General features: G+C 38.8%; 1 protein-coding gene and 1 pseudogene across 3 annotated transcripts; one reads left to right on the forward strand and one right to left on the reverse strand.

The window, feature by feature from the left end:
- The first annotated feature begins 185,978 nt into the window (after positions 1-185,978).
- Positions 185,979-696,566, forward strand: LOC149228591 (uncharacterized). Of its 3 annotated transcripts, none has more exons than XM_089378284.1 (30): positions 185,979-186,845; positions 188,136-188,191; positions 212,715-212,790; positions 212,900-212,960; positions 215,692-215,873; positions 216,034-216,089; positions 248,935-249,010; positions 279,299-279,353; positions 326,825-327,027; positions 327,122-327,177; positions 327,326-327,401; positions 327,561-327,627; positions 354,802-354,868; positions 355,376-355,442; positions 383,799-383,882; positions 384,014-384,055; positions 406,683-406,838; positions 437,367-437,444; positions 437,611-437,679; positions 437,824-437,889; positions 438,010-438,138; positions 532,777-532,833; positions 582,292-582,381; positions 631,775-631,840; positions 639,994-640,062; positions 640,181-640,285; positions 640,417-640,542; positions 695,081-695,139; positions 695,269-695,305; positions 696,300-696,566. In XM_089378284.1, the coding sequence occupies exons 1-30, from the start codon at positions 186,477-186,479 to the stop codon at positions 696,507-696,509; spliced, it is 2,910 nt and encodes a 969-aa protein (XP_089234410.1). In that variant the 5' UTR covers positions 185,979-186,476; the 3' UTR covers positions 696,510-696,566. The 3 variants fall into 3 exon arrangements, with proteins under 3 accessions (XP_089234410.1, XP_089234411.1, XP_089234412.1); XM_089378285.1 differs by having other exon boundaries at positions 326,846-327,027; XM_089378286.1 differs by lacking the exons at positions 326,825-327,027; positions 327,122-327,177; positions 327,326-327,401; positions 327,561-327,627.
- Positions 607,626-608,698, reverse strand: LOC149228592 (putative aldo-keto reductase 1 pseudogene; annotated as a pseudogene).
- Positions 696,567-1,153,433: the final 456,867 nt, after the last annotated feature.

A 1,153,433-nucleotide genomic window follows, 5' to 3' on the forward strand; every position in this document is an offset into this window, starting at 1 on the left:
TTCGGGTTCTTTACTCGACTGAAGTGGGACCGGGGGAGCGCAGAGATAAGCAACCACTTTATGATGAGGCAAGACATCGAAGCGCAACTCTCTAAACCCTTCCAACCTTAGTTTATGTATGACCGGGCCTCTACCTCTATAGCGGCCCTTCCTCGCTTGACTTTTGATGAGTGTGTATTTTGCCAGGAAAATCAAATCAGTTGCTCGACCATAAGGATGTTATAGCAGGCTCGACTGTTAAGGAGAGGACCGGAGGGACGAAGTCACTCACTATTCCTATGGTGAGGGGCTTGACCATAAGGTCCGTCAGGGGCTCGATTGTTAAGGAGAGGGAGAGGATGCGGAGGCAGGCTCGACTGGTAAGAAGAGGATGTCTTATAGACATTTTTGGGCCCTACAACCCCAAGCATGAAATTTCCATAAACCAAGGGCTCCTAAGTCCCTAAAAGTGTTGTTCTAACCCCTAAAGGAACAAGGTCAACAGATTACAGCTTCTCCCAGAAGTTCTCCATGAGAAACTGCTCAGAATTGGTCAAAACAGGATCATTGCAGCTACTCCACTGGCTAAGTGTGTTGCATCTCACCCAAATACACTGTGAGGGTGCGTTGCATTTCAAAAATACCTTCTGTGGGGTGCGATGGGCGAGAAATGACAAATGGCAGTGTCATTCCGCGAGGTGGAGAGGCAATGGAAGCTTCCAGAATCTTCTCCTGTGACACTTGCCTCACTGAATTCGACCAAGGATGAGTAAGAGGCCCTCAGTCTCCAAGTGGAAGCAAGAACTATCAGAGAGAAGACACTAATCAATTCACAAGCTGACTCATCCCCCTTACAGATATCTATATATGGATCCCTCATCCCAGAGATCCAGGGGCTGGAATTTTGCATATTGTAAGGAATTGTTGTTGGTTTCCTGAGACAAACATCAGATTGTTGGGTGATCTAAGCTTTGTTTGAGGTGAATAGGGGCTTCTTTGTTGGGAGATTGATGTTGGGTTAGAACAACCGGTTGCAACTCCTCTTGGCTCTTTTCTTGTTTATCAATAAAAGCTATTTGATTTTTCCTCCATGCTTTTGTGTCATTGATGCTTGTTACATTTGTATGGTCAATTTACATCTGACCCTAGATTGTTTATGATTATAGATCTATGTCTTTGTATAGTACTATGCTTATGTGATCTTACAGGTACTTTGTGAAGCTGGGCGTGCAAGAGAGCAGGTAGCTGAGGACTATCAAAGAAGAGAGGGATCAAATCAGGAGATTGGCGCAAGACAGAGGTTGGTCTTTCTGTTCCTCTCTATCTATAATTCATAAAGGAAAAACAAAAGTAGTTGTTCTCTATTTTTTTCTAAGGCAACCGTCACACCTTAGTGGGATAGAGCAGTTCTAAATAGACACTTTTCCCTGTAACAGGATGCCCCCAGCAGGGTGAGGTACGAACGCTCGACTGTTAAGGAGAGGGCTCGACCAACGCCCCCCCACCCAATAAGTAAATTGAAATTTATTGCTTGCTTGACGTTGGGAAAGCTAAGAAATTTAGTTGCTCGACCACCGGGAGAGGACCCGGAGGGGCTTGCGCTTCCTAGTGCAAGGAATTTATTACTTGTCCCGCACCGGGCAAGGAACGGCAGGGACTTTCAATCTAAGGAGAGGAATTGATTACTCGACCATAAGGGAAAGGCTAGATGACAGTGAGGATGCCCTCGGTAGGGCTCGACTGTTAAGGAGAGGGGAAATGCTCTTTCTTTATATACGTTACACCAGAAATGCCAGTGAGGTTGCGGACCGGGCATTGAATTGCCTCCACCTACCGGCTCCTTTCACTGGTGGATCAACAGGCTAGAAAACCTCGCTTGGGTTGTGACCGGCCTCCAGAGGCTACCTCATGGTTACCCTTGCTTACTTCTATTTTTCAGAGACCTGACAAAAGGCAGTTAGAGAGACCTCCCTTGACAAGGAAACATGGGTTCCGAAATATGGGTGGGTAAAGCAAGCCACCTTCGGTCGTGTGGCTCATATAGCTCTCGCCTATGAATAAGAGAGATTATTCAAAGAGAGATAGAAGTTGGGAATAAGAGATATCAGTTAGGGAGGGAGAAGCATATATGGGCATATGTCATTAGGCATGCATGAATCCTACTTCAGTCTCAAGAATAGGAGGGAAAGATGTGAAAACCTCCGCCAAGGTAAGAAGAAATACGGTACCCATATAATACTCGTAATTACAGGGACGGAGTCACTCACTATTCATATGGTGAGGGTGCGTTAGCACACTCGACTGTCCAGGAGAGGGATTTCTCCTTGCCTTTGAAACATTTCTTGAGAGCAGGCAGCACTCACTATAACGTGAAAACGCTCGACCAGGCCACCCAATAAGCATCAAGGAAGAAAAACCTCCGCCTCAGGGGATTGGGGTGGGTGGGTAAATAGTGGTCGAGCCTGCTTGCGCATCCTGAAAATGGCAAAATAGGAGCTAAAAGTTCAAAAAGCTCCGCCAAGGTGAAAAAGGAAAGCCTCAATTTTGAACCAAGGCTTGACATCTGTCACTTCAGTTGGGAAAAAAGTATCCTTCCCCACATATTCTGCTCTTCTTCACCTCCTTCCCCATATCTTATGCTATTAAGAGTCTCCTTACCTTCTCTATATTGCATGAATGATATCTGTTTCTATTACTAATGTGACTGTACTCCTAATTCCCGAAGGCAATATCAGGGTCTGGAAAGTCACCAGGTTGGAAATATAACCAAATGGAAGCGAAACCTGACCGATCAAGAAGTCATTATCATACTTCCCTTCTTAAGAAGGGAGTCGTTAGAAGGACTGACTGACCAAGATATTCTATATGTTGCCATCAAATCCTGTCTTTTCGAGCGGCTTCGACACTGTCTCTTTCACCGCGAGAACTAGGGACTCTATGCACGCAATTTGACTTTCAACAGGGGTTTCTTTTGAGAATCCATCGCCAAACAGCCACTTGATAGACTTCAAGAGATCCAGCAAGTCACCATGAAATCCTCACAATTAGTCTTAGATGAACGAGCCCGCTTCCCTCTTCCGGGCTCCTACAGTTATTTCATTTACTTACTTCTTCCTACCGGGCACATCCGAACGGGAAACTCCCAACCGCCTACATACCTCCCCTTTCGTGGCACAGTCTTGGACAAGTGAAAATTCCTTCAAGCTCAAGGGACACACACAGATGCTTAGGACGTGGAGAGAGTCTTAGTCATAGGACGTGCAAACAGGAAACCCAGGCTCCCGTGGGATTACTCCTAACATTCCAAAGCGGGGAACATTAGCTAGATTAGAAAAAGCTCGTGAAACAGCCAACTTGTGTCTCAGTCCTAGCATTGCCGGGCCCCCGCCCCAGGTAGGTTTGTATGCTCTCCGATCGATCAGGTTAGATCCAGCTCCCATCCCACAGTCATAGACTCAGCGATAAGTCATGCTTGCTCCTTCTCTAACCCCCGCATTCGGTTGCTAGCCATCTCTATTAAGACGATCGGAAATGCGCGGAAAAACTGGGCCTAATAAAAGAAAGCCATGAAAGTGAATGGAGGAACGAGTCCGAAAGTGCTTTCCACAAACAACTGGCAATCACCGATCAATAGGTAAAGAAGAATCCAAGTTGATTCCGCCCGGCCTTCCATCCTGAACACCGGCCTTATATCCTTTTCAACTTCTGCATCAAAAGCACGAAGACGACGCTACGGCTCTAACGGAACGAGCACCCCTACGCGTTCCTCCTCCTTCCTTCAGGTGTTTCTCCCGCGGGATACAGAGGCTGCACGCACGGCTCCGATGAGAAGTTCTGGGGCTTCGCCTGCAGAAGCACTGTCCGTTGGATTGGGAGAGGAGAGCTAGCTGTCGGGTCTCTTCCCTATTGGTTGGTGCAGGCCGGAGATATATCATTGGTGGCGTAGCTTCGCCTACTAATAGATACATTGGTCCAAGGCGTAGCTTCACCTAATGGATGGAGGCATATATATATTGGGTTCTATTCCTTCCTGGTTCCTGGCCTTATGTGTTCAATTCGGATTCCTGCGGATATGAGTCAAAATGATGGGATTGCTTTTTCTATGTCTGGTTCGTGCTTGGACTTCGTACCCCTAGCTATTATGGACTCTGTTCTCTGGGTCTTGCTGCTCGATGTTGGCATCTGCTCTTCCCTGTCCCCTCCGCTTCTATCTCTTCCTGGCCTTCCTTTATGTTCTCCCGCCGGGCTGAATTAATAATAATAGGGTGATATTATATAGAAAAAGGCTCTTTTTCACTCGGTACGACAAACGAAGCCACCGTCCGTCTGGTTCGAGAAGTGTATCCAAATTCCCCATTGATTGTCCGTGCTGTGCGTTCTTGAATTTCATTAGCTGGAGTTATTCTCTAGGTGTGTATAGGAACTTTGAAGTGTATCCTAGGTGGTTGCTTCCCATCATATAAGTGGTTTCTTCGCTTCGAAGTCAAGTGAACGTCTCCCCTTACTACCATCAATTGAAGTCCATTCAATTGGTCCTACAAACTATGCTGCCTAAGTGAGAACGGACGAACGAAGAAAAAGCAGCCATCTGTCCATGCATGTGAGAATGAACGAGCGAATCAGAAACTTCAATCCTGGTCAGGCGAGCACATAATCGAACTGAGGAAAAGGCCCGTGTTTGGTTCGGGGCGTAGCTCGCATTTTGGTTTTCTAAGGATGGTCTGTAGAGGGCAGGTGCCGCATTTTCTTGAAGTCCGGGACATGTTGCGTTTATCAGATGTTGGTCCTAATTGCATTTCCCACTATAGTCCAGCTGGGGCTTCACGTCGTGCTTGATCATTTGTGTCCTGAGGCGTAGTTGATTTCAAGATTGTCCGAGACATGCTTCTGATTGACTAGTAGTGATTGATTAGCCGGTAGACGGGATGCGCTTTCGGTCTTATGGAGAAAAAAAACCTCCCACCCTACCCGAATCATGGTGTATGTAAGGCGCTTGCTCATGATATGTAGTTGCGGTGGGTGTAGCTGGGGGATCCGATGCTCTGTGTGGTCCGCTGAGTGAAGTTACGCTACCCAATCTTCCTGTCATAGGCTGATGATAGCTGCCAAATGCAATTTGGCTAGGTGGGTAATGCCATAAATGCTATTAAGAACATAAGATCCATCCATTAACAAAGTGCATGCAGAATATACCATCACACGCTGCCAGCCCCCATTTCAAGTATTCTCCCCCTGCGGCCCCAGCCAGATATTTACGTCTATTAGGTATTTACCTGATTTTCGCCACAGAAGCAAGTACCAATGATACACCATTCGTTATTCGCGTTGTTCAACCCCTCCCTCCGTCCAATGCACACGAATAATGCATCGAAAGGCCCCGAATCCGAACCCCCCGCACCGGCTCTATTGCTGGTTTTCAAATTGGAGAAGGTAGAAGTGGATATTTGATATACACTAATACTGCGGGCTTGGATGCTCCTAGGCAGGGTGGTGTAACTGGAGAATCTGAAATTGGCTCTACCTCTGATGCTCTTTCTCTCTATGCTATTGGTGCTTTCTATTCTTATGTTGGCTCTGGGTCAACTCAATATGCGAACTCCGATTGCCACAAAGTCATCCAGTGGAACCGGAACATTAATAGGCTCTGTGACGAGAGGAGAGGGAAAAGCAGCAAGAGCAAGTCCAGGAGCAGGAACATACCTTCCAGGAGCCCTCGTATGGTTCCATATTATGCACGAGTTACAGTTACTGAGTACGTTCCTATCAAGGGTCAAGATGCTTCAGATCGAGATTCAGGAGCAGATTATCCAAGCACATAGGTAGCATTTGGCCTAATGGCACCCCTTTCATTTCGGGAGTCTACAGCATCTCCCCTAGGTCGAGATTCATAACCCACAAAGGCTACGGTAGCATAATCGGTGACAGAGCAAGCCACAGAGCCAATTACCTATGAGCAGATTAAGGAGCTCTTCTCGAATTACTCCAGAGCCTCAGGACAAAAATGAAAGGCCCTCGAGCAGTGATACTGCCATCATGAAAAGCTACAACAGGAGTTTCTAAGGCTGAGATCAGAAATCTGTTAGAAGACATGAAAACAGACTTGCTAAATTCACTTTCAATGTAGCTCGATACCCTTAAGGCTAATAAGAAGCAAGAAGAGATGGAGAGGGAGACAGTTTTCTGCCCCAATTGCACAAAGAGACATGTTAGACATGAATGCCCATGAAATGTTGTATCAATCTGTAGCATCTGTGCGGACAATCATGATACAAGCAACTGCCCCCAGTGACCAGGCCTCCAAGCAGTTTCTCAAGGTGCAGATCAGAATGTTGAGTAAGTCTGCTTTATAAATCTTCGTTTTCATACTTTGGGTTATACACACCCTTGAAAACTGCTCCATAACTGGACATACTTATTGGATCTATTCTAGACATACTTATCTATATATATATTCCTGGTTGGCACCTTGACTGGATCTATTCCGGTTGGCACTCTTTCTGGATCTATTCCAGACATACTTGTTTATCGAATCGCGGCAACCACTATTGATCTATTCCCGAAACTTATCTGATCTATACCCACCCCAACCAAGATCAGACAAGTAGGAGCCAAGATCAGACAAGTAGAGCCCAGATCCAGTCAAGTTTCGGTATAGATAAAGAAGTTTCGGATAGCAGAAAGAAAGGTAGTCCCACACTACCAGTTTCCTAGATAACTGCTCTAAAATTGTTCCATTTACATAGCAAGAAACAGATTGGAAAGAGGTCAAAAAAGCAGTAGTGAAGTGATAAAGAAGTGGGAAATAAGTGAGTGGATGGGGTCGGAATAAAACAACTGCCCAAGAGGTGGAATCCTCAGTTCAAGAGGTATAAACAACTGCCCAAGAGGTGGAATCCTCAGTTCAAGAGGTATAAACAACTGCCCAATAGTGTGTCGAAAAAACTGCCAAATGCTAGGTAGAATAGCCCCTGCCCAACGGTGGGTTGGGAATAAAGGACTGCCTAAGAACGGGTGGGGAATAAGGGACCGCCCAAAGGTGAATGGGGAATAAGGGGTGGAAACAAGGACCATAACAATTGCGAAGACATGTCCTGCTCAGTCCAATGCTTAAACCATACCATGTCCTGACCAATGAATGCCATTAGGGGACCTATTCATGCAATCCTCGGGATTTATGCAGTGTTTAGGAACTACGCCAAATTCGATGAAACATCCATGCTCCAAGGCCAATTCCTCTAATCCAAGAGCACCCATCTTATGCGATGGCTAGGAACCGTCCCTATGATGCATTAATAGGTGTTATCAAGGGCGAAGCCCAAGCCGGGTTAGTTCCCCCTCATTGGTATTGGTATATGGCACAAAGAAAAGAAAGGAAGGCAGCAAGGTGAAAGGAAGGAAGGAAGTGATATGGAAGGAATTGTTCATGGGCACGAATACCGAATACACCTATTACCTGCATCTTACCTATTTCATTAACTACTAACTGCTAACTGCATCTTGATCATACCTACTTATTAACTGCATACCTACTTATTAACTGCATCCTTGATCACACTTAGCAACTCGAATCCTATCGGCCCATCCCATTTAGTAAGTTAGGATTAGGAAGGAAGTATACCAGCCAGCCCATTTCATTAAGTGTCCAAAAAGCTCCAAAAAGCATAGATTCTAAATTCATCACATATAGGCCTACCATATTCACTCCGGATGCCTAATGAATCCCAGTTTACCCATAGACAGCACTTTTCACAATCTTCAGACATCTTTAATGCGAAGTTAGCATCGAGGATGCGCAAGCAGGCTCGACCATAAGCCCCCCCACCAAATAAATAAATTGAATCTATTCCGATTTCCAACTTCCGAACCCACTTCCGAACGAGGAATGGCAAGTCGGGAAGGTTGTTTAGGGGCGAGTTCGGGACGGGTTCCCGATAAGAGAGCTAGGATTGGCTTAGAACCATGAGTCCCCTCCGGGAGCCGAGCCATGATTGTAGGAAGAGCGAACCAAGCCAAGAGCCAAGGATGTGTTATCAAGGGGGAACCCAAGGAAGAAGCATGGGACCCAAGGAACGAGCATGGGAGTGTTATCAAGGGTGAACCCAAGCCGAGCTAGTCAATATTGTGCAGGACCAGTTCAGGCTAGCCATCGACGAAGGATATGTCTTTTCTTACTAATGAGGCATGAATAAAGGAACCTTGCCTCATGAAAGGCATATCGGACCAGGAACAAGGAAGGCTGGGAAGGCAGCAGGAGCGTGAAAGGAAGGTATACGGCACAAGGAAAGGCAGGTGGGTGAAAGGCAGGTAGACAGGCAGGTAGCAGGACAGCAGGGGATAGTTAGCATCCTCATTGGTTAGTTTCGCCTCATCAAAGGTGAAACGGGGAAGGAAGGTCTCGGAGGGGCTTGCACTTCCTAGTGCAAGGAAAGTAGTCCTTAGCTAAAGCAGGCAAATGAGCAAGCATCATAGTATATTCTCGTTGTTGCTTGTTCCAATGCTTCTATCTATAGCTGGGGTTGTAATCCTTGCCCCCCGGAGGGACAAGCGGCTTCGCACCTTGCATTAGAGGTATTCTGATCAAAGTCAAAGAGAGTATTCATTCAATTTACTTATTGGGTGGGGGGGCTTATGGTCAAGCATGCTTGCGCATCCTCTTCAAGCAAGTAAAGCAAATGTCAATAATCAAATGTGTGTTATAATGGATGTAACATGGATGGTATAAAGTTTGTCTTTATGTCTGCGGCTGTAATCAATATGTAAGATGTAAGAATGCATCTCCTAAAGCTGTCTGACTTCAGTTTAGGTGGGCTAGGCTTTGATGTGGAAGGTTAAGTATGCGGTCTCTCTCGGCTCTATCAATCTAATCCAGCGGGGTTTTCAATCTGGGCATAGGGGCGGGGTCTGTCTGTACCGGTGTTATTAGCGGATGTGTTATGAAAGGCGTACAGCGGTGTTGTCTAAAGCGAAATATCCAGCTAAATCTCTCTAGCGGTGGAAAAGCAAGTTCTCAATGATCTGATCTGAGGTGATCGTAATCAAAGCAATGGTTCAAATTCAAGTGTGCATAATGAGAGGTAGATGGTGTCAGGTGTGGCTGTTGCTTGGCTAAAAATAGGGTATTCTCAAAGTGAAAGCTATTTGTCGTAGCTAAAGTAAACCTTTGCTTGCTTCCATGAATTCATGAATTGAGGTGGGCTAAACCCTAACTAGGATTGTAAGAAGCATTTATGTTCAAAAGTTAGTTGTTCGTAGTCTCAGGCGGTGTATTGGCGGGCTCTTCTATCTCTGGGGGCGCTATCTCTAGCGGGTTTGTTTGTCTGCAGCGGGATCTATCTCTAGCAGGTAGGTTCTAAAGCAAGTTGTTATCTAGTCTCTTCTCTATATAAGTGATTCGCCGTTGAGCTTGATTTCTCATCCGGTCCACTCCCCCCTATAAAGGTATTGCCATTTCTCCCTCTCACTAGGACCCCACCTGCCATTGCATCGGGACAGAAAAGAACTTACATGCGTGAGTTGTAACTCACTATCTATGAAGGAAAGCCAGTGAGACCAGAACAACTCGTGAAAAACCAGGAACGAAGGCCAGGAAAGCATTCTTCGGGGAAAGGAAAACCAGTTAGTCTCTCTAGGAAGGTCCGGTCTCTCTATCCAACCAGCTATCTATTATCCCGACAAGAAAGCAGTCTATCTCCAGGCAAGGAAAGCATTGACTGCCTAGCCTATGGAGCAGTACTTGTTTACCTACTTGCTTGAAGCATCAGCTGCATATCAAACTATTCTTTTGTTAGGGATTTAAGGCTAAGCACTCCTCCTTACCCTTTTGAACATAGTAGGGGCTAAATTTCGGGGTAGGGCTTGTTCCCACGCTACTTCACGAACTAGCATCTTCACAGCATACACCCCTGCCAGAGAAGAAGAGAAACCAGAAAGGAAGAGATAACCACAACCACAAGAGAAGAAGAGAAGAGCCCTAGGAAGGGAAAGCAATAAATTACCTTGCCCCCCGGCCCCTCCTTTTTCTCCTCTGGCGGCTTCACACCTTGGAAAAGTGGGAAATTTGAAAGAGAAAAGGTGGTGTTTCAAGCAAGATGGTAGATTCTCTTCAACTTCGCTATTCTTTTTTAGGGGAAGAATGAAAGTGCTTTTGGTAACTAGGCAGCCTTGAGCAATATAGAAACCCCCCAAAGAAAAAGAAAAGCGTAATTACATATATAATATATGCATTATCTGCCTCCCGCTCTAACCGGCAAGAAAAAGTCTTTACCTTTCTTTGGTTGAACGTAGGAAGGCGAGCGCTCTTCCTGCTAAGGGCTTTCATCGAAAGCAACTGCTGCATCAACGGCTTACTCAGCTACTGGATCTACTGGTACTGGATCTACAGGCTCTGCCTTTTGCTACCTCTGCTACTGTTGGTGCTACTTTCACTGCTGGTGTTGGTGGATCGACTGGAGGATCTGGAACTGTTCCTGCCTGTGTCTTTACTACCTATGCTGCTGGTGGGGGTTATGCTTCAATGGGTTCCAGGTAAGCAAGGTAAACCGCTGAGTAAACTACTGAAGCAACAGGTTGTTCCTATGGAGAATCAACATCTTCCTCCCTATCTCGCTCATTCTACACTAACATATCGCTCAGGGCTGCCTGGATCTGGCTCTCGATCTTGAAGGTAAGAAGCACGGTATGTCGACCCCTCAACCCGGGCAACTAACTAAGCTCACTCTCCTAACTAGAAAACAAAGGCAGCTAATGAATGGTCTATCACAAAGGCAGCTCCTTACAGCCTAATTAGTCACCTTCTTCCTTCCTTCTCCCTTTTACTTATGGAAAAATTGTCGGAAACTGCTGAAGGTGAAACCTAAACTCATTTTGGGGGAGGACGTGACAATGAGTCAAGTGATCGAGCTGTCAAGAAAATCACTGATAGGAAGGTTTTATGGAAGGTTCATCTTAGAGTCTAAGTTATTAGAGTGGATTGAGTGTGTTTGGACACATGTTCTAGGGTCTAAGTCGGGGTATCACTAGTTGGTTAGAGGTTGGATGGCGTTTCACTTTCGCACTACAGATGATGCTTGGAAAATCGTTGGGATTATATGGTTTGAGGGCACAGCAACATTCTCTTTGGATAAATGGATGCCTAGCTTTGACACTAGGTCGGAGAGGCTAACCATTCACCCAGTTTGGGTGAAAAAGCTAGCTTTAGAACTTTGGTCGGTGGAAGTTTTTCAAGCTATTGGCAACAGTATTGGAACGTTTGAGAGGTTGATGAGCACTTTAAGGTGGATACTTCGCGGGTGTTGGCTAGCATTCTAGTTGAGCTCGACCTCCGTGAAAGTTTCTAATTCATAGATTGAACGTTGATACATAGCCTATTCTCCACTGGTATTCATATAGCTAGTAACTGTTATTGAGCGAGTCCCTGCAAGCGGCAGTCGATAATCCATATCTGATTAGGTGGTCATATCTTCCTCGGTGTTGGGCTAGTTGATTAGGTGGGCTACTAGCAGTTGATATGCGCTATGGTTGGCTACCCGTAAATTTGGGATAAATAAGCCCAAGGGACTATAGGAACTTATACAAGTTATCGTCACTCAATCAACCAACCAAATGAACAACAATGAGTCCTAAAAGAAAGTAATATGACATAGGGCAATTTGTGTGTATGATGCATGGTCCAATGAAGGATCTAACATGCGATCCGGATCCTAAAGATTGAATTGAGCATCGGAATCGCCAAAACCCAATCTCATACTGTAGAGAATTGTGGGTGGAGAGTGAATGACGTAAAGTTCCGTAATGTAATGGTGTTTTTAGCGCGTATCAAAATGAAACAAAATACTGCTATTAGAGCACCTATGGATAGAATGTCAGGACACAGTAGAGAATGTTAGTACCGTAGGAGTACCTTTCTTTCTGTCACCTCCTGGGACTGACCGGTTGGGTTGGTTCTCGGCTGGGACTGATGGTCTCTCGGCTGTCAATGCCCCTCTGGTAATGATTTCCTATTGGACAATTGCTTTGAGCTTGAGAGCCTTTATTTGCTATAACGTGCAAGAGGATAGAGCCAGGGAGCGGGGCTATAACGAACAGGTGCTACCCAGAGGTGTTACCCAGAAGTGCAACTACCAAGAGGGGCTAGGTTATTAGGTGCTGCTACGAATGAGGTGCTACGGGCGTGTATGTGCGGTGAACGAAGAAGAGGTATACAAAGGAGGTATACAAACGAATATGTGCCACGATTATGTAAGTGATACCACCTCAATTCACCCATTGATTCACCAGATGAAATAGAAGGACCTGTTCAATCATAGCCGTCTGTTCAATAATCTTACCCCGTTCACATCTTACCTGAGAGAAAGTTACCCCATTCCCCTCTCTCTCCCTTTGGTCTCGCAACTCCGTACCTCAAAGGCTTTCAATACGTGTAGCCTTCCCTTACAGACTCACTTTATAATACGTGACGTGGTTACGCCTAGCTTGAAATACGTTGTTACGCCCCGTATTTTCCCCTCAAAGAGCGTAGCTCAGGGGATAACCTTCTATTTCTTTATTCCCCTCACTCATAAATTGAATCTCATGCCTATTATATATGAGATTATGCTTTTCTTCTTATTTCATTTCCGACCAAGCCAAGAAGTAAGAGGCTTCCAGTCATTCATTATATATATATTATACTAGTTCTATAATCATTTTGTTTTGGAAATGAGAACCATGATCAGTGAAAAGCTCTTTGGGTACACCAAACCTGGGGATAATATGATTGAATATGAAGAGTGACACCGTCTTACCATCATTTGCAAAGTTACCATATAGTCTCTTTATTATAATCGATGCACATAGCTTCACTATAATCTATTGATGCATATCTTTACTATTATCGATGCATTGATGTAACACTAGTATCTGAAGGCATTGATGCAACACTAGTATCTGAAGGCTAGAAGATGTTTGAATGTACAAAAGGTGGTAAGCTGCTTCTTAAACTGCTGCTGGCTACCCACTGCATTTATATACGATTCATTCTATGCCCAACCTATGCATCCACACACGTGCATCCATAAGTCATCCACCACAAGCCGCTGATCAATCGTTTAGCCGTCCTATGCCCTATCCGTGCCACTTAGCCACACAACCATCGATTAGCCCTACGTGTGACTTACTTATTGTTTGGTACCCCTTTTGATTGATCAATCACCAAGCAAATGCCATGTTCACTCTCTCAAAATAACCAGGTACAAGGCCACGTTCGTGATGGGGAATTCACCAGTACAGTGCCAGATTCATGCAGATCCATTGACTAACTGATGACTAACTTACACTTTTTGCCACCTCCATTTTGGGGCCCCCACCCCAAAATAGAACCACTCGCTCGTCCCTCGCTTCTCCTTTTCGCTCTTAAATTGACCAGTTATTCAAGGTGCGAAGCCGCTTGTCCCTCCGGGGGCAAGGTTTTCCCGGCACTTTATTCTCCCGCTATCAGTTATTTAAGCCTATATGAAATTGCATAATCTCATATATAATGAATTACTGAAAGAACTTAGCGGTCGGGCGGTCCCACTGATCGAAGGGTGGACTTCCCATGACCAGGAGAAGCCCTCTCGCTATTTACATCTTATGCATGCTGAAGCAGGCAGAGCTTCCTTAAGGCACCAAAGGAAATGGGGTGAAGCCAATAACGAGATTCTGGCTTGATGGAACGCACTCTCTCTGTAGCCCGGTAGGAGGGTTATTTCATTAGCCCTTCCTCAGCTAATTAGCGATGAAACGCGATCTGGCTGGCTCGGCTGAATCGAATCTGGCTGGCTCGGCCCTAACCAAATAGAAAATGCCCTGCCTCCCTCCTGATATAATGATACCATGGCCCTAGTGGATTTCACATTAAGAATACCCCTTATCAGACTCGTCGCCCGCCTGCCCATATGTATGTCTTGACTCCTAGCGTTCTATCACCTGAAACCACATGGTATTTCCCCCCCTATCTAGTGAAGGAAGCTCCATAAAGGAAGGAAGGTAGGTCAGGTCCTGCCCGCTTTCCCTTTCCAATCCAAAGTTGACCAACCAGAACCTAAACTAAGTGACCTCTCTTCTCTAATTCCTTCCCCCGAATAGATGGATGACTAAGTCCTTGCTCAGGTAGGAAAGACCAACACCATAGCTCATGTCCTGAGGACAATACCTTTCTTCGTCAGGCTCTAACCCCATAACCATTCCGGTGTGTGCTCAGTATCCCTTCACCGTCCAATGCTAGCTTTCACTGACATAATCTTACTACTTACTTATGCATCCATCTTTGTCGGCAGGTCCTTCTAATAGTTTCAAGATGGCTTATCATATCCTTCCTTTCACTAGGTCAGCTACCCTTATATCTATATAGTTTGTTTCCCTCATCTAACTTCCTGATCCAGCAAGCCTTACCTTCGCTTCGCTCTGCTCTTTGAGGGGCCAAATCCAACCTTCCAACCAAATCATCGTAGAAAATATCCCGGTGCCCGCCATCGGTCCCATGCTCCCTATCGGTTTCGGTGATCCAATTCTAGTTATAGTGCCCGACCGCCCGATAGTGTCAGGGTTGTGGCAGGTCTGAAAAAACCAGCCAGTATTGTATAGGTTGGATGATCAACCACTAGTATTATGGCATAGCATCATATATAATATGCGATGATCTGCCCGCCTATCTTTCCCTAACGGCCCATACAGAAATGAATTAATGGGCAGTATGGCCTTTTAGTATTACCCACCCATGTACGGCACCTACACGCACGAAACAGGGGCAGCCTGCCTTTCTCTCTCTATATGATATTGGGAGCACGGAATGAATGCGTAATATCGGGATTAGGGGGGGGAGGGAAAGAAAGGGGGAAGGAAGCAATAAAAGTGAGGGACAGCACCGCACGGAAACTCACACGCACGAGAGTCCCAGATAAGTTGAAACCAACCAACAACGCTGGGCTGGCGGGACTAGGCGAAAGCCTCGTAGCAGAGAAACAGCACTCACTCTCTGACTGATTGTCCTTGACTCTCCATACCATCCCATCTCCTAAGCCCTTATCTTAGCTTATATATGGTTCGGGAAAAGAGAAAAGTCTACCTACCTTCCTTACCTGAGCGAGCGTAGCGAAGGGTCGGTCCTTTCAGGCAGTAGGTCCTGCCCACCCAGTAGTAAGGTCCTGATCAACCCTTAGATAACTTACTTACAGATACTTTCGAGAATAAGGTTATGAAAGGAAGGTAGGTCCAGGTCCTGAAAGGTCAATCCAGTAAGGATCATCCCAACCCTTTCTTTCTCATGATTGGTTGTCCGGCTTCGGATGCTGGTCCTGATTGATTTGTTTGATTCTGCTATCGAATTATGAGTCTTGCGTTATGCCCCCGCTATCCATCCACCCCATTGCAACCCGTCTTCGGTAAGCCTTCCGGGCAGGCACCTTTATGAACAGGAATAAAGGAGTATGGTGGGCCAAGGTCAGCTAGAGTGGGAAAAGCATAAGAGGCAAAGACAGAGAAGCAAAGGCAAGTATCCCAGCCAACATTCTCGCCGATTCAATAGCCATCATCTCGCCCGAATCCAGATCTTGACCGAGTGGACCCACTTCCAATTGTTTCATAGGACCATCTCGGTTGGGCAGAAAGAGAAAAGGCCAATAAGCATGTTTACCGACATGGCCTAACAGATAGTCGTAGGGCCGAGTTACTGCAAGATCGGAACATAAAGGGATCACCTCCATTCTATCACTATAGATCGTAATTGCTGAGCTAGAAGGTCATTACTTACCGGGTGAAATTGAGGTTCGGGAAGATATGACTGACCCTATATTTCTTCCCCTCAAATAGCTAGCTAGAAGGTAAGGTCCTGGCACTCTATTTCTTCCCCTCAAAGACGTTTATTCGCCAGTTAGGGATCATACGCAAAGGGTACTCTGAAAGGGATTGAGACAGGGTTTAGCCATTAACCATTAGCCATTCGCATTAGACATAAGCCTTCCACCTATAACCAGAAGCCATTCACCTTTCACCTTCAGCCAAGACCACCATAAGCCAGGTATCCAAGCCCGAGTATCCGAGCCAAGTATTCAAACCGAGCAGCCAAACCAAGCCCAAGTATCCAGGACAAGTATCCCGGTCGAGTATCCCAAGGCAGGATCCCACCATGAGCTCAATTGAGTAGCAGCCCAACCGAGCAGCCCATCCATCCCAGGATCCAAGCCCAACTATGCCCGCCTGGTTACAATGATCAGCTATCAAAAAAGGACTTCTGTCTATGTCTGTCAGTATGGCTATATCTCTATGTGAGGTGCTGTAGTAACCTTGTGTTCTGTATACGTAAGCTAAATCATCCATGCCCTCTGGCCGCTCCTTCCGGCCAGCATCATCAGACTAATAAGTGAAAAATCCAATCCAATTCAATCCAATCCAATCCGTTAAACTCAATGTATCTGCTCGTAAGTAAAAGCCATGTCTTTTCACTGTCTTCAGGTGGGTAAAATGTCATATTTCTCGGTATATGTAGTCTGTGCCCCTCCCTGTGGATTAGTGCCCATTGAGTAGCCCTAGTGATAAGGCCCTCCCTGTGGTGGATAAGGCCCCTTCCCAGTGAGTAGCTATAGGCCCCTTGTGTTCTGTATGGATCGGTAACCCTAAAGCATTCATTCATTCATTCATTCATTCATTCGTCCGTCCGTGCGCCCCTCCCTCTCGGTAGACCGTCGTCAATGCCCCTTCCCAGTGAATAGGCCCCCTTTTCGATTAGGCTCCTTCGATTAGCAGCTCTATGTGTAGCTGTGTGATTAGGCCCCTTCAATTAGTCCAGTCGAATAGCCAAGCAGCTGAGTATCCAAGCCCCATTGGATTAGCGGAGCAGCCCATGAGCCCAACCCAAGCCGAGTATCCCAGCCCAACCGTGCAGTCCATCCCAGGTAGGATATCCATTCGTTCCCGTACCGTGTGCCATACCGTACCGTCGTACCATGCATATGTCCAGAGTTATGTGGTTGCTTTATGTGGCTTCCTCCTAAGAGTGTATCAAGCCCATCCCTGTATCAATCGAGGGGTGCAAGTCTATAAAGCACTCAACTGGTAAATCAACTTGTCTTTCTTTGCTATCAACTGTGCCTTGAACTCGGCGACAACTGGCATATACCGGTGGGTATGGGCTCCGGGGTATTGTCAACGGACGGTTATCCATTGGCAACAATCAATCGGCACCTCCTTCCTGGGAATGATCAACAGTTGTATCGACTGTTGGCATTTAGTGGTTGAAACCTGTCATTGAGTGCACCCACACTTGGATCGCCACCGGCATCTAAACCTGTCATCGAGTGAATAGGGGCATGGAGTAGCAGCATTGGCACCTGGCATTGACTAGCAGCTCTCGTCACTTTCTGTCAAAGACTACCTCCTTCCTTATCGGCGACCACTGGACTGACCTCTTGGCATCGACAACCCGAAGACTAGCGGCTATCGTATACCCTCAGTGCCTCACTCACTCGGCCCTGTACCGTACCTTCCCATACTGTACCGTCCGTAGTAGCGCCCCACCCCAATATGTGTGCTGCTTCCGTCCGTTGGCCCTCTCAGAAGACTAATCAGTTTAAAATCCAATCTAATCCAATCATTCTCAATCGAAATGCTCGTAAGTAACAACCATGTAATCTTCCTGTCTCTAGTCGAGTAAGCAAGCTGAGTATCCCAGGCCAGGTAGGAGCCCTCCCTGTGTTCCGTAGGGTAAGGTTCTAGGCCAAGGTTCTAGGATTTCTCTGTGGGTTCAAGGGTCTAGTTGGAGGGTCGAGGTTGGAGGTGTAGGGCCACGGTTGTGTAAATTGAAAGGGTCGAGGTTGCATCGTTGCATCTATGTATAGGGAGAAGGGTCGGGGGCTGTGTTTCCTTCGAGGAGTTATGACTGCTAAGATTAGTTCTCCCGGTTAGTTTTCCTGGCTAGGTCTCCTGGGTCTGATGGCAGCTCTGATCGGCTATGAGTGTTTCTTACTGTTGCTTGTGGGCTCTGACTGGAATGACCTTATGGCGGCTCTGATTGGCAATGACTAGAGCTTGTAGCAATGACCTTCCTTCTAGCAGCAATAGCTCTTGACAGTGCTTATGGGCTATGACCTGGCGTATGTGATCCTAAACAGGTGCATTGTAAGTAATGCGTGCTTATAGCATAAAGTTGAGGTAGGAACTTATGTTCCGTAGGGGTAAGCCTTGTCTGTCCCGGTGAATATGGGTAACTCCTTGCCCTCAGAAGCGCAAGCCCTCCGGACCTTTGATTTTAAAAGAAAAGCATAACTTTCAATGTTCATTTGGGGCTCCTCATATCAAGTTCAAAAGCTAGTTTCCTTCCTAACAAACCAAAATGTGATAATAATATCTTGAAGGTGGAAGCAGCAGGAGGCTTATGCACGGGTGAGGTCAAATCCTATTAGATATCAATTCTACGAGCCACTCATCGGACGCTAGGAGATCGAGGTTTCACTCTTGCTGAACGAAGTAGGGCTAGTAGATAGAGCCATCCAGGTAAGGGAGGGCAGGTAGATAGAGAGACATTCAGCGAGAGGGGGCTATATAGATATATTCAGGGAGGGGCTAGATACATTTCACATAAGCCTTGAGCTAACAGCCCACCCAGGTAAGAACATTACTCCCAAGGCTCCGTATTGTTAGAGGGTCTAGGTAGAGGTAAAGGTAGAGTTTGAGATCAGGACTTATAGGTATATATTTATGAGAAATATGTGCTGCTACGGGCTATTATTGGCAATGCTGGGCTATTGGCTATCAGCTAGTTGCCAATATGAGGTGGGCTAGATGAAACAGGGGATTCGGCAATAGTTGGCTATCGTCTAGGATCAATCGGCTATGATCGGCTAGCAATGACACCTCCTGGGAATGGATTGGCTACTCAACAACTCATATACTTTAGCTAGGTGGGCTACACGGCCTCATTCCACATTATTTGGTAACTAAAAAATTGCTACTTTTGAAGAGCCAAAGAATTCTAATCAAAACGACGAAATGGCTTTTCTATTAATGAAACATATCCTTTCTGAAAGTTTATGCTTACAGGTGGTTATTCACTAGAGGCCTGTACCTTCATCCAAGGCTCAATCCAGGTGATTATACAATTGATCCAGGTTTCAATCAATTGGTCCCAGAGGCATATTCTCTCTGTCTCTGACAGAGGCTACTATGTCTGGCAGTAAGTCTGCACTGTGTGCATGAGGTAGGAACGTGTGTTCCGTCTCGGTAAGGGCAAGAAGGAAGGACGTATGAAGGCTATCCCAGTACTCATGCAAATGTAACTAATGTCTATTCACGGACTAATGCTGGAAGTGACCGGGCCACAGACACATTATCGTCGTTGTCCAGGCCTATCTCAAGTTCGACTGACTCCCGGAATGACTGACTCACTACCGGCCTAACTCATCTCACCTGATAGGTGGTGCCAACCCCTATGTGGTAGCGGAACCTCATCCCCAATTAAGGGAAAGGGGCAGTCTAGTTTCGACCTAACCATGGGTAGGGGCCAAAGGGAGCCAGTTTCAACCTAACCTTGGAATGGGAGCCTCCACCTACAGAGATTATTCAATAAAGGAACCAACCACCTGCCCACAATGGAAGAGAAATGAGTGCTTGATTGCTTGCCCCCAAAACATCCCATGAGGTTCCGCTACTGGAAACACTCAGCGATGGACGATACCGCTATGGGGAAAAGAGCACCCTCGACAGACGATACCGCTATGGGCAGAAGAGCAAACGGCGATTGACGCTACCGCTAGGGGCAACGACTGGGTGGGCGAGAACAACAACAGCAACTGGGCAGGAACAACAGGAAAGAGAGAGAAACCACTCCAAATATGCTGTAAACCCAATAATAAGAAGAACAAAGAAAGAAAGGAACGTAGTCGCTTGTCCGCATCGGGCAAGGGACAAAGCATCAAACCTCCGCCAAGGTGAATAAGTAAAACTAGGAGGGAAGGGTGGTCAAAGTGCCGCCAAGGCAGATCTGAAAAAGTAAGCTTCAAATGGGTCAAGATGGCCAAGTTGATATGATCAAATGATAAGTAAAACTTCCCTAACCTCCGCCACTTATATATACCTCGAATCTCCTAATATATGGGATATCTAAAGATGAAGCACTCCTCCATCTCAATCTCATGTAGATGATTTGATAAACCCTATCTATCCATCTTCGGGATATAGTGATCAGACTCGACCCGTAGTTGGTGAGCACAAACTTTCAATTGAATGAACGAAATTATGAGGCCATGTATGTGGCCAATGACGTTGAATGTATTCGAGGCAGATAACTCAGTCATCCTTAAACTGTAAAAAGTGCTCATAAGAGAAGGCAATCTTAGGGCCAAGAGCCGGGGTGCGAGATACGAGTGACCTAGATATACTTTTTTATATGTATTCTAAGCACCTTTCAGTTTAGTAGGGTGCGAGTGGCTAGGATCGTCCAGAGAAGAGCTAAAGGAGGGGAAACCCGGCTGAACTTGCTCCTATATATCAATATTGATAGACTGTAGTAGTGAAGAAGCCTATGAAAACAAATACCACCTTCGCCCTAAGAGGAGGTCCATGGAGGAAATCTTATCTGGTGAATAGAGAGCCAAATAGGGGTTTCTTGTCCCGCAACTAAATAACCCAGGGTGCATGCATATCCTAGGAAGTGAAAAGACAAGCTTTCAAATGCTCTAAAAAACGTATCTGAAGACAAGTCCCTTCGCATATGAAACAGAAGGTGGGGTTGGGTTGCCCAATAAGAAGAAACTGAATATGAGGTGGGAACACCGGTTGGCAGTGATGGGCTCTCCTCTCAGCGGGCTCAATGAGGTGGGCTACGTGGGGATTCGGCCATACTTGCGATGCGTAACCACTGGCTCTGAGCACTGTTTATGACTGGCTCTGTCGGCTATGTGAGGGTGCTGTATGTGCTGCTACGTCTGGTGCTTATTGTGAATGTTGGGTATGTGTGTGTGTGAGTAGTGTAGCTCAATGTGTATCTGTGGTAACGCCTGTACGTAAATCCTCCTCTACGTGTATGGGCCTCGTGCTATGGGAATGGTGGTATGTGAATCGTGCTCTACTAGGGAATGGGGAGTCATTGTGCTATGTGGAATCGTACTATGGTAATGGTGCTATGGGCCTCGTGCTCTCATAATAAGGATCACCTCCGTCCATCCGTCCGTTGGCCCGCCCCTCTCGGCAGCAGATGTTGTCCGTTGTACCGCCCCACCCCCAACGATGTTCATCAATCGAATCAATCACTCCTCATCGGTGCACTCACATCCTCTACGTGTATGGGCCTCGATATATGGGATTGATCTATGGGAATCGTGTATGGTACTCGTGCTCTACTAGGGAATGGGTAGTAATCGTGCTATGGGCCTCGTGGTATGTGAATCGTGCGGGAATCGTGCTATGGTAATGGATTGAATACAACTCCTATCGGCATTGATGGCGAACCTCATCAGTTAAGTAACCTCATCAGTTCGGTAACCTCATCGCCATTGTCCAACCCCGGTTCACTAGTTCTCCAGGTGCAAGTATATAAAGCAATCAACCGTGAAGAAAGTCAAATAGAAGGTAAGCATCAAGATTAAGGCGCTCTGCATGCACTATTTAGCTCCTGTCATTATATATGCGATTATGCAAATTGACTCTGTGTATTTGTAGCTCTACGTGGTAGCAGTAGGAGTGTGCCCTCCCTGTGATTAGGCCCCTCCCTGTGTCAACCTCCTGGTCTGGTGGGTAATGAGGGTCTGGGTATCGTCTATCGTGAATCGGTACCTCCTTCCTGGGCCTGATGTCCTCTCGGCTGGCATTGACCGGTGGGAATGAGGGGCATGGTCTTGCGGGTATCGGTAACTGGGTATCGGCACCTCCTGTGAATGAGGGTCTCTCTGGTATCGTCAATGATCTACGGCAATGATGCTCGGGGGTCTGATATCCTGTCGGCTGATTGGTAATGACCGGTTGTGAATGATTGGGAATGAGTGTCAATCAGCTATGAACCCAATGGTGACTCACTCACTCGGCCCCGTACCGTGTAGGGTGTAGTTTGGTAGGGTAGAGGGTGTATTTATTAGAGTTCGTAGGGTCTATTTCGAGGTCTATTTCGAGGGCCACGGTTGGGTCTAGTTGAGGGGCGAGGTCTCCTGTCTCTTCTTATTGGAATGATGTTCTCTGTCTCAAGGCAATAACTTCTAGCTGCACCAACCATAGCTTCATCATGCTGCTGCCCCCTAATTATAGTAGGCTAGCTGCACCGACAAGAGCTAATTGCTGCACTGAAAGGAGCTTCATTCATGTACCGACGTACCAGAGCTTCATGCATCGACCATAGGTTCATGCACTCACTGAGGATAGGTTCGAAGAGTGCTTCCCATTGGATTAGTCCCTCCCTGTGAGTATCTGTAGGACCTCCTGTTCGGTATCGATCGGTAAGGCTGCCAACGCTCAAGCTGTCATTCGTCCGTTCGTTGTACCGCCCCTTTCTGCTTATGTGGGCAATCAATGCAATCAATCGGGCCACTTCCCATCGCTGACTGTCATTCCCTGACAAGCGTGAATGAAACCCATGTGTCTGTCGCATGATCCATTCTCATCAACGGGTGCATAGTCAGTAATGAATGTATCGTTCATGTCATCCGATCGAGATAGAACTAAGGTTCCGTAGGTTCAGTGTGGAGCAGGTAGGAACCATTGTTCTGTATGTACAACCCTGTGGGGTCCAGCTCTGTGATTCTGGCAGTGTGTCTCTGAAAGGGGACTAATGACTATCGGCAATTGGCACTGAAAAGCTGGCTATAATGGGGACTATGACTAGCGGTTATCGTCAATGAGACAAGTACTCCCGGCAAAGGCAACTGGCTATCTACAATGAACGACTACCGTATCGCACGTACCTAAAGGCAATGAGAAGCTGTGTGTGTCTATCGGCTATGATCGACTATGATGGCCCCTCCCCTGATCTACGTCTATGTCTATTTCCAGCCCAGCCCGGGAGTGAAGCTGAGTATCCAAGCTGAGTATCCCAGTCGAGTAGCAAAGCTGATAAGTCCAACCGATCAGCCCAACCATGTAGTCCAGGCCAGGCCAGCCCAGGCAGGGAAGAATTCGTCGCTGTACCGTGTGCCATACCGTACGGTACCGTGCATGTCCAGAGCTATGTGGGGTGCTTTATGTTACTTCCTCCTTCCTGTAAAAGAGTGTATCAAGCCCATCTCTCTCTGTATCAATCAAAGAGTATCAAAGCCCAGCCACCTCGTCCAACCCTGGCTTCCTTAGTCCCGCCGGGGTGCGAGTATATAAAGCGATCAACTTGGAAATCAACTTGCTTGTCCTTCTTCGACATCAACTTGTCCTTCCTTCCACTCGGCGACCCCAACCCTACTATTATCATAAGGCAGTGACTGTTTGGGAATGATGGACTATGACTAGCTGTATTTGGCAGCTCTGATGTACTATGACCAGCAGTGTATGATCAATTGTCAATGCTTGGCTGCTATAGCCTGACCTTGTGACAGTGACCTAACTCTTGGCAACGACCACTGGCACTGACTAGGGACTATGAGAAGGGGCTATGAGAAGGGGCTGGCAGGCTACGGGGTGGGAAATCGCCTATTCTTTGGTTCATTGGACAGATATGGATGTGCTGCTTGCAGGCTTGGCTTGATTTATTAGCGGCTGCCAAAGGGAAGGGCTGGGATGAACGGATCTCCTGAAAGGGAGTCCTTAAAATAAGGTATTCTATCTAATCCTCGTCAAGGGAAGAGAGAACCTCTCTGGTAAAGCTTGTGTACGGAGGAGGTTATCTCGCATATAGGAACCACTCACTCTACCTGCTAGAACTAGATCTCCCTAGCTGAACTTTTATACCTTAGGCTTTAGGAGGGAACAACTATAGACCCAGGATTGGTTGGAACGAAAAAAACACACCCTTACCCTTTTGACTGGCATCCTAGGATGATGCGAGGATGGATGGAGAAGGAAGAACCTTAAAGGCTCTCATTTAGCGACTTGCCTAATGACAAATGACATTGACTAACCCAGTGGAAGATTATGTCAACGACCCATGGAAACAACGGGTTTCATATGGAAAAATACCCAATTAGTGAACAGGCCGATCGAGAAGAATAGGACCTCTTTCTTATGGTATTTAGGAAGAACTCTTATTACGTATATAATATGACAGATTGACCTTGCCCCTCCTATTTCTTCTCTGGCAGCTTCGCACCTTCTTTTTTGCACGACCCAACCGAGCCAGGAGAATCATTTCTTTATGAATCTACATCTACTTCATGACTTTTTATGGATGGTCAATAAAAAAGAGGGCGGGAAAACTTGACGAAGTGAAATATCGTAAGTAATAAGGGCTGGGTAATCATTCCAAAGGTGTAATGGGTAACCCTGCCTTCCATAGAGGTAAATGGAATAAAAAAGAGTCAATATCTCTGAGCGTACAATGAGGGAGTGTACAACGAGGGAAAGTGTTTATTGGGCCTTTTTGAAAGAAAGAAGTATTAGGCGATCTTATCAAATGAAAACCTGAGCATAAAATTGCACTTACAGTATTGTCCCCACCTGCCTATGAATAAGAGGAAACCGATCCAAGTCTGATAGGTCTTATCTCCTAGATCTTCCCTCTCTAAAAGCAGTATTCAACTACCCGTATTGAGTCCATCGGTCCCGACCAATGTGTATCCTTGCTTTCATCATGTGTTCATGCCTAGCCCCGGTGTAGGCAGTACGTATTGCTCTGGAGTGTCCCCACCTAGATGGTGTGCTCCCATCTAACCCGACTCTAGTCTGGAAGATCTCGTTCCGGGATGTTCCCACCTCCATAGTATGTTTACACCTAACCTGGATATAGTCCAGCGAGTCTCGTTCCAGTATGTGAAGCCCACCTTACTATAGGAATTATCTAATGATTGACTGGGTAATGATCGCGGTACAGGCATCTCCCCAAGTGCATGCTATCGAACTGCCTCATTACCATAGCAGGAGTTATAGATCTCCCACACTCCTATCCCCAATAAAGAAATGCCTCTAAACTGCCCCATTCACTGGCACCTGATCTGGGTCTTCTCACGCTATCCCCCTTTGAGGACTGCCTATTAACTGCCCCATTCACCGGCATAGTCTTATCCTTCTTATTTTCCCTAAATTACTACCTATGAACTGTCCCAAGTTCATCGTAGGAATTAGAGTCTCTTTCCAAACCCTTTCCCATCAGTGAATGCTTCATGACTGCCTCGCCCTCATAGCACTAATAATGATATCTATAAATAGGAGAAATCCCTCACCATATGAATAGTGAGTGACTCCGTCCCTCTCCTGGACAGTCGAGTGTGCTAACGCACCCTCACCATATGAATAGTGAGTGACCCCTAAGAAGTAAGGGCCCTAAATGCAGAGCCTTTTGTTTACCCATAAGCAGGGGCAGATGCAGATCCCTTTGTACCCGTGCAAGACCCATAACCCGTTGATCTATAGCCCTAGCCCGTTCCGGTTCCATTCACAGTTATAGATATAAATCCAGTGCCATTTTCTCTATAACTAACATATCGCTCAGGGCTGCGTTGATCCCGAACCAATCGTTTCATAAGCATAGGTAGAGTCAGTAACTAGTAGAGCAAAGGCAGGAGAGGAGACAGCATATGGGAAGGCAGTAATTGATTCGCCACCATATGGGGTTCTATGCGGTCGGTGATCATATGGTGTGGAACGAAGCTCGCGGTTAATTCTAAGAAGTAAGGTGGAATGAAGGAAGTAGGCAGGATACGGGAGGCAGTATTTGATATTATATATGTTAACAAAGGAAGGGCATCCAAGGAGGGTAGGCACAATGGGGTCCTTACCCTTTATCTACGTGATAACTTGGAGGGAGAGCTAGCATGACTTTCCCTCTGTGGGTGGATGGGACTTTCCCAACGAGTTTATTTCCCTCCTTCTCTGGGTGGGAGGCAAGTCCAATGAAATGAACTCTAATTTTGACCAAGCAAAAGCTACAGTTTGATCCTAAGAACCACAATGACTTATATATCACTTTCCATAATCGTTCAAGACTGCCTTTGCTGAGTTTAGCAAGTCTATGGGTTCTTTGAATGGAGAAGCATGGAAGGTCGCAGTCAGTCTTCTGAGTGGTTTACTTGTCCCTACTCGCTTGGTTGTGGTTATCCTAAGGATCTAGTATCATGCAGTATGCTCCCGAGGTGTCTTCGCTCGATCTTATGGAGAAGTAGTAGCATAATGTAGGTAGTCTTATGGTCTAGCTCCTTCGCCTGGTTGCAGTCTCCTACTATTATCTGTCTTTATCTGGTCTTTTATATATACGGGAGCCTGTTTATGCGCTATCCAATAAGGTAGGAAAAGAAATCTTAGTTCAGTATCATAGTCAAGACAAAGGTAGCATGGGTTGTAAAGACATAGAGCGGGTTTCAAGCCCCTAACATACCCTTAACCTGTAGAATATCCAGTCCCAGTTGTCCAATTCCAGTTCCTTCCGTTCGAGAGTCAGTAGTTCCCATTCCAGCTCCATATCGAGCAGCAAATCCTGCAATAGTAGTAGTAGACCCAGTAGCATCTAAGCCAGGTCTTTCATATATTGATCCATACCTTGAGCATATCCAGTACCCGGTGAAGAGCGAGCCACATCAGTGGCATATCCACCAGCAGAGCTAGTAGCATTATAGGTAGCATATGTTGATCCATCGGTGGCAGGGCCAGATGCATAACCTTTCACTTCAGCGGCATACCTCCAGGATCGAGATAGAGACTTAGCGGCATCAATAGCAGTGGATCCATCTAGAGTTGGCAGAGCCACTAGCATAGGCGAGGGCGAGGGAATCGAAGCAGGCAAAGACATAGGGGGTGGTTGATCCTGCGGATTGTGCGGAGTAGTTTACCCAATCCAATCGAGAACCCAACATTAGTAGTGGAGGAAGCAATGGAAGAGCTAGTTTTTTGAGTCAAAATGAAGTTGATCCTGTTGCTCATACATCTCGAGATCGATCACGGGTTATGGATCCATAGGAAAGGTTACATTTCATCCTGCTCCAGGTTTCTGCACATCCCCCACAGCTCCGGGAACAGATTCACCTGTAGGGGATTATCCAGACCCAGGTGCAGATACATCTCGAGATTGAGATGGAGACCCATGGCCAATTGTTGGAGATCGAGCGAACCCAGTGGCTGAACCCCCCATTTACCTAGCATTCATTGATATTGAATCAGTAAATGACCTAGAATATGAAGATGCAGGAGTGGTGAGAGTCGGACCGAATGGAATGGCATAGACATCAGCTCGGTGAAAGGCTAATGAGACATAGGTTTCATAAGTAGCAATTGACTCAACATTCTAGTCTGTTCATGCGGGTGGGAAAGGCACTTATAGCTGTCACACCATCGATCAGCATGAGATCGGTGCAAGGGCGATAGCCATGCATGCCCTCGAACGGATGGGAGGTGTACCAATGCTCAGATATGAGTTGTAACCCCTCGTAAATGCCACGGGGAGGGAGGGTTATTCCTTGCATCACCTTCAGATTTGAATGAGCACTTGCAGAGCTAGCAATTGCTGACCACCCCAGTTCTTTTTGATCTGGTTTACCCGCAGCATCTTAGCTAGTACCAGCTTACCTCTGCTTAGTTCAATAACTAGTTTCTAAGCTCGATGATTCAGTTGGCTAGGAACCCCCGAAAGGGCTTTCGTCCGATGGTTACACGAAAGTGACGAAGTTGCCCCGACTACTGAACCATGCGTGTCTATTGAATTGAATTGGATGAGAGTTCGATTTTCCTGCCAACCAAATTGAATGAATGCAAAAGTGCACTTTTGTTAGGGTTTCAACTTCCAGGAAAAAACTTCGAATTGGGAGGGCGATCCTCCCGGTGAACTAACTGTACCCCAAACCGACAAGGGTGAACAAGTAGAGTATACTAGGGCGCTTGAGAGAACCATGTTGAAGGAACTCGCCAAAATGACCCCGTAACTTCGGGAGAAGGGGTGCTCTCCCTCCTATCTTTGGGTTCGGAAAGTGGCACATACCAGGGGGTAGCAACTGTTTATTAAAAACACAGGACTCTGCCAAGTGGTAACACGATGTATAGACTCTAACACCTGCCCGGTGCTGGAAGGTTGGAAGGAGAAGTGTGATAAGCTTCGAATGGAAGCCCCGGTAAACAGCAGCAGTAACTCTAACTATCCTAAGGTAGTGAAATTCCTTGTCGCATAAGTAGTGGCCTGCACGAATGGTGTAACGACTGCCCCGCTGTCTCCGACATGGACCCAGTGAAATTGAATTCTCCGTGAAGATGCGAAGTACCAACAGCTAGACTGTAAGACCCCGTGCACCTTGACTATAGCTTCGCAGTGACAACCTCTTACGAATGTGTGGGATAGGTGGGAGGTGGGGAACTATCAATCCTGGAATACCACTCTTTCGTCTAAGGATGCCTAACTGCTTCTTTCTCTAGATTGATTCTCAGGGCGGGACACTGTAAGGTGGGTAGTTTATCTAGGGTGGATGCCTCCTAAAGAGTAATGGAGGTGTGCGAAGGTAGGCGCTTTCAATAAGCAAGCGTAATGGTCTAAGCCTGCCTGACTATGAGACTCACTGGTCGAACAAAGACGAAAGTCGGCCATAGTGATCCGGGAGTCCCGTATGGACGGGCTCTCGCTCAACGGTTCAAAGGTACGTCGGGGATAACAGGCTGATGACTCCGAAGAGCTCTTATCAACGGAGTCGTTTGGCACCTCGATGTCGACTCATCACATCCTGGGGTTGAAGAAGGTCCCAAGGGTTCGGTCATTCACCAATGAAAGTGGTACGTGAGTTGGGTTTAGAATGTCGTGAGACAGTTCGGTTCCTATCTACCGCTGGTGTTGAAGGGAGAACTGCGAGGAGCTAACCCTAGTACGAGAGGACTAGGTTGGGCCAACCTATGGTGTACCGGTTGTCACGCTTAGCAGCGTCGGGCAACCAAGTTGGTATGGAAGAACTATTGAAAGCATCTAAGCGGGAAATCCTTCTCTAGACAAGTTCTCGTACGAGGTGAAAGAACATCACTTCGATAGGCGATAGGTGTAAGCACCGCGAGGTGTTCAGCGATATCGTACTAAACCGAAAAGTGAGAAAGAATGGTCCCGGAGGGGCTTGCGCTTCCTAGTGCAAGGACCCGACAGGGGGCTCGACTGATAAGGAGAGGAAAGACATTGAGGAAAGAGAACTACCATGATGGGTCGTGTGAACCCGGCATCCCAGGCACTATACGTGCGTTCTTTCGGTAACCTTCGGGGCCCTGGACATAGCCATTAGTAAAACTTCTCATTATGGTATAGCGCTCCTTCTCATATGGGTAAACTTCGACTGTACCCGTTACTGGTTCATCCGCTCGACCTGGCATTGGAGATGGATTTGGATCCTAGGCTAAGGGGATATAACAAGCTATCGATCTGGAAGGGATGATGCGAGCTGGGTTCGGACTGGGCTAGAAAAGCTGGCTGAGCTAGGATAGGCAAGGAAAGATAGGTGGGGAAAGACTGAGCTGGAACAGGGCAAGGTGGTTATACATGTTATAGTACTCCCCACTTATCCATATCTCGACGGTGCAGTTTCGTATCTGGATATTTACTAGGGGTTAGTTCTTTCCGGGCGTAGTGGCCACTGGTCTGTGTGTCGACTGTCGGTGCACTTTATATTATAACAACGCTCTCTTTGTGCAAACACTTCATCTCTTTCTGTATAGGCCCTCTCTCGCACACCCACTATGGACTTATCCTGTGCGCCTACTCTCCTCTATCTCCTCCTCTATCAGATTTGTATGACCTCTTATGTGCCCTGATGATGTGGAATTCCTCAAACCCATCCAAATGATAGGTTGTGACTAAGGCAAGCCAAATGGAAAGGTTTTGAAATCATGTTCCCTACCAACAACCAACATGAAGCTGCTGCATGGACTGCCCCATGGACACTTTAGAGAGTTCAAGCCAATGCATAGCTTCGCTTCCACTCATAAGTTCCTCCTCTTTATTTAAAATAATGTATACAACACAAATTAGAGCTTATTCACTTATAGTTTCTTCACTGACACTCAGCAGCAGGGGACCTAGCTTTACTTACGCTTAGATCTCTATGCATTTCTCTTCCCATTGTATTAGCGGATTAGAGTAGCTCCCATGGTATTCCCATTAGTATTTATAGTCATAGTACTACTACTTACCGTATATCTCCAGATAGAAGGGCTAAGGCATCAAACTCAATAAGGCTTACACTTAATTAAAAGGAATTAGGGTAGGCTATTACTACTATCAGTAGAGCTATTAACGTTACCATTTTTATGGCTACTAAAGAGGAGTCTATGTTGGCTAATTGCCATGGAGCAGCTATGGAACCTACACTACAAACTTGAGCTAGTGGTGTCTAAAGGCTTTCACGGGGCTTACCATATACCGTGTCAACAATTAAGGAAGTCTCTAAGGCTTGTTGTAGCATAGCTTGTAGGAAGGCTATTAGGCTCATACCTCTCTTGAACTATCTATTTTTATTAGAATGGAGACTTAAAACTACCTATGGGGCTATGGCTTAAGGCAAGATCTTAGGGCTTACTATAGGGCTGAAGCTCTCTTACCGTACCATAGAGCTATGGAAGGAAGGAAGTCAATAGTACTGACTCTTTGTAGTTATTTATCTACGATGAACTGAAGCTATTCTCTATGGAATGGGTGTTTCTTCTTCCCCATTGGAATTGTCCAACCACACTATGGAATTATAGCGTAGAGCTCCCCCCTATTTTTTTATCATAATAATGAAAGCCATAGAGAGTTAGCTCCATGTCAATTTACTATAGTACTAGCCTATATGGACACTACTAGCTTTACTACATGGTTGGTGTATACGCTCGTTAAGTCACCAACATGGCTCCTTTGGTTCCCACTGTCTTCCCAATTAAGAGTCTCCTCTCTCATTGGACTGAGGGAGAGTTTTCATGAAAAAGTAAGTCTCATTTTCAACTATTGGGACTCAGAGTTAACTACAACAGCTAATTAGATAGAGTAAAGGATAGTCAAGCTTCACAGTAGCAAAAAAATAGTCATAGTGTGAGCTCAGGCTGAACTAGACAAACAACTAATTAGAACTAAGAGAAGATTGAACTACTCATATTGCAACTAGAATCGGGAATCACAAAGTTGAACAACTGAACTACAGCTGTATGGGAACCATTTAGTTAGTTGTCCCAGGAAAAGTGAAACGTATCAATGCGATATCATATATTAACACGTAGGGACCATACCATATGAATTGAACGGGTATGCACGGTTCTCCCTGTGGAGTAAAAACCATTGATTCGTCCCTGCGACCTGTAGCTCCTCCTCTTTGAGTAGGCCCCTACTTTCCTTGTGGCAACGACCTTCCTGGAATGGTGGGATGAACCTGCACTAACAATCACCACTTACTTACAAAGTAAAGTGAAACGTATAGATGCGATATTGTAGATTAATAGGTTGTAGTAGTAGGTCTGGCTGCAATGGCAAGGTCTGCTGGTTAGGTTTTCCCAACTAGGTCTTATCCTTATTTCAAAGGAAAGGAGAAAACCAGAAGCTTCTTCGCTAGAGCTCAGGGGAATAGTGAGCTAGCGGTAGCTTTCCTGTCAACCATGAGCGTTAGCAATTAACTGGGTACAATGCTCTCTCTTATGCTATGCTCTCTATTAGACTATGTTAATTTAAGACTATGCTCTGCCCTATGCTATTTCTTGTGAAAGGGTCAAAGTGAAAGTGTCATGTCACCAGTTCATCATGCTCATAAAGTCGAAGGTTCATACATAAAGGGGAAGTTCAGGGTATTGAAAGAAAGTTAATTTCTATTTATAAGGCTTGTCATAGAGGCTAATAGTCTTTACTGTATGGGGATCTCAGATTACATTATCCAGGTATTCCCAAAACTTTAGCTCAATTTCCTCAGTTTCCCCAATGTACATGAGATATAAAGGGTAAGGGCCCTCTTTAGGAATAGTTGTTGAAAGTCTGGGCACCATCTGGTATACAGACTCACTTATTTGCTTCAACTCCAATATGTGTGGTTCGGAATAATAGCATGCTCTGGCTCTCAGACTTGGTGGGTCGGTCCCCTGGGGGCTCACACCCCCCGTCCTCCCCTCGCCTTGTACCCCTACATGTCCCATATCTATGTAGTCCCCTGTTCCTGCCGCCCTAGCTTGGCTTTGTCCCATTCCCGCTCTCCCTACCCCTGTGCCCTCGCCTTCTTGAATTTGGTGACGGATGGAAAGGGATCAGAACGATGCCGAATTCTCGTATCTAACTACAATAAAACCTCGATCAGCAACCACCAATCATCTTTGCCCTGAGCTCCCGAATAGCGGAGGGAAATGGTTAATAATTGTGCCCAAAGTGATCTACCAATCTTGATCTATCATTGAATTCAATGTTCATAATATATCAGCCTGGGTCTGGTGATTACTTGCTAAGCCTAGTTTGGTCGATCTGTTCGTGTTTCACCTGCTCGCCTGTCCCCATCCCGATGAGTGGTGCTTTTGTGTGTTGCTATGGGGAGTGTTGTGTGCCTAAAGTGTAGTAACGCCCAAGCGCCTAGAAAGTGTAGTCACCCACCAAAGTGTAAAATAGATTCTATTCAAGATTTAGGGACAACTCCACGGGATCGTCGAAGGGTTGAAGAAAAGACAAGATACTCGGAGGGTCTGGGCTACTATCGGCTACTACGGATGAATATACAAGCTACTACGATGACCAGGGTCTGAGCTAAGACAAGCGTAGCAGACGAAGAGCGCAGTAAACCTTCGAATATCACGGTCGAGTTTCAATTTACTTATTGGGTGGGGGGGCTTATGGTCGAGCCTGCTTACGCATCCTCCGGGGTTGACAATTTCGCTTTCATTATGGAGTTGTTGGTAGGGTCACCGCCTACGGGTGCATCCCTTGCAGGTGACTAGGTGGTCTGCTAGACGTTATGGTATTGCTGGCCGCGGTTGTTCCCTACTGATGATTAGTTTGTATGTTCATTCCAAGTAGGTGATAATTGCATGGTGGAAGACGTGATACATAACCCCTATGTTGATTGACTGTGATTTTATACATCGATACCAACCAGTATTAGCCCCGGCCAGCGCTCGCCTACATTTTCATTCTTACCTGGCACTCATCGCAAGCGGTCAATTAGTGAGACGTGTGACGAGAGAGAACCTTTCATATTATATGCAAGAGAGCCTTAACCCTCCATTTCCAGGAAGCCCCCCTGTAGTACTATGAATTCGGTACAATGACAAATTCCCATAATTCGTGCCTCTGCCATGCCCAATTGATCCTCTCGATACGCTTCGCTCACCTGCATGTATGATTGACTCTATTGATCGGTCGGAAAGGTAGCCGCATTTGGTACGTGATTGATCTCTAATGGTTGGTCGGTCTTTATTGATCCCTGCATCGCTTTTCCAAGTTCTTTCCTAACGATATTTGCACCGATCACCTGAGAGGGCCTGTTAATGTACTAAGACGCTAGGCGGGCATCTTCGAGTCGAATCGGAACACGAGCTGCCAGTCGGATCTTTTCTTCTGTTCCGGGAGGGACTGATGCTGTCGCGCATGCCTTGAGCTTAAGGAAGGCTAGCACATATATATATATATATATATATATATATATAGGCTTTCCCGCCCATGTCCGCGTCCATTCTCAGATGTGCACATATAAAGATGCGCATTGCATTCAACCCCTGACTTAGTTTCATTGAATCGAGATCTGAACGCTCAGGTGGGTCGGTAGGAAGTACGCTTCGAGATATTCCCGCAGAGCACAGATCGGACTTGCCTTTCAATCCTGCCCCCTACTACTCGATAGATATCGGAATGAATTCACTTGGGCCCCATCTCCGGATATGATCTAAAGTGTCTGCAACAAGAATACTCCTTGTCTAGTAAATCGACGAAAACAGAAGCATAAGTCATAATGAGGCTCCATACAGCAATCGTAGAGCGGGCGAGCACGCGGGTGGGACCAAGTTATAACACTCGACCCCTATGATGACGAAGGCATGAAACACACGAGACGGAGAATGGCCAACAATGCTGCATCCATGAGTCTATATATGAGAATTTCACATAGAAGAGATCGAATCTATAGGAAACTCGGGATCAGAGTGAGTAATCCACGCTCTAGAGGTTTAGGGGGTCAACACGCGCGCTCGAATAGATACAGAATCACTCGAAAAGCTAGGGTTCTTTCTGAGGCCTCGTACTTTACCAATCAATCCCGCAAATAAAGGTGCGAAGCCGCTTGTCCCTCTGGGGGCAAAGAATAGAATCTCATTTTGTACCCGGTGTTCCTTCGAGGTGTCCTATCGTCGCCCTGATTGCCCAACTTCACTTTCTTGCTAATCAATCAATGAATAACACCGGCCAAACACTCGATAGCTATCCATTGTATATAGGAAGGGTGAGTGGGGGGTTGGCCGCTCCGTCAAGCGTCAGACCCAATTGACCTGAAGCCCACCGACTATGTGAGTCCCAGCTCGACTGACAAGGGGGCTGCCATCATACATAGGTTGTTGCTTGCGAAATAACATATGTAATATAGCACTCGATGAATGAATGGTTCAGCTTGACTTATCTCAGCTATCTAAGCCACCATCGGGCCCCGAGCCCTCCCTAGAACAACCTAGCGGAAATGATGGGAGGAAAGCAGATCAAGTCAATGATCAGACCAAGTTGCGGATACGTTCTCGGGCCATCCATATGGAGTAATCGGGTATCCCGGCTCGGACAAGTTGGGATGATAACCACCCGTTTAATGGAACTAAGAGAACTATGCTAACCATGTTCTTCAGGAAACCTAACAGAATCGGGATCGCAGGGATAAGTATATCTATTATTATCTATGTATTTATGGTCGAGCCCCTCCAGACCTTATGGTCGAGCAACTAAAGTTTCAATTTACTTATTGGGTGGGTGGGATTATGGTCGAGCACCTCTAGTCCTGTTAGTCGAGCAAGAAATACCTCACCTTATGGGAATAAAGAACCTTGGGTCTTGAGAGCCCACTTAACCCTTCCAAGGTCTCGTCGCTTCGGTGAATCACTTGAGCCCCGATACATTTTCGGTGCCATGGAGCTAGACCAATGAGCTATTACGCTTTCTTCGAAGGATGGTTGCTTCCAAGCCCACCTCCTGGTTGTCATCGCTCGATCACTTCCTTTTCCACTAAGCGATTGCTTAGGGACCTTAGCGTACGATCTAGGTTGTTTCCCTCTCGACTCTGGATCTTAGCACCCAAAATCTGTCTGTATGATTGATTAAGCCTGTACTCAGAGTTTCCTTGGGGTTGGTCAAGATTTGGGCCACCCTAGCCCATTGAGTGCTCTACCTCGGGCCATATTATACGCACGCTCTATTGAAATAGATTTCGCAGAAAACCAGCTATATCCGATCTTGGTTGGCCTTTCACCCTTAGCCACAAGTCATCCCCGTATTTTTCCACATACGTGGGTTCAGTCCTCCAAGGCCTGTTGGAGCTCTTTTCAACCTGCTCATGGCTAGATCGATCGGTTTCGGGTCAAATAGTCACAACTAGGATATTCCCTGGCTGGAAAGCACCTACACCTAATGGCTTAAGCCGTTGTTACCGTTTACTCGCAAACCCATTAGGGTGTTAGGGTGAGCCGCGTCCAGGTCAACCCAACCCTGAGCTCTGCTCAGGTATTTGAAACAAATAGAGGGCCCCATATGACTTAGGGGTCACTCACTCATTCCGATGGGTGAGGACCAGCAGGCTCGATTGCTAAGGAGAGGGTATTTTCGGTCAAATTAGACCCTGAGAATCTTACCCACAGCTTCGCTCCTTTCCCCCGGAGGGTCAAGCAATAAATTCCTCTCCCTTATGGTCGAGCCTGCTTACGCATCCTTCAATTGATTGTTCGCATCAGATTTCTTTCTATTGCACTCCCTTTCCTAGGGTTATTTTCACCTTTCCCTCACGGTACTTGTACGCTATCGGTCATTGAGGAATACTTGGGCTTAGAGGGTGGTCCCCCTTTCTCTCTACGAAGCGATCCTAATTCAAACACGCTGCGTTTTATTTACAGAATCGAACCATGGGACTCTCTACAGGGCTATCACCTTCTTTGGCCAGATCTTCCAACCTTTTCATTCATAATTCTGCCTACCTCTCCCTTATGGTCGAGCAACTCAAGTTCCTTACGGCACCTTATAGCCTAAATCAAAGGGCAAAGATCGGCATGCCTGGTTCTTCCATCATCCAATGAACTGAAATGAATCACACAGAGAAGGCAAGGCTAGGAAAATGAGACCAAGATCCTCCGCTGTTTAGTATTTGCCCAATCTGCTTTCGCTCGCCGCTACTAACGGGGTCTCGGTTGATTCCCCTTCCCATAGCTACTTAGATGTTTCAGTTCGCTAAGTCTTTCAAGTCCAAGGAGCGCAGACTAGCCATGGGGCTTGGATACGGTTTCCCGATCGGAGATCCATGGATCACGGACGGTATCTCCCCACGACATTTCGCCTTTGGAAGCGTCCTTCCCTCTCAATGCCCAGCATCCATCCGATGCATTCTTTCCGATACAGCAGGCATTGAACCTGCTTCACACCGCACCACCAATGCCGGCCTTTTGGCTGAGTGTGCTAACGCACCCATCAACCGCTGAAACTTGTTCGTGATTCCAGTCATTATATACGTAATTACACAATCTAATTTGAGGAGCGAAAGCGCTCACCCGACCTAAGAAGGTGTTGTGGTCACCAACACCCCCCCTCTTTGATTGGTATTAGCAATAACACCAAGCAAATGGGGACCCTTAAACAAAAATCCAAAAAACATTTTATCAAAAAAATTTGTATTTTAACTCCCTAAAAGCTATATCGCATCGCGAGAAGAGAGTGAAACATTTTCCTATGCGCATAATAAGCTGCGAAGAAGCGACGCGAAATTCATCGCATCGCTTATATTATGAAGTGCTCTCAAATGAAAAACTTAAGGAATCGCCGACGGCCGATATGCGACGTCGCATATCGCAACATCGCATAAACAACACACAATGATTATGATTAACTACGATCTGCGATACTGCGATCTGCGGTGAATGCGATCACCAATTCTTGCGATGATACATCTTAAACGACGCAATCCTTGACACTGTGATGCGAGTCACAGAAATCACTCATCGCAAAATTTCCTCGACACAACATTCAAGGAAAGCTATCTGCAGACCAAAATTGGGCGCGCACTTTAAAAAGAATTTAATGATTGTACGCCAAAGTATCCGAGAAGGATTGTGTTGTGTTTTTCAAAGAGTCAGTTCATTATGAGTGTCATGATTATGCATTCATTAGAGCTTAAAGCTTTCATGTCAATCTTTTCGTCGTTACTCTTTTTCTTTGTGTAAACTGCAAGACAGCAACTAATATAAATCAATGTGCAGGAAACATCTAAGGAGAAGGGGAAAGCGTCAATACTCGGAGAACAGAGAAGAAATGCCTTCACAAATGGATGCCGCATGCAGCAGGACCGCGGATTCCAGAGTATCACTCAACAGAGACTGATGGAAATAGACTATCCAAGACTCAGAGTCAAAGGCGCACAAAAGCAGCATGTTCACAAAAGATCCTGAAGCTTAGACTGGGTAAAGCAAAAAGAAAAATGCTAAAGAGGGAAAACGCACCAGAAAAGCCTGGAACAAAGAACGGAAGCAGTTTTCAATACAGAAAATTGTTCAGAGAGAAAAGTCCCCGACTTAATTCAGTCATTTGCAAGGCCGGAAAGCGAAAATAGCAAAAGCACAATCAGTTTGAGAGAAATTTGGGTTATTACCAAGGATACACACAGCGAATACACCGAGTCAGAGGAAAATATCTTCTAGTTTTTCAGAAAGTGGTGCCAGCTCTTGTTGTTTCTATTTTCGTAACTCAAACGAAAGAAGAAGACAACCAGCCGACTCTTCCCAGGCGAATGTTGCATTGCTTACAGCACTAAGGAGCAAATACAGAAACGGTTAGAAATTAGATTTAATTTTTAGAAATAAATTTGCTTTAGTATAAGGGCGGTCATTTGAAATCGTGTCCTAAATTTATGTAATTAAGATTAATTAGTTAGCAGTATTTAAACCCTTCTCAGGCATTTAGAGAAGGGTCCGGAAATTTGTCAAAAAACTTGTCCTCAGAACATGCACTTTTGTACCCTCGGAGGGGGTTTTTGGTGAATGGACGGATCGAGATTTATCAATGTTTGCATTTAATGTCTGCTACTGATGTTGCACTTTTCTACTCTTAGTAGATGTTAGAACAAGTAGAGATAAATCGTTATTGCTTGAAGCTTATGAGTGGAACCAGTCATAAATGGTACTTTTATCTCTTGACCTGTTTCTGTTCATATTCTTAAAGTGATATGCAGTTTCAGTTGTTTATACGTTAATGCATAAATGTGTGGGTTACCATTTGGCACTTCTGTACGGTGGAGTCATTTATTTGTGCTTGATATATGAATAACTTATTATGCGATATGTTGTTCACAACTATTTTGCCTAACTTTTTATGCAGAATGGTTTATCTTAATTGATTTTTATTCTTATGATAGTTGAATGATCTTTATTACCAGTTATTGTTTGAAATCTTTTTAGATCGCATAATAGAAGAAATACACTCCGGGTTAGTGTAGATTAGATGTGTTGTTTTTTCTTTATTAGATTACAATAGCATAGAGTTAGCTTAGAAGTTTGAATTAAATTAGCTTAAAACACTCCTAGATCAGCATCATTCAACTCTACACACACACACCCCTTAGATTGGGAAACTGGTCCCATTATCCCCAGTCGAACCCGCTATACCAAACGGATAAGGAGCTGCCAACCAAGGTCCGGACCGGGTGGGTATCCCCCTTGTTGTCGACCCGATTTTCGGGGCTTCAACATATTTGGCGCTAGAAGGAGGGCCCAAACTATGAATGGCATCTAAATCAAAATCTAAATACCATTCTGAGAGTAAATCGCCCTCACCAACTCCCCCGACTTCTCCAGTACGATTAAATCCAGAGTCAGAAGTCGCTCGGGTATCAACCGCTGCTACATACCCTAATATTTCAGACCAACCTATCATTGAACCCCCTGAAGTTCAAACTCTGATTCGCAAACTCCAGGGATTTTCTATTTTTACTCAGAGGTCTGAAAAATCTCAAAGCAGCGTGACTTCGCAGTACAATCCTGCTCATCCTCTGACCAGATTAAAGAGTGAAAAATTTGGCATCCAGCCAACTGAATTCCCTCTTCCCACCAGGAAAAGAGCAAGGAAAACACCACCAGAGTCTGACAGTGAGACTCTTTCATCTACGTCGTCCATCTCAACTCCCTCACCGCGAAGTCAGCCACCCACGTCTTCATTTCAAACCATTCATCCATCTTCCACAACCCCTCCTCTTCAATCATCGAAGATCATAATACCTTCATCTTCCCAGCATCAGGGATCATCCTCTGCACTTACATTCACTAGCAGCTCAACGATGGCCCAGTCTCCATGGAACAATCCTGGGGCAGTTTTAATGCCTCCACCTCTGAGCCCAATACCGTCCCATCCTGAGAAATGGCTACCCAAATTCAATCCAGAAGCAGGCATGCTAGCTGAAGAACATATCAATAATTTCATGCTTTCTGTTAATCTCAACGGAGTTACCAACGAGGATGCTGTCGTCTGGATTTTTCCCTACACAATGCAAGGAACAGCCGGGTCATGGTACTTTTCATTACCTTCCGGGTCTATCACAAGTTGGGACATTTTTCAAAGTCAATTCCTTACCAAATTTGGCGAGGACAGATCAACGGCGACGTTAATAAATGACCTATCCAATCTCAAAGTCGAGGCTAGAGAACCCATCAAAGACTTTAACTTACGGTTCAATAAAATCCTCAACAAAATTCCTGCTGCTTCCCAGCCCAGCGAAGAAGTGAGATGTGAATGGTATATTACTGCCTTACCATCGAACTTAGCAATCTTTGTGGACAGGGCAAATAAGACAACCTTAGTTGAAAATTTGACAGAGGCGATAGCAGTAGAAAAACGCGTAGTAGCCCTGGAAAAAAGATCTGCGATAGAGGAACGCAAATCTAAGAAAGTCTCCTACAAGGAAGACCCCAAGAAGAAACAATCGAAAGATCCTTTCGATTTGGAGGGATTACAAAAAGTGTTAAAAACCATGTCCAGATGATTGACATAAAAAAACAAGTAGCAGGAACTTCTTTGAGAAAGCCCTATAGAGCTTTTAAAAGAAATCCTTCAATGGAGGTGAAACCACCCAACGCTATCTCAAACGTCGAATCTGAAGAAGAAGAAGAAGAAGAGAATACCACTGAAGGGCAGACCGATGACGAAGAAGTTGTGGAACTACAAGGAATGTGGGATTTCATCCTCCCACAAGAAGAAGATCAAGAAGCATTTCTGGTTAGTACACGAAGCAAAAATCAACTTGATCCTCCCCAAACTACCCCTAAGCAGAAGGGCGCAAGCCCTGCAGCAAAAGATAAAGTCGCAACAAAGAAAACAACCGCAAAGGCGACTCAATCTAGCCCAGTCCGATCAGATCAAACACCTCCATCAAGAACACTGATTGTGTCGGATGAAATGGAGTATAACATTATTGATGACATGAAAAAGACTAGGGCTAATATCACTCTTTATGAGTTGAGCAAATTGAAACATCAACAGAAGATAATGATGAAAGAATTACATGTCGTGCCTACTACATCTCTGCCTACAGCTGTAGCTTCCCACAACACGAGAAGACCTCCAACCAACACGATCAATAAGATTGACCCAAATGACATCGCCTTGATTGGAGGGAGATCAAGGTCTCACACTCCCCTTTTCTTCTCACTTACGAAATTTTCAACAAAAACGTGCACAATTGTTTGGTAGATTTTGGTGCTTCAACGAATATTTTACCCAGATCAATATGTGCCAAGTTGAATGTTCAACCGCAAAAATCCGCAGTGCGCATAGTTCAGCTTGATCGATCCCAAGTCGAAGTGATTGGTGAACTTAATCAAGTGACCATAAGATTGTCATCTAACCCGAAGGTGTGTCAGGTTATTGACATTCTAGTAGCTGATATCCCTGAATTCTATGGCTTAATTCTTAGCAGGGATTGGTCCGAAAAACTCCATGGATACTTCTCAACCGACTGGTCACACATGTGGCTACCCTACAATGGTAAACCCAATCAAATAAAGGTTGAACGAGAGTTACACCAGAAGTACATAGTGACAGAATTGGAAGGAGAAAATGAAGCAATAGCATACAACAGCAGTATCATAGGAAACTACTCGGTAGATTCTTTCCTTGGCAATTTTAATGCTCATACCTCACCTTACTTAGAAAATTCAGTTTTGTCCCAAGTCGAAAATTTTTCCCAAACTGATGATTCGAAGTGTGTTAATTTTTTAGATAACTCTATAAATACATCTTTGTTTTGGAAATTATATTTTGATGGCTCCAAATCTAACGAGGGAGCAGGAGCGGGATGCGTTCTGATTAGCCCAGACGGAAATAAGACCATGCTTACGTGCAGACTTGAATTCGATTGCACAAACAATACAGCGGAATACGAGGCCTTGGTGCAAGGCCTATACAAAGCAATCGGGTTGAACGTTAAGTACCTTCAAGTCTTCGGAGACTCTGAAATTGTCGTCAAACAGGTACGTAACACCATACATTGCCTATCAGGTCATTTGAAGCACTATCAATCTTTAGTTCAAGATCTGACTACACATTTCATAGCATTCGATATTTCGTCAATCCCAAGACTCCAAAATGCGAGCGCAGACCTGTTAGCTAACGTAGCCTCTAGACTTATTCCCTCCGAAGATTTTAGTCCAGATAGATTCTCTATAGAATTAATTTTTAGACCGTCCATCCCTGACAACATTACAAACTGGAGAGTGTTCAATGACGATCCAGACATTGTAAATTTCCTCACTTCTGAAGGATCCTACTCAAATCAAATAATTGACGAAGACCATCACGATCATCAAATACAACAGCATAGTACTGATAATGCTATACCTAAGTCGGTGGTTAAATTAGAAGACTTATATGATTTGAAAAGTCGGTTTAAAAGGTCTACCAATGCTAAACTTCACAGTTCGACTCTGAACTACGATTTAGTAAACCTAGGAACCGATGAGAAACCACAAAACGTTAATCTAGGCCACGGCCTAGCACCTGAAGAGAAATTAGCATACATCCGTCTTTTGAGACAATACAGACATGTTTTTGCCTGGAACTACGATGAGTTGAAAACATACGACACTTCTATCATTCAACACACTATCCCGATGATTGACAATGAAAAACCTGTCCAACAGAAGCTCAGAAAAATCCACCCCAATTTAGAAAATCAGATAAAAACTGAGCTAAATAAGTTGTTGAGAGCCAGAATAATCTTCCCCGTCAGACATTCCAAATGGGTCTCTAATATGGTACCCGTTAGAAAGAAAAACGGAGATATTCGAATTTGTATTGATTTCCGAAATCTCAACAAAGCCTGTCAAAAAGACAATTTTCCCCTCCCACCTATGGAGCAGATATTACAGGCAGTAGCAGGCTCAGAATTAATGTCTTTTTTGGATGGATTTTCAGGATACAATCAAGTGCTGGTGCATCCCGATGATCAGCTAAAAACCACATTCCGAACTAAATGGGGCACATACGCATATCGGAAGATGCCATTTGGTTTGATCAATGTCGGCGCTACATTTCAGAGAGCCATGGACATCGCATTCAAAGGCTTAGTCAATAAATCTGTAGTGATTTACTTGGATGATATAACAGTGTACTCTAAGAAGCGAAGCGACCATCTCAAAGACTTGAAACAAATCTTTCAACGATGTTTAAGGTATGGGATTTCACTTAACCCGAAGAAATCTTTTTTCGCATTGAGTGAAGGTAAACTTCTAGGATTCATAGTGTCAAAATCTGGCATTCACATTGAACCTGACAGAATCAAAGAAATTTCCGAAATATCCATGCCTCATAAAAAAAAAGCCATGCAATCTTTCCTTGGTCAAATTAATTTTGTGAAGAGATTTGTCCCAGATTTCTCACGTATTGTTTCTCCTTTGCAAAATATGATCAAAAAGAATTCAAGTTTTAAATGGGGTCAAGATGAGCATGAAGCATTCAACTTGATAAAACAAGCCATCATTAACGCTCCATCTTTAGCAACCCCGAATTTTTCAGAATCTTTTATCTTATACACATTTGCCTCAGAAAAATCTTATGCCGCGATTCTAACTCAAACAAATCAAGAGAAAGCGGAAGCTCCAATCGCATTTTTTAGCTCGAATTTACAAGGTGCTGAACTCAACTATTCCGATGTAGAGAAACAGGCGTACGTTGTTTTCAAAGCAATCAAATATTTCAGACCTTTCTTACTCAAAGCCCATACTAAAGTCATAGTACCGTTTCCAGCGGTAAGAAACCTTCTGATACAGAAGGATGTGGGCGAAAAAAGAGCAAATTGGATCACCGCTTTACAAGAATACGATCTTGAGATCAAACCAGCAAACATTGTAAGAGGCCAAGGCTTCTGCAAAATGTTGGCTGGAGCATCGCAAATTCCTGAGAATTCATCTGACGAGGTACATACGTATGAGGTAAGCCTAAACGATGCGGAATCATTATATGCTGACACCATTTATTATCTTAAGAACGGGTATGCTCCACCACGCCTGGATCACACCAAGAAAAGAGCTCTGAGGTTGAAAGCCAAACAATACCAGCTCATAAATGATGTTCTGTTTAAAAAGAATTATGATTCTGTGCTTCTTAGGTGTCTTGAGAAAACTGAAGCCGAAAAGGTTTTGCAGGAACTCCACGATGGACCAGCAGGCGGACACTATGCCGGAGATGCTACTGCACATAAAATCTTACGTGCAGGATATTATTGGCCCACACTGTTCAAAGACTCACACAGTTACGTGAGGAAATGCCAAGTCTGTCAGACTGCTGCAGGGAAACAAAAGAAACCGTCCATGCCACTACAGCCGGTAAACATCGAGCAACCATTCAGCCAGTGGGGCTTGGACATAATAGGTGAGATCGTTCCTCACTCTTCTAAGCAGCATAGGCACATCCTCATGGCAACAGATTATTTTACTAAATGGGTAGAAGCAGTTCCTCTCAAGACAGCCAATTCTGAAAATATTATTGAATTCATAGATCAATTTATAATCACTAGGTTTGGATTGCCAACGGCCTTAATATTTGATAATGCTTCATACTTTTCTGGAAATACAATGACTGAGTTTGCACTTAAAAGGGGGTTTAAACTGAAATATTCGGCCAACTACTATCCGCAAGGTAATGGATTGGCTGAATCAACAAACAAAAACCTGATTAGGATTATTAAAAGAACAGTCGACCAAAACCAAAAGAATTGGCACAAAGCGTTGGTAAATGCTTTATGGGCAGATAGAATAACGAAGAAAGCTTCAATCGGCACTTCTCCCTTTAATTTAGTTTATGGGAAAGAAGTGGTTCTTCCAACTCACTTAGTCATTCCCTCTTTATCTTTAGTACAACACATCGATGAGGTACCTACCTCCTCCATACAACTAAGACAAATGGAAATAATTAAATTAGAAGAACGACGAGAACAAGCTAAGAAAACCCATGCTCATCACCAAGCGCTGATAAAATCCTCTTTTGACTCAAGCATAATGACCAGAAAAAAAATTTCAGATGGGAGATTTAGTTTTGAAATGGGATAAGGCTCATGAAGAAAAGGGCAAACATACGAAATTTCAGAAACTGTGGCTTGGTCCTTTTCAGATTGTAGAAGTCATAGGCCCATCGACGTTTGTGTTGCAGGATTTAACAGGTAGAAGAGATTCTTTGCCTGTTAATGGATAGATTCTTAAAAAATATTTTCCATAGAAGATCACTCTTCTATTTTTTGTAGGATAGTTTTAGTTTTTATTTGTTTTCTCTTTCTTATGAATAAAACCAGTTGTAGATGGTCACTAAAAGGGTTCATGAAAAGGACACCAATTCTCTATCAGATTTTGAGCTTTTCGCTTGTACAAGTAGCAAAAATTTTCGAAAGATCTGATTTTTATTATTGACAGGTAGAGTTAACTTTAGCCTAGGCAGGATGCTAGTTTCAACTTCAAAAATTTGATGAAAGCAACCTTTGGTAAAAAATTGTTTTATATCAGCACAATGAAAGGTATCAATAATAAAATAAATATTCTCTGTAAGGCTGCTGCTTTCAAACTCTATTATTGTCGTCCAGAGCTTTCTTAAGGAAAGACAATGACTTCCTCCCTGCTAAAGGAAATCGCAACGTTCAGAGGAACAATCCTGGAAAACACTATATCTCAAAGAATAAGAGGTCTCATCACGAGCCGGCTTATCATGATCACAGATATTATAACTTGCTGACTTTGCCAATACTGTCTACCAAAACAGGGCAACGACTCAAGATTGTTGCAATCAAAAGACAAGGGGTCTCATCACGAGCCAGCTTGTTCAGCAAAAGTGTAAATCAAGTGAATGACTGTGTCATAATTTGGCCACCAAACCAAGACATTGTTCTTTAGAGAATAAAAAAGGAAAAAGTGTCAAAAAGGGTTTTTCTCTGAAATGTTGTAAATAACCTCAAGCAGGATAAAGGATCATTGCTGGATAAACAGGTAACCCTGTCGAGGCTATGGACGCTTGCGGGCAGCAGAGGCTCTACCTACGACAAATGAGCATATTGTAAAAGTCGGCATGTAGAGGAGACCTTATTTTATCTTTAAAAGACCAAGTAGTGTCTGGTATAAGTACAAGGACTAAGCCTGAGGAAACAAACAATTGGAATATGAAAAGGTTGAGACAAAGTATCAGTGCTAGGAAAAGGCGTAATATACTCTATCTGTCCATAACAAAATTTAGACATGTGAAAACTTTTCTGCTTCGGAAGTTGAAATTCAATAGAAAAACAGAGATAACTGGTTCTTCACAGTGAATCGCCATTGTTGTGGTCACCAACACCCCCCCTCTTTGATTGGTATTAGAAATAACACCAAGCAAATGGGGACCCTTAAACAAAAATCCAAAAAACATTTTATCAAAAAAATTTGTATTTTAACTCCCTAAAAGCTATATCGCATCGCGAGAAGAGAGTGAAACGTTTTCCTATGCGCATAATAAGCTGCGAAGAAGTGACGCGAAATTCATCGCATCGCTTATATTATGAAGCGCTCTCAAATGAAAAACTTAAGGAATCGCCGACGGCCGATATGCGACGTCGCATATCGCAACATCGCATAAACAACACACAATGATTATGATTAACTGCGATCTGCGATACTGCGATCTGCGATATTGCGATCTGCGATGAATGCGATCACCAATTCCTGCGATGATACATCTTAAACGACGCAATCCTCGACACTGCGATGCGAGTCGCAGAAATCACTCATCGCAAAATTTCCTCGACACAGCGTTCAAGGAAAGCTATCTGCAGACCAAAATTGGGCGCGCGCCTTAAAAAGAATTTAATGATTGTACGCCAAAGTATCCGAGAAGGATTGTGTTGTGTTTTTCGAAGAGTCAGTTCATTATGAGTGTCATGATTATGCATTCATTAGAGCTTAAAGCTTTCATGTCAATCTTTTCGTCGTTACTCTTTTTCTTTGCGTAAACTGCAAGACAGCAACTAATATAAATCAATGTGCAGGAAACATCTAAGGAGAAGGGGAAAGCGTCAATACTCGGAGAACAGAGAAGAAATGCCTTCACAAACGGATGCCGCATGCAGCAGGACCGCGGATTCCAGAGTATCACTCAACAGAGACTGATGGAAATAGACTATCCAAGACTCAGAGTCAAAGGCGCACAAAAGCAGCATGTTCACAAAAGATCCTGAAGCTTAGACTGGGTAAAGCAAAAAGAAAAATGCTAAAGAGGGAAAACGCACCAGAAAAGCCTGGAACAAAGAACGAAGCAGTTTTCAATACAGAAAATTTTTCAGAGAGCAAAGTCCCTGACTTAATTCAGTCATTTGCAAGGCCGGAAAGCAAAAATAGCAACAACACAATCAGTTTGAGAGAAATTTGGGTTATTACCAAGGATACACACAGCGAATACACCGAGTCAGAGGAAAATATCTTCTAGTTTGTCAGAAAGCGGTGCCAGCTCTTGTTGTTTCTATTTTCGTAACTCAAATGAAAGAAGAAGACAACCAGCCGACTCTTCCCAGGCGAATGTTGCATTGCTTACAGCACTAAGGAGCAAATACAAAAACGGTTAGAAATTAGATTTAATTTTTAGAAATAAATTTGCTTTAGTAGAAGGGCGGTCATTTGAAACCGTGTCCTAAATTTATGTAATTAAGATTAATTAGTTAGCAGTATTTAAACCCTTCTCAGGCATTTAGAGAAGGGTCCGGAAATTTGTCAAAAAACTTGTCCTCAGAACATGCACTTTTGCACCCTCGGAGGGGGTTTTTGGTGAATGGACGGATCGAGATTTATCAATGTTTGCATTTAATGTCTGCTACTGATGTTGCACTTTTGTACTCTTAGTAGATGTTAGAACAAGTAGAGATAAATCGTTATTGCTTGAAGCTTATGAGTGGAACCAGTCATAAATGGTACTTTTATCTCTTGACCTGTTTCTGTTCATATTCTTAAAGTGATATGCAGTTTCAGTTGTTTATACGTTAATGCATGAATGTGTGGGTTACCATTTGGCACTTCTGTACGGTGGAGTCATTTATTTGTGCTTGATATATGAATAACTTATTATGCGATATGCTGTTCACAACTGTTTTGCCTAAATTTTTATGCAGAATGGTTTATCTTAATTGATTTCTATTCTTATGATAGCTGAATGATCTTTATTACCAGTTATTGTTTGAAATCTTTTTAGATCGCATAATAGAAGAAATACACCCCGGGTTAGTGTAGATTAGATGTGTTGTTTTTCCTTTATTAGATTACAATAGCATAGAGTTAGCTTAGAAGTTTGAATTAAATTAGCTTAAAACACTCCTAGATCAGCATCATTCAACTCTACACACACACACCCCTTAGATTGGGAAACTGGTCCCATTATCCCCAGTCGGACCCGCTATACCAAACGGATAAGGATCTGCCAACCAAGGTCCGGACCGGGTGGGTATCCCCCTTGTTGTCGACCCGATTTTCGGGGCTTCAACAGAAGGGTGAGGTAATATCTCATTAGTCGAATGAGGACCGGCAGGGTGCGTAAGCACACTCGATTGTCAAGGCCGCCATCGGCTCGACTGATAAGGACTGGCAACGGGGCTCGACTGATAAGGAGAGGAGAGGAACTTTAGTTGCTCGACTGATAAGGCCGCCATCACCGGCAAGGGCTCGACTGATAAGGACCGGCAACGGGGCTCGATTGATAAGGCCGCCACCACCGGCAGGGGCTCGAATGATAAGGACCGGCAACGGGGCTCGATGATAAGGAGAGGAGAGGAACTTTAGTTGCTCGACTGATAAGGTCGCCATCACCGGCAGGGGCTCGACTGATAAGGACCGGCAACAGGGCTCGACTGATAAGGAGAGGGGAGGAACTTTAGTTTCTCGACTGATAAGGCTGCCATCACCGGCAGGGTGAGCCTGTCGAACTCTCGACTGAAAGGCCGCCATCGGCTCGACTGATAAGGCCGCCATCGAAAGCATCAGTCAATCTATCAGGAATGACGTATATGAGAAAGCGTCATTCAATATCTCACATCGAATCTGGTATGACACATATCAATGCATTCATTCGTTATATACATAATTACGCTTTAGCATATCATGCATCTATGGGCATATGTCATTATGCAATCGAGATCTCGAACTAAATGATATATATAAACCTAATTGGTTCATTTCGACCAGTGATTCCAATCATTCATACTTTTGTTATTTAAAATGCATTTTTTATCGTATATATGATTTAGCACCCGTAAAAATACTTTGGGAAATCAAATTATGCAGAGTTCACAACTCAAATTTGTGATTCCAACAAATCGATACCAAATTCTAAGCAAACTAGACTAAAAAATATGCTAGAAAAAACTTCAAAATCTATAACAAGTAGACTACGCCTATATTTATTCATAGTGAATCAATTGTTAACAACCTATATAATATGTATTCATAAGTTATATTTATCTTGTCATTTGGGGTTATCTCAAGTGTTGAGTAGAATGGTTGTTATATTCCGCGCCCAGGTTTAAATCGTGGCTAGTGACGTGATGAGCTATAATGCCTTGACTCAAAAACCAATGAAGGTGAAACTTGATTCCAACACTTTACTTCTTGAAAAGGCATATGCTAATGCATGAAAATGTTATCAAATAAATTATTTTCATTTTTTATAGTTTTGTGCTATTAAAAATTATAATATAATTTGTATCTAATTATTGCGTGTATTCTACATTTTAGTATAAAGGATATGTGTAATTCCTTTTGTGTTTAGTCTTGGAGTTGACACATATATTAAAAAAAAAAAAAAAACTTTAAATAAAAACAATATTGTCTATAATAAAACTAGCTCAATACATCATAGACATCAAAACACTTCCCTTAATATACATTACCAATATTAAAAAAAACGTAAAAATAAACTAAATTATAACTTTATTTTAAATTATTATTATTATTATTATTATTAGAAATAATTTTATTTTTCCTATGTGGTTTGCACACCTCAAAGATCAGTGACCACTACGTCCACGAAAAAATCATTTATGGAGCCTAACCTCGAAGGTGTTGAGAGAATTAAACCCATGACCTCTCAATAACAAAGGTGTTTTAAATTGGGACTCAACCAATTGAGCCAACCCTCAAGGTTTATTAGAAGAATTAATAAATGGGTTAAACAAATATATAATATTTCTCACGCTTTTAAATAGGCTATATTAAATAAGAATACCATTGGAAAAAGTATGGGTTGTCAAAACCTAGAGCCCAAAAACCACCAATGGTAATTTTATTTTATTTTAATAATTTTTATTTTTCTTTTATTATATATTATTATATATATATATATATATATATATATATATATATATATATATTAATTTGATCAAGTCAAAATGTTTAGATAACATAACGTAACAGGACATTACAACATCTCTTCCATATTGGTCTAGAGAGCTCCTCACGGCGCAATTAAGGTTGTTAGAAGGGAGAGACTTAATGCTAGGAAGACGTTTAATGGTGACTAGTAGCATGTCATAGCGCTTACTTACTTAGCGAGGATAGATCCATGAGGATCTGTTCAGTATAGTAATGCTCATTTACAAGCATAATAGAAGGAAAAATACTTACACCTATCATTTTTTGGACATGTGCGAGTCGAGTAAGAGCTAACAAAGTACTAAGTTGTGTTAGTAAGTCTTGTGTGTCATGCAAATATTTGAACAGTTTGGATTGGTGAGGACGCAATGAAATCAAGGTTGAGGAGGGTTGACATAAGGACCACCTCCTCCAAATAACCCATTATCATCAATGGACCTGGCTCTCATTTTGCGCTCCTTAGAGGCAATTAATGAGACATTAAGAAGGCACCAAACAAATGAGGTGTAAGAAGAGCACCCTCCATTAGGGGTGGGAAATCTTCAAGGATCAAGGGACTCTGATAGAGGACCTCCAACCAAGGACATTACTAGAGAGCTCCAAAATTTTAAGCTCCCAGAATTTGGTAGAGGTTGTGCTAAATAATAAGCAGAAGTTAGGTTGGAGGGAATGACAAGATGTTTTTCACTGAGAGAGTATATTTCCAATTCAAAGGCTAATATAGTGATATTTCAACTCAGGGGTAATGCCTTGAATTGGTGGGGTAACCTAGAGTGAAAACTACACCCCACTTTTGACATTGTTACCTGGTGTTACACAGTATTTTGTCACACTTCTTTTTCACTTCTTGTTCCACATCTCGAAGTGCCAAAATGTTGACAATTGTGAAGTGTACTCACCATGAAGCACATACAAAAAAATCCCTAAAGAATAGAAGAAAAAACTCCTTGAGTCAATTCTAGAGAAGGTTAACTGAAACCCTAAATTTCAGGACCTACGCTTTTTGCTCTAATTCTTGCCCATGTTGATGGCAGGATGTATTTCTTTGACCTATCATTGCCAACATTGGTTTTGATATGAAAAATCGCGTTGAACTTCTTCTAGCAGGTTTTCCCAAAATGGAGGAGAAGCTTCGCATGCTAGAAACTTCGAGAACAATGAGTTGGATGTTGTTGGTTGCAGATATGGTCGAGCTCTCCAATTTGGAGCTCTTGATCCTACCTTTAAGGGCCTTCCCCTCGATATTTGGACCTTCCTCCCTCTTTTGTGGATCCTTAACTCCCTCTCCCTTCCTATAAATTAAATCCCTTCCATCCCCAAATGGTTGGTCATTGATTCCTGCATTCCTATGCTAAGATTATGCCTAAATGTTGCCCATCTAACTTGGAGAAGGAGTGCTTGAAGAGTCTTGGCTTGGACTTGGACATCCACCAAAAGGAGGTCTCCAACATCAAGGCAATGGTTGTATGCTTCCCTTTTTGATTCATTAATATATACATCTGATGTTCACTTTCCATAAATGTCTAAATATTTATGCATTTAGCTTGATACTCCTTGATCTATCAAGTAGTTTATGTTTGATATATACTATGTATGCTCTCGTATCTTGTATTTTCCTTTGATCTCTCCTATAGGTACTCAGACCTAAAGAACAAGCAAGGAGTGAGCCTAGAAGCGAAGGGATCGAAGTCACCTTCAAAGGATTGAGAGATTAGCATCATAGCGAGGTAGGTCTCTCCTCTCTCTCTGCATTTTTAAACATAAGCTAGGAAATTATATATTAGTTTGTTCACTTTGTTGCTAGACCCACTCATTGGGCTAGAGAGATTGCCTTCATCCGCAAAGGGGATTTATCTTCACAACACCTGGGGGTTATTTGAGGAAATATTCGAGAAAAAGTACTTGTCATCATATTACGAAGAACAACAAGTAGGAGCCTTCCATGCTTTGGTATAGGTAAACCACGCAGTAGAATAATATGAGATTGGATTCATGGAGTTGGTTAAGTATGTCTCCTACATGGACATTGATCAATTCTAAGCATATCACTTCATTTATGGATTAAATCATAAGATTAAGGCAATGGTTCAAATGTGGAAACCATCCTCAGTTGCAAAATTTGTTGAACATGCTTGGTATGTAGAAGATCACTTGGACTTGAAAGGGAGAAACAAATCCATTTTTCCACAACAACCATGGTTTGCGGGGAAGGCCCCTTAGACCTTCTCTAGGGGAGGAAGTTCGAGGCCACCACCACATTGAAACATGGTTGTACCAAGAACATTGACAATAAGGATTTCAATGGCTTCCAATGTAGCTTCATTAGTAGCTTCAGGGACTTGTGCAAGTAAAGGTTAGACATGTGGAGCTACAAGTATGTTTAGTGGTCCCAAGTGAAGGAGATCTTTCTAGAGAACCCCACAACATTCTATTCATATTCTACCATGCATCACTTGTTGGGGGTGTAGGGGACCTCATTACCAACATGAATGTCGCGAGTTACAAACTTGTAACAACTATAAACGAATAAAAGCACCAATGAGAGGAGTGGGAAACCACCATCATATCTATGCAGCAGTTGATAAAATGCAAGTTGAACACCAATCCACTGTGGTGGAAACCTCGTGTATGGTAAAACTTATTAAAATCTTGTTTGATTCTTGTGTTATAAATAGTTTCATTTCACTAGTTGCATTAGCAAATTATGGTTTGGCAGCCTATGATCACAATGACTTTAAACAAGTCAAAATGGAATATCGGATAAAATAAGTGGTAGGACTTAGCATTAACCAATGTCAGGTAAAAATCATGGTGTGTACAACTAAGTTGAAGGCATACGTCACGACACTAGGGAGGTACAATGTAATCATAAAAATGAACTGGCTATAAGCTCATCGAGGTTTGGTAGACTATTTCAAAAAGAAGGTGATTTGTTTATATGATGAAGGTAGGTCAATGGAGATTTGCAGTATCAAGAGAGGAGTGTCCCTATGATTCATCTCCGCGATGTAGAAAGGTTGTAAACTATATGTGGCCAAGGCTTTAAGTGACTAGAAGGGACCCTCCCTAGGTCAACACCCAGTATTCTTGGAATTTCAGGATGTTTTACCCACAAAATTGCTAGGATTACCCCGTGTGAAGGAGATCAATTTCACAATCAACCTAATCCAAGACACCCTACAGGATGACGGCTCCAGAACTTTGTGAGTTACAAATGCAGTTAAAAGAGCTATTAGATTTTGGATTTTTTAGACCTAGTATTTCACCTTGGAGTGTGTCGGTGATTTTCATCAAGAAGAAAGATGGTTCCTTAAGATTGTGCATAAATTATAAGGACTTGAATTAAGACACAATAAAGAATAGGTACCCAATACCCAGAATAAATAACTATATGTCACGTTGATAACATGCCACATTAGTAGTCTTTCCATGTCACCGATCCATGTCATCTAAAATACTACGTGGCATCTTCTGCCACATCCTAAATCATGGGTCCCACCGAGACCCGGTCCTCCATGCAAAATCGCTCTTTTACGTTATAAGAAAATTTGGGGGGTCAATGTGTAACCTCCCCACCATGTCTCTACGTCATCGTGCCACAAAACCAAGATGTGAGTTAGGCATTGTGCCAAACTATGTTTGGCGTGACGATAAATTTCTCGTCATGTGACGAAGGGGATTCTCTGTTCTGCGCTCTTTGTCAATAGCGCAAAACCAAATGGATGGTACATATTACATCATAGTCAGGCACGAGACGACATTACGCCAAGGGACAAGGAAAACTATGCTCTATGCTCTTTATAAACTCCATGCCTTTTGTGATCCCCATGCGAATCCAAAGAGTTACCACTCGACGATGAAGTGCAATGCAAGATTAAGATATAATCCTTAGATTAATGATTAGCCCATATTTAATCTAATCATAATTATTAGCGCTAAGTTATGGGATTAAGTGGCAAAGACAAGTGGTTAACCCATGGTTTTAGGTTAAATAATGAGGATTACATAATTCCTTGCCCTTATAAATTTTCAAGTTTATTTTACGAACTTTACAAGATTCATTCAGCACAAATACAAGCCTATTACTTTGCAAACTCAGGCTCAAAATCTCAGGGATATCAATGACTTTGCAAAGACACCTCAGGTATCACACTCCACTTAGATCATGTTGTAGTGGCTGCAACACCCTCCAAAATTTTGGCTTACATCCAAATTTCGGAGCCTTCCTTGGTTTTTCCTTTGATGGTTGCAAACACTCAAGCTCACTCCATGAGATCTTGTGAAGTATTTCCACCCTTTTGTTTGTTTGACCGGCGATCGTCTTTTGGAAATTTGATTGTTTTGTCATGGTTGTGATCTTATTCTGGTGAGTTTGAAGGTTTGTCTTTGTGTGTTTCGGTTGTCTTCGCTACGTAAACACCCATCGTACTCACACACAAAGTTGTAAGCATTGTTGCACAAGTGTCGTAACGGTCATCCAAAGGTCTATCATGAGTGTCGCGCTTGTCACTCTCAGCTCTAAGACAGTCTCACCGAGGTCATGTTTTGTCTTTTTTTCATGGTGGTATATGTTTTCTTGTTGTCAAGTATGCTAAGTGTATGATCACAATGTCGGCCTGCACAAGTTCACATGCTTTCAACACTTGGCTATTTTCCTGAAAATCTAAACGCTTGAATAATCCTCTTCCACCAGACCCCGACCGAGTTGCACTACGTAGTCTCAAGCCTCAGTTGTCCTCCAGGGCGGTTGCACTGTGCAATCCCAGAGGTGAGCAGCTGGTCTTCCTCCTAGAATTGCGTAGAGACTGCCTCCATGACCAAAATCAACTGTGGATTTCTCAAGCCTAGTCATCATGTCTCCTTCTTGCCTACCAGAAGCCTACACTACTCTAAGACCTGGGTCTGCACTGTTCTTCAAAACTGTGCAGACATGCCCAGATGGTCCTTTGAACTGCCTTCAGAAATTGCGCAAACATATCTAACAGTTCTGTTGCTGCCTATCCTGCACTGTTCCAGGAAATTGCATAGTCATGCTCAACAAGTCCCTCTACAACCTTGCTTTGTCTTTCCTCTAGAAATCATACAGAAATGCCCAGAAGTCCCTCTACAGCCCTGTTCTATATTCCTGGAAACTGCGCAGAACTGCCCAACAGTCCCTCTACATCCCTTATTTGTCTTCATTCTCAAAACTGCGGAGAACTACCTAGCAGTCCCTCTGCATATCCGCTCTGTCATCCCTCTAGAAACCACACGAAACTGCCCAGCAGTCCCTCTGCAGTTCCACTCTATTTTCCCTCTGGAAACTGTGCATAGGTGTCCCCCTTCAGGGTCCCACCTTGCAGTTGAAACCGGTGACTTTCACTACGCAATTTTTCCTCCTAGTGGTCACTACGTAGTTTTTCCCGACAGTGTAGGTTGTCCTCCCGGAATTCCTCATTTTGACTTGAGCTATGCTTTGCACTATCTCAATGAGTTGTCCTCCCTCCCTGTCACCTGGAGCACAATAACAATACATCATGCTAGACTAGGAGATCTTGGATTTTATGTCATCCCATCATGAGTGAATTGCAAGAACATGTACATTGATAGATCATGGCGAGACGACGAATGGGATGAAGAAGGTGTTGGAAATAATACTGAGAGGGGGGGGGGTGAATCAGTATTATCAAATCAATAAAACTTTTTCATTTCCATTCTTAGATACATATATGCTACTTCAATTAAGGGAACCCGCATGTATACGCAACTGTGTCTAATGCAACTAGCGTATATCCAGAATACTTATGATTCAGTTAATCCATTAAATGTTGATCTTTAGTTAGTGCATCAGAACTTCATTAACCATATGTACAGTAAGCAGGAGCATTAAAAAAGAACAGATCATCACACACATGAACACCATGATATAAGGTGGAAACCCAATGTGGGTGAAAACCACCTGCTGCAAGTCGTCTCTATCTTCCTTTAATAAGAAACTTCTTTTTACAATCTTTTGTACTGGTGCAGTCTTATACCAGTATGCAGGCTACAACCTGCAGAGGGCTACAACCCTCTCTCGTTTTCCAAACTCTCCTGGATGAGATCTACAACCCCCTTAGCTCTTGTACTAGTCGATCCATTTACCAGTACGTAGGTGCCTTCCTACTGAATGCTCCAATCTTCACTCGATCTCTAGCTGCTACTGGAAGGGAGCTACCACCCCCTTAGCTCTTGTACTAGCTGATGTACTAGTACGTAGGCGCCAGCCTACCATCTCCTTTCATCCTCCAGGGACCACATTTCATACATTTTCAGATTGGATACTCCTGAAGCACAACACTATAATCTGAAGGCCACGTTTCATCCAATTTTCATATTGGACCCATCAATATCAATGAAGCACAAAACAATCAATACTAGCATCATCAATTTCTGAATCACTGAAACCCTGTCAACAACACAGTCACCAGAACACAGAGCAAAACACTGAACTCTGCAACAATATTCAGAACCAACTATATCATCAAAATCATGCATCAGAGTGCATACGCTGCTTGGAAGTGTTGAACCAGCGTGTATACGCAACTTCACCAAGGTGAACTAGCATCCAGATCTAGTCCATCATATCACATAAATATGAGTCATTATGATCCTGATCCAATATTAGTTCTCATCCATCAATACTGAAGCTAAACACAATCAATCAAACAGGATATGCAGAATACTGACACCATTAAATTGTCATCAGAACTCATCAACAACCAGAACCACCTGTAATCATAGCTCAAATCGTATACGCTACTACAATGAACCAAACCCGCATACATACACGCTTACACCAAAGCCAACCCGCGTACAGATCTATAAATATTTAATCATGACTTGCAACGATTTCAAACTTAAGTTATACCCAGTTCAGATCATTACATGCGCCAGTATACAGATCAATCATATAGAGATAGTTCATTTCAAACCATTTGATCCTGATATATCCTTAGATCTTGTTCTCCATCAACCCGTGAGATCCCTCCTTAGCTCAGATCAAGCAATGCATCATCAACCCATAACCTGCATACTGGATCTGATCATTCATCAGATATTCAAGACTTTTTCAATGCACTTGCCTAATGATCTTCTTCTCCTTTTATAGTCTTAGGCCTTGCTCAATACCATGGTCCAAAACCATAACAAACCAATACCATGGACCCAATACTTGGGATAAACACATCTGACGAGATACTATGGTCCAAAACCATAGGTTCAAATACCAAGGACTAACTACCATGGACCAAAACTCAATGTACGTGTCTTCTCATGCATGAAAATGCGTGTATACGCATACGCGTCTTTTCAACGACTAACCCGCGTGTATACGCGGCTAGGTCACAATGAACCTGCGTATATATATTTTCTTCATTCTTTGTAATCTGATCATCAACTCTTTGCTACTAATATGCTGCACTATTATCTGACATCTGTGTGAGTTGCCATCAAGGACAACACTTGAGCGATAATGCCAACAGAAGGAGTGCACATGCTAGAAGACTTGCTTGCAGATGGACGGACATACCAAGCATATCAAGTAATAATTGAAAGGAACACATGCATTGAACCATCAAGCAAGACCAAGACCCTTGAAGGCCCCACAACATTATGCCATGCAGAGGAGAATACAAAGCACACCAAGAGTACATCTATCACTCAGTAGCGCAATAGCCTGACATGGACACCACAGTCAGCCAGCACATGTCAACAGTGTAATGTCGAGTTGTGCCATGAGTTGTCTCAGCCACATCACCATTATGGGCCATATCCGTTGTAACTGAATGTAATTTAAAGTGAAGTCCAATGGACGCATACAAGAAGTCGAAGAGTCATGTCAGTTGAAAAGTCATTGGAGTTTGAACGGTTGTGAGGGTAGTCCAAGAGTCACAAGGGTCAAGCATCACCCTTGGCTATATATACCCCTCCCATTGTATGAGCAAGGACTTTTCACCTTGGCTCCTCCCACATAGCCTTGAGAGTCTGTAGTATGTTCTTTGAGGAGCGAGGAGTGGCTCTAATGTCCCACTACTGGGACTAGTGATGTATGGTGTACAGATGTGTCTTGGGACTTTTGCTTAATTCAGAAGCCTGTTAAGGCTAGCACATTTTCACGCATGTTTTGTAGATGTTTGTAAGACTACTCTTTAAACATTTGTAATGCATGTTTTCTTAACCTGTACTAAGATAGTTGAACTACTTTGGTTATTTTAGTACTTACATTCTTGAAGATATGTTGTATTTGTTATCACCATTGTCTCATCCATTTTGACTACTTCGCGGGATACTAGAGATACCACATTTTTGTGTTGGATATCATTGTTGTCACATCCTTGTGGACTACTCCGCAAGGTACTCGATAGACCATCTTTGTCTTCTAGTTATAACAACTGTCACATCTATGTGGATTACTCTGCTAGGTGGTGTACGTGTTGTCCCCTTCACCTCGGTTTTAACGACTATCGCATCTGCAGTGGACTATTCTGCTGGATGTTGGAGAGACCCTTTATGGTTTGTATGTGTCTCTCCCTAGGTGGTACTATTACCTCTCTTCTAGAAGCTCACTTCTACTCTCTCCCTTTACAGTAAGAGAACCCAGACACAAGTTACATTACTCACTCACTAGACATACTCACCTCACTTTTTGAAGATACAAGCATACCACTCTCATCTGCTGAACAACAAGAGCTAAGGCAAATCTCTAAGATAATGGCAACCAGTCCATCATACCGGATGGAACTCCTACACCATATGGTGTGAGGTCTAGTTGGGACTTCACATCAGGGAGATCCCCTTTGTTGGTGGGTCCAACGCCGTCAACAAATTGGCGCTAGAAGCATAGTCAGACGACAGGCTGTGCCCATAGATTCTAGTTTGAATCTCTTATTTAAAATCATTCTTCCTGACATCATAATCCCGAGATTTCTTTCTCCAAAGTTCGAATGTACCATCCTCGTGGAAGTTATCCATGACCTGTCTGAGTTAAAGTTCAGTGGTGAGGGTGAACCATCTTTTCGTGTGCATGTGCGCCAAGTTATAAACTTTTTCCTACGCTACAAGATAGAGTACGAAGATGTCTGGATTGCATTACTCACCCTCACATTCGAAGGTCGTGCTCAACGTTGGTGTTACACATTACCCTTTGCCTCTATCGATTCATTTGGTTAGCTTGCTAAAATGATGATTAAAATGTTCAATGAGTATAGCCACCGGGATTTCCATCTTATACAATTAATTATTTCAATCAACCCCCAGCCTTATTTAGTCATCACTCCCATGTTTCCATATGTTGTGACGAATGCCCAAGCACATCATGTGATCTTCAATTTTCTCATGAAGCTCTAACTCAGATCTAGAATGTGCTACGGTCAAAGAAGACATTCATATCAAAACTTCCTCTTCACCTCACTTACTCGTGTGTCCTACCATTCACAAAACATCCACATGCATCGAAGATACTCCACGTTCTCTTGTTTCTTCATCCGAGTAGTTATCTCCTCAATTGACACAAAGCAGTGAGGTTGTTTGTGATAAAGTTGAAAACAGTCTAATCATAGAGCGTACTTCCCATTCCCTGTCATCTCTTCTCTTACATGAAGACAACTTTTCAATTCAGCTTGCTGATGCTGAAAAATCTAGTGCAACCTGTGACAGAGATAGCTAACATCCTGAGAGCAGTTTTGAAATTAGTAACAACAACCATCCTCAAGCCATGCATGATCTAGTTCAAGCTTCAAAATATGATTATGCAATTATGGAAAGTTCTAGGATGTGCCAGGGAGTCGAGGCACTTCAACGTCCGTTGATGGTTATGTCAGGAACTCGTGACTTTTGTAAGCCCCTAGAACCCACTCAGATATGGTTTCTCATGCACAATCCATCTATCTGCATGGTCTCAATCGATGTGGACTCCCGTGTAAAAAAAATGGTATTCCGAGTGTCATCTTTCACATTTTCAAAATTTCACTTATAGCCGAATCTACAAATATGTTATAGCACACCCATCTTCATGCACGTCTCACACATCAAACTCGAGTTCGGAGTTTTTGTCTCTCATGAAGTCATGGAATTGTGAATTTGATCATCTCAAAGACTCTCTTTGCCCACAATCATACTTATTGAATTTCCGTCTTCATGACCAGCTCCTTGGTCTTCTTGCAATCCTTGTACTGCAAATTTGTCCGCTCATCACACCAAAAATCTCTTTGGGTGATGATGAACACACAAGATATCACATGAATCAAGTTCCTCTTCATTCACCACATGCCCCAACTGATTTCACACATTCACAGTGCTGGCATCCTTTTTACATTCATGTGATGACCATGGTGCCTGCGCAATTTTTCACCAATTACAAGAAGGTGGTCTTTCATGTCTAGCTCACAGCGAACTTGGTTCTGTTGTTCAGAGCATTCACAGATTGTTCAAATGAATTTGTCTTTGTTCATTTCAAACTGGGAATTTGATATTTCAACCGGTTCATATGATCATCCCTCTATCTTGGGTGACTTTCATTCAGCTTATCATTTTCCCACAGCACATCCAATGATAGTTTCTTCGCACTCTCTGATCTTCACCATTTGACATCTATCTCTTCATATTTTCGTCAAGCAGATGAGGCACTTCAGACTGCGCTAATGGTTATGGCAAGTCCTCACTATCTTGGCATGACTATTGAGAATATCAGACATATTGTTTCTTACAAGATTCCCATCGTGATCCTATCTGTCAAATCGAAAATTCGTCCTTTCATGGATCACAAGGTTGTCCAAACAACCATCATGAATTTTATGGTCCAATCGCTCAATGGTTGAAACAATCTTACTTGGAAAGCCATGTTGTAGGTAACAAGCTTCAATCCTTCCTTGCACTTTCTAAGAAGCTCGGTGCAAACAAAGACACACTCACAAGAGGCTTCCGAGGTTTGTTGAATAATGGTATCCATCATAAAGGTAAGCATATGTATTGGGTGTTTGTGACACATTATTTAGCCCACGAGCAAGACCTTCCTTTCCTTGTGCAGCTTGTTCAAGTTTTTGTATTTTCTATTGCACACCATTTTTTATCTGTTTTAATCGCTTGTATCTTTGTGGATGCAAGTCGGGAGCAAATACGGTGGCTTCACTGGATATTTCACATAACCCCGATTGTTTAGTTGTTAGGATAGGGGTAGGATTAGTTGCATCTTAGTTTTCCCTTCCTTGCACTCATCTTGCACTAGTAGTCTGTCATGGTTTTCTTATTTTACATCCTGTTTCTTTAGTAATTTTGCTTTCATGTCTTTTGGCTTTGTTTCCTTGTTGTGTACACCTTTCCTCTCGTATTATTTTTCCTTTCATGTTGAGTTTTCCGTTTTTTTGCACTACATGAATAAGTGTTGTGCCTACAATGTGTTTTAACTTCTGAACATGCATGTGGCTAAAGTTCAAAGAGTCTTGTGACACCACAGCCCTTAGCCAGTCCTATGTTTGTCTTCCTTGTTCTTGATTGTAACTTCTAGCCGATGAAGTATTGACAGAAAATATGATTCGTCTGTAAGTAAAGTTTTGTTCAAACCATGGACCTGTGTCCAGTCTTGGAGACCTCGTGCCTATACTCAGTTTTCTGCTCTAGTGTGTTCAAGCTTATCCAACTAGTAAAAATAGAGAAGGGGAAAATCTAAAAGAGAAAACCTGAATCAGAGGTCTTTGCATGCTTCTGTGAAGGAACAACCTCCCCTTCTCTCAATAAGTCAAGATCCCTCTTCGGCCCCAAAAATAAATAATTGCCTATGCACAGTTCTCTTTCAAAAAATAACAAAGGCGAAAGAAGAGAAAGGCTTCCTACATAGAGAGGTGAAGCAGGCAACTCCACTAGGGTATTTTCCAGGCTCGCTAGAAGTGAAGAATGCTTTTGTTCCTATGTGACTCTGTCGAGGTATTGTCTAGGCCTGCTAGCAGCAGAGCAACACCAGAGATGAAAAACTATACTATGAAAATCTTAAGCTCGCGAGCCAAATTACCCTTCCCGATTTGAAACATTGTGATCTAGCCGAATTTTTATTGTGTTCAACTGAGTCAGTACAAGGTAAACCGTGTCTGTCCACGGGGTAAGTGGGGAAGCCGAAGTGATCCGCACAATGAATCAATACTCCCCGAAACGCCAAGGCCCTGCGCTGAAAATGACCAAAATAGATAATTTGGTATTCAACTAGTGTGTCGCCAAGTGTTGTAGTGGCTACAACACCCTCCAAAATTTTGGCTTGCATCCAAATTTTGGAGCCTTCCTTGGTTTTTCCTTTGATGGTTGCAAACACTTGAGTTCACCCCTTGAGCTCTTGTGAAGTCTTTCCACCCTTTTGCTTGCTTGACCAACAGTCATCTTTTAAGATGTTGATTTATTTGTCATGCTTGTGATCTCATTCTAGTGAGTTTGAAGGTTTTCTTTGTGTGTTTGGGTTGTCTTCGCTATGTAAACACCCGTTGAACTCACACACAAAGTTGTAAGCACTGTCATGTAAGTGTCGTCATGGTCATCTGAAGGTCTATCACGAGTGTTGGGATTGTCGCTCTTAGCTCTAAGGCAGTCTCACCGAGGGCATGTTTTGTCTTGTTTTCATGGTGGTCTATGTTGTCTCATTGTCAAGTATGCTAACTGTATGGTCACAATGTCAGTCTACACAAGTTCACTTACTTTCGACACTTGGCTATTTTCCTGAAAATCTGATCGACCGAACAACTCTCTTCCACCTGACCCCGACTAAGCTGCACTATGCAGTCTCAGACCTCAATGACCTTGATCTGTTGCCCATAATTGTGCAGTGTTTGAGGTCATCCTCCAGGGCAACTACACTATGAAATCTCGGAGGTGAGTAGCCATAATTTCTCCCAGAATTGCGTAGAGACTGCCTCCATGACCAAACTCAACTACACATTTCTCAAGCACAGTCATCATGCCTCCTTCTTTCCTACTGGAAGCCTGCACTTATCTGGGACTTGGGTTTGCATTGTTCTCCAAAAATATGCAAACATGCCCAGCTGGTTCTCTGTTTCCTTGCTTTTCATTGGCCTTAAAAAATTGCACAGAAATGTCCAGCAGTTCCCCTACTGTATGTCCTGCATTGTTCCCAGAAATTGTGTAGTCATTCTCGGCAGGTCCCTCTGCAGTCCTGCTATGTCTTACCTTTGGAAATTGCGCAGAACTTCCTAGTAGTCCCTCTACAACCTTTCTCTATCTTCCCTTTGGAAACTATGTAGAACTGCACAGCAGTCCCTCTCCATCTCTGCTTTGTCTTCCCTATGGAAACTACACAGAACTGCCCAACAGTCCCTCTGCAGCTCCGCTAACTAAATGTAATGTAAAGTGAAGTCCAATGGATTAACACAAGAAGTTAAAGAGTCATGTCTTTGAAAATTCATTGGAAGTTGAAAGGTCATGAGGGTAGTCCAAGAGTCGCAAGGTCAAGCATCACCCTTGGCTATATATACCCCTCCCATTGTATGAGAAAGGACTTTTCACTTTGGCTCCTCCCACATAGCCTTGAGAGTTTATAGTCTGTTCTTTGAGGAGCAAGTAGTGGCTCCAATGTCCCATGACTGGGACTAGTGATGTATGGTGTACGGATGTGTCTTGGGACTTTTGCTTAATTCAGAAGCCTGTTAAGGCCAGCACGTTTTCACGCATGTTTTGTAGATGTTTGTAAGACTACTCTTTAAACATTTGTAATGCATTTTTTCTTAACCTGTACTAAGATAGTTGAACTACTTTGGTTATTTTAGTACTTAAGTTGTTGAATATGTGTTGTATTTCTTATCATTGTTGTCTCATCCCTGTGGACTACTCCGTAGGATACTAGACAAACCACTTTTGTGTATTGGCTATCACCGTTGTCACATCCTTATGGACTACTCTGTGGGATACTCCACAGACCATCTTTGTTTTCTGGTTATAACGACAGTCACATCCGTGTGTACTACTCCACTGGGTGGTGTGCGTGTTGTCCCTTTCACCTCGGTTTTAGCAACTACCTCATATGTTGTGGACTATTTCGCTAGATGCTCAACAAACCCTTTCTGGTTTGCGTGCGTCTCTCCCTGGGTGGTACTATTACCTCTCATCTAAAGACTCACTTTTACTCTCTCCCTTTACAGTAAGAGAACCTAGACATAAGTTACATAAACACACACCAGGGATACTCACCTCGCTTTTTGAAGATACAAGCATAACACTCTCATGTGTTGAACGACAAGAGCTAAGGCAAATCTCTAAGATAATGGCAATCGAGCCATCGTACGGGATGGGACTCCTACACCAAACGGTGTGAGGTCTAGTTGGGACTTCAAATCGGGGCGATCCCCTTTGTTGGCGGGTCAAGCACCGTCAACAAATCCCTAACCAGCATAGATCCATCTTAAGTATGGATCTAACATGAGCCGATCGGAATCAAATTTCTTCACGTACAAACTTCTTTAGAGTGTAAAATTTCATTATTTAAATTGTATTTTTAAACGCTAAATAGAATATATATAGGACCAAATAAACGTTTTAATCATAAAAACTTACATAAATTAGTTAATGTAGACCTTCAAATAGTTTATTTAAATCTCTTGTTGAAATATTTTTTTAAAGTTTAAGATTTAAACATCTTACAGAACTTTTTTTTAATTACAACATATTCATTTTTTTATTATTATAGTCAACATTAAATCTCTGGTTGAAATATTTTTGAAGAGCCACCCAGATTGTGCAAAGAATCAATACCAAGCTTCTTTGCACAATATAAGAGGCCCCATACAATGATAACTTTAGCCCTTGTATTTGTACCCTGTTCGAGTGAAAATGAAATTGATAAGATGTCGTAATATTGATAACCACCCCACATCCACACCAATCGCTCTGCGCAGCCCCGTCGAAAAACCCAGCTAAAAAACTGATCATAGGAGCCTCTAGAATGGATCTGCGTGGACTAATCCTAGTGGGTAAACCCATCATATGCAAAACAACATTTATCAATAAGTATCGTGGCATTAAAAAAAGAACAATACTATAAATTAATCTTCAAAGCATATTAACTGTGAGTGGCTAAAGCCCAAAGATTGTTTTGATGTTCAACCAATTAAATCGACATTCAATAAATAAGTTTTGTAATTTAACTTATGTGAGGGATTGGACTTTTAACATGATGAATACATCTAGATCTGAACCAAAAGCATCAAAGTTTCAGGGTGCCAATCTCAATGACAACAAATTCACAGAACAGTGACGAAGTTGCAAGTAATATTACTTATTGAGCAAATCATTTACATCTGTTATGGAAACTATTTTCATCCTAGATTTGTGGTAAATATGATTCTGGCATAAGAAAAATGCCAACTAGAGGTCTTGCAAAGAAGTGCTAAAAGGAAGAAAGCACCAAAGCTGAGGCAGAGGTCCAAAAAATGCTGAAGAATTGGTCCTTAGTGATCATAGTACACAACCACTATTGATGATTAGATTGGATCTATAGTTTAAATATCTCTCGAAGAACATAAGATGAGAAAGCACAGGAGAAGGAAGCACTTTTCAAGGTTTCGAAAGTGAGCATGACTCTGGGTTTCGCGAATAATGTAGGAGGTGACACCGAAGAAGCTCTAATTTGAAAGGACTCACCCATATGTTATCACTCAGGTTTTCCCTAAAGTTGTAAGAAAGGGAAGGATGTCGAGGTAACCACAGACCAATCTTTTAGATACAGAATCTAGCCAATCTGTATCTAAAGAGGGCTCTCTCTTTATGATTTAGCTTTGTTTTTTTAAAGGTAGTAGGCTAGTTAATGAAGTTCAAGGGTTTTGTTTAAGTTTGGGTGGTGAGATTCGATAGAACAGAGAGGTAAAACTGAGTATTTCATTCCATTGGGCTAATGGAGTCAAAGAAGATGGCTTTCTAGATTTGGTTTCTTAACAGAGGATGGCTTCACAGAGCAAGGTAGTCAAACAGGGAACAAATAAAGACTGGAAACAGATGGAATGGGCTCAAATGGGTGAAGGGAAGTTAAGAATCCTTCAACCTATTGAAAGAGGGAAAACGAATGATTACTGGTAAGGAGAAGTTAAGTATTCCTTAGCAAATAATCAACATGAAAGAATCAGGAAACAGGAGCAATTAAGGTTCACTGTTTATACTAATTCTTAAGAAAACACAGAGAATAATAAAGACTGAAAATAGAGTGCAATCAAGCATAATCTGAAATTAACCTTTTCCTTTATCATTCAAATTATGATACACAGATGATATAGTAAACCAGAAAACTTTAAAACAAAAGATATAAAGGACTTATTGATCCAGTGGTTGATTCAAGAAGTCTGTGACAAGTCCTCTGCTTCAATTCTTCATCCAGTAAGCCATACAATAGTTGATTCCAACAGCTTTTTTATTCCAAAATTTCAATATTACAGCACAGTCTAGGAAATCCTCACACCATCCTCACCACTCTAATGGAGGGGGTATTTATACAACAAAATATGTACAAAAAATATCTCATAACAGTTGTGAGATAATATCTAGGATGACTAATAATAATTTACAAGTAAAATAGAAACAACTAACTGATGTTGTGTTGGAGGCAGGCATTTAGGGTTCGGCTTGCAGCTATTTTCTGTAGTAACTCTGCGCTGACTGCATGTCTTAACTATGCCCTTTAATTTTGATCTGCCTTTCTTCAATGCTGACCTGATACTCTTTAATTCTGCTCTGACACTCTTTAATTCTGATCTGATGTATTTAATGTTGATCTGATACTCTTTAATGTTGAACTGATACACTTTGACTTGTTTTCCTCTGTTCATCGTTGTCCCTCGTGTTCTGGTAAAACAAAACTACTAATGTGTCTTCTGATCATCTTTCCTCTGGCAATTTGTGTCTCTGAAGGCCCACTGGTTAGGGTAGCAAGTATCCCTGTATATCCTTTTATTTCTTTTTTCTGCGACCCTGGAAGTCCCTCGGTGTTGTTTCGAACTGTATAAAAGAGGAAGATTGCACTATGCAAGTTGAATGGCAGGCTGCGAGCTTGTTGATGGAGTCCTTTTTGGTCAGGAGGCGGTCAAGAAACTGGAGCTGTGAACTTGGTCGATCTTATGCCTGGAGCGTGAAACGCAAAAAAATACAGCAAAAATGACTTTTTTACCCTTTTCTTTGACAAAATGTAGTTTTGGCGGGAATTTTCGATTTGAAGGACGGATGATGTAAGCAGTACAGATGACATGGCGAGTGACGTGGCGAGTGATGACAGCAGAAGGATGGATGGTAAGTGGTTTTTCCCGCACCGCTTTTGGGGCTGGGCAGTTTCGAGCGGAGGGCAAGCGATCATGATAGGAGCGCGACGCCTGTCTTTGGTACGGCAGCAAAACCACCGGTTGACGCGTGTTAACGCTCGGCGGCTATGGTGGTCACGAAACGATCGTCAACCGTTGGATGATCAGAGGTTGATCGGACAGGGGACGCGCTGTGGAGATGGCAGAGAGTTAAGCAGCGGACCCAGTTTATAATAACCTGTGTTTTAATATATCGGGACTGTTTTGATTGGTCGGGGAGGATGGTTATTAATCAACTGGAGGTTTATTAATCCCATGAGCGCGCGGTGAAGGCTATTAACAAGTTCCAAATAAACTTATTAATCCTTGTTAATCAGTGATATGGTCGTATTCAACCGGGGGAGGGAATATTAATATTTGGGGATTTTTTAACGTATTTACATAATACGGGAAGGGAAAATATTTTTATATGGGATTTATATAATAAACATGTTAATTGTTAGTATGAATTATGAAAAAAGTGCTAAGTTTAAAAACAGTTGTCCTTTGTGGTTTAAACTTAGGCTCTGAAGGGGAAGAAGGGGTTTACATGAGGAATATTTTCCATTTTCCTAAGTAAAATAGGGTTTTACTTAGGCACTTTATGAAATGAGATGGAGTGGCTTTTAGTGATATTAAGAACATATTCTTAATATTTTAGGGAGGAAATTAGTAAATGATTTTAGGGAAAAATATGAAGGGAAGTTAGTTATGAAACCTTGCCTCGCTTGAGCTGCTCCAAGTCTAATGTCCGCCATGGCACTTGTGATAAAAGTAAAAGTTAACACATTGAGAGACATGGTCCATCACAAGTATCATTCTGCAACACCAATCTACCTACTTTCCCTAGCATTTTTTCCTTCTTTATTTGGGTGCACTTAGACTAGCAAACCCTCATAAACTTTTCTTTTCTTTGCATAGTAAGCCTACCTAAGTCTGCACTTATTACTTCCAAGGGCTCAGATTAAACTGTTGAGCTCCTTTGCTTCTCTATCTATCTACTTATCTACCAAGATTGAAAAATTTGGTCAGATTTTATTCTCTATCTCTAAAACAGGAAATTCAAAAATGAACTAGCCAAGATTAAACTATTTGGCCATTCATCAATTGTGGCAAAAGTTGAAAAGTTGCACACAATGCATATTTACATAAAATGAAATAGTAGTGGCATTTTGGACTTGCACACTTTCCTGGTCTATTTTTGTTTGGGGTTCATTTCTTTCACTTTTTTGACCATTTTATTCTTTTTACCCTTTGATTTTTCTTTTAGGGCATACCCTCTTTACATTTTTTACATTTTTGATTTTTTGATAATATGGAAACCCTTTGCAACAAGGAAAGGGATGAACATATTACAGAGCTCAACCAGTCAATCATGAAATATGAAACCTATTGGTATAGGAGTATAACACCATATATGGAAGGGTGATTACACCATTTTCTTATATTTCCTCGATTGGATCAAGAAGGCCTACGACAGTGACCTTGAGATGGTTGGTCTACTGGATCATCCTAAATTTGAAAAGGAAATGGTTAACTTACAGTCAGCGTGACAGTGATCTATAATTATTGTGATCAATTCCGGTGTGACCGTTCCAGATATGTTTGCACAAGAGAAAGCTTGCATGCAAATTTGTTTAAGGTGCAACAAGATAATATTTTTAGAAATATAGTTGTGTGAATGATCTAATATTTGGTTGAATTTTCCATCATCATAAAATAAAACTAGATATCCTATGGATGAAAACCAGTGTGGCAGTGTGAAATATGATGGCTTTAATGGAATTTTCCAAACTTTTATGGCTTAAGTAGTTGGATGAAAAAAAGCTAGAAAGAAAGAGGTAATTTTCGCATTGTGGGAACAAGTGCACACTGTGTAGCAACCAGATCAATACACGAGAGAGGGTGATGTGTGGAAATGTGTGAGAGATCTATGAATATTGACAATGTTCCGAAGAAGTGCAACTTTTGGGTTGAATTCTCAAGTTCATCAAGTTGATCTCTGATCATCTAAGTTAGTTGAAGAAACCAAGGAAGATGGAAGTAATAGATGGAGTTATACCTGCGTTCTTGGGTTGTGAGCGCAATGGATCGAATAAGAGCCTAGAGGCTATTATTGTAGCCCCATGTGGAGGATGATCATGCTTATGTAGGACCACATAGTTGATGTATTGGAAATTTGGTGAGAACTCTGCTTGACGAACAAGAAGTCAAAAAGCCTAGATCCAAGCTTTACAAGAAGGATATTTGCAAGGTTGTGAGACTAATTGAGACTCAAAAAATGGTGATGGTGGGCTTGGTGGCCTATTTAAATCATCAAGGGGAGTGATAATAGTGATGGTTAAAATGTCTTCCAAATATATGTTTTTAATTTATAAGTGGTGGAAGTTTGTGTTAATTTTGAGAATCCCTATGTCAATACGGTAATAAAGTTATTCTCAATTCTAACAACTGAAACTTAAGGTAATAAGATACAAGACATTTATTAAAACAAGAATTCATAAAATAGCATTCAATTGGATCATCATAGGTTAAGCTTTAGCTAGCAAAATCGTGGGTAAGCATATTTGTAAATAAGATTTGGTTTTTACGTAACAAATTAGGGTTTGGGATGTTATTCAAACATGGGTTTGGGATTTTGTTCAAGGATGTTTGAGATCATAAATTGTGAACTTTGTTTTAAAAGGTAAAACCGTAATATCCCTTTAAATCTAGTATGTGGTTTGCCTTACTATTGTTATAAATTCAAAATCTTTAGGAGACTATTATTATGATTTTGAGCTAGTACAACCTTCGTATCATTATAAAAATAATTCCAAGTTTCCATTGATAAAGATGGACCTCCAACAATGTCCTCCTTGCTACATTGAAAAAAATAGACGTTCTCCTCCAAATTTGTGGATTGCACTGACTATGATTTTCTGGTTGGAAAGGATTGTGGTTCGACGCAGCTAGATATTTCTTTATGTGGATCATGCTTTACTTACATTACTAATCCAACAAGTCAAGAATGATGGAACATAGCTTTGCACATACTGTTGAGGCTTTCCCGTGTTTGATGTGCTTCTATTCCTTTAAGAGATTTTCTTCATTTAATATAGCATGAAAATTTATCAAGCATGAATTTACTATGAATGGTGACATGGTTATTGTGATAACCCAAGCACAAACTAAACCATTTCAACTTGGCACTACCTATTTTTTTTATTTTTTTAATACAACTAAGGGGCTACTTTTATTACTAATTTCATGTGCACATCGTAACATTGTTCTAATATGTTTTTTTCCTGGGTATGTTTTATATCCCTTTGAGAGACATGCTTATATTGGTGTTGAATAGACCTATTCTCTTCATTGGATAGATTCTAATTAGTACAAATCCAAATGCACAAAGTGGTTATTTTAAGGTTGCTTCAACCATCAAATAGATATTAAGTTACAAGATAATTCATTCTCATTTTGAGATTGATATTTATATGGCCAAATAAGACTATGGAAACACATCACATTGTCTCTAAAGGAAACATATCATTATGAATTGTTTTGTTTTAGATTTTAAGCTTGAGCGTGCATTAAATATGGTTTAATTCAATAGTTTGTTTGATGTACAACTTGCTAGTAAAATTACCCCTCAATTTGAAAAATGATTTTGGCATAAATTTTATATTATAAAATTAGCTCAATTCTTTTTAAATTTGATCAAATGTTGTTTTTATATTAAACCACTTCACACCTCTCCTGCCCCACTTTCTATCCATTAAAATATCATGACCTACCACTGCACCATGCAAAGGAAATGCATGAATACCATTTCCTCACTTACATACCAGTTTCCAAAATGACATTCTTCCCATCTCCTTTTCTTCTTCAAACATTCCATTTCTCCACAACTTGAAAGTAAACTCAACAAACTTGTTATTCTAGAGGTCATGTATTCATAATAATGGAGGAATTTGTATATAATGTAGACCAATTCTAAAGGTTCATATTTACAAGGTTTTTAATATAATAAATTTAGATGCATTCAGTCATACAGACTGCACATTGTTGTTACAAATTCTTTTAGACTATTAGAATAGAAACAAAGGCTAGACCAAGACCTTTTAATCAATGTTGAGAGAGGTAGAGGAATATTGGATATTATCAAGGAAGTTGAAAAATCCAAACAACTTGAATTCATAGGTCAAGATGAGGGATAATTAGCGAAATCTAGGATTGTAGGGGTTAAGAGGGCTCTATCCTTTAAAGCATACTTCACAATGGAAGAGGCACATATAGTAATGATACTTCTCAAGGTAGAATCTTTGTCGTGATGGTAAATGAAGAAACTAAATTACAAGTTACACCTTTGCAATTCACATGGGAAATGTTTGAGGAATCTTTTAGAACAAGGTTCTTGTCCAAGGAATACAAACACCAACAAGTGGGAGCCTTTCATGCAGTGAGACAAAATGGAAGATCAATAGAGGCTTACAAAGTAGAAATCTATGCATTAGTCCATCATGTGGACAATATGGTTGATGATAAAGGACAAGTTGAAAGATTTCTTCATGACCTTGATCCTTCAATTTGTGTTGAAGTTTCCATGTGGAAACTGACCACTATGCCAAAAAGAATAAGTTTGGTTATTCAATTGCAAAAGATGATGGATATGAAGAATCAAGTAAAGAAACCTGAGAAAATGATAAAATAAACCTCCAAAGAAAAGACCACAAGAATTGGAAGGCGTCAATATCGAACATATGGAAGATATAACAATCTATCGAGGATGGCTAATGCAACTCGTGGGGAACCTTCAAGAATATTGAAGTTACAGAAGCCTCAAACCTATTTGAGATTAACAAGAGGAAGAGAAAGAGAATTGGATGGTCAACATTAGGGTCATACAAAGAATCAAGGCCCATTAAAGTGTTGGGAATGTGGTGGTCCAAATTATAGACAAAATTGTCCAAGGCTTTAGGTTGGATTCAAGCAACAATGATGTACAAAAGGAAAATAGAAACCTCGAACACAACACAAAATTCATGTTGTCATAATCCACCACCAAATGAAGCATCAAGCTAAAGTAATGGAATTTGATGGTCTCAGAAAGAGGTTCTCTCCAAATCGAACCATTCTCTATACTAAACCACAGGGTTCAATGACTTAAGAACCAATAAATTGAACAAGTTAAGGTCCAATGGGACCAATATAGTCCAATATATGCTACTTGGGAGGACGCAAACACTATGCTTCATGAATTTCCTTGTTTATTTGATTAGGATTGGTTAACTTCGACTCAAGATAAGAGTTTCGAAGAATTATTCTTTTGGTGGCTAAATTATGTCTAGATGAAACTATATTATCATGTTTTGTGAACTTATATCTTGGGGTGTTTAATGAATCATGCACAAAATTAGCCAAATACATGTAGATGGTATTGATAGTAATAACAATATGTCTCTTTGTGATGAAATATTTATGAAATTTCCTCCTACTCAAGATGTTGATTTATTTTCTAGAAGAAAATGGTGATATAAATATAATGACTGAAAGAGGTCCAGTGTTAGGCCCCTATAATACTATTTTAGCCTCCTTATTGTTATTTTTAGTGTAGCCACCTTATTGTTATTGTTGTGCCCATGTATCCCCCATATTATTATTGTTGTGACCCATAGAATCCACTATTGTTATTGTTGTCCCCTTACATTATTATTGTTATCTACATTGTGATTATATTGTGACCCCCTAGACTCCTATATATACCAAGGAGGTCTTGTTATTTGTATCATCCAAAAAATTTTCATTTATGTGATGTAAAGGAGGCTTCAACCTCAAATAGTCTAATTTTCAAGTCGTTTATTTATCTTTTCTTATATTTTATGATCTGGTTGCATAAAAACTGGTATCAGAGCTTTGGATTCTACAGTTTCGCTGCTTCAAACATATAATCTTGGAATATTCTCTATAAAAAAAATGTGAGGATTCAAAATATGAAATTTTTACCAAAAGGAGCTGAAATATTGGTTAACTTCGTGTAAAAATTTTAGATCTTGGTTCGCTTTATATTCTGATATATGGTCTGAAGAATTTAGGGTTTATGCATACTCCAAAATTCAGTCTCAAACAGGTTACCTACAGAAAATCATCATAACTTTCACTACAATCCTCGGATTTGAATTTCGCAAAAAATTGCTAAAATTTCATAAATTTTAGGTTTCCTTGTATCATTTTCAGGGTTGAAGGTTGAAACAGTGACACATGGAATTCCGTACAATTTCGCTTTATTGAACCAGTCCATAATCAAGTCATCATGGGAGATTGAGCATAAATTTACCTTGAAGAATCCAATATCGATTTGACTTGTGGAATTTGAAAGAAGACTCGAAGGATAAAATTTTAGACCTTAGAGAGCTGAAATTACGGATACACAACACTTTCAAGATCAAGCTCCAAAAAGCAAGAAAACAAAAAGTGTGTATTTTTTTTAAATTTTCATAAGTTTTGTTTAAAAAATCAGTCTGAAGTAATTCAAAGGTAATATTAAAGTATAGATATCGTTATTTGGTTCCAATATGCCCCAAAACAAAAAATTGATACTCCCGGTAAGCAACCAAAAAGATCTACTATGACACATGAAGAAGAGGAAGAAATGCAACATGATATATCAAAATTATGACCAAGTGCAACAAATTTTGTTGTCACAAAGAGTAACCAAAAATGAATTGAAATTGATGATGAATGTTAAGATGGATGGTTTAGAATAAAAAATAAAAGTAGATATAGAAGGTTTGAAGGATGATTTAAAAGCATATATGGAAATTTTGAAGGAAGGTTTGACAAAGTCGCTATAAGATATGCTTTCTAATGGCGAGTCAGCGACAAGGTATTCCATGAAACTCATGATGAGAACAAAATGAATGTTAATCATGATTTTAGAGAATCTAACTTTGGGTTTAAGGCCAACCACATTCCAAATATCGATATGAGGAAGTTTGATGGCAAGCATCCCGCAACATGGATACTAAAAATAGAACAATATTTTGATCTACATGATGTGCAACACAAACAAAAGGTACGCATTGCAAATTTATATTTACAACCCAATCAATTTGTATGGTATCAATGACTTTGTTCTCATAAAACAATTGAAACTTGGTCAATTTTTATGGAGGACATGATAACACATTATGAGGATACAAAGAGTAACATTTTCTTTAGCCAATTCATAAATCTAAAACAAAAGGGTTCAATGGCGGAGCACATAGAGGACTTCCAAAAAATTGAATATAAGGGTAATTGATATTCCAAAGGAGCATAGGATTGATGCCTTGATAGGGAATTTAAAGGATAACATCCAACATGAGGTTCGTTTTTGGGAAATTAATTCATTACAAACGGCATTTAGGGTGGCAAGAAAATTTGAAAGCAAAATTATGGCAACAAGTATACCGCTCACAACTATAAAGATGGAAGTGTTGTTGCTCCTAGCCTCCTACAACTTACAAGGTTGACACCACAACAACTAGAGGAAAAAAGAGAAAAAGGTATTTGTTACAGTTGTGATAGAAAATACACTAAAGGTCATAAGTGTGCTGAGAAGAAATTATTTTACATAGATTGTGAAGAGGAGGAAGAAAAGGAACAAGAAACATCAAAAGAAGAGGATATACACCAAGAACCGATGCCAAAGAAAGAATAAATGAATCTGGCCATATCTTGCAATGCATTGGAGGGAATTACCGCTCCTCAAACTCTCAATATAGAAGGATATATCAAAAAGAAAAGGGTAATAGTATTGATTGATTCGGGTAGTACCCATAAATTTTTTCATTGTAAGATAGCCAAGGAATTGAATTTCTTTCTATATCCAGCAACCAAGTGTCAAGAAATGGTTGCAAATAGAGGAACTATAAATTGCTCTGGAAAGTCCCATAATGTTAAGCTAACAATGGGGGAATATATATTGAATAGTCTAATCCTTTGCATTCGAATGAGTGGTATCGATGTTGTACTAGGAGTCCAATGGTTACAATCTTTGGGGATGATTGCTTTTAATTTTCAAGAACATTATTGCAAATTTTCTGCGAAGGAAAGGAAATTGAATTAAGGAGTATCACAGGGAAACCAGGGAAGATAATAAATTCTAATGGCATGAAAAAACTTTTTAAGAAGGAACAACGAGGCATAATTGCACAATTATGCTCACTAGAGGTTCAAACATCGAAATAATCCATTGTTCTTGATCTCCAAAAAGTCTTGGACAATCATTCCAAGGTATTTGAGTCTCCCAAAGGCCTCCCACCTATTTGTGATTATGATCATGCTATTCACTTGATTTTAGGCAGTGTTCCTCCAAACATTAGGCCTTACAGATATCCCTATTCCCAAAAGAGAGAGATTGAACGTATGGTTGCAGAAATGCTGGAGGTCGATATAATTCAACATAGCCATAGTTCTTTCTCTACACTAGTAGTATTGGTGCACAAGAAAGATGTATCATCGTGTATGTGTTCGGATTATAGGGAGATCAAAAAGCAAACTATTAAAGATGAATTTCCCATTCCTATCATTGATGAATTGTTGGATGAATTACATGGAGCAATTTACTTCACCAAGCTAGACTTCATTCAGTATATCATCAAATTAGAATGAATATTAAAAACATACCAAAAACAACATTCAGAACTCATGAAGGTCATTATGAATTTTTGGTCATGCCTTTTGGCCTTACTAATACATCTTCCACATTTCAAGGTTTGATGAATTCCATTTTCAAACCTTTCCTTAGAAAATTTGTGTTAGTATTTTTTGATGATATACTAATCTACAAGAAGTCTTAGAAGGATCATGTTCAACATGTTGATAGGGTGCTCAAACTATTGGATGAGAAACAATTATATGCAAAAAAACCTCCAAATGTCTCTTTGGAGTACAGGAAGTGGAATATTTAGGTCATATTGTATCTCATTAGGTTGTTAAGGTAGACCCTAACAAAATTAAAGCCATTAAGGAATGGAAAATCCCCACAACCCTAAAGTATCATCGAGGATTTCTCGGGTTGACAGGGTATTATCACAAGTTTGTTAAGAATTATGGGAGAATAGCAGTTCCTGTAACAAAATTACTAAAGAAAGATGCATTTTATCGGACTCCATAAGAAACTAAGGCATTTAAACATCTTAAAGAGGCAATGTGCCAAGAGTCTTAGCTACACCAAACTTCGCAAAAACCTTTATTGTGGAATGTGATGCCTCAGGAAATGGAATTGGTGTTGTTTTAATAGAAGAAGGAAGACCCATTGCTTTTGAAAGTCGTCCAATCAATGGAAAGTATTTACAAAAACCTACTTATGAGAAGGAAATGTTGGCAATACTACATGCACTAAAGCAATGGTGGCCTTACCTAATGGGAAGAAAATTCAAGGTAAAAACAGATCATGATAGTGTTAAATATTTTTTGGAACAAATATTATCTTCAGAACAACAACAAAAATGGGTCACAAAGATGTTGGGCTATGACTTCGAAATCATCTACAAAAAACGGAAGCAAAATGTTGTTGTAGATGCACTCTCAAGAAAAGATGAGGATGTGGAAGCATTTCTTTGTGCCATTTCTATTATCCAACCTGAGTGGATAAATAAAGCAAGGGATGAATGGAAGAATGAAAAATAGGTGTGGACACTCATTCAAAAGTTGCAGCAAGATCCCAGTACATCTGATACATTTATCTAGAAAAATGATTCATTATGGTAAAAAGATCGCTTATATCTATGTAAGAATTCCCAACTCAAACAAAAGATTCTTTTGGAATTGCATAAATCCCCCTTAGGAGGGCACTCGAGATTTTTAAAAACTTAGCACATGGTCATGAAGGAATTCTTTTGGTATGGCCTTAAATATTATATTCAGAAGTTTGTGGTGGAATTTTTGGTTTACCAACAAAATAAAGTTGAGAAAATTAAGACCTTGTCATCTGTTACAACCTTTAGCCATTCCAAGTCAACGTTGGGAGGAGGTATCAATGGATTTTATCACAGATTTATCAAATTCTGAATAAAAGAGTCTCATCATGGTGGTAGATGATACACTTACTAAGTATGAAAACTTTTGTGCATTATCTCATCCTTTTAAATCTAGTACGATTGCTATTGCATTTATGGAAACAATTCAAAAGCTACATGGAAAGCCAAACATTATTGTAAGTGACAGAGATCTCATTTTCACTAGAAATTATTGGACAAAATTATTTTCTTATCTTGGTACTCAATTAGCTCATAACTTATCTTACCATCCTCAATTTGACGAAAAATTGAGATAGTGAACAAATGTTTGGAAGGATATCTTTGTTGCTTTGTATCTGATAAACTAACACAATGGTTCAAGTGGTTACCTTTGGCTGAATGGTGGTATAACACTTCCTTTTATATTGCAGCCAAAATCACCTCATATATGGAAATTTATGGATATCATCCACCATCCATCACATCATATTTGAGAGAAAATTCTAAGGTTCAAGCAGTGGAAGATCACGTCGAGTATCAACAACAAGTTATCCAACTCTTAAAGGATAACCTCACTTTGGCGCAAAATCAATTGAAACAACAAATAGATCAACATTGTAGTGAAAGAAGTTTTGACGTAGATGACTGGGTGTTTTTTTGGATACAACCATATAAACAAATGTCCCTCAAGCAAGATAAGAAGGATAATAAATTATCACCCAAGTACTATGCTCCTTACAAGGTGTTACAAAATATTGGTGCTAGGCATACACATTGGAGTTGTCTGCATCTTCCTGGGTACACCCATTTTTCCATGTTTCATTCTTAAATAAGGTTATTGGTGATAAGCTCCCAATTCAAACAATATTTCCAAAACTTGACAAAAAAAGGAAAAATCACATTGGAGCTTGAAGCAGTCACGGAAATAAGAACATGACAGCTACGAAATCGAACAATTTCAAAGTATCTCATTAAGTGGCAAAATTTACATGTTGAATATTCCACACAAGAGGATGATAATTTTATACAGAAGCATCCATAACTACTCAGGAATTGAGGACAACACTTTTTTTAAGGAGATGGGCATGTTACGCCCCTATAATACTAGTGTAGCCTCCTTATTGTCATTATTAGCCCCCTTATTGTTATTGGTGTGCCCATGTAGCCCCCATATTGTTATTGTTGTGCCACATGGAAGCCACTATTGTTATTGTTGTGACCTTAGATTATTATTACTATGTAGGCTCCCATTATATTGTGACCCCTTAGTCTCCTATATATACCAAGGAGGTCTTCTCATTTGTATCATCCAATAATTGTTCATTTATGTGATGTAAAGGAGGTTTCCCCCTTGAAGAGGCTAATTTTCAAGTCGTTGATCTATCTTTATTTTTTCTTTATGATCTAGTTGCATAACATCCAATTTATTCAACATATTCATTTGATGATGGTCCATGGTATTCACTAAATTGATAAATTATGACAAGAATTCTTATGAGAATTATGGGTTTTTTCTCTCCGTGTGATATGTGTTTATGTATGATTCAGGTCCCCATATGTCAAAATACTGATGAAGGGACCAGATAAAATGAGGTGGTTTCATCATGCCCGGAATATTTCAATACTAGCCTATAAAAATTATGTGTTCTCCATGTGATATGTGTTTGTGTCTAATTTGGGTCCCTATATGTCGAAAGAATAATGAAGGGATGAGATAACATGAGGTGGTCCCCTCATGCCCCGAATCTTAATACTGACCTGTGAGAATTATGTTATCATGTGATTTCATTTATTATGATGGTGTCTCTAATATAGATGTAGTGACATTATAATATTATGATGATATTTCATGATGTGATGGTATGGGGACAACTCAATCTACTTGTGCTAATATTTCTTAGCCACGATGACAAGTTTGGAAGGAAGGAGTAAATTATATGTCAACCACAAATTCTTGCAAATGATATTAATGTCTTGGTGACAGATGTTTGCCTTGGTGGTAGTTGATGTTCCTGCCTTGATGAAAAATGCTTGTAGATGATATTCTTGTCTTGGTGATAGATGTTTGTCTTGGTGGAAAATGATAGTCCTATGTTGGTAATAGATGCCTACCTTGGTGGAAAATGATTTTCCTGTCTTGGTGACAGGTGCCTATAGATGATACCATGTCTTGGTGGCAAATGATATTCCTATCTTGGTGACAGATGCCTACCTTGGTGGAAAATGACATTCCTATCTTGGTGGCGGATGTCTACCTTTGTGACAAATCATATTCCTATCTTGGTGACAGATGTCTGCCTTAGTGGAAGATGATATTCCTATCTTGGTGACAGATATCTATCTTGGTGGTAGATGATATTCCTATCTTCATGAGAGATGCATGCCTTGGATATAGATGCCAACAAATGATATTCTTGTCTTGGTGAAAATTTCATGCCTTGGTGACAGATGATGTTCATGTCATGGTAACAGATGCCCACCTTCATGGAAGATGATATTATGGAAAGATGAAATGCATGATTAAGTTACCTTAGATACCAAGTTCATTTAAGTGGGTAAGTGTTTCATGCTCCAAATCAATTAAAATAAAAAACTGCATAAAAAATAAAGACATGAGGAAAGACAATTTAAGATAAAATATAATTATGATAAGTGGAATCTTTGGATCAAGTCATTTATGATGGAAGGACTCTATATAATAAAGGGAGGAGTAAGAATGGGGAATCTTTTGGGGGTGAGAGAAAATAAATTGTGAAGTTAAGAAATAGTATATTGACGCTCAAGGGTGGCCAGTTGTTGACCTAATCCTATATTTGGGAGCATACTTTTCCCCGTATGTTTGTTGTGGATTTGTTGAACCAGAATCAAGAAGGAGTTGGAAACTACAACAATTTTAGTAAGTAGAAACCATTCTTTAGACCAAGGTATATACCTTAGCTTTTTTAATGGCATTATAGAAAATTTGGGACTTAGGGAGCCTTTTGAATACCTCACACTTAGTTACTCATAGGTCTCCCTCCACTATACGAGTCTCAATGTAGCTTTCCCATTAATTCTACACATGACATTCTAACTGAAGTATGAAAAAAATTATGCTCCTCTCACGCATTATGTACATTGGTATAGACTTCTAATTTCCACAAGAATGATTTAACTTAGTCATGTCTATCATCACCTTCATAAGGCTTGATATTGACCTTTGTTTCCATTTTAAATAAGTGTTGGGAAGATTAGTTACTTGAGTTCCATTTTTCAAGCTTCTATTCTTCCTTCTCTCCCTTCATCTCTACATGATATTATAGTTTCTTGTGATCATTGAAATGAAAAGAGACCAATATTTTTCTCAAGAGTGATAATTAATAAGGTCAAACCCCTAGAAATGTTGGCTACTTGAGATTCTAACTTTTCAAATCTCAACTTGTCGCCATCAACTTATTTGTTCACGTGTTTATCTACCATATCCTAGGCTTACAGTTGATTCATTACCTTTATTTTATTGATATCATGATTCAAATTTGTGAAGGGGATGAAATGAAATATATATTATAACAAAAACACACAAATACAATAAAACATGATTGTTATTAACAAATGGAATGTGCTAAAACTGTAAAAAGGTAGAATGAAACAAACACACTCAAATGGTGGTATCTTATCTAAGAGGAGATGTGAAGGCTATGCACATTCACCAAAGTGCATTAAAATGACGTCAAAAATCCTTTTTAACATAAAGAAGCAACGATCAAACCCTAAACATCCAAAAACCTAACTCTAAGAGATGAAACACCCAAATATTTGTCAACCCCGATGGGTTTAGTTGGTACATCAACTTGCCGAGGTTGTAACTTTTTCATACGATATTTATTTGGTATGTTTGGTATAATGTTGGAAAGGTCTAGCTGAGAATAACACATTCTAACTAGGGCTACGCTAGAGTTTATGGTTATCTATTGGGCCTTGCCACATCAAAAAACCATTTTTTAGGGCCTCAAAATGGCCCTGGAAGTTTAGGACCCAAAAAACTATAGAAATAATGTCGAGATAGAGAACTATGCTTTGAGTCAGTGGAATAGGTGGGTTGACACCGATATCCGTATGGATCATTCCTCCCCCCTTAGGAATCAATGGTCTCCATTGCTTTGAGTTCCCCCATCAAATCGGTAAACTTCTGCTGAACTTGGCCTTCGGTGAGCCACTTGACTTGGTGTAGGAACTATCATGCTTTGTCAACCCAATAAAGTTGGGTTCCCTGTTAGTGAGTGCCCTTATCCTGTGTGTCCATGATCTGATCAATGGTTTCCCATTCCATGCAATCAGGATTCAACTATTTCGGTATTAACTGCTCTTCTCTCTCTGATGTGTCCAATAATGGTGGAAACTATGGCCGAAGGATGTCCACATTGAGCACTAGGTGTAAGCAAAGGAAGGGGGGAATACTTAGCTCAAAAGAATTGTCACCCACATCCTTGGTGATGGTGTAAGTTCCATAGAAAAGTGGAAAAAGATTTTGATGTGGTCCTATAAGGCACTCTTTCTGCAAATGCAACTAAACCTTCGCTCCCACCTAAAATTATGCGGCATATAGTGTTGATCATGGTGTTGTTTTTACTTAGTATTGGATCTCTATAAAATATCATGGACCTATTAATGGATGTGTTGAATTCATTCAATGAATTTGGTGACTTTGTTGGCCTCTGAGTGATCATGGGAATATTTTTCCTCTGTGGACGCAAGGGGTAGTGCTACATCAGTAGAACCCAATATTTGAAAATCCCTTACCACTTAAAAATGTTTTTGAATAGTCGAGTTATGGAGGGTTCTATTGTAGCTATGTTGAACATAGGGGAGATTTTCATCTCATGTGCGTGGATGATTGGATTTGTATATATGCAGGATATGCATGATCATCTTGTTGACAACCTTTGTCTCACCATAAAATTGAAGGTGGACGGTAGTGGATTTGGTGAATTTGGTGTTCAATAGTCACAAGATTCTCGACCAAAATGTGCTCAGGAACCTATTGTACCAATCTGATATGATGGTGTATGTCATCTCAAAATGCACCTACGCTCATTCAAAAAAGAGCCTGGCAGTGTCCTCTACTACGGTATTCTTCTTTTAGGTTATCAGAATGGCCAATTTAGAAAATTGGTCAACAACCATGAAGACGCAGTCATTGCTCTGTTTAATCGAAGGAATACCAAACATGTATTTCGTTGAGATGGATTTCTATGGCCTATCGAGAGTAGGAAAAGGGATGAACATGCCTTGCTTCTTAATGGTTGGTTTGGAAATGGCACTGGAAGTGTAGGACCTAACATACTTGTTGACATCTTGGCGAATTTTTGACCGATAGAAATACATTTTTAGCACAGCCATTGTACTTTCCACGGCAAAGTGTCCTTCCATATGACTATAATGATCTTCCCAAATCAGGTTTTCACACTCACTTGAAGGAACACATAAATGGCCCAAATGGCATAGCATTCCATCTTGAATATGAAAGTCAGTGACATTCTTACTTGTGCTCAACATCTAGTAGCTAGTAGTGAAGTCAAGATCACTCTCATAGAGTTGGAAGCACCCAAATGTCTCATGTCTATAGGAGTGGAGGACCATGGTTAGTGTTGTAATTAGAGGTCGATTGAGGTAGTCAATGATACTATTGGTTCTCCCTGTCTTATAGTTGATATTGGGATGAAATTGTTGCAAGTACGTGTTGGAATTTCTAAGTCTAACACGTCAGAAACCCTTCATGCACTTTAATGATTTATTCCTACCTACTTGTTCTGTTAATTAACAAGTTATTTACCATGTAAATACTGGAAATAAATACAAATGCATGCTCAACACATTACAGATCAACAACTGAAGGAAATAGAAACATGCACAAAAGTGACACTATTGTTTTTGGACTAATGTCCCCGAAAAAACTCAATGCGGGAAAAACAATGTAGCTATCTGAGGGTTTGATTTATTAAGCAGTTTCAGAATACAATCTGGGTGCCAATTCCGGCTCACCCAACAGAAAAAAATTTCGGTAGTAGCACCTCTCTACTCGGAAGCAGATATTCTGGCTAAAACCTCGAATAAACACTTCAGAAGCTCCAATCTACCCCATGAAACCCCAGCATCAGCATCTAGGGACTACGTCAGCCTCTCTCTGGCCCAGCATATCCCAGCGTCACTCCGAATTGGCCTGCGTCAGTCCTCTAGCCCTCTGTGTCACCCACACTGGCCCTCTGATGCACTGCGAAGCTGCTGGCTGGCTCTGCGTGAGCCCTGGTTGGCTCTACGTGAACCCTTGGCTACTTCTGCGTCCCTCTCTCTCACTACTGCGATGATCCTCCTGGTGCTATTTCTGCCTATCTGCTTTTGTATGCACTACCCCTTAGCTGCAACTCTGATCACTCTCTTGACTTTCGCAGTAAACCCAGCCCTAGAAAGTCGAAATCTTGATCTCTTGGTGTGTTCTCCAAGTGACCCTCAAGCCTCCTTATTAAATTGGCAACTAGGGCCAAATTCCATGTGGGTCGGCTTATTTATGGCAGTTGATATTTTTATTGGATCCCTCTCGTTGAGAGGTGTAGGATTGATCCAAAGATCATCCGATTCTGATATGTATTTATGGAGATATGAATTTATTTAGATTATGGTTTTATTATCTGGCCGACCAGCTCTTATGTAGGCTCTAGAAGCCCAACCGACGTGTCTATTCATCATCCTCGTTTTGGTATACATAGATGAGGATTTGTTATCATTTAGCACACATATTCTTGATGTGATCTCCTCTCCACGTCTTGGGTTTTTGGAGAAGGAGAGTCACAAAAAGAATATGTTGTCCTTGTTTGATGATGCCCTAGCCAACGTATGTTGATCCAACACAGGGACAAGGAGACTCCTTCAACGCAGTCATGGTAGCCACATGAAGCACAGTTGGCCGTAGCATGAAGTGAAGCCGCAGGTATTAGAATCACAGTTGTTCTCGCAGTCCAAACAGAATCCACGTGAATCTTGGGTATAGGCATATGCAGATCAGGGAAGACTTATGTATGTTGTACATACGCAGATCAGGAAAGACTTATGTATGCTATACATTGATGACATTAATACGCAGAGTATGTTGTACATTGATGCCATTATACGCTGATCTCATCGTTAGCAATACATAAGAATATATGGCAATAAAGATACAATGTAGCAATGGCATTCAACGCAGCTAGATATATTTGCAGGCAATGGCAATATATGTACAAACGTTGTAATAGAGATACCTTCCTACACTGTCAGGAAATACATCTACAACACAGTCTTGTTCACGCAAAGTAGACAGTCAAATGGAGCCATCCTAACACACAATTGTGCAACCTGTTATACGCAGTCCTAGAAGGCTCCCTCAAGCAGTTCTAAAGGAAAGTAAGACGCTGTCCAAAAGGGGAGACTTAGCCACATTTAAGGGTGCCCTAACTGCAGCATTTAAGGGTGCCCTAGTGCCACAATCGTCAAGTGCTTTATGCAGAAAAGGAGGCATGAATACACAGGAATTATCTGTTGTTATGAAGAGACCTTATCCACAGCAAATGAAGGATTGATCAGCAGCCCTATACGCTGTAATAAGGAGGACCTGATACGCTGGTAAGAAGGAGACCAGATCTGTTGTTCAAACCATAGTACAAACATGTGCCCTAACCGCAGTAGAAGGAACCTTAATACAGCAAGGTTAAGGGACTGTTTGAGCATCTCCGTTACAACTATGTGAGGGTGATTTCTTCTTGTTAGAAGGCTGATTTAAAAGGAGCAGTGGAACAAACATGTTAGGGTATCATTGGAAGAACAAGTATATCGTTTATGCTGCTACAGGAAGACTATGTGTTAGGCCGCAGGCCATAACACCACAGTCAGCATTTCATATGGGTATTTGAGGGCTCAGGCTATTACCATAATATATGAAGTTTTCATGCATTATACTGTTGAGATCTAAAGCTATTGGATGGTTGTATGATGTTGCTGTAACATGACATGGACATAAAGGGCAGCATAATGATGAAACTGTCATTATAATAATGAAGCTCTAAATGAAGAGCACAGTGAAGATATAAATAGATCTCGTTATTAGAAAGATGCTGCTATAACAACTTCAAAAGGTACATCTAGCATGATCTCAGTAAAGGTACAGCAATGGTGCAACTATGATGAATGATGCATCGGGCAGCATCATGACAAGTGTGATCATGAGCAGCATGATGGTGCTACACGGTAAGGTGTAGCAAATGGACGAGATGTAGCACAATGATAGGTGAAGGAGTCACCTTGAGAATCAATTGAAGTAGAATGTCTTCAACTGATTTCAACGTTATGAGAAATGATCTATGCTAGATCTAGATAAGTCAAAGTGTTGACTTCTGTTGTAAATGTACTCTCTCTCTCTCTCTCTTTCTCTGCTGAACTTTGAAGATAAAAGAAGATTTGATCAAAGGGTTTCCCCACACATTGTGGGGTTTGTCCCTGGCTCGCGCCATATCTTGTGTCCTCTTGTCTTGGCTTGTCTTCTACGTTTTATATTTATGTTCTATCTGCAGTTTATTGTAATGGTGATGTGATTGCTAATTGTGAAAATTTAAATAAATTGCTCTAGCATAGAACATACCTAATCTTAACATGGTATCAAAGCTGAGGTGAAGACAATGCCCAAGCAAGAGTGAAAGAGCAATCACCAAAGACAGTTGGGACAAGACAGAAGGAAAAATGGGTTCCTCATAATTCACGTAGGGTGAAGTCAAAGCAGATAATGTTATCAGAATGGCGCAGCGGAAGATTCTGATGGTCCATCTTAAGATCACTTCATTAGGAAGTTCGAATCTAAGGGTGGAAGGAAAGGCAGATGCCTTGTTGAAATATGTTCTGTCGTTATGCGAAGGAGTGTCCAAATGGCAGAGACACATCCCTTGATGAAGATAACAACCATTCCTGGGACATCTTCCATGATCAAAAGAATGACTAGTAATGCAGGTCATCAAGGAAATGGTCAACTCTTCCATAAAAGCAAGGAACCCCAAAATCTCTTTTATGTACCTAATCGAACCTGATGTCCATCTCAGAAATAGAAGTCAAAGGTTACAGGGTGGCACTTATCGATGGAAAGGTACATGTTTGAAAATATATCTTTTAAAGATACTTTTGAGTTCAGGGTTGTATCAAGTTGCAGGAAGTCCACTGGGGACCATGTCCATTGACTCAGCACCGGAGGTCTGTGAGTCAGATGGTGACTAGGATGCCTGAATTAAAAAAGAAGAAGCATGAAGGTACATGTCTGAAATGTACCGAAGGAAAATATTATAAGGGGACCTTTCCCCTTTTGCAGCAGGTTCATAGGTTTGGAACAACCCGAGGAGTTTGAGAATCATGATCAAGGAATCTCATGTATACTGGTGGAAGAAAGGCCTCTATGGCTTGAAGGAAAAACACCTCGGGCATAGTATGAGAGGATTGATAGCTGTCTAATGTAGCTGAGATTCACTAGGAGTGAAACCGATCCAAACCATTAATCGAAGGTTGTGGATGCTAAACCTCTCGTACCGGCACCTATGTTTGACAGGTGCAGACCCTCTCATTTATAGGAGACAGAGGGAGTTGGATTCTGAATGTGAGAAGATAAGTTGCAAGCTTGTGACTGCCTCGAGGATCTAAACTTTCAGAAATTATATGGTAATGATGTCGGACCAGATTTGGGAAATGGCTCTGAGTTTCATAAACTCATTCGCGTTGATGTTCTTGGAGAACCTCCGTCCGGACATCTGTGTTGCAGTTAGCATGGTGAGCTCATATTTGGTTGAGCCTCACTAGATTGGTGCCAAGAATCTTTTAAGATATCTTCAGGGCACAATCTCTCATGAATTGAGATACACTACCGGAAATATGAAACCACATGATTATTCGAATGATGAGTGGGCAGGCAGTATGGAGGATCACTAGAGCACTTCTTAGTGTTGTTTCTCTTTGGAATCTACCTCGATATCCTGGATGAGCAGGAAGCAGAAGTCGGTGACTCTGAGCACCACCAAGGTAGGATACATTGATGATAATTGGCATTCTGTGAGGCAGTCCGGTTGTTGAAGCTCTTCAGTGAGCTGTTTGTACACATGATGAATACCATTGTGATTCTTTGTGACAACTAGAGATGGGATTCAATTATTGAGGAATCCTGTATTTGACAATTGCTCCAGATAGACATCAAATATTGCCTTATCTGGGATATGGTAAGTCGATGATCAAGGAGGCTCCATCGCACTGAGATGATGTACAGGACAGAGCCCCGAGGAAAGATCAAATTTGTGATTTTCCTGAATGACTTGGAGTCATCGAGAGACCTTTGAAGAAGGGTCCTGCATGTTGCATACATTGAGCTCTGGGAGCTCTAGGGGGATTGCAGTTCTACTGGAGCAACATACAACCATAGGGTGACTCACCCTCCCCTGGTGGTGCACACTGGAACAAGATGATTCGCTCTCTTGTGGGACAAGATGATTCGCTCTCTTGTGGAACAGGATGATTCGTTCTCCTGTGTAGCAGGATGATTAGTTCTCCAGTGAGGCTTGGATTAATGTGTTATCCATGGCGGCTTGGATTGATGTGTTCTCCATGGCGATTGTAGTAGGATTGATGTGTTCTCCTGTGAGGACAGGATTGATTAAGTTCTCCTGTCGAGGCATCCTACCCATGCAGTCTAGGACTCATGGGAAGTACCTCTCATCTGATCAATGAGCAGGGAAATGAAGTTAGGGACCATAGTAGTACCGATGGACGCATCAGTGTATCTACCATTGATCTGGGACCAGTGGTAGGAGTTGTACATACTATGACGCTGACTTCGGGCCAGCTGAGACTGGTCTGGGACCAGTGGTACATACTCCGAGACTGACTTCGTATCAGTGCAGTACTGGTATGGGACCAGTGAGAGTCGTACATACTATGACGCTGACTTCGGGTTGGTTGAGACTAGTCTGGGACTAGTGGTACACACTCTGAGTCTGACTTTGGGTCAGTGGAGAATGGTATGAGACATTCTCGATCAATTCTTCTTCTTCATAGTTCAACAGAGCTGAGTAGAGCAGGGCCAGCAAAGCAGAGCTAGTAGAGCCAATAGAGCTTAGCAGAGCCAGCAGAGCTGAGCAGAGCAGAGCTAGTAGAGCCAGTAGAGCTTAGCATAGTCGAGCAAAGCCAGAAGAGCTGAGCAGAGCAGAGCAAAGCCAGAAGAGCTTAGCAGAGTAGAGCAGAGCCAGCAGAGTTGAGCAAAGTTGGGCAGAACAGTGAAGGGCCAAACTCCATGTGGGTCGGCTTATTTATGGCAGTTGATATTTTTATTGGATCCCTCTCGTCGAGAGGTGTAGGATTGATCCAAAGATCATCCGATTCCGATATGTATTTATGGAGATATGAATTTATTTAGATTATGGTTTTATTATCTGGCCGACCAGCTCTTATGTAGGCTCTAGAAGCCCAACCGACGTGTCTATTCATCATCCTCATTTTGGTATAAATAGATGAGGATTTTTTATCATTTAGCACACGTATTCTTGACGTGATCTCCTCTCCACGTCTTGGGTTTTTGGAGAAGGAGAGTCACAAAAAGAATATGTTGTCCTTGTTTGATGATGCCCTAGCCAATGTATGTTGATCCAACACAGGGACGAGGAGACTCCTTCAACGTAGTCATGGTAGCCACGTGAAGCACAGTTGGCCATAGCATGAAGTGAAGCCGCAGGCATTAGAATCACAGTTGTTCTCGCAGTCAAAACAGAATCCACGTGAATCTTGGGTATACGCATACGCAGATCAGGGAAGACTTATGTATGTTGTACATACGCAGATCAGGAAAGACTTATGTATGTTATACATTGATGACTTTAATACGCATAGTATGTTGTACATTGATGCCATTATACGCTGATCTCATCGTTAGCAATACATAAGAATATATGGCAATAAAGATACAATGTAGCAATGGCATTCAACGCAGCTAGATATATTTGCAGGCAATGGAAATATATGTACATACGCTGTAATAGAGATACCTTCCTACGCTGTCAGGAAATACATCTACAACACAGTCCTGTTCACGCAAAGTAGACAGTCAAATGGAGCCATCCTAACACACAATTGTGCAACCTGTTATACGCAGTCCTAGAAGGCTCCCTCAAGCAGTTCTAAAGGAAAGTAAGATGTTGTCCAAAAGGAGAGACTTCGCCACATTTAAGGGTGCCCTAACTGCAGCATTTAAGGGTGCCCTAGTGCCACAATCGTCAAGTGCTTTATGCAGAAAAGGAGGCATGAATACACAAGAATTATCTTCTGTTATGAAGAGACCTTATCCACAGCAAATGAAGGATTGATCAGCAGCCCTATACGTTGTAATAAGGAGGACCTGATACGCTGGTAAGAAGGAGACCAGATCTGCTGTTCAAACCGCAGTACAAACATGTGCCCTAACCGCAGTAGAAGGAACCTTAATACAGCAAGGTTAAGGGACTGTTTGAGCATCCCCGTTACAACTATGTGAGGGTGATTTCTTCTTGTTAGAAGGCTGATTTAAAAGGAGCAGTGGAACAAACTTGTTAGGGTATCATTGGAAGAACAAGTATATCATTTATGCTGCTATAGGAAGACTATGTGTTAGGCCGTAGGCCATAACACCACAGTCAGCATTTCATATGGGTATTTGAGGGCTCAGGCTATTACCATAATATATGAAGTTTTCATGCATTATACTGTTGAGATCTAAAGCTATTGGATGGTTGTATGATGTTGTTGTAACATGACATGGACATAAAGGGCAGCATAATGATGAAACTGTCATTATAATAATGAAGCTCTAAATGAAGAGCACAGTGAAGATATAAATAGATCTCATTATTAGAAAGATGCTGATATACAACTTCAAAAGGTACATCTAGCATGATCTCAGTAAAGTTAAAGCAATGGTGCAACTATGATGAATGATGCATCGGGCAGCATCATGACAAGTGTGATCATGAGCAGCATGATGGTGCTACATGGTAAGGTGCAGCAAATGGACGAGATGTAGCACAATGATAGGTGAAGGAGTCACCTTGAGAATCAGTTGAAGCAGAATGTCTTCAACTAATTTCATCGTTATGAGAAATGATCTATGCTAGATCTAGATAAGTCAAAGTGTTGACTTCTGTTGTAAATGTACTCTCTCTCTCTCTCTCTTTCTCTGTTGAACTTTGAAGATAAAAGAAGATTTGATCAAAGGGTTTCCCCACACATTGTGGGGTCTGTCCCTGGCTCGCGCCATATCTTGTGTCCTCTTGTCTTGGCTAGTCTTCTGCGTTTTATATTTATGTTCTATCTGCAGTTTATCGTAATGCTGATGTGATTGCTAATTGTGAAAATTTAAATAGATTGCTCTAGCATAGAACATACCTAATCTTAACACTCCTCTTATACTTTTCCCATTGACAAATCAACGGCTAAGATTAGATCTGGTTTGATCCATGTCGTTTGGACCATTATAACACATTTTTATATTAATTCACATTAATATATTATTTTCCCTAAGTTTAGACTTAGGGACTCCATTAAAAATATTAATTATTTTAATATCTCCCAAACTGTTTATAATCTTCCCAAACCCTTTTTGGGTATTGGAGATCATGTGCCTTAGCCTCTCCACCAATTTTCATGGCTAGAGTACATTTGATGCTACCCCAAATCAACACTCCCTCTTAGCGAGGATTGTGCTCTAGTAATACTCCTCACTGAGCATCACTCTGATCATCTGGCATCGGTCCCTGTGTTGATGCTAGGCATGTCGCCCAACATCCTATGCACTGCTGCATCCGTACGGCAACTCCCTCTACATCTTTGTTACTACCCGTGGCCCTCCCACTGTCACCGTTGCATCTGCACTGCAACTCCTCTCATCATGTTGCGTCGTGTTGCCCATAGCACTACCACTACTAACTGTTGCACTACAACTCAGTTACTGAGAATTAAGTAACTGATCTCCCAACTCTGACATCCTTGTCAGGCTAGAAAGACTCCTGATGATGAAGCTCCCTCTGTCACTGAAAAGTACTACCTCTCTAACCTTTGCGCTACTGCAACAACTCCATGCATCTCGCACCGTTGCACACCTCTTTGTGCCATCCTGGACTGTTGCAACACTCCCATGTGTCTCACACTATTTGCAGCCTTCCAGCCTTGCGTTGTCCTAGGAATCCTGCATTGTATCTCCCTCTATCACTCCATCTGCATCCGTCTCTACTGACATCGCCAGTACTACTACTCCTCGTCGGGGCTCCAATAGTACAGTCTAATCCAAGAGGTTGGGTACCTCGAGGATCCTACCCCTCATCGCCTGTAGTCCTCCTGACTACATCTCGATGTCTCCCCACTTCTTCTAAAGTGGCACATGAGCACTCATGTCACAATCATCGTCTGTCTCCACTTCCTTCTCTACCCTTACTGGTGTTGCCTTGGTTTCTGAGGCCTCTCCCTTACTCTTCTTCCTTGGACATTGGGTCACATAATGACCCAGCTCCCCACAGTGGAAGAATTTGACCTTGGAGAGGTCCTTCTTATTCTATTTCTCTTGCTTTCCCTCTGATGCTAGGGCAACATCTTCCTCCTCCTCCTTCTTGATTCTGATCGCCTTGCCGCTACTTCCCGCCTTACTCATCCTTCTGATCTCTTCTTGGTGAAGAGCAGCCCACATTTCCTCCCAATCTGGAAGGGTTGCCCTGCCCAGTATGCTCTAGAAAAACACCTCCCAGTCTTCTGAGATTGTGTTCAAGGTTGTTCTCACCATCAATTCTGGATCTGGCATTGCCCCTATGAAATTCAGTTGATCCCGGAGCTCCTTCAATCGACCAAGGAATTGGTCGATCTATTCTCCCTTCTTCATCTAGTATGATCGCAGCTGATTTTCTAGTAGCATCTTCCTCTGCATGGAAGTATATTGATACAACTTGGTCAGGGCCTCCCACATCTCCTGTGCCATGTTCTTCTCGGTAATATGTGGTACTATATGATCCTTGACCCCATCAAGGATGATACTCTTACCCCTCGCCATTGCATCCTCGTAGTTATGGTTATCAGCCAGGTCAACTGCGATAGTTATCGTCCTCAAGGTGAAGTGCTTGACATGATTCCTGTCTAGTACGGATAAGATTTTGGCCTTCCAGACTACAAAGTTTGAGGCTCCGTCCAATCTGTCCCAGTCTCTTACTATGTGCAGTGCCATCTCGCTGCTCCTCTACCAATGTCGAGATGCCCCTCTCCAATCATCTGTGCAACTGCAACACTGATCTGGATTCCTTGGCTAGAAATCCACCTCGGCAGCAACTCCCTCTACCTTGGCCTTGCCCTATTAGGTATTGTTCTGACTACAGTACCCCACCAGGTCCACTCCGTAATTTACCCACAGCCTCCTGAACCCCAAAAAACTGAAGGTTAGAGCTCCTAGGCTCTGCGCAATCCCAGCACCAGCAAATCAGCTTCCTCAGCCAACTGCGTCAACCCTCCTAGCCTCTACGTGAGCCTGTCTTTGCCTCCCTCAGCCTCTACGTAGCCTCTTCTTGGCTCGCGGGCTCTATGTCACCCCTTCCTTGCTATTACTCTGCTAGGAACAACTTCTGTCACTCGGGACAGTCGTTTTCTGTTGTTGTTGCTCTACTCGGTTGATGTCCTTAGTTCTCCTATGATCTGCAACCACGCTCTAATACCATGTTGGAATTTCTAAGTTTGACACATTAGAAACCCTTCTTGCACTTTACTGATTTATTCCTACCTACTTGTTATGTTAATTAACAAGTTATTTACCATGTAAATACTGGATATAAACACAAATGCATGCTCAACACATTATAGATCAACAACTGAAGGAAATAGAAACAAGCACACAAGCGAAACTGTTGTTTTTGGACATATCCCCGAAAAAAACCAATGTGGGAAAACCGACGCAGCTATATGAGGGTTTGATTTATTAAGCAATTTCAGAATACAATTTGGGTGCCAAATCTGGCTCACCCAACAGAAAAAAATCTCGGCAGTCTACTCGGAAGCAGATATTCTGGTTGAACTCCTGGATAAACACTCTGGCAGCACCACAGCTCCAATCTTCCCCACAAAACCCTAGCGTCAACCTCTAGGCACTACATCAGCCTGTCTCTGGCCCATCGATAGCCCAACATCACTCTATATTGGCCTGCGTCAGCCTCTGGAGGCATTACGTGAGTCCTCTGTTCCTCTGCGTCACCCACACTGGCCCTCTGAGGCACTGCACATCTCCTGGATGCCTTTGTGTGAGCCCTAACTGGCTTTGCGTGAACCCTTGGTTGCTTCTACGTCCCTCTCTCTGGCTACTACGCTGATCCTCTTGGTGCAATGTTTGCCTCTCTGCTTTTGTATTCACTACCCCTCAACTGCAACTCTGATCACTCTCTCAACTTTCTCAGCAAACCCAGCCCCAGAAAGTCGAAACCTTGATCTCTTGGTGTGTTCTCCAAGTGACCCTCAAGCCTACTCTTATACTTTTCTCATTGACAAATCAACGGCCGAGATTAAGTCCCTAATCAACAGTTAAGATTAGATCTAGCTTGATCCATGTCTTTTGAACCATTCTAATATAGCTTTATATTAATTCACATTAATATTTTATTTTCCCTAAGTTTAGACTTATGGACTCCATTAAAAATATTAATGATTTTAATATCTCCCAAACTGTTTAGAATCTGCCCAAACCCTTTCTGGGTATTGGATATCTCATGTTCCTTAGCCTCTCCACCAATTTTCATGGCTAGAGAACATCTGATGCTACCCCAAATCAATTCAATGCTACCCCATTCTACAATTTTCCTTATTCCTACATGAACTACAAATAACTATGATCAATGTGGATAATTATCTCCTTCCCAGGAATCTAATGCTTCCATTGGAGACAAAATTTGAGAATGGAATACATTTCTTTGTCAATGGTGGGTTACTTATGAACAACGTCTAATAGTGTCTAGTGTCGCACTATGGTAGGCCAATGGATGACCATACTAAGTGAGAACTGCACCCACAACATAGTCCATGCCATCTATCACAATCTCAAAAGGTTGTTGCAAATTGGGTAAGAGAGAATTGGGGCTAAGCACAAGTAGTGTTTCAAATCATTGAAATCTTTATGTTGTGACTTTCCCTACATGAATTTTGCTTTTCCACCACCCTTAGTCACTTGGTTCAGGCCCATGCAATATTGGAGAATCCCAACATGAACCTGCAATAAAATTTTGTAAGGCCTAAGAAACTCCAAAGCTCAACTAGTGTGGTCATGGTTGGCCAGTCATGAATTACTTGAATCTTGGTTGGATATAGATGCACACCATGCTCATAAACAACATAACCTAGCTATTAGACCCTATTCATGTCGAAGGATCATTTTTCCAAGTTAATATATATTTTATGTTGTCACTGAGTGTGAAGGACCTATTAAATATGCTACGAGTTTTCTGCCCAACTCTTGTTGAAGATGAGGACATTATTTAGATATACCACCACAAAATAATCGGTGAAAGGTTGTAAGATATCATCCATCAACCTCATTAAACATGCATCAAAAAAAAGGGCATGACCAACCATTCAAAAATACCTTCTTTGGACTTGAAAGCAATCTTCCATACATCAGCTTGTTCTATTCGGACTTGGTGATAGCCGAAACTTAGATCAATCTTATTGAATTACTTGGCCACCTTGAGCTAGTCGAGACGATTGTCAATTCAAGGAATAGGTATCGGTTCCAAATTGTGATATTGTTCAGGGCCTCGTAATCAATGCAGAGTCGCCAAGTTTCATCTTTATTTTGCATGAGTACAATTGAGCTTCCATAGGGTGAAGAGCTCAGTCATATGTGCATGTTTTGGAGAAGCTCTTAGATTTGGCCCTTGATTTCCTCATTTCCTAAAAGAGAGCAGCGATAGGTTGGATCATTGGGTAAAGGCATGTCATGGCTTAGATTGATTGAATGTTTTACCTAACAGTGCATAGGTACCCCAATGGGTGAGAAGAAGATGTCTTTGTGTTATTCTATGAATTTTTCACTTGCTTATGTTGCATGGAGAGGCCATGACCTTATGCTCAATTTGAGAATGAATCGGGAAGCAGAAAAATTATCGGTCTGGGAGATGACCTTCCTACATTGCGTAGCAAAGACAAAAGAAATGGCAGTAGGTGGAACTACCTCTAATATCATGTATATTTGTCTTCCCAAAATAATAATAACACTACAAGGTCTAGACTCATATACAACATGATGCTTCCACAAGTAAGGTTCACCTAAAAGAACATTACAAACATTAAGGGCAGAAATATCTCATAATACCTCATCCTTCAAGGGCTTAATGGTGTAGGACAGGTAACACTATGGCTGATGTGGATATTTCACCCTTGAAAAAACCACCCAATGGTCTACGGTGTGGTGGCGTCGGCAAGTCCAACTGCTTGACGACCTCTACTGGCATGAGGTTATTTTTACTTCTACTATCAACAATGAAGTGTAGCGGAGAGCCGTTCACCCACAAATGTGAGTGACAAGGTGCCCACCTTCCTCCGGATCTTTGGGTTCACTTGGATAGACCTTGTTGGTAGCATTGGTGGCATTGGGTTTTGCATCAATGATTAACTTCCCATTTTCTAAATCTAATTTAGAGCCAAAACTTGCATTTAACTATGAGACTTTTAGCTTAGCCAAAAATGACTACTTTTAGCAACATTCATCAATATTATGCCAAGGGATATTATGGAACTCACACCACTTTCTTGTTTCTTTCTTCATCTTCCCAATATCGTCTATTGCTTGAAGCTTAGATGGTTGTCTCGGGGTGGTCCATCCTGGCTTTGTCCTTTGTTCTATGGGTTGGGGTTTCCTTAGCCCTACTTCTACTATGAGGAATTTGCATATCAAACTCACTTCTTTTGTTTAAATGTATGCTCAATTTTAACAACCTATCAATACATTGTGCCCAATGAGGATATGTCTAGAAACTCCATTTTTGTTTGGATGCATATATGCAGGTCGTTGCGGTACTTGAGCACTAGATGTAGCTTGGAGTCTTTGATACCCAACTTAATGCACAAGGTATGGAAGATATTTTTGAACTCTGGAACTGTTTGGTCCCTCTCATGTCGCAGTGTGTTCCATATCATGTACTGATCATTGTAGCTTCCAACGTGGTAATCTTATTCCTTAATATCATCCCTAAAAGAGCCCCAAGTGGGTACAACAACAAACGTCTGTGGCATTCTGCTCAAGGTAAGTATCCCACCAATCCTTGACATGGAGGACAACCTTAAGGAGTGCAAAGGTAATATTTTCTTTATAAAAATAAATGTGGACAAAAAATAACCTTCTAGTATATTTACCCATTTGTTTATAGCATTCGCATCTATTTGGCCTTCAAATATAGTAATATCAAAACTTACTTTTACCTTAGGGTATGGTGCCTCCAAGTTGTCGCTCGATGAAGATGCATCGATTGTTGGCAACCATCAAATGATCTAGGAAAAATTATCCATCATCTCATTCCTTTGTCGTGTAAGGGGATTTCTTGAGAAACAATTTAATAAGGTCTCTTGCCCCCTCGCCTTTATTTTCTTCCACCATGGGAACCTGTTAGGGTCAACGAGCATGGTCTTGCAAAGGCTCAAGTAGTTCAAGCTCCAACTCCTTATACCCTGATCTCGTTGGGGACATACATAGAGAAATAGATAATAATAATAAAAACAAATCGCTTTGATACCACTAATTCAGATTTCGTAAGGGAATGAAATGAAATATAGATCTATAACAAAAACATAGAAATACAGTAAAACTTGATTTCTATTAACAAATGGAATGTACTAAAACTATAAAATATGGAATGAAACAAAATTTGCTCAAATGGTGTTATCTTATCTTTGAGAAGAGATGTGATGTCTATGTGCATTCGCCATAATGCATTATAATGAAGTTGAAAAGCCTTTTTTAACATAATGTAGAAATGAAGAAACCCTAAACGTCCAAAAATCTAACCCTAGTAGATGAAACACAGACATTAGAGAAATTTTGAGGTAAAAATGCATCTCAAAACAAAAACTTAAAACAAACATTAACTTTATAACAACCAATAGGATTCAATATGATGATGTCAACCATGGGGGATGATTCACCATTTTTGGAGTAAAAGGGTAAAAAGATTAAAATGATTAAAAAAACTACATTTTCAACTCATATTTTCAACTTATCTCCCTACGATTTTACTCAAATTTCACGCGGAAGCACTCGTTGGGTGCAAAATTTAATTTTCCACCCAAGGAGTACCCATGTTGCATACTTTCGATGGACCCTAATACATGAAAAACGTGATTGCAATCATGTTTTTTCATGTATTTCACATTTTTGTGTAGTAGGGTACATCGAAAGTTTGCAACATGGGTACTCCTTGGATGAAATTTAAATTTTGCATCCAATGAGTGCTCCTGCTCGAAATTTGTGTAAAATAGTAGGGAGATAAGTTGAAAATACAAGTTGAAAAAGTAGATTTTGTTTTTTCCCTCCAAAAACTGATGAGGTAATATAATCTTATTTTATTATTTCTACTATTATTTTATAATATTCCTTAGAAGGCCCATTTAGACCTCAAAATTTATCTAATAAAAGTTTGTAGGCCCCGATGGTGTTAGTTGGTACGTCAACTTCTCAAGGTCATAACTTTTGCATATGATCCCTGTTTGGTGTGCTCGATAGCTCACTTGAAAGGTATAGTAAAAAATAACACATTATTTCTTAGATATATCCACATCAAAAAAATATTTTTTAGGGCCTGAAAACAACCTTGGAAATTCAAGACCCAAAAAAATGTAGAAAGAATGCCAAGATGGAGAATTGTGTTTTGAGTCAATGGAATAGGTGGGTGGCCACTAATACCCACCTCGATCATTTCAAGATACACAAGGGTGCATTTTGATTTTAATGTTCATCTCACCATAAAATATCTTAAATTAACTACTACTACAATAAGCCTTTGCTCTATTGCATGACTATTCATTTGGTATTTTTAGTCATTTGACATAAATAGAAAGCACATCATATGGATTTTTTTAATTATGTGAAATGAAAACAAAAATATAAAATCAAAGACACAAAATTTAACACCAGGCACACAATATTTACATTATATAATCTTGATGTGGGAAAACTCAAACAAAAAGAAGGATATGCCTTCCTTCTTAATCAATTGAGAGTACAAGGAAAAATATTGAAATGGTTAAATTTGTTGTGGAGCTATGACAGACTATAGTCTTCAATTATGTCTGATAGAATGATTTTTCTTATGTGCTTTTCTATCTCTTTACAAAGCTTGGTAGTTGCTTTGTGATCTGTTAACAAAGCTTAGCAACTACTTTGTTATTCAACATCCAATTGCTATAGTAGAAACTAACCTCTTTCCCCTCCGTTTGAGTATGGTTTTAACACCACTCCTTCGCCTTTAGGATTAGGATTTTGAAATATTAAGAAGCTTATTAAAATATCTAGTGATTTCTCATATGTTAATAACTCCACGTAACTTCTTGGTGAGTTGGTGTAGCTTCCACATGGGCTAGTGAAGAATAATTAGATTGTTACCTCGCTAAGGGTATATATTTTGCACATGAACTCTACTCGAGGAAAATGGTCCATTGGAAATTTATGGTCTTCTATAATGTCCTGAGGACCACTAGGATAATTTTCCATGAGGTCTGAGACCCCATAATGCCACTTTTAAGATCTTGGATTAAAATATTTCTAGTGTCAATCCACCAATTCAATTTTCAGATCTACCCTAAAGTTCCTTTATAGTCACAAATAATGTCTTCCTTATTCCAAGGCATCAATAAAGAAACATAGAAACCATGTATATCCATTTTTGGTCACACTGAAGGTATAGTTCACATAAACAATCATCCATGTTGAGCATATCTATACATAGCCATTTGCATTAGTGATACACCCATTTCAAAGCATTGTTATTTTGACATTCCTAGGCTTCTTATTTTCATTGAGGTAAACATTGTTGTGTCTTTATTCACATTTGGGGTATAAGGAATTTTCTATCTAATTTCTTAAATTTCTCATTAAAATTGAGACATCTCATTAACCCTTCATAACTATATTCTATATGTTTTTCTTATGACTAGATCACATGATCATGTTAAAATGAAAACATTCTACCATTTTTTTCATCTCTCAATTTCATGAAAAAAAATCAATAAACAAATAAGAAATACCTCTTAACCTTATTTTTAAAACCTTATATATTTGCTAATTGGTTTTCATCTCATCTTCACCATTGGATGTTTGGTTTACTTTCAAGTTGTCTCTCTTTAATGTGGCTTTGTTGTGTCAATGTTTAAACTATAAACTTTCCATCTACATGATTTTCACATCAAAAGGGGGTGATTGTTGCATTCTTTACTTGATAAGTGAGTCTATGCTTTCAGGTTTTAGTTTTACATGTTTATAAGTCCTTTATTTGTACCCTAATGGGAAAATTCATTTTGTCTCTTGAACAATTCTACAATAAATGATGAAAATATTTGTTGAATGTTGTCATTATGAATATGTCATGTCAATGTTAGAATTATGTTATAGATAATTTTAGTTACTATGTTTCAGCCTTAGTGTTGTAGTGGCGTCCATTTATTTAGGCTAGTTGTTCATCCTCACTTTATTTACATGGTCTACAAGACATAATTTGTCTACCAAATTTCAAAATGTCATATCTAAATGTCAGTTCATAGCCCCAATCCACTCTCAATCCACTAAGTCACATTTTATGGTCATGTAATCTCAATATAACATCTCATTTCCTCTTAATTCCACTTGTTTCCATTTGGTCTGGTTGGGAATTTAAAAAGATTTGTCTTTCAAAATATATTAATTTTTTAAAAGTTTCTCTAAATTTTATTTTATTTTTTAAAATATTAAAATATTTTTTTATTAATTTCAAATTTCAAAACTTTAGAAAAATATTTGAAGTTGATGTTGACTACCCTAACTCCCTATTACTCACTAATTATGATGCTTCACAGAATGTTACCACATGAAATAATAAATGTAGAATCTTCGGTACTCCGCCCCCCAAACACACTCAAACTCAAAATATTCAATTTTCCAATCTCCTAAAGCACCACCTCAAGTTTCTTTCTTCAATAATGAGTAGAAATTTAAGGTATATGCATTCATAATGAGAAGAGTGGGAAGAAAAAAATATATATATTTCATTAGTGTCGCAGTGATACATTTCACACACACACACCTTTACATTATTTTATATTATAATTTATAATAACCCAAGTGGTTATGATGGTGTATATTATAGATGAAAGTGTTGTCAAACAATTGACCATATTACAACTTTTTTTTAAGAAGAAAGGTTAATGTATTTATTACCAAAAGTGGAGCATGCTCCTATTACAATCGACAGTAGCTTTTAGAAACTGAGCAACGAGAATGGGCTGATGACGTAGTCCCTTCTCCTATGCTAGTATTCAGAAATTCAGTGAATTCTTTGGCTATTCTTGTTTTTTGTCTTACATATTATCTCCGGAAGAGCAAATTCTGCAACCTTTCCTTGTGTTTTTCGTTTTGTTGTTCCTTAAGTTTGTCGTTCCTTCTGCTATTATTCATTCTGCTTGTTGTTCCTTCGGCCTAATGTTCCTTCAGGAGTTGTTCCTTCGGATGTTGTTCATTCGGCCTGTTGTTCCTTCAGCCTAGTATTCCTTTGGATGTTGTTCCTTCTGTTGTTGTTCCTTCGGCCTGTTGTTCCTTTAGATGTTGTTCCTTCTGTTGTTGTTCCTTCTGCTTGTTGTTCCTTCTGTTGTTGTTCCTTCTGCTGTTGTTCCTTCTAGTTGTTGTTCTTTCTGCTGTTGTTCCTTAATCTGCTTGTTGTTCCTTCTTCTGTTGTTGTTCCTTCGGCCTATTGTTCCTTTAGATGTTGTTCCTTATTCTGTTGTTCCTTCTGTTGCTGTTCCTTCTGGTTATTGTTCCTTCTGTGGCTATTTCTTCTGCCATCTGCTGTTGTACATTCTGGTGTTGTTCCTTCTGCTTGATAATCCTTGTGCTTGTTGTTCCATCTACTTGCTGCTTGGCGATCCTGAATGTGACTTTCAAGGTTCCAATTACCACTCTCACTCTGAATATTGGGGCCAGTGAGTGTAGATCTGCCTTCTGTAGATTGTCTAAGGCAAAGGATGAATCGAGCAGGGTCCTCCATTAAGGCTAAGATTACCTTGAGACAGCAGGCAACCTTTATTTGCCAGTGAGTTTGCTTGCTTGTTTAAATCCCGCAGAATATGGTATGAGTCAACTGTGTCGAAGTCTTTCAATGTGTTTCGAATTCTCTGCAAGGTTTTGTTTAAAGTTGGGTTAGTAAAATAATCTTCAGAGTTTAAGAGCTTAATCAGAAGCTCCGAGTCTCCGAATATTTGGATTATTTTATATCCTAACTCCTTCGCAATCTGGCAAGCTTTTAGGAGGTTGTAACTCTCTACTTGATTGTTCGAACTTATGCCTAGGCCCCAACTGTAGCTAATTTTATTCGATCTATCTGGGGAAAGAATCAATCCCCCTGCACCTGCAGTGCCTGGATTACCCTTGGATGCTCCATCAAAGAAGATAGTGGCTTTTGGGGTTCCCTGCCACCACGTAAGAAAATCACCTTCAGAGAGACGCAGGCGCCAAGTAGGAGCTTTCATCGGTTTGTTGATTGAATCTTTCCTTTCTCCTGTCACGCAGGGTCCTATCCACGCAGAGACTTCTGCAGATAAAATAAAGGCAAAAGCTGATTTATCTATTATTTCCAACAAGAGAGCTTTTACTTTGGCAGCCACTTCCACTGATTTCGGGAGCCTGTTGTTGAAAACACACTCATTTCGAGCCAACCACACTTTCCACCAAAGGCATTTTGGAATAGCTTGCCATATGTTTTTGCAACCTACGTTTTTAATTTTTTTCTCAGGGTTTCGATCTGCCCAGGAGGTGTATAAAGAAACGACTGAAATTTGGGAGGGGGTGGGTATGCTAAGTCCATGGAGGACCATCTTCCAGACTTCTTGTGTGAAAATGCAGTCAACCAATAAATGGTCAGAGGTTTCAATAGCAGAAGTGCATAGGCAGCATCTAAAGGGGCCGTGGAAGCCTCTTTTGTTCAGATTTTCTCCTGTTAGTGCCTTTTTATGCATGAGTAACCAAGTGAATAAATTCACCTTTGGAAGGCAAAAGGGAGACCAAACGGATTTCTAGAGCTTCGGAGTCAGCAAAGATGCATGTGTGACTTGTAGAGAGGAGAATCCTTGAGCTGCTGTATAAATTCCAGTTTTTCCCCACCCCCATTTATCTTTGGATGTAGGCGCGAGGCCAGAGAGAGCTGCACAGAGCAAGTTTTTTGTGCTTTCAGAGGGTCAGGAACCCCTGGAAAAGTCCATCCTGCCCAATTCCCTTTGCTGTCCCAAGAACATATGTCTGCAAGCCGGAGGAGTCCTTTGTTCACTAGCCAGATCTTTAAATCGTTACAGGAATTTAGGGTGGCCAATGGGGCATTCCCTTGAATGGTGTCCTCCCACAGTAATGTTCTCTATCCATTACCTGGTATTTTGTATAAATGTTGTTGTATATGGTCGATGCTTCTTCTGACTCAATTCCATATTGTTGTTCCTGTTGGAGTAGAAGCAGTTGTGAGCTTTGTCAGGGAGCCTCCCTTTAGGTATTTCTTCCAGAGGATCTTACTGACAGGATGATTTTTATCTGCGCACAATTGCCATATAATTTTTCCACTGAGAGCCAGATTTTCTAAGCCTAGATCCTGTATCTGTAATCCACCTTGCTGGAGTGGTCTATTCAAGATATCCCATCTTACCAGATGTAACTGGCTCTGATTTCCCTTTCCCTCGTTCCATAGGAAGTCTTGGAGGAGTATGGAAATCTGATCCATGGTAGACTTAGAAGCTAGCAGGAGGGAAGACTGGAAGATGGGAATGGCAGAGAGGACTGCCTTTATCAAAACCAACTTCCTAGCCTTTGTTAGCCATTGGCCACCCCAATAAGCTATTTTTGCTTTTATCTTGCTAATTACTGTAGAAATTTTGAATAATTTAACACATATTCACAGAGATTATCCCGATCATACAATTATAAGCGGAACATGTATAATACATAATCTCCTCTACGTTGATCATCAATTTACAGAAGCAGAAACATTCACAGGCGCACATAGAAGCATCAATCAAACTCATAAACACAGTATGTATCCCGGGGAAAGCATCTCGCTAAAAACCCCACACTATATGTATATTATATTGATTGAATCATGTAACAATACAAAGCATAATACTTCTCACAAGTATCTCCACCTGTTACACACAATACAGCTCAGATTTGATCTCCAAATCTCCCCCGCTGCTTGCCTGCCTCCACTGCTCAATACCTGCTCAAGAACTGATGAGAATGGCACACCAAACTCGATTTTCACCTGCAAAGTAGTCACTCACTCTTTGTGGACGTGAGCAAAGGCTAAAATGCGGGCCAAATACGTGAGCAAACTCATTGGCATACTCAATCCTTTGATTGTGCAAGATCTGATGCACAACTATAGTCACAACTGATAGCAATCTGATTCTCTACCACTTGTCCCTGTTGAACTGAAAATGCACTGACATGCAACTGAGTTAACTGATGTATTCTATAGTTTCATTATGAGTTAATAATTAGTTTAACAACTCATCATTAGTCTATCTGCAGTTAGACTAACTACAACTAGTTTAACTAAGTCAAACTGAACACAACTCCATCAACTGTACCTCCAGTCCACTAAACTCAACTCACTTGAGTTCTAACTGAAGTCATGCATGCAACAACTCAACTGACTCATAAGAAAAGCGTATTTCCTTCTGACAGCTGCATGTGCCACCTCTGTAGCTCAAACTGAAGTGCTCCAAGAGAATAAGATCAAGTTTATAGTCCAAATATTATTGTGAGATAATAATATTTGACTTTTCTATTTTTGACAGCCAGTCTAAAAATAGACTTTGATCACTCACACTGTGATCACTCACACTTTCATCAAAAATAGAAGTCCATCTATTTTTCCCAACTTGATCAATCATCCATAAACATAGACATGATCCATATGTCTAAAAATAGACATAGTCTAAAAATAGACTTGTGCCAAAAATAGCATGCGGGCCCACTTAGTGAAGGCGACTCTTTTCACTAAGCTCCATCATCTTGTTGCAATCTCAACAAGAATTTCTTGTTGCACACTTTTCAACACTCCCTCTCAACAAGAAAGGCTTCCTCTCAAACCCGATCCTGTAACTCTAGAATGTTCTCCATGCAACACATCTGGCCGGTCCACTTGCTCTGTCATCAAAGTCTCTGACTGTTATTGCCTCTATCGACTGAAACTCTGCATCTTTGTGCTCTTCAGTATCTGACTGCTCTAGCCTCTGTCACTTTGATCTCTGACTGCATCCGTGCTGCTGCTGGTTCTATCTCCCAGCATTTCATCCACACTGCACCTCCCAACTGACCTCCCTGTTGGGATAGAAACATCCTCTGATGCTGAAGCTCTACCTACTGCTGACAAGTGCTCCCTCTCTGACATCTGCGCTACTGCAACATCTCCATGCATCTCGCACCATTGCACACCTCTCTGTGCCACCTAGCACTGTGCAAAACACTTGTGCCTCTCGCATTGCTACAGCCTGCTAGCTATGCGCTGTCCTGGGATTCCCTGCACTGTCGCTCTCTCTGCCGCTCCATCCGCATCTGTCTCTACCCAATCAGTCAGTTCCTGCTACTACACATCGGGGCTCCCGTAGCAAGGTCTCATCCAAGAGGTTGGGTACCTCAAGGATCTTGCCCCTCCTCCTTGGGACAATCAATCCACATCACCCCACCTCCTACCTGGAGGTATGGCTGCATGTGATCCCTCAGCCCACCTGGCTTGAAGTTTCCCCCTACTGGAGGTCTCTGGATGAGTAGATGTCTCTACTCGATCTCCTCTCAGCTTCCCCTGTTGTGGCTCCTCCACAATCTCCTGAAGCTGCTGCACCAATCGTGGCTCCTCCACAATCGTCTGAGACTTCTTTTGGCTCTGCATGTTAAGAGGTAATATACGCTCCCTCTCAACCACCAAGTCTCCATCAGTTGCCTTGCTGCTCAAGGCTTTGCATGCATTTTGAACCTCAAGAGCATACAGGTTCTTGACCCATGAACCAATCTGCTTCACCTGTCTAGTGATGATGTGTCTAAGGAGAACCTTTCCCTTACTAAAGACCACATCATATCCTCTGTCTTCCAACATCGCGATCGACACCAAGTTTCTCTTCAGTCCTGGTACATACTTGACATCGGTCAAGGTAAGGCGAGCTCCATGCTCCCTCTGAAAAATAATCGTGCCTACACCTGAGACACTATACTTCTCATCATTACCCATCCCTATGAGTATCTGGAGATCTTTCTCCTCCAAAGTACTGAACAAACTTTTGTCACCGGTCACGTGGAAAGAAGCTCCACTGTCAAGAAACCAACCACTTCCCATCATGGATGAAACCATGCATGCGAAGAGTGTGAAGTCCAACTCAAATTGTGAAGCAAGTGAGGCTGCCTCACCTTCAGATCCTTCCCCGGATCCCTTCTTGGACTTCTTCTTTGGGCAATTAGTAGCATAATGACCCAACTCATGACAACGAAAGCATCTCACCTTCGATTTTTCAACATTCTTCCCATCACTGGAAGAACAAGATTCGAAAAGAGAAACCTTCTCCTTCCCCTTCTCCGCCTTACTCGCTAAGGCACAGTTCTCCTCATCATGCATAGATGAAGAACTGTCTCTGGTGCTCCGTCTAATCTCCTCCTACATCAAATCCGACCATGGTCGTTCCCAATTTGGCAGTTTCTCCCTTCCATTCACCGAGTCCTGGTAGCTATGCCAACTCTTAGGAAGGTCAAGGAGTCCTAGACTCACCATCCTCATCCGACAGTCACCCCCACACTTCCCAGCTCATCCCGACATTGGGTGAACTTCGTGAGATACTGGGGCATACTGTCTCCATTCTCGAACTGAATGTTTCTGAGTTTTATCTCTTGCTTTGGAATTAAATTCGAATTCCACCAGCACAAAACTCAACCGCTTCCGATCTAGAATTCGTGAGAACAAAATATTTCTCGTACAGAGATTGACTGTATGGGCTTTTACCGGATATCTCACCTTCCAAGGAAGGATGAATCCAGAGGCTACCTGGCCCGATTACAGACTCTGCCTGAAGAAATAAAATGTAAACACTTCCTGAATAATAGATCTGATGATCAATCCTCGCTTGATATCTTGTAAAAATCTCTTCTACAAATCAAGCAGCTCTGATACCATGTAGAAATTTTGAATAATTTAACACATATTCACAGAGATTATCCCGATCATACAATTATAAGCGGAACATGTATAATACATAATCTCCTCTACGTTGATCATCAATTTACAGAAGCAGAAACATTCACAGGCGCACATAGAAGCATCAATCAAACTCATAAACACAGTATGTATCCCGGGGAAAGCATCTCGCTAAAAACCCCACACTATCTATATATTATATTGATTGAATCATGTAACAATACAAAGCATAATACTTCTCACAAGTATCTCCACCTGTTACACACAATACAGCTCAGATTTGATCTCCAAATCTCCCCCGCTGCTTGCCTGCCTCCACTGCTCAATACCTGCTCAAGAACTGATGAGAATGGCACACCAAACTCGATTTTCACCTGCAATTAGTCACTCACTCTTTGTGGACGTGAGCAAAGGATAAAATGCGGGTCAAATACGTGAGCAAACTCATTGGCATACTCAATCCTTTGATTGTGCAAGATCTGATGCACAACTATAGTCACAACTGATAGCAATCTGATTCTCTACCACTTGTCCCTGTTGAACTGAAAATGCACTGACATGCAACTGAGTTAACTGATGTATTCTATAGTTGCATTATGAGTTAATAATTAGTTTAACAACTCATCATTAGTCTATCTGCAGTTAGACTAACTACAACTAGTTTAACTAAGTCAAACTGAACACAACTCCATCAACTGTACCTCCAGTCCACTAAACTCAACTCACTTGAGTTCTAACTGAAGTCATGCATGCAACAACTCAACTGACTCATAAGAAAAGCGTATTTCCTTCTGACAGCTGCATGTGCCACCTCTGTAGCTCAAACTGAAGTGCTCCAAGAGAATAAGATCAAGTTTATAGTCCAAATATTATTGTGAGATAATAATATTTGACTTTTCTATTTTTGACAGCCAGTCTAAAAATAGACTTTGATCACTCACACTGTGATCACTCACACTTTCATCAAAAATAGAAGTCCATCTATTTTTCCCAACTTGATCAATCATCCATAAACATAGACATGATCCATATGTCTAAAAATAGACATAGTCTAAAAATAGTCTTGCGCCAAAAATAGCCTGCGGGCCCACTTAGTGAAGGCGACTCTTTTCACTAAGCTCCATCATCTTGTTGCAATCTCAACAAGAATTTCTTGATGCACACTTTTCAACAATTACTTCAGTCCATAGGGAGGGAGGGCTTGGTCCCAAGGTTAAGGAAGCCCTAGATATTTCATCTTTTCCCACTTGTCATACCCAGGGAATCCCAATGTGTAGGCAATTTGAAGAATAGTTGGGTGATCTACATTCCAGCCATAAACCACACTTTTTCTTTTATTGATCAAGGCTCCTGTGATTAGACAAAAGTGTTGAAGGATTTCTTTGAATGCCTTTGCTATCTTTATCGAGGCCCCTCCCAAAAGGAGAGAGTCATCCGCAAAGAGTGCGTGGTTTATAGGATCCACCCCTCTTGCTGCCTTGATACCTGGAATAGTGCCAACTTCCATTTCCGCTGTCAGCTTTCTACTTAAGGATTCTTCCAACAAGATATAAAGAAAGGGTGACAATGGGCATCCTTGGCAGAGCCCTCTAGAAGCTTGGAAGAAGTCATAAGGTCTGCCATTGACAAGGGGGGCTATCCAAGGTCTGAGTGTGTAGGCTTTTATCAAGTTGACAAATTCAGCACTAAAACCGAAGGAGAGGAGGATTTTATAGAGAAATGAAAGTTTAACTCGGTCAAAAGCATTTGACATATCCAACTTGATGAGCATGCCTTTTTCCTTCTGAGAGTGGCTAGAGTGGAGGGATTCTTGCACTTGGATCACATTGTCTATGAGGTGCCTTCCTTTGACGAAACCGCCCTGCAGAGGGGAGATCAGGTTTCCTAACAGAGGCTTGAGTCTATTGGCTAAGAGTTTGGCAAGGATCTTGTAGGAGGCATTACAAAGAGAGATTGGTCGGAACCTGTCGAAAGATTCAGGGTTAACTTCTTTCGGGATAAGGGAAAGGAAGGTGGAGTTGGTGCACCCTCCCACTTTGGCTTTCTTTTGGAAGGCTTTTACCATTCTGAGAAGATCGAGTTTTATTACATTCCAGCAAGCTCTGTAGAAATGTATGGTGAAGCCATCCGACCTAGGTGCTTTATCCAGTTGCATTGACCATATGACTTCAACTATCTCTTTTTCTGAAAAAAGGCATCATTAACCCAACATTTACATCTGTAGTGACAAGAGAGGGGATGTTTGTAAAAAAATTGGCAACCAGGTCGTCAACGAAAGAACCATCCTCCTGGAACAGGTGCTAAAAATGGGTTGTGGCTGCCTAATTTATGAGTGACTCTCCTTTGATAACTTCCCCCTCCCTATTGGATATTCCAGAAATGTGATTCTGATAGAGGCGGGCTGTGCATTTTCTGTGGAAGAAAGCTATGTTTCTGTCTCCAGCTTGGATCCAAAGGCTACAAGACTTAAGGTGCCAGTATTCCTCTTCTTATCGAAAGGAAAGAAAGGAGTTGAACTGGGCGTTTTGTTCGATGAGCAGCTGAGCTTTGGTGATTTCAGATCCTTCCATGCCTAACTGAATCTCAGCTAGAGCCTGAACTGTCTTTTGTCTATGGCTCATTGGAGTGGAAAGGGGTTTTTTTTTTGCCCAGGCTTTTAATGCAGACTTAGTGTATTTGAGTTTCTGTTCCCACACGAAGCTGGGGGATCCTTCAACTGGTTGTGACCAAACGTGAGCCACTATGTCCATAAAGCCCTCTCTCGATACCCAAAGAGGGTTGAATCTAAAGGGAATAGGGCCCAAATCCTCCTCTTTCTCTATCAACAGCAAGATGGGGTTATGATCAGATGTTATTTTGGGCAAAATTTTTGAAGAGATTAAATGCTTCCCCTCCAGCAGAGTACTTTGAACTAGGAACCGGTCTAAACGGGCAGCAATGTTGGCATTACCAACTCTATTGTTGGTCTAGGTATAACGACCTTTCTTAGGTTTGAGGTCCAGAAGGTCCCATGCGAGAATCAATGACTCCACTGAGGCATGGAAGGGATCTTTACCCCATACTCCGACTTTTTTCTCGTTTGGGTCTAGAGTGATGTTGAGATCCCCCGCTAGAATGATGTTTGGGGGGCATAGATTTCTAGGAAGTCTGAGAGAGAATTCCAGCAGTCCTTCTTTTCCAGGAAGTTAATAGGAACATAAAGATTGAAGAGAGCTAAAGAAATCTTACTTGGGAGATGTAGAAGATCTGTATATATCCAGTGTTGGGTTGCAAAAGAGCTTTTAAGTTGGAACATATCCTCTGACCATAAGGTTGCAAGGCCCCCTGAAGTACCTCGAGCGCTGACTGCTTTTCCTGAGTTCTTTTTCCATTTGGTTCGACTTAAAGATAGAAGAGCATATTCTTCTATCTTTGTCTCTTGGAGCAGGAGAATGTCTGAGGTTTCCATTCTTAATAGATCTTTTACTGCTTCAACTTTCAGAGGGTTTCCCAGACCCCTACAATTCCAAGAGACAATCTGCATTATTTACTAGAGAGGGGCGGTGCAGACCCACCCTTTGGGGGTCTGGTCCTTGTGTTTCTGCCTAGTGACATTTTGATAGTGGACTGACTGCCCCGCATATTTAGTCGCTTCGCGTCTTCTTCTCTGATCTCCTTGTGAGACCTCCTTCCTGCCTTTTTGTTGGATTACTCAAGAGGTTCTTCTTCGGAAGAACTAGGACTGACTATCAACTTTTTATTTTTGGTCATTTCTGTATAAGAGGGTGGGGAAGTGGCGCCTACTAGAGGGCCTTGATTTTCCTATTGGATTGCATCTACACAAGGGGTTTCTGCAATGTTTCTACAATTTGTTCCTGAGATCCTGAGTTTATTTTTGTGTCTGCTATCTGTTCCATATTCTGTTGCACCTCGCCCTCTTCAAGTTCTGGTTGGTCTTCTGGAGGGTTTAGAGCAGCAAAAGGATTTGTTGAGATGGTGGCATTTGTTGTGGCTTGATCTTCGGTTAAACTCTTCCCAGCTGAGGGTCCTCTGGTCTCTGGATTCCATCCTTTCTTTTTCACTTGGTTGCTCTGTTTGGTTGTGCTTGCTTTTCTATCTTGTGTCCATTGTTCGCCCTTTTCTTTTTCAAAATCTCCCTCAGTTTTCTTCTTACAGTTTCGAGTGAAATTACCATAGCCGTGACAATGTCAGCACTTGAAGGGACGCTATTCATAGTCTTGTTCCTAAATGTGAGACCAGACAGCTATGTTCAACTTGATCGCCACAGGCAATCCTATCTCCATATTGACTTCCACACATATTCTGGCACACGAATATTGTTCTCTCCTTTCAGCGCTATCAATGTATTTTCCTAATTTGTTCCAAATTGTTTCCATAGATTTCGAGTTCCAACAATGAAGAGGAAGATGGGGAACCTTACCCAGACAGGGATGGCTGAAGGAGTGTCCTGGGATGGATCAAAGTCCGGCGTCCATTTATTCAGATAGAGCCCTTGGGGGCCCATGAAATATGGACCGTTTCAGAAAATGAGATCTCGATCTTCTGCTGATTCGAAAATAAAAACATAATAACCTCTACCTACCATGTGGCTTCGTATTCCTTTAGAGACAAGGGGCCTCTAGTTCGTTGGATCCATCCATCATTAGCTTTGGGAGAGGGCGAGAGGTGCGTAAATTGTCTAATGAGCCCTCGTTCTGCGAGGTTTAGCATAGTCCTGCACGGATGTTCTGCAGGCAGTTCTACCGAAGGGATGGATTCAGCTTTCTTAACAAATTTCTGTTGGTTCGAGTTTGCTTTCCTCTTGCCACAGGAGGCTACCAATCGTTTGAAGGCAACAATCTCAGGAGGGAGGGGATGGGGGCCCCTCCGGCATCCATACTGGTTGGACTCAAGTTTTTGATGAAGAGTTTCACCGCGCAGAGCTATCCCACTCTTGCTGGTTGGTCTCAGCAGCGAGAGGTTACCGAGAGAGCTCTGCAAGAGCAACGGCGGATAGATTCGGCATGCTCCAGAGCCAAATCATAGGTCTCCCACCGATCCTTAATCGTCCCTCTTCGACAACCATATTAAAACTTTTGACAATACTAAGCAAGAAATAATAAATCACAATTCTTTCATGAAAAACTTATCATGCCTAGTAAAAATCACCAAATCATGGAAAAGGAAAAACACTTTGTTTATTGCAGTTGTCTGTGTTTTCCATAATCGACAATTGAGACAAAAAAATTTATCATCATCAATTTTTTATTGTAGGTGGAAACAATAATTCTCATCACCATCAAAGATTTATTCTTTGAGAGGGGATTGATTTGTAACTACCATTTTCATAATCCTAGGTATTTGTTAAAATTCCACCTTGAAACTAGTTTTATTTATCTATATTTTGAAAGGTTTTGGAAAGTGGATTTTGTTGCCCTTTTATTATAATTTTTTCACGGGTAAAAAATGTATAGATGTATAATTTTTACATTGTTATGTTATGTTCACTTTTTTTCTCCAGGTTCGAAGATCAAAGTTGAATATAACCTTGCCAATATGCCAAAAATCCTAGATCCATTTTGACCATATGGTGAACTTGAAGATCGTATTTGAACAAAATTGAATTGCAAGATATGTGGAGAATCCATGATAGGAATGAGGTCATTGATTCAAAGTACCACCCTAATAGAATCCCCAAGGCATTAGGTTATTATTTTTACTAGCTCGTCTCCTTAAAGTATCTAAATTCCCAAAAATTTATTTATGAAAAGATAAGAAGGATGCACTGACACTCAAAATTGAAATTTGTGTTGATTTAGTAGGAAGATTCTCAATAGCCATAAGCATACATAATATTGAAATCAATTAGAGAGATTCAATGGGTTCGCCTTCCATGAGGACCTCGCCCTTCTTTTTTACAACTACCAAACATGGGTCACAACCTTCCATCATGTTGATGGTTAAAAGAAAGGAGAAGAAAGAAGCAAATAAATTTGTGGGGAGGTGCCTTTTATAAAATGACATACCTTTCATCATTGTTAGTACCAATATGTTCTCCTAATGAAATTTTGGCAATGTGATTGTTTTTTACTCAAGGTATAAATCCCTTACCTACAAGGAGTTGCAAGGGACAACCCTTCAAAAGGAAATCAATATCAAATATTGGAAGACCAAAGGAAATCAAAGGAGGCCATTTGATGCATGATGATGTCTAATGGTTAGACAAATGTGGTATATGTTGTAATGTTGATTTCATTGGTAATAAATGTACTAGAAAAATTATGCACTATCATAATGTCGAAAAAAGTATGAAATAAATAAAATTAATATTAATGTAATTATGAAATCGTGTGAGTGGTCCTAATGAGAATAACATAACTTGCTAGATATATATACAACACCACTTTATGTTGATAAATTTAGGGGCAACTCAATTAGGTGATTTATCTTACTTTGATAACTACTTGTGATGTATTTTTACTTAACTTGATCAGCTTCTTATTTAACGTGATTATTATTGTGTTTTCTATCATCAAACAACTACCAAACAATGAATATCAAAGAGACAAGAGGACACAAAATGCAGTCTACTAGCTAAGGTCAAAACCTCTCCTATTAAGAGGAAAGCCCACAAGCATTCTCCTCTCCTTATAGAATCTTCAAATGATGACTTCCAAGACCTAAGACCCTTGATAAAGACCCCTCTAAGACCAATTCAAACTTCCTTTAGTGATCTTTCCTTACACAGCTTACAGCAACAAACTTTGACCTTCTAGCAACAACTTCGACCCCACCCCAATTTGATTTTACCTTTTACTTATATATTGACCATTAAATTTATATTTTATTAAATGTTGACCTAATCTATCCCTTTAACATTCTTATATTTTTTACTTTGACTAATTTTAATATTTTATATTCAACTAAAATCCCCATTAACGTTCTTTCATTAATTAAAATAAATTATATTTTTAACCGCTAGTTTTGTAATTGGATACATCTCTGCTATTTATTCCTAATGACAGATTTTTTTTTCATCTTGGTCCTAATGATGAACCACATTAGAGGGTTTGAAATCTCTACCAACAAATATTGATGATGTGATTAGTATGAAAGTCAATTCCAAAGAAACTTCCAACAACTTCTAGAAACTTCGACCTGCCCAGCACCTTCAACTTTCCCAACAACTTCCAACAACTTCGAATTGCCCAACAACTTCCAGCGACTTCAACTTGTCCAAAACTTTGATTTTGCTTTGTTTCTTCTTATCCTTGATTTTCATCCTTTTCTTCTGGGCTTGCTGCTTCTTTCTTCTCGAGATCGAACTTGCTTGTGTGTGTCCTGTTAGAGTCGGTCTAGTAGCCCTCCATCAACGATCAAAACTCTTTGCATTTGAATAAGTAGGTGTCTCATCAGTGTCAATTTTTGCATCCCATTAGGCATGCCATAACCCTGATGGAGGAGCTGGTGTCTTTGTCCCCCTCTTGGCATTGCTGGATCAAAGTCATTTCAGTCCTTAATCTCTTTCAGGCTTGTCTTGTCTTGTCTTGAGGTAAAATTCCTAGGTCTAGGGTTTTGGTCAAGTTTGTTTACAAGGTCATGTCTCTGAAGGTCAATAAGTGCTCAGCAAGCTAGAGGGATGATTTTCAAAATGTTTATTCGCAAATTTCTATCTTGTACAGTTAATTTTCACCTTGGATTTAAAAACCCTGTTTTTAAAGCCAAGGTCATTTTTCAAGTTTTTGTAAAAAGTGATGAAATTTCAAAAAGCTGTTGGAAATAATACTGAGAGGGGGGGTGAATCAGTATTATCAAGCAATTTACCAAATCTTCCTTATTTGATCTTTTGAAATTATTCTTGCATATCAGTACCATAAAATAATGAGCATGAATAAAGAAAATAGACAGTCACACCAAAGAACACAAGATGTAAGGTGGAAACCCAATGCGGGAGAAAACCACCTGCTGCAGTATGTCTCTATCTTCTTTCAAGAAATTCTTTTTACAATGATTTTGTACTGGTGCAGTCCTTTACCAGCACGCAGGCTGCAACCTGCAGAGAGCTACAACTCTCTCTCGTTTTCCAGTCTCTCCTGGAAGGGAGCTACAACCCCCTACTTCTTTTCATGAAGAATCAAATGATCAACAAGTATACAACAGATACAGTCCACTACAGATATCAGATCAGTAATTACAGAAATAACCCAGAACACCTTATGAACAGAAATATACAGTCAACAGATCATCTTAAGACAGGGACGCATATTTTCTTTCTGTGACCTGCGACTGGACGCGGTCTACCTTCCACTGTTCTGCGTGCCGACGCACTGTTCCTCTATGCTTTGCTGCGACCGACGCACCCAGAAACACTATCGCGCCGCGTCTTTTGCTTCAGAGACGCACCCAATAACACAGTCGCGCCGCGTCCTTTGCCTCAGAGACGCACCTGAGCCTTTACTGTACTGCGTCCCGGCGCACTTTCCCTTCACTGAACCTGCGTCCCTTCAGATATAAAAGATATGAGGACTTCAGAACCAACCCAAACACTCAGATCCACAGATCTGATCATGCGCCATAGAGATCACAGTCCATTAGAAGATTCGCCTTCATAGATCTGGACTAGATTTCACCAAAAGATATTCAACCAAGATGATGCCTAATCCAAATGAATTCCTCTGCTTTATATAGGCAAGCTTCTCCCCAAAACATGGAACAATACCACGAGCCGACACCATAGAAACACAAAACCGTCGGCTAGATACCACACAAGAAACCCCCACGTGCTTTTCTCTGCCTTGAAATGTGTGCACTGGGCGGACGCACCTCCTGAACGGCTGGCCTGCGTCCCTGGACGCGGGTTCTGTATGGTATACCTGCGGGGACGCACTTGCTGAACATATTTCCTGCGTCCTTCTTGATTTATCACCTGAATGGGTTTGCCATCAAGGACAACACCTGAATCATAATGCCAACAATCTCCCCCTTTGGACTTGATGGCAACCACATAATCTTCAGCTTCATTCTCCCCCTTTGACATCAAGGGCAAAGGGTATGCTCCCCCTATGCTCATGCATCTCCAGATCTGTAACCAGAAATCCATCATGAAGGAGATAGAGACATATTGCAGCTATTTCCAAGATCTCCTTCTCCATAATGCCAACAATGCATTATGTGCTCCCCCTGAGCCTATACCACCAATAGGAAGATGATCAACAGTAAGATGATGCATCAACAACCCCCAGCTTTTGCCTGAGGTATTCAAAAGTGTCCCTGGGCAACGGTTTGGTGAAAATATCAGCAACTTGTTCCTTAGAAGGAACATACTCCAACTTGACCTTCTGTTCAAGTACTTGTTCCCGGAGAAAATGGTACTTGATTGGTATGTGCTTGGTTTTTGAATGCATAACCGGATTCTTTGAGATGCTGATTGCACTTGTGTTGTCACATAAGATAGGGATTGGAGGAGTACAAGTGATTTGATAATCCTGCAAATTCTGCATCATCCAAAGGAGTTGGGTGCAACACGATGCAGCAGCAACATATTCTGCTTCAGCTGTAGACAAGGCAATTGAACTATGTTTCTTGCTGAACCAAGAGACCAGTCTGTGACCCATAAAGAACGCACCACCACTTGTGCTTTTCCTGTCATCCACGCTTCCGGCCCAATCTGCATCTGTATAGGCATGAAGAGTAAGATCTGTATCTCTAGGATACCATAAGCCATAATTTTGAGTCCCTTGAAGATATTTGAAAATTCTCTTCACTGCTTGAAGATGAGTCTCCTTCGGATTTGCCTGAAATCTTCCAACTATTCCAACTGCATGCATGATGTCTGGTCGGGTACCTGTCAAATATAGTAAACTTCCAATCATAGATCTGTAGGTTGGTTGATGTACTGCTGCAGATTCATCATTTGCACTGAGACTACATCCTGTGACCATGGGTGTACATACTGGTTTTGCATCTTCCATGCCATATTTCTTCAAAATCTGCTTGAGATACTTGGTTTGAGATAAAAAGATTCCTCCTTCCTTCTGTTGGATTTGCAAACCAAGGAAATATGTCAGTTCTCCTAGCAAGGACATTTCAAATTCTTTCTGCATGACTGAGGCAAAGCTTTGACTCATAGCTTCTTCATTACTGCCAAAAATAATGTCATCTACATACACAACAAGTATTAGCAATTTGTCATTTTCAACTTTTATATACAGATTGCTATCTGTTGAACCTTTTAAGAAACCTTGTTGATGAAGATATTTGTCCAACCGGTAGTACCAAGCCCTTGGAGCTTGTTTGAGACCATAGAGAGCCTTTTTTAATCGGCATACAAGATTTGGATCATTTCCAAGAATGAACCCATCTGGCTGTTCAATGTACACTTCTTCTTCCAAGTCTCCATTCAAAAAGGCTGATTTCACATCCATTTGAAATACTTTGAAGTTCTGAAAACTTGAGAGAGCAAGGAACATTCGGATGGCCTCAAGTCTTGCAACAGGAGCAAAAGTTTCTTCAAAGTCTATTCCTTCTTGCTGCGCATACCCTTTACAAACAAGTCTGGCTTTGTTTCTAATTACTTCTCCATTTTCATTCAACTTATTTTTGAAGACCCATTTTGTTCCAATAACATTCTTATCCTTTGGTCTAGGAACCAGCTCCCAAGTGTTATTCTTTTCGATTTGCTCAAGTTCTTCATCCATTGCTTTTACCCAACATTCATCTTTGCATGCCTCTTTCACATTTTGTGGTTCAGTAGAAGAAAGTAACGCCAAATAGCTTGAAGCTTCTGCAACTGTTCTTCTAGTTTGTATACTTGCTTCTTTCTGTCCCATGATCTGAGATTCTGGATGGTTCTTCTTAACATATCTGGATGGAGTCTTTTCTTCTATTCTTGTTCGTTCTGCTGTGTCTTCGTGAGGTTCTTCTTGTTCATCATTCTGTCTTTGAGGGTAGCTTTCATCTTCTTCGATGTCTTCACGATGTATTTGCCTAGGAATGTATCCCTTCTCATCAACCACCACATCGATGCTGTCAACAATTCTTCCAAGTCTTTTATTATAGCATTTGTATGCTTTGCTATGTGGAGAATAGCCAAGAAGAATGCCTTCATCTGCTCTAGGATCAAGTTTCCCAAGCTGCTCCTCAGTATTCTTGATATAGCATTTGCTCCCAAAGATTTTGAAGTGCTTGACTGAAGGAGTTTTACCACTCCAGAGCTCATGAGGAGTTTGAGTGCTGTTCACCCGGACATTTGTCTTGTTGAGAATAATAACCGCAGTATGTGCAGCCTCACCCCAGAAGGTTGCGGGAGTTCCTGATTCATCAAGCATAGCACGAGCCATTTGTTGGATTGTTCTGTTCATTCTTTCAACAACTCCATTTTGCTGAGGAGTTCTAGCTGTAGAGAATTCTCTCCTTATCCCATGTTCATCACAGAAATCGAAAAAATCATTTGAAGTAAATTCCCCACCTCTGTCGGATCTGAGGCACTTAATTTTGTGACCTGATTCATTTTCAGCCAAGGCTTTGAAGGATTTGAATTTTTCGAATGCTTCATCTTTGTGCTTCATAAGTCCTAACCAAACAAACCTGGAGAAATCGTCAATAAATAATATCAAGTATTCCTCTCCTCTAGGTGTTCTTTTTCTGAATGGTCCACATACATCTGTATGTACTAACTCAAGAGGCATGCTAGCTGATCCTTCTTTCTCTGGAAAGTTAGTCCTGGTTTGTTTTCCAAACTGACATGATCTGCATATGGTGTTGTCAGGAATTTTGATATCTGGAAGATCGCGAACTGCCTGATATTTACATGCTTTCCTTATTTGTGAGAAGCTTAGATGTCCCAACCTTCGATGCCATAACCAGTGCTCTTCATCCTTGCTTAGGTAGCATTGTTGTTGTCCTTCTTCAAATATGTATAGATTATTTGGAGTTCTTTTCCCTTTGAGAACTGTTTTACCTGTATCAAGATCACGAAGAAGACATCCATTTGATCTGAATATAACCTCGGTTCTTTGATCACACATCTGGCTGACACTTAGCAGATTATGCTTCAATCCATCAACAAACAAAACATTTCCAGCCTTAACATCTTCTTTTAAAGGAGCAATACCTTTTCCTTTTATAGTTGCAGGAGTATCATTTCCAAAAGAGACTTTCTTTCCCTTTTCTAAATTAGAATAAGACTCAAGTTTTTCTTTATCACCTGTCATATGCTTCGAACATCCACTGTCAATGTACCATAGATTTTCTTGTCCTTCTGCATAAAATGCTATCCCACATCTTTCTGTTTGAGGTTCCTTTATTCTCCATGTTTTGGTGCCTGAGGCTTGTTCCTTTTTCTGCTCTTGTACCTTTCTTTCCGGAAACCTGCTTCTGCATTCAAAGTCTTTATGTCCAAAATTATTGCAAATAGAACATTCAACTTCATTTTCAAGAGCTGAAAAGTTGTTATAGGTCCTTTTTGTAATCCCTGTCATACTTCTTTGTTTTTGAGCTTCCCTAGTCATGATTGTTTTATATGCAACACATTGAGCTGCTTTGTGACCAAAGTTATGGCAAGAAAAGCATTGTCCATTGAAGAAGCTTCTGCGATTATTGGATCTACCAGCCAACTGATTGTAATTTCTATTTTCATCTATTCTTGAACCAAATTGAGAAGATTTTACCTGTGGCTGGTTGTGGCTTTTGTTCGCCCTTAAGCTGGATTGCCCCTGATAGTTTCTGTTTGACATTTGTCCCTGCTTTACCTGATGATCTTCCTTGTGTTCTTGCTCATTTCTTCTTGCTGCATCAAGATAACTTTTTGAAGTGGATGCTTGAGAAGTTTCTCCATTATAGCCCAAACCTGTCTTATTTAGTGGAGACCGCTGCACACTGATAATCTCATCCAAAGTTTCAGATCCTTTGACAAACTTGAGATTAATAGTTTTTGTTTTCTCAATTTCTTTTCTAAGACCAACAATTTCACCTTCTAATTTTTCAAGATGTTTTTCCTTTTCATCAATTTGGAATTGTAGAGTATCAATAATCATGTTCTTTTCTTCTATGCATCTCTTGAGTCTAGTAATTTCATCATAAAGGTTATCCACATCTACAGCATCCTCATAATCATCATCTTCAAATGCCATTAACAACCTATATTTATTACCTTGTTCATCTTCATCACTGTTTGATAAGCCATCACTATCTTCATGGGTGTAGTAGCTTTTCTTATTTGCGCTTTGTTTCTTGTTCCATCTAACTGGTTCCTTTCCTTTATCCTTATAAGAGCATTTTGCAGCATAATGACCTACTCTTCCACAAGCAAAGCATTTGAAAGGTAGCTTACCTCTGAACCTTCCAGAACCCCTTTGAAGATTTCTGACAAAATTTGATTCTTCTTCCTCTTCTTCTGGATCATGGCTTGCTTCATAGTAATCTTCTTTGCCTGATGCTTTAAAAGCAGCCTCCCTTCTGTCTGATGGTCCTCCCTTTCTCATTTCATAAGCAGTTAGAATTCCATGTAGCTGAGACATAGTGAGAACTTTGAGATTTTCCTTTTCTTCTATTGCAGATACTTTAGATTCAAACTTGGGGGATAATGATCTTAGAATCTTTTGAACTACTATAGTCTCTTTTATTTCTTCACCCAAATTTTTCATACAATTAACAATCTCATCTACCCGAAGAAAATAATTAGCCACACTTTCATCATTATACATCTTGAGAGTCTCATATTGAATCCTGAGAGTTTGAAGTTTAGCTTCCTTTACCTGTTCATCTCCTTCATAGCTAGTGATCATTTTGTCCCATATCTCTTTTGCTGATTTGAAGTGCATGACCTTCATGAATTCTGTTTGGGATATACTTCCTAATAGAGTACTGACTGCTTTTGCATTTATTTCATATGTCTTTTTCTCAGCTGGATCTGTAGGAGTAGCTGAAGGAAAAGCATAGCCTGTTTCTACAATGTTCCAAACTTCAGTACCAAGAGATTGAAGATATGCAGTAACTCTTACCTTCCAATAATTGAAGTTTGTCCCATCAAAAACTGGTGGCCTGATTGATGCTTCTCTCTCGTAGTTGCTCATGATGAACGATCTACCTTCAAGCGATCAAGCTTTTCTGAAGGACCTGCTCTGATACCAATTGTTGGAAATAATACTGAGAGGGGGGGTGAATCAGTATTATCAAGCAATTTACCAAATCTTCCTTATTTGATCTTTTGAAATTATTCTTGCATATCAGTACCATAAAATAATGAGCATGAATAAAGAAAATAGACAGTCACACCAAAGAACACAAGATGTAAGGTGGAAACCCAATGCGGGAGAAAACCACCTGCTGCAGTATGTCTCTATCTTCTTTCAAGAAATTCTTTTTACAATGATTTTGTACTGGTGCAGTCCTTTACCAGCACGCAGGCTGCAACCTGCAGAGAGCTACAACTCTCTCTCGTTTTCCAGTCTCTCCTGGAAGGGAGCTACAACCCCCTACTTCTTTTCATGAAGAATCAAATGATCAACAAGTATACAACAGATACAGTCCACTACAGATATCAGATCAGTAATTACAGAAATAACCCAGAACACCTTATGAACAGAAATATACAGTCAACAGATCATCTTAAGACAGGGACGCATATTTTCTTTCTGTGACCTGCGACTGGACGCAGTCTACCTTCCACTGTTCTGCGTGCCGACGCACTGTTCCTCTATGCTTTGCTGCGACCGGCGCACCCAGAAACACTATCGCGCCGCGTCTTTTGCTTCAGAGACGCACCCAATAACACAGTCGCGCCGCGTCCTTTGCCTCAGAGACGCACCTGAGCCTTTACTGTACTGCGTCCCGGCGCACTTTCCCTTCACTGAACCTGCGTCCCTTCAGATATAAAAGATATGAGGACTTCAGAACCAACCCAAACACTCAGATCCACAGATCTGATCATGCGCCATAGAGATCACAGTCCATTAGAAGATTCGCCTTCATAGATCTGGACTAGATCTCACCAAAAGATATTCAACCAAGATGATGCCTAATCCAAATGAATTCCTCTGCTTTATATAGGCAAGCTTCTCCCCAAAACATGGAACAATACCACGAGCCGACACCATAGAAACACAAAACCGTCGGCTAGATACCACACAAGAAACCCCCACGTGCTTTTCTCTGCCTTGAAATGTGTGCACTGGGCGGACGCACCTCCTGAACGGCTGGCCTGCGTCCCTGGACGCGGGTTCTGTATGGTATACCTGCGGGGACGCACTTGCTGAACATATTTCCTGCGTCCTTCTTGATTTATCACCTGAATGGGTTTGCCATCAAGGACAACACCTGAATCATAATGCCAACAAAAGCTTTCAAGGACAGCATGTAACCCTGGTTCCCTTGCCAAGATCCCTCAGATGATATCCCTGCAAAAAGTATCGAGCAAAAGCATTAAATGAGTCAATTTCAGGACAAAGGAAACCAAAAAGTCAAGTTTATAAAGTGTCATGGAAAAAACATTATAAAGTGGGTTATGATATGAAATTAATTCAATCAAAGTTATAAAAGCCCAATCTCCCTCCATTTACCCTCATTGTGCATCTAACTCACTTGCAAGAGAGATTGGGTGAGGGTTGGAGTGAAATTGTGAGCAGACGAGGCGCGCGATGTGTCAGAGGCACGCGACCCGTCAAGCGCCTTCCAACAGTGTTAATTTCTAACGGGCGCGACCCGTCAGCGCCCTCCTTATAAAATCACCTGCAAATTCATCCAAGGAGCCAACAAAATCGACAAATTGCCTAAGGTAGGCCCTCCAACTTACAAATTGTTGCTTGTTATGGTTAAAGACATCATGAATACATTTTTAAAGATCTCATTGTGCAAAAGAAAAAGCTCTATGTGGCTGTGGTTTAAAATTGTAAAATATCCCTAGGGTTTTATGCTGTTTTAGGGTATTCCCTTGTAATCATTTTTCCCCATTTCCCATTTCATTTTCCTTGTCTTCCTATGTAAATTTCCCTTTTAAATTTGTAAAGAAAAACTAAACCCTACCCCTCTTCCCTAAAAACTAAAAAAAATCAAGCCCTAATCCTACCTCTCATAATACCCATGTAAACAAATGTATATAATGATGCATATGCAATGATTTTGCAATGTTTTTTCCCTAAAATCCTTGTTTTATATATTTACTCCCATTTTCCCTTTAAAAGTATCCCTCCCCTAACATTCCCCTCGTGCTCCTTGTCCCCTTGAAACAGCATATAGATCAGCATTTTGCAAGGCAGAAACAGCAGTACATTTTGGCCACTTTGCTCCTTAAACAATGTCAGAAACCGAAACCTATGAGCAGAGTGATGACCAGGCATCAGCTTCAGAGATTGAGGTACAGAGGAGGCCTCATAAGGGTGGAAAGGGTGGTCATCATAAGAGAGAGGAGCCCACTTCTTTGACAGATTTGCAGGCTTGTCCTATGGCAATTTCATGTTTCCAGTATATGTCTTGTTATAAGTTTTGCTAGAGGATCTCTCGGATTCAGCATCATAGAGAGTTAGCTCGCCTATTCGTTTTACATTTGCATGATGGACATGTCAACCTTGCCGGGGTGGACTTTACATTGACACCCGAGATGATTGCACAGGCCACAGGGATACCTAATGTCGGAGAGGTATGGAATAAGCGCAAGGTGTTGGACAGTGTTCATTTTGAGCGTTTCGTTAGACCCGCACTCATGAGACACTTGTCAGGTGTGTTCCCCTTCAGATTTCTCAGGAGTCAGTATGCTCCCATGATGAGGCTCATCATGCTCTATTTTACCTGTGAGGGTAGATTTTCACAGGTATATTCGTACCATATTCGCCTATTGATGCACTTCACACGGGTACGGATGATGAACATCCCTGTTTTCTTCTATCAGAACATTGAGAGGATGGTGTCCATGATGCAGAGGAAGAGCCTGGCACAGCAGTATAGGAGCCTTTACCATTATGGTTTGATTCAGCTTGTGGTGTTACATCAGTTGGCTCAGCAGGGCATCTCATGGGAGGAGTTCATCTCTCGTGAGATTTTCACAGCACCACCACCGCCACATCCTGAGGTTATTCATGAGGAGGGAGGACCATCACAGCAGCATGACATCCCCGTCACTAGACATGTCAGCTCCTCACCTTTGGTTACTTATTAGAGAGGCCAGAGGGCCTTATTTGCAGCAGCTCGGCGAGTACTTTCTCCACAGCATGTGGAAGGGGTCTCGCCTTCTTCATCAGCTCAGCGAGTGTTATCTCATTAAGGAATTTAGACTTCTGTGATCCATAACATTGTCTAGATAATCTTCGGCAAAATCACATAATCAATCTTTTGTCGACACGTTTCGAACCAACCAGTGTGGTTCATCGTCAGGACAAGTTGAAGAACTTGTCCTGACGATGAACCACACTGGTTGGTTCGAAACGCGTCGACAAAAGATTGATTATGTGATTTTGCCGAAGATTATCTAGAGAGTGTTATCTCCACAACAGGTGGAAGGGGCCTTGCTTTCTTCAGCAGCACAGGCAGCACAGAGGTGCAAGCAGCCCAAGATTGATGAGGGGCCATCAAGTGTTCCAGCTATCGAGCTTATTGATCTTGATGTCAGTTCTCCTAGCCTAGAGTCGAAGGAGATCATTCAGCACCTTAGAGCTGAAAATGATGCATTGCAGAGGAGATTAGAGGGGGCACAATGGACAATCTCATATCTAGAGCAGCGCAACAAACAGTTGGAGGATGAGCAAGCTCTTGATGAGTTGTGGAGGATCCGTAGTGACCGCAACTTGAATCGAAGAAGACCCGGTGATCCATTGCCCACTGAGCGAGAGTCTATGCTTATCCAGCTCAATGCTCACTTGGAGAGGCTGTTGGCTAAGGCCAACCAAGATAAGAAATTGTTGAGAAACATGAAGAACCATTATTGGGCGCGGATGCACGTGTGCAAGGCGAAGATGAAGATGTTCCAAAGGTGGTTGGCCAAGGCACAAAAAAGGATAAAGAGGCCCGATCCCCTCCACATTTTGGCCGAGGCTTCCTTGAAGGAGCAAGGCACTAAATAGCTCAGCCACAGCACAAATCACAAGAAATTTTGAGCATTTTGGGTCAATTTTGGTTTTTTCAGGCAATTTACAGGTTTTGTCCATTAACGGGTCTCACCCCCCGCGCGACCCTTTCTCTTGGCAACTTCATTTTGCAAAAATTCAGCATTTCCAGATTTGTCATGAAAAGTTACATATTCTCATCCATTTCCAAGAGATTTTGTGAAGTTTTGGGCCTCTAGAAAGTCAAAAAACAAGCAAAAAATGACTTTCTGCAACATTTTTGAGACACAGAAAGCAGTTTTGGGAGATTGCAATTTTTGAGGGGCAAATGACCACCAAATTCAGAAATTCCAGTTGGGTTGGAAAGTATACTCACATACCTTTCCAACAAGCCTACTCTTGCCCAATTTGGACACCTGGAAGTTCCCCAAAAGTTCCCTTAAAGGCACGCGACCCGTCAGGCAGAGGCGCGCGACCTATCAGGCAATTTTCTCAAAATTTCACTGTACAGCTCAGAAAAACGCAGATTTGACCATGTTTGACTTTTTGGAGTGGATTGTTATCCTCCTTGATGTAAATAATGTAATTTTTTGATACTTTTACACTTATGTATCTCTTCTGGAAGATTCATTCATGAGATAGGTGAAAATTAAATGAATGAATTGGTTTCCTAGCTTATAGAGGCAAGTTGTTTTGACTGCCTAGTTTTCAGTGCTTAGTTTAGAAGTGGTTGAAACAGCTCCTAGGATAGTGAGCTCGACCCCTAGAGGCAGGGAAAGATGTTAGAGGATCTATATTATGTACTTTCTTGCTCATTTTCATGGTTGGACTCTTGAGGGAAAAGCTATCATTGTATTAATCACTGTATCTCTGCAATTTTTGGCTAAGGAAGACCAGGGTTTTGCAGTCCTTTTTGGGATTCTTGTGGTTACATGTATTGATGGTGTGTTTCTCTATGTGCTTGTAAGTGTCTTATGTGAATCATTTCCTTACTTTTCCTTCTGTACATTAAACAAATGAAGTGTTAAAGTAGAATTCATGACTGTCATGCTCTGCTTTTAAGTTTGTTTAATTTCAATGTTTTCTGCTGTTTAAGGAGAATTCAAAGGTATTGTTTGCTCTCCTTAGCTCCTCACCTGTCTTTCTCATCCATTCACCTCAATCTAAGGCATCAATATTGTATCCTATCTCGCCCCAAAGAACCCCCTGCAGAAACTGTGTCCTATCCCCGCACCCAAAATTGCCACTCCTCAATTTGCCACCAAAAACCCTAAAAATTCCAAATCAACCCTTTTGATCAGTTTACTAGCCTAAAATCAGTGTTACCCTATTGGTTATCTCGCCCATTGAAGATCTTTATCGAGATAGACCAGAGAGAGCCCTCTCTCGCCCCGTAGGGCTAGCTACGAGGCTAAGTGGTTTGATGTTGCCTTGAGGTTTACCTTTCTCAGCCTGAAGTGAAATTTAAAGCGCTAACATGTCCAAATGAGGTCGAGTTTCTTCTTATATATATGATTTATAGGGGCACAAATTACTTCCATGAGGCCGACTTGATCTTTCATGTAGGCAGACTTGCTTGGCAAGGTCTTAGAGGGTCTTTATAACATTTTTTACTCTACAAAAAAATTATCTACAAGATACAACATGCCCAAAGGGGTCTTACATGTATGACAATGAATCTTTTGACTTAATAATTTATGACAAACCTAGAAGCACTCAATGGGTGCTTGGCCTACAAATAAATTTACCTTGAGCATGAAACCCATGGATCAAGAATGAAAATAATAAATTTATTTTTCTCTTTTCATCAGATACATAAAATCATGATTACGATAGACATTATGAAGACTAAACCCAGTTACACATTTCAACACTCTCTCTTAACTAGGGAGGCATCCATAATCCATACATGGTATCTAGACATTCTCAAACTGGAGAATTCTTATAAGAAGTTTCATATTGGTAAGCCATCTCATAAGATATTATTTCATCTTATCTCATTGCATCTCATCATAACAACCAACATTGGCACATAACAAGGCCTTGACTAACAAATCTATCTCTCCAAAATATCATAGCACAATGTTGGTGAAACAATGACTGGTAGACACCATCACCATTGTCTTTTAAGGAACATACCCCACTTGTATATTCACAAGGTATGTCCTTCTAGGACAATTCCTGTCTTGGAATAAAACGACCTCAAGGAATTTCGTCTTTGACTATCCTTGCCTATTTGATGCCCTACCACATCCTCAAAGAGTATCGGAAACAAGATGCTTACTCTATCCTCCATTCTTTCTTCATAACATGAAGAAAAGAATGATGTGTCTATCTCAACCCTCTCCACTAGGGAGGATCTACTCATTCCTATAAAAGGAATATGCTCAAGCTCCCTCTTACCTAGGGACTTTCCCAATCTCCCTCTAACTAGGGACTTGTTTCCAACAACATCTATCTACTCTTTGGTGGAGATCATGGTACTATTAGTTGCTTGTAGGACTCCTCTTTATTCATCATGTCATGAACTTCATCTTATTTATCATGTAGCCTTCTTCATTGTCACTTCATCATAGGGCATCCACCATCCATCACTTTCCCTTCAACAAACCATAGTGTTGAACCGATAGCCATGTCATCCTTCTCTTCATCAAAAAGTGATCCTCTAATCCACATATGGCTATCCTTCATACAACTAGCTTTTCCAAGTCATGTTTCTTTCATGATATTCCATCCAATTTCATGAGTACCAGTTGTAGGTGACATATACAACTCTCTTTTGGTAGCCTTGTTTCAACCCAACTAGATGTTGTTCAAAAAAATAAAACAAACATCAAATCAAAGTTACCTTTTTATGATGGCCTTTCATCATGACATCTGCTTTTTGCAACATCAAGATCATGCACATGTATGAAACCCTATCCAAGACATTCATTACCAAGATATTTTCTTTTGCAATATCCATATCGGGGTCTTCATACCTTCTTCTTCCATGGAGATGCCATCGCTGATTCTTCCAGTTATCAGATGTTGATCACATATCTTATCATACATTACTATAGTTGGATCTTTCACAAAATATCCTCCTTTTCTTCACATATTTCTTCCCCATGAACTTGTATACATAGTTCCTTCATCATAGGAACCATAATTGTCAACCATCTCATATTCCATATGAGGTCATATTATGTTGATTTCATCTTATCAATATGTATAAGAGTTCAAGACATATTTTCTACATGCCTTCATGCATCTTCCTAATGAAAGATATTCTTCTTCTTCAATCATGCTCATGAGATAGATCATTCAACCATACTATATGAAACTATAACGTGACATGACTTTTATTTAACAAATATGCACATACCTATTCCTCCTTTTGGTCATATAGACTTCCTTCTTGCAACATACTTTCCTTGCTTGAAGATGAAATTACTTCAATCAACTTGACATGCTACACTCCTTTGTCATCATACCATCATCGTGTTAGAAAATCAGAAAGGCATAAATATTTTCTTATGTTGATAATTACTTTTGATATTCTTGTAGTTTTATCTTATTCTCTTTATGTTCTTCTTTTATCATAGTTTCATCAAGCAATCATCAAATCAAAACATGAAGATCAATGACACCATATGTAGGCACTAAGCCAGGGCTAAATCCCCTCAATAGGGGAAAACCCAATCAAAATCTTCCACTAGTAAATCAAATTGAGATAGACCAAGACTTTAGACCCAAAAGACCTTCCTCCTCCACCAAGTCATCCTTCCAATATAATTCAACAACCTTCGGTAGTCTCTTTTTGCACAACAGCTACAACCCAGCAACAACCTAGAATTTCGGCCCAACTAAAGTATTACAGTTTTTGCCCTTCCAGCAACCCAGCAACTTCACACATGTGAGATAAAGAGAGGAAATTTTGACTTCTTATGCTTGAAAAATACCTCCTTCTTCTTTGCTAGGGTTTCTCTCCTCTTCCTTGAATTTTACACCCTTTTTTGTCCCCAACAATTGTAGATCGAACTTGTTGGTGATGTGCATTAGATGAGGTCGAGTTTCTACCTTTATATAGTATATTTTTCCCCTCAATTAGACCAAGTTGTCTAGGTTGAGGTTGAATTGGTGGAGGAGGCCTAGATGACCTAATTTACATCAAAATGAATTTATTCTTTGATGGATGAAGTCCAATAAGGGTCTTCTACATATTGACAAAGACAACGACACTTGAAATAAACCCTAGAAGCCTACAATGGAGGCTTTAACCTAAGAACCATTGACCCAAGCATGAAACCCATGCTTTAATAAGTCAATTTCTTTTATAATAAAAAATATTTTTCTTTCTCTTGACAAATACATTACATCATGACTCAAATACTATTATGTACTTCACGATACAACCTCAGTACTTCACGAGTATTTTATTTGCAAATCTATATGTAGTACTCTCATTCTTTCTTCAAAGTATTCAATATGATTGTCAAAATATGCCCTCCCTCTTAACTGGAGAGATATACTTTTTTCTTTCATCCAAGCTCCCTCTCAAATTAGGGAGATCAATGGCTTCCTCTTTTATAACATCAGAGAGGCTTCAACCTTTCAAGGCTTCATACTTTCTCATGGCATCAAGGTCATCTTGATCATCATCATTCTTATTGCTTCCTTCATCATGCTCATCATTAAGATCATCTTCAATTACGAACATCTTCAACATCTTGAAGATCATAGGCCTGTAAAACTTTAATAGAAAGTACAACCAAATATAAATACATAGAAGCATGAAGTTAACTATATCAAAATCATATCATTACAATGGAAGAATCAAAACATTCAAACTTTAGACATAAGATACCTAAACCTAGTTAGGTTCATAATCAATAAATATTACATCCTTTTATATTCTAGACTTTATAGTCGCATAATTCTTCTGCAACCTTGTAGGTCTCCATTGGACATGTCCATGGCCTAGAAGCTTCGCTTTTCAAATTTTTGGGCAGTCTTGCAACTTTTGGAAAAATAGTCACGTGGGTCTCGCAATTGTGTAAAACATAAGCTTTGAGACACATAGAGAACAAAATTTCTCATTTTAATTTTCTTAAGAGTTGTGGTAGCCTTCAGTGATCTGCATACACTCCTGTATTTTTTAACAGTTTATATAGGATTTAGTTTTGCTTTACTAACCATCATAAGTAGTATAAATTTGCTTATATTTTACTTGAAAATTCTATATGTTGGGACTAGGAGTAATGTGATTAAGAATTAGATTAGGGTCCCCCTCCCTTGCACCCTTGTGGAGAACCTGTGGGGGGATCCAAAAAAGTTCTAAAATAATGCCTACCATCTCCCTTTCAATTGGAAAATTAAACATAGGTTAACTAGGAAAGAAGTAAGTTGCTCTAATCCGCACATCTTTCACTTATTTTCCAAACAATTCCATTACTAGGAGTTGGATTTAGTAAGAAAAAGATTAGGCCCTCCCTCCCTTGCACCCTTGTGATGAAATTGTGGAGGGATTCAAAAGATTTCTCAAAACACTAATTTTCCATCTCCCTACATGCTCACCTAGCATAATTAGAAAAAGTAAGTGGCCCATAATCCACACATCTTTTTATTTGGTTGCAAGGAACAACATCATATAGTTCAATTAGGGGGAATTGTAAAGGATCATCGCATATCCACATTGTTGCAATTCAAAATACTTTGTATGTTCACCATTCACCTTGCACACACCATTACATCACACACTAAACTCACTTAAACTTTGTACAAAGGGTATGCTCTTTTGCAATCTTTGTACTTGGCTTTTTTTTTTTTACATTTTGGCACACCCTAAGCAAAGTAAAGACTATTTAAAAATAAAACTTAACTTGAACCAATTAAATTCCCCACGTGGGTCACAAAATAATTTATAGTTCAGGTTAGGACCATGGGGGTAGGCATCCCATAAGCTGTTGTGGTTAATTTTCATTTAAAACATATAATTTGTCTTTTTAGGTAAATTTTAAATCCCACATCATCCAGTGAAAAAATTGATAATGAGATGAAACTTTTGAATGGGAAAGGCCTAGAAAATGGGGCTATGGGTCCAAAGTTGACAACTAGAAGCTGAGATTATCTCATTACCACTAGACGTAGGTAGCTTAGTGGCCAAATTTTAATGCATATATCCCTATAGATGGCAGGTGTAGGAGGACTTGAAACTGGAGGTGATTTTGATCAAGTTGTTGGAAGCGTTGCTAGTACCTTCAAGACGGGGCCCTCGTACCCTCTCGTTATAACCCTCTTTCATACCGTGGGTAGTTTTTGGCTTCTAGAATCATTGCTAGTACTTTCGAGACATGGACCTAGTACCCTTATATAAACCTTCACGAGGCCCAATTACTAACTGAGTGGAACGATTCCAAGTCTTTTAGAAATTTTTTATCATACACAAAACCTCACAAACCTTTTTCTTTATTGTTTCACACATTAAAGACTTTAAAGGGAAAATTAACCATTTAATTTTTTCTGTGTCGTGTGTATGTGACTAATTTGGTTTGCTAAAAACAAACCCTCGCAGTATCTTCTCACACTTACTAGGGTACCATAGGGGACACAAGGGTTCCTCGTCGATCTAGGTGCCTACAAGACCTCCCACCTTTGTCGGGAGGAGTCTCTGGTCGCTCAAAATTTCATCATAGGAGACAACATCTAGCTACCTTGTTTGGTGCAGCCATTCTTCGTGTGACTTTTGTTAGGATTTGGTTCCTCTCAAAGTACCCCTATCACCACCCCTCAAGGTAACACCAACACTACCCTGCAGGGTACCCTTATCAACACTACCCCGCAAGGGACTCCTATCAACACCACACTGCAAGGTTGTCCCATAATGGAAAATACCAATAAAATACCATTTGTAACTTTAGTAAATATCTCAGCTCTTATGAAGCTTACAAATGACCTATTGTCATTGTGACAAACACCCTCCAAAATTTTGCCTACACTTGAAGTTTGGAGCCTATTATGGATTTTGTAATTTTTCGTTTCATAGTCGCTTCATGGTCGATTGATGTTTTGATAAGTATTCAAGTATTCTTCACATATTATAAGTTCCAAAGTCATTTTCTCATACATGCTCAGTCCTCGATGAATTCATAAGCACACTTCCTTTACGTAAAATTGAAAAGGCATAACACGATCCATCAAGAAAGTGCCTACACAATGTTCAACCTATGTCGATAATCAGTGTGCACTCTCCATTGATAGTATCTATCACTTTGATTGCAATTGTACTTCTATTGTAGTGAGTTTTACCAACTATCGATTTTGCGCACCTTTGCTTTCATAAGTGTCGCTTTCACATCTATGACTATAGTTTTTTCTTGCTTACACTTCTACAAGTGGATTTTGTGTTCTATTCGCTATAGCATGTGTCACTTTCACTTTATTTAGCTTTTGCAAGCGTCGTTTTCACTTTTTCTTACTGTCACCTTCTGGTAAGGGAAGTGTCGCATTTAGTCAAAGGGAATCATATGTACATTATTAAAGGGACGTTCTAATGCATTCTCCTACACTATTATGCTTTATCCATCATGCAAACATGCATTAGACACATTCCCCAAGTCTTGAGCACTATTTCACTAGTGTTGTCACATGTGTCGCAAAGTGTATATTAAGTGTTGCACTTGGAGGTAAGTATTGTACTATTGTTGTTTCAACAAGAACATGTTTATTGTGTGTGGTAAATGCTTCCATGTTGAGCATTTGGTCATCCATAAGTGTGTGATCGTGTTCAAGTCATGTTTTGGTTCCATCTCTCGTCTCTTGGATCCCACGCTTAGTCATTTTCTACAATTGATACTTCTATGGTCAGCCTCCTCCCAAACTGTCTCCCTGAACTATGCATTGTGCAGTCTCAAGCCTCAGTCAGCCTGTCTTGCCTCTTGGAACTGCACAATGCATAGTCACTACCTCCAAGGACTACGCACTATGTAGTCATAATGCTCAATCAAGCCTTCTTGCCCGAAAAAACTACGCAATCAACTCTCTCAGTCAATCTTACTTGTGCACTGAAAAAATTCAGTTAGCATTGTTACCTCTTTGTCTCAATTAGTTTCCTAGTTGTGCAATCATTAGACTCCCAAGAATGTGCATTTTGCAAACACAGTGAGCAAGACCTTCCTGTATGCCTTATTGACTTTCTCAATTGTGCAATTTCCAATCTTTGGCCTTTTGGAACTACGCATTTCATAAGCAGAGTGAGAAATCTTGTCTCACTAACTTGCCCAATTTCACAGTCATGTGCCTTCCTATCTCTCATAAATGTGCATTTCATAGTTTTAGTGAGCAATCCCTCATTGTTGCCTCCTTAACTCCCTCAACTCGGAAATATCCATTCTCTGGCCCTTAGATAATGTGCAGTCATAGTCTCTAGACCAACACTCCTACCTCCTAGAATTGCACACTATGCAATCATTAAGCCTTCTCCTGTGTCCAACACTTAATCCCATGTTCTATCAGTGAATTGCATGAAGATAAGTAGACTAGGAGGCTTTAAGACTAATTTCATCTTCTCATTAGTGAATTTCACTCGCAGGTACTATGTATTGACATGACATGACAAGGAGACCATGCAAGGCGACACTCAAGAAGACTACAAAATGGGATAATCATTGAACAAGAAGATGAAGGAACACTAGAGTAATGTAGACTCTTGTGTTGGGTGGACAGATTCACTTTATTTAGATATGTGTTATGTAAGGCACCACCTCATTAGCACTTCACACAACATTGCATCTCCATTTGCATTCTTGTTATGAACCTCACAGGGTTAAGAGCCATATATGACATTATGTTTCTGCTCGTGGTGTAAGAGAACATTTACGCATAGTCATGTCTGCATATGGTCAATGAGTGATTGCAATACACGCTAGGTAGCACTGCAGTGTGCAGTGTGAGTATTGGAGGCTCTTCAGGAGTCATCAAGCCTGTGGTAGAGGGTGCTTAACAACCAATTTTGCAATCATGCCTAGGATTCCATGTCCTTAAAAATGGAGTGTTCATAAGTTTTCCATATTATCCATCGTATGCCTGTATATAAGCTTGATGCTTGAAGTCAGACTCAAAGGGATGAATCCCCGTTTCCATTGGGAATTCCAATCTTCGTGTGGTCCTTTTGGCACCATGTGCTTCATGGTGGCTATTATAATATTGTGGTGCCTAGTTGGTCCTTCATGGAGACCTGTAGATTTCTAGGTCAAGATTTATCTGATCTTAGGAGGACATTGAGGACAACCTTAATAGACACACTTGATAAGTCTTTGGTTTGAATAGAAAAGTCCCTGATAAATGTTATTGAAACGGACACTATGAATTGAGAGAAGGAAGCTTAGTTGTATGCTCAGGAGAGATAGAACCAGTGGGTGCCTTAGTAAACTTTAATGGTAAGGGTGAGTTTCTTGTGCAAGTCTAGGCACTCAAAGAACCACCTAGTCAAGCCATGTTAGAGTTATTTTGAGAATGGTGCATGGTGCAGGAAGGGAGTGAGCCCTCATGAAAACCATCAGATTCAAGATTGTGGGTATTGATCATAATCTAGTATGACCTCCCTAATTAACCTATGGAAGAGACCTGCAATGAGCAGTTTTGTTGCAGATCCAAGCTCAAGCTGAAACTTATAGTCTTAACTAGAGAAACCTTATTCAAAGGGTCTCACGAAAGCCCCGTCATGGAAGCCATAGATTCGATGTCAGGATTTCGCCTTATCACAGTTGTGCAAGTGGAGGGTGACATGGCCCAGATACTACATTATGAAATCTTGTAATTAACAACACAAAGGAGTGATCGGGATTACTCGGCACTGGGCCAGCTAGGCTTATAGTGCAAAGGTGGAGAGCACTCTCATTGGATGGAAGTTTAGTCCCATGAGGAGTAAAGTAAATAATGCAAAGGAGCGGGTGCGATGACTTGGGTGTCGGCCATGTTGGCAGACACACGGGCCGAATAGTCTTACTATTGGCTAAAGGGTGGTCCCATCCAATAGGTTGGCCTGGAGAATTAACCCAAAAACATTTATGAGAGCACACATGAAAGGAAGTGGGGTGAAATGCAACGAGATGACGTGGCAAGTCGGTACCATGGACGAGGCCAGAGAGATGGTCCCAAGGTAAAATATGTCATAAGGGAAGGGACCAAGATGTTGTATCCTGGAGTTTCCTTCTTGAAGGTTTTTTCCAAAGGTTTAAGGGGACCAGGCAAGGAGAATAGTTGACGTCGCAAGGAATGAGATGACGTGTCCCGAAGATCTAAACCCCATAAGTTAAAATGGGGGACATAATTGATCCCAACCATAGATCTAGAGATGGGCGGATTTGGTAACTATTTTGTGTGCCACCTCGACCCTTGTTAACATTCGTGCATGTTGACCCGTCAAAGTTGATATGAAGCATGAGCATCGTGGGTTGTTGATGTAATTTATATAGTTATTTAATTTATATGTATATATAGCTACGGAGGGAGCCACTGAATCAATGGCATGATGGTTACTCATCACTGAAAATCGACGACATGTGCACTGTCATCGGGTAGTGATTATGTCCATCGGTAACGTGAAATGCTAGCATAGGCAATTAAATAAATATATATATACATTTATTTATTAGAAGGCCTGACTTTGTATAATATATATATATCAGAGTTATAATACTCTAGCATATAAGAAGGGTGGTAAACTTAATTAAATAATCCAAACGCTTGAAAGGAGAATTGATAAGGGAAAACGTACATAAAAGACAAACAATCAAAAAACATTAACCCATTTTTCTAATAATACAAGAAAAATAGGATTAGTAAGTGGACATTCCACTAAGGTAAGTGGGGTGTTTACACCTCCTATCCCTAATGGTTATTTTTGCTCAGCTATGAAACAAATGCACTCAAAATAATGGAATCCCTTTTCCTCTTAGTGGCCTAGTTATAACACAGCCTAATAGCCTGCTAGTGGCTAGGTTTGACTACCTCAACTCTTAACCAAAGTTACAATGCAAACTCTTCTAAAGTCTTCTATTGTTGGAAATACTGAGAGGGGGGTGAATCAGTATTTCTTAGCAATTAACTCTCTTTAATCCTTTCAGAGCATTAGTTATTATTAATGTTCTTCTTCGACTATTATAAACAATAATCAACAATAGACAACACCATACAACAATGCAAGAAGATAAAACAATAGACACAAATATTTTTAGGTGGAAAACCACCTCCAGAACCACTAAATGCTTCTCTAGTAATTGTCTTCTTCTATCTTTAAAAGAAATATTAATTGCATCAAGATTTCAACTACATTTGAGGGATGCGTCAACGCCCTAATTCACATGCCATAACCTGTAGGACGCTACTAAATCCTAATATCTTCCTACAACCATAAGGATGTCTCATTTCCCTGTAGATCAAGTGACAACCTCATGAGTGCCCCAACACTCTGTTTACCAAATGTTGTCGGAGAGAATGGTTCGTTGCCTTGTTACTTTATTAGAAACAACTGAATGGATGCCACAACGCCTTGTGCAAGCCACAAATTTCCCTAGAATCACCCTTCCACCCTAAAGTGTTCTTAGGCCACAACCTAAAGGTGACTCCAATCACCCAGAAGAGTCGGTAGATCACGTTTCACAATTTTCACACTGGATCCACTTTCAGGTGTGATGAAGCCTGTAGATTAGACCAAAAAAGATGCCTACCCTGTGAAAGAACCCGCTCCTAAAGTTCGTGTTGAGAAGAGTAGACCTAGTGGTCAATCCAAGAATACCCTTGTTGCAAACCATCCAGAGAAAGAAAATGCATCTCCCACTGCAACGAAGGCTACTCAAGATGGTAAAATCCCACCTAAAAATGGCAAAACATGTATGTTTACTCTGACCTATCCTGTTTATAACATTGATTACAATATTGTGGATGATCTTAAGAAATCTAGGGCTAATATCACATACATTTATTTGCTAAAATTAATGCAACAAAGAGATTTTCTCTTTAAAGCTATCAATGAGAGAAATTCCAAAACTCCCACCACCCCAAGCAGCCAAACCAAGAAGTCAGCGTCCAGACCTGTCAACACCTCCATTGCAGCCCAAATCCCATCAGCTATGGAAGCCACTCTATCCAAAATGAATTGAAACACCCAAGATATCAGTGCAGCCATGATAGGGAGAAAATCAAATTCCATGACCCCACCTTTCCTTATCACATTTGAAATCCTCAACATGAATGTGCACAATTGCCTGGTAGATTTTCGTGGCTTTTCCACTGTGATGCCTTATGTTGTTGCCAAAAGACTACATGTTATACCTGAGAAAACTGGGAAACGAATTATGCAATTAGATAGGACAAATGTGAAAGTAATTGGAGAATTGAAAGATGTGTTGATTCGGATGGCTGCTAAACCACAGTACACACAATCATTGATATAGTGGTAGTCGACATACCCAAGGCCTATGGAATGCTGCTTAGTAGGGATTAGTCAGCAAAACTCAATGGATATTTCTCAACTGACTGGTCCCACCTCTTGCTGCCTCAGAAGGGAAAAGGTGATATGCTAAGAGTTTATCGTGAAAGGTACATGATGTATGTGGTAGCAGAACTAAATGGTCCCAATGAACCTGTAATGTTTACCAACTCCATCCTTGGGAACTATAGTTTCAATTTTTATGCTACAGAAACCTGTTTTGGAGAATTTCATGCAGAAACAATTGAAGAAACTTTGACATGCACACTATTGGAAATTCCCTCCCATAATCCAATTGATGAACTATCCTGTATTATAGTATATGATAGGACTAATTTCTTAGACAGTAGTTCAATTGATGTAATATTAGATTCTATATTATGGACACTCTATTTTGATGGCTCTAACTGCCTTGAAGGTGCAGGTGTTGGAAGTATTCTCATTGACCTGCAAGGGAACCAACATTTGATGGCCAGCCGGTTGGAGTTTGCATGCACCAACAACACAACAGAATATGAAGGCCTGCTGCAAGGCTTGAAGAAAGCCATTGATATGAATGTAAAAAATCTTAAAGTTTTTGGTGACTCACAGATAATCGTGGATCAGGTAAGGAAAAGGATACATTGCAATTCACCACACCTGGTAAGGTACTAGCATGAGGTATGGGACTTAATTGACATTTTTTATTCTTTTAATATCACATACATACCTCGAGGGCAAAACCAAGATTCTGATCTAATGGCTAATATGGCTGCTAAACTCTTGCCTGATTTTAGATTGAAGAAAAATAAATGTTCTGTTGAATTGATTTTCACACCATCCGTGCATGATAAGATCTCGAATTGGTAGGTGTTCAAATATGATGAGAAAATCCTTGAGTTCTTGCACCACGAGAAGACATTCAAGAATGCAGTCATTGACGAAAAGGAGCATGACAAGCTTATGAATGAGAGGGAAGATGAGGAAAAGGATCAGCACAATGTGATTCCAAAACTAGTTGTTAAGATGGAGCACTTGTATGACTTGCATGATAAATTCAAGAAACCAACTAACTACAAAATGCATAGCTCATCCATGAAGTATGAAACGGTCAACCTCGGGACCAAAGAAGACCCAAAAAATGTCAATTTGGGCCTTGGGTGCTCTCCACAAGAAAAAGCTGCATTTTTCAAGCTATTTAAAGGCTATAAGGACATCTTTTCATGGACATATGAAGACCTAAAGACCTTCGATACCATTGTTATGCAGCATGTGATCCCTTTGGAAAAGGAGGCGAGGTCCTACCAACAAAAGCTATGTAAGATGCATCCAAGCCTAGAACCATTGGTGAAGAAAGAACTGAACAAGATGTTGGATTCTAAAATCATCTTCCCGGTCAGACACACCCGCTGGGTAGCCAATCTCGTGCCAGTGAGAAAGAAAAATGGAGACATTAGGCTGTGTATTGATTTTAGAAACTTGAACAATGCATCTCAAAAAGATAACTATCCTGTCCCTTCTATGGAACACATCCTTCAGTGTGTTTCTGGGTTTGAAATGTTGTCCCTATTAGATGGGTTTTCAGGATATAATCAAGTATTGGCATCTCATGGGGATCAACTTAACACAACCTTCAACACCAAATGGGGCACCTACGCATATCGTAAAATACCTTTTCGCTCATTAACGCAGGCGCCACATTCCAGAGAGCTATGGACATATATTTCCAAGGTTTGATGAACAGATCAGTAGTGGTTTACATGGATGACATCACTGTGTATTCATATCACAGAAGGGATCGTATTTATCACCTGAGACGATTTCCGGAAGATGCCGAAGGTATGGAATTTCATTGAATCTCAAGAAGAGCATCTTTGCAGTCACAGAGGGGAAACTACTGGGTCATATCCTCTCTAAGGAAGGGATTGTTATTGATCCTGAAAGAATAGAGACCATCATGAGAATATAACCCCCTGCCAATAAAAATGCCATGCAATATTTCTTCGAGAGGATTAATTTCGTTAGAAAATTTGCTTCAGGCTTTGCAGAAATAGTACGCCGCTTGCAACTAATGATGAAGAAATACGTTGGGTATAAATGGAGTGATGAAGCCAAGGAAGTGTTCCAGCAAATCAAGGAAGCCATTGTTGAAGCTCCTGCATTGGTCAGCCCCGATTTCAGCAAGGAGTTATTCTTGTACACTTTTGCTTCTGATGTTTCATATGCTACAATACTCACTCAGAGAAATAATAAAGGCAACGAAGTCCCTATTCCTTACATGAGCTCTAATCTCCAAGGGGCAAAACTCAACTACCCAAAAATGGAGGAACAGGGCTATGCAATTTTCAAGGCCGTAAAACATTTCCACCCCTATTTACTAAAGGCCAAGACCAAAGTCATCATTCCCCATCCTATTGTAATAGCCCTCTTTGTGCAGAAAGAAATGGGTGAACGAAGAGGGAACTGGATAACCGCCCTTCAAGAGTTCGACCTGGAGATAAAGCTGACGCAAATAATTCGACGGCAGGGACTTTGTAGGCTAGTGACAGAAGCCTTGGCGGACAAAAAAGGGGCATCCAAAGAATCAAGAATGTTGAGCATGCAATATGCACAAATGGAACTCAGGGAGGAGCCCTTATGGAGTAACGAAGTGCTGATGTATGAGCGAGAAGCATCAGAAGCCTTTTTGGACCCTGAGTCGTGGTACTACTACATACGCTTCTATCTAGTGCAGGGATCTGTTAAACACACGTGGATAGCAAAGACAATATGAAAGATAAAACACGCAATACAATTTTATTAACAAGAGATTTACATTTATAGTACATTATGTGACTCTTGGGTTTCAGATCATAATGTCTCTTGGACTGCTTTGGTCCATTCAGCTTCCACACTAACCCATTGAGGATTAGGTGTCCAACATTCCCCCCATTAATCCGAAGGGTTATGTATGAGTCCAAGAAGAGAGTTGTAATACAAAATGTGCAAGAAATGCATGGCAGCACTAGGCTGAATGTGCTCTATGAAATGTTGGTAAAAAGGGCGATGGTTTAAGGATGACCACCAACATTGGAACGCTTAGTGCAGTTCCCGGAACTCTTCCAAAACTGGCAAGAAACTGAAGTTTTCTGCTAGAGGAAGTGATCCTATTGTTTTAAAGAGGGAAACATTCAACCATAAAAAGGGAGGTCTCACCCCACATAAAAGGTAAAACTTCAACCTGAAAAGGGAAGTCTCAACCTGTGATGGTTTAAGGATGACCAACAACTCTGGAATGCTTAATGCAATTCCTGGAACTCTTCCAAAACTGGCAAGAAGCTGGTGTCTTCTGCTAGAGGAAGTGTTCTCAATTGTGTTCGTGGAACTCTTCCAAAACTAGCAAGAAGTTGAAGTCTTCTGCTAGAGGAAGTGTCCCAGATTGCCAACTGAAGGCATGTTCAGGGGCATCTTTGTCGCTGGCTACAACTCTGAAGCTGGTGTGGCAGGTTGTGGCTCAGGCTCGCTTGATGTGACTTTGAAGCTTGTAGATGACCATCATTTCCCCCCCTGTCAGATACAAGGTGAGAAGATGGAGAAGACTCAACTGCAAGACTGTTCAATATTCTGGAACAAGTTCTGACATGTGTTTGGAATATCTTCTTGGTTGTTGATGCCCATTGCCAAGAAGCGATCCATCCAAGATGAATCTTTGTTCTTGCAGGATGTTTATTTTTGAAGCATCTGTGTGAAGAATGATTGGTTTTATGACAGTGCTTACATGGATGAAGATCAAAACAGTGATCTTTCAGATGGCCAACTCGATCAAAGTGTTGGCATTTCTCAATCTGTTGTTGTTGTTGTTGCTGTGGAAGAGGGGCAGAATTTGGAACAGCTGGAGGTGAACTGTCATGAGGAGCAAGTGAATTGTTATGAATGAATCCAGCACTCTGAAACTGAATGGGCTTGGCATAGTCTGGAATATGAAAGGACAAGTCCTTGTCATATCCAAGACCAGTTTTGTGCTTGTTGTGGACAAGTTGTTCCCAAGGTCTGATGATGGGCTTGGGAAGTGCAGACTGAGTTTCTGCATCTGTATGTACAACTGCTGCTTTATTGGGCACTGGATCTGAATGAACTTGAACAATATTGACTTGCTGTTTATGGGAGTCTGCTTCATTGTTCTGAACAGAAACAGGTTCAGAATGATGACTCCATTTGTGTAATTCTTCCTGCTGTAGCTTTGTCTCAAGCTGCAAAAACTCTATCTTTTCTTGTGCATTTTGTATACATTTTTGAATGTCAGCAATAATGTCTTTATTGATTATGCTTGCGCTTTCAGTAGTGGATACGATTAGAGTTCTCAATAACTCTAATATTCTTTCAAGCTTAGCCATTTTTCTACACCTTAAAAATCCTCCAAAATCCCACAAAAAAAATGTCAGCTGCTAAATATCTTCAAGTTACACAAGAAAGCCCTGTAGCTTAAAGGGAAAAAAAAACAACCAACAAATTACTTCAAGAAATTTAGCAGCTGATAGTTCAAGGTATCTTCAATAAGTTGCTCAAGTTCTGCACCAATCAATTCTTCAAGTGCTTCACAATGTGCTCTAGGATGATACTCCAAGGTCTGCTCAAAATGGCTTTGAGAGGCTTTCTCAAGACTGTTGTAAATTCTTCTTCAAGGCTTCATCAAGTGCCTTAAAGGATGTATCTATATTACCTCAAAATAGCTTCAACAAATGCTTCAATGATGCTCACCTACAGGACACAATTCAAGTTTCAAGGTACCTAATCTGAGCCTTAATACTTCATTGTTCTTACAGGTCTTGTCCAATATCCAAGCTCCTCAAATACCTCTCCACACACTGATCCAAGTGACTGTAATATAGTCCAAGCTCCTCACAACATAGGTCCAAGGTATATAGGACTGTTCTAAGGTTCTGAGCTTCACAACTGAGCTCCCACAGGCAGACTACCTGAGCCACCACAGATTTATATCTTCAGTTCTCCACAGGTTAGGTCTGAGACACAACTGCAATAAGTCCGAGATGTAATCTTCTTCACTGGCTAACAGTCTGAGGTCTTCAATTGGTGGCTGATCTCAAAGTTCAAGGTGAGGTCTATGTAAGTTGTTATTCCTCCAAAACTATCACTGATCTGAGGTAGAATACAAGACTATAATTCCAGAAGCCTTCTTTTTTTTTACTGATTCGATTTTAGCTTCAAACATAGGGAGTCTGCAATTCTCATACAATACTGAGGCAGTTGTCCACACTTCCTTGTGCTATATGACTGTCCACTGCATGAACTGTAATGCGACCAACATAGATCTGAGCCTTAAATGAGCTCCCACAGGTGGCTGCCACAGATCCGTCCTCCTTCAGGTGACTTTTCACAAGGTCTGTTCTTCTGTCCTTATCAGATTCTCTACTTTACCAACACTTAAATTTGCAGTATCTCTATTGTGCATTTCACTCAAATACAGTGTAAATATTTTGAAAAAGACAATTTACCTCGAGTATGAATGTAATGGCTCAATCCATAATTTGTGCCCACTCTATCATTATAGGCATTGTCCACGCATGATATATTTTTCACTGTGTATTCTTCATCGAGGAAAGACGTTTCAACTTCCCTCCACCTATGTTCCATGCCCTCAATCGACTAACAAACCGTCTGTTACCTTCTGTTGCGCAGTGGGGAGAAAAATATATGTCGTTCTTGGTTCAGGGATGTCACAGGTTGGTTCAACATATAATTGTTTCCAAGAATAACTGGACCCAAATGTGTACCTTTATTGGTAGCGGTCTTCACACAAAGTGTTTGCGCTTTGTTTTATTCTACCCATGGCTCGTCCGCATCGACATCAAATAACAACACTCTCAAAAGCTAAATGGAAGGTGTGTATACTGTTTTCCCTAATTCTTTACAATATCGAGTAATATACATTGACCAACAAAATTTGTTGCAACACTATAGACAGAACCGAAAATTACAGGTCTATTGCCCTTTCCACCTACCAGTAAGTATATACATATGAGGTGGATCAACTATTTAGGAATAGGATTTGATCAATCCAAGACTGTAGAGGAAGCGCTCTGACTTTGATTTAAAAAGATTGCCAAAGGAGAAGGGAATGGCAGGTTCCCTCGGAGGAGATTTGGTATGCATACAGTTGTCTTTTACTTGCAAGATCGTTAGTCCGATTTCTCGACGAACAGCTTCTACAGTCCTCGGATCAACAGGGTTTCCAGCTGCATCAGTCACATAGAACACATTCACAACCTTATCACCCCTCGTTGTGACCTCTGCTTTTGTAACAGACATCCCATTTTCTCTAAACATCCATGTCACGACAGACATACCATGTTAATGTAATACCATTCAACGCAGTCAACATATACACAACGTCTAGTGACTGTGCAACGACGTATGGTGCTTTGCAGGGATGATTAAAATACCAACATACAGTCCATATGTGCAGGAGAAGTAATCTATGTCACAGTCATAATGCCTACTTCAATGCACCAGCCACAACAAGATAGAGGAGAGGAGCTCCTTCGACACCCTCACGCATTCCAGGCAGCAACCCTTCAGCCACAACAGCTCCGTTCGACTGCTCTCACTACGCGACAACAACTCCAGGTAGCACACCAAGCGCTGTTACAGATTTTCATGAAGGGACTAAAGATGTTTGGAAACATGATCACAAATCTGTTTTTGAGTAGTCATATCACCTCCCAGATCAACACTTGCTCAAATATCCATGTGTTACTCAAAATTCCCTTTTCAAACATGCGCTGGAACTACAAACGATCATCTATCTGATGCTAGTTCATAACAACATATGATCCGAAAGCCCTTTTATTCTCCCTCAGCGTAGGCGCACTAATCCATTCTTGATAGATCCTGAATATCCATTCTTCCAGGTTTATGTCTGCATTCTTCCACTAACAAAAGATAGGTCAGCCTTAAGATAGGTCGGCGCTTCCTTATGATTTTAGATCAGCAAATATGAATCTCCAGATTTTCTTGTCTTAAGGTGAATCTTGAGTGCAGGATTACATAACCGTCATGCATATTATGAATCTTAGTGACAAACCTACACCAATATCAGGCAGAGAGACCAGAGAGCGTAGAGAGGTCAGTTATGCGTAGAATAATAGCAGAGAATAATAGATAATCACAGGTGAATAATAGACAGAGAGGAGCGTTTTGTATGCAGGTGGAGCAGCTTGAAACGCTTATGGACAGAGAGGGGCTCTATAAAATATGGCAGACAGACATCTCAGAACTGCTTGGACAGCGCTGGCAGTGTCAGGGGCAGCTAAAATTTAGCTGAAGAAATATTCACGAGAAAATATTCCTGAGATGCAGAATTGATGGCAGGAATGACTTGCACAAAAAGGCCATACAACAAATGGCTCAAATTAATTAGGCAGGGCAGGAATACGCCTGCTCTGATACCATGTTAAACACACATGGACAACAAAGACAATATGAAAGATAAAACATGCAATACAATTTTATTAACAAGAGATTTACATTTATAGTACATTATGTGACTCTTGGGTTTCAGATCCCAAGGTATCTTGGACTGCTTTGGTCCATTCGGCTTCCACACTAACCCATTGAGGATTAGGTGTCCAACAGGATCGTGTCCTAAACACATGGATGCATCACAGAGGAGAGTACTCATATTGAAATCCAATCTGTATCATTTGGCCAACAACATCTTATACAGAAAAAATCATAATGGAATCTGGTTGAGGTGTTTGGAGAAGGATGATGCCAACCATGTATTGAAAGAAATGCACGACGGCCCAGCAAGTGGTCACTATGGCGGAGAGACCACTGCTCACAAAATATTAAGAGTCAGATATTATTGGCCCACAGTGTTAAGAGACTCGCATGCCTATGCTTGCAGATGTAAGGTGTGCCAAACCGCCGCAGGACGAGAAAGAAAGCTTGTTGTTCCCCTCATGCCTGTTATGATTGACCATTCTAGCAATGGGGCCTAGACGTCATAGGCGAGATCACTCCAAACTCTTCACAGCAGCATAAGTATATAATCACAGTGATTGATTACTTCACCAGATGGACTGAAGCCATCCCACTCCAGAAGGTGAACGAAGATGAGGTAATATCATTCATTGAGAAATTCATTATCAACAGGTATGGCATCCCTGACGCCCTCATATTTGATAACGCTTCTTACTTTTCATCTCTGAAACTGACTGAGTTTGCTATTGATAAATCAATCCACATAAAGTATGCAACAAACTATTACCCCCAGGGAAATGGAGTTGCAGAGTCTTCAAATAAAAACCTTATCTACATAATCCGCAAGTCAATCGCTGACAACCAGAGGAACTGGCACAACACCCTAACGAATTCCCTTTGGGCCGATAGGGTCACCCCTAAAGTGGCCTTAGGAAACTCCCCATACTTCCTCATCTATGGACAGGAAGCCATCTTGCCTCCAAACATTACCCTTCCCTCCTTACAGCTCTCCCAAGCTTCAAGAGGAACCCCTTTAGCCTTGCTTCAAGAAAGGATCAACCAACTGATGAGGTTGGAGGAATTAAGAGACAGAGCCATAATTAAATTTAAAAACCACCAAATGATTGTAAAAAAATGGTTTGATCATCATCTGGCAGGAGATAAATATTTCCAAGTAGGGGAGCTAGTCCTGAAATGGGAGAAGCTGAGTGAGCCAAAGGGTAAACACACAAAATTCCAACACCTATGGCTGGGCCCATTCCATGTTGTTGAAAAAATTGCTCAATGGACTTACAGGTTGAAAACATTATAGGGAGAGATTGAAAAGCTCCCTGTTAATGGCCAGCATCTAAATAGATATTTCCGGTAGCCACCGCATGGTGGTTACCTCCTGAGTAGGTTAGAGTTCATTTCATTTTGCTTTTAGCTTAGTTGTATTTCTATCTTTTCCTTTTGTTTTCTACAAATTCTATTTTCCTGCTGTTTTGAATCACAGTCCTTTCAGCCAGCTGATTTTGGTCCTCCAGTCTCGTTCTACCTTTCAGATTTTCCCTCATTCACCACATTCAACTTTTCCCTCCCTCATTAACCTTTTGATGATTCTATTGTTTCTAAATCCATCATTACCTTGCAAATCAAACAAATTTTCAATCAGCCCATGAGAACTTGAAAATCAGTTGTGGAGTTTAAACCAAAGCCGCTCATTGGCATCTGTTGAGAACTGGGTAAGATCTGTTGATAACCTGGATATCTGGAGCATGCAGGGGTAGCTTTATAAAGAAAAAAATGTGTAACTATAGCTGGACTGGCATGGAGGAATGCTGCATTTTTAATAAATCCCACTCAGACCTAGCCTATACTTGCCTGTAAAGTTTGCAGTTATTCTCCATTGGTCCCATACACCAAACTAAATTGTCCAATACCTGTTATCTACAAGTAAACCTCCTTTCATGGCCTAAGTTCACTGTCATGTACCCTGTGGCAAATCCAATTGTGCTCTAGTCCTTGTGCCTGAAACTGGAAGGACTTATTTAAAAGAAAATGAAATGTCAAGTCCTTGTGCCAATCTGGAAGGACATGTTGTTTGGGAAGCCAGTTAGAGTAAGGACTGTTGATGGGCTTAGAGTACCGATTGACACAACAAGCCCAACCTTGCTTAAGCAGTTTAAAAATATGGCATGATCCATGACTACACCCCATTCAATCATATGAAAATATAGCACTGAAATTCCTATACAAATTGCAAATAAACATATCTACATAAAGAGCTGAGGTACACACCTAAAACAGGTATTGGCAGACCAGTGATGGCCCTAAAAGGATTTTGAAAGTTGGAAACAGGTAAATGAAGGTCAATAAATCCCATAATACTACCATTGGAGAATGCTTGTCAAAACTCTATCAGTCAGTAGAAGCTATTCGTCTTTATCCCACCTGAAGCAATTAATGTTGACGTGGAACCCATGCCTGTCCATCTGTGCAGTTTGCATTTCAAGTTTATCTTAATACCCTGATGTGTTATGTATCTAAGGTTTATTTAGAAACAGAGATAACTGGTTCACCCAACGGTTCGCCATTTGTTTTTTTTTTAACACGATCGATTACTTATGTATTATAAAAACTTCAAGGAACAAGTCCTGTTACATATGATAGAGGGAGCAGAGAGGGGAGGATCCAAAATGGGTACGCAAACCCTTAATCCTTGTTGGTGGACTTGTGGAATGCAGTTTGAAATAGATAACGGCTATATTGTTGTACAAACAAGCCTTCTAGAAAACAAAATTTACAAGACATAGATCAAGCTATAGCTGCTGGTTGACAGAATCATCGGGCTGAGGCTCCTTTTTTGCGCTGGCCCTTGTCGAGGCCTCTGCTTGCATGCTCTGAGTTATTGCTTTGATGTGAGCGATGGCTTCTTCCATATGGTTGCATTTTTCCTTGAGACCTTCGATATCCGCTTTCTGCTTCTCCAGCTTTTTTCTTTTTGATTTGTTGTCTGCTTGGAATTCCTCCTTGAGGTCGTTGAAGTGCTTTACAAATATTGCTATCATGAAACAGTGAGCTTTGCATAAAGTGCAGCTACTATTGGTGATTACTCGCTCTAGGGGGTTCTCAGCTAGATCACGGTCTACTGGATTCTTGGCCATTTCAAAACCTCTCTTGAGGGGAGCTTGGAGGAGATGATACAGAGGGGAGAAACAGGGGGAGCAGAAGGAAGAGGGGGGAAGGGGAAAAGATGAAAGAGAGAACTGGCAGTGGACGCAGGTCTGAGAGGGATCGAGAGCAGCGATGAGGGAAATGGAAAGAGGAATGAAGAGCAGCGGGGCGGATGAGACCAGAAGGCAGGAGAACGCTGAAGGGAGAGGGCGCTGATTCAAGCAAACAGTGCTCTGGTTAGAATGAAAATATAACAAGAACTTTAGTTCACAATATTTACCACTGTAAACGATTGAAGGCAGCCTCCTGTCAACGCTGAACGTAATGCAACCTCTGGAACTGAGGAGCTTCGGAAACTTTCTGAGATGAGTCGATCCTTTGCGCTTTTGCACTAGAGGAGTTGTAGCTCTGAGCTGAGCGAAGAGTGAGGTTCTCTAATTCATATAAAGCAGGATGAGAGGCTGATCGACCGGGTCTATCGAGTGATACGCAAGGATTTGGCTGGTCTTGAGATCAAGCCTTGGATTTTTTTTGCAGTCAGTGAAGATTTTGATGCGACAAATACCTAACTCCTACTTGGGGATGTCACAGGGATTCTGAGATATCTTGGGCCCATACCTGTTCATTTCGGCTACAGAGATTTCTTTTGCATCATTCAAGGTGAGGAGGGGGTCGATGTCAGAGAGGGTGAAGGTTGCAGGTGGCTTGACAAGCTTCGGGTAAAGAGCAGGAAGAATAATATGATTACTGAGGTGACCGATATTCAGAGAGTTTGGAGAATGGAGGATCGCGCTATGGGATTGGCTTGTCATAGGTGGTGTCGTTTTCTCTTACTTGTGCAATGGGTCTGTTGGTTTCCCTGGTGGCGAATGAGTCAGCTTCTGTATTATTGTCCCTTAGGACGTGCTTGAAGGTGGTGTCCCCTAAATGAATGATGTTGTCCATGATCCTTAGTTTTAGATTGCTGAGAGCCGCTTTTTTGAACTCTCCCCTGTAGCCATAGCTGCAATTACAGTTGCCGAGTCTCCCAGGATGATTGGGTTCTGAATTCTCGTCTGTTTCATAATGGTTGTGCCTAAGAGGAGGCTGTAAGCCTCGGCCATGTTGTTTGACATTTGACCCAAGCCCCATTCATATGTTAAAATAGCTTTGCCATGCTGATCCTTTATAATTCCCCCTGCCCCAGCTTTCCCCGGATTATTTTTGGAGGCTCCATCAAACTGGAGAGTGATTCGATTTTGAGCTAGAAGCCATTGACTTATATCCTCCTTGGTACCTCTAAGTTTCCAGTTGTTCCTTCTCTTGTCTGCTTTGGAGTGGGATTGCTTGTTCTTGTCGTAACTAAGACAGAATTTGTTGAACCAGTCATTCTCATCTTTGTGCCAACTGGATCGATCTGGTTGAGAGACAGAGTTGGCGCTTATTGTATCAGAGACAAGAGCCATAGTTTTTGCCAAGGTGCGGGCTGGGTTTGGCTTCTGGTTGTTGAAAATACAATTGTTCTGGGTGAGCCAGATTTGTCAGTTGAGCATTGAGGGGATACATTTCCACAGGCGAAGGATAGGGGCCTTGTTTTTCTTAGGATAAGGGTAGCATTTCTCCCAATTTTTGTATAAAGAGGGGAGCTGGTCAAAGGTCTCTCCTATTTTCAAAGGACTGATGAGCTGATTCCAACAGCTTTGGGCATAGGGACAGTCGAAAAAGAGGTGTTGGCTGCTTTCCTCCTCAGCACGGCATAGGCAGCAGATTGAGGGGCCAAGTATACCTCTTTTTTTAAGATTCTCAGCTGTGAGAATCTTGCCTTTGAGAAGGGTCCAGTTAAAGAACTTGATCTTTGGCAAGCACTCTGATTTCCACACTGCTGTACAGAGGTTCCATTTACCTGTTGTTGTGTTTGCCTGAAGAAGTTTGTACCCCTCTTTAACTGTGAAGTTTCCTCCGCTAGGGTCCCATATGTACCTGTCATCAGCCACTTTGTTTGTGGGGGCAGATCCTGAGAGAGAGGTCTTAAGGTCGGTCCAAAGATCCCTGAGATCATTTAGGAGAGGGAGGCCCTTCCAATCAAGCCAACTATTATGATCCCATAGGGAAATGTCATATAGAGATATCAAATTTTTTGCTTCCATCCAAGTTTGCAGGGGTCTGAAGTTCTGGAGTAGGTTTCTTGGCTTTACTCCCATGATTCTGTCTGACCAGATATTTATTTCCTTACCATTGCCAGGCACTTTTGAGATGTGGTTTCTGAATTGAGGGAGGACTTTTTTGATGAGCTTCCATACAGGAGTGCACGGTCTTTCAACAATTGTTTCAGAGAGGACATTAGAATTTGAACCGTTGAGATACTTTCTTTTCAAAACCTCCACCCACCAGGAGCCTTTTCCTATAAGCATTCTCCAGATCAGTTTGAATCCCATAGCTCTATTGGAGAGACTTGGGATTTTGATGGCTAGGCCCCCTTTTTCGAATGGAAGGATAACTTGGTCCCATCTGACAAGGCTGAATTTTTTTGAATCTTGCTTCCCTCCTTGCCAGAGGAAGCTTCTCATAATTAGTTCCATGTGCTTGTGGGTGCTGGCGAGAGCCAAGGTTACTGCATATTGATAGATGGGGAGGGCGGAAAGGATAGCCTTGATGAGGGTAGTTCTGCCAGCCAAATTTAGCCAAGACAACCCCCAGCTTTGAAGAAGTCCTCTCATTTTTTCTATGTGCTTTACCCAAATTTCGGACTTGACTGTTTCTTTTGCTAAGGGTAAACCCAAATATGAGAAGTAGCTCCAATTTCTTTGCACTGGAATGTCCAGAATTGAGGAGAGTCTTTGCATGATTTGAGAAGAGACATTCCAGGTGTATATCTTACATTTTTATTGTTTAGCTTTCCCCCTGAGGCTGCCAAGAATGACTCCAGAGTTTTCTTGAATCTTTTTTCCATCAGACTTGAGGCTCCCCCGATTAGAAGGGTGTCATCCGCAAAGAGTGAATGATTGATTTCTTTAGTCCCTCTCTCTGTACTGATCCCTGTGATCTCCTTTTTCTTGAGAAATTTTTCCAAGTGGATGCTCAAGGTTTCCGCCATTATGATGTATAAGAATGGAGAGAGGGGGCAGCCTTGCCTCAGACCCCTAGAGCTTCTGAAGTAGCTGCTCGGTCGACCATTGATCAGGGGGGCGATCCAGGGGTTAGAGATGCACTCCATGATGATGCTTATGAAATTGTTGGAGATCCCGAATTTTCTGAGGACTTTTGTCAAGAAGTGATGGTCAACCCTGTCAAAGGAATTTGCCATGTCTAATTTGATGATCATGCCTCTTTCTTTTCTATTGATGCTACTGTGAATTGCTTCTTCTATCAAAATGACGTTGTCCGTGATTTGTCTATGAGGGACAAATCTGCCTTGGTTCTCTGAAATGAGATAGGGAAGGAGCTTTTTAAGCCTGTTGGCTAGGATTTTAGTGACTATCTTGTAAGAGACCTTGCATAGAGAGACAGGCCTAAAACGATCGAAGGAGAGGATATTAAGGTCCTTGGGGATGAGGGCAAGGTGTGAGGATTTAGTATATTCCCCCATCTTGTATTTTTTGAAAACATTTTTTACCATCCCTACATAGTCTTTTTTTATTGTGCCCCAATGATTTCTGTAGAAGGCGACAGTGAAACCATCGGGTCCCGGGGCCTTGTCCGGCTGCATGCTGAGGGCCGCCAACCTGATCTCCTCCTCTGAAACATCCTGGTCCAATTCTCTGTTTTGCAAATCAGAGATTTTACTCTCGACTGGTCTAAGGAAATCCGTGTTGTCCGAAGACTAAGGAACTGCTGATAATAGAGATTGAAAATGTCTGTGCGCTGCCTCTTTGATTCCCTCTTGGTCGCTGATCTCTTTCCCCTCTGCCACAATTTTGTCGATTTGGTTTCCGGCACGTCTGAGCTTTATGTTGTTGTGGAAGAAGGAGGTGTTTTTATCTCCAGCTCTAAGCCAGAGACACCTTGATTTCTGTCGTTGTTCTTCTTCCTCCATTCTATTTTGCCTGTAAAGTTCCTTGTACATTTCGTTTTCTTGGATTTGGTCTTCCTTTGTGTATTGGATGTTCTCTTTTTCCTGGTTCCACTGGTCCAACTGCTTATGAAGATCTGCTCTATTTTTATTTTCCATTGTTGCGTTTGTTCTTGCCCACTGTTTTATGGCTGTTCTTAGAGACTTTAATTTTGTTTCCCAAATGTAGTGGGGCGAGCCAGTGACTTCCTTAGCCCACTGATCTTTTATAAGTTTGCGGAAGTCATCTTTAGAGTCCCAGGCTTTGTTGTATTTGAAGGGGAGAGGCCCCAGATTTCTTCCCTTGTCCAAAGTCATGACCACGGGCTTATGGTCTGAGGCAGAGGCATGGATGATTTTGTTTTTGATTGAGGAAAAGCCTGCTACAATTCTTTCATGTACAAGGATTCTGTCTAGTCTCTCTTTAATGTTGTGGATGCCAACTCTTTTGTTGCTACAAGTAAATTTCCCGTTATGAGGAGGAATATCAATAAGGTTGTGAGTTTGGATTATTGCTTCCAGAGAGTCTCTTGAAGGGTCCACGAGGAAGTTCCCGCCTAGTTTTTCCTCAACATTCCTTATTAGATTCAGATCTCCACCCAAGAAAATGTTCCTATCTTGTGCGGACTGCAAATCTGAAGTTATTGAATCCCAGCAAAGAGCTTTGTCCCTGTAGTGGTTCGGGGCGTAGATGTTGTAGATAGTGTAATATTCTTTTGAGACTTTGTTTTTAAGTTCTGTTCTTACCCACCAATTGCAAGAATTTTGATTGGTGAGGTCCCATTTGTTCTTGTTCCATAAAGTTCATATACCTCCTAAGGCACCTGCTGCACCTATTGCTGTACCTGTAAAGCTTTTGTATCTTTTGATATGGTTTTGGAAGTCTTGTTCAGATATTTTGGTCTCCTGGATGAGGAGGAGGTCTGGTTGCTCTTGATTGATTATATCCCAGACTGCATTTGCTTTTAGGGAGGAGCCCATCCCCCTGCAATTCCAAGAGACCAAAATCATCATTTACCAATTTTTGAGTGAGTCCCGCTCCTCTCCTTTGTCTTTTCCCCATTTCCTTTTTGTTTGTCTAGGTATGTGTCCATTGGTTGCTGAGTTCCAGTGGCCATTTCTTTCGCTGTTGTTTCATCTCTAATTTCTTTGTTCGACTTCCTGCCTGCTTTTCTCGGAGGATCAGAGGAGAGGCTAGCTTCTTTCAATTTGTTTCTGGTAAGGATTCGCTCAATGGTTGGGGGGGAGAGGACGGGGCCAGCGAGGGGGAGGAGATGACTGCGAGGGCAGTATCTCGGGGAGATGGGGGGGGGGATATGGGATCTTCCACTGACAGGGATTCAAAAGGGTTGGAGGATGAGGGGAAGGGAGGGGCTGAACTGGAAGGGGGAGGAGGAGGAGCAATAGGGGATTCCGGAAGAGGCTTGGCGCTAGGACCTTGAGAGGGGGTAGATTTTTTCTTTTTTACTTGCTCCCAAGAGCCTTCGGAGGTTTCGGCATTTCCATTAGACTCATTTATTTTTAACTTGCTACATCTATTTGCGAAATGTCCATATTCGTGACATACCTTTCATTTGAAGGGCAGCTGCTCGTAGTCTAGTTGTTGGATGTGTGTCCATTGATCTACTTTGATCTTGATGGCTTCCGGCAGGCCTTTCCTGAGATCGACTTCAACGCAAATCCTTGCACAAGCGTGCATGTTCTCCTTTGGCTTAGATTTGTCAATGTATTTACCGACTGCGTTCCCAATAGCCTTTACTGATTCATCTCCCCAGCAGTGGAGCAGCAAATGGGATAGGTAGACCCAAATCGGGACAACGTTTGGAATGTCCATTTCCGGATCGAAGTCGGGAGACCATCTGTTCAGGTAGAGGCCTATTGAATCCATGAAATAGGGCCCATTTCTAAAGATAAGGTTCCTGTCCTCTTTTATTTCGAACAGAAAGGTGTAGAAGCCCGTTCCATAGAATCTGATGGTTATTTTTCCTTGTATTATCGCATTCCAGTTGCGTTCCACCCATTTTTGGACTGCTCTAGGAGAAGGCCAGAGGCCAGTGAACTGGCCTACGAGGCCTCTTTCAGCTAAAGCGATTGTTGCCTTCCTCGGGAGGGTAGGAGGAAGAGATACTTTGGGGATTTCATCAAGTTTCTTGACGAACTTTGTCGCAGATGGGCGGATTCTTGTTGATGCATTCTTAGGGATAAGAGATGCGAACAGTTTCTCATAGTCTTCCAGGTCTGGGGACGGTGGATCAGTCCCAGCCATTGGAGCGAAGGAGAGCCAGAACGCAGTCGATCCGGGAAGAAAACGAAAGCTGCAGGGATGGACCCCAGAGCTGGGGCCGGGCAGGAGGCCCGAGGGAAAGCGGCAGGCGGAGGGAAGCCTAGGGGGGCGCAGAGAAGACCTAGCAGAGGAGCTGCTAGGCAGGGGCCTGGAAGGCGCAGAGACCAGTCAGCGATCGCGCGGGAGCTCCAAATTCCAGTCGCTCATCTCCTCAGGTTCAGTTACAATTCAAACGGTTCGCCATTTGTTGTGGCCACAACCACCACCCTATTAAAAACTTGCCCTGGTGGCAATTTTGAATGGGTCCCCTAGAAGTCTGATCTTTCATCTCTCTGAATGATATGTTTCATCCCAGTGATTTTAACTCTATGAAGAGCCAAATATTCCACTCACAAATGGTTAGAGCCCCTTAACAAATCCCTCACATACAACCTCATTTAAGCCCTTCATTCCTATGCTCATTGGGATTTGTTTAACTCACAAAACCCCCATCACATCATTATTCCCGTCATGGCCTTTTATAGCGGAAATGCTCAAAACATGCATATATCCTCCCTTTTCGCTTATCGCATATAACCTTGGCACATAACGCATACCATAAGGCATCGGACCCGACGACACTATTAACCATACTTCATATATATGTCGGGTCCGAAGCCCCATCGCATATCACAATCGGCCAAGGTCCAAGGTTTATATATATATATATATATGTGTGTGTGTGTGTGTGTGTGTGTGTGTATATTATGCCACTGGCCTTTAGACCCGACAATTATTAATTGCATTGTATACATTATTGGGTCTGGCTCCCCATCGCATATCGCATATCAGTGGAGCCTAGGCCTTATACCCAATGTGTGTGGCGATATGGTGGACCCGCCAAGCTTATCAAATATGATATATATATTTTTGGGTCTGAAGCCCCATCGCATATCGCAATCGGCAGAGTCCTAGTCTTATGCATATTGCAATATGTGATATGCCGGACCCGACGATATTTATAGGCCCCGATACATAAAATTTGAGGTCCGGCCTGGCGGGATTTTCTTTGTTTTCCCATGTCTTCAAAAATTCTCGATAACAAAGGGAGCTAGTTTTTAGTGTAAAAGGCAGGCCTGTGGAGTCCCAATAGTGTAATCGCACATCGGGGAAGTGGAAGGCATGGGTATTGCGACCCGCGGAGGGGCCGATACCTGATTGTGATTAAAAGAATCCCTCGAAACCAATGTCAAGCCTATCGATTGAGCGGGAAATTGTGTGTTTCCTGTGTTTTATGCGTAAATCCTTTTCACACTTGTTCCCATAGTTTTATAAAAGTTAATGAAGGCAACGTTTATGTTTTGTTTGAAAATTTCTGTTATATTGTTCACAATCATGAAGCTAATGATAACTATCTCTGCAGGCGAGAAATAAAGGATGCAGGAGTGGATTCGAAGAGTCATGTATGCAGAAGCATTGTATTTAAAGGTCCGGCCTCAAGCGTTCCGGGTCGGAACCCCACGCGTTGCCTATACATTCTGAAAGCAAAGTTGTCCCGATTTTCATCATGGGAAGGTGACACACAGTCACCCCTTTTACCAACATCTGTTCACTTCCTCAGGAAATGAATCGCTCCAGCAGATATGCTTTCTACGTGTCAGTGGTTACGCTGATGATCCTATCTCTATATACTCGATTTGCATATTGAAAACAATGGGGAAGATGAAGAGGCAGGGTAGACCTAGAGTCAAGGGATTTTGCATAAGTATTACCTCCGAAGAGGAGAAGGGGCTTTTTTGTTTGGAGAAGAACAGTTTTGATTTATTGTGAAGAAGGAGGATTGTTTGGTCAAAGAAGGAGCATGTAGTTTCTGATTATTTTGCCTTGCTTTTATGTGTTTTGAAGCAGAGTATTGTCGCTAGCATAAATATAAATGTGATTTACGTTTGTGCATATTTATGTCATATTGTTCATGATTAGTCTTGTTTATTTGAATATTATTCAATTGCTTGGTTAAATTGTGAGCGATCATTGATTCAAAACCATATTGAACACCAGTTGCAGGTTTATTTATGCAAAAAGGAATGTGTATTCCTGTATGAGTAATTTGATTGCAATCAAATCTAAAACAACCTTGTTCGTCTATGAACTCAATAATTGATTCTTTGGACTTGGAATTTATTTTATGGTGTTTAATCTCTTTTATTATGCTCCTGCAAGATAGACTAGAATAGTTAAGTTTAGCATAGGAAAGTAGTAGTGTAGATAGGATTTAATACATAGAGGTTAGCTCTTTTGTTTTGTTGATTTAACTGAATTCTTCCTCCTGGAAGAAATCCATCAACGGATTTAAAAGTTTACGGGGTCCCTTAAAACCCATTGGAACTAGCCATTCCAAATGAAAGTAGGCCTAATTGGGGCTTGCGATTGGGCTAGTTCCCCTTGTTGGTATAGCGAACATTCGCAATGTCAACAGAAACCTATGCACAAAACCATAGGTAGGTCCGCCCACCTAATATAGGGTCCAGAAAAAAATCTTAGGGTTGTAGGGGGGCTATCACCCCCCTGTGACCCCCCTGTTGTGCTCAGTACAACAAACAGAGGAGGCTATTGCCCCCTCCCCCCCACATGTGGAACTAGTCGTGGAAAGAATCTAACACACGCCCAACAATTCATGATAGTCAATGGTTAAGATATTTGTAAAGAATATGCAGTCAAGGTAAGAACACTTGTCAATGAAGTATAATGTCAATACACCACTCACAATCAACATTGATATCATTCAACAATCAAGTCAAGTTTTACTTATCACATCAACACAACTTCAGTGTGTTCAATCAAGCAAATGAACTTAGTTCAAGTTACATGTCTCAACACTAACGATGCAAGGTCCATTACAACAAGTCTACTTTTATGTTTCATGTTAATGTTCTTAGCCTTTCTTACTATTCATTGAACCTTGATATATTATAGTCATGTTGCACTTCAACAGATCTTATAGAAAATACAATAACAATATAAAAATCATGCCATAAGGAATGCAAGTCAATAGAGTCGAGGCCCTTTGACGAGGATCGAGATCTTTTAGATGGGGACCGAGCTGCAAACAAGTTTTGTGACCATATGAAAATAGGCCATTGGCCTAGTCCTAATAAAGGACAGAGGATCTGTCCTTCCTAACAACGAGTCTTCATATAACTTGAACTAGCCCAACAACTAATCCACAAGAGGTATTCAGGGTATGTGCAAGAAGGTCGAGAGTTTGAATTTGAGGCACAAACGTGAGATTCAAGGTCCTAAAATAACATGCCTTAGAGGGCTGAGAATCCTCACTGTGACAAAAGGAAGTTGCTCAAGCCAGTTATAAAAAATACTTACCTTGGAGGCTAAGTTGGAGAGGAATAGTGAAAATCCACAACACTGAGATATTGCTGCTTTTCGTTGCTCTAATCTACTCTTAGAAAACAGGGAAATATATATATATATATAATCAGAGACTATACTGAAACTTCAGAGAGATAATATGTTTGGTGAATCATCTGAATGAGGGAGGAATAGGATCTCCTTTTATAGTATTAGGTTAGGAAAATGAGGGGTTTCAATAGATATATATTATGTCCTAAATATAGGCATGGAGGACTTTAGTTATGTACTAAATATATATATAAATTCAATTATGTTTTGTCTTATGCCTTAAGCAATTTTACTAACCCTTTCGTTTTGTTTTGCAGATGACACATGGGTGCATGAAGTCAATGATTGATTTATTGTCTTTGGTTCTTTAATTTATGTAACTTATACGTGGTGATGTTACAATGATAAACAATTTCATATATTGAAAATAGTAGGAGGAAACATCATGTCACTACCCCTTGGGGTTTTAGCCCAGAAATTGGGGCCACCAACTTCAATTATCAATATCTCTCAAACCATGAGGCCTCTCGGGGCGTACCACATATCAATAGAAACATATTTTTGAGAAGAATCTAATGACATAGATATCTAATCCAAACTCAATGATTTCACCTACCAACAACCCTCTACAGATTTGGGGTACATCCTTAGTCCAGGAACCCAAACCCTGGGACTTGGATTTTCAACCATCCAACAGTATAGCTGCCACCTTGATGTAATCTGATAATTACTAGGAAGCGTTCAATAACCATTTGACATCAATGACTAGATTTTTTGCTCAAAGTCAAACCCATTCAACTCCATGGGTTGACACCAATGACAACACCATCCAAAAATCCTCCCCTTTGTTTCATGGAAACACATGTACTCCACCTGTGAGTACAACTCCCCTGACATCATGCTTCACCTCCTTCTTCATATTTCAATCTCCTTCTCAAGTTTTTATCTCCCCCTTTGACATCAATGGCAAAGGGTGACTACCCTTGACAATTTTCCTGCTTTATGTGGAATTGTCATCTATCTATGCTTGCCCTGACGAGAATCCTTGTTGTAATAATTTGTCAATGATAATCCCTATGGAGCTATAATCCTTTAACAATTCTGCTCCCCCTTAACCTGTTATGAATATGACATATTTGTCCTGAAGTTGTCATTCTATGCATGTTGTTTGTTTATCTATGGTAGACTTGTGCCAAATAATGTTGTATAGACTCCTCCTCTTCAAAATTCAAGGAGTCGATGAGATTTATTGTTCAAAATGGTGTTCATCTAACAAACCATCTTGACTCGAGTCATTAACTGAAGCAACTGTTGATTCCTTACTACATGTTACAAACCCTGAAAGCATAACTACCGAGACCTTATTGCCTTTCGAATCTTCTTTCTCATCATGTACATGTTTTTTATTCCAGACCTTCTTATTCTTGTCGTCAAGCTTTTCAGTTGTGGTTGATTCCATCTTGCACCTGCAGTGATGAGCTATGTGTCCATAGTTATGACATTTGTAACATTCCTTATCAAGATTGCACCTGCATTGTCAAGCTATGTGTCCAAAATTATGATATTTGAAGCATTAGTTATCAGCCATAGAAGATTCCATCCGATATTTATCTCATGATCCTGCAAACTTGCTTCTAAGGTTTTGCTGATAATAATTGTACCTGTCAAATACTTCACAATCCCTAGCCATATGTCCATAGTTAGCACATAAAAAGTAATATCCATTAAATAAATGTGCATACCTGGATGGTTCATTAAGAGGCAGTGGTCCTTGATAATTGTACTTGTCAACAACTTTCCAATCCCTAGCCATATTTCCAAATTCAGCACATAAGAAATAATAAACATTAAATGGATGAACACACCAAGATGATTTTCCATACTCATTCCTTTTTGTAGGCATTGTTGTAGTCTTTTATTGTCCTTTGTCCTTGACTTCTTTGGCATCATTCTTCAGAGTTACAACATTCTTCTTTCGTTCATTACTTTGATCAGTATTATTTTCAATATTACTATATGAATACGTGGAGCTTGTACATTCGTCAATTGGATCCTTACCTACTCTTTTTGCCTTCATCTTCAACTGAGTCAATTCTTGGTATTTCTTGTCAATAACCTCCAAGTGTTATTTTTTCCATTCCTTGAACTTGCTGACTTATGTGAGAGTCGCGTCAAGTTCTTCTTTCTTTTGAGCAAGGTCTTCTTGAAACCATATTCTCAAGATCTCCCTTATTTTTTCTGCCTCTTCAACTTATAGCTTTAGAACAATGGTCTTCTATAATTCTCTGTTGAGTACCTTTATCTGCTCCTTCTACTTTTCATTTTCTTCCCTGAGCCTGCTTATTTTTGCTGAAGATGTATCTAATTCCTTTTGCTTTTGGTCAACCGCATATAAGTAAACATCGTTGTTTGATTGGTTAAGCCCTGTTATATGAAATCTACGACTACCGACGAAAATATCTTCCCTTGGCCTGGCGAAATGACCTAGAACAACAGAAAGACAAAGAAGCTAATGTTTCCCTTAAATAAATGGATAACAGGATGAAGCCTACCTGGAATCCATAGTATGCTTCACTCCTTCCTTGGCTTGTATACTCCAATATTAGCTTTTCTCGCTATAATTAGGACTTGCAAAACCAGACAACATGAGCCAAAGATCTATGTAGCATCCTCTAATCACTTTATTCAATAGATCAACATGGTATTGAAATACATGAAATCATAACAACATATATAAGAAAACAAAGAACTCTTTGCATTAGTATAAATGGAGTGAGTTACAACCAAAAATAAGTGTTGATCTCGTAGAAGAGCACCTCCAATTTGGTGTGTTCTTTCCTTGCTAGAAAGTGCACCTCTAGTCACCCTAATGCATGGAATAATGTCTCTCACAACATCATCATAAGGGTAGAATCAATCTCCAAAAGCCAACCCCTTTCCTATGGATGGTTGTAAATATATAGATGAGGGAGGTAGTTCATAAATTCTTATCCTTTTACCAATCTAGGCTTGAGATCCACTCTTGATGGGAAGATGAGCTCAAGGGATAAGGGATGAAACTCCAAGGTAGGATAAGATACGATTCAAGACTTTTATCCAAGGTAAATAGTTACAACAGATCTTGAAGCTTTTGGAAGAGGAAGCTTCAAGATTCTTTTTTGTTTTCCTGAATTTCTGGAATCAATGCACCCCCAAGGTTGAGCAACCTGTCGATGATCAACGCAGGTCCATAATAAGGCAACCTGGTAGTCAATGTTGGTCAATGAGGGGCCAGGGTGCGTTGTCTTAAAAATGACTGAAATGAGGCAATTTGAGGCATAAACTCAGGGATATGAGAAAGCCATACTTATGGCTTTGTTTAGGGACGATGAAAAAGTTTTCGAAGGATGTGAATGATCTTGTTTGAAGGCCCATTGACCAGATGTGAAAAATGGCCTATAAAAAATTGCCCCCTAAACTAAAAAGTCAAAAATTAAAACTCATGGTTGAAGTTCTTTACCTTGTGACAAGTTAGGATTAGGAACAACCAGCGAGACCATCATTTGTTACAATACATTTACATCATGACATCTTTGTTGAGGGAGGCACACCCATACTCGGCACATAAGCTAACATTACATGTACAATGATCAAAAGACATGTCCATAGATAACTGATGGTGGACCCATGACTGGATGATTGTTTGTATGATCATAGCCATCATATATTCTGATCTTGTATTACTCTTGAAATCACAGCCCGAATGGATGAACATAGATCTGGGGTATGCTATCTCATTCACGCGACCAACCAATGTACAAGTCTAACCATGTGAATCAATGAGCTGGAGTCGAACATGGTAGAAAGCATCTAATTACCACACAATGATGTAAGTCGTTAACGAACGCGAGAGAAACTGTCAATGTTGTTAATGGCTCTGAAGGTACTATAGTACAATTCGTGTGGTTTTAATAAATGAGTTGATGTCAAACACCACACAAAATCTTTCAGCCAAAGACCAATAATGAAAACCTATCGCTAAGAGCGAGGAAACTTGCCATTGATGTATGCAAGAACCAAGGTACCGAAGGAGTGTTTTTAAGTCAAATTCCTGGATAATAAGCTAATGTCGATATGAAGTGACCCATCGCAGAAGGGACATGATGTATCCTCCATCAGTGACATGAAACAAGTATCATGATTTGAGACAAAATGATAAGAATGATGTTGATACGGAACTGGATCAAGAAAGGCAGACATGGAATGAAGGCTTATGAGTATTGTATAAAATATTGACTGAATGACTTCTCTTGAATACAACGGTGACACTGAATGGAATTGGAAGCATTGACCCAAAACCAAAAACAGAGGCTTTGAAAAGGTATGATAAACCAAAAGAAAAGCAGATTTTCCAACCCATCAGCCACGGAGATGAAGTGGAAGAGTGTCGTGTTGAAGAGTGACTCGCTGCCATTAACAAATGAAGTACCCTATTTTCTCGGTTTCCCCAACCATATTACTCAGTACCTCTTTATTTTTTAACAAGCTTGAGGAGGATAACATATGATTGATCTATAAGTTCATCCTTCGGATGAATCCCTCTAAGAATATTTAACGAACCCAGAGAAGGAGTCATTCGGACCCATCATGAACGACGATTCCATCGTTGTTTGATGTTTTTACGAGTCCAACGAAGTTCAAAACTCAACATATTTTTCATCTTTAGAGAGTTTGAAAAAGAAGCGAAAAAATAAAAATCCATATGTTCCTTTTCATAGATAGTCTCTTGAATCCAAAAAGGCAGAAAACGATACTCAGGAGAACCTCTTAGCCATGTTAGACTAAAGTAGTCCTTTTTCATAAGTAGTCTATCTCAGTCAGGAAAAGGGTTAAACTTATATTGAGTAGATGTCTTTTCATTTACTTTTACGAGTTCAAAAAGACAAGTGCTCAACAATCTTTTCATATTTAGGAGTCTAAAAAGAGACGAAAGAGAACTCCTCCTAGAGGAACAAGTGGTACAAAGCGTAGCAATCAGTTCTGGTCATGATGGAACTACTCAAAACAAGTAAAGGTCAAGAGGCATGCTAACAAGACCACTCATCGCAATGGTTCCTTAGGAAATGGTAAAACAACCAAGTGAAAGCGTATGATCGACCAAGTAGATGGTGATGATGGAAAAACCAAGGCTCGTCTAACAAAAAGAAGATGATAAAAATGGAAATCTCAAGGAATAGGATGAGAATGGTTCCATTTTTACACAAGATTGAAACATGGAAACTATGCTTGAAATTGTTTTCATTTTTTCACAAGCTTGAATCAATGAAAAATTATGCTTGATATAAGATTGCATTGCCCCAACATAGTGACTCAATTCGAGGTACATGCCACCTAAGCTTCATTTCATGCTTCTAAGTAGACTACGCATTGCTAACAGGTGGATGGAATGAAGGTTCATTTAAGAGATCAAGTGAAAGATTTGACTAGGAATTTACAAGATCTAATCAAAGACTCAAATTGTAAGGGGATTTGTTTGATTTTTTTCGAAGCTTAACATAATAAAATAACTATGTTCATGACCTCGTTTCATTTTTTAACAAGCTTGACACAAGTAAAGAAACTATGCTCTGGACCTTGTTCATTTTTTAATGAGCTTGACACAAGAAAAATAAATCTACTCCGGGAACCTTGTTTCATTTTTCAACGACCTTGACACAAGAAAAAGAACTTTGCTCCAAAACCTTGTTTCATTTTTTAATGAACTTGGCACAAGAAAAGGAACTCTGCTTTGGGAACCTTGATCATGGCCCATAAGAGGCCATGGCTTCCAAGTGGTTCTCATCAAATCGGAGAACAATACTTTAGAAGGGATACATATCAAGGGATCCAAGGGAAAGATCAGGCTCCAATGCCCCTAGTAAATCATTCACCATATCACCTATTGGATCTAGGTCTAAAGAAGTTGAGAAGACAGTGAAAGGCTCATCTTCATCAGTAGGTACATGAATGGGATAGGTTGCCAAATAATTAACCTGTGGTGAGGCAAATACCAAATGCACATTCAAAACGCTTAGGGAAGTAGGATGATTGGAAGACAATCAAATGAAAGTTGGTTGATAGTCACAATCCTTCCATCATGCGAGAAGCACATCACTCGAAAGAGTGTGGACACAACAACATTCATAGCATAAACATAGTCTCGCCCCATGAGCAAATTGAAGTCCAAAGGGCCCATGACAACCATAACATCAATACATACATTTTTTCCTCCCAAGTTAGTAGGAAACTAAGGAAGGATCCCTGAGGGTTGATTGGTTCTTCTGTTAAAAGCTAAACGATTCGGAGCAACGGACACAAGCTGTGGGGAACTCAAATCTTGCCAAGCAGTGGAGGATAGAATACTAGAAGCTATCTCATCTATAATAGTGTTATGGATATTCTTATCATAAGACTTTACCGTGATATTAAAATGAATCTAAGAATGAAGACGAGGTTTTGTCAATCGACTCCAATCAAAGAAAATGGCATGTTTTCTTGGAGGGGGTTTTGTGGGAATAGGAGAAATGCCCCCTTGTCTGGTAGAATCAAAAGAAACAAGAAGAACCTGAGCGGTATGATCCTCACTCTCTATGGGAAAAGTACGATCGACTAAAGGTGGAATCGGGTCAACCATTTTCTCAACCAATGGTTGGTCGGGAACGGACTCATGGGATTCACGTTCAGAGAGTGGGATTGATTGGATTCAGATTTTGATCAATCACTTCATCAACTAGTGGAGGATTGGGAGAAAGCTTCTGGTAACCAGCTAGAAGTAGTGTATGAGAAGCTGTAAAGTTTTCTAATACTTTTGAGTCTTCATCCATATAATGACAAAGGTGAATAGGATGATTTCCTTCAGATAAAGTATAGGGAAACTTAACTTTACCCTTTTTCCCATGGACCTTACTATCACTAGTGGATGGTTTATAACCAACATGTCTCTAGAAGTTAATGTCAAATGTTGATGTGAGATTGTGGACCACACTTCTAAAACCTTGGGAATACCATGATAATCTCTAAGAAGGTGGTCACCCTTACATAACTTGCAAGGGAATTTAACTTTGCAGGGCTTAGTTGAAGGTTCTTCCATACAAGTTGCGTGGATAACAATGGTTGCTTGGTTTCCCCCTGCTTATTTTGCTTCTTCTTCATCATCATTTTCTTCTTATTATTAGCTTCTTGGTTACTTGAATCAAGACTTTCACTAGGAAAGGAGGAAGAAAGGGATAGAGAAACAATAGGTGAAGAAGGCAAAGGATCAACTTGAGGTTGATACTGTTCAGGTGGAGGACTACTTAGTTGAGAAGTAGTTTGAACATTTGAAACAATAGGGGTAAAAAATAACCAAATTGGTAAACCAATGGTAAATCCAAGAAGGGATAACGTTTCCATATAAGGAGCACTAGTATTTCCAAAAGAAGGAAAATGACCAAGATTCCCATTAGAGGGGTTTCCTTGACTGGTGGACTCATGAATTGTTGCAATTAGTCTCAACCTAAGATCCACTAAGGAGTTGTTCCACGGGAAGGATGTTGTTTTGCGACCAATTAATTGATTTTAGAAATTAAATACACAAAATAAAACAAAGGGGTAAACTAGTCAAAAGGTTCGCCAAGCAACCATGAACTACAATATACACCTTAGAGAACCAAGGACTTAAAGTAAGTGCAAGCAATCTCCCCGAACATTGTGTTCGGTGTATCACAGTGTACAAGGCGTATAACTTGGTTTCCTATGGATGGATAACAACTTATGGTGGACTTCCAAAATATACTCGATAGTACGTGGAAGTGCAGTCTGTAGTAGTGTTGTCTAATGCGTAACCGTACGATGAGTGTTCCCATATACTTATCATGCATGGAGCACCACTCGACATACCTGAAGGTACGTGGAGAATGATCTTATACACTTACATTTGTGGAACGAGATATCACCCTTGAAATGTAATGTTGACAAAGAACGATACCTCCTACATTTAAATATGTGGAACACGTTTCTAGCCTAGGCCTCTATGTGTGTCGTTAAGTTTCAAATGCTCCTTAGGTTAATTGAGATGAAATTTAGATTTGATCTTCAATTATGTTTCGATTTCAAGGCTCAAAACTCGATGTCACCTGAACACACCTATCATGAAACTAATATGACAAAAAAAAATCTTTTGATTTTCCTTTTAATAATGAAAAGCCCAACCAAGCAGGGATAAAATAAATCAATCAACAATGCAACAAAAAAACGATGCAACCATTGATCTCCTCACTATTCTAATCAAAATCAAAGCCCTATATACGATGCAAAGAGATTTTTCTTTTCTTTTAATGTTTCAAATGCAAAGAAATATATGAATGCAACTTGACCACTCACAAAAAGAAACCACACATACTTTAACTATAATGTAAAAGTGAGTTTTCAAATCCAACAACCAATCTATGCATACAACCCAAATTTGACAAGAATAAAGAAAAACGAAACAAAATCTTAACAAAAAGGTGATGACACTTAGAGGCAATTAACACTCATACACAATTTAGCCCCCCCTCAGGCGAATGAGGGGGATTTTTTTTTGCAAAATGAAAGCAAAAACATGCAATTTCACACTGGGGAATTCCAATTTTCACATACAAAACCCTAGAGGCAATGCATAAGATTTTTCTTTTCAATTCCCTCTTAATTTTCAAAATGAGATAAAACTAGGATGCATGTCTAATCATTGATATATATATATATATATATATATATATATATATATATATATATATATATATATATATATATATATATATATATATATAAATAAATAAATAAATAAAATAAAAAAAAAACTTTTTCAGAATGATGATTGGAACACCAATTCTTTCAAGTACTCAATGACTAAACAAATCAGTTCGCTAATGACCTAATGACAAGAATAAAGGAAAATATAAACAAATTCTTATCAAAGGCAATCAAAACCACAAGAAAACTATATGGAGGCTTCTGAGAGACACTAAGACACTGAGGGACACAAGGAAGAGCAGTTGGAAGAAGGTTGGACATAGAGAAAACTAAAAAAAGGCAATATTTGGCATGAAACAAGGATCAACGCAAGTGCTCAAGAGGCACCAGTGCTCTGCAACACAAGCACAGAGAGGGATGGGGTGCACTATAATGCAGGTACAAGGAAGTATAGGGTGCACTCCAATGCACTATCTCCAGACTAGAGGGTGCGTTGATTAAGGAATCTCAAGTTTCAGCGTAAAAAATGCAATGGAATCTCATTGACAGGTCTTCCGATCTTTGATCGGGACTGAGTGAAACTATAAAGATCAAAACAAGAGGAAAAATAAACACTAAGCGCAAGGAAAAACCACCAAGGGATTGAATCGATCCAATATGGTCACCAATTTTTTATACGAAATCTACGACTGCAGACGGAAGTATCTTCTATAGGCCTGGTGGAATGACCTACAACAACATAAAGACAAAGATGTTGATGTTTTCCTTAAAGTAAATATATAACGGGATGAAGCCTACCTGGAATTCGTCGTATGCTTTGCTCCTTCCTTGGCTTGTATGCTCCAATCTTATCTCTAATCGCTATAATTAGAACCTGCAAAACTAGACAACACGAGCCAAAGATCTACAAGATCTATGTAGCATCATCTATTCACTTTATTTAATATATCAACATGGTATTGAAATACACGAAAGCATAACATCATATATAGGAAAACAAATAACTCTTTGCATTAATAGAAATGGTGACTTACAACCAAAAATAGGCGTTGATCTTGTAGAAGAGCTCCTCCAAGTTTAATTGTCCTTTCCTTGCCACAAAGTGCACCTCTAGTCAACCTAATGCATGGAATAATGTCTCTCACATCAACAACACAAGGGTAGAATCAATGTCCAAAAGCCAACCCCTTGCTTATGGAGGTTGTAAATATACAAATGAGGGAGGTAGTTCATAAATTATTATCCTTTTACCAATATAGGTTTGAGACCCACTCTTGATGGGAGGATGAGCTCAAGGGATAAGGGATGAAAACTCCAAGGTGGGATAAGATAGGATTCAAGACTTTTATTCAAGGTAAATGGTTACAACAAATCCTGGAAGCTTCAAGATTCTTTTTTGTTTTCCTGAATTTCTAGAATCAATGCACCCGCAAGACTGAGCAACCTACTGGTGATTAGCGCAAGTCCAGAGTAAGGGAACTTGGTAGTCAACACTGGCCAATAAGGGGCCAGGGTGCATTGGTCCTAAAAATGACTGAAATGAGGCAGTTTCAGGCAAAAACACAGGGCTATGAGAGAGGTATACTTAGGGCTTTGTTTAAGGAGGATGACAAAGCATTCAAAGGATGTGAATGATCCCATTTTAAGGCCTAATAACCAGATGTGACAAAATGGCCTATAACAAGATATGTTATCCATTCTTCTTAAATATGTTGTACAACTAGATGATATTGTCTTCAAAACTCGTTGCCTTGCAAGATTACAATTATGTCACCTATTCATAAATCCTAGGTCATATAAGATAAACCCTAGCTTATTATTTCAAGACCAACCCTATATCAATATTTTCATAAGTCCATAAGTCAAGTCAATTAATAAAAGTGAAAGGTGTCAACTCAAACATTGTCATTAATAGGACTACAACATTGTCATACCAAGGTTAACTCAATGTTAAATGTAGATAACATTATGATGTCATAAAAAATTCAAGGTATAGGTATTAATATGCTTAATCCAGTATGTCAAGTCCATTATGAAAGTCAAGGTGCCAACATACTTATGTCACCTTATAGTCAAATCAGGTCAGCATGATGATGTCAACTCAAGTATTTTTCATATCAAAGTCAACTCTTGCCAATAATAACAATGTATACTTGTAAAGATATTAAGTGTATAACTACTATTGAAACCTAAGATCAAGTTGATGAGTGATGTGTGTTATGTCTATAATCATAGTCAATTAATATCATATAGATAGAATCCATTCTTAAATCATTGTTTGCGCGATGTCAATGCTATTCAAAGTCGAGGCAAATTGTTACGTTTACAAATCTACTATCACAGAGTTAAGTTACCATCAAATCAAGTCAACACAAAAATCCACATATTGTTTGTGTCCAGATATTAAGTCAACTCACAATCAATAATCAATATTTGTCTAATAGTCATAAGCCAACTACTTGTCATCAACAAAGATCAAGCTTGCTACTGCAAAATTCAAATGTTGTTCCAACAAATGTCAAGCATGATATTCCATGGTTAAGATATTTGTAAAGTATATGCAGTCAAGGTAAGAACATGTGTCAACGAAGTGTAATGTCAATACACCACTCATAATCAACATTTCTATCATTCAATAGTCAGGTCAAGTTTTACTTATCAAATCAACACAGGTTTAGTGTGTTTAGTCAAGCAAATGAACTCAGGTCAAGTTACATGTCTCAACACCAACGTTAATGTTCTTAAAATTTCTTACTATGTGTTAAACCTTGATATATCACAGACTTTTTCTCTTTAACACATCCTACGACAAAGATAATAACAATATGAAAATCATGCCATAAGGAATGCAAGTCAATAGAGTTGAGGCCCCTTGATGAGGATGGAGACATTTTAGATGGGGGTTGAGCTGCAAATAATCCAAGTTTTGTGACCGTATGAAAACAGACCTACGAACTAGTCCTAATAAAGGACCAAGGGTCTGTCCTTCCTAACAATGAGTCTTCATAAACTTGAACTATCCCAACAACTAATCTGCAAGAGGTATTGAGGGTCTGTACAAGAAGGGTGAGAGTCTGAATTTGAGGCACAAAGGTGAGGGTCAAGGTCCTAAAATAACATGCCCTAAAGGGCGGAGAATCCTCACTGCAACAAAAGGAAGTTTCCCAATCCAATTAGTAAAAATACTTATGTGGAAGGCCGAGTTAGAGAGGAATATTGAAAACCCAAAACATAGAGATGCTTCCACTTTTCACTAACCTAATATGCTCTTAGAAGACCGAAAAAAATAAAAGAAAAACCAGAGACTAGACCGAAACTTCAGAGAGATAATTGGTTTGATGAATCATTTGAATGAGGAAGGAATAGGATCTCCTTTTATAGTATTAGGTTATGCAAATGAGGGGTTTCAATGGATTAGATGTTATGTCCTAAATATAGGCATGGAGGACTTTAATTATGTCCTAAAGATATTAAATTATTCGATTATGTTTTGTCTTAGACCTTAAGCAATTTTTACTAACCCTTTCTTTTTGTTTTGTAAGTGACACGTAGGCGGATGAAGTGAACGATTGATTTATTGTCTTTGGTTATTGAATTTATGTAACTTATACGTGGTGAGATTACAATGATAAACAATGTCATATATTGACAACCATAGGAGGCGATGTCATGTCACTACCCCTTGGAGTTTTAACTAAGAAATTGGGTTCACCAACTTCAATTGTGAATTACGGTGATAAACAATGTCATATATTGACAACCATAGGAGGAGGTGTCATGTCACTACTCCTTGGAGTTTTAGCCAAGAAACTAGGTTCACCAACTTTAATTGTGAATATCTCTCAAACCAGGAGTCCTCTCAGGGCATACCACATATCAACAGAAACATATTTTCGAGAAGAATATAATGACATATATATCTAACTCAAATGAAATGATTTGACCTACCAAAAACCCTTGACAAAATCAGGGTACATCCTAATTCGAGGGAACCGAAACCCTCGAATTTGGGTTTTCAATTATCCAACAATATAGCTACCATCTTGATGTAATTTGATAATTACTAGGGAGCATTCAATAACCATTTGACACCAATGACTGGTGTTTTTAGTCAAAGTCAAACCTAGTCAACTCCATGGGTTAACATTAATGACAACACCATCCAAGATCATAATCACGTGGCTAGCCCCTTTTTCGTGAATAATTTAGGTTGACATGGCATCCTCTTGAACCATGGTGATGAAAACATGAAGGCCAACTTCTACGTGGCATAAATTTTGCATATAGACTTTGTTTGACGCGCTTCTTACATCGTTAGAAAGGTCTTTATGTGTGAAATGGCATGAAAAGGTGTTGTGCTAAAGTAGAAAGGTTTTACCCCAGAAAAAAACATAATTTGATGCTTCAAAACGCTCCCATAAGATTTCAATCCTTGTTTTACTAAATTGAATCCCGCTAGTAAAAACGGTCATCTAAGTTGATTCCTCCTCTTTTTCCAGTCTGGATGAATCAATATGGATGAAAAACAATATAATTATCCAATCCGGATAAAAAAGGTAAAACAAAATATTGCACTCTCAAGGAAAGAGGAAGACACAAAGCGATTATTGTGTGTTATTTCTCTTTCACAATCTAACTAGGTGGGAGAATCAAGGATAGAATTGAAGCAAGATGAGAAGGTGTGAAAGATCACTCAACAACTACATGAAGACTCCAATTTAATATAAAAATTTATGTGGAATAGTTATTTGTTGTGATATAAATATTGGTTATACTTGTGTGAGAATTATCAACTCAAACATAAGGGCCTTTTGGAACTACACACACATCTTATAGGGGACATTCAAGCTTCTTGAAAACACACCCTAACATCAAGAACTATATTTTTTGGAAGGTCTTAAAGCATATGCGAAAAATTTTGTGGTTGAATGTATTGTATGCCAAAAGAATAAGGGAGAGCCAATCAAGACCCCGGGGTTCCTACAACCATTAGCCATGCCAAGCCAATGTTGGGAAGAAGTTTCAATGGATTTTATTATAGGTTTACCCAAATGTGAAGGAAATAATTTCATTATGGTAGGGGTAGATCAAACAACAAAATATGCCCATTTTCTCTCTCTTTCTTATCCATTTGAAGTAAGTACAATGGTAGAAGAATTCATGGAAACAATCCAAAAGCGACATGGAATATTGAATATTATTGTAAGTGACAGAGATCCAATTTTTAATGGAAATTTTTGGATTAAATTATTTTCTTGTTTGGGTACTCAATTAGCTCACAACTCATCTTGTCATCCTCAATCCAATGGGAAAACTGAGATTATGAATAAATTTTCGAAGGATATTTATGTTACTTTGCATTTGATAAATAGACATAATGGGTCATATGGTTTCCCTTGATAGAATGGTGGTATAACACACCCTTCCATAGTTCATCGAAAATGTTCCCATTTGTGGCATTTTATGGATATCATCCTCCATCCATCACATCATTCTTGAAAGGAGATATAAAGGCTCAAGAAATGGAGGACCACATAAGGAACCAATAATAGGTTCTCATACTATTGAAGGGAAACTTGGTTATAGCACAAAATGGGATGAAACAATATGTGGATCAACATTGCAATGAAAGGGAATTTTAAGTGGTGGATTAGGTATTTGTGAGAACATAACCATACAAACAAATTTCCCTCAAGCAACAAAAGAAGGATAATACATTAGCACCAAGATATTATGGCCCTTGTAAGGTGTTGCAAAGGATTTGAAGTGTGGATCATAAATTGGAGTTGCCTTTATCCTCATGTATACATCTAATCTTCCATGTTTCTTAGCTATATAAGGTAATTAAGTACAAGATCATGGTCCAAATTATTTTACCAAATATTAATGAAGAAGGGGAAATCATTCTAGAACCAGAAACAATGATTAAGCAACCAAGAAATTGAGCAATTTATGAGAACCTCATCAAATGGAAGAACCTACCAATGGAAGAGGTGACATGGGAAGATGAGTTGTTCACACAAAAACACCTACAATTAATTGAGTGTTAAGGACAACACTTGTATTAAGGGGAGGGGCATGTTAAGCCATATATAAGTCCCATGTTAACCTTAAAACCTTTTATCAAGTCCTAGATACTGAATTATTACATTTGTATTGTTATATTGTTATGTTAGCTAGAACCTTTCATTATAATTTTTTATTATAATTGTACCCTTTGTCTCCTATAGATACACTAAGGAGACCTAGTCTTAGGATAATCAAATTTTGTATAGATTGTATTCATTGTAGAAGGAGGTCCCCCCCTTAAAGTCAACTATAGTTATTGGTTTCTTATCATTTTAATGTGCATGGTTCATAACAGTCATCAACATATTGAGGATTATCTTTTATAGGTATAAGAGTTATGAAAGTATAATTGATAATCACATGAATGTGTCTTGTTTCTTTCATCTCCTCCGCTACCCTGAGAAGGTCCTCTTCTATCATTTGGTAGAAACCAACAAAAAAATACATTGTCTATCCATCAAGTCTAGGATTTTTTCCTTTTGAAATGGTTATAATACCGCTTGGAGTTCCACCTCTGAGACTTCTTCCATTAACATTTCATGTGCATCTTCATCAACCATCCCATAAAATAAGTTGCAAACTTAAGTATTTCATAAATATTAGGTCTACAGGTTCATTATAGATGCCTTTAAAACGTGAAACCCCCATTTATTCAAGATCATAAAATTTCTCAGCCTTACTTCCATCTTCCTTAGGCACCTTCGATATAGTATTTGTATTTTTTTCTATAATTTACATAACCATTAAAATTTTTACTATTTTCACCCACATTTTTTAGACACACGACCTACCTTTTATTCTCATTCAAGATTTCTTCTCTACCAAGAGTTATTTTCTAGTTTTCCTAGGGTTCCCGGTTTATCTTTGGATTACCGAAAACTCCCTTCTTATATTCCTTGTTATTGTTTCCATACTTGAATACCCAAAATCGAAAATATTGAGTCTTTCCTTGATTCATATACAATTATTACAATTTTTGCACTATGTTTTGAAACCTCTCCAAGTTTAGAGTATTCATAACCATAATGCCAACATGAATTCTAATCCAAATTTGATAAAATATAAAGCCAAAAAGTTTACTTCTATTGTCTTTCAAAAATGGTTTCAAAGTTGAGAAGAAAGGGTGTCACTCAATGAGTTTCAATAATCGATTGTTGTAATCCAAAATGTCTTGTGCCTATCAATGGCTACTTCTAATCTCCTACATTTCAAAAACAAAAATACAAAAGTATGTTCTATTTACTTCCACTGACCTCATACAATTGAGCCAAGCATCCATGCTCATCAGTTGCAATCATTCTCAATAGTAGAAGCATAATAATAGCAATAGAAAATGTCAAATGGAAACAAATTAAAGGTTTATAAATTTATTAGGCCTTCCCTCAAAGCTTAATCACCAGGTTACTTGGTAAGGCTCCAATCTCATCAAGTCAAAATTCCAATTGCTCAAAACCCACATAATGTGTCTTGGTCTTTATCATGCGCCCAAGTCAAAAGCATTAAGTGTATAATCAAGTGTTAAGTATTTATATTTGAGAATTAAAGGTGAAATTAATTCGTGTGGAGATATACAACCCACATTTGTCCAGGCCCTTCCTGATCTTGGAGGATCCGAAAAAGGCCTAAAATTTAGAGTTCTCAAAAGTTGGTGGAAACAACAGATGTTGAAGGTCTCGACAAGAAAATTCTAATGCAACTAAAATCGTGATGCACAAAATTTGTATGCAAAAGTTACGATGTTTTGAATAATTTGACCAACAAGCAAAAAGTCAAACTTATCACGACAAGTGACAACAATTGGACATGACATGTGGTAGTACGAATAAGGTGACATGTTAGTATATGAGCACGATGTGTGGCATAATGTAGAAACACATAGGATTGACAAGTGGTAGGCGTAGGGTGACATGGAAATTATGTGGCATCATATTGATAAGTTAGGTGGACCAATGGAAGATTTCCATGTGGTGCCTCATAACACCAAAACTTTTATTTGTTGGATGGTTGGATCAATGAGGTTCGAACCCCTGATCTCAGTGAGGACATGCCAATGGCCCAACCATTGGGCCACAAGCAATGTTTTTTATAGCATCACCAAAATATTTTATACAAAGTCTTATTATAAATGAAAAAGTAAAAAAAAGGAAGATCATGACCTCCCTATGGGTTGTCAACATATCACAATAACGAACGGGCGATTTCAACCAACCAATACACGTCGCAGGGATAATACAAACAACAATTGTAAGTAAACAATGTTGCCAATGAGAAATGTGTTGTGAGGGTGTTTGTAATTGGATCGTGCCGCAATCGATTGTAATTTGTTGTAATGAGACCAACCAATTATATCTATCAGTTTAATTATCATTCCAAACAATGGGTTATGTATGAACAATGATTGGGGCACGATTTATTTGTTTAAATTATATGTGCCAAACTCACAAGCCACATGTGATTGAACACACTAATAACGATTGATTGGTCATAACAGAGCATTAATACTATATAATGTTGTGTCGTTTGTGGATTGACGTAGTAATACGCCCGATGGAATATTATTGTTAGTGGTTAATGTGATTGGTGGGTTCATTTTCCAAATGAACAAAAGGTTTATATTTAACATGCCCAACATACTACTACTACTATATATATTACAACAAATGGGTTGCAACCTTCGCGTGTTTGACCCCAATGCTGCAGACCCCCTGCTTATATATGTTAAAAGAATTGCCATAAACCCACATTCATTAGAGTGTGAAAATTTTGTAATTTCGAGAGCTTTTAAGCTTTCTTGTACCCTGTGAATTTTGTAAATAAGTGGAGTTTTGGAGCTCGCTTTTGCAACAACTGAAGAAGGTTTTTGGTGACATTTTGGAGGCCCCTTCCTAGTAGCAGAGAGCTCCTTTGTAGTAGGATTTTGGGGACATTTTTCTTATTTGTAATTGCAATTTTGGGGGAATAATAAAAAGGCCACTCCCTCGAAGGTAGGACCCGGATACGTAGTCCACACTGGACAAACTCCAATATAATTTGGTTTTGTTCCTATTTTTAGCTTGTCTCGATCTTCAATGTTTCTTTAAGTTGCGGCTTATTTAAGTCCTTTACACTTGATTTCAATTTATTAATTGCACACTTTAAGCCAATTTAGTTTAACCATATGCATTTGAACATTTTTACAAAGCAAGTCAATTTAAAAAATCTATATCAAGTGGTATAAGAGCAAATTTGATAGTGGTTTTCGAGTGTGCATGATAACCAAGAGAAAATTCAAGTAAGGTGAAGGAATACTTGTTGAAGGTAATCTTGAAATTGGATCAATAATATTCACTTAAAGAAGATAAATATTGTCACACGAGGGAGAAGAGAATCCTTCCGAATTTGAAATAGAGTTTTGTGAAGCTTTCATTGTGATAAAGGCCATGGTAGAAGAAATGTATAAAGAATGGAAACAGTCTAGAGAGGGAAGCTTGTCAAAGAAAGTCAAAGACAAAAGAAATGAAGGCGATTCAAAAAAGTATCCTCCTCCTCCTTCAAGTCCTCCTCATTCTCTTCCTCCATCTCCTTGTGGGAAAGTCGCTTCAAAGAAGTTGTTGTTGAAGTTGGACATTAAGTTTGATTTGTCAGTTTATGATGGTGAACTTAATGTTGAAAAGCTTGACAACTAGATTTGATAGATGGAAGTCTATTACTGTGTGCAACAGATCATCGTTGATGAGGTAAAAATTCAATTGGCCTCTCTTTGATCGGAAGGTATTGCGCTAATATGGTGGGAGACTACACGCGCGGAAGGTAAAACTCTTTCCTCATGGGTTGAATTTACTTCAACATTGAAAAATAAATCATATCCTTTGGAACATGATCAAAAATCAATAATAGAATGACAAAATTTGTGGCAACGTAAAGGCCAAAGAATGAAAATTTTTATAGAGGAGTTTAGGAAAAAAGCACTGGCTTTAAATATTCCACTAAATATGTAAGAGACTCTTTTGAAATATCTTGGTAGTTTTCCATGGGTATATACACAATATTATTTTCTTGTTAAAGCTATCTAACCTAGATGAGGTTTAAATTATACAAGCGACCTATATTGAAGCATATAAACACGGTGGTGGTGTATCTGTGGAAGATATACAATGGAAGGAGCATAAAGGTAGAGGAAAGGAGAAGCTAAAGAGAACAACTTTTGTGAAAAAGGGCAATGCAAAACTTTCTTATTCCCGTTGCAAGAAAGAGGGACATGATGATGATGAATGTTGGAAACTACATCTGGAGTTGAGGCCCAAGTGGATCCGAGACAGGAAGGGAAATTAGAAGGTGACAGTGACAATCCAGCCAGATCTGAGATTGAAATATGGTGATGAAGAACAAATTGTGACTATGAGTTTGAAAGGTATATCGTCTTCACATGTTGGTTTTGGTTATTTTATTTCATCTTCTATCTATGTAAGAAGAGAAAATAACTCTTTCATGTAAGGGTGGTAACCAACCATGTAAAAGTAGATACTTTGTTTGACATTGGATCTCAAGCTAATATGATATCCAAGATAGTTGCTAACGAGTTGAATTGGGAAACAACACCGCATCTGAAACCTTATCTGCTTGGATGGGTATGTAATGACACTAAGTTGCAGGTGACTGAAAAGTGTAAGCTTAGGTTTGCTATTACATCCAAATTTGTGGATGAAGTCGAACTAGATGTGGTTCCATTGGATATTTGTGGAATTATGCTTGAAAGTTCTTAGTTATTTAAAAAGAAGGCTATCTACTTTGGGAACAAAAAAAAATATCGCTTTTTCAAGAAAGACATCAAGTATGTCATTCAAGCTCATAAAATGAAGGATGATTCCTAGTTGTTAACCACAGGGCAGTTGAAGAGGATCATGAATGCGAGCAAGACCTTTTCGCTCGTATTTGCAAAGGTGGACAAAGCAAGTTTCAAGGAGTATGGAAATTTGTTGTGGGAACCTCTCAAGAGGATTGTACAAGTTGCTAGTTCATTTTCATTAATATTCTTGTATTTGTTAATGTTGCTAATGTTTAGTTAATGGGAAGTGGTTGAAGTAAAATATGCAAAAAGATGCGGGGAAGTGCAAATGGCTAACAATATGCTTTCAGTTGTCATAATTTTTATGCAGTTGATTATGATGAGTAGGGTACACAAAACATGGTGGAAAAATATTGGACAAGTGGGGAGGAATGTCTTGCATTTGGTGTTTGATAAATAACCTTTTGGAGGTCCAAAAGCCTTTGAGTGGGAAATGATTGATCCAAGAGGATCCAAAAAGGCCTAAATTTCAAAATTGTCAAAAGTCGGTGGAAATAGTTCCATGTCAAAGAGCTCGACAAGATTATTCTAACACAACTTGAATCACACCAAACGAAGTTTGTATGCAAAACTTATGACGGTTTGAAGATTTGGACCAATAGGCAAATATCAAATTTATCAGGACACATGGCAACAATTGGACATGCCTGGTGGAAATATGGATAAAATGGCATGGTGGTATCTTAGTCTAAAACATGGCATGATGTGGTAACCCCTGGGATCAAAACGTGGCATATGCAAGGTGATGCAAAAATTATGTGGCATCGTACTAACAAATTAGGTGGACCAATGGAAGGTTGCCACATGGCACCACAAAACACCAAAAATGTGATTTGTTGGACGAGTAGGTCAACGGGGTTTAAATCCCCGACCTCGGTGGTGATAGGCCAACGATTCAACAATTGGGCCAAAAGCAATGATCTTATAACGTCACTGAAATATTTTATATGAAGCCTTATTATAACTATAAAATCCAAAAAAAGGAAGGTCGCGACCTCCCCGAGGGCTATTAACATATCAAAACAACGAACGGATGGTTTCAACTAACTAGCACACGTTGCGAGGTTAATACAAACAACAATTGTAACTAAATAATGTTTCCAACGACAAATGTGTTGCGAGGACGTTTGTAATTGGACCATGCTGCAACCCATTGTAATTTGTTGTAACGGGACTGACCAATTATATCCGTCGATTTAATTACCATGCCACACAATGGGTTATGTATGAACAATGATTGGGACATGAGTTATTTGTTTAAATTATATGTGCGAATCGAAAATCCACATGTGATTGAATACATTGATAGAGGTGGATTGGTTATAATAGAGCATTAATGTTATATAACGTCGTGCCATTTGTGGATCCATGTAGCTATACTCTCGATGGAATATTATCATTAATGGTTAATGTGATTGGCGAGTTCAATTGGCAGATAAACAAAGGTTTATATTTAACATGCCCTTCAAACTATTGTTATGACCCTCTCTCTCTCTCTATATATATATATATATATATATATATATATGTATGTATGTATGTATGTATGTATGTATGTATGTATGAATACGAATAGGCTACAACCTCCACGGTTTTCACGCTAGGGGTGTGGACCCCTTGCTTATATAAGTTAAAATAATTACTATAGCGCCACATTCATTGGAGTGTGAAAATTTTGTAATTTTGAAAGCTTTTGAGCTTGCTTGTAGCCTGTGATTTTTGTAAATAAGTGGAGTTTTGGAGCTTGTTTTTGTAGCAACCAAATAAGATTTTGGTGGCATTTTGTAGGCCACTTCCTAGTAGAAAAGAGCACATTTGCAGTAGGCTTTTGAAGGCATTCAATTTTGGGAGAATAATAAAGAGACCACTCCCATGGAGGTAGGACCCAGAGACGTAGTCTGCCCTGGATGAACCCCGTTATCAATTAGTTTTGTTCCTATCTTCTTCTTGTATCGATCTTTGGTAGTTCTTTAAGGTATAACTTCTTTAAGTCCTTTTACGCTTGATTTCAATTTATTAATTACATACTTTAAAGCCAATTTAGTTTAATCACACATAATTGAACATTTTTATGAACCAAGTCACTTCATGTACACTAGCTAATAAAGGTTTCCAGGGGGGATCAAAACATGATACTACCTGGTTTCCACTCAGGTGATTTGGTGGATATGTATTGGGTCCAACCCTTGCCTAGTGGTATTCTGAAACCATCTAAGCTCCCCTCCCAACAAAAATGCATGGTATATTGACAATTGACAAGATGTTATTATTGTTGAATGGAATGTGTAGATGCTTGGTAGCAAGTTCATTATTCCATGTGGACACAACAAGGCCAAGGATGAAATTACAACAACAACGAGAAAACCAATGGGCATGGTCATATTTGACAATAAATTCAATGTGGCAATAGAATGGATGGAAGAGTAGGATAAACTTGATTTTTGCATTAGAATCCAAGAAGTAGGGAAATTGTCTAGAATGGGCCAAATAAGCATGTTATTGACTAGATATAAGCATTAATTTGAGGATGCATCTATTATTGAAAACGATGTTAGAGGAGGAAGAAGATCAATACCAAATATGAGCCACAAATGGAAACTATAGAGGAACCACATGTAGGAAGTGAAATTGATCCACCAATAGTTTGCGTAGCGAGCATTTTAAGAAGTTGAGCAGAGCCAAGCAGTCCATGAAGATGATGCAATCATCATTAAAAAGTATAGCCAAGAAGGACTCAACTTGATTTTCCACAAGAAACATTCCTTCATCTCCAACATAAAATATTTGGAGGTTACTAAAAATCCAATACTATAGGTCAATGCTTTTGACTCTCCTTGCTTTGAATTGGAAATCGATAAATTAGAGCTAGAAGATTTTGATCCCATCAAGAAAATGGTTCCTCCTAACCTCGTAAATTCTGTCGCTTTATCAAGATTGAAGAGGAAAAATAGAAAGACTAGACAATTAAAGAAGGATATCAAGGAGTATGGACTCCCAGATCGACATATCAAGCATTAGAATAAAATCTCGAAGAATCAAAGTGCCCAAGTTAGTAAGAAGAATTTTCCTTTGGCCTCTAAAAATAAAATCTTATTTAAAAAGGAAAAACAGTGGTACAAATGACTAAAGAAACTAAGAATACAAAGTAAAAGGTTGAAGATCAAGATCATGCACCAACAACATAGAAGTCGACAAGCTTATGCAACTTTTACATCTAATATTGAAATCATGATCAATGCATTGGAGTATGCATGACTAGATATTAGGATAAAATTTTGTTAAACTTTTGGAGTTTCTAGAGGTAAATCTTTTTCAAATGACCAATTATTAGTGGATTTTTTATAATGGCCTACTATTTCCATAATTAAGTTCATAAATTTGCATATGGGTGCTATTCTAGGATCAAATTGGCCAGGCAGGTTTTGTTTTGAAGAGCATCGATAGGGTTTGTTTGCTATTTATTTGGCCCCAACTCTATCACAAAGGACATGAGCTCTTGGTCAAATATATAGTCACTAGCTAAATGAAATATTTTGAGCATGATACTTAAGCGAAGAAAAGGAATTTCATTCTACACGACATGGAATTTAACAAGGAAGAAGTCAATAATCACTTTTCCATCAATCCTCTTTGTCTTAGTGGCCAACTAGGAAATATGTGTACACCTTTTGTAAATCATTCAAGATCCAAAAAATGAGGGATTTGTCATTATCTTATGGAACACCTTTTCTCTTTTATCGAAACTATTATAAGATGAATGAGGTAAAGATGGGGGGGGGGGGGGTATTTTTAGCAATGAGAGACTAAATTTTATTTGTAATGCATCCCATAGGGTTATTATAAACTTCTCGTATCCAAGGGAATTGTTTACTGAATTCATATATCATTAATAGTAGAGCCTCATTTCTTTGTCTTATTTTTTGTTTATATTGAGCTTCTTTAAATCTCTCCTATAATGTTTTTCTATATTTTTACTTTGCAGGTAGACTAACACATATTGAAGAAAATAATTTGATATTACTTACCTTGCTATACTTATGTCTCAATTGATTTGATAGGTGTAACTATGTTTTAATTGGTAATACCTGCAAATTGTTTTTAGAAATGTTTATTTGTTGAATTCATTGTTTGTGACCCACTTAGACATTTCATTTTGTTGGATTAATTTTTAAATTCCCAACAAATCTATCTTTCCACATCTTCATCGATAGGGACAACCTTACTCATTGTTAGATCAAAGATTTTTGTTCTTCTTCATTTCTTCTACTTTCCATAGATTAGCTACCATGCCCGCTATTTGAGACTCTACACCCAACGGATATGCCTCTAAGCCAAGAGTTTTACCATTTTTAATCCTAGTATGTAGTCATTTATCCTCAACCTTGTTTGTCTCCCCTTTCCACTCTAAATTTAGCATTATAAACTTAATGTTGCAAGGTGCTGCTTAGAGATTGTAAGTAGTCAACTGTTACTGATAACAAACGATTTCCTTCTCTAGCCCAAGATCTAGCTTGAGGCGTGAAGCGGGTCGGAGGTGCTTTGACATAGTTCCTAAGTAGCAAGGAACATCTCAAGAACAACATACAATATGATTGATCCCATGTTCCTTCAAAGGGAGGGGGTTGCTTTGTAATTTTAAACAAACATCAAGAAGAATTGAGTTTAATAGCTCAAATGAAACTTTTTTTGCTTAGATAGGTCCAACATCTCTCATCGTTATTTGCAACTTCATCTCCTCCCTTGTTAACATTGTTGACCTTAGGGACTGAGGAAATATCACATACATAAGCTCATTATCCTCTACAATGCATTCCTCTAGCTTCATGTTGAGTTTAGTGTTGAGATAATGGTTGATTGCAACCTCACAAGATGAAATTTGATGGCCCTTCCAACCTTTCTCAATACAATCATTTTTCTATTTGAGATTTATTGTCCAATTCATAGTTCCCCATAATATTGTTGGACATTTGGCCGAGGAGACTTTTTCCTCCATTTAAATTTAGAATATTTTATAGAGACATCATATGCTACTTATCCATAGAGGTGTAATCGAGCATAACATAATGGGACCTAAACATAATTTAATGTTTAGGCATATCCCATGGATCAATGAATCCCTTCCTTGAGATCGAGTTCTACTATAATCTTCGTCACAATTGTGGACCTGCCACTTTTGTGGGAATCTTCAACATCCAAGAAGGCCCCTGAGTAATTTCTTATGGAATTTAACACTTTTTCTGGCCATAACTCTAGAGCGAGACTTGAAATTTTGACCCAAATTTATTGTTTCGAGTTTGATTCTCTCCTAGGGACATGGTGACCAATTTTAAGTGTTAACACCATTGAATCTCGGTACCATCTATTTTTGGCTACTATATATATACATATATATAATTGCTAACCATCCTCTTATGATATAGTGGTGAAGAGGAGCATATCCCAACACTCACCTCTAGGCCTCCTCAATCCACTAACCCATATATTATTTGAGCTTAGTTTGCCAAAGAACTTCTTTTCTAGTGTTTTACTTTCTATCTCCAATAATTGATCCATAGTTATGCCTTCTCTCAATACCAGATTGGGTATTGCTTCTTTAATCCTAACACATTTTTTTTTTCTTTTTGGTAGTGGAAACATTGTTAAGGTTTGATTATGGTGCACCACTTAGCCTTTCTTATTCCCCCAAATGGATATAATTGATCACCAATGCACTTCCTCTTCCATGTACGATTTTTTTTTTCAATGCATTAGGTTTTCACGTATGGAGGAACTTTCTCTCATCATAATTTTTGGAAACTTAAAGTCTCTAGACTTCAAAGGGTTCTCACACTAGTTTGCAATGGTTATGCTTGCAGAACAATGAGAAGAATTTGAAAGAGCTTCTATCTATCCTTCCTTAATTGTTCCACATGCCTTCAACTTGTCAACATTAGTGCCTTCAACTATTGTAGTTAGAGAATTAAGGTTGACAATAGTCCTATCCTTGATCAACAAACAATTAGACATCCACTAACACATGCTTTCATATATATATATGTGACATACCCTATAAATGTTTGGTCTAGGTTATAGTCATAGGAGATGCTACCAAACAAAATGCCACCAAAAGGTGCCTTTATAGGACATGTCTCCAAGTATGATGACAAATAATGATGTGTGGCTTTGGTCTTTGAATGAAGTGAAGAGGGACGAACCAAAGTTGGATTTAACCTAACCTTATCATGTTTTCAAAGAGCAAGCTAGGTCCTATTGTGTAAGAAAAAATCGTTATTTCTTTGTGGATTTGTGGTATAATGCTCTGATTCTTCATTATCTTCTTCAACTATTTTATTCCACCATTCCATTCTTCATCCTCCCACATAAGTTTTGCTCATATGTTAAACTTGTAATTAACCTATATTTTTGTATTGGAGGAAGCATATGGAAAACATAGGAAAAATAGTTTGGCTATAACATATTACATTATTATTTTTAAATAAAATACAATTGTATAATATTTTTTACAAATTGTAGCCCACAAAGAATAGAGCAGACGATAACAGGGTGTTCCGTTAAGGCATTGTGTGGTGTAAAGGTCATCGATTCAAAACTTTGTGGGTAAAAATCCAACCATGCTAAGGGTTAGTGTGGCCCAAACGAAGTGCGATCCTCAAATGATTTTGACGACTTAGATACCCTTGGGTTGTGACTACTCAAGCCACATGTTAATTGTGCCAATCATCTCAAGACTCGCATAAATTAGCAAACAAAAAAAAATATTTTTTACAAAGTGTAATGATTTTTATGTGTGCGTTAAGTAAGAGAAATTGAATATGCATTGTGACATATTTGTGTTTGATATTGTGGAATAATTTTTATAATTTTATTTGTTTATTTTCTTCTTTTTCAAGGAAAACCTCACAAAAAGCTCTCAAGCACTTTCTATATTTCAAGGATGATACCTAATGTAAACTCATTTATATTTCTTATGACACGTGACCTGATAGGGATATCAAGTGAGGCATATAATAAAGACAACCAATTAGAGGAATTGAATTTGAGACTATTGCATGGAGCTTAAAGAACTCGATCACTTGCTCTAACTCACCAAAATTTTAAAATCATTTTTTTGTCTCATTTATTTCAAGGATGATACTCAATGTAAACCCATTTACGTTGCTTATGAGGCTAGACCTAATAGGGACACCAAGTGAGACATACAATATAGACAACCAACTAGAGGAATTGAGTTTAAGACCCTATTGCATGAAGTTCAAAGAACTCAACCACTTGAGCTAACTTACTAAGATTTTAAAATCAATTTTTTTTGTCACATTCATCATTGAGACCTATTGCACGAAGTTCAAAACACTCAATTGCTTGAACTAACTCACTGAGATTTTGAAATCATTTTTTTCTATCACATTCATTTTCAAATTCAATTTGTGAATATATATATATTCTCACAAGCACAACACTGTGTATTTCATATGAAGAATGTATGTATATTGTCAATGCTGTTAACATCCATCATGTGACTTGTGAGAATTGAACCTGGGCAGGGAGGATCGCATTCCTTCCTCCCAACTACTTGGGATAACCCCAACTGACCAATTTGTGACATTATATAAATTCAATATATATAATTTTTATATCAATAAGAGATAAGCCATTACAACAAAGCTCATTATGTTACTCGTGGGCATTGAAGCTTGGTGGAGAGGATAACAATCATTCCTCCCAACCACTTGACATAAATCCAATTGCCCCCTATTCAAATATATTATGTACATAGCTATGCAATAACCAACATAAATCCATCTTAAACTCAAATCCACAAAGAAACTAGAAAAATACTTTTTTTTTTCCTTTTTTTTTTTTTAATTTGTAAATTTTTTATCATTTAATTTCATGTGATGAATTAATTCATCCATATTAAAAAAAATTCACATTAACAAATTTTATTCCTCTGAGATAAATCTAGATTGATTTATTATTATTATTTAAATATTTATATAATTATTTATATGATATTTAATTTGATTTTATATTATTTAAAATAAAATGAATTTGTATTTTTAAATATAATTACTCATAAACAAATGTTTTTACATTTTTTTTTCTTTACCATAGTTGGTAACTTGTTGGAGTAATTTGGGCAAGGCCCGAGATCAAACCTAGGGGCTTCCATTACAACATCAAAAATATATCCAACAACTCCTAAGCCAAATATACAAGATTTTATAACTTAGTAAGAGCCGAGATTCCACAAAAGTGAGGAAGCCTACTCGTTAAGCCTTATCACAAGGGGCCAAACATGTCCCCTTATAGGATTTGAAATAGGATAGAGAGGATAACATCCCATATATTTAACAACCCCTAAGCCAAATATACGAAGAATTTATAACTCAACAAAAACCAAAATTCCACGAGAGTAAGGAAGCTTACTCATCGAACTTTATAACAAGGGACCAAAATATCCCTAATAAAATTTGAAATTAAACAGAAATGATCACATTCTATTGTACCAACTATTTTATCGTCCCATTCATCTTCTCCTTATATATTAAAATAAGTGAAACCTCAATGATATTTAAAAATACTATAAATATAATAAACAAATCTAACACTCTGCTCGCTTCTCCTTTCACTTTTATATATGAAAAGGGATGAAACCGCGACGATATCTAAATGTAACTTGAGCATTGCTATGCATGGAATAAACATTAACACACTTCCCACTCCTCTCTTCTCCTTTCCTTTTGGATATGAAGAAGGGTGGAACAGCAGGGGTATTTAAAAGTGAGTTAGGTTTAAGGAATCTAGTCTGGTCAGGATTTCCCTCTCCTCTCCTCTTGGATATGAAAGGGGTGAAACCGTCAGCGTAATTTAGAAGTGCCTTGGGATTAAGGCATCTCATCTTTGCTTACGAAGAGTGGAGAAACCGCAAGGTTATTTAAACGCAGGAAAGGATTAAGACGATTTCAAGTGTCCGGGGCAATGCAATAAACCCGCGCAGAAAAACATTCAAACGGGGCAATGCAATAAACCCGCGGAGAAAAACATTCAAACGGGGCATATGTATTTTGACAAAATCAGAGAAGCTATGCTGCCCCGTTTGAACAAACGCGACACACACATTGTGCGACATTACTTCAACACATGACATTACTTCGACACATGACAACGCTAGACAAGCTATGCTGCCCGCTTTGAACAATTGCGACAAACACATTATACATCTAATTCGATGCAATCTCATGCCAAAATATATATTTTGCAGAGGTTTCGGCAGTAGAAGAATCCAAAAGACACCACCGGAAGGCAGACGCTTCGCAGCAGTGAAAATGGAGGATGAATGGGGCTTAAGCATGGAGGAGCTCGATTCTCTGGAAAAGGATGCCTTCAGAAAACTCGCTGAACGACATAAACCAACTTCTGCACAGGGAAACCGGGTAATTCCCTCAAATGTTATGTCGTCCCCCACTAAGAGAATGGGCGGCCAGGTGGCCGTAAAAATTTTCAACGACCGGCCCGGGAGAATTGCTATAGAGACCCAGTATAACCAGGTCGGTTTTCTTTCAACCCAAGTACATCACTAAATATTCTCCTTTTTTATTTGATTTTGATTTTGAGCGGGTGAACCGCATGGCTTAACGTAACTCATTGTTTATTTGGATGTAATTTATAGGCGTAAATCTATTTTTTTATTAGGTTTTCTTCATTAATGGTGATGTGTATCTCGTGTTTGGGTTCAAGTCGGTATTGAGCAAAGCGGGTATTGGGTTTTCTTCAATTCAGTATCTCTTCCTGTTTTTATTTAGTAGGGCATTTGCTTTACTTCTATTTGGACACTGTCTTCTCAGACTTTAACGTTTGAGGTATGAAAATAAATTAGGCTAATTTCCAAATAGGTATGGTTCAGCCACCTCCCAGTCAGCATTCAACTTTGCACGTAATTTCGTTTATCAAATTGAACTTTGCACATAAGATCCATGTTATTTATCTTTTCACGCACGATAGCAAATTCAATTTTTATATTTTGAGCATGATAAGATAACCTATAAGGGAATTACGTTCTTCCATCTCAAAATTGTAAAGTTGATCTCTAAAATAGAGAACAGAGCCTTGTTTTTATTAGATGTATCATGCAACTATTTCCATGTTTCCCGAACTTCCTTGAGAGCTCAATACATCTTGAACATGTGGTATGATGTCATATAGGTCTGAAATACCAATGTTCGCAAGTTCTTTCATAAATTTGTCATCATAACTCTTGTTCATCTACATAATTTGGCTTCTACTCCCTTCAATCTACAATGCTCCAAGACTTTATCACCAAAAGAATGTTTGTAACTTTGAATTTCCAACTGACCTAGAAGCAAGAATTTCACTGACTTCAATACCTTTTTCTTTAGCTAGAAGGCTTTTATTTACAATACAAAATTATTTTCAAAATTTGTCGTTGAAAGATAGATCTTTAACTTTCGTAGATTTAGCTTTAAAATGCACTTTCCAGTCTTAAAGAAACGTTCATGGATTTTTAATTTTGCTTGCAACGCATGTGCTTGCTTTTTAAAGCATGTAAAGTATTTCTAACTTCAGAACACACCTATCTCTACTGAAATGAAGATTACAATTCAAACATGTCCTTGACGGTGAATGGTTCTCACCAAATGGTTTGTACCTAGCTTTGAAGTTCCCACCTAAATGTCCATTCTCTTTTAGAGTTCTAACTCTATTGTGCAACTCTAAGCTTAATTTTTTTTGGATTGGTAATTTATCATTGCAGTGAAGGCTTGCTTTTCATTTTTAAATTATATTGGCACATTTCTAATTGTATGTCTAATGCAGAGCAGCATTTGGTGGGTACATTGAAGTCCATAGCTGGACATGAATGGGATCAGCATCGAAGGTTAGGAATTTTTTCAATCTGTTAGAAAGCATAATCTTCACTATTTACTGACTAACCAATTCTTGGGTTTTCTTGCTATATTCTTGGGGGAAGCAATAAATATTAAACACAATCATTTTTGTTTATTGCCTTCTATTTTTTAATTTGCAATAGCTGGAATCACTAAGTTAAATTTTTATAGTTACCTCCTAGTAAAGGGATTGGTACACCCACCATGACCATTGCATTTGGTTCTTAGCACCTTTTGGGCAAAGAATCTATATAACATATGCTTGAACAAAATCAAATTACTTGGGTCCATCAAAACAAAGGAAATAACGAAAAATGGGAAAGAAAAAAAACACTATACTCGTTTTTCATTGTTGTTACAATCATTTTTCCATAAAGGGTATTGCATGCCTTCTATGCTAATAAGACCTAAGCTTGCTATCTTGTTTGGAGCAATATACACCTTTGATGTGTAGTGCAATGGTCAGAGTGAAGCACTGCACTACCACTCAAATGGTTTGATCACCACCAAAAGAGAGGATGGAGGGAGTGGAGTTGTGACTTGGTTATTAAGGGTAACCAAGAACTAGAGGAGAAGATGATGAAATAGGGTAGAGAACTACTATGTTACTTGATTATGTCTAAGTTAATGCGTTCAACCTATGGTCAAGATTGATTGTACAATTTACTTCACTTAGGTTTCAAGCATTACACCAAAAAGAAGGACGAGATAGAAACTAAGAAGCAAATGTGGTTTCTCCTAATTATCTATGTGTGTTAAGCTATTTAAATGGGAAGAAATGAAATTGAGGTATAGAGAAAGGGAATGATGGATGCTACCGAGGCTTAAGAAGACTTGAAACACTTGTAGAAGAGCCAGTGAGACTTGAATCTTTGAAGATGTGAAGATTTCTCTACAAAACACTTGGAAAACCTTCTCCTAAACATAACAATATATATACAATACAAGATCTACCATACAAACAACATGAAAATATATTACCCAAATATGGAAGATTAAATGTGCCCCCAATTGTGAGGTGGTATGCTTGTAGCTGGTGTGTTGGTAACCTCCCTCGAGGTAAGATTGAAGGAGATCTAGGTAAATCTTAGAGTTGGAAATCCTAAACCAAACCAATCGATGCAACAAGAGGTAGAAACAAACCACATAGACAATAAACCTATGAGGGAAAGCCTTTACTAGAAGAGGGTTGGAGGAGAGAGTTAATCCAAGCGTTGATGATAGTAGCATCAAACATGTACTTCTGCACAGATCTAAGTGTTTAGATGTGTGGAAGTGTAATATCCCTTTCAGGATATTTTGTAGAAAACTAATTTAACCAAAATTTCTTCATAAAATTACCATTCAATTTACAGAAGATTGCCATGTAAAATAGAAAAAGAGAATGCATGCAATTCAATCATAAAATGAGCAGAAATAATCTTAGCTTTTATTATAATATATAACTGGGGTTTTACATGCCGAAATAACAAAATTGCTGATATAGCTGAGATAGAACTAGCCTCAAGGATCTGCTCCAATGCTACACGAGCCCTCCACCAAAACTGAACTGAACTGCCACTGCTAAGCTCTCCTGTGAATTCTGGATGAATTCACCAAGGGGAGATGGGTACTCACCCAATCTCACTAAATCACTCCAGGGTTTCTGTCCTGGGGCTACCAAGGAAGTAGAAAACCAGGTTCCAAACCTTTCATACCTCTCATACAAGAAGAAATATCAAATCCAAGATGTCCTCTAATGGCCTCCTCCTCCTTCTCTTTTTATAAATTTGATGGACCCCTCTAAAAGCTCTTATTTTATTATTATTTTAATCCTTAGGCACATTTCCCTTAATTAAAGTATTCTTTTTAATGTGGGAAAATGGTAAATTGGCTACCATGCCTCCTGAAGCCTTCGAAAATCACTTCTATCCATACCATCCTGTAGATCTTCTCGTTTTGGTTCCAACGAGTTATTACACTAAGGTGTCCTGCCAAGTATTCCTCCCGAAATGCCACCTTAAGCGTAATTAATTGAGTCAGGCCCATTAATAACTCAGTTTTTTGAAAGTTGTCAGAATGCAATGGAACGAAAGGCAAACTGTGCGGATGATGGAATATACCAAGCGAATGCCATCAGACCTCATAAAAGCTCCTCAAAACCCCATGAAACATCTCCAGAAGCCCTTGGGCCTGCTGATGAAGTGAACCTGTACCTGTGACCTGTCTACGCCAGCGCTGAAAGTCCATCCTAACCATGTCGCAAGGAACACTAGAAAAAGGAACATTAGAGGAAGTCATCCAAAGGACCTTTAACCTTAGCGATTACTATAATTAAAAGAATGATCAAAGTACTTTCATTTTATAAGAGAAGGTGAGTTAATCTAATGAAATGCAAACGTTATTTGCATCAGTGAATTAGATGAATCTCAACTGTTGATCTCAATTGAAATTGAGATCTATTCTCAACTATCAATCACTTTGGAGATTAGGGTTGTGGATTCGATTATAAACCCAAACTTATAAAAGGAAGACTAGGCTAAGGGAAAAGACACATCAAGTGAGCACAAGATAGTGAGATAGTGAGGATCTCAATGATCGGGTGGAGAGGGATATTCATTCAAGTGTTCAAATTCCAGAGGAAGAGAACAAGGTGCAACAATGGAGGAGGATCTATCATCATCTAACAACCAACAAGATCGAAGGACATGTTTTGAGGGTTTTTATCAACTAGAAACAAATTAGGTTTTGTTATTTAAATTTCCCTAGTGGGAATTTACTTTTGCAAGAAGAGAAGCTCTTGTATGCTATAAAACTAAGGTTAATGGACAACAAATTTGAATGACATAATTTTATGTGTGCACAAGTATGAGATTGGTCAATTTTGCTTTCGTGGTTTTTGTAGTTTTATTTACTTGTTAAAATTTTGGCAATGCTTTGATTCAATAAATTTGCAGTTAATAAATTTACAACAAGTGATTGGCTAGGTCATAAATTTCCACCAACTGGGGTTAGTAAAATTAACATGGTATCAAAGCTTACACTCTGAGAGGTAGGCCAAATTTTGGTTTCTGCGTAGATCAACCAACAATGTGATTTGGGGAGGTCATTTTTCATAAGGAGAAATAAGATGGTGTACCAGTCAAGGGTTTGGCATAAATTAAATTTTTGTGGGTATTTTAAAGGGCCAAAATATAGATCCACAAAGATTTGCAACAAATCTATCAGATCTGCAATGAGATCTATAAACTAGCAACGATTTTTTAGTCTTGTGGTTTCTGGAAGGACTCGGTGCACATCATATTTTATCAAAATAAACCCGCACAACAATTGGGGAGAAGGTGGAGGATGTAGAGCTCATGAATGTGGCATTGAATGGCTTTCCCAAGTCACGAGAACTGTTTTTCAAGAGAGTATGTGCTTGAGAAAATATTCCCAAATTTGATAGGCTTTGGGATGATTGCATCTAGCAAGAGGTTCATGAGGAGTCTAAGGTCATCAGGCAAGAAGATGGAGAGGAGAAACTAACCTTGGTTAGTCAAGCCAAGAAGGGCAAATGGAAAGCTTCCAAGGGTAACAATTAGGGGGCAACCTCCCAACAGTGCAAGAAGAAAGACTTAGGCAAGCTCAAGTGTTCCGTTTGCCACAAGAATGGGCATTTTGCATCATAGTGTCCGGAGAAGAAGAAGGGGAAGGGGAAGTTGCAATAGACAACAACATCAATAGAGTTACAACTTGATGAGTTTGTAGTGAAATTTGAGAAGGAATATTCATTGGTCTTCTGTCTATTTACCAACACCATCACCAAGAGTGCTTGGTACTTGGACAATGGTGCACGATGCCATATGACAGAAACATGGGAGCTATTTAGTATTTTGATGAAGAAAGACCTAGGGGTTCATGTTGAGTTTGTCGATTATGCCAATTATGCAGTGAAGGGAGAGGGAACCATTAAGTTGCAACTCGAGTTAGGAGGAACGCTGGAAGCCAAGGACATGCTGTCTGTATCAGGATTGAAGGAGAACGTGATCTCATTCTCAGTGATGGAGGATAGAGGATATGAAGTCATGCTTAGGAATGAGCAAGTGCGCATTTGTCCAGAGGATACTAGCTCGAACACAATAGTGGCCATCGGGGTTAAAGAGGGCAACTTATATAGGTTTAAGGGCAAACCTATTCAATCTTTGGTACATGACAGTCACAACTTGTGCGGATTGTGGCACAAGATAATGGGACACTTGCACTATAGGGTGTTGCCAATCCTAAGGGATTTGTATTGAGCACTCACTGGTCTTCTAGATTTCAGTATTGAGCAATAGGGCGTCTGTAGAGGGTGTGCACTTGGCAAGAATGCCAAGGGTGCTTTTCGAAGCAATGAGAGTATGCCCAAGGGGATCTTGGATCTCATTCATTCAGATTTGTATAGACCAATGCTAGTGGCATTAGTGTAGGGAGTGTTGTATTATGTCATGTTTAATAATGATTATTCCAGAAAACTGGGATCTTCTTTATGAAGACCAAGGATGAGTCGTCAGTTTGTTTTGGGAGTTCAAGGCCCAGGTGGAAAACCAAACAAGTAAGAAGATCAAGGTCTTGAGGTTGGACAATGAGGGAGAGTACAATTGACACCTAATCTTTGGGATTAGGTAAATCCATGTAAATATTGTAAATAGCAAAATAAAGGGAATTGGAAGACAAAAAGACATTGGGAGATGAAACTCAATAGTCTCCCTCTCCATGTATATATCCATGTTCCATGTTCTATCTTGATGCAAAGAAACAATTACATTTGTGGAGTTACTCTTGGTCTGACATGGTATCAGAGCCAACTCCCAAAGATAGCTGTTTTTGCTGTAACTCTTGCCATTATCCTCATTTTTTTTTGCCATTATTGTTTGCTCCTCTGCGAGAATACAAATCCCGTCGGTCGAAACCTCTCTCTGCTTTGACTGCATTAAACGCCGCTTTAGCCTACTCTCCATACCTCTATTGAAGAAGGGGTTGTATTCCTCACTTTCATTGGTTGAATCTCTTGAGACAGAAACAATGACTTAACTGCTGCATGCGTTGTGATGGACGATGTTAAGAAAAGAGTTTGGTGAACTTGACATGAATCTAGGAGCCGCATTGGGCCGAATTAAGTGGACGATAACAGAGTGGATTTTCCTGGATGCACTGTGAGCAAAATGTGATTGGAATGTGATTGATTGCCAGTGGAATTTGATTTCCCTCCATAACCTCATTCTGGCCAAAACACAGAGATAAGATATCCAACAAAAATCCAGCTTGGTGGTATGCTGTGTTTGGAAGGTATGTTGACATGTTTTCAAGATCGAAATAATGTTGACACTGCTTGTGTGTGCTCCTTTTGAAAACTGTGTGCATTGAAGATTTTGAGAGCTGTATTTCATATGTGCGTTGGCCTTTTTTATATATATGCATTAAGGTGGGCATAAGTGAGTCAAAGTTTTTTATGGCCTATAATGTGAATATATATGGCATATAAAATATATATGGATGATATGAATGAAATTTGTTATGATATAGAAAATGCATACGCGGATGAGTGGTAATATGGGTGTTGGTTTCCTTTTAAAGGCATGGAAATGGTTGGTATGTCATATGAAAGTGGGTTGAAATACGTTGAGTTCCTTTATGAAACCATATGCTATGTGATGGTATGAAAGTATGATGGTATGTATGGTATGCCATATGAATTATATATATGATGGAGGTATATTAATGAATTTTTGAAGACACAACCACTAAATTTTATTACAAATACATCAACCTTTTGTTGCAACCATCGAAATTATTTTGAGGCCAATTTAGATTTTATAATGCATTCACTCATCTCCATTGTGGGAGGATTTCTCTTTGGCAAAGAGAACTATCATGAGTGGTCCCAGAAGATAAAACGCACCTTGATTTTTAATGAGTTGTGGAAGGGGGTGTGTGAAGCAGAAGGAGACAATGCACTTGAAAAGCCTACTTCAGATAAGGAGCTTGCCATTTGGGAAAAAAGAACAACAAGGCCTATGCCTTGATTGCAGCGTTAGTAAATGAAGAGGTGAGTCGTCATATTTCTCCATTTTTCAAATGTCGTTGAAGCCTTAAAGAAGTTGAAGGAATTGTATGACTCACACTCTGAACTTGAAGTTGTTCAATTGATGATCAAGTTGTTCAACCTTGAGTTGAAAAATGATGACCCTCTTGCCTTAGCAACATAAGTAAGATTCATTATGCATGACATAAGAGCCACTGGTGTTGAAATAGATATTCCTCTCATAGCTTATGTCAATGCACTATATCCCACCTATTCAAATTATCTTGAGTCATTGCAAGCAAGTGGCAAACTTAGGGAGATTACCTTTGACTCCCTTGAGAAGAAGTTTGCTGAAAGAGAGAAGTTTTTTGGGAAGAAGACAACTTCTCTATCTTCTAAAGAAGTTGTGTGCCTTGTACAAAAAAAGAAGAACCATGCACATGATTCTTCTAGAGGAAGAGGTGGTCGAAGAGGAAGAGGAAGAAGAAGGAAGAACTTTAGAGCCAGGGGGGCAGACATTTCCAAGGAGAAAGGTCTGATCTTCATTGCATACGATGCAATAGAGATGGACATGATGCTTTCACATGTAAGCTGCCTGGGGATAGAATGGAGTAGGAAAGAAATGAAGGAAAAGGTAAAACACTTGACAAAGGGAAAGGTAAAGCACTTGAGTTCGCTCATTATGTTGTGGCACATTGCAACATTGGAGTCACTGAAGACTTATTTGATGCTTCACTTGCTTCATGGAAAGATGCTTTGTTACTTGATTCAGGAGCAACTTGCCACATGACTTTCAGAAGAGATTTCTTTGAAGAATTCACTGATAATGTTGATGGAGCATTATACTTTGCAGACAAGTAAAAACTCAAGCCATCAGAGCTTGGCACAATCAGGCTCAAATTGCCTAGACTTCTAGACTTTCTTCTACATGATGTTCTATACCTCCCGGAGTTGAGGAGAAACTTGCTGTGTTTGGTCCACATCCCGCTAGCAAGGACACTTGATTCACATATTTGATGGCAACGTTGAAGTCAGAAAGCATCAAATCACTCACTTGTCATGACTGGGATAGAAGAAGAAAGACTTTTGAAGTTGCAAGGAACCTCTGCTCATGGACAAACTTTTCATACAATTCTCTCATTATGGTGAAGGTACATTTCCATCAAGTCTTTTATGGCATTCTAGATTTGGACACTTGAATTATGACAACCTTCATTTGTTGAAGAAAAATGGAGTTACTGGTTTGCCTACAATTCCTAGGAAACTTAAGTAATGTGATGCTTGTTCTTAGGAAAGCACAACAAACAATCTTTTCATGATTCTCATTCCAGAGCACATAGAAAGTTTGAATTCATTTGTTCTGATTTATGTGCCCAATGCCTGTTCCGTCTGCAAATGGTAATAAATATATGATGACATTTATTGATGACTACAGTAGAATGTGTTGGGTTTATTTATTGAAGAACAAATCTGAAGCATTTGAAACATTTAAGAACTTTCATGCATGGATTGAAAATGATGCACAATCTCATATTGGCTCTATTCGTACTGATAATGGCAAAAATATACTTCAAATGAATTTGAAAACTATCTTCGCCAGCATGGGATCAAACATGAAACAACTGTGCCTTATAATCCCCAACATAACGAAGTAGCTGAAAGAATGAACATGACAATTTTAAATATGGGACGTTCGATGATGTTTTTCAAGAATGTTAAGTTGATGTTTTGGGCTGATGCAGTTCTATGTGCGGTGTACATAAATAATATGTGTTGTGTACATAATAATAGGTGTCCATCTCATGCTATCAAAAACAAGACTCCCTATGAAATGTGGTATGGTCACATTCCTTCGGCGAGGCATCTTAGGGTTTTTGGTTCCACCTATTATGCCTTGATACCCAAGGAACAAAGAAACAAACTCAGTGCAAGGAGTTGCAAATGTATCTTCTTGGGGTACTCAAATACCTCCAAAGCATATCGTCTCTATGATGAAGTTAATAAGAAGTTTATAATATCTAGATATGTGATCTTTCTTGAATCTTCCAAGACTGACAATGTTGTTGAGCGACAACTTGATCGCTTGGATAGATTCAGACATGTAAAGTCTTTTCAAGAGTTTGATAATGAGATTCCACATCTTGAAGGGGAGATCCCTATACTGGATCAATCTGTGGAATCTTCTTCTGAAGCACTCTCTCCCCCAAATGAAGCTCCAACCACTAATGACACTTTAAGTGATGTGATTGACAAAATTGGGAGACTAAATCTTGATTCAACCCCATCTCAGTTAATTGAGCAGCCTAGGCCATCTCAGAAAGATCCTCCAAAATTACTGACAAAGACACTTCAACCAGACAGAATGGACGTGATGTAGACAATCCTGATTCACCTGTTGATATGGATGTTTCTATGATCGTGAAATAAATTTGTCTATAGATTTCGATCCAACTTCCTTCAAATAAGCCGCTTCTCATGATGAATGGAAAGAAGCGATGCAAAAAGAATATGATGCTTTGATAAAGAATGGCACCTGGAAGCTGGTTGATCCTTCATTGGGAACCAAACCAAGAGGCTGTAAGTGGGTCTTAAAAAACAAGTATAAAGCAGATGGCTCACTTGACAAGCACAAAGCCAGGCTTGTGGCAAAAGGTTTTGCATAGATTGAAGGGGTCGACTATGAGGAGACTTTTTCCCCATAGCAAAATGGGCTACCATTTGGACACTCTTTGCCTTGGCAGCTCAGAACGGTTGGAAAGTCCATCAAATGTATGTAAAAACTTCTTTATTGAATAGAGACTTGAAAGAGAATGTTTTTATGTCCCAACAGAAGGATTTGTTGTGAAGGGTCAGGAACACAAAGTATGCAAGTTTGTAAAATACTTGTATGGCTTCAAGCAAGAACCGTGAGCCCGGTATGAAAAATTGACCGAGCATCTTCTGAAAGACTTTGTCGGACTCTGGAAACTGAATCAACCTCCTCCTCTGCTAAATCGAGCTGCTCTGCTTTAGCTGTTGCGCAGTCCCTGCATTGCTTCAGCATGGATTGCTTTTGCCACCTGTTGTTGCCTCTCCGGATTAGGAAAACTTCCTTTGGATCACTAACCCTGCCCCTCACTCATTGCTTCGATATTTGGTGACTAACTGTTGCTACTTTGGAAATCTTTCGGCCAAGGAAATTAAACTTTTGGTGTATCATCTCCAAGTGCCCATCGACTTACTCTTATAATCCACTTTTGGAGCACCAAAGACCAAGATTAAAACTTAATCAATGGCTAGGATCATCTTGGAGTCGATCCATGTGAGTTTCTAGATGATTCACACTTTGACTTAATTAATTTTGATTAATTAGCCATATTCCCTAAGTTTAGACTTAGGAAATATTTAAAAACTAGCTAATAATCTAATTAAGCCATCTCTAGGTGGAATTTCCAAAAACAATTTGTGGGTCTTGGAGATCTCATATATTCTAGCCTCTCCACCAAATTTCGTGGCTAGAACACATCAAATGCTACAAAAACTAACACTCCCTCTTAGGGAGGAATGTGTTTTAGTGCTGCACACCCTGTCACAACACCTTGTCTTTGTATCATCTGTTGTCACACTGCTAATGTCTGGCCACTGCTGCCCACCAACTACTGTGTAACTCTGATATGTGTTGCATCCGTGTTGCTGTTGACCCTGTTGAACTGTTGCCAACACTGCATCTGCAACATCTGCAACTGTGTTCAGTATGATGCATCTGTCACCCGAGTCTCTGACTGCTACTAGCTACTGCATTGTCCAATGAAGATTTGCGTTGTTGTTGACTCTGCATTCTGCCACCCGCACTGCTGGCAACTCTGCACTGCACTGCACTCCCCAACATCTGACTGCTGCTAGTCTCTGCAATTGTCACTCTGACATCTGACTGCATCAACTGCCATTGATCCATTTTGCTACTGAATACTGTGGGCCCTCGTAGCCAGGTAATGATCCATGAGGTGGACTCCTAAGTGGACCCTGCCCATCTCTGTAGCTCTTTGGGGCTACAACTCCAAGTCACTCCACCTCACTCCTAGAGGTACGTGGGCAATAATCCTGAAGTCTTCCTCTATCCCAGAGGACAACTTGTCGATTTCTGCTGAAGCTGCTTGCAGGTCCCGCTTCTCCGTCTTGTCTTTCTTCCCGAGAGGACACTGCATGCTGTAGTGACCGAGCTCACCACACTTGAAGCACTTGACCTTTGACAGGTTCTTCTTCTTCTTATGCTCCCCCTGTGCCTGACTAGGACACTTGGATGCAAGGGCCACATTCTCCTCCTCACTCTTCATGCCCTTACTGCTGCTGCCACTAACGGTGCTCTTCAATAGAGCCCGCCTCAACTCTTCTTGCTGCAGATTAGACTACATCTTGTCCCACCTTGGCAAGGTATCTCTACCTGAGATACTCTGGACAAATACCTGCCAGTCCTCTGAGTCACTATTCAATGCCAATTGTACAAGCTCCGTATGTTGAGGTGCTGACCCAACAGTTGCCCTTTGATCTCTGACTTCCTGAATCTGAGTGAGAAATACATCTATGTTCTCGCCCTTCTTCATCCTCGTGCTCCTCAACCTCTCTCGGAGGTACATCTTTCGTTGCTTTGAAGAACTCTGAAACAACTCTGACAAGGCATCGCACATCTCCTTGGCTGTTGCTTTTCCTGCCCCATGTGATATGAGATGGTCCTAGACTCCATCCAAAATCATCCTCTTGGCCTTTGCCATTTCCTTTCTGTACTCCTCTTGATTGACATCTAGGGGTATTGCTACCACACTCTTTGCATAGGGCTTCAAACCATATTCATTTTGAAGGAATAACATCTTTGCCTTCTAGATAACATAGTTGGAGGAACCCTCCAATATGTCTTGGTCTGTGGGCATAGCTGTGGCCATCTCTGATCTGGTCTGGAAACTCCCTCTTCCTTTGCTTGACTGTTGCTCTGCTACTCGCACTCCTCCCTGAAATGCGTAGTTTTGCTAGCTGCTACTGCCAATCTGCAACTGGGAATATCAAATTTCTTGACTAGAAACCACCTGAGAGAAATTTCCCTTTGTGTGTGTGCTTTTCTTTTCCACCCGACGCTGGTTCTGCTGGTGCAAAACCCTTTGCGTCCAACCAAGGAATCTGCTCAGCGAAAATTTGAGTTGCAGCTACTCCCTTTGATTGCTAGAATCACTAATCTAGGCAACTCGTTTTTCTGCCACCCTGCAACTAAAAATCGAATTGCTGCCCTAGCAACACTGCTTGGCTGTCAATGGACTGCACTTCCTCTGAAAATTTTGGCCTGCTGCTCTACTGAGCATTGAAATTTTCTTCTTCACTTCTGAGCTTCCCGGTTGATCACTTACGTTCTGATACCATGTGAAAATTTCATCTATAATAGCAACTGGAATTTATTCTCCTAATTGTTAATTTTATTTAACAATTTCTTTGCAATTTTCTATGACAAATACCAAATAATTCACACTGTGGTTTTCACAAATAAAACTGTGGAAATAATAGCTCTGGAAATTGAGAAAATACTAGTGCATACATAAAAATGACACTGTTATTTTTGGAAAAATGTCCCGCAAAAACCCAACTTGGGAAAACCGGTGCAACAATGAAGGCTTTTATTATTATGCAATAATGAAATCTGAGTACAATCTATGGATGCCCAATTGGCAATCCAAACAATAAGTATCTGACATAAATAATTAGAGAGAAAATTCTCATCCCACAAGCAATCTCGACAATGGCTTCTATAGAAAACTGGCCATCCAAACCCCAACGTAAGCCCTTCTGTGCCGACTTTGCACTATCTCTCACACATTTGGCTTGAATTTGCCTCTGATCAAGCCTTTTAGCTTGCCTCTGCTACTGGAAGTGACTCTTTGGTCCTCTGCAAGACTTTCCCGGCCTTTGGAAACTGGATCGACCTCCCCCTCTGCTAAATCGAGCTGCTTTGCTTCAACTATTGCGCAATCCCTGCGCTGCATCAACGTGGTTCACTTCTGCCACTTGCTGCTGCCTCTTCGGATTTGGAAAACTTCCTTCAGATCACTGACCTTGCCCCTCCCTCACTGCTTTGATCTCTGGCTCTCCGACAACTAATTGCTACTACTCTGGAAATCGACCTGTCAAGGAAATCGAACTTCTGGTGTTCTGGTGTATCATCTCCAAGTGCCCATCGACTTCCTCTTATAATCCACTGTTGGAGCACCAACGACCAAGATTAAAACTTAATTGATGGCTAGAATCATTTTGCAGTCGATCCATGTGAGTTTCTAGATGATTCACACCTTGACTTAATTAATTCTAATTAATTAGCCATATTCCCTACGTTTAGACTTAGGAAATATTTAAAAACCGGCTAATAATCTAATTAAGCCATCTCTAGGTGGAATTTCCAGAAACGATTCTGGGTCTTGGAGATCTTATGTATTCTAACCTCTCCACCAAATTTCGTGGCTAGAACACATCCGATGCTACAAAACTAACATGCTTAGGAGCATGTAGAGGCTCCTAGGAGCGCAGGCCTGTGAAGAAGTTTTCAAACTAAGTGGTACCGATGACTAACATCATTGAGGGGGCAACAGACCAAGAGGTTTGGAGGAAAGCCATGGTGAAGGATGATGCATGGGACATTGTGCCAAGATTGGAGGGAAAACAAGTTCCTGGTGGCTCTTCATGAACTACCTTCTTCCCTAAAAGGGAGTGTTGATGATAGTAGCATAGGACAAGCACTTCTGCACAACTTTAAGTGTCTAGACGTGTGGAAGTTGTCTAAAGGACTTTTAACCCTAGCAATTACTTTAATTAAAGGAATTATTAAAGTAATTTCCTTTTATAAGAAAAAAGTGAGTTAATCTAATGAAATGCAAAGGTTATTTGCATTAGTGAATTAGATGAATCTCAACCATTGATATCAAGTGAAGTTAAGATCTAATCTCAACTGTTCATCACTTTGGAGATCAGGGTTGTGGATTCGGTCAATAATTCAAACTGGTAAAAGGAAGGCTAGGCTCAGGTGAAAGACACATCAAGTGAGCACAAGACAATGAGATAGTGAATATCTCAGTGATTGGGTAGAGAGGGACATTCGTCCAAGTGTTCAGATTCGAGAGGAAGAGAACAAGGGGCTGTAGAATTTCCTTAGAATTGTGCTACTGCTTGAATGAACAAATATGAAACTAATTTGTAACCCAAGACACAAACTTTCTCTACCAATTTGCAGCGGAATGCAACAGAAATTTTTAGGGAACCCAACTGGGAAAACCCTCTGCTTGCTGTAGATTTTATTGATAGAGTTCTGAGTAATTAGATCAAATACAAGACAACTGTTTCAATTGAAAACTCACTGTTCTCACTGCTACACTAGCTAGAAACACCCTGCCTGCAACCTTGACCTCTGCTCCTACTTGCTTGCAGCCTGTTTCTTCCTATTTCCTAGCACTGGAATAAGCTCCTATGATTTAGGAAAAACCTCCTAAATCCTAGCACACATCTGGCTGTAAGAAGTCTCTTTATGCTCTGCGTACTGGCTTGTTCCAAGAGTACGCTCTCATTGCAAGGCTCTCAACGCACAACCTGTGCATACAAGAATGAATAATGATGTGCCTTCATCCTCCTTATAAGCAATTCACATAGGCTAAATCTGATAAGTTTATTTGTTGAAGTCGAACTTGTGATTGATGAGTTAACTAAGTCTAACTGACTCATGTAACTCATTTAGTCACAGTTTAGAACTTGAGACTCTTCACTTGTCTTTTTCCCAATTCTAACTTGCATTAGGAGACAACAAACTGAACCTCCCACTCCTGCGCATAAGTCAAACTGCTTCATGAACTTGTCCTAATTTATAGGAATTTGTCCTAACTTATAGGGACTCGTCCTAATTTATAGGAACTTTGTCCCAACTTATGGGAACTCGTGCATGCTAAAGAAAGACTGCTTGTGGTCTCTTTGACTAAGGCACAAGTCAAAGAAAACCTTCCTCGCTACTATTTTCAATAGGGGCAGCAAGGGAGAAGGATCTGATCGCTAGAAAGATTGAAAGACAAATTTCAAGGGTTTTTATCAACTAGAAAAATTACAGATTTTGCTGTTTGTAATTTTCCTTAGTGGGCATTTAATTTCCCAAGAATGGAAGCCCTTGTATGCTGTAAAACTAATGTTAATGTACAACAAATTTGAATGGCATAATTTTCTTTGTGCATGTGTATGAGATCCACCAATTTTGCTTCCATAATTTTTGTAGTTTTATTTACCTGTTAAAAGTCCAGTAGTGCTTTTATTCAGTAAATTTGTAGTTAATAAATTTGCAGCAAGTGATTTTCTAGGTAATAAATCGCCAATTGTTAGGGTTAGTAAATTAACACCATGTAGTCCATGGGCTTGAGAAGGAAGTTAGGGAGCTTTTGATCACAAAATTGATAGAGTGTCAATGCTTTTGGGAGTTATAGAAAAGGTTAATATGGAACCCTAACAAAGGCAAAAATGAGGAAATTTTTAGATTAGCAAACAAAATAAGGGTTTCAAGGAAATGACAACTAACTGATGGACAAATCCCCTGCTTATAGATATTGATTTGGGACTTCCACCAGTGAAATGTTGTTTTCATAAGGAATCTGTAAGTTTTTCTCGAGAGATAGGGTCTTTGTTTCACAAGTTAGTTTGATATATGTGACAACCATGGATTGACCAGAGGGGATTAAATTTGACCCAATAAACCCTTTGTGTGCCCTTACACAATTATGAGTATAACAGAGACCTCTTAAAGGCATCTCTAATTGTCTAAATGATCAAATCAAGCACACTTGTAGAAGTTGATCTAAGTAGGAAGAGAGTATCTAAAGGAAGAACCTATAAAGTTAAAAAATGCCAATTAATGATCTAGGTTGAAGGGGTTATGAACTCACTTGGGCACTACACATTGAAAGGGGGAATCCACATCATGTGTCTAGACCTATGCATGGGGGTTCACAAGGAAGTCTAACTAGCACATGTGAAACTTGTTGAGAATTATAGTTCGGATAGGAACTTCTGCATACATTTAGTGTGAATGTGTAAGAAGCAGTTCAATATGTTTTTGAAAAGTAATGATATTTTTGAAAAAGTAGTAATTCTATTGTGTAATTTACTTAATAAAAAAGTGAAAATCTTATATTTAGCCTCTTTAGAAACTGAAATGAATTATTTTGCTGCTAAGTTCAAGAAGGATCTCTCATTGGTATCTTGCCTTTCTACCAGCATGATTTGAGGAATGCATGGTGTGTAGACAGTGGGGCATTTTGACATATGACATCGACTTGTTAGATGTTTTCTAGTATGAAGGAATAAGACTTAGGAGTATAGGTTGAGCTTGGTGATGATGCCAAGTACCCAATATAGGAGTTCATACTTCCCTTCTAGCTTGAGTTAGGCAATTCTTTAGATTTTGATAATGTCTTTTTTGTACTAGGTTTTAGGTAGAATTTGCCGTCAGTTTTGGTTATGGAAGATAAGGGCTTTGCAATGGAGTTCAAGAATTAACAAATACTCATTAAATTGAAGGTACAACTTACATAGTAGGGGTTAGAGAAGGATATTTGTGTCGGTTGCAAGGTGAACTTGTTCGAGTTGTGGCACCATAGGATGGGTTACTTGCATCACAATGCATTGCCTATTCTAAGGGATAGAGTCATAGTTCTTTCATAGTTGTATTGAGTAGCATGGTGTATGCAAAGGGTGCATGCTTGGCAAGCATGCCAAGGCTGCTTTCCTAAGAAGCGAGCATATGTATGAGGAGATTTTAGACTTATTGACAGAGGATGAGGAGTAGAAACTTGGAAGGTTGAGCTTGGATCGCCAGTGATTCCTGAAGCAATACATTAACCTTCAGGTGAAGAGGGGTAGATAGTAGCCCCTTCCACTTCTAGTAAGAGATCTCAATCATTCACTTAGACATTGAGGGAAGCTTGAGAGCATGTTGAGACTCCTAGGATAACATTTAGAGAGCAAACCTTCGAGTAAGAGGTTTTGGATGGCATTAATGAGAGATTTTGAGTCTTCTAATGTTCAAGAAGTAGTGGACCAACAGGTTTGATAGGATGCCATGGTGGAGTATACCTTAAGCATGAAGAATGATGTTTGGGACATAGTGTTGAGACTGAAGGGGAAGTCAGTTTTGGGTTCTAGGTAGCTCTACAAGATTAAGCATGCAACAAACTAAAACATTGAGAAGTTCAATCATGTTTGTGGTGAGAGGGTTCCCCAGAGAGATGGAGTGGACTACAAGGAGACATTTGTGCCAGTGGCTAGGTACACTAGACTAGTTATGTCCTTGGTTTAATTTATGGGATGGAAGATACATTAGATGGATGTGAAGACAAATTTCGTTAATGGGATCATTGAAGGAGAACTGTACATAGAGCAACATCAAGGCTTTGAAGTAAGTGGGTAGGAGTCCCATGTTTGTTTTGCTGTGAACACCTTGAGAAAGTTTATGTTGGAGCCAAGGTAGGAGCATGGGTAGCAACAAAACATGTGCTTGTGTATTTGAGGGTGTTAAAATTGGCAACTAGGGCCAAATTCAGCTTTGGACAACTCATTTGACGGAGATAATTATTGCATTGAATTCCACTTTTTGAGAGGACCAAAATCGACCTAAAGATCATCAAATTTGGACAAGCAGAAGTGTGTTTTTGAATTTATGCCCACTCGTGTGATAATTGTTCAAGTCAGCCACATCATCATGTAGGCTCATGAAGCCCAATAGACATGTCTCTTCACCCTCAATGACTTGTATAAATACAAGTGTCCTCTCACCTCATTTGGCATCATCATCACTCACACATTCTTCTCTCTCCTTTTCTCATTAGTTCATACAGTTATTGGGCAAATTTTTTCTCACACGTGTGGCAAAGGAGGATGAAATTCAGACAGAATTACAGGGCTGAAATTTCAGATTTTCCTGCAGTTTGATTAGTATTGACTAGGGTTGACTTTGACTTTCCAGGCAAATTTTGACTTAAATTTTCTGGGGAGATTTATGTTTGGGCAGGCCATACACTTTGGCACAGAAACCAAGGCATTCTGGGCACTTTGACTGCAGCAAAAAATTGCAGGTTGACTGCAGACTTCAGGTCAAAAGTTTGAACAAGTTTGACCATTGACTTTGGGACTGTTTTTGGCCTGATTTTGACCTCCTATTCAGATTGATTTTGACTAGGTTTTACTGAGCTTCAAAGGAGACATTTTGCTATTGTTTTGACCACTGTTGAATTTTTGGTTAGGGCTGAATTTGACTAAAGATTTGACAAGGCTGTTTTGACTTTGATTTGCCAAGTCAACTTTGACTTTTGCACTCTCTCTCACTGCTCAACATTTGATATAATAATAAGAAGATTTGATTAAAGGGTTTTCCCTACATTGGGGTTTTTCCTTGGCATCCACCAAATCTGGTGTCCTCTTGTCTTGGCTTGTCTTCTGCATTTTATTTTATGTCCTATCTACAATTACTATTAATCTGATTGCTATTGGAAAACTAAATTGGAAATTGTCATTGGGTTGCTGAAGGAACATTGAAGTAATTTTGCTAAGCATGGAACATACCATTGTTATCTAAAATTAACATGGTATCAGAGCCCAGGTGAAGACAAAGCCCAAGCAAGAGAGAGAAAAGCAATCACTAAGGGAGATCTGTTAGACAAGATTGGACGAGCCTCAATGGCTACTACATCTTACTTCAAATCTGAGGATAAGCTCAAGGACAAATCTAACTATCATGCATGGAAGATGACTTTGGACTTCACTTTGGAAGAGCATGATGCCATGGACTGTGCAAGGAAGAGTGGTGGAGCCTCCTTCAAATGCATCTGCTACTGCAAAGATGAAGTATAAGAAAGGTGAGGTCAAAGCTAAGAGAATTATCATAGAATCCATCCAAAAGCATTTGGTTGCCTATATTTGTGATTTAGGAACATCTAAAAAGATGTATGATAATCTGGTTGGGATGTTCAAAGCAAACAATGCAAATCAAATCCTCTTTCTCAAGAACAAGTTGAAGGACATTAAGATGGATCAAGGGAAGTCTATCCAATCATACTTCATGAGGATCACACAAATCAAGAATGACCTTCTATCTATTGGAGAAGTTATTGCTGACAAGGAGCTCACTCTCATTGCACTTGGAGGTCCTCCAAGATCATGGGATGTGTTTAACACCACCATTCTCAACAATGACATGATTCCTAGTTTCGATGGATTATTGGCTTGATGCACTCAAGAGGAGATGAGGATGATGGAGAGAGACAAGCCCTCAAATGGAAATGAACCTACTGCTTTTTCCGCTCATGCAAAGAAGAAAAATAATGCTATTCAGGGTTCAAGCAGGTATTCAAAGAAGGAAGGAAAGGAAGGTGTTACAATTGTAACAGGTTCGACCACTATGCTAGAGAGTGTCCTCACAAGAAAGATTCTCCAAGGGATGATGACAGCGACATGAACAATATCAAAGGCAATGGCAATCAAAGAAACAACAGGTTCAACAATAAAGGAAAGAGGAATGCTTCCGCTGCTCGATATGGAAATGGTCGACCTCCCAAAAGGATGAGAAATTCTAGGCATGAAGAAAGTAATGTTGTAGAAAAACAAAAAGAGTTTTATCTTATTTCTGCTCTATCTACAGCCTCTCTTCGGATACTTTGGATCATTGGTTGATTCATAGTGGAGCCTCAAGGCACTTCACTGGGTGCAAGGAGGCCCTCTCAAATTTGATTGAAAAGAAGACTAATTTGGGGATCATACTTGGAGATAATGCCATCTACCCCGTGAAAGGGATAGGTACTGTTACCCTTCACTTGAATCAAGGTCAAACCATTCATCTACAAGAAGTGTTTTATGTGCTCGATTTGAAGAACCTGGTATCTATTTTTGTGATGGAAGATAAAGGCTTCAAGGTAGCATTCATTGATGGAAAGGTATGTATTTGGCAAAGAAACCCTAAAGATGCATTCACACTTGGATTTAGGGTTGATGGTTTCTATCAAGTTGGAGGAAGTCCTTTGGGAGCCATGACTTGCGATATTTCACACACTGACCTTATGGCCAATGTGAAAACATAATAACTAACCTATAGGAGGGTCGAAATGTCGATGTCATGCATGCACAAACATCCTTTAGACAAGTGTTGGGCTTCTCTAGTGCCAAAATGAGTGTAGAGGGGTCCAAAAATCAAGGTCTAGGGGTTGGCCCCTAGACTTCCATGCAAATTATACTATGGACCCTAGTTTTGGGTTTGGGGCACAAAAGCTGGTCTCATGGGTCTCCTGGTGATGAAATATCTTGGTTTTGCTCCAACGTTGAGGGCTCTGAGGATGGTGCTAGCCCTCCCATGTCTCAAGGGGTGAGACAAACCTCATTTGGGCCTCAGATTAGCTGGCAAACCATGTGATCATTGCTAAGCCGACTGGGGCATGCTGGTCCAAGTGTATCATCTTGTGAATAATATGAGGCAAAGTGCAAGCCTGTTGATGTGCTGAATGTGCCCATGGATATGAATGATGCTTTTCCCATGATGAAAACCACCTGCCAATCACACACAATATCCAATGATCTCATGACCTCATGATCATTTGATTGAGGATCATCATCATGAAACATATAAAAGGGCCTTTCCAGTGAGCCATTTCTTGCCATGCAAATTTTCATAAGATTCAAATATGGAGTCGCTAGGGCGAACTTGAAATGCCTTGAAAGATGCTTGCTTCACCCTACAAGCATTGAATTTGAGGCTTAATGAAGAACTAGGGCTTCCTTCTTCCCATGGAGTCGCCAAATAAGGATCTATATTGTTGTATAGGGACAGGGCACACGCTTAGTGTCCCTAGCAACGACACGAAAAATGTTACCACAATATTTAGTAGGCCTTGGAGAGGGAAACTCTACAAGACAAAATCTAGACAAATTGCTAACTATGGGGTATGTTGTCGCAAGAATTGTATAGGCAGTGGGCACTGCGACAATCGCTCAGGGCAGGGGCTATCTCCCAACAACAGACTATGGGGGGTAGTCCCTATGGAATGAGGTGAAGGAAACAAGTTGGGGACCAATTTGTTTGGGAGACACAAATGAGTGGCATGGGCCCTGGTTACTTGGTTAAATTTAGCATGATTAATGATTAGATTAAATTTTAACTATGAGACTAGTGCCTTATTGGAGGCTTATGATAAATCAAGACCAAGTGACTGGATGGACACTCGCTACTTGAATGATTAACTAACCTATATGATATGCAAGTCTTAGGACCTATGTCAGGTGCAATGATCCTGGTTGATTTTAATTATATGCCTAGTTTAAGTATGACCTTCCCTTAACTATTTTGAAGTTGGGCTCCAAGGTAGGTTGTAGGAAGGAGGCCAATAGGAAGCAAGCTAGGGTCTGATTAACGATACCTTCTGTTGTGCTCCTATCACTCGATGCCTTCGTCGCTATAGACTGTGGCTCTGACGACTGCAAGGTCACCATGTTAACCACCGAAGAGTTGCCAAGCCTCTCAAGCTAGGTGAGAAGGATTGCCCTAGATTTCTATCAACCTAGCTTATGCTAGGAGGTAAGTTTTAATGCAAGCTAGATCTAGGATGCTTATGCAAGAGATCATGAGTGAGATTATCTTGAGTTAAGATTTGTTTATGTTATTTAAGTACTTAGTGTGAATTAGCTTATAGCAAGAGTACTTAAAAATGATGAGATGAAAATCATGAACAAGATAAATTGCTTTAGAGACACAAGTGCAAAACTTCAACAAATTCTCACAAGATGCCAACTTTTCAACAATGTTTGATACCACTTTAAGATAAGCCAATCACCATTCAAGATAACCAAATGAAAACTTAGATGCCAAGACTTAGAGTGATTACCAAATACAAAGATGCCAATTAGATTCCAATTATCACAAGATCAGATCTAGAGCAGGAGTGCTTTAGGTGCCAAATTCCAGAAATTTTACAAACTTAGAGTAAACCACACAAGGGTTAGATCTCAATAGTGAAATTAACAGTAGTACTTCAGAAAATTTCAGTGCTTGTTAGTGTTATGACAACAGTAGAAAAATAGTACTTTAGAAAATTTCATCACTTATTAGTGTTATAAGAGTAGTAGAAAATCACTCTAAATTATAAATTTTGCCCAACACATGAAGTACAAAAGTTTCCAATGATGAGCAAAAATAAATTTATGTGTCTAGCTTACTTTATGATGATGTATTCAATAATATTTCAGATTTGTAATAAGTTATTACAATAGTGAATTGACCCACATATCAACAAGCGGAATATACAATATTCCCTTAGTGGAGGACCTTTAAAAATTGATTCCTTTAAGACCCACGATTTTTTCTACTTGGAGAATTAATTTTCCTAAGACGACCTAATTTGACTCTAATTAATTAATTTTCTGGCTTAGGATTTAATTTTATTTTGCTAGAAAAATTAATTAATTTACACATGAGGGGATTTATTTATTTTTCCACCCTCTAATACATAAGATTTTACATTAGAACCCTCAAAAGGGGGAATACACATTTGGCTTAGACCCTCAAGACACATAACCCATTTGCGACACAATACGATCTAGTAGACCAAGTGATTTGTAATAAAATAATTAAACCAACTAGCTTGAATTATTCCCAAATCACTCTTACATCTTACTCGATTAAGAACATCAGGACTGACCTAAGATTTCGACAATAAATTCCACCCTAGCTTTGGGGTTTAAGCTGGAGGTAAAAAATTCTTTTGATTAACTGTGTCCAGAAACACAGGTAATTAACAAGGTTAAAAAACCTCCTAGGATGAAATTCATCATCAAAATGATAGGCTTACCTAGGTTGTTACATATACTCAAGGTCTTACTAGGATCATTTACATTATATAACTTGCATAATGGGTTTACAATGATATGCTGACTGTTGATAGATGACCCGATTTTGTTGAAAAAGTTTGGCAATTCCGCTTCCTTGGAACTTTAACAAAATGTGTGCGACAGGGTAGAGGCCCAATGTCACCTTAGCCAAACCCCCTGCTCTTTACGAGCTTTCCCCAATGGGAGGAGTCCCAGTAAGAGAGGAAGAGATGAATTCTAAGATAAATAGGCTAAGGTAAAAGATGATCTCACTAAGGCTCATTCAAGAGAGAGATACAATACAAGTTCAAAGGCTTCTGTAAGGAAGCAATTCACTCTCAATGAAAATACCTAGAAAATGGAGGTGCAAGACCCAGGGTTTGATGTATTTGATGATAATGGGAGTTCCAAAGGTCAAGGCTAAAGTGAAAAGGTTCATTGTGATGGATTCCAACTAATACAAGACTCATGAAACCTTAAAGAAAGTCCTCAAATTGAGGGAGAAGAAGCTAGGGTTCCCCTCATAGAGCAACACCTAGGGCAAGAGATTTTATGGATGAAATTTGAGTGGATGCCCACCAAAATGATAAGCCAGGTAGTCAAGATCTATGTCTTGATGTTTAGGTTCTCAAACCACCCAAAATCCTCATCTCAAAAATTTCGCTTTGAGCCCCAAATTCTCCTTCATATGCTTCAAAAGGACCAAATTTAAGGAGAGAAATTTATGGAGGAAATTGCAAGATTGTCGCCAAGGGATTGGACTAGTGCCTTGTCCTATGGGCATATGGAGTCTAGGATGCTTAAGATAAGCCAAATTTGTTCCCAAGGAGGCCGAAATTTGATGCCCTACCTATCAAATTTTCAGCATTTACCCATTCAATGGAAACATGGAGTTTTATTGAAGAGCTAAAGGAGATCACCACTACGAACATTCATCATATGTTTTGATGAGTAATTCATACAACATTCATCTAGATATTCTGAAATAAATTGATCTTCCACAAATTAGGGCACAAATTTAACCTAGAATCAATAGTTCTACGCATTAGACATTCAAGAAAAGATATTCAACAATAGGATTTACTTACAAGATAGCATGCAATATTTCCTTCTATTAAATCAAGAATAGCTCCAAAGAATATCCAAAATTCAGCTTCCAAACACTATTCCATGTGGGAAATCCATACACTATTTGGGCCCAACAATAGCAATGAGATCAAACATTGCCTATAGAATGGATTGTTTTTAGCAATGCTAAAGAACACGTCCACTGTCACCCATAGGAAACACTTCCTTACAATCCTATCTGCTTTTGCATTTTGTATTTTTTAATATCTAAAGAGAATGAAGGTTTTCTCTGGTTCCGTGCTTGTTACGAGAAAGGTAATGTGCTCCTGTAGACAACAAAGAAATCGAGCTTATGTCACTTCACATGCCCATAGATATGCCTGTTGGTCTCCGTTTTACTCAACTTGGTTCAAGTTCAAGTATCAAAATTTGTTTTCCTTATTTTGTTTTCCTAGTTTTTTCAATCGCTGCAAAAACTTGTTGAACTTCTGGTGTGACATTTGGATAGGGCTTAGTATATTTGCCTGGAATTCCTGCAAGATGGCATTTGAAACAGTAATCCTTCTACACAAAACCTATGGGCAAAGTTTGCATTTGACCCTGCCATGCTGCTCTTCAACAACTTTCTCCATATCCCCAAGATAAATTCAACTCCTTCAGCATGTTGGTGGAAGATAAATGTAACTTAGGGAAAAAGTTATCATGGGTAATTTGCAAAAATGAATACTGGAATAGTAAATTGAAATCACTCAAAACTCAAAAGTAGTAAAAAGTGTTTAAGGTCATCAATTTCTAGAGTCATCAATATATATTCCCAGGTGTCCTCCCATCCTGGTAGCATGTGAAATGTGTGGAGCATGCCTCCCCACCTTGGTGGATGTGTCCCCGTGGAACATTGATTGATAAGCATTAAACACTACGTTTCCCTTCCATGGTAACACAGAAGCCAAGTTCTCACTAACTGAATTGAAAACACAGAAGCCAAGTTCTCACTAACTGAATTGAAAGATGCGAGCAAAAGTGAGAAAAAGGACCCTAAAAAGCCCAACTTAGGACAAACTTGTGCCCAAAAAAACAATTTTTTGGAAAAACTCAGGGAAGATTCCAATCATTCTTGAGTTAGTTGAGTTTTTCTAAAATGGTCAATATTTTCATGGTGATTTCTCAACTGTTGTTGAAATTACTTATTAATTGGCAAGTCTCACACCACTGATTGAAAGGCATTGTTGTAAGTGTTGGTTTTGGTCTTTGGGAGGATGTGATTTCCAGTAACTATTTACTGGAAATATAAAAGATTTTCATAAACATGATGTAGAATTTGTTACCTTGATTGCTAAAATTAATTTCTCTGTTTAATCATTTATTGACATACTAGATATAGCCAATCGAATGGATCTTTCTTTCAAATATCTGTGTGCAAGATATTCGCTCTATCTCTCTGTCTCAAAAATGATTTTTAAAGTTTGAGCCTAATCATTTTTATAAATTTCTTGGGCTTATTGAATATGATTATGTGGGTGCTGGTTTTTTCACAGGGTTTGGACGTATCCTGAGCATCAATTGGAGAATGTTGTAAAAGCACTTAGTTTGCTTCCCCAGATTGTAGCAAGTGTATAATTCTAGTCAATAAATCTTGTTGTCCTCTTTGGCATATTCATACTTTCTTTTGAACAATTATATCTGAAATGATGAATATCGTTTGTGCTTGCTTCTTTTGCAGATCGACGCAATTCCTCCACTTAACTTGTCTTCTATACGTGGAGCACGAGAATATGAATCAGGTGTCTGTTTTTTGAGAGATAAAGCATTTCATAGATGAGATAAAATTCTAAGAAATGAAATCGTGTTAATGCAGTAAGCTATTGGTAGTTAAAATTCTAAAAAATTAAAATTTGTTAAGGCAGTAAACTTTTTGCTATAAACAAAATCGAGATCTATCTGGATGGGATCAAACTTGAACTAAATTAACTAATACATGTACTGTGATGAGAATTACTGAAAGGGTCAAAGATAGGAATAAGAACTAAACAGGTCACCATTTAGAGAGCGTGGTGTGGTCTATATAGTATGGACCAAACTCGGACAAGAGGAAATGAAAATTGTTGGATTCAAAACATGTGAGTGATTCTAAATACAGGCATGGATGATGTTATCATCATCTTCATACAAAGAAAATATCAATTAAGTAATAGTGCTTTGTGAGGGACACACTGAAGACAACACTTTATGGGTAATGAAGAGCAGCTTCCTGGTGGAAATAAGATATCGTTTGTGCAAGGGACCAAATGTCGCATGATATAAGTAGTGTTCCTTAGATTTTTATCATATTTATACAATTTCTTATTCAAATTGGGATTATATCTAAATCGGATGCATTTGTGAAAGCTGGAATCATATTAATTTAAGGGAAATTGGGTCATTTGAAATTTCTCTCTCTTTCTCCAACTTCCCATTAGAAAGAGGCTATTTATGAGGTTGAAACTTGAAAGAAGAATGGATGCTACAGAAAAGTAACATAGTTGGAACAGTTACACTCCTACACCGGGACTAGTCAATTGTCATGTCCAACATTTAATCATTTCGTGGACAGTGAATGTAGGGGTATGAAGCCCCTTTTGTTATTTCCTTGACATCAGCATACCATCATTAGATGTGATCTTGAATTGCAATATTTCTTTCACTAGTATCTAAATCGGATGCATTTGTGAATCATATTAATTTAAGGGAGATTGGGTCATTTGGAATTTCTCTCTCCCTCTCCAACTTCCCATTAGAAAGAGGCTATTTATGAGGTTGAAACTTGAAAGGAGAATGGATGCTACAGAAAAGTAACATAGTTGGAACAGTTACACTCCTACACCGGGACTAGTCAATTGTCATGTCCAACATTTAATCATTCCGTGGACAGTGAATGTAGGGGTATGAAGCCCCTTTTGTTATTTCCTTGACATCGGCATACCATCATTACATGTGACCTTGAATTGCAATATTTCTTTCACTAGTATCAAAGCTACTGTTAATGGTAGTGGCTTATGTTCTGCTGATTGATATATCATGATTCATGACCTGTTTTTTGTTTGTTTGTAAGTTTGGCAACGGTGAGGCTATGTCATGGTCATGGCCAAGAATAACAACCGAATAGGGTGGGGAATTGAACCAGTGACTTAACGTCTAGGAGTGCCTTAACAGCGCACCCGATCACTGTCTATCCAAGACTCCATGGGCATGATTCATGACCTGTTAATTGTTTTATCTTGATGTATTTCTTGTAAGTTGTGCCTGTTGTAATTATTATGCCTAGTCTAGGAGTTCTAGCTTGTTGTATTTCTTGTGCCTGTTGTAATTATAATGCCTAGTCTGTGATTTTTCGAGATGCCTAGTCTAGGAGTTCTAGCTTGATGTATTTCTTGTGCCTGTTGTAATTATAATGCCTAGTCTGTGATTTTTCGAGTAATGATTGTCATCACTTTCACCAATATAATACCCTTAGTGAGTAATTAGAGTTTAAAATGAGGGTATTCTGGAATCTGAACTTGTCAAGTAGTGTGCAGGTTTATGATTCTATTTTTCATTCCGCTCCTGGTCATTGCATGTTATCAGGATATCTTTTTCTTATGTGGTTCACGGATCCTGGAGATCGGTGACTGCTTTGTCCACGGAATATTTGTACCATGCAGATGCACCCGAAGCGATCACTTCTTGCTGTCTTAACCATGGATCTTGAGCCCGAGAGTATGAAGAGAATTGAACCCGTGACCTCTCAATAGCAAAGGTGCTTTAACGACAGGGACTTGACCAATTGAGCTCACCCTCAGGGCTTTATCAAGATATCTTTTATTGGATACAATGGAAAGTTTGCCAGAACTATACTTGTTTGTACTTCCTTTTCAGGAAAAGACTTCATACGTTCTCCTGTCCGATAGGTACTAGATGGAGATTCCCAAGGAAGGAATTCCTTATAAAGTTCTAGACTGTATATGTTTACTTTGCATATTGCCAATTGGTTAAAGGGCATCTCAAAAATTCTAAACATAAAATTAATCAGCATATGGTTGAAACAATGATCTCTTAAGTTTCTAAGTTTGGCACAGATTGAATCAATCAGTACCTCCCTTCTGTGATTGCTCTTTATTGCAGGGAGAATAGCTAGGTGCTCTTATAACCTGGGGTGGAAGAGATCTGTCATGTGTGTCACATGTGGATTGCTAAATAAACTAAAATGAAAAGGAAACAGAGTTCTGATCTCATGTCAAAAAGGTAGAAGAAAACGGCCCAACAAAAATGTATAAAAAGTAAACTATCATAGATCCATCTCAACACTGGATTTTTTATGTGGCTAGAGATTTTTTTGATCTCTATTGGTGGTTAAGATCACGGGTTAAAGTAGATCTCAATATATTTGCATGCAATAGGATATAACTTTGATTGGATAGTAGATACCCTATATTGGTAGGCTGACTTCTGCATGCAGTGCTCCTAGTAACAGGTTTATAATTGTTCCTCTGCTAACAGGACTGACCAGTTCTGGAGAAAGAAGCCCAGCAAAGTTCCAGTCTTCTCAGGATTACGAGTGCAGTAAATCAAGCCCATACAGGCCATTGGATGGAAGTCCACAGACTCAAAAAAATTGCTTTGTTGTGCAGATATATTTAATAAATGAGGATCGCATTGCCACCCGAAGCCCTTATAATGAGGTCGGTTCTAAACATTTAACATATTCGCTTCGCTTTTTAACCACTCTCGTGGATGGATATAGATGGTTATAGTTTAAACTTTCAAGGAGTGCTTGATTCAACAGATACAATTTTTTTGTGTTTTTCAATTTACATTTCATACTTTTGATTGATTGTGCAGAGAATAAAGGAAGCTTGCCAATCTGTGGCAGGGAGGCTCTGGAATGCAGAAGAGAAGTAAGAACTTAAAATCTTTTGTTAGAGAATCAATTATAATCTAGTCAATTGCATTTTGTTTTGTCAATGAGTGAGGGTAAGCTCTTAAATGGAATCATCGAGAACTAAGGCACTGAAAGATTCATTACTGTTTGGCAGATTTGGCCATAAAAGAAAAGAAATATGGCAGTTTATAAGCACTTCATTAGATCTACCATCCTTACTAAAGCTTTCTATAACATCAGCATTCCAAAAAAAGTTAATTGTTCGCTGATAACTACATACCCTACAATTCATTATTTTGTTGCTGTCTATGATATTAAGTAAATTTAAATCACAAAGATGCATCTCTGATGTGTTTGTCTCCTTGGCCCCAAAACCGTGGTTCAATCTTCATACTATGAAATTCATAGTGGGTAAGAGTCTGCCTTCTGCTGCTTCCCATATGCATAGATGTTGTTAGGTCATTCTCCTAGTGGCATCTGGTTTGAGATCTTTCCTGGACACCGGGTCAAATTTGTCAGGTTGCATCAGATCCCTTTGATCATTTTTCACTTTTCAGGTCCATGTCTCTCAGTCTCTGCCAGCTGCCAGCAAAGCGAACTTCTCCTCAGTCATCCTTCACCCCTGTGTTAACCGATTAGTCTGTCACTGTTTTACCTGCATATCATATGTGATGAAATCCGAGGCTCTGGAAGTCATTTTTCAGAGGTATTATCCTCTTTTATTTTGTTAACAGTAACTGCTAGATTGTATTATCAAATTCTGAGTTGGCCACACAGTATGATTACAGAATAGTGCTTACAGAGCCAGATTTTCATTAACCTTCCTACAGATGGCCTGCTTTTAATATGTTCTCCTAACTAGGACAACCAAAATTCCATGGATGTCTAAGTAAATTCTCTGTAAAAAACATCTCTATACTTGCAACATTTTGCTTTTATATCGGTTTATTAGGCTACATGCTACCAGATAAAACTTTGTCTGTGTCAAGAATTACCAAGGGAGCTGTGATATTCAAATCAAGTGGTGCCGCAGGAAAGGACAAGATTCTTTCAGCTGCAATCCCTCTAATTATTTTCTCAATCTGTCAATTTGATCGGTCTGCCTCTAAATCAACGTTCATCTCCATGGTATATGTGAGCTCCACTGCTAGCTGCTCTGTGTACAGAGTCCAGACTGAGGACCATTTGCTGCTCCTGGAGGTCGAATACGTCTGCATCCTTTGCTGCTGAGAACCTCTTCTTGCTTCCTTCATGAGTTGCCATGCCCTTTGATGATTGGAGACACTGTCCCTCGTCCATTATCCTCTGCAAATTCTTACCTGAATGTTGATTATGAAGCTTCGGAGTTACCTTTCTGCCTAGTCAACAGTACAGAGGAATGCCATGAATATATAAATAGGATATGCATCTGGAAGGGGATCCCAGGGCCAGACCCTTTTTAATGCCTGTGTCATTCCATGTGCACCAGAGCATAATGACAACAGGCCTACACAAATGCACCACGGTGACCAAACTAACTTCATGATTGCAGGATGGGGTCTTCCTTCTACGTAGAGCTCACGGCTCCATAGTTCCCATGCCTGAGTTAACTCTCCCTTTGCATTGAGACTTAGAATGTATTGCTCCATACGTTCCACACAGGTAACAAGAGGCGATGCTGCAGGGCATTTAATGCCCCTCCTAGGTGAGCGGTGATCGTTTCACATGCTAGGACCTGCTTCAGATTTTCTATTGATCTTGATATCTTGCTCTCCAATTGTATTGCATGTGCCTTGCTTCCTTGGATCATGGGATTGGGCGGGTTTGAGTGGAGGTGCCCACCCACAAGGTTCCAGAGGGCTGTCTAGTCGCTTGATTTTCCAGTGCAAAGAACATGAATGGCTTTGAACTCTGGAACTGTGCTTAGGCTGAATTTGATTCTCTCGTAAATTAATTGCAGCTTCAAGTTACGAGGACTGGTGCCTAGGTTTAGGTGTTTGATGATATAGTTTGAATCCCCGTGCAATGGAAGGTTTTTAGAGGACTGGTGCCTAGGTTTAGGTGTTTGATGATATAGTTTGAATCCCTATTATAGCTATCTTGTGCAATGGAAGGTTTTTAGATAGCTTAATTCCTTGCAATAGGCATATCAATCCGCTTGATCATTTGGGGCTATGCCTAGGCTCCAGGAGTATGATATTTCAACTTGTCCTCTGGGGCTAAGGATCATGCCACCCCCCCTTCAGCACCTGCCGCCCCTAGAGGCATTATCCTCTTTAACAGTGTAATGAGGCAACAATTACTTGCAAGAATGTCGTTGCTGGGATCATTGAAAACTTCTTTCACATTCTAAATTTTAATAGTAATGACAGAATCTCCTTTGAATGTCCCCAACTCTTTTGCATATTGAGACCATTCTAACAACTTGAAGCTTTGTGATATTATTAATAATATGTCCTATAATCTTAGTATAGGCATAGATGGGGATGCCCCTGTGATTCCTGAAGATACCACTGGTGCTTGTCCTCTCTGGATTCTCTTGAGGTGCACTGCCAAAGCTAAAGTTGTGGACAATACAATTTGGTGAAGGCAAGGTTGATCCAAATTTAAAAAGGGAATGAAATGAAATACAGATTTAAAATCAAATATAGAGATACAATGAAATTGAACTTCAATTACTAACTTACTTTGTAAACAGTAAAACTAACATCTAGATGAAGATCTATGTTTGAAATCAATGAATTTGTATCATTAATGAGAATTTGTGTAAGAAATATCTAATTTTTGATATATATATATTTTAATAAAATAATATATAACGAATCCTACGTGTCCTGTTCCGGGGGGTTAACGTGTCCGAATCCGACGCTCGAATCCCTGTATCCTACGAATCTTGAATCCCCGTGTCAGGTTGCTTAGGTGGTCACCAATATCCACTTGGATCAAAGATTGCCTTCCTATCTGGAATGATGCGATTTATAAATCTTAGGGATCTCTATCCCCCATGCAGGTAAAGAATTATACTTCTGTAACATGTACATGCCTTATTTATAATTTTGAAATTCAGTAGTCTCTTTTATGTTTTTCTCATTTATTTTTAATGTGACCTCTCGAGAAACGTTAGAATCGTGAGTGTAATCTTCACATGTGGTCATGACACACTCATTTGTATCATTAATGTATTTGTTATCATGGCTAAGGCCATCATTTTATTGTAATACTAGTGAGTGGTTAAGGCCTACCTGGTGAAATTTGTACATGTAGTCTCATTAAAGCCTCTTGGGAGTAGGGCCCTAATGGAGTTGTGTATAAATACACCAAAATCCTCATTTGTATAATATCATCTTGTGGTTCTTGATCTCTTATTGAAAATGTTTTAAGCCTAAGGGCACCTATAACATTGGCATTCTCTTGTGATTTGCATTTCTTTTTTTTTTATGTACAGTCGTGCATTTGTTGTGCTTGGGCATCTTTATCTCTCTCTAGTGCACTTGTGCTTTGGCTATTTTTTCTTTCTAGCACACTTGTGAGTGGGTTAGCACAGAATTTGTGTTTGTCCTTGTTTCTATTTGATTCCTTGCTTTCACATGTGGATCTCAACAAGAACTGTGATGAATCTTGAAAGATTATGGCATTTCTTTCTTTCCAAATTTCCATACAATGAAGCCCAAAATGAGTTCCCATGTCATGTTCAGGTTTGTAGATTGGTAGATCCCTTCATACCAATGCTGTATTATATCAAGAATATCATTAGCCACCTTACCATCTCTGTTATAGTCATAAATATGTTACCGGAAACGTGGGGCCAAGGTCAGGATCTGCAGTTCCATGGATCTGATCTAGACCCGCCTGGAACCATGATCAGTGGAACCAGCATGCCGATACATGTATCAGTGGAACCACATCCCATCCTCTGGAGGCGTCTCACTCAAATCAAAGGTGACTTCCTGGGTTTGGAGGCAGATCCACTGACAAGAATCCCTATCATGCAGGTTCCAAAAGGCTGTTTGTTTGGCAGGTTATCTTAGATTTTTGGTGCGTTATTTTATGTTTTTGGTGCATACCTAAACATTCTGCCCCAACTCGACCCCTACCCCACTTCCAAAACACATCCGACATTATTCCATATTATAATTCAACTGTTCAAAGAGTGAGAGAAATTGTTCATGGGAATTTTGGGTGTGAACGACTGTTCGAACTTCAAAGAGAGTAACTGTTCCAAGAGAGTGACAGGGAAACGGTTTCAAGAGCATAAAAGGGTGGAATTCAGGATATCAATATAGCCGAGAGCAAGAAATCAGGCTACAGGTGACAGGTGAGTTGTGGCAGTTCTTGCAGTTAGTTTTTAAAATTTAATTACATATTTACCACCCTGTATTCGCGCTGAAATAGAGGCCTGTAAGGGGAGAACTCACTTTTACATGCTGCCATTCTAGATTTGCAATCAAATCCAGTACAAATGTGTCGTTTATAAGCTGCATGTTGACCCCTTTTCCAGCAAATAGAACGAGTCTGTTTCCAACAGCGCACATACTAAAAATTATGTCAAGAAGGTTCAACTGCCCCTCCAACTGTTAGTTTTCTCCATGCAACAGCTTCAAGTGGCATCAAATCCCTTGCAAACTGACCCCATTCTAGCTCTTTAGCACCTGGAGCTGTTTCTAACACACGGGTTGTTTCACTGCTCCATGCATTTTGGCCAACCACTTATCACAGATCCTTTTTTTGTCAAATGATAAAAATGCTTGCAAAATGATCCAACGGTGAAATTATTTTTGGTGCTATAACCTCATCGCTCAGCTGGAAAATCCACAGATTTCATGGCAGAAATGTCTAGAAATTTTAGGTCCTGCAGCCCCACCTGGTTTCAATTTGTTTTGCTCATCAAGTTTAATGCCAAAAACCCTTTGTACATAGCTGAGTTTTAAAGTTGATTATAAATTGAAATTGAAACACTAGAAGCTACCACTACTTTTAGTCTTTTTCACTCAGCTGATAGTTTACAAGCATGCACAAAAAATTAGACACTAGATTTTTGGTCGGACCCTGGAAAGACGCTGAAGGGGAAACCAGTGGGAAGAGGATTTAATTTGCTTTTATTTCAGAGAACTTACAGCATTAATTACAAACAGGGGTACTTATCTCCCTCCTTGGAATTCGGCCCAGCTCCAGGAAAATTGCCAGTCTGGAAATTTGTGCCACAGTCCTGTGCTCGGATTTTGTGCCACTGTTCCGACAAATAAATATGAACAATGGAACAATAATACAACCTCAGTAAATAAAATTTCTTCAAAAAATATCCAGAAGTAATTTTACTGAAATTTCAATAAATTCCAATGGACAGCTGGTGAATCACAATTTTTTCATTGAAAAGCACCACAACAGGAAAGCCTGCCAAATTGATTAATAATATTGAGGAAGATTTTTTTTTTTTTTTGGATGACTTGGAAAATTTAATCAGCTACTAAACCAATAAATTCAATTGTTGCAAAATAATTAGATGTCAACCAACGACAAAAATTCAACCCAGCAAGAGAAATTTGTCACGACAAGATAAATTCAGCCTAAAAGAATAATTTCGACCCATCAAGAGAAATTCAACACAACAAAATAATTTTGGCCCAACAATAGAAATTTGGCAGAACAGGATAAATTTGCCCTAGCAAAACAATTTCAGCTCGTAAAGATAAATTCGGCCCAGTAAGATAAATTTGTCCTAGTAGAATAATTTTGGCCCTACAAGAGAAATTCAGCACAAGAAGATAAATTCGGCCCAACAAAATAATTTTGGCTTAGCAAAATAATTTCAGCCCAGCGTGATAAATTCGAGCCAATAAAATAAATTTGTCTCAGCTAGATCACTAATTTCGGTCCTGCAAACCAATGGATTTTGGCCCAACAAATCACCTTTCAAAGTATTTTTTTTGCTCTCCCAAAATTTCTAGCTCCAATGATATTAATCTTCAAACCCCCAGGCTGAAAGGAAAACTAACGTTGATACCATTGTATTATCCCTTTCAGAATATTTGGCTAAAATAACAGTGATTTCATTATGACAAAATTATCCCAGAAAATGCACTTAGAAAAGACCATAAATTTGCGCTAATTTTTTCCATTAATATTTTAGATTTGCGATATAGCCCAGAAAATAAACAATGTTGATACCACGAGAAATCCATGAAAATACTACAATATGATAAATAATCGGAAATGTGGCAAGAAAAATGAACACGAGGAAAATGCACCTAATCTCAGAACCATAAATAAGAGTACATGGCAATACATAATAGCTGGAAATAGCTGAGATGATGGGAGGCCCATATAATTACCCAATGATGAGGCTAATCATCACCCCCTACTGAAAGTGTTGCTCATCCTTTGAGCAACTTAGTCAATATCCATGTCCTTCATGGCTTTGGTAGCCTGACATCCCATGTTTCTGCTATGGTCCCTTCTTCTTGTTCATAGAAGGTTGCTTTCCTTTCTACTTCTTCCCACCGCCTCTTTTCGTCTTCTTCTTTTCTCCCTTCTAGCATATCTAAGAGTATTGGTGGATTGAGTTTTAGGCCTATCCAATTGACCTTCAACCTTTGCATTGATTGCTTATACATAGGTGTCTTGTTGAGTGCCTCTCTCAACCTTTGACAAGAGTGATATTCGCTGATCTTCAAGCTGTGTGGCAGTGTTCCATCTCCTTTAGCAGGCATGTATATTATCATCTCTTAGCAGCCTAAACATATCCTCAAAATGTGAAATTGCTTGCCTTTGGGCAGCAAGATATCTAGGTGCCAGTTGAGGATCATTTGCAATTCGATTATGGGTGCTGATTAGGGCCGTGGGATTTGATTGTTCATCTCTGATGAAAAAAGGTTCATTTTGCTCTCTGGCCCATATTCTTTTCATCTTTGATGATGCCAAAGCCATTAATTGTAGATCTCCTAGCTCTGCATTAGGATCCCTAATATTCATGTCTGTGAGGGCCATGTTGTGCAAGTAAACCCCAGCCATTTTGGCCCTATCCTTTAGTGCACTTTGATCACAAAGATCAATAAACTCATTGCAGTCCTGGAATGGCATGGTGCCCCTTTGTGCTAGTGTTTTAATCTGAAATTGCAACCATTGTTCTTTGAGGTAAGGAGCATAGGATTTAGCTAGCATCCTACACTGGATGGCCTCTTGCTGTTCTTTCTCCTCTGTTTCAATCCCTTCTTCCTCTTGCTGTTCTTTCTCATCTCCATCAGTTTCTTCCTCTGTTTTAGCATCATCCTCCTTGTGTTCTGTTTCATCATGTTCGTCTCTATTAGTTTCTTCTTTCTCCATGATAGAAGGAGTAACATCATAGATGAGGGTTTTGATGTCATCCTCTGCTGGTAAGTCTCTGAAAACTGACCATTTTATAGGGATCCTGAGGTTTTGGAGGGCATCCTTAATGAGGACCCTGATCAACCCATGGTGAGCCAACTGTTGGGAATTCCCTTTCTTTACTTTGTTGCTGGAGTCTATGAGTGATTACATCAGAAAATAGGGTATGCTGAGTCTTTGGTGAATTGGTGTTTCCACCCGAAGTCTTAATTCTTCAAGTCTTCTCAAATGGTTGCCATAACAATACTGTATCTATGGACTCACTTATTAAAGAATTTCCTTTTTGCCACCTTTTCACTTATAAACCAACTACCTCTTAACCTTTACAACTTTTGATCAAATGATGCATATGAGTGAGTGAGTGGGATACTTACCTGTGGTCTTGATGCCATGCTGCAATTGTCAAAGATCAGAGGTGTTGCTGATGGTCATTCTTCTTCCTCCTTTGCTGTCTGCTGATGGTTTCTTGGCTTTTGGAGGTGTCTGTGACTGAAGATTTGATGCTGCTGCAGCTGCTGTGGAGCTCCTGGATCGATGCTGCTACTGCTGTGGAGCTCCTGGATTACCACTTGGCAATGTTTAGTGTCTCCCTTAGAATTTCTTGATCATGTTGCTGGCTGGTGTTGTGAGGATGCTGTAATGAATGGACAGAGGGAGTAGGAGTGTGTGTGGATGCAGGGATGATGGTAATGGATGAGGTGATTCTGTAGAAAACACAATCTTTACCTGAAATTAAAGTAATGAAGTAAAAACAATGGAATTGATGGAGGGATGCATGGTAAGGAGTGGAGGAGATGAATATATGTGAGGCAGGGTTCCCTTTGGATCTTCTCTTTGCTCTTTGATTGTCTTTCTCACCCACCTGCAAATAACAATTATGTTTTATTTTTTATTTTTTATTTTTATTATTATTATATTTAAAAAAACACCTAGGTTGCCTTAGAGAAGTTTTCACCCTAGATATCTGCCTTAGGCGCCTCAAGGAAGGTTTTCACCTAGGGATCTTCTTATTCTTTTTCATTTTTTCTCATCTTATGGCTGCCTCACAAGGTTTTCAACCCAAAGATGGGACTCAGGCGCCTTATGGAGGTTTTCACCTGAATCCTTATTCTTTTTAAGTGTCCTGATGAGGGAGGAGCTGGAACTTGCTCCACCATCATCATTGTCTTATTGATATTGTCTATGAACTCTTGTTTTGATAAAGGCCTCTTGTACATTTTCAATCGGTGTCCGTTAACTAGCAATGGAATGGTTTCTTCACCAATAGTTCTGATTTACACTGAACCATTGTCATGACATCTTTCCACCACATAAGGTCCGAGCCATCTTGTCCTTAGCTTGCCTTTGAAGTCTTTATACCTTGAATCATATAACAATGCCCAGTCTCCCTCTTGAAATTGATTCTCCTTAATGTGTTTGTCATGCTAGATCTTCCTCTGAAGCTGAACTATCTCTGTATGTAGGAGGGCCTGCATTCTGAATTCATCCAAGCCATTCAAATGTAACAACCTTTCTTTCTGTGCATGACTGAGATCCAAATCTAGTTGGGCTGCCATCCTCAATGTGTTATATTCAATCTCAATGGACAACAAATCCTTTTTCCCATAGACAAGCTCATAGGGTGTAAATCCAGTGGTGGTTTTCCATGTTGTATTATAGGCCCAGGTGGCCTCAACTAGTCTTTCTGCCCAATCCTTCCTGCTGCTGCTCACTACCTTGGTTAAGATGTTCTCTACAGTGTTGCAGGAAGCGCCCCCCCGGATCCTAGGCCGGAATCGCGTCCCGTACGGAAGCGTTCCGGAAGCGCCCTAGGAAGCGCGATTCCATTTTTTCCGAAGCGCGATTCCAAAATTTTAATGCGCTTCCTGGGATTCGGGTAAGGATTTTAGAGAGCAGTTTCGGTGATATGACTGAGATTACTATCTCGGATCTCATAGAAGATTGCGTTGAAGATTGGGTTCAATTTTGTTATGTATCACAATGAATGCGGATTGCAATGGAGACAGTTCTGTTATGTATTACAGTGACTCAATGTTATTCCTATCACAGTTTCGATGCTACCTTGATTTCGATGCTATTACAGTGATCACACTTTGGTGATATTACAGTGATCACACTTCGGTGATATTACAGTGATCACACTTCAGTGCAGTGATGCAGTCACAGAAACTCGAATTATCTCTGAAATAAAATTTGGGTACCACAGTAAGGTAATGCAGATTAAAGGTTTTGTGCTACCACAGTCTTGGTGCCTCAACAGTAAGAACAGTCATCAATAGATTTTGGTATAACTACAGTGATACAAATTTGGTATCACAACAGTGAGAAAGTTTTCATCACAATAAGAAGATCTTGGTACCTAACACAGTCTCAATGATAAGGGTTCGGTGAGAAGGTTTCACTGTCAAAATCTTGACGCATAACAATGATATTACAAGGATAAGGACTTTGCATCACATACATAGAAATTCGATCAAGGCACTTCAGAGTTTCGATGATATTATGTAATGCTTAAATCAAAATTTTCCCATTTAATTTTACAATTGAATTGCTAAATTCATGTAATGCTTAAAAATTTGATGTATGTTTGTAATAGCTAGAATATAGATGATTGTTGTACATACTAGTAACTACAATGGAATCATGGATTCCATATCTATCTTGATTTATGCAAAAATATGCATGTTTTCATGTCTTCTACAATTAATTTGGTATTTGGGATGTTTGTTTTGAGTATAAATGCAAAAAAATATAAAAATATATATATATATAGCAGACGCTTCCGCGGACGCTTCGCTCCTAGATTTTTGGAAAATGACGCTTCCGCGCTTCCGCTTCGCGCTTCCGCTTCGTGCAACATTGGTTCTCTAGTGCCTTGTTGGTCACCTCCACTTGCCCATTAGCTTGTGGATGATAAGGAGTGGAGGTCCTATGCTTGATTTTGTGATGGCTGAGCAGTTCTTCAATCATGCTGGAGGTAAACTGGCTACCTTGGTCTGTGACTAGCTCTCTAGGGTACCCAAATTTGTAGAATATATTCTCCCTTAGGAACTCAGCCACCTTTTCTTCTATTGCTACCTTAATTGCCTTGGTTTCAGCCCACTTAGTCAAATAATCAGTGCACACAATGATGTGCTGTTTTTGCTTTGAAGGAGGGTTGATAGGCCCAATGAAGTCCATGCCCCACTTGTCAAATGGCTCGAAAGTCACTTGAGGTTGTAGGGGCATTTCATCTCTTGGAGTAGGTTTTCCCGTCTTCTAGCACCGATCACACTGACTAATATACTTTTTCACATCCTGATGAAGAGTAGGCCAATAATAGCCTGCTTGCAACACTTTGAATGCTGTCCTTTTTGCTGCAAAGTGACTTCCACAAGGCCCATCATGATAGGTCAGAAGGATGTCAAAGACTTCCTCTTCCCTTACACACCTTCTTAAGATTTGATCTAGGCCAAGTTTGAATAGATTGCCCCCAATCCAGGTGAAGGGGGCGCTCTTTCTGACTATATTGCTCTTTTCTTTGGAGGGAAAATTTGGTGGAAACTGTGCTGACACCAAATAGTTTGCTATATCAACAAACCATGGGAGAGAACTGAAATAGCAAACAAATGCTTATTTGGTAACTGGTCATCCACCATTCCTTCTTCACCTTCAGGCAGATTCATCCTAGATAGAAAGTCAGCAACAACATTTTCCTTACCAGGTTTATCAACAATAGTTAGATCAAACTGCTGTAATAAAAGCAACCATCTTATAATTCTAGCATTCACATATGGTTTGTTCATTAAATATTTGATTGCAGCATGATCAATATGCACAAATGCTTGGTAGCCTGTAATGTAATGCTTAAATTTGTTTAATGCATGCACAACAGCTAGGAGTTCCTTTTCGGTCACAGTGTAATTCAACGCAGCCTTTGACAGGTTCTTACTGATAAAATAGATGGCATAGGGCAATTTCTCCTCTTCCTGACCTAAGCCTGCTCCTATGGCTTTGTGTGAGGCATCAACATGAATATGAAAAGGGAGGGCCCAGTTTGGGCCTCTGAGAATTGGTGCAGTGGTTAACTTACCCTTTAGAATGTCTAAGGACTCTTGACAACTTTCTGACCATATAAACTCAGAATCTTTAGCCAACAACCCAAACAGAGAGGCCAACTTGCTGAAGTCCTTTATGAACCTTCGGTAGTATCCAGCTAACCCTAAGAAACTCCTGACATCTCTTTGCTTTTGTGGAGGTGGGACCCTTTAGATGATTGCTATTTTGTTTGGGTCCACCTGCAGTCCTTGCTGAGATATTGAATGACCTAGCACAATCCCTTCAGTCATTAAGAATTCACATTTTTTTGGGCTGAGAGACAGATTCATTTCAATGCATTTGTGTAATACCTTGCCTAGGTTAGTCAGGGCTTCTTGGAAATCACAACCATAAGGTGTAAAGTCATCCATATAGATTTCCACAACATCATGTACTAATTCAACAAAAATACTCAATACTGCTCTTTGGAAAGTGGCAGGAGCATTGCATAGGCCAAAAAGAAGGACCCTATAGGCAAAAGTACCCCAAGGACAGGTGAATGTGGTCTTATCTTGGTCTTCTGGGTAGATTTGGATTTGGTTGTACCGACTGAATCCATCTAGGAATGAAAAAAACTTCTTCCTTGCCAGGCCATCTAGCACTTGGTCAATGAAGGGTAGGGGAAAATGATCCTTCTTTGTGGCTTTGTTCAACTCGCTTTAATCAACACACATCCTACACTTACCATTTTTCTTGGGAACTAACACTAAAGGAGAGACCCACTCATTGTCTGAGATAGGGTAAATGAATCCTGCATCTAGCAGTTTTTGCAGTTCTTCTTTGACTATGTCTTTAAGAGCTGGATTCATCCTCCTTTGTGGTTGCCTGACTGGCTTGCAACCTTCTTTGATGTATATGTGGTGAGTACACATTGAGGGGTGTACTCCCTTCATTTCCTTGTAACTCCAAGCGAAGGCTTCTAGGTTCTCTCTCAACATGTTGCATAGCTTTTCCTCTTCTAAAGCAAAAAGAGATGGATTAATTTTCAAAGTTTTCTCTGGGCCAAATTCTATGGTTTTGACACGGAGTGGGTTGGAATTGGCCAAGCATAAGTCAATTGGATGATTGTTCTGGGTTTCCCTTACTTTTTCTTCTAATGGTAATGAACTAGGAGTTGGACTTTGGTGCAGGTGTTCAATTAAGTTATCCTCATCTTGCTGTCCTCCTCCTATGGTTGCTTCCAAAACATAAAGTTGGGCAAAATAAACTTCATCTTCTTCCTCCTCCTCCAACCATAAAGGTAAATCATGCTCTAGGGAAGGTTGAGCAAGAGGGTATAGGACTAACTATTTGGACATATGCCCATTCTTGATGGTCATATTCCCAGCTCTATAGCTAATGTAAGCATCAGCTGTGGCCAACCATGGCCTCCCAAGGATGAGAGGGTGACCAGTTTGCTTAGCCTTAGGCTGGAGAACTAGGAAATCTGCAGGGTACTTCCAGGAGTCAATGGAGACCATCACATCCTTCACAATTCCCTCAGGGGTGATTGTGGAACGGTCTGCAAGTTGTAGAATTGTTGTGGTCTTCCTCAATGACCCTTGGAGGTTGAGCTTGAGCATGGTGTCCTTGGTCATCACATTAATGGCAGCCCCAAGATCAATCAGAGTGTGTGGGACAATGGTGCCATTGATGTGCACATCAACTACAGGGCTTTCAGGGTTTAAATATTTTGGACATATTACCTGCCCCAACATTAAGTCAAACAATTGCCTATTGACATTAATGTTAGGGGTATCCCTTTTTCTTCTTCCTGGATGCTTGAAGCACTTCTCCTCTGTCAACTTATTGTAAATAGGAACATCTTTGATTGCTTGGAGAAGGGGGATCTTTACACATAGATTTTTCATTTCTCCCAGAAGTTCAGTTTCTTCTGGGGTAGGCTGGAGTGGTTGGGCTAATCTCTCAAGAAATGGTGGATTTATTTTAAGGTTGCTTTCCTCTCTTTCTTCCTCAACCTCCCTATGTGGAGAGGGAGGTTGGTTATCAGGGAGAATTCTCCTAGATCTTAGGTTGATCTTCTGGATTTCTACAACATAAGCTGGGTATGATGTCTCTCCACTGTAGATTTGTGGAGCCTGCCTATTGTTTGGGTTCAGATTTGGCTAAGCAGGCATCTGGGGTTGCTTAGGTGGAGCAGAGTGCAGGAGTTGTGGTTGGGTAAGTGGTGGAGGCAATAAGGCTGGAACATTATTGAATTGGGGCCTCCACCCCTGGAGTGGTGTATTCCACTGAGGTTGTGGCTGAACATAAGGTTGAAATGATTGGTTAGCTGGCTGGGAATGATACTAAGATGTATAGGACCAAGGAGGGGGTGTAGACCAGGAAGGATGAGAAGAGGGTCCCCAAGAAGGTATAGTTGTCGTTTGGTTGGGGTTGTAATATGCATGGGATGACCCTTGCATACCCTGCTGGTATGGTCTAGGCCCAGGAGGTCTCCTTTGGTTGATGTAGCAAAACTGCTCAGTGACCCCTTCAGCTCCTTGATATACAACTTTGAGTCCAGGTAAAGAAGGGGACTTGTCTGTGGAGTGTTTTTCTTCACAGACTGAGCAAATCTTAATACAGTTCAATTGGCATTCGTTCCCAGGATGCCTCCTGGTGCACCAGTTTTCCAGTTTTCCCGAATTGGGTTTTTTCTAGGGACTTAGTCCAAAAATAATTGTGTATTTGTGTATGTGTGCATCCATTTTTCCAACGTTTTTATTTCTTCCACAATATTTATTTTGTGAAATTTGCAGTGTATTAGTTTCGATATTTACTGTAGAACGTAGTAAATAATTTGTTTAGTTTATTTAACAAATAGAAGAAACTTAATTAATTGTTATAGTAGGATTCAGGGTTTTCCGAATTTTCACATGGTATTAGAGCACAGATCATAAGTTAGAGAGCTCAGTAGCAGAAGGGAAGAGGAATTTTGAATCTCTGCATAAGCAATAGTTCGAAAGCCTAAGAGGCAGTGCAGTTCCTGGCTAGAAGGGTTGATTTTTGAGGAAAAAATTATTTCTCTGAGAGAGTCGACAGAGAATAAATTTTCCAGATCAAAGATTACCAGAGGCAGAGGGAGCAACAATATTTTCCTTGCAGAGCAGATCTTCAGCTGGGATGCAGTTATTTTGCAACAGTTTGCTAGTGCAAAATAGCGTCAGGAGGAAGGAAGAGCACACACTAAGGGAATTCTTTCCTCAGGGAACTTCTAGCCCAAAAGTTCGATTTTTCCTAGCAGAGCAGCAGTAGTTGTGAGCAAATTTTCCCACTCTAGCAGGGAGTGCGTAGAGCCAGTCAGCAGCTGCGCAAAGGAGAAGAGGAGGAATTCAACATTCTTTAGAGATGGCATCAATAGGGTTGAGAGATCAGGATCAATTGGAGGGAGCCTCCAACTATGTGATCTGGAAGGCAAGAATTTCTTGTCTTCTAGATGAATACGATCTCAAAACTTACATCGATAGTGTGGTAGCTATACCTGCAGATGCAGATCCGCTAAAGGCCTACAAGAAGGAGATGGTGAAAGCAAAGAGGCTAATTCTCAATGGGGTTCGAGATCACGTAGTGTCTCACATAGCTGGCAAAGACATTGCCCGACAGATGTGGGAAGCTTTAGCTACGCTATACGAGGGATCTTCTAAGCAACGAACGATATATCTTGAGGAGAAGCTGAGATGTACAAGGATGCAAAAAGGGGAGCGTGTAGACCCCTTGTTCACTTGGCTTCAGGATATTCGAGACCAACTGTCTGCAGGAGTGTCAGCGCCTCGACCTACAAAATTGGTGCGGTTAGCTCTAAACAACGTTTCCAAAGAATGGCAGGTCTTCGTCCAGAGTATTCTGGGCAGAGAAAAGTTTCCAGATTGGGATTGAATGTGGGCTGATCTATAGCAGGAGGAGATGAGGCGAGATTTGGTGAAGAGCACCATCAGTGGAAACAACAACAGCGGTGGGACGAAGCAACTGAAGGAAGAAGAAAATGTGCCCTCACATCAAAGGGGCAATAGGAGCAACGCATGAGGAAGAAGGACATTTCCAAGGTCAAATGCTTCAGATGTGGTGAGCTTGGCCACTACAACACTCAATGTCCTCTCAGAAAGAAGGATAAGGAGGAGAAGTAGGATTAGTAGGCTGCATCTGCAGAGATCGACAGGTTGTCCTCTAGATTGGAGGAATAGTTTGCCATGATCACTGATATACCTCTAGGAGTGAGGTGGGGTGATTTGGTTTTGTAGCTCTAGAGAGCTACATGATGGACATGATTCTTGAGGAGGTCCACCTCATGAATCAATTCCTCGCTACGAGAGCCCGTAGTATGCAGTAGTAGGATGGATCAGTGCAGATGGTGTAGTCAGATGCCAGAGTGGCAGATGCAGTGGCTAGTAGCGGTCAGATATTGGGCAACGCAGTGCAGTTGGCACAGAGTAGAGTCAACAACAGCGTAAAGCAGTGTTGCGGGGGAGCGCCCCCCCCCCCCCCCCCCCCCCACCCCCCCTCGCTCTCGCTCCCGATCCGCGCTCCGGGCGGGAGCGGGTCGGGAGCGCGCTCCCTAAAAAAAATTTCGCTCCCTGCCTTTTCGGGAGCGTTTTGCCTTTTTTGCATTTTTTTTTTGTAGTAATGTTCGAAATGCAATTTTTTTTGAAAGAAACAAATAGTTTTTGAGTGGGGCAACTTAATGATCAAGTCTAGGCCCTAGTATTGATATGCTATTCATGGTAATGTTAAATTCTTAAAGTAAAAGTGACATTTTCTTTAATTTTCATTTTCATCCTTTTACTTAAATTTTTAACATTACCATGAAATGACTCAGGATGTTTGAGAGTGGTTTCGTCCTCATTGGATTTCATATGGAGAAAGTAGAATTTTAGATTTCATTCAAAATCCAGCAGACTTATCAGTTTTTCAGGATTTCAGGATTGGGGGATTGCAATGTTTCCATTGAATTTTGTCATGTATTAGGGTATGGAACTCATATTTAATCAAGAGTACCAATCCCTCTATGTACCTTGATGTTAGTGACATTGGTTGTCGAACTCCTCTATCATGACCCTTCTAAAAATGTACGCATCACTCAAACAAAATCTTGACTTTACATGCTATGCTTTTTCTATCTTATGTTAATGCTTAGAGGGTGATATTAATGACAAAGATCCCTATACAGATACAAAGGTAATGACAAAGATACCTCTGGATATTAATGCTTGGAGGGTGATATTAATGACAAAGATCCTGATTTTGCAACAAGACTAAAAAATTAGACATTTCTCGTGGTGGCAAGAGGCCCAAGCATAAGAAATATATAATAGATTTACTTCTCTTCTCTAGTTTCTAGTAGCTTTTATAACTATTGACTCTTTCATATTTATTATGATATTTTTTTAAACAATATATGACAATTTAAGTTTGAAGTTGGCAATTATAACTCATTAGTAATGAATTATGAATATGATGCTTCATGAAAGTTGAAAGTTGTTTCATTTCGTTTCATTTTATAACATTTCATTTCATGTTAGATATTATTTGTTGTAATGGTTACACTTAGCTTATGGTTCAATCTATGCTTTTTTATGTTTTTTATATCTAATTCATCATTCTACATGTTTTTGTTGACATATATGTATCAAAAATTAAAAAATATAAAAAATATATATATTTTTAAAAAATCGCTCCGGGATTCGCTCCCAAAACGGGAGCTTCTGAAAATGGTCGCTCCCGCTCCCGCTTCCGCTCCCGCTTCCACTCCCGCTCCCCGCTTCCGCTCCCGCTCCCAAGTAACATTGGCGTAAAGGCTTTAGTGACAGTGCAAAGTCTAGCAGCAGTCAGGACTCGGGTGACATATACATCATACTAATCGTAGTTGATTCAATATTTTGGATGCTTTTTAGTTGCAAATGTTGCAGTAGCAGCAACATCAGATGGGCAGGGAGTTGCAGTGTTGGCAACAGTTCAACAGGGCCAACAACAACACAGATGCAACGTATATCAGGGTTCCGTAGTAGTTGTTGGGCAATAGAAGTCAGACATTAGTAGTGTGACATGAGGTGGTGCAGAGATAGGGTGTTGCTACTGTGGGTTGCAACACTAGAACACATTCCTCGCTAAGAGAGAGTGTTAGTTTTTTAAGCATCAGATCTGTTCTAGCCACGAAATTTAGTGGAGAGGCTAGAATACATGTATTCTCCAAAACTCAGAAATCGTTTTTGGAAATTCCACCTAGAGACGACTTAACTAAAATAATTAATCTTTTTTTAATGGTTCCTAAGTCTCAACTTAGGAAAACTGATCAATTAAAGGGTATTAATTAAGTCATGGTGAGAATCATCTCGAAGAAGACATGGATCGAGTTCTAGTTAATCTTAGCCATCGATTATGTTTTAATCTTGGCCGTTGATGACTCAACAAGAGATTATAAGAAGAAATTTGATGGGGGTTGGAGAACACACTTGAGACACCATAAATTCGATTTTGCTGGGAAATCGATTTTGAGAGTAACAACATTTAGTTGTCGGAGGTGATTCAATAAGATTGAAGCAGTGATAGAGGGGCAGGGATAGTAAGGTCGGAGGGAGATTTTCTAGTCTGGTGAGTGCATAGTAGAGAGGCAGTGAGTGCCACAAAGAGGCAATGCAATGCTTTAGAGGGGAATCCGTATTTTGTTGGGGAGAAGTAGTGATTCAGTGACAAAAGTCGGAGTGGGAGTTTGGAGGCCAAGAGAATCGATCTTCCAGACATTAGTTGATTAGTTTGCGAGAGACATGCTGGTTCGAGTTGGGACACAACACTGCATAGGCTGATGCAGGGACTGCGTAGAGTCAACAAAGAGCAGCTCATCTTGAGCCAAGGTCAGTGTCAGATCGCTAGTGGGAGTGAGATTTTTCTCACTAGACTTTTTGTCAGTCATTTCTATGTATGGATTGCTAGATTTGAGCATCCATAGTTTTGTATTCTGATTTACTACTGCATAATAATTAAAACCCTTAGCTGTTGCACTGGTTTTCTCGAGTTGGATTTTTTCAGGAACTTAGTCCAAAAGTCACTGTGTATTTGTGTATGTCTGCATCTATTCTTCTAGCGTTTTTATTTCTTCCACAGTATTTATTTTGTGAAGGCTGTAATCTATTAGTTTTGATATCTATTGTAGAACACAATGAATAATTTATTCAATTTATTTAACAAATAGAAGAAACATAATCAGTTGCTGTAGTAGGATTCAAGGTTTTTTGAATTTTCACAGGTAGTTTATGGAAGGGGAAGGGGAAGGGGAAACTTCTTGTGTTGACCCTCAAAGTCATGTATGATGATGTGAAGGTCTTTTGTCTTGTCCAACTAGGTTTCAAGAGCTAGGAGTCTTCACCAATTTCACATGTAATACTTTAGGAGTGAGCTTTTTCTTATAGTTACCACTTCAACACTTTGTTGTACTACCCCATTTCTTTATATTTTCCCTTTCTTCAACTTTTTCAGTCCATTCTTTAGATATGCATTATTAAGCATAAGACTTAAGTGTAAGTGTATGTCTTCAACGAATTGAGGACCAATGGACTTAGTAGCCTATTTGTCTTTGTAGGCTATAGTCCTTCAAAAAAGGGGATAAAATCCCAAAACCCCATTGTTGGGCAAGTTTTGTGTAAGTTGGGCGATAAAACCTAAATCTCAGGCTTTGAGTAAGACACAGTCAACCAATTAAAAAAATGAAGCCCCTCAAGGAAGTGTATAAATAAAGGAGGTTGAATTCATTTTGGATCATCTAGTGTGGATCAATTCATCTGTTTTGAGCATTGGCGTTGAGGGTTTTAAAACACCTTGTTCTCTTGTCAATTTTGGTGGTGAAAGATTCCACCCTAGTTGACTCATTTTCTATTTCTTTTAATTTTGTTCTGGGCACAGGTACAATATATAGAACAATGAGTTCTCTGTTATTATTTTGGGGCACGGGAACACTATTTGAAGGCAAGATCATCTATTTTTGAAGCAGTCAAATTAAGTTTGACGTCTGACCTGGGAACGTCGAAGAAGGAAGTCCAGACACTATTGTGGCAACTTCACGAATGTTCTTGGTTAAACTAGGGTTCCGAATTTGGAGTAGCGTGGACCTGCGGCTAAATTGGAATATGCTGGCGAGATAACTTTCTTGTGGTTTTTCTTTTATCATAACCAGAGTGTTACATTGAAGTAGATGGTAATTTTTGGGGCCAATCAAAGTTAGGCGGGATTTCCTATACCATCCCGTGACCAAGCCGCAATCCCTGTAATCCGCTTTTGACAGAGTCAAAATATTGAAGGGTTCGGTGGCGGCCCAAGGCTCGCGAAAACATTATTGTGATCCAGAGTCAGACCCTGGAAGAAACCTCAAAGAAATACAATGACTGTCACAAAAAAGGGGTTCCAGTTATAGTTTCATCTTGGATCTAGTTGATTTATTTAAGAATTTGATATAATTTTGAATAGGTGACCATTGCTAGAATAAAATATAAACTTAGTTGAATTTGCCAAAGGAATTTGGAGTTGATATTTGGATGTGGCGTGTGGGACCATGATATTATATAACATGAACTACTTTGTGTGGAATTATTATTTGGTATAATTTGGAATTATTGAAATTAATTGTGAGATTTTATTTTTTCAAGTTATGGCACGACAGTTGGTAAAGAATTGAGCTATTGAGCTATTGAGTGTCATAGTATTGATTTGATATACCATTCATGTGATTAGACTTTGTGACTATACAAGAGGAAGAAAATTCACTGTTGTAGAAAACCCTAGGGTAGCAGTTACCCTGAATATTATAGTGGTATCATAGCACAAGCATCCTGCTAGCTTGTGGTGAATGGTAGTTTGTGCTTCTTGAAGACGCCAACGTCACTGTAAGAAGGAGGAATAACCATCATTTTGCTATGGGGGAACGTGATCCTGGTATCTTACTACAAGAATTGTTACAGGGGCAGTAATAGATGAATCAATAGTTGCACCAACAAGTGCAACAAATGATTCAAGGGCAGCAGCAGATAGCTCAGACCTTGACCCAAGGGCAACAAGAAATTGCGGTGCTAATCGCTCACCTCACTGAGCAGCCGAATGTCGCCGCCACTAATAGGACTACAACCAAAGGAAGTGGGAATCATAATCCTGTCAACCAAGCCAACAACAGAACACATAGCCGACCACTTCTATAAATAAAATATATATAAATATTATGAATAAAATATATATAAATAATATAAATATAAATAACGATGATAATTGTAATAATGATTAGTTAGTGAAGAGGTATTTCCTTAAGGACATGGCCTTCCATGAAGAGACGCCTGCCTAGGGTATATCATATTCTCATTCATACATTTTGATATATATTCTTGTATCCTAAATGGAGATTTACGTATTCCAAGTCTTTTGGAGTATTTAACTTGAAGAATGAACTTTGTTTGTTCCATTTGGTATCAGAGCCACGTCTGATCCAGGCCTTTGGCCATCAACTTTGCGTCAACGTTGTTGTCGTCACAATTGAAGCACTTCGCTACACAAGGTTGGAGTTTCTCTGCCACTAATTCATTAGAGGCCCTTGGCAATTTAAAAAAAGAAAAAGAAAGAAAAAAGAAAAAAAGAAAAGGGAAGTTAAAAAAATCGAATATATATATATATATATATATATATTCATTAAAAAAATTGAAATAAAGATTATTTATTTATTTTTTATTAAAAAATATATTGACCAAAAAAAACAAGGGAGAAAAATTTGAAATTTATAATTTTTTTTACTGCCATCAGCCACTGTATGAACTTCCAACAACGCCAGCCCACATCCGATCACTCTCACAACCAAAGGATCTGCTCACCGCAGCCACCCGACACCCCGCCCTCACTGTTGCGTTGTCCACACCGTTGCTCTGTCAGTTCGAACTGAAGATAGCCAGCTGTAGCCACTCACTACAACGTCGCTCGACTGCAGCCTGCCCATGAAACACCATTGCGTCCGTCGTTTTCAACTGCTCGATCGATCACCAACGCTGTTGAATACTTGTTCGTTACATTTGGTATCGATTGCCTACGTCGCTCGACTGCAGCCTGCCCTTGAAACACCATTGCGTCCGTCGTTTTCAACTGCTCGATCGATCACCAACGCTGTTGAATACTTGTTCGTTACATTTGGTATCGATCACCTATGCCATTGCTAGATAAAGCCGTTCACGACGTAGTCGTAGCTACCGCTCCTCACTACTCGTAGCACACAACCACCAAGAGTCTGAACCGTTGCTACCTAAACCGTACGAAATTCATCAACAGTGTAGCACGCACCCACTGTAGCACTATGTCACATGGTTCGGGTTCGAATTCGAGTTCGACAATGATTAAGTTTGATTCGAATTCGAATTTTCTGATGAGGTTCATATGAGGTTTGACATTAAATTCGACTATACATATTTTTCAACATATATATACATATATATGACATAAAATAATAAAAAATCAAAATCAATCAATAAAGCTATATGAGTAAGAATTCTTATTAGTAAACATACATGAATAACTTAATCATAATAGGCTATAACATTTAATTATCAATGACATTAGTTAAATCAAAATGTAAACATACACCATAGTAGTTTGCAAATACAAAAAGGAATGGCATAATTTTCAATCTCCAAAATTTAAAAGAAAAGAATATGTATAATGTCAAATACTTATAATCTCGGAAAAAAATCACATAATTAAAATATAATCAGAATTTAAACATACAAATTAGAATAGAACTATATTGCAAAATCATGGAGAAATCATGAGCCACAAATCACAACCATATTCACTTCATGCTTCGAGCGGCGGGGACAAGCAATGTCTAGAAATTGAATTCAGGAAATTGTATAGAATATAAAACGCAACAGCAACCCTAAGGACAATAGAGCGAGTACACTCAGACTAAAGTTGGCTTGTGAAAATCTATTGACAACAATGGTAAATAAAGCCAAACCAGTGGCCAACGCGGGAAACTAATTGGCGGGAAGTGGAACAAGAGAAAACCATGTGTTGCCAATGGTTCTTCTCATAAACCTTAAAACAAATAACAAAAACCGCCAAAACTTTAAACCCCTCAAAAAAATTTAAAAAGTTATAAAATTCGGCTTCAGGTTCAAATTCGTTGAGGTTCGACTATTAGGTTCGCCAAACTTGAACAATTTTTTTTTTTGGTTTGGGTTTGTCGAATTTCGAACCTCAAGGTTCAAATTTGGCGAACCTTGTGACATAGTTAGCGTACGTGTCGTCTATCTCCCTGCTGCCGAGTCACCATTGCCAGATCCGTCATTGCAACGGCCGCTGCAGTCTGAACAGAATACCGTTGCAGCCACTACAACAACTTCCATCGTACACACACCCTTCCTCCGTGGCTGATCCAGTTGAACAAACCGGCCAACGACGTCCACTACCATATCCGTCTTTCTCTGTTAGTCTGTCCTATCGACAACCTTGTTCCTTAGTCGTCGATACACCAACCATTGTTTTGTCTCAACACGATTTTCCCTTTCCGCCTATATCGGCTGACAAGCCGCCTTTCAACTGTCATTGTGTCCAATTGAAAAGTCACGTTTCTACCGATTCAATTTCATTGGTATAAGTTTATGCATATTAATTTTACTATATAATTAAAATTAATATATAGTTTTATAAACTATATAATTATATAGTTTTATAACCATATAATTAATTTAATTATTTAAATAAAGAAAATTATGAAAAAATAAAAATGAAAAAAAGAGAGGAAAAGAAAGTGCTATACAAATTTAAACAAAAAAATTGGCAGTTCGAAGTTATTAAAAAATTCATTAAAATAACCAAGGAAGATTATAAGTTAAAAAGGGTGAATTTGAAGAAAGTTCATCTCAACAAAATGACATCTAATTTGGAAATGGAGGCCGAAAGAGTCCCAGAAACCTAATATAACTATGCCTAAGTGCTATTTAGAATTAAAGAGTCTATTTCGGGAAAATATGTTACTATTGCTATCTCGCCAGCCGAAGATAAAAATTACATAAAACTTAAAATTACAAACCAGATAGTGATTCCTGAGTCAAACATAATCGAAAAATTAGACTGTTATAACAACAAAAAATATGAAATAACCAATTTACAATTAAACATTGGAGATTATACATTCATATTACAATTCTTAGTTGAAAACCTATGGAGTGGTCAAGGTGACATTATTTTAGGTTCACCCTAGATGGCAACCCTAGGTTCCTTCATCCTGAATACAAAGAAGAATTTTTTGACAGTTTCTTACAAAAAGAAAAAAAATAACACTACAAGATATTACAGTGAAGCCAAATTTAGTAATACCAGAAGACATACTAGATATCTTAAAAGTAAATTTTCAAGAAGGTAAAACAACACTACAAAATATGCAAAGAGAAGATGACAAGATCACTGCTGAAAAATATGAAGAAGTTTCTCGACTTAAAAACCATAGTGAAAAACTACTAACGCAAATTAAGAAGCTTAAATAGGACAAGAAGTCATTGGAAAACAAGGTACAACAACTTATCGAGAAGGAAGCATCAAATGTAGAAGTCCAAGTTGAAGAGAAAGGAATAAATACTGATCCAATGAATATCATAACTCAAGAAGAAGGCAAACCGGTTGAAGAAAAGACACACTTAGATGTTGCAGTTTAGATGATAAACATCCCAAGTGAAGGTTCTGTAACCAACTCAACAACATTGTCACCTGAAGTAAATTAGAATATCGCCACACACATGATAGGGGAAAGACAAACCAAAAGAACTCCTTATCTACATCCAAATCACAAGAAGAAACATCTTAGTCAATCTACGAATCCATGTCACTCTGAACATAAACAACAAACTTATGTTCCGAAGACTATTAATGTCAGTGCAATTCAGTTTTGTGATAACAATTCACATGAAGTATCTAGTAACCACAAGATTCCATAGAAGATTAAATTAGGATGGTCAGATCCATTCTCAGTTTGACAATTTTGTTTGTCACTTAGAGGATCTATTGTCTTGTATTGACGAAGATGATAGTTTCGAGACGAGAAGACATTTGAAGGAGAAAAAGAGATCAAACCTTTTCATCAGTAAGCTTTGAGTACAAAGATTTTTGAAGAGTAAGGCAATGTTATGAATAAAATATATATAAATAATATAAATATAAATAATGATGATAATTGTAATAATGATTAATTAATGAAGAGGTATGTCTCTAAGGACATGACCTTCCATAAAGAGGCACCTGCCTAGAGTATATAAGCAAGCCCTCACTCTGATTTGTATCATATTCCCATTCATACATTTTAATATATATTCTTGTATCTTAAATGGAGATCTACATTTTCCAAGTCTTCTAGAGTATTTAACTTGAAGAACGAACTTTGTTTGTTCTAGTATCATAGCAGAAGCATCCTGCTAGCTTGTGGTGAATGGTAGTTTATGCTTCCTGAAGACACCAACAATGTCACTGTAAGAAGGAGGAATAACCATCATTCTGCTATGGGGGAATGTGACCCTGGTATCTTACTACAAGAATTGTTATAGCGGCAACAACAAATGAATCAACAATTGCACTAGCAAGGGCAACAAATGATTCAAGTGCAACGACAGATAGCTCAGGCCTTAACCCAAGGGAAACAACAAATTGCGGTGCTAATTGCTCACCTCACTGGGCAATCGAATATCGCTGCCACTAATAGGACTACAACTGAAGGAAGTGGGAATCATAATCGCGTCAACCAAGCCAACAACTGAACGCATAGACGATCACTTCTACCTCAATTTATAGACATTCAGGTGCCAACAGGCTAGGAAGCAATTGAGCCAAATCAACACCTAAACACTTATGTTAAGGACTATGCACAATTGGAAGAGAATACTCGAGCAATTATGTCTTTCAATGAGTATAGTAACTTCTGGTATTGGAATAGACCCAGAGGATAGCCTAATGGAGAATCAACACGTAAGCTAAGTAAAATTCCTTTACCCTCATTTGATGGATCATCTAAATGTACAACAAGGGCTTCGGTGCAAAAATTGGACACCTACTTTAGGGTCAATCCTATGGCTGATGCAGACGCAATTCAATTTTCCACATTACACTTAGAAGGAGAAGCACATGAGTGGTGGTATCATGGCTTAATAACTTTAGGACATTCTAACATCACTTCTTATGAAGATTTTACTTAAAGACTAATAGAAAGATTCGATCGAAAGAATCTAGAAATCCACTTCAGTGAATTGGTACTACTTAAGAAAATAGGATCACATGAAGAGTTTATTGCAGAATTTGAATGCATTGCAGTTATGGTGACAAATATATTTGAAGAACGATTAGTTACACTTTTCACTGAAGCATTAGCTGAGCCCCTATAAGGATGGGTCAAAGCATTCAATCCCACCACTCTTCAAGAAGCCATCAAGAAGACTCAAGACTTGGGTAATGCAATCGTTAAAACTAAGGCTCTGTCCAAGCCTTTTATCCCTCCAAGAGATAAGGAGAAGAAGCTCTTCTAACATGATGACCCAAAAGAGATAGACTAGATGAGGAAACTCAAAGCGAATTGAGGAGGAAAAAACTATGAATTACTTGCAGGGAACCATGGGAACTTGGTCATCGTTGTTTAGCAAAGGCGAAGATTCAGTAAATTGAAGTACTCTCTGACGACGATGAAGAAGAGGCCACTCCAAGTACTGATTAAGAGCCACCACAGAAGGAAGCAAAGAATGAAGAAAACCCTGACAACTCCAAAGAAGGACCGCCACAAGAAGAAAGCCTCAGTGGAGAAAAGAAGACACGACCACAGGTCAAGATAGCAACTCTTTCAGGCACGCCCAAGTCTTACACTTTTCGAGTCAGGGGAGTCGTCAAAGGGACAACACATCCCAACAATAATTGATGGAGGAGCCACACACAACTTCATTAATGCAACATTAGTAGCAAAAAGGGGACTTCCCACCGAAGAGTTCGAGGGCTTGGATGTGATAGTTGCAGACGGGTACAACTTGGATTACACACGAATGATCCTAGATTTGAGTGTAACTCTTGGTAACTATACTTTTACCAGTGATTTCTATGTAATAGATCTTGCAAACCTCAACATGGTACTGGGAGTTCAATGGTTATATTCATTGGGCAAACACACAATGGATTACCAAGTGTTGGAAATGGAATTTAGAGCACCAAATGGCAGTAAGGTTGTATTAAGAGGCATGTCAAATGGTGGGCCACAGGTCGTTTCATCCAGAAGGATGGAAGCCCTTTTTAGGCACGGGGATATAACATACACAACAGAATGTAAGGTTATGACCCAAAAGACTCTCGACAATGATAAACTACAATACAGGGTTGATATTCAACAAGTACTAGACAAACATGCTCTAGTGTTTGATGACATTAGTCACAGATTGCCTCCTAAAAGGGTATTTGAGCATACTATTGAGCTAGATGAAGGAACTAAGCCTATGATCACCACACCGTACTGACATCCGAAGAAGTTCAAAGACGAGACAGAAAAAGCTATCTAAGAATTGTTAGCTATGGGACATATCTGACCCAACTCAAGCCCATTCACATCATCTGTGGTTTTGGTGAAAAAGAAGGATGGCACATGGAGAATGTGCATTGATTACCGGGCGCTTAACAAGAAGACCATAAAAAACAGGTACCCCATTCCTCGAATTGATGAATTACTGGATGAAATATTGGATGGAGCAACATATTTTTCAAAGATTGACCTACAGTCTGGGTAACACCAGATTCGATTTCGGGAGGAAGACGTGCCCAAAACAACATTTCGTCGCCACTATAGACACTTTCAATTCCTAGTTATGGCAGTTGGGCTAACCAACGCCCCTACCACCTTCCAATCATGCATGAATAACATTTTCAATAGGCAACTAACAAGGTTTTTGCTGGTATTCTTTGATGACCTCCTCTTTCACAACAAGGCGTGGGATGATCATTTGAGACACGTGGATCAGATTTTGAGCATCATACAGGAAAAATCCCTTTATGCCAAAGCATCCAAATGCGAGTTTGGGTTGACAGGGATTCTTTATTTAGGGCATATGATCAACGTGCAGGGGGTACAAGTCCACCATTAGAAGATCCAGGCAATAGTGGATTGGCCTACACCTAAGACACTAACATGACTAACCAAATTATGAGAATTTTTCCGGCTTTGTAACTATTATCGGTGGTTCATTAAGGGGTTCTCCCAGCTAAGTGCGCCCCAAACAGATTTGACAAAAAAGGGGGCATTTAGGTGGACGGAAGAAATTGACAATTCATTCAACAAACTCAAAGAAATAATGAGCTTCGTGTCCAGTACTAGCCCTTCTTGACTTTGGCCAACCATTTATATTAGAGTGTGATGCTCTCCTTCTGGAGAAGGAATTAAAGGCGTCCTAATGCAGAAAGGTCATCTGACCGCATTCAAAAGTCAGAAGCTAGAAGATACAGAAAGGCTATACTCCATATATGACAAAGAAATGTTGACCATCATGCGTGCGTGACAAAGTTCAAATAGTATCTAGTGGATAGGTTCATAGACAGACCACAATAGCTTGCAACATTTCTTGGTACAAAGGGACTTGAATGAATGACAACAGAAATGGGTAAGCAAAATTCAAGCTTACAATTTTGACATTGAATATGTGAAGGGGAAGAAAAACATGGTGGCTGATGCACTCTCCAGGAAACCAACTACGTGCACCCTCATGGAGCTCACGGAAGATTGGAAGGTGCACCTCTTCGCCAAATATGCTAAGAACTAATTTTCTTGCACGCTTTTCGATAGGATTATCCAAGATGATAGGTACAAAATAGTCGATGATGTCATTTACTATAAAGACAGGATATATTTGGTCCTTGAATCTACACTTAAGGAGAAAATTATGAAGGTTACACATGATATTCCTTCGGCCAGACACCAGGGGTTCTTCAAGACATACCGACAGATCCAAGAGCGATTCTCGTGGAAGGGACTCAAAGAAGATGTGATGAAATACGTTAGGGAATGCATGACATGTCAACAAAATAAGGTTGAGCATACATCTCTTGTAGGTCTTCTCCAACCTCTACCCATTCTAGAACAGAAATGGGAAAACATATCAATGGATTTTATCACAAGATTACCCAAAGCACAGGGAAAAGATTGCATATACACCGTGGTGGACAGATTGACTAAATGCGCATAGTTCTTTGCTCTCTCAGTAGATCACTCGACCAAGCAAGTGGAAAAATTTTCTTCAAAGAAGTCTTCAAATTACTTGGGTTGCCGAAGAACATAGTAAATGATTGTGACAGCAAATTCATGGGCGCATTCTGGTAGGAACTTTTCAGACTAGTTGGAACTGAATTAACCCCTAGCACCAGCTATCACTCGCAAACTGACGACCAAACGGAAATTGTAAATAAATGGATTGAAGGGTATTTGCACAACTATGTGACAGGTCAGCAAAAGGCATGGATCAAGTGGTTGTACCTTGGGGAGCATTGCTACAACACCACCTACCACCTATCCATTGGAATGACACCCTTCAAGGCTCTGTATGGGTATGATGCACCCTCCTTCATCGATAGAATCTTTGGAGACAACAAGGCACCTCTTGCCAAGGATTGGATACAAGAGAGTCAGGACATTCTTAGGGTACTCAAGGAGAATATTCAGATAGCTTAGAATAGGCAGAAGATGTACGCAAACCAACACCGAATGAAGCACAATTTTGAGGTAGGGGATCTTGTTTTCCTGTAATTACAGCCCTACCTACAGTCTACACTTGAGAAGAGCGAGGTAGAGAAGTTGAAGCCAAGGTTTTATGTACCTTACAAAATTCTCCGAAGAGTGGGTGAAGTGGCATACGAGTTGGAGCTACTGAGTGATAGTAGAATCAACAATGTATTTCATCTATCATGACTCAAGAAGGCTGTAGGTCAGCAGGACCCCACTTCTGTTGAGCTGCCACCATTAGTTGAAGAGGGACAATTGGAATTGATTCCAAAAACAATCATGGCCGTTCAAGAAAAGAATTTAAAGGGAAGATTAATTCTAGAGTACCTCATCAAATTGTAGCACCCAGATTTGCAATTGTTTGAGGGCAAGCAATTTCAAGTAGGAGGGACAGTGATGTCCTCAACGAATTGAGGAGCAATGGACTTAGTAGCTTATTTGTCCTCGTAGGCTATAGTACTTTTAAAAAGGGGGTAAAACCCCAAAACCCCCATTGTTGGGCAAGTTTTGGGTAAGTTAGGCGATATAACCCAAATTTGGGGCTTTGAGTAAGACACTTTCAACCAATTAAGAAAATGAAATGCCTCAAGGAAGTCTATAATTAAATGAGGTTGAATTCGTTTTGGATCATCAAGTGTGGATCAATTCATCTGTTTTGAGCATTGGCTCTAAGAGTTTTAAAACCCCTTTTTCTCTTGTCAATTTTGGTGGTGAAAGATTCCACCCTAGTTGACTCACATTTTCTATTTCTTTTAATTCTGTTCTGGGCACAAGTACACTATCTAGAAACAAGGATTTCTCTATTATTATTTTGGGGCACAGGAACACTATCTGAAGGCAGGATCTTCTATTTCGGAAGCAGTCAAATTAAGTTTGACGTCTAACTTGGGAACATCGAAGAAGGAAGTTCGAACCCTATTGTGGCAACTTCATGAAGGTTATGGGTCAAACTAGGGTTTCGAATCTGGAGCATTGTGGACCTGTGGCTAAGTTGGATTAGGTTGGCAAGATAACTTTCCTATGGTTTTTCTTTTATTGCAACAACTAGTGTTACTTTGAAGCAGACAGTACTTTCTGGGGCCAACCAAAGTTAGGCGGGATTTCCCGTACCATCCCATAACCAAGCTGCAATCCTTGTAATTTGTTCTTTACAGAGTCGAAGTCCTGAAGTGTTCGGTGGTGACTTAAGGCTCTCGAAAACATTACAGTGATCTAGAGTCAGAGTCTGGAAGAAACCTCGAGGAAAGACAATGACCGTCACAAAAAAGGCGTTGCGGTTACAGTTTTGTCTTGGAGCTAGTTGATTTATTTAAGAATTTGATATAATTTTGAATAGGGGACCATTGCTAGAGTAAAATATAAACTTAGTCAAATTTGCCAAAGGAATTTGGACATTGATATTTGAACGTGGCATGTGGGACCATGATATTATATAGCATGAACTACTTTGTGTGGAATTATGTCCCCCGTTTACCCATTTTTGGGGGGTCATATTTCTAGGCATTTTCGTTTTGCAAACTAGTACACGTTTCCACATTTCGAGCTACTTAGTCCTATAAATTTGCATTTCATTAAGATTCTGACGCAACCTCAAGCCACGGGGAAGTTTGAAATATTGAGGCTGAAGCTTGTGGTGATTGAAAATAGATTCTTATTAAAGGGGGATACTAGTGCTAGGGTTAGTTTGCTTGTGAGATGCAACTGTTGAGTATTCTAGCTTTTAATGAATGCAAGTATGTGAATCTCTTTGATAGGTTGTGATGCAAGTGAGAGATCTTGGAGTTTGACAGTTGGTGTGATGATGACTTGTTTGAAAGCTGCAAAAACTGGCTTGTAGAGCTTGGTGGGATATCTTGCTTGGGCTTTGTATTTCTGGTTAAGGTTTGCAGTGATTGTGGAAGCCCTAGCTAGCGTCGGGGATGCATTGAGGAGTCCTTGTTTGGGAGGAGTTGAAAGGACTAGTTGTACCAGCTTGTGATGAGCTAAGATATTATACTTTATCTTCATTGCCATGATAATATGACTTGTACCATTCCTGTCCTATGTTTGTGATTGTAGTTCTGATTATAGTGTTGCATTGGGATAGTTTCATTGCTGTCCTAGTATGCTGATTTTTTAAAGCAGCAGGCATCGATACCGTGTTGTTTTAACATGCTTATTGAACCTTTCAGATCTGTCTTTTCAAATGTGTGTACTTCCTCTTGTACTTGTACTTCATGATTTCCCTTTTATTGTATCCTTTTAAGATTGGTTTTTGTTCATAGTCCACTGTAAATTGAAGGGTAATTTGTTGGTGCAGTTCTGTCCATTTGAAATCTGTAATTGTCAACTATTAATTTTGTAACTTCATGAGGCTGTGTCTTACAAGAATTTAAATAAGTGATAGCAAAGCCATGCGTATAACTTTGACTTTGTGTGGCTAAAGGTTAGCAGGGCCTCAGGAGTTGGAACATTCACAAAAGGTGTAGGGTGGGTGTCTTATAACCTTGAACACAGGAAATATAGCAGTGTGCTTGATTTTTTAATTTCTTCTAGTTTGTTATTATTATTAGTTTCCTTGAATGTTGAATATGATATATTTGAACAAGGGAAAATTTTAGGGGCTAATACTTGCAGGTGGGCTAATTTTCCATGTTTTTTTTCCAAAAAAAGGTTTCACCAATTTCCATTTTTTTCTAAAACTGATTCGCCCAAATTTTATAGTATAAAATTATTTTAACTTAAAAACTGCCAAAATTTTACAAACACAAAATCATTATAAATTTGAATATTTTTACAAAAGTATCTTCAAACATTTTATACTTTGCATGTTAGTGACTAGTAAGATTCGCCAAGGTTTCTAAACATTAAAATAAATTTGTTTCCTTAAAATTTTCCCTGTATATTTCTGCTTGTCCGTCATAGTTAGATGCTTTTTAAAAATTTCTCTCTTTTTGGATGACGGTTTTCTGTTCATCCTCTAGATTCAGATTGATTGCTTTTGAATGGGGCACTACTTATAGTTTCTCCCCTTTCATCCTTTTTTAGTTTTATTGTGATTCATGTAGAATTATCATTAGTTGAGCATCCTATCCTTGCATTTCCTTATTAACATTTGAGTTTCTTGAACCATTTGGGATTTCATATATTCTGCCCTTCTTCAATGCCCTATGTATTTTTTAATTATAGGATAATCATAAAACATAGCAGTACAAATTACAAGTTTTAATTTGATGTCAATAGCTTCTCGATTGGGAGACTTTCTCTCAATCCACGTGCATTTCTCAATTGAGATGTTTTTGTTTCATTAGAGTGAGCCTTGCTGCTATCATTGTGTTTCAGCTTTTAGCACCTGAAGGCTGAGAGTCTTTAATTCTTCAATTCACATTTGTGCTTTGCTTGAGAACTTGTCATGATTGTGGATATTTATTTTGGTTGTCACATGTTTAGGAAAATGCATCGATGAGTTAGAACTGAGAGTTTCTTGCATATTTTGGATTCAATTTTGGTGGAGACATAGACTCGCTTTATGTTAGGATCGCTTGTTTTATTGGGTTGAGATTGACCAGCTTTGAGTAATGGTCATTTTTATAGTTCTGTGTGCTTGTGTCATTCTCTGTTAAATAAGTCTTCTTATCGATTTTAATTGTATTAGTTTTTCTGCCGTTGCACAACATAATGGATCTCTGTTGCATATTTGTGCAATTTTAACTGCCATGTAACGTTTGATTTCCTCTTTCAGAGTATGGACATTTCCAAAGAGTGCATTGGACGATCTTCTAAATTCTTTCGACATGATATCTTCACTTTCTATAACTGTAAGTAAATTGTTCTTGATTTCTATTGTTATCAGTTAATGTATCAATAAAGTTTACTGGCAAAATTTATGGAACTATTATTTGTAGAGTTGTATATCTCATTTTGTTGAGATTATGGTCAATCTTCACTAGAGGTCACGTGCTGACCCTGTATTTGATGTATTTATGGTTTTATTGAGCCTATGGGTAATTTACCCACCTTATTGTATTTTTCTATATTTGAGTAGGTCAGCATAATTACCCTAGTCTAGTGGGACCTCCATTGAGGCCTTAGGGTTATAGGAGGGGCACTACTTGGAGGACCTAGATTGACATAGTGTGTTCATTTTCCCCACACCATACTTGACACATTCCATCACACATTACAGCCCCAATATGCCACATCCATTCTTCGGGTCTAACTTGTAATTGTTTTTTTGGGATTTGGCACCCACGTGTCCACACTCCTTGAGGAGGGCCAAAAAATATTGCCCTGGAGGTTGACGCAGCTAAAATATTGGAAAAGCATATCATGGCCACAACAAAACAAAAGAAGAAAATTAAAATGCAAAAAATGGCCGGGACATAAGTTAGCATGTGGGAAAAGAGCCTAGCATGAGCTCTACCCTCTTCATTAGACATCACACAGTTCTTGAGCACATGATGCTCTTTTACATCAAAAGGAACCCTTGCATGTCTTAACCTTGATGAGCGATGAATTGCCTCATCTTAAGGGGCAATATAAAATGCTACATCATAAAGAGCAAGCTCTAACCCTTGAGCTAAGCACATCAATACAAAGCATTATTAAGAAGAAGTAAAAGGCACACTAGAGGGGTGAAAAAAACAGGTTAAGCAGGGTAACTCATGCCTCCATAATTGCTCCCTCATGGCATTCATACGCATAGGATGTGGAATCCCCATTTGCTAGTCCCCTTGACCATTGCACTTGGCCATGAAGCCTTTCCCCTCCATTGTCACACATTTACATTAACACCCATTGATTGAAGGGTTGACCTTGGAACTGTCATTTCCCCTTGAGGGCTAGAAGCGCCTAATAGGGTTAAGCATTAGCCACCTCTATCAAGGTAGGGAACACATTTACGGGACTTGGTCTAGTTAGATATCAGAAGGTGATCCTTGTTTGAAGTATTAATATGCCCTTAACATTCAGATTGATCCACTTAGATGCTCATATGATCTTAGTCTCTAATGGATGGTTGCTTTCAACTGAGTTCATGTTGTTTATGTCAGGTGTTCCATAGGTACCCGGGCCTTTCCAGAGAGAGATGGCTTAGCAGATGCAATGTTGAGAGAGTTGAGTTTCCTGATGCCTTGAACAAATGTTGCATATCCTAGAGCACCCTCAGGACTGAGACGTTGGTCTACTTTGACCTAGTATAAAGATTCTTCAACATGACACCATTTGACCCAGCATGCCCCCAGGTTGGCCTCGACACAAGTTGATGGGCAAGACTTGATTTAGAACGCAAATAAGGGTGGCCTCCCTTTGAGAGACTTGGGAGGGCTTATTGCACTTGGAGAAGCCCAGGAGGCCTTGTTTTGACAGTTGGTACCCATGAAGACGACATGATGGTACCCCTCCTAGACTTGTGACCCCAATGGAGGACTTGAAGAATTTCCCCAAATTTTGGATGATCCTAACATTATGACACTTTTTCAGACCTCACTTCACCTTGACATTGCATTTGGAGCCCTAAAGGGCATGATGTCAACATTCCTAGAGGCTACGACTCACAAATGTGGGTAATTATGGTTTATTTGGTCACTTAGCTAGTGTGTTGGCTTGTAACCCAAGGTTATCTTATGTCAAACTTGTTGTAAGGGGCTCCATTAGTCAAATTTAATTGATGTAGACCTCATTTAAATAGAGGTCACGTCATTTGTATTGTTCATCATCACTTGTGGATCAATTTGGGCTCTTTGAAGGATTTTAGCCTAATTGAAATTCTCTTGTTTTCTTGTGGAAATGTGATCTTTTGTCGACATTCTCTTGTTGTGGAGACATTTTTTTGGGATAGTAAAGGATTGGTTCATGCATTTTTTGTAAGTATTCTATATTGTGAATATCTTTTTATGGCCATTGCATGGAATGGTTATTGTTAGGGTTTCTAGTTTTTGTTCAATATCTTTCTATGAAATCTTGGTAAAGTATTGTGTGCATCACCCTTGAGAATGTGTGACAATCCCTTGAATGGAACTTCATGTTGAGCTCTCTTCAATGACTTTATCCCCTCATAAAATGATAGCTAGGGTTTTGAAAACTAGGTTTTTTTCTTGCCTTTGCTCCATACTAAGGTTTGATTCCTCCATCAATAGATCTCCCTCTAGAATCCATCACCCAAGGATTAAGCACTAGCCTTCCACATAGGTGATCACACCATAAACACTTTCTTGAAACTAAATTTTCTCCTCTTCTTAAATTTTCCAGCTTTTTAAGGCAACTGCTAGGCTAGGATTAGGGATGAATTCAACTAGTAGTATGTTGGCTTGGGGAGGGGTTTTACATGTGGTTTTTGTCTCATTGCCTCAAAATCATCTCTTTCCCACAATGAATTCTTCCATTTTAGGGTTGACATCATATGCCCTAGGCAATTTTTACTTAGGGTAGCCCTAATCTAGCCCTAGGCTTCAACTTGGGGCCTTTTGAAGGTTTGTTGTTCCAATTATTGATCATATCTATCTTATTTAGCCTTTTGTTGGCCCAGTATACCTTGTAAGATTGTTTCCTTGCCTATTTACTAATTTCGAGGTCACTTGTGCCCTATATAGGTCTTTGGAGGGCATGCTTTGCCTTGTCCTTGCTGGTTTGAGCATTGTCCTTATGCTGTGTGTCATTCATTAGCCTATCTTTGTCACCTCTAGGTCTAAGACTTAGAATATCTATTAGGTGACCAACATAGGGAAGCCACCATTGTGGTGAAAATCCACTAGAGCGCAGGTGGTTGTGGCTTTGGTGATAGTGGGCCTCCACCTCATAGTGTTGTCCCTTGGTGTAGACTTCGTCTTGTGAGCTCACTCACAAGACTTGCTATATCTTGAGGCAACAAAGCCATAATTACAAAAAAGCAAAAGGACAAAAAAACGAAAGCAGAGGAAAAAGTGCGATTCTAGATTTGAATGAAAACGATCCCATTGGTCTTGATTTTTCACTAGGATCAAGAAAAAGTAGTCAAATCTGATGTCTGGGTCCCCGATGGTCCAAATATTGAAAAAGTAGAACTAACCAAATTAGCAATTTCTGAGAAACTGACAAAATTGAATATATAAGCTCCTCATATCAATGGTTATGCCATGAAGCGTCTTGAAATAGACCAATGTGACTAAGTGTCACTGGACCTTAACCTTTTAGTAGCAAGAAGTGTTATTGGGGTTAACAAGGTCCTATAAGTATTTCTGAAACATCGATCTTGAGGATAAAGTTTTACTCCTTTGTCACAACAAGTCATCATCCTTGCTTTGCATTTGCTTCATTAATGCCAAAAGACTCTATCAAAGAAATACAAGTCATTAATGCAACAAAGCTAGGTAGTTTTTTAGGTGGATGACTCACTGGAAATGTAGATGTAGGTTCTCTAACTTGTTCTTGTCACTTTTGTATCCTACAATGTTTGGGTAAGGCATCCTGTATTTCTAGTTTAATTGGAAGATAGTGAGGGATCTTTACCTAGGTCAGAATCTTAGACATTTAAGTTTCATACGTATTTTTAATTTCATAGCTGAATTTGGAACAATAAACTTTTTTCCTTCTTCAATGATTGGAGAAGGTTCTGTGACATTGAGGACCACTCATTCTCATTAAACTTCACAACCTTGCTTACCATTGTCTTACATTATGTTGGAATGTAGGTCTTGTAGTCTTTGGAAGTCTCAATATATCCAACATAGATGTCCTTCATACTTGAGGGCTCAAGCTTAGATTGTTTCTCATTAAGAACATGAATATGAGTTGGACAACTAAACACACGAAAGTGAGATACCTGTGGCTTCTCACAAATAAAAGTCTCCTTTTCTTCTTTTTCCTTTAGAATCTTGTGTGGACATTGGTTCAAGATGTAGACAATAGTATTGCATGCTTTGACCCAAAGACACGTGGGCAAGCCCATGGAAAGAATCATGATCTTTTCTATCTCAATCATGGCTTCATTTTTATGTTTGATGACTGCATTTTTGTTGTTGGTTGATGGTAGTGTAAGGTTCTTAATAATTCTCACTTGCAAAAAACATCAAATTCCTTGGAGACATAATCTCCTCCATTAGTGCATTGAAGCACCTTGATTCTCTTCCCTATATGATTTTCAACCAAGGCTTTGAATTACCTTTCAAATAAGAGGAAGATGTAGACTTGCACATATTCAGGTGTATCAATTGGAGAAAATCTTTGGATCCATTTTTGTTGAATGGAAAAGTAATCTTAGAACGCTTATCGAGTGCACATCATTTGCACACATTGCCCGCACTTGAACTTTGGTAGTCCCTGCAACATGCCTTAAAGAGATGAAAAGCCCCATATTGCGAGTGACCAAGACACTTGTGCCACATCTTTGAGAACATGCGACTATCATGCACCAAGGCCTCATGTTTTGTATTATCAACAAGGAGGCCATATAGGTGACCTTCACATTCTCCTTTGATAAAAGATTGAGGAAGTTCTTGGCTGCAATCTTTTATGGTGTATTGTTGATCATTAAACTCAAGTATACACTTATATCTATTATAGCCAAAACATAAAGGATGTTCTTTCTGTTGAGAAATCTAGGGGCAGCTAGATTAGGTGATTTCTCTTACTTTGATAACTGCTTGTGATGTTTTTATTTAACTTGATTAGTTTCTTCTTTCACAGTTTCACTTGACTATAGTTAGTGCTCTTATCATCAAACAACTACCAAAACAATAAACAACAATGAGACAAGAGGACACAAGATATAAGTGATCAGCTAGGGCCAAAACCTCTCCACTTGAGAAGAAAACCCACAAGAACTCTTCTCTTATAGAACTTCAAATGACGAATTCCAAGGCCTATAACCCTTGACCAAGACCTCTCCAAGACCAAGTAAAACTTCTCCTTTTAATAACTTCTTCTACCAAAATCAACTCAAGTCAAATCAATTTCACAACTGTTGCAACACCTCCTTTGACCTCAACATTGGACCTGTAATTTGTGACTACAACTTTTAGCGTTCCTGCAGAAAATCTAACTTCACACGTGTGGGAGAATATGGAGAAATTATCCTTCTTTTTCCTTTGCTTGAGTGGTACTTTCTTTTTTGATAATTCAACCTTCAAAACAAGTCTTCTTGACACCAAAATGGATCTTCTTGATTGCTTCTGCAATTTGGTCTTCCTGCAGCAAAAAGTAGCCCTAAATATCTTAGCACGTGTGAGGTAAATTGCCCAAAAACAATCCTTGCAAACTTCACTTTTCTCCTCCTTAGATTCTCCTTCCCTTCTCTAAGTATCTTTGCTCTTCTTGTGCTTCCATGAGTTACTTGTCTTCCATGTCAAATGAGGTCGAGGCCTCCCTTATATATAGGTCTCTCACTAGGTCGACTTGCTGCTTGTAGGCCAACTAGTCCTCTCATAGAGGCTGACTTGTTACTTCTAGTTTGACAAGGTCTTGGAGGGACTTTGACTCAAATAAATTTCCTTTACAATATGTAACGTGCCCAAAAGGGTCTTTCATACATGACAAAGACTTAATTGACTTGTAGACTCAATGACAAGCCCTATAAGCGCACAATGGGTGATTGACCTAAAAATAAATTTCCCTTGAGCATGAAACCCATGCCTCAAGAATTACTATGATAAATTTGTTTTTCTCTTTACATCAAATACATAAAATCATGATTATATATGTCATTATGAAGACCGAACCTAGTTACATATTTCAACACTCCCTCTTAACTAGGGAGGTATTCATAATCCATACAAGGTACTTGGACATTCTCAAAATGAAGAATTCTCATAAGAAGAGTTGGATTGGTAAGCCATCTCATAAGCTACTTCCTTAGCTTATGCCAGAGCATCTCATCATATCAACCAACATTGTCACATAACAAGGCCTTGACTAACAACTCTATCTCTCCACAAGATCAGAGCACAATGTTGGTGAGACAAATGACTGATAGACACCATCATCATTGTCTCTCAAGGCACATACCCCACTCGAGTGTTCACAAGGTATGTCCTTTTAGGACAATTCCTATCTTGGAATAACACATCCTCAAGGAATTTCCTCTTCAACTACTCTTACCTATTGGATGCCCTACCACATCCTCAAAGAGTATCATAATCAATCTCAGATGCTTACCCAATCCTCCATTCTTTATTCACAATATGAAGACAAGAATGATTTGTCTATCTCTCTCTCTCAACTAGGGAGGATATACTCATTCCTATAAAAGGAATATACTCAAGCTCCCTCTTAACCACGGACTTGCCCAAACTCCCTCTCAACTAGGGACTTGATTCCAAGCTCCCTCTTAACTAGGGACTTGTTTCCAATGACAACTCTCTACTCTTTGGTGGAGACCATGGTACTATCAGTGGTAGGGCTCCTCCTTTCAATGTCATGAATTTCATCTTCATCATTTAAGAGCCTCCATTTTCTAGGTTTTTCTTTGTAGGGAATCAACCATCCATCACGTTCCTTCAATGAACGATAGGGTTGAACTATCAATCATGTCATCCTTCTCTTCATCGGAAAGTGATCTTCTAGCCCACATCTGGCTTTTCTTCATTCTGTTACTTTTTCCAAGTCATGTTACTTTTAGGGTCTTCCATTAATTCTCTTGAGTACTAGTTGTAGGTGACATCTACAACTCTCTTTTGGTAGCCCTATATCAACCCAACCAAATATTGTTCAAAAATCAAAATGAACATCAAATCAAAGTTACCTTTTATGATGGCTTTCATCATGACATCTGCTTGCTTGCAACATCAACATCCTGCACATTTATAAACACATCTCCAAGCCATTCAATGTCAAGGGTCTTCTTCCTTTACAGATTTCATCAGAGTCTTCATACCTTCTCTACGGAGATGTCATAGCCAGTTCTTCTAGTCATAAGATGTTGATCACTTATCTTATGTGACTATAGTTACACTTTTCACGAACTTTTCGTCCTTTCTTCACATATTGTTCCCCAGGAACTTCTATACATAGTTCCTTCATCTTTGTCAACCACCTCATGCTCAATATGAGGGCATATTATGTTGACTTCATCTTATAAGTACGTGAACTCGTTCAAGACATATGCCTTCATGCATCTTACCAAAGGAAGAGATCCTTCCTCTTCGATCATGCTCATACGATAGAGCATTCAACCATGGTATCTGCAACTATATGATGACATGACTTAATCTATCAAATATATACATACCTCTTGTCTCCTTTTGGTCATCTAGACTTCCTTCGGCAACTTCCTTTCCTTGTTTGAAAGTTTTTCAACCATTTTGAGACGCTGCACTCCTTTGTCACCATACCATCATCCTTCTAAACAATGGATCCTTTGTTAGTGAGACACTTGCTTCTTCCATGTAGAAATGAAGGATCTTGATTATCCTCTTCCTGCAAATGCTCCTTCCTAACAATGATGACGTATGATGATTCCTTTCTATCTTCTATCATGCTAGTTGAATTTCTTCCAACCATATATGCTTTCAATGAGGATATCATGAGCTACTTCCTTTCCATCATAATGACTTGCTACAACCATGTAGACTTCCACTTCAACTATTCTTTCAAGCTTTTATAATGATGTCATGAGCTCTTGCTTCAATCATATGCTTTTAATATGATGCATCCTGTCATACTTAAATACTTCCTACCATGATAGCTATATCTTACAAAAACTGAAAAGAACTAAGTGAAGGAGATTATCTCAGTCATAGTAGAGATCTTTCACTTCCTCCTTTGATTTTCTTCTTTTCAAGCTCTTCATTTCTTTGGTGATATGGGCTTCATTTCTTTCTTTTCACTTATTGTTGTCCTTCTTGAGTTTCAAACAGTCTCTCTTGAAATGCCCATATTCTTGACAACCATATCATTGGAACCTCGACATATCGATCTTCTTCTTTTTCTGTTGACCAAACTTCCATTTTCTCTTAGCCATGGTAGCAAATGGTTGTACTTGATCGCTTGGGCCTACATCGCTTTTTGCCTTTAACCTGGTTTCTTCAATCTTACACAATGACCAAAGTTCACTGAATGGGGTGGCTTCCTTCTTTCCATAGATGCTTGATACAAATTTTCCCCATTCATCAGGTAGTGCATTGAGCACCACAATGGTCATCTCTTTGTTGGACATTATTTCTCCCAACTCTTGTAGTTGGTCTCGTATTTGTGACACCTTCATAAGGTATGAGGTTATCTCTTCTTCCTTTGATACCTTCATCTTATATAGCTCGGTTCTCAAAGATATCACTTCTCCTGCAGTGCTTACGAAGAACAATTCTACTAGTTTGTCATAGATGTCTTTTGACTTTTCCAATTTTTCCACATAAGGGATGAGGGGATGCTTGATTGATTTTATAAGATTTTTTGAGCCCTTATTTCCCCTTTCATATATTTTGCTAGAGCTTTAGCTTCTTCTTTTGGTGGATCGATAATTGAACCCCTAACATGTCCAATGACTTCATTTTCTATGAAGATCAAATCTGTCCTCTTCTTCCATGCAAGGAAATTTGATGACCCAACCAAATTATTGCTCTCCTTGCAAAATGAAGTCATTTTGATAATAGATTCAGTGATAGATATAAGGATACTTGTCAAGTGAAGATGCTCCTTGGATGGTGATACCTTCAACTTGATGGGTTTTTGATTTTGATGATGATGTTTGCCTCCTCGAAGATGATGATACTTCTTCTTCTAGAGATGTCTTTCTTCAAATATGCTTGAGATGTGATCCTTGCTTCAATGAGAGGGAGATCACTTTGACGATGATGACTGCCAGGGAAAATTTTAAGAACCCCCCCTAAATTTATAAATATAATAAATGGGCGAATCTCCATGGTATATAGGAAAAATGGAAGGCGATTTTATCAATAATATAATATGTATATATAATTTTTTGGCGAATCTCTCACTAGGCATGGCGAATATTTTACTCAATTATAAAATCTTGTAAGATCTTGGCGAGTCTTTCACTAAATAATAAAACTTTGTAAAGTCCTAGTGAATCTTAGCATAGGCTACATGCTGGTTTAATTCCCCCATTTAAATAGGCTACATTCCAGGTGAATACCATGGGTCAATACCATGTGCCATTTTGGTGAATACCATGGGTCAATACCATGTGCCATTTTTATTTTTATTAGAATATTTTACTCAATTATAAAATCTTGGCGAGTCTTTCACTAAATAATAAAACTTTGTAAAGTCCTAGTGAATCTTAGCATAGGCTACATGCTGGTTTAATTCTCCCATTTAAATAGGCTACATTCCAGGTGAATACCATGGGTCAATACCATGTGCCATTTTGGTGAATACCATGGGTCAATACCATGTGCTATTTTTATTTTTATTAATTCTAATTTTAGGGTTAATAATGGTTTTTTGCATGGTATTAATAAGTTTCACCTAAATATAACCCATTTTTTGAGTGTTCGTAAATATAACGTGACTTATGGAGTAAATATAAAAAAATGTTTTATTTGTTTACCATACCTCTCGTTTATTTATATTTTTTATTAATTTACCATACCTCTTTTACAAATATGGTATTTGGCCCATAGGATTCACTTAAATAAAACCTTTTTCTTGAGCCTTCATAAATAGAACGAGGGTTATGGACTAAATATAAAAAGAGGCTTTATTTATTTACGATACGTCTAGTTTATTTATATTTTTATTTATTTACCATACCTTTTGAGTAAGTATAAAAAGACGTTTTATTTATTTACCATACCTCCACTTTACTTATATTTTTATTTGTTTACACCCTTACATGTATATAAAGTGACTTATGGAGTAAATATAAAAAATGTTTTATCTATTTACCATACCTCTCATTTATTTATATTTTTATTAATTCACCATACCTCTTTTATAAATATGGTATTTGGCCCATAGGATTCACTTAAATAAAACCTATTCTTGAAAATGGGCGAATCGATTCACTTAAATAAAACCTATTCGTGAAAATGGGCGAATGGAAGGTTGTAAGTCCTAATTTCAAGGGCTAAATTTACCTTTTTTACCCTCTCCCTTAAAATAAGGTGGGCTATTTGAGGTGATTTGTAAAAATGTACTATGATACAAAATATTCGCCCACTAAAAATTTAAAACCCCTTAATTTCGCCAAAGGGCGAACATTCGCCCCTAAAATTATCCTTGATGACTGCCACCGCTCAAACTAGCTGGGGTCCTAGGAGGGGATTTTATAGAGAAAATACTAGGTCAAGGGGCAACAATGGAGCGATAGCCCACTGTCACCTCAACGAAGGCTCCTTGCTCTTTACAAACTTTCACCAATGGGAGGAGACCTAATATAAGGGTAATCACTAGATGAATGGATCAATAAGAGGATAAGAAGTGATTCCAAAGGCTTATTCATAAGAGAGACTCAATTGTACAACTTTCTTGTTTGAAAAACAAGGTGATATGCTCTCTAGGAAGGGCTAAGAGGATTCTTGAGGTTAGGGTTTGGGGATATATCTTGTCTAGAAGTTTCCTAGACTCGAAAATCCTGATGGAGAATTGGCCTGTATGTGATCTTTGTGAAATTAGAGTTGTGAAGTTGCCGGACCATAAAGGACCAACTGGACCCAAAATTAGGTTAAGGGTATGGAGTTGATCATCCAATGAGAACCTTGACCTAATTATGGAGGAGAAGAGGATCAAAGAACAAATTTTCTTTTGAGGATTGAATATAATGATCCAAACGAGGACACTAGCCAAGGGAAACCTAGGGCAAAAAACGGTCCTAGAGCTAGGGATGGCTATATCTCGAGATCCTACTCTCGGAAATGCTTCAAATTTGGAGGGCCTCTAGAGAAAACCCTAACACAGTCATGGACAAAAAATCGAGGTGTTTTGATGACTATAATGAGATTTATTTGATGTTGTAGGTGACCTATGGTGGCTAGGCCTAGAAAGAGAAAGAGGAAGACAAGAAAAATAAGCGTTTAGGTGACCACCGGTGGCTGGATTAGTGCCTTGCCTTTGGCAGAGATGGAGTCAAGGTGAACTCATGATTTGGAGAGACTATACCTAATCAAGGAGGCGTTTAGGCAACTTCGTATGGCAATTAGGGCATGAGAGAAAATACCCAAGGAATTTACACTTCAATGTGCAATAATTGATGACTTGTTAAGATGTATTCAATAAAAATAATCTCTAGGAACATTGACCCATTCATACATGGCACATGCAATGATGCAATGTTTCTAAAGATCAAAATTTCCACAATTTCGCATAGAATAGCAGTAAGTTTCAGACCTAGATAGCGAAAATCCCAGCAACATCCACGTGACCATGTAAATAACACGAATAAACATGAAAAATATCACTTACATGTACAAATGGGTATATCCAATCATCAAATTATGCCAATAATGAAGCTCCAAGACCAAGAAGATAGAATCCAAACATTAAAATTCATCCATGAAACCAAACTCGTCCTCCAGAAGGGAATGTGAAATTCTTCAATTAGCTACTAAACCCAAATCCAAGTGATGATGAGAGAAATGAATCACCTCTCATATATTTATACAATCTCAAACGAGTTCGATTTGTCTAATTGGCCTAATTAAGCCCCAAATAATAAAATAATGTGCAATAACAACATCCCTTGGTGACAAGCTATTAAAATTGGCAATTAGGGTTAAATTCCACCTTCGGACAACTCATTTGATGGAGATGATGATTGCATTAAATTCCTCTTTTCAAGAGGACCAAAATTGATGTAAAGATCATCCAATTTGGACAAGTAGAAGTGCGTTTTTTGAATTTATGCCCACACATGTGCAAATTGATCAAGTTAGCCACATCATCATGTAGGCTCATGAAGCCCAACGAAGATGTCTCTTCACCCTCAACGAATTGTATAAATACATGTGACCTCTCACCTTATTTGGCATCATCATCAATCACACATTCTTCTCTCTCCTCTCATTGGTTCGTACAACATTGGGCATTCTCTCTCTCTCTCACAAGGAGGATGAATTTTTGGAGAGAATTGCAGGGCCTAAAATTTCAAGAAGTTAACCAAGTTTGACCAGGGATTGTTTGACCATTTTTTATTGCGATTTTTGGAGGAATATTTCTGTTTGACCAGGCTGCATTGACTGGCACAGCGCTGTTTGACTTGCGTTTGCAGTAGGGTTGACTTCAGGGTGACCAAGTTTGACCGCAAATTATGTAATTGTTTGGGCTGACTTTGATTGTTGTTGGAGGCTGAGTTTGATTTCCTTTGACGGAGCTTCAAAGGAGGATTTTGGCTGCTGCGTTGACCATCTTTGACCTTCTCGTTAGGGTTGAAGTTTGACTGTAGAAATTGACAGGGCTGTTTTGACTTTGAATTTGGCAAGTCAATTTGACTTTTGTATTCTCTCGCTCTGCTGAACATTTTGATATAATAATAATAAGAATTGGAAGGGTTTTCCCCACATTGGGGTTTTTCGTTGGCATTCTCCAAATCTGGTGTCCTCTTGTCTTGTCTTGTCTTTTGTCTCAAGTAATTGTGCTAAGCATAGACCATACCATTGTTAACTAAAATTAACACAAGCCCACCAAGATAGCTCAATAACATAAGAATAGGCCTCTCAAGAGGGCAAAATGATCAATACAACGAGTCGTTGGGCAATTGAGAAGCCCTGATGGAGTCCAAAGTGTGCCATGATGTGAGAATGGAATCCAAACATAGTGGACAAGTGTTTGGCCCCTTGTTTTTGAAGCAAATCCCTGTGGTGCTCCCCAAGTGGGTGTGGGGGCACAAGGACATACTGATGGGTCTCTAAGTGGATCGAAATGCCTGTAAACCATCTGTAAGGGCCAAGATGATGGCATAAGCCCTCCCTTTATCTCTTGTAGTGAGACACATCCCCATTTGGACCTTGGACCATCTGCAAAGTGTATGGTGCAAGTGTGGAGTCGACTGGGCATAGTGAACTAGGTGCATCATCCTCATCCAAAAGGTGGAATACGGGCAATCAATGAACAATGCTAGGGATCCATGAAATAATCTTTGCTATGGTGGAGGTCCATGGATCTCAACGCTCACCCTACAAGTGCCAATGTAGCCCTCTGGAGGGCTAGGATCTCGTATAGGGAAACCAAAACCAAAATGGAGACCCACTTGCAATCTTGCATAGGATCCAATGCATCCCCTTGCCCTCCAATACAAGAAATCATTAGAATAATCAAGTAAAAGAACTTACAAGTCATGGAATCAATGGGGCAATTCATGGTGGCATGCCCTTCCACAGTGGGCTTCGACATGTACAAGTGTTTCCAAGCTCAATAAGGGGGTTAATCAAGGACCCTATTAGGTGGTTTCAACCTTTAAATGGGGCGACATATCCATGGTACATCCACAAGGTGGTAAATGGCAATTGATATAGTGGTCGAACGAAGTGGGGATCAGGGGAATGCTTAAAGCCACATGGCATGGTGCAAGGGTAGCTATAATAAGGGAAATCCACACTTGGGTATGTGAGTGTAGGAGGGAGCAAATTGTGGTACATGAGTTACCTCGACCTTTGTTTTTCCACCCTTCTTCATATGCCTTTTGCCTTCGATTGATTTTTCTTCATAACTGCTCCGGGCTCCAGGGGATGAGAGCGTGATGTGTAGGATATAGCAATGGATACCCCCTTTTAAGGTGGGGTATTTCATTGCCCACCAGGGTTTGGGACAATCATGGGTTCTTCAATGTGGAGGGGGCTCATATAGGGCCCATAGGAACTAGGGCGATGGCCATAAATAAGGGGTAGAGCTCATGTTTGGCTCTTTCCCACGTGCTAAATTTGTATCTCCCGACCATCCTTTGCATTTTGTGATACATTTCCTGTTAAGAGTGGCCAAATTATGCTTTTTCTTTTCTTTTTAGCTGCATCAACCTCCGGGGCATCGTTCCAAGCTAGACCTGTTGTTGCTCAGATTGTACAAGCACGGTGCGACAACGACTCAGGTCAGGGGTTGTCACTTTGATCCCTAACCTCTCCGTTCTAGCTGTCTCCCAACAACAGGCTATGGTGGGTAGTCCCTATGAAAGAAGGAAATGAGAGACAAGTTGGCAACCAACGAGTCCGAGAGACATGATTGAATGGCCTAGCCACTTGGTTGATTTAGAAAGTTTATAGATTAGATTAGATTTAGATGTGAGACCAGTGCCTTATGTAGTCAACTTGCATGCTTTTAGATCAATTAAGAACCAAATGACTTGATGAGCAACTGCTGTTTAAATGCTTATCTACCTTAAATGCTATGCAAATCCTGGAATCTAGGTGTGATGCAAAAATCTTGATTGCTTTTAATTATATGCCTATTCTAGATGTATCCTTCCTCTTAGCTATTTTGAAGCTTGTCTCTAGAGTAGGTTTTGAGAAAGAGGGCAAGTGGCAGCAAGCAAAGAGTTGATTAATGATACCTGCCCTTAGGTACTAACCATCTGGTGCCTCTAGCGCTGCAGAGATTGTGATTCTGACAACTTCAAAACCAAGCTTATGCTAGGAGGTAAATTATTAAATGCATGACTAGTCTTAGAATGATATGCAAGATGGATGGGTGGTCTTAAGATGAGATTACTTAATTTGTTAAGTACTTAATGACAATGATTTTCAAATAAAAGCAATAAGGTATTTAAACAATAAATCAATAAAATCTCAACCACAAGAGATATTCAATTTAACAATGAGCAATGAATCCACTGAATGACAATAATGGCAATGAGAAATTAAGAGCATTAATCCACAATGTCACTTAGAGCAATTAACCAATTAAACACTTATCAACTTGATTGGAGCACTTGTGTGAATGCAAGAGTGTAAAAGATGCCAATGACTAAAATTAAGCCCAAATCACTTCAACCATGAATGATTATGAATTGTAAAATTTCTTTACCCAATTTTTGAGACTTATATGTATATCAGAGCTCAAAATGATGTATATTAGAGCTATATTAACTCAAAAAATCAGTGATTCAGTCCTTAATAAACCAACAAGGTGCCTAAATATTAATGCCAAATAAGCTCCAATGATTAGCTAATCAATTTGAGTGATTTTTAGATGATCTTTAGTCAATTTTGATGATTCTTATTTAGTTTATCTAGCCGTATAAATCGATGTAGCAAACATATCAGATCTGGAAATTGCCCAACAGTCCTAAAAAATAACTTATATGCAATCAATTTAACCACAAGATTAATGTTCAATGCCTTAAGTGACTTATTAATGAATTTAGGCGTATTTTATGTGTTTATGCCCTGAATACATTGCCATAATAATTATATCGGACCTGAAAATTTCAGATCAGACTTTGAAAATTATATGAAAGTCAACATAAATCAATAAAATTGATAGATAAAACCCTTGTAATTTATTTTGATGTTTTGTATGAGTTATTAGCTTAATGTGTGGGTCCTTAAGCTTGTATTATGATGTTTATGCGGCTGTTATATCAATATATCAGATCTTATATAAATTATGAAGTCAATTAAAATGAGAGATGAAGGCAATAGAAGCAAACCCAAGGCCTAATGGCGTATGCCAAGTTTGGAGATGTGAGAGAAATCACTCCTCAACACCTGCACTCACAAAATGTTAGCTCAAAACCCAAAGATCAAACCTTTATGACTATTGCAATCACAAATTATTAGAGATAAAATGCCAATCCCTTGAAGAAACCCTTGTTTGCAATGAGATCTAGCCCTTGTAGGGCTTACGACCTTCTTAATGCTTGCAAAATAGGTCCCAAACACTAGCCTTTTAGGTTGGGTAAGGGCTAGGGCCTTTAGAAAATGGGTTTCTTCCCCAATTTGAAAATAAGCAACCTGCAAAAATGGGCTCAAAAACCCTAGACGTCTAGGATTTTTAAGGGCTGGAAACTTCAAAAATCTATTCCTTTATTTGATCCCTTGAGAGATTTCACCTGTACAAACATTTTTTTTCCCAAAAAAACTCAATATAAAAAAAATAAAATAAACCGCCAAGAAATTATATACAAGAAAAAATTAAAATGCAAAGGGTTAGTGAAATTATTTGCGTAATAGAAAATACAAGGTGAAAAGTTAGTATATATAGACACAAATTAGAAAAATTATTTTCAAATTTTGAATGTGGGATAAAAACTTTACCAGTACAATTTGAATTTCAAATTAAAAGTTAAATCTAATAAAAAAATTTAAACTACAAAATAAAACTTAAATCAAATAAATATTTACAATTTTGAAATCTAATTTTTTTTACAAAATGAAATAAATCTAAAGAATATTTACGAGCCTGCTAAAAACCCCAAAACATAAAATTTAAAATAAAACCCCAAACCGAAATCGCTGCAAAATAAGGGTTAGAAAATTTTATTTACAAAAATTATTTACAAGTTATATACAAATACACAATGCTTGGAAATAAATATTTTTGAGTAAATATTTTTTTAAATGATGAATAATAACCATAGATCAGATGTGTTTCGAAAGTTATGGTATTGCCCACAACCTTAACGAAGTACGAAAAACAAAATTCTCGGAGCCCAAACAAGGTCGACTCTCTTCCAAAGTCAGTGACCTTGGATCCCAAGCATTGGGGAACCTACAAACTACATATTTTCTTTAAGAAAGCTTGTTAGATATACTGTGAATCAGATCACCTAAGATATACCCAAAATCTACCAATAAAATGTTCTTATCACCATCTAATGAATAAACAAACTTTAAAATTTTAAGCACAATATAGGAAAACACATACCCAACACATACCACAGATCATCGAACAAAGAACACCATGAAATGAACCTCAAAGTCTTTTATTATGATATTTCAAGCATTCCCAACAAATCAATGGAACAAAGCCAACGTTACATTGAGAAGCAAAATAACCTCTAATTTATATATAAATCCTCAAAGTAGAAAATAACGACTAGTTTGGTTGATCCCCATCAAAATAATCTCAATCATTGATAATTAGTTTATCATTTTTTAATCTCCATCGTTGAAAATATTTAGTTTTGAGGAATTTTCGAATGTCTCATTAAAACCATTTTTGATTAGCTCAAAAATAATTATTTTGAACTAATTTCCTCAAAAATTTGACTTTGACTTAACCACCAAGGTCCAAAAGTCCAATTTTTTTTGAAATTTCCAATATTCCTTTGGTGGGGGACCTCCAAAAATTATTTTCTTTTAGACCCACAAAATTTTCCACTTGGAGAAATTAATTTCTCTAACATTTTAATTTTGACTGTAAATTAATTAATTTTCTGTCTTAGGATTTAATTTTATTTTGCCAGAAAAATTAATTAATTGACTCATGTGGAGATTAATTATTCTTTTGTCCTCAAATATTTTAGCCACGGTGTTTAAGTATGGGGGACCATGCACTAAAATATTTTTTACATAAGATTTTACAAATTCAATCCTGAAAGGGGGAATACTCGTTCGTCATAGACCCTCATATATTTACCCAATTCTGCGACAAAATATGATTTAGTAGACCAAGTGATTTGTAATAAAATAATTTAGCCAAATAGCTTAAATTATTCACAAATCACTTTTACAATAGACTCGACTAAAACACTAGGGCTCATCTAAGACATCGATGATAAACTCCTCCCTTGCTTTGGGGTAAGGCTGGAGGGAAAAGCTCTGCCAATCATCCGTGTTTAGAAACACAAATGAATCAGTGAGACGAAAAAACTCCTAGGATGAAATTTGTTGCCAAAATCATAGTTTACCTAGGTTGTTACATAATAAAGTGGTCTTACTAGCATCATTTATTTACAAATTTGCAAAATAGGTTTATAATGAGATAATAAACTGCTGGTTGATGATTTTGAACTTTGAAAAATTCCTTCAAGTCTTTGGATCTTGCTTCCTTGGAATGTTGAAAGAATGGGTGCAATAGGACTTAATGTGTGGACAAGGGGAGGGGGAAGCTAACCCTTTGTGGACCCAGTGGACACATGTGAACCTGAATACAAAAAGAGATGAATGGGGCTAATATGAGTGGAAGGGAGTGATGTATATGGTATCGGAAAGCGGGACCACACAGCCAAAATCAGGATTTCCCATGTAGTGCCAAACCTAAAGCTGATAACAAATAAAGGAGATCCCACAGGACTAGGATACAAGGCTAAGCACAAATTGGGCAATGGAGACAAGAGTACAAACCTAGCCCACTCTTTTCGCCAAATCCCCCCACCAATCAATGCCCAAAAATGCCCATGACAAGGAAGGAAAATTACTCAACTATACCAATGAAAAGCCATACCTTCAAGGTCAGAAGACCCACCTTCAAACATACAATCATAACAAATGGGTGTGGGACCACATGGCTAGCTCAAGTGGCGAAGACAATGGCACATCGAGCTATCTGGTGGCTGGAAGCGGTTGCTAGCTGCGAGCTGAGGACCATATAAGAGAAACAATTTCTCCTATATACACTACCCACAGGTGGTGGGTAACATCTAGCTCCAACTGGGACATGAGCTCTCGGAGAGGTGCGCACAACTACTCGAATGGGAGGTCATGGGAACACCAACAATCTCTTGGTACCGCAAACCTGTTACTTGCACATATCAAAGACCAAGCACATGGAGAAACATGTTTTTGCGGCGTCTTATGACTACCCATGCTTAGCATTAGGCCATAAAATCGATAGGAAATTAAAATGCAAATTTAATCTAAATGCAACTAATCTATTATGAAAATATCATATGATGTAAGTTACAATGAGAAAATCAGCATGCAATGCATCCTACACTAACATGCATATAATACAATGTCAAGTGTGAAGGAAATGGGTGATACGACTCAACTTGACTGGTTGCAACCAAAGTTCGTCGTTAAGTTTGGCAATGTGGTAATAATCTTCCCTGAATTTCCTGTGAATCTAGATGGGTATTGGGCTTTTATTTACTAAGACCACGTCCCCAAACTTGTGTTCCATTTTAGGCTTTCACTTTTTGTTTGCTTTGTGATTTGGTCGCTTGTGAATATGGAATTCTTGTGAAGGGAGAATGAGAGAAGGCTTCTCAATCTCATGTTTCTTGTAATATTGGATTGGCCTCGGCTTGATCACATGAGTAGGGTAGATAGGGTCTCTATAAAGAATGAAAGGGGTCCCATCAGATGGCGGAATGGTGACATATGATAACTCCATTTGAAGTTGACCAGAAGCAGTGGTCCCCATTTCCTTGATAACAACATCCCCCAAACATCAAGGATATCTATGACGACAACATCCTTAAGCAATGATATATTGGGGTTCATAGCCAAAGAAACATTAAAATCTCTTATGAGGCCTTCCACTTCAATGGGTTTGGAGTTAAAACTACACACAAGTTTATACGTCCGAGTGATGTTAAGACCGAATTGCTTTATGACCTTTAATGGCATGATGTTTGCGGAAGCTCGTGAGTCCAACATGCAATTATGTAATAGAAGGTCATTAACGACTAAGGTGAGTAAGAATGGCTTGTGTCCTAGGTTTAGATCAGGAATATGGATGTTTTGTAATGCTATGGGTAGATCCTCCTTTTCAAACCCCAAGGATTTCTTAACTTGCCATTGTTACCAAGGAAGCTTCACAATTTCTTTCAATAGAACTTGCACGATCATCTGCCCTATAATAGTCTCTAAATCGATATCAATTTCAACCTCTTTACCATTATCCCTTTTGGTGGGATCTTTCTTTTGAGGCTCCTTTTTGGGATTAACTTTCTTCGGTGCATCCTTCTTAGGGGATCTTTAAGGAGAGGTTCTTTGTGAGGGACTTACTTAAAAATTAGGCTATTCTTATTGGTTTCCTTGAAGCTTGTGGGGTTTTCGTTGTTGTCCTTTCGTGAATATTGGACCCCTTTGAATCTTCCACTATCATCGGCGTTGAGAATTGGTTCCCTTTCCTTTTCTTTGATGGTGACCTCACTAATGGGAGGTTGAGTATATGAACGTCCAAGCAAAATGTTAAAGGCTTTAGATTCCACTATATTAGCCTGCTCGTTAACTTCTTCATCATCACTCTCATCCTCATCACGTTGTTCATCTTCATAGGATGAATCTTGCTCCACAACGTTTGTTGGAGCCAAAGTATTGGGAACTTGAGATGAGCTTGGCTTATCCTCCTCATTTTGCTTCCTAGGGAAAGGTTTCCCTTTTGGGATATAACTTGATTTTTGGGCCCTTTCCAAGGCGGTGAGCTTGTTCATGTAGAGCCTATCTCGTGAATTCATTTCTTCGCTGAGCTTTTCCCTTTTCTTAAGAAGAAGTAGAAGGGTTTCTTGATTTTGATCTTTGGATTTTCCCTTTTTGACTTCAACCTTAGCCTTATGGTGTTCATCTACATCCATTTTGGAAATTGGAAGGTTTTGTTCAAGTTCCATGACCATTTCTTTAGCATCATCTAAGGTCTTGGGTTTCTTATCCCTTAATGCATATGTTAGATGGCCACCCACTACCTTGATGAATTTATCAAGTATACTAGCATAACGGGGCCTCAAATGGTCGGGGATATCCCTAACTACCCTATCAAACTTTTGGATGAATTCTTTGATGTCCTCCCTTCCCCTACTTATCTTGTAAAATTTCTCAATGTTGAAAGTCCCTTGTGAATCAGATGACCATCTTCTCATAAACATATCTTCAAATTGGTCGAAGTTGTCAATGCATCCTTTGGGAAGAGTAATGTACCATTCCCTTGTTGAATAATGTAACTAGCTTCGGTCTTCATAATTGTACTTGTCAAAAAGAAAACTTATTATTAAAGGAAATGACTTATTAAAGCATGGGTTTCATTCTTGGGTCAAAGTTTTCTAGGCCAAAGCCTCCATTGAAGGCTTCTAAGTTTTGTCTTGAGTCATTAGAGTCATTGTCATTTTTATTAGACCCTTCTTGGGCTTTTGTATCATGTAATTTTTTTTTGAGTTAAAAAGATAATTTGTCACCTCCACACTAAGTCGACTTTGTCCCCAAGAAGTTGACCTACATTAGGGCAATTCAACCCTACAAAAAGGCTATATAAGGAGTGGCAATTTGACCTATTTGTCACATTCACTCAACAAGTTCGATCTTCAAGCAAGAGAGGAATAAAAAGAGTCTAGAGTAGCTGGAAGAGGACAAAGTTTGCTGGGAAGACCTAATTCGAGTTTTTGGGCTATCTATCTCTCACATGTGTGAAGTTTCTGGGCAGTTGCTGGGGCCGAAAATTCTGTATCTACTGCAAGTCCGAAATTTTGTCGCTAGGGTCGAAATTCTGCTGCTGGGGGGCCTAAATTCTGGACTGAAGCCGCTACTGGGGAGCCTAAATTCTGGACTGAAGCCGCTACTGGGGAGCTGTCACTTGAAGATTTTGTCAGGGTTTATCTATTGAAGGGAAGGGCTGACTTGGTGGCTGGAGGAGGTCTTTGTCTAGATCTAATAAGTCTCGAAGTGTCTTATCTTGATTTGGATCTACTGAAGGAAGAGTTTGTGACTGGGTTTTGCCCTGGTTTTGTGTCTCTTATTCTTGTTATCTTCATACGCATATAATTTGGTAATTGCTTGATGAAAGATAAACTAATTAAGAAGTAAAAGAAGCCAACATAATTCGCAAGTAATTATCAAGAAAGAGGAATCAAACCCTAGATCCTACTAGCATTGATTTCTCACCACAATATCAAGAGATCACTTTGTTGGCTTAAAGGTTACTCCCTCTATGGAAAGTTACTTGAAGATGAGATTCAATATCATAAGAATTGCATGAAGCTGGATTGGAAGGATCATCTACAACCTATCTAGGAATGTCAAGAGTAAAGGATTCTTAGCGGCACTTACAGGTACTCTTGATGATGACAATGCATGGCTCATTGATAGTGGAGCATCAAGACAAATGACAGGAGGAAGTGGACAACTTCACACTCTATCAAAGAAACCATCATCTCATGCAGTGGAGCTAAGAGACAGCAACAATTATGCAGTCAAGGGCCTTGGATCTACATCATTGAAGCTAGAAAATGGAGCAAAGCTACACCTCAACAATATACTCTATGTCCCAGGTTTGAAAAAGAATTTACTTTCAATTTCTTGTTTAGAAGATAAAGGAGATAGGGTTGCCTTTGTAGATTGTAAAGTTCTTGTTTGGGGAAAGGATTCAAACATTGATAAGGCATAAGTTATTGGAGTTTGTGAAGGAAGGCTATATAAAGTTCTAACACCATCTCCTCAAGCCCTAGTTCACTTGGAGATCAATCCTATCAGACTATGGCATAGAAGATATGGGCATATTGATTACAAGATAATTCCCTCACTTATTCAAATGGTAAAGGGCATCCCTACCATCAAGGAAGATCATGAAGGAGTATGTAAGGGATGTGCTTTGGGAAAGAATACAAGGAAACCTTTTACAAGTAGTGACACAAGGTCTAATGAAATATTAGACCTCTTTCATTCTGACATGTGTGGGCCAATGTCAAACAAATCTCTTGGAGGCCATCTTTATTATGTGACCTTGATTGATGATCATTCTAGAAAGACATGGCTCTACCATCTCAATGTTAGAAAATCATAAAGGCAAAAATATTTTCTTATACTTGATAATTACTTGTGATGTTCTTGACTTCTTATTAAGTTTTCTTTATATCTTCTTTCTTTAATTCATCAAGCACTTACCAAAGCGAAAGCACATAAAACAATGGACACCAGATATAGGAACCATGCTAGGGCAAGACCCCCGCTCGAGGGGAAAACCCAGTCAAAATTCTATTCCTTTCGATAGTATTTTTTGAGACTCTTCACCCTAGACAAAGACCAAACCTTCACTCCACGCCAAGTCGGCCTCCCAGATCTTTGACCTCTCTTCCAGCAACTTCGACTATGTAGCAGCTTTTGGCAACAGGAAACTTCCAGCATCAGGCAACTTTCGGCAACAACAAAACTTGGAAGACTTCGATCTCCTAAACTAGGGCACGAAACAAAGAGAGAGAGAGGCACCAAAATTTCTTTTTTCTTCTTCTCCATAGACTGCACCCAAATCGCACTTCCTTTGGCCTCCTTAGACACACTTCACACTTCCTTTGGCCTCCTTAGACACACTTCACACTTCTTCGACTTCTTAAGTGATATCGAACTTGCTTGAGATGAGATGCTCCAAACAAATTCGACTTACTTCTATTTATCGGCTTCAAGGGAGGTCAAATTGATGTCCTTAGGATGACATGATCTCTTCTAGGCTGACTTGATGTGGAGGATACATAAATTATATTTGACTCAATAATAAACCTTTTTACATGATTCAAAAGCCCAAGAAGGGTCTCTTTAAAATTATAATGACTCTATTGACTCAGAATAAATCCTAGAAGTCCTCAATGGGGACTTTGACCGAAAACATGGTGACCCAACCATGAAACCCATGCTTTAATAAGTCACAATAATAAAATAAAATTCTTTTCTTTATTCTTTTGACAAGTGCATTACAAGATGACCCAAATACATTTAATGAAGATCGAACCTAGTTACATTTTCCAACACTCCCTCTTAACTAGGGAGGTATTCATCATATACAAGTACAAGGAAGATCTCAACTATATGAACAATGAAGAACTTAAGGCACCCCAATGCCACAGACTCGATTTTGACCAGGGAATCTATCCATTGTTCTCTCAACAATTTAGGCACCACAATGCCACAGACTAGATTCCTGACCAGGGCAATCTATCCGGGTGGGACTAAGATGGACTCAAGCTTTCAGCCTCTCTAGATACCATCAAGCTTACTTGCTAACCACCAACCCAAAGATCCAAATGTGTATCCAAAAACAAAGCTCTACAACCAACACCACCTTTTCCAACTTCGGGACCTAGCCATCAACACAGAGTGTCGGCCAAATATCTTCCCAGGTAATGCTTCACTCACAAAGCCTCAACACTCCTAGATCCAATAGATCAAGGATAACCAATCTCTCCCAATCAGTACCCAACATGCTATCAACACTTTCGAGAGATTCCCCTGTACAAAGTTACAAACACAACCCTAATCAATAGTATACTTTCATATGTACATAATCAAATACAAACCTTCGGGGTCTTTGAGACAACTTGATGTTGCTTCTCAACTTTTCATATTAGGACTATCAACCGAATCTTTGACAGAAGATTCCTCAATCATACACTTTTCTTTCCTACTTCCCATGGAGCAACACATCCTCCGAAATTCATTCTTCAATCAAAACCAATTTATGCCCTCCCTCTCGACCAGGGAACATCTCTTTATACAGACTCCCTCTTAATCTAAGGGAGATCTCGTCTATTTTCGTCGTCGAAGAATCTTTTGTGGCTTTCAACCATTTCATCAGAGTTATCATCATCCCCATCATGCTTATCACATCAACGAACATCTTCACCATATTGAAGATTGTGTACCTACACAACTTAGATAGCAAGTACAACCAAAACTATAGAAGCATGAAGTTAGCCATATCAGAATTACGGAAGCATTTCAACCTTACATATATCAGATACCCAAACTTAAACAAGAAACACATATTCTTCAACATCTTGCTAGGGACTTTGTCATAAACCCTAGACTACTTCATAACAACTTTCATTCCATCTAGGGTTTCAATGTTTCTTTCAAAGGTGTGACATCCGTACTACAACAAATAACAAGCCCTAGAAATAATTCAAACAAATATAGATCTGCAAGGCATCTAACAACTTTCAGAATTCATATGTTAGATTTTCCGCTAGGGTTTCATGCAAATCCTAGATTTCATACAAGAGAATCAATCAAAACCAATCATAGCTTAGTCATTAACATGACTAACTTCCACTAGGGTTAGTTGCAAACCCTAGATTTTCAATCAAACCTCAATCCCAACTCAAACTCATATTTTAACAATCTTACACAAATCTCAAATCATCATATTGTCATCATACATCAAAGTTTTTTACTTCTACTAAGGTTCAAATTCAAAACCTTAGAATTTCACTATCATCCTAGAAAAACAAGCTTTGACTAGGGCTTAGTTCCAAACCCTAGGATTCGTGACTATCGACAAATAGGTCAACTCATACATCTAGGACTTCATCATTATGCATAGGAATTTCATATCATGTGTTAGTCAAACCCAACTTCACAAAGATCAATAAGAGTTAGACATACAACAAACTTGATTAGACTATGGTTTGATCAAACAAACACACACATAACAAGGAAATCATTATAAGGGTCTTGCTTACACATTCCACCAAATCCTAATGAGTTAGTGTTTCAATGTAAAAACATAGCAAACCCAACATTACCAATATTTCAAAGGTTTGGGACTTTATCATTCAACCCTAACAAGTTAGGTTTTCTTGATCATACCAAAATCCCAAACATGACATCATCAATAAAACTTCAAATAACATTTTTCAATATCCCTAAGCAGTTTAGGGTTTCATACATTCACATTAGCATACCCTTAGGTTAGGGTTTTCCAAAGAACCTGTCTAGGGTTATATAAAATCAGTTAAAAATAGGATTGGGGTAGATTTATCGAGTGATGCTTCACCCAAAAGACGAATCAATATGATTCACTATAGCTAGACACAACAATGTTAGTAATAGATTGTCAAATGAATAAACATTTATTATAAAGAAATTAGTGTTTTGTATTTAAGGCATACCTTTGTTTCTTGACAAACCTTATCTTTGGTGGCTTTCTTCCATACTCCTTGAGGTCATGGCAGATGTCTTCCTAATCAAGACAATAGAGGGAGAATAGTGATTAGTATTTAATATAACAAAAAACTAAATGAGTATATGAAACCAAAAACTGAAAGGAAATAAGATACTTATCTTTGGGGGCTGTTGGGGGCTCCCTCCAAAGCTTAAGGGATACCTACAAAACTTATAAAATAGAAGAAAAATATATCCAAAAACATGTTAAAACCTATAAATTCTAAACATAAAAAATACAAAATAGAATATCTAAGACTAGAAGCAATGAACTTAATAGTGTAACTCCCTTATATCAAATTCTTTTGGCTTTCTTTAGGTCTTCTTCTTCAACAATATTGGCTTGATCTCTTTCTCTCTTCTTGGTTCTTGGATTGTCGGGACAATCACTCCTGTAGTGACCCTTCTTATGTCATTGATGGCATTCTACTTTGCACATGTCTACCTTTCCCTTTGGTCCTTTCAATTTCTTGAAATTCCCTTTGTGATGAGCAGTGTAGGCATTTGAAACTTCTTCAAGGTTGGCAACTAATGAGATCCTTAATTCTTCTTGACTGCAAGCAGTCCATAGTTCTTCAAAAGTGGGAGCTTCCTTCCAACTGTTAGGACCTACAACAAATGCACCCCAAGTAGGTGGCAATCCTAATAGAGCAGTGATCATGAGTTCTTTGTTTGGAACAATTTCATGAATGGCCAAAAGATCATCGTTGATTCTTACTATCTTCACAAAGAAGGAGGCCACTATATCTTTTTTAGTCATCTTTGTCGTCCTTAGCTCATTCTTCAAGCTTGCCACTTGACCAATGTTCTTAATAGTGAATAACTTTGACAAGGCTTCATACATTTTGTGAGCATGTTTGATGTTGGCTATAAATGAGACAAGATTGTCCTTTATTCCTTCTACCATTAGAGTCATGGCCACCAATTCTAATTTTCTGAATTTTACTTTGTCGGCATCACTGAAGTCATTTGTAGGCTTCTTAACTTTTCGTTTGACTAAGTCAAGTACTTTGTTCTTTTCAAGGGTGAGGTCAATCCTCTTTTTTCAAGACCTGTAGTTTGAGGCTCCTTCAAGTTTGTTCTCTCCCTTGATTATGTTAGACATCTTCCTTGAATATAGTAGATTCCTTCCTTGATATAATCCTTTTGAATGGTTCCTTGATCAAGTGCTTGAGATTGCCTTTTTCTTGTTTCTTCACCAAAGCTCTATTTACCATGTTAGAAAATCAGAAAGACAAAAACATTTTCTTATACTTGATAATTACTTGTGATGTTTTTGACTTCTTATTAAGTTTCCTTTATATCTTCTTTCTTTAGTTCATCAAGCAATTACCAAAGCGAAAGCACATAAAATAATGGACACTAGATATAGGCACTATTCCAGGGAAAAACTCCCTCTCGAGGGGAAAACCCAGTCAAAATTCTCTTCCTTTCAGTAGTATTCTTTGAGACTCTTCACCCTAGACAAAGACCAAACCTTTCCTCCACACCAAGTCAGCCTCCCAGATCTTTGAGCTCTCTTCCAACAACTTTGACCATGTAGCAGCTTCCGACATCAGGTAGCTTCGTCATCAATGAAACTTAGAAGACTTTGATCTCCCAAACTAGGGCACGAAAAAAAGAGAGAGAGGCACCAAAATTTCGTTTTTCTTCTTTTCCTTAGACTCCACCCAACTCGCACTTCCTTTGGCCTCCTTAGACACACTTATCACTTTTTGGGCTTCCTAAGAGATATCGAGCTTGCCTGAGATGAGATGCTCCAAGTGAATTCAAGTTGCTTCTATTTATAGGCTTCAAGGGAGGTTGAATTGATGTCCTTAGGCCGACTTGATCTCTTCTAAGCCGACTTGATGTGGAGGATACATCAATTATATTTGACTCAATATTAAACCTTTTTACATGATCCAAAAGCCCAAGAAGGGTCTCCTTAAAAGTACAATGACTCTATTGACTTAGAATAAATGCTAGAAGTCCTCAATGGGAGTTTGACTTAAAACATGGTGACCCAAGCATGAAACCCATGCTTTAACAAGTCACCTTAATAATAATAAAATTCTTTTATTTATTCTTTTAACAAGTACATTACAAGATGACTCAAATACATTAGGGAAGAAGCCATGTGTGGACTGTCTCCGAATCTTTGTGTGTCCCGCATACATCCATGTTCCAAAAGACAAGCCAAGGAAATTAGATTCTACAAGCATAATAGGAATCTTCGTTGGTTATAGTCTTTCTTGAAAAGCATATAGAATCTACATCAAGGAAGACAAATTGAAGTGAGCAGTGATGTTATATTTGATGAAGATCAAGCCTACAAAAGATCTAAGGATATTCCAATCGATTTTGATGACGAAGATATACCACTATTTGAAGAAGAAGAGCATCATGATAAGACAACTACAAACCAAGAAGAAGAAGAAGAAGGACCAAGTGAGCCTATTCAACCTGTAATTATTCCCGAAACAAATTGGTTAAAAGCTACACTCGAAGATTTCGGAGGACATGGAGCTACTAAAGGAACTTTTAGAGAAAGCAAAAGACCAAAGAGATATACAAGATATGCAACATATATGACAAAATTGATAAAAGTTGAACCAACTACATTTGAAGAAGCTGCACTTTGTGACTGCAACTTTCGGCCTTACTACAAAAAACCTAGCTTCGCACATGGAGAAATTATCCTTCTTTTTCCTTCACCTGAGGGGTACTTTCTTTCTTGATAATTCAGCCTTCAAAACAAGTCTTGTTGGTACCAAAATGAATCTTCTTGATTACTTTAGCAATTTAGTCTTCTTGTAGCAGAAAGGAGCCCTAAATATCTTCACACGTGTGAGGTAAATAGTTCGAAAACAATCCTTGTAAACTTCACTTTTCTCCTCCTTCGATTCTTCTTCCCTTCTCTAAGTATCTTCACTTTTCTTGTGCTTCCAAGAGTTACTTGTCTTCCATGTCAAATGAGGTCGAGGCCTCCCTTATATATAGTTCTCTCACTTGGTCGAATTATTGCTTGTAGGCCGACTAGTCCTCTCATAGAGGCTGACTTGATACTTCTAGTTTGATAAGGTCTTGGAGGGTCTTTGACTCTAATTTTGACTCAAATAAATTTTCTTTACAATATGTAAGATGCCCAAAAGGGTCTTTCATACATGACCATGACTTAATTCACTTGTAGACTCAATGACAAGCCCTAGAAGCACACAATGGGTGCTTGACCTAAAAATAAATTTTCCTTGAGCATGAAACCCATGCCTCAAGAATGAAAATGATAAATTTATTTTTCTCTTTACGTCAAATACATAAAATCATGATTACATATGTCATTATGAAGACTGAACCTAGTAACGCAGTTTAAGGTCTTATTTAACATAAAACACTTTATAAGAGAGATGAAGAAGATGACGAAATGAGATGATACAAATTAGTATTCAAATTGTAAATTTATACACAAGTGAAATGAGATGTCCACTCAAGAAGGTGAATGTCCCTTCACGAGGGATTTATTGGTGCACAAAACAGGGTGCATTCCCCAAGAGGGTTACCGTGTGCATTGTGTACATATCAAGTTTGACCAAGTTGGCTTTAACCATACCTAGTAATACAATAAAGGGATAGAGAATTTGGCATTAGCCATAATTACAAGTAACAATATTAAATATGTACATATGGCACTAATAATCCCAACAACGTATTGTAATCAAATTCAAATCATACATGGAAGATGAATGATATCAACTATCAATGATAAGGATGGAAAGACCAGTTTCAATCGACCATCAAAATGTGCCTACAATGCACTATAATTAGACATGATAGGTCTTGAACTCGATCTTGAATTCATCAATTTTTTTTTTGCTTCATAGGATTTTCCTTTGGTTTAGATTCGAGTGAGATTCATCTAGTGAAAACAATGGAATATTAGCATGTCTTGCAAACTAATTATAGACCCAATCTTTTGTTAGCTTCCAAGTGCACCTCTTATATAGGGCATTATCATTAGATACATATTGTTAAGTCAATTAGTCAATCCACATGTGAATATGGGTATCATTCTTACTATTTAATTTTTATTTTAATAAAAAATTAATTAAATTCTTACTCTTGTTTTCTTTTACCTTTGCTAGGCTATTAGTTAATCCCATTTTGCATATTTTGATGTGATCATATACTAAGTACACAATAAATGCCTGATATTTTGATCTCGTTCTCTTCTTCTTCTCCTTGTGTAATTTGAGCTAATTTGCAAGTTATTATATTAATATTTTCAATTTACTTCTTGCCATCTTATATTTTGTTTCAAGATATTTCATGCATTAGTCTTGTAAGTTGCAATTTTTCATGGAATATTGTGAAAGATTTGATGGAAATGAAATTTGGTAGAAACAATCACTCATGGTAAACTATCTTACTTGTGATTTCTATATTTTCTAATTTCTCATGCAGGTTGAGGCTATTCCACCGCTAGTATTGCCTGATTCTTGGGCCACAAGAAATCCTGGTATGCATCTTACCATATCCTTTCATTTTTCTAGTGACAAATTTCTATTGTTATTGCAATATCCTTATAGTATATGCATGTTCTATTTGGTTGCCAAGAGCTTGTCAATAAGGTTCTTATATAGGTAGGGATCTTGTCATGTAATGTTCGAAGCTTTAATGGGACATACTTAAATTAAATGTATAACTATATAATTAAATATTGAAAGGGAGTGATGGGTAGTCGTTACACTATTTATAGTAATGTGTATATTTTGTTACAAAATGATAATTTGTGAACTATCGTGAGTCTTGTTGTGTCTTTGAAGAATCTATTCCTTAGATATTTTCTATTATAGAAGGTTCTTGTGAAAGTACCTTGAAACTATTGGTAGTGTGAGGTAGGGTCATCCCCAACATGCTTGTCAGAAGAGCTTGGTGCCTTGCATCCCACACATCACCTTAACACTTAAAGTAATTTTGGATGAGGTGGGGTGTGGTCACCTCTTCTCTTTCTCTTTTTCTCTATCGTTACCTTTCACCTAACATACCACTTGCACTTAAAAAAAGGAGGGTTTGGTTATGTAGGGCATAGGTCACTACCATTTCCTTGTCTTATGCTCTATGAAACCGGATTCGGCCCTTAGGCCCGTCGTGTCCTGAATCATTCGAATCAGACATGATTTGGTCGGATTCGAATCCGAAAATAGGGACACGTCGTGTCCGATCGAGACACGATCGAATCTGGATCGTGTCCTGATCAAACACGACGTGTCCCGATTTTCGGATTCGAATTCGGAAATTAGGAACCCGTGCAACATTATAAAGGCATCTTTCTACATTCTATTTTCGCATTGACTTGTTTAGTTTGTTGTGGGTGTTTGGGAGCAAAGGGTGTGGGAACATTTTCAAGGAGATTCAAGCAGCAGGTAAGTGCATTTTCTCTCTTTTTTTTTGCATTTTTATTACAACAGTTTGCATGTGCATTTCTTTTACAAATTTGTGCATTTTTGGTTTATTTTTTTACAACATTCATGGCTCAATCAAGGGCAACAAGGAAGGGGAAAAAGAAGGGGAAGAATGTCCCCATTGGAGATGCCCCTCCTCTCCCAATTTCATCAGGGTCTATTGCAAGTGTTCCCTCTATTGCAAGTGGGGTTGCAACAATAGTGTCAAATGTTGAGGGAAGACTTCCTCCTCAAGATAACAAATATCCCTTGTGAAAATATGTCACAAGGGAGCAAGGGCCAAGTAACAAGGTGAAGGGAAGAGGCAATGTGAGTTGGAAATGCAGCTATTGCCACAGTACTTTCACGAACACATATTCCGTGTGAAAGGTCATTTGTTGGCTTTACCAATTTGTGGAATTGTAGCCTGTGTAAAGGTATGGCGAATGTGGCTGCAAAATTAAAAAAAACCAAGAATGATGACCCTCTTCCATTCTTGAGGAATAGCAACAACAAATTCCCATTTGAGAGTTTTTGTGGGGGATAAACAACAAAAATAAAGGCAATTTCACTTGGTCCAATGGACAATCCTTTTTAGAAGGAGAAACGGGAAGAGCTTGATCTCACCATTGCCTTTTTTCTATCAAAACTTCATATCTTTTAATGTTGCACCCTCACCTCTATTTATTGAGATGTGCTGAGCTTTAACTCAAGGGGCTCCATGAGGGTATGTGCCTCCTGGGCCAGAGAAGCTTAGAACCACATTGCTGACGAAGGCAAAAAAAGAGGAGGAAAAAATGCTTGAGCCTATTAAAGCATCATGGCCAATATCTGGGGTTAGCATTTTTTGATGGATGGACAGATCCAACACGACACCCACTCATCAACTTCATGGTGTCTTCCTTGAATGGTCCATTTTTCTTGAAAACAGTGGATAGTGCACCTGTTTGCAAGGTTGCCGGCCTGATTGTGGAAGCTAAATATCCACAAGTGTTTTGGACACCTTGCATTGTCCATATTTGTAACTTATTGAGGATGCACGACACATTCGTAACTTTGTACAAAATCATACAAATGCCCTCACTATCTACAAGGAGTACAACAATCTATCATTGTTGAAGATTGCAGATACACAGTTGCCTCTTCATTCATCATGTTGAAGAGGTTGAGGGAGGTCAAGACCACTCTTGGGGCCATGGTTTTTTTAGAGTTTTGGCCTTTTTGGGGAAAGACAAATCAAGTAGCCTCTAAAAGAGTAAAGGACACAATGTTAGATGATACTTGGTGGGGGAAGGGTAGATCTACTTATTTTGATCATGGACCTTATCATTTCTTTGCTTCGGTTTGCTGATACAGGCCAACCCATCCGAGGATAGGTTTATGAGTGATGGGATTCCATGATTGAGTCTATGAGGAGCACTATTTTACAGATAGAGTGCCTCGAGTACGAGATATCATCAAAGGCCTTCTTCACCACTATATAGGATATTCTTGTTAGTAGATGGGACAAGAATTGCATACCTTTACATTTTTTGGCTCACTCATTGAACCTAAAATACTACAATCATGAGTGGTTGAATGGTGGACCTTTCCGTAGTTTCCCTCACATGGATGGTGAAATCTCACAAGGGAGGAAAGATGCATTCGGGTAGGTTTTTCACGATAGAGCATCCCTTGATGAGGTGGAGGATGCCTTTGCAGAGTTTTCCACTGGCACTAGTTGATTTGCAGGATATGATCTGATTAGAGACAGGGGGGCTAAGAAGCCCTATTCTTGGTGGGAAAATCATGGGGCAACAAGCCCTCCTCTGCAGACAACAGTTAGCCACGAGGCTCCTCTCTTAGGTGACTTCATCCTCTTGTTGCGAAAGGAATTGGAGCACATATGAGAATTTGTATAGTTTCAAGAAGAGCAGGCTTGAGCAGTTCAGGGCAGAGACAGTGGTGTATACGCACACCAACCTTCGTCTTATTTACAGGTAGAGGGATGAGTGGTTGAAGGGAAAGACAAAGATGTGGGATGTGTTTCCTGATGATATGGGTCTGGACAACAGTGTTAAGTTGGCATTGGCCAACTTGGATCTCAATGATCCAGTGTTAGAGCCTGTCACATTTGATGATGGTGATACTGTAGAGGGGTCATCCTCCACACCAGCGGATGCAGAGATCACTTTGGATATAGGAGAAGAGGATGCAACAAAGGATAACAATTGTGACCATGATGATGAGTACAATGATGCTGATTTTGATGATGACTATGAGGATTGATGACTCATGAGTCATGAGCTATCTACTGCCTTGAGGCTTGTGTTGATTTGGGGTAGCATCGGATGTGCTCTAGCCACGAAAATTGGTGGAAAGGCTAAAGCACATGAGATCTCCAATACCCAGAAATGGTTTGGGCAGATTCTAAACATTTTGGGAGATATTAAAATAATTAATATTTTTAATGGAGCCCCTAAGTCTAAACTTAGGGAAAATAAAATATTAATGTGAATTAATATAAAACTGTGTTAGAAGGGTCAAAACTCATGGATCAAGACAGAGTTAATCTTAGCTATTGATTAGGGACTTAATCTCGACCATTGATATGTCAACGAGAAAAGTATAAGAGGAGGCTTGAGGTTCACTTAGAGGACACACGGAGGGAGACCAGTCAGTTCAATTTCTGGAGTAGAGTTAGCTGAGAAATTCGAACTAGTGGTCTGGTGAGCAGTCAGGAGGAAGAAAGTATGGAACAGAGAGAAGGGATCAACCACTGGTGACCAGCGCTGAGGCAGGTGAGGCAGACGTAGAGCATTTCAGGCAAACGCAGAGGCAGCATGAAACTGCGCAGTCACTAGAGGGCCTGCGTGGGTGACGCAGAGAAGCCTAGGGCTGATGCAGTCAAGCAGGGGTTAGCGCAGAGTGTCTAGGAGCCACGTAGAGGTCAGCCAAGCTGACGTTGGGGCTAGGAGAAGTGTTGGAGATTTTTTTCTCTCTGTGGGTAAGCCAGTTTGGCACTCTGTTGTACTGAAGAATTGCTGAATAATAAAATCCTCCCTTGCTGCATCGGTTTTCCCACATTGGGTTTTTTTTCGGGGACTATTGTCCAAAATATCTGTGTCAATGTGTTGATTCTTGTACATGTGTTTGTTTCTGTATTACGATTTGATCTCTGCAGCAGAATTTATTTTAATGTTTATTGAAGGAATTTCATAAATAACTTATTGAAGAATAAGTAGGAAAAGTAAATAAGATGTTGCAGTGATAGAATTTTCACATCGTATCATAGCGAGTAACCAAAGACAGGAAGGAAAAATCAGTTATGGGTCGAGACCACGATGCAGAGGCATCCACATCAGGGGACTCGCACAGATTTTCAAAATATTGCACAAGAGAAAGAGACTTCAACTTCTCCATGTTGGCTTCCAGGCTGGAAGAAGAAGTGGCTTGTATGACTAGTTCTCCATCATCAGAAGTGTGGTATATAGACAGTGGAGCCTCGTGGCATATGACGGGAATCAGGGAATGTTTCTCAGAATATTGAGAAGAGAAGATGAACTTTCAGATCACCATGGGGAACAAGGCAAAGTGTACTCCAGTAGGGAAGGGTACCATAGTTTTTCAAACAGAATCGGGAGAACGGTTCCATGCTACAAATGTGCTGCATGTACCAGGATTGGGGATGAACTTACTTCCGTGTCGCAACTTCAAGGCAAGGGCTATCACGTTTACTTCATCAAGGAAAAGGTATACGTCAAACACTTGAGCTGGAAAAAGAAAGTGCAGATTGGGATCAAAAGTAACAGGTTGTATAGATTACAACTAGAATCACCAATGGCACTAATAGGTAGTCATGGAGACAAGGATTTGAATGAACTATGGCACAGAAGAATGGGTCATTCGCACCATGAAGCTCTAAGAATTCTCAGGAGCACTGTATCAGGAATTCCGGATCTGAGTACGAAACGAGATGATGTATGCAGAGGATGCGCTCTAGGAAAGTATAACAAGGAAGCATTTTGTAGGAGCAAACACAGGGCCAAGAGTGTATTAGGATTGATACACTCAGATACCTGTGGACCTATGTTCGTCAAAGCTCTCAGCGGTGCCGAGTATTTCCTTACCTTCATTGATGACCACTCAAGGAAAACTTGGATTTATTTTCTGAGAACTAAGGACAAGGTTTTCTGTTGATTCAAAGAGTTCAAGGCTCTGGTGGAGAATCTGACTGGGAAGAAAATAAAAGTTTTGCGCTCAGATAATGGTGGAGAGTATGTCGATAAGGACTTCACTGATTTTTGCGCTAAGGAGGGCATCAGAAGAGAGTGGACAACTCCCTACAATCCGGAGCAGAATGGAGTAGCAGAAAGAAAGAACAGGACTATTGTAGAAGCAGCTAGGGCCATGATGTATGATCAGGATATGTCGAAATTCTTGTGGGCGGAAGCATGCAACACAACAGTCTATGTTCAGAACATTACTCCTCATCGGGCGATGGACAAGATTACTCCAGAGAAAGTCTTCACAAGGAAGACACCTGAAGTCAATCATTTCAGGATATTTGGGAGTTTAGCATATTGCCGCATACCAGAGGAAAAGAGGAAGAAGCTGGATAAAACTGCGGAAAAGGGATATTTGGTGGGATATAGCGAGAACGCTAAGGCATACAGAATCTACCTTCCAGGGAGCAGGAAGGTAGTAGTTCGACGAGATGTAAAGTTCATGGAGGACAGGGCTTTCAGAAAATCTCGTGAGATGCCTTTCGAGGAGCAGTCAAAAGAGGAGCCACTGGTTAAGCCTCTTCAACCAACGAAAGTAAAAAATTCTTCCTCGGGTCAGGAAGATTCTCAGGATGAGGAGGAGGAGCTAACAGAAGCACCTGCTAGCAGAGGAAGAACTAGCAGGGAACTTTGTCAGATTTTGCGAGATGCAGAGGACTTCATCAGTGCGCCAAGAAACAATAAGAGGGAGCGAAAACAACCAGATAGATATCAGGGATTAGTAGCTTAGGATGGGAGCCTACCAGTTTCAAGGGGGCAGCTCAACATTAGATTTGGCTAGACGCGATGGTAGAGGAGTACAACTCCATAATGGTGAACGATGTCTCAGAGGTAGTACCAAGGCTCAAGACAGATCAGTGGTAGGTTCGAGATGGATCTACAAGATCAAATACGTTGTAGACGGTAGTGTTGAGAAATACAAGGCCAGGTTTGTGGCTAAGGGGTATGCTGAAAAGGAAGGAATTGACTATGAGGAGACCTTCGCCCCAGTAGCCATGTATACGTCTTTTGGGACTGTGATATCTCTTGCAACTCAGATGGGATGGGAGATTCATCAGATGGATGTCAAAACTGATTTTTGAACGAGGTAATAGAAGAAGAGGTATACATTGAAAAACCAAGGGCTTTGAGACACATGAGAAGAAGTCTCATGTATGCAGGTTAAAGAAAGCCTTGTATTGGCTGAAACAGGCACCTAGAGCATGGTATGGTCGAATCAATGGCTACTTGCAGAAGATGGGATTTGTCAAGAGTGACGCAGATCCAAATCTCTACTATCTGGTTGTAGAGAATGAGCCGCTAATCTTAGTATTGTATGTGGATGATCTCTTTTTGACAGGATCATCCAGGTTCATCAGGGACTGCAAGAAGTATCTAGCCACAGAATTCGATATGAAGGATTTGGGACGAATGCATTATTTCCTAGAGTTCGAAGTTTTGCAGCAAAAGGGAGAGATCTTCCTTGGGCAAGGGAGATATGCTATAGAAATCTTGAAGAGATTCAGGATGGAGGACTGTAGACCCATGGCTACTCCAATGATCACCAACTAGAAGAAGATTGATGCATCAGAAGACAAGGATGTTGATCCCACCTTATACAGGCAACTCATAGGGTCCTTGATGTATCTGGTCAACACCAGGCCAGACATTTACTATGCTGTCAACACCCTCAGTCAGTTCTTGGTGGAACCGAAGAGGGCGCACTGGGCAGTAGCCAAACATGTTCTCAAGCATTTACAGGGAATAGTTGATTATGGACTCTTGTACACTAGGAGTAAGGATATTAGATTGAGTGGATACACTGATGCAGATTGGGCAGGAAGTTCAGTGGATCGGAAAAGTACCTCTGGGTACTATTTCAACATTGGATCAAGAATGACCTCCTGGTGTAGTAGGAAACAAAACTTTGTGGCTCTGAGCTCATCTGAAGCAAAATATATGGCGGCAAGCACAACTCCATGTGAGGCCATATGACTTAGAAAACTGCTTGTGAACCTATTCAGAAGGAATATGGAGGCGACCAGGATCATGTGCGATAATGAGAGTTACATCAAGCTCTCTGAGAATCCAGTGTTTCATGATAGGTTGAAACATATTTATATCCAGTGTCACTTTGTCAGGGACTGTGTCCAACGAGGAGCTGTATAATTGAGCTACACTCCTACTGGAGAACAGGTGGCAGACATCCTCACCAAGGCCCTTGGAAGGACAAAGTTTGACCACTTCAGGGAAAAGGTGGGCATGTTAAAGAACCCATTTCAGTAGCAGAAATGGGAGTGATAACAACATGGATGCAGAGGGAGTTGCAGTGCAGATACAATGTTGGGAGAAAGGACTAGCAACAACACGAATGTAGAGGGAGTTGTCGTATAGATGCAGTAGTGGCAATAGCAGAGCCATTGGTAGCAGTACAGGATGCAACAATGTAGAGGATGTTGGGCAGGGAGGCTTAGCATCAACACAATCACTGATGCCGGATGATCAGGGTGATACTCAGTGAGGAGTATTACTAGAGCACAGTCCTCGCTAAGAGGGAGTGTTGATTTGGAGTAGCATTGGATGTGCTCTAGCCACGAAAATTGGTGGAGAGGCTAAAGCACATGAGATCTCCAATACCCATAAATGGTTTGGGGAGATTCTAAATAGTTTGAGAGATATTAAAATAATTAATATTTTCAATGGAGTCCCTAAGTCTAAACTTAGGGAAAATACAATATTAATGTGAATTAATATAAAACTGTGTTAGAAGGGTCCATGGATCAAGCCAGAGTTAATCTTAGCCGTTGATTAGGGACTTAATCTCGGTCGTTGATTTGTCAACGAGAAAAGTATAAGAGGAGGATTGAGGGTCACTTGGAGGACACACGAAGGGAGACCGGTCAGTTCAATTTTTGGAGCGGGGTTAGCTAAGAAATTTGAACTAGTGGTCTGGTGAGCAGTCAGGTGCAACAAGTACAGAATAGAGAGAAGGGATCAACCACTGGTGACCCTCGCTGAGGCAGGAGAGGCAGACACAGGGTATTTTAGGCAGACGCAAAGGCAACAGGAAACTGCGCAGTCACTAGAGGGCCTGCGTGGGTGACGTAGAGAAGCCTAGGGCTGATTGTTAAGCAGGGGTTGACACAGAGTGTCTGGAAGCCACGCAGAGGTCAACCAAGCTGACGTTGGGACTAGAAGTGCTGGAGAATTTTTTCTTTCTGTGGGTAAGCCAATTTGGCACCCTGTTGTACTAAAGAATTGCTGAATAATAAAATCCTCCCTTGCTGCACTGATTTTCCCACATTTGGTTTTTTCTTGTACATGTATTTGTTTCTGAATTTCGGTGTGATATTTGCCGCAAAATTTATTTTAATGTTTATTGAAGTAATTTCATAAATAACTTATTGAAGAATAAGTAGGAAAAGTAAATCAAATGTTGCAGGGATAGAATTTTCACAGCTTGTATACTTGTAGTTGTTTTGTATTTGCTATTTCTTTTTGCCATTGGCATTGCACTACCTATGTAACACATTTTGATTTTGATGACTTAATGAGAAAACTACAATATCTCTAACTTACTATCGTGTCTTTGTCCTATTGGATCATTGATGAATTGAATATTTATTATGAATCATGATTTATCATTTATGTCACAATTGTATTTGTATGCATACTGTTACTTTGTAAAACTTACATCTAGATGAAGATCTATGTTTGAAATGAATGAATTTGTATCATGAATGAGAATCTGTGTAAGGAATATCTAATTTTTAATATATATATATATATATATATTTTAATAAAATAATATATAACGTATCTGAACGTGTTCCGTTCCATGGCGTCAATGTGTCTGTATTCGACACTCGAATCTCCGTATCCGTCGAATCCCAAATCCTCGTGTTAAGTGTCTTAGCTTATGCTCTTCTCTTTTCTGACACATTACTTGCCTCCATACCCCACATAACACTTCGCCTCATTTTGCACTCTTTATCACCCTTCCCCCTTTGTGACACATCAAATTTTCCCGACATTCCACACTCCACGTTGGTTACCTAAGTATGGACATGCGTGTAGAGCAAAATCCATTCTCATTCTTTTTCCATAAGCCCATACCTCGTCACTCTCACTTATAAAATGATTGCAAGCCCATTAATGGCCTTGGTGGGAGAGGAAGGATAAAATTGACCTAGGTTCAACCATATGTCGCCAATAAATGAACAACATGTGGCATGGGCCTATAATCTGAAGTAGTCATGAAGTTGGTGGATTGAGTCCTCATGCTAAATTGTCCACAATCTCAATGGAAAAGTGAAAATGCTCGTATCACTACCTATATGATCTTGTGAACATGGGATGCCAATGTCAATAGTATTGTCCATTCCTTCTACATGTCACTTGCGTGATTTGACAAGACTATAGAGGAGAGCAGTTAAAACAAGATTTGGGGTCAAATGCCACATCGACATTAGTTACTTATTTGGTTTCTTCTCGAATAATCCACCATCCTCGATGACACTTGGCTTGAGTATTTTTAAGGGAAATATACAAATATTTGTTTACAACTATATACTATAGTCTACAATACTGGGTTTTTGAAGGATTGTGGTTTTGTTGTGGACCAAACAACTAGATAAGTATAAGAAAGACCCAATTTAGTAATGCCACACTTAGAAAGTGATTAAAAGGGAATAAATAACAATGCCACTTCGAGGGGCCGACCTCTTTTACAACTAGTGTTATTTGCAACTCTTGATGATCCCTAAAACTAAATCCCTTGACATATATAGAAGACAAAGGGTACAATTGCAATAATGAGTAGGCCAATAATGGAAACAATAATATTGCGATAGAAATTAATGGCGCAAGATCTAATGGCTAAACATGCTCCTTCCCTCTAATCAAGCGTTGAACTTAACACAATTAGTTGTGGATGATTATCTTTGTTGCACGAGTTTGCAGTACGTGGGAACAAGTATCTGGTATAGCTAGAGGCTTTGCCCAAATTTATAGGAAACGTTAAGATGGGAGTGACAATAATATAATATATTAAAATTTAATATATATTAAATTTTAAAATTAAAATAATTACTTTTTAAACAAAGTATAAATATTGAAGATTAAATGTACATGTTACATACCAAATTAAATTAAACAATTAACATGAGAATATCATAAATCAAAATACTTAATAACTCCAATATTGAATGTTGATAATGAAGATCATATGACATAAATGAAAATCAATGAATAATAAAAGTTATGTTGATTTTTAATGTACCTTGGACAAGTGGTTTCCCATGGGTTAGTCTCTACCCAGGGAAAAGTGTCCTAAATAATTCTTTTCCTAAGTGAGACCGCATTCATTCTTCATGAGTAGATTGGAGAAATGAGGTTGAGAGTTGGAGAAAAGCTCTGAAGGACAAATTTGTTGCAGCAAGTTGAAGGAGTGATTTCTGGGCAAAGCTGGGCAAGGAAATCAAGGCATAGAAGACAACAGAAGGTACAGTACGAACAACATTTAATGTTGTGAGTTGCACGCCGTTCGAGATAAGTTTTTGAGTTTTTTTTTTGAAAAATCCATATAGTCAGTACAACAGTATGGAAATCCGTATAGTCCGTACAATTCGTATCCGTACAATACATATTTTCAACTTCAAGTGGGCATGGAAATCGAGTCAAAGTGGACAAAGTTTTCAAGGAGTTTTGGGTTGAAGAGAAAAGTTGTATTTTGCTGTTTTGTTTTGTCTACAAATGTATTTTTTTCCTGAACTTGAAAGATAAATAAATTTGAAGAGCTCTCTAACAGGTTTTCCCAGAGAATATTGAAGGGGTTTTACCTGCGTCTGAGTTGACAAAAAATATGTGTGTTTTTATGTATGTTGCTGGTCTGTTTTATTTATTTTCAGCATGTGTTGATAGTCCCATGTGTTTTAATATGAAAAATTCATTTCCAGAATTCTATATGTTGAATGTATGTTTATGGAAAAGGGCATTTAACTGAATGGAAGTGATAAGGTGAAACTAAACCCAGCTTGGGATTGCAAGAAACTCTTTAGTCATCAAATTTCAACATGTTATCAGAGCTACATGCTGATAATTGTAGTTTGAACAACAGACAGTAGTTTGAGACAATAATCAGTGGTTTGGACAACAAACTGAATTTTTGGACAATAAACTCAGTTTGGACAACAAATTGATATTTTGGAACAGCAAGGTGAAATTTCACACAGACTGAACTTTTGGGACAACAAGGTGTGCTGGAAAGTTCATTTCTCCATTTTCTTAGTTTTGTAAATTTTGGACAGCAGTCATGGCCATGTTCTTAAGGATAGATGACATAATGGATAGGATATCCAACTATGCCATTTGGAAGGACAAAATTCAGACAGTGTTTGAGGAGGCATCGGTTTGGGACATAGTGCGACAAGTGGTTGTACTTCCTAATGCTGAAGATGAACTTGCCGAATTCACAAAAAATAATGCAAAGGAAAAAAGGATTTTGATGGACAGTTTGAAGGACCATTTGGTTCCTCAAGTGTGAGGAAACACATATGTATATTAGATGTGGACAACTGTAACCACTCTCTATCAGAGTACTAATGAGACTAGGAAGATTGTCTTCAAAGAACAATTGAAGAACATTAGGGTGACAAAGGTTGAAAGTGTAGTTCATTATCTTGGCAGGGTCAAGCATGTACGTGATGATTTGACTGCTATTGGTGAGGCAATTGCACCCACAGACTTAGTTAGGATAGCTATAGCGGGACTTCCTAAGTCTTGGGAGGTCTTTGGAGATGTTGTTACCTCTAGGGAGAATCTTCCCAATTGGGACAAATTCTGGCATGATTGTGTGTAGCATGCGATACAAAAGACTGACAGTGGTGGGGTGAATATAGTAGATGAGGCGGATGTAGACTTGACAGCCAGGGGGAAGAACAAAGGGAAGGCCGAGAAAGGGGCCTCATCAGGTGGGGCTAAGGGAAAGGAGAAGAAGAAGAGGAAAGATACAGATATTTCCAAAGTCAAATGTTGGGCATGTCAGAAGATGGGACACTATGCTGTTACGTGTCTTGAGAGGAAGAACAAGGGGAAGAAGGGTACTGCAACTTCAACAAAGGTGGAGCAGTTTGCTTCACAGTTTGACAAAGACTTTGAATTTACTACTTCTAAATGTAGTAGGAGTACATCATCCGATGTGTGGTACATAGACAACTGGGCTTCCCGCCATATGACAGGTGCACATGTGTTCTTTCAGAGCTTGCAGAGAGGGCACTTGATATTGAGATTTTACTAGGAGATGACCGCACTATGAGGGCTGTTGGTGTGGGGACTGTGACCTTTGAGAGGGAGTCTTTGCCTCCTTTGATGGTCATGGATGTTTTGTATGTTCCGGGGATGAAGGAGAACTTGATTTCAGTGTCTGCTATGGAGGAGAAGGGGTTTGACGCCACTTTCTCAGGAGGGCAAGTATTGATGCATCCCAACGGAGCGTCCATCACTTAGACCAAAGTGATTGGAGTTTGCTCTGGGAAACTATACAGGTTCAATTTTTAGTCGGCAAGAGCATTGGTGAGTAGCACATCTGGTAGCACTCACACTAGTACCACCAACAGTAAAGACTAGTGCGAGTTATGGCACCGGAGGATGGCGCATATGCATCATGGAGCTTTGAGAGTATTGAGGGAGATCACTACTGGAGTTTCTGATTTTAGTGTCAAGCATTATGAGGTCTGCAGAGGGTGTGCTTTGGGCAAGTACACCAAGTTACCATTCCTAGCGAGTGACAACAGATCTACGGGTATACTAGACTTGATTCATACTGGTGTTAGTGGTCGTATGCCTCGTGTCTTTGGTTGGTTATGAGTATTGTGTGATATTCATTGATGACTACTCTAGGAGGATTTGGATATATTTCCTGAAGACCAAAGGTGAGGTCTTCAGTCGCTTTAAAGAGTTCAAAGCTCTTGTGGAAAAGCAGACGGGTAGGAAGATTCAGGTCTTGAGGTCAGATAATGGTGGTGAGTACACTGATGGTGGGTTTTTTGATTATTGTGCACATGAGGGCATATGAGAGAGTTCACGGTTCCTTACAACCCCCAACAAAATGGGGTGTCTCAAAGGAAGAACAAAGCTATTGTTGGGGCTGCTAGGGCGATGATTCATGATCAGGGGTTGCCTTTTTTTTTGTTGGTTGAGGCGTGCAATACTGCTGTTTATCTTTAGAACAGGAGTCCTCACAGGGTATTGGAGAATATGACTCCGGAGGAGGCTTTCATTGGAGAGAAGCCTCATGTGGGACATCTTCGTATCTTTGGATGTCTCACATATTCTTACATCCCCAAGGAGAAGAGGATGAAGCTAGAACCCATGGCAGAGAAGGGTATCTTTATGGGTTACAGTGAGACTTCAAAGGCGTATCAGATCTTCATTCCTTCTAAACGGATAGTGGTGATTAGGAGGGATCTGAAGTTCGAGGAGGAGAGGGCCAATCAGAGATCACGGGAGTATGATGAGAGAGAGTCACAAACTTCTCAGTAGGGAGGTCAGGGACAGGGAGCAAGACCTCAGGGTTCTGGATCAACTGGTATAGGAGGTACTTCAGTGTTAATGACATCTGGGTCACCATTGTCGAGTGCACTTCTTTAGGGAGTCCATTGGTACAAAGTTCACATGGCACTTTAGCTGATATAGGCATAGGTGCTAGTACAGGTTCTTCGAGGACAGGTGTTGGTACAAGCACACCAGGGTTAGTTGGCAGACCTTCAGGTTCACCAGATTGGGGGGTAGAGAATGAGGTTCTCTGTGGGGAAGCTTCTTTAGGGAAGAGGAGACCTAAGTGGCTTCAAGACACCTTGAAGGAAGCGAAGTATGTTGGTCCTCCGAAGAGGCTAAATAGGGAGAGTGTGCCACTAGAGTGGTTTTGCAGTTATGTAGCCAAGGCTACCAACATTGTTGACTCTGAGCCTACTAGCTATGAGGAGGCTACCAACTAGGAAGTATGGAGAGAGGCTATGGTGGAGGAGTATGCCTCTATCATTAACAACAATGTCTGGGAAGTGGTGCCTAGGCCTGAGGGCAAGTTAGTTGTGACTTCCAGGTGGCTCTACAAGATCAAGCATGCTACAGATGGCAACATTGAGAAGTTCAAGGTGAGGTTTGTGGCTAAGGGTTTTCACAGATAGAGGGAGTTGACTATGATGAGACCTTCACTCCCAAAGCTTGATACACTTCTATTTGGTCCCTTATTTCTATTGCTGTAGAAATGGGTTGGCAGATCCATCAGATGGGCGAGAGAACCATGTATGTTGGTTGAGGCGAGCACTCTACGGACTTAAGCGAGCTCTGAGAGCTTGGTATTTGAGGATTGATACTTACTTGCAGCAGATGGGTTTCGCGAAGATTGATGTAGTTCTGAACCTATACTACATTGTTGTTTAGGATGATCCGCTCATTCTTGTGTTGTATGTTGATGACTTGTTCATTACTGGGGCAGAGAGATTGATTAGTGGTTGCAAGGAGGATCTTGCGATGGAGTTTGAGATGAAGGACATTGGGCTTTGCATTACTTTTTGGAGCTTGAGGTGTGGCAGGAGGAGGGGCATATCTTTCTGGGGCAGTGACAATATGCTGTGGATGTGTTGAATAGATTTCACATGGCTGATTGTAGACCCATGTCTACACCTATGATCACCAATTGGAAGAAGCTTCATGCTTCAGATTCTAGTTTGGTGGATCCCACGTTATATAGGAAGCTTATTGGGTACTTGATGTATCTGGTCAACACTAGGCCAGATATATGCTTTGCAGGGAACACACTTAGCCAGTCCATGGTTGAGCCCAGGAGGGTGCACTACGTAGCTGCAAATCACATTCTTCACTATGTGCAGGGGACTGTTGATTATGGGTTGGACTGTAGCGGGGAGATGGAGTGAGGTTGGCAGGTTACACAGATTTAGATTGGGCAGGGTGTGCTTTGATTGGGTTTGGCAGTTGTGTCGTGGTTTAGTCGAAAGCAAAATTCAGCTGCTTTGAGCTCTTCTGAGGTTGTGTATATGGTTTGCTAGCCACGGTGGTTGTGAGGCCATTTAGCTTCGAAGTTGTTGTATGGCCTATTTGATCAGAAGTTGAGACCAACGATTATTCACTGTGATAATCAGAGTTGCATTAAACTCGCGGAGACTCTAGTGTTTCATGAAAGGTCAAAACATATTGACATCATATATAATTTCATCAGGGACTATGTTCGGAAGGGGGCAATGAAGCTGGAGTATATATTGACAGAGAGCAGGTGGCCGATGTTCTCACGAAGTCCTTGCCAAGAGGCAATCATGTCCATTACAGGGACAAAATGGGTGTGGTGAGAAACACTTTTCTCGGTAAGAGGGAGTGTTGATTTTTAATGTACCTTGCACAAGTGGTTTCCCATGGGTTAGTCTCTACCTAGGGAAAAGGGTCCTAAATAATTCTTTTCCTAAGTGTGACTTTATAAATGCTAAAGTCAATATTAAATTATAAAGTGAAAAGTGACTTTCGCCATAAAGTACAATGTGGGTACTTTATTTAATGGGTGAGTTAAAAAATAGAAAGTGAGAATTAAATGCACATTTATTCTCATCCCTTGATCTAAATGAATTTGAGCCATTAGATCTTAAGGTTACCCAAAAGTCATTTAGGGAAACAAAAGTGGGAAAAGAAAAGAGAGACTGCATTCATTCTTCATGAGGAGATTGGAGAAAGGAGGCTGAGAGCTGGAGAAAAGTTCTGAAGGAGAAATTTGTTGCAGCAAGCTAAAGGAGTGATTTATGGGCAAAGCTGGGCACGGAAATCAAGGCATAGAAGACATCAGAAGGTACAATACGAACATCATTTAATGCTATGAGTTGCACGTCGTTCGAGAGAAGTTTTTGTGATTTTTTTGAAAAATCCGTATAGTCCGTACAGGGGTACAAAAATCTATACAACCCGTATAGTATAGCCTGTACACTCCTTATCCGTACAATACATACTTTCAGTTTCAAATTTACATGGAAATCGAGGCAAAGTGGGCATGGTTTTCAAGGAGTTTTGGGCGGAAGAGATAAGTTGTATTTTGCTGTTTTGTTTTGTCTGGAAATGTATTTTTTCTTGAACTTGAAAGATAAATAAATTTGAAGAGCTCTCTAACAGGTTTTCCTCGGAGAAGATTGAAGGGGTTTTCTCCCGGATCTAAGTTCACCAAAAGTCTGTGTATTTTTATGTGTGTTGCTGGTCTGTTTATGTCCATATTTATTTTCAGCATGTGTTGACAGTCCCATGTGTTTTAATCTGAAAATTTCATTTCTAGAATTCTATATGTTGAGTGTATGTTTATGGGAAAAGGCATTTAATTGAATGGAAGTGATAAGGTGAAATTAAAACTGGGTTGGGATTGCAAGAAGATTTTTAGTCATCAAATTTCAACAAGTTAAAACCAAAACTAAAAGCCACTGGAATCATATTGATGTTCATACTAGAGAGAAGGCAAAAATCTAAAGTAGTACATAGTTCAAAATGCCGAAGAGCCAAAATATAGCAACAAAAATACAAAGCTGAAGATGATCATAATGTACAATCTTCAACATCAAGGAGATCCATTTAAGCTTGAGCCTCACTAGGTACTAGATCATCATTGTTATGAAACCAGCTCAAGAAAAGATAGAAAAGATAGATCAACGCCTTAGAATTCAGCTTCTTCGAGGGGGCAACCTCCTTTACATTACATAAATGAACAATTCTTGGATGATTCAAATGACAAAACCTCCTTTCTATATGTAGGAGTCTATGGAGTCACAATATAATCCAGCCGACCTAACAATAATAATATAAAGCCACAAAAATAACAATAGAGGGATTCTATGGGGCACAAAATAACAATATAGGGGTAATAGGGGCACAACAATATAAATAAGGGGTATAACTACAATAGTAATGGGGTAATCACTAGTATTATAGGGACCCAACATGCCCCTCTCCTTCAAAAAAGTGTTGTCCTCAACGCTTGAGTAGTTCTGGATACTTCTGCATAAAATTCTCATCCTCCCATGTGGAATCTTCAGCGGATAAGTTCTTCCACTTGATAAGATACTCTGAAATTGATCGATTTCGTAGCTGTCGAGTTCTTGTTTCTGTGACTGCTTCCGGTTCCAATATAATTTTTCCTTCCTCGTCAAGTTCTGGCAATATTGTTTGAATTGGGAGCTTGTCGCCTATAACCTTCTTTAAACATGAAACATGGAAAACTGGGTGCAATCGAGAAGCTGCAGGAAGCTCCAATTTGTATGCCATAGTACCAATCTTTTGCAACACCTTGTACGGACCATAATACTTTGGTGATAATTTATTATCCTTCTTAGCTTGCTTTAGGGACATTTGCTTATATGGTTGTAGTCGTAGGAATACCCAATCACCTACATCAAAACTTCTTTCACTGCGATGTTGATCTGCCTGTTGTTTCATTCTATTTTGTGCCAACACAAGGTTATCCTTTAAGAGTTGGAGGACTTGTTGATGTTCGATGTGATGTTCCACTGCCTGAACCTTAGAATTTTCTCTTAAATATGATGTGATGGATGGTGGTTGATACCCATAAAGTGCCATAAATGGGGTCATTTTTGTTGCTGTATGGAGGGAAGTGTTATACCACCATTCAGCCAGAGGCAACCATTTGACCCATTGTGTCTGTTTATCAGATACAAAGCAACGAAGATATCCTTCCAAACATTTGTTTACTATCTCAGTTTGCCCATCAGATTGAGGATGATAAGATGAGCTATGAGCTAACTGAGTACCAAGACAAGAAAATAATTCTGTCCAAAAATTTCCAGCGAAAATGGGATCTCTGTCACTTACAATAATCTTTGGGTTTCCATGTAGCTTTTGAACTGTTTCCATAAATGCAGTAGAAACTATACTGGCTTTAAATTGATAATGAACAAAAGTGTGCGTACTTGGTAAGTCTGTCAACTACCACCATGATGACACTCTTTCCCTCAGACTTGGGTAAACCTGTGATAAAATCCATTGAAACCTCCTCCCAACGTTGGCTTGGAATGGATAAAGGTTGTAATAGACCCGGTGTCTTAATTGTTTCAACTTTATTTTGTTGGCAAACCAAACATTCCGCCACAAACTTTTGAATATCTGATTTAAGGCCATCCCAAAAAAATTCCTTCTTAACCCTGTGGTAAGTTTTTAAAAATCCTGAGTGCCCTCCTAAGGGAGAAGTGTGCAATTCCATAAGAATCTTTTGTTTTAGCTGGGAATTCTTACAGAGGTATAAGCGATCTTTGTACCATAACGAATCATTTTGCCAGCTAAATGTATCAGAAGTACTGGAATCTTGTTGTAGCTTTCGAATAAGTGCCCACACTTCTTCGTCATTCTTCCATTCCTCCCTTGCTTCGTTTATCCAATCTGGTTGGATAATAGAAATGGCACACAACAATGCTTCCACATCCTCATCCTTTCTTGAGAGTGCATCTGCCACCACATTTTGCTTCCCTTTTTTGTAGAGGTAATCAAAGTCATAACCCAACATCTTTGTGACCCACTTTTGTTGCTCTTCAGAGGATAATCTTTGTTCTAAAAAGTATTTAAGGCTATCATGATCCGTTTTTACCTTGAAGTGTCTTCCCATTAGGTAGGGTCGCCATTTCTTAAGTGCATGGAGTATTGCCAACATTTCCTTTTCATAAATAGCTTTGCTTAAAACTTTCCCTTGATTGGACGACTTTCAAAAGCAATGGGTCTTTCATCTTGCATTAGAACAACACCAATTCCATTTCCTGAAGCATCACATTCCACAATAAAGGTTTTTGTGAAGTCCGGTGTAGCTAAGACCGGTGCTTGGCACATTGCCTCTTTAAGATGTTCAAAGGCCTTTGTTGCTTCCGGAGTCCATGAAAATGAATCTTTCTTCAATAATGTTGTTAGAGGTGCTGCTATTCTCCCATAATTCTTAACAAACTTGCGATAATACCCTGTCAACCCAAGAAATCCTCGCAGATGCTTTATGGATGTGGGGATTTTCCATTCCTTAATGGCTTTAATTTTGCTAGGGTCTACCTTAACTCCTTCATGAGATACAATATGACCCAAATATTCCACCTCCTGGACTCCAAAGAAACATTTGGATCTTTTTGCATATAATTGTTTCTCCTCCAATAGTTGTAGCACCCTGTCAACATGTTCAACATGATCCTTCCAAGACTTGCTGTAGATTAGTATATCATCAAAAAATACTAACACAAATTTTCTAAGGAATGGTTTGAAAATTGAATTCATCAAACCTTGAAATGTTGAAGGTGCATTGGTAAGGCCAAAAGGCATGACCAAAAATTCATAATGACCCTCATGAGTTCTAAATGCCGTTTTTGGAATGTCTTCAATCTTCATTCTGATTTGATGATATCTCGAACGAAAATCCAACTTGGTGAAGTAAATTGATCCATGCAATTCATCCAGTAATTCATCAATGACAGGAATGGGGAACTTATCTTTAATAGTGAGCTTGTTGAGCTCCCTATAATCCGGACACATGCGCCATGATCCATCCTTCTTGTGCACCAATACTACTGGAGCTGAGAAAGAACTTTGACTCGGTTGAATTATACCAGCCTCTAGCATTTCTGCAACCATACGTTCAATTTCACTTTTTTGGGCATAGGGATATCTGTACGGCCTGATGTTTGGAGGAACACTTCCTGGAATCAGATGAATAGCATGATCATGATCACGCATAGGTGGGAGACCTTTGGGAGTCTCAAATACCTTGGAATGATTGTCCAGGACTTTTTGGAGATCTGGAGAAATAGATGATTCCAATGTGGAAACATCTAGCGAACATAATTGTGCAATTACACCTCTTTGCTCCTTTTTAAGAAGCTTTGTCATGCCATTAGAGCTGATTATCTTTCCTGGTTTCCCTGCAATACCCTTTAATTCAACTTCCTTTCCTTCCGTAGAAAATTTGATGAAAAGTTCTTGAAAATTAAAAGCTATTGTACCCAAGGATTGTAGCCATTGGACTCCTAGTACAACATCAGCACCTCCCATTGGAATGGAAAGCATTGGGCTAGTCAATACATATTCTCCCATGGATAGCTTGATATTATGGCACTTTCCAGAGCAATTTATTGTTCCTCCATTTGCAATCATCACTTGACACTCTGGTGCTGGATATAGGAAGCAATTCAATTCTTTTGCTACCCTACAATGAATAAAATTGTGGGTGCTTCCTGAATCAATCAACACTATTACCTTTTTCTTCTTGATTTGTCCTTCTATCTTGATGGTTTGAGGAGTGGTAATTCCCGCCAATGCATTACAAGATATGGTCGGATTTATTTGTTCTTCATCTAGGCTTTGTTCCTGGAGTATATCCTCTTCTTTTGACCTTTCTTGCTCCTTTTCTTCTTCCTCTTCACAATCTATGTAGAATAATTTCTTCTCAGCACACTTATGACCTTTTGTGTATTTGCTATCACAATTGTAACAAAGCCCTTTTGCTCTTTTTTCTTCCAATTGTTGTGGTGTCAACCTTGTAGGTTGTGGAAGACTAGGGGAAACAACACTTCCGTCTTTATAGTTGTGAGTGGTATGCTTCCTAGTTGCCATAATTTTGCTTTCCATTTTTCTTGCTAACCTGAATGCCTTCTCTAATGAATCAGGTTCCCAAAGGCGGACATCATGTTGGATATTATCCTTTAAAGACCCTATGAACACATCAATCCTATGCTCCTCTGGAATATCTTTTACCCTATGTTCAATTTTTGGAACTCCTCAATGTGCTCCATTATTGAACCCTTTTGTTTGAGACTTATCAATTGGCTAAAAAAAGTGTTGCTTTTTGTATCCTCATAATGTGCTATCAATTCTTCCGTAAAAATTTCCCAAGTGATAAATTGTTTACGAGAACAAAGCCATTGATACCATACAAACTGATTTGGTTCCAAATATACAGTTGCCATACGTACCTTTTGTGCGTTTTGCACATTATTGAGATCGAAGAATTGCTCCATCTGTAATATCCATGTGGCGGGATCCTTGCCATCAAACTTCCTCATATCGATTTTTGGAATATGGTGATTCTTCAATCCAACATTAGCGTCTATGGAATCATGATTAACATTTCTTTTGTTCTCATCATGAGTTTCCTTTAGTACCCTTTCACCCTTAGGGACCATTTCTTGTAACAACTTATTCATATTTATCTTCAATTCGTCCATGTCTGTCTTCAAATCTATCTTCAAATCATCCATCTTAGCTTCCACGTCAATCATTTTAGCTTCTACGCCTTTCTTTAAACAGTCCATCTTAGCTTCTACACCTTTCTTTAAACCATCCATCTTAGATTCTGTTCCTTTTTGTGCAAGGGACAGTTGTTGCACTTGGTCTTGTAATTTTGATATATCATGTTGCATTTCTTCCTCTTCTTCATGAGTCATGCTAGAGCTTTCAGGTTCCTTACTAGGTGTTTGCATTTTCTTTCCTCGAGGCATCAGTTACCGATAATAATGCTCTACTATGCCCTTTGAATATCTTCAAAATAAATTTTTAAACCAAGCTTAAGCAAAAGTTTAAGAAAATATACACACCTTTTTTCACTTTGTAGGAGCTCGATATTGCCTCTGATGTATCTTTGTACTTTCCAATCATCTAGTTCTGAATTTGTGATCTGTAGTAGCCCTCTGTGTCCTCTTTCCAATGCTACAAGTCTGACCCAAATTGGATTCTCCAAGGAAGGGTTATGTGAAATTCCCACAGTGACTGTTTTTTAGACTAGTTCAGTAGAGCGAACTTGTACGACGTGCCACGAGTCACTGTTTCAACCTTTGGATCTGAAACACGTATACAAGAAACTACAGTCCGTCCTCTTTCTGTAGCTTCTTACGAAATTTCAATCCGATCCCCAAAGAGAAAGTTATGACGATTTTCCCCAGGTCACCTGTTTTGAATGTAATTCAGGAGTCTGCAAAAAGACCAACTTCCTCAGATCATATCTCCGCAAATATCGCGCGAAATGCTCTGAAATTCAGACCCAAGGTTCAGCGCGATTTCTTCTCAAATGGGGTTTTTTTGCGACTTCTGAAACGTCTCAGAAAAAAAGTTATAGCGAAAATTCCACGATGATCTGTTTGGAGCAGCAAAACCCTAGAATCCAAAGCTCTGATACCAAATGTTATGAAACCAGCTCAAGAAAAGATAGAAAAGATAGATCAACGCCTTAGAATTCAGCCTCTTCGAGGGGGCAACCTCCTTTACATTACATAAATGAACAATTCTTGGATGATTCAAATGATAAAACCTCCTTTCTATATATAGGAGTCTATGGAGTCATAATATAATCCAGTCGACCTAACAATAATAATATAAAGCCACAAAAATAACAATAGAGGGATTCTATGGGGCACAGAAATAACAATATGGGGGTAATAGGGGCACAACAATATAAATAAGGGGTATAACTACAATAGTAATGGGGTAATCACTAGTATTATAGGGACCCAACAATCATCATCATCATCATCATAGTCAAATGCAACAATGTCATCTAAAGGTTTGCCGACCAATCTTGCATTTGGTAAAGGATTGTCACTGTCATCATCAATTAGGGCAACATCTTCAACATTCACATCTCATCGTGCAACAGGTCCCTCTAAATATTCAAGTAGCTTCCTTTAATGAAGCCGAAGACTACTATGCACATAAACAAGTTTCTTTGCTCTCTTAGAGGTAAGTCTATTCCTCTTAACAAAGTGGGCGAAACTATAAATGGACCAATTTGTTTCAACAATCTGAGGAACTATCAACTTGAGATAGCAAACGTGAAGCAAGCTTTCAGAGCTTTGGGACCTGGCCCCCATACATTCTCCACCATCCAACAGGTTTCTTTTGAGCATAATGCTTAATGTCCCTCTTTTCATCTTGGTTGAATGCAAGAGGGCTTAATATACCAAAATCAATAAATTGCTCCCGTATCACACTTGCTTCATCAACAGTATACATCTGAGTTATAGCATCAAAAAACCCTTGTTTTACTTCTTCATCATCAATAAGAAGAATTTTATTTGGTCTTTCCATAGACCACTTTGGATTAAGGGCATATGCGGCTATGTGAAGGGAGGTATTGAGTTTATTCCATCTTTTCTCTATTAGCTTGTGGATTTCATGGAAAAACTCCAAAGAAGGGTTTCTTTGGCGAATGATTAATGCAATACATTCATATATTTCTCCAAGGGAAGGAGAATCTGAATTAGCATACCTAATCAACTCCACAATTGGAGTAGTGAAAGAGACAACATATCTACAATCGACCCACCAATCCTCATTAAGAAGCATTTCTCTTATCTCCTTCGCTTGAGTTGACTTAAACTCGGTCCAAGCATTCTGCTTTGAAGAAACAACGGTGGCTTGTAAAGATGCATATACCTCAACCTTGCGCTTAAGCAAATAAAGTATGTGTCATATCTTATTGCTGTAGGTTTTAAAAAATGCTTTTTTGAATACATCTTGTAAATTGCCAAGGAAGCGTGGTGGTTACAAATGAACTTTTGTACCTCACTCGCATCTGAAATGATTTTTGCATTCCACTGTATTTTGCCAATGTCTTTTAAGACATTGTTAAGGGCATGTACACAACAAGGAGTCCAACAGATATGCCTATATTGACTTTGAATCATCAATCTCGTTGCTCTACAAACAGGTGATGCATCTGTGATGACATTTACCACATTTGAAGGACCAACCTCGTCAATTGTATCCTTCAACATTTCAAACATGAAAGTAGCATCCTTAGATTTTCCAGTACAATCCTTTGCTTTTAAAAAATAAGGCCCTTCTGGTGATGTGACAATAAGATTCAACAAAGGTCTTTATTGAATATCTGTCCAACCTTCCATGATAATTGAACTACCCAAGGTTACTTGGGAGCAGGAGCGGGAGCGGGAGTGGGGTGCGACAATTTCAAAAGCTCCTGGTTCAAGAGCGAATCAAGAGTGATTTTATATATATATATATATATATATATATTTGATGCATATATGTCAACAAAAGCATGTAGAATGATGAATTAGATATAAAAAAACATAAAATCATGGATTGAATGATGTAACATCAATCATCTAGAAGCTATAATCTTCATCAACCAGGTCCACAAGTTAGTAACATACAACATATCGAGTCTCATGATTCATCAATCTTAAAGTTTCAAGCTTTCAAAATTCAATATATAACATTTATCATCATTGATCACTAAAGTTGTAACTTGTATTTGTAGCCATTACCCTTACCAACTAACCAAACGATAACAAAAAATATCTAACATGAAATGGAATGTTTCAACTTTCACGAAGCATCATACTCATAATTCGTTACCAATGAGTTATATATGCCAACTTCAAGTTTCAAACTTAAATTGTCATATATTGTTTACAAAAAATACCATAATAAATATGAAAGAGTCAATAGTTATATAAGATACTCGAAACTAGAAAAGACAAGTAAATCTATTATCTACTGCTTGACCCTCTTGCCACGAGAAATTTCTAATTTCTTGTCTCGTGCTTTATTGGTAGTCTTCAACTGCATAGTCGAACGACCTTGGTGCTCTTGATTAAATACAAGTTCCATACCTAGTACATGACAAAATCCAATGGAAACATTGCAATCCCCCCAATCCTGAAATCCTGAAAACAAGTCTGTTGGATTTTGAGTGAGATCTAAAATTCTACTTTCTCCAGATGAAATCCAATGAGGTCAAAACTACTCTCAAACATCCTGAGTCATTTCATGGTAATGTTAAAAATTTAAGTAAAATGATGAAAATGAAAGATAAAGGAGAATGTCACTTTTACTTCAAGAATTTAACATTACCATGAAATGCGTATCAACACTAGGGCCATAGGCGTGAACATTACGCTGCCCCACTTAAAAAATTTTGTTTCCAACCTTCAATAGCTCCCTCTTTCACTCTTGAATAGGAAGGGAGCCATTTTTTTTAGGGAATGCGCTCTTGGGGTCTCTCTGGATGCGTTCGTGCTCGGAGCACGCTTCGGGAGTGAGTTCGAGAGGCTGAGGGGGGGCGAGGGGGGGGCGTGCTCCCAATGCGCTCTCCCCCGGAGCGGGCTTCGGGAGCGAGTTTGAGAGCCGCAACCCTGGATTAACCGAATGAACCCAAGATTGTTTAAGGTCCTCCATAAGTCCATGCATTCTTGTCACCCCTTTATCTAAAAATGAAGTCCTCGTTTTGTTGTAACCTGGGGGTGCATATCTTGTTCCAACAACTATGATTTTTCTCACCTTTTCTTTATAGTATGGTGAACTAGTGGCATTAAATGAAATTCCATTTACCATAAATTTTTTTTCTATGGCATCATCTTCTCATGTTAAAATTGGCAGCTAGGGCCAAACTCCATGTGGGTCACCTTATTGATGGCTGATAATATTTTTCCTAGATTCCTCTCGTCGAGAGGTGTAGCACTGATCTAAAGATCATCTGATTCCGATAAGTATTTATGGAGATATGAATTTATTTTGATTATGGACAAATTGTCAAAGTCGGCCAACAACTTATGTAGGCTCAGAAGCCCAAAAGACACATCTATTCATCTTCAACGTTTGCATATAAATACAGGATGTCTTCTCCTCATTTGGTCACTTCACTTCTCATCATCTCTCTCTCTCTCCTGCGCAGAAAAGAGTCTCTTTCTCTCTCCTGCGCAGAAAGACTCTCTCACACGTGTGGAAAAAGGACGCAAATTTCTAGGTTTCAAGCTGCAGAAAGGTACTTTGACCAACGTTGACCAGCGTGGACTCCTCCTTGACTGCGGATTTGGTGTGGCTGATCCTCCTTGGCAGGCCGCAATTTTTGGCACAGAAATCGAGGTGATCTGACCTCCGGTTTGACCAATATTGACTGCCCTAGTTTAGGGCTGCAAGTTGACTTCAGAAATCTGCAAATCGACTAAACTTTTGGGGCTGTTCTAGGGCTGCTTCTTCAGGCTGTTCAAGGGCAAGTTGACTGGAAATTGACCAAGCATATTGGAGGTCAATTTCAACTCGTTTGACCAAGTTTGACTTTGCTGATCTAGGGTTTGTTGCTGTTGATATAAATCAGATTTTTGTACTATTTCTCTCTGCTGAATTATTGAAGATAAAAGAAGATTTGATCAAAGGGTTTTCCCATATTGGGGTTTGTCCCTGGCTAGCCGCCACATCTTGTGTCTCTTGTCTTGGCTTGTTTTCTGTTGATCGTTTAAATGTTCTATCTGCACTTTACTTAATGTACATGTGATTGCTAATCTGTGGATCATAATAAGAAAAATAAGTAAACTGCTCTAAGCATAGAACATACCATAATTTAACATGGTATTGGAGTTGAGGTGAAGACAAAGCCCAAGCAAGAGCAAGAGAAATCACCGAAGAGAAGGTTGGAAAGGCTATCTAAAAGAAACTATGGGGTCCTCAACACACTTCCCTACTGAAGACAAACTCCGTGAGAAGTCTGACTACCACGGATGGAAGATGTCTCTCGGTCTAACATTAGAAGAACAAGAAGTGCTGGACCATGTGAGGGGCGGAGTTGTTGAGCCTCCATCAAATGCATCCGCTGCTGCCAGGAACAAATGGACCAAGGGAGAAGTCAAAGCAAAGAGGTTCATTCGGGATTCTATCGACAAACGCTTGGTGGCTTATGACTGAGCTGAACACCTTGTTAAAATTGGACAACTAGGTCCAAACTCCATGTTCTGATGCTCAGATTAAGAGGCTAATATTTTTGTTGGATTCCTCTTTCTGAGAGGTGTAAAATCCATATAAAAATAGTCTTAATCCGATGAGCAGAACTTATATTTTGAATTTATTATTCTTAATAAATTATATGTGCAAGGTCAGCCAGTTTTGTAATGTAGGCTCACATGCCCAACAGATGTGTCACACACCCTCATTGATGGATATATATACAGGAAAAGTTGGAGAGAATTTGAATACAACACAACTCACATCTTCCTCTCATCTACTGGTTGGAGGGTTGTTGTGACACATGCTGGGCTGGCTGACCAAAGGAGACTTTGCTGGTTGAAGCATCCTGTTGACCGCCGAAACGAACACATACATTTTTCTTGTTTCTGATTTGTCTTCTGTAAGATCTGCTTATATGTTCTATCTGCATTTTGCTTATCTACTTGTATGATTGCTGTGAGAAAAGTGAAATTGCTCTTAGCATAGAACATCTACAAAACTTTACATGGTATCAGAGCTGAGGTGAAGACAAACTCACTTCAAGTGATCTCCTCTCCACGTCTTGGGTTTTTGGAGAAGGAGATTCACACTAGATTACGCCGGCCTAGTATGATGCCCTAACGGAGAACGCAGTCATGAATTAATACGCTGTTCTAAGCAGCCCTAAACGCAGTTAATGGATGCCTTTATATAGAGGACCATATACGCTATTCATAACCCTAAGCTAATGCGCTGCAATGAAGACTTCTACACATAGTCAACGTGATGCCATATACGCTGTTCATTATACACGGTTCACACATGATGAGGAACGCAAAGTCTGACATAGTATACACATGCAGTCATAGCATTAACACGCTGTTATGTAGCCACAGAGAGATTGATATAGTATACGTATGTATACATCACACAGTCATTGCACTAACATGTACGCTGTTATAGTATACGAAATATTAACGAATGGAAGCCGCAGTAATAACATGAAGAAGCAGTAATATAATAGCACGCAGGTTCATGGAAGCCGCAGTAATAACATGAAGCACACAGGTTCATATTAATGTCCTGAGGTGCAGTCACAGTGAACGCATGGGACGCAGTCATCTTCATGATCAAAGGTAAACGCAATTATGGTTATATATATGCTGGACTTGAAGCTGTTCATGGTTATATATAGATACGCCGGTCAAGAAAACACATACGCAATCAAGAGTGCCAAGTCATCAAGCCGAATTGATGAAGAGGTAAGCCGTTGTACATCGTAGCCATCGTAATACACTGTTCATGGTTATACGCAGTCTAGGGTTACGCAGGGCATAAGATTAATACGCAGGTCCTCTATCTAGCCGCAGTAAGCATCAGGCTTATGAAGAAATATAAACACAGTCAATGGGTCAATAAAACGTAGTCAACGAGACCTGTTCACGCAACAGAACTTCGCATTCCTCTCTGCCATTCTACGTGAACTTGGGATACATATATACGCTATACAGGTGCAGTTATGATCTCGACTGTATGGAGCAGTAATGACTTCGATGAGGACGCAGCAGTGAGGCAAGTTCTGGGCTAAATACATTCTCAAATTGCAGGTGAAAATCTCGGATAGATGGACCAGAGAAGATCTCAGACGAGGATGCAGTTTTGGCATGAAGTCTGGGCTAATCATATTCACGGCCTAATAGAAATCACAGTGATCCTGAAGATACTGTCTCAGTCTCGGCATATAATCTCGTTGAAGAGAATTTCAATGATGACTGTGTCTACTGCAATCTCAGCAGTGACAATCAAATCAAGAGCTGCAGTCTCGGTATACTCAAAGGGAGCAGTGATGGATTTACTCTCTCAGATCAACGAAGGTCATGTTGAATATTATCTCTATTTCATATATATTACTGTCTCAGCATAACCAGATTAATGAAGTATGTTTCGGTGATGACATTGATTCTCGACATCCCTGAAAAAGGAGATATACCATATCAATAGTCTCCATTGTATTCGGATCTAGTGATCTCGACATGAATATGATCTCAGAAGCAGTCACAATGACAAGGATCTCAAGAAGTAATAACATGATTATTACAGTTTAAGTATAATGAAAGAAGCAGTACAGCGAAGTGTTGTCGTGGTCTTTATGGTGCAGAGATCCTAAGGGCAACCATAGCGTAACAATGATACACTAAATGATATTGCGACAACAATGAAGTTCTTGGTGATGCAATGATGTTAGAGGAGCAGCAAGATGGTGATCTCAGCAGTGCTCAAGAAAGAGACTCATAATCCGCAGCTTCAGAAGGCCTGAATCCGCAGTCTGTTGACCCTATACGCATTCACAGTATAAGGAGGTCTGAAAGGACAGTGTTTCGATTGCTATAGATAAAAGAAGCATGGTGACAGCACATTGATAAGGGCTGTTCCTTAGGACTGTTTCAAGGTTGATAAGTCACTGTCATCAGATCAGCATATGTTATTAGTTGTTGACTGTTTGAGGATCATAGGCCTATCTTGCTGCTGGGCTAGGCCGCAGGCCATAGCGAGCAGCATAGGTTGTTCTATCAGTATTGGACTGCGTGGCCTACTACAGACTTGAAGGCCTTCATTATTGATGAGAAGGATAACTGCTGAAGCAGTGTCAGTTAGTACAGCAAGAAGATCACAGTGTTCTGGAAATTATATTGAGTCAAGGTTTGACTATGTTTGACTCAGTTTGATGAGCTTCCTATTGATGCCACCTGGATGGAAGATTCTGTCTAGTTTGACCAGCATTAGCTTCTCTGGTCAAGGGTTTTCTACTGCTGTCATAAATATCAGATTTATGTATTTGTACTATCTCTATCTCTGCTGAACTTTGAAGATAAAAGAAGATTTGATCAAAGGGTTTCCCCACACATTGTGGGGTTTGTCCCTGGCTTGCGCCATATGAGTCAAATGAGTTCAAAGACTTTTGCAGAGAAGCTGGCATTAAGAGGGAGACTACCACTGCATATACTCTTGAGCAGAATGGTGTTGCTGAACGCAAGAATAGGACTATTGTGGAAGCTGCCCGTGCCATGATATGTGACCAGGGTCTTCCAAAGTTTCTGTAGGGAGAAGCTGCAAATACTGCTGTGTACATTCAAAACCGATGCCCTCATTCCGCTTTGGACTCCAAAACTCCCGAAGAGGTTTTCTCTGGTAAGAAACCTGATGTCTCACATTTTAGAATTTTTGGATGTCCTGTCTATTTTCATGTGCCGAAAGAAAAGAGAAGCAAGCTGGATGCTACTGGGAAGAAAGGAATGTTTGTGGGCTACAGTGAGACTTCTAAGGCATATAGAGTCTATGTACCTGGTCAAAGGGAAGTAGAGATAAGCCATGATGTCACTTTTGACAAAGATGCTTCCCTGAAGAAAGTAGTAGATCTTCCTAGATCTGAAGAAAACCATGAAGAAAGACCTGGAAATCTGGAAGAACTCCAGGATGAGACTATGCCTGATGTTGAAGGGCCAATGGACCCTATTGATCCTACCCCTTCTCTAGAAAAGAGGCCATCATGGCTTAGGGACACCCTCGAAGATGCTGAGGGTCATGCTGCCCCAAGGGGAACATTCCGAGAAAGCAAGACGCCGTGTATATACCAAGGGTATCTAGCTGCCATGAGTACTATTATACAATCTGAACTTGGATCTTTTGAGGAAGCCATCAAGCATCACGTCTGGAAGGATGCTATGCATGAAGAATATGAGGCTATTATGAAGAATGATGTCTGGGATGTGGTCCCGAGACCGAAGGACAAATCTGTTGTCACCGCTAAATGGCTCTACAAGATTAAACATGGATCTGATGGGAGTGCTGAAAAGTTTAAGGCGAGATTTGTTGCCCGTGGCTTCTCTCAAAAGGAAGGAATTGACTATGACGATATATTTGCACCTGTGGCTCGATATACCACCATCCGATCCATCATAGCCCTTGCTGCTACGCAAGGATGGAGTCTTCATCAGATGGATGTCAAGACCGCTTTTCTGCTTGGTGCAATAAAGGAAGAGGTGTATGTAGAACAACCTCTGGGATTTGAAGTTCAAGATCGAGACACTTATGTCTGCAGGTTGAAGAAAGCCCTCTATGGGTTAAAGCAAGCACCCAGAGCTTGGTATGAGAGGATGGATAGTTACTTGATGAAGCTTCACTCGAAGCAATGCTGATCCAAACCTTTACTTTAAGGTTGAGGAAGGAAAGCCTCTCATTCTAGTGCTGTATGTGGACGACCTCTTCCTGACAGGTGATGACCCTCTCATTCATCAATGTAAGAGGGAGCTTGCTGCTGAGTTCGAGATGAAAGACCTAGGACTGATGCACTATTTCCTAGGCCTGGAGGTCTGGCAGAGACCTGGAGAGATTTTCCTTTCTCAAGGAAAGTATATTGTGAAGCTTCTGGAAAGATTTGGGATGGTGGACTGTAAGTCCGTGTCGACACCAATGGAACTCAACTTTAAGAAGTTGAGTGGCAGCGCTGCAGGGCCTATCTCGGCCAATCCTACTGAGTATCGTCAACTCATAGGAGCTTTGATGTTCTTAGTGAACACCCGTCCGGACATATGTTTTGCAGTGAATACTTTGAGACAACAGATGGTTGAGCCTCATCATTTTCACTGGGTTGGTGCCAAGAATCTTTTGAGATATCTTCGGGGCACGATAAACCATGGGCTGAGATACACTGCCGGGAGTGTGATACTCCGGGGATATACTGATGCCGATTGGGCTGGCAGTGTGGTGGATCGTAAGAGCACATCTGGATACTGTTTCAATCTTGGTTCTGCTTTGATCTCATGGATGAGCAGGAAGCAGAAGTCGGTGGCTTTGAGCACCGCGGAGGCCGAATACATTGCTGCTAGTATGGCCTGTTGTGAAGCAGTTTGGTTGAGGAAGCTCTTTAGTGAGCTGTTCCAACATGTGTTAGATACCACTGTAATACTCTGTGATAATCCGAGTGGGATTCGTATGACTGAGAATCCTGTGTTCCACGACCGATCCAAGCATATTGATATCAGGTACCACTTTATCCGGGATATGGTACAGCGAGGCGCCGTAAGGCTCGATCATATAGGAACTGATGAGCAGGTCGCGGATATTCTCACTAAGCCCCTGGGGAAGGTCAAGTTCCTAACCTTCCGTGAGAGTCTTGGTGTCGTGGAAAGACCCTATGATGTGGGTCCTGTTGGACGATGAGCTCTGGGAGCTCTGGGGGGCTTTGGGGATAGCTTCTCGGAGCTATAAGCACTCATAATGCTTCTGCCCCACCCTTGTGATTATTGAGCTGGTTCGCCACTCATTTAATCTGTGTGCCCCGTATGCATCCTACCCATTGAGTTCAGGGCTCATGGGAAGTACCTCTCATTTGGCCAATGAGGTGTGGAAAAGCTAGAGACTATTAGCAAAGACTGATGGACGCATTAGAGATTGCCGTACTCTCTATCTAGGATGGCATGGTCCAACCACTTGATCTGGGATCAAGATTTGTGAGGTCCGAGACCTCTGGACTGATTATGTCAGTCGGGGAATGATGTCTTTGTGACTGACCCATTTCTGTTCTGAAATAAAGAAGCCAGCAAAGCAAGTTTCGGCGGGATGACTCACGATGTTAATTGCACTAATAGATGGAGTTCTCCCTAGTTGAGAGGGAGTGTTAAAATTGGACAACTAGGTCCAAACTCCATGTTCTGATGCTCAGATTAAGAGGCTAATATTTTTGTTGGATTCCTCTTTCTGAGAGGTGTAAAATCCATATAAAAATAGTCTTAATCCGATGAGCAGAACTTATATTTTGAATTTATTATTCTTAATAAACTATATGTGCAAGGTCAGCCAGTTTTGTAATGTAGGCTCATATGCCCAACAGATGTGTCACACACCCTCATTGATGGATATATATACAGGAAAAGTTGGAGAGAATTTGAATACAACACAACTCACATCTTCCTCTCATCTACTGGTTGGAGGGTTGTTGTGACACACGCTGGGCTGGCTGACCAAAGGAGACTTTGCTGGTTGAAGCATCCTGTTGACCGCCGAAACGAACACATACATTTTTCTTGTTTCTGATTTGTCTTCTGTAAGATCTGCTTATATGTTCTATCTGCATTTTGCTTATCTACTTGTATGATTGCTGTGAGAAAAGTGAAATTGGTCTTAGCATAGAACATCTACAAAACTTTACACACCTCCAAGGAAATCTATGATAAACTGGTGAGTTTATTTAACATTAATGATGCAAATCAAGTCCTGTTTCTTAGAAATAAGTTGAAGGAAATTAAGAAGGGAAAAGATGAAAATATGCAAGCATATTTCTTAAGGATCACCGAGATCAAGAACGATCTCCTATCTATTGGGGAAGTAATTCCTGACAGGGAAATGGCACTCACAATTCTTGGAGGACTACCATCTGAATGGTATATATTCAGGACTACTCTTCTCAACAATAATGTAATTCCTGGATTTGAGGAATTAATGGCGAGATGCATTCAAGAAGAAGCAAGGATGGAAGAACAAGAAATGGCCACACTTAAAGGTCATCCTGCTGCCTTTTCTTCTCATGCTAAAAGAAGAAACAATTCCGGGGCTAAATCCAAAGGAAAGGCTGGACCAAAGGGTGGAAGAACAGGACGATGTTACCATTGCAATAAATTAGGTCATTATGCAAGGGGGTGTCTTGATAAAAGGGACTCACACCGGGATGATGATAAAAATCCCTCTCAAGGCCAATCGCAGGTCAAATGGCCGAGGTAAAAGGAGTGCTGGAAATCAAGGAAGAGGACAACCATTCAAGAAGGCAAGAAATTCCAGGTATGAATCTAACACCGTTAACACTAAGCAAGATGAATATTATCTACCAGCTGCTCTATTTACCTCTGCTCCTCCGGACTCGCTGGGAAATTGGCTTATTGATAGTAGTGCCTCAAGGCACTTCACTGGTTACAAAGAAGCTCTCCATAATCTAATAGAAAAAGAAACCAACTTGGAAATTGTTCTTGGAGATAATTCGAAATATCCCGTTAAAGGTTTAGGAAATGTCTCTCTTAAATTGAATCAACGTAATACAATCCACCTACAAGATGTACTATATGTACCTGATCTTAAAAAGGACCTGGTGTCCATTTTGGCTATGGAAGACAAAGGCTACAAGGTGGCTTTTAGCGATGGCAAGGTACTTGTATGGAAAAAGAATATTAAAGATGCCTTCACTCTTGGGTTTCGAGTTGATTCATTATATCAGGTCGGAGGAAGTCCGCTAGGGGTCATGTCTTGTGACACATCTCTTCAGTCCGAACTATGGCATCGAAGGTTTGCTCACCTTCATTAAAAATATCTACCCAATGTTAGACAAATGGTGACCAGGATGCCCGAGTTCTGAGTAGAGCAAGAAGGTGTATGTCTGGGATGTGCCGAAGGAAAGCTCAAAAGGGGACCATTTCCCTCAAGCCAAAGCAAGACCTCCAATATATTGCAATTGGTTCACTCAAACATATCTAGTATGATGCCTGTGAACTCCTTGGGAGGATATTCATATTACCTCACTTTTACAGATGATTATTCTCGCAAGACTTGGATATACTTAGGTTTACTTTTCATTCTGCCGCCATTTCATTCTGCTCCCACTTCTAGCTCTGTTGCCACAACTGAGTGCATTTTTTCGTCCGCCATTTTACTCTGAGTCTGCTCCCATTGCGCCCACGAGAGCTCACGCCTTATCTCCCTCTGCTGCTCAACCTGTCCACGCAGCGGTTGCTGCTCCACCAACCGTCCACAGTTACCTTGTTGCTCCACTAGCCCTCCACGCAGCATTGCTGCTCCACGCGTGACGCATCTGCACACTGCTCGCAGCTCCACTACCCGTCCACGAAGCTCCACGACCCGTTGGACCTGTCCACATAGCGCTGCTGCTTGAGATTCCCGTCGGACTTGTCCACGCGGCGTTGCTGCTCGAGACTCCAGGAAGTTGCTGCTCCACACAGTGCTGCTCCAGACTGCACATATTGCTGAGCCGTCGCTTTGTTGCTCCACGCAGCGCTGCTGCTCCAGTCTCCAGACTCCATGTTGTTCTAGTCTCTAGACTCCACGCAGTTGCTCAGGACCCGTCCAGACTCCACACAGTTGCTCCAGACAATGTACAGTAAGTTTTGCTGCAATTTTTTTTTTGTTTAATTTTTTCATGTTTTAGTGTTAAAGTTTTATCATTTACGTGGCATTAAAAAACTCAAAACTGTAAATTGTTTGTCAAATTCACGGTTTAATTTTTTTTTGAAGCAATATTAGTAGTAATAAAAAATAAAAATTAAGAATTTTAATTTTTGTGAACTTTTTTTTTCCGAAGAAAAAATCCACTTTTTATTGAGCAAAATAAAAAGATACATACAGTGATCCACTTGCAGACCTGATGCAAGATTGTTGCGCTGTAGTATACACAAAAAAACACAGTCCTTATTGACTGTTAGAAAGGAGTTCAGATAACTAACACTCCGGAGATATGGACATATAGCTACCTGTTTTGTCTTCCTCCTTGGGCGAGTCTTTGAGCACTAAAACTATAGAAACCTTTTTCAGTTCGAGGTCTCCTACAGAGAGGAAAAAACACACTCTTACAAAACTGTTTTCAGAACTTCAGGCGAGATGATAAGATCAGTATGATGCGGTATATATAATGGAGTTCCGTTATGAAAAAACTGTCCACATATTAAAACATGAAGTAGAGGAACAAAGACATATATGAAGAAATATCCAAGACCAAGAAAGCGTATAGAGACAGAGTGTCACTATCACTGAGGCTGTTCGAAAGGAGGGTCTGTCGAAACGATGGACTGCCCCTGCCTGTATTCTATAATTGACCAGCTTCCCAAAACTTGTTGTACACCAGCCTTAGAGAACCTGTCGGCATCCTCGTTTCTGTCCCTGAATACATGGCATAGGATGAAGACATTGAAAGATGACTTTAAGCGCTGTATTTCCTCAAGAATAATCTTCAGGATTTGATTTCGACATGCAGCATTTCCGTTCACCCAATTGATTACGTTCAAAGAGTCACCATAAATTTGAATTGAGTGAATATTTCGCTGAAGAAGCAAACATAGAAGAAAGCGTAAAGCAGAAATCTCAGCAAAGTTATTTGAGCCTGGTCCGAGGCCTACAGAGGCTTTAAGAGAATGTTCTTGATTAAAGTTAATATCTGTGAACTTAGAAGTTAGAACTATACAATTTGGAAACCAGTTGGCACTAGGCAGTAATCACTTAGAGTTATAATAGTTTTGGTTTTAAACTTTTATAAATTTAAAATTATAATTTATTAAATTATCAGTTTTATAAATTGGTTACTCAGTTTTATAAATTATCAGTAGTTTTAAATTTTAGATTTTGAAACCCTTCTTGCAGGGCATTAAATAATACAAAATCTGCAAAATAAATTATTTGCAAAATGAGTGACAGCAACCAAAGTGGCAGTGACAGTGAAACTGAAAGTGAATATGATCCTCAAACTGAAACAACAAGTCCTCTTCAAACTGAAACTCCATCAACAAGGAATGAAACCCATGGCAGTAGTGCAGCTAGTGCTAATGTCATTCCAACGACTCCAACCCCATCAAAGTCATTGGCAGAATATGCAAAGGGGACATTTAATCCAAGCAAACCTCTTTTGCTATATGCTACCAAAATGTCTGGCTCTTCAACCCAACCAAAACCGGGAAGCAAAAGAGGTGGGACACGCCATTGGAAATGCAACGTTTGTGGCCATTCTTGGGCTGGGAGTTATAGTCGTCTCAGGATGCATCTTTTGGGTGTAGGTGGCAAAGGGGTTAGTATATGTTCACATTTAACCATGCTGCAAAAATCAGAGCTCTTGAGAATGCAAATGGCAGCAGATGCAAAGGGCATGTTCTCAAGCAAAAATGTCATGGCCCAAGCTCAAGAAAATTTTAATGAAGCCACAAGCTCAAAAAGAAAATTAAAACTAAAAGAGATGAAAGATATGCCTCCACCATCTCCTATTGGGACTAAGGGTTCCCGCTCTTGTGCAGTGGGACCAACTCTTGCAAGGATGTATAGTAAGCTGAACCATGATGATACAGATGATGCCATTGGCAGATTTCTTTTTGCCAATGGAATTCCTTTCCATGTTAGTCGTTCTCCTTACTACAAGGAGATGGTCAAGGCAATTGCAGCAACAGGACCCTCATATGTGCCCCCAGGTGAACATAAGTTGAGGACAACGATATTAGAAAGGCAAGTGGCCAATATTAATGTGCAAAAGGAAACTTTGAGGCAGACATGGGTGAGGGAAGGTTGTTCTATTGTTATGGATGGGTGGACAGACATTGCCAAATGTCCACTTATCAACATCATAGTTACTTTCCGAGAAGGGCTTTTATTTCTTAGAGCTATTGATTATTCTGGAAAGTGCAAAGATGCAGCTTTCCAATTTGAGCTTCTTCGTGATGCTATAGAGGAGGTTGGCTCTACAAATGTTGTACAGGTTGTGACAGATGCAACAACAGTGTGTAGATCAGCAGGATTAATGATTCAGAGTAAATATAGACATATTTTCTGGACCCCTTGTTGTGTGCATGCATTAAATAAAGCATTGAAAGACATTGGAAAAATTGAGTGGGTATCTAACTTGGTGACAACTGCAAGAAATGTGCAAATGTTTATTTTCAATCACCACACCTCCTTAGCCTTGTACAAGTCTCATGCGAGGAAGGAATTCCTCAAGCCTACTGATACCAGATATGCTAGTTATTTTCTTTTATTAGAGAGGATGTTGGAGGTGCAGTCAGCATTGCAGGCCATGGTTGTGACTCCAGATTGGAATAGATGGGAAGAATCCAAGACAGAGGAAAGGAAGAAAATCAGGATTCAGATATTGGATAATGCTTGATGGACAGATTGTGGTTATTTGGTGTCACTATTATGTCCTGTAGTTGAGGTCATTTGCTACACTGACAGATTCTCCTACTCTTGGAGAAATCTATGAGACTTTTGATAAAATGTTGGATCAAGTAAGGGTGGCCATTCGTGAGAAAGATCCTTCCTTAGAGTTCTATACGACTCAGATTCGACCCATTATTCTGCGTAGGTGGGATCCAATGAATACACCTTTGCACATGGCGGCATATGCACTCAAACCAAAATGGTATGTGGCAAGAACTAGTAGAATTCTTCCCATTGAAGATCCAGAGGTCAAAAAGGGATTTCGAGCAGCCATTACAACGATGTATAGTTCAGAAGAAGGGAGAACCATTAGGAGACAATGGATGCAATTTGCAAGTCTCAATGGTCCCTTCAACAAGCCTGATGCAAGGGAAGATCGTAATGATTTAGGCCAGACTGACCCCATTGGTTGGTGGACAGTGCATTGGGATGAGGATCCAGAGATCCAACAACTTGCTATTCGCTTATTGTCTCAGATTGCTAGTTCCTCTGCAGCAGAGAGGAATTGGTCCACATATAGCTTCATGCACTCTATCAAGAGGAATAGACTTTCCTATAGGAGAGCAAAGAAGCTAGTTGCAGTGCACAGTTCTCTACGTCTTGCACACAGGAAGACACCAGAGTATCGAAGGGGACCAACAACACGATGGGATGTGGATCTAGAGGATAGTGCACAGATAGATGATGAGGGTGGACTAGATGAGTTGCAACATGGTTTGGTTGGAGTTCCATTGGTTACTCAAGAGAGTGACTCTGACTCAGATAACGACATTCCCATTGATGGTCCTGATGACTTCATGCAGCAGATGGATGTAGAGGACCAATCATTGAGATTGAGTCCTTGAAGTTGATTTTATTTTCAGTGTTCATTTTCCATTTTTACTTTTTAGTTTTACTTTTAACATTTGAGTTGTGACACTAGATATTGATGACCGACTCTTCACTCTTAACTATTTTTGAGTTTGAAACTTTGAGTTATATAAATTGAAATTTTTAATTTAGTGTTCAAACTTTAGTATCTAGTATATTAAAATTTAATATAGTATATACTATATAGTAATATACTAGTATGTTTTGCTTTCAATTTAGATTCTAGAATGATGAATGATGAATTCAGAATTTTCAATTTAATTTTTAAATCAATGATTCAATGTAGATTATAGAATGATGATTGATGAATGATGAATGATGAATGATATGGATCAATGTACATTGTATTTGAATATTTCATTATTGAATTTTATGGTATTGATGAATTAGAATTTAGAACATTATAATGAGTATGTCATATGAATGATGTATGTATCAAAATGAATGATGAGGACGGATCAAGATTCAATTACAATATGTCATTATTTGATTCAATTATGAATTTAAATTTTATGTATGGATCAAATTTGAAATTTCAATGTATTGGTATTACTATTACTAATTAGTCTATTTAATATGCTTTCATTATTGAACAATGAATATGAACATGAAAATTTCAAAATTCTCTATATATATATATATAAAATAAAAAATTATATTATATATACCCCGACGTCCCCCCGTCCCCCCTAAATTTCCCTAAAATTTGAGGGTACTCCCACACGTCCCCTTTGTGCGTTTCCTCGTGTCGAAAACTTGGTGGAACATCCTAACCATCATGAGCACGATCATCCAAAATGAGCCTTCATCATTCACAGATGCCGTCAAGCATAAAGTATGGAAGGATGATATGGCCGAAGAATATGAGTCTATTATGAAGAACAATGTCTGGGATGTGGTCCTCAGACCCGAGGACAAGACAATTGTCACTTCTAAATGGCTTTACTAGATAAAGCATGTAGCTGATGGAAGTACGGAAAAGTATAAGGCTCGTTTTGTCGCTCGTGGCTTCTCCCAGAAGGAAGGTATAGACTATGACGAGATATTTGCACCTGTTGCTCGATATACCACCATTTGCTCGATCATAGCCCTTGCTGCCACACAAGGATGGAACCTACATCAGATGGATGTTAAGATCGCGTTCTTGCATGGTTCGATCAAAGAGGAGGTCTACGTGGAGCAACCCGAAGGATTTGAGATTTATGATCGAAAATCTCATGTGTGCAGGTTGAAGAAGGCCCTCTATGGGCTGAAGCAAGCACCCCGAGCATGGTATGAGAGGATCGATAGCTACTTGATGAAGTTGGGATTCACTAGGAGTGAAGCCAACCCTAACCTTTACTTTAAGGTTGTAGATGACAAACCTCTCATACTAGTGCTGTATGTTGACGACCTCTTTCTAACAGGTGTAGACCCTCTCATTCACAAATGTAAGAGGGAGTTGGCTTCTGAGTTCGAGATGAAAGACCTAGGACTTATGCACTATTTCCTAGGACTCGAAGTCTGGCAGAAACCAGGGGAGATTTTCCTATCTCAAGGAAAATATGTGGTGAAGATATTGGAAAGATTCGGTATGGTGGACTGCAAGCCCGTAACTACTCTGATGGAGCTTGACTTCAAGAAGTTAAGCGGTAGTGTTGCTGGACCTGTTTTACAAAATGCCACTGAGTATCGTCAACTCGTCGGAGCATTGATGTTCTTAGTGAACTCCCGTCCAGATATATGCTTTGCAGTCAACACGTTGAGTCAACATATGGTTGAACCTCACCACATACATTGGATTGGTGCCAAGAATCTGCTGAGATATCTTCGTGGCATAATCACTCATGGGTTGAGATACACTGCCAGAGATGTGAGACTACTCGGGTATACTGATGCTGATTGGGTAGGCAATGTGGTTGACCGAAGAGCACTTCCGGGTGCTATTTCTCTTTGGGATCTACCTCGATATCCTGGATGAGCAGGAAGGAGAAGTCGGTGGCTTTGAGCACCATCGAGGCAGAATACGTTGCTGCTAGCATGGCCTCCTGTGAGGCAGTCTGGTTGCGAAAGCTCTTCAGTACGCTGTTTGGATTTACATTGGATACCACCATGATTCTATGTGACAACCAGAGCGGGATCCATTTATCAGAAAATCCCGTATTTCATGATTGCAACAAGCATATTTTGATTATGGACAAATTGTCAAAGTCGGCCAGCGCCTTATGTAGGCTCAGAAGCCCAAAAGACACATCTATTCATCTTTAATGTTTGCATATAAATACAGGATGTCTTCTTCTCATTTGGTCACTTTTCTTCTCATCATCTCTCTCTCTCCTGCGCAGAAAGACTCTCTATGTCATGCGTGTGGAAAAAGGACACAGATTTCTAGGGTTTCAAGCTGCAGAAAGGTACTTTGACCAACGTTGACCAGCGTGGACGACTCCTTGATTGTGGATTTGGTGTGGCTGATCCTCCTTGGCAGGCCGCAATTTTTGGCATAGAAATTGAGGTGATCTGACCTCTGGTTTGACTGATATTGACTGCCCTAGTTTAGGGCTACAAGTTGACTTCAGAAATCTGCAAATCGACTGAACTTTTGGGGCTGTTCTAGGGCTGCTTCTTCAGGCTGTTCAAGGGAAAGTTGACTGGAAATTGACCAAGCATATTGGAGGTCAATTTCAACTCGTTTGACCAAGTTTGACTTTGCTGATCTAGGGTTTGCTGTTGCTGATATAAATCAGATTTTTGTACTATTTCTCTTTGCTGAACTATTAAAGTTAAAAGAAGATTTGATCAAAGGGTTTCCCCATATTGGGGTTTGTCCCTGGCTAGCCACCACACTAAGTCACAGGACACGTCCCCCAGGGTCCCGTGTCCCGTATTTTACGTATTGGACACGAAAACGGCCCTAATACGTGTCGAATACGATTTTCAACGTGTCATGAAAACTTGAATACATATTCTACGTTTTCCGTTGTGTCCTAAATTTCGAATACGCGTATTTGGTTGGTAGAATACGTTGCCCTAACATATTTCGACAGGTTGAATACATACCGTGAAAAAAACATAATTTAAAGCCTACGCGTTGGTCTATTCCGGGTTATTTTCGTCCTGCTGTTGTCTGGAGCTGTCGTGTGGAGCTGCGAGCAGGGTGTTTGTCTTTGAAGTTAGCATTATATTTGAAGTCTGGAGCTATTTGAAGTCTGGAGCAGAGTGTGCCAGTGTGCAGCATTCAAGACCGGCCCGTAAAAGTTAGGAAAAACTGTAGCCACAGGTGACAGTACCCATGGTAACAAAGGAAATATACACAGTGAACTCCACAACACTGACTTCATTTCACACAATAAGCATAGTTGCAGCCTGCATATATATATATATATATATATATATATATATATATATATATATATATATATATATATATATATATCTATATATATATATATATAAGGTGGTTTTTCATATTCTGTGGAAAGTTGAAAGTTTCAGCTATCAACTTGTTTGCCACGGGAGTTAGCCTTTGTAATCATACTCAGCTTTGTCAGCAGTCGAGTTTCTCATAGTTCTGTATTGAAGGAATAACTGAAGTTACATCTTAAAGGAATGGAGTAAGCTCTGAAGAATGGACTCCCACAAGCAGACAAGCTAGCAGTAGTAGCTATTGGTAGGGAATCAATGTTAGATCAACATGTCTTAATGGTTAGCAATGCATAAATTCTCACTGACTTAATGGGATCAAGGTTCAACAACTGATATGTTATAGGCTATAGCCTTTAAGGAATATAATACCCTGTCAGATATAAAGCAGCCACAACGAAATGTGAGTTTTGAAGTATGGGCACAGTGAATTTCAAATTGACATATTTAGCCAGTTAATAAAAAAACTGATGTGATACAAATTTTGAATCTCCAATGATTGGCAGAAAAGTGTGCTACATAGAGATTTCAGCCTTCAGGGAGTGCCTATTAACTTGTGAGTTTTCAACTGATGTAACATATCACTTTCGGATTTCCATTTTAGAAGAGAGGCTAATCTGCTGGAGTTTCAAATTTAGAGATTTAGTCAGGTAAATCTAGTGACTGCAATCTTGATGAAATCAGACGTGCATACAGCTTGCTTGAATTGCAATTAATTAACATTCAATTCTATATGTGAAACTAGGTAGAAGCACAAGCACAACTGTCAATAATTAATCAAGGTTAGTTAGGATTACATTAGATAAGGTCAAAATTAAATAAGATTAGATAATCTAATATAGAAGGTTTTGTATTTTGTGATATTGAAATGAATGAGATAAGTCAGATAACTGAGTTATAACCTGCAATTTAATATGGATAAAAAACTATATTTCGGTATATATATATATATATATTTTAAATATATATAAAACGTGTCCCCTGTGTCCTGTTTCCAGGTCGCTGCGTTTCGTATTGAATACTCGTATTTACGTGTCCTCCGTGTCTCGTGTCCTCGTGTCATGTGACTTAGCCGCCACATCTTGTGTCTTTTGTCTTGGCTTGTTTTCTGTTGATCGTTTAAATGTTCTATCTGCACTTTACTTAATGTACATGTGATTGTTAATCTGTGGATCATAATAAGAAAAATAAGTACACTGCTCTAAGCATAGAACATACCATAATTTAACAGCTCCATTCCTATGCAAGACATTGTACATCTTTTGAATTGATTCACTTACACTAGTCCTCCTAGAACTAGATCCCCTTGAGTAGCCTCGATTTGGATGTGACTTTGTTCATTCATACATTGGGATGAATTTTCATGTGTACATCTTTTGAATGGGTTCACTTACGCTAGTCCTCCTAGAACTAGAATCCCCTTGAGTAGTCTCAATTTGGATGTGACTTTGTTCATTCATACATTGGGATGAATCTTCATGTTTACTTCTCTTATTAGGAGATACAATGCTACTGTCACAATCATTGCTTCTTTTTGCTTTCATGTGAAGCTTAGTCATCTCCATTCTTTGTTTAAGACTGCATGTGCAACCCTTCACTGTTAACCCAGGTATGCCGAAAAGATGATGCCATACTCTTGTATAGCTACCCTTAAAGATGTGATCACCCAAAGTGCATTTCCATCCCTAACAACCCCCATTATAATTAGTGTTCCACCAAGTTTCCGTGGCGTGGGGACGGGTGAGTGAGGAAATGTAGGAGTGGCCTATGGAAAAGCTCCCCACTAGTTTTTAGGAAACGTGGGGGGACGTCCAGGTCCTTGACACAAGGGACCTCAACAAAGATGAAAAATAGTGAAACACTAAAAAATTATAAATATATCATTGAAATTTCATAATTTAACTGTCTTTATCATTATATAACACTTACATTCGATGAATCATATCACTGAAACAAATTTAAATGAAAAGCATGATTCAATCATACATGTAACTGTAACATTGTACAATGAAATTAAAAGTTTAAACAATATTGAAGTTCCATTTGTGAACACTGAGTATTGCAATAAAAGTCAAGTTTGATACATCAAGATTCAAATTTTTATAGAGTCAAGTCTAATATATCATATATCAAGATTCAAAACAAATTGAAGTCTAGAAAACATATCAAATGACAAATGAGATAATTGCTCAAGGTAATGCCCTGCTAGTCTCTGCATCAAATGAGCTTCTATTTGACCGCAAAAAATCACAACAGATTTTCTCTCTCCTTTGACCGAGTTTGACCGACCTGTTTTGGGCTGCATTTGACCTCCTGTTCAAGCCGAGTTTGACCAAGGAAGACTGAGCTGCATTGGTGAAGTTTTGCTGTTGTTTTGACCAATGTTGACGTTCTGGTTAGGGCTGAAGTTTGACTGCAGTTGACTGCAGAATTTGACAGGGTTGATTTGACTGTGTATTGGGCAAGTGAATTTGGTTTTTGTACACACTCTCTCTGCTGAACTATTAAATAATAATAAGAAGATTTGATCAAAGGGTTTTTCCCACATTGGGGTTTTTCCCTGACATCCGCCAAATCTTGTGTCCTCTTGTCTTTGCTTATCTTCTGCATGTGTTTTTATGTTCTAATTGCATTTAAATATGGAGCCAAGGTGAGATTATGACCATAAGGCACAAGGCCAACTCATTGTTTACCCCAGATGGATTGAGTCATTCCTGCTTGATAATAAACACATTCCCTCCATTTCCCGCTCACCTTGACCTACTTCGTTTTTTCATATTCCTTACCCACTAGGACAGAATCGCTAGTAAGGCTCACCTAAGGGTGCCCCTTTACTATGCTCTTGCCACTTTGAATGCGAAGCGAACACGATTAACAGAGGCCTCTTAAACATGTTACTACGCTCCAAAAACATTCTACAAAAAAGAGCTCCTATTTGTTATTTGTAGAAAAACTTGTGGATTTAAAAGTTAAACCAAGATTGCTGATTATGTCCACAAATTTCATCCATCCAAAGGTCAATTAGACTGCTATGAACATTATTGGAATTGATGATTTCACAATTATGACTAAGGTTGAAAAGGCAGCTCCAACTGGGATTTAAATGGAAACTGTTGATGTTCAATGCTTTTGTCATTCAAATGAAAAGAAGAATGGGTTATAGACAAGCAATGATGATGAGGACACACAAAGGTCAAGGATTCAAAAGTTAAACCAAGATTGCTGATTATGTCCACAAATTTCATCCATCCAAAGGTCAATTAGACTGCTATGAACATTATTGGAATTGATGATTTCACAATTATGACTAAGGTTGAAAAGGCAGCTCCAACTGGGATTTAAATGGAAACTGTTGATGTTCAATGCTTTTGTCATTCAAATGAAAAGAAGAATGGGTTATAGACAAGCAATGATGATGAGGACACACAAAGGTCAACGATATGCTTTCGAGAAGATTGGGCAATGAATGATCAAGATTTAGGATGATCACTTCACCATTAATCCTTTTCTCAAAAAGGGTGTAACTTAGTTTTTCAAAAGTTTCTAAGTTAAATATTTCATTAGATCCCAGTTCATCATGTTGAAAATGGTTGTTATTGATGTCAAAGGCTGTCCAAATGAAAAGTTACATAGTGAAATAACATATTTCGAGACCTTTCCAACGATATATGGCACACCTTCGAACTCCTCACATTTGAGGAGAAATGATTTCTTGAATATTCATTATACATTCTACCAGTTGCACAAGTCGGCCCAACCAGTGAACAAGTTGGCTCAGCTAGTGAACAAGCCGGCTCAACCGATGGACAAGTCAGCTCTACCCTAGACCCCAAATCCATTATAAATAGGCGTGAGGAGCTTTTCTGGCCGCCGCTGAAGCAAGTTCTGTTCTGTTGAGGTGAGCGGGAAGAGCAGATCTAAGGTTCATACCTCATGGATACGTGAAGTGAAGCAGAGTTGGAGAAGTCTTTTGTGAAGTATTGTTGAACTGTGGAAGGGTTTTTGGTACACCTTTAGAAGGTTTTTATGTCTGTATTGGTTCTGGTTAAAGGTGGTCGACTTCTGGTGTGAAGGAGGTTGAGTACTGTTTTAGAAGAGGCTGACTTTAGTCCTATTGGAGGCCAAGCCCTGTTTCTGCTAAGGCCAAGTTTTGTTGAGGAGGCCAAATCCTGTGGAAGGCCAAGTTCTGTTCTGGTTGGAGTCTGAGCTCAGTTTGGAGGCCAAGAGCTAGACTGGTTTGGGTGCAAGCTGCTAGGAGGGCGGATTTTATTTTTTGAACAGTTACTAAGCCTAAATTTTGCTATAAGTTGGTGCTTACTGAGGATTGGTGTCCTCATCTTCTTGACAGGTTGGAGCCTACAATTTTTGTAAGTTGGTGCTTACAGAGGATTGGTGTCCTCACAAGTGGTTGTAATAAATTGAAGACTATTTGAAAAACATTGAAGTGTTTTTTCTTCAAGTTTGAATTTTCACTTTAATCTCAGTGTTTATGCATTGTGTTGATGATTGAGTATGTGATGAGATTTTATTTTTAAGGTTAATAAAATGAAAATAATTTAAATCTAAGTGATACTAATTCACTCCCCTCTCAGTATCACTGTGTATTTCCAACATATCAATTACACTTTGACCTTCAAAGTGAAAACAATTGATATCCCATTTAGATCTGATGCAGAAAATGTTGGTGTGGCTTGCATCATCAGAGTCATTATCTTGTTTATGGGGTGAGGGAGAGTCTACAACTTATTCTTCAACATTCACCTTTCAAAAGTCTCTTGGGATGGATAAAAAATTTCAGAATTTTTATAAGGAGCATTATTCATTAAGTCCTCAACTTCATGCGGGTAAGATTTTTATTTTTTTTGGGGGGGGGGTGTTATTTTCAGATTCTAAAGTTGCATTAAAATCTTGTTCACAAAGTTGTTCCTTGATGGAGATTGACTTTCTGATCTGACCCATGTGCATATTCATCTTTTGAATGGAATTTTATTTGGCATGTGGTTTGTTGTTTCGAATATTTTAAACCCACTTTATTGCATTATTGTTAACCTAGCTTGCCATTTCCATAGTTTTTGTTGAATAGTCTGAACCTATGCGTTGCATAGGATATTTTATTCTTTTCACTGGTTGGTAGTATTTCCCTATTATATAAGTTGGATTTATTCAATCTGGAGCATGGGTAATGGAGAAAATGTTGGTGTTTTATTGTGCATTTGTTTTGCTCTGAACGTCGAATGATAAAATTATCCTGCTTTTTTATGTATATAATATATATCATAGTTCTTATTTATATAATATTTTGGGTGTTGTCATATATGCTCTAGATGTCTGGAATTGTGTTCCAGGGAGTCGGAAGTTTGTCCAATCAGAGTTAAAATCTGGAAAAGCTCCTTCTGCCAGACAGTCCTTATGGCAGGAAGAGCAGCATATGCCAGAGATTGACTCCGAAAGAAATATGCAGAAATTTAAAGTTAGGATTTTTCTACATGGCAGTGGGCAGATTGCAGCTAAATTTGAATATCAGCCGGTAAATCTTTTTGTTTCACATACTTGGATGTTAATATAACGTTACACATATTTTATGAACTAATTCCATTGGTATTGTCACTTGCAATATGAAGCAATTGGTAGCAGCTTTCCGTGGTATTCCAAAATCTGAATGGGTTGCTAAAGAAAGGTTATTTTTTACACAATTCTTTGGTCAGTCTTTTTTTATTCTTTGGTCATATTTTATGAGACCATTGCCTTAGGTAGAGGTTGTAACAATGAGTTTAACTTAAGATTTGATATTTTATAAGTTGTGCAATCTTGATTCTTTCGCACAGGTTATGGATGTTTCCTGTTTCTTCTTTAGCAGTTGCAGAAAGAACTCTTGCCCAATTCAACGATTTGGTAGTTGATGTAAGTATAAGTGTAGGCTAATTCTAGCAGACAAAGAGATTGCCCGGTGTAAAAATTTGACGGAACAAGCCATTATGATTTCTTTCTAATGGACAAGTCATGTATGGGACATTGACAAAAATCAATGTTTTCCATGAAACATTTTTCAATTGTTATTAGGTGGAATCATTGGATCGTTTTGTGCGACGTGCTCTTGAGGCTGCTGCTGCTCTTCCGAACCTTCTTGGTATGTATATGAATTGTGATTCTGATTCTTAACTCTACTCCTTTGTTTTCTTCCTCTTTTGATGACGATCTTTTGCTTGGAATTATTCTCTTGCTTCATCATTCAGATGATGAGGTCTTTTTGACAAAACAAAGATTCTTAACAGTAGGGTGTTGACATATCCAATCATGGGGAATTGAATGCCAACATCATCTTGTTTGAAAAATAGAGTATATTCACAAAGGTCAAACACCTTCGGAAATTTCTCACACTGAGGTCAACGATCAGTACAGCAACATTTATGTGGTTAAATGAAATGAACAATAGTTGATTTACTAAGGAATATCATACATAAGAATGAAAGATAATTGAAATGCATATAGGACAAACAATAAATAAAACTGAATATGATACTATTGATTGATTTATATAATGCCATGTCGGAGTATATTAATACATGATGACTAGTTATCATGGTTGATGAGTCATGTCCCTTAGTTAGGATGTCTCACTTCATTTATTATTATTATTATTGATGTTTTCCTATCCATTCAAAGATGCTTTGTCCTTAAACCATTTTATGTACATGCCTGTGTCTTTGTTTTGGTTTGTAATGCCTTCTTGTCATTCTCTGTTTTGGAAGTTGTGATGGTTGATGACACAAGATGATATGAGTTATGTAGCCTTGAAAAGAATATTGCGAAAGAGAGTCAAACCATTGTAATTCAGTTTTATGTAGAACTATGTGGTAAAATCATTTCTATGATTTGGGGAGTGATAAAATTCTGCATTGGAACTTCTCTTCTATATAATAACATCTTCACTTAGCTTGTCATGTTAATTTCATCCCTATTTTGTTGAATAATACAATGATTATTATAATTAGGATGACATAAGGCATCCTTGTATTGTGTTTTGTTTTTGAAACCTTTGTGTTTTGATACCTTTGGTGATTTCTTAGTTGATAAAATTTCAATGTAAGCATCTTTTTGATTTTGGATGTTGATTGGATTTATATTGGTTCTTTTCTCTCCTGTTCAGATTTTTATATCTGATGACTTCTTTATTGGTTTGAGATCAATGTTCCATCAAGACTCCGGTGCAGAGAGATGTGGGTGCAGGGAAACGCATAGGGGGGGACGTGTGGGAGTACCCTCAAATTTTAGGGAAATTTCGGGGGTGCGGGGGGACGTCGAGGTATACATATATATAATTCAAGCTCATATTCATTGTTCAATAATGAAAGCATAAATATTAAATAGACTAATAGTAATATGGATACCAATACATTGCAAATTGAAACTTGATGCACACAAAATTTAAATTCATAATTGAATTAAATAATGACATACATTGATCCATCCTCATCATTCATTTTGATACATACATCATTCAGATGAGATACTCATTATTCATCCATACCATGAGATTCAATAAAAAAATTCAATAATGAAATATTCAAATACATTGATCCATATCATTCATCATTCTACAATCTACATTGATTTAAAAATTAAATTCATCATTCATCATTCTAGAATCTAAATTGAAAGCAAAACATACTAGTATATTACCATATACTATATACTAGATACTGAAGTTTTGAGGGGGGACGCCCAAACGCACCCCTTTTGGGGAGTCTCGTCCCCCACACTGGGGAAACGCACCCCCTTGTGTCTCCCCAAGACTCCCCAAAAAGAGTGCGTGGGGAAACACACCCCCAGTAGACTCCCCGTCCCGGGTGCATGGGGTGCGAGTGGTGCGTGCACCCGACCCTTGGGGACGCGTCCTCATGGAACACTGTTTGAGATCGGTCATCATGTCTTTGTCAATCATTGATTCTTTGTTGCTATCTTTCTCCAAAACATCTTGTTGCAACTTTTTTTCACTTTTTGTAATATCCCTAATGGAAAATTTGACAGTAGATACCATAATTGAACTTGAACAACAAATAATTGCAAATAAACACACGATAGAAATTTGATGCATAAATCAATGTCAATAAAATCACTAAACCATTTTATTAATCCATTAACATGAAGGAATAATGGCACCTGGGCTTGCCAAGAAAACAGAGCAAAACCCAGAAAAAGATTTCTGACCAAAATGATGTAGGACCCTAGCAATGATGTAGATGGCCTGGTGAGGAGACTATTGCAAACCTGCTCTCTCCAAAACTCCAATGAAGCACCGTGAGATTTCTGAGTGAAATCTTCTCAAGAGTGTTGGGTTTTCGTCCAACGCCCACTAACAAACCCGAGTGTTTCCGTCCCGGGGCTAAGAAGTTGGGAACTAGGTTCCCAAAACCTTATCAACAAAACTTATCAACAATCCAAGTTGTCCTCCATTGGTCTCCTCTTCTCTTTTTATAAATCTGATGGACCCCTCTAGAAACCTTTATTTTATTATTATTTTAATCACTATTACCTTTTTCCCTCCTTTTATTTTAATTAAAATACCTTTTTAATTTGAGAAAATGGTAACTCAACCACCATTCCTCCTCAGGCCACTGAAAGTCACTTCCCACCATCTCATCCTATAGATATTTTCGTTCCGTCTCCAATGAGCTATTACACTTAGGTGTTATGTCAAGTATTCCTCCTAGAATGCCACCTTAAGTGTAATTAATTGAGTTAGGGTCCATAATAACCTTGTTTTCTGAAAGTTGTCAGAATGCAATATAACAAAAGACTAACTGTGTAGATGTTGGAATATGCCAAGCGAATTCCATCAAATCCAAAGAGAATTCGTCAAAACCCTATAGAGCCCCTCCAAAAGCTCCTTGGCCTACTAGTGGAGTAAACTTGCTCCTGTGACATAGCTGTTAAAATTTGTCAACTCAGGGATGAATTTCTCCTAGAAGATATCATATCTTTCTGTTTTGTTTGAACCACCTATAATAAAATTTCATTGTTGACAATTCTAATATGAATTTCCAAAAATAGTAAGTCATGTCTCAATTTTGAAGTGACTTTTCAGAAATAGAAAGTCATGTCTAAGTGATCAAGGATAATCTCGACATATGGAATCCACATTAAAATCAAATCAATCATGATTATACAAGTAAAGTATTAATATTTTTATCCCTACTAGTATTATTATTATTATGATACTATTATTTATAAAATAGTCTGAAGTCATTCACCTTTAATGGATTAATAAAAACGAATTCTCTCATGGAACAAGTAAATTAAATTGAGAATCTCTTACTTAGAAAATCAAACCTCTCTCTTGGAATAAAATAATAACTCCACACTTAAGAGAATGTAACTCTCCCTCTCTAATTCAATGTACGACAAAAGTGTAACTCGTCCTCATTAAATGCACTTGGAACTCTCTCATTTAATTCAATTTGTAACTTTCACCAAATATTCTCTCATGTCTAAGTGTAACTCACTCTCTCTCTAATTCGAATTTTAGCTCCTCAAGACAAGTGTATCTCTCTCTCTGTTCTTGGGATGAGTTACGCTTCTCCTCAGTTAACTCCTCTCTTATGGAATTCAATTCTCCTATTGATGGCTCAAGGAATGAATTCATTTTGTAACTCCTCTCTTTTCTCATCTATTTAAGCAAGAGCAAGTGAGGGTTGAGAGTAGCAAGTTCATTGTGAAGAAGTAGAGTTAGAGTTGAGTGTGTGCAAGAGAAGTGTGAGAGCAAGTGAAGAGCCAGAGCAAGGGAAGACCCAGAGCAAGTGTGAAGGACAAGATCTAATCAAGAGAAGGAGAAGATTTTCAAGCAAAGAGCAAGAACACTTCAACTGCATGTTGATCCTACATTGGTGACTTTATTCATTCTCTCTCTTTCTCTTTTGGTACTCTGTTGAACAATTGAAGAAATCTAATAGAAGAAGAATCATTTGGGTTTTCCTCTTGTGGGTTTTGCCCTGGTCGTTGGACCTAACTCTTAGTGTTTGATATTTGTGCTTGGTTGTCTTCATATGATCCTTAATTTTATGTTCTATCTACAATTGTTGATCTGAAAAGTTGTGAAGAAGAAATTTGCATTCTATGTAATTGTAACAACATAGAACATTTGATTTTCTGCAAAGTACATTCAATTTTCTGCAAAGTACATTCAACTTTGTGCAAAATACATTCAACTTTTTGCAAAGTACATTCAGTTTTCTGCAAAGTACATTCGACTTTCTGCGAAGTATATTCTGTTTCATTCAATTTTCTACGAAGTACATTCAATTTTCTGCAAGTACATTCAGTTTTCTGCATAGAACTTTCAAGTTTCTGCAAAGAATTTTTAAATTTCTGCATAGAACTTTCAGATTTTAACATGGTATCAGAGCCTTGGTGAAGACAAGTCCAAGGAGACCAGAGATCACTTGAAGAGACCCCACTTGTTGCCAAAGTTTTTTTGATCAAGATGACTTTGTCCTACTTCAAGGTAGAGAAGAAGCTGAATGATGATTCAAACTTTGGTCCATGTTAAACAAGACTAGATATGACTCTTGAAGAACACGAAGTTTTGGAGTATGTTGAAGGCATAATAGTTGATCCACCAGAGAATTCAAGTGCTGTTGTCAAATCCAAACATAAAAAGGGTGAAACCTAAGCTAGAAAAATTATCCTTGATTTTCTTAGTGATCATCTTATTACTTATGTTTTTTGGTTTGAAGCAATGCTTTAAAATTCCGACTCGGACTCTGAATCGGCCAAGGGTTGACTTCGACTCCGACTCGGTATCGACTCGGTCGACTCGATTTCAATGACTCGGTTGTTGTAAAAAATACTTTAAATCTTTTTTTATTTTATAAAAAAGCATAATTTTAAAGATTTTCTGGTTTTGAGGAAAATGGTGAAACAATTAAACAGTCTGCTGAAGAAAGAAACAAAGTAAATAAGCTGGAGGATACAGAGTCAGACAAGATGGAGTAGTCTAATAGAGTTACAGAGATGAAGCCAGATCAAATGAATTCATAGTTACAGAAAGGGAGGAACAGTCATCTGAAGATACAACAAATGAATTGGGAGATGCAGACAACAGATCTTTAAGGGATGAAGTGAGTCAATTGTTCAGGGGTTCTGGTTCAGATGATGTAGAAGGAAAGTTCAAAGATCCTGATCTGCTTGAAAGGGTGCGTTTTAGAACTGAAAATTTCATTCAGAAATTCCCATCTGTATTGGATGCAGCATATGATACAGGTAACAGTACTGTGCTTAAGTGTCACCAAATGGGTCCACCTTAATTGGGGTGATGAAGGTTTGATTTGTCTGTTTGCAAAGATATGGCAAATATTGAGGCCAGGTGGCATTTTGTTGCTAGAACCACAACCTTGGAAATCCTATGAAAGAAAACGCCTCGTGTTCGAGGTTGCGGTAGAAAATTTCCGTGAAATTATTTTCAAGCCAGATGCTTTCAGGGATATTCTGCTTGACAAGATTGGTTTCAACTTTCAGGTCAATGGAAATGATCAGTATGCAATGTGCATGTGCCAAATAGCACAGTTGGATTTAATAGGCCAATTTATTTGCTTTGGAAATGATTTACAGGATTTGGAAGAAATTATGAGTAACTAGTTGTAACTGATTATTGTTTTACAGAGTAAATTATACTGATGGTTGGTAAGAAAATTATGATTGAACAAGAAATGGTAGAGGAATGGGCCGCTGTTTCTAAGTCGGCCGAGTTGTTAGACAACTCAGCCGGCTCGGTATTAACCCAACCGGCCGAACCGTTTCCTAGGCCGAGGCAAAGTTTGAGGGCCTGGCTTGGACCAACTCGGCCGAGTCGGTTCCGAGTCGGTCGATTTTGAAAACAATAGTTTGAAGAAAGCAAAAAAAATCTATGACAAACTAATTGACATGTTTGCAATTAGTAACTTGAACCAAATTATTGCCTTGAAGAATCAACTAAAGGAAATCAAGATGAACAGGGGAGAGATGGTTCAAACATATTTCTTGAGAATGACTAAAATCAGGAATCAACTGTCAACAGTTGGTGAACTTGTATCCAAGAAAGAAGTGGTGTTGATTGTGCTTGTAGGCCTTTTTCCTGTTTGGGAGACTTTTATCACCACTATCAACAATATCAACACTATTCCCACAATTGATGAGCTCCTGAGAAAGTGTATCCAAGAGGAGGCCAGAATGATCTCCAAAGGGAGAATTTCACATCATGAAGAAGAACCTACTGCATTTTTTGCATATGACAAATGAAAGAAAGGTAATAAAAAGAAATCCGCTTTCAAGTCAAATATAGGAAATCTAGACATGTCAAAAGTTAGATGCTTTAACTATCAAAAACATGGTCATTTTGCTCATGACTGTAAATAAAGAAGAACATCTAAATTCAAAAACAAATCTGATTATAGAAAAGACTCTTCTGAAAATCATGGAAAAGGGCATCCTAAGAAAACAAGAAATCCAAGATATAGAAATAATGCAGCGGAAACTCAATCATAATATTTTCTTGTTTTTGCTCTTTCTAGTTCTTCTTCTCCTGATTCATTTGATAGTTGGTTAGTTGATAGTGGTGTTTCCAAACTCTTTACTAGTTATAAAGAAGCACTCTCCAATCTAGTTGAGACTCGAGAGGAAGACTAATTTAAATGTTATCCTTGGAGATAATTCTACTCACCAAGTCAAAGGTTATGGTTCAGTTTCATTTTAGTTAGATCATAGCAAATCTATTTTTCTGCAAGAAGTTTTATATGTACCTATTTTGAAAAAGAATCTTGTATCCATATCTGCTCTAGAAGATAAATGAATGAAAACTGTTTTTATTAATGGAAAAGTTCTAACTTGGCCTTTGAACTCAAGTATGAGAGAAGCCTTCACTCCTGGATTAAGATGTGAAGGACTTTACAAAGTCAATGGTAAACCCATTCATGCATTGGTCCATGATACTAATCTTCAGTGTGAGCTATGACACAAGAGATTCACTCACCTACACTACAAAGCCTCACCTCATGTAAGGAAGATGGTTTCTAGAATGCTTGAGATCGAAATGAATCATGAAGAAGTTTGTCCAAGATGTGCAAGTGGAAAACATATAAAAGGACCAATCCCTTCAAGCAGAACAAAAACTAGTCAGGTACTTCAGCTCATACATTTTGATTTATGCTAACCTATGTCGGTTACTTCTCTCCGTGGCTACTTGTATTTCATGATTTTTGCTGATGATTTTTCTCGCAAGACATGGATATTCTTTTTGAAAAAGAAAGGGGAAGCATTGACATGTTCAGAGATTTCAAGGCTTTGATTGAAAATCAAACTGGAAAGCTGATCAAAACTTTCCGATTTGATAAAGGGGATAGTTCACCTCAATGAGTTTAATGATCTTTGCAAAGACGCTGGAATAAAGAAAGAAACTATTGTGCCATATAATCCACAACAAAATGGTGTGGCTAAGAGGAAGAATATAACCATTATAGAAGCAGTCAGAGTCATGGTGTATGATCAAAAGCTACCGAAGTTTCTGTGGGGAGAAGCTGCAAATACTGTTTTTTATGTGCAAAACAAAACTTTTGATCATGCCTTAGACAATAAGACTCCTGAAGAAGAAGTCTTCATTGGTAAAAGGTCTGAGATGAGTCATTTGAGAATTTTTCGCTGTTTTGTGTACTTCCATGTGTTGAAAGAGAAAAGGAACAAATTGGAAGCTTTAGGTAAGAAAGCTACGCTTGTTGGTTATTGTGATAATTCAAAAGCTTATGAAATTTATTTACCTGGTCAAATAACTATATCGTTTAGCAGAGATGTAACATTTGATGAAGATGCAACTCTTAAAAAGCAAGAGACTCTCCTCTGCCTGCCATTGCTGAAAGACAAGATGCTTCATATACATATAATTTGGTAATTTCTTGATGAAAGATAAACTAATTAAGAAGTAAAAGAAGGCAACATAATTCACATGTAATTATGAAGAAAGAGGAATCAAACCCTAATTCCTATAAGCATTGATTTCTCAACATGGTATCAAAGCTAAGGAAAAAGGCAGACTGAAGATCTATTGAAAAGAGAGATATAAGAAAAAGGTTTCAAGAAAGGTCTCAAGGAGTAGAAGATAGCAATATGACAAATTCAATGAAGGGAGAAAACAAACTAGAAGGAGCCTCCAATTACGAGGCATGGAAAAAGAGGATAAATCTTATCCTTGTTAAGCAGAAAGTGTTGGACCTTGTTCAAGGAAAAGTCAAGAAGCCTACAGATGAAGCAGAGAAAGAAAAATTCAGAGAAACCAAAATCTTAGCCATGAATCTAATAGCAGATGGAGTAAAGGATAACCTAATTCCGTACATATCCAACATAGACTTCGCTCAAGAAATGTATGAGGCTTTCTCCAAATTATTCACCATTAAAAACATTGGTCAAATAGCAAACCTCAAGAATGAACTAAGGATAATAAATATGACAAGAGAGGATACTATATCATCATACTTTGTAAGAATATCTAGGATAAGAGATGAACTCCAAGCAATAGATGAAGTTGTACTGGAAAAGGAGCTCATAATTGCTGCTTTTCTAGGGCTACCAAAATCTTGGAGTCCTTTTGCATCAAGAATTAGCTGTTGGAAGGATACTCCAACATTTGAACAAATGTGGTATGCATGTAGTCAAGAAGAAGCCCGAATATCATTAGTAAACAACAAGAAGGAAGATGATGAAGAAAACACCTCTAATGCTTATTCTACTCATCACAAGAATAAGGGAACCTTCATGAAGTTCACGGGACCAAAGAAGAAAGTTGACATATCTAAGATTGAATGTTACAATTGTCATAAGATGGGCCATTACAAAAATCAATGTCCTGAGAATCTAAGAAATAAGAAGAGAGAGGGGTCAAGCAAATATTACCAATGTAGCTCCACCTATGAAGTACAAGACTGAAGAATCAAAATTCAAGGACTTATACTACTAAGCCCTCTCTTATATATCCTTGTTAGTTTTGCATTATTTTCCTTTATTTTTTGATTTCTAGAGTTTGTAGGTCTAATATGTCTTGTTAGAACATTTTTGAATTATTTTGATAGGTTTTAGGTATAATTAAGAAAGATTTGGATTAAGAGGGAGCCTTCACTATTTTACCAAAAGATAAGTATTTTGTTCCTTGTTTCCTCATTTATGTTTGGTTTCCCTCTCATGTCAAGATTTGTTTGTATTATATGCTAATAACCTTTTCTTTGTATTTTCCTTGGTAGGAAAAGATTGTAGAATACACAATGGCTATGGAGGAGACTTCAAAGGATAGACTTGAAGCATGGAATAAGTTTTGTTGCTAAGGAAACCCTTCAAGAATTGAAGTCCTACAAGGTTTGTTAAAGAACAATTCAAGGTATGTCTTAAACTACAATTTTTGTTACAAGGTTCTCTTTATAGAAAAGGTTTGTTCATTCCCTTTTGAAATTTGTGGTTATGGAGGAGACTTCAAAGGATAGACTTGAAGCATGGAATAAGTTCTGTTGCTAAGTAAACCCTTCAAGAATTGAAGTCCTACAAGGTTTGTTAAAGAACAATTCAAGGTATGTCTTAAACTACAATTTTTGTTGCGAGGTTCTCTTCATAGAAAATGTATGTTCATTCTCCTTTGAAATTTGGTTTACATTACTGACATCGTTATGTCTAGGGCTTTGAATCCTAAAGATTCTTGTTAGGGTGATTATTCATTAGATTGAATCTACCCTCGTTATACTATTATTTTGATCATTCTTGAGAAACCTTAAACCTTTAAGGGTTCACTATAAAACCATAGCCTCTTGTTGCTAAGGGTATGCCAATGTTCATTATGAAACCCTAGTCTACTTAGGGTTGTTAATGAAGTCTATAAATCCTATTCTTTTGATGTTTAGGGTTTTGTTATTGTTATGATAGAAACCCTAGGTGTTTAGGGTTTGGTGAATTAGGTTTTATAAACAAAACCTTTGTAATAGTTATAATATGATCCTAGGAATGAAGCCCTAAGTGTATGTTCGTATGTTTGATGGAAACCGTAGTTCGGTAAAAATTGTTGTATATATAACTTCGATGTTTTGATGTTTGTGTCTTTGGTTGATATTGATATGTATATGCGAGTATGCTAACTTAATGTTTTAGTATGTGAAATCTAGGGTTTGTAACAAAACCCTAGTAGAGATTGATATCCTAGGATATGATGATATTATGATTTAGTTTTGATGATAAAATCTAGGGTTCACAACAAACCCTAGTAGAGTCTGACATGTAATTCTAAAAGCTTATTGTTGAAACCTTAGATATATTGTACTATGATAGGATTGTTATTAAATTGTTGATATCTAAAGCTTTATGTCTTGAAGATAGAGTCTAGGGTTTATGATAAAAACCTAGCAAGAAGTTGAAGTCTAGTATATGATCCTTGCTGTTTATGAACCTAACTAGGTTTAGGTATTTGATGCCTAAAGTTTGAATGTTTTGATGCTTCCATTGTAATGACATGATAAAAATATTATAGCTGTTTTCATGCTTCTGTATATTTGTATTTGGTTGTACTTGCCGTTAAAGATTTACGGGTACATAATCTTCAAGATATTCATAAGTTGAAGATGATAATGATGAGCATGATGAAGGAAGCTATAAGAATGTAAATGATCAAGATGACCTTGATGCCATAAGAAAGAAATGAATTCTTGAAAGGATGAAGTTTCTTCGAAGTTATGAAGCTGTTGATCTTCCCAAGTTGAGAGGCATCTTGGATAGAAGAAAGGGTATATCTCCCCAGCTGCGAGGGAGGGCATATTATGATAATCATAATGAATACCTTGAAGCAAGAATGAAACTGAATGAATACAAATGAATGTTCGTGATTCGTGAAGACTTGAGAAGCACTGAGATTGTATTTGGTGTTGCTGAAGAAATGAAAAAAAGAAAACTTTCAATAAGATTGAAAATGATATAAGGAACATCAGAATGATTGATGACCCCAAAGGTTTGTGTTTACTTGTATATATACATTTGAAAGTTTATTATTGATTGGGGTTGTGATTGTGCAGGATCTCTCCATAAAAGATTGAACGTTTGAAGCATGCTTGGATTGGTGGATATATTTGATTTAGTTGATTAGGAGAGATGAAGCATCTTATGGAAAGATGCTTGGGAGGACATCTAGCCGACCTATGTGTTGATGTCTAGATCCCGAAGTAGGGAGGGTGGCGTTGGTCATGGAGCTCCGACCTTGGATACACACTTAGATCCCTAGGTTGATGGTAGAGCTTAAAATCCTGATGGTACCTAGAGTGGCTAAATCTCGAGTCCATCTTAGTCCCACCCGATTAGAGTACCTTGTTCAGGTATCTGATTTGTAGCAGTGAGTGTGCTAGAACTCTTTGTAGTTGATTTCATTTTGAGATCTTCCATGTACTCTTATATGTATGCAATTATGAATACCTCCCTAGTTAAGAGGGAGTGTTGAAGAATGTAACTACTGTCGGTTTTCATAATTGTACTTGTCAAAAGAAAAATCATTATTAAAGAAAATGACTTATTAAAGCATGGATTTCATGCTTGGGTCAATGTTTTCTAGGTCAAAGCCTTCATTGAAGGTTGCGAGGTTTTGTCTTGAGTCATTAGAGTCATTTTCATTTTTATTAGACCCTTGTTGGGCTTTTGTATCATGTAAAAGGGGTTATTTTTGAGTCAAAAAGGTTATTTTTCGTTTCCACACCAAGTCGGCCCTGTCCCCATGAAGTCGACCTACATTAGGGCAATTTGACCCAGTAGAAAAGCTATATATGGAGAGACAGTTTGACCTATTTGGAGCATTCACTCAACAAGTTCGATCTTCAAGGAAGAGAGGCAGAAAAGAGAGCAAAGTAGCTAGAGAAGGTCGAAATTTGGTGGAAAGACCTAATTCGAGTTTTGGGGTATTTATCTCTCACACGTGCAAAGTTTTCTGGGCAGTTGCTGGGGCTGAATTTCTGTGTCTACTGCGGGTCCAAAATTCTATTGCGGGGGGCCGACATTCCTGACTGAAATTGCTACTAGGACATTGTCACTTGGTGACTTTGATAGGAATCATCTATTGAAGGGACCACTTGGAGACTCTGACTTGGTGGCTGGGGGAGGTCTTTGTCTAGGTCTAAAAAGTTTGGAAGTGTTGGAAATACTGGGGGGGGTGAATCGTTATTTCTTTTACAATTGTTACTTTACCCAAACAAACTTCTTCAAGGTCACATCATGAGGACTTTCATCAATACATTATGAGGTCTTCACTAATGTCTCCAAGGTAGCTTCTAAAACAATGTTCAACAACACTAGCTCCAACTAGATGTCCTCAAGATACTCTTTAGGTTTGCTTCAAGAACAAAGGCTTCCAAGCCTGCTTCAACTGGTTACCAAAATACCCCAAGGAATTCTTCAAAGACTGGTTCACAACAGCTTAAGATCTTGTCCAAAATTGCCTTTCAAGTTTGCTCCAAATTCACTCAAAATCTGATCCAAGGCAAGTCAATAAGTATTCAAGAATTTGATCCAAGAAGGGTCACTACAAGGACTACTGCAGAGATTATCAAGGAGTAACCAAAAGTTTGTTCAAATGGATGTAGTGTCAGCTCGTTGATAAAGCTTCTTTTGTCTCAGAAGTGCACAATAGATCTACCTCAAACAAGTCACAAAATCTCCAAGAAATTGTCTCAAAAATCTTCGCTCTTTATGAACAATGCCAAATATGCAATTATATAGGTTGAAGTATAGAAGAATTTCTCCATAGGTCCACAAGACACTTTTCACAATTTCGATATGAACTCACACCATTTGTAGGCTTCAAATCTACTCCACACGACCGAGTGTGTCTTGGGACTGAGGTCTGTCCTAATCAATAGAGGTCCAAGCTTCAGAGGGGCTGAGAAACAAAGGCATTTTTGCCTCAGGTCGAGCCTCAAAACAAGCCGCAGGAGGGTCTTATTTAAGGCCGCAAGAGGGCCTCAGTTAAGGCCGAAAATTTCGGGCATAAACCTGTATGTTTAGGAATCCGATTTTTTTTTTTTTCCTTTTTTTTTTCTTCCATAAAACCAAGATAGCCCCGAAATTTCTGAGTATAAAAACAAGTATGAATTTCCAAACAGAAGTACACTACTAAAGCTAGTTAACTATTTCGCTACTCCTCTCTAAGATTGCTTTGACTAAGTTGGATAGATGAAACAAATGAACTCAGGCTTGTATTTATATTTGTTTTCCACAACGAAAGGACATGTCGGTTGACTTAAGGGCTGACATATCTTATGGCGCCAACTTGTATTGTAATTAAAGCCGACCAAAACATGAATAACTTCTGCAACACTTTAGTTGGTATCAAAATAGCTTGACACTTTGCTTGATTGTGGAATGGCATGTGTGCAGACATAACACTTAGAACATGTCATTGCTTCTCGTCAAAATTAATTCCACAAAACATTCTGAGCTTGGACTTCGACTAATGCAAGATCAACTTCCTCTTGATCCACATATACTGCAATTAGTGCCAAATTAATCTATCAATAATAATCATCATTCAACAACTTGATCTTTACAGAAATTGCCATTCTTTATGAAAGTTCATTGCTTAGTCCATTGTGACTCCCTTTCTTGAACAACACAATCCATACAAAAATATCTAGGGCATAAATACACTTAGAGTTTTGCTCCAATATCTTCATTTGCATATACTGTTAATCTAGGTTGTCATTGATGTTAATATAGCAGTGTTTGTGATGGCAAATTCTTTGATACATGATTTTCCATTGATGCCCATTGATCATACTGCTCATAGTGATGAAAGTTTGATATATGATGATATGATGAGATGGAGGACCCAAGTGGATTGAATATATATATATACAGACAAAATAAAAGCAATAGATCCGTGAAGCAACAGGAGCAAGAAGCCAAAGAGTAAGATGAATAGTTTATCGAAAGCCATCAAAGAAGCAAGTCATCGGAGCAAGAGAAGTAGGTTATAGCATATGCCCAAGGGTAAAGAAACAACGATAACAGAGGAGTCAAAAAGAAAACTATCGGAAGAGCGGAAGAGTGAAGAGAAGTCATAGGAGCAACAGTTATCGGAAGAGCAAGGGTAGGAAAGTACAGACTTCCTTGATCGTGGCTGAAGTCCCGCACTCTATCCTAGCCGTTGATCTCATAGTCAACGCTTAGATCATGGTCAACTGCGGGGGTTAAGGCTGTTTTTAATCAATGTGCCAGTCGAAGTCCCGCAAACCGTCGATTGTAATAACGCTGTGGACCCAACGGATTGATTAACAACTGCTTAAAGTAATATCGCATCCACAGTATCACAAGTTTCAAAGAATGTTAAAACCTCTGATTGCGATAGAGTTGTGGACCTGATGGATTCATTAAAAACAGTTCATTGAATCTCGCATCCTCTCCATTGGAAGACAGAGCATGTGTACACTTGTAAAACCTCCGATTTTTTATGAAATTGCGATTATGGGATTAAAAAAATGGATCCGATTCTCATGAAATTGCGATTGTGGGATTAAAGGTGATGACGTGGCATGTGGGACCTCCATGTGGAGAAGAAGGACAATTCACAACTCGTTAACGTGAATTAGCATAAGAAAGGAAGCCAAAGGTCAAGCGAACGGTAGAAAGAAAGCCGAAAGTTGAGTGAGCGCAGAGGACGCTGAAGGGCCAGCGGAAGACGAAGGTAAAAACATTCTGTTGATTGGGTTAATCTTTAAAAAGGCTTAGACCTGTGATAAATTGATTGATGGAAGAAGTACAAAACACAATTTTGAAGAATAGTTTTGTGAAAGAAAAAAGGTTTCATCTGTCATCGTTTGTAGGGAGCAGTAGACAGCACCAACATTGAAGTGATTGTGAGTTTATTTCTTGGAAGTAAGATATCCCGACAATAAGAAGCAGTCACTCCCGAAATAGTTACCGCAATAGTAAGAACAGAGGGTTGAAAAAAAGAACAGAGAATTGTATTTATTGTGCAGACATTGAGGCTTAGCAGAACTTATCAAAGATATCTTGTTGAAAAACATCAGCAGATCTTGGAGACATTATTGGAGATCATGATGGCTATTTGAAATCATCATAAGGTAACGTTGCAGACTCTGTGTGGGGTCGTGGGCAATATGAAGAATTGTGAAGACTCCTTCATATGAAGACAGGTTGTCATTAATGTAGCAGTGAAGCTGTAGATTGATAGAACACAGTGAAGAAGATTTTGAGAGCAGTGTAATACAATCAAAACATTTCTTGACAAAGCAAAACTATAGGGTCAGAGACCTTGGGGTTGGTGCCTTAGAATTGAAAGGATTGGTGTCCTTGGAGTTGGTGCTCCTAAACACAAGGTTGGTACCTTGAGAAGATAGGGTTGGAGCCTCACAAAAGACCAAGTTGGTGCTTGGCAACAGATTGGAGCCTTATATATATTGTACCTGATTTATTGTAAAGATTATATTAATAAAAACATTTATTCCTATTGTTCATTTTTTGTTCTAAATATAAATAATTTAACTGGTAAAAATAACAATTGAAAAGAAATACTGATTCACCCCCCTCTCAGTATTTCCAACAATTGGTATTAGAGCCAGCTTCTTCATATCATCCTAATAGCTAGAAGAAGGATTCTTAGTCACAATGAGAAATCAAGAAGTGTCAGGAAGACATCCTCTGTTCGATGGCACAATTTTTGGTTTTCGGAAAAAGAGAATGTCCTACTACTTAATGTCCCTTGGACCTGAAGTTTGGCATTCGGTTTTAAATGAGTACACAACTCCTTCCACTCTTCCAACAGATCAAGGCGAAAGGAAAGCTTACATTGCAAATGCAAAAGCCTTAAATTCCATCACTAGTGGAATCACTGATTCTGAATTTACAAAAGTCATGAATTGTGACTCGGCCAAAGAAGTATGGGATAAGCTAGTTAGCTTATACGATGGGGACTCCAAAGTTAAGAAGGCAAAGGTTCAAACTCATAGAAGGCAATTTGAAAGTTTGAAAATGGATGATGAAGAAGATATTGCATCATACTTTCTCTGAGTAGCTGAAGTGGTCAACTCTCTTAAAGGATTGGGAGAAAACATTGAAGAAAGCACTATTGTTCAAAAGGTCTTAAGATCTCTCCCAGACAAATTTGACTCCAAAGTAAGTGCTATAGAAGAAATGAAGGACCTAGATACTCTCAAGATGGATGAACTTCATGGAATCCTCATTGCCTATGAGATGAGAAAAGGAAGCCCAAGTTCCAAAGATGCAGCATTCAAGGCCTCAAAATCAAAAAAGGGGAAAGAATGGAATACCAGTAGTGATGACTCCGATGTTGAATCCGAATTGGCGCAATTTGTACGAAGACTAAAGAAAGGATCTAAGCTAAAAGGTAAGTACCCTCTTATTTGTTTCAAATGTGGAAGAATAGGTCATTATGCTGCAAAATGTCCTCTTAAGCATGATAGTGATGATGAGGAAAATTCTAAAAGGATGGTATACAAAAAGAAAGGGTTCAATAAGAAGAATTTCTTCTCTAAGCAAGATGAGTTTGATGAAGGTGAATTTGTAGTCATAAAAAAGAAATCAACTAATCAGTTCCCTCACCGCAAAGGAGGTAATGATGAATCAGATGAAGAAAATGACCATGCTGGAAGCCAAGAAGTATTATTCATGGCATTCACAAATGATGATGATTCAGGTCTAGAAGGAAATGTAGATGAATTGTTAATGAGTGCCATTGAAGAAAATGAGAAATTACGAAATAAAATCATCTCTCTCAAGGTAGAAAATGAGGAAACAAAAGTAAGGGAAGACCTCTTGAAAAATAAGCTAAAAGAAAAAGAAGAAATTTGTGAAGAACGTGAAGCCGAAATAGTATCTCTGAGGAAGGAATTGGAGAAAGTCAAAAAGGGTTGGGAAAGCTCTCAAATACTTGACATTATCCTAAATAATCAAAAACCTCAACATGACAAATCTGGGATAGGTTTTAAAGGAGAATCATCAAGTACTAAGAATAATGCGAAAAGCTATGCCGACATACTTTCCAGCAACCCAAAGAAGAAATATTATTTCATCAAAGGCCCATCTCAAATCCAAAGAATGAAGACAGAGTAACTCCAAGGAAGAATGTTGATTCAAATCATGGCTATTACAATAGGTACAAAACTATCTTTTTTGGGCATTGTTTTTATTGTAAAAATTTTGGTCATCAAGCTAAACATTGCATGGCCTGTAAGAATGAAACACCAAATTTGAAGGATCAGACAAACAAACCATATGGTCTCAAAGGGCAAGGACAAATCAAGACTTACAACTCTTTTGATCCCTTGGCCAAATTCGATCCAATTTGCTCATTATGTAATGATAATGGACATGATGAACAAAATTGCCCCCTCAAAAGAAGAAAAGCAAAAAATGAGAATCCCAACACAGATAAATGTGGCCTAGCTCTATGTTCTCACAATGATGAAAATCATTGGTTTGTGGATAGTGGGTGCTCCAGACATATGACAGGGGACAAAAGGAAGTTTGTCTCATTGAACAAAAAGGAAGGAAATGTATCCTTTGGAAGTCGATCTGCCAAAATTGCTGGAAAAGAAACTGTTACCCTTATTATTGGAAAAGCAAAGGCTCAAAATGCTTTGCTAGTAAACGGGCTCAAACACAATCTCCTGAGTGTTAGCCAAATTTGTGATTAAGGACATAATGTTGTCTTTAGCACTAAAGATTGTGAAATAAGAAACTCTTCCGTAGGGGAACTTGTGGCGAAAGGAGTTAGAACATCAGATAACGTCTACATTTTGAACAAAATTCAAGAAGATAAATGTTACTTAAGTCAAACAGATGAAAGTTGGCTGTGGCACAAGCGACTTGGACATACAAGTTTCCATAACTTGATCAATATCATCAAGATTAATGTAGTACGAGACATCCCAAATTTATTCAATCCAAATCAAAGAGTATGTGGTCCATGTCAACATGGAAAGCAAACTCGAACCAGCCACGAGACCAAGAAGTTTTCTACATCAAAGCCTTTGGAGATCATGCATGCTGATTTATGTGGACCAACTAGAACTCTGACACTCCAAGGAGAAAGCTACTTTGCTTTATTTGTTGATGACTATACTAGAATGATGTGGGTATATTTCATAAAATATAAATCCGAAGCATTTGAGTGTTTTAGGAATCTTAAAGCTCTTGTAGAAAATGAAAGGGATTCTAAGATTAAATGTCCTAGAACAGATAGAGGGGGAGAATTCACATCAAAAGAATTTGATGAATTCTGTAAAGTACATGGAATCGAAAGAGAACTCTCTGCTGCCAGAACACCCAAACAAAATGGGGTAGTTGAAAGAAGAAATCGAACAATTCAAGAAATGGCAAGAACAATGTTAATAACAGCTGACTTGCGGCCAAAATTCTGGAGAGAAGCAGTCAAGACAGCTGTTTATACCTTGAATCGAACTCAACTAAGACCAAATAATGAGAAGGCTCCTTATGAATTATGGAAAGGAAGACCTGCTTCAGTAAAATACTTCAAGATTTTTCGAAGCAAGTGTTTCATAAAATTCAATGATGGCTCACCAGGAAAATTTGATTCTCGGGTTGACGAAGGGATATTCCTTGGATATTCTACAAGGAGCAAAGCCTACAAATGCTACAATGATCAACTACGGAAGATAGTGGAAAGCATTGATGTGAAGATTGATGAAGACCTTCTAGAAAAAGAAATTGAAGATCATGAAGTTGACCCTCTCATTGAAGAAGAACCTGAAAAAGAGGAAAATGATCAAGAAAAACACAAGGAAAAAGAACCATCTCAAACCCCTTCAAAGATGGAGTTTCTCCAAAAACATCACCCAGAGGAGCAGATTATTGACAATATAGATGAAGGGATGCAAACCCGAAGAAGGATGACAAGTACACCAAAGAAAAATGATGTTGCTCTCCTATCTATGATAGAACCAAAAACATTTACTCAAGCAAGGATCCTCATTGGCTAAAGGCCATGGAAGAAGAAATGTCTCAAGTTGAGAAGAATGAGACATGGGAGCTGGTACCTCGTCCAAAGGATAAAAATATAATTGGAACCAAGTGGGTGTTCAAAAACAAAATGAATGAAGATGGACAAATCATCAGAAATAAGGCAAGGCTTGTTTGTAAAGGTTATTCACAAATTGAAGGAATCGACTTTGAAGAAACCTTTGCACCAGTAGCTCGTGTGGAAGGTATAAGGATGTTCTTGGCATTTTCTTGCTCAAAAGGATTTAAAATCTACCAAATGGACATAAAATCAACATTTCTGAGTGGGGAACTCAAGGAAGAAGTCTACATGGAGCAACTAGAAGGGTTTAATCTAGCAAAAGGAAAAGACTTTGTTTGTAAGTTGAAAAAGGCAATATATGAGTTGAAACAAGCTCCTAGAGCTTGATACACAAGATTGGATCACTATCTACAACAACAAGGCTTCAAGAAGGGGGTGGCAGTAAGTACTCTTTAAATTAAGATGGATGAGGATAAGTTACTAGTCACTCTTGTCTATGTTGATGATCTGATTTTTGCTAGTAATAATGATGAGATGAGCCATGAGTTTGCTCAAAATATGTCAAAAGAGTTCAAGATGTCGATGATAGGAGAGTTATCTTACTTCCTTGGACTACAAGTATCTCAAACCACAACAGGCATGTTCATATCTCAAGCAAAATATCTTAAAGACATGCTTAAAAGATATGGAATGGAAGACTGTGCACCCATGAGCACACCTATGACCACAGATTGCAAATTAAGCAAAGATGATGACTCTCCTCCGGTAGATGCAACTCATTATAGGTCAATAATTGGAGCCCTCCTATACTTAACTGCTACGAGACCTGACATTATGCAAGCAGTGAGAATGGTGGGAGGATTTCAATTAGCTCCTAAACAATTCCATTTGTTGGCTGTAAAAAGAATTCTCAGATACTTGAAGGGAACTCCTGATTTTGGTCTTTGGTACCCTAAGAGCTCAACTCTTACTGTGATTGCATACACCGATGCTGATTGGGCTGGAAGTGTCGATGATCGAAAAAGTACTAGTGGAAATGCATTCTTCCTGGGAGATTGTCTAGTATCTTGGCTCAGCAAAAAACAAACATCCATATCACTATCTACAATTGAAGCCAAGTATATAGCTGCTGCAAATTGTTGTACTCAAATATTATGGATGAAGGAAGCTCTGAAAGATGTTAACATAGATACAAATCAACCAATCACCATCTATTGTGATAACACAAGTGCTATTAGCCTCAACAAAAATCTAGTGATGCACTCAAAGACCAAACATATACCAATCAAGTATCGTTTCCTTCATGCACAAGTAGCTGAATAAAACATCATCTTGGAATATATCAATACTAAGGAGCAAATAGCTGATATTTTCACAAAACCTCTTCCTCGAGAAGCATTTGAACATCTTAGCCAAAAGATGGGGGTTATTTCTCTAGCATCACATTAAGTTGATTCATAAATATGTTGCATGACAGGGGGAGTAGTTCGACAGGGGGAGTCCTTGTGCACTCCTTTTCCATTTATGTCAATGGGGGAGCGAAGAAGAATTTTGCCATCAATGACAACGGGGGAGATTGTTAATCTAGGTTGTCATTAATGTCAATATAGCAGTGTTTGTGATGGTAAATTATTTGATACATGATTTCCCATTGATGCCTATTGATCATAATGCTCATAGTGATGAAAGTTTGATATATGATGATGTGATGAGATGGAGGACCCAAGTGGATTGAATATATATATATATATATATATATATATATATATATATATATACAGACAAAATAGAAGCAGTAGATCCGTGAAGCAACAGGAGCAAGAAGCCAAAGAGTAAGATGAAGAGTTTATCGAAAGCCATCAAAGAAGCAAGTCATCGGAGCAAGAGAAGTAGGTTATCGCATATGCCCAAGGGTAAAGCAATAGCGATAACAGAGGAGTAAAGAAGAAAACTATCGAAAGAGCAGAAGAGTGAAGAGAAGTCACAAGAGCAACAACTATCGGAAGAGCAGGTGTAGGAAAGTACGGACTTCCTTGATTGTGGCTGAAGTCCCGCACTCTATCCTAGCCGTCGATCTCATAGTCAACCCTTAGATCACGGTCAACTGCAGGGTTAAGGCCGTTTTTAATCCATGTGCCAGTCGAAGTCCTGCAAACCGTCGATTGCGATAATGTTGTGGACCCGACAGATTTATTAACAACTGTTTAAAGTAATATCACATCCGTAGTATCGCAAGTTTCAAAGTGATGTTAAAACCTCTGATTGCAATAGAGTTGTGGACCCGATGGATTCATTAAAAACAATTCATTGAATATCGCATCCGCTCTATTGGAAGACAAAGCATGTGCACACTTGTAAAACCTCCGATTTTTTATGGAGTTGCGGTTACAGGATTAAAGGAATGACTCTGATTCTCATGAAATTGCGACTGTAGGATTAAAGGTGATGATGTGGCATGTGGGACCTCCATGTGGAGAAGGACAATTCACAACTTGTGAACGTGAATTAGCATACGAAAGGAAGCCAAAGGTCGAGTGAATGGTAGAAAGAAAGCTGAAGGTCGAGTGAGCGTAGAGGAAGCTGAAGGGCCAACAGAAGACGAAGGTAAAAACATTCTGTTGATTGGGTTAATCTTTAAAAAGGCTCAGACCGGTGATAAATTGATTGATGGAAGAAGTACATAACGCAATTTTGAAGAACAGTTCTGTGAAAGAAAAAAAGTTTCATCTGTCATCATTTGAAGGGAGAAGTAGACAACACCAACATTGAAGTGATTGTGAATTTGTTTCTTGGAAGTAAGATATCGCGACAATAAGAAGCAGTCACTCCCGAAACAATTACCGCAACAGTAAGAACAGAGGGTTGAAAAAAAAAACAGAGAATTGTTTTTATTGTGCAGACATTGAGGCTTAGCGCAACTTATCAAAGATATCTTGTTGAAAAACATCAGCAGATCTTGGAGACATTATTGGAGATCATGATGGCTATTTGAAATCATCATAAGGTAACGTTGCAGACTCTGTGTGGGCAATATGAAGAATTGTGAAGACTCCTTCATATGAAGACAGGTTGTCATTGATGTAGCAGTGAAGCTGTAGATTGACAGAACACAGTGAAGAAGATTTTGAGAGCAGTGTAATACAATCAAAACATTTCTTGACAAAGAAAAACTATAGGGTCGGAGCCCTTGGGGTTGGTGCCTTAGAATTGGAAGGATTGGTGTCCTTGGAGTTGGTGCTCCTAAACACAAGGTTGGTGCCTTGAGAAGATAGGGTTGGAGCCTCACAAAAGACCAAGTTGGTGCTTGGCAACATATTGGAGCCTTATATATATTGTACCGGATTTATTGTAAAGATTATATTAATAAAAGCATTTATTCCTATTGTTCATTTTGTGTTCTAAATATAAATAATTTAACTAGTAAAAATAACAATTGAAAAGAAACACTGTTTCACACCCCCCCAGTGTTTCCAACATATACTTCATGACCTAAGGTTTCATTCATGCACTTTGGCTATATTCTATTCTTAGGTCATCCTCCTAGGGTTTCTTCTTCATATAGCTAGGGTTTCAAGATTAGGGCTCCTTTCATATATGTTCTTCATCTATTAGTCTAGCTAGGGAAGCATATATCAAACATTCAAGTTAGGACTTGCATCAACAACTCTAGAGTTAGAGCATTTTCTAGAGCTAGGGTTTCGTCATCTTCAACCATGACATCAATGACAACTTTATCCGATAGGACGTGTCTCATCTTGATTTGAATCTACCGAAGGAAGAGTTTTGACTGGGTTTCCCCTTGTAGGGGTTTTGTCCTGATTGAGCGCCTACATCTTGTGTCTCTTGTTCTTGTGGTCTTCATATACATATAATTTGGTAATTGCTTGGTGAAAGATAAACTAATTAAGAAGTAAAAGAAGCCAACATAATTCACAGGTAATTATCAAGAAAGAGGAATCAAACCCTAATTCCTCTAAGCATTGATTTCTCAACATACATGTCTCAAGCAAAACGATTTATTATGAAGGGTCGAGAACATAAAGTATGCAAGCTCATCAATTCTTTTTATGGCCTAAAGCAAGCACATTGCACATGGTATGAAAAGCTAATTTAGTATCTTTTGAATATCAATTTCAAGCACTTTAATCTTGATGATGCAACTTTGTTTGTCAAGAAATTTGGAAAAATCGTTGTTTATATTGTTGTTTGTGTATATGATATTTTGATGACAAGTAGCAATAGAGCATATATTGCGTTGATAAAAAAAGAATTGAAGAAGGGTTTTGAAATAATAAGTCAGGGACACCTTCACTGCTACTTGGTTCTTGAAGTAACTCAAAATCCAAGATATATATATTCGTTTCCCAAAAGAGGTACATTGGAGAGTTGTTGAATAAACTTGGCATGTTTGGAATCCTCTCTCTGCTCCAATGGAGCAAAATTTGAAGCTGAGATCCAAAGAAGGGATTGAACTTGAGGATGCATCTAGATTCTGAATATAGACTAATGGGGACTCTCATCTGCTTTACTACTACTAGGTCAAATATTTCACTGGGGTTGGGATCCTTTCTAGGTTCATGCAAAAACCTTGTGAAGGAAATTGGTGTGTTTCAAAGTGAGTTTTCAGGTACTTAAGGGGAACTCATGATTTTGGGCTCAAATAGTTTATGGTGAAGAACTTCAAACAACTTGGATATATAGATTCAGACTTTGATGGGGATAAGGACAATGGATTGTTTAGTTTATGATAACTCGTGAGTCTTGGATCAACAGCTATATCTTAGAGATCAAGTAAATTGTTCATTCCAGCAGATTCCACTATAGTGTAGAGTATGTCCCTGTTGCAGAGGAAAAAAAGGAGATTGTGTGGATCAGCAAGATACACGAGGATACTTCAGAAAACCTATTCACTTCATTTCTTCTTATTATCATTATTTATTTGACATTTATATAAATTTATGTTCATTACATGCATTGGAAGAAAAGTCTTATCATAGCCAATTGCCTCCTCTTAGGATAGTCCTTTGGAAACAAAGGTGGCCTTTTGCTTCTCAATGCTCACATCAATTGCATGCTTGATGTTGTACAACCATTTGGAATCAATCTCTGATTACCAACTAGGTGAAATAAATAGTCCTTGTTCATTACAGAATTGACAGTGATATCTGCAAATATAAAATAAAAGATTGAATAATGGTTGATGATTACAATGTGCCTGGTGATGATGTATAAATATACATTGATTGACCATGAGTTGAAGGGGTGTGTGACTCTTGATGTTTCATCAACCTAATTGTTATTATTCTTGTTGTTATTAGGTTTGTTATATTGCTACCCCCTTAAAGGATGCGTTTTCCTCAAACCATGATAAATAGGATTCTCTATAGCTGAGCATGTTTTGTTGGTGGGCTTGTCTGTATCTAGTTGTACGAGTTTGACATTGTCCCGAGTTTCAGTGCTGGTGAGACTCCTTTGCAGTGTGTGCATTCTGAAGTCTTTTGACCTGTCTATTTAAAGTGAAACTGTGATGCTTCTGTGTAAAATATTTTCTTCCAATTTTGTAACTCTTGAACTGATTTTCTGCTTTTTCCGTGCTTTCGCTACTGCATGTTAGTCTGTGTTTCTTGTCCCGCCAGGCTGCAGTGCTGGTATGTACGGTACGGCCCCAAATATGCTGTGCTGTGCTCAATTCTCGCCAATGTTTTTAAAACCGGAACCGGTGACCGGACCGGTCCACCTAATGAACCGGTTTACCGACCGGAACCGGTCTAACCGGGACTGGTTTGGTCTAAACGAACCGGTTTTAAAAAAATACATTAAATAATTAATTTTTAATGAAACAAAACTATTTTTAAGATGTAAAACCATGATTCCAAGCCAATAGAGACAAAATATGCAAAGTTTGCTCATTTATATACCATGTAAAGGTGAATATATCAAAATGGCACCGAGTGCAATACATATCATCGACAAAATAACAAAATACATAAGAAATGAGGCTCTAAATGGCCTATAAAGTCTAAAAACAATGTTGTAAGCTATGAGGCCAATGGCCTACTACAAGCCTACAGTGTACACATGATCAATCATCAAGTTCATAACCACTACTAGACACAGGATCATCATCAGGAGCTACATAGACATCATCTGGTTCAGAGTCTGAAGATGCCTCAGCCTGATCTGCAATCTCAGTATCAATGCCACTAATGACAATAGAAGTGGACCTAATGGAAGCATGAGTTTGTCGACCTGCATGACTAGTGCCTTTCATTGTTTCTTTGCCTTTCCTTGATGCCGCTACTGATCCTAGTTCTGATGCCACCACATAATCTGCTTCAACCCCTGCTAAAGCCATGTCGATATCAAAATCAACCTCAAACACAGATTCTTCAGTCTCCTCCACCCATTTTGATATTGGATCAATATCGTCCAACACAATGGGATCTAGATCAGGAGTTTTGCTTATCGTTTAGAGCTCTAATTGCATTTATTGTTTACCCCCAAACCATGAAATCCTGAAAACCATTAAGTCTGCTGAATTTTGAGTGAAATCTAAAATTCTAGTTTCTCCATATGAAATCCAATGAGGTCGAAACCACTCTCAAACATCCTGAGTCATTTCATGGTAATGTTAAAAATTTAAGTAAAAGGATGAAAATAAAAATTAAAGGAAATGTCACTTTTACTTTAAGAATTTAACATTACCATTAATTGCCAACATTGTTAGGGTTGAAACACCCTTAGTTTCCCCCCAAAACCCCTAAACCACAATCAGGAATACACTTTTTGCAAGTTTTGGTGGGCATGCCTAAAACCGGCCGGTTTAGGACAGAACCGGCCGGTTTGATACAAACCGGCCGGTTCCGTCCTAAACCGGCCGGTTTTTCACCGGTTAGGGCAAAAAATGGGTGAAAGGGCCTTTCCAACCGGGTTTTTTGGCCGGTTTAGACCGGCGGCCTTGCTAACCGGCCGGTTAGACCGGTAACCGGTTTTTTAAAACGGTTTTGAAAACTATGATTCTCGCACAGTAAATTTTGACTGTAACTCAATTGGTGCAGTAGCTGCATGTTATGTTCATGATATGCAAATTGTTGCACAAAAGTTGTAACCTTCCCTAGTTAATCGCACATAAGGATTGCAAATCCAAGCCATTACAGGATAAAATAGGTAGCTCTTCTCATCCAATCATCAATTTTCCATAAATGCAAGATAATTGTTGAATGTACGAATGATTACATGATTGATCCTTAAAAACTACGACAAATAGACAAAAGGGGCGCAGATATACATGAAATTTTATCAAAAGGCATCATTTGTTTCTCTTAATAATATATTGTTCATATTTTGTAAAGTTATGGCTCCTTATACCAGACAACTGACTCTTTGCCCTTATACATAACTAAATGATGATGCACACGTAATGACAATCATAAGATATGTCAAACATGACATTATACTACAGGATATGAAATGTCTTTTACAACAATAATAGCCAAAGAATAATGTGACAGATGAATCCTTGGAGCAATTAAGGAGGTTATTCTGGCGTTTGAGCCGCAGACCTAAAAATAGGGAATTAAAAATGCTTGTGTGCAAAAGATGACGAAAATGACGGGAAAATGATTTCAATTGCTGGAGGAGGGTTGTAAGAATGATATAGTACATCCATTGGCTTAGACCACATTCTCATGGCATTAGAGGAGGTGCTACTGATAGCCGATAGAATACTTACAAAAGTATTTCATTGTTTTCCAAATAATCACATATTTGTTGGTGAATCTATGATATAAATACCAGCCTGATCAAATGAGGTTAAAAATTGTTGATGGGACTAGGTTAAATTATGTAAAAGATGCTAGGTTATAGGAAGGTGCAATATCGTAGCCCTAGTTTGAAGTCAGTAATGAACTTGAGTTTTGGTGATAAAGTGTTAGTTGTGTCAGCTATAGATTAAAGTCTAGCAACATGTTCTATGTCTTGCAGCAACAGGGATCAAAAGCAATTAAACATTTTCATTGATTTAAGTGAGGAGTAGGAAGGAAATTAATACCATACATATTATTGTCAGTTAACAGTTAGATTGTGTTATCTACAGTATTGTGCATAAGAATTATTTTTTCATTGTATGAGGTAACCTTTCTAAAATGTGCATGGTTGACATTGCTATCATGAGAACTATGATTTCATTTGCTTATATTATATAGACATGGCTAAAGTAGTTCGAGCTAAAGTCAAATTTTTACTACTTAGGAATGTACGACAATATGCCTGATTACATGGAGAGTCAACTTCTGCCATTTCAGCGGGATGGAGTAAGGTGAGCTGCTATTACATATTCTATTGAATATGGGTTTTGGTGGTTGGAAAGCAGTTTCAAGACATATGTAGTGTGCTATATAGGTGAATACTGTTGATGGTCAGTTTGTTACTTTTCTTCATTTAGTATTTATATTTATGGTTTTTATTTTCAAAATGGAAGGAGAAATTGATTTACTAGAGTGCAAAACAAAAAGTTCTGCATTAGTTTGTTGCAGTTATGTCATTTAGCTTGTAAGCTATTGAAATGATTTACATTTAGCCTTGAAGAGATTGCTTTTAATGTGAGCAGCCCTGCCATTGGATCATTCCTCTTCATATATGGATGTGAATTTTGTAGTTCTTGCTTCCATAAAGATGTTTTTATTTTATGGATTTGTTTTGTATACCAAGCCTATGCGTTGATAGTGAGATGGGTGGCACTTGTTAACTCTTATCTTCCTATCAATTATGGATATAACATTTGTAATTTGCTGTTTTATATGAAGTAATATGATAGTTGATGCAGATTTGTTTTGGAGCATGGTGGACGAGCTCTCATAGCAGATGAAATGGGACTGGGAAAGACTTTGCAGGTTTGTGAATTCTTGGACTTCATTATATGCAATGCTCTTCTTTTGTAACACATTGCAAACAGCTGCTGAAGATTATAGCCAGGGTGGAGTGTTTAGGACGTTGATATGTGGGCATGGAGTGCTGTGAGGTATGGATTAAGAAACATGGCGCATATTGTCCGAGGAGCATGTCTCAAGATGTTAGTGGGCATGTGTTTGAGTCTGAGATGCTAGATGACAGTGTGACACACGGCTCTGGTTTTGATATTATCAGTTTAATTAGCATTTTAATGGGTGTTTTGATGATTTAATGGTTTTGTAGTTGATGATTGTGGAGCTTTGATTTTTGTATTTTGCTGTTGTGGAATCGTGTAAGGTTTTCTTTTTTCTAGGGTTTACATTTTTCTTTGTTTGTTAAATCCCTTTTTGGTGATTTTTGTAGGTATGATATACTTAATGCACTTGTTTTACTGTTGGTATTGTTGGTTCTGTGTTGAAACTCATTTGATTTTTTTGGGTTGCATGTGGACGGTACTTTCTTTCTTTTTAATAGATGTGCAGTAATGGCAAAAATCTTGATAAACCTGGTATAATCCAAAAAATGTTTTTGTGCCATTTGGACCGATGATTCCATTTTCATAATAAAATTGATCTTATTTTGACCTGTCTGCAATTCCTCACTATAGATTCTATGTCCAAGTAATGCTCCAAGAGCAACTAGAAGGTGCACTTGGATGGTTTCAAAAAAAGGATGGTAGATAAATCTGGATCATCCAAAAGGCCTTTTAGCATTGCCTGTGGACATTGTCTTGATCAAATGCAAACTAATCTTTATAATATAGCTGGAGCATTATACAATCCATAAACCATTTTATTATGTTCAGAAATACTGTTTACTGTGAGAAAAGCAGTTATTAATTTGTTTGTATGACCAATATTAATATTATGCTGATTCTACTTCTGGAGAATTTCCTCTTTTAGAAAACCCCGTTTTCTTGTAAATCCAATCTGTCTGGGTCTGTTGCCTGTTCAGGGTCTTCTGTGAACCTTTGATTGAGCCTGATATCTATGGAGTCTAAGCTCGTGCTTATGAATGTCCCAAAGTCTGTGAGCTTTGGGTGTTTGATCTTAGCTAAGAAGTAAACATTTGCATGACTTGTCTGATAGCTTGCTTTTTTCGTTGGCTAAATGACTATAAGTGGTGCTTCCAAACATGCATCAATGCCTTCCAAATGGTTTACTATCCTTGCAGTTTTCTTCTTGGTTTTTTTTCTTTTATTACCAAAATACCTTTACCATACTTATATTCATCAAGTAGACATGGGAGTAAATTCCTTGTGCCCCAAAATCATGTGAGATTCTTTTGTGTTTCCACATATTATGAACCATTTCCTCAATGGAACATTTGAAAATAGCGATTTGCAAAGAATGCATGGGTAGAATGTGAAATAACAATTTATCAAGGATCACAATGGAAGAAACAAGATCTTATCAAAAAAGTATACAAGGTTTTATGAGAGAAAAATAAAGAAATTGAATGTCTAAGAAAACAAAATAAAACCTTGTGAACTGAAGTTAAAGGATTATAGTGTAAAGAAACATCAATTCCAAAAGTTGAGAAAGAGACATTTATTGACCTCATTGAATCAAGAATGTTTTTAGAAGTTGTAGCCACAGATAAAGCATCGTTTATGGAATCACTTAAAATGGAAAATTGAAGTGTCACTACGAACAAAATATTTTCAACAAACATCATGACACAAGTATAGGATAAACACTTGAAGACACAAATTAAAAGAAATCATGGAGAATGAAATCGATATGGACATCCTGTTGGAGCATTCTAGAGCCAAGATCAAGAAGAATCAAATTAGTCAGTCTCGGTTGTCATGTTACTTACAACAGTGTTTGGAGTAACCAATCAATTCATCCACTTCACCATTAGTAACTACTGTCAGTAAAGAATACATTTTACATTAGAAAATGACCCAAGTTCGAAACTACTTGGAATCATGAACCAAAATGCTCGATTCAAGTGTCCTATCAACAGACAGTGCTGTTATCACCCAGAATAAAGTTCTCAAAAGTTCATCTTGGTTGATTTTCAATGGTTTGTTCATACATTTGTGATTATGGTTTGTGGATTCATTCTTCATGATCCTTTGTGAGTGCTTTAACCAGACTTAGCATCATGGTCACTGATCTTTATTATTAGAACTAATGATTGGACATGATTCTTCCATGAGATTTTCAACATAGTTTTCTTTAGGCATCAGTCCACACTGATACCGGTACATAGCTTTGACAGTTTGTTGATTTTTGTAGGTTTCCCATGTTTGCATGTAACATGCAATGCATGGGTAAGAGAGAGATTCAAAAGGGTCTTTTCAGATTTATTGATTTGCTATTTTGGGAAATTTCTATCTTTAGAAAGTTCATATTTTTTGACACATCACATTTTTAGATACCATTTATGGAGAAGTGCTTTTAGGATCCAGATACCCTTTATGGAGGAAATAATGTGTGCTAATTTTGGTAATGATTGCAGAGGCATGAGCATGCAACATTAGGTCAAAATTAGTGTTGATGCTTTTAGGAAATGCTATATGGATGTGATGATGTGGTGACAAGGACAAAAACCTGGATATTTCAAGTAATTTTGACAAAGTGCAAAATTGGGGCTTTTGTCAGTTAAAGAAAGGCAGGTTGCCATGATAATTTTTTACTCATTAGTGATGGTTTTAGTGTTCAAAGGATTCCAAGTACTTTAATTCATTATGCTTTTAGTATATTTTGTCCTAGATGGAGGGTGCACTACTTATGGCCTAGTTACAGGGCATGTTGCTCTGAGAAGAATGCGCCATATTTGAGAAGATTCTTGGAAGATGTGGTTGATTTCTTTTGAAGTAACTACCTATTCTAGCCTTGTGCATTCCACTTGAGAGCATTATCTTTGACATTGACTTGTACTGCAAGCAAGCTCTTTCCCAAGTTGAATTGTACTCTCCAAGAAATCTTTTACTCTAGGAAATGTGGGGAATAGCTTTTGGTGACCTGTTTTACAAACATGTTTCATCTATTTAAAACAAAGGGGTGTGCTCATTTGGAGGTGTGCATGAATGATCAATTTTTCGGCATTGACTTTTTCTATTTCTAGCCTAAATTTAGCGCCTTGGCTAAGCTTTATTCGGGTGCTTTTCCAAAGGAAGATTCTTTCTATTCTCAGAGCACAAGGAGAGTGCTTCCTTTTGGACTATTACATGATTATAACCTGTGCTATTTCCTCAAGTTGGCCACATGGTTTGAGTAGATATTGACCTTCTATTTTCAAGTTTAACTTATCTACTCAAAGTCAGAAGGATCGCATCCTACTTGAGAATGCCTTTTGAATATTTCCATTGCATTTTTAAGTAGTGACTCAATTACTTTTTTGGTGCACGAGGAGGGTGCGATTACTATTTTATATTTCTTGATATTTTTGCACTGACCTACTTTTGTGGTCATTGGTTGGGGATGTTAATAAAATTCTCTGATCTGGTTTTGTCTAGTTTTACACTCTCTTGGCTATAAAGGGAATGTATACAAGATAACTGGATCATTATTGTCCTCATGTTTCCATGTACGTGCTTCTGTTCTTCTTTGGTTCTATTCTTCTTCATTTGAGACTTGGCTTGTTGATCATAAATCAATGCTATTGTGCTCGCTAAATTTTGCACATTTACTAACATAGTTGAACTTCAGGAAATTGTAAGGTTCCAGGTCCAATATTTTCCATCCCCACTGGATCTTTGAGTCTGTTGACTTGTATCCATTTATTTCAAGATTTGTTCTTTCTATAAATGCGAGTAATGAAGATCAATCAGGATACTTGAGTGATGAATATCATGGCAAATGTGTGTATAAATTCTATTTCCAATAACTCTTGCACGTTTTAAAGCTTTATTTGGAAGTTCTTGAAATTGTGTGATTTGAATATTATCTTTCACCTTGCAATCTTTTTTTCCCATTTCACTTCATTATTCTAGGGACATGACAGCAGTCGTAAAAGAAATTGATTTTAAAAATGCTTCCAAGGAAAAATTAATAGACTATCATTGCTCGTTTGTGAACTTGCAGATTTGTAAGGAGTATACAAATCTGTATCAACAATAAGACGTTGATTTGAAGTGTTTCAGTTATGTTTTTGGTCAAGTTTGTTCACTGTTTTGCAACCTTGTTGCTGAAATGTTAGATTTTCAGGGATTTATGAATTTTTCGAGCTGTTTTGACATGTATAATCATAAACCTGAAGTTCACTACAATAGATTTGCAGACCTGCAAGTTTCATTGCAGAATTGAGTTGCCATATTTTCCTAGGAGTTCATAGTTCGAGTTTCAAATAATTTACAGAGACCCTCCTTGTGTTGGCATGCATCAGTGCAGAAATGAGAGGAAGTTAAATCAATGATGTTGACCTAGTTGCTAATAGATGTATGAACACCTTTGGTGTTTTTGATTTAAAGGTTATTCACCTGACATGGGGATGTAGGGACACAAGGGTTTGAGTGTGCGACATAGACATGTAAGCCTCTGAGAATAGGACATGAGGGATATGTAAATACTAAATCTCTCTCTCTCTCTCTCCCACCCCCCTATATATATGTTATTTAATTTATTATTAATTTCTTAATTTTTTTGAAGGATAATGTCATGGGATTCTCCCTTCTTCCCTACTAATGCTATGTAGTTAATGTTAGTGTTAAATTCTTAAAGCCCTTTACTTAAATTTTTAACATAACCTTTAATAGTTTCAGGATGTTTGAGAGTGGTTCCAACCTCATTGGATTTCATATGGAGAAAGGAAAATTTCAAATCCCACTCAAAATCCAGGAAACTTAACGGTTTCCAGTATTTTACGATTGGGGGGATTTACAATGTTTCCATTGGATTGTATCGTGTATGCGCGAATGAAATTGGCATTTAATCAAGAGCACCAAGCCCTCTAGATGCTTTGATGTTGGTGGCATTGATTGTTGAACTCCTCTATCATGACCCTAGTAAAAATATATCCATCACATAAACAAAAATCTTCATTTGACATGTTAAGCTTTTTCTATATTATTCTAATGTTTAGAGGGTGATATTGATGACGAGGATCCCAATATAGGCAATGATTTCGATGATATGTAGGTATTTGTTGTAACATGATATTTTTTACTATAGAGACCATCTAGAGTGTCTTTGTTGATGTATTTTTGGTTCAAAGATGGATTATACTTAGTTCAATTTTGGTTATATGCACTCTTGCTATATAAATGAGAAAATTTGGATATTCATGTACAATCGTTTGGATTCATATGGATGCACATGAGTATTTATGTATTCTGTTCAAAATTTAAATATTTATGTATTTTTGGTTGATCGGCTTTTTGGTTTAGTTTTTTTCCAGTTTCTAGTTTTGGGGTTGACCTATTCAATGACTGGTTTGGTTCTAATAACATTGGTTCATTGTCCATTGTTCATTTTCACTTTAAACTTTTGAGTTTTGACTCTAGATAGTGATGATAGTGATGACCTTAGATCGAGTCTTTGACTCATCACTCTTTGCTATTTTGGAGTTTGAGTAATTTCATTCTACTATTCCAATCTTCATACTTTAGTGTCTACTATTTTGCTTAGTACTTATCAGATTGTAGAATAATGAATGATGAATTCAAATCAATGTATATTCGAGAATGATGAGTGATGAATTTAAATCAATGCAGATTCTAGAATAATGAATGTTGAATTTAAATGAATGCTGAATTTAAATGAATGCAAATTCTAGAATGATAAATGATGAATTTAAATCAATGTATACAATATTTTACTATATCTATTTCATTGAATCATTCATGATGTATGAATTTGATGAATTATGGTTGTTATTGATGTCAACCCAAGCAATAGCCAGTAGGAGCCTTGCATTCAAGGACAAAAACGACAAGGAAATTCAAGTCTCATGGGCTTCAAACCATCATCATTGGATTCTCCTTGTCATGCCGATTCCGATTGTATGTGGCATGTCATGGGGGTCCTCACGGTTTGAGAGATACCCTTGTTCAAAGATGAAGCCCCCCTTTGTGGTCAAAATATGGATGATGTGATAGTCTATCATTGGCCAAGATCGTGAAAGATCTTCATTGAAAAGATTAAATCAAGTAATTTTATGGCAAAACATTTATTGTGGAGAGTTTCAAAACTTAAGTTAAAATTAAAATACGAGTAAGGGGTTTTGACACCAAAGTTTTGGCTCTTAATAAATTTTAAATTCAAATTTCAAAATCAAATTTTCATCCTAAATGGAAGTCGACTCCCCTCAAAATCGTCCCGTCAAAACTATATAAGGATACCTATCTCCCTCACCAAAGTATGAATCTAACACTAATCCAAGTGCAAGACAAGTTTTAAATCATCTGCGGCCAAGAGTAGTCCAGCATATCTTATGAAGTGGTCAAAGTTTTGAAATTTTGTTTGGGATTAGTGTTTGTTCTTTTTTCATGGGTGTATGCTAGGTTCTTTCTCTTTTGCAGGTGGTATTCACACTGTCTGGAGGAATAATTTTCAGCCTCTTAACTATGCCTGCGACCCTTTTCTAGGGCACATCTGTAGTGATTGCGGATTGTCTAAGTCATCCCAGTGGCTTCTATTAGCAACATACTTCGGGCTACCTTGGCAAGATACAAAGGTTCGTTTGGATTTTTATTGCAGATGTATGTTACAAACATTTGGAGATTCCTCTATGCAAGGACCAAGAGCTAATATCTGCGACCTCCCTTGATTCATATCAATAGCATATTTGCGGATTATTGGAAGGATTTGAAGGCTAATACAGGAAATTATTGAGAGCTAATTCTTATAATTAACGTTGGATTTACTGGTAAATTCTGAGCACGTTAAAAGTTGATTTGAAACTTGTTGTATCCCTAATCATAGACACTTATTCCCTGAGCAATTTTGTGGGGACTGGTGCGGCCTCTTGGCATGGTTTCTAGCCCTGTACCTTGATGCAGATCTGAGGACGTCTGGAGAAGTTTCACCCTATCAAATAGTTGCAGAACTAAGACATCTCCAGCCCAAGAGGGGACACATGATTGTTAAAGAACTGAGACTTGAAACACTATTCTATTCCTTGTTAAGGTGCATTGTTCTATAGGCTTTTGGCTGCTAGAACTCTTGTTGTATGAACGTCTAACTTGGTAAGGCATATTTAAGCATATGGTTGAGGGTTTGTATTGAAGTTTAAATTTTATGACATCTCATCAATCTTGGTTCAAATTTAAGACTGTAGCAGATGCAAATTGATAGGGTCCAAGGGTTTGAAGTTGACCAACATTGAGAATCTTAGTTCATCAATTGTTTAAAATTATCATTTCTAGAAAGTTCGCAGTTTTTGCTGCCAAGCCTTCTCGCAGCTCGCGCTAGCTCCCTCTAAGAATTGCACAATATTTTTCTGCGAAGGCCCTCTACTGCCCGAACTGCTTCCCTCCAGAAATTACACGGATCTGCCCTCCAACCGAGCCAGATCTCGTAGATAGTCACTGCTTATCCAGATTGTCTTTCTCAGTGTCCCAGTGACCTTTGCGCAATCTTCACCAGAAGTGCCCGGAGCTCGCATCCCAACTTGAAACTTTGCCTCGCGCAGCTTCGTAGCCTTGTCCTCTCTCCCGATCACCTGCATCCGAAAGCGAACAACCATGCATCATGGTAGACTAGGAGGTTTATGGATTTGAAGTCGTCTCGTCATGAGCGACTGTAGATACAGGTACATGAACAAGGAGAGTACATGCGAAAGGACATGTTCGCAAACAGACGAACAAACGATGCATGTGAAGAGGTGAGTTTGTGAACCAACGACGATGTGAATATGTGTTCGCGAACGGACGAATGAACGACATGCGCCCACAGACGGACGAGCGAACATGCAAGGAGATATTTTCGCGAATGGACGAACATGTCAAGCATGCCAAAGTACAAGCAAAGGAGCAACATGCACATGCAACATCAAGCGAACCTAATGACCATCGAGGACTCCGCACACTTTGCCATGCGGAGGGGAAGCTGTGATACAACAAGAGGACATCCATTAATCAACAACACTGCAAATCGACATGCACACCAACAACAACATGAACATACTAGCACTGTCATGTCGAGTTGCGTCGGCCAGATCACTACTGTAGGCCATACTATTGTCAATCAATGTAATGTAACGTGGAAGTCCAAGAGACCCACTTATAATTTGAAGAGTCATGTAATAAGAAAAGCTATGGAAGTTAAATAGTCACGAGGGCCAGTTTCACTCTTGGCTATAAATACCCCCTCATTTGTACATGTAAAGGACTTTTCACCTTGGCTCCTGACACATAGACTTGAGAGTTTGTAATCTTTTCTTGGAGGAGCGAGTAGTGGCTGCAACGCCCCGCCCACGGGGTTAGTGATGTATGGTGTATTGATGTTTTTGGGAACTTTCGCTTAATTCAGAAGCTTGCTCATAGGCCAACAAGTTTTCTCACGTGTTGTAATTGTTTGTAAGAATTAATATTGAACACTTGTAATACATGTTGCTTTAACCTGTGTTAAACGATTGAACTCATTCAGCTGTTATAATACATATATTTATGAAAATGCGTTGTATAAGTTGTTAACGATGTCTTGCATGTGTTGGTTACCTCCCGGACATCAGACAAAACCTTTCACGAAGCCTTCTATAACGACTATCACACTCACGCGGATTGCCGCGGGGTGTTATACGTGCTATATTCCTTTGTGTGTTGTGACTGTCGCATCCGTGTGGATTACGCTTCTGGAAGCTGTGCATGTCCTATTGTGTTGTGTGTCTCTGACAGAGTTGGGACTTCCTCCCATTCGATCTGAGACTCACTCCCACTCTCTCTCTCTGCTGTGAAAGAACCTTGACACAAGTGACAATGAAAAGGAGGATCAAAGGCAAATTATACAAGAACTAATGCTGCTGGTAAAAAATATGGAGATCAATCAAACTAATTATGCCAATGATGTGAGAACTTTATGCACCCACCTGGAAAAACGTAATAGGGAGATGGAGATCATGCAAAATCAACATACTAAGGAAATTGAGGCAATGAAGATTAATCATGACACAGAAATTAGTTTTATGCAAAGCAAGATGTCAGGTTTAGAGGAAAATAAGACGACCATGAAAGCTAATCATGATAGGGAAATTAATTCTATGCAAAACAAGTTCTTAATTATGGATGAAGAAATGACTATCATGACATTCGATCATAATAATCAGTTGGCTACCATGCAAGCAAATCATAAGGAAGAAATAAACTCTATGCAGTATTGCTTGATGAACATAAAGGAAAAGAACAATAAAGTAATAAAAGATATGGTAGAAGACTATGCCAGGCAAATCAATGCTATAAAGGTTGAACACTCTAGTCAGATAGATGCCATTAAAATACAGGTTCAGAAGTTTCAACAATGGTCAAAGGATGAGAGAAACCAGAGAATGTCAATAGATCAGGAGCCCCCTTATCTGTTACAACAAGCTCCATCATATTATGAGGTCCTATGTTCCATTGAAAAGTGGATAATTAAAGATGACCTGGATAAAAGGGAAATTAATAATCAGGTTGATGCTCACATGGTTAATCCACTAGTCATTGAAGATCAAGTTATAACTCATGACACCTGTGAGATTGGTCCATCATCTTTGACAGGGCAGATGCAGGATGAAGAAAGACATGTCACGCATATCTTACATACTTCATCTGATAACTTTGAAGCAAAAAGTTCCACGTCATCAATAATACAACCTACTAGGAAGAAAAAGCGCAAGAGGAAGAAAATGAGAAGAAGATTTGATGCATCAGACGGCGCGAGTAGCTTGATTTTCGAATAGGAAAAAGTCCTACCATTTGTAGAATTGGACATGGCACATCCGACAAGCAGCCGACAGATTTGCCTGAAAGCAGGCAAATGCTCAGTATACACTATATTGAACACATCTGATGCCATGGGGCATCCTTTGTATTATATTTCTAACCCTACTCCTTGTCATTTCAACATTTCATTTCTGTTTTAGGATTAGATTTACTTTTCCATATAGTTAATAAATGAAGAGCTTATATCTTTCATGTGCTTAATGTAATATGATGATTTTTGGATGGATGCTACTTATGTTTTATTGTGTATTGCGTGGATGCAGATTCTGGATTCTCACATTCCTGCAGTGCAGCAACGTGTCCCCAAGTGGAGCCAGATGTTGACCACTATGTGTCAACTACTCATTAGCAGTACACCCCCTTTTTCGCAAAAGGGATAGCGCTTGAGCAACGTGTCCATGCCTATCATCATCAGCCTTATCATATTATGTTGTACACCCAGTCTGCATGTGTGAATTGTAAATAATCTTAGCAGAGCCGAGTCATGTATGAAAATTGCCTAGGTGGACCTAATTTTTTTAGTGATAATCTACGCTTCGGAAGGTTTTTTGTCTCACCGATCCATAATTGGCAAAGTTTTCCTGCAGCCTAACCCCAAAGCTGGAATGAATTTTGTCATTAGAATCTTAGGGGAATCCTAGTGTGTTGATCTGCTAGATTTTCTTCAGTCGCAGAACTGGGTGGTCCATGAGGGTCTATGTCAAATGGGTTTTCCCCCTTTGGATGTAAAATTGTAAAAGTCATGATATAAAGTGTCTTGAGGGTTAGGAAATGTTTTAATCCCCTCATATGTCCTAAGTCCTAAGTCCTAGGTCCTAGGTGATTTTTCCAAAGGCTAAGTTCAATGATCCATTTAAAAATAAAAATAAAAAAAATAATTGGAATAAATAAATAAATAAATAATAATAATAATAAAATTTAAAAATTAAAGAAAATAATAATAATAATAAAATAATAATAAGTCAAATTTTTGAGTAAATAAATGCAGAATTTTAATTGTTTAATATATTAAAATGCATTTAAAAATTCGACGGATGAGATTAAAAGAAATCTTGATCCTCATCGACGGTCGAGATTAGTTTGACATGGATCACTCGAACTAGCCATTGGGAATTTTTCCTTTAAATAGGGTGCTAGGGGTCATTTGAGATCAGATTAGATCTGTGAGTCTTGTGCTGAAGAAAGCTCTCTTGTAAACATTTTCTGGTGCAAATACAAAAAGACTTTGGGGTTGAAATCTTGCTGGTGTTACTCTCCTGAAAGTGTTGTGAGCTATTTTATTTTCTGCATAATTTTATTTTCAGCCATTAGTAATAGCTTGATGTAGAGTATTGTTGAACACAGGTATCTTGTTCACTTACTAGGGTTTGAATGGTATTAGAATTTCTGAAATAATGGCAGGTATCTCCATTGCATCTGGGATCTAGTACTGTTTTTTCTCTCTTTATTGATGGTTGAAGTGAGCTGTGCAGGAAACCCTTATTGAGAAAATCAGTGGGCGTTTGGGGAAGTTCTCAGCTGAACTAGCCAACTCCCGCAAAGCACTCTCTTGTAGAGCCCAGCCAGTTTGATTTTGGGTTTATCATTTAGAGTTTATTTCTGAGTTGCATGAGAGTTTTTCTAAAGCATTTCATAGCAAATCTGGCTGTTGTAGAGTCACAAAGCTGTAAATATTGTAGCTGGTTTGTAGGGTTTTGTTTTTTATACATATATTCTGGGTGTTTTTCCTTTTCATTTACAGGTTGCAGGGCTTTCTGAAGATTTCCAAGGGTTTGATCAGCTCCTTGCTATTGCATCAGAACGATCTCTTGCAGGGGCATTATTTTTTGCAACCCAGGGTTTTATTTTTTGCAGAAAAAATCTTCGAAAAATTGCTGCCAAACCCCCTTCTCAGCAATCTGCCAAGCCACGCTTCTCTAAATCACGCAAGCCTGCAAGTGAGCAGTCAGCAGCAAAATCGTTTTCTCTTCCACGCAATCATTACTGCTCATCAAACCTGCGTGTTATCTTCTCTCCCTCGTTCCTGAGCTGCCATCCTCACCATCATTCTTACAACAGAGCAAGCATTTCTCCCACACGCAAGTTTCTCTTCTACTCTAGAACCTGCAAAACAAATTCATCTCCTTCTCTTCCTGCGGCTTTCAAACTTGCTGGCAGCATCAAACCTTTCACGCTGTCTATATATCGTTGCTGATCATTGTCAAAAGCCTGTATACGGCAGCGCGTTGATCCGCTTAATCCAACTCACATCGCTGCCCTCCTCCTCCCATTTCTTTTCTGCCGCGGTTCCATTCATCCCCACACTCATTTCAATCCTGCAGTTGCAAATATATATATAAAGCCTGCAAACAAAACAAAAAATAAAACGTGGTCAATCCTGCCTCAGCTCTCCATATCCCCGACCTGCCATTTTCGTGGCTCACTCCCGCAATATCATCCGCTCCTCGATCTCAAACCTGCAGCAGAAAACCAGCGTCCCTCCCTCGGCCTTCGCTTCAGCTTCCTTCCTTGCCGTCGACTGCACCTGCACTGCATACAAATTTCTATACACGGGCTAGGTTTTTGCGTTTTGGTACGGGCGTGGACAGGTTAAGTTTTTTTTTATATGCGCAGGTCTTTTCTCCATATGCGTAGGGAGAAATCGTTTTTTTGGTGCAACGTAAATACAACTGCAGGTTTTACTTTAGATTTTGATTTTGTTACATTTAGATTATAATTTAGTTCTAGGGTTAGATAAATGTTTCATATATAAATTTTAAAGTTTAGGATTTTGTTTTTCTTTGATTTTAGATATTTACATTCTAAATTTCTGTTTTCATTTTAGATTTAGCTTTTGTTTAGATTTTAATTCTTAAGAAAAAAAAATTCATTTTCTTATATAGATTAGGTGTCAGATTAGAGTTTTAGGATTTAGATTTAATTTTTATTTTTGTTATAGTTTAGTTAAGTTTCATTTTACTTCAAAATAAAAAAAAATTAGAAGTAGAAGTAGAAGTAGAGGTAGAGGTAGAGGTAGAGGTAGGGGTAGAGGTAGAGGGAGAGGTAGGAGGTAGGAGGTAGAAGGTAGAAGGGGGAAGTAGAAGGGGAAGTAGAAGTAGGAGTAGAAGTAGAAGTAAAAGTAGAAGGTTTCCTTTTATTTTAGTTTAAATTTTGGATTTAGAGTTTCATTTACTTAGTCTTTAGTCTTGTTTTATTTGAAAATATAAAAATATTTTGAAAGTTTTTACCAGTTATAGTCTTAGCTCAAGGCTTCGTCATGTTTGCTATATATCTTTCGCGTTGAGGCTAAAATTTTGATGTGGGGTTAATATTTATCATTTCTTTATGTGGTTAAACATGCTTAAATGTTCATTTGAAGATTAGCTACATGAATGTGATTTCTGGTTAGCATTTAAAATTACGTGGTTATTTCAAGCATTTAATCTTTCGAATTTTAATTGCTGGAACATCGTTAAGCCATTGAGCATTTATTGATTATCTCACATTTGTTAAAAGTTAATCTTTGTTTGAGTTATTTGATCATAAATGATTGTTTTACATGGTTTATACTTCTGCAACATTTAATAAATAATCATTTAATCATTAACTACATAAGGCACTGGTCTATTAACTTAATAAAATCAAATAAGTGCTTGTTTGCCCTTGTGTCTCCCAACCCAACTGGTCCACAGTTGGTCCTCCATTGTCCCATAGGGTCTACCCCCCTTAGCTGTGGGAGACAGGCTTAAACGGAGAGATCGGGGATCAGGGTGACAGCCTCTGGTCTGATCGTTGGCGTGACAATCTGTGTGACAACAGACTGCATATGACATCTACTAGCTTGAGGACCATGTGCATCTAATGGAGAGGAGGGTGTGAAATAACTTTTGATATCACCCCTCTTTTTCATTTTACTGTTACTCTTTTCTTGCATAGACTCCAAAGAGGGAGGAACATAGTGAAAGGGGTTGGATGCATTAGTGCAAGGGATAGATGAAGAGTCCTCATAATCAAAATTGGGGTTGGCAACCAGACTCCTCTTCCTCCCAATTTCAGCCTCTATTTCTTTATTCCTAGCTTTTTTTTGCTCAAACTTCTCAAAGTTACTTAGCAACTCCTTCCTAATCTCCCCAACTTGTTATGATGGTGCTTCACATGGAGTAATTTGGCCTCTAATACTAGCCAAGTATTGTTTCAGCCTATGAATGTCCCCTCCACCCTCCTTAATTTTTCTATGATGAAATTTGCAATGCATTTGATTATCAATCATTTCAGCATATGCGCAAGCAACATCTTTCACTCTAGGAGCCATTTTTGGACTTGGAAATGAAAGGAAAAAATCTGAAAAATGAAAACAAAACAAATAACATTGCTTCAATGTTCATTTGTTTTACAAAAAAGACTCCTTTCAATTTCCAGATTTGCACAAAAAAGAAGAAGCAAAAACAAATTTTAGAAGTGGAAAAAAATTACTTCTAGGCACAAATCACCTCCTCAATGCTGCTCCAACAAACCAACTCCTCAATGCTTCTCCAATGGCTACCTAAGAAGCTCCTCTCTGCTGCTCCAATGATTGCCCAAGACTCCTCACTGCCACTCCAAAAACAAACTCCACAACTCTTAACAAGCTCCTCACAAATTCTCACACAAATGCAATGAGATAGTTGTCAGGAAATGTGAGGGGGTTGGGTAGATTTTATAGGCTTGGGAGAGGTAAATGGACCTCAAACAAACCTAAAACTCAATTAGAATGCAGTGAGGTTTCATTGCCCCCCCAAAAGCCAAACTGGTCGTGCGTTGGCGTGACTGGCTAAACCAGTCGAGTTTTCTTGGGTTCGGCAAAGTCGACCGGTTTGTTACTAAATCGGTCGATTCGGTGGCCGTCTCGACTCTCAGCCGATTTGGTAACAAATCGGCCACCAGACCAATTTCTTCATTGAGCTACACTGGTTGGGGGTTGGCTCGGATTGGCTCGTCCGTTTCGGAGTGGACTCGGCCGTTTTTTAAAACAGAGGTTTGGAAAGGGTTTCATATCATTTTGCAGTAGTTTGGAAAGGTTTTTTATGATTTTGCAGAAGCTTAGAAAGGGTTTCACTGCATATCGTTTTATTGTAGTCTGGTAATGGTTTCATTGTTATATCTTTCGTAGAAGTTTGATTTTGTAAGTGGGTCATTATCCATGGTATGGGAGCCCACAATTGTTTTCCATTCAACTATCACTTTTAGGGTGGTTGGGTGGTGCAAGGCAGGTGATTAAAGTCACCTTCAGGTTGTAGCTTGAAAACACTTCAGGGTAGCAGGGTGATGCTAGGGCAAGTTGGAGATTGCAAGGTGTTGGATCATTCTATCAATAGCGGTTGATAAAACCAAGGCGTTGGAGCGTCCTTCCAGTTGGAACTGGAAAATTGAATGCTTTTCTAGAGTACTAGGGAGTTGGGGCTTCCCTTTTCCATTGGAGCTGAAGCATATAATATACTCATAAAATTATTCAAAAAGTGTTCAGTGGTTTTTCTCTTGGAAGGGTTTCCACTGAAAATTTCTTTTTCACTATTCTCTTCATGTGTTGATGTTCTATATGTTGTTAATGCTATGAAAATGTAATAAGTTACTAATTGATAAGAAACACTGGTTCACCCCTCTCAGTATTTCCAATAGAATCAATGTATTTCATTATTGAATTTGAATTTGAATCATGTGTGTATAACAATCACACCCTGACACCTTCCCGCTCCCCTTGAATTTTCCTAAAATTTGGGGGTGCTCCCACGCGTCCCCTCGGTGTGTCTCTCCATTCGTGCATCCCCCTACCCCAGAAACTTGGTGGAACATCTATATATATATATATATATATTGTTTGCTAGTTTAAGTGAGTCTTGAGATGACTAGCACGACTAACTTGTGGCTTGAGTAGCCGCGACCTAGGTGCATCTATGCCATCGAAAGCACCTGGGATCGCACCCAGCCTAGGCCACACTAGCCTTTAGCATGACTAGATTTTTGCCCACGGAGTTCCGAACCAATGACCTTTACACCACGAAGTGCCTTAATAAAACACTTTGTCGCATATGAAAAGTATAGAAACAAATTATAGACACAAAGATGTATAAATTTCTCTAGCATTTAAAGGATAAAACTACATGCGATACACATTGGGACATATTTGTTGATAAGTTGGGACACATTTCTTGACACAGTAGGGCCATTTGCATATTGTTTTTGGAACCTTTGGATTTTTTTTGGCGTATTGACTGTGGGGTATGTGATGTGTGGGTTATGAGTGTCTAACATGAGTTAGACTTGACATAGGATGTGTGCCCCACATATGTTAGCCAAATAAAACTTGCGTGCCCATGGATCCATATATTAGATGCAAGGATTTGTGATATGCAGGGCCTAACTTGTGAATTAGTTTCTTAGACTCAAAGGGGTTTATTATGTGATAATAGTTTGGTGTCATTGCTGGGGACCTAGTGCAAGGCTTCCTTTGTTAGTTGTACAACGACACACATTGAGGTGTTTATTTTGTTAATATACTTTAATAAATATAAAACCTTAATAATTTTATTTTTTTAAAAACGGGTAGCTTTTTTCATTAGAAAATCTGGAAACGGGCTAGGTCCCATACATTCTTGGAGAGGGAGCTCTCATAATTGTTCAACATTTTAAACAAATGAAGGACCCTATTGCTACCAGTATCATTTACGTATGAGATTTTTACATAGCTTATACTATAGACCTTCCAAAAGACTCCACCATACTCTATTGATCGAAAAAATTGATATGTGACTAGAAAATAAACTGCTACCCGCTGCTATCAGGTTCGACTTCTCCCAAAGCCTAGTCAGAAAGCATGGCCAGTTCTTCTATGCCGCCAACCCCAAGTTCCAGGTTTCGAATTGCGGCGCCTGCGACACTTTCAGCATGAGGGACAAAGCCATCCCCAAATCCAAAGACTTCTTTCAACACACCCATAGTGCCTGTCTCGACTTTTACTTCAATGTTTTCCACCCTGTGACCCAGGCTCAAAACGTCTGTGCCAATGTTTTCGTTTCCTTTCGGAGCTCTTTTTGGTTTCTGTCATTGCTCCTCATGAGCAGCAAGAGCTTCCAAACTTTTCTTTCCTAGCTTTAGCACAGTCTATAGCAAAGTGGCCGTAATCATGGAAATGTCTGCATTTGAATGGAATTTGTTCATTGTCCAGAATTTGTCTTTGCTTCCATTCCCCCAAACTTAGGTTGATTTCATTTGTCAGACCCTTTTCCAAATCTACTTCTGCACATATTTTGGCACAGGCGAATTCAGAGCCTTTGGGTTCAGACTTGTCCAAGAATTTCCTCACCCCATTACCAATAGCCCAGTGACAGTCATCACTCCAACATGAGATTGGAAGGCGTGGAAGCTTGACCCATACTGGAATAGCAGTGGGAATATCCTCATCTGGATTGAAGTCCAAGGGCCATTTTTTCAAATACATTCCTTTGGAACCAAAGAAGTATGGCCCATTTTGAAATACTACATCTCTGTCCTCTTTTATTTCAAACAGAAAAATGAAGAACCCATTGCCCACCGTTGAGAGAGCAATATCTCCCTTCATTATTGGCTTCCAAGATTTCCCTATCCAAACTTCCATCGACCTTGGAGAAGGCCACATACCCGTGAATTTACCTATCATAGCTCTCTCGGCATAATGTAGGGAAGTTCGACGTGCTCCAGCTGGGAAGGAAACATTCTTAATCTCTTCATTGTGCTTAACAAACTTAGAAGCAACAACAACCCACTGTGCATGTTTGGGGAGGGAAGCCACCGGGGATTGGAAGGCGGCGTCGATAGAGGATTCAAGCAAGGGTGGAGGGGGGGCTAGCCCCTCCTCGGGGGCCATTGAACCAGCCGACGAAGGCGACAACAGAGGGAACCTCAGAGCTCAGAGCCGCAATCCCAAACCAATCAATCGGTTTTAGTACTTAGCATTCACAAACCTTAATGATTAGTTATATGTTATAAAATATTAATTTTTATTATATAATAAAATTGTAATATAACAGTCAATCTTCGTAATTTATTAATATACTTTAATAAATATTAGTTATATGTTATAAAATATTAAATTTTAAAATATTATTTTATTATTTACTAGGTCAATAATGTATTAAATATTTTCTAATCTAACAATCACATATTAACTAGAAATTTAATATTGTATCTTATAAAGTGTCTTTAATTGTCTCCCACGTTATGATTTGGAGCATTATGCATCTCTATTATTTTAACCTGTAGCAAGATTAGATCCTTCATCTTCGTCTTGATGATGAACCACATTAGTTGGTTCGAAATGTCAACCAAAAAAACTGATGATGTGGTTAATCCGAAAGAACGATCTCAATACAATATGAATCACAAAAGTTTCACCTCAAAGATACATTGAGGTGATCAATTATCATGAAGTTTTTTTAGATCTCACTTGGCAACACCACATGGGAGTTCTGTGTAATTTAGATCATCTTTGGAAGTCATTATGGATTGACACTTGTAGGGCACCTTTGCAATTTTGGATAATTTAGAGGCGCTATTGATGGAGAGATGAAGTAGATGTATTGAAAGAAAATTCCTACCTTTATATCTTCAATTTTAGTTCTCCCCAAATCTCTTGTTTCTTCTTTGAGATCATTAGTTTCTCCTTTGAGTTCTTGTAAGAAGATTCTTGCCTCTATATTGTCAGTTTTAGTTCCTCCCAATTCTCTAGTTTCTATTTTGAGTGGAGGAAGATGCAACATTCATTTCCACAATTATTGGTTATGCAATAGAAAGTGTGGAGCCAAAGAATGTTGTCCAAGTTATTACAGACAACACATGGGTTTGTAGAGCCACAAGCTTGATTGTGGAGGGTCAATATGATCACATCTTCTGGATTGCATGCGTAGTTCGTTTAACCTTGTGTCTACCAAGATTGGCGAGATTGAGTGGATCACCAAATATGTAGCAATGAAAGAGATCCAAATGTTTACCATGAATCACTTGATGTCCCAAGCCATGTATTGGGGATTCTGGTCTGGATCAACGTCTTTATCTTTTGATGCATCAATCTTCTTCCAGTTGGTGATCATTGAAGTAGCCATAGGTCTACAGTCCTGCATCCTGAATTTCTTCATGATTTCTGTAGCATATCTCCCTTGTCCAAGGAAGATCTCACCCTTCTGCTGCTACACTTCCAACGCCAGGAAATAATGCATCTGTCCCAAATCCTTGATGTCGAATTTTGTGTGTAGGTTCTTCTTGCGGCCTTTGATGAGCCTGGATGATCTTGCCAGGAAGAGATCATCCACATATAACACTAGGATTAGAGGCTCATTCTCTACGACCAGATAGTAGAGATTAGGGTCTACGTCACTCTTGACGAACCCCATCTTCTGCAAGTAGCCATCAATTCGACCGTACCATGCCCTAGGTGCTTGTTTAAGCCCATACAAGGCTGTTTTTAATCTACATACATGAGACTTCTTCTCATGTGTCTCAAAACCTTCTGGCTGTTCAATGTATATTTCCTCTTCTATTACCCCATTCAAGAATGTCGTCTTGACATCCATTTGATGAATCTCCCACCTCATCTGTGCTGCAAGAGATATCACTATTCTAATAGAAGTATACCCTGGCTATTGGGGCGAAGGTTTCTTCGTAGTCTATACCTTCCTTCTGAGCATACCCCTTAGCCACAAACCTAGCTTTGTATTTCTCCACACTGCCATCTGAAACATATTTGACCTTGTAGATCCATCTCAAACCTACCACTCATCTATCCTGAGGCCTAGGTACCACTTCCCAGACATCATTGACCATTATAGAGCTGGATTCCTCCACCATAGTGTCCACCCATACTTAATGTTGAACAACCTTCTAAAAACTAGAAGGTTCCCCAACCTGAGCTACTAAGGCCTGGTATCTGTGTCGCTGACTTCGCTCCCTTTTACTATTCTTGGGTGCACCAATGAAGTTTTCTGCATCCCATAGAATTTGTCGGAGTTCCCGGCTCGTTCTTCCATTGGTAGTAGGCACATCTATTAGCTCTTGCTCTTCCTAAGATTCCTCTTTTTCTGAAGCTTTGTCTTCAGGAGCATTTATGGTACTAGTTTCCGCTGGTTGAAGTGGTTTGACCAATGGCTCATCTTTCGACTGCTCCTCGGAAGGCATCTTTTGGGATTTCCTGAAAGCTTTATTCTCCATGAACTTTACATCCCGCCGAACTACTACCTTCCTACTCCCTGGAAGATAGACTCTATATGCCTTAGCATTTTCACTATATCCCAGAAGATATCCTTTCTCAGTGGTTTGATCTAATTTCTTTCTCTTCTCTTCGGGTGTACGAAAATATACTAAACTCCCAAATATCTTGAAATTACTAACTTCAGGTGTCTTCTCGGTGAAGACCTTCTCCAGAGTGATTTTACCCAATGCCCTATGAGGAGTCCCGTTCTAGACATAAACTGTCGTGCTGCATGCTTTTTCCCCCAGGAATTTAGGCATATCCTGATCATACAACATTGCCCTAGCTGCTTCCACAATAGTCTTGTTTTTCCTTTCTGATACTCCGCTCCGGATTGTAGGGAGCTGTCCACTCTTTTCTGATGCCTTCCTTAGCACAAAAATCGGTGAAGTCCTTGTCAACATGCTCTCCACCATTGTCTGAGTGCAACACTTTTATCTTCTTTCTTGTCATATTCTCCACTAGAGCCTTGAACTCTTTGAATCGACCGAAAACCTCATCCTTGGTTTTCAGAAAGTAGATCCAAGTCTTCCTGGAATGGTCATCGATGAAGGTGACGAAGTATTCGGCACTACTAAGAGCTTTTGTTGACATCGATCCGCAGATGTTTGAGTGTATCAATCCGAGTACACTCTTAGCCCTATTGTTACTTCTGGAAAACGTTGCTTTGGCATAATTGCCCAGAGTGCACCTTCTGCATACATCATCTCGCTCAGTACTTAGATCTGGAATTCCTGATATTGTTTTCGTGAGAATTCTTAGAGACCCATGGTGAAGTGTCCCATCCTCCTGTGCCATAGTTCATTCAAATCTTTGTCTACATTACTGCCTATCAGTGCCATTGGTGATTCTTGCTGCAACCTGTACAACCTATTACTTTTGATTCCAATCCGGGCCTTCTTTTTCCAACTCGGGTGTTTGACATATACTTTCTCCTTAATGATGAAAACGTCATAGCCCCTGTTTTGAAGTTGAGATACGGAAAGTAAGTTCATCCTCAATCTTGGCACATGTAGCACATTGGTTGCTTGAAGCCGCTCTCTTGCTTCGGTTTGAAAAGCTATAGTACCTCTTCCTACTGGAGTACACTTTGCCTTATTCCCCATGGTGATCTAAAAATTCATTCTTTCTCCTGATAATCTGAAAACGTTCTCGGATTCCTGTCATATGCCAGGAAGCTCCATTGTCTATATACCAAACCTCCGAGGAGGTAGAGCTTGCTAAGAAGCGACTTCTTCTTCCAATCTGGAAGCTAACATAGAATAATCGTAATTTATGACCCTTGTGCATTCTTTTGGAAATCTGCGCAAGTCCCCTTGAGTGGATGCCTCTACATCGTGCTCTTGACCCATAATCGATTTTCCTCTCTTGTTATCGGATCTCTGCTTTGATACCATGTGAGAATTTCTAAACTGAAATTCTACTACTACAACAACTGATTTATTTCACGTACTTATTATTCACAATAAGTTATTTACTAAATCCCTTCAACAAATATTAAAATAAATTCTATTGAAGTTATCACACAATTACCTAGAGAAAAAATACATGCACAAGAACCAATCACATCAACACAGTTATTTTTGGACAATTGTCCCCGGAAAAACCCAATGTGGGAAAACCGGTGCTACAAAGGAGGGCTCTATTAATCTTCAACAACAATTGCTTTTACAAGGAATGATTTTACAGAGAAACTGACAGAAAACACTTGAGACTTTCCTTTTGAGACCTTCTGACACTTTGGAGACCCTGCTCCCACTTCTGCGTCACCCCTGCGTCACTTCTGCGTGGCCCAACATGGCTCTGAGTGGCTCTGCGTCCCTTTGCGTTAGCCTGCGTAAGTTCTGCATCTCTCCTCTAGACTGCGTCTCACTTTGCGCTGTCTCCCATTGTCCATGCGTCACCTCCTCCTTAGTCACTGCCTGTTGCTGATGCCCTCCTCTTCCTCCACCCTGCAGCTCTCCCTCTGAAATCGATCTCCTCTACTTGAGAATCGATTTTCCTTGAGATACTGAGTATCTGCCAGTGTGTCTCCAAATGATCCTCAAGTCTTCCCTTATACTTCTCCTATTGACAAATCAACAACCGAGATTAAGTTCTTCATCAACGACTAAGATTAAAACAGACTTGATTCTCGTCTCTTAAGAGCTTCTCATCCTTATCTTTATTAATACCCATTAATATTTTTATTTTCCTAAGTTTAGACTTAGGAACCCATTAAAGTATCAATTATATTTATAACTCCTCATCTAGGTGGAATTTCTCAAAACGATTTTTGGGTCTTGGAGATCTCATGTGCCTTAGCCTCTCCTCCAAATTTCAAGGCTAGAGCATATCCGATGCTACCAAAAGTCAACATGCCTTTGGTGTTGCAGAGATTGTGGCTCTGACGACTGTAAGGTCACTATGTTAACCCACTAAAAAGGGGCTAAATCCCTCAAGCTAGATGAGAAAGGGTTGTCCTAGGAGTCTATCAACCAAGCTAATGCTTGGAGGTAATTTATTAGTGCAAGTTAAGCCTAGAATGCTTATGCAATGATTATGGGTGAACTCTTGGCTTAAGATTTGCTTAAGTACTTTAAGTTATGATGAATCTTTAAAGACAAGAGATTTGCTTAAGTACTTTAAGAATGATGAATCTTTAAAGACAAGAGTACTTATAAATTAAATGCAATCTTATAACGAAGGAAGTGCCAATAACTTAGTGCCAACGTCAAATCCACAAAATACCGATTAGTCAAAATATTCTAATGATGACAATTAACAATCTTATGCCAAGATTATGTTCTTAGACAATGCCAATATTGAAAGATGCTCAATTAGAATAAAACTTAAGATGCCAATTGCTCAAGATAGACAATAGAATTACCAAAGCTTCTTAAGATGGTGAAAGAGTATGAGATTATGAACTTAATTTAGAGCACTTATTCAACAAATTTCTCAACAATGCTTCAACCAAAATGCCAATTAGAAGTTAATGGCAAAAGTCTCTTAGACTATCAACAATATTAGAAGGTTTAGAGCTTAGATCTTTGAGTGATTTTAGTGCTAAGTTAACTATCCTTCAAATTTAACACAAGACAAGCAATTGTTATAACTTGACAATATAAACCATCGTGAGCCAATTTAATCATAAAAAAACTATTTATGATGTAGCATAGGACAACAATAAGTATGTCACTTCAAAGCAAGAAATTAACAAGCATATAAAACAGAAAATGACCAATGAGTAGCCTAATGACTTGCCAATGTAAATTTATGAATTTTAGCCCACTTAGGATGAAATATTTAGAATATATCAGATCTGAAATCTCTTATTACAGTAGTGAGAAAATTATGCAAACAATGACCATTAGTGTAGTAACTTGCCAAAGTGTGGCCAAAAAATTCCAGATTTGGAATTTAGATTTTTAAGCCCTCTAAGATGTGATCTTCAGATATATATTAGATCTGATCTAGTTAGTTATGCAGAGATATTCCAGCAAGGAAATGACTAGATCTAAGCTAGAAATATCATGCCCAAGTATCCAAAACACTAGCAAAAATTTGTCATGAAATTATTGAGGTGTTTAGATCATTGAGATGTGATTTTCGGGCATTTAATTCACTGTTACAAAGAGTTTATTACAGCTGAAGCAGAACAGAGATAAAATGAGGGTTTAGAGAGCAAACCTATTAAGGGGATACGACTAGCCTCCAAAAGGTTAGAAAGTGTGACGTGAGCCCCAGGAGGGATGATACATGGCACTAGGAGGGAGACATTGGCCTTGGAGAAGGCAAATCCGAGCTTAGGAGCCATAAAACTTGAAACCCCAACGCTGATTTTTTTTTCTTCAGATCTTCAGTTTGTTGCAAATTCTTCAATGGATGGTCTTGCAAAAGATTTTAGAAACTAGATCTTACCCTCAAGGGCCTAGATTTAGCTCTAATGCAACTCTTCTTGCTTGATTACACATGCAAAAATGAATTCACAAATACCAAAAACCACTATATTTACAAAAAGCTCAAAACCCTAGTTAGAAAAAATAATTTACAAAATATATTAAACAAATTTATTTACAATTGTAAAAATATACAATGCTTTTAAAAGGAATTTTGGGAAATATTTTTTTCTAAACATTTTTTTGATAAATCGCTAAGTGTACTTTGAAGAACAGAGGCAAGCAACAACCTTAGATAAACCATAAAAATATTCGAAGTCCAAACAAGATCAACCTACATCCACAGTTTCTGAACTTGGAGCCCAAGGACTGGGAAACTTGCAAATGCTATATATTTTTCTCAAGAAAGCTTGTTAGACATATGGTGAAACGGATCACCTAAGATAGACCCAAAACCTACCAATAAAATTTTCTTATCCACATCTAATGAATAAACAAACTTTAAAAAAATTAAGCACAATATAGGAATTCCCATACCTAACACATACCACAAATCAGTAGACAATAAACGCCATGAACTGCACCCCAAAGTATTTATTATGATTCAAAAAATGTTCCTAGTGGGACAGTAGTGTTATATCAACTTTGATGCAAAATTTTCTTAGCCAAACATCAAATGGCTTTAAACTCAAATGACTCTTAATTTATAGATAAATCCTCCAAGTGGAAAAATAATGGCTAGTTGGCTTGACCAACGACTCATCTTTCGACTGCTCCTCGGAAGACATCTTTTGGGATTTCCTGAAAGCTCTATTCTCCATGAACTTTACATCCCACCGAACTACTACCTTCTTACTCCCTGGAAGATAGACTCTATATGTCTTAGCATTTTCGCTATATCCCAGAAGATATCCTTTCTCAAAATTTATAGATAAATCCTCCAAGTGGAAAAATAATGGTTAGTTGGTTTGACCCTCGTCAGAATAATCTCAGCTGTCGAAAAATATTTGATTATCTTTTAATCTCCACTATTAAAAACATTTATTTTTGAAGAATTTTCGAATTTCTCATTTTAATTATTTTTTATTAGCTCAAAACTAATTATTTTGAGTTAATTTCCTAAAAAATTTGACTTTGAATTAACCACCAAAGTCCAAGGGTCCATTTCTTTTTGAAATTTCCAATATTCCCTTGGCGGGGGACCTCCAAAAATTAATTTCTTTGATACCCACGATTTTTTCCACTTGGAGAATTAAATTTCTCTAGGACTCTAATTTTGACTCTAATTAATTAATTTTCTGGCATAGGGTTAATTTAATTTTTGCCAGAAAAATTAATTAATTGACACTCGAGGGGATTAAATATTTTTTCCACCCTGCAATATTTTAGCCATGGTGTCTAAGTATGAGGGACCATGGACTAAAATATTTTTTACATAAGATTCTTACAGTTCAACTCTCAAAGGGAGAACACCCTTTCGATATAGACCTTCAAATTACATACTCAATTCTGCAACACAATATGATCTAGTAGAACAAGTGATTTGTAATAAAATAATTTAGCCAATTAGCTTAAATTGTTCCCAAATCACTTTTACAGAAGACCTGATTAGAACATTAGGACTCACCTAAGCCTTTGACTAAGAATTCCATCCTAGCTTTGGGGTGACGCTGGAGAGAAAAGCTTTGCCGACCATTTGTGTTGAATAACACAAATGAAACAGTGAGATGGAAAATCTCCTAGGATAAAACTTTTGCAAAAATTATAGGCTTACCTAAGTTGTTAAATACGTACATGGTCTTACTAGCATCATTTACATTATAAATTTGCAGAATGGGTTTACAAAGACTCAATAAACTGATGACATGACGATCTGATCCTTGAAAAAACAATTTTGGCATGTCATCTTCGTTGGAACTTTGAAAAAAAAACGTGCAATATCTAGCTCCATATGGGGACACTTTGCTTGCATGAAGTAACGTGAAAACCCCAGGATCCTGCATCCAAGAAAACAGAAGACCATCAAATAGATATCTATTCAAAATCAAAATCATCATGCATATATAGTAAATCTTATTGGAATAGAAAAAATCTACTTTAACAAACTGAAAACTACAAAATATAAATGCATGAAGTAAAATTTAGCTAACAGCATAAAGTAAAAAGAGTAGGGTTAGAGATACTATATAAACGATGCCCTATGGCATTTAATGTCATCGATCTGGCTCAATCTCAGACATCTGCTTGCTGACTAGGAGATCAATAGGTTTCTTTTTAGATGTCCCTTGCCGAAATTTGACCCTCTTTGGTTGATGAGCTTCTTGATCACTGTGTTGTATGTTGCTGTCATACTGAACTCTCTTTCTTTTTCTGCTAGGAAAGTAAGATGGAAGATGTGACGAAGAAAAACGATACACTGGCTGGACAAATTCTGATTCAAAATGCGGTGCATGACCCGTGGCACAACTTCTTCACCATTCTCCAATATTTTTGGAACTTCCACATGATATCTTCTTTCCACTTCTTTGTATAATCTGACCAATCCACCTGCTGCTGTGGGAATAATGGTGTAAGATAGATCCATTTGAATAGACCAACCTAAATCAGCTGCTAACTTTCTGGAAAGAAGCATCCCCCACACATCTGGTGCATTAATCACTGCTATAAACCTGGAAGACGAGTTTTGATTCCATTAAACCTTTTTGACCATATGTGCTTTAATTAAAGTACTAATAAAAGACGAGATAGAAAATGACAATGTTGAAATTCCAACGCAACATAGAATTTCTAGTCATGATAATTACTTGTAACTGTTATCTATGTTTTCTTTTAGCATTTGCTTTATTTACTTATGTCATCAAACAATTATACATTGAAAAATATAAAGAAATTGCACAATATAAGAGATACTATAGATTAGGCCAGATGCTAGGGAAAAACCCACAAGGGGAAAATCAATCATTTCTTTGTAGATTCTTCATCAGCAAGAGAAATCCAAGTCAAGCTAACCAGTGATCAAAGTGCCAAGTCAACACTCCAATTGTTCACAATACTTTTTACAAGATACCACTTATCTGTCCTCAAATCATCTTCAGTCCATAGGAGTATAGCTGACCAGTGACAATACAGCGATATAGTGTCATAAGTAGCTCGCATATATCAGAGATAGATTGCCACAGAGAACTCACATTCATCAGATACACTTTGCCTCAGGGAACTCGCATACTTCAAAGATAGTCTTCCACAGGTAGCTCGCATATTTCAGAAATGGTCTTCCACAGATAGGTCGCATATTTCAGAACGTATGTGCCTCAGATTCCATGCCACAGATCCGAGTTTCTCTGCCACAGAAGATCACTGAATTGTTTGCCAGATGGTGGAGGATAGGTGCCAATATATGGTTCATGAGAAGGGACATGTCCTTTGGACAGGCCGCTTTGTCTTTTTGGAGGGCTGACTTGGCGACTTGGAGGGACAAATGACATACTAAATTCAAATTTTCTTCTTTTCACCAGGGTCATGAAGAACATGCCCTTTTACATTTTCTTTTGACCAAAACTAAGCATGAAGAACATGCTTGACAACTAAAAATAATAATAACAATTTTTCTTCTTTTTGTTTTTAACTGAAATACATATTGATGCAAGTACAATGACAATTATGAAGACCAAACCTATTTAGAATTCCAACACAAAAGAGATTAAAAGACAAAATAGCAACATCCCACCATTGTATCCTAATGCAATGCTGGTGTCAACTGGAGGACATTGGTGTTTGGTACATTTTTCCTGGTTTTCTGCTAAAATGCATGTTGAAGATTATTCAAATGTTGATGATGCATGTGCTGCTGTCGTCTTCCTGTTCCCATTTAGTTTCTGCTCATTAGTTTGTTGTCCTAAAAAATGCCTAGATTTCCATGGATAGGTTTTTTTTGTTTTTTGTTTTTTTTTTTCTTGTTTTTTTACTTGCTTAACATGTTTTCCAATATCATCATGGTGTGGTCATTCTCTAATCTCTTCAACTTCCTCAGCCTGATCAGCACCTGGTACAACCTTTTAAATTTTGTTGCATAGATGATTCTTTTTGTTGAAATTATTTTTGAAATGTCGATATAATCAAATTTGTTTTTATGAATGCTGTCTAATGTGGTATTTATTGCTTCGAAGATTGGTTTCAATAGTATATTATGCAATAATCATGTTATCTTCTGTTTAGATTTGTATTAGAGCATGCTACCTATATGTTTCCGTATTGATGTGAATTGGGTATATTGATTTTTGTTTTTGGATTTTGATTTGATGTCATTTTGCAGGCTATTGCTGTTGCCTCATGTCTCAAAGATGCTTGGCCAGTTCTTGTTATTACTCCATCTGCATTGCGTTTACAGTGGGCATTGGTATTACTACACTTTCACGTTTTGCATGATTTGTGCGCTATGCTATTTGAACTTTGAACATCTTTCTGTTGATGCATGCAAACATACAAAATATCTTGGAATTATTTGTAATATTCATAATTTATTTGCAGATGATTGAGCAATGGCTTCAGATTCGTTCATCTGAAATATTGGCAAGTTTCACTATTCCTAATTTAAGTTCATTTTATTTTTATTTTACCCATTTTTGGAATGTTTGAATAAGCCTTTTTCTTATATATATGTGTGTGTGTGTATCTTTTAAATGCCTATTGGTGTCTGTTGCAATGGGTGCAAACAAGACATGTTTGCTGTTCTTCCTTGTGTTGGGAGGTGACGTCAAATATTTCTGCTTTATCCAAGTAATTTATGATTGTATAATGTTATTATTTTGTGAGCATGAATGGAGTATATACAAAGCATTTTTATTAAAAAAACAAAGTGAAAATGAATTTTTGATTCGAAATGGATCCAAACAAGTGAATGCTTGTAGGACTCAGTACCTACAAGTGTCATTCGTTGATTAATGAAGGTTAATAACTATGTAAAAGACAATGCAAAGTGGGATAAGAAAAAGAGTAGAAAACATGACTTAATTAAAAAAAAACTAAAATAGGAGAGAAAAAAGCAAGAAATGGGAAATGAAAGGTCATGCTTGTTGACCTTTTCATTACCCCAGTTCTCGCTATTTCTTATTGTTCCTTCACTATAAATGGGTCTTTTGGCCAAGGAGGGGGAGTATGTACATAGAGCCATGAATTGCATTGTAACCAAAGCTCGCCAAATTGAAAGTTGAGCAACCATTTAAAGCTTGTTTTCCCAGTTGGGTTCCGTGGTAGAATATATGTGTTCATGGTGTGTTTGATTTTATCCAATGTTGCACGACTTGTACCCGTATAAGACTCGTCTGGCTATTGACTCGGTAAAAGTTTCCCTCCATTTTCCCTTTCCCTCCACACGATCTACAAAAAAAGAAATCCAAATTTTGATGGTTTCCATGGGTCAGATGTTCTTCTTCACGGGTTCAATGTGAGTAGCCGAGTTTTATCGAGATTTGGTGGGTACGAGTAGAAATTGCGGGTTCTATGCGAATGACCCGTCTCGCTATAAAACCCGTCAAGGCCTGCGGGTCTTATAAGAGTCGTGCTACATTGATTTTATCCATTGGCAAAATTCTCTGTGGTCAATTATTACTGCTCTTGTCTGTGTTGCAAACTACTGTTAGTTCTGTGAATGGATTACCATGGTGGATTTTGGATTTAATTTGATAGCTCAGAATAAATTAAACATTTTCTTCCTTTTATGGTGTGATTGTGGACAATGAAACGTCACCACCATCCATTTGACCCTGAATTCTTGGATCAATGGCTCATAGGAAATGGCTGTTGTAACTGTTAGAAAAATGAGTACCAAGGACAAGTGTTCCTAAGGCTTAGTGTCTAGCCTAGGAAAGAGTGTCCAAATGTTACTCCCTTTAATTTTATGGGAAATAAAGTTAAACTGAGTTTATAAGTCATAAAGGGACTTTATGAGAAATAAAGTCATAAAGTGTCTTTATAAACATTAAGTGACTTTAAGAGAAATAAATTCATAACGTGACTTTATAAACATATAGTGACTAATGGGTCAATGAGAGATTAGATCTCCACCCTTGATCTAATTGGCTTAGATTTAATCTCAACCATTAGATCTTAGGGTTAGGTCTCTCTTCTTAATGAGAGAACAAAAGGGAAAAAGGAAAGGGGAGAAGGCACCATTTTGCACATTTCTTCATGAGAGTTGGAGAAGAGAAGCAAAAGAAGGCTGAGAGAGTCATTCACAACTTGAGAGGGGCTCAGTACAACAGGAGGGTACAACTAGTCTAACAGGGATTCCAAGGCTGAGGATGGGCTCAAAATTCAAGTAAAGGATTAATGTTGTTATTGCTGAAGAGAACATTGAAATTGAAGTAGTGTAGGTTGCATTTATTGTTGCTTCCTGAGCTCAATTTTCAAGGGACTCTGACCCAATTTTAAGGGGTTTGATAACACCAAAATTGTGGCAATCAGAGCTGTAAGTAGTAGCACGAATTCTCGAGAAACCTGGGTGTGAAAATCAAGTTATTTTGACAACATTAATTACAATTTGTTAGTCAGTAACCAAAACGATTTTTGAGGGAGGAATTGTTGGGAATTTGTGTAGTTGGCACAAATTTCTTGGGGGGGATTGGTAGGCACAAATTTCTAGATGTGATGGCATAGAAAATGAGGAATTTTTTTAAGGAGCAACTACAACACAAAATTCTAGGAAATTTAGGGGTAATTTCCTATGAGATAAGTTAACTACTATAATAAATGCTATAATAATTTCTCTGAAATTAATGAAAATCTCTCTCTTCTCATTGGTTTTCTCTTCGGGGTTTTTCGAGGGTCTTTGGACCAAAAGTCATTGTGTGAAATTTGTGTGCTTGTTGCATTTATTCACAATGAAAGTGAAAGAGTAGAGGGGCTTATGTGTTTCATGCTTTAGCAAATATTCATGTTTAAAAACAAGAACATAAATCTATGTTGGGTTGGGCATTAAAGTGATGTGATTCCTTAAACTGAAATTGGGTGGGGCCTACAATTTTCTAGATGGTATCAGATTAACAGTGAACCTATCAGCTGAGAAGTGTTAAACAACAAGCATAACCAACCTACATACCTAGAGATTTGGTGGTTGAGAGGGAGATTGTTTACTCATTTTTCGTTGTTTGATAGTTATGTTGGTTGAGAGTGTCAAATGACTTTTGGTTTGAGGGTGGAGGACAGGTTAAGTGGGGTTGAAAAGTTTGGCCCATGGAAGGAGAGGCTGTTAAGAAATCAATGCTTATAGGAATTAGGGTTGGATTCCTCTTTCTTGATAATTACTTGTGAATTATGTTGGCTTCTTTTACTTCTTAATTAGTTTATCTTTCATCAAGCAATTACCAAATTATATGTATATGAAGACTACAAGAACAAGAGACACATGATGTAGGCGCTCAGCCAGGGAAGAACCTCGACAAGGGGAAAATCCTGTCAAAACTCTTCCTTTAGTAGATTCAAATCATGATGAGACACTTCTAGACTTCTTATACCTAGATAAAGACCTCCTCCAACCATCAAGTCAACCCTTCCCTTCAATAGATGATCCTTGTCAAAGTCTCCAAGTGACAACTCTCCAACAACGACTTCTGTCCAGAATTTTGGCACCTAGCAGCGAAATTTCGATCGCCAGCAACATTATTTCGGACCTGCAGTAGACACAGAATTTATGCCCTAGCAACTACCCAAAAACTTCACACGTGTGAGAGATAGTTCAGAAACTTGAATTAGGTCTTCCCAACAAATTTCATCCTTCTTTAGCTACTTCGCTCTCTTTTCTACCTCTCTTCCTTGAAGATCGAACTTGTTGAGTGAATGCTCCAAATAGGTCGAATTGCCTTCCTTTAATAGCTTTTCTGCTGGGTCGAATCTAGCTTATTTCGTTTTTCCTTTGGAACGTGGATATATGCGGGGCATCCAAAGATTCATAGATGGTCCACACATGGCTTCTTTCCCGTGAATGCTTCTTTAGGTGTCATATTATCGAGGATTCTATGAGGACTCCTATTTTGTATATATACTGCGGTCATTGTTGCTTCTCCCCATAGAAAATTGGTATATCTTGATCAAAAATCATTGTTCGTATACATTGTTCAAGTCTTCTATTTTTCTTTTCCGCAACTCCATTCTGCTCGGATTGTAGGGAACAGTAAGCTCCCTCTTAATTCTTGCTTCTTTGCAATATGCAATTATTTCTTTTGAAGTGTATTCTCTACCATTATCGGATCTCAAAGTCTTTATTCTTCTTTCGGTTAAGGTCTCTACTTCAGATCTAAATTCCTTGAACTTTTCAAATACTTCGTCCTTTGATTTGAGTAGATAGAGCCATGTCTTTCTAGAGTGATCATCAATGAAGGTTACATAATAAAGATGACCACCAAGTGATTTGTCAGACATAGGCCCACACACATCTGAATGAATGAGGTCCAATATTTATTTAGACCTTGTTTCACTGCTTGTAAAGGGCTTCCTTGTATTCTTTCCTAAGCAACATCCCTTGCATATTCCTCCACGATCTTCTTTGATATTGGGAATTCCGTTTACCAATTGATTGAGAGAGGGAATAACCTTATAATGTAAATGTCCATATCTTCTATGCCATAGTTCAATAGGATTGATTTCCATGTGAACTAGGGCTTGAGGAGATGGTGTTATTGTGAAAATTTGTTGCAATAATTGATTTATTTCTCCTACTTATTTATGATAAATTATTTACCAATATTTCAGTAAATACCAAAATAAATTTAGTTGTAGACTTCACAAACAAGAACTGAAAATTAAACGGCAAGAGAAACATCAACATATGAACAATCACATTGAGACACTTGTTTTTGGACAATCGTCCCCAGAAAAACCCAATGTGGGAAACCGATGCAGTAGATTTGAGGATTCTTATTATTGGCAATAAATATCTGAATACAATCTAGGATGCTCAGCAATCCTTTATAGAGAAAATATTGGTGGAAAATATGAGTGAGTTTTACCTCACTTCACCCGACAAAATTCCTGCTGATCCGACACAAGACTGACTAATCTCGACTATTTCTGCATTGGCTCTGCGTCACCTTCTCTGCCCTCTGCGTCAGCTTTCCCGATAGTTCCGACAATTCCTGGCAGTTTCGACAGTTCCCGACAGTTCTTGTAGTTCGACAGTTATGGATTCTCCGTGATAGGCAACTTTTATACTCTGTGTTGGCCCTTCTGGCTCTGCGTTAGGACTGCGTGGGCCCAGACTGGCCCAACGTCAGCTCTCCTGGCTATTCCGCTACCTATCTGCAAGCTCTCTCAACCTCTTTGCTCTGTATTTTCCGGAAAGTACTTCTCCAGGATTCTCTTTGCCGCTTGGCCGCAAGATCTCCCCAATTGATTTTCCTCTTGAGAACTTCTCACCTCATAAAATCAATTTCCTCAATCTCTTTGTGTGTTTTCAAATGAACCCCAGGCATCCATTTTATACTTTTCTTGTTGAGTGTTCAACGACCGAGATTAAGTCTCCAATCAACTACTAAGATTAAAACATGACATGATCAATGTTCTAGATCATTCTCGCCCATATTTTGATTAATACCCATTAATATTTTAATTTCCCTAAGTTTAGACTCAGGAAATCCATTATAAATATTAATTATTTTAATAAAATACAATCGGGTGGAATTTCATCAAATGGTTTTTGGGTTCTTTAGAACTCATGTGCCTTAGCCTCTCCACCAATTTTCAAGGCTAGAGCACTTCTGATGCTACCAAAAACTAACACTCCCTCTTAGCGAGGAAAGTGCTCTAGCAAGAATGTCCACCTTCATGTTGCCCTGTTTCTGAAGCATCTCCTTTCTGCACTGTTGCTGCCACAAACACTATGCTACTGCTGCTACTGTATTGCTGCCCATGACACTGCCACTGCCACTGCTGCATCTGTACTACAACTCCCTCTCAAGCACTTTATTGTGCTATTGAAAGGGATTTTCCAACATACCCATCTGTTGCCGAAATTGAAGAAACTTGGCTCTTCCTAGAGCCTTGGTGAGTATGCTTGCCACGTGATTTCGTGTGGGAGTGTACTCCAACTGTACCTTTCCATGCTAAACATAGTTTCTGATAAAGTGACACCAAATATCGATGTGTTTGGAGCGATCATGAAATACTAGATTTTTAGAGAGCTTGATACAACTTTGATTATCACAAAAGATCGTTGCCGCTTCCATCCTTCTCCTGAGTAGATTTACAAGCAGTTTCTTGAGCCATATAGCTTCACATATTGCTTTGCTAGCTGCCATACACTAAGTACTCAGCTTCAGCAGAGCTCAGAGCTACAAACTTTTGCTTCTTACTACACTAGGAGGTCATCCCAGATCCAATACCGAAGCAATACCCAATGGTACTTTTCTTGTCTACTGAACTTCCTGCCCAATCTACATCAGTGAATCCACTCAATTCAATATCATTGCCCTTGGTGTACCTTAATCCAAAATTTACTGTTCCATGCATATACCTGAGAATGTGCTATGTTGCTGCCTGGTGCGCCCTTTTTGGTTCTACCATGAACTAACTAAGGGTGTTGGCAACATAACACAAGTTTGGCCTGGTGTTGATCGGATACATAAGTGATCCAATGAGTTGTCTGTATAAGGTGGGATCCACTTCCTTGTCTTCTGAATCATCTATTTTCTTCCAATTGATAATATAGGCGTGTAGCCATAGGTCGATAATCCTGCATTCTGAATCTTTTAGGAATTTCTGATGCATATCTTCCTTTGCCAAGGAAGATCTCACCATCCTGCTGCCAAACTTCCAATCCCAAAAAATAGTGCATTAGCCCCAAATCCTTCATATTAAACTCAGTTTCTAGGTTCTTCTTACAATCCTCTATGATGATCCTGTCAAGAATAGATCATCCACATACAATGCCAGGATCAATGGTTCACCTTTTACCTATAGATAATAAAGATTGGGATTGAAATTACTCTTGATGAATCCCAACTTTTGTAAGTAGCTGCCAATTCGATCATACTAAGCTCTGGGACTTGGGTGCTTGTTTTAGCCAGTACAAGGCTTTCTTCAACCTGCACACATGAGTTCTCTTTTCATGTGTTTCAAAACCTTCTGGCTGTTCGATATGCACCTCTTCTTCTATCACCCCATTCAAGAACGCTGTCTTGACATCCATTTGGTGAATCTTCAATCCCATCTGTGCTGCAAGGGATATAATGGATCTGATAGAGTTTTATCGAGCTACTGGGGCAAAGGTTTCCTCATAGTCTATTCCTTTCTTTTGCGCATATCCTTTTGTGACAAACCTAGCCTTGTACTTATCTACGTTGCCATCTGTAACATACTTGATCTTGTAGATCCATCTCGAACCTACAGGCTACAACTGATCTGTTCTCTGGTCTTGGTAGAATTTCCTAGACATCATTTGTCATGAGAGAACTGTACTCTTCTACCATGGCATCCACCCATACCTGGTGTTGTACAACTTCTTGAAAACTAGAGGGTTCTTTGACCTGAGCTACCAATGCTTGATACCTGTCAGGTTGTCTACGCTGTCTTTTTAAGGCTCTAAGAGCTCCAACGAATTCCTTTGCATCCCTTAGAGTCTGTCATACTTCTCGGTTAGTTCTGCCACTGGTGGTGGGAGGTTCCATATGTTCCTCTTCTTGTACCTGCTGTGACAGTCCGGGCTCCTCTTCTCTTGAGGAGATGCTAGTACTAGTTACCGTGCTTGAATCAAATGCTTGTCTTCCTGCCAGATTTGATCCTTGTTGCTGAACTATAGGAGCATCCTCATCCTATTCTTCAAATGGCAACTCACGAGCTTTCTTGAAGGCTCTATCTTCGATGAACTTCGCCTCCCGCCTTACTACAATTTTCTGCTGCTAGGAATGTAGATCTAATACGCGTTTGAAGTCTCGCTGTAACCTACTAGATACCCAACTTCGGCAGTCTACTCTAACTTGCTTTGCTTCTCTTCTGGAATATGGCAATAAGCTACACTTCCGAATATCATGAGGTGGCTTACTTCTGGCTTCTTTCCCGTGAAAACTCCCTCTGGTGTCTTCTTTCCTAAAGCCTTGTGAGGAGTTTTGTTATGAATGTGTACAGCCGTGCTGCATGCTTCTGCCCGTAAAAACTTGGGTAGATTCTGATCATATAACATCGCCTTTGCTGCTCCAACAATAGTTCTGTTCTTTCTTTTTGGGACTCCATTTTGGATTATAGGGTGTTGTCCATTCTCTACGGATTCGTTCTCTTGCACATAAATCAGTGAAGTTCTTATCTGTGTATTCTCTACCATTGTCTGAGCGCAATTTCTTGATCTTCCTTCCTGTCAGGTTTTCCACTATAACCCTTTAAACCGATCAAAGACCTCATCCTTGGTTCTCAAAAATTAGATCCAAGTTTTCTTGGAATGGACATCTATGAAGGTAACAAAGTACTCAGCGCCATTGATGGCCCTTGTAGACATCGAACTGCAAATTTCCTAGTGTATTAACCCCAATACACTCTTAGCTCTATTGTTGCTTCTAGAATATGCTGCTTTGGCGTACTTACCTAGCACGCAACCTTTGCATGTATCATCATGCTTGGTAGTAAACACTGGAACTTCCGTAACAGTTTCCTTGAGCATCCGTAATGCCCCATGATGTAAGTGTCCCATCCTCCTATGCCACAACTCATTTAATTCTTTTTCTCCATCGACATTACTACTTATCAGTGCCATAGGAGACTCGAATTGCAACTTGTATAATCTGTTGCTTCAAGCTCCAATTTGGGCCCTATTTTTCCACCTTGGATGCTTGACATATGCTCTATTACCAACGAAGTATATATCATATCCCTTATCTTGTAACTGAGAGATAGAAATCAAATTCATTTCCATACCTGGCACATGCAGTACATTCGTGGCCTTAAGACTATCTCCTGCTGCTGTCTGGAATATAACGGTTCCTTTTCCTACTGGGGTGCACTTCGTCCTATTACCCATTGTGATTTGTAAGTTCATCTGTTCCTCCTGATAGCTCGAGAAATATTCTCGTTCTTCAGACATATGAGCTGAAGCCCTACTATCAATGTACCAGTCCTTGGCTGATGTAGAACTTGATAGGGAAGCAAACTCCTCTTCCAGCCTGGAAGCTAATTCGGAAATATTCTGATCCCTACTGTTCTCCATGCCCCTTTTCTTTGCTTCCATCTTGCCTGAACCTTGCTTTGATACCATGTGAAAATTTGCTATAATAATTGATTTATTTCTCCTACTTATTTATGATAAGTTATTTACCAATACTTCAGTAAATACCAAAATAGATTCTGTTGTAGACTTCACAAACTAGAACTGAAAATTAAACGGTAAAAGAAACATTAGCATATGAACAATCACATTGATACACTTGTTTTTGGACAATTGTCCCTGTAAAAACCCAATGTGAAAAAACCGGTGCAACAAATCTGAGGATTCTTATTATTGGCAGTAAATATCTGAATACAATCTAGGATGCTCATCTAGCAATCCTTTACAGAGAAAATACTGGCAGAAAATCTGAGTGAGTTTTACCTCACTTCACCCGACAGAATTACGGCTGATCCGACACAAGACTGGATAACCCCGACTATTTCTGCGCTGGTTTTGCGTTAGCCCTACGTCACCTTCTTTGCGCTCTGCGTCAGCTTTCTTGACAGTTCCAGCAGTTCCGATAGTTCTGGATTCTGCGTGACAGACAACTTTTCTGCTCTGCGCTGACCCTTCTGGCTCTGTGTCAGGATTGCGCGGGCCCAGACTAGCCCAACGTCAACTCTTGCGACTACTGCCCTGCCTCTCTGCAAGCTCTCTCCTTCTCTCTGTTCTGTATTTTCCGGAAATTCCTTCTCCCGTATTCTCTCTGCTCCTCAGCTGCAAGATCTCCCCAATCGATTTTCCTCCTGAGAACTTCTCACCTCAGAAAATCGATTTCCTCAATCTCTTTGTGTATTTAACCCCAACCCTCCATTTTATACTTTTCCCGTTGAGTCTTCAACAACGGAGATTAAGTCTCTAATCAACGGCTAAGATTAAAACATGACTTGATCCACCTTCTAGATCATTCTCACCCATATTTTGATTAATACCCATTAATATTATAATTTCCCTAAGTTTAGACTTAGGAACTCGATTAAAAATATTAATTATTTTAATATAATACAATCCGAGTGAAATTTCACCGAATGGTTTCTGGGTTCTTTATAGCTCATGTGGCTTAACCTCTCCACGAATTTTCAAGGCTAGAGAACTTTCGATGCTACCAAAAACTAACAATTATGACTGTATATAGACTTCCTTCACGTACTCCAATAGCCCTAGCTTTATCGATGCTTAAATCTACTCCCCAAGCCAAAACTTTTCCATCTATAAAAGCAATTCATCACCTTTATCTTCTAAGCAAGAAATTGAAAGTAAATTCTTTTTCAAACCTAGAACATAAAGTATATGGTTGAGATGTAGCTTTGCTCCATTGTCCAACTTCAAAGAAGTTGATCTCGTGCCTTTAACAACATAAATTTTGTTGTCTCCCAATTCCACTACATGAGAAGATTGTTCCTTTGATAGAGTGTGAAGTTGTTTGCTATCTCCTGTCATATGCCTTGATGCTCCACTATCACTAATCCATGCATTGTCATCATTGAGTGAAACTGTGAGTGCAACCAAGAATCCTTTGCTTTTGACTTGTTGAATAAGTTGTAGATGATTCTTTTGATCCAACGTCCTGCATTATTAAATCCCATTTTCAAGTATCTTATTATAGAGGGAGTAACCTTTTCTTTCAAGCCAACAAAGTGATCTCGAATCTTTTTTGACCTTAGCTCTGAAACCATGTTGAGAAATCAGTGCTAGTAGAATTAGGGTTTGATTTCTCTTTCTTGATAATTACTTGTGAATTATGTTGGCTTCTTTTTCTTCTTTATTATATTATCTTTCAACAAGCAATTACCAAATTATGTGTGTATGAAGAGCACAAGAACAAGAGACACAAGATGTAGGCACTCAGCTAGGGCAAAACCCCTATCTAGGGGAAACCCTAGTCAAACTTCTTCCTTTAGTAGTTAAGATGAGATAATCCAAGACTCTTCAACCTAGACACAAACTCGTCCAGCTGCCGAGTCAGCCCTTCCTTGTAGCAACTTTGATCTAGATCTGCGACCCTGCAGTAGCAACACTTCGACCAAGCAATTCTAGAATTTCGACCTTCCCTACAACAGAACTTTGACCCCAGCAAATCCATAACTTCGACCTTTCTAGTGTTGATTTTTGGTAGCATCGGATGTGCCCTAAGTCTCAAAATTTGTAGGGAGGCTAGGGCTCATGTATTCCAGAATACCCAGAAATCGTTTTGGGAAATTCCACCCAGAGACAATTTTATTAAAATAATTAATTATTTTAAATGGATGCCGAAGTCTAAACTTAAGAAATTAAAATAATTAAAGGGTATAAATTAAACTGGGGGTGGAACTTCTAGAAGAAGACGAGGATCAAGTCAAAATGATCTGAGCCATTGATTGATCAAGGAGAGGATTATAAGAAGAGGCTTGATGGGCATTTGGAAAACACCTCGGGTGAGAGATCAGAGTTCGATTTTCTCAAGAGAGTAGCGCAATAGTTGTTGGAGAAGGTGATCGAGGAGATTTCTTGCGGTGAGGGGCAGGGATAATTTTTCGGAGGAAGTTTTCCTGATCTGGAGAGTGCAAGGCAAAAAGGGCAGAGAGTAGTTCAGAGAGGTAGCGCAGAGCTATGCTGTGACAGTGCAAAGCTTCAGACGGAGTCCGTATTTCTGCTGGAGAACAGTCGGGATCTAGTGCCAGAGCCAGGGTGTGAGACCGAGAGGCCAGAGGGTTGAAGATTCCAGCGAACAGAGGTTCAAGAGGAGGTGCAACGCAATCCTAACAGCAGTGACGCAGTAACTGCGTGGGTGTGACACAGTACTGCGTAGAGAGTGCATAAAGACAACGCAAAGGCTCATTTCCAACGCAGATCAGTGCTGGATTTCCCAGTGACAGGGTGAGATCATATCACTATCTTTTGTCTAGTTAAATCTCTGTATAGGATTTCCAGTTTGGGCATTCAAAGAATTGTACTTAGAAATTACTACATAATAATGCAAACCCTCAGCTGCTGCACTGGTTTTCCCACATTGGGTTTTTCCAGGAACATTTGTCCAAAAGTAATGGTGTCACTTGTGCGTGCTATTTCTTTCTTGCTCAGTTGCTGTTTCCGCATATTATTTAAGTTGTGAAGGTTGCAGTTGTATTTATTTCGATGTTTACCGTATAATATTGTAAATAACTTGATTCAGTAGGAGAAATATAATCAATTGCTGTAGTACTGATTCGGGGATTCCAAATTTTCACACCCAGCAGCAGAACTTCGACCCAACAAATAGCCGAGTAACTTCGCATAAAAAGGAGAGAGAGATAGCCCAAAAAATTCGACTTCTTCTTCTTCTGCAATCGTTCCTTCTCTTCCTTGAACTTCACACTTTTTTGCACTTCATTCTTGAGTATTGAACTTGTTGACTTGGTGAGCAAATAGATCGAACTGGACTTGTATATATAGCTTCTTTTGTGGGTTGAATTGTCCTCTTGTAGGCCGACTTCATTAGGCAAGGGTCGACTTGGTGTGGAGGTGACAAATTACATATTTGACTTAATAATAATTCTTTTTACATGATTCAAAAGCCCAAGAAGGGTCTCATTAAATGGACAATGACTCTAATGACCCAATATAAAACCTAGAAGTCCTCAATGGGGACTTTGACCTATAAAATGATGACCCAAGCATGAAATCCATGCTTTAATAAGTCATTGTAATAATAATAAATTTTTCTTTTTCATTCTTCGATAAATACATTTGATAATGAGTCAAATATCAAGACCGAACCTAGTTACATTCTTCAACAATATTTATGTATGGTTGGACAGTGAATTGAGAGCTAGTAAATGCATAGGGGTTGTCATCATAGCAAAGTTCAATTCCAGAACTGAGCAAAGTGTTAATGGTAAATTGATATCTCTATATTACTGATGCCTATGGTTAAGCCGCTGGTTTGCAAATCTTGTTATGTTGAGATATGACAGTCATTGTGATCTTGAAACTTTGAAGTGGCATTGTTTGACCCAAGTTGTCATTGTTATAGACTCTTGCTAGTTTGAGGACATTTATGTTGCTATGTTACTATGGGCATATAACTCGTGATTGCAGGTACAATATGGAATCTTTTATGGACAACCCTAATATTAGGTACAAGAAAGTTTGGAGAAGAAAACAAAAGCAAGAAGACCAATTGAATGAGAATGTCTCTAGAATCATGCTTTCAGGTTTTGTATTGTCGAAGGGTCGTGATGAATCTACAATGGAAGATGATAAGGTTCAGGATGATTCGACCGAAGAGCTTGTTCATACACCTGTTAATATTGAAGAGGGGGAGTCTATATAGTAGATCTATCCTTTTGATAGGTTGATAGATGGAAAATGTGAAGTCAACAAAGGAGTGATTAGCATGGTGGGTAGACTAGTCAGTGTATGAATTGACAAAAGTCAACTTTCAAGATTGAAGGACTCGTTATTTGGTAGGTAGATTTTATGGTGGCAAGCCATGAGAAGCATAACATACCAGAGGGAGAGTAGCAGTTAAAGAAAAAAAATATATTGAAGGAAGATAGAGGAGATAGGCAGTTTATTGTAGGAAGATAATTAGTTAGGGGGAGATAAATAAGGAAAAGAAGTTCAGAAATATGTAGTCAAGGGGAGCAGTAATTGCAAGAAGAGCAAAGGCATGTTATAGGAAAAGAGAAGTAGGTATCTTGATAGGGGGAATCACCCTTGCGATTGATGTCAAAGGGGAGAGAATACAGGTCCAGGGGAGTAGTGATCATAGGGGAAGTATATGTGTTTCCATCAATGACAAAGGGGGAGATTGTTGAATGGTGTTGTCATTGATGCCAACGTCAGTTTTTGAATTCTCTTAATACTTCTTTGGATTGCATTGATTGAAATCTCCAAGTGACAAAGAAGAAGGAAAACCCTAAAAGCCCCTATTTTGAAGACAATGATGACCAAGCAGATCAAGGTTTTTGGAGTCAGGATCATCGTCATATGATTCTCCTCGTCATGCCGATTCCAACGGTATATAGCACGCCATGAGATTCCTCACGGTTTGGGAAATATGCCTAATCAAATATTTTGCCCCCTCCTTGTGGTCAAAAACCCCAAAAGGGTGATGATGTGGCAACATTATATTGGCTAGACTGTGGCGCACTTCATTAAGAAAAGGAAGATAATTTTATGAAGGAGAAAATTTAATTAAGAAAGTCAAATTCAAATTTTTTAGTGGTCCAAAATTCGTAGTAAGGTTTTTGGCTCCAATTTCAATTTTTTGAATTCAAGTTTCCCTCCTAAGTTGGCTTTCTAAAGGCCCTAACCTTCACTATATGATCGATCTCCATCAAAGTTCAATCAAGTATTTCACATTTTTCTCTCTCTGATATTACTTGGCCTGTGGAGCAACATTTAGTATTTTGGAGGTCAAAGTTTTGGGAGGTTTCTGGCTTATTTCTTTGGGTTATGGCTCTTGGCTTAAGGGTTTCTCTTGGAGATCTTTTTGCAGAACAAAATCAGTTTTGATTGAATCTCTCTGATGTTTCAGACCTATGGTTAAGTAGTACTCCTCAGGATAATTTTGTTTGGGCACCACTTCTTTAAAATTTGGTACTGTCTGTAATTTAGCCATATTTAGGACAATTTCAGAGGCTATATAAATTTTTGATCTGAGCATAGTTTTGTTTGTTGTGTTATGGATAGTGGAAATAATGAGATTGCATAAGCAAAATTATCTGTTGCTATGGACACAACATATGTTTAGGATCAGTCATTAAAAATCAAGTTTTGGTTCGATAAATCAAGTGCAGTTGCATTCTCATGATTTGATTACTGCAACAAAGGCCCACTTCTCTTGTTTTGACTCAACGTAAGAATGATCGTATAGTTTTGGCACTTTGGCAGTGAAATATAATCGATTGCGTGTTATCTATTTTGTGGGTGCGTATGAATCATTTGCAGTCTAAGTAATGAAAAGTGCAGTGGATGCTGCAAATTTTTGTATATACCTGTCCGTTGAAGTACTGGCAAGCTGTGCGTGCGTTCTGAATTCTACAATTGGTCATCAACGATTAATTTCTATATATATATATATATATACATTTGGCTTTTGAACATTTGTCATAGTTCATATCCACATGTATATATGGTCTTGCACGTTGTTAGAAATATAGTGCAAGTCTGAAGGAGTCTTGGCTTGTGCGTGTCATTGTACGTTGTTCTATGTCTTATTGACACCAGCGTGATGATTCATTTTAGTGATCAATTACATATAGAACTGAGCTAGGATTCGTTGAACAAAATTTCCAGAATTGAATTGCTTGAATTGTGAGGCATCTCGTGCAAGTCTGGTAACTCATTTTTCTGAGTTTGTATTGTCCAGAATTTGTGTTGATGAAATCAAACATAATTACTGCACATAGAATAGGTTTTGAGCAAGAAACCGTGGTAGTTAATCGCTGGAGGGTTTTCATTTATCCGCACTATATACCGCTACAATTTTTTCGCTGAGAGTTGTGACAGAGTGAGATTGTCAAAGGTTTTGGAAATACTGTTTTGCAGAAAAATTCATTATTTGTCTCACACTGGCAGAGGTTGAATGCAGGGTTTAAATGAATGCACGAATCAGTATGCAGGGCAAAGGCTTATTTATTTGAGCAAAGTTCACTTATGAATTTGATATATGTGTTGCCGTTGTTTATCCTTCTCTAATCTTGCGGAAACTGAATATTCTATGCTTGAGGTATTTTTGTATGGTTTGATAGTGAATTGAGAGCTAGTAAATGCACAGGGGTTGTCATCATAGCAAAGTTCAGTTCTAGAATTGAGCAAAGTGTCAATGGTAAACTGAGATCTCTATATTATTGATGCCTATGATTACGGCTCTGCTTGGCAGATCTTATTATGCAGCGATATGACAGTCATTCTGATTTTGGAACTTTGAAATGGCATTGTTTGATCTAAGTTGTCACTTTTACAGAGTTTTGCTGGTCTGAGGACATTTATGTTGATATGATTAAAAATGTTGATGACCTAGGGTTTGTGATTGGAAAGTATTGATACTTCTAGGCGGATGTATTTGGCAGACTTTTGAGCTTGGGTTTGCAGTACCTCTACGATAGGTTGATATTGCTTGAGCAAGAGAGCAGAGTTGTAGCCAAATGCTGAGGATTTGTCATTGAGCAGAGCGTCTGAGATAAGGTTTTGCAGAGTTGACTATGCAGGGATAATACATTGCTGCTGCTAGGGTTGTCAACATAGATGCATGTTAAGCAGCGGTTGAACAGATATTATTGCTGAAGAATGCTGAGTAGTGAACTAGTTTGTTATTGATGTACCTATTGAAGCAGAATTGCTGTTGAAAGTGTACTGCAGAGAAGTTTCACATTGATGCAAGTTTAATGAGTTAAGCTTGATATTGTTGACAAGACAGAGTTGTTGAGGGTGTCCAGCTAGGGATTGGTGCAACAACATATTTGATTGTGTTAGGGTTTGCTATTTGTAGCATGTTACTGCCATGAGTTTGATATAGGCACATTGAGCAGGGTTATTGACATGTGTGGACAATTGATGAATGCTAGGGTTTTTAGTGTTGCTTGAACTAGGACTATATAGGCAGATGGTTGATGACATGTTGATGATAAAGAGTAGTGATTGAGCAAAAAGTATTGCAGTTTGTTTTGTATTGTTATTGAGCACAAGTGGATCCAGTGTGAAAATATATGAAACGTGATCCTCCGGCTGATTAGGGTGGCTATTACGAATGAATATATATAAATAATATAAATATAAATAATTGTAATAATGATTTGCTAAGTCACCTGACACGGGGATTCGGGACACGTAGGATTCAGACACGCTGACCCCTCGGAACATGACACGTTATATATTGTTTTATTATATATATATATAGATATATATTAAAAATTAGATATTATCATATTTCTTACACAAATTTTAATTAATGATACAAATTTATTGATTTCAAACATAGATCTTCATCTATAGCTATTAGCATGCATAGTACATACAAAATTGAAATAAATGTCAGTGGCACTGGTCACATAAATGATAAATCTATTAAAAATTTAAATCATGATTCATAATTCATAACTGAAAGACAACTTACAACTACAAGATAGTAAGATAAACACACTGACAATTGTGGTTTTCTCATTAAGTCATCAAATCAAAATGTGTTACATAGGTAGTGTTGGTGCAATGCCAATGGAAAATAGAAATAGAAAATATAAAACAACTACAGGTATACAAGCCTCAAGGCATCAATCAACATCACTGTCCCCGTCATCATGGTCCCCACTGCTCTCCTTTGCATCCTCCTCCTCCTCTGTATCCATAGTCGCCTCTGCATCTTGCTGGTATGGAGGTTGACCCCTCCAAGTCATCAAATCTAACAGGCTCTAGCATTGGATCATTGAGATCCATGTTGGCCAATACCAACTCAACAGTGGTGTCCAGACCCATATCATCAGGAACAGTGTTACTTGGGAGCGGGAGCGAAAGCGGGGAGCGGGAGTGGGAGCGACATATTTAGAAGCTCTTGGTTTGGTGCTCTTGATTAAATACGAGTTCCATGCCCTAATACATGAAAAAATTCAATGGAAACATTGCAATCCCCCAATCCTAAAATCCTGAAAAACTGATAAGTCTGCTGGATTTCAAATGAAATCTAAAATTCTACTTTCTCCATATGAAATCCAATGAGGTCGGAACCACTCTCAAACATCGTGATTCATTTCATGGTAATGTTAAAAATTTAAGTAAAGGGATGAAAATGAAGATTAAGGAGAATGTCACTTTTACTTTAAGAATTTAACATTACCATGAATAGCATATCAATACTAGGGCCTAGACTTGATCATGAAGCTGCCAAAATGCTCTACTCCTTGCTGCAACAGCACAAATCATTTGCCAACAGCACAAATCACTTGCCAAATGAAAATATTAATGAGCAAACATGCCCTTTTCTTTCCCGCACTGAGCTTAGCGAGTCCTGGAAACAGGACACATGTCCCAAAATCGCGACACGCTTTTGGAAATCGTGACACGACCTCGGACACGACGTGTCAGAAACGGACACGATGTGTCATATGATTTGGACACGAATCTGGACCGAATCGTGTCGGATTCGCTGGATTCGGGATTCGTAGGGGGTTTAGGACGAATCTCTATAGACATGCTTGTTCGTGAAAGGGTACTTACCTAGCTATATATACAGGGCGTTCACTCTCATTGTATCATTCATATTCATACATTTAATATATAATATTTGTATCATCATGGATATGTTTATATTCCAAGTCTTCTGGAGTAATTAATTTGAAGAAGGAACTTTGTTCGCTTCATTAGGTATCAAAGCAGTTCGACCCTTTAGTCACTTCACCGCTTCACAAAGCTCGTTCATAGATTCAGGTCCTTGGCCATCGAAATTCGTCAACTTTGTTGCCATTGAAGCATTTCGCTACAAGCTTTTGGAGGGTCTCCAATTCGCCAGTTGCCCTTTGGCCATTCGAAAAAAGAAGGAAAAACAATTATAAGAAAAGAGACAAAAAAAATATAAGTAAATAAACTAAAAAAATATCAAAATACAGAAAAAGGATTTAAAAAAAATCATATAAAAAAATATATTATAAAATAAGGGATTATTAAAAAAAATTATATAGAAAAAAAGAGAAATTAAAAAAAATATATATATTAAAAAAGTGCTAAAAAAATGAAAAAATTTAAATATAAAAAGGTACATACTAAAAATAAATAAATTTTAAAAAGATCATATATTAATAAAAAGAAAAAATCGAATAATTTGTCTGGGAAATACTCGAAGTTGTTGTCGCCATTGAGCACGAAGCCCACTGCCATTGTTGTCGCTATAACCCTTACTGCAACCTGATGCCTGCCAAAGCACCGCCCCAGCTGTTGGTCGACGAACTACAAAAGACGCGACTAGATTCTCTTGTCACCTCCACCTTTTACCACGCCGTCGCCTGTAAATCATACATACATGTTGTTTGCAGTCCTCCCACAACATTGACATAGCACGCCCCTACACCACCCTCCTCGTTCGACACTTCCACCAAACAATCCATTGATTCACCCGTTCTACCTCACTACAGCCACCAATCGAGTTGCAATCTAACTGATTCGCTCCTCATCCATACTTGCTAGCCGTCGTTGCGGTTGCAGCTGTCTAATCCAACTAAAAAATATATCGTTCACCTCTCCATACAACAATCCATCTCCAACCACACTCTAATCCGTACAACCTGTCTCCAAAAAAAGTAAAAAGAAAAAAAGTCGCAACGCTTCATGGTATAACAATTCGCTTGAGTTGGTATAAAAAAAATAGTTGACTACCCTAGTTATATATATATATATATATATATATATATATATAAATAAATAAAACAAAATTAAAATTATAAGAGGTGTATATATCGAAAGTTCCATTTAACAAAATTATAAGAAGTGTATGTTAAAAGTACAAATTACAAAAAAAATAAAATTATTAAGGATTCATTACTCTTATATATATATATATATATATATATATATATATATAGATATAAATAAATATATATAAGTAATTATTAAAAAGAGAATACTTTGGAAAAAGGGCGAAAAGTATAAAAGAGTAAAAATTTTTGAATTCAACTCAAAAGTCCCAATCGAAGTATCATTGACGAAGTTCATTTTGACAAGCAAAATGGCATCTAGTTCGAAAATAAAGGAAGGACGATTTTTTGGAACCTCACGTTGCGCTGCTCCAGTGCTATTCAGAATTAAAGGGATTCTTGCAGGCAAAAATGTTATTATTTCTATCTCTCCCACTGAAGGGAAAAATTATATAAATTATAACCTTGCTATCCAATTGCTGATTCCGGAGTCAACTATAATTGAGAGTTTAGACTACTTGGGTAGAAACCAATATGACGTAACCAAATTACAATTAAACATTGGCGATTATACTTTTATATCACAATTTTCTGTTCAATCACTATGGAGTGATCTAGGTGACATTGTTTTGGGCTCACCCTGGATGGAAACTCTAGGGTCCTTTATTCTAAATACAATTTTTTTTTTTGACATTTTCCCACAAAAAGAAAAAATAATGCTACAAAATGTTACTTTGAAGCCAAATTCAGTGACGCCAAAAGACATACAAGAAATCTCAAAAGTAATTCTTCAAGAAAGTAAAAAAGCGATACAAAATATGCAAAAGGAAGTTGACAAAATCACTGCTGACAAGAATGAGGAAGTTTCTCGACTTAGAGACCATAGTGAAAAATTACTAACGCAAATTAAGAAGCTTAAGAAGGATAAGAAGTTGTTGGAAAACAAGGGGCAACAACTTGTTGAAAAGGAAGCGTCGAAATCTTCAAATGTAGAAATTCAAGTTGAAGAAAAAAAAACATCGATCCAGTGAATATGACAACTCAAGAAGAAGACAAGTCAATTGAAGAAAATACACACTTAGATGTTGTAGTTTAGATGATAAACATCCCAAGTGAAGGTTCTGTAACCAATTCAACAACATCGTCACCTGAAGTAAATAAAAAAATTTCCATACACTTAATAAGGGAAAGTCAAACAAACAAAACTCCCTATCAACATCCGAATCATGAGAGTAGCCAACTCAACCATGCTACGTATCGGGACCATTCAGAATAGAAACAACAAACTGATGTTCCAAAGAATATTGATGTAACCTCAATCTAGTCCTATGATGACGATTTGTTACAAATTTTCAGTGATCGGAATACTCCACAGATGATTAATCTAGGATGGTCTGATCCCTTCTCAGTGCGACAATTTTGTTTGTCACTTAGAAGATCATATCAACTTGTATCAACGAAGATGATAGTGCTGAGACGAAAAGACATTCGAAACCGAAAAAGAGATCAAGCCTTTTGCATCAACAAGCTTTGAGGACAAAGCTTTTTTGAGGAGAAAAGCAATGTTACGAAAAAATATATATAAATAATATAAATATAAATGTAAATAATTGTAATAATGATTTGTTAGTTAATAATTAGTTAAACAAAGAGGCATGTCTCTACAGACATGCCTATTCGTGAAAGGGTACTTACCCGACTATATATACAGGTCCCTCACTCTCATTGTATCATTCACATTCATACATTTAATATATAATATTTGTATCCTAATGGATATCTTTATATTCCAAGTCTTCCGGAGTAATTAATTTGAGGAAGGAACTTTGTTTACTTTAGTGGAAGAGTGGTGCAAGGTAGGAGAGTCGAGTCTCCTTCTGGTTGGAGCCTGAGAACACTTCAGGGAGGCAAGTTGGTACTAGGCCAGGTTGGAGCATGCATAGGGCGTTGGAGTGTCCTTTCAGTGGGCATTGATAAAGCTAGGACATTGGAGTGTCCTTCCGGTTGGAGTTGGTAAACCAGGGTGTTGGAACGCCTTTCAGGTTGGAGCCTGTAAACTAGGAGTTTGGAGCCTCCTTCAGTTGGAGCTGAAAATCTTAGAAGTTGGAACTTCCTAATCGATGTAAATTATTTAAGACAAATATTGAAAAGCATTCAATGGTTTTTGTCCGATAAGGGTTTCCACCTAAAATCCATTGCCTATTGTCTTGATGTTTGTGCATTGTTGAATGGTGTTGTTTGTTGTTCATGTGATGTGATGATAATTTAATGAATGTAATGCTTTGAAAATTAAAAGTATACTAATTGAAGAGAAATACTGATTCCACTCTTCCTTCTCAGTGTTTCCAACGAGGTAGTTCTCCAGAGTCCAAACTTAAAAGTGCCATGTGTGAACCAATAATGCATGAGAAGGTGTGATAGTGGCCTCATAAGGTGGATTGTTTCAGTCATGCTTCCTCAATATATGTGCGAAGTACTAGATCCAAAGAAGGATGAGTCAAACAAATCACTAATCACATTCCAAGTCACCAAAAAGTTCAAGCAACTCATCAAGAAGTGGAATGACCTGATCAAAGGTTGTATGAAATAATAGCAATTCAGCATATTCCTCCGAATGTGAGACAAGGAAAGGGAGTGCTCTACATAAAACCTTTCCTTACATTATAAGCCATCCATCTACATGTGGAAAGCATCCATGAAAGTTAATCCATTCTTGCACCCAAGGCTCCGATCACTCTTAGACCATATGTCTAATCAACACAAATGAATGTGGAATAAAGTGATGGCAAGGGGAGGATGCTGAGCACTCTACACAATCATGAAGCCAGTCAAATGAGGATGACAATACAATGTCAAACATGCCCAAAGGAGGCAGGCTGTTCCATCAAGGGAGGTATTTGCCATGATGTGGCATCCACCTCTAACAAATGTGAAATTTAGATTATCAGGTGCCTTTGTGATGAAAATCAGAAGAGTAGTGAAAAGCTAGCTAGTGTAGGCCTCATGCAAAATGAGAGATAACACACTGAATGTATCTAAAAACTGTTAATGCCAAATCATAGGATGTATTCACTAACATTCTTGAACATCACACTGAAGCTGCCTTCGGAAAATTCATTTTAAGAGGGCTTCTTGGTTGATGTCTGCTTGCCTAGTCTATTCTGTATGCTTTATCTTGATTCTTGTAATCAGTGTACATGCTCTACATTGTCTTTTGATTTTTCATCAGACATTTAACATCTGATTATATATGTAACATGTTTTGAGCTATATGTTCGATGTGAAAAAATGAAGGTTGATTCCTGGAGTAGTTTTCGTTTCAACTTTCAAGTAGACAGTGGCGTTTCTCTAAATGTTGCAAGGTTAAATGACCCTTATATTGTATTTAGTATTTACTATTGACAATGATTTAGGCCTCTTCATCATGGTATGGTTAGTGATTGTTCATCACATAATAGAGCCAAAGTAAGGTGGATCTTCTTCATCAAACAAATTGAGTTTGCCTGTATTCCCATTCATATTAAGTTTTAATGCTTACATGTGACTATGCAATATGTGAACTGTTCTTTCTTGAGCTGCGTGTCCTTTAGCATTTTCTCTGCATTTGGTCATATATTCTCCTGATCTCACAGGGTAAATTGATGTGCAGGTGGTCATGTCACAGTGGGCAGGGTCAAACATTGGGAACTTCAATATTGTGCAGACATCTAGTAAACAGACTATTCAGTTAGATGGTGTTTTCAACATAATATCATATGAACTTGTATCGAAGCTACAAGAGATACTAGTGAACAGTGATTTTAAGGCAAGTGGACTATACCATTGGCTATGCTGTTTATTTTCTGCAAGATGTTTTTTTTTTTCTTTAATTTGTTTATCTATAGTTGCAATTTTCATTTGATGAATATATTAAGTTTTAACTTTCCACAAACAGTCATATTTGGTTGGATGCTTTGTTTCACGTTAACTTATATAAATATTTATATCCATCCATCCATCCATGTATCTTTATATCTACACAGATACAAACATTTTGTCAGTCTTGGTCCCCTTGTTCTGATCTGCCTTTAACATGACGCTTTTGGGTTCTATTGAGGTGAATCCCTGTGGCTATTACTAGTGTTTAGAATGCCCAAAAAAAGGGGAAGACAGGTCAGCATTTGCAGGATTGTACAAGATGATTGGTCAGCATTTTGAAGTGGTTGATTCATTTCAATTATGATGGAGTTGGAGTAGTTGGAATATATGGTGGTTAGCATATAAATTATATGATGAATAATTTAAAGTGGTCACCTCCCCCTTACGTGGAGAATTAAGAGTTTGTCAGTAGAGTATATATATATATATATATATATATATATATATATATTGAATACTTTCAAGTGGTCACCTTCCTGTTATGCTGAGAGATATATAATACTCAAATAATAGAGTCCAAACACGTAGTAAACTCACGTTATGTTAAGTGACTTAATTGTCATTAAAAAATAAAGTGGTTAAGTAGTGCATGTTACCTTTTCAACTCACATCTAAGTGGAAAAATCCCTACTACAAGGATGCACGTTTGAGGTGAGTCTAGGAGAAGTACCATTGTGACCTCAGTAAAATTCTCCTCACACTTTTCGTTGAATCTGTTAAGGCCAAGGGGGGTATCCCCAGATGTGAATAATGAAATGAAACTAAGTCTAGGAGATTTATCATTGAGAACCTTAGAGAGAAAAGCTTAATGACGATGAATATATCATGAAAGGATTCAACTCTTCATAAAATGTTTAGATGTGATGCTTCATACAAGTAAATTTTAGCATCGATAAACCAAAGCATAAATCAGTTAGATCCAAATAAGATAAATCAATTTATAAGTGTATGGATCTATGAATCAAATCTCTTTTTGTGATATTATTGTGTTATAATTGTTGATTTGTGGTAGCATCGGATGTGCTCTAGCCATGAAAATTGGTGGAGAGGCTAAAGCACATAAGATCTCCAAGACCTAGAAATGGTTTGGGGAAATTCTACTCGATTGGAGAGATATTAAAATAATTAATATTTTTAATGGGGTGCCTAAGTCTAAACTTAGGAAAATTAAAATATTAATGAGTATTAATATGAAAATGGGTGAGAATGTTCTAAATGACATGGATCAAGCCAAATATAATCTTAGTTGTTGATTAGAGAGTTAATTTCAGCCGTTGAAGACTCAACAGGAAAAATATAAGAGGAGGCTAGAGGGTCAGTTGGAGATGCACCATAATTGATTAGTTAGTTCGATTTTCTGGAGTGAGGTTTGCTGAGAGAATTGAACTAGTGATCTGTTGCAGCGAGGGGTAGTTTGACACAAGGCTGAGAATACATAGCAGAGAGGCAAAGATAGTGCCAGAGAGAAAACACAGAACTGGGAAGGCTGACGTAGAGGCAGTTGCGATCTATGCAAAGGCTGAAGAGGCTAGCGTGGGTGATGCAGAGAGCCAAGGGGCTGACGCAGAGGCTTCAATAGCTGTGCAGAGGCTAGCAGAGATGACGTAGGGCCAAGAGGCAACACCAAGATATTTTCGTGGGGAAGATTGGGTGTTGGTGAGCCGGGAAGGGTGACGTAGTCCTTGTAGAGTGACACAGAGCAACAAAGAAGCCTTGGAGTAACTTTCGCTGTCCATCTAAGGTGCTGCCATTGTTGCTATGGGATCATTCATCCGGTGATTGATCAGCCGGAATATTTGTCTCTGAGGAGAGGTACTACTGCCGAGGGCATTCTCTGTTGGGTGAGCCATTTCTGGCACCCTAAATGTATTCAGAAACTACATACTAATAAAACCCTCATATCTGCTGCAACGATTTTCCCGCATTGGGTTTTTTCGGGCACGATTGTCCAAAAATATCGGTGTCCCTTGTGTGTTTGTCTCAGTTATTTCATTTTCTGATCTGTATATGTGTTAAGGCTGCATTTGTGTTTATTTTTAGTATAATATATCTATAAATAACTTGTTAATGAAAATAACAAGTAGGAGAAAATAAGCCAGATAATGCAGTAGGGATTTCTGACGTGTCAGACTTAGAAATTTCAACATGGTATCAGAGGATTGCAGATCACAAGAGAACTGAAGGCACCAACAGAAATCTGAATTATTTGCAGCAGTAGCAGTTGTCCCAAGAGACAACGCTGTTCCAGAGCAGGAGCAACAGAGAAGAAGTGACACAGAGAGCCCGCGTCATCATTTCGAGCCAGAAGAAGGGTTAGAGCGGCAAATCAAACTTATGTAGTGCCCGATCATCTTTCTCAGTCGGGAAAGATCGACGCTGTGGCCAAGAGGAGAAGATTCTGCCGTTGTCAAGATTGTGTGGAGCCTGAAAGGCTCAGTTTCTTCAATTTCTGGGGCTTGGGGAGCCGTGGGCAAATTATGATTGAGAAGTTGGTGGGGTGCTGTTTCTGTCAGTGCTGAACAGTACCTAAAGGGACGGAACCAAGGTAGAGGGAGTCACTATCTTGACGAATTTCTAGCTAAGAAATCCAGATCCGAGTTGCAATTGCAAGGAGGATTGGAGAGGAGTGGTTCGACAGTTGGCCAGAGGATTTATAGGAGGGAAATCAAGACTTAGAGGGAGATTTCTAGGAGGGAAGTCGAAACTTAGAGGGAGTCCAAAAGAGGAGCTAAAATGGCAGTGGACGGATTGAGGGATCAGGAAAGGTTGGATGGGGCTTCCAACATTGTCATCTAGGTCGGGATCCTAGCAGTCCTGGATTGACTTCGCATTAAGGACTTTACCTTGAGAACCATGGTTATCTTGGGCGACCCAGTTGAAAATGAGAATTATGAGGATGCAATGGCAAGGGCGAAGTGCATGATCCTTGACGAGGTCAAAGATCATGTCGTACCATATATTGCTGAAAAGAACACAACAAAGGAGATGTGGGACACTTTGAAGACCTTGTGTCAGGGCACTTTCGTGCAGCGGAAGATGCTATTGGAAAATCAGCTGCAGTCGTATCAGATGCAGAAGGGAGAGTAGATAGATCATTCCTTCATAGGTTGCAGGAGATTCGCGACCAGCTTACTTCCGTGGGGTTTACATCGGATCCAGAATTTATGGTTAGGACTACCTTGAATGTAGTCTCTGAGTGGGAGACATTTGTCCAAAGTATTTTGGGTAGGGTTACTCTTCTCGGTTGGGAGGAGATGTGGCAGCTCTTCGCCAAGAAGAGATCAGACGAATGACCAAGGCGGGGAGTAGTGGCAAGGGAGGTCGAATCAAGAAAGAGGAGGAGGATGCAGCTCTGGCATCTGCGGGACAACAGGGGAAGAGGAAGAAAAAGGATATCTCCAAGGTGAAATGCTTCCATTGTGGGGAGCTGGGACATTATGCATCCCAGTGCCCCAGGAAGAAAAACAAGGGAGACGCTTTCGATTTTAAGGCAGCTCCAGCTAAGGCAGAGAAAGAGGTAGAGACTGATGACGACTGTGCTATGAGTGCTCATGCACCTTTAGAGAAGAGGTGGGGAGACATCGAGTTGTAGTCAGGGTGACTACATACTAGGGGCAGGATCCTTGAGGTGCCCAAACTCTTGGATCATATCCGGCTACGGGAGCCCTTAACGACAATAGCAGGATGACAAAGGTCAGGTGGAGCAAAGTGTTGTGGAGCAACAAGGCAGTGCTTCGGTGCGGAAATCTGAGGCAGCGCAGTGGAGGTTGCAGCAATGCGAGAGGCACATAGGTGTATGCAACAGTGCAGTGGCAACAGAGGGAGCATAGGATAGTAGCAGAGGCAACTTCAACATCATGAGGCTTCTAGACTGACCGGGATGTCAGTATTTGGGAGAAGACAATTACTTACTTCTCGGTAACTGGGTTGCAATGCAACAGTTAATAGTGGCAGTGCTAGGGGCAACATGGGAAACATGTTGAGAGGGAGCTACAATACAGATGTAGAAGTTGCAGTGGGAATGTCATGGGAAGCAATATAGGAAACAACAGTGCAGATGATGTGTGGCAGCAAGCTAAGCATAAGCACAGGTACCGGTGCGAAGGATCAGTGTGATGATTCAGTGATGGAGCATTACTAGAGCACATTCCTTGCTAAGGTGGTAGCATCGGGTGTGCTCTAGCAATGAAAGTTGGTGGAGATTCTAAGGCACATAAGATCTCCAAGTCCCAGAATAATAAATTCCATGCTCCCTTAATACCTTTCTTGAGATGGCTTGCAATCTTCTTGATGAACTTCTTCACTGTAGAGGAGATCTTCATGATGCCCTTAGCAAACCTTAGCTCTGATACCATGTTGAGAATTCAATAGGGCAGTAAGTATGTTAATTCTCTTAACTTGATAATTGTTTGTGTTACCTTTTTACTTATTAGCTTTGTTCCTTATTATTACAGTGTGCGATACATCAAACAACTACCAAAACAATAAGAATAGTGACATAGTATATAGGCTGCAAGCCAGGGCCAAAACCCCTCCTCTTGAGGGGAAAACTTGTAAATCCCTTCTCTTCCTATAGATTCTTCAATTGACAAATACTATGACTCAGTGACTCAGATAAATACCCTTCAAGATCAAGATCAACTCGGCCTCCTACTGTAGTGACTTCAACCTCCTATTATAGATCCGAAATTTTGTCTCATGACAATTACTGCTCCTCCCTTAAATAGCCCTCTCTTCTTCTTCGCTTGCCTTCCCTTGAGACTTAGGGCTAGTGAGGTGCCCTAAGTGACCTTTGTTTGCCTTTCCTTCTTTCTTTCCTTCAAGATCGAACTAGAGATAGACCCAACATAGAAACCCTAACTTCGACTTCACAAGAGAGATAGATCTAGCCCAAGCACTTCGACTTCTTTGTCTTTCTCTTCTTTGTACCCTCTTCTTCGACTTTTTTCTTCCTCTTCTTTGCATAGAGAATGAGATGAGTGAGTGTGTCTAATGGAGGACGAGTTCCTCTCTATATATAGGCTCTTCTAAGGGTGGATGTGGCTCTTCATGTAGGCCGACTTGACAACTCCTTAGGCTGACTTGATCTTGGAGGTATTTCGACACTTTAAAGACAAAACTAATTTTTTGTTTACAAGATACAATGTGCCTATTGGGTCTTCGATATATGACAATGACTCTTAAGCCTAAGACCTAGGACAAACCCTAGAAGCACTCAATGGGTGCCTGACCTATAAAATGAAAGAACTTGAGCATGAAACCCATGCTCCAATAATAATAATTTCTTTTTTACTTTATTATTTACAAGAGTACATTTCATACTTATGAAGATCGAACCTAGTTTCACTTTTTTCAACAAAGGGTTCGTTCAATTCAAACTTTTATAATTAAATTGTAAAGAGTTTTGTTACCACTTAGATTAGTAGCCTCGGTAAGGTTCAGTCAAGGCGCTAAGTGGTAAACACACGTGAGATACACTTACTGTCATTGTTACCTTAGTATAATCTCCTCTCACTTTAGGCCGACTCCTACAATGCCAGGGGGGTATCGCAATTTACACAGACTTCACCAACAAGCTTAATAGATCATTGACTATAAGGACCAAGTATGATGAATGTTAGGAGTTAGTTGAAACAAAATGTTATGTCTAATATATGCATGATAGCTGCAGAAAATACAAAAGCATGCAAAACTCACTCAAAATACACAGTACATGGTTACCTTTCATGCTAAAGAGTGAGGGAGGGGTACATATGCTGAGTGAGATGATTATTCCTTGATTGTCACTTGATTTTAACATGTTTTGAACAAACATGTTGCTGTCCTACACTTAAAAATCTGCAAAATAACTAGAGGAAGTAGAAATACTAGATTTGTAGTGTCTTTGATGCAACCCAAAAGTGTGGAAACACACAAGGATAATGGATCCTATTATCCATGATAACACTTAGAAATAGTTTTTGAGTCAATTGGTCAAATTAGCTAGGTTTTTAAAAATTTCTCAAAATAAAAGTTCATGTTCAAAGTGTCATTTGGTCATCTTGTCATTATGTAGGCTCAATATGAGTTAAAATATGGTCAATCATAAAGGTTAAAATCCAAATTTCCATGTGTGTCGGGCTTATTTGTTCATGATTGGCATTTTGATAGTTTTGCAAAAATTCGTTGCAACTCCAGTTAGGGAAACCAATGGTTTGCTACGAAAGTCCCTGACACTTACATAGCAGATTTGTCTCTTTGAACACCTATCTTGCTACAGAATTGCACAACTGTGTCAAACGACGGAGTAACGGTGCTTTTTATATGAACAACGTGATTGGTTAGTCTTATGGTGGGTCACAGATGCAGTTTATTAGTCTTTTATCCATTTTCCCTACATATTGACACTGTGTAGCTTCTTGTTGCTAACTCGTTTATTTTTATTTAGCTTTGCTGCCATAAGCTTCACGCTGTCATAGGAGTTGGTTTGATGTCTTTCACATAGGTCTAGTTCTCACGTAGGTCTTGCTGTCTCTAGGTTAGAGTCCACTGCTGTCTAGTTGTCTCTAGGTTAGATTCCACCGCTGTCTAGTTGTCTCTAGGTTGATTTGCAGGTGGCAAGAAGGTGACAAGGAGGAGCCGTACGTGTTGCAACCATGGCACACAGATGTTGAAGTTTCTAAGTTTACTTAGTTTAGAAATCCTTCATGCACTTTTTTCTGTTTTTTTCCTACCTACTTCTTATTTTTCCTTGAACAAGATATTTACAAAGTAAATACTGAAAATAAACACCAGTGCATGCTCAACAAATTATAGATCAACAACTAAAAGAAACAAGAACAAACACACCACATGACATAATTAGTTTTGGACCAATGTCCTTGGAAAAACCCAATGCGGGAAAACCAGTGCAGCTATTTGAGGGTTTTCTTATTAAGCAATTTCAGAGTACAATCTGGGTGCCGCAACTGGCCTACCCAACAAAGAATTTCCTTAGCAGCTATACCTCACAGTTTGAGAGAAATCTACTGGCTGAAATCTCGGAAAAACCCTTCCGACAGTTCCTCAGCACAAAACTGCTCTGGAGCCCCAGCGTCTGCCCAAACTGGACTGCGTCAGCCCCTCTCTGTCTCATGCTGGCCCTGCGTCAACCCTAGGAGGCCCTGCGTCAGCTCTGGGAGCCTCTGCATCAGCTGCGCTGGGCCCTCTAATGCTCTGCGCAACACTTGGCTGCCTCTGCGTGGCCCTGCGTGAGCCCTTGCTGGCTCTGCGTCACCCTCCTTGGCTGTTGCGCTGCTCTCCCGACACAATCTCTACCTTCTCTGTTTCTCTGTACTCAATGCCCCTCAGTTGCTTTCCCGATCACTGATTCTATATCTCTTAGCAAACCCCGCTCTAGAGAATACAATGACTGATCATCTGCTGTACTCTCCAAGTGACCCTCAAGCCTCCTCCTATACTTTTCTTGTTGACATCTCAACGACCGAGATTAAGTCCCTAATCAACGACTAAGATTAGATCTGGCTTGATCCATGTCTTTTGGACCATTCTAACACAGATTCATATTAATACACATTAATATTTTATTTTCCTTAAGTTTAGACTTAGGGACTCCATTAAAAATATTAATTATTTTAATATCTCCTGATCTGTTTAGAATTTTCCCAAACCCTTTCTGGGTATTGGAGATCTCATGTGCCCCAACCTCTCCACCAAATTTCGTGGCTAGAGCACATCTGATGCTACCCCAAATCAACACTCCTTCTTAGCGAGGATTGTGCTCTAGCAATACTCCTCGCTGAGTATTACTCTTATCATCCGGCATCAGTACCTGTGCTGATGCTAGGCCTTCCTGCCCAACATCCTCTGCACTGCTGCCCATGGTTCTGCCACTGCCACTGTTACATCTGTACGATAACTCCCTCTTCCGCTCTATCCGCATCCGTCTCTACCCACTCAGCCAGTCCTGCTACTCCTCGTCGGGGCTCCCGTAGCAAGGTCTAATCCAAGAGGCTGGGTACCTCAAGGATCCTACCCCTCATCGCTTGTAGTCCGCCTGACTACAACTCGATGTCTCCCCACTTCCGCTCAAGTAGCGTGTGTGCACTCATGGTGCAATCATCGTTTGTCAAAACTTCCTTCTCTGCCCGTGCTGGCACTGCCTTAATCTCGGAAGACTCCCCCTTACTCTTCTTCCTTGGGCACTAGGTTGCATAATGACCCATCTCCCCACAGTGGAAGCACTTGATCTTGGAGAGTTCTTTCTTCTTCCGCTTCTATTGCTTTCCCTCAGATGCTAGGGCCACATCCTCCTCCTCCTGCTGAACTTTGATCCCTAAGCTACTGCTACCTGTCTTTGACTGCTGTCTGATCTCTTCCTGGCGAAGAGCTGCCCACATCTCGTCCCAAGGTAGGAGAGTTCCTCTGCCCAGGATACTTTGGACAAACACTTCCCAATCTTCTGAGACAACATTCAGGGTTGTCTTGACCATAAGCTCCTGATCCGGTGTCGCTCCTATAGCAGTCAACTGGTCTCAGATCTCATTCAGTCCTCCGAGGAAGGTGTCAAGCGATTGACCCTTCTTCATCTGATACGACCTCATCTGGTTCTCGAGCAACATTCTTCTCTGCACAAAAATATGTTGGTACAGGTTCATGAGATCCTCCCACACCTCAACTGCCGTTTCCTTCTCGGCTATTTGTGGTACCACATGATCCTTGACCCCGTCAAGGATAATGCACTTGGCCCTCACCATTGCCTCTTCGTACTTGTCGTTATCATTGGGGTCGACTGGGATAGCTATAACCTTCAAGGCGAGGTTGTTGACACGATTCTTGTCAAGCACTAATAAGATTCTGGCCTTCCAGACTGTGAAGTTCGATGCTCCGTCCAGTCTATCCTGGTCTCTTACCCCGTGTAGTGCCATGACGCTCCTCTACTTCCCTCCTGGAAGTTCTCTTTTCAACTCCTCTGAGTCTCTACTTCCCGTTTGAAGTTCTCTTCTGGACTCCCTCTGAGTCCTAATTTCCCTCCTGGAAATCCTTCTACCGCTTGTTGAGATGTCCCCTACTCTGATCGTCTTGTGCAACTGCATTGCTGATACAGGTTCCTCGGCTAGAAACCCTCGGTAACAACTCCTCTGCCCTGCTCTGTCAGGTACTGTTCTGACTACATACCTCTCCAGCTCCACTCTGCAATATTCCTGCAACCTTCTAGACCCAACAACTGCCTCTCTGTGAATTGCGTCAACCCCTCTCTGTGTCATGTTGCCTCTGCGTCACCTTGGATGGGTCTGCGTTAGCCTTGGGATGCCCTGCATCAGCCCTCTGGCCCTCTGCATCAGCAACGCTGGCCTCTTTGAGGCTTGGCGCAATTCCCGACTTCTTCTGCGTGGCTCTGGTTGGCTCTGCATCACACTTCCTTGGCTTCTGCGCTGCTAGAAACAACTTCTATCTCCTCCGGACAACTGTTTTCTGTTGCTATTTCTCTACTCGGCTGATGTATTTTAGTCCTCCTGTGATCTGCAATTACGCTCTGATACCATGTGGAAGTTTCTAAGTTTACTTAGTTTAGAAACCCTTCATGCACTTTTTATGATTTATTCCTACCTACTTGTTATTTTTCCTTTAACAAGTTATTTACAAAGTAAATACTGAAAATAAACACCAGTGCATGCTCAATATATTATAGATCAAGAACTAAAAGAAACAAGAACAAACACATCACATGACACCATTATTTTTGGACCAATGTCCTTGGAAAAACCCAATGCGGGAAAACCGGTGCAACTATCTAAGGGTTTTCTTATTAAGCAATTTCAGAGTACAATCTGCATGCCGAAACTAGCCTACCCAACAGAGAATTTCCTTAGCAACTATACCTCATAGTTTGAGAGGAATCTCTTGGCTGAAACCCCGGAAAAACCCTTCCGGCAGTTCCTCAGCACAAAAATGCTCTGCAACCCCAACGTCTTCCTAAACTTGACTGCGTCAGCCCCTCTCTGTCTCACATTGGCCCTGCGTCAGCCTTTCTAGGCATGCATCAACCCTAGGAGGCCCTGCGTCAACTCTGGGAGCCTCTGCGTTTGCTGCGCTGGCCCCTCTGGTGCTTTGCGCAACACTTAGCTACCTTTGCGTGGCCCTGCGTGAGCCCTTGCTGGCTCTGCGTCACCGTCCTTGGTTGCTGCGCTGCTCTCCCGACACAATCTCTGCCTTCTCTGTTTCTCTGTACTCAATGCCCCTCAACTGCTTTTCCGATCACTGATTCTATATCTCTTAGCAAACCCCACTCTAGAGAATAGAATGACTAATCATCTGGTGTACTCTCCAAGTGACCATCAAGCCTCCTCTTATACTTTTCCTGTTGACATCTCAACGACGGAGATTAGGTGCCTAATCAACGGCTGAGATTAGATCTGGCTTGATCCATGTCTTTTGGACCATTCTAACACAGATTCATATTTTATTTTCCCTAAGTTTAGACTTAGGGACTCTATTAAAAATATTAATTATTTTAATATCTCTTGATCTATTTAGAATCTACCTAAACCCTTTTTGGGTATTGGAGATCTCATGTGCCCCAACCTCTCCACCAAATTTCGTGGCTAGAGCACATCCGATGCTACCTAATCAACACTCCCTCTTGGCGAGGACTGTGGTCTAGCAATACTCCTCACTGAGTATTACTTTGATCATCCGACTTCGATACCTGTGCTGATGCTAGGCCTTTCTGCCCAACATCCTCTGCATTGCTGCATCTTGTATTGCTACCCATGGTTCTGCCATTGCCATTGCTGCATCTGTACGACAACTCCCTCTGCATCCGTACTGCTGCTGGTCCTTCCTCCCAACACTGCATCTGCACTGCACCTCCTCTCATCATGTTGCATCGTGCTACCCACTGCTGCACTGCAACTCAATTACTGAGAAGTAAGTAACTGATCTCGCAACTGAGCTCCTTGTTGGGCTAGAAATACCGTCCGATGTTGAAGCTCCCTCTGCTGCTGACAAGTGCTCCCTCTTTGACCTCTGCGCTGCTGAAACAACTCTCTTGCATCTCGCATCGTTGCACACCTCTCTGTGTCGTCCTGCACTGGTTCAACACTCCTGTGCCTCTTGCACTGCTGCAGCCTGCTAGGTCTGCACTGTCTCGGGACTCCTGCACTGTAGCTCCCTCTTCTGCTTCATTTGCATCCGTCTCTACCCACTCAGCTAGTCCTGCTACTCCTCGTTGGGGCTCCCGTAGCAAGGTCTAATCCAAGAGGCTGGGTACCTCAAGGATCTTGCCCCTCATCGCCTGTAGTCCGCCTGACTACAACTCGATGTCTCCCCACTTCCGCTCAAGTGGCGTGTGTGCACTCATGGCACAATCATCATTTGTCAAAACTTCCTTCTCTACCCGTGCTGGCGCTGCCTTAGTCTCGGAAGACTCTCCCTTACTTTTCTTCCTTGGGCACTGGGTCGCATAATGACCCATCTCCCTACAGTGGAAGCACTTGATCTTGGAGAGATCTTTCTTCTTCCGCTTCTCTTGCTTTCCGTCAGATGCTAGGGCCATATCCTCTTCCTCCTGCTGAACTTTGATCCCTTTGCTGCTGATATCTGTCTTTCACTGCCGTCTGATCTCTTCCTAGCGAAGAACTGCCCGCGTCTCGTCCCAAGGTAGGAGAGTTCCTTTGCCCAGGATACTCTACACAAACACTTCCCAATCTTCTGAGACAACATTCAAGGCTGTCCTCACCATAAGCTCCTGATCAAGGTGTCGCTCCTATAGCAGTCAACTGGTGTCGGATTTGCTAGCATGGGATGCCTACGCTTTTGCCGAAAGCTATAGTGTTACCATGGGTAGATTACCAAAGACTTTGTTGTAAATTTCATTGGACATAAACGAAGGTTGGTCTTCTGAACTTTGCAATGTCCCCTGACACAATTACCCATGCTACAGAGATCCCTAGGTCAGGAGAAATGTGGTTCAAGGTTCAGAAGTTTCAACTGCTAAATTGTGATGAATTCCTCAAGGAAGAACACATAGGGATTGACATGACTGTTGGCATTTCTAGAACTTGCCTCAAAGAGCATTTTTCCAAACTCTTAATGGTCATCTAGAAATATTTCACATGTGAAGGCAGATTCAACATGGTTTACCAGTATCATTTCAGATTGCTATTGCATTTCACAAGTAAACAACCTCTAGACATTCCTTTTTATCTCTTTAGAAGTTTGGGAAAGATGGCTGACAAGGTCCAAGCCAAGCTTGATGCTAGTAATACCTCTGTTCTTTACCACGACCTCATTAAATTGCTGGTTGTAGAAGAGCTAAATAGGTTAAATGGAGATTGGATTACCTTCTTATTTTTGAGTGGCTATGAGTTAGATACTGCCACCCCTTCTAGGAGAACTCCAAAGTCTAAATCAATAACCCCTAGGGAAGAGAAGCAACCTGTAGCAGAACCTGTAGTAAAAACTTCTACAAGCACTGAGAGGAGGATGACCAGAAGGTAGAGTAAAAGGAAGGGTAAGCTAACTGATATCCTAGAGGCCATTGAGATTGAAGAAAGCCCAATTGAGAAGCTTATAGAAGTGACCAAGATTGAAACTAAAAAGAAGAGCAAGAGGGCCAAGAAATTAGATTTTACACAAGAATAAGTTTTGTCTCCAAGGCAAGGAAACCTGTTAGAAGGTCAATGCAGCAAGCTGAAGAGATGCCATAAGTGCCTTTAGAAAAGACAGAGCCATCAAAGAAAAGGAAAGGCAAGGAGCCTGTACAAGAAAAAAGTGAAATAGAGGTTCTGCAAGAACAATTGAGAGAGGCTAGACAAGAAGTCATTAATTCTAAACTTGAGTTTGAGGAGTGACAAAGGGAGGTGTCAAAGCAGATAGACTTCTATGATGAAACTGCAGAAAAAGCCAAAAAGATGATGAAGAGGACTCTACCTTTGCACAAAATGTTGAAGCATATGTACAAAATGAACAACTAGCTACAAGCAGACAAGAATAAGGTACAGGGACAACTCAAAGCATTAGAAACTCAAATTTAAATGAGCAAAGCTGAGCTCTTAAAGAGAAATTTGAAGATTTTTGCTGTAGTAGATGACACTCCTTGAATATGGTAAAACTCTCATTTTTGCCTATACTATCTTAAACTAGTAGTTTCAACATTGTGCATAGTTGAACAAGATATTAGGAGTAATAAGGAGGCACAAGAAATCATGAAAAATAAAAAAACTCAGAAAATTCAATTTTCGTAGCAACTCTCCATAGTTAAGCTGAAAATTTGCTACAAAATTGTTGTAGCTTTTCATGGAGGATAATGCAAACTAAAAACACAGAAAAGGGAGTTCGAAGGGCATGTATTTAGCTTAAAAACATCACGGAAAACCTCAGAACTTGCAGAAAGAGCAGAGGAGTAGTAGAAAGGTGTTTTTTGAATTTGCTATTGAAGTTTGCTACAAAACTGTCAAAACTTTGTTTTTTTGTGTTTTGGAAGTTTTGGACATCGAACAACGAGGTAGCTAGATGGATTACATGTCATGAAAGTGTCCACATCAACTCCTACTTTTCAGGGAGACAAGGCAGCAAGTCAACCAGGTCAACATCCACGTGGCATGAGACACATCATTAGCTCCAATTCCTTCAAAAAATCACTTGGGTTCAATAAGCTCTATCAACAGAATTTGGTTAAGTTGATTAATGTTGGAAGAGTCCTACTTGTATTCAAATTGTGCAAAACCGAAATCCCTAAGATTTCTCAATAGGTGTCAAGCTATGAAACCAAATTCGTTGAAAGAAGCTGATGTGTCCCGAATCTGGTGAATCAGACACGATTCGTGCCAATTCGTGTCCGGAAATTGGGACACGATTCAGATTGTGTCCAAATCGGACACATCGTGTCCCGATTTCCTCTTTATTTTTTTGCATTTGTATTACAACAGTGTGCATATGCATTTCTTTTACAAATTTGTGCATTTTTGGTTTATTTTTTACTGTATTCATGGCTCAATCAAGGGCAACAGGGAAGGGGAAAAGGAAGGGGAAGAATGTCCCCATTGGATATGCCCGCCCTCCACCAATTTCATCAGAGTCTGCTGCAAGTATTCCCTCTATTGCAAGTAATGTTGAGGGAAGACTTCCTCCTCAATGTAACATTGAGAAATATCCCTTTGTGGAAATATGTCATAGGAGAGCAAGGGCCAAGAAAGAAGGTGAAGGGAGGAGGCAATGTGAATTGGAGATGCAACTTTTGCGACAGTACTTTCACAAGCACATATTTCCATGTGAAAGGCCATTTGTTGGCTTTACCAGGGTGTGGAGTTGGAGCTTGTACAAAAGAGGAAAGAAATGGAAAGTGTTCAATGTTAGTATGGCAAATGTGGCTGCAAAATAAAAAAGAAGAAGAAGAAAAAGCGAACAATGATGACCCCCTTCTATTTTTGAGGAAAGGCAACAACAAATTCCCATTTGAGAGTTCTAGTGGGGGACAAGCAGCAAAAACAAGGGAAATTTCACTTGGTCCAACAGACAAGATTTTTCAAAAGGAGAAACAGGACGAGCTTGATCTCACCATTGCCATTTTTAATATCGAAACTTCAAATCGTTTAATGTTGCATGCTCACCTCTATTTATTGAGATGTGCCGAGCTCTAACTCGGGGGGCTCCATCAGGGTATGTGCCTCCTGGTTCAGAGAAGCTTAGAACCACATTGTTGACGAAGGCAAAAAAAGAGGTGCAAAAAATGCTTGAGCCTATTAAAGCATCATGGCCAACATCTGGGGCTAGCATTGTTTCAGATGGATGGACAAATCCAACAGGACACCCACTCATCAACTTCATGATGTCTTCCTTGAACGGTCCAGTTTTCTTGAAAGCACTGGATACACTTTGAGAATACAAGGACGCACAATATATCGGTGAGTTGTTTATTAAAGTTATTGAAGATGTAGTTGTTGATTCTTGTGTGCAAATCATTACACATTATGCACCTGTTTGCAAGACCGTTGGCATGATTGTGGAAGCTAAATATCCACAAGTGTTTTGGACACCATGCATTGTCCATTCATTGAACTTAGCACTAAAATCCGTTGCTTCTAATGTGCTTTGGATTGGTAACATTATTGAGGATGCACGACCTATCCGTAACTTTGTACACAATCATAGAAATGGCCTCACTATCTACAAGGAGTACAAAAATCTATCATTGTTGAAGATTGCGGATACATGGTTTGCCTCTTCATTCATCATGTTGAAGAGGTTGAGGGAGGTGAAGACCGCCCTTTGGGCCATGATTATTTCAGAGTTTTGGTCTTTTTGGAGAAAGATAGGTCAAGTAGCCTCTAAAAGAGTGAAGGACACAGTGCTAGATGATGCTTGGTGGGAGAGGGTAGATCTACTTATTCAGATTATGGACCCTATCATTTCTTTGCTTCGATTTGCAAATACAGACCAACCCATCCTAGGAGAGGTTTATGAGGGATGGGATTTCATGATTGAGTTTGTGAGGAGCATTATTGTATAGAGTGACTGCCCCGAGTATGAGACATCACCAGAGGCCTTCTTCACCACTATACAGGATATTCTTGTTAGTAGATGGGTCAAGAATTGCATACCTTTACATTGTTTGGCTCACTCATTGAACCCAAATACTACAACCATGAGTGGCTAAATGGTGGATCTTCCCACAGATTCCCTCCTCAAATGGATGGTGAAATCTCACAGGGGAGGAAATATGCATTTAGGCGGGTTTTTCAGGATAGAGCATTCCTTGATGAGGTGGAGGATGCCTTTGCAAAGTTTTCCATTGGCACTGGTCGATTTGCAGGATATGATCTGATTAGAGACAGGGGGGCTAAGAAGCCCTATTCTTGGTGGGCAAATCATGGGGCAAGAAGCCCTCCTCTACAACAGTTAGCCATGAGGCTCCTCTCTCAGGTGACTTCATCCTCTTGTTGTGAGAGGAATTGGAGCACATATGGGAATTTGTATAGTGTTAAGAAGAGCAGGCTTGAGCAGTCCAGGGCAAAGACAATGGTGTATGTACACACGAACCTTCGTCTTATTTACAGGCAGAGGGGAAGAGTGATTGAAGGGAAAGACAAAAGACGTGGGATGTCTTTCCTGATGATATGGGTCTGGAGAATAGTGCTGAGTTGGCATTGGCCAACATGGATCTCAATGATCCAGTGCTAGAGCTTGTTAGATTTGATGATGGTGATACTGTAGAGGGGTCATCCTCCACACTAACAGTTGCAGAGATGACTTTGGATACAGGGGAGGAGGATGCAATAGAGGAGAGCAGTGGTGACCATGATGATGAGGACAATGACGCTGATTTTGATGATGACTATGAGGATTGATGACTCATGAGTCATGAGCTACCTACCACCTTGAGGCTTGTATACTTGTAGTTGTTTTTTATTTTCTATTTCTATTTGCCATTGGCATTGCACTACCTATGTAACACATTTTGATTTTGATGACTTAAGGAGAAAACTACAACTATCAATGTCCTTATCTTACTATCTTTTCTTTCTCCTATTAGATCATTGATGAATTGAATATGTATTATGAATTCAGAATTTATGATTTATCATTTATGTGACATGTCAAAAATTACAATTGTATTTGAATTTTGTATGTACTATGCATGCCTTAATGTTACTAACTTACTTTGTAAACAATAAAACTTACATCTAGATGAAGATCTATGTTGGAAATCAATGAATTTGTATCATGAATGAGAATTTGTGTAAGAAATATCTAATTTTTAATATATATATATATATAATTTTTTTTTAATAAAATAATATATAGCGTATATGAACGTGTCCTGTTCCGAGGGGTCAACGTGCTCGAATCCGACTCTCGAATCCCCATATCCGTCGAATCCCGAATCCACGTGTTAGGTGACTTAGGTGTCAAGTGTTGGCATTATGATACAGATTTGGCACTATGACACAGGTGTTGTCCTTGATGGCAATTCACTCAGATGACAGATCACAATTCAGACTCACAAAATGAAGAAAGAAAGGTATACACAGGTTCCCCATTGACCATGCCGCATGTACACGCGGGTTCGCAGACCAAAAGGCGCGTATAGCGTACACACGCACTTTCACGGAATGAAAGGCGCGTATAGCGTACACACGCACTTTCACGGAATGAAAGGCGCGTACATGTTGGAAAACTTAGTTTTGGTCAGTGGTATTTGGTCCATGATATTTTGATCCATGGTATTGGTCCAAGGTATCTTGTCCGAAGTATTGACCCCAGATATTGTTTCTAAGTGGTTTTGGACCATGGTATTGAGTAAGGCCTAAGACTATAAAAGGATGAGAAGATCATTAGGCAAGGTAACTCAAGTATTGAATATTTAATGAAGAGCAAGATCTAGAATACAGGTTATTGGGTTATGGTGCACAACTGGATTTGAATCAAGGATGAACCTGAGCGCTTGATGAAGGAGAAGTTCTATTGATGGGTCAAGATCTTAAGGCTTGAAGAAAAGTATCTTTGTGTGGTTTTGATCTTTTATCTGAATAACTGGCGCATGTTGTAATCTGTAAATATGATGATCTGGGTATAATTGATGTCTGGAATTGTCGTAAAGTTTAAATCATCATTTACAAATTTGTACGCAGGTTCACTTTAGCAAAGGCGCGTATACACGCTGGTTCTGCATATCAAAACAACGTATACGCAGGTTTGCCTTGAGAAAACAACGTATGTACGCAGGTTCGACACATTGAAGTAGCGTATACCTAATAAAATATGCTTTAGCTATCTCTGTTTGCTGTTGCAGTGTTCTGGGTTTCGGCTTGGGTAGTGGTTACTGTTACTGTATTTTGGTTACAAATTCTGAGAAGTGATTGATTGATTTAGTTTTGGTTGATGCAAAGGAGATTGGTTGATATAGATATATTTGATGGTTGATTGATGTTATTGATGGATCTAGTCTGAAAATTCATGAAACGTGGTCCTTGGAAGAAAAAAGAAGGTTGTAGTCTTTTGTAGGCCAGCACCTACGTACTAGTAAACACATTAGCTAGTACAAGAGCTAGGGGGTTGTAGCTCCCTTCCAGGAGAAGCTGGAGAACGAGAGAAGGTTGTAGCTTTTTGCAGGTGGAAACCTGCGTACTGGTATAAGACTGCACCAGTACAAAAATTGTAAAAAGAAGTTTCTTATTAAAAGAAGATAGAGACAATTGCAGCAGGTGGTTTTCACCCACATTGGGTTTCCACCTTATATCTTATGTTCATGTGTGTGAATATCTGCTCTATTTTTTACTGCACTTGGTTACTGTTTATATGATTTTGATGCACAGATTAAAGATCAACATATGATGAATTAACTAAGTTATAAGTTTGCAGGTTATACGCTAGTTTCCTTAAATACAGTTGCGTAGAGACGCAAGTTTCATTAACTAAAGTAGCGTATATAAATCTGGTTATGGAAATGAAATATTATTGACTTGCTAATACTGATTCACCCCCCTCAAAGTATTATATCCAACAATTAGAATCGGAGCAGGTCCTTCAGAAGAAGCTTGATCGCTTGAAGGAAGATCTATCATCATGAGTAACTACGAAAGAGAGGGATCCATTAGACCACCAATCTTTGATGGGAGCAACTTCGTTTATTGGAAGGTAAGAACCACAACCTATCTTCAATCTCTTGGAACAGATGTTTGGGAAATCGTGGAAGGAGGATATATATTTCCATCAGCAATTCCTACAGATACGACAGGTAAAAAGCAATATGAAACCAATGCCAAGGTTGTCAATACATTATTGGGGATTCTGTCACAATCAGAATTTGTCAAAGTTATGCAGCTCAAGACCGCCAAAGAAATATGGGACAAGATCGTTCTAAGCTATGAAGGAGACAATCAGGTAAAACGTGCAAAACTGTTCAATATGAAACTCTCAAAATGCACAATGATGAAAGTATAGCTACTTACTTCTTACGTATAGATGAGATTGTTAACTGCATGAAGAACTTGGGTGAAGAGATAAAAGAAGTTACTTTAGTTGAAAAGGTTTTAAGATCCTTGTTTACTAAGTTTGAATCAAAAGATTCTGCCATAGAAGAGAAGTAGGATCTTCAGAATATTACTATGACACAGTTGCATGGAATCTTAACTGCTTTCGAAATGAGAAAAGGAGGTCCATCAGATATGAGAGAAGCCGCATTCAAAGCTTCAGGAAGAGAAAAACTCAATGAATCAGGACATATTTCAGAAGAAGAGGAAGAAGCAAACTTTGTCAAGAACCTTCAACGGGGTTTTGGAAGATTCAAAGGTAAGCTACTTTTCAAATGTTTTGCTTGTGGAAGAGTCGGTCATTATGCTGCCAAATGTCCTCATAAAAATAAGCTTGATAAAGGTAAGGAATCAACAAAATGGAATAGAAAACAAAGTGTATGTAAGAAGAGCTACTATACACATGAAGATAGAGATGGTTTATCAAATAGTGATGAAGATAATAATGACTATAGACTTTTGATGGCTTTTGAAGATGATGATTTCTTGGATGCTTTAGATGAAGATGATCTTTATGAAGAAATCTCTAAACTCAAAATCTATTTAGAAGAAAAGAATATGATTATAGATACATTGACATTCCAACTTGCTGAAAGAGAAAAACATAATGAAAAACTATAATGTGAAATTGTGGGTCTAAGAAAAGATGTTGAGAAAACAGAAGCTCTCAATCTCAGATTTGCTAAAGGATCAGAAACTTTAGATGAAATTATCAAAGTGCAACGTTCTTCTTTGATAAAAACAGGTCTTGGATATACTGAAGAAGCATCTCAAGCACATAAGCCGTGAACCTCCACTAAAAGCTATCTTGATGCAACAAAGAGCAGTGAACTGTTTGACAATCGTCAGCAAAGGCATAAAGTAGATCACCAAGTAAATCGGGTTCAATCTACTTGAAGGATGAACAGAAGCTACAACCAACCTCAGGTAAATCAAGCTCAATTTGCTTCAAGAATGAATGTCAATGGAAACTAAAATCACCAGGTCAATAGATTCTTTAATGGCCAACATTCTTCATGTCATAACTTTGGACATAAAGCTGCTCAATGTGTTGCTTGCAAGACAATCATGACTAGAGAAGCACGAAATCAAAGGAATGTGACAGGGATTATGGAAAGGACCTACAATAACTTTTCGCTTCTTGAAAATGAAATAGAATGCTCTATATGTAACAACTTCAGTCATGAAGATTCTGAATGTAGGAGTAAATTTCGACAAACATCTCAGAAGGAAAAAACTTCATTGAGTCCCAAAATATGGAGAAAGAAAGAACCGCAAACAGAAAGATGTGGTATAGCCTTGTATGCAAAAGGACAAGAAAATCAGTGGTACATTGACAATGGATGCTCGAAGCACATGACAGGTGATAAAGAAAAAATTCAGTCATATAATGCCTTAGAAAAGGAAAAGAAGGTCTCATTTGGAAATGACATTCATGCTGTCATAAAAGGTAAAGGGTCTGTTCTCTTAAAAGAAAAGATTAAAGCTGGGAATGTTATGTATGTTGATGGTCTAAAGCATAACCTATTGAGTGTTAGTCAAATGTGTGATCAAAGAAATGAAGTAGTATTTCGATCAAATGGATGTGTTGTTCGTGAGCTTGATACATGAGAAACTGTGATCAAAGGCATAAGAACTCCAAACAACTTATACATACTCAAAGAAGGACAACAACAGTGCTATCTAAGCAAAAATGATGAACACTGGCTATGGCACAAAAGATTGGGGCATCTAAGCTTCCCTCAAATAAGGAAAGCATGCAAATTCCAGGCTGTTCGTGATCTTCCTGATATCAGCATTCCAGAAAATACAATATGCAAATCATGTCAATTTGGTAAGAAAACCAGAGCACATTTCCCTGAGAAGGAAGGATCAGCTAGTAAGCCTCTTGAACTTGTCATACTGATTTATGTGGTCCATCAAAGAAAAGGTCACCTCGTGGAGAAGAATACTTTATATTGTTCATTAACGAGTTTTTCAGAATGTGTTGGATAGGATTTTTAAAGCATAAAGATGAAGCATTTGAAAAGTTCAAAGCCTTCAAAGCTTTGTTTGAAAATGAATCAGATCGTAAAATCAAATGCCTCAGATCTGATTGAGGAGGGGAATTTACCTCGGATGAATTCTTTGACTTTTGTGAAGCACATGGAATAAGAAGGGAATTCTCCACTGCAAGGACTTCTCAACAAAATGGAGTGGTAGAAAGGATGAAAAAAACTGTTCAACAAATGGCTCGTGCCATGTTAGATGAATCTGGAACTCCTGCAATGTTCTGGGGTGAAGCTGCATTTGCTGCTGTCACTATTCTCAACAAAGCAAATGTTCGGGTAAACAACACTCAAACTCCACATGAACTTTGGTATGGTAAGACTCCTACTGTAAAATACTTCAAAGTTTTTGGAAGCAAATGTTACATCAAAAGGACTGATGAAAAACTTGGCAAGTTTGAACCCAGAGTAGATGAAGGCATTCTCCTTGGTTACTCTTCACGAAGTAAAGGATATAAGTGTTATAATAAAAGACTTGGAAAATTATTGAAAGTATTGATGTTGTGGTTGATGAAGCAGGGGAAAATTCAAAACAGGTAAAAACTGAAGATTGTGGAGAAGATGAGGATTTGAAGAAGAAGAAACCAATGAAGCACCAGAAGAACAGATAACGACAGAAGAAAGGACCTATCCAGGTATGTTCAGAAAAATCATCCACAGACTCAAATTTTGGGACAGAAAGAGGCAGGTGTGCAGACAAGAAGAACTATTACAGAAGCTTCAAGCTATCTAGCATTGCTTTCCTCCATCGAACCTCAAAATGTAAATGAAGCATGCAAAGATGAATATTGGGTCAAGGCCATGAATGAAGAACTTGAGCAAATTGAAAAGAATAATACCTGGGAGTTAGTTCCTAGACCTCATGATAAGAATATCATAGGAACCAAATGGATATTCAAAAACTAGCTGAATGAAAATGGTCAAGTTATCAGAAACAAGGCCAGACTTGTTTGTAAAGGATATGCTCAACAAGAAAGTATAGATTTTGAAGAAACTTTTGTAATTGTTGCTAGACTTGAAGCCATAAGAATGTTCCTTGCTCTTTGTAGTTTTCAGAAATTCAAAGTATAGCAAATGGATATAAAATCTGCCTTTCTTAATGGAGACTTAGAAGAAGAAGTATATATTGAGCAACCAGACAGATTCATCCTTGGAAATGATCCAAAATTTGTATGCAGACTGAAAAAAGCTCTCTATGGTCTAAAACAAGCTCCAAGGGCCTGGTATTACCGTCTTGACAAATTCTTCCATCAACAAGGTTTTTCAAAAGGATCAGCTGATAGCAATCTATACACAAAGATTGACAATGATAAATTGTTAATACTTGTTGTGTATGTTGATGATATCATTTTTGGTAGCAATGAAGAAGCCATGAGTCAAAATTTTGCTTTGGTAATGCAACAAGAATTTGAAATGTCCCTGCTTGGTGAGCTCACATATTTTCTTGGTCTACAAGTTCAACAAAAGAAAGATGGTATTTTTCTGTCACAAACCATTTATCTCAAGCATATCTTGAAAAAATACGGCATGGAAGATTCTAAACTAGTATGTACCCCTATGGTAACAGGATGCAGTCTCAGCTCAAATGATGAATCAACAACAATACATCAACCAACCTACAGATCCATGATTGGCAGTTTGCTTTATCTAACAGGTACCCAACCAGACATCATGCATGCAGTAGGAATAGTTGGAAGATTCCAAGCCAATCCAAAGGAATCACACCTTCAGGCAGTCAAAAGGATTTTCAGATATCTTCAGGGAACACAGAATTTTGGTTTATGGTATCTTAGAGATACAGATCTTACACTTCATGCATATACACATGCAGATTGGGCAGGAAGCGTTGATGACAGAATGAGCACTAGTGGTGGTGCATTCTATATGGGTTCCAGATTAGTGTCTTGGCTCAACAAGAAACAAAGTTCAATTGCATTATCTACAGCTGAAGCAGAATATGTGGCTATTGCATCTTGCTACACACAACTCCTTTGGATGATGCAAACGTTGCAAGACATTCAGATCACATGTATTCCACCCATATCCATTATATGTGATAATATAAGTGCAATCAATATTTCAAGGAATCCAGTCATGCATTCCAAGACCAAGCACATACCCGTCAAATATCATGTTCTACGTGAACAAGCGCTTGAACAAAAGGTCAAATTGGAGTACATTCCCTCCAAAGAACATGTTGCTGATATATTCACCAAACCACTGCCCAGAGAGACATTTGAATATCTCAGACAGAAGCTGGGAGTAGTTGATGCATCATCTTGCTGTTGAAACTTATCTGTTTCAGAGAAAAGTGGTTATACGCGAGTTTCATGAAGCGTATCCGCGTACATACGTTGGTTTTTGTAGATACAGTCGCGTATATGCTGGTTTGAAAAACAACAGTGGGTCAGACTCAGGGTGAAAAGAGTCTAATATGGGTCTGACAGTGATCATCTGGCACAGGTTCAGGGGGAGCATAGACTTCTAATAATGCATTGTTGGCATTATCTTAGAAGATCTTGGTACAAATTCACAGTTGTTTTTGTTTCAGGTGGAACAGGTTCAGGGGGAGATCATGGTTGCTGGTCTGGATGGTGATTGACAGATGCTGCTGATGATAGTTGCTGATAACTATCATAGTATTGTTTCAGATATTTGGACTCTATGTCATGTATATCTTTTAATGTCAAGGTCATGAAATGACCTATTAGGCATGGGATGGATGATGTAATGTTCTTGGTTTGACGTGTATAAACATTTGGTATATATCCACTTGGTTGGATGGATGAGTCAAACTTGGTAGATCCCCACTTGGTTGGGAGATGGATGTATGTATGAGTCATTGGTGATAGGAAGGTCATTTATGATGTATGTATAGAGTCATCTTTTTGCAGACCTTGCTTATATTCAGGGGGAGCATGGACTCGAGCATGGAATCAACACTCTTCAGCATATCAGAGAATTCAGCATGTATTCAGGGGGAGCATAACCCTTTGCCCTTGATGACAAAGGGGGAGAGTGACTTGGGGTTGCCATCAAGTCCAAAGGGGGAGATTGTTGACATTATGATACAGATTTGGCACTATGACACAGGTTTTGTCCTTGATGGCAACTCACTCAGATGACAGATCACAATTCAGACTCACAGAATGAAGAAAGAAAGGTATACACAGGTTCCCCATTGACCAAGCTGCGTGTACACACAGGTTCACAGACCAAAAGGCACGTATAGCGTACACACACACTTTCATGGAATGAAAGACGCGTACATGTTGGAAAACTTAGTTTTGGTCCATGGTATTTTGATCCATGTTATTGGTCCAAGGTATCTTGTCTGAAGTATTGACCCCAGGTATTTGGTCCAAGGTATTGGTTCTAAATGGTTTTGGACCATGGTATTGAGTAAGGCCTAAGACTATAAAAGGAGGAGAAGATGATTAGGCAAGGTAACTGAAGTATTGAATATCTAATGAAGAGCAAGATCTAGAATACAGGTTATTGGGTTATGGTGCATAGTTGGATCGGAATCAAGGATGAACTTGAGCGCTTGATGAAGGAGAAGTTCTATTGATGGGTCAAGATCTTAAGGCTTGAAGAGAAGTATCTTTGTGTGGTTTTGATCTTTTATCTGAGTAACTGGCGCATGTTGTAATCTGTAAATATGATGATCTAGGTATAACTGATGTTTGAAATTGTCATAAAGTTTAAATCACCATTTACAAATCTGTATGCAGGTTCACTTTAGCAAAGTCGCGTATACACGCTAGTTCTGCATATCAAAACAGCGTATACGCAGGTTTGCCTTGAGAAAACAACATATGTACGCAGGTTCGACACATTGAAGTAGCGTATACCTAATAAAATATGCTTTAGCTACTTCTGTTTGCTGTTGCAGTGTTATGGGTTCTGGCTTGGGTACTGATCACTATTACTGTATTTTGGTTACAACATTCTGAGAAGTGATTGATTGATTCAGTTTTGGTTGATGCAAAGGAGATTGGTTGATATAGATATATTTGATGCTTGATTGATGTTATTGATGGATCCAGTCTGAAAATTCATGAAACGTGGTCCTTGGAAGAAAAGAGAAGGTTGTAGCCTTCTGTAGGCCAGCACCTACGTACTAGTAAACACATCAGCTAGTACAAGAGCTAGGGGGTTGTAGCTCCCTTCCAGGAGAAGCTGGAGAACAAGAGAAGGTTGTAGCCTTCTGCAGGTATAAGACTGCACTAGTACAAAAATTGTAAAAAGAAATTTCTTATTAAAAGAAGATAGAGACGATTGCAGCAGGTGGTTTTCACCCACATTGGTTTTCCACCTTATATCTTGTGTTCATGTGTGTGAATATCTGCTCTGTTTTTTACTGCACTTGGTTGCTGTTTATATGATTCTGATGCACAGATTAAAGATCAACATGTGATGAATTAACTAAGTTATATGTTTGCAGGGTATACGCTAGTTGCCTTAAATACAGTTGCGTACACACGCAAGTTTCATTAACTGAAGTAGCTTATATAAATTTGGTTATGGAAATGAAATATTATTGACTTGCTAATACTGATTCACCCCACCCCCTCTCAGTGTTATTTCCAACGTCAAGTAGGATAAGGTCTCTAAACTGATTGATCGAATCAAGCCCCAAGTGGCAGATTTTTGTAATTAATGATATGATGGTGGTCTTACTCTATATATTTGTAGTTTCTTGACTCTGAAGGGGTTGATCGATAATGTGAGAAGCTGAATCTATGTAAACTTTTGATCCAGTTAATATATATTGCAGCAACTTTGTGTTTATACCTGAGACTCATGTTATGCCTTTATGTGTTCTTATCATGTTTTCTATGTTGCTATCACTGTTCATAGTATTTTGATTAGTTGGAATTCATGTCGAGTGCTCCAACTTCCTTCATTTGCCATGTATGACTGTGAATGTTTATTTGACATCAGTTTTAAAGCCAAAAATGCCTCAGTTTCCATTAAACACTGTTGTTTGCCAATGATTTTCTTTTATTTGACTCCATGCCCAATGGTGGCAGCCATCACATTCTCCTTCACCTGTAAAACTACATAAAAAGAAATCAGAGTTAGCCATCTGTAGTTTTGAGTTGATTAACGTGAATTTGATAAAGTGTTTTGAGAGAGCCCTCTCAAATTGGAAGGACTAACTTCCAGTTAAAGTGGTTTGAAATAGTTACTCTTGGTTGGAGGTTGACACAACCAATCTTGTCTAACCTAGTGATAACAAATCCTTGGTTGCTTGAGCTTGGGCACTAAAATAACAGTGAAAATATAGCCCAACAATTGTGAAATGCAAGTAAATGGTAAACTACAACAATTAAGTCCAAAACTTGAATGAAAAAGTAGGTCTAACCCCGCTAAGGGCAAAAAGTGGAAAGTGATTTAATCAAGATGAAACCTTTACAATACTTGGGGCAACTTTATGTTGAAAATATGTAGCTGCGGTCAGTATTTGAAGTCAATAAGTCAAAAGAAAATTATTTTTTATGTATGTTTCATGTAGGCCCCATGATGGACAGGTCGGCCCCACCACATGAAGTGGTGTGACCCTTGAGTTTATTTGACTTGATCAATCACATATATATTGAGAGACTCATCCACCTCTTTTCGCATCCATCACACAATCAATTCAGATCTATTCAAGGAGTATTCTCTTCACACATGCTGGGTTTTTCCCTTGGTTTGGGGTTTTCCCAGGGTAAACTTTGTGTCTCTTGTGCATCTTTATTTTATTGTGATCTAAATTGCCCTACTAGATTTATGGTTGAAATTTTCTGAAGTGTAATTGCTTAATGATTTGAATGTGTTAACGAAGTAATTATATCATTGGAATTAATTATCTGGCAGAAAATTTGTGCTTGTCTTAATTGCACTCTAAAAATATACTCTTTAGATACTAGCAAATATTGATAATATGTAGTTAAAACACTTATGAAATGGATCTAGGGCTTTAAGTGATTAGAAACCACCTCTTTCACAAAACCCTAAGCAAGGAGCCTTACCAATCAAAAGAGCTCTTCCTTCCCTTAAGGTTGGAAGCACCTAATAAAGCCTTTGGATGACCCTCCCATATCTAAGCATGGTAACTTGTTTGCAAATCGTAAGCTAGGAAGATGTGAAGATGATATCTATGTGAAGTACTATGGTTCCTTTTGCATTAGATGTTGCCTGCTATGATACTCTTATGGCTATTTTACTTATAATGATGATCTCTTTTGCTTTTGAGGGTATTTTTCAGATGCTTTCTCCGAGGTGTAATTGCCATCCATTGAGGGATTGTTTGAAGCTTTTACATCACTTCAGAGAGGACATCCAACCCCATTTGAGGACCCTTCAGGGCACCATAGCTAGGATTTTGATCACTTTATTAGGAGCATTAACCTTGGGATGTATCCAACAATGATGATGACCTTCAACCCTTTGTCCAAAGCCTGGGACGATACATATTGAAGCCAGGATGTTGTTTAGAGGGAAGATGTACCTTGGAGACCACAAAGCACCCCTAGGTTGGCATTGTACCTTCTTGATGGATGTTGCGCTCATTCTGAACTAGTTTGATGATGATGATGATGACGACTTGATATCCCTTTAGAAGGTATGATACACCTTTTTAGATGATGACATCATGCCCTAGCCTTGCGATGTCATCCTAATGAGGCTTGTAGTGGTGATGTGGGCTTGGTTGCAATGACATGTTGATGAGGAGAGTTTTGTTTGATGGGTGGACACCTTGTTAATGAGGGGATGGATTTTGAGTGAGAAGCACTATTTTGACCTGTCCATGGCACAATTTGATGGAGGTCTTCGTCATTAGAGGATTACGTCACCCTTGGAGAACCTGTTGGTCACACATGTGGGCCGAAAGGAGGCTTTTTGTTATGTTTTATCATTCAGAGAGCTGTCTATTAGGTCAACTTCTGACCTACTTAATTGATAACATCTTAAATTATTATTTTTAGAAATTTTAGTCAATTATTGACCTAAATAGGTTTGATTTCCCTCCTGTAAATAGAGGGAAGTCGATTTAGTAGAATCATTTTCACACACACTCATTTACTCATTGAGAGAGAGTGTGTACTAGTTCTTTTTCTCTTAGACACAATAAAGAATTGATGCAGCGAATTGCCTTGGGAGGATATTATGCTTGGAGGGATTTTTCTCTTGGACTGATGTAGTGATTTTATGGTGATCTGTGCAACTTTATTGTCAGTAATTTTCTTCAATTTTGCAAATGTTGTAGAATTAGGGTCTCATTGAAATTTCCATCTTAATGTATTAAATTTTTATGGTTCTAACATTTTCTTTGAAATTATCACCAAGTGTCCATCAAGGAGACTTAATATAGCATTCCTTGACCTTTCATCTCCAATTGATTGAAAGTTGCTATGATTTAGATTTAGAGGTTTTCTCTCTCTTAACTTGCTCCAATCAATTCTTCCTCCACTGACCTTGCCCTTTTGACTCCATATACCGAAGATTGATAAAGGAACTAGTCTTTTTGATGTGTCAATCTTTTTTACAAAGAAAATATTATTCCTTTTTTAATGTTTTCTATGGTAAACTCGGGTTGGTAGGTTATGGTAAATTCTGCATTTAATATCATAAAATATCTTGTATCTTATATTCTTAGGGTTATGCTTTGCATCTATTAAATGAAAAAGAAAAATATTATTTTATATGCATTTTTCAACCACATTTTTAGGGCTGAGTTCTTATTTTGTTTGCTTACTCAGAAGCCTTTGATTATTTATTGTTTATCATTAACTATAGCTATTTTTCTATTGCCATCATAAATTTTGCATGCTGTAGATTGTGCTTATCTAAAAACTCTAATTTATAACAACTACCATTAATTTCGGGGTGGCATGTCTGTAGGATCTATTTGAGCCTCTTCAGAAATATCTTTTACCTCTAGATTTAGCCATAGGTTCTCCGAACTTCATCTCACCCAGAGCCATACTTCATTTAATATTATCCTTGGGTTTTTATTTAGTAGAATCCTTGGAGGGTGTTTAGCCCTTGGAATTCTTAGATTACTTAGTCTTTGAGATCTACTGGGGAAGCCTCCCTTGTGGGGATAAAATCCAAACACAAAACAACAGAGGAGCAGCTACTAAGGTGATAGTGGTGGCTGGTCCCATTTTTGCCCATGATCTAAAGTGCGTAGTGAGGATTTACACTTAGATGCTAGATTTTGCAGTAACATGGCCTTCATTTGTAATTCTATCATATTCTATCTCTCACGTTTTATATACTATTCCTATCCTAAATGGATTTATTTATGCTGTTCTAAATGTTTTGGATATTCGTAATTTGGATCAGATTGGTTTGTCACGTAGGCACTCTGGGAGGGCTACTCAATCATTCAATTGCGTAAAAATACGTAGAATAAGGAGGGTGCTTCACATGAAGGTGTCTCACATTATTTAAACAACCAATTATACACCAAATAACCCTAAGTGTTGGGGAAGTAATCACCCAGGCCAAAGTTTGACATACACACATAGATCTGTGCTTACTATAATGGAGAATTGTGCTTCTAGGTATAAAAACTTTACAATAACATAGCACACATCCACCTCAACCATAGAACGAGGGTCTAGAGAAACCACCTAAACACCTTGCGTAGATCAATAAGCATGGTCTAGTGAAAATATAACTGACAGATTGTCACAATGCTTGGCTCATCATTTTAGATTACAAAAATCCTTCTAAGGTAGGGCAAGGTGCAACTGGTCATTGAACGCTAGGCTCTAACATTAGCTCAAAGATTTACAAGACCATCAACGCTGATGTTGGGGCAACCTGGGCAAAGAAAATGGATCACTCTGATGCAAATCTGTGGGGTAATTGGCTGTGCAGCCACCCTATGAATGAAATATAAGGGGGTGTCCCTCACTGTATTGAATTACTCCCTTTATAAAAGTCCAAATATCCCCCTGTATTCACGTGTTCACTCTTTAAGAGTATATCAGTAAGCTCAAATTTTACCAAGATTGTTCTTGCTAGTTCATGTTTTGGTTGCAACACATGTTCATCAAAAACCCTTTTTGATTTTTAAAGATGTTGAGCCTTTTATTATAAATTAAATTTGAATAGTTGAACAATGATTGCAATATATCCTAATTGTCACCCATTTAGGTTTTAAAATTTTATGAATTTCAAATAGTGAGACACTGAGATTTTCTTATGCACAATCAGAATCCCTAAATGCTCTATGCTGAGAAGCATGGAAAACACATTTGGGTTATGCACATGTTGTTCTCTTTATGCATTGCAAATGTTGTGATGTATGTATTGACTCCTTTGTTTTCTGGTTTGTTATGTTTTCTACAGATTGTCATTGCTGATGAGTCCCATTATATGAAGAATCCCCAGGCTAAAAGGACAAATGCTTGTATTCCTCTTTTCCAGGTAATTCTTGTGGTTAACCTTATATTGTTGAGGCTTTGATTCTGGAAGTGTCAAGATGTTATAAGAACATCCTTGTATTTGGCAGATAAAATGGTATTTTTTAAAATTTGAAGTTTGGCTCTGTTTAAACATGTATATATTAGTAAAACATTCTCCACTTCTTCAGAAAGCCCAGTACAGTATCTTGCTTAGTGGGACTCCTGCATTGTCCCGGCCTATTGAGCTTTTGAAGCAGGTAGATTGTCTTTGGTCCGTTTAATGTAAAACTAAGTACTGTATATGCATTTCATAAAATGATTGCATCACTTTTCAAGTGTTTGGATGTTATCCCAATTGTGGATATTATTGACATGAGAATTTTTTGGATATAAATTTCCAGCTGGAAGCTTTGCATCCTACTGTTTATAAGGATTTTCACCAATATGGGCAGCGATATTGCAAGGGTGTAAGTAATTTTATAATTACTTTTATCAATCCAGTTTAATATTCTAGCAGTTTCAAGTCTTGACACAACATCTAAGCAGTTCTATGAGCAGACCAGTTGTTCTGCATTATGTGATCACAGGGTATTTTTGGAAAATATCAAGGAGCTAGTAATCATGAAGAGCTGCATGCTTTAATGAAGAAAACAGTGATGATTCGGAGGCTAAAGAAAGATGTTCTCTCAGAACTTCCACGCAAGTGTCGACAGCAGGTATACATTCTGCTTAGAGGGATTAAGGATATTCATGAATAGTGCAATGGTAATATAGGAATGCTGGTGGTGCAATAATTGTTTCTAAATTTGTAGTCTGCAAGTCTTGTTATGTATTCTTGAAACATTTGCTTGAGGGGTGAGTGATCACTATAGAAGCTAAACAATCTTGTCAGACATTTGTGAAAGCTTACAATACAAGTTTTGTAAAATATTTAGAATGAAGAATAGAGCAGTGAGACATCTTCATTTCATAGAAAATAAATTTTGCTTGGTAATTGAGTTGCTCAAGTTTGATGTGTGACATGAGCTCAAGTCAAAAGGTTGTAATGTGGAATCAGTTTGAGGATGGAGACTTGTTATCCTTTCAACATCTCCTGCAGGTTGTCTGCAAAAGTCCATGCTATCTGGGTAAGCTTAGTGGGCTCTAGGATTGTAAGCATAGTTGCTGTGATCCTCCTTGCCCACTAAAGTACAAGTATAAGCTCCCTCCTTGATCCATTTTTGGTACCATTCTTCTCACCAAAATCAGATCCAAATGGATTTTGTGGTGGAGCTGCTTTTTGGTCTGCAGATCCATTTCTGATCTCATTTTTCGGTTCATGGATTTGAGTAGTCCAGATCCTTTTCCCTATAGAGATATTGGAAAGTAAAATACTGAGGACTTTGACTGCAAAGTTTGTCAGTTTTTTTTTTCTTGCATTATAGTTAGCTATTGCTTTATGCATAAGCCTATGTTACCAGGATATGGATATGGGTCTGCTAGATTTCTGATAAGCCAGGATCTAGATACAGCGAGGATACGCCAAGCACAAAAATATAATATAATATTCTTTGAATTGTGAAAAACATATTCAATGTTTAGAGTCAAAACCATGTTAGTTTTCCTGCCAACCTAGCACCCGACAAACCGTTAACCTAGTTGATTACAAATCTATTGTATGAATTGCACAACTAGGTTCCTAACATTAATTAGTGGAAGAAAAACAGAATCAATTTCACAAAATAAATGACACAACAGATTCTGCCCAATCAAATTAGTTCATCATTAAATTGATTCAGAGCCCAATTGGACTCCCATCCTCGAATAATGGCCCAACTGAAGAAATAGATGTACAATGCTGGATCTGATCCAGCTGATCAAGCCCTCCTTGGCTGATTTGGATCTCCTTGTTTCCTCCTTTCATGGACCCAACACACTAGAGTATGACACTCCTCACTGAGATGCTTCTCTCATTCTTGTGTTGCTGTATGGTGTGTCTTCTCCCTCTCCTTAGCCTTTCTTTTATAACTTTACATTGTGCTAAATCTTAAAGCCTTGTCTCCAAAATGATTGATGGCCAAGATTAGATCTCACCTCACTTGAGATCAAAAGCTGAAATAAATACCTAATCACTAAAGTAAATAATTTACTTTTTCGAAGTTTACTTTAGCTCAATAAGCCAACATAATAATTGTGTGGCTTTCCTAAGGCTAAGTTACATTAGCAACTTGGTCACACTTAAGCAAGTGTTCTAAGGAGATCTTTGGCAATTTCTGCATGCCTAGACACTTACCTTGTGCAGAAAAACCTTCTTGAGTTACAATCATCAACAAACCATTCATGAATCAAAAGAGTAGAACTGAAATAATTAGATAATTTACAAATCTAAACACTAAAATGATGCATCTTGCCTCATACAAAAATGATAATAGTATATACGAAAGAGAATTGACTCTACTAATATAATTATGCAGAGTAGATCTAAGTACAAATTTTGAAATGGTTCTACATTCTCATAATTTGCATGTTGCAACATTATATCATGAATAAGATGACAAGGGGTCAGGAATGTTGAATGTTGAAGGAGAAATTTGAACTTGTGGTGTAACATCCTCAAGTAGGTTGAGCTGAGTCATGGCATTCAATGTCATGTTCAAGTGATATATCTCAGTCTCTACATCCTACATCCTCTACTTAGCTGTTTTTTTATACTCTAGACTAGAATGTGATAAAAGGAACAAGTTGGAATGAACATACACAAAATCCTTAGCCTTTGTTGCTCCTAGTCTATTTCACTTCACTAGATGGATGAAGCCATATGCACCCCAATTCCTCTCAGCTGATGAGTAACTGACAACTTGTGATAATAACCTTTTAGCTAGAGTTGAGAGATAAATCCTCTCGTCACCATGGAATCCCCTCCAAGTAATAGTGTTACAAATAAAATAATAAATTAGTGATGTCACAATAAAAATAATTAGTAAGTAAAGGGTGCATACCTTACCCTCTCACTTGTGACCGCTCAATGCTATATGACACACCATACAAGTGACATTATAAATCATATCCATTCATTGTTATTCAATAATAATTATTATCACTTCAAGTATCCAAGTGTTCTTACATTGCTATTACAACCACATTAGGTGCTACCTCCACGTTCTTACATTGTCTATGCACTTTGTATTGCGCTGCACATTCTCCGCCACTGGTGCCACAAAGAAAAGATTCTCCTCTCAATGTTGCTTCCTGTTCTATGTTATATAAAAAAATAGCTAGTTTGTAATTTATTAGGCAAAGGGCATAATGAAAGATCATGCTCGTTCACCAAGAGGCACCCAAGGCAATATATATAGCCAGGGCCTCCCACAAAATGTAAACATCATCTATTCATTTATTAATAAAATATTTATCATGGCTATCAATAGCTAAATTCGTGTGTTCCATCTGGTATCAGAGCGAGTCGATTGCTGGCTTCTTGCTGTCCGTACAATGCTTTCACACCTTCACCGTCGTTGTCCCTGTATATTGTTTGCTAAACCACGACCCTTCACCCCAAAGTGTTCCACCACCCATCCGTTCTACCTATCCTTGTCTTGACACCGACATCTGCCATCGGAGCTGGAATTCCACGCCAACTCTAGCACTCCGTAGGGGCACCATTAACATCTTGTCCAGCCACCGACCCCGTTTCCCAATCGACGCATCCACAGGTCAACCTCTCGAAGTCACGGGTCAACAACTTGAATTAATTGAATTATTAATTCATTCTACTAATTTGAATTATTAAGTCCTCATATTAATTCGAACTATTAATTCATTATATATTTTATATTAAAAAGAAACCCTATATGTCATATCATTAAATTAATTAATTTAATTTAATTATTTAAAAAGAATAGAATTATTTAAGCTGGCAGACAAATATACACCCCCACAAACTCGTTCAATGTCGTCGATGTCAATGGCCGATTTCAACAAAAAATTGATTGATTTGGAGAATAGGATTACTAGCCACTCCGATGATTTCAACAAAAAATTAGTCGATCTCGAGAGTAAGGTTATCGGGCATTCCGACGATATCAAGAAGCTTCAAGATACGACAAATTGGATAGAACTACAGCTCGAGCAGAACCATATCCAATCCGAAATGAATCATAATCAGATAATAGCATTGCTGAACACCTTGTGTGAAAGGACGAAGGTTACACCCGAACAACTACTCCAAGATGATGGAGGAAATCAAGAGCACAATTCCTCAAATTCAACAAAGTCACCAGATTCTCACGAAAAAGCGGAATCTCCAAAAAAATCTGCCATGCCCCACCAAGGAAATAGTAACGCGACTTTTTCAAATAAGCAACTTTGGGATACATTCACTAATCAACACCCTCTTTTCGCTCCGCTGTTAGCAACGTATTAGCAAAAGGCAAAAATTGAGCTGCCCAAATTCGATGGGAACGAGAAATGTAGTGTTGCGTGGTTGAATAAAGCAGAAGAATACTTTGAGATTTACGACATCGATAATGATGACTAAAATATTAGGCATGCTTCCATGAAAATGGAAGGAGAAGCATATAACTGGTATATGTGGTGGAAGAAGGCGACAATCACCATCAGTTGGAGAAAATTTAAGGATGCATTCTTTAAAAGATTCCAAGGTGTAAAGGAAGAAGTGTTCTTTTCAACACTCATCAGATTATGACAAAAAGGCAGTGTTGATGAGTACACTCGAGAATGGGAGACCTTAGCAACACGAGTACCTGGGTTATTAGAATCTCGTCTAATTCAATCATACATCTCCGGACTTAAAACTCATCTACATGTAGAACTTGAGCTTCATGACATTACATCAATAGAAGTAGCAAGACGAAAAGCAAAAACCGTTGAAAAGAAATTTGAACAGATACTGTGGTCAAAACCGAAAAAAGTATATTCGAGACGAAGAATGCCCCAGTCTGTGGATACGGATAATACAAGATATGTTCCACCACATTGTCGTGAAGGCGAAAAATCTAATGTGGAATTGCAAAGGATAAAAGAAGGCAAATGCAAATGCTGTGGTGAGAAGTGGGACCCTAAACATAAGTGTGCAAAAGGAAAAGAATCAAAGAACTTGTATAACTGTAAAGCAACTAATGATTCAAACAGTGATGATTCCGACATAGAAGAAACAGAAGATGCCCAAGAATTCTCTCCAGAATTAGATGATAGAAGTATTTCGCAAATGTCACTATCAGCTATGACAGGGATATCACAACCTCAGACTCTAAAATTAAAAGGACATATAAAGAAGAACAACGTAGTGGTTCTCGTTGACTCTGGTAGCACCCACAATTTTTTAGATGCAACTGTGGCAAAGAGACTCAATATTTTCTCATTTCCTTTATTGAACATGAAGGTGATGGTAGCTGACGGTAAGAAGATTGAAAAGGTAGGGAAATGCCATAAGGTTAAATTGTAGATACAAGACTTTAATTTAGAATTCCCGTTCTTCACTGTACCATCAGGTGGAGTAGATGCGGTCTTAGCTATCCAATGGCTACGAACTCTAGGCACTTATGCTGCCAACCATCAAGTACAGTTCATAAGATTTAACTGGGGAGGGCAAAGGTACAAATTAGACGGATTCCAAGCACTAGAGAATCAAATCGTATTGTCATTGCAGATGATGAAGATGATTCGAAAAGGAGCACCAACTTATGTAGTACAATGTCACCAATTAGAAATGTTATCTGCAAATATGATCAACGAAGAGTCACCAGAGGTACAAGATCTAATTCAGAAGCATGAAAAGGTATTTCAAGACCTGCCTATGAAAATGCCTCCTAACAGGGAAATTGAGCATACAATAGAAGTGAAAGCAGGGTCAGACCCCATCAACATCAAGCCGTATCGATATCCACATCACCAAAAGACGGAAATTGAGAGATTAATCCAAGACCTTTTAAAGTGTGGGATCATCTCAAAAAGTAAAAGTCCGTATGCTGCTCCAGTGGTATTGGTAAGGAAGAAGGATGGTTCATTCAGGCTATGCATTGACTATAGAGGATTAAACAAAATAACAATTAAAAACAAATTTCCAATGCCCTTTATCGATGGAATGTTGGATGAACTACATGGCGCAAAATACTTCTCAAAGTTGGACTTAAGGTCAGGCAATTACCAAATCAGAATCAGGTTGGAAGACATACCAAAAATGGCATTCCGAACACACGAAGGTCACTATGAATTTAAAGTAATGCCATTGGGTTTAATCAATGCACCAGCAACGTTCCGAGCCACTATGAACGAATTATTTCATCCATATCTTAGGATGTTTGTATTAGTATTCTTTGATGACATTTTAATTTATAGTAAAACTTGGAAGGAGCAGTTACAACATCTGGATAAAGTTCTTACACTACTGAAAGAGCATCAGTTCTACGCAAAAAAAATCCAAATGCACATTTGGAAAGGAAGAAGTAGAATACCTCAGACACATTATATTCCATGAAGGCGTAAAAGTGGATCCTAATAAAATCAAAGCTATAAAGGAATGGACCAAACCGGTTAATATATCCAAGCTAAGAGGGTTCTTAGGATTGACTAGATATTACCGAAGATTTATTAAAAACTATGCACATATCGTTGCACCAGTGACAAACCTTTTAAAGAAAAATTCATTTCAATGGGATGAGGAAGCAAGAAGGTGTTTTGAGGAGCTTAAGGAAGTTATGTCTAATGCCCCGGTATTGGCAACTTCAGATTTCTCTAAACCATTTATCATTGAGTGTGATGCTTCCGGATTCGGTATAGGCGTAGTGTTAGTGTAAGAAGGGAATCCAATAGCTTTTGAAAGTAGGAATCTCAATAAAAGAGAATGTCTCAAGTCCACACACAACAAGGAAATGGTCGCTATTATGCACGCACTGGCTAAGTGGAGACAATATCTTTTGGGAAGTAAGTCTTCCATTTGAGTGGACCATAACAGTCTCCAACACCTCCTTCAACAAAAAACACTTTCTGAAGAGAAACATAATTGGATTGAAAAAATTTCCGCCTTTGACATGGAGATACTACATAAAAGGGGAAAAGACAATGTAGTAGCAGATGCCCTATCTAGGAAGGATGAAGAACCAACATTACTTGCAGTCTTCGTTGTTGTTCCTGAATGGCTTAATGAGATTCGAAGTGAGCATGCGAAGGATCCAAAAATAAATGCGACAACCAATAACCTTCCAGACAACTCAAAATTTGAATGGAAGAATGATATTCTATCGTACAAAGGAAGAATCTATCTGAATGCAAACTCCAAGTTTAAGTCCAAGATACTCAAGGAGTCACATGATTCACTGTTAGCTGGACATGTAGGATTCTTTAAAACTTACTACAATGCACGTCAATCATTCTTTTGGAAGGGGATGAGTCGCGATATTCAGAAGTATGTAGCAGAATGTGACACATGTCAAAGAAATAAAAGTGAAAATATTATGACACCTGGATTACTTCACCTCTTAAACAATCCGAATCAGAAATGGGAAGGAATATCATTGGACTTTATTGAGGGATTACCTGTATTTGAAGGCAAGGACAAGATTTTCGTAGTGCCTGACAGACTCACCAAATATGCTCACTTTATGGCAATAAAGAAATCAGACTCAGCTAAACAAATCGCTGAAATATTTTGCAAAAATATATATAAATTACACAGTTTTTTGAAAGTCATTGTGAGTGATAGAGATGCCAAATTCAAGGGTAATTTCTGGAAGGAATTTTTCAAACACATAGAAACCTACCTAAATATGAGTTCCCCTTATCACCCTCAAACAAATGGACAAATAGTGGTTGTCAATAAATGTTTGGAAGCCTACCTATGTTGTTAATCTACAGAAAAACAAAATAAGTGGGCTCAATGGTTGCATCTCGCTGAGTGGTGGTATAGTTCGACTTATCATACGTCAGTAAAAATGACTCCATTCCCATCTTTGTATGGATATGAAGCCCCAAAATGGAAGGATCTAGCTGCCGTCCAGACAAATCTATTTGCTATTAAAAACCAACTAGAAGAAACCCAACCCCTAAAAGAAAATTTGAATAATGCAAGGAACATTGTCCAAACCCTAAAAGAAAATTTGAATAATGCAAGGAACTGTATGAAGCAACAAGCGGACTGAAATAGAACTGAAAGAGAATTTGAAGTCGGAGAATGGGTATTTGTCAAGCTCTAACCATACAAACAACTGTCCTTGAAACAAAAAGTAAAAAATAAATTGGCACCAAAGTTCTATGGACCATATCAGATCAACAAAAAGATCGGCCAAGTTGCATATAGTTTAAGCCTTCTAGAGAAAAGTCGTGTTCACAACGTCTTCCATGTATCCTGCCTTAAAAGAGCACTGGGCGACCATCAATTAACGCAAACAACGCTTCCATCCCTAGATGATGAAGGAAGGGTCATTTTAGAACCAGAAGGTATCTTATCTACCGCTTCGATCCCATGCAATCAAGGAATACTTGATCAAGTGGAAGGACTTACCAGAAGAAGAAGCTTCTTGGGAGACTGAAGCATTTCATTAGCAACATCCGTCGTTACGTATGCTTTGAGGACAAAGCATTCTTTTGAGAGGAAGGCAATGTTATATAAAAAATTAGTTAGTTTATAATTTATTAGGCAAAGGGCATGATCAAAGATCATGCCCGTTCACCAAGAGGCACCCAAGGCAGTATATAGCCAGGGCCTCCCACAAAATGTAAACATCATCTATTCATTTATTAATAAAATATTTATCATGGCTATCAATAGCTAAATTCGTGTGTTCCATTCTGTGTTGTAGCAAATCATTTGTGCCTTATTCCCTTGAGTTTCATTTCAGCGCCACTATAGTAGTAGAGGCCGCTGTGTCAATATCTTGTCGCTACCTCGTCCCTTCTTCCGCACGTCGATTGTTGTCATTCACCACTATTGTCTCCTTTTCGTTGCTGCTAGCTTGCCTCGTTGAACATTCTGTCACCTCTTGTTTGTTGTCGCTAGCCTGCTCGAACTTTTTTCCATTGCTAGTGCTAGAATTTTTTTCTATCCCACACTCTAAAAAATCATATGGACGTGTCTATTCCCTAGGATAGGTTGACTCGATTTTTTTATTATATATATGTGTGTGTGTGTGAAAATTCCTACACCGGAATCCCTACTGCAGCAAACTGATGTTACTTTTCCTACTTGAGAATCAGTGACTGATCCTTTAGCTCTGGAGGCTTTGCGTCACCCTCTGCGTGGCTTTTGCGTCAACCTGGGCAGCTTCTGTGTCAACCCTCTTGGGTATTACACTGCCTCTCTGCTTTGGATCCTCCGCTAACTGAGAAATCGACTTTCCTACCTCCCAGACTCACACTCTAGCTTCCGGCAACTGAACTTCGAATTCCCTCTGCATAAACTTGACTTCGCCTCACTAAATGTGCTGCCTCTGCGTCAGCACTGTGTAGGCCATCGTCAACCATCCTTTGGATGACTTTCTTTCCTCTCTCTGCCTTGTACTCTCCATAAATTCCTTCTCCCGGATTCTCACTGCCCCTCTGCTGCAAGATCTCCTCAATCGATTTTCCTCCTGAGAAATTCTCACCTTAGAAAATTGGTTTTCTCAATCTCTCTGTATGTTTTCCAAATGACCCTCATGTCCCTTCTTATATCTTCCCATTGGGCAACCAACGACCTAGTTTAAAACATAATCAAAGGCTCAGATCGCTTTGGCTTGATCTGTGGCTTTTTCTAGAAGTTTCACCCTTGATTAGATTAATACCCATTAATATTTTAATTTTCCGAAGTTTAGACTTAGGAACCCCATTAAAAATATTAATTATTTTAATAAAATCACTTATGGGTCAAATTTCCCAAAGCGCTTTCTGGGTTCTTTGGAATACCTGTGCCCAAGCCTCCCTACAAAATTTGAGGCTTAGAGCACATCCGATGCTACCCCAAATCAACACTCCCTGTTAGCAAGGAATGTGCTCTAGCAATACACTGCCTCTCTGAATACTGCTCTGACTCTGAAGAGTCGTCTTTGCACTGTTGATGTCTGACTTACTGTCCACCAACCACTGCGCTATTGCTGCCACTGTACTGCTGCCGTTGACACTGCCACTGTCACTGCCAATGCTACATCTGTACTGTAGCTCCCTTGCACTGTTGCCTCTTTGCTCTGCGCTGCTCAGTCTTTGGCTCACCTAGCCACTGCATCTGTCGAATCAACACTCCATGGCACCAACTGAAACTCCACCATCCTGCTAGTCCTGATCATGGGCACTCGTAGCAAGGCGATGATCCAAGATTTGGGCTCCTCAAGGATCCTACCCATCTGTAGTCCTCCTGACTATAGCTCTATATCAGCCCACCTCCCTTCTGGAGGTATCTCGACTGTCATGGCGAACTCCTGCTCGTCAATCTTTGCAGTTGCAACCTTTAGATCATGCTTCTCATCCTTGCCCTTTTTCTTCAAAGGACACTGGGATGCATAGTGGCCCATCTCGCCACATTTGAAACACTTCTCGTTGGAGACGTCCTTCTTTTGTCTCTGTTGCCCTGACTATCCCTTCGATGCAAGGGTTGCGTTATACTGCTCCTCTACTTTGGGCTTCTACCCACTGCTGCTGCTGCTCCCATCAAGTTTTACCTTGAGCAGGTCTCTCCTCAGCTCTTCCTGTTTTAGAGCTGCCCACATGTCATCCCAATTTAGCAATGCTTTTTTGCCTAGGATAATCTGGACAAAGATATGCCTATCATCTGAGATGGAGTTTAGAGCCAATCTCACTAACTCTGAGTTTTGAGGAGTGTGTCCTGCAGCTGACAGCGCATCGCCTGTCTCCTTTAGCTTTGTAGGGAACGAATCCGCTTGCTCCCCCTTCTGCATCTGAGCAGATCTTAGCTTCTGTTGTAAGTACATCTTCTACTACTTGGAAGTTCCCTAATATAATGTATCCAAAGCATCTCACATTTCATTAGCGGTCCCTTTGCTTGCAACGTGGCACACCACGTTATCCTTGATCCCGTCCAGGATCATTCTCTTTGCCTTAGCCATCTCATCCTTGTACTTTTTCAGCAGATTTGCATCCGTAGGTTCAACCACCACATTGTCAACGTACATCTTGAGGGCATGCTCATCAAGCAGGAAGGTCATCCTAGCCTTCTAGATGACATAGTTGGAAGCTTTGTCCAACCTATCCCAATCCCTCATGCCACTAGTTTCCATATCCTCCGAAAAATGTCGAACAAATCCCTCTTTCTCCATACTACGAAGCTCCTAGGCTGACTTACGCACTCCCTAATGGAGCTGGTAAGCTGCTACTCCTCTGCGCTCAACAAATGAGAAATACTGATTTCCTTGGCAAGAAATCACTGAAGAATTATTCCCTCACTATGCAATCTACTTCTTCCTTCTGACAGCTTTTCTGCCCAACACTTAGCTTGCGGAAACTACATCCCTCTAGGTCTGCGTGGCTCTGCATAGCCCCCTCTGCCTTGGCAAGTTTTCCATCTGGCAGTTTTACCTCTCTGTTGGTTCACTCAAAGAGAGGCACCCACGAAAATACAACCCCCTTGGTTAGAACTGTGCAATCCCTCAGGGGATTCAAACTGCTGCTTGCTGCAGCAAGTTGGCCCTTGCTTCAGTGCTAGATCTGCTCTTCCTTGTTTCAAATCAACAACTCCGATACCATGTGAAAATTCCTACACCGGAATCCCTACTGCAACAAACTGATGTTACTTCTCCTACTTGATTAAATCATACAAGTTATTTACTCTCTTCCACTGTAAATTTCGAACTAAATACATCTGCAGCCTTCACTTAATTAATATATTTGCGGAAACAAAATACTGAGCAAGAAAGAAGAATGCAACACATAGTACAATTAGTTTTGGACAAATAGTCCTCGAAAAAACCCAATGCGGGAAAATTGGTGCAACAACTTTGAGGGTTTATTATTGTGCAGGAGAAAATTCTGAGTACAAATCTAGGTTGCTCAACTAGCAATCCTTTGCAGAGAAAATGCTAGACAATTAGACTGGTGAAATGATCTCACCATGTCACTAGAGAACCACTGACTGATCCTTCAGCTCTGGACGCTCTGCGTCACCCTTTGCGTGGCTTCTATGTAGAACTGCATCACCCTTCGCAACTTATGCGTCACCCTTTGCATGGCTTTTGTGTAGAATTGCGTCACCCTGGGCAGCTTCTGCGTCACCCCTCTTGGGTATTACTTTGCCTCTCTGCTCTGAATCCTCTACCAGCTAAGAAATTGACTTTCTTGCATCCCAGTCTCACACCTTGGCTTTCGGCAACTGAACTTAGAATTCCCTTAGCAGAAACTCGACTTCCCCTCACTGACTGCGCTGCCTCTGCGTAGGCCAGCGTCAGCCTTCCTGTAGACGTCTTTCTGTCCTCTCTCTGCCTTGTACTCATCGGAAATTCCTTCTTCTGGATTCTCACTACCCCTTTGCTGCAAGATCTCCTCAATCGATTTTCCTCCTGAGAACTTCTCACCTCAAAAAATTGATTTTCTCAATCTCTCTGTGTGTTTTCCAAATGACCCTCAAGTCCCTTTTTATATCTTCCTGTTGGGCAACGAACGACCTAGATTAAAACATAATCAAAGGCTCAGATTGTTTTGGCTAGATCTGTTGGCTTTTTCTAGAAGTTTCACCCTTGATTAGATTAATACCCATTAATATTTTAATTTTCTTAAGTTTAGACTTAGGAACCCCATTAAAAATATTAATTATTTTAATAAAATCACTTCTGGATGGAATTTCTTGAGGGTAAAAAAATGTGAAAATTCCTACACCGGAATCCCTACTGCAGCAAACTGATGTTACTTCTCCTACTTGATTAAATCATACAAGTTATTTACTGTCTTCTACGGTAAATTTCTAAGTAAATACATATGCAACCTTCACTTAATTAATATATTTGAGGAAACAAAATATTGAGCAAGAAATCACAATGCAACACATAGGACACAATTATTTTTGGACAAATAGTTCCCGAAAAAACCCAATGTGGGAAAACCGGTGCAGTAGCTCTGAGGGTTTATTATTATGCAGGAGAAAGTTTTGAGTACAAATCTAGGATGCTCAACTAGCAATCCTTTGTAGAGAAAATACTGGACAAATAGACTGGTGAAATGATCTCATCCTGTCACTGGAGAATCGGTGATTGATCCTTCAGCTTTTCCTCTTTGCTCTGGATCCTCTGCTGGTTGAGAAATTGACTTTCATGCTTCCTAGAATCAAACCCTGGCTTCCGACAACTGAACTTCGAATTCACTTAGCAGAAACTTGACTTCCCCTCACTGAGTGTGCTACCTCTGCGTCAGCACTGCGTAGGCTAGCGTCAACCTTCCTCTAGACATCTTTTTGTCCTCTCTTTGCCTTGTACTCTCCAAAATTCCTTCTCTCGGATTCTCACTGCTCCTCTGCTGCAAGATCTCCTCAATCGATTTTCCTCCGAGAAATTCTCACCTCAGAAAATTGATTTTCTCAATCTCTGTGTGTGTTTTCCTATGACTCTCAAGTCCCTTCTTATATCTTCCTGTTGGGTAACCAATGGCCTAGATTAAAACATAATCAAAGTCTTAGATCGTTTTGACTTGATCCATGGCTTTATGTAAAAGTTTCACCCTTGATTGGATTAATACCCATTAATATTTTTATTTTTCTAAGTTTAGACTTAGGAACCCTATTAAAAATATTAACTATTTTAATAAAATCACGTCTGGGTGGAATTTCCCAAAACGCTTTTTGGGTTCTTTGGAATACATGTGCCAAAGCCTCCCTGCAAAATTTGAGGCTTAGAGCACATACGATGCTACCCCAAATCAACACTCCCTCTTAGCGAGGAATGTGCTCTAGCAATACACTGCCTCTTTGCATACTGCTCTGACTCTGAAGCATCGTCTCTGCGCTGCTGATGTCTGACATACTGTCCACCAACCACTGCGCTGCTGTTGCCACTGTACTGCTGCCTTTGACACTACCACTGCCAATGCTACATTTGTATTGCAGCTCCCTCTCAAACGCTGCATCTGCTATGTTGCTGGCACTGCCACTGCTAACTCTGCATTTGCACTACAACTCAGTTGCTGAGAGAGGCAACTGAAAACAACCAAAATTGGACAAGTATCCAGTGGATACACCTTAGTGCTGACATCTTGACTGCTGCTAGTAACTTGATGTCTCTGAAGCGACTATGCTGTTGAAACTCTACATTGTGCCTCCTCGCACTGCTGTCTCTCTGCTCTGCGCTACTTAGTCTCCGGCTTACCTAGCCACTGCCTATGTCGAATCAACACTCCATGGCACCAACTGAAACTCCACCTTCCTGCTACTCTTGATCATGGTCTCCCGTAGCAAGGTCAAGGATCCTACCCATTTGTAGTCCTCATGACTACAACTCTATATGATCCCACCTTCCTCCTGGAGGTATCTCGACTGTCATGGCGAACTCCTCGACAATATTTAGGGTTGCAACTTTCAGATCATTCTTCTCATCCTTGGCCTTGTTCTCCAAAGGACACTGGGATGCATAGTGGCCCGTATCTCGACTGTCATGGCGAACTCCTCGACAATATTTAGGGTTGCAACTTTCAGATCATTCTTCTCATCCTTGGCCTTGTTCTCCAAAGGACACTGGGATGCATAGTGGCCCGTCTCGCCACATATGAAGCACTTCACCTTGGAGACGTCCTTCTTACGTCTCTATTGCCCTGACTGTCCCTTCGATGCAAGGGTTGGGTTATCCTCTTCCTCTACTTTGGGCTTCGACCCACTGCTGCTGCTGCTTCCGTCAAGTTTTACCTTGAGCAAGTCTCTCCTTAGCTCTTCTTGTTTCAGAGCTACCCACATCTCGTCCCAATTTAGCTATGCTGCCCTAGCCAGGATACTCTGGACAAAGATCTGCCAATCATCTGAGACAGAGTTTAGAGCGAATCTCACTAACTCCAAGCCTTGAGGAGTGTGTCCCGCAACTGACAGCTCATCACGGGTGTCCTTCAGCTTCGTAAGGAATGAATCCACTCGCTCCCCCTTCTGTATCTGAGCAGATCTCAACTTCTGCTCTAAGTACATCTTCCACTGCTCGGAAGTTCCCTGATATAATGTGGCCAAGGCATCCCACATTTCCTTAGCGGTCCCTTTGCTTGCAATGTGGCACACTATGTGATCCTTGACCCCGTCCAAGATTTTGTACATTTTTAGCGGATCTGCATCCGCAGGTTCAAACACCACATTGTCAACGTACATCTTGAGGGCATGCTCATCAAGTAGGAAGGTCATCCTAGCCTTTCAGATGGCATAGTTGGAAGGCCCGTCCAACCTATCCTGATCCCTCAAGCCACTGGTTTCCATCTCTTCCGAAAAGCTGTCGAACTGCTCCCTCTTTCTCCCTACTGCGTAGCTCCTAGGCTGACTTACGCACTCCCTGATGGAGCTAGTAAGTTCCGGTTCCTCTGCTACTTAGCAATCGAGAAAAGCTGATTTCCTTGGCAAGAAAACACTGAGGAAGTATTCCCTCACTATGCTCTGTTGCTTATTTCTTCTAACGTCTTTTCAGCCCAGCAAAGCTACTTATTGAAAACTCTATGTCCACTAGCTGCTCTTCATGTTGAGGCTCAGCGCTGCGCCCTCTGCCACTGCAAAAATCGAACTGGAAGCTCTTTCTCTCCGTCAACTCACTCCGAGAGAGACTCCCTTCGAATTTTCGATCCTCTAGCAAGAACTGCGCAAACCCTCTAGGGTTTCGACTTGCTTTCTCCTGCAACTTTTCAATTTCCCCTTCTGCTCAACGCTGGGGTTTCTAGTTTTGCTCTTCTTGTCTCACCTACACTAGCTCTAATCCCATGTGAAAATTCCTACATCAGAATCCCTACTGCAACAAACTGGTGTTACTTATCCTACTTGATTAAATGATACAAGTTATTTACTGTCTTCTACGGTAAATTTCGAAGTAAATACATCTGCAGCCTTCACTTAATTAATATATTTGCGGAAACAAAATACTGGTGAAATGATCTCACCTTGTCACTGGAGAATTAGTGATTGATCCTTCAGCTCTAGAGGCTTTGCGTCACCCTCTGTGTGTTTTCTGCGCAGAACTGCGTCACCTTGTACAAATTCTGTGTCACCCCTCTTGGTTATTACGCTGCCTCTCTGCTCTGGATCCTTTGCTGGCTGAGAAATCGACTTTCCTGCCTCCTAAACTCACACCCTGGCTTCTGACAATTGAACTTCGAATTCCCTCATTAGAAACTAGACTTCCCCTGACTGACTACGCTGCCTCTGCGTCAGCATTGCGTAGGCCAACGTCAACCTTCCTCTGGACGTCTTTTTGTCCTCACTCTGCCTTGTACTCTCTGGAAATTCCTTCTGCTGGATTCTCACTGCCCCTCCGCTGCAAGATCTCCTCAATCGATTTTCCTCCTAAGAACTTCTCACCTTCGAAAATCGATTTTCTCAATCTCTCTGTGTGTTTTCCAAATGACCCTCATGTCCCTTCTTATATCTTCCTGTTGGGCAACCAACGGCCTAGATTAAAACATAATCAAAGGCTTAAATCGTTTTGGCTTGATCCATGACTTTTTCTAGAAGTTTCACCCTTGATTAGATTAATACCCATTAATATTTTAATTTTCCAAAGTTTAGACTTAGGAACCCCATTAAAAATAATAATTATTTTAATAAAATCACTTATGGGTGGAATTTTCCCAAAACGCTTTCTGGGTCATTTGGAATACCTATGCCCAAGTCTCCCTTCAAAATTTGAGGCTTAGAGCACATTCAATGCTACCCCAAATCAACAATATATATATATATATATATATATATATATATATATATATATATATGAGGTAGTTATCCTTTAATAATTAACAAAGGAATTAATTCATAATGAATTATTACTACTTAATAATTAATTATTTATTCATTATAAAATAAATAAATAATTCATTATTAAAAAAATAAAGAGAACATAAAAAAGGAGAGGAAAAGTGGTGTCCACAAAGAAAATGGTTCACAATGAAGAAATATTTGCAAACATTAATCGACATAGATATGAAGTCAATAGCACAAGACATCGTCTTGTTAACATTGAAAAGGTGCAAACAGAGTTGGCAGAAGTACAACAACAATGAATAATAAAAATTAATAAACTAATAAGAATGGGAGAAATTATTGATAATTTATTAGCAAAACATGAGGGTCGATGGAAAAACGCATTGAAATTGAGGGACCATGACAAGGATGACACTACAAGGACACTTAACTCCAATGGAGAGACGATTGACTTGCTAATTGAGAAGGTAGATGCTTTACTAGCAGAACCGTTAGTCTATGAGAAGGTGACATGAAGTCCTTAATCACAAATTACAAGTCAACAAGGAAATCAATAAGCGCATGAAGTGATTTTTTGGGTAGTTAGTATCATTTCAGTTAGTGATTTTTTAGGCGAGATATAGATCAACAACGAATTAAAAGGGAATTACTGAAACCATAGAGGAGTAATCATATGGATCAACAAAATGGAAGGAATTTTTCAATCAAACCCCCATTATGTGAAAGAGAAAAAATATGATAGCTTTCAACAACTTGGAAGGGAAGGTTACGATTGGTTCCTATGGTGGATAAAAGAATGTGGCGTTCATTCTTTTCAGTGACAGTTTCACAACTGCCTTATTAAAAAGGATTTAGATGATTTGTGGAACAAAGACTTCTGGCAGATGATTATTGATCAATTTTTGCTTTTACGATGTCCGGCAAGGCACTAAGAATGACATTCATGGCTTTTCTATTGTACCTTGTTGATTCATCGATAGATGTATCTCCAGAAAGAATAGAGCGCCATAGATCACATCTCTGAGGTATCAAATAAACTTTGATTTTAGATTCGCATATTTCAAATTTGGCTTCATCGAATTTAGGTGCTGGTGAGCCAACTTAATTCACTTCGTCAATTGCAACATGGAGACTTCCTTTGATTCTTTTGAACATTTGGCAGTTTTGTTCTTTGAATTTCCCATCGCTGCACTCTAAGATCTGCCTTCCAACTGTTAAAGCTGCAACTGAAGGAACCAACTGTGATACCAATTGTTGGAAATACTAAGAGGGGCGTGAATCAATATTTTTTTTCAATTAGTGCATTTTAACTTCACAGAGCATTAATTATCCTTAGCATTAGTTAAACATAAACAATCATCAACACCATTCAATAATGCAGAACAATAAAGATGGTACACCAAATATTTTTTGCTAGAAACCCTTCCCGGAGAAAAGCCACCGAACGCTTCTTAATATTTGTCTTCATTAATCTACATCAATAGGAAGCTCAAACTTCCAAGTTTTACAACATCAAGTGAGGGAGGCTCCAACCCCCTAGTTTACAGGCTCCCACCTGAAGGACACTCCAATGCCTTGACTTTACCAACTCCTACTGGAAGGACACTCCAATGCCTTGGATTTAGAGGCTCCAACCTTAAGGATGATCCAATGGCTTGGCTTTACCAACTCTTACTGGAAGGACACTCCAACGCCCTGTGCAAGCTCCAACTTGCCCTAGCACCATCCTACGAACCTAATCAACCGACGGAACCACAATTTCATCTCATTTTCAAACTGGATCCACTGTGCTTGATATCAATACAAAATCAAAGTAACTCTCTGCATAGCATCCAACCTTATACCTTTCTGCAATACAAGCCTCTGCTCAACTATCAGATCTGCTTCTGCTCGACATGAATATCAACGACAAACCCTGTCTTAATAGCTCTACTCATGTTGCAAATGCCTTTGTCAAACCCTAGCTGTCATTACCATTGCTGCACTTCAATTGAAACCCAAGTTCATCAACATTCTCTACTCAAACACAAATCCTCAATCATCTCTGTTATCCACATATCAAACTGGTAGCATCTCAACCTGTAGTAGAAAGAAACTCTTCAATACTTGTATTCTGTCATGTGACAATTTTTCACAACAATAGCATGCATGAAACCCTAGTAGTATACCAATACTTTCATGACCTCTGTAATGATGATCTAGGCCTGTATATATAATTACCGATTGATAGACACGACTTTCTATTTTTAGAAGGTCACTCTAGAATAGTCAGAAATGAAATTTTATTCAAGAAAATGCATCCCTTCGCTGCCAATTTTCAACATCATCATCAATCTGCACAATCCAAGGAATTGTACCCCCTTCTCTGCACTACACTCCTTTAAGTTGTCTCATGTCCCTTCCAGGGCTTTAGCACAAGTTGCCTAGCATGTGTGAAAACTTTGTGTCTCCACGAACTCCATTTATACTTAGGAGTCTCCAGGTACCTTGGGAAACTGCCCTAACAATTCTTAGTCTAGATTTTGATCCTTCCTCAAGGAAACCTAATGAGAATTGTCAATAAATCCCTGCAGGAATTCACGTAGAGGTCAAAGGGATTCACCGACAAACACATGACAATAGAGCTTTTCTAGTTCACTCTCAACTCAGTTCAACAGTAACGGTCAAGAAATGGTTCAACAAGATACCAATTAGCTCAGCAGGTTGAGATGGTACATAGGTACATATCTGGTACAACAAAGTACAGTGATTTGGATGAGGACAATTGGCAAGAATGAATGGAATAATGCCCCCTTCGCATAGAAAATAGGGCTTATATATGCATGGCGCTTGCTACTTAACACTCAAAGAACACTTCAAAAACTTTTACCAATCTTCGGCTACAACAGTCACGTGACTTGTGCTTTGGTATGTGATATTATTTTTTGCATTAAACCCTTTTTAGGCTTCCTAGTTTCCTCAATTTTCCATCTCATGGAGTCTTAGTCTCCCATGGTTTTTTGTCCTATAGTTTGCAGACACTATGTATTTTTATTAATTATAAGAATTTATGTAGAATTACATTACCTAGTTCTCTAGGCTTTCAATATATGAGATCTCCGACGTTTCATATTTATAGGCACTCTTGCTAAAAAACACATATTGGCTCCCCAGCCTAAGTATCATATGTACATATTGAATATTCATTTAGAGCGGGGGATCATGCTTATACATTACATATATTGTATTCCTCATTTGGATTTGAGGCATAGGAATTGAAGGCTGTAGGATATAATGTCATGTGGAGGCTTCATATATTTTCCAGTATAAGTAAAACTAGTTACTACTCAATCTTACTCAATTGGTGGTAACAAACTTTAGAATTTGTTGATGATTTGTGGAATAATCAGTAAACTAGGAATATTCAGTAAGATTCATTTAAAAGCATACAAAAATAATAAAATTTAGGAAATCACATCATATTTTGTTTTTATTTTGGAAATTTAAAGACTCCATTTCCAGATTAGCCAACTATTTTCGTCCGTTCAGATGGTTTCTCTCATCCACCAACCTTTGTCTGATTTTTGTAATGTTGTCTTAAGTTTTATAAAAAATAGTCACCACTTTCCTCTGAGATATTAACAAATGATCCAAATCTTGAAAGTGACTTTGGTTTATTTAAAAGGTGTTCGAGTGTGTTTGCATGATTAATTCACCGATTTAAGCACCTATATATATAGAAGAACTAATGTAAAACTGCAGAAATGAGAAGAGAACTGAAAAGAATAATAAGATCACAACCGGATTGTTAAGGGAGTTCATCCACTACTTAGACTATGTCTCTGGGCCTTTTTTGCCAAGTGGGAAGGTCTTTTCTTGTTATTTAGATGCAAAGCTCCAATTCATTTTTCTGCATCGAAAATTCATTAAACAACCGTCCTAATGGCTCCAATAGTTTCTCATCGGCCCTAAGAACTTGTTGCAAAAGATTGCTTGGAAAAAAGCTGAGTAATGCCTTCGCAATTGGCCTCCAAAGTTTGCTTATGTCGCTGGTTTGCAGGCCTAATCTTGCCTCAAAAAATCTCATCTATGTCTTTTACCTAACACTCCACAGTCTACGCGTGGTGGCATACTTTTCATAATTAAAATCATTTTTGGGCAACCGCCTCAGGGTCAAACCTGCGGGGGTGGCATTGGTCATAACAAAATATAAACGAAACATATTAATGGTCGAATGTTGTTTTACCAACATAACATATAGTTTGCATGTTTTATTCTAACCATCCAACAAATTAAATGGTGGTTGTATGGTGTTATACCACTCCATGGGCGTGGAATTTATTACGGTCCAATTGTATTATGCGGCGGAAACCATACAACAAACATATTCTATGTTTGGTGGAGGTTTTAACTGTAGCTATGTTTGGTGGTACCACCAAGTATGGCGACATGCCAGCCCGTTTTTCGCCATATACATTGCGAAAGTTTAAATACAATACTTCTCATCAATGTAATAACCAACAAGCGTGGCTCAGTGGTTGGGCGCGTGGCTTGTATCTTGGAGGTCACATGTTCAACCCCCATAAGTGCTGGTTTGTTGAATTTTCCACGGGCCTATCGGGCCATTTTGGTTGCTGCAGGGTGTCTTTTGGCACCATCCCATTGGCCCACATGGCATATGCCCATTGTTCCACCTATGCACCAATCAACCTATCCCCTTGCCCACGTGTCCGCTATTAAGCCACCACGTCAACACCGACTCAACTTCCTAGTCAGCGCCAATCACCATGCCACGTCAACATGGAATCAACTAACCAGTCAACACTAATCGTCATGCCACATCAGTGCTGACTCAATTGCCCAGTCAACGCCAATCACCATGCCACGTCAACACCATACTGTCATGTGGCACCCTGTGGGTTTCGCCTCCACAAATTTTCATTGTTTGTGCCAAACATCAGATTGGAATATTTTTGACATATGAACTTGTTTTTCGCCCATTCAAGTTGTGTTGGATTCAATTTTTTGAGCTCTACCCAATGACGTTTTTCTCGCTTGTGTCCAAAGACTTTGCATTTTTGGCTCTTTCTAAAATCCTTTTGGATCAACAAACCGGGTGTTTCTCTTAATATAATCAATAAGCAACTATCTTCTCCCTTGAGGAGATGTGATTGGACACTCCATCCACTCATTTTAAGGACTTGATTTAGTCTCTAGGCTTTCAATACACGAGATCTTTGACCTTTCATGTTTACAACCACTCTTGATCAAAAACACGGATCGGCTGACCAACCTAAGTATCATATGTACATATTCATTTATAGTGGGGTATGAAGCCTATATATTACAAATATCGTACTATTCCTCATTTTGATATTAGGCCTAGGAACTGAAGGCTATAGGATATATGTCATGTGGAGGTGGCATATATTTCCCAGTATAAGTAAACATAGTTTGTTAAAATTGGCAACTAGGGCCAAACTCCATGTGGGTCATCTTATTTATGGCAACTGATATTTTTCTTGGATTCCTCTCGTCAAGAGGTGTAGGATTGATCTAAAGATCATCCGATTCCGACATGTATTCATGGAGATATGAGTTTATTTGTGTTATGGGACAATTCATCAAGGTTGGCCAGCAACCAAATTGCCCCCACTTATCCTCCACGTTTTAGTATAAATAGAAGAGGACTTTAAGTCATTTGACACACACACTCTTGTGATCTCTCTTTATTCTATTTTGGGTTTGATGAAGATGAGATCTAGAGAGAGTTCCCTAGGTGATACATTGCCCTAGAAGCTGTGATGGAGAAGGCTCTACACTGTCATGGACAAGACTCTATGCTGCCCTAATGGAGAAGCCTAATGCAACCATGGAAGAAGCCTTATTGTTATCGTGGAGAAACACCTATGCTGGCATTGAAATAAAGCCCTAACGCTGAAGCCTCCTAAACGCAGTCATGGAAGAATATAATACGCTGCCCTAGAGGATGCCCTAGACTCTAACACAGTTATGGAAGAAGCCTAACACAGTCATGAAGATAGGCTTCTAACGCTGCCCCAATAAAGCCTTATCACTGCCCTATCAAACTGTTCTAAGCTGCAGTTTAAAGAGGGTTTTATGTTCCCTAATCCGCTATTCTTAAGAGCCCAAATTGTTGACCCTTATACATAGTCAAAGTCTCCTATACGTTGGCAGAAAAAGCTCTTATACGCAACAAGCAGAAGGAGCCCTTGGTAGTGGAACTGCCATCGTGGAAGAAAAGGACTATCATTGTTTAGAAGCTGTCATGGAGGAAGGCTTATTATGCAACCCTTACCTGGACTGTCTGGGCATATTGGTGATAAGCTTGATTTGAAGGGTTGCTACAGCTAGTTGCTTTGCTAGGCTGCAAGCCATAGCAAGCAGGTAAGGCTGTCCCATGACAGTATTGCAGTGTACAACATATTGATGATGGACATGGTGTGATAGGTGGCAACATGATGTGGGCAGGATGGTGCAGTATGGTGCAGCATAGTGCAAAGTGACAATGGTGCAACATAGTGATGCATAATGCAGCATGATGAATGGTGCAACATAGTGCATAGTAACAATGGTGCAACGTAATGATGTGATAGGTGACAGTGAGGATGGGTGCAGCATGGTGCAACACAGTGATGATGGCAATGGTGTTGGCATTATGATTCAAGTGTTGTCCTTGATGGCAACTCACTCAGAGGTTGGTACAGGTGCTCAGAGACTGGTACAGGTGATGACAACTTAACTAATGGACAGATCTCAGTACAGCAGGACAAGAAAGAGATATACGCAGGTTCAGCAAGGCGAATCAGCGTGTACACGCAGGATGGCTTCAGCAAAAGCGCGTGTATGTGGAAACGTACCTTTGGTCCATGGCGGTTAGTCCTTGGAAGTTGTGCCTATGGTTTCGGACCATTGTGTCTCGACGGGCGTGTCGATCCCTAGTATTGAAGTTGATGGTATTGTGTTACTATGGTTTTGGCTCTTGGCATTGAACAAGGCCTAAGGCTATATAAGGAAAAGATCACTAGGCCAAAGTGTGCAAGAGTGAGAGAGTGTATGAGTGATGAAGATCTGAGGAAGTGTGTGATCCAAGTGCTGGTTATGGGTTGGTGATCTGAACCAAGGTTTCACCCATGTGGAGGATGATGAATGATGGAACGAGATCTCAAGGCTTGGAATGATTATCTTCATATGGTTTGACTGTGGATAGATCAGATCTACTGACGCATGTTTATTATTATGATCTGGGTATGTTTTGATGTCTGATATAGCTGCAGAGCTATAAGTTAGAATTTGCAGATCTGTACGCGGGTTGGCTTTGGTAAAAGAGCGTATACACGCAGGTTGGGTTCATCCAAGTAGCGTATACAATGTGAAGTATGATATTTGAAGATGGAGTTGGATCTGGTTGTTGTTATGTTGTCTGGTTGTTGTTGACAGGGTTACAGTGATTCAGAATTGGGTGTTTCAGTGATTGATGATGCAGGTTGTACTACAATGATGATTGTCTTATGGATCTAGTATGAAAATGTATGAAACATGGTCCCGGGAAGATCGTAGGCCGGCACCTACGTACTGGTAAACATATCAGCCAGTACAAGAGCCAAGGGGGGTTGTAGCTCCCTTCCAGGAGCAGCTGGAAAACGAGTGAAGGTTGTAGCCTTCTGTAGGGTTGGCACCTACGTACTAGTAAATGGATCGGCTAGTACAAAAGCTATGAGGGTTGTAGCCCTCTGCAGGTTGCAGCCTGCGTGCTGGTAAATGACTGCACCAGTGCATTGTAAAAGAAGTTTCTTATTAAAGAAGAAAGAGACGAATTGCAGCAGGTGGTTTTCACCCACATTGGGTTTCCACCTTATATCATGGTGTTCATGTGTGTGGCTCTTGTGTGATGTTCTGTTCTGTTATTCTGCACCTGTTTACTGTTAATATGCTTAATAATGATCTGATGCATTTACTGAAGATTAAGATAACTGAATTATAAGATCTCTGGATATACGCGGGTTTCATTAGACACAGTAGCGTGTACACGCGGGTTCACTTAATTGAAGTAGCGTATATGTTTCTGAGTATGAAACAGAAAAGTTTGATTGTTGGAAATAATACTGATTCACCCCCCCTCTCAGTATTATTTCCAACAATTGGTATCAGAGCAGGTCCTTCAGAGAAGCTTGATCGCTTGAAGGAGATTCGTAGAACAATGGGGAAGAAAGCACGTCAGAAGAAGAAGACAACTCAAAAGAACAATGACAACCTGTCGTTGTGTGGAAGCAAGTATTCAGATCCAGAAGCACCTCAGATTGAAGATGGACAAGCAAATGAAGCGTCAGATCAAATCGTAGATCAACAAGATCTACCTAGCAAAAGGGAGAATGCCCTCAAAGAAGAAATCATCAGATTAGAAGAACAGTTGGAATGTGCCTTCAAAGTTCGAGAAATGCTGCTAGCACTGAATAAAGAGCAAGAAAACGAGATCCTCAAACTAAGGCATCAGTTGGATGAAGAAAGGAAAGTTGGAGAGACCTTGAAGAAGCAATGTCTTGAAAAAGAAGAACAACATCAAGTTGAGGTAAATATCTTGAAAAGCAAATTAGAAGAAAAGGATAAGCTTTTACGATTTCAAGATAGCTCTAAAGTCTTGGATGATATTCTTAGTAGTCAAAGATCTCCTGCTATCAAGACTGGTCTTGGTTTTCATGAATATGTTGAAGGTGAATCTAGTTCACAAGGTGAGGCAAGAAACTCTAATGAGAAATCTGAAATGCCCAAAAAGGAACAACCAAGGAAAGAAATTCCTCAAGGAAGATTCTCTACTCCTAACTATGGACGTGATAGACGATTATTTCCTCCACTGAATAATGTTGAATGTTATGTGTGTCATAATCTTGGACATGTTGCAGCCATATGTAGAAGAAGACGGTTTCAAGACCATCATGCAGAAAGATCATCACATTCAAGATACTTTAATGGATATTGCTTTTCTTGCAATATGTTTGGCCACAAAGCTGCTGATTGCTACAAGAGGAATATGAAACATGTAAGATGCTATGCATGTAACAAGTTTGGACATAAAGCAAGAGATTGCAGGAACAAAGCTCATGATAAGAAGAAATCATCAACATGCGTGAAGATATGGAAGAAGAAGGAAGTTCAGTCAGAAAGATGTGGCACAGCACAGGGTACTCAGCACAGCACAGACATAACAGACTCAGGGGGAGCTGAAGGTATAGAACTTCAGTGTTCTGATTCTCATACGCAAGTTTCATGAAGACAAGTCGCGTATATACGCGAGTTACAGGCTGCAAAGTCGCGTATATGGAGAAAGGGCAGCAGAACAGACCCAGGTTCAGTCATGGTTGGCTCAGGCTCAGGGGGAGCAGAACAGACTCAGGAAATGGTTCAGACATGGTTGGCTCACACTCAGGGGGAGAATATTCTTCGAATAATGCATTGTTGGCATTATGGTTAGAAGGTGTTGATAAAGTCTATGAAGCTAAATGATACATCTTACTGTTTAGGAATGGTATTGCAGGTTGATGCTTATGGTACAGATCATGATGCTGTTGGTGGCTTTCATAAGTCTTGGTCTAGATATTTCATCACTATGTCATGTATCTCTTTTATGATGTCAAGGTCATGTAACGGCCTATGTTGGTTTCCCCACTATGCCTGGGATGAATGATGAAATGTTCATGTATTATCATGTATCTTCACATGGTTAGGTGAATGAGTCAATATTGGGATATCCCCACTAGGTTGGGTGATGAATGTATGTTGAGTCTTTTGGTGATAGGAAGGTCTTCTATGATGTATAAGTCTTTGTTCTTTTTGTAGAACATCTTTTACAGATCTTGCCTACAGTCAAGGGAGCATGAACAGCACAATTCAGCAAGAGCAGGATGGATAGATTGGTACACTTTGGCATACACAAAGGGGGAGCACATTTGGAGATTTCAGCATGTACTCAGGGGGAGTATGGACAGCAGTATGGACAGCAGAAGGTATACCAAGGAAGAGAATATCTTGGTCCACCCTTTGCCCTTGATGTCAAAGGGGGAGAGTGACTTGGTGTGGTGGTTGCCATCAAGTCCAAAGGGGGAGATTGTTGGCATTATGATTCAAGTGTTGTCCTTGATGGCAACTCACTCAGAGGTTGGTACAGGTGCTCAGAGACTGGTACAGGTGATGACAACTTAACTAATGGACAGATCTCAGTACAGCAGGACAAGAAAGAGATATACGCAGGTTCAGCAAGGCGAATCAGCGTGTACACGCAGGATGGCTTCAGCAAAAGCGCGTGTATGTGGAAACGTACCTTTGGTCCATGGCGGTTAGTCCTTGGAAGTTGTGCCTATGGTTTCGGACCATTGTGTCTCGACGGGCGTGTCGATCCCTAGTATTGAAGTTGATGGTATTGTGTTACTATGGTTTTGGCTCTTGGCATTGAACAAGGCCTAAGGCTATATAAGGAAAAGATCACTAGGCCAAAGTGTGCAAGAGTGAGAGAGTGTATGAGTGATGAAGATCTGAGGAAGTGTGTGATCCAAGTGCTGGTTATGGGTTGGTGATCTGAACCAAGGTTTCACCCATGTGGAGGATGATGAATGATGGAACGAGATCTCAAGGCTTGGAATGATTATCTTCATATGGTTTGACTGTGGATAGATCAGATCTACTGACGCATGTTTATTATTATGATCTGGGTATGTTTTGATGTCTGATATAGCTGCAGAGCTATAAGTTAGAATTTGCAGATCTGTACGCGGGTTGGCTTTGGTAAAAGAGCGTATACACGCAGGTTGGGTTCATCCAAGTAGCGTATACAATGTGAAGTATGATATTTGAAGATGGAGTTGGATCTGGTTGTTGTTATGTTGTTTGGTTGTTGTTGACAGGGTTACAGTGATTCAGAATTGGGTGTTTCAGTGATTGATGATGCAGGTTGTACTACAATGATGATTGTCTTATGGATCTAGTATGAAAATGTATGAAACATGGTCCCGGGAAGATCGTAGGCCGGCACCTACGTACTGGTAAACATATCAGCCAGTACAAGAGCCAAGGGGGGTTGTAGCTCCCTTCCAGGAGCAGCTGGAAAACGAGTGAAGGTTGTAGCCTTCTGTAGGGTTGGCACCTACGTACTAGTAAATGGATCGGCTAGTACAAAAGCTATGAGGGTTGTAGCCCTCTGCAGGTTGCAGCCTGCGTGCTGGTAAATGACTGCACCAGTGCATTGTAAAAGAAGTTTCTTATTAAAGAAGAAAGAGACGAATTGCAGCAGGTGGCTTTCACCCACATTGGGTTTCCACCTTATATCATGGTGTTCATGTGTGTGGCTCTTGTGTGATGTTCTGTTCTGTTATTCTGCACCTGTTTACTGTTAATATGCTTAATAATGATCTGATGCATTTACTGAAGATTAAGATAACTGAATTATAAGATCTCTGGATATACGCGGGTTTCATTAGACACAGTAGCGTGTACACGCGGGTTCACTTAATTGAAGTAGCGTATATGTTTCTGAGTATGAAACAGAAAAGTTTGATTGATCTGATAATACTGATTCACCCCCCCTCTCAGTATTATTTCCAACAAATGGATGTATAGAAACAACTTGATGATGATGGGTGCAACAACATGATGTGAGTAGTGCAACAACAAGAATGTATTGCAGCAGCTTGATGATGATGGGTGCAACAACATGATGTGAGTAGTGCAGCAACAAGAATGTATTGCAACAACATGATGATGATGTATTGCAGTATGCATAGTGCAATGAAGGGTACATCACAGTGCAGCATGAAGGATGCAACATAATGACGATCAACTGCAGCATGATGGGTACAACATAGTGATGAGAGCAACTCAGTGATTGGGTGCCGCGCAGTGACGGGTGCGACATGATGATGAGGTGCAACACAGTGATGGGTGCAGCATGGTGATGGAATCACCTTGGAGAATCAGTTGAAGCAATATGCCTTCACCTGAGTTCAGATCAACGACCGCATGTGTTATCTTCTTAGTGAAGATCTCTAGTCTTATTTTGTCAAGGCAAAATGTTGACTTCTGATGTATATGTACTATCTCTCTCTCTGTGCTGAACTATTGAAGAACATAAGAAGAATTGATCAAGGGTTTCCCCACATTAGGGTTTGTCCCTGGTTGGTGCCACATCTTGTGTCCCCTTCTCTTGGCCCGTTTTCTGCGATTTATGTTTATGTTTTATCTGCATTTTACTATCATGCTAAATGTGATTGCTAATTTGGAATTGATATTGAGCTAATATGGAAAATTGAAGTAAATTTGCTCTCAGCATAGAACATACCTAAAAATAACATGGTATCAGAGCTGAGGTGAAGACAAAGCCCAAGCAAGAGTGAAAGAGCAATCATCGAAGATAGTTGGACAAGGTCAAAAGACTCCATGGGTTCCTCATCCCACTTCAAATTCACCAAGGGTGAAGTCGAAACAAAGAAGATTATCAGAGTGGCGCAGCGGAAGCATCTGGTGGCCTAGCTACAGGTCAATTCAATGGGAAGTCTAGATCTAAGGGTGGAGGGAAAGGCAGATGCCTTGCTTGTAATGAGTTTGACCATTATGCGAAGAAATGTTCGAATAGAAGGGACACATCACTTGATGATGATATCAATCATTCCAGGGGCATCTTCAATGATCAAAGGAATGACAGGGTCAATGGCAAAGGAAAAAGGAATGCAGGTTATCAAGGAAATGGCCGACTCTTCAAAGAAAGCAAGGAATTCTAGGTATGAAGAATCAAATGTTGTTTCTGATAAGCTAAAGGAGTATTATCTTATATTGGCCCTCTCCACTACTTCTCCTCTAGACTCTTTGGGAATTTGGCCTATTGATAGTAGTGCTTCAAGGCACTCCATCAGATACAAGTAATCTCTCTCTAATTTGATAGAGAAGGAGATGATCATGGAGATTATTCCTGGAGTTGATGCCACCTATCCCAGAAAGGGTATAGGGAATGCTACCCTTCAATTAAATGAGAGTAGCACGATTCATTTACAAGAAGTTATTTATGTACCTGATCTCAAGAAGAACCTGGTGTCCATTTCGATAATGGAAGTCAAAGGTTTCAAGGTGGCATTCATCGATGGAAAGGTACGCGTTTGAAAATAGAATTTTCAAGATGATTTTAGTCATGGGTTCAGGGTTGGCAATTTGTATCAAGTTGCAGGAAGTCCATTGGGGACCATGTCATGTGACACATCTCTTCAATGGCACTGGATGTTTGCCCATCTTCATTATATGGCCCTACCCAATGTGAGTCGGATGGTGATAGGGATGCCCGAATTCAAGAAGAGCATGAAGGTACATGTCCGATATGTACCGAAGGAAAACTTACAAAGGGGACCATTCCCCTCATGTAGCAGGTCCATAGATTTGGAACAACTTGAGGGGTTTGAGATTCATGATCGAGAATCTCATGTATGCAGGTTGAAGAAAGCTCTTTATGATTTAGATTAAACACCACGGGCTTGATATGAGAGGATTGATAGGTAGCTGATGAAGCTGAGATTCACTAGGAGTGAAGCCGATCCAAACCTGTACTTGAAGATTGTGGATGATAGACCTCTCATTTTGGCACCTTGTGAGGACGACCTCTTTCTGACAGGTGCAAACCCTCTCATTTGCAAAAGTAAGAGGGAGTTGGATTCCGGATTTGGAATGGTCAACTGCAAGCCTGTGACTACCTCAATGAAGCCTCACTTTAAGAAGTTTTGTGGTAGTGATGCCGGACCTGATTTGGGAAATGCCTCTGAGTTTCATAAACTCATACTATCATTGATGTTCTTGGTGAACTCTCGTCTGGATATATGTTTTGCAGTTAGCATGTTGAGCTCATATATGGTTGAGCCTCACTGGATTGGTGCCAAGAATCTTTTGAGACATCTTCGCAGCACAATCTCTCATGGATTGAGATACAATGCCGAAAATGTGAAGCTGCATGATTATTCTGATGCTGAATCGGCAGGCAGTGTGGAGGATCGCAAGAGAACTTCTAGTGATAGTTCTCTTTAGGTTTTGCTTTGATATCCTGGATGAGCAGGAAGCAGAAATTGGTTACTTTGAGCATCGATGAGGCCCGATACATAGCTGCGAGTATGACCTCGTGTGTAGCTGCCTAGTTGTGGAAGCTCTTTAGTGAGCTGTTTGGACATGTATTGGATACCATCGTGATCTTCTGTGACAACGAAAGGGGGATTCGATTGTAGAGGAATCCCGTGTTTTATGATCGCTCCAAGCATATAGACATCAGGTAACACTTTATGTGGGATATGGTACATCGAGGAACAAGGAGGCTCCTTCGTATTGAGACTGATGTGCAGGTCACTGATATTCAAATGAAGCCCCTTGGAAAGGTCAAATTTTTGAATTTCTGAGAACGACTAGGAGTCGTGGAGAGACTCTCTCCTAAGGGGGTCCTGTATGATATGGACATTGAGCTCTGGGAGCTCCAGGGGGCTTGGGGGTACATTGTGAAGCGTTGAGCAACCATAGGGTGAGTGGTTTAACCTTCCCCTAGTGGCCTGCTATGTAGGCAGGATGAGTGGTTCATCCTTCTCCTGCTGAGAGACAATCATAGGGTGAATGGTTCAGCCTTCCCCTAGTGATTTGTTGTGTATAGGGTGAGTGGTTCAGCGCTCCCTGGGATGCACCTGGCGACATGTAGGTAGGAAGAGTGGTTCATCCTTCTTCTGCTGGGACATCCTACCCATGTAGTCTGGGACTCATGGGAAGTACCTCTCATCTGGCCAATGAGTAGGGAAATGAGGATAGGGACCATAGTAGTACCGATGGACGCATCGTGTTACTACCGTACTCCCTATGCTAGGATGATATTGATCTGGGATCAATTGGAACTGACTTTGGGTCAGTAAGAGTGATATAACTCACTCTCTTTTGGAACTGATTTCGGATCAGTAAGAGTGGTATGATACACTCTCTTTATTTGGAACTGATTTCGGATTAGTAAGAGTGGTATGACACACTCTCTTTATTGGAACTGACTTCAGGTCAGTAACAGTGGTATGAGAGACTCTCTTTTATATGGGACTGACTTCGGGTTAGTAGAGGATGGTATGATACATTCTCGATCACTTTTTCTTCTTCATAGTTCAACAGAGCAGCGCAGTGCAGGGCACTGATGGCAGAGATAGTACAGACTGGTGCATGGATTGGCAGATGGAATTCTCCCTAGTTGAGAGGGAGTGTTAAGATTGGCAACTAGGGCCAAACTCCATGTGGGTCATCTTATTTATGGCAGCTGATATTTTTCTTGGATTCCTCTTGTCGAGAGGTGTAGTATTGATCTAAAGATTATCTGATTCCAACATGTATTCATGGAGATGTGAATTTATTTGTGTTATGGGACAATTCGTCAAGGTTGGCGAGCAACCAAATTGCCCCCACTTATCATCCACGTTTTAGTATAGATAGAAGAGGACTTTAAGCCATTTGACACACACACTCTTGTGATCTCTCTTCATTTTGTTTTGGGTTTGATGAAGATGATATCTAAAGAGAGTGCCCTAGGTGATATGCTGCCCTAATAGGAGATGCCCTAGAAGCTGTGATGGAGAAGGCTCTACGCTGTCATGGACAAGGCTCTACGCTGCCCTAATGGAGAAGCCTAATGCAACCATGGAAGAAGCCTTATTGTTATCATGGAGAAACACCTACGCTGGCATGGAAATAAAGCCCTAACGCTGAAGCCTCCTAAACGCAGTCATGGAAGAATATAATATGCTGCCCTAGAGGATGACCTTGACTCTAACGCAGTTATGGAAGAAGCGTAACACAGTCATGAAGATAGGCTTCTAACATTGCCCCAATAAAGCCTTAACGCTCCCCTATCAAACAGTTCTAAGCTGCAGTTTAAAGAGTGTTTTATGTGCCCTAATCCGCTGTTCTTAAGAGCCCAAATTGTTGACCCTTATACATAGTCAAAGTCTCCTTTACACTGGCAGAAAAGTTCTTATACGCAACAAGCAAAAGGAGCCCTTGGTAGTGGAACTTCCAACGTGGAAGAAAAGGATTGTCATGTTTAGAAACTATCATGGAGGAAGGCTTATTACGCATCCCTTACCTCGATTGTTTGGGCATATTGGTTGTGAGTTTGATTTGAAGGGTTGCTATAGCTAGCTGCTTTGCTAGGCTGCAAGCAATAGCAAGCAGCTAAGGCTGCTCCATGACAGTATTGCGTTGTACAACACAGTGATGATGGACATGGTGTGATAGGTGACAACATGATGTGGGCAGCATGGTGCTGTATGCTGCAGCATAGTGCATAGTGACAATGGTGCAACGTAGTGATGCATCGTGCAACATGATGAATGGTGCAGCATAGTGCATAGTAATAGTGGTGTAGCATAATGATGTGATAGGTGACAATAAGGATGGGTGCAACATGGTGCAACATAGTGCAACACAGTGATGATGGGCATGGATGTATAGCAGCAAGATGATGTATTGCAACAACATGATGATGATGAGTGTAACAACATGATGTGAGTAGTGCAGCAACAAGAATGTATTGCAACAACATGATGATGATGTATTGCGGTATGCATACCGCAATGAAGGGTACAACACAATGCAACATAATGATGATGAAGAGCAGCCTGATAGGTACAACATAGTGTTGAGAGTAGCTCAGTGACTGGGTGCAGCACAGTGACAGGTGCAGCATGATGATCAGGTACAACACAGTGATGGGTGCAGCATGGTGATGGAATCACCTTGGAGAATGAGTTGAAGCAAAATGCCTTCACCTGAGTTCAGATTAGCTATTGCATGTGTTATCTTCTTAGTGAAGATCTCTGCTCTTATTTTTTCAAGGCAAAATGTTGACTTCTGATGTACATGTACTATCTCTCTCTCTTTGCTGAACTATTGAAGAACATAAGAACAATTGATCAAGGGTTTCCCCACATTGGGGTTTGTCCCTGGCTGGCGCCACATCTTGTGTCCTCTTGTCTTGGCTTGTTTTTTGTGATTTATGTTTATGTCATATCTGCATTTTACTATCATCCTAAATGTGATTGCTAATTTGGAATTGATATTGAGCTACTATGGAAAATTGAACTAAATTTTCTCTCAGCATAGAACATACCTAAAAATAACATAGTTAGTACTCAATCTTACTGGATTGGTGGTGACTAGGGTTGCGGGGAAGCGCCCCCTAAATTTGCTCCTGAAGGGAGCGAATTCCGGGAGCGCCCTTCCTTAAAAAAATTCCCTGGCTTTTTGGGAGAGAATGCCATAGTGGTTGGGGAGCGGTCACTCCTTAACTGCTTCCGTTCGCTCCTAGAGTGACTTAAAAAAGTCGGGAGCGGTCAGTGAGTGATCACTCCTCCTGACGTAAAAAGGTCTCTCCTGTGGGCGCAGGTTGTGTGACCCCAAATTTTTTTGGAGGGAGGGGAGGAGGGGCCAAAAGAAATAAAAGCCCCTCCTCCCCTCCCACAAATGCACCATTTGCTTTGTGTTGAGAGCAAGAGAGAGCAAGAGAGGGCTTGAGAGGAAGATTGAGAGGAAGATTGAAAGGAGCAAGGAGGTGAGTGAGAGGGTTGCTTGGGAGCTTGAGGAGTTTGAAAGGGAGATTGGAGCTTGGGATTGAAGGCACCATTGGAGAGCCAAAGAGGTAGGGTCTAGACTCTAATTCCATTCTTTTTATTTTTCCATGAATCCATGTAGCAATAGCATTTGTGTTTTTTATATGTCCATTGTTGAATGAAAGATGTTCTCTTCTCTCTTTCCCATTCCTATTGCTCCTTCATTTTATTGTAGGCAAGAAACTATAACTCCACCAAACATCATGGCTATATGGCTTGGCATTCTCTTGATGTTGGTTCCCTTTTTGTTATGATGGTGTTGGGGAGTAGAAGAAGAAGGGGTGTCGAAGAGGATGAAGAAGTGGGTACTAGTGGATATGAAAATCCTGGTGAGGAGTACCAAGAAGAAGAGGAGGAGGATAATGAGAGTGGAGATGATGAGGGCAAAAAGACCAAAGTAGACCAAACCCCCTTGTGGAAATATGTTAATAGGCTTTTAGGAGGGAAAGGGGGTGGAACCACTAAATTTACATGCCTCCATTGCAAAACTCTTACACAGGCTCATACAGTCCTGCCAAAAAGCATCTCTATGGGAAAATGGCATGGAATAGAAATAAACAAACAGGAATCAAAACTTGTGGAATTGTGTCACAAGTTCAAAGAGCTAAATACAAAAGGGAAGAGGAGGAAGCCCAATACAAAGATAAAAGATCAAAGCGTGACTTTTAACATGACACCACTAGTCCACAATCACATAGACTAAGAGCTCCATCAGCATCCACCCATGGTAGTGGATATGGAGGCATAGGCAGTGGCACAAAGGTCTCTTTAAGGCGTAGAACCATATCAGAAATGCTTGATCAAGGGTGTAGGGATGATGTGGATGCAATTTTTTTTTGGTTTCTCTATGAACGTGGGATACCATTGAATGTTCTTCGCTCACGTTATTGACATGAAATGGTTTCCGTTTTCAATGATGCCTCTAAAGGATATAAGAGCCCTGGGTATGACAAAACTAGAAGCTTGATCATGAAAAAGCCAAATTAACACATGCTTTGGGTAAATTCATAAATAGTTGGAATGAATTTGGGGTATCCACTGTACCTCATGGCTGGACAAATGTCAAAAGCAAGCCATTGTTAAGTGTTCTTGCTGTGTTTTCTTCTGGTGCAGTCTTCCTTTCATCACATGAATACTCAGACAAGTTCAAGATTGCCATCAACATTGCAAAACCATTGACTCAAACAATTGAAAGTATTGGGCCATACAATGTCATCCAAGTCATCATTGATAATGCTTCTAATTTTAAGGGAACAAGAAGAATCATTGAGGATAAATACCCCGACATTTTTTTGTCTGGGTGTTTGGTTCACACAATGAGCCTTTTGATGCATGACATTATTATGATCAATGAACCTCGACATGTATGGATTGGTGACTTGTACAAGAGAGGCAAGAGAACGATAAAATTTATTATCGGTCATAGCAATACCCGTGGGCTTTTCCGCAGTCACTCAAGGTTGGAGCTATTGAAGCTTGGGAAGTCTAAATTTGCTAGCTATTACCCCACCTTCAGGAGCCTTTTGAGGGTGTGAGAGTCATTGGCTAGCATGGTATCAAGTACACATTGGCAGGTATTAAAGGATAGGGCTTGTTGACAATGTTAATCTTCTCTGCGGACAGAGACAATCCCTCTAGCCCAATGAGTGGGTCTAGGAACTCAAGGGACAATCAACTGGACATCTACCTAGATTATAATTGAAAAGTAGAACAAGAGAGAAGGCATACCTTGCTTTGATGCTAATCCGATTTCCTTTATTGAGGTCCTCGAACTGCTTGTGTCACAGACTTGTTCCTACTTCTTCCAGTGCTTATGTACCTGCACAAGTGACCAAGAGACAACAAAGCATACCAAAACCAATAACAACCTACTTAGCTCATCAAGGAATGCTAAGCCAATACATACATGAACATATTTATTTAGGGAAGATGAACCAACAATTGTATTATTATTTAAAGAATAAAGGGGAAGCTTACAACCATAGCCTTGATGTTGAAAGGCTCTCCTTGAGTGGTAATCCAAGTTCAAGCCAAGAAACTCTCTAACACTCCTTCTCCAAGTCTAATGAATAACCTCTAAGCACAAGCTCAGCATAGGGGTGCGAATGGACATAGATCAAACATTTGAGAATGGTAGAAGGGGAATTTGTAGGCTGGGAGAGAGAGCTAGGCCTCCTCCAAAGATAGGATTAGGCCTACATCTAAGGAGGTAGCTCATATGGATGAGACCAAGAGCTCAAATTAGGAGGATTCAACCTCATCTATATGAAACCACCTCCAGCTCGCCGCTCTAGAAGCTTCTAGATCACGAAGCTTCTCATCCTCTTTGGGAAAAATTCCTTTTTGAGACCATCACGAGTATGAGAGAGAACAAAGCGATGCCATCGCTGGCTTAACAAGGTGCAACAAACGATCATCGCGGTTTTGGGCTTCACAAGGTTGATGACCCTCATTTTAGGGTTTCATGAGCCATTTCTTCAGGGAAAGCTCTAGATATTTTCCAAGCAAAGTTAAAGAAGGGATTTGAGCTGTATACATGGATGAGTATACTGTATAATGATCATGTTTAAGGCACTTCAGGGTATGTCACAGGGTAGTGCAGGAGGCGTGACAAAAAACTGTGTCACAGATGCCCCTAAAGCATGAAGGCAGAACGAGGAGTGATGGATGAGATGTTGTACAAGCTTTTGGCAAGGACGAGGACATGCACGGTCAGGAGACTTGCAAATCAAGGATGCATATACATATACATATTTGAGATCAAGACATGAATCCACGACATGGATGCAGCCATCCGGATGATTAAGACTAAATAAAATATCCATGGCATGGGCGCAGCCATCCAGATAACAAGGATCATCATATATATAAAGTCTCATGGTATGGTCACAACCATCCATATAGTAGAAACATGTGTACAATAATGAACAACATAAAATGTCGTGCAATCTGAGCTATAACAGACAAGACTCAGGGTCTTGCGCTCCATCTCGATCCGATCAATGTACGAATTACAACATGTGAATAAACGTGTTGAAGTCGAGCATGCTAGAAAACCACTTGATTACCGATCAATGATGTGGACTGTTAACAGGTACGAGAGAAACCACCAATAATGACAATGGCTCTCAAGGTACAACAACACAATTTGTGAATGTGATAATGAAGCTGAGGTCGAACACTCGTGGAATCACCCGATCGAAAGCCAATAATGAAGACTTGTCATCGGATGCGAAGAACTGGCCATTAGGGCATGCCAACTCTAAGGTATTGAAAGGGAGTTCCTAAGTCATCTTCCTAGATAGTGAGCTGAAGTCGACAGGAAGTGACCCATCGAAGGAGGGCAATGATGAATCCCCCATCATCGACACGAAACAAGGAATAAAGTGGTATGATATTCAGGACTGTAGCAATGACTCAAACAATGTATAGGTAAATAACTGCAAATTGGACTTCTCTTGAACATATTGGCGACACGACTCTAGAGTGTGGCAACATCTGACTCAACATGGGACTAAAGGTCATGATGATAGTGTGGAATAGTCAAATGAGAGGCAAGATGGATCACCCAAACCCAGGAGGACAAGTGACTAAGTGAGGATATCCCAAACCCGACACGAGAGCAAAAGAGTGTCATGTTCAAGAGCGACATGCTGCCTATACAAAGGATGTTTCATCTTCATTTCTCCCCACTATTTCTATTGATTACCCCAATTATTTTTATCACAAGCTTGAAGGGGTTAGCATATGCTTGTTATGTAAGTTCATTCTTTGAATGAATCCATCCTATTAAGTTTTACGAGCCCTAGGAAGGAGAAGCTTGGTCTCATCATGGTGATTAGTCTTTCGCCGCAAAGTTTTAACGAGTTCAACGTAAGAATAACTCGACATCTTTTTCATCGTTGGAGAGTTTGAAAAAGAAACGAAAAAGAAAATTCCATCATGTCCGTTTTCGTAATTTGTCCCTCGAACCCGAAAAGGTAGAAAACAATATCCGAGGGAACCTCTTGACCATGTTGACCAAGGTGTACCTTTTCCATAAATAGTCAATCTTAGCACGAAAAAGGGGTAAATGTATACTGAGGTGATGTTGATTCATTTACTTTAACGAGTTTGAAACGACAAGTACTTGGCAATCTTTTCAATTTTCGAGAGTCAGAAAAGAGTTGAAAGATGACTCCAGGGGGGTTCCTTTTTTGTTTATTTAATGAGTCTGAAAAAGAGATAAAATAAAACTCCCAGAATCGGTCAATAATGATCACTGTTCACATTGAAGGCACCTGTAACTGCACAAGAAACACACCCATCACCGATATCGAGAGAAAAATATTAAAATATTATGAAAATATTTGACAAAATGACTTTCAAAAGTTATAAATAGGTAAAAGTAATTTCATTTGTTACCATTTTACCAAATTGAGCTCTGAAAGTGCTTTTGTGCCCTAATTCTCTTGATCTGTTGGTGGCTGCTGCGGGAGATCCGGGGTACCACTTCACAATTTGTCTGCGACATGTAAGAGCCTCATCCTTGCTCTTGCATTTCATTACTTTTTATTGCAATCTAAGTGGTGAATTTTATGCTAGAAAAGAGGATTTAAAAATTTTAGGTTGTCGACGACCATCGTGGGCATGGTCATCGAACCTGTGATGGTCGTGCTCGAGCGCCAAGGCTCATGCGATGCCATCGCACTGTTTTGAAAAACGGGCGCGGTGGTGCCGAGAGCAATTTTTTGAGATTAAAAACTCTTTAAAGAAGAAAATGCTGATTTTTATCTAGGTAAACAACATTAATAAGTGTTTAAACAGGAGAATATGGTCTTGGAGTGGAAAGAAAGAGGCCATGAGGCCGAGGATTTCCAAGCATCTCAGGATCCGGCATGCATAAATGCTCTGAGAGATTGCGGATTGCTAAAATTCTTCGAGACCACAAGGTTGAGGGCTCATATGGAGTTGTTGCCCTATGTTATCAGCCTTTGGGACGTAGATCGAGAGATCTTCATCATCAATGGGCAAGAACCGGAACTGGAGGAGATGGACATCTATTTCATCACGCGATTATCCCGAGCAGAAGTAGTTCAACTCTTTGGATCTTGCCAAGGAGGTGAGAGTACCAGGAGTCTAGTCCAAAGATATTGTCTTGGTGCCGATATAACCAACGGATGAAGATTGCAAGAATCACCAACAACCTCGTTCTGAGAACAATTTTGTTCACCATGCCACGTGTATCTAGCATGCAAGCTTTGCATGAGGCTTCGAAGTCTAAGTTTCAGTACGTTATCGCATGTTTGACCCCCACCATCTTCAATTGGTGTGGAGGCCTATTGGCGAATATGAAGCGCCAACTGACCAAGGGTAAGCACGAACACCTGAAGCAATTTGGGTTCGATTCTATATTGCTGACCTTCTTCTTGGAGCGAGTGCCCCTCTTTTGGTATCAGTGGGCAGAAGTACCACATCCTGCCCCTCGAGATCCGAGGCGCGTGAGATGGAGCTAGCTCATGCCTCGAGGAGGCACGGGTTAACATATGCATTACCCACCACAGTTCTTCGCTTGGCTTGAACATCAACTGCTTATGGTAGATGACTACGCTTATGCTGAGGCCTGACACAAATTTTAGAGGGGATCCATGTTGATTTGGGGCAGCATCGGATCTGCTCTAGCCATGAAAATTGTTGGAGAGGCTAAAGCACATGAGATCTCCAAGACCCAGAAATGGTTTGGGCAGATTCTAATCGGTTTGAGATATTAAAATAATTAATATTTTTAATGGTGTTCCTAGGTTTAAACTTGGGAAAAATAAAATATTAATGGGTATTAATATAAAACTGGCTTAGAAGGTTCCAAAAGTCATGGATCAAGCCAAATCTAATCTTAGCCGTTGATTAGAGATTTAATCTCGGTCATTGATGGACCAACAAGAGAAGTATAAGAGGAGGCTTGAGGGTTAGTTGAAGAACACACCAGAGTGATCAACCATTCATTTTGCTAGAGCGGGCTTGCTAAGAAAAGTTGAATCAGTGATTAGTAGCAAGCGGCAGTGAGTACGAAGTAGAGACAATACTGAGATACCAGCGCAGAATCAGAGAGAGCGAGAGTAGCAGCCAGTCCAGGCTACATAGAGCGCAACAGAGACAACGCAGAGGCCAGAGGGACTACGTCATCCACACGGAGGCTGCCAGAGTGACATAGAGGGTCCCAGAGGCTGCGCAGTGCCTCAAAGGGATGATGCAGAGGGTCCTAGGGGTTGACGCAGGTCAGCAGGAGGCTGATGCAAAGGCCAAAAGGGCCAGCGTTGAGCTTCAGTTATGCCAGAGTGGGTTTCGTGCGACATGTTTTCTGAATACCTATTTTCGGATATAGAGGTATTGTTGCCATGTATTTTTCTTTGTTGGGTGAGCCAGTTAGGCACCCAATTCTACTTAGAAAGACTGCATAATAATACAACCCTCTGAATAGCTGCACCGGTATCTTCGCATTAGGTTTTTCTGGGGACATTTTTCCAAACATAATAGTGTCACTTGTGTTCTTGTTTTCTTTCAGTTGATGAATTGTAGATGTTGTGACTATATTGTGTTTATTTCGGTATTTAAATGTATTAAATAACTTGTTCGAATTTAAACAAGTAGCAGAAATAAACAAGCAGAATACAGGTTAATTTTCTAACGGATAGACGTAGAAAATTCAACATGGTATCAGAGCGTGGTTGCAGATCACAGGAGAGCTGAAGGGATCAACTGAGCAGAGCATTTTCAGCAGAATCAACTATCTCGAGTGATAGTGGTTGATCCTTGTAGAAGTAATCGAGGAAGGGTTGACGCAGAGGGACTGCGTCATCAGTCTGGGCGAGAGAGAGGCAGCACAGAGGCTGAGGAGGGCAGTGAGAGGCTCATTCAGAGTCACGCAGAGGCCAGGAGGACTGACACAGTTGGCTGAGGGACTTGTTTTGCCGACGCTTGGATTGCGTAGAGCCAAGAGGCTCAATCCTTCAGTTGCTGGGGCAAAGGAAGCTGTAGGCAGTTTGCGGGAGCGAAGCTGGTGCGATATTGTGGTTAGAACAATACCTAATAGGGCAAGACCAAGGTAGAGGGAGTTGCTGCCGAGGCGGATTTCTAGCCAAAGAATCCGGATCAGTGTTGCAGTTGCACAGATGATTGAACAGGAGAAACTTGACAGTTGGTAGAAGGATTTCCATGAGGGAAACCAGGACTCAGATGGGGTCCAGAAGAGAACTTCCAGACGTGAAGTAGAGAGACTCAGCAAGAGTTGAACCGAGAACTTATAGGCGGGAAGTAGAGAGACTCGGAGGAGTCGACAGAAGGGCAACGAGATGGCTATGAATGGACTGAGAGATCAGGACAGGTTGGACGGAGTGTCCAACTTTGTGGTTTGGAAGGCCAATATTTTGTTCATTCTAGAGAGACATGGTATCAAGGGCTTCGCCTTGAGAGTGATGGCTATCCCAGTTGACCCGATAGCTAATGAAAGGTACGAGGAGGCAATGGCTAAGGTAAAGTGTATTATCCTTGATGGGGTCAAGGGTCATGTGGTCCCACATATGGTCAAGAAGGAAAGGACAAAGGAGATGTGGGACACTTTGAAGACATTGTAGCAACATACTGTTGTGCAGAGGAAGATGCTCGTGGAGAATCAACTAAGGTCATACTAGATGCAAAAGGGAGAGTAGATAGATGTCTTCCTCGGTCGGTTGAAGGAGATCTGTGGCCAACTGACTTCCATACAGGCCACGCCAGATCAGGAGTTGGTGGTAAGGACCACACTTAACGCAGTCTCCGAGGATTGGGAGACATTTGTCCAGAGCATACTGGGCAGGATGAGTCTTCCGGATTGGGAAGAACTATGGGCGGCTCTTCGTTAAGAAGAGATCAGATGGTTGACCAAGGCAGGGAGTAGCGGTAAAGGGGTCGGGATCAAGAAGGAAGAGGAAGAGGATGCAGCTCTAGCATCTGTGGGAAGCAGGAGAAGAGGAAGAAGAAGGACCTCTCCAAGGTCAAGTGCTTCTATTGTGGGGAACTCGGTCACTATGTGAGGAAGAAGAGTAATGGAGAGGCTTTTGACTCGAAGGCAGCGCCAGCGAGGGTGGAAAAAGAAGTCGAGGAGGATGACGATTGTGCCACGAGTGCTCATGTGCCACTTGACAAGAAGTGGGGAGACATCGCGCTGTAGTCAGGAGGACTACAAGCGATGAGGGGCAAGATCCTTGAGGTACCCAACCTCTTGGAATATACCTTGCTACGGGAGCCTCGAAGAGGAGTAGCAGGATTGGCGGATGTAGGTAGAGACAGATGCAGATGAAGCGACAAAGAGTGCTACAGTGCAGGAGTCCTCGAGCAATGCGAGGCTAGTAGGCTACAATAGTGTGAGAGACACGGGAGTGCTGCAACGGTGCAGGATGGCACAAAGAGGCGTGCAACGATGCGAGATGCAAGGTGTTGTTTTCAACAACGCATAGGTCAGTAGAGGGAGCACTTGTGAATGGCAGAGGGAGCTTTAGCATTGGGATTGTTTCTAGCCTGACAGGGATGACAGAAGTTGGTTGAATCAGTTACTTACTTCTCAGTAACTGAGTTTCAGTGCAGTAGTAGTATGTAGTAGCACGATGCAACATGATGAGAGGGGATGCAGTGCAAATGCAGTGTCGGGAGAATGAACTAGCAACAACATGGATGTGGAGGGAGTTGTCATACAGATGCAGTAGTGGCAATGACAGGGCCATGGGCAGCAGTACAGGATGCAGCCGTGTGGAGGATGTTGGGCAGAGAGGCCTAGCATCAGCATAGGTACCGATGCCAGATAATCAAAGTGATGTTGAGTGAGGAGTATTACTAGAGCACAGTCCTTGCTAATAGGGAGTGTTGATTTGGGGTAGCATCGGATGTGCTCTAGCCATGAAAATTGGTGGAGAGGCTAAAGCACATGAGATCTCCAAGACCCAGAAATGGTTTGGCCAGATTCTAACTGGTTCGGGAGATATTAAAATAATTAATATTTTTAATGGAGTTCCTAAGTCTATACTTAGGAAAAATAAAATATTAATGGGTATTAATATAAAACTAGGTTAGAAGGTTCCAAAAGTCATGGATCAAGCCAAATCCGATAGGGTTGGGACTAATGCCAGATGTGGGGTTGGTTAGGACGCGACAACTCACATCAGAAAGTCTGGGTTTGGAGATAAATAATAATGTCTACATACTAAGGGTCAAGAGTGCTGATTAGAAATAGGGTTTGATCGAGTATCTGCTTAGTGAAATCAGTTAGGATGTTTGCAAAAGGGATCCCCTTCTTAAGTAGGCGAGTAAAACGTTTGGCAAGTTCGACGTAATTAGGGACAAATTGATGGAGAAAGTTAGCTTTTCCTTGCAAACTTTGCAATTGCAACAGTGATGAAGGAGTGGGTAGATTGATTATGGCCTCAACTTTGAAAGGATCAATCTTAATACCATGAGACACAACAAAACCTAAGAGCCGGCTAGACTTGACGCAAAACACACACTTGTGTGGATTGAGACAGATATTATAATGCCGACATTGTAAAAAGATAGCTCTTAAGGGAACCGGATGGTCATGACGTTTAGCTGAATGAGCAGGCAAGTCGTGGAGGTGTGGCTAAACAATGTGTCGAATGTCATGGAATGCATGGGACATTGCTCGCTGAAAGGTAGCACCAACATTCTTCAGACTGAAAGGAAACTTTTTGTAAGCAAAAGGACCCTAGGGACAGATAAAGGCTATTTGTGAAGATTCTATTACTCCAGCAACTGATTTACTTTTACTACTTATTTCATCATAAGTTATTCATGAAATTACTTCAACAAACATTAAAATAAATACTGTTGCAGATATTACATCGTAATACAGAAACAAAAAATATGCACAGATTGACACAATTATTTTGGACTAATGTCCCTGAAAAAACCCAATGTGGGAAAACCGGTGCAGCAAGGGAGGATATTATTGTTCAGCAATTTTCTTGTACAACAGGGTGCCAAACTGGCTTACCCATAGATAGACAAAATTCTAGCACTTTCCTAAACCCAGCGTAGGCCCTACTGACCTCTGTTACAGCCTGAAACCCTCTGCGTCAACCTGAAACCCTCTGTGTTAGCCTAAAACCCTTTGCGTTAGCCTACTGAGGCTCTGCACAACCTCTCTGGGCTTCTGCGTCAATCTTGCAGCCTCTACGTGGATGACGCAGGCCCTTCTGGCTCTTTGCAATCTCTGCTGCCTCTGCGTGGCTTCCTCTAGCGCTGCGTCTGCCTCTTCTGTATTGATCTCCCGTCTTTGTGTTCCATACTTGCTGCCTCCTGACTGCTCTCCAGACCACCGGTTCAATTTTTTAGCAAACCCCGCTCCAGAAATTGAATTGACTGGTATCCCTCAGTGTGTTCTCCAAGTGCCCCTCAAGCCTCCTCTTATACTTTTTCTGTTGACATCTCAACGGTCAAGATTAAGTCCCTAATCAATGGCTAAGATTAGATCTGGCTTGTTCCATGTCTTTTGGACCATTCTAACACAGATTCATATTAATGCACATTAATATTTTATTTTCCCTAGGTTGACTCCATTAAAAATATTAATTATTTTAATATCTCCTGATCTGTTTAGAATCTGCCCAAACCTTTTCTGGGTATTGGAGATCTCATGTGCCCCAACCTCTCCACCAAATTTCGTGGCTAGAGCACATCCGATGCTACCCCAAATCAACACTCCCTCTTAGCGAGGACTGTGCTTTAGCAATACTCCTCACTGAGTATTACTCTAATCATTCGACATCGGTACCCGTGCTGGTGCTAGGCTCCCTGCCCAACATCCTCTGCACTGCTGCATCCTGTACTGCTACCCATGGTTCTGCCCCTGCCACTACTGCATCTGTACGACAACTCCCTTTGCATCCGTGCTGCTGCTGGTCCTTTCTCCTCGCGCTACATCGGCACTGCACCTTCCTCTGCATTTGTGCCGTTGCTGGTCCTTTCTCCCAACACTGCATCTGCACTGCAACTCCCTTTGCATTTGTGTTGCTGTTGGTCCTTTCTCCCAACATTGCATCTGCACTGCAACTCCCTCTTCATTCATGCTGCTAACACACTACTTTTGAAAGGGGTTCTTTACCATCCCCATCTTTTCTCTGAAGTAGTCAAATTTTGACTTTCCAAGGGCCTTGGTGAGGATTTTTTCCACTTGTTCCCTTATAGGAGTGTAGCTCAATTGTACAGCTCGACATTGGACACAATCTCTGACAAAGTGACACCGAATATCAATATGCTTTGACCTATCATGAAATACTGGATTCTCAGAGAGTTTGATGCAACTCTAATTATCACACATGATCCTGGTCACCTCCATATTTCTTCTGAATAGGTTTATCAGCAGTTTTCTAAGCCATATGGCCTCACACGAAGCTATGCTTGCTGTCATATATTCTGCCTCATACAAGCTCAAAGCCACAGACTTCTGTTTCCTACTACACCAGGAGGTTATTCTTGATCCAATGTTGAAACAATACCCAGAGGTACTTTTCCGATCCACTGAACTTCCTGCCCAATCTGCATCAGTAAATCTACTCAACTTGATATCCTTCCTGTTGTTGTACAAGAGCCCATAATCAACTGTTCCCTGTAAATACCTGAGAACGTGCTTGGCTATTGCCCAGTGAGCCCTCTTTGGTTCCTCCATGAACTGACTGAGGGTGTTGACAGCGTAGCAAACATCTGGCCTGGTATTGACTAGATACATCAGGGACCCTATGAGCTGTCGGTATAGGGTGGGATTGACATCTTTGTCTTCTGATGCATCAATCTTCTACCAGTTGGTGATCATTGGCGTAGCCATAGGTCTAAGACCCCCATCCCAAACCTTTTCAGAATTTTTGTAGCATACCTTCCTTGCCCAAGGAAGATTTCTCCTTTCTGCTGCCAAACTTCCAACCCTAGAAAATAGTGCATTCGTCCCAGATCCTTCATATCGAACTCTGTGGCTAAATTCTTCTTGTAGTCTTCAATGAGTCTTGATGATCCTGTCAAGAAGAGATCATCCACATATAATACTATGATAAGTGGCTCGCTCTCTATGACCAGATAGTAGAGATTCATATCTGCGTCACTCTTGACAAACCCCATCTTCTGCAAGTAGCCATCTATTCGACCATATCACGCTCTTGGTGCCTGCTTAAGCCCATACAAGGCTTTCTTCAGTCTGCATACATGAGACTTCTTCTCATAATATTCAAAAGCCTCTGGCTGTTCAATGTATACTTCTTCTTCTATTACCCTCTTCAGAAGTGTCGTCTTGACATCCATTTGATGGATCTCCCATCCCATCTGGGCTGCAAGAGATATCACGGTCCTAGTAGATGTATAACTGGCTAGTGGGGCAAAGGTTTCCTCATTGTCAATCCCTTCCTTTTGAGCATACCCGTTAGCCACAAACCTGGCCTTGTATTTTTCAATACTGCCGTCCACAACATATTTGATCTTGTAGATCCATATTGAACCTACCACAGATCTGTCTTGAGGCCTTGACACCACCTCCCAAACATTGTTTACCATTATGGAGTTATACTCCTCCACCATCACATCTAGCCAGATCGGATGCTGAGCTGCCTCCTTGAAGCTGGCAGGCTCTCCATCCTGAGCTACTAACGCCTGATACCTGTCTGGTTGTTTTTGCTCCCTTTTACTGTTCCTTGGCTCTCCGATGAAGTTCTCTGCATCACGCAGAATCTGATGAAGTTCCCCGCTGGTTTGTCCTCTACCAACAAGTGCTTCTGTTTGATCCTCTTCCTCATCCTGAGAATCTTCTTGATCTGAGGAAGGATTCTTCACTTCTGTTGGTTGAAGAGGCATGACCGACAGATCCTCTTTCGACTGCTCCTTGGAAGGCATTTCGCGAGATCTTCTGAAAGCTCTGTCCCCCATGAGCTTTACATCTTGTCGTACTACTACCTTCCTGCTCCCTGGAAGATAGATCCTGTATTCCTTAGCATTCTCGCTATATCTTGCCAGATACCCCTTTTCTGCAGTCTGATCCAACTTCTTCCTCTTTTCTTCGGGTATGCGATAATATGCCAAACTCCCAAATATCTTGAAATCACTGACTTCAGGTTTCTTCCCAGTGAAGGTTTTCTCTGGAGTAGTCTTGCCCAATGCCCGATGAGGAGTCCTGTTCTGAACGTAGACAACTATGTTGCATGCTTCTGCCCACCATATCCTGATCATACAACATGGCCCTAGCTGCTTCTACAATAGTCATGTTTTTCCTTTCTGCCACCCCTTTCTGATTTGGATTGTAGGGAGCTGTCCACTCTTTTCTGATGCCCTCCTTAGTGCAAAAATTAGTGAAGTCCTTATCGACATATTCTCCTCAATTATCTGAGTGCAAGAATTTTATTTTCTTACCTATCAGATTCTCCACTAGAGCCTTGAACTCCTTGAATCGACATAAAGCCTCATTCTTGGTTTTCAAAAAATAGATCCAAGTTTTCCTCGAGTGGTCATCAATGAAAGTAAGGAAATACTCGGCACCGCCGAGAGATTTTGATGGACATAGGTCTACAAATATCTGAGTGTATCAATCTTAGTACACTGTTGGGCCTATGGTTGCTCCTAGGGAATGCCACCTTGGTATACTTTCCTAGAGCGTATCCCCTGCATACATCATCTCGTTCCGTACTCAGATCCGGAACTCCTGTTACAGTGCTCCTGAGAATTCTCAGAGCTCCATGGTGCAAGTGACCCATCCTTCTGTGCTATAGTTCATTCAAGTCTTTGTCCCCATGACTGCCTATTAGTGCCTTTGGAGATTCTAGTTGTTATCTGTACAACTGATTACTTTTGATCCCGATCTGGACTTTCTTTTTCCAGTTCGGGTGTTTGACGTATATGTTTTCCTTGATGAAGTAGACGTCAGAGCCCTTGCCTTTTAGTTGTGACACAGAAAGTAAGTTCATCCCCAATCCTGGCACATGTAACACATTTGTGGCACAGAACCGCTCTCTTGATTTTGGCTGAAAAACTATGGTACCTTTTCCTACTGGAGTACACTTTTCCTTGTTCCCCATGGTGATTTGAAAGTTCATCTTCTCTTCTCAATATTCTAAGAAACACTCCCTGGTTCCTGTCATATGCCACGAGGTTCCACTGTCTATATACCATACTTCTGATTGTGCAATACTAGTCATGCACGCCACTTCTTCTTCCAACCTGGAAGCAACATAGAGAAATCGAAATCTCTTTCTCTTGTGCAATCTTCTGAAAATCTGCATGAGTCCCCTGAGGTGGATGCCTTTGCATTGTGGTCTCGACCCATAACTTATTTTCCCTTTCTCGTCTCTGATTGCTTGCTCTGATACCATGTGAAAGTTCTATCACTGCAGCAACTGATTTACTTTTCCTAGTTATTTCATTATAAGTTATTCATGAAATTACTTTAACAAACAATAAAATAAACACGGTTGCAGATATGACATCGTAATACAAAAACAAAAAATATGCACACATTGACACAATTATTTTGGACTAATGTCCCTGAAAAAACTCAATGTGGGAAAACTGGTGCAGAAAGGGAGGATATTATTATTCAACAATTTTCTTTGTACAACAATGTACCAAACTGGCTCACCCATAGATAGACAAACTTCCAACACTTTCCTAAACCCAGTGTAGGCCCTATTGACCTTTGCTACAGCCTGAAACCCTCTGCGTCAGCCCACTGAGGCTCTGCGTAGCCTCTCTGGGTTTCTGCATCACTCCTACAGCCTCTGCGTGGATGGCGCATGGCCTTCTGGCTCTGCGCAGTCTCTGCTGCCTCTGCGTGGCTTCCTCTAGCTCTGCATCTGCCTCTTCTGTACTGATCTCCCATCTCCCTGTTCTGTACTTGCTGCTTCCTGATTACTCTCCAAACCACTGGTTCAATTTCTCAACAAAGCCCGCTCCAGAAATTGAACTGACTGGTCTCCCTCAGTGTGTTCTCCAAGTGCCCCTCAAGCGTCCTCTTATACTTTTTCTGTTGACATCTCAACCGTCGAGATTAAGTCCCTAATCAACGGCTAAGATTAGATCTAGCTTGATCCATGTCTTTTGGACCATTCTACCACAGATTCATATCAATGCACATTAATATTTTATTTTGCCTAAGTTTAGACTTAGGGACTCCATTAAAAATATTAATTATGTTAATATCTCCTGATTTTTTTAGAATCTACCCAAACTATTTCTGGGTATTGGAGATCTTATGTGTCTTAAACGCTCCACCAAATTTCGTGGCTAGAGCACATCCGATGCTACCCCAAATCGACACCGTTTTATGCTGATCGACGGGTGAAATGTTAATTTGGTTATAGCCAGAAAAATCGTCCATGAACGGGAAAATCCCACTCCTAGCGCATTCGTCGATGATCTAGTCGATAAATGGAGTAGGATAATTGTCCCGAGGACACGCGCGATTGATATCGTGGTAATCAACACAAACACGTATTGTGCCCTGCTTGTTGGCAATAGCGACGCTATTGGATACCCAATTTGTCAATGGAATAACATAAATGAAACCTGCTTTCAAAATCTTCTCTACTTCTGAGTGTATAGGAGTCCATAATCAGGAGTGCCACGCACATATCGTAACACACGCTTTGCTGCTATCCAATGATCAGCCTTAGGTGCTGACATGAAGCGGGAAATGTAGCTCACTGCAAAACTGATGTTAGGTCTAGTGGCAGTAAGGTAGATGAGGTTGCCCACTAATTGTCTGAATAAAGTTTCATCCATAAGGGGGAGGATGACTGAGTTGAAAGTTTGAGCCCTGGTTCCATAGGAGTCGTGGCTGGTTTGCAATCCTGGATTCTGAACGTGTCCACAAGATTTTTGGCATACTTGGACTGAGAGAGAAAGATGTTGTTCTCAGTTTGCCAGACTTCAACCCCCAGACAGTAATGAAGAAGTCCCAAGTCTGTGATATCAAAGGTGCTGCATAAGTCTTGTTTGATCCCATGGATCAAATGTGCAAAGCTGCCAGTAATGATAAGGTCATCCACATAGACAACCACAAACAAAATATCATCACCAGTATGCTTGATATACAGGTTTGCATCATATGGGCTCCGTTGAAAGCCATGATCTGTCAGGTACTGATCAATTTTCATGTACCAAGACCGAGGAGCTTGTTTCAATCCATAGAGTGCTTTAACTAATCTACACACTTTCTGTTCTTGACCAACAACCTTGAATCTTGGAGGCTGCGTCATGTAGACTTCTCCCTGTCAGTCACCATTTAGGAAAGCACTCTTTACATCCATCTAATGAACTTTCCAATTGAACTGAGCTGCTAGGGCAAGGACAAGCCGTATGGTACTCATCTTGGCTGTAGGAGCAAAGGTCTCCTCATAGTCGATGCCTTCCTTCTGTGAGAACCCTCAAGCAACAAGACGAGCTTTATACTTGTCTAGGGTTCCGTCAGCTTTGTATTTCACTTTATACACCCATTTGCAGCTGATGGGATTTTTCCCTGCAGGAAGATCAGAAAGGGTCCACATGTGATTCTTCTGAAGACTCTGGAATTCAGCTTCCATAGCCTGTTCCCACTCAGATGTACCCTTAGCCTCTGAATAGGTTTGAGCTCAAAAATACTGTGCAGGTTATCCATAAGAGCAAAATTTACTATAGACCGCTGTTTGCTCTTATGTCTAGAAGTTCTACCTTTAAGGATCTCATTATCGTGGAGATCACCAATGATTTTATCCCACCATTTAGGCCGAAGATTAGAGGAACCAATATCAGGAGGAGGTGGAGAAGGCTCAGGAACAATAGGAGCAACAAGAGGAGGGTTATTTTCCGGAGGAAGCTCAGGTAGTGTATTATCAAATATTGATGCTGCATCATCCCTCCCATCAGGTGGACCTATTGGAAGAAGAACACTATGAGGCTGATCCTCAGAACACTGCTCAGAAGGAGAAGACTGAAAGAATCCTCTGTTTTCATCAAATACCACATCCCGACTGAAGCTAAGACGATCATTGGCTATATCTATCAGCCTATAGGCCTTGTGATGATCACTGTACCCTGTCATCATGAGTTTCTGGCTTTTGGAATCCAACTTAGAGCGTTTAGTAGCTGGAATCCAAACATATGCAACTGAGCCAAATACTTTATGGTCATTGATCTTAGGCTTACGACCAGACCAAACCTCTTCAGGAGTCTTCCCCTTAACAACCTGAGTAGGTGGTCGGTTAAGAAGATAGACAACAGTAAATACTGCTTCAACCCAGAATTTGTTTGGAACACTCCTGTGTTGTAACATGGAACGAGCCATTTCAACAACCGTATGGTTGCGACATTCGACAACACTGTTCTGCTGAGGAGTGTAGGGTGTAGTTAACTAGCGTTTGATGCCATGAGTATCACATAAGTTGGAAAAAGCAGAAGAACAAAATTCCCCTCGTTATCTGTCCTAAGAGTCATGATATTACAACCAGACTCTTTTTCAACTGATGTTTTAAACTTCTGAAAGGTACTAAATGCATCAGATTTATATTTTAGAAAATACACCCACATCTTTCTATTGAAAACATCTACAATAAGTAAAAAATATTTGCAACCGGTAATAGAAGATGTATTCATAGGACCACAAATATCAGCATGAATTAATTGGAGTACCTTAGATGCGCGCCAAGATTCTCCATCCTTGAATGAAGACCGATGTTGCTTACCAGCTTGACAAGTGCTGCATAATCCCAATTGCTGAGTCTAAATATCAGGTAAGCCTGACAGAAGTCCCTCCCAAGAGAGTTGAGAGAGATACTGCATGTTTAGATGCCCATATCGCTGATGCCACAGAGTGCTGATGGGAGAAACACGAGCTGCTAGAGCCACTTCTGGAGAATCACCAGTGTCAAGAAGCCTGTATAGACCATGATCCTCTAGGCCAACAACAACTGTAAGACTAGTCTCCCTGTCGATAATGGAGCACTTGTGTGCACTGAACATTACATCAAGCTAAGGAGAGTTCCTCATAATCTGGCTGACAGACAACAGATTAATTTCCATACCAGGAACATAGTACACATTCAGGAAGATGAGTGTGCGCCCACCAGACTGGATCTGAACTGTACCTCTGCCAACCACTGTGTACTTTTCACCTCCGCTGAATACCACAGAATCACTGAAAGGTGAGAAGTCAATAAACCAGTCACGCCTGTGAGAGAAATGGCGTGATGCACCAGAGTCAATGTACCAAGCAGAAGACAAGACATGATCTGAAGACCTTTTAGCCATAAAGGTGTAAAAGGAAGATTTTATCTGCTCGGAATGTTCTGCAACATTCGCTGTTTGATGGGACCCTCCCTGTTTCTTCTGTTCAAAAGCAATCCTCTGTCGGCAATCTTTCTTCATGTGGCTGAACTTGTGACAGTAATTACACTGCACAATTTTTTTCCTAGCAGGATCAAAAGGCTGAGAAGAACCTTTCTGCTGAAAGGACTGAGAGGACTTATATTTGGCAGCAAAAGCATTTTCTGAGGAGGATGATTAAGCACCCTACCAAATTGCTGTTTCCAACGATCCTGTTGCAAGAGTTTGGTGCATAACTCTGGAAACTTCAGATCAACATTTGTGGTGGTAATGTTGAGTGTTTTTATGAAGTGTTCATAAGATTTTGGTAGACTTTTCAGAGTGATGACTACCATATCTTCTTCCTCCATGGTCCGACCGATGGCTTCGAGCTGATCTCGAATGTCTTTAATCCTGTTAAGATGTTCCAAAGACATATGTTCGTCCATCATGATGGAGAACAACCAATTCTTGAGAAAGAAAGCTCTGCTCTTCTTGGATGTCTCGTGCAATTCCTTCAAATGTTGCCAGATTTCGGTAGCTGTCTTGCCGGAAGGAATTTGCGGTAACTAATCATCAGTCACAGAGAGTTTGAGAAGCATAACAACCTCTCGATTTCGATCATCAAATTTATCTTGATTGGTACCAGCTATACCAGGACGGAGCTCTTTGCCCAAAATGAGCTGATCAAGACGCTTGTATTAAAAAATGGTCAACATTCTCTGTTTCCAGATGTTATAATTGGTGCCATTAAAGCACTGATTGCCTTCCAGCATCATATTGGTTAGCGAGGCCATCGGCACATTTACCAAGACATGGAAAACAACAAAGAGTTTTGGCACGTATTTCAATGTAGATGCTAGCTGAACCAGACAAAATCTGATAGGTGTTGGTGCAGTATAAAATAGAACCAGAAATTGTAATATTTATGGACAGATGATACCCTGCACAAAAGGTATGCTTGGATCTTAGCTTCAGAAAGGTGAAAGTTGCTTTATACGCACATCATAAAGAGGATAAATGCATGCGTTTTAGCTCACTGTATCACGCCAAAAAAAAACAGTCACGTAAAAAAATCCACGACCCCTCCTTGATTAGATGCCACTGAAACTTCGGATTACTGGATGACTATAACTTCGAAATACTGAGTCAACTTCAGATCTTTTGCGTGAGTTGTGCTATGTGGACTCAGAAAAAAAAATAAAAAAATTCCGTGCTTAAATAAATCGGAGAAATGTCATATGCAACCGTGCTAGCAGTTCGAGCCGTGGGAGTTTCTTGTTGAAGATGTTCGAGATGCTTTACAAAATAGCGTGGAAATTTTATATGCAACTGTCTGGAAATCACGCGCCAAGAAACCTCACACGCAGCCGTTGTTATGGAGCACCCTGCGGATTCGTCGTTCGCACCGGATTTAATGGACAAGATCGCGAGCAGTCTGGCGTCGAGGGTATTGAAGAGAAAGTGAACGAGTTAATGAACCAGAGCACAACTTTTGGACGCTCGACCCCCAATCCTCTTCTGCTGCATGCCCTGGCTTCAATTCTTGAGTAGAAGGATGCAATATTTTTTTTTTCTTATTTCAGGAATCTGGTCACTCCTAGCAATGCTCGATTCTATCCGTCGCCGACGTTGCTTCTGCAGTCCACGCAAAAAGACTTCACCAACGGCAAAAAAAATGCTTCCAGCTTGGGTAGAGACAGAGGGTATCGCTGGGACGAGGAGCTCCTCGCTGAACACCAGGATGTACCCTAACCCCAACTACGAGCTCTCGAATAGAGCCACGGTGCAGACACGTAGCAAGAATTTGAGTCCAAATACAACTAAGGAACGAGTAGGGTAATAGTGAAACCCCAAACAGAGCCCGTCCTCAACTCAGCAGGCGACAATGTCAGGTAATATAGAGAATCGCTCTCAAGTTTGAACAACGTCAACCAGCGTGAAAACAAACACTCAGATGCAGACCCCTAGAAAGCAGTTTCGAAATGAAACACAGAATTTTTCACACACTGAAAAATTATTTCGAAAAGCTAACTTAGCTCTGATACCATAATCAATGAATGAATTGAATCAATTTACATGAGCAAAATGAAGCTCAATAAGTAATAAAGAGATATTTACAGTAATAGAAACATCAAGTTTCTATTAGGAAATAGAAACATCCAGTTTCATCTAAGAAACTACTAAAAAGATAGAAATAGCAACAACTAATAAGAATGAGCATTAAACACTAAAGAGTATTATTCTAATACTTTTTACCTTTAGGGGTTTTGTCTGCTACGATAGACTGGATAAGATATACCTCAGAGGTTTTACCAGGACTGGATGAATTCTTGGAGGGATTATTGGAACCAATGTTCGAGACCGACTTCTGCTTCGAAGAAGCTTTCACGGGAGTTTGAGACACGGAACCAATCACACCATCAACAGGTGGTGTATCCGGAGACTTTGATGCAGTTAGACCTGATGATGGTCTTAGAGCATTAGGTAACATCTCATAGAATGTGCCAGATTACAAATAGACTAGGTCTAAATAGTGGGCACGAGCAATACCTTTCTCTTCAGTAACACATCCACCCATGGCTATGTCCTTAGCAATTTTGCTGACGAATGATTTTGTGAACCATTATGTCAACAACTCATCAACAATCTCAAACTTGATGAGGCGACGTCGATGTCTCCATTCATGAATATGATGGGAAATGTGGGTTGCAGTGTCTTGCATAAGTGACGTAAGCAAGTGAATGCTAGTTTCATAGCGAACTGACAGTTCGAAATGTGTAAGGAAAGCCATAGTGAGAGAGTTGAAGTCACCGTAGGTACCTCGAGGGAATTCGATGTACCATACCTGTGAGGGTTCTTTGAAAGATTTGAAGATGGATAGAATCATCGACATACGAATTGGAGGAGCACCAGACGTGATATGTCATCATGTGGGCTTGTGGATCCTCCTTCACTTTTCCCTTGAATTTGGGGCAATCATCTAGAATTTTCGTCAGAACTGGAGGCCTGTAAGGCGAATGAAGAATGGGATCATTCATAAGCCTCGAAACATTGGGCAACTCCAACATAGCCAAGAAAGGAAATTGCATGTTAAACAACATATAGGGCCTTTGAGGAGACCCAAACTGTGAAGTCCATCCTTGTTGGTAAGGATTTTTCCGCCACAATGGAGGATTTCATCCATATGGTATCTGATTTTGTCGCCACTGAGGGTTACCATGTCCGTAAGGAGGATTCTGTCCCAGGGAGGTTTGATACTGCCTTGCCATAGGCTTTTGATGAGCATTGTATGCGGCATACAGGTTATAAGGTTGTTGAACCTGTTGACCCTGGACATAAGGAGATTGACCCTGGTGATGCAGGGGTTGACCTAGACCTTGCAAAGGCTGACCTTTGCTGATCTGCATATAAGGCTTGTTGCTGCCAGGGCTGACCTTGTTGCTGCAAACGTTGGCTTTGATGCTATAAAGGTAGCCCTTGCTGCTGCAAAGATTGTGCTTGTGAGGATAAAGTTTGGGAGGACTGCTGCACAAACTGTGTCTGCGGCTGCAAAGGTTGCTGCGACTGTTGCAAAGGTTGCACTTGCGATTGTAAATGTTGTCCTTGTTGCTGGAATGCTTGCCCTTGTTGCTGCAAAGATTGCGATTACTGCTGCGAAGGTTGCCTTTGTTGCTGCAAAGATTGTCCTTGTTGTTGCAAGGGTAGCTGGACAGTTCCTGGGGTTATACCCTAAGGGTATTGATAGTTCCTGAATTGGATATGGGCATATCCACCAAGCATAGCAGATTGACCAGGCTGAACATACGGTCCAACTTGAGGAATGTAAGGCGAATTAACCATGGCTTCCGAACCATATGGGACATAAGCTGGTTGGAATGGAACCTGAGCCGTATACGGCTGCTGATACTCAAGGTAACCAGACCCAGATGGACCAGCAGGGTTAGGAATAATGCCATAAAAAGGTTGATTCATTCCAACCATGTGAGTTTGTAATCCACTCACACTGGTTTCGCCTGACATGAGAGGAATATTCGGATCTTGCCCCTAGGCAGTGGCACAGTCTGTCCACTCGTTGGAGGGATAGAAGAACTTACCGAGACCTGACCTGAGACAGTCGGTTGAACCGGAAGAGTCGGTCGAAATGACGAAACAGGTTGAGATAGAATGGTAGGTTGAACCAGAAGAGTCGGTCGAAACGACAAAACAAGTTGAGACAGAATGGTAGGTTGAACTGGAACTGAAGTGACTGCAGTTTGTACAATCGGTCGAGAGGTCGTGTTCTGAATGAACAAACCTGATGTAGGCATAACGCCGGAAGACCAAATGGGGTTCTGATACAATGACGAGGCACTAGGAGTGCCCGAAACCAACTGAGCTAAAGAAGTATAACCATGTGGCAACATGGGCTCACTAATCTCAGGATAAGAGAGAGACGAGACTCTTCTTGTATAAGGAAAGCCTTCTGGAGGGAACTCATATCCCTGCTCATCATCTATGTGAGGAGTATGGGTAGTGGAGACTTCCGAATGGCCCAGAGAGGAGACTGGGATTTCTCCTTCTGACTCCATAGGTGGAAACAATTGGCGATGAGAAACTAGAGATGAACGAGGAGTTAACTCCAAAGGAATACCAGGCCAATCATACGAACTGTAAGGGCGTTGAGGAGATATGACAACAGGATTGAACAATGGGTTCGGTGGATAGATAACCAGCCGGTGCAGACTGTCAGGTGTTTGTGGACTCTCGTGTGCTTGGAGAGGATTATCAGAGGAATCCGGATCAGATTCTTGAGGTGACCAGGAATTTGATAGAGGTGGACAAGAAGACAAAGGTTGGATACTCAGAACAATTCAAAGTTCAACACCTTGATCCTCAAGCGACCGAGGAAGCTCCAGATGAACTCCTTGGGAGGACCCTTCAGTGTCAAACAACAAAGGGGAACTATGAGATGGACTCAATGGTTCAGTGATGCCAGCCTAAGCTGCAAACACCATAATGATGCAGCCTAAGTCGCATATACCCACATTATGCAAATACACTTGCATGTCATCACTATGTCCCAGGAACTCTAAAATTGCATACTTAGGGAAACCTTCACAAATCAAGGTTTAACCAGCGAAAATATAACATCTGATGAAAACCCACTTATTCAGAGTATAATTCCTTAAGCGGAAATATTTCATCTAACTATCCCACATTTAGACTTTAATAAACCTTTGAGCGGAAACTATACGATCCTTCAATATCCTTTGGTTAACTCTTATTACCCGTGCATATTAACCATACCATGGTCTTTAGACTTTGGTTAAACTCGACCTTAACCGATAATACCTTAATCTCGCTATTTCTATTATAATTCCCATATAATAGAAATATTTTATTAACCACACTTAAGCCTTACCTTTTCGCCATTCCACAACCTTAGCACATATACTGATGCTCAACATTAGCGGGTTCAATCCCCGCCGTTGATCTCATTCCTACAGATCTGACGGTTATCGCGTCATCCGCTCACTTCTTCAGACTGATTCTTTAGCGCATTAGATCTCCATTGTTTATTTCTCCGACCTCAATCCAACGGTGATCGCGTAATCTCGTGCGGATTACATGCATGACTGATATTAGCCGAGAGCACGTGAGAAAAATGGTTTTCTCTTATCTCCGTGTGCTACGTGTCACCCGCTAAGGCTAATCGCATGAACTCATAGAAATACCATTTACTGCTTTGAGGGTGCATGAGAAATTGCTTACCTTTTGCTTAGACTGCTCCGTCCCTGTGCTAACACGTGGTTTGGTATCCGCCATTGATATTCTTGACTCTATTCTACGCGACTTAATCCTGGCCGTCTATCTCCATCACTCCCATTCTTTGATCCTACTAATCCAACCACTGTGCTCCGCTGCTACGTTTTTTTGTCTATATGTGTAATAGCCCACTTGCTTCTCTGACTGTGTATTAATTCTCTCCTTACAATCTTCAACGGTTCTGATTGCAATCTTTAGCTCCTCGCACCTTTACGCTTCCGCTGCGTAACTCCTTAGGTTTTAAGAACCTTACAGTATACCTTCACTGTAACATTAAAGGTTTCTGCCAATGCTGTCTGCGTGTAAACCTGATACACTCTTCCCTGCACTTGATCTTTGATTCTGCATACTTGCAACCTATGTTACGCAGAATTACTCTAGTCCACACACAGTTTACAATTCACTTACTCAACACACCACACAAACTCAGAAATCAAGTTATTTGTATTAATAAAACATTTACACGATGAATTCCTTCTCGGCTTGATCTTCTATATCAATGGCCTTTTGACACTCTTGCCCGTAGGCTTATAGTCAAAGCCTATCTAATCTCTGTACTCTCTAACTAACTAGCTAACCCTCTTCTATGCCTTTTAGGCTCACATTTTCTTGGTTTAGATCAATAACCTTCTGAACAAAATCATAAAACCCCTTCTTTATCTCTAAGGATCCTCTCTAATCCACAAAATCATTAACTCATTCATAATCTAAGCTTTTACAATTAATTTCCAGACCTATCAATCCCTATGAACTCTCAACTGTCCTAATTCTCTCATGTTTCCCAACATTCGAGAACATTTACAAATATGCCTCACAATACTTAATTAAATCCTATTCTTAATATCTCTCATTAAAATTATTAAAAACCATAATAATTACATTAATTTAATATTTAGGAAACCAACTTCCATGAAAACACAAGACCCCCTATGTCTAAGGGAATACAATTAAATTTCTGAGCCGAATGCTGCTGCATCAGACTCTTAAGGTTGAAACATTCATGATCTACTGATCATGTGTTCTCATATGTTGATAGAAAACCTCCAAGGTCCCAAACTTTAGTTTGTAGTCTGTCTTTGGTTGTTGCTGTTGTTTGTTGCTGCTCTCCAGGTCTCCACACTTTATGCTGCATTGCCCCCCTAGCTATGCTCTCATAGTCTGTTGTTGCTAACCATACCTTATAGTATACCTTCATTGTAACCTTCTCAACAAAATCCTAAAGTAACTTCTTTATCTCTAAGGATCCTCTCTAATCCACAAAATCATCAACTAATTCCTAATCTAAGCTTTTATAATTAATTTCCAGATCTATCAATCCCTATGAATTCTCAACTGTCCTAATTCTCTCATGTTTCCGAACATTCGAGAACATTTACAAATATGCTTCACAATACTTAATTAAATCTTATTCTTAATATCACTCATTAAAATTACTCAAAAACTTAATAATTACATTAATTTATTCAGGAAACCAACTTCCTTGAAAACACAAGTCCCCCTATGTCTACTATAATACAATTAAATTTCTGAGCTGAATGCTCTGGCATCAGACTCTCAAGGTTGAAAACATTTATGATCTCCTGATCATGTGTTCTCATATGTTGATAGAAAACCTCCAGGGTCCCAAACTTTAGTTTGTAGTCTGTCTTTGGTTGCTGCTGTTGTTTGTTGTTGTTCTCCAGGTCTCCACACTTTATGCTGCATTGCCCCACTAGCTATGCTCTCACAGTCTGCTGTTGTCTTTTTCTTGCTGCTGCTTTGCTTTCTTGTTGTTGTCTTCTCCCTTTGAGACACTTTTCTCATCAATTCCATCATCAATTCAATTTCTATGTCCAACTCATTTCTTTGCTGGACTTTTTTCTCTTCCTCTCTTACATATCCTTCACAATCTTCATGAGGTTCTTTCTTCCCTACTGGTGCTTTCAGCCATTTCTCCAGTAGCTTCAATTCTTTCTCCCATTCATTGATCCTTTGATGAGAGTTTAGTCCTTCTTCTTTATTGACTGCCTCAACAGCTTCCATGGTTATCTCCACTGTGCCTATCATCATGATGGAATGATGATCCTTTACTATGTTTTCAGCTAACATAGTCTCTTCTTCAAGTTTGCCTTTAATATTCTGCTGGTTACCTTCACTTTGGAGTTGCTAGATCCTTACTACCACCTTTACATCCTTACCCTCTTGTTTCTTTTGAACTTCCATCTCATTTCCAAATAAACTTTGTTCAATTTTTTCGATCACAACATCACACTCATTCATTCTATTCACTGTTCCTGCAAACAAACTATTGGTTTGTGAATTAAAACACTCTTCGTCACCATGTCTTTTAGTGACTCTCTGCTACTGTCAAATACTGCTGTAACCGTTTCTTTTCTGTTGCCATTTCCTCCTAGCAACTTCTCCAGCAATTCAATTTCCTCTTTACATTTAGCAAGTGTTTTATAACAATGCTCTTCATTTCTAGCTTCATCCTTTACATGGTCATTATTGCTCAATGATTAAATCAGATTGTCTTCCATAGAAAATTATGTCTCATTCATCTTCACAGAAATAAGTTCATGTTCTCTCCTTACGTTTTCAAAAATCAATACTTCATCAACTCCATGCTGTGTAATAGTATTTGAGAACTGTCCTCCTTCAACACTTATAATCACTATATTCATACAACAATTGTCAGTTTGAAAAATGTAAGGCTCAACAACCTCAACTAATGTTTCACATATCAACTTTTCAGGTGAACGTCATCTCCTTCTTCCAAAAGGAATTGTCCTTGTTTTGTAACAGCTCCAAATATCAATTCATCAATAATTTTCTTCTGTTGCAACAATTCAATATTTTCCTCATTCAAGAGGCATTCTCCATCATACTCTGCTCTAGAATACTTATCTTCTGAGAAGTACTCTTCATCCTCTGTCAGCACATTAGTACACTGATCCAAGTTCTCCTCTGAACTCTGGTGACTTTTATCAATTTTTATGATAGCTTCATAAGACTACCAATCCTCTGCAGAACTTGCAAACACACCAAAACTATTAGATTCAAAAATATAAGGCTTGATAGCCTCTTCTGCTACCTTTGTCCACATTTCCTCATGCTGCTTTGAACTATCCCAATAGTTCACTGATATCCATTCTTCATCTTCACCCAGAACTTCCCCCTGTTCTGCTTCACAAATGGAAACTTTCATTTCCAACTCAGCTTCTCTGAGTTTTTCCACCAGCCACTTCACTTGCCTCTACTGTAGCCTTCTCTGTAATTTATGCCACTTCACTGCCTTTTTCCTCAAGACCCAACCTTGTCTTTGGTTTTCCTCGAGTATCATCCTTATTACATTGAGTTTTTCTTTTAGTTCCGCAATCTCCTTGTCAAGCTCCCCTTGACTCATTCTCTTGCCATTTGCCTTGGCATCCTCCTTCACTTTTCTTCTGTTGTAGTCTTCCTCAGAACCTCTGTTATCTCTGTTATGACTATCAATAGTCATTTTCTCCTCTATCTTCAAGAGTTCCTCACTCACTTATTATGCGCTGTACTAAAGTCTCTACAACAACAAGTCCTCCCTGCTGCTGCTTACCTCACCAAGCTTTCCTTTGTACTTGGTCTTTTGGCAAGGACTTGGTTCTCTATTCTCTCGAACCTCTTTGAGCACTTCTCTCTGCTCCTTCTAGGCTTCAACTCATCTGCACATTTTAAGAACACAACTGTTCTCTTTATCCAACTTCTGTTAGAATTTTTGAAGGTCTTGCCACATTCTACTTTCATTCAAAAACTCTTACCAGCGTCCTTCATCCCTTAGCAATTCTATCCCACATCCTCTGTGGAATTGCCTTTATGATCTTTCCGTGAGCTGCAACAATACCTCGGCAGTAAGAAGTCCCTTTTGCTACATGATACATCACTAAGCTTCTCTCCTCTTAGCTCAGTCTTTTGTCATCTCTCTGGTTCTTTCCTTTGGAACTAATTGAGCACTCCTTGATATAGGTTGCTGCAATCTTTTCACCTTCAAGATCTCTGCATGATCTTGTTCTACCATTCACCTGCACTTTGAATGGATTGTTCTCTGTTTCTTTGCATCTGCAAATTCTCCCAATATTCTGCTACACTTTATCTCTGTGTGTCTACTGTTTGTCAGATTTAAAATCTGATCTCCTCTTGCCTGCTTTCATCACCATTCACCTGTATACACACCTTCAAAACATAACTTTGTTCTAAGTTTCTCAAAGAACTTTTACACACAAAATTTCCTTATTCTGCTCTGATACCAAATGATGCCAGCCTAAGCTGCAAACACCATAATGATGTAGCCTAAGCCACATGTACCCACATCATGTAAATACAATTGCATGTCATCACTATGTCCTAGGAATTCTAAAATTCCATACTTAGGGAAACCTTCACAAATCAAGGTTTAACCAACGAAAATATAATATCTGATGAAAACCCACTTAATCAAAGTTTAATTCCTTAAGCGGAAATATTTCATCGAACTATCCCAATTTTAGACTTTAATAAACCTTTGAACGGAAACTATACGACCCTTCAATATCCTTTGGTTAACTTTTATTACCCGCGCATATTAACCATACCATGGTTTTTAGACTTTGGTTAAACTCGACTTTAACCCACAATACCTTAATCTCGCTATTTCTATTATAATTCCCATATAATAGAAATATTTTATTAACGACACTTAAGGCTTACCTTTCTGCCATTCCACAACCTTAGCACATATATCGATGCTCAACCTCAGCACGTTAAATCCCCGTCGTCGATCTCATTCCTGTAGATCCGACGGTTATCGCGTTGTCCGCTCACTTCTTCAGACTGACTCTTTAGCGCATTAGATCTCCACCATTTATTTCTCTGACCTCAATCCAATGGTGATCGCGTAATCTCGCGCGGATTACATGCACGACCGATATTAGCCGAGAGTGCTCGAGAAAAGTGGTTTTCTCTTTCCTCTGTGTGCTACGTGTTACTCGCTAAGGCTAATCACGTGAACTCATAGAAATACCGTTTACCGCTTTGAGTGCAAGTGAGACACTGCTTACTGCTTGCATAGACCGCTTCGTCCTTCTGCTAACACGTGGTTTGATCTCCGCCATTCATCTTCTTGACTCTATTCTATGCAACCTAATCCTAGTCGTCTATCTCCATCACTCCCATTCGTTGATCCGACTGATCCAACGACTGTGCTCTGCTGCTACGTTCTTTTGTCTATACTGTGGAATAGCCCACTCGCTTCTTTGACCGTGTATTAATTCTCTCCTTACAATCTTCAACGGTTTTGATTCCGATCTTCAGCCCCTCGCACCTTTACGCTTCCGCTGCGTAACTCCTTAGGTTTTAAGAACCTTACAATATACCTTCACTGTAACATTAAAGGTTTCCTCCAACACTGTCTGCGTGTAAACTCGATACACTCTTCCCTGCACTTGATCTCTGATTCTGCATACCTGCAACCTATGTTACGTAGAATTACTCTAGTCCACACACAATTTACAATTCAATTACTCAACACACCACACAAACTTAGAAATCGAGTTATCTGTATTAATAAACAAACATTTACATGATGAATTCCTTCTCGGCCTGATCTTCTATATCAGTGGCCTTTTGACACTCTTGCCCGTAGGCTTACAGTCAAACCCTATCTAATCTCTGAACTCTCTAACTAACTAGCTAACCCTCTTCTATGTCTTTTAGGCTTACATTTATACAAAAGGTTTCTATAACCAATTCCTGGTTTAGATCCATAACCTTCTCAACAAAATCCTAAAATCTCTTCTTTATCTCTAAGGATCCTCTCTAATCCACAAAATCATCAACTAATTCCTAATCTAAGATTTTACAATTAATTTCCAGACCTATCAATCCCTATGAACTCTCAACTGTCCTAATTCTCTCATGTTCCCCAACATTCGAGAACATTTACAAATATGCCTCACAATACTTAATTAAATCCTATTCTTAATATCTCTCATTAAAATTACTCAAAACCTTAATAATTACATTAATTTAATATTCAGGAAACCAACTTCCATGAAAACACAATACCCCCTATGTCTACTAGAATACAATTAAATTTCTGAGCCGAATGCTCCTGCATCATTCAGCCACGGTGGCTTCCCCTCAACAACAAAAAAGGAATGGAAAAAATTCTTTTAGGGCTTTAATAATCTAGAAATTAACAGGGAATTACTCTATTTGGTCTAAGAAGCAACTGCTTGGGATTGACATGTTTACCGTGGGCAGTTATATTTTTAGGAACAAAAAGATTGCGTTTCATCTTTTAAGAGTCAAGAAAAGGGCGAAAAGTTGACTATAGTCTCTTTCATTAGTTTTGCGATTTTGAAAAGACAATTTGCTCAATGATCTTTTGAAATTTAAAGAGTCAGAAAAGATCAAATGACTGCTCAGGTTAATCTAGGTAAAGGGAGTACCAAGTAATCGTGAACTGCAATATACACTTTAGCCAATAAGTTAACCAAGGACTTGACGTACATGTAGACAATCTCCCCGAATGCTGTGTTTAGTGTATCACGTTACAGGGCGGCAGACTCGGCTTCCTACAGATAAAGGATTGCAACCTAGGGGGGTCTCCGTTTATATATGCGACAATACAGGGAGCACAAGTCCTTGGTAGCACTGTCTAGTGCCAAAGAACGACAACTGCTAAGTTTTAAAGATGCTGGAACACGTCTCTAACCTAGACCACTAGATATGATCGTTAATGTTTCAAATGCTCCTTAGGTTAATTGATAGATTTTAAAGTTGATCTTGTAATTATGTCTCAATTTCAAGGCCTTAATGATGTTACCTCTTCCTAAAATGCAAACTAGATGATGAAATGAAATCCTTCAATTTGATGAAAGCTATCTATGTAGGGAAGAAGATCACTCAAATCATGCATCAAACCAAATGCAAAAATGCATCCATGACACTCTTCAAACGCTAAATGAAAAATATGAAATCTAATCTTTCATATGATAAGCAAATGCAATGCCAAAACAAATCTTAAAGCAAAATTTCCTTAAGATATAATGATGATTTTTCCTCTTTTTCAAAATGCAACTAATGTAATCTAGTGCAAAGGAAAAGAGAATGCAAGCAAGCCAAGAAATATGAAAATCTCTTTCACATCAATGATTTGAATGCAACTCAAAATGCTTCGAAAATTATGAAAAGAATAGCACTTTCACTTTCACTTTCACTTCGAAACACAAAAATAGTTCAAAGCAAATACTTCCTTTTGATTCCAATGAGACAATCGATTTGTAATCTATCGTTCGTCAAATGAAGCTTAAGTAACTTTCACTATTTCGCTAATGAAAACAACTTAAGGCACAAGAACCAAAAAGTGATCTGCAAAGTATGTCGAATACACAAAGACTCTTTAACACAGGCAATCGTTCTTTGATGGGAAGACCAACGAGTGTATGAAGGTTGACCTAGAAGACCTAGAACCCTAAAAGGCTAATGAAACTGCAAGGATACTCAAGCCAAGTTAAAAGACAATTGCGATCAGACAATGAGAGAGTCAATGAAAACACACTGGTAAATCACAAGTTGAAGGCAACTAGAACTGAACTCAATTTTCTGCAATCATCACACTTGTTAGGAGTAAAGTGGCAATCATCGCTATTGTAACGAAAAAACCCGCGATATCATCGCGACTGCCAGGGTCAAGGCCGTGATGGTCAAGGAAAACGAAAAAGAAACTCAAAATTTTTAAAATCAGCTCAAGTTAACAATTTTTAGGCATCTACCAGAAAATGACACTGACTATGTTATGTAAAAATTAGTTAGTTGTAGTTTATTAGGAAAAAGGGCATGATTCCATTCACCAAGGGGCACCTAAGGCGTTATATAGCCAGGGCCTCTCACAAAAATGTAATCATCATCATTCAATTTGTATATATATATATATTACATTTAGAATCCTATCTGGTGTCATGTTTACAGCTTACAACAATTTAGTCATTTTATTGCTCCATCTGGTATCAAAGCCAGCACGAGACTGGTGACACCCACAAGTTTTGCTGGCCATCAGGCCCTACGGGCTTTCCATAGAATAACAGTGCGTGTGGCTGTGCGTATTCTGCCTGGAGTAATACGCTGGGTGACATGCTGAGCCATTGGCGGAAGACTGCGGAGGGTACGCTAAACCATCGGTAAAATCTGCGTTTTTTTCATCTGTGGTGACTTGCATTGTTTTCCATTACGGTGGGCTCTTTCCATTACAGGCGGCTTTGCGGTGATACGTTGAAGCCTACATCGTTTTCCATTGTGGTGGGCTCTTCCATTGCGGGTGGCTCTGCGATGATATCCGCTCGAAGGGTCAACGGTCAAAAAGCAAGTGACCATTCAGCACGTGACTGTTCACTAACGTGACCGTTCAGTGAATTAGTTAGAAGACTATGTTATGATATGATATAACATAGGTATAGATTAAAGCATTAAAAAAAAAAAAAACTTATGTCTTATAATTAAGTTTAATTATTTAAAAAAACTTATATGTCATATAATTAAATTAATTAAATTTTTTTTTTTAGCTGGTAAACAAATATACACCCCCACAAACTCGCTCAATGTCAATGTCAATGGCCGATTTCAATAAAAGATTGATTGAATTGGAGAATAGGATTACTAGCCACTCCGATGATTTCAATAAAAAATTAGTCGATTTCGAGAGTAAGTTTATCGGGCATTCTGACGATATCAAGAGGCTTCAGGATACGACAAATTGAATAGAACTACAGATGGGGCAGAACCATATCCAATCCGAAATGAATCATAACCAGACCTTAGCATTGCTGAACCACTTGTGTGGAAAGTAGAATATTACACCCGAACAACTACTCCAAGAAGATGGAGGAAATCAAGAGCACAATTCATCAGACTCAACAAAATCAACAGATTCTCAAGAAAAAGCTGAATCTCCAAAAAAATCAGCGACGCCCCATCAAGGAATTAGTAACACGACTTTTTCAAGTAAGCAACTTTGAGATACATTTACCAATCAACACCCTTTTTTTGCTCAACCATTAGCGACATATCATCGAAGGGCAAAAGTTGAGATGCCTAAATTCGATGGAAACGAAAAATACAGTGTTGCATGCATGAATAAAGCAGAAGAATACTTCAAGATTTATGATATCCACGATGATGATGAAAAGCTTAGGCACACATCCATGAAAATGGAGGGAGAATCATATAATTGGTATATGCGGTGGAAGAAGACGACAATCGCTATTAGTTGGAGAAAATTTAAAGATGCATTCTTTAAAAGATTCCATGGTGTAAGGGAAGAAGAGTTTTTTTCAACACTCATCAAATTACGACAAAAAGGAAGTGTGGATGAGTACACTCAAGAATGGGAGACCTTAGTGACACGAGTACCTGGGTTATCAGAGTCTCGTCTAGTTCAATCATACATCTCCGGACTTAAAACTCATTTACAAGTAGAACTTGACCTTCATGACATTACGTCAATAGAAGTAGCAAGACGAAAAGCAAAAACTGCTGAAAAGAAATTTGAACAAATACTGTGGTCAAAACCGGAAAAAGTATATTCAAGACGAAGAGTGCCCCAGTCTGTGGATTCAAATAATACAAGATATGTTCCACCACATCGTCGTGAAGGTGAAAAATCTAATGTGGAAATACAAAGGATAAAAGAAGGCAAATGCAAATGCTGTGGTGAGAAGTGGGACCCCAAACATAGGTGTGCTAAAGGAAAAGAATCAAAGAACCTATATAATTGTGAAGCAACTAATGATTCAAACAGTGAGGATTCTGACATAGAAGAAACAAAAGATGCCCCAGAATTCTCACCAGAATTAGATGACGGAAGTATTCCGCAAGTGTCACTATCAGCTATGACAGGTATATCACAACCTCAGACTTTAAAATTGAAAGGACATATAAAGAAGAACAACGTAGTGGTTCTCATCAACTCTGCTAGCACACACAATTTTTGAGATGCAACATTGGCAAAGAGACTCAATATTTTTTCATTTCCCTTACCAAACATGAAGGTGATGGTAGCTGACGGTAAGAAGATTGAAAAGGTAGGAAGATGCCATAAGGTCAAATTGCTGATTCAAGACTTTAATTTAGAATCTCCGTTCTTCACTGTACCATTAGGTGGAGTAGATGTAGTCTTAGGTATCCAATGGCTACGAACTCTAGGCACTTATGTTGCCAGCCATCAAGTACAATTCATAAGATTTAAATGGGGAGGTCAAAGGTACAAACTACACGGATTCCAAGCACTAGAGAATGAAATTGTATCATCATCTCAGATGATGAAGATGATTCGAAAAGGAGCACCCGCTTATGTAGTACAATGTCACCAATTAGAAATGTTATCTGCAAATATGATTAGTGAAGAGTCACTAGAGATACAAGATCTAATTCAAAAGCATGAAAAAGTATTTCAAGACCTACTTAGGAAAATGCCTCCTAACAGGGAAATTGAGAACCCAATAGAAGTCAAAGCAGGGTCAAACCCCGTCAACATCAAGATGTACCGATATCCACATCACCAAAAGATGGAAATTGAGAGATTAATCCAATACCTTTTAAAGTGTGGGATCATCTCGAAAAGTAAAAGTCCATATGCTGCTCCAATGGTATTGGTAAGGAAGAAGGATGGTTCATTCAGTCTATGCATTGGTTATAGAGGATTAAAGAAAATAACAATTAAAAACAAGTTCCCAATTCCCTTTATTGACGAAATGTTGGACGAGCTACATGGCGCAAAATACTTCTCAAAATTGGACTTAAGGTCAGGCTATTATCAAATTAGAATCAGGTTGGAAGACATACCAAAAACGACATTCCAAACACACGAAGGTCACTATGAATTTAAAGTAATGCTGTTTGGGTTAACCAATGCACCAACAACGTTTCAAGCCACTATGAACGAATTATTCCGCCCACATCTTAGGAAGTTTGTATTAGTATTCTTTGACGATATTTTAATTTACAGTAAACCTTGGAAGGAGCACTTACAACATCTGGATAAAGTTCTTACACTACTAAAAGACCATCAGTTCTACGCAAAAAAATCCAAATGCACCTTTGGAAAGGAAGAAATAGAATACCTTGGACACATTATATCCCATGAAGGCATAAAAGTGGACCCTAATAAAATCAAAGCTATAAAGGAATGGACCAAACCAGTTAATGTATCCAAGCTAAGCGGGTTCTTAGGTTTGACTGGGTATTACCGAAGGTTTATTAAAAACTATGCACATATAACTGTGCCTCTGACAAACTTATTAAAGGAGAATTCATTTCTATGGGATGAGGAAGCATGGAGGTGTTTTGAAAAATTAAAGGAAGTTATGTCTAATGCCCCGGTATTAGCAACACTGGATTTTTGTAAACCATTTATCATCGAGTGTGATCCTTCCGGATTCGGTATAGCTGCCGTGTTAATGCAAGAAGGGCATCCAATAGCTTTTGAAAGCAGGAAGCTCAATAAAAGAGAACGCCACAAGTCCACTTACAACAAAGAAATTCGCTATTATGCATGCACTAGCTAAGTGGAGGCAATATCTTTTGGGAAGTAAGTTCTCCATTCGAACATACCATAATAGTCTCCAGCACCTCCTTCAAAAAAAACACTTTCTGAAGAACAACAAAAATGGATTGAAAAAATTGCTGCCTTTGACATGGAAATACTACATAAAAGGGGAAAAGACATTGTAGTAGCGGATTCCTTATCCAGGAAAGACGAAGAACCAACACTACTTGCAATCTCGGTTGTTGTTCCTGAATAGCTTAACGAGATTCGAAGTGAGTATGCCAAGGATCCTGAAATAACGATGATAATCAATAACCTTCCCAACAACTCAAAATTTGAATGGAAGAATGATATTCTATGGTACAAGGGAAGAATTTATCTAAATGCAAATTCCAAGTTTAAATTTAAGATATTCAAGGAGTCACATGATTCACCGTCAGCCGGACATGTAGGATTCTTTAAGACATACTACAATGCACATCAATCCTTCTTTTGGAAATGGATGAGTCACGATATTCAGAAGTATGTAGCAGACTGTGACACATGTCAAAGTAATAAAAGTGAAAATATTACGACACCTGGATTACTTCACCCTTTGAACATTCTGTATCAGAAATGGGAAGAAATTTCGATGGACTTTATTGATTGAGGGATTACCCATATCTGAAGGAAAGGACAAGATTTTCGTAGTGGTCGACAGACTCACCAAATATGCTCACTTGATGGCAATAAAGAAATCATACTCAGCTAAACAAATCGCTGAAATATTTTGCAAAAATATATATAAATTACACGGTTTTCCGAAAGTCATTGTGAGTGATAGAGATGCCAAATTCAAGGATAATTTCTGGAAAGAGTTATTTAACCACATAGGAATGTACCTAAATATGAGTTCCGCTTATCACCCTCAAATAGATGGACAAACAGAGGTTGTCAATAAATGTTCTGAGGCTTATCTACATTGCTCAACAGTTGCATCTCGCAGAGTGGTGGTATAATTCTACTTATCATACGTCAGCAAAAATGACGCCATTTCGAGCCTTGTATGGATATGAGCCCCCAAAATGGAAGGTTCTAGATATTTTCCAGACAAATCTACCTGCTGTTAAAAATCAACTAGAAGAAACCCAAAAAATCGTCGAAATTCTGAAAGAAAACTTGAATAATGCGAGGAATCATATGAAGCAACAAGCAGACCGAAACAGAACCGAAAGAGAATTTGGAGTCGGAGAATGGGTGTTTGTCAAGCTCCAACCATACAAACAATTTTCCTTAAAACAAGAGGGAAAAAATAAATTGGAACCTAAGTTCTATGGACCTTATCAGATCAATAAAAAGATCACTGAAGTCGCATATGGTTTAAGCCTTCTAGAGAAAAGTTGTGTTCACAACATCTTCCATGTCCCCTGCCTTAAAAGGGCACGAGGCAACCATCAATCAGCGCAAACAATGCTTCCCTCCTTGGATGATGAAGGAAGGGTCATTCTAGAACCAGAAGGTATTTTATCTACTAGAGAAAGAAAGCTTCGACGTCGTACAATCAAGGAATACTTGATTAAATGGAAGGACTTACTAGAAGAAGAAGCTTCTTGGGAGACTGAAGCATTTTGTTAACAACATCTGTCGTTACGTATGCTTCGAGGACAAAGCATTCTTTCGGGAGGAAGGCAATGTTATGTAAAAATTAGTTAGTTGTAGTTTATTACGCAAATGATCAAAGATCATGCCTTTCACCAAGGGTCACCTAAGGCGGTATATAGCTAGGGCCTCTCACAAAAATGTAATCATCATCATTGAATTTGTATCAAATATATATATATATATATATATATTACATTCAGAATCCTATCTGGTGTCTTGTTTACAGTTTACAGTGATTTAGGCATTTTATTGCTTCAGACTACAAACAAGCAATGAAGTCCAAAAATCAATGGTTAATCAAATTCGTCAAAAGACAAGGTCAAGGAAGGGAAGGAAAGGGTCATGGGCTCCCTAGTGGAGTCGCCATTTCGTTGACAAGGTTAATCCTCTTTGTGGACAAAGACGATCCCTCTAGCCAATGAGTGGGTCTAACAACTGAAGGGACAATCAACTAGATAACTTCCTAGATTATAATTGAAAAGTAGAACAAGAGAGAAGGCCTACCTTGCTCTGATGGTAATCCGATTTTCTTTGTTGAGATCCTCGAACCGCTTGTGTCACGGACTTGTTCTTGCTTCTTCCAACTCTTATGTACCTGCACAAGTGACCAAGATACAACAAATCATACCAAAACCAATAACAAATCCAATAACAACCTACTTAGCTGATCAAGGAATGCTAAGCCAATACATACATGAACATATATATTTTGGGAAGATGAACCAACGGTTGTATTATTATTTAAAGAATAAAGGGGAAGCTTACAACCATAGCCTTGATGTTGAAAGGCTCTCCTTGAGTGGTAATCCAACCCCAAGCCAAGAAACTCTCCAACGTAGGGGTGCAAATGGACATAGATCAACCATTTGAGAATGGTAGAGGGGGAATTTGTAGGCTGGGAGAGGGAGTTAGGCCTCCTCCAAAGATAGGATTAGGCCCACATCTCAAGGAGGTAACTCATAGGGATGAGACCAAGAGGTCAAATTAGGAGGATTCGACCTCATCTATGCGAAACCACCTCCAGCTCGCCACTTTGGAAGCTTCTAGATCATGGAGCTGCTCATCCTCTTTGGGAAAGCTTCCTTTTTGAGCCCATCACGAGTATGAGAGAGAATAGAGTGATGTTATCGTTGGCTTAACAAGGTGCAATAGGCGATCATCACAGTTTTGGGCTTCATAAGGGCGATGACCCTCATTTTAGGGTTTCATGACCCATTTTTTCAGGGAAAGTTCTAGATATTTTCCAAGTAAAGTTAAAGGAGGGATCTGTGTTGTATACATTGATGAGTATATTGTATAATGATCATGTTTCGGGCACTTCAGTGTATGTCATAGGGAAGTGCAGGAGGCGTGACAAAATACTGTGTAACAGGGATCCAATTGCAATTGACAGGAAAGCTTTTGATGATGTGGAGGTGATCACTCTTGATGGTTAGTTTTGGGCAAGTGTGAGGGATGTTTTGCAATTTTCAGGTAGCATCAGATGTGATCTAAGTCTTGGGGGCAGCAGGTCCTCTCCTGGATCAGAAACTCATCGAGAAGTGTTTGAAAAAATTCTCATAGAGAATCCTCTTCTATTCTGCTGGCTGTATCTTGTACATAAGAGTTTTGCTGAAGAATAATAAAGAAACCCTCATTTGTTGCACCAGTTTTCACACATTCGGTTTTTCCAGGGACATTTGTCCAAAAATAATTGTCATTGTGTTGTATCTTTTTCTTGTTTAGTTTCTTGTTTCAGCATATTAATTTTAAATTGTGAATGCCGCAATTGTATTTACTTTGATATTTACCATATAACATAGTAAATAACTTGTATGGTTTGACAAGTAGGAGAAGTAATATCAGTTGCTGCAATAGGGATTACGAGTTTAGGAATTTTCACATGGTATCAAAGCAACAGGTGAAACAAGAAGAACGGAGTCAGAAGACCCAATGTTGAAGGAAGAGGGAATTCAAAGTTCCTGCAGAGGTAGCAATTCGAATCCCAGAGGGTTTTTGCGTAGTTCAGGCCGGAGGGCTAGATTTTCAAGGGAAATCACTCTTTGAGTGAGTCGACAGAGAGGTAAGATTGCCAGATTGAGATTTATCAGCGACATAGGGAGCAACGCAGCAAAAGCTTCAAAAAAGAGGTTTTTCTAGTGGGACGTAGTTTTCTGCAGGTAGTTGCAAGAGCAGGATAGCATCAGAGATCGTTAACAAAATAGCACAAAGATGGAAACTCAAGATGTCTCCGAATTATGTTCGAGATTAGAAGAAGAATTTGCATGCTTAGCAAGTTCAGCGTTAACATATGTTTGGTACATTGATAGTGGGGCTTCAACCCATATGACTAGAGTGCGAGAATATTTCTCGAGCTATCAAGAAGAACAAATGGACTTCTAGATTACTATTGGAAACATAACAAAGTGCACTCTAGTAGGGAGAGGCACCATAGCATTTTAGATCGAAGAAGGAACCAACATTCGAGCCACCAATGTTCTGCATGTGCACAGGTTAGGAATGAATCTAGTTTCAGTGTCCCAGTGACATGACAAGTGATACGATGTATACTTCATGGGAAAGAAAGTATATGTCAAACATCAAAGATGGAAGAAGAAGAGACAAATTGGAGCTCGAAGCAATAGATTGTATAGGTTGCAGCTCGAGTGCCCAATGGCACTGATAGGAAACAATCATAATGGTGAAAAGGAACTGAATGAATTATGACACAGGTGAATGGGACACTTACACCATGGAGCACTGAGGATGCTCAGAGAGACTGTTACAGGAGTTCTAGTGCTTAGTATTGAGCATGATGATTTATGTAGAAGATGCGTACTAGGGAAGTACGCTAAAGCAGCTTTTCTAGAAGCAACAATAGTGCATAATGTGTATTGGAATTGATACACTCAGATATCTGTGGGCCAATGTCCACAATAGCTCTTAGTGGTGGCAAATACTTCGTCACCTTTATTGATGATCACTCTAGAAAAACTTGGATCTATTTCTGGAAGCCCAAGGATGAGGTCTTTGATAGATTTAGGGAGTTTAAGGCTCTTGTTGAAAACATGACTGGGAAGAAGATAAAGGTATTGTGTTCAGATAATGGTGGAGAATATACAGACAAAGACTTCACAAATTTCTGCGCAAATGAGGGCTTCAAAAGAGAATGGAAAGTTCCATATAATCCGGAGCAGAATGGAGTAGCGAAGCAGAAAAATAGAACTATTGTTGGGGCAGCAAAAGCTATGTTGTATGATTAGGACTTGCCTAGATTCTTATGGGCAGAGGCTTGCAACACAACGATATATATTCATAATAGAACTGCTCACAGAGCGTTGGGGAAGAGAACACCCAAAGGTGTCTTCATTGGGAAGAAGCTGAAAGTAAGTCATCTCAGGATATTTGGAGGTGTGGCATATTGTCACATTCCAGATGAAAAATGCAGTAAATTGGATCAAACTGTAGAAAAGGGGTACCTCGTAGGATATAGTTAGACCTCTAAGGCATATAGAATCTACATTCCTAGTAGTAGGAAGATTGTAGTGAGATGGGATGTGAAGTTCATGGAGAATAGAGCTTTCAGGAAATCTTGAGAGATGCCAGTAGAAGGTGAGTTAGTAGATGTTCCATTAGTCTAGCAGCATGAGGGGCAGCAAGGAGGACAGGTAGGAGGAAAGACACCTGGATCGAGTACAATGACTAGTACCAACATTTCCTCAAAAGAAGTAAATCCAAATGGTTCTCAGCAGATGGAACGACAGAACCAGGAAGAGGAGTTGATTAAGCCTCCCACCACCAGTGGTAGAACCAGCAGGGAAGTATGGCAGACTCCGAGGGACGCATAGGAGTTTGTGGGAGCTCCTAGAATCGAAAAGAAGGAGCGTAGATAGCCTGACAAATACCAGGCCTTGGTAGCACATGTTGAAGAACCCTCTAGCTTTCAAGAAGTCGTTCAACACCAAGTGTCGGTAGATGCCATGGTAGAAGAGTATAGTTCTATCATGATGAATGATGTCGGAGAAGTAGTACCTGGACTAGAGGATAGATTAGTTGTAGGATCAAGGTGGATCTACAAGATCAAGTATGCTGCAGATAACAATATAGAGAAATACAAGGCTAAGTTCTTGGAAAAAGGATTCGCACAGAAAGAAGGTATAGACTATGAAGAGACCGTCGCCCCAATAGCCCGATATACCTCTATCAGATCCATTATATACCTAGCAGCTCAAATTGGATGGGAGATTCACCAGATGGATGTGAAGACAACATTTCTCAATGGGGTGATAGAAAAAGAGGTGTATATAGAACAACTTGAAGGCTTCGAAACGCATGAAAAGAGAACTCATGTGTGTAGATTAAAGAAAGCCCTGTACGGGCTCAAGCAAGCACCTAGAGCATGGTATGGTTGGATTGATAGTTACTTGCAGTAGTTGGGATTCGTCAAGAGTGATGTTGATCCCAATCTCTACTATTTAATGGTAGAGAATGAGCCACTTATTCTGGTATTATATGTTGATGACTTGTTTTTAATAAGGTCATCTAGGTTCATACAACACTGCAAGAAGAATCTTGACGCAGAATACGACATTAAGGATATGGGGTTGATGCATTATTTTCTACGGTTGGAAGTTTGGCAGAAGAATGGGGAGATCTTCCTTGGGCAAGGAAGATATGCTACGAAAATTCTGAAGAGATTCAAAATGCAGGATTGTCGGCCCATGGCTACTCCCATGATCACCAACTGGAAGAAAATAGATGCATCAAGAGACAAGGAGGTGGACCCCACTTTGTATAGACAACTGATTGGGTCTCTTATGTATTTGGTCAACGCGAGGCCATGCATTTGTTATGCTGTCAACACCCTTAGTTAGTTCATGGTGGAACCGAAAAGGGTGCATTGTGCAGCAGCTAGACACATTCTTAGATAGCGTGGAACAGTCGGATATGGGTTGAAATACTTTCGAGGGGATGACGTCAAATTGAATGGATTCACAGATGCAGATTGGGCAGGTAATTCAGTAGACTAGAAAGGTACCTCTGGGTACTGCGTTAATGTTGGATCAAAAATGAACTCTTGGTGCAGTAAGAAGCAGAAGTTGGTAGCTCTGAGCTCAGCAGAAGCTGAATATATGGCAGCCAACACAACTACATGCGAAGCTATATGGATTAGAAAACTACTTGTGATTTTATTTAGAAAAAGCATGGAAGCGACCAAGATTTATTGTGATAATCAGAGTTGTATCAAACTCTCTGAGAATCTAGTATTTCATGATTGGTCGAAACACATTGATATCAGATGTCACTTTATCAGAGTCTGTGTTTGACATGGGGTAGTACAACTGCAACATGTTCCCACAGGAGATCAGGTAGCAGACGTACTCACAAAGGCTCTAGGAGGAGCTAAGTTCATTAAGTTCAGAGAGCAGATGGGTATGGTAGAGAATATATTTTAGTAAATAGGTAATCTCTTAGTTACAGTGTAGGGAATGGGAGAGAGTTGGAGTACAGATGCAGTGTTGGCAGTGGCAGGGTCAGCAACAATTAAATGCAACATTTGCACAGTAGTTGGTGGGTAGTGATGTCTTACATCAGCAACGTAGAGGGAGATATTACAAAACAGAGTGATGCTTCGGCAGGTCGCATTGCTAGAGCACATTCCTTGCTAAGAGGGAGTGTTGATTTTTGGTAGCATCGGATGTGCTCTAAGTCTCAAATTTAACAGGGAGGCTTTGACATATGTATTCGACAATACCCAGAAATCGTTTTGGGAAATTCCACCTGGAGATAGTTTTATTAAAATAATTAATTATTTTTAATAGGACCCTAAGTCTAAACTTAGGAAATTAAAATAATTAATGGGTATTAATCTAAACTGTGGGTGTAACTTCTAGAAGAAGACAAGATCGAGTCCAAATGATCTGAGCCATTGATTAGAATCTAATCTGGGTTGTTGGTTCTCAACTAGAAGATTATAAGAAGTACATTGAAGGGCATTTGGAGACACACCAGAGGCGGATACTCAGTTACCCGAGTAAGTTCGATTTTCTCATTGGTCGAAGTTCGACAAGAGAAAATCAAATCAGAGGGAGAGTTGCAGGTGAGAAGGAGAGAGTGAGGGTATCAGCGTCAGTCCGAATGTCAAGAGAAAAAGACGCAGAGCAAAAGGAGGACATTGCAGAGTCTGTGACGCAGAGGACAACGTAGAGGCAGTGTGACGCTGGGATATCATAGTTCTCACGCAGGGGCTGAAGCAGTGAGATGCAGAGGGTGCAACAAATCCTCTCCTGGGTCGGAAACTCGTCGAGAAGTGTCTGAAAAAATTCTCATAGAGAATCCTCTTCTATTTCGCTGGTTGTATCTTGTACATGAGATTTTTGCTAAAGAAGAATAAAGAAACCCTCATCTGCTGCACTGATTTTCCCGCATTAGGTTTTTCAGGGGACATTTGGCCAAAAATAATTGTGTCATTATGTTGTATGTTTTTCTTGTTCAGTTTCTTATTTCAACATATTAATTTTAAATAGTGAATGTTGCAGTTGTTTTTACTTTGATATTTACCGTAGAACACAGTAAATAACTTGTATGGTTTAACAAGTAGGAGAAGTAGTATCAGTTGTTGCAGTAGAAATTTAGGGTTTAGGAATTTTCACAACACCAAGCCCATTTATCTCATGATTCATTTTGTAGATATTGATGCACCAGTGATTGGGGAGGTGTATGAGCATATGCATAACATGTTGGGGAAAATAAAAGATACTGTTCAGCCAAAAGATCCCAATTTATATGATCATATATCCAATTTTGTGTGCATGGTGGGATAAACTTAATTTTCCACTACATGCCTTGGCATATATCCTTATGCCAAAACACTACTCTCCATCTTGGTTGGGCAAACCTGCATCTGGGTTTGGGTTAGGACCAAACCCGATACAGATCCAGAGGTACAAAATGGTTCTATGACAACATTAGACAAGCTAGTCCTTGACAAGGAATGTGCTAAATTGCATGGAGAATTAGGCAAATATTTCACTAGCATTGGAGTGTTTGGTTCTTTGCATGCAATGGAAGATAGGGATGGATTTGATGTTGTCACATGGTGGGACATGTATGGTGGCCAGGGTCTTTTGGCAAAATTGGCAAAAAAAGTGCTTTCATAAGTTGTAAATACTTCTTCTACAAAGAGGTGTTGGAGCACCTATAGCTTCATCCATAATGTGAGAAGAAACAACCTCAATGAAACTGAGCAGAAAGCTTGGTTTTTGTGCACTACAACTTGAGGTTGTTGACACGTTATTTTGAGCGGACTCGTGTTAATATATCATATCTGGCTTGGAACAAAAATCCCGAGGAAGATAATTTGGAGGATGGAGCTATACATTTAGAAGAATTGGAAACTAAACTTTTGAAAGATGATGATGAAGCAAGTGCAACAACAACATCCATGCCACCCCCATCATCCAGTACCAATGTTTCAACTCTGCAAGTTTCGCTGCCGCCACCTCCATCTAGATCCTCACGTGGAGGTCATGTACCTTTTGGTTCTGGTTTTTGACATGATCGCTCGACTATACGGGAGGAGACACCCAGTAGACAACGAGCTTCTCTTAAATTAAACATTTCCCCTGGCAAGTGGCCCAAGTAGTAGATAATAGATTGTCTTGCTTTTCTAGTTTCTAGTAGTTTTAACTTTTTATACTTGTTGACTTTTTCATATTTGTTATGATAATTTTTGTAAACAATATATGACAATTTAAGTTTGAAGTTGGCAATTATAACTCATTTGTAATGAATTATGAATATGATGCTTCGTGAAAGTTGAAACATTTCAGTTGATTTTAGATATTCTTTGTTATAGTTTGGTTAATCGGTAATGTATGGTTACAAGTACAAGTTTAGTGGTCAATGATGACAAATGTTTTATATTGAATTTTGAAAGCTTGAAACTTTAGGAATGATGAATCATCAATCATGAGACTCGATATGTTGTATGTTACTAACTTGTGGACATGGTTGATGAAGATTATAACTTCTAGATGATTGATGTTATATGGTTTAATCCATGTTTTTATGCCTTTTATATCTAATTCATCACTCTACATGCTTTTTTTGACATATATGCATCAAAATATATAAAAATCTATATTATATAAAAATTTGATCCCTGATTTGCTCTTGACCCAAACACTTTTGAAAATGTTGCTCCCCGCTCCCTCTTCTGCTTCCGCTTCCACTCCCCGCTTCCGCTCCTACTCCGAAGGAGCCTTGGTGGTAACAAACTGTAGATTTTTTGATGATTTGTGGAATAAACCGGTAAACTAGGAATATTCAATAAGATTCATTTAGAAGAGTACACAAATAATAAAATTTCAAAAAGCACATCATATTTTGTTTTTATTTTGGAAATTTAAAGACTCCATTTCCAAATTAACCAGCTATTCTTTTCAGCCTAGATGGCTTTTCCCATCCACCAACCTTTGTCTGATATTTGTGATGTTGTCTAATTTGAGCAAAACAAGTTTCCACTCTTTCCTTTGAGATATTAACAACTCAACTAAGAAACTGAATTCATCCAAAACCCTCTATGTGTCCCGTATCGGGCGAATCAGACGCAATTTGGTGGGACACGTGTCCTTCGATCATGTCTAGTCATGTCCAGGGAACGAGTCTATCGTGTCCCAATTCTGGGACACGTGTCCCTTGATTTGCGTGCCGTGCGACTGATAAAGGCTGGTTTTGGGCCATTTCTCCGTCACTTTTCTCTCTCTCTCTTGCTGTGGGTGTGTGTGAGCGAATAACAAAGGGTTTGGGAGCATTTTGGAGGTGACTCAAGCAATAGGTAAGTGCATTTTGTTTCTTTTTTTTTTGCATTTTATTACAACAATTTGCATGGGCATTTTTTTTACAAGTTTGTGCATTTTTTATTTATTTTTTTACAGCATTCATGGCTCAATCAAGGGTCGCAGGGAAGGGGCAAGGGAAGGGGAAAAATGTCCCCATTGGAGATGCCCCTCTTGTTCCAATTTCATCAGGGCCTGCAAGTGTCCCGTCTATTGGAAGTGGGGCTGCATCAACAACTTCAAATGTTGAGGGAAGAATTAATTTAGAAAGACAACATGCCCAACAAAACAAATATCCCTTATGGAAGTATGTCACAAGAGAGAAAGGGCCAGGGAACAAATTGAAGGGAGGAGGCAATGTTGCTTGGAAATGCAACTATTGCAACAGTCATTTCATGAGCACTTATTACCGTGTGAAATCTCATTTGTTGGTTTCACGAGGTTGTGGAATTGCAGCATGTACACAGGTGTCTTTAGCTAAGAACTCTTTGATTCCACGAAGTAAAATTGTAATAAACTCTGATACTTTTAAAAGTGTCGAATCTTATGTTGCCAAAAAGCATGGCCACTCATTATTGGACTTTTACATCAAGTTACATCGTTTTATATGAAGGATTGTTTCAGGGAAATTCGATCCAGGTCGTGCGAAGTTTGAATAGAAATTAAGATTTACACAAAACTCCATAATACTTTTTGAAACTTCTAGTTTCCCAAGAATCACGAATGTTACGCGTAGGATGTTTTAATATTCATTTCTTTATGTAAACTTTAAGCCAACCCTCATGGTGTTGGTGCGGTGGTGCCGATGATTGTAATGGCCTCCACTGTGCACGAACTCCACTAGTTACATTTGTTGTGCCCATCAATCAAAGGACAACAAGCTTTCAGATATAGACAATGAATTCTCATCAGATCATTGGTAGTGACAAATTTCGATAAAGTGGATTGATGAGTTGCATTAAAAGAATTCTTCTGAAAAATAGAGATTTAAAAGAAAATGTTCCTAATACTGTGAATTTGACTTCGAAAGGGAAACCTTCCTCATAGATGTGGAATTTGACGCTATACGGAACTTTTTTTTTCTTTTCTTTTTATTTCTTTATTATATGGCAGGGACTGAGTTCATTATATGATCGGGAGACGAAATTTATTATGTTTTGGATTATTTACATGGATATATAAAACGATTTTAGACTTATAAAACACATTGTTGGCATGGGTCGAGAATTTTACATCGTGTTATTTATCTGGTAGTTCTATTTAGACAAATTAATTAATTAGAGAATTTAAGGTACTTTATCCATCAAACCATGTCTAAAAAATTCTCGGCTGTTGAGAATCCAATCTATTTGAGCCAGTTCCGAAATATCTTTCTGTTGAAAGTTTTGGGAAAGGTGTAACGCTGTACCAAGCAAGCATATTCGAGCAAGTGTGATCTGGCTTACAAGAGACATCAACATTTAATTGTCAATACCTAAAACCTTGCATTTCCGAGCGCATTGAAACCTAGATTCTTAGGGATCGTAAATCAATTCTAGCGTATGAGACTGAATTAACAATCCCAATTAATTAAGCTTGGAAATCATACCTTCCATCACAATTAACAATTTTTAACAAGAATCATGCAAATTTAATAATTTGAGGTCGAAGGGTTTAATAGGCTCTGGTACCAGAATGTAAGGATCTAAATAATTTAATCAAATATTTACTCTAAATAGAATATGAAAGATGCTTTAAAAATTTAACCAGAATTCATAATATCAGAATTTATCAATTTGATGTTGAGTACGTACCTTGGTTTCTGTGGTTGAGGATGCTTCAGATTTGTTCTCGCTCTCGCTCCCGTTACTAAAAGACCAAAACCTCCCTGCCAAATTGGGCGCAACCTTGGTACCCAGCTCCAGAATACTTCAAATTTGAGGTACTCTGACCCCGTGCCCAAAACTTCAAGAACAATTGAGCTTAGAATGCCTTCTGTCTGTAACATGTTGATTTGGGGTAGCATCGTGTTATGAATATAATTCATAACAATAAAATAAATATAAATATTAAATAATTAAATATTAATTAGGTTAAATAGTCATTAAGTTAGGTGAAAAGGCATGTCTAAAATACATGCCCATTTACAAAACGTCACTTGTTGAGGTATAAAAGCAGGGCTTCATTGTAACATTCAAATCATCTTATACATTTTATATATAATAAATTATTATTATTAAATACCTGTGTGTATTTTTACCTTCAAATTTACAAGCTATCAGTTTTTGTGCTTCAACATAGTTTTTATGCTACAGTGGTATCAGAGCCATGGCACAGGATATAATCATGCGGGCCTTTGAATGTAGTTTGCCGCACAATGTGCCATTACGTTCACATCCTGATTACGTTGAATAGTTTAGTATTCATGAAGCATTTCAACATTTAGAAAAATCATTTGTAGAAGTTAAAGCATGTCAAAAGGAAATTGATAATAAGGAAGAGAATTGTGACAATTCAGAAACAAAACAAAGTGAAGCAGAAGAAGAAGACTATCTTGAGAAACAAGAAAAGGAACAATGTCATAACAATGAAGAAGATGTTGTCAATGAGAAATTATCATCCATGACCCCAGAACAAGAGCACGCTGTTGTAGATATTGGCAATAAAAGGATATTAGATTTATCTTGGTTGGAGGAAGATGTTAAAGAAAATCTTCCATCAGTGGCTCTTGAGAAAAAACAAGTTTTTGAAGATATGATGATTACTACTTCTGATTTTGATGATAAAAGTGAAGTGAAAATGGCTAATTCTGATAATGAAAAGGAAACAACGGCTCTGGTTGCCACCACATGGTGGAACGAATTGCCCCTGGATCTTCAAACAGAGATATTCTCTTCACTGCTAGTTGAATTGGTGTATAGGTATCAAATCGTGTGCAAGCAATGGAACGACTTGATTTCGTCAAACTATTTCATAACTTGGTATGGTGACGTGCATATCAGGTAGCAACCACAATTGGCTGTGCTCGATTTAAATCAAGAAAAGCCCTCCATGTCTTTCTGCTTCTACATCATCATGAATAAGCCAGTTAGACCTTGGAGCTACTATACGTATTTTCTTAGATCCCATTTTATCAAAATGAGAAATGATAAAGTAGGGCATGGAGACATGTATGAGCCAGATTGGTCTAATCCAGGACGAATTAAGCATTACGTTCATTCAATACACAAACCACTGGAATGGATAGTTCATATTGAAAAGAATGACGATTCTGAACGCAAATTGCCGTTTGTTGTGTCGATATTTAGAGTTCCTAAAACTCTTATGAAAGAGTCAAAGGAAGGAGAAGCATATGTCCCTGCAAGAGTTTCGTTCGGTCCATATCATCACGCAGAACTTCGTCTAATGGAGAATCACAAAGGAAAAGCCGTGCGTAGAATGATAAGGAGGCGCATGAACGAATCTGATCCAAATAATATGGATTTCTCCGTTCGTGCAAGGAAGGAAATCTTGGAGCTGGAGGGGGAAATGTTGCTGCTTGAGAAGGAAATCAAGGAAAACTACGAAGAAGAAATCGATTGCGATGGACAGATCCTTGCTGCGATGCTAATTTTGGACGGTTGCTTCATTCTAGAAATATTGAGGACCCTGGGTGGGGACCACTCTCCCGGAGAGAACGGGTACTATGAACCTCTTTTTCAGTCCAAGAAGATTAATTATACTGGAATCGATATACTGAACGATATTTTGAAGCCTGAAAATCAGATTCCCTTGATCGCTCTCCGAACGCTGTTGCAGTAGGGGGTCAAATCAAATGATGTGGAGGAAATGCTTTTCGACTTGCTTTATAAGCCGTTCTTGGGCTTTTTCTACCCTTTCGACAGTAAGAAAATTATATGTTCCTCGCGAAAACCAGATGAAAAAAATGTTCATCACCTTCTGGGTTTGTTGCATGCCTGCATCGTGTCTCCAGATTTCGATAATAGTATGTATGAAGAAGACAACTCAGTGAATGAAGAAGAAGGTGCACACTCAAATTGCAGTTTGTATTGGATATTCCAAAATATTCTCAAAATTTGTATTTGGATATTCACCATATTCCTAAATATTCTTAAAACCTGTATTCTCAAAATCTGTACTTGTACAAAAAAAGTGAATCCAGATATTGAAAGAATACCTCATGCGGTACAATTAAGAAAATCTGGGATCAAATTTGAGAAATTTGAGGAAGGCGATGAAGATGGCATCAAGGGCATCTGCTTTGATAAGAAAAGCGCCACACTTTTTCTTCCTACGATCATTATCACGGACTCCACAGAGATAGTATTCCGCAACGTAATTGCTTTTGAAATGTGCAAGCAATTTCAAATAAATTCCATTGTGTATTACCTGAGTTTGATGGGGATGTTGATTGGTTCCAAAGAAGACGTTGCTTTACTAACAAGAAAATGCATCATTACAAACTGGTTTGGGAGTGACAAGGAGGTTGTCAAGCTTTTCCATGGTCTCTGCAACGGAATCGCCATGAATACGAATTATATTCCCACACCGTTCCTTTCTGCAGCCACCTCGATTCTTGACAACCACTGTTCCACATCCATCCCCTTTGCTCTGTCACCAGCCAACCGTCGCAATCCCGCTCTTCGCTCCGCGTTTAATTGATGGGTCAACAAGCGTGATTCATCACGTCTATTCAGTATTAATTTTTATGCTTCAGTGGTATTAATACATGCCTCTGTCCATGTCCATGCTACCTCCATTCCCCGCTGCCTTAGTAGTTGCCAAACGTCATAACCTTCCACAATATGGTTTCAATTACAAGTTTTATATATGTTAAAGTTATACATATAATTTTAATATATTAAAATTTAATAAGACTATATATATATATATAAATAAAAAATTATTAGAGTTAGAAATCTATATATATATATATATATTAAAAAACAATAAAAATTTAGACTTATTAAAAAAAATAAATTTGAGGAAATACTACTGATGAGCTATAAGACAAAACGATGGCCAGATTAGCCAGATTATACACATCGAAGATGACACACACTAAAATGAAGAAAATCCACTACAATATAGCTTTGAGGACAAAGCTTCTCAAGGAAGGGGCTATGTTATGAATATAATTCATAACAATTAAATAAATAAAATAAATATAAATATTAAATAATTAAATATTAATTAGGTTAAATAGTCATTAAGTTAGGTGAAAAGGCATGTCTAAAAGACATGCCCATTCACGAAAGGTCACTTGTTGAGGAATAAAAGCAGGGCCTCATTGTAACATTCAAATCATCTTATATCATTTTATACATTTTATATATATTAATAAATTATTATTATTAAATACCTGTGTGTATTTTTACATTCAAATCTACAAGCTATCAGTTTTTGTGCTTCAGCATAGTTTTTATGCTGCACATCGGATGTGCTCTAACCACGAAGATTGGTGGAGAGGCTAAGGCATATGAGATCTCCAATACTCAGAAAGAGTTTGGGTAGATTCTAAACAATTTGGGAGATATTAAAATAATTAATATTTTGATGGAGTCCCTAAGTCTAAACTTAGGGAAAATATAATATAAATGTGAATTAATATAAAAATGTGTTAGAATGGTCCAAAAGTCATCGATCAAGCTAGATTTAATCTTAGCTGTTGATTAGAGACTTAATCTCGGCTGTTGATTTGTCAACGAGAAAAGTATAAGAGGAGTGTTAAGTTATGGTATGTTCTATGCTTAGAGCAATTTACTTTTCTTTCTTATTATTATTCATAGATTAGCAATCACATGTGCATAAGTAAAGTGCAAATAGAACATTAAACGATCAACAAAAAACAAGCCAAGACAAGACACAAGATGTCGCGGCTAGCTAGGGACAAACCCCACAATGTGTGGGGAAACCCTTTGATCAAATCTTCTTTTATCTTCAATAATTTAGCAGAGAGAAATAGTACAATAAATCTGATTTATATCAGTAGTAGCAAACCCTAGATCAACAGCATCAGCGTTAGCAACTTCATCATCAAAATTAGGGCAGTCGATATCTTGCAAACCAACCGTCAGATCGGCTTGATTCCACCACCAAAAAATGCGTCCTTTAGAGGAGGTCCAGATGAACCTACAATACAATTCAGAGGAGGAGATTTGATGGTCAACGTTGGTCAAACTTTGGATCTACAGTTGCAGCTTCAGGTTCAGCAGCTTCCTTCCACATGTGTGAGAGAGAGTCTCTTTTCTGCGTAGTAGAGAAGAGCCTCTTTTCTGCGCAGGGGAGAGAGAGAGAGAGAGGTGTGATGAGATGAGTGAGTGCAAATGAGGAAAAGTCCTCCTGTATTTATACACAATTGTTGATGTTTGAATAGATGCGATTGTTGGGCTTTTGAGCCTACATGAGTTGTAGGTCGGCTTGATAATAATTCCATAATTAAAATAAATTCATATCTCCATAAATACTTATCGGAATCGGATGATCTTTAGATCAATCCTACACCTATCGACGAGAGGAATCTAATAAAAATATTATCAACCATGAATAAGATGACCCACATGAAGTTTGGCCCTAGTTGCCAATTTTAACACTCCCTCTCAACTAGGGAGAACTTATCTGCAATCTGTCTGTCGGTCGCTACTATTCATCCATCAAATGCACTACCTTGTACAACCTGACCTTTGCCCTGCTCTGCTCTATTCTGCCTGTTCTTTTTTGTCTTGTTCTGCCCTGTACTGATTTGTACTGCTTTGCTTTGTTCTGCTCTGCTTTGCTTGGTTCTGTTCTGCTCTGCTTTTGTCCAAACTATGAAGAAGAAGAAATGATCGAGGATGTATCATACTGGCTCAAAGTTAGTCTCAGAGTATGTACCACTGGTCCCAGACCAGTCTCAACCAACCCGAAGTCAGCGTCATAGTGAGTACAACTCCTACCACTGGTCCCAGATCAGTATCATCCTCCACTGACTCAAAGTCAGTCTCAGAGTGCGTACCACTGGTCCCAGGCCAGTCTTAACCGACCTGAAGTCAGCGTCATAGTAGGTACAACTCCTACCGTTGGTCCTAGACTAGTATCACAGTCTTAGAGAGTGTACCACTGGTCCCAGACCAGTCTCAACCGACCCGAAGTTAGCGTCATAGTATGTACCACTCTCACTGGTCCCATACCAGTACTGCACTGACCCGAGGCCAGTCTCAGAGTATGTACCACTGGTCCCAGACCAGTTTCAACCGACCTGAAGTCAGCGTCATAGTATATACCACTCTCACTGGCCCTAGACCAATACTGCATTGACTTGAGGTCAGTCTCAGAATATGTACCACTGATCTCAGACCAGTCTCAACTGACCCAAAGTCAGCGTCATAGTGCATACAACTCCTACAATTGGTCCCAGACCAATATCATTGATGCTAGATCAATGAAGGTCATCCTAGCGTAGGGAGTACGGTAGATACAATGATGCGTCCATCGGTACTATTATGGTCCCTAACTTCATTTTCCTGCTCATTGATCAGATGAGAGGTACTTCCCATGAGTCCCTGACTGCAATGGTAGGATGCCTTGACAGGAGAACTTAATCAATTCTGTCCTCACAGGAGAACTAATCCTGCTACACAATCGCCATGGAAAACACATCATCCAGGCCTCACAGGAGAACTAATCGTCCTGCTACATTATCATCATGGAGAACACATCATCCAGACCTCACAGGAGAACCAATCATCCTGCTACATAGTCATCATGGAGAACACATCATCTAGACCTCACAGGAGAACCAATCATCCTGTTACATGGTCGCCACAGGGTGTACATGTACACCACCAGGGGATAGTGAATCACCCTGTGGTCATATGTCGCTCGAAGAAGTACCCTGCACCCCCCCCGGAGCTCCCAGAGCTCAATGCATCATACAGGACCCTCATCAGAGGGTCTTTGAACGACACCAAGTCGTTCTCGGAAAGTCAAAAATTTGACCTTTCCTAGCGGCTTTGTTAGAATGTCGGTGACTTGTTCATCTGTACCGATATGTTGGAGTCTGATAGCTCCCCGCTGCACCATATCTCAAATATAGTGGTACTTGATATCGATATGCTTGGAGCGATTATGAAATACGGTATTCTCTGACAATCGAATCCCACTCTGGTTGTCACATAGGATCATGGTGGTATCCAATGTAAATCCAAACAACTCATTAAAGAGCTTTCGCAACTAGACTGTCTCATTGGAGGCCATGCTAGCAGCAATATACTCTGCTTCGGTGGTGAGCCACCGACTTCTGCTTCCTGCTCATCCAGGATATCAAAGCATATCCCAAGGAGAAACAACACCCGGAAGTGCTCTTATGGTCTTCCACATTGCCTGCCCAATCAGCATCAGTGTATCCAAGTAGTCTCACATCTCCGGCAGTGTATCTTAACCCATAAGTAATTGTGCCACGAAGATATCTCAACAGATTCTTGGCACCAATCCAATATATGTGGTGATGTTCAACCATATATTGACTTAAGGTGTTGACTGTGAAGCATATATCTGGACGGGATTTAACTAAGAACATTAATGCTCCGACGAGTTGCCGATACTCGGTGGCATTTCGTAAAACAGGTCCAGCAACACTACCACTTAAATTCTTGAAGTCAAGCTCCATCGGGGTAGTCACAGGCTTGCAGTCCACCATACCGAAACTTTCCAATATCTTCACCACATATTTTCCTTGAGATAGGAAAATTTCCCTTGGCTTCTGCCACACTTCAAGTCTTAGGAGATAGTGCATCGGTCCTAGGTCCTTCATTTCAAATTCAAAAGCCAACTCCCTCTTACATTTGTGAATGAGAGGGTCTCCACCTGTTCGAAAGAGGTCATCCACATATAGCACCAGTATGAGAGGTTTGTCATCTTCAACCTTAAAGTAAAAGTTAGGATTGGCTTCACTCCTAGTGAATCCCAGCTTCATCAAGTAGCTATCGATCCTCTCATACCATGCTTGAGGTGCTTGCTTCAGCCCATAGAGAGCCTTTTTCAACCTGCATACATGAGATTTTCGAATAAATCTCAAATCCTTCGGGTTGCTCCACGTAGACCTCTTCTTTGATCGAACCATGCAAGAATGCAGTCTTGACATCCATCTGATGTAGGTTCCATGCTTGTGAAGCCGCAAGGGCTATGATCGAGCGGATGGTCATATGTCTGGAAACAGGTGCCAATATCTCATCATATTCTATACCTTCCTTCTAGGAGTAGCCATGAGCAACAAAACGAGCCTTATACTTTTCCTTACTTCCATCTGCTGCTTGCTTTATCTTGTAAAGCCATTTAGAGGTGACAACTGTCTTGTCCTAGGGTCTGGGAACTACTTCCCAGACATCATTCTTCATAATAGACTAATATTTTTCAGTCATAGCATCCTTCCATACTTGATGCTTGACAGCTTCTGAGAATGATGAAGGCTCATTTTGTATGATTGTGCTCATGATGGTCAGGTATCCCTGATACCTGTTAGGTTTCTTACTTTCACGGAAGGTTCCTTGGGGTGCAGCATGTCTTTCAGCATCATCAAGTAGCCCCCCAAGCGATGAAGGCCTCTTCCTAGAAGAGGAAGGCTCATGTGGAGGAGGATCAATCGGATCCATGTGTTCTTCCACATCATGCATTGTTTCATCATCCTTTTCTTTTGGTTCCTTGGTGTCGGCTTCTTGAGAGCTCCTCAAAGTCGGAAGATTGTCCACCTTGCTGAGAGCCATGTCTTCGTCAAAGGTGAGATCATGACTAATCACAACTTCCCTTTGGCCAGCTACATAGATTCTATAGCCCTTAGTATTTTCTCCATAGCCCACGAAGATTCCTTTCTTTCCAAATGCACCAAATTTATTCCTTTTCTCTTTCGGCACATGTAAATATACAGGGCTTCCAAAAATTCTAAAATGAGATATGTTAGGTTTCTTACCGATGAACATTTCTTTAGGAGTCTTGGAACCCAATGTTTGATGAAGGCATCGGTTTTGTATATATATGGCGGTGTTTGCAGCTTCGACCCATAGAAACTTCGGAAGTCTTTGATCGTGGAGCATGACACGAACAACTTCCACAATCGTACGGTTCTTGTTTTCCGCCACACCATTCTGTTCAGGAGTATATGGTGTAGTAGTCTCCCTCTTGATGCCAGCCTCTTTACAAAAATCATGGAACTCGTTAGATTCATATTCAGTCCCATTATCAGTCCTTAAGATTTTGATCTTCTTTTCAGTTTGATTATTGATCAAGGTTTTGAAGTGTCGAAACCAAGAGAACACTTCATCCTTCTTTTTCAAGAAGTATATCCGCGTCTTTCGAGAATAGTCATCTGTAAAAGTAAGGTAATATGAATATCCTCCCAAGGAGTTCACAGGCATCATACTAGATATGTCTGAGTGAACCAGTTGTAATATATCGGAGGTCTTGCTTTGGCTTGAGGGGAATGGTTCCCTTTTGAGCTTTCCTTTGGCACATCTCGAACATACACCTTATTTCTCTACTCGGAATTCGGGCATCCCTATTACCATTTGTCTTACATCGGGTAGAGCTTTGTAATGAAGGCGGGCAAACCTTCGATGCCAAAGTTCGGACTGAAGAGTTGTGTCACAAGACATGACACCCAATGGACTTCCACCAACTTGATATAATGAATCAACTCCAAACCCAAGAGTGAAGGCATATTTAACATTATTTTTCCATATACGTACCTTGCCATCGCTGAAGGTTACCTTGTAGCCTTTGTCTTCCATTGCCGAGATGGACACCAGGTTCTTTTTGAGGTCAAGTACATATAATACATCCTGTAAGCAGATCGTATTACCTTGATTCAATTTGAGAGACACATTGCCTACATCTTTCACGGGATATTTCATATTATCTCCAAGGAGAATTTCCATGTTAGTTTCTTTCTCTATCAGATTATGGAGAACTTCTTTGTAACTAGTGAAGTGCCTTGAGGCACCACTATCAATGAGCCAAATTCCCATTGAGTTCGAAGGAGCAGAGGTAGATAGAGCAACTGGCAGATAATATTCATCCTGCTTATTTCTCAGAAACAAAACTTGATTTGCATCATTAAATAAACTCACCAGTCTGTCGTAGATTTCCTTGGAGGTGTGCCGGTCGGAGATGTAGGCCACCAAGCGCTTGTCGATAGAGTCTCGGATGATCTTCTTTGTTTTGACTTCACTGGTTTTCCATTTGTTCCTTGTAGCAATGGATGCATTTGATGGAGGCTCAACAATATTGCCTCTCACATGGTCCAACACTTGTTGATCTTCCAAGGTTAGATCAATAGACATCTTCCATCCATGATAGTCAGCTTTCTCACTGAGCTTGTCTTCAGTAGGGAAGAGTGTTGAGGACCCCATAGTTCTTTTAGGATAGCCTTGCCAATCTTCTCTTCGGTGATTGCTCTTGCTCTTGCTCGGGCTTTGTCTTCACCTTAGCTCTGATACCATGTTAAGTTATGGTATGTTCTATGCTTAGAGCAATTTACTTTTCTTTCTTATTATTATTCATAGATTCGCAATCACATGTGCATAAGTAAAGTGCAAATAGAACATTAAATGATCAACAGAGAACAAGCCAAGACAAGAGACACAAGATGTGGTGGCTAGCTAGGGACAAACCCCACAATGTGTGGGGAAACCCTTTGATCAAATCTTCTTTTATCTTCCATAATTCAGCAGAGAGAAATAGTACAATAAATCTGATTTATATCAGCAGTAGTAAACCCTAGATCAGCAGCATCAACATTAGCGGCTTCATCATCAAAACTAGGGCAGTCGATATCTCGCAAACCGACTGCCTGATCAGCTTGATTCCACCACCAAAAAATGCGGCCTTCAGAGGAGGTCTAGATGAACCTACAACGCAGTTCAGAGGAGGACATCTGATGGTCAATGCTTGTCAAACTTTGGATTTGCAGTTGCAGCTTCATGTTCAGCAGCTTCCTTCCACATGTGTGAGAGAGAGTCTCTTTTTTGCGTAGTAGAGAAGAGCCTCTTTTCTGTGTAGGGGAGAGAGAGAGATGTGATGAGATGAGTGAGTGCAAATGAGGAAAAGTCCTTCTGTATTTATACACAACTGTTGATGTTTGAATAGATGCGACTGTTGGGCTTCTGAGCCTACATGAGTTGTAGGTCGGCTTGATAATAATTCCATAATCAAAATAAATTCATATGTCCATAAATACTTATTGGAGTAAGATGATCTTTAGATCGATCCTACACCTTTCGACGAGAGGAATCTAATAAAAATATTATCAGCCATGAATAAGATGACCCACATGAAGTTTGGCCCTAGTTGCCAATTTTAACAAGGAGGCTTGAGGGTCACTTGGAGAATACACTGAGTTGATCAAGAATTCGATTTTCTAGGGCAAGGCTTGTTGAGGAAATCGAAGGAGTGATCAGAGTTGCAGCTAAGGGGTAGTGAATGCAGTAGCAAAGAGGCAGAGATAGTACCGGGAGCATCAACACAGAAGCCAGGAGAGGGTTGACACAGAGCCAGCTAGAGGCCACACAGAGGCAGCCAGAGGCCACGCAAAGGCAGCCAGGGGCTACGTAGAGCCTGAAAAGGGCCATCATGGGAGATGCAAAGGCTCCAGGGGCTGATGCAGAGGCTTGAGAGGCTGATGCTGGGCTAGAGAGGTAGACGCTGGGCTAGAGTGGCTGACGCAGACCCTAGAGGTTGACCCTGGGAGATTTCGTGGGGCAGATTGGGGCTGATATCTGTCTTTTACTGAGAGGTACTACTGCCGAGGGCATTCTCTGTTGGGTGAGCCATTTCTGGCACCCAGATTGTATTTTGAAACTGCTTAATAATAAAACCCTCAGATAGATGCACCAGTTTCCCACATTGGGTTTTTCCGAGGACATTAGTCCAAAAATAACGGTGTCACTTGTGTTCTTGTTTTTCCTTCAATTGATGATCTGTATGTGTTGAGACCGTACTTGTATTTATTTTCAATATTTAGATGGTAAATAACTTGTTAATTAACAGAAAAAGTAGGAAGAAATAAATCAGAAAGTACAGGAAGGATTTCTAATAGTTAGACTTAGAAATTTCAACATAACACTGTGAGAATTTCCTACTATTTCTCTATCAATTTCCCAAAAATTCTCTTCTATTTCCCTCTGTATCAAAATTTTTCCTCTCTTCTCTACGATACGTTACCTCCTCTTCTACTGGGGAGGTTACTTGACCGTTTCGAATTGGATAATTTCAGAAGCGTGTGGAAACGTTTGCTGACTCAATAAACTTACTTCCCTTCATATGTCCCTTTTATTATGTTACGGTGCTTTTTACATATTTTAAGTTATCCTTTTATAATATTATGGCTCTATTTTAAATCATACTTTAATACATAGGTATACTTTCTCTATATGTTAATTTCTTTTTATTTCATATATAGTTTCTTTTGTTAGAATATTATTATATAAGTAATAATTCCTTGGTATTTACTTTAATACATTGTATTTATTTTTAATTTTATTGAATATAATTATATACATATATTATGGTCAAGTACCCAATTATGTTTTTGTAAGTTAGGTATTTATTTCACTAGTTAATTCATTATCCTAAATATAGACACATTTTAATGATATTAACCAATATGTATATGTTTTTGTAAGTTAGGTATTTATTTCACTAGTTAATTCATTATCCTAAATACAGACACATTTTAATGATATTAACCAATATGTATACTAGTACAATATAGGTGATGCATGCATATGTAGCTATCATATGCATGCCTCGCGTGCATGCTAATATCCCTATGCTTCCTTCAATTTGAGATGAGTTGTTACAATAGGAGGAGGATGCTGCAGAGGAATGTAGTGGTGACCATGATGATGACATTGATGCTGATTTTGATGACGATGATTGATGACTCATGAGCTACCTACTGCCTTGTACTTGTAGTTGTTTTCATTTTGTATTTTCTATTTCTATTTGCCATTGGCATTGCTACAACCTATTTAACACATTTTGATTTTGATGACTTAATGAGAAACCTACAGTTTCTTGTCTTTCTCCTATTGAATCATTGATGAATCTGTCACAATTGTATTTGTATGTGTAATGTTACTTTGTAAAACTTTCATTTAGATGAAGATCTATGTTTGAGTCAATGAATTTGTATCATGAACGAGGATTTGTGTAAGAAATATTTAATTTTTAATATATATATATATATATATATATTTAATTAAATAATATATAACATGTCTTGTTCCCAGGGGTCGACGTGTCTGTGTCGGACACTCAAATCCTCATTTCCTGCATGTCCCCGTGTCCCCGTGTCAGGTGACTTAGCAACTTAGGTGTTTCTCTTAATATAATCAATAAGAAGCTACCTTGTCCCCTGAGAGGATGTGATTGGAGACACCCCAGCCACTCATTTCAATGACTTGATTTACTGTTTGTTTCAATAATGCTATCGTATTCAAATTAGGGAATCTGGAGTTCATGTAATAGATGGAGCTGATTGAAGGAAATATATCTCGGAAGCGTACTACTTTCTGTTGGTTGCTTATAACTTATTAAGTTTAAGATACCTTATATGCAACTAAAAGTATCACATTTAGCTTGATGTAATTTGAAAGTGTGGACAATGCTGTAATATTTGCAGTGTTTATCTGTTACATTGTTTCTTCGTTTAGAAATTTTGTGCATGCTCTTAGACTTTATATAAACTATGATATTTTAATTTTTTGCAGATCTATTTTAATTTTTTGCAGATCTTTCTTTCTTTGGACGATAAAGGTCTGAAACAGATGCAGGCACTTTTTTCTCAGGTGACAACAAGATTTTCTCTTTCTCATAAAGTACCAGTGAAATGGATTGCTAGCTTCTAGTGTTCCTTTTTATCAAAATTAGGTTTATGTTGTCCATTTTTAATCAGTAGGCTCCTATGTAAATGGGAATGGGGGTGTCCAGTGTTGCAAAATACAGCGTTGGGAAAAACTTGGCAGGGGTCATGAACTAGGGAAATAGGAAAAATCAAGCAAAAATCAGCAAAACTCAACAAACATAAACTTGCACTTGAAAATCTCCAACACCTCAAAAACTAGGAAAATAATTGGAAAATTGGGAGAAATCAAAAATTTTTGCAACACTAGTTATGCCTCTCTTCTGTAGGTTTTGTGATCATTGCTGCAAACAACTCGTAGTACCTTTTAGTTGAGTAGGAACTAAGTTGCATTGAAACGGATACGGGAATAGATACGGATACGGGGTTTGAAGCGGATACGGAAATTTTCAAAAAATCTGGATACTATACGGCAGGAAACGGTACACACACACAGACACACACACACACACACATATATATATATCTGTGTGTATGTATAAATTTTAAAAATAAAAATTTCATATTACCATTCATATTTTAGAATCTAGATTACATCTAAAGACTAAAAATACATAATCAATTATCATCTACGATCTATCATGGTTCATCATTATCAATTCATCATAAACATTGTCATCATCATTAATGATTATTATAACATTCATGATTCAACATATCATGAAGTTTTTGTTTCAAATTTCAATCATCAAGTTATCAACATGACAAGTTACACCATCATTACCAAAATTAATAATGCATACTACATAGTACAAAGTACAAAGTACAAAATGAACTATGAATGGAAGTCTACTATCATTATTCTTAATTCATATGGTTGTTCAAAAGTTTAAAAGTTAAAACACCATCATAAAGTACATTTACTTATCATCAAATATGTCTTCATTCATGCCCCTAAAAAATTCCACATCCTCTCCTAAAGTGGGACTGGGAACATTGTTGCCATGTCCACTTGAAGATCCACCTATTGGTGACTCCACATCAAACAAAGTCATATGCAACATGACATTCAATGTCATATCCAAGTCAGACAACTCTGGTTCCACGTCCCATAATTTGGTGGGTCCAAATTTGTATTCATCTTTCTTGTGTGACAGAAGGCGAAGGTTTGATTGAACATACACTAGTTCCTCAGCGTTCTTAGAGCCCAATCTGTTTCGTTTCACTGAATGGATGAAGCCGTATGTACTCTAGTTCCTTTCTGCTGAAGAGGAACTAGCAACTTGTGACAAGATCATGATGGCCAATTTTTAGATATGTGGAAGTGCCCCACCATAGAAGTTCCACCTTTCAATTGGACTTAATCTGGTTTTGTCCCGCATACAATCAGTGTCACAACCCCAACCCTTTGATCCCACAGAATGAGAAAACTGTGCACGAATCCGATGCCCAATTTCGGGATCTACAAAAAGCTTTCTAAAAGCATTTTTAAATCCTTTTGCGACTTCTGGGTCTTTGTTTGGTGCGGTTCTTTCTGGATCACTTAGCAACTCTGCAGCATAATATTTTGGATTCATTGCATAGGCCAAAAGGTGCAATGGGGTGGTCATCTTGTTCCACCTTTTGGTCAATATATCTTTTACTTCTCTGTAAAAGAATTCATCTGGGTCATTCTCCTTGGCATTTATAACCAACCTTATCTTCTCTATCATGGAATCAATGCCCTCATACACCTCTCCCAAATTAGGGATATCTGTGTTAAACATATGGAGCAAAAGCAAAATTGGCTTAGTAAATGCCAAGAGGTACTCCACCCTATCCCACCATTCATCATGAACAACCAACTGTTTCAGTGCTTGTGCTCTATCAGATTGGGATTGCCTCCATTTGTTCCAAAGAGCACTGCATACCATTGATTGTAATGCATCTTTCACGTACATAAGCCTGGTTAAGACTATGATGTGAAAAGAAAATTGAGTCTCGGCAACCTGCAGGTGCCAAATTGTCAATGTTTGAAATTTCAACAAATTAAAAATCATAATTTGATTGAATAACTATTATGATTCACGAATCATGACATTTGAGAATCCAATTTAGATATTTGAATTTGGAGGTTAGAAATTAGAATTTATGAAATAAACATTAAAGTATAGGTACCTTAAGGAGCTCCAACTTAGCAAATTCCTTGTAGATGCCTTGGGATATGTGGTGGTTTGTGCTAAAGGCTTAAATTTCTTTTGCCTCTTCAAAAATAACTCGAATCCACTCAATTTGCTTCCTCGTCTTGCTTAACATGAGGTCCAAAAGATGTGCTGATATTTGCCTTCAATAATTAGGCCCGCTGCTCTACACACCGTTTCATTATCAGTTATTACTTGGAAAACATTTTTAGGCCCCACCAATTCAATTGTTTCAATCAAGACGTCAACATTGAATTGGGAATCTTTCATCTGCCCCTCACAACCCACTGCCTTCAAAAACATTGCCCCTTGTGGGCTCTAAGCAATCACATTGATCAAAGGCCTATTTCGTTGATCTTTCCATCCATCAGAAATGATGGACACCCCTGAAATGCGCCATGAATTACGAATGGGGCTTAATTGTGGTGCGTGCCTTCTCATATCTAGGGCTCTTGAACCCTCTTGGGGCTTCATTGATTGCTTTTATTATCTTTGCCCAGTAAAGAGATTGCACAAGGTTAAAGGGAAGACCATATGCATAAATGCATTGGCCTGTAGCTGCATTTTCTATCTCTCGAGTGTCATTATTAAAACTCTTTTCAAGTGGTCCCAAATTAGACCGCTTTGAACAAACATTTTTATGAGAATGAAGTGGAGGCTTTGATGAAGATGCTCCCAACCTTGTTGGGTGTTTTAAATGGGAGGTAGGATTTTCCTCATTTGCTTTAACATCTGCTTCGTCTTGTTCTTTCTGATATTTTGCAAGTTTTGCTTTGCTTAAACCATTTCTATTTGTCCCATTCTCTTTAGGTGGGCCGCTGCATATTTTAAGCCCATTGCCTTTCAACCCAAGCAAATGTGCTTTAACCTGTGTGTATGATCCCTTATACTCCTTTTTACACTCAATGCAAACCCATGCCAATGATCCCCATCCTTGGATCTTCCCAACAATAATTACATATTTCCAAAGTGGTGACTTTGGATCAACTTTAGGGGCAGATTCAATTTCATGTTCCACTTCATCTGCCTCACGAATGGCTGAACTTGAAGTTTCCATGATTTGATGATGATGTAAAATTGTAAATGAAACTACAAAATAAAATAAGAAATGATGAAAATAGTAAATACAAACTCTGCTCTAACCTATAGGCTATTATTAGTGATTGACTATACAGATCGTTGCCAAGCAGAAGTCCAGTTTGTAAACATTTTTGCACACAACTGTTTTCGTAGTTGTGTCATTTATTCAGATGAGAGAGCTTTGAGATGAAAATTTTGTTTTTCTGGTCTCAATCTCATAGTTTTGCATAAAAAGTGTTGAGAGTTTTAACTTCTCATATTTATCATTATTAAAATTGGCAACTAGGGCCAAACTCCATGTGGGTCATCTTATTTATGGCAGTTGATATTTTTCTTCGATCCCTCTCATCGAGTGGTGTAGGATTGCTGTAAAGATCATCCGATTCCGATAAGTATTCATGGAGTTATGAATTTATTTGCATTATAAGACAATTCGTCAAGGTCAGCGAGCAACCAAATAAACCCCACATGTTTTCAACATTTTAGTATAAATAGAGGTGGCCTTCAAGTCATTTTAGTATGATCTCGTCTGAAGTTGCATGGTTGCAGAAGCTCTTAAGTGATCTGTTTGTACACATGATGAATACCACTGTGATTCTCTGTGACAACCAGAGGGGGGATTCGATTATTGAGGAATCCCGTATTCGATGATTTTCTCCAGCAGATAGACATCAGATACTGCCTTATCTGTGATATGATAAGCCGATGAGCGAGGAGGCTCCATCGCATTGAGATTGATGTATAGGTCGCAGACATTTTGTCAAAGCCCCGGGGAAAGGTGAAATCTGTGACTTTCCCGAACGAGTTGGAGTCGTTGAGAGACCTTCTTATAAGGGTCCTGCATGTTGCATGCATTGAGCTTTGGGAGCTTTGGGGGACTTGGGGTACTTACTAGAGCAACATACGACCACAGGGCGACTCACCCTCCTTGGTGGTGCGCTATGAACATGATGATTAGTTCTTCTGTGGGCAGGGATGATTAGTTCTCCCGTGGCAACTGTGGAACAGGATGATTAGTTCTCCTGTGGGCCAGGATGATTTGTTTTCCGTGGTGACTATGGAACAGGATGATTAGTTCTCCTGTGGGCCAGGATGATTTGTTCTCCGTGGCGACTGTGAAACAGGATGATTAGTTCTCCGTGGCATCCACTGATAGGATGATTCGTTCTCCTGTGAGATAGGATGATTAGTTCTCCTGTCGAGGCATCCTACCGTTGCAGTCTGGGATCTGCCATAACTGTCGGGAATAGCCGGAACTGCCAGAACTGCCGGGAATAGCTGGAACTGCCAGAACTGCCGGGAATTGTCGAAACAGCTGAAGGATCTGTCTTCGAAGGAGAGCAACATGCAAGGGACAACTAACTAACATTGGGACAGTTGTATGGTACTTAGCAGCAAATACACCAAGCATGCAATGTTACAACTAGCATTCAAGGGATAACTAGCATGCAACAACAAGCATGCTAAGGAAAAAAAGGATGCTAGGGACAACAAGCAAGCAAGGGACAACAAGCAAGCAAGGTGCAATGAACACATAGGTCAGGATGGCAACATGGTGCAACAATGGCACATAATGCAGTATAGTGATGGGTACAGTCATGATTAATGAAGCGTGATGAGATGCAACATAGTGATGATGGGTGCAACATGGTGCAACGTGGTGAGGTGCAACATGATGACAAAATGCAGCACAATGATAGGTGAAGGAGTCACCTTGGAGAATTAGTTGAAGCAGTGTGTCTTCAACTGATCTCATGTATCATCTTCTTAGAGACGATCTATGCTCTTATCTAGATAAGTCAAAGTGTTGACTTCTGTTGTAAATGCACTCTCTCTCTCTCTGCTGAACTATTGAAGAACATATAAGAAGAATTGATCAAAGGTTTCCCCACATGGGGGTTTGTCCCTGGCTAGCGCTACATCTTGTGTCGTCTTGTCTTGGGTTGTCTTCTGCGATTTATGTTTATGTTCTATCTGCAGTTTACTTTAATGCTGATGTGATTGCTAATCTGGAAAAGGTATGGAGCTAACTGTGAAAATTGAAATAAATTGCTCTTAGCATAGAACATACCTAAAATTAACAATCATTTAGGCTATTAAATGTTTAGTTTGTAAAAAATATAAATACCCTATTAACTGTTGAGTTTATAGAAATGTACATACCCTATTAACTGTTTAGTTTATAAAAATGTACCTACCTTATTAACTATTCAGTTTATAAAAGTGCAAATACCCTACTCTACCCTGGTATTGAACCTGTGATGTTAGGTGTACTCAAATTATACCTATGACATTTAGCCACGCAACCTTATACAACAAAGAAACAATATGTCATCTAGTGACATGTTCCAAACGAGACTAAATGCCAAAGGAAAATTGTTTCTTGGGCAAGGAACTAAATCTCATGCTTGACCTAGAAAAAGACTATTACTATAATTATAGTAATGCGCGACATTACCCAATACAAAATCAACCTTCAAAACTTATGTAAAGAGTTCACTAAACATCCATCATGTAGACTCAGGTCTAAAATGGCCATGATAAGATGAGCATTTTAAGAACTGTTCAACTCAAATATAGAAAAAGAAAAATCACACTTGCCAGACTTTTTCAGTATTCAAATTATTTTCTGAGAGACAAGCATATTTTACTAAGGCAACATAAAACCCTCAGTTGCATTCCTTGAGAGAGAGGATGACAAATATTTCTCAATTGTTATAAATTTTTGAGTTGCACCAAATGGGTTCTACAACATGGACTAAAACAAGATAAACTAACATTATCATAGTATAGAATTCTGTTATTAGAGAAGTATGCATATATGCTTTGATATATTGAACTGAAGGAAGCATCCAAAGCAACAGGTCAACAAATGCAAAATGATTTTTGTAGCATAACATGAGTAAATAGCACAACAAAACTAACAAAAACCTTTTGCGACTGTAGTGATGGAATAGTCTCAAGTGGTCTCTATACGGTCGGCACAACGACTCAAGTAGTCTCTACACTGCCGGCACGACGGCTCAAGGAGGAGACCTATGAGGGTATGCGCAACCCTTAAAGGGTTAGTTTGTTGACTATGGGATGAAACTAGGGCTATTGCAAGTGCCCTAACCGGGTGTGCAACAAACCACTGTGCAAACTAATGATGTCATGGTCTAGTTGGACTATTTGGGCATGTTGGTGTAGATGGACATATTATGGGACAACAGCTAGTACAACATAGTGCTATCAACATACAGTGATGGGTAGCAATGCAGCATAATATAAAAAGAGTTCAACACTATGTATGATGCAGCTACATGACTGAATGCAGTGATGATGAGTGCAACATAGAGTGCAGATCCGTGATGGGAACAACCGAGTGATTGGAGAAGCACAGTGACAGGAGCAACAACATGAAATGCATAACATGGTCATTAGGTCTAGCACTGTGATGATGAGTGCAGCATGGTGCAACACGGTGAGGTGCAACACATGGACGAGATGCAGCACAATGATAGGTGAGGGAGTCACCTTGGAGAATTAGTTGAAGTAGCGTGTTTTCAACTAATCTCATGTAGAGATGATTTATTCTCTTATATAGAAAGTCAAAGTGTTGAGTTCTGTTGTAAATGTACTATCTCTCTCTCTCTCTCTCTCTGTACTGAACTATTGAAGATCATATAAGAAGAATTGATCAAGGGTTTCCCCACATTGGGGTTTGTCCCTGGCTAGCGCCACATCTTGTGTCCTCTTGTCTTGGCTTGTCTTTTGTGATTTATGTTTATGTTCTATCTGCAGTTTACTTTAATGCTGATGTGATTGCTAATCTGGAAAAGATATTGAGTTAACTGTGAAAATTGAAATAAATTGCTCTAAGCATAGAACATACCTAAACTTAACATGGTATCGGAGCTGAGGTGAAGACAAAGCCCAAGCAAGAGTGAAAGAGCAATCACCGAAGACAGTTGGGAAAGAACAAAAGGATCAGTGGATTCCTCATCCCTCTTCAAATTCACCAAGGGTGAAGTCGAAGCAGAGAATATTATCAGAATGGCGCAGCGAAAGTTTCTAATGGCCTACCTAAAGATCACTTTAATGGAAAGATCAGATCTAAGGGTGGAACGAAAGGTAGATGCCTTGGTTGCAATAAGTTCGGCCATTATGTGAAGGAGTGTCTGAATGGCATGGAGACATCACTTGATGATGATAACAATCATTTCGGGGTCATCTTCAATGATCAGAGGAATGACAGGGAATGCAGATCATCAATGAAACGGCCGACTCTTTAGAGAAAGCAAGGAACCCCAGGTATGAAGAGTCAAATGTTGTTTCTGATAAGACAAAGAAGCGCTATCTTGTATTGGCCCTCTCCTTTAGATTCTTTGGGAATCTGGCTTATCGATTATAGTGCTTCAAGGCACTTCCTCATATAGAAGGGTACTCTCTCTAATTTGGTAGAGATGGAAACAATTGTGGGATTATACTTGGAGCCGATGCCACCTATCCTAGAAAGGGTGTAGGGAATGTTACCCCTCAATTGAATGAGAGTAACAAGAAGAACCTGGTGTCCATTTCGGCAATGGAAGTCAAAGGTTACAGGGTGGGATTCATCGATGGAAAGGTACGTGTTTGAAAATGAAATTTTCAAAGATGCTTTTACTCATGGGTTCAGGGTTGGCAATTTGTGTCAAGTTGCAGGATGGTCCATTGGGGATCATGACATATCCCATCAATAACACCTGAGATCTACTTTATGAGGCCCCAAACCGATGTGAGTTAGATGGTGACTCAGATACCTGAATTCAAGAAGAGCATGAAGGTACATGTCTGAGATGTACCGAAGGAAAATCTTACAAGGGGACCATTCCCCTCATGTAGCAAGTCCACAGGTTTGGAACAACCCGAGGGGTTTGAGATTCATGGTTGGGAATCTTATGTATACAGGTGGAAGAAAGCCCTCTATGGCTTCAAGTAAAACATCTTGGGCCTAATATGAGAGGAGTGATAGCTGTTTGATGAAGCTGAGATTCACTAAAAGTGAAGCCGATCCAAATCATTGTTTGAAGGTTGTGGATGATAGACCTCTCATACCTGCAACTTCTGAGAAACGACTTATTTCTGACAGGTGCAGACCCTCTCACTTGCAGAAGTAAGAGGGAGTTGGATTCCAGATATGGAATGGTAAACTGCAAGCTCGTGACTACCTTGAGGATCTTAACTTTCAGAAGTTATATGGTGGTGATGCCAGACCAGATTTGTGAAATGCCTTTGAGTTTCATAAACTCCTCTGCATTGATGTTCTTGGTGAACTTCCGTTCGTATATGTGATTTGCAGTTAGCATGGTGAGCTCATATTTGGTTGAGCCTCACTGGATTGGTGCCAAGAATCTTCTGAGATGTCTTCGGGGCAAAATCTCTCATGGATTGAGATACACTGCTGGAAATATAAAGCTGCATGATTGTTCGAATGCTGACTAGGCAGACAGTGTGGAGGATCTCAAGAGCACTTTCGAGTGCTAATTCTCTCTGGATTCTGCTTCGATATAATGATATGGACAGGAAACGGAAGTCGGTTGCTATAAGCACCTCGAGACCGAATACATAGCTACGAGTATGATCTCGTGTGAAGTTGCCTGGTTGTGGAAGCTCTTCAGTGAGCTGTTTGTACACATGATGAATACCACTGTGATTCTTTGTGACAACCAGGGGGGATTCGATTATTGAGGAATCTCGTATTCGATGATTGCTCCAGCAGATAGACATCAGATACTACCTTATCTGGGATATGGTAAGTCGATGAGCGAGGAGGCTCCATCGCATTGAGATTGATGTACAGGTCGCAGACACTTTGTCAAAGCCCCGGGGAAAGATCAAATCTGTGATTTTCCTGAACGACTTGGAGTCGTTGAGAGACCTTCGTATAAGGGTCCTACATGTTGCATGCACTGAGCTCTGGGAGCTCTGGGGGACTTGGGGTACTTACTGGAGCGACATACAACCACTGGGCGACTCACCCTCCCCTGGTGGTGCACTATGTACAGGGTGACAGGTTCAACCTTTCCTTGTGATACCTCGTGGCGACTATGGAACATGATGATTAGTTCTCCTGTGGGTCGGGATGATTAGTTCTCCCGTGGCAACTATGGAACAGGATGATTAGTTCTCTTGTGGGCTGGGATAATTAGTTCTCCCATGGCAACTATGGAACAGGATGATTAGTTCTCTTGTGCGTCAGGATGATTAGTTCTCCCGTGGTGATTGTGGACAGGATGATTCGTTCTCCTGTGGGACAGGATGATTAGTTCTCCTGTCGAGGCATCCTACCCATGCAGTCTGGGACTCTTGGGAAGTACCTATCATCTGATCAATGAGCAGGGAAATGGGGTTAGGGACCATAGTAGTATTATTGATGGACACAGCGTTGTATCTACCATACTCCCAATGCTAGGATGACCTCCATTGATCTGGGATCAACGAAACTGATCTGGGATCAGTATGAGTGGTTTGAGACACTCTCTTCTGATATTGATCTGGGATCAATAAAACTGACTTCGGGTCAGTAGAGAATGGTATGAGACATTCTCGATCAATTCGTTTTCATGGTTCAACAGAGCAGAGCAGTGCAGGGCACTGATGGCAAAGATAGTACAGTCAGACATATGGATCATCGGATGGAGTTCTCCCTAGTTGAGAGGGAGATTTAAAATTGGCAACTAGGGCCAAACTCCATGCGGGTCATCTTATTTATGGCAGCTGATATTTTTCTTGGATCCCTCTCATTGAGAGGTGTAGGATTGATCTAAAGATCATTTGGTTCCGATAAGTATTCATGGAGATATGAATTTATTAGTGTTATGGGACAATTCGTCAAGGTCGGCCAGCGACCAAATAAACCCCACTGGTGTTCAACATTTTAGTATAAATAAATGAGGGTTTCAAGTCATTTAATACTCATCTCTTGTGATCTCACTCTCCACTTATTTTGGGTTTTTGGTGGAAGAGGAGGTCTAGAGGAGATGCCTTGTACGCAGACCTAAAAAAGGGTCATCTAGGAGAGCCTTAGCGCAGACTTGTAGGAGATCTGGCCGCAGATCTAAGAGGCCCTAATCCGCAGCTAGAAGAGCCCTTATCCACAGCTAAAGAAGAGCCCTAATCCGCAGCTAAAGGGAGCCCTGATCCCTAGTAAAGGGAAGGCCAACAACTAGAGTAGGCCCTACGTTGCCCTACCTAAGGGTGATATGGATATGCCCTAGCTGCAACAACCTAGAGTCTGGACAACGTGGGAAAACTGGGATCCAAAGTCTGCTACAGGAGGCCGAGTGACCGAGGTAAGTGCGGATAGTCTTAGTACTGGAACAATGATATAATTAGGATCTGAGTGTGCTGTGAATAGGGCCGAGAAGGCTCACTGTTAGGTCGAGTTCCTAAGGGTCAAACACGTTGCTGATTGGAAGTTATTTTGGCACATTTTCGGAGGTTTTTTACTACAACAATCTCTTGTGCTAGGCCGTAGGCCATAACACACAACTAGAGGGTGTGTCAGGGCTGTCAAGGGTGGACAACACCCTAAGCAAGTAGCGTGGGTGAGGAGGAGACCTATGAGGGTATGTCGCAACCCTTAAAGGGTTAGTTTGTTGACTGTGGGATGAAACTAGGGCTGTTGCAAGTGCCCTAACTAGGTGTGCAACAAATAGTTGTGCAAACAAATGGCAACATGGTCTAATTGGACTATTTCGGCATGTTGGTGTAGCTGGACATATTATGGGAGAACAGCTAGTACAACATAGTGCTATCAGCATACAATGATGGGTAGCAATGCAGCATAATATAAAAAGGGTGCAACACTATGTATGATGCAGCTACATGACTGAATGCAATGATGATGAGTGCAACAAAGAGTGCAGATCCATGATGAGAACAACCCAGTGATTGGAGAAGCACAATGATAGGAGCAGCGGCATGAAGTGCATAACATGGTCATTAGGTCCATCGCTGTGATGATGAGTGCAACATGGTGCAGCACGATGAGGTGCAGCACATGGACGAGATGCAGGACAATGATAGGTGAAGGAGTCACCTTGGAGAATCAGTTGTAGCAACATGTCTTCAACCGATCTCATGTAGAGATGATTTATTCTCTTATCTAGAAAGTCAAAGTGTTGACTTCTGTTGTAAATGCTCTCTCTCTCTCTCTCTCTATCTCTGTTGCACTATTGAAGATCATATAAGAAGAATTGATCAAGGGTTTCCCCATGTTGGGGTTTGTCCCTGGATAGCACCACATATTGTGTCCTCTTGTCTTGGTTTGTCTTCTGCGATTTATGGTTATGTTCTATCTGCAGTTTACTTTAATGCTGATGTGATTGCTAATCTGGAAAAGATATTGAGTTAACTATGAAAATTGAAATAAATTGCTCTAAGCATAGAACATACCTAAACTTAACAATATCCCAACTCTAGGATCAATTATTGTTTTCTGGAGAAGTTACTTCTGATAGAGAGTTGGTCCTCATTGCACTTGGAGGTCTTCCTCCAATCTAGGAGACATTCATCACTATTATTTGCATCAATGACAGGTTCTAGACATTTGATGAACTCATTGGCTAGTGCACTAAAGAAGAGACTAGGATGATATCTAGAGGGAAAATTCAAAAACATGAAGGGGACCCTTTTGCATTTGCTGCTCAAGACAAGAGGAAGAAAGGAAGAGGAAGACCATCTAATTCAAGGAAGCCCGCTTGATCATCGAAGGGCTCCAATAGAAGATATAGAAAGGGCATGTCAAAAATTGAATGTTTCAATTGCCGGAAGCTTGGCCACTATGCCCAAGATTGTCCTGAGAGGAGAAGATCTCCAAGGTCCAACTACAAAAACAATCGTGGCTACAACAACAACAGGTCTAACTATAGAAGAAGAAGAGATTCTCCTGCTAATTGTGATGAATGAAACCATCCTGAAAAGATAAAGGAACTCTAGCTATGATGTTAATGTAGCCGCTACTCAATCCAAATATTTTGTCATTTTTTCTCTTCCTAGTTCCTCTCCTCTAGATTTGTTTGATAGTTGGTCTGTAGATAGTTGGGTCTGTAGACACTTCATTTGGTATCGTGAAGTCCTCTCAAACATAGTTGAGAGAGAGACTAATTTGAAAATCATCATGGGAGACAATTCTACTTATCCTATGAAGGGGTTTGGTTCTGTTTCATTTCATTTGGGCTATGGTGAAATCATAAATCTACATGATGTTATGTACGTATTGGGATTAAAGAAGAACCTTTTATCTATATCTTCCTTGGAAGACAAAGGGATGAGAGTTCCCTTCATAAAAATTCATAAAAGGAAAGGCACTTACTTAGCCTATGCAATCTCGCATGAGGAATGCATTCACTTTGGGATCAAGAATATAAGGACTCTGTAGAGTCAATGGAAGTTTGACTCGAGCTCTAAGTCATGATAGTAATCATCAAAGTGAGCAATGTCATCGAAAGTTTGCTCATCTTCACTATCATGCTCTGCCTAAAATAAGAAGGATGGTTCCTAGAATGTCTGAGGTTCAAGCAAATCATGATGGGGTTTGTCCGAGATGTTCTAGTGGAAAGAAATCGAAGGGACCATTCCCTTCTAGTAGGAGCATGACCAGTGGTATTCTACAACTCATGTTGAAAATTAGCAGCTCATGGATGAATTTCTTAAATAAAATATCATTTCCAACAATTCTGGAGTGACATTCTAGAAATATAAAGTCATGTCTAGCATCTCAAGTATAACTTTCCAAAAGTAGTAAACCACCTTGCATCAATTGGTAATCAAGTATAGTTGAAGGAAAATCACTTAACTTATCCTTAACCAATCCTCATAGTTGAATCTCGACTTAATCATCAATTAACAATATTATTGTTATCCTTTATGATACTATGATAATATTATTAGAATGAATTACAAGTCACCTTACCTTCGTCACCTCAATCACTTTGCACATCTCTCCTTGATGACTCACATGGCATGATGGCCCTATGTAACTCTCTCTCTCTCTTAATGATATGTTACACTCTTTCTTACACACTCATTAAAGACATGGCATATTCCTCTTACACTCATTAAAGGCATGTCTGCAAAAATTCCTCGTACGCTCTCTTTAATGCATATGTTACATTCTACTTAACTAAGGCATGCATAGCTCTCTTAATGGCACAAGTTACTAAGACATGCGTTTCTCTCTTAATTGCATAAGTTACTATGGCATGCATACCTCTTCTTATTGGCATAAGTTACTAAGGCATGCGTTTCTCTCCTTAATGGCATGAGTTACGCTCCTGTAAATGGGATATGTTACTCTTTCTCAAGTCATGCGTATTTCTCCTCCTTTATGACAAGAATTCATTGCTCCTCCTATATATGTGTCTCATTTCTTTTCAACTGACTACTACTACTTGTGCACCGTGAAAGAATAATTTGAACTTGAGAGAGAGAGAGAGAGTTGGAGAGACTTGAAGAAGATTGTGAGAGAGAGAGAGAGTTGGAGAGACTTGAAGAAGATTGTGAGAGAGAGAGAGACTTGGAGAGTAAGAGTAGAACTTAGTGAGATAAGGTTGATTCAGTGCTTCCGTGTTTTAGTGTTGATTCAATTGAAGGGAGGGTTGATTCAGTGTTTGCATCTACTGCTGCTACCAGTGATCTTTATGCTACAAATTTTTTAGATTTGGGTGAACTTACTCATTCTCTTGATCTCTCGTTATAGTTTGTATCTCTCCTGTGTTGAGAAATCTAGGGGCAACAACATTGAATGATTTCTTTTTTCTTTGATAATTTCTTGTGTTATATTTTTACTTAGCTTGATTAGTTTCCTCACTCACTTGTTTATTATTAGTGTTTTCTTCATCAAACAACTACCAAACCATAAGGAACAATAAGACAAAGGACACAAGATATAGGCGATTAGCTAGGGCCAAAACCTCTCCAACTAAGAGGAAAACCCACAAGAATTATTTTCTTCTTATAGACCTTTCATTGATGAATTCCAAGACCTAGACCATTGACCAAGACCCTCCACGACCAAGTCCCTTGACGAGCTTTCCTTCTAGCAGTTCCTTAGTAACTCCTGCATTTTTGACCTCCAAAAAATTTTGGCAACTTCTACTAGTAGTTTCTACTACAACTTCGACCAACAAATTACACTGTAACTTCGGCCTCTCTAGCAGATTGATGGCTTCGACCTAGCTACAGCTTCGATGCAACTTCACAACTTCGACCTAGCTACAACTTCCATGCAACTTCACTACTTCGATACAACTTAACAACTTTGATGCAACTTCATAGTTTAGATGCAGCTTCATAGTTTCGATGTAGCTTCACAACTTTGATGCATTTTCATAGCTTCGATGCAGCTTCATAACTTCGTTGAAACTTCATAATTTTGTCTTGCCCAGTTACTGTAGAAACCCTAAGAAAAGAGAGAGAGAAAGAGGGCCAAAACTTCGATCTTGTTCTTCTTCGTCCTTTTCCAGCTTCTATCTTGAGGAGATCGAGCCTTGCTTAAGAGTATGTCCAATTAGGTCGAGTTCCTTCTTATATATAGTATTTTGAGGGGTACAAATTGCTATCTTTAGGCTGACTTGTCTCTTTATGTAGGTCGGCTTGATCTTTGCGCCATGACGAGGTATTGGAGGGTCTTTTGACTCTACTTTGACTCAAATAAAGTTTTCTTCACAATATGTAACATGCCCAAATGGGTCTTCAATACATGACAATGACTCAATAAATCTCAAAGCAGTTAATGGGTTCTTGACCTAAAAGTAAATTTCCCTTGAGCATGAAACCCATGCCTCAAGAATAACAATAATAAATTTATTTATCTTTTTACATCAAATACCTAAAATCATGATTACATAAGTCATTATGAAGACCGAACGTAGTTACATATTTCAACGTGTTGAACATTTGATATCTAATAGGAGAAGAATCTGGTTGGGTTTTCCTCTTGTGGGTTTTGCCCTGGTCATTGGACCTAAATTCTCTCTGTCTCATTTTGGCCTTGGCTGTCTTTTAATGCATTTGGTTTATGTTGTATCTACAATTACTTAATTTATATTGAAACATAAAGAAGTTTTCAGAATAAGTAATTGTTTCAGCGTAAAACATCAAAATTTCAACAAATTATACATTATGATCTATTTGGACCAATGCCGATGAAATCTCTTGGTGGTGATCTATATTATATAATCTATGTGGATGACTTCTCCCATAAGACATGGATATTCTCCGTAAAGCACAATGACAAGGCATTTGATATGTTCAAGGACTTCAAGGCACTTATAGAGAATGAAACATGGAAGAGAATCAAAAGTCTTTAGGGTTTATAATGGTGGATAATTCACTTCAAACGAGTTCAATGAATTTTGCAAGAAAGTTGGGATCAAGGAGACTATTGTACCTTACAATCCTCAACATAATGGAGTGGCTGAATGAAAGAATCAATGTTCCACGGGGACGCATCCCCCCACTTGGGAAACGCGTCCCTGCGCTTCCTTGCGTTTTAGGGACATGGGGACGTCTGGGGTATGTTTCTCAATGTCCCCAGAAAATGGAAACATGAGGAAACTTGAAGGGGGGATGATTCGTCCCAAAAGAGGAACTGTTTCCTACGTTTCCAAAAAAATTCAAGGTCAAATTCAGATCACACGATGTTTTTTTGCCAAGCAATTTAATGGGCGAGTAAGGGTAAGGTATACTACGGTCTGGCGTGTACGAAATATGAATTTGTACTTTGTGTCAAGAAAATGATGAGGTCCACTTGTAGAGGCATGTTGAGCTTTTGACTGAAACTAATTTGTTCAGTCATTGAAATCTATCGCCAATAATTGAGGTTGGTTGGGTATGGATTAGCCCTTTGCACGCTTCGAGAATCAGATCAACTAATGGAATAAATGATGCCAACTTCATAATCTAAATGACATGATTCGTGTTTTGTTTTTGTTCATGACTTCTTGATAAATTTATTCAATCAGATAGATCCATGGCCATTGATATCAAATTGTGAGATCAGAACAATATTAAAATAATGGTTAGCATGAAAAATAATTTTCATTGTTCTACTTGCCCTTCTTTCTTGGTTGGAGATATTGTTTGGATATTTATTCATAAAAGAACAATTAAGATATATATGTTATGATGTTTATAATTTGTTTTAGTTATATGATTCATTGATTTATCCTTCATGATCTATTAAAGATAGTTAAATTATAAAATGTCAATGATATATTTATAATTTTTTAGTATTTTACTATTTTTGTCGGGGTCCCTTATGTTAAAAACCCTGACGTCCCCCCACGTTTCGTAAAAATTGGTGGGGAGCTTTTGCATAGCCTGCTCCTGTGTTTCCCCGCTCCCTGTCCCCACATCCCAGAAACTTGGTGGAACTATGGAAAAGATAGAACAATCATGGAAATTCCCTAGCCATGTTGCATGACCAAAAATTGCCAAAGGTTATATGGGGAGAAGCTGCCAATACAACGGTCTATGTTCAAAACAAGACTCCTCGTCAAGACTTGGGTGATAGGACCCCAGAAGAAGTTTTCACATGTGTGAAGCCCAATGTTGGTCATTTGAGGATCTTTGGCTACCCCGTATATTTTCATGTGTTGAAGGAGAAAAGGAACAAACTAGAAGCTTCTGGGAAGAAATTTATGTTTGTTGGTTATTGTGAAAATTCTAAAGCTTATAGAATATACGTGCCTAGTCAAAGGAATATAGAGTTTAGCAACGATGTAACGTTTAATGAATATGCTACCCTTGGGAAAGCTAGGGATACTCCTCCCCCTACCAATGTATAAAAGAAGGATGATGCTATGGATGTACAAGAAGGCCCTTCTTTGCTTGGACTTGATTTTGATATTGTTGATGGTCCCTTGGAACACATGGACCGCTTGGATGCCCCTCCACGTGATCCTCCTACCAGGAAGAGACCACTATGGCTTCATGACACCTTATAGGACGCTGAAAGACATGCTGCTACCAGGGGAACCTTCAGAGAAAGTAAGAAGCCATGTCAATATCGTGGTGATGTTGTGGCTATGAGCAAAATCATACAGGATGCACCACAAACTTTTGAAGAAGCAGTGAAAGAGCAAGTATGGAAGGATGCTATTTTCGAAGAGTATGAATCTATAATGAAGAATGATGCATGGGAAGTAGTTCCAAGACCCGAAGGGAAGTCTGTGCTGACTTCTAAATGGCTATATAAGATCAAGGATGGAGTAGATGGAAGTATCGAGAAATATGAGGTGAGGTTTGTGGCTAGAGGTTTCTCCTAGAAAGAGGGAGAGGACTATGATGACATATTTGCATCGGTTGCCTGCTATACTACTATTCGATCTATTGTTTCCCTTGCTACAAGCCAGGGATGGACTCTTCTCAAAATTGATGTGAAGAATACATTTCTTAATGGCATTCTCTAGGAAGAAGTATATGTTGAGCAACCATAGGGCTTTGAAGTACATGACAGGAAGAGTCATGTGTGCAGGCTAAAGAAGGCACTCTATAGATTGAAGCAAGCCACCAGGGCTTGGTATGCCTATAGTGATAGTTACCTGATGAGGCTTGGATTTACAAGAAGCAATGTTGACTCGAACCTTTACTACCAAGTCGTCCAAGGTATGCCCCTATTTTTGGTTTTATATGTTGATGACTTGACATGTGGAGAGCCTTTGATTTTCGAGTGTAAGAGGGAGCTAGCCTTTGAATTTGAGATGAAAGAACTTGGATTGATGCACTACTTTCTGGGCTTAGAGGTGTGGCAGAGGCTTGGTGAGATTTTATTTTCACTAGGGGAATATGCTGTAAAACTACAGGAAAGATTTGGAATGGTAGAAAGCAACTCCATGGCCACATTGATGGAGATGAACTTCAAGAAGTTTTGTGGAAAAGCTACTGGACCTGATTTGGCTAATCCCTCTGAGTGCTGATTTTTTGAGTAGGTAGGAGGTACTCCAAGCCCTAGGGTTCAGGGTGTGGAGGGTGGAGCACCACAAGAGTCACTTGTGGGCTTGGAACCCGAGCTTGGGGTTTTGCACCCATCGTGATTTGGGCCAAAACCATGGAGCATTTTGGACATTTGATGGAATGAGATGAAAGAGGGCGGAAAGGAGAATCGAATGCTTTGAGAATCGTCAAATTTCGAGTTGTCCTTAGTGAGATATGAATTTTTGAAGTTGACAACTAATTTATGGACAGTCAAGTCATGTAGGCTTGGTCCAAAAGTCATGTCTCTTCAACAAATTCGTTGACCCTTCTTATGTTTATAAATAGAAGGCATGTGAGGCTCATTTAGAGCATCCAAGGACATCAAAGAGCATCATACATCTCTGAAATTAGGCCGATCTCAAGGAGGACAAAGCGTGGAGAATTAAGGGCTGTTTTGGGCTAGGGTTCTTCTTCATTGCAGGTCTGAATTAGTTGCTGAAGGAGGCCGCATTTCAGAGTGATGTGGAGGTCTGTTTTTAGTTGCTGTTTGAGGAGAGCTTTCTCCTCTTGCTAGGCCGCAACACTAGTTATCAAAGTATGGGTAGGCTGCAGGCTTGAACCTCCCTGTTCATGAGGGCCAAAGTTGCTATATTGATCACAACCAACCGCAGGAGGACAAGGATCAATTGTGGGCTTGTTGAAGGGCTGGTTTGATGCCTATCCCACAACAAATTGAACAACAAAGTGAGGAAGGTAGGCCACAGTTAATAGAACATTGTTTTGTCAAGGTATGTAATGATGAAGAATTTGTGTGGATTTGATGTTGGAGTGTGTCCATGATTGGACATAATTTGTAGCAGCCTGTGGGAGCAAGGTTGAAGGCTTGATTTAGTGATTGGGAGCCTTCACAGGTGCAAATCTTGCAGTGATTGGATTGGGTGCCATTGGTGTGGTGTTGGGCAACGTGTTTGCTACCCAAAGTAGCCCTAGACAAGCAATCTTGAAGTGACAAAGAGAGCTGAAGGTGGGGTGAATTTTGGTGCCTAATGTGCAACATTTTGATGGACAAAAGTGACTGCTAGATTGGTGGGTTGGAGCTCAGGTATTGGCTAGCTTGGAGAATAGGTTGGATCAGCCCGTGTGCATGCAGTAGTGATAGGTGGAAGCCCTCTTGGAGTCTCTATGTGTTGTCCTTTGAAGGACTAAGGGGGAGATAGAGAGCAGTGTGGAAGGGGAGGACCGACAGGACAAGATACAACATAGAAGCTACAACGAAGATTGTCATTGTATCTTGTATTCAATAAACTGTTGTACTATTCAGATTGTTTTAATATAACGAAGATTGGGTTGTACATTATTGTACAATATTTGTTTAAAAATTGTGTATACTTGTGCATATATGATTTACTGCTTTAAATTTTCCCCTGTGCAAAGTAGTTCTTGTTGAGATTCTTGGTTTGGTAGCATTAGAGATTTAATATTCTAACCTAGACCCAAGATCATGGAAATTCAACATGGTATCAAAGCATGTCTGAGCTCTTTGGAAGTTAGTGAATCGAAGTTGTGCACAACAAAGTACAACTTAAGAGGGAGTTGGTTATATTGTAGGTGATAATGTCGAAGTTGTACGCTGGTATCTAGCATGAGGACGAGTTGGAGGGTTTGTCCAACTTAGTCCATGGAAGGAAAGGATCAAGTTGGTCTTGCAGGTCAACATGATCTGGGAGTTCGTCGAAAAAGCCATAAAGAAGGCATTTGACCTAAAGGAGCTAAGTGTACGAGGATTTGGATATGAGGGTGAGATTGATCATCCTTGATGGTATGAAGGATTCCCTAATACCTGATTTGTTTGGGAAGAAGACTGCGCATGAGATCTGGATGGCTCTTCAGAATTTTTTCCAGAATAAGAACGAGAACTGGGTATTGTTATTTGAGGATAAGTTGGAGTCCACCAAGTTGATACAAGGTGAAGGCGTGACTTCGTATTTGACGAGATTGTTTCAGGTCAAAGTTGATCTTGTTATCGTCTGTGTGACTTTCAGATTTTGATATGGTGAGGATTTATTTGAAAGGGTTCACGAGGAATGGAAGCCCTTCATCAAAGGGATTGTTGCGAGAGAGAAGTTGCCAGACTAGAATAGGCTGTGGGGCGACTTCATTTTGGAGGAGTTGCGAGATGAGGATCTTCATCTGAAGAAGAGGGCTTTAGAGGATGACATGGCACTTGCAACACGAATGGAGGGTAAACAGAAGAAGGACTTGAGTAAAGTCAAGTGTTTCAACTGTGGCGAGATGGGTCATTTTTCGTCGAGATTTTCGATGAAGAAGAAGGGAGATGATGAGAAGAAGAAAGGAAAGCAAGTCGCCAATGTTGCCACTTTTGCTGAGATAGATGCTCTCACCAACAGTTTGGAGGAGGAGGACTTTGCTTTGATCTCTCATTTCTCGCATGGTACTATCGATGAGGATGGATGGTATGTGGACAATGGTGTGACGAAACATATGAGAGGGTCACATGAGGTTTTTGAGACACTAATTGAATGAGACTCGAAGTTGCACATGGTGTTGAGCGACAAGAGTCAGAAGGAGATCTGAGGATTGGGAGTTGTGCCATTGAGAATGGAGACAGGATGTGTGATGCGGGTCCAGTATGTACTGTTTGTACCAAGGCTCAGATATAGTGTGATTTTTGTCTCGATGATTGAGAAAACAGGGTTTGAGGTCTTGTTCTGGGATGGGAAGACAAGACTCAGACCTAGAGGCTCTAGCTCCGATGGGATTGTGCTTGGAGTTAGAGTGCATGGCTTATTCAGGTTGACGGGCAAGCCTATGGATCATGGAAGAAGCAGGTGTAGGTTCTAGAGAAGCAAGTGTAGGTTCCAGAGAAGTAGGTGTAGGTGCAGGTTTCAGAGGAGCAGGTACAAGTTCCCAAGAAGAAGGTCTAGATTCCAGAGACTCAGAGGGAGTCGAGTTCTAGCGGGAGCTTGTAGATTCAAAGGGAGACTTTGCAGCCCAAGAAGAGCACGTGGTCAGTGGGGAGAAAGGGTACTTGCACATCTGACAAGAAGGAATCATGGAGGTATTGGAAAGTGATACAAGAGAAGAAGAAGAAGCAGGATGCTTACAGTGATAGCGACACTTTCGAGAGAGGCGCGGTTCATGCTTTAGGGATTGTTGCAATGGTGAGCGCCAAAAGTCAGGCGAGTGTTGTGAGTAGTGATGATGAGGATGAGTTACTTCCTAGTCTTGGAAGTACCTCCCTCACTAAGAGGGAGTGTTGATTTTTTGAGTAGGTTGGGGGGTACTCCAAGCCTTAGGGTTCAGGGTTTGGAGGGTTGAGCACCACAAGAGTCACTTGTGGGCTTGAGGTTTTGCACCCATCATGATTTGAGCCAAAACCATGGAGCATTTTGGACATGTGATGGAATGATACGAAAGAGGGCAAAAAGGAGAATTCAACGCTTCGAGAATCGTCGAATTTTGAGTTGCCCTTGTGAGATATGAATTTTTGAAGTTGACAATTAATTTATGGACAGTCAAGTCATGTAGGCTTGGTCCAAAAGTCATCTCTCTACAACAAATTCGTTAACTCTTCTTATGTGTATAAATAGAATGCGTGTGAGGCTCATTTAGAGCATCCAAGGACATCAAAGAGCATCATACATCTCTGAAATTAGGCCGAGCTCAAGGGGGAGAAAGCGTGGAGAATTAAGGGTTTTTTTGGGCTGAGGTTCTTCTTCATTGCAGGTCTGAATTTGTTGCTGGAGGAGGCCGCATTTCAGAGTGATGTGGAGGATTATTTTTAGGTGCGGTTTGAGGAGAGCTTTCTACCCTTGCTAGGCCGCAACAATAGATGTCAAAGTATGGGTATGGCGCAGGCCTGAACCTCCTTGTTCATGAGCGCCGAAGTTGTTGTAGTGATCACAACCAACCGTAGGAGGAACATGAATCATTTTTGGGCTTGTTGAAGGGCTAGTTTGAGCCTTATCCCACAACAAATTGAACAACAAAGTGAGAAAGGGAGGCTGCACTTAATAGAAGACTATTTTGTTAAGGTTGGAAGGGCTATTACCTAGTGACAAGTGCCCTAACTAGGAGAAGAATTAAACAACATTGAACAGACCTACCACAAGGTATGTATTGATGAAGAATTTATGTTGATTTGATGTTGGATCATGTCCATGACTGGATAGAATTTGTAGCAACCTGTGGGAGCCAAGTTGAAGGCTTGATTTGGTGATCGGGAGCCTTCATAGGTGCAGATCTTGTAGTGATTTGATTGGGTGCCATTGTTCTGGTGGAGGGCAGTGTGTTGGCCACCCAAAGTATTCCTAGACAAGCAATCTTGAAGTGATGAAGAGAGCTGAAGGTTCGGTGAAGTTTGGTGCTTAATGTGCAACACTCTGATGTGACTGCTAGATTGGCGGATTGGAGCTCAGGTATTGGCCAACCTAGAAAGCAGATTGGATCAGCTTGCGTACATGCAACAAAAGTGACTTGCAACAGTGTTAGGTGGCAACCCTCCTAGAGTCCCTATGTCACATGTGTTGTCCTTTGAAGGACTAAGGGGTAGCTGGAGAGCATTACGAAACTTAAGGACAAGCAGGACAAGATACGATATAGAAGCTGCAAGGAAGATTGTCATTGTATCTTGTATTCCATTGACAATTGTATTACACAAATTGGTTTAATATAACGAAGATTGGGTTGTACATTATTGTACAATATTTGTTAAACAATTGTGTATACTTGTGCATATGTGATTTACTGCTTTATATTTTCCATTGTACATTGTAGTTCTTGTTGAGATTCTTGTTTTGGTAGCATTAGAGATTTTTAGATTCTAACTGAGTATCGACAATTGACTGGGGCACTGATGTTCTCTATGGACACTTGATCGAAAATATGTTTTGCAGTTAACACTCTGAGTCAATTCATGACCGAGTCTCTACATGCACACTAGGTTGCTGCCAAGTATGTGTTGAGATACTTACATGGGACGATTAATCTTGGATTGAGATATACTGCTAGAGATGCGAGGCTACGTGGTTTTAATGACACTGACTGGTTCGAAAATGTTATTAATAAGAAAAGCCTTAGATATGCCATGATATCTTGGATGAGTAGGAAGCAAAAGTCCGTCGCTTTTAGCATGGTTAAGGTTGAGTACATTGTTGTTACTATGGCCAGTTGTGAGGCGGTATGGTTGTGAAAGCTCTTTGGACAGCGGCTTGAGCAGGTAATAGATACGACAATGATATATTGCGACAATAGGAGTGGGATCCAACCTTTAGAGATCCTGTGTTCCATGATAGGTCGAAGCACATTGAGATTGGATATCATTATATCTAGGATATGGTGCAGAGAAGATCCGCAAGACTCCCTCACAGTTCGATAGATGCATAAATAGCAAACATACTCACGAAGCCTTTACCAAAAGGGAAGTTATTGGTCTTCAGAGAGCAACTTGGACTGATGGATGTGACCTTCCTAGGAAAGGGTCATGACTGATCCAGGACATTCAGCTATGTTCTTCCCCCTTGTTTGAGCTCCCATGGAGAGGAATTGAGCCAGAGAGCTGCTAGGGTTGAGGGACCTTATTGACGATAGGATATGTGCGAGACTTACCTCTCATGGTAAGTGGTATCTTGCTTATTGTCACAATAGGATGTGTGTGATCGTTACCTATGGTAAGTGTTATCTCCCCTACTATTGAGTATACCCCAGTGTGCATCCTACCCAATGTTGCACAAAGCGGGGATGAAGCAGGGACGCGGAAGCGTCATTTTCCAAAAATCTAGGAAGCGAAGCGTCTCAGAAACATCTACTATATAGATATATTTTTTTGCATTTATATTGAAAAAAAACTTCCCAAATACCAAATTAGTTGTAGAAGACATGAAAACATGCACACTTTTACATAAATCAAGATAGATATGGCATCCATGATTCCATTGTAAATCAATGATTAATTATTTGAGCATCAACCATCTATATTCTAGCAATTACAAACATACATCAAATTTTTAAGCATATTATAAAACAGAGAACATTTAAGCATATTATAAAAAATAAAACATAGAGCATATTATGATTTATCTAGCAAGTGAGTAACTACCAACATTTGTCATGTCCAAAATTCAAATAATAATGTTTACAAAATAGGTCAATTGGTCATTGCCAAGACAAAAAGTTTCAAATTCACAACAAGCCTACAAGTCTAATGATTAATCTATGAAAAAAGTAGTAAATTGTGAATCTATCCACTAATCTCTCCTCCTTCCACCACGAAGAGAGCGTGGTGTTGGGCCTTCACGTGGTGGCAATGGAGAAGATGGTGCATGTGGAAGTTGTGGCATTGAAACTGATGAAGACGACCCCCTGCTGTTGGTGTTGAACCATGGAACTTGGGAACCAAGGGGCTAGATGGGGGTGGCATCTCAACTCGATCATTATCATCCTAGAATTGCTCAAAAGATTCATACCAAAAAAGCCACTAGTTAACAAAAAATAATTAAAAACAGGAATTAGAGAAATGCTTTATAAGCAAAATTCATACCACAATGGACATACCTGGATAAGAGTATTCTCTAATTTATCTAATCGCAACACTCCATCCTCCAAATTGGGCTCCTGTCCCAGACCTTAAGGTCTTTATTAGTCTTTGCATCATCACAGTAATGGGACAACAATCGCAAGTTGTAATGAACTTAATCCAAGCTCTCTGCCTGGTCTAAGCTCAACCTGTTCCTTTTAACACTGTGGATGAAAGAATAAGAGCTCCAACACCTCTCTGCAGAAGAAGTGTTTACCTCCTGTGATAGCACCCGCAATGCCAAAGTCTATAGAAGTGGAGTAACACCTCCATGCATGTTCCACCACTCAAGAGAAGAAAAAGTCTCTCGATCTCTAATTGCATGCATGCTCCCAAATGGATCAGTGCTAAGCGTATAGTTGCTCAACTGTCTTTGTACCATGGCAGCCTCCTCCTCATCAGGGAGTAATTTACTCAATGCAATCATATATTTTTTGTGAACCTCTTGATCTTGGTGTGGTTTTCTCGTACTCCCCCCCTCAGGTGCTGGTGTTGAAAGCCATGATGGATGATAGTATTTAACTGTCAAAACATATGCTAATGCATGCAATGGAACACTTAGCATTTCCCATTGGTTTACCACCTCTGCACGCATATAATTGTAGAAGGTGATATCTCTAGGCTCAACAATGTCTTTAATCTACCCCAACATGCTATCCATTTGCTCATACACCTCCCCAATTATTGGTCGATCTGAAACTCCAAACTTGATCATGTAATAAATTGGTTTGGTGAATTGTAAAACATATTTAACCTGTGACTAAAATTACATGTCAAGAATAGTGTCCTTGGCTACATTAGCAACATCTCTATTAGTGTTAACTTCCTCCCATGATTCAATGCGCACCATATTAGTTAAAGCTTGTATCACCTTCACTAGCCACCTAAAGGTGAGGTAATAATTGGCAAATATTGTTTTTGCAAGTTTAAGAAACTGCAACTTGGAGTAAGTGCCATAGAAGTAGTTTACCCTTGTATGCCCTATGATGAATTTAATGAGTTGCTTCCCTCTCCTGTAAAGCTCATTAATCCACCCACAATTTGCTGCATTATCTGTGATCACTTGAACCACATTATTTGGACCAACATCTCTGATTGATTGCAATAGGAGATCTGCAATGTTTTGGGAAGATGCACCGATGGAGGAGGAGTCATGACATGTAATAAACACTGCACCACTAGCAGAAACAGCAAGAACATTTATCAAATGTTGGTTTCTAATATTTGTCCACCCATGTGATACAATGGATACCCCATAATCTACCCGCTCATTTGTAAAACGTGTCAAAGTTCTTTGAACCTTTGCTTTTTCTCTTTCTAATAACAGTGTTCTAACTTTCTTATAGTTGGGGGACTTGTATCCTTTTGGGGCTTCATTAATGGCCTTTACCATTTCATGCCAATAGGGAGAGCGAAGCACATTGAATGGTACACCGTAAGCACAAAGAAATCGGACTATCTTTTCATCCACATCATCCCTCCTAGCAACATTCAGGAAATCCCCTATTGCTCTTTTATCTCCAGAGCTTGCAGAAGTACCATGAGGAGATGAGCTACCAAATCTAGAGGTTGCACTTGATTCAGAATGAGTTTTTTCTTTCTTTCTTTTTTGTTGTGCAACCTCCTCTATTTGGATGTATTTTCTTCTTTGTTCAACTGAAATGTTTGGGCAAATTTGTATCCCCACAACACCCTTTTTATCATCACTATCCATCACCCCACAAAGATGCCTCATCACACGGGTATATGAACCACTAAATGGGTTTTTTTCATGACAACCATGAGGGCACAAAATTTTTTAGCTTCCACCTCCCTTTTCCCCTTCAAGTTTGGTCACATAGTTCCACAAGGGTGTTAATGCAACTTTCCCCTCTAGCGTTTCAGTGTTCCCTTTAGGTTCAACTTCATCCCCTTCCTCTTCAAACCCTTCCTCCTGATCATACATTGGGTCACTCATATTGGGACCACTATCCTCTTCTTCTTCTTCCATTCTATTCTCACTCCCCCTTGCCATCATTAAAACCAAAAGTGGAATGATAAATAGAAGCTAGAAGAACACCATCTTAGAATATGGATATAGGTGGTGGAAAACCTACAATTAAATGAGCAAGTAGAAAGAATGGGAAAGAGTAGGAGAGAGAGAGGAGAAAAAGACAAAAACAATGTCAAAAAAATGAGGGAGTTTGGTGTTTGCACTTACCTCTTTAGCTCTTGTAGATGGAAGTCCTCCAAGCTGCTCCTCCTTCTCCTAGCTCCTCCTTCACTCCTCCAAGCTCTCCTTTCTTTTTCCTCTCTTTTCCAATCTCTCATAAAATAAAAGTGAGCAAATGAGAGATGAAAGGGTCTTTAATTCCTTCACTTCTCACCCTAACCTAAGGTGGACCCACCCCCAACAAAGAAAAACAAAAAAGGGAATTTTTTTTTTAAATCGCCGCTTTGTGGCACGTGCGAAAGAAACGACTGCTTTCCTAGGGGAAGTGGTCACAATCCTTACGGATTTGACCCGAAATGCTGTGCATCGTACGACCGATCTGCCGTACGAAACATGTTTAAGAAAAACCGAAATGCGGATCGGGCCATACAGTTCCGAAATGGCAGGAATTGTATGTTTTAGTTGGATCCGCTTTTCAGTTTTTCCGAAATGCGTTTTGGAGGGCTGGTCATGCATGGATCCGTACGGATTGCGTTTCAGGCTTTTGATCATGGGGGGAGGGGGTTTTCCCGCAACACTGATCCTACCCACAAGCTAGGCTTGTTAAAATTGCCACCCATCTGGCCAATGGGTGAGGAGACTTGAGATCAAGTGCGATCCTTACCTTCTATTGTAAATGGTATCCTTCTCAAGTGATGGGATGCAGTTGTTCTACCACTGACCCTTGAGGGTGTAGATGAGAAGATTAGCAGACAATAGTATGTGACCAATCCTTACCTCTCATGGTATGTGCTATCCTGCCTATTTTCATTATCAAAAAGATGTGTGCGATCCTTACCTATTATGGTAAGTAGTATCTTGCCTATTATCCATAAATTTAGGGTGGAAGCGGGGGCTCCCCTATGATAATTCTTCTTCTTTAGATTCAAGAGTGTTCATGCAAATGAATAGAGATAAGCACAGATGCGATATGATATTATTTAGTGATGTTGATGATAGGACACTTGAGATGAGATTCATGATGCAGTCGGAAATTCCCTAGCTGAGAGGGAGTGTTGACATTTGGCATCTTCGGGAGAAATTCCCTCCATTGGGAAGCCTTTCTAAAATACACCAATTCAAACATGAAAATTCATCCATGTTCCAATTCATCCTCCCAAAAAAAGTGCAAAATTCTCTCAAGAGAAGAATGATCCAATCCAAAGTGATCATACAAATGAATTCATGTTTCTCCTATTTATGCACTCATTAGGAGTTCGAATTACCTAATTTGAGCCTACATTAGCCCAACAACTAAAATAACATGCAAATAACTATCTATTGGTGACAAGCCCACCAAACTAGATCATAAATAAAATAATAAGCATCCCAAGAGGTTGAATGATCAATAACGCATGTCATTGGGCTCTCTAAGAGGCCTCATGAAGTCCATAAGCGCCAAAATGATGAGTTGGACTTCCAAAAGTAATGGACAAGGGTTTGCCCCCTTGTTCTCCACAGAATAAACCTGTGGTTCTCCCAATGGTTGTGAGGGTCACAAGTGACCTCATAGGCCTCCAAGTAAGTCGAAGATGCCTATAGGCCATTTGTAAGGGCTCAGATGATGGTGTAGGTGATGCCACATTATCCTAAAAGTCCTGGGTCAGCTGCCAAGTGCATGGTACATCTATGGGGCTGACTACGCAAAGGTGAACCAGGTGCATCTTCCTCGTCTAATAGGTGAATCTCGGGCAATCTCTAAACATCTCTGGGGATCCATGGAGTGCTTCCTATTGTTGTGGAGGCCCATGGCTCTCAACACACACCCTACATGTGCCAATGTAGCCCTTTGGAGGGTTAGGACCCCGTATAGAGAGACCAAACCCAAGACGGATGTGAAAATTCCTAGTCTCGAAGGAACCCTACTGTAGCAGATCTGAATCTACTTTGCCTACTTGATTTTTAAATTACATTCATCAAGTTATTCATCTGAATACTGAAGCAAATTACTTCTGCAACCTACACTAATTAAATATTTGATCTCATGAAACAGAAAACAGAGCAAAGAACAAGATACATAGGACACACTTATTTTTGGACACAATGATTCCCAGAAAAACCCAATGCGGGAAAACAGGTGCAACAATTATGAGGGTTTATTATTATGTAGGAGAAATATCTGAATAGAAATCTAGGATGCTCTTCTAACAATCCTTTACAGAGCGGAAAATCTGAGTGAGTTTTACCTCACTTCACCCAGCAGAATTCCAGTTGATCCACCACAAGATTGGCTAACCCTAGCTATTTCTGCGCTGACCCTACGTAGGCCCTGCGTCAGCTTCTCTTCCCTTTGCATCTGCTATCTCGGCTGTTCCGATAGTTCGCGGCAGTTCCAACTGTTGCCGACAGTTCTGGATTCTGCCAGACAGGCAACTTTTTTGCTCTATGCAAGCCCTTCTGGCTCTGCGTCAGGACTGCGTGGGCCCAGACTGACCCAGCGTCAGCTCTATCGACTACTGCGCTCCCTCTCTACAAGCTCTTTCCGCCTCTCTGTCAGTATTCTCCGAAAAGTCCTTCTCCTAGATTCTCACAGCTCATTCGCTACTGAATGATCACTTAGTTCGAATTTCTCAGCTTCCTAGCCCCAAAAATCGAACTCTAGTTCAATTCTCTCTCTTTCTCTCTCTCTCTCTCTCTGTTTCCAAATGAACGCCAAGCCTCCATTTTATACTTTTCTTGTTGAGTCTTCAACGACTGAGATTAAGTCTCTAATCAACGACTAAGATTAAAACATGACTTGATCTGCCTTCTAGATCATTCTCACCCATATTTTGATTAATATCCATTAATATTTTAATTTCCCTAAGTTTAAACTTAGGAACTCCATTAAAAATATTAATTATTTTAATAAAATACAATCCGGGTGGAATTTGACCAAACAGTTTGTAGGTTCTTTAGAACTCATGTGCCTTAGCCTCTCCACCAATTTTCAAGGCTAGAGCACTTCTGATGCTATCAAAAACTAACAATCCCTCTTAGCGAGGAAAGTGCTCTAGTAACAATGTCCACTTGCATGATGCTCTGTTTCTGAAGCACCTCCTTTCTGCACTGTTGCTGGAACCAACACTGTGTTGTTGCTGCTACTGTACTGCTGCCCATGGCACTGCCATTGCCACTGTTGCATCTGTACTACAACTACCTCTCAAACACTACATCTGCTATTGTTAAAATTGGCAACTAGGGCAAAACTTCATGTGGGTCATCTTATTCATGGCTGATAATATTTCTATTAGATTCCTATCGTCGAGAGGTGTAGGATTGATATAAAGATCATCCGATTCCAATAAGTATTTATGGAGATATGAATTTATTTTGATTATGGAATTATTATCAAGACGACCTACAACTCATGTAGGCTCAGAAGCCCAACAGTCGCATCTATTCAAACATCATCATTTGTGTATAAATACAAGAGGAATTTTCCTCATTTGCACTCACTCAACTCATCACATCTCTCTCTCTCTCTCTACTGCGTAGAAAAGAGTCTCTTTTCTACTGCGCAGAAAAGGGTCTCTCCCTCACCCATGTGAAGCCGGAAGCTACTGAAACTGAAGCTGCAACTGCAGAAGTAAAGTCTGACCTGCGTGGACTAGAAGATTTCCTCATCTGAACTGTGCTGTAGGTTCATCTGAACCTCTTCTGAAAGCCACAAATTTTGGTGGTGGAATCAAGTCAATTCGACGGACGGTTTGCAAGATATCGACTGCCCTAGTTTGAAGGAAGCTGCTCAAACTAAATCTGCAACTGCAGAAGTAAAGTTTGACCTGCGTGGACTAGAAGTTCTCTTCATCTGAACTGCACTGTAGGTTCATTTGAACCTCCTCTAGAAGCCACAACTTTTGGTGGTGGAATCAAGCCGATCCGACGGTCGGTTTGTGAGATATCGTCTACCCTAGTTTGATGATGAGTCGCTAAAGCTGATGCTGCTAATATAGGGTTTGCTACTGTTGATATGAATTAGATTTATTGTACTATTTCTCTCTGCTGAATTATTGAAGATAAAAAAAGATTTGATCAAAGGATTTTCCCACACATTGTGGGGTTTGTCCCTGGCTAGCCGCCACATCTTGTGTCTCTTGTCCTGGCTTGTTTTCTGTTGATCGTTTAATGTTCTATCTGCACTTTACTTCATGAACATGTGATTGCTAATCTGTGGAATATAATTAGAAAAAGAAGTAAACTGTTATAAGCATAGAACATACCATATCTTAACAGCTATGCTGCTAGCACTGGCACTGCTATACTGCAACTTAGTTGGTGAGAGAAGGAACTGAAAAACATCCGAATTAGTTGAACTTCACTGTGTTCAACATAATACAATAAATGTTGGACTCTGACTGCTGCTGATTCTGACCCTCTGAATCTTCTGCACTGCTGCTGACTCCTGCACTGTGCCATTTGCATTGCTGCCAACCTTGCTCTGTGTTGATCAGTCTCTAGTCCCTAGCTACTACATCTATCCTCGAAACAGTCCACTGCATCATCTCACACTAAGTCCATCTCACTACTTCTAAATCTTGGGTTGCCGTAGCAAGGGATTGATCCAAGATGTGGACTCCTTAAGGATCCTGCTCACATGTAGTCCTCCTGACTACAACTCAATATCGCCCCATCTCCCTCTTGGAGATGTGTGGGCACTCATGGCAAACTCATCCTCGTCAATCTTTGTTGAGGCAACCTTGGGATCATGTTTCTCATCCTCGTCCTTTTTCTTCAAAGGACACTGGGATGCATAGTGGCTCATCTTGCCACAACTGAAACATTTCACCTTTGAAATGTCCTTCTTTCGCTTCGGCTTTTGCTATCCCTTCGATGCTCGAGTTGCTTTCTTCTCCTCCTCCTTCATCTTTGTGCCACTCCCACTGCTGCCATCGAGGTTGACCTTTACTAGGTATCTCCTTAACTTCTTCTGTTGAAGAGCCGCCCAGATCTGTTACCATGAAGGTAGTTTTTCTTTGCCCAATATGCTTTGGACAAAAACTTGCCATTCATTCGAGACTCCATTCAAGGCTATCCTCACCAATGCAGTTGGCTGAGGAGTGGACCCCACTGTAGCAAGCTGGTCTCTAGTGTCCTGAAGATGCTGAAGATAGAGGTTCTCCCCTTCTCTTTTCTGCATCAAAGTCCACTGCAACTTTTGCTCCAAATACATCTTCCGCTGTTTGTAAGAGCCTTCATACAGAGAAGACAAGGCTTCCCACATCTCCCAGGCTGTATCTTTGTCTTGCAAGTGTGAGACCACATGATCTCGAACTCCATCGAGAATGAGCCTCTTCGCCTTCCCCTGCTCGGTTTTGTACTTCTTCTTTTAATCGTTGTTAGTAGGAACAACTACAACACTATTGACGTAGGTCTCGAGATCATGTTCCTCCAAAACAACTAAGATTCTAGTCTTCCATATGAAATAGTTGGAAGATCCTTCCAACCTGTCCTGATCTTTGAGCCAATGCGATGCCATTTCACCCAACTGTCAAACTGACTCCTCTAGTCACTGGTTAGCACTACTCAATTGCTCAGAAAGTGAGAAATTCGAGCTTTCTGGCTGAAAGTTCTCTGGGGAGAAAATTCCCCTCATACGTGTCTTCGTTCTTTTCTAGTGTATTTTTGCTCTGGCAGAAACTGCATCCTTCAAGCACTGCACTGAGGCTCTGCGTCAATCCCTCTACCTCTGCAAACTCATGAACTGGAAATCGTACCTCTCTGTCGTCTCACTTAGAGAGAGATTTCCTCGGATCTGCTTGCGGGCAAGGACTGCACAATCCCTTCAAGGGGATTCGAATTGTTGCTAAGTGCAGCTTTCGACTTCACTGCTCCGCACTGGATCTGCTCTTCCTGTTTCAAAATCCACACTCGAAGGAACGCCTACTGCAACAAATATGAATCTACTTCACCTACTTGATTTTTAAATTACATTCATCAAGTTATTCTTTTGAATACTGAAGCAAATTACTTCTGTAGCCTACAGTAATTAAATATTTGATCTCATGAAACAAAAAAAGGAGCAAAGAACAAGATACATAGGACACACTTATTTTTGGACACAACAGTCGCTCGAAAAAACCAATGTGGGAAAACAAGTGCAACAGTTCTGAGTGCTTATTATTATGTAGGAGAAATATCTGAATACAAATCTAGGATGCTCATCTAACAATGCTGATCCGCCACAAGACTGGCTAAGCCTGACTATTTTTGCACTGACCTTGTGTAGGGTCTGCGTTAGCCCTGCGTCAACTTCTCTGCCCTTTGCGTCAGCCCTACGTCAGCTTCTCTGCCCTTTTGCGTCAGCTATCCTGGCTGTTTTGGTAGTTCCCGCCAGTTTCGGTTGTTCTCGGTAGTTTTGGATTCTGCATGACAGGCAACTTTTCTGCTTTGCGCAGGCCCTTCTGGCTTTGTGTCAGGACTGCATGGGCCTAGATTGGCCCAACATCAGCGCTCTCAGCTACTGCGCTGCCCCTCTGCAAGCTCTCTTCGCCTCTCTGTTAGCGCTCTCCGGAAAGTCCTTCTCCCGGATTCTCATTGCCCCTTTGCTGTTGAATGATCACTTAGTTCGAATTTCTCAGCGTCGTAGCCCCATAAATCGAACTCTAGATCAATTCTGTGTGTGTGTGTGTGTGTTTCCAAATGAACCCCAAGCTTCCATTTTATAATTTTCCTATCGAGTCTTCAACGGCTGAGATTAAGTCTCTAATCAACGGCTAAGATTAAGACATGACTTGATCCACCGTCTAGATCATTCTCACCCATATTTTGATTAATACCCATTAATATTTTAATTTCCCTAAGTTTAGACTTAGGAACTCCAATAAAAATATTAATTATTTTAATAAAATACAATCTGGGTGGAATTTCACCAAACGCTTTCTGGGTTCTTTAAAACTCATGTGCCTTAGCTTCTCCACCAATTTTCAAGGCTAGAACACTTCCATTGCTATCAAAAACTAACAATGGAGACCACGTGCAATCCTGCATAAGATCCAATGCGTCCCCTAGCCTTCCAGTACAACAAGTCATTAAGGACATTGAGTAAAAGAGCTTACAAACCATGGACCGTAGGCGAGGACTTCATAATGGCCTGCCCTTCCATAATGGGCTTTGGCATGTTTTAATGTCTCCAAACTCCAAATGGGGTTAACAAAGTATCCCATTAGGTGGTTTCTACTTTTAAAAGGGATAATGTTTCCATGGTACATCCTTTAAAAGGTGGTGGCATGTGATAAAGAGGTGAATGGAGTAGGGAATGAGAAGGGGTAGCCCTTGGCCACATGCTAGGGTACAAGGGTAGCTAGTAGAAGGGAAGCCCATTCTTGGGTATATAATGTATAGGAGGGAGCAATCGTGGTACATGAGGTGCCCCAACCTTGATTTTTCCACCCTTCTTTATATGCCTTTTGTTTTTTTATGATTTTTTTTCAATTAACTACTCAGGGCTCAAGGGTAAGATAATCATGTGTTAGATATAACAATGGATACCCCCTTTTAAGGTAGGGTGGTTTATTGCTCATCAGGGCTTGGGAAAATCATGGGTTCCTATATGATGAAGGAGGGTCAAAGAACTTGTAGGAACAAGGGTGATGGCCATGATGATGGGGTAGAGCTCATGTATTGGCTTTTGTCCACATGCTAAATGTGTTTGTCCCGACCATCTTTTGCATTTTGTGGTACATTTTCTTGTTAAATGTGGCAAATTATGCTTTTACATTTCTTTTAGTTGCATCAGCCTCCGGGGCATCATTTCGGGCCTGACCCAAAGTTTGGGCAGGGGAGGGGGAGAGCTAGCCCTATGTGGACCCAATGGAGGAATGTGGACCTAGGTGGGAGAAATAATGAATGGGGTTATAATGAGTGGAAAGGGGCAAATATATGTGGATGAGGGAGCGGGACAACACAACCAAAATTATGGTTTCCAATGAAATACCATCCCTAAAGACAAATAGTTAGTAAAATATATCCCATGGGACTAGAATCCAAGGTTAATGTCCAAGGGGGTCGAGGGGACTAGAGTATAAACCTAGCCCATTCTTTCTGCTAAATCTAGAGGACGAGGGTACAAACCTAGCCCACACAACCAAAATTATGATTTCCCATGAATACCATCCCTAAAGCCAAATAGTCAGTAAAAGATATCTCATGGGACTAGAATCAAAGGTTAATATCCAAAAGGTGTCTAGGGAATGAGAGTACATACCTAACCCATTCTTTCCATCGAATCCCCCCCCATTAATCCATGCCCGGAAGTGTCTATGATAACTAAACTACAATACTCAATTACCAAATGAGAAGGCATTCCTCTAGGTTCTGGAGGCCCATCTTCAAACATATGATCATGACAGATGGTTGAGGGCCCACATGTCTGGTACAGGTGGCAGAGAAATGGCAAAATGAACTAGTTGGTGGCTGCAAGGGGCTGTCGGCTGAGGACCATCTTGGAGAAATTTTTCTCCAAGGGATATCACGCACAAAATGGTGGGTAAGATGGTTGACTTGAAGAACTTGAGTAGTCGAGTTGTAGGAGTGATGAAATAAAGTTTTATTCATGTTTTTAATGAAAAATAACGACGATAGTTATCCAAGTTTTCAACATTCCCTCTTAGTTAGGGAGGTAGTTTTTTATTCTCTTTCAAGATCAATCTTCCTGACTAGTTCCTATATGATGAAGGAGGCTCATAGAACTTGTAGGAATGAGGGTGATGGCCATGATGTTGGGGTAGAGCTCATGTATTGGCTTTTGTCCACATGCTAAATGTGTTTGTCCCGATCATCTTTTGCATTTTGTGGTACATTTTCTTGTTGAATGTGGCAAATTATGCTTTTACTTTTCTTTAGTTGCATCAACCTTCGGGGCATCATTCCGGGCCTGACCCAAAGTGTGGGCAGGGGAAGGGGAGAGCTAGTCCTATGTGGACCCAATGGAGGAATGTGGACCCATGTGGGAGAAATAATGAATGGGCTTAGAATGAGTGGAAAAGGGGCAATATATGTGGATGAGGGAGCGGGACCACACAACCAAAATTATGGTTTCCAATGAAATACCATCCCTAAAGACAAATAGTCAGTAAAATATATCCCATGGGACTAGAATCCAAGGTTAATATCCAAAGGGGGTCTAGTGGACGAGAGTATAAACCTAGCCCATTCTTTCCGCTGAATCTAGGGGATGAGAGTACAAACCTAGCCCACACAACCAAAATTATGGTTTCCCATGATATACCATCTGTAAAGACAAATGGTCAGTAGAAGATATCCCATGGGACTAGAATCCAAGGTTAATATCCAAAAGGGGTCTAGGGAACGCGAGTACAAACCTAACCCATTCTTTCCGCCGAATCCCCCCATTAATCCATGCCTAGAAGTGTCCATGATAAACAAACTACAATACTCAATTACCAAATGACAAGGCATTCCTCTAGGTTTGGGAGGATTGCCTTCAAACATATGATCATGACAGATGGGTCAGGGTCCACATGGCTGGCGCAGGTGGCAGAGAAATGGCAAAATGAGCTAATTGGTGGCTGCAACGGGCTATCGGCTAAGGACCATCTTGGAGAAATTTTTCTCCTAGGGATATCACCCACAAAATGGTGGGTAACAAGGTCGACTTGAAGAACTTGAGTAGTCATGTTTTTAATGAAAAGTAACGACGATAGTTATCCAAGTTTTCAACATTCCCTCTTAGTTAGGGAGGTAGTTTTTCATTCTCTTTCAAGATCATTCTTCCTAACCAGTTCATAGGTCTCACAACCCACAACCTAAGGAAGAGATCACAATCTAAGTCTCTCTCTTTTTCAATCTCATCATGAAATATACATAGCATCCATGTCGAAGCATCTCCCCAACCACAAGGTCTCACAACACACAACCTAAGGGAGGGATGACTAAATTAAATCATCTCCCAGATCACAAGGTCTCGTAGCGCACAACCTACATGAATAATCAACAATACATCTCTTGGACCACAAGGTCCCACAACGCACATCCTACCTGAGGAATCAACAATACATCTCTTGGACCACAAGGGCTCACAATACACAACCTACAAGGGGAATCAAAAATACATCTCCCCGATCATAAGGTCTCACAACACATAGCCTATAGGAGATGGTCCATAATATGATGCTATGTAACTAGTGCTGCCTCTCTCAGAGAGGGTTTCTCAATAACTCCAAGTTCTGTGAAATATCCAATTTCATTCTTTCAGCTACACCATTTTGTTGAGGATTATAAGGCACAATTGTTTGATGTTGGATCCCATGTTGGCGAAGATAGTTTTCAAATTCATTTGAAGCATATTTTTTTTTCCATTATCAGTAAGAATAGAGCCAATATGTGATTGTTATTGTTTTCAATCCATGCATGAAAGTTTTTGAAAGTTTCCAAAGCTTCAAATTTGTTCTTCAACAAATATACCCAACACATTCTGTTGCATTCATCAGTGAAAGTCATTATGTTTTTATTTCCATTTGTAGAAGGAACAAACATAGGGCCACACAGATTAGAATGAATCAGTTCAAGCTTTCTACATGCTTTGGAATGAGAAGCATGAAATGAGTGTTTGCTGTGTTTTCCTAAGATACAAGCATCACATTTCTTAAGTTTCCTAGGAATCCTGGACAAATCAGTGACACCATTTCTCTTCAATGAATGAAGACTGTCATAGTTCAAATGTCCAAATTTTGCTTGCCATACGAGACTGGATGGCAGTGTACCTTCATCATATTTAGAATTGTATGCAAAGTTTTGTGCACAAGCATAGGTTTCTTGTTTTGATTTTTGTATAGCTTGGGAGGTACTCCAAGCCCTAGGGTTCGGGGATTGGAGGGCAAAGCACCACAAGGAGTCTCTTGGGCTTGGAACCCAAGCATGTGGTTTTGCACCCATTGGAATTTGGGCCAAAACCATGATGAATTTGAGCTTGATTGGAAATTTGAGGTGATAGAGCTTGGCGTGCCAATTCCAACGCTCCAAAGATCACTCAAATCAGAGCTCTAGAAACAAAGATATGAATTTTTGAATTTAACAATTAATTAATGAACAATCAAGTCATATAGGCTTGAAGTGAATTCGTCCAAGAGACATGTCTCTTCATCAATTTGTGGAGCCCCTCATTTGTGTATAAATAGAGGGTGAGTTGATGTCATTTTCTCATCCATTTGTGCAACACTTACCTCACAAAGAGCTTGTTGGAGAGGGAAACACATCTGTTGGAGGTCGTAGCAAGAAGAGGACAAACAACGAGGGTACAAGGTTGTTTTAGGGCTGCTGGAGGGTGACCGAGCTCATGAAAAGAGGGTCGAGTTGTTGTTCTTGAAGGCCGAGGTCATTGGAGATTGTTTTGTGGTGAAAGGAGGGTGGTCTGACCCTTGTGGAGCATGCCACAAACGTGGAGGAGCCTGTTGTAGGTAGCCACATGCAATTGAAGGGAAGCCAAAGGGTTGGTTAGGGCTGGAACAACCCAAAATCACTGCCAAGGGTCATATCCCCTCATGGAAGGGAAACCACACTTCTTTAGTGCAATTCTGGGTAGAATTTGAAGGTTGGTAGGGGTTGAGTTTTGTGCCCTAACCAGGCCTAAGTTGCAGTAGTGGAGCTACAACAAAACAGTCAACAAGGTATGTGTTTTGGTGAATGTTTGTAGGTGTTGGATCCTAGTTTTGGGTCAAATTTGGATCAATCTACATTGCAAGTTGTTTGGAGCCATTTGCTGGAGTTTCCTTGGCCATGAAGGAACTCCAGCTAGGAGCACATCCCGATATGGAGTGATGTAGGTGTCCTAGTGTGGATAGAGTTGTTGCAGCTTGAGGAAGCCAAGGAGGTAGGGTTGACATGGCATGTTAGAAGCCCTAACCAGTGGGCTGTTTCACAGTGAATTTTGGAGCCTAGGTTTGTGCAATAGCTCCTCTACTGCAAAGCAAAGGGCGAATGTAGAGAAGTCTGTGGGCAACTGTTTGTAAGGGTCTCCTAGGTATGAGGATGCCCTAACTAGGTGCAGATGCTACAACGTGGACTTGGTCACTCGTGGCCTGTTGGAGGGCAGTGTGGGAGTGGACCAAGTGTGGACGTGATTGGGCACTTATGGTCTGCTGGAGGACAGAGTGATAGTGTCCAAGTTGGAGCCTAGTGAGCAACACCTTGATGGACAAAGGTAGTTGCGAGAGAGGGAGTTGTTGAGCTCAGGGGTTTGATCAGCCAAGAGAGGTTTGTGGAGCTCGAGAGTTGTGTGTGGAGAAGGATTTCTAGAACACATGATGGAAAATCGTCCTAGTCTGTGTTCATTGTGGGAGATGGACATCTTGCAGTGATAAATGGCAACCTTCCGTGCCCTATGTTGGCCTTCATCGGTGCAACACAGGAAGACCATAGTGGGCTGAAGTCCCTGAGTAGCTGAGGAGTAGCAGTCAGTAGAGAGAGGGTTTACACAAGTGGAGCTGTGAACAACTCGACAAGAGTCTCGATGTGCTGATCCCTTGATGGAGTAAGGCAAAATTAGAGAGAAGATTGACAACTGAGTTTTAGTGGCTAGATGGACTTTGAGCATATTGATAAAGGCAGGAGCCGCAGATCGGGAGCTAAAGGACCAAGCAGGTACAAGGTATGACCGAGGGGAGTTGAGAGAGTCGACTACATCAGCTAGATGGTCAAAGTATCTTGTTGAGGGCAGATTCGTTGTCGATGTACTGACACCAAGCCCCAGTTTTGTATCTTGTAGTAGTGGATGTATGAGGGCCATTATCCTTGGTACGAGAGCCCTAGATTGTTGTATTATATGTTGTTTAATATAACGAAGTTAGGTTGAAAAATGTAAAATGTTGTCTATATTCTGTGCATGTGTGATTTATTGCTGTTTATATTCCGTTGTGCAAAGTAGTATCGTTGAGATTCTTGGTTTGGTAGCGTGAGAGATTTTAAGATTCTATCCTAGACCCAAGGTCGCGGAAATTCAACACCTTGCAGCATCAAGAGTCTTTCTTTTCTATCCCAATCATGACAAGTCAGTTGTCTAATGCTTTTCTCACCTCAACCTTGCCATCACTGATGTGAATGGACTGTCCTTGCTGGCAGATGTGAACCAAGGACAACAAGTTTCTCCGTAACTCTTGGAGGTAGAGAACTTTATGTAGAATAAACTCAAGTAGACTAGGCAGTTTGAGCCTAATGGTACCAAGTTCGGATGGCTTGAGTTTTGATTTGTCTGCAAAGTAGACTGCCCCATCCACATTGTCATCGAATTCTTCAAAGAAGTCCCTGTGTGTTAATTTTTGGTATGTTCTATGCTTAGAGCAATTTATTTCAATTTTTCCATTTAGCTCAATATCAATTCCAGATTAGCAATCACATCAGCATGATAGTAAATTGGAGATAGAACATGAACATAAACATCAAAAAACAAGCCAAGACAAGAGGACAGAAGATGTGGCACCAGCTAGGGACAAACCCCAATGTGGGGAAACCCTTGATCGATTCTTCTTATATATTCTTCAATAGTTCAGCAGAGAGAGAGAGAGATAGTACATATACATCAGACGTCAACATTTTGGCATTGGAACAAACCCCAATGTGGGGAAACCCTTAATCAATTCTTCTTATATATTCTTCAATAGTTCAGCAAAGAGAGATAGTACATATACATAAGAAGTCAACTTTTTGATTTGTCATAATAAGAGCAGAGATCTTCTCTATGAAGATAACACCTGAGGTAGCTGATCTAAACTCAGGTGAAGGTATATTGTTTCAACTGATCCTCCAATGATTCCATCACCATCCTGCACTCATCACTGCGCTGCACCTCATCATCATGCTGCATCTTTACTGTGCTGCACCCAATCACTGAGCTGCACTTCATTACACTGTGCTGCACTCATCATACTGCATACAATCATCATTGTGCTGCACCATTTATCATGCTGCACTCGTCACTGTGCTGCACCCAATCACTGAGCTCCACTTCATTACACTACGCTGCAGTCATCATGCTGCATATAATCATCACTGTGCTGCATCATTTATTATCATTATGCATCACCACTGTCATGCTTCACTATGCTGCACCATTTATCATCATTATGCTGCACCATTTATTGTCGTTATGCTGCACTATGCTGCGCCATTTATCATCATTATGCTGCACCAGTGTCATGCTGCACTATGCTGCACCATTTATTGTCATTATGCCACACCACTGTCATGCTGCACTATGCTGCCCCATTTATCATGCTCAGCTCATCAATCTGGCTTCTAACAATGATGGAACTACACCATGGTCACTGAACCTAGACCTATATTAATCTGCCCTTTAACAGACCTGTTTTCTGCTCCAAAGGTTTCCAACCAAGGTCTTTAACATAATGAATACATTCACTGTTCATAGCCTTCAAGTTCACACCCCTTGTTCCATCCATGTGACTGTACATAGCCTCTAGATCAAGGTCTGCAACATACAAAACACAACCCGAACATATACTGTCCAATCATGCCTTTCAGCACTCTGCTCCATGACATACTCAGACCTTCTTTCTGCCTGAAGCTTGACGCTGTCCCTATCCCAATCAGAGGATAGATTAGGCACCTTTTTGCTGTATGTATACCCTCATGGATTGCGGCCTAGGACAACGTATTTAGAGCTATTGCTTTGCTGTAGTTGGATCTCCTTTATGGCTGAGATTAGGGTGTCTTCTTGCCTGCGTCAAGGCCTCTCCATGGACTGCGTTAAGCCTTTTCATTGACAGCGTTAAGGTCATCTCCTTGATTACCTCCATGACAGCGTTAGGGTCATCTCTTATGACAACGTTAGGGCCTTTATAGACTGCGGCTCAGATCCCTTCTTTCTCTGCAGTTATGACTCCACTAGGACAGTGTTTAGGTCACTTTTGAACAGCGTCTTAGGGTCTCTACGTTTAGGGCATATTAGAAACCTTGCTGTACTTATGGAAGCCTCCTCCATTACTGCGTTAGGAGTCTTCTTCATTAGGGCTTCTTTATTGACTGCATTTGGAGGCTTCTTCATTACTGTTAGGGCAGCGTAGAGGATTCTTCATTAGGGCAACGTTGGAGCTTTATTAGGACAATGTTAAGGAGCTAGGGCATCTCCTCTAGGGCAGCGTATACTCTTGTTGACTTCTCCTTCCACCAAAACCCAAACAAATGGAGAGCAAAAGATCACAAGAGTGTGTTCCAAATGACTTGCAAGCCACCTATTTTTATAGTAAAACGTTGAGGATAGATGGGGGGCAATTTGGTTGCTGGCCGACCTTGACGAATTGTCGCATAACAGAAATAAATTCATATCTTCATGAATACATGTTGGAATCGGATGATCTTTAGATCAATCCTACACCTATCAACGTGAGCAATACAAGAAAAATATCAGCTGCCATATATAAGAAGACCCACATGGAGTTTGGCCCTAGTTGCCAATTTCAACACTCTGAAAAGTCATGTGGCAGGTTGCTCCTGAATCAAGCAACCATGCATCTTTCCACGAAGTAAGTGAAGCATTAAACAAGTCTTCAGTTACTCCAATATTGCAATGTGCCACAATATAATGAGGGGATCGAGGTGCTTTACCTTTTCTTGGGTCTGGTGATTTTCCTTTCTCTTCTTTCCTTTCTTGTCTGATTCTGTCTTAAGAGATATCTTACATGTGGAAGCATCATGTCCATTTCTGTTGTAGTGTATACAATTAAGATCAAGTCTTCCTTCTTGGTCATGTTAGCCCCCCCTACCTTTGTTATTCTTCTTTCCACGTCCTCTTCTACCACCTCTTCCTCTAGAAGAATCATGTGCCTGATTCTTCTCTTTTTGTGCAAGGCACACAACTTCTTCAGAAGACTGAGCAACTGTCTTCTTCTTCCCAAAAGCTTTCTCTCTTTCTGCAAACTTCTCCACAAGAGAGTCAAAGAAAATCTCCTTAAGTTTGCCACTAGCTTGTAATGATTCAAGATAATTAGAATATGTGGGATATAGTGCCTTGACGAAAGCTGTGAGAAGAACATCTAAGTTGACACCAATGGCTTCTATATCATGCATAATAGCTCTTATTTCAGAGGCTAGGGCAAGGGGATCATCATCTTTCAATTCTAGATTGAAGAGTTTGATCATTAATTGGACTACTTCAAGCTCAGAGTGTGAGTCATATAAATCTTTCAGCTTCTTTAAAGCATCAAAGGCATTTGTAAATGGTGCAATGTGACGACTCACCTCTTCATTTACTGATGCAACAATCAAAGCATAGGCCTTGCTCTTCCTGTTCTCCCACATGGTGACCTCTTTGTTAGATGTGGACGTTTTAGGTGGATTCCGATTTTTTCACATATTCCTTTCCACAATTCATTGAAAATGAGCGTATGCTTTATCTTTCTGGACCATTCATGGTAGTGCTCTTTGCCAGCGAGAACTACTGCAATGATACAAATGAGAGAATACATCTTTAAAAATAAGTACACTTCATAGTACCTCTGCCTTCCTTGAGCTTAGAATTCAAATTGTATACTTATGCTATCCTTATAATCAACACACATGAAAATAACCAAATATGCTAGCCTTCAATTCAAAAGCTTGTTCATCAATGGATCAAAAAATATTTATGGTGCTAGACTGGGATCCAGTATTTAAATTAGGTAATACGATAACAATAGGAGGGTCGACTGCGAGGAAACAACATTACATGGAGAGGTCTTCAATTCAACCATAACTCACAGCCACAAAGCGCATATATAAAAGTTTCAATATATATATATATATGGAACAATTCTCAAATCGTGCCAATGCACGAACTGATGCAGATTCATGCACTTCCAATAAAATGCAGAGGAGGTGTATATATATATATATATATATATATATATATATATATATATATATATATATATAAAGGTTTCAAGACATATATTAAACATTTCTCAAACTAATGCACGCACTGCACAGTCCCTTGAATGAACATTACGAGAGTTTCAACACATATTAATTCAACCAAGTCAATGTAGTCAACAATGCAAGCTCCAAAATCACGCTCCATCATTCAATACAGTGCTTAACATTTAGCATTCAACACACCATTCGTTTAACTCACGCTCCATCATTTAATATGAACGAACGACTTGTTTTATAAGCAATAGAAGCAATGCAGCAACGACCCTCTTAACAAATGCAGCAACAACTTGCTTTAATAAATGGAATGATTCACGTCATACATAAACTTTAAGCAATAGAAGCAATGCAGCAACGACCCTCTTAACAAATGCAACAACAACTTGCTTTAATAAATGGAATGATTCACGTCATACATAAACTTCACTTTTTAACACGCTGAGTATAACCCAATGCAGATACCAGCATATAAGAACCAACATAGGAACCTTGCGCATGCATAGAGCACAAATTAGCATAGAGAATTATGCTCCATTCCAACGCATGTGAGCCAGCATACATTCAACCAGCACTTAGAAAGTCCAGGAGACTGGCGTAAGTCGCAGATTGACAGACCTGCAACAACAGCAGGACTGAAGCAAAGGAGTTGTGGGGGCAGAGAGAGCTAAATTTAGGACCTGGGACCTGTACTCTGATACAATGTCAGGCCAGGCATTGGTAACACCACAAATTGATGCATTCTATTAGGAAAATCATTAATATATACAAGGAGAGGGAGACTATTGGAATTCATATTCCAATGTCTCTTCATCTTCTCATTTTTGTATTTGCAATATTTACAATATTTCCCAATCCCTAAAGATTAGGTGTCAACAGATCTAATGCTTATCAAATCCTCATATTCAGGAGAGGAAGTGTTCTCACTGATAGGGTCTTCAGTAAAATTTTCTTGTTCAATAGACTCATGAGGTGGCTCTTGTACTTCTTCATCTTTGGATTCTTCTATGGAGTTTTGAGGTTTGTATTGGGAATGCTCTTCATCAATAAGCTTATCATTTTCAATGACATTCATCAACATGCCGGTTCCATATGCTCTTTATGTGCATGATCCTTCATCAAGAAGTGGAATGATGCTGATATGTGTGCATGAATACCAATATAACTGCCCAAAAATGGTGTGATGAAGAGTGCGCCCTAGGGGAATGTAGAGAGGAGGTGGGACAATCTGGATAGTAAGATAAGAATGTTTCAAAAGAGTGCATATACCATAATACACTAGCCTTGTGGAGCAACCTAGAATATTGGTCCAAGAAGGTCCTCATGCTTATGATTATGTGCCAAATGTTCCAAACAAGGGGAGGGTTCTACTCCATTGTGTAACTAACTACTCAAGGGATGTGACATCGCTATTGAAATGTCAATATCCACTAATAGGTTCCAATACCAAGCATACTTTCTCATGAACCAATGCACCCATGTGGACCTCGATGGGCTATATCACCATATGTGAATGATTAAGAACTCTAATAAAACCATAACCATGATGAATAAGTCCATAATAGAGATAATACACTTCATGTAACAAAGGTGCTCCATAAACCACTTCATGTAATCTCCAAAGTAAGATGCTCTACTGTGGGGGCCTACGAGTGGAGGAATTCGAAACAATGAGTGTGGGGACTAACACTTCTATTCAAGACACCTTAGCACCTACTTTATGGTGGGGGTTGGGGGAGGTGTGGGAATTGCAAACATTGATTTTGTGAACTAACGCTCCTATTCAAGACATTTATAAAAATGATCTTTGAGATCTGTGAATTCAGGAGGAAGGGGTGCTCAAAGTCATTATACTGCATGACAGACTGCCAGAGAATGGTCTTCAACCTGGATAAAATCCTCATGCTAAATGAGAGGATAACTTGTGGATCCAGATCTGCTTGGGATACTTTTTGGGATTAGAAGCATGGGAGGGTGTGCTTGATATTTGTTTTTCTCTTGCTAGAAATTTGAAGCCCCAGAAAGTAAAATCAAAGAAAAGCGAAGTTTGGGGCCGTAAATTCTTGATGTTTTCTGACAAAATATTATGTTTCCCCATAATAATACTGAAGCGAACAAAGTTCCTTCTATAAATTAATTACTCCAAAAGACTTGGAATATAAAGATATCCATGAGGATACAAAGATTATATAGTATAATGTGAATAAGAATATGAAGATGATTTACAATGAGAATGAAAGGCTTGCTTATATATCAAGCAAGTGTCTCTTCATGAAGAGTCATGTCTCATTTAGACATGCCTCTTCAACCTAATTACTAGTTAACTAATCATTATTTACGATTATTATTGTTTACATTATTTATATATATTTTATTCGCTACATTGCCTCCTTCCTCAAAAAGCTTTGTCTTCAAAGCTTGTTGATGAAAAAGGCTTGATCTCTTTTTCTGCTTTGAAAGTCTTTCTCTCTCGGAACGGTCATCTTCGTTGATACAAGCTGATATGATCTTCTAAGTGACAAACAAAATTGTCGCACTGAGAAGGGATCAGACCATCCCAGATTAATCTTCTGTATAGTATTCTGATCACTGGAATTTTGTAACGACTTGTTAGCATAAGACTGGATTGAGGTTACATCACTATTATCTGGAACATCAGTTTGTTGATTTGGTTCTGAATGGTCACGATACGTAGCATGGTTGATTTGTCTATTCTCATGATTCGGATGCCGATAGGGAACTTTTTTGGTTTGATTTTCCCTTATTGGGCATGTGGCAATTTTTATATTTCTGGCGAAGATGTTGTTGAGTTGGTTATGAACATTCACTGGGGATATTTATCATTTGACTTGCAACATCCAAGCGTGTCTTTTCTTCAACTTGCTTGTCTTCTTCTTGAGTTGTGACATTCACTGGATCGGTATTTGTTATTTTGTCATCAACTTGAATTCCTATATTTGATGCTTCCTTCTCGATAAGTTGTTGTACCTTGTTTTCTAATGACTTCCTATCCTTGTTAAGTTTCTTAATTTGCGTCAATAATTTTTCACTATGGTTTTTAAGTTGAGAAACTTCTTCATTTTTGTCAATAGTGATTTTGTCAATTTCATTTTGCATATTTTGTAATACTTTTTTACCTTCTTGAGAAATTACTTTTGAAATATCCGATATATCTTCTGGCGTTACTGAAATAGGTTTCAATGTAACATCTTGGAGTGTTATTTTATTCTTCTTGTAAGAAAATGTTAAAAACTTTTTCTTAGTATTTAGAATAAAGGAACCTAGAGTTTTCATCCATGGTGATCCCAAAACAATGTCATTATCCTTAAAACATAAGGTTTTCACGGTGAATGTGAGGTAAAAGTATAATCTCCAATATTTAGGTGTAAATTGCTTATATCGTATTTGTTTGATTTTACATGTGCCAAAAATATTTGTTTCAACTATATTTGATTTAGGAATCACCAATTGGTTAGCATATTTAGGACTAATATAATTACTTGTTTCAGCAAGACTGATAGAGATTATGATATCTCTTCCTGCGAGCGATCCTTTGATTTAGATAATGTATAAACACATTTACCAAAGATTTCAGGAAATATTTCATTACTAGTCTCCATTTTACTTCTTAAATATTTATTTATTTTTTAAGTCACTTTTTTTTAATAATAATTATAAATTATATATATTATATAATTTTAATATATATATATATATATATATATATATATATATATATATATATATATATATATATATATATTGTAAGTGATTTAATAATGCTTTTAAGTATATATCAAATTTATATTAAATTAATATATATACTATATATCTCACCTCTTTTGACTTGAATGTGGCACTTCCCGACTTTTGAATTTGGACTTTGTATATTAATTTTTTTTTTAATATTATAAATTTTTATGATGTCACCACACTTAATAAATATAAAGGTCACGTCTTTTCATATGACAAGGTCACGATGTTCACCAAACTTTTTAAGTAAAAAGTAAAACTTACCTTTCACGTAAAGAGATTTTGTATCCCTTTTGTTTTTTTCTTTTACTTTTAAAATACCATGGGCAATTACCATGGGTTGTTTCTAAAACCACGGGCTTCTCCACGTAAAAAGTTTTAAATATCACTTGGTATGAGATTTTGTATCCCTTTTGTTTTTTCTTTTACTTTTAAAATACCATGGGAAATTACCATAGGTTGTTTCTAAAGCCACTTCATATATATATATATATTTTTTTTTAATATAATTTGATTTTTTTTATGTTCTTTTATTTTATTTTTTTACTTTTTCTTCTTCTTCTTTTTTAAATTTATTTACTTATTTATTTATTTTTTTTGGTTAATTTTTTTTATGGCCAAAGGTCAACTAGCAAATTGGAGACCCTCCAACTAGCAAATTTTCTTTTAGTTTTAATTTTAATGGCCAAAGGCCTAGAAAAATGGAGAAAAGGAGAAACTCCCAAATTCTGAGCAAAATGCTTCAATTGTACGGCAAAACAGTTGACGAATTTTGATAGTCAAGGACCTGGATCGGAGAATGAGCTTTGTGCACTGGTTAAGCAACCTAAAGGACCAAACTGCTCTGATACCAAATGAAGCGAACAAAGTTCCTTCTATAAATTAATTACTCCAAAAGACTTGGAATATAAAGATATCCATGAGGATACAAACATTATATATTAAAATGTGAATAAGAATACGAAAATGATTTACAATGAGAATGAGAGGCTTGCTTATATACCAAGCAAGTGTCTCTTCATGAAGAGTCATGTCTCATTTAGACTTGCCTCTTCAACCTAATTACTATTTAACTAATCATTATTTACAATTATTATTGTTTACATTATTTATATATATTTTATTCGTTACAAATACACTCGAGATTGAGTTTTTCATAGGATTCTTTTTTCGTGAGATTCTGAGAGCTACGTGGAGCAAAATATATCTGAAGATCTGAATTATTTTTGTTAAAATATAAAGATGTATAATATATCTTTATTTTTTTATATATTTTGTTTCCCTGTGTGTGGATCCTCCCTTTAACAGAAACTGGTAGATTGGTCTGTGGATCTGATCTGTTCCTATGGATGCTAGTTTCAAGCGCATTTAGCACTGCTTGATGATAGATTGGATTTTCCTTGAAGTCACAAACTATGGATTGTAGGAATGTCCCAGTTGATTGTATTTGATCCGACACATGATGAGACATCACTGTTTTAGTTGTTAGTCTTTTCACATTTTTTGGACAAGTTCTTAATATTCCTATATAGGTATTTACTATTTTTTATGTCTTCAACTTTTGTTCTGGCAAAAAATTGTATAGTTGTTTATACTCATTTTAGAAGTGGGGTATTGATATTTTGTGTAATTTTCTCATTGTTAAAACCTTAGAAATCTAAAATTACTGAATATCTGTCACAGTTCTGGTTACAAAACAGAATCTAAATTGTCTGGTTTGACAATCTTCAAGCAACTTGCAATGAAAGTAGGGAGCTTATTGGAGATAACAGGGTTTGTAATTTAATGGGTTGAAAAGTGATGTACGTGTGGCCACTGAAATTATAACTTATCTGGTTGTTGCAGTTACGGGCCATCCAAAGAGACATAAAAGTTTGCAAGTCTGATGAAGAAGCTAAACTCCTGAAGTATTCTGAAAATCAACTTATAAATAAGGTTGGAATCTATTTTCAGTAAATCCTCTAAACAATCAGTCACTGTAATCATTAATATTAAAAAATGATAAGTTAGAAATTTGATTAATCTATTATAGTATTCTGTTTGATGCAAATGGATAGTCTGCTATTTTAAAATTTAGTATTGGATTTCTGCAAGGCAGGTGATTCATTGTAGTTTCTTTTATTTTTATTCTTGTCATTCTGTCAGCACTAAGGAGTTATTACTGTGACATTTAAATACTAGATCTGAAAATGAATGGTGAAATTGGGAGCTAGCAACTTTTTAGAAGAAACATTGTTTATATATTTTATATGACATAACTATTGACAATCATCAATTAGTGTGTATGTTGTCTGATATTTGTAGTCTTGGTCATACAACTGAGCCATCTCCTACTAATTCCAAGGGAAAAGGATAGCCATGCATTGTAGAATATTGTTATTTATGGAACTCATTTCTTCTCAATGTTCCACCAAGTTTCTGGGATGGGGGGACGCGGAAACAGGAAGATGCATAAGGGACATGTGGGAGCACCCCAAAATTTCAGGGAAATTTATATATATAATTTAAATTTAAATTCAAATTCAATAATGAAATATATTGATTCATACATCACAAATAGCTCAATGAAATATAAATAGTAAAATATTGTATACATTGATTTAAATCCATCATTCACTATTCTAGAATCTGATTTAGTACTAAGCAAAATGTTATGAATATAATTTATGTAAAAATAATATAAATATAAATAATAATAATAATCATAATAATGATTAATTAAATATTGATTAGTATAGAAGAGGCATGTCTCCAAGGACATGACCATTCATGAAGGGTACCTTGCCAACATATATAAGCAGACCCTCATTTGTAATAATCTCATCATATTTTATTTTATTCACTATTCAATATATATTTTTATCCTCAATGGATGTCTTCGTATTCCAAGTGTTTTGAAGATTATTGTGAAATACAAAATTTGTTCGTTACATTGGTATCAGAGCCATTCGACCCTCTGGCTGCTCAACTGCTGCATATAGTCATTCTGATCTGCCATTTGGCCATCAACTCTTTGTCAAATTTGTTGCGGTTGCAATTGAGGCTTTTAGGCACAAGAAGTTTGTTTGGAGATTCTCCATTCTGTCGTCAAGCCTTTGGGCATCGAAAAAAAATATAAGAAAAAAATATATAAAAAATAAAAAGAAAGAAAATAAAAATATTTAAAAAAATAAAGGTTATAGAAATTAAAAGAACTTAAAAAATTTTGATTAAAAAAAGTTAAAAAAATTATATTATATATCTCTATATATATTACAAAAATATTATATAAAGAAAAGAAAGAAAGAAGTTGCGGCTGCAACTGCCTGACGGCTGCCAAAGCCGCAAGCTGTCATCGTGCATTTCCCAACATATTAAAACAACTGTCCACTTCCTAGCTGCAAAAACCAGTGTACACAGCCACCGATCCTACTGCCAATTTCAGTTGCCACACTTGTCCATCCACCAAAATATTGTTTGATGTCCGTATTGGCACCATCAAATTCTATTTATCATTTGTACTGTCACTCTAGCGTAGTGCAAATTTTAGTCATTCATACTAATTTGCTATCAACCCACATGTTACTTCCTACCATATCATTTTACATTTAAAATTTCTGTACCATCTAAATTGATGGACTGCAAAATATTAATACACTGGTCATACCAATAAACTTGCATGAAAATGAAAAAAGAGAAAAGGAGAAAGAAGAAAGAAATAAATTATGTTTAAGATCCATGAGGCTAAAGATAGCCCATGGGACAGACTGCCTTGGCATGTGACTTCTGTATTCAACCCTTTTGCTATGTAACCTCACAATGAGTGCTCCCAGCTTCTCAACAATCACTTCGCTGAATAAATTACCCCTGTCAAAATATATACATAACTGTCCCTGTTGTCTTTCAAGGCCTCACATTCTAAAATGAAATGCTTTTATGTTTCCACCTCTTCAGAAGTGCAAACAATACACACTCTTTCTCCCCGAACTTCTTTTGGTCTTTGCCAGTGCCCTGTTTCATAGTGGAGTTGATGAGAATTAGTCAATAATTGAACAATAAGAGTTTTGGCTCTGCAAGAGATATTGGTCCATATGTACGTTTTTTGGTGATGATTACAAGTGGGATTAAACTCTTCAATAAAGTATTTTCTCTTTCTGCCTAGCTCTTTATCGGAAGTACACTTATAGAACCTATGCATAACAAAAGCCTTTATCTCATTACTATGTGTGGGACACATGTTCAAGTAAATACCCCATTTACTAAACCATTTGTTAACACATGTTCAAGAAAATACCCCATTTACTCAACCATTTATTATTTTGCCGCACCCAAGTCTTCTTTCTTTTGCACAATATGTCATTTGAGACAACCTTAGGTCATTCACCCTTTTATGTTTGTATTTTTTTTTTTTTATAAAATATGTTATGAGTCACACCATAGCAATTGCTTCAATAGGAGAATCCCCCATTTCACTTAGCAAGATATGACAACGAACTGAAGTTTTAATTTTGAACTTGTTTGTAATCAAGCGCTTCTGAATTTTCTTGATTTGCTTCCATTGTACATCAGATGTACTATTTGTTAGAAAATCGGAAAGATTTTCTTATGTTTGATAATTACATGTGAGATTCTTGTGTTCTTATTAACTTTTTTATGTTCTTCTTTTATCTTAGTTCATCAAACAATTACCAAAACAATAGCACGAAGATCAAGGATGCCAGATGTAGGCAGACAACCAGGGAAAAACCCTAATCTTGGGGAAAATCCAGTCAACAACTATTCCTTCAATAGTTTTCTTGAGATAATGCAAGACTCTTGACTTAAACACATAATTCCTCCACACCAAGTCAACCCTTTCATTTTTCAGCAGATGATAACTTTCCAGTACTGTCTTCGACCTAGATGCAGCAGTAGCAGCAACAATACTTCGATGCAGTGGTATCTTCGAGCTAGCAACTTCGACCTTGATGCACCAGCTTTGACCTTGAAGCAGTTAGTTGTTTGACCTTGAAGAAACACTTCTACCCTGAAGAAGCACCTTGACCTTGATACCGTACTTTGACCTTTAAGCAACACTTCTACCTGGAAGAAGCACCTCAATCTTGATGTCGTACTTTGACCTTGATGCCGTAACAATTTTTTTTGATGCCGTAACAGAACTCCGACCTTGATGTCGTAGCCCAGAAAATCACAAGCTTGAGAGAGAGAGATAACCCAAAACCTTTGTTCCTGCAATTCTCCTTCCACTGTAACTTGGCACTTTTTCATGGCTTCTTCTAGTGTGAAAAAATTTCTAAATAGAAATCTTATTGTAGTGATTAATATTATTTCTTCTACTTATTATCTCAGAAATAAGTTATTCACAATGTTCTTACAGAAAATATCGAAATATATTCTACTGCAGCCTTCACAATTAAAATATTGCATAAAGTAAATGCAAAGAAAAATACTGGCACAAATACAATCACAATTACAGTTATTTTTGGACAATTGTCCCTGGAAAAACCAAGTGTGGGAAAACCCATGCAGCAGATGAGGGTTTCTTTATTTTTATTCAGCAAAATCTCGTACAAAATACAACTAGCAAAACAGGAGTGAAAAATTTGTGAACGCTTCCAGACAAATTTCTGATCCAGGTGAAGTACCCCTCTTTCCTCTAAATCCTTCTGCATCCCTCTGCGTCAATTTTCCTACCTTGGTCCAACATCTAGCTTCCCACGCAGTCCCTGCGTGAACCTGCCTCTGCGCTACCTCTTTCTGCATCCAACCTATTCCTGCTCTGCGTCTTGCTGTCTTGCACTCTCGATGATGCTGATGCCGTCTCTCCCTTTCTCACCTGCAAGTCTCCCTCTAATTCAATTTTCTCTTGCCAAACTTCGACCAGTGAGAAAATCGATCTTACTCGGGTAATTGAGTATCTGCCTCTGGTGTGTTCTTCAAGTGCCCATCAAATCTCCTCTTATAATCCTCTTGTTGCTCAATCAACGACCCAGATTAGATTGTAATCAATGGCTAGGATCATGTTTACTTGATCTCCGCCTTCTTCTAGAAGGTCGACCCACAGTTTAGATTAATACCCATTAATTATTTTAATTTCTTAAGTTTAGACTTAGGGTCCTATTAAAAATAATTAATTATTTTAATAAAATTGTTTCTGGATGGAATTTCCCAAAACGATTTCTGGGTATTGGAGAATGCATGTGTATAAGCTCCCTGCAAAATTTGAGACTTAGAGCACATCTGATGCTACCAAAAATCAACACTCCCTCTTAGCGATGAATGTGCTCTAGTAATGCAACCTGTTGAAGCATCACCCTGTTCTGTAACATCTCTCTCTGCGCTAGGTGATGTCTGACATCCTGTCTACCAATTATTGTGCAAATGCTGCATCTGTACTGCTATTGACCCTGCCACTTGTCAACATTGCATCCGTGCTGCAACTCCCTCTATCACTGTAAATGAAAAGTCACTTGTTTCTGCTATTGAAACGGATTCTCTACCATACCCAAATGCTCTCTGAGTTGAATGAACTTAGCTCTTCCTAGAGCCTTTGTGAGTATGTCTGCTACCTGATCTCCTGTGGGGACATACTGTAGCTGTACTGCCCCATGCCGAACAGTCTTTGATGAAGTGACATCTGATATCAATGTGTTTTGACCGATCATGAAATATTGGATTCTCAGAGAGTTTGATACAACCATGATTATCACAGTACACCATGGTCTCTTCTATCCTTTTCCTGAACAAGCTCACAAGTAGTTTTCTAGGCCATATAACTTTGGACATAATTGTGCTGGCTACTATATATTCCGCTTTTGCTGAGCTCAGAGCTACTGACTTCTGCTTTTTGCTGCACCAAGATATCATCCTTGATCCAACACTGAAGCAGTACCCCGAGGTACTTTTTCGGTCTATTGAACTACCTGCCCAATCTGCATTCATGAACTCATTCAATTTGACGTTCTCCCCTTGGGAGTATTTCAACTCATATCCGACTGTTCCACGCTATCTAAGAATGTGTCTAGTTGCTACCCAATGCACTCTTTTTGGTTCTACCATGAATTGTCTAAGTGTGTTGACAACAAAGCAAATGTTTGGCCTTGTGTTGACCAAATACATAAGCGACCCAATGAGTTGTGACAAGGTGGGATCCACTTCCTTGCCTCTTGATGCATCTATTTTCTCGCACTTGGTGATCATGGGAGTAGCCATGGGTCGACAGTCTTGCATTCTGAATCTCTTCACAATCCCTGTAGCATATTTTCCTTGTCCAAGGAAGATCTCCCCATTCTTCTGCTAAACTTCCAATCCCAGAAAATAATGCATCAACCCCATATGTTTTCTTATGCTCCTATTTTATCTTTAGTTCATCAAGCAATTATGAAATCAATAGCACAAAGATCATGATACCAGATGTAGGTGAACAGCCAGGGGAAAACCCTTATCGAGGGGAAAATCCAGTCAACATATCTTCCTTAATAACTTCACGAGATAATACAAGACTCTTGACCTAGACACAAACTTCCGCCACACCAACTTAGCATTTTCTTCCTTCTGTAGATGATAACCCTTTCAACAATAATTTCGGCCTAACAACAACAACAAAACTTCGATCCAACAACAAATTCAAATGAGCAACAACTTCAACCCAACAGTTAGCCGAGCAACAACTTCGACCCAACAATTAGCTTAACAACAACTTCAACCCAACAATATCTTCACCTTTCCAGTAAATATCCCAATAAATCTAGACGAGTGAGAGAGAGACAAACCCAAAAACTTCGATCTTCCTTCCAACAACTTCGCACTTTTTTTGCTGCTCTTCTCTTAGATATCGAACTTGTGAGTGTGTGAGTTCCAAATGAATTTGAATTGCTTCAATATATAGGCTTCTGGTGAGCTCGAATTACTCTATTTGAGGCCGACTTGGTGTGGAGGTGACAAATACCTTATCTGACTTAATGATAAATCTTTTTACATGATTCAAAAGCCCAAGAAGGGTCTCTTTAAATTGAAAATGACTCTAATGACTCAGAATAAATCCTAGAAGTCGTCAATGGGGACTTTGAACTAAAACATGATGACCCAAGCATGAAACCCATGCTTTAATAAGTCTTAATAATAATAATACAAATTCCTTTTTCTTTCTTTTGATAAATACATTTCATTATGACTCAAACACAATTTATGAAGACTGAACCTTGTTACATTCTTCAACAACACCAAGAATATGCGTCCTTTGTAGTAGATGACGTTAGCAATCACCCTGTAACGCTCATTAGCATGTGTACCCTCCACAATCTCACATGCCTGCTGATCTTTGGAGTACTCCATTATGACTCAAACACAATTTATGAAGACTGAACCTTGTTACATTCTTCAACAACACCAAGAATATGCGTCCTTTGTAGTAGATGACGTTAGCAATCACCCTGTAACGCTCATTAGCATGTGTACCCTCCACAATCTCACATGCCTGCTGATCTTTGGAGTACTCCACCAACAAGTGTGCCTTCCAATCACAACAGATGCTTATGAGTGAAATTGTTGCGGGCCTCTTGGGTAATGCATCTGCTACCACATTGTGTTTTCCCTTGACATACTCAATTTCAAAATCGTCGGCTTGGACCTTACTTACCTACCTTTGCTACCTATCATTGAGGCCCTGCTGCTCCATAAAATGGCGAAGACTATTGTTGTCAATCTTCGCTCTAAATTTGTTGCCCACTAGGTGTTGCCAAAATTTGGCCAATGCATGCATAATGTCCGACATCTCCTTGTTGTAAATAGAATACGCCCTCTTATGCGGAAGCAGCTTCCGGTTCTCAAAAGCGATGGGTTGGCCATCCTGTGATAATACTGCACCAACCCCCTCACCTGATGCATTGCACTCCAAGGTGAAGGGTTGAGTGAAATCTGGGAGTGCTAATACTGGACAACTTCTCATCACCTCCTTGAGGCACTCAGATGTTGACTGTGCTTTATTTGTCGATGCGAATGCCCCCTTTTTGGTCAGATCTGTGAGGGGAGCTGGCAACTGTAAGAAGCCCTTAACGAATTTCCTTTAATAGGTGCATATGCCCACAAAGTCCCTTAACTCATTCACATTTTGAGGCACTGGCCAATCCCATATGGCCCTGATCTTCTCCTCATGCACCCTCATGCCATCCTCCCCAATAATATGCCCCAAATAGAGCATCTCTTTCAACCAAAACTTGCACTTGGACTATTTTGCGTAGAATTGCTGCTCCTCTAAAATGCGTAACACCACTTCCAAGTGCTGTAGATGCTCCTCCCAAGTCCTGTTGTAAATCAAAATGTCATTGAAGAATACCAATACAAACTTCTACAACTGCCCACGGAACACATGGTTCATGCAGGACTGGAAGGTGGCAGGTGCGTTGGTTAGCCCGAAGGGCATAACCAAGAACTCAAAATGCCCATAATGGCACCTGAAGGCCGTCTTGGTGATGTCCCAATCCCTCACTCTAATTTGGTACTACCCCGAACATAAGTCTATCTTAGAGAAGTACTTGGCTCCTCTAAGCTCATCCATCAACTCATCAATGCGTGGAATGGGGTAGCGGTTCTTCAGGGTCTTCTTGTTGAGTGCCCGGTAATCTATGCACATGCGCAACGTCCCATCCTTCTTCTTCACCAGAACAAGTGATGAAGCAAAGGGGTTAGAGCTAGGACTAATGTGCCCAAGTGCCATCAACTCCTGAATGGCTCACTTACTCTCATCCCTATAGGCCTTGTGATGTCTATAAGGAGTGGTATATACTCCTAGCTCTAGCTCAATCGTGTGCTCAAATCCTCTAGTAGGTGGCTGCCTTAGTGGTATATCCCCAAACACTAATGGGTACCTATCCAAGATGGCCTGTATATTGGGGTGTGGTGTCTTGGGCTGTCCCCCAACCTCTGAAATCCTCAACTCCATTGCCCATGATATGTCCCCATGTCTCAAGTTAGCCTCCCTCATGTTCGGTGAAACTGTCTGTGGAGGATATTAATGCATTCCCTGAAGAACAACTAACTTGCCATCTGACCTAGTGAACTTCATCTCCAACTTCCTCCAATCCGCAGTGACCCTCCCAAGGGAGTAGAGCCACCGGACACCCATCACCACATTGTGTGAAAATTCTATCACTGCAACAACTGATTTATTTTACCAACTTATTTTCCCAATGAGTTATTTATGAAAATCTTTCAGTAAACATTAAAATAAATTCTGTTGCAGATATCACACCATAATACAGAAACAAACACATGCACAAGAATTACCACATTGACACAGATATTTTGGACAAAAAGTCCCTAGAAAAGCCCAATGTGGGAAAAATGGGCCTTGCCTCCTTTGCATCTATGGCCTGGTGCCCAAGGCTCCTGACAAGTGAAGCATAGCTTCCTCCTTCGAAGGTCTCTCCTAGTCTCCTCATCTAACTACCCATGCCCTTGGACTGCTCGCTGTGGTGGGGGCCTCGTGTCATGCCCCTTCTGTGGGTAGGGAGCTCGTGATGGTATGGGTGCTCGAGTCTTGGGGATTGCCCCTGCAAATCCTTGGCACAAGTCACAACCTCTTGCAAAGTAGTGGGTCTGCGGGATTTCACCAGTCCACGCAATGGCTCAAGCAAGCCCTCTACAAATGTGTACACCCTCCTGGCATCGGACAAATCTGGCACCATGACTAAGACCCTCAAAAACTCTGATATATACTGCTCTGGATGGCCAGTCTGCTTGAGCTGAGTTAGTTCTCTGAAGTGTACCTCGTATCAAAATGCTCCACCACTCTCCGTGTAAAGTCCTTATAAGAGGTCACATTGGAAGTCCCTAGCGTGGTCAAGCCATGAAACCATCAGTCGTGTGCCCCCCACCTCCAAGTACAAGGTAGCCATTTTGATGGCTTCCACCTCTATCATCCAATTAAGATGGAAATAGGTATCCAACTTCTCCACCCAAGCTCGAGCTGTGCACTTGGTAGATCCATCATACGTGGGAAAATACATCTTCCCAATGGTACACTGGAACTCTGGACTCTACGTGCTAGATTGCCCATTGTACTTGCCCTTCTCTTTTTACTTGAGCAAGCAGTAATGTTATGCTCTTAACCTTCAAGACGATACTGGAATACAGAATATGCGAAGAAATATACCCAGAACTTAGAATAGTGAGAAACAACAACAAGTATTTTATTATTCAGAAAGCAATGTTCACTTGCCTCTTCGAGGGGGCAACCTCCAATAGAGCAGAGCTCGATTACAAAATAAGACACTATGCTCCTCGCAGGGAGTCTCTATCCTTTATATATGACTCATACATGCAATACCATGGATGATTACCATGGTTCTTATTAATACCATCTATCTAATACCATGGCCCATTTGCAACTAACTGTGGTCCCGTCATTAATTGCGGGTTAACCACTTACAATTATTAATATGTGCTTTATTGACTCCTTACTTAACTATAACTATGACTCGATCCTACTACATGAATAAGGGGGTTAGGGTGGGACCCTAACATGCCCTCCCCCTTAAGAATAGCCTTGTCCTCAAGGCTAAAGCTGCGGAAACTGCTGAACAATAGTGGCTGGTTCCCAGGTTTTATCTTCCGGAGAGGTGTCTTTCCACTTGACGAGGACTTCCTTGATCATGCGGCCACGCAGGTGCCGTTCTCGTGTGTCTAGGACCTGTTCAGGTTGGAGCTAGATTGACCCTTCTTCATCCAATTTAGGTAGACTGGTTTGAATTCTGCAATTGTTCCCAATCACTTTCTTGAGGCATGAGACATGGAAAACTGGATGGATTTTTGCAGAGGGTGGCAAAGCTAGCTTGTAGGCCACTTCTCCAATGCATTGAAGTACTTGATATGGTCCGTAGAATTTTGGAGATAGTTTATGACAACCCTTGTCTTTGAGTGAAGTTTGCTTATATGGTTGCAACCTCAAAAATACCTGATCCCCTTCTTGAAATTGGCGCTCTGAGCGATGTTGATCTACCTGTTGCTTCATGTAGTTTTTTGAGCTTGTTGAAGATTCTCTCTAAGATGGGCGAGCATGGTTGTGCGGTTTTGTAGGAGTTGATCCATTGCTTGTACCTTGGAGCACCCCTTGATACAAGAAGTAGGGAAGGAGGGAGTTGACCATAAACTGCTTCATAGGGAGTCACTTTGGTGGTGGCATGATAGTTGGTGTTATACCACCATTCAGCTAGAGGCAACCACTGTACCCATAGATGTTGCTTCGCTGAAGTGAAACACCTAAGGTAGGTTTCCAGACATTTGTTGACGGCCTCAGTTTGACCATCCGTTTGTGGATGATAGGAAGTACTGAGTTTTAGTTGGGTGCCTTGTAGCCTGAAGAGTTCCTGCCAAAATTTACTGGTGAAGATCGGGTCACGATCAGACACAATAGAAGTGGGCATGCCATGCAATTTGAAGATTTGATCCATGAAAGATTGAGCGACCAAAGTCGGTGTAAACGGGTGGGGTAGGGCACAGAAATGAGCATACTTAGAAAGTCGGTCCACAACCACCATGATGACTGACTTGTTTCCCGACTTTGGAAGACTTGTAATGAAATCCATAGAAACCTCCGTCCATATAGATGTCGGGATGGGCAACGGTTGTAATGTGCCTGGTGCTTTGACTGTCTCCCCTTTGTGGCGTTGACAGACATCGCATTCCGCTACAAAAGTAAGGATGTCCTTTTTCATGCCTGTCCAAAAAAATGATCTTCTAGTGTGAGCATATGTCTTCTGAAAGCCTGAATGTCCTATAGTGGGGGATGAGTGAAATTCTGCCAAAATGCGGCTTTTGAGGGTGGATGTTGGTGATATTACGACTCTGTCCTTGTAGCGAAGAATCTCATCTTGCCACGAGTAGCCCTTGGTGGAATTTGGATCCGCCTGCATTTGAGTAATGAGTTGGGAGAGCCCGGGATGTGAAAACCATTCCCTGCGAGCCTCTTCAATCCATTCTGGAATGGGAAGGGAAATTGCGAGCATGGTACTTTCCTCCTCAAATTGGCAAGATAATGCATCTGCTACACTATTTTCGTGCCCTTTCTTGTAAATGATCTCATAATCATATCCCAACATTTTGGTGAGCCATTTATTTTGTTGTGGGGAGGATAGGTGTTGCTCCAAAAAATATTTAAGACTATGATGGTCTGTGCGGATTTGGAAATGTCGCCCCAGTAGGTAAGGTCGCCAGGTATCTACTGCATGTAAGATGGCCATCATTTCCTTCTCATAGGTAGATTGTCCCAGATTCCTCCCACTTAGTTGTTGGCTTGTGAAGGCCAAGGGTCGACCTTCCTGCATTAACACTGCCCCAATACCCGTACCCGAAGCATCACATTCAATGACAAAAGATTTGGTGAAATTAGGTAGTGCTAAGACTGGAGTGGAACACAGGGCATTTTTGAGAGCTGTAAATGCCTGTTGTGCATCATCATTCCAGAAGAATGAATTCTTCTTGAGGAGTTGAGTGAGGGGCTTCGCAATGCGGCCATAATTGCGGACAAATATGCGATAATAGCCTGTGAGACCCAAAAATCCTCTCAGGCTCTTCAAGGTCTTAGGTTGAGGGCAATCCTGCATTGCCTGGATCTTTTTGGGGTCCACCTTGACACCTTCACGCCCCACAATGTGGCCCAAATACTCAACTTCTTCCATGCCAAAAGAACATTTGGACATCTTAACAAATAAGATATGCTTGCGGAGCAGTTGCAAGAGCAGATCTACATGTTGAAGATGTGCGGCCCAAGTGCAACTATAGATGAGGATGTCATCGAAGAAGACAAGGACAAATTTCTTGAGATATGGTTTGAGAAGGTGGTTCATAAGGCTCTGAAGAGTAGATGGGGCATTACAAAGACCGAATGGCATGACCAGGAACTCATAATGGCCTTCATGAGTTCTGAAAGCAGTCTTTGGAATGTCAACTTCCTTCATGCGAATTTGGTGGTAGCCTGAGCGAAGATCCAACTTAGTGAAGAATTGAACCCCATTGAGTTCATCCAACAAATCATCAACAACCGGGATGGGAAATTTATCTTTGACTGTCAACTTATTGAGGGCCCTGAAGTCTGGACACATCCGCCATTCCCCATCTTTCTTGAGCACCATGACCACCGGTGATGAATAAGGACTAATGCTGGGACGAATGACACCTGCTTCCAAAAGTTCCTTGATTATTTTTTCTATTTCATTCTTTTGGGTGAATGGATATCTGTATGGGCGCACATTTGGTGGTTGGGCCCCTGGAACTAGGGTGATGCTATGATCATGTTCCCCTCGCGAGGGTGGAAGCTCATGAGGCTTGTCAAAGACTGGTAGATGGTTATTTAAAATCTGTTGCATCTCAGGATGAATTGGCAGAGAATTCGGTTCGACGGCCTGGATGGCATTAAATTGAGTGATAACTCCATGATGGCCCTTTTTTAGCAATTTTTCCATCCTATGTGAGCTGATGATAGAGGGAGCTCCCGCCTGGAGTCCACGGAGGGTATATGTGGAGTTGTTCTGCTTAAAGCTCATATATAACTCCTGAAAATCCATTGTGATTGGCCCAAGAGTGCGAAGCCATTCAGCACCGAGGACAATGTCGCACCCTCCCATGTGTATGGCAAACATGTGGGTCTTCAACTGATAATCCCCCATTTGAAGTTTGACATTTTCACAGCGGCCTTCACATTTCATTGTTCCCCCATCCGCAATTTGGACTTGGAAGTTAGAAACTGCTCGTACAAAACAATGCACTGCTTCCGCGACTTTTTGATGGATGAAATTATGTGTACTTCCACTATCAATCAAGACTACTACTGGGCGATGTTTAATAAAACCTCTAATTTTGAGAGTTTGAGGTGAAGAAATCCCTGCCAAAGCATGCAGCGAAATAACTAGTTCGTCAGGGACATTGTCTTTCTGGTTGACTTCTTCTACCTCCTCCGGTTCCTCAAGTGGTGGGGCTTCCTCCGATGAGCTGTAATCAGTGGCATCAATTTGAAAAAATTTAGGCTCCTTGCATTTATGACCTGGGGAGTATTTTTCATCATAGTAGTAACATAATCCCTGTTTTCTTCTTTCGGCCATTTCTGCAGGTGACACCTTTTGAACCTTAAGTGTTTGAGTCGTGCTGTGAGCCTGTGGGGGGCGACCCTTGGCGGTGAAATTTGGGCGAATGGACTGGGCTACTAACGCACGTTCCACGTTATGAGCTACCTTGCAAGCCTCCGACCATGTGGGAGGGTGGTGTAGTCGGATGTTGGCTTGTATGGCCTCTTTAAGACCGCTGATAAAACATTCCGTGTAGAACGCATTTGAGAGATCCCTAGTGCGGAAAGCTAAGGCTTCAAAGGCTGTAACATATTCATCCACTGTGCCAGTCTGTCGGAGCTTAGTGAGACGACCCAAAAAAGAAGATTCCTGGTCAAAGCGCTCTGTAAGAGCTTTTTTGAAGGTGGCCCAAGTTAGAAAACTTCCATTGCAACGTTGATGCCATTCCCACCATAAGCTGAGTCTCATTATCTAAGATGTTATTCAGATTGAAATACTGCTCCATTTGTGCTATCCATGCGGTCGGGTGAGTACCATCAAATTTATGCATATCCAGCTTGGGAGGTCGCGGACGGGATTGTTGGTGGGTGCCCCAGAGGTGAAGAGAGCGGCTAGACTCACCCTCACTGTGTCCATTGCCAATATACGCCTCCTCGCGGGCTTCCTCCTTGCCTTTAAAGAGTGTGTCAGTTAGTCTGTCAAGCTGAGATTGGATGGCTTGCAAGGATTGTTCAAGTTTGTCGATCTTCTCATTGGCCATAGTTTGAGCTCTAGTTTCTACCATGCACCGATCCTATGTACTTGAAATTTGGGACCGCCTGATTTTTTTTTCACTGACAATTGAATGGTACCACCTTGCTCAGCTCGTCGTCCTGATTCTTATGGGCTAGATCACCAATAAGCGCCCCGGGGGGTCTCAAACTTTTTTCTTCTTCTTAAAACTCCTTAGGAATACGTAGTAGCCGAATCCCCAAAATGTCAATGCTGCCAAAAGTCCTGCAAAAATCACGCCCCGGTATAGGAACCCCACACAACTACTCAGATTTGGTGGATCTGAGAGATCTGAATGGCTGATTGGATAGCTTTGAGCGGTGGCACTGACTGCTGCTGCAGATCTGATGGATCGGGAAGGCTGGTCTGCTAACTCGGAACTGCAGGACTGATGTTTGCTGCTGCTGCAACCCCACTTGCGAGATCTGATCTGGCAGAGATTATGCGTGATCCCGAGATAGAAAAGGGAACTATGGTCTCGAGGAGTGTCAGGTGCTACAGATCACAATATACATAAGGGTCTGATAGTAGTACTCGGCCCAATGTTTCAGGGCTCTAACTAAGGAGGATCAACCGCACCCTTAGCCATACAACCCGAGTACCCTATCGTACGGGCGAGTAATCTCTCCGAGTGCTGTTCTCGGTGTACTGTAGCAGCAAGACGACCGACGGTGTATCTATGGCGAGGTTTCAAAGGAGCTAGGGGGCTTTCGATATACCTAGAGGGTACTTGGAAGACAGTCCGTGCATGGTTCTGTCTAATGCGCTACTACTCGAAGGGGTACCCACAGGGGTTACAAGGGAGTCCAACAAGCGTGACCACCTCTTGTATTTCCTGCATGCATGCCTCCCCAAATCCGCAGGTTTGTGCGCTCAATGACAGATCCCGTGGTTTAACGACACCGGAACACGTCTCTAGCAAAAAAAAAAAATTGCTAAGAAATGGAGATCCCACCAGCCCTGGAAAGAGCTCTGATACCACTTGTTATGCTCTTAACCTATAAGACGATACTGGAATACAGAATATGTGAAGAAATATACCCAAAACTTAGAATAGTGAGAAACAACAGCAAGTATTTTATTATTTAGAAAGCAATGTTCACTTGCCTCTTCGAGGGGGCAACCTCCAATAGAGCAGAGCTCGATTACAAAATAAGACACGATGCTCCTCGCAGGGAGTCTCTATCCTTTATATATGACTTATACATGCAATACCATGGTTCTTATTAATACCATCTATCTAATACCATGGCCCATTTGCAACTAACTGTGGTCCCATCATTAACTGCGGGTTAACCACTTACAATTATTAATATGGGCTTGATTGACTCCTTACTTAACTATAACTATGACTCGATCCTACTACATGAATAAGGGGGTTAGGGTGGGACCCTAACAGGTAATCTCTGAAGGACAAAGCTGCTTTGAAATCTTCCCCCATGGACTGCCATTCTCGGAAATAATCTCCCATGGGCATCTGATCATCCGGCCCACCCTGCTCACTTGGTCTTGAAGGTAAAAATGTAGGCAGCGTGGTCCTGGTTGGCCCACTGAAAGCTAGTGGGTGAGTGGCTGGTGAAGGGTGGTCATACTGTTGTGAGGCCCCTGAAGTCTCCCCAAATAGGAACTCATGATGGATGCTCTTGTCCCTATTTTTCTGCTTGAGTTCCTCCAGCATCTCCTTCTGCCCTTTGGCTAGATCATTTAGGGCCTTCAAGAGGCTATCAAATGCTGCTTCCTACTTGCTCCTTGGCTTCCCCATATTTTCCACGACTACTGCCTTCTATTGAAAAGTGTAACTAGTTTCGGTCTTCATAATGATGTGTAATGTGATTTTTATGTAATTGATGAAAAGATGAAAATAAAATTATTTTGTAGTACTTGAATCATGGGTTTCATGATCAAGGAATTTTATTTTAGTAAAGGTTCCCATTGTGAACCTTTAGGTTTTGTCATCTAGTCATAAAAGTCAAATTAATTCAATGTCATGTATGAAGGACCCTTCTTGGGCATGTTACATTTTTGTATGAGTCATTAAATGTATAAGAAGGCCCTCCAAGGCCAAGGAAAGACACCTCCTACAAGTCGACTTCAAGATGGAATAAATGATCTCCACCAAAAGTCATGTCGGCTCACACTCAACTCATGTTGTCTTACATGCATGGGATATCACTATAAATAGGGCAGCGCGACCTTATTTCAGAGACACAAAATTTCAGTGAAGGAGAAGAAGACAAAAAGGAGTGCAAAGTTCTTAAGGAAGGCAACCTACTAACCAGCGAGGGAAGGAAGAGGAAGATCGAGCTCTTTTGGGACTGTTTCTTGGGCAAACACCTTCACACATTTTGAAAAACTAGGGCTTATGCAGTGGGTACATTTGTTGTGATAAAGGACGAGAAAAGGGTCTTCACACCATCACTCTTGCTAGCTGAAACAACAAGGAACCATCCTCAAGACAAGCAAAGGAGAGACACTACAAGAAATACCATATCTCATCCCACATGTGTCTATGCAGTGATTTCAGCCGATGAAATTGTAGACCCATGGAGGAAGGCCGAAATCCTCAAGATAGCTGAAAAGTGCAGTGAAAGACGAAGTTTTGACTAGTATTGACTTAGTTAAGAAGAAGGCAGAAAAGGGAAGGATCTTGTGTCTTGGTCTTGGAGTGGCAAATAGGTCTTGGTCTTGGTCTTGGTCTTGGTATTCGTCAATTGAAGTCTCTATAAGAAGAAGAATTTGTTTGGGTTTTCCTCTCAAGTGGGAGAGGTTTTGGCCGTGGATGATCACCTATTATATGTGTCTCTTGTCTCTTTATGGTTTATGCATTGGTAGCTGTTTGATGAAGAAAGAACACTATGATAACATATATAAAAGAAGATCCTAATCTAAGAAGTAAAAAACATTCACAAGCAGTTATCCAACGAAGAGAAATCACCTAATACTTGATGCCCTAGATTTCTCAACATGGTATGAGAGCTAAGGTGACAAAGTCAAGGAAGGGCATCTCATCAAGGGACACTCAAGGATCAAATCTCTAGGAAAGCATCAAAGCGAATCTAGAAGATCATCTTGAAGTCAAGATCTACAAAGAAGTGTTAAAACCCTAGATCGAAGAAGAAATCTACACCAAAAGAAGTCTTGGGACCATCATCAATGAAAAGAAGGCCAAAGCCCTATATCTACTCAAGTTGAAGAGATCTACAGATCAAGGTAAGCTTGAAGTTTATTCATCCAAGAGAAGCACTGCAAGATCAAGATCATATCATCATGTTGAAGAAAGTAAAAACCCTAGATCAATCAAAGAAGCATTCCTGGGATCCGCTCTCAATCATTTTGAAGTTGAAGTATCTTGAAGATTATTCATTGAGATGAAGCTAGACGAAGAATGTTGTCATGAAAATTCTAAGGCGATCTCTCTCTTGTTGAAGCAAGATCCTTGCCATTGAAGACATCATCAAGAAGTCATTATTGATCTTCATCAACAAAGGCTCCACCATCAAAAGGATCTCCCTCTCTGTGGGATTAAGGATCATTCTTGAGGAAAACTATATTCATCAAGGAGAAGTTCTCTATATCGTCATCAACATCAAGAAAGCAACAAGGAGGAGCATCCTCTCAAGTATATATATGTCCACATGTGAATCTGTGAAAATGTCTTTTTGCAAGGAAAGCAACAAATTGATTAGGGCTTCAAAGCATCTTGCATGGAAGAAAATGACTGATTTGAATCTCACTGAAAATGAGGTTATGGAACATGTCAAAGGATCAATCACTAAACTAGGAAAGGAAGATGCTCAAGCTCTTGCAAAGTATATGAAAGGGGAAGTTAGGGCTCAAAGGATTCTCATAGAATTCTAATGATTCCCTCATCCCATACATATCAAAACTCGAAACTTCAAAAGAAATCTATGACGAATTGGTAGAGTTGTATTCCATAAGAACTGCTGTAGAAGTGATCTCATTAAGGCAAGAACTCTACAAGCTAAAGATGTCAAGGGAAGATGGAATAACCTCATACTATATGAGGGATCAACTTCAAGGCCTGGGAGAATTTATGTATGATAGAGAAATGACTACAATTGTACTAAATGCACTACCGGAGTTTTCTTTGTCAGTGAGCAGAAAACCTTCGGGTTGTTCAATGTAAAATTCTTCTTCCAATTCACCATTTAGAAAGGCTGACTTAACATCCATTTGGTAGACCTTGATTTTTCTCGAGCATTCATATGCAAGAAACATCTTGATAGCTTCCATTCTGGAAACAGGAGCAAATGTTTCTTCAAAATTGATTCCTTCAACTTGTGCATATCCTTTGCAGACTAATCTTGCTTTATTCCTTGTAACCTGTCTGTCCTCATTCAATTTGTTTCTGAAGATCCATTTAGTTCCAATAACATTTTTATCCTTTGGTCATGGAACCAATTCCCAAATGTTGTTCTTCTCAATTTGATCTAGTTCTTCATTCATAGATGCTACCCAGTGTTCATTTTGACTAACTTTATCAAAATTGCTACGCTCAAAAGTCGCTAAAAGGGCAAGATGGGCTTGTTGTAATGAACGAAGTTGTTGACTTCTTCTGGTTCCAATTCCTTCATTTACATTGCCGATGATTTGATTTGACAGATGATTCTTTTGATACCATTCTTTTGAAAGTTTTGGAGAAACTTCTTGTACATCTTGCTGATCATTTCTTATTTCTTCTTGGTTGACTGGTGTTTCCTTATTTGTTTGGTCTTGTTCTGGAGCTTCTTCTTCATCCTTCATAGATTCTACCTGAAGCCCCTCATATTTGCTTGAAGGGATGATCTCACATTCTTCGTCAAAAGTAACATTTATACTTTCAACTATTTGGTTTTGTCTCAGATTATATCATCTATAAGCCTTTCTTTTGCGTGAAAAACCAACGAAAATACCTTTGAAAACACGGGAATTGAACTTGCACAATTTTTGGTCTTCTCTTTTGATGTAGCATTTACTTCCAAATATTTTGAAGTATTTTACGTTAGCTAGTCTTCCTTTCCATAGTTCGTACATAGTCATGTTACAGTTGTTCCTAAGGAGGCCTCTGTTTATAATGAATACGACATTATCAATTGCTTGAACACAAAATTTATCATCTAAGTCTGAGTCTTTTAACATGGTTCTAGCCATTTCCTGGACGGTTCTGTTTTTTCTTTCAGCTACTCCATTCTGTTGTGGTGTTCTCGCTGTTGAGAATTGCCTTTTTATTCCATGTTCATCACAGTATTGCTGAAATGCTTTGGATGTGAATTCTCTGCCATTATCTGATCTTAGACATTTGATCTTCAAATCGGTTTCATTTTCGACCAATTCCTTGTAGATTTTGAAACATTCGAATGCCTCAGACTTTTTCTTCAGGAAACTGACGATTGTCATTCTGGTGTAATCATCTATCATTAACATAAAGTATAATTCACCGTCTAAACCTTTTTTTCTCATAGGACCACATAGATCAGTATGTATTAATTCCAATGTACATGACGCAAAATGTTCCTTTGTCTTGAACTCGACTTTTGTCTGTTTGTTGTGCCAACAAGATTCACATATCATATTGGTAGGTTTTGAGATTTTCGGCATTTCTCTAATTGCTTCCTTTTTGCTAATCTTGACCAAATTGTCGAAATTTATATGTCCCATTCATTTGTGCCATAACCAACTCTCGTCTTCTTTTTCAAAGAAACACCCTTTAGGTGTCTCAATCAAAATATATATGTTGTTTGGAGCTTTTCTTGCTGTAGCCATAATTTTACCAAACTTGCGTTTCCTGATTTCACATTTCTTCGAGTTGAATAACATCGTGTGTCCTTGATCACACATCTGTCCAAAAATGAGCAAATTGTGATTCAGATTTTCAACTAGCAACACATCCTTTGCTAATGCATCCTTGCTTCCAAGAGTGACCGTACCTGCTCCTATGACGTTTGAAGACCCGTCATTTCCAAAAGACATTGTTCCATCCTTTTTTTCTTTCAAGGATATGAACTTATTTTTATTTCCAGTCATATGCGTTGAGAAACCGTTGTCAACATACCATACGTTTCTGTTGCTTTGAGCTTTGAGAGCGAGAGCACGCCTTTCAGTCTTATTTTTCCATACTTGTTCATTCTGATTTTTCCAAAATTTCTTTGAAGAGCTTCCAAGTCTGCAATCTTTGGCCAGGTGTCCAAAATTGTTACATTTGTAACATTCGACATCATCTCTCAAATGATCAAATCTGTTGATATTCTGCTGAGTTCTGGAATATCCATTTCTGAGAGATCTCCTGGAATTATATTCATTCCAAACATACATGCGACATTCTGCAGCTCTATGTCCAAACTTTCCACATGAATAACAATGACCATAAAAGATAGGTTGATACCTGGGAGGAAATCTTCTTTGATAAATTGTCTTCCATGGTCCTTCCTGCGAATCTTGATCTCTTGATCTCGCTGAGAGATCTACCTGCTTGGTAGATTTTGCATATCCATCTTCTTTAGTTGTCATAGAAGGACTTGACTCCTTTTCGAATTTTTCTTTGTAACCAAGACCAGTCTTGTCGCTGCATGATCGCTGGTTGCTGATGAGTTCATCCAAAGTCTTTGAGCTGTTGGCATAGTTTTGAAGAGTTTTTCCATTTTTTACTTCCTTTCGTAAAGAAACAATTTCAACTTCCAATGCTTCTCTTTCCTTGTTGCTTTCCTTTAATTCTTTCCTGAGCGATTCTTCAATTCGTTTGTATTCTTCAACCTTGATTTTAAGATTTAGGACATGTTCCCTTTCTGTCTTTAATTCGTCTTCAAGAGTGTTGACGTGCTTCTTCTCGGCCTTGAGCTCTTTGATAACCCTGATTACTTCGTTTTGAAATTCAACCTCAGTCATTTCTTCTTCTTCGTCTCCTTCTTTGTCAGGTGCCTCTTGTTTATTGTGCTTGGCCATAAACAATACTCTTGCATTGAATTCTTTTTCGTTATCATTGTCTTATTTGGATGACAAGCTATCTTCTTTGGAGAAGAAGCTTTTCTTAAACCATTTCTTCTTGCCTTGCTTGTTGAACTTCCTAGGACTTTTCTTTCCTTTCATAACAACCTTTTTTTTGTGAGGAAATTTGGCTGCAAAATGCCCAGTCTCACCACAATAAAAAAATATTAATAGAAGTTTACCTTTGAATTTTCCCATATTTGTTCTCATTTTCCGCATGAAGTAGGCAAACTCTTTATCTGAGAATTCTTCTTCATCTTCTTCCTTTTCCTCATCCTTACAATTGCAAGTTTTTGCTTTCGGAGTCTGCTTGTCCTTACTATTCTTCTTGGATGCGGAAAATGTTGTTTCTAAGTGAGATGTGCCATCCTCTTCTTCAATCCTCATTTCATATGCCGTAAGAATTCCATGCAATTCATCTATGTTGAGATTGGTTAGATTCGATCTATCTTCCAAGACAGATACCTTAGGGTTAAATCTTGCTGGCAAGGTTCTGAGGATCTTTCAGACAACAATTTTCATTTCAACAGGTTCTCCCAAACCTTCCAATGTATTTGTTGTTTCATCAACACGCTGAAATTATGCAGTAATATCTTCATCTTCCCTCATTTAGAGTTGCTCAAAATTTTCCTTGAGAATTTGAAGCTTTGCTTCTTTCACCGTTGAGTCACCTGCATATATATTTTTGAGCTTGCCCCATACCTCTTTAGTAGTTTTGCAACTCAATACCTTAAGATAAACAGATTCGATAAGCCCACTGATAATAAGATCTTTAGCCCTTGCATCATATACCATATTTTTCTTACCTTGTTCATCTTGGGTCGGTGTGAAGCCCTTGTCAACGAGTTCCCATCCTTCGTATGCTTGCACCAACAAATGAACCTGCATTCTTCCACTCCAAAGTGCATAGTTATTTCCATTGAACAAAGGAAATTTGTTCTTAGTATACTCCATGATCTCCTTCCATTTGTTAGACTGCTATTGAAGGAACCAAGCTCCAAAACCAATTGTTGGAAATAGTGAGAGAGGGGGTGAATCAATTTTCCTTAGCAGTTAGCACTTTTAAATCCTTTCAGGGCATTAGTTAATCTTCAATTATTAATAATGTTTATGTAGTAATAACAATAACTAAAAGAACACAATATGCACAAGAATTTTAGGTGGAAAACCCCCTCCGGTGTTGATTTGGGGTAGCATCGGATGTGCTTTAGCCACAAAAATTGGTGAAGAGGCTAAGGCACATGAGATCTCCAATAGCTAGAAAGGATTTGGGCAGATTCTAAACAGTTTGGGAGATATTAAAATAATTAATATTTTTAATGGAGTCCATAAGTCTAAACTTAGGGAAATTAAAATATTAATGTGAATTAATATTAAACTATGTTAGAATGGTCCAAAAGTGATGGATCAAACTAGATCTAATCTTAGCTATTGATTCGGGACTTAATCTTGGCCGTTGATCTGTCAACAAAAAAAGTATAAGAGGAGGCTTGAGGGTCACTTGGAGAACACACCAAGAGATCAAGATTTCGACTTTCTGGGGCTGGGTTTGCTAAGAAAGTTGAGAGAGTGATCTGGAGTTGCAGCTGAGAGGAAGTGAATACAGAAGTAGAGAGGAGAATCAGTGCAACAGCCGGGAAAGCTGACACAGAGGATAGAATCTGGAACTGCTGGGAACTGCCGGGAAAGCTAATGCAGAGGGCAGAAGAGGCTGACGTTGGGGTTTTTCGTGGGGCAGATTGGAGCTGAGGAGCTGTCGGAGTGTTTATCCAGGGTTTCAGTCAGAGCATCTGTCTCCAAAGGAGAGGTACTATTGTCGAGATTATTCTCTATTGGGTGTGCCGGTTTTGGCACCCAGATTGTATTCAGAAACTGCATAATAATAATACCCTTAGATAGCTGCACCGGATTTCCGGCATTGGTTTTTTTCGGGGACATTAGTCCAAAGACAACAATGTCACTTGTGTGCCTGTTTCTGTTTCCTTCAGTTGATGACCTGTAATGTGTTGAGCATGTACTTGTATTTATTTCCAGTATTTAAATGGTAAATAACTTGTTAATTAACAGAACAAGTAGGTAGGAATAAATCAATAAGGTACATGAAGGGTTTCTAATGTGTCAGACTTAGAAATTCCAACATGGTATCAGAGGGTGGTTGCAGGTCACAGTAAAACTGAGGATACTAGCCGAGCAGAGAAGTAGCAGCAGAAAATAGCTATCCCGAGTGACAAAAGTTGTTCCTAGCAGCAAAACAACAAGGAAGGGGTGACGCAGTGCTTGCGTCATCAAGTTCGGGCCAAGAAGAGGCTGCGCAAAGGCTGAGGGAGGCAAAGACAGCCTCACGCAGAGCCACGCAGAGGATAGGAGCGCTAACACATTTGGCTTAGGGAGCTAGTTTGTCGGTGCTGGCACTGGGCAGAGCTTAGGAGCTCTCATTTTCAGCTTGTTGGGGTTTAGAAGGCTGTGGATAAATTGCAAAGTGGAGCTGGTGGGGTACTGTTGTGAAAATAGTACCTAACAAGGCAAGGCCAAGGAGGAGGAAGTTGCTACCAAGGGTTTCTAGCCGAGAAATCCTGATCAGTGGTGTGGTTGCATAGATGATCAGAGTAGGGGGCATCTCAACATCGACAGAAGGATTTCCAAGATGTAAATCGAGGCTTAGATGTTGTCACATCGAGAACTTCCAGGAGGGAAGTAGAAGAGCAACAGAATGGCACTACACGGAGTAAGAGACTAGGACAGACTGGACGGAGCCTTAAATTTCGTAGTCTGGAAGGCCAAAATCTTATCCGTACTTGACAGAAATCGTGTCAAGCACTTTTCCTTGAAGACGATAGCGATCCGAGTTGACCCAACTGACAATGACAGGTTTGAGGAAGCAATGGAGAGGGCCAAGAGTATCATTCTTGATGGAGTCAAGGATCATATAGTACCACATATTGTCGAGAAGAATACGACAGGGAGATGTGGAAGGCCCTGACCAAGTTGTATCAACATACTTCCGTGCAAAGGAAGATGCTCCTAGAAAATTAGTTGCAGTCATAGCAGATGCAGAAGGGAGAATAGATCGACACCTTCCTCGGTCGAATGGAGGAGATCCAAGATCAATTGACTTCCATAGGGGCCACACCAGATCTATAGTTGATGGCGAGAACAACCCTGTGTTAGCGCTTGAAATTTCACCTCAGGCTGAGAAAGGTAAACCTCAAGGCAACATCAAACCACTTAGCCTCGTAGCTAGCCCTACGGGGCAAGAGAGGGCTCTCTCCGGTCTATCTCAGCAAAAGTTTTCTAAAAGGGGCTAAGATGACTTTAAAAGAAACTGATTTTAGGCTAGTAAATTGATAAAATGGGTTTTTAATAAAATGACGGGGTTTTTCTGGGCTGCATGGGCAAAGTAACAACTTGAGCAGAGAAATGTAATCAAGAACACAGATTATCCCCTGAGGCAAGGTAGGCAAGAAATTTAACATCAAATTGAGATTAAATGGAATGGCAAGACTGGTGAGGAGCTGACAAGGGCATAGAAGCTGAATCCTTGTCAAACAGAAGAAAACATTAAATATTGAACAAACTTAAAGGCAGAGCATACAAATGATGAATTCTACCTTAACACTTCATTTGTTCAATTAGAAATGATCATGAAGTGAAATGAAAACATAACAGGTTACATATGAAACAGAAGGAAAACTTATGCTAAATTGTCATACCATAGGAATCTCAGGGGTCAGAGCTGCATTTTTTGATTAAAATCTCTGTCAAAATCTGTACAATGAAAGCTCTGTTCTCCACCAGCTCTCAGAATTCTCTCTCTTCTCTTTCCACCCTCTAACTCTTTACAAATGAATTTTTAATACAATAAATAAAATGCTGCTAAGGGAAAAACAAATCGACCCCAAAATAGGGGCGTTGTTTCACCTGCAATTATAAAAATGGCAAAGAGCGTTTCCTCTATTCTAAACTAAAACAGCGTCTCCCTAAAAATCCTCTGATGGTCGACACATGGAGCGCAGATCCCGTTGAATCATTAACTAAAGTCTGGGAAATAGGAATCGAATCCTATCAGATGTCTCTGTTTATTTTTGGCTGAAGTGAAGAGCCAGGTGTCGAATTCTTCGTTCCTCCAAAGCTGCACTGCATGTAATATGGTATTCTCAATGGAACCGTTACGTCTTTCTTGGTCTGGATGATGTTACACGGGGCCTTCACATCGCATATCACTCTGGAAAATGGCTTTCACAACACAAGTTCGATTTCCGGCTTCATATTTATCAATTTACTACTGAATTCCTGGTGATAAATAGAGCTAGTAAGACCTGCAAATTCCAAGCTCTTAGGGAAAAGGGTACATCAGCCAAGCATAGAATATTTGCTTGCAGGTGATCAATTCTACTTTGGTTGGGGTATGTTGGCGAATTTCCACGTCGTTTTATACATACTCTCAGGATGTCTCAATCCTGCAACCTCATGTTCTGGAACAGCTGCAGCAATCTCATTCAGTTCTTGCTGTGACAAGCTAACCCATAAAGATGCAATATTTTCATCCAAATTTTTTACTTTACTTGTTCCTGGAATAGGAGCAACGTCACTTCCTTGATGAAGCACCCATGCGAGGGCCAATTGCGCGGGTGTGTACCCATGCTTTCTTAGCTAGAGCAGAAACTCGTTCAAATAATACTTCTTCTCGCAATTCTCTCCGTGAAACCGAGGTTGCCGAACCAGTCTACTATCACCCTCATGTAAGTTTTCAACAACTGCTTTTCCAGCAAAAAATCCACGTCCAAGAGGACTATAAGGTATAATGCCTATTCCCAAATCCCTGCAAGTAGGAATGATATCATCCTCCACATCACGGGTCCACAAAGACCATTCTAATTGAACAGCTGTAATGGGATGTACAGCATTAGCTCGTCTAATGGTGTCCACACTAGCTTCAGAGAGCCCAATATATTTGACTTTTCCTTCTTGCACAAGCTTCTTGAGTTCTCCCATAGTTTCTTCTATTGGAACTGTAGTATCCACACGGTGTTGGTAGTAAAGATCAATATAATCCACATCAAGGCGCTTCAGGCTGTCTTCACAAGCTTTGCGTACATACTCTGCTGAGCCTTTAACACGAAAAACACCTTCTATTACAACATTGCCAAACTTAGTGGCCAGCTGAACTTTCTCACGGGGCAAACCTTTCAAAGCCTTGCCAACTTGGACTTCATTTGTGAAAGGCCCATACATATCTGCAGTGTCAAAAAACATGATGCCTCTGTTGAAAGCATGATGAATCAAAGAAATTCCATCTTCCTCGGCAACAGGGGTGCCATAGGCAAATGAAAGCCCCATACATCCTAAGCCAAGTTTGGAAACCTCGAATCCTTGGGTACCGAGTTTAATGCGTGGGATGGACGCCATTTCTAAAAGCTTGGGTCGATTCTGCCTGAAGAAATATATGAACTCGTACCGTCGTAGATACCTTTGCAGTGCTTCCAAATTTTCTAATTCCCTCACCTCCACACTGTTTCATCTCATTTTGCTTCTTTCCAAAGAGATGTATGGCATCCCGGACACTCAATCTTCGAGTGTGCTCAGGCTTTTGAGCAGACCCTGATATATTGTTGTCAATATTATCGCTCTCAGCATCATCACTGTCATTGCTTCTCAATTCCCTAAATGAACCCGTGTCTTTGATAGGCAGATCTTGAAAATAGCTTATACTTTTAATCACTACAGAGTTAGATCGACGTGATCCTGTTCTCCCGATTTGAACTTGTCGTGTTGGAGAAGATGACCTTCTCCTGTGAGGAGACCTTACTGAATGCCTATTTCTCTCAGCTTGAGATTGATTAGCATTATCAGAGGAAACTAAATCTGTATTAACAGTGAGAGTTCTCTTCATTTCAAACTTACCATTTATGCTGGCCAAGCTATTGGAAGTTTCTTTACTACCAGCACCTTCACTTACCATGACTCCAACAGGTTCCTTCATTGATAAATCATTTCTATATTTCCTGTGTGTATGGTCCTCTGTGTTTTGTGTGTCAACGAGAGAATCCTCATTTAACCATTCATAAGCGAATTCATTGCCGGATTTGACTGATGTATATAGAGCTATGTCACCACTACTTTGACTGACTGTTTCAACAGTAAGGTCTTTGTTAGTAATGACTTTATCCGAGTGGCCTGTGTTATTCTGGTGAGAAGCATGATTTGTGAAGTCAGTAGCAATATCTACTACGAGATTCTCCATACTCACATCACCTACCCCTCCTCCATCATGTGGGCCCTTTTGAACTCTGATGTATGTTTGAAAATCTGTGTCATTTGCGTTACATTTTCTACAGATATCATCACTCTTTTTATCAACAAAATCCATTTCAAACTCTTCTGATGAAATTGCTTGGGAAATATTTTGAAATGAGAAAAATTTTGAAGTCCACAGCCAGGATTGACAAGCATGTCACCAGTATCATTGCAAATCGATATGATGAGAGGCTTTTTCTTTGTCTGCTTGCAGGGATAGGAGTTAATGAAACCACTGCCATTTGAAGAGCTGGAGACTTTAATACATATTCTAAAAAATACATTTAGTGATTTCTTCTTCAAAACATGGTTTTGAAGAAGAATCAGTCATACAAGACGGAGTCTAACACCCTGAATGCAGTCTCAGAAGACTGGGAGGTGTTTTCTAGAGCATATTGTGCAGGGTGACCCTTCCAGATTGGGAGGAAATGTGGGCGGCTCTATGCCAAGAGGAGATCAGGAGGGTGACTGAGATGGAAAGCAACAACAAGGGGATTAGAATCAAGGAGGAGGAGGAGGTGGATGCTGCCCTAGCATCTGAGGGTAAGAAAGAAAAGCACAAGAAGAAGGACCTCTACAAGGTCAAATGCTTCCACTGTGGGGAGCTGGGTCATTATGCGACCCAGTGTTTGAGGAATAAGAGCAAGGGAGAGGCTTCTGAGATCAAGGAATTGCTAGCAAGGGCAGAGAAGGAGGTGGAGACAGACGATATCTATGCCATGAGTGCACTCGCACCACTTGAGCGAAAGTGGGGAGACATCGAGCTGTAGTCAAGAGGACTACAAAAGATGAGGGGTAGGATCCTCGAGGTACTCAACCTCTTGGATTATACCTGGCTATGGGAGCCTCGAAGAGTAGTAGCAGGACTGGCGGATGTTAGTAGAAACGGATGAGGATGGAGCGACAGAGAGAGCTATAGTGCAGGATTGCCAGCACAGCGCGAGGCTAGCAGGCTGCAATAGTGCGAGAGGCACCCAAGGGTTGCACCATTGCAGGATGGCACAGAGAGGTGTGCAATGGTGCGAGATGCAGGGAGTTGTTGCAGCAACGCAGAGGTCAGAGAGGGAGCACTTGTCAGTGACAGAGGGAGCTTCAGCATCAGGAGTGTTTCTAGCCTGACGGAGATGTCAGATTTGTGAGATCAGTTACTTACGTCTTAGTAACTGAGTTGCAGTGCAGCAGTTAGCAGTGGCAGTGCTATGGGCAGCGAGATGCAACATGATGAGAGGGGTTGTATTGCAGATGCAACAGTGGCAGTGGCAGGGCCATTGGTAGCAGTACAGGATGCAACAGTGCAAAGGATGTTGGGCAGCTGGCCTAGCATCAGCACAAGGACCGATGCCAGATGATCAGAGTGATGCTCAGTGAGGAGAATTACTAGAGCACAATCCTCGCTAAGAGGGAGTGTTGATTTGGGGTAGCGTCAGATGTGCTCTAGCCACGAAATTTGGTGGAGAGGCTAAGGCACATGATATCTCCAATACGCAGAAAGGGTTTGGGCAGATTCTAAACAGTTTTGGAGATATTAAAATAATTAATATTTTTAAGGGAGTCCCTAAGTCTAAACTTAGGGAAATTAAAATATTAATGTGAATCATTATAAAACTGTGTTAGAATGGTCCAAAAGTCAAGGATCAAGCCATATCTAATCTTAGCCATTGATTAGGGACTTAATCTCGGCCGTTGATTTGTTAACGAGGAAAGTATAAGAGGAGGTTTGAGGGTCACTTGGAGAACACACCAAGAGATCAAGATTTTGACTTTCTGGGGCTAGGTTTGCTGAGAAAGTTGAGATAATGATCTAGAGTTGTAGCTGAGGGGCAGTGAATACATAAGCAGATAGGCAAAGGTAGTTTCGGGAGGATTACCGTAGAAGTCGGGAAAGCTGACGCAGAGAGCAGGCCCCGGAACTACCGGGAACTGTAAAGCTGTCGGGAAAGGGGCAGAAGAGGTTGACGCAGTCCCTAGAGGCTGACATTAGGGTTTTTCGTGGGGCAGATTGGAGCTGAGGAGTTGTCGGAGTGTTTATCCAGGGTTTTAGTCAGAGCATCTGTCTCCGAAGGAGAGGTACTACTACTGAGACTATTCTCTGTTGGGTGAGCCAGTTTTGGCACCCAGATGGTATTCAAAAACTGCATAATAATAAAACCCTCAGATAGCTGCACCAGTTTTTCGGCATTGGGTTTTTCCGGGGACATTAGTCCAAAAACAAAGATGTCACTTGTGTGCTTGTTTCTGTTTCCTTCAGTTGATGATCTGTAGTGTGTTGAGCATGTACTTGTATTTATTTCTAGTATTTACATGGTAAATAACTTGTTAATTAACAGAACAAGTAGGTAGGAATAAATGAGTAAAGTACATGAAGGGTTTCTAACGTGTCGGACTTAGAAATTCCAACATGGTATCAGAGGGTGGTTGTAGATCACAGGAGAACTGAGGCCATCAGCCGAGGAGAGAAGTAGCAACAAAAAACAGTTGTCTCAAGTGACAAAAGTTGTTCTTAGCAGCAAAACAACAAAGAAGGGATGATGCAGTGCCTGCGTCATCAAGTTCGAGCCAAGAAGAGGCTGCGCAGAGGTTGAGGGAGGCAAAGACAACTTCACGTAGAGGACAGGAGCACTGACGAAGTTGGCTTAGGGAGCTAGTTTGTCGGTGCTGGGACTGCGCAGAACCTAGGAGCTCTCACCTTTAGGTTGCTGGGGTTTAGGAGGCTATGGATAAGTTGCAGAGTGGAGCTGGTGGGGTACTGTTGTCACAACAATACCTTACAGGGCAAGGCCGGGGATGAGGGAGTTGCTACCAAGGGTTTATAGCCGAGAAATCCGGATCAGTGGTGTGATTGCACAGACGATCAGAGTAGGGGGCATATTGACATCGGCAGAAGGATTTCCAGGAGGGAAATCGAGGCTCAGAGGAAGTCACATCGAGAACTTCCATGAGGGAAGTAGAAGAGCAGCGGAATGGCACTACACGGAGTAAGAGACCAAGACAAACTGAACAGAGCCTTAAACTTCGTAGTATGGAAGGCCAAAATCTTATCTGTACTTGACAGAAATCGTGTCAAGCACTTTTCCTTGAACACGATAGCAGTCCGAGTTGACCCAGTTGACAATGACAGGTATGAGGAAGCAATGGCGAGGGCCAAGAGTATCATTCCTGATGGGGTCAAGGATCATATAGTACCACATATTGTCGAGAATAATACTGCATGGGAGATGTGGGAGGCCCTGACCAAGTTGTATCAACATACTTCTGTGCAAAGGAAGATGCTCCTAGAAAATCAGCTGCGGTCATACCAGATGCAGAAGGGAGAACAGATCGACACGTTCCTCGGTTGATTGAAGGAGATCCGAGATGAACTGACTTCCATAGGGGCCACACCAGATCTAGGGTAGATGGTTAGAACAACCTTGAATGCAGTCTTAGAAGACTGAGAGGTGTTTGTGCAGAGCATATTGGGGAGGGCAACCCTTCTAGATTGGGAGGAAATGTGGGCGGCTCTACGCGAAGAAGAGATCAGGAGGGTGACCAAGACGGGAAGCAGTAGCAAGGGGATCATAATCAAGAAGGAGGAGGTGGATGCTGCCCTAGCATTTGATGGTAACCAAGAAAAGCGGAGAAGAAGGACATCTCCAAGGTCAAATGCTTCCACTGTGGGGAGCTGGGTCATTATGTGACCCAATGTCCGAGGAACAAGAGCAAGGGAGAGGCTTCCGAGACCAAGGCAACGCCAGTAAGGGCAGAGAAGGAAGTGGAGATAGATGATGTCTGTGCCATGAGTACACACACACCACTTGAGCGAAAGTGGGGAGACATCGAGGTGTAGTCAGGAGGACTATAAAAGATGAGGGGCAGGATGCTCAAGGTACCAAACCTCTTGGATTATACCTGGCTACGGGAGCCTCGAAGAGTAGTATCAAAACTGGCAGATGTCGGTAAAGACAGATGAGGATGGAGCGACAGAGAGAGCTATAGTGCAGGATTCCCAGGACAACGTGAGGCTAGCAAGCTGCATTAGTGCGAGAGGCACGAGAGTGTTGCACCAATGTAGAATGGCACAGAGAGGTGTGCAATAGTGCGAGATGGAGGGAGTTGTTGCAACAGCGCAGAGGTCAGAGAGGGAGCACTTGTCAGTGACAGAGGGAGCTTCAACATCAAGAGTGTTTCTAGCCTGACGGAGATGTCAGAGTTGGGAGATCAATTACTTACTTCTCAGTAACTAAGTTGCAGTGCAGCAGTTAGCAGTGGCAGTGCTATGGGCAACACGATGCAGCATGATGAGAGGGGTTGCATTGAAGATGCAGTAGTGGCAGTGGCAGGGCCATGGGCAGCAGCACGGGTGCAGGGGGAGTTGCAATACAGATGTAGCAGTGGTAGTGGCAAGGCTATGGGTAGCAGTACAGGATGCAACAGTGCAGAGGATGTTGGGCAGCAGCCTTAGCATCAGCAGAGGGATCAATGCCAAATGATCAGAGTGATGCTCAGTGAGGAGTATTACTAGAGCATAGTCCTCGCTAAGAGGGAGTGTTGATTCGGGGTAGCATCGGATGTCCTCTAGCCGCGAAAATTGGTGAAGAGGCTAAGGCACATGTGATCTCCAATACGCAGAAAGGGTTTGGGCAGATTCTAAACAGTTTGGGAGATATTAAAATAATTAATATTTTTAATGGAGTCCCTAAGTCTAAACTTAGGGAAATTAAAATATTAATTTGCATTAATATAAAGCCGTGTTAGAATGGTCCAAAAGTCATGGATCAAGTCAGATCTAATCTTAGCTGTTGATTAGGGACTTAATCCCGGTTGTTGATCTGTCAACGAGAAAAGTATAAGAGAAGGCTTGAGGGTCACTTGGAGAACACACCAAGAGATCAAGATTTCGATTTTCTGGGCTGGGTTTGCTGAGAAAGTTGAGAGAGTGATCTGGAGTTGTAGCTAAGGGGCAATGAATACAGAAACAGAGAGGCAACGATAGTGCCAGGAGAATCAACGCACCAGCCGGGAAAGCTGACGCAGAGGGTAGAAGCCGAAACTGTTGGGAACTACCGGAACACCCGGGAAAGCTGACGCAGATGGCAGAAGCCAGAACTGCCGGGAACAATCGGAATTGCCGAGAAAGCTGATGTAGAGGGCAAAAGCCGAAACTGTCGGGAAAGCTGATGCAGAGGGCAGAAGACGTTGGTGCAGTCCCTAGAGGCTAACACCGGGGTTTTTCGAGGGGCAGATTGCAGCTAAGGAGCTGCTGGAGTGTTTATCCAGGGTTTTAGTCGAAGCATCTTTCTCCGAAGGAGAGGTACTACTGTCGAGATTATTCTCTGTTGGGTGAGGCGGTTTTGGCACCTAGATTGTATTCAAAAACTGCATAATAATAAAACCCTTAGATAGCTACACCGATTTTACCGCATTGGATTTTTCCGGAGAGATTAGTCCAAAAACAACGGTGTCACTTGTGTGCTTGTTTTTGTTTCCTTCAGTTGATGATCTGTAATGTGTTGAGCATGTACTTGTATTTATTTCTAGTATTTACATGGTAAATAACTTTTTAATTAATAGAACAAGTAGGTAGGAATAAATCAGTAAAGTACATGAAGGGTTTCTAACGTGTTAGACTTAGAAATTCCAACATTCGGGTCAAAAACCACGACTTTTCTAATAAATTCTTTAATCTTTATTATTGATTTGGGGTAGCATCGGATGTGCTCTAGCCACGAAATTTGGTGAAGAGTTTGGGGTACATGAAATCTCCAATATCCAGAATCGGCTTGGGCAGATTCTAAACAGATAAGGAGATATTAACATAATTAATATTCTTAATGGAGTCCCTAAGTCTAAACTTAGGGAAAATAAAATATTAATGTGTATTAATATGAATCTGTGTTAGAGTGGACCAAAAGACATGGATTAAGCCAGAGCTAATCTTAGCCGTTGGTTAGGGACTTAATCTCGGTCGTTGAGATGTCAACAGGAAAAGTATAAGAGGAGGCTTGAGGGTCACTTGGAGAACACATCAGATGATCAGTTATTCTATTCTCTAGAGCGAGGTTTGCTAAGAGAGATAGAATCAGTGATCGGGAGAGCAGCTGAGGGGCATTGAGTACAAAGGAATAGAGAAGGCAGAGATTGTTTCCGAAGAGCAGCACAATAGCCAAAGAGAGTGATGCAGAGCCAGCAAGGGCTCACGCAGGGCCACGAAGAGGTAGCCAAGTGCTGCGTAGAGCACCAAAGGGGCCAGCGTAGCTGACGCAGGGCCAATGTGAGACAAAGAGGGGTTGGCGCAGTCCACATAGAGCAGATGTTGGGGTTGTAGTAGTAGTTTTGTGCTGAGATTCGAGAAGTTGTTGGAAGGGTTTTCTGGGGTTTCAGCCAGGATATTTCTCTCAAACTGTGAGGTATAGCTGCTAAGGAAATTCTCTGTTGGATAGGCTAGTTACGACACCCAAATTTTACTATGATATTGCTTAGTAAGAAAACCCTCAGATAACTGTAGTAGTTTTCCCGCATTGGGTTTTTCCATGGACATTGGTCCAAAAATAATGGTGTCATGTGGTGTGTTTGTTCTTGTTTATTTTAGTTGTTGATCTGTAATATGTTGAGCATGCACCGGTGTTTATTTTCAGTATTACTTTGTAAATAACTTGTTAAAGAAAAATAACAAGTAGGTAGGAATAAATCAGAAAAAGTGCTTGAAGGGTTTCTAAACTGACTAAACTTAGAAACTTCAACATGGTATCAGAGCGTGATTGCAAATCACAGGAGGACTAAAACACATCAGCTGAGCGGAGCAATAGCAGTAGAAAACAAATGTCCCGAGCAAACAAAAGTTGTTTCTAGCAGCGCAGAAGCCAAGAAGTGTGACGCAGAGCCAACTAGAGCCATGCAGAAGAAGTCGAGAGTTGCGCAGAGCCTCAGAGAAGCCAGCGTTGCTGACGTAGAGGGCCAGAGGGCTGACGCAGGGTATCCCAGGGCTGACGCAGAGCCAGCGTGAGGCAGAGAGGGGCTGACGCAGTTCACAGAGAGGCACTTGCTGGAGTCTAGAGGGCTGCAAAAATATTGCAGAGTGGAGCTGGTAAGGTACTGTACTTTGAACAGTACCTGACAGAGTAGAGCCAGAGGAGTTGTTATTAAGGGTTTCTAGCCGAGGAACCTGGATCAGTAGTGTAGTTGCACAAGACGATCAGAGTAGGGGGCATCTCAACAAGCGGCAGAAGGATTTCCAGGAGGGAAATTAGGACTCAGAGGGTGTCCAGAAGAGAACTTCCAGACGGGAAGTAGAGACTTAGAGGAGTCGAACAGAGAACTTCCAAGAGGGAAGTAGAGGAGCGTCATGGCACTACACGGGGTAAGGGACTAGGATAGACTGGTCAGAGCATTGAACTTCGCAGTCTGAAAGGCCAGAAAGGCCAGAATCTTATCAGTGTTTGACAGGAATCGTGTCAAGAACTTCACCTTAAAGACGATAGCTATCCTAGTCGACCCAAATGATAATAACAAGTACGAAGAGGGGATGGCGAGGGCCAAGTGCATTATCCTTGATGGGGTCAAGGATCATGTGGTACCACATATAGCTGAGAAGGAAACGGCAGCTGAGATATGGGAGGCTCTCAAGAACCTGTACCAGCATACTTCTATGCAGAGAAGAATGCTGCTCGAGAACCAGATGAGGTTGTATCAGATGAAGAAGAGTCAATTGATTGACACCTTCCTCGGAGGATTGAATGAGATCCGAGACCCGTTCACCACTATAGGAGCGACACCTGATCAGGAGCTTATGTTGAGGACAACCCTAAATGATGTCTCAAAAGACTGGGAATTGTTTTTCCAGAGTATCCTGGGCAGAGGGACTATCCTACCTTGGGACAAGATGTGGGAAGCTCTTCGCCAAGAAGAGATCAATAGACAGTCGAAGACAGGTAGCAACAACAAAGGGATCAAAGTTTAGCAGGAGGAGGAGGATGTGGCCCTAACATCTGAGGGAAAGCAAGAGAAGCGGAAGAAGAAAGATCTATTCAAGATCAAGTGCTTCCACTGTGGGGAGATGGGTCATTATGCGACCTAGTGCCCAAGGAAGAAGAGTAAGGGAGAGTCTTTCGAGACTAAGGCGGCGCCAGCACGGGTAGAGAAGCAAGTTTTGACAGACGATGACTGTTCCATGAGTGCACACGCACCACTTGAGCGGAAGTGGGGAGACATCGAGCTGTAGTCAGGTGGACTACAGGCGATGAGGTGTAGGATACTTGAGGTACCCAGCCTTTTGGATTAGACTTTGCTACGAGAGCCTCGACGAGGAGTAGCAGGACTGGCTGGGTGGGTAGAGACAGATGCGGATGGAGCAATAGAGAGAGCTACAGTGCAGGAGTCTGAAGACAATGCAGAGCTAGTAGGTTGCAGCAGAACAAGAGGCACAAGAGTGTTGCACTAGTGCAGGAGGGCATAGAGAGGTGTGCAACAGTGCGAGATGCAGGGAGTTGTTGTAGTAGCCCAGAGGTTAGAGAGAGGGAGCACTTGACAGCATCAAAGGGAGCTTCAGCATCAGTGGGTGTTTCTAGCCCAACAGAGAGGTCAGTTGGGAGATCAGTTACTTACTTTTTAGTAACTGAGTTGCAGTGCAACAGTAGGCAACACGATGCAACATGATGAGAGGAGGTGTAGTGCGGATGCAGTGCTGGGAGAAAGAACCAGCAACAACACGGATGCAGAGGGAGTTGTGGCAGTGGTAGAACCATGGGAAACAGTACAGGAGGCAACAGTTTAGAGGATTTTGGGCAGGAAGACCTAGCATCAGCACAGGTACCGATGCCGGATGATCAGAGTAATACTCAGTGAGGAGTAGTGCTAGAGCACAGTCCTTGCTAAGAGGGGGTGTTGATTTGGGATAGCATCGGATGTGCTCTAGCCACAAAATTTGGTGGGGAGGTTCGGGCACATGAGATCTCCAATACCCAGAAGGGGCTTGGGCAAATTCTAAACAGATCAGGAGATATTAAAATAATTAATATTTTTAATGGAGTATTAATATGAATCTGTGTTAGAGTGGTCCAAAAGACATGTATCAAGCTAGATCTAATCTTAGTCGTTGATAAGGGACTTAATCTCGACTGTTGAGATGTCAACAGGAAAAGTATAAGAGGAGGCTTGAGGGTCACTTGGAGAACACATCAGATGATCAGTCATTCTATTAATATGAATATGAATCAGGGTTTACTAAGAGAGATAGAATCAGTGATCGAGAGAGCAGCTGAGGGGCATTGAGTACAGAGGAATAGAGAAGGAAGATATTGTGCCGGGAGAGCAGTGCAACAACCAAGGAGAGTGATGCAAAGCCAGCAAGGTTTCATGGAGGGCCACGGAGAGGCAGCTAACTGCTGCGCAGAGCACCAGAGGGGCCAGTGTAGCTGACGCAGGGCCTCCTGGGGCTGACACAAGCCAAGAAAGGCTTACGCAAGGCCAACGTGAGACAGAGAGGGGCTGATGCAGTCCAAATTGGGCAGACGTTAGGGTTGCAGGAGCAGTTTTGTGTTGAGGAGCTGCTGAACTGGTTTTCTAAGGTTTCAGCCAGGAGATTTCTCTCAAACTGTGAGGTATAGCTGCTAAGGAAATTCTTTGTTGGGTAGGCCAGTTATGACACCTAGATTGTACTCTGATATTGCTTAATAAGAAATCCCTCAGATAGCTGCACCAGTTTTCCCGCATTGGGTTTTTCCGGGGACATTGGTCCAAAAATAATGGTGTCATGTGGTGTGTTTGTTCTTGTTTCTTTTAGTTACTGATCCATAATATGTTGAGTATGCATTGGTGTTTATTTGTAGTATTTACTTTGTAAATAACTTGTTAAAGAAAAATAACAAGTAGGTAGGAATAAATCAGAAAAAGTGCATGAAGGGTTTCTAAACTAAGTAAACTTAGAAACTTCAACATTCAACCCCAACTAAAATGAAAGCAACAACTTCCTAGAATTCTAGAAAAGCATTCTTCTCCAGCTCCCACTGGAAGGATGCCCCGGTCCCCAACGCCCTGGTTTCTTTAGTAATCAACTGAATGGATGCCCCAACACCCTAGTGAGCCACTTCTCACCCTAGCACCTCCCTACCACCTTGAAATGTTCATAGGCCCCAACTTGCAGGCGATTTCATACACCTGCCTACTGCCTCCCTGCCACCCTATAATGACAAAAATAAGACAAGACTATGGATTCCCAAACTAGGGACAACAATCCACGATACTTTAAGATGTACAATAATTTTCGTGTACTTGACCAAATAGCCAATTTCTCTATGACCTGCAACTCAACCATGACATCATCCCAACAGTGACTCCTATACCTCCCAACACTGCCTCTTCGACTCTAGGCAAAATGACTCTTTTACAACTTTACAATGATGACTCTTTTACAAATCACTCTTGGCCTTCATAATTCTTCACAATATGCAAATGGCTGTCATGTCTTCAAATGATGTCCCGTTGACTCTTGGCCTTTATACATCTTCACAATATGCAGATGGTTGTCCATTCTTCAAAGGATGTCTTGTTGCAATGCTTCCTTTGATTTTAGCTCTTGAATGCTTGCTTGATGTTGTGCTTGAATCTATGCAAAATTTGCCCGTCGAAACCAAACCCAAAACAAAACAAAATACCCTTCAACTTACCTCTTCCTACAAAACACATGTAAGTGCATAATAATGAATAAATACAAATTAAAATTACAATGCATACCTGAAGTGTGCTTGTCACTTTTGTTGTTGACTTGTTGCAGCAGTAGACAAAGACTCCCACTCTTGATATAGGCCTAGACTCTATGCAAGACTATATCCAAAACTGACCTAAAGATATATACAATAGAAACTGATGACAAACCCTAGACTTGTGATGAACCAAGTTCTAAGTACAACAACAAAGACCATTCTATCAACTATGACAAGACAAGTAACATGAACTTACAACATCATATAGATTTAGTAGACTTGGTGTAGCATCAAATGTGTAGTATCAAGAATAGGACATCTAAAATGTGGTATCAAAACTAACTATGACATATAGAGACATAGAGATATAATCGAGACCCTATATATACTTATGTTTTCCTACAAAAACATATGTCAGAGATGATACTCAAAATTCAAATGTAAACACTAATCATACACACCTTGTTGTAGGAGACTTACCCTTGACTGTTGATGTGTGGTCCTTACTGCAGTGATCCTTGAATGCATGCTTTTTCTTGCATTCTAGGAGCTCGATATTGAACGTGTTTTATATATGTAATTTCAGGTCTCTAGGGTCTGAATTTTGTCCTGTGGTAGCCCTCTGAGTCCTCTTTCCAACCCCACAGGTCTGATCAAGATTGGATTCTTCAAGAAAGAGTTATGCCCAATCTCCCACGATGACTTGATTATACACTGGTTCAGTAGAGCGAACTTGTACAAAGTGCCACGTGTCACTATTGCGACCTTTGACCCTGAAAACGATACCCAACAAACTACAGTCCGTCCTCTTTATGCTGCTATTTACGAAATTTGAATCCAATGCTCAGAGAGAAAGTTATGATGATTTTCCCAACGTCATTTGTTTGACATGGAATTTGGGAGCCTGCAAAAACCCTAACTTCCTCAAATCATATCTCTAAAAATATAGCAAACCAAGATCTAAAATTCGGTCACGAAGTTGATTAAGATTTCGGCTCAAATGGGTTTTAATTTCAGCTTCTGAACCTTCACAGAAAAAAGGTTATAGCGAAAATGCCACGATGACTTGTTTGAAGCATAAAATCCCTACTAGAGGAAGATATGAGGGTCATTATTTATATGAATGTCTTGAGTTCAGAGGGTCCTCAACAAGTGAACATTGGAGGGATTTTAGGAGCATTTTATTATTATTATTAATTATTGACTATTCAATGACCACAACCAATTATGAGTGCCATGCTACAATGCCATAGGGTTTTAGCCCACTAACTGGGGTTACTAACTTCAAACGCAAATAACTCTCAAACTGTGAAGAACTGGGAGGTGTACCATATATCAATGGAAACATATCGACAAGTAGAATCGATCGACAATATCTTTGACACAAAATAATATGAGTTGTCAAGTCAAAATGCCCTTGCAAGATCGGGGTAGCCTTTGGTGTTGCTTGGGGTGACATCATTGACAACTGCTGATCAACAAATGCCACCCAGAAGATAGCTGAAATAAGTGGTACATGATCCCCTATTGCGTCCATCTGGAGCACGAAATTGGTTGTACGATGCACCCCGAGCTCCACAAATACTTCTCCAATATGGCACAAATTTACCTTCCTAGGGTGGCACTTGTAGTCCATTGAAAGAAGGGTGAGCTCTCTCCTTGGAAATCTCTGCGTTGAACAACACTGTCACCCAGCTAAGCATCTTGAGCAACACGAGAAATGTAAGATTGACAAAAGAACCCAATAGCTGCTAGGCCCCTTCTATTTATAATTTTTGAGCGGCCTTCCCATGTGGGCCCTGTTGACCACTGGAGTGGCACCTGATGATTATATGAAGACTCCATGCCCAAGGATAATCGAGAGGACACTTGTACCATCAGATATCATTAGTCAACATAGTTTTTTAACTCTACTTCTATCTTTTCATCATCTTTCTTGTACCCAGATTCCACACCCTATGGGGAATTGTAATAAGTGAGTATTGAGTCTGTAACGGGCCTAGGATGTTGGGACTCGATCAACAAACGAGTACACCTTGGAGTGTTTTTTTTATCTGGTTAATTATCCATAATTTTCTAGGTTTTTTCACTCATGTTTTACTCCAAAGCCGGAGTGACAGTTTGAAGGTTGAGCCCTTGACACATCTTAGTGTCTAGAATCGATGTATATTACCATACTAGATCACACAAAAAATTTCATGGAATTTGGTTAGGTGTAGGTAGTCATTTTTTTATTTTTTAGATTTCCCGCAGGTCAAAAATTGCAAATAAAATTGTATTTAAATTGTAGTAAGTGTAGTCCAGATAAGTTGTATGGGGTATGAGTAATCACATTTACACCTCTCACCCTCAACTTTCTACTATGACACACTTTGAGGTGTTAATTATGTGTTTTGGACCCTCAAAACCCACTTTTCCTAAGTTTGGTGGGAAATTTGGCAATTAATTAAGCCAGAAATTAAATAAATGGAGAAAAATAAATATCCACACAACTAAATGTTGTAGAAAATTATGGGGGAGTTAAAGTGAAGTCCCAAGGTGATGTGGACTCTAAAATCAAGGAAATGACATGTGCTCAAATAAAATCGAATTTCTAGCATTAAATGAAAACTCTACTTGGAAATTCGAATTTGTGAAGTTAATACACATTTGGGAGGATATTTGGTGGAGATTTTTGTGGGAAATTGTCCCCACATGGGTTACCACCCATATACACTTGTCATTCCACCATAAAATTCTAATTTGGCACATAAGGGAAGAAGAAAATGATGTCCACTTGCCAAAATTCGATTTTTACATTTGGCATTGGAGCTCCATTCAACAAATTTGAATTTCTTTTTGGGATTGTCACCTCATGCCACTTGTTTAATCACTTCTACATTGGGATTGGCTACAATGCCATTTGTTATTGTCATTTTTCATTGGGATTTGCTCCCAACTCTCTATATAATAAAGCCATGGGCTTTCACATTGTAAGAAGATTGTCACTAGCTATTGTGCTTTCTAAAGCGCTATTGCCTTGTACACTTTCAAAAATATCAATAAAGACTTCGGGGTTTCATTCATGAGGTGTTCCTCCTTTTCGAGTGTGATGAATTGTTGAGCATTGGTATAAGTCCTTTTACTCATGCTTTGATCTAATTTGCTTCCATATGCTCTTGTAGATTTGTTAATGTAGAGCTATCTTGCATTGACATTTGATTTAGAAGTATGCTCTAGTTGGTTTTAAATAAATCTCTAGAGTTTCTTATCATTGTTTATTGCTAAATCTATATGAAACTAATTCTTGATTGAAGTTTTGTAGAGGGAACATCTTGTTGGAATTACAGAATCAAGCATGAGGGGAAGTCTTTGGAGAGACCAACCCACTCTTGATACATTCTTAAAGGAGCTCTCATTTGTTCTTCGAACTTTCATTGTCTTATCTTACAAAGTGGTTTTGCAGTCATTTCGACACATAGCTTGTACACAAGCCGAGAACTTCTAAATTTAAATTTCTTTTAAAGAAAACATTGTATTTCATTTCTTTCATTTGCTATCTAAGAGCTTGAAGATGGCTAAGCAAAAACGAGAGTTTACTCTCACTGTTTAGCTTAGCCTTTTGTAAATTATAATTGTACATATACATTTTATCTTGCTGATTTTTCCATTAATAATTAACTTATTTTGCAGCCATTGTTTGGATTGTTTGCTAACTCTTGTGTGGCAGATTTTGAAGAGCAACTTCCCGCAACATCTAACAAGTGTTTGCAGGACCTTTGGCAAGTGTTGGGGGTTCGATTTCCAAGGATGTCGTGAGCCCTTTTGAGACTTATTTTGGCCAAGTCGAGTTCACTAGAGGGTTGCCCATTTTCCTCTTTAAGCTGTGGGCACTTGGAGAAAACTCACACCTTGTTTCCCTTGCATAAGTTTTGTGAGATCTTGTCACTACTTTCTCAAGAAAAGAGGTCTAGTGTCCAAGTTTCAAGCAATTATTGTGAGGACTCTCCTTGAAGTATAGTTGAGAACTTTGAAGGGCCCTCTTCTCATTGTAATATTAATAAAAGATCTAACTTGCTTGTGGGAGCTTGAGATTTCTCCCATGGTATCCTATCTCTCCATTTAGAGGGAGGCTTCTTTTGGGTGGATTGACATTTGCATGGTTTAAGCTTTCATACTTCATTCACTTACATGCATGCTTTAATTGGGAATTAACACAACCTCACTATCACATTTCATTAAGTTAAAGTTTGTTACAATTTCATTTGAGCTTTGCATTATTTATCTCATTGTTGCTTGAAGTTACAAGCTTACACTTTACTTTGGGCAATTCATCCTTTACATGCAAGCATTTTATATTCTTAACAAACTTTGATTCGTTTCCATTTACCTTCATAAATTGTTTCATGAAAACTTGAATACATGCTTCAATTTTATGCTACATTGTTATCTTGAATATTGCAGCAATTTATTGTCATTGTCTATTTGAAACAAATTTTGCTTTCAAACAAATTACTTGTATCATTTTAATTCATTGATGAAACACATGCAACACTTGTAAGCTAATTTTATTCCTCCAGTTGAAGTTATAATTTCAACCTAAGTCACCGGATTCGTCCTAAACCCCCTACGAATCCCGAATCCAGCGAATCCGACACGATTTGGTCCGGATTCGTGTCCAAATCATATGACACGTCGTGTCCGTTTCCGACACGTCGTGTCCGAGGTCGTGTCACGATTTCCGAAAGCATGTCATGATTTTGGGACACGTGTCCTGTTTCCAGGACTCGCTAAGCTTAGTGCAGGAAAGAAAAGGGCGTGTTTGCTCATTAATATTTTCATTTGGCAAGTGATTTGTGCTGTTGGCAAGTGATTTGTGCTGTTGCAGCAAGGAGTAGAGCATTTTGGCAGCTTCATGATCAAGTCTAGGCCCTAGTATTGATATGTTATTCATGGTAATGTTAAATTCTTAAAGTAAAAGTGACATTCTCCTTAATCTTCATTTTCATCCTTTTACTTAAATTTTTAACATTACCATGAAATGACTCAGGATGTTTGAGAGTGGTTCCGGCCTCATTGGATTTCATATGGAGAAAGTAGAATTTTAGATTTCATTCAAAATCCAGCAGACTTATCAGTTTTTCAGGATTTTAGGATTGGGGGATTGCAATGTTTCCATTGAATTTTGTCATGTATTAGGGTATAGAACTCGTATTTAATCAAGAACACCAAACCAAGAGCTTCTGAATATGTCGCTCGCGCTCCCGTTTTCGCTCCCGCTCCCCGCTTTCGCTCCTGCTCCCAAGTAACACTGTTCCTGATGATATGGGTCTGGACACCACTGTTGAGTTGGCATTGGCCAACATGGATCTCAATGATCCAGTCCTAGAGCCTGTTAGATTTGATGACTTGGAGGGGTCAACCTCCATACCAACAAGATGCAGAGGCGATTATGGATTCAGGGGAGGAGGAGGATGCAAAGGAGAGCAGTGGGGACCATGATGATGGGGACAATGATGCTGATTGATGCCTTGAGGCTTGTATACCTGTAGTTGTTTTATATTTTCTATTTCTATTTTCCATTGGCATTGCACCAACACTACCTATGTAACACATTTTGATTTGATGACTTAATGAGAAAACTACAATTGTCAGTGTGTTTATCTTACTATCTTGTAGTTGTAAGTTGTCTTTCAGTTATGAATTATGAATCATGATTTAAATTTTTAATAGATTTATCATTTATGTGACCAGTACCACTGACATTTATTTGAATTTTGTATGTACTATGCATGCTAATAGCTATAGATGAAGATCTATGTTTGAAATCAATAAATTTGTATCATTAATTAAAATTTGTGTAAGAAATATGATAATATCTAATTTTTAATATATATATATATTTTATTTTTTTAATAAAATAATATATAACGTGTCCTGTTCTGGGGGTTCAGCGTGTCCGAATCCGACACCACGAATCTCGAATCCTACGTGTCCCGAATCCCCGTGTCAGGTGACTTAGATTGCAACTTATGTTGAACAATATTTCATTCTCAAGCATTGCAAATCAATCACTTTGAGGCATTTTCATGTATCATTATTTTAATTTGGGGAATAAACACAATTTGCATTTCATCTAGGGATTTTAGTGTAGGAAAGCCCCAAGCCTCATTAAAATTTTACCTCCAACATAAGTTGGTTGAAGTAGACATCTTAGGGATCCTCTACTCCTTTATTGACTCCTCACTGTGAGATCCATATCATTGGGCAAGGGTGAAGTCTGAGGATTGAAGAGTTAAATTGTAATCTTGTGTAGAGCTAATTAGTAAAATTAACCAAGAGCACTTTCCATTACATTTACTTGTCTCTTGATGGTTTGAGCTTTCATATGCAAAGTCTATTCCAAAAGCAACTATTGTAATCATTTCAAACAAGTGTTTTCTTTTCACGTTTCGAGTCTAATTGCTTATTGATGTCTTGGTTTAGCACTTCCTTTCTTTTACATTTCCAAGTTAATTACTAATTTTTGTGTTTTGGCAAGATATATTTCACATGTTTTGATTTATAAAGTTGACTATCTCAAAAGCATTTTGTATCTTACATATCTTGTGCTAACAATTTTTATTTACATTTCAGGGTGACTTTGTTTTCTCTTTTGAGAGCATTGCATTTTACTTTGAGCAAATATATCTTTAAATTGTTGACCAGATTCCTTATAAGGCATTGGTTTTATGGTTTTTAATCATATTAATGATTGACATTGTTACTTCAAGTTGCTCACTTCATATTTGCTCATAGATCCTTAAAAGTAGTCCATTTTCACTATAACACCCTCCTAGAAACTCACATATTTTAACTTAACTTTTCATTAGAGACCACCCCCCTTAGCTAACCTAGGAGATAACTCAAACGGAGAGAGTCAGGATTAGTGTGACAAAACCTTTTCTGAGTTCCCTGCCACCAACCACACCTTGTGGGGTTGAAGGCTTTTCTCACTGACTTGTAGGTAGGTGTAGGTGGCAGGGTCAACAGGTCCCTCAATCAAGCATTTCGATCTCCTACCTTAGCAACTCAACTTTCCCTCTAAGGAAATGCGTACTACATGTGGGTGTGGCCCCCACATCCCACCAACAATTTTTTTTTCGACCTCCATCTCCTAAGTGTTAGTCCAAAACATTTCGCGGGTCCCATAAAAGACAAAATTGCCAAAATTGTGAAATTAAATTCATGGAAATTATTCTAGGAAGGAACATTACAATTTTGCTATAACTTGGCCTCATGAGATGGGGAAATCCCAACCATGATCATGATCTCCCAAAATAACCAAGCATTGAAGCAATATAAGGTGGTGTGCTCTTCAAATGAGTGGTCAAAATGCAAAGATAATTTTTTGTCAAAAGATTTTGAAAGCACCATAATTACACCAATTTTGTTTGAAACTTATGTTATGGGCACATTATCGAAATGTCATAGCCATTATGCATCTAGTGGCATTGGTTTGGTGCAAATTTTTGCTCTTTGTTAAAACATAATTGTCCTTGAAGTTAGTTCAGCCTCAAAATCTGCAATGGAGTCCTAGATGTAGGGTTTGGAACCTCCTAGATCTCCTCGAATGCGGGGCATCTAGCTTTACAAGGTGTGACATTTTCTTAGTCATAAATGCATGTCTAAGAAAGTTCTTGAAACATGGAGATCTCATAGCATAGGCACTAGTGTAATCAACCTCCTCAAGGTGGATGTACCCTTTAAAGTACGGCATGAACCGTGTCAACACTCGAAAGATATCAATTGTGAGATTCCCAAGAGAAATGTACCATCAATAATGCATCAAATGGTGGATGTCTTCCCCAAATCTAGAGTCAAGCAATTGAAAGCATGAAATAAGGCATCTAATCTATGAAGAACAATTTTAAAATGCTATCAATGATCAACTAACTCCATGAAGGAAGGGGTATGCCCCTCATCAACCGATATAATAGGATTATGGCTCAACCTATGTGTAAGATACTTCTCTAAATTTGGTACATGTGAACAATGGTGCATGAAAAGGTGTGCACTATGGCTTTTCTAGGTGGAGCATTTAATAGTAAAAGATCAATTTGTGCAGGAAATCACTCAAGTTCAGGGTTTGAGATGTGAGAACCTTCCCTCACTGCGCCAAGGGCTAGCTACATGGAGCAATCCATCATGAAATAATTGTGTAATATGCTAGATCAATGGAGTACCATTTAAAAAACAAGACATGCTTGCCCATCGATCATATGCCAAGTCATCCAAGTGGTCCAACAACTAGTCTTCCACGAGGACGTGTCCCGTAGGGTGGCAGGCATGTTCCCCATGTTTCCCACGTACCTTGGACGGGGGGATGCTTGGGGAAATGTTTGCACATGCGCCATTTGGGGAAACTCAGGTAGATGCAGGGGGATTCATTTTCGGAATGTGGGGGGCATGTTTCCCAAAAGGGATGCTTGTGGGCATGCCCCCTCAGAAAGGTCTAGGCATCCCCCTTGAATTTTGCTTGAAACAATAATTTATGAGTGGGGTAGTCTAATATTCAACCCTAGGACCCTACTAATGCTATGCAATTAATGGTAATGTCAAATTCTTAAAGTAAAAGGATGAATCCTTTTACTTACGTTTTTAACATTAAGATTAAATGACTGTGGATGTTTGAGAGTGGTTTGGGCTTCATTGGATTTCATATGGAGAGTAAAATCTTAGATCCCACTCAAAATCCTGTAGCCTTAATAGTTTCAGGATTTCAAGATTAGGGGAATTGCAATTTTCCATTAAATTATATCATTTATGAGGAAATGGAACTAGCATTTAATCAAGAGCACCAAGCCCTCTATGTACCTCGATGTTGGTGGCATTGATTATTGAACTCCTTTGTCATGACGCTAGTAAAATTTTGCCTATCACTAAAACGAAATCTCGATTTGACATGTTAAGATTTTTTTATCTTATTTTGATGCTTAAAGGGTACTATTGATAATGAGGATCCCAATATACACAATGATTTTGATTATATATAGGTATTTGTTGTAGCACAAATTTTTTTGGAGGCCATCTAGAGCTTGTTTTTTGATGCATTTTCGGTTTAAATATGGATTGCACTGTGTGTTATTTTTGTTATGTTCACCCTTGCTATATATATGAGAAACTTTGCATATTTGTGTATAATGTTTGGATTCATATGCGTGCACTGTTGCACATGAATATTTTTGTTTTTTTGTTTTCCCTTTTTCAATTCCCTGTTTCGGGGTTGACCAATTCGATCACAAGTCTGATTATGAACATTGGTTCATTGCCCATTGTTCATTTTTAGGTTTAAATTTTCAATCTTGACTCTAGATGTTGCTAACCTTAGACCAAGTCTTTCACTCCTCTTTGTTACTGTTTAGTTTGAGTAATTTCAATCTACTATTCTATTCTTCAGACTTTAATGTCTTCTATCTTTCCTGGTACTAATCAGATTCTAGAATAGTGAATGATGAATTTAAATCAACATATACAAAATTTTACCATTTCTATTTCATTGAATAATTTATGATGTATGAATCAATATATTTCATTATTGAATTTGAAGTTGAATCATGTTTATATATATACCTCGATGACCCGCCATCCACCCTGAATTTCCCTAAAACTTGGGGGTGTTCCAACATGTCTGCCCTATGCATCTTCTTGTTCCCACATCCCCCCCGTCTTGGAAACTTGGTGGAACATTGCAAACAAATCATCAAGGGGATGACCTCAAGCCAAAATGCATGAAGTGGTGAACCCTAGAAGGGAGTTCTCTAGGTGGAACCATGGTTCATGCTATAAATAATCCCTTTCTATGTGAATATCATCCATAAGAGCTAGAATGTTGGAGAAAAGAAGCCTGAACTATGTTGATATCCATCCATCAATGTAATAAAATACATGAAAAAGGTGAGTAGATGCTAAGTGATTTGCACCATAATGGAGTCAAAGGGAGATGGCAAGAAATTTTCCACTTAGCCTCAAAGTTATACGGCATTCCATCAAGGGATCCATATATCCTCATTTCCAATCATCTGGGAAGGAGTGGAGATTAGAACATCACATGATCAAGCCTCAAAGTGCTAGGGCATTCCACCAACGGATCCATATATCCTCATTTCCAATCATCTGGGAAGGAGTGGAGATTAGAACATCACATGATCAAGCCTCAAAGTGATAGGGCATTCCACCAAGGGATCCATATATCCTCATTTCCAATCATCTAGGAAGGAGTGGAGATTAGAACATCGCATGATCAAGTGTAGTGCTATCTCCCTATGTTGGCAATTATAGCAAGCAAGACACGATGAAAAATTCTAGCACATCATGATCCATGTCCATATCATCGGCATTCCAATGAACCAAATTATAGGCATAGCCATTGAAAGTTCTTTGCGACGAAAATCACAGGGGTGGTGAAAAAATTTCACTAGTATAACTTGTGCAAAATGAGGGGCGACAGGTGATGAGTGTTGAAGTCAAGGAGGACTTGTTTGGGTGATGCTTTCTCGTTGTGGATCCTTGGTGGTGGTAAGGGTCTTTTTGGTTTTCCCTTGCTAGGGTTTATTAGAGCTTGAAGGATTGTACCAGCTTCTGATAAGTTGTATGTACATTTACTTGATTTCTACCATATATACATGAAGTTTTCAGCTGTCCAAAGTTGTGTAATTGTAGATTTGATTTTCTGGTTGCATTACTTGCTTGATTAGATAATTCCTAGTGCCTGCTGTTTGTGCTGATTTGTGGATTGTCATAACATGGGGCTGAAAGTCTTCAGCGTTTTAACATGTATCTTGAAAATAATAAAGCAGATATACTGCTGTATTTTTGTAGTAATTAAAGTCATTTCACATCTGGTTGATAAAGAAAATTGTATCCCAAGAGCTGGAACTTGTTGGAATATGTATGGTATGGGTACTCATGGTCTGCCCAGTTGTTGAGTTGAAGTGAGATGAAATGTTGTCAGCTATTTGGTGTTATAAATCAATATTTCAGATCAGACCTAGCACAGGATTTCACTTGGACTATATCTGAAAAACCTCCTGGTGAGGTGAAATTTCTGAACTTGCAATAAACTATAGATTGTTGAAATTTTCACTGGCTGTATCTTTCTGGAGAGTGTTTTGCAAGTACTTCCACATGTGAATATTCTCCTTGTGCTTTCATTCTTGTTTCACATTCCGTATGCTCACACATCATCCACGCATTGCATCGTTGCATAGTGAGAGACATAAGAAACTCCAACATCATAGGTGGATTAGTGCAGCTATGATTTCAATGAGAATCTCCAAAGATGGGTGATTCTCACATAAGTAATTCTTCAGAGACTCTTGGTATTGGCATGTAAAAAATATGGTTCAAGGCCAAAAGTTTCATTGTGATTCTTCCAAATAATTTTTCCAGATCGGTTATGATCTTTTTTTACCAATATGTTTATTTAACACCTATATAAATTATTCCACAAAACTGTTTATAGTTTTACTTTTCATAGTTTGTGTGTTTGTTCTAATCATACTATATAATTGAGTATATTTATATATCTTGTTGGTGGCTTTGTTTCAGATCTATACAGAGTCGGCTGAGGTAAAGATTCCTGCTGTCTTGGACTTTTTAGGAACTATGATTGAGGTATGCAACAATTTACTTCGCCTAAATTTCATCATGGTTCTTCCAACAAACAAAGTGTTGTATAACTAACATGAAGTTTTATAGGGTTAAAAAATAAGATTGTTGTACAAGAATGCTTCAGATAATTACCAGTTTTATATGGTCATGTTCGAACATTTTTAATTGTTGTAATGTAATGGTCAGTTAGGAGCTAGTTGTGTGATAAGGTGTCCTACGAAATTAATGTGATAGCTGATGGGTTCTATATGATGGTGATATGAAGTCCTAAGGTCTAAATGTCTGAGGAATGCTATGTAGATTAATCCCACAATAGCTAGAAAATTGGTGAAAAGCCTATTGCCACACAATCTAGTAGGGCCCTAGGGGGCGGCACCTATGGGACAACTACTAGACGTAGTGACAACAATGGGACAAGGACCCACTGCCACCTTGGTCAATGTCCCCTGTTCTTTACAGACTTTCACCGGTGGGAGGAGTCCCGGTAGGAGGAAATCACTTGTAATGGATATGCCAATAACTAGGTATGAAGTGATTTCACAAGGCCCATTCAAGGAGAGACACAATAAAGGCTCAATGCTTCAAGGAAGCTAAGGGCTCTCCAAGAAAGACCTAGGATGGAGATCAAGACTTAGGGCTTGAGATTTGCAATGATAATAGGTATGCCTAAGATCAAGATTCCAAGGGTGAGATAGGACCTCTCAAGAAGCTTTATAAGATGATTTGAAACTTCAAATAGGCTCTTTTCTTTTCTTGAGAGACCTACTAAGGATTTATGTTAGACCTAGGGTTTTTAGGGATAATCGTGGGAAGAAATTCCTCCAAGGTATTCACTAGGTCAAGGTAAGAGAGAGGAAAGGGTCTCTTATGATTCATACAACCCTCAAGGAAGCCACCTATCCAAGGAAAACAAGCTAGGTTCCCTTCTAGGGCACACCTAAGGCACAAATATTTATGGAGAATTAACCGTGAGAATTCCACCAAAATTTGAGATCATCTAAGGAAGAGTTCTATTTCAACAGAATCCCAAAATTCCTTCTTCGAGAGAATTTGCTTGATGCCCTAGCTAGCCGTGCTAGGAAAGAGGGGCTGACATTTTTAAGAGGAGAGAGAGGGAGAGAAGAGAGGTTGATCACCAAATTTCTTGAACTAGTTCCTAGTCCCTTGGGCTATGGAGTCTAAGATGATTCAAAATTGGCCAAAACTGTCCTTAAGGAGGCTAAAGATTGATGCCCTAGCTACCAACCTTTAACATTTACCCACTCAAGATTTATGGATTTTCATGGAAGGAAAACAAAATTTCATCCACTAGGAACATTCATCTATTGTCATGCAATGAGTAACATATGCAATTGCCAACCAAATAGCCTTTTACAATGATATTCAACAAATTAGGGCACAAGAGCATTAACTAGTTGCAACAATTCCATACATTAGACGTTATTTGAGAAATTTTCAACAATCACTTACAAGATGACAATCAGATATATTCAACCATAAACCATGAAGTAGCTCCAAAGAAGATCGAAATTATTGTTCCAAATTTTGAAATGCATCAAAGAATAACCAACAGCTGGCCAGGTCTGATAACAAAGAGGTCAAGTTCTGTATCCTTCTTACTGGTTGAGTTTATTTATCAGAGTTAATCTCCTTCTGTGGGCTGAGTTTATCCTGTCTTATTTGTTGGCTAAGTATATTCATTTGAAGGGGCCGAACACCCGCCATTGCTAACTGAGTTACTGTCAAGTGTTGTCTTTGTTTCTTAGGCTGAGTTCAGTCACCTATTTGAGGCCGAGTTCCCTTGCTTTGGAGCTGAGTTTGTGTTGTTGTTTGAAGACAAATATTTCTGGGTTTTTGTCAGTCATCTACAACCAAGTGTTCATTGACAAATTGTTGATATTCATTGTCATATTTCTCTAATATTGCTACAACAAGCCCTTATTAGTGGTATGTACCATTAATGAGTACAATATAAATTATACATTGCTGTTTAGGAGGATCGTTTTGGCATTTTTGGTACTGTGTATGTTTATTTTGAATAAAATACAAGAAAAGCACACCTACAACAACATGCATACAGTCCCTTCGGCCTGTTCACTCAACAATCCCCCTTTCAATAGATCCACAGCCTCCCCACCTTCAGTTTGGCCTCGACCTTCTTCTATTCCTCAAATTTGATGCTTAGATAGATAGATCTTCCGTTTCTAGGGCTCGGTCCCCTCCAGATCTATGCCGAGTAGACTACCTAGCGTCGCCCCAAACAAAGAACAACTGCGACCTTCTAGATCTGCCTCTTTTCCACCACAGCTATGTCTCCAACCTCTGCCAACCACCAGATCTAGGACATAGCCATACTTTTAGTCTTTTGCGGCCCTAACTAGCCCGCCCTATGCTTCTGGCCAGCCACCAACAGCACTAGCAGACCCTTAGCCCTGCTACAGACCCTGTGTGGCCCACAGATTTGAGCTACTGCAATCCCTACAAGCCTGTCTATGCCCTTGGTTGCTGATCTAACCCTTTGTGAACCTCCTGCTGTCAGATCTAAGGCTCTTAGGCCTCCTTCTAGGTCTACGACCTTCTTTGCTCAGAACTGTTAGCCTTATCAGATTGTAACTCGACCAGATCTCAGGGCACACTCACGACCCTGTCTCGACCAGATCTGTGGCATGTTTAGCAGCACTTACATGAGTCTAACTCAGCCTCCTCTTGGTGGATCTGTGGCTATGTTTCACTGAAACGGATACGGGAACGGATATAGATATGACAAATTTTCAAAATATCAGGATACGATACAACAAGGAAATGGCATATATTGTGCATCCTTGTATTCCCCAAATGCATCGACTGCTTTCAAGAAAACTGGACCATTCAAGGAAGACACCACGAAGTTGATGTGAGTGGGTGGCGTGCTGGATCTGTCCATCCATCAGAAACAATGCTAACCCCAAATGTTGGCCATGATGCTTTAATAGGCTCAAGCATTTTTTGCACCTCTTTTTTTGCCTTCGTCAACAATGTGGTTCTAAGCTTCTCTGAACCAGGAGGCACATACCCTGATGGAGCCCCTTGAGTTAAAGCTCGACACATCTCAATAAATAGAGGTGAGTGTGCAACATTAAAGGATATGAAGTTTTGATAGAAAAAAAGGCAATGGTAAGACCAAACTCTTCTTGTTTCTCCTTTTGAAAAATATTGTCCATTGGATCAAGTGAAATTGCCTTTCTTTTTGCTGCTTGTCCCCCACTAGAACTCTCAAATGGGAATTTGTTGCTGCCTTTCCTAAAAAATGGAAGGGGGTCATCATTCTTGGTTTTTTTTATTTTGCAGCCACATTTGCCATACCAACATTGGACTCTCTTTCCATTTCTTTCCTCTTTTGTAAAGCCACTTTTGTACAAGCTCCAACTCCACAACCTGGTAAAGCCAACAAATGGCCTTTCACACGGAAATATGTGCTCGTGAAAGTATTGTGGCAAAAGTTGCATCTCCAATTCACATTGCCTCCTCCCTTCACCTTGCTGCTTGGCCCTTGCTCTCTTGTGACATATTTCCACAAGGGATATTTCTCAATGTTACATTGAGGAGGAAGTCTTCCCTCAACATTACTTGCAATAGAGGGAATACTTGTAGCAGATTTTGATGAAATTGGGAGAGAGGGACATCTCCAATGGGGACATTCTTCCCCTTCTTTTGCCACTCCCACACACTTTGCTTCTTGCTCCAAAAAACTCATAACAAACCCACAACAAAATAGAGAAGTGAAAGTGAAAAAGAACAACAACAAATTCGCCTTTTAACGCCACGCGGGTGACTTTTTCTGGATTCGTGTCCGAAAATTAGGGCACGTCATGTCCTGATCGGGACACAATCCGGATTCGATCGTGTCCCAATCGGACACGTGTTGATTTGGGGTAGCATCGGATGTGCTCTAGGCACGAAATTTGGTGGAGAGGTTGGGGCACATGAGATCTCCAATACCCAGAAAGGGTTTGGGCAGATTCTAAACAGATCAGGAGATATTAAAATAATTAATATTTTTAATGGAGTCCCTAAGTCTAAACTTAGGGAAAATAAAATATTAATGTGTATTAATATGAATCTGTGTTAGAATGGTCCAAAAGACATGGATCAAGCCAGATCTAATCTTAACTGTTGATTAGGGACTTAATCTTGGCCGTTGATATGTCAACATGAAAAGTATAAGACGAGGCTTGAGGGTCGCTTGGAGAACACACTAGAGTGATAAGTCATTCTATTCTCTAGAGCGGGGTTTGCTAAGAGAGATAGAATTAGTGATCGGGAGATGCAACTAAGGGGCATTTGAGTACAAAAGACAGAGAGGTAGAGATAGTGTTGGGAGAGTAGCGCAGAAGCCAAGGAGAGTGACACAGAGCCAGCCAGGTCTCACGCAGGGCCACGCGAAGGCAGCTGGGAGTTGTGCAGAGCCTCAAAGAGGCTAGCGTTGCTGGCGCAGAGGGTTAGAGGGCTGACGCATGGCCTACTATGGTTGATGCAGACCCATCCGGGGTGACGCAGAGCCAGCGTGAGGTAGAGAGGGGCTGACACAGTCCATAAAGAGGCTGAAGCTGGGGTTTCTGGGGCAGATTTGTGCTGAGTAGCTGCCGGAAGGTTTATCCAGGGTTTCGGCCAGATGATTTGTCAGAAACTGAGAGGTATTACTGGCAAAGAAATTCTCTGTTGGGTAGGCCAGTTTCAGCACCCAGATTGTACTCTGATTTTGCTTCATAAGAAAACCCTTAGATAGCTGCATCGGTTTTCCCACATTAGGTTTTTTCGGGGACATTAATCCAAAAATAATGGTGTCATCTGGCGTGTTTGTTTCTATTTATTTTAGTTGTTGATCTGTAATATGTTGAGCATGCACTAGTGTTTATTTTCAGTGTTTACATTGTAAATAACTTGTTAAGTAAAATAACAAGTAGGTAGGAATAAAAAAGATAAAGTGCATGGCGGGTTTCTAACGTGTCAGACTTAGAAATTCGAACAACACAACGTGTCCTGATTGTTGGACATGAATTGGCACGAATCATGTCGGATTTGATGGATTCACGACACATTTACCCTTTTGAATGAATCCAGTTTCAGAGGTTGTGAAGAGGTTTGTCATTAAACCAAAACCAATAGGTTATTAGTAAACTTTACAAACCGGTAACTAGGATCCCTAGGGTGGTAGTTATGGATTTCATAGAGGTGCAGTCATCTCTCCAACATCCCCCCTTAGATGTAGCTCGAGGCAATCAAACCTGACTCTAGGGTCTGATACCATGAAGAGGTTTATCGTTACACCAAAACCCGTAGGTTAGTAAAATTTCCAAACTGGTAACTAGGATCCCAGGGTGGCGATTATGGATTCAATAGAGGTGCGATGATTCTTCCAACAAGTTGAACTTTGGATCATAGTCTTGTACATTTCTGTTAGCCAATTTCAATTACACCAGGTAATGGTTGAAGCGTTGGAGCTAATAACATCGTCCACTACCAAATTTTGCCTTCAATGTTTCCAAATAGTTGAGAAGAGCAATTGCTATTCTGCTTGGAAGATCTGGGCCATAGGATTAATCCGCAACCCTTGGTCTTCTTCAGGAGTAGACTTGGATGACCAAGCAACAACTCTTCATAGCTGGTTTGTAACAAGTTGTTATGCACATTATTGTAGCCCTAGGAGGCCCAAAACATAAAGTAAAACGTCACTCAAAGATCCATTTTCATGACTGCAGAAATATACTATAGAATAGGTTACAAGCTAACCTTAAACTTGATACCCTAATCACAGATAGGTGTTATCAGATACTTGGTAAAGGGGACCGCAGAGAATAAGCCAATGAGATGCTTCTTCAAATCATTTAGAACTTGGTCTTCTTCAAAACCAAGGTCGAGAGATCTTGTAGTCAAGCAGAACAATATTCGTTGGCCTGGAGTGATGGACATTTGCTCCAGAGTCTCATGCCCTAGAGGGCCGAGAACTGCAAAAGATAGTCATTGAAACCAAGAGCCAAAACCCAAGCTTAAAACCAATAACCAACCCTTCACATCTGATATTGCAATCCTCCACAAGGGCGACAAAGATTTTCAAAGCTATGTCACAAGGGATTTTCGTTAAAGTGCATGCGTTGTGAGAGTTAATGGAATGATCTTATATAGTTTTTCTCTTGAATAAAGAGGGGCTTCAATTGGGGAGCTGTTGGAGGGATCAAGAATAAACTCAGATTAGATTTTGTTTGAATCGTAAAGTTTCGAACCCAAACCCCTTTGAATTTTGATTTTCAATTTCTTTTTTGAAAGCCCTACAAGAATAACCTTTTTTCTATTGTAATTTATTGGAGAAGAGCCACTTAACTTGACCGTTTAACTAGGAGTTGCCACATCATCACCCTTTGGGGTTTTTTGCCCACAAGTTGGGGTTCCTACTTCAAATAAGTATATCTTTCAAACTGTGAAAGCTCTCATGGCATGTCACATACTACCGTAATCAGGTTGACGAGGAGAATCCATCAAGGATGATCCTCACTTGAAACATCAAGGATTGCCATGTCATTTTGGTCAACAAAAACAGGGAATCGTCTGGTGCTGCTTGGGTTGACATCATTGACAACCATATATCGACAATAGAGACAATATTTTTACTTTAGGATACCCAACATTGGAAGATAACCCAACAACTTTTCTTTGGGAGAAATCATTGTTCAACGAGGTTTACAAATCAACAATTTTATCTAGAAATTTGTGCCAATATCCAAGTCAACTTGCCAGTTAAACCTGGTCAAACTTTAGCTAGTCAACATTGGCCAAATGCTAGTCAAACCAGTTAGGCTAGAAATAAATGCTGGTCAACATTCTGGTTAACCTGTGGCTCTCTCTCTTGCTGACTTCTAATCAGGCCTCCTTCATGCTTGGCTTCGGTTCCTTGTTGGCCTGTTCCACATGAGAAAAATCCTTCTTGCTCTTCATTGGTGTAGAAAATGAAATGTTACATCATCTATATATATTTGTCAAATGGGGGTAAAATTACCCAAGGGACACACCCTTTGATAAGTTGGGCTGACTTGTCTTCCTAGGCTGTCTTCATGCTCCAAAACTCAAATTTTAATTTTCTTAAGCCGATTTGGAGATCTCTTTGGCATGCAGGAATACTTCCTGATGCTACACAAAAGTCAACACATTTGCTGTCACTGTCAGGACTCAAGGGTCGACTTGTGAGTTGGGAGTGTGTTTTAGGCTATAGCGGCTGTGAGGTTGAAGAGGTAGAGCAAGTGTGTGATGCAGATGTGTGCTAGCGTTTTAAGTTTTAAGTTTTAATTAATTTTTTATTATTATTAACCTTCCGGAATAACCTGCACACAAAGACTAATTTAATCGAATTTAATGTGAATTTTACGATTTTGTTCAAGCTCAAATTTGTGTTCGTGTTTGATTCGCGTTTGGGTTCATGTTCGCCTTGACGTTTGGCGAACCTGATCAAACAAGTTTGGCCTGCAATAAAATTCGACGAACTTCGAACTTCAATGATTTTGTTTGCCAAACACGGTGACTTAGTTATTGACTATAGTATTATTTAACTTTACTATATATTAACTTTTAATTACTATACTAACTTTTAATTATTTTTATTAAACTAAATTAACCTTTTTTTGTATAATTTTGAAACAATTACCACAATAAAAGGAAACTATCTCTGTAATTTTTTTATTTTTTTTTGCCTATATGATAGAATATACTGTGGGCCAATGGTTTACTAAAATTACGGGCCTGTAAACCACCAATAGGTAAAATCAAAATTACTCTTCATTTTTCTTGTTATTTCCTTTTATAATCCTATCTTTCCAATAGTATGGGCAAATACCATGGGTTTGGAAACCACGGGTCTGATACCAGATTACATAACAGTATATATATATATATATATATATATATATATATATATATGTTGATTTTTAAACTGAAGGACCTAGCTTAAATGTAGCCTTGGATGCCTTCTAATGAGGGTCATGATCTTTAATTGTGCCCCTTTAGATAATTATTATATTTGTTTATTATTATTATTTTATATATAACATTGATTCTTAAAACTTCATGTTTGTGATGAATGCTAATGATCTTGGGATTGCATTATTGAAACACTTTTCTTTATATTGCAGGCGGGCTGCAAATTCCTCGTTTTTTCCCACCATCTGTCAATGATGGATGCAATTGAACAATTTGTTGTAGTAAGTTGATTTTATCATTCATTCATGTTTTTTAGGTGTCTAAACCTTGTAACTAGGTCTGGCTGGTCACAAAAGTTCTGGAATGATTGATTGAAGCAACACCGTTATTTTTCTGCAGAAGAAAAAAGTTGGCTACATAAAAATCGATGGAAGCACACCACCATCATCAAGGCAGACATTGGTCACGCAATTTCAGGATAGAGAAGATATCAAAGTCGCAGTGGTATGAGTTTCAGTATCACAATTAATTTTTAATTCCTAAAGTGCATTCTTTGTGTTTTGCAGTATTCTATGGTTATTTACAATGCTATTGACCATGACTTGCTTTCAAATCCTATTTCCCTGCATATCCAGCTTGCCATACGTGCTGCAGGAATTGGTGTAACATTGACAGCGGCAAGTACAGTGATATTTGCAGAGTTGTCATGGACTCCAGGTGACCTTGTTCAGGCAGAAGATCGTGCCCATCGAATTGGACAGGTAACTATCTTGGCTGATAGAATGTTATGAGTAACGTAAGCAGTAAAACTTAAGTAGGCATAATTTTCTAGTCTGGAAAATTATACCATTTTGGAGGCTGGGAGCTTTACAAAAGTCTTTGTATTTTCAAGTAATTATTGTGAAAATTATTTTTTTCCTCAGATACTGTGAAAAATGATTCTGAGATGGGATAAAATGTTAAACATGTATATTCTCTAGATATTGAACATTTTTGGTTTGTCATATGGTTTGACAGATTATCTCTAGCATGTGATTGTTACATTTTACTAGAGCAACCTTATTTTTTATTTCATCTTTAACCATCATATTAGAATGCCCTTATTTTTTATTTCACCATCATTTGTATCTTTATGTTATTTCGCTTTCGCCTATTCACTTCTTCATGCATTGCCATATAGTGAATCAGTATTGTTAGTATAGTGGTTGGTGATTGTAAATAAATGAATCTTGATTTTTGGAAGTATTGCAGCTTAGATTATGTTTGTGAATTATAGCCCAACATGTGAATAGAACTTTCACCTATCAGCTTTTGGAGCACAAATGGTGATACCACAATGCTATTGTTTAATTGAAGTCATTGCTGTATTGTTTTCCTGCCACTGTATTTTGCTTTCTTTTCACTCAATTTGGAATTTACAGTTATTAGTCGTTTTGTTTGCTTGCATTTTGTATTGTCTCGATTTCACATTTTTGTTGATTTTTTAGTGCAATCAAGACTTTTCAGTCTTCTTTTAGCATTCCAATCATTAAGAAGCTATACATGAAAAACTTCAACCATTCAATTCCATCAATAGAGCAATAGAGATCACAATGAACAGTAGAACAACAGACAAGAGACACCAAAATTAGGCTCACAGCTAAGGCAAAACCCACAAGGAAAAAAAACCAACCAATCTTTCCTTATAAGAGAGAGAATTCTCTCCAATTCCAATTTGTACAATAACCAGTCAATGGTCAACCACTGACCATCCAAAATATTCAAGTCGAACTGAGTCAAATGGGAGAGAAACCATACTGATCTTTTCCACAGTCAAAATCAAGTCAACAGGCCGAATTTCGTCCCATAGAAGTTCAGTCAAGTTGCAGGTCAACACAAAAAGTCAATGCTAAAAGTTAACACACATCAGAGTCAACAGGACCAAAATTCAGTCAATCATTGTCAAAGATGCCACAGAATATTCAGCCTCCAAAACAGTTCAGTCAAACAGCAGATGAACGATGAGTCAATGCTACCCAGTATAGTCAAAAAGAGAAAGTCAATGCTAGTCAAAGATGCTCTTGTCTGTCATTCACATGTGTGAGAGATTCCTGTGATTTTAGATCGATGAGGATGATGAGAAGTTTGTCAAATGAGCTCCAATAATGCTTTATTTATATGTGAGTTTGGAGGTGCCTTTTCATACATGTGGGGCTGACTTGTTCTTCTTGAGGCTAACTTGATCAAACTTGAAAATATGAATTTTTATCCATTAATTGTCAATGAAAATACCAACCATAGCTACCCATTTTTCAACACTCGCTCTTAGCTAGGGAGGTACTTTTCATTCTTCTCTCAAGATCAATCTTCCAGACCAATCCATAGGTCTCACGGCCCACAACCTAAGGAAGAGATCACAAGTCCAAGTCTCTCTCTCTGTCAAGATCAATCTCCCTGACCAATTCTTGGGTCTCTCAACACACAACGTAAGGGAGAGATCATCAGTGTCATCTTAAGGAAAGATACATAGCATCCACCACAACAAGTGGGATCAATCAATGAGGCCAAACCAACCATATGTACATGGTACATATCCCCAACCACAAACAAGGTCTCTTGGATCACAACCTAAGGGAGGAATCCCTATCTCAATCCCCTACCATAAACAAGGGTTCTCGGCCCACAACCTAAGGGAGTGAAAATATTCTCGACCAATCCATAGGTCTCTTGGCACACAACCTAAGAAAGATTGTCAATCATATGATGTTGTATAATCAGTGCTCCCTCTCTGTTAGAGAGGGGTTTTCAACAACTCAAAGTTGTCCTATGAAATAAGAAAACTTCATCTGGGCCAATGGATTTTTCAATACATCAACAACTTGTTCATCGGTAGGGACATACTCGAGCCTCACAACTTCCCTCTATACAACAATTGCAATGTGCTTTGACCTATCATGGAACACTGTGTTCTCAAAAAGTTTCACACAACTTTGATTATCACAATATATAATGGCCAATTGCAACACTTGATCAAACAAACCAAAAAACAATTTTTGAAGCCACACAACTTCACAACAGGATGAACATGTATCTATATACTCAACTTCAACCGTGCTCAGTGTAATAGAAGTTTTCTTTCTACTAGACCATGAAATCATAGCCGAGCCAAAGCCAAAATAGAATCCAAAGGTGCTCTTTCTATCACAAGAGCTTGCAACCTAATCAGCGTTAGTAAATCCATGCAATTGGCATTAACCATTAGAGACATATCTCAGACCATATTCAATGGGTACTGTTGTCGCACAGATTGTCTAGGCAGCGTGACAACGCTTAGACCGGGGGCTGTCACGTTGATCCCCGATCTCTCCGTTTAAGCCATCTCCCTAGGCTTAGTGGGGTAGACCCTATGGGATAAAAGAAGACCAACTGGCAATCAACTGGCTTGGGAGACACAGTGAGAGAAACAAGCACTTGATTAATGTTAACACTTTATTAGATTTTTAAATGTTTAGTACCAGTGCCTTTGCTAGATGAAGTGGAAATCAAATAATTGATCTGTTGCTTAGGGAATATAAATACAAACAAATATTTCAACAATTGCTTGAAAATGTTTACTGAGATGTCTAGCATATGATGAACATTAAAACATTCAAGTAACCATGATCAATTTTGATAATTTAGCAAAGCTCCAGCAATTAGATTTTCAAAAGATAGAATACTTTAAATGACCACAAAATGCTAACGAATCACCACTTTTAGATAGCTAATCTTCAAATAAAATCTAAGCACATTTAGCTATGTTGAATACCACATTTTTTTTTTCTTAAATGATTAAAATAGAAACCAAGAAGAAGGAAAAAAAACCAAGGACTATTTTTTTTTTTAATTCCCTTTATATTATTTTTATTATTAAATAAATCTAAATCTAATCAAAACTTAAATCTAAATAAAATAAAATATAACCTAAAGTTTTTATCAATTTTAAATCAAAACAAAGAAAAACAAAATCGAACTATAAACGGATTTATTCAAAAGCATTAAGCCTAAGCTAAAAAAATCGAAATGCCAAATCCTAAAACGCATAAAAGAAATAGATTGAGCATACATATTTTTTTTTTAACTGTTGTGTGTGTGCAGGTGCGGTCGACGGCGAAGGTGAGGAAAGCGTGAGGATGTACAACGGAGAGGAGGTCAATGACGTCCAAGTTTCGATTTGAGAAGAGGATGAATTTGCTTGCAGGTTGGACGCAGGGAGCCGAGCAGCGTGAAGAGGTTGCAGGGAAGAAGAAGGCGTGAGGGACGTGTGAGGATAATCAATGAATGGATTGAATTGATTTACAATGAGCTATGAAGCTCAATAAATAATACAAATGTATTTACATAGATAGAAACAACAAGTTTCTACTAAGAAATAGAAACAAGAAGTTTCGTCTAAGAAACTGCTAATAAGACAGAAATAGAAACATCATTAAACACTAAAGTAGCATTATTCTAATACCCTCCTTTAATGCTCAATCTATTTACAATGCCTATAGACCCTTAGAATTTTACGAATTTATCAGGACCAAGGGGCTTGGTGAGGATGTTTGCTAGTTGTTCTGTTGTGGGAACATACAACAACTGAATAGATCCGTCTTCAACAAGTTGTCGAATGTAGTGACAATGTGTTTCCACATGCTTTGTTCGTTCATGGAAGACTGGATTCTTGGCAAGTTTGAGCACTCCCTCCTGATTATCACAGAACAAAGGAGTAGGACCGGCCTGGGAAACATGCATATCCGCAAGGATACGTCGAAGCCAAAATGCCTCACAAGATGCCTTAATTGCTCCTCGATACTCTGCTTCTGTCGAGGAAAGAGCCACTGCCTGCTGCTTCTTACTAGTCCATGTGACAGCACCAAATCCCAGACTAAACACATACCCAACTGTAGATTTACGGTCATCAACCGAACCGTCCCAGTCAGAATCTATGTAACCACTGAGTATAGGATTGGAACTCCGAGTGTAGAGAAGTCCATAATCAAGAGTGCCACACACATAACGCAGCACACGCTTCGCTGCTATCCAATGATCAGCCTTAGGAGCTGACATCAAGCGGGAAATGTATCTCACTGCAAACTGATGTCAGGTCTAGTGGCAGTAAGGTAGATGTGGCTGCCCACTAATTGCCTAAATAAAGTTTCTGTTGGGTCCCTATAATACTAGTGATTACCCCATTACTATTGTAGTTATACCCCTTATTTATATTGTTGTGCCCCTATTACCCCCATATTATTATTTCTGTGCCCCATAAAATCCCTCTATTGTTATTTTTGTGGCTTTATATTATTATTGTTAGGTCGGCTGGATTATATTGTGACTCCTTAGACTCCTATATATAGAAAGGAGGTTTTGTCATTTGTATCATCCAAGAATTGTTCATTTATGTAATGTAAAGGAGGTTTCCCCCTCGAAGAGGCTGAATTCTAAGGCGTTGATCTATCTTTTCTATCTTTTCTTGAGCTGGTTTCATAACATTTGGTATCAGAGCTTTGGATTCTAGGGTTTCGCTGCTCCAAACAGGTCATCGTGGCATTTTCGCTATAACTTTTTTTCTGTGACGTTTCAGAAGTCGCAAAAAAAACCCATTTGAGAAGAATTGGCGCTGAACCTTGGGTCCGAATTTCAGAGCTTTTCGCGCGATATTTTCGGAGATATGATCTGAGGAAGTTGGTCTTTTTGCAGACTCCTGAATTACATTCAAAACAGGTGACCTGGGGAAAATCGTCATAACTTTCTCTCTGAGGATCGGATTGAAATTTCGTAAAAAGGTACAGAAAGAGGACGGACTGTAGTTTCTTGTGGGTGTTTTTTAGATCCAAAGGTCGAAACAGTGACTCGTGGCACGTCGTACAAGTTAGCTCTACTGAACTAGTCTATAATCAAGTCACTGTGGGAGATTTCGCATAACTCTTCCTTGGAGAATCCAATTTGGGTCAGACTTGTGGCATTGGAAAGAGGACACAGAGAGCTACTACAGGTCACAATTTCAGAACTAGATGATGGAAAGTACAGAGATACATCAGAGGCAATATCGAGCTCCTACAAAGTGAAAAAAGGTGTGTAGATTTTTTAAATTTTTGCTTAAGCTTGGTTTGAAAATTTATTTTGAAGGAATTCAAAGGGCATAGTAGAGCATTATTATCGGTAACTGATGCCCCGAGGAAAGAAAATGCAAACACCTAGTAAGGAACCTGAAAGCTCTAGCATGACTCATGAAGAAGAGGAAGAAATGCTACATGATATATCAAAATTACAAGAACAAGTGCAACAAATGTCACGCTCACAAAAGTTAACAGATGCTAAGATAAATGGCGTGGAAGCTAAGATGAATGGCATGGAAGCTAAGATGGACAATTTGAAGATAGATTTGAACACAAATTTGAAGACAGGCATGGCAGATTTGAAGACAGATTTGACTAATTTTCTACAAGAAATACTTACTAATGGTGAAAAGGTAGTAAAGGAAACTCATGATGAGAACAAAAGAAATGTTAATCATGATTCCATAGATGCTAATGTTGGATCGAAGAATCACCATATTCCAAAAATCGATATGAGGAAGTTTGATGGCAAGGATCCCGCCACATGGATATTACAGATGGAGCAATTCTTCGATCTCAATAATGTGCAAAACACAAAAGGTACGTATGGCAACTTTATATTTGGAACCAAATCAGTTTGTATGGTATCAATGGCTTTGTTCTCGTAAACAATTTATCACTTGGGCAATTTTTACGGAAGAATTGATAGCACATTATGAGGATACAAAAAGCAACACTTTTTTTAGCCAATTGATAAGTCTCAAACAAAAGGGTTCAATAATGGAGCACATTGAGGAGTTCCAAAAATTGAACATAAGGGTAAAAGATATTCCAGAGGAGCATAGGATTGATGTGTTCATAGGGTCTTTAAAGGATAATATCCAACATGATGTGCGCCTTTGGGAACCTGATTCATTAGAGAAGGCATTCAGGTTAGCAAGAAAAATGGAAAGCAAAATTATGGCAACTAGGAAGCATACCATTCACAACTATAAAGACGGAAGTGTTGTTGCCCATAGTCTTCCACAACCTACAAGGTTGACACCACAACAATTGGAAGAAAAAAGAGCAAAAGGGCTTTGTTACAATTGTGATAGCAAATACACAAAAGGTCATAAGTGTGCTGAGAAGAAATTATTCTACATAGATTGTGAAGAGGAAGAAGAAAAGGAGCAAGAAAGGTCAAAAGAAGAGGATATATTCCAGGAACAAAGCCTAGATGAAGAACAAATAAATCCGACCATATCTTGTAATGCATTGGCGGGAATTACCACTCCTCAAACCATCAAGATAGAAGGACAAATCAAGAAGAAAAAGGTAATAGTGTTGATTGATTCAGGAAGCACCCACAATTTTATTCATTGTAGGGTAGCAAAAGAATTGAATTGATTCCTATGTCCAGCACCAGAGTGTCAAGTGATTGCAAATGGAGGAAAAATAAATTGTTCTGGAAAGTGCCATAATATCAAGCTATCCATGGGAGAATATGTATTGACTAGCCCAATGCTTTCCATTCCAATGGGAGGTGCTGATGTTGTACTAGGAGTCCAATGGCTACAATCCTTGGGTACAATAGCTTTTAATTTTCAAGAACTTTTCATGAAATTTTCTGTGGAAGGAAAGGAAGTTGAATTAAGGGGTATTGCAGGGAAACCAGGAAAGATAATCAGCTCTAATGGCATGACAAAGCTTCTAAAAAAGGAGCAAAGAGGTGTAATTGCACAATTATGTTCGCTAGATGTTTCCACATTGGAATCATCTATTTCTCCAGATCTCCAAAAAGTCCTGGACAATCATTCCAAGGTATTTGAGACTCCCAAAGGTCTCCCACCTATGCGTGATCATGATCATGCTATTCATCTGATTCCAGGAAGTGTTCCTCCAAACATCAGGCCGTACAGATATCCATATGTCCAAAAAAGTGAAATTGAACGTATGGTTGCAGAAATGCTAGAGGCTGGTATAATTCAACCGAGTCAAAGTTCTTTCTCAGCTCCAGTAGTATTGGTGCACAAGAAGGATGGATCATGGCGCATGTGTCCAGATTATAGGGAGCTCAACAAGCTCACTATTAAAGATAAGTTCCCCATTCCTGTCATTGATGAATTACTGGATGAATTGCATGGATCAATTTACTTCACCAAGTTGGATCTTCGTTCGGGATATCATCAAATCAGAATGAAGATTGAAGACATTCCGAAAACGGCATTTAGAACTCATGAGGGTCATTATGAATTTTTGGTCATGCCTTTTGGCCTTACCAATGCACCTTCAACATTTCAAGGTTTGATGAATTCAATTTTCAAACCATTCCTTAGAAAATTTGTGTTAGTATTTTTTGATGATATACTAATCTACAGCAAGTCTTGGAAGGATCATGTTGAACATGTTGACAAGGTGCTACAACTATTGGAGGAGAAACAATTATATGCAAAAAGATCCAAATGTTTCTTTGGAGTCCAGGAGGTGGAATATTTGGGTCATATTGTATCTCATGAAGGAGTTAAGGTAGACCCTAGCAAAATTAAAGCCATTAAGGAATGGAAAATCCCCACATCCATAAAGCATCTGCGAGGATTTCTTGGGTTGACAGGGTATTATCGCAAGTTTGTTAAGAATTATGGGAGAATAGCAGCACCTCTAACAACATTATTGAAGAAAGATTCATTTTCATGGACTCCGGAAGCAACAAAGGCCTTTGAACATCTTAAAGAGGCAATGTGCCAAGCACCGGTCTTAGCTACACCGGACTTCACAAAAACCTTTATTGTGGAATGTGATGCTTCAGGAAATGGAATTGGTGCTGTTCTAATGCAAGATGAAAGACCCATTGCTTTTGAAAGTCGTCCAATCAAGGGAAAGTTTTTAAGCAAAGCTATTTATGAGAAGGAAATGTTGGCAATACTCCATGCACTTAAGAAATGGCGACCCTACCTAATGGGAAGACACTTCAAGGTAAAAACGGATCATGATAGCCTTAAATACTTTTTAGAACAAAGATTATCCTCTGAAGAGCAACAAAAGTGGGTCACAAAGATGTTGGGTTATGACTTTGAAATCATCTACAAAAAAGGGAAGCAAAATGTGGTGGCAGATGCACTCTCAAGAAAGGATGAGGATGTGGAAGCATTGTTGTGTGCCATTTCTATTATCCAACCAGATTGGATAAACGAAGCAAAGGAGGAATGGAAGAATGACGAAGAAGTGTGGGCACTTATTCGAAAGCTACAACAAGATTCCAGTACTTCTGATACATTTAGCTGGCAAAATGATTCGTTATGGTACAAAGATCGCTTATACCTCTGTAAGAATTCCCAGCTAAAACAAAAGATTCTTATGGAATTGCACACTTCTCCCTTAGGAGGGCACTCAGGATTTTTAAAAACTTACCACAGGGTTAAGAAGGAATTTTTTTGGGATGGCCTTAAATCAGATATTCAAAAGTTTGTGGCGGAATGTTTGGTTTGCCAACAAAATAAAGTTGAAACAATTAAGACACCGGGTCTATTACAACCTTTATCCATTCCAAGCCAACGTTGGGAGGAGGTTTCAATGGATTTTATCACAGGTTTACCCAAGTCTGAGGGAAAGAGTGTCATCATGGTGGTAGTTGACAGACTTACCAAGTATGCACACTTTTGTGCATTATCACATCCATTTAAAGCCAGTACAGTTTCTACTGCATTTATGGAAACAATTCAAAAGCTACATGGAAACCCAAAGATTATTGTAAGTGACAGAGATCCCATTTTCACTGGAAATTTTTGGACAAAATTATTTTCTTGTCTTGGTACTCAGTTAGCTCATAGCTCATCTTATCATCCTCAATCTGATGGGCAAACTGAGATAGTAAACAAATGTTTGGAAGGATATCTTCGTTGCTTTGTATCTGATAAACAGACACAATGGGTCAAATGGTTGCCTCTGGCTGAATGGTGGTATAACACTTCCTTCCATACAGCAACAAAAATGACCCCATTTATGGCACTTTATGGGTATCAACCACCATCCATCACATCATATTTAAGAGAAAATTCTAAGGTTCAAGCAGTGGAACATCACATCGAACATCAACAACAAGTCCTCCAACTCTTAAAGGATAACCTCGTGTTGGCACAAAATAGAATGAAACAACAGGCAGATCAACATCGCAGTGAAAGAAGTTTTGATGTAGGTGATTGGGTATTCCTACGGCTACAACCATATAAGCAAATGTCCCTAAAGCAAGCTAAGAAGGATAATAAATTATCACCAAAGTATTATGGTCCGTACAAGGTGTTGGAAAAGATTGGTACTATGGCATACAAATTGGAGCTTCCTGCAGCTTCTCGATTGCACCCAGTTTTCCATGTTTCATGTTTAAAGAAGGTTATAGGCGACAAGCTCCCAGTTCAAACAATATTGCCAGAACTTGACGAGGAAGGAAAAATTATATTGGAACCGGAAGCAGTCACAGAAACAAGAACTCGACAGCTACGAAATCGATCAATTTCAGAGTATCTTATCAAGTGGAAGAACTTATCCGCTGAAGATTCCACATGGGAGGATGAGAATTTTATGCAGAAGTATCCAGAACTACTCAAGCGTTGAGGACAACACTTTTTTGAAGGAGAGGGGCATGTTGGGTCCCTATAATACTAGTGATTACCCCATTACTATTGTAGTTATACCCCTTATTTATATTGTTGTGCCCCTATTACCTCCATATTGTTATTTCTGTGCCCCATAGAATCCCTCTATTGTTATTTTTGTGGCTTTATATTATTATTGTTAGGTCGGCTGGATTATATTGTGACTCCTTAGACTCCTATATATAGAAAGGAGGTTTTGTCATTTGTATCATCAAAGAATTGTTCATTTATGTAATGTAAAGGAGGTTGCCCCCTCGAAGAGGCTGAATTCTAAGGCGTTGATCTATCTTTTCTTGAGCTGGTTTCATAACAGTTTCATCCACAAGGGGTGAGGATGACTGAGTTGAAAGTTTGAGCCCTGGTTCCATAGGAGTCATGGTAGGTTTGAAATCCTGCATTCTAAACTTGTGCACAAGATTTCTGGCATACTTGGACTGAGAGAGAAAGATGTTTTTCTCAGTTTGCCAGACTTCAACCCCCAAACAACAATGAAGGAGTCCCAAATCTGTCATATCAAAGGTGCTGCACAAATCTTGTTTGATCCCATGGATCAAATGTGCTGAACTGCCAGTAATGATAAGTTCATCCACATAGACAACCACAAACAAAATATCATCACCAGTATGCTTGATATACAAGTTTGCATCAGATGGGCTCCGCTGAAAGCCATGATCTGTTAGGTACTTATCAATTTTCATGTACCAAGCCCGAGGAGCTTGTTTCAGACCATAGATTGCTTTGACTAATCTACAAACTTTCTGTTCTTGACTGGCAACCTTGAATCCTAGAGGCTGCGTCATGTAGACTTCTTCCTGTAAGTCACCATTCAAAAAAGCACTCTTTACATCCATCTGATGGACTTTCCAACTGAACTGGGCTGGTAAGGCAAGGACGAGCCATATGGTACTCATCTTGGCTATAGGAGCAAAGGTATCCTCATACCTGACGCCTTCCTTCTGTGAGAACCCTTGAGCAACAAGGCGAGCCTTATACTTGTCTAGGGTTCCGTTAGCTTTGTATTTCAATTTATACACCCATTTGCAGCTAATGGGCTTCTTCTCTCTAGGAAGATCAGAAAGGGTCCAATTGTGATTCTTCTGAAGACTCTGGAATTTAGCTTCCATAGCTTGTTCCCACTCAGGTGTACCCTTAGCCTCTGAATAGGTTTGAGGCTCAAAAATATTGTGTAGGTTAGCCATAAGAGCAAAATTTATTGTAGACTTCTGTGTGCTCTTATTTCTGGAAGTTCTACCTTCAAGGGGCTCATTATCCTTGAGATCACCAATAGTTTTAGCCCACCATTTAGGCCGGAGAGTAGAAGAACCAATATCAGGAGGAGGTGGAGGAGGCTCAGGAGCAAGAGGAACAGCAAGAGGAGGATTATGTTCCAGAGGAAGCTCAGGTAGTGCAGCATCAAATACTGATGCTACATCATCCCTCCCATCAGGTGGACCTAACAGAAGAAAAACACTGTAAGGCTGATCCTCAAAACACTGCTCAGAGGGAGGAGACTGAAAGAATCCTCTATCTTCATCAAATACTATGTCCCGACTAAAGCTAAGACTACCAATGGCTATATCTACTAGCCTATAGGCCTTGTGGTGATCATTGTACCCTGTCATCATGAGTTTCTGGCTTTTGGAATCCAACTTAGAGCGCTTAGGAGTTGGAATCCAAACATATGTAATCGAGCCAAATACTTTGAGGTGACTGATCATAGGCTTACGACCAGACCAAACCTCTTCTGGAGTCTTCCCTTTAACAGCCTGAGTAGGTGATCGGTTAAGAAGATAGACAGCAATAAACCCTGCTTCAGCCCAAAATTTATTTGGAACACTCCTTTGTTGTAACATGGAATGAGCCATTTCAACAACCGTACGGTTGCAACATTTGACAACACTGTTCTGCTGAGGAGTGTAGGGTGTAGTTAACTGGGGTTTGATGCCATGAGTATCACAGGAGAAAGCAGAAGAACAAAATTGCCCCGCGTTATTTTTCCTAATAGTTATGATATTACAGCCAGACTCTTTTTCAACTAAGGACTTAAACTTCTGAAAGATACTAAAAACATCAAATTTATGTTTTAGAAAGTACACCCACATCTTTCTACTAAAATCATCTACAATAAGCAAAAAATATTTGCAACTAGTAATAGAAGATGTATTCATAGGACCACAAATATCAGCATGAATTAACTGGAGTACCCTAGATGCGTGCCAAGATTCTCCATCCTTGAATGAAGACCGATGTTGCTTGCCAGCTTGACTGGTGCCACACACTCCCAAATGCTGAGTCTGAATATCAGGTAACCCTAACACAAGTCCTTCCCGAGATAGCTGAGAAAGATACTAAGTGTTTAGATACCCATATTGCTAATGCCAAAAAGTGCTGATGGGAGAAACATGAGCTGCTAGAGCCACTTCTGGAGAATCACCAATGTCAAGAACCCTGTATAGACCATGATCCTCTAGGCCAACGGCAATCGTAAGACAAGTCTCCCTGTCAATAATGAAGCACTTGTGCGCACTGAACACCACATTGAGCTAAGGAGAGTTCCGCATAATCTGGCTTACAGACAACAGATTAATTTCCATACCAGGAACATAGTACACATTCAGGAAGATGAGTGTGCGCCCACCAGACTGGATTTGAAATGTACCTCTGCCAACCACTGTGTACTCGTCACCGCCACCGAATACCACAGAATCACTGAAAGATGAGAAGTCAATAAACCAGTCACACCTATGAGAGAAATGGCATGATGCATTAGAGTCAATGTACCACATAGAAGACGGGACATGATCTGATGACCTCTTAGCCATAAAGGCGTAAAAGGCAGATTCTGTCTGCTTGGAATGTTCTGCAACATTTGTTGTCTGATGGGACCCTCCCTGTTTCTTTTGTTTAGAAGCAATCCTCTATCGGCAATCTTTCTTCATGTGACCGAACTTGTGACAGTAATTACAGTGCACATTTTTCTTTTTAGTGAGATCAAAAGGCTAAGAAGAACCTTTCTGTTGAAAAGACTGAGAGGACTGTTATTTGGCAGCAAAAGCATTTTTTGAGGAGGCTGATGAAGCACCACTACCAAACTGTTGTTTCCAACGATCCCGTTGCATGAGTTTGGTGCATAACTCCGGAAACTTCAAATCAACATTAGTGGAGGTAATGTTGAGTGTTTCTATGAAGTGCTCATAAGGTTTTGGTAGACTTTTCAGAGTGATGACTACCATATCTTCTTCCTCCATGGTCTGACCAATGGCTTCGAGCCTGTGTTGCACGAAACTTCTAAGAACCCGACGTTTCGGGCTGTACCCGTACCCGAAACTCCGAAACTTGGCCGAAACTCGACCGAAACTCGACCATCATGTAATCAACGACGAGAATTAATATAGGTTTGTTTTTCCTTCTAAATTGTCATCTATCGGTCTTATTCCCTTTTTTCATGCAAGATAATGTGTTATTCACTTATTTATTTGTATATATTTTCTATATATACATATATGACATTTTAGATGACGTTTCAACCGACATTTCCATTTTTGGGAGGTGACATTTCTAAACGTACCCATTTCGGAAACTCTGAAACATTTCGGCGTTTCGTGCAACTTAGCTTCGAGCTAATCTCGAATGTCTTTAATCTTGTTAAGATATCCCTGTAAAGACATATATTCTTCCATCATGATGGAGAACAACTGATTCTTGAGAAAAAAAGCTTTGCTCTTGTCGGATGTCTCATGCAATTCCTTCAAATGTTGCCAGATTTCAGCAGCTGTCTTGCTGGAAGGAATCTGCGGTAACTGGTCATCAGTCACAGAGAGTTTGAGAAGCATAACAACCTCTCGATTTCGATCATCAAATTTATCTTGATCTGTACCAGATGTACCAGGATAGAGCTCTTTGCCCAAAACGAGTTGGTTAAGACGCCTATATTCAAAAATGATCAGCATTCTCTGTTTCCAGATGTTATAATTAGTGCCATTAAAGCGCTGACTGCCTTCCAACATTAGATTGGTTAGTGAGGCCATCTGCACGTTTTCCCAAGGCACAATAACACACCGATTTTAATGTAGATGTTCGCTGATCTGGACAAAATCTGACAGATAAAGAAGAGAATTCGCTGTTGTCCTAATTCCTTCAGCTTTAATCCTCGGACAACTAGCTTAATGCATGAATTGACGGCCTGATCAACAGCGTCGGATCAAAACAATAACCGCTTGATTAAAATTCGCTGAATGTGCCCAGGAAAAAAAAATCAGATTCCTAGAGAGCGATTTCAAAATGAAACACAAAATTTTTCAAACAGTGAAAAATTATTTCGAAAAAATACCTATGCTCTGATACCATAATCAATGAATGGATTGAATTGATTTACAATGAGCTATGAAGCTCAATAAATAATACAAATGTATTTACATAGAAACAACAAGTTTCTACTAAGAAATAGAAACATCAAGTTTCGTCTAAGAAACTGCTAATAAGACAGAAATAGAAACAACATTAAACACTAAAGTAGCATTATTCTAATAGAGGAAAGAAGGGATGCGGGAGTGATGGAGATGTCGGGCAGCGCTGGTTATGAAGGCAAAGGCAGTGTGCAGTAGACACGGTGAGAGGAACAGCGTAAGGAGCTTTGCAGGAAGTATCTCGTATGACAGCGGAATAGGAGTGGAACGCACAGGTAGAGGGGATGTAGATGGAAAGGGAAAATGACGGTGACGTCTGCGTGCAAGGGCTGGTAGGGCGTCGAGGTTAATGGAGGAGTGCGTGGGTAGAGAAGGGAGCTTGTGGCAGTAAGCAGGGATACGGACAGTGGATTGCGTGGCAAGGAGCTGGAGCCATGTTACTTGGGAGCGGGAGCGGGAGTGACCATTTTCAGAAGCTCCCGGTTTGGGAGCGAATCCAGGAGCGATTTTTTAAAAATATATATATTTTTTTATATTTTTTAATTTTTGATACATATATGTCAACAAAAACATGTAGAATGATGAATTAGACATAAAAAAACATAGATTGATCATTGAACCATATCACATCAATCATCTAGAAATTATAATCGTCATCAACCATGTCCACAAGTTAGTAAAATACATATTACAACTGCAACATATTGAGTCTTATAAATCATGATTCATCAAATTCAATATTAAAGTTTGAACTTCAAGCTTTCAGAATTGAAAATTCAATAACATCTATCATCATTGATCACCAAAGTTGTACTTGTAAGCTAAGTTTAACCATTACAAGAAGTAATATCGAAGATATTTCTAAGTCCTAACTTCTAACTGTTAACATGATATGAAATGTTAAAAATTTATAAAATGAAACATGAATAATGAGATGAAATGAAACAACTTTAGTCTTTCACAAAGCATCATATTCATAATTCACAATCATTACCAATGAGTTATAATTGCCAAGGCCCAACTTCAAACTTCAAATTTTCATTGTCACAGTGATATAATGTTTACAAAAAATATCATTATGATATGAAAGAGTCAAGAGTCAAGAGTCAAGGACTCAAAACTCAACAGTTATGAAAACTAAAGTCTAATAGAAACTAAAAAAGACAAGTAAACTGTAAATCTACATGTGGCCCTTGCCACGAGAGTCTCCAGGAGTATAAGCAGGTCGTGGTGGTCTTCTAGGAGTCTCCCGCACAGACCGACGACCAGAACTAGAACCTCCACGCGAGGGTGTAGATGGAGGTGGCGACAACAAAGGAACAAGACTCTGACCTCGAGCACTGCTACTGGATGGTGGAGGTGGAGGTGGAGGTGGCATGGCTGCTGCTTCATTTTCATCCCTTACAAGTTCCTCTTCTAGTTCTTCAATATGTATAATGCCATCCTCCAAATTGTCATCCTCTGGGTGATTGTCCCAAATTTTATATGTGGGATCCTCATTAGCCCGATCACAGTAATGACTCAACAACCTCAAGTTGTAGTGCACATAAACCAAGCTTTCTGCTCGGTTTTCATTGAGTCTGTTTCTTTTCACATTATGTATATAGCTGTAGGTGCTCTAACACCTCTCTGCAGAAGAAGAATTTACAACCTGTGAAAGAAATGTTTTTGCCAATTTTGGCAAAAGTCCGTGGCTGCCATATGTTTCCCACCATGTGAGAGATTCAAATTTATCTTTGTCGTCCATTGCATGGAAGTTACCATACAAACCAGTGCCACTGAAGTATCTGCCTATTTCAAGGCGCACAATTGCACATTCCTCCCTGTCAGGTACCAAATTTTCTAATGCTTCCAAATATCCTTTAGTTACCTCTTGATCTAAATGGGGTTTGGTCCTAACCCCACCCCTTGCTGCAGGTTGGTCCAACCAAGATGTAGAGTAGTATTTTGGCGTAAGGATATACGCCAAGCAATGTAGTGGAAGGTTAAGCCTATTCCACCGTTCACACACACAATCATGAATCAATTTGTACAAGTTGGGATCTCTATTATGAACAATGTCTTTTATTTCCCCCAACATGGTATCCATTTGCTCATACACCTCGCCAATCACTGGTTTGTCTGTATCTGCAAACCGAATCATGTGATAAATTGGCTTGGTGAAATCCAATACCTGCCTCACACTCGTCCAAAACTGCCCATCAAGAGCGGCCTCCTCCACCATTTCAAAACCTGCCATGTCAGCTACATTTGTAGCCCTTTCCTTTAACACTTGCCAATGTGGACTTGATACCATGCTAGCTAATGCCTCTCTTACCTTCAAAAGGTGCCTGAAGGTGAGGTAATAGCTACCAAATCTAGTCCTCGCAATCTTCAACAACTCCAATCTCGAGTGACAGCGGAAAAGGCCATGGGTATTGCTATGATTTGTAATAAATTTTATCATTTGTTTGCCTTTCTTGTACAAATTACCAATCCATTGGTATTGTTCATTTTTGTTTTTGACAATATCATGCAACAGAAGGTTCAATGTGTGAACCAAACATCCAGACCAAAATATGTTTGGGTATTTATCCTCAATAATTGCTCCCGCTGCCTTACAATTAGGAGCATTATCAGTGATGACTTGGATGACATTGTATGGGCCAATACGCTCAATTGTTTCAAGTAATGCTTCTGCAATGTTGATGGCGGTCTTGAACTTGTCTGAGTAATCATGTGCAGCTAGAAAGATGGGACCACTAACAGACACAGCAAGAACACTTATCAATGGCTTGCCTTTTACATTTGTCCATCCATCAGATACAATGGACACCCCATGGTCAGTCCAAGAACTTGTCATTTTATTCAAAGAATGTGATATTTTTGCTTTTTCATGATCAAGGCCAACGGTTCTTGCCTTGTCATACCCAGGGCTCTTGTATCCTTTAGGGGCATCATTTATGGCAGAAACCCTTTCGTGCCAATAAGGTGAGCGTAGAACATTGAATGGTATCCCACATGCATAGAGAAACCTGTAAACTTTTGAATCCACATCATTCCTACACCCCTCATCAAGGAAATCTGATATGGTTCTACGCCTTAAAGATGATGACCCTGTGCCTCCATGTCCATATCCACTGCCTTGGGAGGATGCTGAAGGAGTTCTTTGTGATTGTGAGCTTGGTTCAAAGAAACCCCTTGATTTTTTTGTTCTGTATTGGGCTTCCTCCTCTTCCCTTATGTATTTGGCTCTATCTGCTGTTGACACCGCTGTACAAGTTTTGATTCCTATTTGTTTCTCTCCATCCCATTGCCTTTTCCCGCAGAGGTGTCTTCTAGCACGGGTGTATGAACCTGTGTAATCAGTGTTGCAATGGGGGCAATGAAATTTAGTGGTTCCACCCCCTCTCCCTGTTTCAAACCTGTGAACATATTTCCACAATGGAGTTTGGTCTTGTTTAGTTTTTTGAGGGTCATGTTCACCCTCCTCCAGCTCCTCCTCACTGGGGTTTTCACCCATTTGACTTTCTCCGGCTTCTTCATCCCCCTCTTCAGTTTGGGGCCTCCTCCGTTTTCTACTCTCCAGCACCATAATAACCATAAAAGGGACCAAGAAGAGGAAAATGCCAATAAATATAGCCAGGTCCATGGTGTTTGATGTTTGTAGGGTTTTGATTCTTGAATCTGCAAATTAATTTAATTTATTGGGATTAATTAATTTAATTTATTATTTTAATTTAAATACATGATCTTTAAACTCAAACAGCTAAATTAAATTAACTAAATTAACTACCTAACTAGCTAAACTAACTAAATTACTAAGTTACTTACCTCTGCAGGCTTGCTTCTCGCTCCTTGGCACTTGCTCCTCGCTCCTCAGCACTTGCTCCTCGCTCCTTTGCTCTTGCTCCAGCTCCAAACTCAAGCTCAATGAAGTTAGAATGATTTTTTTTTGGCCGATTGGGCTTATAAAACCAAAAAAAAATTCTAATTTTTTTTATTTTCGGTTCCGGCGGAATTTTTTTTCCGCTGAACCACTGCTGGCCCGGCTCGAATCGCTCCTGGAGCGATTTTTAATGTCCGGGAGCGATCGCTCCCCGATCGCTCCCGAGCATTAAAAATCGCTCCGGGAGCGCCGGAGCGATCGCTCCCTAACAGACTAGGGAGTGCAAATTATTTTAAGGGAGCGCGCTCCCGAAAATCGCTCCCGTCCGGGAGCGATTTTGGGAGCGCGCTCCCGAGCCGCTCCCGCCCGGAGCACGATTCGGGAGCGGGTTTTGGGGGGGGGGCGCTCCCCCGCAACATGGAGCTAGAGCAAGACTGTGGATGGGAGAGCTTTGCATGGAAGGGAGGATAGCAAATATGGATGCAGCGAGGGAGAGCAGCAGGAATCCACAAGAAGGTATGCTGGACGAGGAAGAGAAATGCGGAGACAGAGTTGTGGATAGCACACAGGTTATATGACTGTGGATTTGGAATAATGGAGAATGCTGCGGATTGATAGGAAAAACATATTTGCGGGAAAACTGAGGCTGCCAGAGGGTTTGCTGGAAGCAATCAAGCAATCACAGCTTACTAAAAAAAATTTGAAAAATTCCTGTAACAAATATGCCCTGGAAACCCTCGAATTTCTCCAAAAACCTTAAAAAAAAAATTAAATTCTTTTGTTTCAGGTTTCCCTGATGAAAACCCCACAAGAAATTTCCAGATTTGAGACAAATGTCCTTGCAAGAGCTGATTCTGAGGCCAGATCTTACCCTCGAGGGCCTAGATCTGGCTTCAAACTAGGATTTCCTCTTCAGATGTGCAACTTGTAATGACAAAACAAACACCCAAAAACAATATATGCAAGTATCATACTAAAAACCCAAAAAACCAATATTCACAGTTTGAAAGCTCTAAACAGCCAGATTTGTCAGTATGCCACAAAAATATTTCTAGAATTTTGAATTTAGTATGAGGTGCTTCAGAAAACCCTTCATGCATTCACCAAAAAAAATTCTAATGATAAGCTCAGGGTCAAAACCAATTGGGCTCTTCAGAAAATGCCTTTTCGGTAGTTGGTTGGTTCAACCAAGAACTTCCCCAAACGCTCGATGATCTTGAAATCAAGATTTTCCTGCACAGCTTACTTCAACCATTAAAAAAGAGAGAGAAAACAATACTAAAATCCAGATCTAATGGAGATACCTGCCATCATATTCAGAAATTTAACTACCATTCAAACCCTAGTGATTAAACAAGATACCTGTGTTTAAAATCACTTTTCATCAAGCTATCATCAATGGCTGAAATTAAATTTATGCATAGAAATAAAACATCTTACAGTGTTTCCAGAAGAGTAACACCAGCAAGATTTCAATCCTAAAGTCTTTCTTTATTACACATGAAAAATGACTACAAGAGAGCTTTCTTTAGCACAAGACTCACAAATCCAATGATCTCAAATGAGAACTAACCCCCTATTTAAAGATAAATTTCCCAACGGCTAGTTCGAGTGATCCATGTCAAAGTGATCTCGACCGTCGATGAGGATCAAAATCTCTTTTAATCTCATCCGTCGAAATTTTAAATGTTGAGGAAATTTCACATTTTTTAAATTAAATGCATTTTAATATATTAAAAAATTAAAATTTTGCATTTATTTCCTCAAAACTTTGACTTATTATTATTTTATTATTTTATTTTATTTTTATTTTTTATTTATTTTTTATTATTATTTTTATAATTTTTTGTTTTTTATTTAAAGGGACCCTTGAACTTAGCCTTTGGAAAAATTACCTAGGACCTAGGACTTATGAGGGGATAAATTATTTTTCTATCCCTCAAGACATTTTACATCATGATTTTTACATTTTGCATCTCAAGGGGAAAAACCATTTGACATAGACCCTCATAGACTACCCAGTTCTGCGACACAAACATAATCTAGCAAATCAAACAATTTGTAATAAAATAACCTAACCAAATAGTTAGGATTATTCCCAAATCACTTTTGCATAGACTCGATATAGCACACTAAGACTCTCCTAAGATTCTAATGAAAAAATCCATTCCGGATTTGGGGTTAGGCTGAAGGAAAACTCTGTCGATCATGGATCGGCGAGACAAAAAACCTTCCAGAACATAGATCATCACTAGAAGATTAGGTTTACCTAGGCAATTACATACATGACACAAATTTGCTAAGACTATTTACAATTTACACATGCAGACTGGGTTTACAAAATAACATGATCGAGCTGATGATGATAGTCAAATGGTATGGCCACATTGATCAAGCGCTATCCCTTTTGCAAAAAATGGGGGTGTACTGCTATGGGTAGTTGACACGTAGTGGTCAACCTCTGGTTCTACTTGGGGACACATTGCTGCACTGTAGGAATGTGAGAATCCAGAATCTGCATCCACGCAACACACAACAAAACTCATCCATCCAAAAATCATCATATAACATTAAGCACAGAAAAGGTATAAGCTCTTCATTTATTAACTATCTAGTGTCTTGAAAAGTAATTCTAATCCTAAAACAGAACTGAAAATGCTGAAAAAACAAGGAGTAGTGTTGGAAATACAATACAGAGGATGCCCCATGGCATCAGATATCATCTTTGAAGAACAGCTTGAGCATTTGGCCATTTGCAGGTAAATCAAGTGGTTTGCCATCCAATCTGCTCAAGTGGAATGAGTTTGGTCCAGCAATATCTCGAATAATGTATGGTCCCAGCCACAAACTGTCGAACTTCTTATGTTTTCCTGGTTTTTCATTCTTGCGATCCCAAAGAAGTACCATATCTCCAACCTACAAAGATCTAGATCGAGAGGATTTATCAAAGCTTTTCTTAATGTTAGATTGACTTTTACATATAGTATCAAAAGTTGTCCTACGAGCTTCATCTAACTCCACAATCTGATCTATTCTATTTTGAACAACATCTTTATTAGTAGAAAAATGTTGAAGGAGTTGATAAGCTGGTAATTTCAGGTGCATAGGTAAGGTTACATCCAAGCCATAAACCAATTCAAAGGGACTTTTACCAGTAGCTTTCTTTTTAGTAATTCTATATGCCCATAAAGCATACTTGATTTTGCTATCCCAAGACCGCTTATTATCTCCTACTATCTTCTTGTTAATGGTTATGAGATTTTTATTGCTTGATTCAACCAGACCATTACCCTGAGGATAGTAATTTGATGAATGAGATAAGACAATGCCATACTTAAAACAAAAAGACGAAAATTCTGAAGAACTAAAAGTCTTGGCATTATCAGTAGTGATTTCAGCAGGGACACCAAATCTAGTAATGATATTATTTTCAATGAAATCCATAATGACCTTTTCAGTGGCATTCTTAGCAGGGATGGCTTCAACCCATTTAGTGAAATAATTGGTAGCAGTCAAAATCCATGAGTAGCCATTGCTAGAATTTTCATGAAACTTCCTGATGAAGTCCAGACCCCAATGCTGAAAAGGTTCCTCCACAACGACAAGTTGTAAGGGCAGGGCAGGAAGCTTTTGTTTCCCAGTGAACAATTAACAAGCTTGACAACTTCTAAGAAACTTATGCACATCAGAAAAAATTGAAGGCCAATAATAACTATCTCTCAGAATTTTGTGGGCAGTAGTTCTAGCAGCATAATGACCACCACAAAATCCTGAATGAAACTCATAAACTAACTTCTTGGGCTCAATTTCATCAACACACCTTAGTACTATGCCCTCAAGATTTCTCCATCCAAGGCCATCCTTCATGAGGCAATACTTAGTGGCTTTTAATCTAAGAGCCCTTCTCTTATGAGCAACTAAATGGTTAGGACATGTAAGATTTATCAGGTAATAAACAATGTCCTTGTACCATTCATGCTCTCCTAATCTCTGCAACTCAGGCAAAGATAGATCATTAAGACAAATCAAACCAAGAGCCTTTTCATTACCTCCAGTCAACATTTGAGCCAAGCCTTGGCCTTTGACTAACTTGGTGGGTCTAATCTATAAATCATATTCTTGTATTTTAGTAACCCACCTAGCACGAGTCCCTAAGCAATCAGTTTGAGTTAATATATCTTTAACAACAGAATGTGGAACAAAAGCAATAATTTTGGAATAACCAACATAAGTCTTGAAATGCTTAATAGATTTGACCAAGGCATCGGCTTTCTTTTCCATGGTATTGTATTTTAACTCAGAATTTTGAAGCGCTCTACTCATGAAAACAATAGGTTGCTCATGACCATATTTATTTTTCTGCAACAAGACACTAATGGTATCCTCGGAAGCGAAAGAGAAAATCATGAAATCCTTAGAGTAGTCGGGACTAACTAAAACAGGGGCTTTTGCAATGGTGCTTTTGATTTCCTGAAAAGCCCTTTTGTCGTCTTCTTGCCAAACAAATCTTACATCTTTCTTCAGAAGACTCTGAATAGGCTTAGCTATTTCTGCATAATTTGGAATAAACCTTCTAAGAAAGTTTGTTTTTCCAAGGAAAGATTGAAGGGATTTAAGATTATGGGGAAGAGGAATCCTTTGGATTGCTTCAACTCTTTCAGGATCAATCTTGATTCCATCTTTAGAAATGATGTGACCAAGTAATTTCCCTTCAGTTACTCCAAAAACAGACTTAGCCGGGTTCAAAGAAATCCCGTACTCTCTACATCTATCAAAAACTTGCCTAAGATGATTTATATGACTGATACCATCCTTAGAAAAAAAGGTAAGATCATCTTGGTAAATTTCAATAAATTTCCCAATTAACCCTTTGAAGGCATAATCCATAGCCCTTTGAAAAGTAGCCTCGGCATTGGTTAGTACAAAAGGCATTCTAATATATTCAAAAGTACCCAATGGTGTGGTGAATGTTGTTTTGTGACAATCCTCTTTTTTAACCCATACCTGATTATACCCAGAAAAACCATCTAGCAATGACATCATTCCAAAACCGGTTACTCTTTGCAACAGAGTCTCCATGTTTGGCAAAGGGTAATTATCTTTCTTACATGCTAAATTAAGATTTCGAAAATCAACACAAAGCCTTATCGTACCTTTCTTTTTCCTAACAATCACCAGGTTGGAACACCATGTTAAATGCCTTGTTTGAGCAATAATTCCTGCTGCAAGCATCTTCGAAAGCTCTTTTTGAACCAAAGGGGCTAAGTTAGGATTAATCTGCCTAAGCTTTTGACGAAAGGGTTTAGCATTTTCATCTTTCAAAGGGATAGTGTGTTCCATGACATCCTCCCTATAACCTTTCAACTCATCGTAAGAAAACGCTAAAACATCCCGATACTCACGAAGTAAATTGGTTAACTTTTTTCTTTCCTCAACATTAGTACCCTTACCAATTTTAACAATCTTTGGATCCCCAGGAGTACCAATGTTTACCTCGATGTATTCTCCTGGATCCATTTTATTTTCCTCTTTCAACTTTGTGGCATCATGCCGATCAAAGTGCTGTTCTAAAGCAACCACATTCCTAGGAGTAGGATTTATGATATCTTCATGATCATCAGATCCATCCTCCTTGGAATCTATCCGAAAATTTTCAAACTCATCCAAATTATCGAGAAAATGAACCACCTGTTTCTCGTCATCGAAAACTTGCCAATGCTCTGAGTTATCTGGAACAAAAGGTCTAAATATAACTTCCATTTTTATCTTATCCTTAATCAGCCCATCAGATAACTGCAAAGTAGAAGCAACTACAACAAGCTCATCTATCGAACTATTATGCTCTCTTGGGATTGCCTCAAGGTCCAAGGCATCAAAGTATTCCATAGTATCCCACACAGCATTTCGATAATTCCTTAATCTTTGATTTTTACACGTAAATTTATTTGTAAGCTGCATGATAATTAAGTCAGAATCCCCCTTGATGCTAAGCAACTTAATTTTTAAAGACTTTGCCAACTCAAGACCCAACAACAAGGCTTCATATTCGGCAACGTTGTTGGTTGCTTCAAATTCTAATCGATAAGCAAACTTGAAGATATGACCCAGGGGCGATTTCAAAACTATACCCGCACCTTTACCATGTCTAGACAATGCACCATCAAAATACATGTACCAAACTTTATCATTGAGATCCCTAATCTTTTTATCAACCTTATCATCAGGAGGAACTATGAAATTAGACATGATAGCATAATTCCCAATGTCGGATTGTTCTTTAATTATCTCGTTATGAGGTCTCTTAGGATCTTCGACATGGAATTTTCTCTCGGGCTCTCTATTAAGTCTCACAAAACCATCACCTCTAGGAGAGGGAATCATAGCATATGACCAATTCATTTGAATACTTCCTCCTAGATTAGAGGCCCATTTTCTAGATAAAAGCATACCCCAGGCATCAGGCACATCAACAACAACGATGTCCATAACAATCATAATGTCAGGGTAAACTGATAAGTGGACCTGTAAATCCTTGATTAGACCATGAACTTCAATCTTTTTAGAATCCATGGCACATATATTGTAGTAAGGCCTAGAAACTCTTAAATTAAGCTGTTCCATGACCTTCTTGGTCATGACACAAGCTGATGCCCCAGAATCTAGCATGCAATTATTCAATTTATATCCATTAACCATCAAGGTGATAAAGAAAGGTTGATGATCTTTGTTATCCGAATCTAAACTTTGCAAATATATGGGAGCATCGTGATAATCAGCTTCCGAGGTTTTCTGTTGAGAAATATTTGCTTGAGGACCTTGAATAGCTTTTAGTAACTTATCTCTCTGGGAAGGGATTTTCACAATCTCAGAGACAGGAACCCAGATTTTCGCATTATTAAACCAACTTCCCAAATCGACATCTAATCCAGAGTTCAAACCAGGGTTAAAAGTTCGAAGGGGGATTTGATTCCCACTCTAACCTTTATCCCTTCTCTGATAAGTTAAACCTTTATCTCTAGCAATTTCCATGATTTGCTTTGGAGAGGGTTTTTCGCCATATAACTTAGCCGAAATGTCATCTTCATTTTCAAGGTTATTTATACCAAAAGCTGACGAGGGATGCATATCATCTCGACTATTTTCCTTAACCTCCATCCAATCGTTCATAGACAAAGGAAACTCTTTACCCACTACATTTATTTGATCACCTGCCCCAAACATTCCATTATCCAAAATTCTTCTAACGATGGGACAAGTAGCCTCCTCATGAAGAGCATCACAAACCCGACAGTAAGGCGGAGCATCATCGACCAAATTAGTAAGCGGATTAGGAGGTCTCTGCTCACTAGATTGACCCTTCTTTTGCCAATTATTATTTCTATTATTATTATTTCTGGGTTGGAAATTTTGCATTTGTGCTCTTTCCATTTGGACCAACCTATTCTACAAAGTAGCTATCTCCTTAGCATGGTTAGATGCATAGTATTCAAAACCGGCCTTGCTAACTGGTTACCGGGCTAACCGGCCGGTTAGCAGATCCAGCGGTCAAAACCGGACAAAAAACCCAGTTAGCAGGCCCATTTCTCCTTTTTTTGACAAAAACTGGTCCTAACCGGCCGGTTTAGGACGAAACTGGCCAGTTTATAGAAAATCGGCCGGTTAGGAGGCATGCCCACCGTGAGCTGGAAAAGCGACTTGCTGAGTGTGTTTTAGGGGTTTTGGGGGGAAACTAAGGGTGCTTTCCCTCCAAAAACACCCTCTCTAAGCCTTTAAGAGGCGCCTCTCACTCTCATTTGTCTCACACATTTGATTTGGAGTGTTTATGAGTGTTTGTGAATTTGTTTGTGAGCTTGGAGAGTGTTGAGTTTTTGCTGAAGTAGTCATCTTGGAGTTGGAGTTGGAGCTATTTTGGAGATAGCGTGTAGCTGTCAGTGGAGGAGACTATTTCAAGAGGAGGTTAAGGACGCTAGTTTGCATTTCCAGGTCAAGATTTTCGCTTGAAAATTCCTCATTTGACTGTTGTCCTTGAATTAAATTTTTTATGTGTCATAAATTTATAAACTTCTCACTTGTATCATCTATGCTATGAACGCTTTAGCTCTATGCTATCAAATTTTTTAGCTTGCATGTGCATTTGTTTTCCTACATTTATCTTTGGTTTTCCATGTTGCTTAGCTGCAATTTTTTTTAAATGGCAGATTTCTTTGCAAATTGTTATTATTTCAAGCAAACATGGCTCCAAAAGGAAAGGACAGTGCATGGGCTCATTGTGATGTAATTGATGGAAAATTGATATGCAAATTATGCCATAAATCTATTGGAGGTGGGGGTATTCTTAGGTTGAAACAACACTTGGCTGGGATAAGAGGCCAGTAAAGCCATGTGATGCACCAAATGCACTATTAGGTCCTATTAGGGCAGAATACATTTCCAAGCTTGAAAAGTTTTATGAGCATAAGGCTAGGGAGAAGGCCATCTAAGATGACATTACAAGGAAGAGGGAATTATTAGAAGCCATGAAAGATAGTGGGTATGATGATTATGAGATTCAAGACTCTTCTATCCCTTCCACCAATGACCCCTTTCACTATGTTCATCTTTCTTTTGGCCAACCATCAAAAGGAACAAAGAGAACAAACATCCAAAGTTATTTCTCATCTTCTACCAATATTGCCTCTTCTAATCCCAGTTCCTCCCAGCCAAGTTCTCAGCCCACTTTGGATCAACATTGGAAAAGACAATGCAAAGAAACTTCTCATCAATACATTGCAAGATGGTGGTATGATTTAGATATCCCATTTAATGCTGCTCGCTCACCTTATTACCAAGCTATGTGAGACTTTGTTATAGCTGCAGGAAAAGGCTTCAAAGGCCCTAGTGTGCAAGACTTGAGGGGAGCTCTTTTGCAAAAAGAGATATCTTCCATTGATGAGTATTTGGTTGAGTTTAAAGATTCATGGCTCAAAACAAGTTGTTTCATTATGTCAGATGGATGGACTGATGGAAAGAACTGCACTATCATTAATTTCCTTGTTTCTTGCCCTCAAGGAACCATGTTTTTGAAATCAATTGATGCATCTGATAAGGTAAAGGTTGCAGCCCTTCTATTTGAGCTTTTGGATAACATTATTCAGGAAGTTGGGGAGCAACATGTTGTGCAGGTCATCACTGATAATGCCTCAAACTATGTTCTTGCTGGAAAGATGCTTGAGACCAAATATAAGACCATATTTTGGACTCCATGTGCTGCACATTGCATAGACCTCATGCTTGAGGATATAGGCAAAGTGGAGTGGGTAAAAAACACTGTAGAGCATGCCAGGTGCATTACAAAATACATTTACAACCACTCATGGGTATTGAGCCTAATGAGGAAACACACTGGGGGAAAAGAGCTTGTTAGGCTTGCAATTACGAGATTTGCAACTCACTTCCTCACGTTGCAATGTCTCAATAGTCAACATAAAAACTTGCAGAAAATGTTTTCCTCTGAAGAATGGTCTGAATCTCAGTGGGCTCGTAGACCAGATGGAAAAGACACCAAAAAGAAAGTGTTTGACACTTATTTTTGGAAAAGGTCTCTAGAGCTTGTGAAAATTACCGAGCCCCTTGTTAAGGTGCTAAGGATGGTGGATGGGGAAAGATTGACCATGGGCTACATTTATGAGGCTATGGATCAGGCAAAGGAGCAGATACAGGCAGCTTACAAGGACAGGTTAGCTAAATATGGCCGTATATGGGAGATCATTGATAATAGATGGAACAATCAACTCCATCGTCCTATACATGCAGCTGGGTATTTTTTGAACCCAAAGTATCATTATAAAAATCAGCTAGGAGATCTGGATGATGGGGAGGTCAGAGCTGGATTAATTGATTGCTTAGAGCACATGGTCCCTTGCCATGCAGACTAGTTGGAAATACATAGACAACTTACTGTTTTCAATATGGCAGGTGGTACTTTTGGCAAAAACTTGGCAAAGATGGCAAGAGATGTGGACCAACCAGGTAAGCAATTCCAATTTCCAATTTGTTTTTCTTTTCAAGTTAAAATTGTTTGCGTTCTTTACAATTCAAATTATAAACTAAGTTACTAATTAATGTCTTTTTCTTTGTAGCGCGTTGGTGGGAGTCATTTGGTTGCTAGTTGCCTCAATTGCAAAGGTTTGCAATTAGAGTCCTCAGTCAAACTTGCAGTGCTTCAGGTTGTGAGCGCAATTGGTCTGTTTTTGAGCGCATACATACGAAGAAGAGAAACTGTTTGGAACAAAAACGGTTAAATGATATTGTTTTCGTGCAATACAACCTTCGACTAAGGAGGAACAAATGAGGAGCAAAACACCTAATCTAGATCCCATTGTGTTGGACGATATTGATCCAACATCAGAATGGGTGGAGGAGACTAAATATCCTGTGTTTGATGCTGATTTTGATATTGACATGGCTTTAGCGGGGGATGAAGCAGATTATGTGGCGGCATCAGAGCCAGGATCAGTAGCAGCATCAAGGAAAGGCAAAGAACCAATGGAAGGCACTAGTCGTCCAGGTCGACAAACTCGTGCTTCCATTAGGTCCACTTCTATTGTTATTGGTGGCATTGATACTGAGGTTGCAGATCAGGCTAAGGCATCCTCAGACTCTGAACCAGATGATGTCTATGTATCTCCTGATGATGATCCTGTGGCTAGTAGTGGTGATGAACTTGATGATTGATCATGTGTACACTGTAGACTTGTAGTAGGCCAATGGCCTCATAGCTTGCAACATTGTTTCTGGACTTTATAGGCCATTTAGAGCCTCATTGCTTATGTATTTTGCTATTTTGTCGATGATATGTATTGCACTCGGTGCCATTTTGATATATTCACGTTTACATGGTATATAAATGAGCAAACTTTGCATATTTTGTCTCTATTGGCTTGGAATCACGGTTTTACATCTTAAAAATAGTTTTGTTTCATTAAAAATTAATTATTTAATGTATTTTTTTAAAACCAGTTCGTTTAGACCAAACCAGTCTCGGTTAGACCGGTTTCAGTCGGTAAACCGGTTCATTAGGTGGACCGGTCCAGTCACCGATTCCGGTTTTAAAAACACTGGTTAGATGTTGATTTCGCTTGATTAATTTCCATGCTTTTCATCTTTTGGAGCAATTTCTGAACAAGCTCGCTATCAGGTTCTTGAACCTCTTTTCCTTTTGGTTCTTTCAATTTCGTTGAATGCCTATCAAGACCTGGGATTTCAGAATTCCCAGATGCTGCCTTATCCTTTTCAAGCTCTACTGCTAAAGCTTGACAATCCTGTCTCAACTCATAAGAGGGCTTAGGGCTAAAGGCATCAATATAAAAATATCGAAGAGATTTGTCGGTAGGTTTATAATCTTGAGGTAATTCCTTAATAATATCATTAAACCTTTTGTTAAATTCCTTAGCGGTTTCATTCTCTCTCTTTTTGATTATGCTAATAGCTTTCACGAGGTGTCTTCCTTCTCTCTTATCTCCATACTTTTCCTTAAAGGCATTAACGATTGATTGCAAGGAATCAAATGAATCCCGAGGCTTTTCTACAAACCATTCTAAAGCATCGCCCTCCAAGGTCAGAACAAAAAGGGTCATTCTAACATCTTCATGATTAAAATCAGCAACCCTTTCATACTTACCCATCCATAAACTAAAAGCTTTCAGATGTGAATTAACACTAATTGCATTATTTCCCTGAAAGATAGGCAATTTATCCATTGCATGTGCTGGAATATCATTGGGATAACCTTGAATGTTAGAAAAATCGCAAGGGGCAAATATATCCATAATGTCGTGCTCGACTGGGTTAGTAAAAAGGAGGCGGATATCAGAGAGGGCTTCTTGTCCGAGGTTAACAAGAAGTGTACGAGAAGAGAGTTTGTGCAATCGTACTCTGAGAGCCCTTTCAGGATCAGGAGCAGGATTAAGCAAACTGCTTGGATGCCTTATAGTATACACTCTTGCAGAGGATAGATGAAGTGGAGTTGCCACTCGGACAAAAAGGGTAACACAGAAAAACTTGGAAGGAAGGAGTCGAGGACAAGAAAGGACAAGAGGAAAGAAACAAGACGAATGTCGAGGAAACCAAGGACAGAAAAAACTCTATCCCCGACAACGGCGCCAAAAAATGTTGTCACATAGATTGTCTAGGCAGCGCGACAACGCTCAGACCGGGGGCTGTCACCCTGATCCCCGATCTCTCCGTTTAAGCCGTCTCCCTAGGCTAAGGGGGGTAGACCCTATGGGATAAAAGAAGACCAACTAGCAATCAACTGGCTTGGGAGACACAGCAAGGGAAACAAGCACTTGATTGATTTAAAAACTTGATTAGATCTTTAAATGTTTAGTACCAGTGCCTTTGCTAGATGAAGTGGAAATCAAATAATTGATCTGCTGCTTAGGGAATATAAATACGAACAAATCTTTCAACAATTGCTTGAAAATATTTACTGAGATGTCTAGCATATGATGAACATTAAAACATTCAAGTAACCACGATCAATTTTGATAACTTAGCAAAGCTCCAACAATTAGATTTTGAAAATATAGAATACTTTAAAGTTTAAATGACCACAAAATGCTAATGAATCACCACTTTTAGATAGCTAATCTTCAGATAAAATCTAAGCACATTTAGCTATGTCGAATACCACGAATATTCTTTTTTTTAAATGATTAAAATATAAACCAAGAAGAAAAACAAAACTAAAAAAAAAAAAAAACTAAGGACTAAACCTTTTATATGCTTTTTATGATTTTTTTGTTTTTTTTTTTTTTGTTATTATTTTTTTTTTATTATTTTTATTATTAAATAAATATAAATGTAATCAAAACTTAAATCTAAATCAAATAAAATATAACCTAAACCTTTTATCGATTTTAAATCAAAACAAAGAAAAATGAAAATAAGAAAAAACAAACTTGAACTATAAACGGATTTATTCAAAAGCATTAACCCTAAGCTAAAAAAATCGAAATGCCAAATCCTAAAATGCATAAAAGAAATAGATTGAGCGTATTTTTCTTTTACTATTGCGTGTGTGCAGGTGCAGTCGACGGCAAAGGTGAGGAAAGCGTGAGGATGTACGATGAAGAGGAGGTCGATGACGTTCAGATTTCGATTTGAGAAGAGGATGACTTTGCTTGTAGGTTGGACGCAGGGAGCTGAGCAGCGTGAAGAGGCTACGGGGAAGAGCAAGGCGTGAGGGTGTGTGAGGAAAGAAGGGATGCGGGAATGATGGAGATGTCGGGCAGTGCTAGTTATGAAAGCGGAGGCAATGTGCAGTAGACACAGTGAGAGGAGCAACGTAGGGAGCTTTGCAGGAACGATCTCGTCTGGCAGCGAAATAGGAGTGGAACGCACAGGTAGAGGGGACGTAGATGGCAAGGGAAAATGACAGTGACGTCTGCGTGAAAGGGCTGGTAGGGCGTGGAGGTTAATGGAGGAGTGTGTGGCATAAAAGTGGGCTTCTGGGAACAAGCAAGGATACGGACAGTGGATTGCGTGGCAAGTAGCTGGAGCAAGACTGCGGAGGGGAGAGCTTTGCGTGGAAGGGAGGATAGCGGATATGGATGCAATGAGGGAGAGCAGCAGGAATCCGCAGGAAGGTATGCTGGACGGGGAAGAGAAATGCTGAGACAGAGCTGTGGATAGCACGCAGGTTATATGACTACAGATTTGGAATAATGGAGAATGTTGCAGATTGATAGGAAAAACGTCCTTGTGGGAAAACTGAGGCTGCCAGAGGCTTTTCTAGTTCGAACTAGCAAGGAAGTTCATCAAACATTGAGATATGCAGAGGAGTTCATTGGAGCTCCTAAGACGAATAGGAGACAATGCAAACGACTAGATAGGTACCAAGCGTTGGTGGCACAAGTTGTTAAATGTTCAAACTATCAGGAGGTCGCACAACATCAGGTGTGGGTAGATGCCATGGTAGAGGAGTATAGTTCTATTATGATGAATGATGTTTGGGAGGTAGTGCCAAGGCTCGTGGATAGTTTAGTTGTGGGCTCTTGGTAGAGCTATAAGATCAAGTATGCTGCAGACGGAAACATGGAGAAGTACAAGGCTAGGTTCATGGCAAAGGGGTATGCACATAAAGAAGGCATAGATTATGAGGAGACCTTCACTCCAGTTGCCAAATATACTTCTATCCGATCGGTTATATCCCCAGTAGCATAGATGGGATGGTAGATTTATTAGATGGATGTCAAGACAACATTCTTGAACGAGGTGATAAGGGAAGAGCTATACATCAAACAACTAGAGGGTTTTGAGACACATGAGAGGAGCATATATGTGTAGACTGAAAAAAGCTCTATACAGGCTCAAACAGGCTCGGAGAACATGGTATGGTCGGATTGACAATTACTTACGGCAGATGGGATTTGTCAAGAGTGATGTAGATCCCAATCTTTACTATCTCATAGTAGAGGTTGGGCCACTCATCCTAGTGTTGTATGTGGATGACTTCTTCTTGACCGGTTCATCAAGGTTGATAAAGGATTGTAAGAGAAACTTGGTAGCAAAATTTAACATGGACTTGGGGCTGATGCATTATGTGCTACGTTTGGAAGTATGGTAGAAGGACGGGGAGATCTTCCTTGGGCAAGGGAGATATGCTATAGAGATTCTGAAGAGATTCAAGATGCAGGATTGTTGGCCTATATCTATGGCTATGATTATGAACCAAAAGAAGATAGATGCATCAGAGGATGAGGATGTTGACCTATCCTTATATAGACAGCTTATCAGTTCCCTCATGTATCTGGTCAACACTCTCAATCAGTTTATGGTGGGACCTAAGAGAGTGCATTCAACAACAACGAGGCACATTCTGAGGTATTTACGTGGGACAATCAAGTATGGATTGAGGTATACTTGAGGGGATGGTGTTAGACTATGTGGATTCACAAATGCAGATTGGGCAGGCAATTTAGTGGATAGGAACAACACATCAGGGTCTTGCTTCAACGTTGGATTAGGTGTTGCTTCTTGGTACAACAGGAAGTACAAGTCAGTAGCACTGAGATTTGCAGAAGCAGAGTATGTGGCAGCTAGCACATTGACGTGCGAAGCTATATGTCTCTGAAAGCTGCTAGTAAGCTTGTTCAGTTACAAGTTGGAGGTGACCTATATCTACTGCGATAATCAGAGTTATACCATGCTCTCTGAAAATCTAATGCTTCATGATAGGTTGAAAATTCGAAACACATAGACATTCAATACCACTTCATCAGAGATTGTGTGCAGCGTGGAGTAGTTCAGCTACAATATGTTCTTTCATAAGAGAAGGTTATAAATATACTCATGAAAGCTCTAAGGAGAGCTACGTTCGTCTATTTCAAAGAACAAATGGTATAGTGGAGAACCCTTTTGATTAGCAGGAGGATCAGTGTCAGTATGAGCAATCAGATCTTGAGGGACAGTTGCAAAGACCAGTTGCAGTCAGTTATTGAGGGGTGCAAAGACAATCAAGGTGTAGAAAGTTACTTAGTCGACAGTGTAGATACTAATTGCAGTCAGAGACTTGGGAAACACTTACAAGGACATAATAGATCTGTAGATCGTTTCTCAATTGCAATAGTTCCAGCAGTAGCATGACGTTAGATCCAGCGCAAAGCAAAGATCATAGGAGTGTAGGATGGCAAAGTGCAGTGTAAACATCAACGCAGATGTAGGATGGTTCAACTATATAGGGTTAACAGATGAATCAGAGTATGCACAATGGCTTGATGGACAGTGACAACATGTTACAGATGTTAGACATTAGCAGCGTGAGGGAAGATGTTACAGGAGAAGATAGTAGAACACCTTCCTCACTAAGTGGGAGTGTTAGTTTTTGTAGCATCAGACAGGTGTTCTAGTCTCAATTTGTGTAAGAGAGGCTAAGAACATGAGATATTCAAAAGGCGGAAAATGTTTCACAAGATAAGCTTGTGAAATGCCTTAATTACATTAATTAGCCATCATTTAAATTTTTCCTAAGTTAATTAATATAAATTAATTAAGCAAAGGTGAGAATGGTTTACAAACTCACACAGATTGAGTTTGAGATGATCTTAGTTGTTGATGAGGATCTGATCATGGTCATTGCTAATCCAATGAGAGATTGTAAGAACAAGACGATGGGGATGGATATAGATACATCAAAGGAGAGCAAGTTGCTCGGCAGATCGAGTTATCCAGTTGCAGAGGTCGAGCAGGGAAGAAGAGTTCGAGCTAGAAGGAAAGCAAATGTGAGAGGGAGCAACAACGGCGATTCTCGGTGCATTTGCAATGCCAGAGAGTCAGCAACAAGAGGGCAGCATTATTCCTCAATGAGGTTGTGCAAGGCCTACGCAAACGACTTCAAAGGGCATTCGATTTAACTGAAGTGGAGGTCGATTTAGGTGCTAGTCACTGGAAGAGGTTCCAAGAGACGAAGCAAGTCATCTCTTGTGGTTGAGTTGGGAAGAATGACAGGATCAAAGTAGTTCCATAAGCAGTGTGAGTAGAGCCTGCGCAGAGGTAGCGCAGAGGCGGACACATGGGTTTTGAGTAGCCCAGGCAAAGCTAGTTTCGGAGTTGAGATTAGTTTCTGGTGAGACAAATTGTCTCACTAATATTTTGGCTAGATTATCTTGCTGCAGATTGCTAGTTTGGGCATCCGGATATTGTACTCATATTTTTCTCCTACATATAATAAAATAAACCCTCATCTGTTGTACTGGTTTTCTTTGTTGGGTTTTTTCACAGATTATTGTCCAAAAACATTGGTGTCAATTTTATTGTGTGTGCATCTATTTTCTCGGTTTCTAGTTTATTTTACATAATGTTTTTATTGTGAAGAATTGTAGTGTGATTTATTTGTTATTTGCCAGAAGAAATAAACTGCATAATTAATCAGTTAGAAGAATAAATTTCGAGATTTTCATTTCAAGGAATTTTCACATTCAACAATTCCATCAGCAGCATGCTTGATCTTGTAGATCCATTTTGAAGATGCAATAGACTTTCCTTCAAGTTCTGGCACAATTTCCCAAACATCGTTCTTCAATATATATTGATATTCTTTAGTCATAGCATCTTTCCAAACTTGTTCCTCAATGACTTCTTCATAGGTGGATGGCTCAGACTCAATGATCTTGCACATCATAGGTGCATAACTAGAGTACTTTGGTTGCATACTTTCCATGAAGGTCCCACAAGCTGCAACATGTCCTTCAGTTTCCTTCAATGTTCTTTCAAGCCAAGCAGGTCTTTTTTTAGTCTCGGGTGTAGTGGCGATTGAAGATTCAACAAGTTCACGATCATCAGGTTCTTCATGAGACTCTTGATCCATTGGTTCACGTTGTTTAGACTTCAATTCCACATTCTTCACAATCACCTATATCTCACCATCAGAGTCCAAGTGTGAACACTTGGGCTTGCAAAAAGCATCAACTTGATCAAATATAACATCCCTGCATGTTTCAATAAAATGTTGTCTTGGAACATAGACCCTAAAGGCCTTTGAATTTTCACTATAGCCAACAAACGTTCCTTTCTTCCTAGAAGGTTCCAACTTCATCCTTTTCTCCTTGGGCACATGAACATAAACAAGACAACCAAAGATTCTTAAATGCTCAACATTTGGTCTTTCACTACTGAAGACTTCTTCAGGAGTCTTATAGTCCAATATTCGATGTGGGCATCTATTTTGAACATAAACAAATGTTCTTGCAGCTTCTCCCCAAAGAAACATAGGCAACTCTTGATCGTGAAGCATGGCCTTAGCAACTTCCATAATAGTCTTGTTCTTTCTTTCGGAAATTCCATTTTGTTGAGGATAGTAGGGAACTATCAACTTCATCTTCACTCCAGCATCCCTGCAGAAAGCAATCAATTCTTTGGAAACATATTATCCTCCATTGTCAGACCTCAAAGTCTTGATCCTTCTTCCTATAGCATTCTCAACTTGTGCTTTAAATTCACGAAATTTTTCAAATACTTGATCCTTGGACTTTAGAAGATAAATCCATGTTTTGCAAGAGTAATCATCAATGAAAGAGACATAATATGAATTTCCATCCAAGGTCTTGTTAGACATAGGCCCACAAACATCAGAGTGCACAAGATCCAAGATTCCTTTGGATCTACTATCACTGTTGGTACATCTTCCTTTAACATTCTTTCCAAGAGCATGCCCCTTACAAACTCCATCATGTTCAACTTTGATTTCCAGAACACCCTTAACAAAATCTTTCATTCTAGAAAATGCTTTATAATGAACATGAGCATACCTTGAATTCCATAGTTCACAAATATCAGTGGTGTTGTGTAGCAAGGCTTGAATTGAATGTCCAAGGAGACAATATAGGCCTTCAATTCACACACCAATGATCTTGGCAGATTCAAATGAGGCATCCTTCTTCCATACTAGAACTTGTCCTTCAACCAATGCAATTCCATATCCTTTATCTTCAAGAGATGAAATAGGCAACAAGTTCTTCTTTACACCAGGAACATATAAAATGTTGTTAATTGATACATTACCTCCTTATTGCAATTGGAAGTTTGACATACCAATGCCTTGGATTCATATTTGTCATTATCTCGAAGCTCAGTGCTTTGAGAAATCTTCTTTTTGACCAATTCAGAGAGATGATCACGACTTTCGGCCATGTGCCTAGAGGCACCACTGTCTACCAACCATATCTCATCATGACTTGCAATGGAACTTGTAAAAGCAGAATAAAATGAGTATTCATCATCAGATTCGTTCTTTCTAGGCCTCCTCTTATGAGAGGATTCATCTAGGTCAGTTGCATAGGCATGATGCCTCCCTTTCCTCTTTTGATCTTCATTCCTTTGATAGTCATCCCTTTGATTCCTTTGAGGACATTGACCTTGATAGTGACCATATGCTTGGCAACGAAAGCATTGAACATTTGTCAAATCTTTTCTATCTCTTCTATCTTGAGAGGGAGGAGGAGGTCTTCTTTGTGGTGCAAGTTCCCTTCTTGGAGCAGATCTTGAATTTGGTCTTCTACCATAACTTCTTTGAAATCTTCCAAAATTAGGTCTTCTTCTATTACTCTTAGAATGAGCTACAAAAGCTTCTTCAATTCGATCTTCATTTTGGTCTCTGGAAAGGAGTCTTGATTCTTCTGATGTGTAGGTAGTCCACAACTTATCAAATGAAGGTTCATTTTCTCTTCCACATATGCTTGATGCAAAAGGATCCCAAGATCTAGGCAAACCACCCAAAGCCACAACTACCAATTCTTTGTCAAATAATTCTTCACCAATGGCTTGAGTTGATCTCTTATTTGAAAATTTCTCACGAAGTATGATGCCATATTGTCATTCTTTGTCATCTTGATATTGTAATGTTGACCCCTCAAATTTATAGATTGATTGATGTTGTTGATCATGTACAATTTGATGATGGCATCACACACTCCCTTGTTGATCAACAATATAGGGAATTATATGATCCCTAACAGATTCAATAATGATGCTTCTTGCGAAAAGGTCATCTTCCTGAAACTTTTCTTTCTTTCTTTCTTGATTAGCTAGTTCAATGACTTTTCTTGTAAAAATGCCCAAAAATTTGTGCCTTGCAAGTAGTAGTCAATCCTAGCCTTCTGTGCCCTGTAATTAGTAGCTCCTTCAAGCTTGTTCTTTGTGTTCATGAAGGAATTCATGATGAAGAAGATGATGGCGACCAACCAAAAATCAAAAGATGAAGAATCCCAAACTCTGTAAGATGCTCTTCTTCAAGATGCATATTGAAGATTTGTGGAGGTCATTGAAGACCATGATGCATTGAAGCCATAATGAGGTAACCTTGGAGATTTTGTTTGGGTGACATGAAGAGCAGTGGCGATACCATCTAAGAAGACAAGGTTGGCATTGATGACGTGATGTGGAGACTAAGCGAAGGCATAGCTGAAGATTAACAAGGCTTGTTGAAGAAGACATTGGGAGCCGTGAAGTATAGCCAAATACATCTTGACGAAGTAAAGTAAGGGTTGGAGCCCAAGAGGATCAGAGTCCTCAAGAAACCAGGTTGGAAGCCTGAACCAGATATAGGGTTGGAGCCCTTGAGGTTGATGCCTCAAAATTGACAAGGTTGGAGCCTTGGAAGTCCAAATTGGTGCTTGGAAAATACAGGTTGGAGCCTGGGAGATTGAAGATCAGTGTCTTCTTCTAGGGTTGGAGCCCTTCATATATTGTACTTGATTTATTGTAAAGAAGAAATTAATAAAAGCATTTATTCTTATTGTTCATTTTGTGTTCTAGATATAAGTGATCTAACTGGTAAAAGTAACAATTGAAAATAAATACTGATTCATCCCCCTTCTTAGTATTTCCAACATGAGTGACGTATTGCGCAGGCTAGTCCAGAGGCTAGAGAAATTGACGTTGGGCAAGCCAGAGAGACGCAAAGGGTCAAGGAACCTCTCTTTTGGGTCAAACACTTGTTCGGGAACATCTGTAAATATTTCTCAGTTCTGTACTGTTGGGTGAAAATTTGTACATGTTGATCTTTGCTGAAGAATAATAAAATCCTCATCTGCTGCACCGGTTTTCCCGCATTGGGTTTTTCTGGGGATAGTTGTCCAAAAATAACTGTTATGGTGTTTATATATGTGCCTACATTTTTCTTACATTTTATTTTTGCAATGTTTTAATTGTGAAGGTTGCAGTAGAATATGTTTCGATATTTACCGTAAGAATAGGTTAGATAACTTATCTCTAGAGTAATAAGTAGAAGAAGTCATAATAATCACTATAGCAGGATTTCCATTTTAGAAATTTTCACATCATTGTGATTCTTGATTTGGTAGAGTCAAAGATTTTAAGATTCTATCCTAGACCTAAAATCGTGGAAAATCAATAAGTATATGATTACTCAGAAAAGTTCAAGACCACCATCAACATTGCAGAACCATTACTTGAAACAATTGAATGTATTGGGCCATAAAACGTCATCCAAGTCATCATTGATAATGCTGCTAATTGTAAGGCAGTGAGAGCAATTATTGAGGATACATACCCCAACATATTTTGGTCTGGGTGTTTGGTTCACACAATGAACCTTTTGATGCATGATATTATTAAGAAAAAAACCATCAATACAAATGGATTGGTGATCACTGATTTGTACAAGAGAGGCAAAAAAATGATAAAATTTATTACAAATCTTAGCAATACCCATGGGCTTTTCCACAGTCACTTAAGATTGGAGCTGTTGAAGATTGCAAAGACTAGATTTGCTAGCTATTGCCTCACTTTCAGGTTCCTTTTGAAGGTAAGAGAGTCATTGGCTAGTATTGTATCAAGTCAACACTGACACGTATTAAAGGACGGGGCTCCAAATGTAGTTGACAAGCAAGGTTTTGAACAGGTGGAGAGATCGCTCTTGATGGTATGTTTTGGGCACATGTGAGGGAAGTTTTGCAATTCACCAGGCCCATTTATATCATGATACATTTTGCAGATACAGATAAACCAGTGACTGGGGAGGTGTATGAGCAGATGGATAGCATGTTGGGGAAAATAAAAGTCATTGTTAAGGAAAATGGTCCCAACTTGTATACAATGATTCACAATTGTGTGTGCACAGTGAAATAGAATTAATGTTCCACTACATGGCTTGGCGTATATCCTTATGCCAAAATACTACTCTCCATCTTGGTTGGGCCAACCTACACTTAGGGGTGGGGTTAGGATCAAACCCCATATAGATCCAGAGATATCTGAAGGATATTTGGAAGTATTAGACAAGTTCATCCCTGACAAGGAGTGTGCTACTCTGTGTCTTGAATTAGGAAGATATTTTAATTGCAGTGGTTCATTTGGTTCTTTGCATGCAATGAAAAATATAGATGATTTGATGCTCTCACATGGTGGGAAGCATATGGTGGCATGAGACTTTGCCAAAATTAGCAAAACAAATTCTCACAGGTTGTAAATACTTCTTCTGCAGAGAGGTGTTGGAGCACCTACAACTTCATCCATAATGTGAGAAGAAATAGACTCAATGAAAATCAGGCAGAAAGCTTGCTTTATGTGCACTATAACTTGAGGTTGTTGAGTCATTATTGTGATCAGGCTTACGACGATACATCATATAAAATTTGGGACAACATCCCAGCGGACGATAATTTGGAGGATGGCACTGTACATCTAAACGAATTGGAAGCAGAACTTTTGAGAGATGATGATGAAGCAACAACAACCATGCCACCCCCACCATCCCATAGCGGTGTCAGTGCTCGAGTTTCAACTCTTGTTCCTTTGTTGTCGTTGCCTCCATCTACATCCTCACGTGGAGGCCATGTGCCTTCTGGTTCTGGTTGTGCAACTATGCGGGAGGAGACTCCTAGAAGAGCACCACGACCTTCAGAAACTAGAGATTTATCGTGGTGGCAAGAGGAAGAAATAGATAATAGATTTACTTGTCTTTTCTAGTTTCTAGTAGTTTTTATAACTGTTGACTCTTACATATTTATAAGATATTTTTTGTAAATAATATATGACAATTTAAGTTAGAAGTTTGAAGTGGGCAATTATAACTCATTGGTAATGAATTATGAATATGATGCTTCGTGAAAGTTGAAAGTTGTTTCATTTCATTTCATTTTAGAACATTTCTTTTCATTTTATAACAATTAGATATTCTTTGTTGTAAGGTTATACTTAGCTTATAGTTACAAGTACAACTTTGGTGATCAATAATGATAAATATTATATATTGAATTTGAAAGCTTGAAATTTTAAGAGTGATGAATCATGAGACTCAATATGTTGCATGTTACTAACTTGTGGATGTGGTTGATGAAGATTATAACTTCTAGATGATTGATGTTATATGGTTCAATATATGTTTTTATCCTTTTTATATCTAATTCATCATTCTACATGCTTTTGTTGACATATATGCATCAAAATATTAAAAAATATATATTATATAAAATTTCGCTCCTGAACCGGGAGCTTCTGAAAATGTCGCTCCCCACTCCCAAGTAACCTTGTTCCTCATATCGATCTTTGGAATGTGGTTGGTCTTCAATCCAAAGTTAGAGTCTCTAAAATCATGATTAACATTCATTTTGTTCTCATCATGAGTTTCATGGAATACCTTTTCGCCATTAAGAAGCATTTCTTGTAGCAACTTTGTCAAACTTCCATGTTTGCTTTTATTTTTGCTTTTAAACCATCCATGTCACCTTTTATTTCTGCTTTTAAACCATCCATGCCCCCTTTTAAGCCATCCATGTCCCCTTTTAGTTCATATTTGGTTGCTCTTTCTGAGAACGAAATTTGTTGCACCTGATGCCATAGTTTTGATATATCATGTTGCAATTCTTCCTCTTCATGCGTCATAGTAGAGATTTCTGGAGCAAGGTTGTGGGGGAGCCCCCCCCCCCCCCACTCCTTCGATCCTGTTCCCAATCTGCGCTCTGGTTAAGAGCGCGCTCCCTAACAAAAAAAACTGCTCCCTGTTTTTTGCCAATTCGATTTAGGGAGCGTCGCTTTGGGAGCGATCGCTCCCGACTGCTCCCAGGTTGGAAAAATCGCTCTCGTCTGATGGTGAGCGATGCCTGTGCAACGTGGAGAAAGAAAGGGGAGGGGAGGGGGGAAATAAATAAACCCTCTCCCTCTCATTATGCATTTCATTTCTAAGAGCAAGAGAGTGGGAGAGAACAAGAGAGAATTTGGAGCAAGGAGAGGAGTTGGAAGAGTTTGCAAGGGGAGATTGGAGACCAAAGAGGTAGGATCTACACTCTAATCTAGCAATTATTTTTTTATGTTCATTGCTAAATAAATAAATAAATTTTTGTTTTCTATTTCCCATTCCCATTCCATATTTTTGCAAATTCAAAATTTTCAAATTTCAATCATGGTTATATTTCTTGGCATTTTCTTCTTCTTGGTTCCTTTCCTGGTTATTATGGTGTTGGGGAACAAGGAGGGATGAACATGAAGAAGAAGTGGGTTATAGTGGATTTGATGAAAACCCCAGAGAGGAGTACCTTGGTGAGGAGCTGGAGGAGAGTGAACATGATTCAGCTCAAAAAACTAAACAAGTCCTAACCCCATTGTGGAAATATGTTACTAGGCCTGAATCAGGGAAAGGGGGTGGAACCACTAAATTTCACTGCCCCCATTGCAACAATAATTACACAGGTTTATACACCCGTGCTAGAAAGCACCTCTGCGGGAAAAGGCCATGGGATGGAAATAAACAAATAGGAACCAAAACTTGTACAGGTGTGTCAGCAGCAGAGAGAGCCAAATACATAAGGGAAGAGGAGGAAGCCCAATACAAATCTAAAAGATCAAAGGGTTTCTTTGAACCAAGCGCACAATCACATGCACAAAGAACTCCTTTAGCATCCTCCTATGGCAGTGGATATGGAGGCATAGGGTCACCAAACATCTCTTTAAGGCGTAGAACCATATTAGATTTCCTTGATGAAGGGTGTAGGAATGATGTGGATTCAAAAGTTTACCGGTTTCTCTATGCATGTGGGATACCATTCAATGTTCTTTGATCACCTTATTGGCATGAAATGGTTTTTGCCATAAATGATGCCGCTAAAGGATATAAGAGCCTAGGTATGACAAGGCTAGAACCTTGGACTTGATCATGGAAAAGCAAAAATATCACATTCTTTGAGTAGAATGACAAATTCATGGACTGAACATGGGGTGTCCATTGTATCTGATGGATGGACAAATGTAAAAGGCAAGCCATTGATAAGTGTTCTTGCTGTGTCTGTTAGTGGTGCCATCTTTCTTTCAACATATGATTACTCAGACAAGTTCAAGACCGACATCAACATTGCAGAACCACTACTTGAAACAATTGACCATATTGGGCCATACAATGTCATCCAAGTCATCACTGATAATGCTGCTAATTGTAAGGCAGTGGGAGCAATTATTGAGGATAAATACCCCAACATATTTTGGTCTCGGTGTTTGGTTCACACAATGAACCTTTTGATGCATGATATTATTAAGAACAAAAACGAACAATACAAATGGATTGGTGATTTGTACAAGAGGCAAAAAATGATAAAATTTATTACAAATCATAACAATACCCATGGGGTTTTCTGCAATCACTCAAGCTTGGTGCTGTTGAAGATTGCGAAGACTAGATTTGCTAGCTATTACCTCACCTTCAAGCGCCTTTTGAAGGTAAGAGAGTCATTGGATAGCATGGTATCAAGTCTACAAGATATTAAAGAAAAGGGCTACAAATGTAGCTAATAGGCAAGGTTTTGAACAAGTGGAGGAGACCGCTCTTGATGGTCAATTTTGGGCATGTGTGAGGCAAGTATTGGAATTCACCAAGCCCATTTATCACATGACCTGTTTTGCAGAAACAGATAAACCAGTGATTGGGGAGGTGTATGAACAGATGGATACCATGTTGGGGAAAATAAAAGATGTTGTTTAGAAAGATGATCCCAACTTGTATACACAGTGAATAAACTTAATGTTCACAATTGTGTGTGTACACAGTGGAATAAACTTAATGTTCCACTACATGCCTTGGCATATATCCTTACGCCAAAATACTACTCTCCAACTTGGTTGGGCCAACCTGCACTTGGGGGTGGGGTTAGGGTCAAACCCCATATGGATTCAGAGGTAGCTATAGGATATATGGAAGCATTAGACAAGTTGGTACCTGACAGGGAGGAATGTGCTAATCAGCGTCTTGAATTAGGAAGATACTTCAGTTGCATTGGTTTGTTTGGTTCTTTGCATGCAATGGAAGATAGAGACATATGTGATGCTCTCACATGGTGGGAAGCATATGGCGGCATGGGACTTTTGCCAAAATTGGCAAAAAAGGTTCTCTCACAGGTTGTAAATACTTCTTCTACAGAGAGGTGTTGGAGCACCTACAACTTCATACATAATGTGAAAAGAAACAGACTCAATGAAAACTGAGCAGAAAGATTGGTTTATGTGCACTACAACTTGAGGTTGTTGAGTCATTACTGTGATCGCGCTTATGAGGATCCAACATATAAAATTTGGGACAGCCACCAAGAGGACGATAATTTGGAGGATGGCACTATACATCTTGAGGAACTGGAAGCAGAACTTATGAGAGAGGAAGATGAAGCAACAGCCATGCCACCCCCACCATCCAATAGCAGTGCTCAAGTTCCAAGTCTTGCTCCTTTGTTGTCGCCGTCGCCATGTACATCCTCATGTGGAGAGCATGCGGCTTCTGGTTCTGATCGTGGGACTGTGCAGGAGGAGACTCCTAGAATACCACCGTGACCTGCTCAGAAATTAGACATTATTCGTGGTGGCAAGTGGAAGCTGTAGATGATAGGTTTACTTGTCTTTTCTAGTTTCTAGTAGTTTTTATAACTGTTGACTCTTTCATATTTATTATGATAGTTTTTGTAAACACTATATGACAATTTAAGTTTGAACTTTGAAGTATGAAGTTGGCAATTATAACTCATTGGTAATGAGTTATGAATATGATGCTTCGTGAAAGTCGAAAGTCATTTTATAACATTTCATTTCAAGTTAGATATTATTTGTTGTAATGGTTACACTTAGCTTACAAGTACAACTTTGGTGATCAATGATGATAAATGTTATATATTGAATTTTGAAAGCTAGAAACTTTAAGATTGATGAATCATAATTCATGAGACTCAATATGTTGTATGATACTAACTTGTGGACATGGTTGATGAAGATTATAACTTCTAGATGATTGTTGTTATATAATTCAATCTACGTTTTTTATGTCTAATTCATCATTTGCATGTTTTTGTTGACATATATGAATCTATATATATATATATATATATATATATAATGCTTCGGGATTGGCTCCCAAACTGGGAGCTTTTGAAAATGTCGCTCCCACTCCCAAGTAACCTTGTTCTGGGGGCTTAATGGGTGTAGAATTATTTTGTTTAGAAGACATTTTTGAGCCAAACACTGATATCTATGCATCAATATGCCCTTGGAATCACTTCAAACTGATTTTTCAAACAAAAGTTATGCAATTTTTTAAAAAATACACACATTTTTATTGCTTTTAGGAGCTTGATCTTGAAACAGATGTACCTTTGTAATTTAGGCCCTCCAAGGTCTGAAATTTCATCTTGTGGTAGGACTTTGGGTCGTCTTTCCAACACAACAAGTTAGATTGAGACTGGATTCCTCAAGATAAGGTTATGCCCAATCTCCTAGAATGACCTTGTTATGGACTGGTTTAGTAAAGCGAACTTGTGCGTAGTTCCACGTGTCATTGTTTCAACCTTTGGCCCTGAAATGACACACAAAAATCTACAGTCCATTCTACTACCGTCACTTTTTACGAAATTCAAATCCGATGCTCGTAGAGAAAGTTATGATGATTTTCCCTAGGTCACTTGTTTGAGACTGAATTCTAGAGCATGCAAAATCACTAACTTCTTTGGACTATATGTCAGAAAATATTGAAAACTAAGATCTGAAATTTATACACGAAGTTCACCACGATTTCAGCTCCACGCGATTGAAATTTCAATTTCTGAAGCTTCGTGGAAAAAAGTTTATAGCGAAAATGCCAAGATGGTTAGTGTGAAGCAGTGAAGCTGTTAATTTTAGGCAACAATGGTATGTTCTATGCTTTAGAGCAATTTTACTTCAATTTATTTATAAGCCCAGTATCAATATTCAGATTAGCAATCACATCAACATGATCGTAAAATGCAGATAGAACATAAACATAAACAGTAGAAAACAAGCCAAGACAAGAGGACACAAGATGTAGCACCAACCAGGGACAAACCCCAATGTGGGGAAACCCTTGATCAAATCTTCTTTTAGTCTTCAATAGTACAGTAGAGAGAGATAGTACAATTTACAAATCTGATAATTTATAACAGCAGCAAAAGAGCCCTAACCAGAAAAGTCAACGCTGGTCAACAATCAACATTTATCCTCGATTTCTGTGCCCAAAATGTGGCCTACCAAAATAGAGATAGCCCTCACAAAAACACAGTCAAAGGAGCTCAACACATGTTGTTCAATGCTTTGGTCAAACTGTCTAGAAATTTGGTCTCCTGAAATTTCAAACGTGTGGAGAGAGAGGCCCAGAAATTCGTACCCAATCAATGAGGAGAGAGAGAGGCCCAGAAATCCATACTCAATCAATGAGGAGAGAGACGCCCAGAAATCCATACCCAATCAATAAAGAGAGAGAGAGAGAGAAGTGTGAAGATGAGTGTGTCCAAATGAGGCTAAGTCTCCTTCTATTTATATGCAATGTTGAGGATGAATAGACGTGACTGTTGGGCTTTTGAGCCTACATAAGTTTGATGACCAACCTTGGAAATTTTGACCATAATCAAAATAAATTCATAACTTCATTTGTACATGTCAGAATCAGATGATCTTTAGATCAATCCTATACCTCTGGAAGAGAGGAATGCAAGAAAAATATCAGTTATCATAAATAAGATGACCCATGTGGAATTTGGCCCTAGTTTCCAATTTTAACACTCCCTCTCAACTAGGGAGAACTCCAATTGCTAATCCATCTGCCAATCTGTACTATCTTTGCCTTCGATGAACTGCTCAGGCTCTGCACTGCTTTTCTTTTCTCTGCTGAACTATGAAGAAGAAGAAGTGATCGAGAATGTATCATACCATTCTCTATTGACCCGAAGTTAGTCCCAATCAAAGGAGAGTGTGTCATACCACTCTTACCGACCTGAAGTCAATTCCAATCAAAAGAGAGTGTCTCATACCACTCTTACTGACTGGAAGTCAATTCCAATCAAAAGAGAGTGTCTCATACCACTCTTACTGACCCGAAGTCAGTTCCAATTGATCCCAGATCAATATTGGTCATCCTAGCATAGGGAGTACGGTAGTACACAATGTGTCCATCTTTAGTACTATGGTACCTATCCTCATTTCCCTACTCATTGGCCAAATGAGAGGTACTTCCCATGAGTCCTAGACTGCATGGGTAGGATGTCTCAATAGGAGAAGGATGAACCACTCATCCTACTTATATGTTGCCAAGGGGTATCGCAGGGGAAGGTTGAACCACTCACCCTGTACACAACAAACCACTAGGGGAAGGTTGAACCACTCACCTTATGGTTGTTCATCGCTCCAAGAAGTACCCCAAGCCCCCCAGAGCTCCTAGAGCTCAATGTCCATCTCATACAGGACCCTCATAAGAGGGTCCCTCCACGACTCCAAGTCGTTCTCGGAAGGCCAAGAACTTGACCTTCCCCAGGGGCTTTGTCAGAATATCGACGACCTGCTCATCAATCCCAATGTGATGGAGCCTTTTTGCTCCTTGTTGTACCATATCTCGAATAAAGTGGTACCTGATATCTATATGCTTGGAGCGATTATGAAACACAAGATACTCTGATAATCGGATCCCACTCTAGCTATCGCAGAAGATTACGGTGGTATCCAACACATGTCCAAACAGCTCCCTGAAGAGCTTCCTCAACCAAATAGTTTCACAGGAGGCCATACTAGCAGCTATGTATTCTTTCTCGGCGGTGCTCAAGGCAACCGATTTCTGCTTCCTGCTCATCCAGGATATCGAAGTAGAACCCAAAGAAAAACAACATCCAGAAGTGCTCTTCTGATCCACCACACTGCCAGCGTAATCAACATCAGAATAACCATGCAGCCTCACATCTCCGACATTGTATCTTAGACCATGAGTGATTGTGCCCTGAAGATATCTCAGAAGATTCTTGGCACCAATCTAATGTGTATGATGAGGCTCAACCATATATTGGCTCAATTTGTTAACTGCAAAACATATGTCTAGACAGGGTTTCACCAAGAACATCAATGCGCCTATGAGTTGACGATATTCAAAAGCATTTCTCAATTCAGGTCCAAGAACACTACCACATAACTTCTTAAAGTTAAGTTCCATCAAAGTAGTCACAGGCTTGCAGTCCACCATCCCAAATCTTCCCAATATCTTCACAACATATTTTCCTTGAGAGAGGAAAATTTCACCTGGCTTTTGCCAGACCTCCAACCCAAGGAAATAGTGCATCGGTCCTAGGTCCTTCATCTCAAATTCAGAAGCCAACTCCCTCTTACATCTGTGAATGAGAGGGTCTACACTTCCATTAGCTCTATGCTTGATTTTGTAGAGCCACTTAGAGGTGACAACCAATTTGTCCTGGGGTCTAGGGACCACATCCCAGACATCATTCTTCATAATTGACTCGTATTCTTCATTCATAACATTCGTCCATACTTGATGCTTCACGACTTCTTCGAATGATGAATGCTCATTCTGAATGATAGTGCTCATGGCAGTCAAATATCCTTTATACCTATTCGGCTTCTTGCTTTCATGGAAAGTCCCCCTTTGTGCAATGTGTCTCTCAGCATCTTCGAGAGTCTCTCTAAGCCATGAGGGCCTCCTTTTGGAGGAGGGCTCATGAGGAGGAGGATCAATAGGATCCATAGGTTCATCAACATCAGGCATCGTTTCGTCATCTTTTGCACCCTGATTTCAGGTGTCAGCTTCTTTGTCCTTTCTTAGGATAGGAAGGTTTTTGATCTTTTTGAGGGCCATATCTTCGTCAAAGGTGACATCATGACTTATCTCAACTTCCTTTTGACCAACCACATAAATTCTATATCCCTTAGAATTTTCACTATAGCCCACAAAGATTCCTTTCTTCCCAGATGCACCCAATTTGCTTCTTTTCTCTTTTGGCACATGAAAATATATGGGACATCCAAAAATTCTAAAATGAGAGACATCATGTTTTTTACCAATGAACATTTCTTCGGGAGCCTTGGAGTCCAATGCTTGATGACGGCATCAATTTTGAACATACACGACGGTATTTGTAGCTTCAACCCATAGGAACTTCTGAATACCTTAGTCATGAAGCATGGTACAAATTGCTTCTACAATAGAGCGATTCTTCCTTTCTGCCACACCATTATGCTCAGTAGTGTATAGCGTTGTAGTCCCAATCTTAATGCCAGCTTCACTGAAATAATCTTGGAATTCATTGGATTCGTACTCGGTCCCATTATCTGTCCTCAATATCTTGATTTTTTTTCTCAGATTGGTTTTCGATCAAGGCTTTGAAGTGTCGGAACCAAGTGAACACTTCATCCTTCTTCTTCAAGAAGTAGATCCAGGTCTTGTGAGAATAATCATCCGTAAAGGTGAGATAATATAAGTATCCTCCCAAAGAGTTTACGGGCATCATACCATATATGTTGGAGTGGATCAATTGCAATATATCTGTGGTCTTGCTATTACTTGAGGGGAATGGTCCCCTTGTAAGTTTTCCTTCGTCACACCCCAGACATACACCTTCATGCTCTACTTTGAACTCAGGCATACTTGTCACCATCTGTCTCACATCGAGTAGGGCCTTATAATGAAGATGGGCAAACCTCCAATGCCATAGTTCAGATTGTAGAGATGTGTCACAAGACATGGCTCCCAATGGACTTCCTCCAACTTGATACAAAGTGTCAACCCTAAGCCCAAGAGTAAAGCATTTTTAAAATTTCTTTTCCAAACACGTACCTTTCAATCAATGAGTGCCACCTTGAATCCTTTGTCCTTCATGGCTGAAATGGACGCCAGGTTCTTCTTGAGATCAAGTACATATAGTACTTCTTGCAAATGAATAGTGTTACCTTGATTCAATTGAAGGGTAACATTCCCTACTCCCTTCACAGGATAGGTGGAATTGTCTCCAAGGATGATCTCCAAGTTTGTCTCCTTGTCTATCAGATTAGAGAGGGCTTCCTTGTATCCGGTGAAGTGCCTTGAGGCACCACTATCAATCGGCGAATTTCCCAAAGTGTCTAGGGGAGAGGCAGTGGAGAGGGCCAATATAAGATAGTACCCTTTTTTCTTATTGTTAACAACATTTGATTCTTCATACCTAGAGTTCCTTGATTTCTTGGAGGGTCGACCTTTTCCTTGATGTTCCGCATTCCTTTTTCCTTTGCCATTGGACCTACCATTCCTTTGATCATTGTTGTTGAAGTTGCCCCTAGAATGATTGTGATCATCATCATGCGATGTGTCCCTTCTATTTGGACACTCCCTTGCATAGTGGCCAAACTTATTGCAAACGAAGCAACTGCCCTTCCTTCCTCCCTTAGATCCAGGCTTTCCATGGAAATGACCTTTAGACCCTGCATTATTTCTCCTTTTGGCATGAGCAGAGAATGCAGTGGGGTTGCTTCTATTAGTAGGCATTTCTTGCTCCGCCATTCTTGTTTCTTCTTGAATGTATCTCGACATCAATTCTTCAAATCCTGGAATTCGATCATTGTTGAGGATTGTGGTTCTAAATACATATCACTCAAGGGGGAGTCCTCCAAGGGTGGTGAGAGTAAGTTCCCTGTCAAGAATGACTTCTCCAATTGAGAGTAGATCATTCCTGATCTCAGTAATCCTCAAGAAATAGGATTGAATATCCTCGTCCTTTCCCTTCTTATTATCCTTCAACTTATTCTTGAGAAACAGAATTTGATTAGCATTACTAACCTTGAACATGTCGACCAAATTGTCATAGATCTCCTTGGAGGTCTTCAATTCGGAGATGTAGGCCACCAGATTCTTGTCAATGGAATCCCTAATAATCTTCTTTTCTTTGACTTCACCCTATTGTACTTGGCCTTCGTAGCAGTTGGTGCATTTGAAGGAGGTTCAAGGATTTTACCCTGCACATCACTTCTTTTTCTTCCAAGGTCAAATCAAGAGACATCTTCCATCCATGATACTCAGATTTATCATGGAGCTTGTCTTTAGCTGGGAAGTAGGATGAGGAACCCATTGAACCTTTTGTCCTTGTCCAACTATCTTTGGTGATTGCTCTTTCACTCTTGCTTGAGCTTTGTTTTCACCTCATCTTTGATACCATGTTAATTTTAGGTAACAATGTTATGTTCTATGCTTTAGAGCAATTTTACTTCAATTTCTTTATTAGCCCAATATCAATATTCAGATTAGCAATCACATCAACATGATAGTAAAATGCAAATAGAACATAAACATAAACAGTAGAAGACAAGCCAAGACAAGAGGACACAAGATGTGGCACCAGCCAAGGACAAACACCAATGTGGGGAAACACTTGATCAAATCTTATTTTAGTCTTCAATAGTTCAGTAGAGAGAGAGAATACAATTTACAAATCTGGTAATTTATAACAGCAGCAAAAGAGCCCTAACCAGAAAAGTCAACGCCGGTCAACAGTCAACGTTTAGGCTTGATTTTTGTGCCCATAAATGTGGCCTACCCAAACAGAGATAGCCCTCACAAAAACGCAGTCAAAGGAGGTCAATGCATGTTGGTCAACATTTTGTCAAACTATCTAGAAATTCGCTCTCCTGAAGTTTTGGCCTCCTAAAATTTCGGATGTGTGGAGAGAGAGAAACCCAAAAATCCATACCCAATCAATGAGGAGAGAGAGAGAAGTGTGAAGATGAGTGTGTCCAAATGAGGCTAAGTCACCTTCTATTTATATGCAACGTTGAGGATGAATAGACGTCATTGTTGGGCTTCTGAGCCTACATAAGTTTGCTGGTCGACCTTGACAATTTAACCATAATCAAAATAAATTCATGACTTCATTTGTACATTTCAGAATCAGATGATATTTAGATCAATCCTACACCTCTCGGAGAGAGGAATCCAAGAAAAATGGCATTTGTCATAAATAAGATGACCCATGTGGAGTTTGGCCCTAGTTGCCAATTTTAACAGAAATCCTAAAATCCAAAGCTCTGATACCAAATGTTATGCAATCAAATCACAAAACAAAACAAAAGATAGATCAACGACTTGAAAATTAGTCTCTTCGAGGGGGCAACCTCCTTTACATCACATAAATGAACAATTCTTGGATGATATAAATGACAATACCTCCTTGGTATATATAGGAGTCTAAGTGGTCTCAATATAATCAAAGCCTACATAACAATAAGATTGTAAGGGCACAACAATAACAATAGTGGGGTTCTATGGGGCTCAACAATAACAATATGGAGGCTACATGGGCACAACAATAACAATAGGGGTGGCTACACTAGTATTATAGGGACGTAACACTAAGTCAATGTGCCCTGAAGAGGGAGAATGGTTTGATAGATTAATTAACATTGTGGACAGTGATTCTCCTTGTGTCTTGTACTATGACCTATATAGGGGTTTTAACTTGAGTTTTGTACACTGACCTGTAAAGGGAGAATGGTGCTTGCATCTTTTTGTGTCTTGTGCTTTGACCTATATAGGGCTTAACATCCCTGACTTGTATAGAAAGATGGGCATCTTGTTGAGTCATGTATTTGACCTGTATAAGGATTAACATCCTTGTTTCAATATATTGACTTGGATGGGAAGATGGGCATTTTCCTGTAACTAGCACTATGACCAGTAACCTGAAGTAAAATAATCGTTCTCTTGAGTCTTGTACTGTGACCTGGATAGGAGAATGGGGTTAGAGGCTACTGGGTTGGATAGGAGCCTCCCAACATTTGGCTCTAAAGAGCTTATTATTATTACCATGCATGGATAAGGCAGTACTCTAGTTTTGCAGTACTAGTTGATTGATTTATATGGTACCATGGCTATGAACTTATGAGACACTAATTGATTGTTGTCTCTTGGGGAGAGTATGCATGAAGAGTACCATGGTGATTTTCTACTGGGTAGTGATGTTGGTAATCATTTGATGATGTTGATCTAATCTTGGCCTTTTCTTAGAGAACCTTTTCAACTTGTATGGCATCTTGACTATGATTATGAATACCTCCCTAGCTAAGAGGAAGTCTTGAAGAATATGTAGCTATGGTCGGTCTTCATTATTATCATTGTACTTGAGAAAAACAAAATTATTATTGTTTCTAGCATGTTCCTCATGCTCTTGATTTGGTCAAAATGTATTTTTGGAAATAAGAAAATTATTATTTGATTTATATTTTCAAGTGGCTTCACAAGTGCTAAGTTGTATCACATGATGGCTAGTTGGCTTGCCTCAAAACTCTTTCTTTCAGATCACATGATGGCTAGTTGGTTTGCCTTGAAACTCTCTCACTCGGATCACATGATGGCTAGTTGACTTGCCTAGACACTCACTCATTCGGATCATATGATGATTATATAGAGAGGTCAATTCGCTCTCCTTTGCATGCTATTGGAACACAGATACCTTACTGATCGACTCTCCTATGTGAAATGATCTGAGATCTGCAGATCTGCTTATTACATTTATGAAATTCAGTGATTAGAAATCTGCTCATTAAACTTATGATTTGAGGTCAGATGTTTGAGATCTGCTCATTATACTTATGATCTGAAGTCAGAGGTTTGAGTTTTGCTCATTTTCTTTGAGCTCTGAAGCCTGGTATTCGAGATTTTCTTATTATCATTGAGATATGAAGTCTGGTAGTCGAGATCTGCTTATTATCATTGAGATCTGAAGTCTGGTATTTGAGATCTGCTTATTATCATTGTGATCTGAAGTCTGGGTCCAAGATCTGAGCCTAGATCCGAGTTCTAATTTGACTATCTTCTGTGATATATCATATGATGAGAGGATCAGCCTCTCCTTGGTGTTTTTTGTTAGACATTCAGTTGTGGAGACTTAGCACTTGTGGAATTCTTCTTGGGTCAGTATAATCTTTGCCTTGATGTATTGTTGAAGGATCTCTTTAAAAAATATTTGGTTGGGTTTTCCCCCTTGTGGGGTTTTTCCTTGGTCTTTTACCTAATTCTGGTGTCTCTTGTTATTGTGCATTATGATCTCTTATTTCTCCTTACTGCTCATTTAATTTCTGAAGTGTAATTGCTTGATGCAGTGAATTAAATTGTAAAGAAAACTCAATACATTCACAAGTAATTCCTAGTAGTCCAGAAATTCTCTTCCACATGGTTTCTCAACATTAATTGCAACTGAAATTTTTGTTGTCTAATTGAAAGTCATCTTCCTTCACCATTAAGCAGTTTTGTCACTGACATCTAAGACCAATATAACTTCTCACATGCCAAGTTCTATGACTTTCCGTTATTCAGAATTCCCATTATAGCAATTGTAAATCATTTCTTTTGTATAGATAAATTGGAAATGTTGGTAAGTAACATGGTGATGCCCTTGCCAATTGACGAAGGCTGAGTGTAAGTTATTTCTTGGGTTGACGTAGAAGATGATTACAGTTCACTGCATTTTAAGCATGGGCAAAGTTTGGTGGAAAAAGTAGACTTACTTTTATTGTGAAATCACAACAATCATTCCATTATTGGGTTTTCTTGACAGGTTTCCTCTGTCAATGTCTATTATCTACATGCCAACGACACAGTGGATGATATTATCTGGTAATTGTCCTCCTTATTATTTCTCATAAGCGTTCTTCTAAATCTTAGGCTCCTTTTCAATTTGAATGGTTTTAGGACTTGTTTTATAATGTGGTAACTAATAATATTAACATTGTGGGGCTTCAACAGGGATTCTGTGCAGCACAAACTGGAAAATTTAGGCCAGGTTCGTTTTCTAAACTCGTTCTTTCCATTATGACGTTATCTTAACCATTCCGGATTCATTTTCTTGCTTCATCTGTGTGCTTATTGCTTTAGATTGCTGTGATCAGTCCAAATATTTTCAGTTTGGTAATAGCATGGTTGTGTACAAATTGTTAACTATGTTTTAAGGATAGTGGGCCAATGTGAAAGATACAAGTTACATTCCGGATATCCTCCGTCAGTTTTATTCAATTCTGCGTACTGTAGTATTTTTATTTGACCCAATGCCAGTGTGGGTAGGGTCTTTTACCATTCTGAGTTCACCCTTTCTCAAGAGAGCTCAGATTCACATTTAAAGGGAGGGTGTTTTGCTACATGCCTTAGGTCACTGGGTTTATGCCCTTGTTACACTACATGGCCAGTGCATACCTTCCAAGCCACTAAGAGAACACTGACACATCAATACGTTCGAAGCCACTCAGACAAGTGTGGAGTTACATTTGAGTCATGAGCCTCACCAGCTTAAAATTAAAATAAAAAACTTAATTTAGACTCCCACAGTTGGTCTACTCTATCTTTTATTTCACTTGATTGTCAAAGTTGGCGAATTTGTTGGGTGTTCACGTTGCACTCATAAATATCCTTTTCTCTGACAGTATAGTTCTCTTGTGCAATTTGTTGGTTGTTCATGTTGCACTCATAAATATCACCGTAGTCTAATGAGGCATCAATTTCGCCCAGAAAATAATGGAATTTCCAACACGATTTTGGTAAAAATATAGTGAAAATTTTTGGCAAACCAGGGTACAATTGTCAAGGTTCAAGATTTTGAGTGCCCCAGGAGCTTTTGATGGTGCTGAATCCATCAAAAGCATGAAAGTGTTCTTACTATCAGATTTTTTGAAAAAAAAAATGACTGGGTTCTGACGATTTTTGGCCATCCAGGCGAAATCGACACCTCGGTAGACTATCACCATAAATATCCTTTTCTCTAACAGTATAGTTCTCTTTTGCAGGTACTTGATGGTCGAGAGGATGGTTTGGAAGCATCTTCAAGTCAGCATTATAATCCATGTAAATCGCAGAGAAAACTAACTTCTTATTTGCAATCTTGTACAAATAATAGTTGTAGTACAATTATTTCAGATCAAGAATCAGAAGGTCAACAGCTTGACTCTAATAGCAATGATTTCAGAGCTCATAAAGTGAAGAAATTTAAAAGTTGAACAGTGTATATGAAAGAAATTTCAAGCTAACAGGTTCTCAGCAATCATTGTATCTCAGTGGGGAATTGTATTTCCCTTTGGAATGCAATGTCTGTAATTTTAAAAATATTCTCACACCAAAACTGTAGTTAATCTATTAGGATGATGAAGGCCATGTGTATCAATAGATAATCAGCTTCCTATCAGGCTCACACATGTATGTCCTAGAACAATAAAGCTATGAGGATACATTTCTCTATATGTGGCGAGATGTTTTGCATAAGGCTGGAACACAACCAGTTTTCAAACCTGGATCGTTTTGGGCACATACAATTCTTCTGGCCAGAATATGAATGAAGTGAAATTGAACTATCTACAAAATGTTATGTAGTAAGCTGTTCCTCATGGTTTTTGTGCTTGTAATCTGTGACATTTTTATTTCTTCCATGCTTGTAAATTTGTAATATGTGACATTTTTATTTCTTCCGATCTGTCTGCAACATTTCACTATAACAGTTTTAAGTTGTTTCAAATATATCTTAAAATGAACAATGTTTGACAGTGAATAAGTATTAGCATAATTCCATTTTAATTCCAAAACTACAGAGTGTCGTGAGGGATCAAATCTTTCAAAATGCAAACCATTTTTTGAGTGCAAAACCTGATGAAAGGATTTTCACGCTTGGTAGATCTGAAGTTATGGTGCATCTATGTTGGTTCTTAATAATATTATTTATATTTATATAAATTTCACCCTCTCTCTCTCTCTCTCTCTCTATATATATATATATATATATATATCACCCGTGCACATGTATTCTTATTTCTAAGAATATGTTTATTGATTAAATTTATTAAAGTTTTATGTGTTTATTCATTATATGTTATGAAATATCATGGTTGCAAATATGGATCATTATTATTTATATTTATTTTATGTGATATTCGTAAATAATTTATTTTGTTTTGTTTTTATTAATAACAACAAAATTACAATCTAATCAATAGAACTGAATCAAATTGATTTATTATTTTTATTGTTTTTTTAATTGAACCAACATTATGTTTTATTATTATTATTATATTTTTTGATCTGATGTTTCATCTAATGCACCACTACCTCTCTTCCATGCTATGCTGTAAAGTGTCTCTCAATGCAATAATTAGTGGGGAATATCATTGCCTTCTCGAAAAAAATGATTGAATATCCCAATAGTCACAGGGAGGAGAAAGATGTTTTACATTTTCCTATGCTTTGAGCCACTGTAAGGTATGGATAGAATGCTTAATGGAAGCTAAGGATATATTATATTTAACTGTAACAAAACGAGGACAAGTAGCTTCCTATAACTTTAGTTCCATATTAGATATTGGTAGATTGACGATGAAATTAAGACTTTTCCTGGTTCACAAGGTGCTTTGGCAAAGAGAGTTTTGCTTCAACCTAGTTTGTTCGTCTCCCCCGACCACTTTTGATTTTAATGTTCTAGTTCCTTTGGAAATCCTGGACATTGAGGAAGTTTCTTTTGGTGGAAATGCAGTTTAAAAAATTGTTGTGAAAACAAAATGTTGCATGAAAATGCTTTTTATATGCTTTTTATAGAGAAGTCATGAACAAGCTTCCATGTAATTTTGTTTTTTGTCTTGGTTCAGGAGAACATGTTAAAAGCAAACCATTTGTAGGAAGGTTCATGAAAATTATGGCTCTGCAGAAACTATTATGTAATCATGAATTCCATTTTAACTTCATTAAAAAATGTTCCATAAACCCTCCTATTTTATCTTACGTTGCAAAGAGATCTATTATAGTTGAAGTCATAATTTTAAGGAGAATTTCATGCCTTTGGTGATTTCCTCAAGTATCTAATGATTTGTTTTTAGGATATTTCATGTTAAGGCATTCAAAGATTTTCTGTACTCTTCTTTTATTTTATTTCACATTGCAAAATATGGCTCTTACTATAATGATGTATACAATTATTCTCATGTTTAAAGCAACACTAATATCCAACACTAATATCTCTTTGCAATTTTTTTGCAAAATTGGAAGAATGATAAAACCAATTGAACCCCAACATTTACATAATACATATACTAGTTGCAAAATTGTATTTGACAAAGATAAATGGTATGATTAGAAACGTTGTGTATATTAGAGCAATTCCAATTATACTTCATGAATGCTCTTCAATAATATTTAGCACTCACTAAACATTTTAGATGTTGTAAAAGTGAACATGGGAATTTCTCAGGCATTTGACAGAACATATTGTGGTTGAAAGATAAGGCAAGCCCTCAAAATGAACCTTGGTTGTAATTGACTTAAATTTCTACTCTTTTACAAGAAAATAGTGATATTGTTGATATAATAGGATATTGAATCAATTTTCATTAGAGGAGATTTAAACATAAAAGTGTCCATGAAATTTTCATGTACATAATATATCAACCAATCAAAATCCTTTAAATTTAAAAAGAGGTGCATGTAAATATTTTGGATGAAAAAAAAAAAAAAAAACTATTTTTTCTAATTGTATTTTTGGCTTGTGTCCTTGTAGGTTTACTCAAATTTCAAGTGTAGGCACTTGTTAGGTATAAAATTAAATTTCATATCCAACGAGTACACATTATACATATTTCTGAGAAACCCCACATTGATAAAAGTATGCATAATGGGTACTTGTTGAATGTGGAATTTAATTTTGCATTTGAGTGTCTACTCCTGAAATTTGAGTAAACATATAAAGAGATAAGTCAAAAATACAATAAAAAAAAGTAGTTTCATTTTTTTTCCCTCGAAAATTCATCTCTTATTTTATTATTTTTCCTTAGGATGCCACATTTAGGTTGAAATTTCCTTTAATGTCAAAGTTAATATTTTTCCTAAATTGTTCTATAAGTAGATAACTGAATAGTTTAATGCAATTCTTTTACTTTTGCATATCATTGGTGTTATGACTTGTAACTCTTTTTATACATGGCAACCTTCTCCCCCACCATTGGAAAATGGGAGTCCCACATTATGGTTGTATTGAGAAAGTCAATTGAACTTTTAGAACAACATATGGCAAAGACTTTTGTTGAAAAGTCAATAGGGCTACAATTGAAGTGACTTCTCTTAGGCTTGATAACTCCTTGTGGTATTGTTTTAATTTTCTTTATTGTTAGCTTCTTCTTCTCTTATTATTATGTAGTTATTTATCATCAAACAACTACCAAAACATGAAGATCAATAGTACACAAGGACACAATATATAGATTGCTACCCAAGGCCAAAACCTCTCCTACAGAGGAAAACCCACACAAATCTCTTATAGATTCTTCAAATGACGAATTCCAAGACCAAGTCAAACCTTTTGGCGGATGTGCTTCTTCTTACTAAGTCAAATCAAGTCAAATCTCATCCAAGTGTAGAATTTCGAGTCGCGGCTTCAATTTTGGCCTTCATTGCAAGTCTAAAATTTTTGGCCCCTTGCAACAAGTTGCAACTTAACGTGTGGGTGAATTGGGGTTCTTTAAGCTTCCTTCTTCCTTCACTTGGGTTGTTTCCTCTTCAAATACTTGTAGGTGACCAAATTGACTTCCTTTCTTGCAATTTCAACCCTTCTTGAAGACTTTGACCTTGTAGTTGCAGAAACCCTGGCCTTCTTTGCACGTGAGAGAGAGAGATTGTGTAAAAATTAGAAATTTTGTCTTCCTTCTAGACTTTCGCTTGCCTTTTTCCTTCGTGTTCTTGCTTCCTTGATGAGTGAGTGATTGATGCTTCAAATGTGGTCGAATGGTCTCTTATATATAACCTTTCTAGGAGGACAGATTGCCCTAATTAGGTTTACTTCACTGCCATGTTGACTTGGTCTTGGAGGGGTAAATTTGACATTTTTTTTACTCAAATTAATTCTTTTGACTTGTTACAAGATTCTCAATGGGGTCTTTTACGTATGAAAAAGACTCTATTGACTTCTTGACTCTATGGAAAACTCTAAAAGCACATAATGAGTGCTTGACCTAAAATATGTTGATCTTGAGCATGAAACCCATGCTATAAAAAATAATAATAATATATATATATTTTTTTTACAATACACAAGACTCAAGAGTACATTACATTTTATAAAGATCGAACCTAGTTACATATTTCAACACTCCCTCTTAACTAAGGAGGTATTCATAGTGGTACAAGGACATTCTCATACTTAAGAGATTTCATAAGAAGAGCTGGACTAGTAAGCCATCGCATAAGCTATATTTTCAACTTATATTAGTGTCTCTCATCATATCAACCAACATTGTCATATAGCAAGACCTTGACTAACAGCTCTATATTTCCACAAGATTAGAGCACAATGTTGGGGAGACAATGATTTATAGACACCCTCATCATTGTCTCTTAAGGCACATACCCGATTCAAATGTTCACAATGTATGTCCTTTTAGGACCATTCCCATCTTGGAATTACACATCATCATGGAATCTCTTCTTTGACTTCTTTTTCCTATTTGATGTCCTACTTCATCCTCAAAGAGTATCGGTATCAGTCTCAGACGCTTACCCAATCCTCCATTCGTTCTTCATAAGGTGAAGACATAAATGATGTGTCTATCTCTTCCTCTCAACTATGGAGGAGATATCAACTAGTCCAAGCTTGTTTCTCAAATACACAAGCTTCTTATTAGGAAGGGATTTTGTCAAAAATATCAACTACCTGCTCATCGGTGAAGGTATATTGTAGTTGCATCACCCTGTCTTGCACCAATTTTCATATGTAGTGATACTCATTGTTTATGTGCTTTGTCTTTCCATGGAATATGGAGTTTTCATACAACCTTATACAACTTGTGTTGTCACAATGTAAATTGTAGGGTCCAACAATATATTCAATAAATCAGATAGCAACTTCCTTAATCAAACAACTTCTTTACCAACCTCACATAGTGCAATGTATTTAGCTTTTGCGCTACTTAATGCAATAGATTCTTGCTTTCTACTCATCCATAGATCATAGAGGATCCCAAGCTAAAACATCTTCTGGTATTGCTTCTTCCATCTGTCTCACTATCTCCCCAATTGGAAACAATATATCCCATTAGTTGGATATTGTTCTTTCCATCATACTTCAAGTAGTAATGTATTTTCCCTCATAGATATCTCAATATATGTTTGGATCCTATTTAGTGGTTATGTCTAGGCTCCATCTAAAACTGACTGAGAATATTCACTGCAAAGAAAATATTCAGACGTGTGTTCACAAGATACAGCAAAGAGCTAACCAATTTTTTTTAACTTGTAGGATCCACAAGGCTTGATTTTGAACTTATTAACCTCTCCAAATTTATGACCATGGGAGTTGTCATCAGTTTGCTATCCATCATGCCAAGCTTTTGTAGCATCTTAATTACATACTTTTGTTGACTTAGATATACTTGCACCGGGTTTCTACCAAACTTCCAACCCCATGTAATTGTGCATAGGCTCTAGATCCTTCATATCGAATTATGCTGCCAATTGTTTCTTACATTCTTGAATATGACTTTCCACACCTGTTATGAGAAGGTCATCCACATACAGAAGAATGATCACTAGTTCATCCTTCACTACTTTGATATAAATATTTGGATCTACTGAACACTTTGAAAAACCCATTCTTTGTGGATATGTATTTGTCTTAGCATACCAAGCCCTTAGGGCTTGTTTAAGACCATAAAGTGTCTTCTTCAACCTATAGACGTGAGTTTCTCTATTATGTACTTCAAATGCCAAGGGTTGTTCAATATATACGTCTTCGTGAATGGTACCATTCAAGAAGGTTGTCTTGTCATCTAGATAAGAAATAGAAAGTAATTTTTCTTCAAACCTAGGACATATAGGATATCGTTGAGATGTATGTCCCCTCCATCTTTTAGCTTCGACGTGTTTGATCCAATTCCTTTGACTACATAGTTTTTCTTGTCTCCAAGCTTGACTGAATAAGAAGATATTCCTATTGATAAGGTCTTTAGTTGACCATGTTCACCAATCATGTGTCTAGAAGCTCCATTGTCAATTACCCATATGTTGTCATCTTCAAAAGTACCTATAAGCATTGAGAATTTTCCTTTGTTCTTTGTTGTGGAGGTCTTGGTCATATAGTTCTTGATAGATAATAAGAAATCCCCAAATGTTTTGATGCCTAGCTTGAGATGTGTCGTCATCATGGAGAACTGCTTCAATGAGAACTTCTTTAAGGATGTAATGGTCTTCATTATTGTTAAACACACATGGGCAGCAACATAATCTGAAAGATAAACATGAGAATACATTTTTATTAACAAATGATATACATTTATAGTACATGGTTTGACTGTTGGGTTTCACATCCGAAGGTCTCTTGGACTCCTTTTGTCTATTCGGCTTCCACACTAACCCATTGAGGATTAGGTGTCCAACATTCCCCCCTTAATCTGAAGGGTTATGTATGAGTCCAAGAAGAGAGCTGTAATACAAAATGTGCAAAAATGCATGGCAGCACTAGGCTGAATGTGCTCTCTGAAATGTTGGTATAAAGGGTGATGGTTTAGGGATGACCACTAACATTGGAATGCTTAGTGCAGTTCCCGGAACTCTTCCAAAACTGGCAAGAAGCTGTAGTCTTCTGCTAGAGGAAGTGCTCCTATTGTTTGAAGAGGGAAACCTTCAACCATGAAAGGGAGGTCTCACCCCGTATAAAAGGGAGAACTTCAACCTGAAAGGGAAGTCTCAACCTGTGATGGTTTAAGGATGACCAACAACTCTGGAATGCTTAATGCAATTCCTGGAACTCTTCCAAAACAGGCAAGAAGGTGAAGTCTTATGCTAGAGGAAGTGTCCCCAATTTTGTTCTTGGAATTCTTCCGAAGCTGGCAAGAAGCTGAAGTCTTCTGCTAGAGGAAGTGTCCCAGATTACCAAGTGAAGGCATGCTTAGGGGCATCTTTGTTTCCGGCTACAACTTTGAAACTGATGTGGCAGGTTGTGGCTCAGGCTCGCTTGATGTGACTTTGAAGCTTGTAGATGACCATCATTTCCCCCCGTGTCAGATACAAGGTGAGATGATGGAGAAAACTCAATTGCAAGACTATTCAATACTCTGGAACAAGTTCTAACATGTGATTAGAATATCTTCTTGGCTATTGATGCCCATTGCCAAGAAGCGATCTATCCAAGATGAATCTTTGTTCTTGCAAGACGTTTGTTTCTGAAGCATCTGTGTGAATAATGGGTGGTTTTATGATAATGCTTACATGGATGAAGATCAAAACAGTGATATTTCAAATGGCCAACTCGGTCACAGTGTTGGCATTTCACAATCTGTTGTTGTTGTTGTTGTGGAAGAGGGGCAGAATCTGGAACAGCTGAAGGTGAACTATCATGAGCAGTAGGTGAATTGTCATGAATGAATCCAGCACTCTGAAACTGAATGGGCTTGGAGTAGTCTGGAATATGAAAGGACAAGTCCTTGTCATATCCAAGACTAGTTCTATGCTTGTTGTGGACAAGCTATTTCCAACGTTTGATGATGGGCTTGGGAAGTGAAAACTGAACTTCTACATCTTCATGTACAACTGCTGATTTATGGGAGTCTGTTTCAATCTTATGAACAGAAACAAGTTCAAAATGATGACCCCTCTATTTTAATTCTTCTTGCTGTAGCTGAGATTCGAGCTGCAGAAAAATCAATTTTCTCTTGTGCATTTTGTAGACAGACCTGGATGTCTGTGAGAGAAACTTCGTTGACTTTTAATGTATCATGAGTAGTAGAGAATATGAGAGTTTTGAGGAACACTAATATTTCATTGATTCTGGCCATTTTTTCTTCAATGTCAGAATTACACCTTAAAAAACTGATCACAACTACTACTCAATGCAGAAAAGTAATACCCACTCATAGTACACAACAATATCCTTTATAGATGTGTAGCAAATGATCAGTGTGCAACCAATAAGCACCAAAATAAGATTTTACTCATGATCAGCACTATGTTTTGGCAATACAACCGACTAAACTTTTCTCCACAAAAGATTATTTTTATTTGTCAAAACAATCATTGCCTTTATACAGCCCACCAAACTCTTATGCAACAGTCGAATCAAGGAATCAATGCATATATATGTAGACAGAAACTATTTAATGAGTTTTAAATACAATGCCACAACTGGGGCAGCAACAATTGTAAACTTGCTTGGATCCTTCAAATACTCCTTCACTTTCAAAGCAGAAATGATGGCTATCAAAACTTTAACAACTATAGCACCATGTCATGGACAACACTAGAATGCTCATATATAAATACTTTGACTAGGGTATGAATCAATATTCTCTTATCTTGCCACTTTCTTCAAAGAAAACAATAGTCCACTGTAAAAAACCCAACCGGAATAACTAAGAGAAAACCACAAAGAGTCCTCAGTTTGTATGGTTTGGTCCACTGTAGTATTTTAACAAACAGTTTTTGTATCAAATGTTGTAGGTGCATTCCTTGTTGTTGGCTCATGTAAATACATAATATGTTGGGAAAAAAACGGTTCACTTCAGCATTGGAGATGCCAGATTTGAGTAAGTTAATGGCAAATTTTTGGCTACCTCTTCAATGTATATCAACACTTCAGTATCAGCTAGTGAAAAGAATATACAACCACACAAACAGCCTCTAAATGGCATCCAAACTGAGACAAACTCGTTCTGGTATGGCAGAAATTGACCCAAAATACCAACAAACCAACTAGCAACAATATATTAGGTAACTCGTCCTCTTTCTATTTAATGCAAACTAGTATTTGGGGTAGCACGCAGCCCAGAATGAATATACAACAATGAAAAAGTATTTAAGAGTGACTTGTCGCCCTTCAGAACCCAAGACCAGTAAGAAAATAAAGACTTGAGCTCATTTGAATAATATATTCAGCCTCACGCTTAGCTAGGAAAGGATATGTCTTGACTGTCACTATGTTTGAGCTCCTCCAAGTACCACGCACAACCCAGCCACTAACACACATCCTAGAAAGCAAGATAATATTGTCCAACAGCAAGAAGGATGAGTGGCTCCCACTAAATGCTCGAGCTGCTTCTCAATGTGAAACTTATTGAAATTCTCATCTGGACTCAACGCATTCGTCAGTAAAGTGTACAAAGTCGGAAGATCATTCGTGGAGGAGATTAACAAACAAATAGGACAGAAAATTCGAATATCATTACGCATTAAAAACGTAATACTCAAAATTGTATATCAAACCAGAGAGGCCGACTTGCAGGATATATCATCAGCATTGAAGATAGCATTCGCAGCGCTCCAACAGTGTGATATATCATCAGCATTCAAGATAGCGTTCGCAACGCTCCAACAGTGTGATATATCATCAGTGTTCAAGATACCACAATGCTCCAAGCCGAGGTATGGAGCAAGGTCATATCGGAGCAGTGCCACCACGTTTCCGCTCTCTTCTCCAGTTCCACACTTTACAACCTTCTTCTCGAGGGGAGTCACCACGAAACTTTTTGCTAGAGGACTTTATTTTTTTTTATACGACAGAGAAGGCTTTGACATAAGTATTGTCACGCTTCCGCTTCACCGACTTGCAGGAGCTTTTCAAGCCGTTTGGTCACATTACATGTGTCTATGTTGCCGTGGCCCAGAGGACCGGGATGAGCAGGGGTTTTGGCTTTGTGATATAAGTCATGCCCCAGTGATATATTGATAGATCCGTGTTTTCTCCATCATGTTTGCCAATGCAATATACGCCTTCTGCTAGACTATCAATGTGGCATTTAACAAGATCAACAATGTTCCAATACTGAGCATATGGTGGTCCTTCATGCAGGATAACAAATCTCCAAACTCCCAAAAACAACAAAGAAACCGGTGAACAAGGTTCAGGCATTTCCCTTTTGGCTTTGTCAATTTCTAGCGGTGGTAGACCAAAGCTTCAAGATGAGGAAGAGAGGCTAGGGCTTTGGAGCGCTGAGCATTATAATGCCTAAAGAATATAAACGACCCCTTCCAAAACAATCAAGTACCCAAAAATCACATCTGACAGACAAAGGGGCGTTTCTGAGTGGAGACAAAGAGGAGTAACTCATGGTGAATGTTAGGTAGCCATTGAGGCAGAGTTGCACTTTTGCAATGGTCGTGACCATTTATTTGACCTGTAAACCCTCACAAAATAGGCTACAACTTGGAAGAGAGAATTTTCTAACTGCTGCCAATAAACAGTGATGGTAGAGAACATGTCATGCAACAAAAGAAAGGCAAAGAATGCTAGTGTAATGCTTGGCAAATATTTGACAATCTCACGATAGAACATCGATACAAAGAATGCTCATATAAAATAGCGTATATTATCATCGCTCGTAAATGATATGAGCCGTTTCCGAAATTCTTTTAACAATTATATGTATCAGTAGCATAAAATCGGCAAAGGATCACATGCATTGTTAATAGGGATGACCGATAATAGGTGGCACTACAGGTTGAAGCGATAGATTTGCTATGTGCAAGGAGGTCTGAGACGCTAACAAGCTAGAACGGTTGAAAGACAAACAATGAGGGCATAATTGGCCATAAATTTAGTGGGCAGGAAAATGTCTGCAGTTCTGACATGCAGAGAGAGGCCACAAAACAAGTGGCTCAAATATGAGGGCAAGATATCACCTACTCTGATACCATGTTAAACACACATGGGCAACAACATAATATGAAAGATAAAACATGAGAATACATTTTTATTAACAAATGATATACATTTATAGTACATGGTTTAACCGTTGGATTTCACATCCCAAGGTCTCTTGGACTCCTTTTGTCTATTCGACTTCCACACTAACCCATTGAGGATTAAGTGTCCAACAATTATGCCCTTTTTCAGCCTTACATCTAATACCATGTTGTGAAATCAATAGGGCTACAATTGAAGTGATTTATCTTAGGCTTGATAACTACTTGTGATATTCTTTTACTTTTCATTATTATTATCTTCTTCTTCTCTTATTAGTATGTTGTTCTTTATCATCAAAAAACTACCAAAACGTGAAGATCAATAGTACACAAGGACACAAGTTATATGCTACTAGCTAGGGCCAAAACTTCTCCTAGAGAGGAAAATCCACAAAAATCTCCTCTTATAGATTCTTCAAATGATGAATTCCAGGACCTCTAGACCAAGACCAAGTCAAACCTTTTGCAGGATGTGCTTCTGTTGGCATTATGACTCAGATTTGGTGCTATGTCACAGGTGTTATCCTTGATGGCAACTCACTCAAATGACAGATCACAGTTCATGCTTTCAGAATGAAGAAAAAGAGGTATATGCAGGTTCCCCATTGATCTAGCCGCGTATGCGTATACACGCACTTTCACGCAAGGAAAGGCGTGTACATGTTGGAAAACTTAGTTTTGGTCTGTGGTATTTGGTCCATGGTATTGGTCCAAAGTATCCTGTCCAAAGTGTTGACCCAAGGATTTGGTCCAAGGTATTGCTTCTAAGTGGTTTTGGACCATGGTATTGAGTAAGGCCTAAGACTATAAAAGGAGGAGAAGATCATTAGGCAAACTCACTCAAGGATTGAATATCTAATGAAGTATAAGATCTAGAATACAGGTCATTGGGTTATGGTGCATAGCTGGATCTGAATCAAGGATGAACTTGAGCACTTGATGAAGGATAAGTTCTATTAATGGGTCAAGATCTTAAGGCTTGAAGAGAAGTATCTTTGTGTGGTTTTGATCTTTTATCTGATATTTGGCGCATGTCGCAATTTGTAAATCTGATGATCTGGGTATAACGGATGTCTGAATAGTTGTAAAGGTTAAATCATCTTTTACAGAACTGTATGCAGTTTCATTATAGCAAAGGTGCGTATACACGCTGGTTCGCCATTTCAAAACAGCGTATACGCAAGTTCGCCTTGGGAAGAATGCGTATGCATGCAGGTTTGGCACAATGAAGTAGCGTACACCTCATAAAATATGTTTTAGCTAATTATGCTAGCTGTTGCAGTGTTCTGGGTTCTGGCTTGGGTTCTGGTTACTGTTATAGTATTCTGGTTACAACATTCAGAGGAGTGATTGTTTGATTCAGTTTTCGATGGTACAAAGGAGATTGGTTGATGCATATATATTTGATGTTTGATTGATGTTATTGATGGATCCAGTCTGAAAATTTATGAAACGTGGTCCCTGGAAGAAAAGAGAAGGTTGTAGACTTCTGTAGGTCAGCACCTATGTACTAGTAAACACATCAGCTAGTACAAGAGCTAAGGGGTTGAAGCTCCCTTCCAGGAGAAGCTGGAGAATGAGAGAAGGTTGTAGCCCTCTCTAGGTATAAGTCTGCGTACTGGTATAAGGCTCCACCAGTACAGAAATATTGTAGAAAGAATTTTCTTATTAAAAGAAGATAGAGACGAATTGCAGCAGGTGGTTTTCACCCACATTGGGTTTCCACCTTATTTCTTGTGTTCTTGTGTGTGATTGTCTGCTCTGTTTTTACTATACCTGGTTACTGTTTATATGGTTCTGATGCACAGATTAAAGATCAACATCTGTTGAATTAATTAAATTATAAGTCTACAGGATATACGCTCGTTTCCTTAACTATAGTTGCGTATATACGTAAGTTTCATTAACTGAAGTAGCGTATACAAATCTGATTGTAAAATGAAATATATTGACTTGCTAATACTGATTCACCCCCCCTCTTAGTATTATTTCCAACAATTGGTATCAGAGTAGGTCCTTCAAAAGAAGCTTGATCGCTTGAAGGAAGATCTATCATCATGAGTACCTACGAAAGAGAGGGATCCATTAGACCACCAATCTTTGATGGGAGAAACTTCATCTATTGGAAGGTAAGAACCACAGCCTATCTTCAATCTCTTGGAACAGATGTTTGGGAAATCGTGGAAGGAGGATACACATTTCCATCAGCAATTCCTACAGATACGGCAGGTAAAAAGCAGTATGAAACAAATGTCAAAGTTGTCAATACATTATTGGGGAGTCTGTCACAATCAAAATTTTTCAAGGTTATGCAGCTCAAAACCGCCAAAGAAATATGGGACAAGATCGTTCTAAGCTATTAAGGAGATGATCAGGTAAAACATGCAAAACTACAATCTCTTAGAATTTAATATGAATCTCTCAAAATGCATAATGATGAAAGTATAGCTAATTACTTCTTATGTATAGATGAGATTGTTAATTGAATGAAAAACTTGGGTGAAGAGATAAAAGAAGTTACTGTAGTTGAAAAGGTTTTAAGATCCTTGTCTTCTAAGTTTGAATCAAAAGTTTCTGCCATAGAAGAAAAGCAGAATCTTCAGAATATTACTATGACATAGTTGCACAGAATCCTAGCTGCTTTCGAAATGAGAAAACGGGGTCCATTGGATATGAGAGAAGTCGCATTCAAAGCTTTAGGAAGAGAATAACTCAATGAATCGGGACATATTTCAGAAGGAGAGGAAGAAGCAAACTTTGTCAAGAACCTTCAATGGGGTTCTCGTAGATTCAGAGGTAAGCTACCTTTCAAATGCTTTGTTTGTGGAAGAGTTGGTCATTATGCAGCCAAATGTCCTCATAAAGATAAGCTTGATAAAGGTAAGGAATAAAAAAAATGGAATAGAAAATAGAATGTAAGTAAGAAAAGCTATTATACGCATGAAGATAGCGATGGTTTATCAAACATTGATGAATATGAACATGGTAATGACTATAGACTTCTGATGGCTTTTGAATATGATGATTTCTTGGATGTTTTAGATGAAGATGGTCTTTATGAAGAAATTTCTAAACTTAAAATTTGTTTAGAAGAAAAGAATATGATTATAGATACTCTAACATTCCAACTTGCTGAAAGGGAAAAACACAATGAAAAATTAGAATGTGAAATTGTGGGTCTAAGAAAAGATATTGAGAAAAAAAAATCTCTCAATCTCAGATTTGTTAAAGGATCAGAAAATTTAGATGAAATTATCAAAGTGCAGTGTTCTCCTTTGATAAAGACAGGTCTTGGATATATTGAAGAAGCATCTCAAGCACAGAAGCTGTCAACCTCCAAAAGCTATCTTGATGCAGCAAGGAGAAGTGAACAGTTTGACAATCATTAGCAAAGGCATAAAGCAGATCACCAGGTAAATTGGTTTCAATCTACTTCAAGGATGAATAGAAGCTACAACCAACCTCAGGTAAATCATACTCAATTTGCTTCAAGAATGAGTGTCAATGGAAACTACAATCCCAGGTCAGTAGATTCGATAATCATAGGAATTTCTTTAATGGCCAATGTTTCTCATGTGATAACTTTGGACACAAAGCTGCTCAATGTGTTGCTTACAAGACCATCATGACTAGAGAAGTACGAAATCAAAGGCATGTGACTGGGATCATGAAAATGATCTACAATAACTTCTCTGCTCTTGAAAATGGAATAGAATGCTTTATCTGTAACAACTTTGGTCATGAAGAGTCTGAATGCAGGAGTAAATTTCAACAAACATCTCAGAAGGAGCAAACTTCATTGGGTCCCAAAACATGGAGAAAGAAAGAACCGCAAATAGAAAGATGTGGTATAGCCTTGTATGCAGAAGGACAAGAAAATCAGTGGTACATTGACAGTGGATGCTCAAAGCACATGACAGGTGATAAAGAAAAACTTCACTCATATAATGCCTTAGAAAAGGAAAAGAAGGTCTCATTTGGAAATGACACTCCTGCTGACATAAAAGGTAAAGGATCTCTTCTTTTAAAAGAAAAGGTTAAAGCTGGGAATGTTATGTATGTTGATGGTCTTAAGCATAATCTAGTAAGTGTTAGTCAAATGTGTGATCAAGGAAATGAAGTAGTATTTCGATCAAATGGATGTGTTGTTCGTGAGCTTGATACAAGAGAAACCGTAATCAAAGGCATAAGAACTCCAAACAACTTATACATACTCAAAGGAGGACAACAACAGTGTTATCTAATAAAAAATGATGAACATTGGCTATGGAACAAAAGATTGGGGCATTTAAGCTTCCCTCAAATAAGGAAAGCATGCAAATACCAGGTTGTTCATGATCTTCCTGATATCAGGATTCTAGAAAATACAATATACAAGTCATGTCAATTTGGTAAGCAAACCATAGCACATTTCCTGGAGAAGGAACGATCAGCTAGTAAGCCTCTTGAACTTGTTCATATTGATTTATGTGGTCCATCAAGGAAAAAGTCACCTCGTGGAGAAGAATACTTTATATTGTTCATTGACGATTTTTCCAAACTGTGTTGGATAGGACTCCTAAAGCATAAAGATGAAGCATTTGAAAAATTCAAATCCTTCAAAGCTTTGGTTGAAAATGAATCAGATCGCAAAATCAAATGCCTCAAATCTGATCGAGGGGAATTTACCTCGAATGAATTCTTCAACTTTTGTGAAGAACATGGAATAAGAAGAGAATTTCCACCGCAAGGACTCCTCAGCAAAATGGAGTGGCAGAAAGGATGAACAAAACTATTCAACAAGTGGCACATGCCATGCTAGATGAGTCCGGAACTCTTGCAACCTTCTAGGGTGAAGCTGCATTTGCTGTCATCACTATTCTCAACAAAAAAAACGTTCGGGTAAACAACACTCAAACTCCACATGAACTTTGGTATGGTAAGACTCCGACTGTAAAATACTTCAAAATTTTTGGAAGCAAATGTTACATCAAAAGGTATGATGAAAAACTTGGCAAGTTTGAACCTAGAGCAGATGAAGGCATTCTCCTTGGTTACTCTTCTCGAAGTAAAGGATATAAGTGTTATAATAAAAGACTAGGGAAAATTGTTGAAAGTATTGATGTTGTGGTTGATGAAGTAGGTGAAAATCCAAAGCAGGTAAAAACCGAAGATTATGAAGAAGATGAGAATTATCCTTCCACATAAAATCAGACTAATTCTGAAGAAGAAACCAATGAAGCACTAGAAGAACAGATGATGGTAGATGAAAAGACTCCATCCAGGTATGTTCAGAAGAATCATCCAGAGACTCAAATTTTGGGGCAGAAAGATGCAGGTGTGCAGACAAGAAGAACTATTACAGAAGCTTCAAGCTATCTAGCATTGCTTTCCTCCATCGAACTGCAAAATGTACATGAAGCATACAAGATGAATGAAGAGCTTGAGCAAATTGAAAAGAATAATACTTGGGAATTAGTCTCTAGACCTCATGATAAGAATATCATAGGAACCAAATGGATATTCAAAAACAAGTTGAATGAAAATGGAGAAGTTATTAGAAACACGCCCATACTTGTTTGTAAAGGGTATGCTCAACAAGAAGGTATACATTTTGAAGAAAATTTTTCACCTGTTGCTAGACTTGAAGCCATAAGAATGTTCCTTGATCTTTCTAGTTTCCAAGAATTCAAAGTCTACCAAATGGATGTAAAATCTGCCTTTCTTAATGGAGACTTGGAAGAAGAAGTATATATTGAGCAACCAGATGGATTCATCCTTGGAAATGATCCAAAACTTGTATGCAAACTTAGAAAGGCTCTCTATGGTCTAAAACAAGCTCCAAGGGCCTGGTATTACCGTCTTGACAAATATCTCCATCAACAAGGTTTCTCAAAAGGATCAGCTGATAGCAATCTATATACAAAGATTGACAATGATAAATTGCTAATACTTGTTGTGTATGTTGATGATATCATTTTTGGTAGCAATGAAGAAGCCATGAGTCAAAACTTTGCTTTGGTAATGCAAAAAGAATTTGAAATGTCCCTGCTTGGTGAACTCACATATTTTCTTGGTTTACAAGTTCAACAAAATAAAGATGGTATTTTTCTATCACAAACCAAGTATCTCAAGCAGATCTTGAAAAAATATGGCATGGAAGATTCTAACTGGTATGTACCCCTATGGTAACAGAATGCAATCTCAGTTCAAATGATGAATCAGTAGCAATACATCAACCAACCTATAGATCCATGATTAGTAGTTTTCTTTATCTAACAGGTACCTGACCAGACATCATGCATGCAGTAGGAATAGTTGGAAGATTCCAGGCAAATCCAAAGGAATCACACCTTCAAGCAGTCAAAAGGATTTTCAAATGTCTTCAAGGGACTCAGAATTTTGGTTTATGGTATCCTATGGATATAGATCTTACACTTCGTGCATATACAGATGTAGATTGGGCAGGAAGCATAGATGACAGAAAAAGCACTAGTGGTGGTGCATTCTATATGGGTTCCATATTAGTATCTTGGTTGAGCAAGAAACAAAGTTCAACTGCATTATCTACAACTGAAGCAGAATATGTGGTTGTTGCATCTTGCTGCACACAACTCCTTTGAATGATGCAAACATTGCAAGACATTCAGATCACATGTACTCCACCCATCTCCATTCTATGTGATAATAGAAGTGCAATCAGTATTTCAAAGAATCCAGTCATGCATTCCAAGACCAAGCACATACCTATCAAATATCATTTTCTCCATGAACAAATGCTTGAACAAAAGGTCAAATTGGAGTATGTTCCCTCCAGAGAACAAGTTGCTGATATATTCACCAAACTGCTGCCCAGAGAGACATTTGAATATCTCAGACAGAAGTTGGGAGTAGTTGATGCATCATCATGCTATTGAAACCTATCTGGTTCAGAGAAAATTGGTTGTACACGAGTTTCATGAAGTGTATCCGCGTACATACGTCAGTTATTGTGGATACAGTCACGTATATGTTGGTTTGAAGAAAAACAGTGGGTCAGACTCAAGAGGAAAATAGTCTGATATGGGTTTAACAGTGATCACCTGACACATGTTCAGGGGGAGCATATACTTCTAATAATGCATTGTTGGCATTATCTTGGTGCAATTTCACAATTTTTTCTGTTTCAAGTGGAACAGGTGCAGAGGGAGATCATGGTTGCTGGTCTAGATGGTGATTGACAAATGTTGTTGATAACTATCATAGTGTTGTTTTAGATATTTTACCTCTATGTCATATATATCTTTTATTATCAAGGTATGTAACGACCTATTTTGGTTTCCCCACTATGCATGGGATGAATGATGTAATGTTCTTGTTTTTTCATGTATAAACATTTGGTATATCCCCACTTGGTTGGGAGATGGATGTATGTATGAGTCTTTGGTGATAGGAAGGTCATTTATGATGTATAGAGTCATGTTCTTCTTGTAGAACATCTTTTTGCAGACCTTGCTTACAGTCAGGGGGATCATGGACAACAAACTTCAGCATATCAAAGAATTATGTATGTACTTAGGGGGAGCATAACCCTTTGCCCTTGATGACAAAGGGGGAGGGTGACTTGGGGTTGCCATCAAGTCCAAAGGGGGAGATTGTTGGCATTATGACTCAGATTTGGCGCTATGTCACATGTGTTGTCCTTGATGGCAACTCACTCAGATGACAGATCACAGTTCAGGCTTTCAGAATGAAGAAAAAGAGGTATACGCAGGTTCCCCATTGATCCAGCTGCGTATACACGCAGGTTTGCAGACCAAAAGGTGTGTATGCGTATACACGCACTTTCACGCAAGAAAAGGCGCGTACATGTTGTAAAAATTAGTTTTGGTCCGTGGTATTTGGTCCATGGTATTGGTCCAAGGTATCCTGTCCGAATTGTTGACCCCGGGTATTTGGTCCAAGGTATTGCTTCTAAGTGGTTTTGGACCATGGTATTGAGTAAGGCCTAAAACTATAAAAGGAGGAGAAGATCATTAAGCAAACTCACTCAAGGATTGAATATCTAATGAAGTATAAATCTAGAATATAGGTTGTTGGGTTATGGTACATAGCTGGATCTGCATCAAGGATGAACCTGAGTGCTTGATGAAGGATAAGTTCTATTAATGGTTCAAGATATTAAGGCTTGAAGAGAAGTATCTTTGTGTGGTTTTGATCTTTTATCTGAATATTTGGCGCATGTCATAATCTGTAAATCTAATGATCTAGTATAATTGATGTCTGAATAGTTGTAAAGGTTAAATCATCTTTTACAGATCTATACACAGGTTCATTATAGCAAAGGCCGTATACACGCTGGTTCGACATTTCAAAATGGCATATACATAGGTTCACCTTGGGCAGAATGCATATGCACACAAGTTTGGCACAATGAGGTAGCATACACCTCATAAAATATGTTTTAGCTACTTTTGTTAGTTGTTGCAATGTTTTGGGTTCTGGCTTGGGTTCTGGTTATTGTTATAGTATTCTAGTTACAGCATTCAAAGGAGTGATTGTTTGATTCAGTTTTGGATGGTACAAAGGATATTGGTTGATGCATATATATTTAATGTTTGATTGATGGATCTAGTTTGAAAATTTATGAAACGTGGTCCCTGGAAGAAAAGAGAAGGTTGTAGACTTCTGCAGGTCAGCACCTACGTACTAGTAAGCACATTAGCTAGTGCAAGAGCTAAGGGGGTTGAATCTCCCTTCCAGGAGAAGCTGGAGAATGAGAGAAGGTTGTAGCCTTCTGCAGGTAGAAGCCTACGTACTGGTAGAAGACTACACTAGTATAGAAATATTGTAGAAAGAAGTTTCTTATTAAAAGAAGATAGAGATGAATTGCAGCAGGTGGTTTTCACCCACATTGGGTTTCCACCTTATTTCTTGTGTTCTTGTGTGTGACTGTCTGGTCTGTTTTTACTGTACCTGGTTACTATTTATATGTTTTTGATGCACAGATTAAAGATCAACATTTGATGAATTAACTAAATTATATGTCTGCAGGATATACGCTAGTTTCCTTAACTACAGTTGCGTATATACGCAAGTTTCATTAACTGAAGTAGCGTATACAAATTTGATTGTAAAATGAAATATTATTGACTTGCTAATACTGATTCACCCCCCCTCTCAGTATTATTTCCAACAGCTTCTTCTTACCAAGTCAAACCAAGTCAAATCTCTTCCAAGTGCAGAATTTCAACACCCAACTTCATATTTCGGCCCTCACTGCAGGTCTGAAATTTTTGGCTCGCTGCAACAAGTTGCAACTGCGCATGTGTGGATGAATTAGGGTTATTTACACTTCCTCTTTCCTTCGCTTGGGTTGCTTCCTCTTCAAAGGCTTGTAGGTGACAAAATAGACTTCCTTTCCTCCAATTTCAACCCTTCTTGACGACTTCCACCTTGTAGTTGCAGAAACACTAGGCTTCTTTGCACGTGTGAGATAGAGTGTGTAAAAATCAGAAAGTTTGTCTTCCTTCTTCTTTCTAGACCTTTGATTTCCCTTTTCCTTCTTGTTCTTGCTTCCTTGATGAGTGAGATATTGATGCTTCAAATGAGGTCAAATGGTCTCTTATATATAGCCCTTCTGGGAGGACGAATTGCCCTAATTAGATTGAATTCTCCACTACCATGCCAACTTGTTCTTGGAGGGGTAATTTGACACTTTTTTTGACTCAGACTAATTCTTTTAACTTGTTAAAAGATGCCCAATGGGGTCTTTTACATATGAAAATGACTCTATTGACTTCTTGACTCTATGACAAACCCTATAAGCGCACAATGGGTGCTGATCTAAAATAAGTTGACCTTGAGCATTAAACCTATTCTATAAAAAATAATAACAAATAATTTTCTTTTTCTTTTTCTTTTTATAATATACAAGAATCAAGATTAAATTACATTTTATGAAGACTGGACCTAGTCACATATTTCAACAACTTCGTCAACTATATCTACATAATGGCCTCTCACAATCTCCAAACTTTTGAGACTTATATTTTTGAGTTGGAGCCAAGTTTTGTTTCATAAGTGTTCACCAACTCTATTATAACATTCTTTTCTATTGATTTTCAATTATCCCCCATTCTGCCTCTTCTTAAACGTATTCCCATCACCTTCAAATTTGATTCGACTCTAAACTTGATAACCCATTCGAAACCCTAATATATATTATGCATGTGTGCTTCATGTTGAAAATAAATTTGACACTATATTGAGAACCCCTTGCAAATTGCATTTATCATGAACATTCAATCTTGATCTTTGTTGGGTTAATCATTCATTTGTGGTATCCTTAGTCTAATTAAGAATAATCATTTTTAGTAATGGTCATATCTCAAAGATAATCTAAGATTGAGATAATATTGATTGAGTTAATCGAGTCTTTGTTGAGTGATTAGAAGAGCTTATTGTTGCTTATAGAGCTCTCGTACATGTGTAATTATATGTTTGAGAATGGTTCATTTGTAATATCATTAGTCTGCTTAATAATCATTTTTAATACGCTCATATCTCAGAGATAGTCCAAGATTGAGATAATATTTATTAAGTGAATTAAGTGTTTGTTGAGTGATTATAGGGGTTGGTTGTTGTTGATATAGCTCTTGTACACATGTAAATATATGTTTGATAATGAGGATAAGTGAGTCGATGTGCATTATTGTTAATTCTTTATCTTATTTCATTATTGTTGGTTTAGTAAATCCTAATATGGTATTAGAACCTAAGACTTTTCTTTTTCTATCAATGTAAGCATAGATTCTTTTTAGTCTCTGGAGGTATCTACATTTTCTTTGGATTTTTCCAAACACATATCCACTTCTAGACCTCCATTATGATAAGAACTTACAAGTTGAGATTTTGTTCAAGGATATTTTCAGTGACAATGATTAATCCATATGGAATTAAATTTTATGAAGTCTCTTGAATCAAATCTCGTAGCGAGCCATTTTACATTTACATGCTTCTAGATGTGAATATTGATATATATCATATTTTTGTGAGAGACACTTTTGATTGCCTTGGCTCATGCTAAAAATATGGATTGTACATTGCCTCATTCAAATTTTTAGATCCATCACTTGCAACCATCCCTTTCGCAATACGACAACCTCTCCTACCCTCTTCTTCAATAATTATACATTTTCCTAGTACTTTCTCTTGTGCCACCCAAATTTTCTTGAAGGTGTCCTCTCCAAATTTTCGACATAAATAGCTAGTAATAAAATCCTATTTGTCTAAGTAATGAGGTTAATTAGTGGATGTTAATTTTTTGAACTTAATCTAATACAATGACATGAACATATTTTCTTTTCGTGGTTGTTACACTAAAAAATGTCACCATGGCTATTTACAGTTAGTATGGCTCTATCAACAGTCATGCTATCCTCCTGGGCAAGTCTTATGCCTCTTCTCTCCATGTCAAACTCCAAAAAGAGAGAAAGTCTTTGTAAATGTGTTTATCTCTGGGTACGCAGATTCTCTCGGCCTTACCTGCGTATACGCACCTAATGTTCACAAAAACTGCGTACTTGTACGCTCTGTATGTAAAGGGGCAGGTGCGTACCCCTGTAAAGGTCAAAAGGCGCGAGTTTCATCTTTAAAAAGTTACTTGTGGTCACTTCTAGAGCATTCTAGAAGGTTGTTCGACGTGTATTGAGCGCCTCCAGATGGTTCATGTACCCCTATGAAAGAGGAACTTATCCCATCAAGAGAGGAGCTATCCCATCCAAAGAGGGGATTATCCCATTGATGGTGGGCCTGATTAACTTCCTCTTAAGCACTATAAATACAGGCATTGGGCCAGAAGGAGGAGAGGTTGAAAGCTAAACATTTCTAAGGGTAGATGCCGCTGGAATTAGAACTCCCATTTAGAAGCTTGTGAGGAGATATTGCCATCTTTGCTTGTTCTATTTGGAAGTGGGTGAGCTTTGTCAAAGTAAAGGAGAACTCTTGATGGACCCTGGGAGGGACTTGCACAACACCAAGGCTCAGGTTGTAATTGTTCCTTTTGTTTCCTATTAATGCAAATGAGTCCATTCTTTTCAATAACTTGTTATTTATGAGTTGTTTCATGTACTCCTTGGTCTATGTGTTAAATATGTTTTATTTTATAAGATTATCAAGTGCTATTTAATCGTTTGATTGTTAGTGAATGCAGGTTTCGAAGTGAAGGAGGAGCTCATCCGGATCAGCGAGGCTGGACTGCTACAATAGCGTTGGACTACAGGTAGGATCTAAACACTTGATTTCTTATATAGTAAATGCATGTTTAGAGAAGGATTGCTCTTGTTTGTCTTGTTTGTCACTAGATAGTCTTAGGCTCCTAGGGAGGTTGGTTGTGTCCGCACTATCGACTCTTTCCGCCTGACAAAATGGCGACTCCGCTGGGGAATCCATTGATGAGCAAGTTTTTTCCTTTGTATGCAACTTTGATCTGAGAAAAGTCATATATTTTCTGGTTTTTGGCTCTGTGACTTTGTATTTGGGTGGGTTAGCTTAGGGTTAGATTGAATTTAGTTTTTCTTGGTTTTTTCAGTAGTACGCACCCTCTGAGTATTGCACAGTGCGTACCTGGACGCACTGTTGCTGTGTGCACAGAGCGGGCCCGCACCTGTCTTAACAGGTTGCCTGCGTACCCTGCTAAAAATTAAGAAATTTCCATTTTTTACATTTTTTCCTCTTAGATTTTGTTTTTTCTTAGTTTTTACTGCCCAGATCCATTAGTCTCTTGTCAAAGATCTTCACCTGAACTTGTTTCGATAGCATTGAGTGTTTTAGTGGATTTCACAGAAGTTTAAGCCCTAGGGTTTGATTTTTGAGTAGGTCCTGTAGTGACTTTGACGGTAGAAGTTGTCAAGCCTTAGATCTCTCTGGTTTTGTCAGCCTTCTTAGGAGTCGGGCCTGTCATAAAGTCTACTTGTGAGAGCAACTTACTTTTGAGTTGTCTCTTTGGCAAATTTCGAAGTGCTTGTTGATTGAGTATTGAATTCCATTTTACAAAAAGAACAAAAATATTTGAGTTTTGTTTTGACTGGTCTTTTGATTCTGCATTAGCTAGTCCTTGGCTTGATTGTGGTCAAGTAAAACAACCTAGAATCATCCTTGTAGGCTTTTGCCTCGTTAGGTTTGCTTTAGAGTAAATTTCTTTTTGATTTGCTTGTGAGTCAATTTTTTCATAGCTTTTGTAGATTTTGAGATTGATTTTCGTTAAAATAGATTTTGATGCTTTATTAAATAAGAAAAATACAAAAACATCTCCTTTGAAAAGTTTTGTTTCAAGTAGCTTTGAAGTATTTTGAAAGAAAAAGAATTTTTCGTGCACGTAAGGAGTGGTCATGTTTGTATGCTTGGAAAGATAAAAAGAATTGTTTCTTTGATTGTCTTTACTAAGAAAGTTGTTTTCTATAAAATTTGCATTTTCCAACTCTCTTAGTTAGGAGTTTCATTGAAAGAGAAAAGTAGCGTAAATCATCTTAGGTGCATCTTTGTAGTGGTTTGAGTCGAGTCTACACACCATTGGTTTCATTTCCGCTACCTTTTGTCTTTAAGAAAAACCATAAAATTAACGCTTAAAGTAAAATCAACTTAGTAACTTTTATTTACTAGGGCTCTGAAACACCAATTTAGATCAGGCTAGTGCCTTGGAGTAGGAGAGTAATTAACTCTCCAAGACAACAAAACCAAACAAGTAGCTTATCTTGTGATAGAATAAATCCAATTGTCTCATTTGTACTCTGGGAAAGCTCCTCTTAAAGGAGAAGCACGAGCTCGTGTCCGAACCAGTGAGGGGATCAATCCTCCATCGTTGGGAACGACGCTAGACACGCACGTATTACAAACGGTAAACCTCGGATTAACCATTGTCGAGGAGCCAGGGGTCACTTGTCGGTAAACCTTGGATTATTGTCAAGGAACCGGCAAGGGGATTGAGCTTGATACTCTGCCCTTGCGTGCTGTCGGAGTGTAGACTGTTCCCCCAGGTGCATTTGTTGCGGTTGGTAACCTTAGTGACCATTATCTTTAGGATTCTACCGAGGTGACGGTGGAGGGAAGATCCCACTGTACCTGGAGAAGACGTCGACTAGACTCACTTGGATTTTCCAGGGGGTTCACTTCACTCGAGACGGTTAAAGTGGAGGAACTTGTGCCGGTCTATTCATTAAGCAGGTTGCCGGGGTAACTGTTCCACCCGCCACTTCTATACTGAATCCGGCGATGTTGGGTTTCATCTCCAACTAGCGTTTTCGGTCTGGAAGGCTACTGTTTGTGCTTGGTTTGATGCCCTAGATTCTTTAGGTGTGTGATTCAAATTTGTTTGGTTCTTTAGCGACTTTAGGTGGTTTGATTTGAGATTTTACTTTGTTTTCGCGTGTAGTAGTTAAAAGTTTTTAGCTGTGGCGGAATTACCGAGACAGTCCCGTAGACTTCGGGGCAAGTCACCTGAGATTGTTACCGGAACTGATTTGTTGAGGAAACTCCGTAGATCACGGGGTGGATCTCCTGAAGACGTCCCGGGTCAGTACGAAGGATTGAAGGTCCTTGTAACTCCTCCTAGTGGCAGTAGAGTAGGTTCACCTGAAGAAGGAGAATCTTCCTTGGTAGTCCATCCAGATTACCAAAGTCTAGAGACAGGTTATAATCCCGAAGCTGTTACAGTTTCTGAGCTTGCTGGTAATTTTTCGTCTACTAGTGATATAGGCGAAGAACCTGAAATATCTGAACCTGTTACTCCGACTTCTAGTGTTCCAGATTCACCAAGAGTAGAACGAGTTATCACCGAAAATCTTCCTACTGGTTTGATTTCTATTGAAGAACTTGCTCCAGAGGAAGAAATAGGCGTCTCTAACCTTGAAGATCAACTTACTATTGAGCTCAGGGAGCGTGAATCTATCTTTTACAGTCCTCCTAGAAGTACTACTTGGTACCTTTCGTTAACCAATTATTTAGACAACTCAGGGATAGGTTTTTCTACACCTCGTACTCCCTTTCCACCTGGAGGTATTTATACTCCTGTAAATATGTCTGGTCAGTCGTCCATGTTTACTCAAACTCCTGAATCTTTCTTACACGTTGGTCCTTCTGTTCCCACCGGGTATCAATCACTTTCTGGTACCTTTGCAGGGGCATCTCCTCAACCCATTGATCATGGGTTATTAGCTGGAAACAATGGTAATAAACCGTTGGGTGTAGGAGACATTTACATGATGTCAGGTTCAGTTCCCGTTTCTCAACCTCAAGGTGGCCAATTACCGCCTGGGGGGCAGCCTCAATTAACGCCTGGGGGGCAACCTCAAGGTACACAAATTGTGTCTGGAGGACAACCTCAAGGTCAGTATGTACCTATGGTGCAATACATGCCTCAAGGTCAACCCCAGCCTCAATATGTACCCCAAGGTCAACCTCAGTATCAATATTTACCTCAAGGGTATCAACCCCAAGGGTATCAACCTCAAAGGTATCAACCTCAAGGTCAAGGTCAACCCCAGTATCAGTATTTACCCCAAGGTTATCAACCTCAAGGTCAATACTCGAGTCAAGGTTATCAACCACCTCAAGGTCAGTCATATGTTCAAGGTATGGGAACTGTACCTTTTAGTTATCAATCCTATCCTCAATCCGGTTATGGATCTCAGTATTCTCAACCTGTTACGGGTCAATACCCCGGAATGATAGTGTGGGATCCATCACAGGGTCAACAGGTGTTGCAGCCAAGTATACAGTTGGTACCTCAAGCTGGACAACCCGTAGTTTCTGGTCCACCCCAGCAACCGCAACCTGTCTAGTCAAATGTTCAAACTTCTGTAACTTCGGTAGTTACTCAGCCGCCAATTGCACCTAGTACTCCATCTCAAACGACTGCTGCAACTACCGCAACATCTGCCGCACTTACTTCTAGAGTATCGACAGCTCCGGTTTCTACTGTCTCTGCAACCACTCCTCAGACATCTTTACCGTTGTCTGGATCTACGATTCAAACCACGGTCCAGATGCCTATAGGTCAGCCTGGTATAAGTACGGTTGTCACTACTCAACCTCAATTTGTTCATCAACCGTACCAGGGACAGTACCAATATGGGCAAGCTGTCTAGCAGCCAGTTTACCAGTATCAACTGTATCCTGGATACACTTATCAACAACCTCAACAACCCCAGTACGGTCCGGTTAATCCTGGTTTTCCAGGAGGATATAATATCCCTAATGCGATTCCTGTTCCTAGTTATCCTGGATATCCTCCTCCTGGGACTGGTCTTGTGACCCAGAGTTTTAGAGATCCTAACCGGCAATTACCGTTTATCGCAACTTTGGATTTACCAGACTTGACGCGCCTAACGAACGATCCAATTCAATATCTTCCGTTCTGGCCGCCAATGCCAAATAAGTTGCCCAGTGATATACCCAAGTTCGAAGGTAAGTCTGGAGAGGATCCGTCCAATCATGTGATGACTTACCACCTCTGGTGTGCTTCAAATTCTATCTCGGATGATTCGATCCGCTTATGTCTTTTCCAGCGTACACTAATTGGTCTCGCGGCCAAGTGGTACATTGAGTTACCACGGGCCTCTTTTTACAATTTTAGCCAGTTAGCTACCTCGTTCTTAACTCACTTTCAGTTGCTGGTCAGATATGATAACGGCACGGAGTTATTAACTTCACTAAAACAATCGACGTCCACGTATATTTCTGATCACATTCATGAGTGGAGACGTCGAAGAAGGTTAGTGAAAGTTTTTATTCCGGACCAAATCTTAGCTGAATGGTTTGTTAAATCATTATTACCAAAGATTACTGAAGATGTAGCTAAGGCCAGAGTAGTTACTGAGGAGCAAGTCATTGCTCAGGCGCAGTACCTTGACTTAGTTTATACTCAGTCAGGTACGTTACACGAGAAGATCCCAGATCTTCCAAAATCGAATCAAATCGCTGCTGCTCCTTCGGGATCTCATGCCGTTGATGGTATGATTGGTACGGTGAACACAAAGAGCAAGAAGAAGACTTCCAAGAATTCTACTACTCCTATAATCACTTTGCCTGATTCCCTGACAGGAGAGTCTTCTCCTGAACTTTCCGCCAATATTCACGCTGTAGAGTCATCTACGGCCAAATCAAAAAACGGTGGAAAGAAGAAAGGAAAGAAGAAGGCTAAAGCAGACAAGGCTCCGAAGGAGAAAATAGAAAAGTCGGAAACCAATGACGAAAAGCGCAAACCTCGATATCCTTGTCTTATTTGTGAAGAGGATCATTTTACAAGAGATTGCCCTCATCGGGCCGAGGTTGTGAAAATAGTCAAAGGTTCTCCCACTCCTGCTGTGTTAAAAGATCCATTTCCAAAGCAGGAGAGTAAGATGATAGGTTCTTCCTCGAGTGCCAGTGAAGAACCCATTTTGATGATGTCTCATGTGAGGATTGCGACTCGATCGCAAGATTATGGTAGTAAGAATCCTGTTGATGGTAAGGAAGCAAAATCTTCTCATTCTAATCCATCAACCTCAGCTCCTGGTTCCGATCCACTACAGATCAAAAAACCTAACCCAGACTTAGTAATCAAACCGCCCGCCAAGGGTGTACTTCGAAGGTCTGCTTTCAATCCACATGCGAGAGTGGCCAAGAATTACAACATTGTTGAGGACTTAGCTGTTTCACCCTCAGCAATGTCGGCTTTAGAAGTGCTGCAATCATGCCCAGCACAACGAAAATTACTTTTGTCGGCTATCGGAGCTGTTGATGTTCAGGACCCGAATCTGATAATCTTCGATCTAGAAAATAGTACACCGCGCCTTCCCCATCAAATGGCTTTCCAGATTCCAGTGATAGTAAAAAACAGGCCTATTCATCGGACTGTAATTGATGAGGGAGCTTCTACGTGTATTATGTCGATTCAGTGTTGGAGATCGCTTGGTTCTCCTTCACTGAACCAATCCCCGACCATCCTTAAGGCCTTTGATGGCCGTGGGTTCCGTCCGTTTGGTATTCTACAGGAATTGCCTATAGGGGTAGAAGGGAAAACCGTTAGTCTGGATGTGGAGGTGGTTGATGCCCCTCTAGACTACAACCTTCTTTTGGGTCGAAGTTGGTCATATGCTATGAAAACGGTCGTTTCATCGGTCTTTAGAGTAATAAAGTTTCCACATAACGACAAGATCGTGACAATTGATCAGCTGGCATACTTTTCATCCGACCCAGCCTCTTCAGAGAGTATCCAGCATGTCGGTAAGACGACAATCCCTTATAGGGACGTTGGCGTAGGTTTAGTTAAAGATTCCGTTTTACTGGGAACTTTTCCTTTCCCTCCAATCAACGCAGACCCTTCATTTGCATCAATTCATATGATTACATCAGACACCATTATTTACGACGATCCTTGGATTGTCCCATCTGAATCTGAGATAGACTCATTCAGTGATGCTATGCCTTTGAGTCCATATGAAATTGCTTATGAAGCCGTCATGTCTTTTACCGACTCGCGTTCAACCCAAATCGACCAAATGAATGTGGTCAGTGAAGAATCACTTTTCACGTCAACCTCAGAACGGATAGCGTTTCCCGAAGTCGTGTCATCTGACGAGCAACTTCGCGAAATCCTAAGTGTAGACGATCTACCATGGGAAGATCTCCATCATAGATCTTCGTTTTTACCTAAGGATGATGCTTTTGAAAATGATTTTTCATCTATCTTTACCGCTGAATATGTCAAAGACGCTCAGAATCCAACGAAACATTCTGATTCAGAGTTGAATTTAGGGAATATTTCTCGCACTATTCCCATTGACATTTCAGTGAAGCCCGGAATTGAGGAAAACATTCATATAGGTGCCTCATGTACAGAAGATGAAATTCAAACTTACAAGGCCCTATTCCAAGAATTCCGCGATGTGTTTGCCTGGTCTTACGAGGAAATGCCAGGAATCGATCCTGCCATTGTTGTTCATGAAATAAAGACCTACCCGGACGCTAAACCCGTCCGACAACGGTTGCGTCAGATTCACCCTCGGAAAGCGGCTGCGATTAAAGCAGAAGTCGAGAAGCTGTTGAAAGCAGGTTTCATTTATCCAATCCCGTTAACAGATTGGGTATCGAATATTGTTCCGGTTAACAAGAAACAAGGAACAATAAGAATCTGTATCGACTATAGGGATATAAATCGAGCTTGTCCAAAAGACAACTATCCTACGCCTTATATCGATCAAATAATTGATGATTGTGCCGGAAGTGAAATGTTTTCCTTTATGGATGGTTTTTTGGGCTATAATCAAATCAATATTCTACCTGCCGATCAACCAAAAACGGAATTCATTTGTCCATGGGGGACATTTGCTTACTGCAAATTACCTTTTGGGCTTAAGAATGTCGGCGCCACTTTTCAACGGGCGATGTCTTACGCATTTCATGACATCAAGCACATTGTGCAACCGTACCTCGATGATTTGCCTGCTCATTCTTTACATCGAGCTGATCACCTTGTCCACTTACGAGCAATCTTTATGAGGTGTAGGCATTATCGTATTCGGTTGAATCCCCACAAGTGTGTCTTCTGTATAGAAACGGGTCGATTGCTGGGATTTGTTGTTTCAAAAGCCGACATTTGCGTCGATCCCTCGAAGGTCGAAGCTATCATCAAATTGCCTCCTCCTTCGAGTTTGCGCCAACTCCAAAGTTTGCAAGGGAAAGAAAACTTTTTACGCCGATTCATTCCAAACTACGCCGAGGTCACTAAAGGTTTTACACGGTTGTTGAAACAGAACGCTCAATTCTTTTGGGACGAGATTGCCCAACAATCTTTTGATGCACTTAAGCACGCGTTGACCCATGCACCGTTGTTGCATCCTCCCAACTACAACCAGGACTACTTCTTATACCTCGCAGCTTCGCATTCCACTATTGGAATGGTGTTAGTCCAAGAAGATGAATTCAGAACATGTGATATATTATCTTAGTAGGACATTAAACCCCACTGAGCTAAAATATTCGCATGTGGAGAAATTGGCCCTGGCAGCCGTTCAAGCTGTCCAGCGTTTTCGTCACTACATTCTTCTCCGTAAAACTACAGTTATTTCGGATTGCAACCCTATGATTTATATTTTGACTAAAAAACTGCTAGGGGGAAAGTACTCTAAATGGATCGTTATCCTGCAAGAGTTCGACTTGGAGTTCGAGAAGTCCAAGTCTAAGAAATCCTTAGTTTTTGCGGAATTGATGTGTGATTTCCCGCGTGCTGACACAGAAACTGTGGCAGAGGAGTCCATTGCGGACGAATCTTTGTTTCTTATCAGTACTTTAGATCCGTGGTATGGGGATATAATCATCTATCTCCAAACCCAAACCTTTCGGCCTGAAGCTTCAAAGTCGGAACGTCGAAAAATTCGGTTTCAATCCCAGCAATACAGAATTATTGGAGATACACTTTATCGCCGGGGGCAGACTTAGTTTTTCGACGTTGTTTAACTCACGAAGAGGCTGAGAGGGTTTTGAATGATTGTCACTCTGGAGCATGTGGCGGTCATATGTCTGGGTATGCCACAGCTCAGAAGGTGTTGCGCGCTGGCTATTTCTGGCCGTCCATGTTTAAAGATTGTATCATTGCGGTCCGAAAGTGCCACAACTGTCAAGTGTTTGATCGCAAGATGCGCGCACCACCTGCTCCTCTCCATCCTATAATTGCCGTTGGTCCTTTCGCCAAATGGGGTATCGATTTTATTACTTGTAACCCTCACTCGGCCGGGGGGCATGCGTATATCATCCTCGCGGTTGATTATTTTACTAAATGGGCCGAGGCGATGCCTACATTCGACGCAAGCGGCAAAACAACTGCAGTTTTCGTATTCAATCACATTATAACTAGGTTTGGTGTCCCGCAAGCAATCATCACTGACCATGGGAGCCATTTTCGAAACATCATGATGACTGAGCTTACAAGCCAGCTTGGTTTGCGCCACGATAGCTCTACTCCTTATTATCCGCAAGCCAACGGTTTGGTTGAGTCTATCAACAAAGTTCTGGTTATCATGATCCGACGAATCATTGGTATTCATCGGTCGAATTGGCACAACATGTTATTTTCAGCGCTATGGGCATACCGAACTTCAGTGAAAACTTCAACAGGGTTCACTCCTTTCCAGCTAGTTTATGGCTTGGAAGTTGTGTTACCCATTGAATGCGAAATCCCATCACTTCAAATGGCTGTCGAATTACTCCCAGCTACTTCCGAAGAGGAGAAACGTTTATTATACTTAGCTCAGTTAGATGAGACTCGACGTGACGCTGCATTGGCAATCGAGACTCACGCGAAGCGAATGAAAGCTCAGTATGATAGAAATGTGACCCCTCGAAGTTTTTCGGAGGGAGACCTAGTGCTATTATATGATCAAGCTAACGATAAGCTAGGTGCTGGAAAATTCGTTCCTATGTGGCATGGACCCTACATTGTAAAGCGAAAGCTAGCAAAAGGGGCCTATGAGTTGGTAGATTTTGATGGGGACTCTTTGGGTAAACCCAGAAATGGACTTTACCTAAAGAGGTATTATGCTTAAATGATGGGTATGGAGAATTTTTAGTTAGGTTAGGTTTTCTTTCTAGCTAGTATGTTTGTTAGTTTAGATAGTGTGCTTAGCTTAGGAAGTGTGTTTTTTGTCGTTATTCTGGCTTATCTTGGTTTTACTCTTGATATTGCAGATGTCGACGCCTCTCCAAACGTACATTGGATTTGCCGATGGTGCTTGTCGTAGTACACGGAATATCTCTTCCGCAGCTTGGGTTATCTATTCGCCCTCTGACGAGTTAGTTTCTATGCATGGGGTGAGCCTCGGTCAAACGACGAACAACATTGCAGAATACAGTGCAGTGGTTGAATTATTGTCTGAATCTATTTCATTTGGAATTCGACGTTTGATAGTGAGGTTAGATTCTGAACTCGTTGTATTACAGCTTAATAGAGTATATGCCATTAGAAATCCTGTGTTATTAAGGTTGTTTTTGAGAGTGCGCCTCTTGGAACGTGAATTTGATTACATTGAATATCAGCATATTCCAAGGTCTTTAAATACATTAGCAGATGCAATTGCTTCTCGAATGTTGGACAGACATTTACAATAATCATGCAAGTAAATTTAAAAACATTTCATCACATATGTTAAACAAGATGAGCTGGTAATAATGATATATATATATATATAGATAGGAGTGTGTCAAAAATATACATCGTCTTCGATCATAGGTTGAAAAACACCTTATGATCGGCAAAAATGATAAGTACAAAAAACCAAAAATGTCATATGTGTCTACAAAAGTGACTAGCCAATCACCTGTGGTGCTCTCTATACGAGACCACTGCCCACGCTACCCTACACAAGAACCTCCTAAAAGGTCCTGGGACTGCGACCACATAGCGCTGAAGTCGAATAGGAATGTCATCTATGGTGGTCTCTGGTATATCCGCCGTCAGACGCTCTAGATCCTGTTCCAGCTCGGCTAAGGTCTCTGCGGTCGCATCCTGTGGGGTTGGTGCTGGTACAACTGGTACTCTCCTCTCAAAAGCCCGGAGGTTGGCTGGACGCCGTGGACCTACATCTGCATTTTGAAAATTTGTGCTGTCAGTTTTGAGGCGATATATAAAAACAAAAAAAAAATATACATAATTTAAAAACTTGTGAAAAATGAAATACCTCTGTCGTCCCACTGTTCTCCCTGTGGAAGAACCATGTCCGGATCATTCCGAAAATCCATTCCGGCATAAGGAAAGTCCTGAATAGCAAAGACCTGGCTCTCTAGCCAGCGAAAGTAACCATCAGGAAATCGAACAACTGCTGCTCCCTCGTCAGGATGCCGGGCCATTACCGCAACCCATCTCGTCAACTTAGGCTCCCGAGGAGCCCCAACTAGAACTGTAAGATGCTGGGGGATCAGCATTGGAACTCTCTCTAGGGAAAAGCTCACGACTAAAGGCCCATATCCAAAGGTCTTCAGTTGTCCTCTCTTTGCCCTGGTTAGTTGGCCCTTCATATTGGCCAACACAGCATCACACCAGTTGAAAATGGTGCCTTGGAAGCAATCTATAGCCATCCGCATTTGGGACCCGGTGGCATGGTGCAAAGCGGCCGCGCCGCAAAGTCTGGTAACAGTAAAGGCTATCACCATAAGTTCAGGTCGGGATATGTACTTGATTTCTATCCCCTTCTCCTGGTTTTGATTGTTGCACCACTCTAGCCGGAGACTAGCAAGGGATTGGCCACCCGGCCTAGTCCCGAATAGAGAGAGTTGCTCGCCCCTGTTAGGCAAGCCAGTGAGAAAATATATGTCGGACGGCTCTATCTCGAGCTGGTGCTCTCTGATATAGAAACATTGCTCCTGAATGTTCCACCTTTCAACCAGCCATTCAAGGAATGGCACCTGGCCCCTCATGCCAGGTATGGCCCAGTATTTGTACAGTCCGCATGCTTTTAACGCATCAATGGAAGGTTGATGACCTATCGCGGCCAAATCAACATCCTCGTGTTCTCTTTCACGCAAATCAAGCATGGTGTGCTCCCTGCACATCATAAAACATCTGTTAGAGTCCATAAAATTTTAAAATTTTGGTTCATTTTGGAGAAATGAGGGTTTCAAAATGCGTTTTGCGGGGTACGCACCCCGGCTTTTAGGGACAAAGCGTCTGGACGCAGCTTCCCTTAAGGCCAGGTGCGTACACCTGGTATTTTCCCCATTGAGAAAATATCGGGGTACGTAGGTCAGCAGTGCATGACCTGCGTACCCCGAAGGGCGCATCTTGAAACCCCAAGGCCCCCAAAAAATCAAATAAAAACTTAAAAATGAATTTTAAACGGATGGAAAGCAAGAGAAGGATGTTGTAGAATACCTGATGAGACGACGTTCGATTCTGACGGTTGGATTCTCCGCAATGACCACAGGAAGTTTTCTTGTCAAAAGCCCTTTTTCTCAACCTCAATAGTAAAATGGCAAAAATGACATGGTAAAAAGTCTTTTTATAGGTTTTTTGGATGAATGAATGCTAAGTTTGTTTATTTTTCACCATGAAAGGACATTTTTCAATGTATTTTTACCCATCTTAAACAGGTATGAGTAATGTCGTTTTTGTGCAGGACAAAGGACTTTAGAGTAAAATCATCATTTTTCACGAACCAAAACATCAGAGTCATCTTTTAAGCTCTTTTCTGACTCCTAAAATATGAAAAGATTGCCGAGCGTTTCTTTTACACTCGTTAAAACGGAATTAAAAGACGGTCCCCTTATAGCTCTTTTATGACCGTAAAAACAGGAAAAGATTGCCGGGTTTTTGTCGTTTCAAACTCGATACGGAAATAAAACGACGTGTCCTTGATCGCTTTTTACTTTTCAGGTCAGAGACACTAATCATGAAAGTACTCCTTGGTCGCAAAATCAAGCGGTTCTCCCAGGTATTATTTTATACTTTTTCGGGCTTGGGGGACACAAATTTATGAAAAAGTTCAACTTGGAGTCTTCTTAAGTTTTTCAGACTCTCTAAAATTGAAAAACGCCGAGTTTCTCCTATACTGGGCTCGTTAAAATTTCACAGTAAAGGACCTGTTCAATTACAAACAGGAACGAACCACTCCTTCCTAGGGTTCGAATCAAAACTAGGTTGGACTCATCCGAAGGATGAGATTATAATCAAGCATATGTTATCCTCCTCAAGCTTGTTAAAAATAAAGAGGTACTTGCCAGAAATGGTAGGGGAAAAGAGAGAAGAATGAACCTATTTGTTATCCTTTGTTACAAAAGAACCTTATCATCGCTCTTGAACACGACACTTTCCGTTCACCTGGGTTGGGAAATCCTTTGCCTTAAAAGTTGATCAAACCACTTTGAAAGTCTTCAACCGTTTCCGGGTATTAACTTAGGGTCAAATCGTAACCAAACCATCTGTCATGCCGTTATGTGTTCAAGAGGTCTCTGCAAATAAACTTTCATCTGCAAAATACTTGTTGTCCATTTGACCATCCCTGAGTCAGTCCTTACAGCAACATTTCTTCAACTTGAACAATGATTTCGTGTTGTGGGCTTGCCTGCAACGGGTCGCTTTCTATCGACATCAACACATTATCTAGAGAGATGACTTAGAAATCGTCAGTACCTTGAAGTCTGCATACATCAATGGCAGGTTTCTCGCCTTTGACGTCAGTTTACATCATTGACTTTCGATCGAAGGATTCCGTGAAATGTTCGACATCAACTCATTCATTCACATCTCATGGATTGTACTGGGTACTTTGAGAACCATTGACATTATTGGTGGTATCTCTCACACTTGTTAACAGTTTACATCATCGACTGGTAATCAAGTGGTTTCTACCATGTTCGACATCAACTCATTTATTCGCATGGCTAGAATCGTACCAATTCGAGAAGTAGAAATGAAGACCCTGGATCTAGTTTCCACCATCTAGGCTGTAAGGAGTTTTGTATTCATTGTCTAGTAGACTAATCATAAACAGATGGCTGCGCCCATACTGTGTCTACAAAAGTCTATGATTATGATGTACAGCAAGATCATTCCTGTATCAGAGTAGTTAGTCTGTTAGTTAAATTTTTGATCTGAGTATGGGAATGCCTACCTCAGCGATAATATAATCTTATACATGTATTTTGTATTGAAAATTGCAGGTTCTGACCAGGCTCTCCACGCGATAATCCTTGAAATGATAAAGCGCTTCACCCTTCCTACATAATACAAAACCCTAATCTACTACAGGCTTCGCACTTTAGGGGGCAATCTGTTACACTAAAAAATGTCACCATGGCTATTTACAGTTAGTATGGCTCTATCAACAGTCATGCTATCCTCCTGGGCAAGTCTTATGCCTCTGCTCTCCATGTCAAACTCCAAAAAGAGAGAAAGTCTTTGTAAATGTGTTTATCTCTGGGTACGCAGATTCTCTCGGCCTTACCTCCGTATACGCACCTAATGTTCACAAAAACTGCGTACTTGTACGCTCTGTATGTAAAGGGGCAGGTGCGTACCCCTGTAAAGGTCAAAAGGCGCGAGTTTCATCTTTAAAAAGTTACTTGTGGTCACTTCTAGAGCATTCTAGAAGGTTTTTCGACGTGTATTGAGCGCCTCCAGATGGTTCATGTACCCCTATGAAAGAGGAACTTATCCCATCAAGAGAGGAGCTATCCCATCCAAAGAGGGGATTATCCCATTGATGGTGGACCTGATTAACTTCCTCTTAAGCACTATAAATACAGGCATTGGGCCAGAAGGAGGAGAGTTTGAAAGCTAAACATTTCTAAGGGTAGATGCTGCTGGAATTAGGACTCCCATTTAGAAGCTTGTGAGGAGAGATTGCCATCTTTTCTTGTTCTATTTGGAAGTGGGTGAGCTTTGTCAAAGTAAAGGATAACTCTTGATGGACCCTGGGAGGGACTTGCACAACACCAAGGCTCAGGTTGTAATTGTTCCTGTTGTTTCCTATTAATGCAAATGAGTCCATTCTTTTCAATAACTTGTTATTTATGAGTTGTTTCATGTACTCCTTGGTCTATGTGTTAAATATGTTTTATTTTATAAGATTATCAAGTGCTATTTAATCGTTTGATTGTTAGTGAATGCAGGTTTCGAAGTGAAGGAGGAGCTCATCCGGATCAGCGAGGCTGGACTGCTACAACAGCGTTGGACTACAGGTAGGATCTAAACACTTGATTTCTTATATAGTAAATGCATGTTTAGAGAAGGATTGCTCTTGTTTGTCTTGTTTGTCACTAGAGAGTCTTAGGCTCCTAGGGAGGTTGGTTGTGTCCGCACTATCGACTCTTTCCGCCTGACAGTGGTGCACTTAAGATGAGAGCTACAGTGACTAAAACAAGGTTGGTTGCATTGTTGCTGCAAAAAAATATTTGCACCCTGTTACATTGATCCATATTGAAATGAGGTGTGGGATCATCCGTGGCATGAATTAGAGCATTGTTATTGTGAGCTTAGATTGAGCAAGAGCCATAAGAAATCGTCACATTGAAACTTACACTTAACCGATGGCTGGTGCATTTTGTTTGCCAAGTGAAGCATGTTGTGTAGTTTTGTGAAGCTAAGAATAATGTTAATAAGGTATGGTCTAATTTCATGTATTTCGTATTTCAAAAAAGAAAAGGTGCGCCATTACCATATACTTTAAGAAATTAAAATGTGAGGGTATAATTTCAAAATTTGTAAGGGCCTTTATCATAGAGTTTGAGAGATTGAAACATTGAAAAAGTTTGTCATAGAGATCATATTTCCCTTCACCTGAAAGGAATTTTCTTGTAATTATGGAAGTGTTGTGAATTTTTTGTGTTCTAAAACTTCATAAAAGGATACTTTTGGTGGTGGTTGAAACCTGATTTGGAGATATTGTTCTCATTTCATGTCTAACTGGGACAACTTGTGTTGTTTTTGTCTTCTCTCACTCATTTTTTGATAATGACAAACAACATTGTGTTATCTAACATCACCAGCACAAATTATTTCCATTGGAGTAGAAGAATGCAATGAATATTCATCAATAAAGATTTATGGGATCTTGTAATTGAAAGGTATGATTTTCATTTTAACGAAGAATATAAAATATTGGATTAGAGTGGAAAGATATATTTAAAGTAACTTATAAATAAAAATAATGAAACATTTTCTCTAATAGGAAGTGAAGTTGTTGAGTTTATAGTTCCAAGAATTAATGTCACAAAATCATCTAAACAAGCACAAGATATATTAAATAATGCATATGAAGGTGCAAGAATAGCTAAATTGTAAACATTAAGAATCAAGTTTGAAAATGCTAAGATCTATGGTATCAAATTTGTGAAGGATTATATCACAAAAATGCAAGATCTTATTAACCAAATGAGGTTGTTGGGTGAAGACATTCCACAAACAAGAATGCCTACAATTTTTTTAAGTGTTATGCTTGAATTTGAAATGGTTGTCAATGAAATTCTTGTCTCTAAAGATCTAAATATAGTTAAATTTGATGAATTGAGTAGGTATTTGTTATTTGTTAAAGAAAACTCTACAAGTGAATGTGGAAAATGTTTTTTACATTGTTTAGAGGAATAGGAAAATGCATAAGATAATATCATAGTCAAAGATATCATAATTTGAATTGATATCAACAACAATCATATAATTAGTGGGGAAATGCATCCACCTTAAGAGATAGAAGAAGTTCAAATCAACTTTTGAAAGGAAGAAGCAGAGAAAAATCTTATGGAAGAGGAATATGATAGATGAGTCTAGAGAAAGATATGAAAGACAATGTTATCGTGGTAAAAGATTTGTTCATTTTGAGAAATATTGTAGCATTAAAACACATGATTTACAAAATAAAGGTGGAAATACTATTGTTGAAAAAAACCAAAGATGACAAGGTATTTATATCTAGCTTAATAGCACACAATGATGAAAGTGAGGCTTCGTACATTGATTTGAGATGTTCAACACATGATATCCCAAGATATATTGTTTGCTAAAATGATTGATAATTATTTTGGTAAAGTTATATTTGGAAATGCTAGTGTTTTAGAAGTTAACTAGAATGATACTTTGGCAATCCTAGCATTGAGTGGAAAAAAAAAGGATATATGAAATATATTGTTGGCAATAGCATTGAAAAGGAACCTACATTCCATAAAATATATTATGGAGCAAAACTCAAGTTAGTGTTTGATAATAAATAATGTTAAGATAAGTTGAACAAAAAAGTAGTTGTGGCAAGATGAGTAATGAGTGTAAATAGGATTTTCCAACTCACATTTGCCTCAAGCAACTCATATAGTTTAAAGGCTATAAAAGAAGTGAACAAAAATATTATACATTAGAGAATAGGACATTTGAATTTTAGGGATTTGATGTTGATGAGTAAATCTCATATAGTAAATGGTCTTCCCTACCTTGAAATTGATGATGATATTTGTGAAATTTACATATTAGGGAAGCAACATGGGGAAATCTTTTCATGTAGGTTTATGAAGGCTAGATAACATTTTGCATTACTACATTTAGATTTATGTGGTCTCACAAGGACTTTAACTTATGGAAATACATTGCACTTTCTAACTTTTATTGATGATTAATCCTGAAAATCTTGGGTATATTTTTTGCATGAAAATTAGGAAGTTTTTGTACATTTTGTTCAGTTTAAGACATGATTGAAAAATAAAGTGGCTTGAAGATGTTAACCCTAAGATAAAAATAATAGGGGAAAATATAAATCCAATGAATTTATGAACTCACACGAGAATGGTATGAGGTGAGAATTTACAAAATCTTGTATTCCTCAACAAAATGGTGTTGTGGAAAGGAAAAATAGGATCATTATAGAGACAGTTCAAAGAACATTGAAAACAAATAAAATTGAAAATGAAATTTGGGTTGAAGTAGTTCATATAACAGTCACATTTCAAACAAATTTCCTGTAAGAGAGGTTAGGGATTTAACTTTAGAGGAAACATGGTCATGGTATAAATCTAGTGTTGCATACATGAGAATATTTGGATGTATAATGTATCTATGTCCCTAAAGAAAAATGAAGAAATCATATGACACAAGAATTAAATGTATTTTATTGGGTATAGCATGAAAACAAGAATTTATCTAGGATGATTCCCACAACTGATCCAAATTTATGGTCTCAATTTTTTATAAGAAGGCCTCCATGTCAGGGATCTCATCAAGAGCTTTCCAAAGCAATTCGGGTTCAAATGGACATCATGTGCAAAAGTTATGGAGTTAGGAATTTGAAGGCGAAATAAGGAAGGCATTAAGACATGACACACTCAAGATGACATGTGATACACCTAGAGACTAAGATATGGAAAACTCATAGGCTATGTGGCATGATGACAAGATGACATGTGGCATGGTGATAGGCTAACACGTGGCATGGAAATAGGTTGACACATGGCATGGCCATAGGTTAACACATGGCACCACGTTAACCAATCACAGGTTGCCACGTGGACCAATCAGAGGCATCCACATGGACCTTTTAGAAAGGCTATGTGGCATTGGATATGTAGTGGATTTAATTAGCAATTCAAAACTACATCCCACAAAATCTCGTAACAACAAGATTTGAACCCTGTGACCTCATTGAGATAAGCCCTCCACCTTACCACTACACCACGATATGTGGACATGTTATGTTGTGTGAAGGTGTTTTTATTTAAAGGATATGTTTTGGAAAACAAATCTCAAAATATTCTTTAATGGCAACAATTGTTAGGAGTCAAACTCGCAACCCTGCTACAAATAACCCAAGATTTTACCATTTCTCTTGAGCATGAACACGTGAAGGTATGGGCATAAAAGTTGTTTAAAATTTGTTTCAAAATTGTATTTTGGGAAACTAACAAAATCATGCAACAACAAGAGTTGAACTCGTGACCTTTCCTGTTTATTTTCCGTGCCTTACCTTTGCACCACAAGTTTGTCATGTGATAATTATTGCATAGAATTGTTTATAAAGTGTACTTTATAACAATGTTGAAGAACAAAAGGCCATATATACCTTTTATTTGCAGTAAGAAGAAGTTCCTTGTAGTGATCCTATCTTCCTAGAAGAATTATGAACACAAATTTTGTAGGTTTAAAAATAATTTTTGATATATGAAATAAATTTGATGTATTTATTGTCATTATAAGGGATCAGTTGCACCTTTGAAGTGGACCCATATACATAGCCCACTAGGGGTGAAATTTGTTAATGAATTGCTATTTTTGTCTTCTTATCATGATGTCTATTATTTCCATCTTTTAAATGCTTGTTAAACATTATTAAGTTCATTTAATTAATAAAGTCGCAAAAATACAAGGGAAAATCAAGTATTTCATTTCGAATCAAGATGATATTGGTTATCTGATCCCAAAAAAAATCATATTATGATAAGTGGAGTTGTCCTTAAGCAACATGAACTTTCTTAGTTAAGACATGTTTATATTGAATTAAGTGAGGATGATGTGGTATTTGGTGATGGATCTAGTTTTAAATCAACTAAGATGGATGTAGTCAAGAAGAAGCTTAAGTGGCTAGTCAAGGTTTGTTTAGAAAGTAATGTGTTGGATAGAAAATTTGAGATGGGAGATACTAGATCACAAAGCTGCGTTTTGGATTTTTCTCTTATGACACAATTAATGAAGATGGATGAATCACAAAGTTATGCAAAATCATTAAGAAAGAGTTGATGGAATGAAGCAATGGTAGAAAAATTTAATGCCTTCGTGAGAAATCATGCATGGGACTTCCTAAGATTACCCAAAGGGAAAGGGGTAATTGGCAGTAAATGAGTGAGTAAAACTAAATATAAATAAGACGGTACAATTGATAAGCGTGAAGTTTGTTTAGTTGCAACTAGATATGCAAAATATGAAAGAATTGATTATATAAAAACCTTTTCTCTAATGACAAAGTTGGAGGTAATTAGTATAATACTTGCATTAGTTGCACAGTAGAAATAGACTATTTTTCAAGTGGATTGCAAATCATCTTTCTTGAATGGTCATGTGGATGAATAAATTATAAGAAACAACTTGAAGGCTTTGAAATTCTATATAAAGGAGACTGTATTTATGGGTTGAAGAAGGCTTTATATGGTTTCAAATAGGGACCAAGAACATTTTGTTTTAGGATTGATAAATAACTTCAAGAGCATGGACAAGTTAAGATGTCATTTGAACCCAAGCCCTATATTCTTCAATCAAGACAAGACATTCTAATAGTTGAATTATATGTTGATGATTTAATTTGCACATCTAATGGTTCTAAATTGTTTCAAAAGTTTAAGTCACATACGATTGTCGAATTTGAGATGACAAATTTTGGTTAGTTGAATTATTTTTTGGGAATTAAAATATGGCAAAAGAAAATATTTTCATGTCATAAGGCAAGTATACTTGGGATATTGTAAAGAAGTCCAACATGGTCATCAAATACTTTTGAATTTTGTAATATCGTCAAGAAAGTGCAAATTAGTCATTCTCTTTGGTAACTTTCTCCATGCAACTCGTATTTATCTATCCTAAACCTTTTGTTTCTTTGTAAATTGATTTGTATTACCTCAAAAGGAACATATTACATCGTTCCTTAAACACAATGCATAATGATACATTTACTTCCTTCACAATTTTAGATCCCAAAATTGATCATGGGTTTTTCCTTCTTTTATTTTCTCTTGTGGACATCTATCCAACTCGAGGGATTGTCAGGAGTAGATGAAACAATGACATCATTTCCTTGAGACACTTCCATTGCCGAAGATTCTAGGATATTTTTTTATTTCCTTATCACTATTTGAGTGATCTAATTCATGGGTACATTTGTGCCCACTCATTGACAGGGCCAAAATTATGGTTGAGCCTTTTTCAGGTTCGGTCGAAGAGTGAAATTCCTATGTAGAGGAATGTGATGGCTCTGCATCAGGCTAAGTTGAGTTTGAAGGTGTTGCTTTTGATGTAGGTGACTTGTGTTGTTTTGTGGTATCCTGCTTGTGATTTGCAGTAGTTGTTGTCTTGATGGGGCTGGACTCAAGTTCGAAGTTATTTAGCCAAAAAAATCCCTACACTACTGGCCCTTTCAGCATCAACCTGTGGAGTGCAGACTGAAGTCTCACCCGAAGCAGTATGGGGGGATGCTAGAACCAAATTTCTGCACCCTTGAGATGTCTGAGGGATCAATTTAGTCCAATTGTGCCTACCTTTGTGCAGGTCACTTCGCACAGTGTTTTGACCTGCGAGACCTTCGTGATCTATTATAATCGCCTGCGCGTAGCCCTAACTAGGGGCTAAAGTGATTTTGCACTGCTATGGCAGCGATCTGCGCTATTACCGTAAATTATACCGCGGATATTACTTATCTTCTTAAAGATTTTAGTTAACTTTGTGTAAAAAAATACCTTTATCTCGCATTCACTTAATTAACACAATCATATATGTTCGCACATCATATAAACAACAAAAATGTATTTTTTACCCAATACATTCAATGTAGAAAATAGGAAATAAATACACAGGAATGATATAAAACTTCTCTTTATTAATGCTTCAATGGTTACAGACTCAACCCACCCTGTGCACTCAATTGCAAGGGTCCGCACACTCAGCTGCGGACTACTAGGTCTTTGCGCACTCAAGTATAGAGCCTTTTCCTACTCTACGACCCAAAACTAGACTTTACTCTCTAGATAGGAATTAACGCTTCATCCTTAGCTTCTTTCTTCTTGATTCTTTTACAATTTAGAGCCTCACTCTACTTATACAATCCCATGGTCCACGGACCATGGGTAGATCTCTATAGCCAAATTTACAGTACAACACTAAGGGAGGACAACCCTATGACTCATTTACAAGCTACGCACTCCGCACCCACAAAATACAAAGCCTTTACATCAAAGTTACAATTTGTGACCAAAATTTGGGCTTTTAGCCCCAAAACTTTCCTTGGGGGATCCCATGCCCAACAGGCCCCCAACACAAACATCATGACTCACCCTTGAGCCACTCTGTCGGTGCGAAGATCTTTGTGTGAAGACCTCCCAACTCTGCCTGGATGGCTGCAAGATCGGCATCGCACTAATCGGCTACCTGTTGCACTGGATGTGTTGTCTAGAAATTGTTGTAGCTGAACTGCTTCCCTGAACTTATTCCTATGTGCCCTGCATTTGCGTGAGATTCAATAGAGGATGTAATGACAAATGCCTCATTAATCCATGGTTGTACACGCGTCTTCAATATGGCTTCCTTGTGTCGACCAACATCCACCTTCTCCTTGAGCGCTTTTTCCTGCTGTATCTGCGCGAGCCTTTGTGTAAGGGTAACCATCTGTGCGGTCCCTTTTATTTCATCATATTTTTGCCACAGCTCGCATGACTCTGTTTCTAAGCATTGTATGTTCGGGTCCTCTTGCAAAGTGGTGAGAACCTTGAATGACTCTTCAAATAGCTTGGTGTAGTCTTCAACTGCGTTATTGACCTCTGCTATGGCTGCTGTAATCACTTTGGCACATTATTCCTTAACTCCAGCGGCATTGAAGGCTACGCCTTCAATTGTAGCTCGACTATCTGAAGTTTCAAATTCAACTGAACCTTGGCCATCTCTTCCTTCGCCTCGCGCACCCCTACTGCTAGTTTCCGAATGTGCGCCTCCGCTGGTTCCTCCACTTGGATGGACAGCTTCAGGACCATCTAGCAAGCTTCATCAACCACTTGCATAATCTATCAGTTCTTCCCACTACCTCATCGCATTGTAGGCTCAACTGTTCGAAGTTGATGCGTTGCTCGCTCATGACTTGGAGTGTGCAACCCTCCCTAGCTCGCCAGTTCTGTAGTAACTTCGTCCTACAAAACATAGAACATCTACCGAGGGAGCGCAACCATGTTTATCCTGATCCCCTTTAATCCATTGGCCATAGGCCTATCGACCTCCTTTTTTGTCACGAGTTCTCCCTCTAGCAGCACTATGGCGTTGGTCATGCAGGCGCACAACATTTCCTTAGTCGCTGCCATTCCTAGTGCGAGGCTGGTTGACACAGTACCAACCTATTGAGTGTGCACCTGCAACTCCTGTATCTACTCTCAGAGGGCCCCCAACATCGTCTAGTGTTCCTCTATAAATTTTTGGAGAGCCTTTGCGGTGACGTCTCTCACCGTCTCCCTAATGTCATGTAGATCCCCCTCAATGAGGGTGATCAGGTCGCAAGAAGTCTTTGAGGCCTTCAACTTCTTCTATGGCCCCACTTGCTCTCTTGGGCGGTGTTGTTTCAACTATGTGGACGTTGTCTATGGGTCCATGCCACCTTCCTTTGGATCTGTTTCTTGCTCGGGAGAAGGCAACTTTTGGCCTTCACCCTCCTTCTTTGCTGCCTTCTAGTGCTCTTCTGCTGCCTTCTCAGCGTTGCGTGCCTCATGTGCCTTGGTTGTTTTTTCTTCATTCCTTTGCTTCTTTGCCAACTGCGCCATCCACAATTTTTCCTCCTCCTTTTTCCTCTATGCAGTGGACTTCTCTGCTTCCACCACGGAGCTGGCTGGAGCGCACCACTCCGGTGGCCACGACTCAAGGACAAAGAATATGACATCGTCCATCGCTAGATAGGGTAGCACTTTCCATGCCTTCGTGGGGTCCTTCCTCGCCCTCATGTACACATGATGAAAGTTTACCTTGAACTCTGCGAAGCTCTGCAGACTGTTATAAACCGTGGGCGATAACCGCGGCTTGCGGTTAATCCCCATTTTGATGTTCATCTCCATGAACACCCATAATATCTTGTTGTCTTTGATCCTCTACACATCTTTGGTTGCCCATAGCAAATCATACTTCGCTACCTTCGGAAGATCCTGTGCAATCATTGGGAACTGGCTATCCTCGGGCAATTCCCAAGCCATCAGTACTATGGATAGCAGAAGCCATGCATAGTGGAAAGTCTTCCCCTACTCCTGTGCCTTGTGCCAATTTTCCAGGAACTCTCTGCACAAGTAATCCGTCTAGTTAAATTGGACCCATTTTGCACATTGCGCAGCAAGTGCAACCACTGACACGGGTACCTCATCTGCGCGTCACTTCCACATAACCTTCCCAACCAGTATCTGTGTCGCAACTTTGACCACCATGTTGTTGATGCTGGAGATCATGTACCCTCTTTTCTTCTTCTCCAGCTTCAATATCTTCTTCATGGCCTCCGTGATGGCCAAATCATCACTTTTACCCTCTGGGATATTTGCTGGATCCTCCCCTTCACAAGGGAGCCAGGTAATTCTGTGAATTAGATGATCTGTGATGGGGATGGGCTCCTCCAGCCATAGGCACCCATCATGCACTAGGTAGAGCAGCTGCTTGATGACAAAAATAGTAATTGGGGCACAATGGTAATGCAGCACCGAGAGAAGGTTTAACAGCCCTGCCTTTTCTACACCTCGCAGCCATTGGCACAGCTCCAATTCTATGATTCCCAGTAGGGGTGTTTTTCTTCTGGCGCACGAGCTGCACAGTTTCCAAATGTGGGAATTTCGCGTGGTCCGCGAGATCCCAGTCTTCAAATTTTAATACAGGCACTCGCCCTAAGTGCGCTCCACAAAAAATGATGTCATCGGGGAGCAACGGGGTCTGCATAGAGCTCTTGCTTTCATCTAGGTCCTTTGGCACCCTTGCTTTCCCCTTCCACGGAGGAACATACACGGGCAGCCTGGTCAGAGGGTCAGCACCCTGGGTTTCCACCTCCATCTTTACATCCTCTTCCTCCTCTACTAGGATTTCTTCAAAGTCTTCTTCCTCCTCATCAACTTCCAAATTGATCCCCTTCCCATTTTATTCCATGGTGAGCCTCATCCTTAATGGATTCCTGGGGGACACGTACACCAGTACCATAGGCTTCTTGTCTTTCTTGGGTCTTGGTGTGTGCAACGATTTAGGATTTTTTGCAACTATATGTTGGGTGTGGAACCTGATTATCTTCTGTATTCAAAGGTTTCAACCGGATTTATACCCTAGGAAGACTGTGCACCCCTCCACACGGGGGGGACTTGTCCCCCCCATGGGGGTCTGAGGGCCAGTGGTCCCCCGGCAGGGGTTTGGGGGCAGTGCCCCCAAAGCTAAAAATAGATGTAAAATTGCCTTGTAAAAGTCTAGTAATTTCTAGTCAATCTAGGTCATTCATTAGGAAGATGGTCTGACAGTAGAAGTTATGTTTAATTTAGGGTTTTTTCCCTAGAAGGCAACCCCTCACTATATATGAGGGAATTGTATTGCGTCTATGCATATCTATATTCTGAGTGAGGAAGGGAGAGGAGATTGAGAGCAAAGAGGGTGTTACAGCAGATCTGCTGTAGGTTGTATCTCTTCAGTTTGCTAGATAATATAAAAGGAAGGACTAGTTGTTTATCCATGAACATAGCCCAAACTGGGTGAACCATGTATATCTGTGTCTCTCTTGTTTTATGTGTTTTCTGTGTTTATATTTCTGCAATATTTTATGTGTTCCATTGCTCCGTAATATATAATTTTCTAACAACTGGTATCAGATATGAAGGTCTATTTGGCTGATAAACTCACAGGAGATAAGGGTTCCTGGTTCGAGTGGGAGCAATGACGGAAGATGGTAGGTTTAGGGTCAAAAAATTCAACGGCCAAAACTACCAACTGTGGAAGATGCAGATGGAAGATTATCTGTATCAGAGAGATTTGTACCTACCATTGAGCGGAAAGACAAAGAAGTCGACGAGTATGGCAGACACAGAATGGGATATTCTAGATAGAAAGGCACTTGGAACAATACGGTTGTGCCTAGCGTCGTCGGTAGCGCATAATATTTCAAAGGAAACGACAACACAGGGTTTAATGTCGACATTGGCCAAACTATATGAAAAACCCTCGGCCTCAAATAAGGTATTTCTTATGAAGCATTTATTTAATATGAATATGTCAAAAGGTGGATCTATTGCAGATCATTTAAATGATTTTAATACAGTTACAAGTCAGTTAAGTTTTGTAGGGGTAAATTTTGATGATGAAGTTAGGGATCTGTTATTTCTGTGCTCATTGCCAGAAAGTTGGAATGGTTTAGTTATGGCCGTTAGTAACTCAGTCTCTAGATCTAGTACTTTAAAGTTTGTTGATGTTGTTGGTGCAATCCTTAGCGAGGAAATGCGATGGAAAAGCTTCGGTGAGACATCAGGTAATGCTTTGACTGCAGAGACTAGGGGAAGAAAAATGGAAAGAGGAAAGAGCCCAGGATATCACAGTAAGTCAAGAAAAGGTAGATCCAAGTCCAGATCGGGGATAGTGTGCTAGAAATGTGGGAAGAAAGGACACCTGAAGAAAGACTGCAAGTCTCGGAAGGGAAAAGAAGGAGATGCGCAACAATAAACTAATCATGAAGTGAACGTAACACGTGATGTGTTGCAAGATGCTTTGATTCTTTCATTAGAAAATATTATTGATGCCTAGGTGATAGATTCAAGGGCTTCATTCCATGCCACACCTGATAATAAACATTTTCATGATTATTTTCAAGGAGATTTTGGACAAGTTCAATTGGGTGATGATAAAGCCTGTAAAATTGTTGGAATGGGTACAATTTTCATAAAACAACAAAATGTAAACCAGTGGCTATTGAAGAAGGTAAGGCATGTTTCAGATCTGAAGAAAATTATGATTTCAACAGGGCAGTTGGGAGGTGAAGGTTGTGTAACTACTTTCACAGATAAAACCTAGAAGGTCACTAAAGGATCCCTGGTAATAACGAAAGGAGAAAAGGTTGGTACATTGTATTATGCAATCATATTTCTAATTCTGTTAATGCTTTAACCTCTACAGAAGAAGATATGGCATTGTGGCATCATAGGCTCGAGCACATGAGTGAGAAGGGGATGCAGATTCTTCACTCAAGAAATTTTTTACCAGGTTTGAAGCATGTTGATTTAAAATTCTGTGAGAATTGTGTTTACGAAAAACAGAAGAGAGTCAGATTCCTTAGAGTTGGGAAAGAAAAGAAGAGCGAAAAATTAGAGCTTGTGCATACAGATGTATGGGGACCTGCTCAAGTATCATCTCTTGGTGGCTCTCGTTATTATGTTACTTTTATTGATGATGCAACCAGAAAAACCTGGATTTATTGTTTTCGAAATAAATCTGATGTATTTGATACTTTCAAGAAATGGAAAGCTTTGGTTGAAAATGAGACGGGGAAAAGGTTGAAGTGTCTCAGATCAGATAATGGAGGTGAATATTGCAACAAAGTTTTTAATAGGTACTGTTCAAATAATGGAATTCGCAAAGAGAAGACAGTTCCAGGAACACCACAAGAAAATGGTGTGTCAGAAAGGATGAACAGGACAATCATGGAGCGTGCAAGGTGCATGAGATTGCATGCAGGATTTCCTTTACAACTTTGGGCAGATGCTATGTATACTGTTGTTTATCTAATAAACAGAGGGCCTTCAAGTTCCTTGGATGGTGGTATTCTAGAGGATACATGGACAGGTAAAAAGGTAAACTACTCATTTTTAAAGACTATTGGTTGTGAAGCCTTTGTCCACATTAACAAAGAAAATAGAACAAAGCCTGAGGCAAAATCAAAGAAATGTACCTTTATTAGATATGGTGTTAATGATTTTGGTTATCACTTATATGATTATGAAAATCACAAAATCATTAGGAGCAGAGATGTAATATTCAATGAAAATGTCTTGTATAAGAATTAGTTGCAGGAAAAGTGATGGTGCCTGAAAATCATATTGATCAATAGCCAGAACAACAACCACAACAACAAAAAGCACTTCAAACACCTGAAAGTGGTGTTAGAAGATCTACCAGGATAAGTAGACCCCGTGAACGATACTCTCCTTCAATATATTATGTGTTGTTGACTGATTCTGGTGAACCAAAATGTTATGAAGAAGCAGTGTAGGTAGAAACCAGGAAGAAGTGGGAGCAAGCCATGAAAGAAGAGATGGACTCCTTAGCACATAACCAAACTTGGGACTTAGTTAGGTTTCCTGCAGGTACAACAACATTTTAGAATAAATGGGTTTACAGGCTGATGGAAGAAGATGGAGGAAAATAGAGGTACAAAGATAGACTTGTGATGAAGGGGTTTGCACAGAAGAAAGGTATTGATTTTGATGAAATATTTTCTCATGTTGTTAAAATGACTTCAATCAGAACTATTTTAATTCTAGTAGTAGCTAAAGATTTGCATCTTGAGCAGTTAGATGTAAAGACAATCTTTCTCCATGGGGATTTGGAGGAAGAGATATATATGCAGCAGCCACAAGGATATGAGGTAAAACGGAAGGAGAAACTAGTTTGCAGGTTGAAGAAGAGTTTGTATGGCTTAAAACAAGCTCCATGGCAGTGGTATCTAAAATTTGACAGGTTTATGTCTAAACAAGGTTATACTAGATGTCACTCTGATCATTGTGTTTATCTCAAAAGGAAAAATGATGGTAGCTATATTATATTTTTATTGTATGTAGATGACATGCTTGTTGCAAGTTCTAACATGTAGGAAATAAATGTGTTGAAAAGGAAATTGGCAAACTCATTTGCAATGAAGGATTTGGGTGCTGCAAAACAAATCCTTGGTATGAGAATAACTAGAGACAGGAAAAATCACAAATTAACATTGTCTCAAAGTGAGTACATAGAAAAGGTGTTGAAAAGGTTTAATATGCAGAATGCAAAACCAGTTAGTATACCTTTGGCTAGCCATTTCAAATTAAGTAAGGAGGCATGTCCCAAGACTCAGGAAGAAATGGCTCATATGTCTAAAGTTCCATATGCATCAGCAGTTGGAAGTTTAATGTATGCAATGGTCTGCACAAGGCCTGATATTGCACATGTAGTGGGAGTTATAAGCAGGTACATGAACAATCCAGGAAAATAACATTGGATAACAGTGAAGTGGATTCTCAGGTATTTGAGAGGTACCACAAATCAAGCATTATGCTTTGGTGGTTCAAACATTGCTCTACAGGGATATGTTGATGTAGATATGGTAGGTGATAAAGATAACAGGAGGAGCACAACAGGGTATGTGTTTACTGTAGGTGGAACAGTGGTCAGTTGGGTTTCAAAAATCTAAAGTGTTGTTGCACTTTCAACAACAGAAGCAAAGTATGTTGCTGCTACAAAGGCTAGTAAAGAAATGATTTGGTTACAAAGGTTTTTGGATAAATTGGGCAAGAAGCAGGAGTTGCGCAGGTTATACAGTGACAGCTAGAGTGCCATACATCTTACAAAGAACTCTGTATTTCATTCCAAGACTAAACATATACAACTCAAGTACCATTTCATAAGGTCAGCATTGGAATATGGATAGTTAAAGCTGGAAAAGATACACACTAGCCAAAATCCTGCAGATAAGTTAACAAAGGTTGTAACCAGGAGAAACTGAGAATCTGCTTAGTTTCAATTGGTCTTCAAGTATGATGAAGAATATGAGAAACAACCAGGTCCAAAGTGGAGCTATTTTCTGGCAAATGAAGCAGCACTGGAGTTGCTATAATCAGTCTCCAAGTGGGAGATTGTTGGGTGTGGAGCCTGATTATCTTCTGTATTCAAAGGTTTCAGTCGGATGTATACCCCAGCAAGACTGTACACCCCTGTTAAAATTGAAAACCAGGGAAAAACTTCATGTGGGTCATCTTGTTCATGGCTAATAATATTTTTATTAGATTCCTCTCGTCGAGAGGTGTAGGATTGATATAAATATCATCCAATTTCGATAAGTATTCATGGAGATATGAATTTATTTTGATTATGGAATTATTATCAAGCCGACCTACAACTCATGTAGGCTCAGAAGCCCAACAGTCGCATCTATTCACCCACCAACGTTGTGTATAAATATAAGAGGACTTTTCCTCATTTAGACTCACTCATCTCATCACATCTCTCTCTCTCTACTGCGCAAATATGAGTCTCTTCTCTACTGCGTTGAAATGGGTCTCTCTCTCTCACACATGTGAAGCCGGAAGCTGTTGATTTTGAAGCTACAACTGCAAAAGTAAAGATTGAATTACGTGGCCTAGAAGATCTCCTCTTTGGAACTGCGCTGTAGGTTCATCTGAACCTCCTTTGAAAGCCGCAACTTTTGGTGGTGGAATGAAGTCAATCCGACGAACGGTTTGCAAGATATCGACTGCCCTAGTTTGAAGCTGGAAACTGCTGAAACTAAAGCTGCAACTGCAGAAGTAAAGATTGACTTGCGTGGCCTAGAATATCTCCTCATCTGAACTGTGATGTAGGTTCATCTGAACCTCCTCTACAAGCCGAAACTTTTGGTGGTGGAATGAAGTCAATCCGACTGTCGGTTTGTGAGATATGGTCTGCCCTAGTTTGATAATGAAGCCGCTAATGCTGATGCTACTGATCTAGGGTTTGCTACTGCTGACATGAATCAGATTTATTGTACTATTTCTCTCTGCTGAATTATTGAAGATAAAAGAAGGTTTGATCAAAGGGTTCCACACACATTATGGGGGTTTTCCCTGGCTAGCCGCCACATCTTGTGTCTCTTGTCTTGGCTTGTTTTCTGTCGATCGTTTAATGTTCTATCTGCACTTTACTTTATGCACATGTGATTTCTAATCGGTGGAATATAATAAGAAAAATAAGTAAACTGTTATAAGCATAGAACATACCATAACTTAACATGGTATCAGAGCTGAGGTGAAGACAAAGCCCGAGCAAGAGCAAGAGCAATCATTGAAGAGAAGATTGGCAAGGCTATCCTAAAAGAACTATGGGGTCCTCAACACTCTTTCCTGCCGAAGACAAGCTCCGTGAGAAAGCTGACTATCACGGATGGAAGATGTCTATCGATCTAACCCTTGAAGATCAAGGAGTGCTGGACCATGTAAGAGGCAATAGTGTTGAGCCTTCATCAAATGCATCTGTTGCTGCCTGGAACAAATGGAAAAATGGATAAGTCAAAACAAAGAAGATCATCCGGGACTCTATCGACAAGCGCTTGGTGGCCTACATCTCTGATCTAGACACCTCCAAGGAAATCTACGACAGACTGGTGAGTTTATTTAAAGTTAATGATGCAAATCAAGTTTTGTTTCATAGAAATAAGTTTAGGGAAATCAAGAAGAGTAAAGATGAAAGTATGCAAGAATACTTCTTAAGAATTACCGAGATCAAGAACGATCTCCTATCTATTGGGGAAACCATTACTGACAGAGAAATGGCACTCACAACTCTCGGAGGATTACCATCTGAATGGTATGTGTTCAGGACTACTCTTCTGAACAATAATGTAATTCCTAGTTTCGAGGAATTAATGGCTAGATGCATTCAAGAACAAACAAGGGTAGAAGAGCAGGAAATGCCCTTGACTAAAGGTCCTCCTGCTGCTTTTTCTTCTCATGCTAAGAAAAGAAATAATTTTGGGTCTAAATCGAAAAGAAAGGCTGGATTTAAGGGTGGAAGAAAAGGACGATGTTTCATTTGCAATAAAGCAGGTCACTATGCAAGGGAATGCCCTGATAGAAAGGACTCTCACCGTGACGATGATCAAAATCCCTCTCATGGTAATCGAAGGAATGGACAAAGGAAAAAGGAATGCGGGAAATCAAGGAAGAGGGAAACCATTCAAGAAGGCTAGAGATTCCAGGTATGAATCTAACACTGTTGACGATAAGCAAACTGAATATTATCTACCAGCTGCTCTATCTACCTCCGCTCCTTCCGACTCAATGGGAATTTAGCTCATTGATAGTGGTGCCTCAAGACACTTCACTGGTTACAAAGAAGTACTCTATAATCTGGTAGAGAAAGAAACTAACCTGGAAATTGTCCTTGGAGATGACATGAAATACCTAGTGAAAGGTGTAGGCAATGTTTCTCTTAAACTGAATCAAGGTAATACGATTCACTTACAAGATGTATTATATGTACCTGATCTCAAAAAGAACCTGGTATCCATCTCGACAATGGAAGACAAAGGCTATAAGGTAACCTTCAGCAATGGTAAGGTACGCATATGGAAAAATAATGTTAAAGATGCTTTCACTCTTGGGTTTCGAGTTGATTCTTTATATCAAGTCGGTGGAAGTCCGCTAGGTGTCATGTCTTGTGACACAATGCTTCAGTCCGAACTTTGGCATCGGAGGTTTTCCCACCTTCATTACAAAGCTCTACTCGATGTAAGACAGATGGTAATAGGGATGCCTGAATTCCAAGTAGAGAAAGAAGGTGTATGTCCGGGATGTGCCAAAGGAAAGCTCAAAAGGGGACCATTCCCTTCAAGTCAAAGAAAGACCTTCGATATATTACAACTAGTTCACTCAGACATATTAGGTATGATGCCTATGAACTCCTTGGGAGGATACTCATATTATCTCACTTTTACAGATGACCATTCTCGAAAGACCTGGATATACTTCTTGAAAAAGAAGGATGAAGTGTTCCCTTGGTTCCGACACTTCAAAGCCCTAATCGAGAATCAAACCGAAAAGAAGATCAAGATCTTAAGAACTGACAATGGCACTGAATATGAATCTAATGAGTTCCATGATTTTTGTAAAGAGGCTGGCATCAAGAGGGAGACTACTACACCATATACTCCTGAACAAAATGATGTGGCAGAAAGGAAGAACCACACAATTATGGAAGTTGTCTGGGCCATGCTACATGATCAAAGTCTTCCTAAGTCACTGCCGTATATGTACAAAATCGATGCCCTCATCAAGCATTGGGTTCCAAGACTCCTGAAGAAAAATTCACCGGTAAGAAACCTGATGTTTCTCATTTTTAAATTTTTTGGAAGCCCTGTATACTTTCATGTGCCGAGAGAGAAAAGAAATAAATTGGGAGCATCTGGAAAGAAGGGAATTTTCGTGGGCTATGGTGAAAATACTAAAGGCTATAGAATCTATGTAGCCGGTCAAAGGGAAGTCATAATTAGTCATGATGTCACCTTTGACGAAGATATGGCTCTCAGCAAGGTGATCAATCTTTTGACTTTGAGGAGCTCTCAAGAAGCCGACACCAGGGAACCGAAAGAAAAGGATGATGAATCAATGCCTGATGTAGAAGAACCCATGGATCCGATTGATCCTCCTCCATATGAGCCTTCCTCTTCCAGGAAGAGGCCTTCATGGCTTAAGGGGTTACTTGATGATGCTGAAGGACATGCTGCACCCCGAGGAACCTTTCGTGAAAGTAAGAAACCTAATAGGTATCAAGGATACCTGACCATCATGAGCACGATCATACAAAATGAGCTTTCGTCATTCTCAAATGTCGTCAAGCATCAAGTATGGAAGGATGCTATGACCGAAGAATATGAGTCTATCATAAAGAATGATGTTTGGGAAGTAGTTCCTAGACCCCAGGACAAGACTGTTGTTACTTCCAAATGGCTTTACAAGATAAAGCATGCAGCAAATGGAAGCACGGAAAAGTATAAGGCTCATTTTGTTGCTCGAGGTTTCTCCCAAAAGGAAGGTATAGACTATGATGATATATTTGCACCTGTTGCCAGATATACGACCATCCGCTCGATCATAGCCCTTGCCGCTTCACAAGGATGGAACCTACATCAGATGGATGTCAAGACTATGTTCTTGCATGGCTCGATCAAAGAAGAGGTCTACGTGGAGCAACCCGAAGGATTTGAGATTTATGATCGAAAATCTCATGTATGCAGGTTGAAGAAAGCTCTCTATGGGCTGAAGCAAGCACCCCAAGCATGGTATGAGAGGATCGATAGCTACTTGATGAAGTTGGGATTCACTAGGAGTGAAGCCGATCCTAACCTTTACTTTAAGGTTGAAGATGACAAGCCTCTCATACTGGTGTTCTATGTGGATGACCTCTTTCTAACAGGTGCAGACCCTCTCATTCACAAATGTAAGAGGGAGCTGGCCTCTGAATTTGAAATGAAAGACCTAGGACTGATGCACTACTTCCTAGGACTTGAAGTGTGGCAAAAGCCGGGAGAAATTTCCCTATCTCAAGGAAAATATGTGGTGAAGATATTGGAAAGATTCGGAATGGTGGACTACAAGCCTGTAACTACTCCGATGGAGCTTGACTTCAAGAAGTTAAGCGGTAGTGCTGCTGGACCTGTTTTACGAAATGCTACCGAGTATCGGCAACTTGTCGGAGCATTAATGTTCTTAGTGAACTCCCGTCCAGATATATGCTTTGCAGTCAACACGTTGAGCCAGCATATGGTTGAACCCCACCACATACACTGGATTGGTGCCAAGAATCTGCTGAGATATCTTCGTGGCACTATCACTTATGGGTTAAGATACATTGCCGGAGATGTGAGACTATTTGGATACACAGATGCTGACTGGGTAGGCAATGTGGAGGACTGTAAGAGAACTTCTGGGTGTTGTTTCTCCTTGGATCTGCTTCGATATCCTGTATGAGTAGGAAACAAAAGTCGGTGGCTTTGAGCACTGCCGAAGTAGAGTATATTGATGCTAGCATGGCTTCTTGTGAGGCAGTTTGGTTGCGAAAGCTCTTCAGTGAGTTGTTTGGATTCACATTGGATACCACTGTGATCCTTTGTGACACCCTAAGTGGGATTCGTTTGTCAGAGAATCCCGTATTCCATGATCGCTCCAGGCATATTGATATCATATACCATTATATTCGCGATATGGTGCAACGGGGAACTATAAGGCTCCATCATATCGGTACAGATGAACAGGTCGCCGACATTCTCACAAAAACCCTTGGGAAAGTAAAATTTCTGACTTTCTGTGAACAACTTGGAGTTGTTCAAAGACCCTCCAATGAGGGTCATGTATGATGCATTGAGCTCTGAGAGTTCCAGGGGGGTGCAGGGTTCTTCTTGGAGCAGCATATGACCATAGGATTATTCACTATCCCCTGGTGGTATACATGTACACCCCGTGGCGACATTGTAGCAGGATTGATGTGTTCTCCTGTGAGGCCTGGATTGATGTGTTCTCCATAGCAGCCTGGATTGATGTGTTCTCCATGGAAATTGTAGCAGGATTGATGTGTTCTCCTGTGAGGCCTGGATTGATGTGTTCTCCATGGCAATTGTAGCAGGATTGATGTGTTCTCCTATGAGGACAGGATTGATTAGTTCTCCTGTCGAGGCATCCTACCCATGCAGTCTGGGACTCATGGGAAGTACCTCTCATATGATCAATGAGCAGGGAAATGAAGTTAGGGACCATAGTAGTATCGATGGACGCATCGTTGTAACTACCGTACTCCCTACGCTAGGATGACCTCCATTGATCTGGGATCAATGATACTGGTCCGGGACCAGTGGTAGGAGTTGTACCATACTATGACGCTGACTTCGGGTCGGTTGAGACTGGTCTGGGATCAGTGGTACATACTCTGAGACTGATTTTGAGTCAGTGGAGGATGATATTGGTCTGGGACCATTGGAGTTGTACTCACTATGACGCTGACTTTGGGTTGGTTGAGACTGGTCTGGGACCAGTGGTACATACTCTGAGACTGACTTTGAGTCAGTATGATACATCCTCGATCATTTCTTCTTCTTCATAATTCGGACAAAAGCAGAGTAGAACAGAACAATGCAAGAGCATAGCAGAACATAACAAAACAGTACAGATCAGTGCAGGGCAGAACAAGACAAAGCAAAACAGGAAAAAGAGAGCAGAGCAGGGCAAGGGTCAGGCTGTACAAGGTAGTGCATTTTATGGATGAATAGTAACGACCGATAGACAGATTGCAGATGAAGTTCTCCATGGTTGAGAGGGAGTGTTAAAATTGGCAACCAGGGCAAAACTTCATGTGGGTCATCTTGTTCATGGCTAATAATATTTTTATTAGATTCCTCTCGTCGAGAGGTGTAGGATTGATATAAAGATCATTCAATTCCGATAAGTATTCATGGAGATATGAATTTATTTTGATTATGGAATTATTATCAAGCCGACCTACAACTCATGTAGGCTAAGAAGCCCAACAGTCGCATCTATTCACCCACCAACGTTGTGTATAAATATAAGAGGACTTTTCCTCATTTAGACTCACTCATCTCATCACATCTCTCTCTCTCTACTGCGCAGATATGAGTCTCTTCTCTACTGCGCTGAAATGGGTCTCTCTCTCTCACACATGTGAAGCCGGAAGTTGTTGAATTTGAAGCTGCAACTGCAGAAGTAAAGATTGACTTGCGTGGCCTAGAAGATCTCCTCTTTGGAACTATGTTGTAGGTTCATCTGAACCTCCTTTGAAAGCCACAACTTTTGGTGGTGGAATGAAGTCAATCCGACGAATGGTTTGCAAGATATCGACTGCCCTAGTTTGAAGCCAGAAACTGTTGAACTGAAGCTGCAACTACAGAAGTAAAGATTGACTTGCGTGGCCTAGAAGATCTCCTCATATGAACTTTGTTGTAGGCTCATCTGAACCTCCTCTGGAAGCCGAAACTTTTGGTGGTGGAATGAAGTCAATCCGACTGTCGGTTTGTGAGATATGGTTTGCCCTAGTTTGATAATGAAGCTGCTAATGTTGATGCTACTGATCTAGGGTTTGCTACTGCTGATATGAATCAGATTTATTGTACTATTTCTCTTTGCTGAATTATTGAAGATAAAAGAAGATTTGAGCAAAGGGTTTCCCCACACATTGTGGGGTTTGTCCCTAGCTAGCCGCCACATATTGTGTCTCTTATCTTGGCTTGTTTTCTGTCGATCGTTTAATGTTCTATATGCACTTTACTTTATGTACATGTGATTGCTAATCGGTGGCATATAATAAGAAAAAGAAGTAAACTATTATAAGCATAGAACATACCATAACTTAACAACCCCTCCACGCGGGGGGGGGGGGGGGTGCGAGGGGGACTTGTGCCCCCTCTGGGGGTCCAGGGGGGATAATCTCCCCCGATTGGGGGGTCCAGGGGCTAGCAGTCCCCCGAAGCTAAAAATAGATGTAAAATTGCCTTATAAAAGTCTAGTAATTTCTAGTCAATTTGGGTCGTTCATTAGGTGGATGATCTAACGGTAGAAGTTATGTTTAATTTAGGGTTTTTTGCCCTAGAAGGCAACCCCTCACTATATATGAGGGAATTGTATTGTGTCTATGCATATCTGTATTTTGAGTGAGGAAGAGAGAGGAGATTGAGAGAAAAGAGGGTGTTACAGCGGATTTGTTGTAGGTTGTATCTCCTCAGTTTGTTGGATAATATAAAAGGAAGGACTGGTTGTTTCTTCGTCGACGTAGCCCAAACTGGGTGAACCACATATATTTGTGTCTCTCTTGTTTTATGCGTTTTCTGTGTTTATATTTCTGCAATATTTTATGTGTTCCATTTCTCCATAATATATAATTTCTAACACTATCCCGCCACTTTCTGGGGCTTCACCTACTGTCATGGCCTGTGCGGCCTCCTCAGCGGTCATTGCTCTAGTATCCATGGCTTCCTCAGGCACTTCCATACTGCTATTCCACAATTCTCTCAATGGCTTGGGTAAGTGCTCAAACAATGACTTCGCTTCAAAAGATCAAACAAATCTGTGTTCATGAATCTCTGGGCGTGCAACAACTCAATTCTCAAATGGCCATGTGTTGTTTTCTAGGCAGCCCTTTGCAATTTATAACACCTTTTGAATTCAAATTTGACCGTTCCCCCCATTTTCGGTCCATTAATGCTCCCTTGGTGGCATATTTTTCCAAATCTAGCCCATAAAGTTTGCCTTAAATGCTTGCCGCCTGCTCCATTTGGTCTCAAACCAAGCATCACCTCGTGAATAGTGACTGTAATGGTCACTTTCTAGCCGACCCGTGCGGCAGCGCAGCTACCCTTGCGTTTTCATGGACCCTGTGAGAATTCGCTACTGGGCACAGTCCTGACATTGCACAACTCTTGGGAAGAGTAGTTTATAGTCCCGTGCCACCTTTCAGCTGCCTGGAGTGCAAAGACTCTGCTTCCTGCGGCTAGTTAGATGGTTGGGCCACCTATATATGACTTCAAATGAATATCATTGACTTTTTTCTGGGAAGAGTTCTCCATTTAATTTTACCAACTATACCACACCATCATCTGTAATCTCCTTAATAACATATGGTCCCAACCAATGCATTCTGAGCTTCCCTTGGAATTTATTAAACTTGCTATCATACAAAAACACCAATTCATTCACCTTGAGGGTGCACAACTTAATATGTTGATTGTGTCAATCCTTTTCATGCTTCTTTTGCACCTATTGGTGGAATCCAACCAAAAACCGTTCTTCTTCTAGCTCCTCCAACTCCATGAGCCTCTCCTCCAGGGCTTCGCGATCCCTCATACCTATGAGCGCCGCTATGCACAGACTAGGCACGATGTATTCCATAGGCATTACAGCTTCCACTCCATAGACAAGCCGGAAAGGTGTCTGTCCTATCAGTTTCTTGCATGTCATCTTATAAGCCCATAATATTGCGGGTACGCACAGGTCCCAATCACTTCACTGTGCATTACATACCTATGTCAACGTGTTGCACACCATATTAAACGATTGTGAGTAGATAGCCTTCTGCGCAATTTTCCTTCCTATGTACTGTCTTTCCAACATTAAGAGCCATTTGCACATTTGTCCCCCCAACACATGCTTATTGACCATACCTTTCAGCACGAAGTTCATGTGCATCCACGCAGGTTGTTTTCCATATGCTTGCATCCACTTGGCCAGACTTGTGTGCGGATCATTTCATCCATTGTATTTTTCTATCAATCACACCCTATGCTTCCCAAATCATGTGCACATCATCCTTCTACATTTGCGCCAGTCGTCAAATCTCCCTTTGTGTGTACCCCACCACCTTGCAGACGTAGCAGGCAGTACCCAATCGAAGGCTTGGAAGCGTTGCTTTTCCATCACCTCCCTTTCAAATTTAGTCAAGAAGGTATCTACCTCACTTAGGCCATCATAAGTAGGCATGTCTCTTACTTCTATTGATATGCAGTGTAGCAACCTTGTCATCATATTACAATTCAGTGTAGTTATCTCATGTAATTGATTCTGTCGTCGCTCCGTCTCCTCATCTGAACCCGACAAACATGTGTTTTTACACTCCCATGCAATTCATCCATCCGCGATGGGATTTACCCAGTCTTGGTTTGGCACAGTTATCTTATAGATGCAGTCCAAATCATCATCACTTTCATAGTCGCGCACCAGCTCCGTATAGCGCGATCCTTCAACAAGGTCTAGGGGTATAACTATGCGTAGTGACTTCTTCTCAAAAATCATCTTGCGCTTCTTCAGATTAATCACCCCGTTCATGTCAGTGGACCAATCAATTCCTAAGAGTGCGGGGTAGGGATTGTTGTAATCAATAATATCTATCACTTCAAAGTATACTAGCGCGCTTTCTCCCTCAATTTCCATAATGATTCATTGTAATTTCCCCATGGGTATTATCTTCTACTAGTTTGTCATTTGCAGTTGAATAGGAGACCATTGTAGTGTAGGTCTCCCCATTCGCTCCCATGTCTGCTTCAGCAGAACATTCACATCCAACCATAAATCCAAAATTACTTGGTCCATTTCATATTATCCAATTTGCGCAGTTAACCTCATTTCTCTTCTTGTCCTCATCTTATGCTTTCCAATCTTCCAGACTACGCGCAGTTCTCCTGGCGCGGTCCCAGCGCATCTGTTAATGAGTTCCTGCAATCCTTTTACGGCCATGTTGTCACGTAGTAACTTCATACACGTTTCCAAGAACATGGTGAGCATAGAAGGGTCCATCTCCAGCTCTGGTCTATCTTTTCTTCCTGAAGTGGAGGCCTCCGCGAAGCTCTTCTTAGCTTCCATGAAGGTTTCCCGAGTGTGCTCCAAATCAAACTCTGCTTCTTTTCCCGGAGCTTTGTGAACCAAAGTACTATCTTCTCGCTGTTTTCCTTTGTCATCTCTCGTCACGATTCCACTCCGTAGCATAATGTTCACATTTGGACCTTCCTCACGCAACTCAGACCTCATCATTTGCAGGTTCTGAGTCGGGGGAGGCAGTAGCACTCCTTTGTCGCATATCCTAGCTATCAGCATAGGACAATCTTTTGTCTCATGATCAAAAAATTTGCAGTATAAACACGATGGATGCGTTTGGTTCTTACAATCGTGGGCATAATGTCCTGGCCTTTCGGAATTGCAGCATATCATCTGACCGCGACCTCTTCCAGGTCCTCCTCTACCTTAGTCTCGTCCGCGCCCCTGAAATTCTGTTTTTGCCACTCCTGCATTCTGGTCTAGGGGTCACAATTCAGCCTGAACCCTGTAGGTGGGAGTTCTATCCATCATCAACTCATAGATTCTACAAGTGCACTCATCATGTCCCACCGAACTACAAAATTTACAAAACAATTGTTGTGAGTTTTGTGTATACTTCTGTAACAAATGGCAGCTGTCCATAGCATGTTTTCCTCCTATTTGACAAATCGCGCACCACAAAGCAGGCATCGCGCTAGGTCCTGCTGCTACTTCCGGCCTTAACAACATCGGTCCTCCTCCCATGAGGTAATTCACAAAAACCTGGCAGTGGTCCTTGTCATGACCTTGACCTTTTCATTTTATGCACCACACCTCTTCGCCCACTTCTAGTTGAGCTGACCTGTCCTATTTTAGACTCTACATCTCCAAGCATAAATTCTTCAGTTGTGCGTGGATCTACTAAACTCCCAAGTTAGGATGCTACATAGGGGTCTCATGCAGCCTCATCATGATCTCTAAGGCCTCTGCCGGAGTCGTTAACTTATGTTGTGATAGTGCACTCCTAGATGTGGTGTTAGCGATGCTACAAACCATTCACGATGTTGTCTATCCGTCAGATTCATATTAGCTTTGTGAATCATACACTTTAGTCTCTGATCCAACTCCTAAGGAGTCTTGCCTAGTAGCATCGTGATATCTTCGAATTCAATGATTGAATGTGCTTCAGACTTCGGCTTGCTAAATTCTCTGTTTAGCACTGCTTGGATATCCGTGATTCCAGCATTCGAATTATCATTAGAGTGCTTAATATACCAGGTCACCATGCGATCCTGTAGGGCGCTAACTAGCATTGCTTTCTTTATATTATCATCCATGACTCTCTATGCTTCCCATACGACTCTTACAACAAGCAAAAATTGGTCTGGATCCTCATTTCCCAATCCCTTGAACATAGGAAACTTTATCGTGCTTGCCATATTGGAGCACAATGGTGGCAGAGGTGGTATGAATGAAGATGGAGGTGATGGCAGTGAAGCTGGTGGAGGTGTGGGTGGTGGTGGTATTCAAGGAATTATTTTCCTTATCAAATGGATCACACTTCGTGGCGAGACCTTTGCGAGCTCTTCCTCATCCCCTCATGGAGGTGAAAACAAGGGGCTATTTTCTGGTCCCTTACTTCCTTCGTTCTTGTAGGTTTTTCCACTTTGCGTAGCCTCTAACATCAAGGTAATTGTATAACCCTCTTTTCACACAATAACACTTTAATCCAAGTATTCAAAGACTTTATGTACTTACATCGTGGTCCTTTGAGAAAGCGTCACTCTACCTCGCTATAGCTGACTGAAGTGTCGACCGCAAACTCAGTAATGAATCCTCCTATAATCCGATCAAGCCAATGATCAATGGCGCACGCGATCTTATCCTCCCATGCCAATCTTCACACTAACTCTAGGGTCCACACAATAGGACTGTCTCGCTTCCACCTTCCTTGGCTCTCTGCTAGCTTCGCGATCCACTCATATAACTCAGTAGGGAAAGACACGAAGAATATTTCGTGGACCTCTGTGTATAGGTAGTAGTCTAACTACTCTTCTTTTGACAGTCGCGGATTCCTGTTCTCTTGCACTGTGAACTCGTGGATTCTTATATCCAACCAACCTTCAATTTCCTTCTTAGTTGGATTCCAATGATATGACATCAGACATCTCTTATGTAGATTCCGGTCCTGGCAACGGAACCATTTGTTGGCTTGATGGGGCCTGACCCAGGTTTGGAGTTATTTAGCCAAACAAATCCCTACACTACTGGCCCTTTCGGCATCAGCCCGCAGAGCGCGGATTGAAGTCTCACCCAAAGCAGTATGGGGGGATGTTGGAACCAAGTTTCCGCACCCTTGAGATGTCTAAGGGGTTGATTTAGTCCAACTGTGCCTACCTTCGTGTAGGTCACTTCGTGTAGTGTTCTAACTTGCAAGACCTTCATGATTTGCAATAATCGCCTACACGCAGCCTTGACCAGGGGCTGAGGTGATTTCGCATTGCTATGGCAGCGATCTGCGCTATTTCCCTAAATTATATCGCACATCTTACTTATCTTCTTAAAGATGTTAGTTAACTTTGCGTAAACAAATACCTTTATCTCGCATTCACTTAATTAACAAAATCATATATGTTCACGCATCATATAAACAATAGAAATGTAATTTGTACCCAGTACATTCAACACAGAAAACAGGAAATAAATACACATGAATGATATAAAACTTCTCTTTATTAATGCCTCAATGGTTACAAACTCAACTCGCCCTACGCACTCAGCTATAGGGGTCCGTGCACTTAGCTGCGGACTACTAGGCCTCTATGCACTCAGTTGTAGAGCCTTCTCCTACTCTACGACCCAAAACTAGACTTTACGCTCTAGATACGACTCAACACTTCATCCTTAGCTTCTTTCTTCTTGATTCTTTTACAACTTGGAGCCTCGCTCTACTTATACAATCCCATGGTCCACGAACCATGGGTAGATCTCTATAGCCGACTTTACATTACAACATTAAAGGCAGACAACCCTATGACTCATTTACAAGCTATGCACTCCGCGCCCACAAAATGTGGAGTCTTTACATCAAAGTTACAATTTGTGACCAAAATCTGGGCTTTTAGCCCCAAAACTTCCCTTGGTGGATCCCGCGCCCAAAATTAGTCTTAGGTCCTTTTGATCCCTTAGAATCTTGTCAATCATTAATCTTTTTCTTTAGACATATGTTACAACCATTCGTCTTGACGTTGCAGTCTTCCTGTGACAAGATCGGGTTCCCACACACTTTTGCTAGCATTCCATGATGGCTTCAAACAACAATAGTTTAAATTCTCTTCCCTTTGGGCTTCACTCCAAACCAAAAGACACTTCTACCTCACACAAATAGGTAGCTACAACTAGTAATAGTTTGCTTGTCTACGCCAAAATAGTATCAATGCTCAATAATAACTCTGCCAAAACTATCAACTGTGACTATAACATTCACACTATTTTGTGCTTGGGAAGAAGGGGGGTTTATATAGGATATATGGATGGGATATGGATCCTCTTCTTATGGGAGAAGGACTTATCCCTTGAGGTAGCTCCATCATTATAGGGGAAAGGATCCCAAACTATCATCCTCGACCCCATCTGGCCAAACAATTTACCAGACTTCCGTTACAGAGCTTCTAGAGCTGGAAGCTTCAACTCTAATTTAAAAAACTTTCCATGACAAGACCAGCGCAACTGAAACACAACTCAGTTTCTCCAGTTGGTGCGAGGAGTAGTGCTAATCTCTGCACATTGGCATGGGGGAGACAAAGGCCATTAGCATTGTAAACTAGGCAAAACAGAAGTTTTAGTGGAAATGGTGCAAAAGGGAAATGACCTTCTCATGAAGAGGGACATAATGGGATTTTCTCCATGAAGGAAAGGCATGTGGGGTTCACTATAAAGGTCCTCCAGGGTCAAGGAATGGGGAGTACAGGGACAGTGACATAATGCTCTATAACATGTAGGCATAGCACTAGAAGACCAGATGGGATTCTGATACAATGACGAGGCACTAGGAGTGCCCGAAACCAACTAAGCTAGAGAGGTATAACTGTGCGGCAATATGGGCTCACTAAACTCAGGACAAGAGAGAGACATGACTCTTCCTATAAAAGGAATGCCTTCTAGAGGGGACTCATACCCCTGCTCATCATCTACGTGAGGAGTGTGGGTAGTGGAAACTTCTGAATGACCCAGAAAGGAGACTGGGATATCACCTTTTGACTACATAGATGGAAACAACTGGTGATGAGGAACCAGAGATGTATGAGGAGATAACTACAAAGGAACACCACCCCAATCGTACGGGCTGTATGGATGCTGTGGAGATATCACAACAGGATCAAATAATGGGTTCAGTGGATAAACAACTAGCCTTTGCGGACTTTCTGGAGTTTGCGGACTCTTAGGTGTTAGATAGGATTATCAGAGGAATCCAGATCAAACTCTTGAGGTGACCAGGAATCTGATGGAGGCAGACGAGAAGACAAAGGTTGGATACTCAAAACAATTCCAAGTTCAAAACCTTGATCCTCAAGTGACTGAGGAAGTTCCGGATGAACTCCTTGGGAGGACCCTTTAGTATCATAAAACAAAGGGGAACAATGAGATGGACTCAATGGTTCATCCACGATGGCTTCCTCTCAACAACAAAAAAGGAAAGGAAATAATTTGACCAAGGCTTTAACAATCTTGAAATTAATAGGGAATTACTCAATTTGGTTTAAGAAGCAACTGCTTAGGATTGACATGTTTACCATGGGCAGTTAAATTTTAGAAACAAAAACATTTCCTTTTCATTTTTTAAGAGTCGAGAAAAGGGTGAAAAGGTGACTCTAGTCGCTTTCAATAGTTTTGCGAGTGTGAAAGGACAAGTTTCTCAATGATCTCTTCAAATTTAAAGAGTCAAAAAATATCAAATGACTGATCAGGTGAATCTAGGTAAAAGGAGTACCAAGTAATCGTGAACTGCAATATACACCCCAACCAATAAATTGGCCAAGGAATTGACATACATGCAGAAAATCTCCCTGAATCTTGTGTTCGGTGTATCATGTTTACAGGGCGGTAGACTTGGCTTCCTATAGATAAATGATTGCAACCTAGAGGGGTCTCCCTTTATATATGCAATGGTACGGGGAGCACAAGTTTGTGCTAGCGCTGTCTAATGCTGAAGCTAATGAAAGTTACTAAGTTTTAAAGATGTTGGAACATGTCTCTAACCTAGACCACTAGAAATGATCGTTAATGTTTCAAATTCTCCTTAGGTTAATTAACAAATTTTAAAGTTAATGTTGTAATTGTGTCTCAATTTCAAGGCCTTGACGATGTTTCTTCTTCCTAAAATGAAAACTAGATGATGAAATGAAATCTTTCAATTCGATGAAGGCTAGCTATGTAGGGAAGAAAATCACTCAAATCATGCATCAAACCAAATGCAATATGCATCTATGACCATCTTCAAATGCTAAATGAAAAAAATATGAAATCTAATCTTTCACATGATAAGCAAATAAAATGCCAAAAAAAAATCTTAAAGAAAAATTTCCTTAAGATGTAATGATGATTTTTCTCTTTTTCAAAATGCAACAAACGTAATCTAGTGCAAAGGGAAAGAGAATGCAAGCAAACCAAGAAGTATGAAAATCACTTTCACATCAATGATTCGAATGCAACACAAAATGTTTTGAAAACTAGGAAAATAATAACACTTTCACTTTCAGTTCGAAACATAAAAACTTCGAAGAAAACACTTTCTTTTGATTCCAATAAGACGATTCAATTGTAATATATTGTTTGTCAAGTGAAGATTAAGCAACTATCACTATATCCTCTAATGAAAACAAATTAAGTCATAAGAACCAAAAGTAATCTGCAAGCACGTCTAAACACACAAAGAATTTTTAACATAGGCAATCAATCTTTGATCTCTGATGGAAGACCAAAGAGTGTATTAAGGTTGACCTAGAAAACCTATAACCCTAGAAGGCTAATCAAACTGTTAGAAAATGATATATTACGGAGCAATGGAACACATAAAATATTGCAGAAATATAAACACAGAAAACGCACAAAACAAGAGAGACACAGATATACGTGGTTCACCCAGTTTGGGCTACGTCCACCCCGAACAGCCAGTCCTTCCTTTCTATTATCCAGCAAAATGAAGAGACACAACCTACAGCAAATCCGCTGTAATATCCTCTGTTTTCTCTCACAGCCTCACCTCTCTATTTCTCGCTCACACAGAATACACATATATCACACAGCCTCAAATACAATACCCTCATACAAAGAGAGGGGTTGCCTTCTAGGGCAAAAAACCCTAAACTAAACATAAGTTCTACCGTCAGATCATCCGCCTAATGAATGGCTCAGATTGACTAGAAATTACTATACTTTTACAAGGCAATTTTACAGTTGTTTTTAGCTTCGGGGGCGCTGCCCCCGAAACCCCCCACCAGGGGGGGCTCCCAAAGGTCGCAGCCCCCCCCCCCGGACCCCCCCTGCAGTGAATATTTTACGAGCGGCGTTGCCGCCCCCATTTCGAACTGGGGTCCTATGTGGCGATACCTTTGAATATAGAAGATAATCAGGCTCCACACCCAACAATCTCCCACTTGGAGATTGATTGTAGCAACTCCACCGCTGCTCCATTTGCTGGACAATGGCTCCTCTTTGGACCTGGCTATTTCTCATCTTCATCGTCATCCTTGAAGACCAACTGAAACTGAGCATATTCTCAGTTTCTCCCTGGTTACAACTTTTGTTAGCATATCTGCAGGATTCTGGCTAGTGTGTATCTTTTCCAGCTTCAACTCTCCATCTTCCAACACTAATCGTATGAAATGGTACTTGAGCTGTATGTGTTTAGTCCTGGAATAAAATGTTGAGTTCTTTGCAAGATGAATGGCACTTTGGCTATCACTATATAACGTGCCCACATCATGCTCCTTACCCAATTCACCCATAAACCTTTGTAACCAAATCATTTCTTTACTAGCCTCTGTAGCAGCAACATACTCCACTTCTGTTGTTGAAAGTACAACAACACTTTGGATTTTTGAAACCCAACTGACAACTGTTCCTCCAATAGTAAATACATATCCTGTAGTGCTCCTCCTGTTATCTCTGTCACCTGCCATATCTGCATCAACATATCCTTGTAGGGAGATGTTTGAACCACCAAAATATAATGCTTGGTTTGTGGTACCTTTCAAATATTTGAGAATCCATTTCACTACCATCCAATGTTCCTTTCCTGGATTGTTCATGTACCTGCTTACAACTCCCACTGCATGTGCAATATCAGGCCTTGTGCAGACCATTGCATACATTAAGCTTCCAACTGCTGATGCATATGGAACTTTAGACATATAATCCATGTCTTCTTGGGTCTTTGGGCACATTTCCTTGCTAAGTTTGAAATGGCTAGCAAAAGGTGTACTAACTGGTTTTGCATTGTGCATGTTAAATCTTTTCAACACCTTTTGTATGTACTCATTCTGAGACAATGTTAATTTACGATTTTTCCTGTCTCTAGTTATTCTCATACCAAGGATTTGTTTTGCAGCTCCCAAATCCTTCATTGAAAATGAACTTGCCAATTTTCTTTTGAGCACATTTATTTCCTACATGTTAGATCCTGCAACAAGCATGTCATCTACATACAATAACAATATAATATAGTTGCCATCATTTTGATTTTTCAAATAAACACAATGATCAGAGTGACATCTAGTATAACCTTGTTCAGACATAAACTTGTCAAATTTTAGATACCACTGCCTTGAGGCCTATTTTAAGCCATACAAGCTCTTCTTCAACCTGCACACTAGTTTCTCCTTCCCTTTCACCTCATATCCTTGTGGCTGCTGCATATATATCTCTTCCTCCAAATCCCCATGGAGAAAGGTTGTCTTTACATCTAACTGCTCAAGATGCAAATCTTCAGCTGTTACAAGACTTAAAATAGTTCTGATTGAAGTCATTTAAACAACAGGAGAAAATATTTCATCAAAATCAATACCTTTCTTCTATGCAAACCCCTTCACCACAAGTCTAGCTTTATACCTATGTTTTCCTCCATCTTCTTCCTTCAGCCTGTAAACCCATTTATTCTTCAATGTAGTTTTTCCTACAGGCAACCTGACTAAATCCCAAGTCTGGTTATGCATTAAGGAGTCCATCTCTTCTTCCATGGCTACCTCCCACTTCTTCCTGCTTTCAACCTGCATTGCTTCTTCATAACATTCGGTTTCACCAGAATCAGTCAACAATAAATAATATAATGAAGGAGAGTATCGTTCAGGGGGTCTACTTATCCTGGTAGATCTTCTAACACCACTTTCAGGTGTTTGGGGTGCATGTTGTTGTGGTGGTGGTTGCTGTTGTTGTGGTTGTTGATTATTATTATTTTCAGGCACCTTTACTTTTTCAGTGATTTCATCAAGAACTGCGTATTCCTTGTTTTCCTTTTCCTGTTTCTTTTCCTGCAACTGATTCTTATACAAGACCTTTTCATTGAATATTACATCTCTGCTCCTAATGATTTTGTGATTTTCGTAATCATATAAGCGATAACCAAAATCATTAACACCATATCCAATACAGGTACATTTCTTTGACTTTGCCTCAAGCTTTGTTCTATTTTCTTTATCAATATGGACAAAGGCCTCACAACCAAAAGGCTTTAAAATAGAGTAGTTTACCTTTTTACCTATCCATGCTTCCTCTGGAACACCACCATCCAAGGAACTTGAAGGCCCTCTGTTTATTAGATAAACAACAGTATCTACAGCATCTGCCCAAAATTGTAAAGGCAATCTTTCATGCAATCTCATGCACCTTGTGTTAGTGTCAGTCTTTCCAGCCTTCCTTCAGTGATCAAACATGCTCTTACAAAGTGATTTTGAAGTGTCAAGGTCAAATTTTGTCATTTCAAAGAGTTTTCAAGCAAAATTTGGTCACTAGGCATTAGGTATAGGGTTTGCTTTAACTCCTTCTAAAGTTGTCAAAATGTCGGTCCGTGTCATTATTCAGCTGAGTCTATCATCATTCAAAGGGGTTGTCATTATCATGTCAATATCTAATGAGTCATTTTACATCTTGTTCATGCTTCAGTTGCGCCCAGGCAAGGTCATTTCCCTCTCCTAGGCTTTTGAAGCCAATTTCTCTTGGACGGTCAAATCATTAGCAAAACTTGTATCCAGATGTTCATACACCTTCCCCTATCCTTCATGTACCTTATTAAACACTTCCCATCACTGAGATCCCCCAAATTCCTCATTTTTGCACAAACCCTAGTTTCTAGCTACAACTTGGCAATTTTCTAGGTTTGGCCTGTGTTTTGCCCTTTTGGACCCCTTCCCCTTGCTCAATCTCTGAGATTCCACTTTCTTCTACTTCCTAACATCCCTCCTCACTCCCAAAAATTTCCCCAAGAATTTAGAAGCCCCTTATCCCCTTCATTGCGCTTCATTTCGACAAAATTCCTTGTTTCACACATCGGGACAAGTCGCACTCAAATGATGTTCCAGAGCAACAAAAGATGAATTTTGGAAAAAAGAGAGACGTTTTTGTCCATAACAAGCCAAAGAATAAAAACCTCATTCACTTTTTGCACAGGTGTTATGTTTTTAGAGAAATGTCAAAATTGCAATCGCTAGATCCAAGGAGGTTGGCCAAGGCACTAAAACGATGGAAAAGGCCCGATCCACTCCAAATTTTGGCAAAAGCCTCTTTGAATAAGCATGGAACTAAATAGCTCAACCCCAGCACAAATTCCAAGAAATTTTGAGCATTTTGGGTCATTTTTGGTTTTTTCAGGCAAAAAACAGGTTTTGTCCCCTCAACGGGTCTCACCCCCCGCGCGACCCTTTCATTTGGCTACTCCGTTCTGGTAAAACTCAGCATTTATGGATTTTTCATGAAACGTTACACATGCTCACCCATTTCCAAGAGATTGTATGAAGTTTTTGGCCTCTAGAAAGTCAAAAAACAAGCAAAAATTGACTTTCTGCCACATTTTTGACACACAGAAAACAGTCTTGGGAGATGGAAATTTTGGAGGGGCAAATGACAACCAAATTCAGAAATTCCAGTTGGGTGGGAAAGTAGACTCACAGAGCTTTCCAACAAGCCTACTCTTGCCTCATTTGGACACCTGAAAGTGCCCCAAACGTGCTCTCAAAGGCGCGCGACCCGTCAGGATTTGGCGCGCGACCCGTCAGGCAAATTGCTCAGGATTTCAGCCTACAGCTCAGCAAAACGCAGTTTTGACTATGTTTGACTTTTTGGAGTTGATTTTTATCCTCCTTGTTGTAAATGATGTAATTTTATGACACTTTTACACTTATGTATCTCTTCTAGAAGATTCATTCATGAGATAGGTGAAAATTAAATGAATGAATTGGTTTCCTAGCTTATAGAGGCAAGTTGTTTTGACTGCCTAATTTTCAGTGCTTAGTTTAGAATTGGTTGAAACAGCTCCTAGGATAGTGAGATCGACCCCTAGAGGCAAGGAAATAGGTTGGCTTGCATATATTATGTATTTTCTCAATCATTTTCAGAGGTTGGAAGGTTGGACTCTTGAGGGAGAAGCTCTTATTGTATTATTCACTGTATCTCTGCAATTTTTGGCAAAGGAAGACCAGGGTTTTGCAGTCCTTTTTGGGATTCTTGTGGTCACATGTATTGATGGTGTGTTTCTCTTTATACTTGTAAGTGTGTTATGTGAATCATTTCCTTACTTTTCCTTCTGCAAATTAGGCAAATGAAGTGTTAAAGTAGAATTCATGACTGTCATGCTCTGCTTTTAAGTTTGCTTGATATCAATGTTTTCAACTGTTTAAGGGGAATTCAAGGTTATTGCTTGCTCTCCTTAACTCCTCACCAGTCATTATCATCCATCCATCTCTATCAAAGGCATCAATACTGTTTCCTACCTCGCCCCAAAGAACTCCCTGCGAAAACTGTGTCCAATCCCCGCACCCGAAATTGCCATTCCCCAATTTTCCACCAAAACTTTAAAAATCCCAAATTTAAACCTCTTGATCAGTTTACTAGCCTAAAATCAGTGTTTTCCTATTGGTCATCTCGCCCATTGAAGATCTTTACTGAGATAGACCGGAGAGAGCCCTCTCCTGCCCCGTAGGGCTAGCTACGAGGCTAAGTGGTTTGATGTTGCCTTGGAGTTTGCCTTTCTCAGCCTGAGGTGAAATTTCAAGCGCTAACATATTGGCGACCATACTGGGGAGAACAAACTTGTTTATGAATTGATGTGTTTGTTTCATAAGTCTTAGACGGAGCCTGAAGTTATGCCAGGTAGCCTTCGAAACGCTTTTGCTTTGCATAAGCGGAAGTAGATAAACGCTGCTTCAGTCCATCTCCGTGAGCTTGTGAATACAAGCACTTCATTTGCATTTTACCCCAGTACATGTATCAAGTTCAGATCTGATTGTTGATAGTGGACGACGATCAGACACTTGAAAGGCTAAAATCATTCACTTGGCGACTCTAAATCATTTTCGAGATCAGATCCAAAGACTCCACTGGAGGATGATCTCGACCAGCAAAAACATGAAAGGACAACATGGACAGACCAGGTATTCAAGTTGGAATTTCATCCAAGACATTTTGTTCTTTGTCATAAATTATTTCTTCTCTTTTCCCAAGAATGTCAAGACTGCGTTGCAAAGTATACTATGCTTGAGAAAAGATCCCAGGCTTGCAGTTGATTCTTTCCCTTTGAAGATTGTGAATACCAAAGATTTGCATGCCTTGGAGCTTGATCAGGATCCTTTTTCCGAATTTTGTGATGACCAAATTCCAGATCGGTATAAACCTCTTGTTTTACCTTCTGTTCTCCATGCTTTCCACAAAAATTATGATCTATACTTGCCGAGGTTTGATGGTGAAAGTAAGAATGTCAACGCTAAGCAACATGTGCAGAATTTTGAGAATTTTCTAGATATTTTTGAAGTTGATGATGAAGATGTTAGTATAAGGCTTTTTCCTCTTTCTTTTCAAGCCAAAGTGAAGAGTTGGTTCAAAGCCTTGCCTGATGCGAACATCTCAGATTTCCAGCAGTTCGTCAAATTTTTTCTCGATAGGTGGATGATCGGGCAGAAACTTTTCTTGATTGTAGAAGAGTACAACCAGCTGAAAAGATTACCAGGGGAGACAGTACAACAATTTTCTGCCAGATTTAATCAAGTTTATTATTCGATGCCAGTTGATATTAGACCTTCTCCTAGATCTGCTCTCTTGCACTATCCAAGTGCCTTTGATCCGGAGATGGAGTTTCAGCTGAGAGAAAGGGATATTGCAACACTTCACGAGATGCAAAACAGTGCAGTAAATGTAGAGGCGCATCTGCTGATCCGAAGGGCAAGGTTGAAAGAAGAAGAGATGAAAAACATAGATCCGGCTGAATCAACATCTCTAGAGGTGAAGCTCGACATTTTGGTAAGTGCAGTGGAAAAAATGATAGACAAGATCAACGCAAGGAATGATTATGATGTTCAAGCTCATGGCTCGCTGATTGAAGAAGAACAAGTTGCTGATCCAAAACATTTTGTTTCTGATCCCAGTTGTCATAGTGATTGTTTTATAGATCATTGTGAAGAAGAAAGAACTGTTGATATGACATGTATGCTTGATGATGTGTTTTATACTGATGATTTGCCTCAGTTTGATCAGTATGATGATGATTATGTTCTCCAAACAGAAGCTAATCTTGCAGACAAATCAGCAGCTGGTTTGTGGGAGGAAAAAGTTCATTTTCAGCAGCTTGAATACAATGTTCGGCCATCACATATCAGCTATGACAATGATGAGGAAAGTGCATCAAATTTTGAAGTAAGTGAAGGATCTTTACCTTTTTGTTTTGATTCATGTCAGTTCATTAGAGACAACTTCCATGAACTTAGAAATCAGCTGTCAACAAGTCTTGATCTAGACCATCTTGAAGGCAATAAAAACCTTGTTTCAGACTTCTCATATTCAGATTTGCAGCCCCCAAATGCCATTGGTTGTCAAGTTGCAGATGAAGGCATGGAAGCTGACATATTTGATCAAATGATACAAGAAGGTTCCCTACCATTCTGTTTTGAATCATTTCAGTATTTGAAGGGAAATTTGCATAGTCCATCTTCAGTGAAGAATGAGCAGCATGTAGGCAATCATGTAATCACAATGGAACCAATAGAAATGGGATTGCAGCAGTCTTTTCAAGTTTTTCATGATCCAATAGCTGATGTTTTGGATGAGGTTTGCAGTCAAAGTCTTTCTCCATTTACTACATGTGAGCTTGAAACATGTGCTGATATGAATTTGATCCGGCAGCCGATTTCTTTCTCATTTTCAGTAGAGGTCTCGTCACAAGGCTTAGATCAAAGTTTGCATTTATGGTATGAGGAAAAGAGAAGTAATCCATTGGATGAGCTAAGTTCCAGTGTGCTTGAATTTCAAGATCCTTATGCAGTGTTTTTGGAGGTGGATAGAGAATTCATATCATTCTACGGATCTGTTTCCAAATTGCCATGGGAGTTGCCTTTCAGTAGTTCTCTTTTGTTGTTCTTAAGTGAGCACTTGCGGAGACTTCGAACAGCAAACGGGATACTTACTTGGTTGCATTGGTTGTTTCATTTCACTTGATCAGGTGATGAATGAAACTGTTAGAGTAGGTTGTGATGAATAAGCTCCACTTTGAGCATCATTTTCAGTTTGTCGGTTGTGTTTAAGTATTGAGTCAGTTTTTAGTTGAGTGAGAGTCAATTTGTGTTTTCAAGTCATCATTTTTCAGTCATGCATTTCAGCTTGAGTTTTCGACTCCATTGCCCAATGGATGAAGGCACTGTCTAGCACTTCCAGAGATCTGTCGTTCTTGGCACCTTCGAGGAGCTACCATCCCCATTGGAGCCAATGTTAGTGTCAGTCTTTCCAGCCTTCCTTCAGTGATCAAACATGCTCTTACAAAGTTATTTTGAAGTGTCAAGGTCAAATTTTGTCATTTCAAAGAGTTTTCAAGCAAAATTTGGTCACTAGGCATTAGGTCTAGGGTTTTCTTTAACTCCTTCTAAAGTTGTCAAAACGTCGGTCCATGTCATTATTCATCTGAGTCTATCATCAGTCAAAGGGGTTGTCATTATCATGTCAGTATCTAATGCGTCATTTTACATCTTGTTCATGCTTCAGTTGCGCCCAGGCAAGGTCATTTCCCTCTCCTAGGGTTTTGAAGCCAATTTATCTTGGACGGTCAAATCATTAGCAAAACTTGTATCCAGATGTTCATACACATTCCCCTATCCTTCATGTACCTTATTAAAAACTTCCCATCACTGAGATCTCCCAAATTCTTCATTTTTGCACAAATCCTAGTTTCTAGCTACAACTTGGCAATTTTCTAGGTTTGGCCTGTGTTTTGCCCTTTTGGACCCCTTCCCCTCGCTCAATCTCTGATATTCCACTTTCTCCTACTTCCTAACATCCCTCCCCACTCCCAAAAATTTCCCCAAGAATTTAGAAGCCCCTTATCCCCTTCATTTCGCTTCATTTCGACAAAATTCCTTGTTTCACACATCGGGACAAGTCGCACTCAAATGATGTTCCAGAGCAATAAAAGATGAATTTTGGAAAACTGAGAGAGGTTTTTGTCCATAACATGCCAAAGAAGAAAAACCTCCTTCACTTTTTGCACAGGTGTCATGGTTTTAGAGAAATGTCAAAATTGCAATTGCTAGATCCAAGGAGGTTGGCCAAGGCACTAAAACGACGGAAAAGGCCCGATCCACTCCAAATTTTGGCCAAAGCCTCTTTGACTAAGCATGGTACTAAATAGCTCAGCCCCAGTACAAATTCCAAGAAATTTTGAGCATTTTGGGTCATTTTTGGTTTTTTCAGGCAAAAAACTGGTTTTGTCCCCTCAACGGGTCTCACCCCCCGCGCAACCCTTTCATTTGGCTACTCTGTTCTGGTAAAACTCAGCATTTCTGGATTTTTCATGAAACGTTACACATGCTCACCCATTTCCAAGAGATTTTATGAAGTTTTGGGCCTCCAGAAAGTCAAAAAACAAGCAAAAAATGACTTTCTGCCACATTTTTGACACACAGAAAGCAGTCTTGGGAGATTGCCATTTTGGAGGGGCAAATGACAACCCAATTCAGAAATTCCAGTTGGGTTAGAAAGTAGACTCACAGAACTTTCCAACAAGCCTACTCTTGCCTCATTTGGACACCTTAAAGTGCCCCAAAAGTGCTCTCAAAGGCGCGTGACCTGTCAGGATTTGGCGCGCGACCCGTCAGGCAAATTGCTCAGGATTTCAACCTACAGCTCAGCAAAACGCAGTTTTGACTATGTTTGACTTTTTGGAGTTGATTTTTATCCTCCTTGTTGTAAATGATGTAATTTTATGACACTTTTACACTTATGTATCTCTTCTAGAAGATTCATTCATGAGATAGGTGAAAATTAAATGAATGAATTGGTTTCCTAGCTTATAGAGGCAAGTTGTTTTGACTGCCTAGTTTTCAGTGCTTAGTTTAGAATTGGTTGAAACAACTCCTAGGATAGTGAGCTCGACCCCTAGAGGCAAGGAAAGAGGTTGGATTCCATATATTATGTATTTTCTCAATCATTTTCAGAGGTTGGAAGGTTGGACTCTTGAGGGAGAAGCTCTTATTGTATTATTCACTGTATCTCTGCAATTTTTGGCAAAGGAAGACCAGGGTTTTGCAGTCCTTTTTGGGATTCTTGTGGTCACATGTATTGATGGTGTGTTTCTCTTTGTACTTGTAAGTGTGTTATGTGAATCATTTCCTTACTTTTCCTTCTGCAAATTAGGCAAATGAAGTGTTAAAGTAGAATTCATGACTGTCATGCTCTGCTTTTAAGTTTGCTTGATATCAATGTTTTCAATTGTTTAAGGGGAATTCAAGGTTATTGCTTGCTCTCCTTAACTCCTCACCAGTCATTCTCATCCATCCATCTCTATCAAAGGCATCAATATTTTTTCCTACCTCGCCCCAAAGAACTCCCTGCGAAAACTGTGTCCAATCCCCGCACCCGAAATTGCCATTCCCCAATTTTCCACCAAAACTTTAAAAATCCCAAATTTAAACCTCTTGATCAGTTTACTAGCCTAAAATCAGTGTTTTCCTATTGGTCATCTCGCCCATTGAATATCTTTACTGAGATAGACCGGAGAGAGCCCTCTCCTGCCCCGTAGGGCTAGCTACGAGGCTAAGTGGTTTGATGTTGCCTTGGAGTTTGCCTTTCTCAGCCTGAGGTGAAATTTCAAGCGCTAACACCTTGCACTCTCCATGATTGTTCTGTTCATCCTTTCTGACACACCATTTTCTTGTGGTGTTCTTGGAACTGTCTTCTCTCTGCGAATTCCATGCTCTGAACAATACCTATCAAACTCTTTGCTGCAATATTCACCTCCATTGTCTGATCTAAGACACTTCAATTTCTTTCCTGTCTCAATCTCAACCGAAGCTTTCCATTTCTTGAAAGTATCAAATACATCAGATTTATTCTTAATACAATAAATCCAAGTTTTTCTAGTTGCATCATCAATAAAAGTAACATAATAACGAGAGCCATCGAGAGATGATACCTGAGCAGGTCCCCATACATCTGTATGCACAAGCTCCAATTTTTCATTCTTCTTTTCTTTCCCAACTCTGAGAAATCTGACTGTCTTCTATTTTCCATAAATGCAATTCTCACAGAAGTCCAAATCAACATTCTTCAAACCCGGCAACAAATTCCTTGAGTGAAGAATCTTCATCCCCTTTTCACTCATGTGTCCAAGCCTATGATGCCATAATGCTGCATCTGCTCGTTTGGAAGTTAAAGCATTAACAGAGCTAGAAATACCATTGCATAAGTACAATGTACCAACCTTTTCGCCTTTTGCTATTACCAGGGCTCCTTTGGTGACCTTCCAAGCTTTATCTGTGAAAGTTGTCACACAACCTTCACCGCCTAACTGCCCTGTTGAAATCATATTTTTCTTTAGATCTGGAACATGCCTTACCTCCTTTAATAGCCATTGGTTTCCATTCTGTTGTCTTACAAGAACCTTACCCATACCAACGATTTTGCAGGGTTTATCATCACCCGGACGAACTTGTCCAAAATCTCCTTGAACATAGTCATGAAAGTATTTCTTATCAGGTGTGGCATGGAATGAAGCCCCTGAATCTACCACCCAGGAATCAGTAATATTTTCGAAAGAAAGAATCAAAGCATCTTGTAACAACTCACCTGTCACATTTGCTTCATGATTGTTTTCTTGTTGTGCATCTCCTTCTTTTCCCTTCTGAGATCTTCAGTCTTTCTTTAGGTGTCCTTTCTTTCCACATTTCCAGCACACTATCCCCGATCTGGACTTTGATCTACCTTTCCTTGATTTACTGCGATATCCTGAGCTCTTTCCTCTTTCCATTTTTCTTCCTCTAGACTCTGCACTCAAAGCATTTCCCGATGTCTCACCGGAGCTTTTCCATCGCATTTCCTCGCTAAGGATATCACCGACAACATCATCAAACTTTAAAGTACTAGATCCAGAAACGGAGTTACTAATGGCCATTACCAAACCATTCCAACTTTCTGGTAATGAGCACAAGAATAACAGAGCTCTAACTTCATCATCAAAGTTTACCCCTAGAGAACTTAACTGACTTGTAACTGTATTAAAATCATTTAAATGGTTTGCAATATATCCACCTTCCGACATATTCATATTAAATAACCGTTTCATAAGAAATACCTTGTTTGAGGCCGAGGGTTTTTCATATAGTTTTGACAACATCTGCATCAAACCTTACGTCGTGGTTTCCTTCGAAATGTTGAAGGCGACTGATGCAGCAAGGCACAACCGTATTGTTCCGAGTGCCTTTCTGTCGAGAAGGTTCCATTCTTCGTCTTTCATACCCATTGGCATCTTTGTTTTTCCGCCCAATGGTAGGTATAAATCTTTCTGATACAAATAATCTTCCATTTGCATCTTCCACAACGAGAAGTTTTGGCCGTTAAATTTCTTGACCCTAAACGTACCATCTTCCGCCATTGCTCCCACTCGAACCAGGAACCCTTCTTTCCTGTGAGTTTGTCAGCCAAATAGACCTTCGACTCTGATACCAGTTGTTAGAAAATTATATATTACGGAGAAATGGAACACATAAAATATTGCAGAAATATAAACACAGAAAACGCACAAAACAAGAGAGACACAGATATACGTGGTTCACCTAGTTTGGGCTACGTCCACCCCGAACAGTCAGTCCTTCCTTTCTATTATCCAGCAAAATGAAGAGACACAACCTACAGCAAATCCGCTATAATATCCTCTGTTTTCTCTCACAGTCTCACCTCTCTATTTCTCGCTCACACAGAATACACATATATCACACAGCCTCAAATACAATACCCTCATAAAAAGAGGGGGGTTGCCTTCTAGGGCAAAAAACCCTAAACTAAACATAAGTTCTATCGTCAAATCATCCGCCTAATGAACGGCTCAGATTAACTAGAAATTACTATACTTTTACAAGGCAATTTTATAGATGTTTTTAGCTTCGGGGGCACTGCCCCCGAAACCCCCCGCCAGGGGGGGGGGCTCCCAAAGGTCGCAACCGCCCCCCCTGGACCCCCCCTACAGCGAATATTTTACGGGCGTCGTTGCTGCCCCGATTTCGATCTGGGGTCCTATGTGGCAATACCTTTGAATATAGAAGATAATTAGGCTCCACACCCAACACAAACTTCAAGAACACTCAAGCCAAGTCAAAAGGAAATTGCAAGTAGACATTGAGAGAATCAATGAAAAACACACTGGTAAATCAAAAGGAGAAGACCACTAAAATTGAAAATCAAAGAGAAAACCCTAAATGTCTAAGTGTTCTGCAATCATCGTACCTGTCAGCAGCAAAGTAGCGATTATCATTGTTGTAACTAAAACAACCGCGATATCATCGCAACTGTAAGGCCCATATCCATGATGGTCGAGGAAAAGGAGAAAGAGATCTAAAATTTTCAAAAACAACTCAAGTTAACAATCTTCAAACATCTACCAGGCAATGACACTGACTACAAGCAAGAAATGAAGTCTAAAAATCAATGGTTGACCAAACTCATAAAAAGACAAGGTGAAGGAAAGGAAGGAAAGGGTCATAGGCTCCCCAGCGGAGTCGCCATTTTGTTGACAAGGTTAATCCTCTTTGCGGACAAAGATGATCCCTCTAGCCCAATTATTCAGTCTAGCAACTGAAGGGACAATCAACTAGACATCTCCCTAGATCATGACTTAAAAATAGAACAAGAGAGAAGGCCTACCTTGCTCTGATGCTAATTTGATTTCCTTTGTTGAGATCCTCAAACTGCTTGTGTCAAGGTCTTGTTTCTGATTCTTTTAGTGCTTATGTACCTGCACAAACAATCAAGAGACAATGAAGCATGCCAAAACCAATAGAAAGTCTAATAATAACCTATTTAGTTAATCAAGGAATGCTAAACCAATACATACATGAACATATATATTTTGGGAAGATGAACTAGCAGTTGTATTTTTATTTAAAGAATAAAGGGGAAGCTTATAACCATAGCCTTGATGTTGAAAGGCTCTCCTTGAGTGGTAATCCAAGTCCAATCCAAGAAACTCTCCAACACTCCTTCTCCAAGTCTAATGAATAACCTCTAAGAACAAGCTCAACATAGGGGTGAAAATAGACATAGATCAACCATTTGGGAATGGTAGAGGGGAAATTTATAGGCTGGGAGAGGGAGTTAGACCTCCTCCAAAGATAGGATTAGGCCCACACCTTAAGGAGGTAGCTCATAGGGATGAGACCAAGAGGTCAAATTAGGAGGATTCGACCTCATCTATTCGAAACCACCTCCAACGCACCACTTTAGAAACTTGTAGATCACGAAGCTTCTCATCTTCTTTGGGAAAACTTCCTTTTTGAGACCATCACCGGTATGAGAGAGAACAGAGCGATGCCATCACTGGCTTAACAAGGTGCAATAGGCGATCATGGCAGTTTTGAGCTTCATAAGGGTGATGATCTTCATTTTAGGGTTTCATGAGCCATTTCTTTAGGGAAAGCTCCAGATATTTTCCAAGAAAATTTAAAGGAGGGATTTGAGCTGTATACATTGATGAGTATACTATATAATGATAATGTTTCGGGCACTTCATGGTATGTCACAAGGAAGTGTAGGAGGCATGAAAAAATACTGTGTAACACTAGCTGGCCTCAAATATTGACCATAGAAACATCTTCATAAAGGGTCTTCAAATATGTAGACTCAAAAGAGATAAGTACACTTCAATCAAAATTTACCCATTAATTGTTAATGTTGAATGGTGAACTTTTACTAAGAACATCTCATAATGTATCCATAAACCATCACAATTATATCACCTTGATGAATTATGAAGAAATTAATTTTGGGTGATATAAGTAGCTCCATATGGGGGACATAATATATGGGATACTGAGAATCCAAAAACTCCCAAAATAATTACGAAAATAGGAAATATCTTGGAACTTGAGGGAAACCTTCAATTCAAAGCAACTTGATATTCATATTGAAATTGAATCTTAATTTAAAAACTTAACTATCATACTATGACTTATCCATCCTGTTTCATAGTTTCAAGGTGGCCAATGATATTTGGTGATCAAAGATAAATTACCTTCGATACTAAACCATGAAATGCAAAGTAAATTTTGATTTTAAATGACTAAATGTGATATGAAATTGGTAACTCTTTTATGACTAAACTATTTCAAAATGATATTTATTTGAATTAGAAATAAATGCAATGGCATGATCCAATAACTTGAAAACCATCTTTCTAAAACCAATCCTAATCACTTAAAAATCACCTCCCATTGAAAATAACTTCCTAAAATCACATAAAATAAATTGAAATTCTTTGACTAAAAGAAAGTGATAAAAGTGAAGAAAAATCCTCAAAATTCAATTCAATGGAGATTAAACTTATTCACCTAGGGGAAGGGGGGATGGAATAATGGAAAAACTATTGTTTGTTTTCTATGTTGCATTATATTTTAACTTTTTGTATTTTTTTCTTTGAAAACAACATATAAAATTTGTCATGATTGGTTAATATATGTAAATGACCAATAAAAATATAAATATAGGGAATTACTCGTAGGAGTATTAGGGAAAATTTGAGCTCTAAAATGGACTTTTCATGAAATGTTTTTTAGAAAAAATTAAACAATGTATATTCCAACCAATAAGATTTAAGATGAGGGTGTTAGCACCATGGATGAATATTGTTAGACGGAAAGAAAGAAAATAAAATTTTCACACTTTCAATTTATATCCTTGTAGGTTTAGGCCACATGAAAGTAGGCTTATCATAAGTGGTGAAATTCTTAGCTTCAAAATTTGAGGGCATCATTTTGATACCCATTTGGGATTTTTACAATTGATTTGAATTGCAAGAGACGATGTTGTTGGGCCATGTCAATTACATCTTTTTGACAGTTTGTTACCTTACTTTTCACTCCTTCTGCCACTTATCCTCACATCACTACACTATTATTTTGAAATAAAAATCCATTAGAGCTACATTAATAAGCGATAATGTAAAGATCTAGTATTCTCTCATTTCTATATGTTTTACTTTGTAAATTTGGCTTAATTTGTATGAATTACAAAATTTAACACATTTCATTGCCCTACTAATTTTTTGTCGCTGAATCCAAGGTTTGAATAGATATCATGAAAGACAGATCAACCGAATCACATGAGAATATGCCAAATGGTGCCTATATTATTCTCCACCTATTAGGCACAAATGGAAGTTCGCAGGTTGACCGCAACATGAAAGAGAAACCTTTGGTCAAACTGTGACATGGCATATTCTTAGCAGTATAATAAAGAATCAAGTGAGTGTGATTCCATATCAAGCAAGCATGATCATGAAGGAGTGAAGGATTCGAAAGATGATGATGTGTTTCTCACATGATTTTCTTCTCTGATAGTGAATTGTGTGAATTAGAGTTCCCATAGAAATCAAAGAATGAGATTTTGAATTATAGTTCTAGCTTTTAGCAATTAGTTTCTCAATGTTGTTATTTTAAAACATTATTAAAATGATTCACTAAGAAGCGAACCATGTGCTCAAATGTTGTTATTATTTTTGAATTAAATCGAAGTTCATTTGATTGTATATGCACTACTAAATTAATGCAATTCTCTTTTATGGTTGTGCCTTCATGATAAGAATCAATGTTTGATCAGTAAATTATTCAATTTTTCCATCTCTCGTGTGCCTTAGGAGGACACCCTATTGAGTATAAGTTTAGATTATTTTCCTTGCATTTACTTTCTATAATATTTCTTTCAGTATTTCGTTTAATGCTATGTTTTTCTCTATTCATTTTCACACTATTGTTTACTTATTTACTTCTTGTTCTTCTGCAAATACAAGCACCTGAATAAACCTTTGGAAAGCAAACAAAATATTTTTTAATCACTGTTGTGATTAGTATTTCATATCTACAATTGTTTTAGTCTCATATTTATAGATAACATATGAGTTTTTTCACAGACATGAGTGAATCTTGAACTATGTAACACACTAGTCCTTTATAACCTTTGGTTTAATTTGAAACTATCATTTCAAATTAGTCTTTCCTAGAACAACATTTTCTTATTTTCATAGGACAAGTTTGTCTTTGATTTCATAGAATATATTTTTAATTGCTTTTGTAGAATAGAATTCAATTGCTTCCTTAGAACATAATTTAAATTCTTTCCTAGAATAGAGTTTGATAATATAGATTTCAATTGTTTTCTCATACAATATATTCTACATGCCTTCATAGAGTAAGTCTTTCTTTATTTTCATTAGAATAAAAGTTTAAACACTTACACAGAATAGAGTTTAGAATAGACTTAAAATGATTTCATAGAATAATATCTGAATATATTCATAAAATTTAATTTCCTTCATAGCGTAAAGTTTCATTGTCTTGATTTCATAGCTTTCTCATAGATTAAATTGTTTTTTCATTTGCCATAAATTAAAATTTCGTTTCTTTCTAGTTTAGTATCTCTTACTTTCCTTATATTAAAAACTTTCTTTCATAGAATGAAATTTTATTTTTCATAAGAAAGTGTGTGTGCTCATTTTGGATATCATTTCATGAATATGATTTTATAGTAATTTCAATATTACAATTTCTTTTCATTAGATTATATTTTCTCTTAAAATTGAAAGTTAATTTTGTTAGGGCTTGGATCTACCTCAAGCTGAAGGAAGGCAGGTCTAGGGTAACATTAAACCATACTTAACCTGGTAGCTAGCCCTACTAGGTCAGGAGAGGGCTCTCTCCTTGTCAATCGCAATTATGATATTGGCAATTAGGGCTTGAGATGACTGAATTTAATGTAGATTTTAGGATAGGTATAGTAGCTCAGGGTTTCTGGTTTGATTTTTAGGTTTTGGTTGCTGGATCAATTAGAGAAGGCAGATTGGGTCCGAGAAATCAACTCAGGGATACAGTCATGTTCAGTGGGATAAGGTAGACAAGGGTTTATGTACTAGAAATGGATTAAGATGGTAGATTAAAATAGCTGAGGAGTTGAGGAGGGCATAAAGAAATTATGAATCCTCTTCAAACAGTTGAAAACATTGAAAACCAAATGCATTCCCAAGACAAAGTACATCAGTGTATTTTGTCCATTCACCTTGATTCATTTAGTTTTAGAAGAGAAAGATGGATTCGATACATATAAAACATAACAAAAACTCATTACAAAGAAGAAACAATACATAAACTCACTGTCACAAGAATCCCACAAAAATAGCTGTGAAACCTGGTTTTATTCCTTGCCAAACTGCTAAAACAAATGTTCAATGAGTACCACCACTTCTACCAAAGTCAAACCTTTACAAATGACTAAGAAATTACATAATATAGGAAAGGAAACCACTCATGCTAGCTATCAGGGACGAATCCATGAGAAAAGGGGTGGTTTCAACAACATCTAAACTAGGAACAAGAAAATAGGTAGTGGAACAACTTGCCTATAAAACTAAGGAAACTGATACATTCAGTTCAAACCACTTTTGATTTGATGTATCTACCCCAGCAAGTGTTTTCCATCAATATTTACATCATATTACATCATTTACCATGCAAAATTTACAAAGAAAAGAAGAAGAAGTCAATTGCTGAAGAAATTTGGCGAAATTTGACTTTTAGGCAACATTGACAAAAATTTGCCTGATGCACAGCGCCCTGAGCCTGATGCGCAATGCCACTTTAGGGAAGATTTTGGAGGCCTTCCACTCACCCAAATCAAACCCAAGATGGATTTTTGGAAAGCTCTACCTATCGAGTTTCTCGAACACTTTGAATTTTATGATTTGGAGTTGATTTTCCCCTTCAAACATCAATTCTCCCAAGATTGCTTCCTGTGGGTGCAAAAAGTGGCAGAGAGGGCATTTTTTGAGTGTTTTTTTCCCTTTTGGTGGCCAAGATCTTCTCCAAAATTTAAGTGCTTTGCTGAGCTAATGAAGCTTCAGCCAAGATTTTGAGTTTATCATGCTCTTTCTTGTTCCTCAAAACTCGTCTTAGCTTGGCATTTAGCCTCTTTACCCTTGTTTTGCAAATCTTGTTCCGAGTTAAGTAATGATAGGCCATATGGTGCAACATTCTCTTCTCTTTGTTAGCTTTCTCAAGCAACTTCTCAAGGTGAATGTTCACCCTTTCCAACCATGTCTCTAATTCATTCTCAATTTCTTGCTCTAGGGAGGTCATCTCACCTATCTTCCCTAATCATCTATTGCTCCATAATAGCTTGCTTATCTATCAATTGTTTGTTTTCCTGCTCAAGATAGTTGATGATCCATTTGGCCCTCTCATTATTAAGTGATAAAGCTTGTGTTTCAGCCTCCTTCTCTTTGATAATCATGTCCTTGAGTCTTGAGGTTTGAGAGCCCAAATCATTAACATCCTCTTCAATCAAATTAAACTCTTTGTCTTTCCCTTCAAGAGGGCTCTCGTCATGCATCTTTTGTTTCCCTTTGTCTTTGCTCTTCCACTACTTGCCAACCTGTATAGTTGGAGAAGAAGGCAAAGCCCTTTCCACCCCCGGTGAAGATAGCATTTTCCTATGGTCTGCTGAAGAAAATGAGACCCCTTCCACCCTCGGTGGAGATAGTACTCGCCTGGCAGTAGTAAAAAGCTTCCTTGTGCCTCTCTCATAGGTGACAAACACAAGAACCTCCTCTGTTTTATTTTTAGGCTCCTTTTGTTGCCCAGAAGGTTCACCTTCCTCTTGGGGATCTGAAAATATTTGAGGCCCCTTGAAGCACTCATGGGCAATGAAAGTTTCCCATGGAATTCCAAACTGAGTGAGCTGACACAAAACAATAATTTTGATGACAGAAAAATGATAAATGCTATTGAGTTGTTGTGGATATGGTTTTCTTTTTGTAATCACTGTCATCATCTCTATGTTTTTGCATATGAAATAAGAGATGCTCATCATTTTGACCCTGGTGAAGTGCATGAGCAATCTAATGTGGTAGGCATAAAGTCTGGAGAACCTACCCTCACATGTAAAGCATTTAATGATAAGTTTCATGAGTGGAACTTACCAGTCCTCCAGGAATTTAAAAGGAAACACCCTGCTAAGTTTGCCATGATACTTGGCCTTGATATAAGGCTCATAATGTTGCTTACTAATATTTTTCCTTTTGTTCCACTTTTCCCCTACATCTGGAATTCTTGTGGCCTTTGCAATGATAGTTGGTGAAAGAGTGAAGTTTAACCCAGGAAGATGTACCATATTGTTATCCATGTTTATCACAAACTGCCTTGCTAACTCATGGTGAAATTTGACCCTCTCAACCATTTCACAAAACTCAAAACAAGACTGATATCTGAAACATGTGGTGGCTAGTGGGTAAGCAAGGAGTTCACTCATGTTGATAGGTTCCTCCCTGATGATTTTTCCACCTTTGTGAGGCTTCTTGGACTACACATTTCTCTCTCTAGAACTATCACTAGAAGTGTCTTCTTCAAAATCATACTCACTGTCCCTTTCCATGTTTGTCTCTCTTAGGATGGTTTGATGAATGGTGAATAACCAGGTTAGGGGAAGATGAGTATGAAGAGATTTATAAAAGGGAAATAGTGATGAATGTAAGTGGGGTTTATATGGGAGCTAGGGTTTGATGGAGGGAGTTTAGGGTTTGATAAAGGGGTTAATTTTAATAGGGAAAAGGGGAAGGGAATATGAGTGAAGTGAGATAGGATTAAAGGGTAGGCTTAGGGCAAGTGAAAATAGGAATATTGAGACAAGGAAGAAGATTTTGCATTGGTGACAAATAAGATAGGAAAAAACACTAGGGTTTTGAGTCTTAGGAGATAAAAATATAATTGAAGCATAAAAACCATATCTAGGCTCCAAAGTGAGTGTACTTACTTGTTAAGAAGGCAAATGAAGCATTTGGGAGGATTTGAGATGAATTTGTTTGGTTCTGAAGCCTCACTGGCCAATGCGCAGTGCACTAAGCCCAATGCACAAGTGCCTGCTTGATGCGCAACACCAATGTATTTTTACATAGGAAAAAGCTACCTGATGCACAGTGCCCTTTTGATGTGTAGTGCCGACCCTCTGATGCACAGCGTCAGGCAGGTTTGCACCATATTTGCAATTTTCTGCCTTTTATTGCTCACTCTTCCCTCATAACACGATTTTGGCTCTCCACTTGGCTTTTTTCACAATAGAATGACTTCCTATCATGATTTTGCTTTTATACACCTTACATTTTAATTTTTGTTCATTTCCAACCCACTTTTCTAAAGTCTTAGTCACTTTTATAAATACTCTGCTTTTAAGTTTGAAATTTGACCTTTTTCAGAGCAACTTGATGAACTAATGTAGGATACTTTTGCTTTTCTAGTAGCATGAGTTGGCAAGGAGACCTGGAACAAATCCTAAGTGCTTATTACATATATAAATAATTGAATTTACATGAAAATCATTAAAATAGAAAAATACTCTGTTTTCACCTCAAAACAAAGGTTTGAGGTGAAAAAGATTTATTGAGCATATCAGAAGTAAGCTTATGACTTTATGAGCCTTCATGTGCCTGCTAACCTCTCTATTTGAGCATGATTGACAAACCCTAAGACCTAATGGGACTAAACCCTAGGACTAATTGTTATACATGTAATGAAACAGGATGACTATAAATGACTAAAAAAAATGTGTAAACAGGTCAGCAGGCACATGTCATGAGGGAAACTGACATGAAACCACTACCATCAGTTGAACCATAACCTAATGGAATGCATCTGATTGAATGAGACACCTAATATTCATGAAAAAGAGCAATTTGATCACCAACGGAAGTGTGAAGACACTGACACTAACAAATTTCATAGCATATATTGTGAAAGTGTGTGTCACAAGTGTACAAACCTAGATTGATATTTTGATGCTAAGTAATTTAACTCACAGTTAAATCACCCAACATTTTTGGCATCGTTACCAGGGAAGTATACATAGGTATTAGCTTTTGATTGTGAATGTCTTTTCATTTACATAACTTTGATTAGGAGGAGCACTAAGATGAGAGGTAAGAACTTGCACATCACAATTTTGGGGTTCTTCCTAGCCAGAATTGTTATATTGCATCTCAAATTTAGTGGCATTCATTCTTAGATGCATAAGTAGAAATAATTTTAGAATGCATGTATATGGAAAGAGACTCTGGGCGTAGATTTTTTAAATGTCATACTTGTTAGAAAAGTATAACTACGTTCCGTCTTCATAATGACATGTAACTGTGATTTTTGTAAATGATGTAAAGAAGAGAAATAAAATTATTATGCCTTGCTTCATGGGTTTCATGAGCAAGAGGTTTTATTTTTAGATAAGCTCCCATTGAGAGCTTTAGGATTTGTCATAAAATTCATATAGATTCAATGCCATGAATGAAGAATGTATATGAGTCAAAATATTATCGAATAGCCCTCCAATGACACGCACAAGTCCTTCTCCTCTTTATCGGTTTCAAGATGGAGTAACAACACTCATGTTGGCTCACTATTTGAAGACATAACCATTCATAAATACTTATTTATAGGGCAACCACTATAAATAGGCATGTGGGCTCTTCAAATTTACATAGACAATTTCACAAATGCCTCTGAGTTTTTTGGATGGGTGAAAACAGATATAATTTCAAATTTGTGACACAGTGAGAAGACTTCGGATGTCTGAGATTTTTGGAGGCAGTAACAAGTTCATATGTATCATAGAAAGGAACTTGGATGGAGAAGGGAAAACATAGTTCTCTCTATTTTTAACCAATGTCAAAGGAATTCAAATCCTTCTTATGATAACAGTAACAACAAGGGAGAACGGTTTCTTTATAGACCACAATTCAATTTCTTCGAGATAGTTATTGTATAATGAAGAACCTACAGCTCGGTAGTATGCCACAGTGATTCAGTATACATTACAACAAAGAAGTGTTTGATGCCTCTCAGAAAGAAGATAACTATTATGTGACTAGTTGTTAGTATTAAATAAGGCCTTGGTATTATCTCAGACATAGGGATTCAGTTCTACTGTTGAAGAAAGAAGAGAATTACTGTGATCTCATTTTGATATAACTACAATGATCTCATATGATGTAAAATATAATGAAGAATAAACCGAGAAAGAGTAATCGATAAGATGGAAGAGGACTTGTGGCTTCATCTTGGAGTGACTAATAGGTCAAGGGTCTTGGTCTTGGTATTCGTCAATTGGAATCTCTATAAGAAGAATTTTGCGTAGGTTTTCCTCTCAAAGAGTGAGAGGTTTTGGCCCTGGACTATAGCCTAAATGTTGTGTCTCTTGTCTATTTATGTTCATGCATTTTTTACTGTTTGATGAAGAAGAACATTAATAATATAACATGAATAAGATCCTAATCCAAACAAGTAAAAATCATTCACAAGAAGTCAGTAATAGAAGATAAATCACCTAATACTAGTGCCCTGGATTTCTCAACATGGTATCAGAGATAAGGTGTTGAAGTCAAAGGAAGGGCATCTAGTCAAAGATACATTCAAGGATCGAGTTTCAAGAAAGGCATCAAAGCAAGTAGAAGGTTATCAAAGCAAAATATCAAGACCTACATTGAAGAATCAAACCCTAGATAGAAGAAGTAGCCTACAAAAACAAAAGTTTTGGATCTTGTAGTCATCATCAAAAGACCCCAAATACCCTCATCAACTTATCTACAAAGCAAGGTAGCTTGAAGGACTTTAAAGACGAATATCACATCATCTTGGAGAAAGTTGCAACCCTAGAAGTTATTTTGATCTACACTCATTCACTACTAAAGTAGTTGAAGTATCTTGAAAGCAAGAAGGCATTATCATCATCCTCAAAACTATGAGGCAAATTCCCTCTCATTGAAGCAAGGATCTCTTCTTGTCCTTGAATAACATCATCCAAGAGGAAGCACTAATACATCTTATTCAACCATCATCAAAGTAATCAAGTTGAATATTTCATCTTCACTTGTCAAGTAAGTATATTTCATTGTTTAATCAAATTTGGTAGAATTACTTCGTATTTGCTAGGAGATCTATAAGTTGGTTGGGTCATGAAAATTCCTTGCATGAAAAAGGAGGATAGACATAGTCCTCGAAGAAAGTGAAGTCATTGAACACATAAATGAAAAAGGTCTCCTCTGAATTTATGAAGAGGAATTCTTATGAAAGGTCCCCTCATATAGCAATATTGGAGACATCAAAGATATGTATATGATAAGCTCATAAAAATATTCTCTGAATATGTGATAAAGAAGCTCACATGATTTAGATCTTATCTACACAAAATTGAAGGTATCAAATAATGAAGGGATATCTTCATAAGATCTCAACTGTGAGATCTAGGAGAGATGATAAGAATATAATCATCATTGTTCTAAATGCACTAACTATTGAACAAGGTAACAAATATCCATGGGGATAAGAAAGTTACCTCATTCAAAAACTTATGGTTTCTATGCAAGATAGAAGAATACAAGCTGAGGGAAAAGTGTTGAAGGTTAAAAAGACGCAAACGTTTGTAGGAAAGAAAGAAAAACATAACTAAGATTCAATGCTATGGAAGTAAAGACTATGGACTTTATAGGAAATATTGTCCTAAAGGGACAATATCCAAATAAGAAAAGAAACCCATATCACCGAAGAGTTGGAGGAACCTGAAAAGAAGAATTCCAAGAAAAGAGGAAGTAAGAGATCTCTACTATATCTCAGATAGTCTCCCTTGCAAAGGGTCTTGACATAGCTTCTAAATATGATAGGATATGTTTATAATAAATAATAAGATGCATTGTGGCATCATGGAAGCATTATAAACAAAATCTCGTGACATCATCATATGAAACATGAAGAATGTCAGATAGTCAAATTTGAAGGATATATCTCTTGGTGACCTCATTGAAAGATCAAAATAAGAGGTCATCTAGGACAAATCTCATCATACATTAGTTTAAAAGGGAAACATCTATTGAATAAAGATATGTGAGATGGAATCCTCATTGGAGGATTCACCGATATAAATAGGAAGCAAGTGTTTCATCAGTAACTCCAACTTGTGGATTTAATGGGATAATGGTACGATGACATGAGAGATGAAGCAGATCAAGGGGTTGAAGATATTTTCAATCAAGGAAGTTGTTTAAAGAAGCCTAGATGACTGTTTGGTCAATTTAGTGAAGTCTAAATTGTAACTTTTAAATGTCAACCCGGGGCTCGTAAGCTGATGAAGTGAGGTGTACTATATGTACTTAGGTAACTATTTTCTTAATATTTTGTCGTTTTTAGTTTTTTTAAGATTGTTTTCAAATGTATCTTTCCTACTGTGATGTGATGGAAATGGAATAAAGCAAGTGAAATGTGGATGATTGTGGTGATCTCTAAATGATTTCTTCAAAACTTGAAAAGTATTCTACAAGAAAGCTTGAACAACAACTGCAATAAAATCAAAGCTTAAAATCAAATAAAGGACTAATGGCATCAGCCCAGTATCTCTGCTGCTGATGAAAATGAAAATGAAATTTATATTAACTCAATTAAAAGCAAGAACAACTACTTTACACTATTTTAACTCTTCAACTCAATCTTCTCTATGAAAAGATATCATGAAATGTTAATCAATGTGAAATTGAAGTGAAACTACATAAAAGAGACTAGTCACAAATACTTTAACTTCCTCTTAACTTCTTGCCTTTCAGCTGAATTTATCATGTGAGAAACAGTTAGGAATAAGTCAAGTAATGTGAGTTCCAAAGCAACTAAATCAAGCTATGCTAAGTGATATTTTGGCTCCCAATAAAGATATTTGATTATGAAAAAGGAACCATCAATAGATGAACAACTTGATATCTAAGAGCAGAAAGTAAATATGCAAACTAAAGGAATGACAATAAGGAAAATCAAAGATGCAAAACAATGAATGTCAGCAACATAGACAAGACGATCACGCATGCCACTAGTTATGAAAAGAAAAGAAAGAAAATTGTCCCGGGCTTGCCTAAGAAACCTGCATAACACACTGATCAGTCATGAACAAAAGTGTAGAAATGTAAATCAGCAGAATTCAAAGTTTATGTACAGCTAATATACATGTTGAAAAGAAATAAAAACGCAGCAATTAAAAGACATGTGTACAGCTATTATACATGAAACAAAAAGAGAAATGTAGGAAATTAAAGATTACTATACAGGGCTTCAGCAAACAGGGGCCCTCTGCCTACTTTAGCCGGTTCAAGGAGCAGTTATACGCTTAAGTGTAAAACAGTCTTCTCATGTATTGACAGCAAATGTAAAAGTACAGTGGGGAGCTCAAAATTACAAAGTGATTACAACAACGACTAACTATCCAGCGTTCAAAGACTCTTTATTTATAACAGAGGAAAGCAAACTAATTTAACGAAAACTAAGCTATTCAAGCAGCTGTGTAAAAACATGTAATCTTGCTGCGTCCTCAGATTTAGGCAACGGTCGTTGTGGGCATTCAATCTGCTGTTGGATTCATGTTTCCCACTATCTTCGTGGTTGAGGAAGATGCCACCTGTTCTTCACGTGCTCCAAAACAGAACACACAGAGCCGTGCCACCGCCAATGACTTCTGTTGACCGTATTTGCCTCCTCATTGACCACGGGTTTTTATGACCGGTTTGGGTGAGCTGGAAGGACACACACCATGTCCTTGGTTCCACGAACTTGCCCATGTGGCTCTTCTTCCTGGAGGACACCTGGAACATATCATTTAATAAAACAGCTGCGGAATCCGGGGTTGGCTGCGGAAACCGGGATCAGCTGCGAAAACCTTGTGTGAGCTGCGGAAACGCAGCACTTTGAACCAAAATTCTAAACCAACAACAGTCATTAGCATAATTAGAAAACCATGTAAAAAGTCTTAAAATGCAATGATTTGAGCAATTTGATGGAGGGAATGAGTGGCAAAAGAAGGAAATGAATAGGAAAAGGAGGCTGAGAGGATGTGTAAAGAAGTGCAGGTTTGAGGCTCAACATACCCCCACTGTGAAGGTGTTGCATGTCCTCATGCAACCAAAACTTTGTCATTGTTTTTCAATCCATGTGCTCAGATGCTTCTGCCAAAACATCTAGCCTTCTTCTCTTTCTCCTTGCTGCTAAAATTGTCCTTGGTTTTCTGACTAAACACCTGAATTTCAAATTGATCAATGCTCTGCTCAGCTTCTTACATTTTCTCTTCAATTTTCTGTTCTTCTTCTGCCAGAGTCCTAAGTGAAGCATGGTATTGTCATGGACAATTTTTTCCACCTTGCTTTGTTCTTTTAATGCTTCATTTTCTTGTTTAATGTGCCTGTTTAGGACTTCTAGCTCAAACACTTCCTGTTTTAAAGATTGCACTTGTGCATCAAGTGGCAAGGTAGTGCTTGGTCCTGCAACTGATCGTTCCAAGGACTCTAAGTAGTTATATGCTTCTTGCTGGGTGGAGTCTACCTCAGGTGTTTGTCTCGGCCTGAACTCAAATTCTTGAAAAGGAGGACTGTTTTCTCTTTCCAGCTGAAAAGGACTTTCCTCACGTGGAGGACTTGCCTCAATGTCTTGCTGAGCTGGACCTTTTTCAGGTGTTCCTTCACCTAAATCAATAAAGAGTGATTATTTTTCTTGGGTCACTTTCTTTCCTTTGAGCCTACTGCTCCTCCTCACATGTGGACTAGTGCTCTCTTTCTGGGCACTCTGTTTTTCTTTTCGTTTCTTTGCTGAGGCAGCAGTTTGGAGATGGGCTAACCTTTCTGCCAAAGTTTGAGACTCTTCTTCTACTAATGGTTCAGGGGATGGATATGTCTCTTGAACAGTTTCTTTACCTTTGTCCTTTTTCTGCTTTTTATTTCTAGTTCCCTCTTCTTCTTCCTCATGAACAGTTTCCTGAGTGTCTACTGTAGGAAGGTCTTGGGCTGTAACATTTCTTTTTCTCCTCCTACTTCTTTTTGGGATTTTTGGGGAACTATTGGTAGAGGTTTCAGTCACCTCTTGGAAGTGATTTCTGATCAAAAACTTTTCCCAAGTATCGTTACTATTTTTCAATTGATCCTCAATGAGAATTCTAATGAGCCCGTGATGATAAAGGTGGGATTCAATATGGCCTACATGTTTCTGAACAGCAGAGCTCATTTTCTTTAGACTTGCTAGCAGAAAGTAAGGTAAATTAAGGGCATGGCCTTCCATAAAATTCATCATAATCCTTGCATGATACATATACATGGTGCCAAAGCGACCTTCGCATGTAATAAACTTCTGAACAAGTAACAACAGCGCAGACCATTCCTCTTTAATTACATGCACAAGAATCCCTTTAGTGAATATTGAAGTGTCCATACCTGGGTTCTTAAGCATGTCTTTCCATCCCTGATCTTCCAGCCCTCTGTTCTTAAACCATCTTTCTCCCTCCTGAGGTAGACTGGTTGCTGTTGCTATGGTGTTCTCTGTTATTGTGAATTTCAGGTCCCCTACTTCCACGGTGTGTCCATTGAAGGATCGAGCAAATGCTTTCGTTACCTCCTTATTATACCCTCTAATTTTTTGAATAAACTTCAACCACTTTGCTTTCTTTAATGCTTCCTTCGTCTGTGGATACCCTTCTAAATACTTCGGACCCTCAGGTTCAGCTCTAAGCAGCTTCCCCATCTTCGGCTCTCAACTTCGGCTGAAGCTTTGACTGTGTGTGGATGCTCAAGGAGGATGCTCACGGGAAAAAACAGGTGGATTACGGCTGTAAGTGGAGTAGATGTAATGTAATGCAAGGCGTATTGCAGAACTGTAATTGGGGTTTGAAACAGAGCTATGGAGTTTGCAGTGGAAATGAGAGTAGAAATGGTGTGAGTACGAGGGAGTAGAAGACAAACACGAGAAATGAGTTCAATGCATGCGGAAATGGAGTGATAAGTGGACGGAATAACGGCCGAATCCTTTAGAGTCGGGTGGCTTACGTACATGTCTCAGCGTTGGCTGCGGAAATGGTGGTAAGGAGAGCCGTGGTACATTGGGTTACGTCACAGAGGTACGGCCAGTAATGAAGGAGCAACCCCGTTTCAAGTTTTGAATTAATGATGATTAGGGGACCGTTAGAAAGGTATGATGTGGATGAAGCATTATCGTGGAGGAGGAGTGGGATGATCTTGCCAAATCATTGCATTTAGTGGCTCTTTCCATGATTTAATAACTATGCATAAAATGACGTTAAATTGTTGTTTGGAAAAGATTTTGATCATACCTTCATAAGTTTGCCATTTGTTGATTAAGGTTGCTGACCCATTATTGCTTTCTGATCTTGCAGATGCCTCATATCTTTGCTGCCTTTGGTGATGATGATGCTGACCTTTGACTGTAATTTTTTTGAAAACAGAGTGTTGCTGGCTGTAGAGACAGAGTGATGCTGGTTGCGGAAACTGGTGCGAGCTGCGGAAACTGAGACAACACCCCTTTAACTGCACAAATTTAGTTAGAAAAAGGACTAACTGAATGAAATAGTCCTAAGAAGGATTTTTATTAATGGAATGGAATGAAATGGAAATGGAATGGAGTGAAGTGGAATGGAGATGAAGATGAGATGGAGGTGAAGATGGAAATGACAGGTGAGGTGAAGTGAAGATGGAAAGGAAAGAGATATATATATTTTTTTTTGGAAAATATAGAGTGTCAGGTGTCCCTGATTTTCACTCCATATTTTCTGTATAAGACCGCCAATCTGGGATTGGTTTTCAGGCTTATACACATTTTTTTTTTCTTTTTTTTTCAACTGAAAGAAACAAAGACTAGGCTGATGGAGGAGAAGAATTCTTCTCCACCAGCCTTATTGCAGAATTTTCTTGAAACATTTTGACAAAGTCCTCTTTTGAGAGTGGCTTATGATAAATTTTCAATCGGTGGCCATTCACAATGAGAGGAGTTTGAAACTCATCAATAGTCTTGATTCGAACTGCTCCATTGCTAAAGACTTCATCAATCTCATATGGCCCAAGCCAATGAGTTTGAAATTTTCCTTTGAAGTCTTTAAACTTTGAATCAAACAGTAACGCCCAATCTCCCTTTTGAAACTTCTTCTCTTTGATATATCTGTCATGCCATTTAGTTCTTTGGTGCTGAACTAGATCGGTCCTTAAAATTGCATCTTGTCTTATTTCATCTAGCTCATTCAGCTTCTCCATTCTGTGCTTTTGGGCTTCTGATAGACTCATCCCCAACTGAACTGCCATCTTGAAGGTCTTGACTTGGAACTCAATGGGGAGCAAGACTTCTTTCCCATAAACAAGTTCATAGGGAGAATGTCCTGTTGTGTTCCTCCATGTAGTTCTATAGGCCCATAAGGCTTCAGGAAGCCTTTCTGCCCAATCTCTTCTGTGGAGATGAATAGTCTTGGTGATGATGCTCTCAAGAACTTTGTTTGTGGATTCCACTTGACCATTTTCTTGCGGATGGTATGGAGTAGATTTTCTGTTCTTGATTTTGTATTCTTCCATCAGCTTCTCCATCAAGTTAGATGTAAATCGACTTCCCTGATCTGTCACAATTTCTCTTGGGACACCAAAATGAGTAAAAATATCCTCAAAAAGAAATTGAACAACTGAATTTTCAGTGGCAGAAGGCAATGCCTTGGCTTCTACCCATTTAGTAACATAATCAGTGCAAACCAATATATACTTCTTTTGTTTAGATGGTGGATTAATAGGTCCAATGAAATCTAAAGCCCATTTTTCAAAGGGTTCGATGAGTACTTGTGGCTGTAATGGCATTTCATTTGAAAGAGTTGGTCTCCCAACTCTTTGGCAGCTGTCACACCTTCTAACATATTGTTTTGCATCTTTGAAGAGAGAAGGCCAATAATATCCTAAAGAAAGGATTTTATAGGCCGTCCTCTTGTCAGCAAAGTGTCCACCGCACAGTTCATCATGACATGCCTTAAGGATGTCAGGCATTTCATCTTCTCGAACACATCTTCTGATCACACAATCTAGCCCTGTTTTGAACAATTCATTAGAAATCCATGAATACTTTGAACTCTCCTGAATTATTTTCCTTTTCTCATTAGGAAATAAGTGTGGAGGTAGCTTCCCTGTAACCAAATAGTTAGCAATATCTGCATACCAAGGAGTTTTAGTAGTTACTGCAAACAGATATTCATCTGGAAACTTATCCTCTACGGGAGAATCTTCGTTAGTATTTTGGATTCTATACAAGAAATCAGCTACTGTATTTTTTTTTCCTGGTCTATCTAACACAGTAATATTGAATTCTTGTAAAAGTAAAAGCCATCTTGTAACTCTGCCATTAGTAGCAAGTTTGTTCATGAGATATCTAATTGCAGAATGATCGGTATGGACAAAAGTTTCATAGCCAGTTATGTAATGTCTAAACTTATTAATTGCATGCACAACAGCTAAGAACTCTTTTTCAGTCACAGTATAATTTAACTTAGTGGGAGTCAAATTTTTACTGGTGTAGTAAATGGCATAAGGAACTAAATCTTTTTGACCCAACACAGCTCCTAGAGTTGTATCTGAAGCATCTGTAGAAATATGGAAAGAAAGTTTCCAATTTGGCCCTCTGAAAATGGGTGCTTCAGATATTCTTGTTTTTAGAGTTTCAAATGCAGATTGACAGTCAGGATCCCACTTGAATTCACAGTCTTTTGTAAGTAATTTGAAGAGTGGAGATGCTATCTTGGTGAAGTTTTCAATAAATCTTCTATAATATCCAGTAAATCCAAGAAAACTTCTAACATCTTTTTGACAATTTGGAATAGGTAACTTGGAGATGACTTCAACTTTTGATCTATCAACTTTAATTCCATCTCCTGAAATATGATGTCCTAAAACAATCCCTTCAGTAAACATCATAAAACATTTTTCATGACTTAATGAAATATTTGTTTCTTTACATCTTATAAGGACTTTTTCCAAATTTTCTAATGCCTCTTCAAATGAATTACCATAGACTTTAAAATCATCCATATAGACCTCTACACAATCATGAATTAGATCAGAAAAGATTCCTAGTACTGCCTTTTGAAATGTTGCGGGTGCATTACATAATCCAAAAGGAAGTACTCGGTAAGCAAAAGTTCCCCATGGACAGGTAAATGTGGTCTTGTCCTGGTCTTCAGGTGCTACCTGAATCTGATTGTAACCACTAAAACCATCCAAGAATGAGAAATATGTTTTGCCTGCTAAAGTATCTAATACTTGATCAATAAAGGGCAAAGGAAAGTGATCCTTCAAAGTTGCCTTGTTCAATTCCTTGTAATCAATGCAAACCCTCCATTTACCATTCTTTTTAGGTACTATAACCAAAGGGGAAACCCACCGGCTATCTGAAATGGGGTAAATGAAGTTTACATTAAGTAACTTTTGGAGCTCTTCTTTCACTATCTCCCTAAGGTTTGGATTCATCCTTCTTTGAGGTTGTCTGATTGACCTACTGTTTTCCTCAATGTAGATGTGATGAATGCAAGTCTTAGGGTCAATACCTTTCATATCAATATACTCCCATGCAAATGTAGTAGAATGTTTTTGTAAGATTTTGGTTAGCTCCCCCTGTTGTGATTTTTCCAAGTTTCTGTTGATATTCAATGTTTTTCCTGGAAAAATCTCAATGGCAGAACTACCAAACTCTTCCATAGAGAAAAGAGACATTTGTCTAGATGATAGACACTCAATATCAGAATCCAAATGAAATTGTGTGTGGTCATATTCTGAAGATGGTTCAAAGTTTTCTAATGTGTTCAGAATTTGACTATCTTCACTAATCTCAGAAATGGTAAAGACAGGTTGTATAGTATCTTCATCATCAACCCACTCATTATCTCCTACTTCTGTAATTACTTTTGCTGGAGGATACAGATTGAACTTCTTTGTCGAATTACCATCAGAAATATACATATCCCCAGACCTACAACTTATGAAAGCATCAGCTGTGGCTAGCCAAGGTCTTCCTAAAATAAGAGGATGTCCTCCTAGACTACTCTTAGGAGTTAAAATCATGAAATCCATTGGATATTCCCAAGAGTCTAGGGAGACTGGAATGTCTTCTAATACACCATCTGGTTTAATAATTGATCGATCTGCAAGTTGCAATAAAGTAGGTGTAAAAAGAAGATTAGGAAGTTTTAGTTGTTCCATAGTCTGTCTACTCATGATGTTGATAGCAGCCCCTAAATCAATCAAAGTATTTGGTATTTCTACCCCATTGATATGTGTTTTGACAATTGGACTACCAGGGTCTACATACTTCTGTATAGTAATTTTTCCCATCATGATATCTGCAATTTTCCCTACCAGGTGGATCCTTCTGGTATCTCTTGGTTTCCTTCCTGGTCTTTTAAGGCTCAACTCCTTTATTGTTTTTGCTAGAATAGGAATTTCCTTAATGGCTTGTAAGAAGGCTTGATACAGACATTCTTCAATTCATCTAGAAAATTATAGTCAGGCAACCAAATTTGTTTTTCCACTCCTTTGTCAATTTGTAATCTTTCAGGAAAAGGAGGTGTGGATAAAGATGCAGGTTGCTCAACTATGGGAGTTGTGGGGGTTAATTCTTTTTCTTTTTCTTTTTGAGTGTTTGGGTTTTGAAGAGATGATTCAGAACCCTTATTGGCTTCAAGAGATTCTTCCTCAAAAATGCTTTGCTTTTAAGCATTTATAGAAGGCTTATCTAAGACTCTACCTGATCTGAGTTGTACTTCATTGAGAGGAACAATCATATAGGTAGGAAATTGTTGACCTTCCATCATGTAAGCATTTTGAGGGTTTTTATTATTGGGGTTTGGCAATGGCTGAGAAGGAAGTTGATTTGACCTCTGTTGGAATGGAAGCAAGAGTTGAGAGTTTGGATTCTGTTGAGAAGGTTGTTGTTGTTGTGGAAATGGCAATGATAGTTGTGGATTTTGATTTGGAAGTTGTGGAGCTTGTTGGTTTTGAAAAGATGGAGGATATTGGTAAAATTGAGCAAATCTCCCATAAGGATTTTGCATACCTTGTACCCATGATTGAAAAGGATTTTGAGGTTGGGACCAAGTTTGTTGCCAAGGATTCCAATTTGGTGGGGGTTGAAAATTCATAGAGTTTTTAAACCCTTGATTTTGTTGCCCCTGCCAAGGTCTCCTTGCGACAACAGAGAGATTCGAGTGTATTTGGATCTTCTTGAAAGACAACTTTGAGCCCAGGGATTGAAGGACAATCCTTGGTCTCATGATTCTCTGACAAATTACACATGTTTCTACAACTTTTTCATCCAAGGGACATTCCCTTAGAGCATGTTTCTTCCTACACTTTGGGCAAAAGATGGCCAACGCCTCAGCTTCTGCTTTCTGCTTATTGTGAATCTTAAGAGTGTCTAGTTGCTCGCTAAGACTCCCTAAGATGTCAATTTTAAATTCATCAAGCATATTGCCAATCTCAGCCCTACTTACTGATCCAGTTGCAGATTTGTTTGCTCTGATGAGAGAAGGATCTCTAGGCCCTTTTTGAGTTTTAGATTTCCCCCTTGAGAGATGGACACATAGTTCTGCTATATCATTGAGTGAAAGTTGAGATATATCTCCCTTCCCCATCATGTTCAAAATATCTATCCATTCATCTCTAATGGCTTTCAATAGAAGGGCTTTTAAGGTATCCTCATCTAAGTTGTTCATTTTTGCTCTTTTCAAGTTGTATTGAAATCTTTCAAGCAGATCCTCTAAATTTTCATCTTCTTTTTGCATCATTTTGAATACCTCATCCTTGTGATTGGTGGGCATACAATAGTCCAGGTACCTATCCAAAAATGTTTGTTTCATATCATTCCAAGACCTAATGGATTGAGTGAGTAATCCCATGAACCACTTCAAGGCTGCTCCTTTCAATGTTGAAGGGAACAGTTTGAGTTTTTGAGAGTCTTCCAGATAATCATAAGTTCGACAAACGACTTCAAACTCAAATAGAAATGTTTCAGGGTCCTCATTCCTCATCCCATGGAAGTTTGGGAGGACAGATGGTGAGATGTTTTTCATTGTGGCTCGGGAGTCCTCATCAACTATAGGAAACCCGAATGAGTTATCCCCATCCCTATTTCCTCCAATGTTACCTCTACCTCCTCCATTGTTTCCTCCTCCTCCTCCTCTACCTCTACCTCTACCAAATCCAGTTGCTCCTTCCTCTGTCATAGTAGCTTCCCTAGAGACTTCAGAGTCTTATGGTTCTTCTAAAAAGGGTGAACGAGAAGGAATTTCTCCCTCTTCTTCAGATGATTCTACTTCTTCCATTACAATTTGTCTTTCTGTAGAAGGAAGGAAAGGATCTCTTTCTAGTTTAGATTCGATGGAAGGTGTGGGAGATTCGACTCCTGCCTCTTGAATTTTAGGAATCCTAGGGCTTGGAGTGTAAGTTGGAGATGATGGAGGTGTCTCTTGTCTATTCCTTGAAGTAGATGGACTTGTAAAAATCGAACTCTTAGCTCTAGCTAAAAACCTTCCCCTAGAATCTCTTGCTCTATGCATGTCATTTTTATTTTCCTTCAAATCGGGGTAATAATTCTCTTTTTGATCTTCCAGGTCACTCTAGGTGCAAGAAGAGAGCATACTCAAGAAACTATTAAACCAATAAATTTCTCTTTTCTGATCCTCCAGATCACTCTAGGTGCAAGAGGAGAGCATACTTTGAGAGGTTATTAATTTTCCTTCCTTGAAATTTTCTTGTTTTTTTTTTTTTTTAAGAATTGGCTACCTAATTTCAGTACCCCAGCAACGACGCCAAAAATTTTTGGTCAATTTAGTGAAGTCTAAATTGCAACTTTTAAATGTCAACCCGGGGCTTGTAAGCTGATGAAGTGAGGTGTACTATATGTACTTAGGTAACTGTTTTCTTAATCTTTTGTCGTTTTTAGTTTTTTTAAGTTTGTTTTCAAATGTATCTTTCCTACTGTGATGTGATGGAAATGGAATAAAGCAAGTGAAATGTGGATGGTTGTGGTGATCTCTAAATGATTTCTTCAAAACTTGAAAAGTATTCTACAAGAAAGCTTGAACAACAACTGCAATAAAATCAAAGCTTAAAATCAAATAAAGGACTAATGGCATCGGCCCAGTATCTCTGCTGTTGATGAAAATGAAAATGGAATTTATATTAACTCAATTAAAAGCAAGAACAACTACTTTACACTATTTTAACTCTTCAACTCAATCTTCTCTATGAAAAAATATCATGAAATGTTAATCAATGTGAAATTGAAGTGAAACTACATAAAAGAGACTAGTCACAAATACTTTAACTTCCTCTTAACTTCTTGCCTTTCAGCTGAATTTATCATGTGAGAAATAGTTAGGAATAAGTCAAGTAATGTGAGTTCCAAAGCAACTAAATCAAGCTATGTTAAGTGATATTTTGGCTCCCAATAAAGATATTTGATTATGAAAAAGGAACCATCAATAGATGAACAACTTGATATCTAAGAGCAGAAAGTAAATATGCAAATTAAAGGAATGACAATAAGGAAAATCAAAGCTGCAAAACAATGAATGTCAGCAACATAGACAAGACGATCACGCATGCCACTAGTTATGAAAAGAAAAGAAAGAAAATTGTCCCGGGCTTGCCTAAGAAACCGGCATAACACACTGATCAGTCATGAACAAAAGTGCAGAAATGTAAATCAGCAGAATTCAAAGTTTATGTACAGCTAATATACATGTTGAAAAGAAATAAAAACGCAGCAATTAAAAGACATATGTACAACTATTATACATGAAACAAGAAAGAGAAATGCAGGAAATTAAAGATTACTATACAGGGCTTCAGCAAACAGGGGCCCTCTGCCTACTTCAGCCGGTTAAAGGAGAAGTTATACGCTTAAGTGTAAAACAACCTTCTCATGTATTGACAGCAAATGTAAAAGTATAGTGGGGAGCTCAAAATTACAAAGCGATTACAACAACGACTAACTATCCAGCGTTCAAAGACGCTTTATTTATAACATAGGAAATCAAACTAACTTAACAAAAACTAAGCTATTCAAGCAGCTGTGTAAAAACACGTAATCTTGCTGCGTCCTCGGATTTAGGCAACGGTCGTTGTGGGCATTCAATCTGCTGTTGGATTCATGTTTCCCACTGTCTTCGTGGCTGAGGAAGATGCCACCTGTTCTTCACGTGCTCCAAAACAGAACACGCAGAGCCGTGCCACCGCCAATGACTTCTGTTGACCGTATTTGCCTCCTCGTTGACCACGGGTTTTTATGACCGGTTTGGGTGAGCTGGAAGGACACACACCATGTCCTTGGTTCCACGAACTTGCCCATGTGGCTCTTCTTCCCGGAGGACACCTGGAACATATCATTTAATAAAATAGCTGCGGAATTCGGGGTTGGCTACGGAAACCAGGATCAGCTGCGGAAACCCTGTGTGAGCTGCGGAAACGCAGCACTTTGAACCAAAATTCTAAACCAACAACAGTCATTAGCATAATTAGCAAACCATGTAAAAAGTCTTAAAATACAATGATTTGAGCAATTTGATGGATGGAATGAGTGGCAAAAGAAGGAAATGAATAGGAAAAGGAGGCTGAGAGGATGTGTAAAGAAGTGCAGGTTTGAGGCTCAACAATGACCTAAAGTTAAGTGAGGTATGTATGGTTGTATTTAATATTATAATGTCATGACGTATGGTTGTAGGTAACATGGATCATTACTTCTATATTGAGAAGCATGATTAAGGTAAAGGGATCTCCTCCTATGAAAAGATGCGGAAAGCATAAATCACACTAGATGAAATAAACACAATAAGTCTTCATATGAATTATAAGGTGGTTGTCTTCAATTGGGGAAATTTGATTGGAAGTTCCTGGGAAAGAAATGTGTGGAGAAAGGAAGAAAGAGATCATGAGATGTGCAACCATGGTAAAGTAAATCAACATCCAGAAGACCAAGAATATTTGACTGGGTAATCTCCCAGAAAGATGTGAAGACTTTAATGGAAGTAAGAAAAAGGTAAAGACCCTTGACAATAGATATTAGAGGGAGATGATATTATACAATAATTTTTCGTACTCCCTGTCTCATACCTTGAGCTGTCGAACTTTGCCCAAAATGTCACAAAGTGAAAAAAGCTATCAATTAATCCACCGTGAAAAACATTCATCAGAGCATCCCTAAAGAAAAGAAGAAGAAATGCCTTGAAGTAATTCTAGAAGAGCTTTTAAAAAAACCCTATTTGTAAGCCTCGGTACTTTTAGCAGGAATACCTGTGCTGGTAACCTTTGGTCTAACTAGTGACTAGCGCTGGTAGCGTGACTTTGGATAGGAAAATATATGTTGATCCTCTTCAGGAAGTTTCTCCAAAAATGGAGCAGAAGCTTCTCTTACTAGAAGCCTCGAGAACGATGAGCTAGTTATTTTTTAATAAGGATATGGTCGAGTTCTCCCATTTTGAGTTCTTGATCCTACCTTTAGGGATATTCCCCTTAATGTGTGGAACTTCTTCCCCCTTTTTTAGATCCCTAACTCCCTCCCCTTCCCTATAAATTCATTCCTTTACACCCTAAAATGGTTGGTCATACTAGATTGGTCATGCTATTGTTAAACTATGCCTAATTGATACCAATTTGTGAAGAAGAAAGGAGTGCTTAAAGGTCTTAGTTTGGACTTGGAAATCCATCCCGAAGGAGGCTTCCAACATCAAGGTAGTGGTTGTATGCTTCCCTCTTGTGTTTATTATTAATAAAATGCATGTTTACTTTCCATAAGCATGTAAATGACTACTTTCTTAGTATGATGCTCCTTAATCTATCATAGGTTTACATTAGAATGCATATTCTATGTTTTTCCTTTGTTGTCTTTGTTTTATCTCTCTTGCAGGTATTCGTTCATAATATAATAGTGAGGATCGAGCTTGGAAGTGAGGAGATCGAGATCGACATCGAAAAGAGATCTTATAGGAGTGAGGTAGGCCATCTTTCCTCTCTCATGTCATTCTGATTTAAACGAGGAGCGTTTTGCATGTATTTGTTTCTGTTGTTACTAGATCGACTCATTGGAATAGAGGGATCACTTCTATCCATATAAGGTATTGCCTAGGTAAAAAATTGGCGACTCCATTGGGGAGCCTATGGCCCTTTCAACCCTCCTTTTGAATTTGGCCTTTTTGATTAATTTTTCCAACCTTACAATGATCCTTGGTTTTGATTGCCTTTGAGTCTGTACTCTGAGTAGTCGGTCATTTAGGGTATCATGTCTAGGGTTTTTCTCAATACTTGTTTTTCCTAAAATTTCCTCGCTTAACGTGTTTTTTATTAGTTGCAATCACACTGACAATGCTGATTTTTCCCATTACAATCACGATGGAAACCCTGTCTTCCGCTATCTGCCCACACTGGTCTAGTTTCTTGTCCAATACAAATTTTTCTATGTAAAGTAGTGCTTCCATCACATATTTTGCTATGTAAAGTAGTGTTGATGACCCTGTCTGCACAAGTTTTTCTATGTAAAGTAGTGCTAGTCCTTAAAATTGAGTATTTTTAGGGTTTCTACTAAAAATCCTAGTGTGTCCTGATTTCTGAGGTCATCCTCCTACTCAGTGTGCATTGAATTTTCTTTGATTTGTGTTAGTTGGTGTGAAAAATTCCCTCCCATTGTTTGAAGTGGTGTACGTAAATTTTGGCTGAGTCTTTGATTCTTTGAGTCAATTAAAATTATTTTTGTTGCTTGTATGTTTGTCATAATATTTATTTATTGTTGTTTGAGCATTATCGATTCTTTTGAGACCATAAAAGAAAATGATTTTGTGTTTATTTAGCTTTCATCTCAAATTTTACTTTTCGTCAAGTGCATTAGATCACATTGCATTGAAAAGTCATTTTTGGGATCATCATTGAACATAGATTACATTGTTTAGTGATTGAAAGCTAAAAAAGTGCATCAAGTGAATTCTCCTTCATTGAAAGAAAATTGAAATCATTTCTCTTTTGGTGGTTGTATTTGGAAAATGAAAGTGAAATATCTAGTTAGGAAAGCTTTGTTTGTTGCATTCTTCATTGCAGCATCATTGTTTGAATCTCTTCCCTTACTAGGTTATCTTTCGTCGAAATGGAAATAATCCTTTTCTCACGATAGTTGCATCATAGGTGTTTAGGTGACATCATTTTGAGCCTTAAAACTGAAACTTAATCCAAGATAAAACTTAAAATTTACCTCACTTAACCTAAGGAGAATTTGGAACATTAACAAAAACATTTAGAGGTATAGGAAAGAGATCTGTTCTGACGTCGTTAAAGTCGTTATTTTCCAACGTTGTATCTTGGGGGTGAAATCTTTTTCCACGTACGAAATTATATAGGGTCGTTCTCTAGTACTTTTTGGTATATCAGAGGCGCTCCATGCATGGTAAGTATATGGGAACGCTCTCATCGAATGGTTATGCATTAGAAAACACTACTACGGATTGCACTCCCACGTATCGTTGCATATATTTTGGGAGTCCCTAATAGGTTTCTATCCATCCATAGGTAACCGTGTCTGTCACCTTGTATACCATGATACACCAAACACAACATACAGGGAGATTGGCTACAATATGTTAAGTCCTTGGTTTGCCAAGGCGGATATTGTAGTTCACGGTTGTTTGGTAAATGTTTATGCCTAGTTACTCCTTTTTAATTTTATTTTTTAAGTTCTCAAATCAATTAATTGACAGCAAAAAACATCTTTCTTGTGGAAATAGTCCTTACCAGATCTTAGGGTGAGACTAGTGGAAACAGTTCTCAAGTTCACCAACCAACGAAACCTCTTTGATGGGAATCCTATTCCTTTTCCTTCATTTGGAAATGTTGGTGCTCCCTATATGGCAATGTTGTCCTTTCTTGGGTTTACCATTGGTTTCCCATTTTGGTTATTTTCGACCCCTATGGTTCTAAATGTCCAAACTGCTCCTCAATTGAGCTCTCCTCCACCTAAACAGTATCAACCTTTGGTTAAGCCTAAATTTGACTCTTTATCTTTTTCATCTGTTCGATCTTCTTCCTCTTCTTCCTCTTCGTCTGGTGAAAGCCTAGAAGCTAGTAACCAGGTGTATAAGAAGAATAAGAAAAGGAAGATGATGAAGAAGAAAAATAAGCAAAGGGCCAACTAAGCGACCATTGCTATAGATGCAACTAATGTTGAAAAATATGCCAATCAACCCCATAAAGTGAAATTCCCTTTCAAGCTTTGTAAGGGTGACCACCTTCTTAGATAATGTCCTGGTATTCCCCAGATATTAGAAGTGTGGTCCACAGGTTCAAATCAACCTTTGTCATCGGCCTCTAGAGGTCATGCTGGTGATAAACCTTCAACTAGTGATAGTAAAGCCCATGGGAAAAAGGGAAAAGTCCAATTTCGTTGTAGGTTATGTTAAGGTAATCATCCTATTCACCTTTTTCCTGATATGGATGAAGTATCTAACATTTTGGATGACCTTACCACTTCTCAAACTTGTCTTATGACTGGTTATCTGAAAATTTCCCTTGATCCTCCACTAGTTGATAAAGTGATTGATCAGAAGCCATCTCCAATCAATCCCACTCTCTCTAAATGTGAATTCCATGAGTCCAATTCCGACCAACCATTAGTCAAAAAAATGGTTGACCCAATTCCGCTTTTAGTTGATCGTATATATCCTGTAGATAGTGAAGTTCGTACTGCTCAAGCTCTTCTGGTTCTTCAAAGTCTAAAGAATTAGGGGGAAATCCTCCTGTTCCCACGGTGTGATCATCCTATTCCCATGGTGCAGGGGGGGATCCTCCTATTCCGGTAACACAAGAGGGTAGTCCTCCCATTTCGATGGCACCCTCTCCAAGTAGTTTAGTCACTTTCTTTGAATGGAGTTGACTGGCAGGATATCGTCTTCCTTCCTATGTGCCCTTTTAGATCATAGTATAGGCTTATAATAGACCTGTACCTGGCATAATCATAGATGAGGGTGCATCTGTTAGTATTCTATCCTCAACTACTTGGCAAGATTTAGGTTCTCCGCAGCTTGTGCCCGTTACCCATAATTTGTTGGCTTTTAACAGAGGAACTAATCAACCGTTAGGGATCCTTCCTATGTTTCCTATTACTTTGGGAGGAAAAATCGTCTATCTTGACGTGATGGTTGTTCAAGTCCCTTTAGATTTTAATTTACTCCTCGGGCATGACTATCTTTATGTAATGGGAGCTCTTGTCTCTTCTCTCTTGCATGTCATATGTTTCCTGCATGAAGGAAGAAATGTGGCCATTGATAAACTTTTGTTCGTTGGTGCTAATTTGACTCCTGATCAACCATCTTCCCTAAATGGTCCTTATATGCAAGTGGTATCACCCTCACCACAGTTTAATTTTGTGTCCACATCTTCCATGCTAGCATCTACTGATGATATAGTGAGTGATATAATGTGTCATGTACTGGGGGCATTGGAACCTGATCTTTCCATTAGATCCTTTGACATGTATCCCTTCCAGAGAATTGTTCTCCCATTTGATGAGAACCTCTTGAAATCTATGACCTCTTGTAGGTCGTGATCTAGGTGTCACGAGGATAGTTCTTTTATTATGTCAACCTTGTTAAAAATGAAGTAGGTCCCCATGAGGATAGTTCTTTTACTATGTCAACCTCGTTAAAAAATGAAATAGGTCCCCATGAGATATTTCTTTTACTATTTCAACCTCATTAAAAAATGAAATAGGTCCCCATGAGGATAGTTCTTTTACTATGTCAACCTCATTAAAATGAAACAAGGTGTTGGAGTAGAGTTCCTTGTCTTGTGTCAAACTCGTTGAAAAAAGAATCAAGGTGTTATAGAAAAGTTCCTTTTCTTGTGTCAGTTTCCTTAAAAAATGAATCAAGGTTCCCAGAGCAAAGTTAATTTACTTGTGTCAAGCTCGTTAAACAATGAAACAAGGTGTCACCAACATATTTCTTTTCCTGTGTCAAACTCATTAAAAAATGAAACAAACCCCCTTCCAATTCGAGTCTTTGATTAGATCTTGTAAAATCCCAGCCTAGTCTTTCACTTGATCTCATAAATGAACCTTCATTCCATCCCCCTAGTAACCAATAGTCTTCTTAGGTGAATGAAATGAAGCTTGGGGGGCATGTACCTCGAATTGAGTCATTATGTTGGGGGCATGCAAACTCATCTCAAGAATAGTTTATCTTTTTTTAAGATTGTGTAAAAATGAAACCAAATCCAAGCATAGTTTTTTCTCATGTTTCAATCTTGTGAAAAAATGAAACCATTTTTGAGTATCCTCAAGCATAGTTTCCCATGTTTCAATCTTGTGTAAAAATGAAACCATTTCCCTTTTTACCTCTCGTGATTGTCGTTTTATCAGCTTGTTTTTGCTAGACGAGCCTGGGTTTTTTCCTTTCCATCGTCACCATCTCTTTGGCCAATCATACGTTTTCACTTGGTTGTTTTACCCTTGCCTAAGGAACATCTACGATGACTGGTATTATTAGACAAACCCTTGAACTTTACATGTTTTGAGTAGTTCCATCATGATCAGAACAATTACTATCCTTTTATACCACTCGTTCCTCTAGGTGGAGTCGTCTTTCAGCGCTTTTCAGAATCCAAAAATATGAAAGATTGTCAAGCACTTGTCTTTTCAAACTCGTAAAAGTAAATTAAAATATTTTTACTCAGTATAAGTTTAACCCTTTTCCGGACTGAGATAGAATAGCTACGAAAAAGGAATACCTTAGTCGAACATGGCTAAGAGGTTCTCTTGAATATTGTTTTATACCTTTTCGGATTCAAGAGACTAGCTACAAAAAGGGACCTTTGGTGTTTTCTTTTCTGCCTCTTTTTCAAACTCTTTAAATATGAAAAAGATGTCGAATTACCCCTCCATCAAACTCATAAAACTTAAACAAGACAGGACTTGTTACCATGACGAGACTGAGGTACTCCTTCTTAGGGCTCGTTAAACTTACTAGGATGGATACATACGAACTTATACGAAAAGAATATGGTATCCTCTTCAACATTGTGATTAAAAATAAATAGGTACTCATTAGAAATAGTGAGTGAAAAATGGAATTAAATGTGTCTTTTATTTTGTATGAAAGGCAGCGTATCAATCTTGAACATGACACTCATCTGCATTTCGTATCAGGTTTGGGATATCCTCACTTAGTCACTTTCTTTCCTGGATTTTGGAAATCCATTTACCTCTCATTTGATCATTACCTATCATCATCATGAGCATTGATTCCATTTTGATTCAAATGTTTCCAAACTCCAGAGTCGTGTTGAATATATGTTCAAGAGAGGTTCCGTTTGCAAATTCAAACCTCTTATATCCCATTTTACCTTCTCTACTAAAACTATGAATCACTCTCACCAGATTGACTAAGTCCTTTTTTCGTGTCGATGATGTGGGGAACATTATGGCCCTCCTTCAATGGATCACTTCCTGTCAACTTCAACTCATTATCCAGGAAGATGGTCTAGAAAATCTCATTCAATACCTTGGATCTTGCATGCCTCATTGGCAGGTTCTTCACATTCAAAGATAGGTTCACATCATTGGCCTTTGATCAAATGATTCTGCGAGTGTTCGACTTCAGCTTCCTTGTTCACACTCATGGATTGTGTTGTTGTGCCTTGAGAGCCATTGTCATTATTGGTGGTTTTGCTCATGCCTGTTAATGATTCACATCATTGACCGGTAATCAGGTGGTTTTCTACCAAGTTTCACTCTGACACGTTGATTCACAGGGTTAGATTTTTACTTTGGTTGGATCGGGACATAGAGGAAGACCCTGGATTTTATCTAATAATATATGTTTTAGTATTCATGATTGTATACATGATCCTTTCTAGTCGAATGGCTGCATCCATGCCATGGATCCATACATATGATCCTTTCTAGTCGGATGGTTGCATCAATGTCGTGGATTCATACACATAATCCTTTCTAGTCAGATGGTTGCATCCATGCCATGGATCCATACATATGATCCTTTCTAGTCGGATGGTTGCATCCATGCCATGTATTCATACACATGATCCTTTATAGTCAAATGGTTGCGCCCATGCCGTGGATTCGTATATTGTTAAATGCCTACTTGGAAATGTCATATACATTATATTATATTTTATTTACATGTCTCCTGATGGTAGTTCTCCAAAGTCCTTTTCTTGAGTTGTAAATTGCTTCAGCCATAACTTCCTGTTGTGACTTCATGCTTTAGGGGGCATTTGTTATACAATAATTTTTCACACTCCCTGTCTCATACCCTGAGCTATTGAAGTATGCCCAGAATGTTACAAAGTGAAAAAATATGTCAATGAATTCAGAATGGAAAACATTGATGAGAGAAACCTTGAAGAAAAGAAGAAGAAATTCCTTGAAGTAATTCTGGAAGAGATTGTCAAAAAACCCTATTTTCAATCCCAATGTTGCTTTTAGTAGGAAAACTTGCGCTGGGACCCTTTGGTCTAACTAGTGACCAGCACTGGTAGTGCGAATTCGGATAGGAAAATTTGTATTGATCCTCTTCACGTAGTTTCTCCAAAAATGGAGCAGAAGCTTCTCTTACTAGAAGCCTCGAGAATGGTGAGTCGGTTATTTTTGAATAAGGGTATGCTCGAGTTCTCCCATTTTGAGTCCTTGATCCTACATTTAGGATTCTTCCCCTTAATAAGTGGACCTTCTTCCCCTTTTTTGGATCCCTAACTCCCTCTCCTTCCCTATAAATACATTCCCTTACACCCTCAAATGGTTGGTCATACTAGATTGGTCATGTTTCTGCTAAATTGTGCCTAATTGATGCTAATTTGTGAAGGAGAAAGGAGTGCTTTAAGGTCTTGGCTTGGACTTGGAAACCCATCCTGAAGGAGGCTTCCAACATCAAGGCATTGGTTGTATTCTTCCCTCTTGTGTTTATTATTAATACAATGCATGTTTACTTTCCATAAGCGTGTAAATGACTACTTGCTTAGTATGATGCTCCTTGATATGTCATATGGTTTACATTAGAATGCATATGCTATTTTTTCCTTTGTTGTCTTTGTTTGATCTCTCTTGCAGGTATTTATTCGCAATAAAATAATGAGGATCAAGCTTGGAAGTGAGGAGATCGATATCGACATCAAAAAGCAATAATATAGGAGTGCAGTAGGCCATCTTTCCTCTTTCATGTCATTTTGATTTAAACAAGGAGATTTTTGCATGTATTTTTTTTGGTTGTTACTATATCCACTCATTGGACTAGACATATTGCTTCTATCTGTAAAAGTTATTGCCTAGATAACATATGTGTCAATCTACATGTAGGATGTTGATACCTACAGGAATATGCCATGGTGAAATATCATCACAAAGATAATTTTGATTTAAAGTGTTCATTTATTTTTGAACTAATATCTGGATGGGCTTATGTAGGACTGCCAGCAAAGGAAAATTTATTGGATGAATTCCAAGAAGACCATATACAAGGATGTAATGTCCTTCCGAAAAATATGGCATGAAAGTAGAATGACATGAAGCAAATCGAGATGGAAAATCTGATGGATCACTTTCTAATGAGTTAAGGACATGACTAACTCATGGATAAAAGTGATGGATGATCTATGCCCTATGTATAAATTCCTAAATATGAAGACTCCTTAATGAAGAATAAATTCATGAAATCGAAGGAAGGAGCTCTTCAATCAGCTGGTTGTTTCAGGATCTCTAATGAGGAGTTGCGATAGGTCCCTGGTTAAGAGGGAGGCTGAAAAGAAGTTTCTTACTCAGAAGAAAATTAGAAAATTCCTAAGCAGTGAGCTTAGGTACATTCCTTTGTGATAGGAATGAGTACATTCCTTTGATGGAATATGTCCTCCTAGTTTGAAAAGGAGAGGTAGACATGTCATTCTGGTCTTCACCTGGGAAGATGGAATGGAGGATTGTGTAATCATTTGGAATCTGATACTCTTTGGGGATGAGATAGGGAATCCCATGAAATAGTAGTCATGGAGGAACAATATTCTTTGAGGACTGGGGAGTCCAAGATAAGAATAGTGCTCATGGAGCATACCCTGAGAGAACCCAAGTGGGGTATGTTTTGAGAGAGATAATGATGAGTGTGTCTATAAATCATTAGTCTCGCCAGCATTGAGCTCAGATCTAGTGGAGAGATGGAGTTATTATTCAAGGCCTTTCTATGTAACAATGTGGGTTGATATGATGCTATACAAATGAGTTACAAATCTGAATACTTCTTATGAGAAATTCTTCAGGTTGAGAATGACCAAGTACCATTATGAATACCTCCCTAGTTTAGAGGGAGTTTTAGAAAATTATAACTAGGTTTAATCTTTATAATGACGTGTAACTGTGATTTTTGTAAATGATTGTTGGGTGTGGAGACTAACTATCTTCTTTATTCATAGGTATTGCTGCATTGGACCCAAGTGGCGGCAATGCCACCCGTAATATGTGTGCTACAAGGGAGGTCCAGGGGGGGTGGAAACGATCTTTAGGAACCCCCCCTTGTCAGTCTGGGCCGTTCATTAGCCAAAGATCTGATGGTAGAATTTATGTTTAATTTGGGGTTTTTTGCCCTAGAAGGCAACCCCTCACTATATATGAGGGAATTGTATTGCATCTATGTAGATCAATATTCTGAGTAAGAAATAGAGAGGAGATTGTGTGAGAGCGAAGAAGGAATTAAAATAGATTTGTTGTAGGTTGTATCTCTTCAATTTGTTGGATAATATAAAAGGAAGGATTGGTTGTTTCTCCGTGGATGTAGCCCAAATTGGGTAAACCACGTATATCTACGTCTCTCTTGTTTGATGTTTTTTCTATGTTTATATTTCTACAATATATTTTATGTGTTCCCTTGCTCTGTAATATATAATTTTCTAACAACTAGTATCAGAGCTGAAGGTCTATTTGGCTAAAAAACTCGTAGGAGAGAAGGGTTCCTGGTTCGAGTGGGAGTAATGGTAGAAGATGGTAGGTTTAGGGTTGAAAAATTTAACGGCAAAAAATACTAGCTATGGAAGATGCAGATGGAAGATTATCTGTATCAGAAATATATGTACCTACCATTGAGTGGAAAGATAAATAAGTCGACGAGTATGACAGACACAGAATGGGATATTCTCGACAGAGAGGCACTTGGAACAATACGACTGTTCCTAGCGGCGTCGGTAGCATTTAATATTTCAAAGGAAATGGCAACATAGGGTTTAATGTTGTCATTAGCCAGAGTATATGAAAAACCCTCCGCCTCAAATAAGGTATTTCTTATGAATCGTTTATTTAATATGAAGATGTCAAAAGGTGGATCTATTTCTGATCATTTAAATGAATTTAATACAGTTACCAGTCAATTAAGTTCTGTAGGGGTTACTTTTGATGATGAAGTTAGGGCTATATTATTTCTTTGCTCATTGCCAGAAAGTTGGAATGGTTTAGTTATGGCCATTAGTAACTCTGTCTCTAGATCTAGTACTTTAAAGATTGATGATGTTGTCGGTGCAATCCTCGACGAGTAAATGCGACGGAAAAGCTTCGGTGAGACATAAGGTAATGCTTTGACTGCAAAGAAAAGGGGAAGAAAAATGGAAAGAGGAAAGAGCCCATGATATCGTAGTAAGCAAAGGAAAGGCAAATCCAAATCTAGATCAGGGATAGTGTGTTGGAAATGCAGGAATAAAGGACACATGAAGAAATACTGCAATTTGCGGAAGGGAAACGAAGGAGATGCACATGAAGAAAACAATCATGAAGTGAATGTGACAAGTGATGTGTAGCGAGATGCTTTGATTCTTTCATTAGAAAATATTATTGATGCCTGGGTGGTAGATTTAGGGGCCTCATTCCATGCCACACCTGATAGGAAACATTTTCATGATTATGCTCAAGGAGATTTTGGAAAGGTTCGATTGGGTGATGATAAACCCTGTAAAATAATTGGAATGGGTATAGTTTTCATAAAACAGAAGAATGGAAATCAATGGTTGTTGAAGGAGGTAAGGCATGTTCCAGATCTGTAGAAAAATCTGATTTCAACAAGGCAGTTGGGAGGTGAAGGTTGTGTAACAACTTTTACAGATAAAACTTGGAAGGTCACTAAAGGAGCCGTGGTAATAGAAAAAGGATAAAATGTTGGTATATTGTATTTATGCAATGGTATTTCTAATTTTGTTAATGCTTTAACCTCTACAAGAGAAGATATGGTAGTGTAGCATCATAGGCTTGGACACATGAGTGAGAAGGGGATGCAGATTCTTCACTCAAGAAATTTGTTTCTAGGTTTGAAGCATGTTGATTTAAAATTCTGTGAGAATTGTGTTTATGGAAAATAGAAGGGAGTCAGATTGCTTAGAGTTGGGAAAGAAAAGAAGAGCGAAAAATTAGAGCTTGTGCATACAGATGTATGGGGACCTGCTCAGGTATCATCTCTTGGTGGTTCTCATTATTATGTTACTTTTATTGATGATGCAACCAGAAAAACTTGGATTTATTGTATTCGAAGTAAATCTGATGTATTTGATACTTTTAAGAAATGGAAAGCTTTGGTTGAAAATGAGACAGGGAAAAGGTTGAAGTGTCTCAGATTAGACAATGGAGGTGAATATTGCAATAAAGAGTTTGAAAGGTAATGTTCAAAGAATGAATTTGCAGAGAGAGGACAGTTCAAGGAACACCATAAGAAAATAGTGTGTCAGAAAGGATGAATAAGACAATCATGGAGCGTGCAAGGTGCATCAGATTGCATGCAGGTTTGCCTTTACAATTTTGGGAAGATGTTGTAGATACTGTTGTTTATCTAATAAACAGAGGGCCTTCAAGTTCCTTGGATGGTGGTATTCCAGAGGAGGCATGGACAGGTAAAAAGATAAACTACTCATTTTAAAAGACTTTTGTTTGTGAAGCCTTTGTCCACATTAATAAAGAAAATAGAACAAAGCTTGAGGCAAAATCAAAGAAATGTACCTTTATTGGATATGGTGTTAATGATTTTGGTTATCACTTTTATGATTATGAAAACCATAAAATCATTAGGAGCAGAGATGTCATACTCAATGAAAAGGTGTTTTATAAGGATCAGAGGCAAGAAAAGAAACAGGAAAAAGAAAACAGAGAATACACAGTTCTTGATGGCATCACAGAAAAAGTGAAGGTGCCTAAAAATCATAATGATCAATAGCCATAACAACAACAACAAACACAACAGAAACAAGCACCTCAAACACCTGAAAGTGGTGTTAGAAGATCTACCAGGATAAGTAGACCCCATGAACGATACTCTCCTTCATTATATTATGTATTGTTGACTGATTCTAGTGAACCAAAATGTTATGAAGAAGCAGTGTAGGTAGAAACTAGGAAGAAGTGGGAGCAAGCAATGAAAGAAGAGATGGAATCCTTAGCACATAGCCAAACTTGGGACTTAGTCAGGTTGCCTACAGGTAAAACAAAATTGCAAAATAAGTGGTTTTACAGGTTGAAGGAAGAAGATGGAGGTAGAAAAATGTATAAAGCTATACTTGTGGTGAAGGGGTTTGCATAGAAAAAGCGTATAGACTTTGATGAGATATTTTATCCTGTCGTTAAAATGACTTCAATCAGAACTATTTTAAGTCTAGTAGCAGCTGAATATTTACATCTTGAGCAGTTAGATGTAAAGACAACCTTTCTCCATGGGGATTTGGAGGAAGAGATATATATGTAGTAGCCATAAGGATATGAGGTAAAAGGGAAGGAGAAACTAGTGAGCAGGTTGAAGAAGATCTTGTATGGATTAAAATAGGATCCAAGTCAGTGGTATCTAAAATTTTACAGGTTTATGTCTAGACAAGGTTATACTAGATGTCACTCTGATCATTGTGTTTATCTCAAAAGGAAAAATGATGACAACTATATTATATTGTTATTGTATGTAGATGACATGCTTGTTTCGGGTTCTAACATGGAGCAAATAAATATTCTCAAAAGAAAATTGGTGAACTCATTTGCAATGAAGGATTGGGGTGTTGCAAAACAAATCCTTGGTATGAGAATAACTATAGACAGGAAGAATAAAAAATTAGCAATGTCTCATAGTGAGTATATAGAAAAGGTGTTGAAAATATTTAATATGCAGAATGCAAAACCAGTTAGTATACCTTTGGCTAGCCATTTCAAAATAAGTAAGGAGGTGTGTCCCAAGACTCAGGAAGAAATGGATTATATGTCTAAAGTTCCATATGCATCAATAGTTGGAAGCTTAATGCATGCAATATTCTGCACAAGGCCTGATATTGCACATGCAGTGGGAGTTGTAAGCAAGTACATGAACAATCCAGGAAAAGAACATTATATGGTGGTGAAGTGGATTCTTAGGTATTTCAGAGGTACAACAAATCAATCATTATGCTTTGGTAGTTCAAACATTGCTCTACAGGGATATGTTGATGTAGATATGACAGGTGATACAGATAAGAGGAGGAGCACAATGGGGTATGTGTTTACTGTAGGTGGAACAATTGTCAGTTAGGTTTCAAAACTGCAAAGTGTTGTTGCACTCTCAACAATGGAAGCAGAGTATGTTGTTGCTACAGAGGCTAGTAAAGAAATGATTTGGTTACAAATGTTTCTGGATGAATTGGGTAAGAAGCAGGAGTTGGGAAGGTTATACAGTGATAACCAGAGTGCCATACATCTTACAAAGAATTCTGCATTTCATTCCAAGACTAAACGTATACAACTCAAGTTCCATTTCATATGGTCAGTGTTAGAAGATGGACAGTTGAAGCTGGAAAACATACACACTAGCCAGAATCCTATAGATATGTTAACAAAAGTTGTAACCAGGAAGAAGTGGAGATTCTGCTCGATTTCAATTGGTCTTCAAGTACGATGATGAAGATGAGAAACAATGAGGTCCATAGTGGAGTCATTGTCCAGAAAATTAAGCAGTGGTGGAGTTTCTATAATCAGTATCTAAGTGGGAGATTGTTGGGTGTGGAGCCTGATTATCTTCTTTATTCAGAGGTATTGCCACATTAGGCCCGAGTTCGTAATGTGGTGACAATGCCGCCCGTAATATGTGCGCTGCAAGGGGGGTCCGAGGGGGAAGCAACGATCTTTAGGAGTGCCCCCCCCCCCAAGCAGGGGATTGGGCGCAGTGCCTCTGAAGCTAAAAATAGATGTAAAATTTCCTTGTAAAATGTTGTAATTTTGTAGTCAATCTGGGTCGTTCATTAGGCAAAGATCTAACAGTAGAAGTTATGTTTAATTTAGTTTTTTTTTTCCTTAGAAGGCAACCCCTCGCTATATATGAGGGAATTGTATTGTGTCTATGTAGATCGATATTCTGAGTAAGAAAGAGAGAGGAGATTGTGTGAGAGGGAAGAGGGAATTACAATAGATTTGTTGTAGGTTGTATCTCTTTAGTTTGTTGGATAATATAAAAGGAAGGACTAGTTGTTTCTCTGTGGACGTAGCCCAAATTGGGTGAACCACGTATATCCGTGTATCTCTTGTTTGATGTGTTTTCTTTGTTTATATTTCTGCAATATATTTTATGTGTTCCATTGCTTTGTAATATATAATTTCCTAACAATGATGTAAAGAAGAAAAATAAAATTATTATGCCTTGCTTCATGGGTTTCATGAGAAAGAGGTTTTATTTTTAGATAAGCTCCCATTGAGATATTTAGGATTTGTCATAAAATTCATATAGATTCAATGTCATGTATGAAGAATGTATATGAGTCAAAAGATTGTCAAATAGCCCTCCAACGACAAGCACAAGCCCTCCTCCTCCTTGTCAACTTCAATATGGAGTAACAAAGCTCATGTTGGGTCACTATTTGAAGACACAACCCTTCATAAAGACAGGTCGGCTTATGTATAGGACAACCACTATAAATAGGCACGTGGGCTCTTCACCTTTACATAGACAATTTCACAAATGTCTATGAATTTTTTGGATGGGTCAAAACAAAGATAATTTCAGATTTGTGACAAAGTGAGAAGACTTTAGATGGCTGAGATTTTCGAACGCAGTAATAAGTTCGTATGTATCACATAAAGGAACTTAGATGGAGAAGGGACAACAAAGTTCTCTCTATAATTAACCATTTTTAATGGAATTTAGATCATTCTTATGATCACAGTGACAACAAGGGAAAATGGTCTCTGTATAGACCATAGTTTGATTTCTTTGAGATAGTTACAGTTCTGTATAATGAAGAACCTATAGCTTGGTAGTATTCCACAGTGATTCAGTATACATTACAACAAATAAGTATTCAATGCCTCTCAGAAAGAAGATAACTAGTATATGACTAGCCCTTAGTATTGAAGAAGGCCTCGGTATTATCTCAGACATAAGGATTTGGTTCTATTGTTGAAGGAAGAAGAGAATTACTATGATCTCAGTTTGATATAACTACAGTGATCTCATATGATGCAATATCTAAAGAAGACGAAACCAAGAAATAGTAATCGATAAGATGGAAGAGGACTTATGGCTTGGTCTTGGAGTGACTAATAGGTCAGGGGTCTTGGTCTTGGTATTCGTCAATTGGAATCTCTATAAGAAGAATTTTGTGCGGGTTTTCCTCTGAAAGAGTGAGAGGTTTTGGCCCTGGATTATAGCCTACATGTTTTGTCTATTGTCTATTTATGTTCATGCATTGGTTACTATTTGATGAAGAAGAACACTGATATTCTATCATTAAGAAGATCCTAATCTAAACAAGTAAAAAGAATTCACAAGTAGTCACTAATAGAAGTGAAATCACCTAATATTAATGCCCTATATTTCTCAACAATACTTAAATTCCATCATCACCAAGCACCCGCAGTAGACAACGTGATGGAGTAAGAGCCACTTCACCATCCATATCACGAATTCCATCTTTTGTAGGTAGAAGAAAACTTCTTGAGGTTCAAAGATCGTAGATTTTACCTAGAGAAGAACTAGCTTCATATAAAAAAAGTAGTTGTAGAATAACCTACATCTTTAGCCGAGGGAGTCATGTTCCTTTCTTCAATAGGAGAAAAACTTATTACGAAATAATTAGAAGTGCCTAGTGAAGAAGAAGAGGAATATGAAGGAGAAAAAAGTTTTCTTGAAGAACCATTAGTATTATATCCAAAGGAATATAATCCACTTGAGGAACCTTACATAAGCTCTGCAGAATCAATAATGGCATAAGAAGAAGGAGAAATATTGCATGATTCATACCCATTGGTAGGAGGAGAGGAAATACCACCATTTGGAGGTTGCATAGAAAGAAGAAGGCATCCTACTGGAGGTGGCATAAGTGGAAGAGATGGAAGAGGAAATGATGGAGAAGATAATAAGAATAAGATCCCTTTGGATTTCCTCTCCAAGATATGGACACTACTATTACTATGAAAGCCATCTCTCCATCTGTGCTTCCTAACTTCCATGGTATGCATATAAAGGATTTGGAAGCTTTTCTCTTTAAATTTGAAGTATTATGTAGATCTTATGATTATTTACTTGATACTCAAAAGTTGAAATTTTTTGTAGCCACATTGAATGATAGGTCTCTCAAATGGTTTATTGGTTTAGGAAATAATCCTATAAGGTCATGGGATGACATGAAATATTATTTTTAGAAAAATACAAGGATTTTCACATACATCATGATCTTAGGGAAGATTTTTTTAAATGAATAAAAAAGAAGATGAGGGTCTTAACGATTTAGTAGAAAGATTTTCATATAGTATTAATAGAACAAATTGCATAATTTAGGACTTGATACATTAAAAGCACTCTTACTTAGATCTATAAGGGATGAGTGGACTGATCTCCTTAACCTCATGGGTAAAGGAGGTGTGTCTCAACTATCATTTGAAGAGATATATGAATATTGGAAACATCTATCAAGAGGAAAGACAAAATATGGCAGGAATCCTAGAGATCCAGGTATGACAAGAGTACGTAAATCTGCATCAAGAACGATAATTTGAGTTGAACTCAATAAAATTGCTTGATAATTTTAAAAATGATATTCTTGGTAATCTTAGTGAAAAACATAATGTTATAAGAATGTAAAACAAGAAAAAAGATAAGAATGTTTCTTTGTCTATATTATGTCCTAGACATAGAAAAAACATGCATTACGAGAATGTCATCTTGATGATATTGAAATTTGTGTTAATTGTGCAAAGACACATGCTACCAAATATTGTCCTTCAATACCAATATTAAAGGTTGTTTACCAAGAAGAAGTTGGAGCAAGTCAAACACCAGAAAAACTTTTCTCTATTGCTCCTAGAAGGCCTTGGTAGCCTCGTCAACCAAGTATGACATGAGATATTAATGCACAATTTCAATCTTATGCACAACCTCAGAATAATTGGAACACACCCCTACCTTAGAAAACTTGCCCACCCCAACGTCAAAATTCATCTTGGTGTTGGCCTACCAACAAACCCCCTACTTTTGGACTAAGAAATAGGCCCCCCACACTTACATATCTTGAAATTCTCACTTCCAACTACAGTTGATTGGTTATTGGTTTATCCTATTATATTTTTCACTTCTTTACCCCCCATTTTTTAGCATGGTGTTTTGATCACAATCTTTTGTTTCGATCTTTAGGGTTCTTGCTTCTTTTTTTTGGTTTTGACCATGCTACTTTTTTCACCTCTCCATGGACCTTTTTAGATCACATAAAGCTAGCTTGAATTTGGATGATCTCTTATTTATTGAGCTTCTTTGATGATTCTCCAATGAATGGAAATTTGGTGCACTCCATTGGAAATTTCAAAGTTTGACTCTGTTCACTATTTTTGTGCTTTAGTTCAACGAGTTCTTTTGATTCATTCTAGCATTTTCATGTAAACACATATGCATGTCCATAAAAGAACTTTATGCATGATTGCATTATATATCTATTACATCATACCCTAGATAAATTATACATAGAATTAGTTTACATATGATTATTTGTATGTACATAATATACTTTATTTTTAAAATATATAAAATCTATATCATGTAACTTTATTGTGTGTGTGTATATATATATATATATATATATATATATACTCAGCAAACTACTTCAAAAGATCTGAAATATATAAATATCCATAATAGGAAAGTAATATATTATATAATAATATTTGAATACAAATAAGATGATTGCAAATGAGGGTGAGAGCCTACTTATAACCTAGGAAGGTACCTCTTCACAAATGGTCATGTCCTCAGAGACATGTCTTTTCAACAGTAATTACTAGCTAATTATTATTATTATTATTATTATTTTATATATATTTTATTCGTAATATTACCTTCCTCTTCGGAAAGATTTGTCTTCAAAGTTTTATCGCCGACAAGACATATCATTTGCTTTTTGTCTTCGTAATCTATTCACATCTTTTGGAATTTTTCGATCTGTCATCTTTTTTAATACAAGATGATAAGATCCTCTAAATGATAAACAAAATAGTCGAACTCAGAAGGGATCTGACCATCCTAAATCAATCTTCTGTGGAATATTTCGATTACTAGAAACTTGTGATGAATTGTTATCACTGGACTGAATTTTGCAAACTTCAATATTCTTTGAAACATAAGTTTGTTGTTTCTGTTTTGAGCGAAATACATTCGTAGATTCATTGAGGTGTCTATTCTTATGAGTCATATGTAGATAAGGAGTTCTTCTTGTTTGATCTTCCTTTAACATGTTTGTGGTAATATCTTGATTTACTTTAGGTATTGATGTAGTTAAGTTGGTTATAGAATCTTCACTTGAAATCTCTGACATTTGAACTACAACTTTTAAGTATATCTTCACTTCAGTTTGTTTATCGTCTTCTTGAGTTGTGATATTGATTGGATTGGTATTCGTTCCCTTATCTTCAACTTGGATTGTTACAACTAAAGACTTCGGTTCTTCTTGGGTAAGTTGTTCTAACTTGTCTTTTAGCAACTTCTTGTCACTTTTAAGTGTTCTTATTTGCATAAGAAGGTTTTGATTATGATTCCTTAAATGTGAAAGTTCGTCATTTTTTGAATACTTGAATTTGTCCTTAGTATCCTTCTCTTTATCTTTTAAACTTTTTTTTCCAATAAAATTTTATTAAAGTTCTTTAAATGTAAATTTTCCTCTTTTTCTTTATAGGTGCTTCTTGGGTTTCATCTTTGTGATCTTAGTGTTCTTCACTTGTGCAAGTAATTTCTCAACGTGGTCCTTAAAGCGAGAAATTTCTTCGTCCTTTTCCATTATTTCCTTGTAATGCATATCCACAAGGTTTTTATATTCTTGTTGTGACACTTTCTTGTTTTGCTGAAGTTTGTTTATTTTGTCTTTCTCTTGATCTTCTAGTTGTAATTGCTCGGTACACTAGATTACATCATTTTGTAAGGGTGATGATAGGCATTCAACTTGCAATTTGGATTATGTTTTCATCATTTCCTTATTAAAATCTACATGTTGTCGCCTAAATATTGTCATTAATTGTTCTCTATCTCTTGCTAATAATTGCTTATGCATCACCTAGATATGCGACTAAAGTAAAAGTTTTGTAACATTTTTTTAGATGACATTATGATTTTTAAATGACTCTTGATAATTAGAATATCCTTCTAAACAAAAAAGACATTTTGAACCGAAACCATGGTTCTTTGAAACATGCTTTTTTTCTCACTACTTTTAACTCCTTTAATTATTTACTTAAATATATATTATTAACAGATCCTTATAATTTTGTCTCAATCCTTTCTCTTTTAAAATAACGTTTAATTATTTTTTCAATTTTTTTTAATAATACTTCTCTCTAATATTTTTATTATTATTAATTTTTTTTCAATACTATAAAATACTTTAGTGTTTTTCTCTTTCCATAATAATAACTTCTTCTTTCCACTCTTAAATTAACGTATTCTCTTTTCAACTTAAGTACGTTGGTGGATTTCTACTTTATTAATATAATGATGTATTAGCCCTCAAAATTTGGCTAATTATAGTATTTTATTGGAAATCTTGTTTCATATAAATATTTTTGCTTTTGTGTAAGGTCATGACCTTGAGGTTAAGTCTCCTCACAATAATAATGGTTGCGGCTAGAGATTCGTTTAAGTAGAAATTGACTCACAGTTTGAAATTTTCCAGAGTTGCACATTTATAGAATGCAATTTCCAAATCCAGATATGAATCAATTGCAAATATGAGTGGTGGTTAGAGGGAAGCGATCAGCTGAACAGAATGACTGGTGAAGGCAACAACAGCAGATAACAATGGCAGTGAGAGGAAGTCAATGGGAATTGTGTAGATTAATGTTAATGTTGGCTGGATAAAATTTGACACAACTAAGACTTTGCTAACTGCGAGATAGTCTGGATTGGATGGCCGACAACGTAGTAATTGTTGGTGGCCATCTCTATGGCAATTGTGTACGAGGGAGGACGTGCGCCAAGCTCCACTGTCACTGGGTACGTTAGCTTCAACTATGGCTGGGCTGCATGGATGGCGGCAACCACTTACAACTGTGTGTTATGACTATGATATGGGGATTAGGAGCAGAGGGTCAGCAGTCGTGTGTAGGACGGTTGGTCCACACCCCGTTGACGTTGCAAACATTTTTGGTTTGTGCTTTTTTATTTTTTATATATTTTTCGAAAAATTTTGTATGTATGATTTTTTTTTTAAACTGTCAAATTTTATATTTATTTTATGATTTTTTTTTAACCTTTCAAATTTTATATTTATTTTTTTATATAATTTTTTTAACTTTTGATTTTATTTTTTTTATTTTTCTTTTTCTAATAATAATTTTTTTTAAATATATTTTTAATTTTTAATATTAAAAATATATATATATATATAATTCTTTTTTAATATTATATTATATTTTCTTTTTTTTCAAATAATGATAAATTTTTTTATTTTTTATTATTTTTAAATAAACTTTTTTTTTGTTTTTTGTTTTCAAATATTTGGCCAAATAGAAACTTGTGTAGAAAAATGTTCAAATTGCAGAGCAATGAAGTTGATGAAGAGTCAATGGCCAAAGACTAAATGAGACTGGCTCTGTGTAGCAGTTGAGTGGCCAAAAGATCGAACAACTCGGATACCCATGTCATGAACAAAGTTCATATGCGTATCAACAATACTTCAGAAGATATGAATATATAAATATCCATGAAAGGAAAATAATATATTATATAAGAATATTTGAACACAAACGAGATGATTGCAAATGAGAATAAAGGCCTACTTATATACGTAAAAGGATACCTTTTTACAAATGGTGACATCCTTAAACACGTACCTTTTCAAAATTAATTAGTAATTAATTAATCATTATTACAATTATCATTATTATTTATATTTGTATTATTTTATATATATTTCGAAAATGTAAATAACATATGTAATAAAAATGAAATATAAATAACCCTATAATATAATGTATATAATATATTGCATATTTTCTATGTATATCATTACTCATATACTATGCATTGTTTGTTTGTATTATTTTTCCATAAGAAAGCTCATGCAATTATGCAACTCACCTATCTCTTAACTTTGAACTTTGAATGTGTAAACAAGAGGATCGTGAATATGTTAATGCACAAATGCACAATAGTTGTTAATCATACATGTTAGCTCCCTATATCTGGTTCTCACGGAAACCGTCTCACAGGATTCCTTTTCTTGTTGGGAGCTCCCGGAGTGGTCCATTACTCCTTATGCAGTTTTCTACCACATTCTGTGGAACACTTGACACGTGGCCACAACAAGCTTGATGGAAGCTTGGCTATAAAGACTGTTGTTTGGTTTGCAAGCTCACTGGCTCAATCCCCTTCGGCCTTACACCATCAGATCAGAGCGAGCAGAGTTTGGAAGTATCAAACGGGTGAAAGTAACAGTGACAAATCTTTCCGATTTATGTTCTTGTTGTAGATCTTTCCATGCCGTTTTCTACAGGATCAACCTTTGAAACTCTGTTGCTTCAGCATCGGGAAGGTCTCCGGTTCAAGTCCAGGCGGCTCTATTTCATTTCCTTCAGTTTGAAACTCTGTTGCTTCAGCATTGGGAACGATCTTCTTCTGTAATTGTTGTTTTCATTCGGAGTTGAAGCTAAGAATAAACAGTCTCAGAGTGTGAGCAAGTATCAATGGCCGGAGGTATGATTTCTTGGGTATTCAAGTTTATGATTCTTTTAAGTGTTTATTCCGCATTACAGAATTGTTATTCAGCTAACAGTTGGTATCAGAGCATTTTTATCTCTACCTTGGTGTTTATGAACGACGTTTTGTCTCTGTTTGTCTCCGAGTTATTATGCTCTGTTTCATTAAGTTTTGAATTAGAAATCATGTAGAAACTGTTTTCGGAGGTTTTATGCATGCGGCCCAACCCTCTTTCTTTCCCTTGCATTTTCCTATTGGTAATGTTGAGAAAGAGAGAAAATTGATGGTTTTCTGTGTGTAGTTGATGCACTGCTATAGAAAACCAAAGCCATTAGAGAAATCAGAAGAGGAAAGTGCTATAAAACCTCCAGAGACTTCCAATAATCCAAAGCAAGTGCTGACTGAATTCTAAGAAATAACACCAGCCTGTAAAAACAATGATGAAAGTATTTATTAACTATGCTCATATTTAATTTGCATGAATTGATTATTTCTACTCTAATTAAATACATGCTATTTTGGATGAGTATACGAGACCCATCATTGAATGTTATGCATGAATATTATGGTTTTATTTATGCAATGTATAATTATTCTCATATCAAGTTAATTTTTATTTTTTTTATGAGAGAAATAATGTCTAGTGATCCATATAATTTTTATTTGACTAGAGAATAGCCACAACATCTCTAATTAAATAATATTATATATTATGATTGATTAGGATCACATAAAGAATATTTAGACATTAATTGTAATTAATTAGGATAAAATATCAAATTATTCATAACTTACCCACAAGAATTATGAATTAATAGTTTTATCATAAAATTCAAATCTAAGATAGAATTTATATCAAATTATAATCATAATACACCCTTTAGAATTATGAATTAAGTGAATAATTTGATAAATTTTATCATAAAGAATAATTGAATCTGCTTGAATTGAAAATTTAGTCCACAAACAATTTTTATGTCATTAGATTCAATTTTAAGCATGATTGACATTGGTAAAGCATGAAATTTTATTTAGGTCTCAAATTTAACATAAGCATGTGATCTTTAATTTACGCAGTTGTACAACTTGCAAATTTCTCTGAAATTCGTTGTGATATCCCTGAACTTAAGGGAGATAACTATAAGGTTTGAAAGGAGAGAGTTCTCTTTCATTTAGGGTGGATGGACATAGACTATGCTATTAGGAAATATGAACCACTGGGACTCACTGATACCAACATTGCAGCATACATCACACTTTATGAAAAGGTTCCGTTGATCAGCATGAAAAGGTTCGAGACTTGCTGAAAGCAATTGATGATCAATTCGTCACTTCAGACAAGGCACTAGCAAGCACCCTAATCATGAAGTTCTTATCCCTAAGGCTCACCAGTGTGAAAGGTGTACGCGAGCACATCATGCAAATGAGAGACACTGTGGCTCAATTGAAAAAACTCAAGGTTGAAATATCAGAGTCTTTCTTAGTGCACTACATCCTGAACACCCTTCCGCACCAATATGGACCCTTCAAAATCTCATACAACACACATAAGGATAAATGGTCAATTAATGAACTCATGACCATGTGTGTTCAAGAGGAAGGGAGACTGGTGATGGATTTGGGAGAAAGTGTAATGCTGGCAACACGTGGAAAGGGCAAATCTCAAGTCAATCAAAAAGGGAAAGGTAAAGTACCTCCCCAAGCCGATATCAAGAAGGATTTCAAGTGTTTCTTCTGTAAAAAGAAGGGACACATGATGAATGAATGCGCCAAATTTCATAAATGGCTTGCGGACAAAGGTAATCCAATCTCATTTGTTTGTTATGAATCTAATATGGTTAATGTCAATATTAAAACTTGGTGGATTGATTCTGGATCAACAATTCACATTTCGAATTCCTTGCAGGGTTTGCAAAACCTAAGGAAGCCAGTGGGAAGTGAGCAAAGCATCTCATCAAGAAACAAGATGGGCTCACATGTGGAAGCTATAGGAACATGCTATTTAACTTTAAGTAGTGGCTTTGTTTTAGAATTAGAAAAGACCTTTTATGTTCCAAGTTTTTCTAGAAACTTGATTTCCGTTTCAAGGCTTGTACATTTTGGATATTCCTTTAACTTTTCAGAAACATCTTTTAGTTTGTTTTATAAATCTGATTGTGTTGGGAATGGTACTTTGTCTAATGGTCTTTACTGCATTAATTTACAAAACAATGTCACTTATGATTCAATGCATGTTCACACTGGCACTAAAAGATGTGTTATTAATGAGGATTCCTCTAAATTATGGCACCGAAGATTATGTCATAACTCCATAGAAAGAATTAAAAGATTAGTAAATGAAGGGGTACTTAATACTCTGGGTTTTACTGATTTTGAGACTTGTGTGGACTGCATAAAGGGAAAGCAGACCAACAAGTCAAAGAAAGGTGCAAATAGGAGTTCAGACATATTAGAGATCATACATACTGATATATGTAGTCTAGACATGGACTCACATGGTCAGAGATAGTTCATCTCTTTTATAGATAATTACTCACGATATATGTATCTCTACATGCTTCATAAAAAGAACGAAGCATTAGATGCCTTTTAAAATCTTTAAGGCTGAAGTAGAGAAATAATGCGACAATCAAATTAAGATCGTGAGATCAGATAGAGGTGGAGAATATTATGGTAGATACACAAAAGATGGATAAGCACCTGGGCCATTCGCAAAATTTCTTCAAGAGCATGGGATTGTTGCCCAATACACCATGCCTGGTTCACCCAACCAGAATGGTGTAGCAGAAAGAAGAAAGCACACATTATTGGACATGGTGCAGAGTATGCTTAGCAGCTCTAGTCTTCCTAAATCCTTGTGGACTGAAGCACTTAAGATGGCAGTGTATATATTAAACCGAGTTCCAACCAAGGTTGTTCCTAAAATGCCATTTGAATTATATGGGAAGGTTGGAAACTGAGTTTGCGACATATGCGTGTTTGGAGATGCCTGTCTGAAGTGAGAATATATAAACCACAAGAGAAGAAGCTGGATTCAATGACCATTAGTGGGTATTTCCTAAGATATGCTGAAAGGTCTAAAGGTTACAGATTTTATTGTCCATCTCACAGCACTAGGATTGTGGAATCAAGAAATGTAAAGTTTCTTGAAAATGCCGATCAAACTAGGAACATAGTTTCTGAGAAGGATCATTCAGAATCTCAACATTCCACCTCAAGTGATAGATTGGTTATTGTTTATAGCACCCCTCAAGTACAAACTGGTGTTGAACAACCAATTGTTGAAGTTCCACAAGCTACTGACAACATTCCAGTAGATTAGGTAGTTCAAGAGTTTCCAAGAACTTTTGAACAACGAGTTGAATCACATACTTCTCGGGAAGATGATGGTACAACATTAAGAAGATCTATTAGACCAAAGAGATCAACAATTCCTGATGATTATGTTGTGTATCTGCAAGAATCTGACTACAACATTGGAGCCGAAAATGATCCCGAGTCCTTTTCACAAGCCATAAGTTGCAAAGAATCAGAATTATGGTACGATGCCATGAAGGAAGAGATGAATTCTATAAAGATTAACGGAGTTTGGGATCTCGTTGAGTTTCCTAATGGTGCAAAAGCCATTGGATGTAAATGGGTCTTTAAGACAAAGAAATACCCATTGGGCAACATTGAGAGATACAAGGCAAGACTCGTTGCTAAGGGATTCACTCAAAAAGAAGGAACCGATTACACAGAGACTTTCTCTCTTGTATCTGAGAAATATTCCTTGCGCGTTATTTCGGAATTAGTAGCCCATTTTGACTTGGAGTTGCAACAAATTGATGTGAAAACGACATTTCTCAATGGAGATCTAGAGGAGGAGGTTTACATGAAACAACCTGAAGAATTCCCCTCTAGTGATGGTGAATAATTGGTTTGCAAGCTCAAGAAATCCTTATACGGTTTAAAGCAAGCATCCCGCCAATGGTATTTGAAATTCCATAATGTAATTTCTTCATTCGGTTTTGTTGAAAACATTATGGATCAATGTATATACCTGAAATTCAGTGGGAGTAAAATCTATTTTCTTGTTTTATATGTGGATGACATTTTGCTAGCAACCAATGATAAGGGTTTGCTGCATCAGGTGAAACAATTCCTCTCTAAAAATTTCAATATGAAGGATATGGGTGAGGCATCTTATGTCATTGGCATTAAGATCCATAGAGACAGATTCCGAGGCATCTTGGGTCTGTCTTAGGAAACCTATATTAATAAAATTTTAGAGAGATTTCGGATGAAGGATTGTTCACCAAGTGTAGCTCCCATTGTGAAGGGTGATAGGTTCAATTTGAACCAATGCCTGAAGAACGACTTTGAAAGGGAACAAATGAAGAACATTCCATATTCTTCTGCTGTGGGAAGCCTGATGTATGCTCAAGTCTGCACAATACCTGACATTGCATTTGTTGTGGGAATGTTGGGACGATATCAGAGTAATCCAGGTTTAGACCATTGGAGAGCTGCAAAGAAAGTAATGAGGTACCTTCAAGGAACCAAAGGCTACATGCTTATGTATATACGGACGGACAATTTGGAAGTAATTGGCTACTCAGATTCTGACTTTGTTGGATGTGTTGATTCACACAAATCAACATCAGGATACATTTTTATGATGGCCGGTGGAGCTGTATCATGGAGCAGTGCCAAGAGACCTTGACTGCCACTTCCACTATGGAAGCCGAGTTTGTCTCCTGTTTTGAGGCTACTTTACATGGTGTATGGCTTAAGAGTTTCATTTATGGGCTTAGAATTATGGATTCTATCTCTAAGCCGTTGAGAATGTTTTGCGACAATTCAGTTGTTGTTTTTATGGCTAAAAACAACAAAAGTGGGAGTCGAAGTAAACACATCGACATTAAGTATTTAGCTATAAGGGAACGTGTTAAAGAAAAGAAAGTGGTCATTAAGCATGCCAGCACTGAGTTGATGATCGCTGATCCTTTAACTAAGGGCATTCCACCGTTAAAATTCAAGGATCATGTAATGAATATGGGACTTGGTTCCATTATGTAGTTTCTCATTGTATGGACAATGTTATTTTTATGAAATTATTAATTATTGTGATGTTTTCATCATATTTATGTGCACCTTAATTTGATTTGAGAGAATTCATCTATGTAGGACCAAGAATAAACATAAGGTTTATTCATTAAGAAATTGTTGCCACATAAATTATAATAGAAATAAATACATAGTAATACATGGAAGAAAATACTCGTCATTAGAGGACTTATCGCCAAGATTCATATATCTATTACTTAATACAAATTATCAATTGGTTTTAAGATGAGACGTTAGATTAGAAGTATGGACCAAGTGGGAGAATGTTAGCTCCTTATATCCGGTTCTCATGGAAACTGTCTCGCAGGATTCCTTTTCTTGTTGGGAGCTCCCGAAGTGGTCCATTACTCCTTCTGTAGTTCTCTACCACATTTTGTGGAACACTTGACACGTGGCCACAAAAATATTGATGGAATCTTGGCTATAAAGATTGTTGTTTGGTCCCCAATCTCACTGGCTCAATCCCCTTCAGCCTTACACCATTAGATCAAAGCGAGAGGAGTTTGAAAGTGCCAAATGGGTGAAAGTAACAGTGACAGATCTTTCTGATTTATGTTCTTGTTGCAGATCTTTCCGTGCTGTTTTCTGCAGGATCGAACTTTGAAACTCTGTTGCTTTAGCATCGGGAAGGTCTCCAGTTCAATTCCAGGTGGCTCTATTTCATTTCCTTCAGTGTGAAACTCTGTTGCTTCAGCATTGGGAACGATCTTCTTCTATATTTTTTGTTTTCATTCGGAGTTGAAGCTAAGAATAAACAGTGTCAGAGTGTGAGCAAGTATCAATGGCCAGAGGTATGATTTCTTGGGTATTCAAGTTTACGATTCTTTTGAGTGTTCATTCCGTATTACAAAATTGTTATTCAACTAACAATACATGGATTGGTTTAATATACACCATTGTTACTAGGATATATTGTTTTAATATAATGTGGGTTGTATATTGTATCCATATGTGATTTTATCAAAATTACCGAGACATCGAAGTTTTGAAAAACTTACGCATTCAATGAGGACATGATATATGAACATCTCTTGTGTTTTCATGTGTAATTAAGAGCAATCTTCATACCGAGTCTCCAGCACCATATCCATCCATCTCATGTGAAATGAAGAAAGGAAAACCCAACCTACATATTGAAATCCCAACTTATCTTGAAATCCCTTTCATTGGTAGTTACGATATTTTCATAAGCAAATCAACGAATTCACTCCAGCTTTTTGATTCTCACATCTACCGTGTCAATGAAAGCAAACTATCTTTATGAATGGCCACAATTATTTTCTTGAGATTGCAAACTTAATCTTTAATCGAATTAGATAGGATAGTTGCCATCTGGAATTTTTTTGTGTGGTTATTAATAAATACTCAATGTTTGTTTTGTAGGATCTTTTAGCATCACATGATATTGAAAGATTACTTCACAAAGAATAGAACAAAGTTCACCACCAAGGAATTATCCCAACTTGTCAACTTGAACAAAGAAAATTAAGATTCTATTTTTAAAAGATTGATCTGTTGTCGCAGGTGTGGTTTTTTTACAGCCAAACTTCGATCGAACTGAATAGACATGAGGAGAAAGTAATATAAGCCAGAAAAGGTCTGATGGCATCTCCATTTTGAACGCGATTTTATCTAAGTTTGGTAGAGTGTTGGATGATGTAATATCTATTCACCCAAGTCTATCTATTTTCCTTTTTTAGAAAAAAATTCATACAACTCAAATGTTTGATTTGATGGGATAAACTCTGCCTTTCATTTTGAGGAACGGTCCTTTTAATTTAGAAACCCTCATTTGTAAAAGGATAATGCCATGATAATTATAAAGGGAGTTCTGGAAATTTGTAAAAGGGATTGATATTGGTAGTATAGAGGGATCAAGATTTGTAGATAGGTAATGCACATACCAGGGGTCATAGTGCTGTTGAGGAGGAAAGTATAGGAAATGAGATGTTGTTTAATATTGTAGTGAATGTAGATTTTGAAATTTTTTATGTAAGTGTTGTTAGTTTGATTTGATTCATTTTTTTGCATTTATATTGTTCTTCTATTTCATGGTCACAATTATTTATCAATCTTCTTAATGTTTTGTGATTTGATTTGTGAAGATAACAAATTGTAGTTCTGTGATTTGACTCCATGAATTAATAGTAACAATATTTGCATTTTTTTCATCTTGTTAGTTCAATTTCAATTGTTTATAATCGATTATATCTCCCTTAAGTGATTTGTATACTAAGGGTGATACTTATCTAGATATTATTTCAATCCAAGTTCTTGTGATTTGATTTCTGGAATTTTGATTGCAAAGGATGTTACTTTTAGATGAGTTGAATTAACATGTTATAGTTGTTTCTAATGTGTGCTCATATTTCATTATGTATTTATTGATTTGATTCGTTAATAGATAATAGAAACATTATTCAATCTTTTGAAATCATTATAGTAATCTTTCCATTTTATCTTCTGCCCAAAACTATAGATTAAGTAGCATTATTTGGTTAACTATTTAGTATTGCATTTAATGGTAATTCTTGATGTTCAATCAACTAAAACAGGTCTCGTTTGATCTGTCTTTGTTTTGAAAGATTTGAAGACTTACATTTTCATAGTTTTCATCTTTTTATTTTATGTCATCAAGAGCTATCAACATCTAGATTAATAATTTTTCAATTTACAGTTAGTACATAGTTTGTATTTGAACTTTTAGCATAATATACATTCATCTTTTATCTCTACTTACAGCTCTTCTTGTATTATATTTCTATATTTTTTGTATTATAGGTTTGACATACTTCACTAATTTGTAACATATTTTATTGATCATTTAATTAGTAGAATAAGTAGATTAAGATAAATAATAATTGTAGATTAGACGTAGGATAGTGATAGGATAAACCCCCTATTTTTTTCTTCAAAAGAGAAAGAGGAGAAAGGCTAATGGAGCCTTAAAACCTATCGAGAGTGACCATCCCAAACAACTTGGGCTATTTAAAGAGCTCCAATCTAGGCCACTTCTCCTTTGTTGACAAAGGTCATAAAACCCGCATCAACACTTGGTCACAAGGATGGCAAGGTTCCTTCCTATGGTATAAATGCACAATACCCTCAATATTTCCCATAATATTTTCAATATTAGACTCAATATTATTCTCCACCACAACCTCCACAATCTCAATTCCATCCTTAGTTGACCACAAGTCAACCCCTTCCATTACCATCTACTTCATTTCCTCAAAGACCAAACTAGCTACCTACACAACCACTTCCCAACCCCAATATAAAGCACCTCACTAACCCACTTATAGTGCCAAAGTCCAAAATTTTCAAACTTACATAATAGTTCCTCTAGATTTAACTGATATTCATCTTAGATATGGGAGAGTTTATAAAAGAAAAAACCTCTTATTGTCATTAACGAATATATATAGGATGAAACTCTTGAAAATATGGAGAATCCTCAAAAGGAATAAATACCTAATCAAATAGATGAAAAAAAAATAAGACCAAATCCTACTACTCCTCCAGTTGAGCAATCCTCTATATCCTTACAAAATCCCCCTTTTTGGAAAGATTACAAATTGATAAAGGTGTAGAGAAGAAAATTATTTTACTAGATTATGATATGTTAGATGAGTTGAAAAATGTTTGCATTAAAATCCCTTTGCTTCAACAAATATAGAAAATTCCTATTTTTGAAAAATAATAAAGGAGTTGTGCATTAGAAAACCTGGAAGAAAAAAAAATAAATACAAAAAAATTGGAAAATTTGCAAAAATTATGATGGGAAAGTTTATAATTGAAAAACAGTTAAATCCATTAAGTCCCGTTATAAAGATTCACATCAATAATGTTGATATCCCAAATACATTAATTGACTTGGGTGCAGTTATAAAAACCATGACAAAAGGTATTAGGGATGAATTAAGATTAACTAATCTTCAATATACTCCAACTATATTGTAATTAGTAGATAGGCACGTTATTAAACCAGAGGGTCTATTAGAATATGTACTATGATCCCTGGATTCATGGGAGTATCCATATGATTTCATGATATTAACTCCAAAGACTAATCTAGGAGGTCATCCATTAATACTTGGCAATACATGGTTAGCCACGACCAATGCATTTATTAGTTGTAGGTCAAGTGACATGTTTATTTCTAATGGTAATTCAACCAAAATTTTTACATTATATCCACCAACAACGGCAATAACTGAATTAGAGAATGAAGAATGGATTGAAGACGGTGATGAAGATTATGATAAAAATGGTTCATACTGTGGATTCTCCAGTAACTAAGTCAAAAGATACAAACCACAGATCTCTTAAATCCAGGATTATGAAAATATTCAATCATTTCTAACTATCTCACAAAATGATGAGGAAAATCAATTAATGAATCTTATGAATAATCATGATTTTTCTCAATATTGTCAACAAAATTATTGTGTGCATATGTTAGATCAAAGTTTTCAAGAAAAGTGTAGTATTGAATACTTTTCATGTCAACAATCCAAATTATCACTAAACTCAATGGAAAATTTTGGCAATACTCTTATAGAAATTAACTCAGGAAAAACATTAAATATCAATAATAACCTGGAAGAATTTCAAAAAGAACAATTGATTAAGATGTTGCAAAAACATTCCTCTGCATTTGCATGGGAATATACATACATGAAAGGAATCAATCCAAATACTTGCATGCATCATATATATATATATATATATATATATATATATATATATATATATATATATATATATATATATATATATATATATATATATATATATATATACAAGAGAATGTCAAACTTGTAAGGCAACCCCACAGAAGTATGAATCCTAATATAAGGGAGATTGTTAAAGAAGAGTTACAAAAATTACTCAAAGAAAACTTTATTTATCCAATTTCCGATAGCCAATGGGTTTCACCCTTGGTTATTGTGCCAAAGAAAAATGGAAAGTGGAGAGTTTACATAGATTATATATAATTGAATAAAGCAACTTTAAAATATCATTTCCCATTACCTTTCATTGATAAATTTCTAGATACACTGACAGGAAACACATGTTTCTCTTTTCTTGATGGTTTTAGTAGGTATAACCAAATTTAGATTGCACCTGAAGATCAAAATAAAAAAAATTATACATGTACATGTGATATGTATGCTTATAAATTGATTCCTTTCAATTTATATGTACTAGCAATATTGGATTATTTTCTGACTTGATCCATGATGGTGTAGAAGCATATATGGATGAATTTACTATTTATGGCAATACTTTGAAGAATATTTAGAAAACTTGGAAAAAAAAGTTCTTTGTTAGATGTAAAGAAACTAATATTTTATTAAGTAATGAAGAATGCTTTGTGAGGCTTAATGAAGGAATTGTTTTGGGACATCATGTTTTAGGTATTGGAATTAACATGGATTCATCAAAAGTTGAAATTATCTCCAAAATTTCAGTACCTAAATTCCAAAAGGATGTAAGTTTTCTTGGATTCATAGGTTACTATAGAAGGTCTATAGAAAACTTCACAAATCTTGCTTCACCACTTTTCAAATTACTCACCAAAGATTGTGAATTTCATTGGGATTTTGATTGTCAAAAAGCTTTTGAATTGTTGAAATAGAAAGTTTCTAAGACAACCATTTTAAGAGAGCCAAATTGGTCCCTTCCATTCCATATCTCCACTAATGCCTCAGAGACAACTTTAGGGGCTGTATTAGGACAAAAATACTTAACCCCTTATGTTATATACTATACAAGCAAAAGTTTAGCTCCTGCAAAGTTAAATTATATAATCACAAAAATGAGTTTTTGGAAGTCATTCATCTTATCAATAAGTTTAGACACTACATTACTAGATATGAGACTTTTATTCACACTGATTGTTCTACTATTATATATCTTATGTATAAACAAATAACTAATGGCAGGATTACTCGATGGATTTTACTATTACATGAATTTAATATTACCATTTTAGAAAGGCTAGGAAAGGAGAACACAATTAATGATTTCCTTTCTAGGATGAAAAATGATAGCAATATAACCCTTGTAGTAAATAATTTTCCCGATGAGTATCTTTTTGCAATATCTATTAAAACTCCTTGGTTTGGAAATATCGCTAATTATTTGGCTACAGAAAAATTTCCTCCTCAACTATTAGCAAAAGAAATATAAAGAGTCATCAAATCTAGTGCACCTTATTATTGGATAGAAGGAGAACTATGCAAAAAAAGACTGAATTTGATCATTAGAAGATGTGTTCGAGAATATGAGATCCCTGAAATAATTAAAGCATGTCATAATGAGCATTGTGGAGGACATTTTTCCTACAGACAAATTGTATACAAAGTACTTCTTTTAGGATATTGTTCTTTCCTTTTCAAGGATGCCAAAAAATATGTCCAGAGATGTGATAGTTGTCAAAGGATAGGGAAATCCACTTATAGTGCCGAAGTCCAAAATTTTCAAACTTACATAATAGGTCCTCTAGATTTAAATGATATTCATCTTAGATATGGGAGAGTTTCCAAAACAAAAAACCTCTTGTTCTAATTAAAGGATATAAATGGGATGAAACTCCTGAAAATATGGAGACTCCTCAAAAGGAATAAATACCTAATCAAATAGATGACAACGGAATAAGACCAAATCCTATTACTCATCTAGTTGAGAAACCCTTTATATCCTTACAAAATCCGCCTTTTTGGAGTTTTGCATTAAAATCCCTTTGCTTCAAAAAATATAGAAAATTCCTATTTTTGCAAAAATAATAAAGGAGTTTTGTATTGGAAAACTTGGAAGAAAAATAAAATAAGTACAAAAAATGCAACTAATTGGAAAATTTACAAAAATTATGATGGGAAAGTTTATAATTGAAAAATATTTAAATACATTTATTAATAGATCCTTTTGAGAAATGTGTGGATAGTTCTCCATAGCATCCATGGGCAAGCACAGGTATTATGTAATATTTGTTGACGATTTTTCTCGTAAGTGTTGGATTTTCTTCATGCAAAAGAAAGATCATACGTCCGCTAACTTCTATGAATTTAAAGCACTTTTCAAGAAATATACTAGCAGGAAAGTTAAAGCTCTCTGAAGTGATAACAGTGTAGAATATGTGTCAAATGAATACAAAAAAATTTGTGCATTAGAAGGAATTCGATGAGAGTTGATAGCACCTCATAACCCACAGCATAATGGGGTGGTTGAAAGAAAGAAAAGAAGTATTGTGGGAGCGACACGAGTGATGTTACATAATCAGGGCCTGTTGTTGCACTTATGGGCTGAAGCATGCAAGACAATTGTTTATTTGTAGAACAAAATCCCTCATTGAATTCTCGGGATGAGTACACCAGAAGAATATTTTTTAGGTAAGAAACAAGATGTGGTACACTTTTGGATATTTTATTCATAAGTCTACTGTCATGTTATCAAGGATGCATGAAAAAATCTAGAGCCAACAATTGAGTTGGGCATATTTGTTGGGTACACTAATACACCTCATAACTACTAGGTGTACCTGCCATCCAATAGGATGACAGTGGTTCGTAGAGATGTGAAGTTCAATGAAGATAATTCCATGAGATGTTCCCTTGAGAGGGAGTTTTAGTTACATGCAGATGAGAAGCTTTTAGCTCCAAATGAGGAACCTCAAGATGATGTAGAGAAGCAGAGAGTGGAAACACCCACTCATGCAGAGACTTATAGAGATGGAATAAAGCACACCAGAGAGGCTGACAGATTGATGCATGATGTAAGAGAGAATGTGGGACCACCCACATTACAGCGTAGGTAGAAGAGGTCACCAGATTAGTACATTGGCTACATGGCTTTGATGAGCGAGAGTGTAGATATTGAGCCATCCTCATTCGAAGAAGCAATATAGAAACCAATATGGGTTGATGCCATGTGTGGGGAGTATAACTCCATTATTAGAAACAGTTCCTGGGAGGTGATCCCAAGACCAACAAACAAGTCAGTGGTGAGTTCCAGATGGCTTTACAAGGTAAAGAAAGCAGCCTATGGGAATGTGGAGAAACACAAGGCTAGATTTGTGGCCAGTGGGTTCTCTTAGGTGGGGGGAATTGATTATGATGAGACCTTTTCTCCTGTAGCAAGGTATTCATCAATCAAATCTATTCTATAACTTTCAGCACATGTGGGATGGAAGATACATAAGATGGATGTAAATACAACATTCTTTAATGGCATGATTGAGGAAGAGGTGTATATTGAGCAGCCGAAAGGTTTTGATACCTTCAACAGAAAGTCACATGTGTGCAGACTTAAGCGAGCATTGTATGGATTGAAACAAGCACCCTATGCTTGGTACACCAGGATTGACAGTTATTTCACTGGGTTGGGCCTCACCAAAATTGAAATAGATGTGAACCTTTACCATATTGTGGTTGAAGGTAAATTGTTGATTATAGTATCATATGTTGATGATTTGACTCTGACAGGTGATGAGAAGTTGGTCACATCTTGCAATGAGGTTATTTCAAGAGAGTTTGAGATGAAGGACCTGGGGCTCATGCATTACTTTCATGGTATGGAAGTATGGAAAGGAGATGAGAAACTATTTATCTCTCAGTAAAAGTATGCTAACGAGATACTGAAGAAGTTCCACATGGAGAGAAACAAACCCATGGAGACTCCTCTAGCAGGTAACTGGAGGAATGAGGATGCTACTTCAGGTGAAGTAGTGGAGGCTACTATATATAAATAGCTTGTGGGTTCACTTATGTATTTGGTGAACACACGACCAAACATGTGTTTTGCAGTTAACCAATTTAGTCAATCCATGGTTAAACCAACCAAACTGTATTGGAAGGAAGCTAAACATGTGTTGAGATACCTCAGATGCACCACTTAGTTTGGTATTTGGTACAGACAGACAAAGGGAGTGAAGCTTCAAGGTTTCATAGATACAGATTGGACAGGGAGTCCATTCGACGGGAAGAGCACATCAGGGGGAATATTTAGTATTGGGTTAGCAATGGTTTCTTGGTACAACGGGAAGAAAAGATTAGTTGCACTCAGTTTAGCAAAAGCAGTGTACATGACCGTTAATCAAGAAGCTTGTGAGGCTGTCTGGATGAGGAAGATCCTTGATGGGTTGTTTGGCCAGTAGATGGATCCTACAGTGATTTAGTTTGGCAATCATAGTTGTATTAAACTCTCTGAGAATCCAGTTTTTCATGATCGGTCCAAGCATATTGACATCCGGTATCACCATCTATGAGATTGTACATAGAGGAGAATCATGTTGCTAGAGTACATTCCTATAAAGGAGTAGGATGCAAATATTTTGACAAAGGCATTGTCAAGATGAAAATTCGAGTTTCATAGAGGCAGGATCAGGGTAGCAGATAATTCCTTTCTTGTTGGGAGGGAGTGTTAAAAATAGCAACAAGAAAATCCTAATTTAATTTTTCCTTGAATTAAATTAGGAATTAAATTGTAATTATATTCTCATAGCAACTTGTAACATTTAACTAAGTTAAGTTGACTTAGTTGGCTCAGTAAATTTGAGTTGGGAGTCTATCTAGAGTCATGTAGAGTGATCATGTAACAACATTGGTGAAAATTTCATGTAATAAAAGTTAATAAAGACAAAAAAAGACCGCGGTTAAGGGACAATTATTCCAAGATGAATGTTGGGCAAAGATATCCTAATGGGCATCACTGGATGTGTGTTTTGGCTAAGAAAAATTGGTAAAGGCTAAGTCAAAGGCATTAAAAGGAAAAAAAAGGAAATTTTGGCACATTTATTTATGAAAATAAATGAAATTAGGAGAAAAGGAAGGAAAAATATCACAGGTTGCATGTGAGGAGGAAATTGAAGGAAAATAATGGAAAATGAAGAAATTAGAGGTTTCATTAATAAAAATGTTTTTGAGGATCGGTGGGCAAGCTTTTTCTAACATTTTTTCAGTTCAAGTTTGGAGCTCTCTCATTATTCTCTCTCTCTCTCTCACTCACTCTTGGTCACTTAGAGTTTTCTTGGAGCACTCTAGCTTTGGATCAAGGAAGGGAAAGCAAGCAAAGGGAAAGGAAGGAAAGTAAGGATCAAGAAAAGGAAAGCATGATGTGTTAAACACACATGGATAGGAAAACAATAGGAAAGATAAATCATTCAGTTCCTTTTTTATTAACATAAGATACATATTTATAGTACAATAGGTGGCTCTTGGGATTCAGATCCCAAGGTCTCTTGGACTACTTTGTCCATTCAACTTCCACGCTAACCCTTTAGGATTAGGTGTCCAACATTCCCCCCCTTAATCCGAAGGGTTATGTATGAGTCCAAGAAGAGAGCTGTAATACAACATGTGCAAAAAATGCATGGCAGCACTAGGCTGAATGTGCTCTATGAAATGTTGGTAAAAAAAGGCGGTGGTTTAAGGATGACCACCAACACTGGAACGCTTAGTGCAATTCCCGGAACTCTTCCAAAACTGGCAAGAAACTGAAGTTTTCTGCTAGAGGAAGTGATCCTATTGTTTCAAAGAGGGAAACCTTCAACCATAAAAGGGAGGTCTCACCCTGCATAAAAGGTAAAACTTCAACCTGAAAAGGGAAGTCTCAACCTGTGATGGTTTAAGGATAACCAACAACTCTGGAATGCTTAATGCAATTCCTGGAACTCTTCCAAAGCTGGCAAGAAGCTGGTGTCTTCTGCTAGAGGAAGTGTTCTCAATCTGTGATGGTTTAAGGATGACCAACAACTCTGGAACTCTTCCAAAACTGGCAAGAAGCTGGAGTCTTCTGCTAGAGGAAGTGTTCTCAATCTGTGTTCACGGGCATCTTTGTCTCTGGCTGCAACTCTGAAACTGGTGTGGCAGGTTGTGGCTCAAGCTCACTTGATGTGACTTTGAAGCTTGTAGATGACCATCATTTCCCCCCCTGTCATGTACAAGGTGAGAAGATGGAGAAAACTCAACTGCAAGACTGTTCAATACTCTAGAACAAGTTCTAACATGCGTTTGGAATATCTTCTTGGCTGTTGATGCCCATTGCCAAGAAGCGATCCATCCAAGATGAATCTTTGTTCTTGCAGGACGTTTATTTCTGAAGCATCTGTGTGAAGAATGGCTGGTTTTATGACAGTGCTCACATGGATGAAGATCAAAACAGTGATCTTTCAGATGGCCAACTCGATCACAGTGTTGGCATTTCACGATCTGTTGTTTTTGTTGTTGTGGAAGAGGGGCAGAATCTGGAACAGCTGGAGGTGAGCTGTCATGAGGAGCAGGTGAACTGTCATAAATGAAACCAGCACTCTGAAACTGAATGGGCTTGGCATAGTCTGGAATATGAAAGGACAAGTCCTTGTCATATCCAAGACCAGTTCTGTGCTTGTTGTGGACAAGCTGTTCCCAAGGTCTGATGATGGGCTTGGGAAGTGCAGACTGAACTTCTGCATCTGCATGTAACTTTGCTGCTTTATCTGAATGAACTGTAACATTATTGACTTGTTGTTTATGGGAGTCTGCTTCATTGTTCTGAACAGAAACAGGTCCAGAATGATGACTCCACTGGTGTAATTCTTCCTGCTGTAGCTTTGTTTCAAGCTGCAAAAACTCAATATTCTCATGTGCAGTTTTCAGAGAGGTTTGGATGTCAAAGAGAGTTTCTTTGTTAACTTTGACCATCTCATCAACAGTGGAATGAATTAGGATATTCAATAACTTTAATGCATCTTCAAGTCTCGCCATTTTTCTTCAATGTCACTTAAAAAACACAACTGAGGCAACAGCAACAGAAAAATAATATTGTACTCTTACTACGAGATATTGTAAGGGCTTATCAAGTGGCAACAATGTCGCGAAAATGGTTGATGGAGCAGGACCTGAGTAAGCTGGATGTTACCAAGTTAAACTAAATAAACATTGGTACAATTGGGCACATGGTAAATCAACAGTCCACAGTTCGTTTCAAGAATGAACTGGAGCATAACATCACCAATGCAAAAAAATATATAAATGTGAAGATGAGCGCTGTCCTCAACTTCAGACTTCAGAGCATCTAGCTGCTATGGAAATCATGCAAAATCTCTACAAGAAACTGCTCCAAAATCTCTACAAGAAACGTCTTCTGCACTTCAGGAATCTGAGTGGTTGAGAATCAATTTGAAAAAATGGTTGGATGATGAGTACTGCCGTGAGATTTCCAGTGAAGAGATCAGCAAGCGCTGTGAAAAAGTCTATTACTACTGATTAATGGAAAAGCAAGCAGACCTTGGTGAGATTTTGATGCATAAACTTAAAAACATTGTCTTTCAAAGAAAGTTTTCACAGAGCGTTTTCAGCATCTAATGCTGCTGTCCACCTCATAACAACGCGGATCCAGGCCATAGATGAAACTCAAAAGAGAGAGCACTGACAACATACAAGTATTTGACTCATCTTGGTCACCCGAAAGGATTCCTTAGAAGGAAGGATCTGCAACCCTTATACAAAAGCATTTGCTGATATTTCCGCTCCACAGTAAGGCTACATCGTTGTCGATCAGATTAATAAATCTGACGCTTCATACAGAGTTGTCGTTGTTAAGAACAACTGGCGGGTTGCAAGTGGACTGATCGGAGGACAGATGGTGCAAGTTTACGAACCTTCCTCGAAGAGATGGAATATCGCGGGATACATTCCTGACGATTTTATAATGTACGAAGGATCATTCTACTTCACTGTCGTTCGATACCAATAGAAATAGACATATCACGGTTTACCGGGTGATAAGACGGATTTTGCACGATCAGATATGACAGGCTTCATGCAAACATCTTTTTTCTTTGGCTACATGTCTTGCATATGCTATGGTTTCTTTCTCATGCTCGGAACAGTTGGTTTCCGTTGTTCTTTACTATTTGTCCGCCATATATACCGCTCAATAAAGTGCGAGTAGCTCTATATACGTGGATGAACACGATCAACTTTTTGTTTCATATTCCCTGTAATGTAATGTAGACAGTGATTCCCGTGCTCATTGACTTTGCTCGAAGATCCCATGTTGGACTGTAATTACGCTTGGAAAGAGAACTTTGAAAGAAGCATCATGGTGAGAATCGATGAATATCTTTATAATTTTTTTTTTTTTTTTCTAGAATCGAAACACTAATTTAGGTAGAAGTGACGACCACTTTAGACTTGGTTCATTTTGACCTTGTTAGATGCCCATTAGACTTGAGAGGAATCAAACCTGATCTGGTTTCTCGGACTTGATTCAACTTTTTCAGTTCTGTGCTTTCGAGTTCTACGAGGTCCGGGTTTCGATCCCCACTGCATCAGTTTCCAAATGTTGAAGCCGTTTTAAACGAGAGAAAGAACCGGCTCTATCATTGTAGCAACGCACCAACCATCATATAGGATATGACTATAAGAAACCTTCAACACATAAGATATTCACGATACACGCAGTCTCACACCATCGTATATATAACGCAGAATCGATGCACATATGTAATACAAATGCCTCAAATAACGCACCGAACATCACATGCATACCACGTGTTTTTCAGAAGGGAGTTATACAACTTTCAAAGGCCGGTGTTTAAAACATTCAATGTACAGAATTGATGCCATACATATGGCAATCAATGTATTAACGCATTAATATAGAACGCAACACCATATGTGTCAAAATAAAGCATATGCACCACTCTTCAAGCATTCAACGAACAAACCTTCAACGCATACAATTTGTAGGAGCAACCAATTCAACGCAGCATGGCGGAACAGGTTTGAAACCCTCAACAAGTGAAAAAGATTACGAAGCTCTTCCGACTGTTAAACGAAGTTGAAGATGCACATTCAAAATCGAATGAAGCTGCACTGAATTAGGATGATGCAACTTGAGTGAACAAGACGACGGGATGGCTCACGGGATCGCCGGGAGATTTGGTAGCACCGCTATGGCCTACAGTGCCGACGGAACAAGACTGTTCTCCTGTGGAACTAGCAAGGAGATTTGGTAGCCGACGGAGATGGGTCGAAGGGTCATAACATCAAGTGCCGAACTGAGCATGTCAAGACATCGTGAGAAATCTTGGATGAATGCGGTTAACCTCAATGAAAGCAGTCCCGTTAATTCACCGGTGGTTAAACAAAAGAAAATCAGATACAATCAGAAAACAAAGAAGGAATAAGGGTCGTATCCTTATCGACAGAGGCGTGAACCCAGTTCTCCAGCAAGGTAAATTTCAGTGAAACAATCGAACCTCGAGTGAAATGAAAGGCCAAACAGTCACTTGAAGAAGTCGAACCACTGAGATATCTCCAGCAAGGAAAGTTTTGCGTCTTTTTTCCTTATAACAGCAGTGTACCAGCTCTATAAAACTCCATGCAGCTCAAAAAATGAGAAGTTAAGGGACTGACAATAATATATTTCTTTGCTCAGTAGGTATATGCTCAGCCAGCCATGAAAATGAATGCAGACCCCGCAATGTTATTCAAGAGAATACTGAGCTTTAAAGGGCGTTTAATACAGAGGGCCCCGGGGTAAATTTAATCTTCATAACCAGATGATATCGCGTGCAGGAAACGATTCAACGGTAGAATAAAATGCACAGAAAATGATGGCAAAGATGCGCAGATGATGAAACGTTCAGGTATGGATAGACAACAGTTCTGGCACGTAATCAATGTTCTCAGGCAAGAATTCAGAGAAAACGCACAACGCCAACGAGAATATGGGGTGCTCTTTCAAACGGATGCGCAGAGACCTACTGACATGCAGGACAGAGGTAGAAACAGGCCAGAGGGCGCAGATATGGACAGAGGCAGCGCTCAGGATACTGCAGACGTTCAGGCAGAAATTATGACATCGCATCTCTGGGCATGTCAGTCCGTTGACAGAGGCAGAGCAGCGCTGAAATGCACCTAACAGGCCACAGAAAAGCAAGTGGCTCTGATACCATGTTAAACACACATGGATAGGAAAACAATAGGAAAGATAAATCATTCAGTTCCTTTTTTATTAACATAAGATACATATTTATAGTACAATAGGTGGCTCTTGGGATTCAGATCCCAAGGTCTCTTGGACTGCTTTGTCCATTCAACTTCCACGCTAACCCTTTAGGATTAGGTGTCCAACATGATGAAACATCTTCAGTAGGAATACTTACAGGTAACCTTTTGCATGTGTGATTTCCTAGATGGCTTGGACATGCATGGCTTTTCATGTTGGTGTATGGTTCTCTTGATGTCGGTGGCATGGTTTTATCGGGTTATAACAGTGGCTTTCATCCTAGCCTTGCCTTTTTTTGGATGCCATGGTGTGTTAGGATGTTTATCTCAGTTTTGAGCTTTGGTGTGCTGGATGTATTTCGGAATCCGGGGCAGAGGTTGTCTCAAGTTTCATTCCAAAAGGTCTAGGAATCCCTTGATCAATTTTTGCGGGATACACGGTAAAGCCTGAGGGAGAAGTCTCGGTTTAGGGCCTAGTGATCTGGGTTTGGGATATGGTAAATCTTGAGATACTAGTCTCAGTTTAGGGCCTAGTGATCTGGGTTAGGATTGTGGTAAAGCCTAAGAGACAAGGAGATGGAAAATTCCTTAAGGATAGTGATGGATTTCGAATGGCATTCCAAGTTCGGTTGGGTTGTGATCGGAGCATCAGTTTTGGTGTGATCACAGTTTGGTGAGGGTGGAGGTGGTTTAAAATTTAGATTCCCTTGGTTGTTCTTGGATTGGTTGTTCTATGAGATCCCACATTCATGCTTGGAATATGGAATAGGGGTGACTCACTAAAAGAGAGATTTAGTCTATCCATGTCTATGGTTGGGTGGTACGTGGAAGTCTCGAACCTGGTCGGATTTTCCTACGATTAATAAAAGCTAAGTTCTCTTAATTTTTCACTAGTTTAGATGTGGATTTAATGCTTTTCATATATCTCATATTTATATGGTTGTATTCTAGTTATAAGCATGGTTAAATGACTGGTTCATGTCATGGTTATTTCATGTATTTACTTTTAATTGTTAAATGGATGGATGCAAGACCTAATTGATGATATAATAGCTTAATGGAGAATGAGGTGATCCTTCTGTTTCTATTTCATAAGTTCTTTTAGTCATTTATCCTCTAATTTGTATCCTAAACCTGTAGGTTGCATTGATGGCAAGTGTTTGAAAAAATGTCAGTCCTAGATGGGAATGCTTAGCCCTAGTACTAAGGTTGATTTTTGATTTATCAACATTATTTTCATGTCTTTAATGGATTCTGAAGGTTGTAGCAAGTTCTATGCAAAGGTCAGGATTCTGGACTAGAAAAGTGGCTCAAATCTTGGGTTCACTAGCATAGGTTTGCTGATAAGAGTCCATAGTTGCTGGTGCATAGGCATATGAGAGTGAATTTGGGTTGTTGGTCATTGTCTTACTTATAACATGAGAGTGAATTTGAGTTAAAAGGCTTAAAAAATCAGTGGGACCTAGGGGAAGGATGTTTGAGTGACTAACATGTCTCTTAGGGGTATTGTTGTTGATGTGGATGGGTTTGTTTGATGTGTTCTGTCGATTCCATTTCCTTAAGGTTATCAAGGAGATTGAATCCCTTATAGTGACCTCTCTCATAACATGTTTCCCCTGGTTGGTTGGTGGCTTGGGTGGACCTGGGAACAGGGGGTGTTACAGATTGGTATCAAAGTGGATTGTGCTCTATTTGGGTCACATATGATACCACAGATTAGTATCAGAGCGTGGTTGCGCTCTCCCTGGGTGAAGGTTCTTGGTCATGCATGCATGTCAATTGTATGTGTGTCTCTTACACTTGTGTTCCATGTGCTTGTTGCGTTGAATCACGTTGATCATGGTTGTAGAAAGGTTGTCATGAGGAAATTGATGTGATTTTGTTGGATGCACATTCAGAAGTATATGACTGGTTGCATATGGTTAGGTGTTGCTTACATGTTGATTATATGTTGCTTGACTACATCCTTGTAGTTCAGGTGCATTCTTGAATATTTTAATTACATATATCAGTCTTGTAGGTTGATTACAAGAATTAATCGCTTATGCTCGACTACATGCGTTCATACATATGTGTAGTTCATTAAGCATTGCTTATTCATGTTGTTAGTTGCATGTGAAAATGTGTGCAATGGAGTAATGGTTGGTGTCATGCATGAGGTCATAGCATGCATTGCGGATATGGCCTTGCATTTATGACTAGACCCTAGCTAGAATGATGTTTATGTGTTCATACACTTATTCAATATATGTATATATGTCATTATAATTATGTTATACATGTAACACACTGATTTCATGATTTTGCAGAGAAGGTATCCTCCCTGAATTATGCTAAGGTACGTTGGTTTATTGTGATTTGGTTTAGCTAACATAGTATGCCTTGTAGGAAATAGATCAAATGGCTAGCAAGGTGATAGACTACATAGAATCTCCCTATGCATTAGATGGGCAACGTGGTGTGGGGCATTCTTTTGACTTGGGAGACACATTGAGAAGCCTAAAGAAAAAAGTAAGGAGTTGCAAATAAGACAATGACAAAATCATATAGGCACATGAGAAACAAGCAAATGTGAACGTGATACTACTTTAGAGTTTGTCAGATTTGCATTGACAGGGGCCACTTCAGATCAACCATGGACATGAGGACAGAACTACTGGGGAATATTGTAGTAGGCCTCCTAGTAGATGTTACATGTCAATTTGTCGCCATGACACGTGATCAGTTTATGGCTATTTTTACCATCCGTGAACATGTTTGAACCAACTCCCTCAGAATTCAAACAACCCAAAATATCTTGAAGTAAATGAGAAATTTGGGGAAAATAGTTGTCACACCTTGTTAAGTTCCACCTGTGTTGATTTTCGAGAGTTTTTCGTGCATTCGTTGGAGTTAACTCTGAGAATAGCACATAGTTGTGCTCTGTCTTCCACTCTAAACCCACACAAGTGAATTCATGAAAGTAAAAATAAAAAGCACATTATAGAAACATAGTTGGTCGAATATATCCCAACTAAAATCTTCCATGTGATGCCTATTCAACTATAACCCTCAGATGATGCATCTTAATCCCTTTTCTCATGGTAACCTAATCCCTGAATGAAGGAGTCTCATCCTCCTCTTTTGGATCTGAAACTTCTTCCTCTTGGCCTGTTAAATGACTAGAGGGCAGATGGATTGATGGGGTTAGAACTTAGAGAAGACAAACTTATGTTGTTAGTTTGAGATTGGAAAGTTTGTCATCTAAGGAGGAGATTAAAGGCATTTGGGAGGGACCTCACAACATCAAGGTGAAGGTTGTAAAGCTCCTCTTAGTATTTGATTAATACAAATGAACACTTTCTCCCATTGATTTGTCTTATTGGAATAATGAATGGTTTACAATTATTTATAATGTTTATTAAGGAAAATTCAATTCATAATATCCTTCATCATTAGGTTAAGTTGTTTGGATTATTATATCGCATGTGCTTTTGATCCTTTTATGGTCGATGTTTGTAGGTCTTATCAAGCATTGAAGAGATGCATCAAATCACAACAAGGGATCTTCATCGAGCATTTCGTGAAATAGGTAAGAGGCTCATCCATTAGCTTTACTTCTTATAATTCAAACAAGTTCAACTTAGGGAAAGGGTCAGTTAAATTGTCTTGCTTGTTTCTAGTTTTCATCAAGGATCTGGGGAGATCGCTCTTGCCTGCAAGAGGGATTTGTCCGGTTTAACAAATTGGATACTATGCTGGGGAACGTCTCTATCCTCATCTTTTTGCTTATTTTTTCTTTCTAATTCTTTTGATTTATCCAAACTTGATTCTTTATAAATTAATGAAGTTTTATATCTATGTGGTTGATTTTTCTATTTTTTTGTTTTCTTAAGTTTTTTACCCATGCATTGTTTATGTTTTCTAACAGAGCGCAGTTTTGCGCCGTTTTTTCCTTAGAAATAGAGTGCATGCGCTCTGTTTGCCACTATTTACATGCAGACCTTGAGAATTTTTGAAAATGTAGCTTTTTCTTCAACCCAAAACTAAGGTTTGTTTGTTTGTTTTTGTTGTTGTTGTTGTTGTTTTTTTTTTTTTTTTTTTTTTTTTATGGAAGTGTCATTATCTTTTTTTAGGTTGTATTGTGTCTCTTCTAAACTCAATTGAGTGCTTTGTTAATGATTTTTGAGAACTAGGTCTTTTTGAATAAATTACTTAGGGTTTAGCCTAGTTGATTTACTGATTGATAAAAACAAGATAGGTTGTCCTTTGGTTTATGATATTATTATTTTGTTCTGTCAAATACATCAATTAAGCCTTGGTTGTTGCTTATTTGTAGTCAAAATCATTTTGAGTTCCAAATTAGGGTTTCTTTAGACCCTAGTGCTTTTGTGAAGGAATTAAGGTCATTTTTGCTTGATAAAGGAAATTGTTGCTTTCATCTTGGAAATTTCTCACAATTACACTGTTATTCTCATTAAATCAAAGCAATCATAGGGGAAAATGTGTTTTCTCCAGCTCTCTTGATTGATTTCTGTGTGCTTGAAATTTTTGAGTCATTATAGATAAAGAGTATTTTAGATTATTTGATATTTGGAGAAATCTGGAATTTGGCTTGTTGACTGCATTTCCATTACATTATAGTGAATTTGGTTTCTTTAGAAAAAATGGAAAGGTTGCGATTTTTTTCATTTCAGTTCGAAAAGTTAAAGAAACTATTTCTTTTCTCTAAATATGATTTCATGTTATTTGAAAGTTTCTATTGCATTTTTGAGTGCATTAAGATTTCAAGTCGTATTATAACATCATAAGTTTCACCTTCATCACCTATTGAGTAAAGAACATCTTAATAATACAATGTTAATTAAAATTCATCTAGAATTTTACATTTGTTTAGGGCTCTTGTCACCTACAGTAGCTTAAGTGTAGGGCTTTGGAATAGGGAAGGAATTAAACTTTCCAAAGCTACAAACAAACAATAGAACCTTGAGTTAGGGAGAGAAAATCCAATTATTTCCTTTTTTCTCTGGGAAGCTCTTCTTGTACATGAGTTAAGCACAAGATCGTGTCGAATCTGGTGAAGTGATCATACCCACTTCATCGACCTAGATATAGTGATTTTCGCGCATTACAACGATACCGAAAGGTACTTGGGGTCACTTGAAATTAAACCTCCAATTAATCATGTGGAGGAGCCTTCAAGGGGATTGAGCTTGTTACTCTACCCTTGTGTGTACGTCCGATCTGCGACTGTCCCCCCAGGTAAAATTGTTGTAATTTATAAAATTAGTGATTATAATCCTAGGACTCTACCTAAGGTGACGACAGAGCTTGAAGGTCTTGTTGTTCTTGGAACATACGTTGACTAGACTCACTTGGAATTTTTAGAGGGTAATCTTTGCTCAAGATGGTTTATAGTAGAGTTACTTGCACCAGACTATTTCATTAAGAAGTTTGTCAGGGTAAATGGTTCCAAATGCTCACTTTTATAAATATTTTCACCTTGATCACTATGACATTGGATTTCATCACCACCTAGTAATTATTGATCTCTGTGAAGAGTCAGTTTGTATGGTTTGAACTCCTATATTTTTAGCACGTGTTACTTTCTGTGTTGTTTTTTTACCTTCTAGAGACTTTAGGTGTAATTTAGATATTGTGTAATTGATCAATTGAAATTTTTTCATTGTGGCGGAATTACCAAGACAATCATGTAGAATACTCAGGGAACCCCCTGAGTATACACTGAGTCAGTTAGAAAAGATAAAAGCTGAAAAATCTAAATCATTAGGATCTGGAACTACAGCAGAAACTAAAACTTCTACTATTATAGACTTTGATGTAAAAGGAATTGAAGTTAATCAACTGATAACATCTACTATTTTAGGCCTTGAAGTGATAGAAACTGAATTTGATCAAACTCAAAAATTAACATCACACTCAGAGGGAACTGATTTACAAATTACTGAACTCATTCAAACTGAATTAGATATTGGAGACTTTTCAGATACAAACCCCATTTTTGAACTAGATATTGACGAACCTGAGTTTGATATTTCTGAGCTTGAGACTTATACACCTGCTACAATGCATATTCCAGATCCTCCACATTGACCGCATGTGCAACTTATTATAACTGATAGTCTCCCTCTTGGTCCCATTGCCATTGAAGAACTTGTTTCATAATAAGAGGAAGAACCAATAGTTTCTACCAGTGAACCTATAGATATCTCAAACCTTTTGTTTAGATCTTGTCACCGTGACCCTTGGTATTTCACGCCCTTGAACTTTTAGGACAAGGGATTACGCGATACACGAGTCCTTATTCTACCATACCAGGTTTTTAATTGTCTTTGATGGCTTATAGAAGTACCTCATTAGACACATCTATGTTTTCTACTTCTCTGGAGTCAACATTGTATGGTGGTTTTCTACCACCTGAATGTCACTCTCTTGCGGGAGCTGTCAGGAGCTTCTTCCTCGAAGTCATCTTCAAACATGTCAACTTGTGTAATTAATCCTAACAATGAAGGTTTGACTTATGTACAATTTATTAATATGATTTTCGGTAATGTCGGTAATCCATAAATCAACCCAACAGGTGGTTATTACCCGCTTGGGGGTAAACCATCATATCCTCCATTTGGAGGACAAACTTTTGGTGGATCTTATCCTATCACTAGGGGGAAACCCCCTTCCTGGAATTATCTTAATTATGTTCAAATGCATCAAATCAGTTTTGGTCATCCTATTATGCCTCAACCCGCCGTTGGAATGCCTTACCTTGGAATGAATACAATTTGGAACCCTTTGTTAAATCAACAGTCAATTCCAGTTGCTTCTCAAGTGCCTATGTATCAACCTGTTCAACCTATTAGACAACCTATACAACAATTACCTTTTCAAGGTATGTCTTTTCAAGTCTAGCCAACTGTCTAGGCTAATCCATCGACACATACCCAACAACCACTTCAGCATCCTCTCCCGAGTGCTCCTCAAACATTGGTACAATCTATTATACCAACAACTATTTAGAACCCAGGTTCAGCTTCGCCTCAAACTCCCATTCCAGGAATATCATAGGTAACTGTCCCACTTATATCGCAAGTAATGGTGCAACCCCTTGTTCAGTCTTTACCTCAGGTAACTGATGTTCAATCTATTCCAACAATTCCGTCAATGCCCCAAATACCTGTTGTACAACCTAACATCCCATATATGTAAGTGTCGTTTCAAGGGAAACCTTTCCAAGGTTTAGCCCAGAGTCAGTTTGTTCAATGTCCACCTTTTCAAGCTCAATTTCTCCAAGGTCAAACTTTGCAAAATCATCCCTTTCAAGGAGAATTCGTTTAAGGTCAAATGGGTCAGGGTCTCCCTTTTCAGAATCAACCATACCTAGTCATATGTTTCAACAACCATAATATGGTATGGATCATCTTGGATATCTAGGAGGTATGCAGATTCCAACTGCTCAGTCTATTCCAAGATATCCTGAGTATCTTCCTCCCGGTACGGGACTCATGCCTTAGGGTTATCAGTATCCATCTCAGGATCCTAATCGCTAGTTTCCCTTCATCGCAGTTTTGGATTTTCCTGACCTCTCTCAGTTAACTAATGATCCACTTCTTTATTTACCATTTTTGCTAGCCATTCCTACTAATTTTCCCAATGATATTCCTAAGTTTGAAGGTAAGTTAGGCAAAGATCCATCCAACCATGTTATGACCTATCATCTTTGGTGTGCGCCCAACTCATTAATTAATGATTCTATTATATTGCGACTTTTTCAATGAACCTTAACTAGTTCGGAAACCAAACATTATGTAGAATTTCCATGCACTTCCTTCATCACATTAAATGCCCTTGCTACAACCTTTTTGACCCATTTTCAGTTGCCCATTCGATATGATAATGGAACTGAAATTTTAACTTCTTTAAAGAAGTCAACATCAACCCATATCTCAAATCACATTCATGAATGGAGATGAAGATATCGCTTGGTTAAAGTTTACATTCCAAACCAGATTTTGGCTGAATGGTTCATAAAATATCTTTTACTGGTAATAACTAAAGATGTGTCCATAGGGGGTGTTGTAACTGAGGAGAAAGTAATTGCTCGTGCTCAATACCTTGATCTTGTTTATAATTAGTCCAAAATTTGTATGAAAATATCCCAAATTTACCCCAACCTGGTCAAACTAATCCAGCCCTTACAGGATCACATGCCACAAATGGCATGATTGGTTCTATAAGCCAAAAATCTAAGAACAAAAATAAAAATTCTAAGAAAACTCAGATTTTGGCTTTATCTGATTCACCTGAAGAAGATCCTTCTCCTAAAATTACTTTAGAAATTAATGTCATATAGTCATCTACTGGCAAGGGTAAGCAATCCAGAAATAAGAAAAAGGGAAAAGGAAAAGCTAAACAAGACACTCGTTCTAAAGATAAATCAAACAAGAATGAACCGTTTGATGAAAAAAATAAACCTCGGTATCCTTGACTAATTTGTGATGAATATCATTACACCAAGGAGTGCCCACATCATGCCAAAGTTTCCAAATTTATCAAACATTACTCTCGCTGTTTTAAAGGATCTCTTTGCTCCCCAAGACAATAAAATGGTTTCTCATGACCAATCCTCCTCATCTGCATCAGCAGATATCATGATGATGTCTTCCAAAGTTATGGTAGCAACGAGATCCAAAGATTAGACATCAAAGAGTTTTGTTGAAGATGGAGATGACTCCAGTCGATCTGGTCAAACTTCCACATCTACTCCTCCTTCTTCTGAACTGTTGCATATTGAAAAAACAAAACCTGATATGATAATTCATCTGCCTCCTAAGGGTATGCTTCGAAAGTCAACCTTTAGTCCTCATGCTAAGCCTGCTTAGAACTATAACATCATCAAAGATTTGGCTATGTCACCTTCGAAAATGTCGGCTCTTGAAGTGTTGCAGACTTTTCCAGCACAAACGAAGTTATTATTATCAGCCACAGGAGCAGTATATCATCATGAATCCAATTTGATTGTTTTTTATCTCAAAAATCATGTCCCATGTCTCCCGCACCAACTGGCTTTTTAGATACCAGTTCATGTCAAAACTCAACGAGTTTTTCGAACAGTGATTGACAAAGGAGAATCGACATGTATTATTTCCATTGCTTGTTGGAAAGCTTTGGTTTCTCCAACAATCAATCAATATCCCACAACTTTGAAAGCCTTCGATGGAAGAGGTTTTTGTCCATATGGAATTTTAAATGATTTTCCTATCGAATTAGAGGGAAAAACAGCTGCAATAGATGTTGAGGTTGTTGATGCTCAACTTGACTATAAACTTTTGCTTGGTCGGAGATGGACTTATGCCATGGTGGAAGTAGTCTTGTCATATTTTAGGATGATCATGTTTCTTCACAAAGGAAGAATTGTGAAGGTAGACCAATTATCCTACTATACCTCAGACCCTAATTCCACTGCTAGTGTGCCTTTTGTTGGAAAATCAACGAATCCATATGAAGAAGTTGGAGTTGGTCTTCTCAAAGACTCATATTTTCTGGGAACTTTTGCATTACCGCCACTGAATTTCCCTCGTAATGATGCCCATATTAACATGATTACATCAAGTACTTTCGAATTGAGAGATCTGTGGAAAGTACCTTTAGAATCAGAAATGATCTTATATGGAAATAAACTGCATCATAGCCCTTTTGAGTTAGCCTATGAGGAAATTTAGTTCTCTTCCAACTCATCAACATCTGAAGACAATCAAATGAATACGATTCTTGATGAATATTCTCATTTGTCACACTTGGAACCAATCTTTATGCTTGATCCTTTTAACAAAGATTTTTTAACTGATTAAGGGATTATGGAAGTTATGACCTTGGAAGAAATTCCATGGAGCGATACTCATCATTGTTCAGCCTTCTTGCCATCCTTTGAAAAAATTGAGAATAATTTGTCATCTATGTTTTGATCTGAGACCCTTAGTGATCCTCAATGTCCAATAACTACCCTTTCTTCCAGTTCTAGACATAATTTATGGAAAATATCGACAATGATACCCATAGATATCTTAGTGAAAATATTCATATAGGAGCTTCTTGTTCTTTAGAAGAGATTCAAATTTACAAAGCCCTATTTTAGGAATTTTGCGACATCTTTGCTTGGTAATATGAAGAAATGCTAGGAATCAACCCTAGCATAGTTATACATGAAATAAAAACTTATCAGATGCTAAGCTCGTTGGGCAACGATTACGTCCTATACATCCACAAAAATCTACCGCTATCAAGGCTGAGGTTGAAAAATTGTTGAAAGTAGGATTCATCTACCCCGTTCCTTTGACTGATTGGATATCAAATAGTGTGCCTGTTAATAGAAAACAAGGAACTATTCGAGTATGTGTTTATTACCGAGATATTAATAAAGCTTGTCCGAAGGACAATTATCCAACTCTGCATATCGACCAACTTGTTGACGACTGTGCCAGGAATGAAATTGTTTCATTCATGGATGAATTTTCTGGCTATAATCAGATAAACATACTCCTCGCCGATCAATAAAAAACTTCATTTATATGCCCATGGGGAACTTTTGCTTATCGTAAACTCCCATGTGGCCTGAAAAATGCTGGTGCAACTTTTCAGCGAGAAATGTCTTATGCATTCCACGATATCAAGCATATTGTTCAGCCTTATTTAGATGACCTTCCGACTCATTCAATGAAAAGGCAGGATCACCCATTGCACTTAAAAGCAAATTTTCATTAGGTGCAAGCACTACAATATTCACTTGAATCCGCACAAATGTATTTTTGTGTGTAATCAGGACGACTTCTAGGTTTCATCGTTTCAAAATAAGGCATTCGTGTCGACCCCCTCAAAGTAGAGATGCTTATGAATTTGCTTTCTCCTTCTAGCCTTACTCAACTCCAAATTTTGCAGGGGAAAGAAATTTTTTTGCGTACATTCATCCATAATTATGCAGAACTAACCCAAGGTTTTACTCGACTATTGGAAAAGGGAATTCCATTTTTATGGGATGAGCTTGCTGATAAAGCTTTTGATGCATTAAAACATGCACTGACCAATGTGCCATTATTGTATCTACCTAATTATCATCGAGATTACTTTATGTACTAGCTACATCTGATGCCACCATTGGAATGGTGTTAGTCTAAGAGGATGATTCTAGCATCGAACATGTGATTTACTATTGAGTAGAAGTCTCACTAAAACCGAGATTAAATACACACATGTAGAGAAGCTAGCCTTGGCAGCTGTACAAGTTGTACAATGATTCTGTCACTATATACTTCTCTGAAAAACAATTGTTATTTCATATTGCAACCCTATGATGTATATTATCACTAAACAATTGCTAGGGGCAAATAATCCAAGTGGATAGTTATCTTACAAGAGTTCGATTTGGATTTTGAAATATCCAAATTGAAGAAATCTTTGATTTTTGTCAAACTATTGTGTGACTTTCCTCATACTGATATAGAAACTGTAGTAGAAGATTCTTTTACTAACAAATCTCTCTTTCTTATTAGTACGTTGGATCTGTGGTATGGAGATATAATTATATATCTCCAAACACAAACTTTTAGGCCTAAGTTATCTAAAACTGATCGTCGTTGAATCCAATACCAATCCCACAAATACAATATTATTGGTGACACTCTTTACTGTTGCGTTATCGATTCTATATTCCAACATTGTTTGACTCTCCAAGAGGCTGAAAAAACATTAAATGTCTACCACTTTGGAGCGTGCGACAATCATATGTCTAGGTATGCAACTGCCCAAAAGATATTACATGTTAGTTATGTTTGGTCGTCAATGTTTAAAGATTGCATTACTACAGTCCGCAAATGCCATAATTGCCAAATCTATGATCGCAAAATGTGAGCACCTCTAGCTCCTCTTCACCCTATCATAGATGTCATTCCCTTTTCCAAATTGGGCATTAACTTCGTCACCTGTAACCCTCACTCAGCTAGGGGGCATGGGTATATTATCCTTGCAGTCGATTACTTTACGAAATGGGCTGAGGCGATGCCTACATATAGAGACGATGGCGAAACGACAACAGTTTTCATTTTCAATCATGTGATTTCTCGGTTTGGTGTCCCAAAAGCTATTGTTACAAACCATGATAGTCATTTTCGTAACTTTATGATGGTCGAACTATCTACACAACTTAGCCTATGCCATGATATCTCTACTCTGTATTATCCACAAGCTAATGGTCAAGTCAAAGTTGTTAATAAAGTTTTAACCAATATGATTAAACGGTTAGTTTAATCAACCTGGATTGATGAAACTAGATCCAAGGTCTTGATCTCCATCTCTTGATCTACAGTACAGATCTAACCATGCATGTGAATGTTTGGAAGTTGAATATGGAAGAAACTACTTGATCACCAGTCAATGATGTGAACCGTTAACAAGTGTGAGAGAAATCACCAAGAATGAAAATGGTTCTCAAGGTACTTCTAGTACAATCTATGAAGTGTGAATAGGTGATCTGAAGTCGAACGCTCACAGAATCGTTCGATCAAAGGCCAATGATGAGAACCTATCGTCGAAAGCGAGAAACCTTCCATTAAGGCATGTAGGCTTCAAGGTACTGAAGGTTTCTAGATCAAGTTCCTAGATAATGAGCTGAAGTCGATAGGAAGCGATCCATCGTAGGAAAGCCTACAACATGAAACATAATGTCAAGTTTTGAAATAGTTTGCAAGGACTAACTCAAGGATGACTGGCGTGATTAAAGGCTAGAATTTGCAAAGCGGTTTTGAACAAAGGTTGAACTTATTTTGAACACATAATGACACAACAATTGACTTGGCAACATTTTACTTAACGATAATACCAAAAACCATGAAGAACTTCAAATGAGGCTCGATTAATTGTACGACAAATGGATTTCTCAACTCAGACATGAGTGTGACGGAGTGTCGTGTTCAAGAGCGACTTGCTACCTTTTAACAATGATAATGTAAAATGGACACCTTTTACCAATTTCCCACCACCATTACTGGCAAGTACCTCTTTATTTTTTACAAGCTTGAGGAGCATAACATATGCATGGACTGTAAGCTCATCCTTTGGATGAGTCCATCAAATTATTTTTAACGAACCATAAGAAGGAATGGTTCATCTTGCTATGCTTAACGAGTCCTATATTGTTTGGTTTTTTATGAGTCCAGTAAAGGAGTAACTTGATGTTGTTTTCTTTTAAGAGTTTTAAAAATATGCAAAAAGGAAACTCATTCAGTTCTATTACCGTAAAATTTTAACGAGCCCAGAGAAATTAAAGCTCGATGTTTTTTAGTTTAGAGAGTCAGAAGAAAAATATAAGTAGACTCCATCAAGTTTTTTCCGTAAGTTTTAGTCTCTCAGGTTTGAAAAGGATAAAATAATACAAGAGAGAACTCTATTGACCATGTTCGGTCAACGTATACCTTTTTCGTAAATAGTCCTAACTCAATCCGTAAAAGGGGTAAACTTATACTTAGTGGAAAATTGTTCATTTACTTTTACGAGTTCGAACAAGAAAGTACTCGAAAATATTTTCGTTTTGAAAGAGTCTGAAAAGGGCTTAAAAGAGGACTCCATGATTTTCGCTTTTAGTAATTTTTTAAGAGCATGAAAATTGATAAAATTCTACCAAATAGTCAAAATGATTCATCCTTGCTCTATAACATATCCTGCACATTTAATCTCAATAAATTGTCATAATTTCTCAAAAATGTCATTTTCCCTCTTAAAAGGTTTTAAATATGAAAACTGATATTTTTTAGCTTCAACAAATCCTATAAAAGTGGGAATGGTAAATTATTTTCACCATTTTCATTTTTACCATTTGAGAGCAGAGAGAGGATTTTTTACCACCAGACTTCCACGACTGATTCTGAGCTAACTGGTGGACGAAATCGTGCACCGCTTCTTCCAGGTAGAATATCTCTCTTTAACTTAGCTTTTCTTCTATTTAGAATTTCATTTTAAGCTTCCATTTATTTTTTTGGGGAAAAAATATGTTTAAAAATGTGCCCTCGGCTCTGCGTTGTTTCTTTTCGGCCAGGCCTGTGTAGGCCGAATAAAATTTTCCATATGGAAAATCACACTAGACCCGCAGCCTGTGGTATTACACTTAAACGATGTCTATACAGTAAGGATTCCAACAATGTTAAGAGTATTTTTGCGAGTTCGTCTTTTGGAAAGACAATTTGATTATATCAAATATCAACAAATTCTGAGATATTTAAACACATTGACAGATTCATTGGTGAATCTTGTGTTAAATAGAAATTTGCAACATCTCTAAATTAAAAAAAATATTCATTCATACATTGATCAAGATAAACAATAGGCAAAAGTTGTAATTTTTCATTAAAATAGAGTTTGTATAGAAGTGTGTGTCTACAAAATATGTCATCTGAGGATATAAGGCCTCGTGGCCTTTTATTTTCCGAATATGCTGACACCAAAAATCAAAATGTGGTCCTAGAAACTAGAACATATAAGCATGATGATGCTCATGATAACAAATGATATCACAAGAAACTCGATGCAGAAAACGTCTAAGGGGCCCTAGAACCCCAACTACATGTCTCTGATATGGAATATTTGTCCCAGTCTTCGAGATATTTAAAGTAAACCTCTCAAGGTTGTGTTCCAAATATGTCAATATATCCTCTGCTTCTGGGTTAGATGTCGTAGTTGCTATAGGTTGCTCACCTCGTCTATAAAATTGTCTCAGCCATGCTGGTTGGGTTGGGCCCATGTCTGCACATGCATTTCAGATAATTAGCCTTTGAAGACAAAAAACACATAAAAATTTAAAAATTTGGAAATATGTCAAAATGCAAAATTCTCACCTAGATCAACCCATTGAGTTCCAGCTGGAAGTGGGATATCAGGATCCTCTCTATAATCCATCCTAACATATGAAAAGTACTCAATCAGAGCAATCTGATGGCCTAACCAGTGAAAAAAATATATAGTATACCTCACTACTAGCCCATCACCTCCATGGTGTGCCATCAATGCAACCCACCTCATAATGCATGGATCCCTAAGACCCCCCTCATCTGATAGAATCTATTGTGGACGGAGAATAGAAATCCTCTCTAGGGAAAAAGCAACAAGAATGACACCATAACCGAAATTCTTCAATTTTCCATTCTTGCATATAGTCAACTGGCCCTTCATGTTCACCACCACTACTTCGCACTAGTTGTACACCGTGGATTCCCAACATTCCATGACCACCTACATCTATGTCCGTGTGGCTAAATGAAGGGCAGCGCTACTACATAGTTTGCAAACAATGAAAGTAATGGTCCTCAAGGGTAAGAGCTCAATGGTCTGAATATCAATTCTCCCATCCTTGGGTGGTGTACCCTTACAAAAGCATTGTAGATACCCCTTAGTAGTATCTCCTCCCGCCCTTTCTCTGAATAATGAAATGTCATCTCCTCGATGAGACATCCTGATCAAGAAATAGATGCCATCAGTGTCAATGATAACACGAAGATAGATGATCACAAAACATTGATCCTGTACATTCCAGGTTCTTACTAGCCCTGTAATCAAATCTACCTGAGATTTCATCCCAGGAATTAGCCAATATTTCAGGAGGTCATAAGTCCTGAGAGACTGCATGGTGGCCAGATCTACTAAAGCTGCCAAATCATTGACCTCATGCTCTCTTTCCCCCCACTCCATTTTGAGCAATCAAATGACCTGAATTGGCCAATTTAAAAGGATTAGAATCATTTTGGAAACCCATATCATGTTTTTTTTGGCCCAAAACTTGTTTAAAGATAAACCCTCAGCACCTGTGCGACTTCCATTTTACGGACAGGGCGCAGCTACGTGGATTTTCCAGTAAAATTTCGCATAGGTCATGATTTTCCATATGGAAAATTTTATCGGCCTACATGGGCCTGACTGAAAAGAAACAATGCAGAGCCGAGGGCGAATTTTTAAACATATTTTTGCCCCAAAAAAATAATGGAAGCTTAAAATGAAATTTTAAACAGATGAAAAGCTAAGTTAAAGAGAGATCTTCTACCTGGAAGAAGCGGTGCATGATTTTGTCCACCAGTTAGCTCAGAATTAGTCGTGGAATTCTGGTGGTAAAAGCTCCTCTCTCTGCTCTCAAATGGTAAAAATGCAAATGGTGAAAATAATTTACCATTCCCACTTTTATAGGGTTTTTTGAAGCTAAAAAATATTATTTTTTATATTTAAAACCTGTTAAGAGGGAAAATGACATTTTTGAGAAATTATGACAATTTATTGAGTTTAAATGTGCAGGATATGTTATGGAGTGAGGATGAATCATTTTGACTATTTAGTAGACTTTTATCAATTTTCATGCTCTTAAAAAATTACGAAAAGCAAAAATCATGGAGTCCTCTTTTAAACCCTTTTCAGACTCTTTCAAAACGAAAATATTGTCGAGTACTTTCTTATTCGAACTCGTAAAAGTAAATGAATAATTTTCCACTTAGTAAAAGTTTACCCCTTTTACAGATTGAGTTAGGACTATTTACGAAAAAGACATACATTGACCGAACATGGTCAATAGAGTTCTCTCTTGTATTATTTTATCCTTTTTCAGACCTGATAGACTAAAACTTACGAAAAAAACCTAATGGAGTCTACTTATATTTTTCTTCTGACTCTCTAAAATTGAAAAAAATCGAGCTTTAATTTCTCCGGGCTCGTTAAAGTTTTACTGTAATAGAACTGAATGAGTTTCCTTTTTGCGTATTTTTCAAACTCTTAAAAGAAAACAACATCGAGTTACTCCTTTACTGGACTCGTAAAAAACCAAACAAAATAGGACTCACTAAGCATAGCAGGACGAACCATTCCTTCTTAGGGTTTGTTAAAAATAATTCGATGCACTAATCCAAAGGATTAGCTTACATTCCAAGCATATATTTTCCTCCTCAAGCTTCTAAAAAATAAAGAGGTACTTGCCAGTAAAGGTGGTGGGAAATTGGGAAAAGGTTTCCATTTTACATTATCGTTGTTAAAAGGTAGAAAGTCGCTCTTGAACACGACACTCTGTCACACTCATGTCTGGGTTGGGAAATGTTAGGATATTTCGACACATAGGAAATAGTTAAGTACAACTTGGTCTAGTTTAGAGTTAGGTATAGAGTTAGGTAAAGTGTGTTTCTTTACCGTTGTACATATTGTAACTTACAATCCGACGGTCACGATATGTAGTGATCCGACGGCTCATTCTCTCCTCGGTATTACCGACACTTGATCCGTGGCTTGACACCCGATTGGTCCATGAGTTCTATTTAAAGCGCATGGAGGGTCATTGTTCGGGTAATCCGTGCATGAGAGAAGCTTATGTAAATTTTCATTCTTTGATTAATAAATTGCCTGTAGTAGCCACGTTGGCGCAGCCCGTGGACTGTTTCCCTCTTTGAGGGTTTTAACCACGTCAAAAATACTGGTGTATTGATCTGTGATCTGGTTGTGAGCGGTGTCCTTTTGGTGTTCTTTCTGAGGAACTTACCCTGTAAATTCCTTCCTTCAACTTCAACTTCTGGAATGGCACTTTCTGCATGTCGTTGTCAATCATCTCAGTCTGGTTATGCATTAAATGTATCTTCTTCCTCTCCTTCTCATGAGTGGCTCATTGATTCTGGAGCCTCTTATCACATGGCCAAAAACCGAGCCATGTTTTCTTCTTTAAATGATTGTAACACCAAAAATATATATGTTGGTGATGATAGATCTCTTAATGATGTCGGGACTGGAACTGTTCATCTAGACAATGGTCAGTTTAATGATGTATTATGTGTTCCAACCTTATCCTGCAACCTTCTATCTGTATATCAGATAACTCATTCAGGTGAAGGTAAAATTGTTGAATTTTCACCTCATGATGTTGTAATCAAGGATCTAAGAGATCCTAAACAGATTCTAGCTACTGGTATTGCTGATGATTCCACAAGGTTGTATAAGTTTCACAACTTTGGGTCATCAAATCTTCCCTCAGTATTTGTTACTCATAATGATGAAGTGAGAAAACTTTGGCATGAGCGATTTGGTCACTTAAACTATCGCTCCCTTCAGCATCTATGTAAATAAAATATGGTGACAAGTCTTCCTATGGTATCTTACAGAGATGGTGTTTGTTCCGGATGTGTACTCGGAAAACATCATCGGGACAGTTTTGACAAACGTGCCTCTTGGCACGCCTCAACCCCTTTACAGCTTGTGCACAGTGATTTATGTGGTCCTCTTCCTGTTGCTTCATTCTCTAGCTGCAAGTATTTCTTAACTTTCATTGATGATTTCTCCAGACGCACTTGGGTATACTTCTTAAAACTCAAGAGCGAAGTATTTAACACATTTTTGGCCTTCAAAGCCTTTGTTGAAAAACAATCTGGACATCAAATTCTTAAGCTAAGAACTGATAATGGTGGAGAATATGCTAAAAACACATTCATCAACTTTTGCACCGAAAATGGAATTCAAATGCAACATACTGTTCCATACACTCCACAAAAAAATGGTGTAGCTGAAAGAAAAAATCGCACCTTAAAGGAAATGGCCAATTGTATGCTGCAATCTAAAGGACTCAGTCTTATTTTTTGGGCCGAAGCAATTAATTGTGAAAATTATATAATCAATCGCACTGCTACTAAGGTTCTAGAGAATATCACTCCAGAAGAAGCTTGGAGTTCCATTAAACCAGATGTAAGTCACTTTCGTGTTTTTGGAAGTGAAGCATGGGCCCATATTCCAGATGAAAAGCATAAAGCTTTAGAACCTAAGAGTGAGAAATGTACTTTTGTTGGATATTCTGAAGATGTAAAAGGTTATAGACTTATTCCATTTAAATCCAAAAATGTTATCATTAGAAGAGATGTAAAATTTGATGAAAATAAATCGGCCTGCGAGCCTAGTCCGGCGGATGTGCCACCTCTTCCTATCTCTTCTACTTTTGAAAACATTTCTTCTTCAGATGATGAAAGTGAGGATGATAATCCTCCCCCACCTTCTCAGGATCCTCAACTTCCAAGATGGGTCCGTGCTACTCGGGATGCAGCAGGTGATCTTGCCGGTGATCCTACATATCAGCGACGTACACGTTCTCAGTTTGAAAGAGCCTCTTCTTTACTGGCTCAAGCTCTAGTAAATCATGATCCTGACACTTTTGCAGAAGCTTCAGGCCATCCACATTGGGAAGCAGCTATGAATGAAGAATATCATTCATTGTTGGCAAATGATACATGGGATCTTGTTCCTCTACCAAAGGGACGCAAACTTGTTAGATGTAAATGGGTTTACAGAACCAAGTATGGACCAGATGGGAAAGTTGATAAACATAAAGCTCGTCTTGTTGCTAAGGGCTTTTCACAGGTTGAATGCATTGACTACACTGAAACCTTCTCCCCTGTTGCCAAAATGAACTCTATCCGCCTTGTTCTTTCCCTTGCTGCCTCTTTAAAATGGGAAGTCCATCAGATGGATGTTAAATATGCCTTCTTGCATGGGGACTTGCAGGAAGAAATCTATATGGAACAACCCATTGGCTTCATACAAACAGACTCCAGCCTTGTTTGTCGACTTAAGAAATCCCTTTATGGTCTCAAGCAAGCTCCTCGGGCTTGGTATGCCAAAATGGATAGCTTTCTTTTAGAATCTGGCTTTTCTAGGTGTTATTCTGACAATACTGTCTACACCAAGAAAGTGGGCAACTCCCTTATCATCCTTGTTCTTTATGTTGATGATCTTATTCTTACTGGTAGTGATCCCAACCTTATAAACCATGTGAAGTCTAGCCTTAAAAAGAAATTTGAAATGACAGACTTAGGACACTTACACTATTTTCTCGGTCTTCAAGTCTTGCAATCCAAGGAGGGTATTTTCCTTTCCCAGTCCAAGTATGCTTGTGATATTCTTCGTCATTTTCACATGGAAGACTGTAAGCCAGCCCCTTCTCCCTTTCATTCTGGAGTCAAACTTTCAGTCTCTTGTACTTCTCCTGAAGTTGATGCTACCTTATACCGTCAACTTGTAGGAAAACTCTTGTATTTAACCCATACTCGTCCTGACCTTTCCTTTGTTGTTGGCCTTGTTGCTTGTTTTATGCAAAACCCCCGTGAAAGTCATTGGAAAGCAGCTAAAAGAATACTTCGTTATGTTCGAGGTACAGTACAGTTTGGGATTCATTACAGTGCCAAAGAAGCTCCTCTATTAGTCGGTTTCACTGATTCTGATTGGGCTGGTGACCCTAATGATCGAAAGTCTACTGCCGGTTATGTCTTCACTCTTGGTTCAGGACCTATTACATGGGCTTGTAAGAAACAGGCTACCATTTCTCTTTCGTCAGCAGAAGCAGAGTATCGTGGTGCTGTGGAAGCTAGTAAGGAAGCCTTGTGGCTTCGTCAGATCCTATCAGAGTTTGGCTTTGAGCAACAGCATCCAACCACACTTTGGTGCGATAATCAAAGTGCCATTCAGCTATGCAAAGATCCAGTCCAGCATCAGCACAACAAACACATTGAACTCCACATTCACTTCATCAGAAAGCTCATTCATGACCATGTTCTTGAAGTGCAATATTGTTCAACAGATGATCAGGTTGCAGACATCTTCACAAAGGCTCTCACAGAGGCGAAGTTCACTAAACTTCGATATATGCTTGGAGTTCAGGAAGTTGTCACTAAGGGGGGATAGGCTCTAGTGCCTCCTTCCTTCTCCTATTGTGTCATATTTGTAAATCCTTCAATCCTATCCCAAGTTGTTCTTAAGGGGGGATGTTAGGATATTCCGACACATAGGAAATAGTTAAGTACAACTTGGTCTAGTTTAGAGTTAGGTATAGAGTTAGGTAAAGTGTGTTTCTTTACCGTTGTACATATTGTAACTTACAATCCGACGGTCACGATATGTAGTGATCCGACGGTTCATTCTCTCCTCGGTATTACCGACACTTGATCCGTGGCTTGACACCCGATTGGTCCATGAGTTCTATTTAAAGCGCATGGAGGGTCATTGTTCGGGTAATCCGTGCATGAGAGAAGCTTATGTAAATTTTCATTCTTTGATTAATAAATTGCCTGTAGTAGCCACGTTGGCGCAGGCCGTGGATTGTTTCCCTCTTTGAGGGTTTTAACCACGTCAAAAATACTGGTGTATTGATCTGTGATCTGGTTGTGAGCGGTGTCCTTTTGGTGTTCTTTCTGAGGAACTTACCCTGTAAATTCCTTCAGGAAATCCATTTGTCATACAATTAGTCAAGCCTCATTTGAAAGTCTTCATGGTTTTTGGTATTATCATTAAGTCAAATGCTACCAAGTCAATTGTTGTGTTGTTATGTGTTCAAAAGAAGTTCAACCTTTGTTCAAAACCCCTTTGCAAATTCTAGCCTTAAATCGCACCGGTCATCGTTGAGTTAGTCCTTGCAAACTATTTTCAAAACTTGACATTATGTTTCATGTCGTAGGGTTTCCTACAATGGGTCACTTCCTATCGACTTCAGCGCATTATCTAGGAACTTGATCTAGAAACCTTCAGTACCTTGAAGCCTGCATGCCTTAATGGTAGGTTTCTTGCTTTCGACAACAGATTCTCATCATCGGCCTTTGATCGAAATATTCTATAAGCGTTCAACTTTAGATCACCTATTCACACTTCATAGATTGCACTGGAAGTACCTTGAGAACCATTCTCATTATTGGTGGTTTCTCTCACGCTTGTTAACGGTTCAAATCATTGACCAGTAATCAAGTGTTTTCTGCCATATTCTACTTTGAAACATTTACATGCACGGTTAGATTCGTACTATGGATCGCGAAATGGAGATCAAGACCTTGGATCTAGTTTCATCAATCCAAGTTGTGAGGAAACTTTATATTCATGACTATGTAGACTGGTGGTTGTGTCCATGTTGTGTCTACCATCTATATGTTTTTTGTTTTTCCATGCTTGTTCATTGAGTTCACTTTACTCTAAGTATGGGAATGCGTACCTCAAACATGATTTTTGATATATATTTGCATTGTAATCCTTCAAAGTTCCTTGCAGGTTTCCGACCATTACCTCTGATCCGATCCTTGGAATGATAAACCACTTCAATCTTTTAAACTTATTTTACAGACTTCGCACTTTAGGGGGGAATATGTTACATGTCAATTTTTGGCCATGACACTTGATCAATTTATGGGTTTTTTACCATCCGTGAACATGTTTGAACCAACTCCATCAAAAGTCAAGAAATCCAAAATATCTTGAAGTAGATGAGAAATTTTGGGAAAATAGTTGTCACACCTTGTTAAGTTTCACCTTCGCTAATTTTTCTAAAGTTTCCCACGCATTTGTTGGAGTTAACTTTAAGAAAAACGCATATTTGTTCTCTGTCTACCACTCTAAGCCGACGCAGGTGAATTCGAGAAAGTAAAAATAAAAAGTACATTCTAGAAACATAGTTAGTTGAATATTTCCCAACTAAAAGCTTCCAAGTGATGACTATTCGAACTATAACCCTCAGATGATACATCTTAATCCCTTTTCTCATGGTAACCTAATCCCTCAATGAAGTAGTCTCATCCTGATCTTTTGGATCTGAAACTTCTTCCTGTTGGCCTATAAAATGACTAGAGGGTAGAGGGATTCAGGAGGTACGAACTCGGGGAGGACAAACTTATGTTTTTGGTTTGAGATTGGAAATCTTGTCATCTAAGGAGGAGATTTAAGGGATTTAAGAGGAACCTCATGGCATCAAGGCGAAGGTTGTAAGGCTACTCTTGATCTTTGATTAATGAAAATGAACACTTTCTCCCATTGATTTGTCTTATTTGAATAATGAATGGTTTACAATTGTTTATAATGTTTATTAAGGAAAATTTAATTCCTAATATCCTTGATAATTAGGTTAATTTGTTTAAATTATTATATTGCAGGTGCTTTTGATCCTTTTATGGTTGATTTTTGTAGGTCTTATCAAGCATTGAAGAGTTGCATCGAATCACAACAAGGGATCTTAATTGAGCATTTCGTGAAATAGGTAAGAGGCTCATCCATTAGCTTTAATTCTTATAATTCAAACAAGTTCAACTTAGGGAAAGGGTTAGTTCAATTATCTTGCTTGTTTCTAGTTTTTGTCAAGGATCTAGGGAGATCACTCTTGCTCGCAAGAGGGATTTTTCTGATGTAACATAGACACAGGTTGGATAGATCTAACATGATCAAATATGGTAGGTTTTTAGACACTCTAGATAGGAGAGGTGATAGACACTGGTACTATTCTAGTTGTAGTTCTAATAGGCATCATGATCGTCATTGTTATCATCCTTAGAGGAGGAGTGATAGGGGATACTTTCCAGATGAGTTTAAGAAGGCAAAGCCACCTACCTTTGATGGAGAGATGAATAAATCGCAAGATGCAAAATCATGGTTGTTGGGAATGAAGAAATTATCCTGATTGTATGATTATTCTGAAAACATGAAAGCAAAGATAGCCACTTTCAATCTCAAAGGTAAACCGAATATTTGGTGGGAAGACATGAAGAATGTCAAAAGAATACACGAGGATGATTTGACTGGGAATGCATTTGAAAGGATCTTCAAGAATAAGTACTTGTCTGAGAGGTACTATGGTGACATATCTAAGGATTTTTATGAGTTACATATGGGCTCTATGAGAGATGATGAGTATACTAGCAGTTTTTTGGAGCTATTGAGATATGTGCCTTACCTCAGGGAGGAGAAGGCCAAGGTTCATATAATTTCCAGTTGCATACAGAGACCAGATTGAGTTCGATGATCCTAGATCGTTGGAGTAACCATCAAAAAGTTTAAGCATTGTTATCAGTAGTTGAAGTGGAAAGTTGAGCCTAAGCATGATGATGAGCCTCAATATTGCAACAAGAATGCTGCAACTCCCAAGGCTACCAAATTTAATTATCAACCCAGGGTTCGTACAAACTTAAGAGGCATCAGCACTATATGTGCAGCATAAAATGTGTCCTTCCTTTGTTGTCATGATGTAATGGAGTATATGTACTAAAGCCAAATCCTAAACTAATTGTAGAAAATGAATGTTCGAAATGGAACCTTATCCTATTGCAAGAAAGAAAGTACAAGGAAAGAGACTGAAATCAAATGCTAAAACACACCATTTTATAACTAACTGCTAAGAGGATTTGCTTCAAAAGAATTCTAAGTTAACATGTATGCAATCCTACTATCCTAAGCATGCAGATTCAAACCATCAAACCTTCTACTGCTGTGCATGTAAAGGACTAAAATAAATCTATTTTTTTCTTTTTATTCTTTTTATGGAAAAACAAGTGTGAAAGCTAATCTCTTTTGGTGATGTGGAAGGTGGCTTAGGGATGCTGGAGGATGTTTGGAAGGTTTGGGATACCCTTAGGTGACCTTCTGTTGCTTCTTGGAGGTTTTCCCTCAATTCGGCCTCAAAACAGGCCACTATAGGAAAACCTACACTATGTACTAAAAACCTACAGGATCATTGAAAACCTACAAGATATAGTTGAGAGAAAAATGATGGATGTTGAAGGTGATGGAAAGCTTAGGGAAGGTGTTTGGTGGATGGAATTAGGCAAGGGAGTGCCTAGGACCACTTCAGAACTCAAAACCAAAGTTGGGAGATGGATGGATTTGCTCAAAAAGCTTGGAGAAGTTTCCTTATGAAATGATGAAGTTGGTGAGGGTTTAATGACCAATCAAATCAAATACAAATTGGATGGGACATTTTTTTTTATTAACTAGGATGTCTTAGGTCCATATTCCAAGTGGAATCACTCAAAAATACCTCTATTAACCCATGCAAAAAAAAAAAAAAAACATTACTAGTCGAAAATCTAGAAATTCGAGAACTAGTGAGCTAGTAGATCTAAAAAATTTGGTAAACACACATGGAAACCAAGAGAAATATGAATGATAAATCATGAGAGTACAATTTTTATTAACAAGAGATATACATTTATAGTACATTATGTGACCGTTGGGTTCCACATCCCAAGGTCTCTTGGACTACTTTGTCTATTCGACTTCCACACTAACCCATTGAGGATTAGGTGTCCAACATTCCCCCCCTTAATCTGAAGGGTTATGTATGAGTCCAAGAAGAAAGCTACAATACAAAATGTACAAAAATGCATGGCAGCACTAGGCTGAATGTGCTCTCTGAAATGTTGGTATAAAGCGCGGTGGTTTAAGGATGACCACCAACACTGGAACGCTTAGTGCAGTTCCTGGAACTCTTCCAAAACTGGCAAGGAACTGAAGTTGTCTGCTAGAGGAAGTGATCCTATTGTTTTGAAGAGGGAAACTGTCAACCATGAAAGGGAGGTATCACCTTGCATAAAAGGGAGAACTTCAACCTAAAAATGGAAGTCTCAACCTGTGATGGTTTAAGGATGACCAACAACTCTGGAATCCTTAATGCAATTCCCGGAACTCTTCCAAAACTGGCAAGAAGCTGGAGTCTTCTGCTAGAGGAAGTGTCCTCAATTTTGTTCCTGGAATTCTTCCGAAACTGGCAAGAAGCTGAAGTCTTCTGCTAGAGTAAGTGTCCCAAATTAGCAACTGAAGGCATGCTCATGGGCATCTTTGTCTCTGGCTACAGCTTTGAAATTGGTGTGGCAGGTTGTGGCTCAGGCTCGCTTGATGTGACTTTGAAGCTTGTAGATGACCATCATTTCCCCCCCTGTCAAATAAAAGGTGAGATGATGGAGAAAACTCAACTGCAAGACTGTTCAATACTCTAGAACAAGTTCTGACATGTGTTTGGAATATCTTCTTGGCTGTTGATGCCCATTTCCAAGAAGCGATCCATCCAATATGAATCTTTGTTCTTGCAGGATGTTTGTTTTTGAAGCATCTGTGTGAAGAATGGCTAGTTTTATGACAATGCTTACATGGATGAAGATCAAAATAGTGATCTTTCAAATGGCCAACTTGGTCACAGTGTTGGAATTTCACGATCTATTGTTGTTGTTGTTGCTGTGGAAGAGGGGCAAAATCTGGAACAGCTAGATTTGAATTGTCATGAGGAGCAGCTGAACTATCATGAATGAATCCAGCACTCTGAAACTGAATGGGCTTGGCGTAGTCTGGAATATGAAAGGACAAGTCCTTGTCATATCCAAGACCAGTTCTGTGCTTGTTAGGGACAAGATGTTCCCAAGGTCTGATGATGGGCTTGGGAGGTGCAGACCGAGTTTTTGCATCTGCATGTACAACTGCTGCTTTATTGGGCACTGGATCTGAATGAACTTGAACAATATTGACTTGCTGTTTATGGGAGTCTGTTTCAATATTTTGAACAGAAACAAGTTCAGAATGATGACTCCACTGTTGTAATTCTTCCTGCTGTAGCTTTGTCTCAAGCTGCAAAAACTCAATATTCTCATGTGCATTTTGGAGACAAATTTTAATATTGGAAAGAGAGGTTTTGTTGATCTTAACCATCTCATCAACAGTGGAAAGTATTAAATTATTTAGTAGTTTTAATACATCATCTATTCTATCCATTTCAGACCAATATAATCAGAGAAGTGATGTTGTCTTCAGCTACAAATTGGTCTATAGAATGATAAATAATTGCAACTATTAGATGAGCAGCAGCATACCAATATTACCAAGTCGTTGTAGCAGATAGCACAGTACCAATTTCAATGTAGCAAATGACTAGTGTGCAACCAGCAAGCACCAAAATAAGAGTTTACTCATGACCAGCATTATGTTCTGACAATACACCCGACAAAACTTTTCTCCATAAAAGATTACAATCAGCCCACCAAACTCTTTATGCAACAGTCAAAGCAAGGAATTAATGCACTATAATGAGTTTTAAATATAGTGCCACACTAGGGCAGCAACAATTGCAAACTTGCTTGAATCCTTCAAATACTCCTTCACTTTCTCGGTCAGTGGAAAAGAATATTCAAGTTCAATAGCGACTGTAACCATTCATGATAACATGTGGAACAACTACTATTGTGGGATTACAGATTCCCAAAGAAAGAATTGTACATAATCTCATAATCTTATGTGGAACAATGCACATATATAAACCAAGTCAACATTGCAATTTACAAGGGTTTCATAGTATAAATTCACCAAATGCTGATATGACTACCAACTAAAGACACTTGACTCACTACTCAACGCACATACTAGAAAATAAATTCGTCTTGTGGCAATGATATTAAAAGTTCTCAGTCGCTTTGCCTTCAGTATAAGATGAGAAAAGCCACTAAAAGTTAACACACTCACTGCCCTTAGTCGAGGTGTGGAAATGAGGCCCCTAACAACCTCAAATAGAATATGACAACCTCAAACAGAATATGACAACGAGCCATTGATGTTGTTGGAAGAAGAACTCACAGGGAAAATAGCGTGCCCAATCACTAGCCAAACGAAGGATCCTATAAACAGGTTTTGACGACATTTTCTGGAGGTGTCAGCAAATGGTTCCTTGGTTGGAGAAAAAATCAAAACTTAGACGTAGAGAGTTTGTCAGCTATGGAGGAACGATTCGACCGGCTTCAGTGCATACACCAAACAACAGGGATTTTGTTTATGCTGTGGATTGTTGCAGTGGGAGTCGCCCAGATATTGAAAACGAAATTGTAATTGAAGCCATGTTTCTTTTTTTTTGTTTCCGAGAGAGATGCCGATAATTGTAGGGCCTTTGATATATTTTTGAGAATGTTCTGCACTTCTATTTTTTTTGTAAATCAAGAGAATGAGGTTCAATAAATTGTTGCTGTTAAGTGGAAAAAGAACTCAGCTTTCGAATTCCTGAACTGAGTATTATATCCAGTTAGTAGTTTACACCATTTACTAAGTAAAATGACGTTCACACCACTAACACTGACAACCTTTTACCCGGACCACGCTTTATTTAGAAATCGAGAGATATCCTTACGCTTCCCAAAAAGCAAAATGATAAACACGAATCCAATCTTCTTTGCAGCTTGGTATCCACTTCTTTGGAGGTTAACAACTCCAAATTTAGGTCGGCAATCGAGATTTTTTTTCATTCATGTCACATTTCATCGAATCTCTTTTGCAAATCTGGTCCACATTTAGACATTGAAAGGCAATTTGAAGGCTGTGAGAAATCTGCGAGCCAGAGAGCAACTGAGCCACCTCAAGATGCAAATAAGCATCAACACAACACAGAAAATGTTAAGATTTGGACGACAACCATGCGGAGCTGCCTGAGACCCGTCAAAGCAAGCCCCACAGAGTTTGAGGTATTTTCTGCAGCGTCTAAATGCATAAAAGACCATATAGGCATAATACTGTGATCATTACATAAAAGGAGCAACATCTAAATTCATTTCATAGCGTCTATGATACAGAGCAGCGTCTATGATACCACAACGTCAGCGTCTATGATACAAAGCAGCGTCTATAAAAAGACCATATATAATACTGTGATGATTACATAAAAAGGAGCAGTGTCTATGATACCAAGCAGATACGAAAGCACCAGCGGATATGGCGACATTCAAATAGTGCAGCAGTATTGGACTGTGTATTCAAACGTTTGTGTCTCTGAATAATTTTGAACGAAGTCGGTTTGCCTTCCCATAATCGATCTCCCCTCACCATTTATTCTCATTCATCTCTCACAACCCAGACTACAGGCACATTATCCTTCCTCGAAATATTGTTCTAAGCCATCCGATTACCAGACTTTTGGAAGAGCCGTTAGAACAGCTTGGACAACACTGGCAGTGTCAGGCAGAGGAACGTTTCATCGTTCAAGTGAATATGGCAGATAGGGTGCAGGTCTGTATAAAAGGAATATGGCAGACAGGGGTTAGAGATGTCAGTCAGCAGCGGATTTCAGGCAGAAAATTCTCAGGAGGTAGCGCATGCAGTGTCAGGAGCAGCTAATTATATGGAGGAGAAACGCAGGCAGTGTCAAGAGTATGGAGGTGCTTCTATATGGAAAGAAAACACCAGCAACGGTATTAACAGGTTGCAACTAAAATTTAGCTGAAGAAATATTCATGAGAAAATATTCGTGAAGTTCATGGCAGAAATAAACTGAACAAAAAGGCCATAAAACAAATGGCTCAAATTAATTATGCAGGGCAGGAATACACCTGCTCTAATACCATGTTAAACACACATGGACATCAAGAGAAATATGAATGATAAATCATGAGAGTACAATTTTTATTAACAAGAGATATATGTTTATAGTACATTATGTTACCATTGGGTTCCACATCCCAAGGTCTCTTGGACTACTTTGTCTATTCGACTTCCACACTAACCCATTGAGGATTAGGTGTCTAACAAAATTCCTAACCAAATCAAGTGAAAATGCAATGGGGTAATTTTTGTTATGAACTAGAATGTTTTTGTGATCTAATGCAAGTGGAACCAACTCGATTGAATCTTGTTAGTATGCTATAAAAAATAGCAGAAATTTATTGTTATTTGCTAAAAAGGAGGTCCAACAATCTAGATTTGGGAATAAGAAGACTAATCCAAGTAGCTCAATGATTACTATGAACTTCCAAAGATTTTCCAAGGATGAAATATTGCTTGTGATGCTACAAAAGGAATTACATCAACCATTTAACTCAATCCTACAACAAGAAATCATTAATACTAAATGTAGAAATAGAAAGAAATAAAAACTAGAGATGCATGTGAATAAGAAGCGAAAAGAAGGAAATAAAATGATACAAAAGGACTTTGAGGTTCCTGGGATGGTCAAGCCCAAGGAAATTCAGAGACCTATGGATGAGAACAATATTTAGAAGTTGAACATGACACCAATCTTCATTATTTTCATTAATAGAATTACATCCCTCCAAGAAAATATAATGGAGCTGCAAAAATACGAGTTCTCTCCACAATAACACTAATGAAAATCTATCTCTAGAGGCAAATTCGACTTGGTACTTATACACAATGATTAGGAATCATTCCTCATGAATCGAGGAAGCTTTCCCCACCAAAATGCCTTGATTAGTGGATATGGTCCCTTGATTAGTGGATCTGGTCCCTTGATTAGTGGAACACATTCCTAGATTTTCTCAATCATTGGAGTTCCATAATTTGTGCCATAATTCCATAATATCTTGTTGATTTATTATTTATTATTGATCCTCCTGTAGTAGGGAACAATTACCTAAATTATCTCCTCCTCAAAATCTTCATAATATGCCCAACACTCTCATAATATTCCACTAAAATAAATAATATTAGGCACAAATATCCAATTACTCATAAACCTTCCTAATGAATATGTTAAAGTTAAAAATAAAATATCTAATGTAGAAATAGAGGCTTAATGTGCTGAAGGATGGTCATTGGCCTTAATTTATGTTTTAATTTAGAGGCACAGGCCTTAATTTATGTCTAATATAAAGGCCCATCACATGACTCGAAAAGAAATGGGAAAGCTAAAGGAAAATGGCCACCAAAGAGAGGAAGACCTCAAGATGCAAGTGAGTAAGAAAATGAAATTCCTTACAAGAGATTCAATACAAATGAGAAAGGATGTGGAGAGCAGCAAGCTAGAGGTGGTGGTAAGGAACCATTGCAATGTTGGATATGCGGTAAGGATCATCGTAAGAGGGATTGTCTGCAGTATCATAGTGGTCGTAGACCCCAGATCTAGATTTCTCAGGAGGTGCATATAGTTGGTGATGTTGGTCATAGCATTCCTCAGATCTATGCAGTTGTGAACATTAGGAAAGCGGACCATAAGACATCGATCATTGAGATAGACGGTAATGTTTGTTATCATGTTATTTCAATTTTGATTGATCCTAGATCTAACTATAATTATATTAATCTTGACCTGGTGGATAAGTGTGGTTTGAGAAAATAAGTTCATGAAGAATCTTGGTTGGTACAGTTGACTGTAGGTACAAAGAAGTGAGTTCACCATTGGGTAAGAGCTTGTGCATTTGATTTAAATGGCATGCCTATAGCAGAACATCTGAATGTACTACCATTGGGTTCATATAGTATGCTTTTGGGTATGGATCAGCTATACCTTCATAGAACCAAAGTGGATTGCTTCGATAAGTGGGGGAAAGAGGACCTTATAGGGGAAGAAGAAGCCTACATCAGTGAGGATGCTTACCACTATGCAGGCTAAGTGTAGTTGCAGAAAGGGTTGTGTGATGTTTGCAGTACACATTTCTAGTGACAAGGGAAAGGAGGTTGAGGATGCAGATGTTTTTATTAGGTACCCAGTTTTGCAATAGTTTTAGGATGTATTTTGTTATGTACCTAGGGGGGATAATATGGGGTACCAAGGGAGGTACCCAAGGTAATAATGTAATAATGGGATGGGCCATAGTAATAAATAAGGTGGTTAACCCATGTCATGTAAGGGACCACAAGTAGTTAATAATAATGTAATGGGCCCATGGTATTAGTTGATGGTATGAGGAAACCATGGTAATATGCATGGTTTCCTCATACCATCAACTAATACCATGGGCCCATTACATTATTATTAACTACTTGTGGTCCCTTACATGACATGGGTTAACCACCTTATTTATTACTATGGCCCATCCCATTATTACATTATTACCTTGGGTACCTCCCTTGGTACCCCATATTATCCCCCTAGGTACATAACACCCCGAACAGCCAGTCCTTCCTTTCTATTATCCAACAAAATGAAGAGACACAACCTACAACAGATCCATTGTAATATCCTCTGTTTTCTCTCATAGTCTCACCTCTCGGCTTCTTGCTTGAAGAATACACATCTATTACATAGACTCAATACAATGCCCTCATACAAAGAGAGGGGTTGCCTTCTAGGGAAGAAAAACCCTAAATTGAACATAAGTTCTATCGTCAGATCATCTACCTAATGAACGGCCCAGATTGACTAGAAATTACTATACTTTTACAAAGCAATTTTACATCTGTTTTTAGCTTTGGGGGCGCTGCCCCCAAAACCCCCCACTAGGGGGGGATTCCCCAAAGGTCGCATCTGCCCCCCCGGACCCCCCTTGCAGCCAATATTTTACGGGCAACATTGCTGCCCCATTTCGAACTAGGGTCCAATGTGGAGATACCTTTGAATAAAAAAGATAATCAGGCTCCACACCCAACAAAGTGGTAGCTAGATCTATATGCATATTTTCCACTTGTTTCAAGGATCTAAACACATAAATCATGGTTGCATTGGATTTGGTGGTTGCCAATTCATCCACTATGTCATACCAACAAAAGGATAATGTTGTTGGGGTTATTTTTAGGTTTGAACAACATTAGGAAATTCTTGTCCAGGAGTAGAAACAACAAAATTCTACATGTTGAAAGTGTTCTCCAGAGTTCCATTAGTAGTTATATTATGGTTAGTGTTATTTTATGTTAGTTGTATTCTATTTCTGTTGTTATAATCTTGGCCTCTAGTGGTCACACACATGGATTCTTCCTCTTCAACCTAATTTAAGGATACACGAGTTTCAACAAGTATTTTAATAAGTATATGTTATGTGGGAGATGTTAATTGTGACATAATGTGGGCTCATCAAGATGAAAAGAAAAAAGTATTTTTTTTACAGGAATTATGAAGATAAATCAATCCCACTGATTATCTATTCTCTGTAGTGGTTTATTAAGTAGAAATCTAAAGATTTGGAGTTTAATGAATATCTTTCAACCTTTATTAATTTGAATTAATCCTTCTTGTGTGTTGTAAAATACACAAGTTCCCCCAAAACAAGGATGCCTCAAGTTCAATCATAGGAGAAACTTCAGTACATTTTTCCAATCTAGTCTTCCTCTTCGTGAGAAGGAGTTATGCCTCACACCAATGATGATATATGAAACAATTTGCAAGATACAAGAAAAAGTGTGGTTGGTTTGGTTAGGGGTTTATTTTGGAGGAAAAAATACAATGGAAGAAAAGTCTGAGGATATAAAATAGTGAAGATAATGCATGTATATCCTTTTACTTTTATCAAAAAATGTTGTAGTGTTGAATTTTTTCTAAATGGTAATTGGCTAAATTATGAACAAATGCATGGTATGAATTTTTTGTGGTCGTAAACTACATTTATGCCAAAGCTCCTAGCAATTTTGGTGTATGTGCCTATGATGGGAGTTGTTTCCAAATTCACTATAAATATCGCAAACCAAATCCAAAGCTAATCCAAAACTTGTATCCACCACTTGTCATATTAGTAATTTCATCCATGATGATAACTAACACATAAATTATGGACATTTTTTCCATTATGACTTCTATGATTGAATAATTAACACAAAATTTATATAGACTTTTTTTTCATTATGATTGTGAAATCTCATTGTGAAGAATATTACAATACCCTACACTTATTAAATAAACAAACTACAAAACTAATACCAAAAATAAGGCTCCCAAAAATTCACAAATCGATATTGAGGAGTCAAACAACCATCTTGACATTGGTTATCACATTTAGACAAATAGACTTGTCAAATTGTCTACACCACCTTAAAATTATAGATTTGTGTGTGCGTGCACGCAACAAGAAAATATAGATTTATGTGTGTATATCACAACTACATGGGTGGGTGTATATAAAAATTACAAGGGTGGACTAATGTATTGAATAGGGATGTGGGAGTCATGGGTGTTGCCTCTAATTCACAATCCTATTGAAGCCCATCCCTTGACTATTGCTCGCTCAATTTTGAAAGATCAAGGTGTTTGTTTTGAGGCAATGCCCTAATATCTCATACACAAGTTTGTGATGCTTACTCTAATATCACTCTAGCCTGTCAACATCAAAGGTTTGAAGTCTAAATAGGAGTATAAAAGCATATATACATTTATGTTCTATGTATATATATGTTGGAAATACCAAACCACAACATTGATTAAATAAATATGACTTTTGAAGTAGAATCACACCAGTATAAGAGATCAACATTTGGGGTCTGAATAAGCCCCAATCAAAATGACATTATCTCATATCAGAAGTAAGGAGAAAGCTACAGGTGTCCCTCTTAAAATAGTAAAAGAAGATCCTTGTGCAGCAGTAAGAAGAGCTTGTAATATTACCTCCTTGAAAGCATCCACTACAGTCAATGATAGAAGAAGCATTAAGTATCTTGCACCAACATGTGAATAATTGTTTTTGAGATCCTATAGCAGTCATTAAAAGGAATCCTTGGAGGAAGCAATACTTATCTGACTATAATAATGAAGGAAGGAGGCTATCTAAGAACCTATAACAACTTATATATCCTTCCCTAACCTATAGTAAAGCAGAACAAGTGGTATCATCTCTCATATAGTATCATTGTTTAAAGCATCTAATATCATGAGACTTGCTTGAAGCAAGACTTGAGGACCTTAGCGGTATGTTATACAAAAATATTGTGAAACTAGAAATCCCTAACTAGAGGGAAAAATACCTAACAATCATAGAACATTGTAGAGTGATGAAAGGTTATCTTGTAGATCACCTTTCAAAACATGTTGGCTTGATGATTGCATCTTGAAAAGATCACGAGGATGCAATACCTTTAAAGGAAGTTTGTGCCCTTCGCATCTTTGGACTTTTCACTTTTGAAAGACATAAGAATACCATGACATCAGTGGAAGAAGAAATAACTTGAATTTTGAAGAAGGCCTCATAAAAGACATCAGTTGTGATGTTTTTAGAAACAGTGGAAAGACTATAGTATCTATGGAATTTATATAAGGCAGGCTTTCAACAATCATGGTTGACTAAAGTGTGTATTCATAAGATATTTCCATTTGCATAGTTGAAAGGCTTGTTTTTTTAATTGTGTTGGGTTTTTTCAATGGATGTTTTGATCATAATGTTTGTAGACTTCATCTTTGGAATCTAGGGATTACAAAAACCCGGATGATGTTTATTAAAGTATAAAACCCTAACCCTAATTTTATATAAAACCTAGCTCTTGACTTCTAAGGGTTTGTAGTCTTCATAAACGTCATTAATTTTTGTAAAAAAATACTTGGTGATACTTAGAAACCCTAACTGTAATATATTTTTTCCCTCATAAGAAACCCTAATTTTTGGTTTTTAGGGTTTGTAGGTAGACTAGGATAAATGGAAAATCCTAGAAAGAGTGGAATTGGATTTGAGGCTCAAACCATAGGATTTATGTTTCAAAAGGAAATATCATGAAATTTAGGGTTTAAATATGAAACCCTAGAATTCTCCCTCTCTAAGATTTATTGAAAACCCTAGAGTGACAACCATGTTGTCATGAACTTGTACTTGCATACTTGGCTTGGTTGTATTTTATATTAAAGAATTGCATGTAAGAGAAATATGAGAAGGAATAGGAAGCAAGAAACTATTGTACTTAATTATGCCTCCTTGGAAATAATGAGCATGGTGAATGGAGGGAATGATAAATTTGTAATCAAGTTGGATACTTGAGCACTCCAATAAAAGTAGACTCATATAAAGATGAGCCATGAATATGTTAATACTGTCATGGTGAGAGGGAGACCTATCAAACAATGTAGAAAAAACAACTCAAGGTATCTTTGAGGTTATAAAGTTTATAACAGGTCTCCATCATATGAGAAAGTACGTAATTGTCAAAGTCGTAAAGAGTTAAACATACTTCATATGAAATAATGATGAACATATTGAGCATGATAGAAAGAGGGAGTTGTGATAATCTTGGTAAAATTAAAATATACATTTTTTATGACCTTGTTTCCAAGTAAGGATAAAATTAATGATGTTTTGGAAGGTCAAAATTCTTCGATGATGTGATGATGCAAAAGAAAGAGCATGTGTATCTTAGTTGATGAATTTTTCCCCTAGTAAAGAAGAAGCTTGGATAAAGAAAGTGTATATATCTCCAGTTCATAGGGAGGACATGTTGTGACAACTATAATAGAGACTATGAAGAAAGAATGAAGATCAAAGAAAGGCTAGAGCACTACAGATGGTTATTCGTAAGTTGTATTCGTGATTGATGAAGTTGTGAATTGGATGTTTTGTAAAGTGCTTTGGCTAAGTTTGGTGCTTCCAAAGAAATTGAAGAAGGAAGCTTCCATAGAAATGTATTTGGATATTGTGATAACCTAAAGAAACATCAAAATAGTTGAAGACCTTGAAGATTATGCTAGCATACAAGAACACGTACATTGGAAGTTGAATGATGGTTGGGGTCATGAAGCTACAATACATTCCAATAGATGAACAAGTAGCTAACATAATATATTCCACAAGAAGTTAGTTTTAGGAGCATGCTCATATTGGTGGATGTGTTGATCTCTTCCTGGAAAGTTGATCTTTGATTTGGTTTAGAGGGAGAGATGAAGTTCCATGAAAATTCCGGTGATGGTACTTGGGAGGAAATCTTGGCTGGCTCGTTGATGATGTCTGGATCTCGGTGAGGTGTCATATAATATTTTGTCACACTCTCAGTCTCGTATCCTAAAGTGTCGCATTTCATGTTGTCAATGCCACAAGTGTCACAAAGTGATGAAAGCTACCACAAACAATGTATTCACCATGAAACATGTTTAGAACACACCTGAATAAAAGGAAGAAAACTTGACTTCAAAGAATTCTGAAGAGCTTGTCAAAAACATTGTTTTGCAAGACCAACGCTACTTTTACCAAGAAAATTCATGTTGCAACCTCTGGTATAATATATGAATAGTGCTTCCGGTACTACTTTTATCAGGAAAATCTGTTCTGGTCCTCTTAAATAAATTTTTTAAAAAATGGAGGAGAAGCTTCCCTTACTGGAAGTATCGAGAACGAAGAGATGGTTAGAGGTGAATGAATATTGGAACGGGACCTCCCATTCCTGGTCCTTGATCCTACTTTCATGGATATTTTCCTTGAGATGTGGAACTTCTCCCTCCTTTCATGGATCCTCAACTCCCTTTGCTTCCCTATAAATGAGATCCCTACCATCCACTAATGGTTGGCTAATGATTGATTTCCTTCCTAGTGATGAACTATGCCCAATTGCTGCCCATTTTTCTAAGGAGAAAGGAGTGCTTGAATGTTGAGGCTAGGACTTCGAAACTCACCTAAAGGAGGCTTCCAACATCAATTTTTACGTGGTTGTAATGCTCCTTTTACCATATATTTATAATACATTATGTTTTCTTTCCATAAATGTGTCGATGATTGCTCATTTAGTGTAATGCTCCTTGATCTGTTACATGGTTTATATTGGAATGAATTTTTCTATGTATGCATTTGTTGTCTCCACGTGACCTTCCTTGAAAGTATTCATCCATAACAATGAAGAGGAGATTGAACTTGGAAATGAAAGAATCAAGGATGACACCAATAGATGTTAGCATTAGAGTGAGATAGGTCATCTATCCTCCTTTATGTTTTTTGGTGTAAACTAGGAAAGTTTACATATATTTGTCTTTGTTTGTTTGTAGACCCTCCCATAGGTCTAAAGGGATCATTTCTATCCACAGAAATGATTGACTGCACAAAAAAATGGCGACCATAATAGGGAGTACATAACCATTAAAACCTCCTTTTGTCTTTGGTCTCTTTTGATAGGTTTGGCTACCCCCTTAGTGATCCATAACTTTGATTGATTGTGGACCCACATTCTGAGTGGTGTGTGGTTTAGAGTTTCAAATCTAGGTCTTTGTTCAACTTTGTTTATTTTTTCCTAAGTTTTTCTCTTCCAACACACTTTTTTATGCAAAACAGAGCATTGATAGAGCAAATGTTTCTCATTACAGTCATGTTGAAGACCCTATCAGAGCGGATTTTGACCTTTAAAGTAGTTATGGTCCAAAAAATGAGTTTTTTTAGGGGTTTTGACAAAAGATATAGAATTTCATAATCTCTAAAGTCTTTCTCCTGCTCTGTGTGCACAGAATTTTGACTTATTGTTAGATTCTTTGTGGTTTGCAAAAGTTTGTCCCATGTTTAAGTAGTGAAAATGAACTTTGGTTCAACCTTTAGTTATTTGGGTAATCAAATTTACTATTTTTCTATTTGATAAGCATATTTAGCTATTTTGGAAACCATAAATAAATTTCATTTGCATTTGTTAAGCTTTCATCTCAAAATTGATCATTACTTTTGGAAATTGCATTAGATTATATTGCATTGGAAAGTTGTTTTTGAGATTGTCATTGAGCATAGATACATTGCTTGGTTTTGAAAGATGATAAGTATATCCTCATTCATTTAAAAAAAAAATCATGTAGGTGAACTTTAGTGAATTAAAACTCATTTACTTTTTTATCATTGCATTGAAATTGTGGAATTTAAAGATCAAGTTAGGAAGTTATTATTGGTTTCATATTTGATTGTTGCATCAATGTTTGCACTTCTTCCTTACACTAGATATATTTCATCGAAAATGAAAAGAATCATCTTTTCATATTAGTTACATCGTAGGTGTGTTCAGGTGACATCTAGTTTTGAGCCTTGAAACCAAAACATAGTTCAAGATCAACTTTAAAATTCAACTCAATTAACCTAAGGATCATTTGGAACATTAACACAAACATCTATAGATCTAGGCTAGAGACGTGTTCCAACATCGTTAAACGTAGGAGCTGTCATTTTTTTCCAATGTTGTATCCCATGGGTGAAATCCTATTCCACGTACATAATTTTATAGGATCGTTATCCACGTACCTTCAGGTATATTGGATGACACTCCACGCATGAAAAGTATAAAGGAATACTCTCAACGAATGCTTACACATTAGACAACACTACTATGAACTGCACTCCCATGTACTGTCAAGTATATTTTGGGAGTTCCCTATAGGTTGCTATCCATCCATAGGTAATAGATTCTACTACCTTATATACCATGATACACCGAAGACAAAATTTGGGGAGATTGGCTATTATATGTTAAGTCCTTGGTTCACCAAGGTGTATATTGCAGTTCACAATTGCTTGGTAAACCCTTTTTTCTAGTTAACCCTTTCTATTGTTTCTATCTTTAATTTCTAAAATCAATTAATTGACCACAAAACAAAATCCTTCTTGTGGAAATACACCTTAGTAGTTCTTAGGTTGAGACTAATGGCAATAGTTCCCGAGTCAACCAATTGAGGAAACCCCTCCGACAGGAATCTTGGTCCTTTTCCTGCTTTTGGAAATATTGATGCTCCCTATATGGAAACATTGTCCCTTCTTGGATTTACCATTGGTTTTCCAGTTTGGTTATTTTCGACCCCTATGGTCCTGAATGTCCAAATTGCTTCTCAACTGAGTTCTCCTCCACCTAAACAACATCAACCTCATGTTGATCCTAAAATTAACCCCTTTCCTTATTCACTTGTTGTTCCTTCACCCCTTTCTCCCTCTTTGCCTAGTGAAAGTATTGATTCTAGTAACTAGGGAGCTAAGAAGAAAAAGAAGAGGATGAAGAAGAAGAAGAAAAATAAGAAAGATGCCAACCAAGCATCCATTTATACTGATGCAATTGAGGTTGAAAACCTTCTAATAAGCTCGGCAAAGTCAAATTCCCTTGCAAGCTATGTAAGGGTGATCACCTTCTTAGAGATTGTCCTGGTATTCCCAAGGTATTATAAGTGTTATCTACAGGCTCACATCGGCCTTTGTCCTCAGCATATGGATATCATGTTGGTGACAAACCCTCAACTAGTGATAGTAAGGTCCATGGGAAAAAGGGTAAAATCAAATTTCCTTATAGGTTATGTGAAGGGAATCATCCTATTCACCTTTGTCCTTATATGGATGAAGCCTGCAAAGTGTTGGACAACCTTACAACTTCTCTACCTAGTCTTCTGACTCGTTATTGAAAGATTTCCCCTGATCCTCCACTACTTGATCAAGTGATTAATCATGATTCATCTCTAGTCAATACCACTCTCTCTGAATGTGAATCCCATGAGCCCGTTCTCGACCAACCATTGGTTGAGAAAATGGTTGACTCAATTCCACCTTCAGTTGATCGTACCTTTCCCATAAAGAGTGAACTTCATACTGCTCAATTTCTTCTTGTTTCTTCAGATCCCAATGAATTGGGGGGCAATCCTCCCATTCCCACAGTATAGAGAGGTGATCCTCCCATTCTCATTGCGGAAGGGGGAAGTTCTCCCATTCACATGGTACCCTCTCCAAGTAGTATGGTCATTTCCTTTGATTAAAGTTGACTTACAGGGTATTGTCTTCCTCCTTATGTGCCCTTCCAGATCGTAGTACAAGCTGATAATATACCCGTACCTATAACAATCATAGATGAAGGTTTGTTTGTTAGTATTTTGTCCTCAACTACTTGGCAAGCTTTAGATTCTCCGCAACTTGTGCCCATTTCCTATAATCTATTATCTTTTAATAGAGGAACCAATCAATTTTTAGGGATCCTTCCTAAGTTGGCTATTACTTTGGGAGGAAAAATCATCTATATTGATGTGATGGTTGTCCAAGGCCCTTTGGATTTTAATTTACTCCTTGGTCGTGACTATGTTTATGTCATGGGAGCTCTTGTCTCTTTTCTCTTTCATGTCATATGTTTCCTGCATGAAGGAAGAATCATGACCATTGATCAACTTTCTTTCATTGGTCCTAATTTGAATCACAATCAACCATATTCCCTAAATTGTCCTTGTATGCAAGTGGTATCACCCCCACCATAGGTTAATTATGTTGCCACCTATTTCATGCCCACATCTATTGATGATCTAGTCAGTGATATAGTGCATCATGTACTGGGGGCATTGGAGCCTGATATTTCCATTAGATCCCTTGACATGAATACCTTCCAGAGTGTTGTTCTCCCATCTGATGAGAACCTCTTGGGATCCATGGCCTCTTATGGTCCATAATCAAGGTTCACAGAGTAGAGTTTTTTAGTCTTGTGTCAAGCTCCTTAAAAAAATGAAACAAGGCATTGGAGTAGAGTTCCTTGTCTTGTGTCAAGCTCCTTAAAAAACAAATCAAGGTTCTCGAAGAAGAGTTCTTTTTCTTGTCTCAAGCTCCTTAAAAAATGAATCAAGGTTCTTGGAGCAGAGTTCCTTTACTTGTGTCAATCTAGTTAAAAAATGAAACAAAGTGTCATGAGCATGGTTCTTTTCCTGTGTCAAACTTGCTAAAAAATGAAATAAATCCCCTTCCAATTCATGTCTTTGATTAGATCTCATAAATCCCTAGTCAAGTCTTTCACTTGATCTCATAAATGAACCTTCATTCCATTCAACTGTTAGTACCCAATAGTATTCTTAGGTGAATGAAATGAAGCTTGGGGGTCATGTACCTCGAATTGAGTCATTATGTTGAGGGCATGCAAATGTTGGGTTGTGTTATATTCTTTCCACGACTAGCCCACATAGTTAACTAGGAGGTTAGAAGGGGGCAGAGCCCCACCTTCATTGCGCTGATTGAGTGGCAGGGGGTTTGACAGGTGCATGTAACCTGACTCTATGGGGTCCGGGGCAACACCTCAGAAAATTTTGGTTTTGGACCCTATGTTAGGTTAGGTGAACCTACCTATGGTTTTGTGCATGATTTTCGCACATGGTTTTAGACATGATGGTTTTCAGTCCACGGTTTTGGACGTGATGGTTTTCAGTCCATGGTTTTGGACACGATGGTTTTCGGTCCATGGTATTGGATGCTTCAACATGTATAAATATGTATTGTAACATTGACAGGAACATAATGAAAAATCAAGCTGGTAGTCCCAGTTTTTGGATCCAAGGGAAAATCTATATGTATATGTGTTTTATGTGTTATTCTCTCATATTGTTTATTTTCTTTGTTTTAGAATTTGTAAGCAGGTAATTTCTGTACGGGGTTAAAACCTACATTTGGTATCAAATTTGTTTTGGCTTCAAGGGGATGCCTTTGTTGCTGAGGGTTTTCTCTCAGGCCTATGGTAGGCCCTATTCAGTGGGAGATTTATGAGATCAATTCTGGTGGTGAAAGAAGATGGCGAGTAGTGGAAAGATAGAGATCAAGAAATTTAATGGTCATAGTTTTGAGTTGTGGAAACTCAAGATGGAGGATTTTTTGGTGGATAAAGATTAGTGGATCACGGTAAATCTGGGTACTAAACCAACGGGAGTGTCTGATGAAGAATGGAAGAAGTTGGATCAGAAGGCAAAGAGCACAATACGATTATGTGTCTCAGATTCAGTATTGCTGAATATATCAGGGGAAGCTACAACGAAGGCTTTGTGGGAAAAGTTAGGGACTTTGTACCCATCTAAGTCTCTGGTGAATAAATTATTCATACAGAAAAATTTGTATAACCTGAGGATGAAAGATGGAGACTCGGTGATAGAGCATCTGAATGCATTTAATACTGTGGTAAGTCAGTTAGCATCTGTTGATATTAAAATTTCATATGAAGATAAGTGCATCAATTTGTTGTGTTCTCTACCAAATTCGTGGGATAGTCTGGTTATTGCAATAGGTAGCAATGCAACTGCCTTTCAATTTGATGAAATAGTCTCATCCTTGCTGACGGGGGAGATGAGATGGAAAATTATGGAGAGCCAGAATGGTGATGTCTTTTCTGTACGAGGACGGTCCCAGAACAGAAACAAAAATAAGTCATCGAGTGGGAGATCTAAATCTAGAGGGAGATCTAAATCTCTAGGAAAACCTGTAAAAGTGGTGTGCTGGAAATGTGGAAAGGAAGGGCACTACAAAAGGGACTGTAAATCTAAAGCTCCTGATAAAGGAAAGGGATTTGATGATGCTCCTTCTGCAGAGGCAAAAACCACCTCAGATGAAGGTGGGGTTGTGTACTTGGCTTCTTCAAGTACACATGTAGATCATGAGGCATGGTTGATTGACTTATGTGCATTCTTTCACTTCACTCCCCATAGAGAGTGGTTCTGTGAGTATGAGAAATATGATGGTGGTGATGTCTTCTTGGGGGATGACAGGAAGGCTAGAATCATTGGTCCTGGAAAAGTAAAGTTAAAGTTGCAAGGTGGAAGGGTTAGAACACTTCCGAGTGTTCTGCATATTCCTGCACTAGCCAAAAATCTGATTTCTGTAAGCAAGCTGGATGATGCAGGTGTAAAAACAATGTTCGAGAAGGATACCTAAAAAATGGTTTGGGGAACACTGGTATTGATGCGGGGAGTTTGGATTGGAACTCTATACAAGCTGCAAGGTAGAACTGTTATTGATGGGTGCAGTAGTTCTGTGGTTCTTGAAAGTGGAGTAGAAAATCTAGTGGTCTGTGGAGAGAAGACCATGTTGTGGCATCAAAGGCTTGGACATATTGGAAAAAAGGGCCTTTGAATACTTCATGGTAAATTTTTGGTAGAAGGTATGAGCAATAGCTCTCTGGATTTTGATTTCTATGAAAATTGTGTATATGGGAAGCAGAATCAGGTGAGTTCCCCCTTTGGTGGTAAGAGGGCAAAACAAATATTAGAGCTTATGCACAGTGATGTGTTTGGACCTGTGAAGGTTCCATCATTGGGTAAGTCTGTGTACTATGTATCATTTATAGATGACTTCCCAAGGAATACATGGATATATTTCCTTAAGAAGAAATCTAAAGTCTTTGATAGGTTTAAAGAATTTAAGGCTCTGGTAGAAAACTAGATAGACAAGAAGATAAAGGTGTTGAGGACAGACAATGGTAGAGAGTTTTTCAGTAAGGAATTTGAAGAATTTTGTAAAAGTGTGGGATAGCACGACAGAAGACTACTCCATATACACCTCAGCAAAATGGAGTTGTAGAAAGAATGAACAAGACGTTGATGGAAAGGGAAAGAAGCATTCTCAGTGGTGTCGGGTTAGGACAGGAATTTTGGGTAGAGGCGGTGGAGACAGCATGTTACCTGGTCAACAGATCACCTTCATCAATGTTGGAGGATAAGACTCCACAAGAGGTATGGACTGGTAAGAAACCCTCTCTTTCACATCTCAGGGTATTTGGATGTAATGCATATGTACATGTTCCAAAGGAGAAACGAACCAAGTTGGATAGTAAATCTGAAAAGTGCATCTTTATTGGGTATAAGGATGGTTTAAAGGGTTATAAGCTTTAGAACCCAGTAACAAGGAGGGTTGTGTACAGTCGAGATGTGGTGTTCAGAGAGGTGAAAGATTTTATTAAACATGAATTCCAACCAAAGGAACCTGATAAGATAGAGTTTGAGTTAAAGGAGGAAGAATCAGACTCTACAACAGAGGAGGAATCAGAGGATGAAAAGCCACAAACTCTGGGTGTGAGAAGATCAGTTTGAGAAAGAAGGCAGTCAAAAAGGTATAGTCCATCTACTTTCTATTCAAATTTTTCTTTATATATTACTGATGATGATCCAAGAACTGTGAAGCAGTAGATTTAGAGGATGGAAAACTCTGGAAATAGGCCATGGTTGATGAAATGGCATATTTGCACAAAAATGAGGCTTGGGATCTGGTGGAGTTGCTGGCTGGAAGGAAACCCATTGGCAGCAAATGGGTGTTCAAGAAGAAGACAAATGCAGAAGGTAGCTTCTATTAAATTACTGTTATATGTTGCTTATGCTTTTGATTATGAGGTAGAACAGATGGATGTGAAGACAACATTTCTTCATAGGGATCTGGAAGAGGAGATCTACATGAAGCAACCTGAATTTTTTGCGGTGAAGGGTAAAAAAGAACTTGTATGCAAGTTAAAGAAGTCTCTGTATGGGTTAAAATAGTCACCAAGGATGTGGTATCAGAAATTTGATACATTGATACGGGGACTTAGCTTCACCATAAGCAAAGCTGATCATTGTATGTATTTTATATTACTTGGTGACCGTGTTATTTATTTGGTCTTGTATGTGGATGATATGTTGTTAGTTGGAAATGACAAAGAAATTATCCAAAGATTTGAAGACCCAATTGTCCTCCAAATTTGACATGAAAGATATTGGTGCTGCAAACTATATTTTGGGCATGGAAATTAGAAGAGATCGGGAAAAGAGGAAGCTCTAGTTAAACTAGAGGAAGTATGTCGAGACAATATTGTAGAGATGTAATATGCAGTATAGCAAACCGGTGAAGGTTCCTATTCCTATAGGTGTAAATTTATCTGTTGAACAGTGTCCCAAGGCTCAAGAAGAGGAAGAGGACATGTCCCATGTTTCATATGCAAGTGCAGTCGGTAGCTTGGTGTATGCGATGGTCTATACTGGACTAGACATTGCACATGCAGTGGGATTACTGAGCAAGTTTATGTCAAAACTAGGGAAGGAGCACTGGACAGTAGTGAAGCGGGTTTTCATATATTTGCATGGCACTAGTGATTATGGTTTATGTTACCAAGGAAGACTAGGATTGGACAGAGTGTTTGATATTTGTGGCTTTGTTGATGCAGACTAGGCTGGAGATTTGGATCAAAGAAGATCTACAAGTGGGTATGTGTTTAACCTATTTGGAGGTGTAGTTAGTTGGATGAGTAAGAAACAAGCTATAGTGGCACTATCAACTATAGAGGCAGAATACATGGCAGCCACTCATGCAAGCAAGGAAGTAGTTTGGTTGCAGAGATTGTGTTCAAGTATGGGGTTAGTCTAGGGAGCTATAAGGATAGACTGTGACAACAAAAGTGAAATTTTCTTGGCAAGGAACCCCGCATATCATTCAAAGACAAAGCACATTGATGTTCAGTATCACTTTGTGAGGGATATGATAGAAGACAAAAAGGTGTTTTTGGTAAAGGTGGACACTTTGAAGAAAAATACAGATGCATTGACAAAATTTGCGAGCTCTGAGAAGTTCTCTTCATGTAGAGAAACAATGGCATTGCAGGGCTGGATAAATGACTAAGCTCTCTTATGGCCCCCTGTGGAAAGAAAACAACAAGTGGGAGTATGTTGGGTTGTGTTATATTCTTTCCATGACTAGCCCACGTAGTTAACCGGGAGGTTAGAAGGGGGGCAAAGCCCCCCCTTCGTTGTGCCTATTACGTAGCGGGGGGGGTCACAGGGGGTTTGAGGGGTGCAGGTAACTTCACTCTATGGGGTTCGGGGTAGTACCCCAGAAAATTTTGGTTTGGGACCCTATGTTAGGTTGGGCGGACCTACCTATGGTTTTGTGCATTATTTTCGATCCATGGTTTTGGACGTGATGGTTTTCGGTCCATGGTTTTGGACGTGATGGTTTTCAGTCCATGTTATTGGATGCTTCGACATGTATAAATATGTATTGTAATATTGAAAGGAACATAATGAAAAATCAAGCTGGTAGTCCTGGTTTTGGGATCCAGGGGAAAATCTCTGTGTATATGTGTTTTATGTGTTATGCTCTCGCATTGTTTATTTTCTATGTTATAGAATTTCTATGTAGGTAATTTATGTACAGGGTTAAAACCTACAGTAAACTTATATCAATCATAGTTTTTCTTTGTTTCAAGCTTGTGTAAAAATGAAACCAATCTCAAGCATAGTTTTTGTTTGTTTTAAGCTTGTGTAAAAATGAAACTAACCACAAGCATAGTTTGTCTCCATTTGTTAGGGTCCCACCCTAACCCCCTTATTTATGTAATGGGATCGAGTCATAGTCAAGAGTCAATAAAGTCCATATTAATAATTGTAAGTGGTTAACCCGCAATTAATGACGGGACCACAGTTAGTTGCAAATGGGCCGTAGTATTAGATAGATGGTATTAATAAAACCCATGGTATTGATCCTTGGTATTGCATGTATGAGTCATATATAAAGGATAGAGACTCCCTACGTGGAGCATTGTGTCTTATTTTTGTATCGAGCTCTGCTCTATTTGAGGTTGCCCCATCGAAGAGGCCAGTGAACATTGCTTTCTGAATAATAAAATATTTGTTGTTGTCTCTCACTATTCTATGTTCTGGGTATCTTTCTTCGCATATTCTATATTTGGGTACCTTTTGCAGGTTAAGAGAATAACAAGTGGTATCACAGCACTTTCCAGGGCCAGTGGGATCTCCATTTCTTAGCAAATTATTTTTTTGGCTAGAGACATGTTCCGGCGTCTTTAAACCACGGGATCTGTCGTTGAGCGCATAAACCTGCGGATTTGGGGAGGCATGCACGCAGGAAATACAAGAGGTGGTCATGCTTGTTGGAATCCCTTGTAACCCCTGTGGGTACCCCTTCGAGTAGTAGCGCATTAGACAGAATCGCGTACGGACCATCTTCCAAGTACCTTCTACGTATATCGGAAGCCCCTTAGCTCCTCTACAACCTCGCCATAGATAAACCGTCGGTTGTCTTGCTGCTACAGTACACCGAGAACAACACTCGGAGAGATTACTTGCCTATACAATAAGGTAGTCGGGTTGTACGGCTAAGGGTACGGTCGATCCTCCTTAGTTAGAGCCATGAAACATTGGGCCGAGTACTACTGTCAGACCCTTATGTATATTGCGATCTGTAGCACCTGACACTCCTCGAGACCATAGTTCCATTTTCTATCTGGGGATCACGCATCATCTCTTCTAGATCAGCGCACAAAGAGGTGCAGCAGCAGCAGACATCAGTCCCAAAGTTCCGAGTTAGCAGGCCAGCCTTCCGATCTATTAGATCCATCAGATCTGCAGCAACAGTCTGTTCTGCCACCTAGAGCTATCCAATCCACCATTCAGATCTCTCAGATCCACCAGATCTGAGTAGTTGTGTGGGGTTCCTATCCCAGGGCATAATTTTCTTAAGACTTTTGGCCGCATTGACATTTTGAGGATTTGGAGATCTCCCAGGGCGCTAATTGGTGATCTAGCCCATTAGAATCAGGACGACGAGCTGAGCACGGTGGTACCATTAAATTCTTAGTGATTTTTTTTAGGCGGTCCCAATTTTCAAGAACGTCAGGTCGGTGCATGGTAGAAACTAGAGCTCAAGCTATGGCCAATGAAAGGATGGACAAACTTGAAGAATCCTTTCAATCCCTCCACATTCAGCTTGACCGAATAAATAGCATGATCCCGAGCATAATCCCGAAGGGCAAGGAGGAAGCCCATGAGGAGGCGTATATTGACAATGGACACAGTGAGGGTGAGTCTAGCCACTCTCTTCACCTCGGGGGCCCCCACCAACAATCTCGTCCGCGACCTCCCAAGTTGGATATGCATAAATTTGATGGTTCTCACCCGGCAGCATGGATAGCACAAATGGAGTAGTATTTCAATCTGAATAACATCTTAGATAATGAGACTGAGCTTATGGTGGGGAGCATGTACTTGGACAATGAAAGGTGGAAATGGTGGGAATGGCATCAACGTTGCAATGGATCTTTTAGGACTTGGAACTCCTTTAAAAAAGATCTTACAAAATGCTTTGACCAGGAATCTTCTTTTTTGGGTCATCTTACTAAGCTCCGACAGACTGGCACAGTGGATGAATATATTACAACCTTTGAAGCCTTAGCCTTCCACACTAGTGATCTCTTAGATGTGTTCTACACGGAATGTTTTATTAGCGGTCTTAAAGAAGCCATAAAAGCCCATGTCTTACTGCACCACCCTCCCACATGGATGGAGGCTTGTAAGGTAGCTCGTAACGTGGAACGTGCATTAGCAGCCTAGTACAATCGCCAAAATATCACCGCTAAGGGTCGCCCCCCATAGGCACACAGCATGACTCAAACACTTAAGGTTCAAAAGGTGTCACCTGCAGAAATGGCTGAAAGAAGAAAGCAAGGATTATGTTACTACTGTGATGAAAAATACTCCCCAGGTCATAAATGCAAGGAGCCCAAATTTTTTCAAATTGATGCCACTGATTACAGCTCATCAGAGGAAGATCCACCACTGGAGGAACATGAGGCGGTGGAAGAGGACAACCAAAAGGACAATGTCCCTGACGAACCAGTTATGTCGCTACATGATTTGGCAGGGATTTCTTCACCTCAAACTCTCAAAATCAGAGGTTTTATTAAACATTGCCCAGTAGTAGTCTTGATTGATAGTGGAAGTACATATAATTTCATCCATCAAAAAGTCGCGAAAGCAGTGCATTGTTTTGCACGAGCAGTTTCTAACTTCCAAGTCCAAATTGCGGATGGGGGCACAATGAAATGTGAAGGCCGCTGTGAAAATGTCAAACTTCAAATGGGGATTATCAGTTGAAGACCCACATGTTTGCCATACACATGGGAGGGTGCGACATTGTCCTCGGTGTTGAATGGCTTCCCACTCTTGGGCCAATCATAATGGATTTCCAGGAGTTATATATGAGTTTTAAGCAGAACAACTCCACACATACCCTCCGTGGACTCCAGGCGGGAGCTACCTCTATCATCAGCTCGCATAGGATGGACAAATTGCTAAAAAAGGACCATCATGGAGTTATAGCTCAATTTAATGCCATCCAGGCAGTCGAAACCAAGTCTCTGTCGATTCATCCTGAGATGCAATAGATTTTAAATAACCATCTGCTGGTCTTTGACTAGCCTCATGAGCTTCCACCCTCGAGAGGGGAACATGATCATAGCATCACCTTGGTTCCAGGGGCCCAACCCCCAAATGTGTGCCCATACAGATATCCATTCACCCAAAAGAATGAAATAGAAAAAATAGTCAAGGAACTTTTGGAAGCAGGTGTCATTTGTCCCAACATTAGTCCTTATTCATCACCGGTGGTCATGGTGCTCAAGAAAGATGGGGAGTGGTGGATGTGTCCAAACTTCAGGGCCCTCAATAAGTTGACAGTCAAAGATAAATTTCCCATCCCAGTGGTTGACGATTTGCCGGATGAACTCAATGGGGCTCAATTCTTCACTAAGCTGGATCTTTGCTCGGGCTACCACCAAATTCGCATGAAGGAAGTCGACATTCCAAAGACTACTTTCAGAACTCATGAAGGCCATTATGAGTTCCTGGTCATGCCATTCGGTCTTTGTAATGCCCCCTCTACTTTTCAGAGCCTTATGAACCACATTCTCAAACCATATCTCAGGAAATTTTTCCTTGTCTTCTTTGATGACATCCTCATCTATAGTTGCACTTGGGCCACACATCTTCAACATGTAGATCTACTCTTGCAACTGCTCCGCAAGCATAAATTATTTGTCAAGATGTCCAAGTGTTCGTTTCGCATGGAAGAAGTTGAGTATTTGGGCCACATTGTGGGGCGTGAAGGTGTCAAGGTGGACCCCAAAAAGATCCAGGCAATGCAGGATTGGCCTCAACCTAAGACCTTGAAGAGCTTGAGAGGATTTTTGGGTCTAACAGGCTATTATCATAAATTTGTTCGCAACTATGGTTGCATAGCGAAGCCCCTCACTCAACTCCTGAAAAAAAATTCATTCTTCTGGAATGAGGACGCACAACAGGCATTTACAGCTCTCAAAAATGCCATGTGTTCCACTCCAGTCTTAGCACTACCTGAATTGTCCAAATATTTTGTCATTGAATGTGATGCTTTGGGTACAGGTATTGGGGCGGTCTTAATGCAGGAAGGTAAACCTTTGGCCTTCACAAGCCAACAAATAAGTGGGAAGAATTTGGGCCAATCTACCTACGAGAAGGAAATGATGGCCATCTTACATGCAGTAGAGACCTGGCGACCTTACTTATTGGGGGGACGTTTCCAAATCCGCACAGACCATCAGAGTCTTAAATATTTTTTAGAGCAACGCCTATCCTCCCCACAACAAAATAAATGGCTCACCAAAATGTTGGGATATGATTATGAGATCACTTACAAGAAAGGGCAAGAAAATAGTGTAGCAGATGCATTATTTCGCCAATTTGAGGAGGAAAGTACTCAGCTAGCAATTTCCCTCCCCATTCCAGAATGGATTGAAGAGGTTCACAGGGAATGGTTTTCACATCCCAGGCTCTCCAAACTCATTTCTCAATTGTAGGTAGATCCAAATTCCACCAAGGGCTACTCGTGGTAGGATGAGATTCTTCGCTACAGGGATAGAGTCGTAATATCACCAAAATCCACCCTCAAAAGTCGCATTTTGGAAGAATTGCACTCATACCCCATTGCAAGAAATTCAACCTTTCAGAAGACGTATGCTCGCACCAAAAGATCATTTTTTTGGACAGGCATGAAAAAGGATATCCTTACTTTCGTAGCAGAATGCAGTGTCTGTCAACGCCACAAAGGGGAGACCGTCAACACACTAGGCACATTACAATCGTTGCCCATCCCAACATCAATTTGGATGGAGGTTTCTAGGGATTTCATTACAGGTCTTCCAAAGTTAGGAAAGAAGGCAGTCATCATGGTGGTTTTGGACAGACTTTCGAACTATGCTCATTTCTGTGCCCTACCCCACCCGTTTACACTAACTTTGGTCGCTCAATCTTTCATGGATAAGATATTCAAACTGCATGGCATGCCCACTTCTATTGTGTCCAATCGCGACCTGATATTCACCAGTAATTTTTGGCAGGAACTATTCAAGGTACAAGGCACTCAACTAAAACTCAGTACTTCCTATCATCTGCAAACGGATGGTCAAACTGAAGCCATCAACAAATGTCTGGAAACCTACCTTAGGTGTTTCACTTCATAAAGCAACATCTTTGGGTACAATGGTTACCTCTGGCTGAATGGTGGTATAACACCAACTATCATGCCACCACCAAAATGACTCCCTATGAAGCAGTATATGATCAACTCCCTCCTTCCCCTACTTCTTATATCAAGGGGTGCTCAAAGGTACAAGTAGTGGATCAACTCCTACAACACCGCGCAACCATGCTCGCCCATCTTAGAGAGAATCTTCATCAAGCTCAAAACCACATGAAGCAACAAGTAGACCAGCATCGCTCAGAGTGCCAATTTCAAGAAGGGGATCAGGTCTTTTTGAGGCTACAACCATATAAGCAAACATCACTCAAAGACAAGGGTCGTCAGAAACTATCTCCAAAATTCTACGGACCATATCAAGTACTTCAACGCATTGGAGAAGTGGCTTACAAGTTGGCTTTGCCACCTACTGCAAAAATCCATCCAGTTTTCCATGTCTCATGCCTCAAGAAAGTGATTGGGAACAATTGCAAAATTCAAACCAGTCTACCTGAATTGGAAGAAGAAGGGTCAATCTGGCTCCAACCTAAATAGGTCCTAGACACACGAGACAAGCACCTATGGGGCCGCATGATTAGGGAAGTCCTCGTCAAGTGGAAAGACACCTCTCCGAAAGATGCAACCTGGGAACCAACCACTATTCTTTAGCAGTTTCCACAGCTTCAGCCTTGAGCACAAGGCTAGTCTTAAGGGCGAGGGCATGTTAGGGTCCCACCCTAACCCCCTTATTTATGTAATGGGATCGACTCATAGTCAAGAGTCAATAAAGCCCATATTAATAATTGTAAGTGGTTAACCCGCAATTAATGACGGGACCACAGTTAGTTGCAAATGGGCCGTAGTATTAGATAGATGGTATTAATAAAACCCATGATATTGATCCTTGGTATTACATGTATGAGTCATATATAAAGGATAGAGACTCCCTGCGAGGAGCATTGTGTCTTATTTTTGTATCGAGCTCTGCTCTATTGGAGGTTTCCCCCTCGAAGAGGCCAGTGAAAATTGCTTTCTGAATAATAAAATATTTGCTGTTGTCTCTCACTATTCTATGTTCTGGGTATCTTTCTTTGCATATTCTATATTTGGGTATCTTTTTGCAGGTTAAGAGCATAACACCATTTCAAGCTTGTGTAAAAATGAAACCAAATCCAAGCATAGTTTTTTCTCATGTTTCAAGCTTGTAAAAAAATGAAACTGTCTTCAAGTATCCTCAAGCATAGTTTCCCATGTTCCAAGCTTTTGTAAAAATGAAACCATTCCCACTTTACCTCTTGTGATTTCCATTTTTATCATCCTATTTTTTCTAGATGTACCTTGGTTTTTTTCGTTCCATCGTCACCATCTCTTTGGCCGATCACACACTTTCACTTGGTTGCTTTACCCTTGCCTGAGGAACATCTACGATGAGTGGTCTTATTAGCCAACCTCTTGACCTTTACATTTTTTGAGCAATTCCATCGTCACCAGAACCAATTTCTATCCTTTTATACCACTCATTCCTCCAGGTGGAGTCATCTTCTAGAACTTTTTTAACTCTCAAAACATGAAAATATTTCCGAGCACTTGTCTATTCAAACTCGTAAAATGAAATGAAAAGACATCTACTCAGTATAAGTTTAACCATTTTCTAGACTGAAATAGACTAGTTACGAAAAAGGAATATCATAGTCAAACATGGCTAAGAGGTTCTCTTGAATATTGTTTTCTACCTTTTCGAATTCAAGAAACTATCTAATAAAAGGGACATCTAGAGTTTTCTTTTCGCATCTTTTTAAAACTCTATAAACATGAAAAACATGTCTAGTTACCCCTCTGTCAGACTCATAAACTAAAACAACAAAGGACTTGTGACCATGACGAGACTGAGCTACTCCTTCCTAGGGATCATTAAAAATACTAGGATAGATCCATTCAAAGGATGAACTTATATGACAAGCATATGGACTCCTATTCAAGCTTGAGATTAAAAATAAAGGGGTACTTGCTAGAAATAGTGGGGGAAAATGGAAAGAAACATATATCCTATATTTTGTATGAAAAGTAGTATGTCACTCTTGAGCATGTCACTTATTTGTATCCCATGTCGGGTTTTGGACATCCTCACTTTGTCACTTGTCTTACTGGGTTTGGGAAATCCATTTTCCTCTCATTTGATTATATATTGTCACCATGAGCTCTAATCCTATTTTGAGTCAAATTATACCAAATTTCAGAGTCTTGTCATCAATATGTTCAAGAGAAGTCCCACCTACAAATTCAAACCACTTATACCCTGTTTGATTTTCTCTACATCAATCTTAAATCACTCTTTCCAACTCTGCAAAATCCTATGTTTCGTGTCGATGATGTGGGAAAAATTTAGGTCCTCCTTCGATAGATCACTTCCTGTCGACTCTAACTCATTATCTGGGAAGATGATTTAAGAACTCCCTTTGAGTACCTTAGAGATTACATGCCTCAATGGCAGGTTCTTCGAATTTGATGATAGGTTCACATCACTGGTGTTCGATCAAATGATTTTGTGTGTGTTCAACTTCTTCTTCATTGTTCACACTCGTGGATTCTATTGTTGTACCTTGAGAGCCATTGCCATCATTGGTGGTTTCTCTTGTGCCTATTAACGATTTACATCATTGACTAGTCATTAGGTGGTTTCTACCATGTCTGACTATAGCCCATTTATTCGCATGCTGAGATTTGTACTTTTGTTAGATTGAGATAGAGATGGTGACCTTGGGTTTCGTTTGATAAATCCAGGCTGCGTGGAGTTATTAAATATTCATGATTGTAAACATGATCCTTTCTATACAGATGGGTGCGTCCATGTTGTGGATCCATGTATTGTTAGATGCTTACACTTTAAGCATACTTACACCAGATATGTCATATATATTGTGTTATGTGTGATTTGTAGGTCTCCTGATGGTGGTTCTCTAAGTCCTTGCCTTCTCTTATAAAGCACTTCAGCCATCACTTTTGTTAGGTCCCTATAATACTAGTGATGTCCCCATTACTATTGTAGTTGTATCCCTTATTAATATTGTTGTGCCCCTATTGTACCCATATTGTTATTACTGTGGCCCATAGAATCCCTCTATTGTTATTTTTGTGCCTTTATATTATTATTGTTAGGTCGGCTTGGTTATATTGTGACCCCTTAGACTCCTATATATAGAAATGAGGTTTTGTCATTTGAATCATCCAAGAATTGTTCATTTGTGTAATGTAAAGGAGGTTGCACCCTCGAAGAGGCTGAATTCTAAGGCGTTCAACTATCTTTTCTATCTTTTCGTGAGTTGGTTTCATAGCGTTTGGTATCAGAGCTTTGAATTATAGGGTTTCGCTGCTCCAAATAGGTCATTGTGGAAGTTGCGTTATAATGTTTTCTTTTCTGATGTTTCAGACACTAAAAAAAACCCATTTGGTCCAAAATCATTATGAACCTCGGGTCCAAATTTCAGATCTTTTTGCACTATATTTGCCGAGATATGATTTGAGGAAGTTAGCTTTTTGTAGACTCCTGAATTTCATTCCAAACAGGTGACCTGGGGAAAATCATCATAACTTTTGTTTTGAGCATTAGATTGAAATTTCGTAAGAAGTTATAGAACGAGGACAGATTTTAGTTTCCTGTGTATATTTTTCAGATACTAAGGTAAAAAAAATGACACATGGAACTTCATACACGTTCGCTCTTTTGGAAAGTTCTATAATCGGGTCATATTGGGATATTGTGCATAACTCTTCCTTGGAGAATCTAAATTTGATCAGACTAGTGGCATTTGAAAGAGGACACGGAGGGCTACTGTAGATCAAAATTTTAGAATTGGATGATCCAAAATTATAGAGATACATCAGATTCAATATCAAGCTCCTACAAAGTGAAAAAAGGTGTGTAGTTTTTTTTTTTTAAATTTTGCATAAGCTTGGTTTGAAAAATTAGTTTGAAGGAATTCAAAGGGCATAGTAAAGCATTATTATCGATAATTTATGCCCCGAGGAAAGAAAGTGCAAACACCTAGTAAGCACCCTGAAAGCTCTAGCATGACTCATGAAGAAGAGGAAGAAATGCAACATAATATTTCAAAATTACGAGACCAAGTGCAACAAATGTCACTCACACAAAAAGTAACAGAATCTAAGATGGATGGTTTAAAGAAAGGTGTAGAAGCTAAGATGAATGACGTGGAAGTTAAGATGGATGGCATGGAAGATAAGATGAATGGCATGGGCACTAAGATGGATGGCATGGATGATAAGATGGAAGAATTGAAGATAAATTTGAATAAGTTGCTACAAGAAATGGTCACTAATGGTGAAAGGGTAGTAAAGGAAACTCATGATGAGAAGAAAATAAATGTTAATCATGATTTCATAGACTCTAATGTTGGATTGAAGACCCACCATATTCCAAAAATCGATATGAGGAATTTTGATGGCAAGGATCCTGCAATATGGGTACTACAGATGGAGCAATTTTTCGATCTCCATAATGTGCAAAACACACTAAAGGTACGTATTGCAACTTTATATCTGGAACCAAATAAGTTTGTATAGTATCGATGGATTTGCTCTTGTAAAAAAATTGTCACTTGGGAAATTTTTATGGAAGAAATGATAGCACATTAAGAGGTTACAAAAAGAAACACCTTTTTTAGCCAATTGATAAGTCTCAAACAAAAGGGTTCAATGATGGAGCACATTGAGGAGTTCAAAAAATTGAACATAAGGGTAAAAGATATTCCAGAGGAGCATAGGATTGATGTGTTCATAGGGACTTTAAAGGATAATATCCAACATGAGGTTCGCCTTTAGGAACCTGATTCATTGGAGAAGGCATTCAGGTTAGAAAGAAAAATGGAAAGCAAAATTATGGCAACCAGGAAGCATACCACTCACAACTATAAATATGGAAGTGTTGTTGCCCCTAGCCTTCCACAACCTATAAGGTTGATACCACAACAATTGGAAGAAAAAATAGCAAAAGGACTTTGTTACAGTTGTGATAGAAAATACACTGAAGGCCATAAGTGTGCTGAGAAGAAATTATTATACATAGATTGTAAAGAGGAAGAAGAAAAGGAACAAGAATGGTCAAAAGAAGAGGATATACTCCAGGAATAAAGCCTAGATAAAGAAGAAATGAATCCGACCATATATTGTAATGCATTGGCTGGAAATACCACTCCTCAAACCATCAAGATAGAAGGACATATCAAGAAGAAAAAGGTAATAGTGTTGATTGATTCAGGAAGTACCCACAATTTTATTCATTGTAAGATAGCAAAAGAATTGAATTGCTTCCTATATCCAGCACCAGAGTGTCAAGTGATGGTTGCAAGTGGAGGAATGATAAATTGCTCTAGAAAGTCCCATAATATCAAGCTATCCATGGGAGAATATGTATTGAATAGTCCAATGCTTTCCATTCCAATGGAAGGTGCTGATGTTGTACTAAGAGTCCAATGGCTATAATCCTTGGGTACAATAGCTTTTAACTTTCAAGAAATTTTCATGAAATTTTCTGTGGAAGGAAAGGAAGTTGAATTAAGGGGTATTGCAGGGAAACTGGGAAAGATAATCAACTCTAACAGTATGACAAAGCTTCTAAAAAAAGAACAACAAGGTATAATTGCACAATTATGTTCGCTAGATGTTTCCACATCGAAATCATCTATTTCTCCAGATCTCCAAAACGTCTTGGAAAATCATTCCAAGGTATTTGAAACTCACAAAGGTCTCCCACCTATTCTTGATTATGATCATGCTATTCATTTGGTTCCAGGAAGTGTTCCTCCAAACATCAGGCCGTATAGATATCCCTATGCCCAAAAGAGTGAAATTGAATGTATGGTTGCAGAAATGCTAGAGGTTGGTATAATTCAACCTAGTCAAAGTTCTTTCTTTGCTCCAGTAGTATTGGTGCACAAGAAGGATGGATCATGGCGCATGTGTTCGGATTATAGGGAACTCAACAAGCTCACTATTAAATATAAGTTTCCCATTCCTTTAATTGATGAATTATTGGATAAATTGCATGGATCAATTTACTTCACCAAGTTGGATCTTCATTCAGGATATCATCAAATCAGAATGAAGAATGAAGACATTCTAAAAATAGCATTTAGAACTCATGAGGGTCACTATGAATTTCTGGTCATGCCTTTTGGCCTTACCAATGCACCTTCTACATTTCAAAGTTTGATGAAATTCCATTTTCAAACCCTTCCTTAGAAAATTTGTGTTAGTATTTTTTGATGATATACTAATCTACAACAAGTCTTGGAAGGATCATGTTGAACATGTTGACAAGGTGCTACAACTATTGGAGGAGAAATAATTATATGAAAAAAAGATTCAAATGTTTCTTTGGAGTACAAGAGGTGGAATATATGGGTCATATTGTATCTCATGAAGGAGTTAAGGTAGACCCTAGCAAAATTAAATCCATTAAGGAATGCAAAATCCCCACATCCATAAAGCATCTGCGAGGATTTCTCAGGTTGACAGGGTATTATCGCAAGTTTGTTAAGAATTATGGGAAAATAGCAGCACCTCTAACAACATTATTGAAGAAAGATGCATTTTCATGGACTCCAGAAGCAACAAAGGCCTTTGAACATCTTAAAGAGGCAATGTGCCAAGGACAGGTCTTAGCTACACTGGACTTCACAAAAGCCTTTATTATGGAATGTGATGCTTCAGGAAATGGAATTGGTGTTGTTTTAATGCAATATGAAAGACCCATTGCTTTTGAAAGTCGTCCAATCAAGGGAAAGTATTTACACAATGCTATTTATGAGAAGAAAATGTTGGCAATACTACATGCACTTAAGAAATGGCGACCCTACCTAATGGAAAGACACTTCAAGGTAAAAACGGATCATGATAGCCTTAAATACTTTTTAGAACAAATATTATCCTTTGAAGAACAACAAAAATGGGTCACAAAGATGTTGGGTTATGACTTTGAACTCATCTACAAAAACGGGAAGCAAAATGTTGTGGCAGATGAACTCTCAAGAAAGGATGAGGATGTGGAAGCATTGTTGTGCGCCATTTCTATTATCCAACCAGATTGGATAAACGAAGCAAGGGAGGAATGGAATAATGAAGAAGAAGTGTGGGCACTTATTCAAAAGATACAACAAGATTCCAGTACATCTGATACATTTAGCTGGAAAAATGATTCGTTATGGTATAAAGATCGCTTATACCTCTGTGAGAATTCCCAACTCAAACAGAAGATTCTTATGGAATTGCACGCTTCTCCCTTAGGAGGGCACTCAGGATTTTTAAAAAATTATTAGAGGGTTAAGAAGGAATTTTTTTGGGATGGTCTTAAATAGGATATTCAAAAGTTTATGGTGTAATGTTTGGTTTGCCAACAAAATAAAGTTGAAATAATTAAGACACTAGGTCTATTACAACCTTTATCCATTCCAAGCCAATGTTGGGAGGAGGTTTCAATGGATTTTATCACAGGTTTACCCAAGTCTGAGGGAAAGAGTGTCATCATGGTGGTAGTTGACAAACTTACCAAGTATGCACACTTTTGTGCATTATCACATCCATTTAAAGCCAATACAATTTCTACTGCATTTATGGAAACAATTCAAAAGCTACAAGGAAACCCAAATATTATTGTAAGTGACAGAGATCCCATTTTTACTGGAAATTTTTGGACAAAATTATTTTCTTGTCTTGGTACTCAGTTAGCTCATAGCTCATCTTATCATCCTCAATCTGATGGGAAAACTGAGATAGTAAATGAATGTTTGGAAGGATATCTTCGTTGCTTTGTATTTGATAAATAGACGCAATGGGTCAAATGGTTGCCTCTGGCTAAATGGTGGTATAACACTTCCTTCCATACTACAACAAAAATTACCCCATTTATGGCACTTTATGGATATCAGCCACCATCCATCACATCATATTTAAGAGAAAATATTAAGGTTCAAGCAGTGGAACATCACATCAAGCATCAACAACAAGTTCTCCAACTCTTAAAGGATAACCTCGTGTTGGCACAGAATAGAATGAAACAACAGGTAGATCAACATCCCAACGAAAGAATTTTTGATGTAGGTGACTGGGTATTCCTACGGCTACAACCATATAAACAAATGTCCCTCAAGCAAGCTAAGAAGGATGATAAATTATCACCAAAGTATTATGGTCCATACAAGGTGTTGCAAAAGATTGGTACTATGGCATACAAATTAGAGCTTCTTGCAGCTTCTCGAGTGCACCCAGTTTTCCGTGTTTCATGTCTAAAGAATGTTATAGGCGACAAGCTCCCAGTTCAAACATTATTTCCAGAACTTGACGAGGAAGGAAAAATTATATTGGAACAAAAAGCAGCCACAGAAACAAGAACTCGATAGCTACGAATTCGATCCATTTCGGAGTATCTCATTAAGTGGAAGAACTTATCCGCTAAAGATTCCACATGGGAGGATGAGAATTTTATACAGAAGCATCCAAAACTACTCAAGAATTGAGGACAACACTTTTTGAAGGAGAGGGGCATGTTAGGTCCCTATAATACTAGTGATGCCCCCATTACTATTGTAATTGTATCCCTTATTAATATTGTTGTGCCCCTATTGTCCCCATATTGTTATTACTGTGCCCCATAGAATCCCTTTATTGTTATGTTTGTGCCTTTATATTATTATTGTTAGGTCGGCTTGGTGATATTGTGACCCCTTAGACTCCTATATATAGAAAGGAGGTTCTTTCATTTGAATCATCCAAGAATTGTTCATTTGTGTAATGTAAAGAAGGTTGCGCCCTCGAAGAGGCTGAATTCTAAGGCGTTCAACTATCTTTTCTATCTTTTTGTGAGTTGGTTTCATAACAACTTCCCTTTCTAACTTCATGCTTTAAGGGGCATTTTTTATACAATATTTTGTCACACTCCCAGTCTCGAATCCTGAAGTGTCGCACTCTGTGTCATCATTGCCACAAGTGACGCAAAGTGATGAAATACATAAAAAAAAATGTATTCACCATGAAACATGTTTAGAATACCCCTAAAGAAAAGGAAGAAAAATTGTCTTGAAATAATTCCGAAGAGCATGTTATCACTATAAAACTTCCTTAAAAAATTTGGACAACTTACATGGTTTCTCAATTCTTGTATCAGTCATGGTCAAGTCATGGTGAAGTCATTTTTATGTTTTAGAGTCTAAGTCATAGGGTTAGAGTCTCATGTCCATCTTCAAATAAAGTTTGATAGCTTCATTCCATGTCCTAGAAGCCTCACCATGTGTTTAGAAGTCATATCTCACATCATTTTGGAGAAATTTTAAAACTAGCTATAAATCCACGTTTTCGTAGCGCGCTACGAAACCCCTGTAGCAGCCTGTTTTAGCAGAAAAACTGTTTTTACTAGTTAACTTTCAAAAGCTTTCCTAAGCAGCTGAGAAATTAATTTTGCAAAATGAAAGAGGCTTTTCTTTCTAACATGCTGAAATAAAAAAACCTCTTTCAGTTTCTTCAAATTCGTTCTGAGGTGGGAGGAATTTATGGTTAAACTTGCGCTATGAAACTGCTGAAAGTCAAGCTTTGTCTTCTGGTTTTAGCAGTCTTTTTCAAGATCAGTTTTTGGTTACAGGAAGATGTATTTTGGAATTCTGAGAGACATTTCTCTTCATAAACTCTCCAGATACAATAACCTATCCCACTTTATTCATAAGTGTTTTCCGTTGGGAGATACTAAGCTTTCATTGAGACCCTACTTTCAGAAAACGGATTTTTCCTGTTTGCCATGTGTTTTTCAAGGACAGTTTCTGGACAGCTGGAGAAATTTTTTAAAAAACAAGGAGAGGTTTTTGTTCTGGACAACATGAGCTACAAAAACCTCCTTCAGTTTCGTAAAATGTGTCATGGATGAAGAGATAAAGGCTCTGTCCCACGTGCCAATTTTCAAGGATCTAAACCTAAAAACAGGGAAACATGTTCTCTAATTTCTAGGGTTTGTCATCAGCAGTTGGGTGACCACGTGAGAGGCTTCATCAAATTAGACTTCATGAGGTTGTAGCTATCAAAGGATGCTTTAAATGCTTAGATAAGGTTGTTGTAATCATAATAATGAGTTACACTCCTAGTTGTATTAGGTCACTAGCACTCCTAGTTAACAGCTAGTTCTAATTAATGGTTTGTTTTATGGTTAGAATAGGTGTCACTGATGGAAAATTCGAATTCTCTTGATGAGGGATGATGGAATCCTAATTGTAAATGCTTTATATAGAGCAAGAGGTTGAATTAGCAGAGGTTTGGAAAATGTTAGAGAAAAATACTACTTTTATAAATGATATGCAGTGATTGATATATACAGAAGCAGTTGGACTTTTCTGAAGCTGAGATTCTTAGTGTACTTCAGTGAGCTTCATATTTTATCTTTGAAATGCTTTACTTCCATAGTCTTAATGCTTACTTCTCAGGATTCATGAAGGATTTTTTATGTTCAGAATATGTGATGTTGTCCTTTCCTTAATTCTTACAGTGGTATGGATGTATAATCACTCAGAATTCACTGAATGTGCTCTGACTTCCTGTATACATTCATAAACTGTGTGGTCCCATATGAGTTTATGTTCTGAATGTTTAAATGCTGAATGCCCTGACTTCCATGTAGGTATTAAACTCTGATCTATCACTTTAAATTCTTTCCTTTTGAATACCTTGATGTATCATTACTCAGAATTCATGCCCACATGCTATGACTCCTATGAACTTCAAGTTATTGAGACTTTCTTGAATGTGTCACTCTTTCATTGAAGTATATACAAGCCTCAGTTTTATAAGAAGAACTATTTGTTATCCTTATCTCTGTCACTGACTCCATAGCCCAATGGTAGCAAGTCTCCATCTTCCAATCTACAAACATATAAAATCACAAACCATAGAGTTAGCCATCTATCCATATCTTTAATCAATATCATTAACCCTTTGAGAGAGCCCTCTCAGGCTAAGGAGGCTAAGACTTAGCTAAAATATTGGTTTGAAATAGTTACTTAGAGTCAACCTGACCAGCAGCCTATCAGGGCCTGATTTTGAGATAACATTTTGGTGCGTTTGCCGGGAGCCTGAAGTCTATTCATTCCCGAAATTAAGAGGTTGAACTTCTGAAGGTAGCAGGAGCTCAGACATTTATTTGAGGCTCCAAAACTACCTTGGCGACTCCACACATCAAATAAGAAATTGGAAGGTGACTCCACTACTAGAATATCAGTAGCTTGATGAAGTTTCAAGATGAATTCCATTGCAAGAATGAATGCCAGGTATGCTCCTATGAATCGGTCTCATATCCCTGGTTTTCCAAATCCTATGCCAAAGGTTGATTGGTTAGAGGATCTTCCGATATTCAAAGATGAAAAGAAAGACAATGCTGCTCTTCATTTGGTTAGGTTTCATATGCATGTACGCAATCTTAAGGTTCACTTTCTTGAGGATTGTCTCATGAGGATGTTTATGACCACTTTAGAAGGAAAAGCATGGTCTTGGTATAAAAGTTTGGAAAATGGTTCATTATATTCTCTTGCTGATTTCCATGATGTGTTCTATGACATGTATAAACAGTGTCATCCCTCCTTATTGTTGGTCAAAGATTGTTGTAAAAATTCTACGAGTTTTATTCAGTACTTGGAGGATTGTTATGATGATGATGAATTTATGGATGAAGAAATTTTAGAGGCACTTCATAACAATGCATTTCAACACCAAGAAGAAAGTATAACATCTCATGAAATGTAGCATGAAGATCAGCAGGGGTTTACTTATGAAAATCATATTACATCCTCTGAGATTGATATAGAGATGCAGCAGATTTGTCAGGCTTCAGATCATTATGAGTATGAAATTGATTGCAAACAACAAGAAGAAGTACTGGAAAATAGCTTTTATAGCCCTCAGGCAAAGGAAAAGGTTGTTCAATTTTGTAATTCCTTGCAGCAGCTTACTTCAAATAATGATCACAATAGTGAGGAAAATTACATTGTCTATGAGAATCATGCAAAAAGGCAGTTGGATAGCACATCAAAGGAATTTTCTGTGGCTGAGGATCAGTTGTCTGAAGAGATAGAATGTTATGATGATTATCAAAATAACCATGTTTTCTTTGACCCTATAAATGAATACATGGCAAAGTTTTGCACATCAGTATTTCAATTTCATTTGCATTATGAAGATCATATACATTATAAGTTGATTTGGTCATCTCACTATCATGGTTATTTTGAGGTTGAATGCAATCAAGAGCCTCCAATATCAGAAAGGACAATTGATTGGCTTTATTGGAAGTTTCATGTTCCTTGAGTTACAAGTGGAGATTGCAGCTGATAGGGTAGGTAGGAATGTGCAAATAAGCTCAGGGTAGGTTGACTGAGCATCTATTTCAGTAGGTACAGTTTGAATTCTTCTTACAAAAAATCATTCAAGGCTTGAGGAGCAAATTGGGCAGAAGTTCAAAGTTTTCTTCTAGAGGATGGATAGCGGCACTGGAGCTACAGGTTCTTAATGTACCACAAGGGCACACTATCCCTAGTGGAGCCACTGTTATCACTGTAAAACTTCCTTAAAAAATTTGGACAACTTACATGGTTTCTCAATTCTTGTATCATTCATGGTCAAGTCATGGTGAAGTCATTTTTATGTTTTAGAGTCTAAGTCATAGGGTTAGAGTCTCATGTCCATCTTCAAATAAAGTTTGATAGCTTCATTCCATGTCCTAGAAGCCTCACCATGTGTTTAGAAGTCATATCTCACATCATTTTGGAGAAATTTTAAAACTAGCTATAAATCCACGTTTTCGTAGCGCGCTACGAAACCCCTGTAGCAGCCTGTTTTAGCAGAAAAATTATTTTTAATAGTTAACTTTCAAACGATTTCCTGAGCAGCCGAGAACTTAATTTTGCAAACTGAAAGAGGCTTTTCTTCCTAACATGATTAAATAAAAAAACCTCTTTCAGTTTCTTCAAATTCGTTCTGAGGTGGGAGGAATATATGGTTAAACTTGCGCTACGAAACTGCTGAAAGTCAAGCTTTGTCTTCTGGTTTTAGCAGTCTTTTTCAAGATCAGTTTTTGGTTACAGGAAGACATATTCTGGAATTATGAGGGAGGTTTCTCTTCATAAACTCTCCATATATAATAACCTATCTCACTTTATTCATAAGTGTTTTCAGTTGGGAGATACTAAGCTTTCATTGAGACCCTACTTTCAGAAAACGGATTTTTCCTGTTTGCCACGTGTTTTTCAAGGACAGTTTCTGGACAGCTGGAGAAATGTTTTAAAACACCAGGAGAGGTTTTTGTTCTGGAAAACATGGGCTACAAAAACCTCCTTCAGTTTTGTAAAATGTGTCATGGATGAAAAGATAAAGGCTCTGTCCCACGTGCCAATTTTCAAGGATCTAAACCTAAAAACAGGGAAACATGTTCCCTAATTTCTAGGGTTTGTCATCAGCAGTTGGGTGACCACATGAGAGGCTTCATAAAATTAGACTTCATGAGGTTGCAGCTGTCAAAGAATGCTTTAAATGGTTAGATAAGGTTGTTGTAATCATAATAATGAGTTACACTCCTAGTTGTATTAGGTCACTAGCACTCCTAGTTAACAGCTAGTTCTAATTAATGGTTTGTTTTATGGTTAGAATAGGTGTCGCTGATGGAAAATTCGAATTCTCTTGATGAGGGATGATGGAATCCTAATTGTAAATGTTTTATATAGAGCAAGAGGTCGAATTAGCAGAGGGTTGGAAAATGTTATAGAAAAAGACTACTTTTGTAAATGATATGCAGGGATTGATATATACAGAAGCAGTTGGACTTTTCTGAAGCTGAGATTCTTAGTGTACTTCAGTGAGCTTCATATTTTATCTTTGAAACGCTTTACTTCCATAGTCTTAATGCTTACTTCTCAGGATTCATGAAGGATTTTTTATGTTCAGAATATGTGATGTTGTCCTTTCCTTAATTCTTACAGTGGTATGGATGTATAATCACTCAGAATTCACTGAATGTGCTCTGAATTCCTGTATACATTCATAAACTGTGTGGTCCCATATGAGTTTATGTTCTGAATGTTTAAATGCTGAATGCCCTGACTTCCATGTAGGTGTTTAAACTCTGATCTATCACTTTAAATTCTTTCCTTTTGAATACCTTGATGTATCATTACTCAGAATTCATGCCCACATGCTCTGACTCCTATGAACTTCAAGTTATTGAGACTTTCTTGAATGTGTCACTCTTTCATTGAAGTATATACAAGCCTCAGTATTATAAGAAGAGCTATTTGTTATCCTTATCTCTGTCACTGACTCCATAGCCCAATGGTAGCAAGTCTCCATCTTCCAATCTACAAACATATAAAATCACAAACCATAGAGTTAGCCATCTATCCATATCTTTAATCAATATCATTAACCCTTTGAGAGAGCCCTCTCAGGCTAAGGAGGCTAAGCCTTAGCTAAATATTGGTTTGAAATAGTTACTTAGAGTCAACCTGACCAGCAGCCTATCAGGGTCTGATTTTGAGATAACAGAGCAGGTCAAAACCTTGTTTTGCAAGCCCAACGCTTCTTTTGCCAAGAAAATCCATGCTAGTAACCTCTGGTATAACACATGACTAGCATTGCCGGCACTATGTTTATCAGGAAAATTTGTGTTGATCCTCTTTAGGAATTTTTTCCCAAAATGGAGGAGAAGCTTCCCTTACTAGAAGTCTTGAGAACGGTGAGTTGGTTACACATGAATGAATATTGGAACGAGACCTCCCATTCCTAGTACTTGATCTTACTTTCATGGATCTTTCCCTTGAGATGTGGAACTTGTCCATCCTTTCATGGATCCTCAACTTCCTCTCCTTCCCTATAAATGAGATCCCTACCATCCAATAATGGTTGTCTAATGATTGGTTTCCTTCCCAGTGCTGAACTATGCCCAATTGATACCCATTTTGCTAAGGAGAAAGGAGTGCTTGAAGGTTAAGGCTAGGACTCTGAAACTCACCTAAAGGAGGTTTCCAACATCTAGGCTTAAGTGATTGTAATGCTCATTTTACCATCTATTAATAATACATTATGTGTTTGATTTCCATAAATTTGTCAATTATTTCTCATTTAGTGTAATACTTCTTGATTTGTTACATGGTTTATATTGGAATGAATTTTTCTCTGTATGCATTTGTTGTCTCCATGTGATATTACTTGTAGGTACTCATCCATAACGTGAAGAGGTGATCGAGATTGGAAGAAAAAGAATCAAAGACGACACCAACGGATGTTAGCATTAGAGTGAGGTAGGTCATCTATACTCCTTTGTTTTTTTGGTATAAAGTAGGAACTTTTACATATATTTTTCTTCATTTGCTTCTAGACCCTCCCATAAGACTAGAGGAATTGTTTCTGTCTGCATAAAGGATTTCCTTCACAACATGAGGGAGGGTATCATTGGTCTTGTGGAAATTATACCTTGGATATGATACCTAGATATTTATGGTTTGGTGTTAGGGCTACAGCCTGATGGTACATATAGTAGCAAATTCCTAGATAATGCCTTAGTCTCGATAGTGTCTTACATCCTTGAAGAGTATATGGCACTGGAATCCCTTAGTTGGATTCTTTTTATTAGTGTCATTGACACTTGGACCATTGATGTGAGGATACCTTGGCAATTAGGGTATCCCTAACATTGTGTATGTTTATTCTCTTCTTATAATAACTTTTTAAATGGAGTACTATACTTGTACCAATTGGATAATTATGAATACCTCACTAGTTAAGAGGGAGTGTCGGAAATTGTAATTATTTTTGGTCTTCATAATTATTTTTTGTGTCATGATGTAATTATGTATTATCAAAAGAAAAAAAAAAAAATTATTGTAAAATATTGACTTATTAAAGCATGGGTTTCATGCATGGGAAAATAGTCAGTAGGTCTTTCACCCATTATGTTCTCTAGGGATTTCATTTGGAGTCAAAGTCAAAGTCAAGATGTCATGGACCCTTTGGGGGTCTTGTAAAATGAAAGAGATTTATTTCGTCTAAAAAGTGTCTTAGATTCCATCAACTAATCAGGTAGGCCAACCCTTCAAGTCAGCCTTGAAGTGACACGTTGAGCCCATAAGAAGACTATAAATATGATGAAATTTGACCTCAATTGGTGAGAAATTGAACCCCATATTTTTTTATTTGTTCTGAAGCAAGGAAGGAATGCAAAGAGGCTTAAAAAGAGGAAGGAAGTCTAGTGAGAAATTAAAAGGATGTCACTCTCCTTTAAAGTGTGCATGATCTAGGGTCTCCATAGTTCTAAAGGAGAAATAGATAAAAATTGACTTTGATGAAGCAAATCTCTTGTTTGGCTGGTTGATCTAATAATGGTGTGTTGGTCTTTGGGTTTATGGTCTAGGAAGTCTCATTTGAAGTTGATAAGAAGAGAAACATTTTGCGGGTTTTACCATTTAGGAGGGGTTTTAACATGCCATGATGCCTACATCCTATGTTCTTGTGATCTCTGTTTGTTTTGAATTTATTTGATGATGAAAGTACACACACATAATAATAATATAAACACAAATAACTGTCAAGAATGGAAAAATTTATGCCCTAACCAATTTTCCAACAGAGAGGTGGCAGAAAAATGACATGGCAGATGATACCAAAGTATAACATGGAAGATGATGTGGATTATCTCAGAATTTGTGCTAGGAAGTTGGTTTGGAAAGGATTAACAATGTTAATGAATTTTTTTTGGGTTTTGTATTGATGTTAATCACCTATATGATAGATATATTGTCTCCTAAAATACCCATTTTCTATTTACTACTCTATGTTTGGGGGTTTGAGGATTTAGATTAATTTATCCTCTACTTAAACTAGATTCACAACGTAGAAATAAAAAATTGCTTGAAATCAAATGCAATGAAAAACTAAATCACTCACCCGGTAGCCAAGTGCTTCATGGGATAAAGTTGAGCAATAATTGGATGAGACTTTTTCACGTATATGACTCCATCCCTAGTTAATATTTCAAATCCAGATATGTGAATTTAAGTACTTGCAAAACAAAGGAAGGAGGAGAAGTTAGATGAGATAAATGATAATAAAATATAAGAAAATCATACTAGTTCCTTATGCTTAATTAATAGAGTATGAGTTTCTCCTACTACCTTGCATGAAAAATGAGAGTTTGTGGTCTTTCACTCAAATACAAATGCAATGGTCAAAGAAAGACAAATACTACATGATTTTTTTCATGGAAAAGTTTATTAGTTCTTATAACCCCTTATGTAACTCCCACTCAGACAAGACATACAACACAAATATCAAACAAATTTTTTTGTCTCACCTAAACACTTAACATTTTGAGCTATTTTCTTTAGATAATTATTCCATTTCAACACCCGAATTGATACTAGTTGTCCTACACATAGTCATGAGACCAATGCAAAAAACTTAGATTAAATTTGACCAAATATTAAATTTAATTGCATGAATAAATAATAATTAAAATAACTTTAGTGCATGAATGCCAAAATGAGCTCCTCTTGGTTTTGAGAATAAATTGTTGGAGTAGTTTAATATTGGAGCAAACTTCCCTCCACTTGACGAAGCAACAACGAAAGCAACCTTGACTTTGCTTTTTCTCTATTGTATCGAGGGTGTTTTGCTCCAAGATTATCCAAATCCTAATTTATTCTCTACTGAACAGGGCCAACCATGTGAAGGTGGAATCTCTCATGGCCCCTCCCCCCCTCACATCACTCTAAATTCCCCGGTACCCAATCTATCTACTCTTTTAAGAAATAGTTGAACGAAAGACATTAAGATACATAAAAAAGAAGGTAACATTCATTAATTCATTCGTAAATCCACAAAATAATTTATCTCAATAAATTTTACCATAAAAAATATGTTTACATAATATGAAACAAGGTCATGTACATAAAGAAACATATAACAATTATTCATCAACATATATCATTCATTCATTAATCATATGCACAAAATAATTCATCTCAATAAATTTTATCATAAAAAAATAGGTTTTCATAATATGGTATGTGATGTTTCTAATGATATAACTAGTACAATAATTTTATTTTTTTACGGTCTAGTCGTGTATTCATGACATTGTAGAGGATTCTACAAGAGGGGTGGATCATCAGCTGTAATAAGAAAGAAATGTTAAATTGATATTATTTGTTATTATTGATTAATAAAAATAACATTAGAGTTTTCTTTACCTCGTGTACTAGTCGAAACTATTGGAATGGTTTCCCTATGCTCTTGTTCTAGTACATGATCCTCATGTATGACACTCTTTTCCATTGAAATCTATCTCGTGGTGTTTGTATGTTGTGGTGTGAACTCTGCCAAAAAATCCTATATAAGAAAGATTTTTTTTTTTTGATTAGAAAATGTAAAAGTTAAAAAACAAACATTCATAATTGAACTTATGACATAAAAAAATCACTTTAAAATATGATTATTACTTGATATCTCTGAAGATGTTGGTTGAACATGTTAATCCTATCTTTAATCTCATGACTTTTATTTCTAATGTGAATCAAATGAGAAAGTTCTTTGTTTGTTCTAACCACTAGTTTTTTTACTATTACGATTGGGTCAGGAGACATGAGCAACTCATCATCATCAAAACAATCAAGATCACTAAGAACTTCCTCAAGAGAATTTGTGTACTGTTATGAGCCTGGTGCCTTCCCCTTATCACCCTATTTATCAAATAAGTGTAGTTTGTAATTTATTCCACCATCCTCATCTATAAACATTCAAAGATTTAATTTTGATGAAACATTTTAGATCAATACAAAATTCCATTTTTTTACATAAGAGGGAATTTTATTGAGTTAAATATTTTCTTGTAAATATTTTTATATCTCGAAAATTTATTATAACACATTAAAAAAAACATCAAGTAATTCATCCACAATTAATCATCATTATATTAATAAGAAAACTTCTATTGACATATGTCTAACTTTATGTAGAAACTTCACGTTATATCATGGCCAATATAAAAGGTTCTAAATTTAAGAAAACTTCATCATCTTGGAAGGCTCTTAGAATAGGAAACATGACAGGATCAGTATATATTCCATATTGTATAGAAACAATACTTTGAAAAGGATGAAGGAATGCATTTGCTCAAGTTGGTCATATGCATAGTGAATCTTTCATTTGGTTATATGATGCCTAAACATATTAATTTGACTCACTCTATAATGGATAAAATTCTACTCTAGAATAAATTTCATGGCTTTATTATTTTACGTACAACTACATTTATGTTTACCTACTGTGAGATTGGTTCCCTTTGACCTTGATCAACCTGTCATAATATTATAACCATGGCGTATTAAAATGTTTCCTTAACTTACACGCTACTTGAAAATACAGTTCAAATCACTATTAATGTTCCTCTCAATTATGAATTTTATTCCTTAAACTACGCACTCTTCTTCTCTTTCAAGAAATTTTAGCAACATAAGCTTCTATGAAAATGCCACTTGGATGAGAAAATTGGGTAGCATAACCTCCTATGAAAGGACAATATGAAGTAGAAGAATTAATAGCATATAAATAAGAGGGCTTAACAGACAAATTTATGTAATTGGTCACTTCAATACTTTAAATGTATAGCTTCACAAAGGAGGGCTTAAAATTGATCTTTGTACAAGTAGACACTTCAATCCTTGGAGAAATTTTGTAGCATAACACTAGAAAACTTGAGCTTGTGGAAATGGAGAAGGTAAAATTGGAGTTGAAATGGAGAGACTTTTCCCATGTGAATATATTAACTCTAGGAATGGAGGGAACTCTCCAATTTAATGAGTTATATCATTTTGAATAGGCATCATTTGGCTGAGAACCATCATGAGGTGACTAGAAAATGGGCTATAATATTTTTTTAATTGAATTGACTTGGATTAGTTGTAGATTAGGAGGCCTAGTTAGTAGTACTAAGTGAGTCAATGGTATATTTCAATGAGAATCTTGTCTTTCATGGATCATGATCTTTTCAAATGAATAGTTGAGTTAATTATCACATGAGTTGAAACCATTATGTAATTGAAAGGGGCACATGAAGATGAACAATTTAATCACTAAAACTTATAGGATTAAACCATTAACTATTCATTTGGAAGGTTGATTGAGGCATCACAACTAAGGGAGTAGTTTAGGGAGAAGAGAAGAAGGGTATTATTCAAGGAAAGGAAGGCATCGAATATTTTATTAACAAGAATGTAGAACTATTGTAATGCAATATTGTGGATGGAAAATCCTAAAGGTCGTGTTTATTGCACTATAATAATACATTAGTCAACAAACTTAGAATTGGAGCTACTCAAATCCTTCACTAGCGAAATGTTTATAAGTATCTCATCCCCAAGACTAAAATGGGTGGTTAATTTAACAAATGTTGGTTTGTTAGAAACAAGTTCAATGCATGGTAGTTATAATTATAAAGATTATGGAAACTAGTGTTATAACATATGAAAGCTTCCTTGGTTTTCCTAGTAGTCATAAGGGTTGTAAATATTTGAAAATGACTTGTATACCAAGATGTTTAAAATCCATAAATTTTATATGAGACAAGATATTAGAATGTGTCTTCTAGATTTTCCCCCTTATTAAATTTACATGGGTTTTGGTTGAGCCTCTATAAACAATTCCTTGCATTATAATTTAATCATAACCTCAAACCAGTGTTGGGTGAAGAAAGATAACAAATATACTTAAATGGTGCCATCATTCATTCATACATCCACAAAATATTTTATCTCAATAAATTTTATCACAAAAAATATGTTTACATAATATGAAACAAGGTCGTTCTAATTTTTTCCAATGGAAAAATCACAACTTTTTATTAAGATAGTCAAAAGTTACATGTGCACATGCCATGAGGCATTCAACCTCTCAGTAAAAAATGTGGTACTCAAAAAATCAGGCTCTAAATAAACAAGTGCAATCATTTTTTATCAGGTTTCTTTCTCTTTTTAAATATGTATTTAGCAAGGATTTCTTGATCTTGGTCCCCTTCAGTTGTTGTGGGCTTTGTATGTCTTGTTGCTGACTTAGTCCTACGACTATGTTGCTACAAGTGGGGTCGAGCATCAACTGCAATAAGAAAGAAATGTTAAATTCATATTTATAGTTATTATTATTACAAATGTTTTATTAATAAAAAGAGTAGTAGAGTGTTCTTTACCTACTTCGGTAGTGAAGGGAAGCATAATACTTTCAAATGTGGCCATATTTTCCTCCTCTTCTCTGGCCTCATATTATACATGCTCTGGTGTAGAAACAAGAAAGGTTATAATTAATACACCATTTTCATTTAAATTTTTTTAATTGTAATACATACCAATTATTATTTTTTAACACATGAAATACCTCCAGTACTGAGATGAACATCATTTTCAACAGGCACTCCACCGCCATTAGGATGATGTGTTGTATCTACATTTATTTCATGATTTTTACTATCAAGCACATTACTTTATGACCAAAAATAATAAACAATAGACTGTACAAGTAATCATTTATAAAAGCTATTCGCTTTTATTTTCCTGAGTGTTAGGTTGGGTGCTAGAAGAATTTGAAGATTGTTGAATTGAGGTGTGTGTGATCCATATCAAGTTTATGAGAAATTTTTTGGCATAAATCACATGATATTTCATTTATCGACGTGTTTTGAACCAACCAGTGTGGTTCATCATCAGGACAAGTTGAAGAATCAGATCTAGGTTGCATGTTAAATAGTCAGAGCAGAACATCCAACGACTATATTTGACTAGGAAACGACTATATTGAATAGGTAGGCTAGACCAGCTAATGGCTATATTTGAGATGCCAAGCTTGTCCTACGTTCAACCACGACTTGATATTTGTGCTTGAAAGAAAGCTCGAGGTATTCCTCCGTGGGAGCCTCTTTGAATTGTGACCCTTGCAATTTTGCATGAAAACATGAATTTTTCTTCTTCTGTGATATTAAATTAAAATTGTTAAGAACTGATAATTTGGATGCTAATTATTTTTTTATATACTTACAATTTTTGGGACCAAATTTAAATAACCATGCAGGCCAAGATGATGCTTCCCATGTTTAGCTATTCTAGCCATCATGGATTTGGATGTATTTGGGAGCCTATATTTAAAATATTGAAAAACTTAATTAGATTTTGCAATGATGATAAAGCATCATAATTACATTATTAAAAGTGCCTCATACCTTCCTAGTCCCCGTGGTGTCTTCCCCACTTTTTGAAGTGCCTTCTGATTTACATCTGGCACAAGTGCTTTCCACTCCATCTCTCAAATCGTTGGAGGGCATTCATGCAACTTGATCCTTTCCAAATGACTAGTCTCACAAATGTTTTAAATCAAAGCTTGTCTCCAAGATAACTCTAGTTTTTTTGAAGGTACCCTCGCCGAACAAGCAAACAATCATGTTCATAAGTTCATCCTTTAACTTGGAACTTTGGGATTTCCAATTTGTACAAATGGTGGGCCCAAATATTTCTAATGTTAGGTCATACAAACACTTATAGAATACATAATTTCCTGCAAAACAATATTATCATTAGTTTAAAATAATCACATACTATACATTAATTTCAATTAGATTGTACTTAATATTTAAAACACTTCTTAAATACCTAGAAGTTTCTCTAATTTCATGGGGAGATGGTCATCATCTACCAAAAACATAATCAGTAGTGTTCCCATGCTAGTAACATGGGAAGATCCAGGAAATCTCACTTCAAATTGTGCAATGGGATCATGCTTTGCATCCATAACATCATGTGTAGATCCTGGCATATGTTGTTCAGGGGGTGCAGATCTTGGCATGTGTGGTCAGCGAGTGTACTGGTCTCAATGACCAATGCATCACTCGTAGGTGGAACATCGACTCTGCTACAAATACTGGCCCTGATAGTTGCAACATGAGGATCATACTCCGTAAAAAACTCTTGTAAAATAAAAGGTTTTTAAAAAAAAGAATGAGATAATTAAAATCATAAAAAAATGGGATAATTAAATGCATTTCTCACCTCATACTAATGAATTTGGTGCATCAAGGTGTTGATTTTGCCTCTCATCTCTTATTTTTGTGGCTCAATCAGAACTAAAGAACCAAGTTTCTTGTTTACTTTCATTCAAATCTTAGTTATTGTTTGGATCAGATCGACAAACATTAAAATTGCTTCTTCAGTAAGCTCTTCCTTAGGAGCTGATCCAAATTGGATCCTGAAACACTCTCTAAGTTTTCATGAACTTTGTAAAATTCATGCCAAAGTTTAAAGTATTACAAGGATCAATCTTATCAGAAATATCCTTGAACAGTTGTATTTTGTGAGCAGCACGGAGCAATGAGGACCCTTAGTCAAGCACGCAAACCATTGGCCCATGGTAATGCACACTGTCATGAATTAGAAAAATGGGAGGTCTTTTCGAGAAACGGGGGTGGTTTTTGATATATCACCAAGCAAACCCCTCAAAGAAGGAAAAGCCCCAAGCGACCCAGACTTGAAATTCATAAAAATGTAATAGATATCACATCGATTCCATCGGAGTGGGATTCCACAAAACCGACAGGATATCGGAAGGGCTTCGAGGTGGTAAGTGGTTTCAACCAAGTCCCACCCGATGCCACATAGTGAGTGACATGTGTCCGGCGGAAGAGAGAGAAAACTACTCACATCAAACGGGTAAACGTCATGCTACTTACCTGCCCGATATGCACGACAACTGTAGGAATTGGGGGCCCCAGATCAACGACAAAGACGTGTCTCGATAAATGACCGTATTTGACAAGGTTATAGAGTAGGGTCACATGTTATTTGAAGTCCGACATGGATGATGAGTTGGCAGAATATTAATGTTTTGCGGGAAATCTTGGAGCAAACAGAAATAACAACCATTCTAACATTTCCAAGAGAACTGACACTCAGTTCATTACGAAATAGGTGGCCACCTCCCTATGAGGCATTACACAGTGATGATGACACCGAACAAAGGAATTCAAATGGACAGAGGCAGGGGAACCATAAATCCGGGAAGTGGAAACGAACAGTTAGAAAGCAGATTGGCTTTAAAGCCACGAATTGATAGAGATAGAGCAAGCAGTGAGAAAAGCGAGTTAAGAAAGCTAAGAGCAGAGAACAGAGAGAGGAAGTTGAGCTAACCTGTAGAAGCAAAGGCAGCATCGAGATAGAGCCAGAGAGGGTTAGAGAGTCTATGTACTCCAAAGAATGCTTGAGAGGTTTAAATGAACTCCTCTGTACATGCCTGTCATGTATGAGTCTCAAATTGGGCTCATACTATTGTGACCAGTAGAGGTCAAGATTCAGTAAGCAGAGTCTGTGTACTCCAGAGACTTGGGGAATCCAAGTACAGTCTTGTTGATTTATATCTATTGAGTGAGACTCAAATTGAGCTCACTATTTTAAAAAATCTGCTTTGAAAACATAATAAAGAGGCCACCACTGAAGGCTAGACCAGGAGACGTAGCCCAGGAGCGTTGGGTGAACTCATTATTAAACTTGTTGTGTTTACATGTTTGCCTATTATGTTTTCTCTAACTACTTCAGTGTCTGTGTATTTCACAATCTTATCGATCCGTTGCATAAAGTAACATAGGAACATCCATGCACATGAGTCTATAATACCTTAATTTGTTTTGTCTTGGATAAATTCCAGATCAAGTGGTATCAGAGCTCTAGTTTACTAAGTTTAGGAAAGCTTGTGTTGGTTTTTGTTTTTGAATGCTAACTAGATCAAAGCTTAAATTAGGAGAAGGAGAGTTGGTTGAAGCTAACCCAGAAATTGGAAGAGTCTATCCTAAGAGGAAAATGTCAGAAGAAAGTCCCTTGGAATCAGAATCCTAGTTCATGGATAGTTTTATGACCATGAAAGCCATGGTAGAAGAAATGTATAGAGAATTTAAGAGAGGTAGAGATGAAGATTCATCAAAATCCAAACAAGATAAAGGAGTAGAAGAATCTCTCCTCCATGACCACTCTAAAGGCAAGGGGAAAGAAGAAGACTTCCTACACCCCCTAATATCCCTGAAAATAAAAAGAAAACATCTTTGATTAAATTAGATGTTAAATTTATTTGCCAATATATGATGGAGAGTTGAATGCAGAGAAGCTGGATAATTGGATTAGACAGATTGATGTATATTGCAGAGTGCAGAGCATTGATTCAGAAAAGAGTAAGATTCAGCTGGCCAGCCTATGCCTAGGAGGCATTGCCTTGGTATGGTGGGAAGGCAGGACACAAACTGACATGAAGAAGCATGGTAAAATTCTTTCTGTCTGGAGTGAATTTGTTTCTGCAATTAAAAAGCAATTCTATTCACTAGCCTATATACAGCAAGCCATGATGAGCTGGCAAACTATTTGCCAATTAAAAGGGCAAAGTGTACAAGGCTACACTTAAGAATTTAGAAAAAGAGCTTCGATTCTAGGAATTTATTTAGACTCACCTGAAACTCTACTGAAGTATATAGGTGGTCTACACAACTATTTAAAGCACACCATTCTCATGTTTTATCCCACTAGCATAGATGAGGTATCTGTATGTGAACCCTGAAGTTGGGGGATCATCAAAACCCACAGCAATAAAGAATAAGGAAAAGAGAAAACAGAAATGGAAAGAGAGGAAGAAAAATACTATACAAAAGAACAAATCTTCATGCACCCACTGCGAGAAGGATGGGCATGATGATGAACACTGCTGGATTCTGCATCTGGAGGTGAAACCCAAGAAGTACAATGGCAAAAATAAGAAGACTAATGCATCTATTAAAAAATATTTGGGGTCAGACTCAGGGGATGAAACAATGATCACAGCCACAGGTATAAAAGGTAAAAATTCTGAGGCATCTACTAGTAATTCTACACAATCTATTGATAATGAAGAAAATGAGAGGAAAAGACATGAGCTTTTTCATATTCGAGTTATTTCCAAACATCAAAAGATTGATACTTTGTTTGATAGTAGCTCACAAGTAAATTTAATTTCTGAAGAAATTGTAAAGAAGTTGGGATTACTAACCACACCTCACAAGAAACCATATCCATTAGGTTGGTTATGTGATATAGCAAAGCTACAAGTGACTAGGAAATGTAAAATTAAGTTTTCTTTTAGGTCAGCATTTTTAGATGAGGTTGAGTTAGATATAGTTCCCTTGGATATATGTGGAATTGTTTTAGGAAGTCCTTACTTGTATGATAGGAAAGCCATTTTATATAGAGCTGAGAACAAGTATCAACTCGTTAAAGATGGAATCAAATATATTGTAAGAGCTCATAAACTCAAGAATATTTATACTCTCATAAACTCAGGGCAGATGAAAAGAATTGTAAATTCATGCAAATAATTTTCGCTGATGGTTGTAAAGGGAAAGAAACCTGATACAACCAATGTATTTGAGGGCTGTAATGCTAAACAACAAGCTGATTTAGAAAAAGTTGTTTTAGAATATGATATACTATTTCAAGAACCTAAAGGTCTGCCACCCAAAAAGGAAATAATAAATGATATTAATTTGCAATAGGATGCTCCATTGCCTAACATCGGAATGTACAGGTTGTCTGCTTTAGAGAATGCAGAAATCAAGAAGTAGGTACAGGAGTTGCTCGAGAAAGGGTTCATTAGACCTAGCACATCACCATGTGGGTCTCCAATTGTCTTGGTGAGAAAGAAAGATGGCTCATGGAGAATGTGCATTGATTACCGAGCACTGAATAAGATAACGATCAAAAATCGTTATCCCCTTCCTCGCATAGATGATCTATTAGATCAGTTGAAAGAAGCTGTTTATTTTTCCAAGTTGGACTTGCATAGTGGCTACCATCAGGTCAGAGTTGCAGAGCAAGATGCATGGAAGACTGCTTTCAAAACAAAGCAGGGATTGTATGAGTGGTTGGTTATGCCTTTTGGCTTAACTAATGCTCCTGCTACTTTCATGAGAGTAATGAATGATGTACTCAGACCTTTTATTGATGATTTTGTCATTGTATATTTAGATGACATTATTATATTTAGTAAAAGATGAGAAGAACATTTGAAGCATGTAAAGCAGACCCTAGATGTTTTGAAAAGATAAAATCTTTATGTTAAGCTCTCAAAATGTGAATTTGGCAAAACATATTTGAATTATTTGGGTCATATTGTAGGGGGTGGTGAATTGAAGATAGATCCCTCTAAGGCTGTAATCATTGTGAACTGGCCTAAACCCAAATTTGCTACCGAAGTTAGAAGCTTCCTAGGGGCAGCACAGTATTGGAGAAAGTTTATTTCTAACTTTTCTTTGATTGCAGCTCCCTTACATGATTTAACAGGATTGGAAAAGGTGTTTCATTGGGGAGGCAAACAGCAGAAAGCCTTCGACACCTTGAAAGAAAAGATTAGTATATCACCAGTACTAGCACTACCCGATCTTCAAAGACCATTTGAGAATGAAACAGATGCCAGTGACTATGCCATGGGAGTAGTGTTGATGCAGCACGGTAAACTCGTATGTTATCATTCTGAGACATTTAATTATGTAGTAGTTAATTGTCCCACATAGGATAAATAATTGTATGCATTAGTACAGAGTGTGAAAAGGTGGAAACATTATCTAATGGGAAAAGAGACAGTTGTACATACTGATCATCAACCACTTCAATATTTTCACTCACAAACTAAGTTGCAGCAATCAATACACTATATGTGGATGGATTTTCTACAACAGTTTCATCTTGTTATCAGATATAAAAAGGGCATACACAAGAAATTTGCAGATATGTTATCCAAACCAATCATAAATGCATCCACTATACTTAAGCATAATTCAGTATTGCAAGAAATCTACATTGAACAGTATGCTCAAGATATAGATTTTAAAAATTTATATGCAACTTTAAGTCATGGCAAACAAGTAGAGGAATTGGATTATCATGTTAAGGACCAATTCTTGTATCATTTTGGAAAGTTATGCATTCCAAAAACTAAAAGAGTAAAGATAATTCAAGAAGCACACACTTTTCTAATATCAGGTCACTTTGGTGTAAGTAAAATAGTTTCACAGCTGCAAAGATTTTTTTATTGGCCAAAAATGAATGAAACTGTTTCTAGATATGTAAGAGGGTGTACTATGTGTGCTAAAAGAAAGACCAGCAATGGAAAACTAGGCTTGTACACTCCACTACTAGTTCCTTCTCATCCTTGGGAAAGCGTTTCCATGGACTTCGTTGGGGGACTGCCTAAATCTAGAAAAGGTCATGACTATTTATATGTTGTTGTGGATAGGTTAAGAAAAATGTGTATTTTAATACCTTGTAACAAATAGGTTATAGCTGAACAAACTGCAAAGTTGTTCTTTCAACATGTATGGGTTCATTTTGGATTACCCACTTCCATTATATCTAATTGAGACTCCCAATTTTTTGGGAAATTTTGGTCAAGTCTGTGGGAATTTATGGAAACCAGACTAAAGAAGAGAACAACTTTTCACCCGCAAACAGATGGCCAACCTGAAGTGGTCAACAGGACAATTATCTAGTTTCTTAGAGGGTATTGCAGCAAGCATCTCAAGCTTTGGGATGAACATTTATGTTATGTGCAGCATGCTTAGAACTAAGCTAAACATTCTTCTACACAAAGATCTCCTTTTGAGACCTGTTTTGGTTTCACACCAAGGTCTCCCTTGGATTTTGTCTTTAGTAAAGACATAGCAGTTGATGGACACTGTGATGTGGACAAGGCAACCAAGTTCATTGAACAAATCCAAGAGATTCACCAGGGAGTACAGGAAAACTGGAAAAGAGCCAAGCCAAGTACAAGGCAAGGCATGATAAGCATCATATTGAGCATAGTTTCCAATTTGGTGATCAAGTTTGGTTTTATATCAGCAAAGAAAAAATGCAAGGTGAAGGTAAGAAACTGAAGCCAATAAGGTATGGACCTTTCAAGATACTTGAGAAAATTGGTGAGAATGATTTTGCCTTGATTTACCAGCTTACATGCACATCTACTCAGTTGTTAATGCAGACAACTTGAGACTATTTGAACCTTCATTAATTGAAGATCCCGAAGAGCAGAGTCAATTGCCTTCTATTGATGATCTATTTCTTAAATATCACAATGAGTTGCAAGAAGATATAGTTCTGGATAGGAAGGTGAGAACTACGCGTAGAGGGGATGTTGAGTACCTTAGGATTGGACTCAAAGGTTCAAAACCAAGTAGTGAAAAATGGATAGAAATTGATCAAGTGAGGAATCTATACCCTCACTTGATTGATGCTTAAAAACCAACTTTTGGTGGTCCAAAATCTTTTTCAGTGGGAAGGCTATGATCCGAATTGGATCCTGAAACACTCTCTAAGTTTTCATGAACTCTGTAAAATTCATGCTAAAGTTCAAAGTCTTACAAAGATTGAGCTTATCAGAAATATCCTTGAACAGTTGTAATTTGTGAGCAGTGTGGAGCAACGAGGACCCTCGATCAAGAATGCAGACCATTGGCCCATGGTAACACGCATTGTCACGAATTAGAAAAACGGGAGGTCTTTTCAAGAAACGGGGGTGGTTTCTGATATGCGATTAGTGACAAGTTGCTAATCGCATATTGTCAAGCAAACCCCTCATAGAAGGAAAAGCCCCAAGCGACCCGGACCCAAAAGTCATAAAAATGTAACGGATATCGCGTCGATTCTGTTGGAGCAGGATTCCACAAAACCGATAGGTTATTATAAGGGCTTCGTGGTGGTAATTGGTTTCAACCAAGTCCCACCCGATGCCACGGGTAAATGTCATGCTACTTAAAATTGTTAAGAATTTATAATTTGGATGCAAATTATTTTTTATCTACTTACAATTTTTGCGACCAAATTTAAATAACCACACGGGCCAAGATGATGCTTCCCATGTTTAGCTATTCTAGCCATCATGGATTTGGATGTATTTAGGAGCCTATATTTAAAATATTGAAAAACTTAATAGATTTTGCAATGATGATAAAGAATCATAATTACATTATTAAAAGTGCCTCATACCTTCCTGGTCCAGGTGGTGTCTTCCCCACTTTTTGAAGTGCCTTCTCATTTACATCTGGCTCAAGTGCTTTCCACTCCATCTCTCAAATCATTGGAGGGAATTCATGTGACATGGTCCTTTCCAAATGAGACCTATACTAGTCCCACAAATGTTTTAAATCTAAGCCTATCTCCAAGATAACTCCAGTTTTGTTGAAGAACCCTTGCCGAACAAGCAAACAATCCTTTTCATAAGCTCATCCTTTAACTTGGAACTTTGGGATTTCCAATTTTTACAAATGGTGGGCGCAAATATTTCTAATGTTAGGTCATACAAACACTTATAGAATACATAATTTCCTGCAAAACAAGATTATCATTAGTTTAAAATAATCACATACTATACAATAATTTCAATTAGATTGTACTCAATATTTAAAACACCTCTTAAATACCTAGAAGTTTCTCTAATTTCATAGGTAAATGGTCATCATCTACCAAAAACATAATCAGTAGTGTTCCCATGCTAGTAACATGGGAAGATCCAGGGAATCTCACTTCAAATTGTGCAATGGTATCATGATTTGCATCCATAACATCATGTGTAGTTCCTGGCATATGTTGTTAAGGGGGTGCAGATCTTGGCATGTGTGGTTAGCAGGTGTATTGGTTTCAATGACCAAAGCATCACTCGTAGGTGGAGCATTGACTCTACTACAAACACTGGCCCTGATAGTTGCAACATGAGGATCATACTCCGTAAAAAACTCTTGTAAAATAAAGGGGTCTTTTTATAAAGAATGAGATAATTAAAATCATAAAAAAATGGGATAATTAAATGCATTTCTCACCCCATACTAATGAATTTGGCGCATCAAGGTGTTGATTTGGCCTCTTATCTCTTATTTTTGTGTCTTAATCAGAACTAAAGAACCAAGTTTCTTGTTTGCCTTCATTCAAAGCTTAGTTATTGTTTGGATCAGATCGACGAACATAAAAATTGCTTCTTCAGTAAGCTCTTCCTTAGGAGCTGATCCGAATTGGATCCTGAAACACTATCTAAGTTTTCATGAACTCTTTAAAATTCATGCCAAAGTTCAAAGTCTTACAAAGATCGATCTTATCAGAAATATCCTCGAACAGTTGTAATTTGTGAGCAATGTGGAGTAATGAGGACCCTCGATCAAGTGCGCAAATCGTTGGCCCATGGTAACGCACGCTATCACGAATTAGAAAAACAGGAGGTATTTTCGAGAAATGGGGGTGATTTCTGATATATCATCGGGCAATCCCCTCAAAGAAGGAAAAGCCCCGAGCGACCCGAACCTAAAAGTCATAAAAATGTAATGGATATCGTATCGATTCTGTCGGAGCAGGATTCCACAAAATTGGCAGGATATCGGAAGGGCTTCGAGGTGGTAAGTGGTTTCAACCAAGTCCCACCCGATGCCACACAGTGATTGACATGCGTCCGGCGGAAGAGAGAGAAAACCGCTCACATCAGACAGGCAAACGTCATGCTACTTACCCCCCTGATATGCACGACAAGCGTAGGATTTGAGGGCCCCAAATCAACGGCTGAGATGTGTCTCGATAAATGACCAGATTTGACAAGGTTATAGAGTAGGATCACATGGGATTTGAAGTCCGACATGGATGATGAGTTGGCAGAAGGTTCATGTTTCACGGCCAATCTTGGAGCAAATAGAAATAACAGTCGTTCAAACATTTCCAAGAGAATTGAAACTCAGTTCGTTACGAAATAGGTGGCCACCTCCCTATGAGGCGTTACACAGTGATGATGACGCTGAACAAAGGAATTCAAACAGACAGAGGCAGGGGAACCAGAAAGCTAAGAATAAGAAAGGAACAGTTAGAAAGCAGATTGGCTTTAAAGCCACAAACTAACAAAGATAGAGCAAGCAGTGAGAAAAGCAAGTTAAGAAAGCTAAGAGCAGAGAACAGAGAGAGGAAGTCGAGCTGACCTGCAGAAGCAAAGGCAGCATCTAGATAGAGCCAAAGAGGGTTAGAGAGTCTGTGTACTCCAGAGATGGCTTGAGAGGTTTAAACAAACTCCTCTGTACATGCCTGTCAGGTATGAGTCTCATATTGGGCTCATACTACTGTGACCAGTAGAGGTCGAGATTCAGTAAGGAGAGTCTGTGTACTCCAGAGACTTGGGGAATCCAAGTACAGTCTTGCTAATTTATATTTGTTGAGTGAGACTCAAATTGAGCTCACTGTTGTAAAAAATCTACTTTGAAAACATAATAGAGAGGCCACCACTGAAGGCTGGACCATGAGACATAGCCCAGGAGTGTTGGGTGAACTCCTTATCAAACTTGTTGTGTTTACATGTTTGCCTATTATGTTTTCTCTAACTGATTCAGTGTCTATGTATTTCGCAATCATATCGATTCGTTGCATAAAGTAACATAGGCACATCCATGCACATGGTTCTGTAATACCTTAATTTGTTTTGTCTTGGATAAATTCCATATCAGGAGCATCTATGGACTTCTCTAAGGCTGGTGCCTTCCCCTTATCACCGTGTTTATCAAATAAGTGTAATTTTTAATTTTATTCCAACAACCTCAGCTATAAAAATTCAAATATTTGAATTTTATTATATCTCGAAAGTTCATTATGACACATTAAACATAAACAATCAAGCAATTCATCCACAATTAATCATCATTATATTAATAAGAAAACCAATATCGACATATATCTAAATTTATATAGAAACTTCACAATATATCATGGCCAATATAAAATTTTCTAAATTTATAAAAACTTCATCATCTTGGAAGGCTCTTGGAAGAGGCATTATGACTGGATCAATATGTATTCCAGATTGTATAGAAACAATACTTTGAAAAGGATGAAGGAATGCATTTTCTCAATTTGGTCATATGCATAGTGAATCTTTCATTTAGTTTTATGATGCTTAAAAATATGAATTTGACTTATCTATAATGGATAAAATGCTACTCAAGAATAAATCTCGTGGTTATATTATTTTACGTACAACTACATTGATGTTTATTGATCCAAGATCTTTTACTTACAGATGCATCGAAATTACATATAATAGAGTTAATTAATCATGGAACTTAAAAGAACGCAAACAATGCGGAAATAATCAGAAGAACACAAAAACCATGACATAATGATTTGATTATAGAGTTCGTCCAATTTGGACTATGTCTCTGGGCCCTGCTCAATAGTGGGGAGGCATTCATTCATTAAGTGGCAAAAAAAGAGATAAAATTATAAGAAACATTCTTTATAATCCTTATACTTCCAAGGTGGAAGATGGACAAAGAATGGAGAGCCCAGCTTCATAAATAGACAAAACCACTGAACTCCAAGTGAAAAATCCTGCAAAAATGCCTAGCCAAACACCCAATTTGGATAATCGGGCCTTCTGCAACTTCTCAATACATCCCTGCTGCTCAAGGCGAGGTCCTGACCTACTACCAAGGTTAGGGCTTGTTGTACAATACTTCTGAACTATTTTTTTGATCCTCCCTACCTTCTTGTGACACAAAAATGGCCTTTTATAAGCGTGGCAGCAATCCCTCAATACCTGGGCAGTTCAAACAATAAACCAAGTTAAGTGAGTGGGAATATTCCACAGAGGTTCTCAGGCCCCTAAATAGTATGAGGCAACAACCCTTACAAACATGGAAAAATTCTTTTAACTGTGTGTTTAAACCAGTGACAAGACTATCGATGTTTCCAACCATTTACGGATAGTCCCAGGCCCAAACAACAGGAACTCTGCAATACGGTGGACCCGCCAAGATTATAAAACATGATATACAACATATCACATCCAGGGGACTCCATCGCAATCACAATCAGCGAAATACCCATGCTCTGTGATGATCGTGAACTTGCCGGGATAATAGAATGCAGTTTATAAAATATCACATTTGGATCATCCCCACAAATCGCAATCAGCACATGTATATCGACATGGTACTTGTACGATATGTGATCATGATTATACCAAATCACAAATGGCTTCATTGGGGGCTGATTCTTAAGTACTCGTTCCTCCTCCAACTTGCGATATGCAATATCATAATCACAATGGGGATCCCGTTGGGGCCGATTCTCCTTAAGTTGCGACCTCTTTTTCTGTGATAAGAAAAATGCAGGACCAATGAAAGCCTACCACTTGGCACTTCCCCATTTGCTGAGAGTGTTTTCCACATCACTCCTCCTGCCACATAGATATGTCAAACATAAACTTTGAATTACTTTAACTTCTTCATATGAACTTGGATTTGAGTATCATTCACACCGTTGGAATCAAGATGACAAGCAATTCGATCTGATGCTAGGTTTATCTAGATTCTACCACTTTTAGTTTTGAGCCTTTTACCATGCCATTGGAACTTTTTGAAGATCCACCTGGATCAATACTCTAAGATACTCCTAGACCAACCCTCTTGGACCAATCGTCCAGGATCCTCCTGGAGCAATCCTCTAGGATCAATCCTCCCCACTAAGAGCTTTTGGACCTCCAAAAGACTTTTCAGTCAATTGGAAAGTGAGGAAATTTCTCCCTCAAATTTTCCTTCTCCATCCATCGATCTTTTCTTGGATGCATTCCTTTGAAGCCAATATGGATATACTCCACATTTCCCCATTGTGAAGTTTTGGCTTTTCGGTCAAGTATGATATCTTTAGGAAACTTATCTAGATACTCTGGTGCAAAATCATTCACTATAGGAATCTTTGCAACCTCCTTAGTATCCATAATCAATGGAGGTCCATAAAGCTTTAGATTTTCTACATTTACCACTTAGTACATATGCATATAAGTAGGCAAGTCAAGATCAAATGCATTGTCTCCAATCTTTGCCAATATGGTGAAGGGACCATATCGGATGGCTCTCAACTTCTTCCCTTCTCCCTTCTTTATATCCTTGCTGATATGGAGCCATACCTTATTCCCAACTTGAAACTGATGATCAACTCGGTTCTTATCATGTCAAGATTTATACCGAGCTTGAATCTTCTCCTACTTCTCCTATAGTTCCTGATGAATCACCTGTATTTGCTAAATGAACTTCTATACTTTGTCCCCATTATCTCATCCATCGCTATCCTCCTCATTCCCAAAAACCATGTTCAAGGGATCTCTAGGTAGATAGCCAAAACATGTCTCAAATGGTGAGCTCTGTGTAGATGAATATGCTTCTCAATTGTATGCATGATGCACATAAGGAAGTTTTTCATCCCACAATAGCCTCGCAACAAGTGTACCACGGTGCAGTTGAAAACCTCTATTTGTCCATCGGTCTGTGGATGAAATGCTTACTTATTTTCAGCTTAGTGTCCATCATTCTCCACAAGCTGGTCTAAAACTCCCCAAGAAAGCAAGAGTCTCGATCTGACACAATAGATGTGGGCAACACAAAACGGACCCAAACATTCTAAAAGAAAAGAAAAGCAGCCTACTCAGCAGTGACCTGCTTTTTAGAAGGAATTAAAATACACATTTTACTAAAACGACCCACAATGACATGAAAATAGTCGTGACCTTTCCTAGACAGGAAAACCTCCTACAAAGTCCATGGGCACACTTTTCCATAGTTGACTCGGAATAGGGAGTGGTATGTAGAGCCCAAATTTTCAATTAGAGGGCTTTGAAACAAAACACAACACACAACCCCTTACAAAGTGAGTCACAATGTTTTTCATATGAGGCCAAAAACAAAACCTTTGCAAATGATATAAATTTTTCTCAATTCCAAAATGACCAGACACCAGAGAGGTACGAGGCTCTCTGATTACATGAAACCTTTCATCACTAGGTATGCACAATTTTCCAAGGTGGTACAATAGATTTCCCTACAAGTAATAGTTGTCCACCTACGATCCATGAGTTAGTTTGGCATAGATTTCTTTAAAATAACTATTGTTAGCATATTGTTTAGCATAACATTTTAACGATAAAGAAACATTTTGGAAAACAACAGATGCAGAAATAGGAGGGTGAGAAAGCATATCTGCTACTTTGTTGCTTGTGCCCTTCTTGTATCTTATCACCAAATGAAACTGTTGGAGGAATCCCATCCATATGAAACGATGGGCTTGCTAAAGCTTGGTCTGTGACTGAATATACTACAAGGGTTGATGATCCGTATGGATGATGGTCTCCTCACCGATCAGATATTGTTTCCACTTCTTTACACCCTAGACCAAGGCATACAACTCCCTATCATACGTGGGATAATTCAAAACAAAATGGGATAAATTCTCTTAATGGTAACATACAGGATTTCTTTGCCACATCAATACAACGCCCATGTCATATCCTCTAGCATCTGTTTCAATTTCAAAAGGCTGTTGAAGTTCTGGTAAGGCTAGCACTGGTGTTGTGTTGATCTTCTCTTTCAGTGTGTCGAAGCATTTATGTTGTTTTCCTCCCCACTGAAAGGCCTGCTTCACACTATTCAAGGTGTGCAAGGGGATTGCGATAATGAAGAAGTTCACAATGAACCTTCTCCAATAATGTACCTCGCCCAAAAAACTTCGAACATCTGTAACATTCGTGGGCTCAAGCCAATTCATAATTGTCTCCACTTTAGAGGCATCTATCTTCAATTTTCCAGTGCCGACAATGTGTCCTAAATATCAAATAAGTCTTCTCAAACTCACACTTTGATAGTTTCAAATACAACTTTTAACTTTTCATAAAATCAAGCACTTTCTTTAGATGACACACATGTTCATCCCATGTCCTACTATACATAAGAATATCATCCAGATATACAAGAACAAAATGATCAATAAAAGGTCTATATAAATCATTCATTACCCTCATAAACATGGATGGAGCGTTGCATAGTCCGAATGGCATCACCATCTATTTGAACAACCCCTATTTGGTTTTGAACGCAGTCTTCCAAACATCCTTCTTTGAAATTATAACCTGGTGATAACCACTACACAAATCCAACTTTGTAAAATAAACAAAATTTTTCAACTGATCTAACACTTCATCAATGCAAGGGAGAGGGTATCGATTCTTCACCGTGATCTTGTTCAACGCCCTGTAATCTATGCACATTCTCCATGTGTCATCTTTCCTGGGCACCAATATGATTGATTAGCCACAAGGAGTAGAACTCGGTCTGATGAATCCCTAATTTAATAGGTCCTGCACCTATTTCTTGATCTACTCCATCTCGATAGAAGCCATCCTGCACATGCCAACATTCAGTAAAGGAGAATCTTGTTGGAAATGGATCTCATGTTGGATTTTTTGTTTAGGGGGAAATCCTCTCAGTTCCTGAAACAATCCATCATAATCAAAAACAATTTCAAATAATTATTTCTTATTATCAAGATTACAGCATTTGAAAGTGTCAACCATCTCCCTCTTTCACTCTCACTATCATGAGAATGAACCCTTTTTTGGAATTAACTAGTCGTTTAATTTGTCCTATGCTTACAAGGCTAGCATTAACTTTTGTATGATGAGCTCTGACTATATACTCTACCCCATCCTTTGTGAGGTGGTACGTTTTTTCTTGCTGAACGAAAACGACCTTTCTATCGTATGGATATGGGCTTCCCAAGATGATTCCATAGATGTCCAAAGGAACTACATCTAACTCTACCTCATCAAATAAATTAGAAGCAATAACAAATCTGGCCCTACACTACTTGGTGACCTGCAATTTGGCTTTATCGCTTACCCAACTAAGCGGGTATGGACTCAGATGAGGCTTAGTTTCAAGGCCTAACTTTTTCACTAAGGACTTTGAGATTAAGTTTGCTTGGGAACCTAAATCAAATAGAGTTTCCACCTTTGTATGTTTTATGAAAACTCTAATGTGGAATAACTCAATTCTCTTCCACTCATTACTTATAGGCACATTCAAATAACTGGTACTTGCAACCGAATCAGAACTATCATTAATAGAAAGAGTACCTCTTGCGCCCATGGTTGTGATCAATGTCTCATCACTGGAATCTGATCCAAGGTCCTGCATTGTTGCCACTGTCTTCTGCTTCCCCTTTCCACCGAATCTCTTCGGTCTCAACTTCGGATGCAAATTCCAACAATGTTCCTCTTCATGACCATCCTTCTTGCAATGACTGCAAGATGGCGTTTCTCCTTCCCCTTTCTTGGCTACAACAATTTTATTATCATTCCCTTTTCATTTTCCTGGAATTTTCCATGTTGAGGTTTGAAAGAAGTCTTCTTGGCTTGATCATCTCTTCCATTCTTTCTTTGTCTTTCAAGATGAATAGCCTTTATGTTGGCTGCATCAATTTTAGTAGGCTCAAATAGTAATAGTGAGTGTCTTATGTAACTATGTAGTGCACCAACATACTTAGTTAGAGTCTCGGGCGAATCTAATGAGATGCCCAGATTCAGTGCTTGTTTATGAAATTATTCAGTGAATTTTTTCACATTCTAGCCCTTACCTTGCCTTAGATATTGCCATTCCATAAGTGCCTTTTTTTATAATCCAAAGGGTAAAATTGGTCTTTCAATGCAGAAATAAAACTATACCGAGAGGATAGAAGGTTACTTGACTTTGTGCTACGTTTCCGCAACTTTCTCTCCCACTAAATGAGAGAAGTGTCACTCAACCAAAGAGATACTAACTAGACTTTCGCCTCATCTTCTTCGGTTTGCTGGATACAGAAATAAACCTCTATCTTTCTTATATAGTTATTAATTTTTTCTACACTACACTCTCCATTGTACATGGGCAGGTCAAAATTTACGTCTAACTTGAACAACAATTTCTTAGATGTCTACTTGGAATTTAGATGAGAGTGGTAAGAACCATCACTTGAAGGAGAAGGAGGAGGCTCTTCTCCACCATCTTCATGATTTGCTAACCCATGGTCATCAACATCCTTCTTCTCATGCCCAAGCGCCTTCTCATACTCTGCAAAATACTTGTCTACTTTCCCCGCCATATTGTAGAATACCTTGCAGAAATTCTGTTCCTCTTCCCAACAAGCTTCTTCCTTGGCAATTTTTCTTCTTCGATGTGCACGTCCTACTTTAGGATCAAAGGAATTAACTGTTCCTCCTCCTTTTCGCAGCTTGTTCCGGGTTAGCATAAACTCATGCAATTTGCATCTACAAAGACCTGCTCCGATACGAAACTTGATCCAACATATTTTACTTACAGATGCATCGAAATTACATATAACAAACTTAATTAATCATGGAACCTAAAAGCACCTAAACACTGAAGAAATAATCATAAGAGCACAAAAACCATGACACAGTGATTTTATTACGAAGTTCATCCAATTTGGACTATGTCTCTGGGCCTTGCTCAATAGTGGCGAGGGATTCATTCATTAAGTGGCATAGAAAGAGATAAAAGTATAAGCAACATTGTCTACAATCCTTATACCTCCAAGGTGGAAGATGGAAAAATAATGGAGAGCCCAACTTCAAAAATAGACAGAACCACTGAAGCGAAAAATCGTTCAAAAACACCTATTCAAACACCCAATTTGGATAATAGGGCCTTCTGCAACTTCTCGAAACCTCCCTACTACTCAAGGTTAGGTACCAGCCTACTGCTAGGGTCAGGGTTTGTTGTACTATACTTCTAAACTATTCTGTTGATCCTCCCTACCTTCTTCCAACACAAAAATGGACTTTTATAAGCATGGCAGCAATCCCTTAATACCTGGGCAATTCAAACAATAGACCAATTTAAGCAAGCGAGCGTATTCCACAGAGGTTCTTGGGACCTTGAATAGTATGTGGAAACAACCCTTACAAACATGGAAAATTTATTTTAACTGTGCATTTAAATTGGCAGTTCCAACCATCGACAAATAGTCCCAGGCCCAAACAATAAGCACTTTACGATATGGCGGACCCGTCGAGAATATATAACATGATATACAACATATTACATCCGAGGGACCCCATCGCAATCACAATTGGTGGGATACCGACACTCTATGATGATCATGGACCTGCCAAGATAATAAAATGCAGTTTATAAAATATCGCATCTGAATCCTCCCTGCAAATCGCAATCAGTAGAGTCAATCGGTAACATGTATATCGGCATGGTACTTATGCGATATGTGATCGAGATTATATTGCATCACAACCTGGCTTCACCAGGGGCTGATTCTTAAGTACTCGTTCCTCCTCCGAATTGCAATATGCATTATCACAATTGCAACTGGCATCCTACCAGGGTCGATTCTCCTTAAGCAGCGACCTCTTTTTTGTGATAAGTGAAATGCAGGACCAATGGAAATCTGCTAGTTGGAACTCTCCATTCGTTGAGAGTGTTTCCTACGTCACTCCTCATGCCTATTGGCATTATGATACAGGTATTGTCCTTGATGGCAACTCACTCAGATGAAAGATCACAGTACAACAGGTTAACAACAAAGAATTACATATCAGACTACAAAGAATGAAGAAAGAGAGGTATACGCAGGTTCACCTTGACCAAGGTGCATATACACACAGGTTCACTGAACAAAAGTAGCGTATACGTACACACGCACTTTTACAGAAGGAAAAGCGCGTATATCTTGGAAAACAATTTTTTGGTCCAAGGTATTTGGTCCATGGTATTTTGATCCATGGTATTGGTCCAAGGTATCTGGTTCGAGGTATTGATCCTAGGTATTTGGTCCAAGGTATTGGTCCTAAGTGGTTTTGGTCCATGGTATTGAGAAAGGCCTAAAACTATAAAAGGAGGAGAAGATCACTAGGCCAGGTGTGCAAGTATCGAATATTTGATGAATTGTGAGATCTAGTATGTAGGTTATTGGCTTATGGTGTTGTGCTTGATCTGAACCAGGGATGAACCTTAGTGGTTTATGGAGGATAATATCTAATGATGGATCGAGATCTTAAGGCTTGAAATGAATTATCTTTATATGGGTTGATCATGTTTATTCTAGATCTGAATACTGACGCATATGTTGTTCTGTAAATATTATGATTAGGGTATAACTGAAGTCTAGAATAGCTGCATAATTATGAATTAATATTTGCAGATGTATACACTGGTTGGCTTTGAGAAAAGCACACATACATGCAGGTTCGACACATGGAAGTAGCGTATACCTTATAAAGTATGTTTTAGTTGTTTATGTTTGCTGTTGTAGAGTCTTGGATTCTGGTTTGGGTTCTGGTTACTGTATTTTGAATGATTAGATTGATGGGTTGTCAAAGTGATTGATTGATTTGGTTGTGGTTGGTTCAGAAAGTGACTGGTTGATGCAGATGTATTTGATAATTGAATTATAGTTATGATGTTGTTGATGGATCTGGTCTAAAAATTTATGAAACGTGGTCCTTGGAGGAAGGAAGAAGGTCGTAGTCTTCTGTAGGTCGCAACCTATGTACTAGTAAACATATCGTCTAGTACAAGATTTAGGGGGTTGTAGCTACCTTCCAGTAGAAGCTGGAGAACAAGAGAAGGTTGTAACTTTCTGCAGGTAGAAGCCTCTGTACTGGTATAAGTCTGCACCAGTACAAAACTGTAAATAGATTTTCTTATTATTAAAAGAAGACAGAGACGACAAAAGCAGGTGGTTTTCACCCACATTGGGTTTCCACCTTATATCTTGGTGTTCATGTGTGTTTCTTATGTGTGATTATTTATTCTACTTTTATTGCACTATCTAATAAATCTCTAATATACTGGTTAAAGTTCAATGCATGATAAATTGGGTAAATTAAATGTTCTCTGCATATACGCTGGTTTCTTTAAGTACAGTCGCGTATACATGCTAGTTCACTTAGATGAAGTAGCATATAAAAATCTATTTGGACAATTAAATTATTGATCCGATAACACTGATTCACCCCCTCTCTCAGTATTATTTTGAACAATTTGTATCAGAGCAAGTCCTTTAGAAGAAGCTTGTTCGCTTGAAGGGAGATCCATCATCATGAGTAATCAAGAAAGCGTGGGATCCATCAACCAGACAATCTTTGATGGGAGGAACTTTGTTTATTGGGAGATAAGAACCACAACCTATCTACAATCACTTGGAACAGATGTCTGGGAAATCATAGAAGGAGGATATACATTTCCATCAGCAATTCCTACAAATACGGCAGGTAGAAAGCAATATGAAACCAATGCCAGGGTTGTCAATACATTATTGGGGAGTCTGTCACAATCAGAGTTTGTCAAAGTTATGCAACTCAAATCATCCAAATAAATATGGGACAAAATCGTTCTAAGCTATGAAGGAGACTCTAAGGGAAAACATGCTAAACTGCAAACTCTCAAAATTCAATATGAAACTCTTAAGATGCACAATGATGAAAGTATAGCTAGTTACTTATTACGTATAGATGAGGTTGTTAATTGCATGAAGAATCTGGGTGAAGAGATAATGGAAGTTACCTTAGTTGAGAAAGTTTTAATATCCTTGTCTGCTAAATTTGAATCAAAAGTATCTGCCATAGAAGAAAAACATGATCTACAGACTATCACTATGACACAACTTCATAGAATATTCACTGCCTTTGAGATGAGAAAAGGAGGCCCATCAGATATGAGAGAAGCCACATTGAAAGGTTCAGAAAAAGGAAAGGAAGAACTCAATGAATCAGGACATATTTCAAAAGAAGAATATGAAGTAAACTTTGTCAAGAAGCTTCAACGGGGTTCCGGAAGATTTAGAGGTAAACTTCCTTTCAAATTTTTTACTTGTGGTAGAGTCGGTCATTATGCTTCCAAATGTCCTCATAAATATAAATATGATAAAGGGAAGGAATCTACAAAATGGAATAGAAAACAAAGTGTAGTTAAAAATAGTTACTATACTCATGAAGATAGCGATGGTTTATCAAACAGTGATGAAGATGAAAATAGTAATGACCATAGAATTCTAATGGCTTATGAAGATGATAATTTTTGGGATGCTTTAGAAGAATGTGACCTTCATGAAGAAATATCTAAACTCAAAATCTGTTTAGAAGAAAAGAATGTGATTATAGATAACTTGACATACCAACTTGCTGAAAGAGAAAAACACAATGAAAAACTAGAATGTGAAATTGTGGGTCTAAGAAAGGATCTTGAGAAAACAAAATCTCTCAATATTAGATTTGCTAAAGGCTCAGAAACCTTAAATGAAATTATCAAAGTGCAACATTCTTCTCTAATAAAGACAATTCTTGGATATACTAAAGAAGCATCCCAATCATAGAAGCCGTCAACCTCCACTAAAAGTTATCTTGATGCAACGAAGAACAGTGAACAATATGACAATCATCAGCAAAGGCATAAAGAAGATCACCAGGTAAATCAGGCTCAAGTTGCTTCAAGGATGAAAAGAAGCCACAACCAACCTTAGGTAAATCATACTCAATTTTCTTCAAAGATGAATATCAATAGAAACTACAATCACCATTTCAATAGATTCGATAATTGCAGGAACTTCTTTAATGGTCAATGTTTCTCATGTCATAATTTTGGACATAAAGCTGCTCAATGTGTTGCTTACAAAACCATCATGACTAGAGAAGCATGAAATCAAAGGAATGTGATAGGTATCAAGAAAAGTTCCTATAATAACTTTTCTCTTCTTGAAAATGAAATAGAATTCTCAATCTGTACAACTTTGGACATGAAGAATCTGAATGCAGGAGTAAATTTCAGCAAATATCTCAAAAGGAGCAAACTCCATTAAATCCCAAAATATGGAGAAGGAAATAACCCCAAACAGAAAGATATGGTATAGACTTGTATGAAGAAGGACAAGAAAATCAGTGATACATCGACATTGGATGCTAAAAACACATGACAGGTGACAAAGAAAAACTTCACTCATATAATGCCTTAGAAAAAGAAAATAATGTCTCATTTGGAAACGACACTCCTGCTGTCATAAAAGGTAAAGGATCTATTTTCTTGAAAGAAAAGGTTAAAGCTGAGAATGTTATGTATGTAGATGGTCTAAAGCATAACCTGTTGAGTGTCAGTCGAATGTGTGATCAAGGAAATGAAGTGGTGTTTTGATCAAATGGATGTGTTGTTCGTGAGCTTGATATAGGAGAAACCATGATCAAAGGTACAAGAACTCCAAAAAAAATTTACATACTCAAGGGAGGACAACAACAGTGCTATCTAAGCAAAAATGATGAAAACTAGCTATGGCACAAAAGATTGGGACATCTAAGCTTTTCTCAAATAAGAAAATCATGCAGATTCCAGGCTGTTCGTGATCTTCCAGATATCAACATTCCTTAAAATACAATATGCAAACCATGTCAATTCGGTAAGAAAACTAGATCTCACTTCATTGAAAAAGAAAGGTCAGCTAGTAAGCCTCTTGAACTTGTTCATACTAATTTATGTGGATCATCAGGGAAAAAGTCACCTCATGGAGAAGAATACTTTATATTGTTCATTGATGATTTTTCCATAATGTGTTGGATAGGTATTCTAAAGCATAAAGATGAAGCATTTGAAAAGTTCAAAGCCTTCAAAGCTTTGGTTTAAAATGAATCAGATCGCAAAATCAAATGCCTCAGATCTGATTGAGGAGGGGAATTTATCTCAGATGAATTCTTTGACTTTTGTGAACAACATGGAATAAAAAGGTAGTTCTCCACCGCAAGGACTCAACAAAATGGAGTGGTGGAAAGAATGAATAGAATTGTTCAACAAATGGCTCGAGCTATGCTAGATGAATCTGGAACTCCTGCAACCTTCGGGGGTGAAGCTGCATTCGCCGCTGTAACTATTTTCAACCAAGCAAATGTTCAGGTAAACAACACTCAAACTTCACATGAACTTTGGTATGGTAAGACTCCTACAGTTATATACTTTAAAGTTTTTGGAAGCAAATGCTATATCAAAAGGATTGATGAAAAACTTGGTAAGTTTGAGCCCAGGGCAGATGAAGGTATTCTTCTTGGTTACTCTTCCCGAAGTAAAGGATATAAATGTTATAATAAAATACTTGGGAAAATTGTTGAAAGTATTGATGTTGTAGCTAATGAAGCATGCAAAAATCCAAAACAGATAAAAACCAAAGATTATGACAATTAAGAAGATGGGGATTATTTTCCCACATCAAATCACAATGATTCTGAAGAAGAAACTAGTGAAGCACCAGAAGAAGAGATAACATTAGAAGAAAAGACTTCGTCTAGGTATGTTCAGAAAAAATCATCCAGAAACTCAAATTTTAGGGGAAAAAGAGACAGGTGTATAGAAAAGAAGAACTATTACAGAAACCTCAAGCTATCTAGCATTACTATCCTCCACTGAACCTCAAAATGTAAATGAAGCATGCAAAGATGAATGTTGGGTCAAGGCCATGAATGAAGAACTTGAGAAAATTGAAAAGAATAATATTTAGGAATTAATTCCTAGACCTCAAGATAAGAATGTCATAGGAACTAAATGGATATTCAAAAACAAGCTGAATGAAAATGGAGAAGTTATTAGAAACAAGGCCAGACTTATTTGTAAAGGATATGCTCAACAAGAAGGTATAGATTTTGAAGAAATTTTTGCACCTGTTGCTAGACTTGAAGCCATAAGGATGTTTCTTGCTCTTCTAGTTTTCAGAAATCCAAATTATACCAAATGGATGTAAAATCTTCCTTCCTTAATGGAGACTTAGAATAAGAAGTCTATATTGAACAAACAGAAGGATTCATTTTTGTAAATGATGCAAAACTTGTATGCAAAATTAGAAAGGCTCTCTATGGTCTAGAACAGGCTCCAAGGGCCTAGTATTACCATCTTGACAATTAATATCTCCACCAACAGGGTTTTTCAAAGGTGTCAGCAGATAGAAATCTATATACAAATATTGGCACTGATAAATTGCTAATAATTGTTGTTTATGTTGATGATATCATTTTTGGTAGCAATGAAGAATCCATGAGTCAGAATTTTGCTTCAGTAATGCAGCAAGAATTTGAAATATCCTTGCTTGGTGAGCTTAGCTATTTCCTTGGTCTACAAGTTCAACAAAATAAAGATGGTATTTTTCTTTCACAAACCAAATATCTCAAACAGATCTTGAAAAAGTATGACATGGAAGATTCTAAACTAGTATGTACCCCAATGGTAATGGGATGCAGTCTCGGCTCAAATGATGAATCAACAGCAGTACATCAACCAACTTACAGATCCATGATTGGCAATCTGATTTATCTAATAGGTACCCAACCTGACATCATGCATGCAATAGGAATAGTTGGAAGATTCCAAGAAAATCCAAAGGAATCACACCTTCAGGCAGTCAAAATTATTTTCAAATATCTTCAAGGAACACAGAACTTTGGTTTATGGTATCCTAGAGATACAGATCTTACTCTTCATGCATATACAGATGCAGATTGGGCAGGAAGTCTTGATGAAAAAAAAGCACTAGTGGTGGTGCATTCTATATGGGTTCTATGTTAGTGTCTTGGTTCAGCAAGAAACAAAGTTCAATTGCATTATCTACAGCTGAAGTAGAATATGTGGCTGCTGCATCTTGCTGCACACAACTAATTTGGATGATGCAAACCTTGCAAGACATTTAGATCACATGTACTCCACCCATGTCCATTGTATGTGATAATAAAAGTGACATCAGTATTTCAAAGAATCCAGTCATGCACTCCAAGACCAAGCACATACCGATCAAATGTAATTTTCTACGTGAACAAGTGCTTGAACAAAAGGTCAAATTGGAGTGTGTTCCCTCCAAAGAACAGGTTTTTGATATATTCACTAAACCACTGCCCAGATAGACATTTGAATAGCTTAGACAAATGCTGGGAGTAGTTGCTACATCATCCCGCTGTTAAATCATATTTTTCAGAGAAAGGTTGTTATATGCGAGTTTCATGAAGCATAGTTGTGTACATATGTAGGTTTATGTGGGGATAGTCACGTATATGTTGGTTTGAGGAAAAGGAGTGGGCTAGACTCAGGAAAAAGGGGTCTAATATAGTTCTGTCAATTATCTGATCTATTTTATGATGGTTACAATCTGCTGATAACATGTGGAAATATTTTGATCCTCATAAGTTGTTGATAACCTGTTGTATATCTAATTGATGATGATGCCTTGATATTTCTTATTGATATATGCAATAATTAGATCTGACAGTGAACATATGGCACAGGATCAAGGGGAGCATATGCTTATAATAATGCATTGCTGGAATTATCTTAGAAGATCTTGGTACAAATCCAGATAATTGTTTTGATTCAGGTGACTCTTTTGATGATGGAAATATACAGACCGTTGATCCTGATGTTGCTAATGGTGCAGATCATATGTGGTATATGATAGTTTCTGATGACTATCATGGTCTTTTTTAGATCATTTGTCCCTATCATAAATGTCATGTATGTCATTTAATGTAAAGGTCATGAAAATACCTAATTTGTAACCCCAGTATGCATGGGATGGATGATGTAATATTTCTTGTTTTGTCATGTATAAACAATTGGTATACCCCTACTTGGTTGGGTGGATAAGTCAAATTTGGTATATCCCCAATTGGTTGGGAGATGGATGTATGAGTCATTGGTGATAGGAAGGTCATCCTCACATAGTTGATTTATAAAGTCATGTTATTCTTTTAGAAAATCTTCTTGCATACTTTGCTAGTGCTCAGGGGGAGCATGAACCTTTGCCCTTGATGTTAAAGGGGGAGAGTGACTTCGTGTTGTTGTTGCCATCAAGTCCAAAGGGGAAGATTGTTGGTATTATGATATAGGTGTTGTCCTTGATGGCGACTCACTTAGATGAAAGATCATAGTACAATAGGCTAATAGCAAAAAATTATGGATCTGACTACAAAGAATGAAGAAAGAGAGGTATACACAGGTTCACCTTGACCAAGGTGCATATACACGTAGGTTCACTGAACACAAGTAGCATATACGTACACATGCACTTTCACAGAAGGAAAAGCGTGTATATCTTGGAAAACTAAGTTTTTGGTCCAAGGTATTTGGTCCATGGTATTTTGATCCATGGTATTGGTCCAAGGTATCTGGTCCGAGGTATTGACCCTAGGTATTTGGTCCAAGGTATTGGTCCTAAGTGGTTTTGGTCCATGGTATTGAGAAAGGCCTAAAACTATAAAAGGAGGAGAAGATCATTAGGCCAGGTGTGCAAGTATCGAATATCTGATGAAGTGTGAGATCTAGTATGCAGGTTATTGGCTTATGGTGTTGTGCTTGATCTGAACCAGGGATGAACCTTAGCGGTTGATGGAGGATAAGATCTAATGATGGATTAGATCTTAAGGCTTGAAATGAATTATATTTATATGGTTTGATCATGTTTATTCTAGATCTGAATACTGACGCATGTGTTTTTCTGTAAATATTATGATCTGGGTATAATTGAAGTCTGGAATAGTTGCAGAATTATGAATTAATATTTGCAGATGTATACGCTGGTTGGATTTGAGAAAAGTGCGTATACACGTAGGTTCGACACATAGAAGTAGCGTATACCTTATAAAGTATGTTTCAGTTGTTTCTGTTTGTTGTTGCAGAGTTTTGGATTTTGGTTTGGGTTCTGTCTATTGTATTCTGGTGACAGTATTATGAATGATCATATTCATGGGTTGTTAAAGTGATTGATTGATTCAGTTGTGGTTGGTTTAGAAAGTGATTGGTTGATGCAGACGTATTTGATGATTGAATTATAGGTTATGATGTTGTGGATGGATCAAGTCTGAAAATTTATGAAACGTGGTCCTTGGAGGAAGGAATAAGGTCGTAGCCTTCTGTAGGTCGCAACCTATGTACTAGTAAACATATCAGCTAGTACAAGAGTTAGGGGGTTGTAGCTCCCTTCCAGTAGAAGCTGGAGAATGAGAGAAGGTTGTAACCTTTTGCATGTAGAAGCCTGCATACTAGTATAAGTCTACACCAGTAAAAAATTGTAAACATATTTTCTTATTATTAAAAGAAGACAGAGACGACAGCAACAGGTGGTTTTCACCCACATTGGGTTTCCACCTTATATCTTGGTGTTCATGTGTGTTGCTTATGTGTGATGATTTATTCTTCTTTTACTGCACTGTCTAATAAATCTCTGATATACTAGTTAAAGTTCAATGCATGATAAATTGGGTAAATCAAAAGTTCTCTGCATATACGCTAGTTGTTTTAAGTACAGTCGCGTATACACGCTAGTTCACTTAGCTAAAGTAGCATATAAAAATCTATTTGGAAAATTAAATTATTGATCTGATAATACTGATTCACCCCCCCTCTCAATATTATTTCCAACACTACCCCCTGGACAAGTCAAACATCAACTTTGACTTACTTTAACTTCTTCATATGAAGTCAAATTTGAGTTTCGTTCATACCGTTGGAATCAAGACGATGAGTGCTTCGATCCGATGCTAAGTTTATCCAGATTCTGCCAATTTTTGTTTTGAGGCTTTTACCATGCCATTGGCACTTTTTGAAGATCCACTTGGATCAATCCTCTAGGATCCTCCTGGATCATTTACCTACTATGAGGTTGGTTACCTTTGACCTTCATCAACCTACCACAATATTATATCCATGATGTATTAAAATGTTTCCTTAAATGACAAGATGCTTGACAATGTATTGTAGTAAATGACAATCATAGCATATAATAAACATTTCTTACAAGTTGGGTAAAATTGAATGCATACCACCCCCATAATAGTAATATTTGTATCTATTCGATTCAAGTTGTAATCAATGAGCAACTCTTCCCCTGCAGCTATTGATTTCATGACACATACAAATACACAGTTTCCTTCATAACCCTCGAATATGCAATTGGGTTTCTTATTTATGGTCACGGGCCATGTACTAATAAAACCTACAATATTCCCTGCTTCTTTTGGCCTTCCATAAATATACATAGTTGCACCTTTATTTTTATCATTGTCTTTTAGTTGTATATAACTTGCGGCCACTCCATATCTTCACATACTTTTCGTATATTAGACTAGTCATACCCATTCATTATAGTTATAACAAAGTTCAGCATACTCCATCAATTCAATTAACCCTCTGTAACATACCTTTATTCCATCCATGGAAAATAGCCCCAAACCATATAATGACGATGGGGAAATGCGATATATCCTTAAGTTTACAAAAAAATTAGTGTCTATTTCAGGAAGATCCTTGGGTGCCCATTGTTTCACTAGATGTTTGTACATCAAGGGCACCTTGATGTCATCTATGCTCTCATCATCATAAGAACATGACCCCAATTTAGCGAGAAACAAATCCATGCATCTATGGAATTTTATCCTAATATTTTCACCTCTCATTGATCTTCGCCTATTAGATGACGTAGCATATGTTTGGTCAATTTCTTCTATCATACCCAAACTTTTGTCACTTAACGAAGATAGATCTGACAAATACTTGTTTGGTTGAAAGTCCTATAACACTATGTTACTGTCTTATAAATATAATGATCAAGGTATGATTGTCTAGCTATTTATCCTGAGGGATGTTGTAACTTATTTTTTACTTTTAGATGTTTTTATCCTTCTAAAAAAGAAAAGAAAAAAAAATAGAAAAAGAAAAGGAAAAAGAAAAAAAAGAAAAGAAAAAGAAAAATAGAAAAATCATAAAAATAAAAAATAAAATAGAGAAAAAATAAAAAGGGGATAAAAGAAAAACATGTGAAAAAATGAATAAAAATAAAAAACTCCCCAAAGGGCATGCTAGTTAAAATGTCGCCTTAAGTTTTATATTATGGTTAATTTTAATTAGTTAGCAAAACATTTTGTTTAAATTTGTAAATAAAGAAGATGTGATGTTTTGTCCATTTCGATAAAACGCATGTATGATTGAATGGACGAGATGATCCCTGCTTGGATTAATGGTGGAGGATGATGTTCGCGCCCCCCCGTGAGCTTTTGGAAATTAATGGGGGGTCTTCGGAATATGGTTTTGTGGAAACCACCGAGACCCACGTCGAGACTTCACGGTGACTTTGGGGCCCTCCCCTCCTTTATCGCTTACCATTTGCACCCCCCCTCTCCCCATCAAAAAAAAAACCACTACCTGCTCCCGCTCCATTCAGGGAATGCCACTTGTCATCCACTCATCCACCCACATCACATTACCATTGTCGTTGAATCTTCACGCCAATATTCATATGGATTTTTCCATTAATGACTCCTACCAATTTTTATTTCTTTTAATGAAACACTCCAAAAATGGTAATGTTTCCATTATTTAGCCCCCTCTCACTTTAAAAAACCCTGCATCACCTTACATTAGTCCCTTTTTCCATTCGTTTGATCTATGCAGGTTTTTACCTGAAGATTTTCAAGTGCATGAGTGCCCTTTGCAGCAACATTCCCCTTTTGTAATTGATCAATTGCAGTATGGTAATACTATTTCCTTAGCCTCCATTACAGTCAAAGATGTTGTCTCATAAAGGAAAGGTGAAAATGGTTGTTGAAAGTCCTGTATTACCTCTTATTTATAACTTAGATGAATTTCCTTTGGTCGACACACAATATAAAATAGTGGAAACCCAATGTGAGTTCGACTTGTATGAGCTTCATAACTAGGAAAAAAAAAATTAGATAATAATGATGAGTTGAGTATCTCATAGTCATTCTTACCTCAATTCATTTTTCCCCAAACTCATGTCTTCCAAGAATTTGTTACATGGTGTCATCTCAGGTATCTCCCTAGCCAGAAGGTTGTAATTTCCTAAAATAATGAAATTTTATTCGCAATTACATTGCAAGCTATCTGTCAAGCTCTTCATATTAATCATCAAGCTCCCTTACATCCATTTTCCAGTAATTCACTCATGGAAATATACTATAAGCTTACTTTCTCTCAACAAGACCATATTTTTGAGTCTTTTCTACATGAAAATTTTGAGTTACGGAGAAATAATCCCCCATATTCTGCTTCTATTTTCCTTGAAATGTGAAGGCAAGTTATTTCTATGGTTACTTTCCTATTATGTTATCCCACATATCAATGGGTAGATGAAGTAGTGTTAGTATTTTTGTCAGTGTTCTCAATTGGTCAGAAGCCACCAATCATTTTCAACTATAGTCAATATCTATTAGATGTTATTCATGACCAGTTTCTGAAGTTTACTCTTGAAGGTGCATTCAAACACCAGTCATTCCTTGTACATTTGATGTTGTTCTATCAAGAAGATAGGTTCAAATTTCAGTTGCAGAAGGTGGATGTACAAGGAAGACTGCTATCAGTCATTCATTGGACTTCCTTGTGAGAAAGAATTAAGAGGAATATTCATTTAGTAATTTTGTAGATCAATTTTTACATGTATCCTTATGTCTTCTTAGCAACAATGTTATACAATGGATTTCACTAGAAATCAAAAGATTTTTACATCTTACAGAACAAGCCAAGATTGGACACTGGTATCTTTACCAGAATTATATAGAAATTCGAATCTATGGATGTGAAATCCATTCCTTAAGGTTTTCTGTTTTTGTACGAGTAAGAACCTTTGCCTTGGAATATATCAGGAAAATTTTGAATATGGGTGACCTGCATTTTGTGTCAAGAAAAAAGAAGGAACAATTTAAACTGAAGGCACATGTTGGTCCTTACATCGTCAACACCATAGCAACAACAAAGGAGGGAGATGATTTACTAAAGAAAATGAAATTCAAGCTGAGTTTTACATGGTCTTATGATCCATTAGGGATAATTTCAAAATTAAGAGTTGAGAAAACCGCACCTTATGCACATACACCTAGACCATAGATAGAGAAATATTTCAATCAAGAGGATTGGACAAAGAATAAACTACAATAAGCTGAAGAGAAAATTGTCAGTCAAGCATCTCTACAAACTCCTATTTCAAAGGACAAAGAAGCCAAGAGATCAAGTGGAAGTATGTCTCCTATAGATTCAAGGTCTCAAGCTATAGACTTTCATGTTTTCAAGAGAAGAAAGAAGACAAATCCAAAGGAAAATACTAAGACATATACTAAAAATGATACTCAAACAAATACTCAAGAGGAATGATCAGAAGAAAAGGGCTCATAGGAGCAAGCTATAGTTTTTTAATAGGTCTTCCCACCACTCACTTCTCACACATTGAAGAGACCACAGAGTCACCTATATCTTCTACATCCCAGATTGCAACACAACAAAACATTTTTACCAGATATAGAGAGATTAAGAAGAAGAATGAAGCATTGAAGGCTACAACATACTTAAAATTTTGGAAGTAGACTTCTACTACTCAGCACAGATTGTTGTCTGCACTTGACACAAAGAAGGGACAGTTCCAATTAGCCTTCTTAGAACCTACAGTTCCAGTCCCTAAAGGTGCAGAAGACTACAAAACCTCTATCTTTTCTTTTGATACTAATAATATCCATGCAATCGATCAGATTGACTTGCATAAATAGGTTGGTGAAATGGTATACTCAATATTAAAAAGTTCAGACATGGTAGCCTCCAAGTCATTGGCCTCTCTGAACAACATGCATTCACAGCTAAATATAGAGTGAATGTCATCCTTAACCAAAGACACCAGAACCAAAGCTCTTGAAGATTTGGTGATTAAACTAGGATACGGTCCTAGTGACATCAAAGCAGTTGAGGAGATGATTAAACACAAGAATGTTGATATTCAAGCTCTGAGAAAGTAGCTCAAGCTTCCAACCACAGAGAATCCATAGACTAAAGAAATCACTCAGCTAGAGGTAGAGAAAGAAAAGTTGTTCAAGTTGATAGTTGAACAAAACATTCAAATTCAAAAAATGGAGATAGACATGGAGGCACTTTTGAAAGAAAAATAATTGTCAGTAGCTACAAGTATATAAGCACAACAGATAGTACAACAAACAACAGCAACAACCTCAACAGAAAGGGAAGAAACATCCACTCCAGATTCTTATAAAAAGTTAGTGAAAGCTCTGGGAGATTTATCATTAACCAACCAAGAAAATGAAAGATTGTTAGCATCATTGAAACAAATGGAGGAAAATAATATCAAAGCTGACAATGCATATTTAACAAAAGTGCAGAAAAATTTCAAGCTTACTCAACAGATTGGAAAGTATGAAAATCAGTCATTAACAACACAAATGTTGGTAGAGGCCAAGCAAAGCATATGGCATAACATTAATGCAAATATCACAGAGTTGTAGACATCATTCCATATTATATTTGAGCAGGAGAAACTAGTACAAAATGTCAAAGCAAAAATAGAACAAACAAAAGTTGAAATTGAACACAGGCCTCGAGAAGCACACAAAATTATTAAGATACTAAAATCCAAGACTAAGGACGAGCTCAAAGAACTTTAAATTCAAGATAGAACAGACACAACCATGGAAGTGTTAAGAGTTCTAGCAAAGAAGAACCCGATGATACAACTTGAAAACAAGTGCAAAGAGTTATAACTACAAGTAAAGAGATTTAATAGAAAATTTAATTTGTTGTTGGAGAAAGGGCTTTTACCTATGAGATATTCTATTGGAAAATTGATTCCATTAGAGAACTACCAAGACCAGTTGTGTAATATAGCTCCAAATACATCCAAATTTTCCAAATTGTGAGCAATAATAAGTGGATAAGCTTTCATGGAAGGCTTACAATATGACCTCTTCATTCAACATGAAATCCATATTTTGTTTCTCAATAAACCAAATTTTGAAACATACACAGAAGTGGATGAAAGATTTCAAAATATGGTAAATTTCTCTATTCCTAGTGAAGAAATATGGAATAAACTATTGGAGCTCATTGAGTAAAATCAAATAGAAATCTTACAGGTTAGAAGTCAAACAAAAGAAGCAGAAATGTAGCTACAATCAACTAAAACACTCCTCAAAGTGTAAACAAAACATCCAAATTAGTCCAGGATTGCTCTCATTTAGTTCTATTTTTTAAATATCTACATCTTCTAGTAGATATTATTTTGTAATTAATTTTATTTGAAGTCCAAATTAGTTCAAGACAGTCTCTATAAATATTTTCTAAAGAGAATTAGAAAGGGTTGGACTATGTAAAAGGAGAAGATATTTCTTTAATTTTAACATATGGACTTTATTTTGAAGTAATCAATTCAAAAATATAGAGGAAATATTATTTTAGGATTCTTGTGTCAAATAAATGGTGATGTTTCCCTCTCTATCAATTCGTTTTTCCTTCTAAGTTATCACATGAATTTTTCTTTCTTGATTGTTACAAGAAGATTATGAGTTGAATTTACTTACAAGACTCTACTTCGGCTTATTTAAACAATATGAATGTTTTCCTTTTGATATTAAATAAAAAATTCATTTAAGTATGCTTTATATTTTATTGATCTTCAAACATATTCATCTCACCCACACCATATTAAAATATTGTAAGATCCAGGAGTTTGCCTACCTCGCCCTGTTTCAGCTACTCTGTGTATTTGTGATTGATTACTGAATATTTTCATGACTCCATGCCCAATGGACTTTTCCTTCATCTGGCAACCAAAACTTTGAAAAAATTATCTTTGATCTTTCATATCTAGCCTCAGATATAAACAACAAATCAAAATCATATAAAGAGAGCTCTCTCTGAAGTTGGAAGGGATAGATCCCAACTTTAAAAGTGGTTTGTGGTTACCTCTATAGTTTCCTTTTCATCCTAGGAAAGATACAGAGTACTAATTCACTCCATGAAATGAGAGAAATTGTTAGCAATTGTCATAAGGGATGTTGAGAAACATCTTAATGAAACCACAAGAAAATTATAATAGTACAAGTGAGTTACAAGTAAGTTATCTTTTTTTAGATGAAGCCCTTGATAAGTTTATAAATTAGAGTGAGGTGAAGCTTCATTATCACCAACCTAAGTGCAATTCATCACAAGTGGAGAGCATGTGAAGTAACCACAACCTAAAGGAGTCTTGTCAAGCAAAGTAGGAGGTAGTCACTGGCTATGTTTTGTCTCTATTCCAAATTTCTACCCCCAAGCTCGATATCTCTCTTTGGAAAGAGCTTCTATAGGATCAATGTAGACACATTGAAATACACTGTGTGGGCCTTTTCGATGCAATCATAGTAAAGAAAAATCATCACAAATAGCCTTTCCACTACCAGTAGGTGCTACAACTAAAATATTATCATCTGAATTATAAATCACTACAAATACCTCAGTTTGAATAGGATTGAAGTATCTAAATTGTTTATATAGTGCTTCACATGAAGGATTTATTAATTGAGACACAAGAAGTGGTTGTAAGTCTAGCAACTCAGTTGGAGGTGGGTATTTCCTTAAACTATACAAATTGTGCAATACCAAATCAATACCCCCAAATTATTAGAAGAAATGGAAGAGATATGAAATCCTTCCTTACCTATCATATCTCTAGGCCAAAAAAAAGTATCCCACATAATCACCAATTTGTCCCACTATAAAGGCAAAATTTCCCTATCTTTGCCTCTCCTTAACATAGCCCAAGAATAACAAAGAAAAGTGACACAGAGATATCAGCAATGATGTTGCCTTGATTGATATTTTCTGTCATATCACAACCCTATGGACCTCCTCCCTCTTGGTGCATCACAATACACATTTTCATGGGATGATTCACAAGAGGCATATCCTTGACTATATCAATAATGAGATGTCCATTATCCACAATTAGAACTAATCTAGGTGAATTATCCTCATTCATGTCCTTGGGATGAACTTCACCATTACACATACCCACCCCGTGATGTCAAGTAATGGAAAATCAAGAAAAATCCACCATTAAGTGGACAACTACATGACATCTAGAACAACAAATGACACATCCAGATAGTTAAGAATATGAGTATAGGAAATATTACCACTAAAAATTTGGATTGATTCATATAAACCCTACCTTGAATTTATATAAACTAGAATTTCGTCCATTAACCACAAGGTATTCTCTACATACCCATCATCACCTATAATATAGGATCTAATTGAATATCATATGGATTTAATACCTACATTATTCCAAAGTTCAAGTGGGGTATGGGGAAATTTTACCCAAATCAAAACATTATATGATTTATATGTATCCACACATCAAAAAAAGGGTGCCATAGTATAAGCCCAAGAAAACAATGATTCATAAACCACGTATGGGCCAATATCTTCCATGTTTCCTCCTCATACCAAAGGATAAAACCATTCCATCCCGTCAATATGAAATGACTAATGGCGCTATACATGAGAAAAGGAAGTTCAAATTATTGTATCCACAATGATAAATGACCTATACTAACACATTAATTGAAGAACTTACTGACTAATATTTTGTTGAAAAATTCCTCAACTTGATAAAGAGAAATGTCCTTTCCTACCACAAGAGAAATAATATTACCATGTGATTTGATGGGCCTTTTCCTATACCAATGAATATTGTGGCTTGGTTTTGGAACATTTAATGAACCTTTATGCTCCTCAATCCCTAATCCACTCAGATGGAAGGAAAGGATGAAGAATGCCAATCGTAGATTTCAACCCACCTTCCATTTGGATAGTGATACATGTCATGTTATGGACACCCATACACACAAAAACATTCACATTAAGTTCCACGTGATAAGTCTCAGGCCTATTATTAATCTCAAATGATGGTGGATGTAGATTGCCAAATCCATGAGTGGAAATGTTAGAAATTATTAGAGAATACTTACTCATCTCTATCATGTCACCATGATATAACCCTGTATCATTGTTAGAGTGATTTTTTGAGATTTGCAAGGACATATTTATGATAACTAGCTATAAGAAAATATGATCCTTGGAGAGACATTCATCTAAGTATCATATTAGATGAACAACCTATTCATCTAAAGAGGGAACCATGCTTGGATAAAGAACCTATTCCTTGAAAAGAGTAATGTTTTTCAATAAAAAGACCCTTCAAAACCCTTAAAGACAAAAAAATTCTCCACAAATTGTTCTTTTAGTACACATCAAAATTGACAAGGTGTATATGAGATTTAAGGGCTTCAAAATTTTAAAAATATGAAAAATTTCAAATTTGCATTACCACGTTTCATTAAAACCGTGTTACCCACATTCATGTATTCACTCTTAGGACAAAGAAAAGCACTTTTAGATAAATATTTGATCCATACATTGCCCAATGAAATATGTGACTTATATCATGGAATATAAGAGGCCTCAATAACCGTAGAAATTCCTTGTAGATTCAAACTTCTTATATGATTTTCTAAAACAAAAGACTTGAATCTACTCTACTCATTAGTAGAAACAATTAATCGATTGAGAAATCACAAAGCATACAAGAGAAAGAATTCAATCAACACATTACATAATGATTTCCTGGGGAAAGCCACAACTAAAAACCCATGCTATCTATATATTTCATTAGTCAGAAAATATGAGAAGATTCCAATGCTTTGCTCAAGCCTGAGAAATCTGCACTATCTCTATCTGTCTCACAGCTTCCTATACAAGCCTAGGCCAATATTTAACCAATTTTATGCTTGGACAAGTCCCTATTTCCTTGTGTTGTTTTCTTAGGAATTAGCCCCTATTAATTAGGGAAATTCCTCAATTGTAATTGCGCAATCCTCATATGCCTTCCTCTGATTGCATGCACCACCTATACAATTTGGATGATTATACAACTGATAGTACACTTCTCTTAAACTCCAATCTCAACTAGGTGACTCTCATATCTGACATGCATGAGTTATTTACAAGTGAATCACATGTTAACTGGTTGAACACATGAAGCAACACCCCACTGTGTGACCTCCTACTAGTTCCTCCATCAATTGGAACTAGTTTAACTGAATTAATTAATTATAGCTCAAAATAAACTCAACTAGGGCTCCTATAGAGTAGAAGACACTCTACATTTCTCAAGTTAGACCTTCAACTCTAATTAACTGAGCCAACTAGGTAAATTAACTTAGTTAACTTGTATGAGTTGTCTTGTGATGTGGAATTACAATTTTATTCCTAATTTAATTGAAGGGAAAATTAAATCAGGATTTTTCTTGTTGCATTTTCAACACTCCCTCTCAACAAAAAAGGAATTCACATCCATATAAATCTAGTACCTTTGGAATTTGTTGAATGTAACACTTATCACTCTTGTTGTTGTTATTGCAACATCTGCAACTAAAAAGCATCCAAAAAAAATTAAAAATAATCATTGAATCAATATGCAACTGTCTACTGGGAAAACTACATTGTTGCTGACTTTGCTACTGAGCCTCCTACTTTACTTTCAACACTACTCTCTACTCCTCATTATCTGACTGAAATTGATCCTCCTGCTATTGAATATTGTGGGCCCCCGTAGTAAGGTAATGATCTATGAGAGAAACACACCTCAATAGACCCTGCCCAATTTATGAAACTCTTGGATTAAGGTTTCATATTTCCCCACCTTACACATGGAGGTATGGCTACATGAGCTCCCTCTACCTATTTAGCTGGAAATCCCCCCTACTAGAGGTCTCTTCTTGAGTCAATGTTTCCACTCTATCTCCTCTCTGCTTCTCCAATTATGGCTACTCCATAACTTGTTGAGGTTACTTTTGAGGCTCCATTTTGAGAGATAAATTATGCTCCCTCTCAACCACCAAGTCTTTAACTTTTTCCTTTCTCCTCAAGGATTTGCATGCATATTCGACCTCAAGTGCATATAGGTTCTTGACTCGCACACCGATATGCTTCATCTTTCCCATGGCAATGTGTCTAAGGAAAAAAAATCCTTTTCTAAATATCATAATGTAGCCATGGTCTTCCAATACTATGGTGAAAACCAGATTGTTCTTTAAACCTGATACATACACCACATCCTTGAGTCTAAGAGGGGATCCAAACTCCCTTTGAAAAGTAATTGTACTGATACCGGTCGTGCTATGCCTTCCGTCATCTCCAAACTCAATGTTATGCTTGATGTCTTTCTCCTCTAAGTCATTGAAGAGATCTATATTCCCCATCATTTGGAGCGAGACACCACTGTTGAGATACCACATGATTCTGATTGTTGTGCTCGAAATGCATGCAATGAGAGTAAAGTCAAGCATGAATTGTGAAGCTAGAGCTTCCCCTACTGTTGCTATAGCAAGCTCTTTATTGATTTCCTTCTTCTGTGGCTATTTTGTGGCATAGTGCCCAAATTCATGACAGTGAAAGAACTTGATGTTGGAAAAGTATTTCTTCCCTCCTCACCTTGGGACTTCTTTCCCTTGGATTTCTTTCCTTTGCCAACTAATGAAAAATCCTCTTCAACTTATTTATATGAGGTCCCATCTCGGTTATCCCGCCTTATCTCTTCTTTCACCAAGTCAAACCACAGCTACTCCCACTTCGGTAGATGATCCCTCCCATTTACTGAATCTTTGTACATGTGCCAATTCTTGTGAAGGTGTAGAAGTGCTAGGTTGACTAGATCATCTTCAACAACTATATTACCAATGCTCGCAAGCTCATCTTGACATTGAGTGAACCTGCTCAAGTACTATGGTATTCTGTCACCCTTCTCCATCTTGATCTTCCAAAGCTTTTCCTTCAGTGCCAGCTTCCTATGGTCACTATTGTTCTAAAACAATTCTATCAAGGCTTACCACATTGCATATGGTGTATCCTTCCCATGGATATTCGAGACAATATGATCTCGAACTCCCTATAATATGATCCTCCTCACATTTGTAACACATTTATTCCACTCTGCCATATCTTGAGCATCTTTTGTTGGAGGCTTAGGGATATCATTGTCTATTAATTTATTCAGCCCATTGTCTTCTAACATTGCCTCCATCCTGTCCTTTTACAAAATATAATTTGAACAACCCTCAAGGGCATATTCGAATCTCAATCCATAGAATGACATGCTGCAAGCTCCGAAGAATGATCCTGGAAATTTGATTTCACCTACAAGAAAAACTCATATTCTTCTCTTCTAGTGTGATTTCTGCAATGATACCATGTAGAAAATCCTTGTAGATTCAAACTTCTTATGTGATTTTCTAAAAAAAAGACTTGAATCTACTTTAATCATCAGCAGAAACAATTAATCAATCGCGAAATCAAGAAGCAAACAAGAGAAATAATTCAATCAATGCATTACAGAATTGTTTCTTGGGGAAAACCACAACTAAAAACCCCTACTATATGTATATTGTATTAGACAAAAAATATGATAATATTACGATGCTTTACTTAAGCTCGAGAAACCTCTGTACTATCTCTATCTGTCTCATAGCTTCTTAGACAAGACTAGGCCAATACTTAACCAATTTTCTCCTTTCCCAAGTCCCTATTTCCTTGTGCTATTTCCTTGGGAATTATCCCCTATTAATTAGGGAAATTCCTTAACTGGAATTGCATAATCCTAATAGGCCTTCCTTTTACTGTATGCACCACTTGTAGAATTTGGATGATTATAAAACTGATAGTACATTGCCCTTGAACTCCAATATCAACTAGGTAACTCTCATATCTGACATGCATGAGTTATTTATGAGTGAATCATCAGTTAACTGGTTGAAAATTGTAAGCATCACCCCACTATCTGACCTCCTACTAGTTCCTCCATCAGTTGGAACTATTTTAACTGGCTTTAACTCAGTTAAACTGAATTAATTAATTACAACTCAAAATAAACTCAACCAGGGCTCCTATAAAGTAGGAGACACTTTACATGACTCAAGTTAGGCTCTCAACTTGAATTAACTGACCCAACCAGGTAAAATTAACTTAGTTAACCTGTACAAGTTGTCTTATGATGCGGAATCACAATTTTATTCCTAATTTAATTCAAGCGAAAATTAAATCAGGATTTTTCTTATTGCATTTTCAACACTAAAAAAGGAAAATGGTTCCTCTTAAGAAACAAAGTCATGACATAAAAACTAGACATCCTGCTATTACATAAACAAAATGTAGTGCTTGGCACATATAAAATATCATCATAGCATGTTGTCCAAGAAGTGACATAATACCAAAAATGTTGATGAAATGGTAGATGGAATAGCCATCCTCTAGAAAATTTCTAATATCATCCTCTTATATGTGACAATGGAGAATCACCTCATTTAAGAACCTACTAGGAAATTAGATCCAAAGAAATAGGCACAATAGCCAACTTTTATGGCCCATCAATGTCCCACCTTAAGGGAACCTTCATTGACTCTATACAACAAGTAGGGGGAAGAAATAAAAGAACTTAATGGATTCAATGAGGGGATTTCAACATTTTCAACTCTTTATTCGAGAAAATAGGGGGATTTCACAAACTATGGGAAAATGAAACCCATTTCAAGAAATTCAATAAGAACCTTAAGCTCATAAATATCCAAACCATAAATGGCCTTAATACTTGGAACAATATAAGAAGAAGACACCAAATGGAAGTAGTATATTTGAATGGCATTTAAAGTATTCAAAATACAAAGTATGCAACATGGGTACTCCTTGAATGAAAAATTAAGTTATGTATGCAACGAGTGCTCTCTCTCAAAATTTGAGTAAAATCATAGAGAGATAAGTTGAAAACACGAGTTGAAAAATAGTGTTTTTTTTAATCTTTTTACCTTTTTACTCCAAAATGGTGAATCATCCACCATGGTTGACATCATCATATTGAATCTTATTGGTTCTTATAAAGCTTATTTTTGTTTTATATATTTGTTTTGAGGCCCATTCAACTCCTATTTCATAGGGTTCTGCATCCAATGTATGCTCTCGCTCAAAATTTGAGTAAAAGCATAGGGAGTTAAGTTTAAAATGTGTTGAAGAAGTAGTTTTTTTCTTTTTTCCATCCAAAACATGATGATGTAATCTAATATTATTTTATTATTTCCACTATTGTTTTATAATATTCCTTAGGAGGCCCATTTTATACCTCAAAATTTCTCTAATGGGGATACAAAGTAGCAATATCATTTCTATTAAGAACTCTTTTTTAATATTGGTTTGTTTTTATATAATGGAACAATATTAGATCCCTGAGTCCAACCCCCTTTAGTTTGAAAATTTTTGGCTTAATCAACCATACTTCAAGGAAGACATGTGGATCTGGTGGCAATAATACATCAATATCATGGGCACCAAAATGTACATTTCCCAACAAATTCTCAAGAACATCAAGGCTCACCTTAAGGAATCAAACAAAGAAGAATTTGGTAACATCTTCTTGGACAAAATGTAGTTGGAAAAATAGGTAGTCTAAGCTCAATGGGAAATAATGAACACTAGAATAATGGACATATAAAATGAGGAAAATATGATTGGTGAAGAAATTATATCTCATAATATTCAAGAAGAATGTTTACGGAGGAAAAAATATAGACTCTAATGGTTGAGAGAAGGGCACAAAAATACTAAATTTTTTCATCAAACCATTATGCAAGGAAGAAACCACAACAAAATCATCTTCTTTCATGCACAAGGGGGAAGTTATAGGCATGTTAATACAAAAAAAATATAAACACATACTTTAGCACCTTCTTAATGGATCCATGTTAGAAATCACAAACAACATCTGCAAACTAGTTTGGGAAGAGAAAAATCCATTCTTATGTAAGAAGTTTCACATGAAGAAGTAATAGAGGTAGTTTGGGACATGGTAGTGGGAAAATATGTAGGGTTATATGGATTCACCATATACTTCTTTTAGGAATGTTGGGATTTAGTAAGATGGGATATACATGTAATAGTAGAGGCATTGAGGTGAATAAGGGCACTTTGAAAATATTTCAATGCCACCTTTCTAGAACTCATCATCAAAGACAAGGAAGCAACTTAAGTAGGAAAATTTCATCATATTTCCATATTCAATGTTAGTTACAAAATCATTGCTTCTCAACAATGTGCTCTCAAACAACATGATCATGGGAGGATTCTAGGAGTGTCTAATCAACAATGATAAATCTCATGTGAGGATGTTGTTAACAAAATGGAGCAAGAAATAGGTTGTTGGACCCTAAAATTCATATCCTTCGCAAGCAAAGTAACCCTTATCAAATTTGTCCCTTGTATCTCTTCTTGGTCCTTACAACTCCAAAAAAATCACTCTAGCCATCAAGAAACTACAAAGAGCCTTTCTATTTAGAGGCACTAAGATAAAGAAAATATGGATGCTAGTAGCCTAGAACTATTTCCTCCTACCCAAATTTCTTGGAGATCTATGAACTAGAGACATAAGAATTATGAACCAATCCCCCAAGGCGAGCGTAGGGGGGAAGGAATTTTGTTTTTCTATATAAAAATCAAAGAAATCATTTATGAAAGAATCAATAAAATTTGTGTGAAACTTCAGAACTCCAAATATCTGGTATGTATACAATTAGACTATTTATATATCAACAAATTTTCTAAAGGTATTATAAGTTCTGTTTTGAGTTTTTGCAAGGCATCAAAGGACTATCTATTAGCACATTCAATAACCCTTGAAAAGGAACCAAGTTTACTTCATTAGTGAGCATAAGTCTTCATTAAAAGCCACTGTCAAGGGTCCGAAATTTTTGTGGTGGTTCTATACATTAAAATCCCTAAAGGGAGAAGCACCAAAGGAGCCAAAATTATGAACCAAAAAGACCAAGATCCTCTCTCTATACATGTGCATAAAGGAGATACAAAAGGTTGTGAAGGTTTTGAGTATGCATATCGACAGTGACGAAATTGGCATATGTCAAGAATGAGGTAAGTGAGATAGCACAAATAAAACATATACAACACATTCTAACTTAGGTAGTATTCATATGCACCGACCGGGTCTTGGATCTTACGATTGCGCCGGGTGGGAATTAAAAAATTCTATTAATATTAATATGTATGCACAATTTGATTCTAATCAAAAGTGAGTGATTCTTTGTATCAAATTCTTGAAGTGGGCTCTCTAAGGGAATGTTACCCTAAACAATGTGAAGAATGTGAAAACCCTATATTTGCAGGTGTTCAAGATGAAGAATGTAGACTTACCATTGCATTGACTTACGAGTGAGTTCTGGACCTTGTTATTTAGAACCCTTAAACCTGCCTTCCATTTTCCTCAAGCATCCCTACCTCTGATGAATGATTGAATTCCCTAGCAATAACTAGCTACATAACCCTGATGCCCGAATCTATCAGCTATTATGGATTCTTGAAGGAGTCCACACGTGACCACTCTCCCCTCCCTGAACCCTTTACTGAGTCTTTTGCCTGATCCTTTATAATGAATCATCAAGATATTGTCAAACTACAGGAAGAACGAAGCCAAGATTAGGCCGTAGATGGATTGATCTTGTAGGGAAGGGAATTTCGAATCGAATGTAGGGAGGAGCCATTGAGAAACACCTAGGATTTGCAAGAATTGAATGTAGGGAGGAGAAACCAAGAAACAATCAGGGTCTATATATCTATATATCTTTGACATGCCATGCATTAATCCTTATAGTTATAAAACCATATATATATCAATATCATTTCATAAGAATCATAGAAGTTCCTAAGTAGTGGGAATTGAGATTAACTCAAGCTAGCTAGGAATTCTACGTTTTTGGGTAAATGGGCTTTGGGAGTGATAATTGAAGTAAATATTTGTAAGCTATGGGTGTGGGTAGGGGGAGTTTAAAATGTAAGGTAGTATGTGAACACTTCCTTGACTATATTTTGTTAAGAAAAATGGTTATTAGTACTTCCCATTCAATCACAAGGTTGGTTAGTGGACAATCTATCAAGCTTCTTGTGAATGTAGAAATCCTTTACAAGAGAAGTCACCTTTACAAATTATAAAATGGGAGAGTATCCTTTTCTTAAATTACTCATTATTTCTTCATGAAAATTTGTATACACATTGGCATAGTGTTGTAAATGTAGGATTATTTATTGGAATGAGTTATGGGGGAGATTTAACCTAAGGTATATATATATATATATATATATATATATATATATATATATATATATATATATATATATATATATATATATATATATATATATATATATATATATATATATATATATATATATAGATAGATAGATATAGATATTATTTCAGATTGTACTAAGATCCAATAGATTGATACAAGTTGTACTTCAAAACATTTGTCATTTTATGGAGTTGAGAAAATAAATAATTTATATTCGCATGAGTTATAGACATGCAATATCACAAGTCATGGCATGATATAATTAAGAATTTTATGCATTTGAAAAAACAATATTAAGAAAAGATCACAAAATCTTTCTTTTAGAAATAGTTTGATGCAACACATCACAAGCTATTCATTTCAAGGATAGTATGAATCCATTACAATGATATACTCATTAAGATCTCAACATGTCACTTGTAGGAATTGAACATAAGTGGGGATGATAACAATCATGCCTCCCAACCACCCAGGTAAATCCTATTAACAACTAGATTGTTTTAATTTATTGATTCTAAGTACCATTTTGATTATACTTATGTTCATAGTGTTAGCACCTAAATCTGCCCTAGGCTGACGGAAGGAAAAATTCAGGGTAACCACAAACTACGCTCAGTCTGGTAGCTAGCCCTACTAGAACAGGAGCGGGCTCTCACTGAGTCATGCTCAGTGAATGTATAAAAGAAACGGTCTGAGATTACTTACAGTGAAATATTTATCTTAGGCTAGTAAGTGAATATGGATACAAGAAACGATTTTTATGAATGACTGAACTTCTTGATGGTATGGGACCAACGGTCAGCAACGAACAGAGAATTTAATACAAAGGCACAGATTACTTCGTGAGGCAAGGTAGGCGGAAATTGTAGCAATTTAGTTTGAAATAAAGAGGAATGGAGAGATCGTTTAAGAGAGTGAAAAGGGCATAGGAACATGAACCCTTTTCAACAGAAGAAGAACACTGAACATGAAATTTTCCCACAGGCAGAGCAATAAAATTGAATTCTACCTTATCTAACTCAGAAAATTTCACTGGAAATGAACATGAATTGAATTACGAAACATAACGAAATACATATGAAAACATAAGAGACACATTTTCTACACTCACAACCACATGAATCTCATGAAACAAAGCCGTTGCCTTTCATTAATTCTCTGTCAAAAATATACAGTGAAGAAGCAGAGTTTATTTCCCACAATCTCCTAGAAGTTACAAGCCAACCAACCCTTTGCAAATGGTTTGAATAAAATACATAGAATGTGCCATGAAGAGATAGAATGCCCAAGGGTTTTGGAGTTACTCGAATCATTACAAAATGGAGATGAAGAGCCAACCATCAGCTACAGGTGCAGCGTTACAAACATGACAAATGGCTTGGGTGACCGTTTGCCTTCCTTTGCCACTTGGATAGAAGCCAATCTGGAGAGAAAATACTTTAAATGCCACTTTAGGTGCCAAAAACTGGAAATGTAGATGAGCGGGCTCACTTGGAGAAGTCACGAATTAAAATTTCGCGAAACGGAAGCAAATTTGGCAATTTTTCCTGTGTGTGCCGCGCCATTTTCTCTGTGCACCGTGCTACATTGGAGCCTGATTTGAGGCACTTACAGGTCTCCAAAATGTCTCCAAGTGTGCTTTTTGGAAAGCCTGTCCTGTCTAATTTCTAACCCAACTGAAATTTTTGAATTTGGTGCTCATTTTCCCCTCCAAATATTTATTCTCCCAAGCCCGCTTCCTATGTGTCAAAAAAGGGGCAGAGAGGCCATTTTTGGGTGTTTTTGACCTCCTCGAGACTCAGATATTGCCCAAATTTCTTGTCCAAGCACCAGTAGTCGTCATTTTCCATGTTGAATCCAAAAATGCAAACCATTCTTCATTTGGAGCTCCCAATTTTTAGCAGGGAGAAAAAAATGTGTTTTGCCCAAAAATTTGTCATGTGACCAAAATTTCCCCAAATTCCTTGAAATTTGGGCTGGAGGTTCTCTATGGGGTGTTATTCTATGCCAAAGAAGCCTCAGCCAAGATTCAAAGCCGATCTTGCTCTTTTGCCTCTTTTGCCTCTTTTGTTGCTTTGCTCAATTTTGCCTTCAAGCTCCTTATCCGGGGCTTTGCACTCATATTTCTTGTCCTGTAATGATAAGCCATGTCTCTCAGCAAGGCATGGTCCTTGTCGGCTTTGTATAGCAGCCTCTCCAAGTGCATGTTAATGCTCTCGAGATGGGCCTCCCAGTCCTCATTGATCTCTTGCTCCAATGATGTGAGCTCAACTCTTCTTCTTTGTGCAGCTTGGCGATGCTCTCGAATGTTTTGTAGCTCCATGATCGCCCGCTGATCCTCTAGCTGTTTGTTTCTCTACTCCAGGTACTTCATGTTCCACTTAGCCCTCTCCAAGTCAAGGGATAAGGCCTCAATCACTGATTGCTACTCCTGGATGATCTCTCTAAGCTCTGCATTTGTAGGTTCTGTATCTGTCTCATCATCATGAAGGAGAACGAATTTTGTCTCTCGTTCACCTGATGGCTCACCTGAAGGCCCCTCATCATGCATGGGCTCCTTACCTTTGTCCTGTTCCTATGTCATTAATGTAGGAAGTGAGGCCCCTTCCACCCTGGGTGGAGATAACACTCGCGTTGCCGCTGCAAACAAATGTGTACTGCCTCTCTGATAGGTGATGAATACTGGCATAGTAGCAGTCTCATGGTGCTCATACTGATGTGAAAGACCACCTATCTCATGTTCTGCCTCTGATAATTCCTGTGGAGCACTGAAGAAGTCACGGGAGATGAAGTCCTCCCAAGAAATGCCCTGCAATCCCAACTGATGATCCACCAAAATTCGGATAAGAGCAAAGTGATAAACACTGTTGAGGTGTTGCTGAGGGGTCTTATGCTGCATGAAATTTTTCATCCTCTCTATGTTCCTGCAAATGAAAAATGGGAGGTTCATCATCGACACCCTGGTAAAGTGCATGAGCAACCTGATGTGATAGGCATATAGGCGAGAGAACCTCCCCTCACAACTGAAGTACTTCATGATCAATTTCATGAGCAGAGCATACTCATCTTTCAAAAATATGAATGGGAAGACTCTTGTGAGATGCCTCAAACAACTGGCCTTACTGTAAGGCTCATAATGATGCCTATCCACCTTTTTCTTATGCCACTGTTCTCCAACATTTGGTATGCCTGTTGCCACTAAGATAGTTTAGAGTGTCAATGTGAAGGTGACCCCGGCCAAGATAGACTGACCTCCATGTAGGTGAAGCACAAACAGACGGGCCAACTCATGATGAACTCTGACATTTACCACCTTTTGACAAAATTCAAAACATGCTAGGTGTTGGAAACATGACATAGCAAGAGGGCATGCCTGCAATTCAGTGAGGGTGTTTGGCTTATCTCTAACATGTTTTCCACTCCTGTGATGTCTCCTAGGGGCCTGTTCTCCTAAAGCTGTTTCGTTGTGAGTTTCCACCTCATACTCTGATGAACCCTTAGATGCCATGATTGTTGTTTATAAACTATATTTAGGCTGCCCCTTTGATAATGGTAAAGCTGGGTGTTGTTTGTGATATCTGCCACCAAGGGGAACAATGAAACAAGGGAGTATTAGGAGGGGAGTAATGTAATGTGAATAGGGGTTATAAGGAGAATTTTTTTTAGGGATTTGTAGGGATTTTGGGTATTTTGATAGGTTAGGGTTTGGGGTTTTAATAAGGTAGGGTTTGGGGTTTTTATTGAGCAATAGGAGGAGGGCAAAGGGAATATGAGTTTGGTAGTGTTAGGGTAGTGATAATAGGAAAAATGGAATAGGGGAATAAGGAATAGGGGTAAGGTAGGGAAAATAAATCCTTGGCAGCAATAACACAGTTACACAACCCTAGCAAAAATGGCCCTTTGTGTTTTCTTGTGGTTGCTTTATGAGTTTTGTTGCATTTCAATCATAGGCATAAAACCACCATATCATCTATAAAATTTGAGGAGCAAGTGATGTTATAGAGCCACCTTGCAGTTTGATGGGCTTCAAAAAATATTTGAGGGAGTTTGGCACTGTTTCTGGGATCTTTGTCTCTGTGCGCCGCGCACAAAACCCAGTGCGCCGCGCTGTAGGTGTGCACTGCGCCAGTTATAAAAAAGCACTGCGGGCGGGATCTGTGTGTACTGTGCCCTGTGTGTGTGTCGTGCCCCTGCCTATGTGCACCGCGTTCTGAAACCTCTTCCAAACTGCTCCAAATTGCACGATTTCACACTCCACGACCTTGCAACGTTTTCCCTATGCCTTTGATTGCACAATGGGTTTGGTTTGTGATGGAAACTTGTGTATAAGACTTGGAGGTCATGATTTTAAATTTTGCTTTTTCAAAAAACCCACTTTTCTAATGTCATGTTTGACACTTTTTCACTGATTTTAAAACAACCCTGATTTTCACTTTTCCTTTGAAATTTTGGCTCAAATGATGAAATTTTCGACACTTTTTGCAGGGATTGCTTGACAGGACATTTGGCCACGGAAACCATGACTGCACTTGAAGAAATCAACTGAAGACCTTTTTGAAAATTTTGTCACCAATAACACTGTTTGACTTTTCTTCAAAACAGAGTTTTGAAGAACAGTCGAAGTTTATCAATATGACGATGAAACTCTGTGAATCATTACTTTGCAAGGGCATCACTCTAGCCTGCATGGCTTTATTAGACATATTAAAGACCAAATTGTTTATCCCTAGACCTAATGACCAAAAATGACTTTTTTCCATTAAAGGACCAGACCTTGACTGTCATGGACTTTGGTGATCATTGACAAAAGACCTAAGCCAGTAGGGGCCAGACATGAGGGGAAATGACTAGCATGACCTTCTCCATCAGATCATGGCATGCCCCTCCACTCACGGAGGGATGACCAGATTGACTCTAACATTGGCTCGAATGGGGGATGGTAGCTCCTTGGAGGTGCCAAGAACAACAAATCTCTGGAGGAGCCAGATAGTGCCTTTGTCCATTGGGCTAAGGAGTCATCATTTCGACAACAACACAGGACTCTGACTCATTTATGAAACTAAAATGACCAAAAAATTGACTCAAACTTGACATTGAAATGACTCAAAAACTAACTTGACAGACTGAAACCAAACTGAAATAAAAATGGTATTTACAATGACAGTGGAAGCAACATTAATAAACTCAGAAACGGTACCGCTTAAGCAGCCGACCATTGATCGGCCCTCCTGGACAATCTTCCCCGTTCATTTCCTTCAAAAGAAAGGCATTCTGACCCCTATATCCTGCAATCCTGAAAGGTCCTTTCCAAATATTCTCGAACTTTCCGTGCTTACCTTTCTCCTAATTCCTTGCATCCCACTTTATCACCACATCATCTAACTGAAATTTATCTGCCTTTTCTTTTCTGTCATAAATTTTCTTTATTTTCTCCTGCAATTTGGATTTGTTCTTGAAAACTTCTTCTCTTGTTTGCTGCAAGTGGACCATTTAATTCAACCTTATCTACATGGGATCTTCTTCACTGCTGGCCTCCTGAAGAAGTCTGACTACCGGGGCAGTGAGAGAGGTAGGAAATATTGTATCAACTCCATAAACAAGCTCAAACGGTGACATACCAATGGATTTTTTGTGACTGATCCGATCTGCCCAAAGCGCATGGACCAACCTCTTATTCCAACTATTTTTATTTATTTCCAGCAACTTCTTCATGATGTTGATCAATGATTTATTCGAAGACTCCGCCAATCCATTGCCTTGCGAATGGTAGGCAGTTGAGTGACCCAAAATGATGTGATATTTATGACAAAATTCTACCATCCTTTTTTATTTGAAAGCTGCTGCATTATTGGTGATTAACTTATTCGGACAACCAAAACGAGACAAGATGTTATTTTCAAGAAATGAAATGATTACCGTATATGTAGCTTGTCTGGTGGGAGTTGCCTCAATCCATTTTGTGAAGTAATCTATCGGTGTGAGGATCCATCTATGCTGACCAAAAGAAGCGGGATGAATTTCACCAATGAAATCCAACCCCCACTGCTGGAAAGGAGCGCTCACCTCAATAGGCTTAAGTGGAAAAGGCTGTAACTTCTATTTTCCTTCGAAAATCTGACATTTATGACAGCGCTTGACCATCTTATGTACATCAGCAAACAATGTTGGCCAATAATACCCTGCTCTCAAAATTTTATTTGCTGTTGACTTCCAAAAAAGGTGACCACCACACTCTCCTCCATGGAAATCCTCCATGACTTTCTTTGCCTCTTCTTCCACCAAACAATTTAACAAAATGCCACCGGGATCTTTCCAATACAGCGCAGAATTTAAAATGCAAAACTTGGCAGCCTTCAACTTGAGTGTTCTCGCTTTGTTTCTAGGCATGCCGGGTGGTGGTGAAAAATTTTTAAGCACATATATGATATCTGAATACCATGGAGAAAGAGAAAACATTTCAGATACCTGAATTGATGATGATTCTTCATTCTCTTCGGACATAGCAGCGATCAGGTTTATGTCCAAGGCATGCAAGTTTGATTTGGCCATTAGCTTTGCCAATCCCTGTCCTTTGACCAGCTTTGTGGGCTTTATTTCCACATCATATTCCAGCAAGGCTGCAATCCATTTTCCTCTTCTTCCTTCAGGATCGGTCTGCACTAAAACATCTTTTACAACAGCATTAGGCACATAGGCCAAAATATGAGAATGTAGAATATATACCCGGAAATATTTCAATGCCTTCACAAGTGTCAGGGCTTGTTTCTCAATGATGTTGTACTTTAAGGTTGTATCTCTTATGGCTCTGCTGAAGAATGTGATGGGTCTTTCATGAGCATCTCTTTTCTGCAATAACACTGCTACCATAGTGTGCTCCGAAGCAAATGAAAACAATATGAAATCCTGAGTGTAGTCTGGGCTGACTAGAACTGGGGCTGAAGAAAGAGCCAATTTAACCAAATTGAAATATTTTACAGCCTCCTATGTCCATTTCACTTGGTTGTCCTTCTTAAGCATGTTTGTCATTTCTCTTAAGTGTTCAGCAAGATTAGGCACAAAGCGACGTAGAAAATTCATCTTACCATTGAACGATTGTATCTCTTTTTTATTCTGGAGCAGATCGATTTTCTGAATTGCTTGCACATGTGCTGGGTCAATACGAATGCCATCCTTTGAGATAATGTGCCTGAGTAATTTTCCTTCTTCCATGGCGAACAAGCTCTTCTTCGGATTCAGCGATAAACCATATTTTCTGCACTTTTGAAAGACAGTTTTTAGATGATGCATGTGCTCTTCATCAGATTTGGAAAACACCGTCAAATCATCCAGGTACACCACCAAAAACACATCCTTCTCATTCGCAAAAGCCAAGTCCATTGCACGCTGAAATGTGGCACCTGCATTATTTAAACTGAAAGGCATTTTGGCGTAATGAAAGGTTCCCCATGGAGTGGTGAATGCTATTTTGTCCCGGTCATCTTCATGGACAAAAATTTGGTTATATCCGAAATAGCCATCAAGTAGTGACATTCGAGATGCCCCCACTACTCACTGAAGTATATGGTCCATTTTGGGCAGTGGATAGTTGTCCTTCAATGAAACTTTATTGAGATTTCTGAAATAAATGCATAAGCGGATCTCACCTGTCTTCTTTCATACGGGCACCAAGTTAGATATCCAATCTGAAAATCTGATGGGCACATGATCCTTGATTTGTACAACCTGTTTACCTCCTTTTCAATAGATGGCAGAAACTTTGGATTTATCCTTCTCAACTTTTGTCTGAATGGTTTTTGATTGGGCTTGATGGGTATAGTGTGCTGAATTATATTGGTATCATAGCTCTTTAAATTAGAATAGTCCCAAGCAAACACATCTGCAAATGAAGCCAGCAAAGTAATGTATTTGTCCTTGATCTTTGGCGGCAATGCTTTGGACAATTTTACCAACTTAGGATTCGCAACTGTTCCGATGTTGACCTCATCTACACCCTTCTCTGTTTGTTGCAATGTTGGCTTGCAGGCTACATCATCTTGATCAAAAATTTCTTCTAAAGGTATCACGCCTTTAGGAATAACGTTATTCTTCAACTGTAACACGTCCATTTCATTGATCTGCACTTCATCTGTACCATTACCATTACCATTGTCATTTTCTACATCTATTGAGGTTTCTTTGAACTTGCCTTTGTTTTGCAAAAAATCATTAATCTCCTCATCATCTTGAAACACTTGCCAATATCTCTTATTGTCTGGAATGGTTGGACAATGCTTGACATGTATTTCAAATTTATTGCTAGAATTCATTGGAATCTTCAAACTACTTACTACCTTGGCAAGAGCGTCAGAAATACTATTTTGTATACGAGGAATGCATGTCAAGGTGTATTCTGAAAATAATTTTAGGATGTCTAGAACTGCATTACTGTAGGCTTGCATCCTAGGATGCTTTGCTTGATACTCGCCTCTGACCTGCTTTATTACTAATTCAGAGTCTCCATATACAGAAATATTCTTATCATTCAACTTTCTTAGAATCTTCAGGCCAGTAATCAGAGCTTCATATTCAGCTTCATTGTTTGAACACTCAAAAGCCAACTTGTAAGAGCATACCCGCACATTACTAGGCACTTTGTTTGGGGTGGAGAAAGGACTGTGTACCTAAATTCCAATTCCAGCGCCATCATTTCCCACTGCTCCATCAAAAATCCATGGTCCAAAAACCTTCTTCCTCCTCTTGTAAGTGCTGGAAATCTGTTTGTTTTGGCTTGTCTACTTGTTGTCCATTACTTTTAGCCGATTGCCCAACATTGTTTTGTTGTTCTTGTCCTTCTTTCTTTAAAATTGCTCTGAAATTTTCTGTTATTTCCGGAATCTCATTTGCTTCTACTACCTGACTATCTATATCATTTAAACTATCTGAATACGAAACAAAAGACTCTAAATCTGTATGTACATAGTTAATTGGATGATTTATTGGTTTCTCCTTGCTTGTGATCATATATTTCATTTTTTGTTCCCAATACAATTTCCTCATTTGTCCAAACACCGGAATAGTTGCATAGGAGAAATCTAGTTGTAGTGTCCCTTTCAATTTCGCTACCCAAGACCTGGAAAGAAGCATGCCAAACCTTGGAGGAATATCTGCTACCACAACATCCATCAAAACATTTTTCATGGGAAGCTGATCCAAACTCACAACCAAGTCTTTGATGAGTCCTATACATCTCACTCTGCTGGAATCAAATGAATAGAGATCGTGGTATTGCCGGGTGATGTCCAGACCAAGTTTATCCATGATAGCCTTGGGCATGAGATTGTGAGAGGCTCCGGAATCGAACATGGCATTATGTAACACAAAATCATGCAATCTTAAACTGATGTAAAAGGGTGGCACATCACTATCAGGAGACTCACCATTCGATGCTGGCCCAAAAATCATTTCGAGCTGATCGTCTTCAACATTCACCATGTCAGACATTGGGTCCAAATTCAACATCTTAGATATTTGTCTTCTATAACTGCTGTTCTTCATTATTTCAGTCAAGGGGATGGACACTTTTAATTTGGAAATGTCATTCTCTAAATTAAAAGCGGGAAACTTTTCTACCTCTTTGACTGGGATTTCTTTCTTTTCCTTTTCTTTTGGTGCAGCTTGCTGATGTGATTGTTCTGTTGATGTTGATTTTCTGCTCTCCGGACCAACCGCCTCCTTTCCTTTCCTTTGTGAAACTGATGAATCATTCTTTGATGCTTCAACATCCTTCTTTTTCTAAATTGGTTTAGCCGGCACATCTCTATTTCTAAGTGAATATCGTTGTTGCTGTGTGGACAGAGCATTCATATACCCCCTTTGATACTCCTCTAATTCTTCTTGCAAAACAGTGTCACTTGCTAGAATGAAATCTGCATCTTTGTGTGCAGTTGAGCTCACCGAACACTCCTCTTCTTCGGTAATGTAAGTAGGCAGCCCATCTGGAGTAAATAGGTGGTTTTCTTCACCTATTACATTTCTGTCCTCATCTGACTCCGGTCCATGCACAAAATTTTGTTGCAAAGGTGTTTGTACTGGCTGTTGTGATGTTTGCTCTTGGGCACGCTGATCTCTTTGTCTTATTCTATATTGTGGCTGCTGCTGCTGGCCACGAAAGTTACGATTTCTAACATGTGGCTCAGGTTTGTTGCGCTTCACCCTTTCAAGCATCTACTCTACCTTTTTGAGTAATTGATCCATCGAAGAAGACTCTTCCTTAATCGCGACTTTCTTTTCTGCTTTCGCTCTAGCTCCCTTGGACAGCATATTCGCTTCAATGCTGACCGCGATTTTCTACATGTCTTCCATTGTGGCTGGTTCTCTCTCTCTTAATTGGTAGGTCATATCAGCGTCAAAACCATCCGGAAATTTCATCATAGCCAGTCCCACAGGTGGCTTTAGATGATCTGGAATTTCATTATAAACTGTATTGAATCTAACACAATAATCTTGGACCAACTCACCAGCGTTTCATTTAATTTGCTCATATTCAGCTAGAATTTGAAGAGGATTATTTTTCACTTCCCATCGATTTAAAAATTGTCTTTGTAGTTCAGCCAAGGTAGCAATACGTGCCGCTAGCAAACCTCTGAACCATTTCCTCACATCACCTGCAAATGTCTGTACAAAGAGTCTCATTGCCACATTCTCCGCATCGATTTCATGAAGTTCATAGAAGTCTGCCATTTTGTCCACATGTTGCTGAGCAGTAATGTTGTTAGGAGTGCCATCAAAAAATGAGATTTTGCTTTGATAATCTGTGGGCATATCATCTAGAACTTGAGGCAGAACCAGGGGTGCAAAACAGGCAGCCATCACTCTTGGTGGATTTGGCCTTGGAGGTGTTGGAGGGGTGTGTACAATTTGTAAGGGGCTAGAAATTGGAGTTTGAGGCTGTGCTGCAATATAATTATCAATTAACCGATTAGCTCTTTCATTTTCTAGATCTACAAGAAATTGCAGATTGGGGACAGTATAGTCAACAACCCTTTCGGATTTAGACTCAAACAATGATATTTCAAACCACTCATCAAACTCAAGCTCTTCAAGATAGTCAAAAATGTCAAGACATGAATGGGATTTGAACATGGGAGTTATGGTGCTCTCTTGATGAAGGAGTCTCAGAATAAAATTGTGGTTTTCGTAAATATGAGGAGGATCTAGGTCTGGATTGGATCTGGTATATCGTCTCGAAGCCAGCGTGCTATTGAGAAAAACCACAGGACATAACCAACTTACTCAGCCTATCCAATCCTAAACTTATCATCTGGAAGCTTAGAATTATTAAGAAATAAGGGGATTTGATTTCAGCTTCCCCAGTATGGTCGCCACTATGTTAGCACCTAAATCTGCCCTAGGCTGAAGGAAGGAAAAATTCAGGGTAACCACAAACCACGCTCAGTCTGGTAGCTAGCCCTACCAGAACAGGAGAGGGCTCTCTCCGAGTCACGCTTAGTGAATGTATAAACGAAACGGTCTGAGATGACTTACAGTGAAATATTTATCTTAGGCTAGTAGGTGAATATGGATACAAGAAATGATTTTTATGAATGACTGAGCTTCTGGGATGGTATGGGACCAACGGTCAACAAAGAACAGAGAATTTAATACAAAGGCATAGATTACTTCGTGAGGCAAGGTAGGTGGAAAGTGTAGCAATTTAGTTTGAAATAACGCGGAATGGAGAGATTGTTTAGGAGATTGAAAAGGGCATAGGAACATGAATCCTTTTCAACAGAAGAAGAACACTGAACATGAAATTTTCCCACAGGCAGAGCAATAAAATTGAATTCTACCTTATCTAACTCAGAAAATTTCACTGGAAATGAACATGAATTGAATTATGAAACATAACGAAATACATATGAAAACATAAGAGACACATTTGCTACACTCACAACCACATGAATCTCATGAAACAGAGCCACTGCCTTTCATTAATTCTCTGTCAAAAATATATAGTGAAGAAGCAGAGTTTCTTTCCCACAATCTCCCAGAAGTTACAAGCCAACCAACCCTTTGCAAATGGTTTGCATACAATATATAGAAGGTGCCATGAAGAGATAGAACTCCAAAGCGTTGGGGAGTTACACGAATCATTACAAAATGGAGATGAAGAGCTGACCATCAGCTCAGGTGCAGCGTTACAAACATGACAAATGGCTTGGGTGACCGTTTTCCTTCCTTCGCCACTTGGATAGAAGCCAATATAGAGATAAAATACTTTAAATGCCGCCTTAAGTGCCAAAAAACCAAAATGTAGATGAGCGGGCCCACTTGGAGAAGTCGTGAATCGAAATTTCGCGAAACAGAAGCAAATTTGGCAATTTTTCCTGTGTGCCACCGTGCCATTTTCTCTGTGTTCCATGCTACTTTGGAGCCTGATTTGAGGCACTTTCAGGTGTCCAAAATGTCTCCAAGTGTGCTAGTTGGAAAGCCTATCTTGTCTACTTTCTAACCCAACTAGAATTTCTAAATTTTGTGCTCATTTGCCCCTCCAAATCTTCATTCTCCCAACACTGTTGTGTGTCAAAAAAGGGGTAGAGAGGCCATTGTTTGGGTGTTTTTGACCTCCTAGAGACTCAGATCTTGCCCAAATTTCTTGTCCAAGAACCAGTAGTTGTGATTTTCCATGCTAAATCCAAAAATTCAAGCCATTCTTCATTTGGAGCTCCCAATTTTTAGCAGGCAGAAAAAACTTGTGTTTTGCCCAAAAATTTGTCATGTGACCAAAATTTCCCCAAATTCCTTGAAATTTGGGTTGGAGGTTCTCTATGGGGTGCTATGCTGTGCTAAAGAAGCCTCAGCCAAGATTCAAAGCCGATATTGCTCTTTTGCCTATTTTTCCTCTTTTGTTGCTTTTCTCAATTTTTCCTTCAAGCTCCTTATCTGGGCCTTTGCACTCATATTTCGTGTCCTGTAATGATAAGCCATGTGTCTCAGCAAGGCATGGTCCTTGTCAATTTGTACAGCAGCCTCTCCAAGTGCATGCTAATGCTCTCGAGATGGGCCTCCTGGTCCTCATTAATCTCTTGCTCCAATGATGTGAGCTCAACTCTTCTTCTTTGTGCAGCTTGACAATGCTCTCGAATGTTTTGTAGCTCCATGATTGCCCACTGATCCTCTAGCTGTTTGTTTCTCTGCTCCAAGTACTTCATGTTCCACTTAGCCCTCTCCAAGTCAAGGGATAAGGCCTCAATCACTGATTGCTACTCCTGGATGATCTCTCTAAGCTCTGCATTTGTAGGTTTTGTATCTATCTCATCATCATGAAGGAGAACGAATTATGTCTCTCGTTCACCTGATGGCTCACCTGAAGGCCCCTCATCATGCATGGGCTCCTTACCTTTGTCTTGTTCCTGTGTCATCGATGTAGGAAGCGAGGCCACTTCCACCCCGGGTGGAGATAACACTTGCTTTGCCACTGCAAAAAAATGTCTACTGCCTCTCTGATAGGTGATGAATACTGGCATAGTAGCAGTCTCATGGCGCTCATACTGATGTGAAGGACCACCTACCTCATGCTCTGCCTCTGATACTTCCTGTGGAGCACTGAAGAAGTCACGGGAGATGAAGTCCTCCCAAGAAATTCCCTGCAATCCCAACTGATGATCCACCAAAATCCAGATAAGAGCAAAGTGATAAACACTGTTGAGCTGCTGCTGAGGGGTCTTATGTTGCATGAAAATTTTCATCCTCTCTATGTTCCCGCAAATGAAAAATGGGAGGTTCATCATCCGCACCTTGGTAAAGTGCATGAGCAACCTGATGTGATAGCAATATAGGCGAGAGAACCTCCCCTCACAACTGAAGTACTTCATGATCAATTTCATGAGCGGAGCATACTCATCTTTCAAAAATTTGAATGGGAAGACTCTTGTGAGATGCCTCAAACAACTGGCCTTAATGGAAGGCTCATAATGATGCCTATCCACCTTCTTTTTCTTATGCCATTGTTCTCCAACATTTGGTATGCCTGTTGCCACTGAGATAGTTTCGGGTGTCAATGTGAAGGTGACCCCGGCCAAGATAGACTAACCTCCATGTAGGTGAAGCACAAACAAACGAGCCAACTCATGATGAACTCTGAAATTTGCCACCTTTTTAAAAATTCAAAACATGCTAGGTGCTAGAAACATGACATAGCAAGAGGGCATGCCTGCAATTCATTGAGGGTGTTTGGCTGATCCCTAACATGTTTTCCACTCCTGTGATGTCTCCTGGGGCCCTGTTCTCCTGAAGCTGTATCGCTGTGAGTTTCCACCTCATACTCTGATGAACCCTTAGATGCCATGACTGTTGTTTATAAACTGTATTTAGGCTGCCCCTTTGATGATGGTGAAGCTGGGTGTTGTTTGTGATATCTGCCACCAAGGGGAACAATGAAACAAGGGAGTATTAGGAGGGGAGTAATGTAATGGGAATAGGGGTTATAGGGAGAATTTTGTTTAGGTATTTGTAGGGATTTTGGGTATTTTGATAGGTTAGGGTTTGTGGTTTTTATTGAGCAATAGGAGGAGGGGAAAGGGAATATGAGTTTGGTAGTGTTAGGGTAGTGATAATAGGAAAAATGGCATAGGGGAATAAGGTACAGGGGTAAGGTAGGGAAAATAAAGCGTTGGTAGCAACAACACAGTTACACAACCCTAGCAAAAATGGCCCTTTTTGTTTTCTTGTGGTTGCTTTATGAGTTTTGTTGCATTTCAATCATAGGCATAAAACCACCATATCATCTATAAAATTTGAGGAGCAAGTGATGTTATATAGCCTACCTTGCAGTTTGATGGGCTTCACAAAAGATTTGAGGGAGTTTGGCACTGTTTTTGGGCACTTTGTCTCTGTGCACCGTGCTCTGGGTGTGTGCTGCAACAGTTATAAAAAAGCACTGCGGCGGGCTCTTTGTGCACTGCGCCCCTGCCTGTGTACACCACACTCTGAAACCTCTTCCAAACTACTCCAAATCGCGCGATTTCACACTCCACGACCTTGCAACATTTTCCCTATGCCTTTCATTGCACAATGGGTTTGGTTTGTGATGGAACCTTGTGTATAAGACTTGGAGGTCATGATTTTAAATTTTCTTTTTCAAAAAACCCACTTTTCTAATGTCATGTTTGACACTTTTTCACTAATTTTGAAACACCCCTGATTTTCACTTTTCCTTTGAAATTTTGGCTCAAATGATGAAATTTTCGACACTTTTTGCAGGGATTGCTTGATAGGACATTTGGCCACGGAAACCATGATTGCACTTGAAGAAATCAACTGAAGGCCTTTTTGAAAATTTTGTCACCAATAACACTGTTTGACTTTTCTTCAAAACAGAGTTTTGAATAATAGTTGAAGTTTATCAATATGACGTTGAAACTCTGTGAATCATTACTTTGCAAGGGCATCACTATGGCCTGCATGGCTTTACTGGACATATTAAAGACCAAATTGTTTATCCCTAGAACTAATGACCAAAAATGACTTTTGTTCATTAAAGGACCAGACCTTGGCTGTCATGGACTTTGGTGATCATTGACAAAAGACCTAAGCCAGCAGGGGCCAGACATGAGGGGAAATGACTAGCATGACCTTCTCTGTCAGATCATGGCATGTCCCTACCGGAATGCAATTGAGTGAATGGAGCGGGACACCTAAAAATGAAATGCATAAAGAGTTTTGATCTCTGACGGAGGGCTGACCAGACCGACTCTAACACATAGCATTCCAAAATTGTTGAAGAAAATGTTTCTACCTTAATGACCATTTCAAAATATGATTTAAAGATGTAATAATATCTCACATCTTACAATGTAACTTCAATAGATGTGTTTGTTTAAATCCTTTTCCATCCTACACGCTTTCACTACTTACGATTTTTTTCTTCCTCGCATAATTCAAATCCATAGCTTCCTATTTAATCATATCCAATAATCATATGTTTTTATATCAAGCATATCGCCAAAGTAAGCATCTAATCATAGTTACATTATTTTTTATATTAGTCAATACAAATCATTAGCTCATAAATGACAATAAAATATTACTATTTGTTAGTACCATGTTACATAATCAATCAATTATAAATCCAATTTTAACACAAAAATTAATTTAGTCAATTTTCTAAAACTCATTATGAGACCCCCTTGTGGGAACTCTAATGTTACTTGCCATGATACTTAAGAGCCCATGATTTATATAGGCTCAACATGATGAGAAAGATGGCAATGATGGAATTAATGACGATGACGATGATGATGATGAAAATGTCATGAAGCCCTCAGTTCACTTCACTTCTTTGATTTTTCCATCGTGTCACCCATCATGTCATCGATCGTCTTGCCTGTTGTGCACATATCATTTTCCATAGGGTGTCAGGTTCCCTGCCTTCATACGAGTGCACCTAGGGCATTCACCTCTGTATTATGAACACAACACTCCCATGGTTGTACTTTGGTTCATACTTTGGTTTTTTGCCACTTTGAGTGGGCATTGGAAATAATGGGCACTCATTGACCTTGGTGCCAACTCAGGATCTCGACATCCTCCCCCACTTCAAAATGGTTGTCTTCCTTAAAAACAATTCCACTTGGCTAACTTCTACACTAAGTCTAACATGACGCAAAGTGTCATTAGCTCCAATGTCTATCATCCCTGCTACATGAACTCCTTCCCTTTGTTATGTGGACTAATCCCTCTTGTAAACAAGAGTGATCTCCCTAAACTTCAAAGAAACCTAGTAACAAACAAACAAGAACTTCTACCTTTCTCTATACTCTAATTGATTGAAAGAAAATACAATGATAGAGGCCTCTTACTGATTAAATGAAATGATTGATGAAGCCCCTTTCGAAGCTTTTGTGCATTCACTCCTCGATGCTTGATATTTCCTCTTGTCGCTTCCCACAACTTCTCCATAACATGCTGAAAGAGATCTACATAGACAAAGATAGACAAGACATCAAAGCATCTAACATATAATAAAAGAGATAAATGGAATAATTAACGAATTATATATCATAAACTCGTCAATATGCAATCACAATAAATGTAGGTGATAATTGGGAATGAAAAATGATTTTATATTAATAAACTCGAGAAATGCCTTACAACCATATAGTCTTGATGTTGCAAGTCCCTTCTGCAATCTCCAACCCTCTCCCTTGCAAGAAAAATCCTTCCGTCCTAATCTCAACAACATAAACCTACTTCCAATAATCCTCTTCCAATCCTCAAACCTGTAGTAGATTTATAGGCCAAGAATGGGAAGTTATGGATCCATTCTCCAAAGGGATGAGATCCACTATTAGTGGGATAGGGTTTTCTCCATGTTGGGAGGGATCAAAGTTGAATAGGCACCTATTCGAATCTTGTTGGTTGGGATAGATCTACCAATAATAATTCTATACTTTACTTTTTATTTTTACCTTCGTTGAGTTATGTTTGTAGGTCATAGTGTAATACAATGCGTACTTATGCACAACTTTTAATGGTCTTCTTTGCGTATGTGCAAAAATTAACTAGGAAACTATGAAGGTAGCCAAAACAAGATTTTGTACCATGGTATCCAAGAATTCCACTTTCTTTGGTATGATTTAGATTCTAACTTTGCAACAGAATGTCGTGGGACAAATTTATGGATAGCGAAAGATCCAAATCGATGGTCATTTTCCTAATGTGACAAAATGATGTATAACAACCTTCTTCATATGAACCTTCGCCAAGGCTCAAGTCTTCATCATGTGGGAAAGACTCATATTTTAGATAAAAAAATTTATCATTTGTTTGTTGAGTTCTTTGTGTAAGTCATATTTGAGTCTTCAACCCCTCCCATGTCGTCAATGCATGTTTCTACTATAAGCATTTCAAAATTCAATGCATGCAAGCACAAACTGAAAAAAATTCAGCATTGGCCCCTTTCATAGGTCACTATGTGTGGGGTCAATTAAGTAAAGCATAATTTCAACTAATTGGTAAATTTTAGGTGGTGTATTGGTACTTAGGGGTATGCCTGCAACAAGTAACATTAACCTTGACATAAATGATAATTGGTTCCTAGCTAACCATCATTTTTACATTCATGGGGACTCTTATCCTTAAAGATTGGAAGTAGGAGCATAAAAACATATAATAAATAATGTGTGATTCTTTGAGGCATCATTCCTTTTCATGTAAATGATGTTGACAATGATGATGACGAAGACGATGATGATGATGTTGATAATAATGATGATGATGTTGATGATGATGATGACGACGACGATGACAATGATGATGGTGATGATGATGTTAATGATGATGTGGATGAAAAATATGGCGATGATCATGTTGAGGAAGATGACAAAGATGATGGTGATGATGACGATGTTGATGATGATGATGAAAAAGATGAAGATGGATGGTAAGAAGTTTTATCAAATGTAAGGGTAAGGAGTTTTCTCAACCTATGGACTATGAAGTACATTATAAACCCACAACTGGTAAATAGTAATAAATAATTTCATCTGCTTGACATTTATATATGTTATAATTTTTCCATTTTATTGTTGAATTATTTATGTGAGTCGTATTTGAGTCTCAAAACCCTCCCATGTCGTCAATGCATGTATCTACCATAACCATGTCAAATTTTAGTGCATACGAGCACAAACTGAAAAAATTTCAACATTGGCCCCATTATTAAGTCACATCACAACTAGATAAATAGACTTATGCATCCCTCTGGAAATTGATTCACTGAAACTTGCAAAAAATAGATGGTGAAAAATAATAAATAATACAATCAAATCATAACACTTTCAGATGATGATGATGGTGATGAGAATAATGGTGACGCCTCCTGGTAGTAGAGCAACAAATATATCAATCAACACAAATCATTAGCTCATCAATAAAAATAAAATATTTGATTTGTTAGTACCATGCTACATAATCAATCAATTATAAACCAACCTTTAACACTTAAACATTAGTTTAGTTAATTTTATAAAAATCATTATGAGACCCCCTTGTGGGAAGTTTGTTGTTACTTGCCATGATATATAAGAGCCCACGATTTATAGAGGCTCAACATGATGACAAATATTTTGAGATATTTGATGCCCTAGTTGTTGTACCAAGTTGGGAACCTAGAAGGTCCTCCTTAAAATTAGGGGATTATTTGAAGGTTTTATTTCATTACATCATTACATCAGTGAAGCATATCATCCTAGAAACCTTTTCTCTCATTAAATTGACCGTGGGTATACCTACCTCGTGACTTGTACCTCAAGCCTAGGTCTTGTGTAGCTTAAATATCAAGGGGTATTTCATCAAAATATTTGAAGCTTATTCCCAGGGCTTAAGCCATTCCTACTTTTAAACTTGTCTAAGACTCACCTATCAAAAGTAGGGAATATTAAGACTCCTCCCATTGGTGAAAATCTGAGAAGAGAAGGCGACTTAGGTTGTGGTGACAGTGGGCCTTAGTCCCAAATTGTTCTTGTGCATCCAAGCCTTGGACTACCCCCTAGGCCTACTAGTTTGTGCAACAAAATCCCCCATTCACAAGTCACTCTATGCAGGGTCAAAGTATAATTTCTACTAATAATTAGTAAATGGAAAACCTTGGAAATTATTAGACGAATCAAAGTTAAAATTGGAAATGATGGTATAAATGTAAATGAGCTTCTCTTCATTTCAAGAATAATATATTATATACTGAACAAGGCCAAACACGTGAAGGTGGAAGCTCATATGGACCCTACCCCACACTCAAATCACTCTCAGTTCCCCAATACCCAATCTCTCTACTATAATATATTTGAAAGAAAAATAGTAACATTCAAACATAAAACTATAAAAATAAAAATTTAAGGTGAACGAAAGAGAACAAACCAAATGAAAATATATAAATACATACCTTGTACTTTTCAACACTTTGATATCATTAATATTCTTCCTCATCCAACTCATCCGCAATATCATCTAGTTCAGAATTCATGTTCAAAGGATCCACCACGTAAACATCATCATCATTATCTATATCATCATCTAGAACATGCTCTTCTACATTTTGTTTGATTTCTTCAAGTTCTTCATCCGACACGATGTCAATATCATCTAGTTCATCCAAATTAACATTGTCTCGATTAACATATATTACTTGAAATTCTTCAACATATTCGTCTAACACTACATGAACCCCTTACTCGTCTATATCATCTTCTTCTGCTACATTATACTTTACGGGCCTTCCTCTAGGATCATATATAACAACATATGACAAACCCACTTTACCTGAAACTTCTACGTAAAATACCTGTTCACATTGGCTTGGAAGAACATATGACTCTGATCTTGGCTTAACATTCCTTGTATCAAACATTGTAAATCTATTAACATGCTCAATAAAAATTCTATCAAGGTCATGTTCATGGATTCGTAGCCTGAATCATTTAACACTAAACACAACTAACTTGAAGGATTTAAACTCACATTCATGCATGTCATGCATATACCCATAATAGTGATTTTCAGAGAATTATGGATATCTGTCACCTCTAGAGGAAATATTGATAACCTAAAAAAAATTGTTATCCCAATATCAAAAGTTTTTATCTTTTCATCTAACATTTTGATGCAAAATTTGTGGCCATTGCACCACATTTTGTTGTGGTGTTTCAACCACAATATGCCAAACACATAAAAAAATGCATATTCAATTGATAAGCATATTTATACTTGCAAAATTTGTAAATTAAGAAAAAAACACGCCATATGCATCAATATAACTATTAAAAAAACTAAGTAGTATGGGTTAATATGCCTGCCTGATAATCTTTTAAACAACATGTTAAATTAATTCCCTCTGTGTAGGATTGGTATCTCCACATATTGAGCTTCTTTGACCAACGCAGACACACCATACCATGATAAACTACCAGTATTATCTTGTTTGCATCGTTTAATCCATACCTTCATCCAATAAAGATTTTTCACAATGTATAAATGTATTGCATCCCCACGGGGGCTTCACTAGGGGAGCAACACCATACCACATGTATTCATATTGGGGGATATATATTGAGTAAAAAATGGCATAATATATTGAGCATATAGTAGGGGGTAAAGGGTTTTTATATTGGCAAGTATAAAAAATGGAGTTCAAAGTTAATGAAAAAATATAAAGGGGTATAAAAAATGTTAATGAAAAAATGGATACCTACAATATCTAGTGAAAGTAGAGCTGTTTTAAATTAGGAAGGTGTATTGGGTTTGTATTTGTAGGGGGTTAAATAATGTGGTTTTTAGAGGTATTTTCCAATATGTAGTCAAATTAAGGGTATTGTTTAGTATGCCATGAACGCACATGCTATGTCAGAGGTTCATTGAGTGAAGCCCCCATGTGCATCCCACTCTCAACTGATTGTATTAAAATAAAATTGGTTACCATGTTATAGCTTCATAATAATGCATTATGTAGGAAGACTAAAAATTAAATAAGTATGATATACATAAAACAAAATTCAAATGTGCTATAAATCTCCTCTATTTACTTACATCTCACTTTCCTCATTTCAACTTTCCCAAATAGGTGCTCCCCTTCAAATTTGTTCATGGAGTTGACATTCCCAAATGTAATCCAATACATTAAAACTTTTTCCTATTGTAGTACTATATTCACGAATATAAACCATGGTTTGATATACCATATGTCCCTCTACCATGGAACACTCAAGTGATCTGATATTCACCCTATGAGGGACATCAATTAAAGATTTAATAAACTAAGGTATTACAAACTTATGTGATGGTGTGTCTTCTATGTTATTGAAACAACAGATCGATTAGATTGCCAATACACAGACAATAAAATGGAAAGATAGTAGAGAAACACAGTAAGCAACACACAGACACAAACAATTTTAATAAGGAGTTCACCCTATTCTCCAGGGCTACGTCTCTAGTCCAACTTTTAGTGGTGGCCTTGTTTTATTGTGTCTTTAAGCAGAGAAATTACAATACAAGGACTCAATATGAGTTCTCCTGAAGCAAATTTTGCTTGGTAGGGTGGTTCTTGGATTCCCCAAGCCACTTGGAGTACACAAACTCTTCTTCTTCCTACCAGCTCTGTGACCTCTTGGTCTACAGTGGAAAGAGCCAAATGTGATGCTCAGTCCAGATAGATTCCTCTATGGGAAGGCTTGAATCTTCAAGCTCTCTGGTGCTCGATGCTACCTATGGTCAGCTCGGCCCTCTGTCTCTTCTACTTAGCTTTATTGTTCTCTATGTTCAGTCCTCCTCTCAGGGTTCACTGTTCACTGTCTCTCTTTGTCGCTTGGACTCTTCTCAACTCTGTTTCCAACTCTAACTGATTTCGTTGTCTCTGTTCACGGCTTTAGCCATTCGATCCATATGCCTGTTCAGTTCCTCTTCCGCCTGTTGATTCACCTTCTGCAGCTGCACTTGGAGTTCCCTGTGTTCGATGTCATCATGAACGCTCAGGGAGTGGCCATTTGTCCTCCTCTAAAGGGTGCCTATTACACCTTGGATGCGTTCTTCCTCCACCATGGTGGTCAAATGGATTCCAAATCCCTTTGGAATGTGGCTTAAATCCCTTTGGATTCCACTTCTTTCCATCGGGTGCAATCTTCGCTGTCTAATCTGGGCCCTCTAGATCCGACGCCATACACATGTTTTGCGTGGTTGACTTGCTCGACCGATAGCACATTATCAACGACAATTTTCTCTCACCTCCACCTGCCACGCGTCGATTGGTGTATGGAATCGCTCTGCTCCTGTCGAAAACCTCTTACCGTTCAAGGGCACCCCGATCAATACCAGTAGTTTTCCAGTGCGCGGGTCCCGCCATCGTACGTTAGCATTTTTTTCTTTTTCTGCCCGTAGTTTCCTAGTTCTCGATGTGACCGAGTGCTCGGGCTTCCCCTTCAGGGCCCTGTTCACCTAGTGATGTACGAATAGCGCTAATCGCGCATCAAAAACCTCGTCCTTTTCCCATTCCGGGGCTCTCAAGGGCTATTTTGGCCTCCTGCACGGTCTCCATGGGCCTCGGTCAGCGCTCTTTGACCGAGGTCCTCGTCATTCCATGTCGGCTACCATGGCCACTGGTTCAGGGTGTTTTTGATACTGTTTTGGATTTCTTTAGAGATTTGTTCAACCTGATTCAGTCATGGTTCTCGACGGTCTTTCTATGGATCCAATTCGGATCACAACCTCCCTACTAAAAAAGTTTTTGGTCCACCAAAAGTTGGCTTTCAAGCATCGACTAAGTGAGGATACTATTTCTTCACTTGCCCAATCTCAATCCGCTTTGCACTGCTCGGCCTTGAACCTTTGAGCACAATCCTGAGGTACTCAAATTCTCCCCTGCGCATTGTCCTCACCTTCTTATCCAGCATTGTGCCTTCCTGCAACTCATTGAGGTATTCAGGTAGCAGGTAATCAATAGAAGGAAATTGACATTGTTCTTCAGGGTCCTCAATCATTGAAGGTTCAAACAATCTGCATTTACGATTGAGTAGATGTGCATGTAAGCGGTAGATCAAGGTGAAAAGCATTTTCACCAATCTTCTCAAGTATCCTAAAAGGTCCATACTTGATAGTCTTTAGCTTTTTACCTTCACCTTGCATCCTGTCCTTGCTGATATACAGCCAAACTTGGTCTCCAACTTGAAAACTATGCTTCATCCGATGCTTATCATGTCTAGCCTTGTACTTGGCCCAACTCTTTTCCAACTATTACCGTACTACCTGATGGATCTCCTGGATATGTTCAATGAACCTAGTTGCCTTGTCCACATCACTGTGTCCATCAACCATGGTATCTTTACCAAAGACAAAATCCGAAGGAGACCTTGGTGTGAAACCAATAAAAGGTCTCAAAAGGAGATCTCTATGTAGAAGAGTGTTTGGCTCTGTTGTAAGCATGCTGCACATAACACAAATGTTCATCCCAAAGCTTAGGATGTTTACTGCAATAGCCTCTCAGTAACTAGATCACAGTCCTGTTTACTACTTCTGTCTAGCCATCTGTTTGTGGATGAAAAGTTGTGCTTTTCTTTAACTTGGTGTCCATTAGTTCCCACAGAATAGACCAAAAATTCCCCACAAATCGGGTGTCTCGATCAGATACAATAGAAGTGGGTAATCCAAAATGAACCCATACATGTTCAAAGAAAAATTTTGCAGTCTGCTCAACTATGATCTGTTTACTACAAGGTATCAAAATACACATTTTTCTGAACCTATCCACAACAACATATAGATAATCACGACCTTTCCTAGATTTAGGTAGTCCTCCAACAAAATCCATGGAAACACTTTCCCAAGGGTGAGAAGGAACTGGCAATGGAGTGTACAAGCCTAGTTTTCTATTGCTGGGCTTGCTCTTAGCACACATGGCACACCCTCTTACATATCTAGAAACTATCTCATTCATTTTCGGCCAATAGTAGAATCTTTGCAGCTGTGCAACTCTTTTGCTCACCCCAAAGTGACCTGATATCAGAGAAGTATGTGATTCCCTAAGTATCTTTATCCTCTCATTTTGTGGAATGCAGAGTTTCCCACAATGGTATAAGAGTCAGTCCTTTATATGATAGTCCAATTCTTCTACTCTTTTGCCTTGACCCAAAGTTGCATATACATCTTTAAAATCCATATCCTAAGCATATTGTTCTATGTAGCCTTCATGTAGCACAGAATTATGCTTAAGTATGGTAGATGCATTTATAATGGGTCTAGATCACATGTCTACAATCTTGTTATGTATGTCCTTTTTATATCTGATGACTAAGTGAAACTGTTGTAGAAAACCCATCCATCTGTAGTGTCTTGATTGTTGCAACTTAGTTTGGGAGTGTAGATATTGAAGTGGTTGATGATCAATATGTATTACTGTCTCTTTTCCCGTTAAATAATGTTTCCACATTTTCACACTCTGAACTAATGTGTACAATTCTTTATCATATGTAGGATAGTTAACTACTGTAGGATTAAAAGTCTCGAAATGATAACATATGGGTTTGCCATGCTGTGTCAGCACTGCTCCCATGGCATAGTCACTGGCATCAATTTGGATCTAAAATGGTATTTGTAAATCTGGCAGTGCTAGTACAGGTGCTATACTAATTTTCTCTTTCAAGGTGTCGAAGGCTTTTTAACATTTGCCTCCCCACTGAAACACCTTATTCAATCCTGTTAAAGAATGTAAGGGAGTTGCAATCGAGGAGAAGTTAGAAATGAACTTCCTCCAATATTGTTCTGCTCCTAAGAAGCTTCTCACTTCTGTAGCAGACCTGGGTTTAGGCTAGTTCACAATGACTGCCACTTTAGAGGGATCTATTTTCAATTCACCTCCCCCTACTATATGACCCAAGTAGCTTAGAGATGTTTTTCCAAATTCACATTTTGAGAGTTTAACATAAAGTTTTTCTCTTTTCAAAACATCTAATGTCTACTTAACATGCTTTAAATTTTCTTCCACGTTTTACTAAAAATCAAAATGTCATCCAGATACACAATAACAAAATCATCAAGAAAAGGTCTGAGTACATCATTCATTAATCTCATGAAAGTAGCAGGAGCATTAGTTAAGCTAAAAGGCATAACCAGCCATTCATACAATCCATGCTTTTTTTTGAAAGAAGTCATCCATGCACATTGCTTTGCAACTCTGACCTGATGGTATCTACTATGCAAATCCAACTTGGTGAAATAAGCAGCTTCTTTCAATTGATCTAAAAGATCATCTATGCAAGGAAGGGGATGACGATTTTTGATCCTTATCTTATTCAATGCTCGGTAATCTATGCACATTCTACACGAGCCATCTTTCTTTCTCACCAAAATGATTGGTGACCCACATGGTGATGTGCTAGGCTCAATGAAGCCCTTCTCGAGCAACTCCTGCACTTTCTTCTTGATTTCAACATTCTCTAAAGTAGACAACCTGTACATCCTAATGTTAGGTAATGGAACATCTTGCTGCAAAATAATATCATGTACTATTCCCTTTTTGGGTGGCAAACCTTTAGGTTATTGAAACAAGACATTATACTCTGAAACAACATTTTCTATATCATCTTGTTGTTCAGCATTACAGACCTCAAATACATTGGTTTTATCAGGTTTCTTTTCCTTTACAACCATCAGTAAGAATTGTTTGCATGAATTAATCATTCTTTTCATCTGTCCTGAGTTTATGAGAGTATAATTATTCTTGAGCTTATGAGCTCTTACAAAGTATTCGATTCCACCTTTAACCAGTAGATACTTGTTCTCAGCCCTATAGAAAATAGCCTTTCTATCATACAAGTAAGGACTTCCTAAAACAATTCCACATATATCCAAAGGAATTATGTCTAACTCAACCTCATCTACAAATGCTGACCCAAAAGAAAACTTGAGTTTGCACTGTCTAGTCACTTGTAGTTGTGCTTTATCATTCAACCATCCTAATGGGTATGGTTTCTTGTGAGGTGTAGTTGCTAATTCCAATTTCTTTACAATTGCTTCAGAAATCAAATTTACTTGAGAGCCACTATCAAACAAAGTATCAATCTTTTTATTTTTGGAAATAACTCGAATATGGAAAAGCTCATGCCTTTTTCTCTCATTTTCTTCATCAATAACAGATTGAGCAGAATTACTAGTAGATGCTTTAGAATTCTTACCTCTTATACCTGTGGCTGCTATAGTTGTTTCATCTCTCGAGTCTGACCCCAAATATCTCTAAGTTGTTGCAGATGTCTTCTTCTTCTTGCCCTCAAACTTCTTAGGTATCAGCTCTGGATGCAGAATCCAACAATGCTCATCATCATGCCCCTCCTTTTTACAATGAGTGCATGAAGCTTTGGTTTTCTTTGCAGTGTTAGCCTTCCTTACTTTCCACTTTTGTTTTCTTTTCTCCTTTCTTTTTCTTACAGTGGGTTGGGATGGTCCCCCAACTTCTAGATTGCCATTCTTTCCTCTACCCTCTAGATGAGTAGCTTGTACATATAACTCATCTATACTAGTGGGATTAAACATGAGGATGGTATGCCTCATGTAGCTATGTAGACCACCAATGTTGTTATGAAACCAACTCAAGAAAAGATAGAAAAGATAGATCAACGCCTTATAATTCAGCCTCTTCGAGGGGGCAACCTCCTTTACATTACATAAATGAACAATTCTTGGATGATTCAAATGACTAAACCTCCTTTCTATATATAGGAGTCTAAGGAGTCACAATACAATCCAGCCGACCTAACAATAATAATATAAAGCCACAAAAATAATAATAGAGGGATTCTATGGGGCACAGTAATAACATAATGGGGGCAATAGGGGCACAACAATATTAATAAGGGGTATAACTACAATAGTAATGGGGTAATCACTAGTATTATAGGGACCCAACATGCCCCTCTCCTTCAAAAAAGTGTTGTCCTCAACGCTTGAGTAGTTCTGGATACTTCTGCATAAAATTCTCATCCTCCCATGTGGAATCTTCAGCGGATAAGTTCTTCCACTTGATAAGATACTCTAAAATTGAACGATTTCGTAGTTGTCGAGTTCTTGTTTCTGTGACTTCTTCTGGTTCCAATATAATTTTTCCTTCCTCATCAAGTTCTGGCAATATTGTTTGAACTGGGAGCTTGTCGCTTATAACCTTCTTTAAACATGAAACATGGAAAACTGGGTGCAATCGAGAAGCTGCAGGAAGCTCCAATTTGTATGCCATAGTACCAATCTTTTGCAACACCTTGTACGGACCATAATACTTTGGTGATAATTTATTATCCTTCTTAGCTTGCTTGAGGGACATTTGCTTATATGGTTGTAGCCGTAGGAATACCCAATCACCTACATCAAAACTTCTTTCACTGCGATGTTGATTTTCCTGTTGTTTCATTCTATTATGTGCCAACACGAGGTTATCCTTTAAGAGTTGGAGGACTTGTTGTTGATGTTCGATGTGATGTTCCACTGCCTGAACCTTAGAATTTTCTCTTAAATATGATGTGATGGATGGTGGTTGATACCCATAAAGTGCCATAAATGGGGTCATTTTTGTTGCTGTATGGAAGGAAGTGTTATACCACCATTCAGCCAGAGGCAACCATTTGACCCATTGTGTCTGTTTATCAGATACAAAGCAACGAAGATATCCTTCCAAACATTTGTTTACTATCTCAGTTTTCCCATCAGATTGAGGATGATAAGATGAGCTATGAGCTAACTGAGTACCAAGACAAGAAAATAATTCTGTCCAAAAATTTCCAGTGAAAATGGGATCTCTGTCACTTACAATAATCTTTGGGTTTCCATGTAGCTTTTGAATTGTTTCCATAAATGCAGTAGAAATTGTACTGGCTTTAAATGGATGTGATAATGCACAAAAGTGTGCATACTTGGTAAGTCTGTCAACTACCACCATGATGACACTCTTTCCCTCAGACTTGGGTAAACCTATGATAAATCCATTGAAACCTCCTCCCAACGTTGGCTTGGAATGGATAAAGGTTGTAATAGACCCGGTGTCTTAATTGTTTCAACTTTATTTTGTTGGCAAACCAAACATTCTGCCACAAACTTTTGAATATCTGATTTAAGGCCATCCCAAAAAAATTCCTTCTTAACCCTGTGGTAAGTTTTTAAAAATCCTGAGTGCCCTCCTAAGGGAGAAGTGTGCAATTCCATAAGAATCTTTTGTTTTAGCTGGGAATTCTTACAGAGGTATAAGCGATCTTTGTACCATAACAAATCATTTTTCCAGCTAAATGTATCAGACGTACTGGAATTTTGTTGTAACTTTCGAATAAGTGCCCACACTTCTTCTTCATTCTTCCATTCCTCCCTTGCTTCGTTTATCCAATCTGGTTGGATAATAGAAATGGCGCACAACAATGCTTCCACATCCTCATCCTTTCTTGAGAGTGCATCTGCCACCACATTTTGCTTCCCTTTTTTGTAGATGATTTCAAAGTCATAACCCAACATCTTTGTGACCCACTTTTGTTGCTCTTCAGAGGATAATCTTTGTTCTAAAAAGTATTTAAGGCTATCATGATCCGTTTTTACCTTGAAGTGTCTACCCATTAGGTAGGGTCGCCATTTCTTAAGTGCATGGAGTATTGCCAACATTTCCTTCTCATAAATAGCTTTGCTTAAAAACTTTCCCTTGATTGGACGACTTTCAAAAGCAATGGGTCTTTCATCTTGCATTAGAACAACACCAATTCCATTTCTTGAAGCATCACATTCCACAATAAAGGTTTTTGTGAAGTCCGGTGTAGCTAAGATGGTGCTTGGCACATTGCCTTTTTAAGATGTTCAAAGGCCTTTGTTGCTTCTGGAGTCCATGAAAATGCATCTTTCTTCAATAATGTTGTTAGAGGTGCTGATATTCTCCCATAATTCTTAACAAACTTGCGATAATACCCTGTCAACCCGAGAAATCCTCGCAGATGCTTTATGGATGTGGGGATTTTCCATTCCTTAATGGCTTTAATTTTGCTAGGGTCTACCTTAACTCCTTCATGAGATACAATATGACCCAAATATTCCACCTCCTGGACTCCAAAGAAACATTTGGATCTTTTTGCATATAATTGTTTCTCCTTCAATAGTTGTAGCACCCTGTCAACATGTTCAACATGATCCTTCCAAGACTTGTTGTAGATTAGTATATCATCAAAAAATACTAACACAAATTTTCTAAGGAATGGTTTGAAAATTGAATTCATCAAACCTTGAAATGTTGAAGGTGCATTGGTAAGGCCAAAAGGCATGACCAAAAATTCATAATGACCCTCATGAGTTCTAAATGTTGTTTTCGGAATGTCTTCAATCTTCATTCTGATTTGATGATATCCTGAACGAAGATCCAACTTGGTGAAGTAAATTGATCCATGCAATTCATCCAGTAATTCATCAATGACAGGAATGGGGAACTTATCTTTAATAGTGAGCTTGTTGAGCTCCCTATAATCCGGACACATGCGCCATGATCCATCCTTCTTGTGCACCAATACTACTGGAGCAGAGAAAGAACTTTGACTCGGTTGAATTATACCAGCCTCTAGCATTTCTGCAACCATACGTTCAATTTCACTCTTTTGGACATAGGGATATCTGTACGGCCTGATGTTTGGAGAACACTTCCTGGAATCAGATGAATAGCATGATCATGATCACGCATAGGTGGGAGACCTTTGGGAGTCTCAAATACCTTGGAATGATTTTCCAGGACTTTTTGGAGATCTGGAGAAATAGATGATTCTGATGTGGAAACATCTAGCGAGCATAATTGTGCAATTACACCTCTTTGCTCTTTTTTTAGAAGCTTTGTCATACCATTAGAGCTGATTATCTTTCCTGGTTTCCCTGCAATACCCCTTAATTCAACTTCCTTTCCTTCCATAGAAAATTTCATGAAAAGTTCTTGAAAATTAAAAGCTATTGTACCCAAGGATTGTAGCCATTGGACTCCTAGTACAACATCATCACCTCCCATTGGAATGGAAAGCATTGGGCTAGTCAATACATATTCTCCCATGGATAGCTTGATATTATGGCACTTTCCAGAGCAATTTATTGTTCCTCCATTTGCAATCATCACTTGACACTCTGGTGCTGGATATAGAAAGCAATTCAATTCTTTTGCTACCTTACAATGAATAAAATTGTGGGTGCTTCCTGAATCAATCAACACTATTACCTTTTTCTTCTTGATTTGTCCTTCTATCTTGATGGTTTGAGGAGTGGTAATTCCTACCAATGCATTACAAGATATGGTCGTATTTATTTGTTCTTCATCTAGGCTTTGTTCCTGGAGTATATCCTCTTCTTTTGACCTTTCTTGCTCCTTTTCTTCTTCCTCTTCACAATCTATGTAGAATAATTTCTTCTCAGCACACTTATGACCTTTAGTGTATTTGCTATCACAACTGTAACAAAGCCCTTTTGCTCTTTTTTCTTCCAATTGTTGTGGTGTCAACCTTATAGGTTGTGGAAGACTAGGGGCAACAACACTTCCGTCTTTATAGTTGTGAGTGGTATGCTTCCTGGTTGCCATAATTTTGCTTTCCATTTTTCTTGCTAACCTGAATGCCTTCTCTAATGAATCAGGTTCCCAAAGGTGAACATCATGTTGGATATTATCCTTTAAAGACCCTATGAACACATCAATCCTATGCTCCTCTGGAATATCTTTTACCCTTATGTTCAATTTTTGGAACTCCTCAATGTGCTCCATTATTGAACCCTTTTGTTTGAGACTTATCAATTGGCTAAAAAAAGTGTTGCTTTTTGTATCCTCATAATGTGCTATCAATTCTTCTGTAAAAATTTCCCAAGTGATAAATTGTTTACGAGAGCAAAGCCATTGATACCATACAAACTGATTTGGTTCCAAATATAAAGTTGCCATACGTACCTTTTGTGTGTTTTTCACATTATTGAGATCGAAGAATTGCTCCATCTGTAATATCCATGTGGCAGGATCCTTGCCATCAAACTTCCTCATATCGATTTTTGGAATATGGTGAGTCTTCGATCCAACATTAGCGTCTATGGAATCATGATTAACATTTCTTTTGTTCCATCATGAGTTTCCTTTAGTACCTTTCACCCTTATTGCCCATTTCTTTCGCAACTTATTCATATTTATCTTCAATTCATCCATGTCTGTCTTCAAATCTATCTTCAAATCATCCATCTTAGCTTCCACGTCAATCATCTTAGCTTCTATGCCTTTCTTTAAACAGTCCATCTTAGCTTCTACACCTTTCTTTAAACCATCCATATTAGCTTCTACATCTTTCTTTAAACCATCCATCTTAGATTCTGTTCCTTTTTGTGTAAGGGACAGTTGTTGCACTTGGTCTTGTAATTTTGATATATCATGTTTCATTTCTTCCTCTTCTTCATGAGTCATGCTAGAGCTTTCAGGTTCCTTACTAGGTGTTTTCATTTTCTTTCCTCGGGGCATCAGTTACCGATAATAATTCTCTACTATGCCCTTTGAATTCCTTCAAAATAAATTTTCAAACCAAGCTTAAGCAAAAATTTAAGAAAATCTACACACTTTTTTTCACTTTGTAGGAGCTCGATATTTCCTCTGATGTATCTCTGTACTTTTCAATCATCTAGTTCTAAATTTGTGATCTATAGTAGCCCTCTATGTGCTCTTTCCAATGCCACAATTCTGACCCAAATTGGATTCTCCAAGGAAGAGTTATGCGAAATCTCCCACAGTGACTTGATTATAGACTAGTTCAGTAGAGTGAACTTGTACGACGTGCCACTAGTCACTGTTTTGACCTTTGGATCTGAAAAATGCATACAAGAAACTACAGTCCGTTCTCTTTCTGCAACTTCTTATGAAATTTCAATCCGATCCCCAGGGAGAAAGTTATGATGATTTTCCCTAGGTCACCTGTTTGGAATGTAATTTAGGAGTCTGCAAAAAGACCAACTTCCTCAGATCATATCTCCGCAAATATAGTGCGAAAAGCTCTGAAATTCGGACCCAAGGTTCAACGCGATTTCTTCTCAAAGGATTTTTTTTTGCGACTTCTGAAACATCACAGAAAAACGTTATAGCGAAAATTCCACGATGACCTGTTTGGAGCAGCGAAACCATAGAATCCAAAGCTCTGATACCAAATGTTATGAAACTAGCTCAAGAAAAGATAGAAAAGATAGATCAACACCTTATAATTCAGCCTCTTCGAGGGGGAAACCTCCTTTACATTACATAAATGAACAATTCTTGGATGATTCAAATGACAAAACCTCATTTCTATATATAGGAGTCTAAGGAGTCACAATACAATCCAGCCGACCTAACAATAATAATATAAAGCCACAAAAATAACAATAGAGGGATTCTATGGGGCACAGTAATAACAAAATGGGGGCAATAGGGGCACAAAAATATTAATAAGGGGTATAACTACAATGGTAATGGGGTAATCAATAGTATTATAGGGACCCAACAAATGTACTTCAAAAGAGTCTCTGGTGAGTCTAGTGAGATACCCAACGTTAATGCTCTATTTCTAAACTCTTGAATGTACCCTTGTACACTTTTCCCCTTCAACTGACGAAGAGCTTGCCAACTCATCATGGCTTGTTGCATGTAGGCCAATGGATAGAACTATTTTTTGATTGCAAAAACAAAGTCACTCTAGACAAAGATGGTCTTACCATGTCTTTTCATATCATCTTGGGTTCTACTTCCCACCAAACAATGCAGTGCCTCCTAGGCTTAGGCTTGCCAGCTGAATCTTACTCTTGTCTGAGTTTATGTTCTATACCCTACAATACACATCAATTTTTCTAATTCAATTGTCCAATATTTTAGCATTTATCTCTCCATCATATATAGGAAAATCAAATTTAACATCTAACTTAATCAAAGATGCTTTCTTATTATGTACAGGGCTATTAGGAGGTGTGAGAAAGTTTTCCTCTTTCCCCTTTCCTTTGGATTTGTCATGGAAGTGAGACTCGTCTTCTTCTTTCTCTTGCTTAGAGCCTGATGCATCTTCCACCTTTTGCTTTCTAAAGTCTCTGTACATTTCTTCAACCATAGACTTTATAGCTAGGAAACTCTCTATGAATTGAGGATCTAGCCCCATAGAAATTTCTTCTGACATGTTCTTTTGAGTATAGACTCTCCCAATTTCAGGATTAGTTACCACCAACTCTCCTTCTCCTAATTTGAGCTTTGATCTTGTGAGCATTCATAGCTATACCAACACAATCTTGTCTAACCTTATGAACTTGTGCTCTGATACCACTTGATCTGATATTCACCCTATGAGGGACATCAGTTAAAGATTTATTAAACTAAGGTATTATAAACTTATGTGCTGGTGTGTGTTCTATGTTATTGAAACAACGGATCGATCATATTGCCAATACACAGACAATAAAATGGAAAGACAACAGAGAAATACAGTAAGCAACACAAAGACACAAACAATTTTAATAAGGAGTTCACCCTATTCTCCAGGGCTACGTCTCCGGTCCAACTTTCAGTGGTGGCCTTGTTTTATTGTGTCTTTAAGCAGAGAAATTACAATACAGGGACTCAATATGAGTTCTACTGAAGCAAATTTTTCTTGGTAGGGTGGTTCTTGGATTCCCCAAGCCACTTGGATTACACTAACTCTTCTTCTTCCTACTAGCTCTGTGACCTCTTGGTCTATATTGGAAATAGTCAAATGTGATGCTCAGTCCGGATAGATTCCTCTATGGGAAGGCTTGAACCTTTAAGCTCTCTGGTGCTCGACACTGCCTATGGTCAGCTTGACCCTCTATCTCTTCTGCTTAGCTTTACTATTCTCTGTTTTCAGTCCTCCTCTCAGGGTTCACTATTCACTGTCTCTCTTGGTCGCTTGGACTCTTCTCAACTCTATTTCCAACTCTAACTGATTCCACTGTCTCCATTCACAGCTTTAGCCATTTGATCCCTATGCCTTTTCGGTTCCTCTTCCGCCTGTCGATTCACCTTCTGCAGCTGCGCTTGGAGTTCCCTATGTTCGGTGTCATCATGAACGGTTAGGGAGTGACCAGTTATCCTCCTCTAAAGGGCACTAGAATGCTTCGTCGGTTTGTTTCTTTAGTTATGCCATGGATGCGTTCTTCATCCACCGTGGCGGTCAAACGGATTCAAAATCCCTTTGGAACACAGCTTAATTCCCCGTTGATTTCGCTTCTTTCCATTGGGTGCAATCTCAACCATCTGATCTGGGCCCTCCAGATCCGATGCCATATGCACATTTCACGCAGTTGACTTGCTCAATCAATAGCATGCGATCAAAGATGGTTTTCTCTCACCTCTGCCTGCCACGCGTCGATCGGTGTATGGAATCGCTTCGCTCATGTCCAAAACCTCTTACCGTTCAAGGGCAACCCGATCAATACCACCGGTTTTCCAGTGTGCGAGTCTCGCTATCGTACGTTAGCATTTTTTGCTTTTTTCACCTGTGGTTTCCTGGCTCCTGATGTGACTGAGTGCTTGGGCTTCCCCTTCAGGGCCCTATTCACCTAGCGACGCACGATTACGCTAATCGCGCATCAAAAACCTCATCCTTTTCCCATTCTGAGGCTCCTGTGGCTACTTTGGCCTCTTGCATGGTTTCCATGGGGCTCGGTCAGCGCGCTTTGACCAAGGTCCTCGTCGTTCCACGTTAGCTACCATGGCCATTGGTTGAGGGTGTTTTTGATACTGTTTTGGATTTCTTTAGAGATTTGTTCGACCTGATTTAGTCATGGTTCTCGACAGTATTTCTATGGATCCAATTCGGATCATCAGGACATGCTCTTTTTCTAACCAAAGCCTTAAGTGATTTCAAGTGCCTCTCAACCATCCACATTGATCTTATGTGTATAGGTCGACACTTTTCAATCTCCTCAACTTGGTGTATGAGGTAGTGTTCTTGTGCATTGAAAAATGCCAAAGGTAGATACTTTTACATTTCACACATTATACGAGGAATTTGTTTCCTCTAATACTTTATATCTTCTTTATCAATTTATTTATATGACAACCATCTACAAATGAAGCAAGAAAATCATAGGTTTCAACAAAAAAAGTATATAGTACATGATGACAAGTAAAAAACATGCAGTCAAAAATAAGTTGTAAACCAACTTATTGAACAAATTACACTTTGCACATAAATATCCACTTACCTCATGTATTTTACAAGATCATATATAACTTATTTGACATTGTTGTTAAAGTTTTCTTGGAGAGATAGAGGTAGAACATAGTGTAACAAAAATAATGATCAATCATTATTTTCCCCCAAATTAGTAGAAAAAAAACATTAATTAACAAGATGTTTCACCAATGTATACATATATACACCAAAATAATTACCTTAATGAATGTATGCCAATCATTAGGTTTTACCCCACATAATTCACCTTTATTTATTAGGATATACTTTATGTTTGAAGAAAATCCAGTTGGAACTTTAATTTTTCAATAACCTATTTAACACCCTTTCTTGTTTCTTTGTCAATAACCATGGAATGACACTTATATTTTGGATAAGTCCACTGATATTTGGATGAGTCACACTTTGTAATGCATGGTTGGCCTCCTTAATGCCATTACAAATATTAACAATTTTTTCTTTATCTCTCCATCCATCTAAGATTCACCATAAGCTCTTTGTTACATTCTTCTCAATGTGCATTGTATCATACAAATGAATAATTTCTAAGTGATCATAGTAGGGGGGTCTATTGAATTACTCAGGATAACTTTTCATTCCTCATGGAAGTGCCTTGTTATTAATTCTTTGACAACCTACAATGTGAGTCATAGTTAAAGATATTATAATAACAATATAATCTACCAATTAGTATAGTGAAGAAAATTCCATAAAAATATAAAATAATCCAAACATATCATGTATATTGATACGTAGACAATTCAATCCATACCTTAAGAGACTCTATTATATTGCAACATCCATGCATGAGATGTCATTCTCTATGGCCTTAATCTATTCTCTTCTTTCCCATTGAAAATATGTTTTTCGGTACTTTGATACCTATGGTTCTTAGAAAGGAAGTGCCTATAATCATCAAACACCTCCTTTACTAAGCTTCTTGAATGATACTATTTCATCTTAGGACCACAATCTGGACAAGATTATTACCTTTTGTTTGAATACCCGAAGAGATGAAATACTTTTTATGTCAATTATTTTAAGTATGTACAATGAAGGAAATATTTAAAAAACATACATGAAATGAACTTCATAAAATTAAACATTATTAAAGTGCAGGGTAATGTTATAACATACCACAAAAATGTGTTAGCCTTGAGGCATTGTGAATTATCCATACAAGCATTGCATGGAATTCAAATTCCCTTTTTTCATCTACTGGTCTAGAGATATCATACATAGTGACATTTTTCCATAACTCCACTAACTCATTGATAAGAGGCTCAATATATACATTCATATCTTTGATATGTTATGTACCCAATTGATTGAACATATAATACATAATGACTAAATATATGAGTAAATAAAAAAAATTATAAGACATAATTATAAGGCATAATTGAACATATATGAGTAAAAAAAAAAATATAAGACATAATTATGAAACAAACAAGACAAATGAGATGTTATTGTGTTAAAAAAAATTATTCTAAACAAATTAATACCTATAACAATCATTTTCAACATGATGTGCTCCCTCTTTATTGACATCCAAGGAGGAATGTTATTGTTGATAACAGAAATGGGCCACACCGAGTACGTAGTTTTGGGCTCTCCAAATGGATTGACACTGTCAACTACTAATGAAATCCTAATATTACAAGGTTCTCTTTTAAACTTTGGCCACCTTTTCTCTATATTCCTAAATGTAGATCCATCTACAGGAATTTGAAGAACCCCATCTTCACTTCTATTCATTGCATGGTAATCCATAAGTTTTTCTATGCTTTTTAACCTGAACATTTGTCGCAGACATGGAATTATGGGAATATAACAAAGAATCTTGCGAGGCACCTTTTTTTTTACTTTATTGGTTTGACATCTACTCTCATCACATTTTGTACATTTTTCTTTCAACGCATGTTCTTTATAATAAATAATATCTGATCATTAGGACATGCATGAATAGCTCAATACTCCATTCCAATAGCTTTCATAATGGCATGCAAATCTCGATACGTATGAGGTAAAACATTTGACAGTGGTAACATAATTCACCTAATAATCTACAACATAAAAAGCTAGTATTGGTTAATGTACTAAGAAATATTAATCTTACATATTGCATCCAAATGTTACAAATTAATTAAATGATTATCAACATACTAACATTAAAAACAAATGAAAAATTATTTTCTTTATCATTTATATAGTACTAAATGTCAAAAAATATATTACATACTTTAGGAGTTGTGTCACACATGTTTGACAAACAATTCACCAGCTTTACGTTGACCAATAACAATACAATAGAGAGAAGAGATATTTCTGAGCCTTCATAAAGAGGTTGAATTTCCCTCTCAAGTACATCTATATCAAAAGCACGGTCATCATATTGATTGTCATCATCATCCATTCCAACATTATTAAATGTCTCCTGGATCAATGTATTTGTCCCATCTTCTTCAACTATGTTATTAGCATCATTATCTTATTCCATAGGATCATTAGCTTGATCCTCAATATTCAATCCATGTTCTTGAACAAGTGCTTGTACTACAACCACATCTTCCTCATCAATCCATTCTCTAGGGGGGCATACTATACAATTACAATCAATAAAGTAAATTAGTATATATATATAATATTTAATGTCAATACAACTATTTACAAATATAGTATATAAATAAAACAAAGACAACAAAGACAAAGACAAAGACAACTTAGATGAGACCAAGAAACAAAGACAACAAATAAATGATGATGCTTGTGCAATTTATCAAGATATTTAAGAATACATTGAAAACATATAAGAAAGATGTTACTTTTCTTGACATGTAGGAAGTGAGACACTTTATGAGATATATAGTCACAACCATAATAAAAAACATATTGTTGAATTGAGGCTTCTGTGATCCATAATAGTTGAAAGAATAACTTCGGCGTAAATCACATGTAGACAAACATTTGTCGACGTGTTTCGAACCAACTAGTGTGGTTCATCGTCAGGACAAGTTGAAGAAACAGATCCAGCTTAGCATGATAAATAATCTAAGTAGAGTCTCCAACGGCTAAATAGACTAACGGCTAATTTTGACCTTAGGACCCAGGTCTAATTATTTTAATATTATTATTATTTTTATTATTATTTATCTTAATATTATTTATGGAAATAAGTTAAATTAGGTAAAAATACATAACTAAATTAATGTTAATGATTGGTTTAAAAAAAAAAAAAATTATTTATTTAAATATATATATATATATATATATATATATATATATATATATATATATATATATAATATTAGGTTAATAAGATAAAGGTTAGGATTAATAAGTAAAATAATTTCAATGGTTAGTTAAAAATAAAAAATAATAAAAAAATAAAAAAAATAATAATAATAATAATAATAATAATAATAATTTATTTATTTATTTAAATTAATTCATAATTTTATATATATATATATATATATATATATATATATATATATATATATATTCTAATTAAAATCATAATATTAGGTTGTTAAGTGACGAGTAACTTAATGGTTAGTTTATTTTTAATTATTATTATTTATGGAAATTAGTTAAAAATATATAAAATAATTTTAATGGTTAGATTAAAAATATAATTTATTTATTTACTTAAATTATTTAATAATTATATATATATATATATATATATATATATATATATATATATATATATATATATAAATCATAATAATAGGTTGAGAATTTTCATTTATTAATTTAATAATAATTTATAATGGTTAGTTTAAAGAAGTGATTTAATAGTTATTTATTAATAATCAAATATATATATGTATATATATATAATTTATAATAAAAATTATAAAGTTAGGATAAAATACTATATAAATAAATAGAATAATTCAAAGGTTAGCTTAAAAGGGTAATTTATTTATTTAATTAAATTATTTATTAAATATTGTTATATACATATATATTCTAAAAAAAATAAAAAGAATAAAAAGAATAAATAAATAAAAAAGGAGGGGGCAGAAAAACCGATTAAGAAGAGAGTGCTGGAATCCAGCACTTACTGATTTTTCAGCCATCATCTCTATTGAGATTGCTCGGCTTCTTTTCAATCTCAATAGCTTCCCTCAATTTATGAAAACTGTCCAAGAACCCTCTGAAGAAGATTTCTAGGACAGTGGCTCTCGCCATTAAATCTAATAATTCAGTGAGTTCCCTGTGCCACAAGCTCATTAAAAGTAGTCCCATTGCTCCTAGGATCTATGGGTTACCGAATATTCACAAGGGAGGGGCCCCTCTGAGGCCTATCGTCAACACCATTGGCGGTCAAACCTATCTTCTAGCTAAGTTCCTTCCCCTTATACTTAAGCCCCTGGTTGGCCGCATTGAGTCCTTCGTGAAAGACCCTGCATCCTTCATTAATGAGCTTAAGGATATTAATCTTAGCCCGAAGGACATTCTCGTCAGCTTTGATGTGGTCTCCCTTTATATTTTCATTCCTATATAGGAGGCCTTAGAAGTGATCTATCGCCTAACAGATCCCGATACCGCGCATTTGGTGGAGATCTGTCTCACTTCCACGTTCTTCTGTTTCGAGGGTGAATTCTTTGAGCAGACTTGTGGTGTTGCCATGGGTTCCCCTCTTTCCCCTATTGTTTCGAATCTTTTTATGGAAGATTTTGAAGCCAAAGCTTTATCCTCATCTCATCTTCTTCCTAAGCTTTGGAAAAGGTATGTGGATGACACTAATGTCATCTGGCCCCATGGCCCGGAGGCGTTGGATCGTTTCTTTAATCACCTCAACAGCCGATCATCTACCATTAAGTTCACCATGGAAAAAGAGGCCAATGGTTGCCTCCCTTTCCTGGATATTCTTATATCTCGGAATAAAGATGGCTTTCTCTCCCACTCTGTGTTCTGAAAGAAAACGCTTACTGAGCAGTATCTTCATGCCGATTCCCATCACTTCCCTGCTCAAAGGTTTGGTGTTCTTAACACCCTCGCTACTCGTGCCCTTAGGATCTCTGATCGTGAGAGCTTTGATAAGGAGAGATCCCATCTCCTTAATGTGTTTGTGGAGAATGGATATAGTAGACGCCTGGGTCAGAAGGCTTTCCATAAAGCCTCTAAAAACACGTTAATTAAGAAAGAGCCAAAAGAGCGTCATTCAGGTGTCCATCTTTCCTATGTTCAAGGAACCACAGACAAGATTGCTCGGATCCTTAAAATGTATGATATTCCCTCAACCTTTAGGCCCCTCAACACCATTCGCAAATCCCTCTGATCGGTGAAATATCCCATTAACCCTAAAGACATGAAGGGTGTCTACTTGATCCCTTGTTCTTGTGGGACCCCCTATATTTGGGAAACAGGGTGCTCCATCCGTCAAAGGATCTGCGAACATGCAGCCGACCTGAGACATGGGAGATCCAATTCTTCAGCATTAGCTGAGCATGTGGAAAATACCAAGCATCAGGTGTGTATTGAGGAGGCCAAGGTTGTTGCCAAAGTTGCTCAGTTCCACCATCGTAAATTGAGGGAAGCTATTGAGATTGAAAAGAAGTCTAGCAATCTCAATAGAGATGATGGCTAGAAAATCAGTAGGTGCTGGATTCCAGCACTCTCTTCTTAGTCGGTTTTTCTGCCCCCTCCTTTTTCTTTTTCTTTTTTATTTTTTTATTTTTTTTAGAATATATATGTATATATACAACATTAACAATATTTAATAAATAATTTAATTAAATAAATAAATTACCTTTTTAAGCTAACCTTTGAATTATTCTATTTATTTATATAGTATTTTATCCTAACTTTATAATTTTTATTATATATATATATATATATATATATATATATATATATATATATATATTTGATTATTAATAAATAAATAGCTATTAAATCACTTCTTTAAACTAACCATTATTAATTATTATTAAATTAATAAATGAAAATTCTCAACCTATTATTATGATTTTAATATATATATATATATATATATATATATAATTATTAAATAATTTAAGTAAATAAATAAATTATCTTTTTAATCTAACCATTAAAATTATTTATAAGTAGGACTTTGGCGTAAATCACATAAAGAGAGACATTTGTCGACGCGTTTCGAACCAACCAGTGTGGCTCATCGTCAGGACAAGTTGAAGAAACAGGTCCAGCCTTTGCATGCTAAACAGTCTGAGCAGAGCCTCCAACGGCTAATTTTGACTAAGGGATAGTAGTTAAAAAGTCAAAATGATAATTTAAAGGGAGTTAGTTAGATTATAGATGTTAATAGTTTAATAAAATTGCGACTTGTGTGGAATTAGTTAGATTAAAGACCTGACTTATATATATATATATATGTATTAAATATATTAAATAAATATATAAAAATAAAAGTTAGTTAGATGACATTAGTGCCATCCAAAATAGAAGTACAAACGCAACCAAAGTGAGGGAGGATGTCAAAAAAAAGTGTGTAGTGACTGTTGACATGAGTTTAACATTGTACAAGAATTGTCTTGATGAATGGTGCTATGCTTGTTTAAGTTTTCATAAATGAAGTGCACTTTTTTCTTTAGGTGAGTGGTATGGAACCCACCTAAGACAATTTTTATAGGAAACCCTTTCTTAATAAGGCACAACTTCAAATATCTCTCCTTATACACAAAATGTGATATTCTTTCTTTTTGACTACTTGTTTGATTTGACCAAAATGTCAAAAACTCCTTTTTACTTAGTGGTAAGTGAATATTATAGAATAAAAACATTGTGCCTACTTCAAAGGACATTCAAAATGGAATGTTCTACCTTGCATGAGTGATAATAACTAAGATAAATTTGAAAAAAAACCATTGATGATTTATCAAACATTTCATTAATCTATCTATTTCCTAGAACTACTATATCTTTGATATTACTTCAATTAGTTTTGAACTCACAATTTACAACAAATGAGACCCTTTACTTATCACAAAAAGAGACTTTATATAGAGAATTTTTCACTCTATATCACTTGAGCTTAAAAATTTTAGTGTCACCTAAAACATTTTGAAATACCAAGTGCAATGATTGTATCCCATACGTTTTTCCTTAAAATTTGAGAAAGAGTCTCTTTTATGAACGAAATAGATTGTGGTTAGAAACATACATTTTTATAAATCATGGTTTATAACTTTAAAACTTTTAATAAATAAAGTAATTTTTTTTTAATATATATATATATATATATATATATATATATATATATATATATAACAAATGGATTTTTATTAATTATCATCTTTTACCTAAATTAATAAAATGAGCTCCTTTTGTCTTTATCCAATCATCTTTCTTTATAATAATTTTATTTTTAATTAATTTTTTAATGATATTTATATTTTTTCTTATAATTTTTTTTTACAATATATTATATAATTATTTTAAAAATGTATTCACTATGTCCATATTTTAAATTATGTTCATAATATACTTTAAAATCTTATTAATAATGCTCCATAAAAACCCATGATTAACCTCTTAATATTCTAGGTCGTAATTAACCCCATAAAAATACATTAACTCCCTAACACCTTAACCCCATTCCCCTTAGACCTTAAACCCCTAACCCCTAAACTATTAAACAATAACCCCTTATCCCTAAGCACATAAAGTAATTAACCCCTAACTCGACCTAACCCCTTAATTGACTCTAACAAAAATAATCAAGTAATATTTCTCCACTTCAAGATGACAACATATGTCAAACACCTCCCAAAAGAATATAAAATACATTTACAATAGAAAGTTACAATACAAATGCATACAATCTAAAATACAATATACATATAAGAATTTACAACAACAATTTGCAATACAAAGACATATAATGAATAACTTACTAATGCATTATATTCATGTCCGCCTTCAGCATGTCCATAGTCTCTACAATTATTTTTAACTATTTTTACTAGAATTCTCCTTAGCCTCAAGCCCTTGCAATTTCTACAAGGGAAATAACATCTTCGATCCTCAGAAGTCCTCGATGTTGATCCCACATATCCATGGCCTCCTTGAGAAATGTTATGTGACATTTTCTGTCACCAAATTTTGAGTGATGATTTTGTTCAAAAATTAACCTCAAAATAAGCCTACAAAATTTTAAAACAATCACAACTAATATAACAACTATGTCAAATTTATATGATGTCTCGAGCATATATATATCTATATATATATATATATATATATATATATATATATATATATATATATATATATATATATATATATATATATATATATATATATATATATTATATTTAATTATATAATATAATATTAATATTATTGTATTGAAGGGGGCACCATCCCGGCGATGGAACTCCAAAACCTGCACGAAAAGGGTTAGGATTTTTTGCTGTAGACATGTCGGATCCAACCCGCCTGCTGCTGTCAACCTGACCTAACTACCTGCTCCCATATCGGTCACTGACTTCCTTCACTATTCTCCCCGTTAATGGCTTCATTTCCTCAAACCCATGAGTCCATTGTACGTTTTTACCTACCTTCCCTATCTACCCTTGGTATGTTGTGATGGTTATTCTCATATTTCAAAGGTAGTTGGCGAGTTTACTTCGGGAGCACCTATGGATTTGGATATGGTAGACTACTTGGAGGACCTGTTGGAAGGTGTCTCATTCTGGACGACTCCACATGCGACCTTGGAAGGTCTGCTACCCTACTGCTGCGACTTGTTAGACACCATAGCTACCCTACCCTCAATCTCGAGGCCCTCCTGTTCGACGATGACTTTACCTGAGACCCTCCTATCTTGGCTAGTTATCTTTCCTACACCCTCATCACCATCCTCACTCAATTTTGTAACCGGCTATATTAACCCTAATCTTGAGGTCATTTCCTCGACTTATCCTCCTCCCCCCCATTAGCCGGTTCCCATAACCCTCTCCCAGATATCCCCTTGAACTATGAACAAGAACCTTCAAAAGCGCCTTCTTCATCCACTCCCCTATCTGGTAGCTACTCTTACATTCCTCCTCTCTTGAACACCTTCCCCTCCGAACCGCCTCTAGCCCCTGAGAACCCTTAAGAAATCTCTTCCTTGAGCAAGGGCTAACAGGATGCCATAGAATCGGGTCATCGACCAAGAAAAAAATGCAAGTGCTTCAAATCCAGGACCAAGGACATCATTATTCGACTTGGAAATGATATACAGTGGGGAGACTCAATGGATATAACAGACTGAGTCCTAGTTGGAAGGATTCAGGGAAGGAGTTATACAACAACATGATTGAAGCTATGGACGTCGGAGGTTTAGGGACAACACCTGGTCGATTTACCATTCGTCCAAACATTCGTTAGAGACTAGTTTTCTCTACGTTTTGCTAAAGCCGAGCACACGAATGGGGTCTTGTCTTTGTTCTGGCATTTTTAACAAGCCCCAGTCCTCTTGCACAGATGGAACCCCCACTTCAACCTAGAAAGAGAATAGATAGGATTTGGGCCAATCTGGGTCCATCTACCAGGCCTTCCTCTACAATTTTGGTCTGAGGACATGTTTCGATGCATCGGAAATTCCTTGGGCACATACATGGAGCATGACAAATCATATCTATCCACAGGTATAATGGCATGCATGAGGATATGGGTGCACCTAGACACTAGAGGGGGTCTACAAGAGCACATTACCTTATAATGGAAAGCCTTCTTCCAGTTGTAGATCTTGGATTACGAAGGGGTACCCTTCCATTGCAGAAGATGCCACAAGGTAGGACATCTATTTAAGGATTACCCCCTAAATAGCAAGGCGTGAGTAGAGGAGAAATATAAATCCATACCCTCTAAGGATCCTCATGCCCAAGAGAATCCTCCCTCATCTGATGATACTATGACCCACACTGTTTTGGTTGAAACAAGGAAAAAACCTACAAAAGAGGTCACGAAGAAGTGAGGGAAAGCACCATATTGACTCCCTCTCCTCCTCTGACCAAAGCAAGGGTGGTTGTTGGGGCTGCACACTCCTTGAGTATGTTAGATTTTATCTCCTCCTCAGTTCATCTTTCTTCCTCATATGATTGTTTGGATTTTAGTTTGATTAATTCTTAGGCCTCTACTTCCCTTTCATCATCTTCCATTACCTTGACATGGTCCCTTCATCCCCGTCTCCCCACTCTCTCAAGTACCCTACCTTCCTTTCTGGAGAAGGCCCTTACTAAACCTTCTACCTTTGATATTGAACCCCCATCACCCAGATACCCCCTCTTATCCTAAGTACATTCACAAGCCCCTGATGTCATGGCCATTAGACTGGACACCCCCCCTGAAGCAGCCTTGAGGCTGACCTTCCTCCTTGTCTAAAGCTATTTTACGGGTTGGGGAGGAGATAGCAGGCGGAAGAAAACACTCTATCGAATGGGAACTTAGAACATTGAATACCCTGGATGCCCCCCCTTCATGAAGATGATATCCTTCAACTGTCGAGGGTTAGCTAGCCTTGGGAAAAAACTAGCTCTTCGTAGAATTTTGAACTCTGAATAGATCGATGTCCTTTTCCTCCAAGAAAATTTGGGCCTTGCTAATGCTATCACCCACTTGCTCAAATCATGGCTCCCTGGATGGACTACACAAGCTCTTGATGTTAATGGTCGATCAAGGGGAATGGCCCTGAGCATTAATTCTCACTCTATAAACGTCTGTAATATTTGGGGGAGCTTTGGGCAGATGGGGGTTGACATATACTCACCTGAACTTGGGACTTAGATCAAGATCATTAATGTATATGGACCCTGCCAAAATCAGGAAAAATTTTGGAGTCACTTCCTAAAATCTGTTATTCTACAATAGGACAATATAATCCTCGAAGGGGATCTAAATTTCTCCATTGGATTCTCGGAATCTTAGGGAAAACATGCCCAAATTGACCCTCTATCGGCATTTTTTGAGAACAATCTAGAGGACCACAACCTTATTAATATCCCTTCAGCCAAAATTCAGTCTACTTGGAGGAACAATAGAACTGGATCGGAAAACCTTGCCAGAAGGCTTGATTGCTTCCTCATAAAGGAGTGTTTTCTAAATATGGGACTAAGATACCAACAATGGGTTGGATCTGGGGGCCTATCAAATCACTGAACGATATACATTGAAATAAGAGGAGGATTGAATAAAACAAGATCCCCTTCAAATTCAACTCCTCCTGGCTACGGGATGCTAAATACAATTGACTGGTGTCTGAATACTGGAAAGCCCATCCCCCTGCTGCTAATGGGAACATTGTCGAAGTATTTGCACACAATATAAGGGAACTAAAGAGTATATCAAAAATCTGGGCACACAATAAGAGAGTACATGAAGACCTAATCCTAAAAGCAATAGAAGAAGATATAGTGGTTTCTGAAAATGAACATGAAGGGATCTACTCCTCTCAAGAGCATAAGAATAGGATTACTACCCTTCCATCAAGAAGAAGAAAAATTCTAAAATATCAAGAAGAAATTTGGCGATTAAGAAGCAAAGCTATCTAGCTGGCTGAAGGGGATGATAATATGAAATTTTATCACAACTTCGCGAATGGGCATAAAGCCATCAACACCATCTGGCAGCTAACAAGTGAGCAGGGACACACTGTAAATACCTTCCTGAACTTAGTCGCCTTAGCCTCATCTCACTTCAAGCAAATTTATAAGGCACCCCCAAATTCTACTCTAGCTGAATTCATGTGCACAAAAAGTACCCATTGTTTAGCATATCGAAGATGAATAAATAAATTGACCAAAAGTAGTAAATCCTGAAAGGAATCAACCAAATAATTAGAATAAAGACATTAAACAAGTACTTCTCAGGCTTAGTAATCTCACAATCATACTCCCTTGTGGAAATTAGTATCCATCAAATAAGTTGAAAGTACAAATTTAGTCAATAAAGAGTCGCGACCCAAAGTAAGACAGTTTATCTAATAAATAGATAGAACATGCTATACTGACGAGTCATTCTCAAAAGACAACATCGACAAGCAATAAAGTAGCATGCCTGTGAGAAATCAACCCACCGCTGATCCTACCATTAACAACCAATCAAGTAATATTTGAACATATTGAATGTTGAAACCTATGGTAAGTAAAATGGGATTAAGCCACATACCCCTCTACGAGGGTAATGAAGACCTAAAAAAGCATTGGTTTGTTTGTGAGAAATTATTGTTTTTTAATGATGTTACTAATGAAGACAAATATATGCTTCAATTTGTAGCAACCTTGAGGAAACATCCCCTAACATGGTTCATGAATCTCATCGAGAAGCAACCAAAATCAAATGACGAAGTTAAAACTATATATCTCACTTTCTTCAAGGCCCAAGATGTAAAAAATATAGCAACACAAAAGCTAAATGAAATTAAAAAATGACCTGTTGGCCGAAATTTGCTCCTGCATTCTTTTGCTATATGCCCAAAATTGTTACAAGCATAACATCTTATATGTTCCATATTCCTTATAAAGCAATCAATGGCTATGTGACTAAACATATTGCAAGAAAAATAATATCCCTTAAAGCACCTGGAAGTTGATGATCTTTCTGTGTGACGGTTATTATCTTAACCATTCTACTTCTGTATCTTGCTGAAAAGGAGAGAATCGATTAACACTTCCATGGTTAGGAATAAATTATTTTCTTTAAAGACTTTATTTCCTTAGTTGTTGATGGGGTTGACCTCTTATCTCCTTGTTGAGCATTTCAAATTTTGCATTAGAGTTCCTTGGTTCAGTTTGTGAACTAGATTTACCTTTTATAGTTTCATGAAAACCATGACCAGATTTGATGGAAGGAGACCTTTGACTACTAATAATATCATCCAAAATATTAGTACTATATTGAAATCGTAAAAGTTTATCCTTTTCCTCTAATTTACCTTTTAGAATATTTACCTCTACCTAGTATTGCTCTTCCTATTCAAGATACTGCTTCTTCATGATTTGTTCAACTTTTCTTCTATTCTTCCACTTGTTGCCTTAATTTGAGAACTTCATTTTCTTGTTATTCAAATGATTGAAGTAGTTCTTCATTCTGCTTATTTGAATTTTTAAGATCTTCTTTTAGAGAAATGACCACATCTTCAAGACCTTCACAGTAATTGGTTCTTTCTATAATTTCCTTGGTTGTTGTGTCCTTTTCATTCACTTCATTTTTCAATGATCTCACTTCATCCTGCAACCTTTGACATTGATCTTCCTTTCCTTTTATTGTTTCCTTACTTTGTTTCCTTCCTCTAACTGAGCTTTTAACCTTGTAATCTCTTCTTTGTAGGTACACTCCCTTTTTTCCAATAGATCTTGTTGATCTCTAATTATGTCTCTGAGATTTTTAAATTCTGCCTCTATTCGATTTCTTTCTCTTTCACCCATAAGAGTTCAGTTGTTTCATTGTCACATTCATTATCTTCAAATGAAGAGAGAAATGTATCACAAGAGGACAACAACTTCGTACCTGATAATTATTTTTCTTGTTCATCTTCATTCTAAGGTGATTATGAATCTAAAGAGTTGCTTCCACAAAATAGCCAATCATCTCTCCCATTGTCACAGTTCCTTTGAGATGTCTTATTATTTTGAGGTGCTTCCTTCTTTTGCTTAATTCCCATTGTTACTGTGGATCTCCTTCAAGCGATCAAGCTTCTGTCAAAGGAACTAATCTAATCCCAATTTTTGGGAATAATACTGGGGGTGGGGGGTGAATCAGTATTTACAAATCAATAACTTTTTCATTTCATAATCAAATTTATTTACGCTACTTCAATGAAGGGCACTTGTGTGTGCAAGCAATTGTTCTTAAGGAAACCAACATATATCTAGTGAACTTAAGGTTCATTTAATTCATCATATGTTGATATTTAATCAGTACATCAATACTTTATGAAATAGTAACCATGTGGAAATAACAGAATAAACCATCACACATAAGCAACACACATGAACACCAAGATTTAAGGTGGAAACCCAATGCGGGAGAAAAACCACCTATTTTTGTTGTCTTTTTGTTCTTTTCAATATAAAGAATAAGTTGTTTACAATATTGTACTGGTGCAGACTCATACTAATATGCAGGCACCCACCTACAGAATGTTATAACCTTCTCTCATTCTCCAGTTTCTATTGGAAGAGAGCTACAACCCCCTGGCTGATATGTTTACTAGTACGTAGGCATCGACCTATCATCTTCACTCGTTCTCCAGTTGCTACTATAAGGGAGATCCAACCCCCTAATATAATCACCAGCCACTACTGGAAGGAAGCTTTGACTTCCTCACTAAAGGCTCCAACCCTCAATACCCTCTAGGGACCCTGTTTCATAAATTTTCAGATTGGATACTCCTGGTACACAATAATACAATATGAAGGCCACGTTTCATCAAATTTGCACACTGGACCCATTAGTAACATTGAAGCTCAAAATCAATAATAATTGCATCAACCAATAATCAGTCAATTTGAATAGTCAAATCGTTGTCACTAGAACATTGTGTTGAACCCAGAAAATTGCATCAAGAACTAGAACCAACTGTAACCTCAAAAATCATATTTCAGACTGTATACTCTACTTCAATGAAGCCAACCTACATGTATACACTATGTCCTTTAAGCCAACCTGTGTATACCTCTAAAAATACTGAATCATAAAACTTTTGAACCAAGAACAGTACCAACTAGTAGAATTCTAAAGATCTACTATCAAATTATATAATTTTAAGCAAATAGTAGCAAAGACCACCCTTCTCACATAATCAATCAATCTATTAGACTAAATATCCTTATATAGTCAGTTCTACCTTCATATCTAATTAAGACATCATTGGAATATAGCAATAAACCAACAACACTGATTAGATAGATCAGTCATCTCTGAATAATAGGCTTTTCTTTTGCATATGCTACTTGGAAGAGTCGAACCAGCGTGTATACACACCTTTACCAAGGCGAACCAGTGTATAGATTTGGAAATACTAACTTAAAACTTCATAGCTATTCCAGACTTCAGATGTACCTAGATCATAACATATAAAGGACAAAAAATTTGTTAGCACTCAAACCTAGCCTATCCATTATCAGATCGCATAATGATAAGTCATTCTGATTCTGATCCATCATTAGATCTCATCCATCATCAAACACTCAAGTGCATACTTAGTCCAGATCAAGAAAGGCATCCAAAATCCATAATATGCATATTTGTTTTTGATCTAACACTTAATAAGATATTCATTCCTTGCGCACTTAGCCCTTTGATCTTCTCCTCATATAGTTTTAGCCTTTCTCAATACCTCGGACCAAAACAAAACTTATAACCTATGGTATTCTTGGACAGGATCAAATAACCATTACTTCACTCAATATTGTGGGCTAAGACCATGGTATGGACCCTTGGTATTCTTTAAAATAAATTTACCTTAATTTCTCATCCCATACATGCTTTTCCTCTCATGAAATTGTGTGCATACGTATACGCTCTTTTTGTAAAGTGAACCCTCTTGTATACACTCTTTTCGTACAGTGAACTCGCGTATAAAACTTAACATACCTGAAAACATTCTTTTTCCTCAATTTCTTAATTTTTAGCAATAGTCCTTTGTTCCATCATCCTATTCTTCTACACCATTACTTTGTTACCTCTAAATAGACCTTTATAATGTGATTTTCCAATGTATATTACTTCTAAATTGATTCCTTTGAACTACCCTACATTTTGTCACATTTGTAAACACAACTGCCATGCATTCTGTCACATCCTATTTATAATTTTATCAATTAGTTCAGTCATCAAAGAACAACTGGTATCTAGTGTTATCACCCTGTAATTTGAAGGTTGTAGGACAAATCACAAGAATGTAACATCAAACAAACTTCGAGATGGGAATCTAGCCCTTCCAAACCCACAGAGCGCTCTCTCTGTAAAATTTATCTTTGTTGCTTGAAAATATTAGACTAGTTATGATTGTACTTGGGTTTTGGGTTTGGATTTGGGTTCTGGAAGACTGATTGTATTTGATTTAATTAGCATCTATTGAGCAATGCTTTCAAAGGTAAACTAGATGGTTGCATCAATTTTTCATAGAGTAAACTCAGGGCAAGTTAGGAATATTTATTGGATCTTTTAGAATAATAAGTGGATGATGGCATAACAATGAAAACATTCAACAGAACTAAAGAGAAATTAAGAATTCTTTAGTGTGGCATTCAGTCAATCAGGTAGAACTAAAGAGCAATGAAGAATTCTTTAGTGTGGCCTTCAGTAGAAAACATACAGATTGAAAAAACATCCAAAATATGGTACTCAAAATTAAATCCTATTCATCACATTTCTATTTTTCAATTGGAATTTAAATGATTACAGTGAAGAGATGAAAGTGAAACACTTTAACATTAGAAAAACATCAACAATATTTAAGTCACAAGAATTCTATGAATGGTCTGATTAGTATTGATGCTCTAGTGATTTAAAAAAACTTACAATGCTCCAATAGATCACTAATATTTCTAATCTCAAACAATCCACCCCTAATACTTCAAAAGCAGAAGTATTTATACAAAATTTACAAACTGTTTACAATAAATGTTGTCTCTAATAGACATGACATTTTTAGACTATATATGAACTAAAAGCTCTAACTGTTGCAGATTAATAGTTCTGGTGGAATGTGTTGTGAAAATGTTGTTGTTGTGGAAGTGGGAGCATGTAGGATGTGGACCCAAATTTGTGGTTGTTGTGACAGATGAACCAGATTAATAGTTCTGGTGGAATGTGTTGTGAAAATGTTGTTGTTGTGGAAGTGGGAGCATGTAGGATGTGGACCCAAATTTGTGGTTGTTGTGACAGATGAACTAGTAGACGTAGAAGTATCTCTCTTTTTCATAGTAATTCACTCAACTGCTTGCTGATCCTCTGACTTGATAACTTCCCTCACTAATGGCTGATCCTATCACTGCCCTATTGTTTTATCATTCATTAGTGTCACAAAATATTTTGGAAAATATATAATAATATGTATATTTGAATAATATTTCCAAAATATTTTAAATTAAATTTCTACAAAACTGTGTGTTGTTTCCAATCCGTGGTTTTGTTTTCTCTTTCCGTGAATTCACAAAACCATGTGTATATTTGTTCCTATTGCTCCTATCTGGATGGTTTTGCAAAACCATGTGTTGATTTGTATGGTTGGAAGAGTATTCTCACTTTACTCTTTTACTTTCGCCTGCAACATGATTTTACACCTGTAAATTGATTTCACCTTAATCTTCTATCATGAAATACATTTACATGAATGCTATCTTTGCTCTCCTCTACATTAATTTAATGTGAAATGTAAATTGATTTCACCATGCCTGTAAATTGATTTCACTTTAAACTTCTATCATGAAATACATTTACATGAATGTTATCTTTTCTCTCCTGTAAATTAATTTCATGTGAAATTTTCCCTTATATTTTCTCTGATAAATTCATGGCATCTGTGAATTTCATTTCATGTGTCACTTTAAAACCATTTTACCTTTGAATCTCATTCCCAAACCTTAGTTTCATATTGCCTCTAGCTATATAATTTTACCTCAAGTATGGTTTCACCCATAGGCTCACATGGAGAAATTAATATAAAGTCCAAAACTTTATATTAATATGGTTTTGTGAAGTAAGGGGTAAAAAGAGGGATTATATATATATATATATATATATATATATATATATATATATATATATATATATATATATATATATAGATATATATATATATATAACTTTATGGGATTTATCCCAAATTTCTTCATGATGGTTTATATAAGCCCATAGTTACATTATGTTTCAACAAAATAAGGTCATGGCTACCCACTTGTGCTTGGTGTTAGGTTTTCTAGGCTTAGGTATTGTGAATTCAGGTCGCATGGAGATGGAGTGGGAGCTAAGCTTTCAGGCTTATTTTTAATGCAAATTTCAATCAAATCCAAAGCTTTAAAACCAAAAGCTCTGCAATATATAACCTTTTTGTCACACAAACCTATTCTTAATGATTTGAAAGGATGTATTTGGCTTATGTTGGGTAATATTCAGATGAATTAACAAGGAAAGTGGGTGATAAAGCAGGAAGTTGAGTAAAGCATGATGCAAAATGGAGAGGAAGTGGGGCAAGTCAGCAAGCCAAAAGCTTCATCATGAGAGCAAAAAATAATATCTGAATCATCATATTTCCTATGATTATAGTACCCTAACATCGGCTCTAGCTGGGGATGGCAGTCTCCTTGGAGGTGCCAAGAACCATAGATCTCTGAGTTTATAGATAAATGCCTTCTCCATTGAGTTGTTCCCAAATCTTCAACCTGTTCTGCCAACTCTCAAATTGAAATCAAAACCACTCTGCATATTGAACATTGAACTACACACTGAACTAAAAGTTGAGAAGCAAACTGAATTTGAAATTAAAAAAAGGTTCAGGGTCCTAAGCTTATTTGCACCCTGTTACCTACCATATATTGTTGAAAATCAAGCTGACTTAAGTAATATGGAAATGCCAATGAAGCCAGTCACAAATGGATTACTTGACTGATTGTCAGTAAACTCAGAAGTATAATTTGATCATGTGTCCACATAATCAATGCTATGATATATAATAGAAACTGCTAATGTATTTGGTCCTTATAGAGAAATCATGTTTGAAAACTTCAGCTGAAAAGAACCACCATGTAATCTGCTATAGGATCAACAAAAGAATAATGTATGATATTTGCTTCTAGGTCTTCAATGACTAATTGATCAGCTGTATCCTCAATATTAAACCTTGAAACAACCTCTTCAGTCTTGTACTTGAAAGCATAATCATCCTCAATCTGCTAGTCAAAAGGTAGTACAATTTCCTCTTGCTTTGGAGAAGGAAGATTTTCCAAGAATTCTTTAGGATCTCGGAAATTATATGATTGAATTTGAGAATGCAACAATTTAATTCCATTTTCATGTTCTTCAGAAACTAACTCAAAAACACATATTTTAACTTTAGGAGAAAAAATTCTTGATTTGAAAATAAGAAACTCAACTCTTAAAAAATCTTCATCAAATTGAAATTTTGATAACCCATCATTGAATTCATTTAAAATTTCGTGAAATGAAAGGTTTACCACAAACCCTTTCATCCTGTATCACCATTAATGCTTTGGAATATGGATTCTTTGTTTATAGAATTGCTCTGAACTTTGAAGCTCTATCCTTGAATTCATTTAAAATTTTGTGAAATGAAAGGTTTACCACAAACCCTTTCATCCTATATCACCATTAATGCTTTGGAATATGGATTCTTTGTTTATGGAATTGCTCTGAACTTTGAAGCTCTGGATCTTGAATAATGGAGTCTCGAGGTGAAAGGTACAACCTTCTCGTGTCTAATCATTTTTCACCATCAACAATCAGATCTGAACTTTGATGCACTTTTCTGAGGAAGATAAAATGGTTTGTCCCGAGTATGGTCGCCACTATGTTATCACCCTGTATTTTGAAGGATGTAGGAAAAATCACAAGAATGTAACATTTGATGCACTTTTCTAAGGAAGATAAAATGGTTTGTCCCCAGTATGGTCGCCACTATGTTATCACCCTGTAATTTGAAGGATGTACCACAAATCACAAGAATGTAACATCAAACCAAATTTGGGATGGTAATCTAGCCCTTCCAATCCTAGAGAGAGCTCTCTCTGTAAAATTTATCTTTGTTGCTTGAAAATCTTAGAATAGTTATGATTGTACTTGGGTTTTGGGTTTTGGAAGACTGATTGTATTCAATTTAATTAGCATCTATTGGGCAATGGATTCAAAGGTAAACTGGATGGTTTCATCAATTTTTCACAGAGTAAACTTAGGGCAAGTTAGGAATATTTACTGGATCTTCAGAATAATAAATGGATGATGGCAGAACAATGAAAACCTGCAGTAGAACTAAAGAGCAATTAAGAATTATTTAGTGTGGCATTCAGTCAAACAGGCAGAACTAAAGAACAATCAAGAATTCTTTAGTGTGGCCTTCAGTAGAAAACATACAAAGTACTCAAAAGTAAATCTTATTCATCACATTTTTGTTTTGCAATTTGAACAAAATATTTTGGAAAATATATAATAATATATATATTTGAATAATATTTCCAAAATATTTTAAATGAAATTTATAATTAAATTTATACAAAACTATGTGTTGTTTCCAATCCATGGTTTTCTTTTCTCTTTCCATATTTTCACATAACCATGTGTAGTTTTGTTCCTATTACTCCTTCCTCTGTGAATTCATTTTATCTGTATGTAAATTCCTTTTACCCTTGTAGAATATGGTTTTGCAAAACCACGTGTTGATCTGTATGGTTGGAAGAGTATTCTCACTTTACTCTTTTATTTTCACCTACAACATGATTTTTCACCTGTAAATTGATTTCACCTTAATCTTCTATCGTGAAATGCATTTACTTGAATTCTATCTTTGCTCTCTTGTACATTAATTTCATGTGAAATTTTCCCTTTTATTTTCTCTCATAAATTCATGGCATCCGTGAATTTTATTTCATGTGTCGCTGTAAAACCATTTTACCTTTGAATCTCATTCCACAACCTTAGTCTCATATTGTCTGTAGCTATATAATTTTAACTCAAGTATGGTATTTCATGTGAAATTTTCCCTTTTATTTTCTCTGATAAATTCATGGCATCCATGAATTTTATTTCATGTGTCGCTGTAAAACCATTTTACCTTTGAATCTCATTCCACAACATTAGTCTCATATTGTCTATAGCTATATAATTTTAACTCAAGTATGGTTTGACCCGTATCATATCTCTATATTTCACTTGAAATTAATCCACCCTATATTCCCGTAACATTTATAATATTCAAAACCAAAACAGTTAATGGTTTATCACACCGCTTTTAAATGGTAGGTGGTATTATTTTAGAGTACGCAATATAACGTGGGGATGCCATGTAGCAAAAACGTGGGCAGGGAAAACCACTAATCTCATGTGCTTTTTGAGTGTTAAGTTTTGGATGCGTTGAGCATATGGAATTTTAATCGTTCATTTATTTCTATGAATCTCGAGGCAAATAAAGATGAAGGGGGTTTAATTCTTAGTGCGGGGTGGGCCATTGGTTGACTTTGCAGGGGGAAGAGGTAGTATAGGCTTGCAGGGAGAAATTAATATAAAGTCCAAAACTTTATATTTAATAGGGTTTTTTGAAGTAAAGGGTAAAAAGGGGGATTCTCTCTCTCTCTCTCTCTCTCTCTCTCTCTCTATATATATATATATATATATATACATATATTTTTTTTACTTTATGGGATTTATCCCACATTCACAAGGGAAAATTCTTCATGATGGTTTATATAAGCCCATAGTTACATTGTGTTTCAACAAAGTAAGCCCAAAGCTACCCACTTATGCTTGGTGTTAGTTGTGCTAGGCTTAGGTATTGTGAATGTAGCTTGCATGGAAATGGAGAGGGAGCTAAGATTTTGGGCTTATTTTTTATGCAAATTTCAATAAAATCCAAGGCTTTAAAACCAAAAGCTCTGCAACATATAACCTTTTTATCACACAAAACTATTCTTAATGATTTGAAAGCAGGTATTTGACTTATGTTGGGGTAATATTCATATGAATTAACAAGGAAAGTGGGTGATAAAGCAAGAAGCTGAGTAAAGGATGATGCAAAATGGATAGGAAGGGGGTGAGTCAGCAAGCCAAAAGCTTCATCATGAGAGCAACAAATAATATATGAATCATTGGATTTCCTATAATTATAGGACCCTAACTATTGGGTAGCGGAGGCCCCGCATAACGGGTTTAGGGCTCAAAGCCCACAATTTTGGTAAAAGTATGGAAAAGGCTCCGCGAGGTGTGCGGAGCGCGAATTGTAATAAGTCAATTCAAAGGATTGCGCCCAAAAATAATGTAAGAAAATAGAAAGTGAGTCGGCCTGCCCATGGTCCGCAGACCATGGAAATGTATAAATAGAGGAAAGCTCTATGGTTAGAAAGTAGTTTTTCTTAGTTTTGAGTTTGATGGTGAATGGAATGGGTTTATGAAGAAAGAAGTCTTGGAGCGTCTGTAAGTATGAGTCAAGGGTGTTGGTAGATAGATAGAGGCTCTGTAGCTATGTGCACAGAGGCCTGGTAGAGTCCGCAGTTGTGTGCATGGACCCTTGCAGCTGTGTGCATAGGGAGGATCTGGTTGTACTGAAGAGAAGATCAACAAAGATAAGGATTGTTGAATTGAGGCTTCTATGATCCATAACATTTTTTAAGAAGAGTTTTGGCATAAATCACATGTAGAAAACCTTTATCGACGCGTTTCAAACCAACTAGTGTGGTTCATCGTTAGGACAAGTTGAGGAGTTAGATCATGGCCGCAAGTTAAATAGGGAGAGCAGATCTTCCAAATGACTAGGTGTGACCATTAACGGATATATAAAAAATGGCTAGATTATATAATAATATAATAATGTTAATTATAGTCAAAGTAACCAATTTCCTTCTTAATAAATAATTCAATAATTTATATATTATAATATATTATATAATTGAACCTTATTCTATTTCCTTTTATTTATAAATTTGGTTATTAAATTAATTAATTTAATTCTTTTTAATTTATTTAATCATTTAAATCAAATAGGGATAAGATATAATCAATCTTGGTCATGTAAAGGGGTTACTTTGTCATTTTACTTATAAATTTTATTTGGTTATTAAGTTAATTTATTGAATTCTTTTTAATGAATTTAATCATTTAAATCCAATAGGGAAAGGTTATAGTCAATCTAGGTGGTTATTATTTTTTTCTTATTAATGATTTAATATAACTAATAATCAAGTGGAATTAATAAATTATTATTAAACATTAGTTAAAAATTTTATTTTTATTTATTTATATATATACATTTATTAAGGTAAGGGTAAAAAACATAATATCAAAATTATAAGTAAAGCCATCTAATGGATCTAGGGATGTTAGTAGAAGCCCAGATTGATAATATTAAGATATTATTGATATGGTACTATTAAAAATATTAGAACAAGAGACAAAATTCTAAAAACAAGAAGGTCAAGAATAGGACAATTAATAAAATAAAATAACCAAAGGAGAAACCTAGGAGGATAGAAAAGACAGGGCTCAATAGAGAAGGATACGAGATAATACAGGGAAATACAGGGAAACCTAGAAATCTAGAAAAAGTCAAACAAGGGAGGAAGGGTTGGGGGGGGGGGGGTCGGGCAAGGGAGGACATGACTAGGAAGAAAGGGCAGGGATCCAACAACTACTGATCTTCCAGCTATCATCTCTATTGAGATTGTTTGGCCTTCTTTCAATTCCAATAGCTTCCTTGAATTTGCGATGATGGATCTGCGCAACCTTGGCAATAACCTTCGCCTTCTCAATACAAACATGATGCTTGGAATTTTCTGCATGCTCTGCTAACGTTGAAGACTTGGTTCTCCCATGCCTTAGGTCAGCTGCATGTTTGTTGATCCTCTGACGGATGGAGCGCCCTGTTTCCCTGATATAGGGTGTCCCACAAGAACAAGGAATCATGTAGACACCCTTCATGTCATTAGGGTCAACAGGGTCCTTCACTGATTGGAGGGATTTACAAATGGTGTTGAGGGGCATAAAGGTTGAGGGAATATTATACCTCTTAATAATCTAAGCAATCTTGTCTGTGGTTCCCTGGACATAGGGAAGATGGACACCTAGGAGATGCTCTTTAGGTTCTTTGCATCTCCTAGGTGTCCATCTTCCCTAAGTCCATGGAACCACAGACAAGATTGCTCCCATTCTTAAGAAGTATAATATTCCCTCAACCTTTAGGCCCCTCAACACCATTAGTAAATCCCTCTGATCGGTGAAGGATCTTGTTGACCCTAAGGACATGAAGGGTGTCTACATGATTCCTTGTTCTTGTGGGATCCCCTATATTGGGGAAACATGGTGCTCCATCCATCAAAGGATCAAAAAACATGCAGTTGAACTAAGGCACGAGAGAACCAAGTCTTCATCGTTAGTAGAGCATGTGGAAAATACCAAACATCATGTTTGTATTGAGGAGGCCAAGGTTATGCAATTCCATCACTGCAAATTTAGGGAAGCTATTGAAATTGAAAGAAGGCCAAATAATCTCAATAGAGATGACTGCTGGAAGATCAGTAGTTGCTGGATCCCTGCCCTTTCTTCCTATTCATGCCTTCCCCTCCCCCCACCTCCTCCCTTATTTTACCTTTTCTAGCTTTCTAGGTTTCCGCTTATTTCCCTGTATTAACCCGTATCCTTCTCCATTGAGCCCTGTCTTTTCTATCCTCCTAGGTTTCTCCTTTGGTTATTTTATTTTATTAATTGTCCTATTCTTAACCTTCTTGTATTTAGAATTTTGTCTCTTCTAATATTTTTAATAGTACCATATCAATAATATCTTAATATTATCAATCCGGGCTTGTACTAACATCCCTAGATCCACTAGATGGCTTTACTTATAATTTTGATATTATGTTTTTTACCCTTACCTTAATAAATGTGTATATACAAATAAATAAAAATAAAAATAAAATGTTTAACTAATGTTTAATAATAATTTATTAATTCTATTTTATTATTAGTTATATTAAATCATTAATAAAAAAAATAATAACCACCTAGATTGACTATATCCTTTCCCTATTAGATTTAAGTGATTAAATTCATTAAAAAGAATTCAATAAATTAACTTAATAACCAAATAAAATTTATAAATAAAATGATAAAGTAACCCCTTTACTTGACCAAGATTGATTATATCTTATCCCTATTTGATTTAAATGATTAAATAAATTAAAAGGAATTGAATAAATTAATTTAATAACCAAATTTATAAATAAAAGGAAATAGGATAAGATTCAATTATATAATATATTATAATATATAAATTATTGAATTATTAATTAAGAAGGAAATTGGTTACTTTGACTATAATTAACATTATAATATTATTTTATAATCTAGCCATTTTTTATATAGCCGTTAACGGTCACACCTAGCCATTTGGAAGATCTTCTCTCCCTATTTAACTTGTAGCCATGATCTAACTCCTCAAATTGTCCTGACAATGAACCACACTAGTTGGTTCGAAATGCGTTGACAAAGGATTTCTACATGTGATTTACACTGAAACTCTTCTTAAAAGGTAAGAATTTCTGAACCATTGTGTGTTTTCTTGCGGATCTATCTATTGCTTCTGAATTTATGCATTATCTGTTATAGTTGTGCACACAGGGTTTTAATGTTAAATGTTTGCTTAAAGACTGTAGTAAAAAGATCAGATCGGTAACAATTTTATTAATAAGAAAGTGTGTCCGCATGGATCCACGCGGATAATAGTACAGAGTGGTGCGAGGCTGCATACAGTTCGTGACCCCTCCAGACCACATCCAGACATCCCAAGGGTGAGAAACCTAGTTCCAGCACCCTCCCATACTACCTCGGGTGAGACTTCAGTCTGCACTCTGCAGACTGTTGCCGAAAGGGTCGGTAGTGCAGGATTTATTTGGCTAATACACTTCTAAAACCTGGGTCAGGCCCCAACAAGCCAACAAATGGTTTCGTTGCCGAGACCGGGATCTGCCTAAGGGATGTCTGATGTCAGGATGCTAGAACCCTACGAAGAAAGAACTTGAAGATTGGTTGGATCAGAAGCTTCACGAGTTTGTGGTTTAGGAAAATAGAAATATATGGATATCAGAGCAAAGGTGGCTAGATCGTTACATATACATAGAGATCCACGAGATCTTCTTCACATAATTCTCGGCAGAGTTGTATGAGTGGATCACGAGGCTAGCTGACAGCGTGGGAAGGTGCAGACTAGATCAAACCATTGCGTGGACTCCAGAATTGGTGTGCAGACTAGAAGCATTGGAAGATAAAATCATGCGGGTAGTAGATCACTGGTTGGACTAAATAATAGGAGGGTTTATCACTGAATTCCCAATAGACATGACTGTGAGTTATAGCGAAGCGGAAAGGTGCATTCTCCAAGGACTTTGGGGGATGTAGATCAAATCGTTGAATACTTGGATTAAAATGTTTTTATGTGAAAAACATATTATGCGCATTCATTGATGTCTGGAGTAACACAGAGCGGAAGAGGCTATCGAGGAATTGAAGGATTAGAGAACAGTCCTCTGATTTCTATTTCGCGAGAAAGTGAGGAAGAGTTTGCATGATTCTCTCTGAGAAGCACAATCTGATTAATTAAGCAGTGCATTCCAATAATACCACCACTGTCCACGCCATCACCTACTACACCTACATCAAATCCATCTTCACCTACCCCACCTCCGCCACCACCGAAGGTTGGGATGGCAAGTACAGTGAAGTTGCGAATATTTAAAGGCGTAGGAAATGAGGAACCAAATCAATTCTGGTTCGTGCTAAAGGCTGTATGGGAAGCCCAATTTGTAATGGATGATAACATAAAGAAGGCTACTCTGGTTAGCGCATTGCAAGACTGCGCGTTGACGTGGTATATAAAGTACTTGACCAATCACCCGAATGTAGGAATAACGGCGATCGAGGATGCATTGAACAGAGAATTTAGTCGGCCAAAATCAGAGACGTAGTCAATCATTGGGTTCAAGGAGATCGTGATGTTGTCTGGTGAAACCCTATGTTATCTGGATCAGAGATTGAAAAGTACAATCCACAAGACTAACATGACACTGACGGATGCATAGCACTACACATGGTTTGTGGCGTCTTTAACACCACATCTAAGAACGACGCTATTACAACAAAAGATCTCAACCCAAGCGGAAGCATTAGAGACAGCGATGACGTTGCATGAAACCCCAATACAGGATCTAGGGTTGGGAGTTCAACAAATCCACGCGTAGATACAAAACCTATGCTTAGATATGTGAAGTTTGAAACAAGGTCAGACGCCTTGGTTAGAGGCGCGCAAAGAGGTGTGGTGCATCAAATGTAAGGGCCAGGGCCATGATAAGGATCATTGTCCACTCTTCGTGAATTACACAGTAGAGGGGGCCAATACCATTGCGACCAGAGCTACAAGCAGGACCAAGCATGGCGCCCGCACTTTGGTGTGCAATCTATCAGGTGGGAGGAAAGCATGCCATAGAAAACTATCATCTATTGTAGAACCTAAGACAACACCCCCCAGCTGTTATTTTGCAACTTTTGTAGGACGATGGGCCATGATGAAAGAAATTGCCAAGTTATGAGTTGTTGATGGATCGAACACCTACTTACAGGATGCAGATGGAGGCATGTGGTCAAGATCCTGCTAGAGCAATAGCACAGGGCATATTCCAAGGACATGAATGGGGGCTAGGGGGAATGGGACCCCAATGTGAACGAGGACAATTAATATGTTGTAATTGTGGAGGACCTGGACACAAGGGCATATGCTTGCTTCTCCATGATTTGGTATTTCAAGGGTGCATCTCTAAGGGCTTGGCTAAAAAATGCAATTGGCTTTTCATTTCCCTGATCATCTTTCTGCAAAAAGACAGCAGCAATAGTGTGTTCAGATGCAAATGAAAAAATGATGAAATCTTTATCAAATTGAGGACTTGTGGGGACTGGGGCTTGGGTTAAGGCATATTTTATGCCCTCAAAGGCTTGCTTGGCCTCTAAAGTCCATTCTACCTTGGAATCCTTCTTTAGCATTTTATTTAACATTTGTATCAGCTCGGCCAAGTTTGGGATAAATCTCCTTAGGAACTTGATCTTTCCTAAGAATGCTTGCAATTCCTTAATGTTTCTCGGATAAGGGATTTGCAAGATGGATTGAATTCTTTCAGGATCAATTCTAATCCCATCTTTTGAAATGATATGGCCTAGTAATTTGCCTTCTTCAAGGCCGAAGAGATATTTCTTGGGGTTCAAGGAAATGCCATATTTCCTACAGGTTAGGAACACTTGTCTCAAATGTTTTAGGTGCTCTTGATCAGATTTCGAGAAAGGAGTAAGGTCATCAAGGTAAACCACTAGGAAATCATGGATTTCTTTGGCAAATGCAATGTCCATGGCCCTTTGAAAGGTAGCACCTACATTCTTTAGTCTGAAAGGCATCTTCACATACTTAAATGTTCCCCACGGTGTTGTAAAGGTTGTCTTGTCTTGGTCATCCGGGTGAACAAGTATTTGATTAAAACCTGAAAAGCCGTCTAGGAAAGAAATTCTTGATGACCCCACTACTCTTTGTAGAATGTGGTCCATTTTTGGCAGAGGGTAGTGATCTTTAAGGGAGACTTGGTTCATATTTCTTAAGTCCACACATAGTCTAATCTCCCCTGTTTTCTTCCTTGTGGGAACAAGATTGGATACCCATTCTGAAAATCTAATGGGTGTTATAATACCAGCCTCAAACATTCTTTTCACTTCTTTCTCAATCAAAGGGAGGAGCACAAGATTAATTCTCCTTAGTTTCTGTTTGAAGGGCTTTTGATTTGGCTTTAAGGGAATGGTATGTTGAATAACATAGGTGTCATAGGACTTAAGGTCCTCATAACTCCAGGCAAATACATCTTGAAACTCTTTAAATAAATCAACATATTTTGGTTTTTTATCGGGAGGCAAAGACTTGGACAAATTAATAATTTTGGGATTCTCTGCTATCCCAATATTACCGTCTTCCACAGCAGCGTTTAAGGGCTACATCTTGGCTTTTTGGGGACATCATTTAAATCAAATATGTCTTCTAATGGAGTGAGGCCAGTAGGTAGAAAATTGTCTATTAAATCAATTACTTCGGCCTCTGCTTCAGCTATTTCTTCTGAATGCATTTTCTTCAGCTCTTGCATGTTTTTCTCCCCAAAAACGGTTGGGTGCAGCATTTGATTTGCTTCTTCAACTATTATAGTTTGCTCATTTTGGCTCATTTGCTGTTGTGGGTCATTCATGGCATCTTCATCAATGTTTAAGCTTGAGAATTCTTGTTGTAAGGTAAGAAAATTGTTGATTTGAGCATCATCCTCAAATACTTGCCGATCTTTGATATTGTTAGGGACAGCAGGCCTGTGCTTTATCTCAGTAGTAAAGTGGTAATTGGGCTTGAAGGGCAGGTTGCAAGTGCTAGCAAAAGTAGCTAGACTATGAACATGCATGTTATGGTTTCTAGAAATTTTAGCAAGCTTGGATTCAGTGAAGGAATTGAGTATTTCTGTGGCAGTAGACCTATAATCTCTCATCCTATTGTCATTAGTAACAAAGTTACCTTTCATCTGTTGAATGATCAAATCAGAGTCACCTAGAATGGACACTTTTGCAGCTCCTAGAGCTTTGAGGAGTTTAAGGCCTAAAAAGAGAGCTTCATATTTTGCCATGTTGTTGGTTCATTTGAAGTTTAGTCTATAAGCATGACCCTCTGCATGGCTATTATGTGTATTGTGAATCCATATTCCTGCCCCTGCTCCTAGCTTATTGACAGAACCATCAAACTCTAAATACCATGTGATTTCTTACTTGTGGTTAGTATTAAGAGTTTCAGGCATTTTAGGATTGGGTGGACCTTGGTTTTGTGCTTCATGTGGTTCTTCTTGTATGTTAGTTGCACTAATTATTTTAACAGTTTCATGGGTATGGGCAACCAATTCTTGATTGATGCATGTTTCTTGTTCTAAAGGCAAAGGCTTCTCATCACTGGGAGGGCAGCTATTGTCATTGAACAATATAAAGGAATCCATATCAGAATGGATTGAGTAAATGGGAAAGTTTTGGGGTTTTTCCTCACTACTTACCACATACTTCATCAGTGTTTCTCTATACAGTCTCTTTGGTTGCCCAAAGACTGAAATAGTGGCATAGGAGAGGTCTAGTTGGAGAGATCCTTGGAGTTTTTCTCCCCAAGATCTTGATAAGAGCATGCCATACTTTGGTGGAATGTCAACAACCACCACGTCCATTAGGATCGTTTTATTGGGAAATTGGACTAAAGACACACAAAGGTCTTTTATTAAGCCTAAACACTCGACCTGACTAGAATCGAATGAGAATAAGTCTTTGTAGGGTCTAGTGACATCAAGTTTTAGCTTCTCCATTATAGCTTTGGGCATTAAATTGTGTGAAGCACCTGAATCAAACATAGCATTGTGCAACACTTTATCATGAATGTGCAAACTGACATAAAAGGGTGGAACAACTCCATGTCCTGATTTACCATTGACCTCAGGACCAAAAATTAATTCAGGTTGATTATCTAAGACATTAACATCATCCCTGTTCTCTGGTATTTGTAGTGATATTTTGATTTGTTGTCTGTATACATCATGTTTGGCAAGCTCAGAGAGAGGAATAGATATCTTTAATTTACCAATTTCTGCTTCTAAATCAAAAGGTTTTTCTGACTGTGTTTTAATATTGTGACTAGCGAATTTTCCCTTTTCCATTGTATCTTCAGTGATCTTCTCTTCGTTATCAGTGATTTCTTGAGATTGTTCTGTTTTGGGAAGGCTCTGAGGGGTGCTATTTACATTGTCTTTTGAGGGAAGGGATACAAAAGGCTGGTTATTAGAGGGCTGCATGTCAGATACATCCTCTATGGTCACTTCTTTTAATTTTGGGTCTATTTTGTCAGCAGGTTCTGTGATAGCAGTCTTGTCCTTTACTTTCTTAGCTAGCTTGGCATCCTTTGGTTTGATGGGATCAGACACATCAATGGTTCTTGTTCTCAATTTTTATTGTTTATGGACTTCATAGACAGCCGAATCATAGCCTTGTTTGAAGTCAAATGACTCTCCAAACTTGGTCTGAAATTGATTTATATCATGGTTATTTTGGTCTTCTTGGGTTAAAAATACTTGTTGTTCACTTTTCAAACCCATCAAGTTTATGTGAGTGTCCTCTCTCTGCTCATTAGATGTGGATGCTTCCACATAGTTTTCATGAAAAGAGGTCTTATATCATGGACAGGACTTGCCCTTCCAACGTTTGGGTTCTGATTTTTTCTAAAGTTTGGATTTCTCATAGGGTTGTTTTGCTGTCCTTCCCATGTGGCTTTTCTTTCAATAGTTCCCATTCTATTTTCAAAGGTGTCCATACCTTTGATGATTGTATCCAATTTTTTCTCAAAGGTTGAAGGTTCATCTTTGAAAGTGGTTCTTCTCTTAGCTCTTGCTCTATTTCGCTTGGCAATCAGATTTGCCTCCACACTAACGACTACATTCTGCATGTCTGCTAAGGTTTGAGGGGCTCTTTCTCTTAACTGATAAGCCATGTCTGGATGAAATCTATCAGGGAATTTGTATAAAGAAAGATCAGGTGGAGGTCTAAGGTTTTGTGGAATAGCGTTATAAACATTGTTAAACCTGGCACAATAGTCTAAGACAGCTTCTTGAGGGCCTCTTTTGATAGTGTCATACTCGGATAATATGTGCAGAGGGTCCTTCTTCTTTACCCATCTGTCAAGAAATGCTTGGTAAAGGGCCTCTGGATCAACTATGGAATTTGCAGTGAGTGCTCTAAACCAAGGCCTTACATCTCCTATTAAACTTTGGACAAAACTCTTCATTCTTACACTATCATCATCTATTTCGTAACTCTCAAAAAAGTCCTGCATTTTATTGGTATGTTGCAGGGCTGTGCCAGAACCAGTAGCATCAAAGTATGTGATTTTAGTTTGATAGTCCTGAGGCATAGCCCCTAGATTTGCAGGTAACTGTAAAGGTGCATATCTGTTAGCCATATTTACAGGTATAAGTGGAACGACTGGAACAACTGGAAGAACTTTAAAAACAGTGGTGGTAGTGGTAGTATGCGCAGTGAATGGAGGTGTGGAAAAGGTGCTTGGAGAGGTGGATGAAGAACAAGGGGAAGTAGGGGTTGAATGAAACAAAAATTTAATAGGGGTTGGAAAACAGCTTGGCTGAACTATTACAGGACTAGAATCAGCAAGCTCTTCTTGTTTTTGTTTGCTAAAGTTTCTAGAAATTAAATTGGGATTTTCAAAAACAGCTGGTGGATTTGGGTCTGAGTTTGACCTAGTATTATGTGTTTTCTTCTTGGGAGCCAGCTTCTAACTTTTTTTTGGAATTTTCTGAATAAGTTCCCCAGCGGAGTCACCAATGATGTTATCACTTAGGTTGTCCCTTGGCTCCTTAAAGGATACGACCGAGGTAACCACAAACCAATCTTTGGGCTGGAGGTCCTAGCCTACCTGCAATCAAAGAGGGATCTCTCTTTATGATTTAACTTTGTTTTGGGTTGATTTTAGGCTAGTTATGGTGTACAAGGGTTTTGTTTTGACTTTGGTGGGAAGGAGATGTTTTCAAGAAGAGTTGGGATACATAGTGTGAGAAGTTCAAACCATTGGGCATGGAGTCATGGATTAGGGCTTGTTGTTGCATTTTCTTGGTCACAAGAGGAATATAGAGCAGGATAAATACACATAGAACAATATCAGGCTGGAACAAAGATGGAATGAAGGTTAGAAATGAAAGGAAACTAAGAATCTTTCATTAGCTAACATAGAGGGAAGGTGGATGAAAGTTTGTCTAGGAGCAGTAAAGAATTCCTAAAAAACAGTCATATATGAAAGAAACAGGGTAAAAATGATCATTTAAGTATGCATATTCATAACCATTTCTGAGGAAAACATATAGAAATAACAAGAACTGAGCATAAGGTGCAGTCGAGAAAAACTTTAAGCTATTCTTTTTTCTTGCTATTTAGATGGTAACACAATTGTGCATAAACATAATAAAACTGTAAACAAAGGTAGAAAAACTTATTGAGCCATGTAGTAGCACAGGAATTCCATAGTCACTCTTTAACCATTAATAACACAACAGTCAGTTCTTCATCCAAAACATTCCAGCAGTCTTTGATTACAGAGCTTCTCAAAAATACAGCGCAAGTCCAGCATGAGGAATATCAACCAACCAACCCTTTAAACAATGAATTAGGGTGGTTTATATAGGGAAAATATCTATTACAGCAGACCTTAAACAGGTCTGAGGGAAATAACTTCTTTAACCTAATTATGTCCTGAAATTAATGCAGGAAAATATCTTTGAGTTGCGTTGGAGGCAGCGGTATCAAAATGAGTTAATATGGTGTCCTTTTGGCTCTGTGCTATTCATTTAGCCATAATTGTGCATTGGGCTTTGATCCCCTGCCCTCAAGTGGATTTGATGTGCATTAACTATGATCTGAGAGGCTTAGATGGCTTCACCGTTTTCTTTGACTTTGCTTTGGGAGCCTTTAATGTTCACCTGCTTTGGTATTGTCGATCTGATACTCTTTGTCGCTTCACTGATACTCTTTTAATTTAATCTGGGCTTCGTCTTTCCTCTGATACTCTTGAAATTTTCAAATCGCCCCTTTTTTGAACCTTCATGAAGAAATCCTGTCAAATTGCGAATTTTCGGGCCAGCTGGTAGTCGAGCAATAGGCAGCCTTCAATTTTGACTGCCTCAGTTTTTCATTCTGGGCATCCTTCTCTGCGATTTCGCCCTTCGTGCCTTTTTTCAGTGATGATGTCAGCAGTGGGTCCCGATACGGTGGTGACGTGGCAGGGTGACGTGGCAGTACGGCAGGGTGATGACGTGGCATAGGACGCAATGGCAGGTTGATGCGAGGGTGACGTAGTGCTGCTGTGGCGATGACATCAGGGGCGGAGAGATAGAAGGCGGTTTGTGGTTTCATCGAACTGCCTTCTATACGAGAGCGGTAATTGTCAGAGGGGCCCCGACGCAATAAAAGGCGGACACCTATATTTTGTACGATGGCAAAACCGCCAGGCTATCGGAGAATAACCGTCAATCATCAGGGCGGATCCAAAATCGCCGAGAGCCATTGGATCTAAGCGGGTGGATCGGAGGGCTGACGAAGTGCAGAGCTGGCGGCAAGTTTATATGCGGGCGCTTGCCCGAATATTAAATTAATATTTATGTGCGGGTGGTCAAAACTTTGAGACATGCGGGTTTTTGAGGCCTCGGAAGGATCCGATAACCTAAAAAGGAATTTCACACTTCGGAGGAGCTCAAAGGTACTTGAGAAGGGTTTTATGTGTTTTGAAAAGGGTTTATGGCCAAAAAAGGGTTTCTACCTTGGGAAAGGTAAAACATGGACAAAGATGGATTTTATACATTTGGGGAATTCTATGCATAGGAATGAGTCCTAATGCATTTTTAGAAGATGGTTTGAGAGGCAAGCTGAGGGTTCTGGCTAAGTTTTAGGCAAACTTAGCGATTCCCAAGCATAGTCAAGGTTATCTTCCAACTAGAGGGAGGGGATATGTACATAGGGGAGCTATTTAGTGCTTTTTAGTAAGGAGAAGGGAAAATAGATAGGGATTTATATAATAATGTTAGAAGTTAATATGAATTTGTGAGGTGAAGTGTAGGGGAGAGGCTAAGTTTGTGAACTGAAACTTTAAAACATAGGAAGTGAATGAACTGTGGAGAAATGATTTTTACACAAGAAATGTGGCTTCTTTTCTCTGAAGAAAGTCAAAGCTTGACTTAGTATTTCAAAAAATGAAGTGGTAACAGGACTGGTTGGGCAGATCCCAAGGTCCTCAAGGGGATGTTAGTGAGTGATTTGGGGAATAAGAAGAAGGGGGAGTTAGACATGCCTCGCTTGAGCTGCTCCAAGGGAAAATTGGCTTGCACTTGTGATCTGAAGTAAAATAACACTTTGAAATAAAAAATTGATCACACTTATTCATTCTGCAACCTCAAAAACTTACTTACCCAGCCTACTTACCTAACATTTTTTCTTCTTTTTGGTTTGGGTGCACTTAGACTTGCAGACCCTGATTATCTTCTTTTCTTTTGACTACCCTCCTATCTAAATGTACCCTTATATCTTCCAAGGGCCCAAATTAAGCAGTTGGGCTCCTTCATTTCTCTACCTAGCTACTGATCTGCCAAGTTTAAGCTGTTTGGTCAGATATTCATTCTCTATTTTCTAAAACAAGTAATTTAAAACTAGGGAATCCAAGATTAAGCTATTTGGCTTTCCCTTATCTGTAACACTCTTCAAAAATGGTATGATTCTTCAAAATGGAATTTATTGGAAATATGGAATCTTGCAGCATGAAAAGATGACATATTTGGCATGTAAAATAGTCAATCATGAAATATGAAACCTATTGCAATAGGATGCTAACAGTGGCTCCACTTGGGGATGGTTTTTCAGGATGAAAAGCCAAGAATAGCAGGTCAGAATACCTTGATCTTCACTTGTTGCTGTAAACTGAAAATTTCCTTCTTGTCAATGCCTTTGACTGAATTCTCATAAGCTGATATGCAGTATTCTTTTGAGCTGAATTGGAGAAAAATTCCAGCTCGGCTTCAGCACTTCTTTGTGATTATTTCAAAAACAGAGATCTGAAATAGAACTTTCTTTGATCTTTCCTTCAAAATTTGCTGCATTGTTCCCTCTTATTGGCCTGTTTATAAGAAAAAGTGCTGAAAATACTAATATTAATGTACAGATAGTATACAGAATTGTGCTACCTTCACCAAATGGGATCATGATAGTGCTTTTAGCATTCTGCCCTTAACAAGGCCTTCTTCAACTGTGATGCTATCCAAATTATTCAGAAAACATGCGTTGTTACCTTGAACAACAGAAATAATAAAGGGGCCTTTCCACAGGAAATCAAACTTGCCATGCTTTCCTTTGTCCTCTCTTCTTGAATCCCATCTTAAGACTTTGTTTCCTATGTAGAAGTCTTCAGCCTTGGTTCTTTTGTCAATCATTTTCTTGAGCTTCTATTGTAAAATCTGAGCTCTGTCGTACACTTGCTCTCTTGTTTGCTGCAAATGGATGGTTTGGTTTATTCTTCTTTGGATATCATTTGGCTCTGCCTGCATTTCTTGCATGAATTTGATAACAGGGATTCCCAAAGAAGAGGGGAACTTGGCCTCCATGCCATAGAATAACTCATATGGGCTCATTCCTATGGACCTCTTGGTTGAAAATCTGTCTGCCCATAGGGCATTTACAAGTTTTTTGTGCCAGTTCTTCTTGTTCTCCTCCAAGACTTTCTTAATGATGTTAATCAGACTTTTGTTGGATGATTCGGCCAAGCCATTCCCTTGAGGGTAATAGGCTATGGAGTGGCCTAAGGTAATGTGGAATTTGTGGAAAAAACTGATCATTTTCTTGGATTTGAAGGCAGCAGAGTTATCTGTAATGATCTTCTCAGGACAGTCAAATCTGGACAAAATGTTGGTTTCAAGGAATTGGATAATGGTGGAGTCATTGGCTTGCCTACATGGGATGGCTTCAATCCACTTGGTAAAGTAATTTGTCGCTGTTAGAATCCACTTATGCTGGCCAGAAGAGGATGGATGGATTTCTCCAATGAGGTCAAGACCCCATTGTTAGAAAGGCTTCTCGGTTGAAATAAGCTTAAGGGGCAAGGGGAGAAGCTTTCTTTTGCCTTCAAATATTTGGAATTTGTGGCATGAAACAACAAACTTTTTTACATCAGCAAACAAAGAGGGCCAATAGAAACCAGCCCTTAGTATTTTATCAGCAGTGGACATCCAATATAAGTGCCCTCCATAGTCCCCTGCATGGAATTCTTTCATGACATTGTCAGTTTCATTCATAGTTAGACAATTCAACAATATTCCTTCATGATTTTTCTAAAACAGGGCACTATCTAAGACACAAAACTTTGATGCTTTCATCTTTAAAAATCTCTTTTTGGTTCTGGACAACCTTAGAGGAGCACACAGGTTTAACAATATAAAACATATATTAGCATATCATGGGGATTACAAAAAAGCTTGACTGATCTGTGGAGTCGCCAGCTCCTGTTCATTGTCCAGTTGATTAATGTCTAAGGCTTGAAAATTGGTTTCGAACATTAGTTTGGCTAAACCTTGTCCCTTTATCAACTTGGTGGGTTTTATCTTAATGTCATACTCAAGGATATTGGCAATCCATTTGCCCCTTTTGCCTTCTATGCCCTCTTGAGTCAATATGTCTTTTACAACAACATTTGGTACATAAGCAATCACATGTGAATATAAAATGTAAATTCTGAAATCTTTGATTGCTTTTACAAGGGCATATGCTTGCTTCTTCATGATTTGGTATTTTAAGGGTGCATCTCTAAGGGCTCGGCTAAAAAATGCAATTGGCTTTTCATTTCCCTGATCATCTTTCTGCAAAAGGACAACAGCAATAATGTGTTCAGATGAAAATGAAAAAATGATGAAATCTTTATCAAATTGAGGACTTGTGAGGACTGGGGCTTGGATTAAGGCAAATTTTATGCCCTCAAAGGATTGCTTGGCCTCTAAAGTCCATTTTACATTGGAATCCTTCTTTAACATTTTATTTAACATTTGTATCAGCTCGGCCAAGTTTGGGATAAATCTCCTTAGGAAATTGATCTTTCCTAAGAATGCTTGCAATTCCTTAATGTTTCTCGGATAAGGGATTTGCAAGATGGCTTGAATTCTTTCAGGATCAATTCTAATCCCATCTTTTGAAATGATATGGCCTAGTAATTTTCCTTCTTCAAGGCCGAAGAGAGATTTCTTGGGGTTCAAGGAAATGCCATATTTCCTACAGGTTAGGAATAATTGTCTCAAACGTTTTAGGTGCTCTTGATCAGATTTCGATAAAGGAGTAAGGTCATCAAGGTAAACCACTAGGAAATCATGGATTTCTTTGGCAAAATCAATGTCCATGGCCCTCTGAAAGGTAGCACCTGCATTCTTTAGTCTGAAAGGAATCTTCACATACTTAAATGTTCCCCAAGGTGTTGTAAAGGCTGTCTTATCTTGGTCATCCGGGTGAACAAGTATTTGATTAAACCCTGAAAATCCGTCTAGCAAAGAAATTCTTGATGACCCCACTACTATTTGTAGAATGTGGTCCATTTTTGGCAGAGGGTAGTGATCTGTAATGGAGACTTGGTTCAGATTTCTTAATTCCACACATAGTCTAATCTCCCCTGTTTTCTTCCTTGTGGGAACAAGATTGGATACCCATTCTAAAAATCTAATGGGTGCTATAATACCAGCCTGAAACATTCTTTTCACTTCTTTCTCAATCAAAGGGAGGAGCACAGGATTGATTCTCCTTAGTTTTTGTTTGAAGGGTTTTTGATTTGGCTTTAAGGGAATGGTATGTTGAATAATAGAGGTGTCATAGGACTTAAGGTCCTCATAACTCCAGGCAAATACATCTTGAAACTCTTTAAATAAATCAACATATTTTGGTTTTTGATCGGAAGGCAAAGACTTGGACAGTTTAATCATTTTGGGCTTCTCTGTTGTCCCAATATTACAGTCTTCCACAGCAGCGTTTAAGGGGTACATCTTTGGCTTTTGGGGACATCGTTTGAATCAAATATGTCTTCTAATGGAGTGAGGCCAGTAGGTAGAAAATTGTCTTTTAAATCAATTACTTCGGCCTCTGCTTCAGCTATTTCTTCTGAATGCATTTGCTTCAGCTCTTGCATGTTTTTCTCCCCAAAAATGGTTGGGTGCAGCATTTGATTTGCTGCTTCAGCTGTTATAGTTTGCTCATTTTGGCTCATTTGCTGTTGTGGGTCATTCATGGCATCTTCATCAATGTTTAAGCTTGAGAATTCTTGCTGTAAGGTAAGAAAATTGTTGATTTGAGCATCATCCTCAAATACTTGCCAATCTTTGATATTGTTAGGGACAACAGGCATGTGCTTTATCTCAGCAGTAAAGTGGTAATTGGGCTCAAAGGGCAGGTTTCAAGTGCTAGCAAAAGTAGCTAGACTATGAGCATGCATGTTATGGTTTCTAGAAATTTTAGCAAGTTTGGATTCGGTGAAGGAATTGAGTATTTATGTGGCATCAAACCTATAAGATCTTAGCCTATTGTCATTAGTAACAAAGTTACCTTTCATCTGTTGAATGATCAAATCAGAGTCACCTAGAATGGACACTTTTGCAGCTCCTAGAGCTTTGAGCATTTTACGGCCTAAAAAGAGAGCTTCATACTCTGCCATGTTGTTGGTGCATTTGAAGTTTAGTCTGTAAGAATGACCCTCTGCATGGCTATTATGTGTATTGTGAATCCATATTCCTACCCCTGCTCCTAGCTTATTCACAGAACCATCAAACTCTAAATACCATGTGATTTCTTGCTTGTGGTTAGTATTAAGAGTTTCAGTCATTTTAGGATTGGGTGGACCTTGGTTTTGTGCTTCATGTGGTTCTTCTTGTATGTTAGTTGCACTAATTGTTTTAACAGTTTCGTGGGTATGGGCAACCGATTCTTGATTGATGCATGTTTCTTGTTCTAAAGGCAAAGGCTTTTCATCACTGGGAGGGCAGCTATTATCATTGAACAATATAAAGGAATCCATATCAGAATGGATTGAGTAAATGGGAATTTTTTGGGGTTTTTCCTCACTAATTACCACATACTTCATCAGTGTTTCTCTATACAGTCTCTTCGGTTGCCCAAAGACTAAAATAGTGGCATAGGAGAGGTCTAGTTGGAGAGATCCTTGGAGTTTTGCTCCCCAAGATTTTGATAATAGCATGCCATAATTTGGTGGAATGTCAGCAACCACCACGTCCATTAGGATCTTTTTATTGGGAAATTGGACTAAAGATGCACAAAGGTCTTTGATTAAGCCTAAACACTCGACCTGACTAGAATCGAATGAGAATAAGTCTTTGTAGGATCTAGTGACATCAAGGTTTAGCTTCTCCATTACAGCTTTGGGCATTAAATTTTGTGAAGCACCTGAATCAAACATAGCATTGTGCAACACTTTATCATGAATGTGCAAACTGACATAAAAGGGTGGAACAGCTCCATGTCCTGATTTACCATTGACCTGAGGACCAAAAAGTAATTCAGGTTGATTATCTAAGACATTAACATCATCCCTGTTCTCTGGTATTTGTAGTGATCTTTTGATTTGTTGTCTGTAGACATCATGTTTGGCAAGCTCAGAGAGAGGAATAGATATCTTTACTTTACCAATTTCTGCTTCTAAATCAAAAGGTTTTTCTGACTGTGTTTTAGTATTGTGACTGGCGAATTTTCCCTTTTCCATTGTATCTTCAGTGATCTTCTCTTGGTTATCAATGATTTCTTGAGATTGTTATGTTTTGGGAAGGCTCTAAGGGGTGCTATTTACATTGTCTTTTGAGGGAAGGGATACAAAAGTCCGGTTATTAGAGGGCTGCATGTCAGATACATCCTCTATGGTCACTTCTTTAATTTTGGGTCTGTTTTGTCAGCAAGTTCTGTGATAGCGGTCTTGTCCTTTACTTTCTTAGCTAGCTTGGCATCCTTTGGTTTGATGGGATCAGACACATCAATGGTTCTTTTTCTCAATTTTTATTGTTTATGGACTTCGTAGACAGCTGAATCATAGCCTTGTTTGAAGTCGAATGACTCTCCAGACTTGGTCTGAAATTGATTTATATCATGGTTATATTGGTCTTCTTGGGTTAAAAATACTTGTTGTTCACTTTTCAAACCCATCAAGTTTATGTGAGTGTCCTTTATCTGCTAATTATATGTGGATGCTTCCGCATAGTTTTCATGAAAAGGAGGTCTTATATCATGGTCAGGACTTGCCCTTCCAACATTTGGGTTCTGATTTTTTCTAAAATTTGTATTTCTCATCGGATTGTTTTACTGTCCTTCCCATGTGGCTTTTATTTCAATAGTTCCCATTCTATTTTCATAGGTGTCTATACATTTGATGATTGTATCCAATTTTTGCTCAAAGGCTGAAGGTTCATCTTTGAAAGTGGTTCTTCTCTCCGTTGTTGCTCTATTTCGCTTGGCAATCAGATTTGCCTCCACACTAACAGCTACATTATGCATGTTTTCTAAGGTTTGATGGGATCTTTCTCTTAATTGATAAGCCATGTATGGATGAAATCCATCAGGGAATTTGTATAAAGCAAGATCAGGTGGAGGTCTAAGGTTTTGTGGAATAGCGTTATAAACATTGTTAAACCTGGCACAATAGTCTAAGATAGCTTCTTGAGGGCCTCTTTTGATAGTGTCATACTCGGATAATATGTGCAGAGGGTCCTTCATATTTTCCCATCTGTTAAGAAATGCTTGGTAAAGGGCCTCTGGGTCAGCTATGGAATTTGCAGTGAGTGCTCTAAACCAAGGCCTTACATCTCCTGTTAAACTTTGGACAAAAATCTTCATTATTACACTATCATCATCTATTTCGTAACTCTCAAAAAAGTCCTGCATTTTCTTGGTATGTTGCAGGGTTGTGCCAGAATCAGTAGCATCAAAGTATGTGATTTTAGTTTGATAGTCTTGAGGCATAGCCCCTGGATTTGTAGGTAACTGTAAAGGTGCATATCTATTAGCCATATTTACAGGTATAAGTGGAACGACTGGAATAGCTGGAAGAACTGTAAAAACAGTGGTGGTAGTGGTAGTATGCGCAGTGAATGGAGGTGTGGAAAAGGTGCTTGGAGAGGTGGATGAAGAACAAGGGGAAGTAGGGGTTGAATGAAACAAAACTTTAACAGGGGTTGGAAAACAGCTTGGCTGAACTGTTTCAGGACTAGAATCAGCAAGCTCTCCTTGTTTTTGTTTGCTAAGGTTTCTAGAAATTAAATTGGGATTTTCAAAAACAACTGGTGGATTTGGGTCTGGATTTGACCTAGTATTATGTGTTTTCTTCTTGGTAGCCAGCTTCTAACTTGTTTTTTGGAATTTTCTAAATAACTTCCCAGTGGAGTCGCCAATGATGTTATCACTCAGGTTGTCCCTTGGCTCCTTAAGGGATACGGCAGAGGTAATCCCAAACCAATCTTTGGGCTGTAGGTCCTAGCCTACCTTCAGTCAGAGAGGGCTCTCTCTTTATGATTTAACTTTGTTTTGGGTTGATTTAAGGCTAGTTATGGTGTACAAGGTGTTAGCACTTGAAATTTCACCTCAGGCTGAGAAAGGTAAACCTCAAGGCAACATCAAACCATTTAGCCTCGTAGCTAGCCCTACGGGCAGGAGAAGGCTCTCTCTGGTCTATCTCGGTAAAATCTTCAATAGATGAGATGACCAATAAGGTAACACTGATATTAGGCTAGTAAACTGATCAAAGAGTTTTATTTGGGATTTTTTGGGTTTTTGGTGGCAGATTGAGGAGAGGGCAATTTTGGGTGCGGGGATTGGACACAGTTTCTGCAGGGGGTTCCTTGGGGCGAGGTAGGAGACAGTGTTGATGCCTTTGATTGAGGTGGATGGCCAGGAATGAAAGGTGAAGAGCTAAAGAGAGAAAAAAATAACTTTGAATTCTCTTTAGACAGTAGAAAACATTGAAATTAAACAAACTTAAAAGCAGAGCATGGCAAGCATGAATTCTTACTTTAACACTTCATTTGTTTAATGTGCAGAAGTAAAAGAAAGGAAATGAGTCACATAACAAGCTTACAAGTACATTGAGAAACACACCATCAACACATGAGTCCACAAGAATCCCAAATAGGACTGCAAAACCCTGGTCTTCCTTAGCCAAAAATTGCAGAGATACAGTGAATAATACGATGATAGCTTCTCCCTCAAGAGTCCAACCATGAAAATGAGCAAGAAAGTACATAATATAGATGATATAACCTCTTTCCCTGCCTCCATGGGTCGAGATCACTATCCTAGGAGCTGTTTCAACCACTTCTAAACTAAGCACTACAAACTAGGCAATCAAAACAACTTGCCTCTATAAGCTAAGAAACCAATTCATTCATTTAATATTTACCCTTTTCATGAATGAATCTTCTAGAAGTGTTACATAAGAGTAAAAGTGTCTTAAAAGTACAATAATTACATCAAAGAGAATCATAATTCACCCCAAAAATTCAAACTGGGTCAAACTGCGTTTTTCTGAGCTGTACAATGCATTTTGGAAAAATGTGCCTGACGGGTCGCGCGCCCCTGCCTGACGGGTTGCGCGCCTTTGGAGCCACTTTTGGGGCACTTGCAGGTGTCCAAATTGGGCAAGAGTAGGCTTGTTGGAAAGGTCTGTGAGTCTACCTTCCAACCAAACTGACATTTTTGAATTTGGAGTTCATTTTCCCTGTCAAAAATCAACTCTCCCAAAACTGCTTTCTGCAATTCAAAAAAGTGGCAGAAAGTCATTTTTTGCTAGTTTTTTTACTTTCTGGAGGCCCAAAACTTCACCAAATCTCAAGTCCATCCACGAGCATGTGTAACTTTGCATGAAAAATTTGGAAATGCTGAGTTTTTGTCAAATGGAGTTGCCATGATGAAGGGTCGCGCGGGGGGTGAGACCCGTTAATGGGAAAAACCTGTGTTTGGCATAAAAAATTCACAAATGACAAAATTTTCTCCAAATTTCTTGAAATTTGGGCTGGGAGTCCCCAATCAAGTACCATGCTTAGTAAAAGAGGATTTGGCCAAAATGTGGAGTGTATCGGGCGTTTTCCTTCGTTTTTGTGCTTTGGCCAACCGTCCTTGGAGCACCTTCGTTCTCGCCGGTATTTTTGACATTTCTTTAAAACCATGACACCTGTGAAAAAAGTGAAGGAGGTTTTTCTTCCTTGGCATGTTTTGGACAAAAAAATCTCTCAGTTTTCCAAAATTCATCTTTTATTTCTCTGGAACATCATTTGAGTGCGACTTGTCTCGATGTGTGAAACAAGGAATTTTGTCGAAATGGAGCGAAATGAAGGGAATAGGGGGCTTCTAAATTCTTGGGGAAATTTTTGGAAGTAGGGAGGGATGTTAGGAAGCAGGGGAAAGTGGAATCTCAAAGATTGAGTGAGGGGAAGGGGTCCAAAAGGGCAAAACACAGGCCCAACCTAGAAAATTGCCAGGTTGTAGCTAAAAACTAGGGTTTGTGCAAAAATGAGGAATTTGGCGGATCTAAGGGATGGGAAGTGTTTGATAAGGTACTTCAAGGATAGGGGAAGGTGTATGAACATCAGGAAACAATTTTTTCCGGTGATTTGACCATCCAAGAGATTTTTGCCTTCAAAACCCTAGGAGAGGGAAATGACCTTGCCTAGGCACAACTGAAGCATGAACAAGGTGTACAATGACTCATTAGACACTGAGATGATAATGAAAACCCTATGAATGATGATAGACTCAGCTGAATAGTGACATAGATGGGCATTTGGGCAACTTTGAAAAGAGTGGGAGCAAACTCTAGACCTAATGCCTAGTGACCAAATTTTGCTTGAAAACTCTTTGAAATGACAAAATTTGACTTGGAAACTCTAAGACGACTTTGTAAGAGCATATTTGATCACTGGAGGAAGGGTGGAAAGACTGACACTAACATTTTGGCTCCAATGGGGATGGTAGCTCCTTGGAGGTGCCAATAACCTCTGACCTCTGGGAGAGCAGACCAGTGCTTGCAACCATTGGACGATGGAGTCATTATTTCGGCAAACGACGCAAGACTTTGACTCATTTATTGAATGATAACTTGACTGAAAACTGACTGAAACTTAACTAATTCTTGACTCAAACCGACTTGATGGCAAACTGAAATAACTTGAAAAACTCACTTAACAGACCAAACACAAATGACTCATGACTGACTTAAAACAAGACTTTACAAAGCTTTTTGAAGGGCAGCAGTCCATCAAGATTTGAAATCATGATGACAACCACCTGTGTTTCTTACAAGCCAATATACCATCAAACTATATCAAAATGCTAATGCAACCAATCAAGCAGATGCCTTCTTGAATGATTCTCCCGATCAGATCTCATGATCAACAATAGATACTGGTAACTAGGCATCCAAAAACATAGCTGACCATGATCTAGTTCATCACTGAACACAACAACAATCACTTTCACTGCTGACTGTAACAAATATGCCATTGGATCCTGGAAAACATGAAGACTTGACATTGCCACCTCCTGCTGAAAGAACAAGGTATCCTTTGTTTCAAATTCTGATCTGCCTTCATCATGTGCTTCAGAAAGAGTATGTTCCTGGTCCTCAAAAAATTCTGAACAAGTAGATGAGCAGATCTCCTCTTGAAATAAAATTTCAGCACATCAAACATATGAAGAATTTGAAAGGAAATCCTGAATGTTCTGATCTTCTGTAGTTTGACAATATGGTGGGTCATCTTCAAATGATATGACAGCCAGATTATCATCTTTGTGAAGGAAAACATTATTTGTTTTCTGATCTACAAGACAATCATCTTCTTCAACAGAGGAAGAAGTTTCCCCAACACTTTCCTGACTATGTGTGCATTGCAAATCTGCTGTAGCTTGGGCTGTAACAAGACCTTTCAAAAGCTGATCTATCTCATCTTCAGACAAAGGAGACAATGCCTTTTGTTTTCTTCTGCTTGAACAATAATTATCTTCATACGATAGGGCACTCAAATTATCATTTATTACTGATCTATTGAAAGGAGATTTATCACTTACTTGCACAAAGGTCTCACCTTGCTGTTCATGAACATCTGAATCCAAAACTCTGTCTATGATCTCAACAACAGAGCTCTCTTTGATGGGCTTCAGCACAAGATATTCCTGGTCATTATAATTTAAATGTTGTTCTGAAGTAGTTGACCTAACATTATCACATTCTGCAATCTGGTCTTCTTCTGTGGGCAGATCTGAAACAATCTCTTCTCTTTCATCATCTTCCACTATATGACCATCTTCAGCCTGCTGATCTTGATTCTGCTGCAAAATGTCCTGATCATCTTGATGGGAATTCTCTAGGTTTTCTTTATGCTGCTGAAATGGATTCTCATATAGAGCCTCCATGATCTCAACATCCATGAAATTATCATCTTCATAATATTTCTCAAGGCTATCAATAAAAGCATAAGCATGCTTGCAACAATCATGAACCAAATTTAATGATGGATAAGAGTCCTTATATCGTTCAATGAACATAGCATGAAAATCCTTTAAACAATAAATACAAGCAGGCGGCAAACTTTCATACCATGATTGGGCTTTACCTTCCAGAGTGGCCAAGAATATCTTCATCAAGCAATCTTCAGGAAAATCCACCTTCAACTTGCGAATATGCATATGAAATCTAACTAGATGTAAAGCAGCATCCTTCTTACCATCATCATTAAATGTAGGCAAATTCCTTGACCAATCTACCTTGGAAATCTTACTCGGAAAACCTGGAATGTGATCTCGGCTCAAGGGAGCATATCTTCTTGCAATCCGATCCATCTTGAAAATCTCAAAGCTACTGATCTCTCTGCAGTGAAGTCACCATGAAGCATTGATCTCTGGAGTTTTCAGTGAAGGAGTCGCCAGTGAATGATTTCAGCCTTGCAAGTGTCTGATCATTGTCCACTATCAACAATCAGATCTGAACTTGATACATGTACTGGGGTAAAATGCAATCGAAGTGTTGTATTCACAAGCTCACGGAGATTGACTGAAGCAGCATTTATCTACTAACGCTGATGTAAAACAAGAGCGTTTTCGAAGGCTACCTGGCGTAACTTCAGGCTCCGTCTAAGACTTATGAAAGAACACGTCAATGAGCAAATGATTAGTTTGTTCTCCCTAGTATGGTCGCCAAGTATGTTAGCGCTTGAAATTTCACCTCAGGCTGAGAAAGGTAAACCTCAAGGCAACATCAAACCATTTAGACTCGTAGCTAGTCCATCCATGAGCATGTGTAACTTTGCATGAAAAATTTGGAAATGCTGAGTTTTTGTCAAATGGAGTTGCCATGATGAAGGGTCGCGTGGGGGGTGAGACCCGTTAATGGGAAAAAACCTGTGTTTGGAATAAAAAATTCACAAATGACAAAATTTTCTCCAAATTTCTTGAAATTTGGGCTGGGAGTCCCCAATCAAGTACCATACTCATTCAAAGATTCTTTGGCAAAAATTTGGAGTGGATCGGGCGTTTTCCTTCGTTTTTGTGCTTTGGCCAACAGTCCTTGGAGCACCTTCGTTCTCGTCGGTATTTTTGACATTTCTTAAAAACCATGACACCTGCGCAAAACGTGAAGGAGGTTTTTCTTCCTTGGCTTGTTTTGGACAAAAACCTCTCTCAGTTTTCCAAAATGCATCTTTTATTGCTCTGGAACATCATTTGAGTGTGACTTGTCCCGATGTGTGAAACAAGGAATTTTGTCGAAATGGAGCGAAATGAAGGGAATAGGGGGCTTCTAAATTCTTGGAGAAATTTTTGGAAGTAAGGAGGGATGTTAGGAAGTAGGGGAAAGTGGAATCTCAGAGATTGAGTGAGGGGAAGGGGTCCAAAAGGGCAAAACACAGGCCCAACCTAGAAAATTGCCAAGTTGTAGCTAGAAACTAGGGTTTGTGCAAAAATGAGGAATTTGGCGGATCTAAGGGATGGGAAGTGTTTGATAAGGTACTTTAAGGATAGGGGAAGGTGTATGAATATCAGGGAACAAGTTTTGTCGGTGATTTGACCATCCAAGAGAAATTGCCTTCAAAACCCTAGGAGAGGGAAATGACCTTGCCTAGGCACAACTGAATCATGAACAAGGTGTACAATGACTCATTAGACACTGAGATGATAATGAAAACCCTATGAATGATGATAGACTTAGCTGAATAGTGACATAGATGGGCATTTGGGCAACTTTGAAAAGAGTGGGAGCAAACCCTAGACCTAATGCCTAGTGACCAAATTTTGCTTGAAAACTCTTTGAAATGACAAAATTTGACTTGGAAACTCTGAGACCACTTTGTAAGAGCATATTTGATCACTGGAGGAAGGGTGGAAAGACTGACACTAACATTTTGGATCCAATGGAGATGGTAGCTCCTTGGAGGTGCCAAGAACCTCTGACCTCTTTGAGAGCAGACCAGTGCTTGCAACCATTGGGCGATGGAGTCATTATTTCGGCAAACGACGCAAGACTTTGACTCATTTATTGAATGATAACTTGACTGAAAACTGACTGAAACTTAACTAAAGCTTGACTCAAACCAACTCGATGGAAAACTGAAATAACTTGAAAAACTCACTTAACAGACCAAACACAAATGACTCATGACTGACTTAAAACAAGGCTTTACAAAGCTTTTTGAAGGGCAGCAGTCCATCAAGATTTGAAATCATGATGACAACCACCTGTGTTTCTTACAAGACAATATACCATCAAACTATATCAAAATGCCAATGTAACCAATCAAGCAGATGCCTTCTTGACTAATTCTCCCGATCAGATCTCATGATCAACAATAGATACTGGTAACTGGGCATCCAAAAACATAGCTGACCATGATCTCCTTCATCACTGAACACAACAATAATCACTTTCACTGCTGACTGTAACAAATCTGCCATTGGATCCTGGAAAACATGAAGACTTGACATTGCCACCTCCTGCTGAAAGAACAAGGTATCCTTTGTTTCAAATTCTAATCAGCCTTCATCATGTGCTTCAGAAAGACTATGTTCCTGGTCCTCAAAAAATTCTGAACAAGTAGATGAGCAGATCTCCTCTTGAAATAACATTTCAGAACATGAAACATATGAAGAATCTGAAAGGAAATCCTGAATGTTCTGATCTTCTGTAGTTTGACAATATGGTGGGTCATCTTCAAATGATATGACAACCGGATTATCATCTTTGTGAAGGAAAACATTATCTGTTTTCTGATCTACAAGACAATCATCTTCTTCAACAGAGGAAGAAGTTTCCCCAACACTTTCCTGACTATGTATGCATTGCAAATCTGCTGTAGCTTGGGCTGTAAAAAGACCTTTCAAAAGATGATCTATCTCCTCTTCAGACAAAGGAGACAATGCCTTTTGTTTTCTTCTGCTTGAACAATAATTATCTTCATACGATAGGGCACTCAAACTATCATTTATTACTGATCTATTGAAAGGAGATTCATCACTGACTTGCACAAAGGTCTCACCTTGCTGTTCATGAACATCTGAATCCAAAACTCTGTCTATGATATCAACAACAGAGCTCTCTTTGATGGGCTTTAGCACAAGATATTCCTGGTCATTATAATTTAAATGTTGTTCTGAAGTAGTTGTCTTAACATTATCACATTCTGCAATCTGGTCTTCTTCTGTGGGCAGATCTGAAACAATCTCTTCTCTTTCATCATCTTCCACTATATGACCATCTTCAGCCTGCTGATCTTGATTCTACTGCAAAATGTCCTGATCATCTTGATGGGAATTCTCTAGGTTTTCTTTATGCTACTGAAATGGATTCTCATACAGAGCCTCCATGATCTCAACATCCATGAAATTATCATCTTCATAATATTTCTCAAGGCTATCAATAAAAGCATAAGCATGCTTGCAACAGTCATGAACCAAATTTAATGATGGATAAGAGTCCTTATACCGTTCAATGAACATAGCATGAAAATCCTTTAAACAATAAATACAAGCAGGCGGCAAACTTTCATACCATGATTGGGCTTTACCTTCCAGAGTGGCCAAGAATATCTTCATCAAGCAATCTTCAGGAAACTCCACCTTCAACTTGCGAATATGCATATGAAATCTAACTAGATGTAAAGCAGCATCCTTCTTACCATCATCATTAAATGTAGGCAGATTCCTTGACCAATCTACCTTGGGAATATTATTCGGAAAACCTGGAATGTGATCTCGGCTCAAGGGAGCATATCTTCTTGCAATCCGATCCATCTTGAAAATCTCAAAGCTACTGATCTCTCTACAGTGAATCACCATGAAGCATTGATCTCTGGAGTTTTCAGTGAAGGAGTCGCCAGTGAATGATTTCAGCCTTGCAAGTGTCTGATCGTTATCCACTATCAACAATCAGATCTGACCTTGATACATGTACTTGGGTAAAATGCAATTGAAGTGTTGTATTCACAAGCTCACGGAGATTGACTGAAGCAGCGTTTATCTACTAACGCTGATGTAAAACAAGAGCGTTTTCGAAAGCTACCTGGCATAACTTCAGGCTCCGTCTAAGACTTATGAAAGAACACGTCAATGAGCAAACGATTAGTTTGTTCTCCCCAGTATGGTCGCCAAGTATGTTAGCGCTTGAAATTTCACCTCAGGCTGAGAAAGGTAAACCTCAAGGCAACATCAAACCATTTAGCCTCGTAGCTAGCCCTACGGGGCAGGAGAAGGCTCTCTCCGGTCTATCTCGGTAAAATCTTCAATAGATGAGATGACCAATAAGGTAACACTGATATTAGGCTAGTAAACTGATCAAAGAGTTTGATTTGGGGTTTTTTGGGTTTTTGGTGGCAGATTGAGGAGAGGGCAATTTTGGGTGCGGGGATTGGACACAGTTTCTGCAGGGGGTTCCTTGGGGCGAGGTAGGAGACAATGTTGATGCCTTTGATTGAGGTGGATGGCCAGGAATGAAAGGTGAAGAGCTAAAGAGAACAAACAATAACTTTGAATTCTCTTTAGACAGTAGAAAACATTGAAATTAAACAAACTTAAAAGCAGAGCATGGCAAGCATGAATTCTTACTTTAACACTTCATTTGTTTAATGTGCAGAAGTAAAAGAAAGGAAATGAGTCACATAACAAGCTTAAAAGTACATTGAGAAACACACCATCAACACATGAGTCCACAAGAATCCCAAAGAGGACTGCAAAACCCTGGTCTTCCTTAGCCAAAAATTGTAGAGATACAGTGAATAATACAATGATAGCTTCTCCCTCAAGAGTCCAACCATGAAAATGAGCAAGAAAGTACATAATATAGATGATCTAACCTCTTTCCCTGCCTCCATGGGTCGAGATCACTATCCTAGGAGCTGTTTCAACCACTTCTAAACTAAGCACTACAAACTAGGCAATCAAAACAACTTGCCTCTATAAGCTAGGAAACCAATTCATTCATTTAATATTTACCCTTTTCATGAATGAATCTTCTAGAAGTGTTACATAAGAGTAGAAGTGTCTTAAAAGTACAATAATTACATCAGAGAGAATCATAATTCACCCGAAAAAGTCAAACTGGGTCAAACTGCATTTTTCTGAGCTGTACAGTGCATTTTGGACAAATCTGCCTGACGGGTCGCGCGCCCCTGCCTGACGGGTCGCGCGCCTTTGGAGCCACTTTTGGGGCACTTGCAGGTGTCCAAATTGGGCAAGAGTAAGATTGCTGGAAAGGTCTGTGAGTCTACTTTCCAACCCAACTGGAATTCTTGAATTTGGAGTTCATTCGGCCTGTCAAAAATCAAATCTCCCAAGACTGCTTTCTGCAATTCAAAAAAGTGGCAGAAAGTCATTTTTTGCTAGTTTTTTTACTTTCTGGAGGCCCAAAACTTCACCAAATCTCAAGTCCATCCATGAGCATGTGTAACTTTGCATGAAAAATCTGGAAATGCTGAGTTTTTGTCAAATGGAGTTGCCATGATGAAGGGTCACGCGGGGGGTGAGACCCGTTAATGGGAAAAAACCTGTGTTTGGCATAAAAAATTCACAAATGACAAAATTCTCTCCAAATTTCTTGAAATTTGGGCTGAGAGTCCCCAATCAAGTACCATGCTCAGTCAAAGAGGCTTTGGCCAAAATTTGTAGTGGATCGGCATTTTCCTTTGTTTTTGTGCTTTGGCCAACCGTCCTTGGAGCACCTTCGTTCTCGCCGGTATTTTTGACATTTCTTTAAAACCATGACACCTGTGCAAAAAGTGAAAGAGGTTTTTATTCCTTGGCATGTTATGGACAAAAACCGCTCTCAGTTTTCCAAAATGCATATTTTATTGCTCTAGAACATCATTTGAGTGCGACTTGTCCCGATGTGTGAAACAAGGAATTTTGTCGAAATGGAGCGAAATGAAGGGAACAGGGGGCTTCTAAATTCTTGGGGAAATTTTTGGAAGTAGGGAGGGATGTTAGGAAGCAAGGGAAAGTGGAATATCAGAGATTGAGTGAGGGGAAGGGGTCCAAAAGGGCAAAACACGGGCCCAACCTAGAAAATTGCCAGGTTGTAGCTAGAAACTAGGGTTTGTGCAAAAATGAGGAATTTGGCGGATCTAAGGGATGGGAAGTGTTTGATAAGGTACTTTAAGGATATGGGAAGGTGTATTAACATCAGGAAACAAGTTTTTCTGGTGATTTGACCATCCAAGAGAAATTATCTTCAAAACCCTAGGAGAGGGAAATGACCTTGCCTAGGAACAACTGAAGCATGAACAAGGTGTACAATGACTCATTAGACACTGAGATGATAATGAAAACCCTATGAATGATGATAAACTCAGCTAAATAGTGACATAGATGGGCATTTGGGCAACTTTGAAAAGAGTGGGAGTAAACCCTAGACCTAATGCCTAGTGACCAAATTTTGCTTGAAAACTCTTTGAAATGACAAAATTTGACTTGGAAACTCTGAGACCACTTTGTAAGAGCATATTTGATCACTGGAGGAAGGGTGGAAAGACTGACACTAACATTTTGGCTCCAATGGGGATGGTAGCTCCTTGAAGGTGCCAAGAACCTCTGACCTCTGGGAGAGCAGACCAGTGTTTGCAACCATTGGGCGTTGGAGTCATTATTTCGACAAACGACGCAAGACTTTGACTCATTTATTGAATGATAACTTGACTGAAAACTGACTGAAACTTAACTAAAGCTTGACTCAAACCGACTCGATGGCAAACTGAAATAACTTGAAAAACTCACTTAACAGACCAAACACAAATGACTCATGACTGACTTAAAACAAGACTTTACAAAGATTTTTGAAGGGCAGCAGTCCATCAAGATTTGAAATCATGATGACAACCACCTGTGTTTCTTACAAGACAATATACCATCAAACTATATCAAAATGCCAATGCAACCAATCAAGCAGATGCCTTCTTGACTGATTCTCCCGATCAGATCTCATGATCAACAATAGATACTGGTAACTGGGCATCCAAAAACATAGTTGACCATGATCTCCTTCATCACTGAACACAACAATAATCACTTTCACTGCTAACTGTAACAAATCTTCCATTGGATCCTGGAAAACATGAAGACTTGACATTGCCACCTCCTGCTGAAAGAACAAGGTATCCTTTGTTTCAAATTCTGATCTGCCTTCATCATGTGCTTCAGAAAGGCTATGTTCCTGGTCCTAAAAAAATTCTGAACAATTAGATGAGCAGATCTCCTCTTGAAATAACATTTCAGAACATGAAACATATGAAGAATCTAAAAGGAAATCCTGAATGATCTGATCTTCTGTAGTTTGACAATATGGTGGGTCATCTTCAAATGATATGACAGCCGGATTATCATCTTTCTGAAGGAAAACATTATCTGTTTTCTGATCTACATGACAATCATCTTCTTCAACAGAGGAAGAAGTTTCCCCAACACTTTCCTGACTATGTGTGCATTGCAAATCTGATGTAGCTTGGGCTGTAACAAGACCTTTCAAAAGCTGATCTATCTCCTCTTCAGACAAAGGAGACAATGCCTTTTGTTTTCTTCTGCTTGAACAGTAATTATCTTCATATGATAGGGCACTCAAACTATCATTTATTACTGATCTATTGAAAGGATATTCATCACTTACTTGCACAAAGGTCTGACCTTGCTATTCATGAACATCTGAATCCAAAACTCTGTCTATGATCTCAACAGCAGAGCTCTCTTTGATGGGCTTCAGCACAAGATATTCCTGGTCATTATAATTTAAATGTTGTTCTGAAGTAGTTGTCCTAACATTATCACATTCTGCAATCTGTTCTTCTTCTGTGGGCAGATCTGAAACAATCTCTTCTCTTTCATCATCTTCCACTATATGACCATCTTCAGCCTGCTGATCTTGATTCTGCTGCAAAATGTCCTGATCATCTTGATGGGAATTCTATAGATTTTCTTTATGCTGCTGAAATGGATTCTCATACAGAGCCTCCATGGTCTCAACATCCATGAAATTATCATCTTCATAATATTTCTCAAGGCTATCAATAAAAGCATAAGCATGCTTGCAACAGTCATGAACCAAATTTAATGATGGATAAGAGTCCTTATATCGTTCAATGAACATAGCATGAAAATCCTTTAAACAGTAAATACAAGCAGGCGGCAAACTTTCATACCATGATTGGGCTTTACCTTCCAGAGTGGCCAAGAATATATTCATCAAGCAATCTTAAGGAAAATCCACCTTCAACTTGCGAATATGCATATGAAATGTAACTAGATGTAAAGCAGCATCCTTCTTACCATCATCATTAAATGTAGGCAAATTCCTTGACCAATCTACCTTGGGAATCTTATTCGGAAAACCTGGAATGTGATCTCGGCTCAAGGGAGCATATCTTCTTGCAATCCGATCCATCTTGAAAATCTCAAAGCTACTGATCTCTCTACAATGAAGTCACCATGAAGCATTGATCTCTGGAGTTTTCAGTGAAGGAGTCGCCAGTGAATGATTTTAGCCTTGCAAGTGTCTGATCGTTGTCCACTATCAACAATCAGATCTGAACTTGATACATGTACTGGGGTAAAATGAAATCGAAGTGTTGTATTCACAAGCTCACGAAGATTGACTGAAGCAACGTTTATCTACTAACGCTGATGTAAAACAAGAGCGTTTTCGAAGGCTACCTGACGTAACTTCAGGCTCCGTCTAAGACTTATGAAAGAACACGTCAATGAGAAAACGATTAGTTTGTTCTCCCCAGTATGGTCGCCAAGTATGTTAGCGCTTGAAATTTCACCTCAGGCTGAGAAAGGTAAACCTCAAGGCAACATCAAACCATTTAGCCTCGTAGCTAGCCCTACAGGGCAGGAGAAGGCTCTCTCCGGTCTATCTTGATAAAATCTTCAATAGATGAGATAACCAATAAGGTAACACTGATATTAGGCTAGTAAACTGATCAAAGAGTTTGATTTGGGGTTTCTTGGGTTTTTGGTGGAAGATTGAGGAGAGGGCAATTTTGGGTGCGGGGATTGGACACAGTTTCTGCAAGGGGTTCCTTGGGGCGAGGTAGGAGATAGTGTTGATGCCTTTGATTGAGGTGGATGGCCAGGAATGAAAGGTGAAGAGCTAAAGAGAGCAAACAATAACTTTGAATTCTCTTTAGACAGTAGAAAACATTGAAATTAAACAAACTTAAAAGCAGAGCATGGCAAGCATGAATTCTTACTTTAACACTTCATTTGTTTAATGTGCAGAAGTAAAAGAAAGGAAATGAGTCACATAACAAGCTTACAAGTACATTGAGAAACACACCATCAACACATGAGTCCACAAGAATCCCAAAGAGGACTGGAAAACCCTGGTCTTCCTTAGCCAAAAATTGCAGAGATACAGTGAATAATACAATGATAGCTTCTCCCTCAAGAGTTCAACCATGAAAATGAGCAAGAAAGTACATAATATAGATTATCTAACCTCTTTACCTGCCTCCATGGGTCGAGCTCACTATCCTAGGAGCTGTTTCAACCACTTCTAAACTAAGCACTACAAACTAGGCAATCAAAACAACTTGCCTCTATAAGCTAGGAAACCAATTCATTCATTTAATATTTACCCTTTTCATGAATGAATCTTCTATAAGTGTTACATAAGAGTAAAAGTGTCTTAAAAGTAAAATAATTACATCAAAGAGAATCATAATTCACCCCAAAAAGTCAAACTGGGTCAAACTGCGTTTTTCTGAGCTGTACAGTGCATTTTGGAAAAATCTGCCTGACGGGTCGCGCGCCCCTGCCTGACGGGTCGCGCGCCTTGGGAGCCACTTTTGGGGCACTTTCCGGTGTCCAAATTGGGCAAGAGTAGGCTTGTTGGAAAGTTCTATGAATCTAATTTCCAACCCAACTGGCATTTGTGAATTTGGAGTTCATTTTCCTTATCAAAAATCAAATCTCCCAAGACTGCTTTCTGCAATTCAAAAAAGTGGCAGAAAGTCATTTGTTGCTAGTTTTTTTACTTTCTGGAGGCCCAAAACTTCACCAAATCTCAAGTCCATCCATGAGCATGTGTAACTTTGCATGAAAAATCTAGAAATGCTGAGTTTTTGTCAAATGGAGTTGCCATGATGAAGGGTCACGCGGGGGGTGAGACCCGTTAATGGGAAAAAACCTGTGTTTGGCATAAAAAATTCACAAATGACAAAATTTTCTCCAAATTTCTTGAAATTTGGGCTGGGAGTCCCCAATCAAGTACCATACTCAGTCAAAGAGGCTTTGGCCAAAATTTGGAGTGGATCGGGCATTTTCCTTCGTTTTTGTGCTTTGGCCAACCGTCCTTGGAGCACCTTCGTTCTCGCAGGTATTTTTGACATTTCTTTAAAAGCATGAAACCTGTGCAAAAAGTGAAGGAATTTTTTCTTCCTTGGCATGTTTTGGACAAAAACCGCTCTTAGTTTTCCAAAATTCATCTTTTATTGCTCTGGAACATCATTTGAGTGCGACTTGTCCCGATGTGTGAAACAAGGAAGTTTGTCGAAATGGAGCGAAATGAAGGGAATAGGGGGCTTCTAAATTCTTGGGAAAATTTTTGGAAGTAGGGAGGGATGTTAGGAAGCAGGGGAAAGTGGAATCTCAGAGATTGAGTGAGGGGAAGGGGTCAAAAAGGGAAAAACACAGGCCCAACCTAGAAAATTGCCAGGTTGTAGCTAGAAACTAGGGTTTGTGCAAAAATGAGGAATTTGGCGGATCTAAGGGATGGGAAGTGTTTGATAAGGTACTTTAAGGATAGGGGAAGATGTATGAACATCAGGAAACAAGTTTTGCTGGTGATTTGACCATCCAAGAGAAATTGCCTTCAAAACCCTAGGAGAGGGAAATGACCTTGCCTAGGCACAACTGAAGCATGAACAAGGTGTACAATGACTCATTAGACACTGAGATGATAATGAAAACCCTATGAATGATGATAGACTCAGCTAAATAGTGACATAGATGGGAATTTGGGCAACTTTGAAAAGAGTGGGAGTAAACCCTAGACCTAATGCCTAGTGACCAAATTTTGCTTGAAAACTCTTTGAAATGACAAAATTTGACTTGGAAACTCTGAGACCACTTTGTAAGAGCATATTTGATCACTGGAGGAAGGGTGGAAAGACTGACACTAACATTTTGGCTCCAATGGGGATGGTAGCTCCTTGAAGGTGCCAAGAACCTCTGACCTCTTGGAGAGCAGACCAGTGCTTGCAACCATTGGGCGATGGAGTCATTATTTCGACAAATGACGCAAGACTTTGACTCATTTATTGAATGATAACTTGACTGAAAACTGACTGAAACTTAACTAAAGCTTGACTCAAACCGACTCGATGGCAAACTGAAATAACTTGAAAAACTCACTTAACAGACCAAACACAAATGACTCATGACTGACTTAAAACAAGACTTTACAAAGCTTTTTGAAGGGCAACAGTCCATCAAGATTTGAAATCATGATTACAACCACCTGTGTTTCTTACAAGACAATATACCATCAAACTATATCAAAATGCCAATGCAACAATCAAGCAGATGCCTTCTTGACTGATTCTCCCGATCAAATCTCATGATCAACAATAGATACTGGTAACTGGGCATCCAAAAACATAGTTGACCATGATCTCCTTCATCACTGAACACAACAATAATCACTTTCACTGCTGACTGTAACAAATCTGCCATTGGATCCTGGAAAACATGAAGACTTGACATTGCCACCTCCTGTTGAAAGAACAAGGTATCCTTTGTTTCAAATTCTGATCTGCCTTCATCATGTGCTTCAGAAAGACTATGTTCTTGGTCCTCAAAAAATTCTGAACAAGTAGATGAGCAGATCTCCTCTTGAAATAACATTTCAGAACATGAAACATATGAAGAATCTGAAAGGAAATTCTGAATGTTCTGATCTTCTGTAGTTTGACAATATGGTGGGTCATCTTCAAATGATATGACAGCCAGATTATCATCTTTGTGAAGGAAAACATTATCTGTTTTCTGATCTACAAGACAATCATCTTCTTCAACAGAGGAAGAAGTTTCCCCAACACTTTCCTGACTATGTGTGCATTGCAAATCTGATGTAGCTTGGGCTGTAACAAGACCTTTCAAAAGCTGATCTATCTCCTCTTCAGACAAAGGAGACAATGCCTTTTGTTTTCTTCTGCTTGAACAGTAATTATCTTCATACGATAGGGCACTCAAACTATCATTTATTACTGATCTATTGAAAGGAGATTCATCACTTACTTGCACAAAGGTCTGACCTTGCTGTTCATGAACATCTGAATCCAAAACTCTGTCTATGATCTCAACAGCAGAGCTCTTATTTTGATGGGCTTTAGCACAAGATATTCTTTGTCATTATAATTTAAATGTTGTTCTGAAGTAGTTGTCCTAACATTATCACATTCTGCAATCTGTTCTTCTTCTGTGGGCAGATCTGAAACAATCTCTTCTCTTTCATCATCTTCCACTATATGACCATCTTCAGCCTGCTGATCTTGATTCTGCTGCAAAATGTCCTGATCATCTTGATGGGAATTCTCTAGGTTTTCTTTATGCTGCTGAAATGGATTCTCATACAGAGCCTCCATGATCTCAACATCCATGAAATTATCATCTTCATAATATTTCTCAAGGCTTTCAATAAAAGCATAAGCATGTTTGCAACAGTCATGAACCAAATTTAATGATGGATAAGAGTCATTATATCGTTCAATGAACATAGCATGAAAATCCTTTAAACAATAAATACAAGCAGGCGGCAAACTTTCATACCATGATTGGGCTTTACCTTCTAGAGTGGCCAAGAATATATTCATCAAGCAATCTTAAGGAAAATCCACCTTCAACTTGCGAATATGCATATGAAATGTAACTAGATGTAAAGCAGCATCCTTCTTACCATCATCATTAAATGTAGGCAAATTCCTTGACCAATCTACCTTGGGAATCTTATTCGGAAAACCTGGAATGTGATCTCGGCTCAAGGGAGCATATCTTCTTGCAATTCGATCCATCTTGAAAATCTCAAAGCTACTGATCTCTCTGCAGTGAAGTCACCATGAAGCATTGATCTCTGGAGTTTTCAGTGAAGGAGTCGCCAGTGAATGATTTTAGCCTTGCAAGTGTCTGATCGTTGTCCACTATCAACAATCAGATCTGAACTTGATACATGTACTGGGGTGAAATGCAATCGAAGTGTTGTATTCACAAGCTCACGAAGATTGACTGAAGCAGCGTTTATCTACTAACGTTGATGTAAAACAAGAGCGTTTTCGAAGGCTACCTGGCGTAACTTCAGGCTCCGTCTAAGACTTATGAAAGAACACGTCAATGAGAAAACGATTAGTTTGTTCTCCCCAGTATGGCCGCCAAGTATGTTAGCGCTTGAAATTTCACCTCAAGCTAAGAAAGGTAAACCTCAAGGCAACATCAAACCATTTAGCCTCGTAGCTAGCCCTACGGGGCAGGAGAAGGCTCTCTCCGGTCTATCTTGGTAAAATCTTCAATAGATGAGATGACCTATAAGGTAACACTGATATTAGGCTAGTAAACTGATCAAAGAGTTTGATTTGGGTTTTTTTGGGTTTTTGGTGGCAGATTGAGGAGAGGGCAATTTTGGGTGCGGGGATTGGACACAGTTTCTGCAGGGGGTTCCTTGAGGTGAGGTAGGAGATAGTGTTGATGCCTTTGATTGAGGTGGATGGCTAGGAATGAAAGGTGAAGAGCTAAAGAGAGCAAACAATAACTTTGAATTCTCTTTAGACAGTAGAAAACATTGAAATTAAACAAACTTAAAAGCAGAGCATGGCAAGCATGAATTCTTACTTTAACACTTCATTTGTTTAATGTGCAGAAGTAAAAGAAAGGAAATGAGTCACATAACAAGCTTACAAGTACATTGATAAACACACCATCAACACATGAGTCCACAAGAATCCCAAAGAGGACTGCAAAACCCTGGTCTTCCTTAGCCAAAAATTGCAGAGATACAGTGAATAATACAATGATAGCTTCTCCCTCAAGAGTCCAACCATGAAAATGAGCAAGAAAGTACATAATATAGATGATCTAACCTCTTTACCTGCCTCCATGGGTCGAGCTCACTATCCTAGGAGCTGTTTCAACCACTTCTAAACTAAGCACTACAAACTAGGCAATCAAAACAACTTGCCTCTATAAGCTAGGAAACCAATTCATTCATTTAATATTTACCCTTTTCATGAATGCAAGGATAATTTTAGGGGCAAATGTTCGCCCTTTAGCGAAATTAAGGGGTTTTAAATTTTTAGTGGGCGAATATTTTGTATCATAGTACATTTTTACAAATCACCTCAAATAGCCCACCTTATTTTAAGGGAGAGGGTAAAAAAGGTAAATTTAGCCCTTGAAATTAGGACTTACAACCTTCCATTCGCCCATTTTCAAGAATAGGTTTTATTTAAGTGAATCCATTCGCCCATTTTAAAGAATAGGTTTTACTTAAGTGAATCCGATGGGCCAAATACCATATTTATAAAAGAGGTATGGTAAATTAATAAAAATATAAATAAATGAGAGGTATGGTAAATAAATAAAACATTTTTTATATTTACTCCATAAGTCACCTTATATACATGTAAGGGTGTAAACAAATAAAAATATAAGTAAAGTGGAGGTATGGTAAATAAATAAAACGTCTTTTTATACTTACTCAAAAGGTATGGTAAATAAATAAAATATAAATAAACTAGACGTATCGTAAATAAATAAAACCTCTTTTTATATTTAGTCCATAACCCTCGTTCTATTTATGAAAGCTCAAGAAAGAGGCTTTATTTAAGTGAATCTTATGGTCCAAATACCATATTTGTAAAAGAGGTATGGTAAATTAATAAAAATATAAATAAACTAGAGGTATGGTAAAAAAATAAAACATTTTTTTATATTTACTCCATAAATCACCTTATATTTATGAACACTCAAAAAATGGGTTATATTTAGGTGAAACCTATGGCCAAAATACTATGGGACAAATACCATGGACTAGATTGTTATTAATACCATGCAAAAAACCATTATTAACCCTAATATTAGAATTAATAAAAATAAAAATGGCACATGGTATTGACCCATGGTATTCACCAAAATGGCACATGGTATTGACCCATGGTATTCACCTGGAATGTAGCCTATTTAAATGGGGGAATTAAACCAGCATGTAGCCTATGCTAAGATTCACTAGGACTTTACAAAGTTTTATTATTTAGTGAAATACTCACCAAGATCTTACAAGATTTTATAATTGAGTAAAATATTCACCATGCCTGGTGAGAGATTCGCCAAAAAATTATATACACATATTATATTATTGATAAAATCGCCTTCCATTTTTCCTATATACCATGGAGATTCGCCCATTTATTATATTTATAAATTTAGGGGGGGTTCTTAAAATTTTCCCTGCATGAATGAATCTTCTATAAGTGTTACATAAGAGTAAAAGTGTCTTAAAAGTACAATAATTACATCAAAGAGAATCATAATTCACCCCAAAAAGTCAAACTGGGTCAAACTGCATTTTTCTGAGCTGTACAGTGCATTTTGGAAAAATCTGCCTGACGGGTCGCGCGCCCTTGCCTGACGGGTCACGCGCCTTGGGAGCCACGTTTGGGGCACTTTCCGGTGTCCAAATTGGGCAAGAGTAGGCTTGTTTGAAAGGTATGTGAGTCTACTTTCCAACCCAACTAGCATTTGTGAATTTGGAGTTCATTTTCCCTGTCAAAAATCAAATCTCCCAAGACTGCTTTCTGCAATTCAAAAAAGTGGCAGAAAGTCATTTGTTGCTAGTTTTTTTACTTTCTGGAGGCTCAAAACTTCACCAAATCTCAAGTCCATCCATGAGCATGTGTAAATTTGCATGAAAAATCTGGAAATGCTTAGTTTTTGTCAAATGGAGTTGCCATGATGAAGGGTCACGCGGGGGGTGAGACCCGTTAATGGGAAAAAACCTGTGTTTGGCATAAAAAATTCACAAATGACAAAATTTTCTCCAAATTTCTTGAAATTTGGGCTGGGAGTCCCCAATCAAGTACCATGCTCATTCAAAGAGGCTTTGGCCAAAATTTGTAGTGGATCGGGTGTTTTCCTTCGTTTTTGTGCTTTGGCCAACCGTCCTTGGAGCACCTTCGTTCTCGCAGGTATTTTTGACATTTCTTTAAAACCATGAAACCTGTGCAAAAAGTGAAGGAGGTTATTCTTCCTTGGCATGTTGTGGACAAAAACCGCTCTTAGTTTTCCAAAATTAATCTTTTATTGCTCTGGAACATCATTTGAGTGCGACTTGTCCCGATGTGTGAAACAAGGAAGTTTGTCGAAATGGAGCGAAATGAAGGGAATAGGGGGCTTCTAAATTCTTGGGGAAATTTTTGGAAGTAGGGAGGGATGTTAGGAAGTAGGGGAAAGTGGAATCTCAGAGATTGAGTGAGGGGAAGGGGTCCAAAAGGGAAAAACACAGGCCCAACCTAGAAAATTGCCAGGTTGTAGCTAGAAACTAGGGTTTGTGCAAAAATGAGGAATTTGGCGGATCTAAGGGATGGGAAGTGTTTGATAAGGTACTTTAAGGATAGGGGAAGGTGTATGAACATCAGGAAACAAGTTTTGCCGGTGATTTGACCATCCAAGAGAAATTGCCTTCAAAACCCTAGGAGAGGGAAATGACCTTGCCTAGGCACAACTGAAGCATGAACAAGGTGTACAATGACTCATTAGACACTGAGATGATAATGAAAACCCTATGAATGATGATAGACTCAGCTGAATAGTGACATAGATGGGCATTTGGGCAACTTTGAAAAGAGTGGGAGTAAACCCTAGACCTAATGCCTAGTGACCAAATTTTGCTTGAAAACTCTTTGAAATGACAAAATTTGACTTGGAAACTCTGAGACAACTTTGTAAGAGCATATTTGATCACTGGAGGAAGGTTGGAAAGACTGACACTAACACAAGGGTTTTTTTTTTTTTGGTGGGAAGGAGATGTTTTCAAGCAGAGTTGGGATGCATAGTGTGAGAAGTTCAAATCATTGGGCATGGAGTCATGGATTAGGGCTTGATGTTGCGTTTTCTTGGTCATAAGAGGAATATAGAGCAGGATAGCTACACATAGAACAATATCAGGCTGGAATAAAGATGGAATGAAGGTCAGAAATGAAAGGCAACTAAGAATCTTTCATTAGCTAACATAGAGGGAAGGTGGATGAAAGTTTGTCTAGGAGCAGCAAAGAATTCCTAAAAAACAGTCATATATGAAAGAAACAGGGTAAACATGATCACTTAAGTATGCATATTCATAACCATTTCTGAGGAAAACATATAGAAATAACGAGAACTGAGCATAAGGTGCAGTCAAGCAAAAATTTAAGCTATTATTTTTTCTTGCTATTTAGATGGTAACACAATTGTGCATAAACATAATAAAACTGTAAACAGAGGTAGAAAAACTTATTGAGCCATGTAGTAGCACAAGAATTCCACAGTCACTCTTTAACCATTAATAACGCAACAGTCAGTTCTTCACCCAAAACATTCCAGCAGTCTTTGATTACAGAGCTTCTCAAAAGTACAGCGCAAGTCCAGCATGAGGAATATCAACCAACCAACCCTTTAAACAATGAATTAGGGTGGTTTATATAGGGAAAATATCTAAAATATCTATTACAGCAGACCTTAAACAGGTCTGAGGGAAATAACTTCTTTAACCTAATTCTGTCCTGAAATTAATGCAGGAAAATATCTTTGAGCTGCGCTGGAGGCAGCGGTATCAAAATGAGTTAATATGGTGTCCTTTTGGCTCTGTGCTGTTCATTTAGCCATAATTGTGCATTGGGCTTTGATCCCCTACTCTCGAGTGGCTTTGATGTGCATTAACTATGATCTGAGAGCCTTAGATGGCTTCATCGTTTTCTTTGACTTTGCTTTGGGGGCCTTTAATGTTCACCTGCTTTGGTATTGCTGATCTGATACTCTTTGCCGCTTCACTGATACTCTTTTAATTTAATCTGGGCTTCGTCTTTCCTCTAATACTCTTGAAATTGTCAAATCGCCCCTTTTCTGAACCTTCATGAAGAAATTCTGTCAAATTGCAAATTTTCGGGCCTACTGGTAGCCGAGCAATAGGCAACCTTCCATTTTGACCATTTTTTCTTAGCGATGCGCGATTAGCGCTAAGTGCTAATCACGCATCAAAAACTGCCTCAGTTTTTCATCCTAGGCATCCTTTGCTGCGATTTCGCCCTTCGCACCTTTTTTCGGTGATGACATCAGCAGTGGGTCCTGGTACGGTGGTGACGTGGCAGGGTGATGTGGCAGTACAGTAGGGTGACGATGTGGCACAAGACGCAGTGGCGAGTTGATGTGAGGGTGACGTAGTGCTGCCGTGGCGATGACGTCAGGGGTGGAGAGATAGAAGGTGGTTTGTGGTTTCATCGGACCGCCTTCTGTATGAGAGCGGTAATTGTCAGAGGGGCCCCCACGCAATAAAAGGTGGACACCTGTCTTCTATACGACGGAAAAACTGCTAGGCTATCAGAGGATAACCGTCGATCATCAGGGTAGATCTGAAATCGCCGAGAGCCATTGGATCTGGGCGGGTGGATCGGAGGGCTGATGGAGTGCGGAGCTGGCGGCAGGTTTATATGTGGGGCTTGCCCGAATATTAAATTAATTTTTATGTGCGGGGGTCAAAACTTTGGGACATACAGGTTTTTGAGGCCTCGGAAGGGGTCCGATAACCTAGAAAGGAATTTCACGCTTCGGAGGAGCTCAAAGGTACTTGAGAAGAGTTTTATGTGTTTTGAAAAGGGTTTATGGCCAAAAAGGGGGTTTATGCCTTGGGAAAGGTAAAACATGGCCAAAGATGGATTTTATGCATTTGGATTTTATGGCCTGACAAGAAATTTGAGTTACGCCAGGGAAGAGTGCGCAGCGGGCCATTAAGACAGGAGTTCCGAGCTAGATATGAAAAGATCTACCTCCTAGACGTTATTAATGAACGGGAAATGAAGGGACGGGATGCATTCAAAATTACGTGTTCCTATAACAACCTATGGACAAAATTGGGATATTTGATAGTTGAACCAATAAAGACTAGCAAACACTTGGCTACCAGGCATCCCATGAGTACCATGGCAAGAACCCGAGCACGGTTCGCGGAAGAGCTATATTCAACCCAGGAGGAGCCAGATGAAGCAACTGCGACCCTTGATGTTCCAAAGTCCCCATGCACACCATGGCCTTAGAAAAACAAGTAGAAGATGGGGCTACTCAGGGTATCACAGAGATTCAGTAAGTTATCCCTAGCTAAAAAGGGCAAAGCAATCACCACTGAACTCGAGGAGGATGACGAAGATTTGCAAGCCTTGATCAACTAGATTGAAGCACAAGATGAGGACGAAGAGGATGCCTTCCAAATACCTTCACGACCCCCATATGTCTCTCCATGGAGTGGGATGGCCAAGGTACCGGAAGACTTGGATGTTGCGAAGAGTACGCTCTAGACCCTGCTTCTTCTAGATGAGATAAGGTTTGATGGTTTGCCACTGGGCCGCATACCGAGTATCAAGTTCAAATATTTGGATCTTGTAGACAGTGAAAAGTTCCCCCAATTGGCCGAAGACAAATTACTACTGCGGAAATGGTTACTGGGTGTGGAGAAGGTGGGAATACTTAATCTAAGGTGGATGCCCCACTATCACGGTGTGGCCATCACCATTTTTGTTATCCGACAGGTGCGCCTCACTAAATTAGCTGAAAGGACATGTCAGGGGCAAAAGGCAGCTTCACAACAGGAGGTAACCAAGGAAGTCATAGCCGAGGAGCTCACAGAAGATTAAGAAATATCCTGAGAATAGGACAAGAAAAGGGAAATAGAGACACAAGAACACGTTGAATCAACCCCAGTCAAGAGGTCGCGCAGCAAGGAATCGCCACATACACATAAAAAGTAAAAAACAACAAAGGATTTGGAGAAAGAGTTTCTTGACAGCAGCACATCGGCACGCAATGTCACTACCGTTGTGTTGGAGGAACTGATGATAGAGCAGACAACTGTGTTGGGGGAGATCAAAATGTAGTTGCAAGCATTACAGGTGTGACCCCCGAGTGGGGTGATCCTAAACTTAGCAGAGGACACAGCTGTAGTAGAGCAGATGGTGCGCACCCACACAATGAACACCTTAGCGTTGCTAGCAGGTGTTGTCCTAGTAGAAGCCGAAGGTGACATGCGTAGTTGGGGGTTGAATCTGGCCGCTCTTCCTAGAGAAACCCTATACCAACTATAGGATGGGTTAACCACTGAGATTCATGCCAAGGAAGGTCCTGCCCTCCAAACCTTGATGAAGCACGAGTCCAATCTGGAGCAAGTCAGTCTACAATGTGATGACTTGGTTGCACACAACCAAGAAGTGGAACAAGCCATGATAGAGGCTTGCAGCAAGGTACTGGAGCTAGTTATCCCATCGGAACTTCCAACAACTAACAAGATTCATCACATGGCCGTAGGATTCTGCACAGCCCAAGAAGCGGCTGCGAAGGCTCAGTGGGAATTAAATTTACAAATTGTAGAGCTTAGATTGAAGTTGCAGCCACCCACACCGCTGGAAGTTCAAGAGTGCCACCGCGGCGAAATTCAAGTAGGATTGGAAATGATAAAGCGTGTTGTCCAAGATTGCTCAGATTTGTTAGATTAGTCCCTCCTTTCGATCACATCTCTCCAGGAAGACCCCACACTACAACAAGTAGAGACAGAAGCATGGAAGGTTCACCAGGTTTATGACACAGTCCGGGGGACTAGCAGATGGTCGCTATCAGGCATCGCTTGGCCAAAATGAAGGAGGCCCAGGTTCTCAAGGAACAATTTGACGCCACTCGACAAAAGGATGTCATGCTTAAAGAACGCATCCAAACCTATCTTGATGAAGCATTCATGGTCTACACCACCATCGAGGGAAATTTTGCACACATGCAGGCAGCATATGATTCCGGATAGGCAATTGAAACTGATACTGATGCATCGGCGACTTGCGTAGAAAAGGTATAGCAGATGGTAGAAGATTTTGTTACAAGTGTAAGTGAAACGCAGAAGTTGCTAATGTAGAAATTTTGAATAATTTAACACATATTTACAGAGATTATCCTGATCATACAATTATAAGTGGAACATGTATAATACATAATCTCCTCTACGTTGATCATCAATTTACAGAAGCAGAAACATTCACAGGCGCACATAGAAGCATCAATCAAACTCATTAACACAGTATGTATCCCGGGGAAAGCATCTCGCTAAAAACTCCAAACTATCTGTATATTATATTGATTGAATCATGTAACATTACAAAGTACAATGCTTATCACAAGCAATCCAGTACCATCTCCACCTGTTACACACAATACAGCTCAGATCTGATCTCCAAATCTATTCCACTGCTTGCCTGCCTCTCCAGCTCAATACCTGCTCAAGAACTGATGAGAATGGTTTACCAAACTCATATTTGACCTACAAATAATCACTGACACTTTTTTGGATGTGAGCACAGGCTACAATTCATGATATTTGCCAATTCACTGGCATACTCAATCCCTCTGATTGTGCAAATCATCATGCACAGCTATAGTCACAACTAATAGCAATCTGATCCTCTAACACCTGTCCCTGCTGAACTGAACATGCACTGACATGCAACTAAGTTAACTGATGTATTCTATAGTTTCATTATGAGTTAATAACTTTTGAATTAATTAATAACTAATTCACCCAACTTATCTCTAGTCTATTGATCAGTTAGAATAAATACAACTAGTTTAACAAAGTTAAATTGAACACAACTCCATCAACTGCACCTCCAGTCCACTAAACTCAATTCACTTGAGTTCTAACTGAAGTCCTACATGCAAATATTAGTCATCCCATAGGTAACCACGTATTTCCCTCTGGGATCTGCATGTACCACATCCGTAGCTCATCCTGAAGTGCTCCAAGAGAATAAGATCAAGTTTATAGTCCAAATATTATTATGAGACAATAATATTTGACTTTTCTATTTTTTAGAGCCAGTCTAAAAATAGTCTTTGATCAGTCACACTGTGATCACTCACACTGTGGTCACCCACACTGTGATCACTCATACTGTGATTACCCACACTGTGATCATCCACACTGTGATCAAAAATAGAACTTGCGCCATAATTTGCTTGTGGGCCCACTTAGTGAAGGCGACTCTTTTCACTAAGCTCCATCATCTTGTTGCAATCTCAACAAGAATTTCTTGTTGCACACTCTTCAACACTCCCTCTCAACAAGAAAGGCTTCCTCTCAAACCCGATCTTGAAACTCTGGAATGTTCTCCACGCAACACATCTGGCTGGTCCACTTGCTCTGTCATCAAAGTCTTTGACTGCTATTGCCTCTGTCGACTGAAGACTCTGCATCTCTGTGCTCTTCAGTATCTGATTGCTCTAGCCTCTGTCACTTTGATCTCTGACTGCATTCATGCTGCTGCTAATTCTATCTCCCAGCATTGCATCCACACTGCACCTCCCAACTGACCTCCCTATTGGGATAGAAACACCCTCTGATGCTGAAGCTCTACCTGCTACTGACAAGTGCTCCCTCTCTGACATCTGTGCTTACTGCAACATCTCCATGCATCTCACATCATTGCACACCTCTCTGTGCCACCTAGCACTATGCAAAACACTTGTGCCTCTCGCATTTCTACAGCTTGCTAGCTATGCGCTGTCCTGGGATTCCCTGCACTGTCGCTCTCTCTGCCGCTCCATCCGCATCTGTCTCTACCCAATCAGTCAGTTCTTTCTACTACCCATCTGGGGCTCCCGTAGCAAGGTCTCATCCAAGAGGTTGGGTACCTCAAGGATCCTTCCCCTCCTCCTTGGGACAATCAATCCATATCACCCCACCTCCTACCTGGAGGTATGGCTGCATGCGATCCCTCAGCCCACCTGGCTCGAAGTTTCCCCCTTCTAGAGGTCTCTGCATGAGTAGATGTCTCTACTCGATCTCCTCTCAGCTTCCCTTGTTGTGGCTGCTCCACAACCTCCTTAAGCTGCTGCACCAATCGTGGCTCCTCCACAATCTTCTGAGACTTCTTCTGGCTCTACATGTTGAGAAGTAATATACGCTCCCTCTCAACCACCAAGTCTCCATCAGTTGCCTCGCTGCTCAAGGCTTTGCATGCATCTTGAACCTCAAGAGCATACAAGTTCCTGACCCGTGAACCAATCTCATGACAACAAAAGCATCTCACCTTCGACTTGTCAACCTTCTTCCCATCACTGGAAGAACTGGATTCAGAAAGAGAACCCTTCTCCTTCCCCTTCTTCACCTTACTCGCTAAGGCACAGTTCTCCTCATCCTGCATGGATGAAGAACCGTCTCTGGTGCTCCGTCTAATCTCCTCCTGCATCAAATCCGACCATAGTCGTTCCCAATTTGGCAGTTTCTCCCCTCCATTCACTGAGTCCTGGTAGCTAAGCCAACTCTTAGGAAGGTCAAGGAGTCCTAGACTCACCATCCTCATCCGACAGTCACCCCCACACTTCCTAGCTCATCCCGGCATTGGGTGAACTTCGTGAGATACTTGGGCATACTGTCTCCATTCTCACACTTAATGTTTCTGAGTTTTATCTCTTGCTTTGGAATTAAATTCGAATTCCACCAGCACAAAACTCAACCGCTTCCGATCTAGAATTCGTGAGAACAAAGTATTTCTTGTACAGATATCGACTGTATGGGTATTCACCGGATATCTCACCTTCCAAAAGAAGGATGAATCCAGAGGTTACCTAGCCCGATTACAGACTCTGCCTGAAGAAATAAATTGTAAACACTTTCTGAATAGTAGATCTGATGATCAATCCTCGCTTGATATCCTGTAAAAATCTCTTCTACAAATCAAGCAGCTCTGATACCATGTAGAAATTTTGAATAATTTAACACATATTCACAGAGATTATCCTGATCATACGATTATAAGTGGAACATGTATAATACATAATCTCCTCTACGTTGATCATCAATTTACAGAAGCAGAAACATTCACAGGCGCACATAGAAGCATCAATCAAACTCATTAACACAATATGTATCCTGGGGAAAGGATCTCGCTAAAAACCCCACACTATCTGTATATTATATTGATTGAATCATGTAACATTACAAAGTACAATTATTATCACAAGCAATCCAATACCAGCTCCACCTGTTACACACAATACAACTCATATCTGATCTCCAAATCTATTCCACTGCTTGCCTGCCTCTCCAGCTCAATACCTACTCAAGAACTGATGAGAATGGTTTACCAAACTCGTATTTGACCTACAAATAATCACTCACACTCTGTTGGACGTGATCACAGGCTACAATTCATGATATTGGCCAATTCATTGGCATACTCAATCCCTCTGATTGTGCAAATCATCATGCATAGCTATAGTCACAACTGATAGCAATCTGATCCTTTAACACCTGTCCCTGCTGAACTGAACATGCACTGACATGCAACTGAGTTAACTGATGTATTCTATAGTTGTAATATGAGTTAATAACTTGTGAATTAATTAATAACTAATTCACCCAACTCATCTCTAGTCTATTGATCAGTTAGACTAAATACAACTAGTTTAACAAAGTTAAACTGAACACAACTCCATCAACTGCACCTCCAGTCCACTAAACTCAACTCACTTGAGTTCTAACTGAAGTCATGCATGCAAATATTAGTCATCCCATAGGTAACGACGTATTTCCCTCTGGGATCTGCATGTACCACATCCGTAGCTCATCCTGAAGTGCTCCAAGAGAATAAGATCAAGTTTATAGTCCAAATATTATTATGAGACAATAATATTTGACCTTTCTATTTTTGACAGCCAGTCTAAAAATAGACTTTGATCACTCACACTATGATCACTCACATTGTGGTCACCCACACTGTGATCACTCATACTGTGATCACCCACACTGTGATCATCCACACTGTGATCATCCACACTGTGATAAAAAATAGAACTTGCGCCATAATTTTCCTGCGGGCACACTTAGTGAAGGCGACTCTTTTCACTAAGCTCCATCATCTTGTTGCAATCTCAACAAGCATTTCTTGTTGCACACTTTTCAACAGCTAATTGACCTCCGCGCGAAGATTACCGCACCATCTGAGTGACTCGGGATGAGTCACAATGATTGTGTTGGGGGCCTGTTGGGTAGCGGAGGCCTTGCGTAACGGGTTTAGGGCTCAAAGCCCGCAATTTTGGTAAAAGTACAGAAAAGGCTCCACGAGGTGCGTGGAGCGCGAATTGTAATAATTCAAGTCAAAGGGTCCACCACCCAAAAATAATGTAAGAAAATAGAAAGTGATTCAACCTGCCCATGGTCCGCGGACCATGGAAATGTATAAATAGAGCAAGGCTCTATGGTTAGAAAGTAGTTTTTCTTAGTTTTGAGTTTTATGGTGAATGAAATGGGTTTATGAAGAAAGAAGTCTTGGAGCATCTGTAAGTCTGATTCAAGGGTGTTAGTAGATAGATAGAGGCTCTGCAGCTATATGCGCAGGGCGGATCTAGTTGTACTGAAGAGAAGATCAATAAAGATAAGAATTTCTAAATCATTGTGTGTTTTCTTGCGGATCTATCTATTGCTTCTAAATTTATGCATTATCTGTTATAGTTGCGTGCATGAGGTTTTAATGTTAAATGTTTGCTTAAAGACTATAGTAAAAAGATCAGATCTGTAATAATTTTATTAATAAGAAAGTGTGTCCACGTGGATCCACGCGGATAGCAGTACAGAGTGGCGTGAGGCCGCATATAGTTTTCCACCCCTCCAAACCACATCTAGACATCCCAAGGGTGTGGAAACATAGTTCTAGCACCCTCCCATACTACCTCGAGTGAGACTTCAGTCCGCGCTCTGCGGGCTGTTGCCAAAAGGGCCGGTAGTGTGGAATTTGTTTGGCTAATACACTTCTAAAACCTGGGTCAGGCCCCAACAAGCCAACACTAACATCAAGGACAACACACACTAACAATCTCCCTGTATCAAACCTTTGACCATTATTATGTTCCATCATTTTGTTACCTCTGATCTATTCTGTAGACTAATCTAGTTACCATATACTTTTTCTTATACAAGTGTGTTTCCATCAAGTACAACATATGCATCATAATGCCAACAATATCCCCCTTTGGACTTGATGGCAACACCTTTGTTGTTTCATCAACACACCCTGTAAATAACAATAAGACATTAAGCTACTCTTTAAACACCATTCTCCAAACACCAAGCTACTCTCCCCCTTTGACATCAAGGGAAAAGGGCTGATTGACCATTGTTAAATGAAGACTTCTATTGCTGAATATGAACAATAATCATGTTCCCCCCATGCACATGTTGGATTCTCTAATCAAACTCCCCCTTAATACATGTTGAGATGCACTATATCATCCATGCTCCCCCTGAGCATATGTAGAGTCTGCAGAAATATTTTGAAATAATAACATGACTCTATAACTTAACTATGTGAGTATGATCTTCCTATCACTAATGACTCATACATACATCGATCACCTAGCTAAGTGGAGATACACCAATTTTGACTCATCCACCTAAGAAAGTGGGTTTACATATTTGACATGATCTTAAAAGTCCATACATGACTAAATATGGAAATTATTACATCATAGTTATTTACATTACCTTTACATGAAATCATATACATGACATTTATAACAGATACCAAATATCTAAACAAGACCATGATAGTTATCAACAACTATCATACACCATAGATGATCTGCACCATAAGCATTTGTCAACAACATCCAGAACAACAACCTGTATATGTCCATCATCAGTTTGCAAGATAAGCCATTGTACCTTTAATATCATCAACCTATGACAAAGTATGTCATATATAGATATCAACTCATCTTCTTGATCTTATCAAGATCACCTTGCTCCATAACCTTCCATGAATCAACTAAGCATATGTCATATTTCCAAGCAGTAATACAAAATCATTCACATCATATCATATATATATGTGAAACCACCATAGTCATCATCTATGACCATAATATCATCATTGTCATAACAAGAACTGCATGATCTTTCCATAACTACCCTCAATATATCAACCATGTATCTTCACTAGGGATTTTTCCAATATCCACATCTGATAAGCATCAACCATGATAATCAAACTTATCATCATAAAGTAAGAAGTCATCATCATTATGTGACTAAGTAAGCCATGTCTCCAAAATAACCATGTCTTCAAATAGATATGTCTTCATGAAACCTGTAATAACACCATTTTCTTGGCCAACCAACATTATTTACCAATGTGTAATTTAAGTAATCATCCATGTATCAACATAATATTTATCCATCATAATGATAGAAATATGTATCTAGCACATCATGAGCTCATAGTCATTTGTCAAGCTTTCTTGATACTATCATACACAACAATCCTCAACCATATGAGAGCCAAGAACTATAGGAATCCTCATCCATGACTGCACCATATGAAGTTTATGCATCTTTGAAGGCATGATGACAACATCATAAAAAGAAATGACACTTATCAAATAATGAAGTTATGTACTCAAGCTTTGTTCTTTTCCTTATCTTTATGAAGATCACCATGTAAGCAACATACCATATGTACTGTATGCATCATCAAAATAATCATTCACAATCATCCATAAATCTGATCTGAATAACAACTATGTGGCTCAAGAAATATAAATATCATCTGATATTTCATCATAGACAACTCATGAATGTAGCAGAGCATGGTGTATCATTTAAAAAATTCAACAACATAAGAATCCTCACCATTTATAAGAATCATTATGTACCAAAGACTTCTAAACATAATGCCAACAATGAATTATTAGAAGCATAGCATATTCTCCCCCTGAACCTATGCCAATTGTTCACTGTCAGATCTGATCATTGCATATATCAGTAAGAATCATCAAGGCATCATCATCAACTAGTTATACATCAAGTCATCAACAACTTATGAGGGTCAAAATCACTTCTAAGTAACATCCACAGACTGTAGTCATCAATCATCTAGACATAAAAGATAATTGATAATTTTCTGAATCATATCAGACCCTTTTTCTCTAAGTTTCTCACTACATCTTCATCAAACCAATATATATGTCATTGTGCAGCTTATAACTCACGTATATACATGAATTATATACATGATATCTGTTTATGAGAATTAGAACACTGAATTTCATACTTTCAGTTCCTCTTGAGTCTGTTCTGTCTGTATACTGAGTTATGCCACATTTTTCAGACTGTAAATCCTTCTTCTTCCATACCTTAGAGTGTTATGATGTTTGCTCCTTTTAGAATATTGGCCGAAATTTTCTCTTTCATTCTTTTGCTATATTCCCAAACTTGTGCCTAACATCTTATATGTTTCATATTCCTTTTAAATCGATCAATGGCTTTGTGACCAAAGATATTGCAAGAAAAACAATATCCCTTAAAGTACCTGGAAGCTAATGATCTTTCTATGTGACAATTATTAGCTTGAACCATTTTAGTTATGCATCTTGCTGCAACATGTCCAAAATTATGACATATAAAACATCCAACAATATTCATCAGAGGAAATAATCGATTAACACTTCCATGGTTAGGAGTAAATGATTTTCTTTGAAGACTTTCTTTCCTTGGTTTTTGATGGGGTTGACCTCTTATCTCCTTGTTGAGCATTTCAGATTTTGCATTAGAGTTCCTTGCTTCAGTTTGTGAGCTAGATTCACCTTTAATAGTTTCATGAAAACCAAGACCAGATTTGATGGAAGGAGACCTTTGACTACTAAGAATATCATCCAAAATCTTAGTACTATCTTGAAATTGTAAAATTTTATCCTTTTCTTCTAATTTACCTTTTAGGATATTTACCTCTACCTGATATTGTTCTTCCTTTTCAAGATACCTACTTCTCCATGATTTCTTCAACTTTTCTTCCTTCTTCCACTTGTTGCCTTAATTCGAGAACTTTATTTTCTTGTTCTTCAAATGCTTGAAGTAGTTCTTCATTCTGCTTATTTGAATTTTTAAGATATTGTTTTAGAGAAATGACCACAGCTTCAAGACCTTCACAGTAACTAGTTCTTTCTATAAGTTCCTTGGTTGTTGTGTCCTTTTCATTCACTTCATTTTTCAATGATGTCACTTCATCCTGCAACCTTTGACATTGATCTTCCTTTTACTCATACGGTTTCCTTACTTTGTTTCCTTCCTCTAACTGAGCTTTTAACCTTGTAATCTCTTCTTTGTAGGTACACTCCCTTTTGTCCAATAGATCTTGTTGATCTCTAATTATGTCTGTGAGCTTTTTAAATTCTGCCTCTATTTGATTTCTTTCTCTTTCACCCATAAGAGAAAATTGAGTTGTTTCGATGTCAAATTCATTATCTTCAAATGAACAGAGAAATGTATCACCATAGGACAACAAACTCGTACCTGATAATTATTTTGCTTATTCATCTTCATTATGAGGTGATTCTGAATCTAAAGGGTTGCTTCTACATAATATCTAATCGTCTCTCCCATTGTCACAGTTCCTTTGAGATGTCTTCTTCTTTTGAGGTGTTTTCTTCTTTTGCTTCTTTCCCATTGTTACTATGGATTTGCTTCAAGTGATCAAGCTTATTCCAAAGGACCTCTCTGATCCCAATTGTAGGGAATAATACTGAGAGGGAGGGGAGTGAATCGGTATTTACAAATCAATAAATTTTTCATTTCATAATCAGATTTATATATGCTACTTCAGTGAAGGAAACTCGCTTGTGCACGCAACTTTTCTTAAGGAAACCAACGTATATCTAGTGAACTTATGATTCAGTTAATTCATCATATGTTGATCTTTAATCAGTGCATAAATACTTTATTAAAAGTAACCATGTGCAGTAATAACATAATAAACCATCACACATAAGCAACACACATGAACACCAAGATTTAAGGTGGAAACCCAATGTGGAAGAAAAACCACCTGTTGTTGTTGTCTCTGTCTTCTTTTTAATATAAATAATTAGTTGTTTACAATTTTGTACTGGTGTATACTCATACTAGTATGCAAGCACCCACCTGTAGAAGGCTAAAACCTTGTCTCATTCTCCAGTTTCTACTGGAAAGGAGCTACAATCCCCTGGCTCTTGTTTTGGCTAATATGTTTACCAGTACGTAGGCGCCGACCTACCATCTTCACTCGTTCTTTTGTTGCTACTGGAAGGGAGCTCCAATCCCCTGATCTAATCACCAGCCACTGCTGGCAGGAAGCTTCGACTTCCTCACTAAAGGCTCCAACCCTCAGTATCCTCCAAGGACCATGTTTCATAAATTTTCAGGCTCGATACTCCTGGTATAAAACAATACAATATTAAGGCTACGTTTCATCAAATTTTCACACTCAATCCATTAGTAACATTGAATCTCAAAATCATTAGTAACTACACAACCAACAATCAGATAATCTGAACAGTTAGATCACTGTCACAAAAATATTGTGCTGAACCCAGAAAACCACATCAAGAACCAAAACCAATTGTAACCTCAAAAATCATATGTCAGAATGTATACGCTACTTTAATGAAGCCAATCGGCATCTATACACTATTTCCTTTAAGCCATCTTGTGTATACCTATAAAAATACTAAATCATAAACTTTTGAACCAAGAACTATACCAACCAATAGAATTCTGAAGATCTATCGTCAAATTAGAGAATTAAAAGCAGACATCAGCAAATATCACCCTTCTCACTTAATCAATCAATCAATCAGACTCAGCCTCCTTATACAATCATTTCTACATTTAGATCTAATGAAGACATCATTGACAGATAACAGTAAAATAACATCACTGATCAGATAGACCAATCATCTCCAAATAATAGGCTTTTCTTTTTCATATGGTACTTGGAAGAGTCGAACCAGCGTGTATATGCACCTTTACCAAGGCGAACCAATGTATAGATCTGCAAATACTAACTTAAAACTTCACAGTTATTCCAGACTTGAGACATACCTAGATCATAACATATAAAGGATAAAACATTTGTTAACACTCAGTTCTATCCTAGATCCATTATCATATCACATAATGATAAGTCATTATGATCTTGATCCATCATTAGATATCATCCATCATCAAACACTCAGGTGCATACTTAGTCTAGGTCAAGAAAGGCATCAGAAACCCATAACATGCATATTTTCTTTTGATCTAACACTTCATAAGATATTCATTCCTTGTGCAGTTAGACCTTTGATATTCTCCTCCTTATATAGTTTTAGCCTTTCTCAATACGTCAAACCAAAACAACACTTAGAAGCTCTGGTATTCTTGGACGGGATCAAATAATCATTACTCCACTCAATATTGTGGGCTAATAGCATGGTATGGACCCTTGATATTCCTTAACTTTAATTTACCTTAATTTTCCATCCCATACATGCTTTTCCTCTTGTGAAAGTGTGTGCATACGTATACACTCTTTTTGTAAAGTGAACCCGCTTATATACGATCTTTTTGTATAGTGAACCCACATATACAACTTAACATACCTGAAAACATTCCTTTTCCTCAATTGCTTGATTCTGATCTATATTCCTTTGTTCCATCATCCCATTCTTATGTACCATTACTTTGTTACCTCTTAATAGACCTGTTATAATGTGATTTTCCATTGTATATTACTTTTGAATTGATTCCTTTGAACTGCCCTGCATTTTGTCACATCTGTAAACACAAATTCCATGCATTTTGTCACATCATGTTTATACTTTTATCAATTAGTTCAGTCGTCAAAGAAAAATTGTTATCAAGGACAACACACACTAACAATCTCCATGTATCAAACCTTTGACCATTATTCTGTTCCATCATTTTTTTACCTCTTATCTATCCTGTATATTCATCTAGTTACCATATACTTGTTCTGCTACAAGTGGGTTGCCATCAAGTACAACACATGCATCATAATGCCAACACTAACATGGAATGGTTATGTGGCATCTAGGGCATGGTCGTGTTGATATGGTGATTGAGGTGGCATCCCTCATGGATGATAACATGGATACCATAACTCCACAATATAGAAGTTTATTTAAATGGGATTTTAGGGGTTTTCTAGATATTCATATAACCAAGATATCTGAAGATCTAGATATATGGATATGTAAGGAAGATATCATGGAGTTGACAAGGAGATGACATGGAAAGGATGACATAGAGTCTAGTATAAGGAAATATGTTTTTAATAAAATAGGTACTTTTTTGAACTATTGAATCTAAATATTGGTGGTTATTTGAATGTGGACCTAAGTCTAAATGTATCTAAAAGTCCAAATATCCATAAGACTAGTGATCCAAAGCTGTTATAAAATGGACTTCATGAAAAAAATTGGATCTAGATGTTGACTCAACAAACCATGTGTATGGTGCGGTAGAGGCAGTTTGGTAGGGGGTAACACATGGGTGCAAGGGCACTACATATTAGACATGATTTAATCAACATGGCATAATATGGTGGTGACACGTTGCATAGAATTGCCACATGTCAGTGGTATGGATGTTGATGTGGCATAAATTGGAAGTTCTTCTTAGACCCATAACTTTGTGCTTAGAATTAAGAATGAGGGAAACTTAAATCATGGGAAAACTCTTAATTAATAAAAGATGATGGTAATCTCATAATAGAGGTTTGAGAGAGAAAACCTTGTACCCCATATCCATAAATTGACCTTGGGGTCGAGTATGTTACAGAGTGGTATCAAAGCCCAAGTTGAAATATTAGGTCTACCTAGGCTAGAGATAGAGAATTTCAAGAGGCCTATAGGGATAAATAGTGTTTTTATGATTAAAATATATCCATGTGTGTGTATGTCTCTATGTGTATGTGTATCTATGTGTGAATCAATTGCATCAAAATATTGATAAAAAAAAATGAGTCTAAGCAAGTGACAAAATGAAAAGTTTTGGAAAAGGAGAGGATTCCAATTACTCAAGGAAATGTAAGACTGCTACTAGATTCAGTCTCATTCCCCAAGGCAAGTAGAAAAGAAAGCACACCCATATTTTGATGTAGATAATTGTCAAAATATGCCACTAGCTAGGTCTCAAAAAGGGAAATCTAGGAATAATGTTTTGAAGAGATAACTCAAAAACATTAAGCCTCTTAATTTAGTGAAGACCACATGAAGGGTGAGGAGGAAGAATCCTAGATATAGGGAATAAGTAAGTATCTCAAAATATATAAACATCTACCATTTGGAGGGAAAAGCATCCATGTGGTTGGAACTCCTTTGATAGGTGAAGAACTTGGATGATGAACATATATCTTGGGATAAATTCAAGAAGTATTTTCAAAAGAAGTATCTATCTAAGTACTATTATGACAAAATAATACAAGAGTTCTTTGAATTCAAGCTAGGAAATATGAAAATGGAAGAATATGAGAGAAGGTTCCTTGGGCTACTTAATTATGTTGAATTTAATAGATATTAGAGTTAAGATCCATATGTTTTTGAGTGGTTTTACTCCATATTACAGTGATAAGATCTAGTTGGATGAAACCAAGACACTAGAGGAGGCAATGAGAAAGGTGAAATACATCTATGAATACAACCAAAAATGGCCAACAATACAAGAGGCTTGGGATGAAAAGAAGAAGAATAAAATAAATCATAGGAAGAAAGGGTACAAGCCCTCAATTTTTAGGAATAACTCTCAAGAAAATCAGTTGAAACAATCCATACCTTGACACGAGGAAATGAGATTTATTGGGAAAATTTCCAAGGAATCCACCAAGAAAATGTTGGGGTTAGGAGGGACACCACTTGCTTAAGGATTTCCCTCATAAATATGCTAAAGTAAAAACCATTCATAATGTATGAGAAGTTGGTAGAATGGGGGACATGGGAAAAAGCATGCCTAGAATATATGTAACCTTGGAAAATGGGAAAGTTGATCATCAAGTGCATATGATTGAAGTTTAAGGTAAGATTAATAACCAACCCATTGCAATTTTAATTGCTTTTGGAGCTAGCCATGGTTATGTTGAACCAAATCTTGTTAAAAGATTTAGTTTGAAAAAGAATAATCATGACAGGAATTGGTTAGTTCATCTAGCTATAGTGTTAAAATAAAGAATCAATGAATTATTAAAAGAGCGTCTAATAAGCGTGAACAATGTAAATACCAAAGAATATTTAAATATTATTCCATTTAGATCATGTGATTGCATTATACACATGGATTGGTTGGATAAGCATAATTCTATCCTAGAATACTATAACAAGGATTTTGTTTTCTTGATGAAGCATGTTAACAAAGGAAGGTGCAGGGGATCCCAAGATCTATTTTAAGAAGGGAAATATCAACATGCAAATAAAGAAAAGTTTTAGAAAGGGATGTTAGTTTTATGAAATCCAAATGCAAGAAGAGGACAAGGATACGGTTCATGATATTGAGTAATATCCAGTGTTAAAGGAGTATGAATATGCTTTTGGTGATATTGTAGGGCTCCCACCTAAAAGGGCTATTGAATTTTCAATTGATTTAATAAAAAGAGTTTCCTGAGTTTCCAAAACATATTATAGAATGATCGTACTTAAACTTAAGGAGTTGTAGATGCAGATTGAAGAGTTGTTTAAGAAAGGGTACATATTCCCAAGTCTACCTTCTTGGGTGCCCTTACATTATTTCTTAAGATGAAATATGGGACATTGAGGTAGATGTCAATAAATAACAAGCATCATTTACCATGCATGGATGATTGATTTAATTAATTAAGGGGATGAAAGGTATTCTCCAAGGTCGAATGAGGAATATATACCATCAATTCAGCATTATAAGAGAAAATGTCAATAAAACAGAATTCAAAAAGTATTAGTACTATGAGTTCACGGCGGTGCCTTTTGGTCTATCCAATGCACTAGTTGTTTTCATGTGCTTGATGAATAAAATTTTTAAATAAGTCTTAGACAAGTTTGTCATATTTTTTTCATATGAAATCCTTACAAATTCAAAATAAGAAGAACATGAACAACATTTGAGAATGGTATCATAAGTACTTAAAGAGCATCAACTTATGTTAAAATAAGAAAGTGTTCCTTCTGTTAATGCTCGAATTTTCCCCAGGTTGAGGAAGGAAAAACTCAAGGCAACATCAAACCACGCTCAGCCTCATAGCTAGCCCTACGAGGACAGGAGAGGGCTATCTCCGGGTCAATCTCGAAAAAATATAATCAATGAGGCTCGAGATGACTGAAATTGTAACTAATCTTAGGCTAGGTATTAAGTGCAGAGGTTTAAAGGTGATTTTTTGGGGTTTTTGTTGAATCAAAGGGAAAGGCAATTTTGGGTGTGGGGATGAGACACAGTTTCTATAGAGGTCTGATTGGAGCAAGGTAGGCAATTGTTTGATGCCTTAAAAGCTAATGAGGTGAGTAGATCAGACAGGCGAGGAGCTAAGGAGAGCAAGGAAACCTCAAGAATTTTCCTTAAACAGATGAAAATATAGGAGATCAAACAAACTTAAAGGCAGAGCATTACAGATTATGAATTCTACCTTAACACTTCATTTGTTCAATTGCAGAATATGAGAGAAGGAAAATGATACACATAAAAACTTACAAGTACTAAAAGAAGCACACCATCAAGACATAAAGCAACATGAATTCAAAACAGTGCTACAAAACCCTGGTCTTTCCTTTGCCAAAATGCTGAAGTAAAATGTACAATAGAGTCTCAAAACCTTTTCCCCAAGAGTCCAACCATGAAAATGACTAAGAAAATACATAATATAGGCAAGCCAACCCATTACCTTGCCTCTAGGGGTCTAGCTCATCATCCTAGGAGCTATTTCAACCAATTCTAAACAAAGCACTACAATCTAGGCAGTCAAAACAACTTGCCTCTATAAGGTAGGAAACTGATTCATTCATTTAATTTTCACTTTTTAGTGAATGAATCTTCTAGAACAAGTAATAAAGTACCAAAATTACATTATGTTTCATTAATTACATCAAGAGGAGTGAAAAAATCACATCACAAGTCAAAACTGGTCAAACTGGCTTCGTTTCCTGAGCTGAAGATGAAAATTGTGCCAAAAAACCCTGTGCGCCACACGCTTGAGCCCTATGCACCGCGTGCCTTTCCACCTGTTTTTGGGGCACTTCTCGGCATCCAAATTGATCTCAGGTTGGCTTGTTGGAAAGCCCTGGATGTCTACTTTCCAACCCAAGTGGAATTTTCCAATTTGGTGTCCATTTTCCCCTCCAAAAGTGCATTCTCCCGGAAGTACTTCCTGCTGGTGCAAAAGGTGGCAGAAAGGTGATTTTCATGGTGTTTTTGAGCCTTTTGGTCACCCAGAACTTGATGAAATTCTTTGGCCATAGCTTAGCATGTATATTTCATCATGACAAATCCAACACTACAAGCCATTTGTGATTTGGACCTCCCAATCTTATGGGTCGCGTGCGGCGCGCTACGCGTTGAGCCAAAAAACCTGTTTTTAGGACAAAATTTTCAAAAATGACAAAAATTTCTCCGAATTTGCTCAAATTCGGAGTAAAGACCCTCTATCATGTATTGTGCCCCGCCAATGAAGCCTCGGCCAAAATTTGGAGTGGATCGGGCTTTTTCCACCGTTTTAGTGCCTTGCTCAATCGCCTCTTAAGGATCTTCATTTTTGCTTTGCAAACATGCATGCGAGCCCAATAGTGAGTTTTCATATGACGAAGCATGTCCTTGTCTCTATTTTCCTTCGCCAACAATTTCTCCAAATGAGTGTTCACCCGGATGAGCATAGACTCTCGATCAATCGGTGTCAAATCACCGGGTCTCTTTCGGGCCAATTCTCGATCTTCCTGGATTTGCCGTAGCTCATAAAGTGTATGTTCATCTTCCAGCTGTTTGTTGCGTTGCTTCAAGTAGTTGATCGTCCACTTAGCCATCTACAATTTCTTTTGCAGTGAGTCATTTTCAGCCCTTTGCTGTCGGATGATCTCTTTTAGCTCCGAGCTAGGAGAGCTCGCATCAAGATCAATGATATCCGTGTCCTGACCTCCTGAAGGACCCTCATCAAACATGGGCCTCTTGCCCCTATCCTGTATCTGTACATGTGCTGAAGAAGAAGGCGAGACCCTTTCCACATGATGTGGAGATAATACTCGATGTGTTGATGAAGTCAACAAGACCCCTTCCACCCCGGGTGGAGATAGTACTCGTCGTGTAGATGCAAATAAGGCCCTGTGGCCTCGCTGGTATGTCACATATGGAGGAGCACTTATATGCTCAGTCTCGGGAATGCCTGGCTGGTGTGAAGGCGCTCCCTCATCATGAACTATCTCGGGAGGCGGGTGTAGCACTGTGAAGTAATCACGGGAGATGAAATCCTCCCAAGTAATGCCCTCCTGTGCCAACTGATGCATCACTATGATTTTGATCAACGCATAATGATATATGCTCTTATGCTGATGTGCTGGGCTCTTCCTTTGTACTAAAGGCACCGTCCTCTCTATGTTGCGACACATGAAAAACAGAATGTTCATCATACATACCTATTGTGGTCACCAACAACCCCCCTCTTTGTTTAGTATTAGCAATAATATCAAGCAAAGGGGGACCCTTAACAAAAAATCTCAAAAATATTTTTATCAAAATTTTTGTATTTAACTCCCTAGAAGCTATATCGCATCGCAAAGAGAGAGTGAAGAGTTTTTCCTATGCGTGTAAGTAAGCTGCAAAGAAGCGATGCGACATTCATCACATCGCATATTTTGAAAGCGCCTTTAAAAGAAAATAAAAAGGAATCGCCGACGGCCGATATGCGACGTCGCATATCGCAAACGTCGCACAAGCAGCACACAATGAGCAAATGAAAATTGCGATGTTGCGATTTGCGATCTGCGATCCTACAAACTGCGATTTTGCGATTTTCGATTTGCGACGAATGAGACTATTAATTGTTGCGATGCGAATCGCAGAAACCACTCATCGCAAAGTTTCTTCGGCATGATCTGTAAACCCAAAATTGAGCGCGCACCTTAAGGGAAATTAATGATTGCACGCCTGAGTATCCAAAGATGATCGTGTTGCGTTTTTCGAAGAGTCAAATCATTATGAGTGTCATGATTATGCATTCATTAGATTTTAAAGCTTTCATGTCAATCTTTTCGTCATGTCTCTTTTCCTTTGCGTGAACTGCAAGGCAGCGACTAATATAAATCTATATGCAGGAAACATCCAAGGAAAAGGGGAAAGCACCAATACTAGAAGAACAGAGAGGCGATGCCTTCGCAGATGAATGCCACATGCAGCAGAACCGCGGATTCTAGAGTATCACTCCACAGACACTGATGAAAATAGACTATCCCAGACTCAGAGTCAAAGGCGCACAAAAGCAGCATGTTTGCAAAAGATCCTGAAGCTCAGATTGGATAAAGCAAAAAGAAAAACGCTGAAAAGGGATGATGCTTCAGAAAAGCCTGGAACAAAGAATGGAAGCAATTTTCAATGCATAAGATTGTTCAGGCAACGAAATCCCTAACTCATTGAGTCATTCACACGACCGGAAACCGAAATAGCAACAACACAATCAGTTTGAAAGAAATCTGGGTTACACTAAGTATACACACAACAAAAAACACCCAGCCAGAGGAAGATTTTCAAAAATATCTTCTGGTTTGTCAGAAAGAGGTGCCAGCTTTTGTTATTTCTACTTTTATCGCCCGAGCAAAAGGAAAATACAACCAGCCGACTCTTTCCAGGCGAACCTCACATTGCTTACAGCACTAAGGAGCAGATACAGAAACGGTTAGAAATTAGATTCATTTTTTAGAAATAAATTTGCTTTAGTAAAAGGGCAGTCATTTGAAGCTGTTCCCTAAATTTGTGTAATTAAGATTAGTTAGTTAGTAGTATTTAACCCTTCTCATGGCATTTGGAGAAGGGTCCGGAAATTTGTCAAAAAACTTGTCCTCAGAACATGCACTTTTGCACCCTCGGAGGGGGTTTTTGATGAATGGACGGATCGAGATTTATTTATGTTTGCATTTTAATGTCTGCTACTGATGTTGCACTTCTGTACTCTTAGTAGATGTTAGAAGTAAGTAGAGATAAATCGTTATTGCTTGAAGTTTGTGAGTGAAAATCAATCATAAATCGTACTTTTATCTCTTGATTAATTTCTGCTCATATTCTTAGAGTGATATACTACTGAGTTGTTTATATGTTGTTGTATGAATGTCTGGATTACCATTTGGCACTTTTGTACGGTGGAATCATTTGTTTATGCTTAACATATGTATAACTGATTATGCGATATGTTGTTCACAACTGTTTTGCCTAACTTCTTATGCAAAATGGTTCATCTTAATTGATTTATATTCTTATGATAACTGAATGATCTTTATTACCAGTTGTTGTATGAAATCTTTTTATATCGCATAATGAAAGAATTTTACCCCGGGTTAGTATAGATTAGATGTGTTGTTTTTGTTAGATTACAGTAGCATTGAGTCAGTTTAGAGTCTAGAATTAAATTAGTTTAAAATTACCGTTAGATTATTATCTTAAAAATCTACACACACACACACACACATCTTTTATATTGGGAAGCTGGTCCCATCATCCCCAGTCGGACCCGCTACACCAAACGGGCACGGAGCCACCAACCAGGTTCCCGACCGGGTGGGTATCCCCCTTGTTGTTGACCCGATTTCGGGGCCCTAAACATATTTGGCGCTAGAAGGAGGGCACGAACTATGAATGGCAACTAAGTCAAAATCTAAATGCCATTCTGAGAGTAAATCACCCTCATCAACTCCCCCGACTTCTCCACTATGGTTAAACCCGGAGTTAGAAGTCACTTGAGTACCCACCGCTGCTACCTACTCCAATATATCAGACCAACTCATTATTGAACCCCCTAAAATTAAAACTTTGATTCGTAAACTCCAGGGATTCTCTATTTTTTCTCATAGGTCTGATAAATCTAACAGCAGCGTGACTTCGCAGTACAATCCTGCTCATCCTCTGACCAGATTGAAGAGTGAAAAATTTGGTATTCAACCAAGTGAACTCCCTCTCCCTACTAGGAAAAGAGCAAGGAAAGCACCACCAGAGTCTGACCGTGAGACTCTTTCACCCACTTCGTCCATTTCAACACCCTCACCGCGAAGTCAACCACCCACATCCTCATCCCAAATCACTCATCCATCTTCCAAAACACTTCATCTTCAATCATCAAAGATCATAATACCTTCATCTTCTCAGCATCAGGGACCGTCTTCTGCACTCTCATTAACTAGCGGCTCAACGATGGCCCAGTCTCCATGGAACAATCCTGGGGCGGTTTTAATGCCTCCACCCCTGAGCCCAATACCTGCCCATCCTGAGAAGTGGCTACCTAAATTCAATCCAGAAACATGCATGCTAGCTGAAGAGCGTATCAATAATTTCATGCTTTCTGTTAATCTCAACGGAGTTACCAACGAAGATGCTGTCGTCCGACTTTCTTTACACAATGCAAGGAACAGCCGGGTCATGGTACTTTTTGTTACCTTCCGGGTCCATCACAAGTTGGGAAATTTTTCAAAGTCAATTCCTCACCAAGTTTGGCGATGACAGATCAACAGCGACATTGATCAATGACCTATCTAATCTTAAAGCTGAGGCTAGAGAACCCATTAAAGATTTCAATTTACAGTTCAATAAGATCCTCAACAAAATTCCCGCTGCTTCTCAACCCAGCGAGGAAGTAAGATGTGAATGGTACATCACGACCTTACCATCTAACTTGGCTATCTTTGTAGATAGGGCAAACAAGACAACCTTAGTTGAAAACTTAACTGAGGCGTTAGCAGTAGAAAAACGCGTAGTTTCCCTAGAAAAGAGATTTGCAATAGAAGAACGCAAATCTAAGAAGATCTCTTTCAAAGAAGACACCAAGAAGAAGCAAACGAAAGATCCTTTTGATATGGAAGGATTACAAAAGGTGTTAAAGGCCATGTCCAACAAGATGATTGATATAAGAAAACAAGTAGCAGAAACTTCTTCAAAAAATCCCTACAGATCTTTTAAAAGAAACCTTCCCATGGAGGTGAAACCACCCAATGTTGTCTCAAACGTCGAATCTGAAGAAGAAGAAGAAGAAGAGAATACCACTGAAGGGCAAACCGATGATGAAGAAGTTGTGGAACTACAAGGAATGTGGGATTTCATCCTCCCACAAGAAGAGGATCAAGAAGCATTTCCGGTTAGCACACGAAGCAAAAATCAACTTGATCCTCCCCAAACTACCCCTAAACAGAAGGGTGCAAGCCCTGCAACAAAAGATAAGGTCGCAACAAAGAAAACAACCGCTAGAGCGACCCAATTTAACCCAGTCCAATCAGATCAAGTACCTCCATCAAGAACATTGATAGTGTCAGATGAAATGGAGTATAACATTATCGATGACATGAAAAAGACTAGGGCTAATATCACTCTGTACGAATTGAGCAAATTGAAACATCAACAGAAAATAATGATGAAAGAATTACATGCCGTGCCTACTACATCTTTACCTACAGCGGTAGCTTCCCACAACATGGGAAGACCTCCAACCAACATGATCAATAAGATTGATCCGAATGACATTGCCTTGATTGGAGGAAGGTCAAGGTCCCATACTCCTCCTTTTCTCCTCACTTATGAAATTTTCAATAAAAACGTGCACAATTTCCTGATTGATTCTGGTGCTTCAACGGATATTCTACCCAGATCAATATGTGCCAAATTGAATGTTCAACCTCAGAAATCTGTAGTGCGCATATTTCAACTTGATCGATCTCAAGTCGAAGTGATTGGTGAACTTAACCAGGTGACCATAAGATTGTTGTCTAACCCAAAAGTATGTCAGGTTATCGACATTCTAGTAGCTGATATCCCTGAATTCTATGGTTTAATTCTTAGCAGGGATTGGTTCGAGAAACTCCACGGATATTTCTCAATCGACTGGTCGCACATGTGGTTACCCTACAACGGCAAACCCAATCAAATAAAGGTTGAACGAGAATTGCACCAAAAGTACATAGTGACAGAATTGGAAGGAGAGAACGAAGCAATAGCATACAACAGCAGTATCATAGGCAATTACTCGGTAGATTCTTTCCTCAGCAATTTCAATGCTCACACTTTGCCTTACTTAGAAAATTCAGTTGTGTCCCAAGTTGAAATTTTTTCCCAAACTGATGATTCAAAGTGTTTTAATTTTTTAGATAATTCTGTAAATACATCTTTATTTTGGAAATTATATTTTGATGGCTCTAAATCTAACGAGGGAGCAGGAGCATGATGCGTTCTGATTAACCCAGATGGGAACAAGACCATGCTTACATGCAGACTTGAGTTCGATTGCACAAACAATACAGCGGAATACGAAGCCTTGGTGCAAGGCCTATACAAAGCAATCAGCTTGAATGTTAAGTATCTCCAAGTCTTTGGAGATTCCGAAATTGTCGTCAAACAGGTACGTAACACCATACATTGCCTGTCAAGTCATTTAAAGCACTATCAATCTTTAGTACAAGATCTGACTTCACATTTCATAGCATTCAATATTTCGTCAATCCCAAGACTCCAAAATGTGAGCGCAGACCTGTTAGCTAACGTAGCCTCTAGACTTATTCCCTCCGAAGATTTTAGTCCCGATAGGTTCTCAATAGAACTGATTTTTAGACCATCCATCCCTGACAACATCACCAACTAGAGAGTATTCAATGACGATCCAGACATTGTAAATTTCCTCACTTCTGAAGGATCCTACTCAAATCAAATAATTTACGAAGACCATCATGATCACCAAATTCAGCAAAATAGCACTGATAACGCTATACCTAAATCGGTGGTTAAGTTAGAAGATTTATATGATTTGAAAAGTCGGTTTAAAATGTCTGCCAATTCTAAACTCTATAGTTCAACTATGAATTATGAATTAGTGAACCTAGGAACCGATCAGAAGCCGCAAAACGTTAATCTGGGCCATGGCCTAGCCCCTGAAGAAAAATCAGTGTATATCCGTCTTCTGAGACAATATAAAAACGTTTTTGCGTGGAATTACGATGAGCTGAAAACATACAACACTTCTATCATTCAACACACTATCCCTATGATTGACAATGAAAAACCTGTCCAACAGAAGCTCAGAAAAATCCACCCCAACTTAGAAAATCAGATAAAGACTGAGCTAAATAAGTTGTTGAGAGCTAGAATAATTTTCCCCGTCAGACATTCCAAATGGGTATCCAATATGGTGCCTGTTAGGAAGAAAAACAGAGATATTAGAATCTGTATTGATTTCTGGAATCTCAACAAAGCCTGTCAGAAAGATAATTTTCCCCTCCCACCTATGGAGCAAATACTACAGGCAGTAGCAGGCTCAGAATTAATGTCTTTCCTGGATGGATTTTCAGGATACAATCAAGTGCTGGTACATCCCGATGATCAGTTGAAGACCAAATTCCGAACCAAGTGGGGCACATACTCATATCGGAAGATGCCATTTGGTCTGATCAATGCCGGCGCTACCTTTCAGAGAGCCATGGACATCGCATTTAAAGGTTTAGTCAATAAATCGGTAGTGATTTACCTGGATGATATAACAGTGTACTCCAAGAAGCGAAGCGACCATCTCAAAGATTTGAAACAAATCTTTCAAAGATGCTTAAGGTATGGAATTTCACTTAACCCAAAGAAATCCTTTTTCACATTAAGTGAAGGGAAATTGCTCGGATTCATAGTGTCGAAATCTGGTATTCACATTGAACCTGACAGAATCAAAGAAATTTCCGAAATATCCATACCCCATAACAAAAAGGCCATGCAATCTTTCCTTGGATAGATCAATTTTGTAAAGAGGTTTGTCCCGGATTTTTCACGTATTATTTCTCCTTTACAAAATATGATAAAAAAGAATTCAAATTTTAAATGGGGCATAGATGAGCACGAAGCATTCAACTTCATCAAACAAGCTATTATCAACGCTCCATCTTTAGCTACCCCAAATTTTTCAGAATCTTTCATCTTATACATTTTTGCCTCAGATAAATCTTATGCTGTGATTTTGACTCAAGTAAATCAAGAGAAGGCGGAAGCTCCAATCGCATTCTTTAGCTCGAACTTACAAAGTGCTGAACTCAATTAATCAGATGTGGAGAAACAGGCTTATGCTGTTTTCAAAGCGATCAAATATTTCAGACCTTTCTTACTTAAAGCCCATACCAAAGTCGTCGTACCGTTTCCAGCGGTAAGAAACCTTTTGGTACAGAAGGATGTGGGCAAAAAGAGAGCAAATTGGATTACCGCTCTACAAGAATACGATCTTGAGATCAAACCAGCAAACATCGTAAGGGGTCAAGGCTTCTGCAAGATGTTAGCTGGAGCATCGCAAATTCCTGAGAACTCATCTGAAGAGGTACACACGTATGAGGTAAGCCTAAACGACGCAGAATCATTATATGCGGACACCATTTATTATCTTAAGAATGGGTATGCTCCATCGCACTTGGATCACACCAAGAAAAGAGCTCTAAGATTGAAAGCTAAACAATACCAGCTCATAAATGATGTTATGTTTAAAAGAAATTACAATTTTGTACTTCTTAGGTGTCTTGAGAAAACTAAAGCCGAAAAGGTTTTGCAGGAACTCCACGATGGACCAGCAGGTGGACACTATGCTGGAGAGACTACTGCGCATAAGATCTTACGTGCAGGATATTGTTGGCCCACGCTGTTCAAAGACTCATACAATTACGTAAGGAAATGCCAAATCTGCCAGATTGCTGCAGGGAAACAAAGGAAATCGTCCATGCCACTACAGCCGGTCAACATCGAGCAACCATTCAGCCAATGGGGATTGGACATAATAGGTGAGATCGTTCCTCACTCTTCACAGCAGCATAGGTATATCCTCACGGCAACAGATTATTTTACTAAATGGGTAGAAGCAGTTCCTCTCAAGACAGTTAATTCTGAAAACATTATTGAATTCATAGATCAATTTATCATCAATAGGTTTGGATTGCCAACGGCCTTAATGTTTGATAATGCATCATACTTTTCTGGAAATGCAATGACTGAGTTTGCATTAAAAAGAGGGTTCAAATTGAAATATTCTGCTAATTACTATCCACAAGGTAATGGGTTGGCTGAATCAACAAACAAAAACCTAATCAGGATTATCAAAAGAATAGTCGACCAAAACCAAAAGAATTGGCACCAAGCGCTAATAAAATCCTCTTTCGACTCAGCCATCATAACCAGAAAGAACTTTCAGACAGGAGATTTAGTTTTGAAATGGGATAAGGCTCATGAAGAAAAGGGAAAACATATGAAATTTCAGAAGCTGTGGCTTGGTCCTTTTCAGATTGTAGAAGTCATAGGCCCATCGACGTTTATGTTGCAGGATTTGGCAGGTAGAAGAGATTCTTTTCCTGTGAATGGACAGATTCTTAAAATGTATTTTCCATAGAAGATCACTCTTCTATTTTTGTAGGATAGTTTTAGTTTCTTTTATTTTGTTTTTCTCTTTCTTATACATAAAACCGGTTGTAAATGATCATTGAATAAGATTCATGAAAGAGCACACTAAATCTCTATCAGATTTTGATTTCGCTTGTACAAATAACAAAACTTTTCGAAAAATCTGAATTTTGTTATTGACAAATAGAGTTAACTTTAGCCTGAATAATGATATTAGTTTCAACCTTTCAAAAGACTTTGATGAAATCAACCTTTGGTTAAAAAAATTGTTTTATCCCAGCACAATGAAAGGTATCATCAATAATAAAATAAATATTCTCTGCAAAGCTGTTATTTTCAAAACTCTATTATTGTCGTCTAGAGCTTTCTTAAGGAAAAACAATGACTTCCTCCATGCTAAAGGAAACCGCAACATTCAGAGAAACAACCCGAGAAAGCACTATATCTCAAAGAATAAGAGGTCTCATCACGAGCTGGCTTATCATAATCACAGATATTATAACTTGCTGACTTTGCCAATACTGTCTATCAAAACAAGGCAACGACTCAAGATTGTTGCAATCAAAAGACAAGGGGTCTCATCACGAGCCAGCTTGTTCAACAAAAGTGTAAATCAAGTGAATGACTGTGTCATAATTTGGCCACCAAACCAAGACATTGTTCTTTAGAGAGTAAAAAAGGAAAAAGTGCCAAAAAGGATTTTTCTCTGAAATGTTGTAAATAACCTCAAGCAGGAAAAAGGATCATTGCTGGATAACATGGTAACCCTGTCGAGGCTATGGACGCTTGCAGGCAACAAAGGCTCTACCTACGACAAATGAGCATATTTTAAAGCCAATACGCAGAGAAGACCTTATTTTATCTTTTAAAAAGGACCGAGTAATGTCTGGTATGAATGCAAGAACTAAGCCTAGGGAAGCAGACAATTGGACAAAAAGAAGGGTTGAGACAAAGTATCACTGACAGGATGAGGGGTAATCTAATCTATCTATCCATAACAAAATTTAGACATATGAAATTTTTTTTGTTTCGGAAGTGGAAATGTCAATAGAAAACCAGAGATAACTGGTTCTTCACAGTGAATCGCCATTATTGTGGTCACCAACAACCCCCCTCTTTGTTTAGTATTAGCAATAATATCAAGCAAAGGGGGACCCTTAACAAAAAATCTCAAACATATTTTTATCAAAATTTTTGTATTTAACTCCCTAGAAGCTATATCGCATCGAAAAGAGAGAGTGAAGAGTTTTTCCTATGCGCGTAAGTAAGCTGCAAAGAAGCGATGCGACATTCATCGCATCGCATATTTTGAAAGCACCCTTAAAAGAAAATAAGAAGGAATCGCCGATGGCCGATATGCGACGTCGCATATCGCAAACGTCGCATAAGCAGCACACAATGAGAAAATGAAAATTGTGATGTTGCGGTTTGCAATCTGCGATCCTACAAACTGCGATTTTGCGATTTGCGATCTGTGACGAATGAGACTATTAATTGCTGCGATGTGAATCGCAGAAACCACTCATCGCAAAGTTTCTTTGGCATGATCTGTAAACCCAAAATTTAGCGTGCACCTTAAGGGAAATTAATGATTGCATGCCTGAGTATCCAAAGATGATCATGTTGCGTTTTTCGAAGAGTCAAATCATTATGAGTGTCATGATTATGCATTCATTAGAGTTTAAAGCTTTCATGTCAATCTTTTCGTCATGTCTCTTTTCCTTTACGTGAACTGCAAGGCAGCGACTAATATAAATCTATATGTAGGAAACATCCAAGGAAAAGGGGAAAGCGCCAATACTAGAAGAACAGAGAGGAGATGCCTTCGCAGATGAATGCCGCATGCAGCAGAACCGCGGATTCCAGAGTATCACTCCACAGACACTGATGAAAATAGACTATCCCAGACTCAGAGTCAAAGGCGCACAAAAGCAACATGTTTGCAAAAGATCCTGAAGCTCAGATTGGATAAAGCAAACAGAAAAACGCCGAAAAGGGATGATGCTTCAGAAAAGCCTGGAACAAAGAATGGAAGCAATTTTCAATGCATAAGATTGTTCAGGCAACGAAATCCCTAACTCATTGAGTCATTCACACGACCGGAAACCGAAATAGCAACAACACAATCAGTTTGAAAGAAATCTGGGTTATACTAAGTATACACACAGCAAAAAACACCCAGCCAGAGGAAGATTTTCAAAAATATCTTCTAGTTTGTCAGAAAGAGGTGCCAGCTTTTGTTATTTCTACTTTTATCGCCCGAGCAAAAGGAAAATACAACCAGCTGACTCTTTCCAGGTGAACCTCACATTGCTTACAACACTAAGGAGCAGATACAGAAACGGTTAGAAATTAGATTCAATTTTTAGAAATAAATTTGCTTTAGTAAAAGGGCGGTCATTTGAAGCCGTTCCCTAAATTTGTGTAATTAAGATTAGTTAGTTAGTAGTATTTAACCCTTCTCATGGCATTTGGAGAAGGGTCCGGAAATTTGTCAAAAAACTTGTCCTCAGAACATGCACTTTTGCACCCTCGGAGGGGGTTTTTGATGAATGGATGGATCGAGATTTATTTATGTTTGCATTTTAATGTCTGCTACTGATGTTGCACTTCTGTACTCTTAGTAGATGTTAGAAGTAAGTAGAGATAAATCGTTATTGCTTGAAGTTTGTGAGTGAAAATCAGTCATAAATCGTACTTTTATCTCTTGATTAATTTCTGCTCATATTCTTAGAGTGATATACAGCTGAGTTGTTTATATGTTGATGTATGAATGTCTGGATTACCATTTGGCACTTTTGTACGGTGGAATCATTTGTTTATGCTTAACATATGTATAACTGATTATGCGATATGTTGTTCACAACTGTTTTGCCTAACTTCTTATGCAGAATGGTTCATCTTAATTGATTTATATTCTTATGATAACTGAATGATCTTTATTACCAGTTGTTGTATGAAATCTTTTTAGATCGCATAATGAAAGAATTTTACCCTGGGTTAGTATAGATTAGATGTGTTGTTTTTGTTAGATTACAGTAGCATTGAGTCAGTTTAGAGTCTAGAATTAAATTAGTTTAAAATTACCGTTAGATTATTATCTTAAAAATCTACACACACACACACACATCTTTTAGATGGGGAAGCTGGTCCCATCATCCCCAGTCGGACCCGCTACACCAAACGAGCACGGAGCCGCCAACCAGGCTCTCGACCGGGTGGGTATCCCCCTTGTTGTTGACCCGATTTCGGGGCCCTCAACAATACCCTCGTGAAATGCATCAACAAATGGACATGGTATGCATAGAGACGCGAGAATCTGCCCTCACAACTGAAATATCGAATGATGAGTTTCATCAATGGTGCATACTCATCCCTCATGAATCTGAAAGGAAAAACTACGCTCAAGTGTCTCATATACCTGGGTTTGATATATGGCTCATAGTAGAATCTGTCTAACAGCTGGCGTTTTCTCCATTCCTCCCCTACATTTGGTATCCTGGTGGCCTGAGAAATAGTCTCGGGTGACAAGGTGAAATTCACTCCGGCAAGGTTTACATGACCATCCTGTAAATGTAGAACAAATAAACAGACTAGTTCTCGATGATGCTGGATTTGTGAGATCATCTCACAGTATTGGAAACATGATTGACGCCGAAAACAATCCATTGCAAGTGGGCAAGCTTGCAATTGGGTCAAAGAAGTAGGCTCCTCCCTGACATGCTGACCACTTTTGCCACCTTTGTGATACCTCCGTGGCACATTTGGCACATTTACCTCCGGTGTAGAATCACTATCATACTCCTGCTCATAGACTGACTCGGTCTCTGACATGTCTTTGAAAACAAGATAGCTGGAATATATATGCTGATGTATAAACTGCATGCACAATTGCCTATAAACTGTTCTTTTGCCCTAAAAATGCTGTGACCAAGGGGACACAAATGCACAAGGGAATATTAGGAAAGGGGAAACATTAGGGAATTAGGGAATTTGGAAATAAAAACAAGGGACTTAGAGAAGGGAAGGGAAATGATAAGGATAATGTGTTTTGTAATAGAGGTGAGGGACTAGGATTTGAGGGATTATAGTGTAGGATGAAGGAGGGAGTTAATGGGGAAAAATAAGGGTGAATTTGGGAATGGGAAAAAAAGGGAAATGGAGAAATAATGACAAACTTGGTTACACTCTGTTTTTGAAACCCTTACAACAATTTTTTGCATTCAAACCCTACAACAATTTCATTGACAAGGAGGGCTTTCCACTTGGATTTCTAAGGCAAACATATCATGAACCCATTACCTTTATCTTTCAAAAACCAAGAACAAGTGGTGGATGTGAGCCTACCTGCAATTTTATGCGGAGAGGAGGCGAGTTCATGCATTTCCAAGCAAATTTTGGGCTTAAATCCCAGTGTGTCGCGTGCCTCACCCAACGCGCCGCGCACCTCTGATGCGCTGTGCGCGTGTATTTTTACACTGTGATTTTTTACCTGATGTGCCGCGCGCCCCTGATGCGCTGCACGCCTAGTCCAATGCGTCGCACACGCCTGAAACTGCTCCAACTTCCTCACAAACTCACAATTTCACTTTGGAATGATGTTCTTCACTCTTGGCATGCAAAATGACTTGAAAATGTCATGAAATATCTTTATAAAGACTCCCTTTTGATTTTTGCTTGGTCCATGACCCATTTTGTAATGTTTTGTCATTGACACTTTTTCAGGATTAATAGACTTTTGACCTTTTTGGTTTCCTCCTTAAATTTGGTTGAAATAATGATTTTCTTTGCAATTCTTTGCAGGGATAGCTGTGATATGATCTGGCAAAGGAGACCAAGGCTGCGCTTGGACAATTCAAGAACTGAAAATTTTGAAGATTTTTACAAAAAGGAGATGACGACTTATCTTCAAAACGGAGTTTTGAAGAGAAGTCCTAATTTATTTGTATAATGATGAAAATTATTGATGTAACCACCTATCAAGGACATCCCTCTGGCCTGCTGGTCTTCTTAGACTTTGCAAAACAAGACTGACTCAACCCAAGACCTAATGAACAAGAACCATTGTTATGACCTGGAAATTTGAAACAAGACTGTACATGACCTTTGAAGACTTGTTTTTATGAATAGACCTGAACCAGCAGTGCCAAGGACGAGGGGAATGAGTAACACAAACCATTCCGTCAGAGTTATGGCATGCCTAACGAAATGCAACTAATCGAAACTGATGGGACACCTAAACATGAAATGCAAAAAAGAGCTTTGATCTCTGACGGAGGGATAACAACACTGACTCTAAGACCTTCTACCAAAAGAAAATTCATTATTTGGGTCATATAAACTCAAAGAAACGAATAACCAAGGATCGAGAACAGAGAAAATGGCCAATACCTAAAAATTTGACAAATTTTGGGCCTTTTAAGGGGTTAGTAGGATACTACAAAAGGTTTGTGGAGGGATTCTCAAAAATAGCACACCCAATCAGCGCTTAACAAAAGAAAGGGGTAAATTTTACCTATACTTAGGAATGTGAAAGGGCCTTCTAACAATTGAAACTAATTTTGAGTAGTGCACCAATTCTATCGATAACTTATATAAATGATGAATTCTTTGTGTGAAGGAAGGCTTAGGTGGAGTCGTTATGCAAAATGGACATGTAATATTTGTTGAGTCTAGGAAATTGAAATACCATTAGAGGAACTATGCAACACATGATTTGGATTCAAAAACAATAGTTCATGCTCTCAAGATGTAGAAACATCACCTTCTATTACGAAATTTGAACTCAGAACTGAACACAATGGTCTAAGGAACTTGTATGAACAACCAACTCTAAATACAGGGCAGATCATGTGGCTAGAATTCCTAGTTGAGTATGAAATTGGAATGAAGAACATAAAGGGGAAGGCGAATAAAGTGGTGGATGCACTTAGCAAAAGAATTTATGGAGTGCATGCTACAACCATAAATATATGGCAGTGAAAATTAAAAATGAGAGTTATAAAGGTTGAAATTGGGATTAGCGGTATACCCAAATCAAAAAAATCATACAACAAAGTTATTTATAGCCTAAATAAAAATACTATGAGTCAAGTAATGATGAATATCTCATGTTTAAAACTTGAATTTATATACCAAAATCATGGGAACTAAAATGAATGATAGTGAATGAGATGCACAATGTACCCTATGTTAGGCATCCTGGGTAAAAAAGACAATAAAATCTGGCAAAAAGTAATATTATTGGCTAGGTGTGAGAAAATAAGTAGTTGATACATAGCTAGATGATTCAAGTGTCAAAAAGTTAAAGATGAGCATAGACATCCAATAGGGCTACTACAACCTACACCCATTATTGAGTGGAAGTGAGAAATCATTTTGATATACTTTATTACCAAACTACACAAGATTGTGAGGTAGCATGATTTTTTTTTGGTATTGGTAGATAACTATAGATGCCCACTTTATCCTAATGAAATCAACCCATAAGGCCACAAACATTGTAGATATATTCATGAAGGAAATTCCCGAATTTCATGGTGTATCAAAGGCAATTATCTCAAACAAGGACCCCAAGTTCACTTCAAACTTTGGAAGGGCTTGTTCAAAGGATTTGGAACCAAACTAATATTTAACACAACATATCACCCATAACCATATGGAAAAATTGAGAGGATCAACCTAGTGATTGACGATATGCCTAGGATCTATGTGATGGACAAAAAAGGTATGCAAATAAGGCTCAATTAAATAAGGAATTAAAAGTGGGATAACATGTCTTCCTAAAGGTGAATGTTAAAAAGAGTTTTATAAAATTAGGAAGTTGTTCAAAGTTAGCAACTTGATTTTGTGGACCATTTGATATCCTGGAAAGGATTAGTCTGGTTGCATATATGCTTGCAATGCATGCATCCATGTGTATTCATGATGTATTTCATGTCTCTTTACTTAGAAAATATGTGTCTAATGCTAGCCACGTGATTGATTGAAATGTGAGGTAGGTGGACCTAGAAGGGTATTTTCATGTAGAACCAATATGCATCTTGGATTGAAAGGTGAAGGAACTTTGGAACAAGTCCATAGAATTGGTAAAGGTCCATTGGAGTTGTTATAGCCCTCAAGATACCATCTGGGAGTTGGATAAATCCATGTAAGATGCGTACCTACATTTAATTTGATTGTACATGTGTATAGGATGCATTGAGGAAGCCCCAAGAGTTAGCTCAATCGGTCAAATCAAGTGCCTCACCAATGGGAGGTCACAGGGTCGAATCCCGAAAGCTCTTGGGGTTAGGTTAGTAAATAGGCCGAGGGGTGTTGATGCCCTTCGGGTGGCGTCCACTCAGTGTTTAAAACCCTGGACGTAGCGGCTACCCGCTGACCCGGGTATCCATGAACCAGTAAGTGAAAAAAAAAAGGATGCATTGAGGACAATGCATAAATAAAGGGAAGGGAATGTAACACCCCAAGGAGATTCCTATATGGTATTTTACATATTTAAATTAGGCTTTTGATCCCATTTTTGTTGGGATTGAATGTCCATGTGACTACACTTTTTTTGGGGCTTGCAAGTCTATGCTATGTATTTTTTACACTAGATTACATGCGTCGCTAAGGACCAAAGAGCCTATGTGCAAAAAAAACTAAATGAGTTTAATGTTGTAATATGTAACCACACCATGTTACTACAAACCTCTAGATGAAAATAGTATGGTGTCATAGAACTCCATAACAGAAAAAGTGAGTGAGTGTAACCATAGCATAATCCTAAGTTGAAACTTAAGGGGGTGTGGTCCACACAAGTTTCCAGGTGGTGGGGAAGAGTTGGGCCAAGTGAATCTTGGTAAAAATAAACCATACATACAAAATCACATTCCCTATCATTTCTGGGATACAAAATATTTTTATGTATAAGTACACATAAAGGAGCTAACAACTATTCATAGTATTAAGGATGAGGTGTTCTCTAAAAAGTAAGACATAGAGTTGATCTCTCTGTTTGTGATGGTAAGGGGTTTCAAAATTGAGAGTTGTCATGTTTATATAGTGGAGAAGGAAATCCTTCAATTGAGCCAAATATGGGAATTTTATCTTAGACTTCTTGGTGAAGCCATTAAGAATATTGTATGGTTCTGATGGTGTTTTGCTTGTATAAATAATTTTTTCCCAATTTTTGTTGTGTATTAGCAAGAATGATCCATTCAAAGAGTAAGTCTCTCTTAATAGAGTAAAACCTTAATTTGGAGTGAATACTAAAGAGGGAGACCTCATGGGACCTTTCACTGTGATATGTTAGAAATCACCTATAAGGATTAGTTAATTTAGGGTGGATTCTATTGACAAACTTGTATAACCTTGCAATCGAATGCAAATATTAATACCTCATAGAGAATTGATAGTTGAGTAACTAGAGCTTATCTTTGTATGGTGTAGAGGAAGATTTGGTTTTCTCCTGTATTTATTCTTGAATATTTGTATGGTGAGACCATGAGGGGAGGACATCTCAGAGATGGGTTATAATGTTGTTTTTAGTTGATTTTGTATGAGGATGAGTGCAATGACCCTAGGATTTGTGTGATGTACATATAATGTTTAGGCTAGTGAGCTAAGGACTACTTTGGGGCTAGTGTGCCCATGTACTTATGTGTTTTAGGCTACTTTATTTGTTTTTATAAGTTTTTGGGCTAGATAACATAGTTTTGTAAATATAGAATCATGCGCATACTAATAAAGTACACCATTTCTATAGACCAAGTAAAATAAGAGAGTAAGGGGGGATAAGACTCCATGAGGGTGAAAGGTAGATACGAGATGAGTGATGAAGGCATTAACCCTAGGTGACTAAAATATTATTACAATAAGCCTAAACGAAAAAGTGCATAGGTTTTATCCTATGACCATAAAGTGACTTTATAGAGGGCCCTTTTGTCAAAAAAGGCGACATGCACGTAAAAGTAAAGTGTGCTAGGGTCATTCCAGATACACATTACATAATTTTTACTATGGGAGGTGAGTAGACCCCTAGGAAAAGAATTGGGGAGGACCTTGTGACATGATTGAACTTGGTAATATCCTAGGGGATTTTTGAAAAAAGGGATGGGTTTCCCTAGTGTGAGGTTAGAGAGGTAATTGATAATACTTAAGGGAAATTATAAATCCATGGAAGCCATGGGACTTTGAAACATCTATGGTTGGTCGAATTGGACACCCTAAAATGGTAGTGGCACAACCTTATGGATTGTGGGTGCAGAGAAGGGGGTGCATTATCTACGTTGTGGGGTTGATGGGGGATGTGAGATTTTTATTAGGAGGTTGTTGGGATTAGTGCCTAGCCTTGATTGTGTTTGGTAGTGGTAGGTACCTAGTTGTAGGTATGTTATTTCCCCATTGGAATTGAGGCCCCAACTCGGGGTTGTTGCGCTACTATGAGAATTATGAGTAGCATTATCTAAGGTTGGGTGGAATGTCTGATGTTTTCATCCAATTGGTGCTTTCTTAAAAAGATAAGTGTTTCTTTAATGTTTATAAGATTTTTGTTGTGATTAACCATGTATTTTCATGTGTTTCATATTAATAACAATTTATTGGTTCTATTTATGTGACTATATTCTTGGAAATGAGAGAATTACATAGTATAATGCATTATACACACAAAATAGACATTACAACAAATTGAAGGAAAATTCCATCCCCCCCAAAAAGGAAAAATAATCATATTACAGAGGTAGTGATATGCCCTAATAGGTGACTAAGGACATTAAAAAGTGGCATCAAAGCCCAAATTACAACACTAGAGCCATATGGGTCCAACTTTGCTTACAAAGGAAAATTATAGGTTGCATTACAACTATTTAATAAAATTTCACAGGGAATGTACATGGACGAAATTCTCAATTCGAAAGGAAATCTACTAGTAATGAAAACTATAAAGGTTTCATTTATGGTTATGAGCTCAGAGTTAGTAAATTGGTGGGTTAATTACAACATCATAACTGCCAATTTCTTGCAAATAGAAATTATGGAAAATAAATCTTATTGAAAATATACAAAAAAAATAAAAAATAAATAACTAAATAAATAAATTCAAAATTGTTGATTTTATGACATCAACAATGAGATGGAAATCCCAGGTGGCAACTAAGTTGGCATCTAGATGAGGATAGGTAGCATAAAAATGGTGTGACTAAATACTATCAAACGTTGAGGGGTTGCTAAACCCCCTTGCACTTTCAAACCCAATATCAATATAATTTTTTGATATACTTGGGTGTTATTTGTTAGATCTATCAAAATGTAACTTTGTGTTAAATTATGCACATGTTGGGATACGATGTGGATTAGGGTCATTGGATCAGATACATCATGGTTGTTAGACATGTCGGAGGTGCAACTTCCTATGAACTTACACACATTGAAACTTGATATGAGATATGGATTTTTGGATGGAAGATGATCATAGCCATATGATCTATTGAAAGTGCAACTTCTTGTTAACTTACACATACATTGAAACCCAATATGGGATATGGACCATTGAATTGGATTTGATTATATCCATCTGATTTATCAAAAGTGAAACTTCCTATCAATTGGTGCACAAGTTGAAACCCAATATGGGATCTAAACCATTGGATGGGAGTGGATGGTAGCTGTTAGATCCATTATATATGCAAATTACTATTAAATTCCTGGCACATTGAAACCTGACATGGATTTGGACCATCAAATCAAGGTAATTTCAGCCATTAGATCCATCGTAAGTGCAACTCACCATAAATTATTTCATAAGTTGTAATATGATATGAATTGTAGGCTATTGTCTACTCTAAGATCAACCATCAGATCCAAGTGTGCAAGTCATGTGTTATGGGAGAAAGCAGGGAACGAACCTTGTATGTAGTGATAGCCAACAAATGAATGCCATGTGGAAAGGTGGAAAATGAAGTGGGTCCCTCTCATTTTGTTGAGGTTTAGTAAAAAGTGCCATGTAAATCATGGGACTCAAGTGAGGACCAAAAGGCAGAAAAATGTAGTTACATGTGTGCCAAGTGTTTAAGGAAGGGAATGAAAACTTAGTTTGTGTCCAATGCGAATTGAGGGCTACACACGCACACACACATAAGTACTTGGAAATAAGAGGAAAGAAATTTTAATTGGTTTGGAGTACTAAGATAATGAGAAAATCAACAAATGTTCATAATTTTTCACTGACTTTTTGAGTTATCAAGTTCAAGGGGTTTTGAGGCCCTAAATGACATTTTCAGGTTATGAAAACCCATCACAATTGTGTGTACCAATTGTGCACATAGTTTGTGTATCGTAAATGAGAGAGATCATAATGAAATTTCCAATGACATATTGATCCAAGTGGATATCAGTTGCCACCCACCTATTCCACTTGCTTAGCAAATTTTCCTATTTTGGCAGTTTCAGGTCCTGAACTTCTAGAGCTGTTTTGAGGCCCTAAAAGGAACTTTTTGGGGAAATGGGTTGAAGTCAATCCTTAAATTTTTGTCAAGAATCAAAAAATGCACTCATCCGATAAAACTTTCTAATTTGATATTCTACATGCCAAATGGAGATCATATGCCAAATTTACAACCTAGGGAAGTTGATGTTCCAACTTACCCCATTGAGGCCCATAAGCCTTTGGTTCTTCATCTCCTAGGGATAGGTTTTTGGATGTTTTCAGTTTATCATTACTTCTTCATGATAAAAAGGCCTTTGAGCCTCATTGTTGTTGAGTTGTGCAATAAGTATGTATTTACTCTTGATTACACTATCTTTTCCTCTTTTCTTATCCATTTTGTGCCATGATATAATAACATATTGATAGGATTTTGATAAGGGATGAATGAAACTTCTCTCGATACGATTTGACCATCCAAACTAACTCTCATTTCTTTTTATGCAGAAAAATAGCAAATGGAACAACTGTTGTTCCAAAGTCAGAACAAAAAAAGATAATCAAGGGAAATGAGGCATGTCATGTGTGGTCGAACCAAGGAACAAATCAAGAAGATCAGAGCAAGATGAAAGAATTGTCTGAAGATAGCATTTCGTTGTGAATCCTGAGGGATCACATTTATCTTTTTCCTTTTAACTATAAAGGGGAAAACTAAAGATCGGGATCTCTCACCTTTTAATTCAATTGTAATTTTAATTTATAGAAGCATGATTCTAAAGAACGAGATCATATTGTAATGACAAGTGACTTTGATGATTAATACATAACTTATGTTGCTATTCATTTGGATATTTTGAAGTAGCTAAGCAGTATTCGCTGGTGGCTAGGGCCCGGTCTCTGGTGGATCTTACTGTTTTTCCTTGCTTTATACTTTTCCATTTCCTACAAGTTTATTCTACTTTACAACTTTGCAGTTGATTTACTTTCATTGATTCGGATTTATGGTATTCATTTCATTAATGCGTAATTCTAATTGGTTTTATTTATTCATGTCATGGATTGAATTAGTCATCAGTTAAAGAATCATTTCTGGTTAATTAAAGGATAAAATCTTATTGATTAGATCAAATGCTTTCCTTCTATCCAGTCATTTAAGTCTAGCTGAAATAGCTCAATTAATGCTACGGTGCTCTCGGTTGATTATCATTCAAATTGGTTGATTAAGATTGAATTATGGTTTTGTTTGAGATTGAGTCGTGATGCTTAGATGAATTACTTCCCTGAAAGCTACAAGATTGAGATTTATGATTGCATCCTTTTACTCTTGTATTGAATTTAATAACTTATTTTAAAGCATTACTCTATAGATTTATAGCTTGCACATATTGTGTAAACTCTGGGAATAAAAGGACTTACCCAGGTTGATAATTAATGTGAGATAATTAGGAGTTTTAAAAGACACCTATTAGCACCCAACATTTTGGCACCATTTCCGGGGAGAGTGTTGCCATTTTACAAAGAGTGATGTATGTTTGATGTTTGTCTGCTAAGAGAGAATTGGGTATTAAAAATAGAAGGTAAGAACCTGCATAACGAGCAAGTAAAATGCTCGCTCCTTCGCCCACTTTCCAGCAGAATTGCGTAGAAATTTAAGGTAGAAATGAACATTTGTATTTTTGTATGAATGACTAAGAAGAAAAGACTAGAAAAAGATATAATTCCTCCTCCCAAACCTGAAAAATCTAAGGGACCAATGACCCTTGGATGATCAACCTTTATTGATGAAATCATAATAAAAGCTGAGTTTGAGTCATTAGTAGGACCCCAAATTGTTGCTACTAGACATCCTACTGTCTCCCTTCAAGCCACATGATCACCATCTGTAGCTAACATTGAGATTCACAGTAAGACTGAAGGGTCTGAACGGAGTTTTCAAGATATTGAAAATTCACAACCACGCCCTTCACAAGAAGGGAATTCTTGCAACCTTCATGAAGGAGAAAGAGAACAGGTAATCCTAAAATTAAATCATCATAACCTAGATCTCCTGAGGTAGTGATTGAATAGAGGACACCCAGTATTCCGGATCGAGGTAGCATTGTTATAATCATTCCAGCCTCTTATGGAAATCCTAGGAACAACTCTTTAGCTCCAGAGATCCCTGAAGGATACTGGCATATTTTTTACCAAATGGCCAATAATTAGAGACAACCCCAAACCTCTACGTTACAATACCCTATTGTTGACACAGTTGTCAATACCCCCATGAAATCTATCCCATTACAGAATATTCCTACCTGTCATGGGCTAACTTCAGAAGATCTCGATGCATTCCTTTTCGAATTTGATGTCCTATGTAGGGGTTATGATTACACTACCGACCCCCAGAAGCTGAAACTATTCCCCTCTACTCTGAAGGGATAAGCTCTGCGTTGGTTTATGGGATGTGGTGGAGGTACCATCAATGACCAGGACCAAATGAAAAAATCCTTCCTTAAAAAATACCAAGATTATTGCCGAACTAGAGAACTAAAAGATGAAATCTTTCAAATAGTAGCTAAGCCTAACGAGACTCTGGAAGAATATGTGGAGTGTTTCGAATATAATATGCAAAGATCTCCTTATGAAAATATTCCTGATAATGTTCTAAAAGCCACGATGATTAAAGGTATGAAAGACCGATGGGTAGAAACACTAAATATAATGGGTAAGGGTGACATTTATCAAGAATATTATGACAATATTATAAACTTGTGCATCAGGTGTTCCAGGGGCAGTACAAGGTTGAAACTAGCCGGCCGCGATGTGATCACTAGAGACATAAAAGCCTCATTAGGAATCATTACACGAGTCGAAATCGACAATCTATTGGAAGATTTCAAGACTGGTATCCTGGGGACCCTGAAAACACAATTGGATATCATGCAAGCTAAATGAAAGCAGGCCGAAGCAGAATAGAACCTGGCTATTTTTTATCCCCGTTGTAGAAAGAAACGCAGTCTTAAAAAATGTCTACTAGATATGATACAAACATGTGCCATATGCACTAAGGAACATGCCACGAAAATTTTCCCATCACTCCCAGGATTAAAAGTAGTCTTCAAGGAAGCAGAAAAATAAGTGGAACTAGTATATCTACTGAACTAGAGTCATCAATGGCAAGCACATTAGACGAGTATGCCTACTGATCCATCTTCATTCTTTCCTCCCTCACAATATAATTCTGAGCAATATTCGGGGAAGCATGGCAGAACCAGCCACCTTTTTCTACTTGGCCACCTCAAGCATTTTCTATGCCACCATGGCCTAACCAGTCAAATCCAAACAATATTTGGCCAAATCCCTCTTACCCTCCACCATTCTGGCAGAACAATCCCTATTCATCTCAATGGTCCCCTTCCACCTCATAAAATCAGACTTGGCAATCAAATTGGAAAAGATCCACAAACCAACCTATGGGGACAGTTCCTCTGCCTCAACCAACTTTACCAACTCCTTACACATTGCAGCAGAATCCTCAATCTAATATACGGCCGCAACTCCCAACTCAACCTAACCCAAATCCTAACAACATACCAATCCAGTCAATACAAATCATTGAGGGTTTGGACCTTGAAGCTAAGTTGAGAGAGTGTGACGAACTCAAGTTAAGATCTAGACGTGCAATCACTCCAGACGAGGATAAAAATCTGTAACCTGAAGAACTACACCCAAATAAGCCTTTGACTATAGATGATCAACAAACAAAAGAAGGGTAAGATACAGTTAGGCAGAAAAATCCCGAACATATCATAACTACTTCCCCCCCATTCCTAGAAAGATTGATGATACCACACCCAATTGAATTTCCCAACTTTGATCTTCTGGGTGAACTCAAGATTATCTGTATAAAAATACCCCTCCTCTAGGCTATTCAAGACATTCCAATATATGCCAAAACTATTAAAGAATTGTGTACAAAGAATTCTGTGAGGAAAACAAAAATAACCCCAATTGTCCATGTTTTCAGGACTTTGTCTGATTTATTACTAGGCAAAGAAACACCTGTAAAATATGAAGACCTGGGAAGCCCCATTGTCATAATCCAGATAAATGGTAGCTCTTTTCCCAATGCTTTAATCGATTTAGGGGTAGTCATTAACATTCTCACAACAACAACTTCCGAAATTCTTGGCATCACAGCCTTGGAACCAACAACTAGCTTGTTGGAACTTGCCGACTACTCAATCATTAAGCTAGAAGGAACATTACTGGATGTGATGGTTTTTGTAGACACTTGGGAATATCCGGCAGATTTTTTGATTATTAACCCTAGGAACCGGCTAGATGAACATCCCTTAATATTACGAAGGCCTTGGCTAACAACTGTTGATGCTTATATCAGCTGCCAGATAGGCAGTATGACCATAACCAGAGGGAATGATGTGAAGAATCTAGCTTTATACCATCCTACTCATCCAATCCTAACCATTGTAAAAACTAGGAAGAAACTTGTAACATATTTAACAGAAAATATTCGGTCACCATTGACTGTGGCAAATGCCCTTGAATTCAAAAACCAAACAGAAGATGGTGCCATTAATGCTTTTATCACCCTGCTACGATGTCTAGTTTGAGATGTCACATGATTAAAGCAATCCTTGACAATGAAATTAAAGTAGTCCTTGCAACAGAATATGTGACTAAATGGGTGGAGGCAGTGGCATTACCAAGAGCAATAGAGGAAACAATGATTAATTTTCTTGTCAAAATTTTTGTGCAGTATGACTTACCTAGAGAAGTAATTACTGATGGGGACCACAATTTGTAGGCCACAAGATCACTGCTACACTAAAGAATCATCACATTATACACACAATTACCTCTCTGTATCACCCACAGGCGAATGGGCTGGTGGAGAGTACCAACAAAGTAATTGATTCTATTCTAATGAAGACAGTCTCATCGCACATACGACACTGGGCTACTTGACTACCAGAGGCCTTATGGGCATATTTCATGACTTGGAGGAACACTACTGGACACTCTCCATATCAGCTGGTATTTGGTAAGGAACCCATTTTCCCCATAGAATTTTAGATACAAACACTAAGGATAGCCCAAGAGGTGGGAATGGATTTAACAGAAGCCCAGATTAACAGACTACAATAAATAAATGAAGTAGATGAAATTTGGCTATTGGCTCTACAACATACTTCACTCATTCAACAACAAAGAGCCAAATTCCACGATTCCCTGATTAAGAAAAAACATTTCATGAGGGCGACTGGGCACTTCTTTATGATTCCAGGTTTCAAGACTTCCCTGGTAAACTGAAAACTAGGTGGTTAGGCCCTTATGAAATAAAGGAAGTGCATGACAATGACACTCTTACATTGGCCACCATTGATGGGTTTGGTTTTTCCTTTAAAGCGAATGGGCATCGGGTGCACCTCTACCAAAAACCACCTACAAGAGAATATTTTTACCAGCAAATACGCGAGGACGCCACCATGCAAGTTCTAGCTGCAGAAGGCAATCCTTCGGCAGCTTCATTTTTGTAAAAATGTTATTTCTTTTTGTAAAACCTATAAATATGATTGTCAATTTTATTTTATGTGTTTGTATGTTGTTCCAAATTTGGAACAACACTTTTCTGCGCTTTTGCTATTCCAATTTTGGAACAACACTTTTTGCGTTTTTGTCGTTCCAACTTTTGAACAACACTTTGTGTTCTTGCTGTTCCAACTTTGGAACAAAAATTTTTGCATCTTTGTTATTCCAACTTTGAAACAACACCTTTTGCATTTTTGTTGTTCCAACTTTGGAACAACACTTTTCTGCTCTTTTTCTGTTCCAACTTTGGAACAACACTTTTTGCGTTTTTGCTGTTCCAACTTTGGAACAACACTTTTCTGCATTTTTGCTATTCCAACTTTGGAACAACACTTTTCTGCGCTTTTGCTGTTCCAACTTTGGAACAAAACTTTTTGTGTTTTTTCTATTCCAACTTTGGAACAACATTTTTTGCGTTATTGTTGTTCCAACTTTGGAACAACACTTTTTGCATGTTTGTTGTTCCAACTTTGGAACAACACTTTTTGCGTGTTTGTCGTTCCAACTTTGGAAGAACACTTTTGCGAGTTGTTGTTCCCAATTTTGAACAACTGTTGTTTCAACATTAGAACAACACTTTTTGTTGTTTTCTATTCAAACTTTTGAACATCACCTTTTTCTCTTAGCGTGTTTTGTTGTTCCCACTTTTGAATAGCTATTGTTCCATCTTTAGAACAACATTTTTGCTTCTTGTGAAGTTGTGTGTTTTCTGAATAACACCCTTTTCCTTGCATTATTTTGATGTTGAATAGCACCTCCTTCCTCTTGTGGGATTATTCCTATCTCATCTCAGCCCCATTTTTCTGATTCCCTTTCATGGCATGAAGTAAAATACTTTTATGAGGACAAGAATTATGGATTCTATTGAAGCAGGTGAATACCCTTAATGTTATGATCTTTAAAAGGACATCTTCTTGATGATAGATTTTTTTTTTTAAATGAAAGGGACACAATTCTTTATATATTACTTTACCTGTATTGATTTCTGCTGTATATGATACTGATTCATCATATTTACCATGTTGGTTCCACTCCTCTTGGTTATAATCCTCTCTGTTTATTATAAATGAGATTATGGGAATATTTTTCTTCTCTATTGACATGTTCAACTTCTTCCACCATCCCTGCTCTTAAGGAGTACTGAGCCTCCCTCCATTTATCATAAAAATGTGTAATACCAACAAAATTTTTCCTACAGATAGAGGATAGGGGGTCTCATTAAGAGCCAGCCTACCATGTTCATAAGGGTGTAGCGACGTGACATTCCCACTATGGCCACCACACTAGGGTTATGATCCATTGGATGGCTAAAATATACTTGGAATAGGAGGTATCATCATGAGTCGGCCTGATCACTTTTGCTACTTCCCAGTGAATGGCAGTGTGGTCATTTGGTTACCATGTCAGCACACTGATCTCTTTTGTAGAAACAACAATAAAATTCTCCAACTATAAATTGAGGATCCTAACTCATATGGGTTAAAAAGCAACTCTGCCAAGGCTATGGATGCCTGCTAGCAGCAGAAGCTCTGCTTATGGTATTGAAGTTCTATTTTCAACATCAATAATTATTATAATACCCTCTTCTTACTTTTCTTTTTATCAGAGAGATTATTTCCATAATTTCTCCCTACTTTGAACCTTTATGCATGAGTTAATGTTTTTAATCAATCATATCATTTTCAGCCAAAATATCATCAACCAAAGCATCTTGTATCTTATCAATAACTATCATTACACACCTCGGTTTCATTATACCCATACCTTTTACAAGTCCTTTCATTAATATACATACTCTATCTCATTTACTGTCATACCTTTCACCCTTGTACTTTGCCGTCAGAACAACATTTCCCCATCCATTCAGTTGTAGGCAACCTCTCATTTTGAAGGAGGGAGGGGACCTCCATTACACTCGTGCATGTGTTGTAGTTGTTTTATTGGACTTCATAGATTGATATGGTATCCCATGATCACGAAGCATGTGGCAAAATAATAGACCTTGAAATTAATAATATTATTTCTCATAGAAATATCACTTAACATTGAAAAACTTAGCTATTACAACTACTTGTTGTTCTATCTCTCTGTTGCTGTTGTTGTTGTGTTTTCTCCACTAAATTAATCCTTTGCAATAGTAGGAAGAACTCAAGCATTATGGGTGGAAAGATAGTGCACCGAGAACCTTTAGTGCTGGAAGTCTCCAACAGAGCTAGGGAAATTCTGGTCTGCGCAGGGTGGATATCATATTTCACAAGATTTCAGCCCCTTAGTGAGGAAATCACTATTGAGTTTCTATAGCATCTATAGAATGGGAAATCCCTTGTGAGAGGTAGAAGAATCACGGTATCAGACATTGTGATAGCTGAAGTATTTGGGTTGCCGGTGAAAGGAATTGTATGGCCAAAAAAACACGTAATGTTGTAAGATGCAAGGAGCTTTTCAAAGATCTAGGTGAGGAATTAACCAAAAAAGGCAAGGGCATCCAACCATGTTCTCTGGCAGAACCATGGCATGAGTTGGCAAGTGTTTTCCAAAGGTACATTACTTGTGATGGATGATGAGATGTGGTAAGACCATGACAAATCAAACTCTTAGCTGTTTTAAAACAAAATCTCACTGTTAATCTGCTATCTTTCATGAATTCATTACTGCATGATATTGTTGATAGAATAAGATGGGTCAGGCACCCTAAAACCATAGTTAGCCACCATGGATTGATTATATTAATTGTTAGCCATAACCTTGTTCAACAAAACTTAACTTGGGATGGTCTCATGGTGCCCCTATAGATTAGTCATAATCCAAAATTATGCAATCTTGGAGATGAGATAGCAGAGTCCTGTTCCAAAGAGGAAAAGGATTTCTCACTCAAAAATTGAACCCCATAAGTGCAGGTCGTCTACAAGGTTAAAACTAGCCTAGAGGATGTCTGTAAATCCTTAGCGTAGCGCCGAACAACCTGTGGATCCATCCAGACCAGTTAGTGTACAAGACTTTGAGTCAGAACCAGAGGAACAATGCAATTCTAAGCCAGAACCAGAAGAAAAGGATAATTTAGAGCCTGAGTTAGAGGAAGAACTTGAACAAGGGGAAGGATGTCATTTAGAATCATAACTCGGGGAAGAGGCCAATTTATAACAAGAACCTGAGGAGGAGGATAGACTAGATTCAGAGCAAGAACGAGCACAACATTTTGATGATGAACTAGAAAATGAAGTAGGGCCTCCTCAAACACCAACCATGAGCCCCCAAAATGATCTTTTGCAGGATTTTGAGACAGGGATGGCCCAGGTCCTGGCAAATCTGAATGCATACATGCAGCCTAGAGGATCACTTGATCCTAACGTAATGGAAGCCCAATCCCTAGGGGATTCTGGGCATACAAAAATTCTGCCTTCTCCAGAGGCTACAGACCAGGAAAAGGAAGCAGACACAAAAGTTATTCATGAATCTAACAACCAATCTGGTGACACGGTTCTATTGGAGCATAGCCATGATAAAAAACATGAATATTTAGATATAGAAGCTATTTACAATCCCGTTAGTGTAAAATATGCTCCTCGGAAGAGGCGAGTAGCCGGAGAAAAACTAAAGAAGCTGAGAAAAAAATGCCAAAAGCTTCAAAAGACAGTTAAAAGGCTAGGCCAGAAGTTGAAAGAAATTGCAAATGACAAAGCCCAAAGCACTACTCCTGAGGTAGTCGTTGTGGCTACACAAACGGAAATATGTAAGGGTAGGGCAATAGAAACCCAAACCGAACTCATTCCAACTCAAACAATAGCCACCCAGGCAAATTTGTATGTAGAATTAGTGGATGCAGCCATTCAGATGGAGGGTTGGTCCTCCCACAATAAGAAAGTGTAGACCAAGGATATATCCTCTCGTAGCATAGGCACTCAGATAGAAGAGCAAGCCAAGGATATCTTGTCAAGCAATGACCCTATTCTTATAAAGCTACAGGAGGAGCTGACACAAGCCCAGCTTGCTTTAGAACTATGTGAACATGATACAGTTCCCCTGGAAAAATATCAGGAGTTGGAGAAGTAGTTTAGGGAATTAACCATAACTGAGAATGGGACTTTTGATAGATTTAGATAGGAGGAAGAAAAGCTAAAGAAGGTGAAGACCACGTTGGACAGAGTCATGAGTCAGATAGACACCATTTGTTCACTATATTCGGATGTCTTGACATGTAGGTCTCCTGCCACAAATTATTCCCTAGACTTCTTAGAACGATACTTATTGTTAAAGATTAAAGCCGTAAGAGCTGGCAAGCCAATCGAATTAAAGACAACTAAAGATTTTATAAGTTGTTGTAAGGAACATGGGGCAAAAGTCCAACGGATTCTTTGCAAATTTTATCTGCATAATTTTGTATTAGAAGAAGAAGTGGATAAGAATCCTGGCCCTTTTTTTGGGGATATTCAGTTCCAATCTTTTATCTCTTTTGCAGTTAATTGACTTAAGTGATTTAAGGTTTATAATTCGTTCCAAAGATAGGAACATGGGTTAGATCTCTGGGTAAGGAGTGAGCCTACTCACCCTTTGCAACTGTTTGCTAAACATAAAAGGCTGATGACACAAGAGGGCATGATTAAAATTTTAGGGTCCATACATAAGGAAATTATGCAGAAAGGAACAAAATATTTTCTCTCCATTCAGGACAGATCCTTGATTGCATCCAAAATGAGATGGGCGATCTCAACTAACAATGTTAAGGAAAGAGAACCATTTAATTATGGGAATTTCAAAGTTGCTGCGAGCTGGTTGATCACATACAACAATATTATCTTGAGAGAAGGGCCTTATTGGTTGGGATGTTGATTTATGAGTCCCATTATTTGGTATCCTCCTGAAGGGTATTGGTCTGAGTATGAGTTTCCTGAAGGACATGAAAAGGTAGCCTTTGCAATTCTGGCACAACATCACGGTTTTAGGCCTGATAAGGAAACCTTCTTTCCAGCTTACTCCTTAACTACATTACATAGGAACTATTCATTTTTCATGAGGACATGAAACAAGGTAAGCAGGGAGTATGTTGAGTCGTGCAATAGGTATGTATTTACTCTTGATTACACTGTCTTTTTCCTCTTTTCTTATCAATTTTGTGCCATGATATAATAACATATTGATAGGATTTTGATAAGGGATGAATGAAACTACTCTTGATATGATTTGACTGCAAAAATAACTCTCATTTCTTTTTATGCAGAAAAATAGCAGATGGAACAGCTGTTGTTCCAAAGTTAGAACAACAAAAGCTAATCAAGGGAAATGAGGCACGTCGTGTGCGGTTGAACCAAGGAACAGATCAAGAAGATCAACGAAAGATGAAAGAATTGTCTAAAGATAGCATTTAATTGTGAATCCCTCAGGATCTCCTGATTCTGAGGGATCACATTTATCTTTTTCCTTTTGACTATAAAGGGGAAAATTGAAGATCGGGATCTCTCACCTTTTACTTCAATTGTAATTTTAATTTACAGAAGCGTGATTCTGAAGAACGAAATTGTATTGTAATGATAAGTGACTTTGATGATTAATATATAATTTGCGTTGTTGTTCATTCGGATATTCTGAAGTAGCTAAGTAGTATTCGCTGGTGGCTAGGGCCTGGTCTCTAGTGGATCTTACTATTGTTCCTTATTTTATACTTTTCTGTTTCCTGCAAGTTTATTTTGCTTTACAACTTTGCATTTGATTTACTTTCATTAATTCAGATTTCTGGTATTCATTTCATTAATGTGCAATTCTAATTGGTTTTATTTATTCATGTCATGGATTGAATTAGTCATCAGTTAAAGAATCATTTCTGGTTAATTAAAGGATAGATTGTTATTGATTAGATAAAATTCTTTCCTTCTATCCAGTAGTTTAAGTCCAGCTGAAAGAGCTCAGTTAATGCTATGGTGCTCTTGGTTGATTATCATTCAAATTGGTTTATTAAGATTGAATTATGTTTTTTTTTAGATTGAGTCATGATGCTTAGATGAATTACTTCCCTTAAAGTTACAAGCTTGAGATTTATGATTGCATCCATTTACTCTTGTATTGAATTTAATAACTTATTTTAAAGCATTACTCTCTAGATTTATAGCTTGCACATATTGTGTACACTCTTGGAATAAAAGGACTTGACCAGGTTGATAATTAATGTGAGGTAATTAGGAGTTTTAAAAGACACCTATTAGCACCCAACAATTGTAACATAGTTCAGGAAGATGTGTAGTCGTCACATCTCCTAAGAGATAAGCTACCATTGTTTGAGCTAGTTTTCTTTCATTCTTCATGTATATAGCTTCAACATTTTCCATTTATTGATTGAATTCAAGTTTAATTGTATCTTTGTTTTTTGGATACAAATATGTATTTCATTTTGTTCCTTCATAAATTCATGAGTGTTGTCAAAGTGATCTATTTTTTTTATTTTTTTTAGTGCATGTCCCCAATGAGGTCAGGGTATAAGGAGTTGGGACTCAAACTGCTTGATCCCTTGCAAGAATTTCCTTACCAACCTCGATGACCTCCCATGGTGGAAGAAAATAAATACGATGGAGTAGGCGATCATATCAAATTGTTACTCAAAGAAAACTTAGAGAAAAAAAGGAACTCAATGATGGATAATTTTGCCTAGATCCTTCCATGAATTCCAATAGGCGACGTCTCTTCATCAAGTGGCCACTTTGGAGGCACTGCTCTAGATAAATGGCTAAATCTTCTAGAAGGGTATTTTCTAGTCCATAATTTTTTCAAAAGAGATAATATTACATTTGCACTCCCTAAGGTTTCCTTCCATGTCAAGGATCGGTGGGAAACTTACTATGAGAAAAGAGCCACCAAGGAGTCCAATCTATTTTCAATTGCACCCACTTGGGATTATTTTAGGGATATTGTTAAGGAATAATATTACCGTGTTGGAAGCTATGAACATTAGTAAATAAAATGGACCACACTATGAAAAGAAAAGGACCAAGCAATGTTAGAGTTCACAAATATATCTAATACCTTCTGCACAAAGATTGGTATAAAATAATCTAAGAGAAATTTGGTGCTTAAGTACCATGGTTGTTAGCATAGATAGATCTAGACATAAATGGAGTTCCTGGACATCTCCTCATTTGAAACAACATACCAGTATGTTGTAAAAAATGAGAAAAAATTTAAACAAAAGAAGCGAGAATTTGGATATGTGAATCCTTCATTATAGAAGAAAGGAAATGGAATCCATAAACTATAGAATAAAGGATAGAGCCAAGGTGGAACACCCTTGGAAAATTCATCGAAGTCACAAACCAAGAATGGTAATGGGAAGATGAAGAAAAACATGGGAAGTGGTGTCAGTTCTACAATATCCCCACTCATAACACTAATGAATTTCGTGCAAAGTAGTAGTTGATAGCCAAGCTAAAAGCTTTAGAGTCATATGCAGGTAAAAATTATAGACTAGACCTAGACAAGAGAAAATAAATCATTGATGTGGAACCTAGCTCCACCATTTCCACCACCAAGGTCTAGCGAAGTGAGCTCGAATATTTGAAGGAAGGAGCACCAATGTGTTTCATTGTCAGTAGAAGGAATTAAAATAATCTCATCTTAGTAGAGGTAATCAAGTAGTTGGGACCACTGACAAAACCACACCTGCAACCATACGCCATTAGTTGGCTCCACCAAGTATGAGATCTTAGCATCGACCAAAAATATTTCCTGTCCTACAACATCAAGCCTTTCAAGGATGAGGTATTGTGTGATTATTCTCCCCTTGAAGTTTGTGATGTTCTATTAGGCCAACCATACTTGTGGAATAATCATTTTATGTATGATTCTATACCTCATAGTTTTATTATTATTTTGGGTAGGAAACTATATAGGATTCCAAAGATAGCCAAGCCTATTACCATTTCTTTGATCTCTGCTAAGAAATGCAGTAACGTCATCTCCCAGAATAGGAAATTTGTCTTCTTCCTAATTTTCTCTCTAATTAAGGAGAATATTGTGGCCACATCCATGGCCTCCACATATGGCTCCTGCACGTAGTAGAGGAGAGAGGATAAGATCATGTGTAATACCACTACCCATTTATGATGATGTGAACATATGTAGAATGATGTTAGGTTGGTGAACCTGATGAATATAATGGTTAGGCTGATGAGCCTAGTTATTTTATGTGGCATGTCTGCCTACATAGATATGTTATATATTTTGGGGCCAGCATGCCAAAGTAGATGTTCCAATTCTAGTTAAGTGGTCAAAGAGATAGTATTGTAACAAAATTTAATTTGTACATATTTTAATAATAAAAAAATAGAATGGTTGCAAATCCAACTCTACGGTAAGAAAATGAGGGGTTGTGCAACTCCCCAATGACATGAAATAAGGTGTTGATGTTGGGTGTTGGTGTTGAGGACACCTGGGGCCCAAGTGGCTTCAGGGTGTGCCATATGGTAGAGAGAATCCATGTAGTGATGGAATATATATATATTCCATCACTACATGGATTCTCTCTACCATATGGCACACCCTGAAGCCACTTGGGCCCCAAGTGTCCTCAACACCAACACCCAACATCAACACCTTGTTTTATATATATTATATATATATTATATATATATATATATATATATATATATATATATATATAGATAGATAGATATATGTATACACACACACACACATAGATATATGTGTGTGTGTGTGTCTATATATATATATATATATATATATATATATATATTCCTTATGCATCATTATTCGTTATCACTATGTTGATTTCCATTATGATGATTATTGCTCAAAAGTGGATCATCATTTTCGACTTTGGTCCTGAGCAACCAACCAATGAGCCTTAAGCTTGGGTTTTGATACCAACTAGGATATATTTTGGTTTGTGGCATGGAGGGTGCCTGGAGCCTTGGAGTAGCATGACTATTGGGTTACCACCTCATTTATGAAGGTATGGCTATTTCTAGTTTAATATTGCATGTGGAGATGCAACCCCAAATCGGGGGTGACTCGTGGTTGAAATTCATGAACCATGTGGTCTATGGTAGGGCAGAACATGGAGAGCCTGTGGCTAGTTGTACATTTTATGCAAATACGTATTCATGTGTTATATTGTGAAAAATTGTGGATGTATGTTGAAAACCCTAGTTGCATGTTTCTATGCTTAAATGACGCAAGCCTAGAGCTTGCCATACCCAGGATCATCAAATAACCATGCTTTATATCACTTCCATGCAATCTACCCAAAACTTCATTCACAAAACCAATTTAGAAACTACATTCATCATTTTACTTTCAACATACTTCATAAAACCCTCAAGCTTTGTGAACACCCATTCAAAAGTCTTATAAAAGAATTTAACCATTCAAGCCCAACACTTATCATGACATGAAGGCATTTTAATATTGTGAAATTTACCCCAAATCTACCATACACAATGGATACAAATTCACCCATCCCATTCAACATGATAGTAGATCTAACATGGTAATTACAAATGAGTTTATCTTTGAATGGCTACGCAACTCAAGTGCGCCTTCACCCTATTCAGTTCTGCAATGCTCTCACACCTCAACCTTCACTATAACCATTATAAACCCGCGCAAAGTTTGATTAAAACCAAAGGTCACAACATTTGACCATAGCTATTGACTTTAGCCATAGTCGATTTTGTTAACAGTGTGAGAATGTTTCAATTCATAACTCAGATTTAAATCAAAAATGCCGCGCTCACAAAAACCATATCTGATTAAAAGAAAATCAAAATCCCATAATCTGCCCAGGCAATTACATACCTTCCATCAGAATGAAAGAACTTCCCTGAATTTCTTCAACGCATTCCTCATTCAGCATTTAACACTGCCAATCTTCGACTTTACCCATTTCCGTTTCATACTGTGGTTACCATTTCATGTTAAACCAGCGTTTCAACAAAACAATTCTTATCAACATCCCCAATACAAAGTGATACCATTGCATTACACACAATTCGGATTTGATTATTTTTGTTATACTACCGTTTCTTCAACATTCCAGCGCTCTAATTCGAAACTCAACGCATCAATACAATTGATAATTGAAGACTGTGCCTACCTGTGTTAATTTACCCATGTCTGGCGCTTCAACATTTGCAATGATTGCCAATTGGGTTGTTTCAATGCCGTGCTTCTGGTTTGTAACCATCGTTCCGCTTTTAACTTTCAATTGTTGGACCATGCCTATGGCATATCATTTATTCACAATCATAACATGAATTCAAATAAACAATGTATCAAATAAATTCTGCGCCCTCTGGCTAGATCTTCTACGCCTGAGATTTATCGCAAAACTATCAGAAGAATTCAACCCAGATTTGTTTCTGCTGAATTGAACTCAAACCTGCATTGTCAATATATGTTAAATCACCATCTCTTTTGAATGCTAGCAATGGAACAACAATTTTACTTGCATTGTGTGAAATAGATGACCGATTCACCGAAACATCATAAACTCCACTTCAGTCGGCCCAGATTCGATTTCAACGCATTAAACAAATAGCAATTTCTGCTATTGAACGCACTTAGACTCACAGAATTTTACCATAGAGATTCACACAATCAGCAGATTCAAAATACTCCTTTTATGTAGAGTGTTAACGCCTTTCATGCATAACGATTTGGATGCAGAGTGTTAACACCTTTCACAACGCACAACGAATAGCAATTCTGCTATCGACCCCTCAAGATTTCAAAAGCTTGACACTGCAGACTTGTATTAAAACGCTGGTGCTCTCCTCTTTTTATTTGCGATTAATCGAATTCAGATCGATCATTCATACACAGATAACAAATGTTATATTAACCCCTTTTAGATTGGACATCTCGCAATTTCTTTCATTACAGGTTCTCTTTGGTCGATTTTCCAACAATCAATTCCACATATATAAACATTTAACCAGAATTAACTATAACTTCCACACCCAATCACCAAATGTATATATATATATATATATATATATATATATATATATATATATATATATATATATATATATATATATATAATCTGAAATCAAAACAAGATTACTTACAAACTTTGTTTGGCCTCATATTCCAGATTGATGGCCCTTACAATTTCTGAAGGCTTACAGCCTTGGTTGTTCCAAACCAGCTCTCTACTCCTCTCCTATTCTCAATCTCCTTTTCTCTCAAAACCCCTCCTATTTATGCAATTTAAAAAATCATTTAATTAAATGCTCAATCCCTTCAATTCCTCAACAAACCCCTAAATCTCTCAACATCCCTAAAGGATAGGTTTTTATCCCTAAAATCCTTCAATTTATTAAATTCCCTCATATCCTTTTATTAATAAAAATATATTTACAAAAATCCTCACCTTCTCCTATTTTATTCAAATTAATTAATAAAATATTAAAAATCCTCACACCCCATATTTACAAATTAATATTATCATACCCCATATTTACAAATGGAGAAAAAGGGTCTTGATGCTCCTGCATCATTAAATGTATGTAATTTTTGTGTACTCCATTGTGTTAAGTATTTATGTGCCAAGTTTAACAATTATGGACACTTTTACTATAAACCCTAGTTTGGTTTGGTAATTTTATGTTGCATGTTTATTGTTGCAATTTGTGTGGAAAACCTAGTTCGAAGGTTCTAAGTATTTTCATGTATTTGTGTGTTTGAATATATTTTATGTATCTTTTGTGTTCCACTGAAAAAACTTAATTCGGGTATATGTTATTGGTAAATTCCATTGTGAATTATAATATTCTCTTACAATTGTTGTTGGTAATAATTTAATTCTAGGGTTTAATAACAGAAATTATAGCTTATATGCTTCCAAAGAAATTTTGATGAATTTAATTGATGACTTTTAGTTTTGAGTACGTCGTGTTACCCATTCGGTGGTTAGGGACATTAGAAAGTGTTATAAGAGCTCAGTTTACAACAATGGGCTTGATTGGGCCAAAGTTTGGACAAAATGAGGAAAATTCTAATAGGTTACAAGTTATCTACCAACTATTTGTGGAAAGTCATAGTGGTGGGAATCGAAAAATTTCACAGCATAGGTGGCCACGAATAGATGAACTCAATACAAAAGAGGGCCTTTATGTTATATATATACTTGTATGGTTTGTGATATGACGTTTTTTAGTCAAGATGGCATTTATGGATTTTGTTCGAGGGTTTCAAACCATTATATGCATAGGTAAAATTAAATTATTCTTTAAGAATGTCAAAAATTATCCATAATAAGATTAGTAATTGGAATAGGTGAAAACATTGATTTCACCATCTGGTTCAATAGCTTGTTATTTTGCAAATTTTAATTTCCATTCTCAAGAAAATCTTCAATCATTGTTACTTAATGAAATTCCCATTAGATTAGAAGAAATCAAGTTGAAATTATGTGGTTATGGCTACAAGCATGAAATGCATGAGGAAAATTTCGCATTCTAAACTAGATGGTTTGAATACAACAATTAGTGTGAAGTACTCCTCAAATAATTATGGAAAGTCACGGTTGTGTAGATCATGATTTCAGTGATGATGATGATCGTGATTCATCATGGGAAGGCTATTATGCTTCAGAAAAATGCAAAAGGAAAACTCCTCAAATTCATTTAGGAACTCAACAAAATTATTTCTATTGAAATGGGATATGAATATACTATTATAGTAGAAAGAGCAACCCAAGAGTATGGCAAAAGAAAGAGAATGCAATACTATAATATGTATTGAATAAGCAAGTTAGGAGGCTTGTTTGATGCATCATGGTGCTCAGTTAGGACTCTCTTTATGTACATATGGGGCATTATTCTACTATAGTGGACAAAGAAATTGAAGACTATGGCACAGATAACGAGGACATGGTTAAAAAAATTGAATCCAGTTGCATTAGCATCGTGAAAGGTTAGGTTTCAACTAGGATAGATCGCCACCATGATCAATGAAGAATTTGACTTTATAGGCCTTTGATGGATGGAATGGATTCGTATCACATATTATTATGGTTCAAAAAGTTGGTGGTGTGATGACAAAGAAAAAAATAGTATAATTTACTTTGTGAGTAAATGGCTAAAGGATAACATGTTTTTGTTGAAATAATTGATAATAGTCATAAGGATATTACATATCTATATATATGTTTGTGTTTGTGTGTGTGTGAGTATGAATACATACATACATACATACATACATATACATATACATATATACATATACATATACATATATATATATATATATATATATATATATATATATATATATATATATATATATATTATATATATATATATTTATATATATATATATAGTTCAAAATCATATAGCTATAGAAATAGTGACCTCCATTAGAACAACAAGGAATACGTTGGAGATTAATAGGGTCTGGAGGTTTGATGTGTTTTTACATAATTTTGAGTGTAAGGTTGATTTTGTCCTCTCACAATCCTACCTAGGATTGTCAATTTATCTATACTATTTATAGTTATGGCACATCGATACATGCCAATATATTCAAAATGTCTTAACCCAAACATGGGTGTCTCTAGCACTACACAAAATCCTATTGATTAAAAATAGAGGCTAAGGTAGGCAAAAGGAAACTAAAGAGAAATATGCATTATTATATCGGTGGGAAAAAAAGGATCTTGTTTCTTACAAGTAACACAAGACACTTACATGGGGAAAATTTAACCCTAACATGACATTTGAGGATATAAAGGATGATATATCAACCTTCATATAATATAATCGGGTAGAAACCTACATCAAAAGTGGTTTACCTGCTTGCACTCCATCACCGCCAATTAGGTGCTCACTTCCTCAATGCCAAAATTTCCTCTATTAACAATGTAAGATACATGGTGTAATTTGAATTGAGGCATGACTATACCTTGGAAAAGAAACACAAGATTTCCATCAATAATCACATTTAAAACAATCCTAAATCCATTGATTTCTTTTCATATTCATGCGTAACCATTACTTTTTTACGTAAATCCTAAGCTTGGTTTAGTCGATTCCATGGTTATTCGATGTTGTTGTCAATCGTTAACTAGTATGCATGGAATTTTGGTGTTGGTGAGCTCATATTTGAAGATTTCTTGGCATATATCTCAACACTAGTTATTAAATAACCTTTTGGGAATTTCTATATGTTAGAAAAACTAGAAAGAAAAGAAATGAATTTAATTAACCAGCAACTCATAGGTGAGCAAGCTGCACAAACTGGAGCATACACTCTCATATTCAATTAATCAAAGAAGAGAAAATAAATACATCTCAAAAGAATAGGGAGGTGAGAACAAACTCCTAAAACCTAGGAACTAATCCTAACTTAACGAGTTGTGTTACAACCATGTAACCATTTCTCCATTAATACAATATAATACTAATTATTTCCAACTCTCCCCCTTAATGGAGAAAGGATTATCTTGAAGTCCTAACATCCCCCTAAATAATTAAAACTTCACTTTCCCAATAGGCTTTGTAAAAATATCAGCCATATTGTCACATGTTTAACAGTATTCAATAAAAATTTCTTTTGACTAGACTTTCTCTCTTACAAAATGAAACTGAGTATCTATGTGTTTCATGTTCTTATGAAACGCTGGATTTTTTGCCAGCTTAATGGAACTTTGGTTGTCACAATTGATGACAATTGATTCTTTATTCTCTTCTCTTGCATCATGGAGAAGCCTCCTCAACCAGATAGCTTCACATGTCGTTGTGCATACTGCTTGGTACTCGACATCAGCTGAAGATAAAGACACTGTGCTCCATTTTTTACTGCTCCATGCTATGACCCCAGATCCAACACTAAATGCATAACCCATGATAGATCGTTGATCATCCAGGTTACCTACCCAATCAAAGTTTGAAAAACCTGTTAAAGTAACATCAGATGTATCAGTGCATAAAATACCATAATCACAAGTACCATGAAGATACCTCAAGGCACTCTTTGTTGCAACCCAATGAATTTCAAGAGGTTTAGTCATAAATTGGCTCAGCACGCTAACAAAGTACACTAAGACTAGTCTAGTTGTAGTCAAATATATCATACTACCAACTAGCTACCTATACAAAGTAGCATCCACCTCCTTAGAGCCATCATCTCTGCACAATTTCAGGTTCTGTTGCAAAGGTATTGATGTCGTTTTACACTATACCACAAGGAAAATTTTAGGTGCTAATGTTCACAAGTGGGTTAATTTTCCATGCTTTTTCCAACAAAAGATTTGTTAATTTCCATTTTTTCTAAAAATGATTCGCCCAAATTTTATAGTTTAAAATTGTTTTACCTTTAAAATCGCAAAATTTTATATAGAGACTATAGCACGTTATTAGAAATTTGAATAATTCTACAAAAACATTGCCAAACATTTTACAAATTGCATATTATTTACTAGTGAAATTCGCCAATGTTTCTAAACTTTAAAATAAATCTACATCCTTAAAATTTTCCCTGTTGTTCCATTATGAACTTTTTGAGAAATCCTCTAACATACTTCCCTTGAGTAAGGAAATTCTGCCCAGAGTCTCTCCACACTTCCAGACCTAGACAGTAATGTAAACTTTTGAGGTCTTTCATATCAAAAACCTTTGACATCTCCATTTTGATTTCTTTGATTAATGCATCTGCATTACCTATTATAATAATGTCATCCACATACAAGGAAATCAAAATTATTTTCCCCTGTTCATCATACATGGTATATAGATTTGGGTCATTCTTACTCTTATGAAAACCATGTTGTAAGAAAAATGAATCAATCTTCTCGCACCAAGACCTGGGTGCCTGTTTTAAACCATAAAGGGCCTTTTTCAATCTACAAACTACATTCTTCTGCCCTTTGGTGGGCCCCAGTATTGTAGCAATAATGCTACAACTCCTGGAACTCCCTTCTTTAATTTTATCAACGCGGTAGTTCGTAACAAACTTGGAAGCGACGGTGATGTATGCACAAGTACTAGCTCTTGCCGCAGCTGTCACTTGGTCAGCTGGCACAAGTCCACTAGGAGATTAAGCCAACTTCTATGAGCTCTTAGAAGAAGCTTTTTAATTGATGGATGAAATCTAACTCGAAGGAAGCTAATCTAATTTCAAAAAGAAACTGAAAGCCAAAAAGAAACGCAAACCCTAGCAAACCCTAATTCTACCTGCTAGTCCTACTGATGCAAAAATGAGAATGCAAACTACGAGAAGAGATGCCATTACTTCTAGGAAGGTAAAATGCATGTGTCTAAGTTATCACTATCTGAAGAAAACATCTTTTTGTATTTTTGCTTAAGTTGTTGAAATTATCATGCATGTGCTTCTAACTAGTTTTCCACTGTGCAGGGATGGATCAAGGAATGAAATGCTTTGGGAAAGGTTGGGATGGTACAGAGAGGGTCTAAGGGATCCCTAACATTCTTTCTGAGAGTTTCACAAAGTCTAGACGCCATGCAACCATGTTTATGAACTTCTACAGGAAGTCTGCAAGGGTTTCTACAGGATGTTCTGTAATTCTTCTACAGGATGTTTCGAAATGGGATTTTTGAGGATGGGTGATTGATGGAAGATGCATGGATGGTTATGGAGGTAGGATGGGGGTCTGAAGTGACCCAGGAACTGATGGATGGAGTGGTGAGATGATATGTGGAAGGCTGATTTGGCTTTAAGGTAGTTGAGACAACAATGGAGAAGAAGGTAGGGTTACGTGGGCAAGAGGATGGGTGTGAAGCGAGAAGCCTAGATATGGGATGAATCATATGGATCTGATGAAGCTTGACCATGGGAGTGAGTGATAGAGATGCCCTGCACAATGCATATTCAACCGAATCAATGAATTCTTGCAAACAAACTAAGTCTTAGCTAACTTAATCTAACTGTCAATGAAATGAATAAATAGCAGCCTCGTTTGGAAAGAGAACCATGTACATCACGTGAGCAAGAACATTCTGAAAGATCTAAATGCATGAAAAACTCCTACCAATCGATTCCAAAACATAAAAAGCTACTTTAACCAACAAAAACAACCAAAATAACAAAGCAAGATCTAAAGAGCAGATTTTATTTTAAGAACGCAGCAAACACACATAAAGATAAACAGGGGAGGTACTGGGCGCTTGAGATGGGCCCAACCCCAAGAGCTACAGCCTCCCAAGAGAGATTTAGAGCTGGTGCAAAGCTGAATTCATCTTTATTAATCAAGAATGAAGAGTTACATCAAAACTGTCCACAAGGAGAGCTTGAGAATGAGCTGAAAGCAAAGCTAATCTATTGCATACAAATTGAATTACAAAATGACTACAACAAGGCTATGAAATGACTAACTACGAGCTACTATCTACTGGCTAACTAGCTAACATCCACTGGTTAACAAAATGACTAACTGGCTAACCGAAATGAGGCCCTAAGCCTTCTTATTTATACAATTTGAGGACCCAACAGTCCTCCTAAAATTTAGGGACTTGGCTGCCCAAGACTTGTAGTTAATAGCAGTCCTACTTGACTTGCTTGGCTGCCCTTGTGCTCATTGATTTGGTGGCCTTTGAACTCCGAGCTGATGGTGGAGAATTCGAGGTAAGGGCCCATAAATGAGGGGGACACCTTCCTACAAATCCTATAGCTTGTTCTCCCACGAATTTGGCTGCCAAGTGCTCATTAAGACCTTCAATTTTGTCTCCAAGTGGACCAAAAAGGCTACACAAAGAACCCATTAGACTTGTTGGCATAATGACTAACCAAATTCACTCTGTTACCATAAAAATAATCAAAAACATGCAATAAACCAATGAGAATGGTGGATTAAGTCAACTTAGGAGGTTGAATGAGCCCAAATAATTGTCCATTTTTGGGGCTCATCACCCTTGTTTAACAAAACCTTCATGCTACATTAAATAAACTTCTTCCTTTAACTCACCATTTAAAAAAGTAGACTTAACATCTAAATAGTGTAGCTTCCATTAAAACTTTTCTATACTCCCATCTGCATTAAATTTATGTTTGTAAAGCCATTTGCAACCTATGGGTATTTTTCCTTCAGGTAATACAACTAGTTCCCACACATTATTTTTTATCATAGATTTAAATTCTTCATTCATTGTAGCCCTCCCCTCATGAGATTGACTAGCTTCTTTATAATTTGTGGGTTCTATAACATCTAAGATGTTTGACATTAAAGCATAGTCTTTCAATCTTGCTGGTAGTTGAATCTTCCTACCTAATGTTCTCGGTAAGGGACTCATCTCAAATCTGTCTGCTCCAGACCTTAGCGGGCTCGAATTACTAATTGCATCACCTGCCTCTTCCTCTTTTTGTTGTTGTTGTTGTTGATTGTCCTCACTACTTTCTTCCATCAACAATTGAATATGCCACTCTTCAAGGTTGTTCTCCTTATTTCCTTTCTCATTCTACTCATGAAATAGCACACTCAAATCGTAAAAAAATTATGAGTCAAAGGATTAAAAAATTTATAATCTTTAAACTTAGTGCAGTATCCTACAAAGATGCATTTCGTGGCCTTAGGATCTAACTTCTTCCTATCATCCTTGGGAATATGGGGAAATTATTTTGACCCAAAAACCCTTAAATGATTCACTATAGGATTATATCAATAAAATTATTCAAAAGGAGTTTTAAAATTGAGACATTTAGTTGGACTCCTATTTTTCAGGTATACTATTGTGTTAATGGCTTCAGCCCAAAACCCATTAGATATACCCTTACCTTGAAGCATACTTCGTGCGCACTCCACAAGGGTTTTTTTCTTGTGTTCTGCCACTCCATTCTACTGCAGAGAGTGAGGTAGTGTGAAATCTTGAATAATCACATGATTCCTACAAAATTTCATGAACTCTCCCAATTTGTATTCTCTCCCTTCATTAGAGTAGAGAATCTTAATGAATTTCCCTGACTGCTTCTCCACCATATTCTTGAATTCTTTAAAGTATTGAAATGTCTAACTCTTGTTTCTAATAAAATATACCCAAGAGAATCTAGTGAAATCATCAATAAAGAGTAGAAAATAATATGCACTACCTAGAGACCTAGTTTGAATAGGTATGCATATATCTATATGCACAAGCTCCAGAATCTCTCTTTTCTTCCTATCAGCATTTAAAGAAAAATCTTCCCTATTCATTTTCCCTAATGCACATCCATCACAATCTAAATGAACATTCTGAAATGTAGGTAGTCCATCAACCATACCTTATGCTACGTAGCAGCATGAGATCTTGTAGGTCAAGATGACCAAACCTTTGATGCCAAATATTATCGGTTGTCAGTGCTATTGAAGCCAGAGCTTGGTGTGGCATGCTCTTGATGTTCAACCTATATAGGCCTCCCACATGCACTCTTGGTGCAACTGGTTCCTTCTTTTTGTCCTTTATGACACAGTATGACATGAAGAGTTACCCTTACTAGTCTTGATCTGCCATCATTGAAACAGAGATCAAGTTCTTCTTGATCCTAGGTACATACATCACATTTTTAATATATCTTATATTACCATCGGAAAACATCACCGGAATATCATCGTACCCCTTGATCTAATAACCTTTTTCATCACCTAAATATATGTTAGCTCCACAATTAGTTTCTTCAAAATTTTCAAACCAATTCCTATTACCTTTCATATGTGATGATGCGCCTGAATCTACGAACAACATTTTGGCTTCATCCTCCTCAAGAGTTGAAAGGGCATAATCAGCTACGAATAATTGAAGATCATGACTATGAACTTCATTGGCAAAGTTCCTTGTGTGCTTTCTCTGTTTATTTCTAGACTCATCTTCATGTTTCTTAAAGAAAAACTTAGCTAAATGATCATTTTTCCCATAGTAAAAGCATTTAATGTCAGATTTGTTACCATTGTTACTTGGAGACATACCTCTAAATGGTCTCTTCTTAAAAACACCACTACCTTTTTGTCCCTATGGTTGTTTCCCTTTGTAAGGCTTCTTCTTTGCCATCAGAGCAATATCAACACTCTATGGTATCAAATTCTCCCGCCGCTCTTCTTCCTATATCAGGATTCTTGTTAGCTATTCAAACGCAGGGGATTTTTCCCTTATAGACAAGCTTGTGATGAACATCTAGTATTCATCTGTCATCCCATTCAATGTAATTGTGAAAATATCGGAATCAGACACCTTCTCCTCTATTTCACCCAATTTTTCCTTTGGGTCCTTGACCAATGCAATGAATCCAACGAGATATTCATTCTCCTCCATCCTCATGGAAAACAACTTGCCTTTGAACAATAAGATGCAATTGGTGTTCTACATTTGGTAAAGGTTCTTGAGTGTAGTCCATATCTCACTAGATGATGTATAGTCTTTGATATGTGGGATAATATTGCCTTTAATCATCTTCAATAAGGCTTTTGTTGTATTCTCCCTTTTATCCTAATCATGTATTAGTGACATTGTACCACCTATTAAAATGGATGGCTTCTGCTCATCACCACTGATGATCGACCAAGTGCTCAATCCATCAACCAATGTTTGTAGCTTGAATTTTCAATTGGTATAATTGATCCCATCAAGTTTTTTAGTCTCGTTGAGATAAGATTCTGTGAAATTGTTCATTTTGGACTGGTCAAATTCCATATCCCCCGATCTTCAATCGATTCTAGCCAAGTGAAAAATTACAAGCTACAAAAAAAAAATCAAAACATACCAGAAACTTTGAAATGAGCACCGATCTATCTGATTTTCCACCAATCCACCCAATTTTCCTCTAGTATGGACGATATGCCACCAATATACCATGATTTCTATGTCTGCAACTCATATCCACCACCAAAATGGCTAAATCTCAAGCTCAGAACCATAAAAAATAGACCATCACCCTTTCTACCTAAAAAATTGTGATTTTTGGGGGCGATGAAGAAATTCGCTCTAAGTAAAGGCCACATCATCGTGGGTTTGACCTTCATATCCACCATGATCATCGCTTCTATCAGGCTGAGAAATGCAATCACTGCCTTGTGCTCAACTGGAGGTATGTTGAACTTGTGAGAAAATGAATTTCTCCTGTGAGTAAGGTATGTCACTCCTGACCACCTAGACTCCAAAAATGTGAGAACTGAGGCTCCTATGTTTCCACTAGGGCACTGTAGCAATGAAGGCTTTGTAGCCACAAAGGCTATGTATCCAATAAGGCTCTGCAGGTAAATCATGCTCACCAGATCTGAGCTCTGATACCATGTTAGAAAAACTAGAAAGAAAATAAATGAACTAAATTAACCAACAACTCACAGGTGAGCAAGCTGCACCTAGAGGTTGCACAAACTGGAGCATACACTCTCATATTCAATTAATAAAATATGAGACTATAAATACATCTCAAAAGAATAGGGAGGTGAAAACAAACTCCTACAACCTAGGAACTAATCATAACTTAAGGAGTTATGTTACAACCATGTAACCATTTCTCCATTAAATATAATATTAATTATTTTCAACTCTATATGTATACTTTTTAAAGCAATGTTTGATTGCCAAATATTAGAATCTACTTGTTTCTTCTCATTTGTTTATTTGTGTACAACATTTTCTAGGTATTATTTTCAAAGAATTTGTTTTGAGTTAGTGTTATAGTTTCAGTTTCCACATAGTATGCTTTAATTCCAATTCACATAGTGGAAAACATGCTTAATATTTCAAGCTTGCAATAAATAACCAAGAAGTTGGAGGCATATGAATGAATACTACCAGACATCATCAAGCTTCCAAATTTTATCATGGATTGAATCGATACCAACTTAGGGTAGTTCGAGCTGCAATACTATCATTGGAATGGAAGCCATATATTTTTTTCAAATAGAAAAGATGATTATCGTTAATAATTATCCTCGATGTGATAAGGATCTAGGAGGGATGAAATAAAAATAGCATACCCCTACCCCCTTCTCCTGATCACATCACGGGGGAATCCCCATGTTATTTTTATGAGCATTTGATTGTGCAAAATAAGGTGGGCTATCAAATGAAAGGGGTGGAACCGCACATGGGTACCAAGATAGTAGACCCCCCCCAGGGTGATTGATGGGCCTCACTACTAGGTATATAAGAAGGCCCATCTAGTCATTCATTTTCATACATTTACCTCTCTCCTTGCATTTGATAATGCATTTTTTACTATAATGTTTTTATTATGAAGATTAAAGGACGTTTATCATACTTGTGGCCTAACATGATTACTGTCAAGAAGGGTACATTTATTGTGCAGAAGTACGTTGGAGGCAGTGGGAGAAGATGTAGGAGGATTTTCCCCTACATTTACTCACCTACAACTTGACTTCCTCCTTGTATTTACTCACCTACAGTTCAAGGATCTATTGAACAACTGATGCACTTAAGGGTTGTGAGGATCTCAAGGAGATAGATCCACTTTTATAGGGATTTTGGAGGGAATCATCCCTCCTTCCAAGGAGGCTTCCCCCTCAACCATATTTGTATAAATAAAGAATCCCAAGGGCTCAATAGGATTCAAAATTTTAGAGAAGAAGAGTGATTACTAGAGCTAGGAGCTTGTACTTATCATTTTCATTTCCATATCATGTACTTGAGCACTTTTTGAAATCAATGAGAAGTATTTTGTTGCCTTAAATCTGAGTTTTTTCTAGAGGGATGAATTCCCTTGGGTTAGGGCCTAACCCAAGAACTCTAGTCTCTCTCCTTTGTACATTTTACTATGCATCTTTCTTTTTTGTACTTAGGGTGGTAATATTTCCTTGCCTACAACTTATGTTTGTTTGAAAAGTTTGCCTTGCAGACTTACCAATCATCTCTCTTGGAAGGTGTGGTTTTAGGCCTTGTATTGCAAGCACAAAAATATAGGTTTAATTTTTCATGTGGTAGGAAGATCTTGAATAAATTTAACTCATCCTTTCCTTTCTAATTTAATTTTATACAATTGACATTGTTAGCATGCTTTAGATGTTTTGAAATATTGAGTAATCTTTGTGGTGTGTAGGTCATATTGTTGGGTTGTAAGGCATAGTATGATCATTTACATGTGTCATCCTTCTATTAGCACCATCCTTCCTTCCTCAACAACTTCTTCTAACACAATGCTCAACGAGAATTCATTTCAGATTTGTTAGAGGCCACCGTATGCATTTCTCCTTGTGCTAGACTGGCCCTTAAGTGATAGTAAGATTGGAAAGTACCTTATACAACCTCCTCCCACCTTCCACTACCCTTCCTCACCTTCACATCACCTTTTAAGCCCTTATAATGCTCTCGGATTCAATCCCATAGAACAATAGGGAAATCCTCTAAAATCTTGTAGCATTGTGTAGAAGCTCTCCAAACTCAACCAGAATTGACCTCTGAGCTTGATTTTTTCATTTTGAACCTATACAATGACCCTTAGGCTATAAAACCAATTTTGAGTAGGACTCTAGACCACTTAGGATTTTTATTTTCACCACTACAATCCTTTTCTGCAATTAGGGTTAGTAAATATTTCATGAATTGAATGATACAGGGATGGTTTACATGATTACTTTGTTGGAAATAATACTGAGAGGGGGGGTGAATCAGTATTATCAGATCAATCAAACTTTTCAATTTCATACTCAGAAACATATACGCTACTTAAATTAAGTGAACCCGCGTGTACACGCTACTGTGTCTAATGAAACTCGCGTATATCCAAAGATCTTATAATTTAGTTAGCTTAATCTTCAGTAAATGCATCAGATCATTATTAAGCATATTAACAGTAAACAGGTGCAGAATAACAGAACAGAACATCACACAAGAGCCACACACATGAACACAAAGATATAAGGTGGAAACCCAATGTGGGTGAAAACCACCTGCTGCAAGTCATCTCAATCTTCTTCTTAATAAGAAAATCCTTTTACAATATTTGTACTGGTGCAGTCTTGTACCAGTACGGGAGCTACAACCCCCTTTGCTCTTGTACTAGCCGATCCATTTACTAGTACGCAGGCTGCTACCTGCTACAATGCTCCAAAGATCTCCTTTAGCTTTTGTACTAGCTTAGATACTAGTACGTAGGTGCTTGCCTACAATCTTCTCTCCTCCAGGTACCACGTTTCATCAATTTTCAGACTGGATACACTGAAGCGCAACACATAATCTGTAAGGCCACTTTTCATCCAATTTTCATACTGGACCCATAACTATCATTGAAGCTCAAAACAATCATCAAACTCTGAATCACTGAAACCCTGTTAACAACAGTCACCAGAACACAGAGCAGACACAGAACTCTGTAATAACCATCAGATCCATCTGCAACTTCAAATATTAAGATTTACAATGTATACGCTACTTCGATGAATCAAACCCGCGTGTATACGCGCTTTTATCAAAGCCAACCCGCGTACAGATCTAAAAATAATTTCTATCAACTTGCAGCTGTACCAGACATCAGTCATACTCATAACACTTATAGCACTATACATGCGTTAGTATGTAGATCTAGAATAAGCATCATAAAGATAGTTCATTTCAAACCATTTGATCCCGATCTCTCCTTAGATCTAGTTCTCCATCAACCGATGAGATCTCTCCTTAGCTCAGATCAAGCAATGCATCATCAACCCATAACCTGCATACTGGATCTAATGCTTCATCAGATATTCAAGACATTTCAGATACACTTGCCTAATGATTTCCTTCTCCTTATATAGCCTTAGGCCTTGCTCAATACCAAGAGCCAAAACCATAGTAACACAATACCATCAACTTCAAAACTAGGGATCGACACGCCCGTCGAGACACAATGGTCCGAAACCATAGGCACAACTTCCAAGGACTAACCGCCATGGACCAAAGGTACTTTTCCACATACACGCGCTTTTGCTGAAGCCAACCTGCGTGTACACGCGACTTGGGCTTAACGAACCTGCGTGTATGAACTTTCTCTTCTTCTTATAGTCTGATCATCAATTCCTTGCTGCTGACCTTCTGTACTATGATTTGTCATCAGTGAGGTTTGCCATCAAGGACAACACTTATCTCATAATGCCAACAATCTCCCCCTTTGGACTTGATGGCAAAGCTAACTTGTCACACTTAGAATTAGCATCTGATTCCTTTGAGCTGTCCTCCATCAGTCACATCTGATATCTCTTCTGAAGATTCATCATCTGATTCCTTTGAGCTATCCTCCATCAGTCACATCTGATATCTCGTCTGAAGATTCATCCAGTTATACACAAGTGAGATATTCTTCCATCAGTCACATCTGATATCTCTTCTGAAGATTCATCATCTGATTCCTTTGAGCTGTCCTCCATCAGTCACATCTGATATCTCTTCTGAAGATTCACCGAGTTATACATAAGTGAGATATTCTTCTATGAGAGGGTTGCCATCAAGTACAACACATGCATCATAATGCCAACAATCTCCCCCTTTGGACTTGATGGCAACAACACCAAATCACTCTCCCCCTTTGACATCAAGGGCAAAGGGTGGACCAAGATATTCTCTTCTTTTGCTGAATCATTCCACTGTCCATACTCCCCCTGAGTACCTGCTGAAATCTCTGAATAGTCTCCCCCTTTTTATATGCCAAGGTGTACCAATCTGTTCATGCTCCCCTTGAGTATATGCCAAGTCTCTGTACTGCTGAAGTGTGCTGTTCATGTTCTTCCTGACTGTAGGCAAGATCTTCAAAAGATGTTCTTCAAGAAGAACATGACTCTATACATCATAAAAGACCTTCCTATCACCAAAGACTCATACATACATCCATCTCTCAACTAAGTGAGGATATACAAAAATTGACTCATCCACCCAACCAAGTGGGGATACATCAAAAGTTTACATATGACAACCAATCATATTGCATCAATCATCCCAGGCATAGTGGGGAAACCAAAATAGGCCGTTACATGACCTTGACACCATGAAAGAGATACCACAAAAGAGATATATGACATAGAGACGAAATAACTAGACCAAGACTTATGAAAGTCACTAGCAGCATCTGATAATCACCATTCAGATCAGCAACCAAGAGATCCTTCTGTTCTCCTTTCGCCTTTGTTCCTCCTGAAATCAACACCAAATGTGAACTAGAACCAAAAGCTTTAAGATAATGCCAACAATGCATCATTGGAAGATTATCTGCTCCCCCTGAACCTGTGCCAGATGATCTCTGTCAGACCCATATCAGACTTTCTGCAACCAACATCTGTCCCTGCTGATTTCCTTCAAAACTCCATATACGCGTCTGCATCCATGTAAACAAGCGTATATACGCGGATAGGCCTCATGAAACTCGCGTACAACTATTTTCATATCAGCAACCTGTAAATGTCCTGCAGCAAGGTATGTCTGAACATAGATGTCAACTCCTCCTTTTAAACATCATCATGAAATCATTCACATTACATGTGAAACCACCATAGCCATTTCATCAACGTCAAGATCTACATGATCCAAGTATCATTACTTGGGAACATCTACATCAACCAACATATGTAAGTATAAACCCATCATCATATAGATACGAACTCATCATCATGTCTCCAACAAAGTGACTTTGAGGAGTCATCCATGTATCAGCACTATGTATCTTGAGCTCAAACTCTTTTGACAAAGCTTCTTGATATCATCATCAGCAACAATCCTTATCCACATGAGTGCCTGCATCATAACTGTATGATCTTTATGCATATGACAACAGCAGTATATAAGTGACTCATCATCAAGTGAGGAAGATGTGTATTCAAGCTTTGTACTTCTCCTTGTTCTTATGAAGATCACCATGTAAGCACCATACATGCATCATCAAAGAATCAACCATAAATCTGATCTGAACATCTTCTATGTAACTTCAAGAATCATATGAGAGTTTATCATAGACAACTCACAACCACATCATAGCAAGATATATCATTTAGCCATATAAGAATCATCACCAAGGATTATTAACCATAATGCCAACAATGAATTACTAAAGGCATATGCTCCCCCTCAACCAGTGCCATCTGTTAGATCTGATCATGCATAAGCATCAAAACATCATCATCCTCAAGTTAGGATCAAAACACTTCTAGACATCATACAAGTAACAAAACATTTCCACACATCCTCAGCAGACTGTAACCAATAGAGCAAATAATAGACTGAATCATATCAGATCCTTTTTCTGATCCTGTCCCCATTGCTTTTCCTCAAACTGACATATACGCGACTTTGCAGTGTTTAACTCGCGTATATACGCGACTTCCCTTTAAGGAACTTGCGTATGAGATTCAGGACACTGAAGTTTTACACTTTCAGCTCCCTCTGAGTCTGATATGTCTGTGCTGTGCTGTGTCTCAGTACATTGTGCTGACTGTACTTCCTTCTTCCTCCATATCTTCAAGTGTGATGAGGTTTTCTTCTTTTGGTGTGATGTCCATCCTTTGTTCCTGCATTCCTTTGCTATATGTCCAAGCTTGTTACATGCATAACATCTTACATGTTTCATATTCCTCCTATAGCAATCAGCAGCTTTGTGACCAAACATATTGCAAGCAAAGCAATATCCATTAAAGTACCTTGAGTGTGATGATCTTTCTGCATGATGGTCTTGAACCCTTCTTCTTCTACATCTAGCTGCAACATGTCCAAGATTATGACATACATAACATTCAACATTATTCATAGGAGGAGTAAAAGATTTTCTTTGAAGAATCTCTTTCCTTGGTTGATGATGAGATGGATCTTTCATTTCTTCACTGATCACTTTAGATTTCTCTTTAGAGTTCCTTGCCTCACCTTGTGAACTAGATTCACCTTCAACAGATTCATGAAAACCAAGACCGGTCTTTATAGCAGGAGACCTTTGACTACTAAGAATATCATCCAAGACTTTAGAACTATCTTGAAATCGTAAAAGCTTATCCTTTTCTTCTAGTTTACCTTTCAAGATATTTACCTCAACCTGAAGCTGTTCTTCCTTTTCAAGAGATTGCTTTTTCAAATCTTCTTCACTTTTCCTTCCTTCTTCCATTTGTTCCCTTAGTTTGAGAATCTCCTTTTCTTGTTCTTCATTCACATCCTGCTGCATTTGACGAACTCGGAAGGCACATTCTAGTTGAGATTTTAAGCTGGTGGCTTCGATTTCTTGTTTTGCAATAGCTTGGAGTAGATCTGTATTCTGCTTCTTTGATTCTTCAAGATCTCCTTTTAGTGAGAGGATTGTAGCTTCAAGATTTTCATAGTAGCTGGATCTATCTTTGAGTTTCTTGATGGTTGTGCTTCTTTCGTTGACTTGTTTTCTTAATGATGTCACTTCATGCTGCAATTTTTGACATTGGTCTTCCTTGTCCTTGAGTAGCTTTCTTACCTTGTTTCCTTCTTCTAGTTGGGCCTTTAGTTTGGTAACTTCTTCTTTGAAAGCACATTCCCTTTTGTTCAATAGATCTTGTTGATCTTTAACTTTGTCTGTAAGCCTTCTAAATACTGCCTCTATTTGATACTTTTCTTGCTCACCCATAAAAGCATGTTCAGTAGTTTCACTATCACTTCCATCACTTTCACAAGGAAATATAGCAGGAACATCAGAGGATAACACATTCATACCTGATAATGATTCTGAATCTGATTCTGAATCTGAAGAACTTCTTATACCTAATCCCGAATCGACTCTCCCACTGTCATTGTCCTTCTGAGATGTCTTCTTCTTCTTATGAGCCTTCTTCTTAAGCTTCTTTCCCATTGTTCCACGGATCTCCTTCAAGCGATCAAGCTTCTACCAAAGGACCTGCTCTGATACCAATTGTTGGAAATAATACTGAGAGGGGGGGTGAATCAGTATTATCAGATCAATCAAACTTTTCAATTTCATACTCAGAAACATATACGCTACTTAAATTAAGTGAACCCGCGTGTACACGCTACTGTGTCTAATGAAACTCGTGTATATCCAGAGATCTTATAATTCAGTTAGCTTAATCTTCAGTAAATGCATCAGATCATTATTAAGCATATTAACTGTAAACAGGTGCAGAATAACAGAACAGAACATCACACAAGAGCCACACACATGAACACAAAGATATAAGGTGGAAACCCAATGTGGGTGAAAACCACCTGCTGCAAGTCATCTCAATCTTCTTCTTAATAAGAAAATCCTTTTACAATATTTGTACTGGTGCAGTCTTGTACCAGTACGGGAGCTACAACCCCCTTTGCTCTTGTACTAGCCGATCCATTTACTAGTACGCAGGCTGCTACCTGCTACAATGCTCCAAAGATCTCCTTTAGCTTTTGTACTAGCTTAGATACTAGTACGTAGGTGCTTGCCTACAATCTTCTCTCCTCCAGGTACCACGTTTCATCATTTTTCAGACTGGATACACTGAAGCGCAACACATAATCTGTAAGGCCACTTTTCATCCAATTTTCATACTGGACCCATAACTATCATTGAAGCTCAAAACAATCATCAAACTCTGAATCACTGAAACCCTGTTAACAACAGTCACCAGAACACAGAGCAGACACAGAACTCTGTAATAACCATCAGATCCATCTGCAACTTCAAATATTAAGATTTACAATGTATACGCTACTTCGATGAATCAAACCCGCGTGTATACGCGCTTTTATCAAAGCCAACCCGCGTACAGATCTAAAAATAATTTCTATCAACTTGCAGCTGTACCAGACATCAGTCATACTCATAACACTTATAGAACTATACATGCGTCAGTATGTAGATCTAGAATAAGCATCATAAAGATAGTCCATTTCAAACCATTTGATCCCGATCTCTCCTTAGATCTAGTTCTCCATCAACCGATGAGATCTCTCCTTAGCTCAGATCAAGCAATGCATCATCAACCCATAACCTGCATACTGGATCTAATGCTTCATCATATATTCAAGACATTTCAGATACACTTGCCTAATGATTTCCTTCTCCTTATATAGCCTTAGGCCTTGCTCAATACCAAGAGCCAAAACCATAGTAACACAATACCATCAACTTCAAAACTAGGGATCGACACGCCCGTCGAGACACAATGGTCCGAAACCATAGGCACAACTTCCAAGGACTAACCGCCATGGACCAAAGGTACTTTTCCACATACACGCGCTTTTGCTGAAGCCAACCTGCGTGTACACGCGACTTGGGCTTAACGAACCTGCGTGTATGAACTTTCTCTTCTTCTTATAGTCTGATCATCAATTCCTTGCTGCTGACCTTCTGTACTATGATTTGTCATCAGTGAGGTTTGCCATCAAGGACAACACTTATCTCATAATGCCAACAATCTCCCCCTTTGGACTTGATGGCAAAGCTAACTTGTCACACTTAGAATTAGCATCTGATTCCTTTGAGCTATCCTCCATCAGTCACATCTGATATCTCTTCTGAAGATTCATCATCTGATTCCTTTGAGCTATCCTCCATCAGTCACATCTGATATCTCGTCTGAAGATTCATCCAGTTATACATAAGTGAGATATTCTTCCATCAGTCACATCTGATATCTCTTCTGAAGATTCATCATCTGATTCCTTTGAGCTGTCCTCCATCAGTCACATCTGATATCTCTTCTGAAGATTCACCGAGTTATACATAAGTGAGATATTCTTCTATGAGAGGGTTGCCATCAAGTACAACACATGCATCATAATGCCAACAATCTCCCCCTTTGGACTTGATGGCAACAACACCAAATCACTCTCCCCCTTTGACATCAAGGGCAAAGGGTGGACCAAGATATTCTCTTCTTTTGCTGAATCATTCCACTGTCCATACTCCCCCTGAGTACCTGCTGAAATCTCTGAATAGTCTCCCCCTTTTTATATGCCAAGGTGTACCAATCTGTTCATGCTCCCCTTGAGTATATGCCAAGTCTCTGTACTGCTGAAGTGTGTTGTTCATGCTCTTCCTGACTGTAGGCAAGATCTGCAAAAGATGTTCTTCAAGAAGAACATGACTCTATACATCATAAAAGACCTTCCTATCACCAAAGACTCATACATACATCCATCTCTCAACTAAGTGAGGATATACAAAAATTGACTCATCCACCCAACCAAGTGGGGATACATCAAAAGTTTACATATGACAACCAATCATATTGCATCAATCATCCCAGGCATAGTGGGGAAACCAAAATAGGCCGTTACATGACCTTGACACCATGAAAGAGATACCACAAAAGAGATATATGACATAGAGACGAAATAACTAGACCAAGACTTATGAAAGTCACTAGCAGCATCTGATAATCACCATTCAGATCAGCAACCAAGAGATCCTTCTGTTCTCCTTTCGCCTTTGTTCCTCCTGAAATCAACACCAAATGTGAACTAGAACCAAAAGCTTTAAGATAATGCCAACAATGCATCATTGGAAGATTATCTGCTCCCCCTGAACCTGTGCCAGATGATCTCTGTCAGACCCATATCAGACTTTCTGCAACCAACATCTGTCCCTGCTGATTTCCTTCAAAACTCCATATACGCGTCTGCATCCATGTAAACAAGCGTATATACGCGGATAGGCCTCATGAAACTCGCGTACAACTATTTTCATATCAGCAACCTGTAAATGTCCTGCAGCAAGGTATGTCTGAACATAGATGTCAACTCCTCCTTTTAAACATCATCATGAAATCATTCACATTACATGTGAAACCACCATAGCCATTTCATCAACGTCAAGATCTACATGATCCAAGTATCATTACTTGGGAACATCTACATCAACCAACATATGTAAGTATAAACCCATCATCATATAGATACGAACTCATCATCATGTCTCCAACAAAGTGACTTTGAGGAGTCATCCATGTATCAGCACTATGTATCTTGAGCTCAAACTCTTTTGACAAAGCTTCTTGATATCATCATCAGCAACAATCCTTATCCACATGAGTGCCTGCATCATAACTGTATGATCTTTATGCATATGACAACAGCAGTATATAAGTGACTCATCATCAAGTGATGAAGATGTGTATTCAAGCTTTGTACTTCTCCTTGTTCTTATGAAGATCACCATGTAAGCACCATACATGCATCATCAAAGAATCAACCATAACTCTGATCTGAACATCTTCTATGTAACTTCAAGAATCATATGAGAGTTTATCATAGACAACTCACAACCACATCATAGCAAGATATATCATTTAGCCATATAAGAATCATCACCAAGGATTATTAACCATAATGCCAACAATGAATTACTAAAGGCATATGCTCCCCCTCAACCAGTTCCATCTGTTAGATCTGATCATGCATAAGCATCAAAACATCATCATCCTCAAGTTAGGATCAAAACACTTCTAGACATCATACAAGTAACAAAACATTTCCACACATCCTCAGCAGACTGTAACCAATAGAGCAAATAATAGACTGAATCATATCAGATCCTTTTTCTGATCCTGTCCCCACTGCTTTTCCTCAAACTGACATATACGCGCCTTTGCAGTGTTTAACTCGCGTATATACGTGACTTCCCTTTAAGGAACTTGCGTATGAGATTCAGGACACTGAAGTTTTACACTTTCAGCTCCCTCTGAGTCTGATATGTCTGTGCTGTGCTGTGTCTCAGTACATTGTGCTGACTGTACTTCCTTCTTCCTCCATATCTTCAAGTGTGATGAGGTTTTCTTCTTTTGGTGTGATGTCCATCCTTTGTTCCTGCATTCCTTTGCTATATGTCCAAGCTTGTTACATGCATAACATCTTACATGTTTCATATTCCTCCTATAGCAATCAGCAGCTTTGTGACCAAACATATTGCAAGCAAAGCAATATCCATTAAAGTACCTTGAGTGTGATGATCTTTCTGCATGATGGTCTTGAACCCTTCTTCTTCTACATCTAGCTGCAACATGTCCAAGATTATGACATACATAACATTCAACATTATTCATAGGAGGAGTAAAAGATTTTCTTTGAAGAATCTCTTTCCTTGGTTGATGATGAGATGGATCTTTCATTTCTTCACTGATCACTTTAGATTTCTCTTTAGAGTTCCTTGCCTCACCTTGTGAACTAGATTCACCTTCAACAGATTCATGAAAACCAAGACCGGTCTTTATAGCAGGAGACCTTTGACTACTAAGAATATCATCCAAGACTTTAGAACTATCTTGAAATCGTAAAAGCTTATCCTTTTCTTCTAGTTTACCTTTCAAGATATTTACCTCAACCTGAAGCTGTTCTTCCTTTTCAAGAGATTGCTTTTTCAAATCTTCTTCACTTTTCCTTCCTTCTTCCATTTGTTCCCTTAGTTTGAGAATCTCCTTTTCTTGTTCTTCATTCACATCCTGCTGCATTTGACGAACTCGGAAGGCACATTCTAGTTGAGATTTTAAGCTGGTGGCTTCGATTTCTTGTTTTGCAATAGCTTGGAGTAGATCTGTATTCTGCTTCTTTGATTCTTCAAGATCTCCTTTTAGTGAGAGGATTGTAGCTTCAAGATTTTCATAGTAGCTGGATCTATCTTTGAGTTTCTTGATGGTTGTGCTTCTTTCGTTGACTTGTTTTCTTAATGATGTCACTTCATGCTGCAATTTTTGACATTGGTCTTCCTTGTCCTTGAGTAGCTTTCTTACCTTGTTTCCTTCTTCTAGTTGGGCCTTTAGTTTGGTAACTTCTTCTTTGAAAGCACATTCCCTTTTGTTCAATAGATCTTGTTGATCTTTAACTTTGTCTGTAAGCCTTCTAAATACTGCCTCTATTTGATACTTTTCTTGCTCACCCATAAAAGCATGTTCAGTAGTTTCACTATCACTTCCATCACTTTCACAAGGAAATATAGCAGGAACATCAGAGGATAACACATTCATACCTGATAATGATTCTGAATCTGATTCTGAATCTGAAGAACTTCTTATACCTAATCCCCAATCGACTCTCCCACTGTCATAGTCCTTCTGAGATGTCTTCTTCTTCTTATGAGCCTTCTTCTTAAGCTTCTTTCCCATTGTTCCACGGATCTCCTTCAAGCGATCAAGCTTCTACCAAAGGACCTGCTCTGATACCAATTGTTGGAAATAATACTGAGAGGGGGGGTGAATCAGTATTATCAGATCAATCAAACTTTTCAATTTCATACTCAGAAACATATACGCTACTTAAATTAAGTGAACCCGCGTGTACACGCTACTGTGTCTAATGAAACTCGCGTATATCCAGAGATCTTATAATTCAGTTAGCTTAATCTTCAGTAAATGCATCAGATCATTATTAAGCATATTAACTGTAAACAGGTGCAGAATAACAGAACAGAACATCACACAAGAGCCACACACATGAACACAAAGATATAAGGTGGAAACCCAATGTGGGTGAAAACCACCTGCTGCAAGTCATCTCAATCTTCTTCTTAATAAGAAAATCCTTTTACAATATTTGTACTGGTGCAGTCTTGTACCAGTACGGGAGCTACAACCCCCTTTGCTCTTGTACTAGCCGATCCATTTACTAGTACGCAGGCTGCTACCTGCTACAATGCTCCAAAGATCTCCTTTAGCTTTTGTACTAGCTTAGATACTAGTACGTAGGTGCTTGCCTACAATCTTCTCTCCTCCAGGTACCATGTTTCATCAATTTTTAGACTGGATACACTGAAGCGCAACACATAATCTGTAAGGCCACTTTTCATCCAATTTTCATACTGGACCCATAACTATCATTGAAGCTCAAAACAATCATCAAACTCTGAATCACTGAAACCCTGTTAACAACAGTCACCAGAACACAGAGCAGACACAGAACTCTGTAATAACCATCAGATCCATCTGCAACTTCAAATATTAAGATTTACAATGTATACACTACTTCGATGAATCAAACCCGCGTGTATACGCGCTTTTATCAAAGCCAACCCGCGTACAGATCTAAAAATAATTTCTATCAACTTGCAGCTGTACCAGACATCAGTCATACTCATAACACTTATAGAACTATACATGCGTCAGTATGTAGATCTAGAATAAGCATCATAAAGATAGTTCATTTCAAACCATTTGATCCCGATCTCTCCTTAGATCTAGTTCTCCATCAACCGATGAGATCTCTCCTTAGCTCAGATTAAGCAATGCATCATCAACCCATAACCTGCATACTGGATCTAATGCTTCATCAGATATTCAAGACATTTCAGGTACACTTGCCTAATGATTTCCTTCTCCTTATATAGCCTTAGGCCTTGCTCAATACCAAGAGCCAAAACCATAGTAACACAATACCATCAACTTCAAAACTAGGGATCGACACGCCCGTCGAGACACAATGGTCCGAAACCATAGGCACAACTTCCAAGGACTAACCGCCATGGACCAAAGGTACTTTTCCACATACACGCGCTTTTGCTGAAGCCAACCTGCGTGTACACGCGACTTGGGCTTAACGAACCTGCGTGTATGAACTTTCTCTTCTTCTTATAGTCTGATCATCAATTCCTTGCTGCTGACCTTCTGTACTATGATTTGTCATCAGTGAGGTTTGCCATCAAGGACAACACTTATCTCATAATGCCAACAATCTCCCCCTTTGGACTTGATGGCAAAGCTAACTTGTCACACTTAGAATTAGCATCTGATTCCTTTGAGCTGTCCTCCATCAGTCACATCTGATATCTCTTCTGAAGATTCATCATCTGATTCCTTTGAGCTATCCTCCATCAGTCACATCTGATATCTCGTCTGAAGATTCATCCAGTTATACATAAGTGAGATATTCTTCCATCAGTCACATCTGATATCTCTTCTGAAGATTCATCATCTGATTCCTTTGAGCTGTCCTCCATCAGTCACATCTGATATCTCTTCTGAAGATTCACCGAGTTATACATAAGTGAGATATTCTTCTATGAGAGGGTTGCCATCAAGTACAACACATGCATCATAATGCCAACATACTTTCCAAGATGCTTAATGAAATTTCTTACAAGAATCTAATCTCCTTTGAATGTAGTGATTTAGAGTTGATTTATGCTCTTTATTTTCTGCAATTAGAATAGGTTTTCTTTCCTTGTCTATGGTTTCCTGCAATAATTTATATTTTACATTTCAAGCATTTCCATTTTTGCAATTAGATTAGATTTCCATTCCTACAAGTAGATTAGAATTTACATTTCCTACAAGTAGATTAGCATTTACATTCCCTACAAGTAGGTTAGCATTTAATTTTTCTGCAAGTATATTAATGTTTACTTTTATGCAACATTTCCATTTTCTACAAATAGCTTAAACTTTAATTTCATGCAGCATTTTCATTCTTGCAACTATATTAGGGTTTCCTTTTTGCAGCATTCTTTCATTCTTGCAAAGTCTAGATTTAGTTTGTAGAATGGTCTTTGTACACCTTGGTTTGGTTCACTACCTCAGAGAAACTTGAATAGAGCTTATATTACTTTGTATACAGAAATGTCACCTCTTAATTTTGTATGAACCCCATATTGATAAGTTAAAGTTGGTAGCCATGGGAGTTGAAACATTCTTGTTGCAATACCAGAGCTCATCAGTGATGTTAGCAAGGGAGAGGGTGGTCCTGTTAGGGTCCTAAAAATTTGATCGGATGAGTTATTATTTTACCTAATTATTTGGGGTTTGAGAGATGTAAATAATGATTCAGTTTTGAAATTATTTCCATAAAAAAAAAAATTAATAATAATAAAAAAATAGAAATGCCTAAAAGAAAAGAAAAATATTGTAGGGGATAGAAAAATTGTACAAAATGAAAAAAATGATAAATAAAAAGGCATAAAGAAAAAAGGAAAAAGAAAGAAAAAGAAAAGAGATATATTAAATTTGTCCCCCTAGGTGAGCAAGTCTAAGTGCCACCAAAACAATAAAAAAAAATAGCATTTTAGTAGTCTTTGAAAGTTTTTATGAATAATAAGTGTGCAGCTTGTTTTAAATGCCACTTTGAAATAAGACCAATAGAAATAAATTAGGCTAGTTACACTATTTAATCGTAATTAGGCCTGAAAAGCAACATTAGATTAAATTAGCAGTTGATCACACTCTTTAATCATGATTTACTGGCTTAGAATATAGATAGAAAGATCAGTTAATTGGATCTATGTTAGTCATAAAGAGATTTATTTTTTCTAAAGGTTTGTAAAGATAGGAGTGATAAATGAGCCTTAAAGCTCGAATTTGTAATTTTCCTAAGTCTATAGGTCACCAACAAGTGATTTAAAGTGTTTTTCAAAAGGGTGAGTAAAGTCATCATGAAAGGGTTGTTTATGACATTTAGATCCTAAATATCTTGGCTAGTCATCATCAATGATGTCATCTCAAGGTACAAGTACTGAAAGAGACACCTAATCACATGTACTATCCCCTCATCAAATATTTCCCCCCCTTTCACTTCACTCATTCCATTCCCCCTCATCATTGACCATAAATCACTCCTCTATATACTTTTCCTCGTCATTCCCTTTCCCTATTTCACTCCATATCTCGCATTTCCCAAGAAGAGAGTGACCAGTGCCATCACAACAAGGAAAGGAGGGCGTTTTCATAGTTTCAAGATTTCATCATGACTAACTGCACAAACCTTGACTGCCCAAATTCCCCCCCCATCTCTGCATCACCTTAGCAATAATTTCTCTAGTTTCTTTAACACCTCACCATCCACAAGTCTGCCTCTGCAAAACCCATGTCTTAGTTTTTCCCAGATCGACCTCCAAGTATGAAAAGCATTAAAAAAATTGAAGTGGCTGCATAAAGATAGAGTATTTCAAATTTTTAATTTCCACTATGATTTCTAATTTGATTCAACCTGCGCTTGTTCAAACTAACCTGAATTCCTCCCAGATGCCTGTTATGACCTATTTTTCCCATATATTTCTTGTTTAAACCTAAGAAAAATTAGTTTTCCCTTACCTTGCCTAAACCCTGTTTGCACAGTTAGTTTTGTCCAAAGATCTTCATCCATTGACCAAGAAACTAGTCCCACATTCCCTGCAACATCATCTCATCACCTTGTTAAAGACAACTCACACCAAATTTTCCCCTATTTTCAATTTACTGCCTTCATCTTAGTTCATTTTGTCATGTTTACATTAACACTCTAGAAGATTGATCATTATTTGCTCAAAATGGCTCACATCTATCATACTCAAGCATAAAACAGTGGTAAAATCACCAAATAAGGATGTCTACATCAGAGGGAAAGAAAAGGATCACAACAAAACCCATCAGAGTGGAACCTAGAAGCACAAAAATATTGACAAGTGACCCAACAATTTGGATAACAATTGAACAGGTAGGATGTACAAAATTTTGTAAAAAATGTCAAATTCAATTTTTTCATTCCCAAGTTGTAGAACAATTTTCACATAACCTCCAAGGCAACATGGTAAAGGTGGGAAACATAGAGTTTGAAGTATCAAAAGAAACTATTGCTTTGGCCACTGATATCCCTTTGACAGGAAACTACTATTTTAAAAACATGGAGCTTGACCCTGCTTTGTACAAAACCTTTCTCAAACCTCAGCATAGGAGTAATTATGGAAAGTATTTCCTAAGGTACTATCTCTTGAACAAATATGACAAGATTTTAAAAGAAATCCAAAGGTACTTTACATGTGAGGGCCGATTTAGCATAATTTATCAATACATATTAGGCTGCTCATGCATTTCACTGGGAGAAAGAGCCTTAACATGCCTTTATATTTGTTTAAAAGTTTGGGTAAGATGGCAGAAAAAGTGCAAACAAGAGGAGGGAAACATGATGCCAACCTATTTCATTTTTCCCTCATCAAACTGCTAGTTTTGAAGGAGTTAGAAAAGAGAGGTAACACTTGGGAGGATTTCTTAGCAGCATCAAATTTTATAAACCAATCTGACATGTCAAAGATCCAAGAGAAAAATCCCACACCTAAGGAATCCTAGGACAAACCACAAAAAAATTATTCAGTTGAAGAGCCTACATGGAAAAGGATAACTACAAGATCTCAGGCAAAGAAGAGAAAGGCAAGTGAACTCCAAAAGGCAAAGAAAGTTGTTGCTTTTGAGAAAATCAAGATTCCACAAAGATCCAGAAGAAGAGGTACCATCTAGCAGGTGGTAGAAGAAGACATTCCTAAGAAAGACATCAGTTCTTCTGAAAGAACTTTGACACAACAATTTGAAGACCAAGAGATTGGAGGTGAAGGTCAAGAAGTTCATGTTGAAGAAGGATAGTCTAGCAAGAAAGATGAGAAGGACCTTATGATAGTTGAGTTACAAGAAAGAATAGGAAAAGCTCATTACACCATTCCTTTGCTACAAAAACAAAATAGAGAATTACAACATCAAGCCAATGAGGCAAAAAGACAAGAAAGAATGAAATAGTCTCCAAATCACCATCATTTGCAACTGAGGACAAAAGGAAAAAGTGATTGATCTTGAAGGGCTTCATGTCCCTGAAACAAAGCCTAGAAGACCAAGAACCAGGGTAATGACCAAGAAGTAACAAAGCACTCAAGACATGCTTCCACCTCAATAATAACCTTCCATTGAAATTAAGATGTGGGCAGACCTTGAAGAGAATAAAGAGTACTGGCTGGAAAAGCTGAATGACCATTTAGAGAGGCTACTACACAAGGCCAACAAAGACATTAACCTCCATAGAAACTTGGGAAGGCATTATTACACTAAAATTTTGAGTCTTAGAGCAAGGATAAGAGTGATAAAGAAGAAGCTGCAGAAGACCAGAAAGAAACTGAGAAAGATCAAGCAAGAAAACACCAGAGGGAGGAGGAGAAACCTTGACATTTTGGTTGAAGTAGCCACTAGTTAGTTTTGTAGCCACATCTACAATTTTGTCTTTTGTGAATTTTTTGCATGAAGAATGATAAGGTTTGGTAGATTTATTTTTGAAATGATGTTATAAGGAGGTCAAAGAAGAAAAACCACCAGCTTTCAACATCATTTGACAACTAAAGGGAGATTAGGGACATTTTGACCATGACTGCCTTTTGACTGCGCAAAGTCTAAAGGAGTGTTTTGACAAAGAGTATCAATTTGAGAAAGAGTATCAGGGCTACATCAGCATGTTTCATACTCCTATGCATCCATTCATCTACAACAATGATCATTAGGCTCTGTAAAAAAGCAAAATTTGGCACCTAAATGGACTTTGAATGTGCACAATATCAAAGTTCTTCATGTTCTAGTCATCTTTTTGAAAAAAAATTATGATCAACCAGAGATAAATATTTGGAAACTGGATGAGTTTTTTGTTCCTAAGATGCTAAAGTACAATAACCTACTTCATATTTTACATAGTTATTACAGAGTGAGATATCCATTCACATCTTCACAGCGTATTTTTATGATTGCGCAATGTCTTTTTTTAGACATCTTTTTATAGAGAAGATTATGAAGAACTGGAGTAGAATTTCTAGAAACTAAGGGAGTTTTATTTCCAAAACATATTCGTCTACAATAACCTCCTTCACATTTTAGACAGGTCATATATTTTGAAAGTTATGATGGTAACTTAGAGACTCATTTTTACATTTTTATAGGAAAAAATGACATGGCAGTCAGCTCAGTCATTGTCAAAGATTTCGAATGTTTGAAAGATATGATCAGATCTGAAGTAGTTGAGAGATGGGTACATGTAATAGGATGAATTATAAGGATGGATTAGCATTAATTAGCATCTATCTAGTTGTTTCAAGTCATTTTTTGTTTCGTAAATGCAGTCCTTATTTTTCTACATTTAGTTTCTAGGTGCATTGAACCTGTTCTTTTGACTTTTTGAGGAGGAATTCAGTCACTTAGTGATGAATTCGAATCACTATTTTGTGTAAATATGAGAAACAAAAGTGGTTAGTTATTATATGGTTCTATTTCTCAAGTTATTGAAAAAACATTCACCTCTAAGACTTTTGTGCCCATAATGTAGATATTAGTCTTTCAAATTAATCACATCGTTAGGATTTGGTCGATGTTTCAAACCAAATAATGTGGTTCATCCTCAGGACAACATGAGAAATCAATTGATCTGAGAGAATAAATAGCATGGATCCTCCAATCATCCTCCTATTTGAAGGAGATAAGTTTTCCTCTAACAAATTATGGTCATATTGATATTATTCTTATTATAGAAATTAATAATATTATATTATAATGAAATTAAAATATTTTAATATGAATTATTCTAAACAGTAATTCTTTAACCTAATTTATCTTGAATAAGTCAAACCCTAACAAACTATATTATAAAAATTAATTATTATTTTTAGATAATATTATTATAAAATTTGATATTATTAAATAATCTATTTATAATATCGAAATGAAATATTTAATTATTACATAACAACTAGTTTCTAACTAAATTATTAAACAATTTAACAGACATCTCCTCATCCCTTACTCTTAAATAATTTTTTACTTTCCTTGGTCAAAAAATTAACCAATAGCTAATTTTTAATGGCTAACTCTAGGCAATGATGCATCCATGCTATTTATTCACTGAGATCAATTGATTTCTCACCTTGTCTTAAGTATGAACCACATTAGTTGGTTCGAAACATCGACCAAATCATAACGATGTGATTAATCTAAAAGACTAATATAAACATTCACCTATTAATACGTCTAAATTTGAAGCATTAAGGGTTGGAACATGTGGAGAAGAAAGACTCATTGATGTAAAGCAGCTCACAGAGCCTCATTTGGTCAAACTTCAGTAATACAGTTGCAGCAATTATAGGATTCTCGTGTCACTTATGTTGGTGAAGTGTATCTATCTTTGTATCTATGTTTTCATTGTTTTTCATATGTTATTCATCAATTTCTGGATTATTTTAAGAAGTAAATGAATAGAACTTGTTGCAAAATACACTTTGCTTTCGGCTTAATAATAATCTTAATGTTTTCTACTTGATTAATTCCAGAATTCTTAGTTGCTCTGGTATGATCTGATCCCCTCACCTTTTCCTCCAAATCATCTCAACTTTAAGAATCCAAAAAAGGTTCCTATCCTACCCTGTAAGGTTGCCTGTAGAACCTGACTTGATTGAACTCAGCCTGAATCCATTACCCAATGGTTTATATTCCTTGTTTCAACCCAACTCAATTCTAAAATCCAAAACTTGAACCGAATAGCTAGCCTAATATCATTTAGAAGAACATAGCTAAATCGGATAGAGAGATCCCTCTTTGGAGTTGGAAGGGCTAGATTCCCAACTCCCAAAGTGGTTTTTGAGCTACCTCTGTAATTATTTCCCAGCCTTATTAAATTACAGAGTGATAGCAGATCCTCTATTCAATATAAATCATTGATTTCTAGAGGCCATGGTCACCATCAAATGATGGGGCCTACAGATAATTCATGAGGTCAAACATTATGTCAAGTTTGATATAATATGGTAACATGTTTTATTTACCTATGGGTAGATGGGTTGAGTGCATGGAGGACCCTATGTAAATTATTGTTAACATTATTTTAAAATGCTTTGCGCCGAGGAGGTGTGGTAGACCCAAGAATATGACATTTGTCCCAAGGTGGAACACTTTATAGTTATTCATTTTTTTATTATTATGGGTGCATGCATATATGGAGAGGCCCTGGAGGAGGGCCAAGATATATAATTTATTTATATATTTATTTTGTTTTATGCTATATTGTGTCACTTCATGAGTGTGTGGTGGACCCCAGGGGCCTTATATATATATATATATATATATATATATATATATATATATATATATATATATATATATGTATATGTATATATGTATATGTGTATATATACAGACACATATATACACATATACATATATATATACATATATCTACATACATATATATATATATATAGATAGATATATATATATATATATATATATATATGTATATATGTATATATATATGTATATATATATGTATATATATATGTATATGTGTATATATACAGACACATATATACACATATACATATATATATATACATATATCTACATACATACATATACATATATATATATATATATATATATATATATATATATATATGGTTAGATCAAGGGACCCTGGACACATGTAACGAGCCACGAGAGTGTTGAGTGACAAGGACTATTCAAGAAATTTAGGATGCAAGAATACCAAAAATTTTAGATGAAGAATGGGATTAGAACTCAGTTGAAGGTTTGGAGGAAAAGAGGCTAGACTTTGTAGGGGCATATCTTTGTGCCTAGGAGTCATAATTTGGCTCATGGGAAGACAAAATAAATTTATTTCTAAGCATAATACAATGATCTACCCAAAAGTTTGGGTTGAATTTCAAAATATCACAAAAATTGCATAGAATGCTACAAGAAATATGTGGAATGAAAATAATGGTTTAATAGGTTAAACTTCTAGAGGGAATACCTCTTAGACCATGTACTAGAATTAATAAAAAAAAAAAAAAACAATAGAAATCTATTAACGAGAAGAAAATATGGGCTAACCCATAATTTAGAATTGGGTGAGAATTTTGGAAGAAAATCTTGCAAGAAGTTACATATGACAAAATGGAGATCTAATATGTTGAGCTTACCTAGGGCATAAATTTTAGCCCCCTATAATATAATTGGATAAATGAGTAGTCAATAGAAAGTTATTGATGGAAAGAATACATTGGTGAGCATATAATTTGAATATGAGTATAAATTTTGAAGAAAATATATAAGTGTACAAAAAGCTCGTTGTTATGTACCTAGACCAAAATAACGCAGAAACATAAGAAAAGATAGATCAATAACTTGATAATAAGACACTTCGAGGGGGAAACCTCCTTTTTGTGTCACATAAATGAACAATTTTTGGATGATTCAAATGAAAATACGTCCTTGGTATATGTACGAGTCTAAAGGTTCAAAATATAATTAGGGCCTACATAACAATAATAATGTAAGGGCATGATAATAGCAATAGTGGGCTTCTATGGGGAACAACAATAATTATATAGGGGCTACACTAGTATTATAGGGATCTAACATGCCCTTGTCCTTCCAAAAAGTGTTTTCCTCAACTTTTGAGTAGTATGGGATGCTTCTGTATAAACTACTCATCCTCCCGTGTGGAATCTTTAGTAGGTAAGTTCTTCCACTTAATGAGATACTATGAAATTGATCAATTCCATAGTTGTTGGATTCGTCTTTCCATGATTTCTTTAGGGTCCAGTGTGATTTTATCTTCCTCATCAAGTTCTGGAAATACAGCTTGAACTGATAGCTTGTCACATTTAATCTTCTTTGAGCATGAAGCATGGAAAACTGGGTTTACTCGTGACGATGCGGGAAACTCCAATTTGTATGCCATAGTACCAATATTTTGCAACACCTTATAAGGGCCATAATACTTGTCTGATAATTTATTATCCTTCTTAGCTTGATTGACGGACATTTGTTTGTACGGTTGTAGCCGTAAAAATTACCAATTTCCCATGTCAAAACTTCTTTCATAGTGATGTTGATATGCTTGATGTTTCAATCTACTTTGTGCCAGGGTCAAGTTATCCTTTAAGAGTTGGGGAACTTCTTTTTAATGCTTGATGTTATTTCCACTACTTAAACCTAAGAATTACCTCTTAGAGAAAATGTGATGGATAGTGGATGATATCCATAAAGCACCATAAATGGGGTCATTTTTTGCTACGGTATGGAAGGAAGTGTTATAAAACCATTCTACTAGAGGTAACCGCTTGACCCATTATGTTTTTTTATCAAATACAAAGCAATGAATATATCCTTCTAAACATGTTTTTTCCATCTTAGCTTTTTCATCAAATTGGGGATGATAAGATGAGCTATGAGCCAATTTAGTAGAAATACAAGAACATAATTATGTCCAAAAATTTCCAGTGAAAATGGGATCTTTATCACTTACAATAATATTTGGGTTTCCATGTATCTTTTGAATTATTTCCTCAAATGAAGTAGTGACTGTACTAGATTTCAAAGGATGAGATAGTGAAAAAAAATGTGCATACTGTGTAAGTGTATCAACTACCACCATTATGACACTCTTTACTTCAAACTTGGGTAGACCTATGATAAAATCCATTTAGACCTCCTCCCAATGCTAACTTGGAATGGCTAATGGTTATAAATGACATGGGGATCTTAGTTTTCCTGAATTTATTTTGTTAACAAACCAAACATTCTACCACAAACTTATGGATATCATATTTAAGGCCATCCAAAAAATTCCTTCGTGACCTTGTGCTAAGTTTTTGAAAATCATGAGTTCCCTCCTATAGCAGAGGTTTGCAAATCCAAAAGAACCTTTTGTTTGATTTGGAATTTCTTAGATAGATATAATCAACCTTTGGACCAAAGTGAATCATTTTCCAAATAAATGTATGAGATGGACTAGGATCTTGCTGCAACTTTTCAATGAGTATCCACAGCTCTTCATCATTCTTCCATTCATCCCTTACATCAGTTATTGAATAATAGAAGCAGAACAAAGTGATGCCTACACATCCTCATCCTTACTTGAGAGTGCATCTGCAACAACATATTGCTTCCCTTTTTTAATATGATTTCAAAGTCATAACCTAACATGTTTGTGATCCATTTTTGTTGCTCTTATAAATATAATCTTTGTTCTGAAAAGTATTATATATCATCGAGATTTATTTTTACCTTGAAGTGTCTTCCCATTAGGTAAGGGTGTCATTACTTCAGGGCATGTACTATTGCTAACATTTCCTTCTCATAAATAGGTTTTTCCAAATTCTTTCCCTTGATTGGAAAAATTTCAAAACCAATCGGTCTTCCTTCTTAGATTAAAATAACATCATTGCCATTTTTCTGAGGCGTCACATTCCACAATAAAGGTTTTTTTGAATTCTAGTGTAGCTAATACCGAATCATGTAACATTGCCTCTTTAATATGTTCAAAGGCCTTAGTTGCTTCTGGAGTCCAATAAAATGCATCTTTCTTTAGTAATGTTGTTAAATATGTTGTTATTTTCCCATGATTCTTAACAAACTTGCGATAATACCCTATTAACTCTATAAATCCTCAAAGATGGCTTAAGTTTGTGGGGATTTTCCATTTATTGATGGATTTAATTTTGTGAGGGTCTACCTTAACACCCTCATGAGATAAAATATGGCCCAAATTTTCCACCTCTTGTACCCCAAAGAAACATTTGGAGGGTTTTGCATACAATTGTTTCTCTTAAAATAGTTTGAGCACCCTACCAACATGTTCAACGTGATCTTTCCAAGACTTGATGTAGATTATCATATCATAAAAATATACTAACAAAATTTTCTAAGGAAGGGTTTCAAAGTGGAATTCATCAAAACTTGAAATGTGGAAGGTGCATTAGTAAGGCCAAAATTCATGACAAAAAATTACTAATGACCTTCATGAGTTCTTAATATTGTTTTCAGAATGCCTTTTGTCTTCATTCTAATTTGATGATATCCTAAATGAAGATTTGATCCAAATTTAAATAGGAATGCAACAAATTATAAATATAACCATACACATAGAGATGCAGTAGAATTAAAACTTCATTTCGTTAATATCAAAGAACTGAAATATGCTTACATACAGAATGGAAATACTAGCTCGAGCAATGGTAGCTTATCTATGAGAAGAGATGTGGCAGCTACATGCCTCTGAACTATGATACAATGAGGCTCAAAGGCCTATTCATTATTGAGAAATAATGGAAAACCATAAACATCCAAAAACCTAACCCTAGGAGATGAAGTGCCAAAACTATGGGCCCCGTTTTGGTAAATTTGTACATCAACTTCCCCGAGTCATAACTTTGGCATATGATCTTCGTTTGAGTGAAAAATACCTCGTTAGAAATATCTATCAGAGGACTACAACTTTCGAGTGGCCAACATCAATCCAAACCCCATGTTGGCCCCATTTTTACCAAAAACTGTCCTTTAGGGCCTCAAAACGACTCCGGAAGTTCAAGACCCAAAAAACTACCAAAAATAGTAAATTGTGCTAGAGTTAAGGAAACTGAAAAACTTAAAGAGACAATGGTGGAGTTCCAAGTGGAATAGACAGGTGGCCACCCACAACCACCTGGATCATTCCTCCCCCTTTAGGAAGAAATGGTCTCCATTACGTTGAGTTCCTCCATGAGATGAGGAAACTTCTACTAAACTTGGTCACTGGTGAGCCACTTGCCCTCGTGAAGGCATTTGACAGCTTTGACAACTAGATATAGTTGGATCCTTTGCTCTCGGGTGTTCTTGATCTGTGTATCCATGATATGATAAGTTGTGGCTTGTTACATGCAATCTAGATTTAATTCTATAGGTGGAAATTGTTCTGCCATGTCTGATGTGTCCAACAATGGTGGGAAGTATGGTCAAAGGTGGTCTAGAATGAACACTAAGTGTAGGCCAAGGAATGGGGGAATGTTGCACTCAAAAGCATGGTCTCCCACATCCTTGGTAAAGGTGTAAGGACCATATCACTGTGGTCTGAGCTTTTGATGGGCTCCAGTAAGGTGCACTTTCTGCAAATGCAACAAAACTTTGTCTCCCACCTAAAACTTGTGTGGCACCCAATGTTGATCATGTC

The sequence above is a fragment of the Pinus tabuliformis genome, chromosome J, assembly GCF_031772625.1.
Source record: "Pinus tabuliformis cultivar Carrire ecotype Pingquan chromosome J, CPIR1, whole genome shotgun sequence".
NCBI classification, from domain to species: Eukaryota; Viridiplantae; Streptophyta; class Pinopsida; order Pinales; family Pinaceae; genus Pinus; species Pinus tabuliformis.

Excerpts from the sequence above, each read along its gene's own strand:
- LOC149228591 (XM_089378284.1), top strand. The coding sequence starts at position 186,477 with ATGCTGCCCGCTTTGAACAATTGCGACAAACACATTATACATCTAATT. Across the intron at positions 406,839-437,366 it reads TAGTGAACAGTGATTTTAAG|ATTGTCATTGCTGATGAGTC; the intron begins GCAAGTGGACTA and ends TGTTTTCTACAG. Across the intron at positions 437,445-437,610 it reads CTTGTATTCCTCTTTTCCAG|AAAGCCCAGTACAGTATCTT; the intron begins GTAATTCTTGTG and ends CCACTTCTTCAG.